The sequence below is a fragment of the Gavia stellata genome, chromosome 1 (assembly GCF_030936135.1).
Source record: "Gavia stellata isolate bGavSte3 chromosome 1, bGavSte3.hap2, whole genome shotgun sequence".
Lineage (NCBI taxonomy): Eukaryota > Metazoa > Chordata > Aves > Gaviiformes > Gaviidae > Gavia > Gavia stellata.
Window position 1 is genome coordinate 25811442 of NC_082594.1, and position 923527 is coordinate 26734968.

General features: G+C 38.7%; 2 protein-coding genes across 5 annotated transcripts; one reads left to right on the top strand and one right to left on the bottom strand.

The window, feature by feature from the left end:
* The first annotated feature begins 349929 nt into the window (after nt 1-349929).
* On the top strand, nt 349930-865952 carry NBEA (neurobeachin). Of its 4 annotated transcripts, XM_059826675.1 has the most exons (59): nt 349930-350199; nt 443961-444192; nt 450525-450625; nt 450879-450974; nt 454731-454852; nt 463848-463974; nt 471585-471704; nt 477997-478143; nt 485458-485655; nt 486076-486209; nt 498017-498125; nt 500541-500693; nt 501446-501614; nt 510655-510734; nt 511518-511580; nt 511689-511786; nt 513718-513810; nt 516977-517085; nt 519101-519182; nt 519393-519516; nt 519852-520044; nt 520314-521333; nt 525280-525497; nt 526978-527131; nt 534954-534962; nt 537400-537580; nt 538554-538684; nt 539984-540091; nt 541799-541967; nt 543363-543458; nt 556785-557223; nt 569594-569748; nt 573892-574018; nt 578865-578992; nt 601738-601799; nt 615259-615323; nt 630057-630165; nt 633843-634009; nt 674414-674538; nt 694242-694385; nt 710085-710221; nt 761348-761465; nt 762321-762423; nt 768257-768372; nt 778138-778250; nt 789519-789659; nt 796696-796815; nt 807642-807794; nt 820126-820293; nt 840539-840601; nt 840924-841013; nt 842524-842716; nt 845195-845266; nt 847436-847591; nt 848498-848668; nt 859197-859298; nt 862668-862864; nt 863588-863739; nt 865856-865952. In XM_059826675.1, the coding sequence occupies exons 1-59, from the start codon at nt 349930-349932 to the stop codon at nt 865944-865946; spliced, it is 8883 nt and encodes a 2960-aa protein (XP_059682658.1). In that variant the 3' UTR covers nt 865947-865952. The 4 variants fall into 4 exon arrangements, with proteins under 4 accessions (XP_059682658.1, XP_059682664.1, XP_059682673.1 ...); XM_059826681.1 differs by lacking the exon at nt 840539-840601 and having other exon boundaries at nt 534954-534977; XM_059826690.1 differs by lacking the exon at nt 840539-840601.
* On the bottom strand, nt 712902-713981 carry MAB21L1 (mab-21 like 1). The gene has a single exon (XM_009809042.2). The coding sequence runs from the start codon at nt 713979-713981 to the stop codon at nt 712902-712904; it is 1080 nt and encodes a 359-aa protein (XP_009807344.2).
* Nucleotides 865953-923527: the final 57575 nt, after the last annotated feature.

The following is a 923527-nucleotide window of genomic DNA, read 5'->3' on the forward strand; positions in this document are numbered from 1 at the left end:
CCATCCCAGGCTGGAGCGGGTCTCAGCCCTCGGGCTGGCCGAGCAGGGGCGTGATGCCCTGAGGGAAGCAGCCCACCTGCGGCCGTAGCTGGGGATGCCAGATCCCTCCAGCCCCTTCCAGGGCTCCCCCACCTCAGGCAATGCTTATAAATAGAAACGTGGACGTTTACTCAGGTTCAATATGCAATGGCAAGGAGTTTCTCCAACTCTGACAGTGTACTTCAAAAGAGGGAGAAAAATCAGTACAGTTCTCCAACGTTTTCTGAACAAACCAAAGAAGGATGCAGCGGGCTCGGGGAATGCTGGCATCAGGCAAAAGGCCTAGCCCTCAGACCTGACACGTTTCGTGAGCTAAAAGGAAGGGGAATTGCACATAGCTCTAGCCAGCTCTGGCCCCTAGGTGCCATTTCACCACTGACTTGCTGCACGAAATTGCTCTGAATCATTACGCTTCTACTTAGCTTTTGTTCCTTTCCAGAGATAACGCGTTTTGCCTTCCTGTGAGGTGCTTCAGCATCCACGGAAGAAAAGCGGTATGTGTGAGTCTTCTTGCTACTTAATGCTTAAAACCTGCCAGGCAAGGTCCATCATTTTCGTTTGTATTTGTACAGCACGAGCTGCAATGTGGGTCCTTCTTTTTTTACTGGGGCTTGCAGGCACTTGCAGGCCAGCAGAATTACACAGAATTAATTGTACCCATGCATGAATGCATTACACAGAATTAATTGTACCCGTGCATGAATGCATGAGGAAGAGTATTTTTTAGAAATGAAAGTAAAAAAAAATATCCTGGAAGACTGTCTCTTCAGGCAGCCTATTTCCATCAAAAACCTTCAAAACTAACTGAAATAAAAAGCAGAGCAAACAGTATCTGAATGAAAAAAATAAAGTGTCCTAACAAATATAGTGTCTATATGAAATGTTCAAATCCTGGTCTTCCTTACAGAACTAAAGAAACATATTAAAGACAGATAATATTTTAATTTGAGCATTTGTTCAATTAATTATTTGATAGAATGCAAAAACCCCCAAGAGATAGACAGTTAAGGTCCCAATACTATAAATACAGTCATGTGAGGGTTTTCTGATTTAGCAAGTTCAGGTGATCCATCTGTATTTGAAGACGTTAGGGATAAAAAAGAGTTCCTGATCATGCTGATTCTGCAAATCCTTGCTTAGATGAGTAGTCCTTACTCATCTGAAATGGGGTTTCTGTCCATGGTTTCCTTCCTTCCTTCCTTCCTTCCTTCCTTCCTTCCTTCCTTCCTTCCTTCCTTCCTTCCTTCCTTCCTTCCTTCCTTCTTTCCTTCCCTCCCTCCTCCCTTCCCTCCTCCCTTCCTCCCTTCCTCCCTCTCTCCCTCCATTCTTTTCCTCTTTTTCTTTAATTCTTTTCACTCATTCTGTTTGTTGTTTTTGCCAGAATTTTCTTCTCTTTGATTTCTGCTCTTTGAGGAGTTACCAGCATTTACTCTTGGCAGTAGTTTTGTTTACACAGCTAGAGGACGCTTACCTGCATAAAAGGAACAGGCTTACATGCCAGATTTCGGTAGAACTGGACTTTTGTTCCTGATCTGCTGGTGTTTGTAATAAATAAAAAAAATTATAGTGATCTTGCTTTTGGGAGAGGTGTTTGTCATCACCAGTCCGCTGTGACTAATGCTTAAGAGTGGCAATCTAGTCCTAAGCATCCCAGTTCTTTTTCTAGTCAACTGCACCTCGGAGAGCCTCCAAAGGTGTCCCAGTCCATCTAAGTTAGCTAAGAGCATGAGTTATCTCCTTCTGGATCTGGCCTGGTCCTTTTAAAGTTTTAAATCTTTGTTTTAAGGGCTGACAATTTTTTAATCTTACACTGCTGCCCTCCACTGTGCTCTTTTTTCATCTCCCCACTGGTAAATAAACTTCTCTGTCAGTACCAGAGCTTGCTTACAGATTTGCAAAAGCCAAACTTTGTTTTACTGAGCCTCCCAAGGTCTTTAAGAAGTGGCTGCTCATTTATACGCCAACTGCACTTAAAACATGAGGGCAAATCCTCTGGGTACATGAGCAGAGCTCATTAAATTCAGTGGAATGATGGCTCCAAGTCACCCAGAAGTCTGCTGTACACAGCTGTCCAACCCAGGAATTCACAAATAAAACAATCTAGTAAAAAGTGATTTGGAAAAAAAAATATCTTTAAGGATGTGTCATCACATACTTTGCAAATACTTTAGATTTCCTTTATATACATTATTTGACTTTAAAGGTTTTAGGAGGGGAAAGTCCTACAGCATTAGAATATGAAATTAAGCAAAGGATTCTGTCATTTCTCTACTGACGTGCAGTCTTTCATCTTTCATTATGAACACTGTCTAGCCAGTGATTATGCTGACCCTTTACTTCCTCTGGCTGTGTACTTCTGCCCTTATTCTGCAAGGCACCCAATTGACCATGAATTGGATATTAAGAGAATAAATTATTAATATGTTTGTAACCTGGAACACAATTAAAAAGCAGTTCAAGTATGCAACTTGGATAGCTGTTTTCTGTGGTGTATTTGCATCTTACAACACTGACTGTAAAAATTATAAAGGAATAGAATATATTTTCCTGACATTTTTTAGTGATCTGGGACTTGTTTCTACTGGGGAAAGAGAAGGAAGACTTCAAGAATTTAGGAAAGGTGGTTGCAAGAATTCTTTTGTTGTTTAAGAACTGAACTCAAAGCCCATTTCAGTCAGGGAACTCCCATTAACTTTTGATTTTTTGCTCAGAACATCATATAAAACATTACTACAAATGTGTAGTACACTTACAAAGTGTAAGCAATAGTACAGCAGAGACAACTTCTTATCGCTGTTGATGCTAGAAGCTGAAAGGAATTGAATAAAGTACCTGGAGATGCTGAGCTTGGGAATCAAATGGCTCACACAACATATATTACAAACTGGGGTTATGCATGGATGTATCATGCTATTTTGGCATGTCAGCTTTTATGTAATTTAAGGCATTATTTAACAAATAACAATGGATGTGCCATCGTATTCCAGTTAATGTGTTTGTGTTAAGTTTTATCCAAAAGCCTCTGTAATGAGCAAAGAAACTAAAGTTACTAGTGAATTTTCCAACCTCTTTTAATTCAAGAGGTGAAGGAAATGGCTAGCAGGAAACTATGAAACCTGGTAAGTTTAGATAAGTAGTAGATAGTTAGACTTTCTCATGTCATATTTTCAATAACAAGAGGAAATCTGGTGTTTGTTGTATAACAATATTTTGTTTTCAATAAACCCCATTCATCTAGAATATGTTAGTGATTTAGTATTCTAGTGATTTTAGCGATTGTCAGGGTTTTGGAAAGTCAAAAAGATAGTACCAAGCCCGATAAACAGAATAATAGCAAATTCTGGGTCCTAAAATGACATAAAGGATTTTATCTCTTTGATTTCAAAGAAGTTGTGGCATGTCAGAAAGGCAGAAAATTTTACCCATTACTATCGATTCTAACAGATATTTGGCCAGTTATTCCCATAAATCCATTCATTTTATCAGGTGCCTAATAACTGATACTATCATTACATTATATGCTAAAAGATTAGTGGGCTATAAAATTAGCTGATACTGTGATTGGTGATATGTTAATAGGATAAATTAAAGGTGACATATATTCTAACATTTGCTAAAATGCTATGCTAAAATTATTTATTTAGCCGTGTAAAGGATGACGTTCAGTTGTTTATGAACATATGTTTGAAAGTTTTACTTTTTCAGCTGAAATCTGATATTCTTGTTCTCAAATACGAGATAGTATTCTTAAGGAAAAACTTGTTAAATTATTTTCTAGATGGAAATAAGTGTGTGAGAAGGTGAGAAAGCCCTTTTATTCAATCTTCATCTGAACAGCACTCACATTGCAATGCAAACTGCTGAAAAATTGAAATTTGTCAGAGACTTAGTTCTGGAATGTAGATACGCCTTTCATTGGTCTGCTGAAAAATCAGATTTAAGATTATAGTGCTTTAATAACATACTTTATACACAGATAGTAAATTATATTAAATGGATAAAAGCAAAAATCTTCCGTTTTTTATGGCATTCTACTTCTGTGAATATATTAAATAAGTGAATATCGATTAGATGATATCTCAGGATTCCATTAGCTGTGAAGATGCAAGCACAAAAAGGTGGATGGAATTTAATACTTATTTGAGGGTTGCAAATAAGATCTGTGAAAGGTCGTATGAAATAAGTCTGGGCCCCAGAAAATACTTCTTCTTCTTGCATGATACAGAAATATCCAGAGGTTTCTGCCATGGTGATGTATGTATGTAGCATGTAGTGTGGTGCATTAATTCTGTGACTACCTGTGAAATAGCAACATGTGATATTTTTTTCTTTTTTCTTAGATAGCAAAAATGGCAAAAATCCCATGTTTTGCAATAAGGCACTCAGAAATTATGATGCTTTGAGGTAAACATTGCCTTTCTGGGCTAAACCTTCCACCTCCTGTGTCCTTCTACAAGGGCTTAGGATGAAGATGCTCACCCCACTCTGACTGTCTTTGTAGAAAGCCACATGCATGGGCATGGAGAAAGATGGAAGTGGTGGGGATGGTGCAGGTGCTTCAGTGATTGACTTGATATGGTCAGCCTGGGAGCCAGGGACTGCAGGCCACACCAGAAAACACATCATCAAAGGGTTAGGAGTGTAGGAGAACCCTGGTCTATGGTGGCTGGGCTGGGTTTTCAAGGAAAAAACTGTGACATCTGTTTGCAGTGTGGGTACAGCATTTCCAGGAGAGTAAATTACTGCACAGAGCTCTCTATACTACACCGGGATGACTTCCGAGTCACCGAGTTGACACCTGCAAAAAGCACAATGCCAAGACATGGCCCCAAATGCCCTTGGTTAAACTGTTAGAGCAGTTCCTGGTGCTGTTTTGGCATTCAGGATTTAGCTAACTCCTGGGTCAGAGACCTTGCCCAAGAGGCAGGTTGGATGTGGCTATTCTGCCTTGGAGGTAAAGAGAGCCAAATAGTATGGCCATGGCTAAAGCATACCAGTTTGTCTCCAAGTCAAAGGACAGACCCCTGGCATCACGTAGCTAGCAGAAAGTTCAAATTCTTGGATTTCAGGGGCCTTTGCTGACTTCTGAAGTTCCCTGCTTCCTAAGGCAAGCACTTAGGTAGCCCAGTATAAACATACCTACTCATAGCTATGTGGTGTAGTCCATTAGCTGTGTCTGCTTTAAAAGCTTGTTGGTCCTTCCTTCCTTGTGTAGATGTAAAATACTTTTCTTCTAGTATTACACCCCAGATAGAATAAGCCCCCTTCCCCACACCATCACACAGTTACTTCATACTGAGTCAGTTCTTCGCTGTGATCTCTAAACCCTTCTTGAAGTTAATGCTTTCCAGGGTACATCCCTCAGTTCTGTGCTACTGCTTGCTTCCTTGTTCCTAGCTGTTGGAGCTTGAACTTGGCTTTCTTAAAATGTATTTTTAACGGTCCACCTTATAGGTGTCTCCCATAGCTTCCTTATGCTTATTATTTTTTCACCATGTAGAATAATCTGCTATTTTCTAATACTAACATCTGAGAGGTTTCTTTAGAAATACTGTTATTTGTTATGATTTCTTACTGATCTCTGCTTTTTCTGAGATCTGTCAGATAGAGAGTTTCTAGCCCATGTATGAAACTGTTGTTTGTTAGGATTTTACAGTGCTCATGGTACTCTTATTCCCATGGAAGCTAGGTGCCTGTTTTTGCCCTCACTGCCCCAATATTTTTTGAGGCCGTCTGTCATTTTCAAGCACATTTGCAGAGAGATGAATATCCTAAAGATAAATATATTTCATAAAAATAGATAGTTGTAGGAAAATACTACTAGAGTTCAAATATCACACTCAATAATTTCTGAATCCATTGGGTAGTTTCTACAGTTAAAGATGACAGCATGTTTGTCATTTTGAAATACCCTGCAGCAAGAAATAATAGCCCTGTGTTGATATATACCGAGTAAACAGAAAATCTAAGTCTAATACTGTTGAACAGTCAATTAACCAAGAGAGACACAATTCCCTAGAAAGCCAGGCTTTGTTAGCTCTCAGAACTACTTGTTTAATCAGATTGTCATGTGATACTAAGGCAAATACGTTACAAACCTCTGCCACACATCCTTTAGCAAACAAATTTCTAGTACAAAAAATGAGATTAGTTTGACCAGTCTGATTTAAGGTCTTGAAATTCTATTCCTAATCTCTTGCTATAGATTCAACCTTTTATCAGTTTCTGTGTTATTGAGCCCAGGCTGACTCCATGCTAAAAGACCTGTCAGCCAATGCACTGACCTTTTTTGAACATTGACATAACATTAGCACTGTTTTTGTCTTCTCAAATTTCCTCAGTATTCTGGTATTTATTAAAAATTAACCTAACCCTTTTGTTCTCTAACGTCCACAACTCAGAGGTATTCAGTTTAACATCCTTCTTCTTTACTAGGGATGGGCTGGGAAGTACTTCTTTGCCTTCTTATGAAATTAGATATTTATTGAGTTCTTCTGCCTTTTCTACATCATTATTTAAACATCTCCTTGATTATATGTCTTATTAATGAGACTGGTGTCAAAGTGCTTCCTGAATTATTCATGGTAGTTTGTGGTGATGAAACTGTGGAACATAGCAGAAGATGAATGGTTTTGTGGTTAAGATATTCTCTTAGCATTAAGAGATCTAGGTTTTAGTCTTACAGACTTCCAATGTGACATTAACAAATTAAAACACTTTTTGTGTCATATGACTACCTCCTTCTGGAGCTGCTAGTGAGGAAGTTAAAACCTTGCCTATTTTCCTAAGTCTATTCTCTTTGCTTCCTAGTTCTCAACCTCCCTCCTTCCTAAAGGCTATCATTGTCCTCTCGTATCAAAAGGCAAGGAAAGATAGTATCAGACATGCCCCAAGATCTCAAGCATCTTTGACCTTACTGCTTCTCCTTGCTTCTCTTCATGTCTCAGTTTATCAAACAAGTGGCGTACAACCATTATAATGAATTACCATCTACGAGCTTTCATGTACGTGGGCCTGACCTCCTTCCACTGTGGCCTCTCTACTCTTCCTTCCACTGTAACTTCTCTTACACAGTCTTCTGTGCTATTTTCTTGTTCTGTGGACATTTCCTACAACACAACATCGTATTTTCCTTGGCTACCGTGGCTATATTACATTGGAAATACCCATTTCTTAATTTTTCAGTTTCTTAGGTTCAGCTTCTACCTGTAGCTTCTCTTGTTGACCTTTTTTTTTTGCAAATAATTTGTTAGCTAAACAAAATGGGAACTTTCAAGAGCTTAACCACATCAATTGCTATGTTATTCTGTTTCTCTGATCATCTCAATTGTGCTCCTTTTACCTGATAATATTTGTATCTTTCTTGCAGTGCAAATAATTTTGATGGTCATTAAACTTTCTATTACCAGCTTAATGCAAGAAATAAAAAGGTTCACTGATAATCCAGTAGGTCAGATTTAATGATAATTGGAGCTAGTGAGGATAACTTTGCAAGCAAGACTGGGCCCATCAGTAGCAGTGCTATATAATCACTGAGCATTGTTTCTGGCTGAGTGTTTTTGGATGACAGCAAAATGGGCTATCTCTGTGTTCAGGTTCATAAAGATGCCCTTCCCCTCGTCCTATTTCTGGACTTAATTGCAACTAGGTGCATCCACAATCAGCCACTATCTTAGGCAGGTAAAGATCATCAGCAAGTTGTTATTCTCCATGGCTTTAGCATGTACCTGGACTTGAGTGCAAACAGATCACCACCGCTATTTCTGAGACTCCCTCAATTTGTATTCTGTTCCTTTTATGTTCTGTCCATTGGCTTTTTCCAGTTCTCTGATTTCAGGAAGGTTTCTGTCTCTGAGAAAACTCTATTCACCATTTGAACCACAAACTAGACACAGCTAATCCTTGTTATGGCAGGTTAAAGATAACCTACCGTCACGCAAAGAATTTATCGGGGAAAGTACACAAGAATTAGAGTTCAGCACTGTGTGTAGATCAATCAAGTGGAATATAAATACCCTAGAGTAAGCTTAGAATGATGACCAGTTTGTGTTTTTGCAACAGGAAGTAGAAACATGCCCTACTCAGCATCTGCAGCGCACAGCTTTTTTCTTCCCCCACTCCACTTTTCAACTGGGTATTTTAATACAGCCAAGATGATCTCAAGGAGGAATTCCACGTTCTGAGTAGAGCTAACATGGATCAACTGCAACCAACGAGACTCAGACAACTAACTAGGAAAGCTGATATAGTAGTAGATGACTTCAAAAAAATGGAAGACTTATGTAGGGACCGATCTAGGAATGACACTAGGACCCAGGCGGGTGAATGCATAGACTTGAAACACATTCACAATCCGTTAAGGCCATCTATCCTATTTATTACTACCTGCAAGTACATATGGTATAAATATAAATATATTTGGGAGGAATTTCCTGGGTTTTGGCCAATATATTTACTGCTACAGGAAACAGTTTACTTCTGGTGTGTGCTTGGTTTTAGTTAAGAGCAGAGAATATAAAATGACTTTTCATAACTAATTTTCTGTCTCCTGCTTCCAGCTACATCCCTTCTGATCTCATACATTCAAAATGGTAGGTAGAGAGGGAGGGAAAAAACCCAACATACAACCCTGACTGTTTCATAAGTAGGCTTTTGCAATTTTTACCAAGATTATAGAGTTATTTTCATAGCTTGAGTAGGATTTTTGTGTAACTGATTTCAGTGAGTGGTTACATCAGTCATTGCTGGGTTTTATGCCTTTGCTATAAAAGCACTGACCAGGTTTTAAGAGCATATTGGCCAGTATAAGGTGCATTGGTGAACTGCCAGAATTTTCAGGCAGTAGCTGTAGCCTGTTCTCATTTTGACTGCTCCCTGGGAGGGGTTCCAGAGGGCTGGTATTTCTTGCTCAGCTAACATTAGGCTTAAAATGCTCTGATTTAAATAATCTGGGAACAGTGAAGAACTAAAAGAGAAAATGAGGCATTAGGCATTGTGCATCCTATAAGAGAAACTTGTGCTAGCAGAAAAGCGGGGGAGACTGGAGAAGGGTGGAGTGTGGAAGAGACATTCTGCCACTATTAATCACCTCAGTATTATTTCAGGATTAGTCTTTTTCCTAATCACAGAAGGTAATTCTTGAAATATTGCCTTTATCAACAACGCTAGTCACTCTGTTGTGCTCAGTGCAAACAGATACATCTGAATATCTTAACACAAAAAGTCCTTTCCTTTCTCCACTATAATTTTTCACAGGCAATAATAGGATAGAGAGTATAATGGCCATTACTGGCATATGGATGTATTTCAGGTCCCGATATTTCCTCACTTACAGGGCTCCCTCACTCTCTGTTATGTGTGTTTCTCTACATAATAATGCTTTTGAAGCTACCATTGAATAAAGAAATATGATGAAAAGTATAAGAATGTTTTTTACTAAGTTGCAGAACATACAAATCATCTAGACTGCACATGGGATGCCTCATACAACTCTCAGACACAGATGTTAAATGAAATTGATTGTGACAGTCCACTCTACATCTAAAAATCTAAATAAAGGGCAACAGACTTGAAATTCAGAAACCATACTTTAATCCTCAAATACTAACAGCAGGCCTCCCTACCCATCCTGAGATAATAGCTCTTTTCTTGTGGATGCTTATTCATGCAGTACAGATATCTTTACAAATTGTTTACAAAATAACCAGCCAATACAATGTTATATAACAGAACATATAGAATAACTTTTATTTTTTTTTAATGAATGTATTAGGACTCCCATTCCATTTACTCAATAAAGTATCACATGCTTTTCTGAGCAGTTCTCCCCATTATCACACTGTCAAGATATTGGAGGAAGATGTGATCTCCCCTGTGCTAGCTCTGAACCTGGCTCAGTACTGAGGGTTAAAGTTTTCTGGGTGTGTGGACCAGTCCAAAAACTGTGAGTCCCCCTAGAGTCTTTCTGTACAAAAGTGCTCAAATTTACCCCTGCAGTTGTAGTGCAGAGTGCTACAGTCTGGATGATATTTGTCACAGTGGTATCCAAATGCTCTTTTAGTTAATGTCTGCTACATAAATGCATACTCCATTTAACCCACTAAATGTGCTCTCCACTGTATTACTGAAACTGCTTTGTATTTAACCTAAACTTCTTTTTCCAAGGCATATAAAGCCAAAGTCAGTCCTCCAGAATAATTGTGGGCACTAACACCTCATTGATAACAACAATGTTAAGAAGAAAATGAGTTCCTATGTGTCCCAGCCTATAAATGTCAGGCTTTCTCAATACCCTGGCATTACACAACTTGCCTCTACTTCCCACGTAGGTATTAATGAACCTGCAATTAAGACCACATGCCTTGCAGACCCGAAGCGAAGTATCTTTTTCCTCGGGCACTTTTAGTTCCTCCTTCGTCAGGGCAAATCCTGGCCATACATACCTATGACAACCAAAAAGTTTAATTTCACTGAATGTAAGTTATATTCCTTATCCCATCCTGGTATCCGCTTGCTGTAAGCCATGATAAGATCCCATTGCAAACTTCCAGCAGTAGACTGGCTGGCACCAAATTGGTTATGCACTTACCTGTGCTAGTCTGGTTTATCCACTTCCAGAAGTGCACAGCCATCAACTTCTGCACCGGTGTGATGGCCTTCATTTGGAACTGGGACAAGGTTCCTCTAGCAGTTTCAGCAAAGTCTTATCCTTCACTTGGGGGGTCTGCTTCCACTGCTGATATCCAAAATGTTATGATGCTGTTCTCTAACTTTGCTCTTATCCCTGACATGTACCACTGGATGCAGTGGAGTTGCACAGCTATTGCATTATTGTTGAAGCATGTCCAGTCTGCTGTGAATATGCCATACTTGTCCTTCAGGCTTAGCAAGCCCATAAGGATCTGTTCCCTACTTCATCTTGAAAACAGCACATTTTACCTAAGATTTGGACTTCCACTTGTGATGCAAAGCAGACCCAAATCACCTCTGTGCTGGAATTCTGAAGAAAAAGTAAGGTGTCCTACAAAAACCACAAGTCAGTTCTTAGGGATCATACTTTCTGGCAGTGGGAAATCTGCAGCATGCACCCACAAATCTTAGTGCTGAGCATATATACACAGAGTATAAGTGTAGGAATAGGTATTTGAGGTGCATGGTATCTACAACAAGGCACTGTACACAACTGAGGACAGAGCCTGGGCTCATCTGAGCAGGATATGGGTGCTCACACTGCAGATGAAGCCTTTGATATGTTCTGTAATTTTCCCCCTGCCTTAAGCCTGTAGAAATGGTTGGAAACATTTTCTGACATGTCATCTCTGTCATATACCTACACAAAATCCGTATTTATACGAGAACTTGTTTTGAGCATATTGCCATTTTCCCACTACTTGGTTAAATGAGCAAAGGATGCTTGCAATACCGACAGAAAGCTGAACACATGAGAACTCAAGCTGCTAGAAGTTGATCTATTAATCAGAAATTTGCCCTCTATATGATGACTAGCAACTGTGAAATAAAAAAGCAGTGACATTGCACATGCAAATCATATCTGATCTTTAAAGTTCATAAACCATTGTAAAATTGGTAAAGATTTTACCAGGGAAGACTTTTGCTTGGTAGAGATTCCTCTCCTTTTCATTGTTGTTGATGATATAGCTGAGTCCTCAGACATTAAGAGGTACTCCAGTGCTATCTTACTATTTCTCCTGCTCTTTAAGAAATCATTGACTTTCAAAAAGCCACCCTGAGTGCCTCAGAGGATGAAGTACTTAAAGTCCTAAGCATTAAAAGAATGACGTTTCTGAAAAATGGTGATTTTAGGCATCATAGTCTAGTATGACAGCATGCTAACCAACTCATATGTCATCAACTGCAACAAAAAAATCAAAGCTGAATTTTTAAAGAGATCTCATTGTGATACCAGGCAGCATATAGGCAGATGTTTATATCTGGAACAATTCTGTGAATTACAAAGCTATAGCCAACCTAGCCTCTTAGGAGGTACACCTTTTCTTATGCCACGTGAAAGAAAGAGCTTTGCTCTTAAGAACACATTCATTCATTATCTTCATTATCCTTTAGGCAGTGCTTTCTATATTGCAAAATCATTGCCTCTCTGCAAACAAACAGCACAGCAATCTGATCCCAAAACATAACCTAGCTGCCAATTTTAAAGTACTCCGAGCAATAACACAACATGGTATAATAACCTTTCCTGGAATTTATTTTTTAAAATTATTTTTGCTTTCCATAGTTTTCTGTCTTGCAAAAAAACCCAAACCAAAACCAAAACTCAGAAGTAACCACAATGTCAGTGAGAGTGAAAAGCCCTGATTAATTATAACTATTGTCAGGAGCAAACTATATTGAACAACAACCACAACTGCACTTTTCAGGCATCTTGACACATTCTTGAAATTGTGTCCCAAAGGAGCGCAACAGAGAGCAAGTCTGACTGCAGAGTATGCAAACACGCAGTTATGGGAACAGAATTCAAAGCTCAGCAGAGCTCCTGAAATCGATGTAGTTGCACCAGAGTAACTGAGAGCAGAATGTACTATATGTCACACATTGGAAGTCCTGTCATGAGTCAGGCAAAGAAGAAATATATAGCACACAAAATGTAACGCAACTAATAGGAACTAGCCGTTTTCTGTGATGAAGATCTTGAAATCTTTTGTATTCTGTAAAGAATAAAGCTTAATTTTAAAATATTGCAACTGTTGTACAAGGCATCATCGAAACTATGTAACTTTGTTAAAAGCTATTTTTCTTTTATTGTAATTGGTTTGCTTTTATTATAGCAGGAGCTAGAGGCTGCAGCAAGGGCTGAACAAAAGTTGGAATTTCCATCCACTTTGGGACAAGAAGTCAAAACATCAACATGCACTGTGGAACAGAATGTTCTGAAAAACATGGGTTCAGAAACAATTGAACATTTCATCTTTTCCCAGCTGAGCACAAAAGCTGCATATTTCTGCAGTGTTATGCTGCCTGATGGGGTTTGGAGTTTGAATCGCCTATTGTGTCATTCTGTCCTTGGGTAAGATCGCGGGCTCAGGACGTGTCTCCAGTGCCACATCACAGCCATAGGGATGAGAGCGAGAGGAGTGAGTGTATTGTACCCGTGTAGATAGAGTCTAATCTGGGAGTGAACTACAGGAGAGAGAGTAGGCTAAAACTACAAACCCAATTACACAATACAGTGTTGTTACAGAAACCAGGTTCCTACTGAACCGAGTTAAAACAAAAAATCTTGGCTCAAAGAAAAGCCACAGAGCCAATTTTTCCCATAGAAAATTTTGGGGAATTTTTTTCCCATGAGAAAGTAATTCTGACCCAAAGCAGCCAGGTGGCTGTTTTACCTTTTGTCCAATGGTGCCCTGATGGTGTTGGAGGCCATACAAACTTGACTAGACAAAACAGCGTATTTTTAGACAAGTCAGGTACTCCTGTCTCCATATCATGGACCCAGCACTGATGTACCATTAGCAGGTATTTTTCTCCCTCTTGCAGTGCTCTGTCTACACTAATAAACTGAACAGGCTCAGGCTAGGCTCCCCCAGCTTTGTTTTGGCCTGCACCATCTAGCACTGTGTCTGGGCGTGGTTTGGGAGACTGGTCCCAGTAAGCAGTATGGATGAGATCACCCTGTTTTGGGGGAGAAAAAAGCACACGTGGGGTCAGGCAGACCAGAACTGTTGTTGCTGGAGCCTAACTCCGCCTTCCACAATGAGGAGCAGATGTCTCAAGTGAGCATGGACCACAGTGGATTGCAGGGCTATGAAGTTCTCAATTTGGGGCTTTCACTAAATGCCCATGGTCAGGCTGGAGGAGCCATTTCATAGGTGGCTTGTTCAAGAGCACACAGAAAGCCTGTGGGAGAGCAGCAAGGTGGTCCAAAACGCCTGATGCCAGCACAAATGATTTAACCGTAAGAACATATTTCTCCTCTGATAGGAATTTGCCTTATTAATGAAGTCATTTCTCTGAACATTTTATAATTGAACCAGGTACGTAGAAATGAATATGAAGTATTGAAGTTACTGAACAGAGTGAGTATGTACTTATGAATTGAAAGCAGAAATTCTAGCTGAAAAGTGTTTCATTAAACCTTAAACCTTCTTCCTTTAGTGAAAATTAAAGGGTTGTTTAGAACTGCCTGCCTTCTGCTTTTGTTATCAAAAGGTACATCAGATGTTGAAGTGCAATTAAAATCCAGTAGGCCCAATTTTACAACTAATAAAAATTTGCATAAATTGAGTTCATTGGAGCAATATTGTTTTTCAGCACCTGAGGATCTGCCCCTCAGTTTTAACTTTTTTTTTTTTAAGTGTTCCTCTCCTGTGGTTGAAAAGGAGAAGAGGCAGAAAGAAGTCAGTATGAAAGATGAAAGATGTATGTCTTCAATACCTTACAAAAGCAAAGCTGGCCATAGGGAAAATGGAAGCTTTAATCCAGAGCAACGCTAATAGATATAGGAATATATGTTTTTGTTTTGCTTGGTTGTTATTTTGGTTTGTGTCTGCAGTTATGTAAAGAGGGTGAAAATACCCATCAGAACTTAGTCTTGAACAGTCTGCTAAACAGGCATTTTTACCTGTGTAGAAATACGTGATTGTGAAATAGGCCTATTGAGAAAATTACAAAATGCTTATTTCCCATTAAATGAAAGGATGGCTCTTCCTTCAGTTATCATTATTGTAGGTTGGTGCCATCCATTTAAAAAGTAAATACAGCTCTGAGTAAATTGACCTGCACGTTAACATATGGGTCCTCCTTGGGGTCACATAAATGAAGTAAACTGAATATGAGCATGTACCCGAGGAACTGGGAGAATGTATATAGTACTTATTATGTACTTAATTTGTTCCGGTCCATTTATAATAAATATCTATAGAGAAAATGCAGTCTTAATATCCATATTTTGGTCATCAAGCACTTGCTAAATGATGCTTTTGTGATACTTCATCAGTAGCAAAGAACAACATTTGGTATTATCAAATGACAGCTGCACTTGACTGTATTTCCACTCCTTTCTAAAGGATTATCATTGTGCCAAACATCTTTGATACAGAGCACATGGACGAAACGTTAGTGAGCATTTGGGGTAGCTTTCACTAATTTAAAACAATGTTTTATTGATTGTCGCTACATCTACAGAGCAAAAATGTGTCCCATGTAAAAATCAAAACAGATAAGCCCACCTTCAGAGTCATGGGGAAGTTACAATACCACTTGCCCCATTCCTCCTCCCCCAGCAGTTTTCCAAGGCTGACAACGTCAGAAGACACAGCTGCCCCCTTGCCCGGCTGCGCCCTCGCCCCAGCTGGGTGGCGGGTGTCCCTCTGCAGAGCTGACAGGGCTGGGGATGCTTCTTCCCACCCAAGCCCAGCAAGTGGGGAAAGAAAGGCATGGCAGACCAAAGGAGAGCACGGGGTTGCTTCGGAGGCCACGGAACAGCCCAAGCCCCTTAATAGCTATAAAGAAGCAATTGCTGAAAATGCTGAGTTAATTCGCAGTACATAAGAAAATTTTCAGTGGGATTTCGTGGGCAAGTGAGGCTTGTTTCTGCCCGTAATGGTCGCTGCCTGTGATCTGCATCCCCACTGGATTCAGCAAGGATGTGTGGGGAGAGGGGGTGTGAGGATTAGGAAAGGAAGGAAATGGTTATTTTGCAAACAGTGAATCTTAAATCTATAATAGCTGTATAATCATTTGATCATTCAGAGAAAACAATAAACCTTTTACTGGAACCAGTGTCCTAAAACTATTCACAGGCAGTAAACAAAGAAAAGGGAGTGAGAGAGAGGGGAAAAAAAAAAAAGCAAGTCTTTACCTGCTACTACCATCTAGTGGTAGAAAAGAAATAAAGGACGTGTTTGCAGAAATAAGTCTGTGGGAGGGATGAGGCTGGAGAATAGAATTAAGAAATCAGAGAATGGTTATCTGGCAGCCACTTGCTCCCCCCGACTGCAAACACACACATTATCTGTCACTCTGCTACACCCACACCCTGCTCCTGACACAGAAAGTAGGCACAAAACCAGAGCCACGAATGGAAATAGGGAGGTCAGGGAAATACATTCCTCTTGACCCCAGAATTCATGTCTTTGCTTGATGTAAGTATATGATTTAAGGTCTTCCAGTCATGGCCATCTTTGCATTCATAAATGTATGATAACTGACAAAATAGACACGGGTCTTCTCTATTAATTACGAGAAAATAGTAGGCCATGTACACAACTGAGTGCTGCTCCTCTTCTGAGGGTTGTACTTAGTGGAGTGTAGGGAGTTAAATGTGGTGGCCTCAGCCTTTGGCTGTCCCCACACTCCTTGCTGTCTGCCAAGGGAGAAGCCCTGCCACCCTGCCCACCGGGCGCTCTCCCCTCCATGCTGAATCGCCATCTGGCCTTGCCTGTGGGGAAGCAGAGCCTCGGCGCCTTGCTGGGACTCCCAGATGGAGGCTGGATGCTCCCTCATGGGAGAGAACGGGGACTCCACCTGCACCTTACCAGGTCCTTTGAAATTGCTGATCTATTGGACAAACTTCTGCTTCCCAGGAAAACAAGTTTATCGGTCTGAATTGCAAAGCTAAGAAATAATTTACTATATTTAGGACAAGTACAGGGAGGGGAAATAATAGCGGAGTTTACAGCTGCTTTGCACACTGTTTTGACTTCTAGCTGTGTTCCTTTCAGCTCACAGATGAGCTGCTTCTCAAGGTGATTCACAGCTCTTCCCAAGCCTGTGGGAAGGTCTTCCACTTCTTCCAAGCTGCCGCTGTCCCCATCGCAGCCTGCTTTCCCCTGATCAGTGATAACCCTAATGCTTTTTAGCTGGTGGGAATCTCAGTAGAAAAATCAGTAGTAGACTTATGGGTCTACACACGTATAACTCAAAGGAGTTTTAGGAGGATAGTATACAAAACAAGAACAGTATAGGTTATTAATTTTTAGGATAATAATTAGCAGACAAGAATAATTAGTTGTTATACATGGGAAGACAGAAAAAAAATGTCGTTGTCTCCCAGTGACTTGGATTAAAGTCAGCTGCTGCTCTCCCATATTTCAATAGGGTTCCTGATGCATATGTATGAATCTTTGCAGCTTCCTGCAAGCTTCAGTAATTATTTCATCAAGGCATCAACTTCAGTGTCAGGTGTAATTGGAATCATGCATACCACACCTCCAGCCACCGGTGTGTTGGGTGTCCTTGGATCGCCTCTTCCTCCTGCCTGAACCGGGACAGCTTTCACGTGTAGCTGACTGCAATAAATACATCTATAAAATGTGCCTTTTCCTTCCAGACATCTCTAAGAGTAATCAAAAGTTCATGTACCTAAGTTCAGAGCATGTCGGTACTGTTTAGGCAAGACTGATTTCAACCATAAAGTCAATGTCTAAAACAAATTAGAGGAATCAAGTGCCAAAAGTACAACCTCTACCCCTCCAAGAGAAAAAAACCCCAAACCAAATATCAACCCTGAAAGGCAGGCTTTATTTTAAACTTAATGTTTCAAACTTAAAGTTGATGCCTAAAATAGGTCAACCAACCACTAAAAGTACTTCTCTCCATTGACTGTAGCAGAATCTGAGAGTGACCAACTCCAATTCAAGATACGAAAGCTAAAGCAGCTGAAATTCAGCCTTGTCATTAGGTGGGCGGGAGTTTTCACTCCTGATGGGACACCAAAAAACAGGGAGAACAGGACAAGGGAGAAGTTCCCTATTGACCAGTTTCTTGGGAAGAAAGCAGCAGTTAGCCAACAACTGGTTCTAGAAAAAAACCTTTAGGTATAAAATCCTGCCCTGAAAACAGCACCGTAGGCGTTTAGGATCTCCTTTTACACCCAGATATGAGATCACTGGAAGGCTCATCAGTGTTTTATCACCATCACTGAAATAGGTTCTGGCCCTTCTATCTAGCATCAAACTCCACCAAGTTAGGGGGACAGCTCTGTCACATGTCCCAGGTGGCACTCAAGCATTATTTTTTTGCAAAAAGCTGTAGCAGTGACAATGATAAATAATTCATGATCTGTCTCCTTTCCATCTCCCTCGTTGCATTTCCTACAGTCCTTTATTAGAATGATGCTGTCTCACATTTATTCAAGTATCTATTACTGAGACACTTGAAAAAATACAAAAATAATTATTCTTCATCAGGATGCAGTTGCATTTATAGAAACATTTGTTATATTTATAGAAATATTATCAACTTAAACACTTATTCATGTAAGTTTATATGCTAAGAGATTCTGCAGTATTTACAGTTAAAGGAAATAAGGAACTTCAAATAAAAATGACATGCATATTTGTCTCATAATTATTTAGTTCTGATAGAAGTTGCTTTTGCCATTGCATTTATTTAATTAATCTATTTATACATTTATTAATTTCAAGCCTTACTTTAGATATTCTTTCACTGGCTAGATGGGTACATTTTGTATCCTCCTTTGTACCGGTAATTGTACATCACTCTCCTCATGAAACACCTAGAAGTGTGTTCCTCCTTCACGAGACAGCTACAAAGACCTTTTTTCTGACCAAAGTGTTCAGATCCAATTTTCCACCTCCCACATATGATTAAAACAAAAAGTAATGAATAATATTGAGATCCCCTAATTATTCTGATTAGGCAGTTGGCATCCTGATGACTCCATTAAAAGGGGCTTTTGCATTTTGTTTGCAAAAATATTAAGCCAGCATGTCAGGATTTAGTCCTGTGAAGATGGCATGGTTTTTTTCCCCTACTGAATAAATTACACATTTTTTTTTAGCCTGGTTTCATGAGAAATAAGGTTAATATGATTGTGTTATCTCACTGTCCTCCACTTCCTCTTCTCCCCCCTTATCTGTTTTTAGCCAATTTAAGTAGAGGCCTCAAAGATTACTAAGTCCTAAAAATTTTGTAATAATCAGGGACTGAGTATAGGAGACTGGCTCTATTAATTCTCCTTCTGAGTGAAAGGAATGGAGGATTTGATCATGACTTAGTTCTGGTTAACAGCAGCCACCCGGACAGCCAGCACGGGCAGTCAGGATGTCCATAGTCCTGTGCTCTCTTGCATGCGTTGTGTCTTGCCCAGCCAGTAAGCCCCTGAGAGATAGTCAGGCAGGTGGGGGAGCACTGGGAACAAAGCAGGGAGCAATTTGGAGCAAAGCCTATGAGACCTTGGGGAGAGCTATGTGTAATATGGTGGGAGTGCTTGTAGGTAAATGAAGCTCTTGCTCTTGAGGTGAGTAGATGTCATGTGGGACATGCCAGACAAATCCATGTGAAACAAAATGACCTTAGCTCTGCTGTTCATGTACTAACTTACTTTCTTTTATGTTCAACTTCTGCTGTTATTTTGTCCACTTCTCCTGCTCTGGCATAGGTCACACAGAGATAACTACCGACCCAGACAGTAATCTTCTCTGCAAAGGACAGGCCTGTGTTGTTTTCCAGAACTGCATTCATCCTTTCAGATGCTCCCCATCTATCCTAGATTTTTTTATATAATTTCTTTCTCATGATCATAATTTTCTAAAGTGAAAAGCTATCGAAGGTAAATGTATGCTTCAGCTTTTTTATTACTTTCCATTTACCAAGAGTACTTTTTCTTGGGTGTAAATGCTTTATGTCACCTTTAGTTTTCTTCGTGTTTATTTTAACTCCCCATTTCTTGCTTGCTGCATAAAGATAATTTATTATCCTCTTCTCTGTAGCTGCTAGATACTCAAGAAGTGCAATGTCATGTGCAAACTGCGTAGGTACTTCTCATTTATTCTCTGTAATCTTACCGCGGTACAGCTTTCTGAAAAATTCCACCAAGCATGTATAGAAAAAGGGGGTAGGTAGAGTTGCACTAGCAAATTTCTTTTTTTTTTCTCTTGCTCTTAAAAAGTGGTTTCCTGCTGCTATTTGGTAATTGCTACTATGGGGAGATAAGCACTACTTTAGCCCCAATTAATGAGCTTCATGTGGCAATTACTTGGTGGAATTTCATGGCCTATGATATGCAGGTCAGATTAGATGATTCTTCTGGCATTAAAATTTATGAATCTGTAAATTTCTGTTTCTCACTTGTTCTCGTAATGCTTCCTAACATTTCCAATGAGTAAGAGCCTTCTCATCTATCATATACCCAAAGCTGAGGTAAATTATTCTGCATGACCTTCAATACTTTTCTGTCATTTTAGGTCCGGTCTTACAGATGTTGTGTCTCTAAAGCTCTCAGTAGGTTAGGAATTATGGGTGCCTAGGGATGCCAGGCTGAGCATTTGATATACTGCGTTAGTGCGAAAAATCGTGTGGCTTGTCCTGGCATAGGTTGCTGGCCATGTAAAATCCTTTGTAACTAGCTGGCTTACAGGAGTAGGCTATTTTAACTCATAGGGAACTTACAATTTTTTTTACGGATACATTATGCTGATAGAAACAGTAGGTTTATATTGATGTATTTAGGAATTTATTACATTTGCTTGTAACCCCCACTCTCTGTAGCCCCTGCTGTAAGCTTTCCCCTGCTACCCACGGTTCTCTGATGGTGTACCTGGACCTATGACTCAGCTCTGATGCAGCAGAGCTGTGTAACCTGCACCTGGACTGCTCAGAAAAAGCTGTGAGAAAGGCTGTACAGAGATAAGGATGGTGAAATTACAGACGGAGGTAGAATTCTTGAGATAGGATCAGAAGTAGCTGGAGCATTCAAGAGGAAGAACATCAGCGTGGAAAGGTGTGAAAAAGTAAAGGAAAAACATCAGGGAGGCTGGTCAGGCTAGTCGGGGGCTACTTCTCAAGCATCAACTCATCAGGTCAAATAGTTACTGCCATCAGGAGCAGGTGGACAGTGATAACCCTGTGACACTGAGGACCTGCCCCTCCTCGCTTATGCCTGCCTGGCCAGCAAAAGCTCTGGGACTGCTTCATTAGGGGTGGGGAGCACACCTATGCTTAGTCGGTTAAATACCGGCTAAGCTATACGCTACCTATTTCTCTCTGTTTGCCATTAAATAACTGCTTTATGCTTTGAAGTTGTTTTTTCATCTTGCTTGCAGTATCCCTTGTACCAGGGTAAGGATGCTGGAACAAATGAACTCAGGAGAGGATCAGTAATACTTTCCTTAAATACCAAGTTCAAAACTCCCAAGTATTTTGCAAAATTTACATTTTTTAATGTTAGTTATAATTTATTGAGTCCTCATCCTAATTTTCCCTATTGTCATGATCTTAATAAATGCTCCTACCCCTGCTTTCTTCTGCTTCTATTGTTGTATCACTCACTATTTTGAGACTGTTTTTAATTACTTGCCTTTAGGAATTCCTGCACTGTCCTATAGTAAGAAGCAGGTTTAAAATACAGATTTGCAACATCCTGGTGCAGCATAATCTGAAATCTTCACAAAAGCCTTTGTGTTAGAGCTGGAAAAGGTGTTTGGACCACAGGGTTAGATCCTGGCAGATGACAGACGTGTTTCTCGCTGCTTGGCAAGAACAAGTCTGACTTAAAGTTGCCTTAATCAAGCAGCTGAAGATTCCCCAGGAGGGAGGAAGGAGATGATCTGCCAGTGAAAGAAAACTATCAGAAATCAGACGTGCACGCTTTCCAGCCTGTCCGACAATTGTAGGTGCTTCTAAAGACCCCTTTATTATGGGCTAGCAGAAATTAAAGCTTCAAAATCACTAAGAAAGCCTCTGTGAGAGGGCTGAAGAAGGGAGTTTTGGGTTCATCCTGAGTGGCACTCAGGCACACAACACTCGGAGAGACAAACCAACGGCTGCAATTAGGTGTAACCATCACCGATCACTTGACAGCAGAGCAACCTCTTCTCTTCAGAACCAGCTTATCAAAACGATATGAAGGTGATTTCAAAGTGATCAGAAAGTTTGAAGGGGTGGACACACACTGAGGGAAACAAAGAAACATAAGGGGCAGATCCGGAAAAAAGCCTGTAAGTCAGAAAACACTTGAAAGATTTCTGTCCAAATTTGTTGGGGGAGGAGATGGGAAAACACCTTCAGGGCATATTTAGTACTTATTAGGATAAATCAGCATTGTTAAATGAAAAAAGTATGGTGACTGATGGAAAGGAGCTGTTGTAATAATTTATAAAGACAGACCTTCACAACTGTCAGCATAAAGACAAGGAAGGCAAAGAGAGACAAGTGTTTTTCTCATAATACTGGGAGGAAAATTGCAGCCTCAGAAATAAGACATACTCGCATGGGCACATGCATTATTAGTTTTTGATTAAATTTCATTGTTGAATCACAAGCTCTATTGCTTGCTAATGAAGGATCATTTTTAGCAAACATTATTATTATTATATATTATGTGTATTATTGCAGCATTTTTGTTAATGCTGAGTACTACAAAGTCATGAAAGGATTTAAAATCTCACTATTTTAGGAGTATTGGGTTCTCTGTATTTGCTTTAATGTTCAAGTTTTTAAAGATTTCTTCCTCTAACCCAAAGTGCTAAGAACTCACGTCCCTCAAATTCTTATTTAATTGCTTTAGCCAAGGAGTTTAGGAACTTTAGGAAAAACACCAAATATCAATGAGTCAAATAAAAATGGCACAGCTGACAAGAGTGATAGCTCCTTAAACCATGTACAATGAAAGATCTCATTGTATGTTTGAAGAGCAAAATACCCTAAAGGAGTTAGGGTTTAAATAAGTGAAACAACCACAGGGTTGAAGAAAGGGAGATATTCTCACAGTGTCTCAGCTGTAGATTCCTGACAGACTCAGCTGGGGAGATTTTATAAAATAAAACACAGAAATCAGTTGTTTTGCAGTTTGGAGGAAGAGAGTTTGCAGCAGATTTCAGTTCATACGTAAACCAAATATCTCTCGCTCTGATAAACTTTGCTCTCTGGGCGAAACTAAATCCCTTTCTGAATGTCATAAGTAAGAATACATTGGCCATCAACTCCAGAGTAAGAATGGGATTCTTAGATTATTGAAGTTGAAAGGAAGATGGTAGCAAGATTTCTTTAAAATCAGCTAATTTCTGTGGGTGGTCTAAATAAGATTTCATCTTGTATTAGCCACATCTTTTGTCAGGGTATTCACTTATTCTTCTGATGTCTGAGACAAGGTAATAAATCCTATGTAAGAATATAGAAGTCCAGTTCATAACCCAAAGAGAGAGAGAAAAAAATATTAAAAACATTAGTTACAGGGTTTTTTTTTTAAGCAGACAAAATTAATGGAAGTTTTCCCACCTCAACAGTTAAATCCATACTGTAACTACAACCTTCCTTCACTTGGGAAGCAAAAAGGAACATAAGTAGGTTCTGAAGATTGCTTTCTTTGACCCAGTCAAATGAAAATACTGCCCTTTATTGGAGGCTGACTTGGTATTGCCTGATGAGCTAAAATGTTTAATTTCATTTTGTCCCTTAGGCAACTTCTGTCCCAACAGTATCCTTTTTATTTTCTTTTTTTGACTTGGTATTCTAGACGTTTACAACTTCGTCAAAATAGTACAGATGAATGACTGTTGCTGGAAAATAAAAAGAAAAGGAAAGGTATAGGTAGATAATTACATATGTATGCATATAGAAACTAATTTGCAGGAGAAATGAAACTCTGTTACTTTAGAATCCAATCACTTTAACACATATTTTCATACGTATCATCTACTTTCTACAGAATTACAGTGTATTTGACAGGTACAAAAAAACCTTTAGGGAAAGCTTCTAAATGTTTTCTCAGATTTTTTGTTTTTTTCACGTACAATGTAGCTGCTTAGTGTTATAAATTTGGATTCACCATCATCTCTCTAACACATGATAATGAATCCCCACTCCCTTCCAATACCTACGAAGGTGAGACCTTTTCCAGTAAATGACACTGTATGACATTCCTATTCATAGCCTTTTTCTATCTGTGCTTTTAAAGAAGGATTAAAAAGAATAAACTTATTAAAAAAAAAAAAAGAAAGTGAATTGCTAACTGCCCCAAAGATGCTCTGTGGAAATTTTCTTTGTGAATGAGATCTGGTACCTTTAAGTACTACTGACTTTATCATGATTTCACAGAATCATAGAATCTTTTAGGTTGGAAAAGACCTTTAAGATCATCAAGTCCAACCGTAAACCTAACCCTGTTAAGTCTACCGCTAAACCGTGTCCCTAAGTGCCTCACCCACATGTCTTTTAAATACCTCCAGGGATGGTGACTCAACCACCTCCCTGGGCAGCCTGTTCCAATGTCTGACAATCCTTTCAGTGAAGAAATGTTTCCTAATATCCAGTCTAAACCTCCCCTGGCGCAACTTGAGACCATTTCCTCCAGTACTGTCACTTGTCACTTGGGAGAAGAGACCAACACCCACCTCTCTACAACCTCCTTTCAGGTAGTTGTAGAGAGCAATAAGGTCTCCCCTCAGCCTCCTTTTCTCCAAGGCTGAACAACCCCAACTCTTTCAACCGCTCCTCATAAGACTTGTGCTCCAGACCCCTCACCAGCTTCGTCGCCCTCCTCTGGACACGCTCCAGCACCTCAATGTCCTTCTTGTAGTGAGGGGCCCAAAACTGAACACAGGATTCGAGGTGTGGCCTCACCAGTGCCGAGTACAGGGGCATGATCACCTCCCTGCTCCTGCTGGCCACACTATTTCTGATACAGGCCAGGATGCCATTGGCCTTCTTGGCCACCTGGGCACACTGCTGGCTCATATTCAGACAACTGTCAATCAACACCCCCAGGTCCTTTTCTGCGGGGGAGCTTTCCAGCCACTCGTCCCCAAGCCTGTAGTGTTGCATGGGGTTGTTGTGACCCAAGTGCAGGGCTCGGCACTTGGCCTTGTTGAACCTCATACAATTGGCCTTGGCACATCGATCCAGCCTGTCCAGATCCCTCTGCAGAGCCTTCCTACCCTCAAGCAGATCAACACTCCCACCCAACTTGGTGTCATCTGCAAACTTACTGAGGGTGCACTTGATCCCCTCATCCAGATCATTGATAAAGTTATTAAACAAGACCGGCCCCAATACTGAGCCCTGAGGAACACCACTTGTGACCAACAGCCAACTGGATTTAACTCCATTCACCACAACCCTTTGGGCTCGGCCATCCAGCCAGTTTTTTACTCAGTGAAGAGTGTGACCATCCAAGCCATGAGCAGCCAGTTTCTCCAGGAGAATGCTGTGGGAAATGGTGTCAAAGGCTTTACTGAAGTCTAGGTGGACAACATCTTTCCCTTATCCACTAAGTGGGTTACCTTGTCATAGAAGGAGATCAGGTTAGTCAGTCAGGACCTGCCTTTCATAGACCTGTGCTGGCTGGGCCTGATTGCCTGGTTGTCCTGTACGTGCCGTGTGATGGCACTCAAGATGATCTGCTCCACAATCTTCCCCGGCACTGAGGTCAGACTGACAGGCCTGTAGTTCCCCAGATCCTCCTTCCGGCCCTTCTTGAAGATGGGTGTCACATTTGCTAACCTCCAGTCCACTGGGACCTCCCCAGTTAGCCAGGACTACTGATAAATGATGGAAAGTGTCTTGGTGAGCACTTCTGCCAGCTCCCGCAGTACCCTTGGGGGGATCCCATCCGGTCCCATAGACTTGTGTGTGTCTAAGTGGTGTAGCAGGTCGCTAACCATTTCGCCTTGGATTGTGGGGGCTTCATTCTGCTCCCCACCACTATCTACCATCACAGGGGGGCCGGGTACATGGAGAACAACTGGTCTTACTGTTAAAGACCAAGGCAAAGAAGGCTTTTCTACTGCTGCCTCTCCTAAGTATTTTCTTTATGTCTCCTCAAGTGTTTACATTAAAGAATTAAATAATTTTGGGTCCATTTCAGCATATTAACACTGAACTACTCCATGCAGCCAGAGAAACAGACAGAGAAAGATCTCCCAAAGGATCTTTCCAGTACAGATGAATTCTTGTTGACCCCAGGAGTCTGTGCAGCAGTGCTCCAATGGGGCACCTGCAGAGGTAGCACAAGCCAAAATAAATGAGTCACCTTTGGGTGATCCCTGAGCCAGAGAAACACAACGTTAATTTGTAGGTACCTCTGCTGCCTAGTCAGAGCGTGGAGTTGTTTTATACATGTTTCAGTACTTTGCAGAATGTGTTCTGGCCCTGATGCTCTCTCAGAGAAGCATCAAAAGAGGTTCTAAAGGCAGTTTGAGGTGGAAGGACACCCACTCCTCTCTCCTCCTGCAAGGTCCAGGCTGCAGAAATGAGTGGCTGGTTTCAGCCTCAATTTTTCTTTCAGTCCCCTAATTACATCCTGAAAAGTTTCAGTCCCCTAATTTTCTTTCAGTCCAGAAAGGTTTGAGGTGGTGACCTTCCAGAAATGAAGTCTCTGGATTCCACCTCTCCTTTAAAAACGCCATGTCTGTGACAGAGAGTTCCCCAGGGTCAAATCCCATTGTCAGAGGTAAATGGTGGGATATTCAACTGACTAAAATAAGTGCAATTTGAAAGCATTGTTCACTGGGCTTTACCAGAGCTTTGTTTTTACTTTTTTTTTTTTTTTTTTTTTTTTTAAATTTTACATTTGTTTTTACATGTTTTTACATTTTTACAATGTTTTTACATTTTACTTGTTGACCATGTTGTTGCTTCGGGGCCCCATAACAATCTGTGCCAATAGTTAAAACTGTATTTTTCCATCCATTCTTCATTCTGCTCAAAATTACTGGTCTTTCAATTGTAAGCAAAGGGTGATTTATCATTATGGCTAAAAGGAGTAGTATTAGCCCATCGTAAATTCAAGGTAATCTGTTTTTCCATTACTAGCTTTGGTTCAACAGCTAATGAAGGCAGAAGCCGGTACATTAGAGAATTATTGTAAGGTGACATTTTAATGAGAACATAACTTTTGGGGAACTAAAAAAGGATATGCAGCCACAAACCCCACTAGGATGTTGAAGGTTGGCTTTGCTTTCTTTCATCTGAGGCAAATAACTGCCAGAATGGTTTTATTTAAACGTGTGTCAAACTGGCTGTACTTCCCATGCATAAAGAGCAGGGCAGCTCAATTCATTAAACAGAAAGAAATCGGTGCCCTCGTTCAGGCCAGGCATGGCTGCTCACCAATATTTCAAGTCTTGAGAAAAACACTCTTTACTTGAGGGCGGACCTCAAGTATGATGTTTTTTATCACCATTTTACTATAAATGATTCGTTAAGAACATCTCTGAGCCATACCCTTGAGTGAAAGAAATACCTGTTTATGCATACATCCAGATTCAAATGTACATAGATACATGTTGTTGCTACTTGTAAGTGTGTGCTATGTGCATAAACTTATGTCCTTAATCCACTTGCTATGTCTTATTTATTCTTCAGTTGGATTTCCCTTCAGTTTGTGACATTAAATACCACACTGCTTAAATAAAATGTCTATATTTCTTTGTTTCTAGCCATTAATTTGGCAGTGTCCTTCATATTGTGTGCTTGTGAAAGTATTCTACAATTCATGCTATTTCCAGACAACAGTTACCTTCTGCTGTCAAACCCCGCCACATTTCTGTAGTCATTCTCTATTATAAAAGCACATGCATGGTTCTGGGGGAAGAGTAAAAAAGAAAAGGGGACTCAAAGAGAGACGTCTTAGTTCCTCCAGAGCGGTGTAAACCAGATTGTGGGGCTGTACCCCTGGAGAAGGTGTGCCTCTGTCCCTTGTGTGCCTGGTGGGATGGCACTGTGTGCCTGGGGGGACATTGCTGTGAGCCTGGGGGGACAGTGCTGTGTGCTGCCCAATTTCTCCAGGCAGCGATGGGCTTGGTCAGCAGTGTCCTGCTGGAGCTGGGAAGCATCACCATTTCCATTCCAAAACAAGGGTTACTAATTTCCAAATTCAAGGGCTAAAAGGCAAGTTTAAAATATTGGTCAAAAACTGAACCTTGCTGTCTTTTTGTGTGTGAGGGTTACTGGCTAGTGAAATCTGGAATCCCACCCAGCCTGGCACTGGAGCCCCCGTCGTGCCATCCTCAGTCCGGCGAGACCTCCTGTGCTGACACACAGTAATCCTGATTAATCCAGGGTACCGCCAACAGACGAGCAGAAAGCAGGTGCTGTGGGGCCAAGGGTCTTGCTTAGCGAGTACAGGCTGGGATAACTGCACAAGGTGTGAGACAGTGAGTAATCCAGCTCTGTGTGTCACTTGGTCTGCTAATACGACATAACTGCTTGTAATATCAGCTGACCAGACTCCACGACCCTTTCAGCTCTATGCAAACATGCTTATTTTGGTTGTCCTTTTGTACGAGGAGATACTCGTCTTTTGTTTCAAGGATATAAAGGCCCAGATATATTCCAAGAGCTCTGCGCTTTGTAGACGCACAGCATCACCCTGTGAAAAGATGCGTCCTTCCTCATGCCTGGCTCTAGCACAGCCAGCCATGGTGCAGACAAGAGGTCGAAACTGCAAGCATAAGCCCCAGAAGCTGGATGGCTATGCTGAAGTGGTGGTACGCTTGAGACCCAGCCCAGGGACCCTGCACACAGTGGGGAGATATCTACAGAATTTAGTAAAAGATACATCCCTTTGAAGAATATTTTCAATACTTGCACTGTTTCAGCAGGCATAACTATGTCAGGATCTCTGTGACAAACAGGCCTAAATCAGCAAGAACATTTAAAAATGTACATTTGTGTGATAAATATGTTTACTTCTGAATGAAAGCTAGAACAGAAAAAAATGAGTAACCTGCAGTGCTGAAAATTAAGTTTAGAAAGGCTTGTTGACTCAAATGTATCTTATTTTAAACAACAGTGTTAATCTTAAGGTTTCCAATTATAACAAAGAAGAACAAGTGCAAATGTTTTTGTGAACATTATATTCAAATGTGAGTAATTGAAGAAATGAGAACATTCTGTCCCTCGGTGGAACTGCGCGAGCTTTATAATATTTGCTCAAATTTAGATAACATAACAAACTGAATGCAGCTCACATTGCAGTTAGCAAGAAGCATTATTTTCAAAATCAAAAGGGCAATTATGAATGAAGAAAAGATTAAAATTACACAGTGCCATTTTATTATAGTATCAAAATAGAATCGATGAAGCAAAGTCAGAATTTAAAAGAAATCTGGATAGCTGTTATTTAGGTTGGCTGGATATTTGTAAGGGTGCCTGACAGAAATGGAATTCCAGAAATGCTCTTGAAAACGTTGTTTGCAAAGTGCAGTTCCCTGTACTGAGATTTGTACTATGAGTTTTGCATATAAAAAGATACTCTCTAAATTGATAGGAACTTTTATGCCTTTCCAAATAATCACACAGCAAGGAATAATAGAAGTAAAAGCTGGAAAAGTCCTGCTCGGCCTTCTAGTTTACGTCACTTGTCAGAGGATGATTATTTCTTACTGCATATTCTCTGGCGAATTGTTCAGCCTAGTTTTGAATTCTCAAGTGATGGTTCTCGCACAGTTTTTCTTGTAAGATAGCCTCAGAGTTCAGGTCTGCTATGGAGCAAGAAAATGTCAGCAGTGTCCTGATTTGTCATGTAATGACAGAGGTTCCAAGATGCCCTATTTTGGGACACAAATGCTCCATCATTGTAACTCCAAAATGTCAAGAGATTTTAAAAATAATCTTTAGAGGACCCATTATTTTCTCAGCACACTTTAATTCAGTGACCATGCCATGCATATACCTTCCCTCCCTGATTCACCTCCAGAGCTGTAGGTGGGAAGGAAAGACTGGCCTTTCTGTGGGGCACAGGGGTAAATGTGGACTGCTGATCCTTCAATGCCAAGCAAGTCTCAGTGCCTTTCTAATACAAGCAAATTCTGCTAATAGACGTGCAGGGCCTCTGACAGTTTGCTAGATCTTCCTTGTGGCCACTTTGGTTTCTGGCAGTCTCTGTGCTTTGAAGTTGTGGGAAGAAATTGAACCCTACAGCTGATTTAGAACAGAGGACCAGCGACTGTACTGCTGTGGCTGGGGAAGATGAGGATGAGGAAGGTTATGCTGCTGTACAGCTCTTGGGGCAAGAGAAACAATTTCAATTTTAATTTTAATTAATAGTGTGCCAGTATGATAACAGGGAGAATCCGTGTGTATTCTTGGAATTCCTGTTACTTTTTGGAGAGTACTTCAAGTGCAGGGACTCAGCCAGGAGATCCTTTAGGTGAAATTTCACACTCTGTAAGAAGCTACAGAACAAAATAAACTGTAACTGTGAAAGCCAGCCTCTGACCATAGATAAACTAAGGTAAACGAGCTCAGGAAAGCCAAACTGACAAAGTTAACCTTGTGGGACCCCCTCAAGAAGCTTCAACAAGGAGGCAACGGTCTACCATAATGAAAGGTTTGAAAAATGCAGCTAACATTTGGAATAAAAGAGAAGAATGAGAGTGTAGTTTTTTTGGAGGTTCTGGAGATTTCTCTTGGCCATAGGACCAGCTAAGGTTAAAGAAAGCTATCGTGAGTACAAAACAAAACCTGCAACAGCCTGACTGATTATAGTCTTTGAGTGAAATAAAAACCAGGCTCCAACGGGAGGCTGTAGCTGCACTCAGAAGTTTTTAACACCCCATTGTCTCCAGGATGCAAGAGGGCCATGAGACATCAGAACATGGTCCACAGAACAACTGCATTAAAAAAAATTCCCCAAATACACACATTCCTAAACATGCAAATAAGAAACACAATGTGGAAAAATAAAATTAATAAATGACTACTCAAAGCTTAGGTTAATTTTTATTTGGGTGTTAATGAAAAGCAGTCAAGTGATGTTTCACAAAGACGTAGTCACTCCATGTAAAAAAGTTGAGGAATAGTATCTAAAGCAGCACTTCTCCTTGGTGTGTCTCACTGTTCAGATTTTAAGAACAATTTATGAAGCTTGAAATGTCTTTTGCCTTCTCTCTTTCCTGACCAACATAATTCAGCGGCTACCTACTATAAGGAATCATGAAGAAAGTTTTTCATGGATTGCAGTGAAGCACTGGCTAAAATAAAACTGAGGAACTGCCCTACACAGCACTGACAACAGAACATTCAAGAATGATCAGAAAATGGAGGCAAGGAACAGCAACCAGCTCTGTTACTGTTTTCACTTAGATCTGTATGTCTCTTGCAGTGACTAACATGGCTAGTGATACTCTTGAAAACTTGATGTAACAACTGTGTTGGGATACCCATGCTGACTAGATGTTCCCCCGAGGCCAAGGAAGGATGTAGTCCTGCATTGCTACTGCTCAGCCCATGGGAGATGCAGGAAGTCAGGGCCCAAGAGATGACCCTCCTGGGCAGAGGGGATGCTCTATGGTTCTGTGACACTCATTGCAACAAGGGCCAAGAATTTCAAAGTTGAAAATTCAAAACTATAAAAAGATGCTGCAAGAAAGAATTCTTTACCTTCAGCTTTGTCCCATCTCCAGTGGCTAGTACTGTATTTTTACTCTACCTTTGCATGCTTCAGGCATCCGTATAATGTTGGGAGGGGCTATTTTAATTCAAGCCCCTATGTCTCTTACTCAGAAAGTTTCATGTGCTGATTTAAGCACTTTGCTCTGTTCTCATTATCTAAAGAGAAAGCTAACTGAGCTCGAAGTACATTTGGTCTGCATGAAAAAAGAGAAAATGAAGAATTTGAAAGAGGAGATGTTGTTGCTGCTTACATAATAGCTGCCATCTTGCACTAAAGCAACTCCGCAAAATTTTCCCAAACAAAATGTAGTGTCATTTCATATCAGTACTTACATCTCCTTGTGGCTTGAGGGGAGATATAAAAAAACTTTGAATGTTTGCTTCATTCTCAGCCTTCCACCTGATACATAGCACTGTGAAACTATCTGACAAGACAAGTTATCATGTCACTCAGTTTATGGCAAGGATATGATAACTTTATACCTGTGTAGAATTGTATTTCCTACCTGAATACTAAGATGGAAAGGTGGCAGGAGGTAATGCAACCAAAGATATCAATAAAATCCTATTGACATAATCACTCCATGCAAGAAAGTCTTCTGAAGCAAAGCTCTGTGGCAGAACCTATATCTATATTAGTAATTAGTGCAACCTGAGAGGAATGGATCTGCAAAGCAGAACAGTTGAGGCTGTGGACCTAGTGTCTGTCTGCATTTCAGGAGGTCTTACTCTGCCCTAGTTCTAACCGCCTGCTTGGACTGAACACCCATGAATGGCTGGAGTGCCTTAGATGCTCCCTTGAAACGCATCTGCCAGTTTAGCTCCACTGGGAGGAACCCAGCCTGTGCATAGTGACTCCTCTACATGATGTCAACCAAGGCACTGCAAGTGGGGACAACTTCTTTCAAAACTGCACACCTGCTGCAGACTAAAATGCTACTATAGATGCAGCCCATGTAGCGTGACCTGAAAAAAGATTTGCAATTCAATTGATTTGAGTCACTGGATACAGGTGAACTTGATCAACTAATTGTGTTTGCTCTGTTGATGAGTGTTTTGTGGTGGGTTTTTTTTTTTTTTCTTCCTTCAAAAGCTTATAAAATGAATAACTAAAGCAAGATAATTCTGAGAGAGAAATTACTGTGGTACGAACAGGGAATTCTTCAGGCAAGAGATGTATTACTGTTTGCATATTTCCAATGGAATGAGAAGAGATTTGTTTCACTGCATCTATTGATGACTGAGTGGTTTGGCTCAGAGAATCTCTTTGAGCAAAACTGAAGTCCAATGAACTATGAGATGAGACTAGCTAAGGAATAAGTGCTTATATTTTCTACTTCACCTTCTTCCCTTATTGTTTAGAAAAATGTGGATGGGGTACCAGAGCTTACAATTGCATACATGGTTTATCTTTATTGGGCCAGCCTTCTGGCATAGTTTTATAAAATCAGAAATGGATCTGAGATACTTTTCAAATTGAAGCAGTCAGTGTTCGTTATGACTGCTGCCCATTTTGATATTTTTTGCCATCTGAATCATGTAAACATAGATAGGATAGAAGGATCCAGACTGAAATTACCATTGTGGAGGCAACAGATGGTTATGGGAACATTGAGTAAACTCCCATTTGTTGCTGACTGCAAAATGAAAACCTGTCAATGACAGCAGACTCTGATCACCTCTCCAGGTCTGAAGACCACTTGGAGACTATTTTAAACCTGGACAGGTTAATTTGAACAAGTGAGACACCCCTCAGTACATGAATCTGTACAAAAATAGTCACTCTTCAAGGTGCAAGGTCCAGATCACACATATTTTAAAGATTCAGGGTATTAAAATGATGTTACCTAACTAACTAAGCCTCTATAACCCTTACGTATTTGTAGACAGATGCAGGTCTGGAGACACTGACACTGCCTGCCTTTAAGTTGCTTCTAAAGAAAGTTTAATCATAAATCATGCTAGTGTTGCATGCTGCAAATGGATTGTTGCTGACGAACGTTTCTTCTATAAAGTCTGGTCCAGTATTTGGATGTGAGAGTGTATGTTACTGTACAACAAAGCCTGGGGAGCAATGGGGTTTGGGACTCCTTCTGCTCTGTGTGGGCTGTGTAGCTCTACACAAGGGTTTGGATACTGTATGGTCACTCAGTTAAATTCAACAGCCTTCCAATATGTGTTTATATTTAAACTGATCAGGTCCCCTTTGAATAATTCCTTACTTCTTGAAAATCAAAATGCTTACAAATTCCTAACCACCACCACAAACATTATAAATTATAAATTTATAAATTTATAAATTTATAAATTTAAATATAAATTATAAATTTATAAATTATAAATTTAAATACACATTTGCACACACACATATGCCTCAGGTTATTTGTAATTGCTGAAAAAACCCATCTGATTTCAACAAATCTTTGGGAACCCACCCCCAAAATGACAGCTATTTACTCTCCCTATCACAAAAGCTACTGGCTGGATTGGCTCAATGTAACAGTCTCAACAAATAGGCAGAACAATTTTTAAGCATGGATTGAGCCATACAGTCAGCCTTAAGGTGGTGGTTTCGGGTCATGGCCGAGGCAGCATGTGTAAATAAGGAGCTGGAAGTTTATAGAATTTGGATCTTGAAGTTAGGAAAGAAGGCATGGCATGGTACTAAAATGCATTTTTTGACTCAAGCTTTTCTGAAACAAAATATATGCATATGTTGTTTGAAAATGGAGTTGCTATGGTAATTTGTTATTTACCAGAGAGGAGTAATTGAACAAATTTTTTTCATAACTGGTTTATGAACAAGTCACACCTGTTCCTGAGTGGGTTTAAATTACTCACCCTTCTTTTCTATGCCAAACTTTTCATGTACAATTGCTTTGCTATTTCAGATTCCATAAACTCCTTTAACTGATGACTGGTGCCACTTTTCATTTGCAAAAGTAATTTTTTCTAGCTGAGATGTTAAAGGATAAAAAACCCATTACTTGTTATTAGAACCTCTACCTATAAATTGATAAAACCTATGCATCGATTATGTCTTCATGTGTATATAAAAATACATATCTAGGTATATGTATATACACCCCATGCAATGCTACAGGCTTGGGGACAAGTGGCTGGAAAGCTCCCCCGCAGAAAAGGACCTGGGGGTGTTGATTGACAGCCGGCTGAAGATGAGCCAGCAGTGTGCCCAGGTGGCCAAGAAGGCCAACGGCATCCTGGCCTGTATCAGAAATAGTGTGGCCAGCAGGAGCAGGGAGGTGATCGTGCCCCTGTACTCGGCTCTGGTGAGGCCGCACCTCGAATCCTGTGTTCAGTTTTGGGCCCTCACTACAAGAAGGACATTGAGGTGCTGGAGCGTGTCCAGAGAAGGGCAACGAAGCTGGTGAGGGGTCTGGAACACAAGTCTTATGAGGAGCGGCTGAGGGAACTGGGGTTGTTCAGTCTGGAGAAGAGGAGGCTGCGGGGAGACCTTATTGCTCTCTACAACTACCAGAAAGGGGGTTGCAGAGAGGTGGGTGTTGGTCTCTTCTCCCAAGTGACAAGTGACAGGACAAGAGGAAATGGCCTCAAGTTGCAGCAGGGGAGGTTTAGACTGGATATTAGGAAAAATTTCTTTACTGAGAGAGTGATGAGACACTGGAATAAGCTGCCCAGGGAAGTGGTGGAGTCACCATCACTGGAGGTGTTCAAGGAACATGTGGATGAGGCGTTGTGGGACATGATTTAGTGGGCATGGTGGTGTTAGTTGATGGTTGGATTTGATGATCTTACAGGTCTTTTCCAACCTTAATGATTCTGTGATTCTGTGATTCTGTGATCTGTATTTCATTGAAACTCAGGTAGGCACTACTCTTTATTAGATTGCGGAGATTTAATATTCATCAGTTTTACCTCTGCTCATGCCAAAAGAATTCTCTGAACAGATGTGAAATTGGATCCACAGAAGAGACTGTATAAAAGAAATTGTTTCCAATATTAATTGATTTTCAACTTTGCACAGTGTGGTGTGCACTAAGCCAGCTGAAAAAAACCACATACGGCTAAATGTCGTACCTACTGAATTATAGCAGCTTGGAAGCTTCCTCTGCCATTTAGTGCATATGTAAATTTCAGGTGTGTGGTGTGGTGTTTTGGTTTTTTTTGTTAATCCCTCATGCAACAATAAGTTACACACTGAAAAAGCAGCTTACTTTGTAGCAAATCTTGTAGTAGATTATAAGTGTCCATTAGTATCACTTGACAAACCCTTGCCAAAGGGAGGAATGAGATCAGCAAATCATGGGCATATTATGATTTGATCCTACCACAAATTCAATTAGATCAAAGCTTACTAGCTCCAAATGCCCATTTTTAATTTTATAGTAATGCCTCAGGGCAAAGTAATGGGTGCCATGGCAGACATGTTCTGTGATGATAGCTGAGACATTTAAGACTCAAAATATTCTTGATTTTTAGGGCTATAATGTCAGCTTTAAGGATTTTTAATTAACACCTTCTGCATGCATTAAATATGCTCCTTTCAAAGATTTTTTTTTTCCCCTTTCGAATTCTCTGAAAAGAGTTTTGCTTCAGGTCTTTTATCACTATCAAGAAATAATAGCAACCACCACATTAAAAAGAAATTACCCGACAAAATGAAAGATTTGCTTGGCTGGGAACACCAGAGAATGCGTACAGTTATGGGTTAGCTCTTACTTACTATTAATTATATTGCTGTATTCTTCGGAGGAGGAAACAAGATGTTTTAGTTGAGCTGATGGGGAATTGTAGGGGCCCGAAGGTTATGGTGAGGGGGTGGACAAACGCAGAACTCTCTCCACATGGACTATGAGCAACTTCAATCCTAGGCATTTAAATGTCAAATACACCCTAAGCAAATGATGTGTCTGCACATACAGAAATCAGTACTCTTGACTAGCATGGTCCTGGGTCTCTCACAAATCGATGGGTGGCTGAGGTGTGGTTCCCCTCCCAACCTGCTGGCCTGTGCCACAAAGCTGACCACTACGTAGATCATTGGTGGGTTACCATGAAGCTCCTCTTTCAGGTAAAGCTGTGCCAGGAAGCAGTTTTGCTGCAGCCCTGTCCTGTTTTTTTGTTAGTGGTTTAGAGAACCATGTAAACAAAACCATTGCTTGTTTGAATACAAAACTGCTCTTGTACACCGGGCATCTCATTGCTGAAAGGCTATCAGCCTCTGGAGAACGTGCCAGATTCTTTCTCCAAGGAAAGGCAATTTCCTCTGTAAGCGCAGAAGAAGGATTCACTAATTGCCAAGAAAAAGTAGCATTTCCTTCTTATTTGTCCCCACATCCTCTTCCCCAGCTTCCCCTACTCTTTCTTTCACAGATGCTACTTTCCTCTTGCATTCGTGTCCTCTTACTTTTTACCTGCTTCTTTGCTTCTCAGCCCCAAAACATGGGAGGCCCCATGGTGTCTCCTCATTCACGGTGCTTGAACCTCTTTTCCTCTGACTCCTTTGGAGCACAGCCCTTCTCTTCTGCTCTTCCTGACCACTCCACGTTACCATGGAAAATGCCTTTCTCAGCCCTTCCTTTCTTCTCCTCTCCTCAATCCTGCTCTTCTTTCTCTTTGTCATCCCAGAAACTTCACGTTTTACGTGCCCTTTGTGGGACTCCAAAGGTGTCTGAAATGAGTAAACAAGTCTAAAATTTCAAGCTGCTCAGACCAGCTGTTAATGAATACGTTGGTAGAACCAGAAAGCTGACAAAACCCTTAACAATTGAGGACAAAACGTTATTGATTAATCATGCAAATTACCTATTACTTACTGTGCTCTACTGAATTCTGCTGTGGCAATGCCTCTCTGTCTTGGGTGCATTACCATGCTAGGTATTAAAGGAAAAAAAAGTCCCTGTTTGGGAGTGGTGTTACATTTTGCAGGATTTGTATGGCTTCAGTTTGAATCCCTTGCAGACTTCATTGCAAGATTAAGATCCCGCAGTCTTATGGTCCTATTCCTGCATGACGTGTGCCAGCGGAGAGACCTGTGATGTCTGAGCAGGATCAGGAGGTGTTAAGGCAGACAGTTTATTTGTAGCTCTGGAGAATCTCTTACTGTTTATAACAATGTAATCTCAGTGACTAGATAGAAGTAAAAAAGCTTTGCTTCCAGCCAGTGGCTGGAATTTACAATTGAGGTGGATAAATGGGCACGTCTCTTCCTCGGCACAGGGAGTGCTCAGCGGGAGGAGGACACTGGAGCAATGGTGAAGGTTTGTTATGTTTCATGCAATGCTGGGTCCTCCAGCTTAGCCATGCTGAAACACTCTTGATCAGTATAAGTACTCTCCAAACTTTAAAAGAAACATCCTCCTCAGTCCTCCTGCCTTTATACTGTATTTTAAAACATCTCCTCAGATGCTTGTAGCTCCTTATAAACACTTCTGCTATTTTTACCCCCCCAGGAAGTGTGCTTTGAGTGCCTGTCTTGTGGCCAGTATTTCTGTCCACTTCAAATGCCCTTAACAGTGAGGGGGCTTCTGGGGAAGTCTTTGTCTAATGACAGCCTTCTGGAAGGGCCCAGAATCAGCCAGGGTCTTTCAGGTACCCTTTGCTCTAGGAACTTTTTGTTTATATCCTGAAAGGCTAGGCTTTGTACCTTTGTTACTGATGTTTCTCTTTAAGCTGACAAATATGAATGCTGGAATAACCCAAAATCTTGGAATTAAAAGAAATCCAAACCAGTCTGGCAAAGCAGATTCAAAGATTCATAACTTTTAATATCTGCAAGAGCTATTGCCATTACATCCGCCACCTGTACAATGCAGGTCCATGACACAGACTCTTTGTCTTGTGACTGAGCTAGAATATGCTTTTCAAAGATGTCCACACTTGATTTAACGACTTCAAGTGATGGAAAATCTAACACATTGCTTGATAGATTATTCCCATAGTTCTGTATTTACAATTCTGATCATCCATAGCTGCAAACAGTGACAATTTAAGATGTCACTATTAGAAATATTCTCCTCCTGCTACTATTTACAAACTGATGAAATCATTACATGAGGACTATATTTCTGGATTCAAGCCCTCACTTAGTTACCGAGTTACTGAAAAAAATAATGTGTAGGACCCTGTCTTCAAAAGAGCTTTCTGTGGGTGGAGAAGGGGCTTTCATTTCACACCCATAGTGGTACACATTTGTTAACCCAAAGAATTCAGAAGCAGCCCGTCTCAGACATGAGGCTGGTTTGGAAAAGCTTTACCCTCTTTGTTCCTCTTCCACCCTGCTCCAAAACCAAGGGAACATTGACACAGCTACAGCTTCAATGCAAAGGCCCACTTCTGCTCCCTCTGTGCTGGACAAGTGGTGCAGAAGGGCCTGAGCCCATCCACCACTGCCCATGAGGGGAGCAGGGGTGGCAGCCACCCCCCGGACGAGCCGATGGTAGGATGCAGAGGGGGTGGCAGTGAGCACAGCGCTCCAGCCCGGGCTTCCCATCACGCTTGCTGAGCCGATGCTGGAGGCTGGTGAGGAAAGCTGGCGGCTGGAACAGATGATGACCTCTCTGCGCTCCGCAGTCGGTCCCCCTCCCACACTGCAGTGCCTTTGTTAGCCAGCATGACTAATGCTGCAATTACACACCAGGATTTATCCGCGCTGTGAACAGACAGCTGACAATGTGAATTTCTCTCTCCAAAACCCATTTTTGCTGGCATTTTACAGGCGATAAACTGGAGTTTGTTTTTTCTGTCTGGGTGCTTCCTGTGTACGTTTTGGTCAGTCTAAACCAAAACATTAGGCACAGATGAAGACTACAAATTCCTAGTTTTGTATGAATTTGCCAGATGTCAATGTGAGTCTATCTTGACCAATAATGCTTTTAACATTTACTTTGGTTCTAGAAATACCAGCTTCCAGCAGAGACATAAACTAGCCTTGACCATTTATTTTGGCCTATATAACATTCCCCCCTGCAGTTTCATTTCCATGCTGTCTTCAGGAGTGCTTTTTTAAATTGCTACTTAGTATTAATGGGCATTGGTATACTGACCGTCTTTTATTGATGGAGGAAACCAGCATTTTTTAAAATGTAGTATTAGTAAAAGTTGTGAAATCCTATCTGGAGAACAGTATGTAGTTTATAACAAGTTATTATATTGAGTCATTATGTAGAATACCTGGTGTAGTTAAAGGGCTTTCATTAGCACAAAAGTCAGTCGCTTCTGACATGAATGGGAGTTTTACTATTGACTCCAGTGGAGCCAGGATTTCAACCGTCATTTTAAGGGTTTTAATATAGACGGAGGTTTATTGAGCAATTTTACAGTCTTGAGGGAAGAAAATCTGTCCAACTTCCTGTCTTATTTTTACACCTATAGCTCAGAAGCAAGACCCAGACAAAATCTATAAAAAACAAATTTCTTTTACAGGCAATGGAAAAGGTACTGAGTTGAATTCAGCTCGGTTGTGTTTGATCAGCTGTTCCTCTGACTCTGCATGCACTGTCTGCGCACAGTGAGTGCATGGTCAGCCTGCTGTAAATGAACTGTACCAGCAGAAAATGTAGAAGAGACTCTTTTTCTTGAAATATCAGTAACACTATGCAATGTCATATTAAAAAAACCCACATGGCAACACACATCCACAGCAAAGTGGTTGAGTTCTTTTGGCTAATTTTTTAACTAACCTGAACACAGGGAGAACAAACTTCAAGTCATTGGGTTGATGTGTTGCTTGGATAAAAGGGAGCACAAAAGGAACGGGGAGTAAAATATTCAGTGAACTTGCAGAGTGCAAAAGTAAGAAAGAGGGCAGATGGAGAAACAAGTATAGAATGAGCACAGCCGAAGAAAGACATTCAGAAAGGGAACTAATGAAATATTAAATGCCCATAAATTGCCAGTGAAACCTGTGTTGTGTAAGGCAGCGTTACTATTAGGCTAACTCTTGAATTCAGACACATCTGCAAAGAATTCACTGAAAGTCTGAGTATAATTCTTCTCTGTCATTAGACGACTTTTGGAACGACTGGTTTATGTCAGTCTTTGATGCAGCTGCATGAAACATAAAACATGCCTTACACGTGATAACACCTTGTGCCAACTATCCTGTTGTTTTTTCCCCTGGACATTGGGTTATGAGGTGTTCCATGATGACTGAGATATAACACAGGCTAAATAAATATGTAAGATAATTTTTCCCCCCCCAGATATGGATTTAAATAACACAGAATAACTTGCTGGATCCTGCAAATCCTTCCTAGCAGTTTTTGCTGTGGGTGCTGACACAATACAGTTTTTTGTTGGACCACTGTATGCCTGCTTGGATGAAAAATAATTTTCTAAACATGTATTTTTGAGAGATTTCTGATGGACATTCTCATGAATTGCCTTATTTTACTGCAGTCAAGTAAAGATAAAGTTTTTTTGGGCCTAATCTGTATTTCCAGCTGTGTGGTACAGACCCTGCTGGAATGGGGTACTACCTCTAAGTCTGAAAAATAAAGGAAAAAAAGGCGTCTAAGTGGAGAAGGATATTTTTTCCCTTTTGATCTTGCAGGATCTCTGTAAATATGAGGAATGATGCTAGGTTTTTATAACGGTTTCTGCATTTTCACTCGTGGGGACAAGTTTCCGAAGTCATAGACCAGCGCATCCAGGACAACTGATCTCAGCGGGGAAGGGCTGAAGACTCCCATATCGGTGCCAGGGCACTCGCTGCTTGTGTGGGTCGGCAGCAGGCGCTGGTTCCCAGGGTGTGCTGGGAGGTGTGTGCTTATGAGAGGCCACAGAAACTCTGCTGGAGAAGCACAGCCAGGCAGGGGACAGAAGGGGTAGGTGGACGCTGTTTCCCACCATTGCCCGGAGAGAGCAGTGACCTTCAGTGTTTTCTTTTGCCTCTTGCTCTGCAGCAGTAGAGGTGCTCAGGTAGCCCCTACCTGCTGTGCACGCAGAACTCATGAAATGCAGCCTAGATACCATGTCCAAAGAAACAAATGTTTTGGAAAACTCACAACTCTATAAGCATGGTGTTCTGAGATGTACCTTGCCAGACGATCCCACTGAATGTCAGCTGGAATAAGAATAGCTCCTCTTGAACCTGAGACATGAAACAATGGCTGCCAGAGCCTCATAGTAGGCATTTAATTTTGCTTGGCTTCCTTCAGGAAGAGAGAAACCTTCTTTTTTATAAACTACACGGTAGGTCCATCTGAAATTATTTGCCTTTTGAGAAATCGCTCTGAGGATATTGTTTATAAGCTGCTGACCTTTAAATGGCCTTGTTCCATTAACGTGGTTCTTGGCTATTTAAAGGCCCAGGTCACTTTCACTTTTAATTGTGCTTTATTATTCTCCATTGTTGCAGAATGTTTCAGTCAATTTAACCAGAATTAAGTCTTATACTCTTCCCTTAATGGACTGAATTTGGGTCATAACAAAATGAACAATTATCCTTGCCTATTTTATTAATCTTAGTCTTGTCTCATTTATTTTTAAGTTTTGGCAGATCTCCTTCAAAGGCAGCTGTAAGCAGAGTTTATTGCAGGTTAGCAGGAGAAAGTGCTCTCTGCTGCTGCAGGTGAAAGTGAGATGAGGAAGAAGTATGAGATGGGGAGAGTTTAATGCCACTAGGATTTTGAAATAATTGCATGGTTCATATATTTGTATCAGAGTCAAGTGAAAATTAATAAAGCCATGGTTTTATCTGGCATTTAATCCTGATGATATTCTTCCACTGTACATACGAGCTTGTTGAGCAAATCATCAGCTTGCATTCCTTTCTTTCCAAGTTTTACTAATTACACTCTAGTGGTAAAGTACTAGACCTTAGTACATATGAAATCACGCATCTTCCAGTTAACAAATATGATTATGAAACACATAAAACACATGATGGTAACTTCAAATGCTCTTTTTGTAATCCTCTGGCAGAGCTGTAAGATGCCAATCAGCTTACTAGCTGTGAGCTTTCAACATGAAAAGTGGCTGGGGTTTATTTTTAATTCTGATTGTTCTTGTTTTCTCCCACTCCATCCTAATTCTGCCTTTCTCTTCTTACACCCTTTTTGCTCACTTTCTTCTCCCACTCTATCCTTATTCAGCTTCTATGTCCTCCTAGCACATTGTTCCCTATTTTAATTTTAAATATTACCTTGTTTCAATTGCAAGATAGTTCGTGTTTCAAACAATGTGAAAACTGCACAAAGGGATATGGCACTAGGGGAGAAATTTGGTGCTTGAAATTCCCCGAAGTCCAAAGTTTCAATCTAAAACCACCTACCTAGATGCCACTAAACTCTGGGGGTACCTGAGCCATCCTTTGAAAGTTCACCTTTATGCCAAAATTTTCTCCAGTCTGAGCAGTTTATAGCATTCAATGCCTTAACCCGATGACAGCCCAGAAAATAAGAATCCTTTTGCCTGCAAGTCCTTAGGTCCTGAATTCAATCAGCATTCTCCAATAGCATACAGTGCATGCTGCAAAGATTTGATTCCTCACCAAATGCAGTTGTGGTTGCTTTCCTTTAATACACAGCTAAAGGCTTAGTGCTTAAACATACTAGGTTAAATATCAGGAGGTGCCTATGAAGTAGGAGATCTGATTCCTTCCTCAGCATCAGTAGGTTAACACCTTTATCTCCTGTGTTGTAGAAAAGTACCCAAACAAACAGAGGCAAAGGATGAGGAGAAAAAATTGTGTTCCCAGATCAGTTTGTGCATTGTGTCTGAGGACGGGGGAATAGGAACTGAAGTCCCATCTTTTCTCCTTCCAATTCTGTTCCTTTTCCCTTCTTGAAGGGAAACTTCGCCAAGTTCCTTCTCATGCTCCCTCTCTAGCCTTATTCCTGCCTGCAGCAAGGAGGAGCTCCTGCACGATGTGGTGCCTCCTCCTCCATCTCTACCATCAGCAGGTGTAGTTCAGGAAATTATCTTGGGAGAAGGAGAGGAAAGCAAAGGAAAGTAGTGACTCCAGGTCTCCCATTCCACAGCTGATGTGTGTGTATGTGAGGGTGTATGCACCTGGATCTTACTCTGATATAGCATCAGGTCAAGGTTGTAGCAGGTACTGAGCCCTGGGCACTGGGTCCCACACTAATGTCACAGTCTGAGACAATCACCCAGATCTGATGAATGATGAGTGACAGGACAAGAGGAAATGGCCTCAAGTTGCACCAGGGGAGGTTCAGGCTAGATATTAGGAAAAATTTCTTTACTGAGAGGGTGGTGAAACACTGGAACAGGCTGCCCAAGGAGGTGGTGGAGTCACCCTCCCTGGAGGTATTCAAGGAACGTGGGGACGTGGCATTGTGGGACGTGGCTTGATGGGCATGGTGCTGTGTGGTGTGTTTTTTTGTTGTGTGGGGTTTTTTTGGGGTTTGGTTTTTTTTTGGTGATGGTTGGACTTGATGATCTTACAGGTCTTTTCCAACCTTAGTGATTCTGTGATTCTGTGATTCTGTGATCGGGGATGTAGGCAGAGGAAAAGGCCCACGTTCTTGATTATGTATCATCTCAGCTGTAGTTCAATACTCTCAGCTCATTTATGCTGTTGCTTGGCCTTTGTGCTGCTGACCGGTTCCCACATAAAGAAATGCTGACGCTGACAGAATGGGGGATTAACGGTAGTTTTGATGTCTGGTGGTGGTCTAAGAAAAATGGACAGAGAGTTCTGTTTGCAGAACTAGTATTTTTTACCTAAGCAGCTAGCAGGGTTGAGAAAATGTGGCATGCTTTTGTGTGCACAAGCATCCCTGGAACAGAAGCAGCAAATTGCAAAGTTCTGTGCAGGGTGAGGACCATGCAGCAGCTACCTGCACTCCAGTCTAGTCCAATTGATGAAGCTATTGAAGCATGTAAGTAGTGGTGGGATTCACCTCACTTAATGGTAGACATCTAGTGTCGTTGTTTATGTTTGAGATAAATCTCTGTAGATGCCCTTTAGAATTGATGGAAAATCAGTTCTAGCTATTAGATTTAAATTAATTGCTCTGTAGAGCTTACTATTCCCTTCATGGGCTGTGAAGAGAACGTAGACAACTAGGTCACATTAGATCATAGTCTTAGATGTCTACCTTTAATCCAACAAATCTCTGCCAATGTGTTTTACTTGCAGGAGGATCATGTGGTGGTTGGCAAGCTGAACTTGTGGTATGTAGGCCAGACGACAGATTTTGCCAGAAATCAGTCAATAGCTGAGACCCTCAAGTCTAATCCCGAAATACTAAGTGTCTCCTACTCTTACTAAGGGGAGTTAAGAACACTCATTCTGTTTAGGAAGCGCTTGTAATCAGCAAATGCACACTCCATAGGAAGCTCTTGTAAACAATTCTCGTAGTTTAGTGTGATAATACAGTACCTCATGCTGGAAATAGGTTAATGCTTTAAATTAGTAAACTTCAAAAAGACCAGTAGTGGCAGAAGAATTGTTTGACCATTGTGTGTTGAGGGATATGTTAGCTGAACAATGACATAACTGGATGCCAGTATTAGGATCACAGAAGTTGCCAGACTGAATCAAACCAGTGATGTGTGAAGATTTGTACTACTGAAGATGGGAAACCATTGCAGGCAATTATGTACTGTATAAACTTGTCTAGGGTGGTAGTTTCTGTCTAATCACAGAATTTTACTAACTGGTATCCTGAAACATGAGGATTCACAGCCAAGGTAATGTTTATTTTGTATTTAATTTAACTGTGTAGGTTCTCATGCTCTCTTGGCAACAGCAGATACTTTTTTGGTCCTCCTAAGTTATTGGTCTCACTGATTACACCTATGCTAGTAAATAAAACGTATCCAGACCCATCATCTGCCTGAGGATAAGTGATGTGTCACATCTCATGTTGCGGGAAGGCCAGGGAATGATTTCCATCCTCTGGACTGATGGCACCAACTGGTTTGCATTCACTCTGCCACTCTGCAGTGGAGTGTGTCTACGATACAATGGCTTGGCCCAGTATTTCCGTAGGACCCAAATGGTCGTCCTGGGATATAGGAATGATTTTTTAGGTTGTTTTTTTTTTTTTTTTCTTTTTTTTTTCTGCTCAGAGTATCTGAAATAATGTCAGCAATATGTCAGAGTCTGTGAGAGTGGCATTTTAACAACACGAAACTGAGGACATATATTTCATGGCCTGGAGTGCGTCTGGGAATATCTGGTCCTTTGAGGATATCATTGGAGGGCAGAAAGAGACAAAACTGGTGCATTGTTGTCCATACAAGAACAGCTGTATTGCCCAAAGGGAACTACTCCCAAATATTGCTTTGCAAGAAAGCAAGTTGGAGCTGCTGAGAAGAGAGCAAAGACATAAGATAATGTTTAAGTAATGGGAATGCCTGGAGGTCCAGTACATGAGCAAACTCCCTGGTCCTCTTTTTTGCTTAACAGTGTAGAGATTCTCAGTGACACCTTGCAGCAGTGAATTCCAAAGTCAATTATGCTTCACCAAAAATGCGTATCCTTGTAGCAGCTGGATGCCTGTTGATGGCATTGCATGTTCTTTGCCTATTGTGTAATAAGAAGAGATAAAGCAGTGCACGTAGTCTATACTCTTCATAACATTTGTCAGTCTGTAGACCTTTGCCATTTCCCCTCTTAATCAAAAAACAGCTGTTTGGACTTTAGGCTGCAAAACAATTTGGGCAGAAAATATATCTCTGTTCTGTGCACACAGATGTCCAGCAAAGAGAAGTATTTGACTTCTAGGCATTACTGTATTAGTAAACATGAACAGTGATTTTTTTTTTTTTTTAGTGAAATCCCATATAAAAATCTTTCCATTACCTGCAATGTTTTTAGGAAGTCAAACAACCAGATGTGAGCCTAGAAAACCTATTTTGTCATTTGATGTTTTGTATTAATTTTGTGAACTACCTCAAACTAAGCAAAATCTCCCAAAGTGGCTACCCAAAGTAGATCTCTAGCCTCAAGGCAATTCATGAAGCCCAGTTTTTGTAGATATGGACACATGCCAGTCCTGTGTTATTTCGGGTATTTGGTGCTACTGGAAACCAGGCCACTCTGGGTTGTATACTCCTACATGAAGCCGAAAGCCTAGCTTTGAAATTACAAATTGGAAAACACAGACCTACCCAAAGTGGTTTGGCTTTTGAATCATCTCAGACCTTATTTTTGTCACTGAAACAATAAACCCCACTATCATTTCTATATGCACGCTCCCTAGTGCCTTTATAGAAAATCCTCTAAAAAATCCATAGAAAATGAGACAGTAGCTGTTAAAAAGCAATGCAGCGTTGGACTAAGGTGTATCTGTGATTGACCTGACAAAAACCTCAACCTACTTTCAAAGATATTCTTTCCTTAGATCTCTTTAATGACTTCAATGAGTTTATCTTTTAAAAATTCTGCTTTATATTTTAGAAATCCCTTATATATTGTCCCCTGTCATTCGGTGTGGTTGCACTCGCAGCTTAGATTAAACAAAGTTCTGTGCTTTAAGAAACAGGGGAGAAATATCTGTTAAGGCTCCGTGAGTGATAGCACCACAATGCAAAATACCAGATATTGTGTGCTCCAGAAAATACAGTTAATTTTCAGTTCTGAATTGCATTTGTTAATAAAGGTGATTTATTTATGTATTCAGCATAACTGATGCCATCACTGGTGCTACATAGTCAAGTTGCTGTTGCTTGTGGGAACAGTAATATGTTTCCCTCCTGCCTCCTTTACTGGTTTATGGTTCTTGCATCTTAAGCCAAGATTGTATTGCAAGTGCCTCAGAACAGGGTCCAAGATCCAAGAAGTGTTTTTGTGAAGTAGATAGGACACTTGTTTGTTAAAAATGAATAAACTCCGAATCCATTTTTAATATTAATTCTACATTTGCATTAATTTTCATTAAAATTTGCATTTGCATAGTTGTTTTGCATTGAAAATCCTTTCTAAAAATACTTAAAAGGGGGAAGGAAAATCATAAGAATTGCACGAATAATGAGAATAATCAAATTAAGAATATTTAAAAATAAGAGTAAATTAATAATTACGAGATGATTAGGAAGGGAAAGGACAGGAAAGTGTGAAAGCAGAAAAGCCCCAAATAGTCTGTGATCTGGGACTTCATACTCTACGTTGCAGTCAGTCCCACAGGGATAACACAAAGCATTCAAAAGATGAAATGTGGTGACGGGTAGAATAGCATAAAAATTTAGTGTAACTGCTGGTCCCCACTGTACCTTCGTGCAAACAGTGTGGTGAGATTTTGTAAAGAGCTGAGTAAGTCAGTCTAGTTTAAGACAAGATTGCAATAACACAGAGGAAAAACATCTCCTTTGTCTTACATAAATTCTGTCACTTCTTTGGTGATCTTGAATAGAGTGGGAACAGCTAACAAGAGCTGGGCAGGAGTTTTTGGGGAAAATCTTTTCCAGTGAGAAATTCAGTCTGACAACACAGAAATGTTTTACACTTTCATGTCTAGAAAATCTACTGGTTTTATCTCTGTTTCCTTCTTACTTAATTGCTCCTGTAGCTTTTACAAAGGTAGCCCTGTATAATGGCTCCCCTGTGTAAAAAATACAGAATCAATGCTGGATTTTTAGAATGTCTCCTGAAATTACCTGTTACATTATTTTCCTTTTAGTTTTATCTGTGATGTGAGATGATATTCATTGCATAACGCGGTAACAGTGCATCAGTGCAGTGTTTATAATCCGTGAAGATCCGTATTTGTCTAATCTCAGCTAAAGACTTTCAGCTCCCAGATAATAAAATATTCACAGAATTTAATTGACCCGTGTCTAATCCCTTATTGAACTGGTGGTGGCCTAGGGCTTGTAGCTGAGCTTAAGATACAATTATGTGTATTCAAACTATGTCACTTTACAACCCACCTAAGCATCTTATTTTGGATGCAGCCATATGGAATGATGATGCCAAGGCTATATAACCTACTTTTATTGCAATTTTGAGAACTCAGATGGCATAGTAATTGTCCCAAAGCTTTCAAGAACCATGAATTATTTGCATTTCTTGGGGAGCTGTTTTCCTGCAGGACAACTAGTAGTTGGCAGAGGAGTAAGCCTCGAAGACTAATTTAATTTAAAAGCATATATTCTGATACAAATAAACACACTTCAACATGAACTGTCACTGTGGATCTTAAGGTGCGATGGTACTAGGAAAAACTGTGTTTTCAGAAATTCTTTTGAAAGACATGATTAAGTACTAATGAGGGAAATAAAAGAGGATCACTTCATCTTTATTGTCTGAATGATATGACTGTTTTTGTCAATCCTGCTTACCAGAGACCGTAATACTAGAGAACTTGTATTCCCTATCTTCATGTGAACCAGAACTAAAAGATACAGAAGGCTGCGTTTCAATGAGATGCTGATTTCTTTGCCTTTTGATGAACTAAATGATTTTGAAGACATGCAATGTCTCTTTGCTTATTTCCCAAGCACTTTTTACAGCTAGTAGGCTCTCAAAGGTCTGATTGCTTTTTCTTCAAAAATGTGATATATTTTGCATTGAAAATCCAATTTATTGCTAAGAAACCCTCACAAGAACAGACATTGTTCACCTCTAGTTGTATTTGTTGGCTCTTTTGAGGTTATCTCAGGCACATAATAAGCATTATCAGCCCATCCGTTAATAAATGTCTCTGAGACCAAGACAGCAGAAATGCTTCGCCCATCAGAGCATATTACAGACCTGATACTGCACTCTAACTACAATGCCTTGTCTTTCTTGGAAGCCACATCAAAATAAAAGAAGACAAATTAGTGCTTGAAGCCTAGAAAGGGAAGTATTTTGATATGTAAAATACTATAGAAAAGATAGGCATCTTGACCAAAGTATCTGTCACTCTAGACATTTCTGTATAATTTTAAGAGTCTTATGATTATGTTTCGGGTTTTTTTGGGGGTGGGGTGGGTATTTATTTATGTTTTATAAGTTTAATTTCAATGACATCATGCTGCTGCTTCGGTGACTTTCATCCTTCTTGTGCCCTGATCCCTGTTGCTATATGGAGGCAATGCTGACTTTGTTGTTTCAGTTTTGATTATAAGAGGCTTTGATAAACACATGCTGTAGCACAAGATAAGTTCCAGGTTCTGATATAATCTTCCTTTTTTTGCCACTCCAGCCTATTTCAAATACGTTGTTTGTCTTAAAATTGAGTAGTTTTTGTCCTCAGCGGTGATGTGTTTGAAAATCCTAAATCAATTGTTCTTCACTTATCTCTACAAATTCATTAAAGTGTGATGCTGGTATATTGGCATTTTCAGATGCATTTTCAAAACTTTGCCCCAAAGCATTTTACAGAATGAAGTTCAGAATTGCATCCTTATTCAACAAGGCATATAAGCCTGGTTTAAGTACTTTGCTGAGAAGTGTCTATTTTTGTGGTTAAAATCATGTGTTGACTTATGCTTGTGTTTAGTGATCCCAGAATACTAGGGGCTGTAATTATGAAATGAAGAGTGTATTTTCAGGCGTCATATTTTGCTGTTTTTGAAATGAAAATAAGCCAAATTATTTTCTCCAGCTGTCTTGTCCCTCAAACCAGCAGTGAGAGAAACGCCCTTGCACTGCTGCCTCAGTTTAGGTTGTTTCCTATTCTGAAAGCTCACTACCACTTCTGCACAAATGAAACTCCTGCAGCTGTTTCTTCAAAACCTCTAACTGACTAAGATCCACTTTATTTTATACCTGCTTTCTTTTACTATTGATTAACTAAATAAATCATTGGATAAGCAAAGGAAGTAAATTTATGTCTATTTTACAAAGGTTATCCTCATCAGAAAAATAAACATTTAAAAACCTACTGGAGATGTTATTTTGGAGTATAATTATAGGGAAATTATAGGGAAAGAAGTTTGGCATTGACCTTTAATATGCCCCCTTGCATGGTGTTTCCTTTATTGAAAAAGGCATTTATAGGAAGCAGCTAGCCTGGAAATGACCATGCATGGATGTTGGTGCATCCTTTTATTAGAGCTCATGAGGAATGAGAAAGGAGGACTCTGAGAACAGGAAGTGTCATAAACCATTTTGTTGCTTCTGGACTATATCTGGGGTAACGTAGTTTATGTCTTGGCTGCAATGCTGACATTTTGTGAATGCTGTCTCATTTAATAAATATAAATGTGATTACCTTGAATAGACTGTTTGGAGTGCACTGTAACAAGATTTTTCCCTTTTGCACTATGAGATCCTTCTGAAATGTATATAATGTTTTCTTCCCCTGCTTCATTAGGACCAAATCCAAGACTCACTTCTCAGGTCGAGATAATGGAGTACCTGGTGCAGAAGCCATCAGGGTCGGGGAGGGCAGAACCCGGCTTATCACGACAGCCTGCTCTGCATGGGAGAGGGACTTCAATGGTCTCACCACTGCTGTCTCCAACCTAAAACTTCTGATGTCCTCATCACACTCAGGTTTTTTAGTGGGAAACCGAGGCAGAGTGAGACTTTGCCATTTTCATGTGGTCAGGGAGGAAATCTGAAGCCGTGTAATCGATAGCGGAACTGATTCCCTTAAATGCAAGGTTAATTCTCTATCAGCAGCTTCACTGATTAAAAAAAATATTCTCCATTTCGGTTGGTTATTAATGGTTATGAGACAGTGAGAGCCTGATGCGTTCTGTGCATATTCAGGGAAGGCACAGGACAATAAACTTCTAAGTTAGATACTAACCCTGTGGGACATTAGAGGGTCTTGCACAACAGAGGAATAAACATATGGAAGGTAAATAACAGGCACTAATTTGATTAGAAAATCAATACTTAGAACAGTATCCTTGCACTTTAGTCAATTAAGACAATGATCAACAAAAGTCCCTGGACTGCTTACACATGTTACATTAGATCTTTATTGGATAAAAACCATAGCCAGGAACCAGAACTCCCTTCTCCCACCTGAGTGCCCTTACTTCGAGGCTGGGCCACAGTCCTTTACTCCAGGTCTTTCTGGCTTGTGAATATTCCTCTATGGCTGCCTGGAAGAGTGGCTGCCGCAGCAAGAATCTCTCCCCTCTTCTCCCCATCCACACACGCCAAACATCTGGTGCTTTTGTGCACTCCTTTGCATACAGCCCATCAAACCCACCAGGCAGGAGAGCGCGGCGTCAAGATCTCGGCCCCCCGGGCAGGTGCATGATCTGCCTGCCAGGGTCACCATGTGAGGTGCTGATGCCCTCCTTTGCTCTTTCTGTGAGCCCTGTGCATACGAATGCCTATCCCTAGCTGGGACATCTACACTCTGAGCAGAGGTGTTTGGTATTGGTCTAACCGGTCCCAAACCCCCCAAAAGGGTGGGAGTGTTTTTACAGCCATTTGCTATAGAGTGCTTCTAGGACAGGGCTCATGCAGTGGGATGCTCTCTGGTTCAATTTTGTCCCCTCCACTGCCTGCAAAGGGAGCTGTAATCTGGATGTCCCTGCTGAGAGTCAGGTTCCCGATTTTAGTATTGCAGGCCACAATGTGGGTACCAGAAGAAGATGGGCTGGATTGTGCCCATTGTTTTATCTTTTTTCTTTTAATTGCATTCAGTTTTCACTGTCTGGATCATTGGGGGACCCAGTGCTCATCCTGAGTTTTTTTGCAGAACCCAGGTTCATTGTTTGAGTACAAATACTATGTGACACCTTTCTTTCTGCATGAAGACCCTTGCTCCCCAGCCTGTGAGTAAGCAGAAACTAGGATTCCTTTCTTGCAAACCGTACTTTAGTAATTCAAGATTTTTATAATCTGGATGTATACTGGGTATATTAATAATGTAATTAGATATTAAGTTTCAGTTTATGTTCTCCATTTCCTGAATGTGATTGGATGGTATTTTATTTCCTGATTTAAAATATTGGTTCTGGATGTCAGGCTCCTAAAAAATGTTTGATTGGTAATTGCAGAATGGTGGATCAAATCAATGATACGAAACCAAGTGTGCATTTTATACATTAGCTGAGAGCTGTACCCATCTACCTCATTCACACTCAGTTTTTTGCTGCTGCCCTTTCACTGATGTCATGGAGTTAATCCAGATTTACATGGCTGTGCAGAGCAGGGCACAAAGAGAAGGAATGGATGTCTCTGTGCAACTCTGGCCATGGATGGATGTGTACAAGAGGGTGGGTGCTGCTGCACAACACCCACCTTGTGTGTTTGCATCCTGAGAGGTGCCGGCGTCCCGATAGCCCAGCAGGATCCCCAGGCACAAGCTCCTAGTGTGCTCCTGAGCTGTGCCCTGCCGCGGGAGCCAGGCTCCCCTGGGCTGGGGGGAGTGGGAGGAGGAAAAAGGGCGTCCTCACCTCTGCTTGCCTGGTGTTTGCCTAATTTAGAGAGTGACATGCTGATTCTTCTTCACCTATTTTACACCATCAAGGTGCCATAAAAAGGCCTTAAAGTGGGAGCAAAAGACAAGCACTTGGGTCTTTTGGGAGAGACATATTTTTCGGGGAAAGATATCTTCCGTCCATTTTGTGTTGCACTAAGCTTTAGGATTAATAGTGTTCATTATAGTGATAGCAACTGTATACCCAGAACAGCGACTGTGGTCCAGGTGCCTCTCAAAAATTTAGACCTGGCTGAAAATAAATTGATTTGGTCTCAGTCTGAGTTTATCCTACTTGGCCCCAGGCATGGCTGGAACTAGATGAGCTCCTTGCTAGTTCAATAGGATTAATTTAATTCAACAAATTCCATAAAGAACCTTGATGTTTCTTGACTGTGAGGTTTATTTTACTCAATACATCTCTTCCACTACTTAGATTTTTATCACCTTGGAAGCAGTGCCAGAATTAGGCGCTCCATTAGCCCAGCTGATGTTGCAAAGCACATTTATGTATTGATGACTAGCAGGTCCTTTTCAGCTATTTGATGTGTGCACTGAGGATGATGATAACTGTTGAATCGAAAGTGTGTGCATGCTGGAGATGTTGTTAGTGTTTGGTGTCAGTGAGAAATATGATGGTACTGGGTAATCCCTTAAGGCTGGTCCTGTGCGGGGTGAGAACTGGCTGCTTAATGTGTTACTTGTTTGTCCACTGTAATGGAAGACATTTGGAGAACCTTAAATCCACCCTAATGCACCTTTTGTGGAGGAGTTGTTATTACGTTATCTCAGTTATTATTTGTATAGTGCTGATAGCGTCCTGCGTGCCTCACAGAAATAAAGACAAACTCTGTGCCTTGAAGAGCTTGCAAATCAATGTCTCCACAGAGCTCAGCAGTCTCATGGATTGTAAATTGCAAGGACAGGCCTTAAAAAAAAGCAATAAGGTGGTGTGGGGAAATGTTGTACTAAATGGTGTACAGTGAAACTGTGGGTAGCAGCCATTAAGCTTGTGATTTGTCAGTTCTGCTATTTCTATATTGATGTTTTAAATTATTTTCTGCTGTTTTGATTTTAGACATTTTGCATGCATATGATCCCAGAATGAAACAGTAGTAGTGGACTGTGGAAGGCAGGGCGAGGTAAAAGTTTCTTGCAGGCAAACTAGCATAAAGAAAAGGAAAAGTGCTACCATTGCTATCTCATTCCTAGGATATAGGATCTAAGCTTATTACCAGAAATTGTCAAGAATTTGCTGTTATTTAAAAATATTTAGACTAATGCTAGAGGGGGGCTCAGAGAAGACATCTCTGCTATTCAGAACCTCCTGGTTTGGATTTTCCTGTGAAACTCTTGTAAAATTTTCAATATTTTTTCTGCTTCGGGCTTTTTTCTGCTTCGAGGCTTAGATTGGATATTAGGAAAAATTTCTTTACTGAGAGAGTGATGAGACACTGGAATAAGCTGCCCAGGGAAGTTGTGGAGCCACCATCTCTGGAGGTAATTAAAAGACATCTAGACATGGTGCTTAGGGACATGGTTTAGTGGTGGACTTGGTAGCGTTAGGTTTACGGTTGGACTTGATTATCTTAAGGGTCTTTTCCAACCTAAGTGATTCTATGATTCTATGTAAGAAAATGGATACTAGATATGAATATAATAATGGAACCATAAAAATGCCTCATTTATAGTTATATAGAATTTTGTTTCTTCTCCTACTCCTTGTTCCCCAGACTGTAAGATCTGGAAAAGTACATGGAAAATACCTCTTTCTCGGTATCAGTTCGATCTTGGATGTGCTGAAACACAAATCTCAAGTGAGGCTTATACTGAGGTAATAGAGAACCTAACTCATACTTTCAGTTTGTTTGATGTCCTTCTTTGATTTCCAATAATTTTAAAGAGGATTTTTTGGGAGACTTTCTGTATTTGCACATACTTCAAAAATTTTGACGTTTTTTTACGTATTTACCTCCTGATGCTTCTTTTCATTTTTCAACTTCTGGTTAGAGATATTGAATCTTAGCATTATCATTGTATATTGTGCTATTTATTCTAGGAGCACTGAAGGATCCAAGCCAAAATCTAACAGCTCAAATGTGTCAGAAAAATACATGAACAAATATGAGGATACCATTGGCCCAAGAGTACAGTGACTTTAGGAATTCAGATAAAGGTGCTGTCTTCTTTGACACCAATGTTGTCAACCAGTAACACATTGGGTAACTGTAGCCATCTGGTCCTGCAGAGACTCCCAAATTCTGCTCTCAGTTTCACCTTGTCCTCATTCTGGCATGAGCTTCACATGTTCACCAACCAGGTGCTGTGTGCCCAGGCTTCCCTACCTGCATGCAGGGGATGTGGGCATTCCCATCTCCCTGCTGCTGCTAGCCCACTTCATAAACATGGGGCAAGTCATTCTGGATCTCACTTAACTTGGCCATCCATGAGTTGGGTATCTAATTTGAGAGAGAGATCTCTCTGTAGCCAATGGAGAGAGACGGGAAGAGAAGGAAGGGATGGGAAGCTGCACAGGATAGTACACTTAATGTGAAGAGACATATCTGAAATGGATAAAATAAATTATTCGTCTCTGGAAGAGTTTCTTATTTTCCACTGTGCTTTGGAGGAGACTGGACAATGATCTTAGATCTCAATCCTCATTTTTACATGGCTAAAGGTACATTAGATCAATCCCATCTTTTGTTTATTTTATTATCTCAGATGGTAAATTCTTCATGAGGGAAGTATTGCTTCCTACCCACTGGGGTAGTAACTAGTATAATGGCATCTGATTTCAGTTGAGGCCTATAAATGACTGTAATAAAATAAAATTACTTTGCTGCTTTCTGTTCTTTCATTACTGATTCTTCAAGGTTTTCATCAACTTTATGATGTGGATTTTAAAATATCATGTTTCTGTGGGGTACCAAACATAAACACACAATGAACAGCCATTGTTTTTGAAAAGACTTCTAGTATTTGAAATAGCTTATAGGTCCAGTTAGCTGTTCAGATAACTGAATTTAAAGTACTTGATTGATCCCTCAGGCCAATGGGCTTTCATAATTTATTCCAGGTGTTTTATACATAGCAATGCCAGCTGCAGAATATTCATACCTGCATACATTGGTAGAAATGTTCTATCACATTTACAAAGTTGGGCAGCCCCAGAACAGTAAATTTACTTAGGGGGTGTCTCTCGGTAGTGTTGGAGAAAGAACCTCATGGTATCCCCAACTTCCCCATGCCTTTCTTGTTTTCCCTTCACTGCTAGAGGATTCTGCTTGAAGCATTTACTCACTTTTGCTGGTTTATTTTTGTTTACTGAAGTTGAAAAAGACTGGAAACTCCTCTTCCCCCATTGCCCTCATCGTACCCCTGGTACTGTAGCACTGTTTGGGCCTGCCATTGTTCCTTTGCCATTTCCAGCATTACAGAATACAATAGAGTCATAGAACAGCCCAGGTTGGAAGGGACCTCCAAAGATCATCTGGTTCAACCTTTCATGGGAAAGGGAGCCTAGATGAGATCATCTAGCACCCTGTCCAATTGCATCTTGAAAAACTGCAGTGATGGGGACTCTACAACATCCCTGGGGAGGTTGTTCCATTGATTAAAAGTTCTCACTGTAAAAAATTTCTTTCTTATGTTGAGATGAAACCTCTCCTGGTGCAACCTGTACCCGTTGCCCCTTGTCTTCTCCGTGTGACTCCTTGTAAAGAGAGAGCCTCCGTCCTCTTTGTAGCCACCTTTTAAGTTTGGCGACAAGGTCCCCCATGAGCCTTCTCTTCTGCATGGAGAAAAGACCTAACTCTTTCAGTCTTTCCTCCATAGGGCAGATACTCCAGCCCTTTGATCATCTCTGTAGCCCCCCCTTTGGACCTTCTCCAATCTGTCCTCATCTTTCTTGAATTGTGGGGACCAGAACTGGACACAGTACTCCAGGTACAGCTTGACAAGCACTGAGAAGAGTGGGATGATCACATCTTATGTCTGCTAGTAAAGCTCCTGCAGATACAGCCCAGGAAATGATTTGCCTTCATTGCTGTAGTGTACTGCTGACTAATGTTCAGCTTGTTGTCCACCAGGTCCTTTCAGCAAGGTGCTCCTCAGCCACACAGCTCCCAGCCTGTACTGGGTTCTTTGGTTATTCTGTCCCAGGTGCAGGACTTTGCACTTGTCTTTGTTAAACTTCATACAGTTTTTGCTAGCCCACTCTTCTAGTCTGTCCAGGTCTCTCTGTAAAATGTCTCTCTCTTCTGATGTGTTCACCTCACCACTCAGTTTGGTGTCGTCAGCAAACTTGGTGAGGGAGCGCTAGACACTTGCGCCAAAAGGTGGCTTCCCTTTACTGCCTGAATTTTCAGCTTCTTATTTCTAGTTGATCCTACATATTTTCTAACATACAAGTGTCTCCACAGAGTCTTTTGCCTCCTCTGTTTACCAGTGCAAAAACTTTCATTAGCATCTAAGCTGCCTCAATGGGCCAACAGATCAGACAAAGCGGGGTGGCATCCTGGGTGCCCTGGGAGCCTCCTGGAGCTACACGCTGTGCTGAAGGGTGACAGCTGCAGCACCCGCGCTCTGTGTGCAACAAGGACGGCTGAACACAGATGCAGACCATTATTGTCGCTTTATTTCTAGAACACATTCTTACATTTTCTTCTTTTCAAGTAGAAGAGGGTAGTTGCTCTTTATGATGCTCTTCAGCCATTCCAAATCTTCTCCTTTACACATGGCTGCGATTCTTCCTTCCATCTTAGCTTCCTGGTCCTCAAGAGCATGCAACAGGTAGTCACAGGAGCAGACACCCTCCTTAACAGTTTTTGTCCTTTTTTGTCCTCTGATTTCTTTCCTTTTCTGTGGAGCCCAATATGATGTTTAATCTCCTCTTTATTCTGCCTGAATCTTCAATCCTTGCTTTTCACTTTCCTGTCTGTCATCTGTGTATCAGCATTATATAGCTAATAAAAGCATTCTCTGCAAATATGAATACACACAACTATTTAGTTTCAGATGCTATGGTGGAGGCTGTGCACAGTTACTGAATGATGTGCTATTCTGCAAATCAACTGGATGTTCATATTTTTTTCTGTCCAATATTGTTTAAGATTTCCTTCAATCAAGAGGAAACACACATACAAACAAAAATGAGAAGAGATTTTGAACACACAAAGTGAAGTATGCACCATATAGTGTAATCAGATATAAACATAATATACAAATCATCAGACTTAATAAACAGGGTAGATACGCATTTTTTTCATATATAAATTATATTGGCATTCAGCCGCTGGGAATTTCATTCTCCCACATTATTATCACTATTTATTGTGAAGTGCTGTTGGTGCTGGCATGTGGTTATAGCAGACAAAGGGCAGAATAACTCCAGCAAACAGGCTGTTAGGGAGACAGCTGCAGATGCTTTTCATCAGTGCATGTTCGGGAAGCTGGAGTCCTAGGTGGCCCATGGGACGCGTGTGATGTTGGGCACCTGGGCACATTGCAAAGGAGAAATCAGAAACTGAATGCAGCGTCTTCATATATTGAGTCATTATAACTCTTATACACACAAAGGCAATCTGCTGTTCATGTGAAAGGTGACAGCACTCGGGACTGGGGAAGGGAGGGGAAGGGAAGGGAAGGGAAGGGAAGGGAAGGGAAGGGAAGGGAAGGGAAGGGAAGGGAAGGGAAGGGAAGGGAAGGGAAGGGAAGGGAAGGGAAGGGAAGGGAAGGGAAGGGAAGGGAAGGAGCTTCTGACCCAATAAGTTGAAAACAACGGGAAATTTGTCTTTAGTTCTAAGGGACCCTGAATGTTTTTACTGCCTAAAATAACTGGATTTGAGGAGGTCACAGAATGGCTGTTAAAATTAAAGTGCACATTTACTAGTTGCATGTATAATGCTTTTATAGTGGTATTTATATAACTCTTTACACAAGACTTAACAGCATGCTCACCCTCAGCTTTGTATGTTTCCATTATAGCAACATCTACAGTGCCAGTTTCTACTTTTGCTGGGTGCGCAGGCGTTTCTGTATATGGGGATGTGGAACTGGCAAAATAAGAGCAAAAGCTCTGACCCCATTACCAGGGCTCAAGAGTGTTTCCCAAGGGCTGTGAAAGCTGCCAGCCTGCCCCCTTCCCCCTGTCCATCTCTGGATGGCTCTGATGCCTGCGCAACAGCTGGAGCCTGCGAGGCACGCTCAACACTTCTGCCGTCACCACCTTTCTCAACAGCAACCTTCTACAGGGGACACGGCAAACTGGAAATCCATCCTTCTGCCAGACTCAAAGCCACACACAAGGGAGGATTTGAAATGAGACCTGATGCCCAGCTGATGCGCTAAGTCCCAAATATACTTTTGCTGGGAAAAATCTCACTCTCAATGCTCATTAAATTCATCTGTTGATCAGTTGGTGTGTCTATTTCCGCTGCTGCTTGACAGCTCAGATACGTTGTGACTGACTGGTTCAGACAGCTAGGTCAGAACAAATTGTGCTAATTGCATGCAACCATTTTACTTCTAAACTTCTGCCTGTGCAGGAATATCCTAGAGCTAATCTTAGGTATAGTACCTATTTGATTATTTCTCTAATGAATCACAGGTGACTGTGTGTTAGAACATTGGCTTCAAATGATATTTTGTTTGGGGGGGTAATGACTTAATGCCCACCATTCCCCCGCCCACAAGGTCCTCTGGAGCCTGATTTATTGCATGTGCTTCAGGATGTCTTCCCCGGCAGCGTCAGTGGAGTCAGCATCATTTAGCATCTTTGCCAGGAGCTCTCAGGCCTGCCCGAGGACAGGGAAGAGACAGCAGTGAGCTGAGCAAGGCTCTGCGCTTTCCCAATTATGTACTTTTCCCCAGGGAGGGCAGGGGAATAGAGAGAGGACAAGCAGCAAGCAGACCAAGGCATCCACTCCTGTTTTTCTCAGTCGACTTGCTGTGGGACGCAGCAGGCACAGTGCCTTGCCACTCCCAGGAGAGCCGTCATTAGCAGGTTACTAAAACACACGGTGTGCCTGTCTTACGGCTGGATTTATTAACAACGTCATTTCGAGTCTCCTGAAGATCAGTCCTGTGCTCTCTCAGGAATACCTTGCATGGTTGAACAGGAAAAAAATACCTGTCCATTAAGAAAACTATTAAATGACAGCTGTAAGAAAATATATTAAGCTACATAATATGGAAACCTTTCCAGGAACAGTCCCTCCCCCCGGTTTCCAGTGAATACGTTATTGGCAGGGAGGTAGAAACTCAGTTGTGGTGCTGAAAAAATGAATAGCTTCCTTAAGGAGCTGTGACATTTTCAAAAGCCAGGGCTCTGACGTCCTGCATAACAGCATGTTCTGGAGAGCCTGAAGCTTTTCCTTGCTCCAGACTTTCATGGCTGAAGAACACACTGGTGGGAGAGTTGTTCCTCCTGATTTGGGTATAAAAGTTGCTCCCTTAATTCCGAAGAATTAGAGATCACTCAATGACATGATGAAAACTGGCTCATGAAAGCAATGTTTGGGGCCAGCTAGGCCCTCACCTCCTGGGATGGCTCCGGTGACTTACTAGTCACAGAGTGAAGCCCAGAGGGATTCCTTGTCCACTCTTTTGAAGTTTACATGCACACTACACAGTCTTGATTCACTGAGCTGCCTGGTTGTGTATTGAGATGTAGCAGTACCAGCAAATAAAATAATACAGCCTTGAAGAACACAATTTAAAGTAAAACCACTGATAGAGCTTTCACTATAAAGGTGTGAAGAATGGCATGGTAATCATAAACTCCAGCTTTAAAAATAAAGCACATAAACCAGACATAGCAATTTATGTGGTTGAACCATTATAAAGCAATTCTGTGTTCTGTACTGTGGTGCTCGAAGAACACTAAATCTGGAATATGTTATTTTCTAGCAAAGTCATTTTACCTGTAAAATCTTGCTTCATTAACATACTGCAAGAATTTGATTAGTATAAAACCTCAAAGGTTAAAAAATACCACGCCATATTAAAATCTCCTCAAATTATTAGAACCCAAAGGTCACCATGTTGGAGATTTAGAGTTTCACAGTTCAGTTTCCTCCCTGTTTTGCAGAGGGCTTCTCTTCTGTACAACAGAAGTCATTCCTTCCCTAAAGTTTAATTTGTGAGTCTAGGTTTGATTCAGCACTTTCCATGGATTAGCTGCCTTCTAATTCAAGAATGACATCAGTACTGAGCCTTTCTTCACCAGTGATACGCAGACACTTTATTGGAGTGGAGGGACAGCATTGGGCTCTACGTTCTGTTGTGCTACAAGTTGCAGCACTTCTGTAAATTAATGGGGTTATTGGTACTTGCCAGTACATCTGGAATTCATCCTCTCTCTTTACAGCTCTTCGGTATTTAACATCACAGCACACCACCGGGGATAAATGTGTAGGTTCCTCCTCTAATCAGGGGAGAGGGGTAGGCTCCAATGTGCATTGTTATATGGGATGTAAACTGGCTCCTAAATGTCTGTCTGTCTCTATTCCCCAAAGAATGATTCTAAATGACTAAGCTGGATTGTATTAATCCTACCTCTTTGTCTTTCTAGCCAAATTTTTCTGCAGCTAGACTCCTGCAGTAAGTTTATGGTCTGCCTTTTTGAGAGATCAAGTATTCAGACATCCTTCCCCATGGAAAATGGCAGTAATTAAAGTCCAGGAAGGAAAGTGGTTGTCATTGGTAGGAAAAAGGAAGACAGAAAAGAAATGTTTGTGAGGTGCTCAGATACTGAGGTGAGTATAGTCAAGTGATCAGATATTAAATTCAGGGTTTTTTTTAATAGAATGGTCTTCCTAGGAAAAAAAATAATCCATTCTGCTAGTATAAGAATGTTTTATAGGAAAGTGCTGATTTTTGTAAACCTTTTACTGGGAAAAAGTCGAACATTTTACTTCCAAGATTTTTTTGTTTATTCTTTTTGTGGCAATAACATGCTTGTATTACATTGTGTATATCTATATATAATTTCATATGTGCTTATTTCACTATTATTCAAATATTAAGGTTAAAAAAAATCTGAACAGCACAATTGAAATACAGCATTTTGTGTGTCTCAGAGCTTTTTGGAGGTCCCAAAGTGATTTTTTTTTTTCCCAGAAGTCTTAATTTTCTCTGAGATTCTGATGATGCTTTAGCTTTAAGGAAGAATTTTTTAGAAGTCTAGTTGACAGAACTGTGTGTGAATAATAAGTCTTTGTTGTCAGTCAGCCCTAACACTTACATTATCTAACTTTCCCCTTCTCAGGTGTTGCTCCTAGCTGGTTCTCCTACCTAGCTGTAGTCCATGCATCTGTATGCCTGTTTCCTACTAACTAGCAGTTTTGTCTTTAAGGATGAAGTATGCATAAGTGAACAGAACGTTACAAACACAGGTGCATGCTATAACAGTAAACACCATGCTGATTACTTAAAGACCAATTTCAGTACACAGCTGCTTGGTACACTAACACTTCTCCCTTAGCTATTGCTTTTAACAAGTTGTGGAACCTGCTCAAGGAGGTTTTTGTCACATCTGCTAGTAAATTTTGAGCATGTGATAGAGCAGTTATATGCAGAATAATGAGAAGTTTTGCTAAAAATATCCAAATTTCACAATGAAATTGTTTTTCTTAATAGTTGAGGGCTTTGAGCTTGGCTAACAGCTATGTATCAATGTTCACCTTTTTACAAGACAAAAAAACACCCCAACCTGTTCTTGGATTCAGCAGTAGGGATATTTAACATATATGTGTACTTCCAAATCATAGTCCAAAAGCAATGATCTAAGAATTAGTAATTTCCAATATACAAATGATCTTTGTAGAGTAGAAAAGAACAGAGCAGGTGGTTTGCAATATTTCCTGTTGTCAAGATCTGGCATTTGATGTACAGATTCATAAAACATTAGGATAGAGGATCACTAAGTTCTACCTAACTTAGCCACCAGGATCTCACTGACTCCCAGTTTTTAAAAGGAGTGCCAGGGAGCAATGGGGCTGATGCCCAACCTCTGCACAGGGGAAATTAATGCAAAATACATGAGGATCAGAATTAGCGGACATTTTGGGTAAGTAAGTCCCATCTACTTCAGAAGCATTGATGTGGCCTCAATAAGGAGAGGTTTTGCCTTATAGATACCTGCTGAAGTTCCTTAGGGGAGACAACAGGAATGTGGATGTGATGGTTTGGTTGACAGACCCCATTTGGAGCCCTGAAACGTTTTGAACAGATTCTCTCACAAAAAATGTTTAAGGAAACTAAGTCATGGAATAAAAAAGACAGTCCTTGTATTGCTGATTAATTGTTTGAAACTGAAAGTTTGAGTAAATGGTTGGAGGGAGTGAGGGTGGTGGAGGGAGGTTACTGGTGGATTCCTGTCGAGGTCTGAGAGTTCACTTGGGCTGTTCAACATATTCATAAACAATCTGGAGGAAGGGGTGAACAATGGCATGACAAAGATTGCTGATGTTGCAAAATTATTCATAGCAGGACTAAGAAGGGCTGAATGTGAAGACTGGCAGAAAGAGATTGGAGAATAAAATGGCAGGTGAAATTCAGTGTAGATAAATGAAAGTGATGCATAGAGGAAAAAACCCTAACTGTGCGTATGAAATGATGGCCTTTTAGCTGACCATTACTTCTCAAGAGTAAGATCTTGAGGTTAAGATATATATTTCTATGAAAATGTCAGTCTCAGTGCTCAGTAGTGGTCAAAGAAGCAAATACAAATGTTAAGTATCATTAGAAGAAAATAGAACACAAACCAGAAAATGTCATAATGCCGTTGTATGAATTCACAGTTTGCCCACATCGTAAGTATTGCATAAAGCACAGGTCTCCTCATTTTCAAAAGCAGATGTTAAAGCTGAAAAAGGTTCTGTGAAGGGCAACAAAAATGATTATCGCTATTGAATAACTTCTATGTGAGCACCAACTAAGTAAACCAGGACTCTTCAGTACTGGGAAAGAAGCTCATACAAGAGGGGGTAAGACAGAGGCACGAAACATCGTGAGCGGCGTGAAAGAGGAGGATAGGGGCTGATATATTCACCTCTTCTTCCAATACAGTTACAGAGGCATTTAACAGAGATTGTACAAGTCAGGTTAAAACCAAAAAAAAGACATGTATTTCACCCAGAGGGTAGTCAGCCTGTGAACAAAATGCCTATGTCCATTGTGGATGCTAAAACCGCAGGCTTAAAAGGGACACTGGACCAGTCCATGGAAGAGAAATACATTGACAATTCCTAAATACCTATCACATCAAGCTCAGGGAGCTCCTGAGGTGAAAATAGGTGAAGGCTGGGATTGTATTAGATGAAGGCGTCACTTTATGACAAAGAGGCTGTTACCATTGTTTAGTACACTTCCATTAGTTAAAACATATCTTCCATAAAGGCATCTAGTCTCGATTAGAGTACATCCAGGAAGTGGAAAAAGGACTATGTCTCAGCAGAGGTGTTACCGTGCCAAGGGTGTGCCGGCGCAGTGCTGCAGGAAATAAAGCAATACAGATCTTTGAAGGGAACACTGGCAGAGAGCAAGAAACAAAGGGGGGAAAAAAAAAAAGGAAAGGTTGTTGGGGAGTAAATAGATTATTTAAAAGCTGAGGAGGGGTGGAGGGGACAGAGGGAGTTAGATCTGTTGGAGTGCAAGGACAGACAGGACTGATTCGTGATTTGCAGAAGACTGTTAAATACAGGGCTGATGTGAAGACTCCTGATTTTCAAACTACTTTTAAGCAATGGAGTAATATCCCATAGTTCTCTTTGAATTTTCCTGTCTTCGTCTTCTAGGAAGTTTTTCATTCTCCTTTCCTTCATTGGATTAAAGAGACCTTTAATTCATGTTATTCTATTCCTGCTAAGGTACACCAATAAAGAACAACTTTGGCATATCTGTTTTGCCTAAAAGACACATAGCAGGGTCAGAAGCAAGGAACAGAGTTTCCAAATAGCATGACTTCTATATTTCTCCAAGTATCTTTTACTTTGGGAAAGGAAATAGCTCAAATTATACACTGGTATATTTGGCAAAACGAAACCCTTCCCTTCCGCAATAACAAATTAAAATGAAATCTGGAGATCTAAAGACTTTAGTAGGTCTACCCATGTCGATGAAGTAAAATTTGGTCCATAATGTGGTAGAGAATTGCTAGGCCACCTTAATATACTCAACCTACTTTAAAAGTACTAATTTTCCTAAACAAGCAAAATTTTTTTTTATTCATCATTTATCTTTACTTGATGTATACCTTTCACCTCTGTGAAATTTGTGTTATTACTATTTTCCCTAAAGAGAGCGCTGAAATTTTTTATGGTGGAGAAGAAACATTTCCACTGGTTCAGGTTGTCAAAGCTACTAGTATGTGAAAAAAGAATCTGTGATTAAATTATCAGAGAGGTTACAGTAGATATTTGGAATACAATAGTCAGGAGGCTTCCCTATTATTTGACATGCAATTAAATGGGCTTATGTGCTGAAAAGCAGAAAGGTGACAACGCTGGGGAATATTGCAAGTCATATTTTTGGCCTTAATTAGTTCAAACCTTATATCTGCTTCTGTGGATTCCCCCCCCTCCATATAATTACAGAGGCTAAAATCTCTGCCATATCAAGAAGGCAACATAAAGATAGGTGGCAGCAAGGATTCCAAACCTAGGAAAATTGTTGCCACCACTGGTAAAATGTCTCAGCAAGTATTTCTTTTTTCTTCTTGCCACAAAAGACACCTACAAATTAACAAAACATCCCATGTTGTTTATTCATTTACATCATCAAGTGTTTGCTCTGCATACTATGGAATAAATAAAAAGAGACAGACTTCTTCAGGACAGCTTAAAGGCTAATAATAAAGGGGGGAGTTGAGATCATAACAAAAGAGTGTATGAGTTCAGAGTTTGTGATAATAGGAAAACACTGTGTGACTATAATGAGGTGCCACCTTAGCCAAAAGGGGCTACAGTCTTCTTCTGATGTTTGATTTGTAATAGCAGGAGGAAACAAAGAGATTTTTTTTCCCCACCATGTTAGATTAGTGATTTGCAGTTCAAAGATGGGCACAGCTCTGCCGTTTGCTGATGAGGGCTGATGTAATCCTTCACCTTTGGTCTTTAAGGACACTTGAGTATTTCAAGGGCCTGAGGGACAATGCTGTTTCTCTGGCAGGTACCTTCATCACTAGTCAATATAGAGCATTTTTGGTCATGAAGTGTTATTGAACTGACTAGTAGGTTCATATATATTTCATCTTCCTTCTGATAAGCCCGTGTGCAGGCCTGCAAACACCTGGAGCAAGAAGGGAATCAGCTGGGTGCTGCCATTTTTACAAATCTGACCATTAGCATTGCCAAGTACAGAAGGTGCAGCAATAAAGTACTTGAAAGGAAAGTCTTACAGACCTGTGGGGAAGAGTAAAGAGGGAGGCAAAAAAACCAGGAAAAAAAAAATTCTTGAAAAGCTCTAGGATTGCGCTATCACCTAAGATTTGTAAAGTCAAGCAGAAACCTTTTTCTCTTCTACCAAACATCATGAGACATTGTCTGGGCAAAACATTAATGTCTGCAGATCTCAAGAAGGGAAATGAAGAGACAAAAGTCAAGGATGAGAAAGATGCAAGAGTGTCATGGTTTAACCCCAGCCGGCAACTAAGCACCACGCAGCCGCTCGCTCACTCCCCCCAGGTGGGATGGGGGAGAGAATCGGAAGAGTGGAAGTAAGAAAACTTGTGGGTTGAGATAAAGTCAGTTTAATGTGTAGAGCAAAAGCTGCACAAAGCGAAACAAGGAATTTATTCACCACTTCCCATCGCCAGGCTGGTGTTCAGTTATCCACAGGAACGCAGGGCTCTGTCATGCGTAACGGTTGATCGGGAAGACAAACGCCATTACTCTGAATGTCCCCCCCTTTCCTTCTTCCTCCCTCAGCTTTATATGCTGAGCATGACATCATATGGTATGGGATATCCCTTTGGTCAGTTGGGGTCAGCTGTCCCGGCTGTGTCCCCTCCCAACTCCTTGTGCACCCCCAGCCCACTCGCCGGTGGGGCGGTGTGAGAAGCAGAAAAGGCCTTGACTCTGTGTAAGCACTGCTCAGCAGTAACTAAAACATCCCTGCTTTACCAACACTGTTTCCAGCACAAATCCAAAACACAGCCCCATACTAGCTACTATGAAGAAAGTTAACTCCATCCCAGCCAAAACCAGCACAAAGAGGAACAACAGGAAGCATCAGACTTGAGACTTGTATTATTCCAAAAGACACAACCAAGCTTCAATAATTTGCTGGCTTCTTGTGAGGTTATTTTGTTCTTTTTAGGTTTTAAACATATATATGTAATTATAGGTTTTGGTACATTTATAATAGTTTGGTAACACTTCCTGTTTATTGGTAATAACTGAATCTTGGGTTAATAGCTTTTTCTGTGCTTGCTTATGAGCCTCATTCCTTACAGAAAGAGAAAACATCCACAGCTTAGTTTACTGTCCCTCTCCATCTCTCTGAGTCTCTGGGGATCTCTCTGAAGAAAAATAGCTTCGAGAGCTATCTCCGTGTAGTGCAGTCAGCAGTGATATAAGGAAACACCATTTTAGCTAAGGTACTTGGAAGTATTGCATTCTAACAAGATTAATGAGAGCTTGAATGGCCATATATTCACCGTTCTAAATAACTGTGCTTATTTCCCTTGCTGATGTGCCCACCTGCCAGTGGTGCTTGATGGCTTGGCAAGCCAAGAAACCCTGCAATGGTGTCCTCAGTGGCAGCCCCAGTGCTTGCCATGCAGACTGCCAGGGGCAGCCCTGGGGATGCGGAGAGGCCACCCCGTGAAGCCTACATGAGGTCTGGAGCCAGCCAGTGCACGAACATGGAAAGGACACTTGGGTTTGAGTCACTCAGTGATGGTGCTGCTTGTGTTTCATGAATGCTACTCTTGCAAAGTTAAATCTAAACTGCTGAAATTCCTTTACGGCATGGGAAAGTCCAAGGGACCAAAACAGAGGATAAGCTGTACTCCCGTGGCATAAGTTTGATGACGTTGAGAATAAAAAAAAGACATAATTGCTAAGAGATCTGAGTTCTGGTTTACTCTAGCAAACTTTGACTTTCCTCAGTTTCACAGTGAGCACCATCATATTTTTTCTTTCTTTAAAGTTTCAAATTGTGTGATATCAGAAAGATGTTCAAGTTTCCTTGGAGTTTTTAACTCTTTGAGTTTTAGAGAAAGCCCTGATGTTAAGACTTCCAAGCCCACTAGAAGCTGAAAACACAAAAAGCTTAAAAAAAAAAGAACATTTTAAAAATTTGTGTCTTAACATTTCTAAGACAATTGCTTGATTTTTAATCCTGACTCACTGTTTTTGAACACATGACATTGGCTGTAATGATTTTCTCATCTGTAAAATTGGAATAAATATAATTAACTGCCTCAAAGCAATGCTGGAAAGTTAATCCCTTGGAAGAACATATGAGGTGGAAGTTACTATATGCCTGTAAATTATTAGTGTTACGATATCTTGGGCAATTAAAATATAAATTTTGCTAAACTCAGGCTTTTAGCTAACAACAGAGCATAAAGTATGTTTTCCCTTTATGTGAAATACCCTGGAGGAAAGCTTAAATCTATATTTACTGTCCAACAGAAGGGATGAGTTGGCTTGTTCAAGGCAAATTGCATTAAGTGTAGAAGCCCAACAAAAACATCAATTACTGTGTTAGCCCTTATGCACTCAGGTTGAGGTTGTTCACCAATCATGTGGGAACAATTATCTTTATGGATTATTGATTATATTCAACCCTCAGGCAGCTGTGGGCCTCATAAGGCACTTTGTGGTTGCAAAAAGGGTAAATTTTGTAGGCTCTTTCAAGAGCCTTCCTGAATAATTTGAGAATGTATTAATCAACCTCTAGATCAGTTACCACTAGTAATCAGACTAGATGGATAATTTGATTAATTAGGGATACTTTAGGACATAAATAGGTACAGTAATAACATTAGGTAAACTAAAAATACAAGGTATTGACACAAAGTCTAATTCATGTGTATATAAAGAAAGTAAATTGTAAATATGTTGGGACTGGTGGTTGGAAACAACCATTGCTTTCTCCAGGGATTGCCAGAGGGAAGGGAAGGAAAGGATGGCACATTTTTCTCCTGATGATTGCCTCAGTGGAGCATACCAACAGCATAGTTTCTCCAGTTGTTTCTGAACAATAGAGGTCTTTTTATTTCCAACGATGGACTGACTCAAATAACAAGATTTGAGGCAAAGCCCACCGAAGTCAACGGAAACCCTTCTGTTTTGAATGCTACTTTACTAATACAGGACTCTTTTTAATTGTGAGATGTTTGGCTCTTGTTTTACAGGCAAGTCTTGTGTTTCCAATTTGCTGCTATTTGGTCTTTACGGGTTTTCTCAGACTCTTTTAGGGAAATAATATTCTCTGCATACTGATAATACAGCTGTGCTTTATGTAGCATGCCCGTCGTAAATAAATTAGTATTGTTTTTTTCTGCCTACCATATAGACTTTTATCCTTTAATCTTCTCTATTTTTATTTTTATTTTTGGTTTTGCTCTCATGGCATTTTATGTTACTTCAGTCTAGTCCAGAGGAGGCAGGATTGTAAATCTTTAAGTCCAGCAAGTCCTTCCAGGAGAGTGGGACAAGGCTGCCCAGGAACCCAAGGAAAAATGTCTTCTCAAATCCTTGGCAGTTTAATGTCAATGGGAAGTTCCCTCCAGTTTTTCAAATTGGTGTTTTCCCATTTGCTCCTCAGAGGAGTGTCAAGATGTGTTTGGTACATGTACCACTATTCAGAAGTGGGCCTGGCTGGGTTTCTCTGGTGATGCAGATCTCACTGCCAGCTGCAGTTCACCAAATGAATTGGAAATGAGGATTGAACTGTATGTTAAGTTGTACCCCTCAAAAAATCTGCGTAGCTGCAGATTGAACATGTGCATCTCTCTGTTTCTGCTGTGTACAAAAAAAGTCTTTATCTGACCTTGGAAACATAAACAGTATCAGTCATATTTTAGGCAATGTGTAGCGCAGTGGCTTGTACACCTCTGCAGACAAGCAAGGTTTCAAAAAATTGTGGTTTGGGCTATGGAGCCAACAAGAACTAGGTAGCCTGTAGGAATGCAGGATCTTTCTCTTCCTAGGTGTTAACTCCTGCAAATGATATATTTACAGAATAAAAAGGCAAAAGTGCATGGACAAAATTTGCATGCCATTGCACAGTCATGTTACTAAGTACAGGCCTAACAATTAGCAGAATGAAATTGCAGAATAATGAATAACAATAAAGCTAGATCTAGAGTTTTAGATTATTTTAACGTGACTAATTTTTGGCTGAGCATGTTTTGGTTAGACAGAAGACCATACCTTGCATATTAGATTTCAGCATTCCTATCTCAGAGAAATTAATATTTGAAAACACATCTGTGGCTCATTCTTAATTAACAGTTACAGAAAATGTAAGCTGAATCCCTAATGTTGTATAAAGCATACAATCAAAAAAATTGTGTTTATGTGCAGCTAGTTTAACACTCCTGATATGTTGCACCTTGAACCAGAACCTCACCCAGTATGTATGAGACCTCATCCATGAGACAAACGTGTCCAGTGTATTTATGTTCCTGTAATTTCTGAACAACATTTGAAACTGTATTTGCTTTGTATTTTTAAGAAAGAAACAGAAAGAATGACAAGTTCTTATATGGTGTAGCTCTATACATTTGCTAGATGTTTATTGCTAATAGAAACATGGAAAACAATTATTTTGCAAACAACTATCAACAGAGGGAGGAAAATGTTTATGAATATGGAGATTTAGAGGAAAATGTTCTCCTGTCCTCTGGGAAACTCTTCCCAAAACATGTGTGAGAGAGGGACACTTGGGCTTTTGACATGACTGTCGGCTGTATATCATAGCAGTGAAATTCCTGTAAGGTACTAAATTCTTCTCCTTTGCTAGGGATTAGTACTTGGAGGTATACCAAAGTGATGTGAGACAGTAGTTTATACTTACACTGCCATCACTTTCATCTTAGTATGGAAGGAGGAAAGAGGGCAATAAATAAGAATGAAGTAGCTACTTTTGATCATGCTTCAGCAAAAGTCTCAACAGGATTAAGGAAAGGCCCTGATCTGGGGCCCCTTGGCTGGCAGAGGCAGGGCTGTGAGGTGGCAGGGGCTGCAGCTCTGACCAGGTCCCGCAGCTGAGCCTGAGCTGAAAGCAGCTCCCAGGGGCATGGGCTGGTGCTGGCAGCAGTGTCTGTCCTGTGTCACTGGTATGGAGACCGAGTGGCATTATGGAAATCTTACAGCTACCCTGCATTGCAATGAGCTGAAATTCATCCTGAGGTCAGGACAGCTTGTGAAAGGTTTGTGTAGCCCAGCATGTTGTGTCCAGAAGTAGATAATAGCATCTGTCCAGAGGGAGTGTAAAAGCAGGGTGAGGGTGCAGGATACTTCTTCAGTATTCAGCAGGGTCTTGCTTAAGCCAGGGGTTGATATTGCTCTATACAACAGCTGTAAGGCAAAGAAGAAAAATATTATAGTGTGGGGTGAGGGAAAGAAAGAAAAGTGTGCCTATGCTGAGCAAACCGTGACTCTCCAGGCAGCCTGAGGTGTTATTTGGCTGGGGGAAATATTAAAATCTTATGTTTTCCATGTACCTTTCATGTGAGCTGGTGCAATTTCCTAAATCAATAGATATTTTCCTCCCTAAGGTTTGTACTGCCTATGTTTGCCATCCCAGAAGCCGTGCACATGTCAGACCTTCTGCTTATTATCTAGCATGCATTCCCGGAATTCTTTCTTTTGCAGATCTGGATTTGAACTCTTGAGAAGATCGAGTGTTCTCCCTTATTTATTTCTTCTTCGTCCCTGTGAAAGTCAGGCTGCTAGCATGTGTGGGGGCAGTGCATCTCAATTGCCATGGACCTGATAAATCCAGCAGCGTGTGGCAGTGAAATGGTTGGTAGACCTCAAAGATAAATAAGATAAATGCTGTGTACTTTTCTGATGAAGATCTTCATAAAAATATGAAGTCACTCAGGCTGTGATCTGGGCATCTTCTTTCAGAGACCTGCTGTATTTTCCCATCTGCCACATAAGGGCAAGGCTTATTTGTAAAACTCGAGAATCTGGGGAAGGGAGAGAGTAGATCATGTAGTATCTATTGTAAAAGCGGTAAGAGTACTGCTAATAGACGTTATTGTTACAACTGGTGGTGAACCTGGCTTGATCTACTTCTTGTAAGCATGCCAGCTGTCCAGAGAAGGCTTAAGGCAGCTCTGAGTAGCACAGGTCTCATTTTGTCCCAACCCCTCCACAGAAAGACTTGTGTAGTGTTGGACCTGGCACTGCTATGCCGGGACAAAGGAAATAAAAGGGAAATCAGCAGTAGGCATACAGTTCCTGCTTCAGCAGGCATTGCTGCTTGTGCCTGTCAAGCACCAGGTTATTCAAGTTTTTCAAGTGGGGGAACAAAGTGCAGGAAGATCCTTTTTTTTTTTTCAGGTCATCTGTAGGTGTGTGCTTGCCTTGGTTGTGGGGTGTCCACCTAGACATCAGCCCAGGGAAATATGCTGGTACCAGTGCTGAGGCTGCCAGGGAACTGAACCCAAGACTTAATGTCTTCAATTCTGACAGTGTAACTCAGTATTGAGTGTGGATGCCTGCAAGCCTGGGCTGGTATCAGCTGTACTAGTAAAAGTGTTAGCTGGTATTTACAGAAAGGACAGGTCTGTGGTTGCCCCGGTTTACACAGCGTGGCAGAAAAAGGACTGTCACTTTTGCCTGCTGGTTCCTGACCTGTCCTGTTCTATGCTATGTATCCACGCTACAGTATGCTATCTATGCTATGCTGTTTATTCTTGGGGACCCCCCCCCCCCAAAGTACTGTGAATGAGACCCTGACATTTTCTAAATCACAGTGGTAGGGCAACATAGAGAAGATGAAGACCTGATCTCTTCAATCTACTGTATCGCAGCAGGTAGACAATTTCATTCATTTCGTTTTCACGGACACTAAGTTTTACATAAAAAGGTGAAGAAAATTAATTAAGCTGAAGTAGAGCATTGAAGGTGGGCTGAAGATACATCATTTTGTGTTTGTTACATCTGTTCAGGCAGTGTTTTAAACAAATCATGCCTTCTTTCCCAGATAGATTTTCGGTAAATGCTTTATCTACCGGTCTGTGTAATTTTAACATTTCATTTTGTAACTCACATTGCTATATAACAAAATTATAGCAGTGCCTCAGTGAAAAGATGCCAACTTCTTATTGCAGTGGTTTAAGCTCCAATTCATTTGAAAAAAAAGTTTCAAAATTATATATGATTGATGCCCTTCAGCTACAAAATAGGTAGAGACTCATGATTCTCCTCTTTTACTATTAAACTTATTTGAAATACAAGGTAAAGTACATTAGTTAACCTATTACTTAAAGACCATAAAACTGTCATCTTTCTGGCACTATAGAAAGTGCCTCCAGAATGTGAACAAATGCCTGCTTTTTCCAGCTGTGATCTGTGCTTTAATTTTACTGGCATGTTATTATGCTATCCTGTGTGCTAGCTCTTTACACATTCTAGAGACCATGAAATAGTGTAACAGGGTTTGCTTTTCTTCCACTTACTAAGAGAAATACAACCTCCCAGTCACACTCTGAGTTGCATAGGCATTTCCCAGGCTTGTTTTCTAAAGAAATAGCTGTCAGAAGCCCACAAACCTTGTTGTTGAGTCATTTATTAGATTTGAACTGTGGTTGAGTTTGGAGCCCCTAGCTGAGATTGAGACTCCATCAATCTAGGCAATGTATAGCCGTGCTGTAAAAGACAGTCTTTAGCTAATGATTGTGCAGAGTGGGCAGAAAATACAGCATTTCAGGGGCGTGCTATACCTCCACTATCAGCTAGCTCTGGTAGGAGTCACTGGTGGCTCATAGCAGGCACTTCCAGGCTGAAGGTGAGCTGCTCCCTCACCCAGGTCCCAGCATCCCAACACCGTGAGAGCACAGGGAGACTGCATCCCCCCTCCCTGTGCTGAGCCCACCGAGCTGTCACAGAGAAGAAGGACATGGGGTACAGCATAGGGGATGCATCCCGAGCTGCACTGCTGCACCTGCTGTATTTCAGACAGGTGAGATTTACAGACGACTCGAGTTTTGGCTGTGGTTCTAACACCAAATTCCCCCAAATGAGACCGGGTCTCTTTTAGCACAGCCCTGGGCACCAGGAGATGGCATGGTGTGCCCAGAGCCACCGAGTAAGACCACTTGCTGCTGTCAGCATGGGATAAGGCTTCCTTTGTTAGGCAGTAAGCAGAGTTTCACATCCCCATGCCATAACAGCCCTTCCGAGAGGCTTTGCCTGGCACAGCCAGACACATTGTCCATGTCCCTGGCACAGCAGAGTGAAGACAAAAGGGACCATCAAATGGTGCTATTTGGCCTGTGTAGTGAGTAATGACAAAGGCCAGGAGTTTGTGGAGAGCAAAGGAGTTATGTCCCTAGACATAGGAACTGAGCTCAAAGAGCAGAAGGGACATTGTCCCAGGTGCCTCCTTCATACCTGTCCTTTGAGAGGGATAAGGAATTAGACTTTCTCAAATGTAGCCCCAAAAGCAAGTCACTATGCCTTCCAGTACAAACCAATTGGTCATGTACCCAGCAGGGCTGTTGGGATGGATCAGTAATGGTTTGTGGCATCTATAACAAGGACAAATAGGAAAAGTACTGCCTTTCATTACACGCAGGGTTGCGCCTGAGTAATTACATTGAGGAAACTGTATTATAATGGAACAATCTCACAAGGGCTTCTTCACTGTGCCAGATCACATTAGTTTTTCCCTACCATGTTTGCCATTTGAAGGTGTATTTCTGCCATTGCAATCCAATTTGCCATATGTGGTGGGTTGACCACGGCTCAATGCCAGGTGCCCACCAAAGCCACTCTATCACTCCCCTTCCTCAGCTGGAAAGGGAAGAGAAAATATAACAAAGGGCTCATGGGTCGAGACAAGGACAGGGACATCACTCACCATTACCATTGTGGGCAAAACAGACTCAACTTGGGGAGATTAGTATAATTTATTACCAATCAAATCAGAGTAGGATAATGAGAAATAAAACCATATCTTAAAAACACCTTCCCCCCACCCCTCCCTTCTTCTCGGGCTCAACTTCACTCCTGATTTTTTTCTCTACGTCTTCGCTCCGAGCAGCACAGGGGGATGGCGAATGGGGGTTGTGGTCAGTTCATCACACGTTGTTTCTGACGCTCCTTCCTCCTCACACTCTTCCCTTGCTCCCGCGTGGGGTCTCTCCCACAGGAGACACTTCTCCACGAACTTCTCCAACGTGGGTCCTTCCCATGGGCTACAGTTTTTCACAAACTGCTCCAGCATGGGTCTTTTCCACGGGGTGCAGTCCTTCAGGAACAGACTGCTCCAGCATGAGTCCCCCGCGGGGGTCACAAGTCCTGCCAGCAAACCTGCTCCAGCGTGGGCTCCTCTCTCCATGGGTCCACAGGTCCTGCCAGGAGCCTGCTCCAGCGTGGGCTTCCCATGGTGTCACAGCCTCCTTCGGGCATCCACCTGCTCCAGCGTAGGGTCCTCCATGGGCTGCAGGTGGATATCTGCTCCACCGTGGACCTCCATGGACTGCAGGGGCACAGCCTGCCTCACCATGGTCTTCACCAGGGGCTGCAGGGGTATCTCTGCTCCAGCACCTGGAGGACCTCCTCTCCCTCCTTCTTCAATGACCTTGGTGTGTGCAAAGTTGTTTCTCTCACATTTTCTCACTCCTCTCTTCTCCGTCTGCCATTGTGGAGTTGCTTTTCCCCTTTGTTAAATATGTTATCCCAGAGGTGCTACCACCATCGCTGATGGGCTCAGCCTTGGCCAGTGGAGGGTCCACCATATGAGGATTGTGAAATATGAAGCCTTGATACCTTCAGTTCAGTCTTTGATAGATCTAATTTTTTTTCCTGGAGATGAAGTTGCTAACTTTCATAGCTAGTTTTGACCTAAATCTATGAAGGTCAGAGATAGCCCTTTAGAGTTTCTATTTTAATCTATATATATATTTCACCAGCTGTGGTATAACATGCTTTATTCTATAAAAAAAGAGAGTAAGTGGAGTATTTTTGCTAGTTAAGAGTGACCTTGGAAGTAATACACAAGTGTTGAGCACATTTACACAGCTGCATGGGCAGATTGTATAAAACTATAGCCATTAAGCAAAACATATCTCAAAAAGAAACCATGCACTGAAACACTGTGGTCAGACATATGCAAAATAATAAATCTTCAGAAAATTCCCACCAATAACAGGGAAATTCTTCATGATTGGTGGGCTTTGCCTGTGTCCCAGCTGATTAGAAGTCAATGGTCATGCAGTTGTGATGTACTGTATATCATCTAAAAGGCAATTTTCCTTCCGTTTGCAGCAAAGTTTCAGATTTGATAGATTACATTGCTTTTTGCTTGAATTTTACCTGTACAGATTGATGACTACCATACTATGCATGTAGTACCTGAGCAAATAAACTAATTTTTCTATCATTTTATTTATGGGGCACCTTCAAGGGATATTTACATTCTTTATATAATATTTACATTGTGATACATTTGGTTATGACAAATGGTTTTCCTGCAGGATGTTTACTCAGTTGTGTGGCTTGGCAAATACGATTCGACTAAGCAAGGAGTAATTTTGTTTGTTTGCCTCAGGCTGGTTTGTTTGCCAATCGAAAGAATGCCTCACATGAAAGGACGGGTGCTGTCTGATGGAGTACGGCCAATAATTTACGAGTCAGGAGTGGAAAATTATGCCAGAGTTGACATAATGGCTTCTTTTTACTCTCTTACACCCAGTTTGAGTTAATTGACTTAGAATAAGTTGCACTGCTGCGAAGGGACACCCTGACCTGTAGTATGTCTTTTCCTGACTTGCTGTGTGATCTTGTTTGTTGGGACAGAGCATCAGAGAAGGATGCAGATGCCTCTATAGGTAGGAGGTAAGTCAGGAAAGGACGTATTTCTGAACCCCCCACCAGAAATCATCTGTTCCATCAACCACCTAAGAACTAGGAACCTAAAGCTTCATACTTCAATTTCCCAAAGGTGAAAGAAAGGCTTAGTTAATCACCTAGGGTTGAAAGCTAGAGTCAAGCAAATAAGATGGCTGCAAGATAGGTAATGTAAAAGTTTCAAGCTAAGTGGTGGCATTTTGGGATGACCCAGGTTTTGCTGGTGTCTGTTGGTCATGCTCTGAGGATGCAGACTGGAGCAAGTAGCTGGAGTTAGGCAGAGGGTCCCAAACCAATATGGGCACTGTGTTTGTGGATAGGATACTAGGGAATCTGGTTGCCTTACAAAGGCAGCTGACTCAAATCCAAATGGTCTGTGTGGAGGAGCTTTCTGGGTTTGAAAAGATGCAGCAGTGCTAGATACGTGGCTAGGGGGCCACGGTAACTCTTAATAAGTAGGATTAAGCATATGACCTGGGACTTTGGATTTCGTGTGTGTGTCTGTGGTTCGCTTCTTATTTTTCTGTTTTGCTTTTGAATTGCTCTTGTTTTTTTTCTTGTGGTGTTTGGTTTTGTTTTTTGTTTGTTTGTTTTTTTTTAAGGTGAGAATCTCACTCAGGGAATACAAGAAGCAGCTACTGAGAGGGGGTTTTACCTGGGAAAGCATTCAGCATCAATATTTTTCTTGTTTGTAGGTAGTGCACCATCAAGGTGGGAAGAAAGAGGCACAGGTGCTTAGCAAGTCCTAATGTTTCCCTGAAGATCCTGCAAGCAGTCTGGCTCCACAGCTACTGCAGGATCAGATCCCTGAGCCCCACTTACTGTTCCTTACTCTGAGCAATGCTTTTATTTTCTTGCCATGTTTGCTCAGAGAGCAAGGATGGAGGAGCAGGAATTAGAGCCCCCTTCCCTTGCTGGTATGTGCTTTTTGTGACAGCCCCATTGGCAGGACGAAGCTACACTCTCCCTTGGCAAACCTTCCTCAGAGTCATCAGAAACATTCATATCACAATGGTTTTACTGGCTGATGCTTTAGAATAAATCAAACTTTTATTTTATTTTTAAGTAAAAATTTGAAATAAATCTGTTTGTGAATGGAGATCAGTATAAATAAGAACCAAAAGCTGAATGTCCCGCCTAGTATATCCTAATTAGCACCGGATTATTAGTCTGCCAGCCTAGAAGTAGCAGGCTGCTTTGTAACACAGCTGGGCAACTTGTTAATTGTTTTTATTAATGGAGAAAGCTTCCCTTCCTCAGCTATTTCTTAATGAAATTGTGGGTTCTTCCTTGGTTAGTAAATCAAATCAATCCACATTTGCACACATTTTTGTGACCAGCAGATTGCAGTTTGGATAAGAACAACATCTGAGTTTCAAATACAGCTCATAGATAATTAATGCACATTCGATGGTAATAATGAAAATTATTAACACATGAAATACTGTATCTGACTATGAGAGATTTGTTATGTTAAGAATACTGGATCCAATACAGAAGGAGAAATATTAGGAAATAACCTTTGACATCAACTTAGATTGTATTTATCTAAAAAAAAAAAAGATTTATAGTTGAAATAAATATTTCAACAGCTCCTCATGGAATTATGTGATGTAGTTTGTAATAAGTGTGTGACACACCAAAGTGCTACTAAGAGATTGTTATTTTTTGCCCCAGTCACTTGATGCAGGTGATTGTTTCATGAGATTAATACTCCTGTCACATAACACTTGCCTCTGTCTAGTGTTATATCTTCCCCTTTATTGTGTCTGTGAATCAAATGCAAATAAAATTATGGTGCCAACTAAATTTGACAAGAATAAAATAGCATCCTTAGCCAATTTTGTGATGCCTCTGAAAGGCTAACAAGGATTTTAATTTTTTTTTTTCCATTTTACTCATCCTATTTAGTGAAGGAATAAAAAGCCATTCCCTCACAAGGTCCTGGGCTGGGTAGGGCTGGTGCAGACAGCAGCCTCCCCTGCTCTGCTCTTCTGGCTGCTACTTCTGTACTGTGGTGATGCAAGTGTACTGCAGCAAACTTGCAGCAACTGAACAAAGAGTATGTATCCATTTGTGGTTTCTAACATTTTCTTGTGGTAACAGGAAAGGCTGTGAACCATGCACTAAATTAAGACTGTTGGTCCCTGAAGTACACACTTTGAAAGCCATGGTAATTGGGACACTGGGTCATGAGAGGGCTGACAATTGGAACAACCGTTCCAAATGTAAGTAAGAATATGAAACACAGTATGTAGGATCCCATCCTGTGTGATTATAGTGCTAGCACTGGAGTAGGAGGGATTGTAGAAAGCTGTATCCATCATCGGTCCCATGACCTACTGCCCCACTTACGTACGCCCAAAGGATGCGCTCCACAAGCTGATGCAGTAGTCAGCTTATAGCATGGACCACCTTGCTGCAGCAATCTGTCACCCCTGACTCTCCACTAAGCCCTGTCACTGTTCCTTTCACCTTTTCTGTAAAAATTGCTGGTATACTGGCTTCTCTGGGGTGCTGGAGAAACAGCTGTCTACAAGGAGAAATTCATAAAGGAGAACAAATAATGAAAAGGCATTGAGAAGACAGGGAGAAGAGGGAATTCCTGAAGGTTGCTCTAGGGTCAGAGTGTGAGGATCTTCATTTTCTGACAAGAAGGTAGCTTGTTATTTCAGTCTAGGATGACTCTAACAAGAGGAGCTGATTTTTTCAAGGACTACATTCCTTGAGAAATGCAGTTATCTTGGGACAATTCATGTGAGATTTTAAGCAGGAAGGGAGGTGATGGGGAGGGAAAACTCCCAGGAGGAAGTATTGCTACCTTCCCTCTCACCTATTCCTTATCCACAAGGATGGGGACATTCTGTGAGGTGAGAAGAGACCCAGGTTCAATGCAACACTTGCATCCTCTTTGGTGGCATAATGCTGGACTTCAATCCAAATGCCTGGGGGGCTCGTATGGCCAGCGCAGCTTTAGCAGGCAAAAGTGAGAGGCCAGGATTATTTTGTAGGCTGAGGACCTGCGGAAGGTAAGATGCTGATAGCGCTGTTTTCTTTCTGCTGAGAGAGTAACCTAGTTGTCACTAATCAGTGCCTGTCTGCCCACATCCACATCAAACAACATGCTGTTAGCCTGACTGTTCCCATGAGTAAAAGTCCATTTAGTTGTTTGTAAGTCTGCCCTGTGACTTCTCTGCTTTTTTTTTTTTTCCCCCCACCAGCCTGGGCCAAAGTTTCAAAGAATAAGCATATGGCTAAGCAAAGAAGAGCTGTTAGCAACCAGTGACTTGTTCTTGGTTATAACTTGGGAAGTGGTGTCACCAGATCAGCAAAGAAACTGCTTTTCTATGGGTTGAACTCCAATCAAAGTGGTAGGGGAGAAAAAACAATGCCATTCATCTCCAGATGGAGACCTTGAGAATCACTACCTCCTGGGCCTTCATGAGAAGGTCCTGGAAGCTGCTAGAGGGCAAGATCCCTTTTTGACAGGGATCGTAAGTAGGACTTCTCTGTGCTGATTGCAATGCTTTTAGCCACAGGTTTGCCTGTCTCTTGTGATCTAGCTGTGCGTAACATGGGTTTGGACCTTCCAGACACATCAGTGGATAATTTGCGTCTACCCTTATGTGTTTCTGCAGGTGTCAGCTCTAACAGCGTAAGGGGTTTTTTTTTGAAAAAGATGACCTTGGTTACTGCAGCAAGAGAGAGAGGGGAGAGAGTAAGGTGTTCAGCACTGATCCCAGGACATCTGGGCTCCACCTTGCTGTCCTTTAGGAGAAGCCCAGTTATCATCCAAGGCCAGGGAGGGTGAGCACTCTGACCTGAGCCATATATGGCCAGGGGGTATAAGGGCAGGCAACATTTATAAAGAAGAGTTCAGCCTGGACTCCCCTCAGTTGATGCATGAAGTGAGGAAGGCTCAATGTACCACTTTTTCCAAACATACAATAAATAAAATGCCGGCTGCTGCTAGAAAAGGATGAAAAAAGTTCTCTTAAAATAGTTATCTAACCTGTACCTTTTCCTTTTCAGCTGCTATAATTTCTCTGCCACTCAGCAGCCCAGAGAGCAATGCTCAGCATGTTTTACAAGCACTTTATGTAACTTGCGGAGAATAATAAAAAGGTCATCTTTCTAATGCTGTGTAATCCTGCACACTATTAAGTACCAAAGGTACTTCTCTTTTGTATCAATTGTACTGAAAAAACAAGAGTGGAAGTCATGAGCATTTAGAAGGTCTTCTGTTGGACATATACGTGATCAAAGCCAGGAACAGTCCTTTTCTGAGAGAGACATACTATACATTTTCAAGTGTAATCTTGCCCAAGTATTATAGCATATATCCTCATCTGTGTCCAGTGGAGCTATGCAATGGATTTGCCTTCATTTCCGTGTGTCTGCTATGTGTATTGATTATCTGAGCAAAGGATGCTAAAGCAGCTATGTGATGTTTACCCAAATTGAAAAGATAATTGGCCAGATTTATCCCTGATGTAACTGTTCCAATCAGTGAAGTTCTGTCAAGGACAAATTCATCTCAAGAAAAGGAGAATTCCCCACGACGTGCCTGTTAAACCAAAGCAGTTACCAAAAATAAATTAGAAAAAAAACAGCTCTCCCAGAAAAAGCACATCTTACCCAAATCTGTGCTTCCCTGCTGGGATCCAGAAAGGCGCTGCTGGAAGATGAGTTCCTATGGCAGGGTGCTGCTGCAGGGCCCTTGCGCCCAGTCTTTGCCTAAGTGCTTGGGCTGCAGAGACTGCTCTGATCAGGTACCCAAAAGGCTTGGCCTGGGTCTTCTACCTGACAGGTCTCCATCGTAGGGTGAGGACAGGCAAGTGCAGGGGGAAACCAGTGGAGACCTCCTTACCTCTTCCACAGCTATAGTTCTAAATAAAACAGGAGCACACATCTGGGCCTGATAGCCCCAGCAGGCTTGTGCCCACCATGCTTATGGCTAGTACCGCTTAGAGTGGATGTGAATGGGAGCCAGCTAGTTAGCGAGGTCGAAACAGAGCCTGTTTGATTTATCAGCATAAACATCCCCAGGGGGCTGGATTAAATGTTCGCATGCTGGGGAAAACAGACTGCGCCAGCAGAAAGGATGAATCAGTCGTAAAGACAGATGCATCTTGCATTCAGCTTCTGCACCTGCGAAACTGCCCTGCACCCTATTACCCGGGAGGCTCAAGCCTGTAGAGTGTTTTTCTAGTAGTAGTGGATATTTTTAGTCAAGTTTTCTCTCATGTTCACTCTCCTTAAATGCTAGCCATTAATGCAATGCACATTCTTTTTGTGGCATTTTGTGCTTAGAGTTTCCTCGACGGATGGATTGTTCTGTAATGCAGGTAACCCCAATGAATAAATATATATCAACTTGATATTTCATAAAGTAAAATACTATAGCTGTTCTCCCTAATACACTGAAGTAATTTTACCTTTGCTGCAATTCTGATCTCAATTTCAGTGTGTTTTCAAATCTATCCAATATAAATCTGAATGAACAATTCATTATGAATAATTTATGCAGCAGATTTGACCCACTTTTCTGTTTGTAAATTACTATAATTCCTCTATAATGGTTGTGTTTTCCCCTCCAGTTTTTGCCCTCCAAACCTAGATTGAGGCCAAGTAAGGCTATTCTAAAATAAATGGTAATTTAACTCTACCTACTGCTTGCTTCCAGGCTGTGGATGCAACTCTTCTATGAGCAAATATGATATCGAAAACACACTGTGATTATTTAAATTTTGTTATTATTCCTCTTTGAGGAGAAAGGATAGAGGTAATTGTTTGTTTGCTGAGAGTTTTATGCAATTATCACTGGCACATTTATAGAATTTTCATCTTGTGATTGGTGATCTCTGTATTTCTATTATTGCTAATTAATTAATAAAGTTAATTTTGCAAAGAATCTCTGAAAAAAATCAGTAACAGGCATAGAAAGATCAGTGGAAACTGCAGAATACTGTATCTTCCTCCTCTTTCCAGAGCTTTGTCTTTGAGCCTCAATTCTAAAAAAATCTGACTTCATTCCTGATTGATGAAATACAAAGACATGGCAAGCACATTTATCTGTGGCTGTTCAGAAGACTTCACATTCTCCTTTTTCCTGACATACTTTAAACAATGAAATTGTATTTGCACAGTCTTTCTCATGAACTATGTAGTGATAATTTTTCCTCTTTCTGATTTTGATTAATTATTATAGCACCTAAGTACTGTCCTGAGACATTGGGGAGCTTGTGCATGTTGTACTCTGTATACAGTTCAGAAAAGGACTTTCTAATTGTGCATGGGGGAATGAAGCCATATGCATTTACCTTTAATAATCCCAGCAGTTCTTATACAGAGAAATGTTTTCTCTGCTGAACAGCTCTTTTGAAATCTTACGGCTCTTCAATTTGTTCTTTTGTTTGCTTTTCAGAATACAGTGTGGCAGCCTGTATTTCAGCCTCAATAAAGTGCAGCATTTGGCACTCATCCTCTTTAAAAGGATTCTTATCCCTTTATAAAGATGGATAGCTTGGTCATGGAAAGCAGAATACAGCCTCTGAAAGAAATGAGAACAATGTACAAATGAGGCAGTAAAAATAAATGACACATTAGATTCACTTGCCAAGCAAGATGCTACAGTCTACATAAAGGCAAAGATGCTGACTTCACAGGACCCTATGAGCAGAGCTTCTGTAGGCAGCAGCAATTTACAATTACTGGTACATTAATGATAGTATGTGATAAGTGAATTATTGGGACATTGGCAAATGCTATTCTCATTAAAAGTCAATCTATTGCTGGCACTAAACTCATAGTTTTCAGAGCTGCCTACATATTGAACCATAAAAAAAAAGTCATTCTGAGCTATTATCTGGCATGAAGAGTTTCAGCTGAAGAGTGAAACCTTATTTTAGTAGGTGCTGTAGGGGAAATCCTTTTACGCCATTGAAAAACCATACATGTGTGTGATATTGGAAGACACCTTTCTACTAATTTCCTGCAGAAAGGCAGAAGAAATAGATTAATGGTCTTTGAGATACAGGTTCATCAAATCTGTCAAAGTGCAGCTAATTTTGAAAAATGAAGAAGTGCCCTGGCAAAAGGGTTTGGGGCATTTTATATTTCAGTTGTTGGAAAGAGATTCCTAGAATGTCTCCAAGGTCTGACTTGCTCTGTCATGGAGTGGATTGCCTTTTAGCTATTAACCCCATGGTGTTCTTCGTTATTTATACCCAAGTTGGTAAACGGGTTTAGACCTCCATTAGATTTAGGTGACCTGGTGATGGTTGCTGGGGGTATCTTTCTGGAAGATGAAGCCTAGGGAGGGGGACTGATAGGATGATTCCTTTAGAAGATATTGAGCTAGCAAAAATGTGGGGAAAATGAGGAAATATCTGTGAATGGGAATGGTTGAGCTTCCCTCCTCACATTCAGCCGAAGAGCTAGGCACGTACTCCTAGATTTTTTGTGGTTTTAGACAATTTTGTGGAAGGTTACTGTACTTCTTCTCAAGGAGTCCAGTGAGGCAAGTAGACCACTTAGTTTTTGAAGGTTGAAGCTGAACAAGGATTCTAACATGGGGTGACCCTTGGAAAGCATTCTCTGATCAAACAATGTATCAAAACGTATTCTGTTTGACTCTTGCTTATGCATGCACCTGCCAGCAAAGGTTTGTCTCCGCAATTTGACTGGAGTGCTAAGTCTCTATGAAATGTGAAGGGTCCCCAGGAGATGTGAATAGGGACATTAGGATGCATATGTGCCAGAAAAGGGATTTGTGACTGGGGAAGAGACCAGCAGGATGTGCAGAACAGGAAAGAAGACTGTGCTGAGTCAGCCAAGAGGTTCCATTCACTTTATTCTGGCTATTTTGTTCTTAGTCATTAAGGTCCATAGACAGCAAACATAATTAGCCTCATTCAGCCTTAGTCTTGTTCACTCTGCCTCTTAAATAGCTACGGACTGGGGTAATATCCCTGCTTCCTTACTGGCTATTTCATATTTGCATGACTGTTTTCTTATTAGGTGGCTCTTGGGACCCATGACATTATTGGGTAAAAACCCTTTCTGATTCCCAAATTGATCTGAACTAAGATCAGACCTGACTGAAGGGAAGTTTTTAAAGTGGTACTATGGTACAGTAAAGCACTGTTGCCTCAGAAGCCTACTAGCTGCATAAGTGTTTCTGAGAAACTCATAGGCCCAAGTGAAAGAAGGACAATAGTATTTGTATGACTGTAATCTTGAGGTGATGTGTAAATGCATTCCATTCCTTAGGGCATTATACTGAAGAAATAGGTGCTGTGCCTCTGCTGACAGGCTGTAAAAAGAGGCTCTGGTACTGCTCATGTCTCAGTGTCTTATGATGAAGCTGATTAGACCTAAGGCCTTCCTCCTCTATTGCCATTTGGAAAACATACCCTCAGTGAAAACCATGCTCATTCAGGACTTTAGCAAGGTCCTCAGAGAGCCTTTTTTTCCTGGAACAATTTCCATCTTCTTGGATTATTCTTCAGTCACACTTTCTGCAATAGCCTCCTGTTTCTCATTGACATGTTGACATAATTGTAGTAAGCTATCATGTAAAGAGGTACTGCACACAGATTGAAAGCATTGGATGTCTTGTGATCCTTCAAGAATCTCTTAGGAATGTTAATGAATCCCATTGTTACTCATTCCATCAACAGCCTTTGTATTTTTTTTTTCTTAAGAAAAAGATGAAATGCAAAAATGTTTTAAAAAGCTTATTGTAAAGTGCTGAAAGTAGAGCCTTAAAATGAGAACAATGCTCTTCTCTTTACTGTGCAAGTTTAAAAGAGAAAAAGTAGTTTGAAATGCAATTTCAGTTTTCTTAACCGGTGATCCTTATTCTGAACTCATGTTAGAATCAACTGAATATTCCTCCACTATGTGCAAAGAAACTGCTGTATTTTTACTGATAACCCCATTCACATTTTTAGTGTTCATATTGCAGAGGAACCAGACTGCCCACCACACTTCCGTAATACAAAAATGTTGGAAGCCAGAAGATGTGTTTCATCCCTAAGGCTGTATGTTTTACCCCATGTAATAGGGTAGATTAGATTAAAATTAGATTTAGGGTTTTTGAATGGCACATCATTCAAATCAAGAAAAAATATGTTGTTCTGTATTTGAAAGGTGATCTTACCTGTTTTTAAGGAATAATACGATAATCTGGAACTTAAAATAATGGGAAATGGAAAATGAGAAAATAAATTATTCTTAATGCATATATTATATATGAACATATATAAAATTTCTAAATATTTTATTTGTAGATATATATACATACACACACACAAATGCACAATATGCTTTATACATGATTAGACTTCAAAGACATATTTCAAGAATCAGTTTGACAACTGGTTAAGTAATAGCTTGTATATTGATATTAATTCATATTTAACCTTCTTTGATGAATTTTTAAGTTCATATGGCCCAAGAAGAATTTTGTCACATCCCTTCCTTTGGCAGCAACTTTAATTCAGCTCCTCTGGCTTTTAAATAGAACACTACTTAATTCTTCTTTTTAAAACTTAAAGCACAAGTCTCTGAAGGTACTTATATGTTGTCCTGTAGGGACACAACTGAATTTCATTCCCAGTCCTCATTTGCTTGCAAGCTGTTGCACATTTGGAAGTTGTCATCTGGAGCACACTTACTGCTCACTAGTATGAGCTGATTTGAAGTGTTTGTGTGGTTTCAACCCAGTACTCCCTGCCCACACAGAGATCTCCATAGGTACCCTTGCGATCTCTCCAGCCCTTACACCACTCATCCTCTTCCCTCTGCATGTACATGTTGTACCCTTAACTGTACACTGTTAAAAGCTGTTTCTGATGAAGAGCCATCAATGGCCTCTGCTTTCAGACTTCCCCCCAGTCCTGGACCTAAAAGCAGTAAGCAATCAGGCTAAAGTCCAGAGAGCCCTAGAGAACATGTAGTGTATACAAAGTGGCTTTAACAGCAATAAACTCAACTTCTGGCCTAGGTCCAGGAGGACACCCTTAGCTACTGGTTCACATCTAGCGTAAAACCGATGGTATAGGTTGTGCGAGGAGAGGAATCAGTAGGTGCTCTGGGTGGCTGATTTGGAGGGGATTGGATTGAAACCTCAAACATAGCATTTTGCTGTTTATTGCTTTCTTTTTTTTAAAGGCCTTTTTCATTACAAATAAAAAGCTTCACAGAAATAAAATGCGTTCTAGTAAACTGTAGAAGCTGTTCAACTTGCTTTCCCTCCTTGCCCTTTTTTCATGGGGGCCAGAACAGGTCAACTGTACTCATGGCCCACAGCAGGAGCCTGGCATGATCACCTCACTGGGCTGGGTTTGTAGAGGTCATTCACTAGTCCAGCCATGAGCTGTGTGGGGCTAAGCCAGGGCCAGTACAATGGGGAAGGATTCAAGGACTGGCCACTTGCCTTTCAGAGCGTATTGCAGCTTGCCTTTATGGGGTAAACCACATGCTGCATTGAGAACATTCCCTTACCCTGTAAGTGTGCCTACTGCCCACAGTTGTGTCAGGTTAGAGGACAAAGATCCAGAGGCTCCTCTCTTGCTGTGCCAAAAAAAAGTTGCCAGAAGCTGTGATTCAAAGCGCAGCTATTCTGACAGCACTTGGGATGCCCTCAATGTCAACAATGAGGATACCTATTTTGATGATAGTCACTCAAAAGTACATATGCTCCTTCTTTAAATAGTTGGTGCTGAAGCCATTATTGTTATGGCAAATACTGTGTGATGTCAGCCAGCAGGAGGTAGGTACTATCACCTACAGTGCAGATGGAAAAAGATGTTTGGTGTTTCTTTCCAGTGATGAGCAGAGGGTGCCAACCTACATGCTCCCAGGTGGTGTGAACACGCTCTCTGGGTCTGGTCACAGTGCCCGTGGAGTGGTCTCTGGATAGCAATAATCTGCCTAATGACGAGGTGATAAGTTGTTCCTTGTGGTTCCTGCCCTCAGTAAGTGCTGTACACAGAGGGTTGATAACTTACGTCTCTGTCAAGGAAACTGTATCATAAAAACTCTGTAATGATGGTCAAGCAGAGAAGCAGAATGTTTTAGATGGCTTCACATATTTGTTTGAATGGAGCACAATAAGTGCACCTCCAGATGCTTTCAAAGACAGCTAAAACTTCTCTTCAGTAGCCATCAGCAGATACGTTCCTGAGTTTACACACTGGTGTGCACATGTGTGAGGGTTTTCATGAAAGACTCCGTAATTCTAACTCCACATAATTGTGATGGCTTCTTCAGTGTTTCACCAATACCATACTGAGTAATGATAATAGTGGTTAAACTAGTAGCTTTCTGTTTCTCGTTACATATTTTCCTCATGCCCTATCTTTTTTTGTACTATCGCTCTCTACAACTACCTGAAAGGGGGTTGCAGAGAGGTGGGTGTTGGTCTCTTCTCCCAAGTGACTAGTGACAGGACTAGAGGAAATGGCCTCAAGTTGCGCCAGGGGAGGTTCAGACTGGATATTAGGAAAAATTTCTTTACTGAGAGAGGTGAGACACTGGAACAGGCTGCCCAGGGAAGTGGTGGAGTCACCATCCCTGGATGTGTTCAAGGAACATGTGGACCTGGCATTGTGGGACATGGTTTAGTGGGTGTGGTGGTGTTGGATTGATGGTTGGACTTAATGATCTTTTACAGGTCTTTTCCAACCTTAGTGATTCTGTGATCCTGTGTGATTCAGATAGTTTTTTTCTAGGTTACCTCACCAAATTTCCCTGTCAGTACAGGAAATGAGGAAGTGCTTTTGTAAACCATTTACAATATAAGAAAGTATTTGATTTTTTCTCTAGTGAAAAGAGAATGTGTAGGAGAGAAGAGGCATGGAATGGATGGTTTGGTCCCAGAGTGGAAGCTGAAAGGCATAGATAGCACACCCCATGCATACTCCCAATGGTGTCTGGGGACTCAAAGCCTCACACTGAGTGGGACACTGTCTTGAGCTAGCCAACAAGAAACACTAAGAAGGGCTGAGTTGAAAATCTTGTCCATCTCCAGATGCCAGAAGTTGAAGTGAGGGTTGCAGGGAAGCAGCTTTATTCGCTCTGGCTGCAAAACTTATTCCTGCACATATGTTACTGTAAGTATTCTTCTGAAGAACCAAAACTCATTCAAGTGGATAACAGATGTGCAACCCAATGCCTTTTATACAACAGTTTAGATGCTGGTACCCACCTGTGGAGCTGGAGACCTGGGCCCAAGTTGTTCTTTGCCTTGAGGGAACTCCGTCATATCCCATCTCACAATGGAGGGTCTTCAACCTGCCCGAGGCTGCAGAAGGCTGGACAAACAAATCTTGTATTCCTCTTTGTTATTTCCCTGATTTCAGAAGGTGATGCAGAAAATGGTGCTATCCCAGGGTTTGGGTTCTTCCCTGGGATGGTGAGTTTGAACCTTCCCAGGCTGCGGGGGACCTAGGTCATTTCCTTGCTGAACAGAACCTCTATTATTTCATTCATCTCTGTACAAGAAATGAACAATGCTACCTCGTCTTATATGACTCAGCAGTAATATTTTAAGAGAAAGCACAGTTTTCAAAATGATTTTAGACTGTAAAACCAATTCTTGACCAAATGAACATGTTAAAAATGCAAGTATGTGCCTTAAAGACAAGATAAGGACAAGATTTCAGGCACTTTGTTTTCTACGTTTCCTTCTGGTTGGACTAGGTGTCCTTCACTTGTGTGACTCCTTTTTTAAGTTGATTAGTTCTCCTGGATATCATACAGGAACCTGGATTTTTAACTCACCTTTGTGATCAGCATTTTCACACCTGGATGCCTCAGTAGCTATAGCGTGGAGTAAAAACAGCACTGAGGAGAAGGCCCATCTCCCGGGGGGGTGGGGGTGGGGGGGTGGGTCTTCACTGATGACAAATGTGGCCTCATATTATCCTTTTCTTACCACATTTTCTGTGGAAGAAACCTACAGTGAGATTTGCTGTGGGGTATTTCAGTATGTCTCTTATTTATTTACACTGGGACAGTAAGAAAAAACAGAATAAAATGAACTTCCTCACTTTGTCCCTTGGCATCACTGCTCTGACATTGTCTTTATACTACAACTTTCATGTGGCTTCCAGTGGGACTTACCACAGCCGGGAGCAGAACAGAGAAGTGTTCTTTTTCCAAATGACAAACATCTGCTTAATGCTATCAGCAGGTCCGCCATGTGAAAACTTCACTTTTTACCAGCTGCTGCCTCCACAGCCTCTGTCTCTCTCCCAGAAATGTTCCAGTTCTGAGGATCAAATGATAAATATGGTTTGGTAGCCATAGGCTCCCTGGCAAGTTAGTCAGATCAGAGCAAAGATTCAGTGATCCCTGTTTAAGACAGTGAAGTAGATGATATTTTGGCTAGACTAAAGCAAAGCTGCCAGTAAGACCAGGCGTCGCGGTCTGGCCTCTCATTGTCCAGGAAAGCAAAACGGCCCCTTGTCGACCAGGAAAGCAAGCTTTGACAGGCTCTGGAATAGGTTTAGGAAAGAGCTGCCAACTCTAGAGGAGATTTAAAAGGACCATAGCCAAATTAGTAATTAGAGAAACAAGATCCTTGGGATTCACCGTGACACCCTCTGACCTCCAGATATCTTAAGTCATTGAGATAAATGAGTCTATTGAGCATCTGCAGTAACTCAGTTTCAGTGGGTACAAATACTTTATGATTAAATCCAGCAGCACAGAGTGCCAGGTGATGGATCATATAGAGCTTAACACAATCAGAAAATTGTATCTATTAAACACACTTTCTGGCAAGCTTAGCCATTAACAGTTAAACTATAAAAGCATTGGCCTGAAATGCTGAATCTAAACAAAGTACAGCAAATGAAACACATTACTTTATGGGATTATTGTAGTCCTAAATCTAAGACCGTGGAGCCAAATCTGAAAGTTTTTTCTCCCTTAGTGATTTGCTGCTCGAGGAAAGGAAGGGTTCCAGAACACTGACCGAAGGTACAGTGTTTAAGTACACTGACCACACCAACTACTGAAAATAATGATGATCTACAGCTTACATGATAGCAGCATACTTCCCCCATTGCTTGTTTTAATTCAAACTGATAGAGTCATAGAACTGGCTGAGTTTTGCATAAATCACCAATGGTAATACTCTTTCAAGGGTAATCACAACATTAATATCCCAGGCAGGGCAAGAAATAATTAAAATGTAGTAGATTCCATATAGAGGTTTCCAATATTAATGTGAAGCACCTTTAGTCAATAAAAATGAACAGTAGCTTTAGTTCATAGAATGGAATATTTAAAAACAATACTGTGATGCATTTTCTTTCAATTGCCTTTTTTTCCTTGCAATCTTCATTCTTCTCGGTAATAATGTCATTTTTTTCTCCAACTAATACCTTTCATTTTTCTTTTATAAGAGCTGAAATGATGACACATCTCCCACATCCCTCCCCCACCACCGGGCAGCAATATATAGCTCCATAGATACATCTCAAATATATTGGGTAGCAGATTGCTCTTTCCACAAAAGGAATCTGACTTCAAACCCTTTTATTATGGGCCCAGCTCGGCTGCCCCTGTTCATGCTGAAGAGTTTGTATAAGAAAACTGAGACTCTCCGCAGAAGGTGGCAATCTCTGGTACACGTCTGCAGCTGTCGAATAGAGCAGCACTACAGAGAAATGCTTTCACATCCTCCACGATTTTTTTTCTAATTAGCTTTAATATATAGCCATGTCTGAGCCTGATCCTATTAATGCACAAGTTACTGTGACATTTCTTTACTGTTTACAGGCATCCACAATAGATTTGCAAACACAAAAGCAGACTGGGGGGGGCTCTCTGAATTCCTTACAGATTGAGGTATTTGGATTCAATAACAGGATTAGTGATTCTAGATTACTAAAGAAGTAGCTAATTAACCGTGTAATATTTTATCCATCCTAGTACCAAAAAAAAAGATGGCGTTACAGATTCTTGGCCACTTCTTGGAATTTTCTGTGGCTAGAAAATGGCTATTTTGCAAATAATTGACTTGAATGCAGAGAGACAATGAAGTTAACTCAACAGCTTTACCATTTTAAAATAAGTAATGGACTGCCCATGAATAAGCCAATGGCACAGCCAAATGCCAATGTTGGAGAGTTACAGTCAAAGCCAGGCTTTGACATCTGGCCCCTGTGATTGCCAAGTTTATTCAATGAGGGATCGCAATGGATGACTGTGTTAAAAAAGAGAGATAGAGCTGAGTAGGGATGCAAAACAACCACCTTTCCCTCCCATCTCTCCTCCTCCTCCACCCCCATATGTCATAGTGCTAGTGAAAAGAACCATATCCTGCCAAATTAACAGTTCAATCCCATGTCTGCGACATTTTTAGAACGTGAAAGCTGTTCTAAAACCTAAGCTTGTATCAAAATCTAATCTGTGACCTGTGAGATAGGATGTGTTTGGAGTGGAGCACAGCAAACTGGCCTTTTCAAGCCCTACAGAATCAGGTCATCCAAATTCAGTGTGATCATGCTGCTTTAAAAATTATGGTTTCCACCACTCCGTTATTGCACGACAGTGTGTTGTGTCAGCAGACTGCTGGTGAAGCACGGCGTGCCTAATGATACTGGCTGTCATTAATGGCTGATTGAGAACTGCTACGTTTCATCTTGTGGTTCTCTGGCAATTGAAGTTGACATTTTTTTATTTTTTAAAGAGTATTCTTAATCCATTCTTAAGGGCTTATGCACTATAGCAAATAACTACCACTTAGAGCCTGTCTACGTTTTGATGCTGAGGGAAAATTAACCGAATTAAACATAGTGATTTTGAAATTGATTATTGAAGTTACATTAATCCCCCATGCCAGTGGAAACTATTATGCAAAATGAAACTTACTTTCAGTCACTATAATTTACTTCCCTTTGGACTTATAGAAGTGACGTAAATGAAATTGAATTTAGCCCCGTTTCTTTCTGAACAACAGTGTCCATAAAAGAGGTTAAATCTGATTTTACAGCTATTTAGATTAACTTTACCGAGAAAGATGATAGAAATTACATGGGAGTAGGTAAATAGAGACTAGAGGAAAGCCCTTTAGAGTATGTAAATTCTTTCTCGTTTCCCGACCCTTATTTTAGCCTTTCAATAGAAACTGCAGATTCAGTGGCCATTTTCTGTAATTAAACTGTCATGGGAATATTGAAATAACTTAAGTGTAGGCCTTAAGCATGCTAAAACATGCACATATGCACTTTTACTGTACTCAAACTACACCAGCCAGCCACCTGTGCTAATGTTCACAAGATATGGGCCTTGAAGTACAAAGCAGGAAATGGCAGAAGGAGAGGCCTAATAACTCTGCTCTTTATCCATTTCTGAGCTCATAAGAGCGTAATCATTTTTTTTTCAGCTTCACCCAGGGATGCATGCCACAATTCCCCTACTGAAGACTTCAGTGACTAGCTGTGGACATCTACAGGGTGGACATCTATATCTGAGTTTACCATCTGGAGCTTCTTTACAGTTGATGGAAAGAAACAAGAGCTTCTAACGTGTTCTTCATCTCATCCTGAAGTAGCTACCAAGTCATGCTCTGAAAGTATCTATTTCCCTCTTTACCAAAGGAGCTCTCAGCTACGTCAGATACTGATGTCTACTGCTTGGATATCTAAAGTTAGGAGAAATCAGTTTGTCTTCCCAGAGACTCAGAAGGATATTAGAGTGCAGTTCCTGTCCTCTGGTAATGCAAATGCTTTCTCTGTCATTTTCAGTTAAAAGTTTCTAGGTACGTTAATGACCAATGTCACATTTAGGGAAATATGGGTAACTTGTTATCCTTTCCAGGAAAAGGGAAGATGTGGAGAGAGAAAACAGGTTTTGTTTGTGCTTATTCTGTCTTTTTGTTCTCTCAGTACAAACGACTTCAGGAACTTTAATATTCTGGTGAAGACCACTTTACTTTCACAGACTCAAGGTAAATGTGAAGTTTTATTTTTGCATTTTGAAATGTGAATTTTGAAAAATGTGATTTTTCTCCAACTGCTTGATTAATAAACTACTGAGCAGATTTCTTCATTCATTATAATTCACCATTTGGTTCTAAGCTTTATTTATAACTTTATTATTTCATCAGAAATTAATTTAAAATCATTTTACTTGGCATATAAAATTAGTAGAATGAACAATATCAGGTGTTTTAAAACTAGTTTATTCCAGCTACCTGCTTAAATGCATTTCACTTGCCTTTTCTAACAGTGTGTCTATGTGAGGTACACAGACCAGGCTGTCTGCCACTGGCCATATCAGAGGGTTGTTTAAGGATATCTTCATATTTATCTGTCTCTCTCTCAATTTTTGCAAAGGGCTTTGCAGAAGACAGCTGTAAGGGTCTTGTTCCTTGCTTATGGAGGACTATGGAAACTCCCATGTGTAGAAGTGGCCTCTGCTACCCGATTATCACAGATGCCCCAGAAACGATGCATGCGCTCCTGCAGAACGAGCAGTGATTCCATGATGCTTCAACCAGCCCTTGGTTTTAAGGGAAGAAAAAGGATGGTGCCATGGTCTGAAGCACTCCCTTTTTCCTCCTCCCTTTTTAAAAGCACTGGAACAAAATGCAAGGTGCATTTTTTTCCTATAAAACAGTTGTTAGCTCCAAGCAGTGCCTGGAGCTGAAGTCAAGGGTGTGCTGCCAGTTCAGGCCTTGACCCTTCCAAATATGAAAGCCAGTTCTCCAAGCTGGTCAATCAGTAACAGACTACTGCATAAACCCTAAGTGAAGTCATTCCAAGTGATATCTCTGCCAGACTCAAGTATAGATCTGAGATCAATGGGGTGACAAATTTGGGTAACTGCCCACATGTTCTCCATCTGCGTTGTACAAAGATTCAAGATTTCAAATAAGCTTCTGTATGTGCTCAGTACCACTGGACTTTCGGCCCTGGAGCAATTTATTCAGCTTGTCATCGAGTTGCCCTGTGGTGCATCATTAAGCGGAACTGTTCAGAAGCCATGATGGGATTCCCTCTCTGAAAATGCAGTACTACAGGATTTTGAAGAGCATCCTAGTCCTTCCAACAGAGAAAGGGCCAGATACAGTTCTCACCGCCAGACAGTCTGGCAATCTAGCCTGATCTGCTGAGTGTAGTTCAACTGTTGCAGTGACAGCCAGAAGAGGAACTGGACTAAGGACCAAAATTAGAGCCTTCTGGAGAAAATAAAAGTGTGGTGAATGTTGGGCAGCAAGCAAAGAATCACCTCTATAGCTCTACACACACATCCAGATTGAAAGCATTTTATTGCATTACCAACATCACACTTTTATTCTGTCCATTTCCTGCTGGGGATTTGTCTTATCAGAATTTAGGCGGGTTTGGGACAAGACATTGAGTAAAACAAGACCAAGGCACAGTTGAGAAGTTCCTGAATGGTGATTGTAAAAGTCTCATGCTGCTGCTCTCTGCCTAGTTTCACTTTCAAGGGCTTTGGGAACAAAACAGTATTTAAAAACTTCAGATTCAGGCTACATGTAATTTGGTACAAGAGAGCACTTCTCCTTTCCCTCCCCATGGTGCCCAGCTTGCTGAAGCAGCTGAAAGACCTGAGTTTTAGTGACAAAATGTTCTCAAGTGCCCAAAGTTATGCTCCAGTGCAAGGCTGGAAATGTTACCACTTAGTTTGAACTGAGCATCCAGCTGTTTATTTCTCCCAGAAAAGTTGACAATTCACTTTCAAGCATACAGCTGATGAAGGAGGTCCTCCTCTGCACAGTGATGGCTGGCGCAGTCTCTCAGGAGACTAGGGCCACCAGCGCTCCCAGTCAGCAAGTTTGGCTCTACCTTCACTCCAGCAGAGCGCTGTGTGGCTCTGCTGGTGGTGGGCTGGGACCTGTAGGGACAAAAATGCAAGGTTCATGAGCCAGAAGAACAGGAGCAGGGATGAGTCTTCCTCTGTAATGATGGTACTTTCTGGAGGGCAGGGCAGATGTTGTACCAGTTATCCGTCTGTTTATTCATTTGGATAAAACCCCAGACAGGTTCCTAGATATTAATGTCAGAGCCTGAGTCTTCTGTTTTGCAGGTAAGTGCCCTGACTACCACAGTTTCTGAAATGCACATGCTCTCTGATTTTGCCCAGAGTCGGAAGAGCTTTGCTATGTAGTGCGATCAAGTCAAGAAGAGGCATGGACGCTGACCGCATCCAGATTAGGTTTCTTGCTTGTAGACTTAGAAGAAGCCTCTAGAAGGTGTTGTTTGCAACCACACAAGCTGAAGAAGGAAGTGGCTTTGGTTTCCTACTTTCCACATCACCACCTTGGCACCTTCAACTCTGCTTACCGCAAAGAAGGGACTGTCTCCATACTTGCAAAGAGTGACTGTAGTTTTCTGTCTAGTGAGCAGGACACTGTGCTGTGGATCCAGACTGTATGCATACATGTATATGTGTGTGTGTGTGTGTGTGTGTATGCATATATGTGTATGAAAATATGTGTGAAGGTATATTCCTTCAGTCTTGCCTCAGTTAAACTCTATTGAGGGACAGAGTTTAAGACCTTCCATTGTGCTTAGTGTTTCCTAATGACAAGACTTGGATGGCTACTACTGAAGGTATCATGTCTCTTTTACAACCGCCCTTTTGAAGCCAATTCTCTGCTCTGGGTTTCACCCCAAGAGCCAGGAGCCCTGGCAGAGGTCTTGCAGAGCTTTATTTTCAAGTACCCATATCTTTTATTGGATCCAGACCTCAGATATCAAAACAGACTTCTTGTCTGCTTCTCTGGTAACCTAATGCTATGAAGAACATGAAGTTAATTCACGTATAATGTGACACAGGGAATTGGTTATATACCAAAAGGAGCTGAAGACCACAAAAGGTCAAAGGAAATATGTATTAAAGTTTTGCGCAGTGTTATTGTGCACACCTGCATTTGAGGGGGGAAAGGGGATTAAAGGTTTCTCACAGTTGGGCCACATTCTTTCCGTGATTATTGAAGCATTACTTGAAGCAGATTCTAGCTCACACAAATATCCGATTAGTGCAGCTAAGACTGGCGTGGAGCAGGTGTTCTGTGTGTGAGGTCAGATTTGTTTTGCTGGAATCAAATGTGCTTATGGAAAGCGTTCTGGTCCACCAGGAGAAGGTTTAGGTACTTTGATTCCTTCCTGGATTTTTCTTCTTGGTTCAGAATGGTGTAGACTTCACAGAGTTTATGAAATGTTTACAGGAAAAATTCTTGCTAAAGTAGCTATATTAGCATGGAGTGTGGAAAATGCCATCTTGTAGGCAGTTTATTCTGGTACAAGATGCCAATATAAAGGCTGTGTTTAGAAATATGGTGTAATGCTGCCTATAAAATAGTTCCCTTTTCAGGTATGAGCTGCATGTTAGGTGGCTTTGACAATCTAATTTCAGTAGTATAGACTAAGCCACAGAGAGTCAACTGCCCAGCCATGCAGTTTTTGTTTGCCAGCAAGTCCTTGAAAACAATGCCTAGTGAATCTAGCTCAGTCCTTTAGTGCAGACTGAGGATATGTTTTGAAGAAAATCTCCCATTTGTCTCTGTGTACCTTGCTCTGGGTCATGGTGCAGTCTCTGAGCATGCAAGCTACACTGCTCTTAGTTGAACTAAACAAAATGATGGGCTTCAGAAGAGCATTTAGTGTGTTCCAGCTAGTTGTGGACATTCAGTCCATGGGAAGAGACTAGAGCTACATGAAGAAATAGGGATAGTGTGACCTGCAGATCCTTAGCACCAGCTGTCCCACTCTGCAGATTCACTCCTATTGCATGTCACTTCTTACTAATACAGACATGAACCAGTTTTTGGAACCGAAGCTTTGGAATGGAAGGGGAAAACAAGGCATATTAAAGCATTTCTATTTCTCATCCCCACTTGGCTTCAGTGTTGGGTTTTGTCACTGAGCAGCACAGGCATTTTTGCCACTTAAGATCAAGATTTGCAGAGTGATTAGACTGGCATTAGGTCTTTCATACTGCATTTATTATTTCATAACAGATTTTACTTTCCTTTGCATGAGTAAGCAGAACAGCATGACTCCTTGTCTCCCTTCAGGACTCATGGCATGAGCTAGAGAAAGACTGATGCAACTGAACAAACAATATTTTGACTTTACTGAAGAGTCCTCTCTGTGTGGGAACAAAGATCTGTGATGTATGTGGTTTGCAATTTCAGTGCTGGTCTTCTCTTGTGACTAGCACAGCCTGTCCCCTAAAACTAAATGCAGAGTGAATGCTGTAGGTGTCCCCAGAGGAGACTACAGACCAGAATGGTCTAACCTGCCATCTTTCCTGCCAGGGCAAGACATATTTTGGTTATGTTCAAGAACACTTGCTTCTTCTGTAAAATGGTATATTGTATCCTGATTGGTAAAATAGTTTTGGTTTAAAAATGGAACACAATGGCCAGTTGTGATGTGGTTACTGCTTCTTTTTTTGGAAATAAACTGCCTGGAGAAATGACCTAGGTTGCACAAGCAAGGCAGCCCAATGGGTAGGTACTCCCATGGTCACCTTGGAAGCACCAGTACTAAAGGCAAGACTTCTGGCTTCAGCTGTCAGAAGGCTGACTGATCGGGCCAGCTGAGCTCCTGTCAGGACCAGTGGGAAGAGACAACTTCAGAGGGCAGTGTGCCCCAGCCATCTATCTTAGCGTGTGATGTACTGTGCTCAGGAGACATCTCTCTTGCTCTCTCAGAGATTATTTTATACTGGATATTTAATGTTTGAAATGCTGAGATGAATTCCACCCTAAATTTCCGTTCCCTGTTCTGCCTTCTCCTCCCCAGTGTGCCACAGCAAGATTTATGTCCGTTTGTCTGCAAGACAGACTCCTATTTATAAAACCGAGATAAAATACCTTCTCTACCTCACAGAACCATTTTTGCAGTTAACTTCAATAAGTATTGTTGGTGATCAGGTTCTTGGGATTTGGAGACAGAAGATCCTAAAAAATCCTAAGAACTGTCATGATGAATTACATAATTGAAAGTGTTTTCACATCTCATATGACCCTACACTGAAAACATGATTTTGATAATTCAATGACAATAATTTCTCAAGTATGTTCTTGTAAATATCTTTAAAAGTCTGGCCAACATAAATTATACCTAACACCTTTTCTGTGAGGTACTGAAAAATCTGTTTCTTTGGGCTAATTTTACACAAGGGTTAACTAGCTTACAGGGCATTAAATGACTTTGTTAGAGAGAGGCCAGACTACAGTGCAACACAGGGCATCCTGATTACAAAAGCCATTACTGGTTAGATTGCTTGTTCTGACCAGCATGGTGAGAAAACGTCCTAGTGCAAAGAGCAGTGTGGCATCCTCAGCCTGTCCTTTTCTCTCCATCTTCTCTTTGTTTTTCTCTTGAAACAGAAAAAAGTTTGCAGTGAATTTCTTTTGAAAAATTAAAGATCTGCAGAAGACTATAAGCTGAGGGGAGAAATAGATGCTGCAAATGGAAAAGGATCTGCTAAGTGTGGTGCATTTTCTGTTTGAAAAACCCAGGGAGCTGAAAAACGGGGTTCTTGGGTGTGTTATATCTGTGCTTGATGGGACTGTCTCAAATCTTACAGGTAGTTCTTACGCCATCCAAAGTAAGTCTTCTCATGCTGATCACACTGTTTTGCTCTATAATGAACTAACTACTCACAGCAAGAGCGAATCCAGTCAGAATATGAAATAGTTCCATTCCGAGCTGCTAGGAGCTTGAGATCTCTTCTTTCTTTCTGTAGGGTTGTTTCTGCACAAAACCTAGCTTAAATATTTACATCTATTCATTTGCACATGTACTGCTGTAATATCAATCAGGATAGAATCTGAGGACCTTCACCTTAATTTAGGTGTGTTTGCTTTCAGTGCAAACTGTGTTTTTACCACTCTAGATATGTGCTTTAGCAAGGCACAAATGAGACAGACCCTTGCATATTGAAATAAAGCTGTTTGATGGATTTCAACATTTGTTCTGAAAAAAAGTAAAGCACAGAGGATTATTACCATCAAACACATCTGCTAGGTAAGTGGCATAGACCACATGCAGCACTGCATAACTACGGTGAAGACAAAGTTCAAAAAGAAAGATGATGGCTGCTGCCATCCCATTTCCCAACCTGTCTCTAGCTGGTGGAACTGCCTGGGAGTCCTATAGACACCTAGGGCCAATAATCCTAACTTATTCCAATCTGAGGTGGTGAATGAAGGCTTGAGTAGTTAAATATGCTCAAGTAAGATATACTCAGATAAAAAATTGTCAGCCTGCAATTCCTTATTCCCTGGAGAACACAGGGAGAAAGCATCCAAAACTTTGATTGCCCCAGGTATCTCCAAACATATATAATGTTGAGTGATGCTTGGACAAAGGAGGCAGTAGACCTGGTTCTGGAGGGGCTGACAAATAAATAGGAATTGTATTTCTGTATAATGCTTTCACTGCTTTTCACTGCTGTCCTTATTATCCTTTGGTTGATATTATTGTCTTTATAGTTTTATTTTGGACACTATCACTACAACTAAGTGGTGTCTGGAGAAAGGACACAGACAGATCCTGAGACTGACAATGATTTCCCTCTTCAGTTGGTGCCTTCTAGAAGGGAACAGCCTTGTCATCAGGAGGCCACTGTCAGAGGTACAATTCCCGGATGCTTGTTGAAACTTTCCCTGACTGTTCCTTATTTCAAGAGCCTTGGCTTCTCCTTGCTCTGGAGCTGGCATTCAGACATGAGTAATGACAGTCAGGCATTTGCTTTTCAGGTGAACATCCATACATCTCAGTCAGGGACAAAAGAGCAGCTGAAGGAAATGGGATATGTGAATATTTACAGGCACATAGAACACATGATTTCCTCTTTAATGCTAATCACAGGCTTGAAAAAACCAGACAGGGTTGGCAAAGGAAAAGCATTAGTCCAGGTTTAGTATTTGGCTGACAAAAAAATAGGAGGTGTATTTCCATTCTAATGTTTTCACTGGCATTTTTAGTATCATCTATTTGGTGTTATCCTATTTTAATTCATAAATACTTTCTGACATATATTTGAGCTGCAAAATATACCCTCTGTATTTTTAGAACAAAGTGACCCCTACCCTATTTTTCCACAAGGGAACAGCAAAATGTGGAACAGTAATTGAGCTTTGAGTTTTGTATTTACAGGGAGCTTTGCATATATTAATGTGTTTAAAATTAATGATCCTTTAATTAGTATGATAAACCAGAAAACTAAAGCAGGTATAGGATGACCAACTCTTCCTTTAAAATTCTCAGAACCTGTAAACCACACTGATCTGAGAACTATCAATGTTTGAAATACATATTAATGAAGATTACAAAAGCCTGCTTATGACTAAAAAAATCTACTCATTAAAATAAAAATATAATTTTGGAAGTTTTTAAGAACTATTTGCATATCAGAGAAAGGAATCCAGTTTGGAAATGCTCTCATAGCACAGTTCACTAGCTGGTTTGCCTGAGATTAGTCTAATCGGCTGGCACTGAAAGAGCTGGCATTTGGTCTTACTGATGCATTACAAAAGTACACTGTTGCATTCTCTGCTCCTGTAAGCTTTGATTAAGGTTTTACACTGCTGTTAGAAAAACATCTTGTTGCAGCAGTGAGGAAATTTACATTCTCCAGGTCCATGTGGTTGGATGTTATGAATGAGAAAGGATTGTGTAAGAAGGAGTGTGATCTGGATTAAAACAGGGACACTTCTGCCTGCCAGCTCTAACAACAGAGCAGACTGCAATTTACCTTGTGCTTAGTAAGCAGTTAAGATAAAAAAAATGGGGTCTAGGAAAAAGGAGGTGGTGACAAGAGAGGGGAAGAGACTGCCTAGAGAAACTGGAGGAAGTTTTGCAGCTGACACCCAAGTGTGGTTGTAATCAACACACTCAAGGGCAGAGCTGCCTTCAGAGGGGCCTGGGCAGCTTGGAGGAACAACCAGTCACCATCCCTGGAGGTATTTAAAGGACGTGTGGCTCAGGTGCTTTGGGACATGGTTTAGTGGTGGACTTAGCAGAGTTAGGTTTGCAGTTGGACTTGATGATCTTACAGGTCTTTTCCAACCTAAATGATTCTGAGATTCTATGATTCTATGAACAGCAACCTCTTGAAATTTGATAATAAGGAAAAATGCAAAGTCGTCCCCCTAGGCAGGGGCAACCAATGGCAGCAACACAGGTTGGAGATGGACTGACTCTGCTGTGGGGCAGCTCTGTTGTAGATGCTCTTTGGGTTTGGTAGATGGTAAGCTGGGCATGAGCCAGCAGTGGGCCTGGCAGCAATGAGGGGCAACAGTATCCTGGGCTGTATGAATAGAAGCAGAACCAGCAGAGCTGCTCAGTACTTGTTATACTGCATCAAGGCTACTGGATCCAGTTTTGGGCTCCCTAGTTCAAGACAGATGTCAATAAACTGGAGGGAGTTCAGTAGAGGCCACTACAATTGGAGGGGGAAGAGCACTTGCCCCATGAGGAGAAGCTGACGGACGTGGACTTGTTCAGCCCAGAGAGGACAGAGCTTTAGGGGCACCCAAGAGCACCCCCTCCAGCACCTACAGTGAGGATGGAGCCAACCTCTTCAAAGTGGTGTGTGGTGGGAGGACGCTGAGCTCGAAACTGACCCTGCTAGGGGCAGGACGTTGTGCTAGAAATAAGTCCCTTGCAAACTGAGCTATGCTGTGGTCCTATAAATAGCAAGAAAGGGGAATAAGTCAGGCAATGAAAATATTGGAGCAATTTGTCTGCCAGAGATTCACATGCAGAAAGGTCTTTCCTAACTTGGGTCACAATTGCTTTTTATGCACAAGTGTGGCAGCACGAAGAGATAGCATAGTAGATCAGCAGAGAGATTTCCTGGTGGATAAGCATTCAAAAAATACTGCTGTTCCACTCTGTGAGGAAAGCAAGGCTTCTGAAGTCTCAAAAGTGAAGCAAATACTGGAGAGAGAAAACAGTTGACTCGGCAGGGCAGTTGACGAGGCTATGAGAGGTGCTCAGGCAGGCACAAGTACTCCGTCTGGGGCTGGACTTTGGCTCTCTGAGTCCTGATGAATAACAAGAAATGAAACCAACCAAAACAGCCTTAGAAACATGCTGGTCGGTTTTATTTGGGAGTGTCTGAGTTCTTTGTGGGTAGAAACTAAAATCAGAAGAAAAGATAAAATGCATAATTCAAAGTTTTAAGAGAACATGAGTCACAGGCTGAACGCCACAAAATCAAGTCTCAGGCTCAGAGATACTATTAAAATACAGTAGTTAAAAATCAGCATTCTGTTTCTGAAGGAAGTTGCAGCCAATTTGCTGATTAATCCTCCTTCAATCCTGTAGAACAAGTACTCTTTGGCCTACATAAAAAGCATCAGAGGCTAAAACTCCAGGGCCCTTGAATACATTTTTTAATGAAGCTATTTTAATCAGTGTTGAAGAATTAAATATATTCAAGGAGGCTGTACATTTTGGGTGATTGGTAATGGGCGACTGAGCTTTTTGTTTTGTGTCACTGACTTGAATACTGCCCAGCGCTGAAGTGGTTGGAAATCATGACTGCTATCTGCTGGTTTCAGTCCAGTTTCTAGTGGACAGGTGTCTATACTATGAAAAAACATTATCACTATTGACATTAATTTGTATCTTTATTGAGAATCACAGTAGAGAGACAAATATTCAAATGTGCATGACCCCTGAAGAGCTTTCTCAGAGACAGAAACGGAGTACTAGAATAAGATGGAGGCATCACTGGAAAATACTCACGGCCTGTATTTGTACATATACTCTACTTATAATCCATCAAGAGAAATACAGTTTCCAATCCTTTAAATTTTACTGTTCTCCAAAAATTCACATTGAAGAAAAGGCCACATAAAGTTTACCTTCCAACCAAACTGCCTTTCTAAATTTCACTTCATCACAACGTCTGCTTTATCTAGTGTTATTCTCAAACTATTTTCTTGCACAAGAGATTTTCCAAAGCAAAATCAGAGTGGAGGACTGCATCCCCACCCCTTAATTCACCTCTCTGCAGTCACAGAAGGTGATGCCTCCAGAGTCCCACTAATGCTCACAGCTTCCCCCATCAGCTGGCTGCTGGTTTGCATAATGAGAGCATTTCAGAAGAAGGTCATTGAGTGGGGGCCTGGTTATTTGATTAATTTCAGGCTTTGGTAGCCTTTCTGTATCTGAAACTGCAGGGATATACCTGCCTCCTGGATTAGTAATAGAAAGGGAAGCCAGAGAAGGACAAGAAAGCATTGTGGCAAAGAGAGTTATAAGGGCAGACTTCTTCCTCCTCTTCTAAATGAAGAAGTAGAGCAGTTGTTGGGGCATTAGAATGAATGATGCAGCCAAACATTTCATGATGTGATCCATGCTAGAAATAGGAATGTTTCCTTTGGTCTTCTCATCTCTGTGAAAGTGATACACTCACATACCCAATCCACTTGTAACCCTGTGGCCTTTTGGTTGTGATCATAAAAATTGTTTATATGGTGTTAATAAAGAGATAGTTGGCAGAGGAGGTAGCAGAGAAGTACTTAGCCAAAACCTGGGGACATGTAGCCGAAGGGGGACATGTAGCATTATGTATGTAAAAATGGGTTTGGGGTTTTTTTTGTAGGTGTAAAGTTTCCATTAGAATTGATAGAACTTCCTAATGATTTTACATGAATTACCGTAATAAGGATGTATCCAATTAAGCCAATAAATATAAATATCTCCAGCCTAAGGAGATGACTTGCCTTATCCTTCTCTTTTTTTGGCAGACTTTCTTCCTGTGGTTACCTTCTAAATGTGGCACTTGAGGGTGCCTAAAGCTTACGGACCCTGAAGAAATCTTCTGCAGAATTCAATTTCTGACTGCTGCTGGATGTTGATTGAATGAAAACAATTTGATATTTAGCCTTGCAGGCCCAGCCAAGTCTGTGGGAAATGAAGCTTGTACTCTTTCTGCTTTGTCACCTGCCATAAACACCTAACTCTCATCGATTCATGCAACAGGAATACTGTTGCCTGGCTTTGTCATTTGCTGTTAAAAACATGGCTTGGAAAACAAACGCATTGTTACATTTTCCTCATCATTATATCAGTTGATTCAGTGTATTCAAAATTGTTCTGAGCTGGTTTAACAGCTGTCAAGAAATTTAATTGGACTTTTGTTGAGTAGTTTTGAAGACTGGCTCCCTTGTGTCTCTATAAACACTCTCACAGTCCTTATACCAGTGTCACAAATCCTGCAGGAAATGACTGTGCTGCCAAGAGGACAGGGATTAGAAATAACACAAGAGTTTGAACACTTCTTTTTTGCTGCTGTTGCTCTTTGTCCCTTTTGGCCATTCTGAATGTCCGTGTTGCAAAGTCATGGTCTTGGGAAAGTTCTAGAAAAGTAACCAAGACAGTTCATATGTAGCCTTCACAACTTGTGAAAGTTAGGCACCTCAGAGAAATCCACAATTTCCAGGACAGCATAGAGTGAGGCATCAGCCCTCTTCACTGGTAAAGCTGGGCCATTTTCAGTCACAAGTGCAAGAGCTCTGCACCAGAAGAAAAGACAAGTGAAAATCCATTTTATATCCTGGTCATGTGTGTGCCCAGAGAGCAAAAAGGATGACCCTGACTTCCGTGGTTACTGACATTCTCAACACTTGTGAACAATTGCATGATATTTGTCTTTTCTTTTTTTAGACAAAAATGTTTCTCAGATTGGTTTAAAATTATTGCTACAGTTTAGCTGAGAGAAACCATTAACACCAAAATCACATAATTAGCAAAAAACATTTTAAGAATGAAGGGTTTTATTTGTATGCCCTGAAAAGTCTTCCAAGTCAGCTATAATACATGGAAAGGGGAGTTCTGTCTAGAAACACAGAAGAAACTTGCTTTATGTGGACAAGGAGGGAGATATGAGACAGTTTTTCAAGGTTTGTCCATTTCTACTTTGTAATAGCTGTAAAAAGAGCAATGTTATTTTCCTTGTTCATGTAGTTCAAGTAATGAATGTACAAACCTGGGGTTGGAAAAATTCTGTAGCCCCTAATAAATCATATCCTCTGCTCAACAAGAATGTAATCCATCACCCGTAGAATTAAATAGAAAGGTACCTATGGTCTACTGGGCTCTGCTTCAAGCCATCCCACCACAAGACTAAGCAGATGCTTAACCCCAAGTCAGGTCGAGAATCAAATTCAGCAAAGGGCTCTTTCTCATTCAGTATGAGTCTTTTATGCCCTCTCTTCTTTTCTTTGTGTTAGTCCAGTCTCCCACATTCTCTGCCTTTTTCTGTAACTACCTGAGTTATGATTCACACTGAACAGCACTTCCCAGTGGTTTCATCAAAGTGAAAGCTATTATGAATCAAATCACTTTCATATTCTACAAGTACAGAAGATCATTGTAATTGTGACACCTTTGGGGTTGCTTAGAGCTCCAAAACCTCAGAACAGAGTCCCTTTTCTAAGTGGGGGGAAAAGAACTCCCTCTACAAAATGAAGACCTTGCCATATGCTGACTTTTTGTAGAGAATAGCTTTCTTACTGTTAAAATGACAAACAGAAAGCATCTTAAAAAAGGACCTGATAATCACTTGATTACAGCATCACTTGGTTAACACTTCAATAAAAGTGGCATTAAAATAATATTGGATATAAAAATGTAAGATGAAAATAAATGTGACTTTCGGACCCTAGGACTTTTTTTAATAACATTGAGTTACTTTGCAGTGTTGATATCTTTATCTGCTGATATGATTCAAAGGGTGATCACAGCTTAGTGCCAGGAAAAATGTTGAATGGAGAAAGGAAAGCCATATTGCATGTAAGAAGAAATATTCCTCCCCAGTGTAAATACAGTTTTGCCCCAGACTTCTGTTTTACAACAAAATACAGCCATGCCAGCATTATGAGGGTATTAGTGGGCCCAAAGTTGTCAGTTAAAGCATTTGTTTACTACTCATAACCCTGATCTTCCCAAAGAGGTTTTTTTTTTATATCTTTATGGAAAGGACAGAAGTATCTCAACATTGTGAAATGTTTATAGTACCTTTTATTATGAATGTTCACAGGCATTAAAGTAAATCGCGCAAACACGGTATTTTTGGGGCTTTGTTTCAGAATCCAAAGGCCTCTTAAAGCCCAAAGCTGGCCAGGGCGTACTAGGCAAAGGGCACAGAGATTTAAGGCAGATTATGCTTTGCAAGTCTGGGGTTTATTGTGTTCAGCCTGCCCTCTCTCACCCGTTATTCCTTGCAATCTCCTGTTAGTTTTCAGTCTTCCTGCCCCGTTAAAGGAATTCTTCCCTGTATTTATGTCTTGCAAACTTGCATCAGCATTCATTAATTGAAGGAGAGTGGCTAGGACAATGGGCAGAGCAGCAAAAACAATGCCAGAGATGTCACTGATTTCCAGCTGCTCCATGACTGTGTGTATATCTTTGCGAGCTCACTGAAAGGGGAAGGAAAGAAAGAGAGATTTGGAAAGACCTTTCAGAAAAAAGACATTATGTTGCACAGAGAAGGGAAGACTCAACCTGATTTTGAAATCTGAAACTTCGTCCCAAATCTAGTCTCCAGTGGAAAGCACCAGTTCACATTCCCTGTTCACATGGACTTTTCAGTGTGTCACTTAAAATACAAGGCTGTTTCAATTCTTCTAAAAAGAAAATCACTAAAAGTGTGAAATGCTATGATAGTGCTCCATCCTATATCTTAAGGTTTTCCCAATGTTCTACTGATAAAAATTTATGATAGTTATCAGCCTTGTAAATCCAACCTGGAAAACTAGTCTCTTCTTTACCACTTGCTCATAACTTACACTATTCAAATCATGACTTCACTGAGAACATCATTGTCTGTAAATAAAGTCTACCCTGAAATTTTTTCATCTACTGCCTCTGGTGGCTGTGTGGATCTGAGATTGTATTTAGAATTTGCAAATTAGAATTTGCAATTAGCTTCGTGGTTGAATGATAATAAATAGTTCTTACACAGCTGAGAAGAAATAAAATCTAGTGCAATGTTTTAGCTGTATTGGCTCCATAGAGTTAACACAGGCAAAAAATAGTAAAAACTTACTTTTGTCATTAAAGTGAATGGGTCTGCTTCTGAACACATTAAAGTGACAAATCTGATGAGTTAGAAGGTGACATTTGTACAAAGTGACTTTTCAGAATAGAGCTGCACTTTAAAACATGATGTTAAAAGTGAAGGTTCCTTGTCCTGATCGGGAACATATTCTACCCAAGGAGAACATGGGGCCCCAATCACTGTGTGAAGGGGCTGAGGGGAGTCAACCAGTGTCATTAAGCTGAGGGCCTTTAGGAGTCCTTCCCTGTTTTGGTGTGGGATCACCAGCAGCTCTCACTGTTGCGGGCAGCGACATTTTCCCCTCCCTTTATCAGGGCAGGATTTTACCATCCAGAGAAACTGTAATACCCAGAAGTATTAAGGAATAATGTTTGCATGTGATTGATGGATGGCATTTTTTCGTGAGACAGAAGGGAGCAAACTTAATGCTGTGAATTTACAGTGAACATGTGTTACGCTGTAAATACATGTCCATGTGTGGATGTCTGGGGTTGTACTGTACCCCTCTCCCTTCCCAATTAGCGCCTATTGCCTTGCTTCATCCTGAGCCTAAGGTACATTCAAGGAAATGAAGAGAGATCCTCCCCTTCCTATGCCACATATTGCGATTGCATCCAGCCCTCCTAATCTTCAAACAGATTCCCCATCTGTTAAAATTTTTTTCCCAACAGAGAATTTACATATGTCCCCACTTAGCACGCAAATGGAGTAAAGAATTGAAGGTCACAATAAAAGTCACTGAAATAATGCTTTGAAATCACATGAGCACTTTAAATTGCATTTTGGAGAAGATGAAGGGAAAAGTTGAATGTTTTCACCAGCTAAAATATCTCTCCCCTTGAAGGAACTGATTACCTCTCCTGTCCCATCTCAAAAATATCCGGACAAGTTGAATAGAACTAAGAATAAAATTGATTTTAGCATCTCACACGCGATATTTACAGAAAATCAAGAGCAGAAAAGCTGAGCATAGTTTATGTGTGGCAGTCATAAAGGTAGCTAAGGATGTTCAAGACAGAATTACCAGTAGATAGCCATAGGGACAAATCCAGTTTGCCATCTTCACAACAATAATCCTACTGTTAGGGACTGTAAATCAACATACAGCAAGCAATGTGTTTTTCTTAGAAACTGCTTATTGAATACCTGATATTTCTGCAGGAGAAAGATGCCTAATGTCCTGTGCTCTCGGGTACCGTGACTGTTCATTATCAGATCAGAAATGTATTTCATAGGCCAAATTTCATCTAAACCAAATCACTTTAGCTTCATAGGCTCTCCTGGGGCAAGACCAATTTAAACCAGCCAAGGATATTGCAGGATATCTGCAATCTTCAGAACTATTCCCTGATGCTGGAGTTCTCATTCTCTCAAATGTCAAATTGTTATTTTGAAATAGAAACAATACCTAACAAATTACTGAAACTGAATGAGAACTAGCGGCCCTGATTTCTCATTATGTTGCTTCAGTCAGCCGATGGGCACTAACATGGAGGTGAATGAGGCCCTCAAAGCATGCTACAGTACAGAGCATGAGTTTATAAGCACGTTTACCAGGCAGACTTGGTTTTTTGGACAAACTGAAAAATCTAAGTAGGGAAAAGCGGTAAATATGTGGATCTGAGTCATGCACGTTTCCTACTGCATTTCATTAAATTTTATTCTTTAAAATGTATTCACTCTCAGGACTCACAATCCATGTGATTGTGCCATCATGTAGAAAGAAAGCTAACTAAACACTATTTGAAAAAGGAACATTAAGTAGCACAGTATCTTGAGGGCTAATTATTTGGTGAGGTAAGAGCTGGAAGAGAAAATAAACAACACTAATGAAACTAACAGATGATACTTTTTTTTAAGAACTTCAGCACACTTGGATGAATGGAAAAATAATTTCTTGAAGAGTTCAGAACAAAAGTAGAATATAGTAACATAGGATCCACTTCAGAAAAATGGTGAAAATGCCTAAGACAGAGATTTCAATCTGAGAGAAAACTGGAAAATAATAGTGGTAAAAAAAGGTTAGGAATGACTTAGCATTATCTATTTATTAGCTGGCCTCCAACAATGTGTTCTTCATTGTACTAAACCAGTATATTCAGTCAGTCACTGATGGTCTTAAAGACATGTACAACATACTTGTGGACACACAGATATGGGATTGCTCATCTGTCCTGATCCATGTTGTAGCTATTTACCCTAAGGTTTTTTTTTCTTCTGTCACTCTACCCTCTTTCCATGGTCTGTGGATAGAGACTGGCCACTTCGAGGGACATTTCATCTCACCCTAAAATGCTTGTCTAAGTGGGATGATCAGTGGCAGAAAGTCTAGTTGGAGGCCAGTAACTAGCAGTGTACCCCAGGGGTCAATGCTGGGCCTGTTTAAGATCACAGAATCAGAAACAGAATCACTAAGGTTGGAAAAGACCTGTAAGATCACCAAGTCCAACCATAAAAAAACCCACACACCCACAAAAAAAAAAACAAAACCAAAACCACCCACAAACCACAAAACACACCACAACCCACACCAAAAACAACCCACCCACACCACACAGCACCATGCCCATCAAGCCACATCCCACAATGCCACATCCACACGCTCCTTGAATACCTCCAGGGAGGGTGACTCCACCACCTCCCTGGGCAGCCTGTTCCAATGCTTCACCACTCTCTCAGTAAAGAACTTTTTCCTAATATCCAGCCTGAACCTCCCATGGCGCAATTGGAGGCCATTTCCTCTTGTCCTGTCACTAGTCACTTGGGAGAAGAGACCAACACCCACCTCTCTGCAACCTCCTTTCAGGCAGTTTTAGAGAGCAATAAGGTCTCCCCTCAGCCTCCTCTTCTGCAGACTGAACAACCCCAGCTCCCTCAGCCTCTCCTCATAAGACTTGTGCTCCAGACCCCTCACCAGCTTCGTCGCCCTCCTCTGGACACGCTCCAGCACCTCAATGTCCTTCTTGTAGGGAGGGGCCCAAAACTGAACACAGGATTCGAGGTGCGGCCTCACCAGAGCTGAGTACAGGGGCACGATCACCTCCCTACTCCTGCTGGCCACACCATTTCTGATACAGGCCAGGATGCTGTTGGCCTTCTTGGCCACCTGAGCACACTGCTGGCTCATCTTCAGCCGGCTGTCAATCAACACCCCCAGGTCCTTTCCTGCGGGGGAGCTTTCCAGCCACTCGTCCCCAAGCCTGTAGCGTTGCCTGGGGTTGTTGTGGCCAAAGTGTAGAACCCGGCACTTGGCCTTATTGAACTTCATCCAGTTGGCCTCAGCCCATGGATCCAGCCTGTCCAGATCCCTCTGCAGAGCCTTCCTACCCTCAAGCAGATCAACACTCCTGCCCAACTTGGTGTCATCTGCAAACTTGCTGAGGGTGCACTCGATCCCCTCATCCAGGTCATCGATAAATATATTAAACAAGACCGGCCCCAAAACTGAGCCCTGGGGGACTCTGCTTGTGACCGGCCGCCAGCTGGATTTCACCCCATTCATCACAACTCTCTGGGCTCGGCCATCCAGCCAGTTTTTTACCCAGCGAAGAGTGTATCTGTCTAAACCACGAGTCGCCAGCTTCTCCAGGAGAATACTGTGGGGAGACAGCGTCGAAGGCTTTACTAAAGTCCAGGTAGACAACATCAACAGCCTTCCCCTCATCCACTAGGCGGGTCACCTGGTCATAGAAAGAGATCAGGTTGGTCAAGCAGGACCTGCCTTTCATGAACCCGTGCTGGCTGGGCCTGATCCCTTGGTTATCCTGCACGTGCCCTGTGAGTGCCCTCAAGATGAACCTCTCCATAATCTTCCCCGGCACCGAGGTCAGGCTGACAGGCCTGTAGTTCCCTGGATCCTCCTTCCGGCCCCTCTTGTAGATGGGCATCACGTTGGCAATCCTCCAGTCGTCCGGGACCTCCCCCATTAACCAGGACTGTTGATAAATGATGGAGAGCAGCTTGGCAAGCTCCTCCGCCAGCTCCCTCAGCACCCTTTGGTGGATGCCATCAGGCCCCATAGACTTATGAGTGTCCAGGTGGCATAGCAGGTCGTTAACTGCTTCCTCCTGGATCATGGGGAGCCTATTTTGCTCTCCATCCCTGTCTTCCAGCTCAGGGAGATGGATACCCTGAGGATACCTGGTCTGACTATTAAAGACTGAGGCAAAGAAGACATTAAGTACCTCAGCCTTTTCCTCATCCTTCGTGACAATGTTCCCCGCTGCATTCAGTAGAGGATGGAGATTCTCCTTGGCTCTCTTTTTGTTGTTAATGTATTTATAGAAGCATTTTTTGTTGTCCCTCACGACCGTGGCCAGATTGAGCTCTAGCTGGGCTTTCGCCTTCCTAATTCCCTCTCTGCATGACCTAACGAGGTCCTTGTATTCTTCTTCACTTGCCTGCCCCTTCTTCCAGAGGTGGTAAGTTCTCTTTTATTCCCCGAGCCTCAGCATAAGCTCCTTGTTCAGCCAGGCCGGTCGTCTTCCCCGCCAGCTCTTCTTACGGCACATGGGGACTGCCTGCTCCTGCGCCTTCAAGATTTCCTTCTTGAAGAACGTCCAGCCTTCCTGGGCCCCTTTGCCCTTCAGGACCGTCTCCCAAGGGACCCTCTCAACCAGTGTCCTGAACAGGCCAAAGTCTGCCCTCCGCAAGTCCATGGTAGCAGTTTTGCTGACCCCCCTCCTTACTTGGCGAAAAATTGAAAACTCTATCATTTCGTGGTCACTAAGCCCAAGACGGCCTCCAACCTTCACTTCTCCCACCAGACCCTCACTGTTTGTAAACCGTAGGTCAAGCAGGGCACCTTCCCTGGTAGGCTCGCTTACCAGCTGCGTCAGGATCTTCATTAGTGACCTGGATGATGGGGCAAGTTTGCTGATGACACAAAACCAGGAGCAGTGGCTGATACTCCAGAGGGTCATGCTGCCATCCAGAGGCACCTTGACAGGCTGGAGAAATGGGTTGACAGGAACAACATGAAGTTCAACAAGGAGAAGTGCAAAGTTCTGCTTGTAAGGAGGAACAATTTGAGGCACCAGTATACACTGGGGGCCACCTGGCTGGAAAGCAGCTTTCAGAAAAGGGCCTGGGGGTCCTGGTAGACACCAAGTTGAACATGAGCCAGCAATGTGCCTTTGCAGTAAAGAAGGCAAATGTTTTCCTGGGCATCATTAGGCAAAGTAATGCCAGCAGGTCAAGAGAGTTGATCCTTCTCCTCTACTCAGCACTGACGAGGCCACACCTGGAGTGCTATGTCCAGTGCTAAGCTCCCCAGTACAAGAAGGACATGGACATACTGGAAAGTCCACGAAGATTATTAAAGGATTGGAGCACGTCACATTGTCCAGAAGAGGGTAACAAAGCTGGTGAAAAGGCTGGAAGGAATGTCCTGTGAGGTGTGGTTACGGACTCTGGGTTTGTCTAGTTTGGAGAAAAAGAGGCTGAGGGGTGACCTCATTGCTCTCTACAGCTTCCTGAAGAGGTTAAGTGGAGAGGGAGGTGCTGATCTCTTCTCCCTGCTATCCAGTGATAAGATGCATGAGGATGGTTCAAAGCTGTGTCAGGAGAGGTTCAGACCTGACATTAGGAAGCATTTCTTTATCAAGAGGGAGGTCAAACACTGGAACAGGCTTCCTAGAGAGGTGGTCGATGCCCCAAGCCTGTCAGTGTTTAAGAAGCATTTGGACAATGCCCTCAAAAACATGCTTTAACTTTTGGTTAGCCCTGAAGTGGTCAGGCAGTTGGACTAGGTGATCATTGGAGGTCCCTTCTGACTGAACTAAACTAAACTAAACTAAACTAAACTAAACTAAACTAAACTGAACTAAACTAAACTCTGCTATAGTATACTATACTACACTACACTACACTATTCTGTTCTGTTCTGTTCTGTTCTGTTCTGTTCTGTTCTGTTCTACATGAGGAAAGTCTGAGAGAGCTGAGGCTGTTCAGCTTGGAGAAGAGAAAGCTCATGGAAGATGTTATTAATGTACATAAATAGCTGAAGGGAGGGTGCACAGAGGACCAGAGGCAACGGGCACAAAGTGAAAAGCAGGAGGTTCCCTCTGAATGTCGAGAAACACTTTTCCACTGTGAGGGTGACCAAGCACTGGTACAGGTTGCCCAGAGAGGTTGTGCAGTCTCCATCCTTGGAGCTATTCAAAAGCCACCTGGACACAGTACTGGGCAACCAGGTCTAGGTGGCCCTGTTTGAGCAGAGGCGTTGGACCAGGTGACCTCCAGAGGTTCCTTCCAACCTTAACCATTCTGTGATTCTCTGATTCTGAATCTCCCAGTGGTTTCTGTGTTACTCCATAGAAGAACTGGTAGCCAGCTGAGGTGAAGGATGGGACATAGTTGCTTAGGGCTATTTGAAATGCTTCAAAGAATCCCTCCTGGTTTCTGGATGCTGTAGAGAAGGACACATGGGTGTTAGATTGTATCTTCAAGTGTTATAGTGATATCTCAGGCACTAGTCACTTCTACTTTTTTCTGTTAGAACTGAAACAATCCCTGAATGGTAATTATACCACTGAAGCAAGGTAAGGCGAATGTTACTCTTCCTCAGGACCTTTGGAAAGGTAAGAACAGTAGAATGTTCAGAAGGACAGTTGCTATGAGTAGGTACCTACTGCCATGCCACATGCCCTAGTATAACCAAGATATGCACTTGACAGTTGCCTTACAGGAAAGACACACCATGATGGCCTGGCAGCCAGAGGACATACAAGATACACAGTGGTGCTCAAAGACATACTTTATGCCTGTGTTCAGGTGACTGAATCCCATCCAGCTGAGGTCTTTCCCATCCCTTGTTCACATAGCCAATGAGATATTGGCTTGCTGTGCAATACGACAGCAATTGGCCTTTGTGATTTTGGCTTATGCATTCAGAGGCATTGTACAATGAATGATGTTTAGCTCCAGATTCAGTGAAATGTAGGTGTCTACATGTAAGCCATCTAAGCTCCCATTATAATGAATGAAAATCTAGCCACTACATTCATTGACCAGAAACCTGCATTTGGGCAGCTGAATACGCTCTGTACGTCAAGGAGTGCTTTGATTGTATAGAGCTGGATGATTGTCACGACGGGGTTGAATGCTTATGGGTAAGGATGAGGGGGAAGGCCAACAAGCCGGATATCCTGCTGGGGGTCTGTTATAGACCACCCGACCAGGGCGTAGAAGCTGATGAAGTGTTCTACAAGCGACTGGCAGAAGTCTCACAGTCGCAAGCCCTTGCTCTTGTGGGGGACTTCAACGTACCGGATGTCTGCTGGAAGTACAACACAGCTAAGAGGAAACAGTCCCGGAGGTTCCTCGAGTGTGTGGAAGATAACTTCCTGACGCAGCTGGTAAGCGAGCCTACCAGGGAAGGTGCCCTGCTTGACCTGTTGTTTACAAACAGAGAGGGTCTGGTGGGAGAAGTGAAGGTCGGAGGCCGTCTTGGGCTTAGCGACCATGAAATGATAGAGTTTTCAATTTTTCGCCAAGTAAGGAGGGGGGTCAGCAATACCGCTACCATGGACTTGCGGAGGGCAGACTTTGCCCTGTTCAGGACACTGGTCGGGAGGGTCCCTTGGGAGACGGTCCTGAAGGGCAAAGGGGCCCAGGAAGGCTGGACGTTCTTCAAGAAGGAAATCTTGAAGGCGCAGGAGCAGGCAGTGCCCCTGTGCCGTAAGAAAAGCCGGCGGGGAAGACGGCCGGCCTGGCTGAACAGGGAGCTTATGCTGAGGCTCGGGGAAAAAAAGAGAACTTACCACCTCTGGAAAAAGGGGCAGGCAAGCGAAGAAGAATACAAGGACCTCGTTAGGTCATGCAGGGAGGGAATTAGGAAGGCAAAAGCCCAGCTAGAGCTCAATCTGGCCACGGTCGTGAGGGACAACAAAAAAAGCTTCTATAAATACACTAACAACAAAAAGGGGGCCAAGGAGGATCTCCATCCTCTACTGGATGCGGCGGGGAACATTGTCACGAAGGATGAGGAAAAGGCTGAGGTACTTAATGCCTTCTTTGCCTCAGTCTTTAAGAGCCACACCAGGTATCCTCAGGGTATCCGTCTCCCTGAGCTGGATGACAGGGATGGAGAGCAAAATAGGCTCCCCATGATCCAGGAGGAAGCAGTTAACGACCTGCTATGCCACCTGGACACTCATAAGTCTATGGGGCCTGATGGCATCCTCCCAAGGGTGCTGAGGGAGCTGGCGGAGGAGCTTGCCAAGCTGCTCTCCATCATTTATCAACAGTCCTGGTCAACGGGGGAGGTCCCGGATGACTGGAGGCTTGCCAACGTGACGCCCATCTACAAGAAGGGTCGGAAGGAGGATCCGGGGAACTACAGGCCTGTCAGCCTGACCTCGGTGCCGGGGAAGGTTATGGAGAGGCTCATCTCGAGGGCTCTCACGGGACACGTGCAGGATACTCAAGGGATCAGGCCAAGCCAGCACGGGTTCATGAAAGGCAGGTCCTGCTTGACCAACCTGATCTCCTTCTATGACCAGGTGACCCGCCTAGTGGATGAGGGGAAGGCTGTTGATGTTGTCTACCTGGACTTCAGCAAAGCCTTTGACACTGTTCCCCACAGTATTCTCCTAGAGAAGCTGGCGGTCCGTGGTTTAGACAGGTACACTCTTCGCTGGGTAAAAAACTGGCTGGATGGCCGAGCCCAGAGAGTTGTAGTGAATGGGGTGAAATCCATCTGGCGGCCGGTCACAAGCGGAGTCCCCCAGGGCTCAGTTTTGGGACCGGTCTTGTTTAATGTCTTCATTGATGATCTGGATGAGGGGATCGAGTGCACCCTCAGCAAGTTTGCAGGCGACACCAAGTTGGGAGGGAGTGTTGATCTGCTTGAGGGTAGGAAGGCTCTGCAGAGGGATCTGGACAGGCTGGATCCATGGGCTGAGGCCAACTGGATGAAGTTCAATAAGGCCAAGTGCCGGGTTCTACACTTTGGCCACAACAACCCCAGGCAACGCTACAGGCTTGGGGACGAGTGGCTGGAAAGCTCCCCCACAGAAAAGGACCTGGGGGTGTTGATTGACAGCCGGCTGAAGATGAGCCACCAGTGTGCCCAGGTGGCCAAGAAGGCCAACGGCATCCTGGCTTGTATCAGAAATGGTGTGGCCAGCAGGAGCAGGGAGGTGATCATGCCTCTGTACTCGGCGCTGGTGAGGCCGCACCTCGAATACCGTGTTCAGTTTTGGGCCCCTCACTACAAGAAAGACATTGAGGTGCTGGAGCGTGTCCAGAGAAGGGTGACGAAGCTGGTGAGGGGTCTGGAACACAAGTCTTATGAGGAGCGGCTGAGGGAGCTGGGGTTGTTTAGCCTGGAGAAGAGGAGGCTGAGGGGAGACCTCATCGCTCTCTACAACTACCTGAAAGGGGGTTCCAGAGAGGTGGGTGTTGGTCTCTTCTCCCAAGTGACTAGTGACAGGACTAGAGGAAATGGCCTCAAGTTGCGCCAGGGGAGGTTCAGGCTGGATATTAGGAAAAAGTTCTTTACTGAGAGAGTAATGAAACATTGGAATAGGCTGCCCAGGGAGGTGGTAGAGTCACCCTCCCTGGAGGTATTCAAGGAGCGTGTGGATGTGGCATTGTGGGATGTAGCTTGATGGACATGGTGCTGTGTGGTGTTGGGTGGGTTGGTTTTTGGTGTGTTGTGCCTTGTTGTTGTTGTGTGGTGGTTGGCTTGCGTGGGTTGTTTGTTTTTTTTTTTTTTTTTTTTTTTTTTTTTTTTCAGGTTGGACTTGATGATCTTACAGGTCTTTTCCAACCGTAGTGATTCTGTGATTCTGTGATTCTGTGATTCTGTGAATAACTCTCAAGGCTCCACTGACTCATGAAGGTAGGAAATGATTCGTACAAGCATTGCTTTGAGCTTTGGGAGCCACAGGCATGTTCAAAGCAGTGCAGTGAAGGCTGTAGAAACTGTCAAGGAAGTATTGGGGGGTAATGAAACTCAGAGACAGGGGAAAGAAAGATCTTGACTCTACTCAGTGTCTGAGATGAAGCATTTGTTTCAAAAGGCTGCTTGAGTGGGACACAATATGGCCAGGACTCAAAAGGTCTTTATTCTGAAGGAGTCATAGCAACAACCAGGTCATAAGTCACTCCAGAAGATGCTGTCTGTCAACAACAGAGGTAATGGCTGAAAGAGAAAGCAGAGAAAAGTAATTAGCTCTGCCTCTCCACTCTGAGAAAGACACAACATACTGATTGTCTTCAAGCAGGGGTGAGAAACTATTAAATTGTCATGAGTATTCATGCTAATCTTTAATTCTTGAGAAGTATTTTGTGAGGATGAAGGATAGTGTGATGTGGGCCTTCATGCTTATTGGCTTGAAAATTAATGAAAAAAATAAAGTTCAAGTAATGAATTATAGCTACAGGTCTATTTTAAAAAATGGCAAGCTGGAAGAATGCCCCCTCTGACACTTGGAGGAAGCCAAGTGGACAAAAGAAAGAGGAGGCAGCTTGCACTGTACTCCTGGAGACAACTTTCTCTTTTGTCTCATGAGCATTCTGAGAACAAAGCAGCACTTCACTGAAAAACCATCACCATCACGAAGTGCAGTAATATCCTGCCAAAGTCTTCACCCTAATGTTAAAATGAATATATGTTAAGTAACGGGAAAATATCTGGCAGCATTTTGTCTTAGTTTCTGATCCTTGTAATACATTGAGTGTGGATGGTGTGGGGAGATTTCTAACATGGAAATTATTTCAGTGCAATCTACTTTAGACTGAGGGTTGTACTATTCAAACCAATTGTTTTCCCCTTTGTACTTATTTAGCCCATTCACGATCATTTTCACATACTCCACTTCTGAAAAACTTGTGGAAGTGTTTCCTACCATATGCATCTTCCACTTCAGCTTATCAAAACCAAGAAACTTTTAGAATTTGGGCATCCTCAGCAACTTTTTTAAAACCTCCCTTGACTATGGTCATAGGTAGTCTCCGAATGCTTTTTGCCTAAATACTCATTTGCTACCTAAGGATATTCTCCAAAGACTTTTTGCTCATGAGATTCTTGTATTGTCTGTTGTACTTTACATGATTATCATGCTTCATATATTGTAGACTTTACTTTCAAGGCAAAGTACAGTGGTAGAAATATATCATCATGAAATCCTGTGTGCTGATATGTCAATAACAGGAAGAATTTCCTGGATCAGATCCGTCTCTCCACCCATCTTTTTCTTTTCTTTTTTTTTTTTTTTTTTTTCCTGGAGCCCCATGCTGCAATGCAAAAGGGTATTTTACCACTAGGAAAAAAAAAAAGGTTTTCTAGCTTCTGTTTTCTCATCCATTTAATACCCATTTTCCCATTTTATATGGGATCCTAATGACACAATTATGAGTTTTGAAATACTAGTGGATAGATTTCTATCATCGCAAGGGGAAAATGTCAATGCCCTAATTAGAAGTTTATTGATGCATTTCCTTATATTCAGAATTATCCCACATAAACTTTCAGAAAGTTTTTCTTTGCAAAACCACATAAATATATAACATTTCCTAAGGGCATTTATTAGTCAGGAGATAGAATGTTTCAGGGCACACTCCTGACAGTTAGGATAATGAAATATGAGATTCTACGCAGTTTTTCATTTTTGTGCAAAGTCTCTAGGTTAATTTGAAAGTGCCAGGGCTATAGGCATGGAAGACTTGATCTTACACTATTTTACACCTCGTATAGTATTTAAGCAGCAGTCAAAACGGGCTGATATGTCATATGGACTGCATGTCATAACGACACTTCTCCAAACATCAAAGGTACATATTGAAGTTTTCTGGGCATGGGTTGCAAGATGAATAGCATTCAGGACTTCTAGATTTCCAATTTGGCAGTCGTATTTGAATCTGTACAAACTGAGTGTCACATATGTCATCAAAGCTAAGTACATTATGAAGTCTCACTTAGAGACATTTTGTGTCCAATTTGAACAGCTTTAAGTTTTCAGTGACCATCAGAAACATCCAGTTAGGGAAGAAATAGATCCACAAAATGTAAAAGACTTAAATTTTACTATATGACTTGTTCCATAAATACTGGAGTTTAAGCCTTAATTATGCCCCACCTCCTAGCTCCATATTAGTTGACCTAATATGATGCTAATCACCTATATTAAGGCACCTGAATACCATCCTCAGAGCCTAGGGGCTTGGCTTGGTTGCCCTTACATAGATGTGGAGTTTCAAATGCCATAATTCAGCTTGGATAGCTGGAGAGTACAACTAGATCTGACACTAGACTTACAGGAAAAATATGCCTTCAGGATCAGCAGCTGGAGGCCAGCTGAGTTCCCTGAAGAAATCTCAAATGGTTTCTCAACTTCCATGTCTAGAATTAAGCCTTGCCTTCTTTCATTTACTGCACAAGAGGTGGGATTCAGCTGCCCATTGCAGCTGCTTTTACCATTTTATCTGCCCTAAAGCAACCTACCTACCCTCCAGTTCTCATGGAGGAACATGGGTGTCCCATAGAGCCTTTGTCAAGTCTGCAAGCCCAGGAAGATGTCTCAGTTTCCTCAAGATATCTGAAAAGTCATTAGAGACTTATGTTTAGGCAATCTAATGCTGGCCTAGGGAGTCTAATGAGACTGGTCTCTTACCATAGGCATCTCTGATAGGTGTCTAAAACTAGGTGGTACAAATCCCATGAGGTCAGTTCTGTTGCCCAGAGGTAACTTTATGTCAATGTCATACATCTGGTTCTTTTGAGATGCCTCCAGCTACCCCCACTTGCCTCTAGCAACTGTTCCACATGATCATCAGTCTTTCATGGGTCCTACGTTGTGGTGGATGTCTTCCAGACACTCTAGGGCATCTCAAATGGCAGTAGATACTTCAGTGTAAGCAACTGAATCAAACTCTCTTCTCCAGTAGGTCTGGGAGAAGCCACAATGTTCCCAGTATCTCATAGGATGTCTTATATATGTCAAGCTAGGGCCATAAGCCATGCTTAAAATGGCAGAATGGTCTTAGCTACACCCACAAGGACCAGAATTATGGAAAGCAAAGTTGAGTGACATCTGAAATGTCTCTGTCTGGGAAATACTGACGTTTTAACGTATTTTCTTGCTCTAAATTAGAACATAAATATCTTTGTGAAAAAGATCATATAGAATAATGCAGAATATTGAAAAATAAATTAATAAAAAATTATCACAAGGTTCCTTTAAACACTTTCAGTCTACTGAGCTGTATACAGTTTTTATTTTGTTTTTTTTTTTTTTTGTGCAGTTCAGAGTGCAGCTGCACTCAATGTCACTGTTCCTCCTGGGAGATGTAGCTGTAATGCCTTTTATTCCCATCATGCTAAGTGCTCTAGACCCCCTGACATCTGTTGTGGTCTATTTTCATAACATCTGCTGAACCTAGTTTGCAAAGATCTGCTTGAAAATGGTAACTTGGTCATACATATTTTGTCCTCATTAAATCTTTAAGTTAACATGTAGAGTGATACTTAGGAAAAATTAGGAAGTTTATAAAAAACTTGACAGGCATGAAATAATGGAGTAAATGGAAGAGGAAAAGAACCTGGTTACATTATAAAGTGACCTTCAGCAGCACACAATTAAATGTACATTTATCTACTGAAAATAAAAAGGAAAGAAAAATGACTAGTTAAACACTCCACCAAAGAGTATTCAAATTATTCAATCATGGATAATAGTATTCATTCGTACATTGCCTTCTGAGAAAGAAAAGCACCCTTTGACTACATCCTCACTTTCCTTAGATTCATGCAATGACCCACATTTGCCTTTCACACCAGCATAATCATTTGGTAATCACTGGTTTTGGTAATCTTCTAGACCACTAGTTAGCTGCCATGCCATATGAAATGTTTGGACTTAAAAGAAGTTTTGCTAGAATTTCAAAAGCACATGGACCATGGGCCAATGTCAGTCATGTGAGCCTGGTAGAAGTGGCTGAGTAACAAGGAAAAAGAGGAATGTGTGCTTAAAGCGTTGCTGTTCAACACTGCTCATATCAAGCCTTTGTTTCTTTTCCCAAAAGTAGTTACAGATCCCAATTCCATTTTTTCTATTTGTCGGAAGACCTCTCCTTGAATTAGAGCAAGTAAGTTGTTCCTCTTGCCCAGCTGAGAACAGCTATTTGCGGATTTTTCTCAGGCTAGCATGCTACTTTGCCATCCCAAACAAGAATAGAGACCATGTATTCAGAAAACATGGAAAAACTTCTGGCAAACATAGGTCCATAGAACAGTAGCTGGCATGTCATCTCAAAGACCTCAGAAGCTAAATCCGCTGTAACCCACCCTGTTGACTTTGGTGTGACCAGTAGGTAAACTTCCACTGCACTTAATATATGTTGCTTCTAAACCCAGGCAGAGACTTCTGCCCATTTGAACTTCGAGTCATGCTCTTTCACTAGTGAAAATAGCAATGCAACAGAGGTCTGCGTTGCTATGACAAGTGAAAAAAAATTGATGAAGATTTGTAATAACCTAAAAGAAATTTCATACATCACTGAGGACAAAGACAACTGAAAATAAAAGAGATTGGGGTTATATTTCTTTTTAATAATGTCAGTCAAAAATGTTCCAGTCAGTAGTCTGAACACCAGGGATGAGGACAGATTTATCACTTCACTTCACTGAATAACAATTTCAAAGCTTAGCAAAATCTTTCTAAGAGGAGATGGTGAAGCTTAAACTTCCTGTCAGCAAAACACCCCAGACAAATAATGCATTTTGATAAAATAGCTGCATGATCCTTGAACTGGAATATCTAAACGAGACAAAAGGTTTTAAAGGAAGGATGAAAGGAATTTGTAAAGAATCAGTGATACTACATGGACTCATGTCCAGTTTTGCTGTCACGTAAAAGAGCAGGGGCAAAGCTGGGTGACACAGCCAGCCTTGTAAACTCTATGTAATAGGCATAGTGGTAAACTCTATGAGAAGAGATGTGGGTAGACTTCTGACTTGGGGAAAAAAGACAAGAGAGTGCAATCAACCCTGTAAGCTCACTTGATGCCCAAATGATTGCTTAGAAATTAATTAGAGTAAGGCTCAGATTGTAAAAAGGGCCTGATTTCTTTTAATTCAGGGTGAGGTTTTACGGTTAGCTTGTGCAAAACTACTGAGGCTTATGCTGCTACTGGAAGGGGAATCCTGCTTTCTTCCATCCCCACACTTGATCATGCCTGCACCACATCATGCTTTCAGATGTCAATTAGTTCCGCTCAGTTCCTTGATCCTGCTCACAACCAGTCCTACAAAAAACATGACCCATTGTCTCATGGGTCTACCATAATATCTGATACACTGAGCAGCTTTGTGATTGCTGGTGGATAAAAGGAAGAATGTGGGAATGCACAACCCCTTGCATGGCAATATGGTCTCAAACTGTGAAACTACACTTTATTTCAAAACTAATTTATCATTAACAGTTATAAGTTGCAGAAACACAGCGACATTTCCACATTTCAATTCTTAACATTATGCTGGATTTTCTTGCTTTTCTTTCACCCCAATTGATAATTCATTGGCTAGGTGAGTTACTGAATACTATTTCTGTTTTCAGATTGAGCAAAAAAAAAACTTATAAGGAGGGAGGTAACTAATATACAATATTGAGAAAAGCATTTTATATTAGATTTCTGAATTTTTTAGGTTTTACAAACATTTTCATAAAAAAGTGAATGCCTAAATATTTGTGAATTAACAGTACTATGACAGAGCAGAATGAATGCGATTTATTTATTTGTGTTCATTAATTTCTTCATTCACCTTATTTTTTCACATTGTCCTTACTGTTTATGTTACACAAACATGCTCTGCAGAAATGTGAAATGACAAATATAAGTAGTTAGTGGCAATACCAGGGATAAAGTTTTACAAGAACAAATAAAAATAAGCATGGGTACACAATTCCAAAACAAAATTAAATTTAAAAAACAATATGCTATGGACATTCTTACATTTTTTATGGATACCTCAACTAACATATTCTACAAATCTGCTGAGGTAGAAGGTCAAAAGTGTGCTTAATGCTGGGTATCACAGGGATTTACATGGAAATACTACAACAAGAAATGGATACCTATGACAATAAAAATAGAATAAATAACAATACATTATTTTATTATTTACATTTGGAAGTCATTCTTTCAAAACTGGATGCAGGTCACCTTGCAGAACTTGCACAGTATTTTGTTGAGCTCTTCAAACTTTCAATGGCATTCAGAGATCCATTTGTGCTGCAAAAAAGTGTTGCGAGGTACCTGGTTTGGAATGTTACACCCTTCTTACACGTATTGTGCCAGATAGCACAATAAAGGCTTCTACTGTGCCAATGAGAACCAGAGCCTGTCTCTTTGAACAACAAAGGAAGTTGTAAAATATCTCCCAATAGCACAAGATGGAATACATTTTGATTAATTTTTAATTCTGTTTTTCATCTGTTTTGAATTCATAGTAATATACATTTGAGAGTGTCTGAAGCCAGCAGAGCTATCCCAGTGTGAGACCAGCTTGAATTTTGTCATTAACCCATTTTAACCCTTATTTCCTCATTTTGTTTATTTGCTTTCAGTACTTTTAGCTCGACAGGACTTAAGGCAACTGCTTATATGTGGTTGCTTTAATACAATAAAGTAATAGACTTTCAGATGTTCGTATTTCTTGACCTATCAACACCTTCGATCTATGGAAGTGCATGCACAGACATGCATTCATGCGTATATGCATATGTGCAAGAGTGATGAAGTTGAGAAATGAAGATGAGAGATGAAGATGCTTCACTTTAAACTTTCATAGACCTGATTGTTCCCAGCCATCATTTTTGTACCTGGGAGACGTGGTGAGATTAACTGGGAAGGTTCATCTCAAAGGTTATCATCCTAAAAATAACCTTTGAAAGGCTGAACAGTTGCAACAACAGAGAAAACTGTCACTGCCAGTGCCACACAGCAGCAACAGTAGTCTTTTTGAAAGCTAAAGATAGCTGCACTGACCATGGCAGCAAGCTGCCTCAGATCCCAAGCTTGGAAAGAGGGCAGCCCCAGAGGATGCCACAGGCAATGGCAGTACCACTGGTGCTAAAAAAAAAATTAAAACATTCTTTATTAAAGTTCTTGCTTAAAAGCCAGACTCTTAAAAGGGTCAGTTTAACATGAAAATAGCAGAAAGAGGTCATGGTACACCTGGAAAAGGGAAGTAGACGGCAGGATTTCTTTTTTTAAATGAGAATGAAATACATAAAATTGCATTAGACACTCTGTCAGAGAAATAGTCCTCAGGATAGCCTCGGGCACTGGCAGGACAGACAAATAGCAATGGGTGAGGTGTGTGGGTGTGTGTGCTTTAAGGGAGTCATACCTAGTAATGGTGACCCCCAGAGATGTTAATAAGACCAGGTGAAAAGAATGAAAGGGGGAAAAAAAATTAAACCCACACATCCTTTCTATTGCTGTGAGAGAGCAAAGGAGAAAGGCACTGCTGGAGGCATATCATGCATTATGCAAGTGCTCACAGCTGTCCAGCTCCTCCAGATCCTCAGTATGGTTAGCACCAGTGTAACTAACGATGCCAAATGTATAATGAGTGGGTGAGGGATGAGGAGCAGGCTTAGTGACTGAGAGATTTAGAGAATTAAAGACCATTTCTACAGAATCAAAATGGGTAACCAGAAAAGGACATCCCACGCATGCCAAAAGGTGCAAACCTGCTCCCTGGGATTCTTGGCCAGGAGCTTCAGGGTACCATTCCCTGCTGGATCCCAGCACTGATGTGAGCCGAGTGATGCTTGGGGAGCCACAGAGGGCCAGAGGCGGGAGTGATGGCAGAGCACTGGGGGAGCGGTGCCTGACGCATGGCTGAATGGTGACATCGGGGCATGGTATTTCTGAAGGGCAGTCATGGGGTGCTGAGGAGGGGTCGGACTCATGCAGTAAAACCTGGTGCTGAAACTGTGTGCATTTACCAAAAAGCCTGTAAGGCTTTCAACCTGGCCACGGTCGTGAGGGACAACAAAAAAAGCTTCTATAAATACATTAACAACAAAAAGAGGGCCAAGGAGGATCTCCATCCTCTACTGGATGCGGCGGGGAACATTGTCACGAAGGATGAGGAAAAGGCTGAGGTAGTTAATGCCTTCTTTGCCTCAGTCTTTAACAGCCACACCAGGTATCCTCAAGGTATCCGTCCCCCTGAGCTGGATGACAGGGATGGAGAGCAAAATAGGCTCCCCATGATCCAGGAGGAAGCAGTTAACGACCTGCTATGCCACCTGGACACTCATAAGGGGCCTGATGGCATCCACCCAAGGGTGCTGAGGGAGCTGGCGGAGGAGCTTGCCAAGCCGCTCTCCATCATTTATCAACAGTCCTGGTCAACGGGGGAGGTCCCGGATGACTGGAGGCTTGCCAACGTGACGCCCATCTACAAGAAGGGTCGGAAGGAGGATCCGGGGAACTACAGGCCTGTCAGCCTGACCTCGGTGCCGGGGAAGGTTATGGAGAGGCTCATCTCGAGGGCGCTCACGGGACACGTGCAGGATACTCAAGGGATCAGGCCAAGCCAGCACGGGTTCATGAAAGGCAAGTCCTGCTTGACCAACCTGATCTCCTTCTATGACCAGGTGACCCGCCTAGTGGATGAGGGGAAGGCTGTTGATGTTGTCTACCTGGACTTTAGTAAAGCCTTCGACGCTGTCTCCCCACAGTATTCTCCTGGAGAAGCTGGCGACTCGTGGTTTAGACAGATACACTCTTCGCTGGGTAAAAAACTGGCTGGATGGCCGAGCCCAGAGAGTTGTAGTGAATGGGGTGAAATCCAGCTGGCGGCCGGTCACAAGTGGAGTCCCCCAGGGCTCAGTTTTGGGACCGGTCTTGTTTAATGTCTTTATTGATGATCTGGATGAGGGGATAGAGTGCACCCTCAGCAAGTTTGCAGACGACACCAAGTTGGGCGGGAGTGTTGATCTGCTTGAGGGTAGGAAGGCTCTGCAGAGGGATCTGGACAGGCTGGATCCATGGGCTGAGGCCAACCGGATGAAGTTCAATAAGGCCAAGTGCCGGGTTCTACACTTTGGCCACAACAACCCCAGGCAACGCTACAGGCTTGGGGATGAGTGGCTGGAAAGTTCCCCCGCAGAAAAGGACCTGGGGGTGTTGATTGACAGCCGGCTGAAGATGAGCCAGCAGTGTGCCCAGGTGGCCAAGAAGGCCAACGGCATCCTGGCCTGTATCAGAAATAGTGTGGCCAGCAGGAGCAGGGAGGTGATCATGCCTCTGTACTCGGTGCTGGTGAGGCCGCACCTCGAATCCTGTGTTCAGTTTTGGGCCCCTCCCTACAAGAAAGACATTGAGGTGCTGGAGCGTGTCCAGAGAAGGGCGACGAAGCTGGTGAGGGGTCTGGAACACAAGTCTTATGAGGAGCGGCTGAGGGAACTGGGGTTGTTCAGCCTGGAGAAGAGGAGGCTGAGGGGAGACCTTATCGCTCTCTACAACTACCTGAAAGGGGGTTGCGGAGAGGTGGGTGCTGGTCTCTTCTCCCAAGTGACTAGTGACAGGACTAGAGGAAATGGCCTCAAGTTGCACCAGGGGAGGTTCAGGCTAGATATTAGGAAAAAGTTCTTTACTGAGAGAGTAGTGAAACATTGGAATAGGCTGCCCAGGGAAGTGGTAGAGTCACCCTCCCTGGAGGTATTCAAGGAGCGTGTGGATGTGGCATTGTGGGATGTAGCTTGATGGACATGGTGCTGTGTGGTGTTGGGTGGGTTGTGGCTTGTTGTTGTTGTGTGGCGTGGGTTTTGTGGGGTTTTTTTTGTGGTTTTTTTTTTTTTTTTTTTTTTTTTTTCCAGGTTGGACTCGATGATCTTACAGGTCTTTTCCAACCGTACTGATTCTGTGATTCTGTGATTCTGTGGTCCCTGGTCACTTCTGCTCCCTGGGGATGTTTGAGGAGCTGCATCGGGCTACATGGCCCAGTGGACAACTCCTCCACATCTTCTCCATTCCTCCTCCAGCTCAGGCTCATAAATCCTCACCCGTGGCTGGAGAAAAGGTCCTGACAGTGCCATGGAACAGCCTCCATACTCTCTGCCTCTCCTGATCCTACCTCCCAAAAACATGATTGATTTTCCTGTGTCCCTGTGCCCCCCAAATCACTCTGATGGGACGACAAGGCATCAGTGCTAAATTCCACAGGGGCTTGAGAGGTCTAGCTGGTACTACAAAGAGTGATGCTTTTGACAGACAGAAGTCTGCTTTGGTATCAATAAAAAAAGAATCTCAACAAGGTAAACAGGAATCCGCTAGCATTCACCTTATCTGCAACTGGTAATATAGCTCAAGAGTGATACTTTCTATGTTATCTTTTTTCACCATATAAATGCTGAAAATGCATTATGACAAACATGTTCTGTTTGCAAAAAACTGCTTTAGATTAAGAGCTTGCTTTTCCACATCTCTAATCGCATGAAACAGCACCAACCATTATATGTAAGTGGGACATTTTGGGAAGAAATTGCCACAGCAGCACCTCTGCCATTGTCCAATTTCTGAACTACTAGCAGCTTCCTGCTCTAAAGTACTTCTGCTCCACTGTCTTTCTCAGCAGCCCCCCAAGCTTCCAGGATGCCAAAATAATCTGCCAGATGACAACTAGCCATTTCAAAGACATATGAAAAAAAGAAAATTGTTTCCATCCCCCCGAACCAATTGCCTTTATAGCTCTGATTTCTGTGGTGATCGAAGTGGACTTGGTGCCTCAGAGCAAAGTAAACACATATGTTTGGGAAGGCTTTTAAACTACTTGGCACCAAATCACCTCGTGCCACCCAGAGAATGTTTTTTCAGCCTTATGGGCTTCTGATGTGTATGAAGCACTGGCTTTCATATTCCACGTGTCTCTTTGAGATACAGTTGGTGGTGTGGTGGTACGTGTAACCTCAGACATCTGGACTAGCTGTCAGCCAGAACCCTTAGTGTTTGCAGCACCATACTGAGACTCTTTCACATCAGATGGAGAGGAAAATATTCCCAGATATTGGCTCTCTCCCAAAAACAGTACTTCCCTTGGATCACACCTCATGCAAAGCTCTGTATGAACTGAAGAGAGAGATGGGTTATTGGCATATTTTGCACAGGCTGTCTGTTGGCTTTATTGTAACTGATGACAGCTCCAGCCTGGAGGAGGCATGACTGCATGTTGCTTTGTGCATATATATACTATTTGGCCTGCTGTTTCAATTTGATTTTGTATTTTCTCATTGAGTAAGATAAGACAAATAAAAAGTATCTCACTTCAATAGCAAAAAGTATATGCCAGTTGCAGGTACTCCTGCAAAAAAGATAAAAGTGTGCACATAGAACAAAAAAGAAATACAGTTTTCATATATATACTAGCAAATCAGAATGCTATTTGAAGGTAAAACCTATTTAATCCCTCTTCCATCCACAGTTGCTGGAAAAAGAAGCCACAAATTGGTGCTAACACTGAACAATATCACTGAGATTACTCTACAAAGTGTCCTCATTAGAAATTTGCATCCAGATCCTGCGGGCTTTTGAAGGCATTGCTGCAGAAGTGAGACAGGGATATCATTTGTGAAGTAATCCTCTGGGATAAAATTCTCAGGTACCAGCTGACTTTAATCAAGCAGAAAGCAATATCCCAAGTTAGGCAACTTGCTAGTAAGTCCTCTAATGGTGCTGCTGAGCAGCCACAAAGGATCCCCATGAGAAGGACTGCAAAAGTTAAGCAGGTGTCAGGCAGAAACTGAGTACTTCCATGGAAGCTAACCATGGAACTCATGGTGTCTGGTTCATCACTGTGCTGTGGCAGGGAGAGAGCAGGCTTTTCCTGCAGTGGAGCTCAGCCGTGGCAGACCGAGTGCAGTACCCACCTCTCTTCGTGGAAGAGCTGATGGGAACATGGGGCAGCGGGACTGCCGATTCGCTAATCACAAGTCAGTCCTGATCTTAAACACCATTGGAAGTTTCAAATCTGTCTTATGCACCCTGGTGAAGTTTATAAGAGTTTCCAGACAGATGACTGAAAGTCTGTTTCCTGAGCAGCTAAGAGTAGCCCCGTAACCCAATAGATACAAATTGTCATTGCTAGTAACATACCAGAAGCTTCACACTAACTCGGTGAGGCCTCTGGACTTGTCAGGCTTTGACTGTGTTTGTCCTGTGCTGCCCACAGCTTTCCTGTAGCTTGTTTTAGCTGTTAACAGCAGTTTCCAAATGACCAGGCTTTGTATACTCATCCGGTATAATCATAATTTTTATATGGATAGCATTTAACAAGCTGTTTTTTTGTGTAGAACTAAATATTTTTGACCCTAGCAAAATGATGCAATGTAAAGGAATGGTATCGCAGCAGAAGCCTTTGCCAAGGATGATGGAGAGTGCAGTGTGGAGGGGTACAAGCATGGGATGATAACAGAAGTAAACTGCTGTAGACAGATCATCAGTAGTCAATCACTGGTAGTTAAAGAAATGCAGTCCTGAGAACTGGGTAAATGGTTTTAGGGTTAACAAAGAGAACAAGGAGGAAGTATCCAACATATATAAAGTCTCATGTGTATGAAATCTCACATTTCCAATGGAAAAAAGAGCAAGTAGTACAGTGCAATAGAAGATACAACAGAACAATAGCCCCATGCGGTGAGCAAGGAGAAAGAAACTCCCATCATCAGCGTCATACTCCTCTTGGCAAAGGACCTGGCATGCCGATGACATGTGACACTGAAGCACAAAACATTTGCATGCAGGGGGAGTGGAAGGGGGAGCATAGCAATAGAAAAGGGAGCAGTCATTAGGAAGGGGGTGTAAAAGTTTAAACTGTGTCGTTATTGAAATCCATTTTATAATAGTAAACCATTCTCTATTTTTTTAATGTAATAATTAGATCAAGATTAATAATAACTCTCTGATTAGATAGTTAAGATTTCAATTACACTAACAATAAATCCTTGGATTTGTTTAAAAGTTGTGGCTCTTTCTGCCCATAGCAAGATTTTGAATGTAACAGTTACTATATTCAGTGCAGGATTGGAGTTGGTACATAGTTTTTGATAAGTGAAGAATTAGATTGAGAGCCAAAGAAGGACTGTGGGTGGGATTTGCACCCACAAAGGTGTAAAACTAGGTGGGCTAAAAAAAAGACTGAGATTATAAATGGGACTTCAAGGAACAAAAGTGTTTGAAGTACAATGGCTTAGTGCAGCTTAACAACGGAAAAAGAGCCTTTGTCCTACAACAAGACTTTCAGGAGATAGCTTGTGAAGAACTACCATCTTGTGTCCCCTAAGGCTGAAAGCAGCATTGCTCAGTGCAGAATGGTTTGGTAATGGAGGGCAATGAAAATTAAATTGATAAAAACAGGAACTATAGGGCATGAATGCAATAAAGTGACCTTGATCATGCTGTTCATTTCAAGCTTAGGGACTATACTGTGATTCATGCAGAAAATTGCATCAGGGTCTACAGAAGCATCTACTCCCAGCACAGCCAAGAGCCCCTAATCAACAGCGTCACTAGCTCTAGGATTGCCCTAAGAGGTGAGATTAGAAAGGGATTTTTCCCATTTCAGGTGAGTGCTGTGACCCCAGACTATTGGCTGTTCTTGAATAACTCTCTTTTAATTTTCCATAATTCTTTTTTTGTTTGTTTGTTTGGGTTTTGTTTTTGGCTTAGTTTCATTCAGCATCAGAAAAAAAACAGATTTCAAGACTTCAGAAAGTTTTCAGTTTTCCATCCTTACTGAAATCCAGTGCCAACTTCAATTTTCTGCCATAGGTTCCCTAATTCACAGTGGGGAACAGAACTGTAGAAATGTGACATTATGATGGGAGGAGTAGGATATGATGGAAGAGTTTATTTTCTTAGTCCAGGGACTCCACGTCAGAAGTACACTGGCTATGAGGCCATTATTAGCAGCTCTTATTCCCAACACAGTTTGCCCTGGGCTAGGAAACCCTCCCTTCAGAACCAGAAGCCATTTGGGCTGATGGCATGGCATCATTAGTTGGCACATATGAAAAAATTATTGTTCAAGTGGAAAGCTGCTCTAGCAGCCAACTATACTTTTGGTCTGGGCCTACAGTAATTTTCTTCTCTTTTTCTCATGTTTTAGTGATCATACCAAAGACTCTGTGCTATTGGTATATATACACACTAGCAGAATTTGGCTGTTGTCAGAAGAGATAATGTCAATGACAATGTCAAATATTTTTTGTCATGTACTTTAGCATAGGCTTCATGACTGTTCCTTTGCTGGCAGTACCACTTAGCAGGAAGAATAATACATGGGAGAATGACAACAGTCATCTCTGGCAAGGACAAGTGCTTTAAAAACATTCTTCAGGTAATGTACATTTAGAGGGATTATTCTGTACTGCAAACAATGTACTTGCAAGCACACCGAGATGATCACTCTTGCTATGAACAACAGCTTTGCTGAGTGCCCTTCTTTGGCAGTGGCAGAAGGATGTATGATATCATGGATAATTACCTCTCACCCCACTGGGTGTTCACTACTGCCAATTCTAGTTGCACCCATGTGCACTATGCACAGTCTGTAATGTAACACACAGTATAACAAATCTCATTGCCTTTTTATGTATCTTTTACTTTGTGTGGCAGCAGATGTCCAAGGTTTTAAATAAGTGCACTGTGAAAACAGAAAATGAAAACAGCTTGGATGACTTCTTAAGAGTTTACAGGATGATGTGCCTTTATTTCCTTTCATGTCAATGGATATATAGTAAGGATATTAAGTGTATTTCATAAAGGGCTAATTATTAGCATATTGCTGTCCAGTAGGGACATTAAATTGCCAGTAACAAATCCTTGCATGCCTAGGACCGAAGCATATAGAAATAATTATGATTGACTGGACAGTTACTGCTGTAATGAACCTAAAAAAAGTTACAAGTTGTCTTGGAGACAAATGCCTGAAATGTACTAAAAAAAGGGGAAAAAAAAGGGGAAGGTTTTGAAATTCTGGAAATCTATAGGGGGATACTAAAACTCGCCTGAGAACTAAAGGGGGGATTCCCCATGTGCAGAAGCCATCACCTCAGTTTGTCTGTGGTGGAATTCCAGGTTCAGCACCCAGAGGCACATCTGCATGGGCGAGCACACAGCCCCAGCACAGTTTGTACAGGGATAGACCAGCCTGGATGCCTGGAAAGCATGTTTGCATGGTCCCAGGTCCAGCTTACAAAACCGTAACTTGCCTTTTCAGCAGGGTGTATTAGCTCAGGCACAGCGCTTGAGAACCATCTCTAAGCATGGGCGAAGTGAACTCAAATCTCTCTACAGGTACTCATTTAGACATATCCTCATAGTGCTCAAACACATTGCTGCTGTGGTTGCCAAATTCCCAGTGGCGACAGTTTTGACAGTTGCAGTCAAAATACAACTGTGTAATAATAGGAATAAGTTTTCATGTGGCAGCTTCTCATAAAGTCCTTGCTAACTACACATAGATACCAAGAGATGTTGTGAACCGCTCCTTTAAGGATGGCATGACTTTGGTAATAGCTTTCTGGAGTAACCAATAATATCATGTTATGCAGTTCTAGAAGTCCACTACAGAGACAAGAATTATCTTTTCCTGTGTTCTGTATCTTTCCTGTGAAAGATTAGGAAAATAATTTCCATGATCATCTAAGCAGAGACCATGTAAACAAATTTAATGATGTTTGTCTTAGAATAGTTAAGAGGACTGCTCAAGAAAGGCTGATGTTTACCCACATGGAACTCTCCACTGCCAAAGGGAAAGGTAAAATCAATGGAAGTTAAGAAAAGCTTTAAGTGTAATTCTCATAATTCTTTTTTCCTTTTTTTTATTAAGTGGTTAAAAACAATGGTTGCTACAATAGAAATAAGGTGTTGTCACATGTGCATAGCTGTGGACCACAGCGAATGCTTTACATGTCATAATTCTCATCCTCACTTGGACCTGAGAGTCTCCCCTTATCAACACAACAGGCCATGGTCTGTGCAATTAGCTGAAAACATTGTCTTAACCTGATCTTCCCTTTCCTTCTGCTTCCTCAGTTGCTGCATATTCCTTCTTCTTCATCAGCTGTATCTATAGGCACTTGTTTGTCTCATCTACCTTTTGAAGAATAAGATGTCTTAGACCTGTATCATCACTATTTTAATCTCGTCAGTTAGCTGGCATTCAAGAGCTTTTTGGATGAAGAAACAGAAATATGAGTCACTGTGCTCTTTTTTATTCATGGTAAGTCCAGTCCTACAGAAGATTTCCCAATAAACTTATCAACCTATTGCTGCCTTCCCCTCTGTTCATGTCAGCCTGAGATGGTACAGATCTGCATTGCCTCTGGAGGGGCAGCAACTTTGTAATAGAGTGCCATCTATTCCACTGTTGGAAAGGAGCAAATTCTTTCACATTTTTACATCAAAATGAGGGAGAGAATAGGCCAAACCCTAATGCCTATCACTGTTTTCTTAAATAATTTTGCTTCTTGGGAGATGTAAGGCAATGTAATGAAGCACCCTAGTACAGTTCTACAAAGGGGTCATGTTGATACAGCTACTAAATAATAAGGGGACCAGACAAATTGTCCACACCTGAAAATTGCTGTTTTGCTTCCCATTTTTGTTTTGGCCCACTCCAACCAGCTCTTTCAAAACCAATGCTCAGGTACAAGTGCACAAGTATTTCAGTGCAGGGACCAATCCCAATATTGATGAACCTATACGAGATCTGGCTCCCTCCATCCTGCACAGTCCTAGGGATCCCAGAAGGCGCTTCATTCTCACAAACACCCACATGTTTGTATCTCAGCACAGGCAACAAAAGCCTCAGTTTCTTATTGATGGATGCAACATGGCATTTATATTATTTCTAAACTTAGAGCTAAGAAAAAAAACATATTCAGTAATAATTATGTCCTAGATCTTGGACCAGTTGCTATGACACTCATGACAACGTTGCATTCCGATGTACTATGATATAGCTCTTATCTGAAGATCTACTGCCATGTAATATCAACGTGGCCAGCCTGCTCTAGGTCAGGCTAGCCCTGAATGGTGTAAAGGCCCTCTCTACTCTCTCCACCGCTTGACCGATGAACCATTCGCTGGAGTGGATGCATTTAGTAGAACAGATGTGGCCCTTGTGAGGGTTGCAAGCAGCGACTCAGGGCCATCTTTTGATGTCCTCCTCTATTGCTATTGATTTAATAAAGGAGGTTGAGAGCAACACTTTACCTAAAGCAAGCACCTCATACTCCTGTTTGGAGCTCTAAATCTGCCTTACTGCTGACATGAATGATATGCCCACATCACCTCTAAACCCAGCACTCATGCAATTAATCTTTTCTTATATTACAGCTGACTCCTTCAGTGAAACTTTGTTTTGTTTTTGGGGATAGTAAGATTGTAATTTTGAACATAAATTACTATTGTGAAAAGAGGAAAATATGCTAGAAAAAGCTGCAGGAAGACAGAAAAACTGGTAGAGAAAGACATGTGCCAAACACTCAAGGATTTAGGGCAGTAGATAGCAGCATTTTTGGGTGGGCTGAGGTTGTCTTCTTTTTAATAAAAGTTCTGAAACCATTCAGTGGTATTTTTTTGCATTTTCTTATCTAGACTGTGTCAGGTTATTTTTAATTGTGCAATTCTCCGGCAGGCTGCAAATGTAAAACTTTCATTTTCTATTAAGTTGTTCTTTTCAGTTGATCTTCTATGATAGAAAATGAAATTTCTATGTGAGCCAGCCACTAGAGAGTCTGAGGGAAGCAATATCTGGGTTAACAGGCTCTTTTAAACACATTCTCTCAAGACCTTTCTCTTCCCCTTCAGCATTTTCAGCTTGTCTGCCTTTTCTTTCCTACTTGTTTCTTCAGTGTTCAGGCCAGTTGTGATCTACTTGAAAAGGTAGACTGGATGTATTAAAAAATGGCTTTTCATACCAAATGAAGATTCAAAATAATCTGACAGTAACAGAACAGCACCCACGGCAGGACTGGAAGAATGGTGGGTAGATCAAGGCACATTGCACAGGACAAATAATAAGCACAGTAGCAAACAACTAACTTCTATCTCATTAGTTGCCCTTGAGGTAACTGTGTTGCTTTGATCTTAATTTTCAACAGCACTAGCAAAAATAAAGAGAAATCTTTAATCTTGTAAGTACGGTAGCTCCATATTTACTCATATTTATCAGCCTCAAAGATATACTACTAGCGCGTACATGGGTTGGACTGCCTCTATGCAGTCTGTCTGTGACATAAAGGTGTAGGGACAGTTTGCACAGTTGGAAAAAAAAAGTTTTCTTAGAATCAAAACTATATGTGCATGCACATGTATTTTATTTTGCACATTACAAAAGAAAGTTTCCATAGATTTTTCTCCATTCCAAAACCTCCAGACTTCCATTTGCAAAGTTGCAAACCTACATTACAAAATACCCAGGGCCTGGGTCAATGCTGTGCACTGCCTTTGATATCAGTAGCCTCTATTTTTCGTCCCAGCAGGAATGCTAGATTTCACTGCCAATAGCTTGGAGGTAGGCTGATGGTAGTCAAACTAAAGGAGTGCAGAAAGAATAGTTATTTTGTGCCTGAAAAGCATTAGCAGGTCCAATGAAAAAGATATCCGAATTACAACACCCTCAGGACTTTGGAATAACTCTTGTGACAATATTGCATTGTATTCTGATGTACTGTGATCTCTTATCTGAAGAGCAGGCATTTTGGACTCCACAGAGACAGAATGTGGTACTTTGTAATGACATAATGATAGACTGAAGTCCTACAGGACTGCGTAAAGATCATCAGTTTCAGTCAGAACTTTAGGCTGAATTATCAACTGCAACACAAATAACATAAAATCCCTTCAGCACAATTATGTGGCTTAGTCTGGGAGATCAATGCTGCCAATTCTTACTCCACATTTAACTGCCTTGTCATAGATGTAACAATAGACAGTTTCCATCAAGATAATTCTGGAAAGCACTTGAGGAGCTATGTGTCAGGGTTTTCATATTAAATCCATTAAATCAATAAACATTAGACATTAGATTTCCTAAAAAAAAATTTACTCTTAATGTACTGAAACAGTGAAGATTATCAGAAAAAAACATACCTACATTTTGTTTCAGGAGGAAAAAAAAAAAAAAAGATTATGGTCTGTACATAAAAAAATTACAGAATGTGATAATTTAGTAAAAATTAATTTTTTCCAGTTATCCTTTATTTTCCAAAACAATAGGCTGATCACATCAATCTAGTCTTCAACCCCATATTAATCTGATCAAACATATTTTTTTCATCTCAGTATTACTCTGACATTTCAAATGTAACTGAGACATCAAGACATCTTTGTTGATAATCAATAACAACAGAAGAACAGCAGCCATAACCTCTTACTAACCTAGTGGAGGTATCAAGTGATACTGTGATTCTGGAAATTGAGGATTCTCTTTCACAGGTTATATGTGACTTTGAGTAAATCACTTAGTGGATTACTCAACCCTGAAAAATAATATCAGCCCAGTCTTACTTAACATATCAGTTTCTTATATGTATTCATAATTACATTCGCTTGTGTCAGAGGGAAAAACATGTTTCTGGTGTTAACTCCTCTGAGGCAACACAGATAAATGAATGTAAGCCAGAGTCCATTTTTGCTTATGAAGTGCCAGTGCAGGTCACATGCCGCATTTCTAGAGATCCATCAGTGCTGCAAAAACAAAAGAAGAGTCCCTGACACTCCAGGCGAAACCTGTAAATCAGGCAGGATAACTCAGGTGCTAGAGCCGTCCTGAAGGATTTGGCTACTCTTTGTGCTGCACAAAATGGAAACAGTCAAATTCACTGCGGGACCCCAGACCGAATTTGCAAGTGTGGCATTTGGGGAAAACAAAGCTGATACTCTCATCTATCACATTCGTGTTGGGAATCATTGAGAAAATACGGAACTATTGTTATGGGCTTAGAGTTCAGAGTAAGACTGCATTGCAATTGTGGGTGAGCTGAGCTCTGTAGGGACTATTCAATGCTTTGATGTCCAAAGAAGAAAGGTGCAACAGACGTTCAAGATTACCTCTATTCGAGTGATACTGTTGCTGAGCTCTAGCTCCTGTTGGAAAGATGTACTGAGCATTGCACAAAAGCCACAATGTAGGAACAGGGCTGTGTTCGAGAGGAGAGTGGGTGTATTTGGCAGTGAAAGAAAGCATCTTGTCTGGAAGATTGCCACACTACACAATTCCCGCACACGAGTTAAGGTAGAGTGCTCTTGCTGGGGTATAGGTACTGGAGACCTTGGAGGCAGAGTGGACCCCCTTCGCCATTACAAATAGGGACATTATTTGCCCTGAAAGAATGAGTCACAGGACAGCTGACAAAATAACCATGACAGATTTTACTGTGAAAAAGGATAACCCGGCCAATCTTGTGTCATGCTCCTTTCACGCAGAACGACAGTTCTTGCATTAGTTCTTGGGAGTCATCAGGTAATGCAAGATCAGGTTCCCCAGGTAAAGGCAGAGACATGGCTGAGATTGTGAACTCCAGAGCTACATCCACAGAGACAGCCTTCCACATCCAGGTGTCCTATTATCTGAAAGCCATTGGCTATGGGCCAAAACAGGCATAAGTAAATTAAGGCTCACACATTAAGCCATTGCAATGTAGATAATGGCATTACACCATGACAAAAACAGTTTCAGAGATTAGTCCCAAGCCTTTTGGGTAAAGACACAAGAAGACCCAAATATATTCACTCACTTCACACATATTCATGCTGAAGAGTGTGTCAGCAACATGCAGTTTATCTCAACCCACAGAAATCTACCCGTAAGGCATGTACAGAAACACATCTCAACATAGTGACTAATCCTGCACCAGCAGCACTGTTTTCTTAGTCACTTGGTGGCTTGGAAGATACACACATTTAGAACTAAGCTGACAATTAGAAGCGAATAGTTTAATGGCTTAAATCAACATTTTCCTAAATATTTATTTGCAATCTCATGAAAATTTCCTTCTATATTGTAATTATCCAAAACAAATCCCATTTTATCAGTGTACACATGTGTGGGATTATGGGTTTATTGAGAGGTGTATAACACAATATTCAATGTCTTTAAGTGACAGCTGATTATACAAGTAACATGGTTCTGTCTCCTTTCCCTCACTGGCTGAGTGTAACTGTTGACATTTGGACTTGAAGAACCTAGTGCCAGGCTGAACACCCCAGAGGAGAGTGGTGTTTTAGGGATAGTTTGCAGCTAAGAGAGATTAAGAGCTACTTGAAACACTTATAAATTCATCCTTTTCAAACTACATAAGACATCACTTAGGCAGGATCCTAAAAAATCCACAACCTCCTACACTCTTTATTGGTATAAGTGCAGAATTTGAACTTCATTTTGGCTCACACTACTCATACAAATGAATCATCTGTGGAAATGCTCGGCATGCTGGCAAAAATTATCAAAACTTGATACTTCTTCTTTGGGTCTGGAAGGTTCGACAGATCTAATGTTAGCCCTAGTGATGGCATTTCCAAACTTCCCACTGCCACACTTGAGGCCATCAGTATGTCCTAGGCAACAGCAGGGGAGCACTTAATCTAGGGTATGACACAGAGTAAGTGTCTGCTATGCTTTTTTTACTGTTGTCATTTATGTGGTTGATTAGCATCAGCCTTATGTAGCGACATAACTGGAACCCGAAGGATGGACCTGTGAAGCAACAGCACAAAGCTGGACAGAAGCGAGGAGCTGCCCAAGTCAGCCGCATTACCTCCTCCAGGTGGTCCCTGTCTCCTGCACTGTGCTGCCAAGGGTTAAATCAAAGTTCATATAATTTGGCACTACTTACCTAGTGTCCTCTCTGCCTCCATTTTCTTTTACAGATAGATTGTTCAAATACACTGCACACGTAATGTAAGTTTATCTCTCATTTTTTGGCAGGATATTGTGACCTTTGAACTGAAATATCCACAGCCTGCTATCATAACAGAGCTGCTGACATATCAGCATAACCCAGCTTGGCAGGCATCCCTGCAAATGCTATAAAAAGCTTTATTGCTTAAAAAGTGCAGCTATTCCCTACCTTGCACTCTTTTAAGGGAGCAAGGCTTATGTATACCATGAGGAAGGAAACTGCTGTGAGCATGTGGAGGCTGCTGAGGCTGTACTTTTGAGGCTACATCTCATTGCTCTCTCCTAAGGAACAAGAGAAGGGGAAGGGGATGTGGAGTGGCTCCAGGTAAAATAGTGGATAGAGAAATGGTGAGACACTTAACCAAACTAAGAGCGGGACTGGTCACTGATGATGTTAGAGAAGATAGCACAGGATCTGTGCAATTCTTCCCTGGGGAGAGACACAAATGCATAAGAAGCAAAGACAAATCAGGAAGAGAGAATATTGCCCAGAAAGATCACCCAGGTGGCTATGAGGTCCTCATGTGAAATCAAAGTAGGGGTAAGGGATGATTTCTGTTAGAGCATGTTGGTGCTATAATGAAAAGCTGATGATAGCTAATCTAGGCATACCTGAGTTAGCTGCAAATCACAGAATCACAGAATCATTAAGGTTGGAAAAGACCTGTAAGATCATCAAGTCCAACCATCAACCCAACACCACCATGCCCACTAAACCATGTCCCACAATGCCACGTCCAGACGTTTTTTGAACACGTCCAGCGATGGTGACTCCACCACTTCCCTGGGCAGCCTGTTCCAATGCTTCACCACTCTCTCAGTAAAGAAATTTTTCCTAATATCCAGCCTAAACCTCCCCTGGTGCAACTTGAGGCCATTTCCTCTTGTCCTGTCACTTGAGAGAAGAGACCAACACCCACCGCTCTGCAACCCCCTTTCAGATAATTGTAGAGAGCGATTAACTAACCCATGTCCTGAGAACAGTGGACTTGATCAGCAATGGCAACAATGCAGAGTCTAGGACAAGATTTATAATCTGCGCTGAATGCTGTGTTACTGCAGTTAAGTATTGTTAATATGTATACTAGCAAGGTACTTAGCCTACATATCTTGGATAACCTGTATATCTTGAATATTTAACATGAGTATTACAAATATTTTTCTATTTATGAGGAGTCAGGGTCTGGTAGCTAACATCATACCATGCCGTGCACCCTCTTCCCTCAAAGGTGCAGACTGAACCTTACCTCCTAATTTCCAGGTTTATGTCTTAGCTGTGGCAGTAAGTATCTTAGTAATTACAAATGGACACAACTATTAGAACAAGAAAAAGATATGTTGCTAAACAGCAGGACCAAGTGGGTTGCAAAGTATTGTGACTTATGATGACAGGGAACAGGTTAGGAAGGCTCTGAATGCATTGGTCAGCCATTCGCTGTGACTTGGGAAGACATTGCTCAAACATGCATCTGTATACTCTTTGCAGCCTTTGAGGGTCCCAACTACAAGTTAACAAGCCTTGGGTCACACTGGCTCTATAGGTCCTCAGTGAAACCCTGCAGTTCAACCACTTTTTACTGACTGTGTTTCAAACTCTCTTTTTACTAGTGCTGGCTTCTGTTTTTTTGCTGATCCAAGTGGGCTTGGTCTCTGGAGGCAATTATCCTTCAAAAGCTGCCAGCAGCGACTGCTAACAGTGATCCAAAACAACCTTCTAAATCACAGTTTAGTCCTTTTTTTCTGCAAGATTAACTGAGTGGGGGAACACAGTTAAACTAGCGCTCAGGTTTACCCACACATCAGCTTATTTTCTAGGTTTTATTACATTTTGTTTAGTTTATGCACCTATGACATTTTGATCGAGATGGACAGGATATCCTATAGATACTACCTTGCTGTCTCCCCACATTGCCTTCCCTCAGATTTCTTTGCTCTCCACTTGTCCTCTCTAGGAAGATTTTTAACAGATAGATGTCCTTTGATCTCAAGCCATAGAAGTGGGACAATAAGCTTGTTAACCTTAGCCTGAACCAGGCAGGTAGGCACTTTCAGATTAATAGCCTACCCGTTGTTCTCTGAAGGACTCTTGGTATCTCCCCTGGAGATATCCTATCTCTATCACTGAGCAAGCAGGAAATGAAACATAGATTCATAAAGTGTAAGCCCAGAAGGGACCATTAGAAGAGCTATTCTGATCTTATATATATCAGAGGCCCTTTAATTTCACCCATTTATCCTTGTAGTGAGTTCAATAACTTCTGTTTGACTAAAGTGAATGCTCCTCCTAACAGATGCTCCAGATTTAAATTCATGCACTCAGACGAAAAAGTATCAAGCACATAAACTGAAACAGGTAAAATAGCCATTGAAAAATAATACAGATGTCTCCCTCATTCTCTGTAACACTGCCTAGCTGTGTTTTGATACAGACCTGACATATTTTAGTTTGACTGCATGAGTCACTCTAAAATTCACCCATCCCCAGCATAAGAGATCCAGAAAATTAAGACGTATGTAGCACACAGATTAGGCATCATTACAACTTTATTTGGTACATTGCACACTATAGTGTACTGAGATCAATAACAAAGTAGCATAATACTCTATGCAGGACTATGAATGTTATTGGTTTGTAAGTCTAGACTGACAAATGAAAGAGGGATACCCCAAAAACTCTCTGTGTATTTGTTAACTCAGTCCCCAGCTCTGTTTTTGCTCACACTGACTTTCTCTGTCTAAGACATACTTACTGTAGGGGAGTCTTATACTAAGCATTGCCAATGCAAGACAGTTAGTCCCACACGCTCATAGGATGAGAGCTCAATCAGCTCCCAGCCCTCTTTTATTTAGCTGTAGACATTGTCAGTGAGTCTAGGTAGCTATACATGGTAAGTATATATACATATAAAGAAGAGCTGAGGCCAGCAAGGAAGTCATTACAGTAAGTGCAAAAGAGTAATGTAATTTACAATGCTTTGCAGCAGAGCAGAGAACACTCCAAATCATCATTAATCAAATTAACCAAACCATCTAGCAAAACTGATCTTATTGTCAAACATAAAACAATTCAATACAGTAACATCTTTGTACATTTGTAAAATCTGGTGAGATGAGTTTTTTATCCCTATGTATTATAATCGTGCATCTTCCTGAATGCACGATCATACCAACACTCCTTTGTGGTGTTTGTAGCAGACATTGAAAACAGGGACGTTTTGAATGATAACACACTTTCTGGTGGGGTAGCATCTCAAGGAAATCAATAAGGAATGTAAATACAGTTATAACATTCCGTTTTCTAAAGACATTGCAACATTTAAAGTTGACTTTAGTCCAAGAGATTGAGAAAGGTTGTATTTATATACCATTATTAATTTGGTAGCTTTTGTACAAATATTGGCCTCTGAAAGTTATGAACATGGTTCTAACCAGGCCAGATAATTTCGGGACCATGTTATGTAGATTTATTTTCTGGTGGATGTAATCTGCAGTACGCTCAATCATACAACATTTCAGTCTGGGGCATACCTAACCATGTAAGTCCAAAAGGCCAAATCTGAGGAGTTTTTGAGCAGTCAGTTTCCATCAGCTTCTGAATTTGAAAATATGCTCATATGAAATAATTCAGTGAAGTCTGGTTTCTTGCCTTCAGCATATTCTATATCTCTGGCTCTAAGAGCCAAGACAGAACATGCTATTATTCCTGTGAAATCTCTGCACTTCTTATTACTACCCAAATGAAATTATAAACCCCACAATGCCATGAGGGAATGCAGTTAAGACAACATGTCCATCCAAAGAGACTATTTTGCTGACACACATCACAATTTCAAGACAACCCTGGTCTAACAAAAATTTTACTTCATCTGTACCAATGCAACTGTTGAAAGAGGATTCTGCAAAGCCTGTGAACTATTTTATGGGACAGAACTAGGGAAGAACATGCCTAACAATGGAAGGTAAATGAGGAGACTATAAAATTCAATCCATCATCTGTGGGCTTCCTTGAATTTAAAAAAGTTAACTCCATTAAGTTCTCATTTAAAAAATAACTAGTTAATTAATAAAAACAACAACATTTTACTAGACTGCATATGGTTTGATTCCAGGACTATAGATTAGCACAAGGAAAGAATTTCAAGGACATTGCACGTTCACCCTGATAAATGGAGATTTCAGTGATGTCTCTAATTTCAAGCAGCCCATTCATTCAGAATTAAATCAGATGCTAGCTGACATTTTATATTTTATACTTATGGTTTTTTTAGAGTAGTTCCTGCTGATAAGAATGTGTCTTAGGTAGCAACCAGTCTATCAGTATTAATAACTATCAACACACTAATTAATATGTACCTGCTGTGTGTATTTCAACAATATAAATGTCTTGCTATGCAAAAGGTGTCAGATAGTAAGGTAATTTTTATAAGTGAACTCTGTGTTCTTATTATCATAAAAAGCTGAAATATCTTATGATCTTAGTGTAGTTCAGGAAACTGAACAATATTTTTAACATCTTATTCTGAATGTAGTCTATAATTTCCAAAAAGGTAACCGACTTTCACTTTTATCTTTTTATGTTTATTGTTCTCCTTAACTCCAGTACATATTGAGAATATGAACTTTTTGCAAGCAAGAGGCCGCATTCTTTTAATTTATGCTCGTTTTATGCTGAAATGGCTTCAATAACACTGGTTTTTACCAGTGTGACTGAGAACAGAATGAGGTCCAGTGACAAAAGAAAAAAATATATAGAATTAAATTTCAGTTCTGCAGCCATCATAATAGACAGTCCAGCCATTTATAGAATCTCATCTTGTCCATGATAGCCTCTTTACTCTACAACAGAGAACCATTGAAGCTTTAACCTCATTACCAGTGTTTGCATACAAGTGCAGATTCATGTTTTGCTGCGAATATGAAGGAATCAGTGGGGTAATGCCAGGCCTCCATTTGCTTTGCTGTATGCATTTTTTGTCCTTATTGCTTATTTAATACCATCATATTCAACAATAAAGGTCATAACGTTTTCAGCAACACTGCTCCTACTAGTTACGTGTGAGGAGTCGGAATAGGTTTTGAGAGAATGCTACTGCGCATATATACAAAAACCAATCGAGTCATTAAAGTTGTATCTTATTCTCCTGTAATGTTCTCGCTGTAGCATCCAATAAACATTATGGAGTCCGTTTGACTGAGAAGACAATGATGATTTTCTTATTAAGTATATGGATACTCTTCCTGGTTTGGAAAACACCACACACTCCTTTCCTTCACCAATGGTGCGGTAGATGTTTACAGAAATCATTTAGGTTCCCAGTACTTCTTTGAAAATCTAAACTTTTTAACTGATGTCATTTGCTGGACTTATTAAGAGCAGTAAATGCTGGAATGATCTTAACTGGTAAGCAAACTGCCTAAAGGGGGAATATATGTGCTGTTTGCTACTGTCATCATGTATCTGCCTTCAGAGAGACCCCAACAGTCTTCTGACAGCAAGCCAGCCTTTGCAGGCAAAGGTACTTCTGCGTACTTCCGCGTACTTCTCGCAAAACACTTTCTGCAATGACAGGCTCTCTGAAGAAAGGGAGCCCTGCCACCACAGCTGGACCATAGCGGTGGTTTGTTCAGCACAGTCACCACCACAAGTGCGAGTCGCGGCTCACTGAGAGCTCCCGACTCCTCCGTTCCAAGGCCCAGGAGGCTGAGCGTTGCCTTCCCCAGGAGCCAGGGCCTGGGTATGAAGCCGGCAGGCTGTGGAGCTGCCGGGAGCCTGCAGCAGCCACAGCAGAGAGACAGGGCAGGATGAGGAGGACCCTCGCTGCGTGTAGGGCACTGCCCTGAGCAGGGTCCCAGGGATGCCCCCGGGAGGCTCCCAAACTGCCCCTTTAGATTCTTTTGGTGCTGAAGGCCTATGGCAAATTTCCTTAGGCCTTTACAACATGTCTGAGGTATGGGGCTGTTTTTGTGAAGCTGCTGCTTGTGAGCGAGTGGTAAGGAGCTTGGCGCTGAGGGCAGCTGTCCCCACGCTCAGCAGCTTCTGAGCTGTGGTGGGGCCCAGTCCTGCCCACAGCTCTGCCTGCCTGCACCTGTATGGCACCAGATGCTCCATTATATTTTGCCCCTCAGAGAAAATATGAGACCCTAGGCAACATCTCCCTCTCACTGGGGTTACAGGGGAGCTGGAGTTAGGGAGACCCCTTGCAGGAGCAGTGGTGGTGGCTGGGAAAGGTGGGTGAGTGGCCCTGCCATGCTGGGAAGGTGACCTGGGGCGACTTGTGCAGTGGGAACTGTGCTGCCAGCACCCAGCAGCTGCTCTCAAGGTCCCCGCTGTGATGCTGAGAAGAGTCAGTTCTGTACATGTAATTGATAATTTTGAAATGTGACAGATATATTGATGCCCTGAGAGCCTACAGCCTCTGAGGGTGTTCATAGTTTACCTAATAATATCCTGAGTTGCTAAGACAGATGTAGTTGCTGCCAACAACAGGGAAAGAAAGAGAACCAATGATGAACGTAATAACACTTCCCCACATTGGAGCAAGGCAGCTGCTATTCACTGCAGAACAGAATTTTTTTCCCTAAAGGATCTAATACATGCTTTCTGTACATTGCGGGCTCTGATGATGCTTTGTTAAAAAACTGAAGTCTCCTGTTGCCATGTTTCTAACAGACTGGTAGCATCCTTACCATGTACATTAAACGGACTTTGTGTCAGATTTGCGTTATGATAACTGGCTTGAGTGAAAGATACTGTCTGAACTTGGACCCCACTTAGTCAGCTTTTCCTCATACTGTACTCAACAGTAGATCGGTGTGACTGTGACACCTGTGTGAGACTCATAATATCTGTATCACCTTATCTAATGTACAAAATGCCCCTGTGGCAGTGTGGTGTTTGCCATGATGGTTGTGTCCTTAAAGAGCGCTTGAAAAGTTTGATCTTTTTTCAATAGGAGTAATTAATACTGGTAGTGATTAATTAATGCTGTTTCTTTGACTTCATTATTGTGCTCCATTGTAGTCCGCTTCATTCAATACTTGCAAGCAGTGTTTGCAGTGTGCTCTCTTCCTGCCAGGCAATGAGCTGTACGGCCTCTTGTTTCTGTTGATTTCACAGAATCACAGAATCACACAGAATCACAGAATCACAGAATCACAGAATCACTAAGGTTGGAAAAGACCTGTAAGATCATCAAGTCCAACCATAAAAAAAAAAAAACAAAAAAAAACCCCAAAAAAACACACCCACAAAAAAAAAAAAACCCCGAAACCACCCACAAACCACAAAACACACCACAAAACACACCACAACCCACACCAAAAACAACCCACCCACACCACACAGCACCATGCCCATCAAGCCACATCCCACAATGCCACATCCACACGCTCCTTGAATACCTCCAGGGAGGGTGACTCCACCACTTCCCTGGGCAGCCTGTTCCAGTGTTTCACTACTCTCTCAGTAAAGAACTTTTTCCTAATATCCAGCCTGAACCTCCCCTGGTGCAACTTGAGGCCATTTCCTCTAGTCCTGTCACTAGTCACTTGGGAGAAGAGACCAACACCCACCTCTCTGCAACCCCCTTTCAGGTAGTTGTAGAGAGCGATGAGGTCTCCCCTCAGCCTCCTCTTCTCCAGGATGAACAACCCCAGCTCCCTCAGCCGCTCCTCATAAGACTTGTGCTCCAGACCCCTCACCAGCTTCGTTGCCCTTCTCTGGACACACTCCAGCACCTCAATGTCCTTCTTGTAGGGAGGGGCCCAAAACTGAACACAGGATTCGAGGTGCGGCCTCACCAGAGCCGAGTACAAAGGCACAATCACCTCCCTACTCCTGCTGGCCACACTGTTTCTGATACAGGCCAGGATGCCGTTGGCCTTCTTGGCCACCTGGGCACACTGCTGGCTCATCTTCAGCCGGCTGTCAATCAACACCCCCAGGTCCTTTTCTGCAGGGCAGATTTCCAGCCACTCGTCCCCAAGCCTGTAGCGTTGCCTGGGGTTGTTGTGGCCAAAGTGTAGAACCCGGCACTTGGCCTTATTGAACTTCATCCAGTTGGCCTCAGCCCATGGATCCAGCCTGTCCAGATCCCTCTGCAGAGCCTTCCGACCCTCAAGCAGATCAACACTCCCTCCCAACTTGGTGTCATCTGCATTAGAGTTAGCAAGGCTGTTTTGCAATAGCTCATATTTTTTTAAGTAAACACTGGTGTTAAAAAATTTCTGTGACACAAAGTTTTTATTACAAAGAATTAGATCCACACCTTTAAAATCCTGGCTACAATTGCTTTTAAATGCAATTTAAGCATGTCTGCCTTGACAGCAGTGCAGCATTGCATAATGCTTGCCTGCTCAAAATCAATAGGCACCTTGCGGCTAACCTAAAAGCTTCCCAGGCACTGAAGTTATGCACTCTACATGCTAACTTGAAGCCTCAGAGGAGCTGGTATCAGTGCACAACTTCTGCAGACCAGTCTTGCATTTGGAGCAATCATCCAGAGGCAAGGGAGCAGTGCAGGACGTGTTGTTTGAACAGAAATCTTGCAGTTACACTCTTTTTCACCTGCTTTTCTTTTAACCATGTGGATCTTGCATGCCAGGCTGAGGTATGGCCAGACAAATACTCTCTGTCTTCTTTTGCTCCCACTGCACCCTACAGGAAGGGTCTATAATGCGTTCTACAGGCCAACCTCTGGGAGTGCTGGTCCGAGGAGGTTTCAAATCCAGATCACCCCCTTCTTGGACCAGTGCCCTAATACCATTGGCCTATGATAAAAAATGGCATGAGCACAGCCGGCTTGCAGCCTTCAAAAGGCAGTTCAGCCCACCTGGGCAGCTGTGCAGAAAGCCAAAATATTTTCAGTTCCAGAGAGTGGGAAGCTTTCTGATCTCTGCAGATTTTCTGGCTATGCCTGTGTGGTATCCTGTTCAGTGTCAGTTTTCAGGGGCAGGGGCTCTCTCTACAAACCTCTAGATGATCTAGACATCTGAAGTGGGTTTTATGGGCCACCCTTAGCAAAGCAGGGGGAAGTGGCTAAAACGTCAAGTTTTGGATATCTCCACTAAAAACTCAAACACTCGAGGTAAACAATCTTGCACATTTTTTTCCTTACATTCATTTCCCCACCATGTCCAGAGCACTGTTTGCCAGGTGCATAGGGACTGAGGGAGGTTAGTGCTGAAGTGGATCCCAGCATATTCTCCTGGGACTTCTGCATGGGAGTCAATGGACGATAATTGTCCTGATAGCAACTCTGACCAAATGAATTCTATTTCAGACCAAGTTTTAGTTTCAATTTGATATTAAATATCTTGGAGGATACTAAATTCTTTACTACAGCCAGGCTTTCAACCTCTGAATGCCATAACTTCAAAGGCAATTTCACCATGTTTTTTAAAGATTGCAAATACATTAACAGTAACTGAAGCTTAATCTTATATGCTGTACTGATGCTCTCATTTGCCTAAAGTTAAAAAACTGCAAAGAGTCCGTATTAAATGAAGTTATATACTGTTTAGTGCCAATAATGTCAGCCTTTTGCTTCACTCAAGCGAACAAGATGACTACCCACCCCATCACAACAATGGATACACACAATATATATATATATACTGCCATAAAAAAACTTTGCTTAAACAGTTTTTGAAGCATGAGGACAATTTTACCATTTTTGGATAAAGTTAGAAATAAATATGCTTCTAACAGAAATTTGATCCAACTTTATCCATCTCCTGGTGGGTTCTTGGAATATTTTCAGAAATTTTTAAAACTCCAATGTTTGTCTGCGTAATTTATACTTTTGTTTCAGTTTATAAGCGAAGTATTGGCATTTTTCCTGACACTCCAAGGAGGAGTCTTGGCTCTGGTAATTTTATGCTGGTCAGTGTGTGATTCTATGATATTGTCCCATAACAATGCCACCCACTAAGAATAGGAGTCAGCTCCAGACTCTTAACCTTAGGGTCTGGTTCAATGACCATCCACGAACTTCTATATCCATTTCGGATGCTCTGAGATGTAGCAGATGGCCTCCATCTGCAGTTCCAGAGGGGACATGTCTTCTACAAGTTCTCTGCCATAGCCTCCAGCCCTGTGTGAATCTTGGATTCACTAGGCTGTTTCATATGGCAGAAGATGCTATGAGCTCTGTGTATAAGCTCCTGCCACAGCCTAGAGAACTATTGATCTCACCATAAGGTAGACACCTTCATTTGGTCAGCTGAATAGCTTTTCAGATTCCACTGACTCTTAACCTAAATAATTTATTTTAAATGTAACTAATTTTGCAGACTATTCTCACCAAAGCGATTAGTATTGACAGAAATGAAATTAAGAAAATTGCCATACATGCCTTAAAAATCAAGTTACATCTGCCTTAAGCTCATAACTCTTGTGCATATGAATGGCTACATATCCCACTGCTTTGGAGCATTCATAGGGAGCAAACACATGGATGTGGGCACACATCTGGGAGTTGAGAAATGGTGCTTTCAAGAATGTCTTTTGAGTCAGTATGTGACAAGCTGTAAGTTTCTACTGTTTATTCTCAATTAAAGTACATTGATAACTATTTTTCAGTCTCATATATACCTTACCTACTGACAGTGTAATGGGTCATAGCAAAAATAGTGATACCCCTCATTAAGGATGGTCTGGTGGTTTCTAACCAAACTCTTGCTGGAACATGTGGCTTCCCATTCTTTGCAGCCCTTACTATATGAAAACACAGTTTTAACTTTCTCATGCTTTTTATAGTGTTTATATCTTTCTATCTAACTGACCATACAGACATCCTATTTATTTCCTTGTTAATCCAGGGCGTCGTAGACAGGAAAAGGCAAACCCAGCAATACAGTCTTCTGGAAAATAACCTGAAAATTGGGAGATGCAAATCAGTCACTCATATGTATTTTGCTCTGCCTTATGGCAACTGATAAATCATATCACAGTACAATTTCAAGACTTGTCATAGGACCCCGCAAAAAATAAGTGTTTCCTTTATCCTCAGGTTTGCAAAGGGGTCTGAAAATACTGTGGGCAGATATAAAACTAGATGAAATCAGGATCGAAGACAAAGGGTAAAGACTTTTCCCTTGACAACAAATGGCCCACTGATCTCAGTGGGGAAAGGATTTTGTTCTGTTGAGTCACATGTTCTTAGACAGACACTATAATGCCTAAGTGAAGCTGCCACTGGTAAGTTCCTATTGAAACAGACTCCTTGGAAGGATGAGAAATATGTACTTGGTAAACAAATTAAGAGCTGTAGCAACTGCCTAAACACACCCACTACATGAATGAAACCGCCTCAGTGGTATGCTCCCATCATTCAATCTCTGCTTGATAAATCTGTGCACAGAACAGCCAAGGGACATTTGCACATTGTTGGAGGGAGAACGTGGGAGAAGCCACGGCCAAATGCAGTACATTTTCTTGCTACCTAGCTATCAAATTCCTCTAACTGTACTGAAAATCACAATGCAAAATATTGCTGTCTTTGGCAGTGATCACCCCTGAAAGAAAACTACACAGGTCACAATTGGCTCAATTCTGACACTAGATAGACCGGTGGGAATTTGCTGTTCAATTCACCTGCTCAGTGCCTGAACTCTTCTTTAGCATGTAATGATGTTTCCGTGTGGTAGTAAGATCTACCTGTACATATGTTTTTACATAGATGTATGTATTTAGTCATTCATCTTCTCTACATTTATAGGTTTCTACCATTTCTAAAAAATATAAAATTTAAAATAAAAAACCCCATTTTGTTTTTTTCAAGTGAGTACAACAGACAGTATTAGAGATGTAATTAATGATCTTTAGCTCAGAAGGTGAGATTTTCCTTTTAGTCAGTTGGAAATATTTTATAAAGGAATCTTACAGAATAACTACCCTTGCTTGATAAATCAGGAAAGTGAAGCATAAAAAGGGAAAAGGATCTGGCTGTGGCAATGGTGTTTCAGGTCACTGACAGAGCTGGAAACCAAATCTTCTGAGTTTCAGCCTGGCGCCAGCTCAGCTGGATCATGCCTCTCTCCAAGTAGGCAGGTGTAAGGACTGACCTGAACACCTCTGCTCGCCACCTGTCCTCTCTACAAAACCAATCTGATATGGAGACAGGAAAACTTTCAGTGACTTTCAATGATTGTCCATTTGGTGCTCTCGGAAACCTTTGCTGTGCTTCTATTAGTCCTCTCTACTTCCTTTTAACTCCATTTCTTTAATTTGTTCCCTTTAGTTTTATTCCCACCCCCCACCAAGAAGATACCCGTTTCCAACAACTACATTTCATGATCAGCTGTCAGCAGCTATACTAAAAGTGCAAAGTCCTCACAATACAGGTTGCTTCATCCCTGTGCATTGCTCAGGTGTTGGTGGCTGGGACTTACCTCGTTTCCACGTGGTCTCCAGCTTAGGTGCTGTGGCCATCACACTTGCCCTTTGAGCCCAGAGTTGTGAAGTGGGCTCCCCTGTTCTTCTCACTAATTGACTCCCTAACGGTAACTAATGTATGAAATTATTTCACCTAATGTTAGACATCTGAAAGGGAGCTGTTTGGTTGAAGGTTTGGTATCAAGTCTCCTTGTGCAGTCAATGAATACAGACGGGCATTTCCAGAGGACAGTTCATTCCAAAGGTTGGAGTCCAGAAAATGTGTGATACGTAGCCCTCTGGAGGTGCCTATGTCTCTTTCCATTGGCTAAAGACAGAACCTATCTAAGTAGAGTAGGCAAGGTGTCTTATATTTAGATAGCTGTCATTAGGTGAGGTAAAATCTACCTTCAATATCTTCACACCCTGTTTACCCCATCTGTTAACTGGGACTAATACAGCCATCAGTGGAATGCCAGATGTCCACATATATTATTATCTGCAATTATGGGGAGATCTTTGAATGTAACTCTGTGGAAGTACAAAGAACTCATTATTCACAACTGTGACAGATGGCAGAACTGTTTTTGGGCACAGTTTACTGCAAATATTCTGTATATTATGTTTTGCTAGGAGGTGTAACTAGGCAGCGGGGAGGTAGGACGACTGCTTACCCTGTCTCGACTACAGCAGAGAGGGTCCAGTAGCTGGTCCCACAAAGAGTAGACTGGTCTAGCCTTTCCCATGAGCAGCTGGGTAGGCTTGGCTAGGAGCAGCTCCCAGAGGGCTGCGTGGGGCAACAGAGGAGCTAGAGATACTGTCAGCAAGGGATGGCTGCATTGGGATGACTTGTGGACTCTCAAGAGGAGCAGGGAACTGGTTTGTAGAGCAGGATGCAGACCAAAAGCAATGCCTCTGGCTTTCCTGGGGAGCCAGAGGAAACTGTGACAGTTACAGTAGCCCACAAAGATGCTGAAAATTACTGGACTAGAAAGCAAAATTGGAAGATGCTCCTTGGAAGGGGAGCGATATATCTTCCAACCTTCTAATTTAATGTGTCTCACCCAGCAATGATGAGTGTATGCCATTAAAAGAGATACTTTATTCTTATTTATTGTTTTTGCAGTCTGATAAATCTTGCTTTTGAACCATTGCGATCTTTAGATGTCTTTCAGTGTGCATGCTGTAAAGAAAAAGCAAGGTAATTTCACCTCTGGCTCACGTGGAGTCATGTCACAACCAACTGCTTTCCTCTCATGCTATTGACACTGGCATGTGTGGATCCCTGCTACAACCGGATACAGTATCGGATTCAATTTTAGTGAAGACATTAAATAAGTAAGTGTTTAGTCCTTTGCAGGGGGTATTGAGCCTGGAGTCTTTATGTGAATTTACAATTTGTTTGACAAATTTGTGTACAATTTGATTTTATAAATGTAAAGTTACATTTGAAAGTAAACAAAGTTCTATTGAAATAAGGCAGCTACAGAGCTGTATAAGCTACAGAGGTAGCCACTGCAGAGTAAAGCATTTGCTGTAAATCAATACTCTCACTTAACTCACAATAACTTCTTCAGAAATATATGACTGATAGATGTGCACACAAGTGCCTTGAAGCTGATGGAACTGGAATGCCTTAGGCCAGTAGTGAAATTGGCCCATCACCTGCAATTAATATGAATTACCTTGAAATAAGAGAGTATTTTCATAATCAAAAAGGTTCTTTGCTTGATGTCAAATTACAGGCAGAAAGCCAGTTTTCCTGCTCTGTCATACCTAGCTCAAGCCATTTTAACCTTGGCAAAAATAATAGAAAACTGAGTATTTGGGATGTAGTAGTAGCAGAAATAGACATCAGAGCAGTTGGAAATGTAGTTCATGAAAAGGTTTACAGATATGCAGAGGGCCAGGCTTGGGGTGCAAACTTAATAAAGATATATTTTTCAGATTTACTTGGTCTGAAATGAGATACTGATGTACTGCAATGAGACAACTCTTCAAAGTTTGGGGATTATGACAGATATTTTGACTCTGGTTTTGCATTATATATTCATTTCAGTGTAATTTTTCAGCCTGGGGATTGTTTGTGCACAGTGTAAAGCAGTGGAGAACAGGACTCACCATTGTACCACCCTACCCTCTCGAGTTCTTATAAACTCGATGAATTAAGTAGCCTCCCACCATTCTCTACTGTAGATTTTCTAAGTAATAAAACCCATTCATGCTCTTTTACCTGCATTGGATTCACTTCACTTTTTCTCGCAGGAATAGCACACCATTTGCACCATAATATATAGAAAGTCACTGCTCACACTTTTGTTGCAAATGTCAGTGTAATGTGCAGCATCTGCTTACAGCTCTCATGAACAATTATGCTGAGGCACAGCCTCAGTCTGGTGTTAAGAACTATTTGAGTGTTCATAACAGTTTCTTTGACTGTGCTGATGTCCTGTCACATACACACTGCAGTCCACGATAGACTGAAAATTTCAAGAAAAGGGTTAGTGTAGAGCATCTTCATTGCTTAATTTGGTTTTTTAATTTTTTTTTTACTGCAATATCTTCATGCAGAGCAATTACTGAATATTCAAATTATTTACCTAATAAAATTTTATATAGGCAGATGTTTGTCCCTAGGAACTACTCAAACAACAGAATTTCTGTAAGAAGCACACTTAAGATCATGAGCACCAGAAGCAGAGTACAGCTTGCATTAGCAAGCATTTGCTTTCTGAAGACAGATGACAGTACAATCATTTTTCTTACGTATAACCATCTGAAAATTGGGAATCGACCTCTGACAACAAGTATTTCACTGAAAGGACCTGAAAACCTCTAAAAAAATATTCTGAAAATCCACCTGAGAATATGCACAGTTTTAAAACATGTTAATTTATACAGATCTGAACCATTCAATTAAACTCATGCTCAAAATGGTTTCCTCTGACAGGAGCTGCCTGCCATCTGTTAAGTCAACTATTTCTATTGCCAATGATCTTAAGCTCATTGTTTATGCTAGAGTGATTGAGATTCTTAATCATAAATATCACCTGTTCTTTTCCCTCCCTGTCCTCCCCCCCTTCATTTGGGTCATGTTTTTTGGGGGGGTTTCTTAATCAGCAGTTTCTGAAGGTGAAACCGCAGGAAGAAAGAAAGCACAGCCTTGGAAGGGGAAAAGGGGTGGTTATTATTGTTCCTTGCCGGTTTACAGTGATTTTTTGTCGACCACAGCACTATCAGTTTGTGTGCATTTTCCTTGCATTTGATACACTGCCACAATTAGGAGGGATGGTGACTACAGCTTAGGGTCATCTATTCACTGCCTTTCTATATGTCAGTGTTTTGCACATAGGCAAGAACCTTTTAATTTTCATAAAAGGGTCAGGTCCCCGAGGAAATGTAAAAGACATCTAGATCAGCAATATTTGCTTCAATAACCCCCAGAAGTTTCCTTATACAGTTCCTGCTGGACAACCCTTGTATCTCGGGCTCTCATATCATGAGAGTAGCGTATTTTTCCAGAGAAACATTTATGTTTAACTGAAATTAAGGACCATTTCAAACAAATGAAGAAGAAAGCATTGTCACGGTGTCTTGTTGGTGCTTCTTGGAGATGTGCAACAAAGTAGAAGACCAAAGACTTACTTCTATCTTGTTCCATTTAAAAAATAATTTACTGTTTCTCCATTTCTGGTACCCATATACACTTACCTATTCCTTTTTCTGGCTGTTGTATCCCCCACCTCATTCTCTCTCCCCTGTCTTTGCAAACATACAGATTTGCCAAGGCTCTGACATCACGAAGAAAGGAAAGGAGAGGTGAGGACCATCGTTTCCTAACCTCACCTTCCTGTACAGATGCCAAACACATCCTTCATGCTCCATAGCAGCATGGGGCACAAAAATTGATGCTTAAATTCCTGCTGCTGGTTCTAGAGTCCACTGGGTAATGCGTTCATCCTGAAAGTGTATATGGATTGGCAGTGTGATGCTCATAAAGCCTAGCTCGTGCAGATTCTCTGGGGCTGCAGAGTAGTCAATGAGCACCTGCCACCTGAGTGCCGTCATGCTTGCATGAGCAAGGTGGATTGTAAGAACTTCTCATGGCTCATTCACCCCCACCCCACCTCCTACTGTGTGTTTTGACCTAATGCAGCAATTCGGGCTTTGTACTGCAATAAAAGATAGCAGGGAATAAGAGTAAATTAATTATTGACTTTTTAACCATATATTTCAGGGTTGTTCTATTTCTCTTTGCCTTTTTCACTGTGGGTAGTAGGCATCTTATCTGACTATATAAAGAGCTGAGTGAAATTCAGCATTGAAGACAAAAGGGGTTTATCAGCTGGGTAGCGGTGAGGGTGCTGTTACTTTTGCACCACCAGCTGCTTACTACATGAATGATTTATGAAAGTGTGACTGACTTCACATTAGCTTCTGCTATCTCAGCACCCCTATTAACAAGGATATTAGCAAAAATTATCATTCTCTTGTGTTTGAACAAGAATTTAGAACCTTGTCTTATTCTTGTAAAGCAAACAACAGCAACAACAACAACAAAAACTCAAATAGATTGCATTAAGAACAAGATACAGTGATGTACTGAACTTCCACAACTCCCACTGAGACAATGGAGTGAAGGCACACTGCATTTCCTGGGATGGGGAAATCTAGTTCACTCAGTACTCTGATAAATTATAAATATATAGTTGATTTTACAACTAGGTCTTGATGAACAGTATACGGTGCTGGAACAATCAAAGAAGGATCAGAGTGCACATCTGAATTCAGCAATATTCAGTTGATATGCAAAAATGAACCCACATGGTATGATTTTCTAAGCTACTTGGAATCTGTTTTGAAGTGTGTTGCCATTTCCATGCCATGTTACATTTCCAGGGAGGAATACAGCCTTTTGATTGTACTGTACAATATTCCACAGTCATTTCTTCACTGTCACATAGCTTATTTACTTAAAATATGTATCGAAGCTCCGAAGCTAGATTCAAGTTCACTAGCAATGTGATTTGAACTCTGAAGAGCCAAGACATAGCAGAGGAGATAAAGCTGCTGTTTTAACATGAAATGTGAATTCCCTTGGTTAAAATGTAAATGCATTATTATTTTGCTCTTCTGACACTAAGGAATTGCAATGTAATTAAGCCTGATTTGTTTTCTATTGCAAACCTTCCTATTTAATTTTGTATCTACTTTGTTATCAAATTTAACATCATCATAATAATATAACTTAAATCCCACAGAGAGTAGGTCTTTAACCTGATCCTCCACAAGAAACTAGACTGAGTTTCATGATATGCCATTACTGCAAGAAAAGTTCATGTTATGACTTCCATGACAAAGATCTCAAAGCAACCAGAAGCACTATATCTTTATGAAAAAGCGTACGCTGCCATGAAATGGATGTTTTCTTCCCTCTAAATTTGGATCTTGAAAACTAGGATGTGATTATTAGAAATGCCTTTTTAAAGTCACCGGTAATCCACAATGCCCCTGGAGCTTGGGAGTGTGTTAATTGCACTGACAGCCGTTCCATGTGACTGCAGGGTGAAGCTGCAGTGGTATTTATTATTACAAGGAAAGAACTGCACTTGAGGATCAGATCCCTATAGCTATTTAGGCGCCTATGGCTAATGCTGGCATTTCCAAATCTGTAGCTGAGTTTCTGCTCTTCCTGAAGGTGACTAAGTTTCTCCCCTTCAGTGTCTGTAAAGCTGACTAAAGTGGCAAAGCTGTTTTCACTGCTGATTAATTGCTCAGAGACCAAGGTCAAGCTGAGGCCCAGAAGATTCCCAGAAGTGAAGTTATCAAGAAAATGTAAATTTGCTACAGAGAGGAAAATATCTAGGGATTTGTAGCCTTCCTCTCTTGTCCCTTTTTAGTCCCATTTCCCATGGCATGTGCTAGGAACATGGGTGGTACCTGTCCAGGGGCAAGGGAGTGTGGCAAAGCCCTCCCCATGGCTCTGGCCAACAGGGAAGGTGATGCCTTCTGTGAGGGATGTGGCAGGAGGGACAGAGCTGTGTATGTCAAACAGTGCATATCAGCGAAGCCAGGTCTTGTGTTGATAGCAGTCCCACAACTGGGACCAGCCTGCTGCCAGTGGACTGGTCATGTCCTACTCCTCTCTAGTGACATCCCTGGGGTTTGAGGAAGAGGGGCAGGATGTCATCCCACAACTTCATGCTCTGGCTATGTCCACTTGTTCTTGCTTGTTTTGCCTGCCTACAGTGCTCTGTTGGTACCCTCCAAGCTTAGCTTAGCTTTTGTATGGAGATGGACTTGACAGTCCTAATTGGCAGAAGAGGAACAGAGCGATATCACAATGACCACTGGAGAAGTGTCACGTGGTTTGGCTGCCAGGGCTTGAGCTGTCTAAGCAGATGATTTTATGTGTGACTGAAGTTAAGGGGTTTTGGTTTGGTTTGTTAGCAGAGGACCCCTATCAATCAACTGGCTGCACCATTTTCCTTTGCTTAGGCAGCCCCTTTCTCTTCCCCTCTCCTTAGCATTTTGCTCCTGGCCAGGTGGTTCCCTGCAGCACTTAAAAGTGGATGGGGAGCCTGACAGCTCAGCTCGTGGCTCTGAGCACTGAGAGCTTGGGAAGTGCAAGCCATAGCAAAGCAGGAATTGGGCAGGAGGTAGAAATAAAGCAGTATCCCCATGTCAAAATAGGAGTGATCTATCTTAATTGTTAAGCAAAGTAGACAAAGCAGTATCCCCATGTAGAAACAAAGCAGTTTCCCCATGTCAAAATAAGAATGACCTTACTTGTTAAATCTGGTAGTCCTATGAAATACTGAGTATCCTCAAGTCCCAGAGAACTCTCTCCACACAGCTTTCACCCTGTAAAGTTATTAAAATATGACCTTATCTTTTTCCCCCATTATTATTACTTATTGCCAGAATGAAAGCACCCAGTACAAGTAAATAAGGATTGTCTTCACTTGCCACTTGACATGTTGGAGCGCTCTTAAAACAGTTCTTATTTATTGTTAGAAAAAAAAAATTTTTCCTCATGTGGAATTTAGATTATAAAATTGTCCAGCAGAGGTTTATTTGCCGTTGGATTAGGGAAACAGTTTTATAATAGAAATACAAATTGGACTGTAATCACATTGATTTTGGTAAACATTGCCATCCTCTTCTCTGTGTGCATGTGTGTGCAGGTTAATTAGAAAGTTCATAGCCTTGCCTGTGAAAATTCACCTTTTTAAAAATGCAGATTAGAATTTGGAAGCTTAATGAGATCTACAGAAATCTTACAGTGTTTTCTGTTCAAAGGCAGAAGGCAGAAGAAGTAACACTACAGCCTTTTTCCTGACCTTTTCTTGAGCAAATTGACTTACTTGGATATGCAAGGCAATTATTAACTCCATAGACAGTAATTACATCCATATAATATTTATTACACACCGAAAGAAAAAAGGAGAATTAAAATTCCATGGTTGAGTATTCAACACACAAACAAAACCAGCATGAGCGCTGCTTGTGTTTTACTTCCGAAGCCCAGAATCATGTTTTTCAGAGAACAAGCATCCTGCAGGGTAAAGCTTTAGGAATCATTGCAGAGACCTCCACCACTCAAGCTCAGGGAGCAGCTGATAGCAGTAGCAGGGGATCATTTTTATGGGGATAAGGAGAATATAGGATAGCATAGTTTCCCACTGAGTGTCCAGCTACCACTGGAGGAGTGGCCAACGCCAGGAGCCTTGGGCTCCACTCCCAGCTCTGGAGAGGAGTGTGCATAATCATATCTGCCTTTCTCACACCTATGTGATCATTTCTGTTCAGACACATCTCAGTCCTGCCTTCTGCACACCCCGCCCCAGTCTCAGTCTCTGTTCATCTAATCTAAGTCTATTTGCCTGGGCTTCACACCCTAGAAGTAGCATTTCTGCATGGCTATTTTCAGTCCTCTACTTTCTTTCTTTCAGTCTACTTATCCATAACACCATGACCCTTCCCTATCTTTATTTTTGTCAGACTCTTTTCCCCACTTTGCCTTCTAGTCATCCATTCCTCACAGATTCCTTGTCCTCATCTCTCTACTGTGACTACTGCAGCAATTTCTGACATCACCAGTTCTCCTACAGCTTGTGACAGGTTTTCAAAGGCTGCCTACTATTCCATGAAGATCTAACTCCGCTACCAGCTTCCATACCATTTTCTTTTAAAAGCTTGCATGAGAAAGAGGCATTGCCTTTCCTTTTTCCTCAAATTTTATATAATAGCCTGGTTTGTAGACCTCTCATCTAGGAAGTAAACTCAACTCTATTTTCGGATTGAAGCACCCAGATATGTCTGTTTTCTCACTTCAGCAATGTGATTCAAAATATGATTTCACTGGATAGGAATGTGACACAAAACCTGGGCTGTCTAAGCTACTGGTTGGACCACTGGGCTGAGGCTTGATTCTCATCTTTGCTACCAAGAATGTATCCACATCTGACATTAAAAGTAATGAAAATAAAATACAGAAAGACTTTTTGAGACTCAGAGATCCTTTTTTTTCCATCTTGTAAAAATGCTTCAGTCACCATGCTATCAAATCAGACTGTTTTCTTTACATAACTTGCCCAATGTACCTGATACTTTTTCTGTATGGTGACAGAGCTTGTACCAGACTTTCGCATGAGATGGTAAGTCTCCTATTTTGCAGCAAACACGTAGGTTAAACCATATGAGTGGCAATAATAGTCCTGCCCTCTACCTCAGGTTTTCCTGGGACCCTAACAGTCACAAATCTCTGAATGGCTCAGTTCGGTGGTGCAAAGCCTAGTTATACATCTCCAACATTTCTAGCAATTTTTATAAGGGAATACAGCAATGAGCAGAACAAAGAAGTTTCCATCACACTATAAAGTGCCTGGTGCAACACTCAGAAGGCCTAATTTGCTCAGGATTGTCTTGTGACTCCCCTCAAGAGTATTCCTGAGGGAATTGGGAGGCATGAGAATGCAGCAGTTGATACAACAGGAAAACTTGGGTAGCACCCAGCCCGGGGAACATCTTCCAAGAAACCCTTCCGGCAATGTTCATGATCCAATGATGGGTGCAAGCCTGCATCAGCAGGAATGTCTGAACTATACCCACAGAGCAGTGCTGCCAGGCTTTCTGCTTTTTTAGAGAAGCATTACACACGTCGACAGCACTGGCATCCTGACCCAGCTCTCACATCTCTGTACAAGCAGGCTGTGTCTGTGCTGGGGTTCCTGGGAGTGATTCCAGTGCCTGGAAACTGGAATTTCCAGGAGGAATTTCCTCTTTCTGTGTGGTGGTGGATCCTGCAGACTTCCTCCTGCCCTTTCCAAGGTTAGGGTGTGGTGATGCATTGTTTTTTCCATGCATGCACAGAGGTTGATTTCTGCTGACACGGGCCAGTTGGGAGCCATGGCACACTTCAGCGTTTCTCCAGCTCTACGGACACCCGTCAGCCAGAGCTGTGGTACGTGCCCACACAGGTCTGTATTGGTGGATGTATGGTTGCAGCACTTACCCCAGTTACCCCAGCACTTACCCCAGCGATTTGGCTTTCACCTGTAGTGAGCTCCTCTTCTGATCCTGCTGGGACACCGGGGTTTGCAGGCAACCCAGATCTGCCTTCAAACCAGTGTATTCATCACTTGTTAGGCTGCTGTACTGGGAAAAGAGTTTATGTTTCTGGTGAGGGCCCAGTGACAAGGCCACAAGAAGTATCTGATTATCAGCCAGTCCTGTACCCACCTTGCCTATCACCAGCTTTGCTCAGTGTCTGGGGGTGCGCGAGATGATAATTTCCTACACAAATTCTGAGAAAGCTTTCCCATTACTGTCCTGGAATCTCAAAATTTGGCATCAGAAAAGCCCCAGGCCTGAGCCCCCAAGCTGGTGCTGCAGACATCCACTGGCCAAGGCTTACAGGCCCTCAAAACTGCAAGGATGGCTGATTTCTTTTTGGATTTTTCCCCTTGGAGAGCAGGTTTCCCATTTGCCGGTCAGGCCTGGTATGTAGATATCTAAACTGTGCATGGCCCTATGTCCCTCCCAATCCTCCTTCCAAGGTGCATGATGACCAGAGTGAGACAGCATCCTCTGAAAGGCTGCTTGCTGGGCCATGGGTGTGACTCAGTTGCCTACACATACGTATCTAGTGCTGCTTGAGATGTTCTGGAGTATCCAAGACACCCAAAGAAATGGCACATATGACACTCAGCAGAGGAAAATCTGTGCCCATAGGGGTCCAGACCATTTAAGGTTGAGAGACTTAAGGGGTCTATAAACATCACTAGACTCCCATGTATATGCACCCAGCGTGTGCATGGCGTTGGTTAGCTGGGGATGAGAAGGAGAAAGAATTTGCCAAGTGGTACATCTGAGCCCAAGGGTCTGCAGTGAAGGATCCTGTGAGACTTAGAGAATTGGGGACAGGTAGAAAAGTCCACCCTGGACTGTTCTCACTGAGATGGTCCTCAGAAAAGCTCTACAAGAGTTTTTGCAATGTGCCTGTTCCCCACTAAACTTTACCAATCTTTCCAACAAAGTCCATCAGAGCTATCACAGCTGTACTCTTTTCATTAGCCAGATTAAGTCCTCATTATATTTGTGGGTTGGTTTTTTTTTTAGTTTACAAAAGATAAACTAGCATTTGCACATCAAACTGTGAAGAAGTGAGATGTTTTTACATGTGATCGGTCAGAAAATTTCCCCAGCTTGATAAATCTGGCATGATATGACAATAACTATATCTATTACATAATCAAAGGCATAAAGAAAATCATGGCTAAAGTGCAATGAGGAGATAACTCATATTTTGCGGAAATTAATATTAGGGAGTTGTGCTATAACCTTATCACAGTGTTTACGTGTGGATGATAAGCATCTAAATATTACATTAATATGAAAGTCTGCCACTTTGTAACCTATTCCAATGATTAATTATTAGGAGAGGGTAATAAAGTTGCAAAGAGGTGATATTTCATTAGTAAATTATACTGTCCATATGACATAGCTTATCATCATGGTATTAACAGATTCTTGCCAGTAATTATGAATTCACTGGAGCAAGTCCTTAATGGGAGTTTTTATTGGTTTCAAAGCAGAAGTCTTCTTATGGAGAACACTCTGGCCTCTCTGCTGCTCTCACGAAGGTGAAGACAGAACTCCCTTTGCCTTTAGCAGATGTTAATCCACCTCTTCCTGCGTTTCATACAAGGCAGACACTGAGGTTTCTAACAGGCAACCTTCTGCATCTGTCTGCCCTAGGAACAGTTGCAGTCACTTTGATTGAAACTGTCTGCTCTGCATGGCTCCTAGATCTTGGATTCCTATGAAAATACAGAAATACTACACCTGCGGTATGTACCTACAACCAGTGATCTGAATACCCTGTTGAGGTGCTTCCATAAAAGAGTGAAAAAAATGAATGTTTTACTTTTCTAAACAAAAGTTTTGAAAGAGATGCATCCATTCCACAACAGCGACAAAAAAGTAAATTTATCTGAAAAAAGTTTAGGAAAACAAGTAAAGACATGCCATATATTCTTATTGTCGAACATAAAAAAACGCAGACTTTGAGTTAGAATTTTGTTAGAAGACACCAGTCTTTTTACACACATACCGGTCGAATAGCCAGCTTGTTTTCTTAATGCAATTTATATTGAAGGTTATATTTCTTCATAATTATTTTCTTTGCAAAACAAGATTGCTAATAGTAACTGCTTAGTCAAGCAGTGGCACTGGTTTTCCACTGGTTAACAAAAGTCTTTGTATACACAAGGTCTCATGCATTTTTCAATGGCAGGAATAGCAATTTTCTTGTTTGGCAGCTCCCAAATGTCATTTTGCCATAGCACCTATGTTAGGAATAGATACAATTTCTGTTAGTGTCTGGGAGGTTTTCCAATTAAATGAGTTGGAGATGACAGGACGTGAATGAGTTATTGTCTGTTTTTATGTCTTTTTAAAATTTAACTGCTTGATTTTTTTAACACTTCAGCTGGGTTGTTAGCATAACTTAGACTTTTTGTTAACTTCCCCAAAGTGACCTATACAGTTCCAATTTTATATACAGCCTTCACTTAATCTGATTTCAATAGCAGCTTGATTCCTTGACAGTTTTGTATACCTGGGCCTCTGCTCTAATTCCCATTTAGTCAGTCAGATTCTTTTATTTTAATGAGATAATAGTTCAACTTAGATAAAATCCTAAAAAAGTGAATTGGTCTTTCCACTTCAGCAAGAAAAAAATACATTATGTTTGGGTAGAAATAAACTTCATCACTAATTATCATTAATAAATTATTAAATGCCTCAATAAATTATTTAAAATTACAAAGGAGCAAGTACTTAGTGCCAACTATTAATTGGATTTTAAAAGAATCTCTGATTTTCCGAAAACAACATCTGCTTTAGTTATGGATTTCACAGTTTCTTATACCAGTTTGCACTGTGTCCATTGTGTCATTCACTCTTCAGAAAATAATAATTTTATTTGTTTGTAAAGATAATTCCTTTTATGAAATGATACCCAATGTTTCTCATTTTTCCACCCAACAGAGAAAGTGTCTAAGCAGTTACCTTTCTTACTCAGTCTATTTTTGTCAATTATTTATTTCCTGCAAGTTTTTCTAACCTAATCAACCTTCACACATTTTTTTCCACAGTCAGACTTGGAAGGTAGAGAAAATCCAGTTAGCTGAGGTGATGACTTCAGTTAAACAGAATAAGGAAATCTGGTATGCTGTGATTTATTTCATCAAATGCCTAGTGAATACTGAGGAAAGTTCTCTGTGCCTGATTTCTGTGCAGCTTACATGTCAATCACATTGGGCATTTGGTATTATTAATGCTTTTTGAAGTCAGGCCTTTGTTCTTCATCCGTTGTATGCGAGTGAAAGGTTTTCAGTTGCCAAACCAAGAATCCCAGTTTTGTGTGCTGTTGTTTAACACTATGAACAAAGGCCAACTAACCTGGATTAGGAATATTTAAGGATACCAGCTGAAGGCAGAAGTTCAGCAGCTAGGTGCCAGACAGATTATTGCCCTGGATGCCAAAATGCTATAGCTTTCCATCTGATGCACTGAAATCCATGACGAAGACCCAGGACCCCCTGCCTGGGCAGTACAGTGGTTCCACAGCTCGCTTGACAGATGCCAGGTACACATGACCACAGCTTCCTCCCAGCAGAGATGATGGCCCCCAACTGGGATCCAGAAACCAGCTGGGCTTGTCTCATCCCACTCCTGGGGAGCCAGAGTGGCTGGGGCTCTCAGATCACAGCAGGCATGCCTGGGCATGATCATGCTCCCTAAAAAGCACTCCTGGAGTTCATTTCTTTGGGAAAAGGTGAAGGAGGACATGATGGTCCCTTTCGCACAGTGCTGGAGTCACCAGAGTGTCTTTGGGCGCTGTGTTAGGAAGAAGGATGTCCACTCTCACCAGGGCCACCACCACCACAGCTTTTCCTAGAGCAGTAGCTGAGGGTTTTGTTTTTAGCCTGTAGGTAATTGCGTGTAGCTACTCTCACCTTCAAAGCAGCCTGTAGATTCATGTCTTCTCTGCACGTTAAAGAATATCAGGCAAGTAAAGAACATAATTTAACAGTTGTTAGGATCTCAGAAAACCCAGTTCCTTTATCTGTTTCCCTTTTAGGGTGTTTGCCCTGAAAGAAGCCTGGTAAGATCTATAGCTGTATATCTATGCAAGGGTAACCTCAAATCTCAATATAAACTCCCCCAAATCTTGACTTAAATGGTTATTTTAACTGCACTGGGTATCCTTTTTTACATTTGGTACCTCCAGATGATATCAGATGATATCTTGTTGTCAGGACACTGCACAAACAGCAGTGAGCACGCAAAGAGACCAGCAGCCTTTGCTAGGGAGAGCATGTATTTGAGTAGATATCACAGACAGATATGGGTAGATGGAAAGATGTAATGTATAAACAGGGTGCCAGTTTGTAGCTCTCAGACTTACCTCCACAATATCTTTTTTTTTCCTAGAGTTGTAAAAGGGTTTTGTGGTTTTTTGTTCTGTTTTTTCTAAAACCTAGAGTCTTGAAACCCCAAAGGAAGAGGGTGCAGCAAGAAGGCTATAGACAGGCAATAAGCAACAGCAAAGGACTCGGTTTTTCTCCTCAGATATATAAGATTTTGAAGCATTTTTTGGCAAATTGCAGTCACAGTTGGAATCTGGAGGTTATCAATTACTATTATGCCTGATGTAATTTCTTTCCAATCATTATCCAGCAAACACAACTGGAATAATGAGTGTCTTATTGTCAGTGAAATTGAGCAGACACTGATATTTAAGCAGAACTAGACCTGTAGTTCAGTCTCAACATTTCTTGCTATCTTCAGTGTTGCTTGCCTCAGTTTGCTCCACCACCTTGAATAACCAATCCTACTATTCATCCAGAAAAGCCTGACATGCCTGACTTGTTATTTTCTTCGGTGGTGTTTTAATTATTTTTTCTCTTGGTGACATTGGAGAAGAGGTTTGGAAGGTTTTTCTACTTCTCCAGTGTTTGTAAAGCAGCCAAATGTTGAATTATAGCTATCTCACAGGGAGGTTTAGAGAGAAGTTCAAAAGATCTTAGCCCTCACTTACTGATAAAACTTAATAGACATTGTTTTACATTTTTATTGCGGTGATTATGGTATTTTTATAGTATTAAGATTTTCACATTCACACTGACATCTCACAATTGGTTTCGCATTCAATCACACCAAATTTTGAAACATAGTTGGCTAAAATTAAAGGCATTTGTCTATAAATAAACACCTGTGATGAGAAACAGTCTTCTGTTGGATATTTATGGACTTCCTATATTGGCTCTCTAGGTAAGTGGATTTCTCTCCCCTTTTCCAAATGAAAATAATCTAATTTTCAATGCAAGTTAAGCCTGTGCTTAAATATTGTGTTGAATTAGGCAATGATTACTTGCTTGTTAAAAATAAATTCTTGCTTTCTGTTTTGATTTGATTCCTTAAAATACAAAGGAGCTGGCTAGATCTGCTAACATGTACTTGCACAACAGCAAAATCATCTGGCCAACTTTCTTACTCAATGACTCCTTTATATTTTTCATAGTTTGTATAAACTAGGATTTAAGCAACTGTGAATACACACAGGGAAATATAAATCACACACCGCGTTTTACATCGTTATAGATTTGTGCCCCCATTCGATATGATGCCTAGCAACCCAGAGCTGGCCCAGCTTCTGCTAGCCAAGCCAAGTGAAGATAAATCCTCTTTAAAGCAGGAATTGTCAAATTTTTAACAAACAAGTCATTAACTGCAGGATGTAAGACAATGCAAATGATGTCTTGCAGAGAAGATACGAAAAGGTGTAGCAGAAACATACCTCTGCAATATGCAGGTATGCAATAACAGCCCTATTTTGCCTGAGCCTACATATCTCATCCCTGTAGTTATAAAGCAAATGAGAGGAGCAGAACTACATTTTGTGGGAGCCTCATCCTGGGATGAAGTGCAGTGCCCTGTAATGCATTGGGAATGTTGCTTATTGATTGAAGTGAAGCATGGGATAAAAAGATTGAGTAACACTGGTTAGGGCATAACCCTCCTGATATACCAGTAAAATTTCATACATTAATTGATCTCAGTGATCGTCTAAGGGGTTCCAAGACAAGAGTTTAAGGCCACAGTAGATTTCTCTAAAAGAATGTATTTTTAAGGAAATGTGAAGGAAGATTTCAATAGCCTATGAGTCCTAATCCCCTGGAATGATGTGTCAAACACAAATTATTATTACCTTGTATCTATGATACAGTATATTTGTTAAAATTTCCGTAGTCAGCAAGGCATTTATTCATATCAACAGACTGTACCCTGATTTTTCTGGTTATTCAAAGTTGAGCTCTCTTTAATGCTCCGTTCCCAAAGGACATGTCTTCAGTTCTCACTCTGCGTCAACTTAACAAGTGCTGCTTCTACAAATGAGAGCAGTCGATGTTCTCCCATTACTAATCCTCTGCCATTGTTTCCTCTTCAATATTTTTCTTCTATTTTTTCCAAATGAGAGACTTTTAATAGCTGTTTTCATTTCTGCCATAGCTGAGCCACTACTTGAGTAGCTTCAGGAAATATTCTCACTGTCATTATTATTCAAAATATCCAGAAACATGGTTCTGACCTACACAAAAAAATGTCAGGGGTGAATGACCAAGTATTGTTCAGTCCTCAGTAGTGAGTTAAGTACAAACTTGCCTGAAAATTGAGAGTTCAGAAGTTCAACATAAGTTGAAATTTTATTAAGTTCACAGTTCACTAGAGAGAGAGAGAGAATGAGTGATAAATGTTTATACTAGCGTATTGGATTTAAAAATATATGTTATAGCTCCTATATCCATTTTAAATTACGTCTGAATAAGTTGCACTACTGTGGCTGGGGAAGCAATTCAAGGCAGTGACCAGTTAAATATGAACAGATGGGAGTAGGCTTAAATCAATGAACCAGTGGTCCTTAAAAGATGCAGGTGACTGTGCATGAAGGACTTGGAATCAGGATGTGCAGTTGGAAAATGCTGCAAACTGATCCAAAATAAAAACGAGTCACATTAGTGACACAGATCATAGATACTGGCAAGTGGGTGCTGCACATTTCTCCTGGCTGTATCTGATCTTTTTTTAATTTTGGTTGACTGTTGAAATGACAGCTACATATCTGGTAGTACTTGCAGGTTTCTTTAGGCCCTGAAAGAAATCATGGACTCCATTGAAACAAAAAACTAGAAGGAGACCTCAGAAGGTCATTGACTTCATTCCCTAGCTCCAAAAAAAGGTCAAACACAGTTTCTGGGCTACTCCTGACAGATGCTTCTCTAACTGGATCTGTTCTTCAAAACCTCCAGTGCCAGGAATTCCATAACCTTCAGAAATAACTAAATTCAGTGTTCAAATATCTTTACAGCTAAGAAGATTTTGTAATATCTAATTTAAATGTATCTTGTTATAAATTAGGCCAATTTCCTCATCTTGTTGATCACTGCCATTGAGAACAGTTGATTACTGTTCTAACAGTCTCAAATCTCTTAACATGATTATACTGTCCTGTCTTAGTCTTCTCTTTTCTGGACTGAACATTTTCTTCAGCTTTTCCTGTAAATTTTTTAGATTACTTATCACTTTTGTTCATCACTTGGGATTTTCCTCCGGTTTATCCATAACCTTTTTTAATGATGGTTTTTAAAATGGGGCATAATGTTGTCATTGAGTCTCTACCATTTGTTCCAAGGAGTGTAATAACTATGTAGCATATTAATAATTACTTGCATGTTAATATTTAACTAGCAATAAGTCTTGTATGTAATGAGATTTCCAATGAGACTTGTCTCTTTTGTGACAGCATCTCAAACACTGACTCATTTCATGTGAACCCCCCTGAGCCTTGCTTGCAGTGTTGCCAGCTAACCAGTTACTCTGTTTTTTTTTCTCATTTTGCATTTATGAATTTAATTTTTGTTTCCTTCCTGAAGAACTTTTCACTTGGCCTTATTAAATTTAATTATATTGATTTCAGACTAGTCCTCTAATTTATTGAGTTCATTCTTACTTCTGCTTCTGACCATTGAAATGCATGTTGTACTTCTCAACTTTGCTATCTGCAAATTTTATGGGACTACCCTCCTATTTCATCATCACAATATTCAAGGTTTACATTGAATATTAATGGAGAGATACTTTTTGCAGGGCCTCCCAATTTGTCAGGGCCTTCCATTTTGAAAGCAAATTCTTGATAAAACCACTTCCAAATTTGCATATGAAAATGTTGCAGGGACTGTGCCACAAGCTTTACTGAAATCAAGATGTACCATATCTACTCTTGCTATCCTATCCGCTAGGCCTTGTTACCCCACTGAAAGAGGGAACTAGAGTGATGTGACGGCTCTTGACAAATCTATATTGACCTGTTTTTATTACCGTATTATCCTCCAAGTGCTTACATTCTGAGAAGTTTAGGAATTTGTTCCAGTAGCTTTCCAGGTAGCAAGTTTAGGCTAGCTGGCTCATAGTTACCCTTTGCAAGGGTGAAGGCCATATATGGGTTTGGTCTTCTGGTGAACAAGTTAAGGAAAATTATGTCACAGCTCTGGGTTTAGCTCCAAAAAGAATGTCAACTCTATCATTTGGATTTCTAACAAAACTTAAGAGTTTTGGATGGAGGAGCTGTAATACTATTACAGTCACACTATTGCTTTCCTATGCTGACAGCCCCTGCAAATGGTATCTGCTTGTTCCATGTTGACACTGAAAAAATAGAAATCATCTGAATTAAAGTAATGATGTTAGCATTCCAGAGGATGTATTTATATATCCATTAATATTTACAGCTGGTTGTGCTAGCAGTACAGACAGTTTCTGCAGGCAGAGGCTACAGGGAAAGCAAATAACTTCTTGACCTCAAGGGAAGTGGAGCAAGAGACATACAAGAGGTATGATGAGATCACTCTTTCAGCAGAGAAGTAGGTCGCATTCAGAAAACAGATATTCCCAAATTTCTTGTGAGTCACTTTTGATCGTCCCAGAATCTGACTATCTGTAGGCGTCTGAATATTTCCATTCTTTTCTTCACTCTCCATATGTAAAGTGAAAGCAGTAGAACTCCCTTTCTTACATAGTGTATCCCTAAATAACTGAGTATAGAGACCTATATGCTTTCTGATGACCTTTGTGCCATGTTTTATACACCGGAGCCCTGATACTAAGGACACTACGCACTGATGAAATACAAAAATAATAATGTGAATGTCAATACTGAGCCAAGGGGGAGGAAATTGTTTCTGCTCTCCTCAGACGATTGTACATGAAATCCAGACTAGGCTAGTTGGAGCATGTAGAGAACTAAATTGTCTGAGGGGTGCAAAACATGATTATACTGTCGAAAAGAAGTATATAGAGGGAGTATGCATGTGAAAAACAAATACAAAGAGACATGGGAGCAGTGTGAGAAAAGGACACGACATGCCATATAGAGGACAGCGGGCAAGCAAGCAACAGACAGAGAACAACACTGAACCTAAGCAGGTAAATCATCCCGTTACAATGGGGTATACTGCATTCTGGTCTCTGCTTCAGCGATTTTGTTGCTAGTCCCTTAGCAAAAGGTTATTTACTACTGGAGCCATTCTTGCAAGTGGGAGAGCCAGCAGGTCTGCAGTGCAAATGCGGACAACTTGTCTTGACTGCTTCACTGCCAGAGGCCCAGACACAACCTGGGTGGGAGCAGGATTTGCTTTCAGCACATGCAGCAGCCAGCAGGCTGGGACAGGCTGCTCTCGGGGAGCTGGGAAAGAGGAGGCTGAAGCCCATGGGGTGGAAAAAAGAACTGAATCCCATTTCCTATTCTTTCCTGGTTAGCTCTCGAAAAATTAAATGTGAACTTACAGAGGACATCCCCACACTTGCAGAGTGGCAGCTAGAGGAGCATCTCAGATGGCACTAGAAGTCCATGTTCAGGCAACTGAATAGAGCCCTAAATTTCTTTTGACTATGATGAGAACAAGCTGACATGTTTTAAGAATCCAAATTGGTGTGTCAACAATCTGAGCAGAAACTGAAATTCTGTGTAAGAGGGGCTGAGGGGCTGGTCTGCAGGGATGGCTTCCAAAGGCACTCAGTCTTGTTGGTGCAGGCAGGGGAGATTCAGACGCCCTTCACCTGATTCACCTCTCAGGCAATACAGGTAGACAACAGCACTGATGTTGGTGGAGCTACAAACCTACAATAAATGCGCCGGAGGAATTATGGTACTTCCTGAATTAGGGGAGGGTTAAAGAAAGGTGTCTGACAGCAGTGCCATGCTTTGGTGTGCACAGCTGTGTGCAGGGGAAGCACTCTCACTCCTGCACGCCCCAAACTTCCCCTCTGGGCCAACACACCAGGTTGCCCATCCTCCCAGTCCACATGATAGCTGGAAGCAAAACTGTCAATGTTCTCCTTGAACAAAATACCCAACACAGGTGCTCACACGATGGGATTGCAGAAGAAGCCAGACAGGAGGGAGTGTGACTGAATTCAGTTGCTGTAAATTACCATAAGAAAAAAGCAAAGAAAGAAAAAACCACAACTATATGCATTCAGCAAAGCTTTCCTCCCTAGGTTTTGGGCTGAGTGAGATTCAGGAACTGTCAGGAGGCAGGTAGTAGGAAGCTTCTTTGGACTTAATTTTTTAGCCCTGGCTACAGGAAGAATGTTTGCTCTCATTTGTCTCAGCCCAGGGCCCCAGGTTATTCTAACTTTAGCCAATCTATTGTCGATCTGCAAAGCAAATACTACACATTTTATATTAATATTTGCCTGAATCTCCAGCAAATTCTGTGATCTGATGCTGTAATTTACTTTTTTTTTAATTGCAAATAAGGTATTAATTTGTACCAAGAGCTGTAGACTAAGACAACAATACCTGCTATGACACGATTGTGTCTAAAGAAGTACATAACAAATGACCTTGATAAATAGAACCAGATTATGAGGTGTTAGCTGGAATCTGGATGTTGAAGTACTATCAAGTACCACACAGTAAATAGGCTGTCTAGCCTGAAAAAGTGATAAGGCAGAACTTGGTAGAGAACAAGCCTAATAAAGAAGCTAAGCAGAGTGGTAAGGTTTACCTGAATTTAATGCAAAAAGAAATTGAGTTTCCATAAGATAAATAAATAAATAATAGGTTGCATAGTTAATGTATTTCCATAGGAAACTTATTTCCATAATATCATCATGTTTGATATTTAGTAAGACTGAAAACAAAAATTAGAAGTGAATATAAACCGGAAGAGTAATGACATTTGAAACAAAGAACTCTTCACAGAATCACAGAATCACAGAATCATTAAGGTTGGAAAAGACCTGTCAGATCATCAAGTCCATCCATCAACCCAACAACCACCACGCCCACTAAACCATGTTCCGCAGTGCCACATCCACACGTTCCTTGAACACCTCCAGTGAGGGTGACTCCACCACTTCCCTGGGCAGTTTATTCCAATGCTTGACCACTCTCTCAGTAAAGAAATTTTTCCTAATATCCAGCCTGAACCTCCCCTGGTGCAACTTGAGGCCATTTCCTCTTGTCCTGTCACTAGTCACTTGGGAGAAGAGACCAACACCCACATCTCTACAACCCCCTTTCAGATAATTGTAGAGAGCGATAAGGTCTCCCCTCAGACTCCTCTTCTCCAGACTGAACAACCCCAGTTCCCTCAGCCGCTCCTCATAAGACTTGTGCTCCAGACCCCTCACCAGCTTCGTCACCCTTCTCTGGACACGCTCCAGCACCTCAATGTCCTTCTTGTAGAGAGGGGCCCAAAACTGAACACAGGATTTGAGGTGCGGCCTCACCAGCGCCAAGTACAGGGGCACGATCACTTCATCACTCCTGCTGGCCACACTATTTCTGATACAGGCCAGGATGAAACATATCCTGTAGAAATATAACATATTGCTACATATATAGATATAAAAATGTATACTATATATTTGAAAGAGGACAAGAGATCCAGCTAATTTTAACTAGTCGAGATTTGACAAACTTTTTGGGGAGGAGACTGTGGTATTAATTGTTTACTAAATTTTAATATAAAATCCCTGATCACTGCTAGAGATGAAATATAAGAAGAAAAGCTGATATGATCTGGTATTCCATTTCTGTGTGCCTGTTAGTACAGTAACCTGATCTTTCTGGACAATCTGTCTCTTGAGCTTACCTAATTCATAGATGGCGACTGGCTAATAGTCACTTGAATCAATTTTTAGAATGACCTAGCAAAAAAAACTTGACCACTACATCTCCGGGATAAATGTACATTTAGGCATTCATTATATATGTTTGTATAATGTGTATTTATTATAACGCCCCCCATATTTAAACAAGAGATTCAAAACTGACAGACTGCTTAGAATTTAGATGTACTGGAGGCTTCCTCTGTCACAAAGCACTTCACACGCCGCCATTACTGCTCTTTTAACATGCTAAGCATGCAGTTCACTCAAAATGAGATTTTAGTAATGTATTTTTCTGCTAGAAACAAAACACAGTTTTGAGATGTTTCTCACAAAATAATGCCTTCTGAGAGAAATATATTTTATACAACTAAGGTTTTACAGTGCTTGCCTAGAATCAGTAGCAATAGCAAAGATTTAATTGGGATTAGTGATGTTTTATCTCACAGAAATCCATTAAAAGTTGTTTGAAGCAAGAAATTCATGAATTCTTAGAGGTAAAATTGCATTATGTATTTTTGCTGTAAGTTTTCCCTTAATCAAAAAGTGGTATTAGTCCCAATATCCTTAAACTAAGCAATTTCCTTCGTATTTTATTACTGTATGTGCTACCATTCTTTCATTTAGCCTCAACATGGCTTGCAAATCATGGAAATAATATTATCTTCATTTTTCATAAGGGGAAATTTTCATAAAGGGAATTGAATCATAGAGAAAATAAGTTGTTTGTCCAATCTGGCACTGGAAGGCCATGACAGGGTCAAGGATCAATCCTGAGCTTTCTGCTGTGCAAGATCAGAGCATGCAGCAAGTCCAGGAAAATGTGACCATTAGCGGTTGAATGAGCGACGTGAAATTACTAAGGCAATGGTGTTGCAGACCAGCATACTACTTCATATTTTGAACTTAATGCTGTCTTTTTACAAGTGGGTGTTTCAACTTAGAAACATGGAAATCAAATTCCTCTGGATGGAGAAGGGGAATCAGATTGGGTATAGCTCATGGTATATGTTGGATAGCTGTTTAAGTTGTGAGTGTATATACACTTTGGACCTACTGTGCTTAAATCCGATTTCTCTCATTTATGACAAGTATTGTTCCTGTGAGCTCTCGGTCTTGGCTGTAAAGAATAGTATCTTCCCCCCCATTATCTACTGGTCTCTGCTTTTTATTGTTTGTTTATTAGCCTGAGGAATGGAGTAGTTGTTCACACCAAAATTTAAATTATCAAGAGGCAGCTGAGTAAAACCTTCCTGAGGTGAATGGAGAAGTTCAAATCTCAGAGAGTTGCTGTTTTTTTCAATCAGCTTGCATAGTCATGTGTGATTTGAATGAGTCATGGGTGAGTTTTGTCAGACCTGTGACAACTGGAGACCTATTTTCATAACTTCTTTTTGAAAAAAGAAATAATTAGATCACTTAGTCTGATTGATCTGCCTCTTACTGTGCATCAGCTATAAAACTCCCCTGCCCCATTATGTGGCTGTACCAGTCCTTGTAGATAATTAAGTCTGAAAGTCTAAGGCTGGGAGTGTAACCTCAACCTCCAAAGTGGATACAGTAGATAAAGGATATGGACATTCTGACTTACGTGATACAGAAACAAATTAAATTGTTTCTTGTCTTATCCCAATCATAGATCTTCACATGAATCATAAAAACTACTTAAAAGTCCTCCCCTAAAAAAAAAATTAACAACACTGTCAAATTTATAGCAGTTTCAGTTCCATAGTGCATATTCAGTGATTCATTTTATTAATTGGTTGTGGAAGTTTATGTAGCTCCACCCTGGAATGACAATTCTTTTGTGTCTCACTCGTTTATTTTCAAAATGCAACCAGAGAAGACAATATGCCTGGGCTGATGGCTTTTACCCTTCGCATCACACCCTTCTGGTTAGTGCACTTTCCTACGAAGCACAAGATCTAGATGCAAGTTTACAATCTGACCCTACTTCTCTTCTTTGGTTACTGTCATCTCCAGCTGAAGGCAAGCTCTGTAGATACCCTTGGTCCTCCTGTTATTGCTGATTGTACAGCCAAAACCATGGTGTTTATGAACCAGAAGGAACAGCAGTGGCCAGCTGTGACTTTGTAACCAGCTTGTTGTGGCACTCACTTAGGACATGTAAATGCTAGTTTAGTTGCTTTACTCCCAGGCTCTTTTTGCATTTTGTATCTGACAAAAGCCAGCAATGATCCTAGAAGTAGAAGCTGCAATTTCTGCCCAGACCACCAACAGCACCTGGTTTTTCATGGAGCATGGCAGCACCTGCCTGTGTTTCTACATCCTACTGGGGCTTTGGTCAATGTCATATGCCTGCCCGCTCATGCCCTATGTGCTCATAGCCAGAAGCAAAGCAGGAGGTACCCTGGACCTTGCAGGTCCTACAGGGACCAGTCGGTTACTTCAGCTGTCTGCAGAGGTGAGGTAAAGGCTAAGCAGTAATTCAAACATAGTTATCCCAAGTCTTGCCTCAGGTATATGCAGTATCCACAAGGGTCCCTGGCATTGTAATGCTTATCCCCACAACACCTAGGAGTTCCTGAGAGAATATTTACACAAAAATGCCTTTAAATAAAAGAAGAAATCCTTTAGAATTAGGCAGCTTCTCTGTGGATTGCTCAGCAGTATTTCAGCATCCCACAACTGCTAATTCTTTATGTAGAGATTATCAGAAGGTCTGGCCTTTAGGCCATTGCCTCATTGTGCTACCTAGAACATTTGCTATGGATAGAATGAAAAGAAGCTGGTTCTTCACATTTTTTTCACAAGATCATGCTAATAATAAATGTACCTCTCACTGCTACCAATTCATTTTTCAGTTTGATTGCCAGTACTGCAATAATTTTTATGAAGATGGTGATTTAAAATGTGAAACTTTCACTAATTGATTCAATATCAGTTGTCCTTAACTTGTTCTCTCTTTTAATTTGCTTGGCAAAATTGTATTTAAAGAAAGCTAAGCATTAAGCATAATTTTACACTAAGTTTTAGATTAGAAATGTCCTTCTTTCAATGTACATTTGCTTGCTCATCCTTTGCAGTAATAATCGTGAAAACACAACACAGGTTTATTCCATCAAATTGAAATGATAATTAAATATATTATAATTCCAGACTATTACTCAAACAGGGTTTTGTGGGGGTGTGGTGTGGGGGACGTTGTCGGTTTGGACTTTCTTTAGTCAGGGAATGTAGCTAATCAGAAGATTAAGTCTCTTTAATAGCATTTTCTACATGTTCTTCTATGTCTGACACGAGTTGACCCACAAGCCTAAGTATGCTCCAAGTCACACCCCATAAATGAAGGAAATTCCAGTAATGAGAAGAGGATATGCGAGTCAAGCTTGCTCAAAGCTTAGAAATTATAGCCCCATTTCTACAGGGCAAGAGAGCTATTTGGCTTATCCTTTTATAGGAAAACTTAAAAATCCCCAAACTTAATCCAAATAATAGTGCCATTAGATGTGCTAGATATTTTAGCCAGCTCACAAGAGAACATGCACCTTATGCCTTACTACTGCCCAGGCTGCTGTGAGGGGACACAGCTGATGGATCCTGTCTTTTCAAGCCATTTGGGTCTAAATACTATTTTTAGATCTAGACCTGCGGGCACACTGTGAAGCTCCAACCCTTTGCCTGGCATCCTCTGGAGACAGGTAGAACACAGTCAACCTAGAAACTGAAACACCATTTCTTTCTTAAGTGTGATCTTCTCCTAGGGCTCTTGCAGGTAGCTGCATGGGCTTGCTTGTACACGGCTGTAGAATCAGACAAGAATCACCTTTCCTCTTTGCTGGTTGAAGAAATTACCAGCAGCCCTCACTGCCGCCTTTCCCCTGGAGGCTGCTGCTCACTCAGATCTGGTGCTATGTTGGGCACATGAGGCCTCTCTGACACATTTTCATCCGAATGAGGTGGGCAGCTCAAATAGTTCATCTTTGCTAAGTGTCCTCATTTTGATGGGAATGATTTCATGAATGGCTCTGAGGAAACAGTAGCTGACAAGCAGGGACCACCAACAAACAGCTGTGACAGTGCAGGCGAAGGGAAATGGTGATTTCTTTAGCTCAGCCAGCCAGAAATGGGCATAATCAAGCACTAACACTGCAGAACTAATCAAATCTCTGAAGTGCCCCGTTACTGGGTTGGTGGTTTCTCACCTCTCCAGGCCAAGGCAGCTGTCAGGAGCAGAGTTCAACAGGCATACCTTTGGCACCTTAACCTTTGGCCAGTTAAGACATGTGGCCAAAATGCAACTCCTAATTTGTCACTGTCACCATCGCCATTGCAGCAGTCTGTATTCTGATTGAATACAACCTTCTTTCTGATTTATTATAATACAGGGGAAAAACCCCACCCTGCACAGTTTGAAAATGAATAAAGGAAATTTGACAATTTCATGTTTCAGATGGAAAAGAAAAGAGAACTGTATTAACCTGAACTTAGTCTTCATGCAAGTAGAAACAATGTTTGTGGGTACTGGTAATTCAAAACATGATAGGATTAGTTCTAGAAAAGGAATTGGAATTAAATCATAGTCATCATTCAAAACAGGGCATAGAGGAAGGTTTAAAAGTACATTTAATTATCCAAACTAACATGTAATCATGTTCAAGGCTGTGTTTTAAGTTAACAAATTAAGTTATATTTGAAGAAGTGATAAATAGATTACAGTTCTACTGACAGAGAAAATTATAACATGCAGAACTTTTGCTCTTTGATATGCAGCAAAGGGATGGGAACCTGCCCACACATGAATGAGCTGGGTCCCACAAGGAAAATCAGCCACAGGAGGCAGCTCTTCTCTAACTTGCCCCTTAGTGACAGCCTGGGGCTGCTCCAGGAGGCTGCTCAGAGCATCTGGAGTGGGGGTCCCACTCTGAATTGTCTCTGGGAGAAACCTCTCCCTTTTTTACAGAAGGACCCTTAAGAGATTAGATGCTCACAGTTAAATATAGACTTCATCAACAACCTTCCTAACTTACTTTTGTTTTTTCCTGACTACTGATTGTGTCTTACTGTCTGTCCAGTGTGTTCAAACACATTCATGTGTCTTCCTACACTTCCAGAGATGCAGATATCTCACAAGAGTTGTGATGTATTGCACATTTAGAAACGGAACCACTCATCTCTTGGGAGGTCTGTTGTAGATAGACATTTAATTCAGTGTATTAAATAAGGAGAAACCACAACAGGCTACAAACATCCTGTTGATATCCATCTGAACTATTCCTGGCATGACACTTGTCTCCTTTCTATTTCTTTGTGGATGAGACTCCAATTGCAGAGCAGATGGGAACAGAAAGCTCTGTAATTTAACTCCCAATTCCACCTTGCTCAAGAAAGAAAATAAGTGAACCACAATTACTGACCATCTTATTTTTCCTGTAGTTTTTGAACTTTAATGAACTAGAAAGAAGAGTAAGAAAAGAAAGGAGTGAGGAAAATAAGGTCATCGACCCAACTGATCATATACACTCTTTTGCTTTCTTCTGCTTTTAATTTTGTTATTAAAAGAAAAATGTTTCCATCAGTACAAAATGGCAGTAAGCTGTTTGAACAGCCACTAATCAGAAATACAGAGTGTAGCACATCCTAAACTCAAATAAAGAAATTTGATTCTTCTTTTTCTTCATATGACATCTTCCTTCGCCTCCCATTTATCTCTCTTCCTGTATTCTGCTCCACCTTCAGGAGATTCCTTTTAACGAAGGGGCAGAATATTTCAGAAGCAGAGGTTATGTTCTGTCATGTCATTCATCTGTGAGTCCAAAAGCTTGACATTCTCTCTTGAGAACGAGTTGTAAAACACTTGCAGAGCTGGGCATGCATCTGAAACCAATTTGAAGGTTCCAGAAGGTTTTTCTTTGATGCCACCAATTACTTCCTGCATTTCATTATGTCTTTGTTGCCCTTCACTTTCATAATTCCTATAGGCATCAGCAAATAAGGTTTAAATTGGAATGTATTTGCCTAAACAGATATTTTCTATCTCAATTTACTTGTGACAAGCTTAATGAAATCATCTGGACAATGTGTATTTGTATACCAATTAGGTTTCAGAAATTGCCTGCTTATGTCCAAAAAAAGGTTAGGAAGTAGGCTTCTGAGGTGTCAAAATATCTGGACAATATATGATTTGCATCATTAGCTATCTGCATACTCACATTATTGGACTGCTTTCTGTTTCTTTGCTTCCCTGCATTATTGGTCACTCAGTATCACTCAGAGAATGTCAGAAAAGCCAGCAAATGGGCTTCATTTCCTGCTGCCTTGAAGAAACTGTAGAAGGAACACAGAGTGCCACATGTGGTATTTGTACCACATATTGATGTATGCAAAAAAAGGCCATGTCCTCTACCAGCCATTTTTTAAATATACATACTTGCTGCATATCTACTGTTTCATATTCATGCAATAGAGTGCTATAATAATATGCCCTTTCTAGTCATCTGCTCTTTTGTGCTCAGTGTTGCCAAAATTCTCATCAGCCAAACCTTATTTCTTTTCTCTTAACTATTCTGTAATCAGATAACTTTTTAAATGCCACAGACTTTTTTTTTTTTTTACAGTGTATGCTTTTAATTGACTTTTTGGTTTGCAAGGCAAAGGTCTAGGCAGGCCTATATATCCATGAGTTATTCATGCAAAAAAATATTATTTAGAGAACAGGTCTGTAATGTCAAGGGATTTTAAGAATTGTATATTCATACGGTGATCCTGAGGCTGCGAGTAGGTCAAGCTGAAGAGAAAAAAGTAAAAGTGAAAGGTCAGGATACAAGTTAATTTTGCCACAAGTTTTTCCATTATATGACAGATACTTAGTGTTCAAGAAGGAAAATATATGTTATAAATTGTTCACTTGCAATATAGAACAATATTTCTCCAAGAACTCCCAAAGAATTCCCATTTCAAAATACTTTCCCTTCCTCTGCAAGCAAGGGCATTGTTTATGAGTTACATAGTAGAATATTTCTTCTTGCTGACTGTAATAGGAATGTCTTTGGGTGATCAGCTGGCAATCAGTAATCTTTACGTGATCGTTCTATACTTTAATTATTGGTTCATCATACGCCTGGAAAAAAGGAATTAATAGAAAACTGATGTGAAGATAACACATTCTGTAAACAGAAACCTATGCAATAGTTTCTAATTCCATTTACATTAATTTAAACAAGACTCAGTCCTCTAACTTCAGAGGATTATTACAAATTCACTGTGGTGTAGCTCAGCATCCAGCCCCGAGCTTTTAGAAATAAATGGCTTCCATTTGTGTGATATAATGACCAGAATTTTCTGATATTCAGGGGACTTGAGCATTAACAGCCTAGAGCAAAATCAGTAAGGCATAGATCAGAAAGGTAATGTGTTTTGGCTTATGGAAATAATAGAGCACACATGCTGGAAGGAATCCCAGGGACTGCACATACTCTGCCCTTGTTAATTTTTCACGGCATTTTGCATACAAAAGTACGTATACATCTCACTGGGTGAGAATTGTTTGTGCACGTAGAAATGGCACTTCAGCATGGAAGCCTTTGTAAGCCTTCACTTTTCTTTAAATTCAAAAGTACTATTCATCGGAGTTGAGAACAGCACATTACACAACCTCTGTGGCCAGCCTGCTGGTTACTGATGCAGCAATCTCGCCCCAGCTGCTCTCTGCTGATGCAGGTGGGTTGCTGATTTTGGAAGAGGTGTGCTTGCACACTGGGGGATGCTTTTAGACTATTCAGGCAGTTGCTCCTTTATGCTATATGAGAGGTAGTAAAGGGCACTGTCTCCGATATATGGCAGCACTGTGCACTTGCTGTTCACTCATCTAGGTTCCTAGAAAGGGACTTCTCTGACCACATGTAGACATTTATTACATGTATGGCCTAATGTGAATTAGTCAGCTAGACCCTCTCTAGTCAGTGGACAGAACCAGCACTTCCAGGGTGTTAGGAGCTGCTGAACCCAGCAGCCTGACAGAGGCGAGGCTGCTGCAACCCCATGTCCCCAGGTCCAGCCAGTAGCAAGGCTGAGCATGTGTTCCCAACAGACATACACACAATACGTATGCTTACATTCATGGGCAGCAGAGACAGAAACTACAGAACCCACGCAACACAAACAGCACCAACAGCCTGATCTTATATGCCTCAGCCAACGCCCAGACCCTACTGTCTCCAGAAGGCAGGACCTGCTTTGGTTCCTCCAGTCCCCTTTGACTCTCCTGTATACTAATGATTGACTCAGTAGCTGGCTTTCAAGCCTCTTCTCCTACTCTCAAGCAAGTCTACCTTGATGTTCACTAGTGCCTACACACACTGACACTCACACCCACACAACATGCATGCACCCCGTTCTCCCCCATTGGTGACACCACAGGCATGCAGACCTCTACATGTGACTTCTTGTCCCCCCTCCGGTTGCTGGCGCTCAGACCTCCATACACACACACGCACATCGAGCTCCCTTGGCCAGAAAAGTAGTTAGAAATGGAGTTAAATGAGAAAATAGGACACACAGTGGTGATCAGACAAGATTGATACATGTGGCTGGGCAAGTGTACTGGTCAGCAACCTGTTTACACATGATCTACATCTTTTATTCCCTTATTCCTTCTATTTTCCCACTCTCGTAGCTCCCCAAATCACTTCAAATCCTCCCTTTCCCCACCTTTTGTCCTTCCTCTAAACATCCCATACCATGTCTTGTACAATTCCAAGAAGTTTTTCCCTTGCACCCCATAATGCGTCACAGATCCCTGTAGGCAGTAACCTTCCTCACTCTGTAAGGTGATCGAAAGAGCATCTCCTATTGACTCACTGGACCATCAGGCTGATGTCTCCCTTGTGACAGCCCTGGCATGAGCCCGGTCAGGGTGCTTCATTTTCTCTGATTAGGTTATTGGGGCTCCTCTGCCAGACACTGTTCCTGTGTGTTTCTTTATGTTCAGGGAGACAAGCCTTTTGACACATAGGGCAAAAGCCATTTCAAACTCAATGTGAATGTCTGAAAAAGGTCAAATGAATGATGCCATAAAAGTTCCCATTCTCCCCATTGGCTGCCTATGTAGCTTAGGCAGTCATGTGAATGTCAGGCCTGGTGGTTATATTAAATATGAGGAACCATATTTAGTAGGGAAGAGCGCAAACATTTTCCTCTTTAAAGTAATATAGATCCTCCTTCTCTAAGACTTCAGTTCACTTTTATTACCTTAAACCACCCCATGCTTACTCAAAGGCAGTCTACATTCATGTGTCCATCCCATGTGTTCTTACATACTTAGTACAGTAAGTAAGCTGCACCAGCTTATGTTTCCTTGCATATCAGAGTTTCAGCATTTACTTAAATGAACATGAAGAACTCCACATTACTAAAGGCAATTCTAATCAATACAAACTAGCTGAATAAAGATAACAGGAAAGAAGTATTATTAATGCTGCTATATTTGTAGAGGCAAGGCTCTATTATTCTGTACTGCTGATTTATATTAATCAACATAAATGCACTCTGAAAACTTGTAGTAAATGCATAATTAGGACATTTCAGATGACAAATCCATCAAAATACCACAGAATGTACAAAAAATATTTCAAAGCCATCTCTTTGTTACAGACAATGGTATTTTTTCATCAGAGTTGTAGAAAGTATTCCTGATAGACATTTTGGCAAATAAAATTCCCACCAGGATTTTAAAAGAACATTCTGTGTTTAATCTTTCCAGATGTAGATGAATATAGATGATTACAAAGAATATAATTTATAAACATCAGGGAATCTTTTAAGGAGAACAATGGATTCTTCTAAGGACTAATTGTCATGCAATTATGACCAGAAAGCAGGAAAGCCTCCTGCTACACTACAATCTATACTGCACAGAATGTGGAGCAAGTCAGTGCATGCATACATCTGCCTCATCATATGCCAACAAAAAAAAGCCTGAAGGCAGAACTTTCTTAAATTAAAGATGAGATCAGTTCAAGACAAATCAAGATCTTGTTAGCAAAACTCAAGAATTCTCAGTTAGCTGTCTTATTTCAGCTAACTCTGATCCAAGAGAACCAAGACCTTCTGAATCTGGATAGCTGAAGAAGAACAAATATGTAATTGGATTTGCTGTACTTTTACAATGGTGGAATGAGTTTTCATTTATACCAGTACAGGTGAAAGGAAAATAAGCGTCATTGTTTTGGTGGCATTGGAATTGGGGAGAGCTCATCTGAATAGTCCAAAAGAGAGCAAGGACCGTGGTAATAATTAAGCAATGTGGCTGTTGATGGGCTTCAGCACTCAAGCTCATTCTCTGACCTTCTTTCACTTCCCAATACAGAGAAAGTTTTCTCTCCACGCTTCTGAATTGCATAAGACAAAACTCCAGCCACTCTGTGCCTTACTCTTTCCATCTTTCCTTTCTGAAGAAGTCATTGACGTGGTTGTGGTTCATAAGTTACAAGGTCACCTCCTACTCACTAACTACAGCAGATCCCAACATAGAACTGAGGGAGCACTTCTGCTTGTTATGCTCATCTTGAGGACACACCCATTGGGATACGGTGAGAAAGCAGGGACTGTACTGAATAAACTGAAAGAACTGAAGCTTAAGAATACAGGAAATAACATTTCAACTGTTAATTGTAGGATGGCACTGAAACAGTTCAGATTAGATGTGATCCTCCTCCTGCTAGAGATAAAACACCTCTTAAAAGGAGCTATTCAAAGGAAGGCATAATTTCTTCCCTCACGAATCCTGAAACCCTGTCCCATCCATTCTGAGAGCAACAGAAACTGTTCTCAGACAAGGAACAAAGAACAAATGATGCCTTCCTAGTAAGAAAAAGGTTTCTAGATGGTTCATTGTTGGACAATTTCTAAATGTCACAGATTATTTAGATGGCAAAACTTCCCTTGACTTCTATGGCAACAGAAGCATTGCATGACAAATGGAAGGGCAGGTAAATCCAGAAAGGATATTATATCATGTCTTGCTGTGATGGAAAGAGCATTGGCATCTGCCACCCTGCCTGGTTTTGGGTCTTAACAATGTGTTTTAAAATGTGGATTTAACTGAAAATGCTGCTATAGTATTGTATAAGAAATTAAACCAACTTTCTTCCTCTCTAAATCCAAAGGCTGTCTACGGTAGTGTTTGTGTTGGTACTGAATGGCATTTTGCAGAGGGAGAACCACACCCACATCAATACCTGGATAATCATACTTTAATAGCCCAGAGATATGTCCAGTTTTAATGTGGTCAAAGTCTATGGGTTTAGTTAGTCTGTAGGAATGGAAGCAGAACATAGTGGAGTTGCCAGAATTCGGTTTGTATGAAAAGTTTGATTACCGTGTTAGTGGAGATGGTCATCTGAAGAGCGTGCCAGCATTTTTTTAGGAATTACCAAATCCAGTACACCGATAGATGTGAGCTACTCATGTCCTCAGGTCCACCCAGTAGTGAAGCTGGACACGTATCCTGTTAGGCACACATGCACACGTACACAAATACATTTATGCATGGCTGGCCACACGGATCAACGCAGACAGGAAACACACAACACCCACATAGACAGCCTCATCCTGTTCCTCCTCTTGTTCTGATCAGGAGGGAAGTCTGCTAGTGGACCTCAGATCCCTGGGTTCCCCGCAGGTGCTGGCCCCTGGCCATGCCAAACACCAAGGTTCACTGCCTCACTCCCTTTGCTGGTACTCAGACTTTCTCTTACTACCACACGCAGGCTGGTCCAGACCAAATGTCTCCCCAGTGGTTGGCCTTCAGACCCCTGGGCTCTCCAGTATCCAAGCCCCAGGCCTGTATCTGTCTGGTAGTTGGCCCCCCAGTCCTCTTATCCTTCTTGCCGCTGGTCTGGCTTGAAGTTCACATGTGAGTTATGTGTACTTACACTCACACACACACACAGAGGATTGAAGTTCCCCAGGGAAACACCCTTTTCCACTTGCTGGTGCTTAGACCTCCCATATATGAACAGACATCTTGTTACCTCAGTCAGTTAGCCCTTAATCACAGCACCTAACAGATTCCCATTTGGGGATGCTATTTCTGGTTCCCCATCTGAAAGCTTTGGTAAGACAGTAGAATAAAGCACTTTTTTGTGACAGGAAGCTACCTTAAAAATTATTCCTGAATCACAATCTCCACAGGTTAGAAAAGAAGCACATTATGTAGGAGAGGAGGAAATATAATCTTCTGAAGATCTTCCTTGAGTTTTTTCCCTTTTGCTTGTATGTTATATGATTCCTGTACATCACAGGAGAACATAAAGATAACCAGCATTTCTTTTTGCCATTCATCTCATGTTCAAAGGAGTTTTTTCAATTGTATCTTAATACCAGTGATGTAAGACACAGACTTATAATTTGCAAATAAGGCTGAAAACAGCAAAATAACATCCAGCTTGGAAGAAATGTAAGTTAATTTTTCTAGGGAAAAATGGCACTAGATACAGCTTCATTGGGAGTGCAACCCCAGGAAAAGACGTGTAAAGGATTTGAGCTTTATGTGTGCTAGAGCAGAGCTTGGCTCCGACCAGCACAAGAGACGATCATGATTGTTCTGTGTCTTTAGGCAGCATAGTACTGGCAGAGTCTTAAAAGCTCCCATTGTCCCTGTAAATTAGAGATAAACTTAAAAGCTGTTTTAATTTATGCTAACTTAGAGATGGTCCTACAGGATTCTTTTTGTCCAGGATGCACAAAGCCATGCAGTAAATAGAGGGAAATGCTGAGATTCACACATTACCAATACCTGCAACTACAAATTCACAGATTTGTCAAACTATTTAGAAATCCCAGAGATACTGAGCATTCATTTTCTGTGAAGGGAAAAGTGAGCAATTAATTTTGTCAGGACCTTCTGTGCAGAAAATATTCCACTCCTTCACATAACTAGTTTTGTGACAGACCAGTGAGGCTTGCTTTAAAAAGTCAGCCGTCTAGAGGTTAATAGGTTAATTCTCTTCATCTGAGAGACAATAAAGCTATCCTGGTATGTATTATATCTGGAAACATGTATTGGCCAATAATTGACCTTTGGAATCATTACTTACCTCTTTCCTGGACTGTAATATATTGTGTCCTTGATTACAAATATAAAGTCCTCAGAGAGTTAATTACATGGTTAAGCAGGTAAGGTATTACTTTTTTAAAAAAATCTGTGAGAGACCAGATTCATCCCTTACAGAATCATTGCTGTTCACCTGGGGCACAATGCTGTCAATGGAGAAATTCCAAAGGTGCATCATCAGTGTAACTGAGATTAGGATCTGTTTTAACTCGAGTAGCTGAAGGCAGGATGCATTGATGCTGTATTTAAAGACTGGCCAGGTCATGTGCTGTTACTTGACTCATGTAACCTGGCAGAGGGGAGTGCTAAATGGTGGACTTAATACTACTCACACTATTCACTGATGATAGTCTGTATGTGAAGAAAAGGATATCTTTCATCATTTATGCTAAACCATCTTCTTTATTTAAATCATTAGCATTCCTGAAGTTGACAAAAGCGAAGAGTGAAGTAGGCCAGGGCAACCATACATCCATTTTTGCCTTCAGGTGAATTGCCTTTGTGTGGATCCATAAAATTCACTTGCCTCAGCAAGAGAAGGTAATACTGGGATAAATCTGAATCTTGCTTATGGAATCCAAATATATACAAAGAATATAATGTAGCATTTTTAAAGGGATTTGATACAGTTAGATACATGTAAGAAGAATTTGATGTATGCTGTTTGAACATGTCCATCCATCAGTACAGAGAGGTTCTGGTCCTTAATCAGTTGTGTTTTATTGTTTGAAAGCTGTGCTTAAAAAGGAGTAGGTACTGTGGACTGCGTTTGTTATTTCCCAAATTATTCTTCGGTGGCATTTCTATTTTCATCTGACTTGCTTTTTAAAGTTTCTTAGGTTAGAATATACTATATTTCTATACTTCTAAACTTGCAAATCACTAAATGCTCAGGAAAGCTCTTGTTCCAATTATATTTAACAACAATTCTCCACTCTTCAAGACATTGCATGGACTAATATGTTCAAGACCATAAAGCATTCAGATGCTGTATTTACAGTATTTGTATGTTCACTTGAAACATTTGAGGGAAACATTGCATGCCAATTCAGCCACACTACTACCATCAGAGGTACTTTCAAGTTCCCTGACCTGCATCCCAGATCCCTTCCATCTCCATAGCAAGATGAGACTGATGCACACTAGTGTATTCACTTCTCCAGGTATCAGATGAGCTGGAGCAAACTAAGCAAATTATTTGGATGCTGGAGAGCCAGAACCCCAAGGTATCATGCATAAGAAGGTAACAGCCAGCAATAGTATTTCATAGCTGGTTATATCACACATGGTTTATACAGAAAATTTCTATTGTTTGACACCTGTGGATTCAAAATTATGAATGAAAATGCATGAAATTGCTAGAAAAAAACATGTCTCAAACCCTGAGCAAAAGGAAAGGTTTTTAATGTTGTAGTATGGGGCACTGTAAAACCTGACTTTTAAGCACCTGGTTTCCACCGCGAAGTCTAAAACCCTTCTTTAGGTAAATGGATTCCTCTTATAACGACAGAAAGGAAATAGTGACTCAGATTGGGACTCCCTAAATCAATCACATTGAATTGCTTAAGATCATGGGGAGGGGGGTAGTGAGAAAAGGGTGGATCTCACTCAGCACCCTGAGAACATGGTTTATTCCACCAGGGTTTAACAACCCACGAGTCTCTCTTGCAAACACATATCCCTGCTTTTTATTTCTTCTAAAATGAAATATAGATCACTGTTCAGGCAGAGGAGATAATGGGCAGGCCTTGCTGGAGGACTGATCAGTATGCATACTCATCTAACAGCTTCACTGAAACACCACTCAAAGCAGTCCTCAGAGACAGCTGTGATTGATAGACAAGTTGTCTATTCAAGATTGTGCTAACTCAGTTGGAAGGGTGGAACAATATGCATGGTCCTGCCAAAAAAGTGTATTCACTGAACAGAGGGTGAATCAAGGTGAAGCACGAACATTCCGATTAGGAGGTAGGAGCAGTCTGAAATGTTGCTCTGGCTGATGTATCAAGGGAAGTTAGAAACAATGCAACTTAGGTTTTGGACATGGAGACATGGTAAAGCTTTGTCATGGGCATAGGTATGCTAACTTGCTGGACAAAGTATTTTTGTTTTGGCTATGCCTTGGTAACAGAAAACCAGGCTATGACTTTGCTACCAAACTGAACCTACAGCTATGTGTTACGAGACAAGATTAGCGCTGGAGTTTCCGGACAGCTGGTGAGCTGCCACCAGGATTACAATGCCAATGCTGCACATCTACTACAGCAGACAACAATAGCTGGAGAGAACATTTTTATAAAATAGCTTGACAGTATGTGAGAGACCGAGTTAATTTGCCTATTTTGCCTCAGGAAAGATCTAACCTGCAAGAGTAGGTTGAAAAGTCTTCTGTACAAGTTTTCCCTGTGACCAGTCTACAGACTGGTGGTTAGGGTAGACTGCTGGCAGACATAAATTCGGATCCCTTTCAGATGTAGAGGTGTCCTCCACTGTATATGAGAGTGGTCTAACCAGCTGGCTCTTCTGGGAGGAAAGCATCACCTCCTCCTCCCCGAGGATTTCCAAAGAAAGCAATTTCCACCACTGTGTCTTGCAAGGATCACAATCTGGCATGCCCCAACATGCTGCCTGGATTAAGTTGCTATAGGAAGGCCTACACTGCTGCATAAAAAAGGGTTATATGAAAGAGTGAGCTCAAACGCTTACCATCCCCCCTGCTTAATTCCTGTCTCTAATTTGAACTGCTTCAGCTAGCTCTCTCCATGAGAGATCTGCTGTAAAGAGGGATTGTCCTCAGAAGCATGGACATGAGCCAGTCCACACTACAAGCCTTTCCACCTGGCCCCCTCCTATTTAGCACTACACAATGAGTCTAAGGGGACACAAGCCAAGCAACATCTCTGGTGTCTGTGGAGAAATTCATCTGCTTTAGCTTAGGAAACGACAAGTCAAAGTCTGTGTATTTTTCTTAGGCTGTTCTTTACAGTGAGTGAAGAAATAGATACCTCTGGGGGTGACACAACTCATCTCAGGATTGGTGTCTACACTGTCAGCTCCTGTTTCACTCCCAGATCCTGAAATCTAGACTGTCCAGACCTCACACCTTCCTTTGAGGGACAGCCAGCTCCCTCAGAGGTGAGCACTGGGTGCTTTCGGCAGGGTGATCCTGCCTAGACAGGCAGTATGGCACGCTGCACCTGACGTAGTCCCATACCAACACCCCAGCAGGCCTTGCACCCTTACGTGGCCCAGCTGTCCTACACCATACTGCTTTGTGCACAGCACATTCAGCAAGTTTCATGTGATGAAACAAGCCGCCTAATTATTTTGGCCACTTGGAACTGAATCCCACCCCTCAGAACATTATTTTATGGGGCACCACAAAAGGCCTAGAGAAGATCTGGCCAAACCTGGATGTGGGCAGTTTTCATGGAGGAGTGACAGTAATGTGGACATCAGATAGTCAGCAACACCTGGTTCAGGGTTCTCTCCCTAGCGTGGTGACAGAGGCAGTGCAAAGCTGTCCTGAAAGGTATGTCCTAAGGATCACCCTCTTGAGTGCCTGTTTCTTTGTATAAGGGGAATCTAGGGTGACAAGCTCAGATTCAGACATCTAACTTTTACATCATTACAGATGAGCCTTGGAAGGTGGTTTTTCAGGACAAGAGTGTTAAAGGGGCTCAGGAGGAGATAATTTCCAACATAATAAACAAACATATTAATCCTTATCAAGTACCACAACATTTCCACCCCTAACACCCAAGCATTACTGACTGTATCAAGAAAGGTTCTTTTGCTGAAGAGCACAACATACTAAAATTGCTCTGAAAAACTGGTTAATATTTATTATGCTTGTGACACCATGAGAGTTTGAATGACTGATGTGACAGCTACAGTTGATGATAATAGACTTAGAAGCCATTAAAGATTTGAGAGCACAAAATAGGTCCTTCCATTCATCACCTAGTACTGCCTAATAAAGAAGATACAGTACTTGATGCATCTATACTCTATGAAAAGCCCAGGCTGCAAGCATACTCTTGAGCCCTAAATCATGTTACACTTACAGAATGTGGAGGAAATCTGTATTACCATGTGATGACCATCAATTCATGTGCTCCTTTGAACAGCTGGACACACCACGTCTGACCCAGCTGTGGATAAACACCTGCCCTTGCGGCCCCATCACATAGTTGCTCTCTGGTGGACAAATCACTTCTGGACTCTTTCTTAAAAGGGCCTGATATTATATGACGCAAGAGCAAATATGAGTACAAGAGAGTGGGTTTTATTAGTACTGGGGACACATCTAATCTAACTACCATTGCCCTAAACCCTGGTTATGTGGAAGTGCAGAATGGGGTCAGGGGCATATGGAAGTGTTGCACATCTCAGCATATAGATTGCAGATTGTATAGATAACCATATTACTATGGACTTTATCCAGTCTATACACTCTGTTTTTGTTTCACTTCCTCAAAACAATGGCTTTAGAAATCATATAAATTCCAGGGGGCTTTGTATGCAGACTGAACACTGCAGTTTGGTTTGCAGTGTTTGCAAATGAACCAGTCCCTTCAGGCTCATGATTAGATTTGTGTTACAAGAATTCACTGCACCATCATCTGAACATTATTGTAATCTCTGGATGATAAAACAAACATTTCCTGCACCTTCAGAATTCAGACTTAATTAGACAATCTCAAGCTTTTTTACAATTCCATGTGAAAAAAATCTAATAATAATTTCTTCTTCCAGAAAAAGGGCAGATCCCATCCATACGCTTAGATGTAGTTTGAATCTTTAAGCTTTTGGGAGGGAAAGGCTAGGTTCTGTTGGAAAACTGAGAGCATTTGATTTGAGGCAGGAAGGTTTTACAGAACTGCAGTTTAGTTGTGTTCTCTAAACATTCAAGTGAAAGGCTTTGGTTTGCAAATCGTAAAAAATAAGGTAGGAAGTGATCTCAGAAAATCATCAGGTCTCTCACCCTGCCAATGCTGGTTATGCAATACTGAGCCAACAGACACCTGTACAGTGTTTTTTATTCTTTAAATATGAAGGGATTCTCTTAGTAGAACTTCCTGGCTAACATATTTAGCTTGGTTTTTTTTTCCTTTACTACAAAAATGACCACTTTCTACATCTAACTGTCATTTAGATCTGCTTTTTACTTTCTAATTGATGCAAAGTCACAATGGATACTTTAGCTGTAAATGTCTGTTAAATCTAAGGAGCAAGTATTTGTTCATTTTTTTTAAACTACATCCCTCTCTCTACTTAGTTCTTGGTGCTAATTACAATCAAAAGTTTTCTACCAGACAAGAAGGACAAAATTTGCCAACCCATATATAAAGAGCAATGCTGAGGCCAAGTCTTTTCTCATTAGTCCTCAGTTTGCTGTGCTTTGGCAGAGTTCACACCAACAGTAAGTGAAAAGCAACAGCAACCCAAATTATAAAACTAGTGTGAACTACAAACAAGCTGAGTCTTGTAACATTCAGCATGTCATGACCTCTTCAGTGATCCCATCACACCTGTTTTGGAGGAATCAGATGTAAAAATAGCTATACGTACCCATTTTCAACAATGCATATCAGGAAACATATATCCCAGTAAGCTCTTCAAAGAACAACTCATATTATCCTATTTACAGATCAGGCAGATCTGTAAAGGACATTGTAAAGAAAACCCTGAGAACTAATTAATTAATAATTAAAGAGGGAAAAATTATAAAGAACTATGTTGTTGTTATCCTTGAAAGTTGACAGAGCTTTACAAATAAAAATGAGGCAGAACAAACATCACCAGGTAGAATAACAAGTAGGCTAAAGGAAACTGTAACAGCCATAAAATGCAGAAATAATAATGTGCTTGAGGTCTGTGGAAATTACCTCCATTTCTCCCTCAAACCATCAGTTATTTTTCTCTTAGTGGAAATAGTACAAGGTTGGCAGGACTGCACCCAACCCACAATACCATAGCCAGGGAGAAAAACATCCCTAAAAACCTCAACACAAAAGAAGCAGCTGCCTGAAAAGATAAATCACTGCCAAAATACTCAGACAGCCTATTCAAACACAAGTAAAGGAGGTAAATACTAGCAGTTGATAAACACACCAAATGAAGCAATTGATGCTCAGCTCTTGTGGTACAAGGTAATAACAGCCTGTGCGCATATCCACCCAACTGTTCTCTTTTCTGAAGGGTAGAGATTGGCAAAGGGATTGCTCTGGTTTCAAAAGTTCTTGCAGTGACATTTGCGCAAAATAAAAAGATGGTCAACACATTTTCTAATTTCGGGAATTCAGGATTTACAGTTCTCCAGTCAATACCTCTCTTACTTGTGCTATGTCCTTGAGCTCAGCTGACTTACTCCACTGGACTGTATTCAGCTTTGATCTAAGAGGGGAGTGCAACACATACACTGCTTTCAAGGGAATGGCTCTCAGTCACGTACCTGCACTTCAAGTTCACTGCACCCTCCACTGCAAGAAGGACTGCTTCTGGTCTGTAACTTACGAAGCTGAACCGGGGAGTGAGGTTTGAGCTAAACCTCAGTGCACTCCCTGAGCTGTCTCCATGCCCTGGATGGCACATATAGCTTTGCATCCACATGTCCATCATGTGCAAGGCCAGCTTGGGCACAAAAAATTTACAAATCTGGGTTGCCTTTGCAACAGTCTGTGGTGGACGCCATCTAAGAAAGCTCCTATGAACGACATGATATCAGCTATGTGATGCACTACAAGTGCTGACAGGACCATGTGGTGGATATGCAGGACATTGTTTGACTGGTCCATCTGCACTGGAGGTAGGTGGTATGACACTGAAGGGTAATAGAGGACCAAGTCTTTCTCCTGGGAATGGGTCTCAATTGAAATGTCTAAAACATGGTCTGAGCACAGGCTTGCATCCAAACAGTAGCTTAGTGTGCAGCAGCAGCAGCCAGAAGGCCAACAAAATATTAGGCTTCATCAAGAAGAGTATTGAAAACAAAACAGAAGAAAATGTCTCACTGCTATGAAAAAACTGGTGCAGCCACGTCTTGAGAAGTATGTGGAAGTATGTATACTTCTAGTGTTCAACTCAAGAAAAATATAGCAGAAACAACTAAAAGATCAAGAGAATAGAGCAGCTGCCTTATCAGAAGAGACCGAGAAGGGCAGGACTTACAAGAAGAGACTAAAAAGGCCAGGTAGGGATTCTTGGTCTCTTCTTAGTCTTTGGAGAGGAGAAAGCTGGATGGGATATGACTAAGGTTTGTGAAGCCATGAAAACAGTGGATAAGATAATATAGAACTTTTATTCACCAAACTGTGCAATCTTTGAACTACAGACAGGTTTTTAAATCAGTAGGAGCTTGATTTAAAACATGTAAAAGAAAGTACCTCTCCCCTGTGGGTAGTGAACGTCTGCAATTTATAGCCATAAGAGTTTGTGGATGCAGATCATATCAGCAGGTTCAAAAAAGTATTAGACAACTCATGCACAATAGGTCCATAAACAGATACTGAAGGGAGAAGAAAGACATGTACTTTCTAACATCCTTGACGCACCAGCTGGGATTGTGGGGGTGTGCTGTTTTTGGCTGGGATGGAGTTAACTTTCTTCATAGCAGCTAGTATGGGGCTGTGTTTTGGATTTGTGCTGTAAACAATGTTGATAACACAGGGATGTTTTAGTTACTGCTGAGCAGTGCTCACACAGAGTCAAGGCCTTTTCTGCTTCTCACCCCACCCCACCAGTGAGTGGGCTGGGGGTGCACGGGAAGTTGGGAGGGGACACAGCCGGGACAGCTGACCCCGACTGACCAAAGGGATATCCCATACCATATGATGTCATGCTCAGCATATAAAGCTGGGGGAGGAAGAAGGAAAAGGGGGACATTCGGAGGAATGGTGTTTGTCTTCCTGAGCAACCGTTACACGTGATGGAGCCCTGCTTTCCTGCGGATAACTGAAGACCTGCCTGCCCATGGGAAGGAGTGAATGAATTCCTTGTTTCGCTTTGCTTCTTTGCGCGGCTTACCTATTAAACTGTCTTTATCTCAACCCACGAGTTTTCTTACTTCTACTCTTCTGATTCTCTCCCCCATCCCACCTGGGGGGAGTGAGTGAGTGGCTGTGTGGTGCTGAGTGAGTGGCTGTGTGGTGCTTAGTTGCAGACTGGGACTAAACCACGACAGGGGAGTACAAGGAGAAGGGACAGCAAAAAATGGTGGGGCTTGTGTGCCCTGCTGAAACAGCATCTCCTGTTGTCAGTGGAGAGACAGAACAGTGAGCTGGATGGACTCCTGGTCTGACCCAGACAGGCTTTTATTCTGTTCTCATGTTCTTATCTTCACTCTGCCGCGAATACAGCTATGTGCTGGGCAATTCATATTCTGTTGACTTCAACTACTTCATTACAAATGATCAAAAAGAGTCTTGTCTAACAATGGTCATGCTGAGTGGAAATCTGAATTCTCTTCCAATTCATGGACTAGAGCTTGAATAAAAATGTAGTTCATCAAAAAGTGAAGAAAAAAGAAAACAGGAAAAGTATTCTGCTATATTAATATGTTTAATTCTTTATGCAAGCTTTTGTTAGTCAAGCCCACGCAACTGCTGCAGTAAAAGGATACCGTTGTTTCTGACATGATATAGAGACTAAAGGTGGAAAATGACCAGGTAGGAATATGATTATCTAGTATTAAATTTGCGTGTGACATTCAGAAAACAGCAGGAAGTGAATAAGGATAATTTCGTCATTATCGCATAGTGCTCACACTTTAATGCTTTTATAATGTACAGTAGCCTTTCTGGGCCTTTCCACAGTAATTGCTGGGTCGACCCAGACCACCATCAATATTCTGCAACTGCATTATACTGCATAATGCTAATGGTATTAAAGAATGATAGCAGGCAAATAATTACAACATGAAGCAAAGGAAGAACAGGGAAGGGACAGAAGCATTAGGTAGACTGTATGGTGTGACTCTAGATGAGGTGGGAAAGGAGACAGAGACACTTTGCATAGTTAATATTCCCATCTGTGTGGTTGTAGCTGATGGGTTCAAAAGCTATTCCATCCAGTCTGTCACCATCAGAAGACTTGATTCAGTGTGTATGTAAACATATGCCTCTCCTGAGCACGTGAACAAGCCCACTGAAGGTCAGGTTACTATTAATGTCAACAAGAAGCCAGATGGTTTTATGGATTTCTAGACCATGGCCTGTGACAGTGATATTTCCAGAAGTTGAAAAAGAATATGTGTCCTCAGGTTTCAGATACAAAGCCTAAACTGTCTTGATTTAACAAGGACCATATAGCATTTCATGATATGAACAACTAGTATTACATACTTCATTTGGAAGTTTCTTTTCTGTAGGATATCAACTGCAACATGTTCACAAGGTGACATATGCAGGGAAAAATAAAATCCTCACTCATAGCACTTCATAACTGAAACTTGAAAAAGACATCATACCTGAAATGAAATGTACCTTTCACCCAGCAGTGGGGAAGAAGAAGCAGGGAATGTCTATACTCTTTTCTAATCTCTTTTCCTTACAGTTAATAACAATTATTGCAGCTAAAACATATCTTAGGCTTTCTGCAAACAAAGCATGAACTATAAATGTAAAATATTTAAACTGTTTTTTGTGAAAAGTTGATTTTGAACACTTATTATTTTGCTCTCTACTGGAGTAGAATAAATTGAAAGATTATTATCATGAAAGGGGTGTCAAAGTCCTCTGAAGACTTTTTATCTTTAAAAAGACTTATTTTGAGTTACCAAAGGTATAAATGTTTAACTATTGACCACAGCTATATAGTCTTGTATTTCACAGAATCACAGAGATTGGCAGAGACCTCTGGAGATCATCTCGTCCAATCCTGCTGCTCAGAGAACAGTCAACTACAGCAGGTTGACCATGATTGTGGCCAGTCAGCTTTTGAATATCTCCATGGATGGAGACTCCACAACCTGTCTGGGCAACCTCTTCCAGTGTTCAATCACTCCCATAGAGACTTGTTTTTCCTTATGTTTAAACAGAATTTCCTGTATTTCAATTTGTGCCCATTGCCTCTTCTCCCTTTACTGGCACCACTGGGTAGTGTTTGGCTGCATTTTCTTAATTCCTTCCCTTCAGGCATTTATACACATTGATAAAATCCCCTTTTACCTTCTTTTCTCCAGGCTGAACAGTGCCAGCACTCTCAGCCTCTCCTTGTATGTCAGATGCTCCAGTCCTTTAAACATTTTAGTGGCCCTTCACTGGACTCCCTCCAGTAACTCCATCTCTTTCTTGGTCTGTGGAGCCCAGAACTGGGCACAGCACTGAAGATGTGTCTTCACCAATGCTGAGTAGAGGGGAGGGATCACCTCCCTTGATCTGCTGGCAATGCTCTTCCTAATGCAGCCTGGGTGGTTGTTGGCCTTTGCTGCAATGGAGCACTGCATTTTTGTCCAGCAGGTCCCCCCAAACCTTTTCTGCAAAGCTGCTCTCCAGCTGCTCGATAGCCAGTGTGTACTGGTGCATGGGGTTATTCCCCATGCAGGGGCAGGACTTGGCATTTTTCTTTGCTGAACTTGATGAGATTCCTGTTGGCCCATTTCTACAGACTATCGAGGTCCCTCTGAAGGACAGCACACCCCTCTGGTGTATTAGCCACTCCTTTCAGTTTTGCATCCTTTGCAAACTTGCTGAGGGTGTTCTTCGTCCCATCATTCTAAGTCATTAATGAATTTGTTAAACTGTACTAGACCTCGTATCAACTCTCAGGATCCTCCACTACTGACTGGCCTCCAGCTGGACTTTGTGCAGCTGATCACAGCCCTCTGAGCCCAGCAGTTCAGCCAGTTTTCAGCCCACCTCACTGTCCACTTACTTCCACTTCAATAGCTTTTCTAGGAGAATGTTATGGGAAACAGCATCAAAAGTCTTGCTAAAGTCAAGTTAAACAACATTCAGTGCTTTCCCCATATCCACCAAGCCAGTTTTCTCATCCCAAAAGCTATCCAATTGATCAACCATTATTCTCCCTTTGTAAATCCATGCTGACTTCTCCCAAACACCTTCTTGTCCTTCATGTGTTTGGAACTGGCTTTCAGGATTATTTTCTCCATTACATTTCCAGGGATTGAGGTGAGGCTGGCCAGCCTTGAGTTCTCCAAATTCTCCTTCTTGCCCTTCTCAAAAAGAACAGTGGTGTTTGCTTTCTTCCAGTCCTCTGGAAACTCTGCCAGTCACTATGGCCTTTCAAAGATTATCAATGGCCTTTCAGTGATGTCTGCCACCTCCCTCAGAACTCGTGGGTACCTCCCATCGCGTCCCAAAGACCATGTGTATATCCAGTATGTTTAAATATTCCCTAACATCAGCCTCCTCCACCAAGGTTAAGTCTGTCTTGCTTCAGACTTTCTTCCTACTCTCAGGAGCCTGGGATTTCTGAAGGCAGGTCTTAACAGTAAAGACTGAAGTGAAGAAGGCAATGAGTGTCTCAGCCTTTTCCATGTCCTTTGTCACCATCTCCCTTCTCCCATCCAGCAGCAGGCCCACACTTCCCCTAGCCTTCCTCTTGTTGCTGATACACCTGCAGAAGCCCTTCTTGTTGCCCTGCACATCTCTTGCCAGATTCAACTCCACGTGGGCTTTGGCTTTCCTGATCCCATTACTGCACACTTGGACAGTGTCTCTGTATTTCTTCGGGGTGTCCACCTCTTGTGTGTTCCCTTGTTATGTCTGAGTATTGTCAGGAGCTCCTTGCTCATCCATGCAGACCTCCTGCCACATCTGCTTGACTTTCCACATGTGGGAATGACCACTTTGGAACTTGGAGGAGGTGATCCTTGAACATCAACCAGCTTGATCCCTGAAAATCAACCATAATAACAGGTTTGATTACTTTTCTCTTGTTTTGGCAGTTTTCCTATCTTTTCCCATTTGCGCCTATTTAGCGCTCTAATTTGCGTTGGATATTTTCTACAAAAATGACATTTTCATATGAAACCTGTAGTATTGAGTTTGTTAACATTCTGAAATCCTTTGTGGTCTTTGTTGAATCAAGAGTTTTGCGTTGTCTGTAAGAATCTGAGGATAATATTTGTTTCCAGTTTACTTCTGGAGAAATAAATTTTCAGTAGAGTAACTTACGTTACAGACTTCTAGCCACACTGTATTGGAGAAGGAAAAATATATCAATAACAAATATTAAGTAAGCTAAAATTACTTATTAATTAGTAACTTAAATCATTAGTAAGCTAATAACTAATTTTAAAGTACAGATGCTCATTTACATATTTAAGTAGTATATTTAGATGCTCATAAGTATACTACTTATACTACAGTAAGTAGTATATCAAATGTTTTACCTATAATCAACAGAATTTGGTACACAGTGGTTTTATCTGACTCTCAAGGTGATGTGGTGGGACCTATGTTTTCTCTTTTCCCATCTGTTTTAATCTACTTTATTTCTTTTTACAATACACGAGGAAAGAAAAGTTTGAAGAGCTGAAATTCTTTCAGATTTCAGACTTGAAGAAAAGTTGTGTGGCCAAAACCCTGTGTGTATGTTTTTTTCCAGTGATGTCTATTGGTTTTATATCAGCTGTTTCCTTTCCCTACAAACTTTCTTGCTTTAGTTCCATTCTCTCATTGCAGAATACCATCACTGCAGAAGGAGTTAAGCAATTTGCTCTGCAGGAATTAGTTGGTGGAAATATTAAAGAATTATTCTGAACATATGGAAAGAAAGTAATTTATGACTCTGTCAAAAATGCTGTTCTGAGGCTGCTTTCCTTTCCTAAAATGCTGCTAAACCAGAATTCCTGACACTGTTATGTGCAGCCCCATACGTGGCTGGAACTTTATATAGCTACACCACTAACAGAAGTGCTACTTGCAGCAGAAAAGCCATAGCAATGTACTTGTTAAGAACAAAGAGTCTGCTTTTGCATTGAATATTCTTGCTTCATGTGTTCTATGAATATACCTTAAAACACTGTGTTGTTAGGCAATTTTTAACACCCCTTTTTACCCCTTCATAGTGATGGTACTGTGTTTTGGATTTTCATGAGCTATAGGCTCCTAAAGTTACTCCTAAAAGGAATACCTTCATGTAAGAGAGAGAACTTGCCGGTTTTGTAGAATAATAGGCCTTTCTGTTCCCTAAAACAAATCATACCCTCAGTCTACATTTCTGCTAACAGTGGTCTCCCGTGGCAGTATGCTTGCTGGCTGTCGACTGCTTGCAAAAGCTGTGCTTAAATGCAGCCAGTCTCACTCTGAAAGAGAAACATAACATCTAAGTCATGCTGCTGTTAGCAATTAAAAACAAACAAACAAAAACTCTCACCTGATTTTATGGCAGAAAATTACATGTGAACTGAGAGTTTGGTTCTGAAGAGAAAATACTAGTCCCCAGACACACTCCTTAAAAAATAACTGAGACGAACACTTACAATAATGGTTTTAGTTAAACTGTGCTTCTTACACTGCTACAGGAGGATTACCAAGAAATCCCTGGATTTCGTAGCATGACAATTCCTCCCTTGTCCTGGATGTGTGTGAAAGCCTTGAAAGGGTTAGTTCACATATACCCTGCTTATGCATTTGTTCCTGGGGAGGAGCAATAAACTTTGAGTTTTGATCTATGTTGGATGTGGAATGCTAAACTGAGCAGCCTGTGCTGGAGGGGAAAGATGGGAGATTTTGTTTTCTCTTCCCTGCAGTGAACTTGTGCTCTTGTTGCTCAAAGATGAGTAAAATGAAACGTCGGTTACAACATGACAGTCCTGGCTGATAGTGGCCCCTGTTGCAGTGCTCCAGGTAATGACTTGGCCTGCTATCTCAGAAAAAGGAGGGAGAAAACATTTATCAGTTTCTTATACTTTCTGTATTTGGAACATCGAATATTTTGGTGCATTTTAGAGAGGCAGTTGAACTCTGACGGGTTCTCTAAGGTCTTTTTTGTGGGTAGCCCTTTATATTTAATTGAAATCTGTAAATTCAGTTGAATTTCCAACAGGCCTACAAACCAATCCACAGGGACGCACTGACATCATTGCAAAAGCTCTGGCGAAGTCTCATCTGGTATAGACTGTACAGAAATATTTGTCTACAAGAAGAACATGGAGCAACATTTGTGTTGAACCTGGAAAAAATTAAGTTATAAGTGGAAATATAAAATAACAATAATTTCGGGATAATAATTGATTAAAGTGAATTATGAGTTCCTACTGTTTTCCTAAGTCTTTCTTAGTAAAAACTTCCAATATTTTGTGAAAGGCTGGCGCCATCATTGTGAAAGGAGTGTATGCATGCAATGACTTCATTTGACTGGAGGATGGCAATTTTAAAATGAAATGGAATCATAGAATGTTGGAAGGAACCTTTAAAGATCATCTAGTCCAACCTCCCTGCCACGGACAGGGCCATCTTTCACTAGATCAGGTTGCTCAAAGCCCTGTCCAACCTGATCTTGAACACTTCCAGTTACAGGGCATCCACAACTTCTCTGGGCAACCTCTTCCAGTGTCTCACCATTCTCATCGTAAAGAATTTCTTTCTTATGTCCAACCTAAATCTATCCTCCTTCTGTTTAAAAGCATTACCCCTTGTCCTATCAGGATGATGTCTGTACCATTCTTCATTGCTTCAGCTGGAGAACTGGCATTGGAGCCTAGGCTGAGCCAAGCTAATTTTGCAGGATCACAACTCAGCAGACTAGACAGCTTTCCACCAAAGCCCACACTCATCTACCTGGTCTGAACACATGAAGACGGTTCCTGAGAGAGAGAGCAGGGCGAAGGTGCCAAGTAATAGTGAGGACAATGCAGAAGAAAAGCAGTTTGGGAGCTTTCTATTTTCTGTCAAACCCTCAGCAACATCTGAAGTTAAATGCCACTGCTTTTTGTTGCTAGGCCATCTGGAGAAAGAAGTGGGGGAGGCACTGGCTCCTCTGCAGTCTGGCAAAAAATCCCAAAGAGATGACTATTTCTAGTTCCTGGGGACACCAACCAACCATGTGGGTCAAAATTCTTAAGAAACAGAACTGGAGAAGATCAAACATTTAGTTTAGTCTCCCAGTCAACTTGCATGTGGGTTTTTTTTTATAATGCACATATGGGAAAAGTGCCTTTAAGAGCTTCCTGGAAGTAAACATTAAACCATCATTAAATCAGCCAGTAGACTATTCTGATTTTTTTTTTTGAAGGACTATTCTTTTTTACTATGTATGATTTAGCATTATGTCTGTCATCAATTTGTGATAAAGGAGGGTGGAATTAAACACAGTTGTCGATAGCATGCAACAGCAGTGAGCTATACAGCAGGACTGTTAAACCAACACTTCCGCAAATGTCAGACAGCAAAGGTCTGGGATGTTAAAGCAAAAGCAAACTTGTTCTTCAAATTCTTTCAGACCAAGATTAAAACAAATGCTTATTAAACCAGGAAGGAGGCAGCAAAAAAAGTGCTCATTCAGAATACAAGTAGGTATCTAAATCTTACACTACAGATAGAATATCATATTTTTGCCGTTTTGACACTTCCTCTTGGTACGCTTATGTATCTCACTATTCCTTGCGCTCATCCTTAGGCATTTAACCTTTCCTATCCAGCATAAAAAGAGTTTTGATGCCATATTCAGTACTGTGAATTCCATTCCGGGAATAAAGTGCCTGAAAGTCCCCAATTCCCTTTGTTGGTCTAACAATTGAAATCCTCATAGACAGGTTCAAGGAAGATTAATTCAGTCTGAAACAGGTGCAGAGAAGAGCTATTATGGTGATCAAAGAAGTACAGAGCATATTTTGTGGAAAAATTTAGTGCTCAGATAGTTTAACAAAACAAAGGTGACAGAGAGGGGACGCAATTGATTTTATAAATATACCAGAGAGAAAGTACGAGGAAATGCTCTTACAAGCACAAAAAGACATAGACTGCCCAAGGAATAAATTAAAGTTGGATATTGGAAAAAGATTTCTATTTGCTGTGAAGCCCTGGAAGAGCCTTCTAGCAAGGCTAATGGGGAAGAAGGGGAAGCATACAACTTCAAATGGCTCCCAACCACCCAAAGGATAGAGTCATCTGGTGCACCTGAATTACTTGTGACAACAGAGAGCTGGAGTCTGTGGCCCAGGAATATACTCACTGTCGTGTTTTCCTCATATTCCCAACTGCAGACACGGAGTTTATCTCATCTCTTGCTGGAGTCAACCTGTAGCTTTAGCAACCTATTTTAGGTTGGGAAGGAGGCTAGAGGTGCCATTTTGTTGGCACTGGTAAAATCAGATGTTGATGGCACCCTTCTGCTATTATCCCTTAATCCCTAGCTACTCTATGATGTCTGTGCCATGACAGGTCCCAGCTCAGGTCACCCAGCTACAAGGTAGAGCTGCAGTTCCAGCTGCATCACTAAAATGAGACAGAGATCAGAAAGGGATGAAACCTATCCCGGGCATCCCTTACCAAACACATACATCTGATGCAGCATAAACTCAGGTACCCTCTGAGCAAGGAGCAGCTCTGACCCAGGAGTCAGTTTTACAAAGTGGAGATGCTGAAGAGCGAATTAAGTGCTATGACATGCCCTCTTTGGTTCTGGTTAGGCAGGCTGGGATGTGTTGTGTGATCTGTCCTTCAGGACAGATCATTGTCCTCCCTTCTTTTCATCCCAGCTCCCCAGAGTGTGGAAGAAAGGAGATGCCCCTACTATAGCCCCAGGACTTTTGAAATACCCTGATAATGAAAAATATAACTGAGTGTTCTGTACTTCTCCTTACATTCTGTGTGGTCCAGTTGTGTTTTCTATCTATTCTTCTGTGAATTGCTAGTACCTAATTGCAGCTAATATGCCCTTAATAGTTCTTCCTGTATCAGAGATGTTCTGCTGTAACCCAATGAATATGAAATACAGTATTAAGCATTAAGAACTGCTCTTTTCTGTAGTTCCAAGATGTAAATGAAAAAATAATAACTGCAAGGCATGTATGAGAGCATTTTCTTGTTTTTGTTGAGAGTATTTGGCATTACTGTTTCCTGACTGCTAGGGAAAATGAGATTTGCATGGTCAGAACAGTCTTCAAAGCACTGTTCCTCCATTTGAACACAGGACTCCTAGAGGAAGTCCCTTTCCAATCCCTGTGTTTGAACAATCCCAGGACCCCAGAGCAGTGCTTTATAATCCTGCTTCTGCTCCCAGTTGTGTTATCTCAATAAAGGACCAAGCACAAACAGCTGCCTACAGTTCTGGCCCTACAGAAGCCAGACAGTTTCACCAATGACCTCAAGAGAGTCAAGATTTAAAATCTCCACTAGATCTGAATTCCAATCCTGGGCCCTGGTCTCATTTCTAATACATAAACCACAGTAGTTCTCATAATTAGCATCCTGCAGCACTTAAACCTGGCACTTTTCATGTGGTGATAGCCTGACACTACAAACATACTAGGCAAACCAGGGGAAACTAGCTGAGCTAAATGCAAAAGTCTCTCTCCCAAAAGAACCCAGATTGATTTCAGTAGAACAAAAGCTTTTTGTTAGATTGCTCTCACACAAAAGGATTGGTGGTACATTGTTCATTTTACTGATGTTAAATGTGCCTTTTATGTTCAAGATCATAAGCAACATACATTTAACAGCCTGACATATTTAGGGGAAAGCAAATTTCCTTTCTGCGCACCAGATGGGAATTATAGATGTGAAAGCTGGGCACAAAGCAACAATATCTATAAATCTAGTATTTTATCAATGTATTTCAGGCTGTACAATTAGGAAAGTTATCAGTTACATCACAACTCATGATACATACCTGCTGAAGTGTCCCCTTTGGGAAGATCAATATGGCTAACACATCGTGAGAGCAAGAGATGTACATCATTTAAATTACACTGCACTCCCAGATGATGAGCTAGGTTATCTAGAAGCAATTGCACTGCACATGGAACTGATGTCAGACCCCAGGGAGTGCTGGGATTTACACTGTACGTTCTCTGAATATACTAAAAAGGAGATCACTGTGATCATTTTCATGAGGTTGATTGTTCTCATGATCCATACCCAATAGATGAGATTTTTTTTTTTTTAAAGTGGACTATGGATACATAAGGAGTAGGATACCTCAAGCAATCAGTAGAAAATGCCAGGGAAAATGTATATTGGTAGCTCTTTCTCCTCCGTTGCCTGTGACACCTATTCAGGGAAACAGAACCAATGCCTCTGTGAGACCAGGTTGGATTCAACCCATCTTAGCCTACACTGGAGTTTGTCATCCTCATGCTTTTTACAACAAGTAGACAAAACCTGGAAATTTCAGGCACAGTTCACTTGATTTTCTTTAGACATCTACCTTTAAGAAAAGTCATGCCTTAGTGCCTGTTTCCCTCATCCCTTTAAAAAAGCAGCTAAATAGAAAAACTCAGGTGTAGGCATCTGTGTTTTGCCAGATGAATTCCACCCTGGGATTTACAGTTTCAAACTCTCTCCTGACCTCAAGTTTTCTTTTTTGTGATTCAGAGTGGGAATATATTGTGGTCATTTCATGCACATACAGGAACAGATTTGGCAGAAGAGTCCCTGAGCTTTCTCACTTTCAACACCGTAAGCATGATCCCATGCCACTTGGTGCACTGTGGGCTACATAAGCCCTGTCTCATTCCTGCTTTATTCAGATTTTCCCTACATTAGAGCTTAGTGAGTAACAAACTTGCTCAAGAACTAAGACATATGACTTCTAGACCTGTTTCATTTGGAGGAGGCAACACTAAATCCAGAGATGTTTCCTCCTGGGAGAAAAACGTAATTGATACTTTGGGAACTCTCCTCCTTCCTGTTTAAGTTGGGCATACAGCCAGGAGTATAAGGACATGTAGGTCTGTAAGGAGAAAAAATAAAGTGGAGAGCTTGAGTCCAGTCTTGGTCTTCAAGTACTCAGCTGGGTAAAACAGCTGATTAGAAAAAAGTTGATTATGCTAATGTAATGATTTGCATCAAGTTCATGACTATCTCCAAAAGGAGGTGAGGTTTTGTTTTTCTAATTCATTACCTTACCCCGCTTTTATCAAAATTAATCCATATCTATTAACATGGGTAAAATTAAGCAAGAAATTCTATTTCCTAAAAGATAATACTGCAAAGAAAGTATTGCTGCAGGGAACGATGCCGGCATTCCAGCTAACCAAGGGTTTGGCACTATAGAAACATGGCATAATCAGTGCTTTCAAGAGCTACAGTTCCAATTATAGTGCAAAATGTATGATAGTTCCCTTGCCTTTTAACTGGTGCTGCAGGTAGAAAAAGAAAACTGCTGTACTGCCTTGGCCAATGTGTTTTTCCTCCGTCCCTCTGTAGTTAGTACAGTCTTATTTTTCTAAATGTGCTTCAATCATCCATTTTAAAGATTTCCTTTAATAACTAAAAATGAATGAACGTCAGATTTCAATATAAAAAAAATAAAAATTAAAGTTTGATGGTGCTAGGAAGGCTAAACAAGCTCAGCCTAGGATCTAGCCTAGTATGCAGTCTCCAGCAGTGAGCAATAGCAGATGCTGATGCACATGAACAGGGCAAACATGTTGTGATACTGATCAAATACTCTGAAGCCTGTAGCTGACACATTTCTTGAGCCAAAGATGTTGTGTTTGCTTATGACAGAGAAAGCAACGGAAGAGTTAAGAAGAACAAGTCCTCTACTCATCTGCAATAGTGAGTTTGTTTCTGAAATTCTATGTTCTAAAGAAAAAGGGAAGGGAAAAATCCAGCTTGTTATGGTCTTATATTTCTTAAGGATTTTGTAAAAACATGTTGCTTCTCTTCCTCCTCCCACCCCCTGGTCCTGGCTCTGCTCTAGGATCTGGGTTCATAAACATAGGAATTCCCAAATTTATGAGTCCAGCAGCCAGCACCACACACCTTTTACTCACGAGAGAGCAAATACATCTCTTCACAGGGGGGCAGTGCCCCATTGTATTTGTGGAGTGACAGCTAGCAGTAGTAAGCTGATGTCCTTTATACCAACCTGAAGTATGACTTTCTGGGCCACTATAGGCAGCTGCTGAAGACAGGAATGCTGTCCCTCTGGTACCTGGGGTTACCCTTTGGAGCTCAGAGACACTGAGCTGCTCATGGGCACACACTTTATGCCCCACTTTTTCTCAGTTCTGACCACTCTGGATTTTTCAGGATTTTGATTCACCTCCAAATAGTCACCTCACCAAATCAGTCCTGTTTTCAATTACTCAGGTTTTTTATCTCTGTTAACTTGACCAGACAGCGTGAGTTTTCTCTTGCAAACACCAAACTCAGTCTCCATACTAGCCAGGTAGTCTTACTCGCAGACCAATGGTCTTCTCCTCCTAGGGATGGCAAGTCTCGAGTGTCTGCCCAGGTACCTCCTCCCCAGCTATGCATCCCTCCCAGCTGCAAACCTGATGCTTGGCCCCTCTGCATGTGAAACAGGCATTTTCCTTCTCCACACTTACCTGATCTAGCATGGGAAACTGGGAGCAGAGGGGAGAACGTGCTGCTTGCTCCCAGTACAGCCATGACAAAGATTATAAACTGGGTGCAGGTTTTCTTCAGAGTTATAATGACATTGCTCTTTCTGAGGGCATATTTCAAGTTGTGGCTCCAAAGTATGGGGTTGCAAATACAGCTGCCAGAATTTTATTTTAGAGTTTTAACTGAAATTTTCTGCAAAACTCAGGCTGATGTGGGCAGCCAGCTTGGACAACTTTGGACTGGTGGTTAACAAAATTCCAGTCAGTTTGAAAACACAGAAAAATAATGTGAAGAGTTGAAATACATTAACAATTTGACCCCCTTAGATCCGCTCATTGCTACCTACCCATGGCACCTTTCACATTTCTTTCTCTTCTGTAGTCAGGTGCTGCATTGCCAGGTCTGAATTTACATTCTTTGTGCATGATGTTGCCAGAGGTCCTTGCTGCTGAGACAGGTATGTGCTCATTTTATTGTCACAAAGGCTGTTGACTGATCCTGTTAAACCTGTGTGTCTCATACGTGTGAAAGTGTCATTCAAACTCGAAGTTCCCATGTGGGAAATTCCAAGGGGTTTATAATATTTATAATGTCACTGGGATTATCTTTAGTATAATTTGTAACTTTTTTGCTTATCAAGTTTTATTTATTGTAGAGACAAACACAGAAACAACATAAACCTTTTGTAAGCAATAAATAGGGACTTGAAATAGCTTCCAGAAGAGTCTGGTTATTGGACTCCACCCAGGAAGTGTAGTTATGATTTGTTTTGGCTTACAAATTTTTATAAGAAAGAAAAGGATCTTTTCTTTCCTGGTGGTAGTTTTGAAATTACCCTTCTAAAAAATCAGTTTTAAGCACAAACTTCTCCAGGAGCTTTCTGAAGCTCCACTGCTCTCTCCTCTGCTGGGAGGCAGCCTATTCCAAAACTGAACAAATGGACAAACACAAAATTCTTTGAAAGCAAAGACTTTGGAGCCCAGTTCAGTTACACTAATAAAGTGAAGATACCAGCATTTCCGTTGCTGATGCAAGGGACCCTAGAGTTAAATCTACCTGTTTACTATACAGATAATACTGCAGCAAAAGCTGCCAGCAGGAACCTGTCTGGAGAAATAGGTACAGAACTAGGAGAAAATATGAAAGTAAATATGGATATAAGAGAAATATTGTGATTACTAGTAGAGTATAAGGATTTCAGAAGTGATGGAAGTACTAGTTACATGCAAGAGATACTGGTTACATACAAGTGGGGAGAACAGCCAAGTCCAGAGCTGTAATGCATGCACTTGGCAACCCTCCATCCCTGACACCCACCATCAGCACTCTCTGGCATCCATCCATCCATACATGTCAGTCCTTTCCATCATGGACTCCACTGCCTGCTCCATGGGAGGATGTGGCAAGGAAGGGAAAAGTGCAATCATGGCCTTTGCAGCTGGTCCATGGGGCAGCAGCAGGAGGAGTGTGTTTATTTGCTCCCAGCTGATGCTCCTGCACAGAGCTTTTTCTTCCTCTCGTTCTTCCTTGCTGAGGCCTTGGTTACATCTATGTTGTAAGTTATCAGCTGGTGCTAATTAGACCACTCTGCTACGAGTGGCCTGAATCCCTCTGCATTTTCCCAAGATCTGGCTTTCTGCAGCAACACTATCCTTGTAAGTAACACGAACTATAAATATGTGGTGCCTGTTAGTCCCATCTCCCATTGCAACAGATGTTTTAGGGCCTTGCTATGAAATAACCCATGGTCCACTGCCAGCCAGGTGGCATCAGTGCAAAGGCAGAGAGGAGGCATGGAGACCACTGGGTCAGATGTTGCCTGTTCACGCTGCAGTTAAGGGTACTCCTGAGTGTGTGCGTGCATGCACATTGCTGTGTCTAACGTGCAAGACAGATACACTGACAGTTTTTTTCCCCTGGCAGACCCTATGTTTCATTGTGAACCTAATACAAGTACTTTTGTCAATGTAAACTGTATGTGAATGCAACACAAAGCATGCTCTAATAAAGCAGTTCAGAGCCTATGAAGTGTTTTTGACACACAGAGAGAACAAGAACTTGAGGCATGTAAATGCAGAGATGTGAGCTGCCTGTCCCTGGAACTGGAGGTGGTTACAGGTGGAAAGGGGTAACAGCCCTTTACAAACCATATAGGAATCCCCCAAAGCAGCTGTGACCAGTTTTTGTGCTTTTAAAAAAGACCCTATAATTTCTGAAAGAGAGGAGTGGCAGTAATTGGCAGTTCAGCAGGGAACTCCTAGATGCCGTGGTGCTTTGCAGAAGCAGTTAATGAGAAGATGGAGTAGGAACTTATGACTGTGATGAATCTCTGATAACCAACAAACAGAAGAGATGCCTATATGAGAAACAGGGAGGCACAGAGATCTGTTCAGTTGCTTATAGGGTGCTATCAGAGATTTAAATAAACAGCTGAAGCTGGTTAAATCAGAGTGTTAAATTTCAGCACAGATTTTAAAGGGTGAGACGTTGTCCCGACTGCTGGGTGCTGTGGCCGGTGGCACATTGCATCTCTGGCCAGCAGCTCCTTGCTGTCCCAGGTGATCATTTTAGTGTGATGAGCTGCAGCAGCTCACCAGGAAGGAAGTCGGAGGTGTCCACCTACACCTTGTGAATGATGTTTGAAACCAGGGACGCTCTGAACATGTCTACCTCCTGCTGAAAACTCCATTTTGCTTGCAGGGCTGGTTTTTGCTCCCGTGCTGTCTTCTGACCTCCTTCTTGATTAAAATTCTGCACTAAGGGTGGATAGTAGCACAGGGATATCAAAAGAGAAGCCTTAAGTGTTGAGAAAACAATTCGAGCAAAAAGTTTGCAAACATTCACTTCAGGACAGGTTTTCAGTTCTGAGCTCTAAAGAAGATGTAACTAGATCTCAGAATAGTGGACTGGAGGCTTTGATCATGTACCAGAAGGCGGTGGATTTATCACAAATTGCCGTTGTATTGAAGCATGCCTCTACTACCTAATGAAGGACAGCACAAAGCTCCCTGAGCTAGTGGAAATGTTTGCAATAAGTCCACACAGTGCATTATTAGCCCAGCATTGTGCCTGAGACAATCTTTCACTCTTGGGAAGACTGATGAGCCCAGGCAAACACCACACCCTGACCCTATCTAACTGCCTCACAACTAGAAAATCAGGGTGTTTTACCCCACACCCCAGTACTTCTGATTTTGGGACTATCACAGGCAAAGTAAGTTCAAGTCTCCCTGGATGTGACAGAGCAATAACAACTTGGGACAATTTGGAAGAGAAGGACTTGGCCCTCCTGCAAAGCCCAATCTCACTGAAGTAACTGCCAAGCACTAACCGCTGCAGCTGCAGAGCAGATCATACTTCATTATTATACTCCAGAAGTTCAGGCACTATAACATTCAGAAATCATTCTGAACAGCACATTAGTCTTACAGCCAGCAAAGGGTTAACTTTAGCTTTGTCGAAACCTAGAAGGTTTTAGTGAACTTCAGTGGAGGCAGGATTCACCTTGTGATATATAAAGGCTCTCATTAGAAACAGTTTTCAGGTCCTCACAAATGTCAGTATGCTTGTTTTCAAGTGACCCTGAAGCAGAGTACACTATTCTTGCAGCATAACAAACTGGCTTGTAATAGGATTAAGAACACCCTGCCCCATGTTTTTCAGCTCCACAGCTCATTGAGTGTGGACTCAAAGTCATGTTTGATGTGTACTGACACCGTTCACCTCTCAGTGGGCTCTTAGCTCGGGTTGTGGCACTGTCTTACTGGCATTTCTGGAGAAAATTTCATGTGAGTTCAGCAGTTAGAGTTTAATCCTGAGCCAATTTACTTCATCCAACCCCCTGTAATCTCCATCTAGTCCTTCTGTCCATCTGCAATGACAATGTCAGGCAGAGAAGAAAGACTCATGTCGTCTCCTGGAAGGGTCCTGGCACAGCTGTCTGCAGAGCGGTGGGGGGTTGTAGACAGAATTCAAACTGGGCTGAATTCAGGCTACTGGAAAAGACACTATGGCTACACAGTGCTGGGCTTCTGACAGCCTCAGTTTCAAGCCTCTCCAAGGAAGCATCTTGTACAGGATGGACAAATGCAGTCCAAAAAAGCAAAGCTGTGGATATCTTCCAGACTACTGGACCATAGTGGATTCAGCCCAGCCTGTGATCGCATACAGCCCCCCTGTGTAAATGAGACCTTGACCTGTGACAAGGTGCTGGTTGTATTTGGCAGCTGTTGACATGTCCCGCATACTACATCAGGTGTGCTGTAGGTGAGTCTGAGGTTGCTGTTGGGCTTGGACCTGCACCTGAGGGTGCAGCCTTACTGACTGTGGAGCAAAAGGTAGCCCAGGTGTGAAGGCTGATGTCTACTTTCATAAATTCCTGGGTCATCAGCCTTTGCTGGGTTTTTTTGGACTGCTTTGATACATGAGACAGTTCAATCTTCTGCTAGGGAAGTAAATGGACTTCTGTGAAATTTATAGGTGTAAGCACAATCTAGATGATACACGTGCCACTTTAGAAGGATTTCATAAATGGATGCTTCTGGGCAATTGTCATTGCCCGTTTCGGATCACTTTGAGCTTCTGGGACCCTAAAAAATGTACAGCCCTCTTCAGAAAACAGGTGCAGAAGCCATTACAGCAATGCTCTTCAAGGGAAATTTGAAAAGTGATGTTAGTCTCCTGTTTGAAACACTTTCTTTATCCAGGATTTAGTTTTATTAATTGGTATCCAGCTTTAAAAATCTGAAGCAGAGCAGAGGGATTCAGTCTCTTTCAGATTGCCATCAGTAAAGTACTTTTATTCAGAGTTTCCAGATATGGAGGAATACTTATATATCATTACTGCGATTTTCTGATGATACTTCAGTTTAGAAACCCAGGAGTATTTCAGATCTCATCAGTTCATCGAAAACTCTGGTAGTCGATTTTAATTAGCTCAAATCCTTGAATGGTGTAAATCAGAATAACAGCTGTCATTCCTGGTTTTCACTTTGGTCTTCTTTTTCTTTGAGGATTTGAGTACATTGAAATTAGGCCCTCTGCTATAGTGCTTCAGCTACATTTTAAATGTGTTTTTGAATAGTTCTTCATCCAATTATATGCATTCTCTTATTAAACTAAACAACAGTAACATTTTTCATTGCATGTGCTATACCTATATGAAGTGCTTGAAACCTTTAACAGGTGTGCAAAGAAGCAGCCAAATGGCAGCACCATTAATCTCCTCCTTCTATGACCAGGTGACCCGCCTAGTGGATGAGGGAAAGGCTGTGGATGTTGTCTACCTGGACTTCAGTAAAGCCTTCAACACTGTCTCCCACAGTATTCTCCTGGAGAAACTGGAGAATCGTGGCTTAGACAGGTACACTCTTCGCTGGGTTAAAAACTGGCTGGATGGCCAAGCCCAGAGAGTTGTGGTGAATGGGGTGAAATGCAGTTGGCGGCCGGTCACAAGCGGAGTCCCCCAGGGCTCAGTTCTGGGGCCGGTCTTGTTTAATATATTTATCAGTGATCTGGATGAGGGGTTTGAGTACTCCCTCAGCAAGTTTGCAGATGACACCAAGCTGGGCAGGAGTGTCGATCTGCTCGAGTGTAGGAAGGTCCTACAGAGGGATCTGGACAGGCTGGATCGATGGGCTGAGGCCAATTGTGTGAGGTTCAACAAGGTCAAGTGCTGAGTCCTGCGCTTTGGCCACAACAACCCCATGCAATGCTACAGCTTGGGGACGAGTGGCTGGAAAGCTGCCCCGCAGAAAAGGACCTGGAGGTGTTGGTCGACAGCTGACTGAAGATGAGCCAGCAGTGTGCCCAGGTGGCCAAGAAGGCCAATGGCATCCTGGCCTGTATCAGAAATGGTGTGGCCAGCAGGAGTAGGGAGGTGATCGTGCCCCTGTACTCGGTGCTGGTGAGGCCGCACCTCGAATCCTGTGTTCAGTTTTGGGCCCCTCCCTACAAGAAGGACATTGAGGTGCTGGAGCGTGTCCAGAGAAGGGCGACGAAGCTGGTGAGGGGTCTGGAACACAAGTCTGATGAGGAATGGCTGAGGGAGCTGGGGTTGTTCAGTCTGGAGAAGAGGAGGCTGAGGGGAGACCTCATCGCTCTCTACAACTACCTGAAAGGGGGTTGCAGAGAGGTGGGTGTTGGTCTCTTCTCCCAAGTGACTAGTGACAGAACAAGAGGAAATGGCCTCAAGTTGCGCCAGGGGAGGTTTAGGCTGGTTATTAGGAAAAATTTCTTTTCTGAGAGAGTGATGAGACACTGGAATAAGCTGCCCAGGGAATTGGTGGAGTCACCCTCACTGGAGGTGATCAAGGAACGTGTGGACGAGGCATTGTGGGACATGGTTTAGTGGGCATGGTGGTGTTGGGTTGATGGTTCGACTTGATGACCTTACAGGTCTTTTCCAACCTTAGTGATTCTGTGATTCTGTGATTCTGTAATGGGGGTGTCTGGAAGAAAAGTCTGGGCTGACACCAAATTAGGTAATTGGACCCTTTGGAAGACTTTTGTACAAGGTTGCCTAATTTGTTGATCCTACACTGTTAGAATAGAATAGAATAGAATAGAATAGAATAGAATAGAATAGAATAGAATAGAATAGAATAGAATAGAATAGAATATTTTCAGTTGGAAGCAACCTACAATGATCACCTAGTCCAACTGCCTGACGATTCAGGGATGACCAAAAATTAAAGCATTACTGACGGCATTGTACAAATACCTCTTAAACACTGACAGGCATAGGGCATTGGCCACCTCTCCAGGAAGTCTGTTCTAGTGTTTGACCAGTCTCTTGGCAATGAAATGTGTATTGGGTTTGCATGGCAAGGTTTTGGTAGCAGGTGGGCTACAGGGGTGGCTTCTGTGAGAAGCTGCTAGAAGCTTTCCCTCATGTCCAATAGAGCCAATGCCAACCACCTGCAAGACAGACCCGCCACTGACCAAGGCCAAGACAATCAGTGACAGTGGTAGCACCTCTGGGATAACATATTTAAGAAAAGGGAAAAACAACTGCGCAACAGCAGCTGGGGAAGAGAGGAGTGAGAAAATGTGAGAGAAACAACTCTGCAGACATCAAGGTCAGTGAAGAAGGAGGGAGAGGAGGTCCTCCAGGTGCTGGAGCAGAGATTCCCCTGCAGCCCCTGGTGAAGACCATGGTGAGGCAGGCTGTCCCCCTGAAGCCCATGGAGGTCCATGGTGGAGCAGATATCCACCTGCAGCCCATGGAGGACCCCACACAGGAGCAGGTGGATGCCTGAAGGAGGCTGTGAGCGCAGGGGAAGCCCGTGCTGGAGCAGGCTTCTGGCAGGACCTGTGGACCTGTGGAAAGAGGAGCCCACGCTGGAGCAGGACTTGTGACCCCACGGGGGACCCTGGAGCAGTCTCTTTCTGAAGGACTGCACCCCATGGAAAGGACCCATGCTGGAGCAGTGCGTGAAGATCTGTAGCCCATGGGAAGGACCCACATTGGAGAAGTTTGTGGAGAACTGTCTCCCGTGGGAGGGACCCAGCGCTGGAGCAGGGGAAGAGTGTGAGAAGGAAGGAGTGGCAGAAACAACGTGTGATGAACTGACCTCAACCCCCATTCCCCATCCCCCTGTGCCAGGGGGAGGAGGTAGTGAAAAATCAGGAGTGAAGTTGAGCCCGGGAAGAAGGGAGGGATGGGGGGAAGGTGTTTTTTAAGTTTTGGTTTTATTTCTCATTATCCTACTCTGATTTGATTGGTAATAAATTATACTAATCTCCCCAAGTTGAGTCTGTTTTGCCCACAATGGTAATGGTGAGTGATGTCCCTGTCCTTGTCTCAACCCATGAGCCCTTTGTTATATTTTCTCTCCCTTGTCCAGCTGAGGAAGGGGAGTGATAGAGTGCCTTTAGTGGGTACGTGGCGTCCAGCCAGGGTCAACCCACCACAGAGTGTTTCCTCATGTCCAGTCTAAACCTCTCCTGGCACAGCTTTGAACCATTCCCACGTGTCCTATCACTGGGTACAAGGGAGAAGAGATCAGCACCTCCCTCTCTACTTCTCCTCCTCAGGAAGCTGTAGAGAGCAATGAGGTTGCCCCTCAGCCTCCTTTTCTCCAGACTAGTGAAACCCAACGTCCTTAGCTGCTCCTCACGGGACATGCCTTCCAGCCCTTTCACCAGCTTTGCTGCCCTCCTTTGGATGCATTCGAGTACCTTAACATCATTCTGAAGTTGTGGGGCCCAGAACTGCACACGGTACTCAAGGCATGGCCACACCAATGCTGAATACAATGGGATAATCACCTCTTTTGACCAACTGGTTATGCTGTGTTTAGAATCATAGAATCATTTAGGTTGGAAAAAATCTTTAAGATCATAGAGTCCAACCGTAAACCTAACACTATGTGGTGGGTTGACCTTGGCTGGAAGTCGGGTACGCACTAAAGCCGCTCTATTTCTCCCCTTCCTCAGCTGGACAGGGGAGAGAAAAATACAATGAAATGCTCATGGGTTGAGATAAGGACAGTGAAAGATCATTCACCAATTACTGTCATGGGCAAAACAGACTCTACTTGGGGAAAAAAAAAAAAAATTATTTTATTACCAACCAAATCAGAGTAGGATAATGAGAAATAAAACCAAATCTTGAAAACACCTTCCCCCCACCTCTCCCTCCTTCCCAGGCTTAACTTTACTCCAGATTTTCTCTACCTCCTTCCCCCAGCAGCACAGGCGGATGGGGAATGGGAGTTGCAGCCAGTCTATCATACATTGTTTCTGCCACTTCTTCCTCTCAGGGGCAGGACTCCTCACACTGTTCCCCTGCTCCAGTGTGGGGTCCCTCCCATGGGAGACAGTCCTCCATGAACTTCTCCAACATATGGGTCCTTTCCAGGGGGTAATGTTCTTCATAAACTGCTGCACGTGGGTCCTTTCCATGGGGTGCAGTCCTTCAGGAACAGACCGCTCCAATGTAGGTCCCCTACGGGGTCTCAAGTCCTGCCAGAAAACCTGCTTCAGTGTGGGCTCCTCTCTCTACAGGTCCACAGGTCCTGCCAGAAGCCTGCTCCAGCATGGGTTTCCTATGGGCTCACAGCCTCCTTCAGGCATCCATCTGCTCTGACGTGGGGTCCTCCACGGGCTGCAGGTGGATATCTGCTCCACCATGGACCTCCATGGGCCTCAGGGGGACAGCCTGCCTCACCATGGTCTTCACCAGGGGCTGCAGGGGAATGTCTGCTCCAGCACCTGGAGGACCTCCTCCACTTCCTTCTTCACTGACCTTGGTGTCTGCAGAGTTGTTTCTCTCACATTTTCTCACTTCTCTCTGTGGCTGCTATTGCTGTTGCACAGTAACTTTTTTCCCCTTCTTAAATATGTTATCCCAGAGGTGCTACCACTGTCACTGATTGTCTCAGCCTTGACCAGCAGTGGGTCCGTCTTGGAGGCAGCTAGGATTGGCTCTATTGGACATGAGGGAAAGCTTCTAGCAGCTTCTCACAGAAGCCACCCCTGTAGCCCACCTGCTACCAAAACCTTGCCATGCAAACCCAATACACACTGCCAAGTCCACCACTAAACCTTGTCCCTAAGCACCATGTCTACACGCTTGATGCACCCCAGGGTGCAGTCTGCCCTCTTGGCTGTCAGGGCATACTGCTGACCAGCACCCTCAGATCACTTTCTGCAGGACTGTTCTCCAGCCACTCTTCTCCCAATGTATACTTGTGCCTGGCATTACTCCATCCCAGGTGTAGAATCCGACATTTAGTTGGTGTCAATGGGAAATGCATACTTAGCTCAATCACTCGAGAAAGATAGTGACTATGTTAGGCATGTACTAGACTGGTTTCTAGACACCTTAGGCAAGGTTTATCTCACCTTACATTTTGGATGTCTCCAATGTAAATCACTATATCTGGGCTGGTCACCCTACATTGTCTTTTTAATCAATGACATAAGCCTTTCTATGACAGGTGATTCATCTTGCCTATCTTAAAATGTAGATAAGAATGAAAACAAACATTTTCCAAAAGTGTTCATTCATTCCATTAATGACAAAGGCGTAGATCAACATTCAGTCTTTTAAATACCATCTTTTGTTTGATGGAAAGCTTCAGTACTAATGGCATATTAGGTGCCTAATGGGGCTGGGCAGGTATTTTTGGATTGCTCTCCAGAATTTATGTGCCTTGTGTTCATGTAGCTTTCATTTCAGGCACCTAAGGATTACCTGGATCTTGTCCTCTCACTTTATTTGGTTGTACAGCCACAGGAGAGGGATATAACAAGCAAAACCTTTGGAGATGGTCTGGTTCCTAGTCTGTTCCACAGCAGTACGCCTATGTGTTCAGGACAGTGGCCAAGCCACAGCTGATCCCATACGTAGAAGCGTACCTTAAACCTCTTAAAAGCCTTAGCCTACCTAATCAGTTCATTTCCATTCCCAAATCTATAATGTTTCCCTTGGAGCACTTAACTGCACATGTCATTCACAACTTTTTAGGGATCAGGGATGTTAAGTATTCATTGTCACTGCTGTACATGACTGGCATATCTTCTACCAGCAATCGTCCAGGTTTAGTCATCTTTGTCTTCCATAGCTACTACCGAGTGTGATACATCTCTCTCTGTAGGAATATCTATGACTTGTTTGGTCTTCTGAGTAAATCTAAAAGACCCATTGTGTGAAACAGTTCAATGCATGTATATGTTGGACTGATACTTTAGTTCTCCTGAATATATATACTATACAGAAAAAATGTCTGGGGCTTAGGACTTAACTGAGATGCATAAAATAGGGGGTAGTTATCCCCAGCACTCTCAGTAGTCTGTGGTGATAGAGAAGCACCTCAAAAGGGCAATTCAGATCTAACATAGGTAGAACTGCTCTTTGCAGGTACTTCTCTCTTTCTGTCTGCATTTTATAGACCTGACAAAAAAGAAAAAAAAAAAAAAAAAGTGTCCCACTTGAGCTAGGAAAGAATCTAGGGCTTATCCAATATTAATAGAAAGACAGTGATCAGTCTGAAGCCTCTGTGTGTCCTGGGATAAATAAATTCCTACCTCTGGAAGTTGACAGCATCATACTATAAAAAGTACATAGAACAAATTCAGAGCTGTCCTAATAATTGAACATTGGAATATTTTGGCTTTAAGTATATTTCAGTACTAAAATCTAGGTTTAAACACAAACACTCAAATCAATGTTAACCCTACTTCCTTCCCTGCACTCCCCCCTTGCTGAAGCGCTATCAGCAATTTGAAGCCTCTGGTTTGGGGACAGAGAGAGACAAAGAAAGAATGAATCCTGTGAAATGTATTCCATGGGAAAAAATATAAAATGCAAATAGAAATTAGTTTCAGTGTGTATATAGCAGAGCACTAGCATTCAGCTGACTGAGAAATCTGCTAGTGAAATACCAACCTTTTGATAGGATTTAATTTTTTCTTTGGTTCAGCAGATTCCTTTTTCATTACAATAAGAAATATTGTAAAGCTTGCAAAGCTCTGGATAAAGTACACTAACAGCTTCAGCTGAAAAAAAACCATTCGTGAATATGATACACAGGATAAAGGGAAAGGTCTTTTGCTACAATAATTATTACCCTTGGCCCTCACTTGCTTGCCATCCAGGAGGTGAACCTGATACATGGTAAGGTTTACAGCAAGAAATCTATTGACTTTGAAGTGCAGGAATGTTGCTATTGAAGAACAGAAGAAAACAAAGCAAAGCAAAGCTTACTCTACATTAAAGGCAAACACAATGGAAATCACAAAACTCTGGCAGCTGTCATTTCAGGATCTGTTTCTTGCATTATACCCATAATGTTCTGCAGGAAATACATTTCAACATCTGCAAAGATTAAACTTTAATATCACATCCAAGTATGAAATTGTAAAGTCTTTGAGCTAAAGTGGGAGAATTGAATCTTAAAAGGAAAAATTTTGTCTGTGATTACATGCAAGCGAGCAAGCTCTAAAAGGCAGAAACTGAATTAATTTTCTCCTTGCAATTTCTATACTGCCTGTGCAATGCACGACATTTTACCTTAGCCCGTACATAAGGTGAGATTAAAGGGAAGACACATACTAATGAAGAGGTTTTACCTTAATATCCATTTCCAAGTGCAGCTCAGTAGAGCGGTACAAATAGTGGTAAGCCACGGTGCAATTAGAGACAATCATAGAGTGGCAGCTGCTAAGACGTGAGATACATGAGATCTCACATGTACCTTTCTGTGAGGTCTGGAGGAGTGATCTGGGCTCTGAGAGAAGGTAGTGCACAGTTACCTAACCACAAAAATAAGCTCTTTAATTTGGCAAAACCAAAAGAGCGTCAATCACAGATGTTTTTGCAGATGTCTCCAATAATGTCAGCTTTGCAATTTTATCACACATGAGCAGAAAATTAGCTATAGTATTGATGCAAAAATTAGGTATTTGTGCTCTACTGGCATACAATAAAGCAAATCTCCTTCTTCCTATATTTAATGATGTTCATAAACTGGTGATTTAGAGCTTCTGTTTAAAGACACATAGCAGATCGAGTAAAGGCATGAGCATAACCTGAGGGACTTTGTCTTCCTTTCCTCCCTAATTGGGTTTTGTTTTGTTTTTTTGCCCCAGTCCAAAATTAGATTGTTAAGTCTTCAAAGCAGGGACCCTGAACTCAATTATCCTCTCATTTTCTTCAGTCAAAGTCACTGGAGTTTCGCTAACAGTCAACTTGCAAAAGTGGGTGAAGAATCAGACTTGCTTTACTGTATGTCCCCAAAGAAATCCAAATTATACAGGCGTGTGATGTAGTCACCTGAGAAAGTTTACTTCATACTACATGGGTTGCTCCACCTTCCCCGTTGTCATTTCTTTCATTATCACATGACTACAAAAATGCTGTCCCTTGCTATTCTTGCACCAGAAGAGAGAAGTGGTTCCTTAGCTCTGCTAAGGTTGCTTCCACTTCCTAAGCTGCAATTGCAGTATGACATATTGCTTTACTATGGCCAGTTATAATTTTGATAAAGGTATTTCCCATTCCAAACATGTTGGCCTCCTCCCTATCCTACAACTACAAAAGGACTTAGGTCCTCAAGTTCAAAATTCAGATTTTTAAAAAAACCCATGCTTAAAATCCTCCCCGCTGGAGGATCAGACTGACCCATGTGTCGAACAAGGCTGAGACCACATGGCTATAAATCTCAAGCAGAGGGAAGACCTTCCCAGAGGTGCACCATAAGGCAACTGACCAATTGCGTCAAGAAGGGCTTAGCCTGCAGCCCTCCTTTGTGCATTTCTTTCCTGTTAGTTTACAGCTGCTCCTATGTCTAAGTCCTTATGCTAATGCTTATGGCTGTTCCTCTTTAGCATACACTCTTCCCTGTGCACTATACGGAGGACTTGCTACCTTGCTGCCATTTCTGGATGTAGCCATGGTGGTTACTGGGATTTGGAAAGTCTTCTCAATCCCCCAAGGATGGTGCTAGGAATTAGGAAGAGTATTCTGCTTTGATGAGGACAAAAATCATGGGATAAAAAGGGCAGCAGAAACCTCTGTCCAAGCCATTTTCAGGTCAGTATGACAACAGGCATATTAGACACAATGGAATGGCAAGAGCAGTGAATATCAAAGGTGCTTCTGAAAATCTGAGGAAGAACCAACTGTTTCACTAAGTCAAAGGGCATACAAAGGAAGGGAACACTTATTTAGCTTGCTTTATCTTTTCTCCTTGTAAAATTTCCTTTAATTATGTGTACATGTATAGAGGTATGCAGATATTGATACAGAAACAAACTCCTCACTGATCCCCAAATATCACTTGATCATCCTGATGTTCTGTTCATAAATAGCGTAGGTTACCTTTATAATTACCTTTATAGTTACTTTTTATTACCTTTATAATTTATTAGCTATTTTATACATTGAACCTTAACGTAGTATGTGATGTAATGCTTTACAAGGAGTTCATTTATTTAGAAGGTGCTGCAGTATTTTAAATAGAAGTTGTTTTCACATAAGTTGTCTTAAAATGAGAATTATTTCTGTCTAACAATAATAACCAAGTACAAGCACTGCCAGCCTAAAACATAGTGAATCAAAAATAGTTAAAATGAAATTTTACCTCTACCTGACAGTCCTCCTGCCGTATTTATGGATTTTATTGTGGCAATAAAATTCGAGGGGGAGAGGGGAATTGATTGACTTTCTTTGTTCCACCTATTAACTCTACACTGGGTTTTGAAAGATATATTCAGACAGGAGAAATAATTAAACCAAAAATGCTCTTAATAACATGAAGAAAGTAAGCTGAATATAACATTTTGAGTCTCCTTCAGTTACAGCAAATGATAAAATGATAAAATTGGAACCCTTTCCAAGAGGACTGTTTTGGCTTGTTTGCTTTCATTAGGCTGGAAATGTCCCTTTAACATTTTAATCTAAAACTGAATTATGCACATTCTCTCATGTCTTGGAAGAATAAGATGAATTTTAAGAAAGCAGTTAATGTCAAACACACTTACTCTGCCTTTCTCTTGAAAAAGTAGTAGGGCTGACAGGTTTCTTTGTTTTTTACTTCAGTGTTATTGTGAGTTTATGGATAAAAACTAGATCTGTAACACTGCTTCATTATAGATTTTTTTCTTGTTATTTGTCCGTACTTTGAAAGAACAGAGAAAATACTACTTTATTCCAAGTGCAGGAATCATACCTGTATGATATGGTCTGATTGGTGGTCCAGGGAACACTTTGTTATGCTAAAATTCCTCTACTGAAATCTACCAGAAAGACATGGGACAGTTGATTAGAGCATGCTGCAGTTTTATGGGTTGACTATTCCACTTAGATAGTTGATATCAATAAACTTATTTCATCTAAGTTTTTAGACTGTGTTTCTTGGTTTATTTAGCAGGACATTGGCTTTCTCTTAATCTAAAATTCTTTGAAAAATTTTTTTTTTCAAAGTCCGAAGTCCCAGGTGCTGACTGGAGGCTGGTTGGGTCTACCTCTGGGAGTAGAAGACTTTGTTCAGGCACTGAATACACACACCAGTCCTGCAGACTTGTGGTGGGTTGTCCCTGGCCAACAGCCAAACACCCACACAGCCCCTCACTCACTCCCCTCTCCTGCAGGATGCGGAGAAAATAGAAGGAAGGCGAGAAGACTCGTGGGCTGAGATAAAAGTCTAATAGGGAAAGCAAAAGCTGTCCACACAAGCAAAGAAAGAATTTATTCACTATTTCCCATTGGCAGGCAGATGTCCAATCACTTCCACAAAAGCAGAGCTTCATCACTTGTAATGATTCCTTGGGAAGACGAATGCCATAACCATGAACGTCCCCCTTCCTCCTCCTTTTCCTAAGCTTTTATTGCAGAGCAGAACATCATATGGTATGGAATATACCTTTGGTCAGTTCAGGTCAGCTGTCCTGGCTGTGCCTCCTCCCAGTTTCTTGCCCACCCTCACCCTACTCACAGGGACAGAGTGGGAAAAAGAAGGCCTTGACGCTACGCAGGCACTGCTCAGCAATAGCCAAAACACTGGTCTGTTAACACTTCTAATCAAAATCCAAACCAAAGCATCATATGAGCTTGCATATGTGAAGCAAATGAACTCCATCCCAGCCACACTCAGTGGAGGGTTTCATCTTGTGGAGTTGCTTCTTATGCTATCTGTCACTCAGTGTTTGAACTTGGACAAGTCACTTCTCAGTGCCTCAGTTTACTTGGGCTTAACATAGGAGGAAAAATTCTCCTTCAAGACATCAAGAATTACTACTTAGAAAATGCTTTCAGAGCTGTGGTGGATAAAAAAGATAGAAGCGTCAAATACCATAGTATTATTTTTAACCTTTGAATTTCTATTCTGTCCTCTCTAGACATGTTCAGGAATTTGCCCTAGATTTTTGCACATTGAATTTTATGGTTTCATCAAATTTAGCCCTCCTTCACTAGTCCTTTCATTTTACATTTTCTATATACCTCAGGTTTCATGAAACCATGCACCCAGCAGACTTTGGAGATATTCTAAAAGCAATTAAATATTTTATTCCCATTAATGTTTAGGACTGATGTTGTTTGATTTGTTTATGTTAGCAGGTTAAAGTAAAGCCCTGACTATACTTTTTTTAGGTACGAGTTTGTATGAAAAATAATAGCTACAAAAATAAGCTTTGGAGCAAGAGTGACCTACAAAAAAAAAAAAACCAACACAGAGAGATCAGACCTGCTTTAGGGATGAATAGTGCTTCTTTAAAGTTACTAAGAGACGTTCCAGAGATAAAAAGAGGAAGGAATTGCATAGCAACTCATTAGATACTGTCTACTATGTGTACAGAAAGGATGACAATGGCCTCAGGTACTGTAAATTTGGCCAATGTAAAATTAAGAAAATAATGAACCAATTTCAAAAGGACGAGGGAAAGTAATAAAACCCATGCTGGATTCTAGTGGCATGTGTTAATCAAAGACAAGCAAGCAGCATATAGATCCCAGCTGGATTCTTCTTATTCATATGATTAATAGGGCATTACCAGGGAATACTTCTAGGACTAAAGTGAGGCTGGAGCTGAAGTTAGAGTGGCCTCAGCTTGGACACTCAACCTGGTATACAACAGGTGGGTGCCTAGCCCCAGCAAGGAGCCACTTGGACTCTGGTGGCAGAGCTGAAAGAGGAAGTGGAGAGGCTGAGGAGTATCAGGGAGTGCCCGAGGGAGATAGATAGACTGGTGGAGCCACACCCTACCGTCCCTGAGGGAAGGGCAGAGGATGGAGAAACGGAGGACCCCTTACCCTCTTGCCGCCGGGCAGAAGGAGGGGACCTAAGAGGAGAAGGGGAATGGAAACAGGTCCCCGCTCGGGGCACCAGGCGAATCCCCTCCCGGCCTCCCTCACCTTCCCAGGTGCCCCTACACAACAGATATGGGGCTCTGGAACTACGGGGCCAGGATAACGAGGACATGGATGAAAGTCCATCCGGGGGGGCTGCCTAGGGCGAGACAGCCTGCCCCACGCATCACAACCACCTCTACTAAGACAAAAAGGAGGGTAATTGTCGTAGGTGATTCCCTCCTGAGGGGAACAGAGGGCCCAGTATGCCGACCAGACCCAACCCCCAGGGAAGTCTGCTGCCTCCCTGGGGCTCGGGTGAGAGAGGTCATTAGGAAACTCCCTGGTCTGGTACGGCCCACCGATTACTACCCGCTGTTGGTTTTGCAGGTTGGCGGTGACGAGGTTGCGCAAAGGAGTCTAAAAGTGATCAAGAGGGACTTCAGAGCGCTGGGGAGACTGGTTGAGGGATGAGGAACACAGGTAGTGTTTTCTGCAATCCCTTCAGTGGCAGAGAGGAACACTCAAAGGAACAGGAAAGCAAACCTGGTTAACACGTGGCTCAGAGGCTGGTGCCATTGGCAGAATTTTGGGTTTTTTGACCATGGGGTGGTTTACACGGCACCAGGCCTGCTGGCAGCAGATGGAGTTCAACTATCATCAAGGGGGAAAAGGATTCTCGCTTATGAGTTTGCGAGCCTCATTGAGAGGGCTTTAAACTAGATTCAAAGGGGGAAGGGGATGAAACCAGGCTGCCTAGAGATGAGCCCAGGGGTGGCATGCTGATGTTGGGGGCAAAATTGACAGCCCAGCTCAAGCACATCTACTACAATGTACGCAGCATGGGCAGCAAACAGGAGGAGCTGGAAGCCATTGTGCAGCAGGACAGCTATGACATAGTCGCCATCACAGAAACATGGTGGGACGACTCACATGACTGGAGTGATGCAATGGATGGCTATAAGCTCTTCAGGAGGGATAGGCAAGGAAGGAGAGGCGGTGGGGTGGCTCTGTATGTTAGTGAGTGTTTTGGTTGTATAGAGCTCAACGATTGTGATGAGAAGGTTGAATGCTTATGGGTAAGGATGAGGGGGAAGGCTAACAAGGCGGATATCCTGCTGGGTGTCTGTTATAGACCACCCAACCAGGATAAAGAAGCTGACGAAGTGTTCTACAAGCAACTGGCAGAAATCTCACAGTCGCAAGCCCTTGTTCTTGTGGGGGACTTCAACTTACTGGATGTCTGCTGGAAGTATAACACAGCAGAGAGGAAACAGTCCCGGAGGTTCCTGGAGTGTGTGGAAGATAACTTCCTGACACAGCTGGTAAATGAGACTACCAGGGGAGGTGCCCTGCTTGACCTGTTGTTTACAAACAGAGAGGGTCTGGTGGGAGAAGTGAAGGTCGGAGGCCATCTTGGGCTTAGTGACCATGAAATTATAGAATTCTCAATTCTTGGACAAGTAAGGAGGGTCAGCAATACCACTACGATGGACTTCTGGAGGGCAGACTTCGGCCTGTTCAGGACACTGGTTGAAAGGGTCCCTTGGGAGATGGTCCTGTAGGGCAAAGGGGACCAGAAAGGCTGGACGTTCTTCAAGAAGGAAATCTTAAAGGCGCAGGAGCAGTCAGTCCCCATATGCCATAAGAAGAGCCGGCGGGGAAGACAACTGGCCTGGCTGAACAAGGAGCTTTTGCTTAGACTCAGGAAAAAAAAGGAGAGTTTATCACCTTTGGAAGAAGGGGCAGGCAAGTGAAGAAGAGTACAAGGACCTCGTTAGGTCATGCAGAGAGGGAATTAGAAAGGCAAAAGCCCAGCTAGAGCTCAATCTGGCGACGGTCGTAAGGGATAACAAAAAGTGCTTCTATAAATACATTAACAACAGAAAGACAGCCAAGGAGAATCTCCATCCTTTACTGGATGCGGGGGGGAACATCATGACGAAGGATGAGGAAAAGGCTGAGGTACTTAATGCCTTCTTTGCCTCAGTCTTTAACAGCCACACCAGGTATCCTCAGGGTATTCAGCTCCCTGAGCTGGGCAACAAGGATGGAGAGCAAAATAAACTCCCCATAATCCAGGAGGAAGCAGTTAACGACCTGCTATGCCACCCAGACTCTCACAAATATATGGGGCCTGATGGCATCCACCCAAGGGTGCTGAGGGAGCTGGCAGAGGAACTTTCCAAGCCACTCTCCATCATTTATCAACAGTCCTGGTTAACAGGAGACGTCCCGGACAACTGGAGGCTTGCCAACATGACGCCCATCTACAAGAAGGGCCGGAAAGAGGATCCAGGGAACTACAGGCCTGTCAGCCTGACCTCGATGCCGGGGAAGATTATGGAGAGACTCATCTGGAGGGTGCTCATGGGACACGTGCAGGATAACCAAGGGATCAGGCCCAGCCAGCACGGGTTCATGAAAGGCAGGTCCTGCCTGACCAACCTCATCTCCTTCTATGACCAGGTGACCTGCCTAGTGGATGAGGGAAAGGCTGTGGATGTTGTCTACCTGGACTTTAGTAAAGCCTTCGACACTGTCTCCCACAGTGTTCTCCTGGAGAAACTGGAGAATCGTGGCTTAGACAGGTGCATTCTTTGCTGACTAAAAAACTGGCTGGATGGCCGAGCCCAGAGAGTTGTGGCGAATGGAGCAAAATCCAGCTGGTGGCCAGTCACAAGCGGAGTCCCCCAGGGATCAGTTTTGGAGCTGGTCTTGTTTAATATCTTTATCGATGATCTGGATGAGGGGATCGAGTGCTCCCTCAGCAAGTTTGCAGATGACACCAAGTTGGGCGGGAGTGTTGATCTGCTTGAGGGTAGGAAGGCTCTACAGAGGGATCTGGACAGGCTGGGTTGATGGGCAGAGGCCAATTGTATGAGGTTCAACAACGCCAAGTGCTGAGTCCTGCACTTGGGTCACAACAACCCCAGGCAATGCTACAGGCTTGGGGACGAGTGGCTGGAAAGCTCCCCCGCAGAAAAAGACCTGGGGGTGTTGATTGACAGCCAACTGAAGATGAGCCAGCAGTGTGCCCAGGTGGCCAAGAAGGCCAACAGCATCCTGGCCTGTATCAGAAATAGTGTGGCCAGCAGGGGCAGCGAGGTGATTGTGCCCCTGTACTCGGTGCTGGTGAGGCCGCACCTCGAACACTGTGTTCAGTTTTGGGCCCTCACTACAAGAAGGACATTGAGGTGCTGGAGCGTGTCCAGAGGAGGGCGACGAAGCTGGTGAGGGGTCTGGAGCACAAGTCTTATGAGGAATGGCTGAGGGAACTGGGGTTGTTCAGTCTGGAGAAGAGGAGGCTGAGGGGAGACCTTATCGCTCTCTACAATCACCTGAAAGGGGGTTGCAGAGAGGTGGGTGTTGGCCTCTTCTCCCAAGTGACTAGCAAGAGGACAAGATGAAATGGCCTCAAGTTGCACCTGGGGAGGTTTAGGCTGGATATTAGGAAAAATTTCTTTACTGAGAGAGTGGTCAAGCATTGGAACAGGTTGTCTAGGGAAGTGGTGGCGTCACCATCCCTGGAGGTGTTCAAGGAATGTGTGGACGAGGCATTGTGGGACATGGTTTAGTGGGTATGGTGGTTAGACTTGATAATCTTACAGGTCTTTTCCAACCTTAGTGATTCTGTGATTCTGTGATTCATCACCATCAGTGAAGGCTTCCCTCTGTTAGTAGGGTGCTGCGCTGTTGAAATCAGAGTGGAGCATAGCGACCAAAGTCCTGCTCCTTTCAGACCAGGATCTCATGTTTTTCTGCTTAATACATGGGAGTGAAATATAAAATGCACATAGTGTTTCATGAGTGAGCGCTGACCCATAGGCTGCATGTGCTTCACATCTGACTGCTAGCCAGCCATGCTCAGCAGTGGGGTTGGCCCTTGCTTCCCACCCCTCTGGACTTACGGCTTTAGCATTGGTGGGAACCTCGCGGCTCTGCCCTTGCAGTTGGCTGCTGTGCAGTGAAGCGGTGCTGTGGCTGACCCTGCAAGGGCTCAGGGCAGTGCAAGATACGAGGTGGACATTCCTGCAGGGGGTTTTCCTTATGTAAGTCTGGAGCACTGCCCTGGAGGTCACTCGTTATCTGAGATTTACACTCTCTGAACTAATCTGATTTAGTCCTCACCCCTCTCTGCAGGTACTTTTGATCAAAATGACATAGCAGTAACAGTCAATAACATACACATAAAAGTCACCATAAAAAAAATCAAAAAAGTTTAATAGGACATTACCCAGTAGGTTTTTTGTGTTGTTATTTACTGTTTAAAGACCAAATGTAGAGTCTTTACACTAGCTAAGAACCAGCCAACATCAAATGTAGATTTAACTTTTCACCTGTTTCTCTTCTGTGATGCAGCAATAACTCAGACTGCATGTGAAGGGCAGTTTCATAAAAACACATTTTTGATCATTTCTAGTCCTGATTCTTTTTAAAGGGTATGAGTTTCATTACATTGCTGTTACCCACTAATTTCATGGTCCATGGCTGAACATAAGGCTGTAATTCAATTGTGGGTTTTTTCTGATATTATAAACAGCAAGAGTAATGCTGATTTACATTCTCAGTGTTCACTGAGGGCTACTATTGTTATTTATAATATAGGCAAGGGATTTTGCAGACACCTAGTCATTAAGTTATTTAAAGTCTGTCATGCTGGAAAAGAAGACTTAATCCATAGAATGTAGAAAGGAAGGGATTACAGTGCTGGAGATCTCAAAAGGAAGAGATTACCAAGGGAAAAAAATGAGCCGGCGCTCACTTCCTGAGGAACAATCACTTGTAGGCAAGTAACAAACAGCATGTACAATTGATTTTTTTACCAAAAAAATATTATGTGGCTAATCAGACTCTAGCAAGTCATTGCATTATAAGATATTTATAACAGACTACACTTTCCACATAATAATACATGGAAATTAATTGACAAAGTAATGAGGATCTCTTATATCTACTTATCCTTGTTCTGGCAGATATCTGTTTCATGTTATGTTCAGATGAACAAGAAAGTACAGTTATAATTGCATTAGGAAAAGCTTTTGAAAGATGTGAAATCAATAGCTGTCCTGAAATTAGTACTGGAAGATAAATATTTTGCAGAGCAATTAAACTTACAATTCACTGGGTGCCACGGACTGTCATAGCACTTGATCTTACAAGAAGCTGAACTTTTTCCTTCTGCTCCAGCAGACTACTCATGCGTGGATGACAGATAAAATCCTACAGACAGCACTGGCACTACTCATGTGCTTACATTTAAGCTGGTCCTTAAATGCTTCAGGTTTTGAACTAGGATACACAGCAAGATACAAGAACAAGCCTTTAATAAAGATGGATTAACAGCCCAGAACCAAATTCTGCAGTCCTCAAGGTCAAAAAAAGTTCTGCTCATTCAGAGTCTGTGACTCATGCTGCTTCAGGCACCTGGGTTGCATATTTAAATTATTATTATCTCACAGTCTCTACAGAAGCAAAACGTCCTTTGGTCTATCTACTGAAGCAGATGTATTAATTCTACACATCAGATTCTGGGCTTCTGATAATAGCTTAATCTTCTGCCTTTACTTGTTAGCCATCCTCTGTACCTCAAGCTTTTAGGTTGATGATGCGTATCACTGACAAAGCAGCGGTTTTGCTGCTATCGTCAGACCTAACAGCATCCCTGTGCTTTGGGTGAGTAAGGGAGGATAGGAGGACAGGAGGAACCTGAGGTGCTCAGGCATGGGGCTCATATCTCTATCTTATCACTAGCTTATAAGTCAGAGACTCCCACTGTGTTGGCTGCTTTAAAGGCAGCAAAGGCAGGAATAAGTCAGAAAAGTTGTGACGGGGCTGGTAGACTCACTATCTGCCTATCATGGGGTCTGTTGCCCGTTGGAAAGCAGGCATTCAGAGATGTGGGAGTCTGCTCCCACCGACACAGGGCAGCCCCTCTGCCCTCTTCCAGCTGGAGAAGTAAGGGTCTTTCACACCCTCCCTCCCTCCCTCTCTCATAAGGGAAGGTCAGGTGCACCAACTTCTTTTTCAGGAGGCTGAAAATGGATGGAGAGATTAAGATGTCCCCTCTGCTATGGGGGGTCCTCATGGCACTGCTAAGGGAAATTAATTTTATTAATGAAAACTAGAGCTTGTTCAGCTAAATTAGTACCTCTTTATAATACGGAAGGCTGCTCCATAAAGATAACAGCATTGATCTAACATCAGCAGAGAAGAAAATATTTGACTTGATGTTCTACATTTTGATTAAGAAACTAGAACAACAGAAAAATTTCACATGATAAATGGATTAAAAACTAGTGAGCTGATAGATCTCAAAATAGAGCTGTAAATGAATAATCTTCAAGTGTGTGTGTTTCTTGGGATCCCTCCAGGGAGCAGGGTTTCATTCTGAGGTGTGTAACGCTGTTCTCACTGACCTGGAAGGAAACATAACATCATTGCAGATAAGATTTGCAGATCACAGTGTTAAGGATGGGGAAGAGTGAACAGGCTCTGTCACTGATAAAGAGAATTGTGTTAAGCAGTGCTCAGACAGGCAAAATGCAAAGCAAGAGGGATAAATATAAACTCATATGCAAGAATACAAAATGCAGATTATACACACAGGTGTGGGGAGTGTAACCTAGATAGCAGTCTGGACAATCTGAATATAAAAACCTAGGTTGACACTGTCCAAAGGGCTATAACAATCCCAGGATACATAAAAAAAGTAAATTTCTAATATGAGTGTAGAAAATTATGTTTTCATATGTGGCGAGAATACACTTCCTCCTCTAGGTGTCCAGAAGACTGTTGAAAAATCAGAGTTCAGGGAGAAGCCATGACAAAGACTGAAGGGTTGGAAGCTCTGCTTTATAACTGACTCTATTTTGCTTATCAAAGAGATGGTTCAAGGATGGATAAATCAGTTTATGAGAATCTATGTGGGGAAGAAAACAAGAACTGAAGACTGTGACTCACAGACAAGCTACAAATTTTTAACTATTAAAGCCTGTGTTGGATTCCAAATAGCTGGAAGTGTTTAAACTTAAACTGGCTTTTTTTGCTAAAAGAGACAGTTTTGTGGTTTTCACTCAAACGCACAATAATACAGGAAGGGACAATTTTGCCCAAGCTACATGAAAGGTCAGAATAAAGACCTTAATGGGTCCTTCTGGCCTTCTTGTCTTTGAGTGTATATTCTACAAAATGTTTTACCTCTACAATCTCCTATTTCAGACCCAGTGCTCTGAGATTTTTTTCTTTTTCCCTCTGACATGGGAATTTTATTATCCAAGGAAAAACAAGTTTAGTAAATTGAACTAAATTTCATCCACTGGCCTGGCAAATTTTGCTTCCAAAAGAACAGTACGTGTGAAACATACTGAATACTTTACACTATTCATTTTTTGTCTCCTGACTACCTTGCTCATTCACAATCCTATATGTGCAACAAAGCCATAAGGATTAAGGGTATATTTTCCATTTGACTGCCAAACCAAAACATTGAAAAAATCCCCTCACCAAAATAAAAAGATGAAAACCAAACCCACTAAATTTAGAGTAGAATAATTCATTCTCAGGTGTTTGACAGAGAAAAAAAGAGACAGAGGGACTAGAGTTAAACAAGGCAGGGGGGAGGGAAGAGAAGGTGTCTGGGTAGTTCATTCCTGATGTTAACAAGCCTGCTTACCTCTCACAGCTCCCAGTGGACTGCCCAATGTATTCTGCTTTGGGGTGTCTGAAAGCCATCCTGCTGAAGCTGTCCTTAGCTAGGAATACTCAGATACTCACTCAGCCTTAGTGAGAGAATAAGAGAAAGTACATTCCCTGGAGGAGCTGTAAAATGAATGAAAGGGGCATCTGCCTTTGTAGGCACTCTTTTGAGAGACAGCCAAATGGGTGCACATAGCAAAGCAGTGCAAGCTTTTTAAAGGCAGAAGTCCACCCTTGTGAGGTGAGCAGGAATCCAGAACAGCCAAAAGAAGTCTGGGAACACGGGAAGGATGAGATATCAGAACATCTCACTGTCTCTCCTGACAACATCCATACTCAGAAACAAGAGGATATGGACCACTGTGTAGCTACAAGGCCAGGTGACAGCAGCCAGCCCACATACATGTTGCCTACAGTATTTCCCACTATAGCAAATTGTGTTGGAGAGCTGATTGAAGCACTCCAAAACAGAGTCAGGGAGAGAGCAGATGAGCAGGGCAAAAGTGCCGGAACTCACACCCTGGCCACACGTGGACATAATCCATATATCCCATTCTGCTAATGTGTCCGTCACAAGGCTGCATGTTGTTATTGGTTCAGCACACATTTAAATATGTCTGAGAGTAACTCAGAATAACTTAAAACATGGTAGCTAAGATATTCTAAATGCTAAAGAAAGAAGGGACTTCATCCACCCTCATCAAACTGTGTGAATTCTCTTCTCAATGAATAGAAAGGGATCACTTTTACCTTGACAACATTGCCAAGCCAGCCCACTGTGTCTTTGCTTTTATTTAGTGTCTGAAATGAAGGGATTTTGGAAGTGCATGTAAAGATATTTTAGAAAATGTAAGAATGAACTGCTTTGACATTTCTAGCATTATTGCCATTTTCACTGTGACCAAAACTTAGCAAATCCAGGGTGAATTTATCACAGGATTGCAGCTGTTCCAACACTGTTTTGGTTTTTTTTTCTTTTTTTTTTTTTTTTTTTGTCAAATAGAAGATTCATAGAAAAAAAAGAGAACCTGGCTGAAATCTAGCCATCTCATTAGCAGTGCGTCATGGTTCACCTGCAACCAGTGTGTTGATGCCCGTTCGGCAAGACCCCAGGCATGAAGGAAAGGGGCTGAAGCACACCCAGGTCTTGCTCCAGTGTGGAGTCAGTACAGAGCCAGGATGTTCATTTGCATCCAGGAGCTCAGGACCTCTCCCAGTCCATTCATTTGTTATCCTGCAGCACTATGCCACAAGATGATGGTAGTGTTCAGGATCTGGAGCACAGTCTCCCCCTTCTAGGATTTTAGATGGCCATGCTCAAGGACAGATCACCGATTAGAGCTGCTGTGCAATAAGAGTTGGAAAAGCCTCAGAGGGGGCATTTCTCTCCTTCTCTTGGGAGCTGCTTTGGAGCTGAAGCTCTTGTGCTTTGTCCCCACCTAAGCTGCACTTCAGCTGCTTTGCAGACATGACTGTGCCCCATCTTGTGCCTCCTGATCTTGACTCTGATCTTGAACCTCTGTGTTGACTTTCTGGCTTCACCTTGGACTTGCCTCGTCACTGTGGATTTGCTGGGTGAGTGCTGGTCTGTGTCTGATGCTGGTTGCTACCATAGGCCTGCTCTGTACTTCTGGCTTGTATGCAGTGGGACAGCCCTGGATGGTGACAGCACTGCCTCTTTCCTCCTTGCTGTGAATCTCAGTTCCCAGCTCCTCTTCCCCTGCAGAGCGGTCGGCCCTCACCCCTCCCTGGCAGGCAGTGTCCTTGGCAGAGATTTTCAGCCTGTCTTTGATTTCCTACTCACTAGTTCAAATGCAGCTTATCTCAAAATGTCTGGAAGTCCCTGTTTGAGTTCAATTGCCTTCATAACATGAATAATATTGAGTTGGCTTCCTAAAGATGGCTGTCCACATCTCAATTGACATCTCATCTAATCAGAGTTAGCGCTGGCATTCTCAGAACTAAAATGCAAGTGTGGCTGATGATATGAAATCAATGGAATTACATCTGCCTATGTGGAAACAGACTCTCTGACCTCAAGTACTTAACTTCATAGATCTGACATGAGGCACAAAGACTTAACAGTAGAAACTCATCTATTCATTGCATCATGCCTCTTACAGTGGCAAAGGGAAGACTCCAGTCTTTCTGCCTCTCAGTCACACAGGGACTTGTCACACAGGGAATTATCTCTTAAGAGAAAACAGAGGAAAGAATGAATTAATGAATAAATAAATCAGTGGAAGTATTTGACAAAGTTAACACAGAGATATAGTTCATGTAATACACTGCAGGACACCTACGGGTTTCTCAGGAATGTAGGTGCTGTTATACAGATGCCTTGTTTGTGTGAAGTTCCATTATATTCTGTAAATACAAATTTAAGAGTAACCTTAGGTAGAAAAATTTAAAGGTCTGGAGGGTTGAGTTTACTGTCCAATGTCCTTGCCTCGTGTTTAATCCTTGGTGAACTTAAAACTGTTTACTGCTAATACTTTTCTCCCAGGACAGGAAATTAAAGAACCTCAGTCTTTAGTCATCTGTTGGGCAGGACAGGAGATGACTACTGACACGCAGCTTAAACTATAAGGTCTTTGAAGCAGCAGACGCTCTTTTTGCTCTGTCTTTGTCAAGCACCTGGTAATCTGAGGTCCTAAAGCATTGTCATGTGTATTAAACATAATATTAAATTAACACAACTCCCGCTTCACCCATCCAGAATTAAATCTCTATCCACCTCCACAACAGGTGCAGAACGCAAAATTTTGCTAAAAATTTTCCCTTTTGATAAAGGGAATCTTTTTCAGTAAAGCTGAAGTTAGTCATAAGAAAAAACTATAGGGGAACTATTGGGGAAGATTATGGAGAGGCTCATCTTGAGGGCACTCACGGGACACATGCAGGATAACCAAGGGATCAGGCCCAGCCAGCACAGGCTGATGAAAGGCAGGTCCTGCTTGACCAACCTGATCTCCTTCCATGACCAGGTGACCTGCCTCGTGGGTGAGGGGAAGGCTGTTGATGTTGTCTACCTGGACTTCAGCAAAGCTTTTGACACTGTTCCCCACAGTATTCTCCTGGAGAAGCTGGCGGCCCATGGTTTAGACAGGTACACTCTTCGCTGGGTTAAAAACTGGCTGGATGGCCGAGCCCAGAGAGTTGTGGTGAATGGGGTGAAATCCAGCTGGCGGCCGGTCACAAGTGGAGTCCCCCAGGGCTCAGTTTTGGGACCGGTCTTGTTTAATGTCTTTATTGATGATCTGGATGAGGGGATAGAGTGCACCCTCAGCAAGTTTGCAGATGACACCAAGTTGGGAGGGAGTGTTGATCTGCTTGAGGGTAGGAAGGCTCTACAGAGGGATCTGAACAGGCTGGATCGATGAGCTGAGGCCAACCGGATGAAGTTCAATAAGGCCAAGTGCCGGGTTCTACACTTTGGCCACAACAACCCCAGGCAACGCTACAGGCTTGGGGACGAGTGGCTGGAAAGCTCCCCCGCAGGAAAGGACCTGGGGGTGTTGATTGACAGCCGGCTGAATATGAGCCAGCAGTGTGCCCAGGTGGCCAAGAAGGTCAATGGCATCCTGGCCTGTATCAGAAATAGTGTGGCCAGCAGGAGCAGGGAGGTGATCGTGCCCCTGTACTCGGTGCTGGTGAGGCCGCACCTCGAATCCTGTGTTCAGTTTTGGGTCCCTCACTACAAGAAGGACATTGAGGTGCTGGAGCACGTCCAGAGAAGGGCGATGAAGCTGGTGAGGGGTCTGGAACACAAGTCTTATGAGGAGCGGCTGAGGGAGCTGGGGTTGTTTAGCCTGGAGAAGAGGAGGCTGAGGGGAGACCTTATCGCTCTCTACAACTACCTGAAAGGGGGTTGCAGAGAGGTGGGTGTTGGCCTCTTCTCCCAAGTGACTAGTGACAGGACAAGAGGAAATGGCCTCAAGTTGCGCCAGGGGAGGTTCAGGCTGGATATTAGGAAAAAGTTCTTTAGTGAAAGAGCAGTGAAACATTGGAATAGGCTGCCCAGGGAAGTGGTAGAGTCACCCTCCCTGGAGGTATTCAAGGAGCGTGTGGATGTGGCATTGTGGCATTGTGGGATGTGGCATGGTGCTGTGTGGTGTTGGGTGGGTTGGTTTTTGGTGTGTGGGGTGTTTTTTTTTTTTTTTTTAATGGTTGGACTTGATGATCTTACAGGTCTTTTCCAACCTTAGTGATTCTGTGATTCTGTGATTCTGTAAATTGAAATATCTTCATGGCAAAATAAGAGGAAGATAAGCATGTTTAGAAATCCAGTACTTATAGTGCAGGAAAAGAGGAAAGTGAATTTAAATTTATTTTTCTTTTTAAAGGTGAGACCTTCCCCACAGAAATCCAATATCTGCCCCTTACGATAACTTTTCTGAAGCTGTGAAATCTAAGTACAAGAATGTTAGGTTAGCAAATCAATATGAATATACAGGATCTCAGCTTTTGTTAGATTTCCTGTGGACTGCGATTTTCCTCAGAAAACCATCCAGATAATTATGAATTTTAGAAGCTATGCAGAGTTCCAGCTTAGCTGTAGTGGTCCAGTACAGCCATATATATGAGCCAAAACCTCACATACATAGCAAGGAGGAACACAGAAAGTTGAACTCAGAGGAACTCTAAAGTTTACAAATTTGCCCAAGCTACTTTTGCCACTGTTGAGCTAAATCAGAGACACCAGGGATGAAGGACTTCTTTAGATAGTGGAGGCTCTGAGTAGCCCCTTCTGGTGCTCAGTGGGGCGTCTCCCAAGGGGGTTGGGGCAGCCGCTGCATGCTGTGAGGCAGATGGAGTGGACACAGCATACGTAATGCACTGACCTCCTTCTGGAGGCATGATCAACATCGCCCTGAAACAGTCTTCAAGAAAAATGGACCTGCAGAACTGCATCAGATAGAGTTGAGTGAGATAAAAGGCACCTACGGAGTCCTACACTTAGCTCAGAAGGACTTGCGCAGGAATTAATAAACTTTGCACACAGGCCAGGTGATTTAAAGTGTTCTAAACCCAGAAGGTGTTGTCGGGGTCATGGGAATTTGAAAGCTATATCATAATTCTCCATATTGGATGTACTCTAGTATTTTATTGTCATCATATCTGTACGTACACTTAAAGTGAGATAAAATAACTGAAATCAGATGAAGCTGCTCAGAACAGTATAAGCAAAATTTATGCCAGTAACTGTGATTTGAGCCTTTGTCCTGCAAAGTTTCAAAATAAGTGATTAGGTACAACCCTATCCAGTAAAGTACTTACATGTACATTTAGGTTCCATTGGTGTTAGCAGCTGTTAAGAAAGCGTTTAAAACCTAATGCATTGGTCAAGAGCTTTACTGAATATGAATTGCGAAATTGAGGCTTTAGTGACACTAAAAACCTTGGAAAGCCCAACTGTGAACTGGGATATATGTGGACAAATCTCCAGTGGGGAATAAATTCTTACCCTCCTTCTCATGTTAAAATAGCAGTTTATTCTACCCATTGACTAATTCAAGTGACTATCAAAAATTGGTCCAAATGGCCTAACATACTTGTACTCCAAACCAGGATTTCCCAGGAAACATTTTGTAAGACCCAAAATCTTGAGGTCTAAAGCAAATTTTTAATATAAGAAGATAACAAATACATGTTAGAATGGAACTTAGAGCTACAGTTGTCATTCCTTAGTTGCATGAAAAATACAGAAAGCTTTTATATTTTTAACAAAACCTGATTGTTGCAAAATTTCTTCCAAGCAAAATCCCCTCACTTTTATTTTAATAAAACAAGGCAATTTCCATTGCCTGAATTCAAACTAAACTTAAACACATTTTTTTTAAATCAAGCCTACCGTTAAATAAAGGGTATATTTATTAAATGTGGGTGTTAGATAATCAGAATTGTAGAATGAGTACAAGCTGTGCTTTTTCATCTTAGACATTTCCACCAACTGATTTCAGTCTTTCAGCAAGTGGGGAAAGAGTTCAGTCAAAAAAAATATTATTTGGTGTAAAACTTGCACTTTAAAGCATTTTTTAATTCAAGAATTTTTATATTTGCCATAAAGGAGGCAACACTTAAATGAAAACAGCAGAAATATCAACTTGAATAAGTTGTTAATAGCTGCTTTCCTTTTTTTAAAAAACCCCTCTTTTGTTATGTCATAATAATGATTACTTTCAAGGGCTGTCATTTGACAGTCCCACACAGTGTAGGAGGGGTGAATGAAATCTGCTTCTTCTTCAGGCTGAAGCACACAGCAGACTTGCACAAAAAGCAAGAGCTGAAAGGATGCTATATAGCATTATCTCAGTCATTGCCTAATGATGCTCTGAGTTGTTCTTAGATTTGCTTTTATTTTTCAGGGTTTTTTAACAAAAGTAAGTCTCTATTTCCTTCTAACTCCAGTGAGTCATATTTTGTGCTTTTAACTATTTGCTTCATTTTGACCTGCATTTCAATAAACATGAGGCTTGAAGAATGATTATGTTGTTCAGGCGAAGATTAAAAAAGTCTCCTGTTAGCCTGGACTTCTCCTCCCCTGCAGACAGCCTACACAAAACCATGGACACTATTATCACAGATATTATTTAAATCTCAGTTACATTCTTCAGGCCTGACTGCCACTGCCACTGACTTATGGCAATTTACACAGATGACTCTCTGAGTCTTTGCTGACAGGCTAATGGAATCCATGAAATCCTGCGCAGCAGTTCAGTTGCACCGAACTGCACCTGAAAATACAATGTATGGATAGATTTAAGTGTCAGTGTCCAGTCTTTCAGCAACAGCTTGTGCACACATTTAATTTCATGCACATAAGCAAAGCCATGGTTTAATTTGGAGCAAAACTAAGTGCCTTAATTTGTTCTCCTACCATTTATACTGATAGTATTTCTGTTAACTGATCCGCTCCATTACTTATTTATGCTCTTAAAACATTATCTGTTACTATTTTTAAAAGCTTCAGCTTACACTTACACAAAGCACAAGTCTGATCCAGCTCCCACAAAAGTCGCTATATCTGCTTTACCATTGCTACTGTAGGCGAGATTTTACCAATTGGATTCACACACGTCGAGTGTCAGCACACCCAGCTGTGTTCACACTGCCGCCCTAATAGCACCTTTATGCCAGCCCTGTCACATCCACCCTCCAGCTTATTTACTGTCTTCCCCACTGCCCATGTGAAGTACCTTGCCCTCCATCAGCAGTGCAAGACTTTGGTAACCCTATGGCTCTTTTTTCTAACCATGAAATGCTGTGGAAGCAAAGAGTGGAAAGTGTGGGGGTAAAGGAGAAGGGTAAGTAAGTGTGGCACCAGGGTGATAACTTTAGACTCCGCTTCTTGCAGCTCAACATTTTACAGAAAACAACAGTTCTCAGCCTTCTACCTGGCCAGCAGCCCAGAATACCCTCAACTTGGAGCTTTTCAATAGTCTGAAGCATGGGACACAATCCAGCTGGAACACCATTTCTTTGCAGGGATGCTGGCAGGATGCATCCACCCTGCAATACCTCTAGGTTAGAAGCACACTGTGATGGGACTGTATCAGGCTGGAAACATGTCATTAACTGCAATGGACTCAAAAACCTTGCTGTGCACGGGGCCACTGACACGAGCTGTGAACAGCTGATTTTGTTTCTACTTCAACAGTGTGATTCCTTCTGGCAATGGAGGCTGCTGTCACAGGAAGATACAGGGTGGAAGGAGGACATGGGATTGACTGGTTAGGAAATGTGTGGCGAGACACTGTGGAAACAGACAAAGGGAGAATCTTGGATAACCACTTTGGAAGAGCAAGACTATCCATTTCCAGCATTGTCATGAAGATTACGCTACCCACTATCATCTACACTCAGCACAGGATGCAATATGGCAGACATCATCGCTGGCTGTAGACATAATGCATTCCCAGAATGAGAGGGGAGTCCACAGACAAGATGTGCAGCTTGTTGTGCCTATGGGCTCACACAACTATTCAAATTAGAAAGAGTATCACCCTTCTTTCAAGTTAATCATGGTGTTCCTACAGAAACATTAGACTTAGCAGACAAGTCTATGATAGCCACATAGTCCAAAGTTTATATAAAACAGTACAGCCTACAGGAAACAGGGACCGGCTACACTCTTACCTGTGAGGTGGTGCTCAAAAGACAAAAAAACATTTCAACCATTCATTCCTGCTGTGTTTTCCATGTCTGTGTTTTTCAGATGGCTGAACAGGAGCTGTTTGTGTTCCCATGGCAAAATCAGCAGCACCACTCTCAATAGCACCTACGTAGCCAAGGCCCACTGGGGCACTTCAATGCTTTCTACAGACCTATCAGCAAGTTAACCTGCATGCACGTGACGTTGGAGGATGGAGAGCTAGTTGATGCTCCAAAGCCCATGTGAGTTGTGTTCTACAGATATGTTGCCAGAAGACCCCAGCAGGTAACGTAACAAGTGGAGCTTATTGTGCCTAACCTGTTTGGATTTCTGTCTGTGCAGATAACAGGCATGGGCTTCTTGTGTCCATACTGTAGGGACTCCAAGCCCACTCACCCCTCTGCCTGGTACCTGCTATAGTATCCTGCTTTACCGTGTTTGGTTGGGGGGGGCTTTTCTTTACCTTCTTCTTAATTAGGATGTCCTCTACGCAGAGTGCAGCCCACCCTGTCTTTCTGCTCTGAGAGCAACCTCAATCCAGAGCCACACAATGGCTATCAGCCACTTTGACATGTGGGTTAGTTGAGCATTTTCAGGCCTTTTTGCAGGTTGGTATTCCTACGATCCTGCTCCATCCCTGCTGGGGTCTCTGCAGAACACAGATGATGGAGTCTGCTGGGAGAGATGGGATGCCTAAAGAGATGTGGTCTTCTGTGTCCCTGATTTTCACCTTTACCTCTGCTTTGGAAAGCCAAACTTGGCAAAGTCCGGAGCTGCTACCCAGACTCACAACTGCTGTCCTGCTACGTTGGTGTCCTGACTTTGATGGCATTAGTGCAAAGTAACAAACACAGGGAAAAAGTAGCTCTATTCAGATGTTTTTAAGCTGACAGGTGTTAGTTATCACCAATGACTCTAATGACTTTCAGTCATTGTGAATTGCTGTTTGAAACAAATATGTATAAATCTACAGGTGGCATTACCTACTATAATATAGGATAACTAGAAAAAGTTCAAAGAAAGCAAACTTGGATGACCACATGACTGAAATGGATCCCAGACAAAATAGACTAGGACCGTCAAAGTGGAAAAGAGAAGACTGAGGCAGGACATAATATTAAAAATGTTAAAGGAACATAACGTGAAATGATCAATATAAAATAATAGTCTTAAATATATAATTTTAATATTATGCAGAAATGGTGAATAAGGAATGATTCTTCACTATTTCTCACAATAACAGAACCACTCAACACCAAATGAAACTGTCAGGCAACAGGTTGAAAATGAGACAGAGAAATTAAGCTCTTCAGTTTTACTACAATGTCTAATCTGCCTTTGTTGACACTTCAAAATTGAGGAGAGCTGATGCATAAGAAAATCAGCCTTAACAGCTACGTATTGTCACGGGAATGGGCAACTGAAAATGACGTTAAGAAGGAATGTGTGAGGCATCTTTACTGTCTTTTGTAAGACGTGGCATGAAAACCACGCGAGGTATTTTTCACCATTATTTAATAGAAGGTATCTTCATCTTCAGAGAATCAGTAGTTTCTCTTCTGCATGTGCTGCTAGTCATATCAGCTAAGTCATTATTCCCCAAACAACTACTTCATTAAATAATATTGATAATACCTACGAAAGGAGCAGAAAAAGCCACCCTCTGGCATAGAAACAAGCTGTGCACTGGCTGCTGTAAAGGCACATGCAACAGAGAAGGAAGCATTTCGTCCTACTCCCAGCACTCCCAGCAAAGGGTGGACATCCCATTCAGCTTCCTGAATGCCCAGCCGACACAGGAGGGACAGAGCCTCTCTCACAGAGGGCTCAAGCTTCATCAACTCACAAAAGTTAATGAAAGCAGAGAGTGGGAGAGATTTAAGGCAGAAAAAGTGATGTTATCTGATAAAGCCCTGGAGAATCATTTGACAACAAAGGCCAGAGGACCTGAATTATTTTGAATTGGGACAGCATAGGGTCTTTTTATACACAGAGCAATGTAACACTGTGAAACATCATATCCTTATTATTTTTAATCTGGTATTTATGTCAGCACAAACTGGTTATACCAAAATCATCAGAGAAATGCAATATAAAAATGATACTTACATTCTTATTGCTCTTCAGTATGTCATAACAGGAAAGTAATTTCAGGGAGTGCATAATAAAGAAATGATATCAAAGTATACAATAAAATAATCTCTTTTACACTTTGGGGACTGTAAATAGCTCTCAAAATAAAGCTGCCAAGCTTCTGGATGTCAGTGAAAAATCTATAATAGCTCAAGCTAAGTGAAATATTACAATTGCTTTGCACTGGTAGAACTTTGTATCTTGCTGTCAAAAGTCCTTAATGGAATAACAGCCTCATCAGCCGCCTATCAGACATGTATTCTACCTTGTTAGAGGTATATATATTACCTTATATGTATTACCATGGTTAGAGCAGAGCAATGTAAAGCACAGTCACTATGGGAAATAATCCCCCTCCCTTCTGCTAACTAAAGAAACGTGTCTTTGAGGGAGCCATGGGTGGTAAGTGATAAAGGCAACAGAGATTGTTCTAGATGTCCTAAAGATGGAAGGAAAAGGCCTAGACTCTATTCAGAAATGAGGAACTGGATATTGGTTTCAGTATCTGAAATGAAGGTAACGACAGCATGACAACGGCAGAGTTCGTTGAGTTAAAAACAAGTGGAGAGTGAAGTGGTAAATGCTAAAAATGATCATATGTATGCTGATAAATGTAAAGGAACTGCCATAGAGTTAAAGCCCAGATTGATTTAAAAGAGGAGATAGCAGTAAGGCATTGTCAGCAGGAAAGAGAAGACCAAGCTTCTTCACTTTGGTTGGTTTTGATACATTTTTCCTCCTTCACTGGCAGGTAGGATGAGTCTTGTTATTATACAGAGGTGAAGACACTGAAGGTAAATGTGTGCCATGTTTCACAATCAATAAAGTTACTGACTTCAGTAGAATCAGATTTTACCCAAGGTCTTCAAAATGCATGAGAAGTTCTCAAACCAGGGGCTGTTTCTTGCTTTTTTTTTTAAATCCAAGGTACTGCAGCTAAATGAATTCTAAGTTTAGCAGACAAAACACAGGGCAATTTCATTTAAGTTGGATTGTAATGCAAGGTATGGAAGCTCTGTAAGCATTATAACCACTGCATGTTCTGTCTCTGCCCTAGGTAAAAACACAGAGTGGACCTTTTCCCTCTCAGATTACAGAGGATAAAACTAGCTGAATACCACATATTGCATCTGCTATCATGAAATATTTAACATGTTGCTTGCAGAATTTTGTTTGTGGGAAACAAAATAAATGCAGTATGAAATAGATCTTTTCACAGTCAGGCTATTTTTTCACCTGTCATGACCTCAAGATCCTTTAAAGATCTTGAAAGAGAATTGAGGACTGCTTTTTGCTGTGGGTTTGGGGTTTTTGGGTTTGATTTGGTTTGGGTTTTTTTACCTACACTAAAAGACTTACAGGAAACAACCTGATTCTAACATCCTCATGATTACTCTCACAAACAACTCCGAGAGAAAAGACTTGTATTGTGAGCAAGGGAGTGCTTGTTATGCTGAAACTTCAGATTACTCTTCATTTCTCATGGAGAAGTATCAAGCTTTTGGTAGCATAAAATATTAGGTAATGGACATAAGGCTTAAATACATCGTTTTTCCCAGTAACCTTTAACTTGACCTCTGGTAATTAGCCACTGTTTTTTCACAACCCGGAGAAATTAAGGCTATAATCTAAAAAAGAAAGTCAGAGACCTCAGAAAATGCTTCAGAGACCTTACTTCAAAATTTAGTTTGGAAATAGGCTAGCTAATATGGACTATTTCTTTTCATATACTACCTTCAATGTGGAACCTGACAATAAAAAATGTTGCTTTAGTAAAAATTAACAACAGTTTTTCTATGTGGGATTTAATGTTAGCGAATATTGCTGCATCTTGAGTCTGACGGTACCTAATATTTTTGGTTTATCTTAAGTTCCATTTTTAAAAAAATGCATATTCACCTAGAAACTGTCTTGCAGGAAGCTCAAATAATATTGCAGTATTGAAGCTGTCTGGAGAAAGTGTAATTCAGTTAACTTTTTACTACTAGTGCAACATTTTGTTCCAATTCTTAATTTCAGCATCTCTTATTTGACACTCTTTTATGCAGACCAAGGCCACTGGCAAATCTGTGGCAGACTTGCACTGACATTCCTGGTGGGATTTGGTAAGAAAAGCTGAGTGCTAAGACAGTACAAAGTCCATGGAAGCAAAAGGTATTTTTCCAGTCTTCAGAGGCCTTTAAAACAAGCTCCAAAAATATATAGCATTTCTTTTTAATTAAAAAATTGGGATATCACTCTGAGACTACAAGGCTAGTACCTAAGCCAAAGTAAGCTGATGTGACTTCATTGATGCTGAAGCTGTTTCTATCAAAGATGGATCTCTGTATTCACACTTTCCATAATGCATGATGTCACCAGAACAAATTTAAGTATTTTAACTTCTTACGTTGGTCAAAGATTATCTCGTTCTTCTTTTCTCTCCCATTTACACACACATATTTACTAATTTCTATATAAACAATCCTATGTAAAAAGTAAGTGAAGAAAAGTTTGGGACAGGAAGAGGTGAAGGTTTCCTGCAGGGATTTTTTTTTCCCCAAGTGAAAAGAGAAGGACTTTAAGTATGGAAGCAAAACCATTCTGGGGCAAGCAAAAAGCAAAAGACTGAGAAGGGAATGATGTTCTACTCCTGAAAGGACAGTCAGACAATAGTGAGGAAACAAGAAATGGTGACATGTCACCATCATTGTCATGTCTCCCACCATTTTTAAGTTTTACAGATTTTTCAATGCAAAAAAAGAGGGGATAATCCAAGGCATTCTTGGACTTCACTCAAAAAGTCAGTAAACTGGAAGTCCATTAAAGCTGCAATACCTGAAAGATCATGGATGTAATTCAAACTATTCCAAGCCTACTGCAAAACCATTTAGACACACTTAAGCAAATTAAACTTCAAAACTGTTATTGGTGCTCCCTAGCAACAGTATTAATTGCCTAACATAAACTAAACTCACTACAAAATCTTAATAAACCAGGCTGTTATTTAAGTACAAAAGAAATGTCAGCTAAAACTCTATAAGAGCATGCCAGTCAATAATACAGTAGAACACCTTGTATCATGGAAGTCACTAATACTGGGCAGCATATAAAGAATAATGTATATAGAAAAATTGTCTGTACATTCAGTAAATTAAAATGTGTGCTAATGCTACAACGAATCAATTCACTTCCATTTCAAGTCTACCTCAGATGTCAGATTTCAGTGATTTATTCTGGTACATTTGATTCCCTTTGAGACTGCTTGGATTCAGCCTCCAGCTAGCAACAAAACTGCTCAAATTTGGGTCAATATCAACATCCTCCCCCACTGGCATCCTCCCCCCACGGTCCCCACAGCAGGGACAAATAACATACATCTTTGCAAGCTGATGAAAGAGCCATCAAAGATGCTACTTCAGGATTTGATCAGGTGTCCATTTTATTTAGATAATAGAGAAGATCACAGTCAGTTTGATGTAGGAGGGATTTGCTGGAAAAGTGCTTAGAGATATACCAGAGAAACTAATTTCAAAATGTCTACTGAAATGGTAAAAGTATTCACTTTGAAAAGGTTTGTTTATTATGATAGTTATGTCTAGACTAAAATACTTAACTCTCTAAAGCCCAATATGCAACTGGATTTTAACACTCTCCTTGTAATCCTTGTTTTTACCATAGTTTTTAATTGTGAAAGGATCTTCTCAGTTTTATCCTGTTGCCTTTTAATTTACCAAAAAGCTTTTTTGTAGCCCACTTTTCTGGGCTCCCCATCCTATTGTAGCACTCCCAGAGCTGTGGCCAGAGGTGGCTTCAGTGGCAGCCTGGGGGAATGGTCGGGAACTGTGCTTAAATAGCAGCATAAGGCACCCAGTCCTCAGTGTGAGAAAAGAGGCTTCTTCCTCAGCTTCTAAAACAGGCCCACCTTTTGGTCCTATCTTCAGGCTTCTGAGAAAAAGTTCCATTTTTTAATGTTACCTCAAGCTACCTCCTTGGTTTCTTGTCCATTAACACCAGATCAGCTTGCTATTAGATCAATTCACAGTACAAATATGATAGCTAGGTGCGAGAACACAACTACGTTTCCTTTGGATTAGCCAGAACACACACTGTACAGTGTTTAGCTGGCTCTATGTCAGCTGCAAGAGGATGGATACTTGATCCAGCAGAAAGTATGATGGGATGAATTTACCCCTGCAAAATTTTTATATGAGTTGACCTGGCAGAGTGAGCTTGTACTAATTCAGTGTTGTGCGTCATGTGAAGGCAGCATCTCAGATCTGGTATTTGAAACCCTAAAACTGAATCTACACTTCTCAAAACCCACAGCCTCAGTAATCCCTGAAACGTAGTCCAGATGCTGGGAAAGAATCCAATTATTTTACACCTCCATAAAGCACAGGCTAGCACTGAGGACATGCCAAATAAAGCTCATTCTAGAAAAGAGGAGGGCTGTTTCGTACACCTACACCTTGGGGAACCTTTCTTTGCTGTTGTGCAATGCTCATTGATATTGTGTAGATGTCCATGATAGTCCCTGTACCATAACCACACATATCTGAGACTACCCATTTGTAGACAGGTCCACATGAGGGCCAGGTGTGATGTTAAGCATATAAGCACCAGTTTGCAGGACTGGGACCTCTATAATGCAATGGCAAGTAATGAGGACATTTTGAAGGGTGAGGGAAACAAGCTATGGAAAAGATGCAGGTTATAAGGATTCAATATTGTGAATTTAGCAAAAATATATGTAGGTGGTTTTATAAGTGTTAATGAATTATCATTGGCTAGAACACACACATGCATTCGTTGTAACAGAAGGAGCTTTGAGAACAGGACACAGTCATCCCAAGATGGGGACTCAGGGGTATTTCTGCCTCGTGTGGCCAGAATTAGAGACACACAGACTACCAGGCTGTGTTAATGGAGGTGCAGGGATGGATACACCCCTTTTCATGTCCAATAGAACATTTATTCCTGGTTATTTTGATTTGGAAATGATTGCAAAATTTATATTAAAAGCATTCTGATTTGGGGCTCTTGAAAATCTATGTATTTACTCACAATGTTTATAGTGAATTGACTTTAAAGTTAATTCAGAAAAAACTTCTTATTTCTACAGAGAAGAAATGTGGCAAAGGCTGGGGTTTCATCAGATATTTTCCTTCACATCCATGTTTTGACCTGTTTGACTATTCATTTAGAATTCCCAGGCCTTTTTATTATTTGTGTAATCCTGTATGGGAGCTACTATCTACAGGTTTTGAATTTATTATCTTAGGCTTCACAAAAGGGCCATAAGATAACCCCCTCCCCTACCATTCTGTTGTAGCTGATAGTGACTTTAAACATTCTAATAATGGAAAAGATCAGAGCTTGGCTGAGCCAGCTGCTAGCTTCTTTAAAGAGTGTATACTAGTACTGCAACAACCCAGAGCTGGGAATGGAAGAGGAAAAGAGAATAGCTCGGGGGGGGGGGGGGGGGGCGGGGAGAAAGCAGGGGAGAAGGCAGGCAGAAAATCCTTTTAATATAGTGCTACGCTTTGGAAAATCAACCAAAGTCTAAAATGAAAAAAAGGAAAATTCAAAGAGACTCTAAAATGTGAAGCTATTTCAAGCCAAACAGTGCCTTGGAAGGCATTCCAACACGACTCGCCCTGACGGTGACTAAGGCAGGACTAGCTGTAAGCTTCCCTGCAGCTACATTTGTCCTGTATCATATGCTTCAAGGTCAGCTGTGAATGTCACAAATTGCACGTGTCTCCTTCAAACAATGCACCCTGTTTTATAACTTACTGCACACATTTTTTAGTTATCTCTTTGCAAATGAGAGAGATGGTTATGGCAGAAGAAAATTATTCAGCAGCAGTGAAGGTCAGGAGCTGAACAGATTTGTTTAACAAACCGTCTCAGTACCATCTTTTTAATCCTCTGAGAGAGGAGCAGAGCAGAAGTGCTGTTAAAATTCAGTCTACTTCATTATTAATATGCCTTTTTTCCTCCTTATTAACTTATGTACTATAATACCTTCCACCTCTAAGCAATGGCCCTGGGCAAAGACAGGGTCTGGCCTTAAGTGAGAAACCTGTACTTGTCTTACAGGGGCTCTCCAACACGATGAGGCCATGCAGCCTCCAGCTGAAGGAAGCAACCGCACATTCCCCATCACCTTCACTCCCGCTGCCCAAAAAAACCCTACAGGGAAATGCAGGATGTACCCACAGTATTAAATCCATTTTCCATTTCAAACTTGGCAACTACCCACTGTGTTTACATGAACGCATGTATGCAGATGGATGCTCACCATCATCTCCCTAACTCTGGAGACAAGTAGCATGGCTTTAGGACAGTGCAGTCTCATCTGCATATTTGGTGCAAGTGCAACTGGTTATGCAATGCACAACACCTGCTGATACCTACCCTGAGCAAAGCCTGTATGTAACTGCTGGTATAGAACCAGGACTAGATGAAAAACATTTGGGCAATAAAATTGCAGGTGTTAAATTTATTCTTCAATCCACAGAGTACATCTATGCACATAATAACACACAAAGGATTGCACATGTACAATGCATACATACATGCAACATGAGAAATCAGTAAAATGCCTCAATTAAAGCATAGAGTAAAATTGACAAGAGAGTTGGAGAAGCACTGTTGTAAATAGCTAATAGTAAAACAACATACTGATTGGGACTGTCTAGTGCATCTGCCAGTACATGTGAACTAAGACTATCTGAAGCTTTACACTAAAATACTTCAACCTAATGGGTGTGATAATGGAGGCCTGGCAGAAAATAAGAGTAGAAGTCCCTCGGTGTTCATGGGTTTCCTTGGTGGTGTTATTTGATGAGGGGCTTGGTTTGCAGGCACTAAGTGTTCCTGAGAAGGGCAAACTGAGCAGCCTCTGGGGGTAGGATTTCTGCTCCACTGATTTCTGGTGCTTTTCTGGTGAAGTCTTCCCAAGCAGTATGGCCTTTCCTCACTGCAGCTGGCTGCCCTATCTACCAGCAAGCTCTGCCTCAAGCCTTCAGTCCTGAGCACACTTCCCCGAGTGACTTTTCTTAGCCTCCCTGGTTTTCAGACTCTTTTGATAGGTCTGCCCTTTGTGAAAAATCCCATGCACCATTGGAAAGAAAAAACAAAACACCTTTAATGAAATTTTCCTTAGCTGATTTCTGGGGGGCAGGAATCTGTATTACAAGGCCACAGACCTTGGGAGGTGAAAAGGAAAGCTCTTATCCTCAAGGCATCCATCAGGACACATAAGTATTAGATCTCCTGTTTCTTTTTTTACCCATCCTGAGGGAACTGGACCCCAACATTTCCTTGCAGCTCAGACACAGGTAGGCACATCAGAGTGGGAACCTGGTATGTCTCTCACCACACTGAACTAGGCACTTACATGATATGTGACGTGTGGTACTCACTGTCCAAAACCTCCTCCTCAGCTCATGCACCTGCTTTTTCCTTGTGAGTGCTGGTGGCTCATTCATTAAAAAACCTGCAAAGACAAATACACCATACATGAAAAAGAGGGTGTTGTCATTGACACCCACTGTGCTATACAATGCCCTAGTGTTAGACCGCTCCCTTCAGCAATGGATAGATGTCAGACTCAGGAACTCTGAAAGTCATGTCCTCTGCTTGCTGACAAAACGCCATAGCTACCAAAAAAAAGCATCTCCTCCTCCCTCACGTTAGCACTGGCACACAAACTATCTTGCAGCACACCTCAGAAAATCTTTCCAAAGTTAACATAAAATACGGTTACCTTTCCAGAAGAAGCTATTTCTACTTTTTCCCCAGGCATATTGTAAAATCTATGCACCAAAGTTCATGTTACAGGCTAGAAAGGTTTCAGAAGCTGAAATCATGTATTTTTGTTCAAGAAGCCTGAGATGAACTCTTACAACCACCCTCTTGTTTATAGTAACAGATTCACTTCAGACTGTGAGCATTATTGTTATTTTTTCAGTGTTTCTACTCTAGCAATTACACCTGATGGTGACTTCAGATATTTTCAAGAAGTTGAATTGCACCCTATTATCTTTATTAACTAAACTTCTGATTACTACATCGGCAGCAGTCATGTAGGACTGATGAAAAAGTAAGAGACGTAAATTTTTCTAAAACTAGACCCAGGATGAAAAGTCTTTCCTTGGGACTGTTGGAAGCTGTTTTTTATACCTTGTTAGAAAAGATGTAGTGGTCTTCTGACACAAAAAGAGTCTCATTAAAACTCAGACATCAGTGAACTCTCTTGATCAGGATTGATTTCTATTTCATTGTGTTGTGCTTAATTGAGGAAAAAGAAGCAGTATTGGAGTAAACTAGCCAAGGGTTATTCATTTAAGTACAATAATATCTGCTCAATCAAGAGAACTCACAGAACAGCTCTTTGTTCTGATTAAGACAGATACCTGGTTAAAGGTTTCAAACCAATTCCCACTCAAATCAACGGGAGCTTTCTCCACCAACTTCAATGGTTGTTCATTAAGCCTGCAGAGAGGATGCTCTTTCATATATGAAAGTGTTCCCAGATCACTCTGTTTTTTTGGAGGTAAATTACTAGTTCAAATAGGAGAAGGAGGAGCCTAAGACAAGGTATGGCCTGAGAGATTTCTGAGGTAGGAAATTTTTTGCAAGAAGGCAGAGGTCAGGAGTTATTTCTAAGAATTTCTGCATAAGACCCATTTATTAAAGTCAGTGTACTTAGCTGTGAATTACAGGCGTACACACAAGCATCCACAGAATAACCAGAAGGTTGGCTCTTACTTGTGTTTGAGGGTGCATTTAAATAAATAAATAATGTAGGCTAATATATAAGAGCAGAGCTCTGAAGGATTACAAAAGTTGGGGTTTTTTTTTCACAAGTGCTGGTGAAATGAAGTACCACTAGAGAATTATCACAGTAAATTTCCCCAAAAGTCTTGTTAACTCCTGTAAGAATGCTTGAAAAATAGTTAATTTTAAGGAATATTTGAAGAGTTTTGAAGGAACAGTAAAACGATTTATCTGAACAGAACTACATTGATAGAGGCATTATTAGAAACGAAAGAAAGAACCAATAGCTCTTTGGTGTCACAAAGACTGCATGTGCAACACATCTACAGGTGACATAATAAACTGGGATTGCTTTCACAAGTAGCACCGTGGCCTTTTAAAACTATTGTTTTGCTGCATTAATTTCCCTATAAAATTTCTTAGTCGAATGGATGAACTGGAATTCAAATAAAGATTCATTTCAAAAAATTAACAAATACCTGATCTACAAACATTAAAAAGCTAATCGTGGTAAGAGTTATGCACCTAGAAACAAGATCTATCTGTACATTGACAATTATGATTGTAAGTAGTGTAGCATTACAGACTGGGTCTAACTTTCAAAATTCCTTTAACTTAAACCATTTAACTGCACTGAGTCTTTACACTTAGTTGGTTTAATTCATCAACTTCTGGTGACTTAAGGATCTGGTCTGTAGACCCCTTCCTTTCAACAACATGCAAGTCTTTCAATGTTTAAAAATTTCTTTTTTTTTTTTTTTAAAGGCATATTTAAATTCTAAAGCAGTTACGAGGCCAAACTTTAGCATTTAAGCACCAAACTAGCTAGATTAAAATCTATATGAATTTACAGGAAGGTCAGAGGAGATAGGAGGTGGAATGTAGAAGTATAGCTGGCTTAAATTACTGGACAACCACATTCTTTGGGAGGTAACTTGGGCATATTGCACAGCCCATTCAAAAACTGTATTCAAACAGCAAAATCTGGGCATAATTATCCATAGCCAAGAAAATTTTAACTGTCAGTGCACTGCCAATGAGGGCAAAAAGACAGTGGTGGAGAGGGTAGCTAGCAAACTTTCTAGCTATCATTAAAATGTGAGTTCTTTATTGCCTTTTGCATGGCTGGGTAGGCACCCTACTCCTGATTTTACAGCATTTGACAACTTGTGGAGTAGCAAGTGAGTGCTGGTGAGGTTGAAAACTGGAAGCTATCTTGTAAATGAGCTTAGCAGGAAAGAGGAGAAAAATCATAGCAAAAGCCATCTTTAAGAACTCAAAAATGAAACTTCCTGAAATCTTTAGTCTGTCATATTTGAGACCATTTATATTGCAAATAGGCTGGAGGTGGAATTCCTGTGTCTGCACTGATCCGAGCAGGGCAGGTGGATTTCAGAGCATTGAGGGAGGAATTAATGAATGCTTAAGTTTGCCAGTGTTGGCGAATAGCTGGTTTGGTTTTTCAGACAGATGTGGAAAGAAAATGATCAGCAGCAGCCTTCAGTAGGCTGAGTTATGAGCTATTAACTGGTATGAAATTTGACCCAATTTGCCTTAAGTCTGTGTCCTAACTCTAAATTCACCATGCTGGATTCCTTTCACTTACACTCTGCAAAAGTCAGAAGCCTGTATTTCTGCTACAAAGTCATTGTGTGCCTGAACATGTGAGCTAGGTTGCAACCTACCAATGTGGAGCTTGAAGCTGATGGTAGTATGACCATGATGGTTAAGTGACAGTCATCTCCTTTAATAAAGTCAGCTGAAGTCTTCCTAGAACTCAGAGCTTCTGCCAAAACATCCTAATCACCGGGCTACGCTCTCTTTGTCACTTGATTTCTTTACCTCCATGAATGCTACATTCTTTCCTGCGCTTTGACATAACAGTAAGAGGTCAAGTAGACGATGTCATGATGTAGCCTTTTGCTTGGTTGTTTGGACACATTCTTCAGAGGAAAGAAGCTTGTGGTTGGATTTGTCAGCATAAAAGATAATTGAACTGATGTTTCACATGTGGCGGGAAGCTTCTAGTACCACTAGGGTACTTGAAAACTCCTAAAATTACAAGAAATGAGCTGTTACTATATTTTTGTCAGGATGCTATACAGGCTGCCAGTACATCCACTGGTACACCTACACTATGTGCCTCTGACAAGCTTCTAGATCCCAACAGGGATTACAAGGAATGAGGAATCTAAATATTAGGATCTTTACATATGTGAAGAAAGGACACCCTAGGCAGTTTTCAGATTTGAAGTGAAGAATTACTGGTATTTAGAGACATTCTGTGTAAAGCAGTTAATGAGTGGGAGGATTTCAGGTTGCAGTTTTGGACTTTGGATCTACGGTCCACCTAAATCCTATTCTGGATTTGGCCTGTAATTGCTAAATGCCACATCTCTTTGCGTATGTTCTTTCTCTAGCTGATCTTTCTTAATTCAGACAGTATCCAGTTTTTGAGTGAGTATCAAATGGCACAATGTTAATGTATCCCACCATTGTGCATGCTCATGCTTTTGAATGGAGAATTAATTGAACACTGAATATCCTAAAGAATTCCAAGGAAGTCTTGCATAATGCCAGCTTCAAGAGAATTAGTGGGGTACGGTGAGAAGAAACATTCTTGGCATCTCACAGTTTTGATCCTCTTTGCTAAGCCCTGTTTGCTTTTAACCATTTCTTAGAAAATGGAGATCTTTCACTTGTCTGACAAAATAAGCAGAAATTACTTGTAACCTTTAGTTAAATATAGCACATCTGCATTCCTACAATTTTCATACTTAGTCTTACTAATTTTGTCCACCCAACATTCTTATCAGAATGAATTCTAAAGTTGAAATCATCACTCCTGTTATTGCATATATTATCAGAGTGCCTATGGGCATATCAGCCCAGCATTTTTAGAGTGCACAGTGCTGCACAAAAGAAAACAAGAATACAATCTCTGTTTTAAAAAGACTGCTACTAAGTAAAACAGAAAAAACCCAAATCCTACAGTGGATTAATACAGACAAGTCAGCACAAAACCAGCTAGTAACTTTTTTTCTTGTTTCTGCAGATCCAAAATTGTTCCCTAGTCTTTCTGAGTGCACCCTTTAAAGTGTTAGGCCTCAGTATCCTTACCTGCCTGCAATGAAGATTTTCAATCCTCCATTCCCAGGTGGGAATACCTCAGCTTCCCAGGTGCGAATACCTCACCTTCCCAGGTGCCGTTGTGAAACAGGTACATTGCTCTGCGAGGGGAACTGGACAATGGTGAGGACAACAGTTCTCTCAGCTTGGAGGTGTTGTCGAGGTCTAGTCAGACCTCTTCCTGCATCAAAACCACCTCAGTAAAAAATAAAAGACGGGTCATTGTCATCATAGGTGACTCACTTCTGAAGGGAGTGGAAGGCCCGATATGTAGACCAGACCCATTACATAAGGAAGTCTGCGGCCTTCCTGGGGCCCAGGTTAATGATGTAAAGAAGAAGCTTCCTTCCCTAGTACGGCCCTCAGATTATTATCTGCTTTTGATCTTTCAGGTAGGCAGTGATGAAGTAGTGAGAAGAAGTCCAAGGGCAATGAAGAGAGATTTCAGGGCCTTGGGACGACTGGTCAAAGGATTGGGAGCACAAGTCATGTTCTCCTCTACCCCTCCAGTTGCAGTGAATAATGAGGGGGTAAACAGGAAGAGCCAGCAGAAAAATGCCTGGCTCCGAGCCTGGTGCTACCGTCAGGACTTTGGTTCTTTGACCATGGCTTGATTTACCAGACACCAGGCCTGCTGGTAACAGACAGGAAAAGCCTATCTCACGGGGGGAAGAGGGTTCTAGGACAAAAGTTATCAGGGCTCACTGAGAGAGCTTTAAACTAGATTGAAGGGGGATGGGGAGGTAACTGGGCTTGCTAGAGAGGCGCCTGGGTGTAGTAGCTCAGCACTTGTGGGGCAGCTTGCTAGTATTTTTGAGAACCAGAAGGCCTACTACCCCTCAACGGCAAAAATTACACACATAACTCCCTCCCTGAAATGCTTATACACCAATGCACACAGCATGGGGAATAAACAAGAAGAATTAGAGATCTGTGTGCGGTCGCAGGGCCACGATTTCATTGCAATTGCTGAGACAAGGTGGGATAGCTCACATGACTGGAACACTGTCATAGATGGCTATGTTCTTTTTAGGAAAGATAGGCCAGCAAGGTGAGGCAGTGGAGTTGCTCTTTATGTGAGAAAGCAACTGGAATGTACTGAGCTCTCCCTGGGGGAGGATGAAGAGCAAGTTGAGAGCTTGTGGGTAAGGATTAAGGGGCAGGCTAATATGGGAGACACTGTTGTGGGTGTTTTATTACAGGCCACCTGATCAGGATGGGGAAGCTGATGAGGCCTTCTACGGACAGCTGAGAGTCGCCTTACAGTCACAGGCCTTGGTTCTCCTGGGGGACTTCAATCACCCTGATACCTGCTGGGAAGGCTACACAGCCAGGCATGTACAGTCCAGGAGGTTCCTCCAGTGTATTGATGATAACTTTTTGACTCAGGTGGTGGAGGAGCCAACAAGGAGAGGTGTGCTACTGGACCTAGTACTGACAAAGAGGGACTGGTCGAGGACATTAAGGTTGGGGGCAGCCTTGGCTGTAGCGATCGTGAGAAGACAGAGTTTAGGATCACGTGCAGTATGCACAAAGCAACATGTAGGATTGCAAAATTGGACTTCAGAAGGGCTAACATTAATCTCCTCAAGGAAATGCTTGGAGAAATTCCAAGGTTAGGGCTCTAGAGGGTAGAGGGGCTCAAGAGAGCTGGGTGATATTCAGGTGCCACTTCCTCCAAGCTCAGGATCAGTGCATCCCTAAGAGCAAGAAATCAGGCAAGGGAAGCAGGAGACATGCATGGTTGAGCAAGGAGCTTCTGAAAAAGCTCAAGTGGAAGAAGGAAGTTTACAGTACGTTGAAGAAGGGACTGACCAATTGGGAAGATTACAAGAATGCCGTCAGAGTATGCAGGGATGAAAAGAGGAAAGCCAAGGCCTCCTTGGAATCAAACCTGGCAACGGATGCCAAGGTCAACAGGAAGGGTTTCTACAGGAAGGGTTTTCTACATCGGAGGCAAAAGAAAGACTAGAGAAAATGTGGGCCTACTGTTGAATGAGACAGGTGCTATGGCAACAGATGATGCAGAGAAGGCGGAGTTATGAAGATCAGTGGTATCAATGTAGAGATGGCGAACAGCAAAATACCTTTCAGCTGGTAGAAGTTGTGTGCTGAAACTGTTTACTGCCTGTGGCATTTACAGCCCATCACAAAAGCATCCTAACATGCGGTGTTTGTTTGCCATAACCATATTCAGCAACTTCATATGCACCAGGTAATATGCCTTAATAAGCAGGTTTTGGTAAAACTTTGGAGGCAAGGGTAAATACCCACCCAATTTTAGTCAGCAAAGATTGTACTTTGGCTTCATGGTCCTCAAATCCTACTCCCTCTGATTAACTCATGGAGAATTGGTGCAACAGATAGCATACAGCCAATCCTTCACTGTACCTCTGGGTTTAGACAGAAAGAATGGATCATGCTGCTCACAACAAGTCTCCTTGTTCAGCTAAATGCAATACTGAATGCGGAGAAAAGTCCTTCCTTAAAAGAGATGAAAGAGAAAGGGTCAGAGAAAGAGAAAGTGAGCCTGACAGTACCCTCAGGGAGGGAATAAAAGAGGAAACCCATCATGGAAGGACCAAAGTGGAAATAGAGCTGATGAGTCTTCATTCTCACATTTTCAAGGATCTAAATGATTTTTCCCTTCCCTAAAATTAATCTCTAAGATTATTCTCCCATGTCAATCTAACAGCTCCTGATGTTCAGACTGAAAACCATTCCAGACTCAAGTGTGCCATAATAGGTTTACATGACATTTTGAGTCCTATCTGACATATATCATATATATCACATGCATCATGTATCTTGATTTTGCCAGCAATTTATTTACTGTTCATACCCCCTTCTTATTTGAACAGGACATCACTGTTTTATTTGCCATCTGTGAGCTCCATATGGTCACAGCTAATGAAAGCAAGGAGCCTAAAAAAGATGACACCATTAAATAACCTTTGTTTGATTAAATACATAGTCTACTTCTTTTAGATTATCCTTGCCATCACTAAATGTCAAGATAGATAGTCTTCTTACATGATCTAAAGACCACAGGGTTTGGGAAAGCTGAAAAATAACGTTGGCTGTCAAATTACAGTTAAATTTGCTAAAAACTCTCCAAAGTTAAAGTCTTTCTGTATCTTTTATGCACAGATAAGACACATTCATATCATCAGCTTTCCCTGAATCCCAAGCTCCATCAGAAAGAAAAAGGAAGCTAATGGGCCATCAATTTTTTTGAATTCTTGCCTTAGACACTTGAACCCCTCAATCCATGGAGTTTATCTCTGCTTCTGTCATATCATTTATGAACCCATGTCTTGGTGAGGCAAGGAGCATGGGAATCTGCTGGTGTGCTCTCAGGCAACAAAATCATCACTGTGCTTCTGAAAAAGCTCAAGTGGAAGAAGGAAGTTTACAGTACATTGAAGAAGGGACTGACCACTTGGGAAGATTACAAGAATGCCATCAGAGTATGCAGGGATGAAAAGAGGAAAGCCAAGGCCTCCTTGGAATTGAACTTGGCAAGGGATGTCAAGGTCAACAGGAAGGGTTTCTTCAAGTACATCAGAGGCAAAAGCAAAACTAGAGAAAATGTGGGCCAGCTGTTGAATGAGACAGGTTCCATGGTGACAGATGATGCAGAGAAGGCGGAGTTACTGAATGCCTTCTTAGCTTCAGTCTTTACTGCTCTGGGCAGCCCTCAGGAGTCCCAGACTTTGGAGGTAATGGAGAAAGTCTGGAAGAAGGAAGACCTTCCCTTGGTTGAGGAGGATCAAGTTAGAGACGAGTTAAGTAAACTGGACTTCCTCAAGTCCATGGGTCCTGATGGGATGCACCTGCGAGTGCTGAAGGATCTGGCAGAAGTCATTGCTGGGCCACTCTCCATCATCTTTGAAAGGTCCTGGAGAACAGGTGAGGTGCCTGTGGACTGGAGGAAAGCCAATGTCACTCCAGTCTTCAAAAAGGGCAAGAAGGAAGAACCAGGAAACTACAGGCCAGACAGCCTCACCTCCATCCCTGGAAAGATGATGAAACAGCTCATTCTGGGCATCATCTCAAAGCATCTGGAGGAGAAGAAGATCATCAGAAGTAGTCAGCATGGATTCACCAAGGGGAAGTCATGTCTGACCAATCTGATAGCCTTCTATGATGGCATGACTGGATGGACAGATGAGGGGAGGGCAGTGGATTTCAGCAAGGCTTTCGACACGGTCTCCCACATCATCCTCATAGGCAAGCTTAGGAAGTGTGTGTTAGAAGAACGGAGAGTGGGGTGGATTGAACACTGGCTGATAAGTAGAGCTCAGACGGTTGTGATTTGTGGCACAGAGTCTAGCTGGAGGTCTGTAACAAGTGGTGTTTCCCAGGGGTCAGTGCTGGGTCCAATCCTGTTTGATATATTCATCCATGACCTTGATGAAGAGATAGACCGTGCCCTCAGCAAGTTTGCTGATGGCACAAAACTAGGAGGAGTGGCGGACACACCGGAAGGCTGCGCTGTCATTCAGCATGACCTGGACAGACTGGAGAGTTGGGAAGAGAGGAACATTATGAAATTCAACAAAGGCAAGTGTAGGGCACTGCACCTGGGGAGGAATAACCCCATGCATCAGTACAGGTTAGGGGCTGACCTGCTGGAGAGCACCTCTGTGGAAAGGGACCTGGGGGTTCTGGTGGACAACAGGATGACCATGAGCCAGCAATGTGCCCTTGTGGCCAAGAAGGCCAATGGCATCCTGGGGTACATCAAGAAGAGTGTGGCTAGCAGGTCGAGGGAGGTTATCCTCCCCCTCTACTCTGCGCTGGGGAGGCCTCATCTGGAGTACTGTGTCCAGGTCTGGGCTCCCTGCTTCAAGAAGGACAGGGAGCTGCTGGAGTGAATACAGCAAAGGGCTACAAAGATGATTAGGGGACTGGAACATCCTTCTTATGAGGAAAGGCTGAGGGACTTGGGTCTTTTTAGTCTGGAGAAGAGAAGAGTGAGGGGGGATCTTATTAATGCTTATAAATACTTAAGGGGTGGGTGCCAGGAGGATGGGCCCACTCTTTTTTCAGTGATGCCCAGTGACAGGACAAGAGGTAACGGGCACAAACTTGGTCATAGGAAGTTCCATCTCAACATGAGGAAGAACTTCTTTCCTTTGAGGGTGGTAGAGCACTGGAACAAGCTGCCCAGAGAGGTTGTGGAGTCTCCTTCTCTGGAGATATTCAAAACTCGCCTGGACGCACTCCTGTGCAATCTGCTCTAGGTGAACCTGCTCTGGTGGGGGGTTGGACTAGATGATTTCCAGAGTTCCCTTCCAACCCCTAGCATTCTGTGATTCTCTGATTCCATGTTTCCAAGCACTTTAGAGGAATGAGCAACAACAAAACCAGATGCATCTTCCTCTTATTCATCTGTCTCATCAACATCCTTTGCATTTTGTAGGCAATAAAATATTCTTAGGCCTATATCTGTAGCAATGAGGCCTTTCAGACCCATGCACTCTATCTTCCCCAGAGGAAGACTTAGTGACCAGAATAACGTCTTCAAGGTGTCCCAGTGGAGCTTTGAGGAAGCAGCTTTTTTCTGAAAACTCTTGAGAGTAGAGGCCAGGATTTGGTCCTGATAAATTTTTACACTTCAGGGATATAATTAAGTCTGGCTTACATCTGTGAAATGCCATTAAAGCTCTGGAAGCCAGAGTCAGGACCTTTTAAGCTAGTGTGTTTCCGAGTTTAATTTTTATAAATGAAGTTGAAATGGATGCCAGCATTATGTGGCTATAGCACTGCTACTGTACACATGAATAGTGGTTTTAATGATTTGTTAAAATCCCTAGGGTGTTGGATGGGGTTTTAAATATTGTTTTAAAATACATTAACTGAAAATAATTAAATAATGTATTGCTTTTACAATGTAACTAAAAAGGCTATGTAATTAGAATGAGGGGTAATATACAATATTTAATTGTGGCCCTGGTGTTCTTTATAATGAAGTTTGAGTAATTAGTGGGATGATGACTGAGTACTTATTACTTAGTATGAGGTTTGTGTTCCATTACACAAAACATCAATCACTGTTTCCCCATGACAGCTGTTATGGCATAGTCTCTCTTTTTCTTTTTTCCTGTGACTCTGTTTGCACATTTGTAGAGTTCCCTCAATTTTAGATTAAGCTTTTCAATATCTGCCTTGATTGTTTTGACATGTGAGGCCAAACTCCATTGTGATCTATGTAATGTAGCATGAATGACTACTAAAAAGGAGATTTATTTTTCCTTTTGATAAAAATCCTTGTATTGAAAGGCATGCTGCAAAAATGGTAGGTTTAACAGATTTTTGAGCATAGCTGTGAATCTATGAAGTTTTCATACTACACCTATTCATTACAGAATTTAAAAGGCCTTTTTGTGTCATCTGGGAAGGTTTTTTACAAACCTCTGTTGATGGGTTGTTCCCATACTTTTCCCTGCTCTTCAAGATCTGAGGGCATGGGAAAACATCATCTGAGATTGCCTGGCCTGATCCTCTCAAGGGTCGTGAAATGCAAAAATTGAGTGTTAGTTTGGTGTTTAATTAGGAGCCAATACTAAAGAAAAGCTTTTCTCATCACGTTTTTGTTAGCAAAGGGTCTATTCCCCTCAGCACTGTCTGAAGTTTCTCCTGTATTCCTGATCAGTCTGAACTTTATCACAATGAGGGCAGGTTACTCATAAATGGATGGGTTACCTGACTTTCTGACAGTATGGCCCTTCCTTTTGTGGTTGGTGAAAAGGTAGAGAAGTTTTTTCATTTTATTCTTGCTATGTATGTCTTTATCAAAGACGTGTTAGGGAACAAGCCAGAGCTGTTTTAGTGACCATGGAATAACTGGCACTCTAACGGTAATGGAAAGGTATTAATTCTCTCTTCAAAGGTTGAGTACTACTCAGCATTTCCTGACTATATCCAAGACAGCTGTTCTTCCTTCAATATCTGATATCATCCAGGCCTTGAGGACTGACATAGTGTTTAGGGTGAACATGAAAAATGACAGCGTCTTCTCAGACTAACATGTAAAATCAGAGCATCTCCTTGCTAGCCAGACACTCCAGGGCATCCAATGGATACTGCTGTCAATTTTCTGTCAGGGTGTTTAATGGCCAGTCTGAGATCAACAGGCATGCCCTTACGCCACACACTAGGAAAGGACGGACCATGAGTATATGGTATAAAAAAAGAATCTTTATCAGCTGCAACAAGCACCGGCCTGCTGTGATACTTTGTAAGATGCAAAGATACATATTCAGCTTTAGTGACTGGATGTTATATTGTGACTAGAGGTCTTCACCTATGTAGGTAATTGCTATCTGTACTGAACTGACCATAGCAGGGAACCTACTGACTGTGCTAACCATAACCAACAGCATAAAGGTCATTTTAAGATGCACAGACCGAACAGTCTAACATCATAGCAACATCTTTCTAACACCAAGAAGAACAAAGGGACAAGCGCCTTTTCTATAGATACAAACAGACTAAACACAGGACATTGTTCTACCCTTTATCTTTTTCTTTCCTTCTGCTGAAGAAGCAGAAAAAGGCTGATTAACATAAGAACTGTTGTGGCTGTTATCTAACACACTTGGTCTGACCTCTGCAAGCTTTGGTTTTTTAATCATTTTTCTTTTCTTCTTTTTGTTTGCATGTTTTTATTCCACATTCAAGGAACAGTGAAAGACAATCTTCTTGTACAAGAAGGCATTTTCATGAGACAAATGAAACATGTAAATATTACCAGTTTGAAGTATAGAGTCAGTCTTGAAAAGATGCTGATCTGCAGTTGCTAGCTTGTTTGAGCTGGGCAAATGACTAAGGAACCTTCTCTGACAAGCACTGTTGATTGTGCTCAAATTGACTCATACAGTCAATTTCATTGACTTCAAGCTAACTTTGCAAGGTGCTGAGTGCCCTCAGTTCTTATTGATTTAAAATAGGTTTAAAGCATATGGAATACAGGAAACTAATGAGATATAAGATGAAGGCAGAATAGACCCAGGAAGAACATTGGAGGTGAAATGAAAAAGGAAAGCATTAAAAAAGGGAAATGGGAATAAGGCATAAGGCAAGTTTAGTTTCACCTAACTTTGGTCACCTAAGAGCTACATGTGTAGCTTGTGTTAATTTTTCAGATTTTCTCCATAGTAATGAAGAGAAAGTGACACCTCCACAGAGATATTGATTCCACAAATCTTGGAAAATTATTTTAGGAAGGAATGAATCACCTTCAGGACATCTGTGACTCTCCACTGAGTTTAAAGGGAGTCTAGGGAATACTAGGGAAGCTTCATCAGGGAGATAAATGCATTCATTTGAAAGAAAACAAATCAGCTATGGAGCAGAGCAGAGCATACCACTATCCTAAAGATAAACCAGTCATAAATTGGTCTGATTTGTTGATTTCTTTTAGGTGCTTTACTGAACTCTAAGGTATAAAAGATCTGAAAGGCTTTTTCCTAGAGTAACACTAATAATTTTTGTCTCTAGCTCCACTCATTTTTAATCAAATGAACCTAAGTGTTTTAAAGTACCTGAATGCCCATATATAGAAAATAAACCAGCTGTTATGTGCTAGAAGCATCTTACATGCAGGTATAAGCATTTATGTTATCACCATTTAATCCATGGTAGGTGTATCCCATAAGACTGGTAAGTCCTCCATTGTGGGCTATGACTATAGATGAGCTGAAGCATCTAAACCAGGATTTTGATCAGACATAATCTTACTTTACAATCTTTATACCTCCACCCATTTGTAGACATATTTTTAATTTGATTTCTAACAGCCTGCTCTGCAGGCAATACTCTGCAGAATTATTCCCATCTGAAACACCAGGTGCATCATTCATTGCCAATAGATAGCTAAAAATAGATGCTATGAAGCTCTCTGACCACTTACTTAGGTGCTCCAATGACTAACTTTCAAGCATCTGGACACCAGCCTGGCATCAAAGACTCAGAGGTGGCAGTTTAAGAGGTATCCAAAAAATTCAGTAAGGAGACACCTTTAACGAACCACTAGGAAAGGGCATGAGTTGGGGACTAGAAGAGAGTGTGGTTGGACAGGGTAATGGTCGAGGAGGCCAGAGACAGGATACAGGGGAAATCTAAATGTTCCCCCTGAGAACTGTAATTATAAGATCACACTTGGAGGAAGTGTGGAAGTGGGCTTAGAAGTAGAAGACAGCCCTGCGACTGCCTTGGCCCAACCACCTGCACTTCAGCTTTCTGGTCCTCACAGTGAGGGGTTCACAATGAGGACAGCATGCCTGACTTTGGGACTGCCTCTGAGAGGTGCTCTCTGCTGATTGTGTAGATAACATTGCTCCCTTCTTTCAAGGAATGTTGAAGTGCCACCTAAGCATCTTGGCCACTGAACTCTTGATTGGCATGGGGTGGGAGCCTGTTTCTGCTTCCTTGTCAGCTTCAGGAGTTTAAATCTCTGTCTCTCCTCCCCTTTGCCCTAAGAAGACACTTATAGCTTAGGTTAAATGCAGGAATCCTCCTCCCCTCCTGTTGAAGTTACAACATTGTCTGAGGAAAAAACAAATCAAGATTTCTATAATTGGAATCAGAGAGAACAAACATGGTTAGATGTGAAAGCACAGTTATCTGCCTGGGAACTATGGGCCTATTTTAGTAGAGAAAAAAAATCCTTCTTGTAATGTCTTGAAATGGTTTGTACCCACCCCAAACACTTCCTTCCTGGGTGAACACCCGGATTACTAGCTGAGGAGTCAAGAGTTTTCTTCTGCCTTTTCTTTCTGAGCCTTGAATTTCTGAAATGAACTCTTAGCAGCCCAGTAATCCCTAAATAACTCTATGAGGAGGGTTACAATATGTATGAATATTTTCTCAGACATGGCCTCTTTTGCAATCTAGAAATTTCATCCATGTGTGGTTCAAGAAACTGATGTTTGTTCCAGATGTCCAGCAGTGTGCTGCTCCTGGTCTCCAGGAACAGTACAGCCCTCCAGCAATGACAGCGCGTGTTCTCAGTGGGGAGTGCTGGACCTGTGTAACAGCTGAAAATGTTGGAGTACCGTCTGGGACAGGCTCACGGTGCACAACACATTAGATTGAATGCTTTTTTGGAGGTGTTATGTTTACAGCTCATGCCTCACAGATATTCCGGGCATGTGCAATAAGGATGAGGCTGCCTGGAAAAATTTAGCTTACTGAGCACTTCCTAAATGTCATACGTGCACTGCACTGATCCTTGATAAACAGACATTGCTCCATGTCAGAATACACAGTGAGAGGTTATTTTGGTTTCCCATCCCAAGGTACAAAATTCTTCCCATGCAGCAAATAAGCATCTAGCAGAGACCTGACTGTTCCAGGAGCAAGCCCTACCACATAAAGCATTGCACTATGTGACCTGTATGCAGCTAAGTCCTCTTCAAGATTTGGTCCCAACTGTCTGTTCCTGTTCGCTAAGTAGTGGTATTCTCTACCTTGCGTTTGCATTAATAGCTGCGCAGCATGAATGTAAAATACTGTTCTGATTTGATGACCTTTTGCCTTAATTTTAGTTTGATATACACAGGAGATGAAGGCTCAGGCCACTGGTCATTGAGTCTCATTCTGGTTTTAGTTGCCCCTGAATAACAGCATTTGCTTAACTAGATTGGTTTGTGATACTCAGCATTAGTTTCCCAGGAAATAGAACTTTTCTATTCCACATGAAGTCCAGGAATAATACCACGAAGCTATGATCAGATTAAGTGCCATGACTAACAATGGTAAGAGCAGGAAAAGCAAAATTTCTCAGAAAGATAACTGAAAAACAGGTTTTATTACTCCTAGTCCCTTAAAGATATTATATCACCCTCCAACATTACATTTTTTGTTTTTGAGAATTTCATAACTTCGGAAGAAATCTTATTACATTTAATTTTCCCTCTTAGTGGTTCATCAGCATCAAGGATGCTGGCGCGTTCTCTGTCCTGACACATTCTCCATCTCCCTCTGTTACAAATGCCAGTAAGATGAATTTAGCAATCTTTTCTGTGTGCTCACAGAAGACAGCAACTTGAGGACAAGAGGGAATGAGTGGTAACTCTGCAGTCATGATGTCTGCTTACTTCCCTAGGCCAAATTTAGCCAAGCTGATTCCTCATATCCACCATATTAACTTGTTAACTTTGAACAGGCCTCCAAAACCTTCTTATCAGTGTGGCCTCTTACCTCATTTCAGACCCTCTTCAAAACTCACTGAAATATTAAAGTATACTTTTTAAAAGAAAGGAACTTGAAAAGACCAATATGCAAAAATGCTGTACCATATCATTCATATCCACATCGACACCTTGGTTATCCTATAGCATCTAAAATGTCATCAGACATGTACATTCAGTTATCATGATCGCTCACCACATGTCCGAGTTAGTTGTCTGAGATAGTTACCCTTCATAACAAGTAGAGGCAAACAGGCACCCCCAACAGGCCTGTCATTCCATCTGCTTTAGACACTTATCTAAGGGAAAATGAGCCTCTCTCAGTGGGCACCTGCTTCTCTTCACTGATGAGAAAGGGAGCCCAAGGTAGACAGGTCAGGCCTTTTGTATAACTTCTAGGTTCCTATCTTAGGACAAATGAATCCCATCTCAAATCTTAGGTCAGTCCCATTCATATTTGAGTTAAAACCTTTTTCATGAGTAATGCAACAGAAATAATGACTGGGTTACCTGACTGTCAGAACTAGACAATGAACGTTATCCTGCAAGTTCTAGGCAGATCCTGTTCTTACATGCACTGGTCAAAATAGAAATAAAATCAGTGAGAACAGAATAAGTCTCCAAAAATGTTTATATTCCTGACTAATGCAACCTGCACAGTGTAATACAAGAGAGTTAACTGCAGAACAGTCCAGTTGTTTCATGGCTTCTTACTGAATGGGAATGATATTAAACAGTTTGCAATAATTTACTAAAGAATAAAATTGTTTCAAAAAGCCCTTTGGGGTCTGAAAACAGATCCTTTTCTTTGTTTAATGTGTGGAGGATATGAGCATTTTGGTAGCCACCTCACTGAGCTCATCAGGGGAAAATCCAGGCCCAGGTTGTGCTCTGAGTCAGAGAAGGGACTTTCCATCCCAAGACCACCACAGATCAGGCAAAGCTCATTTGAGACAGTGCTGCTATCTCTGACTTACTTCTTCTTGAGCTTTAAAACTCATCCACTTCACTATAATCAATTAGTTCCATTTCATTCACCGTATTATAAGCACAGAGAAAATATTAATGTGAGTGCATAGTTAAGATCAGGACGTTTTTGTGTAAAATGCAAGGTGCTTGTCACAGTGGGATAATATCTATATAAATGGCTTGTGTTCCTAAAGCAGATACTGAAAGGATTGGTATACTTTTGAAATTAAAAACAATGAAGCTAACAAAAACCCACCCAGAAGAAAAGATATTGTTGATTTGAATCAAAGTAGCAAGAATTAGCTCTGTCAAGGAAATCCTCATGCTGTAAAACTAATCAGGTAGAGGTTTTGGTTTGCACTTTTGTGTTGAACTGAGAACATTGCAATATGAAGGTCTGTGCAAAGCTAATTTTAAAAGTTCAGGAACTGATGGACAGTTTGGAGAAAGTTTAGCTATATGTAGACTAGAAAGGAAGGTCAATAGGTTTTGACCTGCCTTCTTGGCCGTATTTTCCCTCATTATAAGAAAAATCACGTAATATTTCCCCAGCCTTTTGAATCAGGGCATGATCTGAAGCTTAATAAATTAATTTGAGAAACTCATACTCATTTCAGTCGATTGGAGTCAATCTTTACCTGGCTTTTCCTGAGGCATCCTTCCCCAAGTCGTACTTTCAAAGATGTCATCTTGCTGGCCCAAGGTTCAAAAAGAAACCAGCATATTCAGAATTTCACCAAGCACTGACCAATTTACTCTCAGACATGAAAACACACTTTTTTTCCTGGCAAGGAATCCAGACATATGAAGATTCAGTTCATCTCTTTCTGAGATTTGAGATATATACAGATGAATGCAAAGGGCAATTTTACAGCAGTGTAACAAGTAACCTCTCACCAGCTGAGCTGTGGTAACTGTCAGCATGCATAGTCCTAGACAATTACAACAGTCAAATAAAGCATTTTACTTTAAACTTCCCTGAGTACGGAAGATGATCACCCTGCATCTCAAGACCTGACATGTAAGGTGTTGGAGATGTCTGAGATTCAGTTCAGAAGGGTGCATCTTCTTATCCACCTGAGTATACTGAATACCTGACCACAGCTGGAAATCTGGGCCAGGCACTTTCACTGCCACGTCTTTTATTTCTTTGGTTCATTAGTTTGTATAAAACTACCAGTCAATACTAATTAGACTGCTAAAAAAATAAAGAGAAAAAGTAAGGAGGGTGCACTGCATCTTGTAACATCATGATCAGTTAACTGTGAAATTACTGCTTATCACCACTATACATTTTCTATTACCCTATGGACATTTTCAAACTCAGTATGTTGCTGGTGGAAAAATAAACTTTTTAAAGCTGCAGGTTAAAGTCAAGGTTAAGCAAATACGTATGTATGTATTTCAAAGTAAAAACAAATAAAACAGAAGATTTTTGTTGTGTTTTTACAGCTTAGGAAAAAGTATTTAAATTCGAGCTAATTATTTTCTTAAGATGAACATTTAAATAAACAGAAATTTGCATTAAGAAATCCAGGCATTCTAAACTCCACCCTACGTATATGTATTAAGAAGCTCTAAGAAGAGTGTCTTATTATCCCTAAGAAACAATTCCACCTGCACCACGTGCAGCTTGGCCAGACTCCAAATCCTGTCCCAGAGAGTGTATTTTCCAGTGGATATAAAAGGATTATATTTCTCCTTTAAGGGACACCTTCCGCACATGATTAATTACCACAGGGATGTGACATGGATCTAGTCAGAAAACTGTATTTTAGAGCCTAGATTAGGAAGTGCCAATTCACAAAAATTCCAGTAATTCATTAAAAGTAATATCCAGGGATTGTTCATGTATTTATTGCAATAATATCAATCATGATAAAACCGAGATATTTGATAACAACACAGATGACATGCACACTTACATGGAAATAGTTTGTTGACTTTTGTACAGCACAACTGAGCTAACATTTTAGTACTGCCAAATATCTTAAGAAAAAGAAGCAAACTAATGTTGTTCTACAGCAAACATATTAAAGAAATGAGATACAGATAGCTAAATTTCAAAAACACAGAACTATTCACTGTTTAAAAGCCATTCTTCTTTAACAGCAGACTGTATTGGGTTTGCATGGCAAGGTTTTGGTAGCGGGGGGGCTACAGGGGTGGCTGCTGTGAGAAGCTGCTAGAAGCTTACCCCATGTCCAATAGAGCCAATGCCAGCTGCCTCCAAGACAGACCCACCGCTGGCCAAGGCTGAGACGATCAGTGACGGTGATAGCACCTCTGGGATAACATATTTAAGAAAAGGGAAAAACTTCTGGGCAGCAGCAGCTGGGGAAGAGAGGAGTGAGAAAATGTGAGAGAAAGAACTCTGCAGACACCAAGGTCAGTGAAGAAGGAGGGGGATGACGTGCTCCAGGTGCTGGAGCAGAGATTCCCCTGCAGCCCGTGGTGAAGACCATGGTGAGCCAGGCTGTCCTGGTGCAGCCCACGGAGGTCCATGGTGGAGCAGATATCCACCTGCAGCCCGTGGAGAAGCCCGTGCTGGAGCAGATAGGTGCCCGGAGGAGGCTGTGACCCCGTGGGAAGCCCGTGCTGGAGCAGGCTCCTGGAAGGACCTGTGGACCCGTGGAGAGAGGATTCCATGCTGGAGCAGGTTTTCTGGCAGGACTTGAGACCCCATGGGGGACCTACATTGGAGCAGTCTGTTCCTGAAGGACTGCACCCCATGGAAGGGACCCATGCTGGAGCAGTGCGTGAAGATCTGTAGCCCGTGGGAAGGACCCATGCTGGAGAACTTCATGGACAACTGTCTCCTGTGGGAGGGACCCCACACTGGAGCAGGGGAACAGTGTGAGGAGTCCTGCCCCTGAGGAGAAGGAGCAGCAGAAACGATGTGTGATGAACTGACCACAACCCCCATTCCCCATCCACCTGTGCCACTGGCGGGGGAGGAGGTAAAGAAAATCTGGAGTAAAGTTAAGCTTGGGAAGGAGGGAGAGGTGGGGGGAAGGTGGTTTTAAGATTTGGTTTTATTTCTCATTATCCTACACTGATTTGATTGGTAAGAAATTAATTTTTTTTTCCCCCAAGTAGAGTCTGTTTTGCCCATGACAGTAACTGGTGAATGACCTCTCCCTGTCCTTATCTTGGCCCATGAGCCTTTCGTTATATTTTCTCTCCCCTGTCCAGCTGAGGAAGGGGAGTGATAGAGTGACTTTGGTGGGCACCTGGCATCCAGCCAGGGTCAACCCGCCACACAGAGATTGTAATAGCTCATTTAGTTTATATAGCTGTACTCTTAATTTTTGAAATATTTGTACAGTTATGCAAGATATATGAACTATAAAGATATCATGATGCTTTGTTATAGGAATTAGCATATGAATAATGAAATATAAAAGATCAAACAACATCTCAAAGTTTTCCTGTAAAATGTCTTCAAATTACCTCAGGTATCAACAAATCTATTAAACTATGTATCAGAGCCTAGATCTTGTAATAGAAGGTAGCAGTCTACAGTCAAGGGAAAAGAAATACAGTAATAGTACATCTAACTAAAGAATATTAATTCAAGAATGGAATATTGTCCTAGTCTATTACTGGTCTTCATTTTTTATCTGATTTAACTCCTACTGAAGTTGACAAAAAGATTTCCAATTACTTCAGTGGAAACTGGATCAGTAACTGTATTCCTTAGTAGATGCTCAAACTAAACCAGAGTTATTGGCATAAACCAAAAGCCAACAGAATATAAACCAGTGACCTCAGTCCCAGACAAAATGCTCAGAACCTCCCAATAATAGCCGTGACAGTTAATAAAATGTTTATTAGGCTATCCAGAGCATCAAAGTTTAATAGAGCTCTCTGTGAAATAGCCATGATGTAGCCATTCTCATATGTACACCGTTTAATTACATCTTCTAACAGTACAGCATTCAGTATAATGTAAACTAACCAGCATTGTACCACATAAGCAGCAACTTCAAAATAAATAACATCTGATCACATGGCTTTTTTGAGTCATCACTTGTGTTCTTGTAGGCTATAGAGTCGAACTAAATTACATTGGGGTGTAATCTACATGTATAGACTAGTGTTTCAGTCACGTCTTTTCATAGGGAAATATATCACTTGCAGCTGAACTGAGCAATGGCATCCAGTTTCAGCAGTGTTGGACACTTTTGGGACAGGAGATCCTAAGATGGAGATCCAGCAACCTGGACAGAGATGGGGGCTGTTCCACTAAACTCTACCTGGACAAGAGGCTTTCCCCACAATGTTAAAAGCTGATTTACTTTTCATAAAAGGAATTGTGGTATGTAAGTTGCCCAAACAGATATCAGAGGCATGTAAGCATCTAACCAAATACCAGAGCTTGGTATTTTTAGTCAGGATTTAAAAGCTTGCTCTGCTAAGTCCCCTGACTGCCTCAGCAGGGCGGCACAGACGCATGAGACAGGAAGCGCAAATCACTGGGTTATAGGGTTTTACCTTGTCTTTTACTGATCAGATGGCTTTTTTTCTGGGATCAAGATTAAGTGTGGAATATGTAAACTTCAGTCACCGACATGACACACCAGGGACGGAGGAATGTTTCAAAGGGCTATGTGCTCTTTAAATACAAATCTTAAATGGGAAAGAATATTCTTCTGAGAAAGGTAAATAATGAGAGGTACTTTATGCTGTGCAGTGTAAAGGGTATGAGATGACATAATCATTGTTAAAAGTGACCCCGTTTTTATTTCTTTTGACATTTGTGCATGTTCACTCAAGTGAAAGGGCAGACAGAACAAGAGCACTGCAAGCCAGTGTCTAGTGCCAGTTACATAGCTATGGCTCCACTGAAGTCTTGCCAGCACATATGAAGGGCTTAGGTTTCTGAATGGGATTGTGTGGTTTTATTTACTTCAGCCTTTGCAGGCCAGCAGTGGAACAGTTTTGGATCAACAACTAGAAGAAGAATTCAGCCACTAGTATCTTACAGCAAATCACCGTCCTCTTGTTTTGGTGTCAAATAAAGAAAAGCAAATGGTGTAGGTACACATCTAAGAGCTTAGTTAATGCATTCCTTATTGAAAGGTTTTCTCAGTAAACTATCAGGCATATTTACTATGAAACACTACCTTGGTCTTAGAAAAAATATTAACATAAATTTATGAGTTATTGGGGAAAAATAGCATTGATAAATCTCTTCAAATCATTAGCGTAGTCCTGTTTTTAATGTACTCACAAGACAAATGTGATTTTTTTAATAATTGATACTTCTTATAGATTCTAGAATAGCTTCTGAGGTGAAACATGTTATGCACTTTTTGCAAATAGTTCACCCTATGTGTTTGCGCTATCTATCTGTGGTGGAGTGCATGTTATTGTTCTTGTATCTTGTTTCAATTATTTAAGTGTTGTAGGATACAGTATATAGAAAAAATATTTCCAAAATGGCTTCAGGAACACCTCTGATGCAAATTTCTTCTGAGTTATTTTGTTCAAGCAGTCATTGTGCTTCCATTTTCTGCATAAGTGCTCTATTACTGCATGTTTACAACTAAACCAATATAAAAACATATAAATATCAGAGCACTAACTGTATGAATTTTATTTTCAAAAATACTGAAGATATTTTATTTATCACATTGAACATAATGACAGTCCTTAGGCAAATTCTTACCGCAAGGACTGGAACTTAGCCAGAACAAGGACATGCTCACAGCTAAACTGATTTCTTCCTCGTTTGTGTGACAATAATGCACCTGTGTGAAGGAATTAATTTTCAGTTCATGGAGTTCTTTCCCAATTTTCCATCAGGACAGAAGTCTTAGGTTGTCTGTCCCCTCTCTAGTCCTCCCAGCCATCCCTTTCCTCTAAAAACCTCTAGGAAAATATCAGGATAATGTAAATGTAAACCAGTATTTTTTATGCTGAAAATTCAATGAAAAAAAAGTTCTTTGGCACCAGGTCTTATAAGCCTTCAATAGTACCAAGACTATATTGTGCAAGTCAAGTTCAGTCAACCCAATACCTCCCAGAGCCAATTTGGGCCACACCGGTACTAGTAAACATAACAGGCCAAGGCCTGTTCCCTGAATCTGACATTAAGTGATGTGATATCAGCTGTAAAAGCAAGAGAATATGTTCATATCCTGTTTTGAGAGAGAGGAAATGGAGCAGCTGATGAATGGAAATGCATTAGGTTGACTCATGGTTTTCCTTTCTTAATATAGCTGTTCAGTTAGCATATATCATAGAATAATTTGGGTTGAAAGGGACCTTAAAGATCATCTAGTTCGAACCCTCCTGCCATGGGCAGCGACACCTTCCACTAGACCAGGTTGCTCAAAGCCTCATCCAACCTGGCCTTGAACACTTCCAGAGAGGGGGCATCCACAACTTCTCTGGGCAACCTGTTCCAGTGCTTCACCACCCACACGGTGAAGAATTTCTCCCTAATATCTAATCTAAATCTACCCTCTTCCAGCTTAAAGCCATCACCCCTTTTCCTATCACTACATTCAGTGATAAAGAGTCCTCCTTCATCTTTCCTGTAGGCCCCCTTTAAGTACTGGAAGGCTGCTATAAAGTCTCCCCGAGGCCTCCTCTTCTCTAGGCTGAACAGCCCCAAGTCTCTCAGCCTGTCCTGATAGGAGAGGTGCTCTAGCCCTGCCCCTGATCATCTTCGTGGCCCTCCTCTGGACTCGCTCCAACAGGTCCATGTCCTTCTTATGCTGGGGGCCCCACAGTTGAATGCAGTACTCCAGGTGGGGTCTCATGAGAGCGGAGTAGAGGGGGAGAATCACCTCCCTTGACCTGCTGGTCATGCTTCTTTTGATGCAGCCCAAGATCTGGTTGCCTTTCTGAGCTGCAAGCACATATTGCTAGCTCATTTTCAGTTTTTCATCCACCAATACCCCCAAGTCCTTCTCCTCAGGGCTGCTCTCAATCCACTCATAGCTCAATCTGTATCCATGTTTGGGATTGCCCCGACCCAGGTGCAGGACTTGCACTTGGCCTTGTTGAACTTCATGAGGTTCACACGGGCCCACCTCTCAAGCCTGTCAAGGTCCCTCTGGATGGCATCCCTTCCCTCTAGAGTATCAGTCACATCACTCAGCACCACTCTGTGCCACCTGGAAACCTGCTGACAGTGCACTCAATCCCACTGTCCATGTCCCCAACAAAGATCATAAATAATACTGGTCCCAGTATGGACCCCCTAAGGGACACCACTTGTCACTGGTGTATTTTCCAATTCTACCGAATCCTATCTGAGCTGTGAGTAGAAGAACTGCAAATGGAATGGAAAATACTGAATGTAATAAGCCTACACAGCAGGATCGCTATGTTTTGGTGCCCCTCCCCCCCCCCAAGTATCTTCCTAATAACATTCTATTTGTTTTTGAATGTTGCTAAGCGTTGAGCTAGCATTTTCATACAGCTATCATAACTCCTGAGCAGTAGCTGGTCAAGAGATCAACACCTAAGATCTTAATTTAGGAATATCATCACATTTTGCTTGTTTATTTGGATTTTATTCATCATTTTATTACACTGTGATTCACTATCTTCAGACTTTTCTGCAACTTTTGTTAATCTTTTCTCTTGATATGTCTCTTTAAAACTTACTAATATCAGCAAACTGTCACCTCATTATTTTCTCTTGTTTCCAGATCATCTGTGAATATATTGAACAGTTGCAGTGGGGACCTCCATTTCCAGTGGGGAATGGTAGCTCAGGACCTCCCCGTACTGGGAAAACTAACCATTTATCACTGCCCTGGTTTTATATATTTAACCACATTAGAACTTTCCCTCTTAATTCACGTGAGTTATTTCTGTAACGGTGATTGGTGAGTACTTGACAAAGGATATTCGTGTAGTCTGTGAACCTTTTTGTTAACAGAATTCTTTTAGGATGTCCATTTATTTCTGGCTTAAGTGCTTTCTTGGTCTTTCTAACATCTCTTCATGAGTAATATGCATTTTCTCTGAATATCCTATATGTTGTCTAACTATTTAATGCATTTTACATGCCATGTAAAAACATTTTACCCTGTGGTTCTCCCCTGTATCTTCTTTTTACCAAGAAACATGCTTATGCATGGTTTGTCGTGCTTATGTTGTCTACTTTCTCACAGAATCACAGAATCACAGAATGCTAGGGGTTGGAAGGGAACTCTGGAAATCATCTTGTCCAACACCCCCGACAGAGCCGGTTCACCTAAAGCAGAATGCACAGGAATGGGTCCAGGTAAGTTTTGAATATCTCCAGAGAAGGAGACTCCACAACCTTTCTGGGTGGCCTGTTCCAGTGCTCTACCACCCTCAAAGGAAAGAGGTTCTTCCTCATGTTTAGATGGAACTTCTTATGACCAAGTTTGTGCCCATTACCTCTTGTCCTGTCACTGGGCACCACTGAAAAAAGAGTGGGCCCATCCTCCTGGCACCCACCCCTTAAGTATTTATAAGAATTGATAAGATCCCCCCTCACTCTTCTCTTCTCCAGACTAAAAAGACCCAAGTCCCTCAGCCTTTCCTCATAAGAAGGATGTTCCAGTCCCCTAATCATCTTTGTAGCCCTTTGCTGTATTCACTCCAGCAGCTCCCTGTCCTTCTTGAACCGGGGAGCCCAGATCTGGACACAGTACTCCAGATGAGGCCTCCCCAGCGCAGAGTAGAGGGGGAGGATAACCTCCCTCGACCTGCTAGCCACACTCTTCTTGATGCACCCCAGGATGCCATTGGCCTTCTTGGCCACAAGGGCACATTGCTGGCTCATGGTCATCCTGTTGTCCACCAGAACCCCCAGGTCCCTTTCCACAGAGGTGCTCTCCAGCAGGTCAGCCCCTAACCTGTACTGATGCATGGGGTTATTCCTCCCCAGGTGCAGTACCCCACACTTGCCTTTGTTGAATTTCATAATGTTCCTCTCTTCCCAACTCTCCAGTCTGTCCAGGTCATGCTGAATGGCAGTGCAGCCTTCTGATGTGTCGCCACTCTGCCCAGTTTTGTGTCATCAGCAAACTTGCTGAGGGCACATTCTATCCCTTCATCCAGGTCGTTGATGAATATATCGAACAGGACTGGACACAGCACTGACCCCTGGGGAACACTACTTGTTATAGACATTAAATAGTATGGTAGCAGATTAGGGGTCAGGGGACTTGCTATGACTGCAAAAATGCTGGATCTAAGTACTTTATAAAGGGCTTTTTAGTAAAAAATATTGGGTGCTGCTCAGGAGCAAGCCACAAGTTGCATCTCTTCCTACGTGCTCTACAGAGCAGCAGTTATGTTGTCAGCATCGTCCCCTGTTGTGACATGTGTCCTTTCAACACGAGCTTAGCCAAACCTTCTCTCTTATTCTTCTGTTTCTTGGTCTTTTCTTTGATGATGGTTCTGAGAAGGCCACAAAAATCATTGTCATCCTAGTTGGATATTACTAGATGTTTCCTATTTAGAACGGAAATTTCAAACAGCCAGCAGGGTTTCAATGTTACCTGAGACACTGAACTTATTTATTTGATTTGACTGTTCCCTTAAGATATAGTATCAATTACACTACAGTTTATACTGTATTTCCCATATGGTTTATGCTTTTCTATTACTGTGTCCCTCTAATTATCTTCCTTCGATTGAGTTTTTTGCATGTTTATAGATCAATATGGAAGTTTATAACAAGGCATTCCAGTTTTCCTCTTCTTATTTCTTAGTTTTTATAATTTCCACAAGAAATTTTTATTTTTCAGTGCCTTCTTTAACTGGGAATTCATTTATTGAGATTGTCCCTCATCATTTACTATTTTCCTTTGGCCATTTCCTATCTTCTCCTTTACCTGGCGATACACAATTCATCACCTTGAACCATATTGTCCTTCTGCATCGGCTGGCTTTCTTTCCCCCCACCAAGTCCATTTGTTTAACTTCTGGAGTTTTTTTACCTTTACCTTGTTCCATTTTAAGTTTAAGAAAGAAAGTAAGAAAGAAAGAAAGAAAGAACAAAAGACAGAACGAAAGAAAGAACAAACAAACATTGCAAGGGCTGCTAGCGTGGAGTTGGAATTGCTCAGCAGTATCTCTAAGATACTGTGGAAAAAATTCTTTTCCTCCCTGGAGGACGCAGCTCTGGACCCCACAACCTGCCCAGGGGATTTTCTCAGCAGGATTTTCTGTAATGTGACAGAAGAAAACTAGAAAAAGCTAATATAGCCTTAGACTGTGAAAGTTTGATGACATAGAATAATCCTGGGGAGAAGAACAAGTTTCTCAGTCCTTTCAGTAAGCCTGTGCCAAGCATGCAGAGGGACTTTTCTGTCATACATGAAGAGACTTGAATGGGCTACCAAGACAGATGGCTTCTGCAAAGTGGGTCTCCCCAAAGCGCATAAAATTAGAAGGTGGAATAAACCCAGAGTAGTCCCTAATGTAAGTGAAGAACTGAAAATTGAGTACTGCGTGGTAAACATCAACGAAATAAGGTGTTTTCAAACAGCGGGTCTGGGTGGAATTTTAACTACAAATATTTTTCCACTTCTGAAGGGAGAAACACTTTCCAATTTAGCAAAGGATCTGAATGAAGGGAACAACTGTGGCAACACAGAGTGTGAACACAGCAGATTCTGCCAAAAGAGGAATCCTTGAGGGAGAAGGAGGATGAAGGTGAACTCTCAGAGTTTTTATTGGATTAGTTCCAGTATAGTGCTGTGTGTTGAAATGAACAGCAGCAAGGCTTGAAAAAATTTCTGGTCAGGAATCTGGATTTGTTTTCTCAGTTACACAATGTTACAGATTACGCAGGGCTTTTATGTCATGTTCATTAGCTGCACCTCACTAACTAACCATTTTGGTTCTATAATAATTGCAAACTTAAGTGACTTCATTATTTTTAAACTCTTTTTAACTTAACTCTCTTTGACCAACTATGTAAAAATGCTTCATTATTTTATCCACTCACTGGAGCCTGGAACCCTCAACAATTTAACAAGAGTAAAAACTTCCTCAATTTATGACATTGCAACAACTGAGTCAGAACAAAATGTGAACAAATAGAAATGAAAGAGAGAAACAGAGACTCAGCTGTGGAGAAGGTTAGGAGAAATGTGTTGCCCCTCCTGTTTTCTATCTGACACCTTTTGGAGGGTCTCAGAGTTGGTGACAGATTGAGAAACCCAGGTTCTTCTTTGGATTTATCATCATTTTCTCATCCTTGTGACGATGCCAGGTACCTGCAAACCACTGCAAAACAGAGTTAGCCTCAACATAAGCCAGTACTAGAAATCCAATTCAGTGTTTTAAATCAATGAGGAAGCCTTGCCAGATGTCTTTAGCTCCAAACCTCGTTTCTTTGTCAGGAGGAAAATCCAAGTTCAAAGCATTGTGTGAGGAAAATAAAAAATACTGCTGATCAGTGTAACAGCAGAGGTGTATTTCCTTTAATAGAACAAATTAAAAATTTGTAGCAGCTCACACAAATATAAAATATCAGTTGGTAAAAAAATAATTATAATGAGGGACATGCTAATTGACTAGCTATATTAAGAAATTAAAACCATGAGTCGACCTAATGCACTTCCATTCATCAGCTACTCAATTTCCTCTGTCTCTCAAAATGGTATGAAAATATTCTCTTGCTTTTACAGCTGACATCACATAACAAATAGGAATATTTGGAAAATATCTTTCATCTGAAATCTCAGTTTCTTTATCATATTTCTAACTTAGCTATGATATCTCTTTTTATCATTAAAAAAAAGGAAAACTGAGACTGATGAGTCTCTGCCTATTAAAGTGCTACCGCAAAGGTTAAAAAGACAAAGCAGCTTTGTAGGATATGACTGAAAGCCTTCAAGAAGGTTCCATAGCTATAGTACATTATTATTTTTCAAACAAGAACCCCAGCTTAAGCTCAGGACCCTATGGCTCTACCCCTGACACTGCTACCTGTTCAATTACCTCATAAGGCCCCTCCTGAGTAAGAAAAATTTAAACCACAGCTCAGCATCTAAATGCAAGCTTAAAAAACCTAAAGCCCAATTTAGCACACAGTACCCCAAATATAATTCTTCTTCAGCACTGAGTGCTGTGAGCCCAATCTACAGTTAATCTAAGAACCCATAATTCACGTAGGAAAGTATGGATTATGGGGTTCAGTGTAGTTAAACTGCTCTAAGGTGGTGTGTGGTAATCTCCAAGGAGACCTGCTGAGGAAAAATGTTGGGAATGTGCTACTTCTGCTCCTTTATGACAGGTACAGAAAGCCTGTAATGTTTCTTTTTATAAAAAATGCAAAGGATGGTGTTTGTAGAGGAGTTAATTATACTTGGACAAATATTTAGCTGTAATGTGGAAAGCAGCTTAGCAAGCTATTTGGGATCTCCTTGAAACTAGGACAGTTTCCAGGCAGAACTTCTTCATCTTTATTTCATCCTACAGAACAGTTAGCATGTTCCAGGAAAGGGAGCTGTCTCCTGACGCCTCTGATAGGGCACAAACATTGTACACAGCAGGAAAACAGTGAATTGATTAGGTAGAAAAATAATATGCTAATACAGGTGTATGCCCATGATTTGTGTAAATGCACTGCTGAATCATCTGGAGCATAATATCGCAATTATAGAACAAGTGGGACTGAAAACCCTGGTTGCTGCTGTGTAAGTTTGCATCCAAACTGCCTAATTTCAGTCATTAACAACTTTCAGGAGCTATCATCTATCATTTTTTTCAGGTAGCTTTACTGTTCCTCAGTAATTTATTTTTTTAAAGTTTAAAGCTAAATAATCCAATTACTTTTGAGAACTGGAAAAGTAGAGTAATACCATGCCCATGGCAAATTATGATAACCATTCATAATTTTGTAAAAGCTCTAACGTCAACACTGTTATCAGACCATGAATGATATCCCACATTTACATCTGAAGAAACACAGCTTCCGTTCTTGTAGAGCAGTGGAGAGTCAAAACTAGGCCAATGCTGTACGTTTTGTGCACCTTTACCCAAGGTGCACAAAAGAGCTCCCATCTGCCCCCCTAAAATGAAAAAGAAGCTTGCAGTATTTACCAAATTACCAAGCAATTTTTTAATTCTTAGGAACTTTAAATTAGACTTTTTCATTGTGAGCAGGGAGTTGGAGATCATATTTAAGTCCCCAGCAAGGCCAGCTTGCTGATAAGGCGAGATTTGTGAGACACCTCCACCAACCTATGCTCTGCAGTCTTGGAGCTCTTGGAGCTGCTTTACAGGGAGACTCCTGCCATTCGTCCCCACTGGAGCTGCACTGCATCGCACCTGTCTGCCTGGCCACAGTCCCACAGATCCAGGCCCCAACTGACGGGCTGACATCCTGGCCCAGGCTCGGCTCATCCTCATTGCCAGGGAGGTGCCCGATGCCCAGGGCTGCCCCCCAGCTGCCCTGCTTCCTGGCTTGGGGCTGTGGGATGGCCCTGGCTGAGGAGGGTCTGCCCTGCCTGCCTTGCTGTGAGTTTTGACTTGCAGCTCCCCTTCTCTTACAAAGCACCCTTCCCTCCTTGTCTCCTGACAAACATTTTTTTTCCCAAATGAAATGAATTGGAGCAAAAGCATTGTCAAAAGAAAAAAAGGTTGATGGATCTACTTTAGCTGACACTTTCCGCTCTGTCAAGTGGGGTGGGATACAGTCCTGACAGTCAAGTAGCCACAGATTAATGTCATGAAAAATGAGCAACTAACTGCGGCCAAAGTTAGGATCCCACACTCTCTCATCCTCTACAGAAACTGGTGCCCTTACTCTGGAGGGAACACATAAATCTTAGCCTCCCTCATCTACAGTAAATATTTGTAAATAACCCCCAGGATGTGCTTTCCATTTGACCTAGCATTAAAAATCTGAAAGTTAGACATCTTGGACATCCAGACTCTCTGAATAGCTGACAGACCAGGACAAGTATTTATAGAATGCAATTTATCCCACCTACCTTGGACACCTGTCTCAGGATAAGGCACACATCTTTTACCAGGCACGGAAGGAGCTCAGATGGCTAGCTTAGGCTAAAAATAAATTGCAATGATTTGAGAAAAACCCAAGGCTTCATTTCAGACATAAACTTCCACAACAATGGCTACTGTGGTAGAGCAGCCACCAACATGTTGGTTAATACATGAACTTTGAGGATACTTTACAGTAATTTATTTTGGCTAAGGTTCTGGTCTGTGTGTTAGAGTGAGAGGCAGGGCAGCTCTCTGCAGCCAGGGGCTCTCAGGGGATTTCACCTCAAGGGATGGCAGCTCCTTGCAATTAATTACAAGTTAGTATGGCAGTTCGCAATCTTGGAAAGGGTTTCTGTTGTTTTTTCCCATTCTGAAACTTCTACTGATTTGAAAGAGATTCCTTGAGTGTGAATCTGACTATCATGCATCTCCTGAGACCGGTATTAATTTTTAGCTTTTAGCCTAGAAACATGAGACTGTGAGGGAACTCCTCAATCATCAAGGACAACAGTTTGCTGTCGCAGACAACCGCTTTACGTAATATGTCTTTGAAGACTCCCCTATCTCTGTCTTAAAAATCAGTCTTCTACCTTGTTCCCACTAAATGGCTGTGAAGAACCTCACTACTCTCATATTTACAAGCTTTTCTCTGCTTTCCAGACTGAACATACTGTTAGTAAATGTATGATGGTAAGATTACCTGGTTTTTTTAATGCCCAAAATGTGTTATCTTCATGTTTAACCAGCAGACTCTTATTATTTCTGCCTATATCATTAATAAATTGTCAAAAAAGACCAGAAATCATCCTTGAGAGACATTGGTGGTAATAATTCCCTAGATTCATACTTCCTCTTTTGACGCAACCAGTCTTCTCCTCCTTACCATCCTTAGATTTTCATACCTCTCTCCTGCATGTTTAATAAGTGTCTCAAATGGCACCACAGTATATACTTCAGCGAATGTCAGATACATTAGTTCCTTGTCTAGAGAAATAATATTTCTTTTCTAAGAGAGATATTGTGTTATTCTGGATTTATCTAGCATTGGTAAAAATATGTTACATTCTTGTAGGATTTATGTAAAGGGTATTAATTAATATTTCTTCAAAATTTATTCTAAAGCTTTGCTTACTACTGAAATCAATCTATTGAGGGTGATGTTGCTCCATATTTTCCTGTTTTGAAACAGGTAATTTTCCAGTCATGACGCACTACCCAGTACTGACAGAGTAATTTTTAAAACTTGGTATCAAGATCTGTGATTTCATATGACAAATTTTTCCAGATTCTGGGATTGTGATTGTCTGATGGGAGCATATTGCATTTCCTGAGTGAGGCTTCTACTCTGCCTGAGGTAATTTCTTTTTTTTTTAAACACGTGCCCATAATTTGCTCTGCCTTGACTTCCTCAGTCGATATCATGGTACTTATTTAACTGAAGCACCTGGGGAAGACGGCAGGAAGGAACAACTAAATCTTACTTAACCTCAATACCATGCTTACTGTATAGGATTTCCCCCCTCATTTCCCTTCTGAGAAACTTAGCAAAAAATGTACCAGGTCAGACAGGAGGTCCACCTCCCTCAATATCATCCTTCCAAAAATAACCTAAGCATTTGCCGTGGTAAAAATAATAACATGAAAGTTTAGATGCTACTATCAACCTTTCAGGACCTGGTACTGTGTTTTTCTTTTCATTTAAACAACATGAAAAAAAAATATTTCCCTGTTTATCCTAACTTCAAATGTAAAACATAACCTAGTTTGACCTGGGACAGGTTTCAATTGTCTCCTGCCTGAGCTTTAAGATGTTTGCTGTCTCATTCTGTCTCTTTTTCTACTCTTGATTATTCCTCATGCCTTTTCAGAGATGGCACTTCAGCCTGTTAGAACTAAAACCCTCACCTGCATGTTTCTTCTTTACTCGAGATGCAAATTCTGAAGACCTTTTGCAACTTTGATTTAAGGAAGTTCCAAACCAACAGCATATTAGAGACCCTATACTGTACCATTCAAATCTTTAAAGCTAGCTCCTTTGAGACTGATAATTCTAGACAAAAAGCTAGTTTTACTCATACTTAAATTTACACAGAGCAAGGCCAACACTTTATTACTCAGTCCAAGATTGTATTCTAAAATCAGTCTTCGTGTAACATTCTCATATGCTTTAAAAACCCAGTCTTAACACCATTTCTTCCTCATGTAGTATTGATGTGAATAAATCTTTGAGCCAACATTTCTAGGAGTACCTTGACCATGTAACTCACTTTCATTCTCTCTGTGCTCCAGTTTGTATGTGGGAAGTTAAAAATCTTCTACCGCTACACAATTCCCAACAGTATTTCTTTCTAGCAGTATTTCAGAGATCTCTGTTCTGGTTCCCATGCAGTCCTTGGATACCACATAACACCTCCAATCCTTAGAACATTTTTTACAATTCTTCTTCAAAGCAATTTTTTACTTAAGAATATTCTGTTTTTTCTATACAATCATTTCCTACTTTATACCCATCTATGACATCATTAATATCTAGAGCTAAGCCAGTAGCTTTATATTTATTTCTCTTTTTTTTTCTGTGAAGAATGTATACCTTTTAACAAACCCAATCCAGTAATGATTACTATTTTTACCATGATTCTATTACCCCTAACATATTTCTGTCTCAACTTTATAGTATTTTGCATTCTTCCTTTTTATTTTTTTAAACTGGCACATTGCACAGTGGTGTAAATATGATGCGTCTTGACCTTGTGCATTTTTCTAGCTGACAAAGGTATGGTCTAAGAATTTCTGGTAGTAATGTTAAGTCATAAGGTTTTTAAAACTTGAAAATCTCATACAGTCTTAAGTGCTTGTTAAATACATTTTTAAAGACATTAATTATTCAATATATTATTTTGAAAGTTAATGTCAGGTTCTAGATTATTCCACTGTAAAACTTTTTTCCTGCATTATGTATAGTCTTACAAACACAGCCATTTGCACACATTTCAATGGGTAGTGTTTTATCTTTGAACACTTACTGACATTTAAAAAAAAAGAAAAAATTAAAAGAGAATTTTTTATTAAAAATATGTATGCATTCTCATGATGTGCATAATAAAAACATAACCAAAATAATACGGAGATGATAACTGAGCACCATTGGAAGATTTCTAGAGATTCTGACACTACTAGTAACTCAGACCTGAGAGATCTAAACAGGAGATTGGTATATTTTGGAGGATGAGCACCTGTTGGCAGTTTCAAATACACCCAAAAATTCTCAGTGTATACCTAAATTGGTTCTCTCTCAGAGTATTTAATGCACCTACAGCAATAAAGGACTACTTCTTTGTCTGACCAGATGACATCATTCTGTGATACGAAGATGGTGTTCCAGAATGCATGGCTAGATACTCAGAAACGTTGTATTTCCTGTACTATGCCAGTGCCCCACATTGATTTATATAATTCAAATCAGAAGAATTGAAGAATCTGTTTTAAATTGGAAGAAGTAATTAAATCACCTCCCAGGGCCTTCTCCTTAAAAGAGTTTAGTCCTGCAGTTGCACCATCTGAGACAGCATATGTTGGGTTCCCTTTATCAACTTCTCCCTTCATGGCTGTCCCTCTCCCCTATTCTGCACCAAAAAAAGCTGCTGCCTCCTCAGTCTGGTAAATCAGTCACGTCTAGAAATAATGCAGAAAAAGACAGTCCTGTGGTTAAGCTGTTGGAATGACATCTCCGAACTATCACATACTATATATGTGACCATAGACTGCATTTATTGTGCATAACTGGATGGGAAGAGCAACTGACATGATCTACCTGGACTTGTACAAAGCATTTGACACTATCCCACACGACATCCTAGTCTCTAAATTGGAGAGACATGGATTTGTTGGATGGACCACTCGGTGGATAAGGAATTGGCTGGGTGGTCACACTCGAAGAGTTGTGGTCAGCAGCTCAATGTCTAAGTGGCGACCAGTGACAAGTGGTGTTCCTCAGGGATCAGTATTGGGAATGGCGCTGTTTAACATCTTTGTTGGCTGCATGGACAGTGGGATTGAGTGCACCCTCAGCAAATTGGCTGACAACACCAAGCTGTGTGGTGCGGTCTACATGCTGGAGGGAAAGAATGCCATCCAGAGGAACCTTGACAGGCTCAAGAGGTGGGCCCATGTGAACCTCATGAAGTTCAACAAGGCCAAGTGCAAGTCCTGCACCTGGGTCGGGGCAATCCCAAGCACAAATACAGGCTGGGCAGAGAATGGATTGAGAGCAGCCCTGAGGAGAAGGACTTGGGGGTGTTGGTTGATGAGAAGCTCAACATGAGCTGGCAGTGCGCACTTGCAGCCCAGAAAGGCAACCAGATCTTGGGCTGCATCAAAAGAATCATGACCAGCAGGTCAAGGGAGGTGATCCTCCCCCTCTACTCAGCTCTCGTGAGACCCCACCTGGAGTACTGCATTCAACTGTGGGGCCCCCAGCATAAGAAGGACATGGACCTGTTGGAGCGAGTCCAGAGGAGGGCCACGAAGACAATCAGAAGGCTGGAGCACCTCTCCTATGAGGACAGGCTGAGAGACTTGGGGCTGTTCAGCCTGGAGAAGAGAAGGCTCCGGGGAGACCTTATAGCAGCCTTGCAGTACCTGAAAGGGCCTACAAGAAAGCCAGAGAGGGACTTTTTGCAAGGGCTTGTAAAGATGATCTTTGAGGTCCCTTCCAAGCTAAACCCTTCTATGATACGATTCTATGATATAACTGCAAGTATTTTGCACAGACACCTGTAACATATGTTATCCCTTTCTACTAAGCAATGAAGAGAGTCCATGTCAGGACTTCAGTCAGGTGCCTCAAGTTAGACCTGAGTCTGAGAGATAGATTCCAGTTCAGAGAAAAGCTTTAATGTGCATAAATACAAGTTCCTGAGGAGTATTAGCGGAGTCAATAGGTTTTAAGAACATAATTAAAATCAAACTTGTATGTGTTTTGTTTAATGGAGTTGAAATTCTCGAACTAAATATGACTAAATACATTAATGGATGGGAACTTTTCCCTCTGTATACCTCAGTTTCTTATTTAGAAAGACAAGCTACTCTCTTACTCTCTTTTCCTTTCTTTTATTCCGTTTGTGACATCTCTAGGATAGATGGTGTCTCTGGAAGTGGAATTGAAGAGGGTCACTGCTGTCTGTGCCTCTGTATTTCTTTGTAATATTTTTCTTATGCCTCCTGAAGTCCTCTGAACACTCTGAAATCCAAGCTTTCATTTCAAAAACGGAAAGCTTCTATGCTTCATAGATATGTAGAAAAGTTTGAATACATGTTCAAATTTATCTTGACAGTTTAGCAAACAGGCAACAAAAAAGAAAAGGAATGAAAAATCTTTAAAGCATCGTTACTTTTAAATTGATCTGATGATAATTAGAGTTTCATTTACAGGTTTTGAAATGTTGAAATAGGCAATTCTGATCTCAGTAGTGCAATGGGACAAAATGTTCACCGGAATGAAACACTGCAAAAAATGCCTTATTAGCAAATGCATGCTTTAATTGCATGAGCTCATGTACAGACATTTCTGCCCTGACTTTATCTGGAAATATGATTTCGCTCAGGTAAGAAGCTAGACTATTTGAGCTCTCCCTATCTCCCTCCTTAGTCGAGGTAATTGTCAAGAGTATGTAACGAACAAGAAGGACCCTGAGGACAGGGCGGGTTCTGGCGTTCAAAATGAGCAAGAATGGTGACCTCAAACTGGAAACAAACTTTTCAAATATTCCCAGATCTGGGCAGCCAACTGAAACTGAGAATTCAGACATTTCAGGTACAGGATGCTTACTCCTTCTTATTTTTCCTTCTCATGTTACGAAGAAGCCTATTCCCAAAGAATATAAAGTTTGAGATTTACTTATGCCTATTCCTCTGTATTATGAGGAACACAATCAACAAAACTACCAATCAATCTGAAGAATTTTTTTTAAATTTCCCAAGTTTACACAAAGTCTGGACACCCTTTCGGTGGTTACTATTTGCTGTACATAAAAATCCCCCAACACTCTTTTGCACCTGCTGAAGGTTTGGCTAGGTCCTTATTTCTTCCAGATCCATTTGCCCATTGACAATTGTTCATATTCTGTACGAATGTCTGGTCCCAAAGACAGCTTCAGGTATTAAATAAACTATGTCTCAGCACGTTAGCTACTTATAACTGCAGCCACTTGAAAACAGTATCAGTAGGAGAGCAAAGTGAGATTATCATATGTGTTTGAGAACAGAACAAGAAGTCAAGGAAAACAAAAGTCTCTCAGAGAAATAAATACTAGGAAAGGAGTCCAATTATAGAACAAGCACATCTAACATTCTGTTTCTTCCTCTAAACAAGAATAACAATGCTTCAGAAACAGGAATTTTGTATTTAAAGCCCAAGTACTTTTCAACTACGCCAAATTGAAGCTTGAGCGAGACAAGGGTGTATTTTCCTCTTAATGCATGTGCTTCAGATTAATACTAGTGAAGGTGAAGAAAAAGATCTTACCAAATACATGGAAAGCAAGATATTTCCTAATACCCACAGTACGATGGATTTCACCAAAGCCATTCATTTGGCCAGCCAGTAAGTAAGAAGCAGCATAATTCCTGATGCTTTATTTGCTTAGCTCATTTCTAGCTAGTGATTCAAAATTTGAGTCACTACCACCCAGGTAGCCAATCCATATGCCAACCAAATTAGACCAAAGAGTAAGAAAGGAAAGATGTTGAGCAGAAATGCTCTCCAGAGGTGATGACTCCCCTCCAGACAACTAACAGGGGAATTTTAGCAATTTGTTCAGAGTAGTTACTGAAGTCTCAAAATAGATGAAGTTAGGTAAGATGTATCCAAGCAAAATAAAATAGTGACAATACAGCATGGTCAAGATACATTTCTTGTAGGAATCAAGGGTATTCCATACAGCATTTAATTTAGTTAATTATCTATCAGTAGGAATATCAATAGGAATATTAATATCTATCTGATAGGAATCATCCAAAGGTTCTTTCTTTTAGGAATCTTCCTGTACTTTTTTATAGAAATTGTCATTTTTTTTTCATATTAGTTTCTCAGTCCTTTTTAGGCTTGCAGCAGGCTTCCTCCTGCATGTTTGGGAGGAGTCTTAATTTGTAAAAGTAAAACATGCTTGAGCTCATAAATATGCTTTTGATAGGAGTCCTCACCAAGACATTCCATCTTCCTGGGAATGCAAATATTTAAAGAAGACTGGAGGAGTGTTTTAAAAAAATTGGTTTCTTCGTGTACAAAATAATCCAAGCCTAAACATAAGCAGCAGTGAGGTGGAGAAAGTTGGATGATGAAACATTCTTTGACTTAAACCAGTTACATTTGTTTCAAGTCCAGTACCTGGAAAAAGTTATAAGTAATGCAAGCAGATACCAAGGCAGGAGGCATAAAAGTTGCTGCCCCTGTTGACCCCAGCATTTACCCAACATTCAGGGTCCTGCAGCTTATTTCTGTTAGGAGGAGGAATAGGTGGAGCCAGGTACCTTTGATGCTGTCCCGTTCATTTACAAACAGTGGAGACTAAATCCTTTTTCTCTCAAACCAGCAGGAGTGAAAAAGCCAGAGGCAGTTTCCTTCCTTGCATTTCCAACCCCCTTCTCAGCTCACCACTGTTTAATAAATAGCTACCTTTCATAGAAAAGTGAGAAAAGGTAAGAGTACTTCCCTGTTTGTATCTTGGCCTCCTTGTTGTTTTGTTTGTGGTGAGCTGTGGTGCTTTTAGTAATTCTCTTCAATTTGTCACATCAGCCTGCCTTCACTTCCTCTGTTGTTATCTGACATTTGGGGAAATCCTGGAACCACAAGACCTAAGTTATCATTGAGATGCTCACATTATTGCAAACCTAGGAAATTATTTCTCAGAAAATTAAAGGAAGTAATTAAACATCCAAAGTTTGCTGGTAGCTAAATTGCAACATTTCCATTGGTGTTTTTTTCTTTGGGCCCATCTCAAAGAGGAGAATAGCTGGTCAGGAACAAATTAACCTACTTAGCCTCAATGACAGCAGTCGCATTCAACTAATTTCAGTGAATAACATAACCATACCACTGGTTTATTTGCCATTTGGGGGCACTTTTTCACACCGAACAATATCATTTCCTCTATGATAGCCAATATATACAGTGATACTGAATGTCAGACCCCTGAGCACATCGCCCCACTCCTGGGGATTTGTCTGCCTGGGCTGAGGGCCAACTTAGATAATGGTGCAGGTGCCTGGCCTTGAAGAGAGCTGTTGGTGAAAGCTCTGCTAAAAAGCCTCAGCAGAGGCTCCTCCTGAACATGTCTGCTAAGACACCCCAGCAAGGAATCTGCCTCCTTGCCCTGGAGCTAGTTTTAAGCTGAGGCTTGCACCCTGAGGCGCTGGCAGAGCCACACTGCAGTGGTGTCACGGCCATGCCTGTGCCTTGCCACATACCTACTGATCCAGACCTGGACCCTGATCCATGGGCTGACCTCCAGACTCGACCCCAGACCTGCCTCATGCTAGGGACTTGCCTGGCATTCACTGGACGGTTGCCTGAACCAGTTACCACAGCCTGCTGCCCTGCTGCCCCTGGGGATGCCCCTCTGTTCCTGGCCCTCAAGGAGCGGCCAGCCCACTCTGAAGGCTCAGTAAAAGGCAACAAAACCACCACCAAGGGAAGTAAGCAGCTTACAGACACCTGTATGGTACAGGAAAGCACAAGTTAAAACAACAGCCAGAACAAACGATTGCTCTGATGGCAAAGTCTGGCAAGTAAACAAAAGACAGGAGTGTCTGCACTGAAAATGATGGGTGCTACAGTCTTTCTTTTCAAGTGTACCCAAAGGCGCTACATGCCTTCCTCCCAACTAAGCCAAAAGACACTGTACAAACTTTGCCAATCATGAAGCACATGATCAGGTGATGTATATCAGTATTCGAACCTGATTTACAGCACAATGTCAAAAAAATGTAAATACAATCTATGTTGCATCTCCTTATAACGGATGGCATATTCATTTTTAATGCCATTTTGTTTTAAGATGCCTGGCTTAGTTCATTTAACAAGCCACAGATCTTAATGAAAAAAATATTTTACTGTCTCCAATAAGAATGATAATAATTAAAATTATTTCAACTACATTATCATTAGAGGCCCCAGGTTAAATGAATTCAGATCAGCTTCTAACACAGTTACACACATCATAAATCCTCTGTCTTTCTTCTACCAAAAAAAAAAAGAAGTGGCTGTGCCTTGTTCCGATAATGCTTCTTGAAAGCTTCAGCTTACAGGGAAACACAATCTCAGCCACCTTATTTTTTCTGTGGATTTATAGAGAAGAATCTAGTGATTTATAAGCAGAAGTGCCTAACAGAAGGAATAATCCTGCAGGTACTTGGTAAATTCTTACTTAGCCTGTAAACTAGATGTACATTGTACTTTATAGATTCCAAGTAAAATGCAGATCCATTCTTGGTAAGTGATATCTTACTCTGCAAATTATTTAGATGACATCAGTAAGAATATTCACATAATAAAGTGACACCCATTGTGAAAAGGTAAAAGAGAATCTGTCCAGGAAATACATCCACCAATATGATAAGCCTGTGAAAAATGCAACTTTAAATCTAGAATCTATCCCTTATCCCTTCCTACAGAGAGAGAGAGTAGCATGAACAGTATAGTCCTCTGGAGGTCCCATCAGGCAGATCACACACTTCTGGTTACCTGTGTTCATGGAGATGAATTCAGATCAGCTAAGCTCATGGAAGATTAACCAGACTGTTCTAGAGAATGGAAGATACATTTTATTAGCTGAGACTGAGAAGCGTGGCTTGCTTAGACAAGCAGGAAGAAGGCTGAGTGGGGGTGTCACTGTTGTCTATAAATATCCCAAGCAGAGCAAGAACAAGATACAAATCTATTTATGCTGAAAAGTTGCTTTGGCATAGGTATGAATGGGCCATGAATACATTTACTGCAGATTAGATTATTTCCAAACAGCACAGTGAAGTGCTGAACAGGTTGTTTGGGGGTTTCAAGTTTTTTCAGCCTGGCAGTTCTAGAAAGAGGTTAATTGATGCATAACAAGAGATGAACGTGCTGGAGCTGATGACTCAGATGTTCCCATCCAGTCTTGTGGTACCTGGAGTGGCACGGAGAAGGTAACAAAGATTAGAGAAAAACCTGGGATATACTAGGAAGAGTTTGCTGTACACCTGACTAAAATTGACTTCCTAAGCTATCTTTTACATTAAAATCCTCTGAAATGCTGGAGCGTTTACTGTTGATGGAATTACTTACTATCTTGCACAGAAAATATATATACATTTCTATTGTAAAAAAAAAAGATTAAAACTATTGTAACATTATAAAATGCTATTACAGGAACATTTATTGTAACATCACCCTTTCATAGAGCCATGCCTGATCTGAGTCATAGTCTGTATTTATGATTTAAAATGGATACAGAATGGATTAGGGCAGAAAGGCAATGGAGTTGTCCAGATTTTCCAAGAGCTATACACGACACTGCAGAGGGAAGTGAATGCTCTAATACTCAAAGTGTTTCTCAGACTGGTGGAACTTGCTGAAAACAAGTCTTTTTTTTCCAATGGCAGAAATCAGTTGTGTTTGGCTCTGTCATACAATTGGGATGTTAATTCAGTTCCTTGCTAACCTTCCAGTTCCTTCTTTGGCCCACTGAAACTCAGGATGGTTCTCACAAGTGCAGGTGGCAAATATTTCCCTATCTGCTACTCTTTCAGGCACCTTCTCTGCTAGATTGCCAGTATCAGAAATTGCACTGAGCTGTAGAAAATCAGAGTTTTATAATGCTCATGCTATGTTCACTTCTTCAATGTCTGACGTGACATTTTGTTTGTCCTCATGCCTCTCTGCATGGCATTTAGAATGAGGAAACTCTGAAACCGCAGTGTTGGCAGAAAGCTGCAGCTCAAGCAGGGCTTGTGGAGCAGTAAGTGACCAGGTCCTGTGGCAGCGTCAGTTAGGGATTTTCTGAGGATGGTTGTTTAGGGAGGGTGGCTTCCTATCCAGGTCCTCTGCAAGAGGTAGGAGAACTGTTCTGGGAAAAACTAGATGCTCAGTGCCTTGTTCCGCATCCTGCACTGCTAAATCTCTGTTCACCATTTTGCTCCAAGCTGCTGGTCTAAGCTCACTCAACATCCAGTAACCATGTCATATATCTCAAGCAGCGTGCCGATGATTCTCCATACATTTATCTGAGTTATTGCTGTCTTGCACATGGCTACAACATTTCACTTATACTAAAAGTCCAGCAACTATAATTCTTTGTTCCAGGTGAGTTTGGGGCCAGGTATGTCCCCAGCATGGATAATGAACAGCAGACTGTAGAGTCCATGGGGAGGTGCTTTCCAACTCTATATCTGTGCTACCTTCTGTTAGACCGTTCCCAAAGGACACACCAGTAAGGAAGGCTGCGCCTGATCTTCCTCACTCATATCAGGTTCATATAGTACCTTCTGGCCTTCCCAGCTATTTTCACACTGCATGTTACAGGAAGCCTTTGGGAATACCAGCTATCCTGAAGGACATAGTGGTACCTTTGGCAAGGCCATTCCAGATTCCAGATCATACCCTAGTTTGTCTTTATTTCATATGTGTTTTTAATCCCACATACCTTCCTCTTTAAGGCAAGTGCCTCTCATGGTGCCTCAGCATCCACACAGATCCTGCTCTGCGGAACACTGACACAAGCTATGACTCACAAGTTTGGGAAACGGTAACAGAAACAGCAAAACTGCTGCAACATCACAGTGCCACTGCATCACATTATACCCAGGTGAGACCATACCATTCTTCAGAAATGGAATGATCAAAAGCATACAACTTACCCTGGCTTTAATGGTGCAGTTTGTGATGGTCCCAGACACACTGGGAATATTCAGTCTCAGCCTCTTTCCCTGCTGGGTGTCTGTCAGGTGCCTCTTGCAGACACTCAAAGCCATCAGTGAAACCTACAGCACCTTGAAGTCAGTATCATGCGCTGCTGTGCTCTAGATTGTGCTTTCTCCCAATAAAATTTCTATTTATTTCTATTCGTCCTCTTTCTTAATGAATTTGACAAGATTTTTTTGTATCTGGGAGACCAGAAAGTTCATGAGTGTGAAAGTTACCAGCTCACTCCCAGTCCTCATCCCCTGATTACACAGATGTTGGTTTATTCCTGGGACTAGTTTCCTCTAAAGCAAAACCTTGGCATGGTTCTGGTGAGTGATGGCTATCAAAAAGCAGCAATGACAAGAATGCACCAGATTTGTCTCTTATCATTCTGAGTACATCTCCAAAACCCTCCCTCTTGTGCACCTGCAAAAACCTGCACACACCTCTATTCCTGTTCTCATGCCATGCTCCAGGGTATGCAACACAACATCAGTTTCATGATATAAATCAGCAGCTATGTATGATAGCTTGAAATGCAGCCCTCAAATTATTACAGACACTTGAAACTAAAAAATTCACCAAAAAATAATTATTCTGTTGTATGACCACAGAGCACGACAGGAAGACCAAGAAGGCCAAACCTTTGCAGGGTGGAAGCTGTCAGTTTAACATAGAGGGGGTTATTGTCATATTGCCCTGTGACAATACAGCCACCCTTCACCAAGGGCTAAACATCATACCGTGGTGCAGACACTTCCAATTCTGTAGTCTTAGCCCATGTTCACATCATTTGCATTTACATACCGCCATAGCCTTTAATACCTGCACTAGCCAGCCTTTGCCTAGCCTCTTCTAGAGGCCTCTGCTATCCTTTCTAGCTATCCTGTCCAGACTTCAAAGGAATTTCCCCTACATTTTTCTCCATGTCCCATCATTTCTCTGTTGCCGTAAGAATGCCATAACAGCCTGACTGAACCATGGCAAATTTCTCAGCACCACCTCACCAGTCAAATGCTTGTTGTTTGAAAATATATTTATTTGTGCTGCCTTGGACTCTGACCAGAACCCACTGCAAAATAATGCAGACAGCTTCTCCTTCCACCTGCATAGCCCAAGGCTTACCTTTAACCATACACATATTCTAACCATTTTCCACTCCTCTCTGTCTCCTTTTGCCAAGTGGCCAGGTCCCAGTGCCTTACCCTATATTCTCACTCTATTTCCTTCCCAATGTATGGCTTGGGAGTGCTCTCTTTTCTGTGAAAAGCTACCATCCTGCCTTACCCTGTGGGACTGGCCCCTTTTTCCAAGGATGGTGCCTAAGATAAAATACTTGGGGCACGGTCTGCTTAATCCCAGATGATATTGTATCAAGAGAACCAAGAGATACTAAGTGTGAAAATTGTTTTCTATTCATTGCAAATAAATTCTAAGACTGAAAATAAACAGGCCAATGAAAAGGGCAAACCCTAAAAAACAGTCCACATCTAAGAGCACTATGGCATTTGGAAGCATAAACGAATGTACAAAGCACGTACATATAAAGAATAGCTGCCTTCTGGAGCCAGCATACCTAATAAAAAAAACCCCTCCTGTAATACATAAGGAGAGGTTTACATTTGTATTGAGAACATTGTGCATTACTTAGAATCAATGGCTCTAAAACACTTTTTTCTTAGACCTGTTGTTTACTTGAGCCAGCTTCAATTAGGCCAAGCGCTGTCACAGAGCAGTGACATTTCAAATATCTTTATTTACTAGAGTCACCAGGAATCCCTCAGTGCCCCTTCAGACTAAATACACAGATTAAATACCAGCTGCAGCAGGTTATTTAAAGAAAGGCAAGGAACAGGAACACACTGTTCTCTGAGAAAAAGTTTTCTTCTAGTGTCCAAGAACCAGTTACATGGCAGCGCTGGTGTCATACCTCCCAGGTGCACAGAAGAGGTGACTTGGATTGTGTGAGGACAGAGGAACCGTGGGAGCCCTATTCCAGGTGATGCACAAGCACTCTTCTGCAGCTACCTGCCAGGTTTGCATCCCAACAGGGTGAGGTTTAGTATCACACCCTGGATGAACATCATTCTGCTGCCTGCTGTTGGTCCTTGCTGGGTTAGTGAAGGGTCTCTAGCAAATAGCAAGTAGTTTCCTGGATGCGTGTGGCAAGAGGAGGCATTCACATATATGCCTGCAGTTTGAGTAACCCCCTTGGGGTACCCTTACTTTGAAAGCCTGGAGGTCTTCCTCTTCCTTCCCCTCTTCCTCGCTGATAATGCTGCTTTCCCCAGTCAAGACTGGGCTGAGCATTGCCAAGGGTCATATAGCAGCTTTGTTGCTGAAGCCCTTCTGTAAAACCTTTTAACTGTGTCAGGATTGCCCACCCCAGACATTATTTGCCACAGTGTTGGACTTCTAAGCACTTCTCCCTTGAGTGTCAGGAAGACCTGGGCACAGGCTCATAAACATTCAGTCTATCTGTGGAAAATGCAAAAAACTAAAAACAAGGTTCAATTCTCAAATGATTTTTTTTTCTTTCAATTATACACGAAAATCTGTAGAAATAGAAAATCTTTGAAGAATATTTGGATTTTTTTTTATAATACTGGTTCCAGTATGCTGCGTCCATAGTATTTCCCAGTGTTGCGTTAATGTACAAATACTGTGGATACCTTTCTTAAGACTATGACAAAAGTAAAGAGGCCATAGTGTGAATTACAAACAGTTCCACGGATTTTCTTGCCCTTTTTCCTTCAGAAACTTCCTTATATTATTTTATCTTTCCTTTTCATTGTTTTTGCTCTAGTATGCTTTTGAAAGGCTTGGATAAAGCTATTTAGTTTTGTTTATTTCCCTGGGTAAAGGGGTTCAACTAATTGTCTAAGGGATCGCACTTGACTAGAGCCAGACGTAATTGTTGGAAGCCTATCATTTAGGATTTTATGAAGAGAACTAGGAGCATAATGAGTATTCCTGCAGCACCAAGGTAAAGTGACTTTACGTCTGAAAGTTAAGAGAAGCTTCAAGAGGCAGAGAGGGATAATTCTCCCCCTTGATATACAATTTGCTGTTTGCACACGCTGATCTAAATTTAATATGAAAAACCTTAAAATCCTTAAAAAAAAAAGCCAAACGAAAATGGCGTCTTTCAATATACAGCAGACAGAGTCACTAAAGGTATAGCAGAACACTTTAACAAATAAAAGGTCATATGAGTTAATTAGGCATTTTTCCTCTTCCATTTAATAAGAAACAAAGTTACCATGGAGACTGACTGGATAATGCATTCTATTTTGGTACAAAGACAACTTTTAGAAAGAACATATTTAGTGAGGAATTTTCAAAGGCAGTGAGTGCTCTGAAAAAAAAACCCACATGAAACCTTTACGTATTTTTTCTCTTTTTCATTTGTGTATGCATCAATGGTTCTGTCCCTGTTGGCTGGTGGTCGTCCAGGAAGAGTTCTCTATTCTCTCCATAGAATAAATATGTGTAAATAGCAATTTTGGCAAGGCAGCAGCCCTACCTATCTTGAGATTGCAAGCTAACAGGATTATCTGCCTATCTGATACTCCTGGACCTCTGAACACTTTGAACCTCCGCTGAGTTGCTTTCTAATGCCATGGACCCTAAATTCCCTGTGTCTAAATTGCTTTGGGGCTTGTATTACAGCCCCTAACGTGGCAGTAAGGCCTTCATAGGACAGAGAGAAGACTCTTTCTGGAGTCCTCAATATTTCATTCTTGCCAGGGTATTGAACCAGGACTAGGAGAAAAGGTGTGAAGAGGAGCAGCTTCCCTCCTGTTTTTTGTCTGGTATAGATACCTATATTCAGAAGAAGGCCTCCTTCTGATGGGTTTTCTACTGAGTCAAATTTTTCAATACCACTTTCATCTTGATATTTGGAGTGAAGTATGTTCTCTGGCACCAACACCCTCTTCTCCAGACCATGCTTTGAACAGGTGGCTGACTCAGAGCTTACCACCATTTGCTGAAAGATCATCTTATAAGTTTCCACAAGCTGAAGGGGTTGCCATTACCATTTATAATTTTTTTAATTTTTATGAAAGGAAATTTCTCTCATGAAATATTTGGAGACGGGGACTATAACTCTAAGACTTTGAGTTTTAATAGTCTAGCTTTATATTTCTCTGTAATATTTCATTCAGGTTATTGGGTGATGTATTTTTTACCTGAAGGAACAGTCCCAAAACATTTTCTGATTTGTAATTAAGTTTACCTTGACAACAGATTTTTTATGTGAGCATTCACATGAACGCAGCACAAATTTTCTTCCCCAGTCACAGAAAAGCTAATGAAAATAGATAATAATAATCACAAATTAAATTATATTCACAAGTGTTTGAAATGTTACAGAATATTTTTCCATTATTCACTGTTTCAGAATAATAGTGCTTAGTAAAAATAGATTAATCTTAGGCAAAACCAGGCCTATAAGCGAACTATAAAATGTATATAGTAAGAATATTTTGAAGGACAGTCATTATCTGTTCACAGATTAAATACATACTGAAATGTAAATTGCTTATGTATCCTAATAAGTGGAAAACAAGCCATAATGCTAAAGGTATTTTTTCTGGTTTTCTCATTCATTTTCAATTCCTTGTTTTCCCTTGCACCTAAAACAATTTAAGGAAATAACTGCACATAGTTCAATTTAAGTATTTCTTTTAAATAATATACCACTCTTAGCATTTGGACACACACCTAAGACCTTGGCTGCAAATAGGCTACTTTAAAATGTCTCACAAAGTGTTCTTCTCTAGCAGGCAAGGAGGCAAAAACACCTGGACAAACCTGATTACGGTCTCCAAACAGAGCAGGTAGTAGCTGTGTGGAACCAAGCGTAATCTATCATAGGAAAGGCTTACTTGGGGCACTTGGTAGAAGTGAGACCATTTAGAGGGGAAGTCATTTTTCTTAAATTTATTCCCTGAAGGACAAGAGGAAATATTAAATATTTAATGACTGCACAGAAAAATAAAATTGCCAACTTTAACTCAATTTCCAAGACTGATTGATGCTGTATTATTTCTACGGCTACATAGATGACTAAGAACTTGACTTTTGCCCATAGTTTCTTACAGACATACAGAACAGCAAGCAAAATATTAGAAATATTACTATCTTTGATGGATTTGGTAATTGACCAGACTAATATTACAGTGTATTTCTCTAGCACACAAGCCAGATAGACACTTTCAAGATGACACACTCAGGTTATCATTAATAGTGGTAATGGGAAATTCAAAGAAAGTGTTCATAATATAAAATTTTTATAAAATATGTACTTCTCATGATTTTTCAGAGAGTGAAGTCATAACACAGGTCTGCTTTTACAATTTCACTGATTTGTGTTTGATGTTTATAGAGAATGGGTGTAAACATTTTGCAGTAAAGTAGTAAATGACTAATATATAAGGTCTTAAATCAGTTTAAAATATGAATCTATAATGCAACTTAAAATAAAATTAAGAAAGGAGAAGCATCAAACTCAGTAAAATTAGATACCCATACAAAAGATGGCTAGTAATGTAATTAAAGCATAAAATCATGTTTTCCTTCTACCAACCATATTCTACAAAGCATGCAGGAAAGGATCTGTTGAGTAGGAGCCATATTGTCTAACTTAAGATATCTGAAAGTGAGATGTCATGCCTGACCTAATCCCTGTAGGATACGTTATGATCAAGAAGGAAAATAGGCACTATCAATTAAGGATTGATGTGCCCTTTGTTGGACTCTGATCACAGAACAACATAATTTTTTTTCTCTCCACTGGTAACAAAAGGAGCCTAAGTTGTGCAAATTTTCTAATTTTTAGATGCTCAAGCTAACAATGATTCATCCTCCTGGTTTCTTGTGCAAACACACTCGCTTTTCAATGTATTCTCTGATTTAGGTACAAGAACTTCTATGAAAGAGGAAGAGTGTGCTGCATTTCGTTAATACCCAGAACAGACTGAGCATCCCATGGTTGTTTGCATCTTGAATCACAGGCAAGGTTCTGGGAATGTTTTTTTGTATTTACATACGTTGCTTACCCTGATCAAAGCTTTTCATTGGTATATTGGTGAGCTTTGGATGCAAAGTGTAGATACAACCTCTTTCCTGTAGAATTACAGATAATTTAGTTAGATTCTTATACCCAGAAACTCTATTGGAAACTACATTCAAGACTGTGAATTTGTGCAAAAAGGATTATCCAAACACTTGTATTCATTTTATATGTGCCTTGGGATCAACTGACAAGTAGTGCCCCTCATGTTTTTCCAAAAGCATGACTGATTAATATCACTAAAGGATAAAGAAACGGAAATGCCACTGTTGTATTGTTGTATAAGGTAATCCTTATATGAGGTTCACAGGCAAATATGTCCCACTCCTTCGCTTTGCAATCAGATCCATGTCTAAGAGAACCATTTCCAAGAAATATCCTTCCCGCTGATATTAGAGATCCAGTTGGGGAACAAAACAAATGCATCAAACCTGCTGCAACTTCAGCATGAAAATGTTGGCATCTTCAGCATCAGTCAATCGGACTTTTACCTTCATATAAGCAAAGTCCTTAATTTTTATGTTGAGGCTGAACATACTTCTGTGAGGGTTGATTCTCACAGATGATTTAGCATCACCACCCTGGAAATCTTTAACTGAATTGTTGCTAACTGCTAGTGTTGCTCCTTTTATCAGAGAAATAGGGATTCCTCGACTACATTGCTGATGATAAAACATGCACCAGACATGGTGCAAGTCATCCAGTGAGAATGTCTTCAATGGTTTCATTTTTATCTTCATTTTTTAATCCCAAAAGAACTGGCAGACATATGGCTTTCTGAGGTACCCAGTAATTGCATGCTACAGACATTTTTAGTTTTGCTTCTATGAACACATTTGTTTTGCTTTAATCTCTGTCTTCTTTTACACTGTCCCTGGAACCCCTCCTATGAAGATTTGCTGAAGAAAGAAGATAATGATTAGACCTCCCATGCCTGCACTACTGATCTTCCTACATGCAATATTTTTCTTTTCTTCTTCACAGTAAACAAATCCATGACATTGTAGATGAACAAGTAGGAATGTGCCAAAACATGCAGCTCAAACTGTTAATTTTTAATGATGTGATTCTTCAAGTGGGAACAGCAGCCTGAGAACACAGGGCTTGTTTTTCAGTATTTTTTAATAGTTTTTATAATTTTAATAATTTTTAGGAATTTACAACTGTGTCCATCACTTTAGTGTAATTTAAAACATGAAGTAAGGAAAGCATTTTGTAGGGAATCAGCATCTGATGAATGATCTCAGCAAGTTCGTTACGGGTAGCAGTGTGCTTTGCTTAGGCAAACAGTTTTGAGAACTTTGTTGGAATTAGCTGAGATTCTTCGATAAAAGCAACAGTAATTTCATAGATGGGCATGCATCTATGCGCCCTACAGAGGATCACTTTGTGGCATTTTAAGGATTTGCATTATAGATGGGGGAGAATATCTTCTTCCAAGGGTTTATCCCTTAGATTCAGACTGTAGTTTATAGACACAAGTGAACAAAAGTAACAACTCCAAAATAGCAAAAGGTATGTGATTTTGACAGAAATAGAAATTCAAAAGAAACATGAACACACAGAGCTATGAAATACCTCAAAAATCCCTGCCATTTAATATTAGGACTGGATTTTGTCATAGCACCCAGATCCTCTGAAAGCCTGACTGGATGGTTTCACTGTATTGCTGGAAGAGGTGTGGGCAGGAATTTTACCTCGGCAACAATCACATTGTACTTCTTCCATACTCTCTTCAAAACCCAGGATCAAGTGTCCAAACTGTTCTTTCAAATAGCTAAAATTCAGCCCAAGTTCAGGCTGCCTTCAAACTCCACCTGCCCTTGTAGTTTGGCACGTGAAAGCGCTCATAGAAAAGGTCGTGGCATCCTTTCGAGAAAGAACCCAAATCATTTGTTCCACCTGACATCCTCACTGCAAGGTTTCCTCCAAGGATGCCCGCGTAGCCTCCTACTACTGACATAATTAAGTTACCACTGATAATAACTACACTATGGCCAATATTATGATTAATAACTACTTAATTAATATGAATTAATTTGGGCTTGGGTCTGCCCTGTAGCAGTGAAGGCACAGCCATTCTTTCTTGTAAAATATCAGCAGTGTTTTTCCAGTCTGCATACCCACATGTGCAGAACAGAACCCCAGAACAGGTAAAAATAGGATATGTATTTAACAAAAATCACGAACAACTTCCTCACTGAGCCTTTTACTGATGAAAGTAATTTACAGTATTCCTTTTCACTTGGGTGTCTTTCTACTTAATCTAGATTGTAATCACTTGCTCTTTCCTGTGTCCTAATTTCTAAATTTGAATGTAGTTTTTCCATTTTATTTCAAGTTTATTTTGCTTTAAAACAAATTCTTTGAGCACTGATTGAAGTAACTGTAGATATTAAAAGCTGTTTTTTGTAAAGTATGTCCTCACTGGAAGCACTTTATAAAACCAAAATAAATACGCATAGGATAAAAAGTGTTTCAAAAATCAACTCTACCAACTGGAAATGCAAGTCAGAAGTGAACCACTATATCCTAAGTGGAAACAAACCATTACAGCTTTGTTGGTATGAAGGGAAAAGGCCTGAATTCACAGTTCCTACCCAAACTCAAAATTGAGAAGTAGGCTTTTTCAGAGTGAATTATAGCCTGTTTTGTGGCTTGGTTTTGAACTTTTAGTCAAACTCCCTATACTCTCTAAGCACCAACAGAATGATTTAAACATATGTCACTTCCTCGTGAAAGGAAAGCCACCATTAGAAATTTGGCAAATACAGTGCATTTCATTTAGTGTTCAAAATGACAGCATAAAAAGTCAATACAGCATGTTGAAGCAAAGAGAGAAAATACTCAGCAGCTTCATTCATTTAGAGAAAAATAAATGAAATATTGGCAGCCTGGGAAGGAAACCCATTGAATGAGAAGAGAAGAAGCTGCAGTGCCCTTTAAAATGTCTCTTGCTCTGCATTACTGAGGGAGGAGGACACACACTGTAGTTAAGATGCAACCATATCATAAAACTCATATATGATGTTTATTTGGTCATGCTCCTTCTATTCCACCAAAAATGTTTGAAATCTCATTAGCATAAGTCAGCTTAGTGTAAGATTCCTACCTGCCAATATTTATTGACAAGTGTTTTCTATTAGTAAACCACAGAAATTTGAAAGTTGTTGAAGTAATTTCTCAGAGAAAAATAATTCAATAAAACTGAAGGTACTCCATCAACAATCAGCAACTCCAGACGGTAGTGCATAGTTTGGTAATTTTAGACTTACGTAACTGGTTTCGGCTTGACTTTCCCCCCCAAAAAAGTCAGGTGTTTCATTTTTTTGTCTAATTGCCACTTCCACACATTTATGTGATGAAAAAAATAAACATTTTCATTTTTTAAAGTGTCTGTGTGTTTGTATTTGGCCATCCGTGTGTGTGTCTATGCATAAGTGTCAGAGTAAACCACTGTGTTCTTGGGTAGACCTCTTACTTTCATTCCTTGCTGATTTCCCAGGCCGAACAAGAATTGTTCACAGCCTAAGTATCGCAGCCACTACACCAAGGGAACCGAGGAATGAGATGCATCCTAACACAGTAAATCCATTTATTAAACACTGTTGTTTGCACTCTTCAGAAGAAATTTCTGCAAGAGTTCCTGGAAAACTGTGGTCGCTAATTCTGTAATGATGAGAATGGTTTCATATGAGGATGGAAATGCTTACATATTTATATGGTCTTTTTTTCTTCAGCACTTCCCCTTTGTGCTGAAGGACACATCTAAAACATTTTTTCCATACCCGTCAGTATTAAACATTTGAAAATCTGGTTCTATATTTGCACAGTATGCAGAGAACGTCAGCTACATTTTAACCCAAGCTTTCTATATTGTCTCTGAAAACAACCACATACCATTTCAGTTCTTTACAGTAAGCTCAAAATTGCTGTTCTCATGTGCCAAATGCGACAGTTGGCACTTCATGTCCTAGCCCATGCAATTAAATGGCCTTGGGCAGTGGACCATGCCCAGTGCGTACAGGTAGGAGAGGACACAAGTTTCTGGAAACATAAATGGAGTAACTGCACACCATTCCTCAGTCTGCTGCCTGTCCCCATCTGCATGCCCCACCTCGCACCACTTCATACTGTGCAATGTGCAGAATTTTGCCAGTTGAGATGGGCATTATGAGAGGCCAATCTTATCCTGTGCACATCATGGCAATTCAAAGACAACAAAAAAAGAATGAGTACCCTGCAGAGATACAATTCTACCCCCTCAGTGCATACCTGAATTTGTTCAAATCAATGGCTCTTTCTTGTTCACAGGGTTTATGCAGCTATTAAGCCACGGAGACCTGAACTGACAGTAGAGAACTGAGGAAACCTGCATGCTACTACAAAGTTTTATCATTGTATTGGTATGTTTTACTCATAGGCTTTTCATATCTGCCACTGATTTACATCCTTAGAATAGAAAACTCTATTATATAGTTCACCTTAGGACTGGCAAGCTGGGAGTAGCTTGACAGAGTTGTATTGATACATCTGGCAGAGAAGTCCATATTTGAACACAGCTCAGGAAAATTTTGCTCTGCAGTAAATGGCAGACCACCATACAGAGATACAAACAGAGCTGTGCGTGGCTAGGCTAAAAGTGATCAGAGCAATCCATACACTTTTGTCTTGAATGAAGCCACATAACGACTTCCACGATTTTATTGCCTGATGCAAGGAAGTAACTAGCTCATTGAATCATATTTAACTAGATGTTGACAAATTACCAGTAATTCCTACAGCTGCCAAGAATGGGACCATTGTTCCTAGACCAGAAAGAAGATTGGTACCAGCTTTTCTAGTACAGGTCTCACATGTCTTATTACAATGTTCTGAGAATGGATTTTGTACATTACAGGTAATTCTTGAGTGGAACTTAACAAATTGATGTAAAGCCCAAAGATTGCTCCCTGAGTGGGGCTTGGGCCAGACCATATCTAAAATTCATGAAACTTCTACTTAGTCCCAAAGTCACATAGAAAATGCCTTAGATAATGTGGAACATGGTTTCTATAAAGGTTAAGAGTACGTAGTAGAGGTACTCCTTTCTTATCTCAGCAAGATATCCGAAGGAAGAAGGGGTGAAAGATATAGTAATTTGCTATATTTAGTCCATCACTGCGTGGAAGATTGGTTGTAATAAATAATCACATAAAGCAGAGAGACCAGGAAAATTAAGAAGTTGCTTGCTTTATTTTGGGGGAGGTGTCATTTTGCTCTCTTTGTGTGTGGACAGGGCTTTTACGTGCTAGTGCAAATGTATGGACAGAAAAGAGTATCTACAGAATCCTAAAAGCTCAAACTGTGAAATCCATTACTGCCTGTCTTCTCAAAAAAGCAAAGCAGCTGTTGCATTCAGAAGCATCCACTGAATTTTCTGGTTTTATGTATGGAGGAAATAGCGCAGAAGCAGTAAAACAACTACTTTAGCAGCTATGAGCTCTAACTGGAAATGGTGAGTGGTAAAAGAGTCACTTTAGTCTCTGTACTACTGTAAAACTAGTAAAAACAATTTTACTGCCTGTCTTGGTAGTAAAGTTTTCCTTCATAAAAGTTCACCAGTTGATCAGTGCTCATTCTCAAGCTGGAGCACTAGTTAAGACTCAAATGAAAAGAAACAACTTCTCCCTCAGCTACTAAGGCAGAACTAAAGAAAAAAACTGCCTCTTTCTTCTGCCAACCTCATGATTAAATTTAAGTAGTTGTATTAATTTGGCGACTTGATAATTTGATACCATTGACTTATTGGTTCAATTTCAATTATTACCTTAATTTAATCCTTTGGTTAGTCCGTTGTTAATTAATCTCAGATAGTAATAGTGGCTTTAATCAGTGATGTATATGTTTAATTCTAGATTATGTTGTCCTTTTAATAAAATCAATAAAAATAATCTGGTTTGATACATTCTTCTTACTTGCAGCATGGGCCAATTCCTCTAAAACAAACGCGTTCAGTTGAAGTATTTGAAAACTAGCTGGTTTTCTTTTTAAATTCATACCTTTGCCTCTCACAGTTATGTCATGCCAGTCAGCAGTAAAGCTGTGGTTTGATCCATGAACTGCTGTTTACTGGCACTCCCAATAAGAAGTTGTCTTAAGAATGTTATCACTATTACCAACAGAAACAGAAAAAGCAACTGGAGACTATGATTTAAAAGAAAGTAAACTGGAACTGTATTATAACCTGAGTGTCTTTTCCCTCAGAATAAAACACTCAGTGCTCCCCCTTAGCCAGGCCAACATTGTTTTATCATCCCTTTCCTCTCTAAACAAAAATAATTATTTTATTGACAATTAGGTGTGAAAGATATCAAGAACCGTGAAAAAAGAAACTAGACTGGTAGTGGTTTATTAAATTCAAAAGAGAGGATGATGCACATAGCAAATGATCAGTGGATTTTATAACCTAATCAACAGACTGTCCCAGGCAGATCTGTCACAACCGCACATCCCCTTATACCTCCTGGGGAAGAGCACTGGAATGATGCAGAGAGGCAGCAGATATGCAGCATCCTGTCCTGCTGCCTGAAGGCTGGAGCCAGTGGCTTGTCAAGGCAGGCAATACTCTGCTGTACCATTAGTGTTTCTACCTGCCTCAGTTTCTACCTCCGATGTGCCTCCAGTTTGCATGTGCATGAACTGCCACAGTCACTCATCAAGACCATGCTTCCAGATGTAGCAGTAATGCTTTCTTCTCTGCGCTTCCCAGGAGGAATGGCAGAGTCTATCAATGACACCGATGCTGACAAGAGATTTCAGTTTCTTTCTGAAACAGACGCATTCACCACAACCCTGAAGTGCGGCGTTATGATGTTACACACTTTAGCCGCCACTGTACACAAAGGACTAACCAACCTTGAAATGCTGCCCAGCCCACCTGCAACAATGCAGATGGTCAGTCTGCATATCACCCTCTAAGTTTTTGTTCAAATATTGGGTCAACCATTCAGCTGCATAATTAACATCAGATGTGGCAGAATTGCATGAATGTGTCATCCTCCAGAAGAAAATTATGTAGACAGTTCTCATCCTAAACTGAGAGCCCAGTGTAGTCGCACTGCACTGTTTGTGTGGGTCTTGCCATTTCATTTACCACAAAGACATGCAGCCACTCTCTCATGTAGCACTTGTGAGCTGACCTCCCTCCATCACCTTTCACTGACTCAGCGCATATCAGAGTGACGCATATTTCATGGTGCTGCAGCTGCTTTTGGCAACTTGTGATACACTTCTAACTAGAAAAAGCTGGTTTAGCTATAACACTGAAGGATCCATGTTAAAGAACATCAGAAATTATTTATCCATAAGAAATTGGTGGTCTGAGTAGTCAAAGGGGAATTAGTGCTCATTAAGCTTTCTACTCTTTGGAAGGCCTTAGAAGACTTACAGGACTTAGACTATAAAGGAATTTATAAGAATCGGATTTTTTCTCCAACAATGCCATTAGACGCCCACAGGGCCTCCAGAAAAAATTGTTATTATCTGCAATAAGCTGAAGTTTGGATTAATGCCAGAAATGTGTGCCTAGGAAATAGTTGTGTTAAAGCAGTTAAGTTAACTATTAGTATAGATGCAAATTCCAACAATAGGCAAATAATATATGTGAAGCATTGTTATTGCTCAAAGACACAATGTATAATTAAGAAAACTGTCCACCATACAAGGGTCCTATATGGCAAATATATCTATAGCTTTACCAAATCCAGCAAAAGTTTCTACCCTGCATTGCAATAATCTTTCTTTGGTGGTATGAATTCATCAAATAGGATTTACGAAAAATCAAAATGGAACCAAGTAAAGGATGACTATGAAAAAAAACCCATACATTTTAAAGACAAAAATTACTGGGTTTTGAGATATTATTTTCTCATATTGCAATTATCTGTGTGCTCCGAGTTCATAGTAACATAATTTTCTTTTACTCAGGCATGAAATATCTGATGAATAAATCGGGTGAATAAAGGCATGAATAAAATTCAAAGAGGGACAAACAAAACATAATTAAACATTGAATGAGTTATATAATTTTAAAGACAGTCGTCAGCTTGTGCCAGGCACAAACTGGTATGACAGATATGTTTCATATGGTAACAACAGGGAAATCCAAGTTTAGATGCTAGCTGCAGAGCTGCCTTGAATCGAAGTTATGGGATGTAGAGTCCTTGTCAGAGAAATTTAGACTGGGTCCTAACTTCATGTGATTTATTTAAGATTCAATATCCAACTTCTTGGCAAATTTCCTCCTTTCCCTGCAATGACATTTTCCCAATTTCTGAGTGACAGGAGTAGAAAAAAAATTTGGAAAAGGAATAAAGAAAACTGGTATTTAGAAGAATGTGGAATGATGAAATAATAGAGGGACACTGTCATACAGAACTGTAAATATGTAAAGTATTTGTGCAGAGCATAGATACCGACATGAAGAGTATGTGAGCAGTATCAGGTATATAGCTTTGTGTCCTCTGGATTCAGCTGTTACAACCGTAACATAATACACTGACGAATGCAACCATCAAGTCTAAAATAGAGGTGGCTACTGGTGTGCACTACGGAAACCTGTCTCTTAACAAACGCTGGCTGACAAGAGCATACTTGGGTATCTGTGCTAGTGGACACATGATCAATGTCAAACATCTAGTCTTGATGTGAGCCCAGCTCAAAGATTTTTTTTCCCACTATTATCCTGATGGGAGAAAAGAGATACTATTCACAGGAGTGCATCTCCTGCTTGCATCTTTCCTATGACAGATCCCACCACTGTGATGATCAAGCAAGGAATCATAGAATCATAGAATCATTTAGGATGGAAAAGACCTTTATGATCCTCGAGTCCAACCGTTAACCTAACACTGCCAAGTCCATCACTAAAACATTTCCCTAAGTAAGTGCCTCATCCACATGTCTTTTAAATACCTCATGGGACAGTGACTAAACCACCTCCCTGGGCAGCCTGTTCCAGTGCCTGACAAACCTTTCAGTGAAAACATTTTTCCTAATATCCAGTCTAAATCTCCCCTGGCACAACTTGAGGCCATTTCCTCATGTCCTATCACTTGTCACTTGGGAGAAGAGACCAACACCCATCTCTCTGCAACCCCCTTTCAGGTAATTGTAGAGAGCGATAAGGTCTCCCCTGAGCCTCCTCTTCTCCAGACTGAACAACCCCAGTTCCCTCAGCCGCTCCTCATAAGACTTGTGCTCCAGACCCTTCACTAGCTTTATTGCCCTTCTCTGGACACGCTCCAGCACCTCAATGTCTTTCTTGCAGCGAGAGGCCCAAAACTGAACACAGTATTCAAGGTGTGCCGTGTACAGGAGCACGATCACTTCCCTACTCCTGCTGGCCACGCTGTTTCTGATACAGGCCAGGATGCTGTTGGCCTTCTTGGCCACCTGGGCACACTGCTGGCTCATTTTCAGCCGGCTGTCAATCAACACCCCCAGGTCCTTTTCTGTGGGGCAGCTTTCCAGCCACTCGTCCCCAAGCCTGTAGCGTTGCATGGGGTTGTTGTGACCCAAGTGCAGGACCCGGCACTTGGCCTTGTTGAACCTCATACAATTGGCCTCGGCCCATCGATCCAGCCTGTCCAGATCCCTCTGCAGAGCCTTCCTACCCTCAAGCAGATCAACACTCCTGCCCAACTTGGTGTCATCTGCAAACTTACTGAGGGAGCACTCAATCCCCTCATCCAGATCATTGATAAAGTTATTAAACAAGACTGGACCCAAAACTGAGCCCTGGGGGACTCCGCTTGTGACCGGCCGCCAACTGGATTTCACTCCATTCACCACAACCCTTTGGGCTCGGCCATCCAGCCAGTTTTTTACCCAGTGAAGAGTGCGCCCATCCAAGCCATGAGCAGTCATTTTCCCCAGGAGAAAGCTGTGGGAAACGGTGTCAAAGGCTTTACTAAAGTCTAGGTAGACTATATCCACAGCCTTTCACTCGTCCACTAAGTGGGTCACCTTGTCATAGAAGGAGATCAGGTTAGTGAGGCAGGACCTGCCTTTCATAAATCCAGGCTGACTGAGCCTGATCGCCTGGTTGTCCTGTACATGCTGCGTGATGGCACTCAAGATGATCTGCTCCATAACCTTCCCCAACACTGTGATTAGGCCTCTAGTTCCTCAGATCCTCCTTCTAGCCCTTCTTGAAGATGGATGAGCTGACCACCTTCAGGGCAAGATACAAGATACAGTTTTGTTATACTTCATATCACATGAATATTCTTTCACATCTGAGAACCTTTTGAAACAGAAAGGAAAACCACAGGAGTATCAACTAGGTCAAACAAGGGAAATAAATAGTCTTAGGGAAATCAAGCAGATTGTTCCACAGATTACTTATTTAGACTGCGTCAGTAGTAAAGGCACACTCCTTTTACAGCAGCTAGTGTTGAAGATGGCTTAAAGGCATTGGTAATAAAGGTATGTTATATCCAACTTCGGTTCTAGTGCAATCACTTGTTTTTATTTTGCTGAAAACAGTATTTTACTTGGCATTCTTACATGGGGAAGAATACAATTTTGGTATAGCTGTTTCTGGGAAATTAAGGACATTCTATGAGGTAGAATAAGCCATTAAAAAAATGTAAGCTATCAGTTTGAGAAATCCTGTTCACTTACAAATACAGTTTGGTCTTAAAATTTTATGGATTCATAACTATCACCATACTGCTGCTGATGTTATTTACAGTCAGTCTTTCTTAGATCCCAGAAAGCCTAAACACGTTTCACAAGAAAATTTTTAATACTGTCTTTTATAGACAAGGTTTCCAAGTGACTGACAGAGGTGACTCCATATAGAACACTCATTAATTGTCACTCTACCAGTCCAAAGAGCTGTCAGTGCCAAGAAAATTATTGACACTAGTGGTTCTCCTTTCTCTTGGTAAAACAATTCAGAGCTGCAGCCAGCAATGACTAAAGGAACAAGTTTTATACAGACACATACATGGCACATGCAAACATAGGTATACACTGACATTGGTGATACATTAGAGAATCACAGAATCACAGAATCACTACGGTTGGAAAAGACCTGTAAGATCATCAAGTCCAACCTGGAAAAAAAAAAAAAAAAAAAAAAAAAAAGCCAACCACCACACAACAACAAGCCACAACACACCAAAAACCAACCCACCCAACACCACACAGCTCCATGCCCATGAAGCTACATGCCACAATGCCACATCCACACGCTCCTTGAATACCTCCAGGGAGGGTGACTCTACCACCTCCCTGGGCAGCCTATTCCAATGTTTCACTACTCTCTCAGTAAAGAACTTTTTCCTAATACCTAGCCTGAACCTCCCATGGCGCAACTTGAGGCCATTTCCTCTAGTCCTGTCACTAGTCACTTGGGAGAAGAGACCAACACCCACCTCTCTGCAACCCCCCTTCAGGTAGTTGTAGAGAGCGATAAGGTCTCCCCTCAGCCTCCTCTTCTCCAGGCTAAACAACCCCAGCTCCCTCAGCCGCTCCTCATAAGACTTGTGTTCCAGACCCCTCACCAGCTTCGTCGCCCTTCTCTGGACACGCTCCAGCACCTCAATGTCTTTCTTGTAGTGAGGGGCATCCAATGCACAATCAGTGCCATAAAAACTTCTTTCATGTTTCCTACTTCCACTTCCTCTCCAGCTGTTTTGAAGTTGCTACAGTAACCTATACCTCTTCAGCCATTTCAGTGCTAAGTAGATTGAATGTGGCAAAGAGGATCCATGTGATACTTTTATTTCAATTCTGTTTGTGTAGAGGCGCCTTTAACCAACAAACAGTACAGTCAATATTATGTAGGAGGAAGAGAGAATTTTTTGTATTAATCCATTCCAATGAATATACTTATGAAAGGAATGCAGAATGTAGGTAACACAGAATCACAGAATCACAGAATGATTGGGGTTGGAAGGGACCTCTGGAGATCATCTAGTTCAACCCCCCCAGTCAGAGCAGGTTCACCTAGAGCAGGTTGCACAGGAATGCGTCCAGGTGAGTTTTGAATATCTCCAGAGAAGGAGACTCCACAACCTCTCTGGGCAGCTTGTCCCAGTGCTCTGCCACCCTCAAAGGAAAGAAGTTCCTCCTCAGGTTTAGATGGAATGAAGACAATTTGAATGTAGGCAATTTTAAATTAATATCCTAACCTAATTCGATTACAAATCTGGATGTAAATGATTAGAGAAAAAAGTAATCTTAACATAAATGTTCATAAGTGTTATTGTTTAAGCTGTAAGTTTGAAAAATTTCGATAGCCTATGATTTTGGTATAGCTAGGCCATGTTGAAATAGACTCCTGAGATCTCATTCAGACCTGTTTTCATGATTTTAGGATCTTTGCTCCTCCTCACCAGTATAAAGTAAGGAGCAATTTTTATATCATATAAAGCTTTAGAATTTCTTGTAAGGAATTAAAATTATTTTAATTCAGAAATCAGAAATATTGTTTGCATGTTTATATACAGTTTCCCCATATTGCTACCACTTTCAGAAGTAGAATTTTATGTAATGCCTGCTGTGATTGCATAGGCTCCCTACCAGGACTAGAAAGGGATAAAAGGGCCACCCACTGAGAAGAGGCACCACATCTGTGAAGCCTAGTTAGTTTAAGGAGCAATTACAAAAGCTGACTGGAAAGGGGAAAAAAAAATCAGAAACTGACTCCTACCATGAGGAGTGTCGCACCTTGCTTTCCCTTCCTGGAAAAAGGTGGCGATTAGGAGTCTTCTTTGCCTTGAGAGAGGAATGACTCAAATGCATGGATTTGGAAAATGCTTAAAATGGACTTGTCCAAGTGAGAAGATGCATAAGATTGCTTTGCCAAACCTTCATCACATTAAGCACAGCAGACTTTTAATAGCTGGAGACTTCAGGAGAAAACTGTGATCTATGCCCCTGCATACTCTTTTTCAAACACTGAGTATTCTTTTTGGACATACAAATGAATATTTGAACTAACAGCTCTCATTATTACCTTATATGCAAAAAAGGCCATCAATCTGATTATTGAAAAATACGCACTGTTGATATCAAAGTGAAACCCCCACTCCACATTTTCTATTTTTTTCTTGCAACAAAATAATTTGAAATCTTTACAGGCTCATCTGCCTTACTCGAGATTATATTTTTACAACAGGATGAGCTAGTGAATGATGAAAAGAACAATTTTTCCAGCATTTCAGATTATGAAAAATGTTTTGTACCTACCTCTGTTAGAATGTTTTTCTACCCATCGAATGACTCAACCTTAAGTTGTCACAATACATGGACATCTTCATATAGTGTGAGTATCCATACTAGTATTGAGCTATTTCCAAGTACTCTCATGCATTAGACTGTACGTAAAACTTGAAATAGACTTTTGAGTCTGGTTTCTTCAGTAGGTTACTCTAAGACTTTGGTTGGGCACAAAGAATAAATCTTTTCATGATATTCCTTATTGCTCTTCAGACAGTCCCCAGGAAAAGTTTAATCTCAGTATATCAAGCTTACCCTTAGGAAATGATGATTCAGAGCAGTCAATCAAAAACATTTAATTAATAGATGCTGTTCAGCACTTTAGAGGACTGACACACTCAGGAGATATGCACTATATCCAGTCATATTTTCACATTAGAGATTTCCTAAAGGAAGCAAAGTTTCTTCACTGAAGCATTCTGAAAAATGGAAGCAATCTATAGGCATGCTGTTTAAGTCTTTCACTGTCTTCTCATTTATTACTGAGTAAGAGCTATCTGCCCCTGTAACTATGATTTGTCTTTAAAAGCATGTACTAGCTGATGGAATGGAGACAAATATCTATTAACCTCAAGCACTAAAAATACCTAAATAAATAACAATATCCATCAATTATAATTCATAGTGTTTCCATTTTCAAAACCCTGTGCAGATATCAGTTCATTGTTGTAACATGAACTCATTTACTACATACTGCAACTTTATTAGGTCCTAATCCTCATTCTTGCTCAGTCTATAGAAAATATACTGCAAAAAATATCACTTTTTCAAATGTCACAGAATGTGCTGTTTCTGCTTCTTAGCTGGATCTCACTCCACCTTTCCTGAGCTGCACTGGTTTAGATTCAATTTTCATCATTCATGTTCTGCTATTTAGGCACAAAAATAAAATCTCTACTTTTGAATGAATAACTTTCTTTACACCAAAGAAGAGAAAAGCATGAAAGAATAAAAGCAAAATTATTTTAGAAATCATAGTAGTTTTTTCTGTAACATGCTGCAGCACTTTGACTGAAAGGCAGTTTACTCTCTTACCATTAAATGAAGTAAATCCCATCCAATGAGACTGAAATCATAACCCCCTGAAAAATCACAGAGATTTGTTTGGCTATTCCTTCCTTAAACTTTATGTACTTGTAAGAGGTCTGTCTTGTGGCTTGCATTCTCTGGTCAAGTCAGAAACTTTTCCGTTTCAGTATGAAAATAAACCCTTCATTACGTTGCATCATGCACTTGAATGTTTCCCATCAGCAAATTATTTTCTCTGGTCCATCAGGAAAGATACAAATGCTTTACACCTATAGACCTTCCTAGATCAGGGGGCAAAACTGTTGTGAAAATAGTCCTAAACAGATTTTATCTCCCTACTTGGCCAACTAAACTAGTCACCTTGGCTCCCTCTGTCTTACTGGAAAGAGGCAGACACCTCTGGGATGTAACTCCTACCTGTCTTTGACATTTTTCTTAGGATGGGCTCTCTCTTTCACGTCTCTTTCCAATAAATGTATGAGGTGGACTTCATTATCTTCAAGGGGATCGCTAACTTTTAGAAGGCTAAATTCAGTCAAATGAATGTCCACCTTCTTCTGTTTATTCTGTTACCTGCCCTGTAAGAATCACGTTATTTTCTTCCTTGTGGTATACAAAGGAGAAGGTGAACCCAGCAGTGCCTTGGCAAGTTTTCCAATCCAGCCTTATCCTACACTTTCTAAGTTGTGATGTGACAATCTTCTAGAAATTCACAGGTGTTGTGTAGAACGTGGGATTGCTTACTCACTTTTCTAAAATCACCAGAACCAACATCTGAACTAAAGGACTTAAAGGAATTTCTGAAGTTCTCAGGCTCAGGTGTGTCTTCTGCTGGGTACTAGTCTGACAGCATGGTACATTCTATATGGTATATTCTATAGTTGGAGCACAGAAGCCAGGTGGTAGTTACGGTGCATTCTGGGGTGGTCTCTGCTCTTCATTCAGTGGATCCAACTGCAATGATACTGCAGTATTCATCTGCTATTCAACCTAATGAGTTGGGATGCTCCTGAAGCGGAATCCCAGCCTCCCTCCCTCAGGTGACTTCCTTCCATGACTCGAGGCACATCTTGTCAAAGGGTGTGAGCATTTGAATAATTTTAATCCTTTAAATTAATGACCACATGACCTTTTGATATCATTTGGTGCTTGAGAACACTCAGCCTGCTGGTGTACCCACACTATTTGGAGATTCAAAACAAGATGGAGGACAAAATGCAAGCATTCAGTCACTGTAATCTTACAATTAAAATGGTGTTCACACAAGAAAATGGAGTACATCCTACTATGTCAAAACAGTCCAACACAGGAGGATAGTGTTTTGCTATACTACTTAAAAATTAATAGAGAACTTCTTAGGCAGAAAAGTGAGTCCACGTGACTATGAAAGGCAGACTGTGCTGCATATACAAACAAAAGCATTGCATTTATTAGAAAAAATACCTCACCTTTGCAGTAGAGTAATCAAATTATTTGATGTGAAAATTTTATCTTTCTGAACAATAAGATAGCAAATAAACACAGGGCAAAAGCCATTTAGTTTCATTAAACGAATTGAACTCCTCCACAGATAATTACTTTCCCTTCAGTCTCACATTTCACTGAAAACTTGGTTCATTAAAAGGTATAGTTCTCTTCTTTTTTTCTCTATTTACACAAGGTTTATCATAGTAACACAGTCTGTCATTCTTTACACAGTCACACAGCAAAATATGAAACACTTGGCTTAAAAAACCTCATTCCAAGCTTTCCTTATATGGCACATCATTGGCAAATGCCTCTCATGGATATCAAAAAAATGTAGTTATAATGTCATGGGGTTTTATCATTCAGAGAGTCAGTATTAGTCCGTTTGAGTCTACTGCCTGGGACTTTGAGTCTAGACAAAGCATGACAGCAAAGTAACAGCTGACAATGCCTTTTGCTGTCTCAGCTATCCTCATCAGTCATATGTTAGTGTGTTTGTATCATCTACCCTGATCCCCTATTTTATCATGAATAAAAATGTATTTTCAAACTGACTAGCCTTTGATACAGTGCCAGTGTTGAGAATTTATGGGACTTCCAAACAACCAGTTTCTACCTCTTCCTTACAGATATATTGGTAATATAAACGAATATGCCACACAATCTGTGTAAACGGTAGTAGGAAAAAATAGATTAGAAGCATATCCAAGGGACACATTTTAACTAGGTTAAAATACTTTAAACCTGATATTATATGTTTTATATATTATACCATATATATTATATCTTAAAATAACTTAGATAAAAAATTTTATGATAGTTTAAGGAAGAGAGGCTACTTCCATTCCATTTACTGAGGCTAACTGTAGCAGCTTTGCTTTTCAGATCATTTGAATATATCTTATTTAAGATTTGACATGCAGATATAATAAAAGACAACTCTAAATTATGTGATATACTTCAGTAATCAAGTGGAGACAAATGAAGTAGGCATTCAGGATCTCAATTTTCTCAGAAGCTGAATAGTTGCTAATTACAGTAGACAGTATTCTATTCCATTTTAAATACCTAGTAATACTTTATCTTTGTTACTAGGAAACCATTAAACATTATAGGGAACAAGAAATACCATAGTAATGCACAATTTTGTTATTTAGCCTTCCCTTCTCCCTATTAACCCTTCAAAATAGGTATTTTCCTGTGCTTTATAATGAAGACAGGAATTTAAATATGCATAAAATCTTAGGTATTTTTTAAAAAAGTATGAAATATCAATAATTCATATGTTAAATGAAGTAGGAATTGGCTGCAGCCACAAATCCACAATACAGTGGGTTTGGCAGGAAGGACAGCTTAAGTTGTTCTTGCTCCCTACTTTACTCATGGTTCTGAGTCTAAAAAGTGGGTTGAGTAATCTTAACCCCATATTAATTCATTGATGCATTTGACAATGAAAAGAGCAGCATGCTCCTGTATGGGGATGGGAACAAATAGTTAGGCATGCAGGATGTAAAAATTTGTTAAGCCAACATTGCTGCTTAACTCCTTAAACCGAGAAATTGAGGTTCCACTGGACTCAGGACAGGCTTCAGCCTGTTGAGTTGTTATTAAATGTAAGGTGTCATTTCTGTGCTTTCAGAAATGAATGGGAGTAAATCATATAATATTGGAGATATAATTTTCAAATTACCATTTAAAATTAAGATGATTGGTAAATAGTAGTGGAAAGCCATACTAATACCCCTTAATAAAGAATATCCATATAAGGAAAAACATGTCTGACAAAGCTGTGGAATGAGGACTATATACTGGAAAGCAACAACTGGGAAAAAAAAGAGTTTCAGTGGACAAGCAGCTCAGAATGATATCCTAGCACATCTCTTCAAGGTAAATGCAGGGGAGTATTTGAGAAGAGTTGAGAGGTGATCTTTTCCCTCATTATGTGACATTACCAGACTAGAATATTGCACATAGTTCTTGCCTTTACACCCCTAAAAGCTGTAGAAAAATTACAGTAGGAAGAAGAAATATGACTCAAATTATTCAAAGCTCAGAAAATACCTTTGAGTTGTACACTGAAGGTGTTCAGCTTATCAAAAGGAAGTATAAATTACTCATGTACATGTAAACAGGTCTTCTGGGAGATAAAATACTAGATATGAAAGGCTTGTGTTTGGACAAAGCCATAAATAGCCAGTTCCATAACTTGCTGAGACACTTCAGCTTCTAATGACATTACTTCTTGCAAATAGTTTCAGTCTTACCCAATAAGAACTCTTTGTATCAAAAATAAATGTAGTTCCACAAATATAAGAAACAAGAATCTAGGTTTATTGGATTTTGAAATTGGATGCAATTATTCTTTCTCTTCTCTAAATGAAAAAGAAAAAAAAATGTGTAGCTTTATGAATGTACTTGGAGATAAGGGAGCATCAAACATCTATACATTCATGAAAAAATAATATGGAAAAAATTACTTAGTTTTCCAGAAAAGAATGATCATATAACAGTCTATGCCGTTACTTAAAATACCATCTTCTTTTCTCCAAATATATGAGGAGCTTTTAAAATTGTTACAAAAAATAAAAAGCTAACAGAGAAAAGTTTTCCAGTATTTCGTTAATCAAAGCCTCCAGAAATTCAGACTGACTGCAAAATGTATCATCAATATATCAGAAAAATATATTACCATGATAAACAATAAGGTATCCTTCTAACTCTAAAAAAAGAAACCATTTAAGAACTGCTTATTCCCAGGCAAGGGTTATTTTTTCAGATTTGCTGACATGAGAAGTAGTGTTAATGAAGATCCACTTCTGTAAATAACAGGATTGTGTGTACAAACATGCAGTGTTCAGTTTCTCAGTGTTGTCCATTTGAATTTGAATTAAGAATTACTATTCCCTGTTTATTTATTATTTATGTTTGTTTAAATAAAACAAACTTAAGTATACAGGTGCAGTAGTACAGAACAATAGTATCATGTTATTCATCTTGCACTTGCTTTACAAAAATTATTAAAGCAACATGTCATATTTATGACATTCAGGAGAAAGGATCAGTGTAATAAACCTGCAACACATAGTGCGCTGGCAGGAGACTGATTGTTTTTTTCCTGGCACAGCTCACACAATCTTGATAATGGCCACCATATTGACTTTCACAGTGTAGGCCATGAGAGGACAGGATGCTAATCTTATCATGTTTGTACAGTGACTCATCTTCCACATAAGTAATAGAGGCAGAGAAGCAGTAATGTCTTTGTAGTCTTTCCACAGTAGACACTGCCAGAATTTGTGGGGTGAAATATGGGAGGCAGAGGGGGGAGGAAGGAAAATTAGAAAACATGAGTAAAAAGGGAGGATCTGTAGAATTGTTGAGCTTTGCAGTTCCATCTCTGCTCTTCCTCAAAAATGAAGATTATTAATTCTCACAGCCAGGGCAAATGATAAGCGCGGAGATTTAAGCCCACCAAATCTCACATTCCAGAAAAATAAATGCTACTATGACCTTCACACTTTCAGCTTTTCTTTGAGGAAAAGAGGAGGAATGTAGAAGGATGAGCCTGGATCATGCAGGAGACTTAAAGAATAACTGGGGAAGGAAGTGAGAGGGAAGTTGGGTTAATCGCAGTAGACAGTGATATAGGATAGAAGAATAGTGACTAGTTTATGGAAGGACTCGGTGCATCAGCCAGGCTTGAGCATTAACAGAGTGGCAAGAACTGCAATAGGACATCTGCAGCTGCTGTAGGGTGTTGGCATGAGTATATGTGAGTATATGATATTGGGTAGCGTATTTTTTTAAGAGCTGGGTTGCCTATATAGTAGGAGTGAAAGGCAGAGCGCTGGTATTGGAGACAGTAGTGTTCTCTCTCCTTCTCTGTCATTGCTCTTCATCTCTGTGGCACTTCCCCATAGTTGCTGACTGTAAGATCGGTGAAAGACAAAGCAGAAAAAACACATGACTGGATGAAAAGAGGATGCTAAAGGAAAGGAAGAACTATTGAGTAATGTCAGCAGCCCTGATGAATGTCTAGCATTCCAGCAGGGTTGCTAGAGACGTGAAATGCATGTGATTTGGCAGATTAGAAAATAAATCTAAGCCCAGAAAATGCTGTTGCCTGATGCAGTCTTTCTGCTACCTAGAAGGCTTTCAAGATTAGCTGTTGATGCAAGAAATGGCTATGGGCTCAACAAAAAGAGCTATATGCCATCAGAAGGAGGAGTCCAAGTGAAACGCATAGCTTTAGCCCCAAGTGCAGTGGCAAAGAGAAGTAATAAGAGCTGGTGTGATTAACACTTTGAGTATCCAAACAGGAAAGGGTAAGAAAAGACTTAAAGGGAAAAAGACTGCTCATTGGAGATCTTGGAGAGGAAAGCAGGCTTACTATTGATAATACCAAAATTGAACTTTAAAGCACATACCCATTTCCTATTTAGAAGGCACTTGGGAGACATAGGAAAACCATGAACCGATGAGGGAACATTACATTACTAAGAGGGTCCAGTGTAATGACAGTGAATGGAAGCAGAGCAAATACATGATCTGCTGGGATGGTAGCCACAGAAGAAAGGATTTTTGAAGGGAGCAGCATAGTGCTATGGAGAATTACTTCATTTTAAAGGGCAGGAATGGTTTGGAGGAGCCCTGCATAACTGCATGCTGTAATGAGAGGGAAGAGTTAGGAGAATATTTCAGAGATACAGAGAGATATGCAAAGCAGTACTTGTCAGAAAAAGGAATTGATGAAGCAGTGATAAGGTCTGTGGAAACTGTTAGACAACAGCAGGAGAGACTGAGGAAGAACAAAGAAATATACTGAAAGCATGTGAGCAGAAAGAGAACTAGAGTAGGAAATAACCTTGTGACCACCAGGAAAGCTTTTTAGCAGAATGCAACAGGAGACCCGTGGGAAGGTATGGAAAAATTTGCCAGAAAGATCTCAAAAGTAAGAGGAAGAAAATGATCACGAGAAACATGGAGTACCTTTTCCTATAAAGTGCTACATAAAAGTGTTATGTGAAAAATATTTGGGGCTTTGTGTTTATCTGAATGCATACGATGTTTAAGGAATAGGAATTGTACGGTGATTTGCATTTTGTAGAGTATCTGCTACTCTGAGATCCTCATCTTGACTGAGGCCTCCGAAGATTACTATACTATGCATAGTATATTATACCAATATTATATGACAGTAACTTTATTTCTTCTGTACAACAACTAGCATGGAAATAATATAGCTTTGGGTGTATTCTTTGTGTTTGTGCATACAAGATTGTTTCAGACACACATACACAGACTCACTTCATTTGGATCTAGAAAATATACCTAAGGTGCTTTGGGCACCCTGCCAGCAGGGCTATATGTGATCCAGAGCAAATCTGCTGACAGGTATCTTTCTGGTCATTGTAACAGAAGCACAGAAGTCCTTCACCTCCCTCATAGGCGTGACACAACATTTAGTAAATCTGTCAGAATCAGCTGAATATTGGGTCTTTCATGACCAGTACTCTAGAATCGCTTTGTTTCCTGAATGCCTCTTGAAAAGCAAAGAATTCATGCAGGACAAGGTACTAGCGGTATCCAGGATTAAAGCAGACTTGCTTTGCTGAAAGTTTGGATTAAAATTGTTCTACATCAGTTTTTTAACTTGACTCCTAATTTCTGTTTGTACAAAATAAAGCAGAATCAAGCCTTACAATTTCTGACCATGATATTAATGCTAAACAAAGATTTATTAACAAAAATATTATTATTCAAAAGAAATAAAAGGAATAAGAATGACTTTTATATGTAGAGAAAAAAAGAAACTAGAGCAAAAGAGTCAAATAAACGAAGAGGAAGGAAAGTGATGATGATATAATTGCTGAGGTGCTGACTACTCAGTTTTTAATGAGGGAAAAAGGGAAGGAAGTAAGTATAATTAGGAAGTAATGAAGCTTCTCTAAATACAGCTGTTTATAAAATAGAGGTAAGAATGGGCTGGAATGTATAATGGCTATATTCACCAGCATATTGCTTTGTACTGTATTGACAAAACCCAGATTCTTTTCTGCTTAGACTGCTGTGACTACCTATTCAAGGAGCACAAGGGTTATATAAGGATTTCTAGAGAAGCTACAAATAGCATTTAGCCTAAAATATTCTAAAGTGCATTGTCTGACTAATTTACTGACATTGTTCTTGAAAAGTTATAAAGAAATGAGAGCACACTGCAGATATCATTCTGGAGTTAAAAATGAATAAAAGGGTTTTTTTCTGGGAACTAGGGTTTGTTATCTTGACACTTGTCTTCTAAAAGAGCAAACCAGTAGTTATCTAAAGTTTGGAAACAATGACTGGTATATGTCTGAAAACGGTTCTGTGGTTCTGTAGTTCTGTAGTTTTGGTTAATTTCATAGTGGACTGTAGTCAATTTCTGATGTAGTCCACATTATTTGTTATCTCCATTGACATTCCCATCAGGCAGGACAAGACTGAAATGGATATTCTAGAGAAGTTCACTTTACCTTTAAGGTTGATCCTCATCCCATTTGAGGCACCTAGCAGATAAATGGGAAGAAATTCTTAATGTTTCCTAAAATTCCAGGTCTCCGCTGACTGGAAGCTAGCCAACATTATTCCAATTTACAAGAAGAGCATGAGGGAAGACCCAGAAAACTACAGACCTGTTAGTCTAACCTCAGTACCTGGAAAAATTACGGAGAAGATCATACTGGGTGCTATTGAAAGACATTTAAAGAACAATGCAATCATGAGGCACAGTCAACATGGGTTCACAAAGGGAAAGTCCTGTTTAACTAATTTGATATCCTCCTACAACAAAGTCACCCACCTAGTGGATAAAGGGAAGGCAGTGGATGTAGTTTTTCTGGATTTTAGTAAGGGTTTTGATACTCTCCCTCACAGCATCCTTCCAGACAAGCTGTCCAAATGTGAGATGAGCACTGGGTGAAGAACTGGCTGAAGGGCAGGGCTCAAAGGGCTGTAGTGAATGGGGCTACATCTGGCTGGTGACCGATCACCAGCGGTGTTCCTCGGGGTTCAATTCTGGGGCCAGTTCTGTTCAATATTTTTATCAACGATCTGGATGCAGGACTTGAATGCACCATTAGCAAATTTGCTGATGATACCAAACTAGGAGCTGCTGTTGACTCTCTTGAGGGACAAGATGCCTTGCACAGCGATCTAGATAGATTGGAGCATTGGGCAGTGATTAATAGGATGAAATTTAATAAGTCCAAATGCTGGATCCTGCACCTAGAATGGAGTAATTCTGGGCACAAGTATAAATTGGGAGACGAGTGGTTGCAGAAAGGGATCTGGGGATGCTGGTTAACAGCAGGCTCAATATAAGTCAGCAGTGTGCCCTGGCAGCCAAGAGGGCAAACTGCATCCTGGAGTGCATTAAACACAATATAACCAGATGGTCAAAAGAGGTGATTATTCAGCTCCTGCTCTACCCTGACTCTTATTAACTCATCTCTATTTTCTCCAGACACATTGTTCCTCACACAAATTGCAAGGTGATATGTGTAGTAATCCTGTATTTCCAAGTTTTCAGAATTAAAATTGTTACTTCTCTCACTTTATTTATCCCAGTCAGCTTGGACGCTCTCAGAGGGGAGGGAGCAAAGGCATGTTCAAAGTGGCAGGACTTTCCAGAGTCCAGTATTCATCTGGGATTTGGATAAAGTCTTGGAAACCACTGTTTTGAAGAACAAATAGCCCCTTGCAACCACACTAGTACTCATATGAGAGAAAAAGGGGCTTAGATCCTGTAATCCAAGTTTACTCAGGGTATAAAGACAGGCTTGAGCTCTGAGGTCTTGGCCTAACCTAGAAGGTCTGAAGGAATTCAATACATTGTCATACAGAAGGGGAGGGTGCACCAACTTCCTATCAAGTAGCAACAAATTCACCCATGACAGATAGTGTACGTTCTCTTCACTGATCTTGGTTAGTCTGTTATTTTCTTTTAAGAGGAAAATGAGTGGGTCAGGTAGGATGCTTTGGAGGAAGATTACACCTTTCCTGAAGAGCACCCTTAGCACTTCCTGAACTGAGCACCCTTAGGAGTAAAGTTTGGAGACTGCTGAGTGTTGCAAGGAGAAGAGGGAAAGAAGAGAGTCATGTTCAGCAACAAAGAAAGATGTGAAGAGCAGAACAATAGTTGCATCTCTTGCCTCGCAGCACCAGTAACATAGGTTTAAGGGTGACTCCTTGAATCTATGGGTTCCTGTGATAATTAGCTGTGTGAAGTCTTATTTGCCTTGCCACGCCTATGAAGTCCCACCTTTTTGATACACGTATGTTTTTTGTAAGAGCTAAAGAGTTAATGTAGAGAGCTGACCTTTTAAGGATATTTTCCTTTTTACTTTTCTGAATCATAGTTGAGACATAGTTGAAGATAAACGCAGGTATGCAGAATTTATCCACCTGTCATTTGGGAATTATAGTTTACTCTAATGCATCAGAAAAGATAAGCTTGCACACTCTTTATTTGCACTATACTACTGCCAAAGAGGATGTAGGTGCCCTGAATGACAAATCAGTTAGGGTTAGTCTTTGCTTACTTGTTCCTGATAATCAAGAAAAACTGGTTTCTGTGGGAGCAGAATGCTAAAACTGAAAAAAAATTGCAAAATTAATCTTCTTTCATTTTCTTACCATATACTTTATTGGCATAAACATGACACATGGGATCTTTTTTTCCCCTGAAAATTAAATTTACAAAAAACCACCAACATACCCTCTTTGTAGCCTCTTAAGATATCTAGTGCTGTGACTCACCAGCAAGGAATATCCTTGAACAGTCCAGCATTCCCTGGGGACTTCAGAGGCACAGACCGTCTTCATCTACCACCATCCGCTGAAGAGCCCGAAGTACTTAAGAGAATGTATTTAGCTAAAGCAGGCCTCATCTGATCTTTTTCTTTTATTTTTTTCTCTTAAAAATTACAAAACCAGTTAGATTCTTTTTTTAAGCTGAGGTGAATACAATAATCTTATCTGAACAAATGTCGGCTGGCAAATTATGTCCATTATGTCCTGGGTAGGGGTCATCTGCACATGGCAAGGTGACCCTCAAGAGGGCTCAGAAGTTTTGTTTATCTGACCACAGAAGGACTGTCCAAGGTTAACTCTCCCTGCCAAGAATTCTGTGACCATGTGTATTGCGGGTCCCTTCCATAAAGAGCAGGATGACAGCAGGGACTTATTGTTTAGGAATGTGACAGCAGAGGTGTCAGCACAAGAAGCATAAGTAGTAAAAACAACAATTCGAAGTTAAAAAAAATAAAGCCTGCAATATTTGTTATTCTGTGAGATTTCATTTGTGATGAAAATAGTGTTGACAACACAGAGATGTTTTAGCTATTGCTGAGCAGTGCTTACATTGTGTCAAGGCCTTTTCTGCTTCTCATGCTGCCCTGCCAACAAGCAGGCTGGGGGTGCACAAGAAGTTGGGAGGGGACACAGCCAGGACAGCTGACCCTGACTGACCAAAGGGATATCCTAGACCATATGACATCATGCTCAACAATAAAAACTGGGGGAAGAAGGAGGAAAGGAGGAGACATAAGAAATTATGCTATTTGTCTTCCCAAGTAACAGTTATGCGCGATGCAGTCCTGCTTTCCTGGAAATGGCAAAATACCCACCTGCCGATGAGAAGTAGTGAATTAATTTCTTATTTTGTTTTCCTTGTGCACACAGCTTTTGCTTTACCTATTAAACAGTCTTTATCTCAACCCAAGAATTTTCACACTTCTACCTTTCTGATTCTCTCCCCCATCTCACTGGAGAGGAGTGAGTGAGTGGCTGTGTGGTGCTTAGCTGCTGGCCAGGGTTAAACCATGACAGATTCTTAAGAAAGTAAGAGGCTTTCAATTATAGCAGAACTCCCAAACCATATCAACCTTCTTGCCTTACCATATTATATTGCAAAATTTATATCTATAGAAGACAGTTCAAGGCAATGTTTGGATCTGGGTACTGTAAGAGTTTGAGGAATTTAAATCTGGATTTCAGTTTCAGCTATTTAGGCTCAACTCAATTCACATCTTTGATCTCTGTCCACTGTTATTCTATAATTGATATAAAATATGTTAGATGTAATTGATTAGGTTCAATGAATTATAAAATAGGGATAAATAGCACTGTTGCTTCATTTTTTATTTATTTAGTATTGAATGGGATAAACTCAGTATTGTTTTGATTTGGTACTGTGCAGGCTAAATGTGTTTGTGTTTTAAATGTTGCCAGAGACACCAGTTAGAGATATATCCTGTCATAATAGGCACCGTGCAAATATTACTTCCTAGAATAAACGTTTTTTATTTGCAAGAAAAAAAAAACTAGTATCCTTTACAGCTGCACAGTCTTGAACATAAATGGAGAAGAGCTTTGGTATATTGGGAGTTTTATGTGACATCAGAACTGAATTTGACTCTCAAGACCTGGGAATGTAAAATGAAACTTGGAACTATCTGTGCTCCATTTTAAGTATAAAACACCTTTTAAAATGCAAAACACCTTTTTAAATGTAAGAAAGCACTGATCTAGATTTTCTGTAGATTAACAGGTACGAAGGACATGTTTTTCCTTCTTTACCCATTCCCTTTAGATTTTCTTCCATGTAAAACTGGTATTTGACTTGTTTACTGGCTATTGAGCCAATATAGGCAACTAATTTGCAACTCATACCATGCTACCTTTAATTCCTAAACACCCTGCATGTATTGAAATCACCATCCATTTATATGACTGTTCATTCTGTGTGTGACATTTTACAGTGCTGAATGTAATATCCCTGACTTAATTTGGTCCTTGCAGTGTATTATATATGGGTTTATTTTTGTTTGTATCCCTCATGAATTCTCTTACAGTCTCTTGCATGGTCACAAAGACTGAAGTCAGGGACCGGCCTGTGTACAAGTAGATTTAGAATAGAATAGAATAGAATAGAATAGAATAGAATAGAATAGAATAGAATAGAATAGAATAGAATATTTCAGTTGGAAGGGACTTGCAACAATCATCTAGTCCAACTGCCTGACAAATTCAGAGCTGACCAAAAGTTAAAGCATGTTATTGAGGGCATTGTCCAAATGCCTCTTAAACACTGACAGGCTTGGGGCGTCGATCACCTCTCTAGGAAGCCTGTTCCAGTGTTTGACCACCCTCTCAGTAAGCAAATGCTTCCTAATGTCAAGTCTAAACCTCGCGTACTGTCACTGGATACCAGGGAGATCAGCACCTCCCTCTCCAGTTCAGGAAGCTGTAGAGAGCAATGAGGTCACCCCTCAGCCTCCTTCTCTGCAAAATAGACAAACCCAAAGTCTTTATCCACTCCTCACAGGACATGTCCTTCAGCCCTTTGGAACCTACAAAAGTATTTTACAGACTGTTTAACTGCCCACAATAGTACTGCATAGGTTTTTTCTGGGTGTGTTTTGTATAACTGTAGAAAAGATGTAAGACAATCCTGACTCTATAGTTCAGTGTTCACATATTGCCCCATCAAAACATGAGTCTTAGGTTTTGTCTTTTGGTATTCCACCCATTCCCTACACTACCTAAAAAAAAAAAAAAAAAAAAAAAAAAAAATTTCAAGTACTGTAGGTATTTTTGGCACTGAATGGAAGGAAAAATTAAATTTGTATTTACCTGCATCTTAACTCTGTATTTTTCTAGTTATCTAACATTTTGATTTTGCTACATTCTGGAAGGGCGTAAGACCAGGAAACCTTACCTCGGCATTAGTAATCATTCTTGACAGTGAATATAGACATCACATACAAGAAGAAGGATGAGCTTTCTTTTCATTTGGCACTGCCATGACATCATCTAGAATAATTCATTCTAACCTTAACACTACAGAGATTTTAATAAAATTTCGAGACTTCAGAACTGGAAAACAAATGATTAAGAAGATGGTATGATAACATTTTGTTGAAAGGTGACTTTTTCCACAAGTAGTGAAGAAGTGGAAATGTAACATCATTCAGAAACTACAGAAAAGTGTAAATACAGGGAATAGCTGAAGTTGTTCCAAAAGATTCTGACTTGGTGAAACAGAAAAGCTGTATAAAATGAACATGACTGAACAGTGAGAACAAATAAATCATGAATAGTTCATTAAAAAGGGTGAAGCAGGTTCATTGTGAGTAATTCCAAATAGTACTAGGAAGTATGTGATAGGTACTATAGGAGACAGTTTCATGTTATTAGGCATAGATCTCTTTATCTGACTATTCAAAGTTGTTGAATGTGTGCAGCCATTGAGAGGTCAGAATGCTCTACCTCTCTAAAATACAGATTGTTTGCTTCAGGTAAGAGTAATCTGTTCAAGCTTTAGCAACCAAGCTAACTAAGCTAACTAATTTAGGTGCCTAAGTCAGAGCTAGTAACCACAGATGTTCTCCATAGCTAATGGACAGAAATAGGCATCTGCAGAGAGCAAAAGAACACATCCCAAGGCATCTAAGGATACTTGACAATGTCATTAATTATCTGGATAATGGGCCAGAATGTACCCTCAGCAAGTCTGCAGATGACATGAAGCTGGGAGGAGTGGCTGATATGCCAGAGGGTTGTGCTGCCATCCAGAGAGACATCAACAGACTGGAGAAATGGGCCGATAGGAACCCCATGAAGTTCAACAAAGAGAAACACAAAGTCCTGCACCTGGGGAGGAACAACCCTAACCACCAGTATACGCTGGGGGCCACCAGGCTGGAAAGTAGCTTTGCAGAAAAGGACCTTGGGGTCCTGGCAGACAACAAGTTGGACATGAGCCAGCAACATGCCCTTGTTGCAAAGAACGTGAATGGTATCCAGGGCTGCATTAGGAGGAGTGTTGTCAGCAGGTCGAGCGACGTGATCCTTCCCCTCTACTCAGCACTGGTGAGGCCACACCTGGAGTGCTGTCTCCAGTTGCGGGCTCCCCAGTACAAGAGAGATATGGATATACTGGAGAGAGTCCAGCAAAGGGCCAAAAAGATGTCTAAGGGCCTGAATCAACTGACATATGAGGAAAAGCTGAAAGAGCTGGGACTGTTCAGCCTGGAGAAGAGAAGGCTCAAGGGGGGTCTAATTAATGTATATAAACACCTGAAGGGAGAGTGTAAAGAAGATGCAGCCAGGCCCTCTTCAGTGGTGCCCAGTGACAAGACCAGAGGCAATGGGCACAAACTGAAACATGATGTTCCCTCTGAACATCAGGAAACACATTTTCACTGTGAGGGTGACTGAGCACAGGCAGAGGTTGCCCAGGGAAGTAATGGAGACTCCCTTCTTGGAGGTATTCACAAGCCATCTGGACAGGGTCCTAGGCAACCACCTCTAGGTGGCCTTTCTTGAGCAGGGGGCTTGGACCAGATTATTTGCCTTCCAAACTCAGACATTCTGTGATTCTGTGAAGGAAGCTTACACATTCCACCTCAACAAAAGCTTGTTTCTCTCACTTGATTATGAAAGAAAAGATGGCGAATAGCTGGGTCTTAGAGGTTCAGATTCTAGATAGATGAAGTTAGGTTAGATGACTTTGATGTTTTTCACTCACAGTTACCTAAATACAGATTTAATTGCTTAACTAGCCAGCTTTTGGACATATAGACATAGGCAAGCCCTTAAGATGTCTTCTGCATTTTTTAAAATTTAATTTTCAGCAGCTCAGTAAACTGTGAACAAGGTCTGACCTACAGTGCATAAATAGATGTTCTGGTATCTTATCTGATCGGAGCTAATTTTTTTCTTCTTGAAATGAATTCACAGGGGAAGAAAAACAAAATTACACAGTGTAAGCACAGCAACTACAGCATAATTGTTGTCAACAAAAACTACCACATAATTGTAACATAATCTTTAAAAATTTTTGACCTTTGCCTTATTCTTAGTAAATGTTATGCCTGTAGCTAATTTATTTTGTAAGTGGAAATTTTGAAAACTGCCTTGAAGTAGCTTAAAAACAGCCAAACAAAAGCACGCAGAAGTTAGTCAACATGAAGTGTAATTTTTCACTGGATTCTCTTCCTAAGGTATGAATATAACAAAGTATTTATTGGAAACCACTCAGTAAACAGACATTACTTAAAGTTTTGTAAATATAAAACGAAGATAAAATTGCTGTACATGTAAGTCTCCTGAATTTTTAAAGTGCTTCTTCATTTTGTTAATGCAAATGGGATCAGATAGTGTAAAGAATCTTAATTCCTCAGCTGAAAGTTACTGTCCCCAATCATCACCCTCCCTCAGCTGAAATACAGTTACTGTCATTGAGACAAAGAATCGTTCAGGCTGGAAGTGACCCCAGGAGGTCTCAAGTCCAACCTTCTGCTCAAAGCAGAGTCAACACTGAATTCAGAGCAAGTTGCTCAGGGATTTACCCACAGCAAGTCCACACTGACTGTTCTGAATTACCTCATTTTTATCCATGCACCCAGAAGTGGCTTTCAGGCAGACTTGCTTCACAGTTTTCTCAGGGACCAGCCTGAAATTCTCTGGATTGTGCTTCTTGCCATTTTTGAGGACAGGACATTTGCTTTTCTCCAGTCATCAGGAACCTCCCTGCCCCAATATCTATGACCATTCAGAGATGATAAAGCCACCACCCTCTGCATCCTCAGGGGCATCCCATTTTGTCCCATGGACTTTGATGGGTCAAGATTTCTCAGTAGATCCCTGACTCAATTCTTTTCCACTAATGTTATTTCCTCTCCTCCTTAAACCCTGACTCCAGCACAAAGGCACAAGCGCAGACTAAGACACCAGCAATTAAAGTTTCCCAACCATGCACACAATAACTGGAAATTGAAGTAAGGCAACCTCTTGTATCACTCATATATTATCACAAGAATACATCTAATTATGTACTAAAGGTGGGGTTCTTTTAAATAAGTTCTGTCTTAGAAATTTATACTGAGAATGATCTTATTTTATTCAGGCATCTAAAACTTAACTGTATAAAAGTGTAGTCATGATAGTTTAAACCATCTCATCACAGGATCAGAAAAGCAGAAGAAAAAGGAAGGAAGTTGCAGCTGGGGGTGCAAAGAAAAAACAGAAACACCCAGCTCTGGCTTAGACTAACCTGTCACAGAATCACCTACTCAGCTGAATGCCAGCACCCTTGGCCATTTTTACAACTCATGGAGACAGACACCTGCAATGAACAAGTCTAAACCAGAGCCAATAAAGAGCCTTCTAGGTGTTCTTGTTGACTACAGAAGCAGCATGGGGTGACTACCTTTGAGACAAACCATCAGTTGATGAATGTTGATTTCAACAGTAGTTTCAGCTTAACAACAGCCATAACTGACCCACAAACAGATGTCTTAGTGTGATTCAGTGGAAAGGATGGAGGAAAAGCATACAGTGAAGGTAGGACCTATTTCAGCCAGTATTGTCAGCCAAATAAATGCTTGTCAGACTGCATCCTCGGCTGAATAAGATTTAGATAGCTAAAGTTAGACGAGACAGATCCCATCTCTTATGTGTACACAAGGTAACCCTGGAAGTTTGTATGTGTGAAATATTTGAAGCTCTATCTTTAAAAAAAAAGACACATTGCTAATGTTTTCTGCTATTTCTTTGTATGTTATGTGTAGATAATAAAATTGTGAGAGGCTTATTATAACTAATGGTAAGTTGTTTTCAAATACAGACTTAGGAAGTTGGAACCAAAGATATGAGCATTTCCAGGTATGCACTAAATACATAGTTATGGGTTAATATTTGAAGATTCATATATTTTTGATGTGAATGTTGGCTTAACTCATTTCTGTGTTTTTCTGTTTTCACTTTGAGGGAAATTCATCATCCATTTCAGCAAATTTTATTCTAAACCTAATCTTGTGGAGGCTTAGTTTGGAGAAAATTAATATTTGTTCTTGGTGGAAGAAATAACAAAAAGCATTTTAAAAAGTCTGTGTTCATAAATAAATATTTTGAGTATGTTGAGTTTTCTGTATAAGCAATTCCTAGCTTACTGTCCAAGTTTAACTTACTATTTTTGTCTCTGAAACATTTACATTCTGCTAGACATGCTGAAGTAGCTTAATAATTCAATGAATAAATGCATTCATTACTTATTTAGTATAGTACCAGATGAAAAGAAAGCAGCCAGTGTCACCTATGGATTTTCTACTTTGTTAAAAATTATCATGATAGTATTGACATTGAAAAGGAAGCAATATATATTACTGGGGTTTGCGAAGTGAAGAGGTGAAAAGGGGCTGTCGTGCTGCTCCTGGTGTTGCAGTTGATGATGGAATTTTCTTCCTGTTGTTATAAATGATCTGTCCTGAGAATTTCCACTCTAGCGTCACTCAGAGAAATGTTAATGACTTTTCAATCCCACTTTTCTTTTTTATGTCAGTGTGCTACCTAAGTTCAAGGCACTGTCTTGGAATATATTTATGCTCATAAATTAAAACAGCAGGTGATCAATGTTTAATGTTTACACTGCAGACACCTCAAGATTCTTTAACACCTAATTAAATTTGTATTATCAGATTACTGTAAAAAAACTCTTGGAACAGATTCTTATCCACAGCAATACATGTTATGACATTGATTTCAGTGGCGTCCCATTGAAATGAGGACTTACGTGAATTAAGAATCTAATTCTTAATGGAAGAGAGGTTAAAGTTGAGGGAGGGGTAAGAATACAGGGATAGCCTTTTGACATTTTTCTCAGGCTTTATTTGCTTTTTAAAGATGGATTACAGAAGAAGAAGGTTTGTATTAACCTAACACATGTGCTAGCCTCTTCTATTACAAAGAGTTACAGTATCACTATTAGCAATAAATAAGAATATTTAGGTGACAAGTTGCACAGCACCATCACCCAGTTTCCATTAGGACCAGGCTGTACGTACGCTTTTATAGCACAATTGCCAACATCATAGAATCTAAACATAAAGGTTCATCTATTTTAATTTTTCTCCATACCTTCAATTTTAATATAAGAAAAAACCAGGGATGATATAGCAGAAGTTCTCAGTCACTTAAGCAAGTCTTTCCTCCTTCTGTTTTCTTCTGGATTCATTAAGGGTGGTATTTCCACAGCAGGCTTCAGAAATAAGATGAGAAATCCTGTTTGCACATAGGATTACTTGTCTCATTGTACCAGTGCATCATTTGTTTTATAATTTGACTAAAAATGCATGTTTTGAACTACTATTCATTATTTAGTGGTACTAAGAAATTGTAATTTAAATCAGGGTCCTATTGCATCTACTATTCAAATAAGGGAAAGTCAGGTTTTCCTGGCTATCCTAAAATCTGGTAAAAAACAAAAACTATATTCAGACAATACAAAAACTGAAAACAAGAGAAAACAAAGGCTGAATTTAGCAATAACAGTAACACTGACAGTAAAACATTATATAGCCACATGCACAATTTCAGTGGTTCAGAATCATATTTATATTATGATTCTTTTTATAAATAAAACAGACATCAGCAAAGAATATAAAACCTCTTTGTTGCAATGTATGTAAAAGGCATATTATGGTACTCATTTGTGCAAACCACATTAACGTTTGGATTATGTGATAAGCTAGAGTCATAAATCTAAAAAAAAAAAATTCACAGGAGTAAATATATACAAGCAAAACAGAAGTTGAAAATTAATCCAGTACTTTTTATTCCAGGAAGAATTTTCAGCACTTTGATGGCAATGAAGAATTATGCACATTATGGTGGAAATTTTTATATTTAAGGGGTTCTTATGTTTTAGTTTCTTTCCTCAACTGTGTTGTGCCTAGACATGAAAATCACCTAAAACACTGTCATGAACAATTGTGACTAAAACATAGACAATACTTGTAAATCTGTCTTTAAATTTATTTCTGATAGCTATGTAGAGAATAATATCTGTTTAGATATGCCTAGTAATGCTTGAAAAGGCAATTAATTGTTCACCTTGCAATAACTGGTTCTGTGAGATGCAGGGTTTACAAAGATTCCACTCTCCTTGTGCATCTGTATCCCAGGTATGAGAAGTGTAATTCCTTTCTAATAAACTAATAAGAGGCATGGCAACTTTATCAGCTTCTCATTTTACTCAGTAATAAAGACACCTCATTGTCAGGACTCCAGATTTGTCAAGACAGAACACAGGCTTGAGAAGCTTAGCTACAATAATATGAATAAGGATTCTTTCTTCTTTAACACAGTAGAAACTTGGTGAGTTGCAAGCAGTGTCTTATTTGTAGAAATGAATAAGAAGTCTACTGTAGTATCAACAGAGTTATCTATCAAATCTTGTGTCTAAGTAAAGTATTACACAATACCGCAATGTAGTATCAAACTACAGATTGAACACTATACTGTAGTTACAAATTTCAGTCATAGTTTTCAGAAAGATTGCAGCAGAGATTATGTGAGTTCAGTCCATAAAAGTTGTCATACATTCAAAGATTTTCTTCATCATTAAAATGTGGCATGTATATTCACCGTTTAAAACCCACTCAGACTCTTGGAAGATACCCGCTACTCTGAAAATGCCAAAAACAGTTTTGGTGGAAACGTAATCCAGACCTCTCCAGGAAGAAGAAAATCAGTATAAATATATCCAGGATGCAAAGCTGTGTTTTGGCTTGAGAAGGAGGACTAGGAAAAGAAACTAAGGAAGGGATACATTAACATGAGGGTAAACCAGCTGCAGTGGAGAACCTAAGCTGAATGCTTTCATGGACACTTGTCTAGGAGGAGCCTGTATGAGCTCAGGAATTACTTTACTTTCCAATAACTAAGCCATGAGGAAAGCAATCTTCAAGGAAAAATGACGAACAAAACAGGTACTGAGGATCTACTAAACCAGGAACTCAGCATGTCGCCTGACAAGTACAAGTAGAAATTTTAGTCCTTTAGGAAACCTTAATAAATAGACCTTGACCAATTACTGAATGAAAGATAGTGCTCTGCTTACTGCTATGGAGTATCCATATCACAGGCTGTATAAACTGGTTTTATGCTACAGTATAAGGATGAGAGAGTCCAGTCCAAAGGATTAAAAGAGAACACAGAAATCCTGATTTCATGTTGCAAAATCACATCTTGAAAATTATTTCTGAAGAATGATTAAAAAAAAAAAGCTGCAATGTTTGGATTATCTGACAGTAGCTGGGACTTTTGAATTTGTCAAGTTCCTACACCATGGAACTTACAAATACTTTCAACTGTGATGCCGTCTTTTTAGGGAACAAGGGTTATTTGTACTGTGTGCAAGATACTCTATATCAAGTGTATTTATTTTACACACTGTTACATAAAAGGAGCCAGGGACCATCTTCTGATTCTGAGGTTGTTGTTCCAGCTTCAAATGCTGTGCATCTAAACCTCATATTGAAGCTTATAGATTTATATAACACACAAGTTAACACCATCTAAACACCTGAATGAGGCCAGTCTATGAGGTGGTACACCTCTGCCCATTACTAACAGGTAAGATTGAGTTCATTTTACATCAGAGGCCAAAGAGCAGTGGAAACTGCTTTTTATATCCTATGCAGATAGTTGTTCTGGCACTACTCAGTTTTCTTCTAATAATCTATTTAACAGTACATATAAATCTCTCAATCTGAGAGGTTTTGAACCCTTGGCTCCCAGTTGCAAGGGTACTGCCCCAGCGACCATGCTGGAATGATAAGGTAGTGGGACGTTTATCCTTTCTGCTGGACCTTTATACAGAAAGAAGTGCAAAATTGATGGCAATGCAGAAAACAAAAGAGCTTGACTTTCCAGTTCAAAGAGAAGGAAGCTTGCAAGGAAGGCAGAGCCCCAGAGCTGCTGAAGAGAACTTCATGGTGAATGGAGATGCTTACTGTGCAGCCCTGTTTTAAATTCTTATTCAAACACACTCTCTTATTCACTGTTTCATATCAGTCAGCTCTAGGCTGTTCTTCACACAGGATATTAGAACACTTGCCACCTCTGTAGGCAATTATATACAGGGGTAGTTGCCTCAAAAAAACCAGAAAGAGAAGTACCACATTTAGATCTTCCAAGGCAGGCTTTGTTAGGCGATTTCTTTTCTCTACAGAGAGACAGAGCCCACAGATAATCCAAACCATACTGCTGTAATCACTAGACTTAATAGCAGGCAGAGAACAACACAAAATCTGCCAGTGGAACTGGTCAATCAGACCATTTCTGCAAATACAGAGGGAAAAAAGAAGACTAGATAAAGGGATCTGTTCCACCAGCAGTACTTGTGCTGAGAATGAAAATGGATGCTGAAACAAAATTATATTCTGGGAGAGCACTGGTCTGAGAGCAGAAGGCAGAGCAAACAGTAAATGTAAAACATTTATCAAAGCGTCTTGGATCACCAGCAAGCCAAAATGAGATTTTATCAGTTTTGCTAAAGAAACATTTAGCCAGAAGCTTATAAGGTAATGAGACTATTTTTCCTTTTAAATGCAAGAATGAAAGTCCAATCAATAGTGCAAACCATTCACAAACTGAGCTAACTATATTTGAAAAGAAAGCCTTCTCAGGCTGAGCTTGCTAAAACTTGATTTCAGAAGGCTAAGAATAACTCCAAATGAGCCTACCCAGAATATAAGCAAGCACAATACTCTGTAGTAAGTAGTGAACAGAGACTATCTAAACTTTTGAGGCATCTGAATCACAAATAATGACAAAAATCTGGGCAAAAAAGATGTATGATGTAAGAGATCTTACTTATAATTTTGCTTACCTCTGCTAAAATATAAAGATACAGGTTAGACAGCCCAGTTGTGGTGATAACAGCTCCCACATAGTTCTATGTGCAAAGAAAGCTGTCATGGATAGGGAAAATATGAAGAATCTTTAAAGCTTAAAAAAGAAATAGGAGTGGAATTGTGATACTATAGTAAGGTCTGTTGGGCTCTTCTGTTAAACAGTGGAGAAAAACTCCATTAAAGGAGAAATGATTTATGCAACCGTTATCCATACTTAACACTGAAGTTAAAAACTGAAGTAAAGACTGTCTTGTTTCCCTCACACCTACATCAAACCCAAATACCTTGCAAGATATCTATAAAGAAATTAAAGATGACATTGATGTGTCTACCTGAAGTTGGAGACTGCAAGTAATCGAACTGTGTGGACATTAATAAAAACACAATAGCTATCCAAGAAAATGAGTCAAAGCTGTGGGTCTTGATGAGCCCTTTTTCTTTAACATGCAAACCTTTGAGATGCAATGTGTACAAGGCACAGTGAGACTGACAGTTCTGATCAAATATAACATTAGTACTGTTCAAACATTGCAACTTAGTTATTACTTGCCAGGTCTGTATAACCTGTAGGGAAAATAGCCTGATGCTATACTGCATCGTATTAGTATAAACAGAATTAGATTGAAGTGATTTCAATGTAAGAAAAAAAAAAAAAAAAGAGGAAGTTGATGAAGTCCTATGTAGAATAAGCTGTATTAATGTATTCTTAAAAGCTACCTTCTATTTACTCAAGAAAAAAATCCAAAAAAGCTGTAGAAAGGACAATCCTACATCCCAGAAATGCCGAAGTAAAGTTTTCCTGTGCAATTATAACTGCTCCCTTGTGCTTACGTATAATGACAGCGTAATTGCTTGATCATCTACTAATTTTCAAATGATACATTAGAATGTATTACAATAACGTTTACAGCCCTTATGAGACACATTTTGGAAGGTATGGTTTTCGTGGGGACTTCCCCTAGGTCACTGGTTGTCTTGGTAAATAAATGTTATTCATGGACTTTCATAAAGAAACTTACACATTTATAAAAAGATTGCTGGAAAATGTATATTTTTATCTAGAAAATTATATATAACTGTGAAAGTGAAGACAAATTTGTCACGTTATAAAAGTTTGCAAATAGCTTCAGTGAAGCTTAGTCTACCTTACCAACCTCCCACCCCCTTTCTCTCTCTAACTGTCCCCTTTATTGCAGTCCTAGAGAGACTGACTAAACACTGAAAAGTACAGACCAAATCCTTTCAAGAACTTTAGCTGGGGATGTATCTACTGGAGAAGTTTTCAAAACTTTTTCCTCTAATGCACCTGTTTTATGAACAAAAGTAAACCACCCAAAACTTGTGGGATTTTTTTTTTCCTTCACCTTTATGTAAAAGTAGTTTACAAAAAACTGACTTAGCATTCACATGGTGAATGCATCATGGCCAGCAGCCAAAAAACAATATTAGAAGTTGCCTGCCAGGCAGGTAATCTAGTGTGTGTGGGAGGGAAACAGGGTTGTGCCAAGCTTCTTATTTAACCAACTCCTAGGGAGTGCCACTGACCAGGAATGCCACAAATGGTATAAAAACAGGAACTCTGCAGTCAATGAAGCAGTTCACACCAAAGGAGCTTAGAGTCTCTTTCTGAGACCGCACAGGACTGCAAGACTCAGCACAATGATGCTCACCAGCAGCAGCCAGACTGACTGCTCCTGGCACAGAAGTCTTGACTGAGATGGAGCTCCTCAAAGAGGACTTGACCACCCAGTCATGCTGCAGAGAGTGCCTGCTGCTTCTCTCCAAGACTCAGCTGAAGTGATGGTGTCCTCATCTGGATAAGGTCTGCTCTGCTCAAACCATTGAGCCACCAGGTGAAGGTGCCAAGGAAGATGAACAGACTGCATAGTGTTGGAGGGAGTGAATGGAAGGAAAACTACAAGGTCTTCATGGAGACTTGTCAGAGGTCAGCCAGAAACTACTTTTGAGTGCGTGGTGGTTAGAAATACTTGTGACTTCCACCAACAGAAGGAAGATTCTTCCTATTACTGCACATGTGCAACTGGGGGACCCTTGCAACAGGGGAAAAAGAACAAGTTCCATCAGGGGATGCAGCTGATCCATATGTAGAAAAGGTGACATTAAGAGGCATTAAGAGGCTACAGTGGTTAGAGACTGCTTTCTGCAGGTGACAGAGGCACCAGGCAGTTGATCAGGCTTGTCATATTTGGAGGTTTGTTTCCAGGGGCTTGGATCTAAAATGTTGCAAAGAGATTGTCAAGACTTGCCCAGTGAGATAGTTCACATGGCTGGAGCACAGCAATGGATGGACACAGACTATTTAGGAACCAGAGGCTGGGAAGCAAGGAGTAGTGCTCTCTACTACACAGAGAAAAGGCTTGAATGCACAGAGCTCTGCTATGGAAAAGGTAAGAGACAAGTCAAAGCTCATGTAACAGAAACATAAGGGAAGTCAACAAAGAGAGGTGGTGATAAGCATCTATTACAGACTGCCTCAACAAGAATAGGAGGTGGACAAAAATTTCTATAAAGAACAGAAAGAAGCCTCATGATTGCAGGCCCAGGTTCTCATGGCGGGGTCTTAACCACTCCAGTATCCGCTGGAAAGGTGGCATGGTGGTGTGTAAGAAATCCAGAAGTTTTCTGGAGTCCATTGAGGATAGTATTTTGAAACAGGTAATCTGCTGGGTCTTCTGCTCACAAGTAAGGAAAAACTGCTTGGTGATATGAATATCAACGGAAGCCTTGGCTGCAGTAACCATGTGATGATGGGAATTTAAGATCCTGAGAGAATCAATGAAGGCAAGTAGTAGAATAAAGTAGATTTTGGCTTGTTCAGGGATTTGCTTGGCAGGATCTCATCAGAGGCGGCCCTGAAAAGCAAAGAAGATCAGGAAAGCAGATTGATCTTCAAGGACATCTTCCTCAAAATGCAAGAATGGCTCCATCCTGGCATACTGGAACTTAAGCAGATATAGCAGAAGGCCAGTCTGACTTAACGGGGAACTCCTTACTGATCTCAAATGCAAAATAGCAAGACTACAGAAGGTGGAAGTAGGGACAAGTTATCCAGGAGGATTACAGAGACACTGCTTGAATGTGCAGGGAATGAATTCAGAAAGCAAAAGCTCAGTTGGGATTCAAATTGGCAAATGACCTGAAAGGTCACAAGAGCTTTATAGGCAAAACAAAAGGAAGCGTAAGAAAAATGTGGACCTATTGCTGAATAAGTTGAGGGACTAGTGACAAAGGATATGGAAAAGGCTGAAGTACTTAGTGCTTTTTTTGCCTCCGTCTTTACTGGCAAGGTCTGCCCCCAGTCCCTGGTCCCTCCCAGGTCCCTGTGCCTAGTGGCAGAGTCTGGGGGAGTCAAGTGCTACTCGTGGTAGAGGAAGAGTGAGCTGATGATAACTTAAGCAAGCTGGACACACACAGGCATCCAGTACTGCTGAGGGAGTTGGCCAATGTCATTGCAGGGCTGCTCGCTAGCATCTTTGAAAGGTCATGGTAATCAGGGGAAATCCTGATGACTGAGAAAACACAAATGTCAATCATCTTCAAGGAGGCTGAGAAAGAGGACTGTAGGAACAACAGGCCTCACACCAGTCCCCAGGAAAACGGTGGAGCAAGTCCTTCTGGAAATCATTTTCCAGCACATGAAGGAGATGAACATGATTAGGAAGTCAGAGTGGATTTATCAAAGCAAGACATGCCTGACCAACCTGATTGCCTTCTTTAATGACTTGGCAGGATCTGTGGGTAAAGGGAGAGCATTGAACGCTGTTTACCTTGGCTTTATCAAAGCTTTTGACACGATCTCCCATAGTATCTTTGTAGATAAGAGACAGAGGTACTGGATGGGTAGACTACAAATTGAATGCAGAGCCGACAGTGGTCAGCAGTGCGAAGTCCACCTAGCAGCTGATTATTAGTGGCAATCCTCAAGGGAGGATACTTGGGCTGGCAGTAAGGGAGCAGTGAAAGCCAGGGATGGGGAGCCAGGAGCTGAGTGCAACAACACAGGCAGCAGGGCAGGGGCCTTGGCAGTAAAGACCCAGTCCCACGGTACCTAAAGGAGGCAAGTGAGGTCTAGCTGTGGTAACCAGGGTCAGACACTATCCAGTGATGGCAAGGCAAGTCCATAGTGGCGAGGCACAGTCGAGGAAATCAGTCCACAGGTCAGGGTCCAAGTCTGGATCAGCAGGGCCCATGACCAGGCACAGGTGTGGCTGCAATGCATTGGGAGCTGTAGCTCAGGTGAGGGCCAAACAGTTGAGCTGCAGCTTAAAGCAGCTCCCAAGAGAAAGGAGTCAGCCTTTGCTGAGGCCTACCTGCAGAGCTGTCTGGGACCACCCTGCCCAAGGCCACCGATAGAAGGGGGCTGGCCCTCAGCTGTGCTATCTGTAAGTTGGCCCTGAGTCCAGGGAGCCAGACCTCCAGGAGGGAGGATGCTCTCAGGGCCCTCGCACTGATACTGTTTAATGTCTTTATTAAAGACCAGAATGATGGGATGGAGTGCACTCAGTTTTGTGAATGATACCACTGAGAAGAACAGTTGATAAGGTGGAGGGCTGGGCAGCCATTTGGAGGGACCTCAACAGGGAGAGAAACAGGTTGGCCAGAACCTGCCAGGGAGCAGCAGGGACTGGCTGCCCTACGAGGGAGAATTAACTGGGAGCCAAGAGCAGCAGGAAGGCAGGCAGGGGCAGACCTCACTAACAAGGATCCAGAATGTTGAGTCATTAAATCCGGGTCAGGATCAGGTCTGGACACAGCAAACAGGTCCAGCTCCAATCCAGTGATCCAAAAGTCTGCAGTGACAAGGCAGCTCTGATACCCTGTTAGGCAGGCCCAAAGTCAAACCAGAGGGTCTAGGCCAGGGTCAGTACCAAGAAGGTACAAGATCAGGCACAGATGTAGAAGCTACAGAACTGCAATGTAGCACAGGCAGGGGCCAGCGGTACAGCCTCAGCTTAAAAGCAGTTCCCAAGGGAACGGAGAGGCATGCCCTCACTTCTATCTTGCTTTACAACAGCTCTGACCAGTGAAGGAGCTGACCTTGGACTGAGCCAGCTACACTCCTTAACTCAGCCAACTAAATTACTAGACGGGGCTGGACCAGCGCTGGACCACGCCGTGCTGGCTGTGGGCTACGGGGTCCTGCATGGCAAGAGCTACTGGCTCATCAAGAAAAAAAATTTATTATTAATTTTTTTCGCTCTCTACAACTACCTGAAAGGGGGTTGCAGAGAGGTGGGTGTTGGCCTCTTCTCCCAAGTGATGAGTGACAGGACAAGAGGAAATGGCCTCAAGTTCACCAGGGGAGGTTCAGACTGGATATTAGGAAAAATTTCTTTACTGAGAGAGTGGTAACACAATGGAATAGACTGCCCAGGGAGGTGGTGGAGTCACCCTCCCTGGAGGTATTCAAGGAGCATGTGGACGTAGCATTGTGGGACATGGCTTGATGGGCATGGTGCTGTGTGGGGTTTTTTGGTGGTTTTTTTGTTTGTGTGGTGTGGGTTTTTTTGTTTTTTGTTTTTTTGTAATGGTTGGACTTGATGATCTTGCAGGTCTTTTCCAACCTTAGTGATTCTGTGAATGTGTTCAGGAACCTGACAGCGTCTCATGAAATTCAGCAAACGCAAAGGCAAAATCCTGCATCTGGAATAGAATATTGTAATGGCACAGGCTGACAGATGGCACAGATCTGTAGAAAAGGAACTAGGGTTACCTAAAGGACAAAAAGATAAGCATGAATAAGCAGTGCACTTCTGCAGTAATGCAAGCTTAAACACAAATCGGGTTGCATTAGTAAGAATATAGCCAGCAGGTTAGTTGAAGTGCTTGCTCTTGCCTAGCTGGCACTTGCGAGACTGCATTTGGAGAAATGTGTCGAGTTTGGGGCTCCCTAGTGTAAGAAAGACATTGACAAACTGGCAGAGTGACTCCAGCGGAGGCCATCAAATGGTTAGAGAACGAGAGCACATGACATACAAGGAGAGGCTGAGAGCACTGGGCTTCTTCATTTTGAAGAAAAGAAGGCTAGGTGACAGCTAACCGCTGTCTTCAACCATGCAGTGGGTAGAAACAGAGAAGATGGAGCCAGACTTCTTGGATATGCACAGTGAAAATATGAGAGGCAATGAACAAAAGTTACAGGAGGGCAAATTCCTGGATATTACAAGTGAAAAAATGTCACCATGAGTATGGCCAAATATTGGAAGAAGATTCCCAAAGAGGCTGTAAAATCTTCAACTCTGGAGATATTCAAAACTTGACTGGGCAATGTTCCTCAGCAACCCAAGTTCAATGTTGTATCTAACTTCAAAGTTAGACCCTGCTTAAGGCCTCACAGTTTGAGGGTTGGGGGGGTCAGAGAAGGGAGAATTAGACCAGGTAGGTCACCTTCCAAGGACCCTGCTAGCCTAAATTACTCTGTATCACGCATCTCATTGTCAGCTCAGCTTTTAGGAATGTCTTTGAAAATATTTTGAAAGCAAAACTTGGAAACATGGTCTGTATGTAACTTTCATTATAAGGTTATGATGAACCTATATATACTGTTCATTATAATGAAGAGTAAGTATTGATGACTCACTGTCCATGTGGAAAATGGTGCCATGTGTGCTTCTGCAGGGGTGACCAACATTTGATACTATATAATAATGTCATTAATGATCTGAATGATGGAATAGAGTGTGTGCTTATTAAATCTCCAAACAACACTGGGCTGGAAGCAACTGTGTGTACATTGGAGGACAAGATTAGAATTCAAAATGATCCTGACAAACTGTAGGAACAGTCTGAGAAAAACAGGATGTTATTGAACAGACACAAGTGTGAGGCATTACTTTTAGAAGGCATACTAAATTGCACAAATACAGGATGTGGCTCATCCAGCTTGTTTGTACTTCTGCAGAACAGGATCCAGGGGCAACAGAGGATCATGAGCTGAATAAGAGTCAACAATGTCATGTTCCAGCAATAAAAGCAAACAACACTGGCATTTTTTCTTTAAAAGGTGCAGCCTGCAAGACAAGTGAAATAATCTTTCCACTCTACACAGTACTGTAAAGTCTCAACTGTAGTAGCCAGTCCAGTTTTAAGCACTACTTAAGGAAAGATGCAGAACAATTAACTCAAGATCATGACCTTAAACATAAACACTGTTGGAATTCTGATGACAGGGTAATTTTGACTAACTTTCTTGGGGCAACTGTAAGCATACAGAAATACATCCTCTTCCCTGATGTGTGCCACCCCCCTTCTTTTACAGTCATAGATCAACATGATTAAGCCAATATCAATAAAATATCCTGAAAAGTAATCCTAAAGCAAGGAAAAATAAATAATACTTGGAACTTGAGGAAGAAGTGTATCATAGCTCTTTCTTTTTTAGATGACAGATGCCTTTTTTTTTTTGGCAGTGACATCAGAAAACAAAAGAACTATCCTGAATAACACCTTCTTTTCATTATAGTGCAAACAAACAAGCAACTAAATAAATCCCCTTGGATAAATCCTGCACTTACTTTCACTCATGAAGCTTCTCTGAAGTCAGTTGCTTTGCAGGAATATAATGAATACGTTTACTGGGTGTTTGAGGTTTTTTCCAAAACTATTTCTAATGTTACATATATAATACCTAAACACATAATTTAGGAAGATAATATGATAGAGTCATTGAATCATAGAACAGCCCAGGTTGGAAGGGACCTCCAAAGGTCATCTGGTCCAACCTTTCATGGGCAAGAGAGCCTAGATGAGACTACCTAGCACCCTGCCCAATTGTATCTTGAAAACCTCCAGTGATGGGGACTCTAGCACATCCCTGGGGAGGTTGTTCCAGTGATTGATTGTTCTCGCTGTAAAAAATTATTTTCTTATGTCGACTCTCCCAGTGCAACTTGTACCCACTGCCCTTTGTCTTCTCCATGTGGCTCCTTGTGAAATGAGAGTCTCCATCCTCTTTGTAGCTGCCCTTTAAGTACTGCAATGCTGTAATGAGGTCCCCCCTGAGCCTTCTCTTCTCCACGGAGAAAAGATCTAACTCCTTCAGCTTTTCCTCATAGGGCAGGTTCTCCAGCCCTTTAATCATCTTCGTGCCCCTCCTTTGGACCCTCTCCAGTCTGTCCACATCTTTCTTGAATTGTGGGGACCAGAACTGGACACACTGCTCTGGGTGCAGCCTGACAAGCACTGAGTAGGAAAACAAGTGCTGAGAAGAGTGGGATATAATGTCAAATAATACTCATAGCTACTGTAGGTTCCTGCTGATAATATCAATGATATTTCGGTAAACTGTTGAGTATTCCCTGATAATAAAATTAGGCCATCAAACACATATACTTTGCAGACATAAACTAGCCTATCAGTTTTAAACCTTCCATTGATCTCTATTCCTTGGTGTATTATAAACATTAAGTCTTTAAAGTTATAATTTAATGGCATCTGTTTGAGAAAATGCTTCTAATGAGATATGAGAGCTTGCAATCCTTTTTGTCTCCTGTTGTTGGTCATACTGTGGCATACAGACAAAGGTGTGTGACCAGCATCCTTTCTGTCACAGAATCACTAAGGTTGGAAAAGACCTGTAAGATCATCAAGTCCAACCATTACAAAAAAAACCCAAACCAAACCACAAAAAAACACCCCCACAAAAAAACCCCAGCCACACACGAAAACCACCACACAAAAAAAACCCCCACCAAACCACAAACACCACCCACACCACACAGCACCATGCCCATCAAGCCACGTCCCACAATGCCACGTCCACACGCTCCTTGAATACCTCCAGGGAGGGTGACTCCACCACCTCCCTGGGCAGTCTATTCCACTGTGTTACCACTCTCCCAGTAAAGAAATTTTTCCTAATATCCAGTCTGTCCAAGCATTTTTTTGGTTCCAAGTAAATGAAGTACAAACATGCAGAAGCATATAAAATAAACATCATTTGCCATTGAATCAGGTATTTTTTTTTCATCAAATAGACATGTATAATAGCAACTATTAGTTTGTTGTATTATTGCAGAGAAAGTTTCTACCAAAAGTTAATTTCCATCATAAGTTATTGTCTAGAAACACATTAAAAGAAAAATATCAGAAGTAACAATAATTTAGCTCATACATATGGAACTTAAAAAAATGCTTGCTTGATGTATCATTTTTAAGACACCTGAATTAATTTTGTAATAGCTACATGTTTTTAACCCTAATTAGAGTTTGAAATTTCTAAGAAAAAATATTTGTTGCTAAAAACAGCACATGGAAATCTAGTTGTAAAAAGTCTCTTGGAGTAACAATAGCAGTATGGACTGATTGCTTTGTGAATTGGCCACACTGTGATGAACATCAGAGGATAATTCTTAAAGTTAGCGGGCAGCTTGGCACACTGTATGCAAATGGAGTGCTTAACAAAGAGTAGGGAATATATACAGAGGAGAGACTATTTTTCTTAAGGAATTTTCCTAAGATACTTACTGTTGTCTAGAAAATAGATCTTTATGGGCCCTCATGTTACCAAATTCCCATTGTGCAAGAGCCAACAATATAGATTGATGCATCTACAGATCAAGGAGACGAGATATCAATAACAATGAAATGAAAAATCAGTTATGGAGAGAACCAACAAAGAGGTCAATATTAATAATTGACCTTCATAATAATTGACCTAATAATAACTTCACTATTTAAAATTACTGTATTCATTTCAGTAGTGAAAAGGCTGTCATAATTAAGTTTGTAAAAAATAAAAAAGATGAGAATAAAATAGCTGAATTGATTAAGCAGCTCAAACTCATGGTTTTAAAGCAAGACTTGTGAATCCATCACAGAATAAATCCTTTCAAAGCCAAGAACATAAGAGACATGCATTACCATAACAAATTGTGCTGTATGTTTTCTGTAATATCATGAATCCTGCTATTTACATCTATGCATCTTTTACTATGATTGTACTATAATGAAAGCTGTTAAGCAAAAAAAAAAGACAAATTGAATACATATTTTCATTTAAAAGTAAGAGTTATATTTTAAGTGGATCTGGTTACTGTTTCACTACTTCTCAAACTATTACCTCTTTTTACTCTACAAGCTTACATTTAATGAATTCTTCCCAGTAATATTTACAACCATGAGAACAAACATAATGTCTATTTTATTTTTACTGCTTTAAAAGCAGTGAATGGAACGATTTGGTGCAATACATATGCACAGCAGGGTAAGTTTAGATGCTGTGATGGCCTTTCAGTTTGTATTTCCTAGTTTCTTATTTTAAACTTGTAAGAAATCCTGGTTTTCAAGAGAATGGGGCTAACAGCACTTCCTGAGCCTGGCACAGGAACAAATCACATTATCCTTACTCATGAGAATAGTCTAATTAAACACAACAGGAGTCCTCATATGGACATGGTAAAGCAAGCAGTATTTTGGTGCCACTGTGGCAGATAAATGAAAATTCTCTAACTCTTTCAAACATGATTCAGTCCCGATCTACACCATTTCACTATTTAAAAAAAAAATAAATTTGCTAAGATTTAGTGTAAATATATGCCTGTACAAAGCAGTCCCTATTCACTTAAGTAGTTCCATTATTTGTAGCCAAGAGTCTGTCTTCTAAAACATGTTTTTTCAAGATTTTTCAGTTGAGTGACTACATAATCTTTTTACCCAAGAAATAAAGTAGTATTGCTACAATTTATTTTGCAACTGAAATAAAAATTGAGCTAAAAATCTAAACAATTATTTTTTAGTTTTATTTTCTCCCCCATTTGTCTGTTTGTTGCAAGCATAGGAACATGGATACATATGTCTTTTTCTTTGGTTTTTGAAATTATATTCGAGACCACCTTCTGGCATTTATGGAGAATGGAGGCTGAGAAAATTTAAAGAATATCATGAGAGAAATGTCCCATCATCTATTACAGGTGAAGCAAAGGCATGCTCTGGGAGCAAAGGCATTGCTTTATCTCATTTCAGTGGGGAGCAAGTGTTGTGAAAGGTACAGAAAGGGACGAGATCAGATCCTGGCATCAGTCTTGTCTTTGTGAAGGGTAAAGGAGTGCATAGCATCTTTCCACACATACTGTCTCTTGCCACACCTAGTCTGGGCCTGTGTCAATGACTGAACTTGCAAGCTGAACTGAAAATGGTTATAATTATGCAAATATTGGTATTTGCTAATGCAGAACACCTTGCTGGACTGGGACCCAACTAGCCACCTCATGAATGAAATTGTCACGGGCAAATTCATACTGTCTTTGTACCAAATATGTCAATATCAAGGAGATGAGACAAACATTATTTTTAAAGAAAAGAAATGAATCATATTCTGTGGCATTTCTAGTGTACATACTATTATTTTAATTTTTAATCTGATGAGGTGTTAGAATGGAAGCAAATAAACACCAGAGCTGCAATTACTACAGGGCTGAGATTAGTGTTACAGATTTGTTGTTCTTTCAGAATGCCAGTGCTACAATAATGCTCACATGAGTTGATGAATGGCTCACCTCAATGAAAGTTTGCTTATCAAAACCAAACACTGTTGATTAGAGAAGACAGCTACTTCTTAACAGTGTTCCAGCTTATAAAAATAAAAAGAACATGATTTTGTAAAAATTTATTTGTAAAACCAAATATGAGTTTAAGAACTTAAGGAAGCCCCTCCTATTAAACATAATGTTGGGAATTCACTTTCTTTTAATAAGAGGGTTTTTTCCTATACTACATATAGTATATTATGTGATTTCAGCAGAGGAAATGACAGTTGGTCAGTTCAAGTCCTAAACTGGAAATCATATAATGACGGATTTCACAAATACAACTTCTAAACAAACTCACGATTGCAACTTTATCAGAAATTCAATGTGGAGGAATACATTGACAATCATATATGTAACAGCTGTAGTTACAAATTATCCCAGCATTTGGGTACATATGTAAATCATGGAGTCTTCCAAGAATAGTTGTATGAAGTATACAATGGATAATAAAACAGATCTCAAACCATATTTTGTTATTACAGTTTCCTAGAGAAAGGAATTTTATGTGGTTGTGTTATTAGTCCATCTGTTCCATCACAAAGATGAACAAGTCATTGACAACTTCTAAGCAAATTTAACAATGGATCTCAAAGTTACAAAGTTATTTTAGGATTTGTACAAGTTGGTAAGTGGCTAGAGATATAGCTTAATATACCTACGAGCAGAAAAGCAATTATAACTTAGCTCCTTACCCATTTATCAGGCAGCAGCCGCCTGATGAATCAGAACAAGAAAACTGGTCAACCTACCAGCCAACATGAAGCTTCCAGCTAATCATGCTATTTGTAGCAACATGCCTCACCAAACAGGTGTGGATATGGGAATAATAAAGGGGAGAACTGTCAGGTGTTAGCTGTTAAGACTGTTACAATTTTTAGTGAATGTTAGAGAGTTCTAGGTTTAGGTTTCAGTTTTGCCAAAAAAGGCAGGTATTCTCAAATTTTCAAAAATATTTACATAATTAAATAACTTTACAGAAACTTGAGGACCTGCAAACTCTAAAAGGTTACCTGGTTGCCAGATAGAATCATTAAGAACATGAAATATTCCTTTTTGAAATCAAGATGAACAGTTTGGGGCAGCCTAATTTGAACATTTGCATAATTGGTTGGTTTGTAGACTGGAATAGCAATTTAACACTCCTACGTAGTCAAAAGTTTTACCTTTTGGATTGGCTTTTTTTTTGTTTGCTTGTTTTTATGTGAAATGGGGCAAAGTAAAACAAGTAATGGAGTCCTTCAGTGACATTTCCAAATTAAGAATTTTTGCCTAGGTTTTTCTGAAGAATCTTTTCAAAACTTTCTGGAACAGGACTTACTTCAGCCAAGGATAGAGACAGCAAGTGCAATTCAAAACACACTATTCCATCGGCTCATCATTATCCATTAGCTGGAAGTTACTGTGCCCTGAACTCACCGTGTGATATACAAGACCTTCTTATCCACTACAGTCAAAAGTCTGCCTGGTTACCTCACTGTAATACCCCTCTTTGGGGGTTTAAACTAAGATGGGCTGACTCTGTAGTAAAGAAGTTAAGCAGACGAGTATTCAGTTTTGCTAGTTCTGCTATGGGGCTGGTGGGAATGGAATCTTTGACACCTCTGCAAGTATATGAAATTAAAGTATACTTTTACTCTGAGTCATACAAGGTTGCTCGCGGATGGTGGCAAATTGTCAAGGAATTTCCTTCCAACAAAATTTTGTGTTTTCTCATCTCCCATAACCAATGTTTTGGGTTTTCTCCTCACCTTTTGCAGCTTTCTGAAATAACATTGGTTCTGTGATTCCCAGCTAACCACTGTTTTAGTCATGTCTATGCATCTGGACTATGCATACTGTCAAGCACCTGTGGACCTTGCAAACAAGTAAAAGTAACATACTGTATTTACAAGCATGTAGAGCTAATGCATTTAATAGTACAGAGCTGAGGTCTTCTCTTTCTTCTTTTGGTGGAGCTTAGAGCAGCTGCTGTGATCCTTGAGGATGTAGTGATCGAGTCCTGCTGATTCACTCTGTTTACGCAATTTATTATCTAAAGCTGGATATAAGAAGGACCAGCAACCCAGCCAGATTCCCAACCTTGGGGTTACAGAAGAGACAGGATAAATAGTATTCTGAGATCAGGGGACAAGTTTTCTTGTGAAATTCAACTTTGCGATGACAGTCACTACAAAGCCAAGAAAGAATGTGTTTTGGAACAGGGATGGATTATCTCCCGCACATGTAGAGCAAATATATACAACTTTATTCAAACCACAATTTTTGAGCCTACTCAAAACATCAGAGGTACTTCTGTTTCTCTGATAAAATACTGGAGAGGCTTGAAAAAATGCTCATTGCCATGAGGCATCACTGAAAACAAGGGGGTCGGTAAAACTCCTGTCAACAGGACATCTCTGTATGTAATACCACCAGCAAAAACCAGAAGCGCAGGTATTAATAAGAACTGTGGAAAAATATCCCTCTCCTTGAACAGGCAGCACACGAGCTCTTAGGCTTGCAGACCCCAGGGTTTCCCCTGTCCCTCCCCATACCCAAGGGGTCCAAAGTTCAGGAGCCCTTGGACAACCCCTGACACTCTCACTCAAACTTGGCCACTTGCTAAGACTGAAATTGCTACCCCCCAAAAAAATCAAACCAAAACAAACAGAAGATCCCTATCCAGACACTTTTCCTCACACAACAGCACGGGACCAGTGTGGGGAAGGCACGGCAGAGACTACAGAGGCTCAGAAGCGGGGTAGCCGGCCGAGGAATCCAGCAGTGCTCTGCCCAGCCGGCCGCGGGGCAGCCCGGGGCCCCTCACCAGCAGGGTCCTGGCGGGGCATCTTCCCGCGACGGAGGCCTGCGGCTGGCAACGGGCGCAACCGCCGCGGCGGCGGCCGCCAGCCCGCAGCCCCGCGGGCAGCCAGAGGGGCGGCGCAGCGGCTCGCCCCTGCCGCAGGGGGCGCCCTGGGGCGGCGGGGCGAGGCCGGGCCCTCGGCCGGGGGGCGGCCCCGCGTCGAAGCAGGCGGGCGCCACCCTGTCACTTCAGGCGGCGTTGCGTAATCTCCCCGGAGCGGTTGGGCTGGCCCGAGGCGGCGTGCGACACCACGGCAAGAGGCGGCGGCTCCGCGCCTCAGCGCGGCCCCTCACGCCGCCGCGGTGGCAGCGCAGCCCCTGTGCACCTGCTCACCTGTCTCCCGGCCAGCTGGGGGGGCCCGGCCTGGCCCCTCCCCCCGACGGGCTCGGCGCAGGCGCCTTAGCGGCTACCGCAGGCAGGGGGCGGCAACATGGCGGCGTGAGCGGCGGCGGTTTCGGCTCCACAACAACAGCGGCAGCAGCAATCGCTCGTGCCGCCGTCAGCTCCGCGCGCCACTCGCCTCCGCCCGCCTCTGCCGGGCCGTGCGGCGCTGCGCTCGGCGGTGTCCGCTCCTCCCGCCCCGCGGCGGGGAGGCGGCCACGACTGGGCAGCCTTCGGCTAACGGGGCATCGGCGCCCATAATAATCCCTCATTATAGCGGAGCGGGGGAGCGGCTCCTGGGACGGTGCCTGCGCCTCGGGCCGGCTCCCTGCGGCCCCGCCGGGTGCGACTGCGGTGGATGCGCGGCTCGGCCAGGCCGGGCGGGGAGGCGGCGGCGGCAGGTGCCGGTAACGGCGGGGGGTAAATGGCGAGCGAGAAGCCGGTGTCGGGGCCGGACCCGCAGCCCGCGGGACTCATCTCCGTTGGGGCCGGCGGCGGAGGCGGCAGCGGCAGCAGCGTCGCGGTGATGGGGGAGCTGAGGGCGTCGGGCTCCGGGTCCGTAGTGCTCCCCGCGGGGATGATTAACCCGTCGGTGCCGATCCGCAATATCCGGATGAAATTCGCCGTCCTCATCGGACTCATCCAGGTCGGGGAGGTCAGCAACCGGGACATCGTGGAGACGGTGCTGAACCTGGTAAGCGGCCGGGCACTCCGCCCCGGTGACGCCCCGGCGGGCAGAGGGCCCCTGGGCACCGGCCCGCGCAGCCCACCTCCTCCTGGAGCGGCTCCCTACGCCCCCCCGCCCCTCTGCAACCCGAAAGGGACCTTCATTTTCCATGCCTCTGTGTCCCTCCTACACGTACGGCCCTTCTCCAACCATCTTTCCTTCCCAAACTGCTCTTGTTCCTCTCCCTCACCGTTAATACCGCGACCTGCTCGTCTCCTTGTCGTGCGTGTGACACAAGCCCCCTCAGCGCTCCCTAAACTCCACGCAGGACCCTACCTAGTACAGACAGGCCACTCTTCCCCTTCCCAGTGCCTCCCCCCCGGCCACCTCCTGCAGAAGTGGAGTGCGTGCAATTCCCAATGTGAAAAATAAGGAGATTAAGTAATTTGCAGTTTCAGGTTCTGAACGCTGCCCTATAGCCCGATGGCTTCCCTATTGGAAGAAGAGTGGTGTGAATGTAGTATCTGTTTTTAATTGAAAAAGATATAACAAAGCAGCCTGAGCTGGTATCTTTCCTTAGTGGCCAAAACATGTGAAGGGTTTAACCCTGTTAGCTCAGAGCTAGTTGAGTATTTTATGTAGAGGAAAGGGGAGGAGGGAGATTTTTGCAAGGGTTTAATACGCTTTAATATCTGTAATAAAGAGTTAGTTGTATTGCAGTAATGTATTGGGTTACTCATGTCTTAATAATCTGACATGCTTTCCAAAACACGTTCTTGTCTGCAAAGTAAGTGCTGTTGCTAATTTTGTTTAAGGTCTGTGCATTGCAAAGCACTATTGTACATTGGTAAATAGCTTGAAACAAGAAGATGCTAAAATGTAGCTCCTTAGTCATCTGCTCACTTCATGGAGTGAAAGAGTTACTGCAGGACTGTATGACTTAATGTTTTTGCGCTACCTACACCGAAGCCTGAGGAACCTACAGAAGCCAAATGAGTGGATCTAAAAATGAATCACTTTCAATTACGTGCAATTTGGTGCTGTTCCTGAATGCAAGATTTGCTGCAGCAAAGCTTTTGAAGCAGTTCAGTCAATGAAATATCCTCAATTTTTGCATTTAAAATAGGATCGAAAAATGACTGCTCAAAACTGAATGGCAATTAATTGAAACTGCCTTTGTTTAAAATGAGTTTAATGCTTCTAACATCCACTCATTTTATACAAAGTCATGTAAAGAATGTATTTTGTTTCAAACACTTTAAAAGGATGTATTCTTCTGTTTGGCAGTTATTTGCATTTGACCTAGCACAGACTGAATGGAAAAGCTGCAGCATGCAGGGAAAGACATGGTTTGGTCAGATCATTTTAATATTTATGACTTATCTGAACACACAGGGTTAAAGTCCTAGTAGTTTTGTGAATGTCAGAACAGTAATCTGGTATATTTCCCACTCCTCTGTACAAGCTGTTTGACACCTAACTGAAATGTGATTTGTAAATTTTTATTATTTTTTTGTAAAAAAGTGTGGTACAAGTCATCATAACTTTATTGGATTATTACCCATTCCTTTGAAAGTAGCACTCAAAATAAGGAAATAACATACAGCTATTTTACTAACTGGCTTTGTATAGGTCATGACAGCTACAAAGATGTTTAATCCTTTCCTGGTTTTCTTTTCTTCTTTCATCCTTCTTACTGATATTTAAGCTTGTTTTAATTTTGGCTGTTAATGCATCAGCAACTGGACAAACATTGGCTTGTCTTTGGGGGGGCGAGGTTAGAATGTGTTTTGTTATTTGTGTGGAGGATATACAGTGCTTGTTACAGTGTTTGCCTATACCATCTACCTACTAATTAGTTCCTATTGCTGAAAACTACGCTTGTATTTAAAAATAAATGCAAGCGTGTTTAACGGTGCTCTGAGTATCGGGAGAGGTATATGAATGTGAAACTGCTTGGGAGTCTGCTGCAGTAGCGATGCATTGTGGATCAGTCATTACTTAACAGATGGAGTCTAATATACAATAGTCAGTATTCCCACAGCAGAGAGAAGTTATATTGTGTCTGCTAATCTTTTTTCTTCTCAGGGCAGTGAATGTCTCAAACTTATGCTTGTATATTTGAAACTTAAGTTACTCGCATGTGAAACAAACATAGTGAATATGGCAGATACAAAGTAAAGTTGATGGCATATCCCTGAGCTACAAAACATTATCTGATTCTGTGTTAAGGATTTTAATAGCAACTTTAAATAAAATGCAGTTTTGTATTTTAGAAGCATTCTTTGGGGGGGGTGGGGTGGGCGTGGAGAGAACTTGATTTGTGGGTTGGGTGTTTTCTTCAGCGTTTACTATTTCTGAATTACTTCTGATGCAAGTGTAATAATGAGTGGACAATGCTTAAAGAGCTGATCTCAGTTTGATGTGTCAGTTAATATATCAAGTCTTTGAGAGAAATACAACCTATACTATACCATACTGGGTATCTAGAAGCCATTTGGGAATAGCTTTTTAGTATTGGAATTCTGCATAGCTGTGATTTCTTTTATTATTGGAGAGAAGCAGAAGTTAAAGATTGAGATACTTTTTTTTTTTATTCTCTTATCTGAGATTACTGTTCCTCTGTGTAAAGCTTAACTAAGTCTATTAATTCTTCCTGCATCTGCGTGGAAGCAACAGTGAATGTCTGAGATAAAACTTTGGTTTGTCTTGCCCTTGTTATGGAGATGCTCACTCTTCTTTCCTGTTAAGTTTTCTTCTTAGGGTTTCTCTTGGACAGTTTCTACCTTTAAAGGTTTGTTTTGGTGGCCCCACACTGTGGTCTCTGTTACCACATGGACTAAGTCTGAAATGCAGCACCTTCTGATGTTGATGGACACGGTGATTTATTGTATCTGTGAGATGATGAAGTGCTTTTTGTGCAGCACTGAAAATCTTTTTCCATGTCTAATATGTTGTTGGATTTTCAGCTTTGCCAAATTTTAACAGCTGACTTTCAGCTCAGACAGTATTTTGTTCTTGGGCATGCCTATGCTGTTTATGGGATTAGTTCTTTCTCTTGATGCTTTTCTTAGTGACAGTTATTTTCCTCTGAACTTCCTGAATGTTCAAAGTTCTGTTATACTGGTGAATTTGTTTAATGGAGTATTGCTTGGTAGAGTTTCTAGTACTGCTTGTGTTATTTTTCATTGTTTGACATTACAGTGGAAAACATAATGGAGAGAGGGTTCAGCCCTTTAAATGCCAGTGCCTATGAACTACTTAGAGTTATCCTTAAAAAAACCTTCTAGTGTTAATACTGTGAAGGTCAGAAGATGTTAAGGGTCTATGAGATGAAGGCTTTTCTGGAATGATTTTATAGAATATTGTGTTCTTTTTACATTTCTGGAAGTAGGAGGGAACTCCTCATTGTACCTCATGCGTTATTCTTTGATGGTGCTTATTTTGATTTTGGTCCATGGGTTTAGTATGAATTCCCAGGTTCAGCATGCTCTCCAAGATGTGCGTTCACTGACCCTTATGTACTGCAAAGCACCAAACTGGAAAAGGCTTTCCTTGCAAACAATATAATCCACTAATTGCTCTTAGTGATTTCTCTTTGTGGGTATTTTGACACCAGTTTTGTGCTTCTGTTGATGAGGAAGCCTTTCCCCTTTGAACAGGTCTATTAGTTTTCTTGGGGTACTGTCGAGGGTGTTGTTATTGCTATGATAGACGTGCTTGTTGGTACTCTCCATGGTTCCTTTGCTTCTTGATACACTTTTGTACTTGTGATATGTTAGACTGATGTTCAAAATAAAGTTCTGCACCATGTGCTCCAATGAATATGATATTAAGGTGGAAGTGGGTCAATCTGTCCATCTGTATTCTTCTACTTCAAGTGTATTTTTGTTTTGCATATTTCCTAATTCAAAATTTCCACTCATGGCTTTAATTGGTTTGTCTATAATATGTCTCCAGTGGTCTTTCCTTTCATTATTTTTACTGACTTGCTTCCTTAATTCTCTGCTTTTACAGTATTTTAATGGTCTTGGAATTTTTCCTTCAGTGTATATCTTGAACTGTTTCTTGTCTGGCCAGCTTTCATCAAACATGACTACGTGAATTGCATTGTTTCTTAGCTTTTAGAAAGCTTTATCTCCTCCAGTTTGAATTTCCTAGAATTTTTGATTTTGAGTTTTGTAGTACTAATTCTGTGGCAGCGTGAAATAAGAAAGGTGAACAGGAAGCCGACTGATACTAAAAAACTGTGAATTGGTTTGCCTGTGCATCTTGAACAGATGCTGTGATGCAGATTTGAACAGATTTCAATCTGATGCAGGTGTAGCTGACCAAGTTCTCCTTGTGCAATCTGGAAAGCTTTTATATATGTTTTGTCAGGCTAGAGAGTGCTTGTAAGATGTAGGTCAAACACCAGGCATAGTTCAAAAAGTCTCTTGCTGTTCTTGTTGACTACAGCCCACGCTTCTGCCTAGCTCTTCTCATTTTCTTGGCTGTTCCATCTTACTTCAGTGTTAGTCATCCATCACAAGAGGTAAACCATTTTTTAGTGCTCTGTCACATTGTGTGCTTGCAGGAGTGCCATTTGCAGCTTCAGAGCAAATGGGCTGGATTATGTGAGAGATCCTTCTTGCCCTACAGACTCTCTGTAGTAGTGGTCATGAGGAAAAATGTAAAGAGAGGCATATGTAAAAAAGATTTTTTTTTTTTCATTTGGTACTCCTTTTCTTCTTGAGCTAAAGTTGGCTTTTGATATTTGAGTTCTTTGAATCCATTTACAGTTTTTGTTGCTGCAATGTCCTGTGGCACAGTTCTACTCTTGTGTGGGGAGGAAGAATCACTTTTGTCTGTTGGATGCTGCTGTACTCTGGGAAAGTGTGGACCTTGTGAGCTGTAGCCTCCATCACATGACTTCTGTTTTTCTTGTGGAACTAGCTTTGCAGGCTTGAGAATCTTACTCTATTTTTTTGGTGGAAGCCTTCCTATTTTTCTAGTATAATTCTCTGGTGACAGATAGTATTATTCAAAAAAGCAAATTTGCGTGGAATTTTTAAGGGCTTTTTGTGTCTGAGTTTTGGTTTAGGTAGTACTTAACTGGAGGTGGCAGTCCTTGTCCCAGTTACTGACTGTCCCACTGGTCCCTTTTTATCTTGCTTATATTATATCCATGGTAAGATATGTCTGGAAGTTACTGTAGAAGCTACCAGAGCCATATGAAAAGAGCAGTATCCAATGTGAGAGTTTGTAATAGCATTGTGAGAGTTTGTAATAGCATTCCATGGGCAGCTACTTAAGATTACTATAGCTGTTGTCATTATCTAGTATAACTGATAGTATTTAGTATAACTGATTGTTTTTGGCTTTTTATCTAACCTTTGACAGTAGGTGTTTATGGGTGGAAAGTTTTTTCAATCCTTGTATCAGTCATGAAGCACTAGTGATACCTCAGCAACCCAAAAACTGCATAATCATCTCTGAATTCCTGCTGAAGCGTTTGTTCCCCTTTCACGCCATATTGATTTAGCCAAAGTGGAATGAAATCTGTGATTGGGTTAGTACCAAAACTGAGACTTTTATATCCTGAGAAATACTGTGCACAGTATTAACACAGCTGTGTTAACTTAATAAGCTATCCAAGCTATTTTAAATCAGTCTCTTAATCTTACCTGTTCATTACTTGGTACTGCACTTTTTTGTTTTTCTATCTTAGTCTGCCTCGGTAAATCTGCCATTTTAAATCACCTTGTGTTACTCTTCTGTTACTACAGCATTTTGTAGTACTTTACACAGAACAGTATCATTGCAACTACCTCGTTAGTTGATTCCTTGTATGTGCCTGGTGGCCAAAGGGTCGGTGTAGTAGTGTGTGTTTATATTGATGAAGTTCCATTTATTTTGTGATGGAATTTGATCCTTACCATTCATATTTTTGGAAATATCCCATTGTGGATTTTTATTAATTCTTGCATAGGCAGAACCCTTAAGCTTTCTTCAAGTCTGAATCAAATTTAGAACTTGCTTTTATAATCAGAGGCAGCAGATCTTTTGAGACATGAGTTTTGGATTTGATGATCTACATCCCACTTCTGTCTCGCAAAGGTTTGACTGGGATGTACTAGGAATGATACAGTATTCAATATATGATATTCAGCATAAAGAGAATGAACAATTAAAAAAAAGGGATTATTTGTCGAGAGTCACATATTGCATCCTTAATGATAGAAATGCCTGTTTCAACTATAGGATTATGATGGATTTCAGCTATTTGAATTACAGTTTCATAACTTCCAATTTAGGAAGATTGTTAATGACATTCATCTCTAAGAGAAACATTATTTGTTATTTCCAGTAGAGAAGCACTTCAACTTCTGATCAGCCTACTGACTCTCTACTAAAATTTGCGTTCTAGTAATTTTTGTGGTTTAGAGTTTGTTCTACTTCTGAAGTACATGGAAAATAATAATCTTCAGTAAATAAGTAAGTCTGAGTAGTTTTGGTGTTACTGGCATTTACACCAGTGATGTCCATTCATTTATATTAATGCAACCCTATAATGTGACTACCCTGCTTTAATTTAAAATTGGGTTGCATCAGTGAAATTGTTCCAACATAACAATTCACTGAAAGCTTGCATAGATGTGAATACTGCTTATGCTATTCAACAGCTTACAAATGTTTGACTTCTATATTTGGAAAACTGTGTTTATTTCACTGCCCTTTTGTTTACAGTTGGAAGCCTTTCTTAACTATGCAGAATAGGTATTAGGTTTTTTAATTAGCTGAAAGTGAGATAGGGCAAGATATTCACTTACAAGTGAAATTGTTATTCATTTAAGTGTGTTTAATCATGCTTTTTGGTACCTGATGGCTTTTGTAGAACCGGGACAGTGTAGAAAGAAGGATGGAAATAATCATTCTCTGAGCCTCCAGTACCAGCAATATGGCATTGTAATCAGTTTTACGTGATCTCACTTTGGTTTTTTGCTTTTTAAGTCTTCATATTCTGTGACAAATACTCAATTACATAAAGTTTTCTAACTTTTATTGACTTTTGATTGCCCGCTTTAAGGGCCACTGTAAACATTTTTTTATTTTTTTGCTCTTTTGTTTTGTAAAAAGAATGTTTTGAGTATTAATAAACACAAATATGAATTTGGAAATGACATGTCCTTTTATTCACAAAGGAGCCTGTACAAACCTATTGACACAAAGACTCCTTCCTACTACAGAATTGTAGAAAACAATAAGATATGCTTTCATTAACTATAGAATAATAACCATGAAATACACATTCAAGCTAGTAATGAACTGACTGAAGCCAAGCACTGCCTTAGATTGCTCATGCCTGACTGATCCATTTGCTCTTACTCTTCAGCAATATTTTGTGTGGCTCACTGCATGCAAAAAATACTTCTTGATTTAATTGTGAGCTAAAAATCTTCCTATGTCACTGTTAGTGTTAAGAACCTTCAATTTTAAAAAAATTAGGAAAAAAAAAAGAAATAAAAAAATTACTTTGAAATTGGGCAACCATTCTTAAAGTTGAATTTATGTTTTATACCTAGCAGACTAGGAAAGCTGTCTGCCCCTTCCAGTAGGACATTTACATCAGAATGTAGCTACAGAGTTTTGTCAGCTCCAGTTGTGTAGTAGCTCCATAATGTGAGCAAATGTACCTAAAGATTGGGAAAGGGTGAAGCACTACAAATTTAAAAGAAGGTCTTGAATAGCAGTGTTTGAACTAGTATATCTGAGGATGTTACACAGGGAGAATGAGCTTCCCAGTGGTCTGGAGAATGGTCTTGGGGATTCAGCATCTTTGCAGAAAGGCATTAGCTGCAACTGTTTAATTGTAGGAGTTGGAATGTTGAGAGAATGGGGCAAGAGCTGTTGCCTGAAATAAGAAGAAAAAGCCAGTTTTGTAGGAAGAAAGCAGCTTCATTCCTCTTCAAATCATAATTTTTATTTTAATAAATGAAACTTATCAAGGGGCCTGTGAAAGCTGCATTGTGGGTATGTTAAGTTATGGAAAGAGGAACGAGGTAAAGAACCTTACTAAGTGGTGTGTTATACTTTCATGGCTGGTGACTTTTGCTGTTTTCTTTTAAGGCTGAGAGCTTCAACAAAAGCCATCATTGTAAACTCAGTGTTTACATGTCCAATAGGATTGTTTGCTGCAACATGTTCCTCCATGAGCAAGAAGTTCGATGACATAAAGTTGTCAAAAAATTGATATCAGCACACTGTCTCTTCCTTCTATTATTCCAGTGAAATACATTATCTGGTTTTGTAAATAGCAAGGTGTGAGATATTTGTGAGTCATATCTGTGACTGATGGCTACTTGGCTGTTAATATTCATATGATAAAAAGCTGAAACTTATGGAAAAAGGTCTTCCAAGCACCTCCCAAGGAGGTGAGAGCTATTTCGTTGTTCTAATTCTTTTTCTCTAGAGAGATTTGTGAAGCCCCTGCCCCATGTTTTAGTCTCCGGGGTTCCAAAAATCTTCTCTTTGCTGCTTCTTCTGTGTCTTCAGCTATGACATGTATACCTCCAAACGACCTGCAGAAGTCTTCTGGTTTTTGTTTGTTTTGTTTTATGCAGCTTTTAGGTGATTTGAAAGGCTTTCTCATCCACTCTGTTCCTCATGGAAATGTTGCAGCCTCCATTGCATCTTTTGATATCTTAGAGAGCATTATGTGAATGCAGAAATGGACTTAAAAGAAGAGCCTGTTAGAGTTGCATCTTCTGTCCAAGGCTGAAGTGAACTGAGTCCAGCTGAAAAGGAACTTCAACATACTGTCCTGGGCTTGTATGCAATACACTTTTTTTTTTTTCCCTTTCATCAAAATCATGTTAATGATCATGCCTCTCCATTCTTCTCTTTGGTACTTACACTACAACATCCTCCTGAAACTTCATTGTCAGAGCACTTTCATAAACTAGGAGAATCACAGAAATTTCAAAGGTAGAACAGGTGAGGATGGAAGGGACTTCTGGAGGTCTCTAGATAAAAATCCATGCTCAAAGCAGGGTCAACTAGAGCAAGTTGCTCAGGGCCTTGTCTGGCTGGGTTTTGGATACTTCTATGGATGGAGACTCCCATGTCAAGTTTTTACTTAGGTGTAAGCAGAGTTTCCTGTGCTCGTTGCTACTTGTCCTGTCACTGACTGCCACTGAGAAGAGCCTGGCTCCCTTGTCTCTACTCCCTGCCCACCCTACCCCCACTACAAATACATATACATTTATAAGATCTCTCCAAACCTTCTCTTAAGGCTAAGCAATTCCAGCTCTCTTCAGCCTTTCTTTGTCAGATGTTCCAATCCCTTAATCATTTGCATATTTAGATCTTTATTCTCCTTGTGCAGATAATAGTGCTCCCTTTCCAAAAAATGTGAGGTGGAGTCTGGGAAGCCTTTTAATTATAGCAACCCTTTTCCTCATCTCACAGTATGAGCTGCAATATCTACCACAAATAATCCAGTCAATATTGCTATGCCTAACCCAGCAAAGGACAATTTGCACCACATGCAGCCAAGAAAGAAAACAGACCTCCATAAGCCACAGCAGTGAGTGTTTGCTTTTCATATGTTGTGCCTGCTTGTTAATAGATAGCCTTGGATGAAACACACAAACCCGAGAGTGTCTGTCAGTTCTGCAAATCACAACTATGGTTGTAGGTAAGCTTTATTTCTTGGATTTCAGAAATACAAAATGTAGCTACATTTGATATTCTGCTGAAAATGTATGAAGATAATATTAATGTCATAATACTGAGTTAATGAAACTTTGTCTTTTAATGTATACTATAAATAATACCTTCTTCAACGAATTAGCATAAATTAAACTAGAAGAGCCATTAGCATAGTCTTCAAAGTTACAGATGCTCGATAACAGAAGGAAAAAAAATACTAATATTCAGTATAGAGCCAAAGCTGTTGAAGTTCTGCATTGAGTTTGAAAAGAATAGATTCATGACTTTATATATAGTCTAATATTTATAGGTGAAATGTTTGATAGCACTTTATGTGTGTATAACTATATGTAACTTAGAAACTGTAATATATTAAGCCAAGATGATTGTGTAACAAAATTTTTACAGTTTGTTTCATGCTAAGAAGATAGTTCTTTGATTCAAAGTAATTTATAATGTACAATAATAAACACATTGTGACTGGAACAATATGTAGGCTTAGTCACTGAGAGGGAGTCAGTCTTTGACAGTTGATACAGTACAGTATTTGATATTTTAAAGGTAGTACTGACTGAAGAGGAGTTGATACTGTCTTTAAAAAGGACTCTTCTTCAATGAAGAAGTTGATTGTTACAAGTATTTCCTAAAACCCAGAAGCAGGTTATTCCCAGTTCTCACAGTCATGATGATTTCCCTTATTACTACTATAAATGTTTTTTATAACAAGGGAAAATTAATTATAGTAAAATCACTTATGCATTTTTTTATTAAAAAGTGATTAAATTCTATTTAAGAACAAATTTGGATCTACTTGCTTTGTTGCATGTCCTGGTTCAGTTAAAAAATAGTTTTCAAGTCTGTAATCCTTTTTCTCACTTGAAGATGTAGTTTACTAAGCCACCTATCACTTTTTCAGAAACCCAACAGCTCAAACTAATGCAAATACATGTAAAACATGTATTAAGAGCCTTTGGTGTAACTATAAGCAACAAGCAAAAGGAAGGATGGGAGAGGGGAAAGCAGAAATTTCAACTAAATGAGGCTAAGCCACCTAAGCTGATACCTTTTAGACTATCAAAGCTGATACTTCTTCAGTTGAGTCTGTTCTTAAAAGTATCAGCACAAAAAAAAAATGTAAGTTGATTGTTTAGGTGAAGTTTAGCTATTAAGAAATGATACCACTGAAAGGTAGCTTTACATTTAAAAAACCACCTCTTAACCATGTGAGTGGAAAACCCTGAGTACAACAGGTTATGTTCTCTCAGTGATGCTGTGTCCGCCTGGATTTACAGGGACTTTGAAATGACTGGTTATATGATGTTTTATTAATTTCTGAAGTATCTGAGGGAATTACCACCATCTGTTAATACCAGAGTCTAAGCCAACATGCGGGCTTCAAAATTCTTTAAGTGTTGAATTTTTTAAGTAAGAAATCCTTCTCTTAAAACTAAACTTAAAACAGTTAAGAGGTTTCAGAGTGTAAATAGAAAATACCTTTTTTTTAATAGTCCAGATTTAAGCTCTTGCATTGTTTGTCACTCACATCTTTGGTTTGTGGTTCTAGCCTGTCTTCTGAAGTTAGAATGGCTGCAAATACTTGTAATTGAGCTCCTCTCCTGCACTAGTTACGATGTAATTGGCTTTTGAACTTTAAGTCAGTTGAGCTCTGTTTTAGGCAAAACTCACTTCACCCTGAAAAGAGAGCAGCACATGTGTTTTCTTCTGGCTCATATCACTCCTAAATGTGCCTTGTACCAAAACCTGATATTATCCAGATGTGCAGAAAAAGCAGTAAGAAGCTTGAAGTGTTGATACAATCTGAATTCTTTCTGGAGGTCAGAGGACACTTAGGAGCACCTTGTTTAAATTATTATTTCAAAATTCCCCTCTCATATCCTCCTTGTGGAGTTACAGTAGATTTTTAGGTCTTCCTCACTAAGGAAGCTGGTTAAGCAACCTGAACTAAACTGGTGCCAGCCTGCTAACATAGGGATTCAGTTTTCTGACCTCTGTCCATGGTTGTGTTATGTCTTTCTATATTACTGTGTCTTAAAGTGTTGTGTTTCCTCCTAGCCCCTTACAGGTACTAGGTCTTTTGGGAGTGTGAGGCATTTTTGGGGATGAAGATTGGGGTTTTTTGCTTAAGCAGTACATCTGAACTGGCTCTGTATGTTTTTGCTGCATTAGTGTTTGAAAAATCTTGGGTTTTAAAGTTTCCTTATGTATGCATTTTCTAGAGTATAAGGAGACCACATACTTCATAGTACAAGCAGGATGTGGTACAACCTGCAGCTGACAGTGCAGCCAATGTGAATTTTGATTTAGAATTCCTTTAAGAAATCCTGAAGATTTCTTGGGAGATAGGAAGGAATTGTTTGTGGTCTAAAAACAAATCGTGACTTAAGAAAAACTCCTTGGCAGTTCTATTTATTTAGAAAATTGAAATCCGACTAAATAGTCTGTACTTAGTGTAGCAAAATGAGATCTTTAAAACACTATAATGAAAGGCTACTGACGCATTATTAAAAATTAATACAGTCAAGAGAGTTATTGAGGAAGGTAGCATTTAGCAGTAATTGTTAATACATTTTGGTACTGCTATATGGTAAGTAGCTTCCAGCTTCTTAATCTGTGTTCAGTTTCCCTAGTAATATTTTTAATTATTTTTTTTAAACATTTTTTTTCTTCTTATATATTTGTAAGTTGAGTAACCATTCTAGGTCAATAGGTTTCTACTGTGACTGAAAACAAAGACTTGCCTGAAGTCTTTTATTGTTATAAGAATCAAAATAAGCTGTAGAAGAAAAATACTTTAAGTAGTCAGACTGATCTTTGGGGAGTAAAATGTCATAGAAAAAACTGTATTATGATGCTTTGTGGGGACAATGCATGGGATAATGCTCGGGTTTTGAAGGTGTTGGGGTTTGAGGGATTGGAGGAACATAGTCCGGGTCTCAGAGAGTGTATTTGGTTTGTGTGGCAAAATTTTGGTAGGAGGGGTCTACAGGGGTGTCTTCTGTGAGAAGGTGCTAGAAGCTTCCCCCCATGTTCTATAGAGCCAATGCCAGCCAGCTCCAAGATGGACATGCCGCTGGCCAAGGCTGAGACAATCAGCGATGGTGGTAGCACCTTTGGGATAACATTTAAGAAGGGGAAAAAACTGCTGCACAACAGCAACTGCAGCTGGAGAGAGGAGTGAGAGAGAAACAACTTTGTAGACACCAAGGTCAGTAAAGGAGGAGGGGGAGGAGGTACTTCAGGCACCGGAGTGGAGATTTGCCTGAAGACCATGGTGAGGCAGGCTATGCCCCTGCAGCCCATGGAGGTCCATGGTGCAGTAGATATCCTCCTGCAGCCCGTGGAGGACCCCATGCCAGAGCAGGTAGATGCCCTAAGGAGGCTGTGACCACGTGGGAAGCCCACACTGGAGCAGGCTTCTGGCAGGACCTGTGGACCAGTGGAGAGAGGATCACATGCTGGAGTAGGTTTTCTGTCAGGACTTGTGACCCCGTGGGGGACCCGTGCTGGAGCAGGGAATCACTAAGGTTGGAAAAGACCTGCAAGATCATCAAGTCCAACCATGAACCCACCACCACCATGCCCATTAAGCTGTGTCCCACAATGTCACATCCACATGTTCCTTTAAAACCTCCAGTGATGGTGACTCTACCACCTCTGTGGGCAGCCTGATCCAGTGTTTTACCACTCTCTCAGTAAAGAAATTTTTCCTAATATCTAGTCTGAACCTCCCCGGGTGCAACTTGAGGCCATTTCCTCTTGTCCTATCACTAGTCACTTGGGAGAAGAGACCAACACCCACCTCTCTGCAACCCCCTTTCAAGTAATTGTAGAGAGCGATAAGGTCTCCCCTCAGCCTCCTCTTCTCCAGGCTAAACAACCCCAGTTCCCTCAGCCGCTCCTCGTAAGACTTGTGCTCCAGACCCCTCACCAGCTTCGTCGCCCTTCTCTGGACACGCTCCAGCACCTCAATGTCCTTCTTGTAGTGAGGGGCCCAAAACTGAACACAGTATTCGAGATGCGGCCTCACCAGCGCTGAGTACAGAGGCACGATCACCTTCCTGCTCCTGCTGGCCACACTGTTTCTGATACAGGCCAGGATGCCGTTGGCCTTCTTGGCCACCTGGGCACACTGCTGGCTCATCTTCAGCTGGCTGTCAGTCAACACCCCCAGGTCCCTTTCTGCAGGGAAGCTTTCCAGCCACTCTTCCCCAAGCCTGTAGCATTGCCTGGGGTTGTTGTGACCCAAGTGCAGGACTCGGCACTTGGCCTTGTTGAACCTCATACAATTGGCCTCGGCCCATCGATCCAGCCTGTCCAGATCCCTCTGCAGCTCTGCAGAGCCTTCCTACCCTTGAGCAGATCAACACTCCCACCCAACTTGGTGTTGTCTGCAAACTTACTGAGGGAGCACTCAATCCCCTCATCTAGATTGTCAATAAATATATTAAACAAGACCGGCCCCAAAACTGAGCCCTGGGGGACTCTGCTTGTGACCGGCCACCAACTGGATTTCACTCCTTTCACCATGACTCTCTGGGCTCGGCCGTCCAGCCAGTGTTTTACCCAGTGAAGAGTGCACCTGACTAAGCCACAAGCCACCAGCTTCTCCAGGAGAATACTGTGGGAGACAGTGTCGAAGGCTTTACTAAAGTCCAGGTAGACAACATCAAAAGCCTTTCCCTCATTCCACTAGGTGGTTCACCTGGTCATGGAAGGAGATCAGGTTGGTCAAGCAGGACCTGCCCTTCATGAACCCGTGCTGGCTGGGCCTGATCCCTTGGTTGTCCTGCACGTGCCCTGTGAGCACCCTCAAGATGAACCTCTCCATAATCTCCCCCGGCACTGAGGTCAGGCTGACAGGCCTGTAGTTCCCCAGATCCTCCTTCCGGCACTTCTTGTAGATGGGCGTCACGCTGTCAATCCTCCAGTTGTCCGGGACCTCCCCCGTTAACCAGGACTGTTGATAAATGATGGAGAGCGGCTTGGCAAGCTCCTCTGCCAGCTCCCTCAGCACCCTTGGGTGGATGCCATCAGGCCCCATAGACTTATGAGTGTCCAGCTGACATAGCAGGTCATTAACTGCTTCCTCCTGGATTATGGGGAGTTTATTTTGCTCTCCATCCTTGTCTTCTAGCTCAGGCAGTTGATTACCCTGAGGATACCTATTTTGGCTATTAAAGACTGAGGTAAAGAAGGCATTAAGTACCTCAGTCTTTTCCTTATCCTTGGTGACAATGTTCCCCCCCCCTGCATCCAGTAAAGGATGGAGATTCTCCTTGGCTCTCTTTCTGTTGTTAATGTATTTATAGAAATATTTTTTATTATCCCTTACTACCGTGGCCAGATTGAGCTCTAGCTGGCCTTTTGCCTTTCTAATTTCCTCTCTGCATGACCTAATGAGGTCCTTGTACTCTTCTTTAGTTGCCTGCCCCTTCTTCCAAAGGTGATAAACTCTCCTTTTTTCCCTGAGTCTCAGGAAAAGTTCCCCATTCAGCCAGGCCAGTCGTCTTCCCCGCCGGCCCTTCTTACGGCACATGGGGACTGCCTGCTCCTGCACCTTTAAGATTTCCTTCTTGAAGAAGGCCCAGCCTTCCTGGACCTGTTTGCCCTTCAGGACCATCTCCCAAGGGACCCTTTCAACCAGTGTCCTGAACAGGCCGAAGTCTGCCCTCCAGAAGTCCATCGTAGTGGTATTGCTGACCCCCCTCCTTACTTGTCCAAGAATTGAGAATTCCATCATTTCATGATCGCTAAGCCCAAGACAGCCTCCGACATTCACTTCTCCCACCAGACCCTCTCTGTTTGTAAACAGCAGTCTGTTCCTGAAGGACTGCATCCCGTGGAAAGGACCCATGCTGGAGCAGTTCGTGAAGAACTGTAGCCCGTGGGAAGAACCCATGTTGGAGACGTTCATGGAGATCTGTCTCCTGTGGGAGGGACCCCACACTAGAGCAGGGGAAGAATGTGAGGAGTCCTGCCCCTGAGGAGGACGGAGTAGCAGAGACAACATGTGATGAACTGACTGCAACCCCCATTCCCCATCCCCCTGTGCCTCTGGGAGGGAGGAGGTAGAGAAATCGAGAGTAAAGTTAAGCCTGGGAAGAAGGGAGGGGTGGGGGAAAGTGTTTGAAGATTTGGGTTGATTTCTCATTATCCTACTCTGATTTGTTTGGTAATAGATTAAATTAATTTTCCCCAAGTCGAGTCTTTTGCCTGTGTCGGTAATTGGTGACTGATCTCCCTGTCCTTATCTCGACCCACAAGCCTTTCATCGTATTTTTCTCTCCCCTGTCCAGCTGAGGAGGGGCACTGGTAGAGCAGTTTGGTGGGCATCTGGTGTCCTGCCAAGGTCAACCCACCACAGAGAGATAGGTTTTGTTTAAATGATGGAAACATTTTGAAGTACAATTCTTGAGGTACTGAAAACCTGTGGGTTAAATATTTTCATTTATAGCTGTAAACAGAATTACAGTTTTATGCAGAGATTGATCAATGTACAGTACTATTAATTTCTCTGTATTTCAACAAAAAGTTGTTTTTCAGCTTTTGAAATCTGTGGACTTTCTGCATTGCATTGACATTTGCAATGGTGAGGTATAATTAAAAAAAATGCGATTGATACTTTCAAGTGATGAACAAGGTTTAGTTATTCCTACTGTCCTAGATGCATTGCCATTTCTGATACACCAATAGATTCTGACTAGTTAAAAGCACTGTCAGTGGTGTGCAGCTCTTCAGCAACTCCACTGCCGCCTCTGTAACGTCTTTGACAGAGAGGAATCAGCTTATTCTCTCATGCAGATTGCCGATGTCTCTCTTCATATACGTGAAGCTATTTAGACACTTCTTGGAGGACAGCGTTACCAGTAAATAGCTTGTATTAATCTTTTTGTGTCACTAATTCCACATTCTACTTCAGTGCAATGTGGGTGATAGTGCTTTCTTTTCATGCTCTATAGCTTTTACTTATGCATCTAGAGATTATTTCCTACTAACTAGCACCCCTTGTGTGACATATCCACTGGAAATGCATGCCCAGCTTTTGCACAGAAGGCTCAGAACTTGGGCCTTGTAGGTTTTGTATGTCATAGCTACATTGTGCTTTTTAAGTCCCTGGCTGAACAGAAAGAAGACGCTAACTGTTCTTGCGGAGAGTTCATAGTGGTTGAGATGTTTTACCCTGGCTTGGAATATTATAATTAAGTGTGTATTAAAGAGGAAATTAAATGTTTTCTTTTTCAAGTCTGTCAGGCAGCTACTGCTATTTAAAACTCTCTTGTATAGGAGAAAACTGTAATTTATTTGTTATGGTGGTTGAATGGAAAGTTACAATTTAAATGTAACAAACAAATGAACAGAGACTTCATAAGTTTATGTCTGTTCTGGATATGTTCAAACTGCCCCCAGCTAGCTTTTAGTTAAGCATCATGCTGCTGTGGCACAGTTACTGTGAGATTTCTTTTTTTAACTGGAAGGCTGGAACATTTCCTAATTTTTTTTTTATTTTATTTTTTTTTTTAGAAGAAAGGATCGGGGCCATGTTTGAACTCTTTTCTTCTTATCACTATCATATAGTGTGTTCTGTTTTGGTTGACTGCCAGAGACCCGTGTGTGTGTTCTACCTGGAAACATTTGATTGTCTTTAGCTGTATTTGGTAGTTATATCGTGGATGCTTACATAAGATTTTCTTTGTGTAGGTGAGTTTAACATTGTTTAATTTTGTGTACTTTCTAAATTGCAGAACCGTTGTTCCTTTTTCCCTTGCACAGGGCCAGTTAAGAGTTTCACAGATGTCTGGCAGATTTAATTGCAAACTACCATTGAACTGCACACACATTGTTCTGTTGGATCATCTTTTATCATTTAAAAATTCACGGCAAAAATGAAAGAAAATGGAACGCCTAGTGAGCATTAGTAAATTATAAATATATATATACAAGCATTTGGAGGCACTTCTGCGGTATGAAAAAATGTTAGTGTAGATGTTGTTATCCAGCTTTGAATCACGGGATTCTGAAGCCTTAAAGATGAACTATGAAGGTTGGTTAAAACCAGAAAAAAAAAAAAGAGCCTTGGATCAGTTGCAGAATGTTAAAACATGACTCACAGAACAATTTAGAATGGAAGGCCTCTTATTAGTGGTAGTCAAAACTGAGAAAGCATGTATTCAAGTGTAGGCTTTGGGGGAGGGCATGATGGAACATGTGCAGATCTAAAAATTTGATACCTTTCAAATACTGTGCTTTTTTTTTGTTCACATACATATAAATATTTGGTTTTACTTTCCTTTCAAAAATGTTAAAGGTTGCTTGTTTAAAAAACGTGTCTTTATTGGACCTGTATAGTCCTCTTGTCAACAACAGAGAGTGGCCTTGTGGCGCTTCTTGGTTGCATTGGTGACACATTACTTGCAGGTGAATAAAATTTGCTCCTTTGAGATGAAGGGGCTCTACAGAGCTGTTTACAGTGTAAAAGTAATTAAAAAAGATACTTGTCTGCTCTAAGTAAGCAGATAAAACTCGATAAAAAGAGGGGCATATCTGTTTAGTGAGGCACTACTCTATGTTTGCTATTTTTATTTTTACTATTTTTATTTATTTTTATTTTTTATGTTTATGTTTTTTTAGTAGGCACTACTCGATGTCTACTATGTTTTAGACATTTATTGGCCAGTGATTTCTCTGTCATTATTCAATTGGTTGGACTTTACTTTTTTCAGAATGGAAATTTGAATTAATGTGCTCAAAGATTCACTTTTTTTAATACTTTACCATCTCCACTGTTTAAATATGATTGCATTTTAAAAGTCTCCTTTTGATCTGCAATAGTAAAGTTCACTGTAATCCTTGCCATAAGTGATGTCAAACACTGGGTTATGGCTTTACTTTCAAATTAAATAAAAATTGAATTGTCATGGAGAACAAGTATTGAAGATACATTTCAATAACTGTATTTGTGGAGTACTGGGTAGATATTGCTAGCGAAGGAAACAGAAGCCAAGTATCTGATGCAAGCTTTCAATCTGTTTTATTTTTTTCTTTTGTAGACCCATTCGATTAGATTTACATGTGTTCTCCCTTCAGTTTCCATAGCTTCACTATTACAGCTTATCTGTAGCTAAAATTACTGTAATTTTTTCCAAAATTCTTATTTTAAATCATTCTTTAAAGTGAGTATCATTGCTTATTGAATGAAAGTAGGACTACCATAGTCTTTTATTCTGAGTAAACAGATTATATTTTCCTGTACTTAAATTTTCGTGAACATCAAAGCTGTGCCTATTCTTACAGGTTTTGGGGCTAATTGGTTTTTTTGGTTTTATCGATTTCAAATGAAAAACATGCATATATTTCTAGCTTTGTGTTCCTTAAAATAAAAACATACTTTTCAAATAATGTTCTCAACGTTTGAAGTGTGAAGTATGTCTTCTGGCTGGAGTATTTTAGCAAAATACTTCTTTCCATAAAAATCCTTTATGTTCTTCCATTAACTTTACTAAACTACTTTTCATCAAGAGCAATGAAAAATCAGTTTTGGAATTGTGGGGTGATTTTGTTGTTTGGGGTTTTTTTTTTTTGCATGTCTTTATTTCTTCCATAAGAATATATATTTTAATGACAAACTAAAAAAAAAATACCAAACACGTTATGAAACAATCTCACTTGACTGGAAGACAAGTCATTCTTTTTTAAACTTCTTAGAATACTGATCTTAAATAACTTTCTTTGAACTAAAAATTAAAGCTGGTTATTTGTACAATGGGATACTAAGGGGTATCAGGAAGTCTCGGCTCTGAGTATGGTCTGTGAAAGTTTTCTTTCCAGATTGATTTGTGATAGACAGATCTGTGAAGGGCTAGAATTAGATTACTAATATAGTTTTCACTTGTGGGAGAATGCTGGATTTTAGGTAGCATCAATAAAAGTAAAAAGTTAATTTATTTGTGCCCTGTCATGGTGAATTTTTTTTTTATGGCTTCTGAACATCAAAAATGTACTTCACTGGATGCCCGTATACTGTTGAAGGAAAAAACAGGAGTTTTAAAAGCATATGAGAAACTATACAAAGAAGTTCTAAAGAAAAAAATCTTTGTGGTCATGAAGTTTAATTGCTATAGTACATTTTGCTTAAAGGGATATTTTCAATGAACATTTTTAACTGTGTGTAAATAGCATCTAATATAATAAGGGGAAAATGTTTTACCTGCAGATTTATACAAATCAAGTAAATATGCATCTTAATATGGCCATGTAGATGCAAATACAACCTTTTTATTTTTAAAGGAAAAGTAAATATGTATTAATTTTTCCGGAAGTTTTAGTTGGCTTTTCTATACTTAAGAGTTTTTTTTTTTTACTTCTCCCTTCCCCTTCATGAAATCTGATATGTTAGATAGACCATCATCTTCTGTTAAGTAATTTGTGAGGGAAATAATTATGTGGTGGAGATAGTCCAAGCGTAATTTTTTGAAGACTACTTGAGCTCTTCAGCACTTAAGTTTTATTGAGGAGGGCAGATTTAGGAACCAGAGTAACTTTGAAAAGTGGGATTTATACAGTTCTGAAACTCTCTTCCAAAATTCTTGTTCATCAATGTAAAAGACAACCTTTAAACCCTTTTAAGTATTTCCTTAGCCAAAGAACCAGCACTGATGGGTAAGTTCTTGTAATGTTAACATGTGTCTTGCACACTCAGATTACAAACTGAATTTCAGACTGATTTTAAATGTTTGAGTACAGTACTAAACATCTTGTGGAACTCTTACATTCATCAACAAGTTAAAATATATATTGTAACTGCTAAAAGGGAGCTATGAAGGCTCCTCCTTTAACTTGAATAAATGGTTTATGGGAAGGAAAAATTGGAGGGGGAAAAAAACCCTTCAACATTCAGTAATTTCTCAATTTCAGTATTTATAAAGCTGTGTTCCAAAATTACTTGGTATATTCCTCTTTTCTGGCTGAGTTAGACATTCTTGCTGTAAGAATGTGTGTCTGTATTACACTAAGGTTTGATTAAAGAAGTGATTTATTTATTTCAGTGATAATAATGGTTTGATATGATATTATTGGTGTGTTTTGATGTCTGAATCTAGCGTTGCCTGTCATAAGCCCATGAGATTTCTGCTTAGGTCCTTGATTTGTGGTTGATGAAGGCAGAAAAGAAGTGCCATCTTGTCTTCATTGTGATAATTTTTTTTTATTTGAATAGCGTTTTTATTTTAATAATAACTGTATAGTATGGCAGTCAATAATTCCTGAGCTGCTGTGAGGTTTTTGCATCAGATTTTTTTCAACTTGACAGAAACAGTAGATTCAGTAGTCGACTGCTGATGAAACTGTAATAATAGGTATTAAGATGCATGTTGAAATGTAGTGTACATAATGCTGTCCTTAAAAGTGAAAATTTGTGACTGCATGTCAGACTCCTAACAGAGAAGGGGAGGCAATTTAGAAGCTCAGCTGTTTGGATCAGGTTTTGACGAAAGAGGATCTACTGATAGATAAATGTGAGTGATGCCATTCCAAATTTAAATTATGCTATCACTATGAAAGATACGCTCTAAAACTTCAGTCCCTTCTAGTGAGACATCACGAAATCCTTTTAAAAAGAAAGATAGGCTAGGTTTTAGAATTGTGAAGCTGGAAGCTAAAAATTTTTTTTTTTACTGCTATAATCTCTCTTTCTACAACTTTGGAAAAAAAAAGCTGGTCAACTTGAGAAACGTTTTCAGATTTTAATTTTTCAAAATACACCATCATTTTTCCTAAAACAGAGGCAGAAAGCCTGTGCTTGATATAACCAACCATCTGTTGTAGAGGTTGTCCTCAAGATATCACTACTCTGTGTGTGTGCAATTATGGTTTCCTAACTTCTTTTTATTGGCTCTGTTTTACTGTCATTTCTTTCTCACACATTACAGTATTAGTGTAATTTCTAAAACTCCTTTTTTAATATGCTTTTATAAGCCACATAAATGCAGATTTTTTTTTTAAGTCTCTCAGGATGGGGTTCTTCCCCCTCCCCCCCTTCCCAAAGACTCTCTCATATGCAGCTAAAGAAAAGTTAATGGTCAGGCTTCATTATACTCTTAACAGGAAATTTAGCTTTTAAAAGGGACTTCTGTAAAGCCAATCTTGCACCCCCTTCAGGTCTCATGAGATTTATTAAGTATATCGGTACGAAGTTTGTGAAACCTCAGCTACAACCAATGCAGTGGCAACATGCTACCGTGGACATACTTCGCACTGCTGTTGATCTGGGCCTTCGTTGCTTGGGACTGATTCTTAGCTGTGAACATACTCATCTTGCCACTGGTCTTAGCTTGCTATCCTGAGGTCAGCTTGGGTCAGTGATCAAACTGCAGCCTGTATATGCATGGCCACTTGTAGCAGGCATCATTTTTAGTCACTCTGTACCCAGATAAACTTCAGTCTTATATGTCCTCGAGATTACATACCTTCAGAGTGCTGCTGGCACAGTTCTGCTGAGGTTCCTTTTCCAGAAAAATGGCAGGACCACCAGACCATCTGAATTATAAGCCTTTCTCTCTAAGTTGGTTGTCATTTATCTGCTGATTTAGAAACTTTATTCATGTAGCCAGAGCAACATAGGCCTATCATCACTATCGAAAGGAGTTGCACATCAATATAGTGTAACTTTGGTAAGGAGCATGTGCCAGGCATTTGTCTTGTGTTCAGGATTGTGATGTACAGGTGAATGACAGCATGACTTGTTGCTTTACTTCCATAAAAAAGAAATCTGAGCTTGTGTCATGAAATAGATCGCTCTTTGTGAGTAGCGTATAAATACTAGTTTGCCTATTAGAAGTTTTCTTTATGGAAGTGATGAACTTATAAGCTTTCTTATAAGAAAGATGGAAGAAGACTCTTTACCGGGACCTGTAGTGACAGGGCAAGGGACAATGGTTTTAAATTGAAAAAGGGTAGATTTTGATTGGATATGAGGAAGAAATGTGTTATGATGAGGGTGGTGAGACACTGGAACAGGTTGCCAGAGGAGTTGTGGATGCCCCATCATTGGAAGTGTACACAGTCAGGCTGGACAGGGCTTTGAGCAACCTGAAAGTGAAAGATGTCCCTCTGCCCATGGCCTTTGGGGGTGAGTGGGCTGGAGGAATGTTGGAGAGATAGCCTTGATGCTGTGCGAGCACTGCTCAGCGGTGGCCAAAACACTGGTGTGTTATCAACACCTTTCTAGCTACAAATACGAAGTACAGCACTACAAGGGCTGCTATGGGGAAAATTAACTCCACTTCAGCCAGACCCAGCACATCCTTTTATGTGTAACTGCATGGCCTTCTGCATTCTTCCTTAGTAAGTGCTAACTGAGCTAAAGTAAGATTCTGTTTTGTGTGTGCGTACACTTTGGTATGTGTTTAAACCCATGTGTTAGTCTACTACAAGAAAATAAATGATAGGAAATTGGTGCTGCCTTGACCAAATTGAATTTGTATGTGCTCTGGGAAAGTAAGTAGCCTGAGTCTGTTGGTACAACTGTTAATTCCTCAATAGAGTTTTCCATTGTGCCTTTTTAACTGGACATTTTATTTTATTATTTTGGGTCTGCAAGCATCTCCTTTCACAGGAGAATTTTGATTGTTTTCATTAAAATATGTTGCCTTAGAACACACTGCTTATGCCAAGTTGCACCAAAGACCCATCTAGCCCAGTATACTGTTTTTCAAGAGTGAGTGCATAGGGAAGAGTTTAAGAGCCGGGAAGCATGTAACAAAGCCCGTTTCCTAATGCTGCTCTAGCCGCTAGCTAAACATGCCTCTGAGACTTCTTAGGTGCCACCTTTATAGTGAGCATTGGCCAATGCCTTTCTTCCCCCCAATGAAATTCTCTGCTGCTTTTGAATATATATAAAATGTGTTTTAGCATATATTCCTGTGGGGATCAATTACAAAACTGATTGTGTAGTATTTATTTTTAAACCTACCTTCTGCTACTTTAATGTGATACCCCTTAGCTCTTATATTTCAAGAGCTGTTGGTTTTTGACTATACCATCCATAATTCTGTAGGTATTTTATATTTTTTTTCCTCAGATGCCTTCTTCAAGCTGAAGAGTCCTAATTTACATCTTTCTTGTCGGAAACTACTCCATATCTAAGAGAAAAAAATATAAATGGTGAATTGAAAAATATTTTAAAATGTTTCAGTTCTTAACTGGAGTGAAAAGTGTTTTCTAGAATTATACCTTTCAGTCTTAAGTACTGTTTGTTTTTTGGGTTTCTTGTTTATGAGCTTGTTGGAACAGATTGAAGTAATAATCCCTTAGTTTTAAATCCCCTAGTTCTGAAAACATACTGTTTGGGTTCCCCCCCACCCCCCCCCTGCCTAAGTATGTGATACATGGAGCAAATCCCTATCTGTTTTGTTTACTTACTCCTTCTGTATTACTAGGCCTTGCATCCCTGCTGATACTGGTTAGATCTTTTTGTCACAAGTATTTGCAATAACGATGTAGGGATGAGAGTATTTTACTAGAACTAAATTTTATGACCATTCATTTTTTTCAGTGGAAAGAGAATATTGGGGAAATTTGTGAAGGCTGTTATTAAAATTTAATTGGAATATTCAAGCCTGATTTGGGTTAAATTGGTTGCTTACAGGTGGCTGAGATTGTTGCTACAGTGACAGCCACAAAATCTAGTAGTGATGCTACCTTGATTCTTGACTGGGTTTAGTGACCTGTAAATTTCTTACCATGACATTGTTTACCAGATGACATACTAAACTTTGGTAATTTATCAAAAGTTTTCATTTAAGTGGAATTTTTTTCTGATGTTTATATAGCTGTCATTATTAGAAAGTAGGATAAAACTCCTCTATTGCCTTATACAGGACATGAGGACCTGTATAAGTATATTTAATTAGTGCTTCACAATGTGCTTATTTTTTATTCTTAAAATGTGAAAGTACCTTAAATTTCAGATTGTCTATTTTTTTCTATGATTCTGTTGTAAAGACATTTGAGAGCACAGAGGTTCTAGTATGTTGTTTCTGGCCGTTTTTAAACAGCATCTCCGGGTGCTGCTATTTTTTTGTATTCCCTTAGTTCCTGGCAGGAGAATTCAAAAGGAAGTTGTTTGGCTTTTGTTAAATCTTTAGTATTTCTCATAGCAGCTCCCTTAATTTACTGTCTGATTTTTGCAGAGTAAATTGCACTGATGAAGCACAGATATGGCTTTTGTTGCCTAGGTGTGACACATTGTCTGTTTTTAATGGTCCGGTCTTGAATGTAGACAAATTGTGGCCATTTTCCAGTGCCTTTAGTTGCATATAGATCTGATCAGATTATTGTATAACTCCTCTCTGGTTTAGTTCTCCTGATTTGGGGCACTTTTTTTGTTTAGTTGTTTGTAATAGCCTGACCTGCTTTTATGAATTGGTGTAAAAATTCAGTGTGTTACTTCACACCTTTGAGACTAATCCTGCTACTAAGCAGTGTGTTAACATAGGTATTAACTGATCAATGCTCACAAGAATGTGACCAAAGGCATTATGAAGATGCATTTAGGTGGCACTTAGCATGGCACAGAATGGCAAAATACCACAATTGTCTATATTTCAGCAAAACCTAACCAAAACCAAGTAAAAAAAATAAACAAAAAACCCCAGCTACCATCCTGTGGAACATAAGGCAGTATCTCTTGCCCTGTGAACAAAATGCTCTGCTGCAGGGCTGCAGAATGAGTAATTAAAGATACTGTGGACTAGCTTTTCTTTTCCTGGACTTGAGTCATACACCTGTTACAAGATTGTGAGGTTGTGTATTTGGAAGCATATCCAGCACTACGTCATGGATTCTCTGACAGGTCTTTTGCTAAGACTCTGTGAATGTGTCAGGAGGGGAGGATAAAACGAGGTTGGAGAGCTGGTGGTGATTAGTGTTTAATAGGTACCAAGTTTGAGGCTATCGTCTCTGTAGAAGTACTTTACAGCCATTCAAGGAGGGGAAGAGATGGAGAAGGACTTTTACAGAGATGGGAAAGTGCCTGAATTAGAATCTTTCTTTCAGTTGACCTTAGAAAAGCTTTTTTTTTTCCTGTTTCCCTTGTCTCAAGAGACTAGCCCTTTATTTAGGAACCAAATTAGATGTCTGAAATTTGGTGGTGCGGATGTTTTCCTAATCACCTAGTGATTAATTTTCAGTTAATTTGAGATCCATTATTGCACAGTCAATATTGTGTCTCATCTTGTGGTATAGTTAGTTGTACTGCCGTATTCAAATCTGGGATTTGAACTTTGAATTTGATATTTTCTTCTTGGAGCTTTATAACACCGTTTTTTTTTTTAATCCAGACTTTTCTATTGTAGCCTATTTTTGTATGGGCTATGCAAATTATTATACCGGTATCTGTAAAGATTTTTGCTGAGCAATTTTGTTATATTTGATATGAAATGTATCTTTAAGTTTCTAATGGAAAAGCTATGAATATATATGATTTCAGGCCACGTTTAGAATAAAATCACTGAAATGTCAAGTTCATTATTTTGCCTCTTTAGGCATTGTGCATATTTTTGCATTGTGCATCTGTCGCATGGGTACTTTTTTCTTGGTTACAGGACAGTTGCCTAGTTAAAATCAGTGGGTTTATTCTTGGTGTATTTTCTGACCCAGATGCAGTCATTTTTGTGATTCTAGCTTTGCCTAAATAATAAAGCTTTTATTGCAAGCTTCATTGTGTTTTGGCAAAGAGCAGTCTTGTCCATTTATTTCCGTAAGATTTCAAGCCCAGAGTTAGTAACTGTGATGGTCTTCCTTACAGACGGAGGACTTTATAAATTGGAACTCAGTTTCATTTATGATATTAGCCTTAGAAGTTTCATTTATGATATTAGCCTTAGAAGTTTCATTTATGATATTAGCCTTAGAAGTCCTAACACTTTAAAAAAATGTAAGTAATAATCTGTACTTGCATCTTTTAGAAAAATGCCATTTGCTACGTGTGAATCTGAGTAATGGATTCATACAGTGAGTGTTGTCAATGCTGTAATTTGTAAAGCTTTATGAAATAGCTTTTGGGTACCAAAACCCAAAAAGAAGCAGGATAAGCAATGTATTCTTAGGCAGTTTTATGAAAAAACACTTTTTTTTAACACCAAAAAGTTTAAAATCTTTGTCTCTAATTGTTTGTCTGTTCTGTGTTGAATACCTAGCCTGAGGCTCGTATTTTGTTCTCTGCTTCAGTGTTGTTATAACTGAGCATGTCTAAGGAGACTGATGGAGATATTAATTAGGAGTGATTCCTAAAAGAAATGGTGTTGAACACTGGAGGGCAACATTACTGTCTGCTGGAACCCCTTGGTCTCTACGTGTAGGAGAACCTGTGCTCACACTCAGTGCTTTATGCCTGCTACCTTTTCTACTTCTTGCCCTGCTTTAAGGTTCTTCACATGTTAAGTTACGACGGATGTGACTGTTACAGCTGACGGCTAATGTGGCCTTTGCTTTGCTGTTTCCTACATAAAATGTTTTGAGTACCCAATTCAATTAGTCAAGCTTTAAAATGACAGTCCGGGAGTGTTTACTTTTTTGATGAACTCCCTTTACCACTGCTTGGTAATCAAAAAGTTATGTTCCATTCTGTACAAGCTAGTGGTTCTTTAAGATTCATTCAATGAGTATTTTCAAAATGCATACCAAAAATATAAATTTCTTTTATTAGATGACTGAGATATGTGTCAAACTGAATTTGGATGGCAACAGGGTTTCATTCAAATATATGAAACAGCATTTTAACAAGTTTATAAAAAATTCTAATTTTTTTAATGGAGTTTTAAAAACATTATATGCTTGATATTCTAGTATTTATCAACATATTGATCAGGAAACTGAAAAATTGAGATCAGTGTTCCAAAACAACTTAGACATACCTGTAGTATCAATTAGACACCCAGGTACCTCTGAAAAACTGGCTCCACATCTTCTAAAGATTTTCTTTTTATTTTTTAAATCTGTACATCTCTTGTAACCTGTTTTTTGGAGGACAACTTTTGTGTTCTTATTCGCAACCTGACTGACATCTCTTTAAGGATAACTGTTTCTTCATGGACCTGCTTCATAACCAAAATTGCCTTTTACAGGTAGAGAATATTTTTGTTTCTTTACCTGAAGTAACATGGGATGTCTCAGTATTTACACACAGACTTGGTCTAAAAGAAAATGTACAGACCCCATATTTTACAGCATATTACTTTATTTGTAGTTGGAATCGATCAGTGAGGGTTTTGAATTCACTTTTTTTTAGCTGTGTTAGCAGGTGTGTATGAGTTTCAGTCATGGAATTGTCTTTGGAAAAGATAGATGGCGAGGTCTTAATCTCCAGGTGACTGCTGAAACAGTTGTCTGACCTAAAGCTTCAGTCTCTGTGGTTAAAGGAGAATACCGTGAGTAATTCAATTCTGAGACGGATTAATTTTCTAACATAAAACTCTGTTGGCAGCATATGGTGTGTGCTTGTTGGACTTTGTCCTTTGAAAGTGCCTTGTGGTATCAGAGGGCTGAGATTTGCCTTGGATAAATGTAAGGATTGTCAGGAATAATGTGCCTAATTCTTCTACTATGATAAATATTTAAAAGACCCTGATGTGTCTATTGATTCAAGAATATATGATAATAACATTGATATTGAAAGTTTGGAGAAAAAGGCATTGTGGGAAGTGTGAATTAATGAATGAGCAACTGATAGGTAAGAAAATGTAGCTATTTTGGTAGAAATGGGTGGAAGAGCGGAAAAAGAGGGCAAAGAGAAATAAGGTGACATTTGAGTGACAGTGTAAGGAAAGAATTAGGAATGCAGAAGATTCAAGAGACGTCATCTCATCAAAAGGAAAGATTGATATTCTTGGAAACATGGAAGATGTGTGAGAGGTGGTATGAATGACAACAACAAAGAATAAAAATAAGGGTAATACTAAGATTTGAGGAGTGGGAGGAGCAGGAAAGAGGAAGGATGCCGATAAATAGGGAAGGAACAGTTAAACACCATAGTTTGATTTTGACTGAAAAAATACCATCTTTAACAGTTTGTTTGGTCTAATGATCTGGTCTTGACATTCAGTTTTAATATCATCAATTTGTAATTTTGGTTTACGTGTTGTGATTCTGATAAATGATAGAGGAATCTGGGTTGAATGTTGTTAGTTGTCAAAAGTGTTTTCCAGGCTACTTGCATTTACTTTTCTTAGAACAGTAAGCCATTTAAACCGGAATAGTGCTGTGAATTCTTCCACAGTTGCGTAGTCTTCAATAGCAATCGAGGAAGCCCTTGGTTTTGCAACACTGCTAATCAGGTTCTAGTCTACCTGTTTTCCTCCAATGTGTCAAATGCTCATTGCAGTTCTGCAGTCACCTTTTCCTTTCTTCCCGGAGCCCTGCATGGGCTATGCACTGCAACCTGTCTGAGAACATTTGCCTGTTTGGCTCCACTGTTCACACATTGGACCCACTGGCGTAATATCATGATAAAAAGTGAAATCGACCCAAATCAAGGAAATACAGTATTTAAACAGAAGTAGTTAGCTTGTTCTAATTGAAATCTGATATGTGTTAATCTTCTGCTTGGTATTTGCATCTTGTAAAATAGCTTAAAATGTGTCTTGTGAAGTGTAATATATTTGTAATTAATATAGTTGCAAGGTAGTTAATGTATTGAAACAAAATATTTCTGCAACATTTCTGCATTACATTTTTATGTGTTGATCCTTGCATGACCAAATATTTTATTTCAAAATTTCTTTATTCTTCAAGTAGCCCATGTGATTTATGGTAGCTAGATTTAGTAAGACAAAGTAAAACATGGAGGGGTTCTGAGGAAGCTAGGTTGATTTATCTGCTTCACTGTATCTTGTAATTTGGAAGTGTGGTTTTAATGTTGTTGGAAATTCCATAATTTGCCTTTATATCAACTTTCTCTTAAGGTTGAACTGTGAAATATGTAAATATTGTAAGTATAGTCTCTTATCCACTTAATCACCCATCTAACAACCTGATTGGAGGAAAAAAAATGGTATTTTGTGTTTTGGCTGATTTGCATAGAGTTGAAAAATACTGCTTATGCTTTTAATGGTTATCTTCTTATTTCTTTCCTGATTCAACACCTGCAAACAATGGCCTTTTTTAGAGATTAGCTGGAGCTTACTTCTGCATATCCAGCAAGACTAAAATAGGGATTGGAATGGTTATTTTACAGATAAGTCATTTAAATAACACACATTTTGTTTATACAGAGAAATTTTATACCTTCAAAAACCTTGGTTACATAATTAGATTGATAAGTTTGTAAAGGTCACAAACATATCTTTAATTTTTCCAATCCAATGTTTTTAACAAGTAAGCAGTGTTCTCCAGGGATTTGATTCCCTAAAAGTATGTGTGTGGAAACCCAAACAGTGATTTTACTTCAAATTGTAGTGTAAATGCTTACCCTTTTTTGCAGGCATTTTAGAAAGGTATCCTCAACATAGATGCTAAAAGCTGTGTGAACTGCAGTCCGACATAATTCATACAGGTTCGGTTAGTTGCCAATTAAGAAATTGGAGTTGTTGACGTAGTATTTTATTTTAAAATTTCTACTTGTCCATGTTTTTTTGACCATTTGGCTGGAGTATAAGAACCACTTTCAAGAAGGATGAAACTAGGATGTTAGTTCTTCAGGCGTTTTTGTACATTCCCACTTGTATAGGATAAAGAAGCTTGTGGTATTAACTTCTGGAACTTGTTTCTGAATTTATTTGCTGATCGAGTCAATGCACCTCCTCACACAGTTTAGAAGGGAGGAAGACTGTCTTTTTTGGTTCTTTCTAATTTCTTAGGGTGTGGTAAGCTTGCATTACCTTCAGAGTTGGGATTGCTTTGTTTTGCTATTTCTGTGATGCTTTAATAGGGGAAGAAAAAGGTTATGTGCCACCTGCAGGGTGCATACCTTATCTCTGTCTGCAAAGGTGGAAGTATTGCCTTCAGCCCTTCTTAAGGAGGAGTTGGCCAGGATCAAAGTCCAACCACAGTTACAGCAGTGGAGCATTAGGAGCTTGTAGCACTGGATCACGTTATATTTCTGTTACAACATCACCCTTCTGTCCTCCTGTGTCCATCATCTTTTGCATCTTTCTACAACCATGTGTCACTGTAGTACAGCACATGCCCACCTCCTACCACTGCAGCCTGGTGAGGTCCAGGGCTTTATTTACATTGTGATAGCTGAAGAAACCTTTTTCTACTTAAGAAAAAAAACCTCTCCACTGCGAGATCTTCTATGCATATAATTAGTAAATCTTAAAATTGTTAAGATGAGAAAGAACTAGATGTGACCACTGTTGAATGGGATGTTGGACTGAATGAATCGGTAGCTTAGAGAAAATGTTGAGCACCTTGAAAGTTAAAATATTAATTTATTTTTGCACGGCAAACGTAGTCATTTTGTTGGTGATACCACTAGAATGCACCAAAGACTGCTTAAATCATTAAGAAAGACATGTCTAGAATACTACTCTGTGTCTGTTATTAGACTAAGGATTGATTAAAAATCAGATGTCTTCATTTGTGAAGTTATGTTCTAAGGATAAGGAAGCCACAAAAACATTTGACTTCTTCACTGGACATGAATGAGTGTAAATTAAATGTGAAATTACATTTGCTTGGGAGTAAGGTGTTTGCACGATGATTTTAATTTACTGAGGAGATTATTAAAGATTTTCTGTTAGAAGTGTGAGCAATCTATAGTTGGAGGCTGTGGGGAATATTTACACATATTCAGCATCCTGAGAAAGAACACTATTTTGTTTGTACTTCTTCCTTTCTTTTCAGATTTCATTTTACAGTAACTTTTTTCTTATCAATTAGGTAATAGTTAAGTAATAAAAGTGACAATGAAAATCTAAGTAAATAAGGAATGTTTGACTTTTGACGAGAAGACAAAACTGCTATGGGTGGTGTAAAAATTAGAAAGGTAAGTGAAAGGAATCCTGAGGAATTGTGTCAAAGCAGTTTTGCATCGCTGTAGTAGCTTTAATGTAATGAACATAAGATGGAATATCCATAGCCCCCGCATTTAAAAAGGTTAAGAGAAAGTGAAGTACTTTTATTTTATAAACTCTTATTACTACAATATGATGCTTCAGAACATCACAATTACATCTAAACATTCCTCTGAGAGAAAGTAATTATTAACATTTTTACTGTATTGGTATGAATCTGAAAGACAAGTCTACGTAAAGCTTCAGTTGAAATAGTTTGTTGAGACTTAGTTTACCTACTTGGGATGATATGATTTGCCTAAGGTCACCCTGGGTATTGGCATTAAGAGGTAGGTATCATCTTATTGGACTAGTAGTGAAGAACAATTACTTAGAATAGTTCATGTTAGGAAAGCATATGGTTTATATATTTGTGAGTGTTGCAGTTTACAATTAATAAAGTTATATATAAAGATATATATAGTAAACCGGCTGTGTTCAAGCACTCAATACTGTGGCTGTTAAAAGGTGCCTAAAGACAAAATGTTTGTTTTAGTACACCCATGTTACCACCTTTGCATGTACATGGTCTGCAGCTTACTGTCCAAGGAGATTGATATTCAAAGTCCTGAGAAGTATCAGATTCTACTTGATACGTTTTTTCATTTTAGTGTTAGAATTTGTAAAGTGATTTTTAAATAATAATAAAAAAATCTTACTTCTGGAATGAGGTGAACTTAAAATGCTTGTTCTGTTTAATGCTTGTTAAGGGTGGCTTTTTTGAGTCAGAGGTTGAATAAATAAAGACTTTGAAAAGCCTTACAAACTTAATACAGACCCAACTACTGTGATACTAGGACTTGGTAATTCTTCAACAACAATCTGGTGTTTCAGTGTTGCCTGCAGTCTGCTCAATGCAGCATGGTGTCACAAAATCAGATTGGAGGTACTCCAAACAGTGCCTGTAATGTCCTCCTCTACGGTAACTGGTGACATGTACAATCGTCACTATCTGTTGTTTCCACTTACTGATAAATGAGTGCAACATCTGTTACTTAATAAGTATCTTAGGGAGAAGGGAGAAAGAGGGAATGTAAAGCTTTTCTTTTTTTTTTTTTTTCCCCCCAACCCACATTGGCATGCATATTAACCTAGTATACTTAATTTTTATAAAGAGAATGTGTAGCTTCATTTGTGGAGATTTGTGTCTGGTTTTGTATTTTGCTAAATAAAGTAGGGCATGTCCTACAACATGTTTCAGTATAAAAGAAGTTTAATTGTTGGGAAGCAAGTGTGCAGACATAAAATTGTGGACCTGATTCCATATCTGATTCTGTAGCCATCATCTGACTTTTGAGAGAGCTGTTTCTTACGTCACCCTCCTCTCTCGCAGAGCGGGGCTTGGCGCATAGCATGTACATGCCTTCCAGCAGTCCCTCAGCAGTGTGACAAGTATAAGGTGTGTGCGTTTTCTCGCAGGGGGTGACTAATTGAGTCAGAGCAGAACCCCTCATTTGAACCATTACCTTAAAAATAAACAAATAAAGAAATTCCTTGACCCTGAACTATTATCTGGAGGTCTTTGTTGCTCCCAAATTGAAGATGTGCAGTATTATTACAGTTTCAGGACGATTCCATTAAAGGTGAATACGTGTCACTGAAGACCTGTTGGCTGTGGGACTGTGTGAATCTGCTGGGATTTGCAGAGCAACCGTTCCTTGCTGCATGAGTCAGCACTGTGTTCAGCAGCACACGACCTTTCTTTCTTCAGTATTTGGCTGTTGAGCTGCTTGATCCCACTCTGCTGACCCTAGCAGGAACTGTACATGTCATGTGGAGCAGCAACTAATGAGCCCAAGTCATCTTCACTCAGCATTTCTGAGGAATTCAAGTATGAAGAAATTGAATTTTATTATATAATAATGAAAATGGTTCTGAGGAGATCAGGGGAGCTGTAGGCCAGTATGTGTGATATGTGCACTGGTAAGCAGGTAGAAATCACAATTCAGAATAGCATTAGAGAGCATGTGGGTGAATATGGGAAAAGTTTCAACATGTTTTAAGGATCAGCATTTTCTGAAGGAAACTCAGTATATAAGCAGTTGATATTATCCAAAGTATTTGGCAAGATTTTTTCACCAAAAGCTCTTAAAAGAATTTGAACTGCCATGATATAATGGGAGATTGTTACAAGTGTAAGAGCTGCTTAGAATGTACACTGAAAAGGACAAAAATAAATGCCCCATTTTCATACTAAAGGGAGGTCACCGATGGAATCCCATAAGGATCTGAACTGAGGCTTGTGCTCTTAATATGTTCATTCAGTCATTTAGAAGAGAGATGAATAATGAGGTGTCAAAGTTTTCAGACACTACAGGGTAATTCAGGATAAGTTTGAAAAGATCCAACTGATAAAATGTCAGTTCAGTTCAATGTAAATAAGTATGTATATGGGAAGAGGGAATAATCCTAGTTTTACATATAGACCTATGGTCCTTAAAGTGATGATTACTACTCAGGCAATTGAAATAGATTAATGAAAATGTTAGCTCAATCCTCAGTCACAGAAAGGGAAGTTTTAGGAATCATTATGAATGCAATTGAAAGGAAAAGAACAGAACAGCACAGCAGTAGGGTACAGTTCTGCTGAAATAATGATACAGAGAGTTGAACAGATTTGCTGTTGCTTCTAACTTGGAGTTGTCATATTAATCTAACAAGTAGAGAACATTCAAAACAAAGTAAGATGCCTTTCAACATAATGTGTAGTTAAGTTCAGAGACAGCTTGCTATGGGCTTTTGCAGCAGAAGCTATCGCATATAAGTATATACCCACTAGCTCAAGAAGTCTAAAGAAAATACTGGAGGTTGTAGAGGAGAAAATTAGACCAAGTGATGTATATGCTTACCCTATCCTTACATTTTTTTCCATTATATCTTTTAATGTCTATTGTTAATAAACAGGTATTTTTCTAGGTTTTTTTTTTGGTCTGACCTAGTACGGCCGTTCTTACGAACTTTTTCAGTATGAAAACTCTTATTCTGGCCTCAGGCTCTAATTAAAATTCTAATTAAATTCCTCTCATTAGGGAGAGGTGAGAGGGAAGGGAGGAGTAATATTTTTGGTACCTATGGTCACCTATGGTAGTAGTATTAATGTACAGTTGTCCTATAGTCCTGCTGACACTGGCAATCTGACCTTATGATATTCTTTTTCTCATACAGCTATATGTAGATGTGAAGTGGTTCTGTTTGCTTTCCTTTTAACATGCTAATCCTTTTCTCCTACCGCAGCACTACACTTCCAGCACGCCTGGTGCTTTACTTCCTCAGCTCCTTGTATCAGATTTAAGAAACTGAAGGGAAGCTACAATGATCTGCTAGAAATACAGGTTTGCTTCCAGCTTTGCTGTGGAGGAAGAGATAAGGCTTGAAGCTGTACTTACTTAAAGGCCTATCTAATTATGTAAACCCACCTATTTATAAATATTATTCCCCCTACTCTCTCTGAACTGTTTCAAAATAGAGCAGCATAACCAAACTGGTTAATGAAACATTATTGACCTGGATGGGAACCTGAACTAGAAGAACTTAACTGTAGCTGTCCCTGAACCGAAGAAGGAAGTTGTTCTGTGCCATGGCTTGTTAGGCTTTCCAAGGATACAAATCTGTGCAATGCAATGGTTGTTTTGGGCTTGCTAAGAAACAGTTTGGTTGTTAAATAAGATTGTCAGAGGCATGCTTTGGTGTGAAAATTGGGAAGATTTTTGATGATCCTTGGTTCTGATGACATCGTTGGTCTTGAACTGACTCCTTTGGAAATCTGTCTGCGATACAATAAGGGAAACACTTCATTTTTATGCTTCAAAGTAAATTGTCAGCTGCAACTTTAAACACAAAATTGTAGGAGTTCTTTTAAAAATTAAAAAAAAACCACAGAACTTCCTTAAGATAAGTACTAAATCTTCCATTTTGATTGTAATATTGTGAAAAAGCAGTATGGGAGTAAAAGCTCAGATATGTGCTTATAGCATTTGTTTTCTAGGCACTGAAGACTGTGCCCTGACATGCTCTTCTGCTGTTGTTTAGCCAGACAAGGGCAAGTTATCATCTGCTTAGATTAGACTTCATTAATTACCTGGATTTGAGATACTACTGGATACTCAGATGTGAGCTTACTGTCACAAGGAGGTGCTAGGAGTAATACTGAAGTATAGACTGAATTTTCCTGTTTTCAACTATTTGAGACCTCACCATAGACTGAAAACCCTTCACAATCCTTTCCGCTTTCCATGCGACAAACTCCTATGTTAACTTTGGGTCTTGTCAAAAAACAAATCCAAGAAATTTGCAAGTTAGGCTATTGGTAAAAGATTTTAAGTTTCTGAAATCAATTTTGTAACACAAGAAAATGCTGCAATTATTTGAAAATAATTTTATATTCGTAAATTATTCATTTATACTGACTTGTAGATTTTGGCTAGTTGATTGAAAAGTGCTCTGTGGTTTACGTAAACCGCACTTTATTTACAAAAAGGTAACACTTTTGCAAAATGTTAAAAGTGAGCAGTGAGAACCTCCCAATGAAGATAAACCATGTTGCACTGGGGAATTTGATTTTAAAAACATGAGTATCTGTTGTTTTGGGTTTACCCTGGTAGGCAGCTAAGCACCACACCACTGCTTGCTCACTCCCCCTCGGTGGGGTGGGGGAGACAATCAGAAGGGTAAAATAAAAAAACTCATGGGTTGAGATAAAGGCCGTTAAATAGGTAAAGCAAAAGCCGTGAGCGCAAGCAAAACAAAATAAGGAATTAATTGACTACTTCCCCTCAACAGGCAGATGTTTAACCATTTTGAGGCAAGCAGGGCTTCATAATGCCTAACAATTACTTGGGAAGACAAATGCTATACCCGCCCCCCCCCCCCCCCCCCCCCCCCAAAAAAAAAAAACAACCCACCCCCAAGCAACCCAACAATTGAGCATGGTATTTAAAAAAATATAAAGAAGCTTTCCACTAGTTCATACATTAACAACAAAAGCAGGCTAAGGAGAATCTCCACTGGATGTGGGGGAGACATAGTGACAAAGGATGAGGAAAAGGCTCAGGTACTTCTTTGCCTCAGTCTTTAATAGTAAGATCAGTTGTTCTCCACGTACCTAGCCCCCTGACCTAGAAGACAGGGATGGGGAGCAGAATGAAGTCCCTATAATCCAAGGGGAAATGGTTAGCGACCTGCTACACCACTTGGACACACCCAAGTCAATGGGGCTGGATGGGATCCACCGAAGGGTACTGAGGGAGCTGGCAGAAGTGCTCACCCAAGCCACTTTCAATCATTTACCAGCAGTCCTGGCTAAGCGGGGAGGTCCCAGCTGACTGGAGGTTAGCAAATCATAGAATCGTTTAGGTTGGAAAAGACCTTTAAGGTCATCAAGTCCAACAGTAAACATAACACTGTTAAGTCCACTACTAAACAGTGTCCCTAAGCACCTCATCCATACGTCTTTTAAAAACATCCAGGGATGGTGACTCAACCACCTCCCTGGGCAGCCTGTTCCAATATCTGACAAACCTTTCAGTGAAGAAATTTTGTGACACAAAATATCACAATTTGAAAAATGTGATGCCCATCTGCAAGAAGGGCCAGAAGGAGGATCTGGGGAACTATGGGCCTGTCAGCCTGACCTCAGTGCCAGGGAAGGTTATGGAGCAAATCATCAGATGAGTGCCATCACGCAGCACAGGCAGGACAAGCAAGGGATCAGGCCTAGCCAGCACACGTTCATGAAAGGCAGGTCCTGCTTGACCAACCTCATCTCCTTCCATGACCAGGTGACCCGCCTAGTGGAATGAGGGAAAGGCTTTTGATGTTGTCTACCTGGACTTTAGTAAAGCCTTCAGCACTGTCTCCCACAGTATTCTCCTGGAGAAGCTGGTGGCTTGTGGCTTAGACAGGTGCACTCTTTGCTGGGTAAAAAACTGGCTGGACGGCCGAGCCCAGAGAGTTGTGGTGAATGGAGTGAAATCCAGCTGGCGGCCGGTCACAAGCAGAGTCCCCCAGGGCTCAGTTTTGGGGCTGGTCTTGTTTACTATCTGTATCAATGATCTGGACGAGGGGATCAAGTGCACCCTCAGTAAGTTTGCAGATGACACCAAGCTGGACAGGAGTGTTGATTTGCTTGAGGGTAGAAAGGCTTTTCAGAGGGATCTGGATGGGCCAAGGTGAATTGTATGAGGCCAAATGCCGAGTCCTGTGCTTGGGTCGCAACAACCCCATGCAACGCTACAGCCTTGGGGACGAGTGGCTGGAAAGCTCCCCCGCAGAAAAGGACCTTGGGGTGCTGGTTGACAGCCAGCTGAATATGAGCCAGCAGTGTGCCCAGGTGGCCAAGAAGGCCAACGGCATCCTGGCCTGTATCAGAAATAGTGTGGCCAGCAGGAGTAGGGAGGTGATCGTGCCCCTGTACTCGGTGCTGGTGAGGCCGCACCTCGAATCCTGTGTTCAGTTTTGGGGCCCTTGCTACAAGACAGAATTGAGGTGCTGGAGTGTGTCCAGAGAAGGGCGACGAAGCTGGTGAGGGCTCTGGAAGACAAGTCTTATGAGGACCGGCTGAGGGAACTGGGGTTGTTTAGCCTGGAGAAAAGGATGCTCAGGAAAACCTTACTGCGTTCTTCGCCGGATGAGAGGAAATGGCCTCGAGTTGCGCCAGGGGAGGTTTAGATTGGATATTAGGAAAAAATTCTTCACTGGACGGGTTGTCAAGCATTGGAACAGGCTGCCCAGGGAGGTGATTGAGTCACCATCCCTGGAGGTATTTAAAAGATGTGTGAGAGTTGGCAGTGTTACGTTTACGGTTGGACTCAATAATCTTAAGGGTCTTTCCAACTTAAATGATTCTATGATTACCAAATTTGTTTAGAGTTTACTTAAAAGCATTTTTAAGCTTACTGCACGTTCTTTCGACTGAGGGATTTAGAATTACACTGTATAACTGAGTAAAGGAAATGACTGAGTATTTTACCTGCTCTTTTTCACCAAACTTTGAAACGTGTGCAGTTTATAAAGTGTGTGTGCATGTGTGTATATGATTAATAACATAGAGCTTGAAAACATCTTTGAAATCATACTACTTATGAAACCATTTCTAGATCTAAAGTGGGTCTCATATTTTGAGATGTGTATCTCTCTTAAGCTTTCCAGTTTTGCTAAATATGGCAAAAGTAAACTTTTCCTTCAGTATATGTATAACTTTTTGTACTTGACTATGTATATGCCTGAGGCAGTTGTGGCCTGTGGGTGGCTGGAGCAGAGACACTACTGAGAGGCTGCAGCCCATGGACGACTCATACCGGAGCAGGGACACCCCATAGGGACACTCCTAAGTTTCTGTTGCATAATGATTCATTTATTGATGGAGATGTCTTTAAAATATACAACATAAATAGTATTTTTCCTGGCTTCTTAAGGAGCTGCTTGAGAGATATGGCTAATTTAAAAAAAATAAAGAAAACCTGACATGGTTTGCATGCAGTCTAAATTAGGCAGTTTAACGCCTCATGTGTACACAATCAATATGTTAATCTAAAATTAACTGAATCTGCTAAACAGACCAGAAATTTGTTCTAGTTAATGTTTCACTTCATCTTGGTACCTTTTTACTCTATTGAATTGTGGATGATAGTAATTTGTTGTTTGCTGTTGTGAAATTTCTTTATCTGGTGTGTCATTCACTTAAAGACAAGACCATATTAGATAAAGCAGAGTTAGGACCGGAATATTTTAAAATATTATCCGATACACCCAAAACAGTGTGTATTTAAAATTAGCACAGGTTTAGTGTTTAGTACTAAAAGACCATTTATTTTTCAAATGACAAAGTTGTCTGTTCTCTGGGAGTATCTTGGCTTATGTTAGATTAAATATATCAGTGTTACAAAATACTTGAAGGGTTTTTTTTGTTTCTGTTCGAACTTTTGTCATCCATAAAAGTTAAATCAACTTAGAAATTCTTATTATAAGTGGATGCAATATGGGGTGGCTTTTTTTTTCTCCCTCCCCTCCCCCCTGCCCTTGAAGTAAAAAGTCTAAATCAAATTCTAAAACTAAAAATTCAGCGAAGGATCACTTCACCTTCTTGTTATTTTGTAGAGTCATGCAAACATGGGAGATATGTATATCCTAATTTCTGTAGATGTCTTTACAGGAGACTGATAATCCTGATTGAATAAAAGGCAGATAATACACTTTATTTAGTGTTCAGATAAGAATGCCATTGATGAAAAATTTGCATTACCTCCTAATATTTTTTATTAAGTACATCCATCCTGTCCCAGGGGTCACATTTCAAATTATGGATACCTGAATAGTCACTCCAGTGGCTATTTGAGTATTATAGCAAGCGGTGGGTAGCACAACTCATGGTGTAATTTCAGTAAATCTTAATTGCTCAGCAGCTGGAATTTAAAGCTTACTAACCATGTTTTCCATCATGTACCACTGCACAGTACTATGTAACTACATAAGTGTTAAGTAGTTTTATGTTATATTTATGACATTATGTTACGTAGTATATGACTAATTGTCCATGAAAGTATTTATATAGATACACATACAAGTATATTGTTCAGTACCTTGGTTGAGTTCAGTGCATGTATGTACTATTTTTGTAGCTATTCTGACTCTTTTGTTTGAATTAGGTAGAATGTATGTGTGATACAAATGTACGTCCAAATTACTTGCTTAACTGTTCTTGTTAGCATCTTAACATCAGATGCTGTCCTGTAGCAACAGTTTCCGTGTTAATTGTTGCTGTATGTAGTTTTTCCACTCTTTTAAGCCCTGGCCTTTACTTTTCTTCAGAATGGATCAATGGATAGAGATCAGAACTATTTCTCATTAGTTAAGAGAATTTCAGTATCAGTTAAAATTGCTATTTTCAATAGTAGGCAGGCTGTAGAACCCACAGTGTGAAGTGCAAGAGCATAATTCAGAATTGCTAAGGGGATACCTAGTGAAGAGGGCACTATGTTTATGCAGTATTGTTGGAGAAAAGTGTAGCAATGCAGTGAAATCAAAGATGTGTTCATATCTCCTTTATAAAAAGACCATTAAAGGCCATCTAGTCCAACCCCCTCTGCAGTGAGCAGGGACATCTTCAACTACATCAGGTTGCTCAGACTCCCATCCAGCCTGACCTTGAATATTTTCAGGGATGGGGAATCTACCACCTCTCTGGGCAACCTGTTCCAGTGTTTCACCACCCTCATTGTAAAAAGTTTCTTCCTTATATCTAGTCTGAATCTACCCTCTTTTAGTTTAAAACCATTACCCCTTGTCCTATTGCAACAAGCCTTGCTAAAAAGTCTGTCCTCATCTTATAAGCCCCCTTTAATTATTGAAAGGCTGCAATAAGGTGTCCCCGGAGCCTTCTCTTCTCCAGGCTGAACAAGCCCAACTCTCTCAGCCTTTCCTCATAGGAGAGGCATTACATCCCTCTGATCATTTTTGTGGGCCTCCTCTGGACCCACTCCAACAGGTCCATGTCTTTTCTGTACTGAGGACTTCAGAGCTGGACGCAGTACTCCAGGTGGGGTCTCACCAGAGCAGAGTAGAGGGGCAGAATGACCTCCCTTGACCTGCTGGCCACGCTTCTTTTTATGCAGCCCAGGATATGGTTGGCCTTCTGGGCTGTGAGCACACATTGTCGGCTCATGTCCAGTTTTTCATCCGCCAGTACCCCCAAGTCCTTCTCCACAGGGCTGCTCTCAATCCCTTCATCCCCCAGCCTATACTGATACCAGAGGTTGCCCCAATCCAGGTGCAGGACCTTGCACTTGGCCTTGTTGAACCTCATGAGGTTTACGTGGGCCCACTTCTCAATCTTGTATCATCACAGTTAGCCCGTTCTGCACTTAAGAACCACCTCCTCAGTTTTTTTCATAGATGCTGTTACTCAGCTAAATATCTTTTTTCTTCCTTACTTTGTTTCTGTTGAGATCCCTACTGAAAATATGGTAAAACATGGGATCAGCTTTCCATAATTTCATTCTAGGCATCCCTTAATTTGCCAGCACTATTTTCAGACTACTCTCAGGAAATGTTGTTAAATGCTATGATTAAAAAAGTTTTTACCATGTGAGTCTCTTTCCTAGTTGAATACGATATTTCCCTTTATGGGGGTAGGAGGAGATAGGCAGTCTTTAACACATTTCAGTGTATTATTCAATGGATGAACTGTTTTCCCTCTGCCTCCTTTGTCTGAAGACATTTCATCTATAAACATAGAATGCTTCTGGTCAAGGAAGTCTGTATTTATTATCATCTGGGTGCTCAGTTACTGCTTGTTTCCAGAGAAGGCTCAAGAGAGGTATCAGATAAGTTGTACTCAGTCAAGCTTTTTTTTTTCCAGTTTAGGCCTTTCAGTTACACTTTTGGACAGATGTTCATGTCTTGTTGGACTGCAGTTTCCTGTACAGGAGCTGCATGGGTATTTACGTATCTTTCATCCAGATTATGTGCCTGATTCATTATAGCTGGACATTTATCAGTGCCTCGATGGATGTGTAGCTAGTTTACTAAAGGATTTAATCATTTCTAACTTGATACACCACCTCACTTAATGACAATATGATGATGGGGCATAATTTCTTTTAATGATCACTGCTCAGGAGACACGATCTACCTGTGTCATAACATAGGTAATAAGCACAACAGCAGTCTGGTAAAAACAACAGCTTAGAACAGTTTTAATCTGGTCTTTAACTGATAGCAACTCCATGCTTCATAAACTTGTCCACTGTGATAGGCTTTTGGCTGTAAGAGATTATTTCTGGCAAAATTGTGCACAATGTTTATCACCTGAATAACACGTTTGAAGTTCAGGGGATTCTGGAAGAGGATCTTTCCAATCATGGCCAGCAGAGAGGCTCCACTTTGCTATACCAGTTACATTTTTCCTTTTCTTGTATAAAATGGACAGTAATTGAAGCCTAAATCCTGCTGGGACAGTTCTTGAATTCTAAATTCAACACAAAAAATATTGTAATTGCTCACATGGTCTGGACAGCCTGGATCGATGGGCCGAGGCCAGTTGTATGAGGTTCAACAAGGCCAAGTGCCGGGTCCTGCACTTTGGCCACAACAACCCCAGGCATTGGGGACTACTACAGGCTTGGGGACAAGTGGCTGGAAAGCTGCCCAGCGGAAAAGGACCTGGGGATGTTGCTTGGCAGCCAGCTGAATATGAGCCGGCAGTGTGCCCAGGTGGCCAAGAAGGCCAACAGCAGCCTGGCCTGTATCAGAAATGGTGTGGCCAGCAGGAGTAGGGAGGTGATCGTGCCCCTGTACTCGGCGCTGGTGAGGCCGCACCTCGAATCCTGTGTTCAGTTTTGGGCCCCTCACTACAAGAAGGACATTGAGGTGCTGGAGCGTGTCCAGAGAAGGGCGACGAAGCTAGTGAGGGGTCTGGAGCACAAGTCTTATGAGGAGCAGCTGAGGGAACTGGGGTTGTTCAGCCTGGAGAAGAGGAGGCTGAGGGGAGACCTTATCTCTCTCTACAACTACCTGAAAGGAGGATGCAGAGAGGTGGGTGTTGGTCTCTTCTCCCAAGTGACTAGCGACAGGACAAGAGGAAGTGGCCTCAAGTTTTGCCAGGGGAGGTTCAGGCTGGATATTAGGAAAAATTTCTTTACTGAGAGAGTGGTGAAGCACTGGAACAGGCTGCCCAGGGAATTGGTGGAGTCACCATCGCTGGAGGTGTTCAAGGAACGTGTGGATGTGGCATTGTGGGACATGGTTTAATGGGCATGGTGGTGTTGGTTTGATGGTTGGACTTGATGATCTGACAGGTCTTTTCCAACCTTAATGATTCTGTGTTTCTGTGATTAGTTCACCTCAAATATTTTAGCAGATGTAGGTATGATGTCTGTTATGGATACAATTGACAGTGAAGCTCATCCATGGTAAATTTTCCATTTGAAAGAGAGGCAATTTAGTGGTTTGTGTGTCTTATGTGGAGAAGAGGTGAAAGAGAAGTACTAACTATCAAACAGTCCCAAAAGAACAGCTATTTTTGTGGCAGTGCATGTGCAAAAATAGAGTACTGCTTTTAAATTCTCTGCTGGTACTTACAGATCAACATAAATTATTCTACAAAACTAGCAGAAGCCTTTGGTGATTATTTTTAAAGATGTTGTAAGACTTCATAGTCTCCTGAAATGTGCATCTTGATTTGGGCCATGTATCTTATGAAGTTTCATGTTGTTAGCTAAAACCTGAACATGTTAAAAAAACCCTGTAAGCTAAGTATAGTCCATTTCTTGATTCTTTTCTCTCTGTATTTGTTTTTGCAATAAAAACAGTGAATGTGTTTTATAAGGTTTTAACTCTTGTAATGCTCACCTCTTGAGCAAAGCAGGGAATTCAAGTTAGTATCTGGGAATATGAAATGTGCAGAATAGCTGTGAGTTTTAATACAATGGGGTATGAAGTTCAGCATATCTAATGCAGATCTTAGCACAATATGATTAAGTGTCTTAAATTTGGTAGCAGGTGAAAAGAGACTTTTTCATTTGCCTAGCCTCCAGATGGTACATACAGGAAAGTAGGTTAATCCCTATTTTGTATACAGAACTAGTACACACTATTAGCAGATTTCTTCTCCGTAGAAATTTGAGTCTGGTTACAGTAGAGCTCTTTTCCATTGCTGTTCCGGCATTTCTGTTTTTATAAGGATCTTGCATAACATCTAGATCTCTGCGATCCTGGAGTTCTTGAATGCTATGATACATCTTTTCTTAATTAAATCTTTCATAAGAAACACAATATTAAAAGATGCTTTGAATGCTGTTCATTCTGTCATGGATGTTCTGTTGAGGACTGTCAAAAAAAAATAGTCTGCTTCACTAATAACACTATTTGCAGAAATAAAGTCCTTCACTCATGGTAGAAAGAGGAAGGGAACTGATGGCAGTCATGCTTGAAAGCTCTGTTCTGATCCTTTATCTTAAATATTTACATCTCCTGTGCTCTGACTTAATAGTAGTTCTAGAATTTGCTTTGGAAATGTCTGTGTGTGTATCCAAAGGTTCTTTTCCACAGGCTATATGTACTCCAGAGAAAGCAGCCCACATAAAGGATGTCTGCAGTGGCTTACAGAGTTACATAGGGCAAAGTGGATACTCTTCAGTTTGTGAATCACTCTCTTATACTGCAAAGATATTGCCAGGAAGACTACAAAAGCAGAAGGGGCTTCTGATCAGCCCTTTCCCAGAGCAATGGTGGAATATACAGTGGACGCAGGTTGAACCACATATGGAATAATCTTGTTGTGAGGCAGCTGGAATTCTTCCAGAAGAGTCAAGAATGTCCCTGTTAGTTGAAAGCAATCGCAGTCCTTTTCCATAAACAGGAAAGTCAGCATCATCAGGGGAAAAGTAAATTAAGCTAAGAAATAAGTTTTACAACTTTTTTTGTTTTTGAGACAAGTCATATTACATTAAATCGATGATGCTAAGGTCTTGGTTTGCCAAAGTTTTCATGTCTGTATACTACAAAATGTAAGAGTGATTATTGCTTGTTGCAGGTATCCAGAGTGGCCTCCCCCCCACCCCCAGTTGTTAGAATGCACTCTTTTGTGCTCTTTGTTTTTTGTTTGCTTTTTTTTTCTTTCCGTCAACAACCTGACTATTTAAACATATACTATGAAATGTCTATGCATTCCTTCCAGATAATAGGATAGTAATTTTAAATGTTTTAAGTGGCTTTCAGTATGAGGGGTTCACATTAACTTTTTCATCTAAAGAATACAGACAGCAAATATTTCTAGGTCAAATGAAGCGGTAGTTTGAATGATCATTACAGCAGTTTTCCAAAACAGGAAAATTACATCTCACAAAAGAATAATTTTTGGTTTTAAATGCTTTAAAATGTGATTTCCCTCTTTAAATGACTTGTTTGTCTTTAGCCTTTTAGAATATTGAGTGCAGAAATAAGAAGAGGCCAATAGTGTCTGTGGAGAAATGATCACTGTTTCTTTTGTGTACAAGTCAGATATGTAATGAACTTCACTGTTCTCCAGTATTGCTACTGGTAAAGCTTCTTTGTTGGACTTGCATCAAAATCCGTGGTTGTTTTCTGGGCCTCATTTTTAGAGCTTTAGTTTGTTTTCTTTCCTTTTCTCACAGGAGATTTGGAAAAGGCCATAGAGCAGTTTTTCTTATGTCTAAAAATCAAATCGGTGTTTACAATTAGTTGTCAGAACTGAGGCTGACTGCAACCCTAGACAGAAACAACAGGGATTTCTAATGGTCCTGTCTTTTTTTTTTTTTTTAAATGTTGATGGGTTTGAAATGAAATCCTAGATTCTTAGGAATTGTGTGACTTAAGAAATCAGAGCCAATTTGAATATAATGATTTAGTGATTAGTGATTTAGTGGTATACTCTGCTGAAAGTGCTCTTTCTGGAGACTTTTGGGGGAGAGGACCATTTGTATCCAAGCCGTTGTGAGTCTGATAAGAACTTCTTTTCTAAAACTAGGTCATAATCTTATTTCAAATCAGAGTAATTATTAGAGGAATAAATGTATATTTTTCAGAGTATCTGAATCATATTAATTTAATTGTGTTTAGGCAGTCAGTGTATCTTCTTCTGCTTTGTGTTCTTTCGATTATGTTTCATAAAGGAAAGCTCAATGCTTGGTAGCCATTAAGATATTCTAATATGCCCCCAAATAAAGCATCATTGCTGAGTTTGATGCTGCCTTTCTGTCAGTGAGCATCAAAGCTCAGTATTTCAGAACTGCTTTTGTTGGTAAATATGTATAATTTTAGGTGTTCTGAGTATAGTTCCTCAAAATCAGCTTTGCATTTAAAATAGTCTCAGAAATAGTGCAGGAGGTTGGAGACTCAGTTCACTGAGTTCCTGGTTCTTCATGATGTTAGAACTAGTAGAGCCACCTGTTCACTTATATTCAGAGATCAAAAAGGGAAGTGGGATTTACTTTTTTCTATCTTATCCCATTTCAGAAGTTTGAATGAACTGATAATGATATAGATGAAGATACTAATAAACTTTAATAATAAATAGACTAAAATTAGGTATTTTCCAAAATTTTTTCTCTTTCTTGACAAAAGAGACTTTTGTGTTGAGGGATGGCTTAGGCCTTTAGCAAGAAGACTTTGACAGTTAACCAATGGCTTTTGTCTGTTTAGTTACATTTATCTCTAAAACTTCAGATAGGCTACTTAATTAGAGCATTACTACAATGTATTTACTTAAGATCTCGAAGATTTATGTAGTTCTAAATGCGAGGAATTGAACTGACTTAGATATGTGATGTTTTCTTGGGTTAGTCTTGAATGACTTTACAGATATGCGACATTCTCTTCTTTTGTCTTCTTGCCAAAATATAGGCCAGACTCTTTAAAGGTAGGAATGATTTTTGTAGTGTATTCACAATTTTGGTGGTTTCAGTTCCTTCTGTAGCTATTTTGATAAAGCAAAATGTTTGTTAAGCACTTAAAAACAAGCAGTTAACTTACAACAATAGAAAGGAGACTTTTGTTGCAACAAGTACTAGGAAGGAACAACAGAAAATTCTGTTAGTGTTTGCTGGTTGAGCAATTACTGTGCTGCTTTATATACAGGGAATCTTACTCTGCTGGAAGTCTTGATAATGATCCTTCAGGGCACAGCATCTGTAGGTCTTCTCAGAAACAGACCCGTGTTGTCGCAAGCAAGTATAAGCTGCTGCTTTCTCTGCTGTCTTCGTTCTTACTGCTGTCCTCTTTCTTACTGCAAGGACAAATAGTAGGTGTCTGGGGAGAGAAGAAAAAGGAGGAAGACCTAGCAAGGTGCTGAGGCCCTATACAAGGCTTGCAGGACAGAAACTTTGTTGTAGTCCAACAATGTTTTTCATTTTTAGCAGGAATAAAAGATGAGCCAACTATATATGAAGTACACTCATTTTAATCAAGCACAATCTTGTGGAGGGAGGAGGTAAATTGTGCTAATTGTCTCCATACACAACACATTAGAGGTAGCATTTTTGTAGTGTTTTCTTTAGAGAAATGACTCAACAATTAGGTTTGCTTTGATATTTCAAAGATTTTTTTTTTTTTTTAAACTGACTTGGTAATAAAGGGAAATTCACTGACTGCAATCTTTGTCAATTAGGAGTCTGTGCTGTGTGTCTTTGCACTGTCTCCTGTTTACCGAAGGAAACTTAGGGAGGACCTTTCCTAGTGACTTTGCATTTAGACGTGCTATACACTGACCATTGCCACTGGGTTGGAAAAAAACATCCATATCCTGTCCTGAAATGCATCTGCGCTGGCAAATACTGTTTGTTTAGAGAGCAAACACTGCAGCATTTGAAATTGTAACTTCCTGAGGAGCAATATGGACTATACCCATCAAGCTTCCCTTACTATGATAAACAGTACCGAAAGTAAGAATATAAGCATGGAAAGTTACTTTTAGAAAAATAAAATATTCTGTTCCGTGTTACAAAATTGTAAATATAGTTAAAGAAGACAAAATAGAAAAATGTAATTTTAAATCATGCTTTGACTTTTGGGTTAATGATTCATCGTTGTTTTGTCATTTGATCTACCAGCTGAAAACAAGTGTTGGTGAAGTTGCTTTGACATTGTCAGGAGATGGCCTTAACTTTCATATTTTGTGCCAAATAAGCATCTTGCTTCAGGATTTATACTGCATCTGGCTATGAAAATCTATTTTTTTAATCCAATTTCATGATGAAATGAAAAAATTTAAAAAGCAGATGTAATAAACAGAACATTCCATCCTGTCTTGTACTCTGAGATGGTGCTTTTCCCCTCCTTTCAAAGAGTTTTCTTGAGTTCACATTTCAAATATATTATTTAATTAGCTAGAAATTGTAATTATTAGTTAGAAATTATAGTTTTCATTAAGTCACAAAATCTTCAAGAGCATGCAAAATTTTATAAATGGTCTATGGCGAACTACCGATTCTAAATGCATCTTACTGGACCTGAAAGTCATGGTGTCTTCTCACGTTGACCACAACAGACACCCTAGGCAGTTAAGCTTAGCAGTTTGACTACTTTTTCTGGACTATGCTGTCCCTGCTCTAGCTTCATTTTGGAGTTCAGTTATCATAGCTGATTAAAGACTTAAATTGAAGTCTTAGATTAGTTAGATTAGATAGATGAAGAAAAGCAAGTGACTATGAAATTACTAATCAGTGCAAGAAGAGAAACTGCCAAAGACCTTAAGTGAAATAAATAAATCTATCATCTCTGTTTTGCTCCTGAAATTCAGTAGACTCTTGTATATTGTAATAGCTGGGTTTTAATCTCTGGTTTTTCTTCCAAATTGAAAAGCTGAGTCTAGTTCAAATAATGGTTAGACTTTGTTGTAAGTGTGTTTTTCAGGAATTTGGAACTGAAAGTAGAAATTTTGGCCAAAGGAGAATGCCATTAGTTTGTTCTAACGTTGAAGTAAATACTTAATGAAAGATTTATATCACTCTTGGAAGGCCTTATCCTATTAGAAAAAAAAATCCATTAACTAAAAGAAGAACTGGCCAACACAGTCCTTGTATTTGTTGGGAACTAAAATAAAACTGAGGAGAAAAGTTATGAATGTTTAATTGCTCAAAGTCTGATCCAAAATTTTCATTAGATGAAGATGGGTGGAGTCTTTCTAATTTTAAACTATTGGAAATTTTGAGACATTATGCTAATACAGAAGTCAGAAAAGTATGTAATGTTCAGGAAAATGTTTGAAATGTCTTTGCTTTGAATTTCAACTGCAAACTTGAAAGTTTGCCTTTTAAATTACAGATGGATATATTATCTTTGTATAAAATTTTATTTTACTACACTGAAACATAAATTAACGTATTTACTTGAAGTACATTCTGTAATATATGGGTTTGGTTCCAAAACCACGTAATACATTTGATCATTTTACTTCCTGGCATCCAGAAATACTTAACAAAGTGTCTATATAAGTCTTGTAAACACTTACTTGAATATTGTCCTTAGTAAGTCACTTTCTCTTACTGAGGTTTTGAAGGAAATAATTGCACATCGCAGTGAACAAAAAGAGGTGATTAAGTAAGAGTTTAAAAGTCCAAGATTACTATTTTGATACTGTCATAGTTCTGAATATTAGCTTTTACCTTGCATGAAAACTGAGAACCATAATTGATATTAAATGTTAATTGTATTTGAAGTTAATGCATTATTGAATGTATTGATTATTCAAAGGGCTTCAAAATATCATCTGACTTGACTGACCATATTCTGGCTCTGGTCTGCTCAGTTGAAATGAGTAACAGTTCAATACAGGCATGCAAATGTATGTTGATGATTTAACTGTGTGCTATGACTCTTTGCCAGACAAGGCAGGTTTAATTAGTGAGGTCATTATGACATTTAAGTTAAGTGTGAACAGGGAAACACCTCTATGGACTTGGTGGCTCTGTTCATTCACTTTGAGGTACTTCTTCCTCATTCGAGTACAGAACACTAGGTAGAGGAAAGAAAGGAGATTGTGTTTCTCAACCTGGCAAGATGAATCCTTTGAATGAGTTCCTGCAATGCTTCTGCAAGTTCCTCTTCAGTGATTGGAGCAGGAATGAAAGCTTGAGAGGATAGGGAAAGTAGAACAGCACAATCAGCCTGGAGAAGTAAGTTGCTCCATATCATCCCAGCAATTTGCCATGGTGTCCACTGATCGGCAATCACTCCTCATCCTGGTGTCTTTCTAGCCATTCCCATCAGCTTCAACATCAGTATTACCCTGAAATCTGTGCTGTCCTCTACCAAAGCATCGTCATTCTAACCATCCTGGGCCTCTGACTGTTTCTGCAATTGAAGCAAGTTCTGAAGCAGTAACTTAATCTCTTGTGCCACTCTGAATTCCCTTTGAGTATCAGTGTCAGATGCAGGGGAGAGATGATTGCTCCAGCTAACGTCGTAAGACTGAAAAGGCATGAAGCTAGTTGGAGGAGAGGAGGGCTGTGTGAGCAAGGATGAAGAGAATTCTGGTCTGGTGAGGTTTGCAGTGCTCCGCTTTGTGCAAACACCTTCTCTGTGATTTATGACTTTGTTGGAGGAAAACATGCTGCATTAATAGCAAGAAAATGCATTCATATATCTCTGTTTACATAGTATTAAAGTAGTTTACACCATTAATGGCTTTTTCTTAAACAGAAATTATGTCTGGTTTCTCCAGATTACACGTATTTTACGGTAAACTAGCAGTATGGAAGAGCTGAATTCATTCAGAATAGTTGAATAGGCAGAAGTTTTGAGGTCAGAATGCATATAGTAAACAAGGATGAAATGTATAGCTAAATAGAAAAATGCAATTTATTTGTTTTGGTCAGAGGGACTTTCATGAAATGAATCTAGGGGAAAAGCTGAAATCATCCCAGTGTAAACAATGATGTGATAATTACTCTGTTAATTTATAGAAAGAGAGGGGTTGATTGGATGACAACAAGAAAATGTAAGTAATATTTATCTTTCTTTTTGTGTTCTGTTATACAAATATCAGTCTGCTAGATATTCCGCTTTATAGAGGAAAGGGGAAGTCCCAAGCTGGAGTACGATTTATGTGACTTTGTTCACTGCGGTAATAATTATTTGGCTTTCATGTCTGTTTCTTATTAGAGAGAAAATGTGGTATGAGTTTAGGTGTATGTCAGGCATAATTTGTGTTTAACACACAATAACCTTGAAACAGAGGTAATTATTAGATGTTGTATAGGCAGATTTTTTCATAAACTGCAGCCTGAACATCAGTACAAAGCTAGAGTTGTTCTCCTGAAATTGATCACTTTTGTGTGCACAGTTGCACATGCACACACAGCAAATGAGAAAAGGTTTCTGTTAAATAAAGATTTACCAGTAAAAAGTATAGTATTAAAAAATGTGTAATAGTGCCATCTGCTGACCTCTGTCATAACATAACTAAGTTGTATGCATGGACACTGGAGAAGTCGTTGCAGAGAAAAGTAGAACTCCAGTCAGTTGACCTAAACTGAGAAATAAGCCAAATCTGGTAAGAGAAGTTAATACACTTAGAAATTATGCTAATGTAACGAAAACCAAACCCAAATAAAACTAAAAGTAAATGTTGATCACAAGGAGAATTTTTTTGGCAATTTTTTGGTGCGTATGTTGACAAATGATGAAATTTCACAGTAAATTAAGGTCAATCTGATACTTTCCTGCTGTTCAAAAATGTTTCTGACTTTGTTCTTGCTGTCCACATTAACAGTTTTGCAGTCATGTGGTGAAACATGCATTTAGAAAACTCATCCAGCATGAGAGGGTATAGGAATTTATAGGTAGAGAGAAGAAGCTGATAAGACTGCTTGTTTCAGTGGTAGTGCATTCTTGGACTGCCTTAAGTTGGTCATGAGGCTGTCTTTAATAAAGACTTCATTTGAATCATTGTGAACATCTTTCTGTCGTATTACCTATGTCCTCCTTTACTCCTCATCCTTTCTACAAAGTTTTCATTGTAGTATGCCTGTTTAGAGGAACTTCACGTAAAGATTGCCCTCACTAACAGTTATACAGAAGTGTACTTACCACTTGGGTTGAGTTGAGGAATAAGCTGGAAAGAAAAATACAAACTTTTAAAGTAATTGGGTGCAACATCTGGGAGAACAGTGATCTTGGAACTCAAGATGATCTCAGAAGATTGTTTTGAAGTCTTGAAAACTGACTAAATGGCTAGATAGAGAAGGTTACTGGAGGCATGTTTGTACATGTTTGGAAGGAGAGGCAATATTCAGTATTAAGTAAAATGTTTGTATTGGCATTGTTTTTATTTACATGTAGCAATAAAAGGTTATAGTTGCAGTATTTCACATAATTAGAAGAGCTTTAAAAAGAAAATTATAATAGCCTGAGTTGATCTTCCTTTATATTGCACCATAGTAAAACAAAGGCACAAAACCAGTGAGTGCTATGCTGCTTCAAAAATAGTGAGCAAAGTAACTGCCAACCTTCTTAATTTTTAAGAATTACTTTGAAAAATTCATTGTTTATGACAAGAATTTCCACAGAATCATTTTGCATGAGAAAAGCAGAATCTGTAATATATCAGGAAGTACTGCATTGGAGCAATATACGGGGTTTTTTTGTTACTGGTTTCATGGCTATTCCTTGTATTGCAACCATGAGAGTTTTCTGAAGTTTTATTTTTAATTTACATACTTTAGACTTTGGGTCTTGTACTCAGATTCTATGTGAACAAGACAAAGCATGAACAAATACAGTTGCCATCCTTGCCTCCTATCTTCAAGAATGGCAAGAAGAAGGATCCAGGGGTCTACAGCCTCACCTCAATCCCTGAGAAGGTGATAGAGCAGCTAATCCTGGCAACCATTTCCAGGCACACGAAGGACAAGAAAATCTTCAGGAGTAGTCAGCATGGCTTCACCAAGGGGAAGTCATGCTTGACCAACCTGATAACATTCTATGATGAAATCACTAGCTTGGTAGATGAGGGGAAGGCAGTGGATTTGTCTATAACTGAACTTCAGCAAGGCTTTTGACACTGTCTCCTGTAAGATCCTCATGGAAAACCTGTTGATATACAGGCTGGATGAGCAGGCAATGAGGTGGCTTGAAACCTAGCTGAATGGCTGGGAGCAGAGAGTGGTGATCGGTGGTATGAAGTCTAGCTGAAGGCCAGTGATGAGCAGCGTACCCCAAGGATCAATACTGAGTCCAGTCCTGTTCAGCATCTTCATTAATGATCTGGATGATGGGGCAAAGCGTACACTCAGCAGGTTTGCACATGACATAAAACTATGAGGAGTGGCTGATACACCAGAAGGTCATGCTGCCATCGATAGGCTGGAGAAATGGGCTGACAGGAACCTCATGATCTTCAACAAGGGGAACTGCAAAATCCTGTACCTCGGGAAGAGCAACCCCATACACCAATATATGATAGGGAGCAAATTATCTGGAAAGCAGCTTTGCAGAAAAGGGCCTGGGGGTTCTGTTGGACACCAAGTTGAACATGAGTCAGCAATGTTCCCTTGCAGCAAAGAAGGTGAATGTTATCCTGGGCTGTATTAGGCAAATTATTGCCAGCAGGTCGAGGGAGGTGATTCTTCCCCTTTATTCAGCATTGGTGAGGTCACACCTCGAGTTTTGTTTCTGGTGCTGGGCTCCCTGGTACAAGAGAGAATTGGACATGCTGGAGAGAGTCCAGCAAAAGGCTACTGAAATCATGAAGGTACTGCAGTGTATCTACTTTGAGGAAAGGCTGAGAGAGCTGGCACTGTTTATCCTGGAGAAGGCTGAGGGGGGATCTTATTAATTTATATAAATACCTGATTGGAGGGTGTAAAGAGGACGGAGCCAAACTCTCTTCATTGGTGTCCAGTGACAGGACCAGAGGCAGTGGGCACAAACTGAAACATAGGAGGTTCCTCCTGAATATCAGTAAACACTTTTTTTTTATTCTGAGGGTGAGTGAGCACTGGCACAGGTTACCCAGAGAGGTGGTGGAGTCTCTCACCTTAGGAACATTCAGAAGCTATCTGGATATGGTCCTGGACAACTGGTGGCCTTGTTTGAGCAGGGAGCCTGGCTGAGATGACCTCCAACTTCCAACTTTAACCATTTTATGATTCTGTGATCTGCCTTTGAATTTTTAATAATAAACTAGCAAAATAGGGGTAACTTGTAAACATGTTGCTTTCAGCAGCTCAAAAGTAAAATTCGTATTAGATTGCCTTGCTTCATGATTAAATCTGGTTTAACCAAGTCATTGAGGTACTGTTTTATTTTAAAGCTTTTGACTTTTGTAGTAGAATTAGGCTGGGATGATGTAGCTTTAAAATAAATATGAAAACAAATCAAACACCCCTCAAAACCACCCACAAACCCAGTCTTCTCAACAACCCCTGAACACGTGATTTGAAAAAGAACAATTTACATTCTCGCTGAACTCTGTAAGAGATACCCTTGTGGCACTGAAAAGTTGCAACATTTCAGTGAAGACCAGCGGTCTGGCTGACTGTGTTTCTGCTGTCCCTCCCATCATTTGGACACCTGTGTGTATCATCATAAAATACAGATCTACATGCGATTAGCTGAATAGTTCTCTGGATTTCACTGACTGAATTGCCTCGATTTTTACTGTCAAGAATGAGTGCTTAACATAGACAGCTGACATGTAGATATTTAAATTAAGAGCCTGTTTAAACTGTACCGAAGTTCCACCTGGCATTCCTACAAGACCTTGAAGTTCTTTCTAGTATTGCTTCTGTTCTGGAAGCTGTGCCCATCCAGGTTTCTGAGACAGTGAATTAGAGGTCTCCAGCTGACTTCGCTTAAGGGTCCCATTTTAAATCAACTTCTTTTTTTGGTGTGCCTAAATTCTGTTCAGGGTTTTGTGTTTATCTCTTCCAAGTTGTTTCTTTTATATTTATGGTGAATCATAGATCTCCTTTTCACTTCTCTGCACATACTTCTTCCTTTTGGTACATATTTTTCATAGTGAAGAGGGTAAAACTTGTCTCCCTGTACTTTGTTCTCCTAGCTTGTTTGACAATTTATGTTCATTCCTTTTTTCTCTTTTAAATTATCTTTCTCATTTGCTCTCTATCATTGTTAAAATGGTTTTCATTAACTGTCTTTTTCTATTTTCTGTCTTAACCAAAGTGCCAAGACACCATTGTAGCCTCATCTCTGTGTTAAACTACATTCTTCAAACTTTGCTGTTTAGTCTAAATGTGTTCCAGTTGTTCTAGCCATATTTCACACCATTTTATGTCCATTTAGTGAATGTAAACTTTGAATGCAAACTCCTCAGTTTAATAACAAACCAGTTGATGATGAACCTGCTTACTCGTCGACTGTCTGACTGGCATGCTGCCATTAACACAACTGGACTTTTATTCTTATTGGCCCCTTCTGTTTTTTTTGAGTACTGTTATTTTCTTCCCAGTCCTGTATAAGCAGTACTGACTTCTTTTCAAAGTACGCTGCTGATTTCTAGCTTGCAGAACATCTCATAGGGTAACTTGTGATCTGTCCTTTAGCCTAAACTATATTTTAAGATTAAAAAATAATTTTGTGTGCTCATGCAATTTAAAACAAACACACAAACAAAACTTTAGCATGTATTTGATTTACATGGAGGTTTTGTGATAAAGCCCTTAGCTTCCAGGTGAAGACTTGTTATAATCATTATAGGAAATAATACAGAAACTTGCATACTTTTACCAGTACCTATCTGAAAGGGCAGTCTAATGGGAATGTTAATAATGTGATTTTTTTTTTTTTTGGAATTTTTGTCTTATTTTCAGCAGCAGTAAGCTCAGACTCCTGTAGACAAAGATGTGCTGGCTCGTGGCCCCGATACATGTTTTGGGAAGTAGATTCAAAAGACTGACGCTCTTCAGTATTTTGAGGAAGTAGTTGGGGGGCTTCTTTTTGTAGTACATTCAGTAATGGTAATTGTTTGATATTTGCTTTGTAATTTCTGCTTCGCTTTGGCCCGTTGCTCTGGTATTGCTGCTTATTTTCATGTTTGCCTTTCTCTGCACTTCATTTTCAAATAGAATTCCTTTTTGTTGCTAAGGGAATCTGGGACTGTAGCTCTTGCTATTTTACTGTCTTACAATGGGTGTAAGTTCTTGCAACACAGTAGATTTTCTAAGTTACTTACTTTTACTCTCCAGTGAATTTCTGGGTGTTATAACTTAATTTACCTGTCTTATAAAATCCATAAAGTAGAACTGTAAAACTTCTGTGAATTACTTAATTTTATTACTCATTTTAAAGATATTTGTTTCTGGAACACAGTTTTTCAGATTATGAATGTATTTGATCTATAAAGATGTGAGATAAGTTTAGTGTTTTGTTTTTCAAGTCTTTTTTAATGTGGCAGTAGCTCTGTGTGGTTTTTTAATACTAACTGAGATCAGACATCTTAAGGGAATTGCATCAGAACGCTAGGGGATTTCACACTTACTTACTTTAAACAATGCTTCCAAATCTTTCAAATCTTTATTTTTGTTTTTACTTGTTCCATTAGGTATAGCTGAATATTACTAAACTTTTACTTGTATTGCTAAAAGGAATGGAAGGCCATGTAAAAAGAAGGAAAAATAGGGGGAGGGCGGGGATTGTGCTTGTTTTACTTTGTTTTGTTTTCTCTTTTACACATTTTCCAGGTAGTTGTCACTAAATCTACCCAAAGAGCTTTAGGCCTAAAATGCTTTGCCACTGCCCAGTATGCCAGAAATACGAGAACGGGGCTGCTCATGCATGATAGAACATGAAAACTAAATAGGTTAGCTACCAATGCCTGGACTGCTCACCGTTGCCATGCTTTGGTTGGATGGTCTTGCCCACTCATTGAATTGCCTGTAGAGTTTGCTGGTGAGGTACAGAACTTAGTTTTGCTTTTCCAATTATTCTTATTTTTTTTGTGATATTAAAAAGGAAATATAATCTTCTTTTTTTTTTTTCTCAAAGCTCTTGTATTTGACCAGCCAAGTGTGTATCAGCTGCTGTGTAGACTTGTCAAAAGATTCAGACTAATCAGTCCTGATTGGTCAAAGTTACATTCCTGTTCCATGGTTTATGTGGAATAGCAATCATTTTATTGATGCAGGGACTTCCTAAGGTGCTACTATAAGAATATAGGTTCAAAAACTTTTCATGTGCATGGTTGCCAGATGGATAGTTTTTATAGAAGAAAAGGACAAAATCTCAAGTACTTTATGACGAAGTATGTTCTTCCTTGAGGGAAACTTCTTCTCTTTCTTGAAATAATTGCTTTGAATAAATGCCTGATTCTTCATTTGGAGTCATTCCTCACTACAGGGTAGGCTAAACAAAAGCTTTTTCCAATGTATTTGGAATCTTGAAAAATACAATATTACTTTTCCAGTATTGAAAATATACTGAAGGTAAATGAATTACTTATATTTGACTCCAAAATCTGTTTAATGCAAGCATTTAGTAAATAACATTTCTAATACAAAGCTACAGTAATATATTTTCATTGCAGAATCAAAATGATTGATGGTTTGACATGAAAAATGCTTTCATCCTTGAAGTGCTTCTCTTTCCAGAACTTTTAAAAATTATTACAAAGGAAATATTTGTATGTTTAGTAATGCATGACAGTTTCTATGTAAATAGTTTTGTTACCTATGAAAATCTGTCAAATTTTTGCGTAAAAAAAATTCATTCTTTCAACATTGTGTGTGCACAGAGAAGGGAGTCAAAAGGAAGCCAGCTGGGCCTGGGCAAAAGGCACTATTGTGTATCTCTGGTTGCATTACAGCAAGGTCGTTTGGAACAGGCACAGAGCAGTGAGACACAAAGGCCTGTGGGATACTAGAGGCTCTTTTGTTAATGCTTAATAAGCGTAATGTAAGGGCAGCTGATGGTGGAAGCAGGTGGAAATGCTCAAAGTAATTACAAGCACAGATTTGAGAATTTCCAAGGTAAAAGATAGTAAATAAATTGAGAACATGAATGTTATACTTCATATGTTTTACCATCAGAATTTTTAAGTCTATTATGGTGAAAATAGAGGAAAAGCTAAAACAACAAATCTTTATGCCCTTCAAATAAAGTCACATAGCATCTAGGATCTGTATATGCAATGTTAAGTTGTGCTTTGCAGTTTTATGTGGAATGCATACAACTTGACTATACTGTCATTTACAAATTCCTAGCAAATAGTCCACCTCACAAATAAGGCACTTGCTATTGTAATGGCACAGACTGTTTTTTTATCTCTGAAAACTAAATCAAGAATAGCTTAAACAAAACCAAGAAACTAAGCTCAATAGTTAAGTCACTTTGCCAACAGTTTCCTCCATCAGCAATCTAAAACGTCTTTCAATGCACAAATCATTTACTTTGATATGACATTTCTCTAAATAAAATAGAATGCCTATGTGATGGTAACTGAAAATAGAGTTTTAGGCAGGATTATGGAATTCTCTATAATAAGATAACGAAGACAAAAAGTAACCATTTCTCTGATGTCTGCTTCTCTGGACACATCTCTGCAAATTGTCATAGAACTTTTACTAACTTTTATCCTTATTTTGTATATTAGCTTCAGATAGTGTTCTCAGTTTGAACCATTATTTAATTTCCTTTCTTCTCGAAGTGTGGCATCTCTAATGCAGAAGAGTATTTGAAGTCAGGTGAACAAGCTTGCATAGAGGGCTTGCCTCCTCTCATTGTCCCATTAATCAACCACACCTTCAAATCTGTTACTGCATACAGATTTACAGTTAGTATGAGAATGAGTTATGGACTGTTGAGATTCTAAAAAGGATATTATCTCCATTACTAATGTAGTTTTCATTATAGTTACAAAGTCGAATGTCTTAGGTGCCCTTGCATGTTAGAAGAGAATAGACTATTTCAGTTGGAAGGGACCTACAATGATCATCTAGTCCAACTGCCTGACCACTTCAGGGCTGACCAAAAGTTAAAGCATGTTATTGAGGGCATTGTCCAAATGCTTCTTAAACACTGACAGGCTTGGGGCATCAACCACCTCTCTAGGAAGCCTGTTGCAGTGTTTGACCACTGTCTCGGTAAAGAAATGCTTCCTAATGTCAGGTATGAACCTCCCCGACACAGCTTTAAACCATCCTCATACATCTTATCACTGGATAGCAGGGAGAAGAGATCAGTACCTCCCTCTCCACTTCCCCTCCTCAGGAAGCTGTAGAGAGCAATGAGGTCTCCCCTCAGCCTCCTTTTCTCCAAACTAGACAAGCCCAAAGCCCTTACCCACACCTCACAGGACATGCCTTCCAGCCCTTTCACCAGCTTGGTCCTCCTTTGGATGCTTTCAAGGACTTTCACATCCTTCTGAAATTGTGGGGCCCGGAACTGCACACAATAGTCAAGGTGAGGCTGCACCAGTGCTGAATACAACGGGATAATCGCCTCTTTTGACCAGCTGGTTATACTGTGTTTAATGCACCCCAGTATGTTGCACATTCTGAGTTATTGTTTTCTTTTCTTACAGAAGCCTGGGTAAATGGCAGGGCTCTGCTTGTCTAATAAGGTGTCATGGGCAAAACAGCCTTGACTTGGGGAATTTTTACTTAATTTATTGCCGGTTATCACAAACTTTGATCACTGATTTGGGTATTGAGGAGAACTAAATAATCAAACGCTTACATAAGCAATTTCTCCTACTGCCCCCAGGCTGGAGGCAAGCTGAACACCTCTCCTCCCCCCAGCCCCAGCTTCCCCTGCTGTCACTGTGTGTTGCACTGGGTTCATCCCAGCTCCTCCAGCAGGCTGTGGGCAGCACAGTCAGGGTCGTTTGCGTTGCGGTTTCTGTCTGACACTTCTTGCTTCTTAGTGATCTCTGCTGCACTTTGCTCGCTCATTCTCTCTGCGGCTCTTTGCTTATTAATAGTTTTCCCCTGCCTCACAGGGCTTCTTCAGGTTTTCCTCTGACATGCTTTTCCTCAGTGGCCATCCCTTGGGGTGTCGCTGCCCCGGCATGAGATGCGTGCAGCTGCCGTCCCTCGGGGGTGCACACGCCTGCTGTAGTGAGCTGTACCTTACCCCAAGAGCATGTTGGTGTTGCCTGCTCCTGTGGCTGCCTCCTCGGGCTGACGCCCAAGCAGAGGATCAGCATGCTGTTCATGAGGGTTGCCATTTTGGGGTGCGACAGGTTACTCACAGCAGTTTTGGAGCCAGCTGGAAATGTCTGTGATCGGCCTAGGGCAGTTCACAGCTTCTCCCACACAAGGCCTCCTGTAGTGTCCTGTACCAAAACCCTCCTAGCTACACCCTGTACATACAGTGTTTGTCTGGAGGATTTCTGTATCATTTATTTTGGAAGCTAAAGAAGAGATGAGAGGAGGAGGTGTAGGAATAAATGGAGAGGCCTGAGGCCTGTACTTGTACAAACACTAAGTGCTTGTACTAACAGTCCTGGTTAACAGGGGAGGTCCCAGACGACTGGAGGATTGCCAACGTGACGCCCATCTGCAAGAAGGGTCAAAAGGAGGATCCGGGGAACTACAGGCCTGTCAGCCTGACCTCGGTGCCAGGGAAGATTATGGAGAGGTTCGTCCTGAGGGCGCTCACAGGGCATGTGCAGGACAACCAAGGGATCAGGCCCAGCCAGCAAAGGTTCATGAAAGGCAGGTCCTGCTTGACCAACCTGATCTCCTTCTATGACCAGGTGACCCGCCTAGTGGAATGAGGGAAAGGCTGTTGATGTTGTCTACCTGGACTTCAGCAAAGCCTTCGACACTGTCTCCCATAGTATTCTCCTGGAGAAGCTGGCAACTCATGGCTTAGACAGGTGCACTCTTTGCTGGGTTAAAAACTGGCTGGATGGCCAAGCCCAGGGAGTTGTGGTAGATGGAGTTAAATCCAGATGGCGGCCGGTCACAAGTGGAGTCCCCCAGGGCTCAGTTTTGGGGCCGGTCTTGTTTAATATATTTATCAGTGATCTAGATGAGGGGATGGAGTACTCCCTCAGTAAGTTTGCAGATGACACCAAGTTGGGCGGGAGTGTTGATCTGCTCAAGGGTAGGAAGGCTCTGCAGAGCTGCAGAGGGATCTGGACAGGCTGGATCGATGGGCCGAGGTCTACTGGATGAAGTTCAACAAGGCCAAGTGCCGGTTTCTACACTTTGGCCACAACAACCCCATGCAATGCTACAGTCTTGGGGACGAGTGGCTGGAAAGCTGCCCTGCAGAAAAGGACCTGGGGATGTTGATTGACAGCCAGCTGAAGATGAGCCAGCAGTGTGCCCAGGTGGCCAAGAAGGCCAATGGCATCCTGGCCTGTATCAGAAACAGCGTGGCCAGCAGGAGTAGGGAGGAGATCGTGCCCCTGTACTCAGCGCTGGTGAGGCTGCATCTTGAATCCTGTGTTCAGTTTTGGGCCCCTCACTACAAGAAGGACATTGAGGTGTCCAGAGAAGGACAACGAAGCTGGTGAGGGATCTGGAGCACAAGTCTTATAAGGAGTGGCTGAAGGAACTGGGGTTGTTCAGCCTGGAGAAGAGGAGGCTGAGGGGAGACCTTATCGCTCTCTACAACTACCTGAAAGGGGGTTGCAGAGAGGTGGGTGTTGGTCTCTTCTCCCAAGTGACTAGTGATAGGACAAGAGGAAGTGGCCTCAAGTTGTGCCAGGGGAGGTTCAGGCTGGATATTAGGAAAAATTTCTTTACTGAGAGAGTGGTGAAGCTTTGGAACAGGCTGCCCAGGGAGGTGGTGGAGTCACCTTCGCTGGAGGTGTTCAAGGAACGTGTGGATGTGGCACTTCAGGACATGGTTTAATGGGCATGGTGGTGTTGGTTTGATGGTTGGACTTGACGATCTTGCAGGTCTTTTCCAAACTTAATGATTCTGTGAGTTCACTGAAGTTTCAAAGCGCGGCTCCAACAACTTGCCAGGTCCATATGTTGTCTTTACTTGGAGGGTCTGTCAGAAGTTGGAAAATTTTGTCTGTCACCTTGAATACAGGTTTACACACACTATCATTTTTCTGGGGTTCAGAAAAGCTCTGTACTTGCATCATGAGAAATCAAGTTTTGCAATGATAGTCTTCTGCTTATGACCTCTTAGAGAGCTGCTTCCCTCCAGCATCCCCTGCACGACTTTGCTTTTGTGCCTAAAGCTCATGTAAGTGCCAGTGCTGACTGTGCTCTGTTGAACGCTCTTTGATGCCACCATAACTCTTCTTAACCATTCTTAATTCTGGGAAGGGCTAAATTCCTAGAAGATGCTTTTGACTGAAGGAAGACACCCCTTCTTCAAGTTAAGCTATTTTACTTCTCCAGCCATTGCAGCTTGTGTCATCTTAAAGGGCCTAACTGAGGGAGGTCCAGTCCTTTGGAGCTAATACCAGGTAAGAGTAGCTGGTTAAGGAGTGGCGATTTTGGCTTCAGTCAGAGCAGGAGGGTTGTTTTGTTTACTTTTGAATTTTTGTAGGCGTATTTTTTTTCTGCCATATTATTGAATGTGACCTCTCTCTGTTTTTCTTTCAAAATGTACCGTTGTTTAATACTAATGCTAGCATTGCAATGGTGGTAAAATTATTTATGTTCCTACTTGTGGGAGTGCTTTAACAAACAAATCCTGAAAACCAGACATTACTGCAGAATGTGTAAAATGTGTCAGAATAGCAAGTCTAGCAGAAGCGATGTTCATTAATATAGTGGCATCCCTGGGACTGGCAATCTCTGTTTTGAGTGTATAACATGGGTTTGTTATGCTTCATGGTATTTTGTTTGTGTCTATTTTGTATGTTGTCAGTTTTGTGACGATTTATGCTCCAACCTTAAAAGTTGAGTATGCTGGTCTTCAAAGCTAAGAGCTATGAAAACCTTGCTGTACTGGTTTCTTCTTGGATGATAAGTGTGTTAATTCAGAATTTCTTTGGAAACACTGTGCATTTTAAGCTTACTAATTAGGTGTTTATTAAAATACTCAGACTGTAACATGATCAATTCATTAACATTATTATATTTAAATGCAAATTGTATGGGGAAGAATCAGTCCCATTTTCTAAATGAAGTTTTCCTTACCCACTAGTGAATAACTGAATCCTGGAACATTCTTAATTTTTTGCATATCTATTTACTTTTTAAAAGGAAAAATCTCCTCAAAATTCACATTACTGTTCAAGATAACAGTCATCTTTATATGTTCCAAATATTATCAGCCCTGCAGGGTGAGATACTGAAATGTTTATAGGTCCTTTTTCAGTGGAAAAGCATGAACAGCCTGTAAAACCAAGGTGGTCTTGCAATTATTTCGTAACTCAGTGACAAATCTACTGAATATAGTGCATATTTTCTGGCTCCTGATCACATAGGAAATTAACCATTTGCACAGTGGAGCATTTGCATCACAGAGATAACTTGGAGAATCTGTCGTAAATGTATAGGAAAAAAGATTCCTGTAAAGCAGCAACACTTCCTTTAGGTCCTAAATTGCTGGGCTAGATAACTTTAAGTGACGGACTGAAGGGCGTGTAGTGTATTTTCATTCAAAATTCTATCATTTTTTCTGTGGTAAATCTTGAAGTACACGATTTTGAAAGAACATTGTAAACCAGAAGCAAGATTTAGGTTGATGTAAATTTATTTATAAACAGGTAAAAATACAAAATAAAATACCTGAAAAAAACCTAGGTGCTGAAAGAATGGCCTACAGGGCCATATTGGAATTATCTTAAATTTTCTTCAGGGTTTTGAAAAGTTTCCTCTAGTGTTTTGAAAAAGAGGCAAAACCAGTACATGTGTAGACATAACCATTGTTCAGATAAGAGCCTGAGGAATTCCCTGTGTATAGGGAATGAAAAGTAGGTTTATGAAGACGGAGTAGCTAATGAAGGAGCATTTAGAAACCAATATATAGGTAAAACTGAGCATTAACATATAAGAAAGTCCACATAAAAAACCCTATTTCTTACTTGTATTTCCATGCATATTTTGATACATTGCTGTTACATAAATTAGATGTGTTCAGTAATTACTGTAATTTCAGTGATTGTTCTTCAGGTACATCTTCAGAAAAATTCTTCACAGTTCAACAAGTGAATACAAAAAGAAAGCTATTTTAGTATTCATTAAGAACGTAATAGAACTTAAAACATTAAAGTTGGTTTCATAAACACATCTTGAATACTATTATTTGGTTGTATTCACAGAACAAAAAGAACTTGCATAACTAATGAAAAATGGGAGGATAATATGAAGAAGAAAGAACAGTGAGTTAGGAAGGAAGAAGACAGGGACATTTTTAAGTAGGAGCAAGGGGAAGAGGGTCTGAAGAGAGGATTTCCTTTGTATCTTTGTTAAGATTAGATGGAAAAAAAATACTTGAGTCAGTTAACAATTTGGCAAAGTTAAATGGAAATAAGCCTTTGTATTTGCTGGGCTAAGATGAGTGAGGAACTCTGGGATGCAGTTGTTTTTCATAAGAACAAAAGTAAAAAGTGTGATTGAGAGGGTATTTTCTTGTTTATTATTCTTGGAAGATAACTTGAGTGCTGCTTAGGAGAACAAGTTTTTCAGTATGCATTTGTTTATGGTTTATTTGCTGTTAAAGGAATTACAAAATTCTAAAAATAAATGGCTGTTAGGTTTCTCCCAACTCCTCTTTTCTTTTTCACTTTCTTCTCTCTGTGGTCTAATATTTGTGCATAAATTCTTTGAAAATGTATGGTCATGTAAGTTTCTCTGTAACAATACATATATCATACGTTTTTAATTTTTTTCTTTTTTTTTTTCTTTTTTCTTTCATTCTCTGGTATGCCTAGAGCGTCTCTGTTTTTTTTCCCCTGTCTACTAGCCTTCAAAAGTAATTTGTTTTATGTCTGTGAGAGAACATCTTGCAGGAAAGGACATAAAACTCAGTCAAATGAACTTATCAAAAGACAGGAGGAGTGACTTGATTTGAAGCGTGTAGGGACTTTCTTGTGATAATAGTTTCTGTTGTAAAAGTCTTGTTAATCTAGTGACAAGAAACATCATAAGAACAAGTGGCCACAAGCTGCAACCGGGCATATTAGAAATGAGATGTACATTTTCAATAGAATGAAAAGCCACTGTAAGAATTTACCCAGGAGTAGTAGTAGAGTACACATCTCTTCTTACTACACATTTTTAAATCAAGATTTTTGGATGCCTTTATATGGTCTTTAGTAAATCTAAGCACAGGCAAACTCATGTTTCTTTTGGAAGGACTTTATAATTTGCTTAAATTTTAATACAAAAGCAAAAATGCATTCTGTCAACAACTGCTGCATTTTAAGAGACTTTCCAGAGAAGAGCAAACTAGAGCTTTTCCAAGAAGTGACTTAGGGAATGCAAAAAAATTTTGCCATTTCTCTTTTGGAAGTACACTATCAAAGGTATTCCATCCAGAGCAGACACTTGGTGAAATAATTGTATTTAATTTCAGCATCAGGTCCTTAACCTAAAACCCCATTTGAATAGGGATTTTCTGAGTGTTACAATGTAACCATCATGTAAGTGGAGGTCTGAATATGGTTGTAATCAAGTTCTCATGTGGAAATAAAGCTTACATTCCACTGATTATTTTTGTTAGGTTTGTGCATCTGATGATGTAAACTTTTGCTCACTGTCCCTATTTTTGTTCTTAATGTCTTTGTTGTAGAGTAGTAGAACTTGAGGCCTTATATTTCCTTCAATTGGAGATATTTATGAACCATACTGTGACATAAAATATTTTTTCTTGTTGTCCTCCCCTCTGATAAAACCATGACTATGGTGAGCAATTTTGTATGATGAATGCCATGATATTCCCTCTTCTGTATGCAGGAACCAGAGGGAACCTGGATAGTCTTTTTAATCATTTGTTCTTTTAGTCAGAAACCTCTTACTTGAGAAAAGGGGCATAAATCAAAGTGAGGGAGTAAAAGAACATTATCTTCATCTTTCAAGGTGGAAGACTGAAGAGGAATAAAAGGCATTCTTATGGGTGCTCTTGACGTGGAGGGGCATCAGTTAAATTTAAATGAGGTTTTCGCAGTAAGAAACTTCCCACCAATTCTGTAAAACTAGCTTCTGGATTAATAATTTAATTACCAAATTTTATAATCAAATAAAGTAAATTAAATGTAAAATAAGATATATGTTTTTATTTGGGTGTTTCTTCAATGTGACAATTGACAGAGCAAATAACCCTGAAACTTAAAAGAGGTTATTAACCATAACTTTTCTTCTTAATTGCACAGAGTTTGCTAAGCTTAATCAGAATTAATTTTTTACTATAGCGATGGTGTTGGTTGAATCTGTACACCAGTCTCTGAAGCTTGCAGTGAAGTACAGAAAATAACCTAGTTTCTCTTCTCCCTCTCATAATAAAAACACAAAGTAAAGGCTTTTTATAAGTGTATTTTGTAATGGAAATTTTAGCAGCCTTTTGAATGAACAATTATGTCTTTGTTTCCATGGAGCTAGCATGAAAATAGCTCAGAAATAGTGTAGTGGTATTAAGAATATAATGTTAGAGCTGCTTTGGGGAACTTTCCACTTCATCTGGTCAAGGCGATTTCAATTAAATAATTTGTCAGAAAAATGTTAGCTGATCAAAACTAAAATTTAAGAGAGTATTTCTTTTGTTGAAGCTTTATTTAGCCGACACTCCCCCTGCTCCTCCCTCCCGTTAAGCCTTCCCATCCACAGTAGGAACTTTTTCAATTTGTCTGTATAAATACTGCAGTGGTAACTTCACCCACAGTCTCTCACCTACAGGAGGTATGTGCTGACACTGAGGATGCTTGAGTTTGGGGGAGTTTCTCTGTTCATTAAGAAGGATACTTGCACTCTTTGGAAATCTTTGGCTTCATCTTGTTGTAGAATTGGAGTGTGTGTATATGGGGAGATTTGGGTTTACTTATTTGTTTAAAGTTTGGGGTGATTATGTTGTTTGTTTTGTAGCTCTATAGGATGTCTCAAAGTATAAAATCATAGAATCATTTAGGTTGGGAATACCCTTAAGATCATCGAGTCCAACCGTAAATCTAACACTGCCAAGTCCATCACTAAACCGTGTCCCTAAATGCCTCATCTACACGTCTTTTAAATATCTCCAGGGATGGTCACTGAACGATTTCCCTGGGCAGCCTATTCCAATGCTTGACAACCCTTTCGGTGGAGGAATTTTTCCTAATACCCAATCTAAACCTCCCTTGGCACAACTTGAGGCCATTTCCTCTCGTCCTATTGCTTGCTGCTTGGGAGAAGACACCAACACCCACCTCATTACAACCTCCTTTCAGGTAGTTGTAGAGAGTGTTAAGGTCTCCCCTCAGCCTCCTCTACTCCAGGCTAAACAACCCCAGTTGCCTCAGCTGCTGCTCACAGGACTTGTGCTCTAGACCCTTCACCAGCTCCATTCTTCTTTGGATGCGCTCCAGCCCCTCAATGTCCTTCTTGTAGTGAGGGGCCCAAAACTGAACGCAGTATTTGAGGTGCGGCCTCACCAGTGTGGAGTAGAGGGGTATGATCACTTCCCTGCTCCTGCTGGCCACACTATTTCTGATACAAGCCAGGATGCTGTTGGCCTTCTTGGCCACCTGGGCACATTGCTGGCTCATATTCAGCCGACTGTCAACCACCACCCTCAGGTCCTTTTCCGCTGGGCAGCTTTCCAGCCACTCTTCCCCAAAGAGCATGCCTATTTCCCAAACTGATGTTAAAAAAGGGAAAAGAAAAAAAAAAAAAAAAAAAAAGTAGTGCCCCCTAAAAATACTTAAAGAGAGTTTAGTGCTTCAAGTCTCCTAGTCTGAACTTTCAGGATGGTAGAACCTGAAACTGAAATCCTTAACAATGATTTTAGGATAGATTTTTGGTAGTTCTTTTTCAATATTAGAAGGAGATTAGTTGAAGGTGACTAGCTGATACTGGAAGTGTAATGTGTTTGCAGCTGTGGGAGTCAGTTCAAAGATTTGAAATATCATCAGTTGTTTTGTGGTGATTAATGACCGGGGGGGTATGTACTTCTCTCATGGGACCTCTTGTTTCCTAGGGGATAAGTTTCTTACTTTCTGCTCTCTCCAGTCCCCTAAAACTCTTTCCAAGCCCTGGTCCAAGGGTTGCTGTACATTTTCTGTAATGAAAAGAAAGGCCTTTACACAGGCATTACTCCTTATTACCAGATTCTGATCTGTATTTAGTAAAAATGGCAGTTTGTATTACAGCAGTGGGTATCAGAAGAAAATAAAAAGCAATTTATGCTTTTTTTTCCTCTTCCTTTTTAATCTTAGACTGGTAGCCTTAATGCACCATGTTGGAATATGTAATCACATTATTAAACACAGTAGCAGTAAAAAAAAAAAGGAAACTTCATGAAATCTGAGAAAATAACAGATGGATCAATATAATTATTCATTACCTCTTTCTCAGACATATCCTTTGTAGCTTGCAGAATAAAAGCAATGCACGTTTAATGTCAAGCATTTAACCGATTGTTTCAAAGGAATTAAAAAATGTTACAGACTATGTGTCCTGACCACTATGTAGTGGCTGATTTTTTTTTTCCAGATGTGTCACTGTAAAATATTTAATCTGGCCAATCTCATGTTCCTTTGTTTCCAGTCAGTCTGGTACAGATGGATTTGGGAGGTACCTGTGGCTTCAGCAGCTGTGGCACTTGAAAAGCCTTTTTGAGAGTCCTGTTCTGTAGCTGAGTAAGGTAGAACAAGTCCTGCCTTATTCTGTGTCCTGAATAGTAGCTGAAGTACCTGGTTGTCTGACCTTTGTCCAGCCATCCTTTTTCTTTGCGCTTGCATTTGGTGCATCCCTTGACTTTTCTCGCTACCTGACGTTCAGCTCAAACCCTGGCTGTGTTCCTGCCTCGCTGTTTGAATCGGGTTAGCCCAACTAGCAGCTCTCTGGCTTTAACTGTTTATTTGGACTGTGTTACATTAAGCTCCTGTAGTTGATGGAACTTTGTCTTTCTTCAACAGATAGCAAGAAGAGGATAGTTAAAACAATAATTTATTTATCAAATATTTACTTACAACAATAGTCAAAATCCTTAAGAATCAGATGAATAAGCCTGTATGAGTCAAACAGTTTTATCTGCCCATGAAACATCTTGAGGCGGCTGTGGGTACTTCCAGTTACTTGTCCTTCATCTTGGTGTCATCTCCGGTGTTAGTTGGTTTAAATTAGGACAATACTAACATCATTTTTTTTTGTTGTTGCTGTTTTTTTTGGTTCTGTTAATTAGTTAAAACTGGCTTTGAAATGTCTATATAGTCTATCTGTTATGCTTTAAAAAAGGCTTCTGCAAGGAAAGATTAGTCTTTCCCTACAGACAGGTTTATAAAATTTGGTTAAACACATGTTTTGAAGTTCACTAAGCAGAAATTTGCCTGTCTTGCCTATTGCAAAGACTTTTGGGTAGACTGTTTTTAATAAAATTGTGAAACTGTAGTATTTTGATATGTTAATTACACAACATTACGTGAAGTACTAAGTGTTGTTAAATAAGAGCATGGATAAACTGAATTCCTAATGTTTACTGATACTCCAGATTGTGTGGTAACATTTTTTTGTACTTTGGTAGTCCATTGCCTATTTGCTTGCAGTCTGTTATTGTGGTCCCCAGCCAGAACTATCTTGTTATCTGGTTGAAGGTTCACCTGACTAACTGCAGTATCAATCATAGCTTTTTGTTCTCTCTGGAAACATGGCACTGTATTGAAACTTTGGTATACATTTGATTTTTACTTCTAGTTTACCTACATTTAAATACATGTACTTTAAGCAGGACAAATATTTATAAAAGCCTGAGCATAACTACAAGAAGTCAAGCTTGCATACTGTAACAGGGGAAGCACAGGACTATGGTCACTTTGTAGACAGCTGTCTTCTAGGACATAGCATGTGAGGAACATTATCAGGGGCTTTCCTAGCATCTTTCCTGTGCCTGAACTTGGTAGTATGTGTCCCTTTTGTATGTCGTCTGCAGTTACCCAGTGTTGACTTTATTTCCATTTTCAGTGTGATGAATTCTGGACATCTTCTGAAAGTAACTATTTGAAGAAAGAACTTCATGCTTAATGTCTGCAGTTAAGCCCGTTTCTGCATGTTGTAAATCACTATTTTTTAAAGAGCTGAGAAGTTCACTCAGTTTTTACTTCTAGCAAAACAGTACAAAGATTTGCCAGTATTTTCAATTTTGAACATGTACTTTCCAATTTTTCTCAGATTGGATCCTGTCTTTCACAACCAGTTGTAAGACTGCTAATATTTGGACAGTACTTCTGTAAGGAAATCTTAATAGCTTTACTTAATAGCTATGGAATATTCTGTTTTCTGTAATTTGGACTTGCCTGTGTTGTTGTTACTGATTTTTACTCTTTGAAAAGATGGAAATTACTTTCCTTTTCTAGGTTTTTCCCAATTTGATAATTTGAAGTTAAAACAGAAGGAAGAATAATCTGTGACACTTCCATGTCATATGGCTTGTGTATGAAACAGTAAACATCTGACCATAGTGGCTTTTGTTATAAAATGTGACAGATAAGGCATTCGGTCATCCATGTCTTCTGTCACATGTTGCCTTGTTTTCACATATTGTGAGTATGAAGTATAGTTTTGCTATGACTACACACATCTTAAAATGCCTTTTCTAAGGACTATCATATTTTCATTATTTTCACAGCATGCAACTTTTAACTTGGGACGTTTTAATCTTTTTTATTAAACATGATTATGTATTGATGATTATTGCCTCGTGGTTCTGGTTGCTGTTGTTGATGTAAATAATTCTGTATTGCATGAAAGAATAAATAGCATTTAAAATACGTTACAGAAATGTTTCTTTGTGGTAATTTAATGTCTCCCTAAAGTTAGTCTGATGTAAGTACATTTAGTGCTCAGTCTGTCAAAAGACTTAAACAGCTCTCTTATATGTAAGTACCTTAAGTGTCTAAACTGTATGTGAGAGAGAGAGAAGCTTCCAGCAAATCTGTAATAATATGAGGTCTCCAGAAGTTGTGTAAAGCACTTGATATGGAAAATCCCATTTTAAAAAGAAAAAATGCATGGAGATCTGTCTAGAGAAGTAGTGGAAGGCGTGTGGTCTAGAGAGAGAGAGAAGGAGAGAGGGTAGTTGGTGAGCTTTGATGACAGAGGTAGTAACATCCTACTTTGCCATGTATGAGCATACTGTATGAGTCCTTGTCTTGTGAAAACTGAGTGATGGCAACAACGTTCTGCAATGTCTTTCAGATTAAATTTGTCCGTGTCTTGCAATGTAGATGAGAGTCAACAAAGCACAAAGATGCGTAATAAATACTTACCCTTTTTCTTATGCACAAAAGTGTAAGCTTGATTTAGACTGCAACCCATGTAATTCTTCAGTCATTTCTTTGATGCAAATTATCACAGAATGATAGAATATCACGAGTTGGAAGGGACCCATAAGGATCATCAAGTCCAACTCCCTGCTTCTCACAGGACTACCTAAAACTAAACCATATGACTAAGAGCATTGTCCAGATGCTCCTTGAACTCTGACAGGCTTGGGGCTGTGACCACTTCCCTGGAGAACCTGTTCCAGTGACCAACCACCCTCTCAGTGAAGAACCTTTTCCTAATATCCAGTCTGAACTTCCCCTGATGCAGCTTCATCCCATTTCCTCATGTCCTATCACTGGTCACCAGAGAGGAGGAGATCAGCACCTCCCCCTCTGCTGCCTCCCTTGAAGAAGTTGTAGACTGTGATGAGGTCACCCCTCAGCCTTCTCCTCTCTAAGCTGAACAAACCAAGTGACCTCAGCCACTCCTCCTAAGTCTTGCCCTTGAGACGTTTCACCATCTTGTTCACCCTCCTTTGGGACACACTGTAGTAGTTTGATGTCCTTCTTATATTGAGGTGCCCAAACCTGCACACAGTACTCGAGGTAGCACTGCACCAGTGCAGAGTGGGACAATTACCTCCCTTGACCGGCTAGCTATGCTGTGCTTGATGCACCCCAGGACACAGTTGGCCCTTTTTGCTGCCAGGGCACACTGTTGACTCATATTCAACTTGTCATCAACCCACACCTCTTTCCATGGGGCTGCCCTCCAGCCTCTTATCCCCTGATTTGTACGTATAACCAGGATTACTCTGTCCCAGGTGGAGAATCTGGCACTTGCTCATTAAATTTCATGCGGTTGGTGATTGCCCAGCTCTCTAGTCTATCCAGATCTCTCTGTAAGGCCTGTCTACCCTCAAGGGAGTCCGCAGCTCCTCCTAATTTAATATCATTGGCAAACTTACTTAATGTACACTCAATTCCTGTGTCCAGATAATTTATAAAAACATTAAAGAGCACTGACCCTAAAATTGAGGCCCGCTGGTGACTGGCTGCCAGCCTGATGTCACCCTGTTTACTGTAATTCTTTGAGCCCGACCCATCAGCTAATTGTTCACCCATCATATTATGGACTTGTCTAGCTCTATGCTGGATTTTGTCCAGAAGGATACTGTGAGACAGTATGAAAACCTTTGTTAAAATCCAAAAAAGCCCACATCTACTGGCTTCCCTTCATCAACTAGATCGGTGACCTTGTCATAAAAGGAAATTAAGTTAGTTAAACAGATAGTTATAGAGAGGTTGTAGAGAAAGAACTTCCATGTAATGAAGTATTAAGAAATGTACCAAGCATGAAATACCTGTATTGCAGCTCATGGTCTACCTTTTGAAATAGGATGTATTTATTTAGCTAATTCATCATTAACAGGCAATCTTCGTATGTCTATGTTCCTAGCTTTTATGACTTGAGATAAAATTTAGGTTATTGATCTTAGGAAAAATAGATTTTATGTTGTTTGTTAAATATCTTTATTAGTGGCTTTAATAAATAATTATTAATGATTAATTTTCAAATATAGATTATTAAAGATATATGTTATATGCAACTGTAGTGTCTCATAGATATTAAGACAGTTGTATTAAAAAGATGGGCATCCTAAAATAATAAAACAAAAAGTGGAAAAAATTAACTTTCTTGGAGCATTTTGCAGGATTTTTTACAATTCCATTCTACCAGTGATCTGCAGTAAGCTTTAAATACTAGTTAGGATATCTAATTATACATTAAATGCATGTAGTTAAAAATGTAAATATTTAGACAAAACATTGTAGTGTTTTTACCCTGCTATTAAGACTGAGTATGCTAAATACTTTATATTGAATAAGTTTTGATGCATTTTTAAGAATCCTGTAAATTCAGTTTTTTGAAGAAATTGATATAATTTGAAAATAATTAACAATGACATAATATCTAAAAGGACCTATATAATATCTTTTGAAAATTATATTGACATAATATCTAAAAGGACCTATATAATATCTTTTGAAAATTATATTGTAAATAAGATATGGTCTGGAATATCAATAAATTAATCAGATGAGAGAACTGAATGTTCTGTTCAATCATCTAAGATACTTAAAATGTCTTGAGCTAGGCGAGCAAGGGTTATGGGAATTTTGATAATAGGGAACTTTCCACCGCCTTTGTTTGCTTTGCATACTTGCTGTGTTGTCCTATATTGTTAAAGGTGGTTTGGATAGTTGCATAGCTATCCAAAACTGGATAACAGGTTTTTTACCTGTTAGCATTAATGAAAGGGCATGCTGTCTTGCTCTTATGATATCCCTCAAACTGTGAGGCATTTTTGTATGTAAACTTAGCCTTTCTTATATACTTAGATTATTACAGGTATAGTAAGGCTGTTTTTCTGTGGAAAAATTTTAGTTTTAATTAGAGTAACTCTGAACTAACTTCTTAAAAAATGAAATTAATGTGAATTTTGTTGCTTGACAACACAGTAAGTTTGTTAAAATTCTAATTAAAATCAGAGCAAATGTTACTAATAAAACCATTTCACATAATAAGGGATCTCGAGTGTTTGTCAACATGGAGTCTGCTTTAAATGTGCTCATGCCCTAAGTGGATAATTTTAGTCACGTATATTCTGTGAACACCGTGGGCCCATTTGTTCTTGTACAAGTTTGTAAAAACTAGGGAAGCCAGGGCCTTCTCCACTTCTTTATTCTGTCAGGTGAGCAAGATGTGATCTAATAGCGTTCAAGCTATGATGCTCCAATCTTAGATCTTTAACCTGCCCCTCCTCCAACAAAACAAACAAAAAACCCCCCACCCCCAAAAAACCTCCACCCAATGCAATATAATCTTAAATCAACCTTTGAAATCTTTACAATCTTTAGTGATTTAAAATTAAACCTCCTCTTGTAGTGCCAGTATAGAGTGCTTGACATGGCCCTGAAACCAGAGTGAAACAAGATCAGGGGAGTGAATATCCCTCTCTCCCACCTCCTGATTTTTCCCCATGTCGGCACATGGACCTTTTTGCAGTTGGATTGCCAGCTTGCACAGGCCCCTTCAGCATGGCCACTGCTACCAGAACCTCAGTGGGGGAATTTTGCATGCATTAAGCTGCTCTTGTGTTGCAGTAACTACTTGGCTTTGGGTGACTTCAGGTTAGGAGGGAGGGTGGTAAAATGAAACATCTTTATTAATGAGGGAAAAAACAAATTGAAAGTTCTGCATGTCAATCAAACTTGGAGTGTGTTAGTAAAATGCTGATCTGAGTCATCAGCGGTGGGAGGGGGAAGTGTCTAAGCTAGATAAAATTTGCATCAGTATTGTCACTGGTATTGAAAGCAGTAGTAATTACAGTACTAGAGATTACTTTTCAACACAGAGGAGACATTTGGAAGTTGTGTGACAGTATCGCAATGGGTGTTTCTTTCCACACAGAACTCCATAGGAGAAACATTCAGAAATAGACCCTCAAGTCTCGTGTGGGACTGAAGAGGAAGTGGTGTATGCTGCTTAAGGTTAAGTTAACCTTAAGTTTGACACCAGAAGTTTCATTGGCACTTCTTGGAGGACAAATTGATACAGGTTCAGGTGCTTTCAAGTAGTAAATTGACACTGCCATACTTAATTTGCAAACATTATGGTTCTGAGTAGGTGTAATAGCCCTGTTATAAAAAATAAGTTGTTTTCCAGAGCATGCCCTCTTTTTCTTTGGGATTGTTGCCCACTTTATGATTGAGCTATTCATTTTTATCCACTCATTAAGAGCAGTCAGAATTTGGTTTTGCAACTTTTCTTCGATTTTAATTCTGTTTAGCTACTTATGAGTAAATACGTTTTCTTTTGTGGATTTTCCTGCTGCCTAGACAAATGAGAAATGTACAGAACATATAGAAACACAGAATAATTGGTTAGTTACTTAGACCTTCAGAATCAGAATGAAGCAATGTATTGTTTATAAATTATGAAAAGTAGAACAACTTAATCTGGCTACTGGAGTTCAAAGTTCTGGTAGTGTTATTAACATGGTTGGAAAAAGTTTGGTTTTTTTTCCCTCCTCCACGTACTTCTGTAACTTCTATTATGGATAGGATTTATATGTGAATTTTTGAGGAGATAAGCCTCCTGACTATGTCTTAAATTTAAATACCCCAAGAAGAACTAATGGAATAATTAGTTGTTTCATTAACTGAAATAACTGAAACTAAAATAGTTTATTTGCAGAATACAATCGTGATTATTGCATGTATTCAGTAAGTCAAGAATATAATAAGATTTTCCATGTAATAAAAGTTGGGAGGAGTACTGGAAAGGGAAACGCTTGAACTTCTGATCAAGATTTTACAGTCATTTTGATGACTATGTTCATGCAAAGTTGTTCTCATCTGTTTACACATCGGGTGAATTATTATTTAACTTGGCATACTCACTTCTGATTATTATCCATTTGATTAAAGAGCAACTTGAATAAATTTTCTGTTTTGCCAGTTGATAATGGTTTCTGAAGACTGCACTACTGAAAGAGCTTTTATGGATTATGATTATTTATATAGCTGTGCTTTTTCCATTCAGATAACTGTTCCATTTCCTCTGGAGTAACATTTTCACCTAAATGAAGTACCAGTGTTGCTTTATGCTGGCCGAAAGGGGAAAAACATACTCTCAGTGTTAATCATGAACTAAGACATACGTTTCTGAAAATGTTTCTGAACATTTTAATATAAATCAAAATTACTATATTAATGAATTAAAAATAATATAAATTAATATTAAATATGCATTAATATAAAACAATGCATTTCATAAGGTAAAAATACTGAGTAGCAAAACTAATACTTTCAGATTGCTTTTCTCAAAGTATCTTTGTTGTTGTTTAACATTTCACATATTCAAGATCCAATCTGGGATGTTTAAAATGAGATCTGAAGAGTCCTTTTGATAGATTCTTCTGGGTTTATGGTATTAAATAAATATTTTTAAAGAGTGAACTGTAGCTACAGTTCCTTTTTATATTTTATTCCCCTTTATAGATTGTGTAAGAAGTTGAAAGGGGAGGAAAAGTAACTGAATCCAGCTGTTCGAGGAGGTCTTGTTTAGAAGTTCTTTCCTTTGCTTTTGTTACTGCTTAGTATTTTATACTTTTCCCTCACAAACACAAGGTGCATGAGTGCTTTTAAGATCATGCAAAACCAGTCAAATATCAAGTTTGACTGGTACCTTGTGTGAATTACTTCTAGTTTGATTTTTTTACTTTCTCATTTCAATTAGGTGAATAGAATGGTGGGGGTTTTGTCTTTTTAATAGCGAAGGTGTATTAAACTCCTTTGTATTCTAATTTCTTTTCTAAAACATGTTTGAGGAATATGTTAGGCATCTCCAAACATCATCACTTTAAGTGAAAACTATGATTATTTTAGAACCAAAGTCTTAATTAATAAGTCATGGCTACATAGGAGGAGTGTAATTAAAAATGGATTCTAATTCTATTAAAACCCTCTTTTCTTACAGCGCCTTGCCCCGCCACCCCTTTTTTTTTTTGCTTTGAATCAGAGACACTTTTCTTTTTACTAATAAGTTAACAATTTACTTCTGCTGAGTAGAGGTAAATCTTATTTATGTATTGAGAAAAAAATTGTCATAAAAAGTTTTGTACTTCGCCAAATGTTTTTAACCAAGAATAGTACCACAATCCATAGATTATGTGATTTGCAATTATATTAAAGTTATGTAAATATCAATTAAACATAATGTTAAAAGAATAATCATACATATCTCTAAGAAATTACTCTTTTAATACAATGAAGAACACTTGATTTTCCTCCATTGTGTAACATCTAGCCTTGTAATTATTGATATGCAATTGTAGTTGTCTTGTAATCAAATCAAATTACATGTGATCTCAGTTTTACCCAGTTACATGATGCCTTGAAAAGAATGCTTAGTATAGATGGAGCTGTGTAATTAGTTTTGCAGATGGCCTGTTTGAAACTCAGACCACAGAACTATTGTTTTCAAAATCTGGGTCTGAGTCTTGGAGGGACCATAAGAGTGCATTCTTAAGTCTTCCCTCCAAGCTTCAGCCTGCATTAGTTGAGTAAATGAGGAATAAGTATAGTACCAAAACATGGAAAAAATGTCAAGTTGTGATGGAGTATTTTGCTGAAAAGATATGTTGCCTGTTTAACCATATTTGTCTTAAGCACTTCTCTTGTGTTTTTTAAGTAAACCAACTAAGGGATAATGTGTTGCTGAGACAGTGGTACTTTTTTTTAAAAATTTTGTTTAGGGGAGGAAAGGGTTTAGTATCCTAATTCTTTATTAGTGGAATTACCCTGTCATTTAAAACTGTATTTAGCAATAATGTATAAATTATAAATAATGTATAAATAGTTTATGATGGGAATCATAAATGGGAAAGGAGACGTTTGGTGTTGTTTACAGAGAAGTACAGTGCTCATGTTACATACTGCATTTATGTTGTGTGCATGCTTTCAAGAATGAGTATGTGGTGCAATTAACATTTTTGGAAGGTTTTTTAGAAGTCTGTTTCCTCCTTATCTCATAAAGAGTAATAGAAGGTCTACCTTGATTTCATATCTGCTACCCTGTATTAAATGTGCTCGCTCACAAATGCTCTTGTAAATGGCCTCACAGTTACATTAGTTCTGTAAAAAAGCATTTTGGCTCTTAGTAGCAATCATAAAAGCAAATAAAATGTTAGGAATCATTAATAAAGAAAAGATGAGCAAAACAAAGTCTTTTTATGCAACTGTATAAATTAATGATATGTCCATATTTTGCGTGTTGTGTGAAGTTCTGGTAATTTCCAGTCTCAAAAGAATATATTAGAACTAGCAAAAAGTATGAAGGATAAGAAGAGTGACTAAATATGGATTTCAGATGAGGGGTGACTTAACAAAGTAGACCGCTCAGCTTGGAAAAGAGATGACCAAGTATGTTTGAGATAGAGGTGAATAACCGGGAGAATGTGATAGAAAACACTTGTTCTTTGCTTTTCAAATTGCAAGAAATAGACGGCTGAAATGAAATCATCCTATAGCAGACATATAACAAGATATTTTTACACATATCATGAGGAAACTGTGGGAATCATTACTATAGGATGTTAAGGATCCAAAAAGATGAGAGTTAGAAACTGATCAGAGAACTTAATGGAAGGAAATTCATCAGCTTGTTGAAACAAAGATGTTATTTCTGGATCAAGAAATTCCTGTGTCACAAGTGGTGGGAGGCTGGGACTCTATAATGGAGAAAATTCAGTATATGCTTATCCTGTTCTTATGCTTTTTGTAGATATTTGGCATTTTGCCACTGGGATAGGTTAGATAGACCTTTTTGCTGGCTTTATATTTTTGAACAGTAGTTCAAACAGTAACACCAGGCAAACACAATGGGAGAACTAGTGCAAGATTGAGATAACTTGTTCTCTCTACAGGGACTTCCTACCACAGTAATTTGGTTTCATTTCCTTATGGGTTTCATCTTTGGAAAGGTGGGTGTATGTTTTTCAGATGCTGAGATACTTTGTGTAACAAATTAAAGTGATAATACTAAGTAACAAAAATAGGGAAGAAACACGCATACAGTATTAGAATAAATCAAAATTTTCACTCTTATCGTGGCTGTAGTGCATAATTGCACCTAACCCTAATTATGTTGGCCTTGCCTCTGGATCATGTAAAAAGGTGAAAAATGCAAGCAGTTCTGCACAAAATGGTGTTCAGTTTGGGAATGAGGCAATTAGGATGCACTTCTGGCTTTGTAAAACAACTGTCATTGCAGTCTCTGTGATACCTTGTTTAGCAGTTGAGCTTTTAGGTTTTATCCTTGCACAAAAAAGTCTTAAATCATTAATGACAGCTAAAACCCTATGGGAGACCAGTCATAAACCAGAACAATTACCTTACACTATCCTGAGAGTTATTTAGAGAAGGAAAGGGGACAAATACTGACAAATCTGGTTAAAAAAATCTTAATCTTACAAATCTAAGTTATCAGCAATTGTCTTTATAACCAAGGGGAGCTTCTTGTAAGGACTTTAAAAAAAAAATTTGGCTTAGAGAAGTTTTAAAAGAGTTTTTAAAGCCCAATCCCTGTCCTTTATCAGTATCCTGCTCACTTCTGAGGACAAAAAAATGGAACAAATAGGATACCTTTTCTTGATTTTCTTAAAAAAAAAAAGGTATGGACTGGCTTTACTTGAAAATTTAGATGATGATTATTTAACAAACTTCAGGCTACCAGAACTGAGAAGCCATAGGAGTTACATTCCTGTGATTCCATTGATATGGAATCTTGCTGTTAATTCTCCCAACCCTGATACCTTATAATTCATGTGTATGTGTAATGTGATGGTATCCTGCATTTTATCACATAATAAACAACATTATGGTGTTGCAAATTACTGTATTTACTAGCGAAATTATTAATGCTTTTTGTGCTAATTAATTAGATTTAGAAGTGTATTGTTAGCTATAAATTAAAATTTATATAACAAAATGCACTTACCAAGGGAACAAAGTAAGAGTTGAGGTAAAACCATGCTTGTTTATACATTTGACTTTGTGCTTATTTATAAAATATAGTCAACAGGCATTTCAGTCATTAACAAGAATTAGGTAGGTTCTACAGGAAGCCTTTGTTCAAAAATTAATAAGTTTAACTCACTTATAGATTATATTTTTTTGTAATTATTTCCTGAAATCTACATATCTTTTTAATAGAAAGAATGATGACTGGGACTTTCTTGTTTACTGTTGGCTCTCTTTTACCTAGTTTTGTCACATGTAGAGAATTAAATGGGACTATATAACATGTCCAACATTTGTTTTGTAATCAATAAAGAGTGATTGTACAGAAATGATCTAGGGCTTTTCACTGTGCCTAAACACTGGGTTGTTTTCTCCCATGTTAACTTCTGGGAAAAAAAAGGCTGTATAGTAAGTAGTTATTGCTTTTGGCATCTAATTAAGAATGGAAGGTTGTTGAAAATGAGCATGTTGGAATTGAATGTAGAGCTTCACAAACTGGTGATGAGCATTGCCATTGGAAAGTTTCAAAATATTGATACCAAAAATGTTACTAGGTATCTGAAAATTATTGATGTAAGCAAACAGCAGGATATTGAGAATTAAGGACACTTCTTTGTTCTTCCCATTAAGTTCCTGCTTTTCAGCAACATGAAGTGGAGGGTAAGACCACAATTGTTGTACCTTTCACTTCAGTGTTTGAGATCATGTATCCCCAGCATTGTGGTTTTCCTGGGCTATCACTGTCGTTAATCATTAACGTGAACAGGATACTTTTGACACCTATATGTATCACTTGGAAAATGGCACTGTCATAACTAAGTCCATTGGAATTGTTCTGCTTTTAAATATTGTATAGCCATGATTTATAGTTTCCAGGCTTTTCAGAGTCTTAGAGTGTTTTGTGACAAAAAGGAAATGTTTTAGTTCAAAATAAAAGCAGTTAAAGACCCTAAAGAAAATCAAAGTATAAGAGAAAAGTGGACATGAGAATGGGACACCTCAAAAATGGATTATTTAATTTTATAATAGGTAATAGATAGCTTGATCTTAATGAGAGGAATGTAAGTAATTCTGTTTCTTACAAAACGCCAGTGCAGTGGTATAAAAACAAAGCAAGCTGTTTTAATGGCAAGTGGTATTTAGCAAGGTAAGTGAATTGCATTTGTTGATTGTTTTATAGAAGCCTGATTGCAATATGAAAGCTACTTAGGTTAAACTTCTTTTTTTAATGTTCAAATAGTCATATCCTGTAGAATGGAAAGTAGATTATTTCTTGGTTAGCTGCTGAATATCTCAGGTAGGCAAATTTCATTTAATATGATGGAACAGGTAAATAGGGAAATACTCTTCATAGGTTCTCAGGAGGGACACAGGACATAATACTGTCTCAGTCCTGTTAGAGTGTGTTGCATAGAGACCTGCTTCATAACAGCAATCGAGTGACAGGTTATACTGTACAAGTTTGCAGGCGATGCAGAGCAAGAGGGCTCCTTAATAGTGAGGAAAAAGCAGGTAGTGCCAGCAGAGAGCAACTGCTTTGGCTCTCTGTTTATCTCATGGGAAAGAAGGAGACAGTAAGACAGCCTGCAGGCTATTTGTTTTTGATTTACAGGCTGAGGATCGGTATATGATGGCTGTTTAGAAGAAGATAGAGGGCTAGGTAGATCTCTGTCCTGATGATATGTGGCTATTTTTATGATCTTAGCCAAGGTGTGTAGGTACAACATATGCCACAATCCTCATGGTTAATGTCCTTTATCACGTTTTTCTCCTATAATCTTTAAGTTGCATGTTCTTGATGTGCCTGGGAATGATCCCACAGACTATTCTGAAATAAAATCCACCATTTTCCAAGACTAAAATTCCATTAACTGTATTGTTGCAGTTTATTCTAGTCACAGAATGCATCTGTGAGTTAACAAAACAACAAAAAAAATCGCTTTGACAAGTACATTTGAATAATAACAAATGTTGTTATCCATGAAAATAAAAAACAAGTGTTTTGATTTACTGGAGACTTCTGTTGACTAAAATTGTTTATTAGTATTTGTAGGAAATACATTCTGTTCGCTTCTGTTTGTGAAGTTGGGGAAGCAGGAGTGTGTGCATTGTAAGATTTTTCAGTTGTTTTCTTTTAAAAACAGACATTACTGTCTGCACAGTCATTTTGTGTGATACTGTTAGTTGTACAATACAAAATTAGATTAAAAACAATGTGTAATTATTGAAAGTTTAATGTTTCTTAGTCTTTCAACTTTTTTGATGGTGTTCTCTGATACCTGTTAAACCTCTGCAAGGTTTGCTTTACAGAGATAATACATTATTCAAACTACTTTAAAAAAAAAGTATGTATACATGGTGACTCTTGAAGAAGTTTGATTTTTTTTTTAAGCCATCATAAAGACATTGGTAAATGGCTGAAAAATAAGTAAGGGATGCTGGTGACCTATTCGATTAGCCTGTGTAAGCTACAGTGGTGCAAGTGCATAGTCTTATGAGCAGAAAAAGCTAGAAGAGGCTACAAAAGTAGTTGCAAAAGCCATTTATTTTCTCTGTGTACATTTGGTTTGTGACTTTGGTAATTCTCAGTTATTTCAATTTCTGTTGCTTCTCTTCTGGCTTGGAAACAAAAGAAGATAGGTTAAAGCAAAAACAAACAAACAAAAAAAGCACAACCCTAAAGCACCACCAAAGAACTTGTTTTAGAATATAACTGGTTATTGAAACATGGAAATTAGAAGCTTATTATACCTGTCATGAGCTTATATTGTACTTGCATCTGTATCTTGAGCTTAAAGTGAAGTTTGTGAAAGTGAGAGAAGAGAACCAAGAATGAGCTATAAAGTATTATAAGCAAAATGAACTTGGAATATCTGTTTAGTAATACCACATCTCACACTCCTTAAGCTATGCTCATTTATCAACATCTCTATAGTCCGTAAAAATAAATTTTGAATTTTTGCTTTCACAGATTTGGCAAGCCTAAGCTACTTGGTTTTGCATATTAAAGTAAAGGGTCATTAACTATTCCCTTTTTGGAGGTAAGGAGGTCCCCTTATCTAACAGGCTGATCTCTGTTTGATTAAGTCTAGATCAGAACGAATATATAAGAGGAACTAAACCAGACAAAGTAAAAACAAGTTGGTGCTGTTAGTTCCAAGCTTGAGAGTAGTTTTGATTTTACTTCCCTGACAATAAACCTGCAAGTTCTGTTTCTTAGTCTTTCAGTATTCATGTTCAACATCTTGAACTAAAAGCTCATATTCTGCTGTGGCCCAAAAAGGTCTGTTGGAGATTGGTATAATAAATGGGAAGAGGATCTCCTTCTGGTGACACAGGAACACTAGACCAGGAGGATGACTTCTGGTTTTGTGTGTTGGGTTAGCTACTTGTATGTAAAATGCCTTTATCGGTCTTCATTTCTGTCAGAAGTGACTGGATTGCTCTTTCAGCTCTCCTAAGTGGGTAAAATTTGTCCTGTGTCACACTTTAAAACTGTCTCCTCTTGCATTCCTTCTAAGGTAGGACTTTTTCTTTCAAGGACTTACAGTGTTGTGCTAATGAAGCTTATATGAGGGCAGACATTTGAAATTTATCAGACTAATTTCTGTCCTACCCTGAAATCAAGCATTCTTTATAGTTATGTAAAGAACAGCCAGAGATTTTTGTGCCAAATAGCCCACTTCGGGTTTTTTGTTTTTTTTTTTTTTTTTTTCTCTCTAAGCTTCAGGGATACTTAGAAAATGCCTGGCTTTGTCAAGTAGGTGTGTAAAAAAGCAGGGGAGAGAAGAAGTTGAACTAAGTCAAACTTTTAACTCTGTAAGTTACACAGGCTCGCGGTGTATCTGAGTGTAATTGATACTTGTCTCAGTAAATCATGTGTATACTTGACTGCAGTTGATCTACCATTGTTTTCGATGCTTTGGTTTAATGCATACTTGCATTAATATTGGTATGCAGAATATGGTTTAGCAGTGTACCCATAATTCTAATTTTAAGGTGTTCTCAACATACCTCTCTACAATAGCTTTCTCTTGATTTGACTTTTAGATCTGTGCCCCATTCAGAAGAGCAGTCCTGTGACTTTTTTTCCATTGAAACATCTTTGGTATTTTATTTACTGAATTTCTATTTGATATTTATATTATCAGAGGAGCAAGTTAATAAAACTCAACTAATCTGACCTGCATAATTACGTGTTATATATGTTACTACAATTCTAATGTACTGTATTACTACAGCATTCCTACTATATCAAATACAGTTCAAACCATGCCTTGATGTTGTGCTCTTTTTAAACTAAATAATAGACTGTCATTTCCATCCATCAGGGTTTGGGGTTTTTTTTGCCATGAAGTTTCAACCAAAGAATTTCAACACCTTACCATGGTAAAAAAATCAGACAGTTTCAGTTTGACAGTTGCTAGCTTTGTCCTTTCATTGTAGAATATCTTACTGCTGGTCCCAGCGATGTTATTTAGAACTGTCATCCCAAAAATTAAAGGAAAGTAGACAGTTTTCATAATAATTTTTGCTGTCTCTTCCTGGTTTACGTCCCAAGAAAGCTAGTGTCCTGAGGCAGGTAACAATGACAACAGGAGGACATTGGTAAGTACAAAGTTAATATTCATTGCTTATAAAGCCTTTGTTCTTTCACGATGTACATTATCTTCCAAGAATTTCAAATAAATTTTTAATGTTTCTCTTCATGTTTGGAAAAAAGGTCTGAAATCTAAAAAGAGAGGAAAAACTGTAGGTATTACCAAGACTATTGATGTATAGAAATGACTATAGGATGGGGAAGGGCCTGATAAAATGGTTTCCCTGTATAATAGTGGTGTAATGTGCAGGCTTGTATGGCATGGGGAATAAACATTCTTTCTAGTGTATTCAGCAAATTTGGGTTTTTGATGTTCTGAGACAAACATTGTGTGATGTTTCTGGAAGAACTCAGCAGGTCATGCTCAAGGTTAGCTGGGCTCCTACTCTTAAGCAAAGTTTGCTCTATTGAATTATGGTTTGATACCGTGTAATTTACGGTTTTACCCTTTGATGCTTTATTAAGACCACTTATACAAGATTCATTAGAGTTTACTGAATTGAGCAGTGTTGCTCAGTGGGCAAAACTGTGTGAAGTAAATTTGAGGACTGAAGCCAAAAGTTTTAAACCATGGTGTGGTGGGTTGACCCCAGCCAGCCAATAAGCACCCACTACCTTACCTGCTCCCACACACACCCCTGCCCAGTGCAATGCAGGAGAGAATCAGAACAGCAAAAGCAAGAAAAACCTCATGGGTTGAGTTAAAGGCAGTTTAATAAGTGTGTGTGGGGAACAAGTGATGCAAAGGCAATTACTCGCCACCTCCTGCAAGCAGACTGATGCCCAGCCAGTCTTTGTACAACCCCTAGTTTGGAAAGACTACCCCACTATGTTCATGCTGAGCATGATGGTGTGGAATATCCCTTTGGTCAGTTGGCATCATCTGTCCTGGCAGTGTCCCCTCCCAACCTGTTGCCCACCCCCAGCCTGCTTGCTGGGAGAGCAGGGTGAGAAACAGGCAGCCCGGGCACTGTGTAAGCACCACTAAGCAGTAGCTAAAACATTGATTTGTTATCAGCACTGTTGTAGTCACAAACATAAAACACAGTACCATGTGGGCTTCCATGAAGAAAAATTAACTCCATCCCAGCCAGAGGCAGTACACAAACCTACAGGAGTGCCCTCCTCCCCCAAAAGAAAATACAAGAAATTAAAGGTAAATATTTTCCTGAAATATTTTTGAGCTTGCATAATAACAAGCTCGTGTTTGAAAGTACCAAAAGTGAAGCTGAACGTGTTACTTTATTCATATTTTCTCAGCAGATATAAAGGACATTTAAATTATTTTTTTTTCTCGTAATACTCTAAATTTGTCAATAAACTTATTAGGTAGCATTTCCTTAGTGGCACATTGCTGTGTGCATACTATACATTATTCAAGATAAGAACGTTTTTTAAGCTAAAATTAATGCAGGCTCCTTTAAAAAGGGTACAGTAATGTGGAGAATTACATGCTGTTGTAATGATTCACATGAGAATCAGTCTTTTTAGTGCTGTCATTCAGTTATAAACCATACTGTGAGCACACTGGGTAAGATTAATCTGACATAACTTTAGATGTGCCTGTCTGAACTAGTTGTCCTTTTATAGTCAGTGAAAAGTACTACATTATCAGGGAAAGATTTATTTCATCCTAGTGTTGCATCTAAAACCAGTGAATGAATCACTTCCCAGAGGCACCTTTTATTTTCCATTGATGGTAAAGAGAATTTTGAAACTTACCCCAGATACACATACCTGTAATTTGTATCTCTAACGAACTTCATTCAACAACTAAGCATTTAAAAAAAAAAGGAATATGTACCAGTTATGGAAAATATCAGCTTTAAGGTTTTGTTACTTGTGTTTTTCTCTGTAGTCATATTGATCTATTTAGGTTAACAAATGTGATATATATGTGATCAGCACACATATTGGTCACTGAAAAGTTTAATTTATTTCATTTAGCATTCTAAACACTTTTACCTAAGGAAATCTTCATTCATGCAGCTGAAGAAGAATTTTCCTAAAAACCTGAAATAATTGTTTAGAAATTTAATGGTTTAGTTAATGACCAGAAAATAGTAACTCAGGGGTTTTTTTGCCTGGGTCCACCACTGCTTTTGTCAGACTACTGTGTTTTAACGCTTGAACTGGAGCCCTGTCTTCATAAAAGAAGCATTCACAGTCTGATTCCACATATTTTGAACACTCCCTAGTGATTATGAAATCAATTCAATGTTGTTTTGAAGAAAAGATATTCCAGTTTGAACAAGAATTATTCTTGAATGTTATGTGATGGCCTTTGTTATCAAGGGTAAAAAGTTTACTGATTTTCTCTTTAAAACAACTAATTTATTTGGGATTTTAAGAGATTCTCACTCCTATCCCAGCTTGTTATTTCCAGCTCTTTCCCTGTGGAAATTTGTGCCAAATGCCAAGTCAGCTGTTTTGCAGTGCCTAAAAAGATATATGAACATCAAGTAGAGGAAGAAAATTAGTAATTTTGTTTCCACACTGCTTGCCTCCTATACTCATAAGGCAAGATTGTTTATTCTGATTGTATATGTATGTATGTTAACCTAAAGTGGTTCTCACAAACTAGTCCAAAACAGATGAGAGCGGTTGTCATGTTGACTGTGATATGCCGTCATTTATTCTTGGCTTTAGAAAAGGTAGAGCAAGTGTGACAGTAGTCAATTAGGAGAGAGAAGGAAGGAGTGCCTTGGTGCAAATCTGACCTGGATGTTGTTAGAGTTGTAGTAATTACACCATTGCAATAATTGAGTTTTCCAATGGCACTGTCTGTCTAGCATTCTAGAATTTATATTCTTGATTTTTGTTGAAATAAATGCAGATAGGAATCAAACCTGAAGGGAATTAGAAAGAAGTGCTTCTTTGATGGCAATGAACAGCAAATTTAGATAATTAGATTTTTGAATACTTTGGTTTATTAGTTCTAATATACTTTTCTTTGATCAAGAAAAATAGATAAAATACAAGCCTGTTAATGTAGATGGGGAAAAAAGGAGCTTTGGGTATGTTGTAGATAAGTACAATCAAATTTCACTTTATGCTGGATAAATGTGAATCTGAAAAAATATCTTTGCTGGCCCAAAAGTGTTTACAGATTAAATACAAGACAAGAAGTAGTAGATGGTTATAGAGAATACCTTTTTCTCCTTGTATGCATCCTTGTAATTAAGCTGACATTTGAATAAACAAAAAACTCTGCTGAAAATATATATTTTTAACAATTAAAAGTAAGTTTCAGTTGTACAGGTTAGTAGTTCTTAAGACTGCGAATCAGATGAGGAGTAGAGAGAAATATGTGTAAAATGTTAAAAGGAAACAGAAATGTCCAGTTTAGGTACCATGAAACTTCTTCCAAAGTATGAGTGCGGAACATGGAAAAATAGACTATTCTGAGAAATTTTTGATACTTTATCTATTTAACATGAAAGTAATTGCAAAGAAAAATGTTTTATTTGGTCTCCCTGTAGTTCAGATTTTCACATTTTATTCTTGTTACTGTGTGTATTTGTATTACTGTGTCATTCTTTCTTTAGCAGAATGCAGTCATGTTTTTCATTTAACCAAAAAAATACCAATTGCCTCTAAAATACCTTTTTGCATCTCATGCATTTCTTAAGACTCTTATGCTAGGCAGTCATTTGGGTTTTTTTAATCACAGATGAAATTGTGTTGAAAAATCTTCATGTCTTCAGGGTTTTTTTATAAAATCTTCCTAGAATAAATTCTGACCTCTGCTTTCTTTGAATTTTTCGCCATTCAATAGCATTATCATCCCGATGCTCCATTTGTTTATTTCTTCTAAGATTGACTGCCATCTTTCCTTTCCTTCTGTGTTCATTTGATGGATTTTCAAGTTGAGAAGCCATCTGGTATTGGAGAAAAGAAGACTGAGGAGTGACCTCATTGTTCTCTACAGCTTCCTGAGGAGGGGAAGTGGAGAGGGAGGTGCTGATCTCTTCTTCCTGGTATCCAGTGATAGGATGTGTGAGGATTGTTCAAAGCTGTGTCAGGGGAGGTTCCGACCTGACATTAGGAAGCATTTCTTTACCGAGACGGTGGTCAACAGGCTTCCTAGAGAGGTGGTTGACGCCCCAAGCCTGTCAGTGTTTAAGAAGCATTTGGACAATGCCCTCAATAACATGCTTTAACTTTTGGTCAGCCCTGAAGTGGTCAGGCAGTTGGACTAGATGATCACTGTAGATCCCTTCCAACTGTAACTCTCCTCTCCTCTCCTCTCCTCTCCTCTCCTCTCCTCTCCTCTCCTCTCCTCTCCTCTCCTCTCCTCTCCTCTCCTCTCCTCTCCTCTCCTCTCCTCTCCTCTCCTCTCCTCTCCTCTCCTCTCCTCTCCTCTCCTCTCCTCTCCTCTCCTCTCCTCTCCTCTCCTCTCCTCTCCTCTCCTCTCCTCTCCTCTCCTCTCCTCTCCTCTCCTCTCCTCTCCTCTCCTCTCCTCTCCTCTCCTCTCCTCTCCTCTCCTCTCCTCTCCTCTCCTCTCCTCTCCTCTCCTCTCCTCTCCTCTCCTCTCCTCTCCTCTCCTCTCCTCTCCTCTCCTCTCCTCTCCTCTCCTCTCTCTCCTCTCCTCTCCTCTCCTCTCCCTCCCCTCCCCTCCCCTCCCCTCCCCTCCCCTCCCCTCCCCTCCCCTCCCCTCCCCTCCCCTCCCCTCCCCTCCCCTCCCCTCCCCTCCCCTCCCCTCCCCTCCCCTCCCCTCCCCTCGGAATGGCCACAGATTCAGAAAAATGGAGATTCTGAGTAGTGCAGCTGCTTTTGAGGATGATGGTGTAGTTAAGGTAGGTTCTTGGAGCAAGGAGTGTCACCCTGTCATTGTAAACAACCTCAGGATAGGGAAGATAGCCTAATTTGCTTATAACTGCCAGTTCAGTACTTTTTCAGGAAGAGTTATATTTGTTGTCCATATTCATCTGACTTGGAACCATGATCTGAACATTAGTTTGCTGCTTCATTTCTTAGAGCTGTGCTGTGAAAGATGCAGAATAGTTAAAAAGTGATACAAGACCTTGACAAAGTACAAGCAGTTATTCAAGATACTTAATCACAGTGAAGGCATGGTCTTTACTGAATATTAAGTGTTCACTTGAGGAATGCAAATTAAGACCGAGTGTTTGACATAAGAAAAAAGATTGTGTTTGAGATCTATGATATGGAAATAGCACTGATTTATGGTATGGTATACTGGCTCCTGTAAGGATTTCTGTCTTAGTGTTCGTATTGTACACTAGCTGGACTTTGTCTTACTACAGAACTCTTCTACATGTTATATAAAAAATAAGTTACTTTATGGCAGTATGATTTAACTGTTTTGTGTGTGGTATTGCATCCAGAATTGTACCCAAGTTACAAAGTTGCAATTTCATCATGAATTTTTACAGTTGCCTACTGACAGTTTTTAACATGGCTTAGTTATTTAAAGTAGTACCCACAGGGACTCCAAGATCTCTTTTCTGGCTGATAATAGCAGATTTGAGAGCCTGTCATTTTGTACCTATGGGTAAAGCTACAATAATGTGGTATTACTTTGCATTTACTAACTTTGAACTCTTCTTATATGTTGTTGCTCAGCCACTTGATATCAGAAAAATCTTTGCAGCTCTCAGTAGTTGCTGTTTTTTAACTGCATTTAATGATTTTTGGCTTTTCAGCAAATTTAGTCCTTTCATTGATATCCGCACCTGTTACCAGGTCATTATCGCTGTGGTTCTCCACTGATAACCTCCCTCTGTTGTGAAGACTGACTGGTTATTCCTCTTTACCTGCCATCTTTTGCTTGAGAAATGCAGGTGTAGAAATGTTGTTAGAGAATGCTTCTTTTTGTAGTGAATGTTCTACTTCTTTTCTTGGCTGAATTATATTTTATTTTTTGCATTTAAAAACAGAGGTGGTTGCTTTGTATTACTTCTTGAACACAATTTAACCATGGTCATTTATTTCTGTATACTCACTTCATTTTTGTGTAGATTTTCTTTGTCTTCTTAGACTTCTTTTTATCATGACTGTTAATTTTTAATTTATGTTGACTTCTAGGTTGACTACTTTAAAAAAGTAACCCTTGCCCCACCTTCTTAATTTTGATTAATGAGTTAATTAGTGAATGAGTTAATTAATGGACTGTTAATTAGTTCATTAATTTGTTTCCTTTATTGAGGAAGTTGATTTTAATGATAATTATAATCATTGTTAGTGGCTGAAATATGTTTAAACTGCAGTTAAGGGCAAATCAGGTACATTCTAATGTTCTCTGTGATGAAATAAGCAGTCACTCTGATGGACTACAAAACTCTTGCTGCCAAGTGGACAAGTAAAATAATTGTAATACCTACTGGATGGTCCATAGCCCAGTAGAAGATTCTCCATAAAACCAATTTTATTAGCATTCAGTGTATTTTTTGATGCAGATTCACTGAGATGTTTTATATATACAGACAGCTTGTTTTTAATAGTACTGAAACGTCCCATCACTTCAGACTGATACAGTGAGCTCTATTTTAGTCTGTTTTAAATGTTATATATTAGTATATTAATTTACATTAGCAAGCAAATACAGTTCTAATTATTTTAGTCTGTTGTGAGTTATTTTAGTCTGTTTTAACCATTATATCTTAGTTTATTAATTTATATTTGCAAGAATTTTACATTGAATAGTGATTGAGGAAAGGGGAATTAGTCTGTATTGAACCTATGCATTCCAACTGAGGTATTACTAGTTTTTTCCTTGTTTTTAGGTCCATCTGTTATCAAAAATAAATGGTGGGCTTCATCTCACCTAAATTAGGTATCTGAAAGTTGCGTATCTGAATATTATCATAGAATTGTTGAGGTTGGAAGGGCTGTCTGGAGGTTCTCTGATCCAACCCTCCTGCATAAGCAGGGCCAACTAGAGCTGGTTGTCCAGGTCTATGTCCAGACGGCTTTTGAATGTATACAACGATGGAGACTCCAGAAATACGATTTCTCATCCTAGACTTCCTGCATGGAAAGAAATGGAAAGAAGTAGACACTTCCAGAAGGTGCTTCATTTCATCTTAGGATAAGCATCTAAGAGAGTTTAATTGAATGTCTTCTACAGGTGCCTGTTTTACCTCTGTGTGTTTTTAACATAATCTCAGAGAGGCTCATCCAGGCGGAGAGATACCTAAAAAAACAACCCAGATTGCTGGTGAAGTGTGCACTAGTTACTGCTGTTTTCAGAAATAGAAACTCCACCTGGATTTCTTGAAGTGTGGTGTTTTCCTCTGTAAAACTATTTCATGATTCTAAAGAATAAGCATAGAAATACTCTGCTTCTAGTTTTGAGTTTTATTGCCTGCCCTTGGTACACATTCTGTGTTTACCACAGATGTAAATCTATGATATGCAGTCACAAGTTCTAAACTAAATTACTAATCATAATTAGGATAATAGTTTTATTTTAATGTAATGAAATGTCTCAGGGGAACTAAGGAGGTAGTCAGTTTATATATTTAGTGTTTTAGAAGCTTTTATGTTAGAAAATTATAAATCTGTTATTAGCAATTAATTGATAGAGGAAAAAGTAATTTGCAAGTGGATGAAAAGTATGAATGAGGGTAGAAGCCAAAGCTAGTCCTTGCTTAATTGTAGTAATTCTTTTTGAAGATTGGGACTGAAAGAAGACTTTGAATATTTGCTTTGATTATCAGCTTGCTTCTTTTTTGGAGTTTAATTTGAAGGCAATACCAAGTGCTTTTAAACAGGCTATGAAATAGCCTTCTATTGAAAGTGACCATTGAAGTTATGCACTTTTAAGTGATGATTTCTTTGAATATCTTTAATTTAAAACATATTATTGCAATTTTAATTATATAACTTTCTGAAACAAATAGAAAGAATGTCATAAAACTATTTTAGAATTAATTTATTCTGTTCTTTTGCCTTTCTGAATTAGGTAATATATTTGCAGTTATTGAAATTTAACTTTGGTGCTTTCAAAATTCTTCAAGGTTACTAGGATAAAGTAGGATGCGTAAGAGTCAGGCTTTGTTTCCTTCAAAATTGAAAGATGTTTCTGCCATTAAAAGGGGATTATTTTTTTAAACTGAATTTCATATTCAGTTCAGTAAGGTGTTCTGAGTTCATCTTTTTAAAGTTACGTAAGTGGCTGATTGAAATAGGTGAATTCCATTCCTTAAGATGTACTTGGTCTTGACTATATCTTTTGCAAATTTTTGCTAATTCTTTTTTTTTTTTTTTTTCCCCCCCTAAAATATGCCCAGTAGTTGTGCTGTTTAATTGGAGGTCTGGACATTGATAGCATTTTGCAAATACCTGGGTAGATAGGAGACAGGTTATAATTTCATCAGTACTGCTGTTAAATCACTTTTCATCTGAGTGCTTGTTCCTCACCCAGTGCTGTCTCTCCCCTGCACCAGCAGTAGCTTTCCATGGCCACACGATGAACTAATCTGTGGTATAATTAAGGAACTTTTCCATGTTTGCTTTGATCCAGAGCAGATCACTGATTGTTTTTCTGAGCATGACTGCATGCTTATTTGGGTGGTACAATGGAAAGGGCAGTAAGATCTTGCAAACAAGTAACTAAGGGTAAATGTTGGCTTATATCAGGAGAAAACATAGCTAAATTATTTTCAGTATTTTTTTATTTCTGAGTAGGCAAATTTCTGTTTAGAGTACTGTAGGAAAGCTTGAGTTGCTTTTGAGCTTTTCAGGCTCTGCAGCTTCTGCACTACATCTCTCTGAGCCAGGCTACCGTTTCAATTACTTTATAGGAAGGAATATTTCACATCTTTTTAGAATTTATTTTATGAAAGTGTTGTATGAGAAAATTGAAGGTAATATTTTATTATATTAGTGTGTGTAATTTGTACAAGCTATGTTTTGCATAGCATGATTGTTAATTTGCTGTCTTACAGATCATAGCTGTGAGTTTCTCAATCAGAATTACCTCTCTCATCATGCAAAAAATATTCAGTGTTGGTCACAATGAAGGTATGAAAGACACTAAACTATATATTTCACATTGTAATACTGTTCTTGTTTTCTTTTGTAGCTGGTTGGTGGCGAATTTGATCTAGAGATGAACTTTATAATCCAGGATGCAGAGAGCATTACGTGCATGTCAGAGCTTTTGGAGCACTGTGATGTAACATGCCAAGCAGAAATCTGGAGTATGTTCACAGCGATTCTACGTAAAAGTGTCCGTAATTTACAGACTAGCACGGAAGTTGGCTTAATTGAACAGGTATTGCTGAAGATGAGTACTGTGGACGACATGATTGCAGGTATAAATTGCCAACTGATAAAATAATTATTACATTCTTGAACTGTCAACATTTTGTGATTATGGAAGGGTTTGGGATATTTTGGTTTTTACTTCAAGTGATATTTTAGTACTGCTATTGTCAGAAGTACGTTTTTATCAATTTCAGAAAAATGACAAAAAATACATTCTTAGTTTAAAATATATTGTTTAAAATAACTGCCTTTTAATTCATCTGATGTTATCTTAGTGATTAAAAAAAAGCAATTTTGAACATAATTAAGAACAGTACATGTTAGACTACTTGTCAAGTTAATATTTTAGGCTTTCAGTGCACTGATAATTTTGAGTTATTCAGATGTTAGAATTGCTATTTGATCCACTTTAACCTACAACTGACAGCATATCAGAAATTATTTATAGCTCTGAATGCTGGACACATGGATTATATTAAACTATCATTTCATAAGTATAGCTATGCTCCCTGTAATATCTCTCTGGTTTTTATACCCGTGTTTTTTAACATCCTGTATTTTTTTACAGCATTAAAAAAATAGCATACTTTGTTTGCTTGCTGAAAGTAAGTGATGAAGTTGTTGCATAGCTAAGGTTTTCAGAGTACGTTTGAAGGAGTTTATGTTATTCCATACTGTGTCCTGTCAGTAGTAGGGTGCAGATTGTAATCCTAATTACTTGGTTAGAGGAGCAGGTTTGGTTGTAACATTTATATGTGAAAGCTAACAACTACATACAGTTAGTATTTATTGACTCCTTATTTTTCTTGGGGACAAACTTAAGCCAAGCAGTTTCTTTCAACTCAGTGTGAAGGTAGTTCTTCATTTTTATATAGTTTGGGACTGATAGTAGGATATTTAAATTGTGAGGCATTTTTGAAAGACTGAAGAGGTTTGTCTTCCATAATTCTAAGATTTTAGTTGATGATCTGATTCTTGACACATAGGCTTTGTGGAACAGTAAACCAGCAAGGATTTCGGACCAGAAACAAGAGGAGGATAACAGCAGCATGAAAATTGGATTATTCAGGAATGTTTTGTCTTTGGCCTTTTTCAGTATAAAGGTGTCTGTAATATTAAGTATTTGAAAAAGCTACATTCTGTATTTCAAAGCAAGTCTTAGCGAACACCTTGTTGATTAGAAATGTATGCGTAAATGCTAAAACCAGAAGTGTTATGCTAAATATTGTACCTCAAGATTCAGACTGAAGTATAACAGATCAGTAGGTTCACAAACCAATGATTTTCACCAAGTATGTTTTGTTTTGCAGGACTTGTAAATATGTCAGAATAGTATAAGGGCAAAGATACTGTTTTATTCCACATTACATGTAAGACATTGGTTGTTGAAAACAAACATTTTTATCTTGAAGTTTTTCAGGGTTTTACTCATGGAAATAATGTGCTTACATCTGTAATCATACCAATAAAATTTGTCCAATTTGAGCTCCCCTAAATAGTACTTCTGTATGTGGCACATATAACTGTGATGATGTCCCCATTAGAGAGAAATTTTTAAAAAATGCTTAGCTAATTGTATAAGTCAGAAATCAAGAGTATAGGATGTGGCTTCCATGAACATTTGGGAATTGAAAAATCACTCGGAATTTACAACTATTAATATAAACTAGGGGTAGTACATTAATAAAAAAATTAATGGAGCCTCTACCCCATTAATCTTGTTCTGAGAGTGGTCACACAGTACTTCAGAAAGAGACTTTCCACAGAAAAAACATCAGTAAGCTTGCTCTTTTCTATGCTTACACGGATGAAAAGAGCACATATTTAATTTAAAATCAAAACCAAAAATTGCAGTTCTGATGGTATTTTAGCTTTACAATGTGTGTCAAATTACCTGAATAGTCTTCTGTATATCATGGGATTTAACAGAGTCCCACTTTGTAGGGTCTTTTTCTGACAACTGTAAATAGGCAAGAATGTGGGGTTTTCGAGAATTTTTCTGACAAACATATGGAAGCAACCAAATTCATCATTTTGCTTTTATCTCTTGATTTCTGCAAGCACCTCACCACCCTTTTATAAATGGCAACAATGTTGGTAATAAGCCATAAGTCATAAATATGGTCATGTAATAACTAGTCCAATGGTAGGCACTTGATGACAAAATCAGTGACAACTAATGCAGTGTCTGTGTTCCCTAATCTGCTATACAGATGTTGAGGTCATAATTGACTGCAGATAATTGTAGAACTGCTTTGCCCCAAGCATTTCTATGAACTTTCCAAACCCAGAGAATAAAGTAAGAAATTTTGTGGCAAACTGTTTTTTAACATTGAGGGAGGATGTTTTGAACAAGAGCTGTGTTAGTGCCTACTCCTAGGAAGTTAGTACCACTTTCTTCCCAAAACAGTTGCTAATGCTCTGTCAGCCCAATGTTTTGCGATTGGCTTTCATCATCTGTGAAGGGTACAGGTTTTCTGGTTTTTATTTGTCTTTTTTGGGAGTTGTTTGTCTTTTTTTAGGTCATCTCACTTGTTCCTTTGTGAAAAACTGTGATTAGACCTAGATAAGGTTTAAATAGACAAGACAGGCATAATCTCTGTTTTATGTTCTGACAGCATGGTTTCAGGACCAGTCTAAGTCTGAAGCTACTCTTCTCTTGTTTTATGAAAGTAAGACAACAGCAAATAAACATATACCCAATCTTTTGCAGTGAGAAGAACTTATCTTTCTGTTTAGATGAAGACTATCAGATTCATGAGGCTTCTCAGCACTTTAAATATCTCACTTCTTGAGATTTTGCAGATTCTGTGGTCAAGAACAAAAGCTTAATCACCTTGAAAGTCTCAGTTGCATTCCAAATGGGATCATTGCCACTTGTATTCCAATTTGTTTTTCAGAAGCATCACCTGTCAGAAGTCATCTTTATACTGTGATAATCTGTTATACTAAGATAGGGGATGGTCAGCCATTTTATCAATGGTTAAGGGGAAAAGATTACTAAAATATTTGCATAGGTGATTGGCACTTTTATTTTAAAAGCTGCACAGGTTCTTCCTTGAGGGATTCACTTTTTAGTTTTCTGTTTCCAGGTCATGAGTAGTGAAGCAGATCCTCTGCTCTGAGAGACTCTTTGGGATAGTGTCTGTAGTACCTTCAGAGAAGTCTGAATGGTAGATGAGAAAGTAGCCCGAACTCATAGAGAGTGGATATGTCTCCCTTGAGTCTCATTTTATTTCCTGCAGTTCTGTTGTGATGCTGTAGGTAATTGTTCTAAAATTGCTGGAACTGAATTCTTAAGCACTGAAACAGTTCCTAGTTTTTAAGCAAAAATGTTAGGTTTTGACTGCTCTGTCATTAATGGGCTGTTAACAAGCATTTCTCTTTCAACTGGTTCCATAAGAAAAACTGCAAAATTATCACATTCTCTATTGCCAACCTGTAGAAATTAATTTACTTCACCAACAGAGGTAAAATTCACAATTTCATGGCTTTCTGTTATTAAAACGTGAGGTTATGAGGGTAGTTTTCCTGAAGTTGTATTTCCAATGCTGTTTAAGATGTCTTCTGAAGTTAATGTCATACCATTCATTTTGATATGTGCTCATTGTTACTTGAAAGACAGGCAGGCACTTTTACCATTGTATTTTCATATTAAATGACTGAATTAAGCATTCCTTCAAGGTTTCTGGTTAATTTATAGATCATATATAAACTGCTTAGTATGAAAGTAGTTAGGAGGTGACATTAACAGAAATAAAATCTGTTACATTCAGTGCATTTTAGAAATGCATTAAAAATGAGAATCAGTGCCTGTTTTCTCCTTCTGGACTTAATATTATTTTATACAATCTTGTCTGAAATGAGATCGTAGGTACCAGTTATATATGTGATATTATTTAATATAAAAAAAAATGAAGTAAACATTAAAAAAATCCAATTGTAGTATGTTTTGTGACCTTTGTCCATTTATAAATGAGTTATTAGGATTTATAAACCAGATGTGGACTGACTCTTTTCTATGAGATTTCTAATAAGTATGAATAAAGTTATGTGATAGAGTACAGTTATTTTTAAGTCCTCTTATATTGAAACAAGAAACAAACCTTTTCAGAGGTGTTTACAGCAATATTTTTAAGTAGCATTAAGTGCTTCGACTTCCACAGATGTTCTTTGCTTTATCTTTACTTGTTACCTACTGGGCTTCAATCTTTCAGGTCTTTGTTTTACCCAGAGTTACTCTGTTAAGGAGCTTACACTTATTTTTCTCCATCAATGTTTTATTCATTGTTTATAAATATGTATTTCTAATGCCTGGGGGTTATCAACATCTTCAGTAGAAGTAAGAAATTTTCTGTGCCATAAGGTAATACAGGGCTATAACAATGAAACAAAACAGCACATCTTCAGTAATTTTAAAAACCTGCCAGTCGTTTCTGTGTTTGACTGTATTAATTTACACTTTTGTCATCTGTGTTAGAAGATTTTTTTAATGATGTTCTGATTTTCACCAAACAGCTTTGCTTCTACGCAACACTTTTTCTCTGTAAAGGAAGCAAAATTTGGGTGTAGCTTGAGCTAAAAGGCAAGCTAAGAGTACAAAATAAGAATTGGGAAATTCTCAGCCAAAGATTGCCATTCACATGTGCTGATTTCCCTTACTGAGTTTTCAGTGTGTTACTGTTCTCAATTTCTGAACACGTACAATATGTGCAATCACTGCCAGCTTCACATTGCAGGCTCGACACTGTACAATGAAGGGGGCAGATGCTTGTCAGTACTAGAGGAAGAGCTGAGTCATAGAATTCACCATCATAAAAGACAAGGAATTTTAGTTTTCTTAGCTTTATTTTGCTTTTCCTTAAGAAATTCTGTCACAAATATAATGTGGCATTTTAAAGGGCAAAGTAATAAATAAACTTTCTTTAAAGAAAGGGAAAAAAAGGTCTATACTTGACGATTAGGAATATATTCAGATCTTATGGTGAAAATGTCTGCAAGTTACAGTGGGGTTTTTTTGCCTTTCCTGACATGCAGTGTCACTCACTGAACAGCTTGCTATGTCTCCTGTAAATTAAATGATACTTCATTCTTCACACATGCCTTTTGCTTGCTGAGGATCAGAGGTTGGTTTCATGGTGGAACAAGTTAAATAGATCTTGATGATTTGACTCAAAAACACATACACAGGGATTTGCAGAGAGAAAATTTGTTTTAAAACAAAAGATCAATGTGAAATGTCCTTGAAAAGGATGGATGCTTTTTAAGACTACTCTTTGTCAGCACCTGTAAGAGTCATCCTTTCACTAATGAACAAGGAGAACATGTGGTCCTGCAAATAAGATATAGGCTTATTCATGTCTTCTACAAGTTTTATGGGGGGAATTTCTGATTGTTGAGCAGATTGAAAAAGTTCGTTAATGCTGAGTCTATTGTGTCATAGCTTTTTTGTTTTGGAAACTCTCTACTTCACTGCTTGATCTCTGAATTAATTTTTTTATGCCACATCTGTGAAGATAAGCAAATTGTTTTTCCTCCTGCTACAGGAAGTAATAATTCTTAGTAGTGTGTTTTATTCCAGAAGAAAGTGCGGAGTATAAGGCGAGGTCCAGCATCTCACAAGCTAACAAATTCTTAAAATTAATTTCTGTGGTTTGAAATAAGGATCCAAGCACTAGCAGTAATTTTAAACCTGATATTCTCTGAAAGGCAGGCTATGTAATGCCTTTACTTTAAATGTTTATGGGGTTTGAGATGTTTTAATGAAAGTTGTATTACATAAATTAGTTCGCAATTCTGATCACTTCTTTTTATTGTGGCCTGTTACTGTTTTCTCACTATGATTTTTTTGAGGGTTTTTTTGTGTTTTTTTGTTTGTTTTTCCCTGGCCTTTCATTCTGGTAAAAATTGGAAGCATTACCACTGTAACAAAACTGCAGGAACCGTACAAATTCTCAGTATAATGTGCTGTGCTTAAGTTAAAGAATAATGTCAAGCATCTTTTAGGTCAGAAATTTTTGAAAAATACTAACTTCAGAGGAATGAAGAAACCCTTATTGCGGAAGTGTGTAAGAGAAAGGAACAAGCCGGAAGTTCAGAATTCATGATGAATGTTGTGAAATGGGAAGAATTAGTTCTTCATAAATTTGATAGATACTTTGTTCAATGTTTGACGCAAAATCTTAAACTGCATATGTAAATTTATTTCTAAAATAACTAAAACAATGAGAATATGAAACCCTTTGTAAAATATTTAAGGCAACTAAGTTTGATTTTTAGAATCTGTGAATACACTTACTTTTAAAGGTGTTAACTTTTTCAGCTTTTTTGTAAAAACAATGACATTCAGAGTTCAGAATAACTTTATTTTCCTTTGAAGATCTTCTAGTTGATATGTTGGGGGTTCTTGCCAGCTACAGCATCACTGTCAAAGAGTTGAAGCTTTTGTTCAGCATGCTTCGAGGCGAAAATGGAATCTGGGTAAGCTGTGATCAGATAAAGCATTAAGTGTCATTCCATTAGAGCCTGAAGTTAACATGAATTGTCTCCTGGGACATATAAACTTGAATTTATTTTTTTTTCATGTTGATTGAACATATGTTTATGCAGTATTTTTGCTAACTACTTTAGAGTTAATTTGCTGTGTTGTTTGAAAACCGTCCAGTTTCCGTTGTAGCCTAGAGAGTACAAAAATGGTTGTATTGACTTTTGTGTAATTTTCCTGTTTTCACAGCCAAGACATGCGGTTAAACTATTATCAGTCCTTAATCAGATGCCACAGAGACATGGGCCTGATACCTTTTTCAACTTCCCAGGCTGTAGTGCTGCAGTAAGTTTTCAACCAAAATACTACAACTTGAGGAATAAATGAATTGCTCCTCATTTGCATTTCCTTTCATTTGGTTTTGGAAATTCTTAAAAAGGAAATGAGAGGGGAAATACATGCTTGAGTAGTGTAGACCTTGCCTTCCATAGGTTTGCAGGATAGTTGTGGTGTTAAGAAGTTGCACTTGTGAGGATGGAATGTCAAATAGCAGATTTTTGTCTGGGCAACTTATCATAAAAGTGAAAACTGAAAATTCCAAAGAACGGTGTTATTTTATTTGAATAATGTAATTGATATTATATAAAGCAGAGGCTTGAGGAAAATATAGGGGTAAGGTTGTCCATGTCATCACAGTTTACAGTGACAGCTTAGTCATAAATTTTATTATATCTTTCTCTTTTTTTCTGAACTCTGTCAGCTGTTTCCTTTCCCTCAATGTAGTGATTTAAATGCAGTCTTCTTTTGGCTTTACTTTTTGAGATAACTTACAACGATGAAATTGTATTCCTTTCTAAACCTTCTCAAATAGATATTCTGTCTTCCATTCACTGCATGTACATTCAGAAAAACCTACAAATAAGTTCAAATATTGTATACAGGTTTATAAATATGATTATTAAAGCAGCAAATACAAATGCTTAAAAACAAGAAATCCGGATTTGAGGTTCAGTTCCATTCTGGTATGGAATACTGTATGTTCATGGTAGAACCTGGAGTTTTTTAAGGGAAAATAATCCTGAGATCCCTGTCCTTTCATGCCAGTGCATGAAGGGTGGTAGGAGCTTCTCTTGGGCTGTTCTACTTGTATTTCCTCAATAGCACTGGTAGTTTTCTTCAAGCATAAACCACCACCTCCTGTTCTTTGTGAATACAGCTGTTGGTGTGGCAGATTGCATCAGGGAAATAAACTGGCTGAAAATCCCTGTTTTTCACCTGGGTTATTTTTGGCTAGATCACTTCCTTGATCTTGTTTTATATTCAGCTGCACAAACAGATGTGTCAGCAAAATGTGTAGGGAGGATTGTGCAAGGAATTAATTACTGAGTTTTGAAAGAGAGAGTTTCATTTGGTACTGCTAAATTAAAACCACAGTTAACCTCTTCTAAAAGTACATGCAGCAGCAAAACAGCTGTTGCAGAATATGAATGTCTACAATGACACATACTGCTTTGATATTTCTGGGCTTCAGAGGCAAACCCTGATGAAACATCTCTCTTAAATTTAATTTTGTATCAGAGCTTTAAAAAAGTTTTGCAGGGGAAGAATTTCAAATATTCCTCTCTGTCCAAAGAGGTGTATCAATTACAGGAGCATGAAGTTTCTTGATTGAAATGCACAATAGGCATTTCTCTTTCCTTGGTTAGGAACTTGTTTCATATACCACTCATCATTGACTGTGCACCTGTAAATCAAGAAATGTGAGCTTCAAATTTACATTTCTCGAGTAGTGCATCTTGGATTACAGTATGAAGTTCTGGAGAGGAGTCATCCTCTGAAGTGGACCAAGGGTGATTACTTACAAATGACCCAAACAACAAAGAACTTCATTAGAATAAAGAGACTGAAGGACCTCGTTTACTAGCACTGAATTCAGGTTTTCAGGTGTGATGCACAGTCATAACATCAGACAGAGAAACAGCATAATGTTTACTTGGCATGGTAAATATCAGATTGGCCCTCTTTAAAGTTGGGTGCATGCTCCTTGTATAACCAAGACTTCAGTGGTAGTATGAAAGAGCTAAGAGTCTACTGAACCAGTCTGCTGATCTGCTGCTGAGAGCTGCTTCAGTATTCCAACTGAAGGGCTCTTCCCAGTCCTGTGTTACTTCTCTGCCAGTCTGTATAAGTAGCACATTAGTCACTCCATTAGGAGGACACCTTGTGGTGGCGGTACTATTCCCAGGTGTTGTTCCTGTTCGTCATCAAGCAGCTCTTTTCCTGTTTCAGGCAGGGAACTCCCTCTCAGGAGGCTGGAGTGATATCCCAAAGGAGTTCTTTGAAATGTTTTGTACTGAGCAGTTAGTACCAGGCTAGCAGCAGAATCGGTTTTCTTTCTTTTGTCTAGTTGAATACTAGCATAAGCTGAGCACATTACTGTATCTAATTATAAAATTTAGTGTGAGTTCCCTATCATTCTTAATTACCTATTCCTCTGCTTTTAAAACTCAGCAATTGCTTTGCATATAAAAATAATGAAAAGTCAGCCCCACTCCGTACCCTTTTTTTACGTACTTTACTACATTGGCATAGAATGTGGTTATTCTGACTCTATTGCCCAGAGACTCATGTCCATTCTTGTTTTAAGCAATGAATGAGTTTGCTACAATTCTTTGTAGTCTTCAGTATGAAGTGGAACAGTACAAGATTTGAGCACTCCTGAAAATGTATTGCCAGCTGTGACTCATAAGTATCACACAGAATCACAGAAGGGTTGAGGTTGGAAGGGATCTCTGGAGGTCATCTTGGCCAACGCCCCTGTGTGGAAGCAGGGTCACATAGAGCAGACTGCCCAGGACCGTGTCAGATGGCTTTTGAGCATCTCCAAGGATGGAGAATTCACAATCTCTCTGGGCAAACTGTGCCAGTGCTCAGTCAGTATCACTGATAGCTTTGACAAAAAACCAATACCATCAGTGAAAGGATTAATTAACTAGTCTTTATTCTATTGAAGTGTAGTAAGAGTTTAAATTATCTTACTGAAACTGAAAAATATCAATCAAATACACTTAGAAATTACATGCTATTTTATTTATAAAATTATTTTCTTCTGCTTTGCATTCTCATACAACTTATTTCATGAAGTAGTACTAAAGGTTATTATTCCTTAACTAATTTTGTGTAAAATATTGTATATTTTTTCTGATGGGGGGAGGAAGAATTTATTGCAGTTAGTACCTCCTGCAATAATGTCTAAGTTATTACGAACGTTTAATTTCTAAAATTTTTTAAAATACTTCATTTTGTGTATAGTTCTCATACTGAGGGGAAAAAATGTTTTATCTTTTAGTGGTATCATAGAAAACACTTACTTTGTAAGTGACCGCTGAAGTTCATCTTATCTGATTTCCTCCCTAAAGAGTGCCTAACTTGAAAGTTAGATCAGGTATTCAGGGCCTTGCCCAGGGATAAAGAGTTCTCTAAAACCTCTTCATCAGTCAGCCCATAAAAATAAAATATTGAAAAATCAAATTTTTTCCCAGGCCATGCCTTACTATTAATGTATTTAACTGAGAACAGGGGTAAAATTTTCAGTCTTCTACCTTACTGAGTGTTCATAGGAAAAAAACCTGATAATGCTCTTAAATCTCACAGATCAACATTTTTTATAATGTAGTTTTAACAGTGAATCTCTGTTGTGCTATCTGTTGAGATTAATTTTATCTAAATTTTTAAATCTATTGATGAGAGATACTTACTGAAAGCTGAATTTATAGTTTAATTTCTGCAGAAGTAATTTTTCTATTTTTTCTCTTATTATTGCCCATTCACAAATTTAATTTCATGTCCTATATTGGTAGAATTTATGTAGTTAAAATTAAAGTATTTTAAAAGATGGAAAACAAATGCATTTATTCAAAAGTACAATTTGAAGGGGTTTTTTTTTATATTCTTCTTTAATATCTGAAAATTAAAGCAGATCTGCAGATCTAGAATGACAGGATTTTAGAAAGGCATTACCTTTAACAATACTTCTCAAAACCTTCATTTTTTGACTTGTTGGGTTTCTTTTTCTTTCTTTTTTTTTTTTTTTCCTTCTAGGCAATTGCATTGCCTCCTATTGCTAAGTGGCCTTATCAAAATGGGTTTACTCTTAACACCTGGTTTCGTATGGATCCGCTAAACAATATCAATGTAGATAAGGATAAACCCTATCTCTATTGGTAAGTAACTTATAACACTGCAGTTACAGTTTGTTTTGGCTTCCTAATAACTGTTAATCTTTCTCATTGTTTTTAGTTCCTGACATGCTTTTTTCCCCCAAAAATACTTGCAGATTTTAATGGCAGCTTACTGTATACAAACTCTTACAAAGTCATCCATCCTTTTTGCCTTGCAGAAAAACCATAAAATCTAGTGTGGTGGGATCTTTAGGAATTTGTAAATGTATTATTTCTTAGAGCTGTAAACTCAGAATGTTGCCATATTTTCTGTTTGGTGTTTAAGATTCTCAGCTGATGTCAGTACTAAAAACCAAATCTCTTTTACTCAGAGCACACTGTTTGCACATTAGCTAGAGGTAGTAGAAAGTAGATCTGTGAATATAAAAATGGTTCACTGATCACCTGCTCCCAAAAATGGAAGCTATATTTCATGATACATTAATTGCTGGAGTGACAATTTTAGTTTACTTAGGTTTGCTGTTGTGATAGAAATAGAAATAATAGTTACATCCTTAATAAAGTCCTCTAATATTTAGAAATTATGCTATAATAGTAAAAATGTTTATTCTATTGGTCAATCATGAAAAAAGTTTTTTCTTTTCAGAAACTAATTATATATCTGCTCAGGTATGGTTGTCTTAGCTGAAGAAAAAAAGGAATGAGGAAAATAAGGAACCTTCTGTTGTGTACATGCTGGTATTTTCTTCAGCACTTCTTCATTCTTTACGTATTTGCTATTCAGTATGCTTACCTTTTCTCATATTCTTAAAGATTGTATATCAGCTGTGCAGACAGATGAGGATTGGACATAAGCAAGATCTATCAGCTTTTATCAGCTCAGGAAAACAGGAGTAGCACAAGGAGGGAAGGAACCAAAAGTAACGTTTCTCACTTTGTAGTCATTCCAGGCAGTCTAAAAAGCAGAAGTTTTTAGTAGACAGCTGAGGAGGCGATCAGTAGGTGTGGTCTCAGGAAGGTACTTGTACTGTCAATACATAAAAATCTTACTGGCATTTAGTTGGAAAATCAAAATAATTTGTATTTTTTATGGAACAAATATATGATTAAAAATAATTTAGATTTATTCTGAAGAAAAAAAATAATACATTTTCTCTAAATTACCATCTGTCATAATGCTTTTCCATGTGTCTGTTTTCTGCTAAGTGCTATAGTTATATTACCATGGAGATTTTTTCAAGCCGTTGGCTATGTTTATTAGTATGATCTGTATTTTATTTATTTTTTCAGTCTGTCAAGGACAATAACAAATGCAGTTATAGGATTGAACATGTATACAGGAATTTAACATGGTCATCTGTTTCTCAGCCAGAATTTATATTTCAGAACTGGCAACTTTAGTGGTGTTGGTGATTTGAGAATTTGTTACTGCCTCAAAACAGGAACAGCATACTGCAGAGTTGCACAGCCCACAATGTATGCTGCTTTTCTTATGGTTAGTTGTGTAGAAAGACCTTTAGCCTGAGTGATGAATATGATTCCTTCTGATTCGAATATAATGCAGAAGCAGCAATGGCATTAGGTTAGAATAACTTCAGATGTTTGATTATTTATTTTTTTAGACATATTTTTTGCCATAGCATAGTACTAAAGTCTATTACGATGTGATTACAATTCTTATTGCATTCTAAGATTTTTGATCATGCTTTTTAACTTATTTTTTGCACTGAAATAATTTGAAGTCCTCTGTGTGTTAAGCTTTCCTGAATTTTTATGGATACTTCATATTTGTCAGAGGGAATTTACTTCTGGTTCCATTTTTATGTATATTGATTTAGACCTTTTCTCTAGCCTATATTCACTTTTCTACAAAGAAGTGGTATAGCTTAGAATAATTGCCACATGTACTCAGACGTTTGTCTTTAATAAACAGATTTTTCCTTGATTAGAGTGTGTGTTTTTGAACATGTCAATGAATAAACCCCACAACGCTGCCCTTTGAGTTATCAAAGAAACCTGAATTTCTTCCTTCAAAAGAATTCTAGGTCTCACCTTAACATTATACTCTAAAGATTTTAATTAACATAACTTCTTATTAGCTACAACCATCACATTTCCATGTTTGCTTAAAAAGTGTCGACTGACAGTATGATTTACCTGTAGTGAGTAACTTAATTTATTTATTAGATTGATTAGAATAAAGAGTCTAGCAGAGTAAGAAAACATTTTTTTTCTATGAGTTTATCTTTCCCATGGCTGAGGTGTGCTTTTCTTTGTTTTCATTTTTTTTTCTGTTTTCATAATCCAGAACATACCAAAATAATATCTTCTATATTTTGTTGTTGCAGCTTGGAAACCTGCAGAGAAAGTATAGCCCCAAAACATACGGACTTTCAGCTCTCTTATTGTAGTGCATAAAGGATAACCTCTCTAGTAAGCACAGGTGTTTTGCTGCATGCACAGACTCTTCAAGTAATCTCTGGGCATATCTGTGCTGAATGAATGACTCGTTATCTCACACACACACACTTGCACACACAAATCTTTAATTATAGTTCAGTGTCTCACTTCCTTATGTTACCTCTTGTTATGAAATATATGTAAAAGGAGAGTATTTATCAAGAGTGGGAGATAAAACTTCTGTGACTAACAAGGTGGAACTTTGCAAGTGCTTCATATGAGCCACAGAAAGAAGTCAGTCTTACAGAAATCAAATGCCAAAATTGAGTCTGTGTAAATGTAATGTGCATGTAATACACGTAAAAAAACCTGAGTATGCCAACCTCAGAAGGAAATTAGGAACAATGCAAATACTTGTCATTTTTATAGAGTAGCTTAAACCAAGCCATATTTAATAATTAAAACCAAGAAAAATATTCAAACTAAATCATCCATCCAAACTTCTTAAACAGATTTTAGACTTTGCCACGTGAAAGGTTGAGTCTCATACAAGCAAGAGGAAGATACCAAAGCAAAGGTTTATTTTCTTTCAATGTGCTTTTTGGGCATGTAATATCTTCTTCTGTTTAACTAGATGAAAAATGTGTCATATAAATTAACTCTTTCTTCACAGTTTCTTCTTAAGAGTCATCTGTCTTTTAAACAATCTTTATTTTAAAAGCAGTAACTTAGTAGCATGCACAACTTCAAAGAGGACTCTGATTTGAAGCAGAGGTGCTGAAAGCAACGTCAGCTAGAACAGGTTCCTCAGGGCCTTCTCCAGTCAGGTTTTTTAATACCTTCACAAATGGAGACATCGCAACCTCACCGGGAAACCTGTACCAGTCCTTGACCACCATCACAATGAAAAAGTTTATCAGTTTCAATTTGTGTCCATTGCGTCTTGTCCTTTCAGTGGGTATCACTGAGAAGTCTCTGGCTCAGTCTTCTTTACTCCCCACCCATCAGGTATTTATACATACCTTCTTTTCTCCAGGCTAAACAGTCCTATACCTCAGCTTCTTCTCATGTGTCAGAGCCTTTGATCATTCAGTCCTTTGCTGGACTCAGTCTGGTATGTCCATGTCTTTCTTGTACTGTGCAGCCCAGAACTGGACACAATACTCCAGATGCGGTCTCTGCAGTGTTGAGGATAGGGAAAGGATCTCCTACCTCAACCTGCTGGCAATCCTTTTCCTAATGCAGCCCAGGATACCACTGGCTGCCTTTGCCACAAGGGCGCATTACTGGCTCATGGTCAACTTACTGTCTACCCAGACCACCAGGTCCCTTTCTGCAAAGCTGATTTCCAGCTGGTCAGTACCCAGCATATATTGGTGCTTGGGGCAGTCCCTCCGCAGGGGCAGGACTTTGTACTTCGCTTTGTTGATCTTCGTGAGGTTCTTGTTGGTCTGTTTCTCCAACCTGCTATGGTCCCTCTGAATGACTGCACACTTAACTGGTGTATCAGCAACTCCTTCCAATTCTGTATCATCTGTAAGCTTGCTGAACGTGCACTCTGTCTCACCATTCAGGTTCTTAATGAAGAAGCTGAACAAGACTGGACCCAGTGTTGACCCCTGGGGTACTCCAATAGTTACTGGCCTCTATTAGTAGTCTGGTAGTCTATTAATACTTGTGTATTAGAACAGTATTGTAGCTTTCTTACCAATTACGAGTGTGACAATCCTTGAAGAAAATGAGAAGTCTTGGACATCTGCATGGATGATAAATAACAATAAGGAGAAAGCTTTGTTGCAGAGCAGTAAGGTTCAAATGTTAAGAATCAGAATTCTATAGCACAAATTTTAGTAGAAGCAAACCAACGTCATATACCTAGCAGTGAATAATGGGTGCCATGCTTACAGAATTAGTAGTTATGTATTAGAAAGCAGTAATTACAGAAGGATGTTGAGGGTTATTGTAGGTAACCAACTGATCATAAACTGCTTTTTCATTGCTTTAGCTGAACGAGCTAATATGATATTTTCAAGGATAGTCTGAACAAACAGAGAAGAGAGTAAAGGTGATGTGATCACTTCCTGAAATCTTGGCAAAAGCATTACTGGAATACCAGTTACAGTTAAGAATTGCTACTTTTTTGAACACTCTGGAGTGAACTGTACTCTGGAAAACACATTTTATAATCAAACCTTTCAAGAAAAAAAAAAAGTGATGAAATTAAGGATGCTCTTGACTTCTGTTTTCAGAATTTATGCAAAATCTGATATTGATGGATTGTTTAATCTGAGATCCAGCGGGTAGACAGTGAAATAAGAAAATGCAAACTTTTAGACACACAATACTATGGTCACTTTAACTATCATAATTATAATAAGGCACAATATAATAATAATAGTCATAGTTTAATAGATCATTGGAACTATTTCCTCAAAAATGAGGTGTAGATTATTTGTCATAAAGACAGTGCTGGAATTTAGGGCTAACTCTAAGTGCGCTCAACTGGGAAGTCTCCATCCTCTAAATCTCTATACTTCTTTCTGCTAAGAAAGGAGATGGGGTGACATTACTTCTAAGTAAGGCCTGGAATTAGGTAAAATCAGCCCAGATATGAAGTTTAATTTTTGGTGGGTTTTTTGTGTTTTGTTTTTCTTTTAAGAGATGCTTTCTTTCAAATTGTGTATTGGGCTCTGTAAAAGAATTAGAGGGTGAACTGAGGCTGGATTGCCATAATTGTTGCTTTTTGTCCTTAAAACATCCAAGTGCTTCCACAACCATTTAGTGGAATAATGGCTAAAACTTTTGAAAGAGTGTTCTAAATTTTATTTTTACTGATGTAGGGACAAGGAAAAAAAAAAAAGAACAAAAAAGCCACAAAGCAAGCCATCTAGACTTTTTTAGACTTTTTTTAGTCATTCTTTAGGGCTAATAATAATAGAGATAATGCAGAACAGTTGCAAAAGCACATAATGGAATTCCAAAGTTAGTAGAAAAGAAACCTTTTTTTTTTTTTTTCTTCAGGCAAGAATGAATTAATATCTTCTCAATCACAGTACTGTGATCATATGTTAAATTGCTCATAAAATCCTAAGCTGAAGAAACTGGAATCACTAAACAGTTTCACCAGTGGATGGAAGAATGCTTACCTGCTATTGAAGTGTAATAACATCCAGTAGCTGCTTTGAGAAACTGGCTGAAATGAAACATAACTATAAGGGGTGTATGAACGATCAGTAGTAAAACTGTATACCAGCTGCTGTGGGAGGTAGTTAAAAGCTCATAAAACCATATGGGTGTTGACAGTACTGCTCTTGTTGTCTCTGTGCATTTCATCTTTGGCTGTGGCAAATTCTGCATGCGTAGGTGATTGGTAAGAGAATTTCTGTGCAGTATCCTAGAGACCGGTCCTAGTCTACTTTACACTTGGCAAGAAATAAAATGTGAAGGTTAACATAATCTGTATATTATAATGTTGAGGTAAACAGAGAACATATATGAGTTCTCCATTTCTCAGTTACTGTTGTATTAGAATGCAAATTCATTTGGGAAAAAAAGTAAAATCTTGGCTAAGTTTCATGTTTAGAAAAAAATTCATTCTATTCCAAGATGAAGAGTCCTGCTAAGAAATGAGCTATTATTTCATTTCATTGTTTTCTTGTCTTCATATGCTGAACTCCAGGAAGTTACACATGTAAGGACAATTCAGTGTTTAAAATTTCAGGAGTGGTCTGGTCTGACCATAATGGTGACAAAGTCAGCCCAGTAACTGGCGGGGTTAGGAAAGGGAAAAATGTTAAAGGTAGGGAAAAATGTTAAAGGTGTAGATATTTCTTCAAGAGCTGTTCTTTTTTTTTTTTTTTTTTTCCCCTGAAGTGTTCTCACTGTATAACAAAATGCTTACTAGCTCCTGTTCAAAGTAGTAGGATGCATTTTACACAATTTTAATAACGTTTTATCAGGTAAAAAGCTGATAGTATTTACAAGGATTGGCTGTTGGAATTTAAAAAAAGCCAAACATTTTATTTGACATCTCTAATCAAATAATACTACACCACATATCAGAACATAGTGAATCTGTGTATTTTTTTCAGTATGCTTCAGAACAGGATTCTGTTAGCCAAAACCATTTTAGCTTGTAAAGATGACTTATGTTGCTGAGAAACAAATTTGGCACCATGAGAGTTGCAGCTACCTGGTGAAAAGTTCTTTGAATGGCATAAAGCCCCAAGGAGGTAAATCAAAGTCTCAGACTAGCCCACAACATATTCAGTTGTTCTTATTGTAAAAGCTGTTATTTTAAGGTTTTTAACCTTCATGTTATTGTACAAAATTCAGTACTGTGGTCATGCAGGTTATTTGTGTATATGGGTAATGCAGGTTATATACGTGTGTGAGTAATATTGTCCCATGAGGCGGTTCACTGTTCCTGTTGTTGTGGGGTATAGCTGCCTGTGGGGTCATTGTGGAAGCCAGATCATTGAAATGATCCATGTTAAAAACAGTCTTCAAAAGATGCAGGGGAATGGCAGTGTTATAAATTGTCTTCACTGTTGAGGTTAGTGGTGATGGACAGTATGTAATTTTTCTCTTCATTCTTAGATAATATCTTAGGTTTATTTAGCGAGGGTTTTTTAAGTTTCTTTTAAAAAGTGCCCTTTTTGTTGCAAGGAGGGTTGTGTGGAAGCCTGTACAAAGGGCTGTGGCAGGGAATAATTCTCTCCAACGCAGCAACTTGAGGGGAGAGAGAATTGTGTACGACTTATAGAGGCAGATAGAAGAATGAGGAAACCACAGCCTTAATTTGGGAAAATAAAGCTTCTGCAGCACCTTAACAAGTTGCTAAAGGAAAAGAGCAAACCAAGGCATGCCTCAAGGCCAACAGAACCACCTTGATGATCAGAGATCATGAGGCATAGTATGCTGCAATCAAGACTGGGAGTAAGGACCTCTATGCAAGGACGCATTAGTGTGGAGAAGAGTCATCTATAGATGTTATTACTCCCGTTCTGTTTAGCCTGATCACTCTGTTTTTCACGTTTAATAGAAGTATTCTAATTAATTATAACAAAAGTGGCTTTCTAGAATTTGAATGTCTCTTTTTGACCTCCTTTAAAAATTCCCTCATAGGAGAAGAACATCTAAGCTCTGGCCATCTCATGATCTAGTCACACCACCTATTTTGTAAAGTGTTTATTTTTTTCAGAAGGTCGTGGTTTATCAGCTATATTTTTGACAGTGAGCAAAGAGGAAAATCTGATTCTCTCCTTCATTAATGTAGACATACAGATTTAAATAAGTTTCTGAAGATGGAATTAGGTCTATAACTATGCAATTTTTCTGCATATTAAAATCAAGATTGTATTTGTGTAGTAGGGTGGACGAAAGATGTAGAATTTCAGCAGCTACCAAGTAAGATGAAATCTGAACTTAGTATTTACATATGCCTTTCGCCTCTTAATGTTACGATGAAAAACCTAGTAAAAGTGTTTGATGAAAGTGTTACAACAATGAAACAATTTAAAACATCATTATTGTAATAATATGAAATTATTTTATAAGTCAACTACATTAAGGAAATGAAAAAGTGTTAATTAGTGGGCTACAGGAGTATATGCAAATGTTCAAAATTAGTAGTGTCTTTTTTTCTTATACTTGCAAAGCTTCATTTCAGAATTTATGGATGAAGTTTACCATTTAGACCTTGCATTTCAGCCATCAGTTATTTTTATAACCTGATTGGTAACGAGATTAAAAAAAAAAAAAAGACTAAAAGCTGTATAAAGTGTGCTGGATATTAATGATAACAGACCTTCTCTTTGTTGTATTTAGCTTTTCAGAAGGAAATAAGTGACATAGCTGTAGATATGGATTTACATTTTTTTAAAATGCTCCATGTAATATTCATTAATTTCCACCAGCTACCTTTGCAAAATGTTTTTTAAGAAGTCCAGTCCTCTTTACAATGCTTTTGATTGAAAATATTAGTAGAGAAATGTATGAGTTTTCTGCATTATCTAACTTTATGATATTTGTCACAAGAAAGCTGGAAACCCTTACTCAACTTACTTTGTTAAAACTCTAATCCTTTATCAACTTGCCAAATGAAAATAAATCCACAATTCAGATGATTAAATCTTCATAGACCATTAACCTAACTAAATCATAAGCCTTGAAAAAGAAATAATTCTTGTGCATAGTAATTACCTTGAATCCAAATTTGTATATTATACCAGCTTCATTGTTCTCTGAACCCCATAAAATTGCAAGGCATCTCACATTTGTTCTGTGATGGATTTTTCTTTGCCACTTAAATCGGATGTGTTATTTTAAATGATGATGAATTAGGAATCTGAGGGAAAGACGTGATAGATACAATATTTACCATCTTGGATTTTTTTAAAGAAAAAAAAAAAGTACTGATTTATAGAATGTAGCCTGGAATGAAGTAAGTGATGCAGGTTAGTAGCTCCCCTCAAAGAAATGGTGGGGAGAGAACATATGAAGGAAATTAATTACGTTCACCATTCCAGGTCCTAATTTCTTTTCTTTCTCATGGCAATTTAAAGTAATATTTGGACCTTTTTATTATACAATAATTCCCCTTTTTCCAGTTTCATTAATAATTTTTTCTTTTCAGTTTCCGCACTAGCAAAGGTGTTGGGTATTCTGCTCATTTTGTTGGCAACTGCTTGATAGTTACATCACTGAAGTCAAAAGGCAAAGGTTTCCAGCACTGTGTGAAGTATGACTTTCAGCCACGCAAGGTAAGCAAAGTGGTATTTACAATAAAGAATAACATTGAAAATGTGACAGAAGGCTTCTGGGAACAAGGGCTAAAATCCCCTTAGTGTCATAGTGTTACTAATAATTTCTTATTTATAAGTAGCTTCTCTGATGCTCATGCAAAGTTTTATGTCAGTTACACACCAGAATCAATTAAAGAAAAATGTAATCATTTATAAAGTAACACTTCTATAAAGTCAACTTGTTTTTAAAAATACTGCTTCAGATAGAGAAGAATTTTGAGTATTTGTAAAATGGTTGTATTTTATTCTTAAAAGGTCATCATTCTATTTCTGAACATTCTGTACTTGGTAACTTTGGTGCCAATGTCTGGAACAATTTTTCTGGCAATACTAGAGTTTCATTATCTGTTGCTGGGGGATATAAGGCTCTGAAATCTCTTCTATGTCAGTGGTGTTCTGGGATTTCTCATTTTTCATAGTACATCTTGATTATTTCTCTAGATCATATTGGTGTTCATTTCTACTGTATGCCTAGTAGTCCTAGGAGAACAATGATTCTGCTGGCTTCAATATTTCAGTTAGTTGACTGAAGCATTGACTTTTCTGTACAGCGAGCATTATGTGTTTGTCATTGGTAGCAGCCTTGTATATATTTTGCTGTGAAGCTCATTTCTTTTTTCATGGCCTTAGAATTTGTATATTGAATTTCAGTGCTTGTTTTGCTTTGAGAAACCAATCTCTTAGGGAGGGAATGCCATTGTTCACTCATCAGCTTTATGTCCTACTTTTTTTCTTGGTATATATTTGTGATTCAAAATCACTGATTCTAATTCTGTCATGTAGCTTTGAGGTAATTTGTGGGTTTTTTTAAACATAGTAATGTCTTTTTCTAGGAAATTACTCAGGGATATATAAAGCCTTATAAACACATATCTGCTGAGTGTATTGAAATGAATCAGTTCTGTTTTGCAAATTTTATTTAATTTTATAGCCAGAAAAGAGTTTTGATAACAGTTCAGTTTTCTTTTAAAGTAGCATGTCTGATGCTACTGATAAACACTCAACCTAGGAACAAATGGAATTGATAACTTTTGGATTATGTTATTGATAACTAGCTTTTGGTATCTAGCTGATCATTTCTTTACTTGTGAAGAAGCAGTCTTTCATATTTTAGCAAGATATTATTTTGATAATTTTTATTATGAATGACTAGTTTCCTTCATGCCATCCCTGGAAAATTTTAGCTCTTGCTATTCTACTTAAAATCATTAATTCTGAAATTCTAGTACCTGTGTATCTCATTATATGAATATCAGTTTCAAATCATAATCTGATCTGCTGAAGTATGTCCAAATATAACTTCCATGCCAGTTTTATATTTCTAAAAGATCGTGCTTCATACCCTTTGGGTTGTATGTCAGATTTAGGAAGTATTTGAAATAAATCCTCTAGAATATGTTTGCAAGTGGATTCATATGATATGTTTTTTCCATTAATAACTTGTGTGTACATGTATGTGGGAAGGTACATAATGCTTTAATGGAGGAAAGAAAATCTGTCAAATACAATTCCTGGCTCTAACAAGTCAAAACCTATCCTGTTTATCATGTAGATTGATTTTCTTCATGTTATTTAGGTATTACATTGGTTCCACTGTGCAAGCATTTAATGTGTAGATACGTATTAAAAAAATGTGTACCCATTTACAAAGCAGCTTACTGTCCAAATGCTAACTTGAGAAGTGTGATTTTTGTCATCAGATATACTGTTTTCTAGCCATTTGCTTACAGACGTAGACATTTCAGCAATAGCTTTTGCCAGAAACATCATCCTCATTAAACTTATGAATAATGTTTTTTTAAAATTTTTGTTGAATCACAGTAAAATTATATATTCAAGCCACCTGGTCAAAAGCTTTATGTAGGCAGATCAGAAAGATACTGTGTTTATGTGAAGATCTTCCCACTGTTAACTATGTCATATGACACCATTCACACAATAATATGTAATCTTAATTTAAAACTTTAAGACATGTTAAGTGGTTACTTTAGGTTTTAATTAGTGTATTTTGACAATGTTATAAAAGCAAGTATTTATAAAAATACATGGAGAAATTTGGTCATCATATCCCCAAATAGAAAATGTGGGTGTAGTATAATAGGCTGACCTCTCAACAGAGCTAAGCTAGCTTTGGCAATGTTGTGTTTAATATGTCTATACTGCTTTTTGGGACTCCAAAGTGAAATTTTTGTGTGTTAGTAACTCCCGGTAATTTTCACTCCCTTGAGTTCCAGCCTCAGCATCAATCCTTGTAAAAGTATGAACAGAAAACCACTGTAGTAGAGAGCCAACAGCTTTTTTTTTTGGTGTTTCTAATCTTGAACACCTTTACTAATTGTAGTATAGACTGAAACAAGTTCCATGTTTTGAAAATACTTTGTGCGTGATGCCTCATCTCTCTGATTGTACTGTGCTATGGAGTAGGAATATGACTTACTCAGCAGTGGGTGATTAAGCTTGAAAGACTTCAGCAGTATAAAAAGTTGACAGGCTGTTATCTGAAGTGTCTTTGAGTACTACCTAAGGAAGCTCTTGCTATAGCATAGAGGCATGGTCTTGGTGCATTTTTGAGAAAATGATATAGGGAAGGAGACTGTAGGATGAACTTAAAAGAAAATTGTATTACTGACTTTGAAAAAAAAAAAGGGGGAATTTTTCAACTAAAAATTGAAGAAAAATTGCATGTGAGATTGTACAACTTGGTTTGGTTCATTGTGTAGTTGTAAAGTCCTGAAAACCATGTCCTCACATGCAGAATAGGAGAGAAATCAACAAAATCCCTGTACAGCATCAGGAAAGAACATTCACATAAATGAGACATAGGTAATAGCAAATTATGAGACATACATATATGCTTGCTTCTACATATCTAAAAAAATAAAAGAGAAACTGGAATGTCTATTTTAAATGAGGTTATTGACATACTAGAAGTATCAGAAGCTTTGTTGACTTGACTGCCAGTGGGCGCTCATTTCAAATTGCGCTTACAGCTACACGTGACAGTGGGGCAGGTCTTGCCAATAGACGAGAGATGCCCTGTATTAAAGACTTAATCTAATCAGATAAATAAGTTCATTGTAACAATTAGTAACAGAGTTTCTGTGCACTGAAAATCAGTAACTAAGTAGGAAAACCATCCTATTCAGATTAAATTATTAGCCACATGATAAGGATGGTTATAGCATCTGTGATGAACTGGGGGAGATCAGAAAGCATATAAAGAAGCTTACATTACTTTGCTATAAACTGGGTGGCATTTTACCAGGATGAGAGTTCAAACTTTTAAATACCAGAAGAATATGGATTTATTTCTTTTTGAAACTTTTGGAGAGCTCAGCGGTTGACTCTTGCTTGACTTTGTCTTGAAAAATGCTTGGATATGCAGGATTTGCTATTTTTATTTTTAAAGGAACTGCAAAAACTACCTTCACTTCTTAAAAAAAAAAAAAAGAAAATAAGAGGAGCAGTTAAAAGATGGAAGTGTTTGATAATGCTAGAGAAATTGCTTAAATGCAAAGATATAAAAGGCTAAGAGCAAATATACCATTAGTCCAAAAAACCCAATAGAAAGTTTAAAAGCTCCTCACAATGTACCTGAGCACAGATAAATAGCAAAGTAGAGACCATTGTAAGTAAAAAGTTGTTCAGAAAGTGTATCAAAATGAAGGATACTTAGAAAAGTATGTTACAGAAAATTATACGTAAAATGGTAAGACAATTTTTTTTTCCAGTCCATAGAGGCAATTAGATGACTAAGGCTTAATAGGAGCCCTTGAAGAATGTAATATCATAACAAAAAAGCTAAATGAATTAATTGCATCATTGTTTACTACAAGATGAGTCAATGGGGATGAGTCAGAGGAAGTGTCTCAAATTGCAATGTCAGTAGAAAAGGTATAGAAATCAATAGAAGAGACAGTAATTAATTGCCAGGGCCTTACAGTAGGTACCCCCAAGTTCCAAAGAGATTTGAACATGAAATTTGCCAAACTTTTAATTGTGGTATATGATCGATTTTGTCAAACAAATGGGTGATGGAAAATTATACAAATTTTAGTAAAAGACTTTGCTGATATTTAGAATTACGTATAATCATGCCTGATTTCTTAACCATCAAAATGGGTAGAAGTTAGAAAAATGCAAAGGAAGGATTAGAAAACACATAGGTAAACATCGGGGACAAAGCAATGCAATATTGCACTGCAAGTCTTGTCCCCCACTTGTGTTGAATTATTTGAAGGATTCTTACTGTGCATAAGAACAGGTTTGTGAGCCAGTTGATAAATGCTATGTAGATTCCCCAAGAACTTTAGGCATTATAGTCCTCTGAAAGCCTTAAAGAAATTATGCTATCATGCAATAAAAGAATTAATATTTGTTAAAATACAGGGATGGAAGGATATGAATCAAGTGAGCAAGCAGGAATCTCAGAAGGACCTTTATTTTCCTGTTGATAAGAATGCATTATGGACTTAACTTGGTGGAGTTTGTCATCCTCTATTTTATGGACTAGCTTTGAGAACCTACGTTACTCATTTTATCTAGATTGATACTAGTGACAATCCAAGTGCAGGAGGCAAAAGAGCAATTTTTTTACTGGATTAATTATGACAACGAGCTAGGACAGACTCTGTGTGTATGCGCGTGTGTGCATGCACATGTATTCAGGTAGAGAACAGCTCAATGTTTTTTGTAGACCTTGCCTTGTGGGTCAGGGTAACAGACATAGATAGTGCTCTGACATAGCGGCAATGCTAAAGATTCAAAAAAGTTGCATGGAAGAAAGGAGACTTGGACTAAAAGAAGCTGCATGTGCATGAATGGGGGTTAATGTGGGGGGAAAAAAGATTATAAAAAGTAGATTATATAATTTTCCTAAAGTTTAACATGGACACCAAAGCTCTCCCAAGATAGCATTGCTCATTTTAGTTCCTGTAGGCTCTGTGGACAGTGTTTCAACAAAAGTAATGAACTACTTATTTCCAAATGAACGAGTCATCTATTAAACTTAAACTACAGATGGGGACCGTCTTAAGTTGTCAGAAATGCTCTTAAAGCGCTGTAAAAGAAAAATCGCAGATAGAAGATCAATGGTTAAAACTTGGGGTTTATAGTTGTCAGCTAATTTCAGCTGCAAAACTATCAGAACTGGAAATATGAGTAAATAGTTATAAAAGATACAACTTTGAACAGTGCTATTGCAAAGAACACCTGCGGTTGGGATGAAAGTATTTAAAATCATCATCACTTATTGGAGATTATTGTTAAATTAACCTTTGAAGGAAAGAGGACAAGGGAATTTTTCTTCTACGAGGTTTATGTTAGGTGGTGTGGAAGCTTTGGAAAAGAAGTGTTGATAAAAGCAGAGCTTTAGTCATGCGGTTTGCACTTTGTTTCTGATTAGCATAGTCACCAGTTAAGCTTCTAGACTTCGAGTTATGAATATTTTGTTGAATTTATGGTGGGTGTTCCTTTCTGAAATAGAATCTGCCTACAAAATAGGCAATAACATTTGCTTATTGAACTGTGGATTTGTTTTTTGATTTTTTTTTTTGGGGGGTGGGGCAGTGGCCTACAAAAAATACTTTGTTTATGGTTGCTTGAAAAAAAATATTAGACTGGCCACACCTGACTTCAGAAGCCAAAGCTGTACCAGTAAGTCCTTAATCTAGTATTGCCCAATAAAGTCACTTGAATATGCAAGAAGTGAGATACTCCTAGGTACTGTTGTATGATTAGTAGGGTTTTTTTCCTCTTCTGTTAACTGTAGGTTTTAAGGAGGAAAAAATGAAAATATATTTTTAAAGACCTGGAAACAGATGTGGAAAAGTATGTCTATTCTAATACATATAGGTATTATAGATATATAACAGAATACAGCTCAATTCAAGGAGTACTGCAACAATTATTGTCCAAATATATTTTCCTGCATCCTTTTTTTGTTTGTAATTCTGTGCTCTGTCTGATTTCAAAATCAACACGTCAAAACTTTTTGCTTTTATTTTCTCTGATACAGAGAGGCAGATTTTTATATTAGGAGGCTCTGTATCTACTTACCCCAGCTCATGGAGAGAGTCACCAAGTGACTTACTAAAATAATGCCTCGAGGGATGCAGAAGTTCTCTGCTTTGGAAAAAAGAAACTTAGCTGAACATAGAAATCAAAATATGATAATTGAAACAGATACCAAGAAAGGGAAGACAAGTAAATTGTAAATTACTGTTCCAAATTATTAAAATATGAAGTGTTGTTTTCAAGGCAGATGAGCTGACTTTTTCACAGAATCAGTAAGATTGGAAAGGGACGTGTTGAGACAGTCTAGTATCACCCCTTGTTCAAAGAAGTGACACCTAGGTCAGGTTGCTGTGGATGTTGTCCAGTCAGGTTTTGAATATCTCCAAGCAAGGAGACTCCACAGTTTCTCTGAGCAACCTGTGCTAGTGTTTGACTATCCTTACTGCTTACTACCACCCTTCTTATGTATGTTTAAATTGAGTTTCCTGTATTTCAATTTGTGCCAATTGCCTCTTGTCCTGTCACTGAATACTAGCGAGAAGTCTCTGGCTCCATCTTCTTTATCCCCTGCCCATCAAGTGTTTATACACATGGATAAGATCCCCCTGAGCCTTCTCTTCTCCAGGCTAAAAAGACCCATATCTCAGCCTCTCCTCATGTGTCAGAGGCTTCAATCACTTAATCATCTTTGTGGCCCTTTCTGGACTTTCTCCAATATGCCCATTTTCATCTGCTTTGTATATATTTTGAATAATACAGACACCCATTATAGTTAAGTATGAGTTGATTTGCAGATCTTAAAGATTAATTTTCCATTCCTAGTCTTAGATGAGTTTAAAGGTTCGGTTTTAAAGGAAACTTAAGGTTTTCTTCTTGAACTTACTCATCATGGACATAATGATTCCTGTTGAACAGATTATTTGAAAGATCACCATAGTTGTACTTGGAAGCATTTTACTGTGGTGCTTTCTCTGATTATATAATGCATTTTTAATGATATGACAGTTGTCCAAAAATTGGTGGATTGGTAAAGAATAGAGGAAGAAATTAATACGAAGCAATCAGGATGACATCTTCAACTGGGCTGTAAAATTTGCTGTTGTGAATTTTTTCCTTTTGTTTAATAATTTCCAACAGAGAGCTATGATGAAAAGGCAGAGATATGTGATATGAATTTGTTAAGGTAAGTGCACAGAGAAACACAGAACTGGATTTCCCATCAGAACTCGGTTGTGTTTTGTATTACAGCGTATAGTGTATAAATTAAATTACACTTTCAGGAATGGAAGTGTATTCAACTTTTTAATTTTATGTATGCATTTTTGGCTCTAATCCCATAAAGGGATGCAGGCAGGTACGTCATTACAGTTTGGCATGGTTCTACTGACTGCACATGAAGTTCCACTGATTTGACTTAATTTTATGAGTTTGCAATGATTCATCTGTTTGTATAACTTAACGGGACTGGTCACTTTTTTTTAATGCCATTCATTAACTTTATGTCTTATAGCACAAAAGCTGCCACTATATACTGATTTTCCATGTCTTTCCAGTGGTACATGATAAGCATTGTACACATCTATAATCGATGGAGAAACAGTGAAATACGATGTTACGTGAATGGTCAGCTGGTATCCTATGGTGACATGGCCTGGCATGTTAACACAAATGATGTAAGATTTTTTTTTTCCCTTTCTCATAGCTTTTCATTTTAAAGTAAATTGAATATTTGTTTTCCCTAGATCTTCACAAATTTTCGATCTTTTTTTAACTTTCTCCTTTAATCTATCTTCCTTAGTTATGTACTTAATAAAATGTAATATTATTGATTTTATATATTAATATTTTTTAGAATATTGCAGTTTTTTTGGCTGTATTTTGTATAGCTATTTTAATGAAATTTTTGGAGATTTTGCTTGAAGAGACTGTTACAGTGAATATTATTAGTATGTGATACCATATAGAAGACGCTGATAATAATGGATTAATACTTAGCTTTTGCCATAGGAAAACATGGTAGAATTACAGATTTTACAGATTCAGCTTGAGAAAAGTCCTTAAGAAAAATATTCATTCTGCCAAATACTATGAATGCTGCCAATGTATACAAAAGTACTAATTTTTTAATCACATTAAGTTCTGTGTTGGATTCAAGAGGAGATATTCATTAATGGTTAAAAGATTTCTATGCTTTTTGTGTTATTGAACATTAAATTTTAAGTCAGTTATTTAATTGCAGTAGAACTGAGTAAAGTGAACTATGATCAGAGTCATATTGTTTTAAGCACCGTATAAGTATAGTAAGAGATCATTTCTTCTATGCAGAGTTTACAGTTTTAAACCAACAAGATAGAGAGACAAAAAGTAAAAGCTAGAAAACAGAAGTATGGAGAATTGTCAAGAGATTTATAGTATTAAGCAAAGTCTGAAGTCTTACATCTGTCTCCCAGTAACAAGTATATTTTGCCTTTTGTTGTTTGACTTGACATTAGTAACTATGCAGTTGACCAATATTAAAAATGCTGTGCTAAGTGTTAAGGTATTAATATTTAATTAATATTGTTAGTAAGTACAAATTAACTGCTACAAAATTTCATCCCTGAAATACTGAGCAATTTTCTTGGGTAGTAAACTTTTACAGAGGGATGTTCTCCCTTATAGGCCATCCAGACCAGTTTAGAGATATTGAGAGACGTACAGTTGCATGGCATTAATCAGCTCAGAGCAAAGACACAGTGATCTTGCATCTGCTTGTCCCACAGGCAGATCCTTCTCTTCATTTTTACCTGGAGAAGATTGCATGTATACCTGTAAATACACCTGTATCTATTAATTGGACTGAGTTAAAATTAATAGTATATTCAAACATGAAATACATCCGTTTTTGTATTTTTTATATTTAAATTCTTTTAATGAAATCTATATGCGTTTCAATTTTTTGTGTGTGTGCTCTCTTTTTGTACCTTCTACTTTGGCAGGTTTGAGAGTCTACACCTAAAGATGCAGAAAATAGGCCCTCTTTCTGGCCCAAAGTTTTGGATGGGGAAGGCAGACAAAATGATTCTCATGTGCTTTGCCTTCAGCTAAAGCTGTGCTAGGCTTTCAAAGGTGCTTGATTCATCAGCTTGCTACACTTTTGTTATTTCTTATTTATAATATAATTGTCAGTTGTTTCTGACTGTCTGTATAGGATAAGGAAGCTCTTTTGTGCTTAAGGAAATTAACTGTCCTTTGCTAAATTCTAGAGACAGAGTTGGATTTGAAAGGGGGAGTTTAAATATTACATGTTAATTACAGCAGGAGGGAACTGCTTGCCAAAGCTTCTGACCATCACTTTGTTTTCTTGGTAGCGTTCCTACTTGCCAGAAAAGGCAAGCCTTTCAGTTTTTGTAGAGTATGGTTTCTTCTTGGTAATATAAACATTTTTTGTGATAGGTGACAATGTGATGATTGAAAAGCCAGATGAGGTCTCAGAGGATCTGGGCTGAGTTACTAGTTATATAGTGTGGGGATCTGTAATCCTTAATCACAGAATCACAGAATCGCTAAGGTTGGAAAAGACCTGTAAGATCATCAAGTCCAACCATTACAAAAAAAAAAAAAAAAAAACCGAGCCACAAAAAACCACCACCACACAAACAAAAAAAACCCACACCACACACCACCATGCTCATCAACTTACTGAGGGTGCATTCGATCCCCTCATCCAGATCATCGATAAACATATTAAACAAGACCAGTGCCAAAACTGATCCCTGGGGAACTCCGCTTGTGACCGGCCACCAACTGGATTTCGCTCCATTCACCACAACTCTCTGGGCTCGGCCATCCAGCCATGATAAATGCTTAGCAGGAAGAGCTGCTGCTTTTATTCATATTTTCTTCACAGTATTCCTTTCTACTTTCTCATGTAACAGAAGTACAATCTTTTCTTAAGGTGGGATTGGTTTACTAAGCTTTACATGTTTTGATAGAAGTCTTTAAGTTTCTGTTAAGGTTTTGCTTTGTCTGCTGGATAATAGACTAGGTTATGAAAGACACTAGTTATCATTAGGTCTCTATTTTTTAATTAAAAAAATCTGTTATATCAGGCGTAGGAAATAGAATAGAAAGTAGGAGAAATTCAGGAAAGTTGTATGAATGCAACTGTGTAAAAGGCATAAAAAGGAAAATAGGGGACTGCATATGTAGACTCCTTAGCACTGTTATACATCAGCTAGGAAAAGAAGCTCTTGTTTTAACTGTATTAGAACTGTCTTCTTTCGTATAAAGGTTGAGTTGTTAAAAGTATCCCCTTGAAAAGTCTTGAGCAATTATCCAGCTTATTTGTTAACTTCTACCTTCATACCCTTCTACTTGGATATAACTTTAGTCTCCTGCAAGATGATAAGAAAATACCTTACCATAATAGCTTTGGGGGAAAAGAAAAAACTATGCAAGTCAGGCAATCATTCTTCTTTCTTTACATCATATATTGTGTATAGCTATTTATGTAGATTATGCTGATAGATTTAACAGTACAGGTTGTGAAAATAGATAGTTAAAACTGAGAAATATTGTTAACTAAGTGCATCTTACTCTTTTCAGTCTTTTCTTATACAAGAACATTGTAAGATAATTGAGATGTAATGTTTAAAACACTAAATATAATGAAGACAGGATTTTTCAGTTGCTCACTGAGTCAAAGCTACCACTGAAAATAATGCATTATGATTAAGTATTTTTTAGATTAATAAAACATTCATTAGATTTGCATTATTGAGTTTAAGATAAAGGGACTGAGTTGAATTTATTTTATTTTTAGCATAGGTTTTGTCTCGGCAGAGACTGTGAATTTTTTTTTTTCTTTCCCAGTTTGATCTTGCATTACAATTCTTTTGTATTTTTATGACATTTTTTTCAATATCTGACATTTACCTCTTGTATCCAAACAAGAACTGAAGAATACCTCAGTCTACAATTTTCATATATACCCTTGAAGACACTGAAGTAAAGATGCAGATGACAAAATGGGTGAAAGTTTAAAAATATGCTTTTTTTTCTTTTTTAATTATTTTTTTTCTTGTATTTCTTCTAATTCATTCTTACTTATACACAGCCATGAAGTTGCTGGGTTCTTAACTGTTTCTGTAATATGGACAGCAAGATATAGGCTGTTACGTGAAGTAGTCATTAAGGCTTCACATCTGTATTCTTCACAAATGTATGTTGTCTTAATAGACATGTTTTCGTCTAGGGATTTGCAAAATGTGTCATCTATGCAAAACTCTAAATCACTCAAACCTTCTGCAAGATTTTTCATTTTATTGAGGGGACCTCCATGTATTAAAAATGTTGCACAATGTTAGAAGGAAGATATGAGTGTGGATGAAAAGGGGAAGACACTGTAAACTTCTTCATATAGCTGTTTCTATTGTGAATGCTGGTGATACACTGTCTCCATAGAGCCAATTTTGGCTCCGGCTTCATTATTACTGCTTAATGAAATATGAAAACCATAGCAATGCTGAGATTCATTGTGTTAGGGTGCTACACAAGATACAGTAGCTAGTGGTAAATAATTCATTGGGTTTATATTCCAAGGAGTAAATATAGCTAGAGATTATGACAAAAAGATGAAGTGAAATGAATGACAGGGTATAACATAATCAAATGTGTGCAATTGCTAGCTGGTCAGTAGTCATGATCAGCTCCATATGCCTTATGGAGTTACTTATTTACAAGAGATCAAATACACTTTGAGATGGAGGTTAAATTGGAAGAGTTTGGCTATTACAGCTCTTAGATTAGGAATTTTCCCCAGTTATGGGAAGCAAAATGAGGGAAAGCATAAAACTTCCCTTCAAGGTGTAGAATATGGGGATACTGAGGTTTGATGGAAGATTTTTGTTCAGGTAGCTGGATGAAGATAAACTTGATGATGTCCTGATGTCTTTCAGAGAACTTTGCATTTCCGTTGTAGGATAAGGAAACTGTAGAAGGATTTTAAAAGTTGACATAAGTGGTGAAAAGCCACCAGGTTGATGACATCAGTAGCACTTGGGCTGCATTTGAAAGAGGGCTCATAAGCATTAAGAATATTAAGAATAAATTATGTCCTTAAGTAACAAGGTCCGTAAGTCACAAGAGTTTAATTTTTTATGTAAATAAAATAGGAGGATTTGGACCAAGGCACTGAATGAAGCAGATCTGTCAGTCACCTAATTTTGGGGTCATTAGTGACATACTACCAGGTTTGTACAGAAATAGGCTAACAAAAAACTGTGGAAATGTGAGATAATTGGAGGAAGACCAAATAAGCGATGAGTATTGGGTGCTGATTTATAAAGAAATAAAGAAATAAAGAAAGAAAGAAATAAGGTTTACAGATTGTTTGGCATCTGGAACAGAAGTGAATAAAAATTACCAGAAGATCCAAAGTTAGCCCTCCCCTCCAATTAAAAATAATGGAAACACCTAATCCAGAATGAAGCACCAGAAAATGGGAAAGTGTAATCTGGTAAGAATGGAAAAAGACAGAACTGGTAATTCCTCCAGGTTAACAGATCTAGAATGTAATTATGTGTGAAACTCAAAATCCATGGAGAGCTACAATGGCTGTTGTACAATTGATGATAACTAGAAGAATCCAGGAAAATACCCTTGTAATAGGCAGGAATGTATGTCTCAGAATTTGTAAGTATAAACTAGGAAAAAGGGTGGCATCAGTAGTTCAGACAAATTCCTCAAGTAACTATTAATAATGGCAGTTGCTCAACGTGAATTGACTTAACACTTTCTGACAGTAATGGCGCAGGTATCAGTAAAGCCTTGAAGGCTAAGCAAGACTTTAATAATCTAACTGAAAATTAGTGGTAGGCAAAGTAGTCTCATAGCCCATCTTTTGCACTGTGCATCCTGGGTATGACTTTGTGAATCAATTTTGATGTGGTTTTTTTCAGAAGTTTTTTAGTTTTGTCCAAAAAAATTATTTAAAAAATCAGAAATTCAAAGGGAAAAAGATTAGAAGAGGTATTTGGTCAAAAGGAGGATAATCAGAGGTAAAATCCTGTATATTTGTTACCTCACCTCGTTGCAAAGCTGAGCTCCAGATCTTTGACTTCCTCCTAACTCTTTAGACAGAGTCCCGTTTTCCTTGTTAGTAACTTATCCACCTATATCAGTTGACCATGTTTCATTCCATTCTTCAGGCTGACGAAAGCTTTTCTTGGAGTAAAACTAATCAGCCAAGCAAGATGAAAAAGCAGGCTTCCTAACACAGATTCTAGTGGATTGCTGATTCAGCTCCACAGTGAGGCCTGATCCTTGTTTCCATTAAATAAAGTACATGTGATTCAAGGAAGCTGAGAGAATAGCCTTGCAAAGATCCTTGTGCTTCCTGTTGTAACAACTCTTGTGACTGTGGAAGAAGACAGAAGAGGAGTTTAAGGTCAAACCAAATCGTTATAGGCTGTGGTCATAGAGGAAGACTGTGCACCAGTTGCGAACTAGAAAAATTCATACTTGTTTTTTTCTTTTAGAGGTGTTTATCTCTTCTTAGCACAACAGTGAAGGAAGAGTGCATTTCAGCACATGTTCTTGTGTGTTAGCTAGGAGAGTTCTGATTATAATTACAAGGAACTTCAAGGCTTTCATATTTCCTAGAAGGCAATAGGGAAGGTTATTTGGTACCTGAAGTACTGTTCTAATTTTCTCTGTTGTATGTTGAACAATTAGTAAAAACCAAATCCTAGCAGCCGGTCATAACACCATTGTGATACTGACCTGTAAAACAATTAATGCTACGATATTCAAAATGAAGTTGTTAACTACATGGAATCGGATAGTGAAGTAATGAATGATAGATTTATTTTCTTAATTACAGTCTCCCTTTATTTTTTTGGTTTCAGTAGCTGTATATGAATATTATTTCATGGTATAGTTTGTATGACTAAACTTCATTAACATTGCCTCTTTCTGATACAGAGCTATGATAAATGTTTTCTTGGCTCTTCGGAGACTGCTGATGCTAATAGAGTGTTCTGTGGCCAGCTTGGAGCAGTATATGTATTCACTGAAGCACTCAACCCAGCACAGATTTTTGCTATACATCAGTTAGGACCTGGATATAAGGTAATAATGGATCTTAAAAAATGTAAAACTGGAAAAAGAAAATAATTGATAGATATAGTTGGAAGATAAGTATGCATGTAGATATTCCTCTTAGGATCTTGTAGAGCTATGTGATGTGTTTTCAGCAAAAGAATAATATTTCTTCAAGTATTTTAACTGACCTTAATTTCCACCAGCTTTTTGAAAGACAGAAGTTGTTTCTTTAAAGCAAAGCTGAAACATGTTTGTATGTGAAATTTATGACTTTGGGTCAAAATCAGATTAGAGCAATTTTGTATTTGGTGCACTGAATACCAGGGGAATAACTTTTTTCTCTACCGTTTGTGTTTAACCTGAGTTAAGGCAGATTAACATTCAACAAGGCATAATAAACCAATTCTGTTCAGATGCATGGTTTCAAACAATTCTGCTGGAATAAAAGTTGAGCTTTTTACTCATGCTTTGCCAGTGACGTTTAGGGGACAGTTTGGAAAAATTAGTGGTGCATGCATAAACTTGGATCTCTAGTATGAACAATCACTTATGTCTTGGAATGGCCGTGTATAGTAGTATTTCATCAAGACAGTGCAGACACTTCGCAGAAGTCTGCAGAAACTGCCTAGTGGAGAAGGCCTGAAAATTAATCTAACTCCAGCTAAACACTATTGAATTTCTACCATCAGTTATTCCAAAATTTTCTTTTTCTGACTTGTGAAATTTGCAGTATCACCTGAAGTAGACTTTCAGATTTTTATTATATATCATATACTCTGAAAATAAAAACTTTTAAAAACAGCAAGTAAAAATCAACATTTAGGTTCTAATAATATTAATTTGGTGTGCTGAAAATGATTGCTTTAAATCATTTGATGACAGCTAACACTTGAATGACAGTGACAGTTGAAAATATCTTTTATGTTATGTATGTACTGTGAATAGCCAAATATATGTCAAGGTTGCATGAAGAAGAGGAAGTCTGTTGCATATGGTTGATGGTTAAAACCTGCCTTGAAACTAAAAATGTGCAGTCAGTCAAGACAAGTGTATGACCTGTGCAAACAACAAGTACTTTATTCCAAACTCAATATTGTACTTTGCTTGAACAAATATTTCTGCAAGTGTTTATTTGGTCATACAAAAGAAAATAATGTAACCTTATACTTCTTAGTAATAAATGTAGTAAATCTTTATGAATTTAAGTAGTTCCTGGATTTGCAGCAGCATACTGAAGTGATATCAAATAGCAATAATGCTTTCATTTGTTTCAAGAAGTGAAAATTATTATGTATATTTTGTGAGTGTTGAAGGGGTTCATAAGGGATACAGGCTTTCACGCTAAACAACGTTTCCAGTAGTTACTGCACTAACCTTTTCATGCTGTTGTCAAATTACCTTGCTTGATTCATAGGCTTCTGTTAAACTACATTTCTTCACAGCTGTAGCTTCTTACTGATTTTTGTAAAATGTCAGTTAGATGAAATTTCATACTTCAGGGATATTCTTCTTTGGTATATCATGTTTTTAGGTTTAGGTCATGTTCCCAGCACAGTTAATGCCTCCTTCCTCTCTAAAGTAGCTTCCTTCCTTGTCTAAAACTCTGAAAGTATATTTTACTAATAGCAGTTAAAAAGAGCAGGTTGCTAGAGCAGGATCCTAGAAATAACACAATTTTTTTCTTTAACTTCCTTATTTCCAAAAAATAAGACACCTTCTTCCAACCCAAGATCTACCCACAACTGAAAAAAGGAACCACGTCCTGTAATTTAGAGGTCTCAGGGCACTGATTGTGGCTTTCACTCAAAGCTTGCCTCTTTCATGTCTCAGTTAAGTTTATTTCTGTAAATTCATTCAGATTCTGTGTGGGTGCAAAGGTCCATCAGTTCAGAGCACTTCAGTATGGTATTTCATATTCCAAGGGAGCCTCAATTGACACGTAGCTTGAATTGCTGGACATTAGAGATCACATTGTGGCTCTTGCTTAACTTGCTGATGCAAACTGCCCTTTCAGAAACTTTTCTTAAGTAGCTCAATGCATGTCCTGTTCATTCTAATTGTTGGTACTGTTAGGCAACTGGGATAATGAATCAACTGTTCAACTTTTCCAAAAGAGCAACTATTCTAAATGCATTGTGAACTCAGGTTGTGCCAAAGCTTTTCTTCTAAAGGAGGATTATTCAAAATAGTTGAGAATTTTTGGAGAATGTCTTCATACAGATGTTTTTTCTTTCCTATGACTGTCTGTAGTAGTTCCTTTGATTTACAATTATTACTTTAGTCCACTATATCCCAGGATTCTGATTCTGTAGGGAAAGTGACCATACCTTATTTAGTGCTCTTTGTTCATGACATGAGGCTGATTTTGCCTTTCATTCAGCTACCCTCACAATCATTTATAATGTCCCTAGTGTACAATGGCTGCCATTAAGACCTCTGGAATACAGAGAAATCTGCATATTCTACCAATGTACCAGAGCTCAGGACAGTGCAGTAGGCACACACCTGTGAATATATGTAGCATGTAATGTTGCAAATAACACCAAGGCCACAAAGTCAGGAAAAGGCAGATCTTGATCTACAAAGAAAAGTGAATCTGTTGCACCTTGTCCCAGCCCTGTTCTGTGCTGCAGGTAGAAGCAATGGATTTTAGGGTTAACTAGAGAAGTCATTAAAATAAGCTTTCTTTATTATTTATATATGATATTTATATGCTTTTATAAATATAATATTTATATAATATATTGCACATTACATGCTTATTACAGAATGTTATAACATAGAAACAGTTCATAATACTTCCATGCTGATCTTGCTCAACATGTTCTTCTGAATGCATTTAGTTGTAAACAGCATGCCTTAATATAAAAAAATTATTTATTAAGCAAATAGATAGTTTACTTTGAAATACTAAGTTTTCAGCTGTAGCAAAAGGCCTATTTTTTTTTAACAAAAAATGTTACATTGATTGTGTGAGTAGCAATATTGAAAAGCTGCCACATTTAGTAACTATCGCATAGGAATGACACATAATCAAACTTTTAAGAGGGCAAGAGAGGAAAATATACTGGCAGTAGAACTATGCGATTTGCCTCTTCCCCATTAAGTCTTCCCAAATTCATCCATAAGGTATCTTGAAATTTTAGATTATATTTAGTAGAAACAGTAGAATTCAATATTTGCATTCCCAGGTTTTATCTGTAATAAAGCATACTAATTTTGAGTCTTGCAGTTGCTGAACAGGCCTTTTACCTACTATGTCAACACTTTCACCTGCTAGAGGTTGCAGAAAGAAAAAGGAAATGAGAGCAGCATCCTTGCTCACACTGTGCTTTTTCTGCTACCCATCAGCAGCAAGGCAGCAAAGAAGAGAGAGAAGCATGTCTCAGCTGGGATCCTGAGGTGCTGATAAACACAGAATAGAGGGGCAAGGAAGGTAATGTGGGAGGAAGAGATGCATCTGATAGCAGTGTTTGGTGCTGTTTATAAAGGGATGTTTCAACAAAGCCCTGTCCTAATAGCCCTGTCAAGTCTGCGCCGCTCCTCTTAACCCTCCCACACACATTTCAAAACAAGTTATCAGATTATTCCATATGTTGCTCCATCTGAGTTTGCTCTTGATCAGTGCTGCAGTATCAATCTTTTTGTCATGTACAAAGGTTGGAGTAAAAATGCATTCATGCACACACATACAGACACACACAAAATACTCTTGAAAATTCAAATTTGCTTAAGCCAATTATATAGTACAAGATAATGTTTTATGTATGAGTGGCAAAGTGGGGTGAATGGTAAATCAAAAACCAGCACTCTTGCTGCCAAAGGAAAGAGGAGAGCTGCTGCTGTTTAAGTAGTGGTCCTGATCAAGCACAGCTTCTTTTACTGGAGAAGACAGTGCTGGAGTAATTCTCAGCTCTCTCTGTTCCCTCTCCCATTCCTGTAGGAGCAACAACTATCCTTTATACCTTCTTTATAGATCCTGTATATATTTTTACCATATATAGAATATGTTAAATCTAAGGCTCTATTTTTCTGTTTTATGCTCTCACACTGCTTGCCCCTGATCTCCAAGTTGCATCCCTTCAGTGACCAGTAACTAACCATTTGCAATTTGAGCTTATATGCTTGAGATACCCTCTGCTATCCTCCTGTGGTTGTATTTGCCCAAGTCCCCAGTACAGTATACGTATACTGAATTTCTTTTCTCTTTCTGTAGGTCAATGTTAGTAATAAAGGAGCATCATATATCAGAATTTGTAGCTTCTCTTTCCATTCTGTTCTAATAATCTTTTGGGCAGGAGACTAGCATTTCCAGTTTATGATAACTTTTTTTAGGCTTTGGTGGCAGAATGTCCCTTTAATTCTTGTTTTTCTCAAAAAAATGTGGGACAGTATTATATGTATTATTCATGACTTATTTGTGCCTGACTTTCAAATAGTGACCTCTGATAAATTCTTGAGGAGTAGTAAACACTGAAAACTAGGAGGTAGATTAATACCAAAATTTGTTTATAAAACTGGTTTTATTTTCGCTTAAGCAGTTTAGAAAGTTGGAAATTGCATGATAATGTAATGTACAAATTTTGTGTTGAAACACTTTGACATATTTAAAATGGCAAAGTTATGAAAAACTATATAGAGGTAAAACATTCTGAGCTTTGGGATCTGACAAAGCTTAGAGGCGTGAAGAATTTACCAGGTAGGAAGTGTTTTCATGTGGTAAAACATCGACATATAGTACATGCAGAATGCAGATATCTTTGGAAATCAATGAAATCATTAAATTATTTCTGTCTCTGCAGAAAGCGCATAGAGATTTATCTGTACAGTTAAAAATGCCCTCTGGGAAGAAATACATCATCACCTTCCTCAGGACAAAACTGTAGTCTGTAGCAGTCACTTCCTGATAAGTGAGGTGTAGCCAGCCATATCAGCAGAGAGCCAGCTCTCAAGTTCTAATTATAAAAGTCATTCTTTGGGTTTTTCTACTTCAGTAAGTAGTGTAGCACAACTGGAACACATTTCTGGATTAAAACATTCGGTGCTGAGGGTTGAATACCCACAGTGTGTATATTTTGGGGTTTTTACTTCAGATTGGTTGTAGTCTGATCCTTTGGGCTGAAGGACTACCAGCAGTTGGAGGACATTTGAGTTTCAGCCAAAAGGAGGTCTCTTTGGTTCTGAACAGCTTTGCTGTATGAACAGAGCAGTAAGTGGGGTCACTGGGAGTCTCCCTACAACATGGACTCCTAACCCAAATGCAAATCACAGAATCCCAGAATGGTTGAGGTTGTTGGAAGTGACCTCATGAGGTCATCTGGTCCAACCCTCCTGCTTAAGCAGGGCCACCTACAGCCAGTTGCCCAGGACTGTGTCCAGACAGCTTTTAACTATCTCTGACGATGGAGACTCTACCATCTTGCTGGGCACCCTCACAGTGAAAAAGTGTTTCCTGATGTTCAGAGGGAACCTCCTGTGTTTCAGTTTGTGTCCGTTGCCTCTGGTCCTGTCACTGGGCACCGCTGGGAAGAGCCTGACTCCATCTTCTTTGCACCTTCCCTTCAGATATTTATACACATTGATGAGATCCCCCCTGAGGCTTCTATTCTGCAGGCTGAACAGTCCCAGCTCTCTCAGCCTTTCCTCATAGGGGAGATGCTCCAGTCACTTCATGAGTTTAGTGGCCTTTCATTGGACTCTCTCCAGTAAGTCCATGGCTCTCTTGTACTGGGGAGCCCAGAACTCCAGGTGCGGCCTCACCAGTGCTGAATAGAGGCGAAGGATCACCTCCCTCCACCTGCTGGCAACAATCCCCCCAACACAGCTAAAGACAGCATTATCCTTCTTTGCCAAATTCACTTACTTTTGCCCTTCTCTATTATGGTACCTGCATGTCATACATTTTCAGTATGGCCTTGCTGCCCCCCTTCTGCTTGACATGACCAAGCATGGGACAGGGCTGACTGACAGATCTACTCCAAGGGTTCTCCAGCAGCTGCATTCAGGTACACAGTCTATTCAGTCTACATCAATCTTACGACCCACATACAAATGGATGCTTGTCACAAGACCTAATAATGCCATGTGTCAGTCACTTGAGCAGATGCACTTTCCCATCATTTGGCTGTAAGCAAGAGAATTTTGTCAGGGTTTCCAGCAGCCTTGAGAGCTCTGCAAAAGCTGGATGGGGTTTATTGGTTTACGTAGTTGGTAGGAACCTGTAATTTGTTTGGAAAGAGCAGCTGATAGCCTGTAAGTTGCCTATTTTGATTCTTCAACCTGGATAACGAAAACCCTAGTGATAGTACTTTCAATAGTTCCATGATATAGGATTTCTTACTGTGTGGGGGGAAGGAGGGAAAGATTTGGTAGGACCAAAGGGATAATGAGAATTGTGATGGCTATATGCAGTGAAAACAAGCAAAATGATTCACAATTAACATCAGCAACAAATTATTTTAAAATGAGTAAAGATTTTAGAAATAGAACGTATTATATATATATATTGCATTAATTAAATGGTGATCATTTCTAGCAAATTTGCTTTACTTGTATCAGTACAGCACCGTGTGTTACTACTAGTTGTCTTTTTGCCACTGTCAAATGATTGTCACATGCAAAAGTAGTTATTTGCCAAGTAAATCTGACAACGCTTTGCAAAAAGGCAGAAATCTCTCTTCTTGTGCTCGATTGATATGTCAGTGTTGCCAGAAAACCTAGTTCTAGATCAAATATGAATCATGGTATGTTTAAGAACAATCAAAATTTTAATTCTTCCTTTGTGAAAGATTTGAGTTTGAAAATAATTAATTTGAAATATGGCATTTCTAATTTTACTTGGATTTTTTTTTTCAGTGCAAGTAGCTTGTTTATATATACTCCTGACTGTTAATGAAGCATGGGTTTTAATGCTGTTTAAAAATAACTATTCCTTTAATCAAAATGGTATAGGATTCAATATTCTAATTTGAGTTTCTATAAACCAAAATACAAGACATTTAATTTGTTCTTTATTTTTAATGCATTGTATTTTAACATATTTATAGCTGTTTAATGTGACACATTTCTTCCAGATAGTTACTTCTGAAACTTGTTGACGCTGATGCTGAAAGTAAAGAGAAATAATACTATGTAAAATACCAAATGTTCTATTGACATGTTGATGTGGAGTAAAGTATACTTTATAAAATTGTTCAGTACCATTAAATTACTGGAAAATTAAAGCAAAGTTTAGCAGTTTCTATATTCCTTCTCAAGTCCAATGTATTTTCTGCACATTTTGTGGCAAGGATTTTGTCTAAAATATTTACTTTGTAAAAATTGTGTATTCTTTTTTTTCAGAGCACATTTAAATTTAAATCCGAGAGTGACATTCATCTGGCTGAGCACCATAAACAAGTGCTATATGATGGGAAACTTGCAAGTAGCATTGCTTTTACTTATAATGCAAAGGCTACTGATGCTCAGCTATGCCTTGAATCCTCACCAAAGGAAAATCCTTCAATTTTTGTACATTCCCCTCATGCTCTTATGCTTCAGGTTTGTGCTACTAAATTGATGTTCTGTGATTACTGTTAGCTCAACATCATTTGGATAATAAGAGGATTTTTATGCAGAGATTGTTATTTTGTATTATTTCAGCTCTTAATATACCTATCACTTGAACTGTTCTTTCTTTGCTCACTTTCTAGAGAAAAAATGATTATTTCTTCAGTAAGAATTATATACTTCATACCATAAGGCACAGTTTGCCACGATACTGAAGTTTTTCTGGTTAATGTTTCCCTTTAAGTATAGTGGTTATAATTGAAACATAAGTAACAAAACTAAGTTAAAACAAGTCTGATTTAGTTTGCACTCAATTCAGTGTTAAAGTATTCCCAAGTTATATTTGTAACTGTCCTTTAAAACTGCGATTAACTGAGTTTTTTCTTTTATTTATTTATTTTATTATTTTAGGATGTGAAAGCTATCGTAACCCACTCCATTCACAGTGCAATTCATTCCATCGGAGGGATTCAAGTTCTTTTTCCTCTCTTTGCCCAGTTAGACAATCGACAGCTGCACGACAGTCAGGTGGAAACAACAGTTTGGTAAGCTTCGTTCAAGCAAGATAAAAACTAAATTAAGCTAAGAATATTTCTGGTTTTGTGGTGGGAATGTTTGATTTGTTTTCTTTTGTAAATGCTGTGACTTACATTCTACCCTTGTTTCTTTGAAAATAATACTACTTTTTTAAAAACTCGTTTACTGTAGAGGTGTGTAAATTTTATTAATCTGATGAGATTCCAGATGGAACTGGCATAAAATTGATTGGATTAAATAATGAATTCAAATCACTCTAGAGTCTTAAAGGGTAGTTTTGTGACAGTTCTTGCAGCTTCTAAAAGAAACCAGTGTGCTTTTACTTGACAGTGCAATGTTGTTTACTTTCTCAAAGTCTGTGTTATTTGAATTAATATTTAATAACATTCAGAATTAACAAGAGATATCTCCTTCCATATTCATACATGGTCAGAAAGTCATGGAGCTATGATCAGTTACTTTGTGGCCATATTACAATTGCAACAGTGACTGGGGAGACACCAAGAGAGTTTTGAACAGGGACACATGAAGCCTCTGCTCTGACACTGTGGAAGCAACCCCTAGGTTGAAAAGCCTGCACAGAAGTTAGATGAATGCTTCCACGTGTAGCCTGCAAAGGACTGCTTAGGAGTCTGTCAGTACCCACACTGACTTGTTCAAAGCTAGCTCAACTGTAGGGTTTTTTGCAAAGATCTCTTGCCACCTGCTTGTCAAGGCAGACTCCTATTCTAGTGGCAGCACAGGATGTCTAAACTTGTCAGAACAAAGTGTGTGGCCTAAACATTTGGAGGTAACAAAACTGAAAAGGTAATGCTGAAGAACTGGTATGGTGTTTCCCTTTAGGATGGTATGTATTAATTAATATGTATTAATCTTACTAATATATAATAGTCATGTATTAATATATAATATGTATTAATCTTATTAATGCTTATAAATACTTAAGGGGTGGGTGCCAGGAGGAAGGGGCCAGTCTTTTTTCAGTGGTGCCCAGTGACAGGACAAGAGGTAACGGGCACAAACTTGGTCACAGGAAGTTCCATCTCAACATGAGGAAGAACTTCTTTCCTTTGAGGGTGGCAGGGCACTGGAACAAGCTGCCCAGAGAGGTTGTGGAGTCTCCTTCTCTGGAGATACTCAAAACTCACCTGGACGCGTTCCTGTGCAATCTGCTCTAGGTGAACCTGCTCTGGCGGGTGTGTTGGACTAGATGATCTCCAGAGGTCCCTTCCAACCCCAATCATTCTGTGATTCTCTGATTCTGTAATCAAAACCTGCTAGAAAACAGTGTTTAGGGGCAGCATAAGCTGACTCTTCTGTTTGAATAAATTTATAAAATAGGTGCATAATTCAGAGTACATGACTTATTTTCCTGCTTAGAATACTCTGCTATTAATTATTCTGGATATTTCCCATTGCATTAGATAGTTTAGTAATAAATCAGTTAACTGAAAAATAATTAAATTATACTAAAATTGATGACAGTTTTGAAAAATTTAACTGAACTTGATACATTGGTATAATTTCTCACGAAAGATCACTTCTCTCAATCTAATTTAAGAAATTAGTCACTTCAGTGAAGTTTTGTTAGTCATCTGTTTTCTCCTTTGGTAGCTCAAATATATGTAGCTAAGATGGCTGCTGATTTTTATTTGTTTCTGTAGTGTGAAAAGTTAATGTATTTAATAAGACTATTTAGTTCAATGTTAGAAGTAAAACTACAGTCTTAAAAATAATGAATTCTACTTCCAAGCAGTATAGTGGTGCAAATTATTTCATTCAGTGTTACAGACAGAAAAGCTGGTTGTCTGTTGGATCATGTGGAATATTTACTTTTTTGTAGTCTGTTTTCCAGTATGTACTTTGCATTGAAGTATTGTGTAGTGAGAGGAATAGAAAAAACAATGCTTGGTTTGAAATAAATTTGGAAAAAAAATTCCCTGTATGTTTTTATTTACTGGCACAGCAGTAGGCAAAAATGCATTATTCCAATTTAAGGAAGATTATGTGTGTATGTGCCCATGCATATGGATAAAATATATGTTAAATTCATTAATGAGCTGAGTCTGTAATAAATGATAAGGCAGTAACTAGGTCTGTTTAAAAATGGAAAGCTAATATAATGTAAGTTTTCCAAGTTGAGATAAAGGCTAATTCTTCCCAAGCATGTGGTCTTTCTAGTGAGTGAGAACATTCATAAAGTTCAGTTTAAAATGTGCAGAACATTTCTGGAGTTAGTTGAACTGTAAGTAGGAAAAAAAAGTTGTTCTTGAAGTTCTTCAGTAAATCAGTGCACTTCTTCTCTAATTAGATTATATTCTAAAAAGAGATCTGTAATTCATTATTCTGTATGTTTGTACAAATGCATAATACAACAAGATGTGATCCTAACTCAAGAACATAATCAAAAGATTTTTAAGCAAATGGCTGCTTGATGAGATGTAACTTAAATGTTGAATTACCATGGTTTTGGTGTGTACGCATTATTTTCTTATATTTAATTTAATAGGATGTAGACTATGAGAAAAATAACAGTTTAAGTGAAAAAGGAAGCAGGCAAATAAAGGAATAAAAGATTTCTGGGGGCAAAGAAAGGAGATATTGAGGAAAGGGGGCTAAACATGAAAAACAGGGCTACACTTAAGATTCATTTGTGGAGTGGAATAAGGGAAGAAGTATACCTACTGAGTCCTTTCCTTCTTCCCCCTTGTTTTTTAGACTATTTTGTCTTTATTTGTTCCTTTCCAAAATGCAGTTGTCGAACTGTATCTGATACTTGTTTATACCCTTCTTCCCTACGAAAACGTATCTACAAAAACAACAGAGGGCTGCACCACTTCTTTCTGAAAAGTGGTTGGCATTCAGCCATTACAATCTGTGTATTTTTATATTTTTATAAGCAGATAATCTTTATGCCGCTTTGCCAAAAAAAAAAAAAAAAAAAAAAACAGTCCAGATGATGCCTGATGACAGTAGACCATTACGTTCGTAAAGGCTTACTATGGCTGTAGAATTTATTCCTTTCTGGTGGCCAAGTGTGGGGGACTCAGAAGTTGTGCCTTGAATAGCTGTGCTGCCTTTGGTCTTAATGTGTTCCTGGGAGGTGGGAAGTATAAATAGCTTGATACCCCAGTGTAAGTGTCCTAGGTTACCAGACTACTTTTCTGAATCCTTCTTACCTCATTCTCTCCTGCACATATCAAAATCTGTTTAATAAGTTCACAGTTCTCAATTATTTGTTTAATTATTTTTTTAACAATAGAAGGGGTTTGTTAACAGGACTATGAGGGAGTACCTTGCTTTTTAATCATCTTGATCCAGTTACAATTTCAATTTTTCTAAATTAATAGATTAATTGTAAATAAAATTTTAAATTATGGAGGGTAATATAAATATAGCAACTTTGTGGTTTAATGGTATTCTTTGTAAATGTTCTTTATTCCTGTAATATGTATATCCCTGTGTGCCTTATCTACATCTTCCGTGAGACCAAGTATTGAAATAACCTACAATTCTGCTTTTGAAGTGCTGTATAGATACTTATGCTCTCATACACTGAAATGAAAAGAATGGAAACTGAATTCATATCTTAAGTATGTTTTCTTAGATTAAGTGATGCACTTGCTGTTCAGGAGAGTGGTCCCTCAACTTGAATGCCAAGACTGCTACTTTTCATCCAGCTTTTCAGTACTCTGCTTAGAACAGGAAATTTAGCAGTTTAGGTCAATAAGGTGTTTATGTAATAAAAAGAAATATAGAGTGCTTTTTTCTGTTATGATACTGTTCTTGTTACCTTTGATTATACTATATGGGTAATATGATAGGAAGGACTTGCTTTGTTCACTTGTGGTCTCTCGAGTATGGTTTTGAATTCATTTGGGTCTGCTGAGCACTGACACACAGACTGATTCTGACAAGGTATTGGGTGCACAGTCTTTGGCACTGACCCAATTCCGTCACAGAATAGATAACAAGTGTTAATTCAGATGAGATTGTTGCTTTGGGCTGTACCATATTGGGAAAATATTTGAAAGTAGAAGGAGCTGTAGCTGTTTGCTTAAATAGATGAAGTCATGCCAAGAATGCTTTTTTATATTTATTCTAGAAGTTACTAACTGGATTTGCTAGATCGCATACACTATACAATAAAAATTAAAAATACTTTTACTGTTTATCATGCTAAATAAATGCAGTGCCTAGGCCCACCTTAACTTTCTTAAATGTGATCTATATACCCACCTAAAATGTGTAGCAAAGTAAATGTAGGCATCTTTTCTGTCAATTTTATTACTGACATTATTTTCACGGTTTAATATAGGTAGCCCTGTTACAGGATATATTTCCCACCTATTGTGAGTAAGTCAGTGAAATGGAAACATTAGTGAGGGGGGCAACAATAGTATTTCAACTCCTGTTCTTCATCTTTTCCTGTAAATGTTTTGTGCGTTTTGCTTTCATCAATTAATATCTTGTACTAACTTTTAAAAAATATTTTTTATATTCAGATGATGACTTTTTGGGTTCTTGTCTGTAACTAGCAGTGTTGCTGCATCTACTTTTTGATAGATTAATAGTTTGATAGGAAATAGGCAGTTTTCCTATCAGTTTCCACAGATAGGAAATAGCACAGCTTGAGAGGAAATACAGTGTGATGACTTGATTTTTTTATTAGCTTAATATGAAAAATCTGTGAGTTCCCAATAATTCTTAATAATGTCATTAGTTTACTTGAATTTATCTTTAAGATCGTGGTAGCAAATGAGATGAGTGCCAAGTAGTATCCTACCTACCTAATCTGTCCTCTCCTACTGTCTTTCAAGAATTTTCTTGTTTACCACAGCTGGCCCAGGTATTTAAACTTGAGAGTTGATTTGAAAGTCATCCTTTCTGAGGTCGTTGCGTTTACGTTTGTGCCTCTGATGGAGAGTCAAGGTCTCAGTCCATCGCTGTCTCCACTCTACAATTTAGAGTTTGCAGAGTCACGTGCTGATAACCCTCTCTTCATGTGTTTCGAAGGGAAGAAGGCTGAATATCGCACCTGAAATTTCACATCTCTATTATAACCTAGCTGTGCTCAGATGAAATCAGTTGTACTGGAATCTTCCCAAACTGTGATAGCAGGAATGTGACTTGCCAAATCAGACTGCCTGGACAATAGTTTATAATGAAAATACAGTCACTGTATCATGTGGTAGAAATCCTTTGTAAACTCCCAAACTGTAGTACCTTTGCGTACTCCAGAAGATCCAGGAACTATTAAGGGTGGCTAATTTATGACCGGAGTCTGTATTCCAAAATGTTATGCCTGTAAGCCTCTCTAGTTCTCCCACACAACACCTATTCATCTGACTTGTGTTTCATGGCATCAGTTTGGATGAAACATGTTTAGTAGTCTTCTCTTATTGTCCTCATCATATGTTACAAGAAAAAGAAGTGGAAAAAGGAAAAAAATGAAAGACGTAATTTTCCCTTTTTCTCCAACAAGCTTACAGAAGCAAAAAAGGTAGTTAAACTGGAAGCTATGGAAGCACTTTCAAGAGCTGCTGTAGCTGTAGCTCATGGGAACTTCCTCTCCATCCCCACCATCTGTCCGCACCTCTTCTGCTCTGAGTTTATCTCACCTCCAGTCTGGTTAGGGGGACCCTTCTTGGCTTTGCAGCACCCAGGCTTTAGTGGCCGTGACTACATAAATATGAATGAATGAATATGAGTGATTAGTAACGTAGCAGCAGAGCAATTGACTGCATTAAAATATGCACAAGTGTTTGATTTCATGCGTTAGCAGTGAATATACCTTGATGAACATCCCTTTTTCTATTCCCAACCTGTATTATCAGTGCAGTCAAAACAGCTTCTGAAATCCATGCTTACCCTTTGTGCTTTGATTTTCTTCCTGAAGGAATGAAGTAAGGAAGTGGAGATCATCTCACATCTTCTGTGCATCAAAATATATTGCTAATGCTTCTCCCTGAGGATTTCTAAATCCATGCTATGAAACATATAGTAAATATTCTGATGAAGTAGCAAATTACTTAATGAATCAGCCAAACTCATTTAAAACTGATTGCTAACAATGAGATGTAATAGGCAGCCAGCAGATGAAGAGGAGGAAGAAAAAAAAAAAAAAAAGAAAAATAATAATAATAATAATATCATCGTCATTGTTGTTGTGTTTTGAATTGAGGTTAAGGAGCAAGTACCTTAGGAATTTTTTTTGTTTAAAAACAAAACATTAATTGTTGGTATATGATTTTCCTTAATACCACTTTAACTGTTTATGCTAAGATTAGTTTTCAAAAGTTATCATATTAACAGCCTGTGATGGAGTTAGTCATTCGATCTTTTTGTCTTATTTTGGAGAAGCTGGAAATACAAATGGAATTAGTTTATAAAGGATCCTTCCCAAAGATTACTAGACAGAACAAATACCTGCATCATTCTCTTTTACATAGCCCCTTCAAATTAAATCATCTGTTATTAATCAACATACTTAGATATTTATAGCTACATGCCTACTTTAATTAAAGGTGCCTTTTGTAAAGCACAATCCAGATAACTTTGTAATACACAATCCAAGATGAAACTTAAAGTAATTAAGGTAGATTTTGCCGAGAAAATTATCCTGGGAAAGAGTAGACTAGAGAAATTGATCTATGTAGTGATTTTTTAAAAAAATAATAACTAGAACAACAACAATAAAAAAAAACCCAAGACAAGCTTCACTTTTATTCTAGTGGTGCCAATTCCTGACTTCTAGGGTTTTCTATATTCCTCCAAAGCCTTTGCCATCTGAATTTATTTGAATATATGACTGATGTTCCTAATAGGATGCTTCATTTTTAAGTGAAGTCATAGAAACTCATTTCATAAGAATATTTTATCTAAACTGTCCTGTATTTTAGCTCCACAAAACAGTAATAATTGTTTGCTTAATGGGAACTACCAGTCAATTTAGAATTTGACAAAAGCAGCTCTTTCTTGTTCAATGATTGTCATAGCATAAAGACTTCATAACTCTGGGCTTCTTTTACCGTGTAATATGAAAAGTTCTTTAAAATTCCCATAGATATAAATGGGCATTGAAAATGAAATATTTATTTATGTGTGTAATTATTCTTATTTTTAATGAAGAAGGAAGTGTCATGTTTTCGAATTTTGAAGACTGTTATCTACAGAAGCCGTAGTTTTTGTGAATATCTGTAGTATATTTTTTTATTTAAGGACTAACATTGCATAACTATTGACTGAAGATTGTGATGCTGAAACATTGTAATGTTGAAACATAATGATGAACTATTGAAACATAATAGTTATTTATATTATATCTATATATTTAGATGAATGAAAGAACCTAGGTGTTATTTGTAACTTCACAGTGCACATCATAATAATAACTGTCTGAATTATGAAGGTAGGGACTTCACAAATATAATAAATGTGTATAGACATGAAAGCACCCTTAAGAACATCTTCCAGTCAGTGTATGCTGTGTATGCTGTGAACACCAATTCTGTGCTTCTGTTTTATTTATCAAAAAAAATTTTTTTTTTAAGTCTTCACAAGGGACATGTATGTTTGAGGGGGAAATCAGGCAATGTTGTAACAGTGTAATTGATTTTCAGGTTTTTATGTAACGGTATTCCAGAGACTTACTATCTCTACAATATGCTAATTGTAGAATAAGCAGTATCATCACCATTGGAAATACAGCATCTTCATGTTTTGGTCTACAACCTTTGCTTCTGCTTCTTAGTAATAGAAAACAGCTGGAAAAATTTTGTCCTGAAATTAATTATATTTTCAGTAGAAATCATAATTCTGTCTGATCTAGTGTTGATGGACATATATACTTTCATTGTGTATCTGTATCTCAGCTGTACTGCAGACAAACTGATCTGTTCTAGGCAGGACGTGGTATAGAGGAGACGTAGGAATGGGCTGAAGTATCCTTTATATTTGCCTTTGTATCTAGGGGAGTTGAAAATAGGCAAGAATGGAGAGAAATTTTGTATGGCAGTGCACAGAATTTTGCAAGTTTAATGTGAGCCCTGCAGCAATCCGATGCATTTTAGTTACTGGTAAGTTTGTTAAATTCTGTTTGAAAACTTGTTCATCTTAGAAGACAGTCTTCTAATCAGTATTATTTCCCCTCTGTCAACAGCAGCCTTTTTAAAAGCATCATTTTGGCAACCTGGTTCTGCTGATAAAAAATTTTATATTTAAAATCTCGAGGTTTAATTTATTTCTATCTGCCAAGATGACTACATAAACTGACTATCTTTAGAAATATGTTAAAAGTTCTGGACACAATCCTCTAAATTAGGCAGTCAGTTCTCTGGAAGACTAAATTCTTAGAATGAAATATTGAGGAGAAAAGATCCATTATGTCAGTATGGATTTTTATATATATTTATATAGACACACACACTTAAATGTTTGCTTGAAGTCAGTCTGAACATGAGGGGAAAGAGAAGTTTTGAAGAGGTTGGGAAAGCTTATCTGAGAATTGTTAACTGTTGGGTCTTTTCAGGCAGATCGAATGCTCTCTAGCATAAAGTATGTATGATAGAGAACATAATATGTAAAAACAGTGTTTTGTGCAACAGCTGTTATTTAGTGCAGTTTCATTCCCTCCTTCCTCCTCCAAAAAAGAAGTTTCACCTGAAACAAGTGTAAGCAAGATTTCTGAAAAAAAATCAGACTAAGCATGTAATCTGCCTGTCTCTGATCAACATCTCCAGGTAGTAAGAGCTTCAGTACTGTTAAGTGCAGTGAGAATTTTAAAACACTTCCATGTTGATTTTACAGTTCTTCTATCAGTTATTACAGAACTTTTAATTACTTCATTTCATGCATAATTATGTGGACAAACTGCTAGTTACATTTAATTATAGTGATAATTTTCATCAATACTGCGGTCCTATACAGTACTCACCTCAAACTTCATTGTGTCTCTATGTGACTGCCAGGTGGTTCTCCTTAACTGCTTCTTTTTTCTGGTACGTGGAATTTTTTATGTGCTTGAAGGTGTAAAGTGTAATGATGGATTCATGGGTGCTATCCTGAGATTTGAATTACTATATATTACAGTCAACTCTATTATTTATAGTGGCAATCTTGGATAATGCAGAAGGGTTAGAAGCTAGAGTTACTGCTTGCAGAGCTGAGCTGAGTCTGCAGAGCTGGCTTGTGGAGTCTTTATGTGTCTGGTTCAATAGATGTTAAAAGCCGTTTTGGACATAGGAAAAGGCATAGCTCATTCACAAAAGTATTGGCTGAATTAATAGGTTTTCCTGGAACTAGAAACATTGGCATCATTTTGCAGTGACAGCTAAGGTAGCTCTTTGCAGAGCTAATGTGGGCAGGCAGGATTAATCAGTTCAGGCATACCCCACATAAAGATGGTTAATATCTAAAAAGTGATATTTGGGCCCTATCTGCATATGAATTAATAAACTTTGTTGATTCAGTCTTTCTTGCATAAAACCAGCTTGTGTGTTTCTATGTCTCTGGCCACTGATTATTTCTGAGTTGATTGGTGTCGTTTACGTGTACTTGAAAAGAAGAAAAGAGAGAAAAATCTTTATTGTTAGCTTGTCAGTGTGTCTTATAATTTGTATTCACAGACCTGTCAGAATTTCTAACAAATGTGTAGATATTGTATTAATATGAGATAAGAATAACTCCAACCCATGAGCCTACATCTGAGTTTCATAAAATGGACAAACTGCAGTACAAAGAACAGGGCTTTTGGTAAATCACTTATAGAAGTGGAAGCAGAACCTTCTAAACTTAAGTCTGGTGCCATGTTCATGGTACAACAATCTTTTGAATCCATTTTAAGAATGTTTTTTGACTTTTCAATATAGTATTAATAGTATTTATTATTGTAATTTAGGTCCTAATCCTGCAAAGATGTATGCTGTTTCTTAACTTTATGCATAATGGGTTGTTCTCCTAAGTCATAAGCTTACTCATAAAGGATGATAGTAAGCACCATCTATATGGAATTTTCTTTGACCTTTTCAATTTTTTTTAAAAAAAAGTTTCTACATATAAATCTTCAACCCTTTACATGAGCTTCTTATGGATTGTCGTGTAGTAAAAATGATGAATATCTTATTTTAGATGACAAATACAATAGAAACTTTCAGTTGGGGTAAGAAAAAATTGATGCATATAACCTGGTTTGAAATGGATGTGACAGCTTGACAGACTGTTTTGATAAAAGCTTTGGAGTACTGTGAATGGATATTATCTGTGTTCTTTTACTGCTGACACGCTGTGGAGCATTCTGTATGTGATTTTAGACTGATTATTGTGACCATTCAACAATGAAGCAAGACAAGGCACTATTTCATGTTCACAACATGTACTTTGCCTACACTGTGTACTTTTCGCATGGCAGCCTTGCTCGCCAAATAGAATAAATCTTGGTTTCCTCAGCACATTGATTATTTTTGGTGCTGGCATGGATTAACCAATCTCAACATTTATTTCACAGTAAAAGATTGTATTTGGAGAGCAAGTGAACCTTTAGCTGACTACATACTGTAAGTAAAATTGAAATTTATAAAATGCAGGTTGAACATTTCCATTAATTCACTTTTTCATAGCTGCAGAAGCCACAGTTTTCACCTTTGCCTGTGCCCACCACCTGTGTGAAAACCTTCATGCTTGCAGATATTTGTCAGTACAGCTAGGAATTTTATACCTATTTTATTTTTAGAAAAGGAATAATGACTTTATATATGCAGTACAATGCATTCCATCATCTACCTTTTTGATATATTTGAAAAATAATTTTAAATATATCCTTTCTGTCATAATTTTTTTTTTCTTTCTCCCTTTCCTCTGGGTTTTTCAGCAATAGATGAGTGTATTTTTGTTTCCCTCTCACCACCCAAGAGTCAATTGTGATTTTTCTCCCATGGTGAATCGATCTGTCGTATGTTTCCACTGTTGGTTTTCATAACACAGTCTCACTTTCTTGCCAAGTCTGTCCCCTGAAGTCTTTCATATCTCTTCTGTTTCTAAACAGTAACCTTTTCTGAACACTTTTTATTCCCCTCCCTGTGCTTTCTGAACACCTCACATACAGATACTGCTGCGATGGGCGGCTGGGTGATTTGCTTGTGGCCTCTGGAGTCTCTCTGTGATATAGTAGCTGGATGAAAGTGATTCTCAGCCTTTATTTTGTCAGGCCTAGATATTATTCTCATATTTGGTCTGGAGAAAGTATGAAGGAAGCTCTTCACCCTGATGTTGTTCCACTGTGGTTTGTGGTGGGCATTGTTGCCTGCATGCATGTTCAGCCATTTTATGCCTCATTTCCATGGTAGTAGTGACTCTAGGGACTGGAGGTGTGGAATAATGATCTATCTAGTGGCTGCAGATTTTGCAGTTTAGTGTAGTTAGTCTGGATGGTAAAACGGTTGACACGGCCCCTGCCTGCATTATTCTAGCACTGTCAGCTGGATCCCACTCATCATCTGCCTCTTCCAACTGAAAAACCTTTGGCTAGAACTGGAAGTTGCAGGACTGGGTACTTAAAACTTGGAATACTCCTGGTCAAATCAGAAGCACTGACAATGATTTTGCACTTCTATTTGAATATGAACTCCCACTCCTACCATTGTAATATGTGATCATTGGAGAAATTTGTCAAAAAAAAGTAAGATTTGTATCCTCTCAAGGAATTGTTCACCACTTTAAGCCTGTTTCTGTTCACTTAATAGCTGCTGAATATTGAGAATATAACAGACTGATTTTTCTACATTTGTAATCTGAAAAAATGCTTGTTCTTTACATGCAGTGCTACCCTATTGGCTTTCTTGGTTGAGCTTCTTAAGAGTTCAGTAGCCATGCAAGAACAAATGCTTGGTGGAAAAGGCTTTCTAGTCATTGGCTACCTCCTTGAAAAGGTATGTTTTGAGGGTTTTTTTATCTTTCTTCTCAGTATTTCTACTGTCATTGTGTCATTTTCAATCACTTAGCTCAAAGGACTGGTGGAATAAAATACATTTGTGGTATAAGATTTTGTTTTTATTTGTAATACTGATAAGTTGACTACAGGAGTCTTTTCATCTTCCTTGTCCTCTTATATGCTAATATTCAAAGATCAATTTTCTGGAGCTGATCCTGTTTGTCTAATTTATGCTTTTACTTTAGATCTATTTGTGAATCACTTTAATGTATTTTAATTTGTGTTTCGCCACTCTGTCCCACAAACTCTCATTTAGGAAAGTTACCTTGTTCCCAGTTTGTACAGGCGTATCACAGACATGCCATAATTTAGGTTTAAATTTCTTTTTTCTGTGTGTTAATAAAAATTAAGTTAATCCTCTGTGGCTCAGTTCTGAAATTGTTGAAATAGTTTTGCATTTTGAAGAAGAAAAAGTGTAAAATAATTTCATTTCTGAAAGAAACAGTTGCAAGGGGCATTCCCTTTACTTGTTTGTTTTCAGACATGATGAGCACTTATCACAAAACTGAGGTTCAGTTCAGGTGCTTGTCTGAGGAACATTAGCTGATTCCTGGCCCAAAGCCCTCACGTTACTGTGATTTAATAATCTGAAAACAAATTAATGTACTAAGGTAGTAATACTCTTACGGTTGAATCTCATGGCTCTGACATTCTTGAATGTCTGCTACTGTATTTTTCATTAGCATGACATCAGTGTACCAATCATTTGAGAAGAGGTTATGACCAGAGCTTTGTGTTGTCCAATGGTGAAATTAAATAACGATAATCTCACCTTTAAAAATATACTGAATTTTCAAGAAGAATGATAAATAATTTCTCTCATTCTGCTCTCTGTTATTTTCAGCTAGGGAAATACATTCTTATAGTAGAAAGACTTTACCTTCACTGAAGTAATACCTAAAAGCAGATTATTTTCTATGTTTTCTGTACTAAACAAATGTGATTTAGAATGTTGAAGAACTAGTCTAAGGTGTTTTGTTTTTTTTTTTCCAGTGGTAGGTTTTCTTGTGACATAACCAGAATGAATTTACAAAGCTGTTAGCTTCATTTCTGTAAGTTATATACAGGCAGGCTAGTGAGCCCTCATGGAGTCCCTTTCTCTTGAATAGAGCACTATGGTTTACGCACATTGAATACATTGATTTAGAATGTTGTACATGAAATGAAAAAAAAGTTTGTGTACTATTCTAATTAACACCTGCTACAATCAGTAAACTCAGGGTATGTGAATATTTAAAGGATTTTGATTGATTTCTGTCACAACATAATTTTTACAGCATATGCCATTTTCTGGGTTTTTTAATGAGATATTCTCCTTAGCTACAGTTTTTCAAAAGGATGTATTTTATTTTTTCAGTATATGCTTACAGTCGGTTGGCACACATGGCAGGAAAAAATTCTTTTGATTCCTTGCCAGGCTCAATTTTATTATTTGTAAATTATCTGTTGTTCATTTGTATGTGATCAAATACTTCAGAGAGGACTGAAAGCTTTTTTTTTCTGACTTGAACTTCAAAATAATATTTTTGCTCATATTAGTTGAAATTTATTGTGAATTGTGATGAACAAGACAAAGGAAACTCAGCATCCAGGCTGAACTTCTATTACTGACAAATGGGCTTCACTTCTAAAAATAACAAATCTGCGTGTTCCCAGACTGTACTTACAACTTTAAAAGTAATTGGAACATTTTTTAGGGAAGGCAAGGGGAAGGATGTTTAGTGGTTTTTCCTATTAGTTCCTTTTGTTAACTTAATGTATAAAGAAGCTTGTCAAAGTCCATATGCCATGTTATTGCATAGGAGCAGCTCTCAACAGTGATTTTATAGCATATGCTGTGAAACTGAAGGACTCCCTTGAAATTTGAACCCTTGAGCCCAAATCCTTCAAATACCTACTTATGTTTAAGAAACAAAAGCAAGTCTACCAGTAATGTGTGTTTACATACTGAGAAACCCAATTTCAGTAAGACACATAATTAACTGAAGAAGAGTTAAGGACTTCAGACCAAGTCCTCAAGGCACTGTGCTTTAAAATGTAGAATCCTGACTGGATTGTAATAAAACAAAAAAGCAAAAAAAAAAATAAAGAAAAAGGATTTAACCTCAGTTATTGATGAATATTTTTAACCTCTTAAAAGTAGCCATTAGAAAGACCGTGAATATTATTAGAAAGTATAAGTTGCTGATATTTTTTCTTACTTTCCTTTCATATTCAATGACATAAAAACATACAAGGTTGTGTGTATTTGGTAAAGATGAGTCTGGTGAAAATACCACTTCATATTTCTGCAGTAAGTATATTAAGGAAGAAAGTTTTTCTTTCTTTGTTCTTTCTGATTATTTTTCCTCAGTCATCTAGAGTTCATATAACCAGAGCAGTTCTGGAACAATTTTTGTCATTTGCAAAATATTTGGATGGATTGTCTCATGGAGCACCTCTGCTGAAGCAATTATGTGATCACATCCTTTTTAATCCTGCTATCTGGATACATACCCCTGCAAAGGTAATTGTACACTTGAATGATGTTGTAACTCTCCTACAAGCAGTCTTTTATACCATGGTACTTAGGTTTTTAAATTTTTAGTTTTAAAACATGGTAATAACAAAGATCATTAAGTCTATACCCTGCTTAACTATATTCTCCAATGTCTTTTATAAGGTTTCTAAAGCAGTTACATACTTGCCTAAGATTCTGGCTAATTCTGTGAAAAGACTGTTTCTAGAAACCCAGTTCCCTTTTTCAGTGGCTGCGTTACATTGTTTTCCTAAAGATTAAGCATAAAAATGTGTACTTTAATTGTAAGCAAAAGGTAATATATTTTTGTTTACACATTCTCATAAACTTTCATTTTAATTTATGTATTTTGGTTTCGTAAAGACTATAAAAAGTTATTGTTCAACTCTGGTGATAATTAATTAGTTGTTTTCCTAAATAATCACAGTGGAGGAATGTGTACCAAAGTGAAAAGTGGCATGGCCCTAAAATCTGGTAATATATACTTTCAGTATAAAAAGCCAAAATAGAAAACAAACCAGTACATTTATCATGACATAAATCATAGAATCATAGAAAATTTAGATTGGAAGGGACCTCTGGAGGTCTTTTCAGGTGTCAGTCCAGTCCCTGCCCTAAGTAAAGTTGTTTGTAATTATTTTTTATTTTTTTATATATATCCAAAGTAAATCCTAAAAAACCTACAAATTCGGGTTATTAATATATCTTACATTTATGTGGATAACTATTTCATTCTTCAGGTGCAGTTGTCTTTGTATACCTACTTGTCAGCTGAATTTATTGGAACTGCTACGATCTATAACACTATACGCAGAGTAGGAACAGTATTGCAGTTGATGCACACACTGAAATACTACTATTGGGTGGTTAATCCTGCTGATAGCAGTGGCATTACTCCTAAAGGATTAGGTAAGTACAATGCATAAGAAAGAAAATGTAAGCATTTCTTGTATAGGAAGATTTATGATGTAAATGTGTGAAAACTCCTTGAATCGGTAGACAAGGAGGTAGGTAAAGGGCAATAATCAGTACCAGGAGTCAACAGCAGATGGACTATGCAAGTACTTTTGGTGTATCATACACCTCTGATGATAATTCCTTATGTTTGTACGTATTCCCAGAAGATTCCAGCTCTGGTCTTCACTCCCGTGGCATGTACTTATGTGGGCATTCTTTAGAAAACAAATTGAAATCACTGATTTTTGTTCTTCTGTACCAGAGAGGAAATACTAAATGTATCTTATATGCTAAAGAAAGCTTTGTGGGGTTTGAATGATGGGTAGTGTTAAGTGACCTTGAAAACAGAGTGGAAACTTCTAGTTCTCACTGCTGAGATCTCTGAAGCTGTATTTCCCATTTAATATTTTTTCTCTGCCCCTATAAAACAGAGATTCATTTAACTTCGCTTATAGTCATGTGCTTAGCTTAGCTCAGGAAGCATTGAATGACAGCAACAAGAAAATACAACAATACATACAGGCTAAACGCCGCATGTAACAGTTGTGTATTAACCAGAGCAACAAATCTTTCTAATCCTATACACTCCAGTTGTAATGTCATTACATTTGGCTGACTACTTGTGTAAAGCAGAGAGGATTTGGCTGGAAGTCTCTTAAAAATTAATTGATATAGGAGAACTTAATTAATTATCTTTATTCTGTAACTATTACTGTCATGCTGAGAAATTGAATAATTGGGGGATGATTTAGTGCTGTCACATATCCAAATATTAAAGAATGTGACATATATAATATATAAGTTATTGGATAATCCTTCAATTGTGAGTGAGCTGTATGCATAGGTTTTTTTCTTCAATATTTTTTTTAATAAATAAAAATGGAAGGAACAATTCTTATCCTAGATCAGGTATCCTAATAGGTAGTTGTAACTTGTTGAGGCTCATAGAAAAAGCTGCTGTGGGAGCTGGGACCTCATTTATAGTTCTGTCATGGTACAGTATTAGATGAATGATATTCTTCATAAAATTATTAAAATTTCCTTTAAAAATACCTAACAAAAGTACACTGTGTTTCTGTTCTCTGTTCATTTGAATGAAAAGTTTGTAATATCAGATTATTAAAATTAACTGTGGTGGTTACTTAATTAGCTTGAAGTTTTTGTCAGTGATGAAATATATTTTCCACTTACACTGATTCTGGATTCCCTCTGCCAAAATGGAGTTAAGTTCGTTTTTGGTACCTACAATGAAGGTGACTCCATCTGAGCTAGATGTCTGCTGGTTATAGACAGTGGAATGCAGGAGTCAGTTGCCTGAATATGGGTTTCTACAACAATTTTAGACTCTGTGGGACATCCCACCTGCCTTTCATAACAATGCAGGTGTCCTGTGCATTCTGCATCAAATCTTGTTCTGTGTAGATATTTTGGATACCTTATGGCATGTCAAATCACACTGATAATTATGTTTAGAAGCTGTGTCCTACCCCTAGTCGACAGAGCCTTGAGAACTCTTTAATATGAAAGGCAGTTGCTTTCTAGACTCCATTGGCTATATTGATTAGCTCTCCATTGACTTCAGTGGAAGGTTAGAAGTTGGTCTCATGTGTTGGCAACTACACTGTAGATGTCTGAAATTAGGGTGAGCTGAATCCTACCGTGGGGCTGACTTTATCCAGCTTCATGCTTTCAGAGCTTTACTCTCTTGAGGGTTACACTGTCATGCTGCATAGCTACACTTTTGCCATCAGACAAGCTAAACGTACCTGAGGTCAGTGAGGAATTAGGATGTTAAAAACTCGGCTGATCAGCTTATAATATGTGCATTGTATTTGTGACTATTGAATGACCAGCTGTTGGGAGGTAAAGTTTCCAAGTGTCAACCATATTTACACCTGGAAAATTGCTCAACAGGTTTAAGACTGTAAGTTTGATAATATTGTCTACTTGTTACTGCTGTAATTCTTTTGGGGTTTGGGGTTGGTTTTGGGTTTTTTTGTTTTGTTTTTTTTAATGAAAGAATTCCTGTACTTGTGTCATGATACTAGTACCTAACAACACTTTGAAAATGTATTGCGTATTACAGACTTCCCTCTGGCTAGGCTTGCTCTTTTGTGGAAACGGTGTGACATTTCTTTCTGTAGGAGGTATGGCTTGTTTTTATCTTGCCCAGATCTGCCTCTCTGCAGTTAGCTGTATTTTTGGAGTATTTGTATGTGTAATGCCAGTTGAATAGCTAGAAAAAAATATATAATGTATTCATCAAAACCGGAACAGAAGGCATGGGGTACACAAGGATACAGAATTAGGAATGAGAAATGAATCAGTTAACTCTAAATTAGCATACATATGGCTGTTTTACTTCCTTGTCTTTTCTTTCATTCTTACCTATTTTAAGGATATAGTACATTCTCTTCTCATTTGTGTCAATTCCAGACAATATTCTGGTTTTCTCAGGAAAGCAACAAGGTAGGTCCCTGAGAGGTGGTTTGGTGTAGCAGCATGACAACAAAACCCACAATTACGAAGGCCTTCATACAGTAGTTGGGAAGGCATTTGATAAACTGTGAGGCCACACACATTTTCAAAATACATATTAATTATTATCCACTATATCTAAATTTTCTCCTTTTTTTCTTCAGTTAGATTTCTAGATAAACTTGACTTTTTTAAAGGTTAGTCTCAACTCTCTTCCTTGTTCCTAATCCTCTTCCTCTCTATTGCTTAGACTACAGAAAGTCCCATGTAATTGATACAACTATAAGAAAGTATTTTGTAGTATTTTCTTCCCTGTCTGTAAAAATGGCTTTCCTTATATCGAGCTGAAGAATGGCAGCTTATCAGGGAGGAAGATCAGTGACATGGCAACGGATGTGCAAATCTAGTATAGCTATGGAATTTTCTCCATGCAAATCAGCACTAGGACTTTTTTTGCTATTATTTCACAGGTAGTCTCTGCTTCTGACTAATACAGCTGTAATAACTGTGGTGATTTGCAAGCAAATGACTATGGAAATATAATAATTGCTGAGGTGATGGGTTGCTAAATTTTATTTCATATTAGTTTTTTATCAAATTCACATTACTTTCAATTGATAAAATTCCTGAAACCTTTTCAAAATGTTTAATCACCTGGATATTACATTGCTTTTCTTCACCAGATGCTCTTTCTTTTAACATTAAGTGCAATCTGCCAATGTGATATGCAGGTCTGGCTGATTCAGACTTATAGTCTTAGAGTACTCTGAGTAGCTGTAGTTAATACGCTTAATGCTTTTTTCTTTCCACCTCTGTTTTCAGCAACTCATAACTTAACCAATCCTAATATTTCAAAAAAGTTAACTGTTACAGGATTTTGGGGTTGTTTTGATTTTTATTAACCTGCATACAGCCACTACTGGCACATGTAGTGGGCAAGTTTATCATTTGTTAAAATGTAGAATAATGTGTAAAAAGAAGTTTGTAAAAGTAAGAAACTTCCACTGTAAAAATACAATTATGTGAATATTAGAGTTGCTGCATTTTAAGTAGCATTTAATATTTCAAAATGGAAGAACAGGACGCATTGTCAGTGAGCAGTAATTGTACTGTAAGAAACAGTAAAATGTCGTAGAGCGAGAAAATGGCATATGATACTCCCTTATCAGAGGCAACTGAAACTCTAAGCTAACTTGACATCAGACTTTTCAGATCTGAACAAGACTTTAATGGAAATCTTGCCAATATCTGAAATTTGACTGTATGTGTTATAGTGCCTTCAAATAATTTGCTGTCATATTAGAAAATAAGCTTATTCATGCAGACATTTTAGTAGTGTGATGCTTTCTTGTCTTCTAGGCATATCATTTTTTATGCAGAGATACTGAAACGCTTTTTAATATTAGTAGTTTGATTTACTATTACTTGCAGACAGTTACTCTGCTTCAAGGTTTTATTGCCTTCCCCTGTCTCAATAAAGCACAAAGTGGGTGAGTTTTTGGTACTGACAGTTCAGTATACCTTGTTTAAAGCCAAAGTGGCTCAATATTGAAGCTTTCCATTTGGCTAATGCTGTTTTCTTAAAAAATGAAAGTTTCCCCCTTGCTTCTCCTGGTATTCAGCTTACAAAATAGGAGGTGTAAATGTTTAGAATTATTTAAAAGGCTCAAATATTTATTTCAAATTTGGTTTTGTATCTTCTCTTTCATTATTGCTTTCCTGTTTCAAACTGGTATTTCTCCTTGGATTCAGTGTACTAAATTTGTATTGTTTTGTTTCTTTCTGAAGTCTTAGAAACACTTTTTCAAAACGTATACTTATCAGCTTGCTTGATAATTATTCTTAGTAGGTTTTACATTTTAGATATAGATCTACACAGTGGAGGCAAGTTTTCCATTTAAAATTGAGTTTTACTTTCTTTTTTGTGTTGTGTTTGTGGTTGTTTTTTTTTAATTAAATTACCAGTTATAAATAGGTGGCAGGACAAAAGTGACTTGTGTTTTATTAAGACCATATGAAAAGTAAACTTGTGAAATAATTCTCATGTAAGGAAGAGCAGAAAAACTTAAACCAATTTCCACAAGAAAGAATCTCTAAACTTTATTATATTTTACATTTTACGCTTGAACTATGGTTATAGCTATTCTCTTGATTTGCCATGTGCATGCCTTTAACATTTTGTTAAATCATGCAGAATAAGATGTAGAAGGATAAGAACATAGGGTTGCCCAACAGTTGCAGCATCTAAAGACACAGTGAAGCCGGGAGTTGAGTAAAAATTATTTTAAATTATACTACTTCTTTCTATAGTTATTTCCTTTTGTGGATTTTGGGAAGGAATAAGAGGATAAGTGGGGAGAGATTTAACTCTTTATGTTGCTATGGTAGATGGTGCATTTCAATGATAATACTTCAAGCTGCCAGAGACATCTTATGTTACTAGTCTTTGTTCTTCTTTGATGTTTCACCTTTTCAAAATATATACTAGATTGATATTTAAAGAAAAGCCAAGCTGTGAGTGTCTTTCAGAAGAGGTAAAACAAACATATTTTTAATATCAAAGCAACAGAGAAAAACACACTTGTTTATTTTCACCTTTGGATGTCTACTAACTGCTGGATAGTTCAATTTCTTTATTAATCTTTTTAAAGAAAAATAAAACAATTATGCACTTTAAAAAAATTCTCCATGTTGCTAAATTAATTTGATGTACAATTTCTGTAAATTTAAGAGAGAACCTATGAGAGCCCACTGAGATATTCCATCTTCATTGGAATTACGTACCAACTGCATGACATTCTCTGAAAATACTGATGGGCCAACGGTGGTGCAGTAATGAGAAAGCATAAAATGAAGGCAATAACACAAAAATAAACTAAATATTGTGGCGTTTTCCCCCTAAGAAAAAATAACTTATGATACTCAGTGTTAACAGCTCTCAGAAACGTATTGTGCTAAATTGTAATTTTGGACTCTGTTGCAGAGCATCCCTGTGAAATACATAGGGAGGGAAATGTGCATTTAAGTTCCAGACTACTAAGTAGTGTAGTTCATTCTTGAGCTGTTGGCCAAGCATTTCTTTTTCTCTACTGGTGCTTCACGACTCTTAGTCTGAATGGAAGTTTATGAGCAGTATCTTGCCTCCTGCTAGAGAACGCATGGTTGTTAACGCCTGAGTTAACTCAAGAACATTTTTCATGTCCAATATTTTTGAACATGAGCTAGAAAAGTGGGAATTATGAAAATTATTATAAGGAGAAAGTAACTATAGTTTTTCTTTTGTGTATACACAACGTTGCACAGAGTTATTTCAAGGGCTGCATTAGAGTGGAACTCAGTTCTCATTAGTTTTGCAACACTAAGATAAAAAGTAGGTCCTTCTGTGATCCCCAGAAGATGTGGTGTTATTTATGCATGCATGGAGATCAGATTCTGCTATCTGTATCGTGTTTTATTAATTGAAGGAGTAGAAAAATCATGCTTTTTACATATAAAAAAGCCAGATGAAGAATGTTGCGTTTGGTGGCTTGTAGAACTGAACACAATGTTTTCTTTCCAAAGACATGATTAGAAATCATTATTTTTGTTATTCAAAGCTCCCAATCAGTTTTTTACACCAGTACTGATTGTACTTTACTCTGTGAATATGTTTACTGATTCCCTCTTATTTAGTTCTGGTTTATGCCCCTATAATTGCTCTGTGCTGCAAGGATGAATTGGACAAATTTTTTTCATTTATTTTTGTCTGGATAAAGCTGGCTAACTTTCATTATGAGTGTATATTAAATAAAATCTGATGCAAATCATGTGCTATCTGCAATAAATACATACATAGAGATTCTAAAAGCAGGAAATTATTTAGTGACTCACCCTGGTGTGGGATAAGGGAGGCATCCTTTCTCTTTGCCAATTAACAAGAATGTTGCTATTTTGTATTAGGGACTTACGGTTCTGTACCAGATCCTTTTAAGGATTATCTTTGTTGTTGTTGATTTGGTTTGGGTTTGGTCTTAGTCTTTAGCAGCGCTGTTTATCAGTTTCTGACTGGTGGTGACACTGAATTGTCTATATCCAGTAATGGGCATAAAGATTAATAGACAGTAAAGAAAATGACTTTTCAGTGTTTGAATTGAAAAAGATCTACTTGTGTCTCTTTACCTCAGTATATGTGTGTATAATGTATATTTTTTAATTATAGCATGAATTATACCATTGTTTGGTCCTTAATGCATTTTTTTAAAAAATATTCAACTAGTAATGAAGCCAAAAAGTGTGATGACATAACAGTTATCGTGGCAAATCCATTTTATGTAGCTTTACAACTTCCCAGATTAATTAATTCCATTCAATCTGTATCAGATGACTGTTGCATTACTATTGCTGCAGTCCTTTCTTCCACGCTTTGTAGCTGTCTGTCGGTTACTCCAGCCTCTCTTATTTTTCTCTACCAGTCCTCTTTTAATTTTTCAAACTAATAAAGTCTTTTGGGTAGAGACTGTCCCCTTTTTTATGATTCTAATGCAGTGAAGCTTCAGGACACAACCAAAATACAAGGAATAAATAGTACTGGAGGACTGAAGAAAAAGCACTATTTTGCCTGCTGGGCACATAGCCTGCAAGCAACAACTCCTTTGGTATCTTTTGCATGTTGAAGAACCCTTTCCAGGGTTCCAGAGAAACTAATGGATATGTGAATAAGAAGTATGAAACTTGGGTGTCTTTAAATGAGTTCCCAGTTAATTTGGGATATCTTCTTTTTAATCCCTTCGTAAAATTTCTGCTACAGAAATGCTTTGCAGAGCTCCCCATTGCCCTAGTGTTCTGTTTTCTGTTTCCATAAATACAGTCTTCCAGAAAAGACAAAATGCCTCAGCTTTTAGATCTCGTTTTCAGATACTGTCCAATATTGAATCCCAATAGGGTGTAGTAGGGAAGAGGGTATGCAAAGAAACAGATTTCTGTGATGCAGTTAGAGGAGTTGAATCTGCATTTGAATTAGGTAAAAAAATAGCTGTAGGCTAGAAACACACCATTGCCATAAAAACACATGCAATATTTAATGTAGTTGCAGCTAGTACCAAAAAATCCAACTTCTGTTTTTACAATGGGAAATAGATGTTTCATGGTGCCATTAGAATGTATGGATATAAAACTGTTCCTGTATCTTTAAAGCTTATATGATAGATTTTTTACAACAATATTCATATTGGTTTTACATATGATGGTGGGGGGAGGTTGAGATTTATTTACTTCTTTCTGAAAAATACCCACTTCTCCTCTCTCCACTCCTAAACAGGGAAGAAAACTTGAGAGGATTAACCACTCTTTTGCTAGTCAAGCAAATATAACTTACCTTCAGGTCTGCTCTTGTTGCAAACTTGAATTACTGTGTGTACAGCAGTGGCTTCACTTCGAAGAGTGGCACTGGAGGCTATAAAAAATCTTCATTAAAAAGTTGTATTCACCTTGATTGGAAATAATGCTGAGACACGGAGTGTTATTAAACTTTGATATGTGTTTATCGTCATAAGATGAAATGGTTAATGAAACAGTAAATTAGGCTGCATTTATTTTCACTGTGCAAAATTTAAGATGGTCTATGACACACATTGTTTGAAAAATAGGAACTTAAAGGAATTTCCGGTTCAACTGTTACTATTTTTGATAGGGAAGAATGGAAAATACAATAGAACAAGGTTCAAGTGAATAGAATTGTTTAACTCTGTTTCTTACTCAATTTTTTAGATACTTCTGTCTTCCTAATGTACTTCCTCAAGCACAATTGTATAAAGTATTATGGATTATACTTTTTTTTTTTGCTGGTTTAAATTTAATATTTTCTTCAGATGGTAGTTTCTCTTTTGTTAAATAGCTTTAGTTTCTGCTACAAGTAATGGCCACCACTAATATTTCATCAATCCTTTCTCGGTTGGATTTCATTCAGATAGTATTTAACATAGGGGCTTAGTTATTTCAAGTTGTTATCACATATTTTAGGTGAGATTCAACTTTGTATTCAGACCCTTTTAAGTTTACATGTCCACAGTGTAGCTTGTACTAGGTGTTAAACTCCCATTGTTTTCAGTGGAATTCAACTCAGTGTAGTCAATAGAACTAATTTTTATCCTGAATTGTGCACTGACATTGGGTCAGTTGAGTAGTTCTAGTCAATAAAGAGAGTAGTTGCTTATAGTAGGATTTGAAACTCCTGGCTCATATGAAGACATCCACAGAACGTATACCTGATTACTACCTTTCATCTTCCTGTGTCTTTGTTTAAAAAAACAATATATATATATGGATTTCTTTTTTTTAAAAAATGAAACATCACTTATGTATATTGGTGTTGTAAAATGTGATTTTGAAAGGTTGTAAGTGATATCATTTGCAAATATGAACTTTTATATAATGAATAGAATACTAAATCTGTTATAGGAACTGTGATTTCCTTAAGAAGCTGCAGTCATGAAAGGAATTGTTTATATTTAGAAGTGGTATATTTTGCTTCTTTCAGATGGTCCTCGTCCCTCACAGAAAGAAATCATATCACTAAGGGCATTTATGCTTCTGTTTTTGAAACAACTTATATTGAAGGTAAAACAGTCTATTCCAGATGGAAAACATTGAGATCTGTTATATACATGTAATAGGATCTTTCATAGTAGTAAATATGTAATACCTGCCAGGTATTGTATCTGTTTGTGGTTAATTTTAACATTCATGCACATACTTCTAATCAACATAAAGGTAGTAAATTCATACAATATTTCTTATTAACCACACCAAACTATGCCATATATATTTTATTAAATGTACTTGTAGAAATAGTATCTGATACTACAGAACCTTTTAGGTATTTGAGCTATTTTTATATGACAGTAAGTAGATAGTTGCTTGATTGATCAAATGAAAAAGATAATGTCAGTTATTAAGCTAGTTATTGCTTTATCCTTTTTTTTTTGTTTTATCACTGGTTGAAATGCTCTAGGACTCTGTCTCTGTTACAGCTGAACACTAGTCTTTGAGGTATAATCTGCCATTTGAGACTAGATAGAAACCAGTATTTTCTGGCCTGGCTTATTCCTCCTGTTTTTTCTGTTCTGTATCAGGGATTGGAGGAGTGGCAGTAGTAGTTTATAGCATCTGAGGGCCCACACTGTAAGAATCCTTTCTAGCAGGAATAGAGGGCTGACTTCATGCTGTTTTGAATTGTCGATGTGATAAGGAAAAGCAAGGGATTGAAAGAGAGAATTTAGTCTTTTGAGTTTAAATAGGAAAAATTCTAGGATTATTTGACTTGGTCCAAGTTTTTCTTGAGCCAAACTTAAAGAATGCATTTTCTGTGAATAATGCCCCTCCTTTTTTTTGTTTTTTTAGGATCGAGGAGTGAAAGAAGATGAACTGCAGAGCATATTAAATTACTTATTAACAATGCATGAGGTACATTTCTGTAATTACCTATCTTTTACTGTAACCAGTTGTACCAGCTCTATGGGAAGCCTGCTGTTGAGGTTAGTTTGTAGAATAACATTGATGCTTGTCACACAGGATGAAAATATTCATGATGTGCTGCAGCTGCTAGTGGCACTAATGTCCGAACATCCAGCATCCATGATACCTGCCTTTGATCAGAGAAATGGGATACGGTAAGACAGTGAAGTGAGAAAATATCTTAAAAGTAGTTCCAGTATCATCACTCTCCAGATTCCTTCTTTTTCACATAAATATCACACTTGCTGATCTTTCAAACTACAATTTTATTAACTTAGGCTATATTTTTTGTCAAAACCACAGTGTTTTTGGTAGCTTGGAGGAAAAAATTTTCCACTTAAGGTTATCATTATGATATTTGAAGGTAAACATACTGTTGTACTTGCTTCTCAATCTCAAATAGAATATGTAATTACAAGATGCAACAAAAAGCCAAGTATCTATCTCAGAATAATTTTGAATGTTCTGTCTTCAGATGTTTAACGTAATATGGGTGGAAGAAGAGGAAAACAAGAGAAACCATGTCTCTGAAAAGATTAGAAAAGCTATCTGTGGATTTCATATGCTCATTTGACAGTAAAATTAAAAACTGATAATTCCCAGAGAAGCAGTATTTTTGTTGTTTACTTATGCCCAATTTAGTAATGCAATTTTTTTCAGAGATGAATAGTTTTCATGTTAATAATTTAATATTTACTATAGAATTTTATTTTGTGCTGTTCTGAAAATACTTTGGAAAATGCAAGGGGCTTGTAAAACAGAGAGGAAAAAAGCCCATCTACTACCTGATACATTCAAGCTTCGTTTTGCCAAAATACTAGATCTTCATACAACTACTTGTATTTAAAACTGTTTGAATGACAATGCTAGATGAAGGGAGGAGTCATTGCACTCACGGTTAGGACTTTGTTTTCTGCCTATAGTTGTCTGTATTAAAACAGAATTATTTTTCTGACAACTTTTTGAAGAAGGATAAGACTGATCTAGAGGATTTAAGAAATCTTTATGTAACATTCGTAGTACCAATATTAAAATTGTTTGATGGTGTAGTCTCTGTGTTTAAAAGTCTGTGTTGAAAAAAAGGAGAGAATGCACAGAATTGCAACATTTAAGTGTTCAAAAAATGCCTTACATAGAAATAGGGGTTTGTCTGCTTAGGTTATCAGAGGACAAAAGCCTCAGAGGTCATTTGATAATGGCATAAGGCCTTTCAAAAGAGGAAGATATTGTCTGCTAAAGCACTTTTTAGTGGAGAAAGACTAAAAAGAATGGCTAAAAGCTGAAGCTCAGCTAATTCAAATGGGAAACTAAAATATAATTTTAAAAATTTGTTGAAGAACAGTCCAGGGGAAGAGTAACTTTTTCTGTCTCTTGGTGCCTTCAAACCAAGACTGGTTTCCTTTTTGAAAGACTGTAGAATTTGTGCTTAAACCAATCATATTAATTAAATAAGTAATAAATTAAATTAGTTACATTTTGAGGCCTTTTTTATCCAGGATTTAAAAACATGGGGTGTATTTGTTTTTCTACTTCAAATTTTTAGGCAATGAGGATGTGGCTTCATAGGTGTATATGGGATTTTGTGTAACATATTGCTGTATTTTACTTTTGACAAATGAGGTGTCAGTATAAACATCCTGTGATTAAATGCAGGTACCCTATCCTGTGTAGAAAGAATATTAGATAGAGTTTTTAAGAATGAAAGGAGATTTTCAGTAGCATCCAGGTACTCCAGGAAGCTCCAGGATGTGACCTTATATGCTCCAATCTGCTTGTCTTGTCTTAAGCTACAGATGATCAGACTTTTATTTGATTGTTCCAAGGTAGAAGTATGAGAGAAGGTTGTCACTTCCTGTTATAAAACATTGAACTGAACCAAAAGACGCCATGTGTCTAACCTAAAGAATTCATAATCAAACTCCTACGCTGTGCTTGGTGCTTTCAGTATATCCTTCCATTTTGTGTAAATTCCTATTTTTGTGGTTTTCTTTATTAAGAAATATCCCTGTTCAGTGAAATACAATCTATATATGTGATGTTTAGTAATAAACTGAAAAAACGTGTTGAATTTGTTTTTCTTTTTTAGAGTAATTTATAAATTATTGGCTTCCAAAAGTGAGAGTATATGGGTGCAAGCTTTGAAGGTCCTTGGATATTTTCTTAAACACTTGGGTCATAAGTAAGTGTAGTTTTAAAATTGTTATAGTGTTGTATTTAACTTTACAATTCTTCTTGTCTTTTCGTCAGGATTACTGTATATTCTTTGACAGTCTTTAGAAATCACTTAAAATAAAATGGTTAGGTTTTCTGATCAATAATTTGCATCTTTATATATTGGGATAAAATTAATTTTCCAGTTAACTTCTTATTACTATGACGTTTGAAAACATACAGTGATTGTCTGCCAAATATATGATATGTGGAAATTTAAGTATTAAAATGACTGAAAAACATTTTCCAAAAATACATTTTATAAATGTATATTGTATGTTCAGCTAAGGATAATAGGAAACTTATGAGTGTCACCAAAAATTTGTTGCTGGAATTTTCAGTGTCATTGCAATAAAAGTTTCAGGGCAGTACCTTTAAAAATAGCTATAAAATGATGGGAAAAATGAAATAGAAGACTATGTTATTCCCATGGGACAGTTTTGGAAGGAAAAGCAAACAGACTAAGTAAATGATCATAAAAAATTAGGTAAGGATATACCTCTGTGCCAGATATATTCACATATAAAATGTGGCAGGAAGAAATTTAAAAAGAACTGTTGTCATGAAATAGATGTGCTTAGTCTCATCTTCCATATTTTGGTGTTAAGAAAGAATTAAAAAGCATGCAGTGCTGTGTAATCTGCTGCTGCTCACTTTTCCCCTTCTACAAGTGGTGCTTAACTGTCTGCTGGGGTTCACTCACAACAATATTCCAGTGGGAGACTGTGCAGTATAAAAATTAACCATGTGCTTCACGAGAGACTTCGTAATGTAAAACCTCCTTAGAAGGGAAAGGAGCTAGGAGTCCAGCCAGAGTGCAGTATTGCTAAACATGCTTTTCTCAGTAAGATCAATAAAGTATAATTTAGAGACAGTTAGCTGAGAATATGCTCCCAAATGGGATTTTTATTTTGGGATCCAGCAAGCCAAACAGTGTTCTGGGAATTAATAAAGCAAATTGATAGTCCAGTCAAGAATCTCCAAGGGCTTTTCGAACATTACTTACTAAAAATCATTCACATTAATAGGAGTTGGATTAAGTAAGATAAACCAGATGAAGGCTTGACTTGTGCAGAAGCCTGGTTGTGTCCAAATAAGTCATTTGTTTAACATATTTATCGCTTATCCTGTAAATCAAGTAGAAAACTCTGTCAGTGAAACATTACAGAAAAAGAAAAGTGAGATTTTTCAGAAGCTGAAATTTCATTTCCCAGTCCCTAGCATCTGCTTGTAATTATGGATGTATCAGTGTAGTTTCCATTGTAGAGTGAAAGTATGTACACAAAATTAACTAACTTTATTTTTCATGTAATTGAAGTAATTGAAATCCACTTGAATATTCTGTGTATTTTTCAAAATTTTTTTAAATTTTCAGACCTCTGAACATCTGTAAATGTTCAAATTTTTTATAAATTTCAGCAAGTAAAAATGCCCATCCCCATTTTAATATCTTACAGCTAGCATTTGTGAGGTGTGCCTATTTGTGCACATACGTATGTGTGCATCCGCATGATTTTATAAAATTGTAGTCAACTACAGGAAATTCTAAGCATTTATAAAATTATAAACTACATAAAATTATAAAGCACTTACATTTCTGTTTCACAGTACAGGAAACAGACATTGTATTTTAATACACTAAAGGAGAATTGCATAAAGAGATGTTATTATGTGATTTATGAAATCTGAACCAATACAATATTAATAACAAATGTGTAGGTACAAAACCAGTTACCATTGCTGTAGTTCATATATGTTCATTGCAGATTAAGCTATAGACTGGAGGTAATTGATTCTTAGGAGAAGTGTCCAGTAATGTGTTAGATGAGAGCCTGAGTAATTTCATTGATTTTTCTTTGTGATCTGTGATGATAGACTACTTTGTCTAACTTTAAGAGTTGGCAAAATCTTGTTCTTTTCCTTCTCTGCCATCTTGGATTCTTTCTACGCCACCACTGAAATCATAGTCCGTTATTTACTTTTGTTTTTTATCTTCACATTTAAGCCTTCCAATGAATTTTCACTTCCATGTGCTACATCATAGCTCACAAGGTTTAATATCTGTAGTTTTTCTCATAAGTAACTCATGAACTCTCTTCTGTGCACAGAAGAATACACACTGTGTTATAAGTTGTTGCCACTCTCTTTTGTGGTTATTTGAAAATTATAATATAATGTATTAATTTCAAAAGTTCTAGAATAGAACTGCACAATTTAAACATGTTATTATCATCAGTAATCATGAAAAGGGAGATTCTTAGCTTTCAAATGCATAAAATTTTACAGAAACTTTACTGTATTTTATCCTATTTCATATTTTTCTGCTGCTTTAATACAGATTATTAATTATTTTAAATAACATTTTTATTTCATATTAATTACAGTAGTAGATAAATTTAATGATGCAATTTATGAGAAGTATTCTGTTTATTTATGATATTATATCAAATTTTTAGAAAGTACTGTTTTGGGACAGATGGAATTCATTGATATGAGCTGCTTTCTTCTCTGCTTTTTAAGATTTGAGTAGTTTTTGATCCTAACTATAAAATTCACTTCAATCACTTGGAATTTCATAACTTTTCAGGATTTTATTTCCTTTGCATTGTAATGTATGTTATTCCAGAATTTAATTATTTTGGTTGCATGAAAGAATGCTATATAAGGAGAATGGCAGTACTGATAAATCTGTATGTGTTAGTATTTATGTTGGAAGATCTGAGGTTGGATTGTCCTTAGTCCTTGAGAGAGCAACAAAAGATATGTTCTGCAGTGATCACATTTTAGCCAGCCTGTGAACATCCTGAACTCTCTCAACCTGAGTAAGATAGAAAGGGATTCTTTTGTCTTTTTCCACTGTAAAAATCAGGCAGGGTGAGAATGGTGTGTCATTTGTTTTGTATATAAGCCCATCCCAAATACAGCATTGCTTTTTGAGAACCTTTGTATATTACTGCAATTGCGTTCATATTGGGAAAGATTTTAAATGATGTTCAATTCATAATATTTATAGAATAACAAGTTTTAGAACTTTTCAGTACAACTTCAAAATATTTGGCTTCTGTTTTTTCTACATTTACTTAAAATGTTCAACATGCTTGGCGTTTTCCTAATAGTTTTATTTTCTCTTCCAGGCGAAAGGTTGAAATCATGCATACTCACAGTCTTTTCACTCTTCTTGGAGAAAGGTTGATGCTGCATACAAATACAGTGACCGTTACAACATATAACACACTTTATGAGGTACAAATTATTAAACATAGAGATGATAAGTAAAAATTATTACTTAATTATATTGTGACTCTGTGCTTTACAATATCCTGATTCTCAAGACTTCTGAGAAAATTTTAGATAGAAATTTTAAGAAAGAATTTCTTGGTTCACAATGTATTTTGCCATGCTTTGGATATTTTTATTAACAATGTCATAATTTTTACATAGTCTCTATGAAAATTTCCACTTATAGCATTACAAAGGGTGATGGAAAAGATCCTGCTGTTTAAGATGTTCATCACTTTACACACACACACACACAAAATTTACTGCAGACCTGCAATTGCTCTTACTCCTCCATTGCAATGGAAAGTGGTGGAGCCAGAGAGATGCCTTGTTTCTTTTTCTTTTTTGTGCCATTCCTTTCAAGTTTACAAAATTTTGAAAAGTGCTGTTTTTCTTTTTTAACGAGTATGCAAAAATGATAACTGAACACAGCCACTTTTATGTAACAGGTACTGCTTGAGGTGAATATGAGCTCGAAACATTCAACTGTTCTACCAGGCTCTTGTAGAAACTTCAGTTTTGATGATGAGCAATTTTGTTAAAGCAAAATACTGTCAACACCAAGTTGATCAAAACCCATGTCCTCATGCCTGCAAATGCATAAAGATCATGTCCAATCTTCAATTATTTTTAAAATGGTGACTTAGAATTGAACCTTTTGCAATTTCTGAGGATCTTATGCACTAGAAAGATATTTTTGTAATTATGCTATTATTTGTTTTTCAGTCACAAATAGGTGTAATGGCTAGATACTGAGGATTGATTCCAGAAAAGACACAGAAGACTAAAGAAGTGCTTGATATTTAGGGTTCTGAGTCTGAGTGATGTAGAAAATGTATGATTGTAAAAACTTAAATGTCTTCTATTTGCCAATGACTTAGTCAGACATTAAGTTCTTTTTTATTGCACGTATCTAAGCTTACACTGTGTGGTTTGACCACTTGGGTCCCACAGTCTAGGTGTCGCTGCATTCAGATTTCTGCAATCTTCTGTGATTGGTATTCTCAGAAAATACATAATTCAGTGACAAAATTAAAGTCCTTATGGAGTCCAGCATCCACAGGCATTTACATTTGAAAAAATAGCCAGAGGAGGAGAAACAGGAGTTAAGTGCCAGAAGTACAAAAGATTTGCCAAGGAACTGATGCAGATATTTCCCATGTTCTCTCATAAAAAGCAAAAGCATATTTGCATTCTATTTTAAATACCAATATGTAAAGACCCGTTCAAAGATACTGTGTTTACAACTGACATTAGTTTGATTATTGATTAATGAATGAGCTAAAGTTCTGCTTTAAAATAAATAAGAATTACTAGTGAAATAATTCTATTTTGAAACACATTTGTTTGAATATACTTATTAAGAATCCTGTGTTAATATCGTTGAATTTTTAGCTTGTTCTTAAAAATAAAGTTGTGTACATAGAACCTGTGACAGGTATCCCAGTGTGAAAGGTCTGTGGTGTTGCCTAAATACAGATTAATTAGTTTGTCAGGTACAATTCATGAAACAGGAGAAGAATCTGTCTTGCTCATTATGTGAAGCGCCAGGATTATTCCTATCAAATGCTGTCAGTGACTGTTCCTCTTTCCTAGCGGGGGAAGATCAAACCCACTTTTAAGAAATACTGGGTTTGGTTATGGATGGAATGTATGAGAAGAACTTTTGATGTACAGTGCTTGTGAAAGACTTTTTGTCTGTGAATGTATAACACTATGAGGAATATGAATGAAATATCTTTAAAACAACCATTATTATTATATATTTAACCAGCCACTGTACATTCATGAAAATCTCGATCCTTGCATAGAGGAATTACTCGTTTCCATTCTTCAAGAATAAAAATATTTTACCAAAATGTTTTATATGAAGTTACAGTGTGGCCATGGTAAATGTTCTTAACAAATTTAAAAATTAGCAAAGAAATGCTGTAGCGTTTAATTAAAAATGGTAAAAGGAACTTATTTTTCTATTTCAGATTTTGACAGAACAAGTATGCACTCAAGTTGTTCATAAACCACATCCGGAGCCAGATTCTACAGTGAAAATTCAGAATCCAAGTAAGGACAATATATTATGTTTGTATGATAAATGTATTGCCTAGAGCTTGTGGGCTTTTTTGAAAGAGTATGGTTCAGGAAGCAAGAACAATTCATTAGTGTATCTCAAATATATATGGGTTTCAGTTACTACTTACATTAGTTGCTGTCAGCAACATTTTTTTTAAATGTTGTTAAAATGTGTTACATAACTCATTTATTCTTTCAAAGTGATTCTTAAGGTGGTGGCAACGCTGTTGAAAAACTCCACACCAAGTGCAGAGCTGATGGAAGTTCGACGTTTGTTCTTATCTGATATGATAAAACTCTTTAGTAATAGCCGTGAAAACAGAAGGTATGTCACTACAGATAGTATTTTCTCATCCTTGACTTGTAGGTAATAGCAATCTGTTGTAGAGTTTTACACTGTATATTAAATGGAATATAAAAAAAAAAAAATTGATTAGGTCTTTGGTAACTTTTCTTAGTTCAGCAACTAATAACAGGGTCTTCTGTTTAGAATATACTTTAAATTTTTATTCATCCTGAAATATTTTTAAGTTTCTTCCTACTATTGGATTGATGTTCAGAGGAGATGTACCATATTATTTTCCTCCTATTCTAACCATTATAATGTTAAAATAAAGAAGCTTTGTTTGGATATATTTTGACCTAATTATTTCACTTTAGATGTTTACTTCAGTGTTCAGTGTGGCAGGACTGGATGTTTTCTCTGGGATACATTAACCCTAAGAACTCTGAAGAGCAGAAGATCACAGAGATGGTTTACAACATTTTCCGTATTCTCTTGTATCATGCAATAAAATATGAATGGGGAGGCTGGAGAGTGTGGGTGGATACTCTTTCTATAGCTCATTCCAAGGTAAGAAATGGTTCGTGGATGTCGTTTTAATACTGGTAACTCCTCCAAAGGGACTAGCAATATAGTAAGATAAGATGTAAAGTGATTTAGTGCCATCTGGTGGCTATATCCATACATGTCAAGGTGGCAATTTTTTGTCATCGTTGTAGGTCCTTTGCTATGAAACAATTTGTAAGCTGTGTGTAATATGTTGTTGAGATACTTGTTAGTTTTTGTCCAAGTTCATGTACCATATATTCATCCACATAATCTGTTCTTTTCTTTTTAAGGTCACCTATGAGGCTCACAAGGAGTATCTAGCAAAAATGTACGAAGAGTATCAAAGGCAAGAGGAAGAAAACATAAAAAAGGGGAAGAAGGGGAACGTGAGCACCATCTCAGGTCTTTCCTCTCAGACAACAGGAGCAAAAGGTGGAATGGAAATTCGAGAGATAGAAGACCTTTCACAAAGCCAAAGTCCAGAAAGTGAAACGGATTACCCTGTCAGTACGGATGCGAGGGACTTGCTCATGGCTACAAAGGTGTCAGATGATGTGCTTGGAAGTGCTGAGAGACCAGGAGGAGGAGTGCATGTGGAAGTTCATGACCTTTTAGTTGATATAAAAGCTGAAAAGGTAGAAGCTACTGAAGTAAAACTTGATGATATGGATTTATCACCAGAGACACTGGTAACTGGAGAAAATGGTGCACTTGTAGAAGTTGAATCTCTTCTAGATAATGTATATAGCGCTGCTGTTGAGAAGCTCCAAAACAATGTTCATGGAAGTGTGGGTATTATTAAGAAGAACGAGGAAAAAGATAATGGTCCATTAATAACTCTGGCTGATGAGAAAGATGAACCTTCTACTAACAGTACCTCATTTCTCTTTGATAAAATACCGAGTCAAGAGGAGAAACTTCTACCTGAACTTTCAAGTAATCACATTTCTATTCCAAATGTACAAGAGACACAGATGCATCTTGGTGTAAATGATGATTTGGGATTGCTTGCACATATGACGGGTAGTGTAGATATAACTTGTGCTTCAAGTATAATAGAGGACAAGGAGTTCAAGATTCACACAACTTCAGATGGAATGAGTAGCATTTCTGAGAGGGAGCTGGCTTCATCATCTAAAGGATTAGAATATGCTGAAATGACTGCCACAACTCTTGAGACAGAGTCTTCTGGTAGCAAAACTGTACCTAGTGTTGATGCAGGAAGTATAATATCAGATACAGAAAGATCTGATGATGGTAAGGAAGCAGGAAAGGAGATACGGAAGATCCAGACAACTACCACAACCCAGGTAAGTTTCAAGTGCTGTAGCCATGTATGTGTCTGATGTAACCACTGTTGGTTGCTGCTGGATAAATTAATAGTATGAGATCTGAGAGATGTTTGAAGTATATTTCTTTAATTATATGAAAGGTGTGCATCCTCCAAGCCTATTTGCTTTGAAAATGCCATAACATGTAAGGATTGTGAAGTCTTTCATGTCTGTATTGAAAATATGTATTGCAATTGTGGATGCTTTAGTTGAAAAACTTAGCTAAGAGAATCTCTCATCCATTTTCCTTAGTTCTTCTGGACAGATTAACTCATATTCTTAGAATTCTGCTTTAGACTCTTCAACACATTGAAGTGTTTCTTACTCTTGCTGTACCTTTCTCAGAGTGTAGTTTTACAGCACTTTAGTACACTGTCTTTCTTCCTGTACAGGAATGCTGGCATAAATAATCTCCATATTTGATCCTAACACCAGAAAAGGAATAGTTTAGGGATAATAGAAGAAAAACTGCAACTTGATTTCCAGACCAGAGATGATTAATAAAAGAAGAAGTATCTACTTTCTTCTTGGAGATCCTTTCTTGTCTAGGTCTCCCTCTGAAAAATTCTGAGAAATTAATGTTTTTGTGAGAGCCATAGCATTCTGAAAATGGGAAGGCCAAGGCAGAATACTACTCTTTGAAAGAATTTGTACTCTATATACACAGCAAAATATAGGATCACTTTGAACTGTTAAAGCACAGGATTAATTTCTTCACTGCATTGTTCAGAGATTGTAGCACGTAATCAAAGATTGCTTTTAAGGATGTTGTCAGGCAGAAGAATTGACTACCTTCAAGATTTTACTAGCTGACTATATGTCTAGTATGTACACAAGTATTTATCTTCTAGGATTTTAAAGTCAAGCAGACTTCCTGAAACTATGGAAGAAAAGCCAAACAAAAATTGCAACAATTGCTAAAATTGCTCTGCCCGGTACTGTGTAGTGTACAAAATCATCGGAAGAAAGAGTTTCAGAGATACACTCAAGTACACTCAAAGTACATGTCATCTGATGAAAGAACACAGATCAGCTGCCTGCTTTGCTCTTCAGGGAGACAATACTTTCAGAAAAACTCCAGTGAATGGACATTTTAATTTATTTAAACAATCTGTAGTTTCCAAAACAGGTACTTTCCCATTTAAAAAAAAAAAAAATTAAAAATGGTTACTCAGACTAGTGGATTCTGACACAGAAAGAACACTCTCTTCTAAGTCTTTCTTCTATGGTAAGAACCTCTGTTTTGAAGAGAGACGCAGATGGAGCTCTTGCATTCCCTAGACAGGTATTATAAGAAAAATTTGGGGTTCTCTTGTAAGTATTTTTTCAAAACGATGAAAATCCTCATAACATCAGTGACAGACTATCAAGCATTGTGTAGGGATCCTTATATTTAAAAGCATTCGGTGTAATAAAGAACAAGCCCTGAAAGCGCTCAATAGGAATAGCGTATCTGTTACTATAGTTCCCAAAAACCTTATGTTAAGTCTTAAAATTAAGACTGTTAATACCGTGGAAACTGATAAATACTGTGGAAACTGATAAATGGAATGAATGGAGGACAGCAAGAAAAATGAGCCATCCATTTTTATTTTGAAATGTGAATATTTGTTTAAAGAGTAAAAGACAAATGAAATGCTAGTATTCATTTGCTATGTACATATATGCACCCACAAACACAGTGAATTTGTAAGAGAAATCTTTAATGAAAAAGATAATCTGACTTTGTACTAGCTACTGTAGAAAATCCTGTCGGTGTGACTTTGGGACTTTTCTGCTCTTTAACGTCTTTTCTTGATGAGTTTCACCTATAACAGTTGAATTACAAAAATGTAAATTTCTCTAGCCTATAATTATTTCCTAGGATTAAAATGATACTTAATGAACTTTTATCAGATCATTGTAAGATAGGAGAAACAAAATGTTTTCCAAATGTTTTATTCTTAGCTGCTCACAAAATTTCTAACATATAATTTGGATCTGCAGATTATCTACAAACTGTAGATAAAACAATTCTCAACTGTGTAACCACCAGAATTGTTGTTATGTTCTAATCTCTTCTTTGGGTGTTGCGAAATACCCTGTGAACTGTAAGCTCTCTATAGTTAAAACTTTTGTAGTAAAATCAAGTTAACCTTAATAAAAAAAGATGGAAATATGTATTAAATAAAACATAAATCAAGCATTATTGTTTTCATGAGTAAAGAGCAATGTTAATTTTAACATGTCTACAGTGGAGCCGGAGGTTGAAGTTTTGATTACAGCATGTGTGGGAACTGGCACATTAGATTTGATGTCTTTTGAGACCACTGAAAACACTGAAAATGACTCAAAGACTGGCCACCCAAATGTAGATAGTTGGGTTTCATGGTGGTTTATGCAATGCACAACAAAGCCCATTCTTGCAAATACAGTATTAGTGGCTAGATAAAAGCTCTCCTGTTATGGTACAGTTATGATACCATTACTGCTGCTGACATGACAACTACCTGTAGTTGTAACTAAAAGAGAACAAGCGGTATGTGAATGGAGTAGCTAACCTCAAATTTTCTAAAAGCAGATCTACATAAGCTCCCCACCTTGTAAGTAAGAAGTAAGCTGTCTTTTGTTCAAATGGACTGAAAGGAAGCAACAAATTGCACAACAAAGCAGAGATGGAACTCCTGCTTACTTCTAAGAAGAGTTAATGCCTTTATCAATAGTAGAACAAATATTGAAGAATATAAAATTAACTCTTTCCTATGGTCCCAACTAGGAAAGAGTGAAAACAGAACTGAAAGCACTAAGCAGAAGATTCATACAAAAAATTCAAATCTTAGATAAGCCTAAGGAAAAAAAAAAAGTCATTTAAAGGTAACTTTAAGAAAAACATAGGAAATGAAAGCAACAGTAACAATTTTGATCCCAATAGGTCAAACTTATTGAAGGAAACCTGCTCTGCTCTCAAAATGCTGGCTACAGAAGATCAAAATCAGGCTAAAGATCTAAGAAGCTTTCCAGCTCAACTCCAATGCCATGTCCATTTTTACATGCTAGCACAAATATTTTCTAAACATCTTTCTGCTTTTAAGTGTCCAGATTTAAAAGAGTATGTTGAGATCAGGAAATGAATATGTGAGCAAAGGAGGTATATTTTCTATTTTGTCAGTTTTAAGCTAATCTAAAGTCACTTTAAAATAATTTCAAGGATCAGACTTTGTATTTCTTCCTTTTAGAGATGTTGCGTGGTATAAGTAATTTCGTTGTTATGAATAATTGCTTCAAATTCAGTCAAAATTTTTGTTCTTTACTGCTTTTTCCTTCATGGCATTCTCCATCATATCCTTTATGTGTGTCTTTTACTTTTGTCTTTAATCACCAAGTGGAAACAATCATGACTCTATAGGTTTTGAAAGGGAATGAAATTCACATCTACCACCTGTTGGGAGAATGTCCTGAGGATCCATAAAACTGTTAGCCAAAATTGGCAAAATGAGATTTGTTAGACTAGACTTGATTCTCTAATGATCCTGCTAAAAGCCCGGATAAATAAATTGGTTTTGGAAAATGAGGAGCTGTCTAAAAGTATACCGATTCCTTGAAGCCATGACTGTAGTTTGTCCATGTTGTGAGTGAAATATTCAAAGAAAATTGTGTGACCTTGTATGTGCTGCATTTGATCTTTTCTGTAATACTTCAAGTGAAGAACCTGAGTGTAAAACCTTGGTGAATAGTTGAAAGGAAGGCCAGCCGTAGCACCTCAATGCTGATTGATTTGAATTGGAGCAGTTCCTTTCCTGAAGGATACTGCCTGCCTTGGAATAACAATATCTCCTGTAGTTTGTGGTTGAGTCCGGTTTTAGCCCATCCTTTCTCAAATTCTGTGATCCATTCAAAAACATATTACAAAAAGTTAACATGATTTTTGAACTTCTTGTTGATGTAGGCGGTACAGGGCCGATCTGTCACCCAGCAAGACCGGGATTTACGTGTTGACTTGGGATTTCGAGGAATGCCAATGACGGAAGAGCAGCGACGACAGTTTAGTCCAGGCCCACGCACAACTATGTTTCGTATTCCAGAGTTTAAATGGTCTCCCATGCACCAGCGGCTCCTGACAGACTTGCTGTTTGCACTAGAAACAGATGTACATGTTTGGAGAAGGTAGGTGGTTATTTCTTCTTTAAGTCTTGTTTAGTGTTTCCATCAACAAGGAAAAATTGGATGTGTTGTAGAGGAGATGTTACTGGGATAGTGGAAAGGGAAAGAGTTGCTGTTAGCTGAAGTGCCCTTCTGTATCTTGTATCTTCTCTTTTCACCCCTTCCCAGCCTGTAACAGCTCTATTTCACAAGTAACAATTTCTGTTTTCTTGAGAGATTGTGTAACTCATACATAACTGAGCTGCTCTTTCAGCTTATGTTTAGCATTAAAAAAAGGAAGACTTTTGTGTCTGCTAATGGCCATTTTTTAAAACTGATCAATTATAAGAGAGCTTCTCTACCGGCAAACCTTATAAATAAAAATTCTTTACTATAACATTTTCTAAGGAATGACTCTTTAGTTGACAATTTTTTTTTTCAATGCCAGCTCTTGGTTGCAGTTAGTCTTGGTGGTTATGTTATATTTTATAAGAGCAATGAGGTTTCCTAGGGTTTTTTGTACACTTTAACAGAGATACTCAAAACTTACTGTTATCAGAGCCCTTAGGTATAACAGACACTATTTAATCTAATTTCCAGGAAAGAATAGTTCATTTTCAGAAAACTTGAGCATAGTTATATCCAAGGACAAATTTATATTGCATTTCATTTCCAGTTTGGTGAACTGTTCTGTGATAGTCATGAGGAAATAGACAATTTTGATAATTTTTTTTTGGCCAAATATGTGGGATGGGTTTGTACTTTGTGTTTAGGTAATGCTTAGAGATTAAAGTTCGGTTTGTATGTTTTCAATTGAAGCCTTTAATTTTTGTTTGCTGGCTGGCAACAATGTTATTTTGGGAAAAGAACATACTTATAGACTGAGTATTCATCAATATTTTCACACAGTGTTTCATATTTTGGGAGAGTGACTGTTTCATGGGACAATTTCTCACCAATTAGGCGTTGCTGAGATTTTAGCTAATCTTATTAGCATCTGTGGCTTGAAAAGTTATTGCTAATGCTAAATTTAATATTAGTTAATAAAGTTAATATTAGATCAAGTTATCACCATATTATCAAGTTTCTCCTTTAAAACACTAGCAGGTGTTATCATTAGGTGTTATCAAGGATGCTTCAAATGGCACTGATGCAGTATGGTGAACTCTTAATATTGAATAATAACTTTCACGCTGAAGAAACAACCCCACTGCTTTCAGCAGAACTGCCTGTGAAGTGAAGTACTGGTTGATGGGAATAAAAGGTTACAAGCCATTGTTTTCAGCTGGGTATCTGAAAATAATCCTGGTGTGAAAGTAGAAAGCAATTAATTTGTTCATTAGACTAGTCCTGTTCATGTTTTTAGACAATTTACATGCAAAGTTTTGTAGTAAAGATTTTGCCTTTATATCAAAGAAACATTCACGGTCTGGTTGCAAAGAATAAATTTATATAAACTTTTATTTTAACTGGTTTTAATCCATCCTTTCTTCTGTTCTTACAGTCACTCCACAAAGTCTGTGATGGACTTTGTTAATAGCAATGAAAACATTATTTTTGTACACAACACAATACACCTTATTTCCCAGATGGTAGACAATATTATTATTGCTTGTGGAGGAATTTTACCATTGCTGTCAGCAGCCACATCCCCAACTGTAAGTACAATATTTCCACCTAGTGGTCTTATTAGAAATTGTTTTTACTAATACAAACCGCTATTTGCAGCTGACTTTTATTCTTTAGGGACACCTGTCCCCTCTCTTCTAATTCCTTCAAAAAATTGAAACTGTTAAGCTTTGATATACAGAGTGTTTATAATATTTTTCATTTGAAATGCTAATTTTATTAGAGAAGTAGTACTAAGTAAGAATAATATTTCATAGATATTTAATATTTTATTTGAAAGAGAAGACCATTAGGATCATGGTTACAAATTATGATTACTGTAGGAAAATTACACACTTTGTGATGGCTAGTCATTGATATTCATAAATCTGTTTTGCATGGCCACCATTTGTTTGCATGCTAAATGATGCCAGAAGTCATCCCCTCACTGCTCTGTTTACTCCTTCCTTCAGTAGGTCCTGACCTTTGTTTCTTTTTTTTTTTTTAATCTTGTATTGAAATAGGCTGATACTTTTATCCACTCCAATGTTCTTAGTAAGCTGTAATTTCTTAGGTGATCACAGTTCAGGCAGGCAGCGTAGCCTAATAGAATGCTTCATGAAAAAGGGAGAAATATTTTGTAAATATTGCATTATTGTCAGTAGTAATCACAGATTTTAATGTGATGCATTAACTATGTGATGCATATAACTTCTGAAACTATTTCTTTCACACTAAATGTTTTATCTTGAACATCCCATAAGCATCTGCAGTTAGTGTTGGTCTTTGTACTGTAGTTTGGCAGTAAAAGCTCAATTCCTCGGTCTAGCCATTCAGCAGTTGAGATTAATTTACTTTGCTTCTACTATTACTTCTAGTTAGCTAGCAAAAAAAACTGGTTTGCACGATTTTGTTTGAAAGGTATGAATGTATGGACTAGCAATTGGCTAAACGTTAATATGACTTTCAGCCAGGCAATTAGTGCTGTTAAATGCTGTGTCTTTACTATTTTCACTGGGTTAACTGGGAAAATATTTGCTATAAGCAAAATTGCAAGACTCACAGGAAAGACTTTAGTTCTCTGTAGTCACAAGAATGACGTCAAGGTTGCTGAATAAAAGATTTTGCAAGTGTGTCATTGTAAATATTGACAAGGATGAGAGAGTGCACAACAAGCCATCTTGAGATGCAGGCTGTACTATCAGTCTTTAGATAAAACGGCATTGGGAGATATTTTTTAAACAAACCTTTCAGACATCATTTGAAAATGAAGGTATTTTCTTTGCCATCTTTTATATAAAAATATAAAACAGGCACAGCATTAATTAGGCTGCAATTCCATTGAATGCTCTTGGTGTTTTTTAGCTCTTATCCTGGTTTATGACACTGCAGAGCCATTCTATAGAACAATAATTTTGCAGTTCACCATTTCCCTCTATTCTGGATAATAAATATATATTGTGTGTATGTGTATATAGATAGATAGCTGATACAGCTTTATAAATTACACACCCATTTGTTAAAATATTGTGTGCTGATACTGCCTTGCCACAGTAGCAGTGATTTTCATGCGTTGATACAAAAGACTACATTTTCAAATTTCTGTATTATGCATGTATTTCTTAACTACATGGGGACTCTGTGTATTACTTAAATGCTCAATTTTGCCATCTGTTTAGGATAATAAAATAAAAATAAATTGTGAAATAAACTAATTCACTGAAAGATCAGTAGCTGGCTTCAAACTGAATTAATCCTACTCTGTGAAATTAAAAAAAAAGCTATTACTTTTGTCCCAGATGTACAGGGAGGATGGGGAGAAGTAATTGATAAAATCACAAATTAACTTCACCTGGAAATAACCATTACCATCTAGATGATGATTTCATAATCACTTCCACCTAGCAGAGAGCGTCTTCCCTCCCATTCAACTTCATTCCTGTTCCATCATTGCCTGTCCATAAACATTAGCAGGAGTGTGGATTTATTCATTGTTGTGACAGATACGAAGAGCCCAGCACATCCTTCCTCTTTCTTAGAGAAGGTGCTCTCCCTCAATATTGTTCTGGATCACAGTTATGAAGGGACCAGATGCCCTGTTGGGCATCAGACCACTTCTGAATATCCATCATATGCTGAATGAAAAGAAGTTCTGTACTGATTCTCAGACTTCTAATACTTTTGCATCCTTGAACTGCTGTGGAGAAAGTGGATGGACTGCTGTTAGGAATATATTTCTTCTCAGTCTTGAAAGGGCAAAGTAGTCCCGTGCTTACAGTCAGTTACAAAAGATTCTGTCTCACTTTACTCCTTTCAAGAGCTGCTCATTAGAAGAGAGAAGAGATCTGAAACTGGAAGATTTATATAACATGTCCACTGCATAAAAACACTTACAGCAGGCCTTCTAGTGACACTTTCTTCCAGAGTAACTCTCAAGGGAGGAAGGAGCCAATACTCTTTTTCCCTCACCGATTCAAAGAATCACAGAATCGCAGAATGGTTGAAGCTGGAAGTGACATCTAGAGGTCATCTGGTCCAACCCCCCTGCTCAAGCAGGGCCACCTAGAGCCAGTTGTCCAGGACTGTGTCACATGGCTTTTGAGTATCTCCAAGGATGGAGACCCCACCACCTCCCTGGGCAGCCTGTGCCAGTGCTCAGTCACCCTCACAGCAAAAAAGTGTTTCTTGATTTTCAGATGGAACTTGCTGTGTTTTAGTTAATTACATTAATGAATGTTTTTTCCCCCAAGATATGTAGCCCAAATTTTGTGTTGCATCTCATGAATCCCTTCCAACCTCAACCATTCTGTGATTCTGTGTGATTTTGTGATTCTGTAATTTAAACTGGGCATGGTATTAGAAGTCCAGTCAAGCAGTGCTGCACTACTCTTAACGAAAGCAAGCTGTCCACATGTTACATAAGCTGCCTTACTGGGTCAGCCCAAGGGCCCCAGTGCTTTAGCATTCTGCCTCCAACAGTGACTTTTTGCAGCTTACGTCAAAATACAAAAGTCCGAGCAAGCATACTGATTGCTCTAATGGTACTTCATTTCAGCATTTAGGATTTTAACAGCTAGAGAGGGTGTCCAGGCTGTCATGTTTAATAACTACCAGAGGTATTTATCCTTCTAGACTTTATCTAATCTTTTTTGAAGCTACTTACGCTTTTAGCCTTCGTAGTATCCTATGGCATTGAGTCTGACAAAGTAATTATATAACCTTTGAAGCACTTCTTGTCTTTGTTTTTTTAAGCCTGCTTAAATGTATAAAGTCACTATGAGCCTTACTTTTTATGCTATGAAAGGAGCAATTAATCGCATCTTTATTCATCTCCATATCATTTATGACTTTGTAGGCTTGAGTCATGTCTCCTGGTGTGCCTGTTTGAATCCATAGAGTCTTCATCTTGTTTAGTCTGTCTGTCTTTGAAAGCCTCTGATCCTCCATATCTCTATTCTATGGAGCTTTTCTGGGGTGTCAAAACCCTTATATTTTGTAGATGCTGTAGAATACATACATTCAGTTTATCAATAAGTATGAGCTCATTTTACTTCATTTCTTCCTTTTTCACTTTCATGAATGGTGACTCTCAGATATTCCCACTTAAGGCCTTTTCAGCCCATATTGAAATTTTAAAGTAGTAATTCTTACTTATTTCCTCCTAGTGTGTTGCATTTGTGGCATAGAACATGTAATTTACATATATTTTTAAAAATTAATTTACTTTTTAGTCTGGAATAGTGAAATATGAGAACAAAAAGGCTATAGAACAGATACTAAAGGTTGTTCCACTCTTTTACTTTGGGATGATAAAACAGGATGGAATTCAGGAAGAGAATAGGGTAAATTTAGGTATCGACTTGGAAGTACTTACATGTGGACTAGATATCTAGCCAATGGAGATCTACTCAATAGAAGCAAATGATTCAGCTATCTCTGATGTAGACATCTGGTGTCTGGTCAGCCAGATCCCTGTAGGGTCCATCGACTGCACTGATTGTTAACCTGGAGCTGAATCCAGCCTCTTTTTATGAGGTAGCTTACTTGTTTTCTAATGGAGAAGATGACAGACAGAAACACATAGTTCCTTTATCGACCTTACAGTCCTACCTAGCCACAGTTCCTTGACTTCACTGTGTCAGTCTGAGTTCAAGCGAGGCCTCATCCTGGGCTGCTGGCTCTTGAACAGTCCTAAATGGCTGTTACAAAACTCTCTTCTCAACAATCTGCTATAGAGTTATTTGCTATTACATGTGTCCCATTGCCTCTGATTTTTTAAAGGCATTTCACCTATTTCTCATTAGTAGAATAGATACTGGATATTGGATGCTTGAATTAATTAAGGCTATATGCAGAAAAGAACCAAGAGCTAAATTTAGCAAAATGACTTTCAGAATATTGGAGAAATTGCAGATTTTTTTTTTCTTTTCTGCAACTGATTCTGTATTGCATTCCCTGCCTTGCTGAAAAAGCAGTACTGTCACAGTTTCTTTAAAAAAATGCATGTTTGGGGAATTTCCCATTTCAAAAAGACCTTTTCCTTTGCATAGTTAGAATTTGTAGTGAAAAGGCAATTCTTCTGGGCTGGGTGGAAAATTACTCCATGATCCCCTGTCTGCTTGTGGTAGATTGACCCTGGCTGGATGCCAGGTTCTCACCAAGCTGCTCTATCACTCCCCTTCCTCAGCTGGACAGCAGAGAGAATGAAAGGCTCTTGGGTCAAGATAAGGACAGGGAGATCACTCACCAATTACCATCACAGGCAAAACAGACTCGACTTGGGGAAATTAGTTTAATTTATTACCATTCAAATCACAGTAGGGTAATGAGAAATAAAAACTAAATCTTAAAACACCTTACCCCACCCCTCCCTTCTTCCCAGGCTTAACTTTACTCCAAATTTTCTCTACCTCCTCCCTCCCCAGTGGCGCAGGGGGACAGACAATGTGGGTTGCAGTCAGTTCATCACACGTTGTTTCTGATGCTCCTTCCTTCTCAGGGGGAGGACTCCTCACACTCTTTCCCTGCTCCAATATGGGGTCCCTCCCACGGGAGACAGTCCTCCATGAACTGCTCCAGCGTGTGTCCATTCCATGGGGTGCAGTCCTTCAGGAACAGACTGCTCCAGCGTGGGCTCCCCTTTCTACGGGTCCACAGGTCCTGCCAGGAGCCTGCTCCAGCACGGGCTTCCCCTGGAGTCATAGCCTCCTTTGGGCATCCACCTGCTCCAGCGTGGGGTCCTCCATGGGCTGCAGGTGGATATCTGCTCCACCATGGACCTCCATAGGCTGCAGAGGCACAACCTGCCTCACCATGGTCTTCACCAGGGGCTGCAGGGGAATCTCTGCTCCGGTGCCTGGAGCACCTCCTGCCCCTCCTTCTTCACTGACCTTGGTGTCTGCAGAGTTGTTTCTCTCACATATTCTCATTTCTCTCTCTGGCTGCAATTGTGCGGTAACTTTTTTTCCACCTTCTTAAATATGTTATCCCAGAGGCATGACCACCATTGCTGGTTGGCTCAGCCTTGACCAGCGGCGTGTCCATCTTGGAGGTGGCTGGCATTGGCTCTATCAGATTAAGGGGAACCTTCTAGCAGCTTCTCACAGAAACCATGCCTGTAGGTCCCCCTGTACCAAAACCTTGCCATGCAAACCCAATACACTGCTGTAGAACAGGTAATCTTAATTATGGAATTTCCTCACTACTGAATTCTTGTAACAGAAATCTGCCTTTTGCCTTGCTCTTTTTAATCCAGTCTAGCATGATCTGAATAGTGCTGTGAATAAGAGCCTTTAAATATGAATAGGAAGAAGAAAAGAAAAAATACATTATCTGTGAAAACAAACCACTAACAAATCTGTGAGTGACTGTAGACTGGAGTGAAGGTTATACATTTGTATGGAATACAGGGGAAAGTTTACTGTAATTCACAGTAATCTATTCCCACATGTTTTAGAAATGCCCTTGATTTCAAATCTATACCACCTCTGTCTCAGGGTCTGTGCAGGGACTTGCTTCAGATGCTTGTGTTTTTAAAGGGCTGTCAATTGTATATGTGAAACGATTTGAAGTGGAAGCAAATATTAACAAAAAAATGTAACCAGTTTTGTTGTTTTACAGTGTAAGCTGGAGTGTATTCTGCTGTTGATTCTGATGTCTTGCTTATTAAATTGGAGGATATTAGATAATTCTGCCAATATTATAGGGAGGTCATAAGATATAAAATACTGATTTCCTCTTTTTTTTTTCTTTCTGTGGGGGAAGTCTCTGAGGCTTTTTTTTAATTGCAGCTATAAGGAAGACATTTTTAAGATGGTGTGCAAGTGTGAAAAAAGCATGTTTGGGGAGCTGTAAGGAAAAAGATTTGAAGAAGATGCTTTCTGTTAATAGCAGTTGGTTGCCAGATAAAACAGTCTGTGTACAAGCTAGGAACTTGAAATAATCATTGCTTACTACAAGGGTAGCAGCTGTGACAATGACTTGAGGACATTGAGTAAGGCAAAAGAAATTTCAGGAGTTCATGTGTTAATATATGTGACAATTGAGAGTAAATTTCTAGACCCCTTGCAACTAGTTTGTTTTTCCACTTATTCTATGAAGTCTATAATTGTAATTCTTGCAGCATTTAAAACAGCAGCTCTCAAATTATGATCTGAGGGCTGCTGGTGTTATATGAATGGCTGTCTGCAAAACTCATTTAATCATTTAAAGACAGCCTTATTAGGTCTGTGGATTAAAAGCCTCGATGAGATATTTTTCTGTATGTCCTGTGTATAGTGTTCGCATTATCAAGTTCATGAGTCATGTGATGCCACAGGTGCTGTGTGATCTATAACAATTCTGAGAATCAACAGTGGCACACTGATGTAAAAATTGTCAGCTGGTAAGCAAGAGAAAATAGTCATAGGTTAATTCTCAAGGTGCATCCAGCTACAAATGAGGAAGACACATTTAAAAAGTGGTTGAACATGGTATTTTCTGTTCAAAAAGGAAAGCAAGCAGTTTGTTTAAGCTTGTTTTTCTTTCTGTTAGTTTTTTCTACTATGTAAATGACAGAAATACTGACATACGCTTGAAAATTCAGTTTCTTTATCATTTTAAAACATAACCAGTGAAAACTTAAGGATTAGTTTCTAGCCCATTGTGATAAGAGAGAAAGTGCTTCTACCTAAAATTAAAACATAAAAATTTTACGCAGCTGTTTAATTCTGAACATTGAAATTTGAAGACTAACTCACTCCCAGGGGCTTAGTGAATCTTTATTTTTATTTTCTGTGGTTCAAAAGCATTCAAATATCCAGTATGATATTGGTTTAGGTTGAAGAAAACACACCCAAATGTAATGTATATAATGAGCTATGTGTTGCTTCAAAGGAAGGAGCATTATGCATGAAGAACCAGTTTACTTTTTGTGATTTACATTTGTCTTGTCAAAGCATTTTAAACATATTTGCCTCCTCATACAAAGATTAACTACTTTATTACATTTCAGTTAAATGGCTTGCTGTAAAATGCTCATTTTATTTCTATATAATCAGTGAATACATTACTTTGGTTTACATTGCTTCATAAAATTGCTTTATGTACTATATAAAAGATGTACATTGGTTTGAAGAATCAGTGTTTACATAAACTCCATAATAATACAAGATTTACAGTTTTCCTTGTGCATAGCTATCTCTTAAAGTCTTCATTTTCAAATGTTCATGCTGAGCTTAAATGTTTTGCTGTTCTAATTATAAATTAAACAAATGTCTAATTCCAAGATACTAATTTGTTTCGATTTTACATTGTATTTTTAGTTAACTTAAATAATTTTCTTTTTCTTTTATTGTTGTGATCTGTTGTCTGTTTTGTCTGTTGCATGTCCAGGGTTCTAAGGTTAGTATTGCTGCTGTAAGTTTCAGTTTTTTGCATTTTCAAAAATACCTTATTTTTGATCATTTGATATTTTGGCTTTTTTATTATTATTTTCCTATATCATATAGTAGGTTGTGAATAGGAATATATTGGGTGTAATCATTAACTTTTCTTAACATGTTTCCCTTGAGTAACTTAATGCATTGTGAAGTGTGATGCTTACTCTTAGTTACTGGACTGAACGTAGGCGGGTCCATGAGCTAATTTAAGTTATAAATGTTGTTGTCAATAGAAAAACTCTTTACGCCCTGAACATGTTAATTGTATGGGAGACTGGTTACTGCTCTTAAAGTATCCTGAGTAGTCATGAAATTGTGATCAGTTCACATTTTAAAGAGTTTTTGAGCTACACCTATCTAAAATATTGCTAATACCCGAAGGCAGCTTGATCAACAATAGAGCTTATTTTAATCATTATTAGAATGTCAAAGTGGTGTATTTAACAGGTAGAACTGATGGTAAGTTTTGTTGTAAAAAAACTGACAGTTTTTTTGCTTCCATCCAGCAGAATTTTAGGAAGATTTGTAAAAAAAAAGAGATTTTTTTTTATTATTATTTCAAAGTTTGCGAAAAACTTGGTAAAGTGTTATATAAAACGGATTTATTACATCACTTGCAAAAAAAAAAAGCAATAGATTTACTGAGTAGATTAAGACTATGATTGATACAATGCAGTTGAAGCTTGAGAAAAATCAACAGCAAGCAGTCAATTGGCTTCTAGCAAGCCTGCTGTTATTTCAAGCATGAGTTCGAAGTTCAAGTTTCTCTAACCACCTGTGAGTTTTTCTGGCAGACTGTTATGGCTATAGATTTTTGCAAATCTATTTTCTTTGGATGAGCACTTTGAAAAATTATGTTCCAGTCTGTCATAAAAAACCAGCAACTTATTTTTCAAAAAAGTAGGAACACAGCACATACTAAGCAGGGAAGACCTGGCTAAAGAAGATAGGCTGGAAACAGCTCTTCTGAGGGCTGTCCTTTTACCGTTTTTCTGATATTATTGGGCAGATCAGACAGATGACAGCCCTTCCCAAATCACTCATGTAACCAACATGGTACATCCTTAAGAGAAACTAAATGAAGTGGCATCTATCATTGTGGTGACTCATGCCATATTATATCCTTCATCTTTCAAAACAGTTGTTTCCTTAATACTTTTTGGCACAGTTTGCACTTTTATAATTTTTGATGTAAAATATTTTAAAAAGTGACTCATGCATGAGGATACTATTTTTTTAGAAGTATGGAAATAAAGGATTTTTTATTTTTCTGTATTTCTTTTTCTTTGGGAGGAAGTGGCCTTAACAGCACAAAATATATTTTGAATTTTTTTCATAGGGACTTCTAAGGAAATTAATAAACCCAAACAAATACAGTGAAAGTAGTACTTTTCAAAGGGACCAAACTGTGTTCAGAAAAGCCCTGTGATCTGAAATCTTGTTGACAATCAATAAGAATCAGCCATCTGTAAACAATTTTAAAAATATTATTTAGGCACATAAATGTGGACACAGTCAGGTACCAATTTTGCCTAGCTCCGGAGGTAAAGGTGTTTAAGCAGATATTTTTTTCTTTATTTAAACTTACTGTTTCCTCACTTATCTCTACTGGTAGACACCTGAATGCATTTGGAAACATGATTCTGGACAGTTAAGTATCTTTTTGGAGAAAAACATGACCCCGTTTTAGATTTCAGAAATATTGAGCTCATTCAGCATTTTTCTGTGGATTCCCATTAAGGAGAGTCCAACACTACATTAGGAAAGAAATGGCTATCCTCCAGGAAATGTGAGCTGCAGGCCATATAACTTGTCATGTTTTTACTTCCCCCCTATTGCTGTCCTGAGGGAGTAAACATACTTTCTTCTCATCTCCAGGAGAACTGGACTCTGTCAGGCTCCTATATGGTATAATCATTCGCAGGGAGAATCAGTTCGTGGAAACGGGGCAAAACTGTCCAGTTTGTCCCACTCCACTTCTTACATTTACTTGTTTGTCTAAAGGAATGTCAAAGCTGTACAGAGTGTAATTACTTTCATCTGTTACCTGTCAGTTTGCTTAGCCTATGGAATAATGTACGAATACATTGCACTCATATAAAACCGTGCATTGGTTTACTACCTGGCCGCACTTTATGTAATTGCTAATAACTTTCTCATTTATATTAGACTTTTTCTCGTCTATTACAACAAGTAAATGTAAATAATTTTCTCACTCTTCATGCTGTCTTACTTTGAATTTCACTCACAGTTAATGTTAATGGTAATAGTAGGAGATTTCTAAATAACTTCTCAATGTGTTTGTCATTAAGCATAACAATTTAGATTTGTACGTGTATGTGCTGTCTTTATATTTCAGTTGTGTTCAAACTGTTTAATTCAATTATCTCCTTTTAAAGACTGAATTGGAAAATATTGAAGTGACACAAGGAATGTCAGCAGAGACAGCAGTAACTTTTCTCAGCCGTCTGATGGCAATGGTTGATGTACTAGTATTTGCCAGTTCTCTAAATTTTAGTGAGATTGAAGCTGAAAAAAACATGTCTTCTGGAGGTCTAATGCGACAATGCTTAAGGCTTGGTAAGTTGGCAGACAGTTATGTATTAAATAATTACTTACAGATCAGTGAGCTACAGATGGATCAAATAGTGACCCTTGTAGGAAAGGACTTGTACTGACTATGATGTGATAAAATAAAAATCCTGTTTATTATTGACTTTATACAGTTTTTTTTTTAAAATTGCTTTGCTACCAGCCTGTTGCAGGTTTGCTTATCCAAGTCTCCATGGATTTGGAAGACTACTTACAGGCTATGTAAGATTAAAAGCATGGGATGCATGTGCAGACTCTGTAGACCTTAATATATGTTGCAATAGACTGGCACCTCTTCCACTATTTACTGTGTGCTATATACTGTTACAATTAATTTAGAAAATTTAAAAATTTATGAATAATTCAAACTATTATATGCAAACTATATCACTTTATCCTTGTGAACATTAAATTTTGAACTCTCTTCTGACATGATGGTGTTTTGCTAATGTTGTCTCCCACATACTTTTTCATCTCTCAAAAGATGAATAATTTGTGTACTCAGATTTTGTCCTGTTATTATTCATACCACTTATTAGGTCATTGGTAATTATACTGTTCCTGGTATAAAACTTGTGGTTTATTCTCAGTGATCAATTTTTACCAAATTCTAAATTAATGCTTACTATTTTTTTCTATTCTAGCTGTACATAAGTACTTTCAGATTTTAAGTATTGATAACTGATCAATAACATGACAGCTCCAGTTCAAGAACTAATATATAATCAAATGTTAATACAGTGATATAGCAGTTATATAAAGCATTTAGTTGTTCAGCTAAAGAATGAAATTAATAGATTACCATAATGCTTTCTTAGTACCAACAGAGAGTCTAATGTGAGAACTAAGTTGCACATTGTTATTGACATATCAAACTAGATGTACAGACTGCTAATTGATGTTCTGTATACAATAATGAGGAAATACTCTAATTTGTAGCATTTTCATAACTTCTTTTTAGTTTGTTGTGTGGCTGTGAGAAACTGCTTAGAATGTCGGCAAAGGCAGAGAGAGAGAGTGAGCAAGACATCATTAATCAGCAGTAAAACTCAAGACGCTCTTCAGGGTGTAACTGCATCAGCAGCAACCAAGGTAACCCAGTCTTCAGTTGCCAACAGCAATGACAAGTCTGTACCATTGCTTTATAGGATCAGAAAATAATTGTAACTGCCTTCTCAAATATTTGGCAAAAGCTTAGGTTTTTGCTATTAAATAGCATAAAGTAAAAGTATGCTGGGGGGGTGGTGGTGGTGGTATTTGAAACAAGAAAATGTTAATGCAGTGGTATGACTGGAGCAATTTTAAACAGTTTTTTCACTCTTGCTTGGTCTACTTCAAAGAGCAAGTCCCCTTACTCACATCTGTCATATATACCTGCATAGCTTTTTTAATCTGTCAGGGCACTTGCAGTTTTGATGAAATCCTGCAATCACATCTTTATTGGTGGAACATCTGAGTCCCAGTAACATCAACAGACCTTTGCATGCATATTAGACATGAGTATTTTCTATCTAATGTTAGGAATGAAACTTGTTTAATATTCTATTAGAGCTTAGTTTTTCCAGTTTCATTAATTCATTGTTCATCTTTTTTTTTTTAACTTGTTTACAGCTTTAAGACTTTGGGAATCCTGAAACTAAAATCTCAAAGAATTTAGCACAGCCCGTGTCTAAAATACAACACTTTGTATGATGTAAAGGATTCCTTTTTTTGTTACTATATTTTCATTACTAAATTCAGCGGTTTTTCTTCTCTAAAGACTTTTTCAGATAGCATTTACAAACTTGGCTCCTTTCACAATATTATTTCATTAAATCTCACAAAAACATTACATTTCTCCACGTTATCACATTCAGTGCAAAGCAAATCAGTATAAGGAGACTTTTAGGTGTTTAGGCATCATTTGTAATGCATTATCATTTTTTTCAAGGAAGCATACTACTCTATGCTTTTGTAATAATACAGCTATTCTGTAAGTAGTCTGTAATAATTCTCAGTAAAATGAACATAAAATGATTTTTTTTTAATATTTCTGCTCTTTGTTTTTAAATTTAACACACATATTAGAAATAATTTATTGTACTGCTATAAAACAACTGTAATCTGAAATAACCCTTGGTGTGCAAGTTATCTTAACTCTGGGAAGGCATACAGTTGTTCTGAGGTACTGGGGAGATGTAACAATTTATATCTAAATACTCAGTCTTAAGACAATAATTCAAAACATTGCTTTATTTCCAGAACCCTGTCTGCATATTATGTTGGAAGTATATTGGTAGTAAGAAAGCATCTAAGATTGATGCAATATATAAAAAAGGTGTCAAATTAAGGTTCTAATAGAAACGCTTTGATATTTGTGGGGGGAAAGATCTCACTACTTTTTATTTTTAGACTCCCCTTGAAAATGTCCCTGGCAATCTTTCTCCTATAAAAGACCCTGATAGGCTTCTTCAGGATGTTGATATTAATCGTCTACGAGCTGTTGTTTTTCGTGATGTGGTGAGTAATATGTGCTGTAATTCTTTCTTCTGCAAAATCATTACTTATATTTTGAAAGAGATTTTGTTTGTACCGGAGTTAAAAATATCCTTCATGTGTTGTACTTCGTATATTATCTGCAAACCATCTGCTCGTGGCTTTGTAACTGCCAGCCACTTTCTGCACTTTAAAATCATACTGGTAAGGTGTTTGAGATTAGTAGCTAACTGTGTTTAACAGTCAGACTTTATCTGATATTAGCCAAATAATCACAGCCAGAATATATCAGTTATGACCTATGTTGGTTAAAACTGTATTACTAAAGGTGTCAGCTATTTGTCCAACCAGGGCAGGAGGAAGAATTATTATATGTATTACAGAACTACAGCAAATAGATTTATAAAGACAATTTTTACTTCTGCTAAACTTATATATCCTATATATAAATATATATAAAAATGTTTTTCAGATTTGTCTGCAACTGTTTTTAGCATAAAACTGCACCACAATGTGTTTGGTTTTGAAAGTAGTACAATAGGAGTTATTATATATATGCAAATAGATATGTTATGTTTAAACTTCTCCAGCCTAAGTTCAAGTGGATTGAAGTGAAGACTGAAATTAGAAATAGCTTTAAAAAGAAGAAAGTAGAACTTGACACAAAAAAAATTATCTGTCAGGATGACCTGATCATCTTGAGGTTGAATTTCGGTGGAGAAAAGGGTGTCACCTACCCTTTTCTTAACTAGAGGAGAAGGCAATAGGGGAAATATTATTTCTGGCATTTCTTAGCCACTTAATAAGATGATTTCTATTTATTTTAAGAACTGCAAAGACATGCAGCCAAATTAAATAACACCCAGAAAACATGGAAAGCAAGCACTGGATTTGTAATAGAAAATGCATACCTGTGGAATCGAGACAAGGTGAAACCACTATAGGAGTAGATAGAGGCTGAAGTCTTAATTCTATCATGTTGGGGTTCACACCATAATAATAATAAAAGGTATTTCAGTTGAACTACAGCAACTTAAGCTCAATCAGGATGGTATCTAAGCCATAGATGGTAGTTGCCATAGAACAGCAGACTACATGGGGTGGGAGGAAAAGAAGACAGCAAAGTTGTTGTGGTCTTGACATTTACTTAAATCAGAGCCCTGGAAAACTAGGATTTCTGCTGACAATCCTGTTGAAGGAGAAGTCAGAATGTACAAGCTGGGATTTATTGCTGGAAGAAAAACAACGGTCATATCCCTTCTGCTTTTACATGCTACCAGAAGCTGTTATGCCTGCTTATGCATCCAGTGTTAGCTAGAAAAGCATCAACAAGCTTAGTTTTCCCTCTCAGCAGTAGTACCCCTTACCTTCTTGCAGCAGGAGCTTTCGGAGTCTTATCCTTGGAGCGGCAAAAGTCAGTTGCCCTTGCTGTTGAGAAGTCTTGAAAGCACTCTCAGAGCAGAATCAGGCCTCTAGACTGAAAAGCCCATTGACTCCACAGTCCCAAAGATTTGTGTAGATGCAAAATTATCTGTAAGATTTGGTACTTAATACATGCTGTGTCCATAGTACTCCACTGAAAATCCATTAAATCTATATAATCCATTTGCTACTATGTTAACAGATGTAACATTTCTGAAAGGTATTATTTATAAAGCCTTGTGATGATCTTGTATGAAAATTCTATGGAAATGTCTGATATTATAATCTGTTCCTTTTTCTCCAACGCAGGACGACAGTAAACAGGCTCAGTTCTTAGCTTTGGCAGTAGTCTACTTTATTTCTGTTCTGATGGTCTCCAAATACCGTGATATACTAGAACCACAACGAGAAACTGCAAGATCAGGGAGCCAGGCAGGTAGAAATATCAGACAAGAAATAAATTCACCAACAAGTACAGGTACATTTGTTTTCTTCAAATGTTATTTTTCATTTTGATATGCAGATTTGTTTTAGAACTGTCTTTATTTTACTACAAAGTATTTTTAGTGAATAACTTAAGATCCTAATAGGAAATCACTTGCTACTTTCTTCCTCTATAATCATTCGGTTCTTTAACATACATTGGCAGATTTCAGTTATTCTGCATGTTTACTTATAGTGTACAACTAATTTTCATTTGCATATTGCTCTTTTATGCCTTTTTTTCTTTAATTTGAAAATAATTAAAAAGAAACAGGGTGCCTGATGGAATTAAAGCTGTAAAGTACAAGACAGTTGATCAGCACAACTTCCCAAATCTGTTATTTGTTAGTAGGAACAGATATCTTTAACTCTATACTATGAAATGTATAAACAGTAAACACAGCTGTTTGCCCATGTGAATTACTTTTGTTTGAGTGAGGAGGTTTTTGCAAGGGTAGTGGTGGAGTACTTTCTTGGAGTCCTGCTGTGTTGGTGCCTGCATTTAAAAGCCTATGGAAACAATATAATAAAAAGGAAGCATTTCTGTTGCCTTCTTTGACTGAACTGTTTGTGATTTTTATTAGTAGTAGTGGGTTTTACTAGCATGTGTTCTTCAGCCTGAGAGGGAGGGAGTCTGTTAGCTGTCAGAACCCGTCAGAAATTAGGGATCCAAACTTTACCCCGCTTTGTTTCAAGTATTTTACACTGTCAGTTCAGTGGTTTTTTCAAGTCTAATTGGATTGATTATAATTCTACCTTCTGTGTTAAAAGAGCTGAAAACTAACTGAATTTGTCCATGAAGCTCGTTATGTATGTGTTTCTTGTATTCATTTTTAATTACTTTCTTCATTTATGGAGTTGCTAATTTTCGTTCTTCATAGAATTTGTCCTCCAATTTGTGTCATATTTACATTTAGTCATTATTTTCTTATTCATAGTGATGTTTTAATTTACTACTTATACATAATTTTTAAAGTCCATGTGCTTGTAGGCTTTCCATTTTAAATATACTACATGAATGTAGTCAATTATGAGAAATCATAATTTTTTGTGTCTTCCTGGTTATAAGTTGTAGTTCTGCACTAAGAAACTGCTGGTTTCAGCGAACTATTTCACCCATGATTGTCTTGCCTGTGTGCGTGTGTGTGTATATATATCTGTGTCTCTTTTTCCCCATGAATGTTGCTCTTGAAGTGCCCAAATAATAGGTATGCTGTTTCCTATCTCTTGATACAGAACTTGTTTTCTTCCTTTAGAAATGCATTTTTTTGTTGATAATACCATATTTGCATGTTTCAATGAGATAGGATATCCGTCATGGATCCACAGTGGACCAGGCCACACATGAATACTAGCTGGCTCACATTTGATTCCATGATTTTCTCCACAGTTGTGGTCATACCATCTATCCCTCACCCAAGTTTGAACCATGGATTCCTTGCCAAGTTAATTCCTGAGCAGAGCTTTGCCCACTCATTTTACAAAGGTAATATTAACATCATCTCCTAACCTGTTTGGGTGTTCTTATTTAATGTAATGTAATTCAAGAACTAACTGTGATGTAATTGTTGATAAATAAGTATACGCCTCAGGTTACATGGAGATCAGACCTGATGATACCTTTAAAACTTTAACTCCTGCCTATATTTCTCTAGGAAATCTCTTTCCCACTTTTACTACCATTTATTAACTTTACTTATTATGAAATAAAATAAAATAAAATAAAGGAGTCAGGAGGAGGAAATGGATGTAGAAAATTCTAAATGCTTTTGTTTTGTGGTTATTCTGCTACAATATTAGGTCCATAAAAATAAAATCAGGCCTAGTTTAAAAATATTGTATACCACATAAAGTATGTAGTACTTTTGTAGTATTCCCTTTCCCCATATCTTTTCCTGTTCTTTTGCCTTCCTTTCTTGCTTTTTTTCTTGCCTTCTTGATGGTATGTAAACCTCTGATATTGTATGTATTGTGAATTATTTTATGCCTGTTAGTTAATGTGCTGTGCTGTGCTTTTCTTGAAGGAAAACGCTTTTGTGATCAGAGCAACTATTACATGTTTTGGGCCTGATTTGTTTTGTTTGTTTGTTTGTGTTAATAGATACTATATAATGTAGGGAATATGTTTTTCAGATGTCATTACTTGAAAAAGAGAAGGTTACCTGAGTGTAACTTTAACCAAGTTTGCATGTACATTTCCCCATTTATTTGCATGCACTGTGCTGCGAATACAGAAATGTAAAATAGGTTAGAAAATTTAATCTGATGAAAATGTTCTTGGTATAATTTTGAAAAATCTCAATGGGTAAAAATACTGATTTATAAAAAGCCTAAGAGATTTAAAATTGCATCCTGTTTATAAAGAACAGAAATAGTTAACTTCCTACTTTAGTAATAATGCAACTTATATTTATCATATGGTGTTCTGGGAGCATTATGTTAAAATACTCATTACATCAACTTAAACTATTACTATGTTAATCTGGCATTTCTTAAACTTTGGTGTGTGCATGTATGTGTATTAGAAATCACTTTAAATTCTAACAATTCTAATTCAAGCAAGGGTTTGTGATGTTGATTAATAAGACTATTGTCTGCCATCCAAAGAAAAAAAATATTTTGGAACATTCAATGTGCTGATGTAATATTCTTTGTTGTGACATAATTGCATTTGTATGATTTAATCCATTGTTGATAAAAAAAGGAATCAGTTGCTCTTAGTTCAGAGAGTACTACAGTACTATGTGGTACTACAGAATGAACCCCTAAAACTTCATTAAATATTGCTTTCTTTTTTTTTTTTTTTTTTTTTTTTTTGCATTTAGAGCATGTTTCTGTGTATCAGGCATAGGATATTTTATTTTTAACCACCTTTGCTTGAAAATTGGGATTGGTTAGACTGCCTCAAAACACAGTTATTTAAAGACATTTTAATTTTTATTAAATTTAATATAATAAAAATAAATTATGCAGCATAAATGAGATTATATTGCTATTTGTACAAGTATATAATGGGTGGCAAAAGAAGGGAAAAAACAAATAGTTTTTCTTCTTATCCACATACAGTAGATGAATAAAATATACGTAACAAAAGCAGGAAAAAAGTTTAAGAAGACATGAAGGCAGCCATACAAACTCACCAAAATAGTTCACACAAAGCATTTTTTAAGAATTGTGTCTTCTATACTATTGTCTATAGTACTTGTTTTACCTTGAGTTCAAGTAAAATATAGTTTTGTTTTTAAAATAGTTTAACAGAGCTATAGTATAAGTGTGAGCAGGATTCAAAAGAAAAGTGTTTTGGCTTTAGAAACAAATTATTCAATAAAGGAAGTGTTATCTGTAGCTAGTTATTTTATTTGTTGATATCATCACATCCTTCAAGGTTTTAACTCTATGAGGTCTCATCCTCTCATACCTAACTGCTCTACCTGTTAGAGAAGAAAAATGTTTCTGTTTTTTATATTCTGAACCCACTTCTTCAGTTTGGAATAACAGTAGCAGGAAGTAAAATGAAAAAAAAATACCACCACTGTCAGAAAAGGCTAAAAGTCAAAACCTATTTAGTCATTTCAAGAACCTTTCGTTCCAGTGGCTAAGCCAATTGGTTTCCTTTTAGTGATCTGACATGCTTTCAGATGTTGGCAGAAAGCTTGTAGTATTTTAATATAATTTTAAATTTTAAGGAATTTTAACATATTATAAAGTGGTTTCATGTTGTATTTAAAAGTAAATACATATTTTTAAAGCAATATCCTATTTATTAAAAAATGGATAAAAATTCAGTTGTTACATGGAAGTAAAGCCTCTATATTTTATTCATTCTGCATGACACTAAATTAATGTAAAGGATACGTTCTTTGTCAGTCCAATTCAATATAGCAAATTGTATCATTATTGTTAGGACTGTACAAGACTTTTTTGGAACAAATCTGTATGAATTAAGGGAAAGAGATTAGCTGCTTGAAAGAAATCTATTTTTAGTAGATGGAATCTAATTATCTGACCAGGAAACTTGTGGGGGTACGGGTAAGTTGAGGAGTATGTATATTACCGGTATTTAAGTAAGATACTGATTTTGTTCTTAGTGACGCTTCTTTTTTTTTTTCTTTACATGGGACAATACCTTTAGTTAAAATATATTTAAGGCTGTGTGAGACCCTACTTGTCTCAGGCAAATTACAGTATGTGATTGGTGTATGTTTCTTATCAGTAACTACAGTTGGTGTCAAGTGCGGGTTACAGGAATTTTAAACATCATTGTACTTGATGTGAAACTTTTAGGTTCTCTTCATATACAGTGTTGAACTTTGCCTAGTTTACTGATGATATTATATATGAATAAAATGTAGTATTGAAATAAAAGACTTTAAGGTATGCTTTGCAGGGAAATATATTCTACCTTCACTTAAAAATGTTCGTAGGTGTTAAAATAAGGATTTAATGTTTCTTTTACTGTTAATCAAATATTGTTCACAAGCCATATATTATCTTATGGTGCTTAAAGGAGAAAGGACACCCCCAAGAAGGAAAAAATAAACTGATGGTGCCCATGACTACCATTTAACAATAAATATGTTTATGTCTTTGTAATGTCCTATACTTCTGTATTTTTTTTTCTATCTAAGCTGATCCATTGGGAGAAGAAAAGTGTGTCTCTATCTGTAGATTTACTCCTTGTCATAAGTTTGTCACAAGTCCTTGGGTTTCTCTACTAGTTTCTGATAACTTTAAAGAGTCTGTAGTATTTCTAAAATAGTCTGTGCTTAGTCAGACAAAGCAGAACTTGCAAAAGTAAAAGAAAGCTCCCTCTCTTTTCAGTTTATGTCACATATAGTATTACTCTTTGGAGTAATTTATTATCCTGGTCTCAAGGAAAATAGCAGATCAGAACTATTGCATCTGAAGGATGTCTGAGAAACACTGTTCTACAAAAGTAAATGTTACCAGACTTGCTTCTTTCTGTTCACAATACCAAAGAATTAGAATGAGTTAGACTTTTGGGATGTCAAATGGCTCAGTTTCTCTGCATTTGTTGAAGATTTCAAAATGGAGACTTTAAACCAAGAATTGTTTAAATGGAAGAGCCCGTCAAGTGGTCTAAACAGTTGCCTGGCCTACAGAACTTTTGGTTCATCAGATTTCTTCAACTGACTGTGATGAAGAGAAGTGCTTCAATATAATTAAAATATGGAGGTGTAGTAAAGCTGGGAATAGCATTAAAAATTACTTTGCCAGCAGGGGAGAGTTGTTTCCACCTGACTAGTCAAAGATGATCGCAACATTCTTTATCATTCTCACTATCTCTGTGACTGTGGGTATTGCAGTATGACCAGAAGCTCTGTACTAGATTTTCAGTTTTTATCTCAAAATCATCAGTCGTATGTGAATTGTACTTTCTAGAAAATATCGGTAGTGAATCAATGTCTGAGCTAGTCATCCTAGACTCCCTTTGTAATAGGTGGAGAGAAGTTATGGCACATTTAGGGTACAATTCATCTGGCCTGCTTTAGAGATCTACTTAAAAGAGACACAAATTGGGCACCAGAAATCTCTATCGCTTTCCATTCACTATAGATGTCATTGTAGACCTCTTGCCTTGGTCAGATTAATCATGACTCCTTTGACTAGGCTTAACTAAACTCCAGACACAAAACTTGCTTTAATGGCAAAAGCTGGCATGAAATTCTTTGATCGCAGGTGCTTAATCCAGTCTAATGGCATTATGTGCCTTAGTAATATCCCCATCCCGTAGATAGCTATAATTTGTTACATACATGTTCATAGATACATATTCTTCTTTATGAGTACTACATGTATATGGTTTGAAAGTAGGAACTTTATAGCCATCTAAACAATTACATAATGTCTTCCACCTAATGATTGGCAGTCATGTTCCCTTTGTACCTGGCATCTAATAAATCTGAGCAATGCATATTATTGTCCTCCAACAGCCCCTAATTTTTTCTCTACCTATCTAACAGTGTGTGGTGCCACTAACCTGCACCTTCCTCCATTGTAAAGTATTTTTGAATACAGATTTGTCTTCTTGTATGGTTGAGGGTATTTTCAGTTTCTTTTGTTTTATAAGTATTCAAGCCTCCTTTTTTGCCTGCTGAGTGCTTGAGATCCTCGAAGGAGACTATTCCTTGCAGTCTGAAGTACTAGCAAGCCCCTTTATAAAAATCTTTGCCTTTCTTCTTTAGCAACATCTTCCACAAAGATCTTGTGTGAGAAATCCTAGCTGTGTTGTACTTAGTAGGGAAGTAGTGCTAGAGCTTAATCTCTACTTACGGTGATGGGAGATGATTTCAAGTCCTTTGAAAAGCTTCCTTTCAAATTCAGTAGGATGAATATAGTCCCAGTAAGCAAAGCTACTTCCCATGGAAGGCAGACAAGCTTCTTCTGTTTTACTTTGCAAGCAAATACATAAATTAATCTTAACGTCAGAGGAGGTTCAGGACTTTGTAGGAGGGTTATCAAGACTCTTATAAGGCATCTAACTTAATGGCACATTCTGAAAGTGGAACTTGCCAGTTCCCACAGCCATTTTAAGATAAAATTGTATTAGTCAAGACATCATTAGTTGTCTTTACCTTTGCCTCTTTGGTCAGCAAGAGCTACCCTTGTGAAATGAGCATAAAATGGTGAAATTTGTATTTCTGGAATGGCGGCAATTGGAATAGTTTAGAAAATAATGTTTTCTTCTTGGTTGATTTATCTGGTAAAATAGGGATATTTTCCCAAAATTGGTATGAAAATATCTCTGTTATGTCTGGAAGGTGTGGAAGTCAAGACTGAAAAACTGAGAGTAGCCCTTTCTCTTACCAAGTAGAGGGCAATCAGTACATATTTTGAGAGCAGAAATATCTTGTCCCAGGAGAAATAGAGGAGCATGGTATCTTCTGTTAATAATAGCTAATCAGCCTTATGTAAAACCAAGTAACCTCTTTAAATTACAGGTACAAATTTGAAGTAGTTTTAGCTATGGTGGTCAGGATCACTTAAGATGAGTTTTCTCAATTCTGGTTGTTGAAGCTATCCTTGCTTACCTTGAAGGTTTATTGGACTACTGTTTCTTTCAACAGTGCTTCCACATCTCCAGCAGTGGAAAAGTGTGAATAATCCTTTTTTACACTTCAGCTGGCAGCCTGTTAATTACAGAGAACACAATTAATGTTAACCAAATAATGGAAAGATATTTTCAGTTTAAAATTGATGTTTTCACTTAGCATTCATTATTCAGGAGTGTTTTGGAAATGAAAGCATTGCAACAATGCAATTCACCATATAGCATATTATGGGAAGAAAATAAGTATGTAGCTTATCACAACACTTTACCAAAAATAGATTGGCTTTTCAACTCTCTTGATATCACTGTCTGTATTTTTCCCAAAGCACTGTAAATGAACAGATTTCTTAAAGATTTGTGCTGTGGGTGGACTGAAAGCTATTGATTTTTTTTCCTTAACAGAATGAACTATATTAAAAAGTTGCAGAAAGAGCTTTTTTTCTTTGAAGACAAGTAAAGCATCAAGTTTTTCTGATCTCCTAGATGTACAGTACTCTGGGTATTGTGCATTGCTACACTGTTGTTCGTATTCCTAATGTAGTAGCATAGAGATTTTCAGCCTATTTTTAAATTAAATATTTTGCATAAGGGTAGCAGTCTAACTATGCAAAGTGGACTAAAGGACTAATTTCTGTTGCCTGTCAAAATATCCTTTGCCTCCACAAAATCCTGACAAAATTCATGGTTCCATCTTCCTCAAAATCTAGTTGTACATATGTTTTCAAGAAACTGAGTGAAATGTTATAAGGGACATGGATGATAATCATGAGAATCATAAAAGTCAAATTCTACTGAATTTCTGCCTGCTGCTCTAAATAATCATATTGCTTTCCTGATGAAATATATGCTGCCTATTCCAACTGCTTCTGAGAGTACGTACATTTGAAGATCATGCGATAATAAATACATCTTGATCTGATATTTATTGCCCTTCACCAACTACTTAAGCCATCAGAACAGAGGTTTGCACATATATTACATGATTAATTTATCAATCATTATGTATGCATGAAGCAGTTGTAATCTTTTTTCTTTTTTTGTAAAGTAATAAGAATTATTTTCATTTGTTTGTACAAATTACAGATGTTTTAAAAGTTGTTTGATTTTTCAAAGTAGTGCTTAGTGTAAAACATTTTTAGTATAAGTTTCATCATATCTATAGAACATACTCTGTGCTTCACTGTTAACTTTTGTGGCTGGATGGTGTAACCTAGGGGACAGATTTATTTTTTAATTGATTTTGCAAGAAATGTCTAATCACAAAAACATCATCTTTCTCAGAGCGGTTCAGAAATACAGATATTATCATAGATAACTGCCAACTGATCTATTTTTTTCATAATGTGTTTTTTGAATTTACAGAGACAAACATAAAAAATAGAAACTGAAAAAACTAGGGAAATTTACCTAGAAAAAAATACATATTACCATATTGTTCCTAATTTGTGTTTGGTTTTTGTTTCAAATATAAACAGCTGGTTTTAGACTCTGAAGTTGATATTTCTTTAATACAACTGTTAATTTTCTTAAATTTATTTTATCTTAAGCGTTTTGTAGTTAATGCCTTGGTAATACATTGTTTTAGGACTGCTGGCATTTTGTTTGGCAACCAGGTAATCAGTCAGATTGATGTACAGATGTCTTATCTATCAAGCACCGAGTGAAAGAGGTTTGATTAGTAAGGAAGAATCAAGACATTGATTAAAGACATTGCCTAAACAGATCAAGAGTTATGTCTGTCATAAGTGGCTCTTTTAATACTCTTTCTTTGGTCAGGGTAAAAGGAGCTGCCCTGTGTGCCTGCCTGAGTCTAGGAGTGATTGTGGGGAAAGAAACAAATGATAAGACTTTTGAGGAATTTGAGCAAATAGAAGCAATTTCCAGTGAGCAAAAAAAAGGCATGTACTTAACAGATGTCCAGCTGCAATAAATGGCTGATAACTCTTTCCTCTGCCATGCAGGCACTTCACTTCCCAACGTTGATTTCCCCTCCCTAAGTCTCTCTGGTCCATTTCTCTACCATTTCAGAGCCTTTCTATTCTTCCTGCTCCAGAGCTACATCCTTCCTCCTCACAAATCCGCTCTGGTTAAAAGGAAACTGCCAACCCTCTGTTTTAAATCTCCTATCTCAAAGACCTGTGCCCTTCTGATTGCCAAACCACCCCAGAGTCTTTCGTATTAGTGGTGGAGTCGTTAGTGGTGGAGTCACCCTCACTGGAGGTGTTCAAGGAATGTGTAGACGTGGCATTGCGGGACATGGTTTAGTGGGCATGGTGGTGTCGGTTGATGGTTGGACTTAATGATCTTACAGGTCTTTTCCAACCTTAATGATTCTGTGTGATTCTGTGATTCTGTATCTGACCTTCCCCAGTCCCCCAATGTTCAGCTGTGCTCCCCCTGCCCTCAGCCATTCGTGTCGGAGCCCTGGGGTATCCCCGTTTGTGTCTTCCACTCTCCCCAGCCAGATGCTGCTGTGGCATGCACTCTACTTCCACCTCTTTATGTGCATGATTACTGGTGCTCTGTTAGACAGAAGTGCTATGACACAGTATAAATTTCCATTGCAACTCCATTCTTGGTTACACCTTTCTATGTACTTTCAAATCAGACCCTTATTACTCTTTGATTCTGTCCCCATACTTAGTTTCTCATCTCAGTTGTGCTGCTTCTTATATATGAAAATCAGTAGATTGATGTTGCTATGAAGAATTTTTTCACTCTCTCTGTATAGCTTAGAGCTTAGGAATTGATTAGTTGACTCTGATACCTATGGAGGAAGCTATAATATCACTGCCTGGTTGGATTGAAAGCATTTTCAGCTTGTAGTGTACTGTCCCTGAAAGTTTGCGGAATACTACAGAGCGGTCTATAAGAGGCAACTAATAAGGTTATTATCAATGCCTTAAGATAGCTATACAGAAAACAACTCATAAATTTTCCAGTGCATGTGCAGTCTGAAAGATGGCTGCAACTCCTACATCAAGATTGCCCCAAATCTTCCGTTACCAAATGTTGCTATATTGTTTGCAGCAGAAATTTGACAATGATTTGGGATAGTGTGACTTTCAAATAAATTTTCAGCCATATTGTAAGCAGTTAAAAATAATAATTTTCATACTTTTTTACTTTTGAGAATTTTCAGCTGATTTTTATCTAGTTAGGGGGTTTAATCAAATGAAAAAGAAAAAAGACCGTAGGAATATAGACACAATGTTTCCATTTTTTTACAGTAAATAAATGTTAAAAGCAGAATATTTTGTGTTGTCTTTTATTTTATAAAGGTAAAAAAGTAGATATATTTACCACAGACATGAAATATCTCAATATTTAGGTAATAAACATGGGGGTTTTTTGTATTTTTAGGCATTTGGAAGTAGTGCAAGAACTATTTAGGTAACTCAGTAGGTTAAAACAATTACAATACACTTCATAAATCACAAGCAAACAAGATATTTTAGGGAAGGAGTGTGACGGATGAGGTCATTAGATATACAATATGTCATTTAGTTAACTTAAGCCCATATTTTTCCCATAATGTAGTAGATGAACTCATTAGTTACAATGAAAACCAGTAAGAAGGAGGCATCTGGCCTCCAACTGCCTGTTTCTGACAGGGTTAAGATTGCTAGGTCTAGTAATGTTTCTGCTTTGTCTACTGACATGGCCTTGTGCTGCAGAAAACTGATGAGGTTTGCTGAAAATTTACAGGCTTACTGTCACAATGTTATAACATAGACAGATGCAATCAGTTATTTTTTTGCTTCTCTTCATGTTTATCATTTTGCTAAGTTGCTTTAAGTATTTTGGATTTTTATAAAAGCATATGCATTACCAGTTTAAGTTTTTTAGTAAATAACATTATGAATCAGTATTCAGTACTGATTCTTTATTCCAGAATTCTGAAGGCTACAGAAGTGCTATGACACCGTGTAAATTAACATAGCGTAAAACTTGTGGATATGCAGTGTTCTAACTAGAATTGGTTGGGTTTTGTGACCCATGCTCAGGAGTTTATAATTTTCCTAAAATAGTACTAATAATAATGCTGATCCAGAAGGTCTTATAATACATCTTTTCAGACATATTTATCTGAACTTTATAAATACTAATTTGCTAGTATTCTTATTTGAGAGGCAGTTATTAAGCAGTTTTATCTGTTCTGAGTTTATTTTCCTTTCATTTAAAAAAAAGTAAATTGTACCTTTTAAACCCTTATTCCTTTAGCTTACTTGGTGTTTTAAAAATGAGAGTTAATGTATTAGGTTTAGGTAGTTTTTAGAGATTGTTATTCATAGTGATAAATCAGACTAAGCTTAATTGACTGAGTGCAGCATATTCATACTAGGTACTGGAGACACAGTAAGAAAAGTAAAGATACAAGTCTGGTTTCTGTGGATATCAAGTATCCATACACTTACCTGTATATAGAATAACTTCACTCGATATTTTTTTCCTTAATCATTTTAACTAGTGGTATGTATTGTATACTATGTCATATCTAAATTCTTTACCTAGAAATTTAATTTTCCTTCCATTTTTAACTTCAAATGGTGCAATCCTCTAGGCATTTTATTCTCATTTGGGAACAAGGATTACAAGGCACCTGCTGAGTAATTAAGTACAGTCCCATTTATAGAGTCTTGAAATTAGTTCTGATTTTTGAATTTGCTACTCTAACTGGAAAGCTATTCCAGAATCTTAATTCTATAGTGGTGGCTGTTACTTCTCAATCTAAATGTATTCCTGGTGAGTTTGCACTCAGTTTTGCTCACACCAACTCTTCCATTTAGCTCAAATCCTTTTTCTGGACTTTGCATCCTGAAAATATATGTATAATAGCTATTGTATACCCTCTCAGTATTAGTTTGGCCAGACTATATCAGCCAAACTCTTTTTTTCTGTAACAGTCCATCACTATGGATCTCCATAGTGGCACTTCCATATTCCTCAAATATAACAGCATACACAGTATTCCATAATGAACACTACCAACACCTTCTCTAATGCCATTAATACTTAACTCTTGCAGAAGCGATTTCTTCAGAAAAGTTTGGAATCACATTTGCCTTTTCCATGGCAGTGTTGTATTGGAAACTGAATAATTACCCAGTGACTGATGTATCCAGGTCCTTTTCTTCAGTCATTTCCAGTTGATGAATTCCAGTTACAAAGGGAATCTCTTTGTTAGTCACTGGATGCATAGCTTTTAACTATTAAATGTAATTTGCAGTTCTGTCATAATTTCTTCTTATAATCATCCTTCTGTGCATCAATTGCACCTTGTAACTTTGTCATCAGCAAATTTCACCAGAATATTTTTACTTTTTCACCTGAAATCTTTATTGAAATTTTAAGAGAGAACTCCCATGGTAGTTTTCCTCAGTCTGATGCTTTTTCTTTTGGAACTTTTTGATAGCTCCTTCTTAGCCAGTTTCTTTTCCCACCTTCTATTAATTTCCAGGTTCTCCTGACTAAATTATGATCTGTTGTGACAACACCAGCTTTACTGAATTTTACTACATTGGCCCTTATTTTCTTTGAGCAATTATTATTTAAAAAGCTCTTTAGCAAAGCCATTTTGTAATCTGTCTTGTTCCATTCTATTACTATTCTTTACTCCAGAATAAATCCTGAAATCTTGTTTACTGTTGAAGGCTTCTAGTTGTCCAAATAATTTTTTCCTCTTTCTCAAAAAGAAAAAAAAACATGTGGTATTCTCCAGTCATATGTTGCTATCTCCACTTACCTGTTTGGCAAAAATACTTCCTACTAGACCAGTAATTTCATAGACTGTTTCTTTCAAAATTGGCTTGGAGTCAGTTCATTCCCATGAGTTTAATACATTGAAATCTTTCTTCTGGTTTAGTTAGGTTATTCGAATTTCCACAACCGCCTTTCCATTAGCTTTACTGTCTTTAGTTTTGTGTTCAGTATTGTTAACCTTAATGAAAATTGAAGTTAGGTGTACTCTTAACTTCACCATGCAGTGGAGCGTCTTCTTTTTTCAGTGTCCTCTCTTAATTTACATAATAATGGAACCTTATGCTATTTTACTTACCATGTATTACAAGGGTAACAATCTGCTTGACTGGCAGTTGCGTCCTACTCTTCCCTTCAGTTGAGAAGTATTGTCTTTGTATGGATGAAGTTTAAAAAGGCAAACAAACAGAAAACTCATTAGGATGATTCTGTGGATCAGATGTCCTCTCTGCCAAATATAGGCAGTACTAAGTAGATATGAATTTTTTTACTTCCTGACCCGGCAGATGCTAAGTGCATTTTTTGCAGCTCATAAATCCGGTTTCTACTTCCTGCTTCACAAAGCAGGGCTCATATCTGTTTGATAAGATGTGTTTAAGGCACTTAGGAAAAAGGGAAGAAGGAAGTGGCTTCAGCGTTTATGGCTGTTAAGAGAACAAAACAATACTCCTTATAATGGGTTATTCTGCTCTGTATTTTTAAAAGCCTCTTCTGTTCTATCTTTATCTGTTTGTTAATACTTGTACACATGAAGAGTTTTACACTACCATTAGTTCAAACATAAATAATTTCATATAGAATTTTTTATGTGCACATGCATACGCATGCATTTATACCCATGTGGTAAATAAGTAGGTATTTTACACCTGACTGTATCAAGCAATTGGTTATAAGAGATGTGATTGCTATTAAAGTTATATTGTTGAAGGACATTTTATTTGGACTAGTCAGAAGGGCAGAGCTTCATCTAAGTATGTTGTAAAATATTTTCCATAATATCTAAACTTACTGCTTTATTAGAAACATTAAAAAAAAAAAAAAGTGTTCCTAATTCATATATAGGGCAGCTAAATTTTATAATCAAGACAAGTGATCCAATGAAAATAAGATAGTTTGAAAATAAATTTAAAAAATCATTTTGAGTGCAAGCTTTTTGTCATTAAAAATAGCCACAGCCTGTTGCTCTCAAAAACGTAAACAAAGAGATTAATATGGAAGTTATTCACAACTCTAGCTAACTTTCCACTAAGCATAGCAAATTATTCTTATTTAATGAAGTTGTTGTCTCTATTTCACTGAAGTAATTAATAGAGGTACGCTTTTCTCGGTTACAAGATGTTGTAGAGTCCGTTTCAATCTGGAAATGTTCCAAACTCAACAGATTTCACTGGCTCATCTATAAAGCTGTGTTTATTTTGTTCTTAACATTTGTCGGAAAGAATTTGTATTCAGTGTAATGATAAGTGTGTAAAAATGTGTATGATACACATTTTAAACAAAAGACAAAGCAAACAAAAAGTCTAGCAGTTTTCTTTTGAATGCAAGCTTAATATTTGCTGACAGCAATAAAAAGACTAAATTTAATAATAATCCTAAAGCATGAGTGATTGCATTTTTCTCTTCCAGTAGTCTCACAGATCATACAGATATGCAGTCGATAGGTTATGATTTTTAATGGTGTTTTTGCTGGCAATATTTTGCTATTTGATTACTGTGTGAGTAGCAGGCTGTAATTTCTAAATGTCACTGAACTTGCATAATGCAGCTTGGGGCTCCCTCTTCCAAGCCTTTATATATGCCAAACAGCTGTTGAAAGCAAAATGTTTTGTATGTAGAATGAGTTTTGAAGGTGTAAACTACTAAGATTTGTGGGCTTTCTAACACTTACATTTCTCTCTTGTAAAACCTCATTTTTATATTTTTTTGGGAAAAAATCAAACTAAGTTGTAAATATTGTTCATAATCTCTATTTCACTGCAGAGACACCAACTGTATTTCCAGAAAATATCAAAGATAAAGAAACACCGACACCAGTTGAAGATATTCAGCTGGAAAGCTCTATTCCTCATACAGATTCTGGAATTGGAGACGAACAGATGCCCAATATTTTGAATGGGACAGACTTGGAGACCAGCACAGGCCCTGACGCTATGAGCGAGCTGTTGTCTACTTTGTCTTCGGAAGTGAAGAAATCTCAGGAGAGTTTAACAGAAAGCCCCAGTGAAATCTTGAAACCCGCATCATCGATATCCAGTATCAGCCAAAGTAAAGGCATCAATGTCAAGGAAATACTGAAAAGTCTTGTGGCAGCCCCTGTTGAAATTGCAGAATGTGGTCCGGATCCGATCCCTTACCCAGATCCTGCACTGAAGAGAGAAGCTCAGGCTATTCTTCCCATGCAGTTTCACTCATTTGACAGGTATATGGCTGGATTAATTATTTTATATTGATGTAATTCAGAAGTTTGAAGGATTTTTTTTTAAACATGGTTATACTTCTATTGGTTTGTATTAGACTATATTAAAAAACAGCTGCATTACTTCTCCTTTTTTGTGTTACCAAAACAGACCGTATAGTACAGACTGTTTGTCAGCAGTGAATAAAACTCTATGAGGTACTTGGAAAACAAGCCTGTTGTAAAGAAATATTTTTGCAATAAAATCTTTTTTCCTTTAAAACAGTATTTTAGTGAGGAGGAGGGGTGATATCTGCTGATATAGAACAGACTGACTATGCAGAAATTAAGTCAAATATTCTTTCAAAGGTTTAAATCTTAATTGGATCCATCATTGTGCTGTTTTCTGTTACTGAAATGCTTCGACCATGGCAAATTGTTTGCATCGTCATGGTGGAAACCAGTTTCCTTTAGGTGTTTAAAGAGCAAATACACCCAAAAGTCAGTGTTTAAATAGAAACTGATGAACATTTCCACAAGGATTCCTTTGTTTCCCTTTTTAAGCTGTAGCTTCCAAGCTTCTCATGAATATACTTTTCTTTAAATGTCCAATCCATCTCAGTTATCCTGAACATAGAAGTTGTGATAAGATGTGCAATCGACAACATCCTTCCAGAAGAAGGGTCACCTGTTCCATTGTGGGCTCAGTCTTAACCTGTGCAAAGAGCTAACTCTTATGCCTGTTGATGTGATTACATTTTCCAGTATGACAAGATCCCTGCAGTTTCTTCATTAAAATGTCACCAAATTTTTTTTTTTAAAAAAAAGAGGAATCAGAACAACTCAAAGATATGATAATGTCTCAAAACTTTAAGTAAAATTGTAGAAATATATTAGTTCATCATGCAAGTACAAGAATTAAAATCCTGGAAGAAAGAAAAAATAAACCAAGAAAACGGACGTGTTGTGATTTATGAGAAAAAAACTGAAAACCTGTGCAAATGTCAGAAATATCTTCATTAAAGTCTTAAGAAAAACAATACGCAATCAATGTTTTCAGCATAATGTAAACAATAAAGTGCAAGAAGATACATGAGAATTTTACAATAAACGTGAAGAAGCACTATTTAATTATGAATTCCATAGAAAAGATGATGCCTTTTTGTCCGTACATATATATTAGTACTGAGGCTGCTTTTCTGACGTAATTCAATAAACAATTAGATAGCATCTGTTGTAACAAAGAAGATGGGATCGAGATAGGAAAAGTGAAATGTGCTTTAGAAGCAATGAATATATCCCTTTCTAATAATATTTTGTCTTAAGGCCATTTCAGAGAAAGCTCATTTAGCAACTATTTAATTAAGTTTGATTGTTCATCAGTCTGCATGTTTTGATTTTAGAGTGATTTCAATGTGAACTAAAAAATATTTTTTTTCATATACAGTTAGGAATTTTTCCTTATCCTCTGTGAGGAGCCATCATATTCCATAATGCATTCCTGTACGTTAAGCACCACAGAAATTTGTGCTGCATGTAGAATTAACAGCACCTAACTGTAACCACCAAAAGGTTACTTTGATTGAACCTAGTCAGCTAAATTTCTACCTTGGTCAATTGAGAAAAATACTTTGTTCAGAGGGTTATTATTAATTCACAAGATGCTAGACACCTAAATTAAAATGGAGCGTATCACCTCATGAGATGTTTTTGTTATCATTAGAGTTTGCTTAGGAGCCTAGAGGGTTTACTGTTGGTTGTTTTTTTTTTCTCTATCCTGTTACTCTGCTGACTGAGTTGTGAGTCCATGATTTACTGTACAAAGTGTACAGCTATGTTTGTAGCTTGGTAGCATATGTTGTACCATGTCAACCCTTGGCATTGTTTACTTCTTCAGCAAAAAAAGTCGTAATGGTTGAAGTTTAGGCAAAAGAAGACCCATCTGTATCAATTTTGTTGGGATATTTTGTTCTCTTCAATATCTGATTTCTGCTTTCTGATTTTGGTGAGCAAGGTAGGTCATGCTTTTTAATACAACCAAAACTGGCAGGTTCTGGCAGGTCCCAGCAGATCAGGAAGTGTTAAATTCTTGCCTAAAACTAAATGAGTGTTATTGAACTGTGGGCATCTCGCTAAAAATACTAATATTCTTAGCCCACAGGACCTCAACTGGCTGGTTTGCACCTCATGGCTGCATCACTGAATGATGAGCACTGTTCAGGCAAATACTTCTCTGTGCACTTTGCTCATATTTTCAAAGGACTTACTTGACCACTGTGGCAATTTTTGGAGGCAAGAAATGGGTGGTGGTGTTGTTTTTCTTTTTCAAATTACAAATGAGGAGCAGATTGAGATCCTGACCCTATAACTTTTCGTGGGGGGTGAAACAAAGGTTAGAGGGGAAAAACCTTGAACGATACATTGAAATAACATTGGAATTAATTAAAATAGTGAGAAAACAACATGGATTTTAGCTTGTGATGGTTTATTAGTATTTTCTGTTGCCTATAGTATCCCAATTATTATTGAAAAACAAAAAAATTGCAGCGTGATTGTTTTTCCATGCATACTCATGTAAATATAATTGTGTTTACTGGTATGAGCTAACAATTAAATAATATACACTGCATATTTTTTAAAAGCGAACACTATGCCTGTGGACCATATTTCTGTAGGATCTTCTGTTGCTGTAGTTTATGCATCTTTTGGTACTTCACTGAGCAATGTGGCTATTGGTCATGTTTATTCTCTCTAGGGAGAATCATGGGCAATGGAGTGTATTGTTTTTGTCAGGTTTTATTTGTTTCAGTTTTTATAAAATATACCCAGTGATTCTATATTTTTAAGCAAATCGAGGTTAGAGAAATGTCGTTTTCACTTTAATCAAAAGATATTCTTAGTCCTTGTGAGGCTAGACTTATTTTATTTTACTTTTGCATTTGGATGGCTGAGTGCCTTGTAAGAGTTGAGGTAGTAAGTAATTAGTAGAAAAATAACAGTATCTTTGTTGTTTTAAAGCTATTTCTTTAACTAAAATCACTGATCTTACATGCAGGTAAACACCATGTAAAGCAATCGCCTGTAAATAGAATTGAAGTTAAGAATTCTATTTTATCATTTAATATGATGTGTTTTGCTCTGCACGTTCTTTTAATTGTACATTGCTAATATGTTCATAAGAGTCATTGTGTAATAGGCTACAGTGTATTCTTCCTTAGAATTTGTGCAGTTATAAATGAAATCTAAAAGCAGAAAATGTGTCCAACATGTTTTATCAAATAGGACTTGTGTGTAGTTAATGTATGCAGCAGTTCAAGTGCTATCGAATGTAAATGATGAGGTGATATTGATGAAAGGAGGGGATTGAGGTCTCGGGGGGCGCTGATGACGGATTGAACAGAAGCGGCCTTGCACCGTACGTAACTCAAGTCTGTCGTCTTCACTGCTCAAAGCCGTAATGGGAGGTGGCAGTCTGAAATGAGTTGCCACGGCAAAGAGTATTATTTTTGAAATGCTTTCACACAAATCACTAGGCCCTGCATACAACTTAGTTTCATGCTTTAATGTCATCAGGAGGCACAAATTGGTGTGTCTAATTGTTTGCCACCTGCCAGCAAAATGAGCTGCCAGCTAGCCAGACGGGTTTGATTGTCTGTCAGCTCTTCAATAGATTGAGAGTGACAACATCAAAAATTTCACTTCAAACTCTGAAGCTTTGAGCAGCTTTTCAGAGACCTTTTCCCCACAAGTGCTTCTGGACAACCGCGTTTTTCAATTAGTTTTCAATATATTGCTGCCTTCTGCCTCATCTGTCTTAAGGTAGCTGTAATTACATTATGAGCTATATAAACAGATTTCTGGGACACTGGAGCCTGGATCCTCAAAGTTATGACATGTCTTTTAACATCAGACTGAATTCCTTGAAAATGGCATCCAGGATGACATTTTTAGAAGTGAGCACAAAGGGTTATTTCACCTAGATTTGCAACTAATGGAGCATAACTCACCAATAATTCCTTTTTGCTTTCTCATCTTTTGTCTGACAGAAATCAGTCCCCATTATTGATTTTTAGGGTTTGGGGATTTCTGGTTTCTGGTTTTTTGTCAATTTGCATTTGTCCCGCTAGATGCAACCTAGACCATTAACATTTGTGAATTTGTTTGTGATTCTACCCAGTACTGCATTCTGAAGCTTACGTTTGTTCCACTCTACTTTTTTCTAGTAGAGCCTTTTTAGAGGGGTGCTATTATTGGAATTGAGAATGCTCATGGTTTTGTGTCTCATTTATTATTTTTTTGAAGTGAGGCAATTTACATATATTTTCTGTACTTAGCAGAATTATTTAAATAGGAAACATGCTTGCATAAGCAGAAAATCTTGAGTTCCTGGAAATAAGAAGATCAGTTATTTTTGCTACTATTAAATACTTTATTCCCTTTTAATCCATTATCACTTCATAAATTGGAATACTATGGGTTTGCATAGTTTACATGCTCAGCGAAGTCTTTACAAACATATTTTGAAATATCTTGAAGGATGCACTTTTGAAGTATTTTAGTCATGGTTTTGGGACATTTTTTTCCCCCATAGAAGGTTCTTGGGGCCAGTTTTAAAGGTATTTATATGCTGGAAAAAGTGGACATCTTATGAAATCCAATCAGGGCTGATACATGTCCTGCCAGTTAGTACAAAGAAGGTCTTCAAAAAGTATGTTTAGTATGTTTTATTTATTTAGGCTATATTTAGAAAGTATACCTAGAGTATCTATGTGTTTTACTAGAATAAACTTGTTTTCTTTTCTTGCTTTTTTTTATACTGACTGACAGAATGGGAAAAAGACAAGAACTGTGAGAGAAGATGCACTCAAGGTTCAAATAGAGACGTTCAATATTTATCTGTTGTATTATTGCCCACCTTTGGGAGATCACTGATGTGCACTGGTCTACACAGTCATTTAGATAAAATAGCTAAATTAGGAGGTTATATTCCTGTTAGAGTCATTAGATTCTCCAAAAGATGATTGCTGAAAAATAGATCTGATTTCCCTGAAAACTTAATAAAAATGAGTTATGAATAAATATGTTTTGGTCTTCTCCCAACAGAAAAGATTATTTTTTAAAGTTCATAATGAAAACTAATTGGAGAAAACAGAGCACCTTTCCCTTGAATCAAGAAGGGACAGTTACAGGTGCTTTATGTACTTAGTCATTGCCTTCCCCATTACTTTGGGTATGACAGTAGTTTGTGAACATGTGAATGAAAAAACTAATCAGTAGTGTGGGAATTGAGTGACTCATCTGGGGTTCCTATTCACTCTCAATAATTTTCTTGGTCTTTGTGCAGTGGAGATTGTGGTCCAAAGGAAATACTTGAGAGCTCCTCTCTCTAGAATATCTTTTCTAAGGCAGCAGTTAAAATACACTGCAGAGAATGGGAGGTATGGTTTCAGATCTTGTTAGGCAGAGAAGGGAGCTGAAGTTGCATTGTCTGTATTCCTAGAGATTGTCTTAGCCACTCACTTACTAAATAATATGGGGGACAAGGTGGAAGCAGACTTCCACCTCAGCTGTTCATTTAGAACGAATTCATCCTAAATTTCTGAATAGGTTCAAGTTAACCAAAATTGGGTATATTAACCCTCAATTTTTTTCATCAAGCTGTAATCATATTCCCCTTGTCCATCATTTAGCAATCTGTACACAGGTAGCTCTCTCAAAACTCTTCTTATAACCTGTGTGATGTGTGTCTTTTCATATTTATATGCATGGAGCTGTAGCTATATCTCAGCTGAAGTTTTATGTATGTTTTATCAGGAGAAACCAGCATCTCTCTACTCTCTAATACGATTCACTGGATATACAGCAGAAAATTATACTGAATTTTTGTCTTGCTTTTTTACCCCAATAGGCCTCTGTAAAATCACTATTAAAGCTGTTTGGACTTTTACAGGACTGCTGCTTTTTAGCTCTTGCTTTTTTGGATTTTTTTGCATCATAGATACAGGATTAGGTTCCTTGCCCATCCCCAGTCTATACCTTATACTGGTTGTTTCTTCATGTTTTTTTCTTTCTTTGTTGATGTTTCTGACATTTAATACCTGACATTTTCACTTATACTCTATTCACATTCTTCAAACTCATTAAATTTCTAGTATTTCCAATTTCCGTATTCAGCCAAGACCATTCATCTTTCTTGATAGTTAGCTTTTTAATCTCTTACAGTTTTTCCTTGTTTCTCGTCAATATTTTAGATCATTTTAGGTGCTTCAGCTAACTTATCCTGAATGCAAACGAGATACTAGTGACAGGGAATTTCACTGGGGGTAAATGTTCAGTCTCCCACTTTATCTGAGAACAAAGATCAATGATCTTCATGTCCTTGTCCTGAAATCACACCTCAGATGATTCGCTTTCTTCTATTTAGTAATGAGCAATTTGTGTTTAGTAGATTAGGATCATTTTATGTACTTTAAGATTTTGATGTTTTGGTGAATGTATATCAAATGATTGAAAGAATCCATAATAACTGGACAATCAGCACTAAGGTTTCATTTGCATAAGTCTCAAAGTTTATATACTTCTGTGAGCCTTCTATTTCTCTTCAGCATACCTCACATTTTTTTTATCCAGTTTTTCTTCTCCATGACTGTTGACTCTAAGTTTCCTCCTTGATTTCAGATTAATCTTATCTTAATGCAGTCAGCCTAACAGAAGGTTGTCTAAAGTAGGATTCAAAATGTGTCGTTAGTACATACTAACGGTCGCTTGTTACAGACTCAAATCACAATCTGGGGCTGAAATCAGAAAAAACAGTGAGTAATTATCAATAGACGTTTCACAATGGGCTGGACATGTACACAGGTATGGAGAATATGAATAATTTTCAGAGAAGAAATACTAAGATTTCTTTTCAGAGATTAAATTAATCTAACTGTAGGAACAAGGTAAAATGTCAAACAGCAGACCAATTGTCCCCCATTTTCGCCCGTGATTTCTTCTGAAACATCTGGTAGAAGTTGCTGTTTGACACAGAGTATTTCTGTGAAAAATCTGCCTGAAGTCTATACTGCATTTTGAAGAGCGCTTCTTGAAAATGCTCATGCTTTCTGCTGCTGTGGGGGAGGAAGGGAGGAGTAGGAATATTAAATCAGCCTTAAGAGGTTTCACATATCCCAGAAGAGTATAAAGTGATTCTAATTTAATTGCTGCTGCTCAGATAGGTAGCGCAAGATATCAAGTATTGGAGGATTGTCTCTGACCTCTTGATTGACCAGAGTGATTAGGTTGGAAGGCCTTTAGATTTTAAAATGGAGAAGAGGTACAGAATGTGGATCACAGAGAAAGAGAGAGAAAATACAGTGCTGCATAACCTGATTTGTCTGTCACCAGCACAGGGTAGCTAAATTTTTAAGGAAAGTTTATTTGAGAAAGTTTTTGGGTTTTTTTCATTTCCATTTTCTCTTTTTGCAGTTCAATATGTTGATGGTATTTTTTTCTATCTAGCTATTTCATGCAAGTTACTAAAACCCAGAAGAATCCTGTAGCCATTTGCTGAGGTTATTTAATGAACCAGCAATGCACGAGTGGTGTGAAGGTTGAACAAACACTCATCTTAAACATTATGCGAATTCTGATGACTTCAGGCTTAGATTTACTTTTTAAAGGACACTCATTGAGCAACAAAATAGTGATTAGTAGTCACAATCCTTTTTAGAATTGTAAACTACCTGATGAACACAGAAATAAAATCACCTGCTAAAGCCAATTACTACTAAGCTTTTGTTGACTAAATCATTGAGGATCATTTGGGACCATGATAATGTGATTCGGAAAAAATGTGGACCACTTTGGAACATTTTGGAAGTCTGAAATATGTTGTAGAAAACAAGGCCTAAAATGCAATGACTGAAGTGTATATAACACTTTCTTCTAGTCTGTAGATTTCTCTTCCTTCATGAAGGAAATACCTGAATGTGCTGTTGGGAGTGGTTTGATTGATTAAAAGATACTTTTTCACTTGAAAGCAGTCAGTCATCCTCTTTCACATTTCTTGTTCTGCTGTTCCTCTGATTGTTTTGCACATTTTTGACCACTCTATTGTGTTGTTCATAAAGTTTTTCAGTCTCCTTCATCTGGATGTCATTATTTATTCACTCGCTGTATTTGGTTTGATCAGTAGGAATGAGATATTTTTACAAGGTTACCTTGTATGACATGTGAGAAAGCTGCATTTTCTTTCAGTCTGGGATGATAATGTCTCACTGATTTTGCCTGTTCTTATGGTAGAGAGGTTTCCCTTGATGTTTCTTGATAATCTGTAATATAATAACACCTGACCTATCTTAATGTCCTGATTCAGACCTACAAAAGAATGTCAACCATATGTAGAGCATTAGTACCTTTGGGATTTGGGCAGGATTGTCCTTTCTTGCTATGGGAGCTGATTTTCAGTCTTAAACTACACTCTTAAGAAAAGAGTCTTTGCCTTACAGGAGGCCCGTACATTTGGGGGTTGGACTAGATGGCTTTTAAAGGTCCCTTCCAACCCAAACTATTCTATGATTCTGTTATGTCTGAGGAGTGAAGTTGACGTATGTGGTCTTTGCTATGGAAAGTTACATGATTTTTTGGATACTCTGAAAGACCACTGAGCTGTCTGAAGATAAGAAGGAAGGCCTTAAATTTGTCTTCATCTTCTTTGGAAAAGTAGCAGGGAAGTAGGACAATTCTTTTGCATCAGCAATTTAGCAGATACCAATACCAGACCTTATAGGAGGGAAGAATTATTTTACTTAAAATAAAACCCAAACCAAAACAGATCTCACTCACTCACACTCTGTCTCACGTTTGCAAACACTAGAATGGGTGTGTGTCTAAGGAGTCTGGAGAAACTGGCGGCTCATGGCTTAGACAGATGTACTCTTCGCTGGGTAAAAAACTGGCTCGACGGCCGAGCCCAGAGAGTTGTGGGGAATGGAGTGAAATCCAGTTGGCGGCCGGTCACAAGCAGAGTCCCCCAGGGCTCAGTTTTGGGGCCAGTCTTGTTTAATATGTTTATCGATGATCTGGATGAGGGGATTGAATGCTCCCTCAGCAAGTTTGCAGACAACACCAAGTTAGGTGGGAGTGTTGATCTGCTTGAGGGTAGAAAGGCTCTGCAGAGGGATCTGGACAGGCTGGATCGATGGGCCAAGGCCAATTGTATGAGGTTCAACAAGGCCAAGTGCCGGGTCCTGCACTTGGGTCACAACAACCCCATGCAACACTACAGGCTTGGGGACGAGTGGCTGGAAAGCTGCCCTGCAGAAAAGGACCTGGGGTGTTGACTGACAGCCGGCTGAAGATGAGCCAGCAGTGTGCCCAGGTGGCCAAGAAGGCCAACGGCATCCTGGCCTGTATCAGAAATAGTGTGGCCAGCAGGAGTAGGGAAGTGATCGTGCCCCTGTACTTGGCACTGGTGAGGCCACACCTTGAATCCTGTGTTCAGTTTTGGGCCCCTCACTACAAGAAGGACATTGAGGTGCTGGAGCGTGTCCAGAGAAGGGCGACGAAGCTGGTGAGGGGTCTGGAGCACAAGTCTTATGAGGAGTGGCTGAGGGAAGTGGGGTTGTTCAGCCTGGAGAAGAGGAGGCTGAGCGGAGACCTTATTGCTCTCTACAATTACCTGAAAGGGGGTTGTGGTGAGGTAGGTGTTGGTCTCTTCTCCCAAGTGAGGAGTGATAGGACGACAGGAAATGGCCTCAAGTTGCGCCTGGGAAGTTCAGGCTGGATATTAGGAAAAATTTCTTTACTGAGAGAGTGGTGAAGCATTGGAACAGGCTGCCCAAGGAGGTGGTGGAGTCACCATTGCTGGAGGCGTTCAAAAAATGTGCGGACCTGTCACTGTGGGACATGGTTTAGTGGGCGTGGTGGTGTTAGTTGATGGTTGGACTTGATAATCTTACAGATCTTTTCCAACCTTAATGATTCTGTGATTCTTTGATTCTGTCCATCAGTCAGGCACCTGCCATGCTTGTGTCCAGATGCTGGGTCCAGGATCTGCTGCAATGACATAGAGAGCATGGGACACTGTCAAGAGCTGTCAAGTCTTCCTCACATCCCCTGGATTCTTCATAGTTTGGCAACTATTTTCAGGTTTTGGATATGCCATTTTTTACCCTTATGGAGCTGCCAACAGTCTCTCTGTCCTTCCCCACCTCTTTGAGTCATCACTGTTCACTGTTTTTGTCTCCAAGGTCTGGTTATCTTGTGAAGCTACACACATGCCTGTGGTCTTGATGACCTGATAACCTATGTGCCATTAGCATAGGCCAATCTAAGACGCCTTTTCCTGCTGTTTCATTCCTTCTTGTGCGTCAGCACCCAAATATTCCCATTCATTCTTCATTCACATCAATCTTAGCCTTTCTGTTGCAGTTCTCTACAAAGATGCTGTAGGTAATGATAGTGGTTTCCTTGTGAAATTAATATAATCAGGGAGGTGTCCGATACGAGTCCTAATTTATTCTTGTGTTTCTATGGCACTACAAGGACTCTGCTCTTCAGTACTTATTCAGTATTCCTGAACAACCAGAAATCAAGTATTTGACTGAAGTATCAATTGAGCTAGAGATCTTTGTGTGTAGATAGGGGCTAATTTTAGGAAATTTCATGGTGTTACGGAGTAGATTAATCTAACCTGTGTAGACCCAGCTTTATTCACCTGTAGCTTCTGCTATATAAACACTTCATATGAGCAACAATTGTAAGAGATTATTAACTACAGACAAAAGCAATTATTTTAGGGTCGCGTATCTTAATCAATAGCTATTGCATTGTGCAAACTCACCTTCTCCTAATGTAAATGGAAGGAAACAGAAAACCATCAATATGCCTAGAATTGCGTTTCTAATAGTACATGATTCAGGGTAGTGGTAAAACTTGTTCAGCATGCAAAGACATCAACTAGCACTGTTACCCCTCTAAAAAGAGTGAGAAAAAAATTGCTTATGGATCATTTTGTACACTGTCATCCTATAAGAGGAGATCACAAAAAATAACATGTGTATATAATTCTCACAATGGCATCAGCAATACAATTTGCATCACCAGTCTTTAAAATCGGGGGAGACTGAATATATATAAACAAACTACTTTACTGTAAAAAAATGTTCTGCATCTTTTGATCCATCATGTGCTATCATAGTTACACAAAAGTGTAACAAAATAATTACCAAAGGAACTTCTAGAGCAAAATGTGGCCTTATTACCCTAAATAGTTGCATTTTCTTGCTCTTTTGTTGGATCACAATGATTAATTTTAAAGAAAAGTCTACCTGCTTAACTGGAAAACGTGTGTATCATGATGTTAAAAAATGTATTTTCATTTACAAATATGATTTGTTTCAGGTTTGTTTTTCACTCATGTTTTCTACTGAAATAGACTTTTTAGGAGCAGTTTTTTTATAGATAAATGGAAATATTAAATGGAAAAATGTAAATATAGCTGTCTGCACTATGACAGCTGTCCAGTGTTGAAAAAATATTAATTAAATGTCTCTGTAATGTTTTCCTTCTTCTTCTCTTTTAACACATACAGCAAGTCTTTTAGTTTTGAGATTTGAAAAAAAGAGTGGTTTAAGTTTCGGTGAGAATGGATTTGTTTGAATGCAATGTTATCTATGTATATCTGATATTATGTCAGATTTTTTGTAGAAAAGCCCTGTTCTCTTCTTAAAAGCTTCAAATTCTCAAGATTGCTTTTTAAATGTTATTTTTAAATGGACATGAAATCAATATTGTGAAAGCAAATATTTACTGTGTTGCATTTAGGTGTTCCATTTACATCATATGCTGTTGATTTAAATGACCATGAAAGTTTTCCAGAAGCCTGAGTGCAAAATTATGTTTGTTAGTCAACTAGATTTGCAAGACCAGTATGTGCATGGTGCTAAAGAATCAACTACTGTATTCAGATGTTCAGATGACTGGCAAAAAATTGTCATCTGAGATAACTTCAGAAAGATCAACAAATTAGCATACTCATTAAGACTGCATGCATATAGACTGCGAGTATTCTGGCATAATTTCCAACACTTTTCTTTGCAAATCTGGAACACAGGTGGCAGCAGTGTTCACAACATATCAATGAAGTGGTGGTGTCTTTCTATTTTGTGGGCACTGAAAGAGAAATTAAGTTTCTTAGAATCACATGAAGCTGCAGACAAAGGATAGGACTATGGTTCTAGGGTCTGTTAACATAGTCTTATCCTATTTCAGAAAGGTTAAGAAAATTGACATTATTATGTCAATAATAATGCAACAGTGTTATAGCACAGTATAATCCCATCATAAACAAAAACTCTTGATGACTCCATTGTGCAGTTTTAGTAATCTACTGTTTCTTTTTCCACAGGAGCGTGGTTGTACCAGTAAAGAAACCCCCTCCAGGTAGTCTGGCTGTTACCACAGTTGGAGCTGCCACAGCTGGGACTGGACTGCCACCGGGTAGTACACCTAATATATTTGCTGCAACAGGAGCTACACCAAAAAGTATGATTAATACAACAGGTATTGTCCTTAAATATTTTTGTGACCCTCATTTTTTCTTGTTTGTTTTTTGTTTTGTTATTTTTAGTGGTGTTTTGTTTTTTAATCATCTTTTTTGTTACTGTTTTTGTACTTCTAAAATAAAAACCTGGAAAGATTAAATCTTGGTCTTTATTAGAGCCAGTGTTTTCTCTTGGTTTATGTTTATAATCTTTAATAGTGCACATTGGACTTGCACAGCCTTAAGTAAGTGAATAAATAGCCTTAATACTGTTTTATAAGCGTAATTTAGAATTTAAATGAGCTAACTTCTCCAGTGCTCTGCAGTAGAGGATGTTTATATGATATATACCAATTAATCCCTCCTTATGTGTCAAAGAAAGTAAAGACGACTAGCTACTTAATGAATATATCATAGATTGTGGAGGGTTAATATTTTGGGCAATTACTATTTGTCAATAAAAATTATGCTATGATTTTTGGAAGGTTTTTCAGTAAGAACCTCCCTAATTTAACTGTAGTCATGTCTTATCAGTAGTTGTTTATTGTGACCTATAGAAGGAGGACAAGACTTTATTTTTTTAGTTATTTATAATAGTAATAATGGGATTGTCTATCATGAAGGAGCCTGTTGACCATGGAGACTGTGGTTTCCATTCAGAAATGAATCCTTACTGAGAGCAACTGATGTTTATTTAAACTCCTTTGAAATGTCTGGCTATGGCCTGTTTTCTTTCTAAACTAAGCAAAAGCACTTGAGAGAAGAGCTCTCTTCAAGGATATCACAACTTCAGTCAAGGGTTGAGAAAGTGAAAATCTCCCTGGGGTTGCAGAAAATGGAGGGGAAAGCTTTTGGCATCCTTCTGCTTCATGGAATAATATGAAGACACACTCATTTTTTTTTTCTTTCCTTTTGCAGATTACCTTTAATACCTGGTAATAGAACTTTGATTTTTCTAAGGATAAAAAAAATCTTAAAATCTAATTATCCTGAGGCAGATTGGAGGAATGAATGCTCTGAATAATGTTATCAATGCTATGAACAGTTCCATTTGTGTAGCCAATTCTGTTAATCTTGAACGGATTTTCTTTTAGGTACTCTTATGTCATGCAAAAAATATCCTACATTGGAAACCTTGTTTTCCAAATGATACTGAATAGTGTAAGCTTTTCAGTCTTCTCACTGATTAAAGATCTGAACTGTTTTGGCTGGAATGTAGTAGCTCTTCTTTGTAAGTAATTGCATTTAAATATCAGTTGTTCCCCGATACTGTTCTTAGTAGAGGACAGTATTGCAGATACCATGGTACATTCACTGTGGACTAAAGGCTGCTTTTTTTTGATAGATCTTAGAGCTTCTTTTTTTTTTTTTTTTTAATGCACCTGGTTTTGTCTCCTAGTCTATGGATTAGCTTGATTAAAGGAAAAGTATTGATTCAATGGAAGTTCAGCAAGTATCAGATTTACTTAGAACTATATTTGTACTGAACTTCTTTAGTGATCTCATTTGGTAAAGCCTTTTATGCCTGAATTCATCTGAATGAGCTTTATTGATGAATTCTCTTAAGAAATAGTTTGAAAAGTCCTTCCACTCCAACCTTTTTTAAAGATTTACATTTTATATCAACATTTTAGAAATGCTAAACACATTAATGACAGTAAAAAAAGTAGTACCACATTGAAAACATATAAATATCTATTAGATTAAAATGCTCATTTTACCATTTTTAATTAAACTATGCCTACGGTAGTTAAAACAGCGATCATGTGTGTCAGTTTTTGAGATATATACATGAAGTATCCAGATACTGGTTTATATACTTGTAGTCTCTGAAATTATCTATGTTGTTAATGATTATAAAGTAATGTATAGAATTTCATTGAACAGCACTTTTTTTTTTCTATGGTAAAAAAGAAACAGTATACAGTTTTTTGGAAACACTAGATGTCCCCCCAAACCTTCTATTTACAGCTGTTTTTACAGTATCTCACAGATACTCTAGAAATATGGTTTTAACTTTGAGCTGTATTCTGTGCTGGACTTGTGTGAAAGGTATTTTTTTCAGTTATTCATGGATTGCAGTCAGTGTTTACATTCCATCTGCCATTGCTGTTGTAGTCAATGTTCGCTGTCGTGGTCAATGTCACTGTCACGATATAATAAGATGTATGTTACTGAAGTCCTTTTAGTGCTTTAAACGTATCTTTTGGGACAGAGGTTTTCTTCCTTCATCTCTTATGTAAGAAACTGGTTTTATAGATTTTAGATTGGAATTCTGTAGTTCATATCCTGATTCTCACTTCTGTGTTAATCCAGTAGTTCTAGGTCTGTTTGACCTTCTCTTCTGGGAGCCTAGCTGGTTAAACAACTTAGCAACTGCATTCTTAGACAACAACCTTAATGAAGAAAATTTGACTTTGGAAGGAAAAGGGAAGAAGCAATAAAAATATGTTACCTATGTATATATGAATATAAATATGTAAATAATATAAATATACAAATAATATAAATGCGTGCACACACACAGACAAATACACACATATATATATGAAGACTTAATCTTTTTTAAGCTACCCTATTCCCAGCTAAGTTGCTGTGATTTCTAGATTGGGAGACATAGCCTCCCTTATATTTTTGTGTTTTCTTCACAGTGTGTTTGGGTACATTTACAATTTGTATTTAGTCCAAGTCAGAACCCACAGTGTAAGCTACAATCCACCTTCCACTCACATTATTAAAACAGCAGACTAAATCAGTTCCTAGTCTAAGTCCTAAACCTCACCAGCTACTCTAGTGTCAGCAAGCCCAGCAAATCCTGCTGCATTTTAATACTGTTTTGAATGTAAATTTTCTTAAATGAGCCAGTCAAAATTCTGATCTTTACCATAATTCTTTTATCAGTAAAAATTATTTAAAGGCAAATAAAAAAAAAAATTGTCCATGCTGCTAGAGAATTTTTCACCATTACCAGTATTTGACCTCTACTTCACTGTCAGCTAGCTGCTTAAGCAGTTAAGAAACCATAAATGCTTTGTAGAGCTTTGCAGGAAACTGAAAAATAATATATACCTGTGTGATGCAAAGGACAGTGATATATCAGCTGCTAAAACTGACCAGCACCAGGGAGTTACCAGTTACCATTTTAAAAAAATGGCAGAATAATGCCGTTGATCTCTAAACTGGGGTTCTCCACCCGTTGTTACTAACTTGGATAAATCTTGCCTGTTGCCCTCATTCATCTCTGGTAGCAGAGCAGTCCCTTAGGCTTTGAACTCCAACTATGACACCGTTCGTTGCTACCTCGCTTGCAGTGATGTGTTGCACAAGGACTGTGCAGCAGAACAGGGACAGCATTTATCACAGTGCTCTCACTACTGTTCATGACTACTGTTCTTTGCTGGTTTGCTTCAGAGAGGCTGAACTCACAGTGCCGTTTCAGCAAACATGATAGATTGGCATTTAGAGTCTAAGTTTAGCCCTTAGCTCTGACCCAGATCACATAAAGTATAAATGTATGCTCTGTCTGCATCTTTTCTCTGGGCAGCTGTTCACAACCCATTGAAATGATACCCCCACTGCCCTCCCTACTTTTAAGATCTTAAAATTCTCCTTGACTTGAGGAAGGAAACAGGAAAAGTAAAATTAGAGTCTTAATACTCCTCAGACACTAGTTTCCCCTACTGCTTCCTAAAGGAATATACATTTTCTATCTTCTCTGTCATTTTTTAATTTGCATTTTCTTTTCTGCCTGTAGTTGCAACTGGGCAACCAAGAAGTGTGTGCATATATATATTAAAAAAAGTAGTTAAACTTCCATTCTCCACTCAAGCTCATCTTAAATATACCTTTATTTTAGAAAGCTCTTGCTTTACAGGATGATGTAAAAATGTTTTCATCTTTGGAATATAATTTGGGAATAATGAAAATGAGGTAAGGATTTATTTTGCCTGATTTTCAATAGCTTTTTAAGCTTGTTATTGTTATACTAGCAAAATAAGGTATTAATTTATGTGATAATCATATGGAATGGTTTTAACTGTTTTAGAATAAATAACATTATTTCCTTACTTAAAAGTAGATGAATAAGACAAGGACTATATTAAAAGTCTCTAAAAGTTATGTTTCTTCAGACTGAATTAAGACCTGTATTTTTTGGGGGACAGGTGCAGTAGACTCAGGATCTTCTTCTTCCTCTTCGTCATCCAGCTTTGTGAATGGTGCTACTAGCAAAAACCTCCCAGCTGTCCAAACTGTTGCTCCAATGCCAGAGGATTCAGCTGAAAACATGAGGTACGCAAGTTCTATCTTTTAATATTAATTATAATTTCTCCTCCCACAACAACTTCATACATACAAAATGGTATAAAAAGAAAAATATGTATAAATATATTTTAGCTCATTTAATATACATTATTGTAGTTATTAATGTAGTACAATACATACTTACATAATTTTGGGGGACTAAAAATGTATGCTAAACTAACACTTCACTGAAAAGTGTAACTTCTAAGAACTATGCCAGACACTAAAACTTAATTAGAAGTAATTTTTTAGTTGACTGGCTTTTTGCATTGCTCAATAATGATAGTAAGAATTGGAACGCAAGCACAACTTGGCAATGGAGCACTAGCAAGTGGAAAGAGACACAACTTCTTCTTAGTAAACAAAAGCCCTATTTAAACTGGAGAGGACAAAACCAGACATGTATTCATGCAGCTAACTAAACGGTGCACCAGATCTGAGTTGGTGTTGCAAGAGACACATGCCATGGGGTAGCTAATACCCCTCTTACACTGACTGGCAGCCAGGAAAATGCTCTCTGAAATTCCTGTTAAATATCTTTATATCATAGATTATTACTTTCCTATTAAAAATCTTTGTATAATAGGTTATTGTTTTGTAAAGGTATTCGGCTGTGCTGCAGCACACTTGAAAGACAAATTTTTGACCTTTTTAAGGTGCACACCTGTCTGCCCTAAAGACCTGACACAGGGTATACTAAGAAGTTGCCAAGTGTCCCTTAGTTGTCCGGCCACTTCAAGGTGTGGTTTTAAGAAGACTGGAGTGCAGACAGCAACCTAGCAACAGCTAGCTGTTCATGAGCTTGAAAGCTCATTCCCTAAAGAACTAGAAAGGAAATAAACTTAAATCAAGGGCCCTAGGTAACCTGTAAAAAAAGTATTGGTGCTTCAGTGATTTAACACACAGTGCAAAAATTGCCTTTTTTTGCTGGTCCTATCTGAAGTGTCAGATGAGTGGTGCAGATGGAATCACAGCAACGGGTGTGAGCCCAGGCTGAAAGGGTGAGGGCTGTTGGCTCCACTCCAAAAAGGTGCAAATGATCAAGGAGAGAATAACCGTATGTATGGCGTTATTTATTGCTTGACAGCGTTACAAGGCAAATTAATAAAATTGTGGCATAACTAAACCACTCCTTTTGCTTGTTGTCTTCCTTGTATTTTAGGACAGTGGTTCACTGAAGGTGAAATCTTTTTAAAAATACAGATACTGAACGATGTTAAAAATAAACTGAATCGTTAATCAGTTTATTTTTCAGTTGTTTTAACCAATGCAATGTTCTTGTTTTTTCACAAGCATTTTGGAAGTTTCTGTCCAGGAGTCAAAGAAAATCTTCAGTTGCAAAATCTAGAATTCACATTTTGAACTCAGAATCTGAACTCAGAAGTAGTTGTACTCTGAGTAGTAACTGAAATAAGTGACTGAAAAAACTTATGTGGAGCACAATATCAGAAATGTAGATAACTTAAAATCTAATCCACCCAAGAAATGTCTTTTGGTCTTTTTTCCCTTTTCTGTGCCCATCTCCCCCACAAGAAACAACTAAAACTTTATTTTGATAATGATAATTTTGGTTTTCTCACTTTGAATTCATTGTGCTTCAGCTTTTATGAGATTAAAAATCAGAGTTCTTTGTGGGGTCAGAGAGCATGAAGCGAAAGCTAATTTATCTAAGCCTTCCCTTATAGCAGCTGCATAGGAAAAGAGTTGCTTATGGCTGTAGACTGAGTAGAGAAAAGTGAACAGGAGAATGATCTTGGACTTTTAGATATTCAATAGTCTTGATTTGGAGGTAGAAGTTTGGCCTGGAATGAGATTGGGAAGGTAGCATACTTGGGACTGGAACACTGTGTGCCCCCATGTCTCTTTGCACTTTCTTGTGACCAATTCAAGCAATAGGTAGTCACAGAATCACAGAATCACTAAGGTTGGAAAAGACCTGTAAGATCATCAAGTCCAACCATCAACCCAACACCACCATGCCCACTAAACCATGTCCCGCAGTGACACGTCCACACGTTCCTTGAACACCTCCAGTGATGGTGAATCCATCACTTCCCTGGGCAGTTTATTCCAGTGTCTCACCACTCTCTCAGTAAAGAAATTTTTCCTAATATCCAGCCTGAACCTCCCCTGGTGCAACCTGAGGCCATTTCCTCTTGTCCTGTCGCTAGTCACTTGGGAGAAGAGACCAACACTCACATCTCTGCAACCCCCTTTCAGGTAGTTGTAGAGAGCGATAAGGTCTCTGCTCAGCCTCCTCTTCTCCAGGCTGAACAACCCCAGTTCCCTCAGCCGCTCCTCATAAGACTTGTGCTCCAGACCCCTCAACAGCTTCATCGCCCTTCTCTGGACATGCCTCAGCACTTCCATGTCCTTCTTGTAGTGAGGGTCACAAAACCGAACACCATGTTCGAGGTGCGGCCTCACCACTGTCCACAGGTTTATTTAGTCTTTTTGTTCACAGTTTTAAAAGTATTTCTTTTCATGTGATGTTGCTACTGTGCTCTTTCAATCTTTCCTGTCACAATTTATCATTTTTATATATATAGAAATTATATATATCTATATATTTTATATATATAATATATATAATTTATTTTCTGATGTGTGTTGCCTTTAATTTGCAAAATAGATAATATTGAATTTGGAAGCTATTAAGAGTTTATTTGCCTTGAATGTCCAGAAATGGAGAGAAAAAACCACAATATTCATTCTTTACAAAAAACCCTTAAAATCTCTTAGTTCAGTCATGAAAACTAGTTACATTAATCTCCACAGGGAGTCCCTAATGATTGCAGGATGCGTTATAAAGTACAATAGATGTTAGAAACAGCTGTAGAATCAGATCGATTTCTCTCCTCTTTTGCTCCTCTGTGCGCGTGTGTACAGGAAAGGGAGTAGATGGGCCACCTACTTCCCTGAAACATTTTTGGGGTCTCTGTGTATGTTTTTTTCTTAATTTTACTTTTCTTTTTGAAACTGAAGAACGAGAACTTCAGTCAGTTTTCAACATGTAAATGCACCAGGGATTATATGAAGGAAAACCGATTTTTTTTCTTTTTTCTCTATTTAAATATTAATTTCTTTCCTTTGATATGCATTTTTAAACAGTGCTAAACTATGTTCTCACATTATCACAGAATACTATTCCCAATTGCCCATGAATAGATCCATAATGTACAAGATCCATCAGCTAGCCATGTGACAACAAGGCGTTTATTAGTAGCTTATTGAAGACGTTGATTAATAGCACATCCACACCTCCCATATTACTTGATTCTTAAACAAAAACTGATCTTAATTTAAAAACTTTTAAACTTGAATCTTTTCAATTGTATGTAAAGTTTTCAGAGGTAAATGAACTCTAAAATTAGGCCTTTTAGACCAATTTGCAGTGACAGCATATTTTAAAGCATGGTTTAGAGAAGTCTGGGTTAATCTAGTAGGCTTTTTACCTCTAGCGGTAAAAGCTTGGGGTAGATTAATGTTGCAAATTAAAAACTCTAAGCTAGTCGCATGCATTTCAAGTATAGTCGGTAGAGGCTTTAGCATAGTGAAATTCAGCTAATCATCTAAAATAAAAGGCTGATGATCTGAATCCCTCCTTTAGAATATTAGAAAATCAATAACTGAATTTGAAATGGGAAAGCAGCACATTGAAAGAAAATAAGCTATAGGAATTCAGTAAAATAATTTTAAGCTAATGAAGGAAAACTACCAATGTGCTTATAATGTAAGCTTTCTTTTTAAATGTAGGAATCTTCATGTGATCTGGATTTAAAAGTCCACATTTATTTAGTGTTTTCAGATAGTAGCTTCTTCCTATAATTGCACTTTTAAATGCCAATAATATTTTGGTCCTGTAATTCAAGCATGAAGAAAACCGCTCCAGCCACCAGCAGTCTGAAAATGAACAGCAAAAATTCTTGGTAGACCAGAATATGTATGTAATTTCATTTCTGTTTTTAAGTAATAGTTCACTTCTTTGAGATAAAGCAGCAGGTTTTTAATCTTGGCATAGAGTTTCAGAGGGCACAAGTGTTATGCCCTGTCAGGTTTTAAAATGGAAGGAGGACTCTTAAGGGGTACCGTCAGCTGCTGATTTGTATCCTTGTATTTGTATTTGTATTTTTGCTAGGTTTGTATCCTCAGACAAAGGAATATTATTTCTGCTATGTAAAAAGCAAACAGAAGTCACAACACTTCTTCTCATTGTACAAGTAGAAATTAAGGAACACTCCATGCTTCAAAGAGTGTATATAGTCTCAGCAGGCAGAGAAGTATAAATGCAAAGGCAAAGTGATTTACCTGGGATCATGTTCCCTCAAGGTTGAAGAAAAGAATATTGATTTTCTTGATACCCGCGCTAGAACGCTTCCTCATGCACTCCCTTGTCTAGCATTGCAACGCCAGATGTTGTTATTTGAAAGCTTGAACAAAAAAATAAGTTACTTGTGATTGCTTTGGGTGAATAAAAACTTCTCAAGCTTTCAAATGTATATACAATGAGTATATAGCATATAAGCTAAGATAGGTGAAATAGACTTACGCTTGAATATCTGACATTCTTATCATGTTTGAAAATGAGAATAAAAATTTTATTTGTTTTGGAGTATTCTGTAAATGCTGTAGAATTTATGAGGCTTCCATACTGCTGACTCTGACATGATATTTGCATTTACTTAAAGCCATTTAAACACTGTAAAGTTTAATCAAATTATGATCATCCTCTTTGCTAAAGAAACTTACGGCAACTTTAAAAACAGGTATGATTTGACATCATTTAACTTCTTTGTTAAGTGTTCTTCCAAACATGCTCTCTGTTTTTCCACAGTATCACTGCAAAGCTTGAAAGAGCTTTAGAAAAGGTGGCCCCTCTCCTGCGAGAAATTTTTGTTGACTTTGCCCCTTTCCTATCCCGAACATTGTTGGGCAGTCATGGACAAGAGCTGTTGATTGAAGGTACTGTTTCTGTTATAAAATTATATTATTTTAGCTATTCGTCATTTGATATGAACAATGTTTAATTTTCACAAGACTTTATATAACTATTTTTGATAAATAAATGAATCGGTTGTTAATGTGTTGTGATTTCACTTCTTTGCATTTAACTTCATTTAAAGAATTTAAAAATGATAGCTTTTGTACCCCTTTTTTTCCCTCCCTAAGTGAGATGCTGTGTAAAGATACATCTTGCCGTCTTGGAATGCAAAAACCTCTCTATAATTTGCTATTTCCTCCTAAGAATAATTATATTAGTATAAGTCTTTTGGCCTCAATTTGAGAAACTGGTGAAAAATATAATTAAGAAGTGTAACCAATTCCTGTGGAAGAAAGTAAATTGAAGACTGTGCTCCAACATTATTGATACGTGCATCTGGATTTGGTAGGGACACTGTTTGCTCAGGTGGGTTAGTTGGATTCACATGGGCAGATAAAGAGTTGTCCCTAGAGCAGAATAAAAAGTGATGATTTTTTAAAGAGAAGTATCCTTGAACACTTTCAAGGATTCTATGCATTGTCTTTACTACTTCATAGCTACAAAATTTGGGGAAAATAATAAATCCTCATAAGGGAGGCACTAAGTAATGCAGAAATTATGCAGAAAGTGCAAATGCGGCAAGCTCATGCAGAAAGTAATGAATCAGTGCTAATGCAGTTAAAATAACGATGGGGGAATTTGCGTGAACATGCACTGATCCCACATCACATATCCAGAAGAACATACTCAGTCAAGTAAACTTTTTCTTTCCAGAATTGTTCTTACACACAATATTGCTGTTTAATGAGAGGTTTACGGTTGGGCTTCATGATCTTCGAGGTCTTTTCCCAGAACCTAAACAATTCTATGATTCTATGAAAAAGTCTCATTAAGGCAAAGCTTATAACGTGTGAAGGTCTACGCAGAAAAAACACAGCTTTGTGTTCAAATTCTAAAACTCCTTCTATTATACATGTGTTTTATCTAAATATTAGTGTACAGTCTTTCTATGGTCTCAGTTATTATTCCCCACATCATTGGCTGTCTTATATTCTTAATGCTAGAAATATTTGCACCTAGTAACTGAAATCTTCTAAATAAACTTTTCCTTTTTTGTCTAATTATGTTTAATAATATTATTGTTTAATAATACCAAGGATATACTAGCTCAGTAATTCTCAGAAGCTTCAGGTTTTTTATACTGTTTATTTTATACCTATGAGTAAGTCGCAGTTCTCAATTAATGACACCTGAAGTTAATGGTCTGAGATGTTCATTGAGAACATTGAGAGGGCTGTAAGATATTTGAAGGATTCCATTCTTAAATCTCTCATTTCAGTGAAGGTTGTTGCAAAATTTCTAGCAGTGTTATCGTTTTACATTTGACAATTGATTAATTGCACTATAGTTTTTATACAATACAAATAAAACTGTCTTGGTTTCACCTAAGCTCTTCTATAGATTAAAAAAATTCTTCACCAATGCTGTTTTGATTTCGTCTTTTGGTCAGACTCATGGTGTGAACAAGGCTCCAACAGTTCCCAGCATATGGCAAAGACTGAAAAGCTAGAGGCCACAGGAACCTCACGACTATATGGCAGTATGAGTTTATCTCATTGCCTGTCCAGAGAGAGACATGATTTTGTTGGCTGTAGCATTCTTCCAATACCCACTTGGACTGCTGTTCCAAATTTTGTCCCATCTATGATTCAGCTATCCAATTCAGTCTCAGGAATCATTGTTTACGAACTAAACACTGAGTTCCAAAATAAGTACTGTCCTTCCCATCATGTTTCCTTAATGTTATGTCTAACCTTCTCTTCAATCACTGTCTCGTTCCTGATTTCTAAGAACCAGTCCTTTCTTCCCAAGATATTGAAATAGTAATCTGTAAAGAAAAAAATCCAAACACAGCTTAGATTTTTACACTGCACACCTCAGCACTTGAATTTCTGTTTGCTCCCTCTAAAATAATTGGGCTTTTTTTTTCTTTTTAACAGAGAACTCTGCTTTTATAGTCATTGTGTACTTTTTCTCTTCTTTCTTCATTGCCTGTATGAGACCTTTGATCTCAACTAAACTGAATTCTTGCCTAGTTAAGTTCCCTTTAAGAGGGAATTCTAAATTCTCTCCTAGTCCATTACCTGATTTACTTTGATAAATTTCCTGTCATTGTTTACTGAAAGCCAATGGTGGTCATTGAAGTGCTTGAAAGGGCTATCCATGTAATAACTCTGCAAAACAGGGGGTTTTAGTGGTGTGATTCAATATATGTGAGTACATAGAATTCCTATGGGGCTATGATAATTTAAACTTGATTTTTACTGGCAAGCAGTAATTAGCTTGACAGTTTTATATGAAATGGTTTAATTTGTTGCTTTGTGTGTAAAGGTTTTAGTTATAATAATTAAAAATGAGCAAATAAACTATATTTAATAAAGTCTGAAGGTGCTGTCTGTTTTTCAAATTGATCACCACAGAAGTATCTGTTGCATGCTCTAAAGCATGTCCTTTTCTTCTGCTTATTCAAGCTTGAAACATAAAAATACCTTCCCTCCTCTTGCTGTTTTTCAAAACCTCCGTATGATATGAAGCCTTTCCCCTATCAATTTTTGCTAAAATCTGAATACCTTCAGGCATCCTTGATGGTGTGTGCTTTTTTTCTGAAGCTCTGTCTAGTGCTTTTGTGCATGCGTGTGTGTAACAATTACTAAATCATTTCAGACTTGGTAAGAATATTGACAGTTTTGTAGCTAAAGTTTTGCATACTGAAGAGAGAGCACAAAGGAAAAGGGAACAGAAAAAAAATAATACTTCTAAAACAGGTTAATTATGCAAACTTTCCAGAATATCTGATGCTTTGAGATAGGTGGTGTTAATATATATTTGGAAACGTGTATACAACTTAGTTATGATTTCACCTTTTTGTAGTAGTTGAGCTGTCTCGAACTTTTGGTGAAAAATCTTGCAGTCATACCGTGCCACCTCATTTTGCTTTAGCTTGTAGTTGGTCTCTTCACCCATGTAACTAGTGATAGAACGAGAGGAAATGGCCTCAAGTTGTGCCGGGGAGGTTTAGGCTGGATATTGGGAAAAATTTCTTTACTGAGAGAGTGGTCAAACATTGGAACAGGCTGCCCAAGGAGGTGGTGGAGTCACCCTCACTGGAGGTGTCCAAGCAACGTGTGGACATGGCACTGCGGGACATGGTTTAGTGGGCATGGTGGTGTTGGGTTGATGGTTGGACTTGATGGTCTTACAGATCTTTTCCAACCTTAATGATTCTGTGATTCTGTGATCGTTCTGTCCCATGGAAGACAGGCTGATTTATTCTTTGAGGAAATTATATTTAACATCTAAGCAGTGGATTCTTAACTCTTGAGTGGAGTTGAAATGAATTGGATGCAATCATCTGGTCAGTCTACACCAAAAACTTGGACCACTCATACTCAAAATTGTTAATTTTTCATGTTTATTCATGTAAATTCCAAAATGTGACTGGTAGCAGAGCAACTCTATCATGTAGTAATCTGGCATTGCAGAACATATTGGTAAAACTCTTTGTCTGTTTACTTACTGAAATAGTACTCATTTTTGCCCCTTTTTCCACAACCAGGTCTTTCTTCAAAGGTATCTTGCTATATTCGAAATATTTCAACCTCCCAGAATAAGTGTCCTCTATGATCGGTTAAAAAGAACTGATTTGCAATTGAATGCAAATAGTTTCAAACAGAGTATACCAAAACTAGCCCAACACTACTGTGGTTCATCAACTGAGGTTCTTTCAATGCCTCAGAGAACAGAAGTTGCAAAGGTTAAAATTGTCCGTATAGAATCTAATTGGAAACAAACATGCAATGTGTGTAGGTCACATATTTAAGCTTAGCAATGCTCATTGTGGAGTTGCATTTAACATTTGCACATACATGTTTTCACTAACTCTAGTGTCCATATGGTCTGCAAATTCCCTCCATGTAATATGCATTACAACATTCTAGCTTTTAGGTGAAAATGTTACAGGCAAGTGTAATCTGATCTGTATCTGAAAGAAAAGTTGTATCTTTTTGTCAAGCACACACGGGTAAAAGTATTTTCACGGCAGCTATTCTTGAAGTGTCCTGAACTGTTACAATAGGTCCAAGATCGAAACATAGTCACATACAGTGCTTTCCCTTCTCTTTAGTGAGATACCAAACATTACCAATACTTTTCATTTTCCTATATCATTACCTGGGTAGAAGGTCAGCCAGGTAGCCCTTTTCCAAAAGAGCTCTTACAAATTCTTTGGCGTACATTTGATATGTTTCTGAAACACGCACAATTCAAATCAGATGAAACAGAAAATGTTTTCGTGCTGATAGGAGCACAATCTGTTTCTCCTCATTAACTCACTACATGGCCCCATGAAAATATTCAGTAGAAGTGATGGTGGACTAGTTTTGTATGGTATTTGACAGGAGGCTTCTTGAAACAGTTGAAAAATTGCCTAAAATACTCCTTTAGAAACCACAGACAGAACTTGGGTGCTAAATGACACTCCTTTAAAAGCTCCCAAAGACCACAACTGTGGCATCTACCAATGCTGGCACAATTTGTTTCTGATTTCCTCAAATAGTGCCTAGTTTTGTATTAGGAAGAACAAGGTAACCATTTTGCTGAGATACTGTAGAAGTCTGGGAATCCCTTAGACTTTCTGGAAAAAAAGTACTTTTTGGTGCTTAACATAGCCCTTGGCTTTCTCTTAGAAACTTTTCAGAACCTTTGTATTATTTTTGTGCTCAGGAGCACAGATGCTATAGAGCAGAGAGATTGCATGCTCTTGCAGAACTTTATTTTCCTGTCCATATTGTTCTCTCATTCTTTTATCTTACTCTGCCACATCCAAAATGTTTTTGTTTGTGTGTCCAGGCATGTTTTCTTTCAACTAATCAGACTTTTCAAAATTGCTTACCAGTCTGTAGCACAGCATGTAGCCAACATTCTGAACAAAATAAATAAATGATCAAATATTAGCAAGTGAGAGAGGAAGGGGATGAAAATAGTGTTATGATTTTAAAATTTGCATTAACTGGCATTAACAGCACATAAGTAAAAACTGAAGCTATTCATAGTGCTGAAATTTCTAAGAGCCACTTGTTGATCCTACTTTGATATTTTTATTAAGAGTCTTGATTATGGTGCAGAATTGTTCCTGGCAAAGCTAACCGCTTAGACAGAGATCTACAAAATGAGAAGCAAAGGTATTCCACTGGAAAGGTATGTTGAATCATTTTGTGGAATAACCGAAACTCAAGAAAAAGCCAAATTTCAACACAGCCAGATGCTGAGCCCAATGTCTAGGAACAAAGAATATAGACTATACCTAGAGGGTAGGGGATCAGGAATGAAGCCTCTCAAAGAATGTAGTGATTGTTATAATAATTAGCATACTCTGGGCTGTCTTAGCTCACTGCTGAGGCAACCAAGACTTGTCCAATACTTGGATGCCTAGGAAGAATAAATGAGGAGGTGATTTCATTTCTGTGTACAACTTCAGTAAAAGTCCTTGTCGTGGATGGAGTGAGAAAGAGTGCACTTCACTCACAAGAGAGAAGCAACAATATATTTTACTGATATGAAATAGTGAGTTAACAAAGTTCAATGCTAAATGCGACAGTGTTTTAACGAGATTCGATGGCAAAGTACACTTGATTATTTACTGCATAGAGGACAGGGTCAGACAAAACTTTCAGGGAGACCCTCCTGTTGAGTCATGAGATTCAGAAAGGACCCCCTTGCGTTCTAAACTCAGAGAAGAGTCTAGGTGCAGCTAGATCCAGACTTAGTCCCAGACTTGGTCAACGGTTTATGTCTAAAGGATTATATATGCACAATCAATCCTTTATATCACTTAGGTAAGTTTTCAAAGTTTCAGTATGCTATTAGTCATTTACCGAGAATCTGTTGCAGCAAGGAATCTCTCAACCTCTTGAGAAGCGTCCCTACTCAAGGGGAGATCCCGGCGTGCAGCCCGCTGCTGTGCAGGAGAGCTCAAAGGGCTCTTGGGCTGCTCACTCTGTATAGGGGTAAGATGATTGACTCATAGTCGTATTTGCATACCAACCACAGATTTTATGTTGACCAGCACTGTGGTTAGGTGGGCAGATTGCTCAAATTAGCACTTGGCTATTGTGTTGTTATCTGTCTCGCCTGAATCCACTTTGGGTGGGGTCCAGCCATCATGACCACCACTGGTAGTTATGGCTTGATAAAAGCAGCACACTGTCACACTCCTACCATCTGGTCCTATAGTCAGCACTTCAGGAATGATACATGCACGCACTGAAGCGGGAACAAAAGAGCAGGGCACAGGGGTGATTGATGGATGGGAGATAAGCTCCATGAAGCACAATGTAAAGAGCTAGATTGGTTCGACATACCAAAGAGAAGGGATAAAAAGTTAGATACTACAGGATGTCTTAGCCTTTCTACCAGCAGAATGCCTAAAGAGGGTAAATAACATTGGAAAACTTTACTAGGCTTATCATCAAGTACTGAGATTGATGTTACTTGTACTCTTTATGACTGTTTTAAACATTCTTTCTAAACATAGTCTTCAATCCAGCTTCTCAGGAGGAAACATTTCATGGATTTGCTGACTGGTTTTGGAGCTTCTTTGTGGCTTTGGAGCCTGTGAATCCCCATTTCCTCTGTGCCATACCTTGCAAGGAATGATAGTCTGCATTAACCTTAATTTGCTCTAACATTGCCATCACTGCATTTGTTCGCATGGTCATACACAGATGTACTTCAGTGTCAGCTAGCCACCTGCAGGGATCCGTAAAAAAAGTACTTTTTCCTTGTTCTGCGGTTGACTGCATCTCAACTGCTGCAGTCGAGAATATATCATCTTTCCTTGAGGCATCAAAGATGGTCAGTATTCAAGTCACTGTATGAAATAAGCCTTTCTTCTGATTTTTATATGTGTTCATATATATATGTATATATAAAAAATATAAAAAACTTATTTTTATTTTTTAAGAACTTCTTTAATCGTTACCTTGAAGCTCATTTTAGTATGAGATACTTTCTCCTTTCTCTGCATAATGAAGTTTGTCTCTTCAGACAAGCCTCATATAAGGCTCATGACAGCTATAGTTTAGTCCTCAGATTTCAGAGAGCCCTTGCAAGTGTATGAATGCATAGCCATACATATACTTTAATGTGATTTCTTGCCGATATGAGACTTATGTGATCAGCCTTTTACTCCCTTGATAACTTTTCAATGTGTTGGCCAGTTTTAGCCGGTTAAACAAAGGATGCTTAAAAGATGCTATTTTTGTACAATATTCATGAATATAGGTATCTGTTTAAAGAAAAGATACTCTATAATGTGTTGGCTGCGGCAGTAGTTGCATGTGTATTTCTTAATCAACTTCAATATTTGCTCTGCATTATCATTTGGGGTATGCCATCATCATGTAGTGAATAAATGGAAAACTGAAAAGTAACTAAAAGAAAATTTCATCTGATTCATTTGTAGCTATGTAATATACTGTGTTGGTACAACACTATGGGTATTGCAGTGTAAAGAACAGGAAAGCATTTGATAAAGCAGGACTGAGATGGAGTGCAGTAGGAACTCAACCCTATTAGACAACAGAGGATCTCTGTTAGCAATCAAGGTGAATGTTAAAAAAGTTTCTGCAGAGAGGATGGTAAGCAATGGTCAGGCTAGTGCCATTTGCAGTGTATGTCTCAATGGACATGATCACTCTGGTCAGTAAGGGTCAGGAATCTTATGGATTCTTTGGTTTGTACTGGGGCAGGAACTATGAATTGGTTTTCAAGGCTAAGGAGTTCATAATACATTTCTTCTCTTCCATGCCACCTCCAATCCTTTCTTTCCATGTGCCCTAGGTGTCTCGGTGTGCTTTCTTCTATGTCTAGTAAGAGGTGATGCTGCAGGTTTAGCACAGTGAGGGTAAAGCCGGTGAACTGCCTGACTCAATCCTCTGGAAGACAGATTTCCTTAATTTGTGGTAGTAGGATTCCTGTTCATAGATTTCTTTTTATCTTTCACTGTAAACACTTGCAAAAAGATCTCACTGAAATCGCACTACTGTCCAAAAACAGATAATGAGGTTGGAACAATAATAAGTTACAGATAATACTTTTGTTCAGTAAGTTTAAAAACATTCATCATCGCTAACAATACATTGAACAACTTTATATTGTTACGAGCTTTGAGTGTTGATTTGCACTGTGAGGATGTTTTTTATGTATTTTCCTTTTTTACTTTATGAATTTCTGCAAGTAATTTGCAAGATTTGGTTTTTACCATGAAGAAAACAATAGGTAATTTTGAAACAGGGCACGAAAACCCTTGAAATCCTCCAATGGATATAATTTAAAATGCCGCTGCTGATTGAAATCCTGCCTGCACATGTTGTAATCCCTTCATAAACAGGAAAAAAAAAATGGTTCATTAATTTAAAACTGCTATTTATAGGTTTGTAAGAAATTTGTTGTAAGAAATTCTTTATCTATGATTAGCTCTTAGTGTCTTACTGAAAGGCTCCACAGTACGCTCATGTTTCTGCAAACGCTTCAGGACTGAAAGTGTTTCTTGCTAAAAAACATTGATGAGTCAGATCCACACGGAGACAGAAAACAGCACCAGTTTTCCAGAAGTCTGTATGATAGGAACAAAGAAATGATGAAAGGTTAAATGGATATTCAAATCTGCCTATTTATTTACATGTACTCCAGCAGAGTCAAGGTTCAAAGCTTTGCAACTTCCACACTTTTTCAGAATATGCTACTAGTGACAAGACAGATCCCAATACTGGCATTCAGAGGAGGAACTGAAGAGCAGGTGCCACAGCAGAAGTCTCTGTTACTTATCCACAGTGAAATTTTCAAACTATATTGACCCCTACACCAGTTACAGAACATTTTTCTTTCATACAATATTGCTTTATGATGGCCTTTAAAGGGATATCATTACAAACACCAGAAAGTGAAGAGGCTACACATTCACTCGATTTTGAAGATTTAACTCTTGATTTACTGAAGTTCCTGTGTGCACAAGTATGTTCTGAACAGATGTTGAACATGGCAGGAAACATATAGATCAGAGATCCAGATAGCAGCTAGGAAATGCATAGCATCTGGCACCTTTTTGAAAGTAAACCTGCCAATAATTAATTACACATATGAGCCACTCTATCCCTGTCTAATGAATTGGACACTTACTAAGATGTATTAGACTATGTAACAGAGGTTAACTACTCATACCCTCTCCTTTGTCTTTGGCTTATGTGGTTCCAGTGTAACTTAAGGGTAGAAATTGTTGTTGGCACTCAGATTATATGTCCTTGATTATATTATCATCATTACATTAATTAATAATCAAGATATCTTTACAATCTAAAATGTATGGAGTTCCCATTAGGCAGAAATTGGGGTGGTTCTGTTGCTTTGCCAATGGAGAAAAAATGACTGAAAATGTGAGACTAATTGTAAAGTTTAGAATCAACTACATATACTCAACAGAAGAGGTTAGGAGAGTGCAGCAGTAAAAAAAATAACTACATGCCCTCAGGAAAATAAAAGCTGATAACAGTGTAAAGTAGTCAGGTTTGCTGAAAAGAAGCTCTGAAGGTTATCCTTGAAAATATAGAAGCCACTAGATGTTTGAAGTTACTAAATTACTGTTGAAAGTGCTACTACAAAAATTATATTATTAGAAAGCAAACAATACCAATTGCTGTTCTTGTAAAGCACATAAAGAAATGCACAAAATATTGGAGCCCTTAAAGAGCAAGAAAAGGAGTTGTTTGTGGTCCTCAGGTCTCACTTACCTTCAGCAGTATTGGGCACTTTCTCACAGGTTTCTTTTTCTAGCTAGTAGCCTGTATTCCAGTTGCAAGCCGTAAGTCCTAGAAAGGACTGGTCTTTTTGCCTTAGAACTCTAGAATAATACCCTTCCTGATGACTTCATACTCCTTCTTTGTCCTAATACCATCCAGGTCAGATGTCCCTCTGTTTTTCTTCTTGTTCTAACTTTCAGCTTTCATGCAAAATCATTTTCTTTTTTTCCCTTTTTTTTTTTTTGTAATAAGTTTGCCTCCTACTACAAAAAGAGTAGCAAGAGATCTATTTAATGTTATTTCAAGGAAATAATTTTAAAAGATTCTTGAGAAAGTTCTTAACACATACAGGCACTACTGTAACACAGCCTGTAGGTGGACTCATCATATCAGGTATACAGCAGTGCTGCATGGTAACACCGGACTAAGTTGTACAATTTTTTTTAGAACCGCCACCTTTTCCCCCTTATTATATTCTCCTCTACCGTCCAGGTCCAAAGAAAAACGAGGTGGTATGCCAAAAAGGTATTCAGAATCTACAGGATGTTCATGCTGTGACTGAAGCTCCCCACAGGCAGAGGTTCTCTGGTTCTTATTCCACTTAATTCATCATTCAGAACTCAGCAGGGGACTCTGCCTGATTTTGGACTTGAAACAGTTAGGCTGGTATTTGCCCCACCCTTTGTCCTCTAAAGGCTTAAAAAATAGTATCAATCTACTTTATTATCCCAGCAGTATTTTCCAGAGAACTACCTAACTCTGATAAACTATAGGGTGCAAATAACATCTCTGTATCAGATTTTGCCCTGAAAGATGTATTTCTCAAGAGGCATAGTCTAACAATCCTTTTCCGTGTAGCCTGAGCTCTATGTCCAGGTTCTTTACAAATCTAATCTCATTAGGGCTGGTCACAGTTTCTCCTTCTGTATTCCTTAACTTTCTGTCTACTTATCACCTGCTCTTATGACCCAGACTGAAACCTTTTAATCAGTGACCAAGTTTAACAAAACTCCCTTACTTGTCCTGATGATTTAAAGGCACTTTTACAGTTCATCCTGTTGGATATGGATGTGCTTGTTTCCATGCCTTGAAAGCATAAACAAAGAATATTCCACAAAAACTCTTGAATCAATTAACTTGAGAAACTACTACATTTTAATCTTAAAAATATAGCTATTTATAGAGCCCTTTGGTTTTGATAGAAAAAAATGTTAACAATAGCATAAACATTAATGAACCATCAAACTTGATTTATATAGATGTTAACAGACTCCCTACAGACCTGGGATTATTTTTGCAAGGACTAAGAGAATATATCTTTACCGTGTTCAGTCTAACTTTACGTTAAAATTTACCTCCCCAAAAAAACCCAAACCTGCTAAACACATATTGTCTTATATAATGTCTTATTTTTGTTTACTGGTATTTGGAATTTTATGATCCAATCTTTTTATACTAATAGTGATGTTGTCTGTGAAGATTTTCTTGCAATTGGAAATCTTCATGCTGAAAGAACTTGTCAGACAACACAGACAGTTGTGATATGTCAAATTAAGATGGCAAAGTGATGTCAAAGCAGGTCTAGGGAGAGCCCATAACAATGTTACTGTCAAGTAAATAAAGAAAACTGAAACACAAGAAATACAAGTTATTTCAAGAGATCTATGACTGGTACGGTTCTGTTTTTTGAGAGACACTGTTTTAGAATGATTACCATTTGTCAGTAGAGCTTCAGGATAGGAGCAAGATCTGATGGCTGCCAACTAAGGTCAGCAAAGTTCAGCATGGAAATAAAGATTTTTTTTTTCCTTGTTATCAAATTCTCAGAAAACAATAACCATCTAAACAAAATATTAGTTCACCAACAGTTTGCTCAACTAGATACAAAAATTAGCTGGTGGGTTATACTGCTGAGGACATCACACCTAGTTAAAATAATGGTCATCTTGGCCTTAGAAATTTAGGAAGTTCTGTAAGGTTTTGTTATACTTCCTATTTGTAGCTGCACTGGTTCACTCACTGATCTCTCAGTATGGCCCCAAGGTTGCCAAAGAGAAGAAATATAGGAAGTAAGGAGGACTAGTAAAGAGTAAGTGGGTTTACTACTATGCAGCCTAGCCTTTTCTCTCCTTCCTTTTTTGTCATTCACCATACACACATTTCAGCTGTGTCACGGCATGATGATAATATTCCCCTTAATAATAGAAAAGAATGTAACAAAGAACTAGAGGATAGTAGGTAGTAGAAAGAAGGAAACAAAAGGCAATTCTTATGTTTAAAAAAAGAGGGGAGAAACAAAAAGGAATAAATAAGCACAGAAAATAGCACATCAAGTAGGAATAAGTTACGGACTGAAGCTAAGGAAAAGTTGATAAGTTTCAGGAGAAAAATAAAACCTCATACCTAAGGAAAAAATTAGATTGAATAATGCATTTGAATTATATTCTTTGTTGCATTTTCAGGGAAAGCATGGTATTCTAGACACTGTCATTTGGGATCATACTTATGAATGATCCATCTTGTCCAGGATGTCACTTTTGACAGCTTTAAAAAGAATGGGAAAAGTTTCTTGAGATGAAGAAAAAGCATCATAGGTGTAGTGAAGGTATAAAGTATAAACATTTGCTTATGTTAGTGAGTGAAATTAATGTTCTGATTTCTGCTTGTATACTTCTTTGAAAATAATTCACTATTGCAGTAATTCTTCTGAAATGTATTTCCTGTAACACAGATTTGAGAGGAGGTGAAGGACTGAGAAAAAAGAGAAAGGAAGGGTAGATGTTTCTTCATTTAAATAAGAAAATTATGAGGGATCAGTAGAACATAAAATCTCAGAATGGTTGTTTTTTCCCAGATGTATTGAATATGTGGCAACTTCTTTGGTATCAGTTGTTTTCATTTAGTAATTTCTCTATAAATTGAATCACAAAAATAACAACTTGATCAGGAAAGGAACAACATCTTGAGAAAATGTCATATGGCAAAACTTGAAAAATCTTTTAACTTTTCACATTTTAAATTAATTTTTAAATGGATTTTTCCATTAATTTTTTTCTTACTCCATCCATTGAAATAAAATATCCAGGGTAACAGCTGTAGCAGAAATTTAGCCACAACTTTGAGCCACTTACTTGAGTAATGTCATAGGATAAAGGGGGAAATCAGAAGACTTTCAGGCTCAGATATTAATTTTCACAGTGGACTGTTGGGTATTTGGAAAAAAATTTGAATGGTTTTCGTTGAGTTTCTTTCTAGATAAATAAAAGGTTTGGATTTTCCAGAACCTCTGTCTAAGTGTAGTTTATTTTTTAGTTCTTCCAGGCTTCCACCAAAATAAAGTGTTTGTAAGTTACTCAAGTCTACCTGAAAGTAAAGTAGACTTCAACAGAAAAGCAATAGTTCAATTTTACAGACATTTTCAAGATTAGAGGAGTTTTCACTTGATCAGCTGCAGTGCAGTGTGATCCCTGGTTTGGCTGTTTTGACCCTGTCTAGAAGGGTCTTTAGAAGAGGGGGAAACACATTTCATTTCCAGCTTAAATTCTAGTGTATAATAAGTATCATATTGTTCCAAAAAAAGTCTGCTTCACTTAAATTTAACAGGGAATTGTTTTCTTACAATTGACATTTTTGTTGTATTCTTTTATATGAAAAGAATAATTTTGTCTTATTAAGGCTAATTAGAACAATTTCTCCATTGATACACGATTGATATAAATTTTAGATCTGTCCTGGTATAGCAATTAGATAAGGATATTAGTTCACTACATCACAACAGATATTTGAAAAGAGATCCATCTAAAGAGATACTGTTTTAAGAGAAGGACAGAGAAACACAAATGCATATATTGAGTAAATCCAAACAAACCATTGGCCAAGGAAAAAATTACCACAGGCACTAAATGAAAAACTGGATCCGTTTTGAAAATCTTCAGTGAGATATTAAACTGAACACTGGTAGTGGATTTTATTTTATAGATTAAGTGATCTGCTTCTCATTCGATGAATGAGAATTTGTGCATCCCATTAACACTAATGGAAAACTGACAAAAATTCCGTATGTTGGTATAAGGCTAGACTCTTCAGAGTAATGTGGCACCGGCATCAGTTTTGCCAATATCATTACAGCTCATGGCATCACAGTATGAAAGTCTGTAATTTTAAAAAGTAAATCATGTATACATTGTAATAAATCCCCTCTCTGTGGGTATGCTCTCAAGGGTTTTTGCCATTCTGTGATTCCATCTGGATATTTTATAGTCCTCATTTAGATTCCTTTTTAGTAACTGCAGTGGTGAAAAAGTATAGGTTTTCTTACTTTAATAAAATAATTCAAGAAACTGTTACATAACGTTCTTATTCTTTTAAATATTATCCTAGTATTAAGATCTGTTTTATTTTACAAATTTGACAAAAAGGGCCGAACCATTTGAGTTGGGTTTGAACAGATTAAAATCTATTTTTTATGTTGACCTATCAGTGTTTATTTGAGGTGTTTATCTTAAGATATGAGTTCTAAAGATTTCTGATAATATCTTAAAGGTATTTCATTTCATAACATGGGTGATACCTTTTCCTAGATTTTCAGGTACCAGAGATAAAGAATATTACATGTGTTGTGCAGTGTCTTTCACTGTAACAAAAAACCTTATAAGAAGTATAACTGTCTTGATCAACAACAAAAGCACTGAATCAAATTCACATTCATCATGTTTTTCTGTGTCACTCTTTTGCTCTGTAAAGGAGATCTACCCATACCAAGGATGGTCTGGAGTACTAATAAAGCCATCCTTCATGGTCCCTAGAGTTGATGGTAATGTTGTGTTCTGCCAGTCAAGGATGCTGAAGGGAATTGTTAAATCCATAACCCTGACTTTGTTATTTTAGAGAGTATACATTCTTTGGAATAGCATTTCCTTTCATCTGGTAAAAGTGGAGTTGTAATTATTTTGAAACATGGCTGTGATTTCCATCTGCAGACTCTCTGCAATTCCTGAATATTTGCCAGCCTTTGCTTTTCATAAATTAAGACCATTAGCGTAATTTAAATGTCTACAAAATATTTGACATATGTATGGTTCTAAAACAAATTTTGAGTATAATCTTGCAAAAAATTACATTCTGTTTAATACAAATCTTGCTTATTTTTTCTAATAGTTGCTTTGCTTGGAATAAGATCATCAGTCATTTCAGTTAATAGTTTTAAATACTTAGCATTTACTTTCAAACTTTTCACCTATCTTTAATTTTGTCTCCATACTATCTCTTTTCAGTTCTGTATTGAACTCACCAGCAACTTCATAATTGATTAAAGACATCAGTTTGAATCTAGGCTTCTCTGAATGACAACATATGGCATGGGGGGAATAATGTAGATTTAAACTATCCAAGTAATTTTAATTAATGGTCAAAAAAGAAATCCTAGGTTTATTTCTTTGATTCTAAGTTGGACTTAGCAAAATATTTCAAGAAATCATTTGCCATAAGATTTTGCTGGCAGAAGAAAGACATTTTGCAAGAATGAATACACTTGAAGGAAAACTTGCATTTCCAACCAAAATATCACCATCACTTTTTTCCTAGTACTGTCAGAGCCAAAACATGGTTTAGTTTCTGTCACCAGCATGAACTGTCCTTGAAAATTTCTTATGCCATTCCTAAAAATGTTGAACAGAGTATGAGGGAATGGTCTATCAAAAATGGAGACACAATTTGAGAATGGAAATTACGGGTGGAAAATTCCTACTTTGGCTTTTGGCACAGAAGTCAGTGAGGATTATGGGAAGAGATACCACGATACGAGTTACCAGTAGTTACAGAGAACAATTTGAAACACTACAGTTTTGTTTAAAGTACATGGAAGACTACATCAGCAGGAAATAGAAAATAGCTGACCTTACAAAAATACAGGTTAAAAAGGAGAAGTCTAGTATTTTCTGGTAATTTTTTTGTCTAGTTTTAGGACCTTATGCTCATTTCTAAGTACCTTTTATGTACTTTCCATATGTTAATAAAATAATGCATATAATAGCATGTCTTTATTTTGTCATAAGCATTTTTTTCCTATACAAAGCTCTTGTAGTTTTGATGACATGCTGTACAGGAGTAATAAAGGTCAAGTTTTCCCTGTGAACTGGGCTAAATGGATTAAACTTTCTCAAGCTGTTTATTTAGCCATACCTGAGACTTTCAGATAAGTAGAAGCTATAATTGAGTGAAAAATTTCTGCAGGCTTTAAAGTATAGTTAATTGCATTTTTTTTCTAAGTTCAACACAAGATATAAAAACATTTAACTTTTGTTTTTGCTAATATTACAATTGATTCCAGCTCCAATAAGGTTTAAGTTGACACAAAGTAAAATCATTGAAAGAAAATGCAGGCAAACCTTGATAAAGACCAGATGAAATTGTGGTGGTATTCAGTTAGACTCATACACACATTGTATTAATAATAATAAAAAGAAGTTCAAACCCATGATCTTATTTCATAAGGATTTTTTTTAAAATTGATTTTATCAGCCTACGTTAGATTTCTTCAAAATAGAAATTCACACTGACTAGTTCAGCATGGTGACTTTGAGATTTTGAACCCATGACTTCATTAATGCCACAGGCATGACTAAAATAGTATACTTGAAATTAATCTTTTTTTAGACCTTAATAAGTCATAGTGAAAAGAAATAATTAGCATAACTTTGGGCCAACAGAAGAACATTGAAAAAGAAGTCAAGTAAACCAGAGCATTTCAAGATAATTGCCAGGCATACATCATTTATTCCAGATTAGCTAAGGTCACGCACTTGATGCTCCCAGTTTTTGCACCCATATATGTGGTCATTGTTACCATCAAATTGCTGAATTTTGATGGCTATATTTAATGGACTGAGAATAGACCATGAAGAAAAGTACTAAAAGCAGCAAATATAAAAAGCACGTAGTCCATTCAGTTAATCAATGACCTTTTTAACCTTGCTGTATGCAGGAAATATCCACTTGTATTTTAGTAATTACATTAGCTTCCTTAATGGCATTTGATACAGATGGGATAGGAAGAACTTATCTGCAGCTGAAGAATGCAGGCAACAGTTTTAGTTTGAATTGCAAATACTTTTTTCGCATGGGAGTTAAGTGGGAGGAAAGAGAACTGAGAATAAATTTGTGTGCTCTTCTCAATCAGAGAAGCCATTATTTTTCAAAGCTTGTTATCATTTTTGTTTCTCATTATGTTAAAACTAACAAAATTTTGCACATTCTAAAAATCTTTGTGAAATCCTGAAAAACTATAAAGAGGAAGAATAAATGCAGTTGGTAGTGCATTTGGGGCTTAGGAAATTGATCTTTATTCCAATTCATGCTACAAATTCTATTTTCAATTTTGTGAAGATCCCTCAACCAGTTTGTGCCTTCTTTTCTGTCTGTAAAATGGGAGCAGAACATTTTCTTCCTCCCCCCCCCTTTTTTTTTTTTGTTGGTTAGAATATATACTGTCTGCTGAAGGAAATTATTTTAGTGTCTGTACCAAGCCAAAAGCAGTGAGGCAATTCACACAAGCTGGACTTCCTGGAACAGAAGATCACACAAATTTTAAAACCAAAAGATTATTAAAGTGATCTTTTTTCTGGTCTCCGTAGAATAAGTTCAGCAGGACAGGGATGATGATTCTTCCTTAACTTCTCCTATTTTGATTATGTGGGATAGTCATAAACCAGAGATTGCATTCTGACAGTTTTTCCTAATAGGCAGAAATGGATCTGTCCTCCATTAGATCTGATCTGTTTTTATCATTCTCTACGATTGACTCCGCAACAGCTCTGACAGTAAACTCTTAAGATTCTGTTTTGCATAACAGGAAAAAAATCTTTATTTATTTATTTCAAATCTTTCCTGCTTAATCAGGAGTAAGCAAAAATGGGAAGAAGCACAAGGGACAGAAAAATAAAGCCCTTGGCAGCTAGGAAAGAGGAAATGGAGCATATAACGGAGGGTGCAGCCTTTCCCTCATATGATTTGAGTGGAAGGAGTCCCTGAAGTGGGAGTAGGAGGCTGATAAGCAAGAAAATTAAAAAGTGAAATGGTGGCCCTGCTATGAATGTTTCACATTTCTGTATTCTGTTGTACTTCAAGGAAGTGTGGTATGAATACTTAAAGGTGAATAGAAAGTATTTCTGTTTCTGTTTCCTTCTTCCTACCTATCAAGATACATGGATTCCCATTTTCTGTTATGGCTACTCCTGTTTTTGCTTACTTATAACTAGTGTTGCACATTTGATTTCTGCTGCAGACTGAGCTCTCTGCAAAGACTATTCCTTGCATCCATCTTTGACACTATGAGGTTCTTTCATGAGGCTTTCCTATCTCCCTCTGTGTTTTCATGTGTGAAAAGTGCTACAGTCCCTAAGACAGTTATTTGTTTCTTTTTGACATGAAAACTAGCCTCTTAGAACATCAAGTTTTGAATACAACTGGTTATGAGAGGTGTTAATTGCTATTATCAATGGTTGCTTCATCAGGAGGCAATTACAGAGCTGGTTACAACTAATGGGTGTGCTGATGTGCTACCCAGATGCCAGTTCTGTATCCTTCTCTTTTTTTTTTCATAATTTCACAAAAATCAGTTCGATTCTCCTTTCTGATGCTAGAATGCTATATCCAAGCTTGCACTTGACTACAGAATCACAGAATCATTAAGGTTGGAAAAGACCTGTAAGATCATCAAGTCCAACCATCAACCCAACACCACCATGCCCGCTAAACCATGTCCCACAACGCCACGTCCACATGTTCCTTGAACACCTCCAGTGATGGTGACTCCACCACCTCCCTGGGCAGCTTCTTCCAATGCTTCACCACTCTCTCAGTAAAGAAATTTTTCCTAATATCCAGCCTAAACCTCCCCTGGTGCAACTTGAGGCCACTTCCACTTGTCCTGTCGCTAGTCACTTGGGAGAAGAGACCAACACCCACCTCTCTGCAACCTCCTTTCAGGTAATTGGAGAGAGCGGTAAGGTGGTAAGGTCTCCCCTCAGCCTCCTCTTCTCCAGGCTAAACAACCCCAGTTCCCTCAGCCACTCCTCATAAGACTTGTGCTCCAGACCCCTCACCAGCTTCGTCACCCTTCTCTGGACACGCTCCAGCACCTCAATGTCCTTCTTGTAGTGAGGGGCCCAAAACTGAACACAGGATTCAAGGTGCGGCCTCACCAGCGCTGAGTACAGGGGCACGATCACTTCCCTGCTCCTGCTGGCCACACTATTTCTGATACAGGCCAGGATGCCGTTGGCCTTCTTGGCCACCTGGGCACACTGCTGGCTCATATTCAGCCGGCTGTCAATCAACACCCCCAGGTCCTTTTCTGCGGGGGGAGCTTTCCAGCCACTCGTCCCCAAGCCTGTAGCGTTGCATGGGGTTGTTGTGACCCAAGTGCAGGACCCGGCACTTGGCCTTGTTGAACCTCATCCAATTGGCCTTGGCCCATCGATCCAGCCTGTCCAGATCCCTCTGCAGAGCCTTCCAACCCTCAAGCAGATCAACACTCCCACCCAACTTGGTATTGTCTGCAAACTTACTGAGGGTGCACTCAATCCCCTCATCCAGATCATCGAGAAATATATTAAACAAAACTGGCCCCAAAACTGAGCCCTGGGGGACTCCGCTTGTGACCGGCCGTCAACTTGATTTCACTCCATTCACCACGACTCTCTGGGCTCGGCCATCCAGCCAGTTTTTCACCCAGTGAAGAGTGCACCTGTCTAAGCCACGAGCCGCCAGCTTCTCCAGGAGAATACTGTGGGAGACAGTGTCGAAGGCTTTACTAAAGTCCAGGTAGACAACATCCACAGCCTTTCCCTCACCCACTAGGTGGGTCACCTGGTCATGGAAGGAGATCAGGTTGGTCAAGCAGGACCTGCCTTTCATGAACCCGTGCTGGCTGGGCCTGATCCCTTGGTTATCCTGCACGTGCCCTGTGAGCATGCTCAAGATGAACTTCTCCATAATCTTCCCCAGCACCGAGGTCAGGCTGACAGGCCTGTAGTTCCCCGGATCCTCCTTCCGGCCCTTCTTGTAGATGGGCGTCACGTTGGCAAGCCTCCAGTCATCCGGGACCTCCCCCGTTAACCAGGACTGTTGATAAATGATGGAGAGCAGCTTGGCAAGCTCCTCCGCCAGCTCCCTCATCACCCTTGGGTCGATCCCATCAGGCCCCATAGACTTGGGAGTGTCCACGTGGGGTAGCAGGTCATCAACTGCTTCCTCCGGGATCATGGGGAGTTTATTTTGCTCTCCATCCCTGTCTTCCAGCTCAGGGAGCTGAATACCCTGAGGATACCTGGTGTGGCTGTTAAAGACTGAGGCAAAGAAGGCATTAAGTACCTCAGCCTTTTCCTCATCCTTGGTGACAATGTTCCCCCCACATCCAGTAAAGGATGGAGAATCTCCTTGGCTCTCTTTTTGGTTTTAATATATTTTTAAAAATATTTTTTATTATCCCTTACTACCGTGGCCAGATTGAGCTCTAGCTGGGCTTTTGCCTTTCTAATTTCCTCTCTGCACGACCTAACGAGGTCCTTGTATTCTTCTTTAGTTGCCTGCCCCTCCTTCCAAAGGTGATAAACTCTCCTTTTTTTTCCTGAGTCCCAGCAAAAGCTCCCTGTTCAGCCAGGCCGGTTGTCTTCCCCGCCGGCTCTTCTTACGGCACATGGGGACTGCCTGCTCCTGCGCCTTTAAGATTTCCATCTTAGATGTGATATAAGAAAAGTTATCAAGTGATGTCCATACAAATAGAAAAAAAGAAATCTGTTTTAGGTCAGATGATCATTTTACTCAAGCCCATAAAATCAACAGGCTTTTAAAAATTATATTATATAAAAATTCTCATTATTGTAAACAGAAAATTTTGCACTGAGGTAATTATCACTTCCTTCAAACAGAGAGTCCTGTTTTATAGTATAGCGAGAATTTGTGTCATTAAGACTCATCATTGTTATCTGGATGATAATTGTGAGTACTTATCCTAGCTTGCCATTTTAGGCATGTTTATTTTTATCCATGCTCCAAACTGTCTTTCATATCGTCTGAAGCTACACAGGTGGCATTAAGTATCACCAACTGTCTTTCAAGGTTAAAAACTTCTAATTTAATGAAATAAGCAAGGAAATATTCATTATGTGTTTCTCTTTAAAGTGTATATTTTGCATTGAGTTTTCTATTCTTTTTGGAAACGTGGTGAAGATACAAAGAAATCAATGCTGATGCATAAACATTTGTTATATAATTTAATTGGTTTATTTTTTAATAACTGTGTATGATGGAGACATTTGTTCTTTCGATGTAAAATCAGAAGGTAAAGGCATGTACAAATGTAGAAGACTGTAGCATGGGAATATGTTTCTAAGAGCATTATTTTGACTCGATCAGGTTTTAATACACCTGAGGTCTGATTTTGAAAGATAAGTAAGCATGTGACAGAAAAGATTTTTTTTTTTTTTTAGTTTTACAGAATATGAGATGGATTCATAATAAACCAGAGAACATTCTATGATAAAATATTTGATATATCTTTGTTACCTGCATTGGCTTAACTGTAGAGTTCAGTCTTCTGTTTGGATTTTCTTTGTCAGCTTTCAGAGAGTGGAGGTAGCCTGCAGGTGATAAGTATCCCATTAATCTTTCTGATCCTCTAGCACTTGAGCATGAGAATAGCTGATCAATTACAGCAATTGTCTCCCTAAATGAGCTTTGCACATCTGCCTCTTATTTCATTATTTAACTGTCTGCCCATATATCTGATAGAATGGAATCCTCGTGGCTTCTTACAGCTTGTTCTGTGTTACTGTACAATAAGGATGGGGTTGTTAGCAAAATGGGCACAAAAGGGTATTTATCCACCACCCGCAATAAATATATGTGCTATTGTGTAGGAGTGCTTTTGTCTCTAATCGCTGTTTGTAGAAACCTACTTAAAGCACATCAGTTTGCTTTTCAGCTTCGTGTTTAGTCCTTAGTTGTAAGGTTTATATTTGTGCATTTATCATTTTTATAACACAGCCAAAGTGTTTCCATGCCCTAAACCAACATATCAATGTGTTGCCTATATGATTTTAGATAACAGAAGCTACCATATGCAGTTAACAGTAGAAGTGTAATTTCCTCATCTCTTTGCAATGCATCTTTTAAATACTTAGATATGATATCCTTCTCTCAGAAAGTAAATTAGCATTTTCAAAGCTGCAAAGAAGTATTTACAATAGTGGCAATGTTATTAGGTATTAATTATTCAAATTAAGTACAAAACAATGAGTAAAAATTACACTGCATAATTCAAAGTTTAAGAAACACGGACTACAAATTGTGGGTTATAATTTTAATAAAAATGAGATTTCACATTAATGCCCCTTTCATTAATATTCAAGCTTTCAATTACAGGAAAATCAATTATCAGATGAAAAATAAAATAATTTCTTAGCAGAGGCATTATTTTCTACCTGTTAATATCTGATCAGGTTATCCTTAAGAATTTACAGGATTTGGTTTTGAAAGATTGTTTTCTTATGGTTATCATATATTAAATTGTGTCAGATGATATAGAAATTTATTTATTTATTTAAATGGTGAACTGAGCTAAATGCCAAAAAGACTTAATTAAAAAACATTCTATCCTGAATCTGGTATAGATTATTCCAGCTGATGCTTTGATGCTTTCTGAACATTTAAGTATGTTTGAATCTGAAATTCTCAGATAATTGTGCTTGAAACTTGTTTCAGTGAATTTGAGTGATAAAAATATACAGCACAGATATTTTATGGAATTTCTGAAACCATGGAGCTATAATAACTAAATAGCTTTTAAATTCATTTTTGACTATTTATTGCAGGTCTGGTTTGTATGAAGTCGAGTACTTCAGTGGTTGAACTTGTTATGCTGCTTTGTTCACAGGTAAGACGTTCTCTGGTTTTAATTGTATTAGTTTCTTTGCATAGTGCTGGATTACTGCCAGCCTAAGAATTGTATCTTGCTGTTTGTTCCATTCTTCCATTTCAGTATAAGAAAATAAAAATTAATCTCTTCTGGTAGCATGTAAGTTGTAGATATTTTTTTTTAATAGATTCCATAGTGTCGCTATAGTCACGGGGTATACAGCATATATTTGCATTTGTTTTGAAGAGTGTATGGATGTACATTATGTCCTTTTTCTGTGCATGAACTCTCTTTCAAGCCAGTTCTTATTTGGGATACGTAAATAGGATACCATTTTCATAATTTTATGTTAAAATCTGTCTTTTTATTAGTATTTTTTTAAAACCTTACTTTGTGGTGACTTTATTACTTTTGGTATACATGAAATAACTTATTGCATATTTTATATAGGTGTCAGTATATAAAAAGCAGAGGAACATTTCTTAGGTCCTCAGGAACTGGCAGAAGCAGAGTATTTCTATTTAAAAAATGCTGCGGTTAATTTTTTTTTATTAGCATAGCAGTAATAGGTTTCTCAGGAATCTGAATCAGTTAATGTTTTGAATTGCTTTCACAAGTCAAATATTCAAAACTAAAATAATTCCTCATACTGTTTGAATTGTTTACATCTCAATTTTAATTTTATTTATTTTCTCAGAAGTGTTATTGGCTAAATTAATATACATAGCCTTTTACTTTAAACTGCCAGTAATAAGTTACCAACAAAATCTTAGAATATAGCTCATTTTGTAAAATATAAGAAAAATATAATGGCCTAACAGATTCAAATAACTTCACAAGTTTTTACACTTCTCTAAAGACTTATTAACAGTGTTTCATTTACCACATTCCCCACAGATTTATAATACCAGTTAAACTCAAACCAAGTTAGTATATAAAATGCCCAGGTTAACTTGTTATATTATTACCAAGGAAAATTACTTATTTGTAGTTTTACCTGACTAGTCACTGCTGCACATTGAGAACATTCACAAAAAATGTACTGAAAACAAATTAGTTTCTAGGGGTAACTGAAATGAAAATCTACTTTTGAGGAATCTGTCTGAAAATAATTAACATTTACAACTGATTTTGGGGGAGGGTGTTCCAACTTACCTGCTGTTTGCCAGTCCATAGGTTGCGTTTCTTCAAGCTTGTGTCATAAGGAAACCATTAAATCTTGTTTTCCTTTTTTTTTTTTTCCCCCTCTTCCTTCCACACCCCCCCCCCCCCCCCCCCCTTTAGCCTGGGTGGATATTGGTTAGGGAAAAGTAAAAGAAAAATACATCCCTGGCAGGAATCCTCAGTGGGGTTTGAACTTCAAACCTTCTCCAGTAGGGCACTTGAAAAATTTGTTACCTAATGGTGAAGTCCTGAGTTCCAGGAAAATTCCAAAAGATCCATTAAGGCTTTTGAGCCCTGTGTTCATGTCATGAAACTTTTTTTTTCTTTTTTTTTTAGCAGCTTTTTAAACCTTTTCTTGAGGGAAGGAATAACTTAGAGTCCTTTCTTCTCTAGCCTTTTGTTTTACTGCAGTTCTCAGGAATAAAGTAGAATGTAGCATTAGGGTCTAGTGTCTTTGATGGCCTCATCATCTAATCATAGGTTTAACATTACTCATTTGCTGGCTCCAGGAATTCCTGCCATTAAGAGCCCTAGAGATGAAACTTTGCCTCAAATATTGATTGAAAGGAAGAGAGGAGAAATTTAAGCTCTTTCTGCAATGCATTTTCTTTAGACATCCCATAAAGCTATGTAACAAATGCAGCTAAATCAATTTGTTATTTTTGTGACCATTATACATGTTATTTATTATTTCAAAATATTTGACTATTTTGAAAATAAGCTTCATTTTATACCTGAAATAATATGAAGAGCCTAATAATTTTCAAATTTTTCAAACATTTAATCATTTTCTTCAGTGTTTGTTTGGGAGACCTATTTTCCACCTACCCAATTGCTTGGGAAAATTGCAAGCTTTTAATTTTTATACTCCATCGATGCTTTAGGGTTGTTTACTTACCTTCTAAATAAGGAAGATTTTGTGTCCTGATGTCCATTTATTACTAAGTACTTCAGAAGCTAATGCTCTAAGTTTGTTGGTGATGTTATATGTTTCTACAGGAATTGGTCAACAGGGGGCTGTAGTGGTGCAAATTGCATTCTCCTCCCCTCACCTTCCTAACTCCAAAAGTATTGCCTCTGTAAATTGTATCTGCACAGAATATTGTATTTAATCCTGCAGGTGTGCTAAACAATCATCTAGTTTGTAGTTCTATTCATCTGCAGGAAAAAAATTAGTTATTTTTTTCTAATTACATTTTAAAACTATTTGTCAGAAGAAAATACGAGGTAAATACTATAAAAATACTGATAGATAAATTGACTAGAAGAAGAGAATGGCAGACAGACAAATATCGTAATCCAGCCTATAGCTAACAGAACTTGGAATTAGGAGTTTAGGAGGTGTTGTCCACAGAAAATGAAGTTAACTCATCTCTGAAAAAAAACCAGATAGTGCTACCTGAGCTTTTCCATATGATAAATTGAGTAATATGGACTGGAAAGACTATATAAAGTACTGCGGTTTTTGATAATCTTAATGTAACTAGGGCTTTTCTTCCTAACATGGGTAAATCCTTCATATTCAAATTGAATGACACTTTACAGATTATGTGGGTGAGTTTGAAATGTGTCACTCAAAAGATAGATGACGGTATTAAAAACCTTTGAAAAGTACAATTTTGTTTGCACAGAACAGAGTAACTTTAGACATTGAAAAGGAAAGGGAAATGCAAAGTTTGTTTTCCTTTCATTTGCTACAGCAAATTAGATGCTTTTATGCTCTTTATGTTGGAAATTCCATGTTAACGACTACAGATTAGCAAGGATGTCAGAATTTTTTTTCTTATCTGAGCTCCTGAATAAAATCAACATTGCCAGCGGCTTACGTCCAAGGTATGGTCTAAATTTACATGAAATATCACATTACAAATGTCTGAAGGTACATGTCATGGATAATTCAGTTCATATGGGCAGCCTTTTAGACTCCGAGGGATATGCAATCAAGCCTTTCCCCCAAAGGAATTTGGAGTTTCTGTGAAAAATACATTTTAAGTTTTAAAGGAAATCCTGTAGGGATAGTGCATAATTTGTGGGTTTGGAGAAGAACAAAAAGTTCTACTCTTTGTATTTTCAGAATCTCTCCTGGACTGTAACTTCCTTCCCTGCACCCATTTTATTTTTTCCTAGTACCACCTGCTTCACTAGATTAAAATTTAGTTTAATTTGAAGGCTTTATTTTTATTATTTCTTATATAAACCAAAAGTACACGTCCAAGTACTTGAAATATATTTTTTCTAGATAATTGATAATAAACATTTAATGATTTTCACTTTTCCTAAAACAGGCATTTTCATTTGGATTTAGTCTATTTTAACATAAAAAGGATGAAGATGTGTTATGTTTGACAAGATCTGTGCTTGATTAGCTGGTCTTTGTTCCCTCAGCCTAGTTGAGCATGTCACAGCTGTGTTGCTGTTGGAGTGGTAGATTTTTTCAATAAACCATACACTTTAAAAAAAAAAACATTAATTTTTGCAGTGTAGTTTCTTCTTACATCAGATTTAGATTTCAATTACTTTTTTTCTTATTCTTTCTTTTTTTTTTTTCCCTAGCCAAAACACTACAATAGTTTCTAATTACTTCCAGATCTTTTGCAAATTTTTCTCTTTGGGGATGCAGCTTCTGCAGAAACTGCATGATGTTATCCCAAAGGAGTTTTATCTCATGCCACTTGTATTTTTATGTATCTTATCTATTAACAGGGGAAATTTATTTTCTTAAACACACAATACTGTCTTAGTATTTAAGACATCTTGCTACTTGACCTGTTTAAAAATATAACTATTATAATGGATAAATGGTTACTTTAGGGAAAAAATGCTATGCCATTTGTGATTGTAGAACATACAATATCTGAGGAATTTCAGGATTTTGTAGTTTTTAATACATTATTCATTCTGTTTATTTCCCCTCCCCCCACATTGGAAGTTTGATCAAGATTGTAATTCAGGAGCCTCCAAAGGAAATACCGAAACTAGAATGAAAATAATCTGCTTCTGAATCACTATGTTGAGGAAAAAGATTTCTTTTAGATGCTATCCCTTGTAAATAGGCTTTTATTAGAAAAAATTGTATGAGGAGTGAGGAAAAGGATATACATAACCAATAAATGCTTTACTTAAAACTCACAATTAAAACCTATTAGGAGATTCTCAAATAAATGATGGCACATGGTCCCTCTTATAATTAAGTTGTAAGTCGATTCTATAAATTGTTTACTTTTATGAAAAATTATAGGACTTAAAGTGCCTTAAATAAAGCAAACTATACCAAGAGTATATCCATAACTTGACAAACCCCAGTATGTAATTAATGGGTAAACCGAGCTACTGAGCTTCAGCTTCAGCCTTTCAAGCATTGGTTAACAGTGTGAGCCTCATAAATGAGTTGTGTCTGTCCACATTGTCTTATTTATTAACCCGGAAACTTAGAAGCTGCTTGGGCTGAATCCAGTCTGTCTCTCCATATCACAGGCAGCCATTCAGTACATACTTAATCAAAAAAGTTCCGTGAAGGATCTGCTCCCATGCAGCACAGTCCATAAAACACTTCCCAGCAGTTTGACACATGTAAAACATAGTAGTTGTATACTACTATATATACTATAGCAATCAAAACTATAAAGTGGCAAAATGAGGCAGAAGGCAGGAGAGGGGAAGATGAAAGAGTGCATTGCCTGTTGTCCTAAGTGGCAAGAAAAAACTTTAAACAGTATCAATAAATTAATCCCACTCCAGGGAAAGGTGGAAAAACAAACAAACAAACAAAACCCCACAAAATGTGCCTTGCCAGGGCAAATTCGAAGGAAATTCTCATTGAGTAAATTTGGTGATAGATTTGGCTCTGAGAGTGTAGGAAGACCTATCAACCAGGCACTGGAGGGATTTTGGTACGCACTAGCACATCTAAATGTGCATTCTGTCTCAAACTATGGGATAGCTCTTGGGCTTCAGAAATTGGCAGCTGCCCAACACAGAAACCAAGCAGAAAAAGAAATCCTTTTCTGGTCACTACAGCTGACCAGAAGAAGCCCTGAAATGTGGGATTCATGTAATAGAAACACAATCCATGCTTCTTGATACTAAACATACTCTATTCAAGGCTTCCTAGAAAAGTTTAAGTAGGAATTATCCAGCTCTGCTGTACAGTGCCTTCTTATCAAGCACCATCCTCACAGGTATCTTACCAGGCTCCATCTTAAGACAGTTAGCTTTATTTCTGTACTACACTATTTGTATGTCTATTTTACATTTTAGTATTATGCATTATTAGAAACATTTTGATTTTCATTATAGATTTATTTATAATAATTTTGTATTTATTTACTCCTGTTGCCAGTATTAGATTCAACTTTAATTATGCTTATTGGTCCTTATTTAGTCCCTCCAGAGGTATTCCTAGAGTTCCGATATCCCTTAATTTTTGTTTGATAAATGATAGCTCTTTCAGAGTAACTGTGATAGTAGCACACTAACAGAAGTGTTTGCTATTTGTCTTTTTGACACCAACTGCTGTAGGAAGGCTGAAGAGAAGTTAAATAATGACTTCTCTTAAATCTGAAGAACAGTGAACCTTGGACTTAACATACTTAGGAAATTAAGTCTCAGATAACTTCAATGGTGAAACTAAGGTTGGTTATGCAAATTCTTATGAAGGTGTAATTTTTTAATCTTTCTTTTTCCTAATCGTGAAACAAGTTGGATGTTTTACCTTTGGCCATGTTTTCCCACTTGTCCTCTTGGATTATCCACTGTCTCTGTATTTGTACCGATGCGACTAGGAGCAGACAATGCTGCATATCATATCACCTCACAGCAAAAGTCTGAATTAAAATTTGATGTAGAAGGAAAGGATACATAGAAACGCACATGCAAACATACAGAAACTCATTGTTTCAATAATCCGTTTCTCCAGCATATCTTGAAAACAACTATGCTAACAAAGTTCTGGATCTGCTACACTGCTTCTGTCCTGCAGCTTCTTCTCTGCTAACACCACTTTTGTGCCAGTGCTGATATTCATAAGACACAAACACATCTAAAAACTGTTCAGACATTTGTTTCCTGATTTAGTGGGGTAAACTGGCTGAGACCCTAGTTCAGAAGCCACCAGAGCTACTCAAAGAGAAGGATTCAGGATTGCAAATCTGGGAGCACAGAGGAGAAGAGAGAAAACAGCACTTGTGTTTTCATGGCAGCAAGCTGTAAATTCAGATCTCTGCATCTCATGGAATCGTACTCTTAGGCTGCAGTTTCAATGTTCAGCTTAGGCTTCTCTCTGGCCCAAATCACACCGGCAGAAGTATCATAACTTCTCCATGCCTAGCTCCATATTCTTGCTCACTCCCTTTCGCCAATACATGCAATGGTGGAAACAGTCACATCAAAATAAAAAATTACTCGGGATAAAATAGTAATTTTTAGCTGATTATACTTCTAGAGTAGCCATGAAAGCAATAGCTCGTGGCAGGTAGGATGGCTGAGGCTGTAGGAAAGAAAGACTGCCCCTGTGGCAGTCAAGAAAAAAGAAGGGAGTTTTGGCATTTGATGGGAGAGGAATAAATTACAACCAAAAATAATCCCACAGATTGTCATACACTGGACAAAGCACTAGAAAGGTTTACGAAAATGTCAGTCACATAGCTCCAAATTGCAGGTTTGTAACTTCACTTTTTTTCAAACTCAAATTTAAGTTCAATAAATTAAGTCTTTGTAGCTGAAGCAAGTACTGTCATCCTATTTGGACTATATAAAGGTGTAGCAAGAGAGAAACAACATTTCTACTGTGTCCTTATCCATTATCAAATATGGTACAGCTTAAACATGTACTTATGTTCTGGTGTTGATCTGTGGCTCTTCGTAATCCAGAACATGGCCTATACACAAATAGGTTGATATACACACTTAATGTAATTTTCAAAACCAGAAATGAACTCCAGTACAAGCTACAGGGGAGGTAGAAAACTTTTCCCTTTATATTGTTCTGCTCTAGGAATTCAGTGGTTTGTTGCCGAGGCAGTTGTTCTTTCCCTCCCCACCCCCACCAGTGTCTCTCACTTGTTTTATAGAATTCTGGAAGTTTTCCAAAAGGTGATCACTTTGCATTATCTTTTTTTTTTTTAGCTAAAGGGGTGTCAGAGAATTTTCTTGCACTAATTCTTTGTCCATGTGTGGAATGTCTTCCAGCTCCATCTCAGTCTTCATCTCTTGGCCATCTGCTTCTGATAATGTAACTTTCAAATGGGAACCATCAGTGTAGTCTTTCCTACTTGTTGGGCAGTTTTACTTTCTTGATTATTCTGTGAGATGTCCTTCCAGATCCCTGTACACTCAGAAAACTGCTTCTGTGTTTTGCCTTTAGTAATGAGCAGAATCTCTTCTTCATGATGACTCTGGTATAAGTAAGATATTGAAACTTCTGGTCCTTTCTCTTGCCTGTCCTTGTCAGAGTATTTTTGTCAAAAAATGTCAAAGACTACGTTTATTACATATCAGTGAGATGCTGATCTGAACCTCTTCTAGATTCATGGCCAAACAGGCAGGATCAGAAAACTGTAAGAATTACTTTCCCCATATCCTAATATGGCAAGGTGCCTTCTGTATTAAGTTGCCTACATTGAGAAGGATTTTAGATCAGAGGAAAATACCGAGAAAGTCAGAAAGAGTCAGCTGGTATTTCTTAAAGGGCCGAGAAAGGGTACAAAAGCTCATTATTGCAGGCCATCTTTATTAATAAATATACCGTAGTTTGGGGGGGATTCATTATATATATAATGAAGACAATGTGAGGAGTAGTCTTCTGTTAATCAAAAAGTATTCTCTTTAACGGTGCGTTTTGGAAGACTTCAAATCAGTTATCCACCTCTAACATCAAAGATTGAATAAGTGGACTGGCTTTTAGATTAATAGCCATACGTAGCAACACATGTTGTTAACAATAATTTTAATGTCTCTTAAATTAAGAACTATTTTTCCGGTCAGGAAGGAAAGTCTAGAAGTTATGGAGATGTGTGTATTTTCTAGCACATATCTTCTGTCTGCAGTAGAAGATATGCAGAATTTCTACAAGGTGATTAAGGTTAATACTGTATCATCTAAATAAGTTTGGCCATTTACCTAGTGTTTGGATAATGTAAATCTTTTTGCAATTCTGGATTTTTTTTTTTTTCTCTTTTCTTCTGCGATACCAATGAAATGTATCTCTGGGAACATTTGACTTAATTTCCAAGATAAATTGGGGAATTACCACAGGTGATCAGAAGGGCAATGGGTCTGTGTGTTTCTAAGAAAGCGAAAAATTAACATATTACTCCAAGTCAAGAAAATAAAGGAAAAATGAGGCTTTAGTCTTGTGAAAGTGAAATCTGAAACTTCCTATTACCTTTGCTGCATTGTTAAAGTCATATTCACATAAATAGTCTTGTGAAAGTTTCACATTCTTTTCCTTTCTGTGATTTGGCCAGAAGCCCAGTGTATTCCAATACTTGCAGATTTGCCTTCCAGGAGGATGTCGTCAGTCATTCTGCAACTTCCTTATTGTGGGAAATAGTCACTTTTAAAATGGATGACCTATCATAAAATCCTAAAATTGATCCCAAATTTACTTGAAAGAGTAGACCAAAAATACATTTTATTTATCATCTATCAGCAGTATACACGTGAGTATGAGAGAAGGATAAAGGCAGTAAAATTTGAGTTCTTAGATCCGATTCTCATTCCAAACAATAATGGAAGGTTTTAAGACTCCAGTATCTTTAGCTCAATTCTTGTAGGAATGGTAGGGACAGTCCTATGATCTTAAAAACTGTATAATCTTCTCAAAAATTTATGAGCAATCTGGTCAAAAATTTATGAGGCTGTATCTTGAAATCAGTTGGGTTTTCTGTTTTTACCTACTTTTAATGGACATGGTTTGCTGCCATCAAGAAACATTTCCTTCAATCTTGTAACATTTCCTTTGAATCTTTCCTCTTAAGTGAAGTAAAGCAACTTATTGGTGATTTTAGAAGGTAACTTCACAACATGGAGTTCAAACCCAAGCTAAATTACATGCATGTTGTGAATTGCAAACACATTTTTATAAAATTTTCCCTTCCTTATCCTGATAAAATGTAGTACCTGTTCACCTGTACAAGACTTTTCTCCAAACATATTCAAGGGTCCAGAAAGAAGAGAGTCAGTATAATAGAATTTCATTTGTCTCAAGAAGTTGTGATTAAAATACAGTGATCGAAGAATTGAGGTATCAACTGAGTTATTAATACCTTAGACTAGAAAATTCAATAAATATTCAATATGACAAAAAGCAAAAAAATACTCAGATTAGTTTAAGATGTGGAGAAGAGAGAATTCCAAAAAAAGCTACAACTTATTAAGACAGCGGCACCTGTAGTGGAAGAATTATTGTAGGGTGATTACTACACCAGTTGTCTGTCCATTCAGTAACTGCAGTTTGTTGAGAAACTTGTAATTTGTGACACAATTTTAGACTTCCTTGCAGAAATTGGAAAGGGTGAAAGCTCTTATGTAAATTATGAAAACTCTGAGAATCACTATTCTTTTTTTAATAAAGATATTATGTCAGATTTATTATTTAATTTTTAATACTATTACAAGATTTTTCTAAATAAATTTTCTAATCATCATGAATAAAAATTTAAAAATTATTGTAAGCAAAGTTTGATTTGGAAAGAAGTATAATGCAAACTAAAAAAGTTCTTAGCATGCCAAGCCTAGTTGTTCCTCTTTTGCTCCTTCAGTATTGTTTTTTACCTGTGCAAATTTTCTGGTATCAATTTAACATGTTGCTACATTTGTTAATACTGTCCAGCCTCTTTTTTTTTTTTTTTTAATGTACTGGGGAATGGAGGATTTTGAAGAAATAGGACTAGGAAAATACACTCAAAAGTAAAAATTGTAAGAATATCAGAGAGTAAGAAAATGTACATCATGATTTGAAAGAAGAAAAAAACCCCTGAATTTCAAGTAATATCTGTACTGTGTTACGGTTCATTATTTAGAAGCTTTAGCCTTTTATTCTCATCCCAGTTTTATTCATCTCCTGTCCTCCTCTGCATGGACAGTTTCATAACAGGATTCATTCTGAACCTTCTGTCAAGGAATGTGTACTGAGGCTTTCTGGATGCAGTGATGCTTTTCAAGCAATCATAGAAGAGAAGAGGAGGACAAGTTAGGTGGAGGCAGGGGGGGTGGCAGTTACCAGTATCCTAATCGTTTAGTACATTTTTGATTTCTTAAATAGAAATTTGCATAATATGAAATATTTAGAACATAGCATAGCGGACAGTAATTGAACTGAATGTCTAAAGTTGTAACATTTAGTTATTGTGTATGAAGACAATTTTTTTATTTCTTTCAATAAATAAAGTTAAAAATGAAATTTGTTATCTTCATTCTGGTTTTTGTACAAAGAAGTGGTAAGTGTCATCATTCTTGAACACTGTGTCTCTGAATATGCCTCTATCCCTGAGTCTTCTATATCCTACCTTATTCTGAGAGATGCACTGCTGGCAGTAACAGTCATCCCCACAGCCCTATCAAGCAGGAGCCCTTGGGAAGAAAGATCAACGCATCCTTCTTGTATAGAAGAAATTCTCTGGTACACTGTTTTTTCGAAGTCGTCAGTTACTTCAGCATGTAATCAGCATCAGCATTTTTGAGGCACAGAAAAGTCTCTCAGCTCTTGTTTTAAGTCCCAGAAGAATCAGGATATGAACTACACCAAAACCACCTAAGATGTAGTGTAGTCATTCAAGCACTTAGCTGCTAATAACCAAATGTCTATGCAATGATTCTACTTGCCTATAGCATAAATTTTCCAACCACCATCACTGTGTCCATTGCATTTGGTGTTTATCTTTCTGCTTCTTGCATCTTGAGGGTGAGAAAGATTTTCTGTGGAATCTATGATAACGTAAACAAAATCGCTGCATGTTCTTTGAGCGTATAACTCCACATCTTAATCCAGTTCTTAAAGTGCATACAGTGATCTAAATGGCCATTGCAAAGGCAACTGTAATGTTGGCATTTCTAAGTATTTCAGTTTATTGTTTGGGACTTTTAAAAAGAAACTGAGTAAAAGAAAACAAGGTGCCTCTTCACAAGTACAGTTCACCTCTGAGGACCATGAATCTGTTATATTAAATTATACCTAAAACTGAGAGGAAATTATAGTAGTAATAATTATTCCCTTATTTGTGGATTAATGGAGGGTTGAGAGTTTGTAGTGAAGTTTGTAGTCGCGAATTTGTAGTGAAGCAATGCATGAACCATGAATCCTGGTTTCTTTCTGGTTCTGCATCATGTTTTCCACTAGTTTTTAGCAGATAACCGGGCAGGTTTCACACATTGTTATCATGAATAATTACTTTGGATAAATTGATGAGATTTTCCACCTATGGAGACTTAAAGATACTTGTTTGCTTCCACATATATATTTAATGGCTTTTTAGGTACCTTAAGATATCTCACCTATAATCCAGTTAGACATTTTGGATGTCCTGCAGTATCTGAGACATTTGCAGTGAGCAGAAAGATCTGACAAAAGCCTTGCAAGAATCTCTTGGTCTTTTACAGACACAGGTAGACCCTCTGTCTCTCTTAAAAAAATTAATTAGCATGCTTTCTTCTAGCTGTCTTAGGAAGCCTTTTTTTTTCAACTTCTTTCCTGAATTGTAGTCACACCAGTTCTACTTTCCTGACTGCAGAGTCATAGTAGCTGTGGTGCAGAAAAGCATCTCAAAAGAAAATGCTAATAGGGTTTTTTTTTTTACAGTAAAAGAATCTGATTAAAAAAAGAATAATGCTACACCTCAAATACTATCTCTAACCCAGACTATTGTTTCTTAAAATGGCACTAGGTGCCTATGTTGAGGCAATCGAATCCTTTCCTTCTTAGTTTCTCAGGGTGACTTTGTACTATACTAAGGTGATTTAATTGTGTCCAAAAATTAGATCATTAGGCTTGCTTCAGTTACTGGATTTGGAAAAGAACAAAATCAACAGCACTGAAGAAAGGACCTGTTATAATGGTTTTCTAGCCCTCAAGCTAGAAGCTTGAGTGCTGATACTCCATCTTCCCTAATCAGGACTTACCTGCTCAGTAATAGGTTAAGACTATGTTCATTATTTGGGTATTTTAGTAGCTTGCCTTTTGTGAAACCAATCATGAGTACAAGATTATTGTCATTGGGCTTTTTTTTAAGATGCATGACTTGGTCAAATCTGTGAATTTTCATAGGATCAGTAAGAAGCACCTTGCTGATTAGTGACTGGTTTTCACCACTATTCTTTAAGAAAATGTCCTTATCTGCGCAAAGCTGTCTTTTTTGCCCATATCAGGAAACAAGCATTGGGAATTTCTGCCTGATCTTTTAGTCCTGGAAAAAAGGAAATGTAAAGCAGAATAGTTCTGTAACTGTAACTCTCTCTACCCATTTTTGTTTATAACATGAAGTCTCAGACTAGAAAATTTCTCTCTGAACTGTAATCCAGCTAATGTATTTTGATTTTTCTTCTGTATGATGAAAAGGAAATGTTTATTACTCTTAAAGAAAAATTTTAAGGAATTATCCCAAAAGAAAGTAATCTTTACTTGCTAGAGAGATATCTCGACCTTTTTTCTTCTCAAGTATCAAAAGTCTCTTGGTGTGATAGAGGTGGTGGGTTGTATGGCAAAAACCTGTTTGTAATGCATTGAGAATTTTCTCGTTAACTTAGTGGTATATGAAATAAAAGTTGTTATCTTTTAATATCTAAGTGGTTTATCTTGGAAATCCACGTTAATAGTAAAAGAATTTAAAAACCTCTGTTACTAGTGACTGATTTTGCTTTCACTTATAATGGGGAAGAAACAAAGATTGAACTCAAGGCAGGATGGAAGGTACATAGATTATTGCCTGCCCTATATGATAAAATGTACAAGGTGTAACAGTGAAGCAAAGTGAAGAAACTACTGCTGTTGTACTTCGTTGCACTTAATATGTTCATTGGGCAACTATGAATTGGAGAAACGATGTGTTTTCATGTTCTGTAGACAAGGAAACTAAAGCTTACTTAAGGGTGAAACTGAAAACATGACCACCTAAAATTTACTTGAAAATCAGAATTAATTACAGTTTTTAAATTATCAGATCATTCTTCTTGGGGGAAAAAAAAAAAAAAGAAAAAATAGAAAAGCATTAAATTAAGAAGTTCAGCCTAAATTCAAGCTCCTTAGGAAGTCATCAGGGTCAGCTTCAGAAATGTGGTTTGAAATCTTGGGTTTTGATCATGTTATATTTTATCTTCTTAGGAATGGCAAAATTCTATTCAGAAGAATGCAGGACTTGCATTTATTGAGCTCATCAATGAAGGAAGGTAATTAATTTTAAAGCTTTTGAACAAGTAGTCATTTTGCATTTATTCCATTGGGTGATAACACTTCCTCACCATCTGTTCCAAAAAGATTGTGAAAAGGCCATTTTAATTAAGAGATTTATTGTATAGATACTCTGTATAGTAAATATTTAACCTCAAAATGTGTAAATTCTGAAAATTTTGTTTATTGACAGAAGGAAATAGAGCTTCCATGAACTGTATATAGGTTTGGGTTTATTTGAGAATTGTACCACCACTTTCCAGAGCAGCAAGGTTGTTTTACCCAGACAGTCCAGGGAGCCCAATCTGTAAACCCATCTGCTGCTCCATCTGTTTTAGGAGCACAGCATTCACTGTACAGATGCACTTCTCTATACTATCAGTTCATGAGGAATTATTTTATCTAGAATTTCTGGTCCAGTTTGAGTCCTGTAAAACACACAGGACATTATAATTATAAGAGCTGCCTTGCTTTTGCAAATTGTTAAGATACTTTATTTTCAATCCTCAAGTAATTTTAATGTTGTGACTGTTTATATCTTCTACTCTGTTCAATGTTTGTCAGTACTTCCAGCCAGCAAGGTGGGCAGCAAAGTGGGACTCTTTGGCCTTTCTTGTAGTGGAATGCCAGAGACAAATGGAGCCACTTGTGTAATGTGTGTGACTTGTATTGGCCAGTACATTAAATCCATTTAAATCTAGATGTCTTGATATGTGCAGTTGAAAAAAATATATAGCAATATGAGAGATTTTGTCATTTTATGTGTGGTTTCTTTTTTTCACCAATAGTATGTCATTACCAATAGTAAAGTATCAAATCTTCTCTTTATTATAGGATAGTTTTTGTCTAGCTGATATTTCAGTGGTTAAATCATGCATTCATTTAAAAGGAAGACTAGAAAACATCAGCAATAGGAACATAGGAACATTAGTATCTGGAAAACAGGAGACTATGGCTTTACACCCAGCTTTTGGTTGGTGTACATTTTCTGAATGCACACAAAGTTACACTGCAGTATAGCAGTTGGAAGTGTAGTCCTTTCATTGGAAATTCTTGCTGCAAAGCAGTAATGTGAGTTTGCGCCATAATAGGGCTCGCCTGAGTGGGTCATGTACTGCATATTATACAATAAATATTACATGGTAATAGACTGAATAATTAGAGTGAGCTTATGTTCTCGGATAGTAATATAGAATCCCATTTTGACCCTTTTTATTTTCTCAAGCAGGCAAGTGGATTCAGATATTATTGCATGCTCACTATCAATAAAATCCTCATTCTGAACAAATCCTACATCTGCATATTTTTAGCAGTTACGTATTAAGACAGCAGTGGACCCTCCACTCCCCTCTAACAATAACTTTTCAAAATGAAGTAGTATTTAAAAACTGCTGCTTAAATCCAATCAAAGGAATGTCTAAACAAACTGCCCTTAGACACATGTTCCTCCATATACTTTGGTCAGAAAGGTGTTTTAGAATAAGTGTGTGTGCATTACTAGAACACTCTTCTTTGCAATCAGCCCATCCGTTTTTAATTTATCATTTGGGGTATAAAGATAACAATCCTTTAACTGGAAATTGTTATAAATATTTATTCTGCTTAATAGCTAAACTGGTGAACGCAATTCATCAATCATAGCTAGAGAATGCAATTGTGCAGTTGTCAACAATTAACAGGACATAAACAGTTGATGAATGTGCAGCTGAATTAAAGTGCTCCCTAGGATAACCTGAAATTATAAACTGGATCATTTAAAGGAATCTAACAAAGGATCTTTATAATTAAAACAAAGCAGAGTTAATGGGATGTAAAATTGCATATAATAGCTGTGCAATAATGATTGAATTTTAAATTATTAAAAGCAAAATGAAGACTAAGAATATTTTGAAGGACTTCCTGGGTAAGATTTTGTGAGACCTGGGTAATAAATCAACAGTTTTGAGAAAGCTTTTTCTTTTGAGCATGGAGGAAAAGATTTAGATGTAATGCAATGTAAATTAATAACTTCAGTTAGATGCCTGTCTCTTTTAATACACAGATGCTATAAGGTGATTTTCTGAGTACCTAACTTTTGTTGTTTCTGCTTGAAATAATTCAAGTGCCTTTCTGATCTTTGACTTTATTAGAAATGTTCTGAAATAAAATATTTCAGTTTAGTTGTAGTTAAAAAAAATAACATCTATATTCCTGTCACTTTAATAAATTGCATTTTCATTTTGAATCAGTTGATTTACTGTGTTTGTTTCTCTTTTTTCTTGTTTTAGATAATGTTTTGTTAGGAAGGTCTGAATGACACATATTTGTAGAATTCAGCATACAAACACTCTGATGCAGCTTTCTAAAAGTAGGAACTGTTATAACAGTTTTTAGTATAATAAGAGTATCTGATTATAGATTTAAATTAATACTTTCAAGGAAAACATATGCAAAGATATTTAATTTGGAAGTGTAGAATAACACTGTCTATAATATACCTGCAAGATTTAGAGACATCCTGGTTATGATCTTGAACTTTATGCTTCTTTTTAATCAGTCTCATGCTATGAATATGTGATGTTGAGGGAATCAGACATGTCAAGAACTTCACTGATAGCAGCTTAATTAGGATTTCAGATTTACATTAGGGTATACACATAAGTAGGCTTCTTAATTTAAGAGATGGATGCTTCTGCAATGTTGGCAGACATGAAAAGAGTTCTTTAGGAACGATGTGGGAGGGAGATTACAACCCACATTTAAGTGGGGTGGTGATGGATGAGGTCAAAAGAAAAGGGTGCTGGGTGACAAGACAAGAGATTAGATAGGAGCACCCACCTCAGGTAAATATGTACACAAATGCATACAGCTTGGGAAACTAGCAGTTGAAATTACTCCACATGCAATCACGAAACTATGACATCACTGGAATGAATGAGATTCGGTGGGACAGCCTGCACTGCATGACAGAAGCACTGCAACAGACAGATACAAGTTCCTTGTGGAAGACAGGCAGAGAAAGCAAAGAGGGAGTGTTGCCTTCTCTGTGAAGGAGCAGCTCAGTTGTATGGAGCTCTTCCATGAGGTGGATGACAGTCTGGTTGATAACTTGCAGGACAGGATGAGAGGAGAGTCCAGTAAGGGTGACGTCGTGGTAAGAGTTTGTTACAGACCACACATTCAGGGTGAGGGAAAGGAAGAAGCATTCTTTAAACAATTTGAGGAAGTATCTGGATCACAAACCCTAGTTTTCATGGGGATCTTTAACCTTTCTGACATCCTCTGGAGGTGCATGCATGGTGGGGTGCATGCAAGGTGGGATGCATGCAGTCAAGAAGATTTCTGGAGGGTGCTGGAGATGACTTCTTGATACAAGATGAACCAACTAAGAGTGACACACAGCTGGATCTGCTATTCACTTGCAAGCAAGAATTCATTTTGGATGTGGTAATTCATGGCATCTTTGGCTGTAGTTACCGTGAAATAGTGGAGTTCAGGATCCTGAGGGAAGTAAGGATAGAGAGTAGCAGAGTGCAGACTTCATGAGTGCTGATTTTAGCTTATTCAGGAAACTAATAGGTAGGATCCCATTGGAGGCAGACGTGGAGGTCAAGGGAGCTCTGGAAAGGTGGCAGGCCTTTAAGTACAGCATCGTCCAAGTGCAAGAACAGGAAAAAAAAATCAGATGTATCAAGAGACCGGTTGGCTAACCAAGGAAATTATAGTAGAGCTCTGGTTCGAAAAGAGAGTACCCAGGAGGTGGAAGTAGAAGCAGGCTAGAAAGGAGGAATTTAGAAACGCTGCTTGAACATGTAAGGAATGTTGTCAGAAAGGCCAATGCTCAACTGGAAATGAGACTTGGAAATATATCAAGTGCAACAAGAGCTTCTACCAGTTCATTACTACTAAAAGGCTGACCAAAGAAAATGTGTTCTGTTGTTGAACGGGACTGATGATTTAGTGACAGGTGAGACTGAGGTGCTCAAAGCCTTATTGCCTCAGTCTTCACCAAAGTTTCTCAAGCCTCTGTCTTTAGTGAAAGGGTTCAAGGAGGAGAACCACCTGCAGTGGATGAGGATTGAGTCAAGGATTCCTTGAGACAACTTGTCCCATACAAATTCATAATGCCCGCTGGGTTACATCTGATGGTAGTGAAAGTCCTTGCAAGGCTGATCACTGTTATCTCTGAAAGGTCAAAGAATTTGGGGCAGGTCAAAAATGCCTGGAGAAAGACAAATGTTGCACCCATCTTCAAAATAGTGCAAAAAAGCCAGAGAAGTATAAGGTGGTCAGCTTTTCTTCTGTCCCTTGGAAAACCATGTAGCAAGCCCTTTTGGAACACATATCTAGCCACATGAAGGAGAAGGTAATTGAGAAGAGCCAACATGGATTTACAAAAGCTAAACCATCCCTGACAAACCTGTTTGCCTTCTAGGATAAAACAACTAGATTTGTGGACATGGGGAGAGCAGTGAACATCATTTACCTTGACATTGGCAAGGTTTCCACACTGTGTCCCACAATACTTATGTATCAGAACATTTTCTGAATGGATGAACAACTAAATAGGTAGAAAACTGGCTACCTAATGGGGCTCTGAGGGTTGTGGTTAATTGGTCATATTCTACCTTGATGCTTTTGACAAGTAGAGTATCTCAGGGATCTATCCTGCCTCAGAGATGTATTTTACAGATCATTATCTACTAGTCTTTCAGAATTGGATTACTATCCTCAACTTCTGTTTCCTTCCCCCTTCGTGTTTTCACAACACTCACCTCTTTAAACAGATGACCTTGTCCTTTCATTTAAAATAATTTCCTTTATTTTCTAGAGAATTTCCTCATTTTAAATAGCAGGAGTAGTCTGATGATAATATAAATTTGAGGAAACATGAGACTATATTTCATCTCAGATTTAAAATTGTAAGCTTTGTTTCTGTAATTTCATCTCTGAACCTAAGTCTGCTTTCTGCCTTTAGCCATGAAAATACATACTTCTGCATATTCACCTACCTGGACCTCCAAGCGTACTTGAAATTCACAGGAGTCCTTTTTCTTTTAAACCTTGTTTTGTTGTGAGTTTTCACTAATTTCCTGGAAAGAATAGCAGAATGTTTAAATAGACTGGAAATTTGTGTTTGTTTAAATTTAGATGAATTGCTGATTAAATCCTGAAAGGAGGCTAATAAGGACTTACATTCTTTCCATGTTACCTCAGCAAGCATTTTTGGGTAACTGCAGCAAATTTTCTTTTGGACATCCTCTGTTGCAGTTTGGCAGTTCTGATATGTTTGGTTTGTGGTGAATGAGTTTACAGTCGTTATTCACTGTATGCAATACTTAAATGTTCAGGCCCTGTGTTAAAAGGTGTATCTATGGTGCCATTTGCCGTATTTGATTTGTGATGTGCATTTACAGCTGGATCACTAGATACCCCTTGAAGAACTCATTTAGTGGTTGGGTCCAAGAGGGATGGAGAAAGAATGCTGTTCCTTGTTTCTGTCTTGACAATGATCTTGGTCACAGGAACCTTGAGGTCAGAATGGGGAGTTCACCTGAATCATCCAGGAATGCAAGATACTTAATCTTAAGACATCATGGATATTATGTAGCTGAGGACTACCAGAACAACTTGCAAAGGATTCCAGTCTGATATTGAAAATCCAATATATCAAATCCAGGAAGAAAATAACACTGGGGGAGCAGTAGCATTCAGATACAATATATAAATAAGAACAAAGTCTGTTGCTGTATTGTCATCCTCGCCAATTTTAACTTTTGATTGGAGGAATCCTTTATCAACTGTGAGTGTCTGTTTTATGGAAGTTCATCCTAAATGTCATCTTCCATCAGTAGAAGATTCCTGTCATAGATTAGATAGTTCTGTAAAACTGGGCACTGAGTGTCTGTATGTCTGCTTCAGCTGAGGCATGAGCTTGACTTCCCTGTTAGATGAGCTTTCTTATAATCTCATTCTATTTACTACAGCTGTCCTTGCTCTACCTCCAGAGTAATAGTCAGTTTGTGTTAGACAAAGCATACATTGTTATGGTAACCGTCTATCTATTTCTAGGGTCAGTACAGCTGGAGTTCTTAGATCTGTTTGAGGTTTTGAGGCATCCTCTCGCCTTCTAACCTTGCCTGATCCCGTCATATCTCAAAGCTGAGGCTGATTCTGAGATGCAGGCCATTTCAGTTGTAACTGCTGGTCTTGGATGTTTACTGGATGGTCACTATTTCAAAGAGACAGATTGCTCTTGATTTAGAAAATTCTTATGCAAAATAGAAAGTCTTTATGAGGAGTGGAATAGATTCTTTGTAGTCAACTCTGAGTTTCACTGAGTCTGTTATAGCTTCTGTGGAATTTCTGAAACATTAACAGTCACCCTTCATGAAGTTTATCTTGCCAATGCGTTCATGTTGTAGTCCAGTAGCCAGTCTTGCATGCTGTAGTTTCAAACTTTTCTTTAGTAAATTCTTCATCATTGCCCTTTTGCTAGAAATCAGACCTCTGGTTAGACATTACCTTCTAAAGTTTATAGGAATTTACTTTCAAAGTATTTATAGCAGTACGGCACCTTGTAGAACTTCAAACTCTTCAAGTTAGACCAGTTTATGAATCCTGGTATAGATACCAAGTGCAACAATAGGTTTCATCTCTTATGAATGCCATTAAGAGTAATAATTGTAAAAACAACTGTGTTTGGTGAAAAAGTGGCATATTTCCAGGCTGCTTCTTGGAAAAATTAAGCTATGGGCATCTGATGAAAGTAAGTCAGAGAAACATCTGTTTCCCTGGACATGTGAGTTGGCAGAACTTCAGGAATGAGTAGAGGAGGCAAGACCCTAGCTAAATTATAACAAATGTTCATTTTGTAATCTGTTTTGAAAATTGCTGCTTGGGAATGATCTGCTTTTTTAGTTTATCTCAAATGAAAGAAAGATTGGGTAACATAAGCACAATTGGTTTATCTAGCAGCATAACAGCTATGAGCCCTCTTTCTCTCTGTGTGAGATTATTACTAGGAAGAACTGACTGCAGGATAGCAAAGTCGGTTTAGAATAGTTACTGAGATATGAGTTTTCACCCTTCAATTCTGATAGGTGTACAAATAGCACTGTTTGTCACAACCTATCCCAATCCACATCTAAATGTGTTACAAACATTTTATGTTTTTTACGTGTTTCCAAGACAGTTTGGGTATAGTCTTATCATCGTCTGCATTTCCAAAATACTAAAAAAAAAAAAAATTCTCCCAGGCTTGACTATTTACCTGAATGACTTCTTGGAATGTGGAACTCCACAATCCAGCCTTTTTAAACACCAGTATCTAGAAAACAAGGGCTTCTGATTGATTACATGTACTTTTTCACAACTTCCTTTAACCTGTAAGCACTCTGGACTTCTAAAGTAACCTTGCTGAGGACAGAATTCAGGAAAGCAAGCCACATGGATTTAAAATAATTTCTTATCTACTCCTAAACAACATTTGCAAATAACTCTTAGTTATGATTCGGCATGTCCTGAGACATACTCTCACCTAGTCTGCTCTCACTCATAAATCTGACACTCTTCAATTTTTAGGTAGAGGAAAACCTGCCATTTACTTTTATTCCTACAGATACTTAAGTCCTGTCACGCTTATTTTAAAGCATTTATCTTAACTCTAGTTTTTACTTCCATTTTTCATATATTCAGCTGGAAACTTCACAGCTATCTGTACAGAAAGCTCGTTTCCCCATAGAAGTGTAGTAGGAATTGAGTCACGAGTGATTTCAGAGTGCTTTGTTGGTGGATTCCTTACTGAAAGTCCTTTCATTCAGTCTAAAAACAAATCAAATCCATTTCCTAGTAATGGAGTTGGTAAATGGTTGATAAATGTGGTTGATAAATTTGCAGGCATTAATAGAAATCAAGCTTTTCTTGGTAAAGAGAAACCATAAGTTACCAAGGTAGCGTTTAATCTCTACCTTATGCAGTAAGAATTGCCGCTCAAAGAGGATATGGTTTTTGCTGGTCATCAGTTCCCGGTTGAGAGCAGCTCAGCTGGGGAAGGACACAGCAGCACATTTGGCTTCGATTCTGGTAGGAGTTTCAGTGGTGCAGCTGAAGAAATGGTCACACAGGATAAAGCCAAACATTATTCTAGGTCAATGTCTTTTTTCTTTTAGTAAATCACGGATTACTGAAAAACAGTATAAAAAGTACAGCAAGCCTGTGGTGACACTTTTCAGACAACTCCTGCCCTGTGGGAGGACTACTTGTGTAGAGATTAGTAAGTATGACCAGAAGGCCTGATTGATCACTGTCTCAGCATCAATCTATCTACTAGGTCTTTTGAGGGTGGTGCTTGCTAAGGTGGGATAAGGATTTACAAATGTGAATGAGAACAGTGGGTATTATTCAGTCACAAAAAATGTTCAGTTGTCAGTGATAAGGAGATCTCACTAAAGAACATGTCTTATTTTCAAAGGAGAGTAAAAATGGTACTGCTCTCAAATTTCAGATCTTCCCTCTGTTTAGCAAGCATACATGCATTTTGTGCCTCAAGCTCCTTCTCACTTGGATTGGTCACTCCAATACATGATAGTTTGGGAAAGATGCAGAGAATAGACTTTTCCCTAAAAGGGAGTGCTCTGTAAAAATCTGTGGATGGGAAGCATAGTTGGGCAGCTGACTGAAATATCAATCAGGATATATGGGGTGGGTTTCAAGCCTGCATTAATATAAATATTATACAATGTAATAAGTTACATAAATATTTTTTAACATAACAGTACATGGAGTTCCCGTTCTTGAGAATATACGCTAGAGACTGTTGATTTGTCTTTTGGAAATGTCTGAGGAAGTAAAAGACCAATCTATCACTGAAATTTTCTTGTGCAAAATCATAGAATATAGGGCTATGAGAAAGGAAAACACAATTCTAGAATTGCATCAGAAAAGGTATTTCCATTGAAATAAGGCAGCATTAATATTACTATGTAAATAGTGACTAGAACTTGTCTAGAATACTGCTGTGACATTTTTGGCTATGCACTTGCAGAAAAGGTAACATCAGTGTATGAAATTAGTAAAAACCCAAAAGGCAATCTCTTTTACTGTTTTGCATACAAGAGAAGTCGGAAAGCTGATTTACTTAGCCTAGTAAAATAGGGATAGATGGAGTATCAGAAGATCAACAGAAGGAAGAAGAGTTGTGTAAACTTAAGGGCAACTTTTGCATAAAATGAAACAGTAAAGACTGATGAAAATACATTTGGATTGGAAAGTAAAAGGGTTTTAACCTTCAGAGGACCCTCCAAAGCTGTGCTGGAGGCAAGCAACTCGATTTCATTTTCATAAACTGCAGACACATTTCATGGGCTAGATTTCATGAAAATGCCTTTCATAAACTGAAGATAGTTTATGAAAGAATTCGTATGACGTAGCTGAGTGTTGCAGTGAAGGAGTGAATTTGCTGACCTGGAGGTCCTTGTTCCTTTCTTTTATTTGCAGTGCATGAAGGGAGATTTTTTTTGATGTATTGGCAGCCTTTGATACTACTGAGTGTGAGATTTTTCCTGGTTTGGGATCCTTTCTGAATAATTTCTATTGTTTCTTCTATGAAAATCCAAAAGATAGTTGTAAGCACTTTTTCTCACGCCAGAAGGGCATGAGGTTTCGTTTTTTTTTTTAATCTTATATCATACATATGATTAAGTTAGTAAGGATTTAGATAAATTGGAAAGTATTCAAAGGCTGGTGACATTACCATGCATGTTCATCAGGTGTACCCCAGTTAAGACAGTATGCTGAGTTGTGCTGTGTCTATATGAATTTGAGATTCAGAGTTAGCTGGCTGTCATTTAATCCAGATACAACACTAATAACACTTTTTCCATCTTTTGCTTAGTAGAAGTATAGTTTCAGAATACAGGATAACATCCTGTTAGAAGTAAAATTCAGCAACAAAAAAGTATTTTTAAGTAGTGTTCTTAAATTTCAAAACACAAGTTTCCTTGAACAAATACAGCAACGACATAAGCGAGTTCCTTTGCAAAAACTTCTGAAAGGCATTGCTTCCCTGACCTTGTAGTAGCTGCCTTTCCTTTCAAAGTTAAGATAATGCATTTAACTGCTTTAGCTTATTATGCTTCCATATTTTCTGCCCTATATTCTTGCACTTACAAATCAAAACATCCAGGCGAAGGCTTCTTTTGGAGGCATGCAAGATTTCTAAATGACAGCCTAGATTTTAACCCTTTTAACCCTTCTCTTTTTCAAAAGTCTGTCTTTCTGGCATGGGATTTTAAGACTAGTGGAATTCTTAATCGTCTTCTAGATGCAAAAGCATAATTTACCTAGTCTTTGAAGTTCTATCTTAGAACATACAAGCACCTAAGGTAAGTGAATTACAATATGTCCTTTATTAGCACACATTGATACAGTATTATTTAATGATTATATAGTGTTGATAGGTTGTGGCCTCACTTTTGTCATAATCCCAATGTGCTGACCATGATAAAAACAATTTTTCGTCTCTTTTCTTGAAGAAATCGCAATTGGTGATAGAGATATGAAAGTGCACCAAACAACTGGCTAGACACAGTTGAAATAATACTGACATATTCCATAGATAAGATTTTTGACAACAAATAAAAAGGAAGAGAGCAGGTATGTCTGTAGTTTTAAATACAACCAAGTAGCCTGGACTGGCCTATGTTCATACTGCTTAAGGTTAGCACCTGCTAGAGCAGCGTCTTCATTCATCCAGCATAGCACTTCGTCCAGCTCTTCCCTGAAGCCTGTACAGTTCCTCTTTCACCTTAAGTTGTCATTACTGTTTTGCTTGTTTAGTTCAGATTGTTTGGAATGACATGAAGTCTACCCACTAGAATGATGTGTTGTATGTGTGCTGGGGTATGGCATGAAAACACCTGCAGAACTCCTTGGGTAGCATTGGAGAGAGTTTGTGCTGATTCAGTTTCATTGATGTGTCTTCAGTGAACTGTCCCTTGGACCATGCCTATACATTTTCTGGATGGAAGTTAGAGTGAGACAAAAAATGAGTGGAGACCAAGCTAATGATTTGAATGCTGTAGGCAGTCAGGATCCAGGGCTCAGGCATGTTCCCTGGTCCCCTCTTATTTGTCATCTCCTTGACTTTGGACCCTGAAGACGTGTGGCATTTCGAGGTTACCTGAAATCTGGCTGAGTCTGCCTGATATGCTGTCCAAAAGTTGCAGCAACTCTGAAGTTGCTCCCAAATGCATCAGGTCTCTCAGTCTGGAGCAGAAAGGTCCATTAGGGGTGTGGGAGGTACAGGTGGGGTCACCAGCAGTTTCAGACAGCTGATTTGAATCATCTTGACCAACCTGATCTCCTTCTATGACCAGGTGACCTGCCTAGTGGATGAGGGAAAGGCTGTGGATGTTGTTTACCTGGACTTTAGTAAAGCCTTCGACACTGTCTCCCACAGTATTCTCCTGGAGAAGCTGGCGGCTCGTGCTTAGACAGGTGCACTCTTCACTGGGTAAAACACTGGCTGGATGGCCGAGCCCAGAGAGTCGTGGTGAATGGAGTGAAATCCAGCTGGCGGCCGGTCACAAGCGGAGTCCCCCAGGGCTCAGTTTTGGGGCCCGTCTTAATATATTTATCGATGATCTGGATGAGGGGATCAAGTGCACCCTCAGCAAGTTTGCAGACAACACCAAGTTGGGAGGCAGTGTTGATCTGCTCGAGGTTAGGAAGGCTCTGCAGAGGGATCTGGACAGGCTGGATCGATGGGCCGAGGCCAATTGTATGAGGTTCAACAAGGCCAAGTGCCGGGTCCTGCACTTGGGTCACAACAACCCCATGCAATGCTACAGGCTTGGGGAAGAGTGGCTGGAAAGCTTCCCTGCAGAAAAGGACCTGGGGGTGTTGATTGACAGCTGGCTGAAGATGAGCCAGCAGTGTGCCCAGGTGGCCAAGAAGGCCAACGGCATCCTGGCCTGTATCAGAAATGGTGTGGCCAGCGGGAGTAGGGAGGTGATCGTCCCTTTGTACTCGGCGCTGGTGAGGCCGCACCTCGAATCCTGTGTTCAGTTTTGGGCCCCTCACTACAAGAAGGACATTGAGGTGCTGGAGCGTGTCCAGAGAAGGGTGACAAAGCTGGTGAGGGGTCTGGAGCACAAGTCTTATGAGGAGCGGCTGAGGGAACTGGGGTTGTTCAGTCTGGAGAAGAGGAGGCTGAGGGGAGACCTCATCGCTCTCTACAACTACCTGAAAGGGGGTTGCAGAGAGGTGGGTGTTGGCCTCTTCTCCCAAGTGACTAGTGACAGGACAAGAGGAAATGGCCTCAGGTTGCACCAGGGGAGGTTCAGGCTGGATATTAGGAAAAATTTCATTACTAAGAGAGTGGTGAAGCATTGGAACAGGCTGCCCAGGGAGGTGGTGGAGTCACCCTCCCTGGAGGCATTCAAGGAACGTGTGGATGTGGCATTGTGGGACATGGTTTAGTGGGCATGGTGGTGTTGGGTTGATGGTTGGACTTGATGATCTTACAGGTTTTTTCCAACCTTAATGATTCTGTGATTCTGTGATCTGCTGCATGTCTATAAAAATTTTAAGTTTTTGTAAAGCAGCCAGAGACTAGCCATGACAGGGGTTTTTTTTCTTTTTTTTTAACCTCTTCTTCCTGAGTATTGGCAAGAGATTTATTTAAAACTTGTGGAAATTAGCATTCTCTGGGAATCCATTTGAAGTCCCTTGTAGGTGTTTTCATGCATAAATGGGCACAGAGAATTCAAATGCTTCTTTATACAGATCAATATGACTAAGTTGAAGATGTTATGTATTTATCATTGCTCATCAATAGAGGCAGCTTAGATTGTTTTTCGAATTATAAGAACTATGCCCAGATGTCCCAAATAATAAACCCAGTGGATCGAAGTTAGTCTCGATCTTTTCTCACCAAAGTCTTGGTGGCAGGGAGTGTGTAAGAAACCTGTTGATTTCACCTAGAGCCATTTGCAACTAGAAATCCTGCCTGGACCACAGGTGACTCAAAGATACTGAATTTGCATTGTCCTCCATTTATTCAATAGTTTATTCATTCAGGAAGGGATGTACAGCTAGTAGACACTTGAAATCTGTGTGTTCGGTTTTGAAATCCTAGCTAGTTGGTTCCAGGTCGTTAATGTCATATGGAAAAGTTCAGGAATACCTGTGATGCAAAATTTGATTGGAGATGTTAAACACTCACTTCTAGTATTTTCTCATTTTAGATAAGCTTGTTAAAGTCATGATTGTTCACTCCTAATCGATATCTGAGGGCAGTTCTACACTTACCTCTTAACAATAAAAATCTGAACACTTAACAGTAATAAAATACTAAAGCGTATCTTCCAGCAGGGTAAATTAGAAAATAAAGCTAAATTTTGAAGACTACAATGGAGGCAACTTTAGTTTTTCAGCTTATAGTTTGCCAAAAACTTTTCATTTGCAATAGCAAAGAGTTAGATATAATGAAAAGGCTTATTAAAAACATGAATATCCACTGTGAAACCTTGATCCAAGCTTGTTTGTCTTTATCTCTAAACAGAGGCCCCAACATTTATGTCTTTCCATGCCACACACCCATATTAAACATTAGCTCAGGGTAAGTGATTTCCTTCCTTCACAGATGGTAGAACACACCAAACGAGGCAAGAATAGAGTTCAGATCTTTCCATCTTATGGATATAAGGTCTAGTAATCATGGCTTTCATTTCTAATAATCATGGCTTTCATTTGTGATGCTTCTAAGCACCAGACACCAATCTTAGGGTGGAATTTGCTAGAATTTTCACATTCTTGATGTAAGAATCTCTGAAATTCAGTGTGTTTCCCTGATGCTGCAAGAAGGAAAATCCCAGACCATGTGCCAATTTGACACAAAGAGAAACAGTTCTTCTTGATCCTAAACAGACCTGTCAGATCTTTGTATCCTGAAAGATATTTCCTCTCTGCTGATAAGAGCAAAGCAATTGTGAATAGAATGGGCAAGCTTAGATATGGACTGTAGGGATGAGAAAGCAGTTGCTTCCATTCTTCCTCCCCAATAAGATATCAGCATTATTAACAACACAGTGTTGTTTATGCTGCAATTTTATTATGCATCTCATAGTGTTTGGTGGTCTTTACAAGAGTCTTAATTTAAGGTGTCTGTTTGACATCCTCAGTCTCAGTCCAATCTTAATCTATTTTCTCCTTTTTAATTAAGGTTTGTCTGGTTCTGATGCCGTGAGAACTTGGAAACATGATGCACTTTTCACTCCAGTGTTTGAAAAACATATAAGATATTTATACTATTTTGCAATTTTAATAGAATTTTAAATCTTCAGTAATCTCATTATTTTTTTAGACTTTGAAATTGGAATGTTTATATTTAATTATATAATGGTATCAATAAGAGTTTAAGCGGTTGTCTAGATATTTTTAATGATAGTATAGTATTCATATTCATATTGAGACTGCTGTTAAAAACATACTAGAAATATGATATAGTCCATGAAGAACTTTTCCCTTCAATAATAAATAGCAAGCTTTTTCTATATAACATGATTTGTTTTGCTTTCAGAAATGCAGAAAATTTTGGATAAAATTAGATTTTTCATGTCAACTGATTTGGCTATTGCATTACAGTAGTTTCATTAATTTTAATTTCTTCCATTTTAAGTAAATCTGCTGAAATAGCTTATTTGAAGTACATCAAATACAAAGGTTTATTTTGATTTTTCTTATTTTAGATTATTGTGTCATGCAATGAAAGACCATATAGTGCGTGTCGCAAATGAAGCAGAATTTATTTTGAACCGACAAAGAGCTGAAGATGTCCACAAGCATGCTGAGTTTGAGGTAAGCCTGAGAGTTGGTGCATTTCTGCTTCTCTGTTTTCACTCAGTTGTCACCTAGACTGTAACCCCATACAATAAAGATTTTTTTCCTCCAAGAAAAAAATTTACATTGAAGGCATTTCAAAACTAGTTTTTAAAAGCTTTAGTAAATGTCAAACACAAGGAACAGATTTAATTTCTCATCTCCTCACTGAAATTCATGAAAATATTTACAGCTTGAAGAAATCCCTTAATCAGAATGTCTAAACTGATATGGTAGACCCTTTAGCTTCACAAAAACATTTTCTGATTTATTACAAATAGTAATGCAAATCACATCAGTAATTATTTCTGTTGGATTTTGTCAACAGTATATATGAGTTCAGTAAGAAAGAAAAGCAATTGATACACTTAAGGCATTTCATGAAAAATAAGAAATAGAAATGTTTTGTTAAACAGAATTAGTATTTTAAGGTATTTTGTTAGAACATTTTGTATTTTGGAGCACTTTAGAACATTTACTTGCTACAGTTTATATATTGAAATATGATATTACATATCTTTTCTGCTAGTTAGGAATCACTACTGACAGTAAGATTGTGTTTAAAATATCTATTCTTTTTAAGTATTGGAAGAAGTAACACAGCAGCTGGATCCCATTAACTCTTTAATATCTATAATTCTTACTTCTAAAAGGAGTCAACATTCAATTGCTTTTTTTGTCAATGAGTGTTGCAGTATACAATTTAAATTACATTGCCTGAAAATGATGCAAATACACAAAAAAGGTATTTTTAAAGCATGTGTTCAGTTTAACAGGTTTTTGAGTGTTCCTTCAGGATTAATTTTGTCCTGTTCAAAAAACTTTCACACGAAAGTGATGCAGTAAAGTTAAAAAATAATTTTTGACATGATTTTATCAAACATGGTTTTGCATTTTTATGGTGTTTTATACATTTCAGCATCACTGTTTTTTATTATTTCCAAACCTGTCTGTGTTTGCATACATTTGTGTATACGTAAGTATATATACACAAACATACATTTCCACATGTTTTAGTGCTCAAGTGACCTAAGGTTAGCATTACGATAGATTGACTTAGTATTGATGATAATAGCTATATCAATTTATTCATCTGTCAGGAAATGTCAACGTGCACCTGGTGGCTAGAAATAGGATCCAGTAATCTCAGTTTTGATGAAGTTTTTATCTCCTTGAAACAGCTCTCTTAAATGTGCACTTTGATGTACTAGTTCTTGTGCTCCTTGACCTAGCTGAAAAGTGTGAGACACAGAGATATCTGTTGTCATTTTGAATACACATAACCTTTACTTCATTTTGTCAGAGCAGACAGCAGACACTTGTCATATGGGATTGCAACAACTTTATTACCAAGCATCTACTGGATATTCTGAACTTAGATAAAATCACATTTACAATTAAGTGTGTGTCAGAGTGAAGTTTCATATTGCCTCAACAATAAATAACATTTGATATTTATCAGAGCATCACGCAGTAACCTCAGATGACAATAGAGGATTGAGTTATCTGCTCTTTGAAGAATACATTGAGGTATAAGATCTGTCAGAACTCTAGACAAGATGAGAATATTCAATTAACTTCCAGCTTCTGTTAGCAAATAGGATTTAGAATATTAACTAAATTCCCTAAAGGAATAGCCGTAAGTCAGTCTTATTGTCTGGTAAAGAAACCAACACATTTTTCATATATGAAAATTTTCATTATATTTGTCACATGAAAAACCTCAGCTACATGTTTTAGATGAGTAAGATAAAATCTGCAAGTCATAAAACAAAATTATGAGATGTACCCTGTGTTAAATATGAAACTCAGATGTACTTAACAAAGGTGATGGTTAAAGTCTGAAACAATGTTTTATATATTGTCTTTAATAATGGTAGGTATATAACTGAACATTTTATTATTCATCCTACTTGAAGGTAGTAGGGACAAAGAGATTTCTGGTAGTTTTCTATTGCATAATTGTAAATCTGTCATTTTGTTTTAATAAGCTGTATGGGTATATGTTCTGGGTTTTAGTACATGTTAATCATTGCTCTCAGCCAGAGAAGTGAGTGGCTATTTTATTTTTGCCTTTTAAACTTTAATTGAATCATTATGGGTGAAATGATTTGGTCCAAGCTGCACTAAGTTACTGTGTCGCCTGCATAGTGGGGAGGCCATGGACCAGCAGCTAAATTTTATCCTGTGACTCCAATTGCAGTCAGGGCCAGAGAAATTCCTCCCAGAATGGGTGCTTCACAGTTAACTTTCATTTTGTTAACCTTTGTAATTGTTCAGGAAGAAAAATGAAAATTTAATTTTACTGTCCAATGAGCTGGTGAAATATTAACCTCATTACTAAGGCAGATCATTGTACTAATTGGTGCTTCCCTGTACCAGAAGATAAATTGAAAAATGAATTAACCCTTTATGAATTAGTGTAAAGATTGTTCTTTTCCAGATAGATTACTTGAAATAATGGCTGTAAGACAGTGGAAAGACAACTGCTAAAATCTTACTGAATGCTAATGTGATCTGTAGTAAAAAGGTAGTGTGCAGAAATATGAAGAATAAACTACAATTTAGTATGAGGTTAACTTAATTTTAATTGCTCTTTTGAATGTTAGAAAATAGGATCCTATTCAGCATAATGTTACAGCATTGAGTGTTGGTTAAACGTTCTAAAATGGTGCACAGTAACTGTGCATGCAAAAATGCCTCTTAAAAGGTGATTTTAAAATTAGCTGTTTTGAGAATAATCTAGCCTTTGTAATTTATACCTAGAAAATTATACTTATAATGGATTTATTTTAATTAGTGTGGCTACGTTTGCTTTGTTTAGACATTTTGAAAGGATCTTTACTAGGAGGAGAAATTGAATTTGAACTTAACATGATTTTGAGAAAAGAAATGGAAAAAATATATTGTGCTTGTTATACATAAAGAAAGGATTTATCAAAACTAAAATACACTAGGCAGTTTTAGAAACAAATTTGCATGAAGGTCAATAACCACAGCATTTATTTTAGAGGAAGTTATCTCTTCAAGAAAACATGATGAAAACATTAGAACTTTTTCAGTTTAAAAGATGAGTGATTTTTTTTTTACCAATAGGGTTTTTTGGAAGTGGTAGTACATTATGAAAATGTTTCATGTTGTGTTATGAAATAGAAAATATACTCCTTAATTTCATAGTTAAAGGAGTTTCTCTTTAGCATCCATAATAATAAAATTATCAATATTTTTTTTAATTGTAGGTTTTATTGCAATTTAAAAATCAAAGCCAGTGTACATAATTTTTTCCTGTAAGTTATGTTATGTATGTCATACCTGTAATTTATACCTGAGATCACATGAAAGTTTTACAAATAAAATACAACTTTTCAGGCATATCTGTGGTCACACATATACACACAGAGATGTATAGTGAAATGTTTTTAATTGCAATTCTGTTGTCTTTGCCCTTGATATTTCAATTTTCACGTGTTCTAACTGAGTGCGTTTTCATGGATAATACATAGTAGTAGAACCATTTCAGTTTAATGGTGTGTCCTATTCCTCTTAAAAGTATTTTAAAGAGTTCTTGTCATATTTAAAGAATGTTAGTAAATAATCATTATAAGGCAATTCTAAATAGCCTATCTTTTATGAAGTAGATGTACTTTCATTCCTAGTCACAGTGTGCTCAGTATGCTGCTGACAGAAGAGAGGAGGAGAAGATGTGTGATCATCTTATCAGTGCTGCTAAGCATCGAGATCATGTTACAGCCAATCAGCTGAAACAGAAGATACTCAACATACTAACAAATAAGCATGGTGCCTGGGGAGCTGTTTCTCACAGGTAAGCTGCAAATGTAAAATGTGTGGGTTTTAAATATTATTTTCAAAGTTTAAGACAAGCAGTCATTGTATAACTGAAATATGAATGTATTAGGAGCTAGTATTGCTAAAATATATTTTCTCTGTTAATTTTTTGTTCAACTGGTTCTTGAGAAGTCCTCTTTACTAAAGATTCACAGATCAAACTCCTTTATAGACTGCAAACGTAATGTTTTACCATATTTTAAATAAATTGTGATGGGTATTTTTGATTATAATGCAATTTTACTGTTAGTATATCAGTAGGTTTTGAGGCTCCTACCAGTATTAGAATCTGAGTGAAGTGTTCTGAATTGAGAGATATAGAGCTTTCCATATAGACGTCAACTGAGGAAGCTGGAAATAAGAGAGAGACTAAATGTCTTGTCTAGCGTTATAGAATAAGTCAGTATTAGAATAACCAGCAAAAACAGGTCGCTTGAGTCGCTGTCTAATGCTTTATTCTGTTTATAGATTTTTCTGTCCAAGTAATGAACTGGTTAAGATCCACTGGTAAATCTTAACTTTCCTACAAGCAAGACAGTAGTCAGTGCCAGCCATGAACAGTCAAACTCTGTATGCTTAAAGCAAAACATATTGTACTTAAATATAGCATGTCCAAAGCTGAACATAACCAAAATGCAGATCAATTCTACAAGTATTCCTGTTAAAACAAATAAATTAATAAATAAAGCATGATCCAAAATATATACTTCTTACTGTATGCAAGTGATAATACAGTATTTGAGGTTTTAATCAGAGCTGTGTTGAATACTGTTTTTAAAAGTTCATTCTATTCAACATAGGGGTGAAATTAAATGTTTTCATATATCATGCAAAAAATCAAAGCCTCGCTCTTCTGAATCACAAAAATAGCCAGTGGCTAAGGTGCTGACCCTCATGTGGAAGACGAGCTCAAATTGCTCCTTTCCTTCATTCAGAGCAAGGTCTTGAACCTGGATCTGCCATTCGAGTGCGCTGTCTGCAAAACTAGAGACTGCCAAGTTTCCCTCTTGTTTGTGCATTCTAGCCACAAATATTTGATTATTTATTCAAAGTGGAACAGCTCGAACAAGAGAAATCAGGGAAGTTCTGCTTCCAAATATCAAAATTTTTATAGTTTAATTTTGTACTTAAATCCTGTTTAAGTCTGCTCTGAGTCAGGCAGAGCAGATCAGAAAGTTCCATTTCAGCTTTGAAAAACCTTTTCAGTAAAAATCTAGCTGAGACAGATAGACTAATACAAAAACTTTTTTCTAGATAAATATTTTATTTCAAAAAATCTATTGGAATGTAGCTTGAATACATATCTAGGGCTTAAGCTTATTAGAAAAGTTCTCAAGTAGTAAATTTGACATATCAGTAATAATGTTTAATAAATACCACAGATACTGTTCATTCTTTTTGTCATTCTGTCTAGTTGGTTCTTGCAGTTATACAGTGTTAAAAAAATGTAAGTTTTCATGTTCATCATCCTTATATCCTTATCTCTTCCAGAGAAATCACTATTTCCTGGATGATGATGGAGATGTATTTATTTTTAAGGTGGTAGAATGGGTACTGGTTCAGTCTTACAGAAATTCTGTAGTCTAATGCCAGAGACATTCTGGTAGAAATTACAAAAATGACATGTAGAAGATTGTGATATGGTTAATTCAAAACAGCCTTAGTCCATAATGGACACTCGTGTTGTCTCTAGTTGAGGCTTAAAGCTATGTATCTGGAGGCTTGAGCTTGATGAAAATAAGTGCAATTTTCAGTCCTTTTAATGTCTTTGAATTTTTGAATTATGTTGTTGCTCAAGTTCGTGAATGGCTGCAGGCACTTTGCAGGTGTAAGTCCTGGTCACTAATTTTTTTAGGAGACCTTTTCTTCTTTGGGGCAGATAATTTTCCTCTCCTGGATTGTTGATGTCATCCTAAATGGCAACAGACCACTGCTGTGGCTGTTTTTGCTCTTCAGTCCATGATATTTTTTGATGGGCCATGACACCTATGACAAACCTGTCAAATTTCTTACATCAAGCAAAAGAAACTCTTATTTTATTCCTGCCATGCCACTTCTCCGGTGTGCCTGCTTCTCAGTTACTTGCAGTGCTGCTTTGCCATTTCGGTGCTTGCCGTGGCCTGGTTGTATTTTAGCTGCATGCTGTTGCTTAACCTGGAGAAGGGGGGACATGGCAACAGCACGAGGGCTCCAAGTGGGGCTCCCCATTTACAGGAGATGATGAGGAGGCAAATGGCTTTGCACTGCAGGTCTCACCATGTGTGCCACGGCAGCTCTGTGATCCACCACACAAGTGCACCTTCCGTCATGAGAGCTAGTGAACTGTGAATGGAAAGGCCTAGAATGGCAGCAGGCAGGGGGAGATACCCACTGGGAGAGCCTCTAAGCCTTGTTAAGAACCAAGGTCACTGGTTCTCAGTGGGCAGATTTAAAAGGCTTCAAGTGCAGAAAGTAGAGAGGGGTCTCGTTAAAGTGCTTACGCACAGAAGGCAAACCCTGTTGTTAATTAGGTAATTCCTCCAATACTCTTTATATGATGGAAATTGAGATGGGTTCTAAAATTGTACATACTTCTGGCCTTGGTCAACAGCAGACACAACAGGCCTCAAGTCTCCGTTTTTAATTCCTGACAAACAGTTACAGCATTAGCAATCTCTTTATAAACTGTTGCTTCTCTGTGCCCCAGGAGATACAGCCTGAGTGGAATACAGAGTTACTTAAAAAAAAGATAGGTTGACACTCTAGACCTCTAGACCTCTGTCGTGACTCCGTCATTTCTGTTGGGGAAAGTGTTCCCAGTTCTGAAGGCACACTGCTGGTCACTTGTCCATCCCTTGCATTGGAGACCGTTCGTTGAAATGGTGAATTAGGGAGATCATTCTCAGGCCCAGGAGGGGCAGGGGAAGAAATAGACAACCGCCTCTGCATGATAAATACTTGGGCAATAGCAATGTGTTTTGACATCCAAAATGGGTAAGATGGCTAAGAAACTATTTGGGGGCGGGGGGGGGGGGTGGGGGGTGGGGGGGGGATGAGTGTGATTCTTAAAAGCTTCAATTCTCTATCACATACACAATATGCAGCTACAGATTTACTGATAATTGTAGCATATAGTACATATGTATGTGTTTTTGTTTATCTGTCTTCAAGGCAAAGAACAATTTTGAAGTTCTTTAACATAGATGCTCATGTTATAAAATATTACGGTCTCATTTTGTGAAATATGACCCAGCTGTAGGGAAAATTTTTCCTTGTGTTTGTGATTCAACACAATGAGCTTGTAAGCTTCCCCAGGTTTTGCATCTGCATGTACTGTTTTTGCACAAAGCAGCAACCAGCATTTACTGTTTTTTATCTGTAGGTGCCACGAAGTTTACTCTTTGTTCATTAAGAAACCAAAAGACTATTAAGAAACATAGAAACTTAGCACTGGGCGGAAAAACAAAAGGTCTGATGAGTGAAATTCTATAGTATTTGTAAATTATGAATTTTAAATATATTATCATAAACTCTTCTCAAAATGTCTGAAGAAACAAGAATGAGGTTGAATGGTGTGAGCCAACAAAATACCATATGAAACTTCCAATTCTAAGTTAGATTATAGTTACATATAGTTAAATTAAAAATAACATAAAATCGTAGGTGACTTGCATTTCAATTACCTTCTTAATTAACTACTAATTTATGAAGGAGAAATTAATTTTATGTGAGTGCTCCACTTGAATAAATGCCTACAAACACAGTAACATTGTACAACCTACCCCTGTCCATACAGTAATCAATCAGTACAGTTTGAGTTGGTCTGAGAACCTGTTTACTTTTTCATCTCCTTTTGTCTGAAAACGGTAAAAGACAGTTTTGAAAAAAACCTCTATTTTGTGTTGCTTATCAATGTTAACCTTTTTCCCCCTTTACAAATATTTTCCCTTCACTTCTTAAAGTGAAAACCAAAGTTCTTTTGCTTGATTTCTTGCAGGTGTGAGCATCAATTCCTCTCCAACAAAAGGAAATTATTGAATCATCATATTTCCTCCTACGTGTCTCAGACAAAGAATAATAGATATCAAAATAAATCTTGTTAGTTTGTTATAAATCCTGTTTGTGCCCTTAAACCAAACTAATTCTGTTTTCTTTATTTTGGCAATTTGACACTTTTAGGTATTTTCGTAATAGCTTAACCTAAACATACTGGTTTTCCCTTTTTTAATTTCAGCATTATACCAAAATTAGAATTCTGCAGGTTTTTCCCATTCAGATGAGAAATTGATGAGTTGGTTATTTCTTTGATGCATTGCCACTTATTCAGAGTGAATATGCAACATCCTATTTCCTTGAACTCAGGAAGAATCAAACAGGGTGTTTCATAGCTTAGCGTTCAAAGCTTCTTTAAGCCAGCACTTACCCTTAGCCTTTTTCAGGGTTATAGTCTTCATGTCACAACATATGCTTCCTTCTGTCTTCTCTGTCAGCTTCATATGGTGCTTCTCTTCCTCCCCATCTGCTTCTCTCCCCATACACATCTTTCTTAAAAAAAAAAAAAAAAAAGGTTTAGTGAAACCTGTCTGTACACACAGTTCAAATTCCTTATCGGCCATACGTATGCCTGTGTTTTGGGCCATAATCTGTGTTTGTTTGGCATATTCTCTTATTTCAGCTTCTTGGTTTAATCAGATATCTCAACTTTTCAAAAACTTCTATTAAAGAATACTGTATATATAGCTCTACCATACAGTTTCTATAGGTTTAAGGCAATCTAGGGCAATACAAAGAGTTCTGAGTTCCAGTTTGTGTTATAAATCTAAATATGAAATACTTGTCATAGATATTTTCACATGATCAGTTTTGATATACACAGGAGGATTACTATAAAGAGAAAAATTACATTTAAAAATGAGAGTTAGTTCTCTTGCTTTCCGTGATTTGATGAAGGAGGTTCCACCTACATTAAAGCAGCTTTACGAAATAGCAAGTATACAAGGGCTTTTTCTGTTCAAATCCATCTTTGGTTAAACTAGACACCCATAACAAATTAATCATTCATGGTGGAGGGCAGAGCTGTCAAACTCATTCTGTGGTGAAGACCAAATTCGTCTGGGGAGACAGGCTGGAAATAAAAAGTTTCTTGCCAGACAGCTAGTTCTGCCTTTCACTACAGCATGTGCGTCTGCGGAGATTGGGTTCTGCTGGGGGCCGGCAGGGAGAGCGGAAAGAGGAGAACTCCCCTTTTCTGAGCCTATGGGGCTTGGCAGTTAAATAAGTTGATTCTGGGACGACACTGCTTCTAAAGCAAATGTTTCCAGTTTACAGCAAGGGAGACCAGAACGCAGGAACTTAGTAAGAAGGAGTTTCCCTTACAGCCAGCCTTTGGCATGCTCTGACTCCATCGCTATACTAGCTGCTGTCTTAGGAAGTTCAGAGAGACACAGAACCTACTGTCCCCCACTGCAAATCAGCTTCATCTGGTTTAGCTATTCATTCATTTCTGGCTCATTTTAACTGCTAGACATAAATTACAAAGGGAGCTTTAGAACAGTGGAAAAGATGTAGGACAAGATCCTGTCTACTGGATCCAGCAGTGTGTTTGATATGCTTGTTGTTAGAGGGCCTGTTAAGGTTCTGCTTTTTTCCACATACTCTGTAAGAACAGTGAATTTTCTATGTTTCTGGAATTGGTGGAATCTATTTTTCTTTGCAGAATAGATCCTTCTGGATTGACGTGATGGAACCTGCACACTTCTCAGCTCATTCATTAGCTATCCTCATTACAAGTTCTAAATATTTAGTTCTGAGATGATTTCATTACAACAAAACATTAAGAAAATGCTTTTCTCTCTTCTGTTGTTTTTACTTAACTGCACTACTTGAGATACCTTGAGACCAGCAAATGTTTCAGCATTATTCACATTTTAGGTCCAGTATTAGTCATCCTTCTATAGCAGGTTTTAAACATAAATGTGAGTGAGACTATTTTTCTAATCTGATCACTCTTCTGTGGTATTTTACTATTTCAATCCCCTTCTTACCTTTCTCACTATGCTTTCAACTTTGTGCTGCTCCTGCTGCTCTGCACCCATTATATTACCTCCCCTACCCATTGCGTAGCCTTTTCCTTCCTCCCTTCCTGATTGCTTACCGCTATGGTGGAAGGCAGAGACTATTTGAAGCAGCTCTTGCTAGTGGTGTTGTGGCATTTGACGAGCACAATGGAAAAAGGGGGATAGAAGAATTCTGTATCATTTTCTAATAATAGGAAGTTAGATGTAGGATTCCCAAGAAAGGAGTATTGTATAACCAGAGACGGGCTGTACGAGTGAGTGCAAAGTTTGCTTACGTGAGATTTATTCAGTTCTGTATTTGTGCAAGGTTACTCAGTTGTTTTGAACTGTGGTGCTGTTTACTATGGATTTTTTCCCACAGCTGGAAGAAACCTCTGAAGAAAATAGTTTCTTTGGAAAGAGGTAGCATTTTCCAATATTGGGAAATGCATGATACTCAGGGGAGACTTGTTCAATGCTATGGAAGAACTTGTTTATCTCTAGGAAGTACAGTACATTGTATTTCATATTCTTTCACATTATTACTGGTGCAGTAAGAGAATTATTTTTCTTCTTTACTCTGTTTTTTCACTTCTCTTCAATATGGCCTCTGTTTCTGCCTAAAATTTGGTTTTCCCCTTTTGCTTCACAGCAAACACAAAGAGAAAATTGTGGCAATGTTGGTTTTCTTTAAGCTTTAGAAACAACAGATCTTTAGATGTCAGTAGAGTCAGCAATTAGAATATTGCTGGAACAGCAATCAAAATACGTATCCAAATTGCATACAGTCAACTTACTATATGTATTTTAATTGTAGCATTAACAAGGGTATTTTAAAATGTGTGTATATATATATATGAGAAAGGCCAACGTTAGCAAACCGAGAGGGACTTCTGCTCCTTCTTAAGTCTAGCCGTAGAGCTAGGACGTGCACATGCAGCCATTCAGCTTCCAGTATACCAGTCACAAGAACAGCCATAATGGTTCAGACCAGCAGTCCATCTAGCCCTGTAACCTATGTCAACTGTACGTGAATGCTTAAGAAACAGAAAGATAGGACATGTAGACATGATAAGTCCATCTAATAGTCACTCAGACTCCTTGATTTTTCAACTCAGGATTTTCCTGAAGAATCTCAGTCAGTCTCAATTTTGAAATCTCCTCATCTCAGTGGGACTTCGAAGTCCAGCTGCCTTTCTTCATGTTTTCCTCCTAGTTCCTGCAGTGGAAACAGCCTCTGCAGTGGGTATCAGCAGACTGGACTAACAGTTGCTGATGTTGGACAATGCATCTAGCATCAGTGCTTCTTCTTTCCCTGCCTCCAATTTAGATAGAGGTAGAAACTCAGCAGAAACCATGAGGGAAGAATTTCTTATTAGGCAGGTAACACTTCCTTCACGTGATTCTCACTTTTTCTTCCATGCCTATCTAGTAATACCTGTGCAATATAGCAGTGGATTTTCCATCTTCTCCATATGTAAGACTAGAAAGCAAAGCATTAAAAAGGAACAAAATCCATAGATGAGAAGGTTCTGAAAAAGTAAGTTTTATGTTTCTAAGAAGGCCTTTTTTTTTTCTCGGAAATGAAAATTCTTTGATTTATTCCTCATTTTGTGACATAAAACAGGTGAGAAACATCATATTTTTAAGTCACAGTAAGCTGTTGTAGTACCATTACACTCCAGGATTCTTTCCCATGTGATGCTTCAAGTAGATTACAGAAGATGAATGCATAGCTGTAGAAAATGTTTTTTTTCTAAGAGAAACATCTGTAGTGTTTTGACAGACATTTTTGTTGGAAACATCAGAAATGCGAAGTTTAACCAGAAGTGAAAACCCAGTGGAGCCATTTTGATTCCCCTCCTTTCAAAACCTTAATATGTCTTGCACTTTTTTATTTGAAATACATTTATGTCCAACCATATGTTTGCAAAATAATTTGAGACATTCAGAGTAGGGTCTGGAAAAGAACTGAAAATCAAATCATCCTCAGGCACTGAGGCAGGCGTAGTCTGGTACATCCCTATCTGGTGCATCCCTCTTTCTTTGAGGGGGGGAGAGTGGAATTCTACAAACACCTTAGGAAACCTGTTCTATGTCTTTGATAGCTTTATAGTTGAATTTGCATGTGCATTATAGGATCATTTTCTTTGCTACAAATTAGGTTAATTATACCTGGTTTTAAACCCAGCCCTTCTCAAAGTCTTTGGAAGCTGATACTGCCCTTTCAGGCTGTTGACTACCAGACTAGACAAACATAGTTTTTTCAGTCTTCCTTTACTGATTAAATTATCTGTACCTCTTATAATGTTGGTGTCTTGCTTTAGATTCCTTGCAGTTTGCCTTCATCTTCCTTGAAAAGAGGTACTGCAATCTGGGCACTTGATTGCAGGTGAGCCCTCAACAATGCACAACTCCTCTTAAGTTTGTTTCACACTATAGCTTTACTGATGCATCCTAAAATGAGAATTTTAGGCTCAGACAGTACTTCCCAGAACCACTCTGCAGGCTCTTACTCCCTTCTACTAATTGGCAATCACTTGCTGCTTTGTATCTGTGCTTGTAATTGTTTTTAATACTGTTGTATCTCTCTTTCATCTTACAGATTTCAGACTTTTAAAAGTAATTTTGAATTATTATTCTCCTGTGCTATTCTTACAATTCTCACAGCTTGTTGTCACCTCAAGTTTTATTGTGGATTTTCTCTGATTCTTCATCGAAGTTGGTAACGAAATGTTTGTTACAGCAGTATTCAGGAATCAGCCCATACAGTCTTCCACTTGAAAGTATTCCAAATCTGATCACGAACCTTTGATACTCGCTATAAAAAATCCAGGTTTTAACCATTCATGTATTCCTCTGTTATGTTGTTACATGTTTCTCTTAGTCTTTGTGAACAGTAAGTACTCTTGCGTCAAAAGCTCACTAGTCTGATTATGCTGTAGATGAATAAACAAATAAATCAAATGGCAAAGGTTTAAAGGAAATTACTTGTTCATTATAAACCCACATTACAGTGTTTCCTATTAATTAGCTGATTGATAAAATCTTCTAGTATCTTTGCATGTGTCAAAGGTAAACATTAGTTTATAATGCATTTAGTGTGGTTTTCCCCTTTTAAGACCACATAGCATCCTTTTCCAGTCATCTGGAATCACACCTATCCTACATAAATTTTCAGAGAACTGCTAACTGATGAGGGATTTCCCTCTCCTCCTCCTTATTTTTTTTGCTACATTTCCTTTATGATTATGTGAGTTTATTAAGGAGCTCTTGACTACAACCACATTGATGTTTTAGTATATTTCATCTTCCTTCCACATCACAATTGTCTGGTGTTGTGTGTGTAATTTTGGCTTTAGAAATTGTGGCAGGTTTATTTTAAAGGGGGTTTATCCACCAATTTCCTGAAATTTTCTAAGTATGGGGATTTAGACTTGGTTATTCTGTAGCTTTAATGTCTTTCCTTGGAAATACAAACTCTGTTTCAGTGATTATTTTCACTCTAGATATATTTCCTCTTAGATATTCTCATGAAAAAAAACTTGAGTTAGTCAGAATCAAATCTAAAATACCTTACTGGACTTAAGGTACTTTTCAACCTAGTATACAAATGTATACAAAACATACATATTTTTATAACTTTTTTAAGATTTTTAAGATTTATTGTTTTAATAAATCAGCCCGTTACCACCAAGTTTGATCTTTTTTCCAGTTAGTTATTTAATTTTAGGATTTTTTTAAACATCTCTTGTCTCCATCCTCTTTCAGAGGTGGTGGTAGAGATTTTTCTGTTATATCTCAAAGTTCAGTACTAACTATTTTTTCCTTTCAACTTTGCCCAGACTTTCAATAAGTATGTTTCATGCCTGTTTCTGAACTTCAGAGGAAGTAAACTGTTATGTGCTAAACAAAAAGTACTTCTTTCTTGTTTTTCCCAGGAACAAACCCTGATTCGTCTTGGCAAGCTTTTGTGATGCCAGCCTAAGTTTTATTTCCTGGATACTAAGACTTCTTACTTCTCAGCTTCTGTATTTCCCATTTTCCTCCTTGCAATGTATAATTAGCTAAGATATGTAATAGACCAATCCATTTTTCTTGTATCCTCAGTTGTTGGGGTTTTTTTATTCCTCTCCCCCGGAAAAAAAAAATAATCAACCTTCAAGGTGATTTTTATTTTCTGCATTTCTGCCTCCCTGTAGTACAACATCATCCTCCATCAAATTAGTTTAGAGCTTTCCTAAGTCAATGCATCAATCATACAGGTCATCTGATGCTAAAGAGAAAATATTTTATCTCTGCATAGCAGGTTTTTGTTTCAGTTCATAGCCCCATATTTGAGGAAATCAAAGATCTCCTCTCAGCAGTGTTTGTTCTGTCCTTATATCTGTACCTTTACCATCAACCAGAAATACTGTGTGCTTGTGCGTATTTCACTTTACCTCCTCTTGCTCTGTCTGCAGTAATTTCTAATCTGCTTGGAGAAGATTCCTACAGTATTACAGTATTACTACAGGCAAGTGATAGGCAAGTGAGTGTGCAACTGCTGCTCCTAAGTGCTGCATAAGAGGTCCTGTTTTCAGGTGTACAGGAGGAACATGGTTTGTTGGACACAGAGGCCAGCAACCAGAGCCTTGTCCCTTCTTTCTTATCTTAATATAGCTTAGCAGGAGCATTCCTTGGGTTTGGTGTTTCTGTATGCATTTTGTCAGCACAGCCTGTATGTTCACAGATATTAGACTATGAAGATCATCTTTACACAATTCACTTTTCTGATTTCTGAAAAAATATTCCACACAGACACTTCTCTTTCAATTGATCACTGCTGGGTTTTTTGTTTGTTTGTTTGATTTTGCTTTTTTTTAAAGAGTGAAAAAATAAGTTTACACAGTTTTATTTTGACTGATTCAAGAACACCATGTCTGTCATAGACTTCACATGACTTGAAGGAGGTTGCTGTACTTGGTTATATTGCTTTCCACATTGATAAAATAGATATGGTAATGCACAGTATACTTCTAAAGAGTAATTAAATCATTCAAGATTATTTTGAAAGTACTGTGTAGGTTTGGTTTTATTACCTGTTTTTACATGGCTTGTGTAAATTTGGTACATTTGTTATTATTTACTTTTTCTATATAACCGGGTTTTTTCTTAACCTGTAAGCTCTGGTATTTTTCAGCAGTAATATCTGTTCACATAGATGTTTGACGTAAATGTAGATATACTTCTTGTAAACTTACAGACATAAAATATCTGACGATGACAGATTGCAAGCCTCTCCTAATATTTGTGCTCCCCAGTACATTGATATCTGTTGTCAATAATATAGGCTGTTGATTAGGTTGTAAAGCTCCTTTGCTCAAGAGTGTTATATTTTGAAGTCATCTGTCATGGATGTGTTGTAGAGATAAGAGACTATTTATGTTTATGGCATTTTAAGTAACTCAGTAAGACCCTTTAGAATATACAGAAAAGGCTTGTTTACTGTCATCACTGCTCACTTAATCCTGTGACCTTGACATGATAGTATGCCCATAAAGCTCCCTGCGGGTAGTTCAATAAAATAGATGAACATCAGAGTCTAATGATTGTTTCAGCTTCAGGAATATACTGCCTTATGCCATAAATATTTCTTAAACATTCAATAGCACTGAACCATTTTAAAACCCAATAATGTAGCAAACTATCCAATTGTCTAGATTATTAGAAAATCCACAAAAAGATGCAGAAGCCACGTGTACTTCTGCTGTTCAATTTGAGAATGCTAACCATTGTTTTAAAAAATAGTCTGTATATACAATGCCAATAGGCTAAAATTAAAATGAAGTTATTTCTTAAAATCTAAGTTTACTTATTTTTCAGATTCCCATTGTTTTTTTTCTCTTCTCTTCTGACAGCAAATTATGCTTATTGGGTGGGAATGCTTTTTGGTTTTGTTACAGTCACAATCTGAATCTAGAAAAGATTAATGTGTAAGAAATTTCTTTTGATGATTTACTAGAAGTTATGTTTGCACTAATGGTAGGAAGCAATAAAAACATACATAAAGAGGAAGCTAAATTTGACATCTCCTAGGCCCAATTTAGAAATACTACTGAAGCCTTTGGGATACTTTGCCATAAGAGGGCCTTAATTTTTATGCATAATATATCTTGTGCTATGTGAAAACATGGAGGAAAGTAAAGCATGATATATTTGCCTCATGGTGCGTGGAAGTGTTGTTTCAGCATTATTAAAAAAATGTTCATTTTTAAATTTTTTTAATGGATATGCATTCAAGTTTCCAATTGCTATTAGCTAACAATGCATTCTTTTCAGACACATAGTAGTCTTTTACACTGAATAGTGCCCCAACCTCTTGTGTTTTCCTGAATAAAAAGTGATGTTTTCAAAGTTGATGACAGCTTAATAGTAGAGGAAATTTATTTAGTGAACTTCAGACAGTATGTTCAGTGGTAGAGTTTCATACTGAACTGTTTAGCTAAAAATCTGTGAGAAATAATTGAGTGAAACCTGTCAGGAAAGAAGAGCAGCCAGAAGCAGGAGCAGGATGTGATATGTATCCACCAGAACAAAATGGAATCTGCTATCCTTTCTGATTAACCTCAGTTAAGTACCACTGAGAAGCACAAGAGAAAATTAAAAACCACCCCACATTATCTGGCTAAATGCCAGGCAAGGTTGAATAAGAAAAAAATAGTTTCTTTTGTAATAGTCTTTCCATCTGAGATCATCATGAAGAGTTAATGAAAATCTCTGTTTGTATACTCTTAGAGGACCCAGACAGACAAACTGTTTAATTGTTCCCCAAATATACATTACTTTTCATTTTTAACAGTCTTGGAATTAAAAATGTAGAAAAAACATGATTGGAAACTTGTGGGAATGGCCACCAATTTGCTGATAATGGTCTCAATGAAAACTATACTGTCTATTAAATTTTAACAAAGAAGGTGTTATAAAGGTTTGGAGCCTGATGGAATAAAACCACAGTATTAAAAATAATATGAGAGACAGATTGGAATTTATGTACAATTCAGTAGTGTTAGAGGACTATTACCAATTGTCCTTAAAAACAAGGAAATCACTTTTTACATACAAATTATGTTTTTCCATTAGTGTAAATGGTCCTTTAGCATATCAGATATACTCAGGCTTAGTTTTCAACTTATTTTTTGGACTAATGATACTGTGCATGTTGCTGCTCTTGTTTGTTGATGAATATATTCTCTTCCCTGGAAAGAAACAGACATGTTTCTTTCTGAATGGACATCCAGTGGAGGCCAGGTACATCAATTTTTCTAATGTGTGTGTTGTGGAAGCTAAATCTACAGGTCATATGTTGAGTTCTGGCTGTGGTATTCCCTCTATATCTGGGTCATTCGATAATCTTTAACCAAGCTATGAGAGGGTGTTACTGCCAACTGTGCAGGGAAGTTCAAAAGATTCTGCTGGACACCACTAAATTTTAAACAGAGACCTTTTCTTAGGAATGTCCTATACTGAAAATACTAGAATAGCTCCTTTATTTCATTGACATAGTGACAAATTACCACGGGCAGCTCTTTCAATGCGATATTTAGAGGATTCCACTTCTTTAAAAATAATCAACAAATTCTCAATTTCTGTACACTAAAACCAAAAAAATGTAGTTCTAAATTCTTGTTCTCTAGTATTAGGATTAATAAAATATATTTACTTTTCCCCTTCTTTTGTTAAATTTACCTTTTCACAGTCACCACAGTAAAGTTGTAATGCTACTGTTTTCTAAAAGACATACATTCCATAGGAAAAATCTCTGCTGTAAAAATGAAAAGGCCACGATGGACATTCCCTTACAAGACAACTTCTACAGATTCCTGTTGTCATTCATGATTTCCAAAACATCTATAAGATGTTAAATCACAAGCAGGTTTTGAGGTAGCTTTTAGTAAATAATTGGTTTCCTGGCTGCTGGCTTCTTAGGTTCTCCATTGGCTCTAATACTTAGAAGTTTTTATTGTTGTTCTTCTCCCCATACCAGTTGGTATTACCAGTTGTAAAGGCAAGACACATACCTTCTGCTGGTACTTTCTCAACCCTATTAGAAATTCATAGCTAATATCATCACAGATATTAAAGAAGCATAAAGGTCAGTGAATGAAATAATTGGCATACATATAACTGAATGATGATACCAGTTCCAGAAATTGCAGTCACTTGGACACCTAGAGCAGATGAATAGGGAGAGCGAGTTTTTTATACTACCTGACAAATACTATCTGACTGAGAAGCAGCTGTAGGTGTGACTGAAGAGTCATTTTGTAATACCTTTGAGTTTAGACCTGGCAGACAACCAAAGTTGAAAGGATCTGGAAGCAGTGGTACTTACTCCCCAGTTTTTATTCTCATGTCTGACATCAACAGTGAAACTGTACAGTATCATTCAAGCATTTGTGTTACTTTTTGAGACGCCTGAATTTCAAATTAGTAGCACCTTTTTTGATTATTTTGAGAGCAGAAAAGAAAGGGGTGGGATCTTCTCCCTTTCCGTAACCATGCTCACCACTCTTCACTTTGTTCTCCTTCTGATGGTAAAAAAAGGCAATCAGCAACAAAATCAAAAAGTTTTACTAGTCCAACACCAGTGCAGAAACATTAAAGTTTGAATTCCTTTATGAGCTGGAATAATTTTCAGGAATTCCAGGAAGGACTAATTTCCTAATGGAAATTCTAAATTCTGGTATGTCTTCACATTTTACAGTTTGCATCAAGAAGGAGCATAACTCTTAGGGTCATTGCCTGAATTTATGAAGGAGGGAAAGATTGCTGATATGTTCCAATGTTTACTCTATATTTACTTCCTTTCTTTTTCTTTTCTAAAACAACCAGCAATAATGAAGGGGGAACATGGTTTACGGGATTTATAGTTGTGGGGTCTGCGTCCTCTTCCTCAGATTTCTCCCTAAACACAATTGTCACTGCAATTCAATTTAGAGCCAATTGTGTGCCTCCATTCACAATATCTAGGTGTTGCCTACCTTCCAAAACTTTCCTGTAGACTTAGATCAATGAAAAGTTTTTAAATTACACTGTACTGAGTGCGCTCGGTAGTTTTTACTCCCTAGTATATTGAAAACAAAGGAATTTAACACGCATAATTTATCTGGTTATTTCATGTATTGAGATCAGGAATTAAGAAATAAAAGTACTATAAAATGATGTTTTGTTTTGTGTACTGCATTAAGTGATTGTGCTTATGCATGCATTTGTACCATAGTATGAGTTAAGTCATAGAGTATAGTTTCTGAGATTTTCTTCAGGACTGTTGCTTAATTACTTTGAGTTTTGTGGTTTAATTATTTATTTGAATTTTCAGTCTTACAAATTATATGCTTGGTCATATTTCTTAAGCAACTGAGTAATGCAGGAATATTTTACATTATTTTGGGGGTGGGTGAGAGTTGTTTTTCTGTGGGTCAAGAAAGCAATAAGAGTGGAAAAATGATGTGTTATTTCCATGATCTAAATGTTCTGCAGCAGTAGTAGCAGCTGAGCAACTCACTGTTATTCAATGCTACATTAACTTTTCCATTAATGCTGGTGCTGTAAAATATGAAGCCCTTAAGCACTGTGAAGTTGCTGTCCGATTTTTTTTCCTTTACATGGCTGCTGTATATTTGCATGTTACAACCATTATATGGATAATCACCATCATTACTTTTTAGAAGGTCATTCTCTTCTTGTTCTCAATATAGTTAGATACAGAAAAGCCTTAATAGAAGAAAGAATCTTTAAACATATTCACTACAAATGCTGTCTTTATAGTCATTTGCTCTATGATTGTATGATGGCAGCCCAAGTGTCAACAAGATATTTTGCTTCTGGGTTTTTCTTTCTTTCTTCATTAAATGAAAAACAAAACCAAGAATAACCCAAGAAAACAAACTAGAGACCACGAAAGACCTGTTTTATTCTATAAAAAAAAAGAAACAAACTAGTCCTGTTAGGGGCGAAAGTATTTTTCAGAAATTATTAAATGTTATTTTGCACCAAGATTAATTTTTGTTACATAATAAACATAATTATATTTTCAAAATGCTGGAATTTTTTTTAACTAAATAATATGTGAAGATTGGAATTACGATTATTCAAATTTCTTGTCATTTTTAAATCTTTGTTGAGAATATACATATTTATGGGAATAGTGGAATTAATAAGTGCCGTTAACAAATCAGAGCAGCGATTCATGGCACTTCCGACCAAGACATACCAATCGTTCCACCCACTCTCCCCTCCAGAATTCACAGTACAGTTCATATGGGAAAGCAAGAGTCTTTCTTTAGTTATGAAAGCAATGACTTTATGCCTTAAATAATGAAGTTACAATCTTGATGGTGCCAGTGAGGTGTCACCTCAATGCTGAATAAATCATTTCCGTCTTTATCTATTTGCCTTGTTTTCCCCATCTGTAGTACGTGAATTATGGTACTTTGCTATCAGAGTGATTTGAGATCTGTTGGTGGAAAAAAAAGCCCTAAAAATAGTGCTTAATTAATATATTAAGAGAAAGGTTTTAAATATTTTGTGCTGCTTTGCTTTATTTTTAAACATGCTATAGTCATGTAGTTCTTCAATGACTTTTTGCTGTGCCTCAGATTCACTATGTTCACCATTTTGATGGTTAAAATTATCAGCGTCTGAATCAGCATCAGCATCTGAATAACAGGATGAGTTTGTGTGATGGCTCATACTAAGTCCTTTCTAGCTGTGTGTAGCCATTGCCATTGCACTTAAGAGCTGTTTGTGACATTTTTGGAACAGAATGAAACGGCACATCTGATTTGACTTAGCAAGTCCTTACTTCTATATTCAGTCAAATTGTTTTGTTTCTTTTCTGTGGTTTTCTCTCCCACCTCTCTATCTTACAGAATTTTTGTGCTACTAATATTTTTTTTTTCAAATTCAGATATTTTGGTGTTGGTATTATTTGATTTCAGGTACACATAGGAAGATGAATTTAGTATCCAAATGCTAGAAATAACATTCTGTATTCTGTAAGTAGACAGACTATCCATACTGAGCCCTAAGTCTACAAAGAAATTTTACCCTGGTTTCATGGCATTACATTTACAAGAAAGTTTACAATTTATTATATTATTTCTATTATGAAAATATTGCTTATCTTTCAGAAATTTCACTTACTTAGTGTCTAACTTAATAATTTAGGAATTTTTCACAGTCCTGTTTAATAATCACTAATCTGAATGACATTGTGTTAGCAGCATGTTCTGAGCGTGCACTTACTAATCTAAACCCTCTTGGGTGTTTGTTGCTTGAATCTTATCCCTGGACTGTGTTCTTCCAACGTAGGATTATCATTTTTCTCATACGCTTCTGGGAAAATTCTTTTGCACGATATATTTCCTCCTAAAACCTGTTCAGTGTCTTTTCTGTATTGATGCCCTGGCTGGATAGTCTACAGCAACATGGCACTCGGAGGTGTTTGTGGTCTTGTTTAGGGAGCTCATAAAGGGGCTTTTGGGGAATGGGAAAGAAGGGGTTAAAAATGTCATTGATTCAAACCTGTAAATTATTTTTAAGCTTTATTTTTAATGGAATAAGATACTAAGGATTGATGAAATAATTTGGAACAAGAAAAGCTGTACAATTAAAAATTGTCTTACAAAATCACAGAATTTTTTTAATTAATTCAGTATTTTTATCAGTTTGGATGGGCTGTCATAAAAATCTATAACTATATATAAGCAAAGTAACATATAAAAAGGTAGTGTTTTGAATGCTGAGGAACAACAGAACTCTTAGATATCACAAAAAGCAGATTAGAAAAGCCTAAGGTGGATAAAACGCAACATGCTTGTGTATATTGTTGTATAACTATAGGATAAAGATTTTTGTTTCATAAAATAACTGTTTCTACTTTATGAATTTGTTTTTTCTTTGATGTCTGGAAAAAAAGTCCTCCCTAAAGCATTAAGTGGTTCTAGGTTTGGGGAGCAACTTAGTGTAAGAATTTAATATTCACTATAACTGAATGTTTTCACTTGAATTCTAGTTTGTCTTATTCATTAAAACTGAAAAGAATCTCAAGTTACATGATCAAAAAATGAAGGGAAGTTTTATGAACTACCTTGGTATGAATCCAGTTGAAGGATTAACAGTATAAGTCAGACTCTGAAATGAAAAGGAAAAAATATATTACTCAAAATATCATTTTAACAGTGATTAGCTGTTATCTGGAAAAATAGATTTCACTTCACTCAGTAGAACACTGTATTTTGTGAAAATCAAAGTTTACAAAATAAATTTCAATATTTTTCAGTATGGCAGGTGATGAATGTTCTCCCGCAGAGGTTATATCAGAAAATCAATATTTGTAAAATTGAAACAGTATAGGTTTGTATTGATCCATGTGGCTAAATCAAAATGAAAGGCTTTGTAACAGCTTTCTTAGACAGCCTGCTACCCAGTAATGGCAAACTATCAATTTTAGCTTTCCACTGATAAATCAGCTTGAAAATTGGATGTCAATTTTTTTTTTTTAGTGAAATAGTGATTTTTTTATGCCCCCTAACCTTTCTTGATGTGTTAGATTGGTTTATAAGACTAAGCTCTGCCTTTTTGAAAGCAGTTGTCAAAACTGACATTTAGATATATTTTGAAACAAAAACCTAATCTCTTAAAGCCTAATTTTGTCTGCTAGCTGGCTTGCTGGTAAGCGTATGTGTGTACCTCTGTGCAAACAAACATGAATATATGTTTAATACTTAAAATGACATTGATTTAATACTTCAGATATATATGTTTCTCTCTTTTCTGATCTCTGGAGTTCACAAAGGTCAGGTCTTCAACTGCAGCTTTTAGAAACTAATGCTCCAGAAACTATTTTAGCTTTCAGTGGTTAGGAAGATTGATTTTTCTTTAATTGAGTGATTTTCTTTTTTATTTTGTGTTAAGTGAGACTTTATGAAACGATAACAAGAACATCAGTTTCATCTGCAGGTTGCAACGTGTCCTGAAAACCTGCGTGGTTGCTCATTGTTTTTAATAATAGAGAAAAGAGGATACATTTGCTTTTACTCAGGAAATAGATAGCAAAATCCTTTATAATGGTGGGGGTAAAACCTTTAATCTGGGCCAACTGCAGTAGTTTCCAGTGACAGTTGACAGTGCCATACCTTCATGTCTGTACAACAGAATATAAGTTAGCTCGAGTGGGTATTGATTGTGAAGTTTGCTGTTGTATAATTACTTTTGGCTGTAGAAAAATGTGGTGTGTATTGATCTAGATGGAAGCATTTGACTAGCAGTTTCCCTTGGCTAACAGTGAGTGTCATCTTTCAGCCATGATAAATGGTAACACTCTGGGTCAGCATAATTACTTGGTGGTGAAATGAACCTCCTGTACCCTTCTCCCTCTCACACCAAGGAACCACTACAATCATCTTTATCTGAAAGCCATGATTTACTGAACTAACCAACCCCTTAATAAAGTCCTTTCCCCCCTCCCCACAGCATGCACCCACTTTAATTGTGGCTCTATACTATTATTTTAAAAACGGAACTGTTCTGTTCTGAATCCACAAGTATGATTTGTTTCTTTTCCCTAACCCCTGTCAGTCGACCTAGACCTGCAGGAGGCCAGCTCTTGCGACAATCTTTTAATCTTTATGCTTAGTGTTTACGTAGAAAAAGGAGAAAGATTAAGGCGTTCATCGTTTTGACACACTGCTTTTTAAGTCTTGGAATCAAATGTTATTAACGCAGTGGTAAATTATTAGTGTACTGCAATGAAAACTGCCGTATGAATTTATTGTCAGTAGCCCTTTAATTTTATAGAGTAATGTACACTCTGGATGTGCTGTCTTTTGAGAACAGATGAGGATATCTTTTCACAATATGCTGCTAGAACAGCTTCGTTTATAATACTTTTGACACCTCATTTAGTAACAGTTTTAAATGTAAGATTTTTTTAAGTATTAGCCATTTTTCTGTTTGCATGTATAATAGGTGCAATATAATAGGTGCAATTGCATGTATAATAGGTGAGAAATATCAGAAATAAGGAAATTGTATTTATTGCTAGAACAGAAAACTATGATGATTTGTATTGTTTGGCACCTTTTTAATGCGGAGTTTTCAATTTGTTATCAATATTTCATTAGAACTTCGTAGCATGTTGTTGAAAATGGATTTGTGTTTACTTGCCAGTAGTGTAATATGGCCCTGGGGTAATGACTTTTTGTTAAGTAATGTTAGTTAAAGAAAATCTGGCAATAGTTTTAGATCATTTTAAGACAGCTGTGAAGGGTTTGGATAAAGGTCATTTTCAATGATTGTGCTTAGTTAAATAAATGTGAAGGGTTTCACAATGGGAATCTTGCTTTTCAGTATGCTGTCATAAATTTCCCTTTAACACATCTGGGAATACAAAGTAAAATGTAGTTGTTTCTGCCTTGAAGGCAATTTATTTTATATTTTCCGTGCTTTGTTTGTTTTCCCCTTATAATGCTGTTTATTCACATAACTAGAGTTCAAAGGTTTTACTTTGTCATAAATTAAATCTTCTATTCTCTGACAGTTTGTGGGACCCGCTGGATATATTTTCAAATGGTTGTAACTTGAAGATTTTTTGCTGAGATTTAGTCATTAAAAGTGTTAAATTTTCTGACAACTCAGCCTCTATTGTGACCCTGGTTCATTGCTTGCGCTCTCCCTTGGCCACAGCTGGCCTCTTGCTGTTCACAGCTGAAAAGTGAAATCAATGCTGGGTCTAACAAAATGCAGATGAAAGCCATTCTGATCATATATAGTCATTTCCCGTAATTTTATCAGCCTTCAGTTTCTTAAATGATCTCTGGAAATCATTGTTTGTTCATGTGAATACAATATCGAATTTTGTGATAAAATGTCCTGTCTTTCTGAAAAGTAATACTTTCTTAAGCATTAGTAGTGATATACAGCTCACATTGCATAGCACGACTTTTTAAAATACCGGTCTGCTCCTTCCCCCATTCCCTCCTGAAGGGAAGCACTACGTATCAAAGCCCGTCACAGAGCTGCTGGCTGAATCCTGCAGGCTTTGAGCCTTTGGAATCTTGCGAATTGAGGTTTTTATGTTCTACAAGGCTCAGAGCTGGAAAGTAAGAACTCTTACCATGTGTCAATCCACATTGCCATTGATCTCTCATCCTTTTTATTTTTATTTAAGCAAGATTGGTAGGAAAGCTATGTTGCAGTTAGAGGTGGTAACGTATGATGTAGCTTAATGCTCCAAAGGTCACCTAACTACAATGAGTTTGATGGAAAACAGCCTTTCTCCTTATTTTAAATGGTTCCTGCTTTGATTACAGGCATTTATTATAATTATCAAGAGATTAGTCTGTTGTTATAGAATCCTTGTAATGGAACCATTTAAAAGGAATATAATGGCAGTTTATTGGATTTTGCAAAGGAAAAGAGAACAGATAAAGTGGTGGTTTTTTAGATGGATCAACTGCTGCCCTAAGCATACTGATTTCTTTCTTTTGTTTAACTTCACATTTCTTTTAGTTTCACAGTTTTCAGCTGCAAACTAAGGAAGTCACTCACTTTATTCAAATTTTGAAGAGATTTTATTTATAACAGTTTCATCACAGTCTAACCCTGTGCAATTTAGTTGTTAAAGACATTCCTTCCATAAAATGTGTACTGTTCTTACACAGCTACTTTGTGATTTTATTAATATTGCCATTTTGAAAAATGGCAACAAAAAAGTATTGTTGATTAAAAATAATATATAAAAGAAATTGCAAATTCTGTATTTCGTCAGTTGAAGTGCAGCTCGGGTGATTTCTCTTCTATCTTAGCAGAATGCCATAATATTGATGAAGCTTGGTGAATTTCTTTCGTGTTTATATTAATTTCCCCTACTTAACAGTTTACAGTTGTATTTACTGCACTTATTCCAAAAGAATACATGTTAATATTATAAATCAATCATCTTATTCAAATGTTACAGAATACTATTTGTGACTTGGCAGTGAATGTAAGTATTAAATGACATTCTAAAAAATGAAAAGCATATAAACTTAGGGGGTTTTATACTCGAAATTAGTTTATATTTCAAGACCAATGAATTTCACAGTACGTGTAAGTCTTATCCTTTCTATGAATACCTTCAAAGGTTTGGGCTAAATCTACATTCTTCTAAAGAGGAATTACAGAGCCTAAGTCCTCCTGCTGAGAACGCTCTGCCCTATGCTCATTAGCTGAGCAATGCCATGAATTACCTAGTACTGCTGTTAACCTGAAAGCTAATTGGCTGAAACTTAGTTGGCATGGGGCTATTTTGATGGCACTGGGGAATCAGCCCCAAAATAACAGTGGAAAATGATATAATAGCAAATGACAAGAATCAGATTACAAGTCTGCTACTCCGGTATCTGTTGGCTGCCAGCAGAGGAGGCCGACGGAGGAGGGTAGTATTTCCCTAGGTGACTTTATCGTGATACTCCTGCAGCATATCCTCCTAGCTTTCAGCAAATTGCAGCTCAGGGACTTCCTGAGCCAGAGGTGATATCCTTGAGTTTAATAATTTTTGGTGGGTTTTTTTTTTTTCCTCTGTGAAAGGAAATATCTAATCCCTTTAAGTTCTCATGTAAACTACTGTCCATGATATGGCATAGTGTTGAGTTCCACACCTTAAGTATGTTGTGTGAGAAATTCACTCAAAGTGCACTTTCATTTGTTTTGAACTTGTTGCTTAATAATTGTATGTTGTCCCTAGGTCTTTTCTTATGAGAAATAGTGAGTCCTTGTTGCCTGTTCACCATCTTGATGCCATTCATAATAGTAAAGATCGCTATCACATTACTCTCAGTTATGGCTCTGTTCCTTAGCTGGGGAGGTCTGAAATGGCCTTGTCCACCCTCCTGGAGGCTCACCTAGCAGGCTATAGCTTATTCTGGAGTAGGTCTCTGTTAATCTTTCCAGCTGGAGCTATTTTACTTTGTGTAATAGCCAGAGAGAAGAGGACAACATACACATGTACTTGCTTCTCTCTCATTCCCCACCGACCCTCCCCCATCTGCAATGTGCCAGGCTGTAGCTTTATTGCCGTTAGGAAGCTAACCAGGAATGACTAAAGCTTCCTCAACCAAATCCACACATCTACACTGACTGAATATTTTCAAAAGGGAAAAAAAAGTAAAGACTTAGATTCTGAATTGGAGCAATGTGGTAAGAGATGAGCCTGAACCTGAGCTGTATGGGTGTAGTCCTTTCATTCCGCATTCCAAATAACATTTTTCTAGTGTAAAATGACATAGCATCAACAGAAAAGGCTGATAGTGTTCCATTCCACAAAATGTTGGTGATTCATAGAGGAAGCATGTTGTGTCTGCCATAGATTTTTATGTATAATTGTATTTACCTTCAGATAGAATCAGCTGTAACAGTCTAGGCACAAATTATTATCGGTGCGTATGTTTGAGAGAGAAACACTTCGTTGACAAAGCCTGAAAAAAATCAGAGTATCTCTGGAAGACTGCAGCCATAATGCTATATAGTGAATTGCATTCTGGTGCCTTTTGGATGTTGGTGAATTTAGAGCATATGTGTATTTCACAGTGTTGAATAGTGGTTTCTCTATTTTTTTATATGCATGTACAAATTAAAAATACTTTGCGTGGAAATTTAACTTGAAAATTAGGGAAAGCAACCATGATTCTTCCCCCAGTGCATACACCTCGAGCACTGAATAACATATAGTGACTCTTGGGCAAAAAATTAATCTGGGGCGCAGAGATATCCCAAAGTAGGGAGAGATTCCTCTTCGTCTTTCTAAAAGTTTCCGTATAGTCCTAGTGCTGGGTCTACTGCTGCTCTAGGATCATTGGAGCATTATGACTGTATTATGCTCATTTTATTTTGTTATTTTGGTATGCTGCCAACATTGTCCTACAGAACAGAAGTAGAATACAGATTTTTTTCAAGAATTTGTATCTCACGCCAGAAAAGCATTTAATATCAGAAAGAGCAATACTCTAACCTGATTGCTTTCTTCCTGCTTAATTTCAAAGGCCTGCTGCAGGCAAATTAAGGTTTTGGAGATGTTGACTAAACAGTTTTTAAAAACATTTGTAGGCAAAACACCAAGTATTATAAATAAATGAGCTATTACCAGCTCATCCAACAATCCTCCATAATATTTCCTGTATTTTCCTTCTATTCTGTTTGAGTTTTCAGTGTTTCTTGTAAACCTCTCTGCTCTAAAGGCAGACTCTGAATGGTTCCATGCTGTCAGCCATTTTCGTGATGGCCGAGTAGGCCCTAAGGGAAAAAATGACTGAGTCTATGCATTTGTGACTATTAACTGGTGACTGATAAAACTCTAGCAAATTAGTGTCCGAGAAGGGTGTATTACTGAGAGTCAGTTCTGAACTTTGTGTTTCCTTGAGTGTGAGAGTTTTAGTGTGTTTCTTTTCTACCACATTAGCCGTGCTGAAGGCTGCGCGGACATTTATGAGTTACCAGCAAAGGGGTCTTCGTTGTTCAGGGACTGATGGTCCTGCTGCTGACCAAAGGCTGATCAGACAGCATCAACAAGACTCTCTATCAAGTAAAGAAATTTTGGCAAGTGATCCGATTACTGATACGAAATAAGTTCTGAATCATACTGCCTTCTCACTGGTCGCCAAATAACTACAGTCATAGACACCCTGCAGTTGTCATTAACAGTGCTTTTTTCAGTATCAATCTGTTGAGTTATACTGCCTGTTTGGAAGAGAATATTGCTGGTATCAGGAATTAATTCTTAACACAATGTTGTAAATGTGGTGGAGGGTAAAGCAAGAATATTTTCATAGCACTGTATGTAGATATCATGGTACAGTGTCATTTTCCTAACCTCTCCCTGAGGCTAAATAATGGAAGTGTTACATATTTTTTTCAAGGGATAAGATAAATTGAAGCAGAATGCTTTTTTGCTGTGAACAAGAACACATTTTTGTGGGGGGATTTTTTTTTTCCCAAAACCACACAAGAAGCTTTTGACAGATTCCATGTTAAACTAGAAAGAGCAGCTGGCTTCTTGGTCCATAATTCAGCTTTACTACTCCATGGGAGGATACTGCTATTAAAACAATAGTAGATCCATTATATATTGTGCCTTGCTTTGTATGTGCAGTTTGGAACCACATCACTAACTGCAGAGATTACAGAACGTCTACAGAAAGACAAGGATGCTTCAAGTCAATGATAATATGAGTATGACTAAAGCAACTTAATATAGATCATTTGGAAAAAGAAAGACTCATGGAAGTTCTTAATCTATAAATATCCATCAACAAAACAATATAGAGGAAAGAACTGAACTACTTGGTCTTCTGCTGAAAGGACAAGGAGCCTTATGCTAGTTCAGTTAAACATTAGGAAAAAAATAACTCAACTGTTGAGCAATACAGACTACAGGCCTGACGTGCATATTCACCCACCTAGTCCCATGTTGCTTTGGTTGCTAAAAAAAGGCATGGGATACTAGAGAAAAGCTATTTTAGAATTGTATTAGAGTTATTTATTTAAGGAAAAGTCCTATAAAGCATGAGATGATAATAGAATCTACATTCATTTTCTGTATAAAAGATTAATAATATTTCAAAGGGATTTAGCTGCTTTTTACACTGGTGTCAATTTAATCCATTTCTTACTAGGCATGTTGGAAGCTTTTCACTAGTTTGGCTTTTTGGTTTGGTTGTTTGCTTCTTAAAAAAAAGAGCTGTTTTAGAAAGCAGAAAAAAGTTAACAAAGTAACATTAACTAAAGTCTTATTTGTATGTAATAAATAGCAATTTCTATATATCTTTTCCTACCAGTGTTCAATCTGTAGTGTAAAAAAATACATTGATATTCTACCAGTAGCTTAAAGCATTGTCTCAAATTTTGGTGGAATCCAGTCCCTAACATATGTCCTGAAACATGTCTCATTTTGAATATGTTGTTGACTTTAATGGGATTTCTCATAGGATTATACTTAAAAAACCTCATCCTTCTTTTTAGAATTGGGCCTAAATTATATTTTTTCTTTAAAAATAGGTATATACAACACCACAGATTCAGACTCTCCAAAATAATGTTGTTGATTTTTTAACATTGTATTATGCATAATAAAGAGTATTCTGTTTTTAAGTATTTAACTAATAGGCTTTCTCAATTGCTTTAAGAACATAGTCTGATTTTTGAGTGTCAGCTTTTTTTTTTGTCCGTTACTTGAATTTGTATAGTTTTTGTTTCCTGAATGTATATAATTTTATGTTCATTATTTTTGTATCGGTTCAAAAGAATTTTGTTTCCAGTAAGGCATTTACAGTCTCAATCTGGGGATTTTGATTGCTGGCCCTCTGATTCTCCGTTGCTGTTTTATAGCAATAAAATCATAAGCCTTTTCTTTAAAAGAGGAACTTCGATTTTTTTTTTTTTTTTAATTTACACAGAGGAGATGATTTCTGTGATTTTTGTCTATTTTCTATTTCAGAATTCCCTTTAGCAGGTCAGTCAGGTGATGAAAAGACACCTCCATGTAACTTTTACTTGTAGTAATATAAGACTGGGATAAGTCAATTGACCACTTTCTCCAATTCTCTCATTTAACAGGATCCAGACAGCTTATAATTCTCATTTTCTCTATCCTGCCTTTTGGATTTCACTCAGTCATGTGAATTCTCTGACCTTGACAACTCAACATAAGTCTTCGATGCCAGATTCTTTTGTGAGAACCCCAGGTTTTTACTTTCTCTACTGTTGAGACCTTTGTTACTCGAGACAAGAGCAGTAGGATTCCTATCACCCAACTTTTCCCAAGGTGCAACTAGTTCTCTCTATCGCCTATGAAATGGGCCTGGCTTGATTAGTTAAATGTCAATAATGTTGACATCTTAAGTTAGATAAAAGGAATTCAGCTCAGCTGTCAATTAGCATAATTTGACAACCTTAATCTTCCAGTAAATTACAACTGTTAATTGCTAGTATTAACTTCCCAGTAATTGAACTGTGCCTCCCAGGCTGCAAGAAAGGAAAACCAAATCTACCAGGTCATAGGCAATTTGGTCCCTGAGGAAAAAGCAGCTTCCAAAAATAAGGTGATAGTCAACCTCACAGCATCTTCAAACATTCTATTGAGCTACATGGAGGAGCTCTGGAGCAGCTCAGTGAAGCAAAAGGTTCCAAAAGAAGTTAGTGAAGAAGTGAGAGAGCAGACCATATTTTCCCCCAAGTTAGTAGAAATTGGAGAACCGGTGAGGCTGGCATGACCTGCTCCATGGCTTTTAAGCCACATGTAACTTTTTAGCACTTCAAGAGCAACTCTTTCCCAGGGCCTATGTCACAAGGAGCTTTGGCAGAAAATATTCTGGATTATTCAGATTCACAGCTCAGAGAAAGTAAGCCAAAAAATACCATCACCAAATTACCTTCAAACCCAGGTACAGACTGAGTCCAGCTCCATTTTGTCTCACTTTCTCCCACTTTTGAACTATTCCTAGAATGTTGTCTCTTCTTTACTCATAGCTTGTATTTCACAGTAATGAAGTTTTTGATTTTTTTTTTTTTAGTGTGTAAATTTATTAAAATGCTGCTACTGGTATTTCTTTAACTGTAGTATTCATTTGAGTAAGAACATACGGCCAAATATAGGCAAATATACATTCTATATTATATTTGTAAAGCATATCCTTACAGGGAATCATACTATACAATATCAACTGAACTATGAAAGTACATGGAAAATGTAGAAGGTACATGTGGTCATGTCACAGATCTGTGCTACAGACAAGGGAAAAATCAGTTGTGTCTCATGACTGTCACACAGATTTGCTTAACAGATTAAGTAGCTAAAAGGTAGGAAAACATTAAAAAGTATATCCAGAATAATGGATTTTCAAATACTTTGTATGCAAAAATTCTTTAAAGCCTATGCTGCTTGCTTTTCAAAACCCACAAAAATAGAGATTTTTTTTTTTCAAGACAGAGAACAAGGAAGTTTTAATTCTGTGTTGTCTTTTTTTTTCATGTCATGTCTGTTTCTTCTCCCATGAGTTTTGCAGAGCCAAAAAAAAATCATTAGGTCATGCTGATATATTTTGGGATGTTTTATAGAAGACTGTTTCTATACTTCTAAAGAACGTCTTGACTGTCAGAAATAAAGTATAAATAGAACAGTTTTGATTTACTTGCCAAGCTGGTTTCTTAGCTCTAACAAAAATTCCCAGGAACAAAAAAATTCAAAGTTAAGATTACTTCAGCATTTATTTGATAGTATTGTAAACATGGTCTCTATTAAAAATTCTATAGCACTCATGGCTATGCCACTTGGTAAATGTTTATTTCATCAATATAAGTTGCATTTGTGGCTAGGAATAACTGTTTATACACCAGTCCACTAATTGGGCCAGCATGTCTTTGTTTCAATTCTTAAGAACAATATTAGGTTTAAAGCTAGATGCATGCTTTGTCTTAACTTATGCTGTACTTCCAGATGATACTTAAGAGAAAAAAAAATCTGTCCCAAAAAACATGCAGAAAGTGTAAAACTTCAGACTCTATAAATTTTTAATTCAAAGATTTCCAATTACCAAGCTTGAAACAGCATTTTGCAAAAATAATCATTCTGTTAGAATAGTGTATTATTAGACTTGTGTTTTAATAAACAGCTCTGCATGATGGAAATTAAAATAATTGCCTAGGTAAAACTTTATTGTTTATTTATTAGATTTTGATTACTGTTGCTGTTCATTGATAGGCCTCAACAAAGCTGATTATTTCATCTCAATGCCAGGTTTATAAGTTAGCTGTCTTTAAACAGTTGCAGCTTGAATAATTTATAAAGGTTTGAAACAGCAATTCATTATAGGTTTTTAAGAAATGGTATAAAAAAAAAAGCTATGTGTCTTAGTTTTAGAATAACACTTGAAAAATATTTTTATAAAACATTTTTTCTTTCCTCTAATTAAAAGGTTTGAGAGACAAAATTTCTATTCCTGGATACCATAGCCTTTGAGCCGTGACTTACAAACAGGAGTAACTAATGAGATAACAAATCCTAGGTGTCTACCTCAACCCTGCTGTTTATATTAAAAGTACAGCTCTAGATTTTTTGACAAGTCATTGCTGGTTTGCCTTGAAACTGGACTGTAGTTTGTATGCTTAGTAGCTTCTTCAGTAGTGCTTTCACAAGAAATTCAGATGCCTTAATCTGTGCATGTGGAATAGAGCAGACAGTTGGGGCAGCATCCTCATCAACCGTTATATGTGTTATCCCTACTTACAAGTCTGAGCCTTTAGCATTTGACCTTTAAGTAAGCCAATGAGGTACCAAAGTTTTCAAGAGCTTCCACAAGCTCTCTTACTTTGGATGCCAGCTTTGAAAACTTGGGTCTGTTTTTTCAGTTGTTCGAGCGCAGCAACACAACTAACTGAAGCAACTTTTAGCTAGTGTTTAACTGTTCTGGAATTGCAGGTAAGTCACAAAAGCCTAGATTTTTTTGAGAAGCTAGGACCCTGTTGTCCCTAGTTATATATTTAATATGACAGATAACAATCTTGAAATACAGAGTAAATTGTTTCTCTTGTAAAAGGTGCCTGCTTCGTCATAACATCTGTAAAATCTCAGAACTTCTGCAATGTGCTGATGTGGACAATATGGGGGTGACATTTGCAACAAGCTGAGGAGTGACCCCAGCCTCCAGCTTTGCTTACCTGAGTTTCTTAATGCAGTGGTATTATTGCCATTCAGAATTCAAAGGGAAAATTGATTATTTTTATTTTCTTTTCAGAAAAGGTAGAAAAAGCTCCCTAAAGAACCTAGTGGTGTTCATTTCACTCAGGAGCAAAATATCCTATCATTACATAAGTAGAGAAGATAGCACTCCTGCAGAAGACAAAGGAGGAGGGTGTCTCTTTGAGATTTGAATAAATCGTTCTCTCTGTCTTTCCTTTTCAGTACTACACCTGAACCAAGCAAATAACACTTAAACAAACCCAAACAGTTAGATAGGCAAGGGTTGATTTTTGGGGAGTTGGAGCTTGGGTTTTTTTAAGTGAATTTCTGTGCAAGAAGGGAGTCAGACAAGATGCTATGCTAGAGGCAAAGCATAACTACAAGAGAGAGTTCTCTTGCTTTCCATTGGTCATAACACCAGTTTATGTGGGTTTTCTGCAACCAGCTGTTCACCTTCCCAAGGCAGAACTGAGTCACCATGCTTGTGACTCAAATGCACTTTGATATTCTTGGCTCAAAAACTGAACAGAAGTAGCGAGCTGTATTACCAGACAAATACTGTCTACAGAATTGTTGCTGGAAGCATATTTAATGTTTGAAGCTCCAAGAGATGAACTACACTGAATATTTGATTTTAAAAAAAAAAAAGGACTTTAATTCTATAAATACCTTAGGTGGTATCATAAGAACTGTATCTATTACAGTTAACCTTGTTCAAAAAACAGCATCTTTATGGCAAAATTAATAGTTGTCCTAAAACATTTTCTATTTAGGTTATTAAATCAGCATTTTACTTTGTCAAACTTAAGATAAACAAGTTATTTTCTGACGTTTATCTGATTACTTATGGGTTATAGCTGTAATATGGCAAAATACTTTCCAGACAATTTTGCCAAAATTTGTACTATTTCATGAGGACTCCTGTTTGTTGTGTTCAGCTGGAACCCACTTTTATTCTTCTTTTAATATGACACACAAGGTGCTTAAGCAAAATAATATTGCTGCCAGCAGGTGGTATACTTGTACAAACAGAAGAAGAATTGAATGGAAATTTTTATTTAAAAATTTTTTAATCAGAAAACAGTATTTTGGTTAAATCTTTGGTGAAAAATTATTGCAGTAGAGGTTGCTATGAAAATTCCTGGTATTTTCCCTTTCATTTTTTTAAATTAATAAAAGCCTTCAAAATTTTTCATTTTGAATTTTTTTTTTTATTTTCATGTTGTATTTCTTCGCAGCAGAAGTGCGTAAGCTCATGTCATGGTACCTATTTCTGATGTGATGTTGTAACAAACATAATAGTCAAAAAGTAAAATATATAGGGTATTTTTAATTGAAATTGAAAGATAATTTTCTAGATAGTTTAATTTTTGTGTCAGTGAAACCTTGAGATATTTTTACATTTTGAATAAGAAAAGCTGCACACTTAGCATGGAATACATTTTACTTAATTTTAGCCATCTACAATTATGCTAGTCTAAGCCATTCTGTCTGTCTCTTTTTGCAGTCAGTTAAGAAAGAGAAAGGCAACCTCAATACACCATTCATTCCATCTTGGAGTTTGTTATGCTGTGGCACCATGGCAGTACTTATGAAATCTTACTAAGTACACCACTGTGCTGAAATGGCATGACATAACAAAAAATGCACTAAAAATAAAAATTTCCTAAAATACTCTATATTCTTTCAAGACATTTTCCAAAAGTCAATTTTACCCAAGTTTTCATTTATTTGAAACTTTAAAAAGGCTTTTTGGGTTTGGGGGGGTTGTTTCTTCTTTGGAATGATGACAACACATTCTGAAATAGAAGAAATGTTCCAAACTAGAAATCTGAGTTAAACCGCAAAGTATTGTTCCCACCACTTTCTTTTCCTTTTCTTCAAAGATAGTATTACTATAAGTCTTAATTTTAGTAACCTTAAAATCTATTGCATTTTAGTGTTTCTAGGGATACAATTTATTATTCCTAGAATTTGGTGCACTTGAATTCTGTTGTTATTGATATTTTGTTACTAAAAAAACCCATTGTGATTCTGGTGAGTCAAACTCTGACAATTTATGTATCCACTTTTTATGTTGCCTCAGTTGTTCATTCAATGTCATTGGATTAACTAAAATGAACTGAGTATAAAACTTCAGAAAATTGTATTGTTTCATTTAGCTGTACTTCGTGAGGTGTCTTACTATTGCACATTAGTGTTTGGATAGATTCGCCAAAGTTAACTCACGTTACTTTAAATTTATGTTTTATGTCAAATGATAATTTAGAAAATTCTACTTACCTTTAGTTTTACTTTGTAGATATTTGAGTTGTTGTCATTTCCATTGTTAATTTTTTAAGAGGTACGTGACTTTTTTTCTTATGTTTTTTTCCCCATATAGCATTATGCATGGTTAGTCTTATTTCCCTAAAACTACTGATTCTTGGTGTAAGTTTGCTACTGTTTAATAATATAGCAGGCATTCCAGAATGAACATCTCATTCTGGGATCTAAGCTTTTTAAAAAATCCAGACAATCAGGATAATTGTTAGTCATTCTGTGTGTGTGTGTTCGTTCGTTCATTCGTTATCAGTTTGTTCCTTCAGACTCCATGTAATATACTAAAAGTCCCCAATCCCTTTACAAATTGTCTGCAGTTTATATAAATTTTCCTGATGTTCAGAAGCAAGTTATCAGACCATACAATATAATCTGGGAATTATCTGCCTTAGAAGTTTGTGTTTCAGGTGTTACGATAGCTAAAAGGAATATCTCTATGGCCACAGTCTCCCTTTCACATCTACTGGCATTACTGTCCTTTCTGATGTTTCATCTAACAGAAGATTAATAAATTTGCAGAGATTTCTGTTTTCAGCTTCCCCTTTCTATTTTTCATCTTTTGAACTTCAGTGTCCTCAATTTTTTCATTGAAATTAAGTCATAAAAGTTTCAAGAGTTGGAGGGTTTCCTTAGGAGTGTGTATTAAATATACCTTTTTCCAATGCCTTAAGAAGAGAATAAAAGCCACATAAATCACGCCCCTCTTTTCTGATGAGGATGCTACACTTTAAAACAATTCTTAGAAAATCCTTCTCCAGGAATTTGGTGGATCTTTAATCATTAGTCATCTTCTGATAGTTTTTGCTCTTTTCATTTGTAGCCAATTCTCTTTTTCTCTCAGCTTTGTCCTTCATTATTAATGCAAGACCATTAGTAACGTGATAATAGGAGAGAAACAGTGTTGGCAGTTTTCTTTTTGCTTTTCAAAGGTGACTCCTGTGTTCCTGTTCTGATGATCAGTGGTAGTATTTTCTGTTACTTTGAGTCCCTCCATGCTCTATGTTACCCTTATTTCAAAGTCCACATGAAAACCCTTCCCCTCCACCCAAACCTTGCAGAGCAACAACACACAAATACCAATGTCTGTAAAAGTTTGCAGGTTTATGAATTGCATTCATCCTTCACAAACATAAACAACTTCAAAACTTCTTCTTTCCTATTTTAAAAACTTTTACCATTCTCCAGTCTCCACAGGGAAACCTGTGGGTCAACTAGTATGTAATCTGCTGGTGACTTGTGCTGCATATATTGTCAATTGTGTTAAAATGAACCATTTTTTCCCTTTTTCTGTTCATAAAGTAATCACTGAACCTCACAGATCAGCCCTAAACTTCATAGATTTCTGGATTTCACTGCCTTAAACAAAAGTAGCTTCAATTCACAAGTCTCAAAATATTATAGGTTATCTAACAGATATTCTTGATAATCCAGTATTTATCTATTTATCCATCCATGATTATTCACATGGATTTCTTTCTCTTCCCATCCACTTTCAGTTATTTCTCTTCCACTAGTTTCCATACTTACTGGTTTTCTTCTCACATCTCTGCTCCTTACAAATGTACTACTTCTCCATTTTTTCCAGCTCAGTGTTGCTTTTTCTTCACCAATCAATAATTACATTTCAAACCTTTCATCTATGCTTTTCAATTTCTTTGCTTCCCAATCTGTTGTCTTTATGGTTTCCCATTTCCCAGTATCATGGAAAATATTGCCAGAAGAAACCTTTTAATCTGTACTTCTGTTTCACTCCTGCTCCAGTAAAATTATTCCAATGAATATTATGTATTGGTTAGACCCTGTTACTTTTCTTTTTTAATTTCTCACTGCCTAACTCTAGACTTTTCTAGCAAGTCCTTTTTCATTTTTAGGGCTCTGACTTTGTCTACATTTCTCCTCAAATTTCACCGATCATTCCTGTCTCATGTCTTTTCTCATTTTAATTTCTCACATTTTGGCAGCCCTGCACAGAAGGTACAAAAATACCTCTCCTCTCTCATGACACGGCAGTGCTGGCATGCCTTCTAGCCACGCTGCTGGGATGTAAGTCATCTAGCTGGACTGCTGTGCTCTCCACACCACCTCCTCCAGCCGCCAGTGACCAGGATGCTAACTGCATAACCAAATTCGCAGGGAGCTCTTTTGCTTTCTCTCTCATTTCTACCCATGCTAGTTTGCTGATTACACTGATTACAAGACAAAGCGGAGAAAAAGCTAGTGGTCACTGACCGTCCAGCCATCCCCCGGGAAATGCTGTCGCTAACCAACAGCCTAGGCATCCCTTGTTTGCCCACTGCCACAACCTCGCCTTCATCACCATCCCCCAATATTTATTGCCAGTGCCCTCTCCACCAGCTTTTTATGTTCTTCTTCATGGCCTGTCTTCCTGCTGTTATGTCACCTCACCAGCCTGTGAACAGAACTTCATCATATTGTACTGATATCCTAAGCCTTGTAGCCCCGCTTCCAGCAATCCATATATCATCCACGTGACTTCCCTAGGACACATCTGTCTAGCTTCTTTCAAAAATTACGGTATGAAACTTCTCATGCAAGAATTGAGTCACTCAACTTTATATTCTTAAAAAAACTTTTAAAAGATTAAATATTACCTAAATTTCCCTGAGTATTTAGCATCCTTCTATTTAAATGGTAAGTTCTTTTTCTGAGATTTTTTCCCTTCTACCCTGAAACTCTGACAAATATACTCCTGATGTTTACCAATAATAATTCTTGTTCATGTGTACTTAAGAGAAAAAAAACATGTTGCCTGAAGATTTTTTTGAACTCCTATTTATAATATTTTTACCATCTTTTTCAGTTTTCATTGCATTAGATGTTTCTCAGGTTCATTGACATCTCTATTCCCTGTGTTCATATTTCCAGTTTTTGACTAAAAAAAATCTTTTTTGTGTAGAGTAACTATACTGGTTATATTAATTAAGGCTTCTGATATTTGTTTCTGTTCATGTACAACAAGGCTTTGTTTTCTTTTAGCCATTATAATGTGGGATGTGATTTTTTTTTTAATAACTGTCTCACCATCTTGATAAAAGCAGCAGTCACTGTTTCTGTTTTCAAGCACCGTCAGAAAAACCTTCACTCTAATACAATTGTTGTATCTGTTGCTATACTACTTCTGAACAGTATTTGCCCTTTCATTGTTACAGAAGACTTTTACTACTTAAATCTTCTGGCAAATAGGTTTATATTTTGGCTTGTACTTTTTAACTGTAATACAAATTATTACTTATGCAATATTTATTTTTTATATTTCAAGTTTTCTTACTTTTTTTTAATGTTACAAATTTTCTGTTCTTCATTTTACCTTAGGGAAATGTTTTATGCTTTTCCAATATACATTTTTTTCTCATTTCTCAAAACATAGTCATAATTCCACACTGTGAAAAGAAATGGTTTTCCTTTTTAAAGTACGTTACAGAAAAACAACCAGGACTAATTTGTGAAATTATAGATCATCAGTTCCTTGCCTTTTCTATGCAGTTTCCCAGTATTACAAAGACTATGGATTCTCTGTCATCCTTCCAGTTCTGTGACCCATCTCTTTTTCCAAACAACTTTTTCCCCTTCCCCCATGCCTGCAGGCTTGTTCCTCTTCATTAACATATTCGAACTTAATCTCTTCCATCTGGCAGCCCATCCTTTGGGCTGCAGTCTGAGGATCTTTTATGGACATGTGCACTGCTACTCTCCACTGTTTTTATGTGCCTCTAGTTGCTGTAGCTGTAGGTGACATACAGCCAACTGCACTTGTACGTGAACTGGGAGTGGGTTTCACAGCCATGGAGCTGCTGTCCTGGATGCTGACTGCCCACAGCATGGACAAAGGCTTGCTGTTTAGGAGAGCTAATATTCATAAGTAAAAGAAAACACCCTTCCCATACACTTCTTTGGAGCTGTGGCTGACGGAGTTAATAGAAAATCTTTTCAAAAGTTGTCTTTAAAAAGTCTGAGCTATAGAGATGTTGTGAAAAGGCAGGGAGGACTTTGCTGTTCAGGCTGGCTTGATATTCCTCTAAATTGTTTTGGCGGCAGAGAGCTGCACAGTTTCTCTTCCCAGAGGGTAATAGATTGGGCTACCTGAAATACTTTAGTCCATCTCAATAATCTTTGTCCCCAAATATATGGAAGGTGTGTGTGGTACAGTAACAGAGAGTATTATACAGAATTCTGGGCAGTTCTGAGTTTTAGAGTAACCTGCCCTTGGGAGATTTCAAAGATGTTTGCTCTAACTTACCAAAGTCCGCATTGGCTGTCTGGGGTAACATAAAACCACTTTGCCTTTTGATCCTATGCTGGCTTTTAACAAGTTAAAATACTGTTTCAAGTAGGAGAATGTACACAGCGAGCTTCTAAGTGGGCACCAGTGATGACAGTGAAATAGAATTTGTAATCCTTCAATAACTGTAGTAAAATAGGGCTTGTTCCATGTACATTCTGTGTCTGTATTAACTATATGAAATACTGCACATCTGGAATTTGGGATTAAGTTTGCGACATGCATACCACTCCAAATAAAATTTTTCATTGATAGGAACCTTGTAATATCACTAGTTTCATGCTAGCTCTCATTATGATAAGGATGATAAAGGTTTATATTGTATTATATTGCAGTTTGTGAGGAAATTATCTTGACAGTTAAACTCACGGTGCGGACTTCTCTGGGTCATGTGTTTTACGGTGCATTTTAAATAACTGTTCAGTTAAAGTGATACAGATATATTTCTTTTTTGAAGTATGTAGGAGTAGCTCATGAATGATGCTATGAACTTTCAGTTCTTAAAAAAAAAATCATTACAGTATTCTTAATATGCACTTTTTCATTCAAACAAGCCGATTCAAAATGTCACTTAGCTGGTATAAGATATGGGGGAATGAAAAATTACATGTAATCTAGTTGGCTGTGGAAATAAGGATTATTAATCATATACATTATTAAAAAAGTAAAGCTTATTGAAATATTGTACTTGTTGCAGAAATAAATTACTAAAATGACTTGATTTAGTCAAGTCACTTCTAGAAAAAACAGGTTGTAGCAGAGAGATGTGGATGATTTGCAGGCACGCTCTCTTCTAGGACTGACTTGTGCCTAGTACAGTGTTACAAAGTGTAGTTCTTGATTTACAGCCATCATTTAAAGCTATCTAACAGCTACCTAAACTCCTGAAAAATCTTAAAGCCTGAATAATATCCACCGGATTAGAATATAAGTATTTCTAAAGTACTGTAATCTAGGGGCTAGACAACTTAATACTGATTCAGTCCGTAGCTCCGGACTTTTAAAGCAGGTTAAATTCTTAGTTTTAGGCTGGAGCTTGTGGCCTCAGTCGTCTACTTACTACTATTTTTAATCTAATCTAAAGATGTAATAATATAACTTTTTAGGAAAATCCCACAAATTTATCTGTCTGTAATGCAAGTGATGAAACTCAATCATTCAAAACTTTCTGTAAGTATAGCCATCAGCTTTTCAGGCATCTGCTTTCTTGCTAACAATAGGGTAGGAAAAAATGTCTTCTCTTTTTATTAAAGGTGTTGCTCAAAGAGTCAAGGGTAAGTCTGAGAGTAACTCGTTAAGATTCAGAAACCTTTTCTATCTTCCAGTATCCAAAAGTATATAATAACATTGTGGGATAGATTCCTGTAGAAAACTCTGGGAAGAAACTTCAGTTGTGTTTTCAAAAGCCATATAATTTGTGATTAGGAATAGGGTTTGTGTTCTACTATTTCAAAATTTTTATTTTCCCCATTTTTATGTATTTCAAAGTTTGATCCCTGATGAACTTTCAACCCTTTTTTTGGATCCCCAAAATAGACTTTATCCTCTGAAAATTTCATCACTTCTTTACTTAGCACTTCATTAAAATAGTGACTTTAATCTGGTTTACTTTCAGCTGAGAATGCAGGGTATTCTTCAGACTGATTAATGAAATTAATGGGTTACCAGATTAAACATGGAACAAATTAAAATTGTAATTTTTTTAGTCTTTGAGTATTTCTTGATTTTGTAAAAAGTTTCTAATTCTTGCATAGTTGTATCATTCTTATCAACCTAACGGCCTCTTTTATTATTATTGTGGAGACAAATGCCATTTCAGAGAACTCTTGTGTTTAAAAGAGTTTTCATGAATATCTTTACTCCTGTTTCATCATGACTTACTCTTAGATGGAAGCAAAAAAGGGAAGTTTCTTTCCTTTCAAAAAAATCATTATGATAAAAAGCCTTTAGGATTATCTTTGATATTATCAGTTTAAAACATAGACTAGGAGTATGCAAGGAGTCTATAAGCTTTGTCTTTTAAACCATGGGGCAGTTGTCTGCCCATTTTTGCATTCATATCACAATGAAGGTCAAGGGGATTTAGCAGTTGCAATAAAATTATTCAGTGCTCGGTGTAGGAGGAGAAATGATGGACTGATACTTCAAGCTAACACAACATCTGTGAGCAAAAACTGTATCATAGTATAAAACCAAAGTAGGCTATTTTACTTAGCAAAAGATATTTGGCACTCAAGATAGCAAGATATTTCAGTCTCATAGCATGCAGGCCAGGCCATTAATGATGCAGCTTCCCACCATGGGAGCTCAGAGTCACTGCCTCACCTTTACACAAAATGCTCTGAACTGCTGTAGGTGAGGAAGCAGCTCCCACTGAACTCAAGTTGCCTTCTCACTGCTTGTAGATAAGTAAGATGCCTGTTCTGCAAGGCAGCAATGAGGACATTCATGCAAACTCAAGCACATAGTGAAAATTTCATCCAGAATGCAAAAAAAATACATTGACTAAAAATGATGGTGTGCTGCTGCTGAAAATTTGTAAGTAGCTAGAAGATACGCTGCTACATCCACTCCCCTTGGTGCTCTGCCTTCCAGAACTGATCCAGGTCTCATGACAGCAATTAGTAAAGTTGGACCAGAACTCATGCAAGCATGAAAAAAGTAGTTAAGTAGACTATAAAAAATGAAAAGTCTCTTCTACATTAGCATATTTCTACATTTCCTCTGGAAATGGCTACCAATGCATAGCTTCTCAAAGTGAAGGCAATATAGAAAACAGTGGCTGAACTAACACCTAGAAAAATCCATCAGAGATGTAGCCCATACTCATGAGTTGAAAATGTCTCCTTTTTTTTTTCATCTGACATTTGTCCACGCACCTCCAGGATTCTGCAGAAAGATTGAAAATTACTGGTTTAAAGCAGTGGTCCGTAGTTATGGTCTGCAAGGTCATAATCTGCAGAATCATTTTAAGTGTATAGTGTGTTCGATTACGAGTTTGATGATAAGGATGCATCCACAAACATTTTGGGTATTTGATAGTGATGCAAAAAAGTTTTTAAAATGTTGTCTTAAAGTACAGCTTTGCCCAAATATCCCACAGCATACTTATAAAATTGATGTGGAACATGTTTGTGTTGATAAGGTCAAGAAGTTGTCTGAAAGTGGAGCTGGTCATTTCTTTAGAACCAAAGTTGAATACCGGATGATTATATATATGTGTATGTTTTGACTTGAATATAGATTAACAATGGTTTATATCATTCTACAGAACTTTAATATTGCTTTTGAATGTAAAAAGGCAAGGTAACGCGAAGATGGCCATGGTTGTTAATGGCTTGTATTAGCTGGAAGCTATAAAATCATCCTAGTACTCTGTTAGTGCTGGAATAATAATTTACCAAGACAATTACCACATGGTGGAATTTTTTTGCTGCTCTAATTCAGTGTTATTAATAATGAATAAAATTGCAATTTTCTCAGGTTGCTAGGGGCAGTGGGGAATTATTTCAATGAATATTTCAGCACATTAGTTTAATCATAGTTCCACAAAATTCAAGTGGGCAATATTTTATACTTCTAAGTTCAGTCTGCTAAGGGACCATAGTCATTAAATTGCAAACTATTTGCACTGAGGTCCATTCTATGATTTACAAGCCTTGTTAAAAACACTGTAAAAGAAAGCAAGCTGTGCCATTAATACTTGTAATTTGATGCTGCATTTGTTAATGGGCTCAGTGTGATTAATGTTTTTAGCAGCAGGCAGAACGTTTTGAGACATGCAGTGCTGAGGTTTATAATATATAAATGCATGTAAAGAAATGTTGGAATATTGTAAGTTTTAGTAATATATGTTTTTACAAGATTGTATTCCTGAAATAGAAAAGAAGCAGTGAAATTATGCTATAATGTATGTAAATACAGTTCAAGCTGTGGTAGGTGCTGATGTGTGTGTTCTTTATTTCATAGCCAACTGCATGACTTCTGGCGGTTGGATTACTGGGAAGACGATTTGCGCCGGCGGAGGCGATTTGTTCGCAATGCTTTTGGGTCTACTCATTCTGATGCTCTCCTAAAAGCTGCTGTGGAATATGGTCAGTACTAACTCCTGCTTAAAAATATAGTTTATGATGTTTTCTTGGTGTCCGTGAATCCTTGAGAATAGTGAGCCTTCTTTTCTAAGGACAGTGCCGAGAATTCCTAGGACAACATATTCCTAGAAAAGGAATTCTTGCAATTCTTACACTTTAATGAACCAGAAGACTTGAGCTTGTGAGCTGTTAAATTCTCTGATCCCCAAGGGATTCACATCATACCTCTCTAGCATTCCCAGACGCTAATTTTGAGACACTGGTAAAAGTAACTGAGCTTGTCTCTCCAGAGTGACAGAACAAAACTGTTAGGGCATCAAACTAATGTGTTGTAATAGTTCCATTGGAGACCTTTCGTGAATGAGGAATTAACTGTTCTTAAAAAATTTCTGAAGTTTTATCCTGGCATACGTATTCTCAGCCAAAAGTATTTTTTTCTGCAAATCATGAAATACATAGAACTTGTTTAGAATAATTATTTTAAGGATGCTTGTGATTTGAATAGTGAACTGACTGCACAGGAGCTTGAGTCTAGGAACTTAAGATGTTTGATAATGTTTGATTGTCATGAAGAGGTAGCTGGAGTATAAAAGAGGAAGGAGGAACATGCTTACAAATTCCCTTATATCACCTAAAAGTTTCATATGTTTAGTGACTTCTGTACAGCAGACTGAACCTGAGTACTCTAAAAGTCTAAAGCAAATTTATTTCTCAGGTTTAAGCTGGGGTACCTCTCTAACATATTAAAGACAGGAATTTTTTAAAGAATTTTAAGATTTTTTTGTCTTTTTTTTTTTTTTAAATCTGTAGTATTGAAAAAAAAAAATCCTGGGATTCTTTAGCATTTAGGGGTAAAAAATGGAAGTAATTATACACAAAACAAGTTGAACCTTTCAGCTGATGTGTAGCTAAAGGGTAATGTTGTCCTAAGTTCTGAATATGATACATATAAAGCTAACTGCGTGACCTACCCATTTCACCAACTTTGCAGGTTGTTGAGGCAAATAGCTGGGATTCAAACAAGGTTAGACATATAAATGAATATCTATGTGTGCAGTTATACTAGCTAGTGTAATTTAATACTTACTTAAATGTGAAGGCTATGATTTGCAGGACTTCAGGTCATAAACTGTTCATAAGCTGGATTAAGGAAGCCATTTTCCCCAGTAGTATATAGTATTGAATATTTGACAAAGGGTTATTTTCTCCACATTCTTCCAAAACATCAAAATAGAGATCTTATGAGAGGCAGATGCAAAACTGTGCTAATTGCTGTGTTGCTTTTGTAAGGCAAATAATCATCAAAATCACGGTCCTTATGCATTGTACAGGCATAAGAACCTTTAAAAATATTCTTATTGATTAATATTTTTAATTTTGGGTATTAAACTAGCATTAAAACCGGAAGAAATCTAATGTATAAACTAAGCCTTGATACTATCCTGTTTTTAAAATAACAGGAGCTTTCCATTTACTCAGATGGACTTTGTTTCATGCCTTTATAGCAGAAATGTTTTATCTTTGGGATAAGATTATACTCAGAGGGTGCTGGAAATGGTTTTGGTTTTGGTTTTTTTTTTTATGAGAACTATAATACAAGTTGCACTTAAACAGTTTCAGCATGTTGCAAAGATTGCCTCCATTTATGTAGTTTCTGTGTTTTAGTATTTTAGTGCAGGTGACAGCTGCCTGGTAGTAGAGCTAGCCTGCAAGACAAAGCTACAACCACAAGAAACAGAAAAACTGAAGTAGTTACAGTTTCATACTGGACTGTTTCTATATAATTTCATGCTACTCATCTATTAGTGCATTGAATATCAGGAAAATTAAAGTTCAGGTGTGCAACTTAGTGGTTGCATAAAAATTACAATAGACTGAAGTTGTCCTGTTTGCAGAATTAAAATAATTCTAACTTTCCACATATATATTAAAATTAATATACAGAATTTTAAAACAGCATGCATTAAAGTTATAATTCGTGGATTCTATCTAGATGTACTTACTTCTTAGAGGCTTAAGCCTTTGGATTTTAATACTGAAACTTCTAGCTGACCTTTGTCTGTAAGAAAACATCCTTAACACTGATGTTATTTTTATGCCTCTTGGTGTTACTAATGAGTTGAATAATTTATGAGGTTGTCATGTGAAAAGGATTTGGTGCAGTTTGATGTACTTTTAGCCTCTGGTGTTGGAATGTGATTAATAAAGAGCTGGAGGCAGATTTTTTTTCCATAGGGTTTAACTTTCATTGCATTTTTTTTTTATTGGCTTTGTTTTGATAATTCTGTTTGGAACAGTTTGATAGCAAAATGCCCCTAGCTTCCAAAACTAAGCATGATATCACACTACAGAAAGAATTTAAAGCATTTTTAAAAAAATCATACTGCATAGTTTTCCAGTTACAAATTTTTTTCCTGACCTCAGACACTTTGTTTGCGAGAAATAAACTATTCATCAGAGCAAAATTTGTTGGGCTTTTGTTATATTAATAGCAAGTTTTCATCTTGACTGATACTAGCACAAGTAAAGCTATTTTGAGCATCAGTAAAATAGTGGAAACATCTTACAAGTTTTTGTTATCTACACTGACTGTCAGTTATCATTTAAGATTTTGTGCATAAATATTGCAGTGGAGGAATGTTTAGTCAAAGCCTAAGTCAGCAAGCTCCTCAGTGTCTACGATCAAAGGCATCAACTTAAATAGGTCTGATCAGGCTTTGCAGAAGAGGGCAGGCAGTTTCAGCTGAGCAAAAATCACAGAGCAAAGATGACAAAATTAATCAGTCATTTCTTTGGCAGTAAATAATAAGATATGCTGAGGATTGCAGATGAGAGAATTTCCAGATTCCTTGGAGATGTGCCTGCTTAACACCTGATTTATCTAAGCTTGTGCAGCCATCAAGATATGACCTTGATAAATAAAAAAGTGCTCTACAGCTACTCTGGTATTAAACCAGAGTTGATGTTGGATATATGGATACTGTAATTATATAATACTTGCAGTCATCAAGAAATAGAAGAGCCTTGGAAATGAAAACTATGTGATCTATATGTTTGTTTTGGAGAAGTAACAACAATTGTTAAATTCTACCTTGAAGAGCTAAAAGAAAAAAATGTTAATTTTAGCTGATAAGTGACTTCTTCCCATAGGAAATATTATATATTATCTACTGCTTGGAAATAGTATTCTCTCAAAAAATTTCTGCTACAAGGCAAGTGTGTAAAGCTTCTATTTAACTACAGTCTGTTAGTCAGTCATTGTATGCATGTTCAGAAGTCTGGTTTTGATAAAATATAATATGCATACATATATGTATGCGTGTGTGCATATATATACATATGTATGTGTGTGTTTGAAGTACCTGGCAAGTAAAAAATATTGCAATGAGAAATTATAACATATTTCTAGGGCTATATTCAACTGTGTGAAAAAATACTTTACTCCTATGGCTGTATACTTAGCTTCCTTCGAGACTAGGTATGTCGGAGTCGTAGCAGCATTTACAAGAGATGGACTGGAGAATTTTTCCCTTTGGATTAGTCTCCTCCATTTCTAAGTTTTTGATATTAGGCATTGGATTTGTTTGTAATCTGTTAAAACAACTCTCATATCTGGATTTAAAATTCAAGCATAATTATTTCAGCATCGTATCTGCTGTGCCCTTTTGTTTTAGTTAAATTCTTACTTGAATAGAAATACAGATTCATTTCTCCCTTTGGTGAAGCTGCAGGAATACTATTTAATGCAGTATCAAAGTGCAAGCTATAATGGGATTTTGAACTACCTGGAAACTTTTAGTAGAGTTTTAACTTTACAGTGTTGATGGATTTTAAACAGCTCTTATTTTAAGTTTAGATGGAGTTTCAATATAATTGATTAAATTGTAGACTGAAAAGAAAGGAAGGAAAAAAAAAAAGATTATATAAAAGATTATAAACTCTACTTCTCTTCCCCAAATTTTACTACTAATAAATGCATGAAATATGTAGATATGACCCAATTCACAGTGATTCTGTACATGTGGTGGAAGAACTGTCTCTTCCAGTTAATCACCTTAACAGTTTACAGTCATTGGAGATTAGTATAGATGAGACACTACTGTACCACCCTGCCAGTGAGACAGAATACTGCTCCATAAAGGTCATCTTAAGAGCAAAATAGTTAATTTATTAACCTTTGGTCCTTCAGTCTTTAAAGATTGTGGTCCACAAACCATTTGCACATAGAGGGGGTCCAAGAAAGGCCACATTTTCTAGTCTGCACTGGAGGAAACGGACATGAATAACTCAGTGCTCATGTTCTAAACATATATATGTAAGCTGGTCAAATATTTCTAGTGTCTGTGCTCAAGAATATTTGGCCTGTTAAGCCGATTAGCGTGACAGATCCTGAATGCTTAGAATGAAAAAGAAAAAAAAAGAAAAGAAAAAAAAAGGCTTCATAACGTAATATGTAATACATTCAGGTTTTGAAACAAAGCTACAGTGTGTCTTATGTGCAATATGGCAATTGCTTTTGAACTTGCATATTTTAAGTTACTCATTCCATTATGTATTTGGACATCTAATTAGCAACCTTATTTCAAGAGTGGTTCTAGCTGAAGCAGACTGTATATGGCTCTTTCTGAGACTTGGCGTTAGTTTCAGCAAATGCTGTGTGTGCTCATCATCAGAAATACGGTTTCATTATACAAAAAATTAAAAAGCATGAGGTTTTGAAATCTGAAATGTTCGAATCTGAAATCTTTCATGAAAGCAGCTGGATTTTGATAAACTTTCAAAGAATTGCAGGCAGGATTCCTTCAGGATGCTGAAGGAATTACATTCCCAGAACATTTAGTTTCAAGCAAGCGCTACCTTAAAAGAAAGGCTGTGTGGGTTCCCTGCTGTGAAACAGGTGCATAAAACCCAGTTACTTTTCTAGGTGTATCTGCAGTGAGAGCATTCTATATGTACCATGCAAAAGATTAAAGACCAAATTACACTTTCAGTTTTGTCTATGAAATATTGCTTTCTGTACTGTATCTATATGAACAGCTTTGCTGTCCGGGTTGAGTTTGTAGATCTTTTTGTAGGCTGCTTCTACTTCTAAACTGATCCAGATATTCTTTAGATAGTCTTTGTTTAGCCCAGGGGGAGAAGGCTCAAGGGGGCCATATAGTTGTGTATAAATACCTGTTGGGAAAGAATGAAGAAGATGGTGTCAGACTCTTCTAGTCTTCTCAGTGGTGCCCAGTGACAGGACAAGAGACAACAGGCACAAACTGAAATACAGAACATTATTTAAACATAAGTAAAAACTTTTTTATACTGTAACGGTGGTCAAACAATAGAACAGGTTGTCCAGAGAAGTTGTGTAGTCTCCATCCTTAGAAATACTGAAAACCCAGCTTGCCAAGGTCCTGGGCAGCCTCCTTTAACTGACCCTGCTTTGGGCAGAAGATTGGACTAGACAATCTCCAGAGGTGCCTTCCAGCCTCAAGGATTCTGTAATTTTTATAAAGGAGCCAGAGCTTAAAGTAGATGGTTGCCAGAACTTAGTCTTCAGTAGTATTTTTAAAACCCTAGATTCCTTATATCTCATTGTTCAAGACTGGTCTTCTTATGTAATTTCTCACGGACTTAAAACCAAAACAAGGCAGAAAAATTTGATTGATACTAGAAATGCAATCCTCAACAGCAAGTTTACTTTAATCTTCATTGAACTTTTTGAGGAAATGGAGATTTACATATCACAGAATTACAGAATGGTTGAGGTTGGAAGGGACCTGCTCAAGCAAGGTGACCTAAAGCAGGTTGCTCAGGACCATTGCCAGACAGTTTTTGAATATCTCCAAGGATGGAGACTCCACAGCCTCCCTGGGCAGCCTATGCCAGCAGTCACCATGAGAGTCAAAAAGTGTTTCCTAAGGTTCAAAGGGAATCTCCTCTGTTTCAGTTTTTGCCCACTGCTTCTTGTCCTAACACTGAAAGGAGCCTGTCTCCATCCTCTTTGCACCCTCCCTTCAGGTACTTATGTTCATTGATAAGATACCCCCTGAGCCTTCTCTTCTCTAGGCTGAACAGTCCCAGCTCTCTCAGCCTTTCGTCATATGAGACATGCTTCAGTCCCTTAATCATCTTCGTGTCCCTTCGTTAGACTCTCTCCAGTATGTCCATATCTCTCTTGTACTGGAGAGCCCGCAACTGGACACAGCACTCCAGGTGTGGCCTCACCAGTGCTGAGTAGAGGGGAAGGATCACCTCCATCAACCTGCTGGCAGTGCTTTGCCTAGTGCAGCCCAGGATACCATTAACCTTTGCAGCACGGACACATTGCTGGCTCATGTTCAACTTGGACCTGACCCCCAGGTCCTTTTTTGCAGAGCTGCTTTCCAGCTGGGTGGCCCCCAGCATATACTGGTGCCTGGGGCTGTGCCTCCCCAGGTGCAGGATTTTGCAGTTCCCCTTGTTGAACTTCATGATGTTCCTGTCAGCCCATTTCTCCAGCCTGTTGAGGTCCCTCTGGGTGGCAGCACAACCCTCTGGCATATCAGCCACTCCTCAGCTTCATGTCATGTGCAAACTTGCTGAGGGTAAGCTCTGCCCCATCATCTAGATCATTAATGAAGACATTGAACTGGTATGGATCATCATAAAACACTTCTAATATCAATTTGCTCATGGACAGTATAATATTTATTATTACTGAAATTGAGTTTGTTGTGACTACATGAGCCACAAAAATGTTTTTGATAGTCTTTTTTTTTTTTTTACTTAGTTAATGCACTATCCTGAAAATTAGTAACACACACTGTATCATAAAAGACATTGCTCTGGGGAAATGCAGGTGATGACCCCTATCTAAGGTAACTTCCTGAACTAATATTTATTTAAATAATGTGTTAAGTATGAACATAGAAGAGAAACTAAAGAACAAAATCCCGTGACTAAAAAGAAACCCTGTTCCCTCACCCCATTCATGCACACTTACTTTTAGTCTGTAAGTAAACACAAGTTGACAATTAATTGTGAGCAGTTTTAAGAAATAGCATCCACTTTATGGACAGAAAACACATGTATGTTACTTGATGTTCAGTGGTGAGCATTTTAAGAATATGTGTGCGGTCATTAAATTAATCCATAACAATGCCTCCATGTGTCATCAAGTAAGTCCTCTTTGTTCTTTAGTCTAAATGTGATCATACTGCCATGTGAGACAAGTGTGTAAACTATTCTGCTTCATTTGGAGCACCTAAAATAATACTCCTATTACACAACAACCTTTCAGTATATGAACTAACTTCCACATCTGATTGTGAAATCTCCAATGTACTGTGAATGTGTTTACATCCAAATTGTGTGCCTGAAAGAGTCACGAAAACCTGGATATTTTTTTAAGCATCGTGATTCAAGATTTGCATCTACAGCCTTATAATTGTAGCCCAACAGTGCCATCCACTGCTTCTCCAAATAAAATTCCAAATATTTCATCCTCATAGGGTTTTAGGGAAAATATGACATGATAATTGTGTCCTCTTAATGTTTTACATGGTAATTATCAGATACACATGAACATGAAATTTGTTTAAAGAAAGTTGAGCAATAACAGCTTACATTAGGTATTATTAGAAGGATCTGCGAAGCAAAATCCTAATTGTGAGAATAATTAAATCTAAAATACTAGATTTAACTTGGTCATCTTTCTAGCGCTTCTTAGCCCCACTGCCCAAATCGTAAATATGTTCTCATTATATTATGATGATCCTCATTCTTATAACCCACTGTAATGTAATGAAAGGTACCTTCAGGTGTAAACTGTAATGGCATTTGCTTAGGTAGAGTACTGAACACTATTGTGCCGAATTGTATTGAACATTCAGTGTCTCAGCTTCTGCTATCTGACTAGGTAACGTAAACGAGTTGCAATTGCATCCTAATGGTCCTTTGCAGTCTCTAAATATCTGCTCCCTGTTATATGCTATTTCTAGCATAGGAATTTTCATAGCAGCTTTATAATAAGTTTTAAGTACAGATTCATGAAATAGTCAATTTTTTTCCAATTATTTCCTCAAATCTTGAATGTCAGAATCTCTATCTTGACTCTAATTCAAGCTTTTCACAGATCCAAATAGGATATGAAAACTTTTTTTTCCCCTCAAAACCTCTGTGTTGGGTTTTAAATGTCTTTCCTCTGAGATTTTCAGGTTATCTGGCATGACCTGGATTTTAGCTGCTATTATAGGTCTGAGCTAATAGATTTTACTGCAGAACTTTCTGGCTTTTTACCAGCAGTTAACATAACTACTTCTGTTTCTCACTTCTTCATCTGAAAGCATATGACTCCGGAATGTTCTTGAAGTAATCAAATTGGCCTGCAAAACCATTCCTAAGACCTAAAAATCGCAACCATTGCCAGTCTTAGAATTCTATCTGCATTTTTCTCCCTTCCACTGTTATATTTTCATGTGAAAAGAATACACGGTATCGGTCTGTTCTGCCAAATGAAAGTCACTTACTTACAAAAACCAGTAATTTACTATGATGTGAAATGTTTTCAAACCCATGTGAAGGGTGTTAATCAGTTCTATCGCTAATTGACAAAGAAATGGAAGTTATTGACCCATGTATATTCAGTACATTTCATAGAAACGTTTTGGAAGAACATTCTGTCAGTGGAAGTCTAATAATAGTCCTTCAGGACAGCTTTCACAGCTGGGTGAATGTGGCTCTCGGGACGCAGGTTTTACCACGTGCTTTTCTTACCTCCTATTTTCTATGCTTTAAGACTCCATATTAAGGGGTAACAGCACTTTAAAACTTTTTTGGCTATAGCTAAAAGCACAAAATATTCCATTTTTAAATTTTCTCCACTCTTCTTATTCTTGATATCTTCTTGACTGCAGGACTCCATTCTCTACTTTGTATATGAGTAAGTGGAAATACGTATCATTTGTTAAGGGAAAAAGTTGTTTAATAACACTGAGAACTGAATACAGACAACAAAGCTGCACCAAATGAGTCTAAAAATGCAAGGCGAAGTTCCACTTCTGCCTGTATGGAGGAAGATGTATTCTGAAGACCTGGCTAGGACAGCCTGCCAAGCACATGGCTGGAATGGAGGGCTATTATTTCAGCAGTGCTGCAACCCTTGCAGCCTAGAATTAGGAGATCATAGATTTAGATTAAAAAGCCTTTACTCTCCCACTCTTTCTGACAGCCAGTAGGAGGCATGACAGGCTTTCAGGCCACGGGCTCAGGTTTCTGAGAGCCTCTGGGCTACTTAAAGATGGGTTAAGTTGACAGAGGTAGATTGCGGCAATCTCTTTGATATAGGTGATTCCTTGTCTTTCACAAAGCAAATGGAATCGCTGTGTATAGATTACAAAAGTAAAGGAACTCATTTTCAGAGAATATCTTTTAATATACCAAAGTATTTATACTCATCTTTTTACATTGCACTACTTTACATTTATCACAGAAAATATGTTTCTATTATATCACATTAAAATTATCATAGAGGTTTTACGTAAATAGTAAGATTTCTACACAAGAAATAGAGACTTACATATATGTGCATTGGCTATTCCATATCCCTACAAATACAGTGAGTTTTTCAATACCACTTACGTTATGTTACTTGTTTTATAGCGTTAGCTTTGAAACACACACAAAAAGTACCAGTGTAGTGAAACAAACTGGAAGACTTTATGAGTTTCAGCATTGGGCAAGGTACAGGCAGGGGTGCAGAAACACCTAGTGAAAGCACTGTATTAAAAGCCAAATACATTTTATAGAAAAGTTCTCAAATATACCACTAATCAGCATGACAAGAAAGACCCCTTGTTAAGAATTCTATCAGCCAGCGTATTATGCATGTTTCCAGTTATATATTTAATCTTGTTTTTCATATCTTGTATGCTACATCATGAAATTACTTTCTTCTTACCCTTATTTTATGCCTAAAGAGTATATCTCCCAGTGTATTTGTGTAAAGCCCTGAACATTGTCTACAGCAGATATATTTCCCAGCTGAAAGGACTATGCATAATGCTTGAAGAGTGTTTTATTGGTGTCTTTTTTGCAATATAGCACAAGTCATTCAATCCCATGCCTTCAAAAAAGCTGATCATGTTGTCTAAATAGCATCTCAGGTCCAGTCTGAATGGAAAATAGTATTGCCAGTGCTTCCAAATTTAACATAACTGTAGCAATTTTGCAAGTATCCCTGCAGTTGCATGGAAGGTTTGTGCTCTCTTGTGATCTTTGCGAAGCAGAATGAAAGATGCCCCAGACCCCATACGGCAGCTTAACGGAAGGTGAAATAAAATATTGCTCTCCTTTTTTCTTTACTGCCAACTGCTGCTAAGCTTTCTGTGAGTTAGCTCTCCTTAATATACAAACAGGCTTTCTACCTGGGACAGTGATTATCATTCACCTGTTCCAGAAACAAAATAATGATAATCTTGTAGATGATCTCATTGAGCTGTTTTACTAATAGACCCTCAGACTGCTTTGTCTCAGTGATATCTTGTGTACTGCTACTGTCTCGCTTTTCATCTGCTAGACTGTATGAACCAAAGATGTTTTATAACTGCAGCTATTTTTGTTTAAAAAAGAAAGAGTAAAATTCTGGCCCCAATCAAACAAATAGCAAAGCTTTGATTTTAATTTGATAAATAATAGTGGTTTAGGTTCAGGAGCTAGGAGCTCAGGTTTGTACAACAGCCTGGCCCAGACAGGAGTGCTGTGTGTTACTACTAGAGCATAGTCCTTTAGTAGAGCTAAGAGTTAAACACAAATATCCCAGCGTTAGGGCCACACTGCTGTCTCACAAATGTGTATATCCTGTGGGTGCTGCCCTTTGTCTGGTGTTGCTACAGGCATCGATCTACGCAGAAATAGAAACAGTTCCTCCCACCAGTTACTGTTGCTGCTGAAGTGAAAATGATGTATGCCAGTTCTAAAGATGTGGTGATCTACGTGAGGATGAAAGGAAATTTGCACAGAAAAAAAACCAACAGTGCAGCACACTGAACCAGTTGGAATTGCACAGTAAAAGACAATGTAATGGAGAGTAAATCTAGATGTTCTAATGACAATATTCTATTGACAAATGTATTATTTATACATAACGGGGCCAATCCTTTTACGAAACAGTTACAGGACACATTATCTCATGTATAGGAGATTTTGCCTGTGTAAAGACTGCATAAGATGTTCCTTCTGTATGTTTCAAAGCAGCAGAATTTAATTTGAAAAGATTACCATTCCAGAAAGCAAAAATCATTTCAGACATGTTGGCAAATGGGTTTCTCGAAGCACTGATCATAAGCTGTTGAGGCTTTCTTCTCTAAGTATTCTTGATAGAAATTAAAAGAGTTACCCCACTACTGGAACTATGATAGCTACTATAAAATAATTTTAAACTGACTTCCTACACCTTCATTCTCTGCACTAGAGAATGAATTTTTTAGCTGTCCTATTACGTCTCTGTACAGTGCCTGTTTCCAAAGAGCTGATCTTGTTTGGATCTGATAGCAACAGCTTAAATGGTGAGGGACAAAATTGCCTTCTAGCAGATGTAATCACCCATGCTTTCGCTACAGAGAGGGAGAATTCAAAAATTAAAAGACAGACCACAACACTACAGCTATATCTTTCTTTTGACAAATATTGGGGTTTGGACTAGTCTCATGGTTTGAAGGCTCTAATTTTTAAATGTTAGGTAAGGTTTAGAAATGTTGGTGTAACATACCCCAGTACGGGAGGTAAGATCACATTTCTCACATGCCAGTGCATTACCGTTGGGCTGCTAGCGTACACCAAGTGTTTGTATTTCTAACGAGCGTTTCATTTCTTCCCAAGGCTTTGTCATTATTAGCCTTTTCAATTAGAACTTTTTGTGAGCAGGAAGCAAAACTGAGGCTAGCATATGTGGGTGTGATTCCTCAGTGCAGGGAGTGCCTCTTTAGAAGTCCGACAACTTTGATCCCGTCTTTAGACTCTGCAAGCAGATAGTCAGAACATGGCTTTTCCTGCAGAATGTGTGCTTGGGTTAGGTATTTCAAACTCAAAACTAATCTAAAACTTTCAAGACAAAATCCAGACCTGAATGTGAGACATGACCTATTTTTCATTTATATGTTATCTTAAAAACGTTTTATCAGATTCTATTTCAAAAGCATAGAATGCCTCGTTTAGGAGAATTATTTTTTTATTTCATTATCATGTCATACATATTGAAATTGAATCACCTTTTGCTCCTTACCTTATTAATTACATTTTTCTATTGAAATAGTTTGATTATCCTCTTCAGTGGCCTGTCTTGAGAAACTTTTGCTTACATGTGAATATTTTGAATTAAGGATAAATGAAATTCCTTTTTGCTGTCAGAACCAAATTGTGAAAATGCATTGCATGGCTTTGAAAATCAGTACACTCTATTAGCAGACCTGTCAATATAAAAAGTGCATTCCATTTCCACCTCTTGCTCTAATAACCTTTTCTACGTTACTCAGAGGCAGTTCACATAATCAGAGTATATTGTCAGCTTACTGGAGTTGGGGAAGCATGAAATGAAAATCGCGTTAATATTGATCCAATTCTCTTACTTGCAAGTGTCCTTGATGTCCTTTCCACTGAGCAATAACCGTTGGTGTGATGTAGTTATTTTCCTCTCAGCTATTACTGTACTACTGTAAAATGGCTGGAAACACAGGAAAATTTTATTGCTCTTAATTATTTTTCTTGTGTATCATCTTTGCCTGTTTAAGTGATCCACAGCATATCAGAAAATTGAGTTTCTTTCTGCAATTTATCAAACTACAGTATACACTGGGAGGCTGCATTTCAAACTGACAGGGATTTGTAAAGGTCATCAGTCATGAAATATGAATCCGTTCTTGTGTGTACAAGTTACAGTGGCAAACTACATCTTAATCCAAGTATAAACATTTGACTGTTTTAAGTTCCCGTTAGAAGGACTTCTTCTGGTTGCAGTCAGAATGAAGACTGCCCTTCAGGAGCCTGAAAATGCCTTGTAACATTTGCTGGACTGAGTATATCCATCTCTGTCACCCACTGGCTGTTTATGATCAGTGGTGAATCAGTGCAGGATCCTTTCTCACATGCTCAGAACACAGAAATCTCAAATAAATATAATGGTAATTTTGATGACTTCTAAAAATTTATTTCGTAACCACTCTGAGCCTCAGTTTGCCTATCTATAAACAACAAAAATAACGATTGTCCAACATGGTAATTTCATTTTTATTTTGTTTAGGACCTTTTATATTAATATACAACACTTAGACTTTAACTACAAGTATTTATTGTTTAAAAAGCCCTCAACCTCATCTGAGAAACCTGTCCATTTTGGCCTTGCCCGTATTCTCAGTCTCCTCTTTGGTATAGTTTGTGTCAGTCTCATTTTTACAATGCAAAACATATGAGAATTTTTAAGAGGAAAATGTATACAACAGTAAAGTATTTATTTACAAATTACTCACATAAAGAAGGTCATTTAGTCAGATATTAGGTATAAAAATTGGAGAAAAAATGTCTGGAATGTCTGTGATTAAATTTTCAGGTATTTATCTATTATAGAAAACAAAAATGTGATTTGGTTTTACTTCTGTTAGAAATAATTTCTGATAAAAATGTATGCAATTTTTAATTTCTATGCAATTTTCATCATTTTCAAAGATCATCTTCAAAGATCCTTAATAATGAAAATATGATTTAGATTCCTCTGGCTTTTATTAAATCTATTAAAACCAGCCTTTCTTTAATAACAGACACTTCTCTGATTCTCTGGGGAAACTAAATTATATGCCAGTCAAAGCTGCCAGTTCCAGAAACACATTGCAATTTAAATAACAACTCTAACAGACACAGGTGGGGACAGTTCATCATGATATGCCAGCACCGGTCTGCTACTCAAAGCCAGAAGCCCGGTCTCTCGAGCAGACCCAGGGATACCTGGTGCACGTTTCCCATGGAGTGAACGCAGCCCTAGGAGGGCTGGCTCTGTAGCCACGCGGAAAGATATTAGGCTGGGGTGGAGTGGTCACCATGTCGATGATTTAACCTCACCGGGTTTTGTCGAGGTCAGTTTACAGACTCCCAAGCAGCTGCTCTCCATAACTGTGACCGCTGTGAGGGTCCCGGTGCCTAATCAAGTTAGTAAAGATTAGCAATGAAAGCAGGGGTTTAAACTGTTAAAATATATTAAACAAAAAATTATCTTGTGAAACTTTTTTATAAGTATTTTCAACTATTAATAATGTCGAATGAACAAAAAAGGTAGATAATAGTGTTGCATTTTAATTCTGTGCACACATAAGCTTGAGTCTTCCTGTAAAAATTACGGTTTGTACAATAAACAAAAAAATCTCTTCTAAGAAAAAGCTTAGCTCTTTCAAATTCTGTTCATAAATTATATTTTACCTGTGATACAGTTTCATGGTTCACATCATGGCCTTTCAGGTAGCCTTTTTTGAGGAACTAATTCTGAATGCCTTTATTTAATAAAATATTAAAAACTACCTTAGGTGATTAAAATTCAGGAACAAAAGCAACGTTCTACAGAGCAGTACATACCAGTGATCTGTAAGAAGAAAAAGCAACTTTGCCCTTAAAAGTTTCTGGGGAAAGCTAAGCTTCACAAAAACTGTACTTTAGCTGCTATAAAAGAGAGTTTTTAATTAAATGCAGCATTTTACTGTAAAGAGAACAGACTTGACTTATGTCAAAATGCTCCTTTAGAAGCCACATAAAACTGTAAAAGACAATATATGAAAAAGCTTTCTTATAGAAAATAAGAACACCATCCCATGAAGCAGATTTCCAGATGTTTGGAAACATTAGAATTTCCTGTCAGTATATTTAGGTAACATTAAAATGAGGTTAACTTTCCATTCTGCCATCTCTCTTCAAAGATCAAAGAGCGCTCACTGCATAAATTGCCTTATCGGTAATTCGTTGAAGTAAACTATGGAAACAACTTTATAAGAAGCAGTAGTCTCCTCTTGTTGGTTACAGTATGACCAAGCAAACTTTTCTTAAAATTAGACATATTTTTGCCTCATTTTATACTAAATACAAAGAGAAAAATTTAAAACACTATTTGAATATATAATAAAATGATAGAAGTAAAGAGAGAACTGAAAACTCCCTTCCTGTGTTCAACTAAGTCATAGTAATTAGTGTAATGTCTAATAAAATAAGTGTACATAAACATAAATGTACTCAACAATATGTTATGTTTGTATTGCTAATTTCAAAATTTTATTTAGGGATGGGTTTGTGGGTATGGACACTTACAGTATCTTTGAAATTTAGGTTGCATCCCTAGAACCTGTTGTGACCTACAGAACCCAGCAAGGAATTTATTGATTTAACTGAAAATAGCCAGGCAAAAATTCAGATGTTACAATACTCCCCCCCCCAAAAAAAAAAAAAATTGTTTAAATATTGCCTGTATTAAATACTTCTAGAGTCTGTATTTGCAAAATAACATGAGATTCTCCTGTTCTTAGTAAATTATTAGGTTTTTGTGGGAGTTTTGGTATGGGGTTTCTTTGTCTGCTTAATAATTTATGTTTAAGGAAAAGTAATGCTACTGGAAGAGGGATTAGTAAGTTTTTGGCAATACTGTACAAGTTTACTGTGCAGCTTATACAATCTTTCAGACATATAAAATACACACCTTTTAATGGAAGTTGGGGTTTTGTAGAGGAGTGCTGGATGGTTTCTTTAATTTCTTGTAAAGGTGAGCTCGTTTCAGTTATCTTGAAGCTACTGTAGAAAGCCAGTTTTTAATATGCACATGTAAAAAAATTATCAAGATGATAACAGGTGTAACAAAACATGGAATTTTTTTTTTAAATTGCTTATCTAGTCTTATGCATATATTCTCTTGAAATATCTTTAAGACAGAGCCTTCAAGTTTCAAGAAATTAAGGCACCAACTTCAGTTGGACTTCAGTGTGAGCTGAGTGACTTATTTCCTTTAACTTCTTTGCAAAATGTAGTTTTAAGAAATACTTAGCTGCTTATTTCAAGGCTTCTTTCCAAATCCCAGTCTAGAAAAATATCCCTTAAGGAGCTTGAGAAGGACAAGAACTGATAGCATCTGCCAGTTCCAGTTCTGTGCACCCCAATGTCAAAATCTTGCTTTCTTGAAATTATATATAGTTTCTTTTTTTTTTCTTCCCATTTTAATGGCTTTGAAAGATTTTCTAATTAGACTTAGGAACTGACATTAATACTACTCCGTATTGTGTCTTTAAAATACAAACTCCTTGTGTCCTAAAAAGAGTTTTAAATGAAATATCTGGAAGTTAATTTCATTTCATAGTAATACTGCTGGGGCTTTGAAAAAATAATTTGAGTTTTGATTTTTTCAAACATGCTGAAATATCAAGTATTTATTTATTCATCTCTCCTTTTTATATCATTGTTAACAATACTAGACATAGTTTTATGTCATATAATTTTTTATTCAGTTTGTTGTCTGGTTTTAAAGAGACAAGTTGTTTTTCTTTTTACTCTTATTTGGCAAGGTTCTCTTATTTTAAAACCTTTTTGAAGTTGTCTTGAAATATAAAAATAGAACATCTGTGACAGATCTGTTTTGAACATATTTCACATTTCAGGATCCAAGGAGATCTGGTGGTCTGTGGTATTCGCTTGTTAATTTCTTGATGAATGGGTAGAAAGGCCACGAAGTGCACTCAGTACAGCACGTCTTCCAAAGATAGATGATCTCAAATAAATTCTATTCCCAATCAGTTTTTGATTTGTTAGGTGTTAAACCATTTCTTTGTAAGGACAGTGTTTACAAGCCTTGTAATGAGACAGCCCTGTGAGACCTTACTCTTCTTGCTGTAATTTTGATAAATGGAACTCTAATTCATAAAGGATATAGTGATTGAAGGGCAACTCTGGGTCTCGTACACTTTCATTTAGATAAATGTACACCTCAGTACAGCAAAACTGAGGTGCACTCAACAAAGTGATAAATTTAAACAACAGCCAAACCAGAGCTTTTTTCCATCAAGACAAAGAAGCGCCATTTACTATATTTCTTTTAGATAAATGCATGCTTAATATCATAAATCAGAATGGATTTTAGAAACAATTTGTCTTATTGCTAAGCTCCAAATTTGCCAAACTAATTTAATGCCTTCTACTCTACCACATTTCTTACATCGGTGCATGGCAATATTTCTGCAATCTGGTAACTGGAACCCTCATCCTAAAGGATTTAAAATACATTAAATTTCAGGTTATTCTAATGCATTTTAAGTGTTAGTAATAATTTGGGGCTTGGAACTTTATTTTTCTTGTAATTTTAAATATATATGTTCGTGCATAAATAATTATAAAGAACTGTCACTAATCTAATCAGTTACTACAGAAATGGTTGACTCTACAATTACTCCAGATTATTACTTTTGAAGTTATTCATTTGAAGATTATCACATTTTATAAAGCTCAGAAACTTTTGTAACACTAGAACTACCAAAAAGGAAGAGAACAGTATTTTCATGCTTCCTTCCTCCACCGTGTCAGTTCATCTCAGGCCCGGTCTCCTTTCGTGTCAAATGCTTCACAACAGGAGCTATTACTTGTGTCAAATGATGCTAAACTCCCTTGTAGTAAACACAAGTGTAACAAGATCCTGATCTAGTGATTAAATACTCAGGACAATTCTGATGTAATAAAACTGAAGGTCTGTTACAGCACATTACACCTTTGTGTTTTTCCGAACTCCTACAATTCTTGCTCCTTTTTGTGAATTAGGAAGGGAAAAAACAACAACAACAACAAAAAACCCAAACCAAACAAAAACCCAAAACTTTGGACATAATACTAAAAACTCTTCCAACCATTAGTTACTTGATTCAATTTTAAATTGGGTGAATAATTACAGTTAATTCTACTAAGTAGTAACCTATGCAAGTGAGGTAGTGATCAAGGCTAACAAATGAACACAGCAAAACACAGTGCTTTAGTATATATCAGCCTCGGTATTGTCTTAATCGCTATCAATAGCAGTATGGTCCTAATGGAGAGAGCAACAAATAGGAAGATTAGAGATGTTGTCCTTAATTTTGGGCTTGGTGAAAAAAAAATGGAGTGTTGCTTGCTTGTTTTTCTTTACCTGTTCTGTAGTTTCAGAAATAGCAATTGGGATAATAGCAATAGTATACAAAAGGTTAATATTAGGCAATGTAAAACATGAGGTTGTCTCAGCCTGTGGTGGAGTCCGCTATCAAGTGGCATGCTAACAGTGATCTTCAAACAGAGTAAACACACTAACACAAAAATATGCCTCCAGCACTTTTATTTATATGATGTAACTCTCCTGTGCACAAACTAATTAAAAGACTCAAATAAGAGTAGGAGATAAAAATCCTAACACCTTCCCCACTGTTGGGAATAACAAAACTGCCTGACACATCAGTTCCATTCCGTGCATCTATCTTCACTAATCTATCTGCTTACTATATTCCTCTTAGTTGTCCTATATTAATATGAGGCCATGAGTCTTATATTGGGCTTTACCTTGTGATTTTACATCTGCCATAATAGTGAAGTTCAGGCATTGTGGAATCCACGCGTGCCTGGTTTTGCTCAGATTTCACTCATTGTGCTGTAGCTTAGTAGTAAGCAAACCTCCGAATTATCATACAGAAATAAGAGATTAGGTTTGGGGTTTATTCCTTGGTTGACAGAACTGGAGATGCCCTTATCTTGTGTGGTCCAAGGTGAAGATGCAGGGTTTTCTGTTTAGGAAAAAACAGACAGCTTTGTCTCCTAAAGCTACTATGAGTCTGTAAACAAAACTAATGACCTCTGCTCATCTAAGAAAGAAAACACCGTGCAGATGTCACAACAGTACATGAAAGCTATTTATGATATAAAATCTACTATCATTTGACCACACTATGATTACTTTCTTACATCATGCGAATAAACTCTGGCAAGCACTAGTAGGACCTTCCCAAAATGTAAGATGGTATATCTCCTGCCATAAGGAACCGTCAGTCTGTATAGAAAAAGTCAGTTGTAGGCAAGAAGAAAGGGTAAGACATTCCTGTGAAGTCATTTGAGGTAATTGGCACATGTCCATGCACCAACATTTTTATCGTGCTTCTTAAAAACACACACACACAGATGCACACCAAAGTTCCCTCACTGTGCTTGTCCTTTTTTAGTCTTTTCTGAATCTCTGGATAGCCTATCTTGTTACTCTGTATTGAGATAACTGTGTAGATGGTTAGATACTTCACCATCCTGTCCCTCCTATCTCTAAGATGAAAATCATGACAGATTTTGAATTCCCAAAAGTAACTCCTTTATTTAGAATAGGTGGTTTGAGCTCTCAGAGGTCAGTCAGAGTCAGGACACCAGAGAGAAACTCCTGCTGAATTTCTTGCAGGTGGAAAACTAACAGAACAACATTAAACATAAAACAAGCAGCAATTATTAAAAGCAGGAGAGTCTTTGTGAAACAGTTCATATTTTATTTGAGATATATTCTGAAAGACAGAATAAGGCTGCATATTTTGTAAACCTTGATAAAGTTTTTGAAAATGTTCCTTTCCTTTTTTGATAAAGATGATTTATACTGTATTTTTTTACTACTTGACTGTGGTTGGTTTATATTTAAAATATTATTCAGCTAAATTCACAACATTTGTAACTTTTTTTAGGTACTGAAGAGGATGTAGTGAAGTCAAAGAAAACTTTCCGAAGTCAAGCTGTGGTAAATCAGAATGCGGAAACAGAGCTTATGCTGGAAGGAGATGATGATGCTGTTAGCCTGCTTCAAGAGAAAGAGATTGACAACCTTGCAGGTAATTATATTTTTTGTTACAACTAAGATATGAGCCAAAAGGCTCTTTTAAACTTGTTAGTTCTTAACCTTTGTGGTTAGTGTCTTAATATTGATAGCTAAGTATGCGATTACAGTACAGGTTCTTTGTGTTCTAGATTTAATATGATGTCCTACTTCCATGAACTAGGGGAATTGATTACAAAGCATGCACCCATTGCACAGTCTTTCAGCAGAGATGCAAGAAACAGCAATACCTCAAGTGCTTTTATTACTGCCTATGACTTCTTGTTGAAAACTCTGTAAAACCACTGTGGGGATGTCTCTTTTTTACGGTTAAAATGGAAATGCGGACTAATTCCGTAATTCAGGGTTTTGTGAGTCAGAGTGTGGTTGTGCTCGTTCATGACCTGATCCCAAGTGCCACACAGCTTGTGGAGAGACACCTGCACTCCTGCTGGCACCCACTTCTCTCACTGTTGGAGTTAAAGGGGATCTGCTGTATCTCAACCCATCTGTCACAGCAAGGGAAAAAGTTTTCTGTTGTAAACAGGGTCTAAGAAGGAATGAAACTGTAACCAAGCTATGAACTTTGTTAGTTAGCAGATGAGCTGGGAATGAATCCTCTGTAAAAACGTACATGAGACATCCCTTCTGGTTCTTTCTCCCTGTGTGAAGGTATGCAGTGAGGTCTCAGTTTTATCTGTCTTCTAGCAGGTTCTGTTACAGTTCTGTCTGCAATCCTACCTTTCCTGGGGATGTAGTCTGGAAAGAAAGGCATGTTGAAAGTTGCAAATGCACTCTACTCTCAGATGAGATAAAAATATGAGAACTGTGAAATGCAGTATGAAATTTTTATATTTTTAAATACCTTTATTAAATTACTCCACTGAGGGGAAGTTTTGTGATGTCTCAGGGGGTTTTTTTCTGCATAATTGAATTTCTAAAATAGCTACCTTTGCTCAGGAACTTTCTTCTGATGACAAAGCGGAAATCTGTAGCAAAGATAAGATCATAAATGGATGGTAAAAACAAAATGAAAGAAAACAAACAAACAAAAGCAAAAAATACTTACATGAAACTTAGTCTCGTGCTTTGAAACTAGAGCAGAGCAGAGGGGGGAAGTAAATGCTTTTATTTGGGAGCAGCCTTCAGTATGTGATTATCACAGTTAATACGTCAATCTGTTTGCTTCCTCAATCTGCAGCTACCCATTGCTGAGACACTGTTGTCTTAAGTCAATGAAATAGTAAGACAAGCAGGACCGACCATTAGTGGGATAATTTGATCGATGTCCCTTTCTCCTTTAGAAGGAAAACTCGGTACTGCTTTGGCTGTGTTCTTATATCTGAGAACAGTGCTTCCAACTAAATATGCATACGGTAGCTGTAGTTTAAAGGCTGCAATATGCAATTACATTGAAATATTGATTAGAACTGCAAAGTGGACATGAAAAATTCTTGCCCAGTCTGGGAAATCTCACAGTCAGCTGTGAAGTTCTTATATGTGCCCCAACACTGCGATTTCATTCAAACACACCGATGCAATACAATCCCTATAGCTACATCCTTCTGCAAAAACCTGGTATTTCAATGTGTCCTTAAATATTTCTGTGCGATGTACCCTTTTACTAGAGATCGCTACATATATGACATCCCCTGCTTCTTCAGGACATGGCACAGTAATTCTAGTCCTTTCCTTTTACAGTTTGTAGAAATTGGGAGATATTGTCAGTGTTAGAAAAACAGAAATAGAAATTGAAGCAAATTAACTTTTGAAATAATGAGAGGAAGTCTGTCCTAACAGTGTCAGAAATTAGCCTTTGTGTTGTTCCCCATCAACACTAACAGGGCAAGCAAGTGTGACAAGCTGAGGTGATAATGGTGCTATACATGTACCAAAAACTGTGAACTTCTCAAAAAGAACCCCCATTCCACTACCTCAGTTTACTATCAGATTAACTGCAGCCTTTGCTGCTCGACTCTTGTTCATTTTTGGAGCTGAAGTGGTTTTGAGAGTTAACAGTCACACACAATATCATATGTGTCTTCTGTAAATTTTACCAATCAGTGAAAAAAAAACTGAATCCATCCATAGCCTCTGTTTCACTGCATGATTTTGCATATAATGATGCCACTATTGTCCACAGTTTTTAGTATATGCAATGTGACTCTGAAACTTGAGTCCAGTAACCAAAATCAAGAAAAACAGTAGGCAAGGAAGGTGGGGTTTATGCCTGAAAAGGTTAGAACAACCTCTGACAGCTCTGAAGAGCAGGTCCCAATAAAGCCACACTGTCCATTCTTGTCCAATTTTAAAGAGTTGTGTAGATTCAGTGTGTGTGATCTGGAAATCTTTGAGCTATATCAAGTTATGGTATATCACAGCATCATTTATATCTAGTTACTGTTCAAAGTGGAATGACACATAGGATTTTCTATATTCAGATATGCCTCCAATTTAACTTTAAAGTTTAAATCAATTTAAACCTGGTTTACAACGATTTGGATTGTCTCAGTAAGGGATAGGAATTAAACAAAATCATTATAAACCAGATTTAAATTGATTTAAGATAGTCCACATTTAATTGAAACAATTTAACATTGTTTATTCCATGAAACTAAGGCACCTTTTTAAAAGGCGAGACCGTAGATTTTAGAAAACTTTTAACTAAGAGAATATAAATATTACAATATTTTGATTTTTGAAGTTAAAACTAAAAAAAAGTTTGAAACAGATTGAGACTGTTTGTACAGAGTTATCTGTACATACCTTTTGTTCCAGAGACTCTTTATAGTTTTTCATCAACCATGTGGCACAAATCAATGTAAAGTTCACTTTGATAAATTACATATGGGATGGAGAATTTTTTAGATAATTATAGTCTGAATATTTTATTATATAATCTCAGTATTCCATATGTTGCAATGGCAGTTGGTCAGATTTCATTATATTAAGTAGCATTTTAATAAAATATAAAAATCAGATTCCATGTTATTATGGTCTTAGAATTATGACTTCTAACATTTAGCTAAAGCAGTATTTTAACTGTCCTGCAGTATGAGTTATCAAAAGATGTTGTTCTTGTTTTAGCATTTACATATTAAAATATTTTACATTTTTCTGTTTCAGTTTTAGCTCCTTTTCTTCCCAGACTGTTCACTTCAAGAGGCAAGTCACATCTCTGTTAGAACTAATGATTGAGATAGCCCAGTCAATTTTAACAGTTTTCTAATATATTGTGACTCTGTGGGTAACACAATCAAATCCACTGTAGTGAGCTGGTGTTACTAACTCTTCTCCTTTTCTTTTCCTTTTCGATTTTCTAATGGTGCAGTAGGGCTCTTAAATACTTAACTTTTCTCTTAAGAGCCTGAGAATGCAAATTTGCTAACAGTTTGTCTTCTGCTTAGTAGGTGATTTTTTTCAAAATGAAAAATATGTGGATGTATTCTGATATCACAAGCTGGCATTCTCAAAGGGAAATATGTTTTAATAGATAATTAATATTCTTTCGCCAAACTTTTTTTTTTAAAGCACTGATCTTGCACTAAAATAGGTCATTAAAAAAAAAGAATAAATGTTGAACCACTAAGGTTTTATGAATTTCACATTTTAGAAATACATTCTCTTTTCTTTCTTGTGAAGTTGCAGTTGACTTGCTGAGAATTGTTTGCACGTATCCAAGAGCAGAATTTAGCCTTAATGACATTTTTGAAAGGTACCCGTTTTGTAACTGGAGCACATTTCATCTATTTTGTCATATGACTGGTGGCAACAGCAAATAGGCCCCAGCCAAGCAAAGTATCCCTGCTGAAGTCTTTTGCTACTCTCTAAAGAGTAATTTCTAGAAAGAAAAAAGGAAATAAAGATAGGAGGATATGAAGCTTTGGGTTATTTTAGGAAGACAAAAGACTTTGGCAGGCATCTGTCTGGTTACTTACATGGGCTCAGTCAACTCAGAATCTGACTTCCTCATAAGCCATGGTGAATTACAGCCTCACAACAGTCTTGCAAGAATAAATACATGTTATTTACTCCATTATGTGAGGAGGCTGAGCAACTCATCCAAATAAACCCAAGAAAAGCCACTAACTGCCTTTAATGCATCTTAGTCTTAACATATCTTAACCTTCACTCCAGAATCTTCCCTTCTTCTTGGATATCATCTCTAGGTGGAAGGAAACCCCCCACAATGCAAATGTGCCAGGAGGGTTTGAGTGAGGTGCAGCATCCCAGCACTGCCCTAACTTTTAGCAGCTCTGAACTTCAGTGTAGAAATATTTCTAGAAAGTAGCATTACTACTGCTAAACAAGAGCTGATCTTCCATCCCAGCCAGCATGGGTAGCTAGTCCACCTTGGCTTGAGGACTATATGTGGTAAGCCCTCTATCCAGACTTCTCGGTGGTGTGCTGGGTGTATTGACTTACTGCCCTGTGCTAAGGAGCACACTGGGTCATGAGGATTTGACAGCTTGTATTATTATTAATGAGATATAAGACCTTTCACTTCCAGGTCATCTGTTTGAAGTCCAGATGAGACTGGTGGTAACCAAACATTACCAACATCTGTTTTGTGGCCTATGCAAAATAAGCCTTTTGTCTCATTTCAGACAAACTAACAGAAATCATCACAATTTTGATCAATTTCCAATTGAAAAAATATTTGATGCTGTCATTAGAGGAAAAGGGAATAGTGCCAAAAGTTCTTCTACGTAGAGTTACAGTTAAAAATGTGTAGCAGTACCTAAAAAAAAAAAGTAAATCATTTAGTCCATAGGGAAATTGTCTATTCCGGGTTCTAACAAAGGACTCATTTACATTTCTGAAATTATTTTGAAGCCTTGCATAGGGCCAGGTGCAGTAACAAAAGCACTAACACACCAAGAAACTGCATCTGAAGCCACAAAAAGCTCACAAAATAAGTATTTGGGATGGAAAACTTAAATACAATTTACTCATCTTTATATATATAATATGCATTTAATATTTATACATATACAAATTTAGTTACAGTAACATTTCTTATGGCCAAAATCTGACACTGAATTTTCTTTGCAAGAGTTGACCAGTGTAAACAATCTCTGGTAAGCAAAGCTGTTTCCAACTTTTTCTTACCTATTCTTAAGGAGTAATGGAGGGGCATATTTTCTTGGTTTTTCTTCTGTTGCCATCTCAAAATGATTTTAAGGTATGTAGGATCATTTCTATTGTTTTTGTTAATAAAGTTAGACTAATAGTAGATGTTCTTAATTAAAGAAAAGAACAAAAACTTGGGCCTCTATTGAGAAGGCAGATTTTCAAATTATCAGATTTTGCAGGCAAAAAAACCCGTCATTTGTTTGGGGCCAACCAGAGGAAGTTTTGTTACATTATCTGCTGTCAGAGTAATGGGTTGAAAGAAAGGACCAAGTAGCACATTATATGGCCTCCAGCAGTGACCACAGCCTACCCAGGAGGTTTTGGAGGAGAGGAATCATCTTTATCCCTCTCAGCTCCTGGAGAGAAAAGCATGACAGTGGTTCCAAGAGTGGTCTCATCTTCCTCTCCAACCCTTCCCCTCCCTCCCTGGTGTGTCCTCTCCTGCGAGGCTGGGAGAGCCCTGCTGCTCATCATGTGCTCTCCTTCTACTACAGAAGTTGCCATCCATACACCAGTGGCTCTGATGGTCTGGGGGGGTTCCAAGGGGCAGAAAGCAGCAACCACAGGAGAAGCCCAGGAAGGACTGTAACAAGCATGCCATAATGCTTCCTAATAATTCTCTCTCAGCCTCCAACAGCTTGCACGTCTGGAGCTTTCGGAGTCAGACGTAGTAGTTATTGTCTTTCTTTTTTTTCCCATTTTCTCTCTCTCCTCTCTCTCTTGCACTCTTTCTCTCACTCTCTTTTTCTCTCTGTCTAGAGATGGCTAAGGTACCTTAAGCTTTTCCATGTTTTATGGGTTTTTTCTTTAAGAAAGTATGTATGTATATGTGCACACACAAATACGTCAGTTAAGTAACAAATATCAAAGTTTCATTAGATAACACCAAAAAAAGTCTAAATATTTCTCCTAGTTTTTCAAGCTTCTCAGTGGAAACTATTCACTGAATTCAGCATGCACTCCTGAGTATATTGTCCCCTCAAACTCCATTTTTCTTGCAGATTAGCATTCAAGATAGGAATGTCATTGCAGGGGGTTGCTTGTTTGGGGGACGGACAGGAATGTGGAAGAAGAGTGATTCTTTTTCCCTTTTTATGGTAGATATGTAACCACACAAGCCTTGTACTTCCAAACATGGAAATTTAATTCAGCCAGATTTACATAGTTTCTGCTTATTATATATTCAGATTTTGATCCTCACGTCTAAGTATAAAAAGAAAAACATATTTGTTTGAGTTTAATTTAGAATATAGATTCAGGCATAAACTGAAAACAGTTATACTTTTGATATGTAGTTGGCTTTCACACTGAAAAAAAAAAAAGCCCCACAGTTTCTATAACATACTATTTTTAGACATCTCAGTGTTTATTCTAATCATTTTTTCCACATTACTATCCAAAATAGCTTAATATTTTATAAGGTGGTTGTCAGTCACGTATGATAGTGCTCCTAAGCACGGCTTTGAAGAGCTCTTCTCTTTGTACCTTATTACACCCCATTCTAAGTCTGAGCGTCTTCGACTTTTAAAATGGCAGTCAGGTTTCCTGCTTTCCAAGCTTTAAAATTAAATCAATTCAAACTTTATTGTTTTGTATTTATGAAAGGCTCTGAGAGTGCTTCATGTGCTTTTACTGTCCACTCATACCAGTCTACTTACATTTCTTTGTTCTCCACATAACCTGCAAAACTTTTTTATTTGAAACTTCTAAGTCTGCAGAATTAGGCTACAATGGAGCATATGAGTGCACGCTGGCCTAGTGCATAGGTCTAACTTCTCCCTTGTCCTGAAGTATCACACCCTGGATGGAACTTGTTAGCTGATCAAAGGTCAAACTGATGGGCTACCTCATATAGAGGAGAGAGACTGCAGAAAGACAGGCCTAGACATAAGAAGCCAGAGTCCTCGGTTCACAGAATCACTAAGGTTGGAAAAGACCTGTAAGATCATCAAGTCCAACCTAAAAAAAAAAAAAAAAAAAAAAAAACCACCCACCACACACCAAAAACCAACCCACCCAACACCACACAGCACCATGCCCATCAAGCCACATCCCACAATGCCACATCCACACGCTCCTTGAATACCTCCAGGGAGGGTGACTCTACCACCTCCCTGGGCAGCCTATTCCAATGTTTCACTACTCTCTCAGTAAAGAACTTTTTCCTAATATCCAGTCTGAACCTCCCCTGGCACAACTTGAGGCCATTTCCTCCAGTCCTGTCACTAGTCACTTGGGAGAAGAGACCAACACCCACCTCTCTGCAACCTCCTTTCAGGTAGTTGTAGAGAGCGATAAGGTCTCCCCTCAGCCTCCTCTTCTCCAGACTGAACAACCCCAGTTCCCTCAGCCGCTCCTCATAAGACTTGTGTTCCAGACCCCTCACCAGCTTCGTCGCCCTTCTCTGGACACGCTCCAGCACCTCAATGTCCTTCTTGTAGTGAGGGGCCCAAAACTGAACACAGGATTCAAGGTGCGGCCTCACCAGTGCCGAGTACAGGGGGACAATCACTTCCCTACTCCTGCTGGCCACACTATTTCTGATACAGGCCAGGATGCCGTTGGCCTTCTTGGCCACCTGGGCACACTGCTGGCTCATCTTCAGCCGGCTGTCAATCAACACCCCCAGGTCCTTTTCTGCGGGGGAGCTTTCCAGCCACTCGTCCCCAAGCCTGTAGCGTTGCCTGGGGTTGTTGTGGCCAAAGCGTAGAACCCGGCACTTGGCCTTATTGAACTTCATCCGGCTGGCCTCAGCCCATCGATCCAGCCTGTCCAGGCTGCACCTTATTTCATCTTCACTATACAATTGATTTCCATATGAAAATCCTTGTTCTCCAAAATCTTTTTAAGACCCTGTAGGAACAGACCTACATAGATTAGTGGTAGGAGTGTATCCAGAACTTTCACTGACCTGTGGACAGGATGTTTTGTGCTTTTTTTTTGTTGTTGTTTTGGCATTCGTGTAATAGAAGTAAGCTAAAAAATCAGTCAAGAAGACAAGTTGGGTTAGTCTTGGTTTCATTGGCCAGAAATTGTACGAGAGGCAGCCTCATCCAGTGCATTTGGATGGTCCTCCCTGGTAGCCTGTTAGGCGAGTGCTTTTACCTTGGCTTTCTAAAGAAACAAGGTTTATGTGAACATCCTCTGTCAGCCTCTATCTTTGTAACTTCTGAACCTGGAAGCCATTCTGAACAAACTTTAGCACAGAGTAAGGATTTCAGAAGCAGTAAAATCCCTGCAGTGAAATCAGGTTGTTAAGGAAGAAGGACTACATGACAGAGCCTGCCACATCGTTTCTCCTTTTATTGGGTACCAGAGAATCTTTGTCGGAGAGTCTTTAGAAGTTCCCTAACTGTGGGAAAGCAAAACATTCAATCAGCCAGTAGACACAGTTACACTCAAAAATATTCTTTATTCATTCTGGTGTTGTTTAGAGATACTCGTATTTTCAGAACATTTTGAAGTTACAACTATTGCATCTTAGATGATTCTTCCAAATATACCTAGCAAGTTACATACTAATTCAACAACTTCTTTCTTTCTTTCCACACACATATATGAGTAGCTAACTAAATAAGTGAACTTTAAAATATCACAAGCTATCTGAACATAGCACTTCCCTTCACTACAGCCTCAAGAAGTATAAGGCTTACAGTTTATCCTGAAGAGCTTTTCCAGAATGGAGACTAGAAGAAATGAAAGCTGAGGGCTCACATCCTTCATTCAATTTCTAATCAGTTGAGGTCTATTGGCATGACAAGGTATACAAGCTGGACTGTATAAGATACCTGTCAAGTCTGGTTTACTCAGACTTGCAACTGGGATTTGATCCGTCATGTTCCTGGCTCATTACAATGAGCTCCTATTTCAGTGGTATACTGCTATAGCAGGATGCTATCTCTGCTTTCTCCTTTCTCCTTCCAACATTAAATACACTTTTCTAAGGTGCGTTTTTTCTGTTACCTTTTGATTAAATAGACAGCTATAGTGGCTCTCTCAGAAAGAAAAACTCACTTATGTGGGCATGTTCAGCATCACTTAAGGTTTTCTAGGTTGAAAAGAAGTACCTTAAATTTTACCTGAAAATGAGGAGGAAGCTAGTGTGGGTCATAAGTGCATTAGCGTAGTATACTCACATCTGGATGCACTACTTAACAATCAACTTCTTAGTTTCTAAACCAGCTCAAATTACTCAGTCCTTCCAAGGTATAGCTTCAGGCAGAGCACACTGTATGAATCTGATTTTGAAGTGGCATTGCAGTAGTGAGGTCCCTATCCCAAACATTTAAGTTTCTGGCCAGCTGTAAATCATTAAGGGGAGTCTTGATTGTTATTAATACCTGATCATCTGGCAGGTTGGCACTTAAACACGTCCTAGAACAATACTAAACCCACGTAAACGACTCAGAGCTTGAGCACAGTTCAGATGGTCTCACGTATGCCACAGAGCAAATCAGACTTTACCTGCAAAAGGGGGAAAAAGTGGATTTTCAGAGTTGCTTTAGGCTGTTAGACACACAGCTAATTGTTCCATGGTGAGAAGATACCTAATAAGATTGACTTGGTACAGTATTGAGCTTGTCTCTACATATTCTGTAACTGTTCTGTTAAGTGGCTGCTTTCTATCACACTTTGAACAATATAAAGAGATACTTATTCCTAGGAATATTGCAAAACACATTTTCTCTCAGGAAAAAGTACTGTTTTATATTTTTCTTTTAATGTGACCAGGAGGGTATGGAATTCAAATAATAATTTACCTGTGGAAGTGCATATGTCACTTAATTCAAATGTATGGAAAGTGTGTATATGTTTGAGAGAAAATGACTTTTTTTTTCTTAAGCAACATTATATTTAACTATTTTCACAGTTTCATCAAAAATATGTATTTGTTTCTTACTGTTTTAATCACAGTTGTAACATGGAAGATTATTTTTATTTACATTTTCTTTTTAATCTAACACATTTGTTTGCAGTTATGGCACCACTTAAGATAATTGAGTTGCTGTAATTGTTTAGTTATAATTGTTGAAAAAGCCCATTGAAGTTGACCTTTAATGTTAGTAGTAGTGTTACATGCTTTATGGAGGAAAGGGAGAAAAGTGGGGAAAATTTTGGATATCAGGGCCTGTCCACACTGGCAATGACATTTAAACAAACAAAAATCAATCCCTCCCTCACAATATGAAACATACGATTGTGCAAGAGTAAAACGCCAACAAAGTAAGCTCAGATATCTCTCAAAACAGGGGAAAAGAATTGGGGTTGTTACTCAGTGGGGAAGGAGAAAAAGCAAGATTATAGTCATGTTTAGACTTAGATTCTGGTTTTTGCAATCAAAAAGTTGTGCAGATTATTCTCTTTATTGAAACTGTTGAAAGTGATATGTAAAGGGAGCTATATATATACATTCTTAGCAAAGCCTTGGCTTGAGTGAAGGACTTACTCCCTGTATCTGCTATAGTGGACAACAAATGGGGGTCAACCATCCTTATGTAAGTTCAATATATTTACTGCAGAAGTCTTTTTAAAGGGTAGTTTGGATCAGATTTATGATGACAATAGGAACAAAAAAGACTAAGTTCTGTGAATTGTTTTTTAGGATTCTTACAGTGTTTACTTGTTATTTACATGGCAGTGCATGTATTAATGATGTTAATTGGTTGAAATATTCTTCTGACTACAGAGCTTTTCCCAAAGGCTTCTGGTGCCTATACCCTTTTCTGCTTGTATGCTACGTGATTTATATTACAAGAAACTGAAGTTTTTGTGTGCATGAGTGTATGTTACATATAAATTGTTTCAAGTATAAGGATTTGTAGTCATTTGAAATGCCAGTCAGTGTCAGATACACTTGGCTTTAGAGTTAAAGTGCTGAGGGAATTTCAGTTGCCTTGTTCCAGGTACATTGTGAGTGATTTTTAATAATTATTCTTAAAATTTAATATTCTTGTTTAAGTATCATATCAAATTACAACTTGTAGTTTATGCAAACTATTTTACACAGTAAAGTTATTAGTTTCAGCTAATCTGGTTTGTATTTTCCATGTTAAACACTATATGAAGAGAAGATTAAGATATGTTTTTTCTTTTAAAACAGTGTCAGCTAAAAATTAAACATGACAATATTCACCACTTTTTTTCAGAATAATTACCAGATTGTAAAATTAAATTGGTCTAGTTGGTTGGATATGTGTTCAAAGTATTTGTCCCAGATAGTATTTTTTCATCTATAGGTAATCACCAAAATATTATTTTAAAAGTTAGACTTTTAAATCTGCAGCAGGTAAATTGCTTGTTTTCATGATTCGGCATATAAAAGCATATATCTTATGCTACTTAGGAGTACTTATGACCCATCATCTTAGCAAATACACCTCTGGTGTAATTTTCAGGCTCATAAATGTAACACATCTTTAGCTCTTACAGTTAAAAATGGCAGTTTATGAAAATTAAAATGTTTGAAATAACAGTTCAAAATACCACTCTTTTGGAGCTTTCCTTAAGAGGTGTAATTTTACTGGTATTGCTTTAGCAGATAGCACACTCCTTCACCTGCTAGAACTTTTCATTTGCATTGACTTTCTTTGCTTGAACTTGAAAAACACAAGAGCTAACTACAAGGACTGAAGTCTCTGTTTAGCAAAAATTAAGGGAAGGGAGGAGAGAGATTACATTCTGCTTTTATTCACTGGGACCTTCTAATCCCACAATGATTTACTTTGGGAAAGGAAATATTATTTCTTAAATGTATATGCGCGGTAGCGTTTATTTAAGAAATGTAAATCACATGTGCCGACCACAGGGATCGGGCAAAGCGCAAAATTCTCCGTTTGAACAGATTACAAGACCTGTGGATCCGAAGTGATTTCTGGTCTGGTTTTAAGGCCAGAACTTCTTTGCTAGGTCTCTGCCTCTCTGCTGCGGGCCGCCCCGACCGCTTCAGAGAGGCTGGGAAGAGGCAACGGAATGATCCCTAAAAAGAGACGCTCTTGCTTAGAGTCCCGACAAGCGCTCTAGACGCGCGTCCTCGCCGCAAACCCCAAGCTGCCTGGTGAAGCGGGGCAGCCACAGGTTGGCTTTTCCCCCGGAGCGGGAAGCGAAGTGGCCTCCCTCTTGCCGGCGGCTCCCGGTCAGCGCGGGGAGCGCCCGGCAGCACCCCCGCCTGCCGCCGCCCCAGGCAGCACAGCCCCGAGCGCGGGCAGAGCCGCCGCGCTTCACTTCTCGACGGCCTCAGCCGCGCTGGGAATGAATATTTACATCCCCTGCAAAAGCGCGGCTCGCCGCCGCCGCAGAGGGGCCGGGGTGAGGCTGGTAGCCGGGGCTCGTTACCTTCCCCGCATGCGAATGAGCCCGTCCCGCGGCTCTTGGCTCAGGTGTGCCCGGCTTTGGTTTCATTAGATTATCAATTGGGTTTGGGAAGGGGACCCACAGCTTCCCGATAGCTCGGCGCCATATGGAAGATCTGCAGTATTTTGATTATGCTCTATGTAAACATTTTCATATCGGATCCTTAAAATCCAGAGACTATCCCAAAGGGGATTAAAACATAATCCTCTCTCTCTATAGCTGTAGTGGATTAATTTCGTATTCTCTCAGTGGCTGGCTTGCTCCCTGAAGGCTACAACAAAAAGACTCACTGCTCCTTAAACATGCTATGGAATTGGAAGTTGTAATTGGAGATTTCCAAAGGACAAGTGTAAAAAAGACACACTGTTAATACCGAATATTTTTTTCACTTTGTGCTTTCAGGAGAAAAAAAAATATCTGCAAAGATTTTTTTAACTTAGTTTGAACACCCCCTCCCCCGAAATCCCATAGTTTGACCACTGTTTATTATGCTTTCTGCTGCTTCTTTACCAAAAGAGAAAAGAAAAAGAAAGAAGAAAACCCCAAGCAAACGTTTGCTCATCTAGAAAGTACAATAACGCTTATTACTTGTCGCATTTTAATACCTCTGACATGTTTACATTGCAACAAATCTAGGGTGTCATTTGAGCAGAACACAGGGCAGATGCCGAGGTACGGGTCTGGGAGCTCGGAGCCTTTTCTCGGGAGGAGGAGGAGGAAGCCAGAAATCCCGATTTCCCCTGCATTCGGTGATGGGCTAAGAAGTCCACATCCAGCCCCTGCTCTTGCAGCTCTGCCCCCTCCTCCAGTACGTGAGTGCATTTCACTGGCACACCCGCTAGCCCGGGTGCACCTATTGTCTTCTCCTGGATGTCAGGTTATAGGTTTTGGCCTTTTGACCATTAAATAGCGGTGGCTTTATTTTTATTTTAGCCACACAACACCAGGGAAAAGAGGTAATTGGATTAAATTGATGGTCTTCCTTCTGGGATTCAGCAAAACCCACAAACGCCTCCTTAAAATGATAGAATATCGGGTCTTTTCCAGGACGCATCTTCCGAAGGTGCTTTTCTTCCCGCACAAAGGCCCGGGAGCCCATCACCGTGCGCCGGCCCAAGCGGCGGCTCCCGGCCGCGCTGCGGGGAAGGGCGAGGGGAGCGCTGGGACGCTCTGCTTGAGAGGGCAAGTGCTTCTGCAGGGCAGGGAGCCGCTCTCTGCCCAGACCCCCCTTCTGTAAACACAAAGAAAGGGGGCCTGGGGAATAGAAACCCAAATCCACTTGTAATCGTACAAGAGAATCGGGCGTAATTACTTGAGCAACCTAGATGAAGATTGATGAGGCTTTAAAGCGGCGTTTCGGATCGATCACCCTGCCCTTTGGAGCCTGCAGCCGGGCTTCCCCGGCTCGGCTCGGCTCGGCTCGGCTCCTCTCTCACCGCGAAGGGAGGGAGAGAAGATGGAGGCGAGACGGGGAGAGCAGCAGAGCAAGCCCGGCGCATGTGATTCCGATCAGCTGACTAGGGTCAAGAGGCTACCCCGGTTTATTAGGAGATGGAAAACAATAAAATGAAAGAAAATAGAGTTTGTATCAATATTATCCAGCCTGCCACGCTGGGCTGCTGAAAGCTGTCACTGAAACTGTGCGTTTTAGCTTCCCCTTGTACACACGGTAATCCCTGCCTTCCTCTTTATTTATTTTGCAGCGTAAATGACAAAACATTGTGCAATACCGCCTCAGATTGAGTGTTACAGTAAAGCAAAACATTAACAACATGACAGTTAGATGCGCCGATACAGGACTAATTTGGGCTAAGTGAGTAATTTGAAGTGTTGCTTGCAAGACCTGGTAGTAAAGTGTGCGTGCAGCACCGGGGGAGGAGGAAAGGTTGCACCCGTGCCTGGTAGCCCTGGTGCGAACTGCAGCCCAGGGCTCGCCTCGCCCGCGCCAGGCCCTCCGACCAGCGCTGCCGCCGTCCCCAGAGAGACGAGTGTCTGGGGAGGGCAGCTGGAAGCGTGCGCAGGCACTTGCTGCCATCTGAGCAAGGTTTTCCTTATTGCAGGGGGGATTTTAACTGCGTAAAACAACCCAACCCTTTTTAGCATTCGCTGAGATGGTCAGTTTGCCAGTTTCTGAAAGGTGCGTCACTCCGATGTTGTACCCAGTTTCTCAACACCCAGGCTTTTATTATTTGTATGTCAGTTGTGTGTTGGTGCATGCATGTGGATGTGGGGTTTTGTATATGTGTATACAAATTGCCCTACACGCTTTAGTGGTTAAATCTAGAAGAGTGTCTTATATTTAATCTTTTCTTTGAATTAGAGCGAGTGAGCTTCCTAAACACCGACGCTGTCAGCTCTAACAGTAGATTGCATTTGTATTGAAGATAGGGTGGTGAAAAAGTGATCCCCTGTTGTCTTTCGCATTAAAGCAGAAGTTCTTTTTCCTGAATGAAAACCTAACAATTCGTGCGGAGAAGGCTGCCTTTTACAGTAGGTTTTCCCCATCCCACTTTTCAGTGCCCGTGCAAGTGTCTCGTTAAGGAATATATTTGAGGGAAATGTTGTTACAGGAATTTTTAAAAGATTAAGTGGCAGCAAGTTGAAATAAAACCGATCTTGCCATAAATATATTTAACGATGCTGGCCCTCGTGTGCGTGTGGTATTGAAGCAGGTAAAAAAAACCCACCACAATCTTTCGCGATCCTTCTGGAGTTGGGACCTGGACCCAGAGTTAAAAATAACGCCCGAAGGCTTCGCAGGGCCGGTGTGGCGGGCAGGGGCTGCGGGCTGCGGGCTGCTCTGCCTCCCGCCCGCCCGGCCCGGCCGCCGCGGGTCCGGCCGCCGCGGGGACCCCTCTTTGCCAGGTCGAAGCGGTGTGTAACGAGTCGCCGCTATCGCACATAAACAGCGATAGTGTTAACGAGGAGCAAAAGGGCATGAAAAGAGAAGGGACCTACTTCTAAGAGGCAGCTATTTTTCACTCTAACCCCTCTGAATTTCGCTGCTGGCTGATTTATCTCGCAACCCCGGAGCTCACAAACTCGCTTCTGTCCTGACTGCGGAGTTCAAAGCGCTGACCGCGGGCAGGAGGGGAATAAAACACGGCGGTTTACAAACAGTTTATTAGGGGGCTCGCCGGGCACTCGCTTGGCGGAGGGAAGGGGAAGGGCTACCGGGGATGGGCCGGCCGGGCGCCTCCAACCTGACGCCGCTGCCCTTGCCTTGCAGGCCCCGTGGTCCTCAGCACGCCGGCACAGCTCATCGCCCCCGTGGTGGTGGCCAAGGGGACGCTCTCCATCACCACCACGGAAATCTACTTCGAGGTGGACGAGGATGACCCGGCCTTCAAGAAGATCGATCCTAAGGTGAGTGCGGCGAGCGGGCGGCCCCGGTCCCGGTCCCGGCTCCGGCCCACGTGCGCCGGAGCCGCCCCCTCCCTCCAAACTCCGCTCCCGTCTGCCGCCTCTCGCTGCGTTTTATCAAAAAAAAAAAAAAAAAAAAAAAAAAAGCGCAATGTATTAATGATGTTAAATCCTCTATTACGGCAGCGCGCGTTTTCCAACAGCCTTTCGCTCGGTGCCTTTGTATGAACGTGGTCAGATTTAGTAGTTAAGCCAATTGCTCTGAAATCCCTGGAGGGAACAGCAGTCTCAGCCCGCAGCCTTCTCGAGACACAGCGGAGGGTTTTACCCCTTCCGAGGATATCGGAGAATCCCGTTATTTCAAGAATGTTAGTTTCCATGTAAGAAAATACGGCGCATTTGAGTAAACACTGCTGAAATGCAAGTTAATGCTTATTTTCCGGGGAAAAAAAAAAAAAAAAAGAAAGGGGAAATAGGCATGTACCCAAGACTTGATTCCTGGGAAAGCTCTTTTTCTGAAGTCATTTACTACTACCAATTCCCCAGCGCCGCCCCCCCCTCCCCTCCGCGAAAACCTCCAGCCCAGCCGCAATAGAGCGGGGGTGCGTGACTTGAGCAGAAACCTTTGCGTGGCTTCCTCCCCGCGGGAACGGAGCGGGGGGCTGCCACGGGGGGAGGAGGGGGCATACGGAAGGGACGTGTGTTACAGGGCGCTCCTCTCGCCTGCATCTCTTTTTATTCTTATCGCTGTTGCATTATTTCTTTGTTACTGCGCTGGAAAATGTTAGAAGAGAGAAAATAGGGGAGGTACTTTTACAAAGACCTTGGGGTTTGGGTTTTTTCTGCTGCAATATCAGGAATAATTTCCAAGAAAAATTCTAGCGACCTCGTCTGAATGTGTTTGTAATAAGGTGATTTCTCTTTGACGAGTGATTTCTCAAACTCGGAACTTTCTTCGCAGTGCTGGAAAAAAAAGGAGATTCTGTCACAATCGCTGGGTATAACGGTTTCGTTAAAGTGCACCCACTGGAATTAGTTGCTAGTGGGTGCTACACAGGCGATCGGCCTCTTTCAGCACTTGTTGACTGTTAGGGTGCTGAACAAAATCCGCGTTGTTATTTTGCGCTTTGCTCTTAAAGCCGCTTTAAAGAAATCCATACTGAGAAAGACCAGGCGTTGCAGTACGGACAGGCAATTTTGGATCGCTTGCAGTTTTGTAGGCACGCACATGTTATTCCCTTTGAATGCCCTGGGAGCGCAGGGGCTTGATTTCTGGGAGTGCAACTGGCAATCTTATCACATTCATAACGGATTTGTAGGTCAGAAGTAATATTGTTGTTCACTTTATTGGTGCCGGCTTGAACCTTTCACCTGTAAATTTTATTTTCTTCTTTATTACTGCTTGCGCCAAAATGCTAGTTTTAGCAGGCTCACTCCTTCTCAGTACACTGACTGCTTCAGGGATATGTTGTGTTTCCTCAGCTTTGTTCAAAACCGAGCAGAAACACATCAGCGCCGTATAGTAAACCTTTCGAAAATAGATTTATTTTCTGACGGCTGAAAAAGTGTTACTGCATTAATAACTACGTCGGTGTCTGACAGTTGTTGATGGTCATCCGGAGCTAAATTCTAATGTGTTTGTACCACCAACATTTCCCTGTTCTACAAAACTATTCAAAACGCAAAATCAGGCGGCTGCCCTTAGGTTTTCTGCTTTACAGTATTTAAGCAACTGTCAACAGAAAGGCAAAATTCACAAAACATAGCTGCCTCTGGTTTTTCAAGTGGAAAACTTGATCCGGTATTGAAACGCTTACCCATATGCATTTTACTTCATTTATTAGCTTGTAATTAAATAAATCAGCAACAGAAATTAAAATCTAAATCACAAAAGGTAATTATCCAGTGTATTTCAAGTGCATTTTCAAATATATAATTCCAATATTCAAGCGTTATTATATAAGCAGAATCCAAATTTCTTTTGAATATATTTAAATAACATTTCAAGTATATTTATGGAATGTTAGAAATAGAACAAGCAATATATATGAAACGAAAAATGTAAACTTGTTAAGTTCAGACACTTCAAAAGACAGTTAACAAAAGTACCATGATAAAATCTACCTTTTTAAATGGTATCTTCTCTTTAGCAGAAAATGTCCTTGAAGTATCCAAAATGGCAATTTAACTTCTGTTCACCAAATCACAAAACACCAACATCCACAATTTCAAAGACAACGTGAGATCACAATATTTGATACAAATTAAAAGGTACATTAGGGTTTGTTCAGGTGGCATATCCAAATAGCTTTTACTCACAGAGGGTTTACATAAAAATACCGGGGTTTTGTTATAATCCGTTGGTACCGTTTCTAGGCAGAATGGTCACAATCATGTTAAATTACGGCCAATTTTGCTTTCCGGTTAAGGTACGTACTTTTTTTTTTTTTTTTTCCCTTGTATTTTTTTTCACGGGGAACTGCAAAACTGTGGCGAAGATAAGAGGAACGATACTTGCTGTTCTTATTTGCTTTTCTTTGTGAAGAGCCTAAGCTATATTCCTTTTTAAAAGAGAATATTATTTGCATTGTCAAGTGGCAATATTTGACTTTTCGAACAGGCAGCTTAAACTTCATTGGGAAATAAGCAGGTTTATCGGTCGGGCCGGTTTTCTAGTTACCCTCTAAAGTTTCTCCAAACTTTTCGGGTTGGTAAGTATTTCCCTAGCCAGTCGCCACGTCTGTTTGGCCGCGTTTTCCAGGGCCGAGTGAGGTTTGCCCTGAAAGAGGTCTAAGTTGGGCAAGAAGTAGTGCGGGCACCTCCTGCACTGGAGGCAGGAGATGAGCTGCAGTAAAATCCCGTTGAGCCGGTCCCCCAGGCACGACTCGTCCCAGTCCGACTCGCGGGGATGCTTTTCGCATTCGTAGGAAACCAGAGTCTTCATGTGATAATTATTCAGGGGCTGGCCCGGCAGCTCCAGGTGACGGTCCCGTAAGGTTTTGAGGATAGAGAGGCATTTCTTCCTGCAGCCGCCCATCTGCAGTCTGTTCTCGGCTTCGGCGAACTGCAGCACCCAGGCATCGCTCTCGGCCGAGCTCTGCTTGCCGGCCAGAGAGTGGCACTCCTTGGATAAGAGGTTGAAGCCTTCCGCCTTGACCTCCGCCACCCTGTTGGGTCCCGGCCAGGGGATGTGGGGAAGCGGCCAGTGGGCAGCACTCCGCGGCCAGATCCCCGTGCACTTGAACGCCGGAGTGATCTGCACGACGTACCTATCCCTGATCCGCAGCTTCACTTCGCTGGTGTCCGCCACCATCTTTACCACGTCTCTGTAACTGCACTTATCCACGGCTTGAGCCACCAGAGTCTGAAATCTGGACCGGATTTTGCGAGCGGAGAGGTAGCCAGACGCCGTGATGAACTCCACCCAGAGGGACATGCTCCTCTTGCGCCCGTCGCTTAACTTTAACACAGCGCAGCCCGGCAAGGAGCCGTCGTCCACGAAGTTGAAAACCCCCATTTGGTTCAGATACAGCACGACTTCAAACTCCGTGGGGGAGATGACTTCCAGCCCCTCGTAGCGATTGTCCATCTCGTTCAAGGAACTGATGAAGCGAGGCTCCTGCACCTCCACCTCCTTCAGCACGTCCGACACCACTTTGCAGACTTCTCGGATCGTTTTGGCGATGGCAGCTTTCCTGGCTTGGCATTTCTCGTTGTAGTATTTATTCAGATGATACACCAGCTTGGCCTGGGCCGCGATCATGTTGGGGCAGAGATCCGGATTGTATACCGGAGTCTCGCAATAGGCTGTGGGATCCAATGCGGCTGCTAAGGCTGGAGCCAACTTCAGAGGAGAAACAGGCTGCCGCACTCTGAAATGTAACAAATGTTTTTCAAAATGCGCTGGGGCTGCTGCTCCTCAGATGCTCTCTTCCTGCTTTTTTAGATCAGCCGTCTTGAAGTGTGTGTGGCGGGGGGGGGGGGGGGGGGGAGGGGGGGGCGGGCGGGGGACTGGAGGGGGCGATATTTTTCCTCCCCCTTCTTTTAAAGGGTCCGTGAGTGAGAGGAAAGCATCGAGAGCTGCACCTTCCCCAGCAGCAAGAAAAACAAAAGTTGCACTGAGACACAGCGAGGCTTCCAGTAGTCAAAATAATAAAACCTCTTCGTATTTATTTATGTTTTCCCGTAGTAATCACTGTGTGTGTGCAGGGTGGTTAATCAGATGGTGGAAAAAGTGCCGTGTGTGTGCGTGTGTATATGTCAGAAGAAGCTGGCTGTTGGTTTGTATAAGAGCCCAGATGCACTCGTGTGGAAATTATAAAGGCAGGGCCAGGCAGGCGGGCGGCCAATCGCCACTGGGCTCGTCACTGCAGCCTCTTTCAGCTCAAACCCCGCTAATTAATCCCTCTCTAGGAGATAGATATGTATACACAGACACACACACACGCACGCACATATAGAAAGGTAGAAGGTTACTGGCAGAAAAACCGCCCAGGTCATCTGTACGCTCGGAAATCAAGAGAAATCTTTCTCCTTTGGGTGTAACTTGAAGGGTATTGACGTTTCGAAAGGACTTGGCAAAACCGTGCCGCTCCGCACTGAATCCCTGCGTGCCTCCCCACGGCCGAGACGTGAATGCAGGTGTATTAATGGGCATCCATCAACTAGGGAGCTGCAGACCGCGCTCGCTCTTGCAGCAGCAGAGGCGTAAATTCATTAACTCACACTGGGCGTCACATCACGCTGTCCTTTCCTCCTGATAGTTGTCTGTAACTGCAGGCGAGAAGTTGTTGGGTGTTTTTTTCTCTCGTGAACCGGGCAGTGAACCAGGCAGCAGATTCACGGCAAATGTAGTGTCCTTTGGAATAAAATATTACGCAAAAGTCCACGATTTGTATCGTTTTAAAAGATCTTCTGACGGGCTCTAATCGATTTTGAGGTTTAACGTATTTCGGCATTGTCTCTGCCTTGCTTTTTGTGTTTGTACCTTACGAAGGGAGAATCAATCGCTAAACCTATCTGTCAGGTCTTTTTCACGTTCCCTCCAGAAATCAAATAGCAGATATGAACGGTAAATCTCATCTGCCAATTCTTAGCTTCGTTTTTATACTCCTCATAGCGCTCCAATATGTTGTGAAGAGTGGATGTTCAGCTGCTTTTTGAGACGCACTCTAAGTATCTATTAATTTCCAACCTGGACGGTTTATTGTATAGCGAGCTCTGCTAGCAAGCTGCGCGTAGTAAATGTGCACACGGGAGGGATGCTAGCGACTGCAAACATGCTGGCATGCTACTAATCTGACAGTTTGGGGTTTCGTGTGTGTGATGTGTAATTAGCAAATTTCTCCTTCGGTACCTTAAGTGTTAGTAATCGGGACCTTTATTTGCAAATAAGCTGGAGTGGCAAACTCTTCTGCTTTGCAGCATTTACTGAGCTTCACTTCGAGAGAACCCTAAATTATATTTTTTTAAGAAAAAAAAAAAACCTCAGCAAAGCTTTTAATGGCTTGGAATCTCTAATCTACTGCCTGATTACTAATTCTTAAAGTAACTGTCACAGGCATATCCATCGCCAAGGAGAAGTCATACCGCAAAGAACATTTCACGACATTTATTCAACGTATTAATGCGACCAACTTTATTGCACATTGCGAAGAATTTCTGACTTTGCGCTTGGCTCGCTCCGTCTGGCGTTTGTACGGGTGCTCCCCGTGCCGCTTCCTAGGAGGAAGCTGATGGGGGAATCATTTTCGCCCGTCAGTAAAACGGGGCTAGGGCTGTCTTGGGGCGCCTCGCTGAGAAACTGCAAGTGACAGGTCGTCCCGAAGCAGCTTTTCCTCTTCTCGGCCGCAGCCCCCCGGCCGACGGCGGAGGGGCGGCCGCTTTCTGGCTGTTTCGGCCGAAGAGGAGCTCGTTTCCTCCCGGCTCTTCTTCCTCCTCCGCAGAGGTCTCCCGGCCAGGCGGCGGGCGCCGGGCGGGACACGCGTGGCTCCCCCCGGCCGCGGCGGGTCCGGCGGCGGCACAGCGCGCCCGGTCCCGGCGCCTCCCCAGCCGCCCCCGGGGCGCGCAGCCGCCGGCCGCTGCCGCCGGCCGCGCCCGGGACCCGGGGCTGCGGCCTCCCTCCCCCGCGGGGCGGCGGCGTGCGCGGCCGCTCGGCTGCGGGCTCCCGGGGGCCGGCTCCCCCCGCCTCCCCCGAGCAGGCACTTACAGGGGTCCTCGCTGGGTCCGACGGGACAGGCGGGCGCCTCCCCGCCGCCGCCGTCGTCCCCTGCTGCTGTTACCGGCGGCTGCCCCCGGATGCGCGGGGAACCTGCCGCGGCGGCGGGGGACGCGGCGGGGGCGGGGGCTGGGGCCGGCCCTCTCCGCGGGCTGCAGGCGCACCGAGCAGTCGGCTCGGCGGCACGGCCGCGGGCCCCGTCGGCGGGCGGGGAGGGGGAGGCAGCTCGCCGGCCCGGCACATCCCGCCCCGCTGCCCCGCGGATGGGGCCCGGGACGATCCACCCGTCCCTCGGGGCCGGGGGCTACGCCGGTCGCGCCCTGCCCTCAGACACGGGTGCCGCGTTGGCCGGCGCAGGGCACGGCTGGGCTGTGCGGAGGAAGGAAACGCGGCGAAGTTGGGTCCAACTCCGGCGGGCGGGTCCCGGGGACCGCCTGGGGCGGGGGAAGGCCCGCGGCGGTGCTGGCCCTGGCCCTGGTCCCCGCCCCGGCGCGGCGCGGCGGTGTGCTCGGCGGCGGCCGCTCGGCCCCGGAGCCGGCCGGCGCGAAACCTCCAGCCCTGCCTCGTCGAGGGCGGCTTCTTTGCGATTTAAATAAGAACGAGCTCCTTCCCCGGGAGGTTACATACCAGCGCCGTGTAAAACGAAAGTTAAAGCGGGCGGACAAAAGGTTGTCCCTTCCTCCCGTCTCCGCCAAGGGGAACAGCCCTTTCCTGCGGAGGGGCACAGCGGCCCCAGTTCGACTCCCACCGCTTCAGCTGCTTCGGAGCTACACGTTGAAGATGGAAATGTTTCGGGCGAGGTTTTGTTTCTTTTTGCCCCGCGGCTTTTAGCTCAGTAAACACAGTTTCTAAAGGCAAAAGGCGATAGGTCGTACCTTTAAGCTGTCAGAAGTCTTAATTTTCATAATGTGGCAGAATTAATTTAAATAAAAATGACGTCTTGTATCCTAAATCAGAGCTTTCAATATATAATGCTGGGATTAACCTATGATATCAAGTAATGCAAGTTATAGGTATTTATTGCATCTTGGTGGCTATGGGAAATACTAGCCTTAGCCTTGGCTGGGTGATGTTTAGCACTAAAGGTTGCTGTTAACTTCACTACATCATTTCATTTCACACATACACAATAAACGTTTGGTAGTTTGAATATTTGTGGATTTAGGCATCGCTGACACCAGTCAACCACTGAAATGTAACTGCTAAGGTGACCCGATCGTTTAACATGGCAAGAAGTCGGTGGTTTGGTTTAGATTCCGAAAACGATTATCTATCTGACTGTATATGATATAAAATATGAATATTTTCGAAGCTTCTGACCACTTACTGCAGTTAGTTTTCCTCTGTAGTTTTTAATGTGTCCTTCATAAATTCTAAAAGGAAGGAACACCTTTTCATCACTGCGTTTTATTTTTATACGTATGGAGTTGTTCTGGAAAATTGAGATTAAAATCATCTCATTAAAATTATGGTTGATCATTTGTCATGATGATGGTACCATATGATATTGGTGACTTTTACCAAATTACTGTTTTCTAGATATTTCCCCCTAATTAGGGGGTACTATAGCAGCATTTGTTGAACTCTGCTTGTTCTTTCAAATCTTTCAAACTACAGTGCCTTGTCATATAATGCTCATGTTAGCCAAAAAGTCAAATGGTGATGAAAATCTTTGACTGCAGGTACTCGCCCACGCCCCCAAAATGTAACAAAAAAAAAAAAAAGGGAAAAAAGAGAGTTGCCATATATAAATTTCACCAATAATTCCTTTTCATATGGTGAAAAGTGTGAGTTAAAATGCACATGCAGATGCATGTACACACAAAGTGCTTGCATTGATATCACTTTATATTTCTTATTATATGGTGATAGTTTTTCCACACACAATTGCTCATGAATTTTAAAGTTTTATTTTTTAATATCTGCCTATTGCACTAGGGAGCTAGGGAAAAAATGAAGCTGTGTTGATTAAATTATTTATCCTTACTGCTGAAGTGAGTTTGAAGGCTCATTGAATGTATCTGATTTCTTGGCTCCTCTTTCTCCCCTTCCCCCCTCAATTCATCCTGGTTATTTCATCCATATCATCCTGCCAGCAACAATAAATTTACTTTTTTTCAAGTAGGAAAACTAAAGACAGATATTTGTGTCACATTTGCTTTAAATGTCACCTTACATAAAATAGGCAGCATAATTTTTTTTGTGATAGAAGTTGATGGTACCTGCAATTTTCTGTATTCTTATTTGTAGTTTACTTTTTGACTACACTTTCAAATTTAGGAACAAATAAAAAGCTAAGTTTAAATGTAAGTTGCTGTAGTGTTTGCAAAAATGCAATTTAAATGAAGTTATACATTTTATTACTTAGATTTTTTGGGTATAAGTTTCTGTATATTTAGGTACGCCAACATTTTTCTTCCATTACCTACAGTTTTCTGCAAATGTTTTTTACTTTTTTGAAAAAATGTGATATAGGTACTTTTTACAGTACACAATTTAGTGCTAAACTTAACACGTGTGTGTATTCTCTTCCCATTAAAAATTTGAAGAAAAAAAAAAAACACAAGAAGAATTTGCATTACTGTTGGACTTGGTCATCCTAGGTCTTACAGATGAACCCTTAATGCTCCAAATTCCTCTAATCTGCAATCTGTTAAGGGAAAAAACCAGAAATTGATTTGTTTTCTTTAAAATGTTACAGCTCAAAAGTAAACATAGAGTTTGTACAACTGTAATTTTAGCTAGAACTGCAGAAACATTCAAGCAGGAAAAAAATGCATTGAATTATTCATTTGGTTCACTTCTCCATCAGCTTCTCCAAAGCCAGACATTCCTTAAAGTACAGCATTTTATTTAAGCAGTCCAACACTGCTTTTTTTTTTTTTTTTTTTAAAAGGTCTCCTGCTTGGAGAATGCTCTTTTCTGTTGAACTGTGAGAGGAGTGTGGAATCAGTGGGGATTAGCGCCTTTTAATCTACTACATCTGTAGTGGGTCATCCAACACTGCAGAACTCTCATTACTCTCTCATGCTGTATATGATTAAATGACTGAAAATATTCAACATTGACCTTGAAAATAAAGCTGTATGTGTTGGATGAGCAGCTTCCAAAGACTTCATGTCTAAACTAACCTTTCCCCTTGGTAACGTCTAGCCCTGGAACACATTGTCAGAGAGAGGACTAGAGCATTAGAAAATGTTAGTTGAAACTGAAGTGTGGGAGCATTTCAAATGCATCATTATATAAATTATGGCATCACTCAGCTTGTTCATGCTATGTTTTATGAGTAACCCAACATCTTATCAGCCCATTCGAAATGGGAGGGTGGTATGTCTTGAACATACTTATTTTTGTGACTGGTGTTTTTCCGTAAGCTGGTTTCAGAGCGACTAGCAAACTAAACTACATCACCTTGTAGGTAGCTGCTAGAGCTGTTGAAATCAGCAGAAAACATGTTGCTTAACATCTTTGAATGCTAGCCTATATAAAGCTGTAAGTAAGCACCATCTTTTCACATACATTTTGTCATGTTATGTGTTTATTGCTAATTTTCATGCTGCCAATAGTTCGGGCATGTTCAGTCCCTCTACCTCAAAATGAAACTTGTGCTTTCCCCTTTCAGTGGTATTGGTATGGTAAATTACCTGTGTAACTCACTTTATCTCGATTTAGCTATAAAAAGACATGCCTAACATATTTCAAGGCAGACTTCTATTTTTTAATGTAGTATATAGCTTTCCGATATTTTCTTTCCAAATAACGGTGAAGGGAGGAGTTGAGTGAGTTGGTCATGAATGATTAATACGTTTCATTGAACCTTATGAAGGCCCTGATCCTGCCAATGCACACACACACATGGTTAGTGAAACATTCAGCCGGTTCTGGTGAGGTCAGGGGCTTCGTTAGGTTCACAGTTAAGTGTATGGGCAGTTATTTGCAGGATCAGGGCCAAAGTGGGATAATGCTTGGAGGTTAACTCATGGACACTACGAAATACAGTGTGTCTTTGAAATATCTAAAGTATCAAATAGTGCATTGGTGAGGAAATGTATTTTTGGCCCAAGCTTCTACTCTTCTGTCAAGCAGAACTTCCCTATTAATTTCATTGTGTTTTAGCAATAGTGTCGAATTAGCTTCTTGAGAAAGGACAGTGCTGTTTTGTCCATATTTTAACAACATGCTTCCACTAAAATGCTTTCCCTAATCTGCTCTAAAGCCTTTAGGAGGAGAGTGAGGTTATTCAGAGAAATGAGGGAAAGGTTATGCTTTCAAAATCTCAAAACTGCATTGTTCATGTACTTTTGCAGATTCAGGACTATTTCTATAACTCCCAAAACGTACAGAATCTTTTAACAGTCTTAAATATAAGCAACCTACTTGCTAAAAACACTTATTGATTGTTCCTAAAAATATACTAGCTATAACTGTAATATAAACATGTCAACCAATTTATTATTTAAGGAAGAAGGGGAGAGATCTCTTCCGGAAAAACTTGATGCTTAGGTCTTTTGGCCTTTAAAATTTATTGATTTTCCCACCACGGCTCTGAACATTTTTTTTCTTAACTGGTGGAACATTGTCATTGTAGAGCGTAATATTTTATTTAGGAGAGAACTGAGTCTCTTATTAAGAGCAGCAAATCACTCTAGTTCTCCTCTTACTTGGGTTTGAAAATTTAACCTAAAAGTCACTTACCGTCCTTCCTACTTTTCCCTACCATTTTTTCAGCCCAGCTCTAGGACAGAATATACAGAACTGGGTCCTTTGCGGCATAGTGCCAGTGTCATTGAAATGAGAAAGACTACAGGAGCGATATGTAGTCTTGTAATTTCATAAATCTCCAATACAATTGTTGAAAGCGAAATACTAGCTGCTTATGGAAATACCTGTTTATCTTGAAGGAATATTACTATCAATTTTTCATAATAGTGGAAACAGATTTTGCCATTTGGGCATGTTATCGTTTATAATACATTAGTGCCATTGAAAAGAAGAAAAAAATTATGGTGTATCTGTTAGGGTAGTGACAATGTTCTCTCTTAAGTCTCCTTAGTTTTAGATGAGGCAAAGGAGATCTCTTTATTATTTCATGTTTCTGAATCTTCTTTATTTACAGTTTCAGTTGTTACAGAATAATTATTTTGTAATATTAAAGGAAACTTCCAGGAAAATAATTGATTTTTTTTTTTTTTTTTGTCAACACTGGTTTTAATAGGGTGGATTTGTGTTGTGTGATGTACTCAAGAAACATAAATATGTTCTTTACTATTTTTTATTTGGTCATTACAACGGTAATTTTAAAGTTCTGCAGTGTGTACAGGCCTGTTAAGAGAGAAGTTACTGCAATCAATATGATTGTCTTACTTTCAGTGAATGTTTTACCATCTCCCTGCAGATTATTTCCAGGAATGAACTAGCTAATTTTGGCTTCATTTTTTTTTAAATAACCTTACAAAAAGGAACAATTAACAAGTGCAGAACTCGTACTAGCACTCTGAAGCACACAAGAATATATCACATATGCTAGGTTGTGCCGTAATGCTTGCAATTTTCAGCTACGCTTCAAGAGATTGCTTCTTTAAGTAGGTAAAAAATGACAGCAAGTATGTTGAACAACAGTTTTCTCATTATATTCTGTGAATACATTCATTATTTTTTATTAGTCCTTAATTGTAAAGGTGAAATAATATAACCATTTATCTTGGCAAACTCGTTATTTATGATCTGTACCTTACAAAATTGTGTGGATCTGTGTGGATGTTTTCTTCTACACGTACTACTTAGATTTTTGACATAGGGGGTGAGAAAAAACTTTTCAGGTTAAGTTTATAACAAACCTAATCCACTCTTGGTAGGCAAACTGCATATCTTGATGGGGTAAAAGAAGTCCGCTCTCCCTCACCCCCCCGAAATTCAGTTCTTCATTTGTTTTGTTCACCACGCTGCATTAACACAGTTTTCCCTTGTGTGCATCTGCCAGTGTACAATTTAGCCACGGGCATCTGTAGACCTTGTGGTGATCAGTATTGCAGGCAAAAGCCATATGTGTTTAAATAAAAAAAAAATCTCTTTATTTCATTTGCTGTTTTAACTGGATGGATAACTTTTGTGCCTCAAGACAGAGGAAGAGAAAATACAGAAATAATTAATTGCCTCTATTCTTGAGGCAGTTTCATTTTCCCTCTCCAATATGGAATGCTTGTCAGCTTTCCTGATAAATGACTGCATGTATTTGCATAGATTTTACATTAACACAAAAATTAGTTTTATTTGTGAAAAACTAGTTTACATAATAATGCAAAATCTAGTATTATGGATTATGTTTCCAAATTTGAGAGACTGTGGAGAAATGAGATTTTTTCCTTCTTTTTTTTTAATGCTGTTTGTTTGTTGGGGTTTTTTTAATGCCAAGACATATCAGTTTTTAGCTTTGTATTTTGTTTCTATAAATTTAACCAAATCAGCATCTTTTAATGTTCATAAACTATTTCTTCAGTCTTTCATAGATTGAATAATTGATGGTAGTATGAACACGACTTCTTTCATAGACTTTTACACATTCTGTTTATTAAATACACTCTTGAATATGAATACATTTGCAAAATCTCCTGGAACTGTTTTGAAAAAAAAAGATTTGCGGCAAACTTAACTGTTAAGTACGATCTAAGAATATACTTCAAGATTCTAATGCTGCTATTAAAATAGTGCTCCATTAGGTATTCTTTCAAAGCATTAATGTACTGCATTAGCTTGTATGCCAGTGTAGGACTATTTTTTTTCCTATATCTAATAACCTGTCTGGTTTAAGTAATTAGGCATTCCTAGCTTGAAGTGACAGTACTATACCTCTAGTTAAAAACTGTGTTTTATTCACGATTTGTCATGTCCATAAATAAAACTTACAAATCAGTCAGTCTGAAATGTCTTTGAAGGAAAATATACTGCCCTAATTTTGAGCCAATTGTAGTTATTTTCAAGTGACATGAATTGGATGTTTGCTCAGATAATAAACCTGGTGTCTTGTTGTCTAAAGGCAACTGCTAATTGTATATCAGCCCGTTCTCCATGCTAAAGAAAATACAGATGCATTCACTGCTATTTCATACCGTATAACAAAAAGAAAATGTTGCTCCTTATGAAGCATGCTATACTTAATGGCAGCTTAAGGTAAAAGAGTGCCTTTGCCACTTCTTGAATCTGGGACACCCTAGGTGCCAGCTGTCACTGCTCAGCTAATGATGACAAATGCCCCTCTCTATGCAGATTGCAGAGCTTGCAGGCTGCTATGAAAGGCAGCCAGATTACCTTTCTTCAGATAGTAACTTAACCTTTTAAACTCAAGTGTCAGAATGAAATTATTAGCTGGGATACTTTCAATATCTGTTTCTTTAAAAAAGAAAAAAAAAAAAAGAAATGAAAAGAAGAAGGCAGTGACTTCGAATAATACCATAGCAGCTCTTATTCACAAATTGTTCATACTTCTCTGATGTTTTAGAAATAGGAAATTGCTGCCACTGTGCCTGTGAACACTGTATGGAGTTTGACGGTGTTGAATGCATGAATACTGAACTGACCTCTTGGTTGCACTACACAGAAATGGGGCCAAGCAGGCCAAATCCTGTCCTTGCTTACACCCACGTAGTGTTACTGATGCACAAATGTGACAGATCACAGATTAACTTACGCTATTTGTAATAGACCTTAATTGATTTTACATATTGTGGATATACTCAGTTCTCTCCATGACACTTCATGTTATGACTCTAACACTATGAAGCTCAGTTAGAGTCCACTGTATCAAAATTGGGTATTTACTTTGTGGGTATGAGCGGTTTCACAGAACTCAGTGTCACGTGGTTAATGTTAAGTTACTAATTTAAATATATTCTTCAGTCAGAGTTTTGGAGTTACTTTCTGGGTTGACTTGGAAGTAGGTAACAGATGTGAGGATATTACATAGTTCCTTAACAGCATGTCAGAAACATAACACAGTATATGCTGTATATGCTACCTAAAGGTGTAGGGTACTTTTTGAGTGTGTACACGTAGGTGTGTCTGTATTTTTATGCGGGTCTATTTGTATGTGTTTATACACTTGAATATAGAAGTAAATAGACGCATGGGTATTCATATCAATATATGTACACATGCACTAGCCTACACATGTAAGATCCAAACCATATATATTTCCATGTTTATATTAAAATACTGACATATATGAGCGTGTTTAATTTGCACATTATATTTGCCATTAAATCAATCTGTACAGTGAACCATAATGGATAACAATTTCCTTCTGAGTAAAGCATAGGTTTATTACAGTAAACAAGTACTTACCTCCAATATTTTCACATGATCAAATCTCCATAGCAGTGGGCAATAATAAAAAACAACAGAAAAGATGTGGAAAGGCATTTAAGGAGAAGACCAGGAACACTGGTCTTGTATGTGGATGCAAGGAAATAAATAACAAGAATAGGAGGAAAAAAAACGTGCATTTGGTATGAGATTGGAATGTCCCAGACAGAAAATAGTTATGATTGGCAGAAAGTACAGGAGGCAGAAAAAAATGAGCAAGTTTACAGAGCAAAGTTAACAAGAGATCAATGTTGCAATAACTGTAACATGGTTGGTTCTGTAGTAAACATTAAAGGAAAGTTAATCTAATCCATGAACATAATGTTAATTAATATTCTTTTCTGCAGGGAAGAATAGATCTGATTGCCGATATGTGCATTCTCAAAGAGCTTCAGTCAGTACTTACCTCTTTTGGTATCAAGATGTATGAAAGGGAGATGCTGTTTAATATTATATTAGAAATGTTTCCTTTTAAAGTTTGGGGAAGAGTGTGCATAAGTGTGTTAAATTTAACATCCCGTTTTGTTTCATTTTGTTTTGCTTTGTTTTTTCTTTAAGTAATTATGGTCAAAGTATTTAAAATTATACATGTTTCATTATTTCGAGCAAGTGTAGCACAATCTGGGAAATAAAAAAGACAAAGATCTAGTGTTTCATACTCCGCTTTCTCAGCTTGTTGGTTGAATAGGCGTCAAATGAAGTCCAATGCCTATACAAAAGAAATGTTCCTTGTTTGGATTTGTCCCATCTGTGTCATCTGGTGGCTTATGCAATAGGAGGTGTTATCACATGAATCCAAATGCACAAGCCAGTTGTTTTATGGACTCTTTCTGTGCTTGGAGGAGTTTATAAGTTGCCCGCTCTATTGTGTGTCACTCCCAGATGACACGTGTGCATTCTGCTGAGCATATTTTGGGGGTAATTATAACTAATGAAGCCTGGTACACAGCTTGTTCGCAGAGTGATTTATTCTGCCCCTGTCTGATTCCTGAGAGTTCTGTAAAATGGTTATATTGTGCCTTCCACTTTGGACATGTATGGGAGCATGTGGTATTGAGTCCATCTGAGAAAATTTGCTATTCAGTGTACCACAGACTAATTACAAAGATATTGGCTGGGTACATCTGTTTAAAAATATGGGGATGAACTAGATTTATAAATGGGATCTCTAACTTTAGGGATATTGACTTTAGTATGGCTCTTATTTAGTCATTTACTCTTCCCAGACTTGCAGTAACCCACTTAGATGTACTGCTGTTGAATGTCTCAGAGTTCCTCTGAACCCTGTAAGTTAAAGGTTCCCTTTATACCTTTTAGCAAAGCAGATTTTATTACGCAATTTGAGTTCTGATAACTGATGATATTTTGTGGAAAGATGGATTTAAAAGTTGGGAAGGAAATACCTTGTAGCTTTGCAGGTTTCAGAAGCAACAAAAAAATAATTACTGAAGCCTGGGTGACAACCTTTATTTAACCTTAGATTTTCCATTCTCACCCTAATTTGTCTTCGCTTACTAGTCTCTCAGGAAAGTAAATCCACTGACATTAGTGGGACTTATCCTCTATACAAGAAGTACTCATACATTTTTTGCCAGGGTGGTTTTAAAAATCTCTTTTCCAAGATGCTAACATACCTCTGAAGTCATGAAGTAATGGGGTGCACAGAAGCTGCAGGGTTTGCCACTTCATCTACCAGATTCACAGATATCCAAGCAGGCTGGATGTTTTTAGAAGTATCTCAGCATCAGTGTTCAGTAATAATAGTCTTCAATTGTATCTGTCTTCAGTTATATCAGCTTCTCCCATCTTCACCCTCTGACTCTGTATCCAGATTTGAAAGACTTTTGCATCTTCTTTTTTTCATTGCTTAAACAAAATTTTCCTCCACGGAAAAAAGAGAGGTTAAAAGTTATAGTACTGCTTGTAGGAATGGGAGAAGAGGAATAAATACTTCTTTTGGTACACATTTCATAAAAAGCATTATGTAAGGTTGGAAAACAACTGCTTAGAAAATACAGTTCACATCCTTCCTACTAGCTGCATGAGTAGAAAAATAGTTTTACTGAGAATTAATTATTTTTTTCATCTGTTTTTGTGAAAACAACCTGGGGTGTGCTCAAGACAACATTAGCAGCATGATGAGTGAGAAGATATCATTAGTTCTCAGAAGTGAATCATGTAAGATGACATTTGTCAGCTAGCGTGTTAAGCAACAGGATGTGGTCACCAGCAGACCTGAAGTTTGCCTGTGCCCTAACCTGTCCCAGTAATGAAGTTTATAGTATCTATAGCATTTTTCAAAATCAGTACTTTCACTAGGAAAGAAAAGGAAACAAAACAAAATTCAAAAGTAATTTTTATCTTCATAACCATGAAGATGAAAGTGGACAGAAGGTCTGCCACTGACTTCATTCTTGCTCTTGAATTTGCGTGGAGCATGTTCTCCTAGTAAGAGTTTGTGGTGTTCTATACCCAAGATGATAACCATCAGAAAGTAAGAGTGTTGGAGAAAAGCTGTTTGTATATAATGGGTGTGGCTCTACCTTTACATAATGTGTGTGGAGAGACATACAATTTGAAAATTTGCTCTCTACAATCACCTGAAAGGGGGTTATGGTGAGGTGGGTGTTGGTCTCTTCTCACAAGTGGCTAGTGATAGGACAAGAGGAAATGGCCTCAAGTTGCGCCAGGGGAGGTTCAGGCTGGGTATTAGGAAAAAGTTCTTTACTGAGAGAGTGGTGAAGCATTGGAACAGGCTGCCCAGGGAGGTGGTGGAGTCACCATCACTGGAGGCGTTCAAAAAACGTGTAGACGTGGCACTGCAGGACATGGTTTACTGGGCATGGTGGTGTTGGGTTGATGGTTGGACTTGATGACCTTATAGGTCTTTTCCAACTTTAATGATTCTGTGTGATTCTGTGTGTGAAGACTGGTTTCCTGAGAACAATTGTGTCATAATGTAGCGGTTACACTTAAGTTGTTTTAAATAAGCGGGATTTGGTTTGGGACTGTGGCAGTAAGGATGTTTACCTGTGTGCTTTGTTCCGGATTTCCTCCATACATAGAAGCGTGTTCTGTGGACAATTTTTACATGATGAGTTATGGTGATATGAAATTTGACCTGGGTTTGTGTTCACTGATACATTTGTGATAGGTTTTGACTTTTGGGGTAACGCACATATTACCCACTTACCATGCCAGATATTACAAGAGGTTTGCTAAATTTAACAACACATGCTTATCATTGAAATCCTTCGATAGGGTACACCTCACAGATGAAACCAGAATTTTGCACATTTTGTAATGTTTTCTTTTTTTTGTTTGTTTGTTGTCTGTTAAAGGACCATGGCAAACTACCATGACTGGTATATTAGAAAGTGCCTAAAAAAGAGCAGTTGTTTTCCTTGGAGAAAGATTGTCATACCTTGAAAGAATAGTTAGCTGGAATTATGTTTTTGTGCTATTAAAATATTGCAGTTGTCAGATGTAGTTTTGTTTGCTGAGTAATCTGCTCATGTTTAGTCAGAGTACATCTGTTCCATATAATTTTAAACATTTCATAAAATATTTAAGATTAATGGTCCAAATCAAGCACTAGCTAAAACGATGACGCTAATTACATCAGATGTAGTTGGGTCAGTGAAGCTTACATGTCATTCTTTTGTGCTGATCAAACTTTTGTTGCATGAACTCATGTCTCAGTCAGACTCTGCAAGAGTTTGCATCAGAGCAGTGTGGCCTTATGAAAGCTGGGAATTGCAGCTGTAGTTTCATCCTCTGTGCTACTTTCCTTTCTTCTGTAAGCTGCATTCATTTTATTAATTTCCATTCCTTTGCTATTTTACATGAATTTTGTGACAGGAATGACTATTTAAGTCACCTTGAACCTAGAAACTTTTTTATGGCCATGCTAGGGCTAGAGCATATGATATGCTTATCAGTTATAGGTAGGTGAAAATAATTTTTCTTATAAGTATCTAGAAAATTATAGGTACTCATTAGTACCTACAATGATAACCATTTAGCAGAAATTGGAACCAAGAAGCTGACTTGCTTTTTTGGGCAGTAAATTCTTACTTGTTAAGCTCACTGGTGTTAGCAGCAGACTTTCCTTTCTGCTGGTAAGCCATGCCCGTCCATTTTCCCTGGTAGTCTCCCAGATTTGTGGTGCCAGGCTGCCTAGTTGGACCGTCTGTTTTCTAGAAATTCTGAAAAAGCATTGATGGAAGAGTGTTTGCCATATTCCACATGTGCTGATCAGTCACACAGTGGACATGTCGGACTGCTTGTGAAGCAAATGCTGGCATGTTTGAGTTTAGTGAATGCATAAGGAATTTGAACTCCAACCTCATGCTGACCCTGTGGTACTGTATGTGATGATCAGTTGTGCAGGGCAAGTGATAGTAATTCAATTAAAAACCCAATTTTTATATCAGTTTAGTTAAGTTTATACAGCTTTGTGGAATAGAAGAAATAAATCACAAACAGGAAGACAACCAAAAAATGTGCTGTGCTTGGGTTAGAAAAAAATGTGACTGGATGGGCTGAAGATCAGGGCAAAAAGATCAAAGAGAATGAATTTGAAATTGAAGACATAAAAACTTTTCAGGAAAAACCGATTTGAAAACTTCTAGTAAAATTTGTTTCATTGAAGGCAGGGGACTAAAAAAACAATATAAAGAACTGAAGGGGGAAATCAGAGGACACATTATGAAGGAAGAAGCAATCCTTTGCTTAAAGAAGTTTGAATTAAAATGGAAACATGTAGGGTTTTCTTCATATAAAGGTAAATATCACACTAAGTAGAAATTCCAACTTTAAGTAATCTCTACCAGTGTACCTAAGCATGGTTGGCCCATGTGGTGATTCTGAAGTTGTGAGTCTTGCTGGAAAGTGTCAACATTTCCCAGCATTACTCTTGGCTGTGCTTGATCTGATCCAGCCTCAATGTAGTTGCTGCTTTTGTGGGCAGAAGTCATTGCTTTGTGAAAGTGAATAAGGTAGTTCTCCAAGACCTGCTCTCCAGAGCCCCAAAGAGTGAAAACAGCGGTCTTCTCAGCATGCTTCACTGACCTAGACATTAACCTGTCCAGATGCTTATGCAATCTATACAGTAAAGAAAAGCTTTATTAGGATAGGAAACAGGGTAAGTTTGAGAAGACGGAGACAACAGAGAGATTCCAGAAGTTGAGAGAGAACACGTGCAACAAAGTTCATGGCATGTCTTTAAAAGTGTATATAATTATATTGGCACCTTGGCCAGTATTTCTTTACCTGCTAAATTAAGTCCTAATGAGTAGGACTGAAGGAGACCTTTTTGGATGCACAAACTGCTGAACTTGCTTGTATTGCGTGGTAATGTATGTTCTTAAATTGTTCCTAAACATGGGACTTAGGAGGCCTTCATTCACAAGCTTACATTATTCGTTATTGGTCTTGTTTAATATTTATAGAATGACACACATTTCCATGTTGCCTTAGAGAAATAAAAATTATGTGATTCCAGCCTCATTTTACAGTCTAATATTGGCAAGTGCAAGAAATTTTGAAAAAAAATAGAAAGAAGAGGTAGTGGAAAAGGTAAAAAGGTTGTAATAAATAATGCTTTGCTACTATATTATGTGGGAAGCTTGTATATCTGATTTTTTAAAAGCCAGTATAAAATGGAATTTCTAAAAGGGCAGTGATGTAGGGAAGAAGTTCTGTCTAAGGGTTAGGACTGGGAGAAGCAACAGTTGAAAGGCAAAGGCAGAAGGTGTGGGAATTAGATTTCCATTTGATATGAGTTTGTTCAGGTTGGCTGAGGCTGCTGAGAATTTGATCAGAGGTGTTTGAACAAGATGTAGGAGCTAGTACAGGTAGGAATATTTCACTGTCCTTGCTCCCAGGTGGATGAGTTGAAGACCAAAGGGTAGGCAAGCTGCCTGTTGCTGCCTGCTAAGTAAGCTGACTGAGCCAAACACTAGTGGTGGTGTCAAGGTTTCCCAGAAATGCGCAGTTCAGTGCCTGAACACAAAACATTCAGCTGCAAAATTTACGTGTGGATAGGAACATAGGCTCGATTTCCACCCCAATAAAACCCAACAAAAAAATCTTGGCAGTCCTGGGCAGGAGGATGGTGACATTGGTCTAACATGATAATACGTTATTTTTTAGACAGGGCTGCAGTAATGCATCACATCACCTTGTTGCAATATTGGGCCTGTAATGTTACTTTCTTGCTTCTTTTGACATACCCAGCCCTAACATAGCTCTTCAGCTTTGAGAGGTGGGGTGCTACGTATCTGAGTCTTCCTTTTGTGTGTCTTGGTGGACTCATTTGTAAAAATTGCCATTTTAACCAAATACTACCATTCTAGTGCTGTGTTTCATTGATACTCAGTGATACATCAGAAGGTTCACTCATATTTTGTTGAGTGTTGAATGAAAGAGTGATTCATCTTTTTAGTCATATAGCCTGCAAAAGTATTTAGAGCACTTCATAAATGTTAGGGTGATGTTCTGTCTAGAACACCTCTGTTAATGCAGAAGCACAGAACCAATTATTTATACTTCTGGATTGGTTAAAAAAAGTGTTCTTAAGTATGAATCTGTGCCTTTAACAGCAAAAAGTATAATCTTTGAGTGGAAGGTCTAAATATCGAATTATAATAATCAGACATAAGTCCCCGCAAAGATTGAAGTATAAAATATCTGTATGAGTAGATGAAATTCTGATGTAAAAGCTGACCGGTTTTATGGCTTTTGTGTGACCTTCCTGGTAATAATATGTTGCATGTAGGAGGTAATCAGTTTTGCATAAGCACAATTTGTTTTGTTTGGGGTCTTCTGCTTGGCTGACTGGTAGTAAAAATATGCAAACTTTTTTTTTTTTTTTATGCATGAAGCCAATAAGTTGCAGTGGCCGTAATTCATGTTATTAAACTGTGTTCATTCATTAACATTAATTATTAGGTGGTCAGTTGTTATCCTGGCTAAAAAGACAGGCAAAGAAAATAGTTTTGTGATAAGAAAGGAGCTTTGTCTCAAATAAGGGGAACTGGATGTAATGCTCTGCACAGTACATTTTACAGAAGCGCATAGGATCTGTTTACCTGGTTGAAATTCAAATTGTTTTATTATGGTGTCAATTCTTTGGTTTTGGCAGCACTTCTAAAGTGTCTATACACAAAAGGACTACCACAGTGAATGAATGCTAGTGTTGACACCACCTAACAAGCAGGGATTATGTGTTTACAGAAGAAGTAATATGATAGGTCAAGTATAAGAGGCACTTCTCAAGAGCACTTCACCACATAATGAGTGACTGACTAGAAAGTGCGGAGCTGCCACTCTTTGGCTTCGTTTCGGTGTTGATGCCTGCCTCTCTCCTCCAAAGCCCTCTTGATCATGTTCAGCTGCTCTGTTCTCATGTGGTGAATAATAGTAGAGTAAAGCTGCTTTTCTGTCTCATTTTTCTTGCTAATTTACACATTCAAGCCATTTTTTGTTTGCTATCCTTATTTGCTATTCCCTTTTGTCAAGGCACTGTTCTCTTTTTTGCCTCAGGCCTAGGAACTAATTTGAGCTTCTATAATTACTTCATGTTTTACACCTGTCTGCATATCATGCACCCCTTGTCTCTGTACTTAAGCTGTATATTTCCTTGGTAGAAAAAAAAAAAGCCTAGTTTTCATATATAAGGAATCCCCAAGTTTCTCCTCTCAGTCTTCCTACAGGAGAAACACAATTAAACTGTTGAGATGTTCTCAGCAATGCAGCTGACCTTTTGGGTTCATGAAGGACAAATGAATGCTGTCTGTTCAGACAGTTTGTGTTAAGACATTGTTGAGCAAAGAGCCCTGAGCTTTGTTCCTCTTGAATGAAGCAATGGTTGTAGTCATTTTAAAATCATTAAGAGCCTGAATGCACGGTATCATTCTACAGTGTTTGCTCTACAGCTGCTCTTCTGCTTTAATAGCAGCTTATTAAATTTGGGTCAAGCGCACTCTGAAGAGTATCACAATGAAGAAACTGTTCAGAAAGTTACCTGCTTAAAAAAAAAAGGCAATTGATTAGATTTTTAACTTAAGTGACAGCTGCAATTCATTGCCTGTTCTTTGTGGTGTCCTGCAGCCAGAGTGGAAGCCTTTTGTAATTTGGTCTTCATTTTGTAAAAGCTTTCTTGAATAATCCAGGGTTGCTTTCCACTCTGAGACCGCCTCAATCCAATTAGGAGTTTAACAAGGGTCAAATTAAGGAGACTTTACACTTCATGTTTGCATCATTAGCCATAAGACTGTTTTGTGTGTGCACGACTGTGCGCTGAGGGAGGAGGGGAGGCTGCAAGATGGGGCAGACACAAAGCTGTCATCCACCATGTGGTGCATCCCGTCGCTGAATGGAGGCACAGCAGGCTAGGAACAACATTTCCAGTTGTCTTTTGGGGCTGTCGTCATGTGGATTTCAGCTGGTACATAGTTGTTTGGAGGTTACAGGTGCTAGCTAGAGCCGAGGAAGAAGCGCACGCTCTGCACCCAGTCTTTTCTCTCCTGGTAGCCTATTGTTATCGGACAAATGACTGGGAAGAGATGAAGTTAGAAATCTCTTGAGCATTCATTATTTTTGATGAGATGACAACTACCCCAGTTCCTTGTTCTCACTACTCATGCTGTTTCCTGTTATTTTTTGAAAACATAATTTTTCTGCATGTTAAGTGTATTGTACAGTGTGAACTTTTTTTATACAAGTAGTTTGTTAGCAGGCTTTCGATAATCAGATGTGTGTATGGAAGACTACAAACATGCAGTCGTATTTTCTACCATAACAAGTCATCTAAAAACGGCGCCAGTTTTACTTATGCAATTTTTGACTACGACTACGTTTTCCTAATGAATTATTTATAGAAATTGTTGAAAATTAAAGAGAAAACCGTAAGACCCTCTTTTTTATGTAAGATTGTTCTTAATGACAAGAAAAATTCTCCTGCTAATCAGTGTTTAGATGTGTGGGATATTACTGGAGAACTGTTGCAGTGTCTCTTTAGCAAATGCTTTGTGCTGCTACATACAAAGTAACGATTTATCTAAAAATAACACTTTCATTGTTCCTCCCCCCCTAAACCCATTAATAGGTACTTTAGTATCATGCGAGTTTTCATAGTTTAATCCCTTTTCAAAAGCTTTTCAGAATAAAAGCTCTAAATGGTCCTCAGTATTAATTTGATGTGACTTCTGTACAATATGGTTTGAAACTCTCAGAAGCACATTTTTACAGCTTACCCTTTTTCACTGGATCAGTGTGTGGAAAATACCAGCTAAATGTTTCATGGAGTCTCTGCTGTAAGCCTTTTTTGTTGTCTGGCAGATGCTATAGCTTTCTAGTGATTTTTATTTAGTACCATCATTATTAGATAATACTTAAGACAGATCAAAAACTCTACATACATTAGTGTTCATTGAATTTAAATTTTAGGAAATGCCACTTTAAACATAATTTTTAAAAAAGTTTTGACCTGTGTCTTGAATCTCATTTGATGAGAATTTAGCTTCAACAGTAAAATGTGCATAATAAATGGTGATTGAGTTTAATGTAGTCTGTGTTTGTAGTCAATCAGATCTTTGTTTACATTTAGGCAGGAATAGCTGGCTTTAGGGCTTTGGACACCCATAAATAATTACATTTTTAAAATGCTCAGCTCTCAGTGAAATATTAATATAATATGATGTGTCTCATGGAAGTAACAAGAAATAATTTAAAACTTGTTCTGTCAACTTCTTTATTAGAATGGGAATGCATTTTCTGTATGGATCGCAGTATGCACAGTGACTGGTGAAATAAAAGTCTTGACTATCCAATTCTTTTCATAATGTATGTCTCCTGTGGTGATTTTCTTCCTCAAAACCACTGCCTAACTCTGGCACTACAATAGTAACAAATGGTCTGGGGGACTGTTGTATTTTGTTTTGTTTTTTCCTTAGTTACCCCAATTTTAAGGCTTTTGCATAAATTAGTATCACGAATGAAGTGAATGTAAATTGTGTGATATAAGCCTGTTTGAAGATGTTCTGGATGTTCTGAGCTCTAGATATCCAAGAGGATCAGAATAATGTGAGATTGAGAATGTCACAGGTTTTGGTTCTTTATGACTCAGTTTCTTCAGTCCAGAGAGAACCCAGCCACTTGACTATAGAAGCATTTATTCCGGGTGCTTTTTGTCATGCACAGGTAAGATAGGGTATCAACAGATATTTTTATATTAAAGAAAGCTTCCATCACTGATTTGTAGTATGTGGTCTTCCTGACTGACCGTTACGTGTATGTATTCAGCACATACCGGTTTCTTTTTTTTTTTTTAACCTGGCTACCTTCAGGAGGGTATTCCATTCTATAATTTCAGCATTCTGCAGCCTGGAGAGATGCCCTTTACAAAATTGTAACAGACTGAAATGAAGAATAGTAGTGGTTATGAAATAACTCCTGTAACATAAAATATATTTTATAGTCTGATATTTTGTGATTGATAGGCTGAAAAGTGCTTTATTATTTCTTCAAGATGAAACTAGTGAACACCTTCCTATGCTGAGTAGAAGTCCCCTTTGCCTTCCTGGTAGATCCTTTTGTTGTAGTTTTTTTCACTTTATATGCTGTGGAGTGTAGGTGGTCTGCGAGAAAAAAGAACAGATTTCAGAGCTGCAATGCCAGAATTTACAGGTTGAAGGAAAAGTGGGCTTACGATCGGTGAACATTACCGGTCATTAGTTCCTATTTATCTACCAGAAAACACGATGATAGAAATTCTGTTATACATTTCCAAAATTTCATTACATTTCTGAAATACAGTTCTGTATTTCAGTAGGGTGTTTTACAAATATACATATGGACATTTGTATGTAAATTAGACACAGCCTTTGAGCTCTTGGGAAGTTATCAGCGTGGACCTTAGTGTCACAAACCTTCTGCCCTCTCTACCAGCATTTATATGGCCATAAGAGGAAGGACAACAGCATGATTTATATATCCGTGTAAGCTTCTGGGAGATCACCTAGTCACCATTTCTGCCAGTGTCACAGAGATCTGAAGGTGTGAATGGTAATCACGCTGTTCAAGTAAACCCTAAAAATTTCTGTCAGCTCAAAGGTTGGAATTTTAGATAAACAGATTCAGAACTTACATAACATCAGGAATTAAATATTTCTTCTCAATTACAATAAGTCTGTACTGCATAAATTCTTAAAAGCAATGAAGCTTTAAAGGCTGCTAATCTAAACTTTGAGATTTCCTGTACTGGTGTGTACATTTTTGCTACTATTTAGTGTTGTATGGATGTTTTGCTCATTTTAAAATTTATATTTTCTTCTGTTTATGTGTTGGTGTAAAACATAATGTCAATCTATATTAAAATACAAAGTTATTTGTTACTTCTTGTAACAAAGTCACCATATACCTTGTTTGTTCTGCTTTGTTTTGTTTTGTTTTTCCTTCTTTATCATACAAAACCATTTACTAAACCTAATTTTACTGTCAAAGCAACTTCAGTATAAAATTGATTACATAGTCATCCAGAGGAGGATCAGATGCCAGCTTTATTCCTTTTAGAAGGGTTATCTACACTTTTTGTGTATAATGAATTTAGTTCTCTTGAAAGATGCTGGATTGACAGCCCTGAAGACCAAAGTCCTTTATTTATGCATGAGCAGCACCAGTTCTGCCTTTCCCACACTGCCCTCCTGATATGCTTCACCCATGACCTGAAGGATCCCCCTTAGGGGTGACAGCTTAGTAGCCTTCATACCTCTTTCACTCCTCCAGTCCTCTGCTGGGATTGCCAACAAGAATGCCAGTGTGGTGGTGACTTTTTCTTGTGAATGTTTGATAACTGCCTTTCAGGTCGCAGTGGACATCTCCTTTTCTGTAGATTATTGAACAGCAGTCTGAGGGTGATAACGTTCAGGCTCTTTGGGGTAATGGCAAAGCAGAGGTCTCAGGGTAATTAAAGGCAAGACCAGGATTTGGTTCAATTATTGTATATAGTCCAGTAAATTAGAGTCAAATTCTCTAGCCCATTACCAATTTCCTGAATGAGCTAGTCCTCCAGGATGTTTTACAGCACTGCTAATGTTCCTCAGACCCTCTTCTTTTACTCACTGAAAGGAAAGAATGCTTTCTGCAAGCACAAGTCACAAATAGCCCAATTTTCTTCTGGCTTACAAAATGCAAAGCATAACTAATTTGATAGTGGAATGTACCAGGTTTAATTTGACTCAAAGACCTTATGGGCTAATTGAGTATGTTTCTGATCTCATTTATGGTAAAGTAAATTTAAATTCCATTTGAGTTACGCTAGATACACATGTGCGCATAAGCGCAGTACTTGGTTCCCTGTGTATAACTTATGTACTGGATGTACGTAATTAGGCCTTTATGAGACATAAGATATAAATGTACGTGCAGAATTATAATGGATCAAATAGTATAGTGCTAACAGAAACTCTATCTTTTCCCCTGCAATAAACGTATTTATTGTATTTTGCATCAGCAGTACATCTGTATTGGAAATACACATTCAGTGCATCTGAGCTGTGATTCAGTTGCCCACTTTCATATGTATTTCTAGAAAAATGCACCAGGAATTTGATTTTGTATTTCTAGTTACTCCAGAAAGTAACACGTACGTGTGTTAAAAAAATAACATTAGAAAAAGAAGGAAAAGAAGTAACTGTTGTCTTATGCTAAATGGGCATATTTTCAGTAATCATTGGGGTATTGAAATATTCTAAGCTCTAAATAAGAATACACAAGCCTGTGCATATGGAGAGCTCCACATGTGAATTTATTTTAGGATCCTTAATGGATGATTTAAGTGTTTGAATAGTAAGATAATTCAGTTAGTATACATTAAAATCATTAAATGAAAAACTTGTTTCTATATTTCAGAATGTGAGAACCTACATTGTATACACACAGCTACGTGCAAAGCCCTCGTCATGTTGCTAAAGGTTATCCATGGCTCTTGGGGGGAAAAAACTTTGATTTCAGCCCAGTTGTTTCATATTTGTCAAAATGATTGTGTTCTTAACAACCTGTATTTCGAACAAGCCAAAGTTTAAAATGAAATTATTTTTAAACAATCGAGTTCAAGTTTGGTCAATATTTTTCATTCACTTAAAATATTTCAGAACAGCCAATCTCTTTGTGAAAAAGTTACCCAGCTAGAAAAAAGTAGACAAAAAATCGATCCCAAAATAATTGTCTCAAGGGGTATAACCTCCTGGAAAACACATGTAATTTGAGAACATCCCTTCATAAAGTGGTTTATAATACTGAATGATTTGAGGAAAAGTGTAGAATCTTAACATGATAATGAAATCACATGCCAGTATTATAGTGACTCTAACTTATTTTTCTCTCCCCTGTGCTCATTAATAAAAAACTGGGGGAAAACCTAGGAAAAAAAAAATCTTCCTCAGTTTCTGGACTCTGCATTGCAGGAAGGAAATAAATAAGAAAAAAGTAGATTTAAATTTTATATCAAAGAAACCCTTGAGGTGGAAAGTTAGGGAAAGCTGCATGGGTTTGTAGCACACAAAATGTCGCTTGAATTTTGCTGCTCAGTAGTTTGATATACTCATTTGCTGATGCGAAATGACGAGGGCTTAGAAAGCAGGGTTTTGTTTTTTAGCTGTCTGTAGACCTAGTGGGGCCTTACAGAACCCAGTCAGCAGGTCATTAACTCTGGAGAAAACAGCTTGCATTAATATGCTCTAATCCGGTATAATTAGTCAAATTACTGCACGCCGACCGGCTTGTCATGTGTTGTCAGATTTGGCATGCAGGCAGGATCGCCACGGTCCCTCTGGAATGCCACCCTGGATCAGGGAGAAGGGCTCGTTTGTAGTACTGTGGATTTCTTGATGAAGAAAGCAAATGGAATCAGCAGCCATAGCCATACAGAAAAGAAAAAGAAAAAACAACCAAAAACCTGATCTGTTATTATTTTGTTCAGAAATAGGGAATTCATGTCGTGGGAACTATTTACGGTTGATACCTACTGTTAGAAATAGAAGCTGTTCAGTTGCTTCTTAAAATTTCTATCTATCTAACAAAACTGGAGATCCGCTGTACTATATAAGATTAGCATTCATAAAAAGATTTAAAATAAATAATTACAAGAGGATCAGCTACAAATTACCTACCACACTGTGACACAGATTATTAAACTACCAGCGTGTGTGGGTGCGTGTGTGCGTGTATGTGTGTGCTCGTGCGTGTGCATGTGCCCCTTTTTCCAGTAGGGGAGGAGGTTATTAAACTATAAAAGGGCCATATTAGCATAAATTTACAAGAGCTCTTGTTCTGGCGGCATGATAAAAACCTGTGTTACCTTTGCATTAACACTGAATTGCTTGTTGTGCTTTTGGCAATGACAGATAAGTCAGTGTAATTCCCCATCGCAACGGAAATGATGCTCCAGATTCCAAACGCATCCTGAAGATGTCACTGACAATAATCTTCAAAGAACGGCCAGTGAAAGTGGGCTGTATGTTTGCAGGATGATATACTGCAAATGACAGGAAGAATTATGTGAGTGAAGACGAATCTGTAACATATTATTAAGCAATTTCACGAGAATAACAGGGATAAAAGGATAATGGATGAGGGTGTCATTATTACCTTCATGTAGAGGGAAAGCAAAAGCAAAGGTAGAGAGACAAGATTAATTGAGGAAGGGTGAAGCATTCATTGCTCATCAGCTCTTTTGTACTCTCTGCTCCTGAAATTCCAGACAAAAAAAAAAAAAAAAAATTGCTCAGGGCTGCATTTTAATGCAGCTGGCAAGACAGAGCCGAAAACTGACAGGGCAGTTTTTAGTCACCTCCCTGATTCCATAAACACACAACGGCTATTAGTCCTGCAGTCTTCCTGTGGTCAGAACTGTAAACTGGTGGGATGTTCTTTTTTTATTGCAGCTACAGTTTTTAATTGTGCTTCTGAACTCAGCACTTTTATCTGTTGATGGTGTGGAACTGAACAGGTCATTCCCTATGCATTGTTTGCATTGCACAGTTGCAAATGTAAGCAGACTGTACATAATAGATGTCAGCAGAAGGGCTTCTTCTGAACACAAAGGCAAACTGGAGTGTCCTGTAACGTTAGTGACAACATAAAATTATGTCAAGGTATCAAGGTTTTACTGGGTTTTAATATACAAGATGAAGAAACAGGAAGTCATTTGGCAATTGTGCAGACCAATCCTGCAATGTTAACTCAAGTGTCATTCCTGTCGAAGTCAAGTTTTGCTTACTCAGAGAGTTATCAGTGGGTCAATAATTTCAGTTACCACCCTTATTTTCTGTATGTTCTCCAAGTAGCAGCTGATTTTACTGCAGAATATAGTTTTAAAAAATTCCATTTGCTTTTAAAAATCTTGGTATATAATACAATTTTAAAAAATTACTTAAATATTGTATAGATATAGAAAGTTTTTTTGCTGATAATGACGTTTTCTCTGTGGATGTTTTAATTTTAAAAGGAGTGTCAGGGACCTGGATAATTAAGAACATATAATCATTTGTATTCAGAGAATGGATTCTGGGTTTTAAGTCTTCTTAAATTTAAAAAAGTATTCAGCTTCCTTGATTTTCTGTTCTGTGTCTGTTTCACATAAGGAGTGGTTCCAATGAAGTAAACAGAGTTTTGTTTTGTTTTTTTTAACTGATAAAAATTATTCCAAAGTTTTGACACCAAAAGAAAGGGAAGGAAATTAATTTCTCAGCTGCCTTCTGTAGGGAAAAAAAAGGAGGCTTTTTAGGAGCTTTAGTACTGTAAGGGAGACAGATGAAAACCTGCAGTTTGATAAGAAAAAAAAATAGTGGGGAATATGCCTCAATTGATTGTTGTTTCTAGTTGTGAAAATTGGGTTTGATTTCATGAAGTTGTGTATTTCTTAAACTGTACTGCTCACATACAGTAACGGGCATAGATGGGATTTCAGAAAGAAGGTCAACAGCACAGGCTCACTCATTGGCAGAGTCTGAAACCGAAACACTGGGGGAGAAGGATTTTTTCTGCTACCTCATGTGTAATAGCAAGATAAACAGAGAGGAGTACCAGAGGACAGAAGGGGGTCAGGAGCGGGGTTAGGCTGGGAGGGGGCTTCAATTTATTGCAGTATGTTTATCAATCATTGATAGATATGTGTATGAAAAGAGTAGATAGCAATTTTGTTCAGTGTTATGCTTTGATATATTAGCACAAGAGTATGAGAAGGTTGTTTCAGCAGAGCGAATTCTGTGCTGCCCAGGAATCAAATGATGCTGTGAGGAGCCTCACAGGACCAGAGGACTCTGTTCAGGTTCACCACGAAGGTTTTCTTAGTGATCTACAGGATCTCATGCTTAAATCTATCACAATATCTATCACAATAACCTGCTTGAACAATGTGACTTAGAAACTGGGTCATCCTACAGGCAGAACACTTTTCTGTGTTCTTGATAGTTCAAATCATGTTCCTTTTTGTGGATTTTACTTGTTCATAGTATATAGTACAGTTATTATGTTTAAAAATCGGAAGGCATTGCCATTATCAATAAGTAATTATCAATAGATAATGGAAGTGATCAGATAACCCTTGTGAGTTTTGATATTTATGTTCAAAGCAATTGTTGCTAAAGCAATTTCAGACTCCACAAAGTGTCTGACTGGAGAGATTCATGTCAGTCTTGTATCTTATATTTTAAATTTAAATAAAAAATTGTATTGACATGTTGTGGTGATTTGACCACAGGGCTAGTGGTTAGACTGCTTGACATCAGCAAAATCTTTTCCCATAACACATGGTAAATTTTGGCTCTATGAGAGGATGGGAAGATTCTGGTCCTAACACCCGCCTCTCCTGTCTGAGGGAGAGAAGTCAGTCAGTCCATTGGCCCTACTTTTCCCCTAGGTTGGCCTATTCTGTTCCAGTATGCAGGAGTGTAATGTCTTGCAATGAACCCCTGCAGAATTGACCAAGAATCATAGAGGAAGTGGGAATCTACTTGTGTTCCTCTTGTCCCACCACTGCTCAGTGTAATGTTTGTTTGACTTCATTGAGCCTGTGTATTAGAAAGGAGAAGGAGGTAGACAGGAAACCATTTTGCCTTCAGAGATGTTATTTTGCTATGACTAGTGATGCTCAAAAGAGCACAGTGGAATTTTTCATGACTCTAACCTAAGCCATGAAGAAATACATTTAGCTTTGCAGGTAAAAGGCAAACAAAAACAAGTTTGCGTTTTTTTCTCTACTGGTTGACCTACCAGTCTACTGAAAATTCTGCACACCTCAATTTTACAATGTCAACATGTGGCATACGCCTCAGGTGGCTTACAGTTACTGGTGATTATGTGCAACCGGGAAAGAATCCGGCTTGACAATGAGACTCTCAGATGAGTTTTCTTGACTCATCGTTATAAAAGAAATCTCATTCTTTTACACCCACACTGTTCATACATGGCCTGAACTAAGCAGGGTGGAACACGCTGACTCTGAAAAACTGGCTTTATGGAAAGTTTTGGACAAGTATCTGAACTGATGTGTTCATACTAAACTGAAGAGTAATTCTTGCCCAGGGAACCAGAGGGACATCCTGACAAGACACAGTGATGCCTTCATTGTACGGCATCACCACCTTTCAGCATGTATTTACAGAATGCAGCAATACTGTAAAAGATCAGGATATTATGGTTGTGTTTTGTCTACCCAATGCCCCCTCTCTTTCTTTTATTACCTAATCATTTGAATAGAGTGATGTGTTCACTTTCTTTCTCTCTCTCCCTTTTGTTGTGCTTAGTGCTGCTCCCCCCACTTTTTAATGATGTTTCTCCAATCAGAGTTCCTTTCAATCCAAAGCTACTGAAATCAGTGGAAAGACCTGGAATTATTTCAGTGGGTTTTGGATAAGACCCAGTCCTCCTAAAATCAAGCAGCTCTGCAATTCTAATCAAACCTTTTGCAGTTTAATGTTCATGAAAATCCTTAGACATTAGTGGGTTCCAGAGGCATAAAAGTACTGCCATCCTCATCCGAACGGGGTCATTTATCACGGAGGAAAACTCAGATAGTTAATGAATACATGTTCCAGCTAACTTTAGTCGTGTTCCTATGATGTTATTGTTTATACTATCAGGAGTTTTACTTGAAATATTTGTTGAAAGATGTGATGTTTCAGTTCAATATTTTAATTTTCCACCTCCTTGCCCTCTAGTGGACAAACGAGCTCATTATTGTCAGAGCCCGACACACCTGGGACACCAATTACCCATAAGTGTGGTTTCTTCTTTACATGAAGTGATGTTTTCATGTAAAATAGGTCTTGGGTTGTTTTACTCTTTGGTTGGGATCTATTTAGTTTATCTCTGCTGAGGTAGGAAAATGTTACTTCCTGGTGTTATTTGGTGTAAGCTTATAAAAAATTAGAATCTTTTTAGGAGTATTTTGCTTATTGTCATAAATAAAGATCCCAGCAGGACCAGACTGAATCTTTCCATATTCTACGTTTTTAATAATAAATTTGAAAAGTCATATTTGTTGATTCATTTCACTAAAAAACGACAAAAAGTGTTACACGTGTTTGGGTTTTTATAGAACTAGTTGGCATTTTCCATTGTAAAAAGATTATGTTTTTTCATAGATATTAAAAATTTCCTGCTGGTAGAGAAAGCTGTTCCAACAGCAACCAACTGATTTTTAAAAAGGTCTTCCAAGAAGAATGCTCTCACTAGATTTTTTTTTAAAATACAGCTTGACTACCTTGTTCTCCATGATAAATATGCTACAGCATAATGATGCAGGAAACATGTCAATATTGCAGAGTTGCATTGGAAGATTGAAATGGCCAAAGAGAGGGTCACTGTTTTCATTCACTGAGGTATTTCACAAATGATTATGGCCTTGTTTTGTTCATGTTTTGCAATCTTTTAAATGAATGATACCATGGACTCTTAAGGATAAGTGGTTAATACCGCAAAGAAGAAATGTACATATCTAGTCCTCCTCCTGAAGCAAATAAGTGTTTCTTTTCAGCAGTTCCTTATACATGGATGAAATACTCTTCCATGAGAAAAGCAAGTAAGGTTACTCTATAGGTTCCTGATAGTGGGCACTTTTGTGTAAAACCAAATTTGGACTCTCTGTGGTACTGCCAGCTTCTACTTCAAACTGCCAAAGGTAACAGCTGTTTAGAGCACTCAACATTTTTGCAAACAAGTCCAAAATCAGCATTAATATTTATAATAGCCAATGTATCTTATTTAGATGCTGCTTCTAAAGACATGATGTAAAAATTTCTCTTATTTATTTTCTGTGGTGTTAAAGTTTTAAATTATTTATAGTAATTTATATAAAATGGATTCTTCTGATACAGCTGATTCACTGATACAGCTCATTCAACTAATTTGGTGCGATAGCATCAAAATAAATGTAGGAAAAAATTCTCTCCAGTTCAGGCTTCCTCTCCCTAATTTTGCTATATCTTCATTTTGCCTAATGATTTTTGGCAGAAAAGACAGGCAAGCAATTGTGGTAGTTTTGCACTGCTATCTGTTTTGGAAATGTATCCTCAGCCTTGTCTCGGTTTCCTGTTCTGCTTTCAAAGGAGAAACACATCTTTTAGCTAACATTTTAGAGTACCAAATAGAAAAAATGCAAATACTCAAATAATGCATTTTAAAGGGGATTGTGTGGTTTTGGCATGTACAAAAATGCTCAAGTACTACTACACCCCAAGAGGATGTATAGATTTAAATTACTTTGGTGTGCTTGACAAAGGTAGCTGAAAGTGAATATAACATTATCATAAGATATGGTGATTAACATGAAATTTGGGTAGAAGAAAGTTGGATGCTTATCATGATAGGAAAAAGGTTAATATTTTAAAGTGAGGCTAAAGGTTGACAGGAGAAAAATTGAGTTAGTTTGCAAAAAAGAAATTTGTTTCTTTAAGTGAAAATTGGGGTCAAGAGGCCAGAGCTTTCTGCTTCAACATGAATGAAATAAATTAAATAATACCACCATAATGCAGCAGTGTATAAGCTAATGATAAAATAGGACATGGTAGTTTTGAGAAAGATAGTGTCTATGAGAAAAAAGTCTGTAGAAATGCTGTTTCAAATCAGTGGGTTTGGCGGTTTTTTTATTTATTATTACGATTGTTTTCAAATAGAACAGCTTTTTTTTCCAGTTGGAGGCTTTTAAATTTATGCAGTACCTTAAATTATTAACAAAGGCAGTAATGCTGATGTTCAGAGACAATTACAATTTTAATAATTACATTCTGTCTAGCAGAAATTTCTGGCATTTCAGATGGCTGCGCTATTCTGTACCACTTCATGACCCAACTGGCGTGTGATATTAGATGATGTTTCCCCAGCTTAAATCAAAAGGAGCTGACTGCGTTTCGTTGGTCAATGTATAGTAATCCCTGTGTATGTGAATAAAGATAAGACATTGCAGCAATCTGTAACTAGTCATATGAAAATACCAAATATAGGAGATAGGAAATCTATCCGCATCATTGCCCTTCATCATGTCAATCTAGACCTTTGGCAGGCGGAGCTGGGCAGCTAGTTTACTGTCATCATGACCAGTATGGCATACCTTTGTTTCTCTAATAATAAGCATCCTTTTCTCCATTCTCCTTATCAAATTAATCAAAACAAGATTCCTAAAAAAAAAGCAATGAAAAAACCCCAAACAGGTTTCTTATTTCCTGCTCTCTAAAGGATTTTTGCAATCTAGGTAGCTTATGTATCAAAATACTAACAGGTTTTATGACAGCACTTGCTTCTACTGTCCCATTTTTCAGATTTCAAAGATGGTTAGGGGATTGTAGGTTGAAGTATATTTATGGTTATATCTAGGTTCCTTGCAGAAGTGCATTTGTGTTTAGACTGCTCACAGAAGATGTTTCCATTTGTATGTATGCAGTTTGTCCTCTCAAGTCTACAGATAGGTTTTGAGTAATGGTCAGCTCTGCTATGTGTTCTCCTGCATCAGTTTTGCAGGCTGGGTCTGTGATGGTGAGTTTTAGGCTTTGCTGGAAGGTCGAGGATCACCACTTCTCACTGGCATTGGCAGTGGGGTCTGCATCCAGTATCAACTTCTTTCTTTTGCACAGCTCTAGCCGTAGTCTTTAAATTGTGAAAGAGATGATTCCTTCTCTGTTCCCAGGAAAGTAAGATGATGCCTAATTGAAAACCTAATATCTCAAAATGGAAAAAAAAAAAAATCTGATTAGTCTTCAGGTTAAAAAAAAAAATTGCCTCTTACTGGTTTGGACCATCTCATCCATACAGGGTGGCCGTGGCTTTAGTCAGCGCATATTTGGCAGCTGAATCTAGCTATTACCTTTCCATCTGGGGTCATAGTTTGTTTTAAAAGAGTTATGTATGAATTTTCTCTAAATTGTAGCAGAGGGTCATGAATTAGTGTCTAAATGTGGGCTTGACAAGATTATTAGAGTCTGTATTTCATGCCAGAAACAAAGATGAATAGAGATAGCAAGCTTTTAAACAGACTTTCTGACATCTATAATGTCAGCAGAGAGTGAATGAATGGCAGGATGCAATAACAAATCTTCATTTTTTATTATTTTATAGGGATTAGATGGACCTACACTCATTCATAATTTCTTCCTAAAATAATTGCTAAGTACTACATGAATCAGTCATTTTCCATCCCAGTTACCTTCCAAATAACACAAATTGTTCACTAAGATGTACATATTAAGATACATCCAGTAGAAGATAAATATACTTTGTTTTACATTTAGGAATAGCTAGGATACAGTCAATTAACACTTTGCACTTTCATTTTAGCTGAATGTGTATTTTTGAGTAATTTTGTTTGACCTAATAATTTGTTTTAGTACTTGTTGGGGGAACTCTTTTTGGGGGGTTTTTTTGAATAATAATAATTTTCAGCCTCTCTTTCTGTGGATTTACTGATTATTAGATTTCTGGAGCAGAGATCTACGTTAGCAATTTTTGATTATTAAATTTCTGGAGCGGAGATCTCTGTTGGCAATTTCTGAATGAGAAAGACAAGATGCCTACCAGTATGCTACTGCCATTCCAGTATAGCCCCTTTGAAGATACATGTTCAAGATTTTCCTTTTTGTTTATTTATAGTCTGTGTGTAAATAGGAAAGAACCACCTATGTTGAGGCCATGGGCTCTCTCCTTTTTTTTTTATATGATATTCTTAGGTATGAATAATCATTTCCATTTCAGGAGCACAAACAGCCCCATCATTAGTACTTTGGCAATTTCCGCCCAAATAATAATACAAACCCTTGAGTGATGGCTATGAAGACATATAATATTCAATGATCCCAGCTTCTTTGAAATAATAAAAACACATACCATTAGTCATACATTTTTGTAAGTGTAGCTCGACCAATGGTTGCAGGTATTTTTATATTTATATATGTGTTGGAAAAGAGTGTGTATACATAGCAATAAATGCAGCACAAGCATATCAAGGTACCGCAAATACTGTCTCATTTTCACTTCTTCTGTAACTGCTGGCATTAATGTTTTTATTGGTCTTCTTTTTGTTAAAGGAAAGGCAGAAACAGTTCCACTAATGAAAACCAGCATGAAGTGCTAGTAGCTTTTACAAATGTTTTTCTTTTTCTTTTCCCTCCAAAAAAGGTATGTAATTGAAACAAAAAGCGTTGTTTCGATCCTAATTTTTTTTTACATTTTTTTCATTTTCTTTTCCTTGAGCCCATCCTGTCAGGCTGCGAGCGTGAAAGTTATTTTCTGGTGGTGTGATTAGATTGGGGCTGAACTCTCCAGCTGGCAGGCCTGTCTGTGACTGGCGGCGGCCTGTCCCCAGTGCTTGTCATCTCCTGACATGCCTGACAGGATGGGGACAGCAGCCCCAGACAGGTTCATTAGATGGTGTTTTCTACAGCTGGGCTAAAAATAAAAAAAAAAATAATAATAAAGTAAAAAAAAAAAGGCCACGCTTTGTCAAGGCCCAAGCTGTAGGGGCCCTTCTTGTTGGTTTAAACCAAGGCCTTGTTTTGACAAATTCTGATCTGTGCGGTTTTTAGATTTTCTGACACGTTTTTGTTTTCTTCCCCTTTGGCCTGCGCTCTTTGCACTCTGCCTTGTTGCTGCTTCAAAATCCTAACACCGCCTTCCCAGGAGAGCGGGGAGGATGCTTGCAGAGGGCTTGGAAGAAAAATAGAGCACTACAGAGAAACAGCAATAAGTGTTCATTTCCATGGTGATCAGCCCAGTGGCACAAAAAACAACCTTGGGACTCTCAATAAGCCAATTACAAGAAAGGTTAAGAGTTTTATAGTGCCAGAAACATGCCATCTACATGAGAAAATAGTATCATTACTAGCAATCTACGCTGTTAAATACATTGCTGTCTGGTGCTGCCAGAAATGTAAGCTGTTTATGTTATTTTGGGTTTTTTGGAAGCTGCCAGAGTTTTCCGGTGGTATTGTCAGGCTTTGGTGCAGTCCATCAAAAATCTACGTGGTTATAGATTATAAAACAGTTAAAACCAGTAATAAAACAATATGGAAGCGTTAGGCACGTTGAATGTCACAATGTTAACCAAATGTGTTCAGAGTCTGAGTTTCTTACAGGTTTGTATCAGATCTTCACTTTAGATTTTTATCATAAAGACAAAGGATTTGTACATCGTCTATAATTAAAGAATCTCCTATAAAATATTTTTGAAAAGAAAAAACCACTTGATACCTTATTTTTTCTATTGCAATTTTGAAGTACCTATTGGCTCCTTTAATTTAAGGACTGGTGACTAGTTTGACTCCAAGGTTACCTGCTGTTTTTCTTAGGGAGCGTTGCTTGTTTCTGGACATTTTAGGTAGCTACAACATGCTAGTGTGTAAAACACTTCTCTAGCTACTGGGAAAAAAAGGAAAAAGGTTACTATTTCGCTTACTTTGTCCTTCTGCTTAAGAGTGCCGAGAGCATTACAGCCTTTTATGTTTTCTGCGTTTAGCTGCTTGCAGTGTGAGCACTGTGGCTGGAAACCAAGCCCTTCATTCACAGAAATCCTACCGCTTACCTTTCTTTTGTATTGTTAGTTACTGCTGCTTTAGTTCATGGTCTCTATGACAACTGTTTAAATTGGGATGGGCAACTGTCATCTGGAGTATTACTGAAAGAAAAGTGTTAGTGAGCACACAGTTCCATAGATAGAGCATTTCAATATAATCCAATTTTAATTGAGCTCCAGAGACTTTGATGTGCTGCCGAAGGTTGGGAGAGAGCTATTCCAGGGAGAAATTAAAGCAGCCCAGCAAGGCTTCACTACTCCAGACTGTCACCATTTTAAATAAGCATTAGCATCAGACTTAACCTTCCCCTATGAAACATCTCACTTCCCCCCCCCCAGCTTTTTGCTGCTCTTTTTTTTTTTTTTTTCCAATATGTATAAAGGCAAAGACACTTTCATCTTTTTATATACATTTCTATATTCCCTTGATTAAGTTTGAAAAGCATGTACTGGACCTGAGACACATCTGACGCTGTCTATTGGACCTTGCATTGCAGTTCATAGAAAGAAATAGAAGGAGAGTGAGGATTAGTTTGCAACAGTCAAATGGCATGTGTGGGATTTTCTCTCTAAGACTGCTCTAAAAGTAACCCATCCTTGTGCTAAAAACTTGAGTGGGGACTTATTTTAGCTTGGTTTCATTATTAATTCCCTTTAATGTAAATGAAGAGGAGCAAATATTTCATTGTAGACTCTCTTACTAACAAAACTAAGTCCACTGGCTGGGTGGTGGTGTTTTTGTTTTTTTTTTTTTTGTGCATAATAGCCAAAAATAGTCATACAACAACTAGAATAACAATTAGCAGACTTATCTCTGTTTTTGCACAGTGAGGAGATTAGAATGTGACTGTAAACTTTGGGACTGTTCAATGAAAATCTCTTATGATTGCTTCATTTAATTAAACTATATGATCTTTTGTACCATTTTCTTTTTCCCTCACAAATATGTATACATACAAAAAACTTCTAAAATGAAAGAACTTCATAATAATAAAGCAAAACTGAGGATCACTGTATATTTCCCAGTATTTCAATATAAATTGGACAGCATTGCATGTTAGAGAGCTAAGACACATTTTAATGTGATTAATTTTCCTGGCTTTTAATTTTCCTTTTTTTTTTCCTTTTTTTTTCCTCTTTATATCTGACTTACTTGGCTTTCAATGAAAGAAAAGCAAATTTGCAAGATGCTGAGCTCTGTTTCTGGATGCTCAGTACTCTCAGCTTCTATTCCAAACAGTAGGAGTTGGAATACTCAGCTGCAAAGAAAAGATGCATCTTGCAAAACTGAGACTATCAGAGATACACCATTACATATGACGTTTGTATTCTTTAGAAGGAATGTGATCTTCATCAAATCTGGACTTAATGGCAGTAGAAATGGAACCAATCACAGCACAGGCAGTAATCTGTCTATACAAGTTAATAGGGTTTGTTGTCTACTAAAGCAATTAGCCTGTTACCCACATGAAAGAAAGGTAAGAATCTAGATTAACAGGAGAATTTGAATAGTTGGCTGTTGTAATCTATTAAAAAAAAGTGGAAATACCAAATCTCTTTGTAAAGCTTGAGGTAAATTCCATTTTATTAATAATTTTTTAATTAAACAAATGTTAAGAATAAATTAATTGAGACTGTATGAGGGAACCCTCTTCGACTGGGATTGGCACACTTTTTCATAGTCTCATAGTGCCCAAAAGTCCATAAAATCTAAACACCTTCTGTGGTGGAGCAGCTTGTAGTGGATAAAAACAGAGGTACATTCACACAAAGTATCTCTACATGCTGACAGGTGTTGCAGTAATTTCATACTGGGAACCTAGAGTTCACCACAGGAAAGCCTGTGAGTATGCCCAAATTTATGACATGCAGGTTTGCATTCCAGTTGGCTAGAAATCTAAAGAGGAGGGAACTGTATATTAAATCTGCTATAGCACTTCTTCCCCTAGCTATTGCAGACATCAGAAGACTATATGTGTACCCCAGAATCCATTTTTGGTAGCCAGCTGAGTAGACTCTTAATATTCCTCCTAGTTTTCATGAGAATATTTTGTACAGGATTAGACCCCCCCCCAAAAAGTTGTACTTATCTATAATTTTGACCTTTACGTTGTTCAAATTAAACAAGCTGATCATTAACTATGTGAAAGTACACATAGAATATACAGTATGCACATACTAAAAATATTGTTTAAAAGTGACTCCAGTTACTGAAACAAATAGAAAAATAATTTATGGATTTTCTATGTGCAGTTTACATCTGATACATGTTAATTTATGCAGTTTTTATATTTTGTGCTGATTTATTTTTCAATGCTTAATTACTGTATCTGATTAAAAAAATGTTCCTTAAAGCAAGTGCAGACTACATAGGTACTTTTTCTGTAATATTAAAGCAAAATAAGTGTAATGAAATGCAAACTAATTAAATGCTTATTTAGTTACAGCAGGCAGTTTGCGAGCACTCCAAGATAAAATTCTCAGAAGAAACATTGCTATTCTTCCCTTGCACAGACTTAGTAATACGAGATAATGTTCCATATATAATAATAAAAAGTATAGTGGAATTTTGGTTGCTATTGGAGCTGTGGATCAGGTTTTTCCCAGTGCTATAATTCCTTGTCTTCTCCAGCAGTGCAAAAGAAACTCATCTTAAGCTCATCTTAAGTGAGTTAATAAAGAATCAGTTGGTATGGCAATATATTAGGAAGATGAAGATATTTTGATGTATGTTCACCATAATTCACAGGCAGTGTAATTGGTTTTTTTGGGGGGAAATTAGAAGTTGACGTAAGGTAGAGTAGCCCTGACTCTGCTCTAAATTCCAACACGAAGCAAACTGACTTCCAGGAGTCACTAGTGCTCCAGACCCAACAATTCTAGGCACAGCTGAGCATGTGGCAGCTGTAGAATGTTGAATTTCTTGACGATTATGCTTGTCTGTTACAAACTGTAATACAGAAACTTTGGGGATGGTAACGATGTTGTAGATGTATAATATCTATTACTTTATAAATCCATATATTTCTTTTTGCTTATAAATAAATTTTAAATTTATTGCTAAAATTTCAGCAGTAGAAATTACTCCAATTATGTTCCCAAATGTTAGGATTAATGAAACAGCTTTTGTATATGAAGTTAACAACAAAGTATTACTGGTTTATAATCAGTCTTACATAGGAAGAGATATTAGGAACAGAAACTTAAAAAAATTAAGCTCCATAGTAGAAAAAAATGTTGTCTTCTAATTACTTTTATAGATCTTAGATCATATGCATTCTGTACTTAATAAATCAAATGTGAAACTGTTAAAATCCAAGAAGCTTGCACGTATCTTCTGTATGACATTGAGTTTACATCTATAAAAAGAGGGACATAAACCTATCTTTCTACCTGTCATTTGGTAGGAAATGGGTAATGTTTAACAAAACTCAATATTTGCACTTCTCTTAAGAACAATTATAGTGACTTCAGTTATTATAATGTTAAGGATTTGCATCATGGTACATTCGAATCTTTAGACATTTTTTATTGCATTGCACTTTTGAATAAATATATTGGTGTCCAAGTTCTGAAAAAAAAAAAAAAGACTCTGAGGATTTTATGATGGCTTTATTCTTGGGAAGGAACACATCGCATACTTGTGGATACCATACTTTCTCTATTCTTCAAACTATTCCTACTTTTTTTGCTTTTGCTGAGTCCTAAAACTTGATTGAGTCACTTATCCTTAGGGCAAGGGAAAAACTAATACACATGAAGATGAAGTAAGCACTTGAAGACACAATTTTAGAATGTAGAAGAACGCGAGTTTCTTCTAGTCCTTTCTGATAACTGGACGGTCAGCACACTCACACGGAAAACGGGTAGTCTTGTTTCACTTCTTTCCTATGTTTGAAGGGAGCAGGTTGCCTTGTATGTTGGCAAATTATGACCAGCGAGCAATGCTTGCTTTGCAACCCCTGCAGAAACACAGCAGGAGTCAGGGAGCTTCTTTTTCTATTGCTTTATCAGTTGTAAGTGTGTAGGAGCTTGCCGGGAGATGCTTGCCACTGCTTTTCCTCGGGGCAGCACATAGCTGAGGCAGCTGTTGCAGCTCACTCATGCACTGTCCACCCTGGACCAGGGAGGAGCACTCATCCAGCTATGAGCTGCTCATTGAGAGCACAGCAGTGGAGTGGAGCAGACAACACCACTGGGGAAGGGTGTCATTTGGGTTCCATATCTAGGAGCAGGTTTTTTTTTTAACTCTAATAACCTTACTACAGCTGCTTCTCAAGAAATACCCATATCCTTTCCATTACTTTCCTCAAAAACAAAATCATAACATGCAAAACCATTTTACCAATGAAAAGGGGAAAATGGCCTGAAAATGGGCCAACTTCAAATAATTTTTCAGATGACCGAAAATGAATGTGGGAATAATAGCATCAGTTACTGTCAGCTGAGTGGGCATTGTTTTTATGGATACTGAATTGGTATGCTGACCAGAGAAGTCAAATTTAGAAAAGGTTGGGGTGAAAAGAACCTCATGTTTCAAGAAAAGGGGCCTCTTGAAAGCTTAAAAAAACATTGGAAGTAGAAGTATAAGCTGAGAAAATTTGGCAAGGAAGTAAAGCCCAAACCCACAAAAATAATATCTGCATTTTTTAGATCCCTGAAGAGGAGGAGAAAAATGAAGAAGGAGTGCCAATATTTATTTAAAAAAAAAAAGTTCTAAAAAAGATTTTAAAAACTGATGTGAATGGAGAAATTATAATGGCACATAATATTCAGCTCATCCTGCAGAGTATAGTATCACAAGAGCTACTTGGAGGAAAGTTTTTAAGGCTTATAAATAAAGAAACATTTTACACAGAAGAACGTAAAGGAAGGGGAAAGGAGACCTTAATGTACTGAGAAAGTTTTACTAGACCAAAGTGTGCAAAGAAAAAATTATAACACAGTATTTTGGTGAGATTTTAGAAGTGTTTACTTTTATGTGACTATGGGAATTGAGGCAGAGAGGATGTTCTTAAAGTGGCTTAAATGTATACAAAAAAAGAAAATAGTAAGAAGTCAATGGAACACTGGGATATTAAATGAATTTAAATTGTCCTTCCTGTCTATTTACATTCTCAGTTTCCCATTGCAGAAAAGCAAAATACAAGGTGTTTCATTATTTGAACTTACCTGATTTTGAAATTTCTTAATAAAAATGTTTTCCTTATACATTTACATATCTTGACATGATACATCCGTTGTTACAGTGCATGCATATTTTTTCTGCTAAATCTGAAAGTTGATCATATTCAGTACTTCATAAAACATTTTGAAATTATATAATTCTTACTCAATATGGTATTTCAGAAACCCTAAGAGCCTGGTTTCATGCCATTAATGTCTATCATTTCAATCTGTATTTAGCATACATGAAGCAATCATGCAGTCTGCCACGTACTTGTAGTAAGCTCTGTGTTGTTAGATGGTTCTGGAGAAGAAAGTTTGCTGTATGTGCATGGGAGCTATTTTTTTTAACCTCTGAAGATCTGCATTCAGAATGTCACATTTTCCTTGAAGCAAACGACGATGCTAGCCAACACTTGAAAAAGGGAAATCCAAATCCCTGACAGGAGACAATGATTTTCAGTAATTGGATATTAGGAAAAACTTCTTCACTGAAGCGGTTGCCAGACATTGGAACAGGCTGCCCAGGGAGGTGGTTGAGTCACCATCCCTGGAGGTATTTAAAAGACCTGTGGATGAGGCGCTTAGGGACATGGTTTAGTGGTAGACTTAGAAGGGTTAGGTTTATGGTTGGAATTGATGATCTTAAAGGTCTTTTCCAACCTAAATGATTCTATGATTCTATGTCTTTCTAACCTCTAAAAGCGTACAATGATGCTAAACTATTTTATGAATACCTATTGTGTACCTGGGTCAGGTGCATAAGCACACTTCTGTAGCTGGCTCTAGACAGCTCTCTGATGAAGTATCTATTCACTGTGATTTGTTTTTGTGAAGTACTCTGTGTTTTATTGGCAGGTGTCTTCTTTTAAGTGCTGAGTTTGCAAATTTGGAAGCATCCCATAAGACCCTTATGTAGGGAGTGTACCAGATAAGTTCCATGAATTTTATGGTTACCAGGCTGTTATGAAATGGTTAATATGAAATCAGCTGCTGCTTTGTAACTGAAGGATACTATTGCTTGATATTTTAAATGTAACTGTAATGGGTAATAGCTTTTCCCACAACGATAATTTCTTTTTTCTTCACTTCCTTGGCATCTTTTTTTTTCTTTCCTGCCTATTCATATACAAAAAAGATGAGGTGACTACAAATCTAGATTTTAGCTTTTTCATTATGGACCTCTTAGCTCACTTTGTACAGAAAGCAGGAGATACAGTTTCCACCAGTCAATAGGAAAGCAAAAGACCCAAGCAGAATCTTTTGGATAGTTCATGCCCATCACAACTGGTTTTGGTTATTTTTCAGGAGGGTAGTGTAAGACTAACAAAAACATATATTTTTTTTTTTCAGTTTACCACAGAATTTCATTGTAAAAAGCACTTTCTCAACCTTAGGGAATATTAAATATTCATTTGACAAGGATGGACGAGGGAGCTTCAGAGAGTTTCTCTTCTCTCCTTGGCAACTGCATTCACAGAAAAGTCTGTCATGAGAAACTATATGCAAGCTCCTGACCTGGAAACCTGGAACACCAAGGCTATTTTACTTTTGTTCATTTTGATAACATAGGTGTAGGGACTGCAGCGTAACTGAACCAAACCAAGATTTCTTCTTCCTGTCCTTTGTTCAAGGTTGGGACACATGAGATGGATAGACTCATAGTTGGCTCTTGCAGGTCATCTGTTTTCCAAAAGTCGGTGATGGTGAATGAAGAACGAAATACAAACAAAAATCCTATTCAAACTAAAGGACCACTGTATAGGGGGATAAGGGCTTATTTTATATTTGAAGAAACACAACTTTGCAAGCTTAGTTAAAAAAAAGACAAAAAAGGTACAGTATATAGTTAGTGCATAAATAAAATAGTTGTAGCTATAATTGCCAGTGTTGAGGAAGACATGCTGAGTTTGGTGAAAATTACAGCACTGGACACATAATTCAGAACACTTAAAAAACTGAAAAATAGAGATACCTGAAAAAATTATTAGGCTTATTGGACTGCTGGAGGGGCAGATTGTGAATATACAAAACAGTGCTTTTAAGCATATGTCTCTAAACTTTTGAATCAAATAAAAAGATGGAGGGTTTCTTTGGGTTGGGCTACCATCACGCAACAGCATCCCATTAGACCTTACTCAGTCAAGACAAATCTGTTCAAATGTAGAGCGAATACTTTTTGAAATGTGAAAGATTTAAGTTGAAGCAGTAGGAGGGGTAAACTTAGAAGGAGGAAAAAGGATAAATTCATAGAAGTTTCTTGCATCTCTAGAGGAAAAAGAAAATGAAGTTAGTACCACATGGCAAAGACAATACCCCGTGTTGCCAGGTAACAGAGCCATCTAACAGATAGATGGGATTTTGATGTCTAAACTAAGGATATGCCAGAGCTCTTTTCTTTAATGTTCTAACTAAAATAGCGGTGTCCAGGTTAAAGATAGTAGTAGCTACACTTAAGCACTGGATAAAACTCTCTTTATAAAATGAAAAAGTGTCTTCAGTACCAAAATTACAGTATTCTTGGAAGCCCTTCTGGTCATTGATAAAGGAAAAAAAAAGCATCTAATTTCAGTAAATGGCCATTTTATTCATAAAGCATGACTTGAGGATCATTTTCAGACTTTGGAAAAAAGTAATCTATGGAATGTATCTGTGGAAATGCAGCAAAAAAATGAACCAGGTCTACTATACATAAGTACAAGGCATCCATGTCCCTTACTGCTCTTGTTGTTTGACGTTATTGGTACAAAAGGTAAAGAATAATGAAGGAAATCAGGGAATAAGTGCTTTGAAAATAAAAAAACCCGCAAAACCCAACAACAAAGTTATATTACATGTTAATGGATAAATGCATTTTGCATTAGATATAAACAAAGCCTGACAAATGTTACAGGTATCAATTGATACTTTCATTGAGGTATCAGTTTAGAATTAAAATACCCTGAACTAGAAATCTGGTTCCAAAAGAAAAATGATGAATTCCCATTGAAAACAGTAGATTAAATGCACATACATAGGCATTAATGAATCACCCCAAAGGGCTATTTTAAAAAAAGGAAATACTGACCAATAAGCAACAATTCTTTGCAACAGGCTGGAGAAATGATCGTTCTTACCATAAAGTTAGCAACTGAGAATAGATAGGAATTGCACAGGCTGCTTTCCTCAATTTCTTTATAGCACCTGATTTTGTGATTATTTCAATTCCAGAAACAATAATCAAAAGAAAAGGGCCAGAATATCCTTTTGCGTGCTGTTTCTGGTGCTATGAGATACCAAAAAAGGGTATAAAGCAGCAAAAATAAACCTCAATACTAGAGCATGTCTCCTGTGGAGATAATCTATCAGGGATTCTAGCAGAGTGGAAACTAGTATTTCTGGTCTTCTAGTTAATGCAATAGTTCAAAATTCTAGCTGTTAATTAACAATTAATTCATTATCAATAATTGAATAATTACTGAAGTAGGTTTATGATTAAAAATGTCTTGACTCATAATTGGAAAAAAAAGGAGAGATAGAGCCTTCATATTTGAGCCAAGTAGAAAAGCACTTCAGTAATGGTTCTGCTTCTCTTCTGTAGAGCTTTCCATCTGAACATCCCAAGCTTCTTTACTAATCTAATCTAAGTAAGTGTCATCAATAGATGTTTTTCCATATTACAGAACCCTGAGATGTAGAGACTTGTCATTCCCCTATTAGGGTGACAACTTCATCTTACTGCAATGCATCCTAGCAAATTTTTATTCTTGGCCTATCATCTGGCCAGTGGGCCCGTTACTGTCTTTAAAACACACCCATATTTCTGAGTAAGTGAAAGAGTTTTACAAGGAGAAAAGAGCTTTAAACCAAACAATTGTAGCTGATACTAAAAATGAAAAGTGTGCTAAGTTCAAATGTAGACGTTGTTGGCTGGCTGGTTGGTTTTCATTTTATTAAAAACAGCTTATTTGAGACATATCTAGAATTCCGTGCTTAGTCATGAAGTTTCAACCATTAAGACATGCCTAGAACAAAAAGTCTTCACGACTATTTTTAGAAGAAAAACTCATAAAGCTATCAAAAGAATGAGCACTGACTTTAAATATAAACAACAACAAAATATTGGATGGAGCACATAGTAATTTTGGCTTCAGATAACTAAGTAACATAATTTCAGTTTCTTTTGGTGGACAAAGTGGTTATTTCCATGTTTTTATGAATAATGAAATATACAGTACATGCAGTCTGTAAAAAATGTAAAATATCCAGGCCTTCATTCATGTGATATGAGAAAGTTAAATGCTAGAAATCATCGGGGGGGGGGGAAAAAGTATAAAGCTTTTAAAGGATTCAAATTCAGAAAAACGAAATTACTTTGTTTTGGCTCTTACAATAACACAAAAGTATCCTGCAACAATGTCAGTAATTTCTGCTGTAAACTGTAGATACCTAGTAACAGAAGGTTTAATGCATCGCTTGAAAATAGTGTTAGACGAATGTTATGCAGGATGACAAAAATGGGTAGTATATCTTGGACAGGAAAACAATACAACAGAAATGCAGAAATAATTGAGATGATTTGATATCGACATGATAATCTGATATTTGTAGGACTAATAGACAGTTAAGAAGAGTGTAATTGAGGACAATAATTGAGTTATAGACTCCTTCCTTTCCTCTGATTTCCTATCCTTTCTACTGCTTTACTGGAGTGCTATCTTAAGTCATTCATTTCATAGTGGGGTGAGTGTACCTCTATGAAGTTACAATTGTATACTTGAGTAAGAAGAGGAGGAATAAAAAGGCAACCAGCGTATGGGCAGTATACAATGTGCTTTTAGTGTTGATCAAGCTAAATATATAATAACTAAGCTGTGGTATATATCAAGACATTGTAAATGTATTACTGTGAATCATCTAAAATGTTAGTGCGTAGGATATAGTCAGTATTAAACATTTTTCTTTAGAAAAAAATAGGACCACTAGAAACATTTTTGAAACAAAGAGTCAGTTCCTGAAGCATGATGTTTTGTCGAGGAACTAATTCTCTGGCAAATCTGCTGGCTGCTGTAGATCTGGTTACAGCTATATACATTTCAAACTCCTCTCTCTGGGAGTCTGTTCTCATCTTTTAGCTTTTTAAACTTGAGTGTTTTCCTCTCTGTATCTTAAGAACCTGTGTATTTACAAAAATTATGTATCAGATGGCAGCAGAATACATTCAAAGAAGGAGGTGCTGTAATCTTCACAGTCATTGTTCTTAACCGTCTGAATTTCACATACAGGATGCCAGCTGTATCCTAGCATCTGATCTCAATGAAAGACTGAAGGAAAATTTGGTTTATTTAGCTTATCAAAGAGAAAGCTAAGTAGTAACTGGATCACAGTCTGCAATTACTGACACAAGGAAAAGTTATCTGATACTAGAAGACTCTCTAATCTCACAAAGGTGTCACGAGATCTAGTGGCTAGAAACTGAAGTCAACAGAGTTCAAAGTAAAAATGAGGTGCAGATTTTTAACTCTAAGGTTAATTTACCATTGCAAGAATTTAGCATATGAGGTAGTAATTCCACAGCTGACCTGTGAGTGAATGGAGGGAACAGGTAGCCCCTTGCATATGTCTGGGAGACCTCCAAAGAAATCAAGACCCTTCCCTTCTTCAAGGCTGTGTTTAGGTACTGTGGAGAGCTGAGATGAATGAAACAGTACCATCAGTCACAGTGTTGCTCTGAGTCTTGTCTGTAACTTCCTCCCATGTAGACAGTACAGGGGGCTCACTGTGTTCATCTCTCCAGTTTCCATCAAGGACAGAACTAACATTTCAATACTTTTCGTGTGCTGAAGCACATCTGTTTTGTTGCTGTTGTTACCATCATCTCTGAAATAAACTCTTTATGGTTATGAGAAAAAAGTTATGGAGAACAAATTAACAAAAATCCATGGAGCTCTTTTAACACAAAGTGTACAAACTTAAATTAGCTTTTTCATATATGAAGACATGTTACTAACTTGAAGCTACATCAGTGAAAAAACTGAAGGAATAAAATTTCCATTACCTTAAGCATGAAGGATCGTTGACAGCAGCAACATATGGTCTCTCTAACATTTCTCTGTTCAGAAGTTGGGGGAGGTCATGATTAAAGAAAGCAAAGACCTCAACTGAGTGAGTAAAGCACTGCAAGCTGGTATACCAAAGGTTTCTATATACCTAATAGAGAACAGAGAAATTAAATTTCTCCAGTCTGAAACCTTCTTTTTGCATTTCCCTTTAGTGAAGGCGTTCATTGTTTTTCTTTGTTTCACCAGGGCTGCAACTCTCTTAGTAACTGCAGCCTAGGGGAAGGCACAGTCTACAGAGCCTGGGAAAAGTAGTTGGGTGTAGTGAGGGGATGGTCATTTTATCCCCATACGATAAAGTGTTGGGGTCTCAGCTATGCGCAGAGCCCACCTGAGCAGAGGTAGAGGGCTGAAGGCAGCCTTCCAGCTGACGAAAAGGATTGGGAGAGGGTTGTTCTACACCACATGGTAGTGCTGGAATGATGATTCACAGATGAGAGAAGTCAATAAAGCTGATACCTAATTAAATTGTGTCCTTTTTGTCTGTTTTCCTGTACATCCAGAACAGTGAAGGAGGAGTGAAAAATATTATTTAGGTATTAATACCTAGTCTTAGATCAATACCTTTAATTGAGGAACTGACAAATTGGAAAAGCAATGCTAATTTTTAGCTATTTTATTTTAATATATTTTCACATTGATTTTAAAATGCAAAAATGCAAATTAATTTTTTTTCATAGTTTGGGATATTAAATGTACTTAACTTTAAAAAATTGTGTTGGCATATTGTTCTAGCTAGTTTCTGTATTTATTAATGGAATGGAGGGAGTTCTAATTTATGACCCTGAAATGGATGTGAATAGCAAGTTATATTATTTCGGTTATACTTTGCACAAGATAGCCTCAGAAGTAAATCTGTTATCCGATACATAACTGACAACTGTGTCATTCACACTGTTGGAAGAAAATACAGCTAAGCATAATTGTAACTGTGTCCAGTACCCTGTGCTTGCTTGTAGAGTTTGGGGTTTTTTGAGGAAAATAAGTTGATGTGACTCATGAGAAATAGATCTTAGGAGTATCAGGTTACGGTTTACTGATATAACAGCTATACTTCATTGCATTTTTTAAAAACGTTTAAGTTCGTATTTTAACTCATAGTTTTTAAGTGTTAAAGAGATACGATTAACTTAAATGTACTTCATTGATGGGTAAAATCTACTATGTTCTGCAATATTTTAATGAAAAACTCCTGCTAATAACTGTCACCTTGACTTTCTTTAAAGGTCCTCGCCTATACAGAAGGCCTTCATGGAAAATGGATGTTCAGTGAGATTCGGGCTGTTTTTTCAAGACGTTATCTTCTCCAGAACACAGCTTTGGAAGTGTTTATGGCAAACAGAAGTATGTCTTTATTTATTTTGTTGCATAAAAATGCGCTAGTAGTTATTTTGCATGTTATTTATTAATCTTAGAATTTAAACTCTGTGCTTCCTTTGATAAAGTGCTTATGTCTGTGTCAATAATGCTTACTCTTGCATCTATTCATTGCATTTTGTATTAAAATCAATCACATAAATGAATCTCACTGCTTTCTGTGCAGCAGTGAGATTTATTTATAAAAGCAGATCATTGCCATTGGTAAACGCTTCAAATGTTTGGTAGGAAATTTGCTTTTTCTATGACCCTCTCCCCCATTTTCTGTAAATATTTTAGTGAAATATCTAAAAGGATATTTTCTTTTCTAATTATAAACCGAGTTAAAGTAAAAAGGACCAGATCAATAAATGGATCCACTCAGTTTTCTGTATGTGTTACTCTGAATCGGAGTTGAGTGGTTGGTGAGGTGTGTCAGTAGCCTTTTGCCCTAAGGAGCTCTGATGTAAGTTTTGATTTCAACTGGAGAGCGAATTAAAGAATTTCTAGTCCTGTGTGTTTTAATGCACCAGTTAGAAGACCGAATGCCATGCCAACTACTGAACAGCTTCCCAGCCTGATAAGAGGTTATATGGGTTAATGGTAAGCTGCGGTTCCTCTGAAGTATACCTCACTCAGGTCTTCTGCAAAATGGGAGAGTTAGTGCCAAAATGTTAACCAGCTAATGCTACATGTGTATGAAGTATGCCAAGAGTTTCTGTTCTGACTTGGATCCAGAGGAGGATAAAAGTGGAACTGACTTCTCTTCCCAAATAAAAAACAAAAAGAGAAACAGACTTCTGCAAATGGTTTACCAGTCCATATTTTCTCTTCTTTATTTAGCTTCTGTTATGTTTAATTTTCCTGACCAAGCAACAGTGAAAAAAGTTGTGTACAGCTTACCACGTGTTGGAGTAGGAACCAGCTATGGTTTGCCACAAGCCAGGTAATTTAATTAAAATAGTTTGTATATTTTGTGTTTTCTATATTATACAAATGATGTTTTTAAACATGTCAGTACTAATACATTATTTCTATCATGAACCTCTAGATTTTCTCTTTCTTGAGGTTAGTTTGAGAAATAATGCCCTTTACTTACTATATGGCCTGTTATCATGCAATAGAAGTAAAAGTTTTGTAAATTAGATTTTTTTTTTTTTTTAATCATTATAGGAAATAAGTACCTTCCAGTGAAGGACCAGAAAAAACCTTATACCTTATCTCTTTAAAGTCTGGTTTTCAGTCACGTTTTATAAATGTATAGACAAACATTCATCCTTGCTGTTATTGTTATGCAGGACATGGAACTAAACTTGACTAGGTTTTGTGTTTGCTGAATGAAAATTACTTTTTTTTGTATATCTTCTCACTTTCTTTTTATATTAATGGGGGGGGGGGTTACTTCCTTGCTTATCAGTATAGTGGCTATTTTGCAATTTCCAAATTTCTTCCATTCATTAGTATAATGCATTATTCTTCTGTTTCCAAAATTAAGGAGGATATATATTTTGGAAAAGACCAACTAAGGTTCACTTTTAGAGATTTTCACATACTATGGACAAGTACAGTTTTTATTATCTCATCAACATCAATATCAAATGAGCCTATGGTCAGAAATAAGGATGGGAATTGTCAGATCCTATGCTATAAAAGTATACGTATTTCAGTGATGGGTAAGATGATCTTCATGTGTACTTCACTGAGTTGGGGGGGAAATTTCCTGCCTCCAATTTTTTTTTTTTTGTTTAGAAATATCTGTTCAGACCTAAAATTGTTTGTGAGGGTGTACCAGCAGAAGTTTGGTGAAAAATGTTTGGGTTCAGGATTAATTTCTGGTCAAAATGAAAGAAGAATAAATAAATATGAGGGAGTGTGGAAACAGCAGGAAATTCACAAAATATGGTACTTTGGGTTCAGATCTCCATTTGGCTTGACTTGGCCAAAAGCCAATGACTTAATCATCAGTGTAATGTCTGGGATGTGTCTTTCTCTTTCTTTAAGTCATTTCCTACAAACTAAAACTTCATATTGCCCTTGTTTTATCCCAGTGCAGAATGTGAAAATACTCTGAAGTGTCAAAGCATTTGTAGGACTGGAGAACTTTCGTTCCCAGCTGAACATCATTCCCTGTCATGAGCTCAAGAGACTCATGATGCCTAAGGCTTGATCTCCTGAATGTGCTGAAGCTCTTAGGCAAACTGCCAAATTTCTCAAGTTTTCACTGAGATCAAGGGGAAGTTGGGGCATTTCTTTGGAAGGTGCATCTTGTTAATATTTGCATTGCTCTTCCAAATACTCAAATTAAAGGAATTGCTGTCTCTAAATGGAAAGTAATAGTATTCTTTTCTGAATTAAAAATGGCCACATGTTCTAGAACAAACAAAATGCAAATTTCTCAATCAGAATTTCATATCTACAGTGACATTTTTTACTTTTGAAATTCATATTCTTTGTGCATTATTCAGTGAATAATTGTCTGAAAAAGTTTGTTGATATATAATTATTTAGAAAAGTTTCAGCTTTAATATTATATGCAGTTATTTCCATACCGTTTTGATTAAAGTACAATTTGAATAGAAAATGGGCTTGTTAGCCTTCAGAATAAATCTGGCATATGGTAGTGAAGTTGTTTTTCTTTCTTGTTTTTGTGTAATCATGGTATGATTTATGCACAATAAAGACCCGGTAATCATGGTTTTTCCTTTTTTTCTGTCTACATATCCTTATTGTCTTCAGTAGGATTGCAGTGGAGTAACTGAGGGAAAAATCTGGCTCTGTAACTGCTCTGTAGTTAATATTTTGTTGATGTTAGAGTATAGTTTCCCTTCCTATGAGTATGTTGGCTCTGGAAAGCTAATTTTTAAAATTATGCTTATTTGTATAACTAACATAAGGAGAAATTATGCTGAGTAACCAAAAGGAGCTGCTATGCTGAGTAAAATGTTACCCTTTTTTTGTGACCAATTTTCCAGATTAAGCTGTACTTTAAAATATTTTAACAAAAGCAGATCTCTCTGGTTGTTTTGCTTAAGTTCTTTAGTTTTATTTTTGTAAGTAATATTTTCTCTCTGATACTACTCTGATAAAAATTTCATCTAAAGTTAATTACATTATCACAAAGAATTGCAATTCATGATGGAAACATTCTGAAGAAGTAAATGACGTTTAATGAAGTACATGGACTTTATGTGCATTTCTGTTTTCATGGAGAAATCCTCTGATTAACAACGATGGAAGGAAATAGAAGGAAAAAGCAATATTTATGATCTTCTAATGGCACAAAGGATTAGAAGCAGACAAACTGGTATCTCTTTCCAAGACCATTATGGACCTGCTGTTCTGAGCAAGTCTCCAGTTTGCCTCTTTGCTGCCTTTCCCAACAGCATGTCTAATGCTTTAATTCAACAAAGCGTTCAAGCCTATGCTTAAAGTTACAAAGAATTACGTCCTTAAAATTAGTCACATGTTGAAGAGTTTGGTCTGATTTGGTAATCAAATTCATCTGTCTTTGATAAATGCATTTTCACTGTTCCTGAAACACGTTGCATTGATTGTAGTTTCCTTATGACCTTGCCATATGATACAACTGGGCAGACAGTACTGTGCCTTTTATTTAACTCATTTCTACAGCACCGTATGATTCTACATAGGTAGAGTAATATCCGCATTTTTTACAACACTGTCCACAGACCACGTTTTAGGGTTCTAACATCTCAGGTGTAATTTGCTGATGCATTTTTATTGAGGGTAACATCACAGCTTAGAAACCAACTGTGAGCTGCCTGACGCTTTTGTAAGCATGCAGAGATCAAAGAATTGGTAAAATATACAGTATCATACTTCACCACTAAACATATGCTAGCACCTTCCACTGAAATTCTGTGGGCTACTAATGCATTAGATAAAACAATGGCTCCAGTTATTAAAGCTAAGAAATAATAAAGTTTTTGCTGAAAGAAAATGAATTTTGGCTGGTACAGTAACTATATTAAATGTCAGCTCAGCTCTGCCACTTATTCCATATCAGTAGCTTGGTCATAGATTTCCAGATGTCAGTATAGCTGGTTGCAGAGGTTGGATTTTGGGAAGGGAGAAGGGTAGGAAAAATAAAATTTGATGTAATCAAAGCATAAAACCCCTTTTAGAGCTTTGATTAAAAGTGAATATTGATGAGTCTCTAGTCAGAAGCCAGTGACTTTCCCAAGCCTTTTTTTTTTCTGAACAGGAGCAACACAACACAAAACATCACTTAGGTGCTATGTTTTTGGCAAGATACTTAAAGATTCTTTGTCTGAGGTTGAATTGTAACTAACTAAATTAAAAGTGATCGTGAAAGGGGGTGGGTCATGCTCCACATACGGGATATATAACATCCCTTCCCTCAACCAAATGCCATGAAGTGTTTTCTAAACATATTTAAAGCATATAAAACTTGAAAAATTGGATCATCCCTTTGTACATCAGAGGGTCTTCTGCAGTTTCCATTTTGCGTAGGTATTTCACGGTTCTCTAGAAGCAAAGAAAGCCCATTCATTTGTGCATCTTCATATTGGTGATGGCATATCGAAGGAGAGAAGTGGTTTGATCAAAGGTGGGTGGATTTAGCAAAACACAAAACAGTGGGTCTTCCTGTGTTAACTGAAACAAGCAGGTGTGGAACCAATTTATTGTGCATAATTTTTTTGTCTCTGCTGAAATAACTGAGAATCTTTCAAACACCTTATTTATAGAGTAAATAAGGAGCTTTTTTAGTATATTTTGATTTTCTGTAGAGTTTGCTCAAATCAGGCATTCAAATGCAAAGTCCAGAACTTGACAGTTTATAGATTTTTGAGACTCCCTGGGAGATTGTGGGTAAAGTCTAAAAGCAGTTACTAAGCTGTACTGATGCATTAATGTTGTTTGGTCATTGGAGGAACAGAAAGTCTGTGACAGAAATGCTTTATAAATTTAATGGTCTCTTCAGTATTTTTATTTTCTGTATTTATTAATTTGTGTGTAGGATTAGTCATAGTTTACTGGGAACAACACGTCTTTGAGAGTTCCACTGTAAAAGTAATTGTTATCCTATAAAATGCAATATAAAGTGTGATTACATTCAGATAAGTCTTTAGACAAATTGTTTGGAAGAATCATAACAGAAACAACTTAAAAATTTTTTGTAATGTCTCCTGTGTACTAATAAAGTGTATTTACCATTGGCATCCTAGAGTCTACTGTAAAATAAAGCTAGCCAAGCTGGCAAGACCTTATGTACTGCTATTTTGGGTAAATACAGAGATCAAAAATAAAAGAAGAAAGTGTACCTACACTTGCATGGTCATTTTTGTATGCCCAATTTGTAAGCCTAAGTATGGCAGACAACGACAACCTACACATTGAAAATTTAGACATATAATTGTGATAACTGTACACTCCAATCACATACCAATACTCATCCTTTCTCCGGAAATAGGGTTTAGTGCATGTGTAGGAGTATGTACAAAGTAGATGGTCCACATTTTTGTAATCACTGCCCAATTTGACACCTTGTATATGACTTTATTTTAAGAAAATATTCAGCATTCAGAGTCTAGAAATAGTACACTTAGTATGTTTAGTGTGCAACTGAAAGCTGAAGCATTGGGTGTCCCTATTGACTCTTGACAAGCTATATAAGTACTAGGTATATTCTTTAAATTAATGAATAGGCTGGACATTAGGGATCCTCCTTTTTTTTTTTAAACAGGTGTAAACATTTTCTCTATTTTGAGCCATTTATAAGATTCAAGTTTCTTTAAAAAAATTATCTGAGGAGACTTTTTTCTCCTTCTAAAGATTTTTCTTGTCTTTTTTTCAGCAAGGACTATTTTCTCTAGAAATGAGTTGTGAGCAGTGAGGCTATTTCTGCTTGTTGCCTTTTTTTTTCTTTAATTCATGTCTAGACTGAATCTAGTCCCCTATATTTTACTAACCAGGGACAGTATATACTATGGGTAATTTAGAACTTGGTGAATGGTATTTGGTTATTGTGATGTTGTCAAATCGAATATAGAAGAGCTGAAGTTTTCTGCATTTCTCTTCCTTGGCACAGTAGTTTGGTTCTTCCTCCCTTATCCAGTCATGTAAGTTTTAGAAAATGTGTGGAAATTGAGTATCTTCGAAGCTTCTACTCCTCCTCCAAATTTGAATGAAATGCGTTTCAGGAGTTATTATGGAGAGACAGGCAGATGGACATGTGAGCAGATAGCTGAATAAACCTTGGTTCTTTCTGAAACCAGGCTATAAATAGAAATCTCGAAGCTTGCTGGGATATAGGAAAGGATCATGGGTAGCTGACCATGGAGGAGGTGAACAAATTGTGGAATAAATATCTTCAACCCATGTGCTGGAAATATATGGCACTTTAATCTATCACTCACTCACCTTAACGAACTTATCTCAATGTATTCTTTTGAAACGGGGAAATGGTATTCCTCTTTTATTTCTGCTGGACAAGCCAGGCACCAGGAGGTCTGCAGTTTCTTTTACTTCCAGTCTTTTAACCAGATTCAGAATAAAATAAAACACAAAATATATTATTCTGAATTATTACAATGCTGTAGTACTGGTAAAATAAAATACAGATCTTAATTTTAGTCATTTCTCAAATAAGGGTAATGGTGTCTTCTTGACTTCATTAAATGAAATAAAAAAGCCTCTGAGAGAATCTGAAATTAATCACACTAATAACATTGCCCTACATCTTAACATTTAATGAGGCTCTTAAAAAAAAATCATTCTTTAAATGTATTTCCTAGGAGAATCTCTCTGGCCACTCCCCGACAGCTTTATAAATCCTCCAACATGACTCAGCGCTGGCAGAGACGGGAGATATCTAACTTTGAATATCTGATGTTCCTCAACACTATAGCAGGTAAGGCCTCTGACTGTTTAATCGTTCATAATATGTTTATGTTTGTCAAAGTCTTAAGCACCGTGACTTGATAGAATACATTTTTCCCTCCAGAATTCAGCTGCATCTTTATGATAGCTTCTGAAACACACACATTAAATTTTATCAGAAAATACACAACCTATCACTGAGACTTTAGATTCATGTATTGTTGTGGAGGCTATTCCTTCCTTCCCTTCTGCCATTTCCTCTGCTGACAGCTTTGTCTGAAGTGTTATTAAAGTCAACAAACCATTGCCAGAGAGTGTCTGGAAATAATAATGGGAAAATGTAATTTCACTACTTCATCATTCTCAGCAACAGCAACTAGACAGCAGAATAACAACAGTATTCTGCCTAGTACAGATGTCACCTGGATTGTGGTATGATTAGATTACAGCATCTTTTCTCGTTTAGTTCTTTGAGCTGAAATATAATATCAGATTAGGTATTTAAAATGAGAAATAACTGCCATAGACATCCATTCGTTATTGGCATAAGAAGAGCTTTTCTGGCAATTGTCATTAATTAAACATTCACGGTGGCATTATTCCTTTCACCTTTCTCTTTTCTATGTGTTAACTCCTGTGGTAAGTTTAAATGTAAAAAGCACCAGTTTTCTACACCATGTACAAATATTTCCAGGAGGTTGTCTACTATTACAATTCCTGCCTACATGCTGCTTATGAACCTGCCTGCGGAAAGCCTTCCTCAGACATTTCACTCCAGTAAGCTTTAATTTGAAACCCAAATTAAATTCCACCAGGCATCACTTTGTGCTCCAGTGTTACAACTGTCATCTTTACTTGGTCCTGACTTTTATGCTTGAGGTTATCCTCAGGCCAGACATAAGACAAATGTAAGTGTGAAACCCAAAGGTAGCACCCATTACACTGACTAGTCTGAGGACAGTCAGCTCATTCTTCCTGGTGGGGCAGTGGCAGAATTCAGGAGCTGTCGAACTCACTTGCTTCGAACCTTTAGGCTTTTGCTTCTGTGCTTATATGGTAGTTATCTTCCATGCATCCAGTCTTACGGATGTTAATAAATGTGTCATCGGATTATCCCAATGTGATACAGAAGTGCTACCACTGAACAGCTGGAAATCTGAGGACATGTTTACCTTCTGCAGTGGAGCACAAAGCAGAATCCCTGACGCTACCGGAGACCTGGGCTGGAAAGTCCATATGGTGCAGTCCAATGCAGGCTCACCAACTTGGTTCCTGAGCATTATAGCCGCAGTCCCACAGATCTCTGGCCAAGGAAGGAGCCCTGCTGAGCGTTTATTACGTCTGGCACAGTGCCACAAGAATGCCGTGATCCTGCTCCTGGACACTGGCCTGCCTCCAGCCACTCCGTGTCTCTCGCACATCCGCTGCCCTTCTGGTGATGAGGAAATGCAGGCAGAGCCTTGCAGGCTCCCTGACTGTCTCAACTGAACTTGGAGGGTTTACTGGAGAGCTGGGAAGTTAGCCTAGGTCCCCTCAGTCCTTGTCCAATACATTATTGACAGAACTGTCCTTCACTTATAATTTCCTTTTTATGTATTCATTTCTTCTGTAAGCAGTGTGTCTAAACTCTTTAAATGAGAGTAGACAAGAGCTGAGCCAATTTTTGATAAATTACTTTTCATTTTTAATCAGTTCAAAACTCCCAGGTCATTTATTTTTAGGTACATCACCAAAGCATCCAAACCTGGAAGACATCATTATGTCTGAAGTCAATTAGGAATTGCAGTGACACTTACACTAAAGTATCCATCAATAAACAAGCTTCAGCCTGAAGAGATTCCTTCAGAGTATCTCAGAGGTCTCAAGAAAAATGTTTTTTGACCTGTTGTTTGATACTAGTACTGCTAGGCAGGCTTTGTAGCCAAACACCTGGGAGGTCGCATGAGGCAAGTTTCTTTTAATGTCATCTAGTGTCATTCACCTGCCTTGCAACAGGATGGCCTAACATTTGCATTCCAGGTACCACCTGCTATGCCCAAGGTTTGGAGGATTACTGACTCTATTCTTTTTTGTGTCTATGAACTTGTATTGTATTTGGAAAAGCTTACAGCAGCTTGGTCAGTACCTTAGTAGTGTCTCTCTCTGACTCAAAGCACTTAATTTCTGGCAGATTTTTTGGTATCAATCTCTTACTGGTAAATCTCGTTTGTTCATGTAATCTCATTGTTGTTAATTGTATAGGCTCACTTGCTTATTTTCACAGCATTACCTACCATCTTATGAAGTCTTTCAGCAGTGCATGATCAAATTCAAATTCAAATTTAGGTAAAGACCATATTCCCTGAAAGAGAGGGAGGTAAATTTGAGTCTCTAGAAGAAATTCAGCCTAAGTCTTCTGCTAAGATGTGAGCAAGGTGTTGAGTAACATTTGAAGACCTTTTCCTTGTCACAAAGAATATCCCTTACTGTGATTTTTATTTCAAAGCCATCTGCATTGCTTAGCTTCTGCTAATGGGTCCTTACCAATCTGTATATTTTCTGTTCTATTTTCCAAGAAGGGTAACAGTCATCATGTTAGGTTGGGAAGAAAGTATCACCACTGTACGATGTCATAAAAGATTTTGGAGGGATGTCTAAAAGCAGCTGAGACTCTTGGGTGCTTTCCCAATCAGCAAGAGTGCTGTCACATCTGATAGTGTTCCAGCAGGATTAGTGAAATAAAGGGTCCTGCTGACATCAGCTATGACTATTGCATGTTAGAATGGCCTTCAATGCAAAGAGCTTGTAAGAAAGCATGATTGCACTGCTGTATTAAGTGCTTTCTATTTCTGCTTAATTTTTTTTTAAGATTTTGAAGATTCATAGTCTCTATGAACATACATAAATAGATTTCAGTTGCTAATGTCATTATAACATCTGCACTCACTGATGCACTCTCATAGAAACTCTTGATGGTTTTTTTGCAAATTAGTATAAAATTTACTCTCAATAGCTGAACTGCTTGCCAACGACACACACAAAAAACCTTTTCTGAAAACAAGAGAATTAAAACAAACAACAAAGAGAATTAAAACTGACTGAAACCCAACAGGCAATTCTACACACGACAATAAACTTTTTATTCCAGTTTGGAACAAACCCTAAAATTTTCCAACTTTTGACAGAAGCAAAAATCCTCCAAAGTAATTTTTTGAAAGATCAACCAGGTTTTGTAGTTCTAATGAAGTCTCCACTTCATCCAGGAAGCTGACTTCCAAAAACTCATTAAGAACTTGGGGGTATTGCAAAGAATCTCATCATAAAGTTCCTGGCAAGCCAGAAACCCACCCACAATGGAGTGCACATGAGCTCCAAGTCTAACGGCAGTGGAGAAAGCTTCAAAACATAAATATATGTTAGAAAGCCTAGAAGTTCTGACATCCCCAAGGTGTTTCCTGGCTCCACCATTGCATGGCACTGTACTGCCAGGGCCTGAGATCTGGGAAACTGCAGGGTCGAGAGCTGTGAGGCAGCCTGAATGACACCACTGCTTTTACAGCTGTGCCTATATTTCTGTAAATCTTCTGTTGAAAGGTATTTCTCGGAAATATTTCCTTTACAACAAATAGCTGTTTTCTGATCACCGAATCATTAAGGTTGGAAAAGACCTGTAAGATCATCAAGTCCAACCATCAACTAACACCACCATGCCCATTAAACCATGTCCTATAATGCCACGTCCACACACGTTCCTTGAACACCTCCAGTGATGGTGACTCTACCACTACCCTGTGCAGCCTGTTCCAACGCTTCACCACTCTCTCCGTAATGAAATTTTTCCTAATATCCAGCCTGAACCTCCCCTGGCACAACTTGAGGCCATTTCCTCTTGTCCTGTCGCTAGTCACTTGGGAGAAGAGGCCAACACCCACCTCTCTGCAACCCCCTTTCAGGTAATTGTAGAGAGCGATAAGGTCTCCCCTCAGCCTCCTCTTCTCCAGACTGATGAAGCACTAAAAAAATTAATATCTCTACCAGAAATACAGTACTGGAAACAAAGTACCTCTACTACATGTTGCCCTTGTTTTGATAACACTGAACTGATAGCTGTCCAGATACATCTGTGTTAAACAGAAGCAAATTCTTGTATGCACTGTAGGCAAGACCCTTGGCAGTAAGAAGACAATACAGGATTTTCTATTTTGTACACAAAGATAGAGTATTGAATATATTCATGACTTCCTTTGCCAAGTAAAGACAAGACATGTATTTTCTTTCGTCTTTGGAAATCCAATTTCCAAATACATTTTTAATTATACTCTTTTGTAATGAGATCCCATAAGAAATATTTCCTTAAAAGATACAACTTTTTTGCCAGTAATTGTGTAGGGAGCGATGGCCTAGTTTTAGACTATAACTGTTTGTTTAAGCAGCATCTTCTTTTCTAATAATATCATTGTTTTTAGCCATTGAGAAATATGTGCATAAAAATTCTTTTATTCGTGTTGCCATTTAGCTCCTACTGGCTTGTTCAGCATATCTGAGCCGTAGCTTAGTCACTTAAGAAACATGGAGGTTTGGCACTTAAGAAATGTGGATTATCTGCTGTTAAGTAAGTGGTACATAGGTCCCATCATTGTTTTTTCTTATGTTCCAAATAAATAGAGGTCCATCGACAAAGTGATTTAGTACACTTTTTGCCAATTCTTTGTAGCTTCCTTTCTTCTTACAGTGGTGCTTAATTAGCTTCTAGCCCTTTACAAAACAGTAAGAAATCACTCATGTTTTCTTGTAATCCTTTTCTGAAATTATTCAAGAAACAGCAGCTTTGGAAGAGAGACATTCAGAATTGAGGCTTCTGACACCAACTCATTTCTTTGTGACATGCAACTGGGTCCTTTCCCACAAGAAGTCCTTTGCCTGCTTGTTAATACTGTTAATTACACAGACTGGTTGGTCTCTGTAGAGCAGAACCACTGAAATAAATATACGAATCTCTCCTTAAATCTCTCTGTGGTTTGCCAATATGTCTGTCTGACAAGCATGGCCCCTGGCTATTCTGTAAGTTCTTAATCAATGTTTGAAATACTGAAGTGTCCCCTTGGAAAAAAATCTATCTTTCTATGACTCTTTTTTTTTAATCTTTACATCACCCTGTTACCACCTCTGAAACAGTGCCCGGCTTCATTTTTAGTTTAACTGTTTCTGTTGTGATCTGTACTCATGACTTAATAACTGTCTACTTCAGCTATCATAGTTCTTTCTTTCCAGATCATTTCCTATCCAAGGATATTTGATTAACATCACTTGTGCTGGCCTCATGACTCATTGCAATTTCAATTCAGAATCACTCTCCATTTTCAAAACTCTCTGAAGTCTTGTTTCAACCTGTTTCTCTGGCCCTCTAGCCAACGATTTTCTTGCCTCCCTATTCTGTTTCCAAGGTCTTCACCTCTTTCTTGCCCTCTTTTCTGACTCTAGCATATTTCATCATGTTTACAGCTCTGGGTTTTTCTCCCAAAGGTAAACACTGCACTCTGCTACTTATCAATCAGTCTCAGTGTTATACTCTCCATGCCCCTGGTTTTTGTCCTGGTTGTGTAGACATAAGCCTTCCTGGCCACCTTCCCCCTCCTCCTACCTATTGCCTTCTCAGGGATCCTTTAACTTTGAAGGCTTGGAAGCAGCTATGATTATACTAATTGCCCTTTCTTCAGGCGCATAGGAAAAGGCCATATTGCATGTGATCAGCGTGTATGTCAGCTGAACCCTCTGGGTGATATAGGGAACAAGTAATTTTTACTATTCTCAGTTACAAGATTATTGAAAAAGTACTTAAAAGTAATCCCACCGCAGCAAAAGGAATCAAGAGGAGTGGGATAAAGAAGTTGTTTTGTAATATGGTTGCAGTGCCCACTGTTTTAGTTAGAAGTCTAGTTTTCAACTCTATTTCTCAGTATTTAACTGATTTCTGCTGGTTTTTTCTTTCCAAATTGCAGTATATTAAATGTGTGTTTGCATTTGTATTTATTGGAATTTTAATTCTTTTAAAACCTACCTGCCACAGCTTTTAAAAGTGGAGAATAATTATATCCACAATTTTTGTAAGTGTTTTTTTGTAGTGGAAAGGGATTATTTTTAAAGGTTTGTGGAAAAAAATGACATCTTCAGTCAGGTAATAAATTCAGACGAACTTCTTCCCCCTCCCTCTTTTTTTTCGCCTGTTTAGCATTTTCCACTTTTTTACTCTGTGATGTACAAGCCCTCACTGGTTAATTATGTATATATTTAGCTACTGCATGTGTTGGGCTTATTATTGTCATCTAATTAGATGTAACTCGAACTACTTGCTTCTAGAAAAATCATTAAAAATTCTTTCCTAATGACCTAGAGATGACAAAATGTCTGTAAAGTGTGAAGAAGCAGACAAGCACAGGAACATCGCTCTTAAAGAGTGTTAATCCAGATGCTGCAATCATCTAATTAAACAATATTTTGCTGTCATTAACATTTTCACCAAGGAACTGCAGTTATAATTTCTTTGTCAGCTGTCTCTAGCTCACTTTACCTTCAAAACTAAAGTGCCATATAAAAACATTAAATTGGATGGTTTAATTAAAAAGTTTTTTTTAATGAAGAAACATATCCAGTATTTCTGAGATCTCATTTACTATGCCTCAGTTTTATTGTTCAAGTAGATTAGTGTCACTGGCTTGCGATATTTAATATTCAGCCTTTAATATTAATCCCTGTAAGCCTACTTGAGGGAAAATCTGAAGCGTCTGAAAAGGTATAGGGACTGCCAATAGCAGTACAGGTTTATGTTTTATATTTATTTAGCTAAAGGAAGAACCAAACAATGCTTGCTGGAAGCACCAGACAATTGATGAGATGGCTAAATATATTCATCTGCTGACTTTACTCTGAAAATAATCATTGTGAAGCCAGAACTGATCAAGAAAGCATTCCTAATAAAGTTAAACCACTAATATTTATGCATGTTTAGAATTAGGGATTTGTAATCCCATTATAGGCCTAGATCACTGTCCTCCACTCAGATAAGCATAGATGTGTGGTCTTATCTCATCATGTACATTTGGTCTCCTTTCACAATTTAAATTATGGTTCATCTTCTGAAGTAATTTTTATTTGTTGATATTAAAAAGAAAATTGTTGACTTGAGAAAAATAAATTGCTAACTTTTTTACTAAACAAATTAACAGCTATTCTTAGTAGTTAATCTCTTCATAAATAAAATGTGTTTCATAAATATTGAAGTAGGAGAGAGGTAAATATTTTGTTTATTTTTTCACAAGACTATGTTTATATTTATCAAATACATAATCACGAAGGCGCCATTGTTTGTAACTTACCCTACCTAAGCTGAGAGATAAGCTGCTTCAAATTATTTCTCATTGTGGGGTAAAAAAATGCACACAAGTGTACTGCAGTGTCATGACATGGAGCTACTTCCACATGATAATTTTTTCAGGTGTCCATACTATAAGTAACTTATCAAAACCACACAGCAGAGGAGAACTCATGTACAGCAGCTAGGCCAGGATTGCTTTTTTCTTGCACTATTCACATATTTATGATTTTCCCATGTAGAATAGGAACAAAAAGTAAAAATCTTGTTGACTGAATATTGAAAATTAAATTAAATGAATGAAATTAATTTAAAAATTAAATAAAATCTCAATACAGAAAATCTCAATTTTGAAATAAAAAGTGATTTTGGATAACCCTAAATTTCCTTTCAAAATTTTGCAAAAGGATGTTCTCACCTTTCCAATTGTTTCTATAGAGTGTTTTCAATTGAATGTCTTCATTACTGTGAACTCTCTTCCATAAAACTTCTGATTGTGAAAAATCATCATTTTTGCTTATGCTTTGTAATAGACTACAGTCATCTCAGTCATTCTCTTCCAGAATCTCGAATTTCTTTTAGTCTGCTGTCTACATGAACACAAATGTCTTTCTTCTGCGAAAGCTTTTGCACACTCTTCTGTTAACGTAATTGAGGATTCTGATGGTTAGAAAAACATTTATTCTATAAAAGTATAGTTTTATAGAACTATAGGCCGTATTTTATAGAACCTTAAATTTGACAGTCTCAAGAAACTTTACAAATTGTATGTAATTAATGCCTTGCCAAAGAGGAAAATAATATTCTGATTTGACAGATGTGGAAAATGAGGCAGAGTTGTCTTACTTCAAGACATATAGAGCCCCCCCCCAAAAAAAACCTAAACCAATTACTATTCTTCCAAAGAGTACCTTTCCTTTTCCTCCCTCACATGGATAAATTCTGGTGTATTTCTTGATTTAATTGTTTGATACGTTCTCATTCTGCCCAAGAGTGGTTTTGCATTAATTCATCGTTGATATTAAAGAAGAAGTGGTATTGTTTCTATTCATCTTTATTTGTGTGTGGCACACAGTGCTGGTATTGCTTTTTTAACAAAGTTGTATTTGCACCTCAATTATTTTTTTTATATTCTTGTGAACATCTATGTGTTCAAAATGTAAACATGAGGACACACAGTTGTTAACAATATACGCTTTTCCTGTTTTCAGTGAAACTATGTACAAAATAGAAACATGCTTCTTGTTCATCAATGTCTATTGAAAAAATAAGGTGTTTGTAGAGCAGTGAAAGTTTCACATTTCATTTAAGCAGAGCTGATTTTTGTGGAGAATTGCAAATGCTACTCAGAACAAGGAAGCCTGTGTTTTTCTGTGCTGGGTTTTGTACCCCAGGAATCTGTCCAGAATCTGGAAGGAAGCAGTTAGTGAGACAGGGCTGTAAATCTGCCGCAGGACTGGGAATTGTTAACCTGGGTTATTTCAGTCTGCTAATTATATTATAGAAATACACACACACACATATATTTATGACCTGATTTTATTTTTTAAGACTCATGTTGCATATTGTGTGGTTCTCAGTAAATCAATATGGTGGATGGTTCTGTACTAAGCAACTTCATTTGTCTTATCACTGAAATGTTAGATACTACTAAATACCAGCTGACACAGAAATAACAGCCTTTCCCAAACACACTTTTCCTGGTGATAAATTCATAATTTTCAGTTCACTTCAGTTGCATATTGTTCTTTTGAAACTGTATTTAAAGATGGCTTTTGCACATTTTAGCTGCTGGGGTGGTAGCAATGTTTCTTTCATTATGTTTGTAGAGAGTGGCCTGGGGCAGTCAGCTCTGTCTTTTAGGGGGGAGAAAATGTTTTTTAATTTTCAAAGCGTTTACGAAATAGTGATAAAGCAAACATGACTTCCTCCACTTTGATTCCACTATTGCAGTGAAATTTCACCACTTCTTCACTGAAGAAGAGCCATGGGGAATGAAGGAGTAATATGGACTACCTAGGATAGACCTAGATTTGTAAACCTCAAATTTAGCCCCTTGCTGTTTGGAGTCTCATTTACTCTTTGCCAGCTAATGATACTGCATACAGTTGCTAGGAAAATAATAGTCTAGTGGTTTTAAATTTCAACATTCATGCTATGAACATAGCTTCATGGAATATAAAAAAGAAAGTGTTTATTGGCATACGGTGCATTTTAGTTGGTCTTGAAAGATACTGCGCTCTTTATATTATGCCGATTTCTGCGTTGACTTCTGATTCAAGATAAGTGCATCTAAATGGCTACTTTTATCTGGAAGATTTATACCTGATTCTGTCAAGTGGTGGGAACTAAGAACATGTGATGCAACAAAAGTGACCACTAGATTGTTTTTCAGCTGGAGAAGTGGACACTATTTCCTAATTCTTAAAATATTTTCTTTCTTAATAGGACGAACGTACAATGATCTGAACCAATACCCTGTATTTCCATGGGTTTTAACAAACTATGAATCTGAAGAGTTAGACCTGACCCTTCCAGGCAACTTCAGGGATCTTTCAAAGGTATGCTTCAATTCTGTTAAAGACAGTCAGCCAGCCCTTTTAGGAAGAGATTTTGTTTTATATTTATAGTTTGGTTAAGTTAAGTCTTTGTCTTAAAGTCAGAAAAGTCTGAAATAGACTTTTCTATTTTAGAACCATTTTATACTGAATCTCTATGTTACACTACTTCCATGTCCCTGACTGATCTGGTTCCAAACCTGCAACTCCTCCATTCCTTCTGACTTATGGATCAGGACTGTGTCATGATCTCACTAATTATCTCCCTTAGTTTATGAAAGCTGATCCTTTGGAAATAAAAAGCTTGGACTAATTTTTCACTTAGTTACTAGATGAGTAATATAATAGCAGCACCTCCTTTTGGTTTAATAATTATTCAGTAAACAAGTATTTTGTATTTTAGACCCTGGAGTATCTGGTCCCTATCGTTATTTGTGGGTTTTGTCCTCCAACCAGACTTGGTCAGTTAGTGCTTTGTAATAATACAGTTCCTAATATTTGTTTCTCTAATAGCACCAGACTGCCGTCTATACCCAGCTCTGGTACTCCGATTGTGTCAACAGACTGAAGAGAAGGTGTGTCCTGGCCAAGCATAGCAGAAGTATATGGAGGGGCTCTGCTTTTGGCCAATTGAATGTCGTGGTTTAAGCCCAGCTGGCAACTAAGCACCACACAGCCGCTCGCTCACTCCCCCGCTGCCCCAGTGGGATGGGGGAGAGAATAGGAAAAGTAAAAGTGAGAAAGCTCGTGGGTTGAGATAAGAACAGTTTAATAAGTGAAATGAAATAAAATAAAATACTAATAATACTAATAATGATAATAATATAAAAAATTGTAATGAAAAGGAAAATAATAACAACAACAACAACAACAAACAACAAGAAAGGCAAGTGGTGCAAATGAATATAATTGCTAACCACCCTCTGACTGATGCCCAGCCCAAGTAGCGGTCCCCCGGCCAGCTTTCCCCCTAGTTTATATACTGAGCATGACATCATATGGTATGGAATATCCCTTCGGTCAGTCGGGGTCAGCTGTCCCGGCTGTGTTCCCTCCCAACTTCTTGTGCACCCCCAGCCTACTCAGCAGAAAAAGCCTTGACTCTGTGTGAGCCCTGCTCAGCAGTAACTAAAACATCCCTGCTTTATCAACACTGTTTCCAGCACAAATCCAAAACACAGCCCCATACTAGCTACTGTGAAGAAAATTAACTCTACCCCAGCCAAAACCAGCACACTGGAATAAAGACAAAAAACAGGGTTTGAAACTGAGTTGTGGGAAGTATCTTTCCTGGTTCCTATCAATGTGTATGTACCCTGTCTCCCACAGCATTCTCCTGGAGAAGCTGGCAGCTCGTGGTTTAGACAGGTGCACTCTTCACTGGGTAAAACACTGGCTGGATGGCCGAGCCCAGAGAGTTGTGGTGAATGGATTCAAATCCAGTTGGCGGCCGGTCACAAGCGGAGTCCCCCAGGGCTCAGTTTTGGGGCTGGTCTTGTTTAATATATTTATCGATGATCTGGATGAGGGGATTGAGTGCACCCTCAACAAGTTTTCAGACGACACCAAGTTGGGAGGGAGTGTTGATCTGCTCGAGGGTAGGAAGGCTCTGCAGAGGGATCTGGACAGGCTGGATCGATGGGCAGAGGCCAATTGTATGAGGTTCAACAAGGCCAAGTGCCGGGTCCTGTACGTGGGTCACAACAACCCCAGGCAACGCTACAGGCTTGGGGAAGAGTGGCTGGAAAGCTGCCCCGCAGAAAAGGACCTGGGGGTGTTGATTGACAGCCGGCTGAAGATGAGCCAGCAGTGTGCCCAGGTGGCCAAGAAGGCCAACGGCATCCTGGCCTGTATCAGAAATAGTGTGGCCAGCAGGAGCAGGGAGGTGATCGTGCCCCTGTACTCGGCGCTGGTGAGGCCGCACCTCGAATCCTGTGTTCAGTTTTGGGCCCCTCACTACAAGAAGGACATTGAGGTGCTGGAGCGTGTCCAGAGAAGGGTGACGAAGCTGGTGAGGGGTCTGGAGCACAAGTCTTATGAGGAGCAGCTGAGGGAACTGGGGTTGTTCAGTCTGGAGAAGAGGAGGCTGAGGGGAGACCTCATCGCTCTCTACAATTACCTGAAAGGGGGTTGCAGAGAGGTGGGTGTTGGTCTCTTCTCCCAAGTGACGAGTGACAGGACAAGAGGAAATGGCCTCAAGTTGTGCCAGGGGAAGTTTAGGCTGGATATTAGGAAAAAATTCTTTACTGAGAGAGTGGTGAAACACTGGAATAAGCTGCCCAGGGAGGTGGTGGAGTCACTGTCACCAGAGGTGTTCAAGGAACGTGTGGACGAGGCATTATGGGACATGGTTTAATGGGCATGGTGGTGTTGATTGATGGTGGAACTTGAAGATCTTACAGGTCTTTTCCAACCTTAATGATTCTGTGATTCTGTGATACTTTCTTACCACTGAAGGTGGGTAGCCTTGCAACATCCCCAGGGTGAGGTTTCTGTTATCTGTGGTCAGCTTTCTTGCATCCTTGCCACAGTTCTTCAGCCAGGAGAGAGAAGTTGCTCATACAAGTTGAGTGAGGCTCAAAACTGTAGGAGGCTGTCACTTGCTGACTTAAGGAATGAGGCTGGAGAGGAGAAAATGACCCCCAAGGCCTGTTCTGCAGCCCTGTGCTGCAGCCCCTGTTTTCCCCTCTGCTGCTGGTCAGGGATGAGAGTTTCTGGGGCTTCTGCCTTTAAGTTTCCTTTTCTTTCCTCTTCCTGCAAGCACACATCCTGTGCAGCGAGAGAGAGATCCCACCCTAGGTGTCTCACAGTCTCATATCCCTGTTGGAAAGAGTGTGCTTGCAGTACTTCCAGATGTATTGTAACCATTCCTGGAAGCCTGCTTTTGTGAGACTTCCAAAATAATGTGAGTAGGACTTGATTGCATAATAGCAGATAGGGACACCTACGTTTTCTCTCCCTTTTTTTTTAGATAAATAAATAAGTAAATAAAAACAGAAATTAAACTACATTCACAGTATGCCTCAAATGTAAATAAATTGGTTGAGACTCTGCTTACGTTATGTAAAACTTCTGAACTTTCACAACATTATAGGTATGTTTCACAAATGTGTTTTTCAGTTCTATAACACTGTTGTAATCTGTGCCAGGAACAATAAAAGAAAATACACAGACATGAGTTAAATAAAGACCAGTGATCATCTTGCACTGGCTTCTTCCGTAGCATGTATAAAAATATTTCTGTTTTAGAATTGTATATAGTGATAAACCTTTCATTAAGATGCTTAGACTTTTCAAAATCTCTCAAACCCACTTCTTTCTAGTATTAATAGCACAGTGTGTGGTGAAGTGCAACAAGATTAGACAGCATCTCATGAGTCCTTCATTAGGTACTTAGTTTTGGTTGAATCCAAATTTTTATGGCAGCCTGTTAAAGTATGTAATTGCTACAGGAAGTAGCGTGATAGTTGAGTAGATAGGTTTTCCTCATGAGTTAGTAAAGACTCATTATGGAATTAGTGCTTGTATAGCTTATTAAGTATCACAGCATGCCTAGTAGTGCTCTCCCTTGAAAGGAAATGTAAAATCAAGTCCCTGGTTATTTATGTTTCTTCAAGAATCCATGCAATGTGCATAGCAGGATTTTGCCTGAGGACCTTTTCTTACCCAATTTGATAACTGCATTCTATTATTCAAAAGCTACCAATGGTTTCCTCTGGAAAAGCTAGGGTTTTGACTGCTAAAAGCAAGCCTACACAGAACTAGTTAAGGAGAATATTCTTTCCTTTCTGGCAATATCTGGGCTGCATTTATCCCATGGATGTGTGAGAAAACACATGTGCAATCTGTAAAGTGTTGTGGGATCCCTCAGGATAAAAGGGGTGTAATTGTCAAATTTTTCCAGTGTTTATTATAATAACATCTGATAGGTTTCATTTCACAATGGTTTTAAAAGGAAAAATAGATTAATGATTTTTTTTGTAAAAGGCAGTGGCCGGTTAATATGAAATGCCTTACTTTGTGCGCTTGGGCTGTTATGCATTACTTGCATCCTGTTTCAATTTGTGCATTATCAGTAAAAATCTTCAAAATCAGAACATATCTGAAGTATTTCCTTGGCAATTCTGTTTTCATTTTCGATATTGTCCTGTATCTGTAAGTAAGCCCCTTCTTTCCTTGTTAGGGAGGTGAATCCTGAGTAGCCTAATGCTTGAAAGCAGGAGTTAGTGATTTATTGTTCACATTATTGAACCAGGGTGTGCCATCAAGCCTCAGCCAGACCTCTGGGGCAGGCACACACAGTATCCTTTCCATGAGGAGCCACTTCCTTCTGTCAGATTTTACCTTTCAATGGAGAAATGTTCCTGCAAATTTGACAGCAAATCAGAACCTCCAGCTAAGCTGTTGATGGATAAAATCTCCTTTGTCAGTTCCTGACCTTCTGTCTTCCTGCAAGTTTGCCCTTCTTAGGTTTCACAAAGCCTCTGTCCTTAATATTTCGTAATTAATACCCCTCAAACAATCTTTTGAAATTATTTAGAAGTCTAACACTATTACATATGTGGTAAAAGCCCACAAAAGCAATGAAATCAAAAGGCAAACCAACTATCATGCTTGGTTTTGTTGGTTTAAAATAGTTTTGGTAGTTAAATGTAGATGCTAAATTTAACTTCTTTTAAAATAATTAATTTGTGCCTTATCGCACAAAGTTCATACAAAGCTCCACTGTCAGTTATGACAATTGACTGTACTCCTTTTGAAATTTTTTAACCATTGATTCATAGGCTTTCTGTATGATACAACACCTTTGCAATATCACAACTCCTAAGTGAGCATACACTACAAATGTAATTCATGTGTTTTGTGGAAATGGAATTAGATGTGTTTGGTTTGATTACAATGTCAGTGACAGAGTAAGACATATGCCTTTTGCATTCAGCTCAAACTTAAATATTTACATTTCTGTAAAGCCGTCTTGAATGTGTAACTTGTCCTTTCCTTCCATTCCATTTTATTCTGGTTTTATGTAGCACTCCTTATTGTGGCACTTTCACATCCAAATGTTGTTTGTTCTCTGAGAACAATAATATTTAAATTTTAGTTGAAAATTCCTCTGCCCTTTTTCTTTGAAGTGTTTGGAAATTCCCCTATCAAGGCTTTTTTTTCCTTTTACATATAATTTGAGATTTAAAACCAGGGCCCATGGGCACTGAAGGTGCCGTAGCAGTAGGATATATTGGACCTCTCATTTGATTGGACAGTGTAGGCTCAAGTTTTATTCATTACATATACAAGGTTAAAGGTGATATTTATTGTTTGACAGGATGAAAAGCTAATGAAAGAGGCTGTCATAGATACATAGATTATGTTTTCACTATCAAACCACCAGGTGATCTGCTTATTTTCTTCTTTATTGAGATTTCCTTTGGAAGAATACCTATAGTATTAAACATTAGTACAGGAACTGTGTATGTAGCCCTTACTGTACACTGAGTTTTCTGGGGTTTCAACACACTTAAAATGTGATATGATTTGTTTGTGGAAAACTGTATGACTTTTACTTCTGAATTATAGTGAATGCATGGGTTTGACATGCTGCATTGTCCCTGCTCATTAAAGTGTAAATGGGAATTTCTCCTCATTTACTTCCAGTCATACAACCTGTTAAATAAAATGATTTCTTCACCAGGCAAAGTAATACTAATATTGACATGTGTATGAGACATCATACGCCCATTCACTGAGTGGAAAAAATTATATTTTGTTAATATAGAAGGTGTTTGACTGTCGGGTGGTGATAAGCATAACCACTTTTCCTTATTACTGTGCCATTTCAAGAAAAGGAAGTGATAAAGCCCCAAGGCTTCTAAATGTAATAATGCAAATGAACGCATCGAAGTGTGACTATTTCAAGGCAAACCACACTTAGTACTTCCAAAAATGTGTATGCTGTGGAATGGAGTTTATGGGCTTAGCTAGAGCCACTCTCACTGCAAAAATGAAATCAGTCTCTGTAACTTAAACGTCTCTCTTTACCACACACAACTCTACGATCAGAAGAAAAATGAGTTTGAGTCTCATTTGGTTTAAGCCACACAATTAAACATTTTCTTTTCTCAAATAAAACGTTCATTTTCTGAATGAAACTCTGGTATTTGAAATCGCCAGAACTCTTATACTTGATAATGTTGATGTTGATATGCTGAAGAAAAGCTGTTAACAAATTTGGATAAAATTAGAATTTATTTTAAACTTTAAAGTACCATCCTAAGATATCCTGCTTAAAGGTTGTTGTTTGGTGAGTTTTTTTAATAAAAAGGCAAGCAGTCAGGAAAAGCTCAGTCTGTATTCAGCTAGAGCCAAATAAAGCCATGCTCAAGATTTCTTTTGTAGCCAGCTACAATTTTGCTCAGTACATTACAAAAAAAGAGATAAACAGGTAAGGTAGCTGCTGCATGAATTAGAGTCAAGACAAGCAGAATACTTCTGTGGCCGGATAAATAGGATGCTATGTTCAGTTCTGCTCTCATGAGAGAATGTAGTTCTGTGAAGATAGCTGGCAAAACAGTGAATATTACATGAGCTAACATAACATGTCCAGTGGATATAAACACTAGATGTATTGACAATACAGTGGTTCAAAGGCCAGATGTCTAAAGAGATTAGCCAGATAAAAAAGAATGACATGAATAGCAGTGTGTTTTTAATGTTAAAGTAAATACTTACTTTACTTTTAAATGGAAAAAGAAGCATAAAATAAACTCAAACAGCAACTTTTAGTAAATCAGAAGTGAAGTTCCTGAATAGGCATTGTCATACAGTGAGTCGTTTTGCTTGGTTGGAGTAAAGAATATCTTATAAAACCATTTTATGAAATGTTAATGCTTTTTGATGTAAGTCCTTACAGAAGGCTTTTTTTAATAAAAAGACAAATGGTGTGTTTGGAAAAAGAATTTTATAAAACATTATAGAAGAGCTTTTTATTTAATGTTCAGAACAATTTGTTTGACTCAAATTCATTTTCTGTACTAGTCTTATGGTTAAGGTACTGGACTGAGACATAGTACATGGATTGAGCTTTGCCTTTGTATCGTTTGTTGAAGCCATTTAACTAGTTTGCACAGCAGTAGAATCTCATTGTAATGGAAATAAAATTATTTTGTTCCATTATGTGAAGATACAGGGATAGGTCCATAAATAAAATCTATGTCCATTTTATAGCCATGGTATCAGATTAAAACCATAGCAGTTGACTTTCTGGACTGAGAATGGCACTGTAACGCTATGGAAAAGTGACCAAAGCTCCCTACACATTCTGCAAGACCCTACACATTTCAGAAGAAATGTGAGAGCCTACCGTTACTGTGGAACTTGTCATCAGCAGCACACATGCCTCATCAGAGTAAAACTGAGTTGCTAGTTTGTACAACTGAGTTTTAAAGTTTTTGCAGAAAATGCATGTTTTTACTGAATGATGAACTGTTACCAATTCTTTGGGTAACAGCATTTTTCCACATGGACATTAAAAAAACACTAAGGAAGCCAGGGGCAGACCTCTTTGAATTTACTCCATGCTGTTTTATTTACGGAAGTTTTCACTTTCAGAAAACGCTTGGTCATTTGGTACACACAAGCTGACCTATTTGTGGTTAATCAGCAAGTTTTTAAATTACACGACAAAAAAATGAGAGATTTGTGCACTTTCAGTTAGCGTTTCCTATATCAGCGGAGATATAAGTCCTTTCTATGAATGTGCAGAGAAGTGGTTCACATAGGGGTCTCCATTACTGCACAGAAAAGGAGAAAAGGGGGATCAAATGTTCTTTGTATTTCTTCACCACAGGCTGGAGATAGATAACTGCTGTAATGCTGAACCAGAAGCTGCAGTTGTATGAGCAGGGTGCAGCTTCCAGCTCTCCTCCCTGTGCAATGCTGCATTGACACAGCTGCACTACTTCTGAGATTCCAGTTGTCATCTGCATAAATGGTGCCGTGTTCGCATGCCAGCCCCTCTAGAGCTAGCTCAGGGATTTCTAGCACACCTTTGTATTACAAGCTGTAGTCATACCTAAGCAGTTTACCTGGGAACACTAGAAATCTTTGTGGAATGACAGAAATGAACCTGTATCTCCTGAACCCCAGGCTACCATCCAGATCACTAGTTCTTCTAGTCCAGGATCTGTCCCGAGAAGTCGAGGTGGGACTTTCTAGCTGAAGACAAGCTCTACCTCACCCCCTCATTTCTTTCTTTCTTTCCTTCTCTCTGGGACAAGGAAGGGTAATTCCCAGAAAAGATTCTTCCTGGAGATCTTCACACGAAAATTTCCATACCATGCAAGAAGAGAGATGACTCTCTCGGTATTTCACTTAAAGAATCCATTTTATTCAGCAGATATTTTATGCATTTCAGCATTTTTCTTCAAATGAATCCTGAAGTAATTGAAAGAAAAATGGATTCTGACTCTGAAAAGAATATTGATGAGGATGAAGGTAATCTTCAGAATACAGCTTTTTAGGTTTACCATTTAATAAATTGAACATGTGTCTTCTGAAAGTAGATTATTTTAGCTACTTGTGCAGGCATTTTTACATGAAAATGGGCATGCACCATCTTACAATCTTATATCTTTTACCTTTTAAATTGAAATAACACTTCTCCCTGAAGAACCTAGAATACATGGTGGTGTGTTTGCATGAGTGTTTTATGTGGCTTTGGAAAATTATTGTCAAGTTCTTGAGAGAAAGTACCTTTTTCATGAAATATAACAATATATATAAATAAATTTTTTTAAAGAGTTAGTTAAAGCTATGGGTTAAACCATCATTAAAATTTTGCTGGTCTATAAAATAAAATATCTTGTAATTCTTTTTGAGCATCAGTTATGCTTCACGGTTCTTGTTACTGTAATCAATTTACAGTGAAGAATGAAAACACATAGCTGATTTGATGAAAGACATCTGATCAGCTTCCAATATATTTTGAAAGGCCTGGAGTTTTTATTTTCTATCTTGCATTAATCACCATATCCCTTCTCTACTGCGCCTTCAAACATATATGTACAATAAAATTGTGACAGATGATGCTTCTCTCTTTCATAGCCTCAGAATTCACTGAGTGTAGGGAAAGACACACCTTCACAGTGGAAGGAAGAGATATTCTCAGGGTGTTTTTCCATTACAAAATACAATCTCACCGATTTGTCTGCCATTTTGTGTTTCCTTCTCAGAGGGGGTGAATGTTTCCTGTTAACGGACTGGTGTGTGAATTACTGCTTTAGCTTTTGAAATGTGCAGTTGGGGACTGGAATTTGTTCTGCCAGAGAAGTGGATGCACAGTACCTTAATGAGGGTGGTATCAGCAGGTCCCGTGCAGTCCCCAAAGCAACCCAGAGCCCCGATATAATTTAGCAAAGTGCACATACATCTGTACAGTTTGTCAGTCTAATAGGAAAAGAATGTCTTTTAATAAGTAAGTTACTCTTTCAAGAAAGTGATTGAACAACCATTTTTATATATTGACAACTTACAGGCTATAATAATGCCAGCATGTTTCCTGACAGTGGCAGGATGTGTAACGAAGCCGAGTATAACAAAAATGCAAATATTTATTTTTTCTTTTCCCAGTAGTTGCGAAACAAGCCTGGAAAGCGTTACGGAATGGCTCATACTTCTCTTTCAAGAATGTTTTGTGAGGTCTTGCAGTGCAATCTGCATCAGATAACACTGATCCTTAGGGATTACTCATACATTTTACACTTATGAGAAAGCTATTAACATCTCCATGACACAGCAAAGTATTAAACATCCAGAGTGTTTCATGGTAAAAATACTGAAATCATAATGTTTTAAAATGTAAGTGTTCATCAAACACTGCTATTTTAAAACAAGCTCTAATATGTGATACTGGAAAACAGCATGTTCTGTGTCAGCCTTTTTAACAGCCATCTCAAAAAACATAACAGTGCTCAAGGAATAAAATGCTTGTAGCTTTAAAATTGGTCCTTTACATATGTAGTGTACTGAAACCACACTGATCTGACCTTGTACTAGTAATTCCATTCCAAATGACTTTGGATTTTAGAAAAATTGTGCTGTGGAATGTAATGCAAGAATACCTGTTAGCGTTTTGAAAAGGGTCAAAGTCCTTGAGTATCTGTTTTCAAGTTGTAATCCCCTTAATAATATAAATTCTAACTCTTAATTTTTGATTAATACAAATCAAGTAATCATTTACAATTATAGTAAGTTCATACAATTATTTGGCATGGAAGTGTGCTCTCCTCTAAGTATTAAACTCTGTGTGTTTGGTTAATTTTACTACAAAACTAAAATCTGAAGATTCTTTGCAGTTAGATAGTAAATACACTACTACTAGCTCATCTGGAAAAACACATTTAAGATCACTTATATATTTCAACATTTTATCTACTTTCTGCTTTATTTTCTTTATCCCTGTGACTTTTGTATCACACAACAACAACTACATTTTGCAAAAAAATTGAGATAAAATGGGTTAAAAAAATCACAGAAAAACATGTATCCCCTAAGTAGACACATCAAAACCAACAGTTCCTACTACTGTCTTACATTTCTTTGGGATTTTACCTCATTTGTATAGATTGTCTGTTAAGTATGCTGAGAATGGAGTTTGAATTTGTGAATAATTGCCAAATTCTATTGTTTTTAAGTACAAAGCTTGTTTGTTTTGCTCAGTAAAACCTGGCTTTCTTCAGTCAGAAAATAGATCCAGCCCTGCAGGACTACGCATGGTTTTTAAGTATTTCTGCTTAGGATCACCAGACACCATCAGCAGTTCCGCGTGAAATCTTTTCATCATGAACTGTGCATTACAAAGTATCCTGTGTGAGCAAAAGTCAGTTTTCATTAGCTGTGTGATTATGGTAAATGACAGCAAAAGAAATATTAGTTTGGCCTCAATGCATTTAAAATGCAGTTTTAGAAGTCTATTTCCAGAACAATGTTACTGAATTAATTGGGAAACAACTCATACTTCAAGAAGGTCTTGAGAGTTTGCAGATGTGGGTCACTTATATTTGTCAATTAAAATAAGGAAAGTCATAAGACTTCTAGTACACAAAGCCTTTGAAAAGAAATTCTAAGATTACAGCAATCTGAATGAGCATTACAGCATGGAATGAGTTTGGTTGCAGAGTCTCCAATGTAGTGAATCTTAATGCGGAATTAACCTATGACATATCAGACATGCCACCCTTCAGCCGGTAATATATTTGACCTCTTATCCTTTTGTAGCCTATTGGTGCTTTGAACCCAAAGAGAGCAGTCTTCTATGCAGAACGGTATGAGACGTGGGAAGATGATCAGACTCCACCTTATCATTACAACACCCACTACTCTACATCTACTTCTACGCTGGCTTGGCTTGTTCGTATTGTAAGTATTTCTGGATCCTGGTTTTCATTAATATCTTTATTTACAGCATCTCTTCTGTCACTTACCACTATTTTGATTGTTTTAATGAAAGTACCTTTCTATCAGAATCTCATTGTTCTTCCCTACCTTAAAATCTCAGAAATTCTCTAGGTATACTGTGCGTACTAATTTGTAGTGATTCCTTCCTACCCAAACAATCTGCAATATATTTAGACACAAAATTGTGGTGGTGTAAGGACACATACAAAGAAGAAAATCCATCTAAAACTAAATCCATCTAAAAAAAAGTCTCTAGACAATATGGAAAGCTGATACTACTCGTATATTCATTTATTATTTTCAGCTAGGGACAGATATATAAAATATTAAAGAAAAACCTTTTGTAAAAAGCACATTAAACTGTGTCAGATTGAGAGGGGAATTACAGAACCAGTTTTATATTAAAGCAGTATGGAGTAATATTTTATGCAAATGAACTATGCTTCTCAATTAATTAATAACTTACAGTTTTCAGAAAAGTAAAAATATAGATTCTAACTTCAACCTCCTATTCCAGTTCCATGCTTAAATTCTATCCTTAAAACCACAGCTAGGGAAGGGGTCAAAGTTTAAAGATAGAATGAATCTGAACTCTGTTTGTGTGTTAAGACAATGAATTACAGAAAAAGGAGTATTGATGAGAGACTTAAGGTTTCACAGAGAAACCAGAATTAATGAAAAATTGAGTCACCGTGTAATTACTGAACTTAAACTACACTCCGCCAGTAAAAAGTTGTCGCCTATAATGTGTATTCTAAGCAAGTTTCACACACAACCAAGCAAAGCAGAGCTGCACAAACTAGGGATCTGAGTTTTCACTCATCTCAGCTTCCCTTAGACATGTCCTGTTCAGAAGGGAAGAATTCATGTGTCTATGAGTTCAGGATATACCTCTTAACCCTTGGGAAACTAAGCGTTGATTACACTCCTATATGGGGTGATCACTGTACTCCTTTTAAATGTTGCTAAATTATTCATGTACTGTGAATTCATTTTATGGTTCACATGTGCTTCTTTGTTGCCTTGAAGTGTATTAAAAACAGTGGTTTTATTTGCATGTTTATCTATTAATTTTGGCTGGTATTCAACAAAAGATCCCCTCCCCTCTTAGTAGTTGGCAAACCCTTAGGTCTGAAAGTCTGCTTATAGACTGAATGTACAACACACCAAGGAGTATTCATTTCCTGTATTAGGCTAATGCTGTGTCATTTTTACTACTGTTGTTTATGTAATACTGTAGGTGTTCCTGCTCTCTTTCTTTTCTGCCCTAAAAGAGCGAGAGAGCAAGGTCTCTGCCTTGATGGCCTTGCAATATAGACCTGACAAATTACGTTTGTTAGAGCAAATAATATATGTGAGAATAGAAAGCAGAAACGAAAAGGAAAAGCACTGCTTTCCAGGGAGGAGATTGCTGATGGTGAGAAGGTGGAAACGACAAAGGGATAATTTAAATATGGGGGCACACCTACATAGTTATTTTAAAGATTATTTAAATAGGAGTGATCAGCAAAGAAAAGCAATCACTAGTGGGAGGAGACAACAGAAGTGAGAGGGAGACAGATGTGGGGTAAGTTTAAAGCTCAGAAAAGGGAAAAAAGAAGTAACGTGATGAGATCGGATGGGGCTGCATATGGAAACCCAAAATAAAGATTTGGAAATAAGTGTGTATAGAGACAGTAAAAGATTATAGCTATGGGGATTATAAAGTCATAGTGATCCTTAGAGAGATATTTTTGGCTACAAAATAAAGGATGAAAAATCCTAAGGGAGAAGATTATGCCAGTGAAGTTGACAGATAAAGCTAAGTCAGATTTCTGGAAGTTAAAGTAGGATTTCTTGTTCGTGAATTTTTTGAGCTAGTGTTTTGGTATGAGTTTGTGAAGAAGACCGTGTAAGAACATTTTATAAAAGATAAATTACCATCTAGTCCAGGAAGAGGAAGGTGACAATAAGAGATGCAGAGATTCAGACAGAAAAATGCTTTCAGTATTTTAAGAGATTGGAGAAGATTTATGGGAAGAGATGTGTTACAGTAGAGCTTTTGGTAGAAAGTGACAACAGAGTGGAAGAGAGGAATGGAAAGTAAAATCATGGAAGAAGACTGTGTTTATCAAAGAATAAAAGAAAAGGGAAAGAAAAAAGAGACAAATGGAGAGAAAACGAACAAGCAAGCAAACAAACAATAAGCTATGACAAAAAGTATACTGGGAATGAGATAGTCTAGATAAAAGCAGAACAAAACAGGATAGAGTAATGGGGATCCAGAGGGAGAAACTACATGCCTAGACATTTGTATTGGAGAAAACAGTAGTTGCAGTAGGAAAAGTAGTTTCAGCCACTCTGAAGTGGGTATATAGAGAGTTGTGTAATTGCCACAAAACCTTAAAAATTTTTTTGAGTCTTTCTTTTTGGCTTTGACAGATGCAATCTGGTTCCTGTCAGTTCTCTTCAAATCATTGCTTGTAATATCGTATTTCTGAGTCAATGCTGTGATAATCTGCTCCCTACTGCCTTATATTTCCCTCTGTTGCTTTCCTTTATCTGACATATCAGGCTACTTTTATAAAAGGCACTTTAAGCCTTAGCCTCAGTTCTGTCTTGTTTAATTGATTTTGATATCATCAATCTCTGCCTCTGTTTTGTCATTAACAAATTTTTCACTGGTAATATGACTTTTTCTTGAGTTCTTTTGTGTACTGTGTCCAGTAAAAATCCATCTTTAAAATTGACCTATTTCATTATGTTTTCAAAAATATGACAGTGGCTTAGCATATAATATGTTGAAGCTGAGATTCCAGTTGTCATCTGCATAAATGGTGCCGTGTTCGCATGCCAGCCCCTCTAGAGCTAGCTCAGGGATTTCTAGCACACCTTTGTATTGCAAGCTGTAGTCATACCTAAGCAGTTTACCTGGGAACACTAGAAATCTTTGTGGAATGACAGAAATGAACCTGTATCTCCTGAACCCCAGGCTACCATCCAGATCACTAGTTCTTCTAGTCCAGGATCTGTCCTGAGAAGTCGAGGTGAGACTTTCTAGCTGAAGACAAGCTCTACCTCACCCCCTCATTTCTTTCTTTCTTTCCTTCTCTCTGGGACAAGGAAGGGTAATTCCCAGAAAAGATTCTTCCTGGAGATTTTCACACGAAAATTTCCATACCATGCAAGAAGAGAGATGACTCTCTCGGTATTTCACTTAAAGAATCCATTTTATTCAGCAGTGACTTGAATGTCAGCCTGAAAAGCAGATAGAAGAAACAGAAACAGAAGAATTAATTCTGGCTTGAATGTGAATATCATAATTGTTTTCACATTTTTAGGTGAAATCGGCTAGAGCTATGGTGCAATTGGATGCTCTCAGCAGTTGCTGTTGAAGAAGTTGTGTTTGTATGAATCAGTTACATCGTCATTGAAACAAAGACCAGTATTAGAGAGCATGATTCTTTAACGTGTGGCCAAGAAGTTTGTAGTCAATAATTGGTTTCCAGTTTCTGTTACAATAATCAAGTACTTGTCCAAGGTAGAAGAAATTCTGGATTTATTATGAGTCAGGTCTGACTGAGCTGAAATCAGTTTTTAATGAGATTCAAAGGTGGAGAGGACTTGAAATCCTCTTGTAAACAGAAGTGAGTCTGAGTCTCCAGGTTGATAGATCTGAGCAGGACTGTCACAGATATATCAGACAAAAGGTGTACCTCACTCTGACAAAACCCCAAATTCTCACTTTTTCTCCTCCTACAAATGGCTGAAAAGACATTTTTGTTTTACATAAGATGTCTCAGAATGACACATCCCTTCCTCTTCCCTCCCCTACTTCCACCATGAATCATTCAAATGGGACTAGGCACTGTTAAAAAGGGGATGGAGGGAGAGAAGTGCTGTTGAGTGGAAAAATTACTTGTTCCTACAGCTGAAGCTTGTATTCATCGTAATCAAGTACCCCATGAAATTCTCTTCTTGTTGGCCGTGAACAAGGCATGAATTTTATTCAGAATACTAGGAATGAGTGAGATGGGGTTATAAAGAAAACATTGTGCAGCTTTATAGCTTTCACAGCAACAAAAACTTTACATGAAATGACAGTAATCAGTATCATAGAATAACAGTATTTAAATGACTCCGTTGAATACAGATATGAATTGTATTTGTATAATATAAGCACTTGACTTTCCAGAGAATAAAAATTACCTTAAAATTATATGAGGGGTCTGAGATAAAGCAAGTGAAAGCTCTGAATTTCTGCTAAGGATTAAAAATCCAAAAAGATAGGCACAACAGGTCATAGCAGGATAGCATAATAGGGCACCCTGTAGTGCTCAGCTATTAAAAGTTTAATCCTTGATTATGAATTTTATTGCTTTTGTGTATTTGTCTCAGATGCTTGAAATAATGTTGTCATGGAATTTTGGATTAATATTTTTGCATAATGTATTGTAATTACATCATTTATCTGGTTTTTGCTTTTTTTTTAATCCATCATCTGTTGCTGACTTCAGAACCTCAGCAGTGACCCACAGTCCGCTGCACAATGATATTCACAACAAATTCCACGTATCTTATAAAGAAAAAAAGTGATAGGTTGGGGTTGGTAGAAGACAGAATTGTTTGTGCTCAGATCAATAACATATAGAGTTTTTCAGTATGGGTAAGCTAGAAAAATAGCATAACTTGCAAAGATTGCTATTGCAAATATATACAGAGATTTGCGGGGAGGAATTCAGTTAAAACAAAAATAATTGTAATGTTAAAAAAATTTATCTAAATTTAATGTTAAAATTATAATATTACTAGAATTTTAGGATAAAGTAATATAATCCGGTTCCTGTGTATATTGTTTTCTGTTTGCTAGCTCTGAGTCTGAATCATACCCTTTTTCATTTAGATTTTACATGAAGTTAACTGTATGAAATACTGTAAAATCTAGACACATAAGAACTTAAAATCTAGACACACAAGAACTTAATTTTGTTTCTTTCACTGTTTCAATTCATTGTGATACTTTTATGCTGCTTACCAAGTTGAGCTACTGTTAAATTCTAATATTCTGTTCAAATTATAAACCTCTTCCTCACCTGCCACGCATGCTTTCAATATTCACGAGTGCAAACAAAGTCATTGTGCAATGGGAGTTAGGGTCCTCCAAAAAGAAATGATATTGTGATTATTTTTTATTTAATTGAATTATTTTTAGTTAATTATTTAACACATACTAGGATTCTCTGAAGGGAATAAATACACTGATGAAAGTATATTTCTTAGATTGTTACCTATTCTTTTGAATGTATCTTTTTAATATAAACGCCCAATGTTTTAAGAGGAAAAAAGAGAAGGAAAAAAAAAATCCACCATTCAATTAGCAGTAGAATGTCTTGCATTATTATAATGAAAACAATTCCATATTTGCACTGACATACACTGAAAGTTAAGATACTGTCCCTGGCTGAAAAAGAAGAACAAAAAAATCTTTGTTCAAGTATAAACAATTCCCTTAAGCTACTTCAAAGGTACCGGCATACTATGATGACAATAAGAGAGATATCCCATTCCTTCTCCTTTAGAGAGAGAAATTTAGAGTTTTTCTCCTCTTTGAAAGAAAGTAGCCTGTGTTGACTGTTGTGAATGATAGAAAAGATTAATTGGGAAGACATGTTGAGTAAAGATTAGAGAAACAATGGTCTCTGGAAGTCTGAATTCCCTCTACTATTTTCCTCCTCTCTTTGGATTCTTTCACTATCTTTGCGTTCATGCTTTCCCTATGTATATTTTAATTGCTCTTAAATGCTATGGAAAATGAATTGCTTCAATCCTCTTTAATCTTGGGTAATTTAAACACAAAGTGTATAATGTGACATAATTCCCTCAAAATTTCTTTATTAATGAAGGAGTTCCCTGCTTTGTTCAAAAGTTTCAGAAAAGGAAATAGGAGATGTATAGAATAAAATTAAAATAGTAGATGGGTAGTACTGTAGTAAGAATTATGATCTGGTGATTATGAACTGCCTTGCTGAACAAAGTTTCCAAATGATCAGGACATACAAGGAAATAAATTTGGGTGTGAATTTAATGAAAGGGACACTTTTTCAAACAGTCCCCATCAGACTTTGGCAAAGAGGAAGAAGTAGTTTCCATCCATGTGGACATATTGCCAAATATTAATTGAATCAGAGGGCTAATGGAGTGGTGCTGGAAAAGCAGGGAGTTGGCAATGATTTCGGTAATCAGGTTCTGCTGTCAAATTAAGGATTTGGTCCCCAGTTAGCCTCTCCCCTGCAGTGGAATGTGGTGACATAAAAATAGGTTCTCCAGACTGTCCAAGACTTGAGCTCTTCCTGCCCAAAAGTTAATAGCTGTTTCCATTTAGTAAGTATTGGGAGTGTGGTTTCAGATAGAATTAGCAAAAGTAAAAACTCTAAATATTTCATCTCTGTACCTCTGCCCCAAAGTAATGCTAAAGCTAGTAACCATAGTCAGCCTCATAATGACCATACAGCCATTCTGCCCACTGTGAGGCAAAATGGAACGTCCTGAGGTCTTTTAAATTAAATAAAATCAAAAGGCAGATCCAGGCAGGGGACTTTTTAAGATTTTATTTTGACATACCATCTTACCAAGGGGTAAACAAAGCATGGTAATATAAATAACACAGAGGATGTTTACGATAGTTGGATTGAAGTAGGCAACAATCATGAACTGGAACTAAGCTACATAGGTCTGCCACTGATGGGTAATTAGTCTTATGGAAGAGTGAATATATAAAATAACCTTTCCTGCCAGAACTCAAGATTTGTTTGTGCAAAATGTGTTATTGCCTATAAATGTACTAAGATACTCAGTACAGATACCCATGCATAGATATAACTATAAGGTGCCATAGTTTTCTTTAATTCTGCCTTTATGAAGTATTTTGATCTGCAAAAGTAATTTGTATTTCATTAGAAACCCTCTGCATGATTCCTTCTGCTGTTTTCTTAATCCGTCTTCACTTCATTGACTACAGGAGCCCTTTACAACATTCTTTCTAAATGCGAATGATGGCAAATTTGACCACCCAGATCGAACCTTCTCTTCAGTAGCGAGGTCTTGGAGGAACAGCCAAAGAGATACCTCAGATGTGAAGGTAACATATACATTAAATAAATTTATAAATGTGCATTTTCATTTATGGTATTTTGGTTTATGTAGGGACAAAGAGGGTTTTATATTTCATATCTTTATATTCAGTACACTAGGTATAGTTTAAACAAAAGATAGATGCTACTAAAGATTATTATTGTTCTAACAGAAACAATCAAAGATTCTTTGAAGTTGAGTGGACAAAAGGTGTTTTGTTTTTAGAGAAAAACAACCTCACTGATCTAATTTAGATCAGATAATCAGGAGATGGAGAAAAGCCCAATAAATTGTTCTTTCCTGCTGTTAACTCAATATTTGGCCCACTCCATAAAACACAGCAGGAATTGGATTTGACCTTAAAGTGTCATATTGTTATAGCTTGCCTAGCTCTGGGTTTGCATTGCCTGGGGCAATTAATAAAGCATTAATGACAAGACCCATTTAAAATGTTGGCTTTTCTGTACAGCTTTAGCTTTTACTTGACTGTGCCTGGGGATATTATGCAACAATACACATTAGATTAAAACAACTTCTACACGATATACAGAAACAGCCGGAGAGCAGGGTGATTTTACTGTTGTTATTCCTTACCTATTGTTAAATACAAAGGGTTATTGTTTGTATACATGGGACCTTATCAGAAAGAACCCAAAATCTAATAATATTTTGAATAATACAGTCCTTTCTTGTTTCTCATTTTCTAGTAATAAGGTAGGCAAAGACTGCAGTATACCATTAACTGCTCTTTCTTTAAACTTTATTTTAAAGTGAATATATCTCTCTCCTATTTCAATACTGCCACTCATACTGGGAAATGCTAGTCACGGTCACATTACCATTATATTTTTTACTTAACTTCACAAAAGAAGATGTAAATTTGTTGATCTATTTTTATGCCATAGCTCCTGTTTGCATAAATATTCCAGCAATCTCAGAAGTGTGTATGGACAAACCATGTTGTTATTATTCAGTTACTAGTTAGAAAAATGAATTGTAAATTGTATGGCCATCTTAACATATGGGAGAAAATGCTTTTTAAAGAAAAGAAATTAACCTAAACCTCTTACAACCCATTTCATGTTTATTTGTGCTCCTCTGGAAGTCAATAGTATTTTAAGTACTATCACTGTTACCTTTGTAAGAAAAACAAAGGAAATTTCAGAACTTGGAAGGAATTTGAGTTAATATCTACTATATTTGAAATGCAGCCATTTCTTCAAAATCAAAGTTCTGACATTTTGATTTTTCCCTTTCAATGAAATCTGGTTTTCCCGGTATTCCACCAGAATATCTGGGAAAATGGCCTCCTAGGTGTGGGACTGAAACGAAAGATAAGAGCCTTAAACTGAGGAATAAGGGAAGACAGTTGTAAGTGACTGTAATCTTCTTGTCTGGCTTTAGTACACAGGAGGAGGGCAGTTAAATACATGAAGGCATTGCAAAAGATAAAGGAATATCTGTGGACAGACGGAGGGATGGTATTCAACTAGGGTATATAATTAGTGAAAGGATTGTGCCTAAACTAGCAGCCAAATGAGTTTTCAGTAAAACAAAGAACTGAAACATTTGTATGAAAGTACCAGGAGTCTTATGAACCAAGTGGGTTAATTTAAACTGCTGCTGCCAGCTACTGCAAGGATGTGGGAATTATGGAGGGATAACAGTTGCATTACAAAATATATTTGTATTAAAAAAAATCCAAGGTATTAAAATAAAACAAGTATTAAAAAGATTCTCAAAACCAGGTACCCACCTTCAGAAAAGGAAGACAAAAGGTGAAGATGTGGGGCAGCTATGTGCTTTAATGTCACTGAATTTAAAGAAGGGAGTTAGGGAGAACTTGGATAAAATAGTAACAATTAAGGGTCAGAGTTTCACTCAGGAAAGACTGTAAAATAATGTAGTCTAGAATACATTTGGGAGTCTGCCGTAGAGCCCCAGAGTCAGATTTAGATATATATACATTTCTGTTACTCCATTAGAAAGAGAAATACAACTTGGAGCTAAGTCATTACAGAAAATCTAATACGGGAGGCACAGATGAGGTAGGTTAGCCAATAAATGTTTTGTCCAGATCATCCCTGACCTGCCTGTTCAGGGATACTTTAGGGATTAAAGATGCTGTTTAAAATATGTTTTTTTAATTAATGAAGATACAGGGAAGGTGGGTTTAGAAATTAACCTTGATTTATTAGTTGATTCAGCTTAAGATAAAAATGGATAAAAGCAGATTTGAAAATAAGCTAAATCTTTAAGGGATGCTAAAGCAAATAGAAGTTCATAAACAGTCTAAATAAAAAAACAAAAAGTAAAAAAGCCATAGAAAAGAGAAGAGATTTTTTAATGTATTTAATACCAGCATTCACTGTATTGCATCATCAAACTATTTTATTATATATTGATACAAAGCCACTACTGGAATAAGTCTACTGAAGCACACTTCAGTAACCTAAGCAATATATGTCAATGCATTGCTGTTTTGTGTTCAGTTTAACAAAGAAACTTGAAGATCAGGAGGATGACTGAAAGTTTATAGTGAGACCGAAGCTATATCCTTAGTGTTACAACAACTGGAATATCTCATGGCATATAAATTCCTCTTGAAATAGTCTGATTAGTCATTCATTTGTTTCAGAGCTCTTACATTCTTGGAGAACACAAGTTTTTGTTTTTGAATTGTTCAATTTTTAGTATGTATTCATGCTGGATAAAGCAAATTCTTAGTGCTTCCTTTGCTGGGAACTAGCTGGTGGAAATATATACCCAAATTGGAGGGAGCCATAAGAAAAGCAGCAAATGTGTTTAAGGATTTGGATACAGGAAGAAAAATGTGTGTATGTGTAGGGTAATTAATGTCTAAAAGTGAAGACATGGTAGCATAAATTCTATATAATATGGAAACATATGAAAGGGAGAAGAATTGTTTGTCAGGGAACAAAGAGCTAAACCTCAGGGGAAAGGGATCAGAGTTGAAAAATGCTTACTTAACCAACAGAGTATGAAAAGTTTAAGTGGAATTGAGTATTCTTTGAATTTGAATATCCTCACAAGGGGAAGTAGTAAACCCTTTATTTCTCAAGCTTCTTAGAAACGTAGACTGGCAAAGCACTGGAAAAGCATCAGGGACAATCATGAATTGGCAAGAGGATGTGCTAGTTGACCCTTTAGGCCCTTTCCATTTGTAGAGTCTGTGTTTCTTAGCGATAAATCAAGAATGAGTATAGCAGCTAATTGTTGCTGTTCGTTGCTTAAGATCTTAATGAACTGCATTTCTCAATGCCGTGACATCAGGGCCAACTTTTCCCTGAGGCCTCGGGAGTTCATTCTGCAAAAGGATGGGAAACTGAACTATTAATACTACAAATACCCCATTTTTTCAGATTAGTTGTGCTACTGCTTGGAATGCCTTACAGGCTTTTTAAGCATTTTAATCAAGTTTTCAGGGACTGGAAAAGCAGTGACTTTTGGGGAACCACCAAGAAGCCCCCTCAAAATCTCTACCTATTTTGCCTACTCTCCTAAGAGCAGCAATGACTGTCTTCCACAAAAAAGACCTTCAGCTCTGAGAGTGTGAAACATCCAAAAATTCATGTTCGGCTGTCTGGCAACTTCTAATATTTATCTAGCAGTCCTGCGAGAAAGTAGATAGTGTGCAAAAGAGAGGATGTATAGAAGTTGTGTGTGAGTACAAAATCTTAAAGCATGTTCTCTGTCAAAGTGTTCTGCGTATTTGTGTAGCTTCTTCTGGCTGCACACAGTTATAAATGGGGGTCTTTGGCAGTGTGGATTCCCATGTGATGTACATGCTATAAATTGGTTTCCCACCCTAAAGATTTTTTGAGTCTTTATAGTAAATATTAGGTGTGTGGAATATGGAGTATCCATCAAGGTAGCAAACTGTCCAAACTGTTAAGAATAGCAAGTGTTCATTATTCATGTATTCCTTATCATATATTTTAAATTCATCTGAGCTGCTTTAAGTACATTTCATCTCTGATCTCACTAATCTCATTAATTACTGTGTCACAGGTTATGAAATAATTTAAAAACAGTGTGTGCAATGAATTAATCTGACATTCTTCAGTGCTGTGTATCGTAAGATGGCCACAATTTTTGCTTTCAAGTACTATATTAAATAATGATATGAATTGCCTTATTTCTTTATTAACAGGGTCTAATTAAAAAAATTCTTTTAAAATTTTTTTTTTGGGAAAGTAAAATCTCTATTATGATTTTTTCATCAGTTATTGTTTAATATAGAGGACTATGAGATGCTTTATTCTTAAGTTCTTAAATCACTTCTGAAGGGGGTCAGTTTTAAGTAGTAATTTGAGATTTTTAAGCAAAGCAGACACTTCCCACAACACTGTTCTTTCACAGCCTTGATGTAATTTTAAAGGAAACATCCAAATCACTTTTAAAAAATGCTGCCTTAAAATTTAAAAAATAAGTATCTGACATTTGCAAAGGAATATGTATTTCTTTAGGAAGCTGCAATTCTGTGGGTCAGTCTCCTTTTTTCACACGCCTGTGTCCTCTCTGGCATTCTCTCTGTTTCACCTTCTCCCCCCTTCCCCTCCCGCCTTCCCTCTCTCCCCTTACGTGTGTGTACTCTCCTCTGGAACTAAATTGTTTCACATTGAGCTAATGAAAATAGGGCTGTGGCAGTAGTTTGATCAGTCTGAAAAACAGGCTGTAATTGCTACATCTTGAATTGTGGCAAAAGGTACACCACCTTTGAAAAATGTAGCATATGATAGATTATTGCTCAATGGATGATTAAAGATCTACTTAGACAATTTTGTTCTGTACGTTTGGGCTATTTTGGTTCATTTTCAAAGAAAGAAACCTGTTCACCTACAGTGGATGAAACAGAATTAATACGGTATGTGCTATATTAGAGTGGTAACACACAAGGGAGAACCTGGATAACAGAGTTTATTTTATTGTGTCTCCCTTTATCAACATTGACCTTCTCTTGAGATAATCAGTACAAGCTGGAGGAAGAATGAACGTTTGCAGAGTGACCTTTGAGGAAGCAAGTCACCCGGAAATGACCATAACTTGGCCAGTCAGCTCTCACATTTTTTCCTTTCCACCTCCCCCCCCCCCAGCTCCAGTTTTTGGTAACATTGACTTCCCAGAACCTCCCGTTCAGGCACTAATCTTTCCTAATGCCTCTCAAACTTGTTATATTACTTTTTGAATAGTGTGTTTAAAAGTTAGAAAGGTAGCCTTGACAAAATGTCATTAAGGTGCCTTAGTGTGAATTAACACAGTTAATGGAGGTACTCATGACTGACTCATTGACCCAGTACTAGGCTCTTATGGAGTTAATGGATGCCAGGGGATCAGCCTTTTGGGAGGAAAAGAAAGAAAGAAAAAGAAATGGCAGCTTTAAATCCTTGAAGTGAATTATATTAGAAAAGTGAAAACGTCTGGGTTGGATTTGATTTCATTGGGAGGCCATAAAATGGTATACCCTTAGCAAAACATATTAAACAGAAATGTCAGATTTGATGCAAGTGGTGTACAATTATGATAGTGTTAATAGTGGTCCTCTATCACCCCAAGACATATTTTTAAAGTTTAATTTCTCAGCAAGTTGGATTTGTCACAGGACTGTAAATTAGAAAATGCATTTGGGGATGTTTTCTTATATGAAGACACAAGACATATAATACCGTTAACTATACCTTGGGGTTTTAGTATAGCTATTAAAATAGACTAGAGATCACATTTACAGACAAGAAATGTCTGTTATAATATTCATTTTACCTTTTTTTTACACCCCTCAGTAGCTTTACTGCATCGTTCTTCATCTGAGAAGAGCCAAGCTTCTTGGGCAGTTTGAAAGGTAGCTGACTATTAAATGATAGAAAGCTAACCTGTCTTATTAGAAGTGTGAATGAAAGGGGAGCAGAGGAGGTTACCAGCTTGTGAAATGTCAAGGACAACTAGACAGAAATTACTGCAAATGGATTTAGATCACTAGAATCCCTATTTTTATTAACTCTTTGAACTCTAGATATTTATTGTGGTAAGAAATTACCCATGACAGGTTATGTAGTTGGAAAGATTTATTTAGAACCTTTGATATGTTTTGTCAATAGTGAAGAAACCAATAAAATTTACTGAATTGTATCAATTAATGCAAAATTATGTATCAGCTGAATGGCATACAATAACAACACGCATCTAAATTGCTTAACTGGTCTGTGAATATTTTAAAAATACCAGACTTTTTAAAAATATTGGTCTTCTGTGCCTTTTTTCTTTTCATTCCCTCATTTTATGCCTGCAAACTGACGTAACTTCTGGGGAAGCTTTTTTATGTTGTTATTTTTGATGTTTTCCTTCATGTCTTGATTTACACTTGCTGACCCAATGTTTTTAGTGTAGGAAGATAATATTTTGAGATTTGTCTTTCATGAACATCTGTAGCTTGAAACATAAACTTAAAATCGTGATAGCTTCAAACAAGCATTCCTTTGCATAGACCTGGATTTGCACTGACCTTTTACCACTAGTGCCACTGAAGGTGCAATATGAGTTTTAAGGATCCACTTATCAACTATTCTGTCTGTCAAGTGGAAAGCAGATTGGGAGACAGAAGGTCCTCTGTGTCCCATCCCCTGGTGTAAATACCATCACTGAGATACATTTTTCCCCTGCTAATTTCTGAGTCTCCTTGTCCCTATCTTCAGGGTGAATTTAACAATGCCCCTTCTAAAGTATGAAGCTGCTGATTTGTAACCATTTTTCATCATAAAAATAAATGAAAAATAGCAGATCCTGTCAGAAAAGTATGCAATCTTAATCTCTGATCTAAAGACCACAGACGTCGATAAAAACATTTATTTTGGCTTCTGTGTGATGAACATGTGACAAAATATGATAAGGCCAAAGTATGTATAGGAGTAAATTAAGTTATATACTGTTTAGGAATAATTCTGCTAGCTAGTTTGGGGGCCATAAAAGAATATTTTACACATCTGTAACTAAAACTTAAGCAATGTAGCAATATGGAAGGTAAAATCATAAAGTCCTTCATTTGGACTTTTAGGAGCTGAAAGGCTATAAAGCTGGTAGGATAATGCTTTCCAAATATGTAATAAACTATGCAAAGAGAAAACAGTAATCTGTTCTCTGTATCCGTGATGGATTGATAGCTAGGACAAGGGAAAATGGGCTTACATTGTGTAATGAGTCAGGCCAGGCATTAGGTAAGACTTCCTCAGATGAAGAATACTGAAGTCAGCTGATGGAAGGATTGTGGAGTTGCTGTCACTCAAATTCTGGGACAAGAGGGCAGACGGATAGCTGGCAGGAAAGATGGTATAGCTGAACCTCTTCTGGAATGGAGGAATGGGCAAGGTCACCTTTCCAAATGTGACCCTGAAACAGTTAGATATTTGAGGTATCTGTTCCCTGTCCTTAACAGGAAAAGCACCAAAAGAGCTGTCTCTCTCCAGCCATAACCTTTATTAGAATATGAACTGGCACAAACCCACTTATGAAACAAAGAAAACCCAAACTCTGGCTGAGAAAAATGTAAATAGGTTTGAAAATAACTCTAGCCCTTGCTTTTGTTATCCTTTTCCTCAGTCTTGTGTTCATTCTTGCAACTTCCAGTGGCTTCTTGGTTAAAGCGATTGTCTCTGAGCCCCAGTTGTCATCTTGCCATCTCTGCTGAGGTTCACTCCTGCCTGCTCCTTCCTTTTCCCAGCAACCTAACCTCCCAGGCTCCATCCTCACTGCCTGCTCTGTCCTTGCTAATCCTTCCTTTCTCTGCTTCCCCCAGCTTGTGCTTCTCCTAGCGAAGCATGCTCAGGGGCCCTGGGGAAGGGAGTATTTGCCTTTCCATCCTCACCCGGCGCCTGCCATTGGCATGAGGTAGAAGAGACAGCTTCTTCATTTTTTTACAGCAGAATGTACAGCGAACACATAAACCCAAACCTTTCTATCACACTTCTCTAGATCAGTTGTATTTTCTATGCTTCTAGAGTAGCTAAATACACATTTTAAAGATTTTTCCAAATGTTAGCAAGTTCATACTTATGGGGTGCCACAAGTTTTCATAATGTGTCTGTGTTTCAGTATATATTAATTCATTCTCTGGAAATGAGAAGGAGATGGATTTGTCTGAGCTGTTTTTAAGTGTTGTGGTTTCTTAGTCTAGTCAATAGCGGAGACAGGAAAATTGCAAGAGGCATATCAAATGCTACTAAAGAAAACTGAATCATTAATGCAAACTATGGGAAACATGCTAGTATCTGGGAAAGGTCACATGCGACATTGTTCATATCTCAAAAAAGGTTCAATTCATGCTAAATAGTACTCAAATAAGCAAACAAAGTTGTAGGCTGCACTAAAAATAACCGAAGAGAATGCTGAGACTATAGCACGTTTAGTTTCATTACTTTGACTAAAAAAAAAAAAAAAAATGCCAGGAGATGTGTAACTGAAACGATTAGGGTTCTAGAGAGAGTGTTATTTGAAGAGGATTTAGAAGTCTGACACTGGTTAGTTTCCAGAGCACAGGAATAAGACAGGTCAAACTAAACATGTACGAAACAATAAATCTTAGGAAGAAAGTTAATCACATGCTTTCTGTTTATTCTATTTCTATTTATGTTTTCTGCTATACTAGACAAGGGAACATTAAATTACACTGAAAGCAAATAGCAACAAAGGTAAAATTACTAAATGGAAATGCCATTAAAAATATTCAGTGGCTTAAATCCCTTTGTTTCAAGATACTCCTGAAGTCAGAAGGTTAGTAGAATTCAGTTAAACACTAGATGTGGCTCTGGGTAGCACAAATCTTTCAGATACATTAGATGTAAAAGTTCACAATTAGATCCTAGGATATGTAAAACTGAAAAAGGAAATTTAAGAGTTAACGTATCTATGATGGAGTCAAAAACTTGCTTGCTATTTTGGCCTTACAGGTTAGTACACCACCATGTTGCATAAAAAATGGTAATAATTAAGAACAGGGGTATGTGTTTCAAGGCTTTTATACAAAATAGAAATAAGCTTCGCTTACTTTTTTCTTTAATAAATTCTGTTTCATTTGAATATTGACTTTTAATTTAATTTTGACTTAGTATTTCATCGTTCTGAGGACCTTATAAATTTTTCCTTTCTTTAAGGCAATGCTCTTAGTTTGTCAGTGATTTGCATGGTAGCACATGTTGGGTTGTGGCCAGCTCTTAGTCCCAAGTTAGTAGTAGTTTGTTGAGCTCTAGAAAGATTAAAGTCTAGTTTTCTCCAACTGCGAGGATTGTTCATTCTTCTGTGGGCTCCATTAGAGAAAGCCAAAGGGCTTCCTCGGGAACCGGAGAGTTAGTGAATCCTGTTTAGGGGAAAGGGGGGAAGTTTGCTTTTAGAAATACTCTGAGTAAATTAGAGGTATATAATCAAACTTAAGATTGACAGTAAAATAATATTTTTTCTTTTAACCTTATAGGGTATTCAGGATTGCTTTTAGTTTGGCTTTTTTCTAGTTGGTGTTTTATTATTTACTGCATGTAATATTTTTAAATTTTTTTGGCTTTTTGAAATTACAGCTCATTTCATAATGAGCTATTCAAGCTCAGGCATGTCTCACTTGGTTGGAGTTTTGCACTGGTTAGATATTGATTGGCATTGCATTCCAGTCTAATCTGAATTCAGACTGTTTGTAGTATGTTAAAAATGATGTAAATAAGCAAGTAAATTGCCTCCCTAAACATACTTAAAATTGTAGCGTAAGCATTATCTTTTTTTTTTTTAAATGAATGAATTTGAAAGGACCATCTATGCTTTAACTGCTCTATTCTCTATGGAGTTGCAGGTCAGATTCAATTAGATAAGTTTGTGTCTGCAGTGATTTTTTTTACGCTTCGCATATCTGCAGCCTTTGAAAAGACCACAAAGAGACTCAGGTTTCAGGTGCTGTGTCATCAGTTTTGATCATGTTACACAACTGAATACCATAATGCTTTTAACAATGTAATTTAGTGAATTTAATCCATATCTGGATATTAGAAAAGAGATAGTGGGCTTTAAAGCTTTTTTGCTATTGTAGTTCAGTACTTACTGCTAAAATAATAGACAGCATCAAATGGTGATATTTATTATGTCAAAATGCATTTCTATTTAGCTATCCTGGAAAGTAGGAAAAACTTCACACCCTAACTTATCTATAATGTATTAATACACTGCAGATGATCTTTGCTACTCAGTTATTGATCTTTCACAGTTTAAATATCATGTATTTCTGTTTTAAGGACATTTGTTGTACTGACATTTTTCTCGCCACGTATTTTTGAATTTTTCTTACGGTAGAAAAATTCATTCACCCTCAATTCTTTTTCCTTCTATAGGTAATCAAATTGCCACCTTTTCTTAAGCAATTAAAGAATATAGTGAAAGTCAAATCAAGACAGTGTTACATCAGCAACTTTTTTCCCCCTTTTAAGTAGTTTAGTTAAACAGTGATAAAAAAATCCAACATATTTATAGTATTGAAGGCTTAGCATACAGTTTCTTCTACCTATTATTCTGAAGTGGTCTCCTTTATTGATAAGCACTGCTTTTCCAAAGTTATGTTGTTCATAAAAACACATATGGGAAAACCAAAGATTGATTATTTCATTATGAAAAATATATTTGACCATAAGTACAAGGAAACAGATTATAAAATTTCTTAAACAAGTGCACAGAAATGTAAACAAAACCAGGAATGCTTTAATGTGTACTACAACAGAGCCTGATTCTAGCAGCACCATTTAGCATCTCTGTATAAATGTAAAGTCTCATTGTGTGTTTTCTCCTTGCCAGGAGTTGATTCCAGAGTTTTACTACCTACCAGAGATGTTTGTGAACAGTAATGGCTATAATCTAGGAATCAGAGAAGATGAAGTTGTTGTGAATGATGTTGATCTCCCACCATGGGCCAAGAAGCCTGAAGACTTCGTCCGTATCAACAGGATGGTAAGCTGCACTTTAGTTTAGCCTAAGTAAGGAGTTCTGTGTTTTAACAAGCTAACCTAATGCTGTTTTTCAACTCTTTAAAACTAGTTTTATAGAAATAAAATAAAAAGTGAAGGAGAATTTGCATTCTGTCTTGCTTGACAGAACCCTTTATTTTACAATGGATTTTCCTTCCATGTGCCCAAATCATGGAAAATGCAATTCAGTTATTTACTCTCTCATGAGAAAGCATCAGATGGGCATGAGCTGGACAATACAGGATAGCTTCAAAAATTTAAGCCTGTTCCTCCTCACCACCTTCTACATCAAAAAAAAAAAAGTTTATTATAAATGCTGGTATCTTGCAAGATATATTTTATTCTTTAATCGCCTAAAGCTATGCACTTCCTATTCCTCAGAGATGAACTGAAAGTGTAGAAATGTGAACATAAGCCAACAACTGCAGTCTCTGAAGAAATTTTGCAAAAGAACTGCTCTGATGTAAATCACCATGAAGTCTGTAGAATTTAGGCATGAAAAATGTTTATCTATGTTGTATATTTTTTGCTTTAATTTGATAGATAATGATTTTATTAATGATAGAGTTAATATGTATGTATGCTTCTAGTAATTTTTAGGAAAAGCAAGTTATATTCTGATGTTTTGCCCAGCAATAGTTCATTTTATGGTTCTGTTCGGGAAATGGATCTTCCTTAAAATGCATATTGCTTGTCTTGCTTATAGAGTCAGGACTATACTTTCAATAAGCTATGGGTTTCCATACAGTTGTAGAACTATTCAGCTTGTGCATTATTCCCTATAGTGCTTTGTGGTAGCATTGTAAGTCTAGCAGTGTTGGTTTTCTTATAATGAGTTTGGCAATTTAATTTCGAGAACTGTCTATTTAAAGAAAATTGTTCTTCAGAAGTTGATAGAAAAAATAGCCATATGAAGTTCAAAAGAATAGAAGACTATTATAAAACCAAACCTATTCCTAGATATGTATGATTTAGAAGTGTCCTCCATTTAGAAGAGTAAATGGTTTGACATATGTACAGCAGTCTCCTAAGGAAGTGATGGCGACCTCATCACTTGAGACATATGAAATGCACTACACAAAGCATGAGAAATGTGTTCCAGGGAGTAGTCCTTCATTGGCAGGAAGAAGCTGAACATTTTCTTTCTTTTTCTTGGCTGATTTCTCTTATAGCTGCATATATTGTAGCATTCTTTCTAAAGCTGCATATATTGTAGCATTCTTTCTAAAGCTGCATATATTGTAGCATTCTTTCTAAAAACAAGTAATTGTCACCGCTGGCGGCAATAAATTCAAGTGCACTTTTACTAGCAAAAAAAGGAGGTGAACTCAAAGGATCACTACCCTCCATTAGCATTCTCAAGTGTGGGGTGCGCAATCCCAGGTACATGTCTCCGGAGTGCCCATGTTGCTGCACGGAGCCCTTTTTTGGATTGTGGTTGAGACTAAACCCAAACTGGGCCTGGGAGTAAGCACACTAAAGTTGACCAAGAGGTTTAGTTTTGACATCTGTAAGAAGAGAAGTGTGATACCTTAGTGAAAAAGGACAAACAAGCTGCCACCGACTGGGGAATATAATGAGAGATGCATACTACAAGAAAGCTGGAGAGGGACTTTTTACAAGGGCATGTAGTGATAGGACAAGGGGTAATGGCTTTAAACTGAAAGAGGTTAGATTTAGATTAGATATAAGGAAGAAATTCTTCACTATGAGGGTGGTGAGGCACTGGAACAGGTTGCTCAGGGAAGCTGTGGGTGCCCAATCATTGGAAGGGTTCAAGGCCAGGTTGGACAGGGCTTTGAGCAACCTGGTCTAGTGGAAGATGTCCCTGCCCGTGATAGGAGGCTTGGAACTAAGTGATCTTTAAGGTCCCTTCCAACCCAAACCATTCTATCATTCTATGATATTAATGACTTCCTTTGGGAAATCTTATAAAGAATGTTCCTTTGGATCCTAAATTGTGTTTCTCCACCTTTCCTTTCCACAAAGATGGGATGATTAATAGGAGGATCAAAGGCACTCTGTGATAAGAGATCACTTGAAGAAAAGCTTTATCTTTCGTTTATTTGATTTCTCTCGTGAAACTTCTGCTTTCTAGAAAAATGAATAGGAGCTCTCTACAGAAGAGTTTTGTGCTGGGATATTTATGGCTGTTGAAGAAAACAGCTGCTTGCCTGAATTTAGAGTATAGCATTTATGCCCCTTCAGGATGATACTTTCAAGAAAGGCTGGTAGTTAAATGCTGGAAATACCTTTTAAATATTAAGCTGTAACAGCACTAATGACTGATTCTATACATGTGTAAATATTCTCAGACTACCATGAGACAGGCAAACCTATGCTAAGATTAGAGTAGTATTAGAATTACAGGCTTCAACTAATAGAATACTTTACAGATTTCTAAAATCAGAAATGGTCTCACTTATGTAACATACCCTTCCTGTACTGTCTTCCACCCCTGTCCCCACAGATGTGAGTGTCATGCCGTTATTATACAGTTTTGCCTGGAGGCACTTTCTGCATGGCCTTTATTCATCCCAGCATCTACTTTTAGCAAGAACATGATCAGTAGTTAAAATTCAGTTCTACACAGATACATGCTATCTTCAAGTGAGCAGTCTAGTGAAGTTCACAAATGATAATAAAGTTAGGAATAGCCTAGAAAACAGGAGAAAGAGGCATAGGTTTATTTGAATTAGATGCAGAAAATACACTGACGATCACCTTGGGAGGAGAGAATTAAAAATATCCAATAGGAAGCAGAAGTCTGGAAACAAAAATAGTATCAGAAATAGAGCAGTAGCGAGGGAAGGGTGACAATGAGCAGCAATTAGATTAGATGAAACTATGTAATTCTGTATTAATCAGAAATAAGTTTATTTTTATGCCATCTATGGAGAATCATTGCATCACAGAGGATGTAGACAGTTGTACCCATCTATGGTCCTTTTGAGATTGCACCTGGAATATTGGATTCACTTCTGGGTGACTAGATGACAGAAGTATTCAAATTTGGATGGAGTTCAGAGGATAGAAACAAAGTGAATAGCTTTGGGATGTTTGAAGAGCATGATATATGCATAGTTTTTTATAAAGCTTATTATGAAGTAGCAAGTGGCTGAAGAAGGATAATCCCGTTCACAAAAATGCAGATAGTATGTGTGGGAAGAAGTAATGGAATTACATCTTGAAAGGGTAATAATTTGAATGTGTAATAATTTTTCAGAAAAACTTCCTCATGTAGGGTTTTATTAGTGCATACAGCAAACTGCCAGTACGCTCTCTATGGTCACTATAATTAGGCTGCTCAAAGTAAGGAACAAATATAAAGGGATTGGAAAGTTTGACATTCCCTACCTAATGTCTGATTCCATGTTTTGAACCGGCCAGCAGATGTGTTAGTCAGTTAGGTCATCCCCAGGCCAAGCTTTGGCTGTTTTACAAGAATCTATCTTGAGAAAAAAAAATAGCCTGGGTGTGGTGCTGACGTGTAAAACACAGCAAGCTTGTGCAAGCCTGGAATTTCTACAGCAACTTAGCAAAGCAAGTAGAGAACATGTTTACAGGAAAACCACAGAAAATAGAGGAATATTTCAAGTAAGGGTTATCCTGATCCCTTGTCTAATGAAATCAGCAGTACTCGTTTCATTTCAGTGGAAAGGTTCCTGTGTGATACTGTGTAACATACAGTGAGATCTTGTTTTTCCCTAGCTGACAATATTTTCTTCTGTTCATACATACTTTTTGCTTGCTGCAGGCATATATAATGTGTAATTTTATGTGGGAGTAAATACAAATCCTTATATACGGCCTACTTGCACATTTATGAATGTAAACATTTCCTTTGAGTAACTGCAAGAATTTCAGCATTTCATCCTGAGACTTACCAAAGCAAGTACACAACAGCCTAGAAAACATCACAGAAGCACAGTGACATAAATCAATGTAATTTGACCAATTAGTTAAAAAGCTATACTAAAATTCTGTGCAAATTAATAAATGGCAGGCAGGGTTTTGGAGTTGTTTTATTTGATTGTTCAGCTGGGTGTTTTACACTTCTAACTAAGCACAGAAAGAAAGTGGAAATGGTTTTCCATCAAAAGAGATTCCTCTACACTTACGAAAATTAGACTTATTATAAAGACCGGAAAAGACATTCAGTCAAGTTACTTTTAAGACCTATTACAGTAGCTTCTAAAGCACTCAGTGTATACATCAGGGATTGTTATAGCAGTTTTATTTATCCATACAAAGCTAGACTGATTACTACAGAGTTACTCATGAAACATTAATAAAGCACTATGTTCAATGCTAACATGATTATGGCCTGACCTCGGTGATGGCACAAAGGACAGAGGCAGAAAGTGTCCCTGATAACATTACCCTAATGCTGGGCTCATCAATCATAATCTCCCAGTTTACCAGGAAAAAAAAAAAAAAACGACGCATAAAACCTTCCACAGATGTGCATCTGTAGTCCTACTCAGCCTCTCAATCCCCACAGACTTAGAGCAGTCCTGAGAGCCAGAAATAGAACAGATTCAGTCAGTAAGTCAAGCATGTTAAATCAAGGCAGGGAACACCACTGAGAAACACTGAAGCAGAGCTTTTATAGTAAGCATTCTTTAGTTTTGAAACAAAAGATGCAAGACTGTGTAATTCAAGTAAATTCTAATTATATTTTCATTATGACTTATGCACATATTAAATTACAAATTACAGCGTTGAGTAAAATGCATTCACTTTAGATTATATTTTTGAGAGACTAAATGGTGTCCTGTTTTTGTTATACATATTTTGTTCCTATTACATAACTGTTACTAAGACTGAATTTTCTTTCTGTCTTTGAAATGATTTATTTGCACTCTTCTGCTGCCAATTACATTTTTGTACAGTTCCTTGGCTATTCAGAAGCATGCGTAGTATTTCATAATTAAAAACCTTCTTGGATAGTCATTAGAAACATCTATTATGAAATCTCTGTGCTATGAGGATCTGGAAGATTTATCTTTTATCCTCACCATTCAGCAGCAGTTGACATTCCTTTTTTACCAGATAAGCAGTAGATAAGATTTGATATTACTTCCTCAGTAGTAGCTTTGATTGTATTTTGTGTATTGCGAAGGTTTGTTCTCAATGCAATTAAAACTCATTCAGCTAACAGGGGTTTCAATCTAATTTGGAATTGGCAGTGATTTTTTTTTTTTAAACTTCCCATATAACTGAAGAATCTTATTTACATCTTGAAGACACTCACATAAAGGATCAGTTTCTGTGCAGACATCCCTGAATAACTCAAGTCTGTATAATGCAATTCTGTGTCACTTTTATTAAAATATTGCTTTGTTTAAACAAACGTAACTGATTCCAGATATCAGTATTGCCTGTTTTATTTTATGACGAGTCAAAGATTTTACTCTGATAGTCAATACAAGAAATGGTAAATGAGACAGAGAGGTATTAGGTGAAGAGAATCTGTGCATTCAATGGCTGCAGAGGAGCAGGATGTAAGGGGAGAGAATAAAAACCCAGCTCACAGGCTGAAACAGCAGATGGTCTGTTATTGAACAGATCTACAAACCTGAAGTGTCTCACAGTAGTTTTAAGGAAACATTTTTAAATATACTGAATATAAGTTAACAGCAAGATACTGTGGAAGGAGTTCTTGGAGAGACAGACAGCATATAGCTATGGAGGGGAGGGAAACAAGGCAGGAATTGCAGAGACAGGAGGGGCAGGTGCAGCTGTGGTCCAGAGGAGGGGCAGCATCAGAACTTTCCTCTTCTCTGGTGACAAAAAATACCCAGGTAACACAAAACATTGTGTTAGAAAGAGGTTGGAATTGCATATTTTATAAATCCAGAACTCCTGATACTTTACTCAGCACATAGTGTGCGTTAAAATAAAACCCAATGCCTCCTACTGGAATCTCTGTGAAAAATGATTTTAACATCAAATTAGGATGAGCAGAGAGGAAAGTGTGCAGCGTTCATACTGCACAAAGGTCTGAAAAGAGCTATAGTGATTGATCCCACTAAGCAATAACTTGGTGCATATTAACTTTATTTAGTTTATACATAAACATAAACTTACTAATACCCATTTATATTTTACAACAGCTATGGGTCAGATTTTCAGCCTGTGGAACATGTGTGCATACCCTTGTCTGCAAACAAACAAAAACCACAGTACTTTTACTTCAAAATATGTACACACTATATGTATAATAATGCTTGCAATTTACCTGTTAGCAATAAGTCACTCCATTGAAAACAATAACATGAGAGACTCCTTCCTCAAAACAAAATCCTTGATAAAATACTGACTGGAATGCTGCTATTTGAAAATGAAGCCCTAATACAGTGGTTCAAACAAGTTCAGTTTGAGAGTGCCTGAATAAAACTCAATTTTCTGTACATTTTAGTTACAACAGAAAACAAGCTGGATATTAGCTAATTTCTGTTTAACAGTAAGAATCTTTAAAAAACATAATATTATATAATTTTACAAGTAATAACTATTATTGCTTTTCTAAAAAAATATTTGTTTCCTTATATTTCATATTGCAAATATGCTCAAAAAATTAAAGACCCCAAAATGCTTTAAAGCCAAAATGTTCTTGAAAAATGCTGTTCTTTAGGGCCATCACGAGCTTATTTTAAGGATATTATTGTTATCTTTTTCTGTATTTTCTTCCTACTGTACCTACAAATTATTTTTTACGCAGAAAATTCCCTCACCCTATTCCCTACTGAGCATTGCATATTCTTGAGAAACCGAACGATTTACTGTTGACAGTGAAGAGCTCATAAATTTTCAGGAGGCATTTACATGGAGGGGGAGCAGCCTGTGCATTAGAGCAAATTAGGGAAAGGATTCTGCAAGTATCGCATGAGTAGTGTTGCAGAAGTACTTGGGAGAAACACCAGCAACCCAGATCAGCCCTGACATCAGAAGCTTTCTCCTGACTAAAATGAATCCAGGTTATAAAGCACAGATCAGGAGCCTTGTCCCCACCGAGGGCCAGGTAGGACTTTGTAGCCTTTTGGTGGCCTGTTTTTGAGTACACCCTACCTATTGTTTGTGCCCAGCGCCACACCCCACTGGACACCCTGTTGGGGAGGATGTGAACATCACACAGCACCCATCGCAGCCCGCAGCTGGAGGCTGTGTGGTGCTAAGCCCCAGGCAGAGGCACTTTCCTTCCCAGCTCTGGCTCCTGTCTCCACCTTCCACTCTGATCTCTGCCCCAAATCCCCCACCGCACTGGTCTTCCACTGCACAGCGCCTGGCGTGCACAGTGCTGTCCCCTTTCTACCACCAACATCCTCACAGCCTCCCTGACAGCAATTCTTCCGACTTCCAATTTTGTGTGGACTTCTGAAATTTATAGTTCAAAATAATTAAATTCACTCCTTACAAATTTCCTCAAAGTTTCCCCAAGAAACTAAGGTTCTTCCCCCAGGAACTAAGGACCCCAAGGTTTTTTAAAGAACCATTAGACCTATAAACATAGTACAATACATCTGCTTAAAGAATTGGAGACAAAGACATGACATGCTGCTGTTAAAAAGTAGCTCATCTATTAAATAAGTTATTAAAGAACTGTTCATCCATGTGAAATAGAAGTTCTCCAAACCTGCCAGGGTCAATAAGACCTTCTCTGGAATGACAAGCTGCTGAGTAAGGGCTGGTCATGCAAGTAGAAAGTGCCTTAGGGAAACATAACATAGGGATTCAACTCTCCTAACTCTCCTAACTTTGAAGGTCAAAGAAAGCATACCCACCCCTGATGAGCAAGGCTGGCAAACTGGTAACAACAGACGAGGAGAAAGCTGAGGTACTCAATAACTTTTTTGCCTCAGTCTTCACTGGCAACCTCTCTTCCCACACCTCTTGAGTGGATGGACCACAAGGCAGGGACTCGGGGAGCAAAGTCGCGCCCACAGTAAGAGAAGATCAGGTTCGTGACCACCTGAGGAACTTGAATATACATAAGTCTATAGGACCTGACAAGATGCATCCCAGAGTCCTGAGGGAGTTGGCTGATGTAGTTGCCAAGCCACTCTCCATGATATTTCAAAAGTCATGGCAGTCAGGTGAAGTCCCTGGTGACTGGAAAAAGGGAAACATTGCACCTATTTTTAAAAAGAGTAGAAAGGAGGACCCTGGCAACTACCAACCTGTCAGCCTCACCTCTGTGCCTGGGAGGATCATGGAACAGATCCTCCTAGAAGATATGCTAAGGCACATAGAGGACAGGGAGGTGATTCGAGACAGCCAGCATGGCTTCACCAAGGGCAAATCCTGCCTGACCAACCTAGTAGCCTTCTATGATAAAGTGACTACATCAGTGGACAAGGGAAGAGCTCTGGATGTCGTCTATCTGGACTTCTGTAAGGGCTTTGACATGGTGCCCCACAACATCCTTCTCTCTAAATTGGAGAGATAGGAATTTGATGGGTGGACTGTTCGGTGGCTGAGGAATTGGTTGGATGGTTGCATCCAGAGGGTAGTGGCCAATGGCTCAATGTTCAGATGGAGATCAGTGACAAGTGGTGTTCCTCAGGGGTCTGTAATGGGACCAGTACTGTTTAAAATCTTCATCAATGACATACGCAGTGAACCCTCAGAAAGTTCGCAGACGCCACCAACCTGAGTGGTGCAGTTGACACACCTGAGGGACGGGATGCCATCCAGAGGGACCTGGACAAGCTTGAGAATTGGGCCTATGTGAACCTCATGAGGTTCAACCAGGCCAAGTGCAAGGTCCTGCACCTGGGTCAGGGCAACCCCTGGCACCAATACAGGCTGAGGGATAAAGGGATTGAGAGCAGCCCTGAGGAGAAGGACTTGGGGGTACCGGTGGATGAAAAGATGGACATGAGCTGTCAGCATGTGCTCGCAGCCTAGAAAGCCTGGGCTGCATCAAAAGAAGCGTGGTCAGCAGCTCGAGGGAGGGGATTCTGCCCCTCTACTCCGCTCCAGTGAGACCCCACCTGGAGTAGTGCGTCCAACTTGGGAGCCCTCAGCATGAGAAAGACATGGACCTGTTGGAGCAGGTCCAGAGGAGGGCCACAAAAAATATCAGAGGGATGGAACACCTCTCCTATGAGGAAAGGCCAAGAGAGTTGGGGCTGTTCAGCTTGGAGAAGAGAAGGCTCCAGGGAGACCTTATTGCAACGCTTCAGGACTTAAAGGGGACTTATAGGAAAGATGGGGACAGATTTTTTACCAGGGCCTGTGGTAATAGGACAAGGGGTAATGCTTTTAAACTAAAAGAGGGTAGATTCAGACTGGATGTAAGGAAGAGGTTTTTTACAATGAGGGTGGTGAAACACTGGACCAGGTTGCCCAGAGAGGTGGTATATGCCCCATCCCTGGAAACATTCAAGGTCAGGCTGGACGGGGCTCTGAGAAACCTCAGAGTTGAAGATGTCCCTGCTCACGGCAGGGGGGGTTGGACTAGATGACCTTTAAAGGTCCCTTCCAACCCAAACTGTTCTATGATTCTGTGATTCTAACACCAGGGAGAGGGTGTTAGAGGAGATAATGCTTATTTGACCTGAGCAGTTATTTTTTCAAATTTACTGTCCCACCTTTAAATAGTCAAAAGTGTTGCCATTTTCCCGAAATGCTCTCTGTATTCTAGAAATAATAATGCTATTTTTGATGAAAGCAAATGCCTAACAATTTTTTTTGCTGATTACTTTTAAATAAATAAATAATAGATACAGATGCAAAAGGAACAGAAATATGCAGAGTTCGGAGGAGGAAGAGAACAGTTAGGCTGCTCGTTGTAGTTGGTCGGAGATGGATGCTGGAAAGACAACAGGCTTTAAATTCTATTTTAAGTTTTATTACATACAAAGGAACATTAAAAATTGAGTATTTAAAAGTTAGGAAATGCTTTATTTATGGTTGCTGTGGCATACTTAATTTTATCCTTGCATGCTAACATCCTGCATGCTAAATGAGGTAAAAGTCCTATGAAAAAGATTACATGGGATGATGTAGTTGCTGACTATATGATGTTTCACGCACACAACACAATATAATTAAGAATCTGGCATTTCTTAATTATTTATTGGGAGACATACTTTGAAACCAAATAGTATTAGTTTAATAGTATTTAGTATTAAGCACTGTTAATGCTATTTAAATAATATTATTCACAATTTGCATATGATGGCCTCTGATTATGAAAAGGAAACAACAAATTTTTATATGGTTCTCTGCAGCATTTCTTTATAGCTTCTTATGGTATGCTGAACTTAAGTCCTTGAAAACTGAGCTACATGTCAGCTGTTAAACCTGAGCCTTCCCATCCGTTTTCCTCAGAAATAACAGTCACTGATTTCAACAGAAAAGGGTCCAGTTTTCCACCAAAACACAGAGAGTTCCTCTTCCACGTGGAGCATTACAGGGAGAATGTCTGTGGAATGACTGCATGATTACCCAGGGAGCCAGACCCATGTGGCTTGTCCTGTCTGCAGTTATTCCTGCTTGTGGGGTTGTGGGCAGGGGACTGCTGCTGGTGGGCAATACATGGCACGGTACTACAATGTCCCATGATTATTTCTGAAGCAGCCTCCTTTTGATGTAAATGAATAAAATTAAAACACATTTTTTCCAAAGTTTATCCCCCTCTAAAATTTGAACTCTCCCGGGGCAGACGTGAAACTCTGTCCTAGCTGGAAAGTGTTTGTGCTGAGTAGTGGCACTGTGCTAGAAACAATGGAGGAACTAGGATTTTTCAGGGGAAGAAAAAAAAAAAGCCACAATCTTTGAGAATGAAAAGTATTAGATAATGTAATACAGAGGGTTGCTGCCAGCTCTGCCTGTATGCAGTGAGTAGTAGTAAGCTTGACATAGATGTTTACATAATAAATGTTATTAAGGCTGGTATTTTGTTTTCCGAGTGAGCCAGGTTCTTTTCAGTGGTGCCCAGTGACAGGACATGAAGCAATGGGCACAAACTGAAACACAGGAGGCTCTCTCTGGACACCAGGAAACATGTTTTTACTGTGAGGGTGACTGAGCACTGGCACAGGTTGCCCAGAGAGCTTGTGGAGTCTTCGTCGTTGGAGATACTCAAAAGCCATCTGGGTACAGTCCTGGGCAGCCTGCTCTAGGTGGCCCTGCTTGAGCAGAGGGGTTGGAACATGTTATTTCCAGAGGTCCTTTCCAAACTCAGACATTCTGTGATTCTGTAATTTATTTTTTTCCTAACAATCTAGTTGGAAGTTAGTTCCCAGATCTGAGAACTGAACTGCACTTGTTCTGATCAAAGGGAAGCAGGTATATGACACTGTACAAAATTAGGACTGTGACGGAGTTTGGGCAAGGACACGTATAAAAACTTGGTCAATGAACCATGAATCTTTATTTTAATACCAGTTCCTGTTTATCACAGTTCTTCTCTGAAGGTAGCATTAGGAAAGAAGGAACGAGTGTGCCAGGAAGCCATCTTAAATACATGATGAGTCTTTATAGGAGAATGATTTGTGTATGATACAGGCTCGTGGGAAACTAAGACAGGTAGTCTGGTAGAGGGGTAAGGAGAAACTGCGTGATGCCTTCAGCTTTTGAAAGCTCCAGGCAATGACATCTACTAAGGATGCCAATCATATCTGATAAAGGCACATCGGTTGCATCAGGCTCAATGGTAATACTATCATTTCCTCCATTTAGAATTAATGTCTTTCCATATGCTGAGCAAAGGAATAGCAATCCTTGAACCCATTTTTAAACTAGCTAGTCATGGCCTGTGTTTTCTCTGGTGAACCAACCTAATGTCAAAAATGAGTATGAAAAATGCTTTTCTCCTTTGAGAAATCAGTCACAATTCACACATGGAGTACAGAACCTTATTTTGCCGATACAGCTTTTTAATTCTCAAGTTTCCATTTTAGATTTAAGACTAATTAGAACTAGTTGGAAAATGAGTTGGAAGATTGGGTTTTTGAAATTATTTTCCCATTTTCATCAGTTTTTCTTGACAAATTACCTAACTTATTTGACAAGCCCAAAAATTCATAATTAAAACCCTTGCAGCTTGGAGAAACCCAGTAGCTGAGAAGAAAATTAGCATGATATAAAGCTGAAGGAAAGAATATCTTTTTCGTGTTTCTCTCAATATAATTAGTTCTGTTTTTTAATGTTTGAAGGATTTCAAATATATCCAATAAGCCTGAAAAGGAAATGTAATGATACCCATTATATTTCCTCAGTTAATAGGAAAAGGTAGGACATAATTTAAGCATGAAATTGCAAGATGGAATTTACTTCCTAACTCTGAATTTCACTTGCAGGCCCTGGAAAGTGAGTTTGTATCATGTCAACTTCATCAGTGGATTGACCTTATATTTGGCTACAAGCAACGAGGACCAGAAGCAGTGCGTGCACTCAACGTTTTCCACTACCTAACATATGAAGGCTCTGTGAATCTGGACAGTATCACTGACCCTGTCCTCAGGGAGGTAGGTGTTTACTGCCATTTCATTCTAAAGACCGCTGTCATCTCACAAGAAATGGTACTTTTTCCATCTTTTGACTGCTGGTGAAAATTGCTGTGTGTGACTCGATTCAGAACTTAGGCCCTAGGTGACTTCAGAAGCAAGTATTAATAAACTAGCAATAAAACAGATGTCCCAAAATATTTTGTTTGCTTGAAGTTACTAATATATTTAATGATCAGTTATGATATGGGAAATTATAATCTAATGTATATTCTGTAATATATATATTCTGCTACTTTTTATAATTTACTTTTATTAAGTTCACTTAGTGGAACTGAAAAGCTGAAAGAAAAAACTGCATCATAGTCATAGGAAAAAAATCTAACTTTTTCAGTCAGATAATGTTGGTGAGAATATGTATCTGAAAAAGAATATATTTGTTAGAGTGATAGTAGCAATTACTCAGATTACTTTTGTGTTGAGATTACTTTTGTGTTAATCATGTATAAGTATAATCAAACTGTTACCAAAATAGAAAATGTTTGCTATTTGTTGTGCATACAAGTATTTATGTTTGTATATATGTATGCGTGAAATATATATACGTGCACATATATACAAGTGAGTGTTTTATCGGTAAATTTTTAAAAAAATTGTACTAGCTCTCCTGATACATGTTTCCTTCCAGTGACTGTATTTGTTTTTAGTAAGACTATTAATTTGAATGATCATTTTCTAATATCATCCATTCATTGGCTAAAACAATTGATATTTGGTGAAAAGTGTGAAGAAGCAACAGCTGCTAGATGAGTACCGCTGTGATGAAGCTGTACACACAATCTTCCATTCCCCCAGATAGCTGCCATCTGCTGTATGCAAAACAGTAATAATTTATACATTGCCAGGCGATGGGTTTTTGTTTGTTTGTTTTCCAATCTTGGAGACAGAAATCTACAGATTTCAGAAAGAAATAGATTCTAGAAACCATTCGTATTCACCTAAATTTTGTGGTTCGGCACGTTGTTTTTTAGTAGTGTGTTGTTGCATCTTGTTACATTTGGTGCTTTTTGAGGAGCAGAACTAAAAAAAACATTCAGACCCCTAGCTTCCTAGAGCTGGATTTTCACACCACGCACTGCAAAGCTTATATTTTGTAAATAGTATTTGCTCAGTTTTAAGAATGGCCAGAATTGCTTTGATCCCACTGCCTTAAATATTTAATGTTAACATCTACTTAATGGTTTTCTGGATTTAAAACTTTGAGCATGAGAAGAGTCAGTAAGGTACGAAACTGGAGATACGAAGGAGTTTTTTAAAGTATGAAACAGGTATCAAGCACCATGAATACAAGGGATTTGCATGGCTTAAGGTCCTGATTTGCATGGGCATACTCCTATGTCTTGACTTTAAGGGTCTACTCCCACAGGGCAGCTTGGAGGATTGAGGTGTATCTGTCTGTCTGTGCACCTTATTTAACATCTTCTGTCATGATGAGACTCTTCAGCTCTCCTGTGGCTCATCTTACATATATAACTTGTCATCAGAAATTTCAAGAAATACATGGAGATGCTTTTGTTCACTCACTTGTGCATCTAACCCATGCCCTGACAGTCAATAGTATATAAACCTCTTCTTAGGCTATTTACGCAGTGTAAACTTCTAAAAGCACAACTTTATCTTCATTGCCACAAGTTAGATTAGTAAGTAAAATTCATTGTTAGCAACGAGAAGGCAACATGTCTAGAAAAAATGAATCCTCGTAATTTTTGGTATATATAGATACATAAAGTTGTATGCATGCATTTAAAAATAGTATGCTTTCTCCTCTAAGAGCTCAGATATTGGTGATTTTTGGTTTGTCATAAAAAGGTTAAAGAATACTTTTTATTAATTGTTAATCAGAAATTACAATACACGTGTAAATATAGACAGATTTAGAGCCTTATTCTGTTTCCCTGAGCTCTATTTATGAAACTAGCAGACATTCTCGGGCCAGTAATAAAGCATTTGACATCTTGATGATCTAGTAGATCAGGTATTTGGATGTCATGTTTCTGTTACAAGTATATACATTCTATATACATTGTTTTGTTAGCTTTTTTTTTTTTTTACTTTATTGTGGCTTTTACTAGATATTCCAGAAAAATCAATTTAAAGCAAAAAGATCTTTTAAAAGCCTCTGAAGACCTCTTTTAAATACAGAAATGTAAGGATAGGAACCCTAGCACCTTTAAAAATAGTGATAACAATTGTTTAGTATGTTTTACAGTGGCAGGTGGTGGTGTCTAGCATCTTAACTTAGAAACACTGCAATTTAAAATTAATTGAGCTTCGCAGTTATTCAGGAAAATGCATCTCTCTATCCAAATGCTCTTAATGTTTATTTTCTAAATAAACTGGAACATTTTTGTTCTGTCACACAGAAGACAGTGAACGTTCTCAATAAATGGCTGTAAAATAAGCCAATCAATACGACCTTATTGGCAGCAGCCATTATCAGACCAATGGGCTCAAATACGGCAGTAACGTCCTCAAACTGTGGCCGTAACTAATTTCATATTGAGCTGAGTCCCAGCAGAACCGCTCCAGTGAAATAAGGCTTCAAATAAAAAACCCTCCCGTTTAGGTCTGAGCTGACTGAAAGACATCATTTAAAAAGGCAGATCCCCATGACCTGGTCATGCTGTACCTTGGCCCTTTCACTTTCACCCTTTGCTTAAGCACCTCACTTAACTACTGAGGAATACTTTGTTCTTAGCTTTCTGTGAAGAATGGCAAAGGAGTCACTTCAGTAGCCTTCTAGCTGGAGCAAAAATATATTCATGGCAGGATAAATCATCCCTGCCAGTCCTTACATCTTTCTCACATGCATGGGGGAGCCCTCTAAGAACTCTCTACTGTTTTAACACTGGAAAAATAGCCATACGGTGCTTTTGTTCTGTTTGGACCTGTTAGTAGAAGACTCTCTGTCTGGCTTGCTTTCTTCCTTTTCTATTTTGCAAATTCACAATGGGTGAAACCGAAATACTGGGATAGCATTAAGTTTTAGTTTGCTAAAGTCTATGAAATCACATATGTCTGCCCCTGTAATAACTCTTTAGCAACTTAAAATCTGCACTGGGTGAGTAAAATATACTGATTTAATTTAAAAATACTGATTTTGATTTTTCAAACCACTTTCTAATTTTCTGATACCACAAAAAATAATCGATCACTATAATTTATTTCAAGTAGTGATGAGGGCAACATGAAAATCCTGACTTAAATGGTCCACAAAATGTATAAAATTGAATTTTGTTGTTTAGATCTTTTATGATTAGTAATTGGAAATTCTCCAGTTCTATCAGTTCTAATCATCTCTCTTAACCTGAACATTGCAAAATTGTTTTCATATTGCAATAAGGAGGAGAAAAAAATGTGTAACAAAATAAGTATTTTTCAGGACCCAAATTATTCTTTTGTTTGTTTTTATTGCAACCTTTTTTATTCTATTTGTAAATTTTTCATTTTTTAAAGTTAAAGCAGTGAGGTGAAAGCTAAACTTGAAGAACAGCTTAAGGATATTGATTCATTCTTACTTGACAGGTGAAATCATGGTTGCAGCACTAACCACAGCAATTACAGCATTAAAATGTCAAGAAATTAGAGGTCAGAATAGCAGATAATTTTCTTCCTTTTGTCAGATTAAAAATTGACATTCTTTGACAGCACAGGATCTCAGGCTGAGAAAATTATGACAGCTTAACTCATCTTGTACTTGTAAAGCAGTAATTGATAATGAACTTTACCATGACAGTCTTCTCCTGCGGAGAAACATGACAGTACATCCCTGGTACAAAGCCTGTATCTCTTTTTAATATGTAAACAGTAGTTATATTGGACATTAGATGTTATTTGGAATTGTCTTTACTGTTATTTTACATCATAATCAAAATCCTTTCCACGGGACAGATTTGGCTGACTTCAGGGTATTGATGCTGAGAATGCTAATGTATAAAGAACAATATTGGAAATGTAGTTTATTTATTGTGCTTTGATGTTATTGGTTCACTTCTTTAGGAAAAAATAGTTCCTCCACTGGTTTCTCCCAGAATGTCTATAGATTTTAGGAGCCTCATTTTTCCCAAACACCTGGAATTCTGGACACTCAAAAATCAACAGAGTGGTGTTTTTTTCAAATTAGGAACTTGTTTCTATATGACGCGAAGTGTTGTGTCTGAAAGGGAACAGCACAGTTATACTGGTCATTAGAAAATGCAACAGAAGAGCTGAAATTATTTTCAGCACTATCTTGTAGATTAACCACAAAATAATTAAGTGGGCAGTTAGTGCATAACAGATTATGAAAGCACATCTAGTGTGCAGAAAAGTACTATTTCAGGTTTTCTGTTCATGTGTTTAAAATCATAGCCAGATCTCTGCTTACTTTTTTTTAGACTTGCAGCTTGTTTGTGATTAGAAATGTTCTGGAAAATCAAATGAAACATTATATTACACAGCTATTGGTTTGCACTAGACTTTATGCTACCTTTGTGTCATCCTTGTGTTCTATGTGAGTTGCAAATACAGCTTAGCAGTGCAGTACAGTGACTTTCCTGTGACTGCTGTGTCTTCACCAAACGCGTCCCCCCAGTCCAACAGGAATTTCAAGTGCGTAGGAAAGCAAGGCAGTGTGAAGCTACTGGGCTCAGATATTTGTTCTGAGCAGCCACCTGTCAAAATACCTGAGCATACTTGCAACTCACACAGCAAATCGAAAAATGATTAAAATTGCTAGTGTTTGACAGGTAGTTGCTGCGCCTGCAAACTAATCCTAGTAGGACAGTTTTGCTGGCAGCTAACAGAGCATATGGCCTATGCAATATTTATTTCTTTGGTGGTGACTTGATATTTAGCATATTTAAATAATTTGAAAAGTCATAATGATGCGGTAGTCTTGCAGTGCTTTTCAGTTACCGTCATTTCTGGGCTTTATTTTTCCTCTTATATTTTCTCCTGTTATCTCTTTCTTTGATCTGACAGGAATAACAAAGCATCCCTCTGGATCTGCTATAGTGAAATATGCCCACAGGAAGCAGAGTAGATCACATCAGTTTTCACTTCTTTTTTTTTTCTCCTTTCCTTTTTTCCCCCCTCCTTGCTGAAACACTCTTTGCTACTACAGAGGGCTGACATGATAGGGCTGTCAAGACTCAGCAAGATAGATATATCTTTAACAAAGGGACCTGGAATGCTAGCCTTTCCCTGGTGGCTGAACCTGGCAAATTTACGAGGAAAAAATTAACACGCTGTTCTAATAGCACTATATAATGCTTTCAAGGTAACGCCAGCCCTTGCAACCATGTGCTTGTTCTTGCTTTCGCTCAGAGTTATTCTTATTTATTCTGATTTCATTTTTAACTTGTTAGATCTTTTTCTTCTGGGCACCATTTCTTTGATGTGACAAGAATATCAAAACCACCCCTATGGATCTGCTTGATTGAATTGTACCCACAGCACTGGCCACTTACATGTTCAGTTGTGCTTAATTGCCTCCATACAAGGGATGGACTTCGCTTCCTTTCTAGGAGCAGTCCTGCTTAGGCATGAATACGATCAGTGGTGAAATAAGTAGGAAGCTGCAAGTAGTATCAATATCCACTTTTTTCGAAGTTAATTGAAGGAATCTGTATAGCAAGAACAGTTATTCAAGTAAAAACCGTCAACAAAGTAGAAATAACTTTCTTACATGCTAAGGGCTCTGTTCTTCTCTGAGAAATGTGTACCTGCATTCTGTTGATTTTTGTCAAGAAGTCTACATCTCCTTCACTCCCCCCAAATACTATGTTTCCCAGACATACAAAACAGGGAATTTTTCCCAAATTTATACTGGTTTTGGGAACAACACCTTGATTATTTTATAGTATTTTTGGCCTGTGAGTCTTCTGTCTGCATGCATTAAGAGACTGTCAACAGAAAACTAAATGCATTTTTATGTTTCACTCTGGGAGCATCTATAGATAGAATAATTTTTATGTCTTTCCAGTGAGTTTCAGAGCTCAGTATCCTCTTCTGTAAATGGGAAAGGAAGAATTTTTACTTGCTGTCACATTGTTGTGATAGCTCTCTGTGGATCAAAAAGAAAAACAGGGATTTTTTGAGGGTAAGATATTTATTTCTGTAGGTAAAGATTCCTGCAGAAGACACTGAATACAGGAGGAGTCACCTTAAATCAAAATTTTCAATAAGGAATTAGTCTAAATTGCATGAGGTCACTTATCACACAGTAGTTGCCCAATGTATAGGCTTTTATTTTGAAATTAATGTGCGCTCTTTTAGTTGTGTCTCATTCAGGGGAAAGGGCTTTTGGAAGGTGTTTACTGCAGAATAACTGAAACATTTTGACTATGCATCCAATTTTACTATAAAGTAACTTTTTGGGAGCCCCTACCCTAAGTAACACAGGCCATTTATGACAAGGAGTCAGAAATCATAATCCGATCCATAGGATTCCAAATTAAAAACATCCTTCTACCATTGCTTAAAACAATTATCTACAGTGACATTAATGATTGGTCATGATATCTCCAGTTAATGAATGTATTAGAGATGATCAGGTAGTCAGTATTTTAGTGAATCTGTGCTGATCTGAGTGTGTAACAATTCCTAGATAGTGCTGTTATAAGTTTATGGGAATTCAGAATTTTTTCATAGTCAAAAAAATGCACAGTTCCTGGAAGTAAACCAAATTCTGGCATACAGGTGGATTTGGGTCCAAAATGGCATGCTAGAAGGTCTGGGATTTGTTTATTATTCATTGTACTTGTGATTAAAAAGCTCAGCATCCAGACAGAGCTAAGCACTGCCACTCAACGTACATCACCAACCATACACTGAGCATTCAAACTGAAAAACTGCTGATAACTTATTTAGCTGGTGAGACTTCAACCAACCTATTTGACAAACATTTCAGATAATTCATTCATCAAAGGAATACTAGGGTGACTTTTTGAATTACTCATAGCCCAGAAAATGTCACAATCTACTTTGAGTATTATTTGGAATAAATTGTTTGGCCAGTTCTCACCTACGTTAGAAATTTCATATGCATTTTTTTCCGAACATCCTGGAGTCTTACCCAAACTGAGTTTAATGTTTTGTCAATATAAACAGAACATCATTAACTGCAATTGCTCACTTTTACTGCAAAAATATATAAAATATAGGTTTTGTACCTGAAAATTTCTTCTTTATTGTCTGGTTATTTTGTTTTTCACCATATGGATGACAGGTACCAATTATTGATTTTTAAAATTAGCAACAAGCATTTTAACATACACTTAAAGTAATATTTTATGTGAGAGAGACACAGAGAGAGAGAGATGGGGTGAAAATTACTGCAGCTGATTGTAACAGAAATAGCTGGAAGGGGCTTCTTTTTTCCTATTAGCACAGATTTCAGTTATATTATGCTGTCATTACCTCAGCATAAATTAACTATTATTCAAAACATTTCACACACAGCAGTTTATTGGAACAGATATTACTCAGTCTAAGTATCTAGTCATTCACTTAGAAAGATGCAAAGCTGAGCTTTCTAAATGTTTTAAACATATTGATAATGTGCCTCTTTAATGCCATTTTGAAGCATGTGTACAGTATATCTATATTATTGTTTTCAATTTATGTCAAGAACAAAGTGAAGTTTTGAAGAATGCGTTCTGGGAAATAATCCAAACAGAATTATTTCTTTATAAGCTAAACCATGAAAATAACTGAGAACATTTATTTTAAATGTAACCTGTTTCCAAAATGGAAATTCTAATATACACTGAAGCTTCATGAATACTATATGTGACACCTTTCAGTATGGATGTTTTACCTACTTCCCTGTCAGTCCCTTTTCAGCTTTTAGTTTTGAAGGTTTGCCTGTTCTCTGAGATAGTTCTTGTGTCCTGCAGTGGATAAATTGAAGGCTGGCAGACAGTTGGAGTCTCATCATAACTAAAATTTGTAGTAAAGAGAATGTTCTTTGCACATCTCGGAGCACCTTCTTTGGGTGGGAACAAGGCAGAGGATTTGTGATAGAAAGGTGAAGCTGAGAGCAAAGAGATAAGCCAGCATTTACTTTCCATTCAGATAAAAAAGAAAACCACTAAAGTTGTATTATGACATTCTTAATGAATTTGATATCATTAACAAGGAAAGATTTTACTCATGAATTTTGCTGGGTTTTTTTTGACAAAGCAGAAGTAGAACATGAAGTCACACTTTTAGTCTTGTATAGTTTTATATTTATAAAACAAGAAGAAAATACACATAGTAGATACTTTGGTTTACTGACTATGATGTTCTGCATTCCAAGCATTAAAAAATGTCTTCAGTGATCATGTTTTATTTCAATAATAAACCAGAAGGAAAAAAGTCACAGCTAAAATGCATTCTTTAATGATTAAGTACCCTTTTCTCTTTTATTACTGCAAGCTTTCAGAAGGCCTGTTCTGTTGTTTGCTTCCCTGTTTTCCTCATTTTCTTTTGTGTTTTCCTAGAGGGGATGTTCTTAATTGTAAAATAAGTAGAAATAAATATGATGTGTGTGTTCTGTGTAATGGCTTTCTGAAACGTGTAAGTTATCCTTCGGCAGTCAAGATTACTCGTTAGTTTAGATATTAATAACTTTTTTTTCCCATGACAATGATATTCTCTAGACTTGATCTTATAACTTCATTTATTTACTTCTAAATCAAAAGATGTCAGTGTCCCAGTAGTTCAAAAGACTGCCTGCTTATGATCATCTGAATTCTTGTCAACTACTGGCCAAATTGCTGTTGGATATAAACAGTCGCTAACAGACCCTCTGTCTCTCATGTTTTGGTTCAAATTCCTCATGAGCATGGTGTGTTATTCTATATGCTGGTTTACCAGAAAGATTTGAGAGTTCAGAGAAGAGCATCCTAGTGATGAGAGGACAGAGAAGACTGATTTATGAACAACATTTCAGGAGCTTGACAGGAAATAACGGAGTGAAGAGGAACATGTAGCAGAAAGGCAGGAATATGAAGAGTTGCTTATGCCAACTGAGATAGGGATATTACTTTGTCTGATACCAGATTAACTAGCAGTTACAGGATCAAATTCAGACAGGAAAGTTCAGGCTTAATGGCAGAAGCTTCCTAAGGTCTATAGGCTGTAATTTGACTGTACAAATCTCGTAAGAGAAATTGTAGAAGCCTCATTAAATGGGTCATTTTGAACTAGAATGGGCAAACACTGTAAAAATGCATTGTTAGGGAAAATGTACACTATGGGCAGATAGAAAAATTGGGACTTTTACATCTGTATTTTTTATTCTGCTATGTTCTGTTGTGGTGATAGCAGTGAGCATAACATGAACCCATCTACTTTGTCAGTAACTGCATTAGTCTGTGCCTCTAATGATTACATTAACTTCCATCATAAGTCATTGCATCTTTTTTGTTTTAATCCAGGATTATCTTTATAAGTTTTTAAATTTTGACAAATTAATGGTTAACATAGAAATTAATTTTTAAAATTGCTACATTATGGGTGGAAATTTTTCAAGACAGTCAGTTTAGCTCTTTGGAGTTCTTCATTGTTTAAACCGATGTGTCTGAGTGGTTGGTCCTTTTCTGACTTATGCAGACTAAAGTCAACAGGTTGAAAAAATGTGGTCAGTAGATGTCCTGAGCACCTACCATCTATAGATTGCTATCCAGAGTCATAGTTTACTACACTTCCTATAACCAAACCCAGTTGCATGTTTTTTACACCAAGTCACAGAAATTAAATACTGTCCTGAATATTCACATTCCCTTTTTTATTTCTTACATTGCCAATATTGTCAGAATGTTACACAAAATGTATAAATGTGTAGTAGTTTTACAAAACACAATGCAAATGTATGAGCATTTCCTAAGATAGAAAGAGGAGAGTATTGAGGAGGGAAATGTAATTGAAGTGGAAGATGAGTAAGGAAATAACTTGAGACATTTTTCTTAAAAAAAGGATCAATTCAGTTGATGGACAGAAAAATAATGAAAGAGGTGGAGGAATTTAAGAATTTTTGTTCTTTAAAAAATCATTCCCTCCTGAAATAAACCTGTCATGCAGAAACTTTACATACATTTACTGTTGATTTAAAAAAGTTTAACTGTGAATTTTTAAAGCTCACAATTTAGCTTTTAAAATAAAAAGCATAGTTAAAACCAGCTGTAAGCATGCACTGTTAAAGCTCTTAGTCACGAAGAAAAAAAAATTAATTAGAAAAGAGTAGATGAAGTTTCAAAGTTTCAATGAAACCTCCTGCTGATATTACTGTTGCATTTTTATGGATAGGATGCCTATGCTTAAAGGCCTCTGTGCTCCTGCTCCTAAAAATGACAATTAAAAACGTATACAGTGTTTTAAACAAAACCAAAGGCAAGGGGAGCTAATAAATGCTAATAAATACTATTAAACCTGATGCGGTCCCCAACAAATTCTCCCTTCTAACGGCATGGAGTAAAATTTTGCTATGTATAAGAGGCAGTGCACTATTCAGATGACATCAGCCTCTCTGAAAACCATGGGAAGCAGCCCAGTGCTACTTCCTTGGCTCCACTCCCAATTACTCCCCAAAACACTTAACAAGTCTAGAGTACTTATATTTTATTCTCATCCCGGTTAATGTTTCCCTTTGTTCCAGCAGCTGTGTGGGTACCAGCAAAGCTAGGCTCTTTCTGCTTCTGTGACTTTTCCTGGCTAGCAGAAGTCACGAGCCGTTTGGTCACCCAGTGTGAAAGTCGGGGGTCATTCAGAAATGTTCACTCCCCCAGTTTCCTCAAAAATACCACTGATTTTTTCTCTTGATGCATTGGCCAGTTGAGAACTGTGAGTAGAGGTCAGGTTGATGACTTCTGCTTTCCAGACCAGACTGTGGAATAAGGACAGAGATGCTCAGTTTTGCTGTTTTGTCCAGACTAAGGTTGCTCCATGTCACTTTCCCAGGAGGTCTTTGTGAACAGTAGAAGTTTCTTCTTTCTTCTGCCTCAATGGAGAGGAAAAGTAACAAGAGATTTTTCACAAGTACCTTCTCTGTTTTGTAGCATTTCTACTCCTGGACAATATCTGGTGCTTTATTATTGTAAGAATGTAAAGGTATAATAATACCACAGTCTTCATTGCCACAGAATAACTAGCTTCTGCTTTCAGATCAGCATTCTGGTTAGTATAAATGGTGATGGATCAGTGGTGTCTGAGTTTGAATTTTTTTTAAAATTCTTTTTAAATAATAGGAAAATGAAAAGTACGTTCAATTTTTGCCCAGAAAAAAGCCCTGCATGTGCTGTAGTGTTTAACTGAACAGGTCAAGGTGAGCAGCTTCTCTTCATGTCTGAAGAAAAGAAATAAAGATGAGGGGTGAAGGAGGGGAAATGAAAATGTATGGGAAGATGGGCATTTACACAACCCCTGTCTTCTTGAGGGAGGGAGAAAGAGGCCAAGGCACAGTGGGAGCATGAGAAGCCAGGTGAACAACAAAGAGGGGAAAAGGACAGAAAGAACATTTGGAGCTCTTGACGCAGAGGAGGAGGAAGGGAAGGGGTTAGGAAGGCAGTCCTTGGGAGCCTTATAGAAGCAGTGAAGGAATTACCATAGGAACAGAGAGCTCTTGGTATGGTTGTTAATGCAGAGAAATGATATTTGCAGCCTTCCCAGAGCTTTATGGGATTTTTTTTAGTCTTGACCTTTGGGACTTCTTTTTTCATTAGTGAATTCATTGAGATATTGTATAATATAATCTAGTTAGGCATTTCTAAACAAAAAACCTTTATTTTAAGTACTTTTGTCTTGTAAAATTTAGCAGGTTTCTAAATGCAGTTGATGCTGTTTTGAAAAATACTACTGGCAATTTTTAGCCTAGCACAACTAGAACTTCAGGCTTTCCGGCTGTTACTCACTGCTTTTCACATGTGGAAACAATCGCAGCATCCCAGACAGCAGCAGTGTTTTTTTAACATGCCTGTAAATTTTAAGTGACTGCCAACTAAGGGATGCTAATGACAGTTTTCATATAACTTTTTTATTCCTTCACTTCCTTTTTTGTAGACTTTGAAAATCCATAGTGGTTCCAGTCAGAAGAGAAGCTACATTTAAAAATTTAGAGGTTTTTTTATTTCTTACTGAAGGAAATGTAACAGATTTATTTCTGCTTTAGAAAAGCCTTGAAATAACTTTTCATTATTGGAGATAATGTGCTTGGAATCCTGGGAGCCTTTTCAGAAAAGCGTGTTTGTGTCATAAGTTTGCTCTGTTTCAAAAAACAAAAAAAATTCATCCCAAAGATCTAAATACATAAATAAAAATTTCAGCATCCTGGCTTGTATTTAATATGCAAAAGAGAAAAATAAATTAGTTAAAGGATGACATAAGGGAGAGGAAAGAAAACGCTTGGCTTAAAAGCAAAAACTCCTGTGTAGGACTGTCAAGAAGTGAGAGGCATGACAAACCTAAGACTGTAATGGTAGATTTAAAAAAAAAAAAAAGGAAGAAAACTGAAAGATGCAGGCAAAGATAGCTTCAAGAGGAGTTTTGGTAATAACAAGAATAGAAGATGATGCTCTGAGCAAGATCTTGCTCAGAGCTAAGAGTGAGGACTCACTCCTGTCTCTTAGTAACAGGATTTATACAACAGGAGTCACACTGAGGCAACAGAACTGGTTTGGTTTGGTTCGGTTTGCAAATACTAGCTAGGACACATCTGCAGTTCTGCATGTTGTGATGCTTTGATTACCATCACATAAAGGACTAATACAAAGGAGTAGTATCAACAGGGAAATTCTATGTTGCAGGTGTACATTTTAGTAATTTGCATTGCAGAATCAAGATGTCAAAGAGAAGCTTCTTCCATAGACCTAAACACCAGATGGGAAAGATCATCTAGATTGGCCTCTCACCCAACAAATCACATAGAGCTTTTGTCCGTGTAGCCTTTTGAATGTAAACACAAGTGTTGGTGCCTGAATAACGAAAAGAGGATATGGAAGTGTTTCCTTGTATAGGTAGAGTTTAGGTGATGAGAAATTTCAGTCAGTCACCTTAAATATTTATCATCCAAAAACAACACCAAAAATTCTTGTTTTAAAAGAAATGAGGGAATGTCTACAGAAAAGGTAAGATTGCTTGTCAGATCAAGAGGAATCCTGGTTTCTGAGGTTACATAACAATAGAAATACTATTTCAGGGCAATTATCAGTCATGTAAAAATAAAAAATCCTGATTTCCCAGGTTTCAAAACCTTAACTATTTATGGCATGAAGTTACATATTTAATGAATTATTGAGGCATGCTATTACATCTCTCAAAAAAGCAACTTAGCAGTAAAATCTTTTCTAATGTGTTGTACTCCGTAACTTAATGATCAAAGAAAGCAACATTTTCTATTATAAACTTAATACAGATTTGGGAGAATGATGACAGAGCAATGATTTCATTTGGCATGACATCAATGAACAGACAAGAGTTTCAGTAAATGTTACCAATATGTATGAGATAGATAGGAGCTATTATAAACATGAACATAAGAAATACAAAAGTTCAACTGAAGAAAATAATGGCATGAAATGAGAATAATAAAATGTTCTTTATATGAGGGGTGACCTCTTTTCTCTCTACAGCTTTCTGAAGAGGGGAAGTGGAGACGAAAGTGCTAATCTCTTCTCCCTGGTATCCAGTGATAGGACATGTGGGAATGGTTCAAAGCTGTGCCAGGGGAGGTTTAGACTGGACATAAGGAAGCATTTCTTTACTGAGAAGGTGGTCAAACACTGGAACAGGCTTCCTAGAGAGATGGCCGATGCCCCATGCCTGTCAGTGTTTAAGAGGCATTTGGACAATGCCCTTAACAACATGCTTTAACTTTTGGTCAGCCCTGAATTGGTCAGGCAGTTGGACTAGGTGATCATTGTAGGTCCCTTCCGACTGAAATATTCTATTCTATTCTATTCTATTCTATTCTATTCTATTCTATTCTATTCTATTCTATTCTATTCTATTCTATTCTGTTCCGTTCCGTTCCGTTCCATTCCATTCCATTCCATTCCATTCCATTCCATATGAAAGAAAAAATAAAATCATTTGAATGTAATTGTAAACAAAACCATAAATAAATGTATGACTTCCTTTAGTTCCAGCCAGTTTTGCACAGCATCAACTCTACAAGCAAAGGGATGCTCCCTGTCTGCCTTGTATTCAGGCAAACAGCAGAGAAGAAAAGGCAGCAAAATTGCCATGGGCTGGGAGCAAAACCCGCAGTTTTAAAAACTATCATCTCAATTATAAAAAGAAAGTGATGAACTGACCAGCGTGGCCTGAGGAGCCCCTGTAACAACATATACCTTGTCAGAGGAATTGGGACTTAAAGCTGTTTGCTTTAGAGCATAATAGAGTTTTCTGTAGTTTTTAGTGTAATTTAATGAGAGAATTTCATTATATCAGTGGTAAACTCCTTTGTTCCAGGCAGAGTTGGAAGGATACAAGAAAGAGAAAAACTATAGAAAATCTTTTTTTTTCCTTCTGGTATAGTTAGGAAGGGAGGGGAGCATTACAGTCCTTGACATCAGCCTTTTTCAGTGTAGGGAAGTTTTCCATGATTTTCAGGGGAATGGGCTGCTAGAGAGGAAAAGGAAGTATTTGTGCTCAGGCACACGAGAACCTCGCACATGAAAGTATGCCTGAAAGAGTAAGGGACACTCTCAGCTAAACCTGCCCTGGCTGTAGGATATCCATCTGTATGGTATTTTTGCTTTATCTTCTTTGTTTCTGTTTATGAGATGTATTGAATTTATTTTCCATTTGCAGTGTATTAACCAAATGTTTGTGTAAGCTGGCAGAGTGTTGAAAATATTTTTGTGTCATGAGAGGCATATTGGACTACCAGGGGCAAGAATGGGAGAACCATAAAGGTGAAAGAGGGAAGAACTAGGTGTCACAATTAGTAGTTTAATGAGGTAAATGTGAAAGCTAAAAGGCAGCGCTCCCTGAGACAAACAAGGTCACTGATGTGACTCATGCCTGTAAAGAGCATGGGAGATCTTACCTTTCACATTCTCATTCCTTTCGTAGTACTATTTCCTTTCACAGGGGAATGAGGAAGAAGTTCAGGGGTGGACTGACTCTGGGAGGAGGCTGAAGGTCAGCTCTGAGCTATTGGTCTTCTGCTGGGGAGCCATTTAATTGTGCATTGGATCCAATGAGATACCTCCCGTGAGGGGAAGGAGCTTAAGGTTGCCCCCTTTCCATTGTTAAATTAATAAAGTAGTGACCTGCAGAGAAAATCCATTTCCATGCCCATCTTTCAGTCCCTTGAGTATCCTGATTAAATAACTGACTGTATCGAAGCCTCCAGACTAGTTGAGTCATTGCTTGTCTTTAAACTACAACACTTCTTTCCCCCAAACATACAATAATAAAACGGAAATCAATACTCTTAACCTAACTTATCAAAAGTCCTGAAGATATTGGTGCTGTTTAACAGCTGCAGATGCAAATAAAAAAGCAGTATCTCACACCACTTGTACAAAACAATAACATTTTCAAGCTGCTTATGCTACCCACCAAAGGGCTGTCAATCATGTTTGCTCTGAAAAAGATGGTGCTTGGGGGCTGCTGACTGTGCTGGCTGCATGGGCAGGAGAGCACATAAAGGATTCCTCTGTTCACTTGGATGCAAAAATGAAATAAACTTTCAAGAAAGGCAGAGATGGATGACTGTTGCTGTGGTGCATATTTCTCAAATGCCTACGGATTTTGGCTCTTCATTGGGCTTAGTCCCTGTGCACAGGGGAAAATGGATTGTAGAAAAACCTGAATGTGGTACACAAGAGGAACAAAACACACCAGGATTATGGGAATTAGTAATAAAAAGACTGAGTATGTAGAAAAAACTAATAAAAACATAAAGAAACTCAGATAATACATATTTTAGAAAGTTTAACTGATTATGGTAGTATCAGTGAAGATTAATAAAACAAGGCCACTTCACATAACAGTGCATTACTATCTGCAATGCCATCTGGTTTTAGGAATTTCTTTCTTCCCTCCATGATTCAAAGTAAAAGTGCTCACACTTTTATATGTCTTGTGTTATGTAGTCACAGGTATCTCTCTCAGCAAAGGGGAGTTTGCAAATGAGGTGAACCATTAATAACATCCTTGGTGATTTTACCTGCATTTCTAAAGAACTTTTTTAGAAAAAAAGTATGTTAAAAATAAACTGCTTCATGGCTTACCCTTTTTGCAAACATATGACAAAGATTAAACAAAATCTTCACTTTTGTGGTGTTTCAGATTAGTCAGTTCTAGCATTTTCATTTAGATTAGGACTGTGCTTCTGAAATGAATCTGCAGATAGTCCCTATTTGCCATGCTTTCATTCACACAACAGAGTAGTTTTGAACTGTGTGAAATAGCTTCTAAGCTACAGAAGCAGTGTGTTTCAGGGGTGAAGCTAGCAGAGCTCAGCTGATGGAGGTCTGCAGCCCATGCTGGAACTAGCCTGGTGGGAAAACCCTGCACTGGGCATGGTTTCAGCATGGAATCCTCAAGACCAAGTCTTTTGCTCTGCAGCTCTGCTCCTGTAGGGTTACACTGCTTGCTGTTGGAGACATTGCCTTTGACGACTAAAAACATTCTTATACCTAAAGAGGCAGATTGCTTGAGTTCTTTAATGGCAGATTTGTGTTTCTTTCCACCTGAATTAAGAAAAAAAACCCCAAATACTTTGGTAGGCTGCATAATGAGCAAAGCAGATGTGTTAAACCCTTCATTCCACAAGAAGCTGACACTAAGGACTGATCCTCCAGGTTGGAGAGGAGCATCCCAGTGTCCTTGTGAATATACAGTCTGCCTTTAAGCATAAAAATTGGAACCCAATAACTTATTTCCTTTGAGCAAAATATATTTAGGATATCACTTGTAACTAAGATTAGTATCATTCATAAGGTTGTATGATTTTATGTATTGATTTCTTGGCAAAAAATATATGTAAACATATAATACAAATCTCTATATATTATTGTTAGGTGGCCATTATTAAGTGCTATGAAGTTGTGTTTTTCTTGATTGCATAAATTAGGGTGTGTGAGATCAACTCATTTTAAACTTTGAATTGCCAGCAAGTTTGCAGATATTTTTTTCTTTCCTTGTTCTGACCTATGATTATCAAATAATAGGCTAAGACCTATTTTGTCTTTCTGCAATATATGAACATATCCTAACAGGCACTTCTTGAGGTGTCTGGAGTACAAATCTCATTTTACGTGTATTAAAACCAGTAGGGAATCTCAAATCAGCTCACTAAATAGCTTTTCTGCAACACCTTATTAAGAAAGTGAAAACTAATATAATTGCCATTTTGCTGTTCCAAAAGCGTTAAATCTGGCAGCCGCTGAATTCCAAACTTCTATTGTTTCTACACGAAGGACATATGAAGGTGAAATGAAAATAAACTTTATTTTATTAAAATTTGTATTAAATTGACTAGAATGTGTGTTTCAGGGAGTGTTGCAGCACTTTGCACACAATACTCAAGATCTGATGGGAGAAAAGGAATTGATTATTTAGATGAAATGTTTAAGACCATTAAATAAATCTAAAGTTTGATGATTTACAGTTCAAGAAAAACTGTGGTGTACATTTACCAGTTTTCAGATTAATTTCAGATACAGACAGAGTTCTCTTGTAAACAAATCAATGTATTACATTATTATTCACAGATCTGTGCTGTACCTGCTTTTCATTTTGTGTCAAGTGATCTGATAGGAAGCAGCATTAGGAATACCCTTGGGCCAGTCACTTTATCTCGGTATGCTTATGTTTATCTTCTGTGTAAGTTTTGACAAGGTTTTTCTGTCCTTTTTAAGTGTGTGAGCTCTAGAGAGGAATACCAGTTATAGCTGTGCACAGCTGTGGTGTTGTGCAGACTATAGTCTCAGTGCAGTAGTTGAATGTTACGGGTATTTTTAAAGAAACATTGCTCAGTTTCTTTAAAGCTTCCAAGAGTTGTCAGTTTTACAAATGGTATTTTTGAAAGAAAAGGATAACATTACTGTCCACAGAGTTGGGGAGAGGTGGTTGTCTTTGTAAGTGCAAGCCAGCAAAAATATTCGATACTCCCTTAATGTCAAGGTCTTGATTCTGCATTAGTTCTGGTTATGGAAGGAGTTGGCATTAACTTAAATGTTTGAAAGTTATGGGCACGTAAAGCATGTAAGTGAGTACTTACCAGGACATCTTCAGCCGTAAAATAACAGTTGCTTTTGATAGTTGTGTTTAAAGTGTCCATTCCTCATCATCTGAAAAATTCATGCTGGTTTATTATCATATTCTATTTCTCTTTCTCTTCCCTTGTTACCATCATAAATCTAGCTGAACTTGGGATGCAAAGCCAGCAAAGTTTATGTGTGCAGAATTTCTAGCCAAACAATCAGAATTTGCCAAGAGTGGACAACATGAAAGTAAATGTGTAAATTAGAATTGGGCTGCACCGAAAAAGAATTTAATGATTCATTTCAGTGTGCCTGCGAGAGAACAGAAGTATCATTTAAGGGATCACTATAAAGGGTGGGAGAGGAAGAGCTGGGTTTTGTTCAGTATTGCTGCCAAATACAATTCACACTCTTATTTCAACACAGAATTCTTTCAAAAATTAAAATTAAATTAACCTTGATAATTATTTGGAAAAAAGAAAAATGGAAATTACTTTTCTCAAAATACTATTGACAGATCTGCATGGAAGCATATATCATGGAGTGCCTGATATTGTTGATATTAGTCTTTGTCATATTGAAAATGAAATTCACAAACAAGTATAATTTCCTTCCCTTCTCCCCGCCAACCAAATCAGTTATAGAGTACTGAAAGTAATAGAAAATACTACCTTTGATTTGACTTGATGTGAATTTTATATTCCTGTATAAAACGTGTCTGCATGAGTGAAGGTATCTACACAGCGTGTAAAGAGATACTGTTTAGATGCTACATATGGGTAGCTGCTGTATTGACGTGTACACACATACATGCATACGCCCACACAACTGCATTGGTTTTGTATAAAATTACACTATGATTTTAAAATAATTCACCATCAAATGATGTTAATAAAACCCGAGATGCCCACCAGTTCCCAAGAAACACTCTGTACCTTGGAAAGTAAAGTCCGCTCTGAATTAGTCAACAAGTAAGAAATCACCTGTACCTGGATAATTACAGCATCAAATGTGCTAGGGCTGCAATCCATTGAAAGTCCTTCAGCCGCTTGACTGGACTTTGCATTAAGTTTCTTTTTCAGCAAATGTTTGTTTGTGGTATTCCATTATATACCTGTCAATCTAGGGCATCGAGAGTGATAGACATTAGTGACCTGTTAGGAAATCTCTCTCTAACATCTGTTCTTGCATCTATGCTGTGAAGCGGAGGAAAACACAGATTGGCTTGTAGGAATTACAAAATATGTACATTAAAAGGATTCTTCAGTATCATGAAGTATTTATTGTGCTTCTTACCATTTCATGTCTGAAAGAAATAATTTCATTTACCAAGGTAATAATGTTTTTGGTGTTTTTTCATGTTTCTTGTGTGGTAGTAAATGAAAAATTCATAAAGCTCGCAAGAAAAATATTAAGGGTCAGTAGTGCAGGGTACAGTATATATATAGGTACATAATGCACAGTGCGTTTCAAAATCTGCCAGTTTAGTTTTCTATGAATGCTTTATTCTCGATTTTACAAGGTCAAATAAAATAGTACCTGTCTATTTGAAAAATAAGGAGTGTTCTTTAACAGTATTGCTTTTACAAGCAGCAATCTTTTGCCAAAGTTTTTAAGAATATATCTTGAATATATTTTTGTTTGAATGAACTGTTTGAGTAGTGGAAGCATCTCAGTAAATGGGCTGTATTCTACTCCCTATTGAATTACTCCATATTTATTCTGAAAGTAGATTTAAGTCTTGAAGAATGTATTGAAATTGCTAAGTTTTCATTTCAAATGTGTGAAGCCTGAAAAGCCCATGAAAAAATGCAATAAAATTAAGCATGAAATAAATACCCAGTGAATGTATGCAACTTAGAAAGATTTTTACATTAGTCTGAATGTGCCTGGCAAGATTTGTTTGTGGCATTTTTTTGGTTTAACCTACTAATGTTGTTGTTGAAATAGTAATTATTTTGGTTTTATTATATTTTATACATGAATTTTGTTTCTCAGTTTGCTTTTCTTTCCCCCCATTTAAGATTCCAGAGGCTTATTTTATTAGAGATCCTCATACTTTCCTCCTTACAAAGGACTTTATTAAGGTATATATGTTCTTTTTAGTGCAAAAAAAAGTGCTCTCAAGACCTGAACTGCATGTCCTCACAGGTTAACATTTTCACATATAATGCCAGTTACTGGAAATGAGAATGGTTAGTTGGTTAACTGAAGCATGCTTGAAAGAAGCAAAGCTTGTCTACAAAATACTAACACTTGGATGAATCTGCAGCCTGGGAGGAGAGCACCGGGTGAATTTTCTGGACTTTTTTCATGGCTGACTTGGGATATGCCTGCATTGTCACACAGTGTGTTGACCTCTCTCCTTGACGCATATTGCTCATGACAGTCCCTCTCCCTTGCCCGCAGGCCATGGAGGCGCAGATACAGAACTTTGGACAGACGCCATCACAGTTGCTCATTGAGCCCCATCCACCTCGGAGCTCTGCCATGCACCTGGTGAGACATAACTGCTGGCTGGGAATGCATTCCCTTTGAACCAGAGGATCCTTTGTAGGTCATAAAGTACCCATTTAAGCAACACTTTTAATGCCCTCCGTTGCCCATGCAACTGTACTTTCTCCTGGCAGAAACGTCTTGCAGTGCTCTAGCAGAGCAAGGTCGAGATTTGAATAGCTTTAGCTTCCTCTAGTCCCGGCTTTTCCTGTCTAATATTGTATAAAAAGGCCCTATCTTCATAAATACACATTTGATAAATACATATTTACATTCTTATTTCTGCAAGTAGTGGGAATGACTGCAGGCTTTTCTTAGAGTGAGCGTTTTGTTTTGTTTTAAAGGATGCATTGTTAGGGGCTGATTTGTGAACAATGTCTGCTTGACAAAAATGAAGTACTGGAGTTCAAATTGTACTGGAATCCTCCTGCCTGTTCCCCCGCGAGAACACAATGTGTATTTTGAATTTCAATTTGAACTCCAAAATTCATTCCCAACACATTCTTCTCTGTGCCTCTTGAAAAGAATTATATGAAATAGCCAGACCGAACGAGACAGACCTCTGTGACCCTCAGTGCCTTTGATTAAATGCTTAGAGCTAGATATTTTCTTTGAAGTTTTGTAAATCAACAGTAATACGTGCAGTAGTTTCAATCATTTTATCTATCTACAAGGAAATCACTCTATCTAGTTGTACACTGCGAACGTGGGAATTGATCTGGAGGAGTTAGCTGTGTTATTTTAAGTAATGTGTAGATGTCAAACATACATAATATTTATTTTATATTTTAAGATATGGATAGTGTATTTTCAATAATAATTTAAAGTGATAAGTAGAAAGGATTATTTGAACTTCCAGAAATAATTCTATTTGTTATAACAGTGGTTGAAAAAAAAAAACACATTAAAACCAGTACTTAATAACAGTATTATTGCCCATGTACAAAAAACTGTGTTACTTGTAGAATCATCAAAGAGGTTTATAATTACTTACAGACTCCTTAATAAGTATATGCTTGATATAGAATTAAATTGTCTATGTTTGGAAATGCTGTATTTCATATAAAGAATACATTAAGAAAAATTAAATATCTGTGAGTTTTTGAGTCCCTCTTAGAATTTCTTTTTTCAACCATTGTCGTTTATAGCATTTATATTTATGATGCATTAATTGAGTATCTCTTTTATTTGACTCGTATCTCCATTGTATGAATATTGACTACTGTATAATTTTGCATTTTACTGTATATTAATTAATGCTAACTGTCATTTTGCGCCCTGTAACAATAACCCTTACCATACCTATTCTCTACTTGTCCTCGTGTAATGATCCGATAATAGCTTCTGATTTTGCTCTCCTCCATCACTAGTGTAGACGCGCAGGTAGTGTTGTTTCCCCTGTACGTGCACATGCTTGCCTGCTCTTTTTTAACCTCGTTTTCCCTCAGACCTCCTCACTAATTGTGTTATCCCTTCTGTTTTCTTCTGCTCTCTTCTCCTTTCTACTCAACAGTGTTTCCTTCCACAGAGCCCCCTCATGTTTAAAGATCAGATGCAGCAGGATGTCATCATGGTGCTGAAGTTCCCGTCAAATTCCCCCGTCACACATGTGGCAGCCAACACGCTGCCCCACCTGACCATTCCTGCCGTGGTGACCGTCACCTGCAGCAGGCTGTTTGCAGTCAATCGGTGGCACAACACAGTAGGTAGGTTCTTACGGGCACGTTTCATTCAAATTTGAAGACCTTAACAGTGCAGCTTTAATTTCAAGTGCAATTTAGCTAGATGTGGGTTAATCTCACTCCCCTGCCAGTGCACAAAAATTTACTTTTTTCTGGTTTGTGTCAAATAATCAAAGCTTGTGTTTTCTTTGGTGTCATTCCTAGAAACACTCTCCCTAACAGCAGCACATCACCATGGCAGCCAATCGATTTGTGGTTACATCAGGATCAGCCTTTGATATAATGCTTTTCAGGAGAGTGCTGCTGTTCTTGACACAGCCAATATTAATATGTCCCAGGTTTCAGGAATACATACTGGCATGCTAGAGAGCGTACATCACTGTCTGCCCCTTGAGAGGGATTTCAGGTCTGTCCAGGAGCTTGTCATAAGCCTTCCCCTGGGTCACTGTTAAATAATGCGAGACCCTAAGCAAGCCTAAGTGGGTGGTCACTGAACTATTCTGTAGAGAAGTTTCCTTACTCCCTCCCAAAAGCCCATTCAACAAGGTCATCTCAAATTTCTCTTCCAGCCTCTCTGCTCACCTTTCCATATTGCTGCTCGAACTGTCCTGTCTCCTCACCTGGACATGTAGATTCTGAGGTTGTCCGAGGGATTGCTAAATAGGTGGTGGGGTCATGAGCTACTGCCCTGCTTGGGAATGAACAGGTTTCATTTTCAAAGGTAGCTTCCTGCTGTGATAACTCTTATGTTGCAGCATCTGGAATCTTTTGAAGGTTTCTTACCACCTGGGAAAAACAAGGTGTTTGAGACTGTGACTCAGTAGCTGACTCAGGAACTTTGTAGCGACTAGGCAAAAAGAAAAATCCCCCCCTCTTTGCAGCACAGGAGAACCTCCTGGACAAAATAGGTCCTTCTGCAGAGGGATTTGCGAGATTTAGCTTAGATGTCTACCTCCAACAGACTTAAGTGTAAACATCTCCTCAATAAATAATCCAAGTCAGGTGAAATAGATCCCACCTCTTATGCACAAAGCTGTCCAAAGACCTGTGTTACAAACAATAATTAGAGGAATGAATGGGAATTCCCTTATAGGCATGCATTAGAGGAACTATCAGAGCTATATTAAAATTTCACATGTATTCAGAATGTTCCTGTTCTCTGTTTGCAAACAAACAGGATAGGTTCATCTACAGAAAGGTACACACAGAGCACTTTAGTATTGTGGGATGTATGTAGAGCTTTATCTTAAAGAATTTATAGACATTGAAAGGCATTTACATAGCCATCTCACAGTAGAATCAAATGAACCTAAGCTAATACTAGAAAGGATCTGTCCCAAAGTGGTTTGATTTTGAAAGAAGAAAAAGGAGGGAAGGAGATCTTCTCAGAGCAGGACCAGCTGTAGACTGTTTCCTTTTACCTCCTCCAGTAGTCTATTGTCGTAGCAGAAAATAACAATTATTACTGAATACAAAGGTCATTAGTAGAGAGTTCCCAATCTGTAATATGAGGCAGAAACTTGAAACTAGTAAAAGCTGTGCTCATGGGAATTCTTGTTCAGCATAGTGAGGAAACTATGCACTTTTCTAACATGGATTAGGATTTAACCACTCAAGTGCCCTCTCACTGCAATTCCTTCTAACTGGGGATCAAGATAGACATCATAGAAAATACAGCACTTCACCACATCTTCAAGCCTGCGTCATTATCTTTGATCTACTGAAAGCAGTAGAGTTAGGAATATGAACTATTCCACACAAGGCCCAAGAACATAACAATCTCAGTCATCAGTTTGCACTTGGTTATTCTCCAGAACTCTGTATCTCTTATAGAGGATATTCTTGTGCAACATGGCAGTTCCTGACAAGAGTTGTGTTTTCAGTAGTGGCTGTTGTGATTTATATGATAGGGAAGGTGCTCAGAAGAGCCAAAGCAATCCTATCCCTGCGTGAGAACAGATAACACTAAATATGGAGCCACTGATGAACAGCTTAAGGATGGCTCAAGATAGAAGTAATAAGAATAGTTGTGGCAAATTTACTGTAGACCACACTTTCCCAGCTAAAAAGTCTAGATAAATCCATGAAAAGGTCCAAGTTTTTGTCACTTACAGGTTTCCCTATATAAGAAACTCATAACAATGTTTAATCCAATTATTTTTTTTCTGCGCTATTATTAGATCCCACCCAGTGCTCAAATGTAAAAAAAATTCTCTGTTACTCTATTTTAAATGAGGTATTTAATGAATGTTTGTGGCTGCAGAAATCGTGATGAAAGTGCTCATACATTCATAGTTACTGTTACATAACTGAAGAATTAACAAATGCATATTTCTGTAGCACAGAGGAAGGAATCTTAAAAGATTCACAGAACAAGTAATAGTAAGAAGTTACTTTTTTTATGTATAATAATCCTATAATGCAGTTTTAAACCTAGAAAAACCATATAAAAAATTTAGACAACAAGGTTCCTGTGTGCTTTATTCTTTCTTTCATGTTTAGGCCTTCGGGGAGCCCCAGGATATTCTTTGGATCAAGCCCACCATCTTCCAATCGAAATGGATCCATTGATCGGTATGTCAAGATGAAAATGTAGCGATATATGGGAAAATGACATTTTCAAGAATTATTGATTAAGCTATATTTGTACATTATGCTTCATTTAAGATGGAAGATAGGAAAATATTTATTCTTGTCAGTCCTGGAAAACTAAAAGCATTAGCTATTGATGCTGAATGAATTACATGAATGCTATTTGTTATTAACATCACCAGCAATTGGTATTTAAGAAACAACCAATTAAGTCAGTTACATTGTCAGCCCATATCTATAATCCTGTTCTCTTATCAGGTCACATCAGTAAAATAAAATGTGAGGGTCTGGTAGAGTTCACATATTTTCATTTCCTACAGCCAGCACTGTGTATACCAGTGCAGATGCAGATCCATTTATTTTCATTCAGTTTATGATTAGGATTGTTTTAGTTGGCATTACTAAATTTATAAAGAAATTTTAAATTGATGCATGATTGTATTTTTTAAATCTAAAAATATTTGGGAAAGTGAAGTATTTTGAGAAATAGAATCTGCTTAAAATGTTAGAGAGATTGCAGGACTTGTACTCCTAATGGTCATTATTTCTCTTTAATTGCAACTATTTGCTTTGTGGTTGGTGGTTTATTTTTTTGCAGTATATTTTTGAGCAGGTATATTTTTGAGACGGAAACTGTGGATAGGGAAGGTTCTTAGAGCCTATTTTGCAGCATCGGTGAGAAAAAAATGCATTTTTAAACATCTCCAGCTGAAAAGTTCCTTTTTCGTCTGTGTCAATATTCGTGGTTGAAAGATTTATATACAAGTACCTCAGGAGAGTTAGCTTTCTCTTTCTCTATGCTTCATTTGCTCATATAATGACAATGGTTTTCTCTTCAGATTTTCCTCTTGAAAGCTAGGGCACAACTATTGTGCCCACCTGTTCTGGAAATTTGAGTAATTTGTTATTCATTATCTTTCAGTGGATAGACATAGAGGGTCTGGTAATTTAAATGTGTTCTTGGAATATACACAAACATGGTATTAACTTTTACAAGCAAATTTAAAATAGAGGGTTTTTTGGCTGAGTGTATTATTTCATGCAATTTAAGTAGAAAATTTAAGTGAGCAATTTAAGTAGAATAACCAAAAATAGGGACAAAAGACTTTTCAGAATATTATCTGCATTAAGTCATGTTCCTACGGTAGGAGAAACATGTCTCTCAGAGCGAGTTTTATCTCACCTAACTTCAATTATCTGAAGTTAGTTGTCAAAATTCCCTCCATAGCTACTGTGGGAAGAGAAACTATCCTCTGATGTTGTCTAGCACTTGGACAGCTATTACAGCGTGAGATGACTTGCCATGTGAAGCGTTGTCTCTCTCTCCAGTGACTATAGAGGGAGCGTAGATAATTAACTTAGATTATATACTGAACTTTTAGAAAGTTAATATTAGGTGAGAGGGAGCACACCTTTATTGTATTGCCAAATCCTGTCTGTTGTGTGTCATGGAAAGTAAATAGCACATTAACTCTGTCTGGCAGTGGGGGTGGTGGGATTCTGCATGAACCATTCCTTTTCCCTCTATCTGGGGGAATTTCCAGGTGGCATTGCCTCTTTTAACATTACTGCCCATGGCCTGGCTCCCTGCTTGAGGAGTAGATGAGAAGACAGTATTAAAAGAAGCACATTGAATTTAAATTGCTTCACTGGTTGAATCCTTACATCTTTGATCTGGTTAAGCTTCTGCAGGTATGGGGGATGTCAAGGTCACACAACACAAGCTGGGATATTTTCTGTAGGAGAGGTACCTACCAGCAAGAATTGCCTTTCCGCAGTCATGCTAGTGTTGACTTGGGATTTTAAATGGACTTCCATCACTTTCCCCTAGTTCAGTTTGGTTTTGAAGAGTACTTCAGCAGAGCGCTTAAAATATTACCACATATTATGCAGTGTATCAGGCAGTTTTAAAGAAATTGTCATCCCCTGTAAAATCTTTTGTCTTATTCAAAGGGAAACCAGAAATCTCACAATAATTTTGTATTTCTGACACCCATATAGACAGCTCTAAGTGTTCATATTCAAAATGCTTACTCAACAACAAATTCACAGTTCATTGAAAGTTAAATGTATTCACTTTTCCCTGTAAGTGGATGACAGGAAGGTGTTCGAATGGCTTACTTGTAAAATGTGTTTTGCATTTTGTTACAGCCAATAACTCTGGTGTGAACAAACGGCAGATCACAGACCTTGTGGATCAGAGCATCCAGATCAATGCACATTGCTTCGTGGTCACAGCAGATAATCGCTACATTCTTATCTGTGGTTTCTGGGACAAGAGCTTTCGAGTTTATTCTACGGAAACAGGTGACCCTAAATACAACCACCTGTTTCTTCTTAGGTCACAAAGTGGACCGTTGTCTTAATACTACCATATCTAATGCCTGTGCTTACCCCTCAATAAATGATAAAGGGCAGTTTATAAAGTCCTTCATTATTGTTTGAGCATAACAGCTTTAAGGTGCTTTTTTTGGACGATAAAGGATGTAAAAGGAAATGGAAAGGCATACAATTTTGTTAGTGGTAACTTTTGAAAACCATAGTTATATTCAGGGAATCGATCATATCAAAAGGAGCAACCAAAATTTTTGTTACAATATTTTCATGGCTGTATTGTTTCTATCTCTATTTATTTCATGTAATAAGGAAGTAGGTTGCATAGCCTGCTACCAGGAACTAATATTTTCTTTCTTTGTCTGATTGCTTAGCCTAATATCATTCAGTATATTGCTAAAAACTGATTGCAATAATAGAAAGGAGGAGATGCTGATCATAGTAAACCTTAGTTTGACATTAACATAGAACAAATGCACATTTTTAATATAATAATATAGCACTATTATGGAAAAGTTCATGTGCTGTCTTATGTATGTCATTCATGAAATTCACAAATAGTGTTGTAACACCATTGCTTAAATACTGATGGAGCAGTAACTCCACTTAATATTCAGCGAGTGCAGCACTGACTTGATTTTCAGAGATAAGGGTTAGGCTATGGATTGACACAGAACATATCCCTCAATAGGAACATAAAAAGAGAAAAAAAACAGGTTTTATCTTTGTGATTTTTTAATCATCTTGTAGCATGTAGTGAACTATAATTAAGGGACATGAGGCAAAAATTACATTTGAACTGAATGATTTAGTTAATGATTTCTAAATGCTGCAAGTACTTAAAAACCCTGAATTTGTATCACTTTGCACTCCCAACAGGAAAATTAACTCAGATTGTGTTTGGCCACTGGGATGTCGTGACTTGCCTTGCCAGATCAGAGTCCTATATTGGTGGTGATTGCTACATCGTGTCTGGGTCTCGTGATGCTACATTGCTGCTTTGGTACTGGAGTGGCCGACATCATATTATAGGTGACAATCCAAATAGCAGTAAGTATATCCTGTAAAAAACACCTCCTGAGAGATCTTCTGTCACACCTATTCATTTTTAGCATTCCTTCTGTCAGCTTCAGAAGGTATTACCAAATGTATCGATTACTTCACTTACAGGTTGAAAGCTGGTATAAGAGCACCACATGCTAAGCAATTCATTGAGTACTAGCCAAAAAAATGTTTAAACAGTCTGTGCATGGTAATAGATAATAATATGGGAGTAATTCTTAAATTCATAATTGCCTTTATCACTTACAGCATCATGTCATCATAAACGAGAACAAGATGGTTATGGCCTTTAAGTAACAGGACATATATCACTATATTTTGACTTCCCTTTCCCCAGAAATATTTTTTGGCATTTTAACAGACTCCTTTTGTGCTACAGCATGCTATATCAGCTGCTCGCCTTTTCAAATAAGGAATGTCTCACATGCCATGGAATTAAATGAGTCTCTTTGAGAAAGGTCTTTCTACAACAAGCAAACCTTTGGAGAAGCAGTGTGACTGAATAAAAATAGAAAAAGATAAAATGTCAGGAAGAGTTTACATTTCATTTGCAGGGGATTATCAGTGCTTTGCAGAGTGAAGGGGACACAGTAATAATAGTATTAATTTATATAGGAGGGTGCTTAAAGTGCACTACTAATTTACAAGATCCCTTCACCAAAGCCAGAAATGTGACCACAGCTAAAGACAAGAGCAACTTTTATCCATATACTAGAGTTGTTTTGTACAACACTAAATCCATGCACATTTTCATTTAAAGCATGTTCTGAATTATGATGATTATTTTCAGTGCAAGGATATTGCCTCTTTAGATAAACATAGAGGAATCCATCACTATTGATTTTGATCTCTGGTTCAAGTACTGACTGGAGGCAGTTGTAGACCTGTCAGCTACAGACATCTGAGTGAAACTGTTACTTCAACTGACTGTCTCATAGAAAAGTGATTTATTTGTTACAAAGTACATATTTTGTTAATTCACTGCAGCAGGTTTTTTACTTTGTTTTAATTTTCTTCCATTTGTGTATAAGCAGAGCAAAGGGGAGACAGATAAAACCCTCACTTTCTCACCTGGCTTTCTTTTGCTTTTATAACACAGAGAGAATGGAGGGGAAAAAAAAATTAAATTGTATTCTCATAACATTTTCTCTAATTTTTATGTATATTCCATGGCTTTTTTAGCACTTAATAGGGAGAAGTTCAGTCTGAAAAGGAATTTCCTTTCAGGGCAGTCTGTTTAGCTTGATGCCATTTTGCTTATTTGGATGCCTGTGTGATTCCTATCAAGTATTAGTAACTTCTGTGCTGAGAGTCAGAAAAAAGTAAGAGCTTGCTCCTTTCATTGAATTAAAAATGTAAGACTTTTCCTTTACTTCCTTTTGATTATGTGTGTCTTGGACAGCCTTGCTATTAGCATCTCCTGACTAGCTGATACAAACTGCGCCACTTCTTCTGCAGATAAATTTATTTTAGTTCTGATACCTTTTTCTCATCATGAACATACCTGAATGCAAGAAGGTGGTACTTTTTGGAATCTCAGGTTTAACATCTCAGCTGCATAACTTTGGAAGTGTCTGCCTTGCAGAACTTTAATTTCATGAAAAGAAAGGATATCAGTTGGCTGACAGAAGTCAATGAAAACAAAAACCAATCGTGTGATTTGCGCTCTCTCTCTCTCTATATATATGGATAAGGCACTGTTTTGCTGAAGAAAAGGCCTTATAGTCAGATTAATGGGAGACTGTGCTGCAGATGGTCATGTCCAGGCAAATGTAATCTCACAGGCGCAGATAGCAGCACCCAGGAAGATTAAATAGCTAAATCTGCTGTGCTAGCTTCCAAATATATTGATAAGATTTCTTAGTACTCATGTTGAAGACATGTTGAAGACTCATGTTGAGGAAGAGTGATGTCATCACTATTATTGCTCTCTACTCATTGAATTAAAGTTAACTTGGATATGCTAATTAAGTACTGGTACTGTACTATAATCAGAATTTCATGTGTTGTGAACATATCCTTAGTAACAGCTGCTTTGACTTTTCATGAACGTACATCAGTAACAATATGCCTGAAGGACCTACTTCTACAACTATTAAATCTTTCTGCTCAAGTACTGAGTACTAGATTCTGTTCCCTACCATGAACAGACATGATAGCTTGTTGTATGACTGATTCGCTGTATACTAATTTTCAGGAGTGAAACATTCTCAGCAATCCTTATGAACATAAGTTTGAAGTTTTACATAGCTTTAGCTACTGAAGTAGCAAAGAAGTATTTCCTAATCTACTCTTCTAGACTTACTGGTAGAAGATTAGGATTTACCTTGTAGGAAAAATGAAAGTGAGATGTTCACCGTAGGTCAAATCCAATTAGTTAACATCTTTGGAATTAATTTCCAGAAAGATGTAGATGATATTTTCAGGGAAAAAAAGGGGGATTAGTTTTTTGAAAATTGTCATCTGGAGACACAGATAAGGTATTTTATATCACAGACTGTAAGAAGGTGAAGAATTCAAAGAAAAATGTCAGGTATAGTAATTATCTGGGTTAGACGCTTGACTTTATTATGATCTTTTAAGCTGGAAGACAGTTAGTTATCAATTTCAGTTTCAATGCATCCAATTACCAAAAGGAACTTTAGTTGTTCCAGAAAACATTAAGGGGTGTGTGTGTGGGGAGTAGAAAGTAGGCCCCCAATCCTAAACAGTTTCTGTAGTTTAATGTTTGTATAGAAAAATGTAGATAATGTTTCATTAGAAAACATCGCAATTGCAACCATGTATTGTGAAGTACTCTGGGGCAAAAGATTGTCAGAAGAAACTCCTTACCTATTCTGCTAAAATTCCATATTCCAGAATCCATGAGTTAAATAAAATCTTTACTAACAACACATATGTCAATAACCTAACCTGTTGGACTCATGTAGAGCCTTCTGCTGAAATACCTGTGCGGGCATGTGCTCACAGGGTGACCTCAGCTGTGTCTGTGGGAAATACAGAACCAGCTCTGGTTTAGAGAGGAGAATGGAGAAAAATTGTGTCTTGGATAAGACTCTTGCAAGTGGCTGCTCCAGCTCAGTAGTTGAAAACTTGCCTATAAAAGCATGGTGAGCTTCCTTTTATAATTTTAAAATAATTTTTCCAATCAATGTGTTTATTAAGTTATCACTTTTATTCTACAATAAGTATCAAAAAGGAGTTTCTGGTTCTGTTTGCACTTGTCACAATGTCTTGACACTTCTCACAATTGCTGTGAGAAGAGTGAAAATTTACCAGATTTTAAATACAATTATTTCCATGGAGTAGCTTTCAAAAGTAGCTTGCAAAAATCCTTCTGGTTAGCATGTTTGTCCAGGAATTGGGAGACTAAATTCTTGGCCTTCAGAGACTCGGGGAATTCAAACCCACATTCCCGTATTCACAAGCATATGCTGACTATCAGGCTGACATAAATTAATGTGGGAGGGGCCCCTTGTGAACCTCCAGCTTTGGTAGAAAGCAAAATTCTTTTCTCCTGTTTATCTATCTTATACAACATGGTGATTGGATAAAATAGAGAAATCGAGAAATCAGGAACCAAAGTGCATACCTTCAACAGCAGTTATGTAGGGAAAATCATGTCCCTACTTGTACTTTCTCTGTTCCAGCAAAAGTGGCTGAGCAATGGCTAAGCTCCAATAGAGGTGATAGAAAATGTCTTTTTCCAGCCTAGACTAGAGGCTGGTGCCTGGGGATGTGCCTGGAAAGTGGGAGATGTGGCATAAGTTCCTTTAGGCTGAAGGGTGGTTGAATGCAGGTTTTTTGTGGTTTTATGCACATTTGAGCCTCTCTTTATTTCTTTATACTTGCTTAGATAAGTACCACCTTTGGGAAAAACACTGAACTGAATGAAGCTTAGTCATCTTGCCAGGGTCAGATACCTACTTTCTAAGCCAAAATTGCCCATCTGAAATAGGTAATCTGAATCTGCACCTTATTAAGTTGATGACCACATTATATAAATCTGCTGCAGTTGAGAGAACAGTGAAAGGAATCTGTTTTCTCTTAGGAAGACAAGGCACATGCAAAGGACATAGTTTGCTTATTTTAGTTCTTTGAAGTGATCTGGCGAATGTAAATCTTTGCAGTTCTGAGAGATTGAATAGAAAAATTATTGTGATGGAGTTTGACAATTTGGGTTTTGATTTTTTTTTCTCTTATGATATATAAGGATTTGTTTTAGCTGAGCACTAATTTGTATACAAATTTCTTCTCACATAGCAACTGTATTAGTCATCACAAAAAGGAGCAAGGAGAGTACATGATATGCCCTGGAGTTCAACATGTATCATTATAGTTGTTTTATTTTTATATTTTATGATTGCTTTATTGAATGTCTCTTTCAAACAAGTGACTTTGAAAATGAGAATTATCTCCGAGTCTTTGAACAGATACCAAAGTGTATGATAGAACTGCAGAAAAGTGAGGGACAGATGCTTTCATCTGAAACAGACACAAATTCAGAAACTAATTTGGAAGTGATAAAAATTAATTTGCACACTTTAATTGGAATCAGACTCCTGCATGAAAGAAAGGAAGAGTAGGCAGCTTGTGCTAAAAGCTGATTGAATTTTTTGTCAGGTAAGTATGTTGGACTTGGCCGCTGATCCTCTTGAGCCTCTCTGTGCAATATATTACATTCACCCTCTGACTGGTGTTCTTTAAAAGGATCAATGCTATTCCTGTTTTGTCCCTAGAGCCTGAAATTTCATTGATCTTGGGACTTGACATTTCTCATTACCTATTGTAGCTTCCAAGAGGATGGTCACAAGAGGTGTGAGAGTTAACCCTGCTTTTTCTAACGGGAGCTGTGCTGACCATTGGCAAATACTGTGTCTATCAGCCCTAAGCTGCGTTTGTTTAGCATTATAACATAATCCTCAGAGATGCTAACAATTCACCCTATCCCAGTGTGTGCATTCTGTATATACCTGAAAGCCCTACCATAAAGGATCTTTGTCAAGTTAACCTGCACTTTTTTTTTAAGTGTCACAAAGTATATTTTGATTTGTTCCTTTTACATAACATATTTTTGAAACAAATTAAAATTGTGAACATTGCAGGTTTTGCGAGTTTGTATCTTGAAAGAGTAGTTATTCTGAACTCAGAATATTCACTTATTCTTTTATATCCCTCCACTTTTTAATACCCTATAACATAACATGACCTTGTTTAACCTTGAAAGGGCAGCAGTTTAAAAACAGCCACCAGTGTGTTCTGTACCAAGTGGACTGGATGGCTGTCTGAAGGTCCCTTGCAAGCACACTGGCACACATGCAATCTGCCTATTACAGTATTTCTATGTTTGTACAATTTAGGTATTAATTTTTAAAATAAAGTGTCTTGACACTATTCTGCCAAAGTAGAAGCTCTTTGAAAACCAGTGTGTAATTTTTACTGGCACTGTCTCTACTCCGGTAGCCAAGACATCTCTCTCTTAAGACTGCTAAGCAAAGGTAAATGAGCCAATAACACACCTGAACTAATGCAGTTATATCTAGCATTTTGTCAACAGATGTCTGTGCCCATGTTTTGCTGCACACCCAATGGGAGCTTTACAGCACAGGGCATTTCAGTGACTTGCCAAAGTTCTCAAAGCAATTTAGTGGAAGAAATAGGAAGAGAAGCTGCAAATCCTTGCTCTCCTCTCCTCCACTCTGTTTTTCCTTTTGGGGTCTGGATAGTTGCAAGTTATATGAAAGTCCACTCACCTTGGTGAGTTGTTTGTAGATAGATATAATGCTGCTCACATTCCTCAACAAATAAATCAGTTCTGCCAGAGGTGAGAATATTTTGAATATATGAATATTTTTCTGTCAGCAATCTTTCTTTTACAACCATTGCTCCCTCATGTTGTGGACATTGTTATTGGCTATTTCCTATTTTGAAATATTCTTATTTCTTGGCTCTAGCCTTATCTTCTCATAGAACTCCAGAATGTTTTTTTCTGACAGTAAAAATTCAAGAAGGCTATTATTACATTTTCACTTCCATGAAATCCATGGTATTTTCTAAGATTTTTTTTTTCTGAAGAGTCTCCCCTCAGAAGTGCTAATAGTAAAGTAAATAGTAAAGTAAATTATTTTCAACAAATAATTCAGCTATAGCCTTGTACTTGCTTCCATCAAAGTCAGAGATGAAATGGAAGCTGGAATTTGCCTTGTGATCTCATGCTTCTTTACATAGAAGACTTCTAGGTATGCCCCCATAGCAATCTGTACGTAGTTCCTGGAAAAGGACAATATATGAGAGAAATAGTAACACTGTGTGTTCTCTTTCTTTTCTTTTTCTTTCTCTTTTTCTTTCCTTACCATATGAGAGCAGCATTTGTTCCAGAAGAACCTTACAATGGTATTAAGCATTATATTTTTCAGAGAAAAGGGAAGATATATTTTATTTTAGACTTTGTAGAAAAGCTTACTTGTTTGGAAATACAACACAGATTATTTTTTTTTTCCTTCTGCCCTCTAGTAATTTGGTTCAAAGGTGCTCCTTTGGGGAAATCACAGGGAGTTTACAGTGATGGTATCTCAGTTCATAGGTAGGATATTTTCACCTGCAATTCCCTCAGAGCTGCAGCCCTTGACCTCTGGCTGCATCTATCAGTGGTGATGTGACAGTGACAGAATATTTTGCTGGATTTTGAATGATTCCTGAAGTTCATAACTTCTGTCCTTAGCAATAAAATGTAATACGACTGAGGTTCACTTCCCCATGCCACAGCTTTTCCTGTAGAAAGTATCACTGAATAATTTTTCCTTTGAGCCCTAAGGGGAAAAATCCCATTTTCAATTACTGTCGAACTGTTACTCCTAATAATGATATTCCATTGTTAATTTGTATTTACTGAAAAACAGGACTCAAAGACCTATGTTTCAGGACAGTTGCTTCTTAGAAGCATTTTCCTTTATAAATCAAGAAGTCAATTAAATATGCTCATTTTTCATATTCTGACATTTTACAGTTTCATGATATTACAGTATTTTCCTAGGAAACACTGAGGAAAATGTCCTTTTGAAAATTACATTCTTTCTTTTCCCTTAAAAATTTATAACCATCTAATAATTTCAGTCATTCACCCTTGCAGTCTGATGACACTACTGTATACACCTCTGTAATCAGAGCTTAAGCCAAGATGACCCTTGAGCACAATTCATCTTTCTTCCAGAAGGACATACAGAAGGGAAAAAAAAAGTGGAAAATTCTGAATTTAGTTGAATTTCTTTTTTTTTTCACTTTTCTGTTACACACTTGGAGAAAGAAAACCTCAAAAGGAGATGGGGTTCTCAACAGCAACATTGATGGGGAAATAATAAAAATCTAAATCTCAAAATATAGCTAATCTTTGATGAGATACACAAAGCATCTTTCTATGTTTCTTCCAACATCCATCCTTCCCTAGCAGTAAAGTGCAGTTTACACTTCACATCTTCAGTTTCCAGACCAGAAAGATTCTTTTCTTGCAGGCTAGATTAAAGATTGGGAAACTAGGATTTATTGGGGTAGCTATTTTTACTAGAGATAAGAAAGTGTTAATGTGTCTGTGCAATGCAATGATAAGACCAGGTAGATTGAACCACCCTGTACTATTGGGTCCAAAACTAAACTCCATAAACCCATGGTTGGTAGTTCTCAGCTGGTTCAGAAAGATAGTGAAATACCTGGAATCATTATTAAAATTTTGATGACAGGAGACGTTAGGATTTGGCAAGAAATACTGTAGATTTACCCTAAAATTTCAAGAACTATTGTTATATACAGTTCTGGATACCCAAATTTTAAGAAAGCTCTTGGAGCTAGATAGGCACAGACAGTTACTATGATGACTAAAAAATGGCAAGCCTGTCACTTTAAAGGAGTTTATAAGAGTTTGGTTTGTTTAATAGAGTCAAAAGGAAAGGCTGAGAGGGCTGATTTCTTCTGTAAGTATATGACTGGGGAAAACACAAGAGAGGGAGAAGACCTGAAGCTAAAGGACAGTGCTGACACAAGAACAAAGAGTTACAAGGTAGACAGGAATAAATTCAGACTGAAAATCAGAATACTTCTCTCCCTTAGAGTAGGAAAGGTCTGGAACATCCTTCCAAGTCACATACCCAGATAGCCATTTCACTAATTTATTAACAGGTTTATATGATGTGAGTGTCTGCAATAAAAAAGACTACATTCATTGACCCACAAAAGTCTATCCAAGCCTCCATTCCTAAAGCATGTCTTTCAGAAACCCATGCAATATTGCTTAGCTACTCCAGTAGTTCCCTTGTTAATTTGTTTTAGGGTTTAACTGTTTTTCCAGTTAGGAAACTGCATTTTATTGCAGGGTTGAAATGTGTGCAGCCATTCACCCATTGAACCTTGCTAAGCCATTAGTTGCAAGATAAATTTCTGGGCTATTGGACATCTTTTATGCCTGTGACTCCCAGCTGCGATGGTCAAGTCACTGCTTTGCTGCCTGTGCAGTGAAGAGAGAAAACACTTCAAGCACTGTGCAGCCTCCTGTCTTATTCTCTATATCAGTTGTGTGACCCTCCTTTAAGCTAATTTCTGTAAATGTGGGTACAAGACTTTAATCTTTCTGGTCTACCGTGGCAAGATAGTTCTCGACTCCTATTTGCTATTCTAGGTGATTACATTGAAAGTTAATGTTGAGGGAGTTTTCCTTTCTGACTCCGTAAATCCTTCTCTGTCTCACTGCCTTCCAGAACAGAATCTCCTCTCCAGTGAGCAGAGCTTGTGCTTGTCCAGGAGCGTCAACTTTCCACTTGGCTGCATTCAAAATAAATAAAATAAATAAAACACATTTTGCTACCTTTTTATTTAACTAGGCAATGCAGAAAATGTTATAATAATGACTTTCTCTCTTCATTATACAGTTACCCATGAATCTTTGTATGTTTTATATACCACCATATCTTACCAGCAAAGATTTTATATTAACCCGTAGATAACATTATTTATTAGTATTCGATCAAGAATCAATTTCCAGCTCCTAATTGGACACCCTAATTTCCAATATCCTAATATTTAGCTCATAGTAGATACCTTTCTATGGTCAAAAAATTTTAAGCTCTGTCATTGAACCAGCTTCTGTGACATCCATGTTGCCCACAGTCAGTTCCATATAAAACAGGTTTAAATCAAACCATTGTATTACTAAGACAAATATATTGAAAAAAATACATGGAGGCCATTTTAACATACCCATCTTTATCAACTATACCTATCCTGTCCAAAACAGATAAGAAGCTTGCTTGACAAGACTCCCATTCCAGTACAGCATGGTGACGGGCATTAATGACATTTTTGCTTCCAATTCTTTGTTGACAGAACTGTGGATTAACCATTTTGTTATTTTGCAGAGTATTAATGTTACAGTAATTCATCTGTAGTTCCCTAGGTAATTTCTTTTATCCTTTTTAAGTATTTGAACTACACTGGCAGAGCTCCAGTCCTTTGGAATTTCCCAATTTTCTGTATTTCATTTGTACAGAGTAAATATAACCAGATGAAATCTGTGTTATTTAGCAAGTTGCTAATTTTTTATTGCTGATTAACTCTCTTTGCCTGGCAAAGCAGTATCAAATACTGAGCAATTCCTTACTGAATATAGGAGTTTCACTGTTAAGATGTCAGCATCTGTTATTATTAGAAACAACAGAAATGTTGCTATTTGTCATATAAACACTCCATAAATGCCCACCCGTTTGAATCCAAAATAAAATACATTTCACTCCTGAATATAAAAAATAAATATTTAGGGAGTAGTCCATCCTACTCTTTAATAAATTAAATGTGATAAAAATGGCATAGGTATCCATAGTGATATATATAAAATTATGTATACCCATAACCATTTTTAGGTATAATTTTAATCTATAAGCATTCAGTGTGTCTCTGAATCAATAATGTCTATGCAACAGTAGTATCTTTCTAATACAGTACTGCTCCTCCTCTCTTCTTTTCCTACCCCCAGTTTCATGAAACAAATTCTGATCATTAATATAGGAACATCCTCAACTCATGCTACTCTTTAGGTTCCTAGCAGAAGTCTAGAGACGTATATGTTTAACAGCAAATCTTTACATTACAGCTGCTTTTAATACCACCACACTTCGTGTTCTTTACCTGAAATATACGTTTTCAGTATTTTTAGGTCATAAAACAGCAACATATTATTATAATATGTGTATTGTAAAGAGCATGCAGTCCATAATTTCTAAACCAAAGAAATTTGCTTTTTGTTAGTGTATGAATTAATGCATTGGGAAGCTGTTCTTATGAAACTTTCTGACATCTGGATGTATTTTGCTCAGAAATCTAAGTATGAGATATTTAAGCAGACTGTACCTTTCTTTGATGCTTACTGATTTAAGGCAAATTACAGCAAAATTCTTTTGTTGATAAAACAGGTCTGTTTCGGCATTCCTCTGTTGTTTCCTTTTTTTGTTTTTCTTATTGTGTTTTTTTTAAACAGGTGATTATCCAGCTCCTCGGGCTGTTCTAACTGGTCACGACCATGAAGTTGTCTGCGTATCGGTCTGTGCAGAGCTGGGACTCGTTATCAGTGGTGCTAAAGGTCAGAAATGATTTTTTGTTCTAAGTCTTAATAATTTCAGAGCCTTTTTTAGTGGTACTTCTCAGTCTTCCCTCAAGCCACATACACTTTAATCGTCCTAAGTCTCCTCTACTAAGATGTGTTGTAATTCTGGGGGATTCTGCAGCAGCTTATTCTGAACATTATTACTTACTGTATAGACTTACAAGGTTTAGACATAAATTAGGTTGATCATTCCTTCCAACTCTCAGCCTGTGCTACTATTCCCCCAAATCTGGAAGAGCAGTTGATAAGAATTTATACAATAATTCATAATGACATCTACTGATTTTGAAAAAAACTGTTGATAGAGACCTGTATTCAGGCGAGGGCCAGCTCCAAGTTCTCCACCCTGATCTTAATTGAATGGCAGCTCGTAGGACTGACCTCAACCTCCTCGGCAAGGGAAGCAGGGTCAATTTGCTTGGTTTTGGGTCTGTGGACAGCATTTAATTCAGTAGGTTTTTTTGTAGTGGATTCCAAATAACAAGGAGTTTGCACGTTTGTTGTTACTTCTCTTCTATTAAACTTTTTGAGCCATCTGTTCACACTTTCTCCCTATTACTTATCTGTGGAATCCAGAGTATCCAACAATTGCTAACACAAATGTTCAAAATACCTTTCCAAACCTGCAGCAGTCTCCTGTATAACTGGTAATCAACATAAATAAAGCACGCGCCTCAATGAGTGTTTGCTTCATCTTTCCTTATTCTGTTTCTCCTTCATTTGTTCCATTTACTTGTTCTGCCCACCTTCTCCTTTTCCCCTTAATTCCATGCCCACTTTTCTTCCCCCACTGCCCTCTCTCATTCAGCTTCTTTTCTTCATTTGGCAAACAGCATGTCTTTTTCTCTTTTCCTTTCCTGTTTGCCTCACCCTCCTCTCCCTTCTCTCTTACTTACTTTTGTGCTACATTATCTCTTCTCCCTTCTTATTTCCTGTCTTTACATTACCCTTGTCCGTCCTTAAGGTTCTTCTTCCTTATATCTATTCCTGTCTCATTTCCAGTCCACTCCTACATCCACATCCAGCTACTTGCTTTGTCTGTCTACAGCTATGCCTGTTTTATTCATCCCCATGGATATCCTCGTACTCTTTTAAAAAGTTTGCTGCTTCTGAGGGTAAGAAGGATGTGATGCTTGTTCTGCCTGCTTTTGCTCACAGCTGAGCTCCTCTGTTATCATCTTTTATACTGCCTCAGAGCTCAACATTTATTTTCAAAGCTGAGTATGAAACTTTTGAGTAAAGGCATTTTTAACAGGAAATCCTAATGGGTCATTAACTCTCGTAAGGACATACTACATAACAGTTGCAGGTGAAGTCAAGACACTTATGAAAAAAATGTACGGTGATGCTGAATCTAAAGTTTTTTCTTGCAGCACTGCTATTTCTTATCTTTTACGGCAGCTTTATACACTCTTACTGCTGTAAAAGCTTAGCCTTTCCAACTATCATTTTGCAAACTTCCTCTTATTAAAATAGCTGGAATCTGTACTCAGTTATCTTCTGCTTCACTAAGTATGTGAGGCTTTGGTAACATATATTTTTAGAGGTAAAGGCTGCTGGAGGACCAAAGACTTTTATGTCAAATCCAGAATGCGTTTGTAATTGATCCAGAGAAATAGAGGCCCAGACTGTCCCCTGAGTTACTCTTCTGATGTTCTTCCTCTTCAAACTCAATTCCATATACAAATGGAGAGAGAAAATCCCATTTTTATTGCTGTTTTCCAGCAGATGCCTGTTTTAAAGCTGCTTCTTCACTTTCTGTCCTTCCCTCTCCCTTTCCGATTTCTTAGACTGCATTTCACGGCAGTGCTGCATTGCTCTGCCTTCCTGCCTGAGCGCTGCCTGTGCTCCCTCGCGGGGAGGCTGCCCCGCCGGAGCTGGCTGTGGCACTGCGGAAACACACGCAGCACGCCAGAGAACCTGCTGAGGCAGGGAGACAGCACATATAGGACTCCTCTGAGACAAATCCCATGTGTCACGTTGATGATTGCACCTTCTTATGCAACAAACCCAAAAAAGACGGTCAGTCTGTACGTCTTTACAGTAGCACCCTAAATTGGAAGATTTTCTTTGTGCCTTTTCGTGTCCATGACCAATCAGCTGAGCCAAGGTAGTGGCAGTTCATCAGTGCACTTAAATATGAAGGTATTACACTTTTCTTTTGAAAAATCTAACTAATCTATTCTGGCACTTCAGTATTTGCAAAGCTGAAACTCAGCTATTTGAGAAAATCAATTAATTCCATTGCAGTTGTATCCCATGGACCCAGTCAGGCTTGGGGTCTCTCTGCATAAGGCTTTATGCAAACACAGATAAAAACCTGTACCAGAGGCCGCACAGACAAATGCACTGTTGCTGTGGTTCACTCTACCTGGGCAAACCCAGCTGCTGTGTGATTTTCAGAGAAGTTAGAAGGGCTTAACATGAGGTGGCTGAGTCTGCCAGTATGAATTTACTTTCAGGGTCACGAGCCCGTTGTATAAGGAAGAGGTTACTGTGCTGCCCGGGATTATCCTGTGATTCATAAAAGAAAACATTTAGTGTTTATCGTGACTCATTACATTTATCACGGAAGATACTCTTTTTCTTAGTAGGAATACAGATCTCACTTTCAAAGTGAGCTTTTCTCCTAGATCTTGAAATGGAAATAGCCTAGTGTTGCATCTTAAAATGTACATTGTAGATTTCATACCTGTTTTTTTCTTTCATAAGCAGTAATAAAAAGACATTAAAATCTCTCTGGAGTACATGCAGTTAGACTGTGGTCTTCTAAAAGGTCTTATCATCCAGATATCATAGTAACTCTATTGGCTGTCAGATGGCACCCATTGTTAAAACAATTCAGGACTGAAATCTATGCATATAACACATTCATTGGGGGAGAGGACCTACAGGAACTGCCATTGTCTATAGGAGAAATATGCAGTGATACGATTATATGCCCTCTGGGAGTTGCTCCTACTAGTCACTGATAGGGCCCCATCTGTTTAATGTGAATGGGCAGGCTAAAGAGAGTTCATGTTGTTGGAGGAAAGCAGCAAGACTGAGGCTTCTGAGTGCTTGGAAAGAGGAAAGAATATTTTAGAAGATAGATCAATGAAAACTACCAGTTTAAGTGAATAATAAACTACCACTTTTAGGCATGTTGTATCTATTTTCTTAATATGCTAGCTCTTGCATTTCCTTTTCTGTTGCATATTTTAAATTCTTTAAGCAAACATTGCATCTTCTTATATCTGTGCAGGACTAATGTGATCTAAATGTGTATTATGCATTGCCTCTGTGCACAGTGTATATAGTTTATATAAGCAGCAAATATATGATATATTATGTTTTCATATACAGAAGGTCCTTGTCTGGTACACACAATTACTGGAGATTTGCTGAGAGCCCTGGAAGGAACAGAAAACTGCTTGTATCCTCGCTTAATTTCAGTTTCTAGTGAAGGTCACTGCATCATCTACTATGAACGAGGACGGTTCAGCAATTTCAGCATTAATGGCAAACTCTTAGCTCAGATGGAAATCAGTGATTCAACCAGGGTAAATCTAAATGCAAACAAACATTTGTTGTGTCTCGCCTTTATTTATTAAAATAAATTGAATTTATTTGCAGTGCGGTTTAAAGGAAATCACATATGTAAAATTGCCACCTCCTGGTTAAGTCATATGCAAACACAAATCCTCTCATCTCCATTTCCAAATGCAAAAGTGCACTTGAGCTTTTCCAGAATAAATAAGAACAAATTGTTTATGATCCCACACGATTCCTGGAATTTTTGTTTGGAATCAAATTTTGATGGAAAATACGTCTTTAAAACAAAATGCTCTGAAAAGAGTCCATTCTTCATTTATTAGCCAAGACATGAATTCATGCCTTCAGAGCTCTGCTCTGTCACTAGCACTTGAAGCAGCATTAGGAATGCAGACCGCTGCTCTGCTTTAGGTGTTAGTGATGGCACTGAGTATTGTAGGACAAACATCAAAATGTTATGTGCTGAACTCAAGTCTTGGCAGATTCAGTTAAAGAGCTTTTTGGTTATATATCATGTTTAAAACCACACAATTGTTTTATTTAAAATTTGGAGATCCAAAATTTGTTGGTTTATTTTCTGACTGGGGAGAAAGAGGAGTGGGAGCTTTTTTCTTCAAATTTAAAGTGGGCAGAGCAAAATAAATGCTTATAAGTTGATTAAATTTTTGTAATATTGATCCATTTCCATAAAAACTAACTGTGTGCTTGGGTTTTGTCTTTTTCTACTGAAGGCCATCCTCCTGAGCAGCGATGGGCAGAACCTGGTGACAGGGGGAGACAACGGTGTAGTGGAAGTATGGCAGGCTTGTGACTTCAAGCAGCTTTATATTTACCCTGGCTGTGATGCTGGCATAAGAGCTATGGATCTGTCTCATGATCAGAGGTGAGTTTGTTGTTAATATTTGTATGTAAACAGTAAAATTGCACAAAGTATACATCTCCATGAACTTTAAGGTATGAATTTATGGTATGCACTCATTAACAGGATATGGTACAAAACCATTACCCCAATTGATATTTCGTTGATTCACCTGACTCAGCATTTCTTCTGATCCTTGAGTCTCATAGCATAAGCACCTAACATTGAGGTGAGGTCTTACATCATTGAAGCCAGTAAGCCAGAGACTCAGCTAGCAAAATATGAGTAAAATTACATCAACTTAAGAACATAGGAACAGTCAAACTGGACTGGAGTGCAGTAGTGCCTATTAACCAATGCCTTAAGACAAATTACAAAAGTTTGTGGTACATTTCTGATTTGCAGCTATGTGGAGCTTGAGAACTTCTTGAGGTTGCATCTAGACTATAATGTGTCATATATTCAGTGGATCTATCCACCAGGAGTGAGTGTGGTCCTTTCCTTTGACCTTCTTGAGCAATGGAGATGCAGTGTACAAGCCTAGATTTTTGCAGTCACTGCTGTGGCACTAAAATGCACACTGTAAATGTAAAAAAAGTATATGAACCTGGTCCCTCAGTTTTTTTATTGCAATATGATTACAATATAGGCCTATATGTTGCATTTATGCATGGTTATGAGTGGATTTGCTGTTTACATCATGCGCCAGTCTTGTATTTCTTATTAATATACAAACTCATGAGATGCAAAGAATTCATAGGATATTAGAAAAATCATACAGCATTCATTTCAGTTTATTTTTCTTACACTTTTCTGCATTCCTATGCTATATACCCATTTTGTAAAGCAACAAAAACACCTATAAACAAAATGCGTATCTAATTTACTCATGCATGAGTAGATGACTTGAAACAAGTTTTTTGTCTCAAACTAGTCTAATTGAAACTAACTTACTGGAAGGGGCCTGTTCGCTTCTGGAGCTTTGCCAGTTTATGCATACAGTACTGTGTTCTGTTCGAAAAGATTTATTTACGTAGCAAAAAATTTCAGGTAGCCTGTTTTCTCTATCCCTGATTGTAATACCAGGCTGTGCAAAGTGCTTTAAGTACCTGCTTAACTTTAGTCACATAATTAAGCAGGGAATGGCTTTTGTATGGTTTGACAGAACTGGTGATAGATACCTAACCCAATTTTAAAACTCAGCTACCAGAATTAGAGGATATGTGATAACTGGAAAATCACCTCAACTATTTCTATCAGAACAACGTAAATATGGGGCTACATTTCAATACGAGGCTTTTTAGGAGTACCAAGGTGTGATCAGGTTATGATTAAGGGATCAGTTCAGCTGTCTTCAGAGAGGCATCTCAGTCTGTCTGCAAGGCCCTAGGATATCCAGCTGATCCCAGTCCCAAGTGCAGAGCACTCCACAGGTCCTGTGTCCCAGCTGCCAGCCAGCATAGACGTGTCAGCCATGCTGGGACACCTCCGGTGGAATGAGGTGCCTGCAATTAGGCAGCTAGGTTCTAAAACACCTGAATGAAGGTGTTTTGGCATAGGTGTCTTCATGTGAGCTACGGGAGTAAGCTCCTGTAATAACTGTGGCAATTTACTTGCTACAGCCTGTGTAGTCTAGAGGAAGATTAAGCTCACCCTAAAGCACATGCCCAGTGACCTGTAGAGAGTTGGTCTCAGGCTGCACTGAGGGTACTGATTAGGGCCTGATTTGCTTGCCTACCCTTAGCCAGTTAGTACTGTTTGAGATACCTTGGAGGTCTGAGGTATGTACCTGAGGTGGCACATATGACAAAGGACCTAGTGAAGACCCACACCCTTCTGGAGAGGCAGCTGGAGGCAAGGCAGGATATGCGAGAGCATCTCAAATGGCATGAAGCTTTTATCTATGTGAAGGTGACTGAATGGATCTCTAGATCTCCCTTGACCATAATGGGAACATGGAAATCTGGCTCATATGTCGACACCTAAACGTAGCGTCTCCATCGCAAACTGAATCCCAACCATGTCTTCAGACAGTGTTGCAAAATTGCCTCATTCTTTTAGCTTTTTTACTGTTTATGGTAAACGATTGCTTGAGAAGGTAAAAGAAGATTAACAGGACCATCTTTTCTATCTTTTTTAGAACTCTGATTACTGGCATGGCTTCTGGCAGCATCGTAGCTTTTAATATAGATTTTAACCGGTGGCATTATGAACATCAGAACAGATACTGAAGCAGAATGAAGAACTGAAAGCCCAGGTAAAGCTGAGAGCACAAGTGCTGCAATGAAAGGTGTAGTCTCTGGTGGAAAACCACGTCTGCATTGACCTCCGTTGTACATTCCATTACACCCAGCAATAGCTGTACATTGTAGTCAGCAACCATTTTACTTTGTGTGTTTTTTCACAACTGAACACCAGCTGCTGAAAAGCAAGCTTGTATCATGTAAATTATATGAATTAGGAGATGTTTTGGTAATTATTTCATATATCTTTGTTTATTGAGAAAAGGTAGTAGGATGCGCCACAAGAGACTTTTGAAAATTCTGGGGAACTTTGTGTCCAGTTGTTTCAATGTTCAGGCTTTGAACCTAACATGCATCCCATCTCCAGCCTCTTTTCAAGCTGAGATAAAAAAAATACGTTTGATACTTTGTACATCAGATGCACATCTTTAAAGGGATACTTTTGTAAAAGTAAAACCTTGTATAAAGAACAAAACTGTTTCTTAATTTTATTGTGGAGTTACAACTTGCATGTACTTTAAACCTGATGTCTTGAAGGAACAGGTGTGTTCACACAAATCAAACTGGAGATCTGCCTAAGGGTACAGCTTGTGTTAAAGGGTTGAATTTGGGTGCAAACAGTAATTTTGACATTTCCACCAACACATGTTTTTCTCTCTTTTAATCTAAACTTTACCCCTCTTAAGTGGAGTTCTGCTCATGAAGCATTTGGATAACAAGCCATCATTTGCCATATTTATACTTTATACAATAGAAATTAAATTCCTCCCTTTGAAATTCAAAGACTAGACAGAAAGGGAGCAAAGAGGGAAGCTCACTTTAATGCTCTGCAATGCTTAATGACTCCCAATACAAAGTGCTATACTTCTGGATTATTAACATTTGGCATACAAATCATGGGCGAGAGAGCCCCCAGTGATTTTTTTCCCTTATTTTTCCTCTGAGCAGCTTGGTTTATTTGACAGCCTTAGCTTCATTGTAAAGGTGACTGAGGTTATTCTTTTCAGTTCTTCTGAAAATCTCACCTGAAGCCACTCAGACTAAGGCACTTCATGTTTTACAATACTGTAATGATAACTATTGGAATAATTTTCTGCACATTGTACTGATCAAATTACACACCCAGGGGTATATACACTTTAATTCATGTTTCTTCTTTGTATATTTGGTGACTGTATTGTCATAGATGTACATATTGTGTCGGTAGGGCTATGAGGCATGTAACAGGAATGTAATTTTCTCAGAATTTACACTCACTTGCAGTCATTTATTTAAAAAGATAATGGATTCTTTGTATTGGCACTTTGCACCAGAAACATATCATTATTTATTGATGTGATTACTTATTTGTTATCCACCTTGTATTAGTAAGTTTAGCACTGAATTTCCTTCTTCATTGTTGTTTGTATTTATAAGATTCTGAAATCATGGGGATCAACGTAATGATTAAGTTATTCATCACCCGTCTGTAAGCAATATCTTGAGTTTGTAGCTTAGAATTGGGAGACTATTGAACATCTGGAAGACAAGTTCATTTCATCTTGAGATCATGGTGAAATATTTTGGATATATAAATTCCTTAAGCTATTGTAACCATGTTTTACTGCAAAGATGTAAAATATGCCAGATGTGTGTGAGTTGGAAATCAAAAAGAAAAATAAAATATGCAAAGAATTCAGTGATTGTTTTTCATTTCAATGAACTTTTCGTCAAAACATTCACATTATCATTAGGAACAAACAATTATTTTAAGAAATCCTCTCTTATATGCTATGTATATGTCAAAAATTATGCATGCCTGGGTGGTTGTATTTCCTGGGGTCTCAGGAAATAAACCAGAGGTTGCAGAGTGTGTTTTGCAACTCTTTTGGTTGTCAGTACATGAGGAGAAGCTACTAAAGATACTTTGATCAGCAGAAGTGAAAAATCAAAGCCTTCAAGCGATATTTAGGATCCTTGTGAACAGGCAATAATCTTGTATAATAGACCTCGCAGAAAGCAAAGACTTGATGAGAGCCATTTTGAGTATCTCTTAATATCTGATAAGATGGAATTAATTTCACCTTATTTTGGGCATTGAAAGTTAGGTATCTACACTCCCGGCACAGCAGAACAAAACAGGTGGGATAAATTGCCTTTTGGAAATGCTGAGGTCCCTACAAAGATTATAGCAAGTAAGTGGAGATAGTTACCTAAATGTCAGATGTCTAATTTAAGGTAGCAATGGTAAGCAAAATACTTTCCTCATAATTAGAAAACTCCCGATTGACTAACAAGCAGAATAACAGCCAACACTTCAATTTGTTGCCCCACTCATTGCCTTTCCATTTAGAAGGACTGTTCTTTAATCAATTATCAAAATGAACTAAAGCCAATATTTGAGAACCTTACTAGAATTCAGTGTACGTTTTAGCAGATATCTGTTTATAACAATCAGCTTTTGAAGTGGATAACCTAACTTGATTGTTTTGGGGCTGGAGGATAGATGGGGGAGGAGATGAGAGGATTGGTATGTTAATAAAGGCATGTGAAACACTTTATTGATATGTCGCAACCTCCATTCCATTATTATACAAGTATCACCCCTAATTTCATGGTTTATTCAACAAGTTGATTAAAAAAATGTACCATTGCAGTTAAACCAAAAATTAGTATTACTATTATCTTAATTAATACTGTTGTTTGCATGAAGTCTCTCAGCATTACGTGAAGTACAATTTAGTCACAAATTAGAAGCTTTTGTGCCCAAGCAGACCTTTGTATGAGAAATTGGCCTTGGATTACAAAAAGAAAAAAAAATTCTACTGTATTGCATTCAGAGGTAGGGGTACCCAAACAAGTCAGACTCATAATATTAATAATAATAGTAGTAATAGTAGTAGTAGTAGTAATAATACTAATAATGTGCCATCTCCATTATGGTTTAAGTTATAAAAATGGAGTTTCCACAAAGGCACAGGACAAGGAGAATGTATTAACAGGCTAGTATAGTCACATAGACCGGCTTGATACAGTTTTTGTGGTGAAACACCACTGTTGCCTTTTAATCTCTATTTAATTTCTAGTTTTTAAGGAAAAAAAAGTTATGATTGTGCCAGAATATTTAAATACCTTTGTTGTTTTTGTTGATTTGTGTTAATTACATTAGTGTACACCTATCTGTTGCAGGGTCTCTTAATGTAAAAAGTCAATATACACAAATCTCCAGTTTATGTCCCAAGACTTTTCCAAAGCTTCAGCTGCCCCATTTCTGTCACACGGCAAAGCTGGGATGACTTGCCTTTTTTCTCTATAGAAATGAGAGTTACTGATTCGAGGGAGTCTCTGCGAGCTGCCTGTGGAAGACAAAGCAGCTTTGACCAAACCAGTTAAATGCGACCAACCTCTCAGCTAAGGGAGATCCAGCATTAAGGATACAACTGTGCGGCTAAAATATACCTACAATGAAAATAATGCACAGTTATCGGCTGTGTTCCTGCCAGTCAGTCCTAGGTTAAGAATTGGACTATAAGCTAATGCCCTACCAGGAGGACGATGCAACAGCTATGAGGCTTATTCCTTGTCCAGATCCTACCACTGTTGAGGACGATGCTGCTTTCTCTACAAGAGCAACAATAAAAGAAAGGCTGCTGCATTTTACCCAAAGGAAGAACTAGTTAGGCTCAATTTACTGGAAGAGCCTCAGATAGATAATGATTATGTTGATAGAGAATCTCACAGGTTGTGCTTGTAGAGCTAAAAATGCTGCCTGTGAACAACAGTTGTGGTGAATACTTGTTATAACATAGTGCATCAACCCTGCTGACAAGCAAGCAGGATGGCTGAAGCAAGCCTCCTGCTGCCAGGGATAAAAGCATTAGAAACAGACACAGGGAGCGAAGGGCTGACTTCTGGTAACAGCAAGAGAACCACCTCCTGATACAAGACATCTAGTACATATAAATATTTCATCTGCAGACCTCTAGCTGGAGTTTACGCTCGCATTTTCCAAGGATTTAATTGTGGACTGGTTTTATTTAGGCTTTTGCGTGTGTGTGTTACTCGCAAGTGCTAAAAATGAATGGACTAAAACTTAAGCTGGTATTTAAAGAAGGAAAGCAGTACTGGAAATGTATATGTCTATGCAATACAGTACAGTTTATAGGCTCTCTAACCCTGGTGATTAGTTTTGCAACATCTATAGTCAAGTTTCAAGATCTGCAACTGACAAGAAAAACAAGTCTGAAGATTGCTTTCTTGTAAAATTTATAAGCTGTGGCCATATAATTAGTTTACAGAGAGATTTACTTAGATGAAAATCTGCCAAACAGCTGACTCAGTTTATGGGTCCCTCTATGGTGACATCATGCCTAAACAGCACTACAGCTCCACATCATTAGTTAGAAGTAAGTAAGTCCTCTCTCAGTTGCACCCCATTTGCACAAACAAGGACCTGGTTAACTAACATGGGTACCTACGTGCAAAATTCAGAGCCTGGGGTGCTTTTTATTCATGAAAGGATTGGCATAAGGGCTCTGTGTGCCTAAGGGTGCCACAATGTCAAGCTGCCTTCAGCCTAGTCTTCCTAACATCAAGCAGAGAATATGCTTTTATGTACAAAACTAGATAGGAAAAAAAAACCTCCTCTGGTGCCAGAAGATTACAGACAGCTAAAAGCTATCAGCAACAGTGGATTTGACTTAAAAGTTTCATGTCTGTTTATACTTTGTAGAGACTTAGTCTTGGCAGGATGCTGCAGTGACCAAGCCCTGTGGCAAAGCTAATCCCAGTATCATAGCTGTGCAAATTTAAGAATGATGCACTTAGTTTCCCTCACTGTGTAGCAGAACTAGTGACTGCCAGAAAAGGCAGCTGAACAATTGAAAGTGGTCTTTCAGTCTCACTGTACAGCTATACATACAAATCCAGTGCCCATGGCTGTTCAGATGCACTAGTTTGTACAGAGCTATCAAACAGGAAATAAAAGACTGGCTGGTGGCCCGTGTCCCTGCACGCATATCTTTTTAAATAATAATAATAATAATAATAATAATAGAAAAAAGAGACTGCTTCAGTAGGAAAGCAGCAGGACTCTGGGAAGGGGCCAGGGGCTCGGAGAAAGGTCAGAGAGGGACAGATTTCCTCTTCAACAAAACACTTGGTCCATTTCTTCCAAATAGGCAGATTGTCCCAGCTCCGCTCTTGCAAAGTCCCCTCCCTCTCCCTTTCCTGTACTAAACCTTTCTGTCCTCCTTGTTTTAACTTGCCATGAAGAGCAGGCTGTAAGTTGGGTTTTCTCTCTCCTGCAACTATGTCCCTCCTGGTACCCATCACATGCCCTCACTCCCCCTGACTGCTAGGGAGAACTAAAGCAGATTCAGATTCAGATAAAAAACACACATGTGAGACTCCAGAAGGCCCATACAAATCTCGTCACCAAGCTCCTTGCTGTCCCAGTGTGAGTTTCAGGAGGTAAAAACCTGAAATGAAAAGGGTATCCTATCTTTCAGCTGTCTATTCAAGCAGAACCAGAGGTCATGTGGGAGTATTATTCTCCTAGTAATTAACACAGGTCAGGGCCCTTCTCTGACCCGAAAGCAAGTGGCATGACAGCCTCTAGCCATGCCGCCAGACTCCCTGGGACCACCCCTTAACCCATCCTAGCCCGTGCACACTGCAGGGCATTCTTTAGAGGGTGATAGGTTAAAGGTGTGCCAGTTACACCATGCAGATGAGCACAGCACAGTGCCCAAGCCTCCACCTTTTATTGCTCAAGTTTCTACATGTAGCCAAGGCACCTACAAGGAGTCCCTTGGGCTCCGTGATCATCATCCTATCAACAATATCACACAGTCATGACAGACAGGGCTTGGGACTCAGTAATAACTCCCAGCCACAAGTTTACGCATAAGACCACTCTATTCTATTTGAGCATTACACCGTAATACCACAGCTTTTGGATCACTGACTACAGCTATTGCAATAACTTAACATGAAAAGTGCTCAGCTCATTAAGACCTTAGTGCTTTTTTGGCATGCTCAGACTCACATTCCCCGTGCGTGCTACCTTATGTATACCTTTACATGAGGGAACATCAATATTGACTGGAAAGAGCTTCTGCTTGCTCTGTATCCCTCAAGAGGTATTTGGTCAGGGCTCCTCCTTGGCCATTCCTCCATGAAGCTCATTGACACCTGCTTCAGAGCCATGAAACTGGACACCTTGGAAAGAGGTAATAAGCTACCATCACCATTGCTATAGCTTCCTCTCTTGTCAGAGCCTCATTGCAGATGCTTATGCCCTAACTTGATAAGTCCCTCAAAAGTAAGAAGTTATCTTGTGGGAGATAAACCTGTTAGCCAGACACCTACTGCAGCACTTATGAATGTCAGGTGGGAAGGATTCAGCTGGGACATAAAACTCCAGACATGTACTGAATGAATATGGATCCTGTGCAGGAGCTGGCTACAGATAGTGTACTCACGTACACCTCATTCCATGTAGACTGGGATTTGTGTCCCAAGAGGTGCTGATCCTTCTTCATTGATGGGTGATTTGGCCAGTACATGAGTCAGGAATACCTTCTGAGTCCCATGTCAGTCCATAATGAATGCGATGAGGCAACACACACACAACTGGAGAGCTCAAGGGTTATGGTTTTCTGCAAAGTGAAATCTGTTAATTGAGGGAGGGGTGAAAGGATGGGTTTTGAATGTACAGAAGGATAAAAACTTGAAAAAAGAGTGCTTGCCTGTAAGTTTTCTTCAAGATAAGCTGCCTATAGGGACATTTTCAACTTATTGCTCAACCCCTCTCTCCATCCCTGTTTCTGGGGTTTCTGGGATCCCTTTTGACTCTGTGTTTGCCAGGGGCAGGGAAGGGACCACTGTGCCTTTCAGGTGCACTTGCAGCACAAGTATGCATGCATGCGTGTGTGTGTGCAAGGCGGGTCAACTATGGATCAGTCTTTTTGCTACTTAGGGAACTTTCTAGCAAAAAACAGGCCAAAACAAAACAAAGAAACGATTAAATTGCAAGGTTAGATGCGAATCTGGCAGGACCTCGGCTCAGGGAGAAACTAGGAGCCCAAGCCCAATTCCATTTTTTGTATCTAAGGCGAACACTTAAAAAGAAATAAGGCAACTCCACTAACAATCCTAGAAAAGACTGGGGATGTGCATAGGAACCTTTCCAGATTATACTAAAATTTTGTTTTAAGAATCTAATATCTCTCTATATATGGCCTGCAAAGAATCATGTTAGGGGACTGCAACTCCTGGAAATGTCCATTTCTAGGCATTTAATGTGGATCTACTTACAAGTGCATAAAACCTCTAGTCCTTCCTGAAGATTGTTTTTCTTTTCAGACATCAGTGTTTGCAGTAATTTCTTTTAAGCATATTTTCAGTAAAAGTCCTCCTTCTCCTCCTTAATGCTCTTTTCCACAACACTTAGCTGAAAAGATTTCTGTATTTTCCATAAAAATTAGCTCTTAAATGCAACCTATGTATGTTTCAAAGGATAAAGGGCTAAGAGAATAAGGAAACTTAAAGCAAGCATTAACATACCTGCAAAGTAGACCCACTGAAAGGCTTTTCCAGAAGAAAACATTCAAAATCCCAAATCAACGAGAAATTTATGAACTCAGAAACAAATCCATTTTTGAAAGATAATATAAAAAAAGGGATTCTGCCTTGGGCAAATGTGGGATAATCAGAGTGTCCTCTTGCTGTATCGTCCATTGCTTTTAGCCTTTGGAAGGAGGTTTCTAATGGAAAAAAGTTTCTGCAAGATTCCAGCAGAAACAACTACATTTTGGACATTGGAAACAACTACATTTTCAGATACTAACATGGATATGACTGTCATTTCCTGATTGAAATATTATGCAATATTAGTCAAATGCCTTTTATGAAACATTGCTATTCCTTTTAACACATCTGTAATCTCATCAAAACCATATCAAGTCTGCCTATTTTTCACAAATTATTGTGATAGCAAATTATCTCATTATTTTAACTCATCTGTAAATTCCTTAGCAACTACTGTTTTCCATGGGATCCTGACAGGATGACAGGCCTGTCATAATTTGATTCATTTTTCCTTTTAATGAACTGGCAAGGATTTTTGTGTTTTTATTAGTTTCTAAAAAAAAAAAAAAAAAAAAAAGCAGCAAGCAAAAAGCAATAATCCAAAAGACACTTTTCATCCAGACCCTTTAAACTCATGGAGGTAAGTTACAGAATATAATGCCTTGAGACATTTTACGTTAGCAGAACATTTAATCTCAAACATATGGAAATTAAGTAGTATCTATTTTCACTGAGAGACAGGTAGCTACTTGTAGTGTTAAAACCGATATGATTTTTTCATTAAGAACTAAAAAGATATAGTGTCACTTTTACAGTCCCCAGGTAATTTCTTCGCCTTGTGTAACACCCCAGGCTAGAGGGATTTCAACAAGAAGTCCTCAGCTCCCTTGTAATTTCAGAGGATCAAAATGCCACCAGCCAGTGGGGAGACCAGATCCACTTTGTCCTGGAGTTGAAGCACTAATGCCTTTCTCAGGTGTGGATAATTTGAGAATGGATGGGATTTAGCGCAACTGATTCCTGAAGCTCTTGTGAGACTTTCAAACAAGGCTCTTGGAGGGGAAAAGGTGATCCCCCTGCGTATTAGCTGAGATAGAATTTTATCCCATAGACTTCTTGCCTTTCACCATTTACTGAACTAAAGAAATGGGGGGGAAAACAACGCTGGAAAGAAACCTCTTCTTAAAAAGAGGGGCAGAGATGGCAGCCAGGACAGTGCCAAATGACACCATATCTTGGGGGGACGATGCAGCTACACAGGGCCTTCTCTGTCTTCTGTCACCCCAGGTTTTGTTTCTATGGGTTTTATTGATATAACATGGAAAACAAGAGTTGCTAAAGTCAAACCAAAGCACTTTCTCCTCCTCAGAGATAGTGGGTTGATTACACCTATAGTTTAGAGACATCCAGACCAGTTACTTTCTGCTAGAAAACCTGAAGACTTCCCATCTCTCTAAGGCGTCTCTCATCATGACACTGTGATAAAAAGGTTTTCTTAGAAATCTGGGAAAGGATTACTTGTAGAGCAAAATGCTTGTTTTATTAAACCAAAGCCAAGAATATGTAAATATTGGATGAGAGGAGACAGAAGGTTTATATCAGACAGGCTGGAAGTCCAGAAAACATATTGACAAACTTGTTACAAGGAATGATTTCACATTTGTGTCCCAAACATGCTCAGTTTCCAGGCTGAAATGAGGACTCCTCCAGTTCCTGACTCACTCCCAGGCTCCGCGTCTCAAGCATCAGGTCGAACCACCTTCCACATCGCCAATAATAACAGTGCCGCAGGGCCAAATTAGGTGCTCAGTTACACCTGTGCTCCTCCAGGCCCCAGATTAGGCTGCCGGTGATAGGGGTGTAATCCCTATGCGGTGGTGGGGCCGGGCGGGTGTCGCTGCCTGAACTCATTACACGATTATGTTGATGACGCGTGAGAGGCACCAGCTGCTCCCCGCCGAGGTGCGGCACCAGCGGCCCTCGCACGTGGTGGCCATAGCAATAAGGTTTGGAGCTAGAACACCTGGGCTAAATCAAATTACTTTACTGACACCCTCTCTGCTCCTTCATTTCCATCTGGTTATTAATCCTGTAGCTGTTTCAAGCCAACAGCGTGAGAGAGGAAGGGAAGAGGAGCTGGGTCTTCAAACCCCTCCTCTGAGGGAGCCATGTGCCCACTCAAGGCAGGAAGAGAACAGTAATTTTGAGCATATGATGGGGAAATTTCATATAAAAAAGTGTGTTCCTTGTGCGTTAGACACCTCCTGGGGCAGACAGGGGCAGGCATGAGACAACACCTACAGTCCACTTAATTCTTCCTTTGGAGCTGACCCACTCCCTTGTTGGACTAAAGCAGTTACGCATGTTACGGTACAGGCTGGCCTTTCAACCGCGTATGACAATAAATAATAAAAAGTGACTTCCGTGGATTTACAGGCAGCTAGCTAGATCTTATAGTAAAAAATAAAGGACTCACAGGAATGTACTTAGTGGTTCACTGGAAAATAAATGACTGGGGAGAAACCCATGAAGATATAAAAGGCAATCTTATAAATGTCATTGCAGATGAATATACAGCAACATTTTAGACAGAAGAGTTGTTACTCCAAAAAAGAAGATATCTTCCAGTTTAATGAGTGTCCTAACTGCCAGCGATGATATATACTGACTGAAGATCTTTTGCATATGTTCTGGGATTGTCCAAAGTAACACAAGATTGGCAACAAGACATTAATAATCAAATGCATACAATCCCTTTGCAGCCTGAAGTAAAACTACTCATTTGCAAGACTGGTTCAGGAGGCACTATGCTCTCTCCTGTCTAACACCTTCTTCTCAGTCAGCTTAAGAATACTTCACCTTCAGTTTTTCAGTTTGATATTGATCTCAATGCCTTTTGACGTTTGGAGGGAAAAGACTTCATATAAAACCTGCATTTTGAAATATATCTAATAAAATGTTAAATAATGAGATCAACATAATGTGGTAATAAGTGTAGTAAACGCTATTTTCTGTAATAGAGTGGATCTCCTATAAGCATGAAAAAAAATATTTAATCTAAAAAAATATTTTTATGTATAAAGTCACTTCTGAGAAGACTCCATGGAACTTGAGGAGGATTTTATAGAAATATCCACTGTTCATACACAGACAACAGCTACATAAGGATTAGAGTGACAACAGCAAAAATACAGAGGTCATTAGCAACTATTTTTTACCATTTACCATTTATCCATTTGTGTGCTATCTAGAATTCTTCTATCACTTAGGCCTAAGTCCATACGTGCAAACTATGTCTAAACATGCAAAGTATATCAAACACAGGATCCTTGCTGTTCTATATTTCCCAACAGTGTTCAAGCAACTCCAATAGCTAATTTTATCTCAAAACCATGCTTTTGGTGAAGCAAATTTTAACCTCAAGCTAATTTTAAATTCTGCCTTTCTTTCTATTTACATATGTTTTGTGCAATCTTATTTATAATTATATAATATACATTATATAATGCAGCAAGCCAGAAACAAAGCAGTTACACTATATCCTAAGGTTATTACTGGTTAGAATAGCTATTACTAGAGAGACTATATCTCATTGTACCTAATAGGTGTAATCCAAATTTCAGAAACAAAAACAACTAAAAGAATTTTTCTATTTGAGAAAGTTGTCTAGATTTGGCAAGCCATACATACTATTGAAAATACTTCAGATCATGGTCTCTATTTTTAATAGCCATGCACCTACAGCTGCTAGGGTGCACTTTTAGTATAAAAATTGTTATGAAACAGGTACGTTTAAATGATACAATCATAAGCAACTTTTTTGAGCCAAGATCACTCAAATGTTATAAGATCAGTAAGTCTACCATGATTGGCAGTTGCCTAGAGAAAAACCTGTGCGATCTTACTGGTTTTATCATGGAAGTGCAGGTGTGATTAAATCCTGCAAAATTTGCATGCAGCTTTTTTGTATAATCTTTTAAAATTATTTTCTGCTGCTGGTGGTGATGAACTGGACAAATAAGAGGAAAAACTTTGTCAACAAACTACTCAGCAAGGATTTTCAGGCAGCACGCAAATAGTTTATATAGCTCTGAGTTCCAGAAGATATTTCCCAAGAAGGCTGGGTGTGCCAACAGGACTTGGGCTGAGCAGCACAAGGTCATATCAGACAGAAAACAAACATGAGGAACCGGAAGCACACAACTAGGTGCTTCAGCAACCCCATTTTCCCATGGGATAATGAGAAGGGACAACTCACACCCTGGCACAGCTTTCCAAAGCTTTGCTAATAGCACCATATTGTCCTCTTTTCAAAGCACAGGAACCAAGCTGCCCTGCAGAAATCATACAAAACACTGCTGTTCAAAATGTTGTTCCCTGAAGTAGGAATATCTGGATGAAAGAAACTGGAAGCAGCCCTACCATTGTCTGAGTAACACAAGTGCCCCAGTTTCTTAACGAGTAAAGCCATGTTGCTGACAAGCACCCTATTAGCTCTGTCTTTCAAAGCCTTATCTAGGGAGGCTGCTGTGAAATCAGGGAAGAAAGTAGGAATACAGCTGTCATAACACCCTGAGTGAATCACCTGAGTGAACTCTCTATCTTTGGAAACCAGTCACTGTAACCGCAAAGCAGAGCTGGAGAGCCCACCTTCACGCTGCTTCCAGCTGATAAGTAGAAAGTGACACTTGGTAATGTTAGGCTAAACGTTTCTCAGAAAGTCCATATCTGAATTAAGGAAAGACTAGATGCATTCCTTGATTTCACTAACAAGTTCACTTTTCCTTATCTATCCACTACACTAAAAATCAATGTGTAATTGAGAATGCTGAGGCTAAAGGGACTCAAGACACTTATTACACAAGACACTTAAGCTCAGTGCTGTTTACAGTAGAAAACTACACTTGCCTACATGTTATTGTGAGAAAATGCTTTTTTGAAACTTTAGAATTGTTTCATACATTTCAAAAAATTATAATCACACAGATCTCATGCAAAAGAAGACTGGCAGGTATTTAGATACAGAAGGAAGACATTTTGAATCGACTTTACCACTACTAAATCTACGTTACAGTGATACACTGGCTTACAGGCCCGGATAAATTCCAGAGAAGCACACTTCACAGCAACATTTATCTGTATATCACACTTGACACTTAATTTATCATAGTTTTCTCTGTGTCTTCCAGGGGAGAAGAGAACTAGGCTGAAGTCTGAATTTCTAACAAAAGTCTGGTGTGACCCCCTGAATTAAATATCTGATTCATTAGCATTTGAAGTGTAACATCTTGTAAAAACATCTCCTGAAGACTGAGACTCAAAGCTTACCGATTCTAGTCTAGTGTGTCCCCAAATGAATTGATTCCCATTGAGGCAAGTCAACTAAGGAGCCTGTACATACGTTCGTGTCATTTAGCTATTTACCAATACGTAGATGGGTTTCAAGTCCATTGGTTGGGACATGCTCAGCATGGAAATACACCCACTAAATCCAGAATTTGTTTCACCCAATGCTTCAGCTGTCCAAGATCAGATATCCAAATCCATACCTGTCACCCCCGGATACCTTTATTGTTAATGGAAAGATGTAAACAGGCACTTGTGGAGAGAGAGTCATCTGAACTATTGAGATACCTGTCTTAGGTATCTAGTATACCTAATGAGAGAAATCTTCCTGTGGTAATACATACTTATTTCTCTCCACTGCTAACAAACGCACCCTGGTGTGAATGGCTCAGATGTAAATACCTCACATCTATACAAGTTAAGGCATTTCAAACCAGTGTTGGCCATCCAGCCCCTCCTTTTCATTTGGTCCAGCCAAACCTGTACACTCCCTGCCCTGCGGGTATGGCTTCTTCTCCCATGTGCCAGGTAAATTGGGTCAGGAAGTGAATCAGGCTGGAAAGATACCTTCTCCCCCTTTTTTATTCCTCACTGGCTTCATTCTTGGCTGGATCAGTTCTTGGGATGGATTAAATCTTAGCCACACTGTCCAACCACCCCCACTCTGAGCCTTGTTGTAGGTATCCCTGGAATAAGGTCGAAGGAGATAATGTGTAGAGAGGTGAGAGGTGGAAGGAAGGAGGAATACAAAGGACCCCAGAAGAGGGATGAACTGTAAAACCTGGCATGCTCTGCTGAGAAGGGGTTGTCCCTGGGGAGCACAGCCTGAGGTGCAGGTTGTGTTCAAAGAAATACCTTGGGGAAGCATTTACTGCCAAGTCAGGCAAATACAACAAGAAGGGCTTTTCTGGTTGGATCTTGGTGGCAGTAGTTCCAGCATGATTTTCTTTCTCCTGTGTTTCTTTCTAAGGACCTGTAACTGTGATTTCTGTTAGCATGTTTTAAATGTATAAATGGATTTGCATTTTACTGTATCCTGATTGGAATTAAGGATGATTTCATGCAACCTGCTTATAGCAAAGACTTCCTTACACAGGCTACAGCAAATCTAAACCACAAGGTCAGGGCTACAGGAATAAGTGCCAAACTCACCGAAGCCCTGCTTGAAGCTATTCAAAGGAGAGCTCAGCACACCTCCGTAAAAGGTGCATAAGCCAGACTAAGATCTGGGGATCAGGTGAAGAAGTGTCTCCCACATACCAGTAACAGTCAGAAAAATTCCCCAGTGTTTCTAGCAGTATTTGAGGAACATGCTTGGACCCAGAGATATGTCCTTAGCTTGTGCAATTTCTGACAATTCAAAACATTCATCTAAGGGAATGTCTTTATTAACAGACTGGGGAGTACTGCGTCCACAGTGGGAGTTTGCAGCCAGACCCATCATCTGGGCAGAGGAAGGGAAAAGTGGACAGGAGAGAAGCCTCAGCAGGCTCCAGCAGGTCTCTGATCTAAAGACAGGAGGCATATCAAAGGATAAAAATGAAACCTACAGCATCATGCACTGATGAGAAGTCTGGAAATAACATACATTTTCTGTATTTTGTATCTGCCTTTTAAACTTGATTGGCTAATGAAGCATACAGCTCCAACACTATGCCATTTTCTGTTCCTTAGCTATGGAGCACAGATGCAGCAAACAGTTAGAGACAAAGCAGAATTAATTTGTTAAATAATTTAACTAAGCAGGGTGAGTTAAGTAGGTTCCCACAAAATGAAATTCATTATAGCAAGAGGGTCTTACAGATAGCACAAACACCTGCCTGAAATACCTGGAGAAACTCCACAGAGAAAATAACAAAATCTCCCATGAAATTGTAAAAACTGTCTTGTGTAAACTGCTGTGCATTTTACATTTTATTTGTTATACTGAATTTATTTTATTGTTGGGGGGAAGAAAACTGGTTATTAAAAACATCTGATTTCAGTCCAACATTTTCTATAATTTTATTTTGTCAACAGATGGGGGGATATCTACTGAGCATATAATGGGTTTATCACTTCTCAAATGCAACTGCTGCCAAATCTCTAAGGTTAGAGTCTTGTCTCAGCAATAACATTGTGAAATCCACAATAACTGTATTGAAATTCACAAATGTTTCTTTATGACGTTTTAAATGAAACTAAATTCTGTAAAATTAGTATATTTATGTTATTGTGTAGGTGCTGCCTGGTAATTAGCAAGTATTAGCATCAAAGCAGAATGGTTTGGTGATAGTATTCATTAGGCAGAATGAGCTCCTGAATGGCTGTCAACCTTTGTTCTTAGCTAATGCTGGTACAGAAGTGTATAAATGACCAAATGTAATATACCACAATTTCTAAGGTTGGTTTGAATTATACTACTGACATTTTATTACATCTATTGGGCTGGCCAGCTTTTAAAATTTTATGTAGTGTTTGTTTTGGAATAGAGGTAATTTCTGTGGTTATGGATTAGTAGTGCAGCTTGGCTTTTCCCACTCCCTGTTACTTCAGGCTATAGCCAGAGAATATTTTTTGTTTGATATTGCCAACTTAGAATTTATAGGTGCACAGCTCACACCACCAGTTGCCAGAGGCACTCATAAACCCTTCTTCCTAGCACAAACCATCAATATATATCCTGATCAGGAGCGCACACTGAAAGTAATGGCTCTTTGTTTCCCTCTGGCTGCAAAGTGCCATTGCTGGCCACGCAGGATTTGGATAAGAGGAAAGCAGTGATAGTTACTGTGCTCTGACAGACGTCTCAGCAATTTTAACCTGCTGATATACAATACAATGAAATAGCCCTTCTTGGAGCCACTCTACAGAGAAAAATCTGGCCAAAACTCATATTTGGCCTGAATGAGACCAGAAGGACTCAGCAGTCAGTGCCTAACACAGAGCTCAGAAGAGGAAGAGAGGTCAATATGAAGGTCCTCCTCCTCCTCCTCCTCCTCCTCTTCCTCCTGTGCTTAATCAGAACATTACTAGCAAAGTGGAATTTCTTCTACAAATCACACTTTTTCAGAAATCTGAGAAGTCTGGTAGAAACATGTTTTCAAACTGAGATTTTCCCAGGAAGGGAAGCCCAGGGCTGTGTCTATCAGGTGCTGACCTTGAGATGTGAGGGAGTCCTTAACTCAGGGCAGTTTTGAAATGTCAAGACCACTTTGAGGAAGACTGAGCAGGGTCTGATTCCTGGGCAGGTACTGCTCACATACCCCTGCACACATACAGGCACAGAAAGGGTTCACCCTTCATCGAAAGTGTTCAAAAGAGGCTTTTATTGCATTCCAGTGGTAACAAAAAACCTCTCCTAAACCACAGGAGTTATTATCAAAAAAATATTAAAATATCTGTCCTTTATTCAGATCTGCAATGGAAAGACCTTTGCAACATCAATGAGAGCTCAAGTAGGCTGCAAAATTTATGCTGTGTGGAGGGGAGGTTTTTCATAAAGGCATAAAAGGGGAATGGATACTAAGCATGACAAACATCTGCCCAAGAACAAAGCAGGTGAAAACCATCTTCATCTGCCCAGGCCTGCAAATGCTGCCTGCGCCCTTCCTGCCGTAGAAACAGGACACTAAAGGCTCAGCTTTCACCATCTCCAAAGACTTGGCCAGAAATGTGGAACAGTTGAAAAATACTTTAGACTGTATAATTTAGGAGATCATAAAACCAGTAGGAGAGTTTAAGAATTATTTAATTTATGAGCTGATGGAAGTTACTTAGACATCCACACGGTCAGAATCTTTTCCATGAAGTCAAACTGCTTAAAGATCAAAGTATCTGTATCAACATTATCACCAGGCATCAAAAAAAAGCCACGACATACAACAGATGCCCCCTCTGTCTGCCCTTAAATTGTCAAGAGTTAGCAATTTTCAGCGCTATTGGGCAGGGCACACACAACATACACATGTAACATAGAAGGGGAGGGAGACTGGATGGAAAGGACAAAAACATTGTTGAACAAACTTTTGGATAGAACACTAAAAATAGGCAAAATTGTACATGCCCTTGCTGACTTTTGTTCTTTACATTTATAATTTTCATGGTATACATACCATTGTACATAGAAACTCTGAACATTAGGAAGTGTGCACATTTCCAGCAGTGATAGTGACTAACAAGTATGTCTAAGCTGATGCAGAAAATGAAATAAACCACTAATATGCCTTTAAAGGAAGTGTCATCTCCATGGTCTATGTCAGGTAATGAGGCTCCCGCAAATCACGATACTGGAAATGAACGTCTGTAACTTCGTGATTGTCACACAAATACACATGGCTTTCTTCAGGAAGTAATCTCCATTGTGGCTGTTCGTCCTTTCATGTTCTGACCTGATGGTTCATGAAATAAGGATAAACCTGAAGGGAAATTAGTAATCCATAGTAAATCCTGTACCAATCTGCATTTAAATATGAACGCAATTAACTTTTTTTTCTCTTTAAAAGTAACATGAGTTCTCTAAAAGTGAGTGGGCTTTAGATTTCTGAAATTTGTTATTTCATATACAGGGAGGACCTTAAATATGTAAACATCCTTTGCCTTCTTCACAAAACCCAAAACCTGTTATGCAGGAGAGTTGTGCAGAAAACAAAGTGTGTTGCTCACAACTGGGTAAATGCAGCACATCGTTACTGTTATGCCCCATAGGCAGTGGAACTCCAGTGACTCCAGTGGAAAGAAGAGGGGCTTGTATACCAGAGGGGTTATCCAAAAGCTATCATGTGACAAGCCGTACTTCACATACACACAAAAGCAGGTATGACTAGACTATGGATCTATTCTTTGATGCTTCTGTTATACTTAAGGCAACCTACAGGTATTAACCGTTGTGCACCCATACCACTGCCATTCTCAAACCTCTAGATACCAGCTCTCTCTTTGCATCCAGGTTTCCACTGCTGAAGCTTACACTTGTGTAAGTGTGGTGCTTACACCTCTGCTGTGGTGCACACAAAAAAGCACCTCTGCCCAAGCAGTGCTAAGCTTCGTAACACTTAATTCTATCCTAAATCCTTTTTGATGCACAAACTAGGCAGGAAAAAGTCTATTTCAGTAGCAAGGACAAGTGGATCAGACAAATTCAGATATACCCTTTCCCCACCAGCAACACAACTCTCCCTCTCAAGACGTGGTCAAACAAGGCCATAGTACTTTGGTTGAGGGGGTTAGACACATTCTGCCTGGTGCAGGGCCTACCCTGTCATGCCTGCTTGGGAGACACATACAGGATGGGGCATTTCAGGCAAGACAGCTAAGGCACATTGAATTTCTGCCCCAACAAGTCCCAGCTGCCATAATCTTCCTGTTCTCACGCAATGTGATGTACCTGTAAAAGCAGTAAATACAGTCTCAAATTCACCTCCTGTGTGAGTTGCTTCCAGCAGAGTGAGGCACTGTTGCTGCCATTAGAAGAAGTAATGCAATGAGATTTCTTCAGAAGTGTGGTACAATTTCCTGGTCAACCATTCTTAGGAGAAATCAATTCAAAATGTGGTAGGTACAGAGAAGAGTTACCAGGTCTGATAGGTTGTAAGCAGACCAGGAGGGCAAACACAGAGGAACTATTTTTAAATAAAGGATGATTCTGGCAGACGAATGAAAAGGTACAAACTTTATGTAAATTAATTGAGACTGGAAATCAGAAGAAGGTGTTTAACTATCATAGAGTGGAGACTCAATGATGCATTTGCCTCCCAGGGCAGTGGACTCAATTCAGCCTGCGTCCCTAAAAGCTTCCTCATAACCACTTCTCAGCCCAGACCTGCCATGCCCTAACACTCTCCCATTCCCTTATTTTATGGGGCAACTGAATGTGATCAAGATGTTCAGTACATCTGGGCTGAGGCAGGAGCAAAGTGGAACCCACACTGAACTCAGCTGAATCAGGGAAAAGAAGGCTATTTGAGATAAGTGTTCAGCAAAAAAATCTGCTCCAGGAGACCCAGCACCTGTAGAATATCTCCCAGCAGAGGGGGAGCCCCTTTCTCCCCTTGTGAAATGAATGGGTGCCTGAATGGGTGTCAGAGGGGCCACCTTTACTGTAGCAACAAACTGCAAACCTTTCCCTCCCACCATGGACCTTACCTGGTTAAGCAGGACTCTAGCAGAGGACTCTGCTTGCAGGGCCAAGAGCCACACATTGTTCTTCTGAACAACGAAGTTCATCGTAATGTGTCTTGCAGGAATTTTTCCAAAGTCTCTTCCCAGCTGTGGTGGGAACAGAGCTGCCTCCCACACATCCCTCAAGCTCATTGCCAGTTTCATTGTTCCCAGTGAAGGCAGCTGCTGTGGGAGAAAGGTAATGGGAGCTGTTCCAAAAGACAGCTCGAAAAACAGGATAAACATTTTAAAACACAACCTGAATTTAAAAAAAAAAAACACACACACCCCCCCCAACAAACAAACAAAAAACCCAAAAAACAAAAAACCAAAAGACTAAAAACAGAAAACAGCGCAGGAGTGGCATGTTCACATTAACACATTACTCAATGGACAACCTGCTGTAATTGGATCTCTTGGAGCTTTATCAGGGTGAGACTTTCACTCTTAATAGACTGAATGGCAATGATTAAGTGTGAAAATGCAGATGTCCCTGTGCTTAGGTCTGTGCTTAGTTAGCACTGGGCCACTCACAAACACATTAAGACTGTTGCTATCTGGTAACAAGTTGTATTGGAGGGATCTACAAGAAACCCTCTGAGAACAACTACCCCATAATATAGATAATATGGAAGAGATACTCTGTAGATCCTAACAGTTTTATGACAGTTGTTCTGGAGTTGAACTTTAACCAGTTGCCTTTTTTACACAGATGTACTTTCAAATAGCAGAGAGGGAAAAGCCATTGCCATTTTCCTTTGTGCTCACTCAGCTTTCAGACTGGGGTGGCCATGGGGCCAGCCTTACCCAAAAGAGCCTATTTGCAGCTAGCTCAGGCATGGTTACTTAGGCTGCAGCAACATTTATGACTTCCATTCAGACGTAGACTCCAAGAGTCATCCTTCACATTACTGTGTCACTTCTCCACGCTGACAGTACTTTGCACTACAGGGGCATCTTCAATGTTAGGACTGTAAAACACTCTACAAAAACAGACTGCTTATGAATTAAGCCTTGCTTGCACTGACAAGCAATTCCTGTAGTGAATGAAATACCCCTTCCAAGCCCTTAAATAAATTCATGAGACTACAGAAATCATCTCAAAGGATATGTGGGATCCCTTGCCTTCCCAGCTTTCCTCCTTCCCTCCCAGATGTATGCAGTGTTGATTATTGCCTGCATTAAGACAAATTATATTTAACAGAACTGAAGCTCTAATCATTTTTAAAGCAGACTGGCTCTGTGTCACTGTGTTGAACAAACAGTCCTACTGAGGCAGTAGTTCACAGTTACTGTTTGGTTCTTTGTTTTCTGGTTTTTGATTTTAAAAAATGCTTCCCTATAAAACTTGGGATGCAATAAAAATTAAGATGAAGGAAACAAAGGGTTGTGAAACCATTCAGAACCCTGATTAATGGGAAAAATCCCAGCAGAATCAAGTTCTTTGATTCTCACTTTTCTATGTTAAGAGAGACTTCCCAGGAAGCTCATTCTCACATCAGCAGCATACCCGATATCCAGAGAGTAAATGAGCAGGAACTCACCGCGGTGCCAGACTTCTATCAGCCATTAGAGGAGGAAAGGTTTACAGCATGAGGCTGTATAATAAACCATCCTTACGGTGATAAATCAATTCTCAGAAAAGAGAGAGGAATGTGCTCCTATGAGCTGCTGTATGTTAAGGCACAGGAGTGGATGTCAAAAAAAGAGCATCATGCGGAAGGTACTATATACCATCATGACGCTGTTGTGTGAGCTTTGGCAATTTGTGAAACCTTTTCCTGCACTGTCCATCTTTTGAGTATGATATTTCCTTTTCTCTCATGTATTCATGCCTGTGAAGGGCTCTGGCATTCTTAGGTAGGAGGTGCTGCAGAAGCACAGTTTTGCAATGCTTTTCTGAATGGGCAAAAAGGGTATAAAATGCATTTTAGTGTTTTACAGGGCTGAAACATGGTTGAGGAGAAATATACATTTCTTGGGGGAAGCATAACAATGAATTTTTAATGAAAAATGGTCAAAAGGTCAAAAGAGCACAATGAGACTCCTTTCAAAGTGATGTGATAAGCAGGAACAACACATCTGCAAGAGACTTAACAGAAATAAAGAAAGCATCCTGATTACTGGAGTTAATCAACTGTCATGGCCTCACCAGCACATACTACCCTCCTTAGAAAGGGAGGGGAAAAAATAACCTTAAAAAGGAACAGCATTTCAGGCACATATTCCTGAAAGAGAAGCTCTACAGCATACAGCAAAACCAGCAAGTTTGTCACTGGTAAAAATGCAGATCTCATTTCCAGACATGCAAGAAACAAATCCAAATAGTGAGAAGTATCTGTTTAACAACTTCAAGCTTCTGGTGTTTTCTGCAACAGATCAATCAAGGAAGAGGAGGTGAATGGGAAGAATATACTGGGATCTATCTGTCCTTGGGAACAGACAATGGGGCAAGAAATGGAAGGTGCTCGGGTGTGACTCAGTTTGCACTGTGGACATCCACAGCAGAGCTAGTTGTCCTTAGCTCCCTTTACAAGAGTTTCAAGAAGACAATTCCTCTCGTTCTAAAGCAAACACTTAAAACAGAGATTTGCTGTTTTAAAATGCTTGTTTCTCTCCTTTGTCTGTAGAGTTCAGGATGAATAAAATGGAGACAACTTAAGGTGGTATGAAGAATCCCATCCCAACACTCATCCCAAGATGAATTTCTTCTTCCAATTGTCCTGCCACAACGACACCTCTCTCAATGACATGGTAATTCCTTACAGAAATGAAGCTGTTGGGAATATTCTTGTCTACCAAAAGAAAGGAACTTTGAGAATGTTGTTTTGTAAACAAAAGGTGTTTGGACCTCAGAATGGTTTTAACCATTTCCATGTGTTATTATTTCCACGCTCCTGTTCCAAGCACATGCCAAAATTGATTGTGAAAATGTTTTAATTTGGTTTTTTGCACTCAGTAATTCATATCCCTGCATGAAAGCCCCAAATTTAACTGTGCGTATGAATTCTAAGTGCATCTGAAATCCTAAAGGATCTCAAATTTGCAAGTGGCTATTGTTTAAACAAAAATAAATCCCTGGGAAAACTGCAAACCTCATTGCAATGTTAGGTATGAAACAATGACTGCTTGACAATGGCATAAACAAAACTTGCCGGTATTTGCTGGCAAATTATAAAATTTTCAGATTTAAAAATGGGAATAAGCATATACTAACGAGCAAGTCATTGGCCTGGGCTAGAGAGCATACTGCTTTCTGCCATTGATAAAGTGCAGCAGCACCTTAGGAGGATTGCATGAACTAAATATTTTTACAAAACATAGCAAGATGGGCCCACGGAGCTTAGCGACACTAAATGCTAGCATAATATAAATATTTAACAACCTCTGCTCCCAAGAAAATTTAGGCCACATGAAACATAAATTAGGATTGTGTGTCATGCGCCTATTCCAGTATTAGCATTAATGAGATCTAAACTGGTCAGTCAAAATAACAAAATAGTTGCTAGAAAACAGCAGCTAAGCTATCTGCCATGCTGTCTTCATCTGTTTTACAATGGTCTGAGTCCCAGCTGCAGTCAGTGATTCTTACCCAAAAGTCACAGAAGATTAGTAAGTCAGGTGTCCTGGTCCACAGGACTGGGCTGAAAGATAAAGTGGAATTCATTCAATCTGTTAATCAGGATTCTAATATTCAAATGCCCTATCCTGAAGCTTTTCAAACTGACATTGTATTGAATGATAAAGTTAATATCAGTTGACAGTTTGCCAGAAGCCATTAATTTAAACTCTCAGTTTTGTTTCAGGGCTTGTTAATTTTGTTGTGGCCTTAGAAGAGGAAGAATCCAAGTAAAGAACCACCATGTTCCCTATTCCTTCTTTTTTTTTCAAGCAGAAAGGTCATTTGCAAAATTTTCTCCCCACACACTTTTTTTTTAGAAGTAAAAATGAAATCAGACCTTTGTTTATACAATACTCTGCACTGGTCCTGGATTTATTTTTGAAAGTTGGTAAACTCCCCTTCCAATTTAAATTGAATAAATAGGTACAGCTGAGTAAATGGACAGAGTTAGGCTGTAAGTCATATGTTTTCACTTTAAAATTACATGTAGAGGAACACAGAGAAAGGAAGCAACGAAGAAAAAGTGTACAGAGGAGAGTTCACTGTTTTCAAGATTAAGAAATTAAAATTACAAACAAGATTTGATGCCCACCACATTTTGCTTTCACATAGCAGATGTTGTGGTCAGCTATGGCTGGCTTACTCACACCAGTGGCCTGTAATGCAAGACACACATCTTACTAAGTAGCACTTGTGTGTCCTTTGGAAGTATTCTGTATCTCGTGTTGCATCAGCTAGATGGATTTTCACAGTTTGTTGGCCATAACATGGAGTAGGTACACAAAAAACACTACCAAAATGCAGTTGCAATGCTTCCATAATAAAGTACTCTGGTCAAAAACATTTGCTTTCTCTTAAAGATAAAGAGTATCTCCAGTCCTATGTAGCAAGCACCATCTGTAAGTCTTCAAAGAAGGTGTCTAGTAATTCTAGTTAATTCTATTATTTCCCTACCAAAAGCATGTATTAGACTGCAAGCCAATTCCTTTGTGTACATGAAATAATTAAGGTACTGCAAGAAACCAAACGGTTTCCACAAAAATGAAAATTAAAGGTAATTCTGTGTAGTCAAAAAGGGATTTTATACAGTTTTTGTTAAGCTGTGAAGAATAAAACAGGCATAATTTTCTTAATATTGGAGTTTTCCCCTTGATAACTGGAAGTATTTACTATCTATAAATCTTTATACATATGATATATAAAAGGAAATATATGGAAATATTAAAAATACAGTACAATGGCTTTGTGGAACGTGAAAACAAACAGATGTCTGCTTCATCTTGAAAAATAACTTATGTACTTTTCTACTGGAAAGAACCTGTGTAGGCTTATTGCAAAGAATTTTTGCCATCCTTGAAAGAGGACTGTGGAAACTGCTTCTGTATCTGCTCTGAAAACTGTTGAAAGTACTATGACAGTAGAAAGACATACTTTTTTCCTTAGCATATACACAAGGTTATTAAACCAAAGTATTTTGTTTCTTCTCTGTATTTTATGCCTTAGTGTTACAGCATTTGTGACCTGCCTGTAATAGGAATTTAATCTGCTTTCACCAACGCTTTTATACATTATTTACAGTAACCCTTGTTGAATTATTTTCATCCACATTCCATATGAATGCTTTCCCTTTCCTTCTTGTTTGCTCTAGGCAAACACAGAGAGCAGACTTACACTGTGAGATCCAGGTCTCACTTTTATTTAATGGATCAAACATATTTTCCATATTACGTTGTTCATTATATCTCAATAGTCAATACAGACCCAGCCACAGATACAATCACTACATGACAGACATGATATATGTGAACCATTTCCAACATACACAGTTAAAATGCTGCTAAAAATATTTTTTTCTGCATAGGGAAATTTCTTGAAGAAGCAAATGGGGATCCTTCCCATTACATGTAGCAGAAGTCCAGGATGCTCTCAGGCATTATTTTATCATTTGGGGCTTCCTACTCTCAAGCCACTGAAATGCCCAGTTAGAAGATCAGCAGCACAGTTCTCAAAGCAAATATTGTACTGCTTCTGATTTGCAAAAATGAAGTTTCTACCTCACCAGGAGTGAGAGGTGGCAGCTCCATGCTTTGTAACAGAGATGCCATGGAAACTTCTCGCTGACTCCACTGCTCTGTGAGAAAGTTCCCAAAAGAGAAAGGATGCCAGACAAGTAGGAGAATGTGTCCAGAGAAGGGCAACAAATCTGGTGAAAGGGCTGGAAGGCATGTCCTGTGAGGAGCAGCTAAGGACTTTGTGCTTGTCTAGTTTGGAGAAAAAGAGGCTGAGGGGTGACCTCATTGCTCTCTACAGCTTCCTGAGGAGGGGAAGTGGAGAGGAAAGTGCTAATCTCTTCTCCCCCGTATCCAGTGATAGGACACGAGGTTCAAAGCTGTGCCAGGGGAAGTTTAGACTGGACATAAGGAAGCATTTCTTTACCAAGAACTTGGTCAAGCACTGGAACAGGCTTCCTAGAGAGGTGGTCGATGCCCCAAGCCTGTCAGTGTTTAAGAGCCATTTAGACAATGCCCTTAATACCATGCTTTAACTATTGTTCAGCTCTGAATTAGTCAGGCAGTTGGACTAGATGATCATTGTAGGTCCCTTCCAACTGAAATATTTTCTTCTCTTCTCTTCTCTTCTCTTCTCTTCTCTTCTCTTCTCTTCTCTTCTCTTCTCTTCTCTTCTCTTCTCTTCTCTTCTCTTCTCTTCTCTTCTCTTCTCTTCTCTCCTCTCCTCTCCTCTCCTCTCCTCTCCTCTCCTCTCCTCTCCTCTCCTCTCCTCTCCTCTCCTCTCCTCTCCTCTTTCTATTCTCTTCTAGATGAAATAGTGAGTGACAAGCACTGGTTTATTGCTCCTCCATTCACTGTCTTTCATAACACAGTAGAAGTTACAGTAAGTTTCAGCCTAGGGCATTTTCTGGATTTCTTCTAAAAATCAAGACCTTTCATGACCATTTTCCCCTCTGCCATCTACCCCACCTCCTGTGAAACCTTCAAGCATGGTATCAAAAACCAAAACGGTGGTTTCCTAACACAAAGTGATTTCCCCTTTTCTAGCAAAAGAAAACACGAATTCTGGACCTGGATTTCTGTTTTGACTTTTTATTGTTAGTTAGCCTTCAAGAAGAGAAATATTTAGAACACATAGCCTGTGTTAAGTCCACATATAATCAGATTTCTATAAACACCTTCCTTTCACTGAGATGCTAGTTTTTACTTTAAGAAAATGTGGTTCTTCCCATGTAGAATGTTATGTATCTGAACAACTGATCTCCAAATCATCATTATATACATATACTCTTGAAGAAACACATTTATACATAAGCTTTCAATCGTTAACTATCTTTTGGGACTTGATATTTGGCAATCAGCAAATTCTCTGGAGTGTTTGAATGCAATATAGAATATACAGTGTCCATCCCTCCACACATTATAATAGTTTCATACACAGCCAGAATCATAGAATCATAGAACCGCTTAGGTTGGAAAAGACCTTTAAGATCATCAAGTCCTACCATAAACCTAACCTTGCTAAGTCCACCACTAAACCATGTCCCTAAGTGCCTCATCCAATTGTCTTTTAAAAACCTCCAGGGAAGGTGACTCCACCACCTCCCTGGGCAGCCTGTTCCAATGTCTGACAACCCTTTCAGTGAAGAAATTTTTCCTAATATCCAGTCTAAACCTCCCCTGGTGCAATGTGAGGCCATTTCCTCGTGTCCTATCACTTGTCACTTGGGAGAAGAGACGAGCACCCATCTCACTACAACCTCCTTTCAGGTAGTTGTAGAGAGTGATAACGTCTCCCCTCAGCCTCCTCTTCTTCAGACTGAACAAACCCAGTTCCCTCAGCCGCTCCTCATAAGACTTGTGCTCCAGACCCCTCACCAGCTTCGTTGCCCTTCTCTGGACACGCTCCAGCACCTCAATGTCCTTCTTGTAGTGAGGGACCCAAAACTGAACACGGTATTCGAGGTATGGCCTCACCAGTGCCGAGTACAAAGGTGCAATCACTTCCCTAGTCCTGCTGGCCACACTGTTTCTCATAGAATTTCACAGAATTTCACAGAATGATAGGGGTTGGAAGGGACCTCTCGAGATCATCTAGTCCAACACCCCCAACAGAGCCGGTTCACCTAGAGCAGATTGCACAGGAATGTGTCCAGGTGAGTTTTGAATATCTCCAGAGAAGGAGACTCCACAACCTCTCTGGGCAGCTTGTTCCAGTGCTCTACCACCCTCAAAGGAAAGAAGTTCCTCCTCATGTTTAGATGGAAGTTCCTATGACCAAGTTTGTGCCCGTTACCTCTTGTCCTGTCACTGGGCACCACTGAAAAAAGACTGGCCCCTTCCTCCTGGCACCCATCCCTTAAGAATTTATAAGCATTAACAAGATCCCCCCTCAGTCTTCTCTTCTCCAGACTAAAAAGACCCAAGTCCCTCAGCCTTTCCTCATAAGAAAGATGTTCCAGTCCCCTAATCATCTTTGTAGCCCTTTGCTGCACCCTCTTGAGCAGCTCCCTGTCCCTCAGGAGGGCACTAGGTGATTTAAGAGTTCGTCTCCAGAATAAATGGGAACTAATTTGTTTTTATAGAAATAAAATGCTGACTTATAGCAGCAGCACTGGAGAGACAAAATAAATGTACTTCAACAAAAACTGTGCCCAGCAGACCCAGCGGGGTACTCAGAGGGTCTGACAAAGGGGATTAAGGGAAACAACAGCAGAACTACGTCTTGAGCAAATGACAGCTCACATGAACTTCAGACCACACAAACCAACATGCAAGTCCCATGTCAGTACATTTCCTTGTGTGGTTCTCAGGGGGGCTCAGACCTCAAACTGCACCTGAAGAATGCAGTTCTTGGCTTCTACCTACAGCACCCACAGCTGCTTCAGGGAATCCACCCAGCAGATATTTCTTGTGACATCAGTGCATTAGGCCTGACCATGTCTACAAGAATGGTATTAAAATAGTTGTCTTGCTACATTTCTCAGTGCTGCTGTCTGTGTAATTGTCACCTGAGGTCAAGCTGGAGCTCACTCAGCCATCGCTGCAGCAGCTTCAGCTTCAGGTCAGCTCTGGCTCCAAGGCTTGCAGGAAGCCCGTAGAGCTCAGGCTGTGCATTTACTCCTCTGTGTGGCCACTGCAAGGTGTGATACATGGATTCCACCTTCTTCTGCTGCTCCATTACAAAAGCCGCTGTTTAAATATTTACCTATCACTCTCTCTTCTATCGCGTGTCTCAGGCTCTAACAACTGTCAGCTATCTTTCTATACTTCCGTTTCACATTATCAATTTACTTTTGATTGTTAGTCATAGCAAAAGGTCAAACAAAATGGAACATAGTTGCTTTAAAAAGTAGCTGGAAAATACTGAAAATCCTGTCAATGCATAGCTGATGAAACTTTCCAACTTTGTCAGTTTTCTGCACAGGAAATATTACTGTGCTGAACTAAGACTTTACTAAAATCAAATCAGTGTTCAGCTGGTGGAATATGACTTTTATTTATAGCACCCAAAGCCTTTTTTAAAAAGCCCACCCAGCAAGAATTTCTATTTAACAGCAGAATGGGGCACTTTTTCAGTAGCTGTCCTTGGGAGAAAGCCCTCAAGACCCAAGAAACTCACAGCCTTGCATTGGTGCATGTCCACACTTAGTACTGAACAGCCACGTTAAACAATTGAATGCACATATCAGCAGCAAAATTAATATTTAGCCACTTTTACAGGAAAGCACTTTGAAGTTTCAAACATTGGTCTTCCCAATTTAAAACCTGACCCCAAGATTAGTTTTGTGAATTGAGAAATAAACAGGCTGGTTTTACAAACAGAGGTAGATCAATAAAGTTTCTACCCCAAAACTCAAGTTTGCTATCTCTGTTTTACATTAAAGAAACATTGTAAGTGAAAGAGATTGCAAATATCATCCCCTTATTCCAAACTTACATCTCTCCATTCTGTTTCACCTTGCGTTAATTAAGACACTGACAATCATGCACTTTTCCTTGTCATATACTTCAGTCATACAACCTGGATAAACACAGGTACCAGGGGACTTGAAAAGGCAGAGTTACAGGGAATGGACAGCCACACCACTTAATCTAAGTTATAGAAACCATTTGAAGAGCAGCAGTGAACCATGGAATATATTTATTATCTCTCTTCACATCTCAAACCTTCTTCACACAAGAGATAGTAATAGAGCAATAGACACAGAGACGAACAGATCAAACAAAGAGAAGAATATCCAGTGGGATCATGCAATTGCCTACTCTTATCCCAAAGAAAAAAGGGATTGCTAGGTCTCTCTGATGCTTCAGATACTTCAACTTTTCCCTACCTTTGTCAATATGTTTAAAATACAAGATTTATGGTGATCTACTCTGAAATGGAGCTTAACTTGGCAGTGCAGGCATGAAAAGATTAAACCAGAACAGTGACCTGATGATAGGCAGTTTCTCAAGATGGAGAAAAAAATCATAGGAGAAAAAAAAATATTGTAGCCACTGAGAAGATGGCCCAAAGCAAAATGGTCTACACCCCTTCCTGATGCTGGTGATATGGACATTCCTGGAGGTGTAAGGAAAAGGATTGAAAATATTAAGTTCCCCACCTCAGCACACACAAGGCTGAGTGTGCAGGCCCTGTGCGTTTTAGCAGTCAAACCCACAAGTTGGCAGCTGAGATGGGTGCTGCTGTGTCGAGCTCAGAGACCTTGCAGAGAGCAGCATGATGGCAGCAGGTACAACCCACCTTCTCACCTACAGTGTTACAATCAAGTGGATTTCCCCAGTACCACTTCCTCTCCTCCTTGTGTCAATGCACCATTGGGGATGTGGTTTGTGTCTGTAGCTGTGTGCATCTGCACATATGTGTATGTTTAGCTAGTTCCTAATTGTGTCTATTGGCTCATGATTATTGAAAATACATTGCACCAGGGAAATTACACCCATGTGCTTTAGCCATGTTCAGAGGAACAACTCTTCAGTGAAGAGTTTTTTGTTTCCTACCTTGCTTTCACTCCAGGTTGCCTAGACAAGAAAGCAACTGTAGTTTGAAAACTGCTTGGTCCACAGTAGCACAGCAGCAAAACTGAGCTTGAAAACTGGCAAGCCAAACTTGGCAGCCAAAAGTGCCAACTGTATCCTGGGGTGCATCAAGCACAGCATAGCTAGCTGGTAGAGTCAGGTGATTGTCCCACTCCACACCGCACTTGTGTGGCCCCACCTCGAGTACTGTGTGCAGTTTTGGGCACCTCAGTACAAGAAGGACATCAAACTACTAGGGTGTGTCCCAGAGGAGGGCGACCAAGATGGTGAAAGGTCTTGAGGGCAAGACTTAGGAGGAGTGGCTGAGGTCACTTGGTTTGTTCAGCTTAGAGAGGAGAAGGCTGAGGGGTGACCTCGTCGCAGTCTACAACTTCCTCAAGGGGGGCAGCAGAGGGGGAGGTGCTGATCTCCTCTCTCTGGTGACCAGTGATAGGACATGAGGAAATGGAATGAACCTGCATTCAGACTGGACATTAGGAAAAGGTTCTTCACTGAGAAGGTGGTCAGTCACTGGAACAGGCTCCCCAGGGAAGTGGTCACGGCCCCAAGCCTGTCAGAGTTCAAGGTGTGTCTGGATGACACTCTTAGTCATATGGTTTAGTTTTAGGTAGTCCTGTGAGGAGCAGGGAGTTGGACTCAATGATCCTTATGGGTCCCTTCCAATTTGAGATATTCTATGATTCTATGAACCCATCTAAGTCTGCTACTCTCTGTGTGGACATATCTCCAGTTATAACAACTACTGGGGCCGCTCAACACAAGCGACTTGGGCCACCTCCATGCAAACCTCACAGACTATGGCTTCCCAGGCAGCCCCTCAACAGAGGTACGTAGCCATCAAACTTCACAGAAAATGCCACATGAGGAGGGATTTGTTACTGTTACACCAGGTCAGTTTTCAGTTATGCAATGATATGTGTAACTGTTGCTGTTTCCATTTCTCCCCACACATCATTGGTGTTATTTCATTTAAACTCATGCTACTGATCTCCAGAGGTCCCTTCCAACCCCTATCATTCTGTGATTCTGGGATCTCTTCCTGAGAAGCTAATTGAGCAGACGTTATTTGGAACATACTAAATGAAACATAGCACATACATTTTTAATGGACTATGCAGATTTTTGTGAGGCAGAACTGAGGAAATCAGCCTGTTGCTATTTCTGGCTTTGCTGGCCAGATGGTTTTAGCATAATGTTTACATACAGAAAAGCCAAGTCCTACAACTGCAATGGCTAGCACAGCCTGGCATTCCGACAGGGCAGGCAGAGGTTTTGCTGGGGAATAGTGTAATAAACTGAGTGAACAGTGGGTGTGGCCATGCTAAAATCTAGGTTTTATTCCCACCCTTGCCAGAAATAACTTTTTTACAATCTGTGCATTATGTAACTTGCAAAATGGGTAAAAGATGCTTGCAAACTGGGGGTCAGAGGCATTGCAGCAAAATAGACGATGGGAATAGCACAGAATTATTGGTAGCAATTGGTAGACTACATCAATACACAACCCCTTGGTACCCAGCCTAATGCAGTGTTTTTCTAAGACACAAGGTCTCTATTTCTCTTAAAGAGGTGGGGAAAGCAGAAAGGAGCTCTTATATAAAAGGCAGATATCGTGTGTGGTGCTCTGAAGGGCTACCACACAGAGACAACTAAAGGAATGCTGTTAAGTCACCTGTATGTCATCATGTAGCACTGGGGAGACATGTAATGTCTTGCATGGACCAATTCAAAACCTTGAAGAAAACAGAAGGCCTTTAGGACACACAAGCCCTTTCTAGTCTGAAAGACAGGCATTAAACCTCAAGCCAAGCACCAGGTGAGAACAACAGCTCAGCACCACTGCCAGAGAATCAAGAGAGAAACAAAGTAAAATTCACCAACAGAGTACCCAGCCAGCATGGACTGGTTCTGTTACTGGTGACTGATCATACAGACTGGCTCAGAGAGTATAACACCATCAAAGGGTTAACCAATGAGACACAAATGACTTATCCTAAGTCTTTATTTCCTATACAACTGTGTTTGAGGTAACTTAAGTCAGCCTCACTGGAACTTTCTTTAATGAAATAAAATCTTCAATTGTTAAAAATGGTAATAATAGCAATAACAGGATCAATGCAGACAGTGGTTGATTTATCAAAAGAGAAATTTTCTGCTCATTCCGGCATAGCTCATAGACTAAGCTGAGCCAGCCAGTCTGAATTAAAACACCAAGTACTTGGCACAGGGCTCTTGCATGTGTGCATGAAGATCTTACACTTGAAAGGTAAAGCAAAAGTTTGGTAGTAGAAACAAGCCTTTAAACAGGTCGGCCTAGTTTTGGTGAAGTCAATGGCAAAGCATGAAACTACGATGGAAAGTGAAGTTGCAACATGAATTTAGGTAGGTAAAACAATTCAATTCTGGGTGAAGAGCACAGCTTTTTAATATCTCAAAGTGTGGTAAAGCCATCTCATTCTGCTTCTCTTCCTATTAACAAGGACTGGGAAGCTGTGTCCTGCCCTTTATCTGGCCTTATAACAGGCAAGTGTTTGATGTCAAGAGACCTGACAGTGACTGTCATGTCAAACAGTCATTTGCTGGATTTTCTCCTAGCAATCACATTGCAGATAACTCTCTATTTTGCCACCTAATCACTGGCTACTGTGCTGAATTGCTCTCTTCATTAATCTTAGCTTTCCCAGAGACAAGGTCACAGGTTTTTCAACTAGTCTCACAGACCAGATCTGACTTTGCTCTAGAATTCACTGTTTTGGGCTAAAGGGGACTCTGAAACTCAGTAGTCAGCGGACAATCGGTGATGTTAGTATCAAAGGTTTCCCTTTATGATAATCCAGTGGCTGGGCAGCGGGTTGGGTGGCAAGGCACAGGCTGATCATGAAAATCAAAGAGCATAATATCAGGACTAATGCCACCTAGAGCCACAAAAATGAGCCTGTCTCATTCATTTTGCTTTCTGTATTAATAAAGCTGCAGCTCATCATGTAAACCATATGCTGTGTCCTCAGTTCGATGTGTTAATGAAATCCTCTGAAGAGGGAAGCTTGATTTTTTCTATTAAAAATGGGAACACTTCTTCTTTTGCTAACATCCCTTTTTCCCTCTTTTGCCAATTTCCATTTGGTCATATTCTCCTCAAATCCATTTCTTACTCTTCATTCAAAAATGGAGCTAAGGATTTCCAAAAGGGCAGGGCCATAGATGGGGGAAGGGAGAGTTGACAGGAACAAGAAATTATTTTCTCCGGCATTTCATGATCATTTCTTAAGTACTTCTTTTGATTTCTCTTCCTTACACCCATGTAACTTCCCTGTGTAAGCAAGAACAGATGTTGCAACAAGCAGAGTTCACCCTTTGACCCTGAGATCTCATTGCTTCTTTTCTCTGGTACATGTTTGGATTCAGAGTGAAAACCCTACAAAAATGCATGGGGGTGGGGTGAGATGTGAGGCAGGGGAAGAGTCTAATTTTGGAAAGTCTTTCCTAGCAAACCCTCCCCAGCTTCCACTTGTCTCAGTGTATTCGTGAATGTCTCAGTCCCAGAAGCTGAAGACGGCTGAAACGCTCTCAGATACCACACTGAGCGGCATCATATCAGAGTACGCAAGTGCATAAATTAGATCTCCTCCAAAATTATTTTCAGAAGACACGACCTATTGCCATTCCTACTGTGCATAATGCATTGCAGCAGATGACAGCCCCTTGTCCACATTAGCCCCATGCACAGACGCCTCTGTAGAGAGCTATAGCTTACAGATCTGCAACTCTTTCCTCCACACATACAAAAAATTCTTACTCACGAGCAATTAAAAAAAAAACAAACCCCAAAACCTGTTGCAATACTATCACTCCCCTTCTTGCCATTTTTTCCTACTGTTTTTGCCTTTCTTTTTGCACAGACTCTGCTCAAGCTGCCCCTGTCGCCCCCCGACCACGCTCCCGTTTCTGCCCAGCACGGGACATGTCCACTGCTCTGCTCCCGGCCACCCTCTCCCAGCTCCCCATCTTCATCGCACCCAGCTGGCTGGAGGCAGGGTGGGGAGGGCAGGCATGAAGTCAGCTGCCGGCATCTGTGACAAACAGCTGGCAAGAGCTGAGGAGCTTGCTGAGAGCAGCTGCTAACCGTGCCACGCAGGGCTGCTGGCGGGGACTGTAGCTGCCTCTGATAGGGTTTGAAAACGGAGCCCTGCCCCAAGGAAAGCAGCGCTCCTGAGCAGCCTGCCTCGCCCACCGCCGCTTGCTGGGGCTGCCAGGACACCCCCAGCCGCTCCTACAGGAGCAGGATAGAGGCTTCCCGAATGCTGTGCAACAGATGCACTAAAGGAAGCTGGCCAGGAAGCTTTCAAACAAGCTGCCTATGGGCTCCCAGGACATGGCTCTGCAGCGAGCGTAGGGTCCTGTGAATATCTCCACTCCCACAACTCCCTTCCCAATGCTGGTTTTAGTTTCCGTCTGCGTTGCTTGCAGCTAGGACTATGGCGCCCTGTCTGGCTGCGGGAAGAAAGTGTTGCCATCTTCCCACGGGCCTCCCGTCCCCATGCTCCCTTTTGTGCTGCTGAGTGAGTAGCGCTGCCAGTGACATGCAGATGACAATGTTGGGTCCTTGCCCCTACCAGAATCGACTCATGCTTCCTAGGAAAACCCACTCCAAGAGCTGCGAGAAAGAAAAACAAACAAGAAAACCAAGGCAATTACAGCCATTATATCTCAGCACATAATTCTGAACTTTTTATAGCCCTTTGTCTGGCCTGGTTTTGTTTGTTCAGACGACCTTTCCCTGGGGAGATTACTTCTCAGCCAAATACCCTGTCAAAAATTTTCTCAGCAGCCACAGTTTTCCACTCTGTTCTTTTCCTCTTTATGCTTCTTTTGATATACCTACAGTGCACCTCCCTGTTCTTCTGCTCATATACATCTTAAAGTATTTGTCGATTTGAGATGTCTATCTATCTTAACCATCCAAATACCTTGTTTTCTAACAACTAAGGTATGAGAACTGGCTTTCTAAACCTTGACACTAAATATAATTCTCTGAGGCATTTAAGCTCCTTAGAATATGGATTCTTTGTTTACATACATCCCCTGTTAAAAAGGAAAACCCCCCAACCAATATTTAACAGATGCAGAAAGGTACCTTGGAAACTAATATTCTCTAAAATGAAAGAGCACTTTCTGAAAAGGGAGAAAAGACTAGAGATTAGAGCTGGCAGCTCTCCATTGCGTGGCCACTTACTGTCACAGGATACAGCGAGACGGCTCCTGCCATTTCCTTTTGATTTCTCTGTGTAAATCTGCTCTCACCTAAAGCTTGACCACATGTCAGTACGTACTCACATTAAACTGATTATTTCTGTCTGAGCTGGGTGTAGAAGAGGCAGTCTTAACTTCCACATAAAAAATGTCCCTTCTGGAAATAACCCCATTCACTGCAGAAGGACATGCATTTCACATCCCTAACAGACCCCTGCATTTTATGTTAGCTTCTTGATGATAACCAGGCAAAAGACAGTCCAGCCTAAACATCTGTGTTAGAAGCTGATTAAAATGTCCAAATAAGGTACGCAGACATACAGATTAACCTAAAAATCTACAGGTTTCAGATACTATACATCAGATTAAAATCTTACCATTCTTAAGAAATACCAGCCACTTTGCCACAAAACATGTTCACAAATTTACTTGAGTAACCTGGAAATAGTTTGTAGTTAACCAAGCTCCATTGCAATATGAAAGGGTAAGAGACGATTCATACCCTGTCGAGCTGGTGCTCCCCACAGGTAGAGTGCAAGCACAGAAAGTAAGAGCAGCTGGGTTTGCACAGGGGAATAAATACCCTGATTGAAGAGATTTCTCCTAGTGATAACTAGGCCTCCCTCTTCCTGCAGATACAGCATGTATCTGGAGAAAAGTGGTGCATCTTGAGGGTGGGACTGTGAGCGAGATGGAATAGTTAAAGTGCTGAGCATACTGCTGGTTGACTCAGCAAGTTACCTCTGCAGTCCCCTAGGAACAAGAGAAGTATGGCTCTATTTCCTCCTTGCTCTAGCCTCACAGCTGTTGGGTCAAAGGATGCTTTAAATCCACTAATCAAGCAAAAATTTATAGCAAAACCCAATCAGATGCATTTTATTAATCTCTTGCAGAAGATGCTGACATCATACAAAGGCAGGTTTATAGTTATTTATTTGGAAAATTAAGCTATAATAGGAGAAACCAGATAAATCATCAGACCAAGTATGTGAACAGTTGTAGAATTTCAAAAAGGAAAGCCTCTTTATAGCATGGACATGACCCAAAATGATTTAGAAAGTCTTATTAAAAGCAACAGGATGCAGCATTTCAAATGTTTTACCATCTCTAGCTTTGGGATAAAGGTTTCAGGAACTTACAAAATTAAGCTGTTCACATTGTGGGTTGCACGCCATCTCTGAAGCCACAAGGAAGTACCTCTCATCACTTTATTTGACTTTCCCTCTCCAGTTTGTGGTATGCTGTTGGACTGCACACAAGAATGGAGTCCAGAAACTCCCAGTTTAGGACTTTGTGTATGACTTTATACAAATTACAAGCATTTCTGAACAACCCAGAGATCCTCATACCTAGAAGTTACAGGGCAGCATCCGGCTGTGCTGGGTGGCATACAAACAAGGACTGTTTTGAAAAGCTCACAAATTGAGTAACATAAGAAGCAGTCCTCGCAAGCACACAGCCAAAGGACTCCATCAAAGAGCAAGATGATTATGGCCAGCAGGACACCCAATGGTGTCAAAGGAATAACTAGCAGGAAACTTCTCAGTAGAGCCAGGGTGAAAGGATTCTAGGAGAAAAGGGGAATGGGAAGGCAAGCCAAGGGAAACAGAAAGGTCTTATGCCATTTTTGTCAGCTTTGATGAAAAGCAGTGAAGGCTGTGGGAACACTTAGAGGATGACTAGACGAGTCTTAGTAGTACCTCAAGAAATACCCCTTTCTGATGCTATTTTTGGCTGGCATTATTTTGATTAAAATTTTCTCCATAATATCATTTGTTATATTGTCATTGTCTACTATATCCTCATATACAACCTACCCTTCTAAACTTCACTTTTACATCTGCCTTTTTGAACTGTATGCACTCTTCAACAGCTGACCTAGGCAATGTAGCTATTCTAACATGTTTCTCTTATCTCTCTGAAATCTGCTTGCACCTGTGACACCAGGAGTTCTTTATACTTTTTTTTTTCCATTTGCTGGATTTTCCTATTTGTGTATCTAAGCATGGAAACTATAAAAGTATCTGCTGAGTTTCCTTTTCTGTTTCCAAGGTTAGAGATCTCTCTGCTAGTTGTGCTAGCCTGAGTCCCAAAAGCCTGAAATCTGGTTATTTAAAGATAGTCCACAGAAATGTAAAATATCTTCCCTCTTCTCAATGGTCAATATCACAAAGCTTCTCTAAAAATTCAAACCTGGATACTGTCTTCATAGCTTTGTCAAACTTTGGCCCTGCTTCTCTATGGAACAGGAGGATTCTTCAGAGGATCAATGGAGTTTCCATTTCTTTGAGTAACTTTGCCAACCCAGGTAATCTTCTTTCATCTATTTCAGTGAGAATTTGAAGGCTGACCAACAGATTTTCTTCCAGAATCCTCTCCAGCCTTGTGTGCATCCACAGCATATGCTTTTGTTCTCTGCATCTACTTAGTGCAGGCCTAGCATCTCACAGTAATGAGTCGTCATTTAGTTCATAAAAACTAATATTCTTCGTCTTCAAGCAAATTTCATGTTCTTCTCTAACAGCTTTCTGTCTGTCCTCAGATCATTCTGTCTTATCATCTCTCTCGGTGTCACAATTACCTGAATAGTATCTGTGTTCTCCTTTCCATTCCAGTCTCAGACTACGCAGGCTGTTCCATCTTCTTTTTCTGCCATGGCTGGTTTCCTTTTTTCCTCTGTCACCTATCTTCTTTCTGGTTTTCCCTGTCATTCTTCTGCACAGCAAAACTACCCATTAATTTTATCTCTCTTCACTACGCAAACTCTGTCTTCTACCTGGAACCATGTTTTGCCACATGCAGCTCTCCTTAGCTAGCTGTCTGACTTCCACATCTTCTTGTTTGGAAGATGACTTAGCTTGACTGCAGACCCTCTTCTAAACTCCATAGAATCCACTGTCCTAGCACCTCCTCCATCTACTACTGGAGCACCATGTATTGGGAACCCACTTCAGAAGAATATAGACTTCATGGATTCTGCTTTTTTCCACTCCATTTTTGTCTCAGAAAAGACACAGGTAGCCACATCCCCTACTCTTCTCAATTCCTGCTCTTAAAGTAGAAAAGAAAATCCCACAAATAATTTCTTAGAGTCTTTCAGATACTTAATCCCATTTTCTATTTTCTGTATGGTATTTAATTAAAAGTATATAAGCCCAAGTCATGCACAGCAAAATGGCAATTATACAAGGAGCATTCCTTTTAATTTTTAATGTCACAGCTGAACATTTGGAGAAAACATCCACATTGATATAATTTATAAATACAATGTTTATCACTATCTCGCCACTGTTATGATTCAGGGAAAATAATTTCTGAGACTTTTCACTCCTATGGCTTTCCTTCTCACAGAAAATGTCTATGTGAATAGCTGTCAGAATAAAACCTTTGCCTTTCCAATTTCTCACTCTCATTTGCTGCATAGCACTGTGTGTTATTCACCTAATGGATTTCACACAAGAAGTTGCTGCAATTCAAGTTTCTTATCCACAGATACATTTTTCAGCCTTCCCTGACATTTTCCATTTTTCCTCCACAAAGCCTTTTATGAATTCACCAGCTATTGCTCTATAAGGAGATATGGTATTTATATTGGATCTACTCCTTAACCTTACTTATTTGATTTTACCTTATCTGACATCTTGTTTCTAAGCCCACATATACGTATACAAATCTGCTTAGAGTATTTCCCATTTCTTTAAAATTTTTAGTTCCCACAATTGCATATCTTCTACAGATTCATTCAACTCCTTATTCACTGCTGACATCTTGACACTAGCAAACAGCCGTTCACTGCAAATCTTTTCCCATGACTTAACTTGGGAATCAGTTTTTCCCCATTTCCTTTGTCTGCCTGTAAGTTTAAGCACTGAAGGTTTTCCTCTGCAGCAGCCACACTGGTCTAAGCCAACTGAATTAGCCTTCCTCACATCCTGTGATCGTCCCAGCCCAGAAATCGCAAGGAAGCCCATCCAGGCAGTAGAACCTGCACAAACCCACTTCTGCTGAGGCAAAAAAAAGTCAAATTAATTGAATCAAATTACTTTGAAGCCCCCAGTAACAATCAATGTACATGGAAGGACCTCATCAGTATCTTTGCTATTTCACAGTTTATTTCTTTCAGACTCCTCAGATTAATACCATCTGCTTCTGGTAATTCACTGCATTTGTCTTTCTCAAGTTGCTTCATAACTTCCTCCTGAGAGACTGCAATCTCTCTTAAGGCCAACGTCTGATTTCCCATAGGAAATGCCCTCTGAATAGCACCTTCCACAGAAAACACAGATGCAGGAAATTTGACTTCACTCTTAGCTAAGCCTCCTTTCCAGCTGACTCCTCATTGCTTAACAGTGCAGAGTCACTGGTGCAGTTTTCTAAACACTAACAGGTACCTGTGAGTTCTTGTCTTGGAAATATTTTTATATTTTAGACAAAACATCCCTGTACTCATATGGCACAAAGTCTCTTTATAGTCTCAAAGTTTCTTTATAGTGTTTATCCCCAACGCTTATCTGGGTAGAATGTTTCAGACAAAGAATGACTAAGAATTCTAATAAATATTTTCCTCATTTTTACCCATTTTTCTTTATGTTCACAACTATTATGTCTCCCTGAAGAATTTCTATTGAGTAGAAGCAAGTCTAGCCTTCTACATTCCTCACCTCAATTAACTGCTGCAGTTACATGATGAGTCTCTTCCTTTTTCACAGTCTCCGAAATGAGTTATCAAATAATCAGTTACTTATGCTCTCAGTAAACTGCTCCGATCTGCCATTCTGCAGAGGCCAACGAGGTGATGCACTCATTATGCATCGCTGGAGCTGACAGTTTAGTAAGTATCTTACAAAGGAATGGCTTTGGCTAAGACAATAGTTTGGGTTTAAATGTCATGTATGGGTGCTGCTTGTTCAAATAGAACCAGTAACATTATTTAAACCTCACTGACTCAGGAAAATATGGAGAGGCATGCAAATTCTGCTGTCAAGCCAACAAAGTAAACAAACTAAGACACAATGAGATTAAAAGATGAGATAAAAGTCTGAGATCAAAGAATCCTCGTCAGAAACTCTTATGCACCAACAGTCACTTCTCATGCAAAATGAGTTGCAACTATACTGAAATCAGACAAGTAGAAAAAGCAATCCCCAGAACATCTAGAATTGTTGGTTTCCGAGGGATTTACAGCATCAAATACAATTCCTTATAATACTGCTATGAACAATTTGAAAACTAGTAAATGCTACAGAGAACAGGTGTTGGATACTTCCTGCAAGGATTTCCAATTAATAGGCAGCTGTATTCTGTACTTTGTTTTACAGCTACAGCAGATCCAATAGCAGTGAACCCTGTTCTCTAATTATGATGTGCCAAGTGGCTTAATCAGTTTGCAGTCTTTCCTTTTTAGGTAAATGAAAACAGGATTAAATAAATAGTGTACCAAAGGTAGGAATGTATCCTCTGAACAAAATAATTCAGAGCTAGGTATTGCTGAACTGTCATCAACAACTGATGACAATGTGGAAAGAATCAATCACAGAGTACTTTAATATGTAATGAATACATTCTTGATAACACCTCCTAATACATATAGGATGCCTTTTCTTTTTCAGATATTATTTATAGTAAATTCTTCCATCGTAAGTATAGTATTTACATTCTTTACAGTAAATTCTTATAGAAGCTTAGTAAATTCTCTAACACTGGAGTCAATTGTATGACTCTATAATTTTACAAAATTCCTTGACTCACTGAGTTTTCACTGGTTTTCTCAAGACAGGTGAGGCTTAGAAAGGTTATAAGGAAATTAATCTGCAGGTTGTATCAATGGTAGGGCCATACTGGTCAAGACAGACAGAAGAAACTTTCTGGGAACCAGTCATGGCCTGACTTACTGGTGACATTTATTTCTGCCTACCGACATTTGAAAATTGGCTCATGCTTTGAAGCACACAGGAATATTATGTCTTCAAACCTTTATAAAATTATTCTCTAGAGAATTTCAGATATTTCTTTAAACACTTCCTACTCTATTTGAGATGATTTGTAAACTCTATTTACAAAGTTGTTGCAGATTTACAAGGTATTTCTCACCTTGTAGAACAGCTGCAGATCATGCAGCAAGAAGAAATACTTTTTCATGTCCATTTGATATGTACTGTCTTCCAATTTCATTGAACATACTCTTATTTCTGTATTCTGAGAATGGGTGTAAAAATAGTGCTTGTTTACCTTGTGTTTATCAGTTATCACAGTTTATCACAGTGATTCTGTGATTTCTTAGTACATTTTTATTATGACTCTTTTCTCTCTCTTCTGCTCTGAAGAAAACAGGTCAGGGTATGAATTAACCATTTTCCTTTTTCTAAATTCTTCTCATGAATACATCCCCTCCTGATGAGATCACCTGAACTAAACATATTGTATAGTACTATTTCTGTTATGAAATAACTACTGATTTATGTAGATGACTTTATAATACCTCCAGAATTATCATTGTCCCTTTTCTAAAATATTGCTGAGCTTGCGATTTATTACTGGTCTCGCACATTGGGTAGAAGTCATAATTATGTTCCCATAATAGTACCCAGGTGTCTTTCCTGAGTTAATTTAGAATTCAGCAAGGCATATGACTAATTAAAACTTCATTCAAGAACCAGATACTCTTGAGGGCTGTGCATAAATGAATTTATGACATTTTTAAACATATAGAAAAATGATCTGTGGGGTATGTCAGTTGTTCCACGCCTCTACTGTCTGATAAGCAATTACATTTTTTAAAAGTATATCCTTCTCTGTCTTAGACTTCTGAGTGTATAGAATGAGCAACAGATAATAATATTTTTTCTAGTGTAAAAAAAAAAAGTACATGAAGAAGCTATAATTTTCAATCTAATGTTAGTTGTTTTAACTGTTGAGGCAAATTTTACAAGAAAAGGCCAGGGAAGAGATTATGCAATGTGGTTATCTAAAGCCAGACTGGTCTTGGATACAATCGCTTGATTCTTGCTTATAGACTCAGAAGATTACAAACCCTGCAGGTAACAAAATGTGGCTCTGGAACTGAAAAGGAGTATAAAGTTATAAATAGAAATTCACTGTCAAATATTTCTTCAGCATCAGTGGAGATGAGACACAGACGGAGAGGAGATTAAATCTTTAGGAGACCTGGGGTATATTAATTAAGTGTCTGACATTACAGAACACATGTCTTGGGTGAACACAACCAATCTCGTCTTGGTGAATTGATTTTCTGATAGTGTCTTGAAGACTAGTGGCCAGTACCCTTGATAAAAATCTTTACATCTACATTACTTAGTGAAATCAGGAAATAAGCATCACATTCTGGGCATTTATTAGATTTAGCTTAAATGCTAAATTCTTGCATGGCAAACAGCCACTTTCTCTAGAGTTACTGAACTTATTGCCTATCAGATAGAAAAACAACTGTGAAAAATCTTTACATAAGCCTGCTGGGACTCCATCAAAGCCAGGTGTTCTGGCAAGAGAGAATTCTTCATCTGATCTCCAAGTTTCCTAAAACATTACTGCTTTTTCTGATATCAGCTAACAGAGACAGGAACTGTTGTTTAACTTACTGACTGAAATGGAAAACAGAGATGTGATGGGCACCAAAACACTGTGTTTTTATCATGTCTTTAAAAAGATTCAAACATAGATAAAACTAAGCAAAAGCTGTATTAAAATAATCTGAGTAAGCTTGCAAAGTCGAGTAGCAAAAATAAGGAAAATTGAGGCAGCTTTCACTCAATCCCCCTTATACTTGCCCATTACTCTAGAGCATCAGTCTAACACAATAAATGATGCAGTCCCCATTATAATTAAAAAAAGTCTTCAGAAAATTTGGGAACAAAACCAAGCTTCAGAATTAAAAGTTTAGCTACCCATCCCAACGGGATACATACAGACTCTTCACATGCACACACTTAAACACACATTGATAATTTCTCCTTTTGCAAATTATTTCCCCAGCTCTTACTTACAAATAACCTTTTTTTTTTTTCCAGCAGCCTAGTGATTTTCCTCTCCTTTACATGCAGGTAGGAACTGCTATAATTTTCCACTCTTTATGCATTGATGCAGTGAAACTTTTTGCTCTCTCACCTCTCCAACCTCACTTCATCTCTAAGCATATATATGAAACCAATGACTAATGTAAAAATTACTTGTCTTATTGCCCCTTAAAGAGCACTGCATCAGCAAAATGAGACAAAAAGAAAGCTATTAAGAGATCCAAGTTCAGATCTCCTAAATCTAGAACCCGTCTTGACAAATGTAACAGGAGGATGGGGCAGGAAAAGGATGGGTGGAAGAAGTTGTATATGAGAAAAAGAAATAATGAGCAAATTGTTGCACAGTAAGCTGAAATCTCAGCTCCTTCTTAGCTGCTGTCTCCTGCTCCAAGACTTCTACTTAAATACACAATAAAATGTTCGTTTTACAGTTACCTCTGACTTCTTCAGAACTCAGTCATGAGCTTTTTGTTCTCTTTCACAGCATCTACTGCAACGAGGTCCTGCTTTGTGGTTGGTGCTTCTGTGCACTACTTTATGGTAATAGCAAAAGCTTCCTATTTCAGATTTATTTCGGAGGATTTTTTAGCCAACATAAGCAACATTATATTTTACTATATGATACATGGGTGCTTCCCCTCAGCTCAATTTTACCTTCTAGTAGGCTCCACAGTCTTAGTGGAGTATACATGTGTATCATCAGCAGAACAGATCTTTAAGTATTTAATTTACAGTTTAATATATGCTGGGTAAGACTACACACTTTTTGGTATATATCCACTGAAACCCCCCTCTGGGAAAGAATTCAGTTAGAACCAAGAGAGCTAGTTTTCATGAAAAGTCAGCATCAACCCAGAGTCATAACAAACAAATGTGTATTTGAGAGGAAGCCATCAGAAAACTTGAGAAGCTGGAACATGTCACTCAGCACTTCTTTTTTCTGTGTTTGTATGTATCATATATACATAAGTACCCAAGTGATGGTTGGAAAGGGTAAGCAGATGACTGCTCAGTTGTTCAAAGTATGAATCCGGTTAAAGTGTTGTGGCACTTTATAGGTATTAAACACACAAACTGGTTTCTTTTCCAGTTTCCGAATCTGTGCTGCAGATACCTCTCCTGGCCATTTGTCCTATGTAGGCTGGATTATCAATAGCTAACATGAACTTCTAAAGCCAGTCTTGAAGTTTTAATCAAAGAATTTTGCCAATCTACTCAAGTAGAAAGACTAACACATTATACATATATAATATATACATATATATAATATGTGTGTGTGTATGCATGCACATATGTGTGTGTATAAATATACACCCATGTGTAAGTGTAAATATAGTACTTGCAAAGGAGCAGCAGGTACAATGAATAGAAGAATTATCCTTATTTATTTTTTAACAAATAAGGACTGGAAAAGTTTAGGGAATTTGTTAAAGCAACATTGAACTCAGCAGTAGTATTTTGCAGCTATTAGTGCAAGACCTTGTTGTGTTTTCCTTTCTACAGGGGTCGTGCCCCTTGTAGTGTTTTGTTTTTATAGCGCTTCAGTACTGAACAAACCAGAAACTAAATTAAACTCAGCTAAAACCATTGTGGTTAATCTAGGTGTGAAGCATGACATCATGAAGAACAGAGTTTTGCCCAATTTCCACATGAAACGATCATCAGCCATGGCTGACTCACAAAAGTCAGCCCATGTTCACCAGAAACTGCTGAAACTTTGTTTTCCTTATGGAACTTGTCTGGGGTTTTGGGGTTTTTTTTAAGTTTTTAAGAAATTAAGATTTAAAAATCCCAAGAAGCATTTATCTATGTTTTTCCAAATCTCTTAGAATACTGGAAAGATCTATAAAACTCAAGCTTCTCCTTTATGTTTGGAGATACAAGGACAACCCAGTCTGAAAAACTACTTTTTAACAAAAAGAAAACAAAAGAAAACAAGGAAAAAAAGGAAGTTCTCATGAAGAAAATGCCTTTGGAAACCTCGGCCTTACACTAGATCAGATGTACTTGAGTTTGTTTCTCAGTTGTGAGAAGGTACACACATTCAAAGTTAAAACTACATTTCAGTAACTGAAGCAAGTAGCTTCATATCTCAGCTTTAGCATTCAGATCAGTCCATAATCCAAATCTTGTCACAAAACAATACATCACCTAAAATGAATGCTCCCTTGCTAATTTTATACTCTTTAGGTGCAGAGGTCTTTCCTTCCCCTGAAACTTTTTGTAACCCTCTTAAGTTTAGATCATTTATAGTCTCTGCCCTCAACAGCCAGTAGATATTATCAAAAATAAGCATGAAACAGATGCCTACAAAATATGGTTCTTTACTTTTCTGTGAATGACTTGCAGTTATACTGTAAAAGTGGAGCTACCTTGTGTGAAAGACAGCACTTGGGGTTTTTCCCTTCCTGTCCACAACTCCTTGATACTCCTGTAAGGAGACTGAGCCAAATGGGACCCCCAGGGAGAACAGAAATTGCCACCGCCACGGGTCTGCATCCTGAGGCTTCAGCCGGCACCAGAGGAGCTACATCCAGGAGGTGAGTCTGCTTGTCTTCCAGCATGGAGACAAAGTGCTATAAGGAAAAGAAAGAGTCCAACCTCTGAGATGATGGGAGGAGCTTTCCCAGGGACCAGAGATCACTGGGCAGGGCTGGCAGCAACCGAGAAAGTCCCTGGGATGACTGAAAATGACTCATGATAAAAGGACCCAGGGGCAAAAGGGATAGTTACCCACACATCTTTGTTATTTCTGTTTGTCTGACCCAATCACTGGGAGTTTTATTACTTGGGAAGGCAGTTAATTACCCTAGCCCACATGTGAACAAAACCTGGCTCTTCAGCATTCAAAAGCTTTTCAGTCTCTCGGAGGCATTCAGTAATAAAAAGGTCTGACAAAGCATCTTTGGCTAACTGATCAGTGGCTACAACTTGCCACCATCATCAACTTGTGAGGAAGATAAAGGATTTTACAGTAATCGTCCATCTGGCTGCTTCTGCAAACTGCCTGTACAAGCATTAGAGACTTGGGTGCATCTACAGAGATATGAGATATGCATCCTACCATCCCTAAAATAATATTTCCAGACCTTAGCTTTAATTACTGTTTCTGGATCCAGCAAATCTCTGCAATAGCAGTTTAGTATACAATATAGCAGAGAATAAAGCAAAACCAAAGTTGTTTAAGGCAGTGCCTAAAGTAATTGTAATCATCAATCCCTAAAATTTGCTGCATGACAGTTTACAAGCAAAAATTATTTAATGTGTAGCTAAAAAAGACATTAAAGAAAAAAATAACATCAAGGAGCTGATCACATGGCGTTGGCCACAAACAGGCTATTTGTTCAGATCGAGAAGTGAAAAGCCCCAGTGTTCGTGGAAGGCTTTGTGGCTCTCTGAACGCTAACCTTAACCCTAACCCTAATGGCAGATTGGGGCAGAGGCTGAGGTCCACAGGACTATAAGTGGCCCAGATTAGAAAGATGTGGAGGGAGCAATGTTGGTGCAGTGTCGTACTGACCTTGGCATACCTTTCCTGTAGCCTTTGTAAATAGGGTTAGGGTTGAAAGAGTACTAATCTGCTGTTAGCCTCAGGGTGCTGAGGACCTCAGTCTCAGCCCCAAGCTGCAATTATGTTCAGGGTGATGGTTCGGAAAGGGTTCTAAAATGGCATTAGCGTCAGGGTGCTGGGGACATAGACCTCAGACCAAGGCTGCCATAAGGATTAGAGTTAGGGTTCAGAGAGCAAGAAAACCTAGATCTCCAGGGACACAGGTGCTGGAGAAGGCAGGCCAAGGGGAGCACGGCACTGCACCAACATTGCTCCCTCCACACCTCTCCCATCTGGGCCACACATGCTGCTGCTGGAAACCTCAGCCTCAGTCCAAAGCTGTCTTTAGGGTTAGGGTTAAGGTTCAGAGAGACAAAAAGACTACAGTCCCAGGGACATTGGGGATGGACAAGGCATGCCAAGGGGAGCACAGCACTGCACCAACATTGCTGCCTCCACACCTTTCTAACCTGGGCCACCAATGGTGCTGGGGACCTCATCCTCAGCCCCAAGCTGCCATTAGGGTTAGGGTTAGGATTCAGAGACCCACAAAGCCTACAGTTCCAGGGACACTCAGGCTGGAATATGCATGCCAAGGGGAGCTCAGTACTGCACCAACATTGCTGTCTCCACAGATTTCTAAACTGGGCCACTCATGGTGCTATGGACATCAGTCTCAGCCACAAGTTGCCATTAGGGTTAGGGTTAGGGTTGCGTTCAGCTCCAGGGACACTGGGGCTGGAGGAGGCATGCCAAGGGGAGCACAGTACTGCACCAACATTGCTGCCTCCACACCTTTCTCATCTGCGCCATCCATGGTGCTGGGGACCTCAGCCTCAGGTCCAAGCTGCCATTAGGTTTAGGGTTAGGGTTCAGAGACCCACAAAGCCTACAGCTCACAGAATCACAGAATGATAGGGGTTGGAAGGGACCTCTGGAAACGCAACCCCCCCAACAGAGCAGGTTCACCTGGAGCAGATTGCACAGGAATGGGTCCAGGCGAGTTTTGAGTATTTCCAGAGGAGACTCCACAACCTCTCTGGGCAGCTTGTTCCAGTGCTCTGCCACCCTCAAAGGAAAGAAGTTCCTCCTCATGTTTAGATGGAACTTCCTATGACCAAGTTTGTGCCCGTTACCTCTCGTCCTGTCACTGGGCACCACTGAAAAAAGGCTGGCCCCTTCCTCCTGGCACCCACCCCTTAAGAATTTATAAGCATTAACAAGATCCCCCCTCAGTCTTCTCTTCTCCAGACTAAAAAGGCCCAAGTCCCTCAGCCTTTCCTCATAAGAAAGATGTTCCAGTCCCCTAATCATCTTCGTAGCCCTTTGCTGTACCCTCTCCAGCAGCTCCCTGTCCTTCTTGAACTGGGGAGCCCAGACCTGGACACAGTCGTCCAGATGCGGCCTCCCCAGGGCAGAGTAGAGGGGGAGGATAACCTCCCTCGACCTGCTAGCCACACTCTTCTTGATGCACCCCAGGATGCCATTGGCCTTCTTGGCCATGAGGGCACATTGCTGGCTCATGGTCATCCTGTTGTCCACCAGGACCCCCAGGTCCCTTTCCACAGAGCTGCTCTCCAGCAGGTCAGCCCCTAATCTGTACTGATGCATGGGGTTATTCCGCCCCAGGTGCAGTACCCTACATTTGCCTTTGTTGAATTTCATCAGGTTCCTCTCTGCCCAACTCTCCAGCCTGTCCAGGTCACGCTGAATGGCATCACAGCCTTCCGTGTGTCCGCCACTCCTCCCAGTTTTGTGTCATCAGCAAACTTGCTGAGGGCACACTCTATCCCTTCATCCAGGTCATTGATGAATATGTTGAACAGCACTGGACTCAGTCCTGACCCCTGGGGAACACCACTTGTTACAGACCTCCAACTGGACTCTGTGCCACTAATCACAACCCTCTGAGCTCTACCTATCAGCCAGTGTTCAATCCACCCCACTGTCCATTCATCTAACCCACACTTCCTAAGCTTGTCTATGAGGATGATGTGGGAGACAGTGTTGAAACCCTTGCTGAAGTCAAGGTGGACAACATCTACTGCCCTCCCCTCATCTATCCATCCAGTCATACCATCATAGAAGGCTATCAGATTGGTCAGACATGACTTCCCCTTGGTGAATCCATGTTGATGACTTCTGATAACCTTCTTTTCCTCCAGATGCTTTGAGATGATGCTCAGAACAAGCTGTTCCATCATCTTTCCAGGGATGGAGGTGAGGCTGACTGGCCCGTAGCTTCCTGGGTCTTCCTTCTTGCCCTTTTTGAAGACTAGAGTGACATTGGCTTTCCTCCAGTCCTCAGGCACCTCGCCTGTTCTCCAGGACCTTTCAAAGATGATGGAGAGTGGCCCAGCAATGACTTCTGCCAGCTCCCTCAGCACTCGCAGGTGCATCCCATCAGGACCCATGAACTTGTGCATGTCCAGTTTACTTAACTCGTCTCTAACTTGATCCTCCTCAACCAAGGGAAGGTCTTCCTTCTTCCAGACTTTCTCTGTTACCTCCAAAGTCTGGGACTCCTGAGGGCTGCCCAGAGCAGTAAAGACTGAAGCTAAGAAGGCATTCAGTAACTCCGCCTTCTCTGCATCATCTGTCACCATGGTACCTGTCTCATTCAACAGCGGGCCCACATTTTCTCTAGTTTTCCTTTTGCCTCTGATGTACTGGAAGAAACCCTTTGTGTTGATCTTGACATCCCTTGCCAGGTTTAATTCCAAGGAGGTCTCGGCTTTCCTCTTTTCATCCCTGCATACTCTGATGGCATTCTTGTAATCTTCCCAAGTGGTCAGTCCCTTCTTCAATGTACGGTAAACTTCCTTCTTCCACTTGAGCTTTTTCAGAAGCTCCTTGCTCATCCATGCAGGTCTCCTGCTTCCCTTGCCTGATTTCTTGCTCTTAGGGATGCACTGATCCTAAGCTTGGAGGAAGTGGCACCTGAATATCACCCAGCTCTCTTGAGCCCCTCTACCCTCTAGAGCCCTAACCCATGGGATTTCTCCAATCAGTTCCTTGAGGAGACCAAAGTTAGCCCTCCTGAAGTCCAAGGCTGCAGTCCTACTTGCTTTGTGCATACTGCACGTGATCCTAAACTCTACCTTCTCACGATCGCTACAGCCAAGGCTGTCCCAACCTTAATGTCCTCGACCAGTCCCTCTTTGTTTGTCAGTACTAGGTCCAGTAGCACACCTCTCCTTGTTGGCTCCTCCACCACCTGAGTCAAAAAGTTATCATCAATACACTGGAGGAACCTCCTGGACTGTACATGCCTGGCTGTGTAGCCTTCCCAGCAGGTATCAGGGTGATTGAAGTCCCCCAGGAGAACCAAGGCCTGTGACTGTAAGGCGACTCTCAGCTGTCCGTAGAAGGCCTCATCAGCTTCCCCATCCTGATCAGGTGGCCTGTAATAAACACCCACAACAGTGTCTCCCATATTAGCCTGCCCCTTAATCCTTATCCACAAGCTCTCAACTTGCTCTTCATCCACCCCCAGGGAGAGCTCTTTACACAGGACCCTGGGGCTGGACAAGGCATGCGAAGGGGAGCATGGCACTGCACCAACATTGCTGCCTTTGCAAGTTTCTCAGCTGAGCCACCCATGGCGCTGGGTACCACAGCCTCAGCCCCAAGCTGCCATTAGGGTTAGGGTTAGGGTTGTGGTTCAGAAAGCCACAGAGCCTACAGCTCCAGGGACACTAGGGCTGGAGAAAGCATGCCAAGGGGAGCACGGGACTGCACCAACATTGCTGCGTCCCCAGATTTCTCACCTGGGCCACCCATCAGGCTGGGTACTACAGCCTCAGCCCCGAGCTGCCATTATGGTTAGGGTTCAGAGAGCCACAAAGCCTACAGCTCCAGGGACACTGGGGCTGGAATACGCATGCCACGGGTAACACGGTACTGCACTAACATTACTTCCTACACAGCTTTCTAATCTGTGCTACCCATGGTTCTATGGACATCAGCCTCAGCCCCAAGCTGCCCTTAGGGTTCAGGTTAGGATTAGGATCAGGTTTAGGGTTCAGAGAGCCACAAAGCCTACAGCTCCAGGGACACTGGGGTTGGAAAAGGCATGCCAAGGGGATTACGGTACTACACCAACATTGCTGCCTCCACACCTTTCTGATCTGGGCCACCCATGCTGCTGAGTATCAAAGCCTGAGCCCCAAGTTCCCAGTAGGGTTAGGGTTATGGTCAGGGTTAGGGTTCAGAGGTCCACAAAGCCTACAGCTCTGGGGACAATGGGGCTGGGGAAGGCATGCCAAGGGGAGCATGGCACTGCACCAACATTGTTGCCTCCACACCTTTCTTATTTGTGCCACCCATTGTGCTGCTGGAGACCTCAGCCTTAGCCCCAGGCTGCAATTAGGGTTAGGGTTAGGGTTCAGAGAGCCACAAAGCCTACAGCTCCAGAGACACTGGGGCTGGAGAAGGCATGCCAAGGGGAGCACGGGACTGCACCAGCATTGCTGCTTTCCCACCTTTCTCATCTGGGCCATCCATAGTTCTGGGAACCTCAACCTCAGTCCCAAGATGACATTAGGGTTATGTTTATGGTTCAGAGATACACAAAATGTACAGCTCCAGGGACACTGGGGCTGGAATACGCATGCCACAGGGAACACGGTACTGCACTAACATTAATTCCTACACAGTTTTCTAGTCTCGGCCACCGAAGGTGCTATGGACATCAGCCTCAGCTCCAAGCTGCCCTTAGGGTTACGGTTAGGATTAGGGTTAGGTTTAGCATTCAGAAAGCCACAAAGCCTACAGCTCCAGGGTCACTGGGGCTGGAATTGGAATGCCAATGGGAGCACAGCACGGTACCGACATTGCTCACAGAATTACAGAATCACAGAATTATTAATCTTGGAAAAGACCTGTAATATCATCAAGTCCAACCATCAATCAAACACCACCATGCCCCCTAAACCATGTCCCACAGTGTCACATCTACGCGTTTTCTGAACACCTCCAGTGATGGTGACTCCACCAACTCCCTGGGCAGCCAGTCCAATTCTTGACGAATGCTCCCTCCCACCTTTCTCTTCTGGGTCACCCATGGTTCTGCTGGGGACCTCAGCCTCAGCAGCAAGCTGCCATTAGGGTTAGGGTTCAGAGAACGACAAAGCCTACAGCTCCAGGGACACTGGGGCTGTAATTGGAATGTCAAGTGCATGACGGCACTGCACCAACATTGCTGTATCCACACCTTTCTGACCTGGGCCACCCACGGTGCTGCGAACCTCAGCCTCACCCCTAAGCTGCCATTAGGTTTAGGGTTATGGTTCAGAGGTTGACAAAGCCTACAGTTCCAGGGACAATGGGGCTGGGGAAGCCATGCCAAGGGGAGCAAAGTACTGCAAGCAACAACATTACTTCCTACACACTTTTTTAATCTGGGCCACCCATGGTGCTCTGGACATCAGCCTCAGCTGCAGGGCTGCCATTAGGATTAGGGTTAGAGTTCAGAGAGCCACAAAGCCTACAGCTTCAGGGACACTGGGGCTGGAGAAGGCACGCCAAGGGGAGCTCAGCACTCCACTGCTATTGCTGCCTCCACAACATTCTTATCTGGTCCACCCATGGTACTGAGTACCACAGCTTCAGCCCCAAGCTGGTTTTGGGTTAGTGTTAGGGTTCAGAGAGCCACAAAACCTACAGATCCAGGGACACTAGAACTGGAATTGAAACACCAAGGGGAGCACTGTACTGCACTGATATTGCTGCATCCACACTTTTCCCAGCTGGTCCACCCATGGTGCTGGGTACCACAGCCTCAGCCCCAAGCTGCCATTAAGGTTAGGATTAAGTTTAGGGTTCAGAGAGCCACAAAGCCTACAGCTTCATTGACACTGGGGCTGGAATACGCATGCCAATGGGAGTATGGCACTGCACCATCATTGCTGCCTCCACACCCTTCCCATCCGCACCACCCATGGTGCTGGGGACCTCTGCCTCAATCCCAAGCTTCCATTAGGGTTATGGTTAGGGTTAGTGTTCAGAGCCCCAAAGCTTAGAGCTCCACGAATTTAGGGACTTTAATTATCATGCCAAAGGGAGCACGGCACTGGTCTATCACTTCTCCCTCCACACCTTTCTAAACTGGGTCAGCCATGATGCTGGGGAATTCAGTCTCAGCCCCAAGCTGCCATTAGACTTAAGGTTAGGGTTAGGGATCACAGAGTCACAAAGCCTACAGCTCCAGGGACACTGGGGCTGTAATTGGAATGCCAAGTGGATCATGGCACTTCACCATCATGGCTGCCTCCTCACCTTTCTATCTGGTCCACCCATGGTGCTCAGGATCTCAGCCTCAGCCCCAAGCTGCCATTAGGGTTATTGTCAGGGTTCAGAGAGTGATAAATCCTACATTTGTAAGGACACTGGGACTGGGCGAGGCATTCCATAGGGAGCACGGCACTGCTCCAACAGTGGTCCCTCCACAGCTTTCTAATCTGGGTCACGCATGGTGCTGGAGACCTCAGCCTCCACCCCAAGCTGCCATTATGGTTAGGGTTAGGTTTCAGACAGCCACAAAACCTACAGCTCCAGGGACTCTGGGGCTGGACAGGGCATGCCAAGGGAAGCATGGCACTGCACCAAAATTGCTGCCTCCACACCTTTCTAATCTAACACTATCCCTATTCATAGTGGCTTCTTGCAGTAAGGCTGAGGTCCCCATCACCATCGGTGGCCCAGATTAGAAGGTTGTGAAGGCAGCAATGCTGGTGCAGTGCCGCGTTTCCCTTGGCATGCCTTGTCCAGCCCCAGTGTCCCTGCAAATGTAGGCTTTTTGGGTCTCTGTAGATTATACCAGAACTACCCTTTCCCTTGAATGCTTGTGGCAGGAAAATATGGTATCCACAGAAAAGTGTATCATCTCATATAAGATGTAGTAAGACTATTCCAAATTATTTTATTTAACTATTTCCTTTCCTTTTTTTAATGGGAGAATAAAGTGCCTTGTAATTTGTGGAAGAGGATATATTAGTATTTTTATTTGTAGGTCAAGGATATATCATATGTCACGACCTGTTAGTTGTGAAACAAGATTACTCAGGAAAACTTTTAAAAAAGAATTTAAATAGCCATAAAGATGGACTTAATAACTCTACATTTCAGTAACAGTGTTGTGAGAGCCAGAAATTAGTGCAGTATTTGTATAGGAAGGACATATTATTTATCAACCCAACCAATATGATTAGAAACAGGCAAAACTGCTTTGGGGCACTTCACTGGCACTAGGTTATTGTGTTAACTTACATAGGACTTATTCAGCACACGTTTCCTTTCAGAGGTTTGCACACAAATATTTTGTTGCCTACCTTTGTCCTGTCAGAAGGGCTTGCAGAAAGGGTTACAGGACAAGATCCGGGACCTCAGGAGGTGTCTCCTTTGGCCTTTTTAACCAGAGCGTGGCCACGCCTGTCACACCTGTTAGCGCGAGAGTTATGGCATTGCTGCACATCTTTCCCATTGCCTTGCTTGTCCTCTAGACATTGTACTGTCCCCTGATCCTAAACCACCTCTACTGCTGTGTGCGTCTCTCCCTGGGTTTGTGTGTGCCTTGTCTCAGAGACATCAGGAAAAGGAATAGTCCTACCTGCTCTTTTCCCCCATTCCCCTTCACATCACTCCTCTACATTGTGCACTGTTTCTGTTCCCAAAGCTTTTTTTTCTGCGTTTCTTTCCTAGAGGGACCCAGTTTACTTTTAAGGGACCAGATCTACTGAGGTGCCCTGACTTGTTGCATTGCAACACGCATCCCAGGCTGAAGCAGCCGGCAGGTCCTAGCTGCTCCTGCAGTGCTCCCTTCCTCGCTGGAGCTCTCAAATGAAATTCCAGAATTGACGCACCTTCTTGCTTAGGTTTTTAGTTTTGGGGTTTTTTTAGGTCTCCTAAAAGGTACTAGGAAAGATGAAACAGAGTTGAGGCACGGTGAAAGTAGTTGTGCAGTTGAGTCCCCACACCTTTGGGAAACATCACTTTTTCTGGAGACTTTTGGTTGAGACATATAAATTTCTCACATCATGCTTGCAAAACACTGGCCGACAATGTTTAGGAAATCCTGTTAGTATCTAAATCATCAGCACCAATCACTGAATGATGTTAGTTATTTGTACATGCAACATATCACATCTGAGGGTGCAAAATTATTTTAATCCTGAAATAAAGCTCTCAGCTATTGGTGGTTTGAACAGGCTCATCTGATTGTTCACTGAGCCCACAATGTCTGACACCAGGAAATGTGGAGGAATTCTGCCACCGGGAAAACGTTACGGGAACATCATGGAGGAGTTTGGGAGATAGACAGTATAGTGGACCGAAGCAGAGAAATTGGAAAGGATTATTCCCAAGTAATGCTAGCCTTATAGACGTCTACATCTGAGCAAGTCATACAGCTATTGACTCATTTGACGTATTTCATGTGACCTTAGGATGAGAAGAGTCGTGTCTTGTAAGTGCCTGTTTCTCTGCATCAACTACAAATGCAGGTTGGAGTGATAGGCTCTGATGTAGACATACACATGTGGTGCCTCCTTCGCTGCCAATCTGTCTTTCTCCGCGAACCTGCCCCATGAAGCAAGCAGACCTGCCTTGCTGCCAGGCCACAGAGCCTCCCCAGGGACTGTCACGTGCCTGTACCTCCGGAAGCACCTTGTTAAATCCACGGAGCGTCCATTTATTTAGCAGCAGCTGCAACTGGTCAGTGCTTCTTCAGTCTGCACCAAAGTCTGACCTCCCCACAGTGGGGCAACACAGCTTGGTGCAGGCTTGGACCATGCATTTATTCCTCATGCCCTGCCTCCTGTGGGTCTTTTTTCTCCCCTAACCAGGTGACCTACACTCCCATGCAGGCTGGCGTCAATGTACGGCTATGCTTTGAGCCATTTAATAAATTCACTATCATGGTGGTGAAAAACTTGATTCTCTCGTTTCCCAGTGCAAGGCTTTCTGCCACGGTGACACCTGGTCCAGGGGGATGCTCTTGACACCTTCCAGCATAGCAGAGAGCCTCTGCCTCACCGACGGGGAGCTGGAAGGTATTTCTGCCCTTCCTGACCCCTATGTTAACTCCCCATATGGTTCAGATGGGCATGATCTGTTGGATCCCTTGGCTGCAGTGGAGAAGGTGCAGGAGAGACGGATAGTTCGTCAAGGGCCAGGGTTGGCCCTGCCACAGGCCAGGGAGAAGAATGCCTCGCTGCTGTGAGCGGGTGACCTGAAATGTGGGTGCAAGCCAGCTGCACTTCCTTCACACCAGGCTAAGCAAAAACACAAACATGCATTTATTCATAATATTCAAAACAGACAACACAGTCACAAATGTTTATAAAAGATGTAGGCAGAAAAAATGAAAGCAAAAGTATGCTTAATCTGCTTATACTAAGGTAACACGAGCAAGTTCCCTTGTTCCATTATTCAGTGGATTTGCTGTTTACCTCCTGATGAGGTGACAGTCAGTTTCTGCCTTTGCCCATGCCTCCTTTTTGAACAGATAGCTCAGGTTTTATAGCCAATGGCCCCTTTGAGACCTCCTAAAGGGTGAAGACTGCCTTTATCTTTCACTCCTAGACGCTTTTTGTGCCTGAAATAGGAGAAAGGCTGTTCACCCTCGTGAGCAGAGTAAAGGTTGCTTTCGAACTACAGCAATGTTATAGCAGCCCCAGTCTGCTATTGTGTTTTACTAGTCATTTATTGGATCAGTTATAGTGTATTAGTAGTTATATTAATAATTTACTAATTTTAAAAAAGTACTACATTAGGAGTCACCTGCTGTTCTTAACCGGTGATTAAGGGACTGTGGCTAAATGGGGTCTGAACATCTTGGCCCCTCCTTTTGGCAGCTTGTTGGTGTGACTCAGTGAGGAACACATCTTTCATTGAACCCTGTGTTCTCCATCATTTTGTACTTAGAAACCTGCATGCTTGTAGCATGCTGGCTGTATATAATTCATTACTAATGTTTGCCCAGAGAAGACAGCAATCAATCACAGTGAGGCAGCAATGGGTTTTGGACGACTGGTCCTGAACCTCTACACAGAAAGATGAGGCACATACCGTGCATGAATCTCAGAAAGGAAGATGAGAATGGGGAAATGAATCTCCATATTCTGAGCTTTGTATGTGCTCATGGATTTAGAAGAACGAAGAATTGGTTTCATTGGTTACTTGTTTGTTTTTGAGCAGAACGCTTTGACTACTTATTTATTTTTCTTCACCCTGTAACAAAGCTGTATTTTGTTGATACAGTCATTTAATTATGAGATGGAAGTGGATGCTCTGACCTGTCGCATACCAGGAGATCACAAGACAGGGATTGCAGGTCTATTTTTGTTAAAGACCATTAGTGAGGGAAAGCAATCCTTTGCTCAGAGGGGATTAAGGACCAAAACAGCTTTTGTCCACTTCAGATTAGGCATGTAAACCAATTCATACCTTACAGAAGGTAGAAAAAAAGGGGCACAAAGGTACAAGACATGCCATGTTCTGCCACTCTGAACAGACTCAAATGCTCCCAAGTCTGTGTTATGTACCTATTGGATCATGCTTCCAAAAAGGAGGATTTGCTGAAAGTCAGGGGAACAATTGTTGTCTAATTATTCCACCATCTTATCAAAAGGGTAATCAAAAACAAATGAAGGAGGGGAAAAGGGGGAAAAGATCCACTACGCAAACAAACAAACAAACAAACAAACATTCATCTAAACTAAAAGTCATCAAAGTAACATGATTAATGCCAAGCTGAGGCGAATGGTAACCTACTGGCAGGAAGGGTTTCAAAGACATGGATATTGGCAGTCTATCATCCTAGAGATAAAAAAGCAGAGTCATTAATATTCAAGAACTTGCTTTTGAAGCTCTAGATCATTCACATCCCCATATACAGGTTTTCCATATAAAACCAACTGAGTCTGCTGGAGAAGATTGAATTACACAGCAGGTTAGATGGATGATGAAGAGGGCAAATGAATGGTAAGGGTAACAAGAGTTTCTTAAAT

Coding starts and splice junctions, on each gene's coding strand:
- MAB21L1 (XM_009809042.2), bottom strand. CDS start 713,981: ATGATCGCGGCCCAGGCCAAGCTGGTGTATCATCTGAATAAATACTAC.
- NBEA (XM_059826675.1), top strand. CDS start 349,930: ATGGCGAGCGAGAAGCCGGTGTCGGGGCCGGACCCGCAGCCCGCGGGA. Junction 510,735..511,517: donor TGAAACAACTTATATTGAAG/GTAAAACAGTCT, acceptor TTGTTTTTTTAG/GATCGAGGAGTGAAAGAAGA. Junction 842,717..845,194: donor TCGGTGGCACAACACAGTAG/GTAGGTTCTTAC, acceptor TTTCATGTTTAG/GCCTTCGGGGAGCCCCAGGA.